Below are 1,119,618 nucleotides of genomic sequence, written 5' to 3'. Positions count from 1 at the left end.
GATTTCTCTGAAGGTCAGTTATCGGGCCAGATCCTCAGCTAGTGTAAATCAGCATGGCTCCACTGAAACCAGGGGAGTACCTCTGGGCAGCTGAGAATCTGGCCAATTAAGTTTGCAGCACATTCGCAATGTTGAACATTTGCAATGTTGAACCCCATTTTCTCCTTCATTCTAATTATTTTTCTGTAAATCCTGAGAGATCAGTAGTTAAATGAAATCCCAGTTAAGTAAAAGGTGAAAGAATCTTACTGAAACGGCTTGCTTAAAAAAGAAAAAGAAAAAAAAAGAGTAATTCATAAACATAGAAAGTGAAAGTGCACTTCCAGACGTGCATTAGCTTGTATTTTCCAGGGGCGGGAGGTCAGTTAACATTTCTATTCTAGCATGCACATTCACCTTCTGAAGTGCGTGGAAATTCAGCATAACGAACAACTGATCACCATTACTAATAAGCCAGTACTAATGCCGGTAAGATAGACTCTAGTATTTTCTTTGCTCTTTCATAACTTCATAGTGTATATTGCATTTAAGTCCAAACCAGTGAGTTCACATTCAATGAAAGAAAACATCTCCTTCATTCCTTTCACTTTCCTTACCAATAACTGGATTCATAAAGGAACATAGTCTATTATTCAAGGATGGTTTCCAGCATGGTTCACAATAGGTTAATGAAAGATATCTAATACTCTTATTAGACCAATCATATTAATAACAGAGACAGGCACAAGAGGGTCATAATGCTAATTGCATAGGAGGTCCAGCCAGAAGGCATCTTTATCTTAGAATTCAAGACACACCAAGTTTGACTAATCACCCACAGTGTGTTTGCAATTAAAATAACACTGTGTTAACCCTGCCAATGTGAGGTATCAATATTTTATGTGTGGCTTGACAGGTTTAAGCTGAACATTTGTGGTGCTTGATATCATGTTCACTTGTAAAGAGAGAATTTCTTACTCCGGTTTAGATGTGTAAACAAGAAAGTTACAGAGGAGAAAATATGAAGGAGAATTTTTTTAAAGAAAGCTAAATTGTTCCAATTATTTCACAGAGTTTCATTAGCCACTTTAAAAAAAGAAAGACTTTACAAACAAACCACTTCTCTTCCTACAAAATCAAAATCTGGGATGTTTGTAGAAGGTGCTGACCCACCTCCCCAGGAAGGAAGGGCTTGATCCAAAACGTATAGTAGGCAGTGAAAAGACTCATTGATTTCAATGATCTTTGGCTCAGTCTCTAAATACAGGAAATCATGAGGAATGTTTTGTTACTTTATATATGACTCTTGTTTGATTGTCTGGCAGCTAAATTTGAGGCTTCTGCATAAATTAGGCTATTTTGAATGGAGGAATATATGATTACTTCCAAATAGCTTATTAGTTTTATGTATGAGGAAATACTCATCTGGTGCAGATCAGTGCAGTTCCCTTGAAGTTAACAGAATTACGTTCATTACACCAGATGAGACTCTAGCTCTATATGCGTATATTGGCTAATCACCTTGGTATCTGAGCACCTGGTTTGTATTGTATTGTATTGCACAGTAAAAACTGCTAAGGCATTACTAACTTTGTGCAGCAATCGAGCACATTTTGCTTCATTCCTACCATTCTTATTGACCCTGTATAATACATGATGGTTCTGGTTACCTGAAGGTGACAATTGTGGACTCTCTCTCTCTCTTACACACACACACACACACACACACACACACACACACACACTCTCTCTCTCTCTCTCTCTCTCTCTCTCTCGCTGGTGTACTTCTGATATTCATTTGCTCCAGTGTTGCTAAACTTGTGACAGTCCATCTGTAAGGAACACAGCTGCTGCTCTTCTCTTTGTCTGAAAGCCCACTCAACCTTCATAATTTACAAAGTCAAAAACTTTTGATAAGTGTTGTGGCTTCTGCAAGTGTACAGACTAAAATCACTGCGTACCTTTCTAGCTCCCCTTACAAGAAGCATTACATCTTAGAGCAGCTCTATTCTAGTAAATATGTTCAAAATCAAAATAGAAACTGCAGGACTCTTAAAAATGTATGTGGACTAGCACTTCTATACCGCTTCTTTGTTATATCCCAGATGTTTTATTATAGGTTTTCACTCCAAAGCTTTTTAAAAAAAATTCTAGTGAGTAATATGAACTCCTGACGCTTCTAAATATTTTTCAAATGATGGTCTATAAAAAAACAGGAACAATTCATGTCTAGGTCAGACCTTTAGATTTAGGCACAGTAGCTTAGTTCTTTGTTGCTTGGACTTTTTCATAAAATAGATCTTGTAAAATGTAAATGCTACCAGATAGATTTAAATATTTTTCTCTGAACTTTTGGAAATAGTTCTGTTACTAGTAGATCTTTGATCTGCTGCAGACAAAATTACAGAAAGTCCCTGTAGTACTGAAACAACCTGTTATTGTTTGTGAGACCTAAATCTAATAATATAAATGATAAATGTGGGACTTTCCTTTTGTTTTGTTGGGTATCTCTATTCACTTCCTTAAAATGTCTAGTAAAAATTACTGTACTTACAAACCTAATCAAGTGGGGTTTCAGCTTTTAAAACCCCAGTCCTGAGACTATACATATTGGAGTTTAAAAGCCTGATGGATCAGCAGTTATTTGATCATGCTACTGTATAAATGTAAGTCCCAACTGGTGCTGGATGGATACCAACAATTCCATTTTGCAAAGACTTTTGAGGTCTTGAAATTTGTGTGTGTTCTACAATGACACAAAACTCAGGCCTTTCAAAAGTTTTGTGAAATGGAATTTTAGTGAAATGTCCATTTTCAGTGTGAAAAGATCAGATTATCTATTTGGGTCTCTCTATCTCTCTCGCATTCTGTCTGGAGCTGACCAAAAAAGTCCATCCTAGACCTCAGGAATCTTTCCATTGAAAAAGTCATCTTAATCTGTATGTCTCCACAAAATGTTTGTTTTTAGAAAACTGCATTTCCCAACAAAAACCTGCTTTGTCAAAAATGTTCTCAACAGCTCTAGTCCCAATGCATGTGTACCCAAATCTCTCACTGAAGTTGAGGGCGAGTTGTGGGTGCATAGTCAGCATCTTTGAATTTACATGCCTATCTCTAGGCAGCTAAGTTTGAAAATTTGGGCCTCATCATTGAGGGCCTGATCCTCATTTGCACTAAGGCCCCATTTACAGTTATTTAACAATGTAAAGGAGCCTTCAATGTTTTCACTGCCAGAGTGGTACAAAGAGAGAATCTGGCCCCAAATGTATACAAATTGTAATAAGCTGCTCATTATTATTTTTTAAAAACCACAAAAATATTAAATGCAAAGAAAGGGAGCCTGTTTCAAAATATAAACAGTACTATAAAAATTTATATAATCCTCAAGGATTGTGTAGTCTACATTTATCTACTGTTTTATGAAGGATCATATATAGATAGATATTAGTGCAGATAGATAGACAGATATTAATGCCAGATTGTGCACAGTACTTATGTGAGTAAATAGTTCTGAGGCAAGATGCCATTCCCATGCTGCTTGTGTGCCCATGCAAGGGCTGGACCCATTCACAAACTTTGGGTTCAACCGAGCACAAGGACTACACAGTATTAGCACCTTGGGTGTTGATAGCCATCCAAAAGTGAAAAAGGAGAAGTGGGAGGGAATGGCTCTGACTGCCAAAGTCTGCACTGGCCATCAGAGCTACATCACCACATATATAGTGCACACTGCGGCAGCCACTTAAGAGATGGTGGAAGACTTGCACTCCCAGGAGCTCTGTGAGCTGTTGAGACTTCTTGAGGAAGAATGCCTCCTGGAGCTCCTACTTGGAAAATGGAGCTCAGTATTGGTCAGTGCTTAAGAGGCACAATGCCAGCCAAATAAACCATGGGTCTCCTAATGTGTACTGACACGTCAAGGAAAAATTGAGACTCAGAGACCTCGTCAGTGCAATACGCACATGCAGCTTCCATTGTCCTATGAGGTAAAGTATTTTCTAGATAGAGCTGTACAGTTTTTTAAAAGATTGATTCAGGGCTCTGTTCATTTTTTGATAAAAGTGTTGTGCAAAAGCCTTACAAGTTATTTAATCTCTTTAGTGGAAGACCCAGGACTAGTAGACAGTACTTAATCCTTCAGCCCATATAGAAAACTGTCAGGTACAACAGCAGACAAATATAGAGCTTCTCATTGTAGCCTTTGAGTGAAAGTGTCAATGGGGGGACTAAAAGGCCCATTGCTAATGCATCCACCGTGCCCTTTAGAAGCCTATATTTAAGTTCACAAACGCACAATTTGAATGCAGATCAGGTTAATTTCACGGTAGTTTTCAAGTTACATCCATTAACCCCTCCTTTTCAGTGGCTGACACTTATTGTCTGCTCATCAGGAATGCTAACCAGAATGAGGCTGGTCTGCTATTTAAAATTATAAAGGCCTCAAAAAGGTTGGTCATCATCTCTCTATTTGAAAAGCTGATAGTTGCTACTGTCACATGCAAGCCCTAAGATCAGGATAACCAAGGAGAACAAAAGGAAAAACCTCCTTTTTTCCATTTTTTTTCTTTTTTTGCTTAACACAGTCATCAATTTCCTGTTTGTTTGCTGGAACATACCCTTCCCCGGGCACTGCAAGAGCAGTAATGGCAGCAGCAAGCCTGCAGGTGAAACTGAAAACTAACAGGCCGCAACCGGGTACTAGCCCAGAGAAAAGGGAGGGGAAGTGGGACAGATCATGTGTCATGGTGGTGTTCTCATGTTCTTGGGAAAGGTTTGTCGAAAAATAAATGGGGGAGTAGAAAAACCCTTCTAATAAAAATATATATCGGGACATGCTATTTATTTGAAGTCTGCTTTGCCACAAAATTGAATTATTTTAAATAAGACAATTTGGGGGGGAGGGAAGGGAAGGCAAATTGGCAACGTCGCTTTCAACTACCAAAGGCAGAGAGTCCTCCAAACCAATAGAGGAAGAAGTGTCTAGCAGGCAGGAAGCCAGGGGTTTGAGGTGTTTTTACATTTCATTTATTAATATGTACTCAAGCTTCTTTAACCACAACCATCCAGGGGGCAGAGCATATGCCAGCCTTGAGCTAAAAAATTCAGTGTGTGGCTGTTGATGAGCTGATCACACTTTAAAGTGCCTGATGAATTAGGCATAAAGATCCGAATGAAGTGGAGAGCTCATTAGCATGAGCTCTCTCACCCCTGTAGATCGATACATCTACCATACACTGAAGGGGGAAAAAGGTTTCCATGGACCAGCCAACATCTCGCCAATTAGGCTGTGCTGCTGAAGAGCTGAGATCTGCTTTTTCTGTGGCCTTTCGTAGTGTAGCAGGCTGTGGATCCTGAGAGATGAATTCAGCCCTCAGTATTTAACCCTATTTTTATAATCCAATGTGGTAAAGCTATGGTGAGGCTGAAAGGAATTGTTTATAATTAAAAGTTTGGTAGGTTTGGGTCCAAAAATATCTAATGAAAATTTACTTAAACCTCTTTGGTCTGGAAACCTCACTGATCAGGATTTCGTCTGTGCTTTGCTGTATTTCCTGTTTCACCAGGACAAGAACAGTTTGGGGGCTTGAGTCACCCTTGTTGTCAGAGGGGGTGCAAAGTACACTTCCTGCATCAATACCAGTGAGCCCTGGGGGAAATCAGCCCCGGAAACTCCAGCAGCAAATGGCAGTTTAAAAAAGCTGGTGCCTTCCCTACTAGTGGAGGCAACTCAGGAGATGTTTGGACTCAGTTCATCCCTTAGAAACCCTGATCACACACCCCTCTCCTCTCAATAACAACTACTTTTAAGCTGTGCTGATTGGCTTCAAGTCCCCACCTGAGCAGGGAGTGCAAACACCTAGTGCTGCTGCAATCCCACTCCAGGAAGATAACACCACAGGGACTCTGTACCCTAGGATAACTAAAGCTGTAGCTCACGAAAGCTTATGCTCTAATAAATTTGTTAGTCTGTAAGGTGTCACAAGTCCTCCTTTTCTTTTTGCGGATACAGACTAACACGGCTGCTACTCTAAAGCTGAATTAAACTCTTTCTCCCTTTATTTTCCATTTCCACTTCAGTGTCAGTCTGGAAACATTAATTGCACCTCAACAAATACAAAGCAAAAAGTTAACCAAATGTTTTAAAACCTCAAATGTTTGGTTCAAGTTTAGACTGAAGGTCTGTGTCAGACCTTATAGCCAAGTTGGTTTGCCAATCCTGTGTTATATCATCATCAAATTCTGGCAGGATGTTACATATACAGTGCCTGCCACAGATGTTATGACAGTGTAAATCAGGACTACCTCCAATGAAGTCAATGGAATTATGCAGGTATAAACCAATTTATGAGAGAAGGATCAGTCTCAGAGTGCATTAGCTTATATCTGGAAATAAGCAGCTTTTCATCGTGCTATAAACACTTTTTAGAAAACTGGACAGTAAAGGAGAGAAAATTCCAAATTGAAAACATTCAAAAGGGTATGTGAAATGATATGAACTATCAGAGCACATCAGCAACATATGAGAGAACTCTCAAAACAGAATACCCTGCTTACATGTGCCATGTCAGTGCTAAAATGATATAGGAAAAGGAAACACATAAAGGGCCTTTATGTTCCTGGCATAACTTCAGTGGAGTTATGCTAGCTTGGATCAATTTGGTCTCCAAATCAAATCCTCATTAAGATGATCCATTTTGATACCCTCTGAATCCGATTAGGCATATTTGTACAATTTGTATTTTTATGCTACACCCTTCCACCTCATAATATTTGGTGCTTGTCTCCCACTAGCTTCAAATATCACTTGTCATTCATTGAATTGTGTAGGCCAGTTTTAATCTACTTTGATTTATATTGGTTCTGTCAGGAGGAGGAATTGTTATCTGGTGGCTAGAGAAAGGGACTGAGAGTTAAGACTCCTAGATTCTGTTCCCAACCCTTCTGTGACTTACTGTGTACAAACTGTCAGAAGGCACTGACTCTGGCAAATAATGTAGGTTCTTCTCTGTTACACTGGTGTAAATGAGAAGTAACGCCATTGAAATCAATGGAGTTACACGGGTATAAAAGCAACATACCTGATATTAGTAATTAAACCTCTGTTTCTAAATTCACCCATCTGTAAAATGTTTATAATTATATGGTAGTGAGTCCTATATTTAGATTGCGTAGCATTCTCCATTATAAAGGTTCTTGCAGTCTTGTTCTGGAGCTCATCTACACAGCCCCTCAGTTCAGACTCTGGGGAGTGAATTACACCAGGCGCTAGTGTGCTGCCCTGTAACTCCCTCATGTGGATGCTGCAGGCGCAAACTAAAAACTACCTACTTCACGTTAACATAATCCTTTTTAAAGAGTCAAGTGAACTACATACTTTTAGTTCACACCTGCAGCATCCACATGGGGGAGTTACAGCACAGTACACTAATGCATGCTGTAATTCATACCCCCATAGTCCAAATTTAGTGGCTATCTAGATATAGCCTTCGTCTCCCAAGTAACTAAATCACTTTTGAAAATGGGACTTAGGCTACTAAGTTACTTTGGTACTTTTGAAAATTTTACGCTGGGTGTCTAATTCCCATTAATTTTCAAGGGAGTAGGGAACTTAAATACCCTTTCTGCCACTGAAAATCTTCCCCTTTGGTTTTAGTGTAAACTTAAAACACAAATGCAGTATATAAACTCCCTGCTCTGTGGGTGTTTTTTGTCACTGTGACAGAGTTTATATATTCTGTAGTAGATTCATTTTTCCAAGAACCATGGCCAGTTATAGAGTCCCAGGTTATTTCATGTTGTTTACATTTGGATAGTTTTGTTCTTAGATTTATTTCAGAACTGTTTTCTGAAATGGAGAACATGGTTGGCTTTTTTCCCCCAATGTGAATTCATTGTGAAAAGCCCTGGATAGAAAAACGTGAACCCTGAGATTTTCAAAATTATTTTACAGATTAGGATTCCCAATTTCCATTCATTTTTAATTGGCATCCAAATGGCTAAGAAGCCTTTCAAAATCTCAGTCCAAAAGTAAATTCCTCTGTTTATCTACATAGCAGGTACATAGAGGGAGCCATGCAAGCCTACCCACATTGACCTGCTGGTGTGCCTCATCTCTGATCCGGTGAATGTCTAGAGGGAGAGGATAGTAGACCTTTCTCTGTGCCCATGAAATCCTTTGTGCATCTGCTGAAACTAAGTGCCAACTCTGGGGTCAGTTTTTGTGATCTGGGCATTCATGATTTCTCAGTGAACAGACAGTGGTAACTTTGCTCACTATCAAAGTTGGGTATGAACCAGAAATCTAGTGGCTCCGTTCCTTCCAGCCTCAAGGGCACTGGAACACTCGGGGCTGCTGTTACTGTATTTAGTAGCACTTTGTTGCTGCAAAAGGAAGAAAGTGGGAAGATGTAACAGAGTTCAAAACCCAAGCTAATTGAGGATAGTTTCTTAGGCGAGACCAACTGAACTCTGATAAAAGTGAGGATGGTGATTTCCATTGGGAAGGTTTCTCAGGTCCATGACAGGGTGGGGAGAGAGAGACCATGTCCCAAAACAGCCTCATGGTTAAGGCATCTGGAAAATTCAGGTTTGAGATTATTGATCTACCTGATTTGGAGCAGGGATTTGAAGCTGGGTCTCCCATATCCCAAGCCAGTGCCCTGACCACCAAAATGGAACAGCTCCAAATCTTGCAGAGCAGGGGCTAGAAACTGGGTTTCCCCCCATCCCCAGCTAGTGCCCTAAACAGCAGCAGTTGGCTTATCTGCTGTGTTCATAGAATCATAGAATATTAGAGTTGGAAGGGACCTCTGGAGGTCATCTAGTCCAACCCCCTGCCCAGAGCAGGACCAATCCCAACTAAATTATCCCAGCCAGGGCTTTGTCAAGCCTGACCTTAAAAACTTCTAAGGAAGGGGATTCTACCACCTCCTTAGGTAACGCATTCCAGTGTTTCACCACCCTCATAGTGAAAAAGTTTTTCCTAATATCCAACCTAAATCTACTCCACTGCAACTTGAGAACATTACTCCTTGTGCTGTCATCTGCTATTACTGAGAATAGTCTAGATCCATCCTCTTTGGATCCACCTTTCAGGTAGTTAAAAGCAGCTATCAAATCCCCCCTCATTCTTCTCTTCCGCAGACTAAACAACCCCAGTTCCCTCAGCCTCTCCTCATAAGTCACGTGTTCCAGAGCCCTAATCATTTTTGTTGCCTTTCGCTGGACTCTCTCCAATTTCTCCACATCCTTCTTGTAGTGTGGAGCCCAAAACTGGACACAGTACTCCAGATGAGGCCTCACCAATGTCGAATAGAGGGGAACGATCACGTCCCTCGATCTGCTGACAATGCCCCTACTTATACACCCCAAAATGCCATTAGCCTTCTTGGCAACAAGGGCACACTGTTGACTCATATCCAGCTTCTCGTCCACTGTAACCCCTAGGTCCTTCTCTGCAGAACTGCTGCCTAGCCATTCGGTCCCTAGTCTGTAGCGGTGCATGGGATTCTTCCGTCCTAAGTGCAGGACTCTGCACTTGTCCTTGTTGAACCTCATCAGATTTCTTTTGGCCCAATCCTCTAATTTGTCTAGGTCCCTCTGTCTCCTATCCCTACCCTCCAGCATATCTACCACTCCTCATAGTTTAGTGTCATCCGCAAACCTGCTGAGGGTGCAATCCACACCATCCTCCAGATCATTAATGAAGATATTGAACAAATCCGGCCCCAGGACCGAGCCGTGGGGCACTCCGCTAGATACCGGCTGCCAACTAGACATGGAGCCATTGATCACTACCCGTTGAGCCCAACAATCTAGCCAACTTTCTACCCACCTTATAGTGCATCCATCCAGCCCATACTTCTTTAACTTGCTGACAAGAATACTGTGGGAGACCGTGTCAAAAGCTTTGCTAAAGTCGAGGAATAACATGTCCACTGCTTTCCCTTCATCCACAGAACCAGTTATCTCATCACAGAAGGCAATTAGGTTAGTCAGGCATGACTTTCCCTTGGTGAATCCATGCTGACTGTTCCTGATCACTTTCCTCTCCTCTCAGTGCTTCAGAATTGATTCCTTGAGGACATGCTCCATGATTTTTCCGGGGACTGAGGTGAGGCTGACCGGCCTGTAGTTCCCAGGATCCTCCTTCTTCTCTTTTTTAAAGATTGGCACTACATCAGCCTTTTTCCAGTCTTCCGGGACTTCCCTCGATCGCCATGAGTTTTCAAAGATAATGGCCAATGGCTCTGCAATCACATCCGCCAATTCCTTTAGCACTCTCAGATGCAACGCATCCGGCCCCATGGACTTGTGCATGTCCAGTTTTTCTAAATAATCCCGAAGCACTTCTTCCTTCACAGAGGGCTGGTCACCTCCTCCCCATGCTGTGCTGCCCAGTGCAGTAGTCTGGGAGCTGACCTTGTTCGTGAAGACAGAGGCAAAAAAAGCACTGAGTACATTAGCTTTTTCCACATCCTCTGTCACTAGGTTGCCTCCCTCATTCAGTAAGGGGCCCACACTTTCCTTGGCTTTCTTCTTGTTGCCAACATACCTGAAGAAACCCTTCTTGTTACTCTTAACATCCCTCGCTAGCTGCAACTCCAGGTGTGATTTAGCCTTCCTGATTTCATTCCTACATGCCCAAGCAATACTCATTATATACTCATATATATATATACTCATCCCTGGTCATTTGTCCAATCTTCCATTTCTTGTAAACCTCTTTTTTGTGTTTAAGATCAGCAAGGATTTCACTGTTAAGCCAAGCGGGTCGCCTGCCATATTTACTATTCTTTCTATACATCGGGATGGTTTGTCCCTGTAATCACAATAAGGATTCTTTAAAATACAGCCAGCTCTCCTGGACTCCTTTCCCCCTCATGTTATTCTCCCAGGGGATCCTGCCCATCAGTTCCCGGAGGCAGTCAAAGTCTGCTTTTCTGAAGTCCCGGGTCCGTATTCTGCTGCTTTCCTTTCTTCCTTGTGTTGGATGCACATGTGTTCTGTCTCTCTCTCTCTCTCTCTCTCTCTCCAATTTTTGAAAAAACATTGAGAGGTCGTAGTTTTGTTTTATTATTCCTCACTGGAACAAAAACAATCTCTTATTGGTGAGTATGACGGGCCTCTAATGGGAAGGGTGCTCTCGCAGCACTGGATGCATGTCTCAGTGGCAGAATTGACACAACATGGAATTCTCAGTGGAGGGAAAATTGTACGCAATTCCTTACATCCTTATTTTGATTTATTTTTAATTGGCTAGCAGACAAGACAGAAAGGGCCAATTTTTATAAAGCTTCCTTTTGTCTTACAGAAATATATGATCATATCACCAGCATTTCAAAGGTATGTGGATAAGCAAAGAGAGCTTTAAAAGCAGTTGGTGGAATGTAATTCCCAGGAACATTTCCAAAATGGCAGCTACTGGTCATTCACTACATGGTAAACCTGCCTTTGAAAAAACAACAAAAGTTCCTAAAAGCCATTTGAGTTCCTAATTGCGGGGGGTGGGGGGCTGTTCTACTGCAGTCTTAAAATTGCACGAGTCTATGCTCAGATATGTATTTGTATAAGGAGTAGAGCTTTAATTGCTTTAATGAGAAATTCCCTAGCACTCTTCTAGGCCTACACGACTGCAAGGTGGTAGCTATGAGCTTGTGTGGTAGGGGTATGTCTGCAACCACACTCTTAAAGTGATAGCAATTTGTGTTGTCATGAGAGCTATCTGTCACACAATGGCCATGTTCAACCAGTCCAGTTCATAAATGTCTCATAATATGTAGTTGATATAAGGACCCCTCCTACACTTGAGAAAATGAATAGGGGTACAACCATAAATGTTTTTTGGTATTTTTTATAATATTCTGTGTTTGAAAAATCAGATAGGGAATAAGGAACTTTGTGATTATGGAATTGTGGAAGAGAAATAAAACAGCAAATTAAATCTCGGAGAGAGTGTTTCTTTTTTTATTGTACCTAATACTAGTCAGAGAAAGTGTGATACTTTTATTAAACTAAAGTAAAACAGCATTCATATATAATTCTCAGCTTAATACAATGATTTCAAAGAGCCACAAAGAGTATCTAAGTATTATTTTTGAGTTATCTCATAAAGCACGGTGTTAGTAGTGAGGTTTCTCTCTGTATCTGTGGACTTAACAAGAGTGGCAGCCTGGTATGATATGTGATAACTTACTGATGCTGTCAAAATACACTCAGCAGGCATATCTTCCTAGCAAAATTCACAGCACAATATTTCTCACTGCAATTTGTCCACTATTTTGTTTTTCTGCATTTACTTAGGACTGAAGAAGGGCAGTATTCTACTGTTATGGCATATTCTACTATGCTACCCCATTCAATAGTGATGCTGCAGTGTTGTGAGCAATTACTGCTGTATTGGTTTTTTTATAAGGGTATTTCTTATAGTTCAGCTCTGTTGCTTACAGCTCTTGAGTTACAAGCCTGGACCAAACTTAGGGCATGGCTACACTTGCAGATGTAGAGCACTTTGAGTTAAACCAGCCTTCGTAGAGCGCAGTAGGGAAAGCGCTGCAGTCTATCCACACTGACAGCTTCAAGCGCACTGGCATGGCCACATTTGCAGCACTTGCAGCAGCATTGGGAGCGGTGCATTATGGGCAGCTATCCCAGCATGCAAGTGGTTGCAACATGCTTTTCAAATGAGGGAGGGGGGAGTGTGACAGGAAGTGTGTTGTGTGTATGTTGGGGGGAGAGAGTGGGTTTTTGGGGGGCTGAGAGGATGTCAGCATGCTGTCTTGTAAGTTCAGACAGCAGCAGACCCCCCTCGCCCCTCCGCCTCTCTCTCTCTCTCACACACAGCATTCCACGCTAATGGTTGCTTTGTCTCAGAGCAGATAAGCAGCCGGATTTCAGAAACTGAGCTTTCAAAGGGCATTTCCATATTCCTTCAGCCAATCCCAAACAATGACAAAAGTGGCCACTTAAGGGGATTATGGGACATTTCTGGAGGCTGATCAGAGCGCAGTAAAGCAACACCTCATCCACACTGGCGCCTCTGCGCTCCAGCAAGGGCACAGCAAACGTTATTCCACTCACCGAGGTAGAGTACCAGCAGCCTGTAGCCACGGAGTCAGAGCACTCTACGTGCCTTGCCAGTGAGCTTGTGCGCCCGGGGCTCCTTTATTGCGCTGTAACTCGCAAGTGTAGCAAAGCCCTTAGTTAGACCCAGCATGGAATAACAAAATCACCACATTCTGATCTCAGTGGCGCTGGGATCTGGGATCATTCTCTTCGCTTCGGTGGTCTTACATCAGGTGTCACTGGGATCAGAGAGTGGCTGAAGTCATTAATAGTTTGGATGCTCTAGAATTCCCAGATTCTACAACACCAGCAAAAGTTCGCTGAAGTCTGGGAGCGAGGACAATACTGACACTTCCTCTGCTGCTGATGAGAAGGTCAATGCCACTAGAGAACAGTCCAACAAAACCAAAGGCACAACTAGAATTTTGCTAATTAGGGGGCCCAAGTTACCTGCCTAACTACCCAAATTTGAACAGTGTTACTTAGTGCCACTCAGATTTGACCTAGCCACCCCTCCATGATGCCAGCAGGAAAAGGGTTCCATTGCTATGCCACCCAGCTCCGGTGAAGGGCCAAGGGGTGCAAAACGCACCTCCTGAAAAGGTGCTTAAGCTCAGCCCGAGGCAAAGAAGGTATATAGCACAATGGTTGGTACTTCCCAACATCATCCCTCACTGAAAAAACCGTTAAGAACAAGAGCTGCTGTAAGAAACCAAAAAGATTAAAGACAACTGCCAATATCACATTCAGTTCTTACAACCCTCTCTCTTAGGGTTTCTTTCAGGGGCATGATCTCTACCAGGAGCGGGATGAGGGCTCTGACTGGGGGTGAGGGCTGTGGGGTGGGGCTGGGGATGAGGGGTTTGGAGTGTGGGAGGGGTCTCAGGGCTGGGCAGAGGGTTGGGGTGCAGCAGGGTGAGGGCTCTGGCTGGGGGTGCAGGCTTTGGGGTGGGGCAGGGCTGGGGATGAGGAGTTTGGGGTGCAGACAGGATGCCCCGGGGCTGGGACCAGAGAGGAGAACTCCACAGTCCCCCCAGCCCTCTCCCCGCTGGCAGCAGCAAGTTCTGGGGGCTGGGCCCCTCTCAGGTCCAGGAAACCTCCTCACCTCCCCTGTGGTGGGTGCCGGGGGGAGGGAAGGCTGCCATCACACGTGTACCTCCGCCCTCTGCAGGCTGTGGCTGTGCCCCCCCCCTCAGCCTGCTGCTGGTGCCACTCCCTGGGGAGAGACCCAGCCCCGAACACTCGTGGAGCTGGGCCCCCGGGCCCTGAATTTGCTGGAGCACTGGCACCATGGGCCCATATCACTCGCCGCCCCTGACCTCTACTGCTGTCTCATTCTTAAGGCATTTACTGGTCTAGCACTGCGTCCGTACTTCTGATGTGAGGGTATGTCTACATTCCTGGCTTGCATAGATGTTCCCACATTAGCTGTGCTCAAGCTAGGGCATGAAAAATAGCCATGTGGCTGGGGTAGCATAATGGTGGCTCTGGCTAGCTGCCTGAGTGCAAACCCGCCTGGACATCCAAAGTACGTCCTCAGGTGGCTAGCCTAAGCTGCCGCTCATGCCCTTGCCACAGTGCTATTTTTAGTGTGTAGCGTGAGCACACCCAGTGTGGGTACATCGTGAGCTGGGAATCAGCCCTCCCAGCTCAGATGTAGACATAGCTGTCACCATAGCCTCTGTTCCTAAATTCACCCATCTGTTAAATGTTTATAATTATATGGTGGTGAGTCCTATATTTAGATTGCGTAGCATTCTCCATTATAGAGGTTCTTGCAGTCTTGTTCTGGAGCTCATCTACACAGCCCCTCAGTTCAGACTCCGGGGAGTGAATTACACCAGGCGCTAGAGTGCTGCCCTGTAACGCCCCCATGTGGATGCTGCAGGCGCAAACTAAAAACTACCTACTTCACGTTAACATAGTCCTTTTTTTTAAAGGCATATTTAGCAAGGGAGAAAGGACCCTTCATAGCAACTGCTAGTGTGCCTCATGGAGAAACGAGGAACTGAATGGGACGTGTATTAATTGACATACGCTGGGTATTGAAGTAGTTCCTGTTTTAAGTAGCTGTACTGTTGTTTCTAATGTTTACAAATATGTAACCAGAGAGAGGGAGGTTAAGTGACTTGGCCAATGTGGTTAAGTTACTTTGTCACATAATGTGCCAGGGGCAGAGAAGGAGATAGAGCCCAGCTCACCTAACTCTCCATTATAAGCCTTCACCACTAGACCAGCTGCTGTGCTGTTGCTTTACTTTTGAACTCCTGATGTGGCCCTTGGAAGGACCATGTTCCCTCTAACATTTTAAACAGGCAATCGTTTATGAGAAGCATTGTGGTACATTCTTTTATATTCTTCTGTCTGCCATTATTCTGCATCTCACCAGGATTCTCATTTCCAATTTACCCTGGATTCAAAGTTGGATGCGCAGCTGACAGGATTTTTTTCAAGTCCTCACACATACCAGTAGCATATTATTCCACCTGCAGTCATGTTAGTTTTCAATTCAATGTTATGTCATTATTAAGGCTTGTCAACTTCCCTGCATGTTTCTAAGGAGGCAAGTCCCAGGAACATTCTTGGTCATTGATTGACTGATTCTCTGGAACTGCTTTGTGGGTTGCACAAGCTGGTCTCCTTGTGCCAACAGTAAAACACTTTGCAAAGGCGTTTGCTGTCACAGCTTTTAATTCCTCCCCTCCTCAAAAAATATGCTCTTTTCTGATTCTTTACCCATATCTGCCAAAGAGACAAGCTCTTTGAATTGAAATGGTGGTGGGGGGGAATGACTTGTTTTCTCTGGCTTTTGGTTGTGAGCTTAGCCCTTGCTTTGTTTGCTTGTAATCTGATGCTTTGGCATGAAGGCTGAGTGTGCATCCAAGAAGTATATTGCGGGACTTCTTAGTGGCATATCAAAGAGACTATCGTTTGGGCTGTCCATTAGCAAGCAGCCAAGTAATTAATAATACCACACATGGAAGCAAATGAATGTTTTGCTTGTTGAAAAAGAATGAGAAAGTCAGACAAAGGCCTGGGATCCGTGTCCTTGCCCTCAGCAGCAGCAGAAATAATGTTATGAATAGCATTTAACTTGAATTTGTAGCAAACTGCTGCTTTTATCATAAACAATTGCCAGATGGTATACATTATCTTTCTTTTTTCTCCTTTCACAAAAGCAGCATTAATTGCAGAGCAGCCCAGGGCTCCACTCAGCTCATCAGTGTGATAACACTTCATGACCCTGATTAGCCGTCAGTCTACTCAATTAAAAAGATCATTTAGACATTCACCCAATCATTTGCCTATCGAGCCACCTGGGCCTCAACCAGGGGCTCCATTTTTAACATTCTCCTGCCCTCTCTCATCTCGCCTAGCTTTTTTACATATCTCCAAAAGACGTAATTGAATTAAATAAAGCGTCTCAGGGGCAGCTGCAACATCTGCTGTTTGTGGTATGTCAAGCCTTCAGCATTAAAAACAGTTACATATGCTCCAAATTAGCAGGTCGCAGAGATGAAACAGTCGATGATAGTGTTTTTGTGCCAGCGTGCGAAGCAGCTCACAGCTGTGTGCAATTTACAATTAAAGGCTTTATCAGAGCTCAATTGTACTAGTGAATCAAGTGGAGAGAGGTCAGTTAGTGAATTAGACCAATTAGAGCTTGTACAGTTAAATTATCTGTCTTATTACCTACTGATAAACAGCCTTGTCATATCTTCACTCAGATGATGAAGCTGGAAGCGTTTTATAAGTGATATGGTATTTTTTGGTGTAAGGGAACTCATCAGCTCAGCAAATGTAAGGTCTAAGGCAACAAGCAGATAATAGATGACTTTTTTCTTAAAACCCAGAGGAAAAACTTGCAGTTAGAACAATTTAAGCAAAACTGGCTGTGATCATGAGTTAAGATTGCAAATGTTGGCTGAATTTCAGGAGGTATTTTTTCTGCTCAGTAAAGTATAAAGTCATAAAGTTAACTGGGGGAAATGCTATGCTTCTGATTCCTAAGTCTTTTTTAATTATTGTGAATTGCCCAGTGCACATTTCTCTCTATCTTTCTCTCACTCTCTCTCTGTGAAGAGGGGGAGGAGGAAATGGGAGTAAGGGAACGGGGAAGAATCTAATAAAATCAGTACCTGATTTCATATTGTAAAGCAATGCAGAAACTGTGGGCAAGTTTAGGTAAGTTAGCAAAACCTTTTTCAACTGGGGCAGGGGGGGAGATTTATGTTGTCATGATGGTTTTGTTTAATTTTAAGTATCTTACAGCTACATACATTTGACTGAAGGGGAGGTTAAACTGAACAAGATTTAGTCATGTGGTCATTTATTACATAGCTTGCATGGTAGATGTATCTGAAATGTGGGTTCTGCAACACAAGTAGTTCAGGCCTCAAGCAGATGCACTGAGATCTTATTAATCATCATGTCTGAAAAAATGAAATGAGGAAGGCCATGATTCTAGGCTTTCACCTACTAGTTTCTTTGTAGCAATTAATAGCGTTGGTAATTTTTCTTCCCAGTTCAGTGTTGGTGACTTGCATTTTTCTATTTTAAGCAGCTCTCATCAGCATGGAAGTGACCATCTTTGAAAGAGCAGTTTTAACATTTCACTACTTACTTTAACTGTTTTGAACCCATTGGCAAGCTTCAACAAAGATTTTTTGAACAGTTGAAGAGGAATTTTTGAACTTCACGGGGGTTGGGGGGGAAAGCAAGATAATGTTTGTGGTGTGTGAATCAATGTGTTTTGTCTGCATTCTTGTCTTTTCAGTAATAATGGAAGTTCAGGGCATGAGGGGAGACCAGAACACAGACTTTGATCCTACATTCCTTGCACATTTCAGAATAACTGATGAACCATCAGGCCCTTCGTCTCTCTCCTAAAACTCAGCTAGTTCTGAATGGATAACAATATTTTTCTTTTCTCTTTCTCTCTCCTCCCAGCTTCTGATATTCAGAAATGCTGATTTATTTAATCGTATGTTTTGGTACTAATCAATAGTCTTGTTCTTTTTCAAATGGCAAGTTCCCTGCAGATCCAGTTATGTTTATATTAAATTTTCTTTTGGTGTTAGTAATATATATGAAAAGAAGGATAGTTCAGTAGCTGGGGCACTATCCTGCGTGCTCTGTGACAAGCTCCCTGTGTGACCTTGGGCAAGTCACTTAGAGTGGGATTCACAAAGGTACGTATGTGTCAAACTCTTATTGAAAACAATGGGAGCTAGGCACTGAAATACCTTTGTGAATATTCAAAAGAATCGGGTATGACTTAGGAATCTAAGGCCCTTTGATTTTCAGTTAGACTTTTCAAAGGTGGAATTAGGCTCCTAAGTCACATAGGTGCTTTTGTGACTTTTACTTCTAGTCTCTCTGAACCTCTGTATCAAATGGGGAAAACACATTTAAGATTGTCAAGTGCTCAGAGACTATGATCATGGGGCCATAGAAGCAGGTAGACATTTTTACAAAGGCAACATTAAAAACAAGTCAAACTTTGTATGTAGTATGTAAGAAGAAGGAGCCACAATCCAGGCATCAGCATTGGTGTATGACCAGCACTGTTTATCATCTGATTGCTGAAAGAGGAGGAGAGGTGAGGGTATTGTATCACCCATCAGGCTGTTTAACCTTCACTTGGCAAACCAGGCTTTTCACAGCATAACAATAATGAAGCCAACCATGGACTTGAAAATGCAATTAGAAAGGACACTGTCAGGCTAAGAATCTTTTAACATTTCGTCCTTCCCTGTGTTACTAATAGCAGCCTAAATTATTAAAACTGAAAGAATTTTGAAACTATAATTTATTTCCCTCCGTTTACTTTTTGTACTTCGTTCCGTTTGGATAATGGAACTACACAGCTGTATTTAGTTAGTTTCACTGAGGGTTCACAGACAAATGAGAGCAGCAGCAACCAGATATAATACCTCTGTATGTAAGAATATGTAGCCATAATTGGTTATTGTACTTAACTTTTAAAAAATATAGCTAGAGCCCCCGTGATGAAAAATTTAAAATACTGCCTGCAAACACTTCCATTAACATTAGGTTTTGTATAACCTCCCTCCCCCCCACCCCCATTTTAAATATCATTGCAGTTTAAATGGTTACTTATTTCTTTATGTGAGAGACCCTTGCAGAAAACAATTTAAGCCCCATCTTTGTACACTTTGCAGGCCAGACACAATTTTGCAGAAAGAGTGTGTTACAGAGAAAAGACTGTTTAATGCCCTGATGGTCTTGCAAAATTTAAGAATGTTCTTAAAATTAAGCATGAGAATAAATCTTTGCAGGATTTGAGCCTAATACTGCCCCATAGCATTTGTCAAATAGAGTTAAATGAACCATCCAGAAAGTGTTGCTCTTATGCTTACAATAATAACTTCTGGTTTTTCAGATGCTGTGCTCCCATCTTAAATCTCTGATCAGTCGTTACTCAGGCACATCTCCTATTGAGGTCATATGTGTGGTACCTAAAAAAACTGGTAATAAAATACAGTGATTCAAGTAATTTGGTTCTCTGTGTATTTTTTGGCACAGGAAGGTTTGGATTTCAGATCTATTTTCTTCCACCATACTATATTAAAGCCATATCTTCAATAAACCTAGTTTAGAACAACTATTTTTTCTTGTTCTAAACTCTAGACATTCTTACTTTTCTCCCAGTGTACTTCCCTTTACGTTTTCTACAGTAATTTTGAGCTGTCTAAGGTGCTGTAACTTAGACCAAATTCTCTTCCTCCTATCTAGCTCCCTGTTGCTCCTTTACTTATTCCAAGCAAGTGTTCCTTTCCCTCCTTCATTTCTAGGATAGTCCTTCTAATTTATCAGGTTTTTTTTTCTAATCTATGGAACCACTAGCCTCTCAAAAATCTTTTTTTCTAGTCTTATCTTGTCAGTGACACTCATAGATTTTGTTTAAGGTTAATGTAAATCCAGGGTATTTAAAAAAAAATTCTATAGAATTCTAAGAGGAACCAACGGATATTAATTCAGACATGGCCAGAAAGTCCCCACTGAGTCAAGAAGAGCATGATTCTATAAGAAGTGGAGGTAGAGGAGACAATTTGCCCCCAGATTGTTTTAAAATATTGTAGCAATATTGTGTCTGCATTGTAATGCACTTGCCTACTGATTGTTTTACATAGTGATTCTTTCTAATTTCTTGGTTACTATAGCACATGGAATAGACTGTAATACAGTTTACTTGGAAGTGTTTTTTGGGGAAAAAACAATGGAAAATATTTTATAGTTCATAGGCCAGCTTGATTCCTAGTGTAACTTTTGTGAGCTACAGCTCACTTCATCACTAACACGGCTGCTACTCTGAAACTTGATTCCTAGTGTAACTCCAGTGACTTTGGTGGAGTTAATTGGGGGATGAAATGACCGCATATGGTTGCAAAGTGCTGTGAAAATGAAAAGCATTCTATATATTCTAAGCAGAGGTGGTGGTGTTACTCCCAGTCTCTGATTCTAACTCCAGCTAAAGCTATTGGAAAAGTGATACCTCACTAGCCAGTTATTAAAAGAAACAAACAGAAAACCTAGTGTCATAAAGTGCAAATTGAATCTAAAGAGGATCTTTTGACTCAGAACACACCTTTGAGATCCACAGACTCCTGGATTATAATGGATCAGTTACTTATACCTTGAAAAAGACATCTCCGTTTTATATCATTTGAAGCATTTAATCTTATGGCGAAATGGTTTGGAATTTCACTGTAGATTTTTTCCTAATTTCATTTGCTTGAGAAGGAAATCTCTCTCTCTCTCTCTCTCTCTCTCTCTCTAAATTCAGTTGTTTCTTTTGTAGGCACAGCACCAGAGCTTCATATTGCTCATGAAAGATTAATCCTTGATCCATTATTATTTTCACTCTGTGTTAATAATGCATTAGATGTGCTTATTGCATAGCTGTGGATGCATAGATGGGCACGCTTTGGTTAGACCAGTCAGAAGGGTTGCTGAGATCACCCTTACTCCAAACACATTTCTAATGCTTATTGGTTTAATGTTTTAAGAAAAATTACTCAGTGCATGAAGGAGTTTTATTCAAGATCTACTTACCAAATGTAAGCTTAGTGGAGCTTATACTTCGGATATTGATTGAACCACTCTCCCCTGGTGTACAGATGATTAATTCACTATTAACTCCTAAGATATGACTAAACCAAAGAATACATTTTAGCAAGTGGCACTACTTCCTCCAAAGTGCAAATAGAAGCCCCATATTTGAGTCAACCCTGTGTGAGATTTTCTTACCTATTCACACTGTCTTACCTATTCCTGATGTTTGGAATATATTTTTCTTTTCTTAATTTCATCCCAGTGCTCCCAGTTACACTCTTTGTGCTGTACCCAATTACTTTCCACATATGGTTTCTATACACTGGTTGTATTTGCAGATGGCTGTTGTGTTCCCCCAAACACTCAGCACTTCGCCAAGCTATGATCTGAACCATGCACTCAGTTGTGACATTGCCATAGGCCCTGAGTAGTGGGCAATGAATGGGAAGCTGCGCTTGCTCAGGAGCCAGCCCAGAATCAGACTGTGATGCTGACAGTCAGAGTCTGATTCCTGGTCTCCCGCTCCTGCCCCCCGACACACACAGACACACTCCTTGTTGTGGGTGGCAGGGGAAAAGAGCAAGAAGTGAGCTGCACTAGCCCTATGGCTTACATAGAGTGATCTCCCCCTGCACAGCAGTTCAACTGTACTGGCTGGCATGCTGGAGAAGGGGGACTATTGCTCTGCCCCACCCTCTTGCCTTCCCATCTGCAAAGGAGGGTGAGTAACAACCCCTTCTTCCCTTACCCTGAGCTACTACCTAGGAGCCAAATATGGAGTTACCTTATGTGCTCTCACTCCCTTGTGTGAACATGGCCTGGGAGTTATAATCTCACCATGAATTTGTTAATTGCTCCTCCTAATTCCTTCAACCCCTTCATCGTTTCAGTTTCTCGCCTCTAAACTCCCTTCAGCTTTTGTTAAGAGGTACCCAGGTTTGCAACACTCCATGCATGCTCTCTCCTCTATGTCAACCCCAAAACTGCACTGACTTTTGTTTGTGCCTGATGCTATTGAAAATGTGGATTTAATTTGCTGTCCATTATCACCTTTGAGCTCTTTTGCCATTACAGATTTCTCCCTTGGACTGATAAAGTGTGTTTGACAGGTTTCCTCTAGATGTATTAATCTGGATTTTTCTAAGAGACACATATAGTAAGTAACTTTGCCCCCACACAAGTATTCCCAATGCCTCCAATATAATAACTCAGGTGATTAGAACTACCCATGTGTAAATTTTTGTGGGATCTAGCTTTTAATTTCTAATCTCTCTCTAAGCCCCTTGGTATTATTTCTCTGCCATTACTGTTCTTGGTAATTACCCCCTCACACACACACCAGTTTATTATCTGTGAATTTCAAAAACATGCTGTTAGTTTCCTTTTTGAGTCCAGATGTAAATGAGCCTGGTCCTATCACTGATCCTTGTGGCATCTCACAAGTCATGAATGCACCAAACTCTAGGCAGCTGTCTGGCTCAGTCATGCCTTTTCTTAGGGATGCCTCTGGGATAAGGTGTGCTAAGGTTGCTTTTAAGGGGTGCTGAAAAACTGGCACACCCTATCTCATACACTACATAAGTAATAATCAAGATGGAACTGACATTAGCACCGGGAAGAGTTTCCTTTTTATTTTAACATATTACTGAACTAAGTGTAGCAGAACAAATCTAGTATCACTAGTTAAGATGCCAAAATTAAAACCAATCTCTTTTCATACATTGCTTACTACTGTCTCCTGGGTGACCTTGGATAAGTCATGTCCCTTCTCTGTGCCTCAGTTTTCCCATCTCTAAAGTGGGGATGATGATACTGACCTCCTTTATAAAGCACTTTGAGCTCTACTGATTAAAAGTGCTATACAAAAGCTGTGTATTATTATCTAACTCTTTGGAAAGTTGCTGGAATTAATAGCTTGGAAGCTACACCTCATTGCCTTATTGGATGGCTAGAAGCCCCATCTTCTCTACAGAATATTTGTTACCCAGGAATTTAAAATGAAGTGTGTACTAGTTATGGTAGTAAATACTTTGGACAGTATTTGTTACATCCAGTCAGAATTCCTTTAAAATACCAGATGTACAGCTAGGCTAGTAATTCAGAACAACTAATTTAGCGGATGAAACACCATCTTTCTTCTGTTTGTGAATTGACTACAGAGGGACTGTGTTTGTCTGTCTTTTCTTTTTTTTTCTTTTCACTATATTTTGCCAAATATTTTCTGCAAATAATTCTCAATCTGTGGATTGTTTGAAAGCAGTTCATGGTGAATTTTCAGTATTCAGCTTACTCTATTTCGCGATAGGATGAGCTCACAGATTTTAGAATGAGGTTTCTGGGACAGATACTTACCATTATGAATTGGAATTTAATTTTCAGGAACAATCTGCAATATTTACAAAAATATCAATTTTAAGTGAACATTCCTACCTGTAAAGGAAAAGGCTGCAAAAGAGCTAAAAACAGAGTCAAAGTGAGCCCATTAAAATGTTTGTAAGCATACATGTAGAATAAATTTTGCAGTATTCATCCAACTTTACCCAGATTTCTCAACAGTGGACTAGGCTGAGAGTGGGCCCTGATTCAGAAAAGCATTCCAATACAAAAAAGGGGGTTAAAACACATGCTTAACTCCATCCCTATTAAAATATGTACGGTATGTGATTTCCTGAACAGAGGTGAACTCAAGTATACACAAAAAGAATAGGAGTACTTGTGGCACCTTAGAGACTAACAAATTTATTTGAACATAAGCTTTCGTGAGCTACAGCTCTGCATCCGATGAAGTGAGCTGCAGTTTATGAAAGCTTACGCTCAAATAAATTTGTTAGTCTCTAAGGTGCCACAAGTCCTCCTGTTCTTTTTGCAGATACAGACTAACACAGCTACTACTCTGAAAACTGTCAGGTATACATGTAAGTGTTTTCCTGAATCAGGGCCATAGACAGTGGAAATAAGGTTTTCCCCACCTCATATACAGTATAACTTGGACAGTATTTTCTTTAACCAAAACTGATTTGTAAGTTTGAAAGGTTTTAGTAAAATAAACTATGCATAAAATGCAAGAACATGAGTACCCATATTTATTTGGAAAACCACAGTTCCTTTAGTTGCAAAGTACCTGAAGGTTGATTTATCTTTCTTCTCTATTGCTGACTTTAACTGAAGACACTGGGAATGTTTCTTTAATTTTGGTTTACTACAAAGACAACAACTATCTTGTTGGGTTTTCTTTTTTAAAAAAAATGCTGTTAATTTGAGTTGTATAGCAATAGTATTCTCATATTTTATTTGACCACAGAATCCAGTTCTACACTGTACATGACAGGTCTGCACTCTGATTCAATCCAGGGGAAGGAATAAGATTTTTTTTCTGTTGATTATTGTCTAAATGTGGAGGCTAACACAAAGCCTAATAGGTTGAGGAAAAACAAAAGCAAAGAAGTAGTTTCATGGTTCTCTGCTTCAAGGAAGCTTGAACAATTTGAGCCTGGTAACCTCAGACATTCCTCTGGTGGGAGTTCAGCCAGGGGGGTGTGTCTAATCTTTTTTGTACTTATAAGATAAGTAGGGTCAGGCTGGGTGAGTACTTTGATAGCAGAGCACTAGAGAAAATCAAGGTGTGGCAGGAAATTATGTTGGTGGTTCAGCAAGTTGGATTCTGTCCTTTGAGCCAGTATCAAAATAATGCCCTCAGCACTGTATTAGGGTTCCCATGCCACTGTTTTAGGTGCCATCTTTTGATAAGACCTAGAATCAATGTCCTAAAAACTTATAGACCATTGAAAATAATATACCACTTTCTGCAAGTATAGCAATGTGGACAGTGGTGGATGACTTCTGCAGGGTTCATTTGCAATAAACAAACTCCTGCAATTTTGTCTGAGAGCTCAGACTCTACATAGTCAAAGCTTATAAAAAGTCCCTCTTCTATAGTTTCACCCTAGCATTCTCTAACAAGACCTGTATCTGGAGGAAGGGGAAATAACCTTTACTCAGGCATTTCAAGAAGACACTTTTCTTTCTAGTGCTGCTGCCGGAAGAGATGAGGGAGTCTATCAATGTATTGTTTCTTCACCGTCCAACCACATGGCTGGAGAGCGTAGGGCTGGGCCATGAACTGCAGAGCTGGCAATGGATGAAAAGCTTCCAAACCAGCAGCCCATTATTTTGCCTGTGCTCAGCTGATATAGTACAAAAAATCTGGAGGGGGCTGCATATTTGCAACAATGAATGTGGGAGCTCCTACAGCACTCCAGGAAAAGATTCACCATGGCAGAAGTATACGGGGGAGGGATAAAAGAGGAAGGAGAACTGCAGCCATGGCCCCTGCTTAGCTTATAAGCAGCATAGGGCTTCCTTTATTAGGAAGGGAGGGGATTGATGATTACTCATTTTTGTCTTTGGCTGCTCTTTTACTATAGCAATTCCTGGCTTTTATTCCCCCTGTATTTTAATAATTAGTACAAATTGCTCACAGTGAGAGAGAGTAGATTTAAAAGAGTATATAGAATTTTGAGGCTATTGTTGGCTATCTTGCTGATTTTAAGCCCCAACCCCTGCACAATGGGGTAGTGTGCATCCTTAAGGGTAGTGGTACTTAGAGGTCAGCCCATCCCCATCACATGGTATAGCCCGTTTAAGATTTTGGTAGGTCTGATATATACAAGGACATAGGACATAGGACATATTGGTAGAGAGGAAGTGGTCCTGGGAATAAATACTGTTTGGGAGGAGATCTTCTTACCGTTCCTTTAAGGATCCAGGTCTGAGAACCTTACAGAGTAGGTTCTCCCAGCTAGTTGGGATGAGATTTAGGAAGGGGACCAGCATACCTGAGAGACACCAGCACAAAGCTGCATGCTGAATCCTCTGAGTCTGAGGACTGACTTGGGGGAAAGGAGCTAGCTGAAGGAGAAGGCCCTGCAGTTGGCCTACATTACTGTTGAGCTCTAGAGAGAAAAGCTGAGGACTTCTGCCTTCAGGAGAGGGACTCCCTATGTCACAAGGCAGCTCCAGGTAAAATTTCTGGGGACTCCTGTTTGGAGAGAGTAAGTGTTTAAAATACAGCTCCAGGAAGGGGGTCTGGGGAGCTTCCTGACCAGCAGCAAGAAAAACCTATCAAGACCAGAGGGGGCGTGAACTAAAGAAATTAATTACAAGCTAAAAAAAGCATTACTATACAGACACTTCCCTGCCACACACACGTGAAAGTCGGGGGTGGGAGATGTGTTCTGAACTACTTGGCTTTGGGTAACTGACTGGAAGAGTCAGAGTGGATGCTGTGAGCAGCACCCTTCCAGGGCCAAAAGGCAGGTGCTCTGAAGGTGGTCACCCCATAACACACTGGTAAGGCAGAGGAATACCCCACAAGCAACCCAGGAGTTTTTGTGCCTAAGGCTCAGTAAAGAGCAGAGAAAAAGAGGGCAGGAGTAAAACATATGGCCTTTATTTTAATTGGAAAGTATGGTCACCCCATGCAGACTTCACCCCCAACCAGGTGCATTCAGAATAGGTTAACTACAGAGTGGAGTTGCATCCTCTAAACTATGATTTTCCTTTTTCCTTCCAAGTATTGTAGCTTGGCAAAAGATTTTGAATGGATGAGCACCTAGGCTGCCATGAAGTCAGGGTAAAGTTCACCTCCCCACCCTATCAGAAGACCAGCAAAAGGCTTATGTGCCACTTAAATCCCATTCAACCTTTCAAAATAATCTTAATTGGGACTAAATTGGTGCATAAGTCTTGTGCTGGCTCTCTATACGGGGTGAATGTCACCAACCATGACCATACTGTAACATAATACACCCTTTTGATCACTGAGACATCTTTTGAAACAGCAAGATCAATTCCATACAGATACCTCGGAATAATTGCTTAGCCTGTTTGTCCCTATTCAGAGCACCTCAGTGTTAAGTATGAAATAAACCAACGTTATGCTGGCAAATCAATTAAATCAAAGGATTTGTAATCTAAGCCTTAATTAGCTTAACCAGAGCATGTATTTCTCTGGAACTAATGAATTGAAGTATTATTGGCTTTGTTTTTTCCAAAGCTTCTGGATACATTAAATTGTCTAAATAAAGAAGAGTAAATATCATATTTGTTAACATGCTTATAAACTAGCTTTACTTTTCTGATCACATTTTATACTTTGGTTGGATTATGACATTCTCATTATTGAGCCTGTGTCCCGTCATTTCCCTGTCTCTGGGATAACTATGTCTAGTCAACTAATTCTTCATTTCATGTTTTGGTTGGGTCACTTTATCTCAGAGTACTGGGGATGTGTAGAGGAGAAGCAATCAAAGTCAGCACTTTCCAAGGTCAACGTTCGCCAATTGCAACAACATAGTTAACACATATCTCCTATACTAATTATAGAGAGGATTATTGTAATCTCAGATACCACTTTGTGGAAACTCTTGGGAAATGCTGATTTTAGGCCTCTGGGCCCAGCTTCCTATAAAGATGGGTGGGCAGCTCAGTGCTCTGGATCACACTTTAGAGTTTGCCTGCAACAGTAGATGTAGCCTCCACCCCAGGAAAAGCAGCATCCAAGTTGCGAAAGAGAAATAACAGACGGGATTGCAGTTGACAAGTCTCCTCCCATAGGATCCTATGTTTGCAGGTTGAGACTGGCTACTGTCTTGTCTTAATGCCACAACTCTGCTTATAGCCAGGCCCTGGAAAAGTAGGAAAAGATGACCCTCAAGCAAGGGAAGAAGGGACTTTTTAGAAGGGAGATGATCTTTTCAAAGAGGATGATGGAAGTTAAGGCCATCTTCTCCTATTCAGTTGTTTTTGTCCTTGCATGCCCTTTGGGGGATGCTGCTGCCTTGAATTCCTTGGCTCAATTCAGCAAAGCGTTCAAGCATCTTGTCAACTTTAAGCAGGTTCTTAAGTCCTATTGAATGGGATTTCAGTAGGACTGTAGTATGTGTCTAAAATAAAAGGATGTTCTTAAGTAGGGATGGACTGCTGAATCAGGGCTCTTGTGTGTTGTATATCATTAAGACCTCTGGCCCTCCCTCCAAGCAAGCCCGTATTTATCCTGTTCTAAATATATTAAGCCAAACCTGGGACTGAAACTTTGATTCAGGAAAGCACTTACGTTGATGCTTAAATCCCACTGAAATTAACAAATCATTCAAGTCAAGTGGTCACTCTTCTAGCTAAAGATTTTAACCCATAAAACCCAGGCAGTGTTTTATGGGTTAAAATCTGAGATTTAAAAATCAGTGCATTGATGCACTTAGAGCCAATGCAATAGGCAGAGCATAGAGGTGATGTGATTAGATGATTTAGGCAGCCAGTCTTAGAGATATGACTGAAACTGCTGAAGGGAATGCAGAGCATTTACAGGAAAGTTGGCATGAAGAACATTGCAATAATAAAGCCTGCTCGTGATGAATGCCTGGATGAAGGTCATAGCACTGTCCTGTGTAGCAGAACACCTTATCAGGGCAATAATTCTAAGGTGCTTTTCAGAAAAAGATGACCTAGTGGTTGTAGAGATGTGTTGAGTAAAAAGAAATCATGTGTATCTGGACACCACCAAGATGCTTTATAGATTTTCCTGGAATAACATTTACTCCCATCAAAATGCAAATATGGGAAGCTCTTCTTATTTATTCACTTAGCCGCCAAGCAGCCTTTTCAGCAGTTAGTCACAGCCAAGTTGTATGCATGTAGGACTTTTCAGTTTTTTCCTGCATCATTGACATAATGCTCCTATGCTGACTTTGTGTCCACTAGAAATTTGGTTGATCCTACCACCGTTACTGATGTGAGTAGTGTCATTTACTTCAGCAAGGCTTCTCACATAAGTAAGGATTACTTATAAGAGTAAAGGGTGCAGGATCAGTCCCAAATTATGTATGTGTGGGTAACAGCTGAACGCAAAAAAACAAAAACAAAAACAAAAAAAACCCCCAAAAACCCAACCCACCAACCAACCCCCACATCAATTAACAGACTTACTTAATAGTTCTGTGAAGTATAGTGACACATAGACGTAATATAGCATGAACTCCCATATGGATAGCTGTGGACTTCACATTACAATTCTGCAGTAGTGGAGTTTTGCTCTCCAAAAGTCACAAATTGAGGCCCTGATCCTGCAATGAGATACATACAGCATCACCTCTGTGCCTGTGCACAGAGATCATCTGTATTTATACCAAGGCCCATGATGTTGAAAATAGCATGATCCAGAAATGACAAATTATCCAGTATTCCAAAATAGTTGATTATGAACTTCATTAAACAGTAGGGCTGAGGATCAGACCGGAATGTATCCAGAAGTGTTTCTTAAATAAAGTCAAAAGAAAAGGAGTACTTGTAGCACCTTAGAGACTAACCAATTTATTTGAGCATGAGCTTTCGTGAGCTACAGCTCACTTCATCGGATGCGATGAAGTGAGCTGTAGCTCATGAAAGCTCATGCTTAAATAAATTGGTTAGTCTCTAAGGTGCCACAAGTACTCCTTTTCTTTTTGCGAATACAGACTAACTCGGCTGTTACTCTGAAACCTTAAATAAAGTCCAGGCTGGTTTCCCACCACTTACTGAAAAATCTTGTGCAGAACTCAGAGACTGCCAACAAAGAGGTACCCAGGCAAATAGTCTGAAATGATGAGTTTCTTTAAAAGAATAGTCAAAACTGTTATTCCTAGAGCAGGAGAGACATAACCTCTTAATCACAAATAAACCATGAAGGTCCTGGTCAACACACACATGACAGGATGTAACTGAAAGACCACTTCAGTCAACTCAGCCTCAGGAACAGGGGGGGAAATGTACTGATATGTCAGAAGGCAATAAAGGACCAGAAACGCCATCAGCTTTGGGATGACATTAGCAGAAACCTGCGCTCTGAGACCATTGATCTTGTGTATAAAGGCAGCCAGAAAATGATTGCAGTTGACAGAAGCTGTGAATTTAAAAGACAAATCCTAATCCGGAAATAATTAAACTGATAGTGCCTGAACCCAATGTATTGTACATGTATACAACATCCTCTGATATGTGTGTGGCAGCAAGACAACAGCAGCTGAGTTTCAAATAAACAAGAAAATAATCCTTGATCATGTGTTAGGATGTTAGCAAGCAACATGTTCTAAGTGAAATCCTTCCAAGGGAAAAAATACCCTCTGCTGCTGAGTGACATCTGGAACCTCCATTACAAATTTATCTAAAACAAATTTTAAGATGAACCTAAACTCAACCTGTCATTTTTTATATATACTCAGATGTGGGTACAATAATCTAGGGATGCAAATGACCCAATTTAGGTACCCTGCTAGCAGGCTGAATGGAACAAACAGAAAGTTAGATATCTAGGGATGGATCCTCAGCTGATGTAAACTGGCATAACTTCATTCAAGTCAATGGTGTTACACCAATGTACACTCAGGACCAAGCCCCTAAAATTTCATTACAGGTGTCCTCAGATGCTCACCCTCAGTTGCTTCCAGATGCAAAATGATAGAGGCAGTTCTGAAAATTTGTCCCTAACTGTTAAAACCAGAAAAGATTTTGAATTACATATACATTCAAAAAAACATAGCAGTCAGATTGCTCAGACACGTCCTATCAGTGCCATCAATAAAAATCCAGGAAATCACTAGTTAATAACCAGACCATCATGAATTTTCGTGTCTTATTACCCAGAGATTATAATACCAAAACATACTCAGTCTTCACAGATCCATAACAAAGTCCTTTCCAGTTCCTATATTCACTAACCAAAATACACACCACCAGTTCCTCACAGTCATACTCAGAAGCATCAAGGATGAGTGGCTGCCAAGGGCTATAGGCAAGAAACAGGAATGTGGACGAGGCAGGAGGGCTATTGAAGAAGGCAGACAGCACGGAAAATGGCAGTAATTAGTGAATCTGTGGTGATATTTTCTGTATGGAGCTTTTTAAGATATGATGAAAAAGGGAACGAATGCCTAAGATGTCAGATTTGAAAAGTAGACCAGAGTTGTCCTGATCCTGTTGCCATTAAAGTCCATAACAAAATTCCCATTCACTTTAATGATGAAGGATCAGGTCCCATGTCTGAGGTACTATGATAATGTGTGTGTGTGTTAAGTTTGGAATTTGCAGTAATTGTGGTTATTTAGCTACAGGGAGCCCAAAATGTGAGATATAAGGCAAAAAGTAAAAGAAGATCATTTATTTTCCAATGGCTCCTCTGTAAAACTAGTAAATATTTTACCATGCAAATGCTGAGGCTAAATCAAATTGTTCCCTGAAGAGGCACTTTGTTAAATATGAGTATAAAGTCAGTCATTAAAATGTGAAGGAGAGGGATTTTAAAATTCCTTGAAGAATAATTTGCAGTCTACCTTAACTCTGGAGGCACTACTGGTTAGAGCTGTGTGAAATTTTTTTCCCTATACTGTTTTTGGCTAAAAATAAAAATTCAGCATCACGTAAGCATTTTGTGACTGTGTCTATCAGTTTTGCTGGATTGTTTATTTTGAGCGAAAGAAATTTGTAAAAAGTTATGAAAATATCAAAACATTTTGTTTCAATATTTTCAAAATGACATTTTAATATTTTGGATTAAAATTACTTTTTGTTTCAAAATATCCTTCAATTGTATTTAAAATTTTCAGAATGTTTTAAAAAATGCTCAAAATTGACATTCACATCTTGTTTCGTGTTAAATCAAACATTTTTTTCCACTCAAAATGAACTTTTTTTTCTACTTTTTAATTCACCAACGTGTTTTGATTTTGGTCCAAGTTTAAACAAAAAAAATTTTCTGGCTTTTTGAAATTGCCAGTGAAGTGAAAAATCTGTTATTCACCCAGGTTTACTACCAATGCCTCCATAATCTGTGAACAATCTTTGTTAAAAGTCTAACCGGTCACAGAAATATCAAAGCTAGAGAGAGGACCTATTTGGATTAGTAAATCCATGTCACATCCAATGCAGGATTGTCCTCTTTAGTATTGTAAATTTTCTAAGGATTTGTCTACAGGGTAAATTAGTAAAATTAACTTAAATTATAATTTTAAGCACTTGGTGTTTAATACTCATATTATGTACTTAATATATGGTTGTTTAAAAGGAGTTCAGGACAATACTTTTCCTAAATGGGATCCAGTTGCATGACATTTGTGCTTGTTCTCCCTGTTACTGCTTTGAAACATGTTCAGCAAATCACCAGCCCAGTTTTATGTCAAAATGTCTGAGGTTCAGTAAATGTGGAAATAATTGAAAGTGCTGCATGTTTGACTGGAGATGTATGTACTCATGAACATGCTTTCAGTAGTTCTTGTGCATGCATAAAATCTTCTCTGAAACATTTAAAAATGTATCTCAGTATCATTAGGTGAATTTTAATTTCCTTGTTATTAATGCTTTACACAAATACAGTGTCAATAGCACAAAATAGTCAGAACTGAGCCAGCAGAACAAAGTGATGCTTTAATGAAAAGTGTAACACCTACAGATTCATCACAATTGAGTTGAAAAGTGCATTTTAAACACTAGAGTTAAAATCAAGTAATGCCACATTATCTATTTGACTGCTACAGTAAACAAGAAAAAAAATGCAGCCAAATAAGGGAAAATTGAATGAAAAGTAAATATAGAAGAAAGGCACAGAAGATTACAGAAAAATTATATGTGGCATCAAAAGTGATATATTTTACTAGCCTAATGGATTAAAAGCTGCTACTCCAACTCTAAACTTCATCAGGTGCTTGTCATACCAAAGAAACTTGACTGGCTTTCTGCATACAAACTTGGTATAAGCTGTGGGCAATGACTGCAGAACCATTGTCAAACACGATGCTAAAAGCTAATCAACACTGTTCAGCCTATAATTGCGAAATGGAATTTCTAGAGAGAAAAGATGCCACCTTGGAAATTATACAGTTGTGCTCCTTATTGAAAGTGCTGCCATGCATGGAAATAGAAATCTGGCAATACATTTGCAAAAGCAGAAAGAAAAGAAGTGTCTCTTAAAGCAAGATGTCACAACATGGTATCTGGATAAAGTTTCCTTTTCTATAATTTGGATAATGTACTGAGTGCAACTTGCCATGGTGTATGTTTGTGGTGTTTAAAAAAAAAAAGGCAGAAAAATGAATACATTGTTTCTGAAGAAGGGGGAAAAGGCAACTTGAGTAGTATCATGAGAAGATAATGATGTTAAATGAGCAGCCATTCTTATCTCTAAAGCTTCCTCCCTGGCTGTCCTAGCTGTCAACATGCTTAGAGAGTCTCAGAAAATTAATTCCATGGTTTGTTTTAATGAGCAAAATAAAGATAGTTTTTAACTCTCAACTTCTAAAACTGACAGCAGTCTTGAAATTCTGCAATTTGAAAACCAATTATAGGTGTTATAACAGACAACAATGTAATTGAAAATGATACAGGTGTAAAGGGATCCCTGTTCAGCACTGAGACTAAAGCCTGAGTTCTGTTTAACTTCACAGTTTACAAAGGTTCTGTCTGTTGAAAGAGGGTTAAATAAGAGCCTGGTATCCTTCGGTTGCCCTGCTGGCTACAAAACTAGAATATTTCCTGCTGCCCTTGCCGAAATAAATGTTTTGAAAACCTTGTAGTTCTCAGCTCTGGTTGAAAGTGATGGTATGGGGAGTCTGGCAGTGATAAAGAGCTGAAGCACTGATGTAAGGGAAATCTTCCAGAAGCCATGAGACTGCTAGTGGGACAGGCATCTTTAAATCATGATTTGAGGACTTCAGTAACTCACCCAGAGGTTATGGGTCTATTCCAGGAGTGGGTGGGTGAGCTTCTGTGGCCTGCAATGTGCAGGAGGTCAACTAGATGATCATGATGCTCCCTTCTGACCTTAAAGTCTATGAGTCTATGTAAGAGAAACTAGTGGATTTGTCGTTTTTCCACTTTACATCTTGTGTTAAAACTTGCAAGGCCCTAGAGAAACTCAGAATCTCTGCCTGCTCCTAAGTACATTGAATTCAATGGGAGTTTTTCCACTGATTTAATTAGGCACTGGATCAGGCTCCTAATGCAGGACGCTATAGTCACCAAACCACATGCTAAATAGGAAAAGCTTGAATAACTAAACTAATTTGCCAAAAATATAAAAACCTTCCCCAGCAAACCAGTTGAAATGAATAGCGAAGGGCAACAAAAATAATTAGGGGTCTGGAACACATGACTTATGAGGAGAGGCTGAGGGAACTGGGATTGTTTAGTCTGCAGAAGAGAAGAATGAGGGGGGATTTGATAGCTGCTTTCAACTACCTGAGAGGTGGTTCCAGAGAGGATGGTTCTAGACTATTCTCAGTGGTAGAAGAGGACAGGACAAGGAGTAATGGTCTCAAGTTGCAGTGGGGGAGGTTTAGGTTGGATATTAGGAAAAACTTTTTCACTAGGAGGGTGGTGAAACACTGGAATGCGTTACCTAGGGAGGTGGTAGAATCTCCTTCCTTAGAAGTTTTTAAGGTCAGGCTTGACAAAGCCCTGGCTGGGATGATTTAATTGGGGATTGGTCCTGCTTTTGAGCAAGGGGTTGGACTAGATGACCTCCTGAGGTCCCTTCCAACCCTGATATTCTATGATTCTATGATTCTATGAATCTCTTTTTCCAGCCAAAATATTTGGGGCCTGATTCTGACCTCACTTCCTCTCCATTGACTTGAATGGCATTAGTCCTGATTCTCAGACTCAGACCCTCAGCTTTTATTTATCACCATGGTTATAAAATTTGGAAATTCTAGGATAGTCTAAAATCATGTTGCCAGATTCTGCTCTCAGTTACATCTGTATAAATCCAGAACAACTGAGATCAGACTTTGGCCTAGTCTTTAGGCATACTGCAGTATACCAAAGAACTAATTAAAGGTAGTTGTAAGAGGAATGAATAAATATGAATGAGGCTAAATGGAAAGGAGGCATTGCTCAAATGAACTGGAGATAAGGAGGGAGAGGGGACTTTTTCATAAAGCAGAGTCTAAAGCATACATAATTTGCATGTATTAAAACCTTTTTTTAACACTCCAATTTTTAAAAATTAAAACAAACATACCTTTAAAAAACTTCTGTAACTTCACAATCATTTCACTTCATGACCAGGATTGGAATTAATTCTCTTTTGAAGGTTTTATCTTCATACTCATTCCTCTTGTCTTCTGGCTTTGACAGGACTTCAGTGTGCCAACAGAGGGCAATAGTCAAGCTAGGATAGGCTGCATCTATCATTTTTGCAACTTCTAATGAGTTAGGACGACACATACAATCCTCATCTGCCTTTATGGATATTGCCGTGTAATTGCTGTATAATTATGGCGCACAACAGCTCCAGAAAATTATCTTAGAAGAAAACAGCTGGTTCTCTTTAACAAACAGATGAAATCTTGTCAATTTAAAAAAAATTCCAAAGAAAAAATACTAAAAATATATACCGATAATAAACTGGCAGCAAAAAAAGAAATAACGAAAAAATTAAAATGGATAAATCAGAGCAACTGCTATGAAAATTAAGACTAAAGTACACAACACTAGAAAATTACAATGATGTGGAGGTGCTTTCATGATATAGGTTTATATTCCAAGGCATACTGACTGTTTCTTCTTTCACTCATGTAACATGTAAAGCCCCAATCCTGCAGATGCTTTTGCACATTCTAAACTTTGATAGGGCAAGAAGGTCACTTGACTGCAATGGGATTATTCATACAGTTAGGACCAGATCCCCAGCTGCTATAAATTGGCATAGTTTTGCTGAAGTCAATGGAACTACACCAGCAAAGGAAAGTAGGTGTATTGGGTGTATAATATCTCTGAAATGGAAGTAACAGAAAAGTAAATTAAAATGCTGCAATACACTTAGGGTGAGATTCACAACGAAACATAGGAATGAGAATTGCCACATTGAACTTTTAGGGGCCTAGAAAATCATTGGCATTCACAAAGTTTGAGTTAGGTGCCTAGCTAAGCGAATGGGGGAAAGAAGTACCTCAGAATTGGATTTTAAAAAGCCAGCATGCATGGGATGTGGGAGTTCCCCAGTTCAAGTCCCCTCTCCACCTGAGGGGTACAAGAGATTTGAAGTGGTATCTACCACCTCTCAGGTCAGTGCCCTACGACCTGAACTATGGGATATTCTGAGGTGGGGTTCCCTCCGTTTCTCCTGTTGAAGTTGTTTCACTGTGAATAAATAATGAAAAAAAATATCACTGGGCCAGAGAGAGAAAGCATGAAAGTTACTCTGGAGTCTGGGCGTAGGATAACTCATGTGGGAGACCCTGGATCCAGTCTCCCTGCTCGGATGACTTTTAAAAATTATGTATCCATAGTGGAACAGTTTCAATAGGAAAGATTGGGGAATCCTATATCAGAATATCCCATAGTCCAATGAATATTGTACTCTGCTGACAGGTGGCAGATCCCAGTTCAAATCCCTTCTTCCCCTCCGGTGGAGAGGGGCCCTGAGCCAGGAGTCTCCACTATCCCAGGTGGGTGCTCTAAACACTGGGCTAAAAGTTAGGAGGGAGATCCTCCTCTGGCCATTTTGTGGCTCACCTTTAGGGGCCTGATCCAGTAGATAAGCTCTGAGCACACTTACAGGACTGAAATGTTTCATTTTGAAAATGTTTAAATGAACTGTTTTGACATTTCTGAATTTTTTCTTCTTTCCCTTTGACCAAAACAATTCACCAAAATGGATACACATTCGCAAATTTTTTTGGTCAACCCAAATCTGCATTTTTCTGCCCCCCACCCCCCACCCCCAAAAAGAGTTTTGGCCAAAAATTTTTGCACCATTCTGTTATGAGGTGTTACTTTCTTATGCTACTAGTTGCACAGTGGCGGAACCAAGAATTTATAAAATACATCCTAGAGAAATATGTAGAAAGTGTCAGCTGTATGCATCCTTTCTGATAACGGAAGGTAAGAGAAATATTTATTCATATAGATAAATATTTAATTTTTGCCAAGAGGACAAGAAAAATTAACCAGAATGATGGCCCTATTAAAATACATTTGAAATGATGCACAACTGTTGTTAATATTATTTGAGAGAATATAGGCAAATGGTGTAATTGAATAAAAATCGAAACTTCATAAAACTACACAGTTCTAAAATGTTGATGTCCAAGTCAAATTTTATTGATAAAACTAAAGCACTTTCATTGATAAATTATGATGCACGTGTTCTAGAATAGGGTACACTGGGTATTTGAACAGTGTTGCTTGTTACAATGAAAACCATGAGAAATGTTGTCAAACCAGTCTAAGAAATGATAATTCACTGTTGTGACTCTAGAAGAAGCTTCACTAATGGCAGTAGAATTTTTTAATTTTTTTTTAATTTTTTTCTTTAAAATATGGCATGTGAAAGGTGCCATGTTGATTACCATTATTTATTTCTGATCATTACTTGTTATGTGGTAGACACTTTGCAGATATTCAAGAAAGAACACTTCTTGCTCAGAGGAGTTCACAAGTCACAGATAGACAAGTACAGAGAGGTTAGGTAAGGGGAATGAGAAATTGATAGCCCTAAAGACTGTAAACTTCTGTCCAGTCCCCTGCACTCAAGGCGTAGACAGTTGTGACATACAGGGGTGCATGGGTGCCGACTTTCTAATGTGCTGGGGAGTGCTTGACCCCCTGGCTCTGCTCTAAGCCCTGCCCCCACTCCACCCCTTCTTCCAAGACCCTGACCCCACTCCGCATCTTCCCACCCCCACTCCATGGCCACCCTGCCCCATTCCACCCCTTCCCCGCAGCGTGCCCCATGCTCAATTCTCCCTCCTCCTCCCAAAGCCTCATGCACACCAAAACAGCTTGCTGCGGGCAGGAGGTGCTGGGAGGGAGGGGGAGCTGCTGATCAGTGCAGCCTGCCAGCAGGTGGAAAACACTGGGGGACAGGAAGGAGCTGATAGGGGGGCAGCTGGTGGGTGCTCAGCACCCACCTTTCTCCCCCACCCCCCCATGGGTGCTCCAGCTCCCGAGCATCCACGGCGTCGGTGTCTACACTGGGGCGCAATCCAGATCAATGGGGGGCTGTCACCCCTGCCCTGGGGTGCTTTACAATGTCTTGGTGCAGTAGCTCCCACCTGGGCTGCTCACAAACAGCCTTGCAGCATACAGCTGATACCCTGAGTGTCTGTGTGTAACTGCAGCCTGCTAGCTACACTTGGGTTATGCTCTGGCTTTTACTCCTGCAGAGTAACCCCAACATACTCTCAGTCCTGGATTTTCCCCTCAAATGTATGTTCTGTACCGTCCAGCCCCCTCCTGGACAGTACAAAGATATTAGGTCCGTTGTCCCTCTAAGGGGACAATATACAACAACTTGCCACCTTAAATGGAGTTACCTGGACAATTTAACTTAAACACACTGGATTAGTTTCAGTGAAAGAATAAAATAAGTTTATTTAACTTCAAAGAGATTTCAAGTGAGCACAAGTAATGGGGCATCAACGTCAGAAATGCGTACAAGAAAAATAAAGGTAAAATACTTCCTAGAGCCTAACTTAACACACTATACTTGATTCAAAGTATAGTCCTTACCACATCCTTCTAACAGCATTACTGACCAAACCTTTTGGGTCCGGACCTCTCCCCCAATGTCCAACGGCTGTTTCTTTTGTCTTCTTAGCTACAAAGAGGGAGGTGAACAGGGTGTTTGCCCTCACCTTTAAAGTTCAGCCCCCGCTCATAAAGTTCTATTCAGTTGAGCATAAGGAGACATGGAGTCTAGTAGGAAAGAAGCTTCATGCTGTTTTCTTTGTCCCCAGATTTCCTTTGTCCCCTTTCTTTTCCCTCTCGCTGTCTGAGGACTCTGTTTACAGCTTACATGCAAATTGAGGTAACCACACAGCCCTTTGTTTAAGACCTGCTTGACCAGTTGCGCCTAATCAAGGCTTCATGGGTTTGAACATATCCCTTTAACTACTTCAGTTTGAACAGGTGCCTTTAATGTTGTATAGGGGGAATTTCATAACTTAACATGCACAACTGGGTGACTGGGCAACAAAATGGCAGATGAAATTCAGTGTTGATAAATGTAAGGTAATGCACATGGAAAATATAACCCCAACTATAGAAATAAAATGATGAGGTCTAAATTAGCTGTTACCACTCAAGAAAGGGATCTTGGAGTCATTGTGGATAGTTCTCTGAAAACATCAACTGAATGTGCCGTGGCAGTCAAAAAAGCTAATAGAATGTTAGGAATCATTAGGAAATGGATAGATAATAAAAAACAGAAGATATCATAATGCCACTATATAAATCCATGGTACGCCCACACCTTGAATACTGCATGCAGTTCTCATAGAACAGTAAGACTAGAAGGGACCTTGAGAGCTCTTCTAGTCCAGTCCCCTGCACTCAAGGCAGGATTAAACTTTTAGATGGTCACCCCATCTCAGAAAAGATACTTTAGAAATGGAAAAGGTACAGAGAAGGGCAACAGGGTATGGAACAGCTTCTGTATGAGGGGAGATTTAAAAAACTGGGACTTTTCAGCTTGGAAAACAGATGACTAAGAGGGGATATGATAGACTGGTGTGGAGAAAGTGAATAAGGAATATTTACCCCTTCACATGACAGAAGAACCAGGGGTCACCCAATGAAATTAATAGGCAACAGGCTTAAAACAAACAGAAGGAAGTATTTCTTCACTCAATGCACTCTGGAACTCATTGCCCGGGGATCCTGTGAAGGCCAAACTATAACAGGGTTCAAGAAAGAACTAGATAAATTCATCGAGGATAGGTCTATCAATTGCTATTAGCCAAGATACTTAGGGATGCAACCCCATGCTCGGGATGTCCCAAGCCTCTGATTGCCAGAAGCTAGGAGTGGACAACGGTGGATGGATCACTTGATGAATGCCGGTTCTGTTCATTCCCTTTGAAGCACCTAGCACTGGCTATTGTTGGAAGACAGGATATTGGGCTAGATGGACCATTGGTCTGACCCAGTATGGCTGTTCTTATGTTCCTATGTAATGTTGCTAAATAAATGTTGCCATGATATTATTGAATATAGGGGTGTATTTGTCACAAAAGTGGCAAGGCAAGCCGTACCATCTCACTGCCCCACCATGATGACTTGGAATGACCATCTCTGGAGGTGAGGGGTCTGGCCATGGAAACTACATGAACTTTGAGCCATTGGTCTGGCTCCAGAAACTGTCATCAAAGTTGGCAACTAATAATTATGATGCAGCTTTTTGCGGGGGTCAGATCTAGTCCTTCAGCAGAAACGTGGGTGCAAGTGGACTTCAAAGGCTTTTTTCACACTTTTTTCTTCCTAGTATTTTATTGTTTGATCATGACACATTCACTGCAGTGGAAAACAAAAGAGATTTGTGTGGTCACAAGTGATATAGTAGCATTTCTGTTCCCTGATTGGATGAACTTAACTCTTATAAACAGGAAATTGTCCGAAGAAGTTGCTGGCTCATAGAATCATAGAAGATTAGGGTTGGAAGAGACCTCAGGAGGTCATCTAGTCCAACCCCCTGCTCAAAGCAGGACCAACGCCAACTAAATCATCCCAGCCAGGGCTTTGTCAAGCCAGGCCTTAAAAACCTGTCAGGATGGAGATTCCACCACCTCACTAGGTAACCATTTCAGTGCTTCACCACCCTCCTAGTATCCAACCTAGACCTCCCCCATTGCAACTTGAGACCATTGCTCCTTGTTCTGTCCTCTGCCACCACTGAGAACAGGTGAGCTCCATTCTCTTTGGACCCCCACTTCATGTAGTTGAAGGCTGCTATCAAATCCCCCCTCACTCTCCTCTTCTGCAGACTAAATAAGCCCAGTTCCTGCAGCCTCTCCTCACAAGTCATGTGCCCCCAGCCCCCTAATAATTTTCGTTGCCCTCTGCTGGATTCTCTCCAATTTGTCCACATCCTTTCTGTAGTGGTGGCACACTGTTGGCTCATATCCAGCTTCTTGTCCAATGTAATCCCCAGGTCCTTTTCTGCAGGACTGCTGCTTAGCCAGTCAGTCCCTAGCCTGTAGCGGTGCATGGGATTCTTCCATCCTAAGTGCAGGACTCTGCACTTGTCCTTGTTGAATCTCATCACATTTCTTTTGGCTGAATCCTCCAATTTGTCTAGTTCACTCTGGACCCTATTCCTACCCTCCAGTGTATCTACCTCTCCCCCAAGCTTAGTGGCTTAGTGGCTCTAGTGTATCTACCTCTCCCCCAAGCTTATCTGAGAACTTGCTGAGGGTGCAATCCATCCCATCATCCAGATCATTAATAAAGATGTTGAACAAAACTGGCCCCAGGACTGAGCCCTGGGGCACTCCGCTTGATACTGGCTGCCAACTAGACATCGAGCTGTTGATCACTACCCATTGAGCCCAACAATCTAGCCAGCTTTCTATCCACCTTATAGTCCATTCATCCAATCCATACTTTTTTAAACTTGCTGGCAAGAATACTATGGGAGACCGTATCAAAAACTTTGCTAAAGTCAAGATATATCACATCCACTGCTTTCCCCTCATCCACAGAGCCAGTTATCTCATCACAGAAGGCAATTAGGTTAGTCAGGCATGACTTGCCCTTGGTGAATCCATGTTGACTGTTCCTGATCACCTTCCTCTCCTCCAAGTGCTTCAAAATGGTTTCCTTGAGGACCTGCTCCATAATTTTTCCAGGGACTGAGATGAGGCTGACTGGTCTGTAGTTTCCCGGGTTCTCCTTCTTCCCTTTTTAAAAGATGGGCACTATATTTGCCTTTTTCCAATCATCTGGGACCTACCCCGATCACCACGAGTTTTCAAAGATAATGGCCAATGGCTCTGCAATCACATCAGCCAATGCATTAGATCTAAATCCATGGACTTGTGCATGTCCAGCTTTTCTAAATAGTCCTTAACCTGTTCTTTCACCACTCAGGGCTGTTCACCTCCTCCCCATACCGTGTTGCTCAGGACAGCAGTGTGGGAGCTGACATTGTCTGTGAAGACAGAGGCAAAAAAAGCATTGAGTACTTCAGCTTTTTCCACATGATCTGTCACTAGGTTGCCTCCCTCATTCGTTAAGGGTCCCACACTTTCCCTGACCTTTTTCTTGTTGCTAACATGCTTATAGAAACCCTTCTTGTTACCCTTTACATCTTTGAGGATCTTTGAGTATGACACAGGACTTTTGAACAACTAAAGAACAGATTAGCCCCAATTAATCCCCAATCTTATCTAAAACCCAGTACACACTAAGACAGGAACTTTAGAGAATTAGATAGTTTAGTGTCAATGCCCATCCAAACCATGTGTTCAATATACTTTATAGTTCTTTAAACAATGAGTCACTGAGTTTTAGGGTCAAATTCTTCTCTCAGATCAGCACAAACAACAAGCATCCCAACCATTTATGGGATTACTCATATGTACATTGAAGGCAAAACTTGCAATTGGCCAATGTATATTATTTCCTGGCTTTCATAAACTTGTGCTACTATAAGCTGAATGAAACATTATTGCTGGTTACATGGGAATTTAAAAATTCTGACTTCTCTTTCCAGACTACCTTTGGTGTCACCAATGATAAAACTCCTGGAGCACACCTATTTTAAAAGAACACACCTCTGTAAGCACATAGATCCCCATGGGAAGGTTACTTTGAATCTAGTTTATCAGACCTGGGACTCTGAGGGCTTTTTTCCATTATGCAGGAAGAAGGAATTGTGTAGATGCAATTTTGTCTCTCATGTGATGATGGGAATGTCAGGATTCTGTGGTTTGTTGTTGGCAGCTCTACTAAAATAGCTTTCGGCAGCTCTCAAATTAGTTTAAACATTGTACTAACAATGTAGAGTTTAAAAAGCCTCCTCTTTGATTTCTACATGGTTGTAGCAAGCTTCCAGTTGTGTAACTGTTTCTTTCATGCTTGTATATTTCAAGGTCAAATAGAAGATGGGCTTTGTGTTGAGCAACTGAGATAAAAAGCAGAAAAGAGTGCCCTTCTTTGAAGTCCAGACTTCTATAAATATTTAGCATAAACTTCATAAAGATCAAACTAGTCCATTTTTCATGCCCATACTTAACCCATAACTTCAAAATAGGATTGGCTAACATAAGCAAATCTGTAATCTTGACAGTTTTGTATTTTAGTAACTTTGTTTGGTGCAGGGTAATTCCTTGGATCTTAATGATCAAAGTCTTTTCACTTTGCCATTCTAAGAAAGTACATAAGTTGAATTCCTCCTTTGCTATAAGAATTGAAAAATACGTCATATTTCATTTTAAAGGTAATTTTCTCCAAATTTTCAATAAACTCTCAGACTTGTTTAATATGAGTGCTGGGCAACCTATGTTGCTTCCATATAGCTTGAAGAATCAAGATTTATTCACTGTGAAGCATTTTCTTGTTATTTTGCAGATAAAATTTCTCTCACCCTTTCTGAGCTACCTTCCTCAATGGTAGCAAAGCAGTTTATGTCTTCCCTCCATGCCAGTTCAGTTGTGCTAGCCAGCACTTTGCGGGTTGAGGCTGAAGTCAGAGCATCTCCTATTCTCCACCTGTGCTTGCCCACATCCTGCCAACTTGCGCAGGAGAGTAAGTAATGGCTCCACAGAGCCACTTTCCCCCTTGTACTGTGACCCATGATGTGGGTTGTCCATATAGGGCAAGCTACAATCTTGTCCAGTGTCTTTAAATCACTTATTGCCATTGGATTCTGAAGTTAGAACAGAACAAAAGTACCATACAGTGAAAGGTTCTGTGTTCTCAGGGAATTCTAACCAGTGATAAGAACTGTACTGTAAACAGCACATGAATGTTCTACTGCCATCTTAGAAATCACCAATAAAACTCAAAACATCGCAGTTTCAAGTTACATATATGTTTCAGCTAAGCAAATCTGTTAATTTTACAGTCAGAGTTGTTTTTCAATTAATCCTGTTATTCAAGGGAACAAAATATGTATGCAGGCATTTTCAGTGTATGCCTGCCACTAAACACCACCTTCTCCAATCCAGTTTTTTAGAAGAGGAATCTATAGTTGGCTATGAGCCCTGTCTCTGAGGGATCTTCTTCACCAACATATGGCTGTGCTCAGAATGATTGCCCTGGCCTTCAGTCTGCTCATTTAAGTCTAATGAGGTCCTCAAAGGTGACTGTATGACTCATACAATGAAGTCATTTTTCCAATTAGCATTCTGACAAATGCATTATAAGTAGAGCTGCTTCAATAGGTCTTCACAGCTGGAGAAGAGATCAGGTATCACAAGATTTTTCAGTTACTTTCTGCTGGTGTGGTCAAAGAAATCCTATTGATTCTGAGTATGACTCTTTGTACAGCTGATGGATATCACATGTCTTATGTGTCTGACCCTTTCTTAAAACAAGTCCTTTCTACAATTCTAGATGGCAGTATTTATACAAGGCACAGAAAATAACTTTTTCTTTTCTTAGATGTGAATGATATCCACTACAAAACATCTTCCCTTTAATCTTCCTTTTAGATTTATAAACAATTAATTTTTAAAGAACTAATTAGAAACCATTTCCCTGTATATGCATGCCTCTTTGTTTTGCCATTCACAAACATTCACACAAACAGGTTTATGTTTGCATGAATGTTGGGGGAAGAAGGAATCAGAAATCAGTGGGGGTTTTTTAAAAAAGTATTCATTATTTACTATACAGCATTTGTTATTTGCCCACCATTATTCATTATTCTCCTGTTTTTAAAATTGATCATCCAATGGGGAAACAGCACCAATAGCCTGTGACACAGGTAAACTACCATACACGTCAAATAGTGAATAGTCAAAGTGAACAGTTGGCAAAACAGCCCAGAGACTGAAATTTGGCAATAACAATTTGGGAATCCCAGAACAATTACAAACAATGAGTACACTCATAGAAATCCAAGTCCTTTACCAAATGATTTGCGAACAGAAAAAAAGGAATATATCCTTTTAGATAGTATATTCACTCAGCCAGCTCTAACTTTTTACATTTTACATATACAATGTAAAAAAATCAACTTTGACCTTGTTTGGTAAAAGACTTGGACGTTTGTGAACAGTTTATGTGCCACACGTAAACTTTTGTTCAGCGATATAATCTACAACACTACCAAGTATAATCTACAAAATGTGTACAGTAGCCTCTTCATAGGGAAAAAGTCTCAGAATTTATTCCAAGAGACAATAAACAAGTTTAACCTTCTGCTGCATTCCTTTAAAATTTATTTGGGTTTCAACAATATTATGTTTGCGTTTCTGAGGACTCAAACAAATGCTTTCTCTTTGTTTTGTTTTTTAAACTATTATATTATTTTGCTCTTTCCATTTCCATGGTGGAAGTTAGGGTGTAAAGAAGACATTCAAAATGATGTAAAGAGGAAAATAATTAAAAAAAAAATTAATCAAACTTCTTCAAAGCTTGAATAAAGTTTTGTTCCTGTGGGGCAAAGGTTCATGTGACTTCTTGTTTTGTTGAAATCTTTTACCATTCACAAAATCAATAATCAACATCTATAATTATGTGAGGTTGTTATATTTATGGCTAACGTGAAATAGATGTTAAAATGTAATTATACACACATATATATGGTAAAATTTTCCAAAGTGCTTAAGTCCCATTTTCAAAAGTGACATATGCACTGAGAACCCTAAATCTCATTGATATTTTTGTTCAATGTGACTTAGGTTCCTAAGTCAGTTCGGTGCTTTTGAAAATGTTTCTTCTAGTAAACACGTTTGCTAGAACATTTAATGAAAGCATAAAAATGGTCAAAGTGGATTATTAATTTAAAGATTCAAACAAAATATTCATGGCTATTGCTTTGTAGTATACACCTAGCACTACTTACAGCCCACTGATCTCCATGAATGAAGGGCGGAGGCAAACAGATCAGAATTTATGGGAAATGCTTTTTGGAAAGTAAGATTTTCTCCATATAAAAGGGTAGAGTGTGATTTGGACTATGGTGTAAAGGAGAGTAGGAACTCTACTTTTGCCCCTGTATGGGCTACCAGGACCTTGAGTCTGAATGCACCGTAGTGCAGACAGTGCACTTCCCATTTATGGCCCACCTTGATTATCATGCACATTGTGAAGAGAGTTGTCACTTTGGATGGGCTATTACCAGCAGGAGAGTGAGTTTGTGTGTGCGGGGGGCGGAGGGTGAAAAAACCTGGATTTGTGCTGGAAATGGCCCAACTTGATGATCACTTTAGATAAGCTATTACCAGCAGGACAGTGGGGTGGGAGGAGGTATTGTTTCATGATCTCTGTGTGTATATAATATCTGCTGCAGTTTCCACGGTATGCATCCAATGAAGTGAGCTGTAGCTCACGAAAGCTCATGCTCAAATAAATTGGTTAGTCTCTAAGGTGCCACAAGTACTCCTTTTCTTTTTGTGTGTCTGTGTGTGTGTTGGAGTACATTTTACTTTAGTTTGAAATAATAAATTTTATTACCTTTTTATTGTGAGTAATATTTTATTTTCTATCATTTTTTATTTTTTTGTTTTTGTTTTTTTGCAGAGCAGGGAAAATGTAACCTTTGTTTCTTTGACTCAGCAATACTTTCAAATAAAATGATTTCCTATCATTCCCGGTTATCATAATCTGTTTTTAACGTTGTTGGTTACTGACACAGCACTGTAATTCTTAACAAGCTGGCAATCACCAAATGGCTTTCATGGTGATTTAAGAGACACCTTCTATACCATTTTTTCATTGAACAGTAAGTCCTATTTTACTTTTTCTCCCTTACCCAGATAAATTGATGTATTTGACAGATACAGAAGCCTGACAGAAATATCAGGCTGGAAAGAGTGGAAAGAGTGGAGGAGGAAAAAAAGAGTGATGTAGTAACATTATACGATTCCAGGGCAGACAGTATATTTGATGATCTCATCATGAAGGTTACTAAATAAATGAAAGTAAATGGCTGGTTTAATTCAACATGTGGTGCAGACACTTCCTTCCCATTCCCCCTGTACAGTACATTGGATAACATTAGGCCTGACAATACAGATTGATATAGTGGTTTTCGGATCTGTGTAGTGATTTTGATTCTTTGTGTAAATGATTTACTGATTATCAGACTGTACTTTTTACCTCTAGTTTTTGTTAAGTTTTTTGGAAATTCTTTGCTACAACACACTGAGTACTAATTTTAAAATCTCACAGTTGCTACTTGACTACTATATTTGAACCATATCACTGACTTTTTCACTCAGTCTTTCCATGGAAGCAAAGATTGTACTTGTCAAGGGAAGTAATAGATACCAAAGATACTATTGCATTAAGGCAGGTATGAATTTTAAATTGTGTTTGACTTAAAGCAGGCATGAAATACAGATGCAAATATTCCCTTGTGTAAAATAACGGAAAGTGAAAGGAAATGAACATAAAGTACTGAGTCAACTGCTCACAATCAATGCTAGTGAGGATGTTGGGATAGATGGTTTAGAATTTCTGAAGATGGTTACACAATGTTAATCCACTATCTTGAGTTATTTAATACGTACTTGACAGATACTCAGGCACTGGTGAGGCTTTGCATACATCCTGGAATTAGTGTCATTTAAAGAATTATCAGTTTTTATCACCTCTCTTGCCAGTCAGTACAAGTTAACATATTAGACTATAAGAGACAGAGAAAGATGGAGATTACAAATTCTTTTGACAAATTACTTATAATCATCTTTTCATTTGCCTTTCGTCCTTATTGTTTTATGGCTATGAGCCTTTCCAAATTTATTAATGATAGAACTTTCACTTCTAAAAATTGGTTGACCCAAGTAAGTCTTACAAATTTCTTCAAATTTTTTTTTCTGTATCCGATTTAATTAATAGGTCACTATAGACTTTTAAAAAAATCATTATATCTGGGCTTTTTTTTTTACCATTATATATCTTAGCAGCAAAGTGAATCCATTTCTGGTTTATATTATTAATATTGATTTACCTTCAATTTCCAAAAATATCCATCTGATAGCACACTGCAGTGGGGCTTGTATTACATCAGGTTTAAAGTCAGCTTTGCAAAGAGATTTGATCTTAGTCAGGACTGTTTTGACTGAAGTGGGCTGATAATCAATGGTTGCTGTGCTTTTGGAACATAAAATTGAAATTCAATCTATATTTTTAAGTAGGTAAACCAAGCAACTTCTTCCTAATTTGTTTTTGCATGTGTTGTACAACAGGAATGCATACCACGTTCCGTGGGATATTTAGTTTATCATGAGCATGCTATCTATTCTCTTTTTAGCTAACTTAATTTCTGGAGCACCGATCACCCTTAAGCCCCATTCTGCCACCCTTGCATATGTTGATTATATTAACTCATTCCATCAGTAATTATTGAAGCCAATGGGACTATTTGTGGAATAAAGGACTACTCAGCATGTGTAAGGATATCAAAATCTGCCTCTGTGGCATCTAAGCACCAAACAGGAGGCCAAGTGTGTCTTCCTTAGTCATAGTCTGTAGCACCTGACTGAACAAGCACTCCCATTGCTCTCATCTATTTGCAAAACGATAACTAGGGCTGTGCAAAATGTCCACAATGAATTATCAGACAATGAATAATTACGTGCTATTATGAGAGCTAGGAGAAATTTGGGGATGTTTGGTTCACAGAAGCTTGCATGAACGCTAGCTTTGTTTTTGACTAGCAAGGGGTCATGCCCCTCTGTCAAAAACACCAAGGTTTCATCCAGGTTTGCAAAACCATTAATAGGGCATGCAATAGGTTTACAAATCTTCCCACAAACCCTTGGCTCAAATGCATGCAAGAAATCTTGGCTCAAATGCATGCAAGAAACAAAGAGAATTTTCTTGTTGCCCTAAAACAAACCTGAACCAACCCAAACTCATCTGTTTTCAGATTCTTAAAATTCAGACCAGGGTGAAATCCCGGCTCCACTGAAGTCAATGGGAGTCTTGCCGTTGACTTCATATGAGCTAAGATTTCACTGTGGGTTTGTGGGAAGATTTGTAAACCTATTGTGTGAACTATAGCCCTATTAATGGTTTTGCAAACCTGGGTGAAACCTTAGTGTTTTTGACAGAGGGGCATGATCCCATGTTGGTCAAAACCAAAGCTAGCATTCATGCAAGCTTCTGTGAACCAAACCACCAAATTTCTCCTACCTCTCAAAATACAGTAGCAGGAAATTATTCATTGTCTGATAATTGTCTTAGAGCAACAAGAAATTTCTCTTTGTTCTTGCATGCATTTTGGATGTAGGAATATTTAGGCCTAAGCTGTTAAAAGATAGAGACTGTCTCCAATATTGTCCAGGCAATTTTGTACCTGCATAATTGTGGGTGCAAATAAGTCCCCTGCTTGCATCCATTGAGATTACTATCTGACTGCATACACAAAGCATGGAATTAGGCATCTAAAAAAGTGAAACTGAGGGAGCATATTAACTGCAATTTGACACTCGCATGTGACTGTGGAGACTAGGCTGAAGAATGGCTTTAATTTGGAAACTGTGAATGTACCTTTTGCCCCAGGACATCAATGGACAGATTTCATATTTCAGAAATGTAACCTCCGGTCAGAATGAAGACACAACAGAATGACGGGATCCTCTGATATGGTAAGCATGCTCCATTCTGGAGACTGGTGGAAAGGAGAATGACCATAGAGCTGGATTCTGTCTGTGGAAAAAAAAAATGACTGTGAACCAAGGATGTAAGCGCTCCTTCTCTGGTGCTCCCCAGGCAGGGCCCTCCAACAGTTTCCATACTGACACTATTCTGAGCTCAGGGATTTTGTAGATCCCTGTGTGGAGACCACAAGGGAAAGATTCCGAGTATACTTCACTCCTGTCACCCCCTCAAACAGCCACATAAGGGCCAGGCACAATCAGGCTTTATGTAGCAACAAATTCTGCTCTGCCATTCACAAAGGTGATCCCCATTGATGTCAATGGGATTGCAGATGTATGAGCAGTATTTGGTCCTAGGGATATAAAGATTTTCCAGAACTGATTTTAAAAAGTAATCAGAGTCCATGGTCCTAAATAAAACCTTCGTCTCTGCTTCAAAGTTCTTGGTGCACTCACATTACTGAACATTTGAAGACTTATATTCAATTACTACGTGCATGAATTGGATTCATTTGCAAACAGTGAATTAACTCCATCTCTCTCTCTCTCTGTTCTCCATCTATTGATAATTCTGTCTCTATCTTTCAGCATATCAAAAACCTTGGAAATAGAACTGTTCATAAAAATTGAATGAATAGATTTTTACTCCAACAGAAGATATGTAAAGATATTATTTCCACAAGGCAAAACTTATTACCTACCTGGATCTTAAAGCAGTGATTTCCAGGATATGATCTGAAAAACCTGATGTAGAAAAGCCTATGACTCAACTGTAAGACATTTCATTACAAGAGCGCTTCCATGTGCCATTTAGAATGTCTAAGTGTCATCATAAACCTCCCACTCTCCTAAGAATAGAGCTATCGCTGGACCCTGTTATCTCACAACCCCAAGGTACAATATGATAATGATACCGCTTAACATCAGTGCAAAGAGAGAAAAAACATTGGAGATGCCGGAAGCATCTCAACTATAAAGAAAATCAAATTAAAATATTAATTTACTGATTAATATAACATTAGGTGACCCATTTCTCCAGCTTGTTAAACAACAAAGACTTGTGAAACTAAACAACTGCCTCAGAGATAAGTGTTTTAAGAATTCCCATGGAGAAGTTTAGCTCCTTTTTAAACATCATTAAAGCTATGCTTTGCATATAACAGACTGTTTTATTTTCTGCTGCACTGAAAAGTCCTGTTTGTGTTTATTAATATACACTTTTTTAAAGGGTCACAAAGAGTTTTTTGGTTACAGAGTTTGAGCAAGCAGAGTGAATCTTAAAATGCTAAACAATATGGGGTGATGGGAAGATGATGGCCTTGTGGCAAAGAAAGGAAAGATGAGCTGGTGGTCAAGGGATGGGGTGAGGACTCAGGAGCTCTGGGTTTGGTTCCTGGCTCTGTCACAGACTTCCTTTGTGACTTTGAGCAAGCCACTTGATCTCTCTGTGCCTCATTTCCTTATCTGTCAAATGGGGATTATAATACTTCTTTCCCTGTCTAGTTTATTTAAGTTGTCAGCTGTTTGGGATGGAGGGAAACCCTGCATATGGCTTTCATTTTCAAGGTTCTTCCCTCAACCATTAATTCTAGAACTGTCTCAAAAAAAATGAAAGGTGAGATTCTGTAGTGAATTCTGTGCCCACAGAATCACAGACTTTAAGATCAGAAGGGACCATTATGATTGTCTAGTCTGACCTCCTGCACAACGCAGGCCACACAATCTCACCCACCCACTCCTGTAACAAACCCCTCACCTATGTCTGAGCTACTGAAGTCCTCAAATCGTGGTTTAAAGGCTTCAAAGTGCAGAGAATCCTCCAGCAAGTTACCCATGCCCCACGCTGCAGAGGAAGGCGAAAAACCCCCAGGGCCTCTGCCAGTTTCCCCTGGAGGAAAATTCCTTCCCAACCCCAAATATGGTGATCAGCTAAACCCTGAGCATGTGAGCAAGACTCACCAGCCAGACACCCAGGAAAGAATTCTCTGTAGTAACTCAGATCCCACCTCATCTAAGGCCATTGGGCATATCTACCGCTAATAGTCGAAGATCAATTAATTGCCAAAATTAGGCTTTCCCATCATATCATCCCTTTCATAAATTTATCAAGCATAGTCTTGAAGCCAGATATGTCTTTTGACCCCACTGCTTCCCTTGGAAGGCTGTTCCAGAACTTCACTCCTCTGATAGTCAGAAACCTTCGTCTAATTTCAAGTCTAAACTTCCTGATGCCCAGTTTATATCCATTTGTTCTTGTGTCCACATTGGTACTGAGCTTAAATAATTCCTCTCCCTCTGTAGTATTTATCCCTCTGATATATTTATAGAGAGCAATCATGTCTCCTCTCAGCCTTCTTTTGGTTAGGCTAAACAAGCCAAAACTTTGAGTCTTCTTTCATAAAACAGGTTTTCCATTCCTTGGATCATCCTAGTAGCCCTTCTCTGTACCTGTTCCAGTTTGAATTCATCTTTCTTAAACATGAGAGACCAGAACTGCACACAATATTCCAGATGCGGTCTCACCAGTGCCTTGTATAATGGTACTAACACCTCCTTATCTCTACTGGAAATACCTCGCCTGATCCATCCCAGACCGCATTAGCTTTTTTCATAACCATATCACATTGGCGGCTCATAGTCATCCTGTCATCAAAAAGAATCCTGGAGTACACGGGATTCTAATTACACATGACAGCGTTAAATGTTCCAAATATGCCATATCTAACAGGAAAAAATTGTTAGGAATATTGTATAGAGATTTTAAAAACTGCATTATTGTCATTTTTCATCTCTCCCCATTTTAGAGCTGGGGGGAGGGGAAGGGAGCAAGTCACGTCACCTGTCTGGGCTGAGGATACCCAGCGAGGCAGAGCTAGGTGTAAATATCAGGTCTCCTGAGTCCCAGTCCAGTCCTCTGTCCCATTTGCCACACTGCCTCTCTCATGGTACTATGAGTCCTACTGTACAGATATCGGAGGCATCTCATGATTTACAAGGGTTAGAAGCAAGTCCTTTTTCCATTGGAACCCTGGAATCTCCCTTTCCCAGGGATGTAAAACTACCATTTCTATCCCTGATGGGGCATGAGATATCAGCCCTTAAACACTCAATTGATGTCAGCCTTGCACCTCAGGCCATTATAATGGTTTTTGAGCATGTGTGGTTGTGAATTCCAGATTTGCAGGGAAAGAAACAAATATTTGTCTGGGAGTTTTTGCCTGTTTTGTTTTGTTTTTTTAACATTGGTTTTTGGGAGCTACTCAGGCATCTGGAATGCTAGGCCCAGGGAAGAGGTGTGTGTGATGGGGAATGTGTCTTACACACACTCAATATTCCAAGCTTTTGTTTTTTTCTTTCTTTTTTTTTTTTCCTTGCAAAGTCCCAATTGCTACTTCCAGGCTGCCATGTCTGCTCTCATGGTAACTGTTCTCTGCTTCAGAAATGATGACTGTGTATCTTCTGCCTATGATCCTCTCATCTGCAAGATTCTATAACATAGATGTTGCCAAGATCTCCCTCATCAGGCCCTTTCTTTTATTTACCAAACTATCTGTTTTGTGCCAGGCCCTGGGCCATATGTTGTCTTCAAATATAGAGGCATAACTTCTATGTGCAACTCCCATCAAAGTAAACATATAACTGCTGGTTGAATTGATCTCTTTCTTTCTTTTCCCAGCACTTTCTCCTCCAATATAATTTTGCTGTCTAGAAAAGGAAAATAGCATTATTATTTTTTAAACATTGTCCTCCCCCATTTCTGTGTCTGGGGCAGCATGAATTGAATAGGAGCAACAATATATATATATATTTTTTAAAATGAAAATTATATTATGAAAGTGTAGTGTTATGTCTGTTTTAAAACATTCCAACTTGTGCTGGACAAAGATTTTATACAGTTTACGTATTCACAGTTTACGTATTTTATACAGTTTACGTATAGAAAAGGCAAGATGTGAATTTAAAAAAAAAATCTGCTGGCATCAACAAATTGGGGAAAAGATTTCAGAATGACCATTTTCTTTTATTGCTGTTTGGCTCCTTAGTATGCTGGAAAGCTTCCACAACACAAAATACTCACTTGGGACTAACATTCAGTTGTGCCAACAAGCCAGTAAAAGCTAACAGTTCAGAAGCAATATGCAGCCATTTAGTAATGCCAAAAGTGCATGGTCCCCAATGATAGAAAACATGGGATACAAATTTGATGATGGTGGGGTGGAGGGAAACTAATGGGGCTGTAATGCAGAACCTGACTAGTATATGTAGCACTAGATGCTTCATTCTGAAGTCCACTTATTGGCTTGTGATCATGATTGTCACTGTTAATGAAGGGATCTTCCTACGCTGCAGTGCATAACCAGACGTTCATTTTTCTATTTCTAAATGATTTGTTTAAAGCTTCAGTAAACTTTCCCCAGTATTTCTTTTTAAGACCATGGACCCAATACTCACTGCTGCTGTGCATTGCAATTCCCATACACCCCAAAGGGAGTTGCAGGTGCTCAGCAGTTCTCAAGACGCGGCCCCTTATAGAGATGGCCTTGCCAAACACCGTTTCACTGAGAAGTAATTAGCCATCTCACAGCCAATCCCTAACCCTATAAAGCCTAAATTATGACTGTGTATAGATAGTGTTCATCAAATGCTAATCTTGTTCAGAGTTCCTGGTAAAGCTTTAAACAGGAGAGCTTGGCAGCTAATTAGAAAACTTTGAACACAATGTCAAAGGTGATAAAACAAAGGAGACAACACTGGATAATTCACTTAGACACGCCACTGTGACCTTTGGCAAATGATGTAATCTCTCTGTGCCTTGGGTCTCACAAAATTCCCTACTTTGTATAAGTGTTGGTAGGATACATTCATTAGCATTTGTGAGGTGCTCGGATATAAAACCAGATCTTCCGCTGGTTTCCAAAGAAGTTTTGCTGATTTATATCTGCTAAGGATCTGACCTCCTATGTTGATGGAAGGCATGTGAGCACCTAGGTAGAATATTTCCAAGAGGAGAGCTAATCCCATGGTGCCACACCTTCCTGTGAGGCATGAAAACCTCTAGCTAGATATAACTTGTTTGTGGTCCATAAGGTTGGTTTAATTATAGCGAATGACAAATGCCTGGAGAGAAGGTAGAAACACGTAAGTCCTGTCTTGTGGCAGGAAGTAAACAGCTCCATTTTTATCTCAGGATCTTCTGATGGTCCATGAATTGAGGCATCAGTGCTTGATCCGCCCCTAAATGTCAATATTATGTCCAAGTCTTTCCCCCATACTCCTGCTTGTGTTCCAGGTGGATAGCTCTACTTTGTGAGTCTCTTGAGACGCAGTTGGTGGTAGTTCAGTGTTGTGTAAGTTTTCTGTGATGAGATTTGTGTTTATAAGCTTTAAATTGCCTTCCTGACAAAATATGCATAACCTGAAAGCTCCTGCTCTTGTAAAATTGTGATAGATAGCATTATTACAACTTATTTTAAATAGCTCTTTCATTTTAAGAAACACGCCCTTTAAATGCCATAAGAAAGAAATGCATGTATGCAGACACAGCATGCAACTGTGGAAGGCTTACTCATATTGCTGAATGTGTGTGTGTGTGTGTGTGTGTGTGTATAGACACACATACACACACTCAAGATTTTTTTAAAAATACCATTTTGAGTTGTATTTTTTGGTGCTAAGTTTGACACTTTAAAGAAACTTGTTTTTTCAGTTGTTGAGGACTCAGCCCAGGCCCCAAGCTGAGCACCCAAAAAACACTTATTATATGTATGTGTGTGTGACCACATACACAAATATAGTGGTCACATTTAAAATTTTTCTTTTTTCAAGAGAGATTACAGTATTCCTTATTTAAACTGTAGGGCATAACCGTCAATCCAGTGGAATCTTTCAAACCAGAAGTTACTTTTCAAATGTGTCCGTTGTGTGTGTGTGTGTGTATATATTGGGGGGGTGGGGGGAAGGGGAGAGAGACAGAGATGTTTGCAGATGTTTGTCTTCTTTTTTTCTTCCTGACTAAGAAATTTGTAATAAGAAGGGTTAAATGTCAGCTATAATTAGATAATTAGACTGTTGTTTAAAATGCAAAAGAAAATAGCAGGTATTTGTGAAGACTGTCTTTCAGAAACTTGAAAAAGTAGTAGTGCATAATTTATCAATGTTAATAGCCCTAGGTGCATTTGTAAGGGAATTAACCTAAACAGTCAAACTATTTATCACATCACAATACATAAAATGTACTTTTAATTAATAAATGGACATTCTATTGCCTCTATGACTACAGCAAATCAATCTTTTTTTACCTTTTGTCTACAGTTTGGGTTCCTTTAATGGGTTTTAATGGGTTTTGCTCAACACTCACAGAGCAAAGCTTATGCACTTACTTCCTGGAAGACTTTCTGTACTTTGTGGCATAATCTCATAGCCTCTTTGGTATACTTCCATCAAGATATCACTAGATATGTAAATAATAATTATTTTTGCTACTTTAAAGTATCATTCATTACTCTTGAGTTGACCTCACTGGCCCAACTCTAGCTTGAAAGTAATAAAGTTACTGTAATGTAATGTAGTTCTCGTCAATAGCTTAAGTCTGTGAGGTCCTTTTGGTTAAAACCATTATGCTCAGGAAAATAGAGTATATTCAGTTGCTCTGTACTGTTAATAATATTTAGCTCTTATATTGTGTTTTACACCCATACATCTCAAAGCATTTATCAAAGGAGATTTTTATCCCCATCACCTGATATGTGGTTCTATACCTGCCAGAGATCATCTTCGTACAGGTACCATATCTCTGCATATAGAGAGAGAAATTGATATATCTCCAGTATCTACAGATGTCAAGTTATTTTTGTTTGTTTGTGGGTTTGTTTTGAATTGGTCTCCAGAGTACTTCCAAGATGACATCAGAGTATTGTACAGCACTTGACACCCTTCCCAAAAATGCTTATCTGACAAATGTCTCTGAAGTTAATATGAATTCCTAAATCACTAATAGAAATATGAGTGCATGTGTTTTGGAGACAGATGGTGAAATCCCGGCCCCACTGAATTAAATGGCCAAACTCACTTCAGTAGCAACAGGATTTCACCAAAAAGGCCTGATTCTGCATGGCCATCATCTTGTGTAATCATTTAAACTTGAGCAAAATGTGTGTAAAACATTGCCATTCTGATTTGTACAGACTTAAATGGTATCATGAAGTGTAAGGCAGCAGAGAATTGGCACCAGAATCATCACCACTCCAGTCAGACTAACACTTGCTATTTGTGTATTGTCTACTTGTACCTTTTCGCCAATGCACTTGTATGAAGTACAGTATAAGAAAATACTTAAATCTAATGCATCTTATCATTGGAAGATTCCCCTGGTGGCATAGCACTCTGCTCTCTGGTAATCCCTAGCTGCCAGAATGTTGCCAGAAAGTCGCATTTGTTGGTAGGTAAGATCCCATGGGAATCAAGTCTAAGGAGAAAAACAATTGAAGACAGCTGGCTGTTTTTCAAAAAGACATTATTAAGGGCCCAAGAACAAACTATCCCACTGCATAGGAAATATAGGAAGTATGGTTAGAGATCACCGTGGCTTAATCAGCACATCTCCAATGATCTAAAAATAAAGAGTCCTACAAAAAGTGAAACTAGGTCAAATTACAAAGGATGAATATAAACAATTAACACAAATATGTAGGGGCTAAATTAGAAAGGCAAAGGCACAAAATGAGATTAAACTAGCTAGAGACATAAAGGGTATCAAGAAAACATTCTACAAATACATTAGAAGCAAGAGAAAGACCAAGGACAGGGTAGGCCCATTACTCAATGAGGGGGGAAAAACAATAACAGAAAATGTGGAAATGGCAGAGGTGCTTAATGACTTCTTCGTTTCAGTTTTCACCAAGAAGGTTGATGGTGATTGGACGTCTAACATAGAATCATAGAATCATAGAATATCAGAGTTGGAAGGGACCCCAGAAGGTCATCTAGTCCAACCCCCCGCTCGAAGCAGGACCAATTCCCAGTTAAATCATCCCAGCCAGGGCTTTGTCAAGCCTGACCTTAAAAACTTCTAAGGAAGGAGATTCTACCACCTCCCTAGGTAACGCATTCCAGTGTTTCACCACCCTCTTAGTGAAAAAGTTTTTCCTAATATCCAATCTAAACCTCTCCCACTGCAACTTGAGACCACTACTCCTCGTTCTGTCATCTGCTACCATTGAGAACAGTCTAGAGCCATCCTCTTTGGAACCCCCTTTCAGGTAGTTGAAAGCAGCTATCAAACCCCACCTCATTCTTCTCTTCTGCAGGCTAAACAATCCCAGCTCCCTCAGCCTCTCCTCATAACTCATGTGTTCCAGACCCTTAATCATTTTTGTTGCCCTTCGCTGGACTCTCTCCAATTTATCCACATCCTTCTTGAAGTGTGGAGCCCAAAACTGGACACAGTACTCCAGATGAGGCCTCACTAATGTCGAATAGAGGGGAATGATCACGTCCCTCGATCTGCTCGCTATGCCCCTACTTATACATCCCAAAATGCCATTGGCCTTCTTGGCAACAAGGGCACACTGCTGACTCATATCCAGCTTCTCATCCACTGTCACCCCTAGGTCCTTTTCCGCAGAACTGCTGCCTAGCCATTCGGTCCCTAGTCTGTAGCTGTGCATTGGGTTCTTCCGTCCTAAGTGCAGGACCCTGCACTTATCCTTATTGAACCTCATCAGATTTCTTTTGGCCCAATCCTCCAATTTGTCTAGGTCCTTCTGTATCCTATCCCTCCCCTCCAGCATATCTACCACTCCTCCCAGTGGTATAGTGAATGCCAGTAAAAATGAGGTAGGATCAGAGGCTTATGTAGGGAAAGAACAAGTTAAAAATTACTCAGACAAGTTAGATGTCTTCAAGTCACCAGGGCCTGATGAAATGCATCCTAGAATACTCAAGGAGCTGACTGAGGAGATATCTGAGCCATTAGCAATTATCTTTGAAAAGTCATTGAAGACGGGAGAGATTTCAGAAGACTGGAAAAGCGCAAATATCATGCCAATCTATAAAAAGGGAAATAAAGACAACCCGAGACCATAGAATCATAGAATATCAGGGTTGGAAGGGACCTCAGGAGGTCATCTAGTCCAACCCCCTGCTCAAAAGCAGGACCCATCCCCAATTAAATCATCCCAGCCAGGGCTTTGTCAAGCCTGACCTTAAAAACTTCTAAGGAAGGAGATTCCACCACCTCCCTAGGCAACGCATACCAATGTTTCACCACCCTCTTAGTGAAAAAGTTTTTCCTAATATCCAACCTAAACCTCCCCCACTACAACTTGAGACCATTACTCCTTGTCCTGTCCTCTTCCACCACTGAGAATAGTCTAGAACCATCCTCTCTGGAACTACCTCTCAGGTAGTTGAAAGCAGCTATTAAATCCCCCCTCATTCTTCTCTTCTGCAGACTAAACAATCCCAGTTCCCTCAGCCTCTCCTCATAACTCATGTGTTCCAGAGCCCTAATCATTTTTGTTGCCCTTCGCTGGACTCTCTCCAATTTATCCACATCCTTCTTGTAGTGTGGGGCCCAAAACTGGACACAGTACTCCAGATGAGGCCTCACCAATGTCTAATAGAGGGGGACGATCACGTCCCTCGATCTGCTCGCTATGCTCCTACTTATACATCCCAAAATGCCATTGGCCTTCTTGGCAACAAGGGCACACTGCTGGCTCATATCCAGCTTCTCATCCACTGTCACCCCTAGGTCCTTTTCCGCAGAACTGCTGCCTAGCCATTCGGTCCCTAGTCTGTAGCTGTGCAGTGGGTTCTTCCGTCCTAAGTGCAGGACCCTGCACTTATCCTTACTGAACCTCATCAGATTTCTTTTGGCCCAATCCTCCAATTTGTCTAGGTCCCTCTGTATCCTATCCCTGCCCTCCAGCATATCTACCACTCCTCCCAGTTTAGTATCATCCGCAAATTTGCTGAGAGTGCAATCCACACTATCCTCCAGATCATTTATGAAGATATTGAACAAAACCAGCCCCAGGACCGACCCCTGGGGCACTCCACTTGACACCGGCTGCCAGCTAGACATGGAGCCATTGATCACTACCCGTTGAGCCCGACAATCTAGCCAACTTTCTACCCACCTTATAGTGCATTCATCCAGCCCATATTTCCTTAACTTGCTGACAAGAATACTGTGGGAGACCGTGTCAAAAGCTTTGCTAAAGTCAAGATACAATACATCCACTGCTTTCCCTTCATCCACAGAACCAGTAATCTCATCATAGAAGGCGATTAGATTAGTCAGGCATGACCTTCCCTTGATGAATCCATGCTGACTGTTCCTGATCACTTTCCTCTCATGTAAGTGCTTCAGGATTGATTCTTTGAGGACCTGCTCCATGATTTTTCCGGGGACTGAAGTGAGGCTTACTGGCCTGTAGTTCCCAGGATCCTCCTTCTTCCCTTTTTTAAAGATTGGCACTACATTAGCCTTTTTCCAGTCATCCGGGACTTTCCCCGTTCGCCACGAGTTTTCAAAGATAATGGCCAATGGCTCTGCAATCACAGCCGCCAGTTCCTTTAGCACTCTCGGATGCAACTCATCCGGCCCCATGGACTTGTGCACATCCAGTTTTTCTAAATAGTCTCTAACCACCTCTTTCTCCACGGAGGGCTGGCCATCTATTCCCCATGTTGTGATGCCCAGCACAGCAGTCTGGGAGCTGACCTTGTTCGTGAAGACAGAGGCAAAAAAAGCATTGAGTACATGAGTGTACATTGAGTACAGTCCAGTCCAGTTACAGTTACAGTCCTCTTAACTTCTGTTCCCAGAAAGATAATGGAGCAAATCACTAAGCAATCAATTTGCAAACATCTAGAAGATAATAAGGTGATAAGTAACAGTCAGTATGGATTTGTCAAGAACAAATCTTGTCAAACCAACCTGATAGCTTTCTTTGACAGGTTAATGATCCTTATGGATGGGGGCGGGGGAAGTGGTAGACATGGTATATCTTGACTTTAGTAAAGCTTTTGATACTGTCTCACAGGACCTTCTCATAAACAAACTAAGGAAATGCAACCCAGATGGAGCTACTATAAGGTGGGTACATAACTGGTTGGAAAACCATCCCCAGAGAGTAGTTATCAGTGGTTCACAGTCATGCTGGAAAGGCATAATAAGTTGGGTCCCTGCAGGAATGGTGAACCGCGGCCACTGGGAGCTGCGGGGGGGGGCCATGCCTGCGGACGGTCAATGTCAGCAAAATGGCTCGCAGCCCACAATCAGATTACCCTGATTGGCCGCATGCGGCCCATGGACCACAGGTTGCCCACCACTGGTCTAGATAATACTTAGTCCTGCCATGAGTGCAAGGGACTGGACTAGATGATTTCTCGAGGTCCCTTCCAGTCCAATGATTCTATGAAAAAGAATTATTATTTACATATTTTGTGAGTGTTGAGCAAGGCTTGGGGGTCATTGGCACGTGGTATACTTCAGAGAAATCTTGAGGAAATGAAACTGAAAATGACTCCTTTGCACCCCTCACACCTCTGTTAGCTTTGTTCAGCACATATTAGGTGTAGCTGAGAATCTGGCCTTATCTTTTTCCTTTCACATCATGGGAATCAATCCGGCGCTCCATGGAAGTGAATGGAAGCTTTGCTTGAGTACGGAGTACAGAATTTAATCCCAATTGGAAAATAACTGAAGTATTTTTCCTCAGATTTTTTTTTAAATGTTGAATCCCCTTTTTTATTGTGAGCAAGCATAGAAAATTTCAGATCAAAAAGGAGAATTTTTGAGAAAGTTGTCATGACTGGCTGAAAATCAGAGGGTGTTATAATAGAAGTCCCCAAGGAACCTTAACATTGGTCTTTACTATTGCAAAAGCTATAATGCAGTGCTCCAAAATTCCTCTTAATTTACAGGAACAGAACAGATGCAACTTGCATTCTTACAGAAAACTGAAACGCTCCTAACTTATTTTAAGTTCATCTCCCAGACAGCCTCTCATCTCTCTCAGGGAAACTGGCTTTTCTGAAAGCCCCACCCCTCTAGCCCCCCCATTTGTGTCTGGGTCCAATTACCATATTGCTCAATGGTGACAAGTGATTAATATGCACAGTGGTACTGCTATTGATGGGAAAGGAATGATATCTACAGAAACATATACAACCAGTACCAGATAAAGCAAAAAATGCAATCTTTATCTTATTATACTAAATAACTAATGACAGAAAAGAATAAACACTCTCTGTTCAAAAGAAGGAGGAGTACTTGTGGCACCTTAGAGACTAACCAATTTATTTGAGCATGAGCTTTCGTGAGCTACAGCTCACTTCACTGTCGCTCACGAAAGCTTATGCTCAAATAAATTGGTTAGTCTCTAAGGTGCCACAAGTCCTCCTTTTCTTTTTGCGAATACAGACTAACATGGCTGCTACTCTGAAACCTCTCTGTTCAGTGATTCCACACCTGAAAGCAGATGCATGTCACAGGTAATCAGGCCCTGACAGCTGTTTCTTGCCTTTCACAACTCCCCTTCCGATATATTTTAAGGTGAAGTGACTGTGGCTCTTTACTATTTATGGAGACTCAAATCTCCCCTACTACTTCTATAGAGATCATTCACTGAACCAAAGGCCCAAATGAAACTGACACCCAAATGGTGATTCACCTGCAAAAATTTATTCCAAGAACTTACAAATACTGTTCTAGAATTTAACCTGAAAAAACCTGGGCAGCTGTCAAGGCAAAACCTATATGTCATCTGAAGAACATTCAGAGCTTCAGATCATATGGGGACCCTGCTATGTTATATGTAGGATACAGGAATAAAATTCATCCTGAAAATGAATTCTTATACTGTGTTCTTCTTTATTTGTCTAGCTATTTATCTTGGGTTTTGCACAGACAATTGTAATCAGAAATTACAAAACAGTATCTTAGAAACAGAGAAATTTTCCCAAAATACAACTAAACATACTATCGACACAGCACTGACAGCCATGATAAACATGGATAAAAGTGGTGGTTTGTAGAATACATTCACCCTGCAAATGAGAACCTTTTGTCCTTAAAGGACCTCAAAGTGCTACTGAGGATTACCATGAAAAGGCTGGTGAGGCCTGTCCACATTAGCAAACATTGAAAGATTCGTCATTATAAAAAGAGGACCAAATGCTGCTCTCAATCCTACTGCTATAAAATCTGGAATAACACACAGCAGACTCCACTAGAATTTGGCTGTTGCAGCCTTATTTCAGAGAAGCACATTTATCTTTACTGCATTGCTTTTTCCTTTAGCGTTTCCCCATTTGAAATAAGTTGCCTCATCAATTTCAAGGGGAGCTTATTTTAGGCTACAAAAACCCAAACATCATTTTCATGAGGATCATGTGAGTAAATTTTCCCCAAAGCCATTTGGCTGTTGGGTATTTCAGTTTTATCCCATGTACACACATAATCTTTAAAGTTAAAGTGCATCATAATGATATTTGAAGATATTTAGCACAATGCTGTTTTAAATGACTTCTTCCCAGTAGCAACTGTAACTAAAAATTTACTTTTCTTAGTCAAAGAAAGTAGCTCCTTTTAATTTAATGTAATTTGAAAGGGCCTTTTTCCCACAGCAATTGATTCAGATATAATTTTTTCCACCAGTGATCCCATCCAGGTGTTGATATTGACATTTCAAAGCCTATTCACTTCTTGTATGAATCACTATATAGTTTTCTTAATGAGCCATGTACACTTTTAGGAACAATTTGGATTATCATTGGACCAAAATCAGCCACATAACACTGTAAAAGAATGTCTCTTCTTTCAAGTTTTTAAACATTAATAAAGAAATTACAAAAACTTATGTTTATTCCCTCTAACCATAGATTAATGCCACTAGATGAATCCTCTCTTGTAAATCAATATTAATTAAAAAATATTATGATCAGGAAGCTAAACAAAGGGCCTGTGCTACTAAAGAAAGGGTATGCCCCAGTGACAGATAACTATTACAACCTCTCATACCATTGGGTGATATTTACCATATGTCCTATGATTGATAGTAAGATTTAATGAGTTCTTACAAGCAATTAAATAATCAAGGGTTCCTGCTGTTACATGGCATAGCTTGATAGAACAGTGACAAATGAGAGAATATCTGCAACCTAATCAAAGGGACATATTTCCTTGGGAACAAAATAATAATATCCACCAGTGCAATCAAAGGACAAAAGAACACAGAAAGGATGCAACAGAATGAGATAAATTTTGTGCTCTTTTCATTATTCTGGACACACAGTTTCCATTTATTGGGTTCTATTAAATCAGAAAGAAAATTAGGCTTGTTAAATATGTTTCATTTGTCATACACTGTTCGTTGGTGTGTACATATCCCTGAGTTTTAGAATGTGTCTACCATTCATTATCCAGTCACATTAACTCTTCTTTCCCCATAAAATAAACCTCTCATGTTCTTTGTTCTTTGTTACTGTTTGCTCTTTATTTTTGTTGTGGTAACTGAGGTCATCTTATAATTATGTTCTAGTTTTTCACTTTAACTTGAGAGGAATACAATTACATTTACTGCTCAGTAGCAGATTTGTCAAGTGTCTTTGATTTATTACCTAACTGTACATTCCTTATCATTAGTAAGTCTGTATTAATGTTCACTAATAGTATTTTATTTGAAAACAATAACCTACCCTCATGAAAGAAGGGGGAGGAGAGAGAGCTTATTTCAGAACTGTTTAGATTCAAACATAAAACAGGCCTGTTGAGAACGTTATTACATACACTGGCCAGTTTTCTTTCCGTTTTAAGTGTCGAGTGTTACTGTAATTCAGGCACCAAATATAGATCAGCCTACTTTTGTTTTGTTTTTTGACTCCTTACCTTTTACGGAAAAAATGTTTGATAAAAGGATCCATTTTGACCCTGATTAATCAAGTTATTCTAACTTGTGACTAACTTTCAGTATATTATTATTTGTGGTTAGCCCTATTAAACTGAATGGGTGAAATCCTGGCCCCATTAAAGACAATGGCAAAACTCCCTTTGACTTCTGGGGAGTCAGGATTTCACCCAGTAGGACCATTCACTCACTTTCAGTTAGGCATGTGGTTAAGTACCTTGCTGAATGGGACCTTCGTTTCCACATAATTTGCATGGTAATGATGCCTCCATTTGGCTTTCCCTAATCTTAAAGGGATAGTGCAGTATTTTTAAAAGCAATGCAGTTCTTGAGTACCTGACTAAAAAGATATAATAAGTAACATGTGACAAAAAAAAAAAAAAGATTTAACACTCTTTGCAAGCTGTAGCTGTATCAATATAGCTCTCCTCATCAGAAAATGTAACCATTCTTTGTGGTTGTACTGCAGCTACTACATCCAGTATTGTGTTAGGTGATGTGCAGGTTAAGGTGGAAAGATTGCAAAGAAAATTGATAAATCAAGAATCAACCACTGATCAACAGGTGTATTCAGATACTTATTGCAAACATATGATCCGTCCTAAGAGATGTACAATACATATGTGTCAAATCTTGATTGACAGGTAGGCTTTTCCGGTCTTTAGTCAAGACTGTGTGGGTAGGTAGCATGTATACGCTCCTGTACCATTAATCCACCTACTCTGCTGCCATGTGGGATCAGAGTATAAGCTCTCCCAGGACAGGCTCACTGCAGGAAAAGGTCAGCTCTCTGGAGATTCTGAAGTTCTCTCATATCTTCCTTGGGGGGTGGAGCCAGTCAGGCATTTTTGACATTTCATTGGAAAATGCTGATTAATCAAAACCAAAACTTTTCATGGAAACATGCTGGTTTCAATTAAGTTCTTCTCAGGAAGGTTTCTCAGTTCCAGGTTGGGCCTGCATAGGGCACTCAGCTGTGACGTGTGGAATGCAAGTTCAAGTCCCTCCTCTGCCAGATTGAGAGCAGGGACTTGAATTTGTTTCTCCCAGATTAGTGCCCTTACCATTGGGCTATTGGCTAGTCTTAGGCCAGTCTCTCTGCTTTTCCATGAAAAGTATCAGTTTTGTTCTGATGTGGAACAAAAACCAACCGTGAAACCTCAAATTTTTTCACAGGATGGAGTTCTTGTTTTCTGGTCAACCCTACTCGAGGGTGAGGGGCACCTCTTATATTCTCTGCACCCTGTATGCCAGTAACACATCTGATGTATTTCTCCAAAGACTGAGCAAAAGCCAGTGTAAATGACTCATATTTCGGATGTTAGTCATGTCACTTAATGCACTAATGGAAGCCATTCAGATACCACAGTGATGAGACTGTATAGGAACCTATATTGAATTGAATAGAATTAAGGGAAAGAAAGAAAGAAGATCTAGCTCAATTATTGGTGAATTGGACTTTGTTGTAAGATTCTGGCTCCAAGGCCATGTCATACAACTCCCATCAGTGAACAGCAGACTCACATACAGCATTATGAGCAGTAAGGCCCCAGTCCAGGGAAGCCATTAAGACAATGGTGGTAATCATAAGGATGGGGTAGTATATGCTTAAATGAAGGCCTATACTTTGGATTAGGGAAGCCCTGGTGAATTTATGTGGGCCTTAAAGGTGCAGCACTTTATCTGTAATAAAGCTCAAGGAGGGGTTTTAAACTTTGTCCAGCTGCTGATTATATAGATTGAGGAACTGTTTAGCATTTCTGAGTAAAGAAGGGTAGTTATTGGGCACGTGAGGCACAGCATGACCTGTGCTGCCATTTGCCCATACAGCCAGAGCATGATTTAAATGAAAGCAGTTGTAGCAGCAGACATGGTTTTACAGGGCCGTCCTTAGGATTTATGGGGCCCTACGCAGTATTATTAAACTGGTGCCCCTCTGCTCCACTGAAGGTGGTCCCCAGCCAGCAGCGCTGACCCCAGTGAGTCGAGGTAGCCCAGCCACCACCTCAGCCCATGGACCCCCAGAACCCTCCCACCTCCCCCATTGCTGACACACACTGAACTTTGTACACAGCAGACACTGCGGCAGTGGCTAAAGGCAGGCTTCATGCTGTCACGTGGGATCTGCATCTTGCCAGAGCCTATGGCCCTCCTGCAGCCCCTAGCTACTCCTGGCTCACCACAAGCATTTTGACAGGAAGTACCAAGCAGTAATAACAACAATAATGTGTGTATGTGTGTGTGTGTGAGAGAGAGAGAGAGAGAGCGTGTGAGATTCTGTGTGTGTGACGCTCTGTGATGGGGGACTGTGACTCGAGAGGTAGAGTGTATGTGGGTGTGAGAGACTCTGTGTGTGTCTGTCTGTCTGTTAGAAGTGTGACAGACAGCACATTGTCACTTTAAGCCCCCCCCCCACCACCTTCTTCCCTCCCCTGCTCACCCCCCCACCCCACCCCAGCTGACTCAGTGGAAGTTTCGCTCCTCCTGTTCCTGGCCGCAGCCTGGCAGGCAGGGTCCAGGGAGGGACTCCACTCTGGGTGGCAGTGGGCTGGGCTGCTGCACTGCCAGGGACAGGCCGCGCTGCTCGGGGCTCTCCGTGGGCCCAGCATAGAGGGAGGGGCTGGAGATGAGAGGATTCCAGCAGCGGCCAGTGAGAGGAACGGTGCCCCAAATATTCAGGTGCCCTACGCAGCCGTGTATGCTGCGTATGCCTGAGGATGGCCCTGTAGTTTTACATGCTGGACTGGGTCACATCAGGTCTCTGTTTAATTTGGCCTATTTGAGACCAGTGAAATTAGTTTCATGTGTAGTGGCAAAAGTCAACAGTTCATACTAAAATAGTATAGTATGTGTAGTAAGTTCTTCATTAAAAAAAAAAACCTGGGAGAGAAATGCTAAAAATTTGGCAGCCTTTAATTCCTAGGTCTATTCACAATAAATTCGCAAAAATTACACACCTCATTAGGTTCCACGCAGATTGCAAAGCTAGCTATAATGTAAAAACAGGCAGACAGTCTGTCTCAATATTATTACAGGAAGGGTTGGTTAAATTAATAGCTTCTCATTGATTAAAAAATCTTGCATTTTACATGTTCTTAAGTTGGTTCCCACCATTACCTTTCAATAACAGAATATGAGTCTTTTGAGAAATGTGGTTCTATTGAACTACTCTGTCGAAACATAAAGGTAGGCAAAAAAAGTTGTTTACATTAGCCTGTCATTGTTTCCTGTCATAAAGTCCTGTCTACCTGAAAGGAAAAGACAATTCCTTCAGTGTGTCCTAAGGATTTCTTTTATGATCTGTCCTACCCTGCTAAAAATGTATTTAGCTTAGAATGGTCACTAAACATAAATCCTCCAAGCCAATTCAGTAATAATTATAGGCAAAAAATCATTACACCCAGGTAGCATCTCCCATTGTATTCGATAATGTTCCTCCTCTTTTTGTCTACTCTTAACTACTTTATATAATCCCATCATACTATATATGGAATAGGTTTCAGTTATCTGTGAATAAAAATGTAGGTCCTCATGCTGCAATGAGCTCTGCACAGATGGCTCCTGTACAGAGTCCTACAGATTCAGGAACAAGAGCCAATCTGCATAATGTTCATTCCGGGACTGAGACCTTGATAATAGCCATGCTCCCAATACTTCATCAAAAATGATTCTAACAGCTTCCAGAGCACAACAGAAAGAAAAGTGTTCAAATGGCGTTTGCTACAGTACAAGGATAGTGGTGGAAGAATTAGCTAAGTGACACCGAGAAAAACCAAGCCTGATTTAAACTGTACAAGTTATCCAGAGGAAATTTTTTTTAAAAAGTAAAACTACTCTTAGTTGTAAATTATCAGGCCTAATTCTCCCTAATCCTTTGCACTAAACAGTTTTCCCATCCTGTGAGAATTTATTAGATTTTTGAACATTTTTTCCAAATCAGGATAAAGACAGACTGTCTCAAAATTGTTACAAACTCCATTAATCTATCTATATAGAGATCGACATAAATATTTGTTTCAGTAATTTCAAAATGTTTCATTGCAGTTTCAACTTTTTTTCTTTTTTGAACATTTGTTAGTCTAACTTTACTAAAATTTCAAAACAAATAATATTTCTGACTCAAAAGTTCAGGATATTTTTCTCCCATTTGAAAATGTCATAACAGGCTGTTTCAACTATTTCAAAACATCTTGTCAAAAAAATGTTCAGTCGGGAAGTTCACCAAAACTGATCCTGTTTCATGAACTTTTTTGACAAATCAGCATTTTTCATTAAAAAAACCAGTTGGTTAAACAATTTCCAAGCAGCTCTGCCTTTCACCTATGCAAACTGGCTATAAAACATAATGACTCTTCTATAAGGATTCTTAAATCTGCCAGACAACGAAGAAATCAACATACCTTCCAAAATATTTTATAAATATTTTGAGATTTTTTTTTGTTCAGACATAATTTTGCTTCCTCTTTGAACATCCACATTACAGCAAACTCTCCCTTTTGTCCTTCATCTCTGAAGACCCCCTGAATTCAGCAGGACCATTGTGAGATCTGTATGGGGAACACATAGGTAACCCAAGTCAGGGATCCTTACCTCATGGGAAGTCATGAGGTTTTCTTGTTTGCTTGGGGTTTTTTTGTTTGTTTTGTTTTAATATCTTAATATAGTGGTTGTAACTCGGAGCCAGGAGATCTAGATTCTATTCCTCTGTCTGCAACAGATCTTGCAGTGTGACTTTAGGCAAATCACTTAGATCAATATCTTCAAAGGTGGTCAATGATTTTGGGTGCCTCAATTTTTGAGGACACCAGAGGCTTGCTTATTAGAATAACTGAGCACCCACACCTCCTTTTGACTTCAGCTGGAGTTTTGGGTGTTTACCATCTCTATAATGAGGCTTCAGTGTGGGCACCCCAAATCAGAGGACATATTTGAAAATTTGGCTATTTAATCTTTTGTGCTTCTGTTTCTCCGTCTGCAAGATAGAGATCATTAACATTTGAAAGTGTAAACTTTATCATCACCAAGAGACAGAGTGTTAACTATGTACCTGGTGAGCCATTTCTATAATGTGCACAGCTTGGATTTGTACCGTGATGTGGGCTTGTGGGAAGGAGAGTCTACATACAGGTCAAGTCAATTTTCCTATCTTGTATCTCTAGTAATAGGTATGTAAATCTATCATGTCATTTGCCTGACACTTCATGGGAACAATTGCTCAGCATGCTGAGTCATTATCCACTTCTGTCAGCTGTCCACTAACATATGCAAAATTTTGCACTGTATGAAAGAGTGACTTTTTCTTCCCCTGAGACTAAGAACCTGCTAAATCCCAGAGCAAGGATGTGTCCCCTTCCCCAGTTACTCCCCTTATTGGCTCAGTCTCTGCTGATGCCTCTCTTTTTTCCCCTGTCTTTTTAGTGCATCAGAGCCCCTGCTGTGCAATCAAAAGACAGTGCCTGGCTCTCAATGAATTCTGTTGACGTACCAAAAGGCAAGAGTAAGCATCTGTATTTGGAATAAATCTGAACTATTATGAAAAGGGTTTTTGGAAGTATTTGTTATTTATCTGCACAGATCAGGAGCAATAGAAAAGCATATGGGTGATAAACAACATAACCATGGCAAGGTCTTTCCTGTGTCTGTTGACAAGTAATGTGCACCAGGAGGGCAGTGCCATATGTTTGCATGTACATTACCCCAGGAGGGCAGTGCCATATGTTCACATGTAAGTCACCCCTCTGGCCTGCTATCATAAGGTTGCTTCCCCAGGGACATGCTCTCTTGAAAAAGGAGGAGGAGAGATAAAAACCCACAAATGTAAGTCTTATACATTTTTCTTCCTTACTGACGCATTCTGTAAGACCAGCACCATATTCGTGAGCTGTCAGAACAGCTGCCTAGCCCCAGAGCAGAGGACTATATAGCCCTACAGCTATTCCTTGGAGAGAGTGGCAAAGAACGAAGACAGTCTGCCACAGCGGACTTCTGACTGAAGTACCAAGAGTAGCACCTGGGAGCCTCAACTGAGACTGAAGTCCCATTGTATTAGCTGCTATTCAGACACATAACAAAAGATAGTCTAAATCAACAAAGAATGGGGGAGGGGAAGAAAGACACAGAGAGAAGAAGAGATTTCCCCAAGGTCATACAGTAGAGCTGAGAATAGAACTCATGTCCCTTGAGTCAGAGTTCAATGCCCTCTCCACTGGACTGCATTGTCTTGCTAAGAAATAATGTATCTCTTCTTTTCCTCAAACTTTCCTTTCCAAAGAATAGCGTTCCGATTCTCTTAAGGCAAACAGTGAAATGATGTCTCACTGAAGTCAATGGAAATATTTGCCTTTGACTTAAATGGGGTCTGGATTGTATCCAAAATATTTAACACTGATATTTTCTTTTTGATTCCTGATCCTGCAGTTGTGAAAGTCTGCCTGAGTGGCTGACTAGGGCTATAGGTCTGAGTAGTGAATATTAAAGACTTGCACAGATCTTTTCATGATCAATCCATAGAGTTAAAATATTTCACACAGAAAAATACTGAATACTTTCAAATAACAAATAAATTAGAGGGGAATGGATATTCTGCAACAGGAAAAAAGGCTGAAATTGGCTAAATTATTTATTGCGAGGCATTTGCTTTGTGGAAGAAGTAGATCATGAGCAGGGATCTGAAAGAGGGGAAAGTAGGTGCTTGATATACCTGGCTAGAGAGAAGAACCCAGGTATAAGAGGCAGCAAAGAAGAAGGTACGGAAGTGGCCACGGGAGAAGGCTGTAAAGAAGTGATTAGGCAGGAGAAGTTAGTGGAGCAAAGAGGATGGGTTTGGCAGTAAGAGATGAGACCAGAGATGTAGTTCAGAAAAGAGCTGTGAAGAGGTCAAGGACTTTTAAATGTCATGGGAGCCATCCTGTGGCGGTATTCAAGAAGATAAGTGACAGTCATATGAACATGCATAGAAGATTCTTGGTGGCAACATGGGTACATAGAATCATAACATCTGGAGATGGAGAAGACCTACTAGGTCACCTAATGCCCCTCACTGCCAATGCAAGATTGTTTCCTATTAAACACTAACTAGTGATGTAGTTTTAAATATCACAAAACAAATTTTCCTCTGGGGATTTTTCTCCCTCTACCCTTTTCTGATACATATTACTACAGTGCCCAGAGACTTGTGCTTTTATTATTTATTATGGTGCTTTCTAAAATTTCTTTTGAATGTCTCTGTCCCTAGCAAAGGCAAAGAGAACTGTCATATTATCATATTAGTTTTATATATTTGCAGTTTGAGTGTGTGTGATGAATAAAAGGGTTGTTCAATTCCACACTGTTAAGCAAATTCACTGTAATAATTCATGAATTATTACATGAATGTAATTAAACGTACAGCCCTAACCTCAGTTTGTAATTTTATTCTGAAGTTCTTTAGAATAAGCTTATTTATATCAAAATCTTATTACAATTTCTTCTCCCCCCTACTAACCCCCTCCCCCCCCAAACTCATGTTTTAGGCAACTCTCTCTATTGTCTTAAATCAAATTGATAGCATACGTCCTCCCTGGCTAAACAGAGTTGGTGGCCATGTATGCCACAGAGAAAGGACTAAACCCTGACCACATTTCCAAAACACTGATTTCAAAAAGGACAACACACCTGAGAAAGGCAAGCTAGATTTTGTGCGTAGTGCCTAGCTCCCTATAAGGACACATGTCACAATATTATGCTCATGGACACCATCACTAACTCCAACTTCGGTTTTATTCATCATGTCTGGTTTCTTTCAAGTTATTTGGCTTAGGGTCAGAATTACTGGGAGTACAGTCTTTCCAACCATATTCTGGCACTTCCAATTCCAGACCCAGCCACAGCTTGGACATGCAGAGGTAAGCTTAAAACTGCAAATAATACTAATTTTGCAAAGTTAATCTTTCTGGAGCTTCAGAACTGTTTAATTGTGGGATTTGGTTCAAGAGATGAACAAAGATTCAGTAGGTGGCAGGGATTTCCCCCCAACTATAAGACTGTGCCTGGCACATACTCTTCTCATCCCTGCAATGAGTACGGCATAAGTGCTCCTGATCATGTCGGTAACTTGTGATCAAGAACAAGAGATGCAGAAATCTAATGAATAAATTCAGCCTCATCTTGCATAGGTCTTGGCAGGGTCTTGAGAATATACAGAACCTCTGGGCCTATGCCAGCCATGCTCCAGTAGGAGCCAAGCAGATTTGTGGCTTGCCTCTCCACTGGGCCCTAAGTCAAGGGCCTTCTAATACTCCTGTCTAACAGCTCCTCCTCTCCAAAGGGTTCTTTTGGTGACTTGGGTTTTGGTGAGGTCACTTCAGGCTTCCTGTCACCTGGAAGCAGGTGCTGGAGGTAACACGTTTTCCATTTTGAACCAGCAGTAATGATCACTGATTCCCACAGCTCCTCTAAAACCATTCTGTGATGTAGTTAAACTGACCTAACCCCAAGGTAGATAGCACTAGGTCACCAGAGAATTCTCACCACTGTAACATTTTAAGTGTAGACAAGCTACAGGGGGTTCGAGCAGGGGGTTGGACTAGATGACCTTCTGGGGTCCCTTCCAACCCTGATATTCTATGATTCTATGATTCTATGAAGCTCCGAGTCTACCCTACAGATCCATTTCTCCCCACCCCCAGTGCCATTTTGGCAATACACCTGTAAACCAACCTCAACTCTAAATTTGCCCTTCCTCCTTTTATTGTGATACAAGCATAACTCTGGGGTTTTGCCCAGGACAAAAATGAACTGTCACTTATTCTCACAACTAGAAGAAGGGAAACTAAAAATAACAACCACCTGAATTGGAGAGCTTTGCTCCATGCTTCTATCTACAATAAGATCCTGTATCACTTCTCCATGCAATCTTTGGGTGTAACCACCAACCCTATTTCTGTGATACAGTAGGTGCTCCGAATTCCTAGATGTGTTCTTCAGCTCTCCTTAGTATAATGGTGGCCTGACGTTGATGCAGTTCCCTAAATTCCGATCTCCTAGACATGCCCCCTCCCCACCCCCCAGCTTTAATTACTCAGTCCTTCCACAGCCCACATGTACGCTCCAAGTTTGGTAGCCGTTCTTTGTTTTTCATTTTGCTGTTAGAAGAGATGGGTTGTTAGCAGCAGTAGCCATGCTATTATATTTGTCGGAGTGTGAGATTCCTTTGTCTGTCTGCCTTGGCATTCCTTTGGTTAGTTTGCATAGAGGGAGCCTGGATTGCTGTTTTCGGGATGCAAGTGGCAATTAGTGTTGCTGAGCTATAGTTTTGTTTTGTGACAGAGCTGCTGAGTTTAAAGAATGCGGTGCGCAGGGAAGTGGTGGGAGCCGTCAGAATCTGCCTAGGCAGCACAGGAGCTGCTATTGCAGCGTAGACCATCTCCATTCAATAAATGTCCATTTTAGTCTGGTTTTTGCAGTCAAGTGTGAAGAAAAGTCATCTGTAATTAATAACAATGAAAATATCCACACGGATACAGCCCAGCCCCAGAAATGAAGTGAAGAAAAAACAGGACAAGACAAAAGCACCTCTTTATTTTTTAACATAATGAAAGCACATGAGTATTCAGGACATGAGGTGGGCCCAGGTCTTCAAGTACCAACTTTCAGAGGTGATCAGTTTCTGGGTTTACTCAGCCCCATCTGAGGACCTATGTAGATTGACAATATATGATGGGATAGATTCTTCCTGCCCATTGCAGCGTGTATGTATGGGGAAGGGTACAAGGAATCATCTTTCTAACAAGGAATCATCTTTCTAACCCAGGATTCACCAACCTTCAGCACTTGGCCCATTAGGGTAATCTGCTGGCAGGCCGTGAGACATTTTGTTTACGTTGACTGTCCACAGGCATGGCCCCCTGCATCTCCCAGTAGCTGTGGTTCACCGTTCCCAGCCAATGGGAGCTGCAGGAAGTGGCGGCCAGCATGTCCCTGCGGCCTGTGGCTTCCCGCAGCTCCCACTGGCTGGGAACGGCAAACCGCGGCCGCTGGGAGCTGCGGGGGGCCATGCCTGCGGACAGTCAACATAAACAAAATGTCTCACGGCCTGCCAGCAGATTACCCTGGTGGGCCACATGCCGAAGGTTGCCGACCCCTGTTCTAACCGTGTTTAAAGCAAGTCTAGATGATAGGCAGGTAGAAACACCAGTAGCCCCTGGCACCTTTACTTCACTAGCACACCCATCAATTCTACCACCAGTGGAATTGCCCTGTTGGAAATGTTAGGGATAAATGTCTAATGCAGCCACAACCATTGACAGGACACTGATGATGTGGCTTTACTGGCCACTGTAGGCCTATAATTGTTAAATTGTTTTATATTACCTTTCTATTTAGGACCTGTACCTTCCTTCTAGGCCCTGATTCTGCTAACATTTAGACATATAATAACTTTATGCATGCGAGTAGATGCATTGAGTTCATAAAGTTATTCAAATGCATAAGTGTTTGCAGGACTGGAACTTTAGGATTTAATTCTGCTCCCATTTAACCAATGAAAGCTTTGCTATTGACTCTTACTGAAGCAGGATCGGTATCTATCTGTCACATAATATTTTCAAAAAGCCTTTCTTACTGATATTTTTGCTACTGCTTTCTCATCTGATGTGAGACAGCCAGTTATATTTAATTCTAAAACTATTTGTTTTTATTTATAAGGAGCTCCTTCTATCTGTTTTAATAAAAGATTAAATATAGTAATTTTTCTTTTTTAAAAAAAACCCTGAAATTTTAGAAGGCAGTAGCTTTGTGTGTTAGACTATTGCAGTTAATGGAACATGTACAATCCTCATCCCTGGAGCTCTAAAACATTTCAGACTGGAACCCCTCAAAGTTACCAACTGTAGGATTCCAATTTCCCTCAGTCCCGTTTGACTGTGTATTAGCAATTCTTAGCATGATCTATTGAAACTATCCAGTCCATTCTTAAAGTGTTGTTTTTAAAATGAAAAATGCTATGATCTTTTAATGCCTGCACCATTATAATATGTACTAAATTAGCACAGCCCTGATGCTCTGATCATTTATACCACAATATGCTATTTAAAGCGGGAAGCCCCGCAGGAGACTTTATTTGTATTAATTTAGTATAATTTTAAACATTACAAAAATAGCTCCCTTACAGCTTCCCTGCTGAGTCCTAGATTGTTGCCACAGCCTTCTCTAATACTTTATCAGGAAAGTGACATCACTCTGTAAATATCATATACTTGATTGTGATATCAACCCAGAATACAAAGGAGTGGGAAAGGGAGAGGGAGAGAAAAAAATTAGCTTTTTGTTGTTTTTGTTTTTTACCTTGTAATGTCACATATTCCCCAAAATATGTTACATCCCTTCTATAACTGGAGAGGTGGCTTTACTGATCTAAGTCTGGGGTCTGAGGTTCTCATTCAGTGAAGCAGTTAAACAATGGTTAATGTTAAGCATGTGTGTAGTCCTATTGCTTCCACATGCTTAAAGTTCAGCATATGTGTAGGTGCTTTGATCAACTGGATCCTGAAAAACTAGACTTCCAAGAAATCACTATGCCATTTACGGTGTGTGGGTTTGTCATATACACCTTATAATCTCGGGGGCGGGAGGGGGGAGGTATACACCCATATGCAATTATATCCTCACTTCATCATGTGGACATTGGGCCTCTCTTCTCAAAAATGTAGCCCATAAAATCCAAATAAGGGCAAAGAGTGTACCTTGGCTTTATAAGATCTCATCTATTTTACAAGCCTTTGCTTGACCAACCACCCAGTTTGTACATGCAGCCATGGTATTATGCGCTCAAATATGGGGGCATACAATTATATGCATTTCTGCCTGCAGATCTCAGGTCTCCTTTAAAAAGCTGTGGCCCAAAATATCCCATCAGATTTTTCAAGAGTAAAGGTTTCCACAACATCCACAGCCAAATTTCTTGGGCCCCCCTAAAAACTAAAAGCCCAGCATTATCTCTAGTGTAAAAGCCCAATAAATTGTAAATATAATGATATACATGGAAGCACTCAGAAAGTTAAGGCATATCTACACTGAAAAAATCCACAGCTGGTCTGTGCCAGCTGACTTTGGCTCGTGCGGTTCAAGCTAAGGGGCTATTTAACTGTGCGGTAGATGTTTGGGCTCGGGCTGGAGCTCAGTCTCTAGGATCCTGTGCGGTGCGAGGGTCCCAGAGCTTGGACTGCAGCCTGAGGTCGAACATCTACACTACAATTAAACAACCCTATAGCCTTAGCTTGAATATCTACACCACAATTAAATAGTCCTGCAGCCCGAACCCCATGAGCCTGAGTCCAGGGGCATGGGCCAGCCGAGGATTTTTCATTGCAATGTAGATATACCCTTACAGACCCATTTCCACAGCCCAGCAGCATCTCTGGGGTTTCTTTCATTGAGAAGCATGAAGAACACTTCAAGTTGTGCTTGACTTGCACTGTGAGACAATTCCTGCAGTTCTAGGAATAAAGAGTCAGATTCTATAGGATCTTTGCAGACTCTAGCCCTAACCCCCACCGCAGAGGACTCCCTGACTTGTTGAAGTCCTCAGTGTGTATAGATGAGACGTAATTGTTTCCTGTGCCAAGCTCTCTGCAGTCCCTGGGGATGTATTGGGGGCAAGAAGGGATGGGTACGAGGAGTGGCTGGAGTGCTCTGGCTATATTCAGCTAGTGGGATAGTTCCTTAGGGACTGTTGCCAATGGGCACAAATTAGAGTGGCTTCCAGGCTGCTCTAAACTGATCTAGGGTGGGGCAGAGAATTAGAGAGCCATACTGGCTCCTTGACCTTCTATTCACCTTCTCTCCTCTCTGCAATCAGCTGAGTTCAGCAGAAACTCTGACCCAGAAACTGCATTTTAAACTGCAATCAGGTGTTCTAACTCACAATAGCAATCCCAACTTGTGAGGAGTGGCTCTAATTTTGTAAGGATGGCGGGTGTGGCTGCAGACACCAAAGTTCAGGGGTCGTGCTAGATGGCAGAAGGCAGAACAGACTTTGGTTGGCTGGAACTTACAGCAGGTCCTCATTTCTGTGTTACGTTTAGATAAAAAAGTCATTGTTAAATACAAACTCTGTGCCTTTATAAGAACACCGCCATGCTATCTCTGGTGTAATGTGTGCTGAGGAAACCTTTAATATCGATATATATTAACATTATAATTTGTATCACAGCTCATTTACATGGCCCATTTATTTTTTACTCATATTATCTACACTGTAGACAATTTAAATGAAACTTAATTCAAAACAGTTAGAGCTTATCATGTAAATATATATTTAGGAGCATTCTTAGCATGTGGATAATTGATTATCATTCAAATCCCTCTTAGCTTTGTTGATCTGATAGAGCTATTGTGTAAATATGATTGGCACACATGCACACTTGGGGGCCTTCCCTTCATAATCTCCTAACCCATATGGGTTAAGTTTTATATAGATATTGATTGAGTGGCATGTTGGCAACTCAACAATCTCCCAGACAGTGACTGCATATAGGTCTGTCTGGGGCACCAAGAAGCAGGGAATCTTCCTCTTTGATGACCCCATCAATTAACCTTAATTAAATCAATAGTATTTTTCTTGGAAGCACATCTATATTGCCTAAAACTCCTCTCCCAGCCCTCACCACATACACATGTTGACTGGCCAACTTCTCATTAATTAGCTAAAACCCTTCTGTACATCTCAAAAGGATGCATTGTAAGGTGAGGGCTGATATATCACTAGTGTCATGTTGTTTGCATTTGTGTGTCCACACAGTGAAAATATTAATTCATTCCGTAAACCTCCTCTTTCTCTGTAACTGCTAAGAAAACATGCTTGGGGTAAGTCCATGCAAGGATATTGGGACAAATGAGGCATGAAATAAAAGGTTTCCTGCACTCTCCACCAAGCCTCATGAATGCTTGGCAACTCATTGCAGAGGAGCACCCAGGCATTAAATAAGGCACTGGGACAGTGAGGGGACTGAGTTCCCTGTGTGACACTCTGCTGAAGAGATGACAACATCAATATACTGCTCAGTCATTGTTCTGAGTTCATGCAGTCCAGGTCTCACTTGCCACTCTTCCCTTGGCATTGCCAGAGCAGTTCACCTGTAGACCTGAGAGCTATAAAGACCTGGTGAGAGAGATGTTTGTGCTGGTAGGGTTATAAGTACCTGGGGTTAGGTAATTCTCTCTTCCGGTTTTATTGTTCATTGTATTAATTAAATCAGCTAAGATGTTATTTCAGCTAGTTTCATGTGTTCAATCACTTAACAAACAAAATCTGAAGGAGGCTGAAACAGTGGAGGGCCTGTACTGAGCAGCTTCCAGTATGAAGTGGGATTTTCTCTCTTACTACTGGGGTGAATTTCCCTGTCATTTGGAGTAATCTCTCCCATATTTTGCTATTTTTAATAGTTACTGTGCCATTGACTGAAGCAGGGCCACATGACATTGTGACATAAATAGAGAACCCTTAACATGTGTCTTCTCTGAAGCTGTTGGTGTAGTAAACTTGGAAGAAAAGATCCTGAGTCAAGTTATCAGACATAGTGAGATCTAGCCCTAAAGCTAACTTAACTGACCAAAGGACGATCACTGCAGTATAATGGTGATCCACAATACGGTCAAATTGTGTGTCAACCAATCCTTGGCTGCAGTTTTTTTTCCCTTTGTGGCTATTGTTAATCCTATTTACCTTCTCCTTTCAATCCTTTCACTGGCCCCATCCAGACATCTTGTTCCAAACTTCAAAGCCCACAGTTGAACTTATGAGACTTCTGCTACCTTTGGGAATAGAACTTTTGTGAGCTAAATTGTTCTCATGAGGCATTTGCCATCTTAGGTTGAAATCTCATTACTGCTTTTGTGTGTTTTCTTCCATATCTAAACTAGAAGAGGAAAATAGGCACTTTGCAATATTGATCTGACCTGAATGAGCTTATATACACAATTCTATTTTGGCTGATCTCTACACCAAGCTAGTTGTCTGTGGCTGTTTCCACTGAAACAAATTGCAAAATTCCCATAGACTTCAAGGAACAACCTTTTGAGAATGTCCCAAACCAAGGATATGTATACGTGGTATCAGTTTTTTAAGCTGCCACCTGCTCTCTCCTATCCAGTTTAAAATACTGCAAAAGGAACAAATGTAAAAGTGGGGGGTCTGAAGAATGTGGTATGGAGCCAGCTTTAAAACCAAGTGCTCACAAATTCACTTTATTTATGTTGTGTCCTTCTTAGACAAATATAAAATAAGTGTCTTTCAGATTTTGGCAAGTAACACCTTCATCCCTCTTTCCTTTCTTAATTTGTTCAGATCTGGATTTCTACATGAGCACAAATATGAACATTATGCCATGAGCTCCACTCCATTCACTATAAAATCCTGTATGGTTTGTTTTAGTTTCATCATTTTACAAAAGAGTTTGATTCAATATATTGCCCACTATAAATATTAGATTATAGCTCCCAAGGAGTAGCTGCGGAGAATAAGTTATATTGTCACTTCACATGAGGTATTTATAGAAGATTTTTCATAAACCTTTTATTTATTAACTATGAATCAGTTTTGCAATAATCTATAAGTAGATAATAGTGTAGATATTGAAGATGGACTGACTTGAATGGAAGTTGGAGTTGAATAAATAGTGTAAGATATAAAAAAATATCCTGGATGTATTACAAACTGCTTCAAACCTTTCCCATTGGTACTTAGTAAGGCACATGCAGCTTTCTATTAAATTATTTTCCAAATGTTATTAAATTTCTTTACCAAATAAAATTTACTACTCTGCAATCCATTGAGCACTTCCTAATTTAATTTTCATATTCTGCATTTCCTGGGATTTACAATTAAAATTGTGATGAGCCAGACATTCACATTCTTACATGTGAGATTTTTTTTTAGCTAAGCAATATCGAAGGAATTTTGTTTTTATCTATATAAAAAATTAAAATAAAAACCACAAGCAAAAGAGACCTTTGATATAGTGACTGTAAAGTTTTTACTAAGTTTGGCAAGCACTTTCCCTTTCTTTTCCCACCTCCCTTCTCACTCACGCACTTGGCGATGTTGACTGCTTATTCCAATACCAGATACAGTTAATAGAAAATAATAGTTCTGACATTTTATACTCTCCAACATTGATCAAATTAGAAAAAAAAAAACTATTCTCCAGAACAGACATTGTCATTAAAATTCTTGCAGATTTTTGTTTGTAGTATGCAGTGGTGACCTATATCATTATGTAATTACTGCAAAATTCAGCATGAATGCCACCAAGTAAGTACAAAATAATGAGCCACTGTTTCCAGGGAGGTCGCTCACATTATTTCTGCTTTATTATCCAGTGGCTTCTGGGACCAGTATGAGTATATTCTGTTTAACAAAACATTTTGAACTTTGTAGTGGGCTTAAAGGTTTGTGCTGATTATATTCTTCATATTTATAAAGGGCTAGATTGTGGTTTTACCACTATCCCAGAGGAAGGGACAGTGCATAGTTAGTGCTGCCCCAGGAGCAGTCTAAGAGTATGTCATCTTTGCTGCTGAGTTGCTGCTGGTCAGTTAAATTGGGTGTTGCCCCCAACCTTGCTCCTGTCCATGCACAAAATCCTCTCACCTGAATTTCATAGTGCTTTAATCCCAGGTTAGTTGGCCTTGCTCTAAGTATAGTCCAAAACTCGGGAGCCACTTTCACTTCAACTGGTAACCCACCCACTTTGCAGACACAGGTTAAGTAACTCAAGTGCTGATAGTCCTTTTGTGCCTTCCCACAATTCTCCCTGTGTGCCTAGGACAGACAAGTTGTTCCACAATCACTAGGAAAGAATCATACAGCTCAACTTACTTAGCACAAAGAACCATGGGCTGTGCCCCCGGAATCCCTAAAGACACACACTGTTGGCTGCAGCACCAATGAGGACACACTAACTCAGATAGGGCTTTGCAGCATGGCTGCTTACACCCAGGTTAGGCTAACCGGGTACTCAGTCCCAAGTGTTGAACACCCAAGTTAACTGTGCAGTGAAGATACACCCTAAGGAAGAAACTGTGAGTTTAAGAGTCTTGGTTCCCCACTCTGCTCCAGGGGTCAGTAATCTGCTATTGGCCTGTATTAATAGCCGATTACTTCCCACTCTGCTGTGCTTGCAGGTGTGTTGGGGAGTGAGGGGTGGACTAAAGCTCCACCTCTGCTTGCCTGCTCCTGACACCTGCCTGGGGGATGCCCTGTGGAAACAGCTGTGCTTTTGCTGTCTTACACTGATAGTAGTCCACACAGGGCAGTAAGGGGGCTGGTACTTGTATGCTCCCTTACTGCCCTGGCCTAGGAGGCTAGGGAAAGAGACAATCTTACCCAAAATCATAGATTTACTTATGTGCTAGAAGGTGCTTTAAGGGTTAATAATGTAGGTCTGACTACACCTGCAAGTAATGTTAACTCTAATGTGTCATTTCTGGAGCTTTATTAAGACCTGATCCTGTCTCATGACCTGTTAACCTGGACCACTTTTGTAGAGTCCAAGTCATTTGGTACTGTGAAAGTACAGACTGATCAGAGCCTAATCAAGCATTTACTCCTCAGTGCTGCAGTTTCAACTATGATTATCAGGTGTAGAGCTGGTCTAATTTTTGTGAACAAACCATCAGACAAATTTAGCCCTTTCCCCTCTTCATGAATTGTTTTTGAACCTATCCTAAGTCTTCTCCAAAGAGCTTCAATTTCAACCTAAAGCATGTTTGCGAATTGTAGCCCTGGAGGGCTACAAGTTATGTTACTCTTCTAGTATCCCTTGTGGCTGCTGTTGAGGAGCCATGAGATCTTCAGGCATCTGTCAGTTGGGTGTCATGTATGTTGCATCTTTAAAGAGATGAAATTATATGGGGAGAAATAGTATCCCAATATAGGGGGTGGAGGAAAAACCTAACCAATAAGTTCATCTATCCCTTCGTTCCGCATGAAATATTAGAAATCGCTAAACTGTGTTTAACAAATAGAAGTAATAACAGCTTAACTATATCTATAGACTAGAATAAGAGGAATAGTCTTGTACCACATTCATGCAATTAAAATGAAATACTAATTATTACAAGAAAAGTTGGTGCCCGCAGAGTATAACTCAATTCTAACATAATTCATGTTGTCTTTCTTTATACTGAACAAAAGTATCGCTTTAGTCAACACAGGAAATTTTTATTCACTTCTAGGGTGATATTGCAGTGGCATCATGATTTTCACAGACAGCTTTGTTAATCAGCAGAGTACTTCAGAAGAGAGCTTTCTTGGCAAAAAGCAAAGTCATAATTTTTAAAGCAACCTTGTTCTAAGAGTCTTATGGGTCAAGGATGCCTACGCTACCCTTATTCCTACCATATGGAAGGAACAAGTGTAGTGGAAATTACTCCATACAAAATAACAGTTAATCCAAGCCATTACCATAGCCTCAGATTAAGCCAGAAATTTACTAGAAGTTCAAAAGAAAAGAGAAGTTTGGTTCTAAATGTTCATAGTCCTCTGCTTTTCCTAGTTTTGGCTAGGATTGCATGCAGTAATACTAAAATACCAGGAGGCGTTCATTGTAAAGGGGTGTGTGACCCTTTTAAGAGACAGTCTGGAGTTTACAGCCAAAACAGCCTGGGTGACATCAAGGAGCCCAGTCTCACCATAGCCTGCTAGAGCTATGTGAACAGGAAGAAAGAAGAAGCTGAGCAAGGGAGCAGAAATAATTCTGGTTGCTACAGGTCGCAGGCCCCAGATCAACAATCTGACCTGGGCCCTGGAGACATTGTTTTTCTCACTGTAAGGTGAGTAGTTATGACTCAAGGCTCTGAATCAAGGGCCTTATGAACTTAAGGTTAAGTAGCTTCTCTCCTGACCTGATTCCTAGGAGAAAGGGAAAAAGCCTGCCTGCCTCGTAGCACGTTAAGTAAGCTAGGAAGTCTGCTATCTGGGGTCGGTTTGCGGGCCTTAAAGGGGAAACATTTGTCTGTTAGTTTGATGTTGGCCTTACCCTTCTCAGATCCTGTATATTCACAATACTTTCCAAGTTCCAGTCATTCACAAACAAATCATTTGAGCATCTCACCAATTCCTGGGTTTCACCATTTCCCCCTGTGTGCAATTATGCACATGCAGTGAGTCAGTACCTTGGCAAATGTGACCAGACCAGTACAAAGGAAGGAATGGCTAAATTAGTGTGTGACGTTGATACAGATCACAAAATTGTGAACGGTATATTTTCACTGATTCACTGAGTGAAACCTCATGTTTGTTTTATATTTTCTACTGTTAAGTCTACACGGATTCAAATCAAATGACCTTTCAACTCAGAAATGGGAGGAAAATGTTACATTGTACTGTGATCGTAAGAAAGTACTTAAATATGATTCAGGATCATATAGGAGTTAACTATTTGAGATAGTTTAGTCCAAAGCTGTGAAGAGTTACAAAGTGATCTCACACAACTGGGTGACTGGGCAACAAAATGTCAGATGAAATTCAGTGTTGATAAATGCAAAGTAATGCACATTGGAAAACATAGTCCCAACTATACATATAAAATGATGGGGTTTAAATTAGCTGTTACCACTCAAGAAAGAGATTTTGGAGTAATTATGGACAGTTCTCTGACAACATCCACTCACTGTGCAGCGGTAGTTAAAAAAGCTAACAGAATGTTGGGGATCACTAGGAAAGGGACAGACAATAAGACAAAAAATATCATATTGCCTCTGTGTAAATCCATGGTACACCCACATCTTGAATACTACATGGAGATGTGGTTGCCCCATCTCAAAAATGATATATTGGAATTGGAAAAGGTACAGAAAAGGGCAACAAAAATGATTTAGGGGTATGGAACAGCTTCCATATAAGGAGAGATTAATAAGACTGGGACTTTTCAGCTTGGAAAAGAGATGACTAAGGTGAGATATGATAGAGGTGTGGAGAGAGTAAATAAGTGTTATTTACTCCTTCTCATAATTCAAGAACTAAGCATCACCAAATGAAATTAATAGGCAGCAGGTTTAAAACAAACAAAAGGAAGTATTTCTTCACACAACGCACAGTCAACCTATGTAACTCTTTGCCAGAAGATGTTGTGAAGGCCAAGACTATAACAGGTTTAAAAAAAAAACTAGGTAAGTTCATGGAGGATAGGTCCATCAATGGCTATTAGCGAGGGTGGACAGGGATGGCATCCCTAGCCTCTGTTTGCCAGAAGCTGGGAATGGATGACAGGGGATGGATCACTTGATGATTACCTGTTCTGTTCATTCCTTCTGAAACCCCTGACATTGGCCACTGTCGGAAGACAGGATACTGGGCTAGATGGACCTTTGGTCTGACCCAGTATGGCTGTTCTTATGTTCTTACTCCTGTTGAAGCCACTGGGGCTCCATACATGTGCTGAGGTCTGCCCAAACAGTATCAGTTAAAGAACATGGGGAAAAGTCCACGACCTTATCCTCCCATCTCAAAACCAGTAAAACCGGGGTCTATAATTTTTTTTATTGCAGTCATAGTCTTATGAAACATCAAGCAGCTATGTCTATAGCCTTCATTGACCTTAGTGATATATTTTTATTTACTATATTTATTAACTCAATTGCAGGTAAAGCAATGCAATTTTTTAAAAAGGAAAATGCATACTTGTGATACAGTGGGACTATAAGTACATATGAAATTGTTTCTGTTTTCTTCACATGGGATTCTAAACATACAACGCTAGCATCACAAATGTAATCTTCTGCGGTATGAGAGAGAAGCTATTTATTTTGCTTTTGTGGGGGAGATTTTCATTAGCACAAATGACTATTTGTCACCTGACTCCTACTGAAAGTCAATGGGAATTATGTGCCTATCATTTGTGCCTTTGAAAATCTCCCCCTGAAATATATCAGTACTGTTTATCTTCAGTCTTCTCTTTGCTATTAAAAAAAACAATTATACATCACTTTGTGTTTTAAAATATATGCAATATTGTTTTCTTAAAGAAACCCATCTATATTTTATGGGTGAAATCCTGGCTCCATTTAAATCAATGGCAAAACTACTATTAACTTCAGGGGAGCCAGGATTTTACTATGAGTATTTCAGTACAGGTTTCTTTGCATCAGTTTGTAGTGCAGTGATTTTGTAATTCCTTTTTTTCCCCCCTTTACTTTGTAACATTCTTTACATTGGGTCTAGTTCTATGGGGGTTTTGTTATCAAACAAATTCCTTTCAATAAAACACTTTGCTTGAAAATAATAGAACGCATGGTGTCTTGGGATAATTGATTTTCTGATAAGATCTCCAAAGTGAGTTGTATTGTTTAACCTGCCAGTCAAGCTTTACATTAGAATAAGCCCTTCTGTGTCTATTCTTTATAAACTGGGTCTCATACTGTGATTGGGTTCTTGGGTTATTAAATAAAGTAGATAGATAAAGTAGATAGTAAAACAAGGTATTTTATTTTACATCCCTTTTCCATGGCACTCCAATTTCTACACTCTCCTACAGAAGAAGATGAGAGTAAATTACTCAGGCAACATGTATTTACATAGTGTTAACCTATTTTAGATCTAGGTAGAATTTGGTCTCTTGCTATACATTTAGTAAGATAGTCCATATGGGATGACCAGAAATGTAATTCTGTGTTCGAGAAGCTGAATCTACCTTAGTGTTCCCCTAAATTTAAGGTTTTAAGAAAAAGCTTTGCACTTCCTATCTTGCCATAAAAGAGAATTAAGGGTTCTGCTTAATTTATTAAAGAAGATGGGCTTAAATTATCATTAGAACACTTGCATTTGTTATAGAAGACAAGGAAGGATGTTTGTTTTATAAAGGCAACTTTTCCCATAATTTGAAATGGTGGTAACAGATAATGAATATTTAAAATATGGTGTTAGTCATCAATTTACATTGTGAGATATGGTAAAAGAAGTTGAACGTCTCACAGTGCATTGATAGGATTCCATGTGATCAGAGTGTAGAAAAAGAAACATCTGGTGAGTTTGCAGTCTACTTAAGTTAAAATATAGCCAAATCTTAGACTTTGTTTAAACTAATAAGCAATCCTGAAAGTGGATGATTAACAAATAGAGGCGGATTAAGATTTCCTGGGGCCCTGGGCCAGAGCAAGTGGGGGCTCCCTCCCCAGCCCTTCTGCCTGCAGCCCCACCTCCGTTCCACCCTTTCCTCCTGCAGCCCCACCCCTTCCTGCTCCTTCTCTGGGACCAGCAACTGTTCCACCCAGGGTGCCCCCATTCCATCCCCCCACAGCAGCCCCACAACCGCTTTTGCTCCTTTCTGTCCCACACTCCGGCCCCTAGACTGGAGAAGCTCTGTCCCCGGACCACAGCCCCTCGGCGCAGTGAGGGCCTGGGGCTTTCCCCGACACTCCCTGTGCTTCTGCAGGGGACCAGGGTCAGGGCACTGGGACTTGTCCCACCTCATCCCCCCCCCCATGCTTCTGACAGAGAGCAGGATTGGGTGTGGGGGCTTTCCTTGCCTGGGGCTTCTGGCAGGGATGGGGTTAGGGGCTGCTACGGGGGGGGGACTTCCCCCAGCTGGATACTTCTACTGAGGAGGCAGTCAGGGCCATGGGGGCGGGGGGCTTACTGTGGCCTCTTCCAGGTATGGCTTCTGGCTGGGGCCGCTGGGGGTGGACTTCCCCCATCTCACAGTTTCTTCTGGGGATGGGGTAGGGCTGGGGCCACTGTGGGGGGCGCTTTCCCCGCCTGGTGCTGCTGCCACAGAGCAGGGTCGGGGTGCAGGGTCTTCCCTCGCACACCCGGCAGCCAGGGCTCCAGACTTCCGCTACCAGCAGCGATTTTTTTTCTGGGGCCTCCCGGTTGGCTGGGGCTCCTGAACATGGGCCCTGTCAGCCCAGTGGCTAATCCACCACTGTTAAAAATACTTCTATTTGATTGTATCCTCGGCATATGACTTGATGTGAAAAAATGAAAAATCTTAGGCTTACCATCAGGAAATTGGAAGGATCCTTGAACTCCTCACTGGTCCCATTTGATTGTTTTAATAAAGTTTATTGAAGACCTGTGCCACTGTCAGACTAGGCTCACGTTTTTGCTCAGAAATAGGTAAGAACGCTTCAACAGCTGCTCATGGGTAATCTGCACTAGATAAGTCATGTTAATAATATGTACGTTTACCAGCTTGTAATTAGAGATCACTGGCTGAAAATGTTGTCAAATAACTGATTGAATCTTCTCCTCTAGAAGTCTGAAGAAGAGAGAACTATGGCTGTTCCACCCACAAAATAGTCCAGGAAATGCGCACTAGAAAATATAGAATTTAACTATCTAAATAGTTTGCTCAACAGTTCAGTTAAACTCTCTTCAAATGTGATTAAGTGTATCAAAAACACCATGATTAGCTGCGTTTCTCCATCCTCTTTAATTAACCAACTAGAATTAAGGCTGGAGGATGAGAAGCTACGAGGCAGCATATCTTGCAGTTGGTTACAACTATTATTGTCCATCAACAATTTGAAAGTAATTGTGTTTTTGCAGTTGTGTTACTAGTATTTCCTGTCCGACTCACTAGCCAATTGAAGTCAATGGGAAAAGGCACTTAAGCCATCACTCTCCCAAGCCATCCAACTTACTTTTGAGATGTTGTGAAACCACTGCTGCCTTGTGTTTCTCATTGAGCAGTGTCTATTGTGTGAAAACTTGTAAATCCTAATGAAACAGCAATACAAAGATGTCTGAGGTGGCTTTGCTATCTATTGGAATGGTTTTCATGTTTAAAAATAAATGATCTGATCTGGGCCTTAAGATGTTTTTTAATGCTACGTGATCTCAGATATATTTTACTAAATACACTGTCTGATGACTGTCAGGTACAGTCTTTAGGTGCCCAGGAGCTACTGATTTGGGGTACCCATATTGAGAATAAAGAGTCTGATTTTCAAGGGGAGGGTGCTCACCTCTTTCTTAAAATCAGGGATTTTAAAGTCTCTTAAGTTAGCCAACAATAATCAGTGGTCACTTTTGAAAATTCTGGCTTTAGTAAATAGTTACATTTAAAAATGGGGGGATTTAAGGGGAGGAGAAAAGAAAAAAACCTTTTTAATTTAATAAATTATTATTTATTTTATTTTATTAAACACCCTGGTGCCAAGGGGCACTAATCATGGACTAGGACCCCATTGCGCAAAATGTCTTATATATTACAGTTCTCAATATTAAATTTAATACATTTCTGGATTCTCCTATCAATACCACTCTTGAGTTCTTTCACTATTCAACTTTTGTAAGGCTTGAGTCCTTCTGTAATTACTTTTTCTAGGACCGTTCGCTCAATTAGTATATAATTTTGTGAAGCAAGAAGCCCAAGAGAATCTTCTGTCTGAACAACCTGCTCCCTTCCTTCTTCTTGTCCCCATTTTCCTTACACACGCACGTGCCCACACCCCCCCTTCACTCCTGAAACACATCATTTGCTAAGCACATTCAGCCTGACAATAACACTCTTCACTTTTAAAGAAGTGCCGCCTTTAAAAAAACAAAACAAAAAACCCACCACCTTTTCTTCGTCAACAATACAACTTACAAACTGCATGCACGTGCAAATAAACTATATTAAATAACAAAGCCTGATGTTAGCGCTTCTCATAAAACCTCTGCTTGTAGGTACACAAAACATACATGCTATAAATAATACTAAGAAAGAAAGGAGGCATAGTTCTGTTTATCTATCTGTAATATATAATGTACCAATGAGGAGACGCTCTCCTTTCAAGCCTTCTCATTTAGAGCAGCAGCATGTCTACGTGACACACATTGAACAGGGAAGTCCTGTTAACACATTGTACTTGAGTGTTAAATGAAAGCCCCTATGGCAGCCTGGTGTGTAGAGAAATCACTAGGGATGGCAAAAATCTGGTTATATTATTTTTTTAATGTATTTAAATCTGCAGTGGAAATGTGAACAAAGTTTCTAAATGTTTGGCTATTTTTGGTTTGGTTTGTTTGTTTCATTTTTACCCCTCATGATCTTTCCCTTCCAAACATAGCCAAAACCAGAAATAAAATAAATGTCAGGAAAGAGGCTGTGCTTGTGGGAGTTCGAGCTCCATTTCTACACGGGAAAGGTCAAATACACTTCAGAGAAATATCCTAACTTTAGGGTCCTCTGAGTAGGGTGACCACATAGCAAGAGTGAAAAATCAGGACACTTTTTTTGGAGGGGGGTGAAGGGGGATTGTTGCCTATAAAGTTTTTTAAAAAATTAAAAATAGAACACGCACATACGCCTGCCTTGTACTGTAGATTATACAGCTCTCAACTTTCAGCATCAGCAGTCTCGTTCTTCTTGGATGACTCTTCAGCCCAGTGTGGCAAGGCTCAGGCTGGGGCTCCTTCAACCCTGAGCTGCGCAGCTCGGGCTTCGCCTCCTTGAAGGAGCTTCAGGAGCTGAGTGGGGTTGAATGAGACCAAGCCCTGTGGCAGGGCTTGGGCTCCTTCAGCCCAGTGTGGTGGGGCTCTGCCTCCTTCAGCCCCATGAAAAATTGGGACAAATAATATTCCAACAGTACTTTGATTGGGATGAGGGCAAAGCCCCTAATATTGGGATGATCCTGCTTTTATTGGAACATCTGGTCACCCTATCCCTAAGCCTTTTAAGCTTGCCCCTTCAGGGCTAGCCTAAGAAAAAGTAAGAGACAGTAAGAGAACGCTGGTCCAGGGGTGAATAGCACCTTGAATTTTATTTCTCATTTCTTGATATTTCCTAAAGCCTGCAAAGTCTCAGACCTGTTCCTTTCCACACAGTGCAGCCCTTACAGATGTAGTGCTTGGGTTTGATTTTGGTTTGGATCATAGTAGTTGGGTTTGGTTTATATCATCCAAGTGATATGAATCTCTTTTTTATTTACTTGGATCCAGCTTTTGTAGGTGTGTCATTCCCAGGTCAGTTGTGGCCTGCAAACAAACACAATCAGTGTCATTAGAAGTAAGAGACCAGGGCAGCAGAATTAAAAAGTTAGGGTGTAAGGAGCATCTACAGCTGGGCATTTGAGACAGTTGAAGTGAAGACAAATTTATTAACATCTTTAGGAAAGTGGACTAATCTACTAGTATGATGAGGACAAGATGAAGTTGCCTGAGAACTGACGAGAGAAGTTGTCTTTGGAAAGGAGCAAGAACAGTGCAGGGAGGGTGGGCAAGGGAAATTATTTTGTGTGTGGTATTATTGGGTTTGGAGTTTTGGTTCAGTTCCTATAAGCATTCTGTACTGTGGTACTTATCTGAAATTCTAACCATTGGTCCCCTACATACTCCCACCCACAACAAACATCTCTTTGCTTGGCACTTTTTTCTTAGGAGGAGAGGGCAAACAAATCAGCATCCTGATAACTCCATCGGATAGCCTGATCTTCAGGTGGTGGCCTGATGGTTTACTCCCACGTCTCTGGCATAAAATGTATTTATGGGTGGCCTCAATGGGTCCACTACCCATAATCCAGACAGTTAGTTGTTGGTTTATGTCCTGAAGCCTGGGGGTTTAGATCTCTTCTGACAAGATTGTTTTTAATCCTGTGTAACATAGCTATGGGTGTTCTCATCAATATAAATGTTTAATTCTATTTTAATCCTACTAGCCTCATGGACTCAGTGATATTTAGTAGCAATGGATCCAGATTAATTATGCCCTACATATAGAGAAAAAAGAATACTTGTTAGTCCATTTAAAATCTGTTGCCTTGCAACTTCATTGAATATCTGCTTGTTCTGGAGTTGTGAAGGAGAGAAAATAGGAGGGCCTGATTTACAATCTCAGTACCAGGCATTATTTTATATACCTCTCTCATGTCTCTTCTAATACATCTCCTGTTTTACCTAAACTACCCCAAAGGTAAGTTAGATAACATGAAAATTGCCTAGTTCTCTACAAATTGTTCATTTTGATTGCTATTTGAATTACAGCACTGATTATCTGAGAATCCCTGCTGAAAGTAATATATAAACAACTGAAATATGGGGACAAATTCATCCCTGCTCCAAAACCCAGTGATATCAATGCTTTTATACCAGGGATTAATCTGGCCTACTAGAAATCATAGAAATGTGGGACTAGAAAGGACCTTGTTAGGTCACCTCGTCCAGTCCTCTCCACTCAAGGCAGGACTAAGTATGATCTAGATCCTCCATGACAGGTGTTTTCTTCAAAATCTACAATGACAGAGATTCCACAGCCTCCTTAGGTAATTTGTTCCAGTGCTTAACTACCCTGACAGTTAGGAAGTTTTTCCAAATCTATAATCTAAAGCTCCCTTGCTGCCATTTAAACCCGTTACTTCTTGTCCTGCCCTTAGTAGTTAAGGAGAACGATTTATCACCATCCTCTTTATAACAACCTTTTACATAGTTTAAGACTGTTATCATGTCCTCCCTCACACCCACGCACCCACCCCCGTCTTCTCTTCTGTAAACAAACTAACTAAACAGACTAAATAAACCCAGTTTTTTCAATCTTTCCCGATAGGTCATGTTTTCTAGACCTTTAATACTTTTTGTTGCTCTCCTCTGGATTTTCTCCAAGTTGTCCACCTCTTTCCCAAAGTGCAGTGCCCATATCTAAGGTGAGGCCTTATCAGTGCTGAGTAGAGTGGAAGGATTACTTCTCATGTCTCACTTACTGTACTTCTGCTAATATATCCCAGAATGAAGTGCACTTTGTTGTTTGTGTTTTTTCAACAGTATTACTAATACCTTTCCTAGGAAAATGTACCTCATACAGCAGATGCATATGTTTTGCTCTGCCATTCCCCAATTGGTAACAAAGGCTGGCTAGTGACATTTCATTTAAAAATAAAATAAAAGAAGTTTCTCATGCATGGGAGATTTACTGAAACTTTAGAAGATGAGCAGAATAAGCGTGAGAGAACATATCAAAGTTCTTCTGGCAACAGCTTAGATATCTCAAACTATTGTCATCGTGACATTTTACTCTGATAAACATGCTATGCACATGAAAGCACAATCAGTATGAAAATGTGCCATGTGACAGGCCTGACCTGTATTGAAAAAGGCAATCCTCTTTTCCTCTATTTTTTTAAATTGAAAAAAATATAGCAGCAATAATATGAGTAAAAAGCTCAATAAAATCTGTCAGAACTGATTTCTAGTGACACATAATGTCTGGCAATTTAAAGCTTTATTTTGCCAACTGTTTAATCTGCACTACAAGTAAAAGTGTTCCATATGCATAATTTCCTCATTTCAGTGATGATCCTCTTTAAAGATTTGTTCCAGCAGCATTTATTTAATGACCTTTATAAAGAATTTTCTCATTCTTCTACTGGTTATATTTAAACTTAGCAGTAATAAAAAATAAAGTGCACAATAGGAAAAAATACTTCCACTCTACATTACTTAATTTTTAAAAAATTTAATTACTTTTAAAAATTAAGTTAGTATTAATGACAAAGGCTGGGAATACAGAAATGCTAATAGAAGATTCTAGTGTTACCCAGTGGTTGATACTTGCACCCTTATTTTATTAAATTGTATTTGTTTAAAATGAAAACTGGGGGAAAATATCTCAGACTCCCTGCTGTCTTTATGATCTTGGTTCTCTTATTCTATTGATTTAAATATTATTTTGCTTCTCTCCTCCTCAACAGGAAGTATGAGGTCATTGCTGTAGCTCAAACACGTCTTGTTAGAGCACTATTCATCCCAGATACACTCTGTACTTTATTTCATATTTTGAATTATTTATATTTCATGGGAGTTAACATGAGGGGAAGGAGTTAGCTGGGTGATTGAACTGAAGGTGGCAAATGCCTAACATGCAGATCCAGCTGCACAAAATAAGATCATCATGTATACTGATATAAAGGTTCAGAATCAGTGGTAGCAATGGATCGCTCAGTAATACCATAGTAAAGAAGAAGAAAGTATCCTCTTGGGAGCATAAGTAGGGCAAATGGCTTGAGGTTTCAAATTCTATAAACTAGGTGAAATCCAGTGTTCATTTTCTATTTACTGGAGATGAAGGCTGCGTGAGACATATTTAAATCTGACACATGCATACAACCCTGACTTTCAAGGACAGCCACCCATATATAGTATGGAGGAAAAGGTGAATCAAGAGAGCATAAGGAAATGCATAAGGTAGCTGACTAATTCAATTCATATATCCCAGTGACAAAATTCTTTCCTGAGATCCATAATGTCTGGATTCTTAATTATCTGGTCTTTTTTGTGTATTAAAAAATGGCCAATAAAATGTCAGCCAAGAAACACACTGTTCATTCCTTTCAGGTTTATTTTAAACCTATTGCACTTAGGCTACAGCTAAATCAATTTTTCATGAATATCTACCCTAGTAGATTGCACCTCAAGCCAGTTCAGGTCTCCAGAGAATTTTAAAAAAGAGATTTATCAAGTAACAAGTAACACCTCAGGAAAAAGAAACAGGGTTTTTAATTGCTTTGTGCGCTCCATAATTGAAGGCAGGCACCTTCTTGAGGCACTCACTGCCAGGAGGAGTGTGACTCCACTTGGCCCTGCCTAATTAATCCTGTGATACAAACCTTCTGGCTTCAATTTTCACATTTCTGTCTCTTTTTAGAGGTGATAATAAAACTAAAAATTTATGTTGGTTACTGTATGGCTATAACTGTGCCAGCGGCACACAAATAAAACCATATGGACTAAGGAGACCTTGTCTTTGTCCCATTTCTGGCTTTTCTGTTTTGTGGGGCGCACAGGGGTGTACTTCGTGCTAACAAGAAAAGATAGAGATTCAGTAGCAGGAAGGAAGTGCAGGTCAACTGATCCCTGTGATAGTTTGCTCTGCTGAGATGACTCACTGAAGCATATGTCTTATTTGTTTATTGACAAAATCTCAAAATAGAAGTATACACTCTGGAAGCTCCACTGAGCTGGCTACAAATCACAAAACTGCACAACAGCTCTTAATGAAAAACAAATTGTGCAGCTTAGCCTTTAAAAAGCAGTCAGAGCTGCTTGTGCAGATGACTTCAATCTTAATAGCTTACATACTGTGATCAGTGCATAATATCTTCCAGTTCCTACTGAATGCAATGGAAGGATCCATATTTCAGCAAGAATGTAACTGTCCTGCTATCCTACTTTGAATCTTTTAAATGCTATAATTCTTTATCTTAGACACTGTATGTGGCAACTATATAATGCAGTAGGCCAAATTCTGCTCTCGGTTAAATTGGTTTGAATGGAATGCATATTTATACCAGGGTAACTGAGAGCAGAACTTTGTCCAGATTGGTCTGATGAGGTGTTTTTTTTATTTGGGCAAATCTAATTGGAGGGCTATCTTCGAGGTTCCTCTTTAAATATTTCCTCAAAACTCACTTCTTTCCACTTCTATTGTCCAGTCAAGAACTTCCCACTACCATGACCAAACATTGCAACATTTGGCCACAATAAGATATTACCAAGGCAACTTAGTGAAAATAGAGGAGAACAGAGGAAAATGCTCTCCCAAATGCAATTCTTCTTCTGTACTGGTTTTGTCCATTATACTCCATCCTCATTCCATCCATACAGCATGTGTTGTATAACTTGCATGGTAGCTGTGTCTAACTTCAGGGTACATCTCCATGTGAGCTGGGAGGTGTGCTTACCAATTTGCAGTAGCTGTGCTTGAGGTAGCCCCTAAAAATAGCAGTTTGTCTGTGGCCGCACAGGCAGCTGCTCTGGCTAACCACCCTGAGTACAATCCCATCTGACCCCACTGGCTATGCATCCCATTCTCCTTACCTAGCCAGTTCCAGTCTCCAACTGCCACAGGCTCCTCATCCCAGTTCCAGTCTCCTTGGGCAGCCAGTACCAGTCTCCCACTCCCAGTCTCTACCAGTCATCCACATGAAGGACCATTGATATTCAGGGATAATGAGTTCAATTCCAAGTTCTAGAGGGGACTGTGCTTTAGAGGCTATACACCCTTCTGCTCTTCTCTCCCTAGCCCCTTCCTGTCCCCTTGTGCTCCTATCGCTCCTCCCTAGATCCTGACTCTGTTCCCACCTCTTCTGCTTTCCCTGCTGGCTCCTGTCCATGCCCCCCGCCATCCTATTCTCTTATCTCCATCTGCTACCCTTCTCCCTTACCCCTCTTGTTCAGATCTTCCCTGTCTTCTGTCCCTTTTGCTCCTGCACTTGTTCTCTTTTCTCCCAGCTTCTGCTCCTAACGCCTGCATTGTTCTCAGTTCATTCTGTGGCCTGTTGCCACAGGAGACAAGAGGAGCAATTGCAGGGAAAGTCCAGTTCATCCCCCAAAACCCTGAGATAAAGCATGGTCCATCATTCTCTGGTGCATGTACAGTCCAGTCAATACATAGCAGCAGTGGGGGATGGATCATGCTCAGTTGCAGATGGAATCTTCAAAGAATTTAGCTACCAAACTCTAATAAGTCTCTACTGAGCACGTACAATCTGAGATTTTTCAGGGGCTTACAATTTGGACTAATTTTCGCTGAGGTGATAAAAGGCAGAGACATCTTTCAAGTCCTTCCTCCAAAGCATGGAGATGTTGGAGCTTTTCAACTAAATGGTTGTAAGAATTTTTTTAGCAGGGCCTAAACAACGTATTTGTCCCTAACCTTGTTCATGGAAATGGCTTAAATATTTCAGTTAAAATTTTTCCAAAAGCTTAAGCCTGAGGTAAACACCTGGTATGGAAAATCAACCCAGACAGTTATAGTTTGGCACAGTTGTAAGCAACTGCAAGGAGGATGTTATAATGGAAAGTGTTGGGAACATTAACTTATAGGTGGGGCTTCACATGCCTCTTCGGGTAACTAGGTATTCGGTTTTCGACTGGAACACCAGGTTGAAAAGGGATCCTGGAGGCTCCGGTCAGCACTGCTGACTGGGACATTGACTGTCCGGCTGGTGGCCCCACGCAGCAGAGCTGGCAGGCTCCCTGCTAGCCGCCGTGCCACTCCCGGGAAGTAGCCGGCATGTCCAGCTCCTAAGCTTAGGGGCGGCTCCGTGTGCTGCCCCGCCCCCCCGCTGCAGGGTCAGCTCCCATTAGCTGGGTCAGGGCAGGGGACAAACTAGCATGACTCGTGAGAGCTCAGCAGGTGGCTGTTGAGGGGTCGTGGCGTACACCTCTCCTGCTGCTGTTGGCCCTCTTCTCCTCCTTGCACTCCTCCTGTGGCTGCTGGGCTCGAGCTGTGGCACATGCCCTGAAGCAAACTGCAGTCTGTTGCCCCATCGCCAGCACCCAGGAGTTAGAGAGGTATGTGTATCCGCATCTCTGAGTGCTGGAAATGGGGCTGCACCCCCATCCCCCTCACTGCATCCCTCCTCATCGCAACCCCCCCTGCACCACCATCCCCCCTGTCATTGCATCCCTTTCTGTACCAACCTCCCCGCACCCTTATCCACCTCACTGCATCCCTCCCTCATCCCATTCTGCCCTGCCCCCACACCTACTCATCCCAGTCCTGTACCCCTTACAGAGCTCTCCCACCCATCCTCTCCACCTCCCAGAGCCACCACCCCCATGTCCCTCACCCCCACAGCCCTGCACCCCATTCACCTCCATACACTGCTACTCTCCCATTATGTCTCTATACACCCCTGTGCTCCCCACGTCCTCATGCACCTCCCCCTGCATCCCCATACAACCCACATACCACCCCCCACTCCGCCTCCTCTCTCCTTCACTGCCCCCTTTCACCTCCACCTTGCTCTAGTCCTTGGCCTCTTTCCCTCCCCATCCTCTCAGCCCACCCTTCTCCCTTCCCGGCTGGGTGATTTAGGCAGCCCCTACACTGATGACATAAAATATGTGTGTATTCATTTCATAACAAGTTTTACAAGAGAAGGGAACTCTAAAAGAAATTTATTATTTCTTAAAAAGTGAATGTTGTTGACTAGTAATTGCAGAAGAGCCAATGTATCAGACATTTCTCTCCACCTTTGTCTCACTACATTATAAACTCTTTGTTGCAGACTCTCTCTTTTTTTGTGAATGTCCAGCACCTACCACCCTGGAGCCCTGATCTTAGTTGGGGTCTTTAGACACTAAATAATAATTGTAATAATAAATAATGGGGAAGTATATGTGAATGCTAGATGTGCATCCATGAATACCTGGGTGTGTCTGCATGTCGGTGTGGGAGTCAGTTTCTTCAGATTTATTTATATAGGGATCTGGATAGGTGTGCATTTCTGTGGTTGTGCTCTATGGGTTTGTATTTTGGCTTCAGGAGTGGACCTTTAATGGACCTATTGCAGATGTGATAATGTGTGGTCCTAATACCACACACAAAATTACAATATAGGCATTTATGAAACAAAATATTTATTGGTCTATCATTTCTACAACTTACCACCATTGACAAATCTGAATTGTAGTCCATTTTTTCATAGATGGAACAGAATTGTTGCACCAATGTTGCATTATACAAAACATTTATACAGATGATGTGACATGAACAAATCAGGTTTTATACTTGTCAAGAGCAATATCTGACAAGTTATTAAAAAATTAGAGATAAGGGTGGATCAGATTCTTAGTTTCCCTTTTGGATTATCCATTATGCCCCAAGAAAGTAAAATAGATCCCCAATTTCTGTTTTACAAGTTAAATTCTTACTAGCTGTCTTACTCACCTGCATTTGAAGCTTAAATTCACTTTGACCTGTTCACCCTTTTATCATTCATCCATTTTGGAGAGCAATACCAGAATGTAGGAATATATGTATATGGCATTGGTGAAACAAATATTGGAATACTGTATCTTTTTCTGGTATCTACATTTTAAATCAGATGTTGAAAAACTGGAGAGGAGGTAGAAGAGGAAGAAGTTTAAAAAGTTTAATTTTCCAGTAGTGTTTAAAATCTCTCCCTGATGAGGTGAAGGGTATTTGAATTACACATTCCATCTCCCACATTCAAACTGTTGCAGCTCCTGGCCTTTTCCTGGTGCCTGTTTGGGCCTTGCAGTGAAAATGAGCATGTGAGTGAGGATGGAGGAGAGCAAGTCATGGAGGGAGGGGGGATAGAGTGAGTGGGGGGGCGGGTCCTCGGGAAGGGGGGAGCAGAGGGGAACCTCAGGGAAGGGGCAGGGCAGGGGGCGGGGCAAGAGTGTTCGGTTTTCTGGAATTAGAGAGTTGGCAACCCTACATGCCTCCTGTACTACTAATTTGATTCACCCAACTATATTAACCATTGCACCATAAGCCTGGGGCAAGGGCTTTTTGGGGGGCCATGCTCGGAGACGTAATAGTTGTCTGAGGTAACAGCAGCATGAAGGGGAGTTGGGCAGACAGAAGGTCCTTGCAGAGTAATTGGCATGCATTCAGCAGGCATAGCTGAAGTGGCCTTCTCAGGGGAACAGTTGCTGAGGTATGTCACCAGTACACCTTGGAGAGGATTAATAGCTTGGACTGGCAGCCAGTGTGGAATTGGGAAGGGAGAGACAGCATAAAGGCAGACATTATGGGGGGGAAATGTATCAAACTTGCTGGAGAAAAGATAGGTAGGGTTCAATGAAAAGAAATGATACAACTGGATAAGAATATCTGAGGAAGGGGTGTTAACACAAAATTGGGGACTAATAGTCTCATTAGGTAGGTGGAGCTAGCCCTGTTCTCACCAAATAAATGAAGTATATTCTAGAGTGAAAATTGTGGTACTTTTTCAATAATTATCAATTATCTTTTTCAAAATGCTTTAGGTTTAACTGAATATTAAAATACACTATTTCATTCAATTGTCATGAGTTTTGTAGGTATATTGTAGGCAGTCAGGCTGATGCAGCAGGAAACATTGCTTTGAACTTCCGATGCTTTCAGTTACAATTTTTAAAATGTTTCCTTCTGTCTGCCAATATGTTTTGTATTGAATTAATTGTAAAAAATATGGGAGCCATCTGGTGGCCAGATTAATACCTATAAATCAGGGCTGCATTGCAGTGCTCCTTTCATATGTTAGGCAAACTGAATCCTGCTGTGTGAGATCTGCAGGGGCTTGGCACTGGGCAAACCTCTGCTACTTCACCTAGTGGTTTGGGCTCAGCTACCTTTGCATTCATGTCTTATCTCCTTCAATCAGGCCACAAGACTTCACATACAACCTTTTCCCTTAGATGCCTTCAGGGGCAAGGTGCTCCAACTTGTTTGTGTGAGGTCTGCAGGTTTGGTGCTAGGGGTGGGGGCGTCTCTCTGACACAGGCTCTTTAGGAAACTCCAAAGTGAGTTATTGTTTTTTATAATCCACAGTTGTATTTTCAATGGGCCAGGAGGCAGCCTAGCCCCACAATAAGGCAGAGGGACTCGTCCAGAACCCCACCTCCCAAAATGGCGGATGACCTTTGGTCTCTGGATCCACACCCCACATACGCAACAACAACCACCACTCCACATAGGTGAATTCCTAAAAACATTTCTGTACATCACTAGGGCACACCCAGCAGACCCAGATGCTAGAGAATGCCTTGTCTGTAATGGGTTCCAGGTAGGACCCGCTGATCATTTCCCATCTACATTGTTTTGTTTTTAATGAAAATTTGAGTTTTCAATTAAACAAAGATTTCCACAAAAAGCATCTGCTTTCCACTGACAGTTCAGAGTCCCCAAAACTGAAAAATTGAGGCATCCAAACTACAACTCCCGTGAGGCATTCCAATGGCACTTCCACATTAAAATATTGTCTGTTTTGATTTTTCTCTGAAAAGTGACATTTTCTTTTCTTTTTGGGGGGAGGGAGGGGGGAGAAGAGGGACCTACTTTCCAACCAGCTCTACTTCCAGGCTCTCTAGCTACCTGCACAGAAAGACTATGGGGCTTTATCTGTCCCTAATCAGCAACAGCGTTGCTAGTGGCGGGGTGGGGGTGGGAGGGGATGTGACTGTTGTAAGGCTTCCATAGGCATGTAGGGGGCCCAGGCTGTCTCCTAGCAGGCCTCCTGTAAACTCTGCTGTGGTTTAGGGAAGGCAGTGGCCTAGCACTGCAAACCCCTAAACATCCTACATCGGAGTAAAAGAAAGCAGCCTGCAGCTGCCCTCTGAAAAATCCAGTGGTGAGAGAATTGAACCATGTAGCCTAAGGTACAAGGAAATCAAACCCTCTCCCCTTGAGAATAGCTACATTTTCTGCTGCTTCCAACTGACTTATCTCCCATTGACAGCAATATATCTGTGTCAATTCACACTAGCAGCGAACTTGGTCCAGTGTCTACAGTCAGGGGCACAGGGGTCTCAGAGGGGAAAGACCTAAGGGGCCCACTGTGGTAAGGCATGCCAAGTGTGAAATCTGTATACTCTGCTCAGCTCAGGTCTACCCACTTGAATTTTAAACCCCTGATTGTGGGCGGGTTGAGGATCCTTGTAGAACTTTTCACATTACCCTATTTTAAAATGTCCATGACTGAGAAAATTCGGTGAAGCCTAATGGATAAGATAACTGCATTATATTTCAGATGCTAGAGCTCAAATTCTTTACACTTGTACTTTTTGTTTAACATTTCCACTAACGCTTTCCATCTACGCCATTACAGATTAATGCTTAACACATTTCTAAAATAAAACAAAATTTAACAGACAGTGATGAGCCTTAAGTGTCGTTTCATATGACCATTTAAACAGCTAGCTCTTTCTCACATGGTTCCTTTGTTCTATTAGTCACAACTTTTTAATGACTGTTCTTTCAACTTCTTATTATTTCCATGGACATGTTTTGGAGCATATCATATTGACACCATACTTCAGTGACTGTCAGGGCACTCAGTAAACATTTTAAAGCAGCTGTAGTTGCTCATGTTAATGCAGTAACATTTAGTTTTTATTCGCAGACAAAACTACTTTAGGATGGGCATAAGCTTGAAAGAAGAGCCAGTCAGGAATTTTTTGACGAAACTTCTTTTTGTCAGGAAACACTGATTCATCGAAACCAAAACATTTAGCAGAAACAGATCAGTTTCTGGAAAACTTTTATTGAGAAGGTTTTTCAAATACAGGATGGAATTTCAATGGCAAGAGACCAAAGCTTGTTACAAAATAGCTAAGTGGATAGGGTATTAATTTGGGATGTGAGAGATGGAGATTCAAGGCCCTGCTCTTCCTGATTCAGGCTATAGAGTCAGTCTCTCTCTGGATTGATTAATTTTTTATTACTTATATGAAGTGGAACAGCTTCAACAGGTAAGACTGAGAGAGAGAGAGAGAGAGAGAGAGACTGACTCTGTGGTCTGATGAAGTAGACATTCATCCAATTCAGAGCAGGGACATGTGCAAGTCTTGCAAATATTGGGGTGGGTGTTTGTTCTCTCTCTCACCTTCTTCTGTTTTTGCACAAAATTTTGAAAGGTCTCTTTTTTTAAATTTCTTTCTGATATGGAATGAAAACAAATTTTGAAACCTCCAAGTTTTTCACTAAACAGGATTCTTGTTTTTCAACCAGCACTAACTGAGTTACATATAATAATTTAGACTAAAATACATTACAGGGATGTTGTAATTATCCCACAACCAAGCATTATAAACCCAGGAAAATCAGAGCTAATCTTAAACATAAAAGAAATCTATACATGTTAAAGTATAGAACCACACAGGTTATCTAAACAATTTAATTCTGCCCTAGAGTGACACTATGCAATAAATATGTAATTACGATAAAGACATTTTAGTGTTTGTGATCCCAGTTTACACTGTGTTTTAAAGATATACTACATTTTTTCTCCTCATGGTTAAAAACATTTTACAAACATGGTCATTCTCTGAGTGCTTTTAAAGCAGCATAGTTCTATTTAATATGGCTTAGTTTACAATAATATACTTTAAAATGTGTGTAGATTAGAAAGTGCTGAAGAGGCCTAAAGGTATTTTACAAATTGTGGGTCCAAATTGTGCCCCATTTGTACATCCATGCAGGGGAGGGGAGTGCAAGAGAGACCCCTTTATTACACACAGCATGGGTAGTTGAAGAAAGGAGAAAGAGCAGCTTTCATAACGCCTTTATAAACATTCCCACCTCTGATGTGTATGGGTGGGAAATGGGTCGAGCCTTGCACTAGATAACTTAGCATGTGCGGGGTCATACAGTCTGGCAATGTATGAAGCAAATGGGTAACGAAGAGGAAGATTCTGATTCTGATTCTGATTGTGTGTGTGTGTGTGTGTGTGTGTGTGTGTGATGTGTCTGCTTTCTGAGAAAAAAAGTGGCTATTTTACCAAAACATTTTTGCCCAAAAGCCAAAATATTTCAATTTCAAAATGGTAGCACTATGCTTCATAGAAGTTGTAATATGGGTGTCTTATTGTCCCATTCTCTTGTATAGGCTGGACTTCCTGGTTGGACTACATCTTCCATGATGCACCACTATCTCCCTTCTTGTTGAGGAGAGAAGGTGTGTCATAGGAGTCCATGGCCATGGTGCATCATGGGAGATGTAGTTTAGCCTGAGAGTCAGGCCAATAGTAGGGAGAATAAGGCATGTGAACTACAGATATTTTTACAGAACATTTCAATTAATTTTTTTTTAAGTTGGAATTTTCCATAGACAAAAAAACCTTTCCAACAAGCCCTGCTCATGACCATGATTTAGCCCTGTACATAAATTATTTTTTATGGACCACGAAATCCAGCTACTTCTGTTGTACTTGAAAGCTAAAATGCAACTTTGATGTGAATCTGTGGTATACCAGGTGATATATACAGCAGCTTAAGGGGGCAATTTAAAAAAGAATTTAGCATGACTGATCATCCACTAATACTGGTAATTGATAATAGCAACATAGAAGCCTAATAAGATTATCAATATATGTATCCAGACCCTTTTTAAAGATTTAGTACTATCAAATCCTGTTGATAATTTGGCTATGTAACTGCATATTTTTATTACAGTAATTCTTATGAATTTAGTGGGTTCTCTGCATGCTTCATGAGCCTGCCACTGTAGAACAGTTTGTGGAGTTGGGAACTTAGACTGTAAGCTCTTGAGGATGGGGAATCTCTCATACTATTGTGTTTGTACACCATGGAGCACAATGAGGCACTAAGCTGACTGGGACTTCTAAGATTAACTGTAATACAAATAATAAGTAATAGAACAGTTTGCCTCTGTGTCTCTCATAAAATCTTGACATTCCTTCAAGCAATGCACTGAGAAAATCAAAGGTATAGACTAGCTGAGCTACAGCCGAACTCCAGCCGTTTGTGAGTTTCTGGTTAGAAGACATAATATATTAATGCCCTGCAACTTGCACTGGGTTCACTTTAAAATTTATATTAAGTAGATTGTTACATTATGGTAATGTACTAAATTACCTACAGCAAAGTAATACAATGATTAACTGACCATAAACATTGCTTTATGGTCAGTTTATAAAGTATTACAAATATTAACATTATGCATTTTAATAACAGAGGAAAATTGCAGGATGAAGTTTCTGTGGATTGACTCATGCTATTAAGAATAATAAAATAGTGGTGTAACTCACAACAATCTCAAGTTACAGCTTGCAAGTAAATTTTGGTTTAAATCATCTTTGAAAACAGCAGAGATATTCATCGTTTAAAAAATGGCCAAAGCTTTCCAAGCATAGAATAATGGTTTCCAGTATATGTGTTCTAATGTATAATATATTACAATGGTTTTTCTCTTTATTAAACATCAGGGGCTAAATTCATACCTGGTGTAAATGCACGGCAATCAAAGGAATTACACCACTTATACCAGGGCAAATCTGTTCCTCTGTTTATCAAATTGTGTTTTTCCTCAAAAAGCCAGCAGACATCAAAGCACAGTATGACACTTTGGGAGTCATTTTATTTAGCTATCACACAAACACATGGATCAAAATGCTTTTGATTCATTTATTCAAGTGATTGGTTTGTTTGTGGATTTAACTCTATATCTTGCTGTGGACATAGATCCATATTGCTGTGGATATAGAACTGTTAAGAATTCATTTGGTTAACAATACTGTAAAATTCCAATATTCAAAGGAACTATGAATATTCAGTATTGTCAAGTATTCCAAAGTCCTAAATCAAGCTCCCAAGATCAGGAGATTGTTATAAAAATAATGAGTTTTTTTTTAAAATCGGTTCTTTTTATTTGCCTTCTGGTTTCAGAGTTGTTAAATGCGTTCAGTTTCATGTTTGCTCTATAACCAGGAAGGCTAGAAACTCATTTTTGTTTATAAATGAAAGCTCAGATTCTCAGATAATCACTTGCCTCCAGAAGCAGGGGCTTTAAGGAAAACATCATTTACCATGAGATATGTAATAAAATCTCAAGAGTTGACAACACTAAATATTTGTTATGGATTTTGTTTTCTCTCTTTTGTTTTTAAAGTTTATAAGCTAAAAAATTCTATAGATTTTTTTTTCTCTAGCACTAGTTATCCTCCATCTAGAATGTACTGATTCTCGCTATTTTGGTAATATTTTTACTTGGTCACTTTTTATATTGAGGTTCCTTTTATAAATAGGTTATAAAGGATTAATAAATATTATATGCATGTGTGCAGTGGTGCCGTAGCTGTGTTGGCCCCAGGATATTAGAGAGACAAGGTGGATGACATAACAGAGCTCTTCTTAAGGTCATTTTCTCTCTCTCACCAGCAGAAGTTGGTCCAATTAAAGATATTATATACAGGTCACAGACAATAATACTACATATCATGGCTGGTTATAAGCACATCAGTAGACTGTGATAGATGGTTACGAACCATGGTGATAAGCAACCTGTTGGACTCTAACAATCTATAACATTTGATTAACCCTTTAGTAAAACAGCTAATAATCGTTTATTAACCCTTTATAAATTGTTTGTGCAGCTTTAATATAAATTTTAGCCATTTATTTTTATCTACCTGTCTGTTGGGCTGACACTAACCCAGATGCCATTTCCTTACTTCTCTGCCTATGTGTTTTGATCTTGCTCCCCCTGAAATCAAGTGTAAACCTCCCATTGACTTCAGCGGTTCAGGATCAAATCCTATGGGCTATGTACTGCAAGGTGCCGAGCAAGAAGTGGGAGTTGCAGGCGCTCGCACCTCCAGGAGTCACAGTTCCCCCTGCACCAGCAGAAACGTAGCTCTGGATATAGTGTGTGATAGTCATTTCCTTTCTACAGTCAAGAGCCTGAGCCAAAGACTACTGAAATCAGTGGAAACAATCACACCCCAGCAGAGGGAGCTCACACTTTTTTGTTTGTTTGTCACGTTTAAATAATAAATTATTAACAAAAAGATGCATGGATATTGCTGCATTTATTTTTATATTAATTCTTAAATACCAAAATATTACAATATAAATGCAAATATATTTTGAAAGTTACATACTTATTATTTTTATTGGACCAACTTCTGCTGGTGAAAGAGACAAGCTTTCAAGCTCCACAGTACTCTTCTTCAGGTCTGGTTCTGTGGAGCTTGAAAACTTATCTCTTTCACCAGCAGAAGTTGGTTCAGTAAAAAATCTTACCTCATCCACCAGTCTCTTTCATATCCTGCGACCAACACAGCTACAACAACACTACAGACATATTATTTGTCCATCAAGGAGTAATACCATATTATTTTTCTACAGCTGGATTTTCATTTGAGATTCTCTCCTGCCAAAGGTTTGAATAATCTCCCTCAGTAATAAGGGGTTCCCCTTCCCATGTATGGATGCTTTTTTTACTTGATAATGTCACCCCATCTTCCGACATGAGTGTCCCGTTTCTGACTCCATCTTCACCTTTCTGCTGAGCAGTAGCAGATGTCTGGGATCTGGTAGGTTGGTTTTCTAGTGGAGGAGAAATCAGTGACATGGAGTCTGGGTATAGTTGTAACATTTTTTTTCTTTACAAATATAAACCAGTTCTGGAGCAGAAGTGATCAAACAGAATGCAGGGAAGTCCCTTGTTTCAGGAACCTCAGCCCAAGATCAATGCCCGGTTCCCAGGAAACAACTGTCCCAAGAGCTGAATCTAATCAGAGACCAAGGCAGAAACCATTCTCTCCCCATGCTTCCACAGCTCTATCTCCCCGAAGTGGCCTTTAAAGTGAACCTTGCATAATCTAAAACTAGCCACAACAGAGCATGTCTTCCCAAGACTGAACATTTTCTCACACACTAAGAAAAAGAACATCATCCAGCATCCGCCTGTCATACTAGATCTGTCTAGGAGCATCCTACTTTCTGTCCACCCTTTCTGTCTAACACTTTATGGTAGGGATGGAAGAAGTGCATGCCTTAGGGGACTTCTACATCTCAGCTGCTTTGCTTATCCATCAATGGCTTTCCCATAGGGAACTAAGGAATGCTTATGCCTCAGCATGTCTGGGAGATACCCATAAAGCTGGCACCAACCTTTAACACTGCCCCTGGACAGGATACACCACTCACAGCTTCTTTCTGACCACCTGTCTTGCTAGAACCCAAAGTTAGAATACAATGAAAAAACTGTAGCGGAACAGTCAGCACCCATGAATTTGGACTACTGCATACATCACACTTGGAAGAGTCATTCATTCAATTTTTAATATTCAGGAAGACAATTCCTAATAGGAAGGAAAAGGAATCCAAATGAAGTGGAATTATAAGGATAAATTTGCCTGTAAGAGAATTTGGTCACATGTTGCAGGCAGTCATGTGAGAGGCCGCAGAAACAGTAGGAGTCCTTCTGAATGTGCTTGATTTTTCTGGCAATCTAGCAAACAACTGCTAAAAAGTGTACTCTACCTGAAATCCAACTGTGGGTGACAATTTTAACCTTTGCAAAATGCAAAGATATTATAGGTTTAACCCACTGAGTGTTGTATTTTGTCCCCAGCTATGATGATGAGCCTGTTACCATCTTGGCCAATACATCTGGTCTTTTATTTCAAGCAGAAGTAGTTCAGACTTTTAGAACCAGAGGTCTCAGGTTCAATTTCCACTGCTGACAATACACCAGGGATAAGGCATTACAGAGGTAAGACACAGACACATTGTTGGCTTGCTGTTGCCTGAGTGAACCAGGTAGAGTGGAGAAAATGCTCTATTACTTTGAGGTAAGGTTGTCCCTAGGGGGCGTGCGGGGTCCAGGACAAATCAGCCCCTGATGGCTTGGGGACCCTGCTCTGCAACAGCAGCCAGGTCCCTGGGCATGCAGCAAAAACCCCAGGTGCACAGGACAAAAGCCGAGACCCCCAGCACCCTTAGTTCCTGCACCTATTTCTTCCAAGACTGACCACGCTGGCCAATTGCACCGGCCTGCAGGGTCTCCCAAAGCGTGGGGCCTTGAGCAGTTGCCACAATTCGCCTTACCCAAGGGATGGCTCTGCTTTGGGGTCTCCAAGCTCAAATAGCAATGATCTCCTGTGCCAAAGTTACATACCGGAAGTAAAGAATAGAAGCAATATCTCAAAGATGAGGATGGCAAGTAGATGCAACTCCACATGCATCTGAGGAAAAGGAGAATGAAACATCTCCAGAGAGACATTCCACTGAAAGGCCCCAGCTCCATAATGAGAGGTAATGGTCCCCACTGAGTGTTGGCAGAAGGAAGCAATTTTTTGTTACTATCTCACAAGCTAAAAGACTAAAACCTTCACAGCCCTATTGGGCTTCTTCTAACCACTACACACTACAGTTCTTTATTCAGATCTGGGAAAGATTTTTATTCCTCCCCCACTCCCATGCCCCTCACCCTGCATCTAGTCTAAAGTGGGCTAAAACTGTATTTCTACTTTATCTAAACTGTATCTAAACTTTACAAAAAGATACCTACAGTCCAAAGATTTTACCAGAGGAAAATAATAGGTTTTGGTCTGTGGACCTCCACACCTCCAAATGATGATGGTTGTAGACTCGTTATTCAACCATTAAGATCACTGGATGTAAAAATGGTTATTTACTTAAATGACATTTTGATTGCAGCAGAGTCAGAACAGTCCATATGACTTGCTTGGCTTAGCCACAGATCATGTTTTAAAGGCCTTGGAGTTCTTAATTAACATTGAAAAAAGTGTTCAAACCTTTACTTACTGTTTAGGCTTTGTAGATACCACAGACTGTCCCTAAACTTTCTCTTGTCCAAGAGGGAATCCACAAGAGACATATGTCAGGTGGAGCTGTCTGCTCCCTCCATCATGGAAAGGAACTTTGCAAGGCTTATTGGTTCTCAGTGTTAGAGATCTATACTATGGGAGCAAAGAGAACTTATTTCTATTCTCACAACTGTATTGAACTTCTGAATGGCACTGGCAAGGAACATAGTAACAACAATGATGACATCCTAAGTGGCTGCAGGTTAGTCACAATATGCCCAGCAATAATTTTCACTGACTTCAAAACTTCCTGAGATAAACACATTCTATCTATGTTTAGGATTAGAATCTTCTCATGCTAATGTTCCACAGAAGTTATTTTAAAAACACAGTTATATTTATTATCTTTCTGCCACATTACTGGAATTCTCCCTCTCATTCTAGATATTGAATTTGTCAAGTTTTACAGGCACCTTTAGCCTTTTTCATGCATGCATCTGTTCAAAATAGTCCATGATTAGACAGTATTCCCTTTTATAGTGTAAGGAAACTTGAACTTTGGCATGAGGATTCCCTTGGCCCTGCCATATGTCATTTAAAGAGACAGACTATAACCCAAATATAGAAACATAATAGAGGCTCAAATTAAATGTATACCCCAAACAAAAAACAGCAAGATTAACAAAAAAAAAAAATGCTATCATGGCTACACTACATAGTAGAAGAGGTGATTAAAGACAAAAAGGCATCCTTTAAAAATTGTAAGTTAAATGCTACTGAGGAAAATAGAAAGAAGCATAAACTCTGGCAAGTCAAGTGTAAAAGTATAATTAGGGAGGCCAAAAAAGAATTTGAAGAGCAACTAGAAAAAGATACAAAAAGTATCCACAAAATTGTTTTTAAGTACATCAGAAGCAGGAAATTTGCCAAGCAATCATCAGGGCCATTGGACAATGAAGGTGCTAAAGGAGCGCTCAAGGAAGACAAGGCCACTGCAGAGAAGCTACATGAATTCTTTGCTTTGGTCTTCACTGCAAGGATATGTGGGAGATTCCCACACCTGAGGCATTCTTTTTAGGTGATAAATCTGAGAAATTGTCCCAGATAGAGGTGTCAATAGAGGAGGTTTTGAAACAAATAGATAAGTTAAAGAGAAATAAGTCACCAAGACTGGATGGTATTCACCCAAGTGTTCTGAAGGAACTCAAATATGAAATTGCAGAACTATGAGTTCTTATATGTAACCTATCACTTAAAATCAGCCTTTGTATCAGATGGCTGGAGGATAGTTAATGTTACACCAATTTTTTAAAAAGTCTCCAGAGGGGATCCTGGCAATTACAGGCCAGTAAGCATAACTTAAGTATCAGGCAAATTGGTTGAAACTATAATAAAGAACAGAATTATCTGACACATAGATTAACTCAATGTGTTGGGGAAGAGTAAATAAAGCTTTTTAAAAGGAAAATCATGCCTCACCAATTAGAATTCTTTGTGGGTATGAACAAGGATGATCCAATGGATATACTAAGGTTGGACTTTCAGAAAGCCTTGGACAAGGTCCCTCACCAAAGGCTCTTAAGCAAAGAAAACAGTCTTGGGATAAGAAGGAAGGTCCTCTTATGGATCAGTAACTAGTTAAAAGACAGGAAACAAAAGGTACGAATAAATGGTCAGTTTTCACATTGAAGAGAACTAAAAATTGGGGTCTCCCAAGGATCCATATGGGGAACAGTGGTGTTCATCATGTTAATAAATGACCTGGAAAAGAGCTAAGCTGTGAGGTGGGAAAGTTTGCAGAGAATACAAAATTACTCAAGATAGTTAAGTCCAAAGATTCATTGAGAAGAATTACATAAGAATCTCACAAACCTGGGTGATTGGGCAACAAAATGGCCGATGAAATTCAATGTTGATAAATGCAAAGTAATGTACATTGGAAAACATAATCCCAACTATATATATGAAATGATGGGATCTAAATTAGTTGCTACCATTCAAAAAAAAAGATCTTGGAGTCATTGTGGATGGTTCTATGAAAGCATCTGCTCAACGTGCATTGGCATTCAAAAAGCTAGAATGTTAGGAATCATTAGGAAAGGGATAGATATTAAGACAGAAAATGTCATAATGCCAGTGTATGAATCCATGGCACTCCCATACCTTGAATACTGCGTGCAGATCTGGTCACCCCGTCTTAAAAAAGATATTTTAGAGTTGGAAAAAGTACCGAGAAGGGCAACAAACTGATTAGAGGTATGGAACATATGAAGAGAGATTAAAAAGACTGGGAGCTTTTAGTTTGAAAAAGAGATGACTAATGGGGGATTTGATGGAGGTCATACAATTTTGGATGGGGTGGAGAAAATGAATAAGGAAGTGTTTTTACCTCTTCGCATAACTCAATGAAATTAATAGGCAACACGTTCAAAGCAAACAAAAGGAAGTAATTATTTACATAACACACAGTGAACCTGTGGAATTTGTTACCAGGAGATGTTGTGAAAGCCAAAAGTACAACTGGGTTTAAAAAGGGATTAGATAAATTCATGGAAGATAAATCCATCAATGGCTATTAGCCAAGCTGGTCAGGGACGCAACCCCATGTCTGGGTTTCCCTAAACCTCTGACTGCCAGAAGCTGGAACTGGAAAGCTAAGGATGGATCACTCTCTAATTGCTTTGTTCTGCTCATTCCGTCTGGAGCATGGGGCACTGCCCACTGTCGGAAGACAGGATACTGGGCTAGATGGACCATTGGTATGAGCCAATATGGCCTTTTTTAGGTTCTTATGTTAAAAATATTGTGTTATTCATTTCAGATATACTAATTCTCCTTAAATTCAAAGGGAATCTTTTTATGACATTATGCCTGAAGAAAGTTCAAAGTCTATAGTTAACTCACAATGATTTGTTCAACTATTACAGTGCTGTTAAATTAACAAGTGATATTTAGTGCACTGTATTTTGTAAAATCCCAGAAAGTGTAATATCAATATCATGGGGTTATCAGTCGGGATATAAACAGGGAGAACTATGCTGAAGTCAGTGGAAATGCACCTGCTTACACGATGTCTGAATTTAGCCTGAATTTAGTTTTCTAATTTAAATTGTGGCAATCAATTTACTGGGAGTTTGTGTGTGAAAGTGTAGTGAGCAACAGACTTCATAATAATGATGGTTTGATGGTCCATAATTGCTCTTTTTTTGATAACTTCCATGTCATATTTACTCACCAGATAGAAGATTTTTCTCTCAGTCTGCCCTGCGCACAAATACCAGCCTGTGTTCTTTCTGCTCCATCATTACCAATGATAAAGATTCTTAAATCAGAATGTAGCTGGCAATTGCTTTTTTGCTGAAGGCTGGACTTTTCTCAGAGATGTCATGGGAGTCTGGGATTTCATGATTTACATGTGTTTATAACACGTGTCCATGTCTTTTGACATTCTGGAGTTTTGCGTGTGAGTCAGTGAATTCTGTGAACGTAATTGTACATAGTGAAACAAATTTCATTAAGAACTGTAAAGTTAAAATAGGGCTGCATGGGAGGCTAAGGAATATCCTAGTCTTGTGGACTCCAGCTGAAGAGTAAGCATGATTGTACATAGTGGAACAAATTTCATTATGAGCTTTGAGATAAGCATTTTTAAGAGTATAGTGAACTGGGTGGAGTTTACAAAGATAATGTGCTTGCTAATAAAACATGTCCATGATTTTTGACACTCACCATGACTCCTCAATGCCTTTCTATGCTGACAAACCTCCAGCCCTGTCATGGTATAATTCACCAGGGTCACTAAAGTGTTTTATTGTGCAAAGCATCAAACTAGGTGGACAAGTGCACAACTCCATGCTGACAGTTCTCACATTCAAAAACTCACTGTGGCCACAAACCATGTGCTGTGCTTAGCAGTCACTCTGACCATGAAGAAAAAAAGGTTTATTTTGGATGCAAAGTAATTACAAATAGTCCTCAAAGGGACCCTGAAACCAAATACCCTGTGTCATAAATATAAAGGGAAGGGTAAACCCCTTTGAAATCCCTCCTGGCCAGGGGAAAGCTCCTCTCACCTGTAAAGGGTTAAGAAGCTAAAGGTAACCTCGCTGGCACCTGACCAAAATGACCAATGAGGAGACAAGATACTTTCAAAAGCTGGGAGGAGGGAGAGAAACAAAGGGTCTGTGTCTGTCTGTAGTCGTCTTGGCCAGGGATAGACCAGGAATGGAGCCTTAGAGCTTTTAGTAAGTAATCTAGCTAGGTATGTGTTAGATTATGATTTCTTTAAATGGCTGAGAAAAGAATTGTGCTGAATAGAATAACTATTTCTGTCTGTGTATCTTTTTTGTAACTTAAGGTTTTGCCTAGAGGGGTTCTCTATGTTTTTGAATCTAATTACTCTGTAAGATATCTACCATCCTGATTTTACAGGGGGGATTTCTTTATTTCTATTTACTTCTATTTTTTATTAAAAGTCTTCTTGTAAAACACTGAATGCTTTTTCATTGTTCTCAGATCCAAGGGTTTGGGTCTGTGGTCACCTATGCAAATTGGTGAGGCTTTTTATCCAACATTTCCCAGGAAAGGGGGGGTGCCAGTGTTGGGAGGATTGTTCATTGTTCTTAAGATCCAAGGGTATGGGTCTGTAGTCACCTAGGCAAATTGGTGAGGCTTTTTACCAAACCTTGTCCAGGAAGTGGGGTGCAAGGTTTTGGGAAGTATTTTGGGGGGAAGGACGCGTCCAAACAGCTCTTCCCCAGTAACCAGTATTAGTTTGGTGGTGGTAGCGGCCAGTCCAAGGATAACGGGTGTAATATTTTGTACCTTGGGGAAGTTTTTACCTAAGCTGGTAAAGATAAGCTTAGGAGGTTTTTCATGCAGGTCCCCACATCTGTACCCTAGAGTTCAGAGTGGGGGAGGAACCTTGACACCCTGAATTTTGTTGGTTGGGAAGGAGGAAGATGAAATTTGGATCTAAAAGCAAATCTGACTTTGAACTTGGACAATTCTCTATGATTAATGGGCCCGAACCTCAGCTACTGTAAACTAGTGTAGCTTCAGTGATTTTTCTGGAGCTAAACAAGCTGAGCATCTGGCCCTCTGTCTAGAATTTGATATTCCCTTTCCTTTTTTTCAGTCTATTTCTTGCCATTTTCAATACAACTTCTTTTGAGATATTCTCTTTTAAAGAGAGAAAGTGAAGATGTCAAGAGTAGGTCTCTGCTTATGATACATACAGTATAACAGAATAGCTCTCTTTCCTGGTTCAGTTGGTCTGGCACAACTGACAGTGATAACAATTTTGTTTTTAAGAGTAGATGAAAGTGATAAGACTCAAACAACAAAAGAAACTAATAACTATAGCAGACATGGCACATTTTAGCTCTGGCTGAACTCCCACTGTCTATTAGTCACCCATCAACCACAGCACAAGGGGAAGGAAAGGTTGTGTTTGGGGTGAGGAATGGACAGGACAAGAATGGGAGGAGCCAGAGTTGAGTAGTGCTCCACTATGCACAATCCTCCATTGGGGTAAGGTCTCTGGTCCCTAACTTGTGCTGGGACTGAAAGGCCCTGACTCAGGAAGCTGGAATTTGCTCCTTCTGGCCATCCTTACTGCTCAACTCAGATGTAGTAAAGAATTGGAGCCACGGTACTTTAGCTCTTAATATAAGACAGGGATGGCCCCATATGCAGTGAAATTGTTCTTTCTTATTTAGTACTTTATATATTACCCTAATAAGAATCAGTTTCAATAATGGAATCCATCCCTTTACAGTAGGATTTGTGGGTGCCCTCTCTCAATCTGAACGATATGCGTAAAACCTTCCTTATGGCACATTCTAGTACAAACAACAAATTATCATAACACATCTCCAAAAAAACAGAGATCTATGCCCAGAAAACATTCTTTCATCCATTCTTTGGAGACAGAGATACTTGGATAATGCATATGCCTTGTGTGCTGTTCACTCCCTCAACACAGCAGCTGGAATGAGACGGTCTTTGTAGATAAAGTAGATGTTATATTTTTTTTTACTCTGAAGGACAACATACAATGTAACTTTTCAATTTTCATTAATTGTGGCACAGGTTGCCATGGGCTAGGCTCCCAGCTATGAATAAAAGTAAAGCAATGAAATCCTACAGAGAAACGTTTTGGCTAAATGCTGGCTTTGTGACTATGCTAAACTTGGATGGGACTAGACTAATTATGGAATTTCCCAGCTGTTCAAACAGTACATAAGAACATAAGAATGACCCTACTGGGTCAGACCAAAGGTCCATTTAGCCCAGTATCCTGTTTTCTGACAGTGGCCAATGTCAGGTGCCCCAGAGGGAATGAACAGAACAGGTAATCATCAAGTGATCCATTCCCTGTCACCCATTCCCAGCTTCTGGCAAACAGAGACTAGGGACACCATCCCTGCCAATCCCAGCTAATAGCCATTGATGGACCAATCCTCCATTAACGTATTTAGTTCTTTTTTGAACCCTGTTATAGTCTTGGCATTCACAAAATCCTCTAGCAAGGAGTTCCACAGGTTAACTGTGTGTCGTGTGAAGAAATACTTCCTTTTGTTTGTTTTAAACCTGCTGCCTTTTAATTTCATTTGGTGATGTTTAGTTCTTGTGTTATGAGAAGGAGTAAATAACACTTCCTTATTTACTTTCTCCACACGAGTCATGATTTTATAGACCTCTATCATATCCCCCCTTAGTCGTCTCTTTTCCAAGCTGAAAAGTCCCAGGCTTTTAATTAATTAATCTCTCCTCATATGGAAACTGTTCCATACCCGTAATCATTTTTGTTGCCCTTTTCTGAACCTTTTCCAATTCCAGTGTGTCTTTTTTGAGATTCTGGGATCACATCTGCACACAGTATTCAAGATGTGGGCAAACCATGGATTTATATAGCAGCAATATAATATTTTCTGTCTTATCTATCCCTTTCTTAATGATTCCCAACATTCTGTTCACCTTTTTGGCTGCATATTCTGTATATTCACCAGGAAGATGTTCTCTTTCCCCTGTCTCTGCCCTGCAAGCCCCGACTGACCAGAATTCTTAGTATTTCTCAACTGAAAATGCTAAGGAATCCGATCGGTTACATCTCAGAATATTGGGATGACATTAAGCAAAGGAAAGCTTTGGCTGAATGTTGGGGGGATAAGACCTAACAGGGAGATCTGTTAGAGTGTGAAATAGTCTCCAAAGGCACTATTACATGAGACATTTAAATGTGAACTCTAGAAAGCACTAGCAAATCTCCTGAGCAATTTTGCATCGTGGGGTGTTAGGCTAGAATGTCTGCGATGTTTTTTTCTATCTCTAAGGGCTTGTCTAGATGAAAAGTTAGCAAGGAGCAAACTGGGCTGTAAATCTACAGCGCACTAGCCTGCCATGCACTAAAACTTCCAGAGTGCAAAAGGACTTACTCCTGTTTCAAAGTGGAGTAGGTCAAAGTTCATTAAGGAACTTTCAGTGCGTGGTAACAGGGTCCACATCAACAGTTAGTGCATGGCAGGCTAGTGTGCTGTAGATTTATATCCCAGCTTGCCACGCACTAGCTGTTCATCGAGACAAGCCCTAACTTAAATAAATCTAGAAAGCACCCATAGACATTTGGCTTTTTAAAAAAATTATGATGTAATTGAATTTATATATACAGAATATTGTTGGAGTATCACTGACCTGCACACTAGCCGGGAGACTGATTAAGTCATCTTTCAATATTCAGTATGTAAAGTTTCCTTGACAGTCTATAATCTATAGGGCCTACTAAATTGATGGCCATGAAAAACACATCACGGACTATGAAATCTGCCCCCCCACCCCCCAAAATCTGGTCTTTTGTATGCTTTACCCTATACTATACAGATTTCACGGGGGAGACCAGCGTTTCTCAGATTGCAGGTCCTGACCCAAAGGGGAGTTGAAGGAACTCACAAAGTTATTTAAGGGAGGTTGTGGTATTGACACCCTTACTTCTGTGCTGCCTTCAGAGTTGGATGGCCAGGGAGCGGCGGCTGTTGGCCAGGCACCCAGCTCTGAAGGCAGCATCCCACCAGCAGCAGCGCAGAAGTAAAGAAGGCAATACCATACCATGCCACCCTCACTTCTGTGCTGCTTCCTTCAGAGCTGAGCAGCCGGAAAGTGGCAGCTGCTGACCGAGGCCCCAACATTGCAGGCAGCAGCACAAAAGTAAGGGTAGCAGTACTGCAACCCCCTGCCCCCCACCCGCACACGCACAATAACCTTGCAACACCGCCCCCCCAACTCCTTTTTGCGTCAGGATCCAATTACAACACTGTTATCAAATCATTGCAATTTGTTTATTTTTCTGGGGAAGTGAGCTGTAGCTCACGAAAGCTTATGCTCTAATAAATTGGTTAGTCTCTAAGGTGCCACAAGTACTCCTTTTCTTTTTGTATATTTACTCTATTTGGTTGACTTATCTATTTATAATGAAGTATTTTGTTCACAAGCCATGGGGCATTCTTAGAAACATTAGGATTTCAGATTCCGCGAAGTCTGCTGAAAATTAACTATGCCTGTACCCGTGACAAATCAAAAATCTCACAGTCTCTTAGCATTCCATAGCGCAGTTCTCGGAGCCAAAACGTGCCCGCAAGATGCAGAGTTTCATATATTCCATAGTGCAGTTCTCAAAAAACTTTCCTCACACCACATTCTGACATGACTTACGATGATATCACACTTTGTATAATGTACTTTGTAATACTATGTATTGTGTATATGTCATGAAATAATGTAAAACTAATCGAAATAACATAAAAATAAAAAAAACCCTAAAGGCAATTTTGTTTTGAAATTACATTTTGAAATTTTTCCAAAATGAAATTTTCGATGTGGAAATGGTTTGGAATTCTCATTTCATGGGACATTTTTTTAATTGTTTTTTTGTTGTGATTCAGAGTGAAAACAAATTTTGAAATGTCAAAATATCCCATGAAACAGAAATTTTGAGTTTCAACCAGCTCTAGTTATAAAACCATACCTTGATAATTCATATTGTATGGGCCTGAGTCTGATCTCACTTACACTGGTGTTGATCACCAGTAACTCCATTGAAGTAAATGAAACAGGCTTTTTTCTGCCCTTCAAATGCTCTGAAGATTCTGCAGCTCTTTCCCACACAATTCCTATCATTGGCAGTTCCAGGCACACAGCAGCTACAGCACTGGGGGAAGATTCTGTGCCTGCAAGAGGTGCAGCTCAGAACTCATGACCTGGGTAAAGACAGGGGCTAACATGAGTTGAAGCCACCTTTCTGCTCTCCTGAGCCTTGGGTGTTCCAGGGGCTGGTGCGTCCGCTGGCATAATTCAGACAGCCTTGATGGCTTGCCTAAGTTACAGTGACAGCCTCCAAGGGCTGTCCTCTAGGTCAGTCAACTGCCTGGAAACCCAGCAATACTGTGCACTACAGATCTGCCCCAGACTTCTACCCCCAAGCCAGATGGCTGTCTTCTGCAGGGCCTGCTCTGGAATAAGCTTCCCCTGTGGATTTTAGAGCCTCTCACACCACTCTGGCCCTTTTACCACCATAAAGGGGCTGAAGCAGGGTTGATGATTTCACCTTTGCTGCCTGAGTTGTTAGTGGCAGAATGGCATTGGCACTGCATTCGTCTCTGACATAATTTCTTGGGTAATAGATACTGGTGCCTGTTAACAGATGTCATTTATCAACTGCTCTCCATATTTGCCCTTACTGTATGGCCTTTGGTTAAGCTGAATATTATCAAACATTGTAGAAATGTTAAAAGGGAATTTGTATGAAATATATTAAAATATATTTAAGGTACATTAGGTCCCTGTTGCCTGCGTATGAAGGGAATCCAGTGGTTTAAAAAAATCAGATGCTTTCCAGACATCCACTGCTCTTTCTGAGAGTCTGTGTCCTTGCAGGCTTTTTCAGTAACTATCGGGTTTGTGAAAAATATAAATAAATGGCTCTCCAGGAAGACAATGCCATTCTTTCTGGAACTGCATCAGTGCTGGGTCAGCTTTAAATTACTATGCAGCATGATTTTAATATCGTTCTGCCTTGGTTTAGGTATAATCAAGTCTTCTGTTGAGACAGCTCTTGCAAGGCACAATTAAACATTAGTACTTTAAATTATGTCTTGAAAGTTAAGTATCCGGAATCATCTTAAATCTCACTTGAATTTTGGGTGGTATTGCATTTTGGAATTATACTGAGGTATAAGACAGTCTGGATGGCTTGAAATCTTATTTTTTATTAGTTGTTCTATACACAAGTTAGTAAGGCCACTAATAGAGTCAGGTGATATTATTTATGATGACAGTGTCTGGCTTTCAAAAAGAAAAGAAGCTGAACATTTAGCAGGTAATTTTTAACGTTTTCATTGAAAGTGTTGCAGTTAATTAAAAGGTTTCAGGGTATTTTACCACATGTGTACAGTACATGATACTTCCAGCTATTGGCTCAATCGTCTTATTTTCACACTAAGCCTGGAAGAGCCAAGGAGCTCAGGACTGGGATAACACTAAGGGTTCACTTTGTCTATGTCACCTGCCCTATGCATGGGCAACTTTGAGTTGTGTTGCCCTAGGAACAGACTCACGACCAGATTGTGACTGAGAGTAACAACATGGTTCCCACATGAGCCAAGAACTGCCCTACAGCAGCTGCTGTCCATCCTGTTCATACACTAAGCCAGGGATTCTCAAACTTCATTGCACCGCGCCCCCTTTCTGACACCAAAAATTACTACATGACCCAAGAAGGAGGGGGAGGGCAAAGCCCAAGCCCACTGCCCTGGGCAGGGGAGTCAAAGTCTAAGGGCTTCAGCCCCAGGTGGGGAGCCTGTAACCTGAGCCCTGACACCCAGGGCTGAAGCCCTCTGGCTTTGGCCCCAGGTGGTGGGGCTTGGGCTTCGCCTTCAGCCCTGGGCCCCAGCAAGTCTAATGTCAGCCCTGGTGACCCCATTAAAATGGGGTCGCGACCCACTTTGTGGTCCCTGCACTAAGCCTGTGCAAGGGAGTAAGAGGGTGCCTTGTTCGCCCATATTCTTGCATAAGGTGGCTCACAGCTAAACCTTAAATTCAAAATCTTTGGGGGTAGGGAAAGGCTTTGTCCTGTGCAATGCCAAGTAGGTGTTTGCTGGTAAATTTGCTTTGGCATAAAACCAGGTCAGTTATTTATGTTTAATGTGAAAACAAATTTAAGTATTTATATCGATGCAGTTTGGATCACTGATGGGCTTGTTTTCCTATCAGTGTGAAGGAGACTATGCATATCCAAGAGCATTAGATGGGTGCATTTTAAAAAATCCAAATAAATAAATTAAATTAAATGTCAATCCCACTCATAGTAATGGAGGTTGCCTCCCTGTGATGCTCTGTACCTCGGGGGAACACCTTACACTCCCATGTTCATCTTTATAAAATGATTGTGTGGTATCCAATGCAAAGTTTGGAATGTTGGGTGTCTTTGGAAGGCTCATGATGCACTGAGCATGGTTGTTATAGTGATGTTATAGTAATTGTTACAATAAGGTTATACAAAGGTTATAAGGTTATACCTATATATAATTATAGGTTATAATTTCATGTATATAGTTATGAGACTGAAAATATATCCTCATGGCTTAAAGAAAGCCAAGGCAAAAACTCCCCAAGAACAGAGAGGCAATTCACACCTCACCAGGGCATGTATGGGACAAACCCAGCCCAGCCTCACAGGAACAAAGGACGCTAGCCTAAGCAACAACAAAAGAATCTGTTAGATTCTCAAGGGAGTCACTCCCCCACCCCACCCCCCATCCTTTGGTCAGTTTGGGACTGTGATGAGGTAATTCTCACCTGACTCTGAAGGGGGGGCAAAACCAAGAGGGAAGAAAGAACATGATAAAAGGGAGAGACGTTTTCCATGCTGCCTCACTCTCTTCCATCTCCATCTCCAGACACCACACCAAGCGACTGAAGCGCTGTTCAAAGGGGATAGCCTGGCTGAAGAGCAACCAGCCAGCCTGTGGTGAGAAGTTTGTGAGGACATTGAAAGTGTTAAGATCAGCTTAGAATGCATTTTGGTTTTATTTCATTTGACCAAATCTGACTTGACATGCTTTGACTTACAATCACTTAAAATCTGTCTTTTTAGTTAATAAAGCTGTTTGTTTATTCTACCTGAAGCAGTGTGTTTGGTCTGAGGCATGTCAGAGACTCCCCTTGGGATAACAAGCCTGGTATATATCAATTTCTTTGTTAAATTGACAAATTCATATAAGCTTGCAGCATCCAGCGGGCATAACTGGACACTGCAAGATGGAGTTTCCTAGGGTTGTGTCTGGGACCGGAGATACTGGCTAGTGTCATTCAGTTGCAAGTAGCTGGGAGCAGTTTACATGCCAGAGGCTGTGCATGAACAGCCCAGGAGTAGGGGTTCTCACAGTAAAGTAGGGTAAGGCTGGCTCCCAGAGTCAAGGATTGGAGTGACTTAGCAGATCACTGGTCCAGATAACACCAAAGGGGAACGTCACATTCCCTCATAACTTTTAGCCCAGTCATTACAGCACTCATACAGGCTGTGGGTGACCTCTGTTCAAGTCTCCCCTCCACCTGCTGAAGAAGAGAGATTTGACAAGGGATCTGCTACCTCTCAGGTGAGGAACCCAACCTCTGCACTATTCAGATGTGGCAGTCCCTCAGTTTCTCTTGTTGAAACTGTTCCTCCTTGTCCCTGTTCCTCCTTGTCTATACACATTGTATAGAATATGGGCTTTAGATCAGACGTGAAAATCTGAGTAAAGGCGCAAATTTCATTGGAAAAAGTACACCCTTTCTGACTTCCTTCTTCCTTGTCAGATACTGCACAGGTATAGAGGAGTGCTTACCTCTATTAAATAAAATAAAATAGAATTTAGCATAAGAACATAAGAAGGGCCATCCAGCCCAGTATCCTGTCTACTGACAGTGGCCAATGCCAGGTGCCCCAGAGGGAGTGAACCTAACAGGTAATGATCAGTGATTTCTCTCCTGCCATCCATCTCCACCCTCTGACAAACAGAGGCTAGGGACACCATTCCTTCCCATCCTGGCTAATAGCCATTAATGGACTTAGCCTCCATGAATTTATCCAGTTCTTTTTTAAATTTTATATTGTATGTATCATTCATTTAAGCAGTAATGACAGGTTATGGTACATGCCACATTGAGACTAGAGGAAAATAATGACATTTCATCAGTACAAAAAAAGAATATTTTTTAAAATATCCTATTTAGGAAAAAATTCAACATTTTGTTTCAAAATGAAAGTAATGTCTAGAATTTTGAAAATGTGTAAATTACTTCTTTATTTGTACATTTCAGGACATTAGTAATATTAGTGCATAATATGACATGTCATATGTCAAGTCTTGTCAAAATATATGGTCATGACATGTGATATAATAGTTTTTTTATATATTTTCTGTTTTATTTTTTAAATAATTAAGGGCAGCTATTACTTAGAACTGATTGAGATATCTTGTTTTATTGTCTAGATCAAAGTGTGTCCTGCTTGTGTTGTAATGGAACAGTACTGACATTTTGAACAAGAACAAGAACACTTTTTCAAATGTGTTTACCATAACTCTATACAAAACAGTCCAGTCTCATGTTATTCACCACAGGACTGCAATAAGTAGGTGTGAATATACCATCAACTCAGCACCCATTTGTTAAAGTTACACAACTGAGGATATATATACAGTTACTTGAAATTTATAGAAGGAAGTTAGGCTGTAGGGAGCTAGGAATGTTCTCGGCAGAGATTGTAGGATGATTTTATTATTTGTATTACTGTAGTGCCTACGAGCTCCTGTCATGGACAAGGACCCCATTATACTAGAAACTGTACAAACCACAGAACAAAAAGATGATCCCTGCTCCGAAGAGCATATGGTCTAAAATAATCTCAGAAAATACTTTTTCTCTCGTATGGTTCTTAGTTCAATGTCAGAAGAAAGTGACTCTTTCTGTTATTCTTTTTCATTGTCACATGACAATTAATATTCTTGAGAAGAACAGGGTTCCACAACATTCTAATGGCATCAAGGTTAGTTGCCTTTGTAAATTGGGGTAGATGGGGGTGGGGGTGGGGAGAGAAGGACTATTCCTTTAATTTGGTTGAGTTCCTAAACCAAAAATAGAGGGACTTGAGTAGCAGCTCTGTAACCCTTAAATGTCTAGCAAACCTGCAATATTGCTATGAAGCAATGTTCTGAGGCTCTTTAGGCCTGGGCATGTTCTGTTTGTTGATTAACTGAAGCTCAAGAAACAGTATAAAATGTAGCCAGTTAAGTATAATACTGCACATCTCAGATTGTGAGCAGGGGGATGTTTTCCTCCCTGTAGGCTGTTTCCTCAAGTCCTGGCTGCAGTGGAATCGGTACTTAGATGGGCAGAGTGTGGAGAGGGATCCCAATGTAATTCTGAGTCCACCATCATTACAGACCTACAGAAAGGAATCGTGAGGGAATGAGTCAGTGGTAGGGTCCAGTGCTTGGCCAATGGTCTGACCCTGCATGAGGCAGGAGCTAGATTGGTGCTCCAGTGTTATCCCCAGGGTGAAGGAGAGGTTTCCGATCCACCAGGCTTCCACCAACTTCCCCTCATACACCTTACATATTTGACCTCAGGATGCAGAATAGAGGTTTGGTTTGATTCTTTTCTCAGGGATTGTGAAAATAATTCTCTCTTCCCTAAAATCTAGTCCTAAGGTAAAAGAGGGAAGTTTGGGTTGGGAGCTTATGAAAGGAAGTTAAGTACTGTGATTCCTGTAGAAGAAAAATATTGAAACACAGAGTATTTCTCAAGAAAAGGTTTGGATGAAGGAATATTCTCCAGGAAAGTAAATTGTGATTTGCTGAGACTAGCAGTAAATCAGGAGGAGTAAATCCATTAGCGAATATGCAATAGTGTAAATAAGTGAATATGTTCTAGTGTAAATAAGATCAGAATCAGGCCCTAAGAGTTTATTTTTTGTTATGATAAACTGAATAAAACTAGTGAACAAGGAAGTTAAGTTTTTGTAAAAGCAATTTGGCTAAGAATTTTGCTCTCTGACAGTCAGAAAAGGAAAGAGCTATTAGTTGTTTTCTTAGTTAAGTGTTTTGAATTAAAACCTTGCTGCTGATTGTTTTTTGCTTGATGGTAGAGCTGAGTGAATTATTCACAGTGCATAATTTCTTTGACTAATTTGGCCTCTTTTTTTTCCCTCATGGAATATCCATCAGAAGATCATGATTTCCTCAAACTTATCCCTCATTTAAATAGACTTCAATTTTTAGTCTGTAAACTGATTGCAAATACTTGAAATTCAAACTGTGTTGCTTAGTTGTGATTGATCAAACAGGTCATATGATATTGTCTATGTTCCCTAACTGGTTGAGTATGAAAAATAAAATAAAATTAAGTTTCCACAAATATTCATGCATGAGACTTCACTATTTGCTTTCTATGAACATTTTTGCCAGTAAAATTCAATTGCTTGTATGTTTATATTAAGTAAACTCAAAAGGTTTCTGAGTGACAATGGCCAAAGAAAATTAATAACTTTAATGAATATTTGTGGGCATTGTCTGTATTATTAAGGAATCACTATTTTGTAGAGAGCTAGGAAATTAATTAGATAGAAACTACCTGCATAAGTGAACCAAACCACTCTAACTTTTGCCCATTGGCAACAGTCCCTAAGGAACTATCCCACTAGCTGAATATAGCCAGAGCACTCCAGCCACTCCTCATACCCATGCTTTCTTGCCACCAACACATCTCCAGGGACCGCAGAGAACATGGCACAGGAAACAGTTACATCTCAGCTACACTCACTGAGGACTTCAGCAAGTCAGGGAGCCCTCTGCAGTGGGGGTTAGGGCTAGAGTCTGCAAAGGGCCTATAGAATGTGACTCTTTATTCCTAGGACTGCAGGAATTGTCTCACAGCCCAAGTCAGCATAACTTGAAGTGTTCTTCATGCTTCTCAATGAAAGAAACCCCAGAGATGCTGCTAGGCTGTGGAAATGGGTCTGTAAGGGTATATCTACATTGCAATGCAAATACCTTTGGCTGGCCCATGCCAGCTGACTAAGGCTCACGGGGTTCGGGCTGCAGGACTATTTAATTGTGGTGTAGACTTCCAGGCTTAGGCTACAGGGCTGTTTAATTGTAGTGTAGATGTTCAGGCTTGGGCTTCAGTCCAAACTCTGGGACCCTCCCATCTCACAGGATCCTAGAGACTGGGCTCCAGCCCGAGCCCAAACATCAACCCTTAGCCTGAACCCCACGAGCCAGAGTCAGCTAGCACAGGCCGGCCTCAAGTTTTTCATTGCAGTGTAGATATGCCCTAACTTTCTGAGAGCTTCCATGTATATCATTATATTTTCAATCTATTGGACATTTACACTAGAGATAATGCTGGGCTCTTGGTTTTTAAGGGGCCCCAAGAAATTTGGCTGTGGACGTTGTGGAAAACCTTTACTCTTGAAAAATCTGATGGGATATTTTGGGCCACAGCTTTTTAAAGGAGACCTGAGATCTGCAGGCAGAAATGCACATAATTGTATACCTCCATATTTGAGCGCATAATACCATGACTGCATGTGAAAACTGCTCAAGCAAAGGCTAGTAAAATAGATGAGATCTTAAAGCCAGGTACACTGTTTGCCCTTATTTGGATAGACCAGGGACAGCAATAGGAATTCTTAAAAGAATCCAGAGTTCAAATTGGGAACTTGGAATTCTACAACAAATGCAACAAAAGCAGCAAACTGATAAAATTAAATCACTATATTGTGCACAGTTCTTCATATACTGCACCTTAATAAGCCAAGATTAAGAATCATACAAGTGTAGGACTGGAAGGGACCTTAATAGGTCAACTAGTCCAGTCCCCTGCACTCAAGGCAGGACTAAGTAATAACTGGAGCATCCCTGACAGGTGTTTGCCTAAACTGTTCTTCATAACCTCCAATGACAGAGATTCCACAGCCTCTGTAAGCAATTTGTTCCAGTGCTTAACCACCCTGACAGGAAGTTTTTCCCAACGTCCAACCCAAACCTCTCTTGCTGCAGTTTAAGTGCATTGCTTCTCGTCCTGAGAGGTTAAGAAAAAAAAAATTTATCCTCCTCCCTGTAACAATCTTTAAGTACTTGACAATTGCTATGATGTCCCTTCTCCGTCTTCTCTTCTCCAGACTAAACAAACCCAGTTTTTTCAATCCTTCCTGATATTTCATGTCTTCTAGACCTTTAATCAATTTTGTTGCTCTCCTCCACACTTTCTCCAATCTCTCCACATCTTTCCTGAAATGTGGTGCCCAGAACTGGACACAAATGCTCCAGTTACAGCCTTATCAGTGCAGAATAGAGTGGAAGAATTACTTCTCATGTCTAGCTTACAACACTCCTGCTAATACTACCCAGAATGATGTTCACTTTTTTTGTAACAGTGTTACACTGTTGACTCATATTTAGCTTGTGATCCATTATAACCTCCATATCCCTTTCTACAGTACTCCTTCCTAGGCAGTCATTTCCCATTTTGTATGTGTGCAATTGATTGTTCCTTCCTACATGGAGTACTTTGCATTTCTCCTTATTGAATTTCATCCTGTTTACTTCAGACCATTTCTCCAGTTTATCCAGATCATTTTGAATTATAATCCTATCCTCCAAAGCACTTGCAACCCCTCCCAGTTTGGTATTGTCTGCAATCTTTCTAAGTGTACTCTGTATGCCATTATCTAAATCATTGATGAAGACATTGAACAGAACTGAACCTAGGACTGATCCCTGTGGGATCCCACTCAATATGCCCTTCCAGCTTGACTGTGAACCACTGATAACTACTCTCTGGGAACAGTTTTACACTAGTTATGACCCACCTTATAATAGCTCCATCTAGGCTATATTTCCCTAGTTTGTTTATGAGAAGATCATACAAGACACGAGCAAAAGCCACATCTACTGCTTCCTCCCATCCACAAGGCTTGTTACCCTGTCAGGAAAAGCTATTAGTTGCTTTTGACATGATTTGTTCTTCACAAATCCATGCTGACTGTTACTTATCACCTTATTCTCTTCTAGGTGTTTGCAAATTGATTGCTTGATTATTTGCTCCATTATCTTTCCAGGTAGTGAAATTAAGCTGTTTGGTCTGTAATTCCCTGGGTTGTTCTTATTCCCCTTTTTATAGATTGGCACTATATTTGTCCTCTTCCAGTCGTCTGAAATCTCTTCCGTCTTCTGTGAGTTTTTGAAGATAATTCCTAGTGGCTCAGCTATCTACTCAGTCAGCTCCTTGAGTATTCTAGGGTGTATTTCATCAGGCCCTAAGTAATTTTTAACATGTTCTTTCCCTATTTTAGCCTTAGATCCTGTCTTATTTTCACTGGCATACTACGTTAGACATCCTATTGCTACTAACCTTTTTGGTGAAAACTGAAACAAATAAGACTTAGCACTTCCACTGTTTCTACATTTTCTGTTATTTGTCTTTTCCCCCTCATTGAGTAAAGGGCCTGTCTTTTCCTTGGTCTTTCTCTTGCTTCTAATGTGTTTGTAGAATGTTTTCTTGTTACCCTTTATGTCTCTAGCTAGTTTAATCTAATTTTGTGATATGGCCTTTCTAATTTTGTCCCTACATGCTTGTGTTGTGTTTTTTATATTAATCCTTCGTAATTTTAGTTTTAGATCATTGAAGATCTACCAGTTAAGCCAGGGTGGTCTCTTGTCATATTTCCTATCTTTTTCCTATGCAGTGGGTTAGTCTCTAAGGTGCCACAAGCACTCCTTTTCTTTTTGCTTTTGTGAACTTAATAGTGTCTCTTTGAAAAACTGCCAACTCTTTCAAACTGTTTTTTTCCCTTAGGCTTGCTTACCATGGGATCTTATGTACTAGCTCCCTGATTTTACTGAAGTCTGCCTTCTTGAAATTCATTATCTTTATTCTGCTGGTTTCGTTCCTACCATTCCTTAGAATCATGAGATCTATCCTTTCATGATCACTTTCACCCAAGCTGCCTTTCACTTTCAAATTCTCAACCAGTTCCCCCCATTTGTCAAAATTAAGCCAAGAACAACCTCTCCCCTCGTTTCTTTCTCCACCTTCTGAAATAAAAAAAATGTCTCCAGTGCATTCCAAGAACTTGCTGGATAATCTGTGCCCCTGCTGTATTATTTTCCCAACTGATGTCTGAAGTCCCGCATCATCACCAAGTCCTGTGCTTTGGATGACTTTTTAAATTGTTTTAAAAAGACCTCATCCACCTCTTCTTCCTTGTTAAGTGGTCTGTGGTAGACCCCTATCACGAAATCACTCTTGTGTTTTACCCCTTTTATCCTAACCCAGAGACTTTCAACAAGTCTGTCTCCTATTTCCATCTCATCTCTGTGAGGCCATCTATGTCATAGTTGTGTTTATTAACTAGCATGTCTGGTTCTTCCTGCTTATTTCCCATACTTTTTGCATTTAGTAGGCAGACAGCTAAGATACTGGTTTGATTTCCCCTCTGGGTTCCCACTTATCTCTCCTTTGTCCCTGCTATAATTGCCCATGGTCACCCCAGATTCTGACCCTTCACCCAGGTCTCAATGTTTTTGATTTACCTGAGGGCTTTTGTCTCCTGCCCCTATCAAACCTAGTTTAAAGTCCTGCTCACTGGGTTAGCCAGTCTGTACTAAAGATACTCTTCCCCTTCCTTGGTACATGGGCCCTATCACTACTTAGCAGTCCTTCTTCCCAGAACAAAATCCCATACTCAAGGTTATCGAAGACTTCCCAGAAACACCATCCGCGCAGCCACGCAGCCCTCTCCAGGATGCATCCCTCTCTGCCTGGGCCCCTACCCTTGACCAGAAGGATTGAAGAGAACACCATCTGCATCTCCAGCTCCTTCACCCTTAGTCCCAGAGCCCTGTAGTCACTTCTGATGTACTCAGGGTCATACCTCGCAGTATCATTAATGCCCACAAGGATGAGTAGCAGGGGTAGTAGTCAGAGCGCCAGATGATCCTTGACAATCCCTCTGTAATGTCTTGGATACAGGCCCCCAGCAGGCAGCACACCTTCTGGGATGCCATGTCAGGCCGACAGATGGGTGCCTCCATCACCGTCAGAAGAGAGTCACCAACCACCACTACCCTACATTTCCTTTAGAGAGTAGTGGCCATGATCCTCCCAGCCTTGGGGACACAGAGCTTCTCCTCCTTCACCTTCGGGGGAGATTCCTCATTGCTAGGATAGCACAACGGTTCTCCATCACTATGTAATAGGTTAGGAGCAGGGGTGGAGCACTGCCTGCCACCAGAAGTAACTGGGAACCAGTATTCTCCCTGTGACAGAGCTGTATCCTCCTCTCCCCATGGTGTGACAGCAGCTGTCTCTATGTGGATAGCTTCCTCAGCCTTGGCGGTCTCCATATGAATATTCTCGATGAATTTCTCATGTGCACAGACACTCCTCATCCTATCCATCTTCTTCTGAAGCTCTCCTACATGCTTCGTGAGCTATTCCACCAGCAGACACTTTTCACACTGGACAGTCTCCCCAGCCTGGCTTTCTGTGAGTGGGAAAAGCAGGCCACAGTCTGTGCAAATCCACATCAGGATCTGGGTAGAGGAATCCATGGTCAGGGTCTCTGTCTGTGCAAGTGGAGGAGACGGGGCAGCATAGCAATTATATTATGTCTCCCTCCCACAAACTCCCACTCACACTCCCCTGTTTGCTGTCCCCTATCTGCTAGCTCCCCTTGGTCGTTTGGCCTCTGGCTTTTAAGCCCTTCTTTCTTAGGTCAGCCCCTCGTTAATCACACAGGAGGAGGGTGATCACAAGGCTGATCCAGGGTGATCGAAGATGATCAAGGGAACAAAGGATCAAACAGTCCCCAAACAGACAATCTCAGCTGACACTGTAACTTTAAGTGACCTGAAAGAAAGGAAGAAACAAAACAGTCAAACAAGCGCATTCACCCCAAGATTAGTACTCTCACCATGTTCAGCAGGTTGGACCTCCTCCTCTCCCACTCAAACTCCCCTGTTTGCTGTCCCCTGACTAAGATTATGTCTTCACTAGAGATCTGACAGTGGCACCGTAAGATCTCTCATCTAGCCACTCTATGCCGACATGACTGGCTCTCCCATCAGCATAATTAAATCACCCCGAACGAGCGACAGCAGCTACAACAGCAGAAAACGCTCTCCCGCTGACATAGCCCTGTGCACGCTACCACTTATGTCACTCAGAGGAGGTGGTTTTTCACACCCCTGAGCGACATAAATTTTGCCAACACATGTGGTAGTGTTGACGTGGCCTGAGATGCAATCTGCAGTTTTGTTTTGTTTACATACAGCAAAAGGACTCTGCTTACAGGGGTTCCTAATTGCTAGTCCGTTTGTCAGCGTTCGTTATACTTTAGATGTGTCAATTGTTCTTACATGACAGTTCCTTCTATTCAGATACTCCACTGTTGAATTGAGAGTAAGCAAAAGGAAGGAAGGAATTTGGTCATTTATTTTAAAAGAAAGGGGTTTAATTATTATCAGTGTAAACACACATTTCCCCTCTAAAATGTGGATAGCTTGGATAATTCTTTGGGACCCAAGTAGACATTGCATGCAGGCAGTGAGGTGGGAAGGAAAGTTTATATGCAAATGATATGGTGATCAGTATAATAGAAATGCTTAGCTAAGCAGAAAGACACACATTATCCTAGTTCGTAGCTTCTTGGAGCTCTCTTGCCAACAGACTCTCACATTCTTCTTTCTCCCTCTGACCCCCATTTCCTTCCACTACTTGTAAAGCAAACAGTGCCAAAGCGTCTGAACAGAACCACATGACTAAGAGTGTAGTTGAACATGGTGTTGGTTGGGCTTCATAGTTCCACCCCATGTGGGGAGAAGGGTGGAGCTGCATTGTGCCAGGAGGAGCTCCAGGAGGCATTGGAGAGAGTCCAGCGAAGGGCAACAAAAATTATTAGGGGTCTGGAACACATGACTTATGAGGAGAGGCTGAGGGAGCTGGGATTGTTTAGCCTGCAGAAGAGAAGAATGAGGGGGGATTTGATAGCTGCTTTCAATTACCTGAAAGGGGGTTCCAAAGAGGATGGCTCTAGACTGTTTTCAATGGTAGCAGATGACAGAACGAGGAGTAATGGTCTCAAGTTGCAGTGGGAGAGGTTTAGATTGGATATTAGGAAAAACTTTTTCACTAAGAGGGTGGTGAAACACTGGAATGCGTTACCTAGGGAGGTGGTAGAATCTCCTTCCTTAGAGGTTTTTAAGGTCAGGCTTGACAAAGCCCTGGCTGGGATGATTTAACTGGGAATTGGTCCTGCTTCGAGCAGGGGGTTGGACTAGATGACCTTCTGGGGTCCCTTCCAACCCTGATATTCTATGATTCTATGATTCATTGTGCCTGCTTTAAGCACAGAAGCAAGCACCCTCCCTCCTAGAGTGTCCTAATGCACAGGAGGAACACAGACACTGCAACATCCCTTAAGAGGGTCTGACATGCAGACCAGTGTAGAGGTGGGGCAAAGATCTGATCCCTCTTGGGACCAGATGCCTGCATGATGGCTGTAATTTTGATTAGCACATGAACACAAGCACAAGAGGGAAAGGATTTTTGAACCCTCCTTCCACTCTCATGCCCCTGTGCCCACAGGGTAGCCCCAATGCTGAATCAGGCTTCTAAAGCCCATATTTTAGTATAAGCGTGATTCATGAAAACAGCTAGGGTGGAGTGTTTAGTACACTCTACGAAAGCAGTGGTCACAATTATACACCCCTAGTGTAGGTAATAGGGATGGAAAGGGCATCCTGGGTCATCTAGTTCATCCTCCTGCTCTAAGGTCTGCTCCTGTTCCCGCTGAGGTCAATGGCAAACACCCCATTGAGTTCCAAGGTACAGGACGAATCTCTCATACAGGACTGTGCTCTTTCCTGTTCCCTTAATGGTGACATCTACCCCTGTGCTGAGGGACAGAACTGGTAGAATCAATTTTTGACTCAGTGAATTCAGTGGGGCTCCATGCAGGCACAGAGCAGATTGCTTGATCTTGCCTTAGTATTTGTCTACCAGTAAACAGAAGCTTCTTAGCAAATGAAGCCTACTGCATTTTAAAACTATCCCCTTTGGTCCCAATTCAGAAAAGCATCTAAACATGTATGTAAGGCCATCCCTATTCAGGAAAGTACTGAAGCATGTACGTAAGTTTAAGTTCCTGAATAGGAACCCTGGAGAGCATGTAACTTCTTTTGTACACTATTTCAATAGCACAGCTCTACTCCTGAAAAATGTCAAAACTGAGTGTTCAGTCTGTCTCTAACCTTAAGTACTTCTGATGTTTTAAAAAAAAACAGCATTGCAGAAATGCAAATAAAAACACTTCACAGAAAGTCACAATAGAAGCAAATTTTTTTATCAGCATCTCTGGCTTTCACATGTTTTTGCATAATGAAAGGGCTAATATAACATAACAAATCCTAAACTGTTTTCTCAAGGAGTAGAAAAAAGATGTGTAAAAGTATGCTCTGTCTTGCTTCCTTCTGTTCACAATGTATCTAAATACAACAAATGGTGTTCTTGCTCTTTCTGTCTGTTTCTCAATCTGTTTGGATAGTTGCCATCATTCTGAAGCCAACCATAATATTTGACACTTCCTGACATCATGAAAGCCACCATCTGTCTATCATTGAAGCCCTGTACTTTTTAAAGACTGCTTGGCCTGATCTTTAATGAAGCTTCACTGTGAATGCATAGATCAGTTTAGATGGAATACTGGGAACATCTGACAAAAGGAATCTGTGTAAAATCAAGTTTTAGTTAGATTCTGTCTCAAAGCAAAAGGAAATATCAAGACCTGCTTGCAGGCAGGGGTGAGAAAACTTGGGTCACTTTCAATTAGACTGAGGTTCAAATTCACCTCAGAAGGTTTGTAGGATGAAGTTGAGCTCTAGAAACTAGCCTAAAACTTATATCAAGCTGGAAACCTTTCTCCATTAGCCACCTAACTGCAGCCTTGCAAAATCAATTACAAAATGCCAGTGTTTATAAAGGATATAAAATCTAGAATGGATTATCAATTTGAAATTGGTAGCAATACTACCACTGATGTTCAGAGTTCATGTTTAGGACTTATATAAAAAAAATCCCTTCACAATTTTTATTTGTTGAATTTTTTCCAAGAAGCTGAAAAATTCAAGAGGGAAGAAATCTGGTTCTAAATTGCAACTATGTTGCAGGAGTGAGAAATGATCTTGTTGACCAAAACATACCTTAAACTGGGCAATGGATTATGTCTCTTTGTAATGTGTGGGGCTACCATGTGCAGTAAGCGTCCCTTACAAAGTCAGTTCAAGTCAATTCAAGCTATAAGAGCACAATACTTCTGAATTTCAGGCTACTTTTATTTGCTTCCCTAAGTATGGATTTAGGGACCCAATCTTCTGTCATCTGAGTTTGAAAATTTTGGCCTTTGATCACCCAAATCCAATGTTCTCTTCTGCAAAATTAGAATAAGATTTATTTGTTTGCTTGCTTGGTTAGGGCTAGAGATGCAGAATGCGTCACTGAACTCTCTAGAATGCAGAGGGAGTGTGTCTGCTACAAATCCTTCATGGGGTACAATCTGTCCACCCCTCATGGACTGGTCCCACACAAAGCTGGTGCAGGTAATGGAAGGAAGGTCCTGAGTGGCACCTGGGCACTCTTTTTCTCTATTCCCTTCCCACGCCCTTCTCCCTGCCTGTCCACCCCTATGTTCCTAGAGAGAGATGCTGTACTCACCTGCACATGGGCCTGGCTCTTAAGCAGGCCATGCAGGTGAGGGGAAAGTCTCCTTGTGAGCAAGATGTGCAAAGGCCAGGCAGAATACGACTGTGAACGAACCTCACAGGAGTGCAGTGAAGCCTTATGTATTCCTTAAGGCTTATGTGCTTGAGACCTCAGATGGAGGTGCTATAGAAGAGGTAAGTGATAGTACTTAATTTCACATATTGCCCATCAGGAAAATGATACAATATAGATGTGGTTAATGGCCATGTGCTAGTGATATAATACACCTCAATTACTTCCTATATCTGCCAGTAATCAAAATAATAATTTAATATCCAGTGTGATACAGCATGGCCAGAGGGTATCAGGAAAGTGTTGTTTTTATTTTTTGAAGTGGAAAAGAATTTTATTTGTGTAACACTTACAAGGAATCACCAAAAAGGATAAAGCAAAACTACGCAACAAAGGCAAACACAAGGTATAACACAGCAGCCTTCAGGAGGGAGAAGTGTTCAGGCTAGCCTGGGCCCAGAGCGGGGGGGCTTCCTCGACACTCATGGTCTTCCACCCTCCTGAGTTACCTGGTGGCCTAGAGTGGGGGGGAGGGGCTTCCTCAACACTCATGGTCTTCCACCCCCTCGAGTTACCTAGTGCCACGCCCAGTGTCACCGATTATTCCTCTCCTGAGAGTGCCCGACAAGATGGGCACGGCTGCGGGGTGGGCGGTTTGGGGGTGGGGAGGGAGGTACACCCACGTGTGATAGGACCCCTCCTAGGTGACAGTAATGATGGTATCCACAGCGGCAATGGCTGGGGTCTCTCGCTCTTCCCCTCAATCAAAGGGTCAGACGGAGGGAACCGAACGGGGTCACTGAGCAGAGAACCTCGGACAGCGCCCACCACTCCTCGAAGGTGTCAAGGGAGTCGGTGGACGCCGCCCAGAGGAACTCCGCCCGGATATGTGAATGTACTAAGGATCGGAAAACGGCCCTACAATCGCAGGACGCTTCATTAGCCAACCTCCCCTCTCTGGTTTTATAAATGGCTGTTTTCGCTAGGGCTAGGAGGAGGTTAACCGGGAGATCTTGCGATTTGGTGGGGCCACGGATGGGGAGTGTGTAGATAAAAAGGTGAGGGGAAAAGTGTAGCCAAAAGCGTAATAAAATATTTGTAAGGAGCCAGAAAAGGGGCTGCAGCCTGGCACACTCCAAATATACGTGCGCCAGGGTTTCCCTCACATTGCAAAAAGGGCAAGTATCCGGGATGGGGGTGAACCGTTTCAAAAACACGCCCGTGCTCACAGCTCCGTGAAGGAGCCGCCAACTAATGTCCCCGACGGGCCTCGGGACCAAGGTGGAATACAGGCTGGCCCACTGGGGTTGCTCACCCTCTAAAGGTGGCAGGAGGTCCTCCCACTTTGTATCAGGGCGGGACACCAGGGTGTGGGCGTGAAGGGTGTGAAGCGTGAGTGTGTATAGATATTTCCGTGGCGCGATTTGGAAGCTGACCAGCTGCAGTTCATGCAGCCGGCTTGCAGTGAAAGGGTGAGGGGTTTGTTGGGATCTACGGGGTAGGGGCCCAATTGAAAGGTCCGGTGGCCTGGGGTAGAGGGTGGGCGGGGTGCTCCTTCGCTCAGGGCTTGGTTGAGATAAGCCCGAGCAGCGGGCGTCAAGGTGGCCTTCACCTCCTGAAGTACGCGCCGGGGGGTACGAGGTCTGGAGAGCCCCATGTGCTGAGTGAGCTTCGCGGGATCCAGCCAGTCTCCCCGGTCGTAGTCCAGGAGGTCTCCGACTCTCTTGACTTCTGCCAGGACCAAACTCTGGCGCACCGAGCGGGACTCCGCCGCCTGCACACGGAGCTGGGGGTTGTGTAGCAGGGGCTCCGTGAGGAGATCTGCTCCCATGGTGGCCACCACGGACCTGGTCGTTGAAAACAGTTTCCAGGTCCGGACGAGGTCCTGGTAGAAGACCGGCAGCCCGGAGAGGTCTCGTGGAAAACCTCTCGGACAAAGATAAGGGAGCTGCCAGTCGTATCGGAGCCCTTGGAAGCGGCGCAGGAAGGCGTGCGCCAATATGCTCCACGTCGAACTACCTGCACTATAAAGGAGCCTCTGCAGGGCCTGGAGGCGGAAGACACGGACCTGAGTGTGCAGACACTTCAGGCCCTGCCCTCCTTCCTTCAGGGGTAGATGAAGAACCCCAACAGGGGCCCAGTGCATTCCTGGCCAAAAGAACTCTAGAATCGATGTCCGGAGGTCGGTCAGGAAACCCAGGGCCGGGACCAGGGTGTTGAGCCGGTACCAGAGTGTGGACAGGACTAGTTGGTTAAGCACCAGTGCTCTCCCTCGGAGGGAGAGATATCGGAGTAGCCCTGTCCATTTCCGGAGCCGTTCTATCACCCCACCTTCTAAATTTTGCCAGTTCTCCAGCGGAGAAGGGTGCGTGGCAGAAAGGTAAACACCTAGGTAGAGCAGTGGACCCGCGCTCCACCGGATGGTCTGAAGCGCGGGGGGGAGGGAGCTCACCTGCCACCAGTCCCCCACCGCCAAGCCAGAGCTCTTGACCCAGTTGACTCGGGCAGAGGAGGCTGCCGAATAGATGGTCTGGCAAGCCTCCACCCGTGCCAAGTCGCCCGGGTCCTGGACCACGAGGAGCACGTCATCGGCGTACGCTGACAGGACCAGCCGCAGCTCCGGCTCCCGCAGCACCAACCCCGTCAACCTCCTGCGGAGGAGACAGAGGAAGGGCTTGATCGCCAGAGCGTACAGCTGGCCCGAGAAGGGGCACCCCTGCCGTACTCCTCGCCCGAAGCTGACCGGTTTGGTCAGGGTCCAGTTGAGCCTAACCAGACAGAAGCGTACAGCACCTGGAGAAAACTCACAAACTGAGGTCCGAATCCAAACACCTGCAGAGTGCCCAGGAGGTACCCATGGTCCACTCTATCGAACGCCTTCTCCTGATCAAGAGACAGGAGGGCGAACGACAGACCGTCTCTACGGCCCGAGTTCCAAAAGGTCTCGGACTAGAAATAGGTTGTCAAAAATGCTGCGACCTGGGACAGTATAGGTCTGGTCTGGGTGGATCACGTCCGCCATCACGGACCCTAGCCGCAGTGAGATTGCTTTCGCTACGATTTTGTAGTCCGTGCTAAGGAGCGAGACGGGACGCCAGTTTCGTAAATCATGGAGGTCCCCCTTCTTCAGCAACAAGGCAAGCACTGCTCGCCTGCATGAAAGAGGGAGGACCCCGCCCTTCAAAGACTCAGCCCAGACAGTGGCTAGGTCTGGGCCAAGGATGTCCCAGAACGCGCGGTAGAACTCCACTGTCAGCCCGTCCATGCCCGGAGATTTATTGGTGGGCATGCGACGGAGGGCTTCCAAGAACTCGGCCAGGGTGAGAGGCAGCTCTAGTCGGTCTCGGTCGCTCACGCTGACCGTGGGGAGTTCCTCCCAGAGCACCCTGCAAGCGCCAGGATCGGTCGGATCCGGGGAGAAAAGGCTTGTGTAGAAGTCACGGGCCCTCCCACACATCTCCACCAGATCCGTGAGGGGGGCGCCATCTTCTGCTAGAAGGCAGGTGACGTGTTTCTTGGCCCCCCTCATTTTCTCCAGGGCATAGAAGAAACGGGAGCCGCGATCCATCTCCCGAAGGAGGCGGATGTGGGATCGAACAAAGGCACCTCGGGCCCGATGGTCCTCGAGGGCCCGGAGCTCCTCCCACTTCTCCTGGCACACTCCGCAGAGGAACGGGTCCTCGGGGCTGGCGGCCAGACGCCTCTCCATCTCTAAGACCTCCCGTTCCAACTGCTCTATCGCTGCATTTCTCCGTCGGCTGGTGCCCCGGGTGTAGTCACGGCAAAAGAGCTTGACGCGCACCTTCCCTAGATCCCACCATTGCCGTGCCGAGGGAAAGGCACGCCGCTGCTCTCGCCAGGCCAGCCAGAACTCCCGGAAGGACGTCACGAAGCCCTCATCCTCCAACAGGCTGTGGTTAAAGTGCCAATAGGCCGGTCCCGGCCTCTCTGCACGGAGGGAGGCTGTTATGGTGGCTAGATGATGGTCGGAAAATGGGGCCGGCCAAATGTTGGAGGAGTGGGCCTGTGAAAGATGGACATGGGATAAATAAATACTGTCCAAACGAGAGTGGTGTGACCAATGGGCCTCCACCCGGACAAAGGTGAACGTGGAAGTGTCATCTGGGTGGTGGTCATGCCAGACGTCTACTAGGGAGTGATGTTCGACTATTTCTCAGAGAATGTTCGCAGCAGCCGGGCTCAGCTCGGCCCCTGAGTGGTCCTGTTCCTCGAGGGTGGTGTTAAAGTCCCCTCCCAGGACTAAGCACTCATGAGAATCTAGGGTGCTGAGGAAGTCGGACACCCGCTGATAGAATTGCGGCCGCTTCGGGCTCATTGTCGGGGCATAGATGTTAATGAGGTTGACCACGAGCCCCTCCATACGGACTCGGAGATGCAGCAGGTGGCCCGGCATGGCCTCAGTTACACCTAGCACCTCGGGCCGTAGGTTCGGGGAGAACAGGGTCGCCACTCCAGCTTGTCGAATCATGAAGTGGCTGAAGTAGACCCCGTCCCCACACTCCAGCCGCCAGCTGTCCTCAGCGGTCGGATTCGTATGGGTCTCCTGCAGGAAAACCACAAAGTACCCCCCTTCCCAAAGGTAAGAGAGCACCTGGGACCTGCGGAGAGCCATCCTACAGACCCTGGTGTTCAAAGTTGCAATAGTGAGGGGCGTCATGCGGAGGGCTGGGGGGGTAGGAGTTCCTTGTTGGCGGGGGTGTTCGCAGCCCCCGGCCGGTCATGCAGCAATCCATGACCCATCCCGTAAGTGAGTAAATAGTCACGGAAGCTGCGGGCCCACCCGTAGGCCGCGGCGCCGTGCCTTCCCTTCCCTTTACCCTCTTTTATAAGGGCCCTTGTGGCCTGGAGGATTTGATCAAAGTCCCCACATAGCTGGAGAGCTAGCTGTACCCTGTTGCGGAAGCCACAGATGTCTTCTAAAAACTCTCGCAATGCTTTTTGCAGCTTATGGGGGGGTGGGGTTGCGATATCTGGGTTATTCCCTGGTGGGGCTCTTGGTGCAGCCTCGTGGTCTGCTAAGGCGGGCAGGCAGGGTGCAGACCACCGACGGGGCGTCTGACAGGCTAAAGTTATTAGGTCTGTCTCAAGCCTTGGGGTAGAACAGGATGGCGGAGGGAAAATTGCAGCTCCTAGTGGGTCGCGGCAGGAAAATGCAAAGACTGCTCCTTTGGGGGGATCCGCAAAAAATGGGAAAGAAATAACCCCAGGGGCAGCAATAGCATTGCAGGAGGAGGTGGATTGGGCAAGGACAGGGGTGGGGGTGGGGGCGGGGGCAGAGGCGAGGCTCTGGGCTTCGGGAGGCAAGCAGCTAAGAGGTGGTGCCTCCCGAACAGATTCGGGGGTTAAGGGGGTGGGGAGAGGGCTCCCAGTGATGCTAGGCGCAGGCTCTGTGGTGGATTTGGCAGCCATGGCTTCAGGTGGTGGACCACCTTCTGCAGGGTGCTCGCCCGGGAAGGCGGTTAGGGGGAGGGAGCATGGGGAAAGGGGGACTGGGGTAAGGTTGCCCAGATCGAGGCCAGCCGGCAGTAGGTCATTCTCTCCCTGGATGACCGGGGTCAAACCTAGGGCCTCGATCTCCTCATATATGGAGGAGAGGTAGTCTTCTGCCACCCCGGGGGACTCCCCTCTGGCACCCGCTATGACGGTCGCTTCGGGGTTCGCAGGGGGTTCGGGTGATATTCGGGCAGAAGGGGCTTCCTCAGGGGTCTCGGAGGGAGGGTCTCCCATGGATGGGAGATTCTACCTTCCAGTGCTATTTTGTCTTCCCCTCCTGACACCGGCGGATGGATCTCTCTCGTGGGCATAGCGGAAGGCTCAGTGTCAGTGCCTCCCTTCCTGGTCTTCCAGGGGGCCTCCGCATTGGATGGGTGCAGCGGAGCTTGAGCCTTCTGCTTGCCTCACTTTCCCTGGACTAGGGTCCAGCCCTCCATGGCATCGTCTGGGGACTGGTTAGCAGGGGTCGTGTCGGGAGGCAGAGGCGATGGTTCAGGGGCTCGGGGGGGTAACGGTGAGGCAACATGGGGGGGGCGGTTCTCCTTGGGGCGGGCCCTCTCCTATGCCTGGTAATATCTTTGCTGCACCCTCCTCCATAGGCTCTGCTGGATAGTTAACAGCAAGGGAGAGGCTCCCTCGCTCGTCTGGGCATTGTAGGGGAGGTGTCTCTTGGGCCCGAGCAGGAGCAGCGGTGGATCGAGCAGGAGGAGAGGTGGTTTCAGATGTCAGGCGGCCAGGGGCACCGGCAATGACGGAACCGATGTCCTTCCGGGTCTCGGGGGTCTCGGGTGCCCCTCCCCGCCGGGCCAAGGGGCAGTCTCTTCGGACATGCCCCACTGATCGGCAGAGGTAGCACCGGGCCTCTCCTGTGGAATAGTAGACCCGATAGCGGGCTCCCTGGTAGGGGACTAGGAAGGACGCCTCGAGCGCCTCTCCGTCACGCACCGGCGGCGGCGGTAGAAGCTGCACTTGCCAGCGGAACGAAAGGACGTGACGGAGGGTGGGGTCCTTGCAGCCCAATGGGAGAGGGCTGATGACAGAAACGGGTTTCCCCAGGGTGGAGAGAGCGGGTAACAGGGCGGCACTGGGTAGAAAAGGAGGGATGGAGGTCAGCACTAGGCGGAAGCCCAGGTCTTCTAGTGGCTCCAGGGGGATAAACACCCCCCCACCGCCAGGCCCTTCTCCACTGCCTCCTGGGCAGCAGCCTCCGATGCTAAAAAAAAGACGACCTTCCCATACATTTTGGAGGCCGCCACAATGGCCGTGGGTCCTACCACCCTCGTCAACGCCTGCACGTATGTCTCCACGTGGGGCGAGGTGGGCACCAGGAGGCAACGGACGCCATGCTTCCTGGTCATGGTGGGAAAGGGGCCTTGGCCGCTATTGACGGTAGCGGAGGCGGTAGGTGGGCGAGATGACGAGGCGGCAGGCGGGGGGGGCTCCCACCATCTGGGCATATGCCCTGGGGGCCGGGGGAGGGACGCTCGCAAAGTTGGTGGAGGGAACAGTGGGGAGGGACGCCATGGTCGATGATGAGGCCACAGCGGTGGGGATAGCCTCTGCCATGGAGGGCTTGGTGGTTGTGGCAGGGCCCTTTCCCTTCTTTGCACCCTGGCCTTTCCGGCTAAATGGGGGGGCTTTCCTAGAATCTGGGGGGGCGGTGGGCGTAGCAGCGGTAATTGTCGCCCCGGTGCCTCCGGCTGCCAATGCCCCAGCGGGGGCGATGGCAGGTGTTTTGGCAGCAGTGGTGGGGGGGGAGACTTGGGGGTTGGGCAGGGGCGTAGGTGGGGGAGGGGCAACTGAGGTTGTTAGAGGGGCCTTACGCCTCTCATACCCTGCCATCGTGAGCAGGGAGAGACGGGGAGACACCGGAAGGAGGATGGGGGAGGGGGAAGCAGATTAACCACTTCTCCCTGTTGGGCTGCAGGCAGGGGCGGGGCCAAATGGGTCAGACTGGACAGGGGAAGGAAACAGGAGTGGGGTCAGGCAGTAGGGGCAAACTGTGGGGTGGGCAATCCAGGGGTGGGGGGGGAACGCGGACCCACGCGCATTTATCCAAAGAGTCTCGTTTGGTCGGCTATTGTGTCTGGTCTGGATGATGGAATTCAAAGCAAGCAATTGAGGCTAGAGGCAGATGGCAGGTTGCCAGCAGGGACGGACGGCGGGGGGGGCATGATGGTTGTAGTAGTGTTGGGGGTCACCGATGGATCGGGGGGCAGCTTTCCCAGGCGATGTCTCTGTCAGCTGTCTTCTCTCCCGGTCTTTGTGGAGCATTCCAAAAATGCCAAGACGATTAATTGCGGGTCCACAAACAAACAGCAAAACGGTTGGGTCTGGGGGCATCCACTCCCCTCCTCCGGGGAGCGGGTTGGCAGTCCTCCCCCCTTCTCCGGGGGTTGCAACTGAAGCAATAGCAGCGTCTGAGGGCAGGCGTGGGGGGGGCTAGCAGGCAAGCTGGCAGCCGACCAGCACTCGAACGGCAGCAAAAAAAAAAAAAGAAAACAGCAAAAAAAAACAAAACGAAGGAAAAGCATCTGGCCTGGTCGCGGGGGGGGGACTGAAGCAGGGGCAAAAAGCAAGGAAAGCCCAGGCCAGAGGGCAGCAGGAGAGTGTAGAAGGGAGCCTTGTTCCCTGTAGAGGGAAGAAAGTTTGCTATAAATTAATTAAAGCACCTGAAGCCAATTAAGGCACCTGAAGCCAGTCACATGATAAAACCTCCCTGCTCCAATCAGACAAGAGGAGGAGTTGAAGCAGAGTGGATTGGTGTTGGAGCAGAGAGCGGTTTGGAGGAAAGCAGAGGAGAGTTTGGAGAAGTGCTGCAGTGGGCTAAGAAGACCAAGACCCTAGGTAAAGAGACACCTGGTTTGTGCAGAGGGAGGGCAGGAAGCCCCACAAGCTGAAGAGCAGGAGAGGGAAGTAGCCCAGGGGAAGGAGCTGCTAGTTCAAGTGGTTTACCACTATCCCTAGGGCTCCTGGGCTGGGACCCAGAGTAGAGGGCGGGCCCGGGTCCCTCCCTCTCCTCTCCCTTCTCTAGGACACTAGTGGGGCGTTAATACCCCAGTTCAGGGGCAAGAAATGGTACCCCTAACCACCCCCCTCCCCCAGAAGAGAAAGCATGAGACCCATTGTAGTAGTGCCGGCAATTTGCCACACCAGGTAACTATATGCATGGTAGGTCCATGCCAGCAATGTTCCCTGTTGCTAGCTTGCTGAGGGGGTGGTATTGCAGTTGCTAGCCCTGTGTAGCTGTCTTAGGCACTTATATGGCTACAGTCTCTGAGCACCTCGCAATCTTTGATGTGCTTAGCCTCACATCACCCCAGGAGGTAGGGAAGTGCTATTATTCTCATTTTACAGATTGGGAAATGAGGCTCAGAGAGGTTAAGTGGCTTGCCCAAAGTCACACAGGAAGCCTGTAGCAGGGAACTGAAGGCAGGTCTCCCAAGCTATAGGCCATTGGATCATTCTTCTCTCTCCTTCCTGTTTGCCTGCTACTATTTTAACTGCTGATACGGTACACTGAGAATTAAATTGTCGGAGCTGGGACTTTGAAGATCAGTTCTTGCTAAGGGCAGGTTTACTCCTTCCTTGGTTTTCTTTCTATTATGTGTTTAAGAATTACAGAATTGTTCACTGTTAATGAGAGATCCCATGCTGCCAGCCATAAGTAGAGACAGGTGGCCCTTGGAGCTGGTTTGACTAGTAGGAGAACCTCACTGTAAGCACACGAGGCATCAAAGTTCAGTCACAAGTAGCCAGTTCAATGAGTGGGGAAGTCTTTCTCCAACTGAGAGTGGAGTGGACACAGAAGCTGATTGCCACATTCCAGCAGTTCCCACTGGCATACCACCTGTACTAAGGATTATGAATTGGGGTGGGGGAAGGGGCATATGCACCAGTCTCTCAAGTTCCTGCACCAAGGGAGTTCTCTCCTAAGCTGCCGCTGCCTTATTACCATCGCTGTATTGTAGCCAGTTGAAACTATAGGGGGATTCCTAAAATGGCATTGTCACTGACACCTTTTCCTCTTACAGAAAGTGCGAGAGGATCTTAAAGGACCGTGAGCACTTGGTCCTTTATTTTACATTTCATCCAAAAAAGACTCTAAGCCCCAAATGGCACATGTGTTGGTTAAGACACATTCTACTGAATCACCAGCACCAGTTGCTGCAGCTTTGTATTTACTTTGTCTAAGGCCTCTGACCCAAGGAAAGGAGGAGGAAGAAAATATAAAAGGTAAATTGAACTATGTAAGAAAGCAAGTGAGTCATCCAACCACATAGATAATAAGTACCCTCATCCTCTATAAACTCTTCATTTCCATCACTCAGCAGAGTAACATTCAGTTGTCTCTAGACTTTCATTTGCAAACCAAAAGTGAGATGTGATTTTTCTACAGCACTTCCATTTACTGTGGAATTAAGACTAATGCATTTAAACATGGGCCCAGCTTTTAGATCAGTAAGCTGCATGGGGAAAAAAAAAGAATGTACATTGGTTAAATACGAAATAAATTATTCGGAGCAGCTGTTCTGTTTTGGAGACACTTTTTCAATATTGATTAAAACCTCTTATTTTGTTTTGTGTGCCCAAAACTGGGGCAGAGTAATCAGTGTGACTCAAAGACCGTTTCATGCCAAAAATGATGTGGACTAATAAAGTTAGTCATGGCCATGAAGGGCTGCCATACCTATAACGCAGCTTTTGGTTACCCAACTGACCACCAGGCTATTGCCAGATTTATCCTCACAGGCTCCTATGTCAGGGAAAAAACAAACAAACAAACCCTTCTTTGTTGGCAGGGGTTTGAAGATAGGCATGAGTTGCCATTAAAATAGAGGCTGTGGGAAGTTATTCAGTTGTGGGTCATTTGATTTGTTAAGAAGGAAATTTAAGTAAGTGCTGCATGTGGTGGGATTGCTAAAACTGAACCCCCATATTATTCTTTTTGATTTCGCTAAAATTCCTTCTTGTTTTTGAAATAGTGATGGCTACATTTGGAACAAAAGCAATAAACCAAGAGAAATTAGAGAAGCTCTTAGAATTATTCTAAATCCTTGCCAGTCAGTCAATATCCAGGGTTTCCCAATAATCTGAAGCACTGTCATTTCAGTATGTTTTACATTCTTTGTTATGTATTTATTCTTTATAGCTTTCCATGGGGAAAAATGCTCCTTAAGGTAGTATAAGACAGTCTTACTCTTAATAGACTACCCTAAAAATACTGTAGCCTGGCTGCAATGAGAAGTTAGCTAATTGTTAAGAAAATGTGAAGAATAGTCCTTGTACAGCCTTCTACCTTAAATTACAGAATGGCTGCACTCATTTTAAGTCTGTCTCCATAGATGAAAAATATCATAGGAGTTTGTTGCTGACATACAGTGGTGTGTATTTCATGTGTAAGAAGAGGTAACCCCCTGGGACTCAGGCGATCTGGGTTCCGTTCCCATATCCACCACAGACTCCCCATATGACCTTGGGCAAGTCACTCCAGCTCTCTGTCACTCAGTTCCCCACCTATAAAATGGGAAATAATACTACTACTTTTCTCTCTCTTTGTCTCTTGTCTGTTTAGATTGTAAGATCTTCAAGGCAAAGATTCTCTCACACTTTGTGTCTATACAGTGCTTAGCACCGTGATCCCTGACCTCACTGGGTTTTGTAGTGTTACTGGAATACTACTACTAATAATAATTAATATAATATTTAAGTTCTGAACATAACATGACACAGCTCACAGAATATTAGGAAATCATGACGAGCTTTTGAGAAGGCTAGTTTTACTGTTCCTTTATAGTAGGGTGGATGGAAAAAATATTAGAATTATTGATAAAGTGATTAAGGGTTCTGCTTTATGGTGTAAGCGTGTCATGTTCAAAGTCTGGTTTTGCTTATCATACCTATGCCTCTCATTGGACAGTCTTTTCATACAATAAGAGAGACTCTTGATGCCCTGTATTGATTCTTAATATAGCTGCTTGAAAAACACTCTTCCTGAATAAACTGTAAATGGGGGGAGGGGAATGCAACTATTGAAGGCTGTAGAATTTTTCTCCGGGGTTTGTCATTTTTGCCTCCATCCCCGCTTAGTGTGTTTCGCTTTGTTCCAGAACTGTAGTTATATTTCACTGAGGTTACTCAGTGGATCAATTCCTGTGATCTTTGTTCTCTGTCTGCCTGCCTTCCTTCCTTTTTCCTTTGTAACTATTCAGCTCGGAGCCTTTGCTCCCATTAAGTCTATGGGGCTAGTACCTGTTTGAATGTTAGAAAGTGAAGGACTTGATCCACATATTCTGAAAGAAAATGTAAGGAAATGCAATGAATACAATTTCCTCAATGGATAAGAGTCAGGTTATCTCTGAGCCCTACCTTCATTTTATACTAACGTTCAATGGTAGTTGAAAGTTCTGACATCAAAATACCTCACAGGATCAGGCCCATACAATGTGCAATATTCTGTATTTACGGATAAGAAACGTTACATCCCATCACCACACTGACTAATCTATTGTATTTCCCAATGAGCCATCCCAGCAGAGATGCATTTATTATCTCTTTTCCTGTTTAAAGGAGTCAGCCTAAATTCAAGCACCTGTCAGCTACCCACTGGGCATGGCTCTTCTCTAATCGTTCATTGTGCCGGCACCATTGATTGGGGGTGCAGGCTATTTGCATAGTCCCTGCTTTGCAGACAAAGAAAGGAGAGGAAAAAGTATTAATTATATATGTCAGACCCAACAAAAGAAACTCAAAGCTGTCTATCAAATTAGCTAAGCACATGTGCTTGACTGGTAATGGTCTACTATATATCTATAATGCAAGGACCAGGACAGTCAAATAAAATAAAAATTGGTTTTAAGTAGTTTGTTTTCAGATTTGTCTCTGATTCTGGTTAGTCAATTAATTATAAATGATGTTCTGATTATACCAAAACCATTCAGGGAAAATCATATCAATAGAAATGTCAGCATTTAGCGCCACAAAGGACAATTAGATCGTCTAGTCTGACCTCCTGTATTTTATGGACCATTCAATTATACCCAGTTACCCCCGCATCGAGCCCAACAACTTGGGCTTGTCATGGGCTGAAGCATGTCTTCCGGAAAGGCATTCAGTCTTGATCTGAACAGGCCAGAATAAGAGATGGGCAAAGCAACTGCATAAAGTAAGAAATGACACAAATTACAAAACTCAGACCGAAACCAAATCAAAACTTTTTTGAGATTTTAAAAAGTGTGACAATTTTAAAGAAATGATTTCTCAGTTGGTTCACCAGAACTCAACTCCATTGTCATGCCCTTGTGAAAGTGAATGGCTGCAGTATACGGTTTTTAGTAAAAAGACCCTTTGTACGTTTTAACAGTGAAGCATAATCTACCCTTCTCCATAAAGGTGGACAACAATTCATGGAGGTCTGGCTACCACTACAAACACAGTATACTAATGCAAGGATGAGCTGCTCGGTTTATAAATATGGCATTTGGGGCATTTCATGTTTACGCTCATACAATTTTGTTAGAACTCAAAAGGACTCTGAGTCAAGGCCCAGCTTAAAATTTCTCCTTTATGATAGTGAGCCATCACTCCACCCAAATGCCAGCAAAATGAAATGAATCATTTTAGCCACTGTCAGAATTAGAATCTGATTCTTTCCAAAAGAACTAACTAAAATAAGTCCTTCTACAGATTCAAAGAACTAAAAGATAAAGCTGTAGGTTCCTAAGTCACCATGAGTAAAAACAAAATATTCTAAGTTTTTACAGGTAACTCCTATGCAACCTCAATGATGTTTCATTGTATACCTCAGATTTGCTCACTTTACAAGAATAAAGATGTTGTTCCTCTAACTGCCATCGCTGCAAACTCAAGCTGGGTTTTTTCTGGCTCATGCATCTTCTTCCATACCCCAGCCCAGTTGGTGTATACACATCATTACAAACTCACTGTAATGACAGTCATAATTTGGTTTTCTCTTCTGTGTTCTATCGGCAGAAGACAAAATATTTAGTTTCCATTCTCTGTCATAATATTCCACAGCAATGTTGAGACATTGATACATGGCTTGCTAATTGTTTGAGCACAGGTGAGTGAGCCAATTTTCATATAATTTGTCTGTCACACAGAAGACACTTATAAACTAGAGCTGTGTGAATAACTATTTTGTTGGTTCACTAGCGGTTCCTAATTTAAAAAAAAAATAGTTTGAGGTCAAATGAAACATTAGGTAAACCTGAAACAAAATGTTTCATTTCAATATTGAAACTTTGATGGTTTTTAAAATAAAATTGAAGGGCGTTTCTAAATGAAAAATTGTTTTGAATCAAAACTGAAATGTTTTGTTTTGAAAATGTTGAAAGGAAACGTTTTGATTTTTCAGAGTTTTCTTCATATTTCAACTGAAACAATTAAGCGAATTCTATATGAATTTGAAAAATGTTTTGGTTGACTTGAATATGAATTTTTCACCAAAAAAAGGTTTTAGTAGAAAAGTTTTGCCCAGGTGTATTATAAACCGTATTGGCAAAAGCCATTCTAACTGAGCAATTGGAATTCTCATTATGATCTATTTTCTTTGTCATTGCTGTACCCCAAATACCCCTAAAGATGTTGACCATTTTGGTTGTGCTTTCATGATTTGACATGGACTTGAGCAAAGGTTAAGTTTTAAAACATTGGTCCTTTACATGTTTATTCTTGCACTTGAAGTGCAAAGCAAACTTTTCAACTTTAATTTTAACAGTTTTACCATAGCAACAACTCATTTTTCCTTTTTTCTTAATTAAATCAATGTGAGCACTTGTGTGTGCCTAAACCCAGGACTTGTAGCCATGAGCCTGAAGGTCCACAACTTCCCTTGCCTTCAGAGTGAAATGTAAAGAGTAAAACTTGTCTGTTTGACAAAAGGGTGATGGGGAGAGAGAAACTGTGTGTGTGACTCTTACAATTTGCAAAATATTATCATTTATACTCCTATTAGATAGTGTGTCAGTGTTGACAGCCATATAGTAGAAAAACCACACAATTTTTCCTGCTGAAAAGCCAAATACCATCTAGTTTTAATGACACTGATTTTATTAAACCTTCTTTAATTCAAAAGGCCTTTGTGCCTCTCACTCTAGGTTAGAAAGTGGTATTCTTGAGTAGCCCCTTACTCCATGAGACCTTCCACTGAAGTCAATGTGACAATTCACAAAGTAAGGTGCTACTGAATGTGAGTAAGGGTATTCAGCCTTCTTGATTCTAAAAAACCCTGATTTTATAAAGGTTTTGGGTGTCCCCAAAGGCTTTCATAAACCTAAGGTTCTCTGTCCTGGAAAGCTAACAAAGTTAAAACATATTACAGGAAAGTGTAACAAACTAGGCAACGTTTCTTGCTCTTCCCCCTCCCCCCTTCTTCCCTTTCAGAGAGGACTTGTGGTATTTGTTTTGGTACATGCAGTTTCTTTTTGCAAATCAAACTGATTGTTCATTGAGCTTTGTGTACAATCACTCTGATTTGAAAGAAACTGCATTTTCCAAAATAAAACAGGAGGAGAGCAGAGAAAGAAGACAAGCAGCTGCCTGGAGTTCCATGGTAATAGCTAGTAATAGCAAGTTTTCTCTCCCTTCTCTATATTAGCTGACATTACCTGACTCTTGGCTTTTTTCCTAGATTTTGATTTTTTTTCATTTTTAGAGCAGGAGCAACTGTGGGGGTTGTTCTCTACCCTTAAGGTGTTATCTTTGTCTAGTAAACTTTTTAAGATTTTGTTTTGCTATACAAAATCTCTTCTATTAAATGCTGCAGAGATCAGCTCTTAGGAACTGCTCCAAGAACATAAGAATGTCCATAATGGGTCAGACCAACAGTCCATCTAGCCCAGTATCCTCTCTTCCGACAGTGGCCAGTGCCAGATGCTTGAGAGGGAATGAACAGAACAAGGCAATCATTCAGTGATCCATCCCCTGTTGTCCACCTTCTGGCAGCCAGAGGCTTAGGGACACTCAGCATGAGGTTGTGTCCTTGACCATCTTGTCTAATAGTCATTGATGGACCTATCCTCCATGAACTTATCTAATTCTTTTTTGACCCAGTTATACTTTTGGCCTTCACAAAATCCCCTGGCAATGAATTCCAAAAGGTAACTGTGAGTTATGTGAAGAAATACTTCCTTTGTTTGTTTAATGGGCATCAGGTTTAAGTTTATTGGGTGATCCCTGGCTCTTGTGTTATATGAAGGGGGAAATAACACTTCCTTATTCACTTTCTCCACACCACTCGTAATTTTATAAACCTCTATCTTATCCCCCATTACTCATCTCTTTTCTAAGCTGAATAGTCCTAGTCTTTTTAGTTTCTCCTAATGTGGAAGCGCTTTTATCAATGATGCCAATGGACTACAAAAATGCACAAACCAAGTAAAAAGTAATGGAGAAGATAGGTTTGAGATACAATGCAAAGAAATGTAAAGTCATGTTAACAGGGACAGAAATCAAAATTGAAGAAGAGAAACTGGAGAAGGTGAACAATTTTACCTATCTTGGAAATACCATCAGCCAAAATGGTACTAGTTCCGAGGAAATAAGAAAAAGAATCAGGAAAGCAAATGCTGCATTTGGAAGACTCAAACATCTGGCAATTCAAAAACATCTCCCTCAAGACAAAACTGAACATGTACAAACCAATTGTCATTGCCATCACAACATATAGCAGTAAGACATGGCAATTTACCAAGAAAGATGCAAAAAAGCTGGATGCATTTCATCACAAATGTCTGAGAAGAATATTGGGAGTAACATATTGAGATAGGAAGATGAATGAAGAAGTCAGAAATTACTGGACAAAGCACTCTCATAAATTTGCAAAAGAAGACATCAGTGACTGGGACGTGTGCTGAGAATGGAAAAAGAACGCTTACCAAATACCGCCCTGGAATGGAAGCCAGAAAAAGCAAGAAGAAAGAGCAAATAACATGGAAACGAACAGTTCTGAATGAAATCAAGCACCTCAACATGAAATGGGAAGATTTGGAGAGAAGGGCAGTTGACAGGCAAGGATGACAAATGTGGATAACCCAATGTGCAGCAAAGCATAGGGTGGACTAAGGTTTAAGGTAAGGTCATGTGGAAGCTGTTCCATACCTCTAATCAGTTTGTTGCCACAGTTCGTAGTTCTGCAATTTCATATTTGAATTCCCTCAAGATGCTTTGATTAATAATACCATCTGGATCTGGTGACTTATTACTCTTTAATTTAGGTATTTGTTCCAAAATCTCCTATTGACAGCTCAATCTGGGAGATTTTCTCAGATTTGTCACCGAACAAAAATGGCTCAGGTGTGGGAATCTCCCTGACATCCTCTGAAATGAAGACTGACATGAAGAATTCATGTACTTTCACTGCAATGCCCTTGTCTTCCTTGAGTGCTCCTTTAGTGCCTCGATCATCCAGTGGCCCCACTGATTGTTTGGCAGGCTTCTTCTTTCTGATATACGTAAAATAAATTACAGTTAGGTTTTGTGTCTTTTGCCAGGTGCTCTTCAAATTCTTCTTTGGCCTGCCTAATTATACTTGATTTGACAAATTTATGTTCCTTTCTATCTTCCTCAACAGGGTTTGACTTCCAGTTTTTAAAGGATGCCTTTGTGCCTCTAACTACCTCTTTTACTGTGTTGGTTAGCAATGGTGGCTTTTTTTTTAGTATACATTTAATTTGAGCCTCTCCACTTGTCCGTTCCAGAACAACCTGCTCCAAGAAACAGTCATTAATGATGTCTAGAAATTTTATCTCTGCATCCTGTCCTGAGGGGATATGTTCCCGGTCAATATGGGGATAGTTGAAATCCCTCATTATTACTGGGTTTTCTTTTTCTGTAGCCTCTCTAAAGTCCCTAAGCATTTCACAATCACCAACCCCAGGTGGTCGTTAGTATATTCTTACTACTATATTATCATTCAAGCATAGAATTTCTATCCATAGAGATTCTATGGTACGGTCTGATTCTTTAAGATTTTTTTATTAGTTTGACTCTATGCTTTCTTGCATATATAGTGCCACTACCCTACCAGCATGATCTACTTTGTCATTCCTATATATTTTATACCTTAGTATTACAGTGTCCCATTAATTATCATTGTTCCACCAAGTTTCTATGATGCCTGTTATATCAATATCCTCATTTAATGCCAGGCACTCAAGTTCACCCATCTTAGTATTTAGATTTCTAGCATTTGTATACTAGTAATTATAAAAATTGTCAATATTTAGTTGTCTGCCTTGATGTGATGTAATTGAATGGGTCTCTTCCATTTTATTGTTTCTCTTCAACTCCTACCTGTACTTTATCAACTTCTATCCTCTCCTACTTACAAAGATGTAAAGAATTCCTGTTATTAGAGCCTCCCAAAGGGATGTCTCTGTCCAAACTGCATGCTCCTTTGCACTTTTTCCCCCAGACCTTAGTCTAAAAACTCCTCTACAACCCATTTAATTTTACAGGCCAGCAATCTGGTTCTGTTTTGGTTTAATTGGAGCCCATCCTTTCTGTATAGTGACAGGTTTCAGAGTAGCAGCCGTGTTAGTCTGTATTCGCAAAAAGAAAAGGAATACTTGTGGCACCTTAGAGACTAACCAATTTATTTGAGCATAAGCTTTCGTGAGCTACAGCTCACTTCATCGGATGCATTCAGTGGAAAATACAGTGGGGACATTTATATACATAGAGAACATGAAACAATGGGTGTTACCATACACACTGTAACAAGTGTGATCACTTAAGGAGCTATTACCAGCAGGCAAGCGGCAGGGGGTGGGGGGGGAACCTTTTGTAGTGATAATCAAAGTGGGCCATTTCCAGCAGTTGACAAGAACATGTGAGGAACAGTGGGAGGAGGAATAAACAAGGGGAAATAGTTTTACGTTGTGTAATGACCCATCCACTCCCAGTCTCTATTCAAGCTTAAGTTAATTGTATCCAGTTGCAAATTAATTCCAGTTCAGCAGTCTCTCACTGGAGTCTGTTTTTGAAGTTTTTTGTTGAAGAATTGCAACTTTTAGGTCTGTAATTGAGTGACCAAAGAGATGGATGTGTTCTCCAACTGGTTTTTGAATGTTATAATTCCTGACATCTGATTTGTGTCCATTTATTCTTTTACATAGAGACTGTCCAGTTTGACCAATGTACATGGCAGAGGGGCATTGCTGGCACATGATGGCATCTATCACATTGGTAGATGTGCAGGTGAATGAGCCTCTGATAGTGTGGCTGATGTGATTAGGCCCTGTGATGGTGTCCCCTGCATAGATACTAATAAGCGATGGTCACATAAACACCACCCTATACCGGAAACCTACTGACCGCTATTCCTACCTACATGCCTACAGCTTTCATCCAGACCACACCACACGAACCATTGTCTACAGCCAAGCTCTATGATACAACCGCATTTGCTCCAACCCCTCAGACAGAGACAAACACCTACAAGATCTCTATCTATATCTATCAAGCATTCTTACAACTACAATACCCACCTGCTGAAGTGAAGAAACAGATTGACAGAGCCAGAAGAGTACTGAGAAGTCACCTACTACAGGACAGGCCCAACAAAGAAAATAACAGAACGCCACTAGCCATCACCTTCAGCGTCCAACTGAAACCTCTCCAGCGCATCATCAAGGATCTACAACCTATTCTGAAGGATGACCAATCACTCTCACAGAACTTGGGAGACAGACCAGTCCTTGCTTACAGACAACCCCCCAACCTGAAGCAAATACTCACCAGCAACCACACACCACACAACAGAACCACTAACCCGGGAACCTATCCTTGCAAGCAAGCCCGTTGCCAACTGTGTCCACATATCTATGCAGGGGACACCATCATAGGGCCTAATCACATGAGCCACACTATCAGAGGCTCATTCACCTGCACATCTACCAATGTGATAGATGCCATCATGTGCCAGCAATGCCCCTCTGTCATGTACATTGGTCAAACTGGACAGTCTCCATGTAAAAGAATAAATGGACACAAATCAGATGTCAGGAATTATAACATTCAAAAACCAGTTGGAGAACACGTCAATCTCTTTGGTCACTCAATTACAGACCTAAAAGTTGCAATTCTTCAACAAAAAAACTTCAAAAACAGACTCCAGTGAGAAACTGCTGAATTGGAATTAATTTGCAACTGGATACAATTAACTTAAGCTTGAATAGAGACTGGGACAGGATGGGTCATTACACAACGTAAAACTATTTCCCCTTGTTTATTCCCCCACACCTCCCACTGTTCCTCAGACATTCTTATCAACTGCTGGAAATGGCCCACCTTGATTATCACTACAAAAGGTTTTTTGCCCCCCGCTCTCCTGCTGGTAATAGCTCACCTTAAGTGATCACACTCGTTACAGTGTGTATGGTAACACCCATTGTTTCATGTTCTCTATGTATATAAATGTCCCCACTGTATTTTCCACTGAATGCATCTGATGAAGTGAGCTGTAGCTCACGAAAGCTTATGCTTAAATTTGTTAGCCTCTAAGGTGCCACAAGTACTCCATTTCTTTCTGTATAGTGTTCTCCTTTCTCAAAAGACTCCCCAGTTCCTAATAAACCTAAAACCGTCTTCCCTCCACCTTAGTCTCATCCACGCATTGAGGCCCTGCAGTTCTCCCTGTCTGACTGGCCCTGTGCATCGAACAGAAAGTATTTCACAGAATGCTACCCTGAAGGTCCTGGACTTTAACCTCTTACCTAGCAGCCTAAATTTGATCTCCAGGACCTTTCTCCTTTCCTTCCTTATGTCATTGGTACCTACATGTACCGCGAACTCTGGTTCCTCCACAGCACTACACATAAGTCAGTCTCGATGTCTTGAGAGACCTGCAACCTTCATGCTTGGCAAGCAATTCATCATATCATTCTCCCATTCATCAGAAACCCAGCTAGCTATATTTCTAATGAACAAATTCCCCATTACTATTACCTGTCTCTTCTTAACAACTGGGGTCCCCTTGCCCGGAAGGGGATCCTCACTGTGAAAGGATATTGTAAGGTTAGCAAAGTTTTGTCTGGTGCAGGCAGGCAACATTAGAATAGTTTGTGGTTTCAGCAAGGACACCTTCAAGGAAGTGTCACTTTTTGTATTCTGTAAACTATCCTTTTAGATCTGTGTGTAGTTGGCACCTATGCCTCCTGAGAATGGTGTACCATCTTTATGGTAGGCACAATGCCATCTGAACAGATGGGCATGAGTGTTGGCATGCTGAGAATCAGTATGTGCATCACGTTTGAGTACAATAGGCCAGCCTCGCATCCAAGAATGTGGAAATGAAAGTGTCTGTGCAAAGCTTCTGTGCCAATGGTTAAAGGATTATACCATCATTCATCAAGCTCAAAGACAAATTCACTTTTACAAATAAACAATGTTTTCCAAAACTTCTCTCTGGAGAATTATAATTAGTGTTTTGCTGGGAGAAGGAGGAATGGGAAGAATAACATTTATAGCTCAGCTTGGGAGACACTTTTTGGGCCCATCCAATTTCCCTGCTGAATGGCTCATCTAGGTACAAAAGCCAGATCTATGGAAGCCAGCATATAATTTCTGCTGAATAGAGCCCTACAGTATTTGGCGTGGAATTTTGCTCTGGAGCCTTCTCACGGGCTTCCCCATCTTGGAACCAACAGAGGCTAATTTTGATTCAGTAGCAAAAAAAAAAAAAAAAAAAAAAAAAAATCCACCTCACCAACTCTACAGAACTTAATTTTTCAAGCATCAAATTAAGTTTTTTATTAGCAATTGTATATGGACGGTGAACCATGCCAAAAGTCATTCTCTGAACTTTGTATGCTCTTTTACCAAGGATCTCATTAAGGAGATCTGGGGCATTTAGGTACTGTGAGTATTGTCTCACCATTACCTTTTCCTAAATAAAATGTGAAGATTTGAAACTACTTGACAATGGATTTGATTGTCAATGCCCTCCAATAGTTTCCTGAGCAAGGGATATATGCCAGTTTCCTTCAAAGGAGACAGCATCCTGTAAGAAGATGTTGACAATAACCAACAATAATAGACCCCTGGGACCTTCCCCAGCCTAGAGGGATATCAAACTAAATCACAAATGGTCTGAAGTTCACCCAAGAACTCCATTGCCTCAGTGCACAGGCTAAAACTCAAGAACTGAATACATTGGTTTACATTGCAATGCATCACTCTATTACAGGGGTCAGCAACCTTTCAGAAGTGGTGTGCTGAGTCTTCATTTATTCATTCTAATTTAAGGTTTTGCGTGCCAGTAATACATTTTAACATTTTTAGAAGGTGTCTTTCTATAAGTCTCTAATATATAACTAAACTGTTGTAAAGTAAATAAGACTTTTAAAATGTTTAAGAAGCTTCATTTAAAATTAAATTAAAATGCTGATCTTGTCAGTTTAGTGTGATCCTTGCCATTGCTTTTCCTTGCTTAGTTTTCCAATGTCTGGCACGTATTTGGATACTTTAAGTTGCACACAGGCTTCTGAGTGATCAGTTGTGAACCGGCTCTGAGAGGGAGAGAGGACAAATTTCATGTTTGAAAATACCTGTTCACGCAGGTATGTGGAACCAAATGCTGAAAACATTGCAATCACAATTTTCTTCAAACAGTTACATTTCACTGGCTGGGACGTCCAGCAGGTCAGAATAGAGGCCCCATGATCTCACTCGGTAGCTTCAAGTGCACTCCGCAGATCTCCAAACTTTGATGCCCACAGTTCTGAGCTTTTTAACTGAATGAGCTGCATTTCGAAATCTTCAACACCCATTCACTGAAATACAGACAAATCCAAGTCGCTTTCATTGAACTTTTCAGGATTAATTAGAAAAGAAAGCATTGGGCCAAATCGCTGGAAATCTGTCAGAAAATTCTGATTCCAGTTCTTGCACGTACATTCTAATCTCAATGTTAAATGCAGTGCACTGTTCCATGTGGCGTGATAGTGATGTAAGCAGCAAATCAGGACTTAAAAATATCCCAGTACAGTGGTGCTAGAACAATTTTTAAGGTGGGGGTGCTGAGCTGTGCCCCCTCTTGCCCCTGTCTGCACCCCTCACTGCCCCAGGCTGGGGCCAGTGGGCCACAGCTGGGGGCAACTGCAGAGCCCCGGGCCGGCGGCCAGGACCCCAGCCCAGCAGCAGCCTGAGCGGGGCCGGCGGACGGAACCCTGGCTGGCAGAGGGCCAGTGGCCAGTACCCCAGGCCAGCAGCGGAGCCCCCGGGACCGGTGACCAGGACCCAAGCAGCGTGAGTGCCACTGAAAATCAGCTTGTGTGCCGCCTTTGGCACGCGTGCCATAGGTTGCCTGCCCCTGCTCTATTCTCACAAAAGCAGATACTTTGGCTCAGATCTGAACAGTTAATCCTGCTGTTATCAACTTGAAGTAGATCTCCTAACGGGGATTTTGTGTATGCTGTAGTGAAGACAAAGAAGCTCCTCTTTGCTCCCTGTGTAGTCAGAAACATTAGTTGTTGTGTGTTGTTGTTTGTTTTAACCATCTTTATGACACAATCATTATTCAGCCAAAGACTTCTGGTACTGGCACTCTAGTTGTTTTCGTGAAGCTGAGTGAGACTCTGACGCTATACCAGGGTGTTTAGGGTACTGGCCTGGGAGGTAGAAAACCAAGGATCAAATTCCTACTTTGCTGGATATGGTGTTATCTGAGATGAGAAACCCTCAGTTCTGAATCTGAACAAGGATTTGAGCCTGGATCTCCCACATATAAAGCCAGTGTCTTTCCCAACCCATGAGAGAGAGAGAGAGAGACACACACACACACACACACACGCCCCCTGGCCCAATTCCATTTTTTCAAAACCATTCAAAGGGTTTTGTTTTCATTCCAATGTGGAACAAAATTAAGATCTAAAGCTTGAATGTTTCCATGAAACAGAATTGTCATCCCCCAGGCAGCATTATCCTTTATTGCTTTATCCTCATTTAACTTGTCCTAGATGATCTAAGAGAAAGAAGTCATGGCAGAGGACACGTAGAGGCCATCCTGTTGATAACAGAAAAATACTATTTTATATTGAAGTTTAAACCTGAAACTGCTAGACAAGCAAGGATTAACTAGATATCTAAGACCTATTCAACAATATATTTGTACAAGGAAGTTTTACAGATTTATTTAGTGGCAAATGTAATGTAAGAGGAAAATTCACACTTCCACTGCCATGTCTATGGTAGGATGGTTTAGTTAAACAAGAGTAAGTTAAAGTAGATAATTGTTGGCTTGAAATTCCAAGCCCATAGTGCATGTGTCCCAAAGTCCAATCTTAGGTAAAGTGAAACTTCACTAATCCACAGTTCACACTAATGATGGCTAGACTTCTTAGAGACAAGGTGGGTGAGGTTATGTCTTTTATTGGACCAACTTCTACTGGCATAAGAGACAAGATTTCGAACCACTCACAGCTTTTCTTCAGGTCTAGGAAAGAAACTCCCAGTGTCGCAACAAAATGCAAGGTGGAACAGATTGTTTAGCATAAATAGTTAGCACATATTGTAAAGGACCAGTTAAAGTAGAGTGGCCCATTAACACCTCTGTCATAGGACAAAAAGAGGGGGGTAGTGAATTACAGATTGTTATAAAAAAAACATAAATCCAATGTCTGTTCAGTCCATGAATTTTAGTGTCCAACAGAGGAATGAATTTAAGCTCTTGTGAATTTAAGCTCATAAGTATTGTGCAGGTTTCCTGGCCCTTAGAGTTTTGGAGAGAGAGCTAACTATGTGATCTTTTTGTCTTCGTTCTTTAAACTTGAACATCTTTCCTTCTGGAAGGGAAAATATTGGTGGCTGCCACTGACTTGCTGTGAAATTTTGGACAAGTCGCTTACTTTAGTGAGTGCAAGTCACAAAATGCCTAAGTGAGTTTGATGCCTAACTTTTTTTTTTAGATACTTTTGAAAATCCCACCCAATATCCCTTAGTTTAGCCATTATTATTTCCATAGTATGGATGGGTATCTACTAGAAACATTGTGCATTTTTTAATGCATTATGGGCAAGACTTTGACTACTTCTACCATGCCTACATAGGGGATCAAGGGAGAGTAAAGGCTTGTCTACACTGGCAATTAACAGCGCTGCAACTTTCTTGTTCGGGGGGTGAAAAAATGAGCTACATCCCTCTTGAGGTGTGTGTTTTTTTGTTTTTTTAGAGCTCTCCCAGAGCTGCACCACAACCACACAAGGCATGTTAAAGCGTTGCCAGTGTAGACTAGCCGTGGGAAACACACTGTCCTGTATGGCCTCCCTGTATCCCAGGTTTAGCGTATTGGGAAGAAAAAGAAGACTCCAAATGGCTCCTACTACCCCCTGCAAGCTAGTGGGCAGAGAATAGCTGGGGAATGGGGAGGAGCCCATTACTGACTCCACCCCTCCAATGTACAGGCCAGAGCTGTAAGGGGAAGTAATTTGCACCTGGTAAGAGACAGTAGCAAATTGCTTCCTCCTGGAGTGATTTGGGAAAAGGGAAGGAATTTTTGTGTGTAGTTCCATTCTGGGATTGATCGTTGGGCAGCATGGCTAAGCACTATCTGTTTTATATAGTTGTGCCTACAACATAGGCTAGCCTAGAATATTTGGAAAGCACTTTGAAGATTCTTGGAAGTACAAGCCCCAGAGCTAGAAGGTTTAAAGCAGTGTTTCCCAAACTTGGGACACTGTTTGTTCAGGGAAAGCCCCTGGCGGGCTGGGCCGGTTTGTTTACTTGCTGCATCTGCAGATTCGGCCGATCACCGCTCCAACTGGCCGCAGTTCGCTGTGCCTGGCCAATGGGGGCTGCGGGAAGTGGCGGCCAGTATGTCCCAGTATGTGGACGCGGCAGGTAAACAAACCAGCCCAGCCCGCCAGGGGCTTTCCCTGAACAAGCAGCATCCCAAGTTTGGGAACCACTGGTTTAGCGGAATGGATTCTCTGCTTCCTCTGTAAGGTAAAACCCAAGGACTCCTGCTTGCAAGTGGGAAAGAACCACCTGCAAAAGTGACCAAGGAGGTTATGGGCTGGTCTACACTACAGCGTTAGGTTGACGTAAGGCAGCTTCAATTGACCTTATTATGTCAGTGTTGTATACATACTACAGTCTTGCTTCTGCTGATGTAAGTGCCCTATTATTCCAAATATCACAGGCGCCAACTTTTGTCGGTGCTGGTGGGTGCTCGTGCCCCAGCCCTACATCCAACTCCACCCCTCCCCACCCCACCTCCTCACCAAGCACGCCGTGTTCCCCCTCCTCCTCCCCCCTCCCTCCCAGGCACGCTCAGGGGAGGAGGCGGAGTGGAGCAGAGGCAGAGGTGAGCTGGGTCAGGGAGGCGGGGTAGGGAGCTGCCAGTGGGTGCAGCCCCGGAGAACCCACGGAGTCGGTGCCTATGCCAGATATAATAACTCCACCTCCACGAGAGGCATAGGGCTTATGTTGGTGTAGTTAGGGTGATACAGTATCCCTGTAGACACCCTATTACTTACTTCTACTGGCTGTCATTCTTGTCGATGTCACGGCTCTGAAATTGACAAGAAAGCTGGCTCCAGGCTCCCCAGTCAGACTGCTGCCTAGTATCCGCTCCAAGCTGGGCTGCCACCCAGGCTCCCGGCTCAGGCTAATGCCCAGGCTTGTGGGAAGCCCTGCTGCCCCGTGAGGTCCTAACTCTTCACTTCCAGCCCGGCTCCCCCTACACACATACTCTCTGTTCCCTGCTGCCCACCGGCAATGGGCCAGCCACACCAGGCTTCTCAGCTCCCCACTCCCCACCAGGAACGGGACAGCCTCACCTGGCATCTTGGCTCCTCAACGGGAACAGGGCAGAAAACCAGACACCGGGCATGGATCTCCCTGCTGGGACCCTGGTTGTTGCCCTGGGTTCTTGGCTCCTCCTTCCCCTGCAGTATCATGGCAGCTGATGGACTCCGAGCACAGTTCTCCCTGCCAGGAGCCCAGCTGCCCCCCATGAGCTCTTGGCTCCCCACTGGGAGCACGGCTGCACACGACAGGGAGCTCCGCACCTGGAGTCCAGTCGGCTGCTGTGCTCCCGGCATGGAACAAGGAGCCAAGAGCTTGGGAGGCAGCTGGGCTCCCGTCAGGGTGTGGGGAGCCTGGCTACCATCAGGGAGGTGCATGCAGAGCTGAGAGCCCTGGCTTTCAGCCCTCCACACTGCCCTTCTTAGGTCTTTGGCAGTGCTCCTGGTGAGGACTTGCACCATGGACAGAAGGACAGTGTGGACCTAAGTTCCCTCTAAGCTGCAGCATCTTTTTAAGGAGAGGGCTTTTGTTATTACTGCAAGTATCAGCTTTGGGTATAGAACACCTCATCCCTGCTTATTTAGCTAGCAGATAATTAAGACCCTTCATTATCAGTATGCACCATTTTTTCCTAAAAAAATTCCCGGGTTTTTAAAAAGGTCAGTATTTGAATTTTACTGATTTTTGTTCACCTGAATTTTGGCTTTTTTTGCAGGGTGAGCTCAGGTGGAGTCTCTGTCCAGCACAGAGGGCAGTATTCATGGATTTCAGCCTTCAGCATGGCCCCGTTTGCTTTCTGTGCTCAGAGGGGGAGTGAGACTGGTAGGAGTCTGGGTCCCAGAAGCTGAGATCATCCCACCATGGTAGGGAGCAGAAAACTTCCTCAACTGCCACATGGTGAGTACCACTCCCCTCTTCCACATCCGCTGTGAGTACCAGACACCCCTTCACCTCTATGTCCCAGTCCCCATGAGCACCAAACACACACACCCTCCTACCGCCCTTCGTTTTCAGTTTATACTCATTTTCTCCCATTTATAAAATTTTTGAATAAAACCCAAGAAATTCAAAAATAAAAAGTGAAAACGAAGGTAAATAAGGTTACCAAGTTATGTAGTTATTTGACCGTAGCAGGTCTTTCAGTGGTAGTCACGTTATTCTTTTTACGCTATAGTTACTCTGTATTCTATTTTTCATGAGTGCTAAACATTCCTTTCAGACCATGCGGTCTTCTAAAAGGTCTAAAAAAAATTTTAGTTACAGAACCAATTGAATGCTTACATATGTGAAAAATATGATTAGCTCCATATGATTAGCATCAAGCTAAACTATCCATATGTTAATTAATAGATGTGTGTTAATTGCTAATTTTCATTTCTTGCCACAAAGGTGTAAATTGTGGTATCATCTGACCTTCAGTGTGCACATGATCCTGGTAATGCTTTTTTTTTTTTTCATACTAAGTTGTACAACTGCTAAAATTAATTGCCCCCCAGGGCTATCTTAGTATGCATGAATAGTCACCCAAATGACTGACAGTGTTTGCGAGAGAATGAAAGAATAGGGATTTAGATGTGTTCCTGATTGCTGCCAGTAACATGATAACTGACATGGTACCCAATTACAGGATTTCTAATTAAGGCTATCAAAGAGTCACCATATTTTGCCTATCAAGCTTTTTACTTCTACTTCTAGATGTTCCCCCAGTGATCAGAAAACTGTGCTCTCTAAGTGGAGTTTATCAGTATCGTTAGGTTGGTGTCAGAAGATAATTCCCGGTAGGGTTCCAGAAAATAATCACCAATGATTCACCCCTTTCTGTTTTTAGAGCTGAAATTTCAAGACTCTGGCTGAATTGGCAAAGGAAATGCTAACACTACGAAAGCTGCAAAATAAAATGCAGTTCTAGTCCATGGAAGTGGCATTGAGGGGTTCTCTGTTCATTGTGAATTGATCATTTCCGTATCATGTGTGCCACATCCAGAAGTAATTTTATTTTCTGACTACCAGCCTTGCAAAATGTAACCTGACCTCAGAGGACCCATTCAGGGATACCAGGGGCCTATGTTGTCTCTGGCACAGGTCAGGGCAGTTATGAAGGCTGCCCTAATTTGTTCCCTTACCACTCCTCCTGTGCCCAAGGCCCTTAATAGGAAGGCATTTCTGGGGGTCAGCCCTACAGCCTCTTATTAGCCCGTGTGCACAGAGGGGCCATAGTTAACAGGGTGAATTTCCCTCAGAAGATCATGCCTTCTCAGACATTATCAGTCTCTGCCTCAGACTCTCCTCACTGGCAGTTCGCTGTTCCTTCAAGTCAACGGCACTGTTATGGGTACCCCCATGGCCCCACAGTATGCCAACATCTTTATGGCTGACTTAGAACAATGCTTCCTTAGCTCTCCTCCTCTAACGCCCCTACTCTACTTGCGCTACATTGATGACATCTTCATCATCTGGACCCATGAAAAAGAAGCCCTTGAGGAATTCCACCATGATTTCAACAATTTCCATCCCACCATCAACCTCAGCCTAGACCAATCCACACAAGCGGTCCATTCCCTGGACACTACTGTGCTAATAAGTGATGGTCAAATAAACACCACCCTATACCAGAAACCTACTGACCGCTATACTTACCTACATGCCTCCAGCTTTCATCCAGACCACACCACAGGACCCATTGTCTACAGCCAAGCTCTATGATACAACCGCATTTGCTCCAACCCCTCAGACAGAGACTAATACCTAAAAGATCTCTATCAAGCATTCTTAAAACTACAATACCCACCTGCTGAAGTGAAGAAACAGATTGACAGAGCCAGAAGAGTACCCAGAAGTCACCTACTACAGGACAGGCCCAACAAAGAAAATAACAGAACGCTACTAGCCATCACCTTCAGCCCCCAACTAAAACCTCTCCAGCGCATCATCAAGGATCTACAACCTATCCTGAAAGACGACCCACCACTCTCACAGATCTTGGGAGACAGGCCAGTCCTTGCTTACAGACAGCCCCCCAACCTGAAGCAAATACTCATCAGCAACCACACAACAGAACCACTAACCCGGGAACCTATCCTTGCAACCAAGCCCATTACCAACTGTGTCCACATATCTATGCAGGGGACACCATCATAGGGCCTAATCACCTCAGCCACACTATCAGAGGCTCGTTCACCTGTAACATCTACCAATGTGATAGATGCCATCACGTGCCAACAATGCCCCTCTGCCATGTACATGGGCCAAACCAGACAGTCTCTACGTAAAAGAATAAATGGACACAAATCAAACATCAGGAATTATAACCAGTTGGAGAACACTTCAATCTCTTTGGTCACTTGATTACAGATCTAAAAGTTGCAATTCTTCAACAAAAAACTTCAAAAAAAGACTCCAATAAGAGACTGCTGAATTGGAATTAATTTGCAAACTGGACACCATTACATTAGGCTTGAATAAAGACTGGTAGAGGATGTGTCATTACACAAAGGAAAACTATTCCCCCTTTCACCCACCCCCCCGCCCCACTACTTTCCTCACACATTCTTGTCAACTGCTGGAAATGGCCCACCTTGATTATCACTACAAAAGGTTTTTTCTCTCCTGTTGATAACAGCTCACCGTACCTGATCACTCTCGTTACAGTGTGTATGGTAACACCCACTGTTTCCTGTTCTCTGTGTATATAAAATCTCCCCACTGTATTTTCCACTGCATGCATCCGATGAAATGAACTGTAGCTCACGAAAGCTTATACTCAAATTTGTTAGTCTCTAAGGTGCAACAAGTACTCCTTTTCTTTTTGCGGATACAGACTAACACAGCTGCTACTCTGAAACCTGTCAGATAATAAATAGTAATTAGTAATAGTGCCCAGCTTCAAATTATTACATGCATTGGAATCACTTCACCAACTGCAGAAATGCAGACACTTCTGGAGTGGAATGCAGCTGCTGTGTAGTAACTCACAGACAGAATACACAACACTTTGAGAGAGGAAGTGGAGAATACCGTATTTGGTTAGAATTTACACAGGCAGAGTGTCATTACCTGAGCTGAAATTGGATCAGTACAGTGGGGTTAAACCCCTACTGGTGCAAAAGGACCATGGGATCTTTAACTGCACAAGTGATCAGGTCTTCAGTTATACACCTGATCTAAAAGGTGTATAATCCAGCATCCCAGTACAGTATTTTAAATATATCCTAAACATTCTAACTTTGTAAAAGAGGATTGTCATACTAAGTTTATTTAACTTAAAAGGTGGAACTAGCAGGTCCCACACTTCTTATTTAGGTGACCCACCATCTGCATTTTTTCTTTTTTAGCGACTCACTCAGGGTCCAAATTCGGGGGGGGAAGGGAAATCACAACACTTTGAGAGAGGCAGTGGAGAATACTGTATTTGGTTAGAATTTACACAGAGTGTCTTAATGCCTTAGCATTTCTTGAGCTCACAGATAAATATAAAAGTTCCCTCCACCTTAAAGCTCCTTTCCCATATCCCTTGCAAATAGTCACATATTTAGTCTGATCCAAGATGGTTACTAAAGCAACATTAAGGTGGAGACCAGAATTTAGAGCTAGATTCTGCTACTTTACTCAGGTTGATTAATACCTTAGTCCCAGATTGTGATACCCTTACACTGAATAGCACCTTATTCCATGAATGCACTGGGGTTGTCACTCAGCCTGAGTCAGAGTGGCAGAATCTGGCCCTTAATATGGAAAACTTCAGAGTAATGAAATCATTATACCTGAGAAGTGTAATTGGCCAGAAAGCTTTATTTCCCTAACATATAAGGGAGGAAAGGGAATGATCAATAGTAAGTTTGGAAGCTGCCATTTTAGCAAGTCTAATGGCGTAGTGCAGGACTGAAAAAGTTGGCTTCCCCATTAGAAATCAGCTTCCCCATTAGAAATCGGCTTCAGCGAGCCAGATTCTATCACCCACCTTTTGGCCTCCTTGAGGGCACCTACTTAAGGTTTCAGGCTTGTTAGTCATCACCTCTCTCAGGCAAAGACCTGTCTCTCTCTCCCTCCAGACTGGGGGTTTAGGCTTGTAGTCCCTTTCCACCTCACTGTGATTTCCTCAGCAAGTCTCACCGGGGTCCAGCACTTGTGGTTCACTCTTTCTCCAGGGGTTACACCAGCATACACCAGTCATCCTTCACAAATCCAAGGACTCTTATTCTTAGGGCTAAAGAATCACAGAGAAAACATATTAAAACAAATAAACAGTCCTACACACATACTAAAATCTTAAAGAGGTCACCCCTGCTCCAATCTAGGGCTCTGGTAAGTGTCAATCTTTCAAACCTCTCAACCAGGTTTTCTGTCCTGGTTACAAGTTCATGTCAGGTTTTAGATCAAGAACAGGAACCATCTTGGGATAGGTTTCAGAGTAGCAGCCGTGTTAGTCTGTATTCGCAAAAAGAAAAGGAGGACTTGTGGCACCTTAGAGACTAACCAATTTATTTGCTTGCTTATGCTCAAATAAATTTGTTAGTCTCTAAGATGCCACAAGACCGCCTTTCCATCTTGGGATAGTTCAGTTGTCTCTTTATACAGTTTGGGCCTTTGATCTCTGGCCTCCTCCAACAGGTAACCGCAGTCCGTGGCCCTCTGCACAGGGGCCAGAGTTCAAAGGCTGTTTTTTTGTATAACCAGTGTTGGGGAATTTACATTACCCTCCCGCCCTTCTCCACCCCAAGGATTCTCCAGGAAACTAACTCAGCAAACCAGGACTCCAAAAACACGCTTTATACTGATTGTCACAAAAATCCATGTCAGTCTGGCACATTTCAGTATAATAGTCCTTTTAAGACCTCAAGCTTCCCAGGTCCCACAGTGTCACAAAAAGTCTGTAATACAACAATGTCATAACCTTACCTACTTTAAGATGTGCCCCTACTAATAATTAGAGACGGTCAGGACATTTTCAGCTCATTTACTTTTTGCCCAAAATGCTGCTTCATCAAAACCAAAGCTGTTTCCTAACTAGTGTTGGATTTTTCAACACCTCCAACTTGAAACATTTTTGGTGCAGTTCAAAAGAAAAGTTTTGAGATGGTCAGGCTGGAAAGTTTCAGGAGGGGTGGGGAAGGGCAGATTGAGCAGAAACAGCTTTGTGTTTCAAAGTTTTAGTGAATTCACACTAAAAAAAGTTTTTTTTAAAAGGGAGATAGGTTGACATCAAAACAAAACATAATTTCAGAATTATCTAAACAAAACATTTTGATTGATCTGAACTGATATTTTCACCTGTATTTTCATTTTGCAAAAGTTTTCAAGAAGACTTTTCATCCCAGTTCAGGAGGGGAGAAGCTTTTGAAATGTCAAACAGTCTCACAGGATGGGAAAACTGTTTCCTCCCAAACCCTAATAATAATAATCCATATAATAACTGCTAACTCAGCTTATTCAATAGCTTCTGTAAAGGAAAATGTACAAAATAACTAAGGGAAATTGCAGTACCTGGTGGCAATTACCTTAATCATTATTATACTTATCTCCAATCTTGTCCATCTACTTTATTACTTTATTATTTATTATTTTGCCCTTCAAACCCTCTAACTGTTGTGACAGTTCCTTTAGATGTGTTGGGATCTTGTAGTTCTGTGTGTCCTCGTAGAAAATAATTATCTCAAATGTTTTTGTCATATACATTGGTTAAAATAGACTAAACTAACTGGTGGGGAAATGAGGTTGAACTCTACGATAGTTTATGAATAGCATTTATTGGTTTGCAAATTTAACTGTAATATGAGTGCTAAAAATGTTGGAAATCATTAATAAGTTCCATGTTCATCTCTGTTTACTTATCACACTGCTTTGTATCTCCACACTCTCAAAGGCAAGCCAACAACATTTCTCTCTCACCAGCTTCTGTTGGTCCAGTAAAGGCTATTGTCTCACCCACCTTGTCTCTATAACATTTCATCATGTCCTACTTCATTCATTCACTTTGGGTGGTGGCACATCAAAGGTCAGAGTATTAAAAAAAAAAAAAAATCTACCCAAGAGCAGTAGATTGTAATATCGCATCTCTGTTCAAAGAAAGAAAGAAAAAGATAATTAGTGGATAGGGTAAACAGAAGTTTTTATCTCTAGAGAATCCACTCCTCACAGATCTCTAATTAAATCAGAAGAAATTGCCCCATGTGCCTCTGCTGCTCGTGGGCTGGTACAAAGTGGTGTTGTGGAGTAGCAGGGATTTTTTTGTTTGCTTGTTTTTCATCAATCCTCGCTGAGGCTTGTACTACTCTTGCTCATCACCATGGCTATTTTCTGTTTCCACATGGTTGATCTGGTATGGATCCTTTACTCTAGGGTGACTATACGTCCTGTTTTGGCCAGGACCATCCCTTTTTTAAGCCCTGTCCCAGACGTACTGACTTTTTTGGCAAAAGTGGGCATTTGGCCCGTTTGCTCTGGGCAACTTGATCAGTTGAAAAAAGCAAATGGGACAAATGCCCACTCTTGTCAAAAAAAAGTAGGGTGCGGAAGAACGTGCAGAGGGATGAGCGGCAATGCCAGCCCCGCACAGGTGGGGGAGGCCAGCAGGGCTCGATCAGCAGCAATGCCAGCCCCAGCCTTTGGGAAATATGATCACCTATCTAGTATATGCTCACTGCTCGCCTGAGCCCTGCCGCCCCCGCTCCCCACCCCAGGGTATCCCATTTTCACTTTGGGAAATATGGTCACCTCAAAACATGAACCAGACTCAGACCTCAGCTACATCCTCTTACTTCTGTTCTATGGTTCTTTAAATATATTTTGTGGTATGCGTCAAAATGACTTAGAGCTAGATTGTGCCTTAGACTATGTGGATGTACATGGGAGTACGGATTTTCCTTTCACCTCTGCATGGCCTACCTGGACCTAGAGAACAGGCGTTTGGGGTAAGCAGGCATTTTATTTATAGATTGTTTTTATTATTTGAACCAATGTGATACCTAGGAGCTTCAGTCATGAACCAGGACCCCATTGTGCTGACAAAAAGATAGTCCCTGACCCCAAAGAGCTTATGGTCGAAGTAGTATGTCGTGCATACCTGCTTACTTCTGTTGCTGGAGATGGTGGATGGGTGGTGCTCTGTCTCCACTCCTGCTTGCTGTCTAGCACAGCTGAGCGGGCACAGGGGTCTGTTGTATTTTGTTGTTGTTATAGGCCAGCACCAAATTGCTAAACGCCACCCCCCATAAACAACTCTGGAGCAAATAGGAAGCTGGGGAGGAATTATGCCTCCGACGGGTAACTGTGAATCAGAGCGCTTAGCATAGCTACTCCTGAGGTGATGCATCTTATCTGCCACCCTGTGTTAAGGCTGTGCCAAATGTCACAATCAAACCCAGTATGAACAGATTTTAAAATGACTCAGTTGAACTACACATTCAGGTTTTCATTCCATTTTTTATGTTCTGTCTCTGCTATGTCCTGGTTTCCTATCTCTTCCTGTCCTCTAAAGGTTATGAAGTTAATTTATCAAAGTGGTTTTGAACCAGACAATGGGTAATGAATATTTACACACATTATGGCTCTCTTTGATGAGACAAAATACAAGGATTTATTAAGTAATTTTCCAACTAAAGGTGAACTGCAAAGAAAAAGGGGGAATATAAGCATTGTTGGGCAAATTGAGACATTTCGCCACTGTGTAGAAGACCTGCAGAGCTGCCCATCCCATGAGAATATCAGGGACTATGGGCCTCAAGAAGACACATCTTTTCTGAGTGCCCCAGCATGTGAGGGGACTGCACAGGCTGTCCTGTCTTTGGGAATACCACAGTCTGTTCCCCTCTCTATGGGCCTGTGTTGTACCCTTTCCTTGACCCCATAGCAATCAATCCCTGCACTTCCCCAAAAGCTGGGACTGCTATTGTGCCAGATCCTGGAGAGGAGGTTCTCAGGATGGTCTCCACAACCCCATGCACCCACATGAAGGTAATCTGGGCCTGTGGTTCTTTTGTTACATTAGAAACCTAGACCTTGTCAATTCCATCTTTCCTAAAAGACACTGGAGACAGCTGGAGAATGAGTAGGATTATGATATTACATTACCAAGGTAGTGAATCCTGACTGACAGAGTAAATCAGCCTACTGAAAACCTGTAGATTTCTATTTGTTGTTACCTGCTTGACTATGCTAAGAGCTGAAGTGGAGAGCAGCCAGTACAAAGCAGCACGTTTTATTGGCCCGACAAAATAAAGGAACAATGCTACATATTCTTGAGCTCCATCTACTGGCCCCTCATTTATTAACTATTAGCATATACACAGAGATAGACCACTCCTGAATCACCTTTCCTCCTACCATGGACCCTGAGTAATGTCAATTAACTATACACTTTTTCACATAAGTAACCAACGTCATACCGCTTCCATTTTGCTTGGTTCCACTCTGAGTCTCTTCCTTCTACTCTTTATCCTCAGGAGATTTCTTTGTCACTAGATTTTTCTGGCTTAACTATTTACATACACACAGATATACAGCATTCCTGTAACACTTAACAAACAATTAAAAGAAAATAGATTTTCTGTTAAATATCCAACACTCTCCTTGTTGACTAAGGGCTGAAAACACTCCCATTCCACCTCTGTAGGCCCTCAAAGGAAGCCACTGCTAAAAACAGGAAAGATAAGACTTGAAAATCCTGATTTTTCTTTATATATCATAAAGAAGCAAATAAAAGGGTAAAATTCTTTTTTTCCCCCTCCTTTGTAGGTCTACTTTAAACAACAGAGCCTTAAATATGATTAATACATTAATTTTTATTTTCAAATCTCTGACAATTGATCATGACGTGAGTTTAAGTAGAAATAAAGTTTGATTCTCTTACAAAGGTCGTCCTGGTGAAGAGAACCATGTAATTAGAATTCTTTTAAAAACAGGTTTAGTCTTTTCCCCCCTTATTTTCAGCCAGTAAAGGCAAAATTCTGATGTCAAATTGGCACATGCTTGTCTGAAGGGGACTTAAAATAAACCAGTTATAGGCTCTGGGTGGAAGAAATACAACTAGACCATCTGGCTTTCTGTCAGTTGTGGATGAAACCCTTAACTGATGCCATTCAAGATTCATGTACAATCCAAAATGTGCTTATATCTAGATTCACTTACAGGTGATGGAGCACAAAATGAGGTCATGATTTTAAAAGGGTTATTTTCAGCACAACGAATAATACTTGCACCTTCTACCACCTTAAAAATGGCTTAAAAGAGGTCCATACACCATTTCCAGTGCTCAATTTAATCCACTCCTAAGGAGAAGTATATAACTCACTCTACACTGTCAGTGGGGAGACAATTTTCAACCTGTGTTTGTACTAATATATTTACTAATGTAAAGATACCAGGACAAATGTATGCACTCTGAAACCTCACCTGGAGTTGGGATGAGTCCTGGAGGAGTTTGAGTCTATGGAGACAAATGTTAAACTGTGACACAGACTACCCACTATCCTGTCTCAGGGTATTTGCCTCAGGCCAGCACAGTATGAATCTCACTGCAGGGTTATATTCCAATACATAGTAATAGAGGTTGCTAGCATTCTGTGACAGGCAGAAATCAGAATAGGCTTGGAAGGATTCGACTTTTATCGGTAATATCAGTAAATGCCCATTTCACCATACACACACAAACCAACAAAAAATATTTCCGGGAGTAATAATCTAAATGTACAACTAGGGAGATTAAGAAAAATACAGCTTGATTGAGTACATATTACAGTTTGATTTGATATATACTTTGTATTTTTTGACACGTGAATTTGACAATTTGTGTTTTAACATTTATACAGCTTTACCTTTTGAAACTCCATGTCTACTGTTATTAAATAATTATTGTTTGATTCCCTCCCCCTTTTGCCAGACTGTGACAATTTAAACAGATAACAAAAAATTTAAAATGCTTAACACCCCATAATTTGCACAACTGTGAAAATTTAAATACATAAAAATAAAACATTCTTAAAAATAAACATTGATATTATTTATCAACATTATTAAAAAAAAATTGAATTCTGCCCAGCCTGACTCTGAGAGAGAGAAGAGGAGTGAGTTAATATCTTTTATTGGACCGACTTCTGTTGGTGAAAGAGACAAGCTTTTGAGCTCCATGGAGCTCTCCTAGAAGTTAGTCTAATTTCCTGGGCCCAACATGGCTATATGGCCGAAGTACAAAACGTGTTACATGCCTGTTTTTCAGCTACAGCCACTTTCAGATGACATCTTCTCGCTGCTAATTTATAGTCCACATTTGAGAAGCAGAAGACTGACCTTTCTCGCACTGTAATGACCCCGTGCCTCAAAATGCAGCACAACTTCTTTATTTCATAAATCACCTTTTGTATAAAAATATTAATATGTATAAACGTATTAATAGTAATATTAAATATCAATGCTAAACAAATGGAAATAATGTCTCTTTTTAGGTACAATCAAAGAGACTTGAGAATGAGTCCAGTACAAGAGTTCTCTGATACTTGACTTTCCTATGATATATGACTTTTGGAAACTATCCTCACAGATACTATCATTATCATCTAGAGTCTCCATTGGGAAACTCTTCTTTCAGCAGAAACATAAATATGCATGAGATTGTATTATTCCAAACAGGGAAGATTATTGTCATTATACTTCCAGGTAATGAGGTGTACACATGGGGCCAGATTCAGCTGCTGAAATTCACAACCAACTCCTCCAATTCAAGTCAATGGGGCAGCATTATGTTGTGCCAGAATCTCCATGGTTCTGAGTGGGTTGGGAGGGGTACAAAGGATGGTCTAGTACAGGGACCAGCAACCTTTGGCATGCAGCAGGCTGAGGGATGTGCTGGCTGCCACTTCCCCCATTGGCCTGGCATAGGGAACCATGGCCAGTGTGAGCTGCGATCGGCCGAACCTGCAGACGCTGCAGGTAAACAAACCATCCCGGCCCGCCAGCAGATTTCCCTGGCAGGCCGTGTACCAAAGGTTGCCGATCCCTGGGCTAGTAGATGACAGGGAACTGGCATGTGACTCGAGAGATCTAAGTTCAATTTCTAACTCTGCCACAAACAACCTTAGTGACTTTGGGCAAATCACTTAATCTATCATGTGCATCATTTCCTCATTTTCAAAATGGGAAGAGTACTTCCTGGCTTCACAGGGATATTGTTGAACGGATAAAATCCTTAAAGAGTGTGAGACACTCAGATGCCACAGTGATCGGGACCATATAAGAACCTAGATAGAGTAGAAAATCACTGGCCAGCTGGCCTTACACCTTCCCTGTCCACAGCTTGTCTCCTCACAACCACTCTCCCTGCTTTTAACATCCCATCTGACTAGCTGTGTCCACTCAGAGTCTCCTCTGTTCTTATTAGCAGAAGGAAAGATTGGGTCCAGAAATAGAAGTACAATCATGTATCCATTGAATTCAATGGAAATATTGCCATTCACTTTGGTGGGTACAGACTCAGGCCCTAATATGTTTAGTCATATATTTAATGAGAAAACTCTAGATCCTTGTGATGCATTGATACAGTTTTTTGCATATAATTTCCTAAGGTTATTAAGGAGAAGAAAGAAAGGAAGCATCTTTGCAGCTCAGTCATCAGAGAATTGAAGCTCCAATCCTGAAAGACTTCTAAGCTTAACACACCTGGAACATGTCTGCCGCTCAGGGGATCAGAAGTCTTTAATTTAAGTGCATTAAGATAGTCCAGTCTCGCTAAATTGCTTTATTTGAGGCCTGGGATTGTTCCTGAGCCACTTAAACCTTGAGGACTAGCGAGTACAGGTTAAAGAATAGAAGGCAGGCCAAGCCTGATTGCCACCTTCTACTTTAATTTGTTTCCAAAGGCCATACCCATATAGGTCCATGTATATCTGTTGGGTCATTTGCCCATCTGTATATTTAATTTATTTTAAATTACTGCTCCTTACTTTGAAAGATCAAAACCAATTTTGTTTCAAGCATAGCAAAGCATAAAATCCACGTGTTTGTGTCAGCTTTTAAATGTCAGCTGCGTTCCCCCCCACAGCCCTGTTCAACAGAGGATGGTCAGTATTCTTTTTAAGTGGAAAAATTGTGCTTTGCACTTAATCTAGTATCCTTCATTGGAGCATCTCAGAGCATTTTACAAACATCCATTCAGTTTGCCTCATAACATCCCTGCAAAATGTATATGTAATTATCCCTCTTTTACAGTAACTTTCTCAAGATCTTTCAGGAAGTCAGTGATAGGACTAAGAATAGGACTGCCTAGTCATATGATACATCTACCAGTAACATGCAATCCTCAATGCTATAAGACATTCAAGACAGGACAAAAAGAGGACACTGGATACATATATAAAGTGTGAATCTGTCAGTCTGTTCTTTCCTGATTTCCCCATTTTTGGCGGAAGTTTTTTTTTTCAGCCTTTTCATTGTAGTGCTTGGAAAAACGTATGTAGGAAAGTAAAAGTTTCTTCTGTAACAGGCAAATATTTAGCAAAGTGCTTAAAGCAACTTCGGGCTCCTGTAAATCTGACTGAAGCTGTTCTAGCATTAAGTAGAGACTGTGGAACATGAAAGCATTAGAGGCATATATCTTAGCAACTTGGGTTTTTATCTTTTGAATTATTCCTCTAAACTGATGAGCATATTCCAGAGCACTCAGGGCGGACTTTTTTGTTTCCTTTGGCGGGGTTTATGGGTGTTCTTTCTGTTATTGTTTTTTTCTGATTAAATTGCAGCTGAAACAACATATCGTTAAAATAACCTGTGTAACCTGTGGTTCATAAATGTGTTTAATAATTTAGCATAGGGATTTCTATCTGCAAGGGACACAGCGTTTTTCTTAACAGAATGTTAGTATCCATTTTTCAAAAAGAGTTATCATAGGTCGGCAGCTAGGGAGTCACTGAGCTCTCAATTTGTTATATCTATTGTATTACCTGTACTTCTCTGTGCTAGTAGCGAGGTTTGCCAGCTGCTCCAGCTACCTTTGGGTAGCTGCATGCACAGCTGCTATTAAATACAGTTAAATTAAAACTATTTTCCAGCCTCAATCACACGGTCTCCATCACGTATCACCCAAATAATACAGAATTCATTAACATATTTTACAGTGCAGTCATGTTAATGAATATTAAATAAGTTTTAATAAAATCTTTAAAAATAACATGTTAGATTTAATACCGAAACCGAAAAAGCTTGAAAACAGAGTCATCTGCCTCCTTGTCACTGTGTGAATATGAATATTCTGATGAAACTGGTATAGCTGTTGCTTTCTGTTGATCTCTGTTACTCAGTGTTTTCCAGGCCTGGGAACAGATGGTGCACCACCTGACTCTGAACAGTCTAATGTAAGATTCATTGTGCTTCACAGGAAATCAAAGATCAAGCAGCATTGCAGAAGGTGAAGCAGCACCTCAGCAACCAGCCACACAGTATGATACAGTCAAGTGGTGGAGCGAGAAAGAGAGGGAGTGAGAGAGAGCACAACTAAAAGGAAGCCAGAAGCCAGCGAGACTTAGCTTTCCTTTTCTTTACAAGGATCTAATTTTGTTAGTTAAAGAATCTTTTGGTTCCGAAGGACAAACCTTTACCCTTAGAAGGTTGGAATTTCCAGCTGGCCAGGCAAAACCCAAATGATTAGCAAGGGAGAGAGGCAGAACTATTATGTTTTTGTTCCAGTTTAATAAATGCCTATTTGGAGCTCTAGGTGCTTTACAAGTATAAACATATATACAAAATTTCTGTCGGATTCATAGCCATCAAGTATTATCCACAATTAATATTCACCCCCTAACATTCACTTACTAGTCACAAAATATTGCCAAAAATTCCCCACCCGCTCAATTCACTCCTAGCCTAACCAACCTGCCCCTTCAAGGACAGTCTGGGAGATTAGATAGGCCTTACAAATAGGTCAACAAATCCAGGCTCTGGGAAACCAAAGAGGGAAATTAACTCTATAGCTGAGGGCCCTTAACTTAAAACACTCCATCACTAGCTCCTTCTGTTTAAAACTGAGGGCTTTTAGTTTGGTCCCTCAGCTTATATCAACTGTCAACGATGAGGACACAGGCTGTCACCAAAGTAATGTAACAGGGTGGCTCACCCCTTAAGGGATGGAGGGCCCAGGGCTTGCCAACCCAGCTTACTAAAGAAGCACAACTGGGTCTGGACCAGGTGATTCCTTTATAACAGCATCAGGAAGCTGCATGCAGTCAGAGAAGCTCCTACAGGGGAAAGCCCTGACACGAGGAGGATTTGGGAGCCAGAGCCCAGCAAGCAAGATGCTTCTGTGGGGAAACCTGGACAGGATTTGGGCCTAGAGGGCAGAGTTAGATGGCTTAGCTAGAGTTTGGAGGATGGGCTGTGAGAACAGAAGAGCCCTAGCTGTGAGAGAAGACACCAAGCGAAGTATAGATTTTTTTTATGTGGTAATGGTCTGTATTTTGGGACTCTGAGGAGTGTTAAGAAACACTCGTGTTATTAAGCTAGTCCCAGGCAAAGGTGGCAGTTTTCATGTGAAAAAGCCTGTACGCCATTCTTAAGGGGCCCTAGGAGGAGGTGGGGAACAGAAGCAGGATGCTGCCGAGTGACTTCTGCCCAATAGAGGATGCTCAGTAAACAGCCACCTTGCTACAGGTAGCGAGAAGTCAAACCATTTAAAGGGTTATTTTAGGGGTCAAAACCAATACCTTAAACCTCACTCAGAAATTTGATGCCAATGCTGACTACAGAGTAAAGGTGCCATGTGCATGAAATGCCATTTAACAAGCATGCTGTCGTGTTTCTACCCCACCTGAAATTTTCAAACGCTCTTAAAATGTAGCATAGGGTTGCCAACTTTCTACTTGCACAAAACCAAACACCTTTGCCCCGCCCCTGCCCCACCCCTTCTCCGAGGCCCAACCCCCACACACTCCATCCCCCCTCCCTCTGTTGCTCACTCTTCTCCACCCTCACTCAGTCATTTTCACCATGCTGGCTCAGGGAATTGGGGTGCAGGTAGAGTGAGGGCTCCTGCTGGGGGTGTGGGCTCTGGGGTAGGGTCATGGATGAGTGGTTTGGGGTGCAGGAGGGTGCTCCAGGCTGGGACCGAGGGGTTCAGAGGGCAGGAGGGGGATCAGGGTTGGGACAGGGGGTTGGGGCATGGGAGAAGGTCGGGGTGCAGGGTCTGGGCAACGCTTACCTCAGGAGGTTCCCAGAAGAAGCGGCATGTTCCCTCTCTGGCTCCTCCATGGAGGCACAGCCAGGCACCTCTGCGCGCTGTCCCGTCCACAGATGCCACCCCCGCAGCTCTCAATGACCATGGTTCCTGGACAATGGGAGCTGCAGAGCCGGCGCTTGTGGTGGGGGCAGCGCACGGAGCCCCCTGGCTGCCCCATGCATAGGAGCTGGAGAGGGTACATGACGCTGCTTCCAGGAGCTGTGCGGGAGCCACGGCAGGCAGGGAGCCTGCCTTAGCCCCACTGCGCCACCAACTGGACTTTTAACAGCGAAGTCAGCAGTGCTGATCAGAGCCACCTTTTCAATCGGGCATTCTGGTCGAAAACCGGACACCTGGCAATCCTAATGTAGCACCATGTAGGGCGTGTTGCACCCAGTCTGGAAGTCACCAGACATGGATAAATGTGACATGGTCAGCATCTCATAGTATCACCCCCTATCTTTGCATCACATGAAAAAGTACATAGTGGAAAGTAGTGGAAAGCATTATGCAGAAAGATAATTTTTTAAAATACACACTCGTCCCCTTGTGTAAAAAGACACCTAGAAGCCTGCACGGCTGATCTAAAGCCCAGTGGCGTTAATGCATAGCCTCCCTATGTGTATAAAAGGTCCTAGGGTTGTTGGTTTTAAATGTGTATAAGTTGTGGTAGCACCACATGTCTGAAGACAATAACCACAGTAAAAAGGGATGGGGACCACAAGGTAGGGTGGAAGGATGAGGTATAGAGCTAACAAAGTGAATATCAGGTCAGTAACATTATAAAAGACCATCCAGTAATATACAGAAAAAGGTATAATCACAGAGGGATGAAGCAAAGATCCATGATGAACAGACATAGGTGCACTTATGAAGTGACATAGCTACAGACATGGGGAAATTGTTTAAAGGGGAGAACACAGCTACTTCCAGTTCACATAGCCACACATTAGACGCAAGACTCATGCAAGTGGAAATTGCATTAGCTTACTCAGTGGTCACATTAGCACACCACAGAAATCAAAGAGCACAGAGCAAAGCATGAGAGCACCTAGGCGGAGGAAGCGGAGACAAAAGCACAGACAACAGGAGCGTCAAGACACACTCTTGGCCACAGCAACAATTCCAAGGCACAGAAACAACTGCCCATGGGTATCAGATCACTCCCGTACTGAGGAAGTGACCACTCTGACCACAGCCCACACATCACAATACAGACACAGGAAATGGATAGTACAAATCTGTGGTGCTTAGAAATTACAGTGATGAGGGCAGTATAGAAGAGAATGGAAGCAAGAACAAGTGGTCACAAGAAGAGCAGGTGCTGACAGTGAGAAACCCTATTCCAGCTGCGCCAAATCCCTCTTTCAGGCATGCTGTTCATTCCTAGCTGTATATTTTACAGATGTTTGTGTCTGCTTTATTGCATGCTGTTCTGGCATCTTTATAATACCCACATTTGTGGGAAGAGCACATCTCTCTCACTTAGTATTGTGCATGGATTAATTGCTGTTAATGTGTTGTGTTGTCCTCACTTCACTGCACATGGGTTGGATTTGGGATACAGCATAATAGTGTAACTGGCCATCTATTTCTGCCAAGTGATGCAACATGTGCCAAGGTACTATGTAAATCCAACATTATTTGCAGATGAATCACTGCTGTATGTCACGAGTAGCAGAAACAATATTTCTGCTACAAAGAGCAGCAGACTTGAAACTCAGCCTTCAACATCAAATTGATGTTACCAGTGCACATTACCTAATACTCTGTATGCTTTTCACTCCAGGCGTATGCAATTATAGTCCAGGATTTTCAAATAGCACTTTACAAATCACAACATACATGGGTCCTTGCCTCTGAAATGTTACAGGGTTGAGATAATGATATTTGTGTATTTTAATAGCAACTGAAGAATAAAAACTTGAAATTTATAAGGATTCGAGATGAATTTACTCTGGCAAAATCCAAAACATCTGGAACTACAGGTTTCTCAAGCACCTGAACCAAGTTTTGGATCGCTCTTTTTTTTTTTTTTGGATCAGTTCTGATAAAACGTTTATTACTTACTTCTGGTGTCTTGGCAATGACTTAGTTTGACTCCAGTAACTGAAGAGGATATCTCATGAGCGAGGTCATTCTAGGTTGAGCATTCCAGTTGTTGCATCATTTAGGAAGAAAGGTGGGTGAGGCACAGAGAAAATTTTACAAAATCTCTTCAGGTTAAAAAAATCAGAAGACTAACAAACCGAGGAAGGGCCAGGAGCCCAAAGGGATGCAAAGAACTAATTAAGAGCCTGATTGTCACCTTTATTCATGTTGTTTCTACCTTACTCAGCAAGTAGCCCCATGGTAATAAAGGGGAGTACTCATACAGTATGGTACTACTCTATATGGCCGCAGGTGCTTAAAAATATGCCTCACTTTGACAACATGGGACTATCCATGTTAGGCACCCATTTAAGTACCTCACTGACTCAACACCAATATGGGCAAAGGAGGCAGAATCAGGCCTTAAATGAAGAAGCATCCCTACCTCCATCCAGTCCCCAAAGGAATAATTGTGGAGGGACTCTATAAAGAAGACTTTGCAGAAATTGCCTCTCTACTTGATCCCTCCTCCAGAAAATCAGGACCTGCTTTACCACTATCCTATTTCTCCTATCAATTCTGATTACTCCAGAACTGTTGGTTCCAGCTGATGCAGATGGTCTGTCTCTATTGTTTGCCACTATATTGAGTGGGGGGAGAAGGAATTAGGTCTTGATTTTCACATGTCAAAATGAGAATAATATTTACTGTATCTTCCAGTTAAGTGTTTCTGTTCTCATCCATCTTTCCCTATTATATGGCACTCAGTACTCATACTAATGGATGTATTCTCATGCCAAAGATGCCAATTCTCAGTGAGTCCTTGCTCAGGTAAGTGTGGACCTCTGGCACATTGGTATGGATAATAGAAAATAGGGGGAACTCCTTGACCAACTCAAATTTCAAAATGGTGGTTTTTCAGCACATGCTGGTCATAGCACCTTGTTCAGTACTGGCCATATATCCGTTCAGAGCTCTGGGAAGGACTTACGAATCAGTATGTGCTCTTTTACCAATCTATATTTAAAACCTAAGAATATTAAAGGACACTGATAGTTTACAGATTGATTCACAGCTCCTGAACTGTGTTCCTGGAAACAACAGATTTTACAAAACTACCACATAAGCTCAATCACTAACCTCAACTTTCAAGTGGAAATTCATTTACTTTCCCCCGTTCTGACCAGGAATATATTTATTACCACTGCAAAGCAATTTGCACATATCAGCTTTAAAGTGAGTACAGAGAGGACTGGACTTGCCAGAAAGCAGTTGGGCAATTGTCACCGGCAGGAATAGTTATTCAATCCAAGGGTGGGGTTGTTTTATCCTTATTGTGGTCTATAAAGATGAAGCTTAAGTGGTAATAGGACCCTGGTTTCCTTTAAACTAAGCTGTGTATGCAAAGGATAAGATGATTATAAAACAATATGCTATCATGTTGCCTACTTGACCCAGGTATATATCAGGCGCATCCTCTTACTGTGGTACCAGGGGACTGACTTTGTATTAGTTTACACAATTATTTCTGAAGGGACTGCTGTGTAGAGTGGCTAAAGTGGAAGCCTGTTAGGCTGATGCTGGATTGACAGTGAGAGTTCTTGAAGAATGGAGTTGGAACTAAAGAATTTTTGGTTATGGAGCTATCTCTGTTTCCTTCTTCCTGAAGTGTATTAGGGGTGTGTGCTATAGAGTAAGGCCTTCAGGAAGTGCAGGGATGCCACATGTCCTGTGCATTCTTTGGTTTCCTGGGACACTTTGTGCTGGGGCAGATGCAAAGCATTCCACGATAGGGCACCGTAGGCTGCAGCTACACAAAGTATTAGTAGGTTTATGACCTCACTTCTGTACCTAGTTCCAGTTCCTAATAAAGGGTTTAACTTGACACCTCTCTGCTTGTCAATAAAACATTAGCATGAGTGCAGAGTGCTGCACCCAAAAAACCAATGCAATGATACTGAAGAATAAAGAGAGCAAACATGGACACTGCATGTTCCACAGAGTTTTGCAAGCAACTGTAGTCTCTTTTGCCATTGGGCGATCAGGGCAGACCGACCTCACATTGTTTTGCACTAGGAGAGGAGCACTATGGAAGAGGCCTCCGTCTCTTTTCTCACGTTATTGGCAGACACTTGGTTTACCTGACCATCCCATCAGCCCAAATGCCGCCCTCCTACCCACACCCTATCTCATCCAGGATCCCATTGACACTAGCACTGCTCCTCATTTTCCCCTCCCCATGATAGCTTCCCCCGGCAGTCTGTCTATCCCCTCTAGGCCTTTGCATTATCTGACTCCTCTGTGCCCTATCAGTGACCCACTCCTGGCTTGGACATAGCTGGCTCCAAACATTATCACTCGTCCTCCGCCCTCTCTTCAGACCCTGTACCTCAGGTCCAGCTTTCTCCTCCAACTATTTGCCATTCTCCCCATCTTGCAGAGCAGAACCAGTTTCCTTCTCTAGGACCTTAGCACCTGTCCTGTGCTGTCCTGTGATCCCCTGCCCTGATCCAGATCCTCACACCTGCTACGTTCCACTACCATACCCACAACCCAGATTGACTCACCTACCCAGGTTCCCAGCACCTGCATTATGTCGCTCCACTCCCCACCCTTGTAATAGACCTGGTCAGCTCTTCCCAGGTATTAGCACTTACCCATACCATTCCACACCCAAGCCCACAGCTCAAGCCAAGCCATATCTCAGGGCTGGTCTAAGTATGTCTCGGCTGGTATCAGCCCCAAAGGGTAGTTAAACTGGCTGGGTGTTTCCAGGGCAAAGTGGCACTCCAGCTGTATCCCTGAACATTCCTCTACAATGAGGGCTATACCAGCTCTGTGTCAATCAAGGAGTTTCTCATGTGGTTGGAATATTCAGCTACCTAGTTAGGGAAACTTTATGGCCTCTTTGCTCTATTGGAGCAGTGCAAAGGCAGGATCTGGTCCAATTTCTTGTACTCATGTTACTGTTGATGCAACAGCTATTGTTTTAAAGCCAGACTAACGCTTCCTTTTTCATATATGCTGGCCTTGGAAAAGGGATGTCCAGTGGGGTATAACCGTAATGCCAAATTCTAGGTCACTGACATCCACATAGTTCACAGCCCACAGGTTTTCGAGGACTAGGTCCATGAGAGAAGTGTTCTAAGGTGAGACATGGAACTTTGTGAGAATGGGCTGTGCATTTTGGTTTGAATTCTTGTTGACCTTCCTGCCCTTTTCTCATACAGATTACTTTTCCCCTGTCAGGAAGAAACTGCACTAATTGAAGATGGAGGAGGGAGAACTCATGCCAGCAACAAACAGGCCAGAGCAGTGGGAGCCACTGGAGTAAAGCTAATGTAGCCACACTTGTGTGGATCCAGAACTCATAAGCTTCACATAGGGAGTGTGAGGTTGGGAGCGTGGTGAGTGAATTTTATCCATAGAGAATTCATTCCTGGGTACGTAATGACAGCAGTCAACCAGATGTCTAAAGCATGGCTTCACACAATGCTCTATAACCTAAGGGTATAAATATCCTGATCCTTTTTAGGAGTAAGGGCTTTTCAGAATCTACAGCCAGAAGCTAAGATTTATGTTCCACTTTTCTCTCCTCTTGTTTTATCAATTCTCTTTGCAGTATTCAAGGTTGCAGTATTCAAGAATAAAATTGTTCCAGAAGAAGCTTCTGTTTCCATGAACTCCAAGACATGAAACTGCTGTGAGCAGGCCTTGTATTCAGACTTCAGTCACTTTGTCTGAGCTACAGAGAACAGCTACTGTAACCAAAGTTTATCTGTTATGACAGCTTTTTCTTGGGGATTTTCCCCCCAGTTTCTTTCATCCTTTCCTTGCAAAGATTTGAAATGAAAATACCTACCATCTCTTATTCTGAAAGCCCCTGTTCGCTTGAGATTGCAGTTTAAATCTTGACTTTGCTAGTTGTCACTGTATTCTCAGAGTTGAGTGGAGACTTGCCAATTTTGTTTCTTGGGGAGTAATGAAGGAAAGCAGCTGAACAGCAAAAACAGAGCTCATGATGAGATGGCCATTTGAGTTTACCAGCAGGGGCCCTGAACTTGTTAATCATTACCACTGTCAAATCCGCTACATGTGCTTCAGAAGGCTGTTGGGCATATAGCTAAAAGGGCATAATAAAAATGATGTCGGGGTTTTATTTTTTAAAAAAGGTCAGTGTTTTTCTTTGATAAATGGTGCTGGCCTACTAAAAGCACTATGTGTAGCTATGCTGGAATCCAACCTTTTCTCACAACAAAAAAATAGCTATTTGAGCCTACTACAAGTTTAGAAACTCATTGAGAACACTTGGCCCTTTAACCATCCAGAAAGAGTTCAAGTTATGTGCTTGGGATTTTGCTGCATGACTGCCAACAATGTTAATGAGAGAGCTGGTCTCGCCTCTGAAAATATAGGCCTACCTTTGTATTGAAGTAATTTCCTCCACCATTGGTTTGAATGCTTCATGCAAATTTTTGTCCTCAGTTAAGTACATAAAAACAACGTCTATTTGGCTTTGGATCCATTTTTTTAACGAGCCCATGTCTGCAGACAAAGTTCAAAGATAAACCAGCAAAACTGGGACTAGTGCCTTAGTCTTTATTTGCTCCTAACACACATGTTTTTACCACTAGAAATCTCTATATTCTCTAAGTGAACCACTAGAGGAAGACATCACACACACACATACAGCATGTTAGGACTCTGAGAAATAATTTTGCTGACAAAACAGAAGTGACAAATATGGGGACTGCCAGGTGACAGCACAGCGCCAGTCTGTAAGATCCCATTTTCCAGTGCTGTTCCTCAGGTGCGGCTGAGCATCAAAATTTCCACCCCATGGGAAATTCTGATGTTTCCACTTGTTTTCATTTAAATTCAGGATGAAAAATTGAAATAATTTTTCACAGCTCAAAGTATTCTGAAAAACGTAATTCTGAAATGTCAAAAGGAAACATTTTGACATTTCTGAAACCAAAATATTTCACTTCCATTTGTTGAGCTGACCCAGAATGTTCAATTTCAAGTCAATTTAGCATTAAACTTCATTTCCATATGGTGCTGAATTGCATCATGGGAATTGTAGTTCAGGAGCCTTTTGCCCCATTTTCCGTTATTGGCTAGGGTCCCTGGCTGAACTACATCTTCCATGATGTACCACACAGCTGAGCTTAGTCAGAGCGAGTCTGCATTCCAGAAAAGGAGATGGGATCCCAGCCCACAGAAGAGAATGGGGACCTGAGATGCCCAAACTACAGTTCCCATGAGGCAATGCATTACAATAGGGAAATGCAGTTTAATGTTGAACTCACTTGAAATTGAACCTTTCGGGTCAGTTAGGCAAAAGGAAATATTCTGATTTGGGATGAACTGACTGGAAATGAAATATTTAATTTTGTTTTTCCTGCAGAAAATTTTGACTCTGCCAAAACTGCATTTGCCTTCAGAAAATTATTCCAGTGGAAAATTCCCATCCAACTCTAGCTGATGTGCACTAAGGGCTTGAACCTAGTGAGCTGCCTGCACTCCAGCAAGCGCTTGAGCTTATGTTTAACTTTGATGAGTTTGAAGTCGTCCTACTGACTTCAAGTGAGTTGATCCATCACGGAATTAATTTAAAAAAATTGCTGGGTTTTGAGTTTGACAAGTATCTGCACAATAGCTCAAACTTTGTGGAAAATTTCATACTCTGTGTTCATTTTTTAGCAGAGGAAGTAGTCAGGAAGATTATTTTGGCAATAGTGTTAGGAATGGATTTAGAGGTGGGGTTGGGTTTCAAGATGGCATTTGCAAAGGCCAGAAAAAACATAACATAAGAACGGCCATACTGGGTCAGACCAAAGGTCCATCTAGCCCTGTATCCTGTCCTCTGACAGTGGGCAATGGCAGGTGCCCAAAGGGCATGAACAGACAAGTTATCATCAAGTGATCCATGCCCTGTCACCCAATCCCAGCTTCTGGCAAACAGAGGCTAGGGACACCATTCCTGCCCATCCTGGCTAATAGTCATTGACGGACCTATCTTCCATGAATCTATCTAGCCCCCTTTTGAACCCCATTATAGTATTGGCCTTCACAACACCCTCTGGCAAGGAGTTCCAGAGGTTAATAGTGCGTTGTGTGAAAAAATACTTTCTTGTGTTGTTTGAAACCTGCTACCTATTAATTTCATTTGGTGACCCCTTGTCCTTGTCTTATGAGAAGGAGTAAATAACACTTCCTTATTTACTTTCTCTATACCATTCATGATTTAATAGACCTCTATCGTATCCCCCCTTAGTCGCCTCTTTTCCAAGCTGAAAAGTCCCAGTCTTATTCATCTCTCCTCATATGGAAGCCATTCTATGCCCCTAATCATTTTTGTTGCCCTTTTCTGAATCTTTTCCAATTCCAATATATTCTTTTTGAGATGGGGCAACCACATCTGCACGCAGTATTCAAGGTGTGGGCATACCATGGATTTATATAGAGGCAACATGATATTATCTGTCTTATTATCTATCCCTTTCTTGATAAGTCCCAACATTCTGTTCACTTTTTTGACTGCCGCTGCACATTGAGCGGATGATTTCGGAGGACTATCCACAATGACTTCAAGATCTCTTCCTTGAGTGTTAACAGCTAATTTAGACCCCATCATTGTATATGTATAGTTGGGATTATGTTTTCCATGTGCATTACTTTGCATTTATCAACATTACATTTCATCTGTCATTTTGTTGCCCAGTCACCCAGTTTTGTGAGATCCTTTTGTAGCTCTTTGCAGTCTGCCTGGGACTTCACTATCTTGAGTAGTTTTGTATCATCTTCAGATTTTGCCACCTCTCTGTTTACCCCATTTTCCAGATCATTTATGAATATGTTAAGTAGGACTGGGCCCAGTACAGATCCCTGGGGGACTCCACTATTTACCTCTCTCCATTCTGAAAACTGACCATTTATTCCTACCCTTTGTTTACTATCATTTAAGCTGTTACCAATCCATGAGAGAACCTTCCCTCTTATACCATGACTGCTTAATTTTGCTTGAGAGCCTTTGGTGAGGGACCTTGTCAAAGGCTTTCTGAAAATCTAAATACACTATGTCCACTGGATCTCCTTTGTCGGCATGCTTGTTGACCCTCTCAAAGAATTCTAGTAGATTGATGAGGCATGATTTCCCTTTACAAATCCATATTGACTATTTCCCAACAAATTATGTTCATCTATGCGTCTGGCAATTTTGTTCTTTACGATAGTTTCAACCAATTTGCCTGGTACTGAAGTGAGGCTTACTGGCCTGGAGTTGCCAGGGTCACTGCTGGAGCCCTTTTTAAAAATTGGCATCACATTACCTATCCTCCAATCATTTGGTACAGAAGCTGATTTAAATGATAGGTTACAGATGACAGTTAGTAGTCCTGCAATTTCATATTTGCATTACTTCAGAACTCTTGGGTGAATACCATCAGGTCCTGGAGACTTATTACTGTTTAGTTTATCAATTTGTTCCAAAACCACACCAAATTGGGACAGTTCCTCAGATCTGTCACCCAAAAAGAATGGCTCAGGTTTGGGAAGCTCCCTCACATTCTCAACAGTGAAGACCGAAGCAAAGAATTAATTTAGTTTCTCCGCAATGGCCTTATCGTCTTTAAGTGCTCCTTTAGCATCTCGATTGTCCAGTGGCCCCACTGGTTGTTTAGCAGGCTTTCTGCTTCTGATGTATTTAAAAAATGTTTTGCTATTACTTTTGGAGTCTTTGGCTAGCTGTTCTCCAAATCCTTTTTTGGTCTCTCTAATTACATTTTTACACTTCATTTGCCAGAGTGTATACTTTTTTCTATTTTCCTCATTAGGATTTATTTTCCACTTTTTAAAGGATGCCTTTTTGCCTCTCACTGCTTCTTTTACTTTGTTGTTTAACCACAATTGCTCTCTTTTGGTCTCTGACTATGTTTTTTAAATTGGGATATACATTTAAGTTGAACCTCTATTATGATGTCTTTAAAAAGTTTCCACGCAGCTTGCAGGGATTTTACTTTTGGTGCTGTACCTTTTAATTTCTGTTTCACTAACCTCCTCAATTTTTGTGTAATTCCCCTTTCTGAAATTAAATGCTACAGGAGGAGGTTGCAATAGTCAAAGCTATCATGATGAGGGGAAAAGTTATAGTGTATAAATTGAGAAGAAAGGCTAGATCTTAGTCATGTTGTACAGGAAGACACAGCAAGATTTTGCCATGGCCTGGATATGTGGGCACAGTTAAAGATGATGCCTAAGGCCTGAGTGACACAATATTTATTTATTTGTATTTTATCATTTAGGAGCCCCAGTCATGGACCAGGAGCTTTTGTACTAGGTGCTGTGGAAACATAGACCCAAAAGACTGTTTCTGCACCAAAGAACTTGCCATCTAGTAGTGGGGTCCACGGTGAAAAAAGGGAGAATCCTACCATGTAATGTTGCTCAGCAAATTTTTTAGGTGGGAGAACAGTGATACTAAACTTGTCAAATAGGGAATCTGCATTCTGCCACTTTCTTATCTAAAACGTGAAAATACAAGTCAAACAGTTCTGAGCCTGGCAGCAGAGGGACCATAATGTCCAGAGGAGGAGGGTGCCTTGTACCTACTGATGAAAGATGAGATCTTTGGTCTCTGGTCTTTTTAAAGTATGTTATTTATGATTTTCTTTCATGTCAATCCTCTTATCTCATCAGGTTTCACATGAATTATTCACAGAAGCTCTGGCTATATGATCTGATTGCTTTTCTGGAATGTATGTTGAATATAGTTGCTCTGCACTTCTCTTAGTAAAGCCTTTATTACTGAAACTCTCTGGCTAGAGAGATACAGTCTTCTGCCCCTCTTTTACACAATGCCACTACATCGGTGCCTTCACTTTATAATAAAACTACTTTTTTTATCCAGACTTCTGCATCCCTGACTGATATTATCTCTTGAAATGTGCTTTATTAAAGGGTATTTCTTGCAGGATGCCAGGTGCTTTCCTGGCATTAGGCGTGGATGTTGAGGCTAACACTATTGCTAGCATCCTTAATGCCATCCTCATAACCCTGACCTCCAAGCTGAATTGAAAAGTATGTTGTAGATTATTCTTGTTCTGGCCTTTTTGAATACATGCTCCTTTGTCACTGTTGATTGTATTGTGTTAGATAACTGAGCTGATTGCTGTTACTCAGAAATTTCATGACTTTGCATGCAGTGGCTTGCTGTCTTCCTTTCAGGACAATTGATATCATCAGATGTTATATATCCAAGACTGTAAAAATGAATGTGATTTTAAGATGTTCTTTCCAAAGGTGAAACACAAAGACTATGTGGAAGGGCCTAGTCTACTGACTGACCAATGAGCATCTTACGCTGCCAAAGTAACATGTTAGAAAGACAAGGTGGGTGAGGTAATATCTTTTATTGGACTAACTTCTGTTGGTGAGAGAGACAAACTTTCGAACCACATAGAGCTCTTCCTCAGGTCTGGCAAAGATACTCAGAATGTCCCAGCTGAGCACAAGATCAGATAGGTTTCAGAGTAACAGCCGTGTTAGTCTGTATTCGCAAAAAGAAAAGGAGTACTTGTGGCACCTTAGAGACTAACCAATTTATTTGAGCATAAGCTTTGGTTAATCTCTAAGGTGCCACAAGATCAGATAGTTTAGCATAAGTAGTTAGCACATATTCCAAGGGACCATTCAAAGTGAAGTGGCCCATTAACATCCCTGTACCTATAGGAAAAAAAGCGGGGTAGTGGGTTACAAGATTGGTGTCAAAGCCATAACTCCAGTGTCTTTATTAACACCATGATTTTGTGACTAGCAAAGTTATGAATTTAAGCTCCCAGGCTCATCTTTTGAAAGTGTTGTGCAGGTTTCCTTTGAGGATGGGAACTGACAGGTCAGTTATAGAGTGATCACTTTGTGAAAAGCATTCACCCGCAGATGATGTGGTGTTTTTGACTTTTATCGTTTTCCTGTGTGAGTGCCTTTGAGAGTGTCGTGATTGACTGGTTTTACCCAGAAAGTTTTTATTGGGGCATTTCTTTCCTGAACCCCCTCTTCTGGCCCTCAAACCACCCCCCTTCACACACACCTCTTCAACCACGTCATCAGAAGGAAGCTCCCCACAGACCAGCACACAACAAGTCAAAGCAGCACCAGACCCTGCCAGAACAACAAATGCAAAACCTGCAGGCATATCTCCACTGCTACAGTGATCAACACCCCACCTCTCAAGATCCAAGGGTCCTAACATGGGTCCTATGCTTATCGTAACGGCGGTGTGCCTCATCCAGTGCACTGAATACACCAATAAAAATGATGTGGGTGAAACCAGACAATCACTGTGTTCTGCAATGCACTCACACAGGAAAATGACAAAAGACAAAAACACCACATCCCCAGTGGCATCTTCATTAAGCGCTACAGTGGCGCAGCTGCATCGGTACAGCTGAACCACTGTTTGTGGGGACAAGCCCTTTGACAGCAGCAATACGACACACAAGCTTTGGCCAGGAAGCGGAATGAGCGACGTATCCAAATGAAACTGCAGAGCCAATTCAGGTAGACAGAATGTAATCCACCGCTGGAATTGACAAAGCTCTGGCTGGGACGATTTAATTGGGGATTGATCCTGCTTTGAGCAGGGGGTTGGACTGGATGCCCTCCTGAGGTCCCTTCCAACCCTGATATTCTATGATTCTGTGATTCTATGAATTTGAACGGCTGATCAGACAGTTAGCCATCAACCTAATGCTGTCTATGGGGCATAGGTTGGTATAATTGCATCACATGGATTTTTCATACCCCTGAGTGATGTAGTTATACCAACATAAGCGTGGAGTGCAGATCAAGCCAAAGAGAGACTTTGGGGTGGGGTTGGGGGGCGGGGAGAGGCGGCTGTGTGTGTTGGATTTTTTCCTTAAAGAAAAGAAAAATTATTATGTACTGAAAAAACATTTTGCTCTTTGAGAAAAGGTAACAATTTACTGTGAAAGCTGCACGTAGCAATTCACTTGTAATTAATAGCAGAAGTCTTTAACTTTATCAGCAGTGATTGGAATATGGTGTGTTGCAAAGCTGTTTGCAAGACCTCCAGGCATCACTACCCATGTCGCATAATTAAAATGAATTATTACTGATTATAACAAAACTGTTTAGCATACCGACACATTTGGGTTTTGAATGCTGGCAAAGTATAGAATTATGAAGAAATAGATAATGCCCATCAAAAATGCCACCTGAAACTTTCTTTGGTTTAAATTATTTAACACAACTTTCTTTTGTTTATAATTCCAGTTAGAAATCATGAACATCTACAACCCCAAGCATCAATGCTCTTCAATATCTAATTTCACAGTTTTCTTAACACATATCTCATGTTATTTATTATAGTCAGTGTCATCCCAACACCTTTGTCTACTCCTGCTACATTTTAAATGGTTTAGCTGGCAAACCATCAATCATAAGTCATGAAACATATTTTAACTTCAAGTAAGATCAGTTTAGAAAGAAAACAAGTCCTGTATGGTCTAATTGGATACATTACTCACATCTATAAGTGATAAATGCCTGTCCTGGGAAAGAATTTTTTTTCCAGAGTCTTAGTGTATAATATGGACAGAATTAAAAATCTCCAGTTCCCTTGTAACCTGGAGCTACCAAGATATTGATAAATCCAATGCCTTTAATGGGAGAAAGGATCTTCAGAACTGAGTCTCAAAGTTCAGAAGTATATTTGGTGTTTCACCAATAAAATAAAAATATTTTTGTCCGACTACATTAAGTAAACTGAGAAAGAACTTGTGCACATTTTGCCGGAAATCTGTAATATTAGTGGGTATATAATATAATTATTATCTATAATGGATCAATATAATTTTCCTCTCTCTTGGTGTAAAAGGGCAAGAATGAGTTTTGTGGGGGTGGGAGGTTAGGCTTATTTAGGATATGTTAAATCCCCTCCAGAAAGTTTTCATATCCAGAATATTTCTTCAGTTGGATCTGGACTAAATTTATTTCTGATACTTGACAAATTATATTTAATACTGTTATTTAAATATGAACCCATAAGTGCATTGATCATGTGTTTTTTTTCTGCATGTCATTAAATAACAACAGCAACATTACATTAATAATAAAGTCACAGCAGAAATTTGTTTAAAAAAACCAACCAATTAAATCACACACAAAAGAAGGAACCAGAAAGTCTGCATTTAGCAGAGATGTAAATCATTTCTTTAATGTCATTTTAATTCAAAAGAAAATAGATAATTTCACATATTCCATGAGGTCAATTGCAATAACCACATTAACCAGGTGATGTTCATTTCACTTTACAGGTAATTTATTGTAGCTGCAACACGGACTCTGAGATGGTTCACACAAATAATTTACCTTAAGTAAACACCATTTGCCACTAATGATAGGGCAAAACAAACGTAAGGAGCATTTATGAAGAGTAACGTCTCTCTCTTTCAGTACCCATTTGCAAACCGATCTCTGTTGTTTGCAGATGAATTAACTATGGCTTGAAAAATCATTAAAGCCATCTGCTTTGATGAGAAAAAGAACTGCTGTGATCATTTTATTGTACTCACAGAGGCCAGGGACCATTTTACAATATTTTTAGCATCATTTACCCTAAATTTGACAGGCTGTATAAAAAATGAGCAGTATTATCAGTTCTCATTGTGCCTATTTAGAAATACATTTACAGAGAAACCAGCTTATACAGGTAACTTGAGGTAATTGTTTTGTTGGTCTCTAACAGATGGATGACCCTGTTTTTCAACCATTAAAATCTGTAGTTTATGGTTTTCAAGGAAAGCTTAATCTCCCACTGAAATATGGTCTAATAAACATAAAAATATCATCACTGTTTCACTTTCAAATTAGTTTCTGTGGTCCACTTAAATAAAAACGAAGTCTTTTTTTAGAAAGTCCTACAGTAAATAAAATGTAAGAAACCATTTGGTTAATACTACTATTTGTTACTTTTAAAAGGCTACATACTGTACTCCTTTGACCAAAGAAGTCTCACTTAAGAAGCTGTAAGTCTTAATAACTTTCTGGATCATACATGTTCCCTTTGGCCCATGTTTTTCTCTGCCTTTTAAATCTCATTTGATCTTTGTTGTTTTCTGTAAGTTTTACTCAAATATACAATCGAGCCTTTTACTGATATTTCAGGTACTGACCTCATCTTGAATGGCTCAAATGCACAATTGCACCATAGATATAATATAGCATGTCTCCCCCATAAATAATATACCATTATATCAAGTACCGAGCTTCATCTTAAAACTCCTCTACTTACTGTACATAAAAGCAACTACAGGATCTTGTCCATGCTTCTGTAAAATGGGACAGAGATTTAAAATACAGCTACTGTGTTGCTGATAAAACACAAAAATTGATCAAAAGCATTGCTTAGAAATTATTAATCATTTAATGTGTGCCACAGGGAAGTATTGCAGGCTACTTCTTTGGCACAATGGGTTGTAAAATTGTTCTAACTGGGCCATTGAGGAATAGGGTGAACAGACAGCAAATGTGAAAAATCGGGCCAGGGGGTGGGAGGTAACAGAAGCCTATATAAGAAAAAGACCCAAAAATTGGGACTGTCCCTATAAAATTGGGACATCTGGTCATCCTATTGAGGAATCCCCTTGTCATAGGGGAATCTCCCATTATTTGCTGTATATGTGTATGGGACATGTCATGGATAAACAGAGTCAGGAAGGGAAATAGCAATTGTAATAGTCTTTAGGACTGTAACTGCTGGGACAAATTAGAGCAGCCCTGGGCCTACTGTGACTTGTGTAGAGGGCACCATTCCAGGCATAGGGGGAGCATGAAGGTGACATATAACCAGCATGTCCACCCCCTTGGGTCCTTCCAAGATGTAGCTCAGCTAGACTCCGAGTCTGGGGTCTGTTTATTGTCATGACTTTGTCATGGCAGGAGCCACCTATTGGTAATGGTATCAAGACAAAAAGAAAAGGAGTACTTGTGGCACCTTGGAGACTAACCACCTTGGAGACTAACCAACTAACCATAAGCTTTCATGAGCTACAGCTCACTTCATCAGATGCTCAGATAAATTGGTTAGTCTCTAAGGTGCCACAAGTCCTCCTTTTCTTTTTGCGAATGCAGACTAACACGGCTGCTACTCTGAAACCTGGTATCAAGTCTTGCCGTTGAATAGAGTCACTATTAAATGAAGAGTAACAACCATCACAGTAGTGCACTGTTTCAGTTGGAAGCTTTGGAAGAGCTGTTTAGTCACAAAGTATTTCCTTGGGAAGGTGAATTAGAAGATGTTAGAGGACAATACCGAATTTACAACGAAACCAGATAATCCTTTGATTGGTTTAACACATAGCTTGTAGTTTTTATTTTAAAGTATGGGAAAGGAAACTAAATATTCAACAACAAAAAAGCTGATCTTTAGCAAGAGCACATTATTTAATTAAAAAAAATCTTGCACTTCCCGCATTAAAAAATTCAGGCCTATTGACTCTGGCCAGATATTATTGGATACTGAGATTGAGAAATCCCATATTTTACACTACTCTGAAGTTTAATAATTCCATGTTGCAGGTAACCACTCCCAACACAGAAACATGTAGAAAGTGTCCATTTGCCAAAAAGGAATATCTCCTTCATTTTGTGGGTGGGTAAACTGAAGTCCAGAGAGATTAATGACTAGCCCCCCTCAAGTCACAAAATAGGAAATTAAATCCAGGTACCTGACTTTCAGGTTATTTTGTTATTTTTCAAAAAATATCTTAAATTCTTACGGGAAATATTTTATAGTACTTTTAAAATGTATCTTGTCCTTATAAATATAAAACAAAAGTTACTCATGCAGACCAACACACATGCAGGTGAAAATATATCTTTCAGAGCTCACCTCCAGTCTCTGGTATAAAAACACATACTGCATCACAGAACCATGAGAGTTAAATTGACAAGGAACCCAATAAATCAACCATACCCACTTATGTTTCTGCAATAAGAACTGATCCCCCAATCTCGTTCACTGTAATCCTTTCGCAGATGTTTGACCTATACTTGGCATCATTCTGTCTTCCAATCAGGAGAAAAACATCTGCTGACACACTCACACACAATGTTTCTTGAAAGGTTTTATAACCTTTTAGTCATATCTTTATGTTTACAGAGGACAAGAAAGAGATCACTAGGGACGTCTTTGGTTCCGTAACAGACCACATGAAATGGCTGATGACCACGTAACAGAGGATTTGACATTTATCCAAAAAATGCTTGTAAATAGCAGTTGAATTCTTGGCAGCACCAACTGTATTAGCACAATGATTTCTACACAATATTTACTACATGCTCTGTACTACTTCTAAGCACTAGATACCATCCTCTGTACAGTAACATTCTCAGTGGATCCCTCACCACAATTTTAAAAAGTCCAGATGTTAAAGGATTGCCTTCTACATTGATGTATTTTTTGCACTGATTCTCTTCTTATATGCATGTACTTTATGCTTGTCTAGCACAGACATCTGTGACTAAAATAGTCTTCTCTGAATAGCCTTTGACTGAGGAATAGTCGCACAAGACAAATGATGGAAACACCATTCTTGGGAAGCTTAGAACAATACTTTGCAAAGAAGTAGAAATTGTACTGAAGGGCACACCCAGGCAGTGGGAGGTGGTTGAATGACCATCTCTGGTTTTCCGTCTCTCATTATATATGTTTCTATGACCATGCTTCCATCCAGGCTGGCTACATAAAAAAAGGGTTTGTTTCCCAAAGATCTTAACCTAGCTGTGAAGCTCTAACAACTATAATAATTAGGTGAACTATTTTGGACCTAATTGCCCTTATCCCACAGCAAGCACTGAGAGGGAGATAGTCTCACTCTTCTCTAACCTCTCACTATGCACTATTGTCCCATAGAGGAGGTGGTCCTTACAAAACCTGGGTCTCAAAATCTTAGCAGAAATCAGATCTACAGAAAGCCAGGGCTGTGTATACATAAGTCCTGTACATCTGTACTACTCTGAGACATTGTTCTAGGGGCAGTGGCTTGTGTGGGAGATGAGTGGTCCATGCAAAAGTTAGTCTGTTTCTCTCAATATTAACTGTGCTTTAGAACCCCTTAGGAGTTTATAAGGGGAAAATGGGCCTAACACCTCCTCAACCAGTCTCTTCCTCATGAACAGATCCCACCATCCTAAGGAAGACCTGCTTCTGGGAATGGGGAAACTATGCTGCAGAGGCAACAGTCCCATCTTCTTGAGTCCCAGGCGAGGATCCATAGGGTTTTGCCCCATTGGTCCAGGAGGCTTTTGGCCTTTATTGTGATTTAATTTTTCTTCATTAACTAAGCAGTTAATATGCTTCCTCATTCATCCATCCAGCATTATATGCAGATTCTCTCTCCAAGTTTATGTTCAAAGCCAAATTTTCTGGTCAGTAAAGAATTTAAGAAGTACTGCCAACACGTCCTGATTCACAAAGTGATTTTAGTCTCTGCTTCTTATTCTTGTCCTTTTCATTTCCCTGTGCATTCTGTCAGAAGCAATGGCCTTTTGCTACCCTTGCATATTTGATCTGAGAAAATGTTGCTGATGCCTTTGATGGTTACTGGAGGTTGATTTACCTTGAAATATTTATTTAATCTTTGTTTCAGTAACAATAACTGTATTCTGTTTACTTCTTTTTCCCCATCCTGATTCCTTCCTAGCTACCCTTCAGCAACATGCAATCACATGAATGCAAGTTGGGCTCACTTTTGGGAAGGATATGTCTGAAATTTCCAAGAAGTGATGTAGCTTTTTCCATCTCCTACTCAATTACTTTAATCACTGTTTTCATGAGAGGGATTTATGACTATTGTGAAAGGAGAGCAAATGTTTATGCTACTGCTGTCATGGGCTTTGGAACCCATGAACATTTAGTGGGGCTAGCATAAAAGAGAGCAATATAACTTTTATGAGTTCAGGCAATTGTGTGAGAAACAACAATGAGTAGAGCTCTGTGAGCAGTAGGGAAAAAAACTACCCATAAATATTTAATCCTAGTGGAAAGTGAGCTCTGTGAACAGCAGGGAAATACTGTCCACAAATATTAATTCCTCTTGGAAAGTGAATGTTCATTCAGTTGTATTTGTGATCCTTTCCTATTCACTTTTCACAAACATTTACGCAATTGAGCTTTACTAGTGTAAATACTTGTGAAAAGTTTCAAAGCCTGAACATTCTGTCATCACCAAAAGCTCATTTTGAATTGTAGATTCACTTTTAAAATTAGCAGTTTGCAATTCCCGGAGTGGTGGTGGTTGTGTTAATTTTATTACAGTAGCACCACCGAGATTAGGACACCCCTGTGCTGTATAGCTGTAATGTAACAGGCAGTCCCTGCATCAGATGTTTTACAGTTTGAACAGAAAAGGGCAGTTCCAGCTCTCATGAAAGTCAATGGAAAGATTCCGATTGATTTCCATGGGAGTTGAATTGGGTACTGTACACTGGAATTACAATGGCCACTGCTAAACTGCAGCCACATCTTGAGTGAAACAAGGGTTCTGTTAGCAACACTAAGACAACGAGACAGATATTGAACAATATGAATCCAACTGAATTCCCAGTGGGAATTTAGGAGGGAAGAATGAAATTTCCTGTGCTGGAATCTGTCAGAGGTACTGGAGTTTACAATTCTACGCTTATGAACTGTACCTGGAATAGTTAATGGCTACAAGTGGTCTGAACCTTAGATACTAAGGTCAGAAGGGACTATTATGATCATCTAGTCTGACCTCCTGCACAATGCAGGCCACAGAATCTCACCCACCCGTTCCTGCGATAAACCTCTCACCTGTGTCTGAGCTATTGAAGTCCTCAAATTGTGGTTTAAAGACTTCAAGGAGCAGAGAATCCTCCAGCAAGTGACCCATGCCCCATGCTACAGAGGAAGGGGAAAAATCTCCAGGGCCTCTTCCAATCTGCCCTGGAGGAAAATTCCTTCCCGACCCCAGATATAACGATCAGCTGAACCCTGAGCATATGGGCAAGATTCACCAGTCAGATACCCAGGAAAGAATTCTCTGTAGTAACTCAGATCCCATCCCATCTAACATCCCATCTCAGGCCATTGGGCCTATTTACCATGAATAGTTAAAGATCAATTAATTGCCAGAATCATGTTATCCCATCATACCATCTCCTCCATAAACTTATCGAGTTTAATCTCGAAGCCAGATAGGTCTTTTGCCCCCACTGCTTCCCTTGGAAGACTGTTCCAGAACTTCACTCCACTCCTCTGATGGTTCGAAATCTTCATCTAATTTCAAGTCTAAACTTCCCAATGACCCGTTTATATCCATTTGCTCTTGTGTCCACATTGGTACTGAGCATAAATAATTCCTCTCCCTCTCTGGTATTTATCCCTTTGATATACTTATAGAGAGCAATCATATCTCCCCTCAACCTTCTTTTGGTTAGGCTAAACAAGCCAAGTTCCTTGAGTCTCCTTTCATAAGACAGGTTTTCCATTCCTCGGATCATCCTAGTAGCCCTTCTTGGTTTTGTATGTCATCTGACATATGGGAGCTGCAGCAGTAGCGCACCCTCTGCGCTTTGGTGCTGACTCTGAGACAAGAGCACCTCCTATTGAATCACCAAACACCACTAATGTAGCACCTGCCGTGTGTGAGATCCGATGAGCTCCAAGCTTAAGTCTCTATTAAGGCAAATAGATTCTATGTCTATTACTGTCTTCATGATGATCAGTGCCTCTTGGGATTAGGAACAGAGGATATTCCATTCTTGACCCTTATGGAAAAGAACTTCATAGACGTTTGAGTACCATCCTATGGAATTCAATACAGAATTATATTCCTATTATAGAAATGTAAACAGTTTAAAAACCCTATAGCCAGGATTTCTTTCTTTGTTACATTATAACATTTGTATATTGTATTAAGATCTCTAGAATCCCAATGGTTTCATCCTGGTTAAATTCTATAGGCTTTTGAATAAGGAGAAACGTTGTCAAATTTGTCTTTGAGAAATATTTAAGATTATTACAGTAGTTTGCATGTGGCCACATGAAAATGTAGAATGTGGTTCATGCTTTTTCTACCTAAATTTCAAAAGGTAACTCTCTAGTCAGTAACTTCCCTGATTTCCCTTCCCCCCGCCACGCACCCAGCTAAATGATAGAGGTGTGAAATTTCTGAACTAAAAACTATAACTAATTCTAGTCAAGTAATTAAAATTATTTTATTACAATTAAGAAAATACGTAATTTCAAGTTCTCAAGTGACTATGGGTTAAACATTCTGTGCATCTTGATTTGAACTAAATGTTACACTTAAATACACCTCTGCAGTTGAGTTGATTTAATGAGCAGGTGGCTTCACTGGGGTTGCATGACTGTATATGAGAGCAGAATTTGGCCTTGCAACTTACAGAACCTCCTCTGAGTAACTGTATTAGAGTGTTTATATATAGTATGAATGGATGTTTATTGAAGACTGAGGGCCTGATCATGTAAAGTTTTGTATCAGACATGTCTTATAGGGCTTTGCAACATGACAGCAACCACAAAAACGATTAAAATCCCTTTGTAACACACACACACTCACATACACACAAATCAAACTTGAAGAGGTGCCCTCAAGAACAATCAATACACACTCGTACAGCAGCATGTAAGATGCGTGAGCTATTTTAAACCTTGTTCTGTAAAATTCACAAAGTGCTGTTGCCTTTCATTTTTGCTGGATTGTGCCAAATGACGATGTATTTTTGAACAAATTGCCAGGGCAAACATCAGTTACCCCTGTGCAAATTTTGCATTCAGTGAGGTTGTATAGGAGAGTATTTGACTCATATACTACCAGACATTGTTGAAGAAGGTGGATTTTGTTTAGTGTGTTGAGACTTTTGTGGTAGTTTTATTATAGATCTCTGGATATTCTTGTGTTGTATTTTGATTCTAGTACTCAATCCAGAGAGAGCCTGGTGTACTACAATGATCAGCACAATGAATTCTAGTAGGAGGTTTCATCTGTCTCTGTATTATTAATTATCAGCATTAACTCAAGCTACCTTTGACTAGTAAATCCAAACTTTTCCCAAGATTAGGGATGTTTGGATCAGGCTCACCTTCTATCTTAGGGTTTCTATTGTGCCTATCACCATACTTTCAATACACATGTATTGTGCAAGAAATTCTGCAATAATTTTCTGTTGGGTCATCAATAAATCAGTAGTTGCCCCCAGTTCACTGACACCCTAGGAATTTGAGAAGTGGACTAGTCCAGCTCTTAGTTGCATCCAGATACTCTTAATCTGCTTTATGAAAGTTCTTTTTTCTGTTTAGTATCCCTTGAAAACAGTCCAAATGAAATCTATAAGGATACAAAGCACTGTATTAACCTAAGTGGGCATCTGTGGCAGTCACTAGTAATAAGAAACAGAGACTAAGCAAAATGCTCCACTATACCAAAAGGGCATAATATACCTGCACGTACATTTAATACAAAAAGACATTTGATAGGATGTTTTAGTAAAAATTTAAACAGTGTTCTCTCATTCTTGTGCTACCTTTCTTTGCGCAACAGACACCAAACACTGTGACTGAAACAAAATCCAACAAATTCTCGTCCAAACAAGTCCAGTCAAATCAAAATCCCTTTCATGGAAATCAACCTTCCAACCAAATAGGCATCTGCATGACATTGTAAGTTAGTACATTAGCCTTTCAGCCTGAGGAGGAGAGGTTTAATGCCTGGCATTACGTACAAAGGCAAACAAATGTTGAGGTCTCTTCCAAGTCCGTATGTGTGCACACAAACAAAACACACCATACATTTGATCATTAATGTTTAAGGGAGGGCCGGGCCTGGAAGAGCAGGCTTGATGCAAGTAAGGACTGAAGTGCATTGACAGACCTCTGTGGGGCAGTTTGCATAATGCCTACAGCCATGCCTGGCTCACATCAATGTTAGTTAGTCCCTGATTTTGGTGAACACTAAATTCATTCACTCGTTGATTTAAAATAAGCTAAAATCAAAGGACCAGATTGACTCCTCCTCCTTCACAAATGAAGAGCACAGAGAGGCAGCAGATCCCGGTCTGGGAGTCACTGAAGGTGTGGATACCACCTTTTGCAGTATCATTCTGCCCTTCCTTTGTCTCTACAGAAGACCTACATAGGGCTTCAAATGGGGATTACGAGCCACTGGCATAGGTGCTGGAATTAGGGGTGCTACCACACCCCCTGTCTTAGAAGTAGTTTCCACTATATACAGGGTTTACATTTTGTTTCAATGGCTCGCAGCACCCCCACTCTACAAGTTGTTCCAGCCCCCCTGTCCACTGGTGGTGAAGGAGTGGAGCAGAAATGACATGCTGACAGTATTGTCTATCTCATGAAATCCACAGGACTTCTCTAAATAAGTTTACGTTGATCCTGACAGCATTAACTTGACCACGCTTCTCTGGGACCTCAATTTAGGAATAAATTTTGAGGACAGTGACCAAGAGCTTCAGGGGAAAACCTGTCAACACAGCCCTTGCAGAAAACATGCTGGCAGATCACCATAGAGGGGTTAGGATTCAGTGACAGGCCCTAGGTCTCTGCATGAATGATCTGTACTTCAACAGACCCCTGAGATACTCCCGGGTCTTGCCTGAGGAATGCACTGGAGACTCTCTGAGGAGAAGGTAGGAAGGATGGCCTACTGAATAATACACTAAACTGGGACTCAAAATCTGGATTCAACTCTTGGCTCAACCACAGACTTCCTCAGTGATCAGGATTAAGTTATTTAATCTTCCCAGTGACTTAGTTCCCTCACTGTAAAATAAGGGAAATTATTTCCAATCCCATGGGTGTTGGGAGGAAAAAACTGTGAGGTGCTCAGATACTCCAGTGATCAGGGCCATATATTCCAAGATAGGATAGGAGAACTTCACAGAGTTTCTTGTCTCTTGAATGAGAGTAGCTTTCCACAGTACCTTTGCATTTACCATTGCAAATCTAAGATTTCTGCTACCGTTCACAGCTATTATAGTTAGCCTACACTTTCTTTTCCCATAACTCTTAGGAAAATATAATTTTCTTTGCTTTTAAAGCCACACAGATAGTTGAAAAAATGTCCTATTACTCTTAAAAATCTTGGAGCAAATAAGTGGATTGTCTCACTGTGGTAACAGGAAACTTTTACATGATCTTCACTTTAAATATGTTTCTATGTCCTTTTCTAATTTCCACTACCATTTTTTACCATTGGACAAGGGATGAAGGAAAAAGTTGGATTTTTAGTGTGAATGCATGATACATTTTACTTGTGCAGTAGCTGATCTATTCTGTTCCTGGAAAAATTGATTTTTATTACCTTATTTTAAGTTTAAGTGATCCAGTTCCAGATCTTATATACCTACCTCACCACCAGATTAGTTTCTGATACTCTTTTTGACACTGAGATTTTATTCTTCCTTTAACTGCTCCTGAAATATGAATTATGAACATGATTGATTTCATTTTGTCTTTTTGTCTAGTTTTGTCTGACTTCAATAAATGTCTTATTTTGAATACCACCCTGTGAAATTACATGACTGAAATTATTAGATACAAACATTAATAGAAACACTTTTATGTATGTGTGGCAATGTATAATATATAATGCACATGTTTATATAAATTTGTTATTACATCACATCCGTGAGTGTGTGGGTGTGTAACACACAGTTCTGTGATTTATCACATGGACAACACCTCCCTATAGGTAGAGTGTGTGTATCTGTGTGTGTGTGTATATATATATATGTGTGTGTGTGTGTATATATATATAAATATACACACACACACACACACTACCTATAGGAAGGGGATGTCCATGTGATAAATCATAGAGCTATGTGATAAAAACGTTTATCATACATCTTTGACCTTCTCTCTCCCCTTCCACTAGAACATCTCACATTCCAAAACACTGGACACTGACAATCTGCACTGACAACCAAATCGCTGCTCTGCAGATCTCCTGAATAGGGACCTGGGCCAAGAACGCTGCTGACAAAGTTTGTGACCTTGTGGAATGGGCAGTCAGGATAGCTGGTGACGGAACACCCTCCTGTTTGTAACGTGCGAATGCACAATGTTATCCAGGAGGAGATCTTCTGAGCTGAGATGGGAAGGCTTTTAATCCTATCTCCTCTTGCTATAAATAGCTGAGTGGCTCTATGGAATGGTTTGGTCCTCTCGATATAGAACACCCGGGTGCATCTGACATCCAGAGAATGGAGACGTTGTATGGTTTTGGGTAAAAAAACAGTAGGAAAATCACTTGATTACTGTGAAACCACTTTTGGGAGGAAGGCAGAATGAGGGGGCAATTGCACTTCATTCTTAAAGAAGACCATGTATGGTGGCTCCAATGGAAGGGCACGGATCTCTGAGACTCTTCAAGCTGAAATAATGCCCACCAGAAAAGTCACCTTCCATGAAAGGTATGACACATTGCCAGTGGCTCAAACGAGAGGCCCATTAGCATCAACAGAACCACTCGGGGGGGGGGGGAATGGAATGCAGAAATTGCTGTGAGATGTACCTTAATTGATGATAATACTAAACTTTTCTTTTCAGGTGTAGCAAATACTCAAGAACAGTCTGCAGAGATGATTGTGTGGGCAAGAGACTTTGCTAGGAAGACCAAACTGAAAAAATGCTTCCACTTGGCAAGGTACGTAACTTTGGTAGAGGGCTTCCTGATACGCAGTGGAACTTGGCAGACCTGAACTGCACAGGCCAATTCTGTGCTCTTCAGCCATGGAGCTTCCATGTTGTCAAGTAAAGAGCACTGAGGTTCGGGTGGAGCAGGCCACTGTGGTCCTGGGAGATCCAGTCTAGAAAAAGAGGGAGCGGCATTGGCATCGCTACAGAGTAGTCCAGAAGTGTGGTGAACCTGTGCTGATGGGGCCAGGATGGGGCTATGAGAATTACTCATGCCCTGTTTGATTTTCAGCAGGAGCTTCTGTATGAATGGAATAGGGGGGAAAGCATATAACAAGAGTCTTGTCCATGGGACCAAGAAGGTATCCAATATTAAGCCCAGGCTGTGGCCTTGCAGGGAGCAAAATTGGTGACACTTTCTTTTGTGTCTGGTCACAAACAGATCTACCTGGGGAGTCCCCCACCTCTGGAAGACGACCTTTGTGATGTCTGGGTGAAAGGACCATTCATAGTGATTGGAGAAAACCCTGCTGAGGTGACCCACCAGTTGATTCTATGCCACCAGCTGGTGTATCGAGTAGGCTATACAAACCTCCCATAAGTTAATTGCTTCCTGACACAGGGGAGAGGCATGAGCTCCTCTCTGCCTGTCTAGTTAGTACATGGCCATGGTGTTGACTGTGAACTAAGACAATCTTGCCTGGAATGTGAAGGAAGAATGTTTGATAAGCCAGGTGAACTGCCCTGAGTTCCCTGACATTGGTGTGCAACAAAAACTCCTCTGAGAACTACAGGCCTTTGGTTTTGAGGGACCAGATGAGCACCCCAGTTTAGGGCCAAAGCATCCAAGACCAGGGATATGGAAGGTTGAGGCCTTGTGAAGGAAACATCTTTGCTGACCCATAGATGGTCCCACCAACAGTTGAGGGAGGCCAGGACCAAGGAAGGTACTATGAGCACTGAGTCCACATGGTGGTGGTTTGGTGAGCCGAAGCTATCCAAGCCTGAAGTGGCCAGAGGTGTAGCCCTGCATGCTGCACCATGTACGTGCATGTGGCCATATAACCTAAATGTCTGAGGCAGAAACAGGCTGTCGTAATGACATGTGATGTTCCTGACATGCGCTATTAGTGATACCATTGTCTGAAACGGGCCCTTTGGGAAGAAGGCCCTGGCCTGGGTGGAGTTAAGCACACTCCAATTAATTCTATTCTTTGCACTAGAGTGAAAATAAACTTCTGATTGTTTATTAACAGGCCCAGAGCTTGGAAGGTAGACTGTATAAGGCGAATTTTGGATTCTACCTGAGCCATCGACTGGCCTTTGACCAACCAGTTGTTCAGATACAGATAGACTTGCACATCCCATCTTCTCAGGAATGCTGCCACTACCGCCATGTACTTCGTAAAGACCTGCGGGGCCACCAACAGGCTGAACAGGAGAACAAAGAACTGGTAGTGGGCTCTATTCATGACAAACCTGAGAAACTTCCTGTGGCCTTGGAAAATTGAGATATGGAAATAAGCATCTTTTAAGTCTAAGGCGGCATTCCAGTCCCCAGGATCCAGGAAGGGGATGACAGAAACCAGGAAAATCATGCAGAACTTTAGCCTCCTGAGGTAGCAGCACAGGCCTAAACAGCACAGGCCTAGAATAGGTTGGAGACCACCCTTCGCTTTTTGGATTAGGAAATAATGGGAGTAAAACCCTTTCCCTCTTAGGTCCTGTGGAACCTTTTCCACAATCTCCACTCACAAGAGGGCTTGCAACTTCTGCACTAGAAGTTACTTATGAGAAGAGTCCCTGAAGAAACCATAGAAATGAACGGGAGCATGTAACCCGCCAGCACTATATTCCGCACCCAACAGTCCATGGTGATGAGAGACCACAGTGAGCTGAAATGGGACAGGCAGTCTGAAAATAAAGGGGACACCGGATCCGATAATGCAGAAACTGGTATAATGTTCTCGGGTGTACCATCAAAAGGGGTGTTTCAGGCCTCCTGAGTGCCTGGGAGGGCCTGACGAGAACACTGAGGTGGGCAGGGGGCCTACCTATGCCTAAAATCCCTGTTGCATTTCTTATGCAGGCGTTGGCAGGAGAAGCAGTGCCAAAAAATGGTCAGGCTGCTGAGACCTGTAACGCTTCCTCAAAGTTGAGAGAATATAAGGTCCAGGGACTCAGAGGCACTGGGGGCCCCAGGCCTCATCCCCATTCCACCCCTTCCCGCAAGGCCTCACCCCAACCCCACCCCTTCCCACCCCCACTCTATCCTGCCCCGCCTCTTCCTGCCCTGTTCCACCCCCTCCCCCAAGCATGGCACACTCTCGCTCCTCCCCCTCCTTCCCAGCACTTCCTACATGCCGTGGAACAGCCGATCACTGGCACGTGGGAGGCTCTGGGAGGCAGGGGAGGAGCTGATCGGGGGGCTGCCAGTGGGTGCTGAGCACCCACGATTTTTTTCTGTCAGTGCCTATACAGGGACTTGAGGGTATCTCTGGAGTCCTTCACCCATGGAGCTTTGTGTCCATCTGCTCCGAAAAGAACAATGTCCCTTCAAAGGGGAGGTCCTGAAGAGATTGCTGGACCTCAGCTGGGAGACCAGAGGACTGTAGCCACAAATTCCTACTCATGGATACTGCTGAAACCAGGGACCTGGCTGCCAAGTTGGCCGTATCCAGGGCAGCTTGCAAGGAGGCTCTGGCAATCATAGAATTATAGAAGATTAGGTTGGAAGAGACCTCAGGAGGTCATCTAGTCCAACCCCCTGCTCAAAGCAGGACCAACACCAACTAAATCATCCCAGCCAGGGGTTTGTCAAGCCGGGCCTTAAAAACCTCTAAAGATGGAGATTCCACCACCTCCCTAGGTAACCCATTCCAGTGCTTCACAACCTCCTAGTGAAATAGTATTTCTGAATATCCAACCTAGACCTTTCACACTGCAACTTGAGACCATTGCTCCTTGTTCTGTCACCTGCCACCACTGAGGACAGCCTAGCTCCATCCTCTTTGGAGCCCCCCTTCAGGTAGCTGAAGGTTGCTATCAAAACTCCCCCCCCCCCCCAACTCTTCTCTTCTGCAGATTAAATAAGCCCAATTCCCTCAGCCTCTCCTCATAAGTCATGTACCCCAGCCCCCTAATCATTTTCATTGCCCTCCGCTGGACTCTCTCCAATTTGTCCACATCCTTTATGTAGTTGGGGACCCAAAACTGGATGCAATACTCCAGATGTGGCCTCACCAGTGCCGAATAGATGGGAATAATCACTTCCCTCGATCTGCTGGCAACACTCCTACTAATGCAGACCAATATGGCATTAGCCTTCTTGGCAACAAGGGCACACTGCTGACTCATATCCAGCTTCTCGTCCACTGTAATCCCCACGTCCTTCTCTGCAGAATTGTTGCTTAGTCAGTCAGTTCCCAGCCTGTAGCAGTGCATGGGATTCTTCCATTCTAAGTGCAGGACTCTGCACTTGTCCTTGTTGAATCTCATCACGTTTCTTTTGGCCCAATCCTCTAATTTGTCTAAGTCACTCTGGATCCTATCCCTACCCTCCAGCATATCTACCTCTCCCTGCAGCTTAGCGTCATTCGCAAACTTGCTGAGGGTGCAATCCATCCCATCATCCAGATCATTAATGAAGATGTTGAACAAAACCGGCCCCAGGACCGACCCCTGGGCACTCCGCTTGATATCGGCTGCCAACTAGACATTGAGCCATTAATCACTATCCATTGAGCCCAACAATCTAGCCAGCTTTCTATCCACCTTATAGTCCGTTCATCCAATCCATACTTTTTTAACTTGCTGGCAAGAATACTGTGGGAGACCGTATCAAAAGCTTTGCTAAAGTCAAGGAATAACACATCCACCGCTTTCCCCATATCTACAGAGCCAGTTATCTCATCATCGAAGGCAATCAGGTTGGTCAGGCATGACTTGCCCTTGATGAATCCATGTTGACTGTTCCTGATCACCTTCCTCTCCTCCAAGTGTTTCAAAATGAATTCCTTGAGGGCTTGCTCCATGATTTTTCCAGGGACTGAGGTGAGGCTGACCGGTCTGTAGTTCCCTGGATTCTCCTTCTTCCCTTTTTTAAAGATGGGCACTATATTTGCCTTTTTCCCATCACTTGGGACCTCCCCCAATCACCACAAGTTTTCAAAGATAATAGCCATTTGCTCTGCAATCACTTCAGCCAACTCCCTCAGCACCTTCGGATGCATTAGATCTGGACCCACTTTCCCCTCTTCTACCAGTGAGGAGAACTCCCATCTGGACTCCTGGAGAAGCAAGTTTTTGAACTTTGACATGGAGTCCCACACGTTAAAATCATATCTACTCAGCAATGCCTGCTGGTTGATGATACAAAGCTGTAACCTTCCCATAGAATAAACCTTTCTGCCCTAAATGTTTAGTTTCTTGGAGTCTTTTGATTTAGGAATTGCTCCTTGCAGGCTCTGCCTTTCCCTTTCATTAGCTGCTGAGATCACCAGGGACCCTAGAGGCGGGTGCGGGCAGAGGAAATCACACCATTGGGTGAGCACAAAGTACTTAGAATCATAGAATCATAGAATATCAGGGTTGGAAGGGACCCCAGAAGGTCATCTAGTCCAACCCCCTGCTCAAAGCAGGACCAGGGCTTTGTCAAGCCTGACCTTAAAAACCTCTAAGGAAGGAGATTCTACCACCTCCCTAGGTAACGCATTCCAGTGTTTCACCACCCTCTTAGTGAAAATGTTTTTCCTAATATCCAATCTAAACCTTCCCCACTGCAACTTGAGACCATTACTCCTCGTTCTGTCATCTGCTACCATTGAGAACAGTCTAGAGCCATCCTCTTTGGAACCCCCTTTCAGGTAGTTGAAAGCAGCTATCAAATCCCCCCTCATTCTTCTCTTCTGCAGGCTAAACAATCCCAGCTCCCTCAGCCTCTCCTCATAACTCATGTGTTCCAGTCCCCTAATCATTTTTGTTGCCCTTCGCTGGACTCTCTCCAATTTATCCACATCCTTCTTGAAGTGTGGGGCCCAAAACTGGACACAGTACTCCAGATGAGGCCTCACCAATGTCGAATAGAGGGGAACGATCACGTCCCTCGATCTGCTCGCTATGCCCCTACTTATACATCCCAAAATGCCATTGGCCTTCTTGGCAACAAGGGCACACTGCTGACTCATATCCAGCTTCTCGTCCACTGTCACCCCTAGGTCCTTTTCCGCAGAACTGCTGCCTAGCCATTCGGTCCCTAGTCTGTAGCTGTGCATTGGGTTCTTCCGTCCTAAGTGCAGGACCCTGCACTTATCCTTATTGAACCTCATCAGATTTCTTTTGGCCCAATCCTCCAATTTGTCTAGGTCTTTCTGTATCCTATCCCTCCCCTCCAGCGTATCTACCACTCCTCCCAGTTTAGTATCATCCGCAAATTTGCTGAGAGTGCAATCCACACCATCCTCCAGATCATTTATGAAGATATTGAACAAAACCGGCCCCAGGACCGACCCTTGGGGTACTCCACTTGATACCGGCTGCCAACTAGATATGGAGCCATTGATCACTACCCGTTGAGCCCGACAATCTAGCCAGCTTTCTACCCACCTTGTAGTGCATTCATCCAGCCCATACTTCCTTAACTTGCTGACAAGAATACTGTGGGAGACCGTGTCAAAAGCTTTGCTAAAGTCAAGAAACAATACATCTACTGCTTTCCCTTCATCCACAGAACCAGTAATCTCATCATAAAAGGCAATTAGATTAGTCAGGCATGACCTTCCCTTGGTGAATCCATGCTGGCTGTTCCTGATCACTTTCCTCTCATGCAAGTGCTTCAGGATTGATTCTTTGAGGACCTGCTCCATGATTTTTCCGGGGACTGAGGTGAGGCTGACTGGCCTGTAGTTCCCAGGATCCTCCTTCTTCCCTTTTTTAAAGATTGGCACTACATTAGCCTTTTTCCAGTCATCCGGGACTTCCCCGGTTCGCCACGAGTTTTCAAAGATAATGGCCAATGGCTCTGCAATCACAGCCGCCAATTCCTTCAGCACTCTCGGGTGCAACTCGTCCGGCCCCATGGACTTGTGCACGTCCAGCTTTTCTAAATAGTCCCTAACCACCTCTATCTCCACAGAGGGCTGGCCATCTCTTCCCCATTTTGTGATGCCCAGCGCAGCAGTCTGGGAGCTGACCTTGTTAGTGAAAACAGAGGCAAAAAAAGCATTGAGTACATTAGCTTTTTCCACATCCTCTGTCACTAGGTTGCCTCCCTCATTCAGTAAGGGGCCCACACATTCCTTGGCTTTCTTCTTGTTGCCAACATACCTGAAGAAACCCTTCTTGTTACTCTTGACATCTCTGGCTAGCTGCAGCTCCAGGTGCGATTTGGCCCTCCTGATAACATTCCTACATGCCCGAGCAATATTTTTATACTCTTCCCTGGTCATATGTCCAACCTTCCACTTCTTGTAAGCTTCTTTTTTATGTTTAAGATCCGCTAGGATTTCACCATTAAGCCAAGCTGGTCGCCTGCCATATTTACTATTCTTTCGACTCATCGGGATGGTTTGTCCCTGTAACCTCAACAGGGATTCCTTGAAATACAGCCAGCTCTCCTGGACTCCTTTCCCCTTCAAGTTAGTCCCCCAGGGGATCCTGGCCATCCGTTCCCTGAGGGAGTCGAAGTCTGCTTCCCTGAAGTCCAGGGTCCGTATCCTGCTGCTTACCTTTCTTCCCTGCGTCAGGATCCTGAACTCAACCAACTCATGGTCACTGCCTCCCAGATTCCCATCCACTTTTGCTTCCCCCACTAATTCTACCCGGTTTGTGAGCAGCAGGTCAAGAAAAGCGCCCCCCCTAGTTGGCTCCTCTAGCACTTGCGCCAGGAAATTGTCCCCTACGCTTTCCAAAAACTTCCTGGATTGTCTATGCGCCGCTGTATTGCTCTCCCAGCAGATATCAGGAAAATTAAAGTCACCCATGAGAATCAGGGCATGCGATCTAGTAGCTTCCGTGAGCTGCCGGAAGAAAGCCTCGTCCACCTCATCCCCCTGGTCTGGTGGTCTATAGCAGACTCCCACCACTACATCACTCTTGTTGCACACACTTCTAAACTTAATCCAGAGACACTCAGGTTTTTCTGCAGTTTCGTACCGGAGCTCTGAGCAGTCATACTGCTCCCTTACATACAGGGCTACTCCCCCACCTTTTCTGCCCTGCCTGTCCTTCCTGAACAGTTTATAACCATCCATGACAGTACTCCAGTCATGTGAGTTGTCCCACCAAGTCTCTGTTATTCTGATCACGTCATAGTTCCTTGACATCACCAGGACCTCCAGTTCTCCCTGCTTGTTTCCAAGGCTTTGTGCACTTCTTCTCAGCCCTTTTTGAGATGGGAGGAAGGGCAGCTGGGGATTGCCACAAGGCTTTTACTTGTTCCATAATGGCCTCATTCAGAGGAAGAGCTACTTTAGATGGTCCTGCAGTGGCCAGAATGTTGACAAGGCTATGGGAGGATTCTTTCACTACCTCTGCTTTCAAGTCTACGTTTGAGGCCACCCTCTTTAGTAATTCCTAGTGGCCCTTGAAGTTATCCTGGGGAAGTGACAAGCCCACAATTGACACTGCCTCATCCAGGGAGGAGGAGGTGAAGGCCAGCACCAGTAGGGAGTCCCCATCATCTTCCTCCACACTGACTGGATCCCTGAAGTCCATATCTGGAAGGTCGGTAATGGGCTTGGTACCAGAGTCCAGGTTGGGTGCCACCCAGTGGTATGGTGGCATCCTTCTATCCAAGGACACCAAGAAGGAGCACCTCAAATGGGTCCCTGGCGTCCATCTAAAGAGTACCATTGGGCCTCTAACTGGAGAGCAGCTAGGGGCCACACCTCTTCCTTTTCACCCACTGGTACCACCACCTCTTGTACTGCTGGCGACAGCAGAACCGGGAGCACCAGTAGGTCTCTGGCTGCACCAAATGCCTCCGAGGTAGATGGCACCACTACAGGGTTGGCACCACATCAACCTTCTGGTACTGATGGCTCATCAGGGACCAGACTCAATGGAGGCTGTGAAGAGCCTGTAGTGCTGCTTGCGGAGCTGAGGCAGAGTCATGGCCTGACCTAGGTCGCACTGCAATCTGCTCTTCATGCCCAATCTTCTCCTGGCTTTGGGAGCGGCCCCTCTCAGCCCTGGACTACAGTGTGGGAGGGGATTGGGCCGGCTCCAGGCACCAGTGTTCCAAGCGGCAGCAGTCAGAAAGGGGAGGCAGAGTTTCTGCAGCAGCGGCAATTCAGCAGCAGCTTCTCTCTCCTGCCATCCGCGACGACAATTCGGCGGTGACAGGTTTTTTTCACTGCTTGGGGCAGCAAAAAGGGTAGAGCCGGCCCTAGGGGGGATCGATCTAAGTTACGCAACTTCAGCTACATGAATAACGTAGCTGAAGTTGACATACTTAGATCGACTTACCGTGGTATCTTCAGCGGGGTGAGTCGACTGCTGCCGTCCCCCATCGACTCTGCCTGAGCCTCTCGTGGTGCTGGAGTACAGGAGTTGACGGGAGAGCGCTCGGGGGTCGATTTATCACGTCTAGACTAGACACGATAACTCGATCCCCGCTGGATCGGTTGCTGCCCACCAAGCTGGTGGGTAGTGAGACATACCCACAGTCCACTGTTTCTTGTGTTTCTTTCTTGACACCGGGGCTGAGATTCCTGCCTGGCAGGAGGAGCACTCTGCACCAATGTACTCAGTGCCGAGTCTGACTGGTTTGGCTCGGAGGAGGGTCTGAACGCCACTTCCATTAATAGGAACATTAGCCACTTCTGATGTGAACCTTGCCCAAGCACTTTAGGCAGCTAGAGTGCAGCTCACTCAAGGGCATAGCCTTGCTGCAAGAGGCACAGGGCTTGAAGCCCGGTGACCAGGGCATGCCTCGGCAGTGAACAACACACCACTACTCGACAAGAGGTGTCGACTATGCTAACTATTTACACTAAAAGTATATGAAATTTCAGAAAAAAATAAAAGTCCACTGAGAACAGCTTGCCACAGCAAGGAGAGCAGTTCCAGTGACTGTCACAGGCGGTAAGAAGGAACTGAGGGGGCGCAGGGTCGGCTGGGCCCTCTATGGCGGCACTAGGTGCACATGGTACCAGAGGGCACCAGAGCCACCTCAACGGATACCATAGAGCAGGGGTCGGCAACCTATGGCACTCGTGCCAAAGATGCACGCAAGCTGATTTTTAATGGCATGCTGCTGCCTGCCGGGTCCCAGCTGTCGGCCACACTCAGCCCACTGCTGAACCCAGGCAGGCAGCAGCATGCCATTAAAAATCCTGCCCGCCCACCCTCCACCCCCCTGCGGGGGCAGGGTGAAGAAGCTTGGTTCTGCTGGCTGCTGGTGCAGGGCAGGCAAGCTCCCCCCTCCCCCGCCTCTTCCCCAAGCATGCTGGGTTCCTGCCCCTCCTCCTCTCCCTCCCTGCCGCCGATCAGCTGATGGCCCTTGCGAGGGAGGCGGAAAAGTGAAGCCACAGCCTGCTCGTTGCTTCGGGGAGGAGACGGAGAAGAGGTGGGCACAGGGCCTTGGGAAAGGAAGGTGGAATCAGGGCATATCCCCTCCAGCCCCCTACCGTGAGCCGCTCTAGGCAGGGGGCTGGGAGCACCCCCATGACCATAGCCCACACCCCCAGCCCTCTGCCCTGACCCCTACACCCCCCCACACACCCCAGGCCTCTGCCCTGACCCCTCCACCGCCTCACACACACCCAGGCCTCTGCCCTGACCCCTGCAGCCCCCACAGATACCCAGCCCCCCGCACACCCCATGCCCTGATTCTTGCACCCCTCCCCACATTCCCACCCCCACCGTGAGCACCAAATGGGAGCTCCTGCACACACACACACACACCACATTCCCACCTGCACCCCTCGCACCAAATGGGAGCTGCCCAGGTAAGTACTCCACACCTAAACCTCCTGCCCCAACCCTGAGCCCCCTCCCTCATTCTAGCTCCCGGCCACACCCTACACCCCAAACCCCAGCCTGCTCGTTCACCCCCCAGCCCTGTGTTCAGTGCACTCCCACCCTCAGCTCAGTGCAGAGAGAGAGGAAGAGAATGGGCTAGAATCAGGGAGAAGGTAGGTACCCACTCTACGTGGGCAGGGCCGGGATCCCAGACCAGCAGCAGGGCTGGCAGCCGGGACCCTGGCTGGCAGGAGCCAGTGGATGGAACCGCAGACCGGCAGCGGGCTGAGTGGCAGTGGGCTGAGCTGCTCAGCCCACTGCCGGTCTTGGGTCCTGGCCGCTGGCCCTGCTCAGCCCGCTGCCGGCCTGGTGTTCTGGCTGCCGGCCCCTTGCCAGCCATGGTCCCGGCCGCAGGCCCCCGCTCAACCTGCTGCCGACCTAGGTGAACAGAACCCCAGGCTGGCAGCGGGCTGAGTGGGCCGGCGGTGTAAGATCAGCATTTTAATTTAGTTTTAAATGAAGCTTCTTAAACATTTTGAAAACCTTTATATATGACAATAGTTTAGTTATATAATATATAGACTTATAGAGAGAGACCTTCTAAAAAACGTTAAAATGTATTACTGAAACGCGAAACCTTACATTAAATAAAGTGAATACATGAAGACTTGGCACAGCACTTCTGAAAGGTTGCCGACCCGTGCCATAGAGGGAAAAATTTCCAGCAACTGTGCTCCAGGAGCACACACACATGTGCAAGCACCCAAATAAGAAATGTCATATCTTTGGGGGGGCTAATATTTCACAACCCTTTAGTCCTAGAAGCAAAAGCTTTAGATCATGAGGAAGGGGAGGTAGCCTTTAGTCCTGGAATGTTCCCAGATTACAGACTTCAAAACGCTTACACTTTTAAGGTATAGAAAAGCAAGTCAGGAGAAGATCGGGCTTGGAGAGCAGAGGCCTCTCTGCTCTGATGACAGAGGGACTCTGATGGCCCCTAGACTTCAAATTTTGTGCATTGCCCTTTTAGAGGCACAATTTAGACTCTCACCCTTGCTAACTGAGGGTATGTCTACACAGGAGCTCAGAAGTGTAAATTCCAGCTTCAGCAGACATACTTGCATGCGCTCTGATGAAGCTAGTACACTAAAAATAAAGGTGTGGTTGCAGTGTTATGTACGCAGGATGCACTAGCTACCCCAAGTACAGCCCTGGGATTTCAGAGGGGGCTGTACTTGGATTGGCCACCCTGTCCTCACCACCTCAGCTGCACTTCTACTGTTAGCTCACTCAGAGGTAGTGCACTTATGTCTACCCAAGCTGAAAATTATACCTCTAGCTCCAGTGTACACATAGAAGCATAGGACTGGAAGGGACCTCGAGAGGTCATCTTTTGCAGTCCCCTGCGCTCATGGCATGCCCTCCGGCACCTGACATTACAGGTAGAGACATACCAGAAATTGCTCTAATGCCCTTATTTTAAACTCTTAAACAGTCTGAAAATAGTTTTTCCTGGGACACACACAATGTATGCTGGCATGGGGTTGTGTGTGATCTAAAAGTTCAGTTGATTAAGAGGCACTGTATAACTCACTCATGACATTGCAAACAAACAGCATGGAAAGACCAGTGAATACATGTCTGGAGCTCCGAGGTCACTTGTTAGCATGCACATGTGAGATGCTGCTTTGCCAGACTTCACGTGTGGCCCTTTCCCATAACTATGGTAGCAGTACGTGTACACCCCATCCAAACATCACATGAACAAGAGAGTCCCAGTCCTACTCAAAGCCTTTTGAGCCCCCCATTTGTTGTCTGGCCCTAGAGAATGTATGAAAGGGAGTTCCTGTCTTTGCCCCCATCCTGATGGTGACACTCATCACAGTTGCCTTAGGAACAGGTTGGGGTGCCCACTTGAACCATCTGCCAATACAGGAGACCTAGGCCAAGGACAATTTGAAATTGCACACAAGGGAACGTCTATGCTGCAAATAAAATCCTACAGTACCAAGCCCTAGAGCCTGGGTCAATTGATCTGAGCTCTGATCAGGAGTGCAAGTAGGGTGGTACGCTCCAGTATGCAGTACTGGCCAGAGCATTTTAGCAGGTACAGGGTACTGGAAGGAGCGGCTCCCCCGCACCCCACCCCAGAGGGTGTGTGTGAAGCTGCACTCTGCTCCTTAAAGGAGCAGGATGTGGCTAGGGAGGGCATTCATTCTTTATATGGGTTTAACAGCACAATACATATGCTAACAAACTTAAACAAAGGCTTTGTTGGATGGACTAGGCTGCTTTTGGATGCTGGCACTGAGGAAGAATTTCTGTTACTCTTTTTCTGATGAGTACCTGACTGCCTTTCCTTTACCAAGCTGAAACTAGGGACCAGCTGCTGGCTCTCTTTGCAAATGGACTCAATCATGTTGGTAGTGAACACATACCCTTAGATAAAAGTAAGCTGGCAAAAGCTTAGTTTAAGGGAGGTACTGATAATGTTGTGGGAAAGTGGGGTGATTGTCCTTCCTATCCCTCTTTCATTTTATGGAGTTTTCAATTTGGGGTACTGCTGGATCCTCACTGACACCTGGAAGTACAGGTGGTACCAGGGCCCCAAAGCATCATTTTATAACTGCATCTATTTAACAGATGCAGTTGTAAAATTTTGGACAAGTAAGGGGGGGTGTCGGAGGGGAGGGGAAAAGCATGGGGGCCCTGGTCTGGGGTGGGTTGGGGAGGAGTCACATGGAGGGACATGTAGGGTGGTCATGTGCCCCTCCTTGTGTCCCTCCCATGAGTGCAGTACCAGCAAGAAATTATTTCTGCTTGCACCACTGGCTCTGATGCTCAGGGCTGCGGGTTTGTCTTCGCACTGTAGAGATACCTTGAATGTCCTGGAGGTCAGGGCCATCTCCCTGTTCTGTGGCGCTCCTAAGTGCAGATACCGATGGACAACACCTCCCCAATGCATTATATAAACAAATGAGGCCAAACTTGGTCATCCCCTTTCTGCCAGAAAGGCATCAGGCTGCGGATTTGCTGTCATCACAATGGGGTAACCTCACTAGCTCTGAACCTTCCAGATGTGATAGTGACCTGCCACACTTCTTAAGCAGCCATGCAATAAGCAAACACAGGTGGTCACTGCTGAAAGCCATAACTGAACCAAAATATTTGCCACAGAGGATGGCACCAACTGCCTGAGTTACTGCTCCAGAGGAGGCGTGAGCCAAGTCTCCTTATCAGAAGCCTTACTTGCTGCAGTTGTCGGCAGGCTTTCTATATGCCTCGTTTCTTGAGTAATAGTCAACATCTGATGGGATGTGTGTGGGGGGGGGGGGGGGGGGGCACACAGATCCTGATAGATCCCTATTGGTTGAAATAGTTCTGGCTGCCAGACCTCTTGCACATGCCCTTTTGGCCTCCAAGTCACCTCCCGGTCTGCACAGACATGTCATCTGAGAACATGGGAAGCATGTGAACCTCCCTCCTTTCAGGGAGGCTAGACCCCAGCCCCACCCGTTCTGCCCAAAGCCCTGCCCCTCTGCCACCCCTTACCCTCCCCCTTGCCGACCGGAGCTCTGAGCCTCTCTCCGTGGCTGGAGGAGCCCTGGCCAAGCAGCGCCAAGCCTCAGCCTGCCTGCCTTAGCCACCCCAAGTCCTGGGCCATCAGCCGGCCCAAGTACCCAGCCACCCCGAACCCTGAGCTCCAGGCCACTGAGCTGAGCTGAGCCCCCCTGCTAGCATCAGGGGAGAAGCAGAGCAAGGGTGAGGCCTTGGGGGTGGAGAATGGACGGGGCTATGGCCTGGGTTTGGGGAGGTTTAGCTTCCCCTGGCCTATTATACCCACCGCCCATGCCTAAGCATGATGGTGAACTACTGCCCCCAAACCTGCAGATGCTGCACCTGATGGCTAGGATGTTCGCTGGTTTGACAGACACTATTCTCAGCTGATTAAAGAAATTCTCATACAAAACAGGAAGCCCAAGTTTTTCAAATGGCAATAGTTCTCCTTGTGGGCAGTCCAGCATTAGCGGGACCCAGGGGAAGCCCCAATACCAACGTTCCTTATGAAGCCTGCTGGACTAGCAGCTAGTTCAAAGGCCACCTTACAGAAATACTGGTGTGTCATGTGCCAAAACAGTCAAAGGGTTTACCTTGAAGCACAAGTTTGAAGCTGGGTTATATGTTGTATTGTATGCCATATGAACGTGGAAAGCCATGCAAAAGTTTTTCTTCTGTAACTTTTTATTTTTCTGCTTCTGCATTTTTGGAGGGATGGGGTATGTCCTGTTGCAGCTGTAGCTGCCACTAAATTTGTGTGTGTTGTTATAAGGTGTTGGAGTTCAGGATGGCTGTATTACTCAGAAGTGGCTCTTGATTTTTGTGCAAAAGTCATGCATTTCCCCCAATACATAAATGCGGCAATTTCATTTCCCCATAAAAATAAATTTAAAAAACCCAATGTCAGCAGCTTAGCAATCACGCACAAGCTTACAATAGACCTTTGTAAGGACAGCATTTGATATAAGGGGGAATCAGTAATGAAACAGATTCTAGTTTAAAGTTTGCAAGTATTTAATGAAAAAACAACATTCCACAACAGATTTTTGTGGAAACTTCCACTGTTAAAAAAAAAACAAACAAAAACCTAGATGAAGAAAGCTGAAATCCTGCTTCTTCCCCCCTGACTTTTGCTACCTGATCTGTTTTTTTGCCTTCTTCTTCAGTCTTTTATAGTCCCATCCCCTCTTCCCCCTACTCCCCATTTCTAACCTATCAGAGGGTCAGGAGAAGATCCTATGGTCCAAGAAACCGTCTTCCCCATCATTTATGTTAACTGCCTGACCTAAAGAAATAATGGGCCAATGCTGAAGTGGTGAGTTTGTGACTGTGTCACTTACTGAACCCAAATTATAATTTTAGGGCTTGTCTACACAAACACTTACTGTGTGGCAAGCCAGCCGCCAACTGTCTGTGTGGACCCTGCTGCTGTGCACTAAAAGTTCCATAAGGAGATTTGATCTACCCCGCGTTGAAATGGCAGTAGGGAACTTTTAGTACATTGCAGAAGGATCCACGTGGACACAGTGAGCAATAAACTAATGGGGGGGGGTAGCTTTATGCCTCAGCTTGCTGCGAACTACATGTTTGTGTAACCAAGCCCTTAGAATCCACCCTTTTAAAGGACTTGTGTAGCTGAAAAACAACCTATCCTGTTGCTGCTGTTGCTTGGAGAACGGCAGCTTACTTCCTCCTGTGTGTATAGGTAGCTACTCTGGCCCATGAGTGCAAAGTGGAGGGGGCAGGGCTCCTCCTACTCTCTAACCCCCTCCCTGCCCACCAGCTCCCAGTGGGCAGCCTTGGGTGAGCAGCCCTGCATACCCCTGCAGCCAGAGTGGGGATGCGAGGAGGAGCTTAGGGGGTTAGTCCCTGTGCAACCAAGCTGGCTACTCTAGCCTGGCATGATGGTGACAATCTAGCCCTGAGTAAATAAGTTTGTCTAGGTAAGCACTGTACAAAAATAGTGTAAACAGGACTTGGTCCACAGCTAGCAAATGAGATTCTTAACACCATTCTTTGCTGTGGTGCAGCATCTGGTCTTGTGGCTTCATTTCAGCTCTTGGGAGTTGTTCTGCACTACCTCTGGCGTTCGGACCCCTATGCTGACCGCTATACTCAGCTATCTGTAAACCTCTCCCTGACTGCAATGAGAGGTTTGTTTGAGCAAGGACTTCATGCCTGAGCCCATTAAGTTTGTTATTTTTGTGGCAATTTAGTCCTGTCAGAAATGTAAAGGGAAGGGTAAACCCCTTTAAAATCCCTCCTGGCCAGAGGAAAAATCCTCTCACCTGTAAAGGGTTAAGAAGCTAAAGGTAACCTCGCTGGCACCTGACCAAAATGACCAATGAGGAGACAAGATACTTTCAAAAGCTGGGAGGAGGGAGAGAAACAAAGGGTCTGTGTCTGTTGGTATGCTGCTTTGCCGGGGATAGAACAGGAATGGAGTCTTAGAACTTTTAGTAAGTAATCTAGCTAGGTATGCGTTAGATTATGATTTCTTTAAATGGCTGAGAAAAGAATTGTGCTGAATAGAATGACTATTTCTGTCTGTGTGTCTTGTTTGTAACTTAAGGTTTTGCCTAGAGGGATTCTCTCTCTTTTGAATCTAATTACCCTGTAAGGTACCTACCATCCTGATTTTACAGTGGTGATTCCTTTACTACTATTTACTTCTATTTCTATTAAAAGTCTTCTTGTAAGAAAACTGAATGCTTTTTCATTGTTCTCAGATCCAAGGGTTTGGGTCTGTGGTCCCCTACGCAAATTGGTGAGGATTTTTACCAAACCTTTCCCAGGAAGTGGGGTGCAAGGGTTGGGAGGATTTTGGGGGGAAAGACGTGTTCAAACTACGTTTCCCAGTAAACCCAGTTAGAGTTTGGTGGTGGCAGTGGATATTCCAAGGACAAAGGATAAAATTAATTTGTACCTTGGGGAAGTTTTAACCTAAGCTGGTAAAAGTAAGCTTAGGAGGTTTTCATGCAGGTCCCCACATCTGTACCCTAGAGTTCAGAGTGGGGGAGGAACCTTGACATGGTGGCAGAGTGATGGGATTAACCTGAAATCATTTTGAGGTCAATTTGAGATTTTTTTGAACTAGAAATACAGATTTTAAAAAGGAATATTTTTTTCCTTTGGGGCTGCTGGAAAAGAGTTCCAGAAAGCAGCTGAAACTGAAAGCAGCTTGTTTTTACTCTGCTTTGGAGCCAAAGGAGAGACAAAAGGGGATTATCTTTGTGAATTGCAGGTTTTCTTTGCCTGGAGGCAGGGTACTTAACTCATGCAGGGAAATTCACAGTCTTCCAAACCAGAAGGGTTTTTTTCCCCCTAAAAGTAAATGGGGGGGGGGGGGGTGTTCTACCCATTTGCCTGGAGACAAAAGTGGCAGGGTTTTGTTTTTTGTTTTTTTTTTTTTTAGGATTTTGATATTTTTTTCTACAAGGAGCACAAGTTTGAAAAGAAATTTTTCCTTTGGGCTGCTGGTAAGCAGGTTTCCAAGTAGTTGGAGGTTTTTTGCTTTGATTTGGGGCCAGAGCAGAGACAAGGGAATTGTCTTTTTCTGTAGGCTGACAATCACTATCAGAGAATAGGTATTCTATTCCAGCACAGCAAAATTTTACAGCCAAGTTTTGTTGGTTTATTTCTAAACCTCAGGTGTAAAGTTAGTTAAAAAACAGAGAGGTTAGGATGACAAAATCCACGGCTTGACAAAAGCTGGAATTAGCCAGATTTCAGGCGAAGGAAAAACAAAGGGAACATGAAAGACAGATAGAACTCATGCAGCTGAAGAAGGAGGAAAAGGAAGAAGAGAGGAAGCATGTGGAAGAAGAGAGGGAAAAAGAGAGGAAGCATGCACTGGAGATGGAGAAGGTAAAGGCTCAGCAGAATATACCAACAAACCCCAGCAATCCTTCTCCAGGTACCACTCCCCATCCCAGAAAGTTCCCCACCTACAAGGCAGGCGATGATACTGAGGCCTTCCTAGAAAACTTCGAAAGGGCCTGCCTTGGGTACAACATCTCTACTGACCAATACATGGTAGAGCTCAGGCCGCAGTTCAGTGGACCCTTAGCTGAGGTGGCAGCTGAAATGCCTAAAGAACACATGAACAAGTATGAACTGTTTAAATCCAAGGCGAGAGTCAGAATGGGGATAACACCCGAGCAGTCTCGTCGGAGGTTCCGAGCCCTAAGGTGGAAACCAGACGTGTCATTTACCCGACATGCCTACCACATTGTGAAACATTGGGATGCCTGGATATCAGGAGCAAGTGTTGAATCTCCAGTAAATTTGCCCTTCCTAATGCAAATGGAACAATACTTAGAGGGTGTTCCTGAGGAAATAGAAAGATACATCCTAGATGGGAAGCCCAAAACTGTAATTGAGACAGGAGAGATTGGAGCCAGATGGGTGGAGGTGGCCGAGAAGAAGAAAACTGGTCGCAGTTGGAGCGGAGACCAGAAGGGACAACCCCAGACCACACCCTATCACTGGGGGCCACTCAAAGCCCCACCTAACTCCCAAAGAACCCTCCAGACCCCTTATCATCCCACCACCCCGTTCTCCAGCAACCCACCTCGCCCCAGTGACCCGTCAGCTGCATGATGTTTTAAATGTAACAAGCTGGGGCATGTAAAGGCCAACCGCCCCAAAAACCCCAACAGATTATAGTTCATTGCACCGGGATCACACCAGAGGTCCTCAGGCCCAGATACCTCCCAGATACCCTTGGAGCGGAGGGAAACTGTGAGTGTGGGCGGGAAGAAGGTCACCGCGTGGAGGGACACCGGAGCACAAGTGTCAGCTATCCATGCTTCCTTAGTGGACCCCAATTTAATCAACCCAGAGATCCAAGTGACGATTCAACCCTTCAAGTCCAACTCTTTCAATTTGCCTAGAGCCAAGTTGCCTGTACAGTACCAAGGCTGGTCAGGAACATGGACTTTTGCAGTCTATGATGATTATCCCATCCCCATGCTGTTGGGGGAAGACTTGGCCAATCATGTGAAGCGGGCCAAGAGGGAGGGAATGGTCACCCGTAGCCAGGCTAAACAAGCCGTGGGGCCTAGCTCTATTCCAGAAACTTCTATCAGGACCCAGTCAGAGGTGATGGACCCGGACCCCAGGCCAATGTCTGCAACAGCAGTAGTGGGTCCAGTCCCAGAGACCCAGACGGAACCAGTCCCAGAACCGGAACCAGCGGAACAACCAGCACCAGACCATTTGCCAGCACTGAATCCAACTTGCAACCTCAACACCAGAGGGCCCCACCGAACCTGAACCGGCAGCAGCCCATAACCCTACACAAGAGGCTCAGCCGGAGCCTGAACCCCAACATAGTGTCCCAGCAGAGAGCGGTTCACAGTCAACGGAAACAGCTCCATCCCCTACATCACTTCCAGAGGGACCAAGCATAGGTCCACAATCCAATGAGGAACTGATGTCTCCAGCATCAAGGGAACAGTTCCAGACCGAACAGGAAGCAGATGAAAGCCTCCAGAGAGCTTGGATGGCGGCACGGAGCAACCCACCGCCTCTCAGCTCTTCTAATAGATCCAGGTTTGTTGTAGAAAGAGGACTTTTATACAAGGAAACTCTTTCTGGTGGACACCAGGAAGACTGGCATCCTCAGAGACAGTTGGCAGTTCCAACTAAATACCGGGCCAAGCTCTTGAGCTTAGTCCATGATCACCCTAGTGGCCATGCTGGGGTGAACAGGACCAAAGACCATTGGGGGGGGGGTCATTCCACTGGGAGGGAATGGGCAAGGATGTTTCTACCTATGTCCGGTCTTGTGAAGTATGCCAAAGAGTGGGAAAACCCCAAGCCCAAGTCAAAGCCCCTCTCCAGCCACTCCCCATCATTGAAGTTCCATTTCAGCGAGTAGCTGTGGATATTCTGGGTCCTTTTCTGAAAAAGACACCCAGAGGAAAGCAGTACATACTGACTTTCATGGATTTTGCCACCCGATGGCCAGAAGCAGTAGCTCTAAGCAACACCAGGGCTAAAAGTGTGTGCCAGGCACTAGCAGACATTTTTGCCAGGGTAGGTTGGCCCTCCAACATCCTCACAGATGCAGGGACTAATTTCCTGGCAGGAACCATGGAAAACCTTTGGGAAGCTCATGGGGTAAATCACTTGGTTGCCACTCCTTACCACCATCCAACAAATGGCATGGTGGAGAAGTTTAATGGAACTTTGGGGGCCATGATACATAAATTCGTAAATGAGCACTCCAATGATTGGGACCTAGTGTTGCAGCAGTTGCTCTTTGCCTACAGAGCTGTACCACATCCCAGTTTAGGGTTTTCCCCATTTGAACTTGTATATGGCAGTGAGGTTAAGGGGCCATTACAGTTGGTGAAGCAGCAATGGGAGGGATTTACACCTTCTCCAGGAACTAACATTCTGGACTTTGTAACCAACCTATAAAACACCCTCCGAACCTCTTTAGCCCTTGCTAAAGAAAACTTACAGGATGCTCAAAAAGAGCAACAAGCCTGGTATGATAAACATGCCAGAGAGCGTTCCTTCAAAGTAGGTGACCAGGTCATGATCTTAAAGGCGCTCCAGGCCCATAAAATGGAAGTGTCGTGGGAAGGGCCATTCACGGTCCAGGAGCACCTGGGAGCTGTTAATTATCTCATAGCATTCCCCACCTCCAACCAAAAGCCTAAGGTGTACCATATTAATTCTCTAAAGCCCTTTTATTCCAGAGAATTAAAGGTTTGTCAGTTTACAGCCCAGGGAGGAGACTACGCTGAGTGGCCTGAAGGTGTCTACTACGGAGGGAAAAGTGCTGGTGGTGTGGAAGAGGTGAACCTCTCCATGACCCTTGGGCGTACGCAGCGACAGCAGATCAAGGAGCTGTGCACTAGGTATGCGCCAACGTTCTCAGCCACCCCAGGACTGACTGAACGGGCATACCACTCCATTGACACAGGTAATGCTTGCCCAATTAAAGTCCAACCTTACCGAGTGTCTCCTCAAGCTAAAACTGCTATAGAACGGGAGATCCAGGATATGTTGCAGATGTGGGTAATCCGCCCCTCTGGAAGTGCATGGGCATCTCCAGTGGTTCTAGTTCCCAAACCAGATGGGGAAATACTTTTGCGTGGACTACCGTAAGCTAAATGCTGTAACTCGCCCAGACAACTATCCAATGCCATGCACAGATGAACTATTAGAGAAACTGGGATGGGCCCAGTTCATCTCTACCTTGGGCTTGACCAAGGGGTACTGGCAGGTACCGCTAGATGAATCTGCCAAGGAAAGGTCAGCCTTCACCACACATGTCGGGCTGTATAAATTTAATGTATTCCCTTTCAGGCTGCGAAATGCATCCGCCACCTTCCGAAGACTTGTAGATGGTCTCCTAACGGGATTAGGAGAATATGCAGTCGCCTACCTTGACGATGTGGCCATATTTTCGGATTCCTGGGCAGACCACCTGGAACATCTACAAAAAGTCTTCGAGCGCATAAGGGAGGCAGGACTAACTGTTAAGGCTAAGAAGTGTCAAATAGGCCTTAACAGAGTGACTTACCATGGACACCAGGTGGGTCAAGGAACTATCAGCCCCCTACAGGCCAAAGTGGATGCTATCCAAAAGTGGCCTGTCCCAAAGTCAAAGAAACAGGTTCAATCCTTCTTAGGCTTGGCCGGTTATTACAGACTATTTGTACCGCAATAAAGCCAAATCGCCGCCCCACTGATAGACCTAACCAAAAAGAAACAGCCAAATGCCGTTCAGTGGATCGAAAAGTGTCAGAAGGCCTTTAACAAGCTTAAAGCGACACTCATGTCTGACCCTGTACTAAGGGCCCCAGACTTTGACAAACCGTTCCTAGTAACCACAGATGTGTCCGAGCATGGTGTGGGAGCAGTTTTAATGCAGAAAGGACCTGATCAAGAATTCCACCCTGTAGTGTTTCTCAGCAAGAAGCTGTCTGAGAGGGAAAGCAACTGGTCAGTCAGTGAAAAAGAATGTTACGCCATTGTCTATGCTCTGGAAAAGCTACACCCATATGTTTGGGGACGGCATTTCCACCTGCAAACCGACCGTGCTACACTGAAGTGGCTTCTCACTGTCAAAGAAAATAACAAAAAACTTTTTCGGTGGAGTTTAGCTCTCCAAGATTTTGATTTCAACATCCAACACATCTCAGGAGCTTCTAACAAAGTGGCTGATGCACTCTCCCGTGAAAGTTTCCCAGAATCAACTGGTTAAAATCGTCCTTGAGATGTGGAAAATATTGTTAGTCTTTATGTACTTGGTAGTATATTTAGAGATGCATGTGTCTTATTAACTCTGTTTTTCCTAGAGCTCCAGGAAGAAATCCCAGCCAGTGTTTCACCCTAGCTGAGATTTGGGGGGCGTGTCATAAATGTAAAGGGAAGGGTAAACCCCTTTAAAATCCCTCCTGGCCAGAGGAAAAATCCTCTCACCTGTAAAGGGTTAAGAAGCTAAAGGTAACCTCGCTGGCACCTGACCAAAATGACCAATGAGGAGACAACTTTCAAAAGCTGGGAGGAGGGAGAGAAACAAAGGGTCTGTGTCTGTTGGTATGCTGCTTTGCCGGGGATAGAACAGGAATGGAGTCTTCGAACTTTAGTAAGTAATCTAGCTAGGTATGCGTTAGATTATGATTTCTTTAAATGGCTGAGAAAAGAATTGTGCTGAATAGAATGACTATTTCTGTCTGTGTGTCTTGTTTGTAACTTAAGGTTTTGCCTAGAGGGATTCTCTGTTTTGAAACTAACTACCCTGTAAGGTACCTACCATCCTGATTTTACAGGGGTGATTCCTTTACTCCTGTTTACTTCTATTTCTATTAAAAGTCTTCTTGTAAGAAAACTGAATGCTTTTTCATTGTTCTCAGATCCAAGGGTTTGGGTCTGTGGTCACCTATGCAAATCGGTGAGGATTTTTACCAAACCTTTCCCAGGAAGTGGGGTGCAAGGGTTGGGAGGATTTTGGGGGGAAAGACGTGTCCAAACTACGTTTCCCAGTAAACCCAGTTAGAGTTTGGTGGTGGCAGTGGTCATTCCAAGGACAAAGGATAAAATTAATTTTGTACCTTGGGGAAGTTTTAACCTAAGCTGGTAAAAGTAAGCTTAGGAGGTTTTCATGCAGGTCCCCACATCTGTACCCTAGAGTTCAGAGTGGGGGAGGAACCTTGACAAGTCCATACCCCAGCCCCCCTCAAGAGAAAGCAACAAACTTTTTCTTTGATCAGCGGCTTAAAATGTTTGGGCTAGATCCTTCATGCTCTATGCAGGGAGAGAATGGAATGCTGGGGCCATTGGTTAGGGAGCTGGGGCTGTGTGGGGGATCAAGTGTCTGCTCTACCCCAGACTTCCTGGAAGATCTTGGGCAACTCACTTAGGGCTCGACCTACAAAGGGACTCGGGCAGCTTTGTACATATCCACCTGTGAAACCTTAGGGGCCTACAGGGTTGGGTTGCAGCTGAGTGGGGGTTATGAGGATCTCAGTTACCCCCAAAGTGTCAGTGAGGCTGTGGGACTTAGGTGCCTATCTGAGCACCCTAACCACTGGATCATTGGCCATCATGGAGTGGCTGTCTCTCTAGGTATGCCTACACAGCAGGAAAAAAAAGACCTGGCCCCGAGAGTCTCAGAGCCTGGGTCAATTGACTCAGGCTCGTGCTGTAAAGCTAAACATAGCAGTGTTGATGTTCAGGAGCAGGCTCACCCGCCACACCAGGTTTCAAAGCCCAGGCTGAATACACTGAGCAGAACTGCATATCATAGGCCACAAATAGGGCCAGAACCTCAGCCAGTGGCTCTGTTGACTTCACTAGTACTAAGCTGATTTACGGCAGCTCAGCATCTGGCCCACTGTCTTTGCTGACTTTTTAAATACTGTGTGACAATAATTTCTCTGCATTTACATCCTGTAAGTCGAGGCATATGGCAAACTCTCATTTGCTCTTTTAACAGCTACCAAACACTGTGCAGGGAGGTAACTACATTACCATTTTCCCACTGATAATAGCTCATTTAGATTAATTAGCCTCTTACAGTTGGTATGGCTACTTCCACCTTTTCATGTTCTCTGTATGTACACATATATCTTCTTACTATATGTTCCATTCTATGCATCCGATGAAAGCTTATGCTCAAATAAATTTGTTAGGCTCTAAGGTGCCACAAGTACTCCTGTTCTTTTTACATTATAAACAGTCACTTCAAAGTCAGTTCTCATCTTTCTGGCCTCAGGGCTAAAGTTACTGGGCCAGACTCATCATCCTTACTGTAACTCTGTTCATCACAAGAAGTTTGGCCTACTGACCCCCAAGCACACTGCTTCGAGTTATCTCCTCCCCGCCCCTCCCTCTGGCTCTTACCTTGGTTTACTGCTTCAGCACTTATCTGAGTCCTCTACATCCTTATCTAAAACACCACCAAGATCCAGCTCCCCTAATGTGTGTCATGGTTTTACTGCTGCTGAGCTCATCTACTGTCACTGTCCCGTTCTGCATTTTGCTGTCTTTTGTGATTCCCTCTCATTTGCAAAGCCCTGCCTGTGGCCATTGGTGCCAGAAGTTCATTGCAGGTTCCAGGAGCCTCTTGCTTGCCAGCCCTTCCACTGTGTCTCCATTTAAGAAAACACTCCATTTAGGAAGGAACAATCTGTTGCACCCATGCAAAATGGGAAATGATTGCCTCGGAACGAGTACTGCAGAAAGGGATCTGGGGGTCATAGTGGATCACAAGCTAAATATGAGTCAACAGTGTAACATTGTTGCAAAAAAAGCTAACATCATTTGGGATGTATTAGCAGGAGTGTTGTAAGCCAGACAAGAGAAGTAATTTTTCCGCTCTACTCCACTCTGATTAGGCCTCAACTAGAGTATTGTGTCCAGTTCTGGGAACCACATTTCAAGAAAGATTTGGACAAATTGGGGAAAATCCAGAGAAGAGCAACAAAAATAAGTAAAGGTCTAGAAAATATGACCTATGAGGGAAGATTGAAAAAATTGTTTAGTCTGGAAAAGAGAAGACTGAGAGGGGACATGATAATACATGAAAGGTTGTTACATGGAAGAGGGAAAAAAAATGTCCTTCTTAACCTCTGAGGATAGGACAAGAAGCAATGGGCTGAAATTGCAGCAAGGGAGGTTTAGGGTGGACATTAGGAAAAAATTCCTAGCTGTCAGGGTGGTTAAGCACTGAAATAAATTGCCTAGGGAGGTTGTGGATTCTCCATCACTGGAGAATTTTAAGAGCAGGTTAGACAAACACCTGTCAGGAATGGTCTAGGTAATATAGTCCTGCCATGAGTGCAGGGGACTGGACTAGATGACCTCTCAGGGTCCCTTCCAGTCCTATGATTCTATACATGTTCCCCCTCACCCCACCGGCCGCACCATCCTTCAGTAATTAGTTAGATCAGGAAAGCAGATGTACACATCTATTCTCCCATCTATATTTTCTTCTATTTTCCAGCACCTTCTACTCTGGATTTCCAGCTGGTAAGGGCCAGATTATAGCTGACCCCCTGCTAGGGAAGGCAGGGAAACAATATAGCATCCCCTTTTGTCCCGCCACCCCAGAACAGGGCTAAGATCAGGCCTTTTAGTCTTCTATGTGCAATGACTGCTCTCTGCTAGATCTCCTGGGTCACAATTCACCCCCAGGGGAGCAGGTGCGAGTGATGGCCCCCACCTTACCTCCCCACCAGCCTTTGGTCTTGGTTGGCCCTACAGTGGAGCAAATGTTACAATTTCTAAAGTAGGTGTGCTCCCCCCTGCGTAGAGGGGAGCTTTGGGAGAGCAGTGACTCCTGGTGGTCCCACTGCGGTGGTGTGGCAATTTAGGTACATGCCATTTCCAGTGGAAGGCTTTGGATGAAAGTCACAGCATAGTTCTTTGCAGTATGATCAACATGCTACTGAAGTGCAACTGCTTGGAGTGCCATAAATGCCACAGCACTGGCAACAGAACACACTACTCCGTGAGAAATCGTGGGAGAATGAAGAACTACCTTAACAAGACTTGAATAGACAAATGGATCATCAGTCAGAAAAATTAATGACCGAGATCCCTCAACTCTCTGCTTCTAGCATTCTTTCCCCAAGTAACGCTTTCAGTAGCATAGCATATACTGCAGATTGCGTAGTAATCATATTAATTAGGTCCAGAGGGGAGGACTTTGAAATATCTGTGGCCCCAGGTGTCATGCTGTTCTGCCACCTTCTCCTCAGGGTAAGGCAAGGCTGACTGTGGTGTCAACTGGCAAAGGGCATGGCCTATGGAACTAGCATGGAAAGCAAATAAACAGTGACTGAGAATCACCAGGAGGAGCAAATGCAAGCCCAGATGCTCTCAAGCACCATCACTGTACCTCTCAGGTAGCTTCCTCCTAGCACTATGGCAGGCTCTATTCCTCTGCTATCTATGGTGTTGACTGCATGTTTCTGACTCCCCACAACAGGGCTGAGTAACAGAAGATAATACTTTCTGTAACAACATTAGTATAAAGTAGGTTCTCACAGTAAGAGATGAGCTAGTGTTTTTTGAGGGTAGACATATAGCATTGGTCTGAGACGGACACCTACCCCTTGCAGCCTACGTATGCCCTCTTTGGCAACTCCACTCTGGTCATCTGAATGCAGGGGATGGCTCAATGGGAGCGTACCTTGGAGGCTTATTACAGGGATTTCTTGTAACAAGTTGTTACAAAATTCTTCTTTCCACAGCAAGGAATGGGGCATCCCATTTACTAGGGAAGTGAAATGGCCCCAGCTCATGCAGTAAGACAGGAGAGTAACAATTTTTTTAGCTACCCAACTCCGATGCACTGGCAAGAACTGGTGGGTATGTGCACCACTTCAAAGATAAAAATAATAAATTATATTTGGCACATCTAATGCCGTACATTTTTAAAGTGCTGAAGTAATGAAACTTCATCATCCCCGTTCAGAAAAACACTTTTGAAAACGTGCACAGTACTCCCTGAAAGTGTTAAGTAGGACTATTGAGCAATGGTTGCACTTACATGAAGAACCTGGCCTAACATCCTTCATGAGAAGCGACAGTCAACACGTAGAGCCATTAACTAGTCAAAGACTTACCTGTGTCTTCCCTATAGTAGTTCATCTTTTGCACATGCCACCGAGGTGTTGTCCGCTATTGAAAAAAAAAAACAAGCAAAAAAGATGCACTTTAATCACTGCAACTGTTCTTTAAGGATGGACTTGACCCAAGTGCAGTCAGGCATTTCCCCACCCCTCTGCCAAATATACTTGCTTTGGCATCATAAATATTGGTTAAATTTCATGATATAATCACATACACACTGCCTGCTCGCTTTTTTTTTTTGCTTTAACGTTTTGTGAGAAGCAACGCTAACCACTGAAACAGACCCGTCAGTTCCTTTCTTCCAAAAGGAGAACTTTATACCACATTGCAATAAGCTCCTCTCCAATTAAAATACACAAGAATCTTGCAGAAATCAGCTGCCAGATTTATTAATCTACCTGAAAACAAAACAAAAAAATGGAATAAAACCAGAACTTTAAATAAGCCTTTTAGGTACAATTTCAAAAGGGTTAATCAGTTCAATGAAAGCCTTTCTTCTTTTGCTGGGAGATCATGTAATGTTGGGCTGAATGCTTGTTTTGTTCAGTGAGTCACTACCATACACTGTGTGTATATATATACACACACACACATACATATATATTCTCTTTAAATATTACACATTTGATGCAATGTCCTCTTTTTTTTTTTTTTTGACCCACCCCCTCCCACCAATGCCCTGCTCCAGACAGGAAGTGCTCCACAATGACATTAATGGAATCAAAATGGATCAAAGGACTTTTAATCAAAACGTGTTTCCTTCGAACCTTATCTCAATGGAAGCCACAATGTTCAAAGTTCTGACTTTTCCCCTTCTTGGTGAAAGCTTCAGTGGTCTTGCTTTGATTTTGTTGGGTTGATCATTGAAATTTTAAGTGCCATTGAGACCTATAAATTATTGACAGAACAAGTTGGCATATTAAGGCATATATACACCCATAAAATATGTTGCCCTATGGGATTTAGGTGAATTAGATGCATGCCCAGAGAGTTCTTCTGCACCTTTGGTCTCTAGTAGTCGCTGCTTTTTAATTTTGAATGAATTGCATAAGATATCATTTATAGCTTACTGGTTTCTTGATTGACATTGAGTGGAAAATTAAGCCACCACCAAGGGGTGTCTTTGAAATCACATCTATTGCAATTATTGTCGTTTTATGTTTATGAGTTCATCTTTCCTCCCTCTCCTAGATTTGTTACAGAACTGGAAAGTGAGGCACTCCTGTGAAGTAACAGCGTTTTTAAATTTCATTGGGCTGTTCAAATCCTGGTTTTCACCCTCTTCACACTTGGAAATGTTACATTTCCGAAAAGGTGCTCATAAATATTTAGAACTTATTTTTTTTCTTTTTGTTTTACACGTAGAATAATGTGTCTTGCTTTTTCACGATTACCCCCTCCCCCAAATAGAATGATTTAAAACAAAACAGAAAAACAAACCTCGAAACTTTAAATTGTCTTCCAACCATATCCGATCACATTTACATTTAGTGTCCCAAACAAGTTGGTTGATAACATCAGTGCCAGCACTACAATGTCATACAGCGACTTCATTGTGTTCTTTGACAGTTCGCGGAAGTCTCCGTTCCACCGAAAGTTACAAAAGGTTCCGCAGAGCTTCCCTTAGCAAGCTGAAGCTTACTATTCATTTGTCGATGCGCATAAAAGCTGCTTATAGCACAGCTATGGCGTAAGCTATTTTCTAAGCAATAAATGGTTCAAGTCATCTATTTTGTCCTGAAATGCTATCTGTAGTTACAGCATTGCTTATAAATGGTCATAGTAAATTCAGCATCAAAGAGAATATTACAGAAAAAGACAGCAGCAGAAGCATTAGCGTTATCTAGTATTTATATATGTTATCAACATAACACAGCAGTAAAAGGTTTAAATGCATATTAATGGGTACCGTGTCTAAAAATTACTAAAGTACCTATTTAGTGTATTGGATATTTTTCTCAAGGAGTGCTTGCTGTGTCTAAACAGCATAATTAGATATGTGACTTAGTACAGTTAATTCCTATTGATTAAATAACTTATTTATGTTGCAAAGGAAATGGAAGGAAAGAAAATGTTTTCCCCCTGATCATGATCCTGCATTTAACGCTGACATGATCATGAGAAAAGTCCACCATATGTAATTACTACTCTCAACTGGACTTTGAAAGGTCGAAAATAATAGGATGGCCTGTATTTGCATAGCAAGGTGGCACTAGATCAACATGCTATGCTTCAAGTTTGCAACTCGCAGTGTGAAGTCAGGAATTGTGCTCCTTGGACACCAGTAATGGTGTGTGCTCTGCCTAACATCCAAGTAAATGGGCATCTTCTATAAGGCAGGAAAAACAAAAATATAAAATGCAAACAGAATGACAAAAAGATGTTCAAATGTGTAAATGAAAGATGGACAGTGTGTCACGTCTAGCTTCTACATTAAATCCTGCAATCTATGCTTTGATCCTCTTTATAACTGCAGAAAGACAATTAGGAATGATCAGAGACAAATGCCCAAGGCATGTTACTCTGATAATAATATCCAAACAGTTAATTTACACAATAAGAATTAACTGTACTATGGATACCCAGAGAAAATGTACAATATCTTATGCCAATATGAAACAAAACAGACGATATAGCTTCATTGTACTTAAAACCTGTATGTTCCCTTCCCAAACTTAGGTAAAAAGTAAACCCACCCTTTTCCTCCTGTTGCACAGAATAAATGTTTAGATTCCAACCCTCTCCTTTCAAATAAAGTGCGCTGTCCATGGCAGAACATAGGAGTAATGCAACAGGAAAAGCCCCTTTTAGTGTACTATTTAAAAAACAAACTGAAGTGGATTCTGCTCTCCTCTGGATCTTGTGATAGAGGAGAAGCACAGGGGAGGATGCCCCCTTTTCTGTCATTGCTATTAATACACATAGCCTTCGTTATAGGGGTGGGTGTTACAGCAGCCACCCTCCTGCATGTAGACCATGCTCTCGTCAAAGTGGGACAGTGGCACGGTATCCTCCTCGTTGATGTGCCGCTCCATGTCCGTCTTCAGCAAGGGGCGCTGGTTGTCTGGAAAGGCCATGGAGAAAAGCGCTTCGGGATCACAAACAAACTTGTAGACATATCTCTCTCCGGCAACCTTAACACAAGGTCAAAAAGGAGAAGGAAAGAAAAAAGAATAGTGTAAGTTTTAGCACTTTAACAACTTGTAGTTACAGATTTCTGAGGAATCTGCTTTCACTAGACCATGAAATACTGTGCCATGGGAGTTCTTGGGCACCAACATTAGGAATGAAATCCTGGTCCCATTGCGACTAGTGGGAGTTGTGCAAAAGCAGACTACATAAAACACTTTGGGCTTCAGGACACAACACAACCCTGATTTCCTTTGGGAATGGGGGTGCAATGAATTAAAAGATTCTATTTCTAAAGCCTATAACCTGAGATCACTTTCTGTACTTAACCAATGGCCAACAATGTTGTTCTGTCTGGGGAAAGTAAATAGCTTTTTACCACAGTAGTACGATCAAACCACAAAGTTACGCACCCTGTTGTGTCAACTAAACTATAGATAATCCATGATAAAACAGAACTGAATTTAGCTTGATATAAGTCAAGTCATACTCAAGTTATCTCAAATATACATAATTTGTAATGTATTGAGTCACAGCACATGTTGGTAGTAGAGGGACTGCATGCAAACAAGGTGTCTTCGTGTATTAAGCAGCAGCTCCTGCAAAGGCTAAGACATTTGGATTTGTTTACTGAGTGAAAGCCTGTTGGCCTAAGACACTTGGGTTATCCTTCTTTTCCAAAAGGTGTTGGGGGCATCTGACTTCTATCTGCATAGCAATCAAATATGGGCAAAAATGTGCTAGATTTAACATCTTACTTGAAAAGTGGGCTTACCTCAATCCCTATCAAGTTTACAGTGCACTATTTAAAAATTCCTTTCGAATTTAAACTATATATTTTCCTTTAAAAATGTAATGTTGTTTTTGAAAGTGAATAGGAACATAATCCTCATTACATCCATCTTTGCTTGGTTTGGAACAAACGGTTTTAATTTAACAGAGATGCATATTGAACATGGAAAAGAGAACACTGTCTTAAGTCTGCAAGTACCCACTACAACGTAGGGCTTATCTTCACGAGTTTTACCTCAAATTAGTTGATTATCTGGGGTGATCCCCAGGGTAAATTACAAACATTTTTACCCTAGAACAAAGAAGCATCCAGCCTTTACAAACTTGTTAAATACTGTCCAAAAAACTCTAGTGGAGGCATACCTGTGAGGCTGAATGGAATCTGGGATATTTGAGGATAAACTTGATGATATTATCAATACCAATATTATAAAACTGCAAGGCGTTATGCTAGATAGTCCAGGTAAGATATCTGCAAAAATGTTATAATTTTCCAGATATAATCATCTAATTTATGTGTTTGTATCACCTTTGCATTTTGGGTTATAGATATGTATGTCTGTATTTCAAAACTTGTGCTATGCTTCTGGGTGACACCCCCAGACAGTTTGGCAGCAGCACTGCCTAGCCTGTTTGATGGCCCGTTGAGGACCATAAGCTATACAACTGACCCATTGAGAGAAGGTAGATACACCTGATGACTCAGCAAGGCATGCAGGGGCATGCCTATGACAGAACTCTAAGGCTTTCAAGCCATGTGCTGGGAAGCTTGTGTTTGAAACAAAGGAAGCACAGACCACATGGCAAAAGACTATAAAAGGCAGCTCCATCTTCTCCATATTGTCTTCAATCCTGCTTCTTACCTCTGGAGGAACTTTGCTACAAACTGAAGCTCTGAACAAAGGACTGAATGACCCATCCAAGCTGTGGATGTGTTCCAGAGGGACTTTCAAGCCAGCAAACTCACCAATACTGCTTAGAACCTGATATATGGACTTTGGAGTCTTTGCATGTATGTGACTCTTTTACCATTTAACATCTCTCTTCTTTTTCTTTCTTGTTTCTTTTTTTATAAGCCTTTAGTTTTTGGCACTAAAGAATTGGCTGGCAGTGTTGTATTTTGGGTAAGATCCAAACTTATACTGACCGGGTAGTGTGGCTGACCCTTTGGGGTCAGAAGAACATTTTGTATAGTGTACAGAGTTTTTAAAATAACTTCTCACTGTACAGGACCTAGGTGCTCATTGGGCCAGAGAACTGCAATGCAATAGAGGAGGACTATGTGATTTCTTTTTTTGCTTCTTGATAACCAGTATGGGGGATCAGAAGCACAGTCTGTGACTGGCTGGAGAGTTTAACTTCAGTGTTACTCCCAAGACTGGTCTCCCAAGACTGGTCTGCTCTCCCTTTTGCAGCCTGCCCTGACCTTGGCATTTCCAGTGAGGACTGTCCCAGGCACCACTGGTCACAATACCCTTAAAAGCACAATGTGCATATGTGCAGTTAGGTAAGTGGCTAGCCAGCTAGCTGCCAGAACGCTTGTAAACTGTGCTAAGTGGACCAATAGCAGATGAGGAAGAAACTAATATGTTCCACTGGCCAGGCCAGTAAGGTGCACAGTCTAAGCTAGGACTATACAAGCTCTGCTGGGAAAGCAAGTTTATAAATTGTTTGGGCGAACTGCCTTTTCTTCTCTTCCCCTGAAAAACCCCCAGAAACACCTAGAAAAGTAAATGCTAGCACAAATTAATGGAGTGAGCTCAAAGGGTCAGAAGTCTGGAAATTCCAAAAGTGACGTTTGTTCAATTATACTATCTTCTGCGCAACATGGCTAAGTAAAGTGTCCTATTCATCTTTGCTTATAAAATATGAAAGTTAGCCGTGGTTATTAATGGATACTGTAAAACAGACAGGATGTGCAATGCAGGCAAGTTAACACTGCTGTAGCAGCTTATGGGCCCCCTCTGGTGAAGCAGGGGCTGAGCACCTCCTGTGAGGGGCTGAATTGAATTAACTGAAGCTGAGGGCTCTCGACACTTCACAAGAGGCACTTATGGCCAGATATTTGAAGGTATTTAGGCACCTAAATATAGAGAGACTCACCTAGTGGGATTTTTAAAGATGCCTATGCACAATCCTCAGTTACTTAGGCACCAAACTGCCACTGGAATCAATGGAAGTTAGATGCCTAAACACATCTGAGGATCTAGGCCAAAGTACCTACCCTTATATCTAGGCTCCTAAACACCTTTAAAATCCTGAACCTTAGTACTTCACAGAATCAGTTCCTGACATTGAAACTTCCCAACTTTGGAAAGCTTGATCTCACAAGCTTAATGCTGCAATAACACAAGTGTTGTACTTTGTAGTTGTAAAAGCCCTCTCAGATCATTGGATTGCACAGTGCCAATTCCAGGTTTAAACTTGTTATCTGTGTGGATTCACAAAGTTAATGTGAATAATAGATAAGGAAGCAAGTAATGCAAGAAGATAATTAGGATCTTTGGTAACATCAAGGAACACAAGAGCCTGATTCAGCAGCTGCTGCAAGCAGGGAACTCCTATTGACTTCTGAGTTGAATGCACACAACAACTTCAAATACAATCAAGTCCACAGGAATATGGGAGTGGTTTGCCACTGGGACCATACTACTGCATATCAGTTATTTTAAATATTAAGTGTTTGTCAGTATGGTTGTTACACTACATTCCAGAATCCATTAAAAATCACTATCACTGTGATACCGAACCAATAATATTGTAACTATCGATGATTCTTCTATTTTGCAGTTACTAAAGTATCTATTTGCTGGACAGGTAATTTAGATCTGCAAAGCACTATTCATAGTATATTCTGTACTTTGCCTCTCTCAGGTTCCACAGGCATCCCTTCACCTATTTTTTGCATGCTGGTTTTTATCCTTGCATTATGATCAGCTCAATGTGAATGATCAGAAAACATTTGTACAAACAATGACACATTAACACAGTGTAATAATTATATGTATACACATACACACAGACCTGTAGCATGTAAAATTCAAAATCTCAGCATATGTCCAAAAGAGTGAAAAACCTGCTTGAGCAATGCAATTACCAGTGTTCCTTCTTATAACATGACTTATGGATTAACGTGCAACATTCCAGTGAAATTTAATGCTGCATTAGCTGCTCACCTTTTGCATGATTCCCTTCTCATAATAATAGCGAAGTGAACGGCTAAGTTTATCATAGTTCATAGCTGGTCTGTTTTTCTGAATCCCCCAGCGACGAGCCACCTGCCACAGAAATGGATTAGCAGTGATCTGTTAAATGCATTTAACAAGCAGACCTTAGCATCAGATTATTTTTTTAATACAAAAACAACCACTGCAGGTGGGAGGCATAAATAAAGGAGAAAAGGTTCGTGTGATATCTGAATTTCCTGTGTCCTAGCATGATTTTTAAACCATGCATGCAATCTTTTTACTATAACACGACAACAGGTCTCTTTATTTATCAATCTGGTGGCTTAATTAAAAAAATAAAATAAAAATGAAAAGAAATAAAGAGAAACACATTGAAGAGTGGGTAGACCGAGCCTCCCAAAGACAAGGAGAAAATTCTTCTTTCATGCTACTTTGTAGATGAGCTTCCTGCTTTTCCTGCATCATTTTTATTACTGAAACGCTGTATATCACAAAACCTTTCCACTTCAGTTCAGGAAGTCATACAGATTGCAGCTGTAACAGCCATAGTAGCGAGGCTATTAGAAGATGCATGATAAAAAAAACCCACCTTTCCCCATGTACATGCTACTATAGCTGAAGAAGGCAGAGAAACTAAAAAAAAACAACCCCTATTCTGCTACTAGAGCTGGTTGGATAACCAGCTTGGCGAAAAAAAATAGATATCAAACATAGGCAGCTCAGACCACACCCTAGAAACCTGCCTGTTTGTTTATTTTTAGATGAATTGCAGACAACTCATGGAAAACTATGGAAGCTATTCTATGGAGAGTGATATGCCTGCTGCTGTCACCTTTACTTTTTGTCTGTCTTTATGCCTCTTGTTTTATTACCAGATGCACTTCCATGAAAGCAGGCTTTTTGTTACTCGTTCTCCACCTGAAGTCATAAGCCACTGTTTGTGAAATCACAATTACTTGCTGGACAGTTACTCCACATGAGGCATAAGAGCAGAGCCTCAGCACACTCGCTGCTCTGGGGAGGAGGAGGAAGAGAAGAGAAGGGAGCATGGCCTTGGGGAAGGGGATGTAATCAGGGCATACCCCCTCCAGCCCCTGCCATGAGCACCCCCAGCCCTCTGCCCACCCTGACCCCTGCACCCCCTCACACCCCCCCAGCCTCCTGCACCCCCTCAGCCCCCCGCCCCTGCCCTGACTCCTGAACCCCGCTCACACAAACCCAGCCCCCTGCCCTGATCCCTTCCCCAGCGGTCCCCCCCACACCTTCCTTTTCAGCCCACAGCTGTTTCGGCGGGGCAGCACTGAGGAAGGAGGGTTTGTTTCCGCGGGGTAGGTGGCACTGGGGAGGGGGTTGTTTCTGCGGGGCTGGGCAGCACTGGGGGGGGTGTGTTTCAGCAGGGCCGGGGGGTTTCGGCTCTCAGCTGTCTTCTTTGGAGTAATATGGCCCTCGCCGCTTTACGAATTGTGCAGGCCTGCTCTAGCTAGTGAAAAGAAAGTTTATTTATAAAACAGCCTATTAATTATTCCTGTTCCTTTCGTTCCACACATGATTTAAGCCCCCATTCAGCAAATATTTATGCATGTGAGTAATGTTATATCCCTGACCAATCCTGATTTCAGTGGAACTATGCGTGTGCAGAAGCGTTCGCAGGATTGGAGCCTCAGCTGGTGGCACATGGGTGAGGATTTTCAAAGGCGTCTAACTCGTACTGAAACTGAATGTAAGTTTGGTGCCCATCTCCTTTAAGCTTCTTTGAAAATTCTAGCCAGAGACTTTGGACCTCCCAGGTTAAGGCCCAAGCCCTTTAAAGTTTCCTTAGCGTTCTTCAATTCGAAGATACAGGGTTAATAACCTTGCATTTCATAAACACACGGGGGTAGGGGAGCACATTTTCAAGACAGCTCAGCACCCAGTAGCTCCCATTATTTTCCATGTAACTCATCTGAAATTCTGGCTTCCAACTGTGAGTGCTGAGTAGTCTGAAATACGGCACTTAAGCTTCCATTTGTTTTAGGGATTGTCTGTGCATGATTAGTTGAATCAAGACACTTAAATTAATGTGCACCTATTCTAAACCTACCAGCACGTACAGTACCTGTCCTCTCTATATTCCCAAAGTAAAGTTTCAGAAGGAGAGGAATGCATCTCTCTAGAAAAGGAATACAATTCATTTGTAGGACGCATAAATCTATTTTGAGACGTGTTGTCCTTCAAACAGTAAACTTCCACACCCACCTCTTCTGGCTCAATCAGTTTGAATTCCATGCCTCGGCCAGTCCAAGCAATGAAGTGAGAGTTTGATGGGTCATCAAGAAGGGCTACCAAAAACTGCCAGAGCTGAAGTGAGCCCCGCCGCTGATATGTGGGTCCCTCACGGTACATCCCTGGCTCTTGTTTGATGTCACCTACACACACACAAAATAATGTCAAATATTCATCAGTGATCAGTTTGTTAGATGAAATGCCAAACCAACCAGTACAGTTCATAAAACGGTACAAAAAAAATTCTTATCACCTTACAAGTCTGCATATACTACCTTCCCTTCTTCTTGCTGATTATATATAATACATTCATACAGGTAATTTACTAGCAAATTAAGACAAAAAAGTAGAGTACCTAAATTCAGTCACGCTTCATGTCAGTCTTTGTTGTTTTCATCTAACTCTGATATATGCAAATCTCACTTGCAAACAACATTTTGCAATACCCTATATCTGAAAGAGCATGAACTGTTTTTGTAAACAACTCTGATGCCTGAAGAATTTCATTTGTATACAATACTTTGCACAACCCCATTCTGAAGATTTAATGTATGCTTCAGATAGCTGCAAAACCCCATTGACTAAAACTTCTTTTGCATGCAAATACTTCTAAGGGAAATTTGACAGAGCATTTGACTTGGACTTAAACAGCATAGGCTTTATGTATAGGCATGCAAATCCTGCAGATATGTGAGTTCCTCTGTGGCATATTGGACTTGCATACAAGATGGTTCATCTTTAGCACGCTTTATATTTACTCATACCAACATATGAGATTAGCATTTCCCCTTGAAGTGCTCTACGTTATTTTTGCTTAAAGTTCAGACCCAAGGAAATCTATCAAATAAACAACATTCTGTTAACTGCTCTGCACAAATTGCTAATGAAAAACTGTTACATCCATACTGTGTATTTGCTTGTTTTTAAATTGTATTTCTACTGAACAGCTCATGGAAACAACAGCTAAAAGGTCTGGGGCTAGAACAGAGATTTAGTTTCTGCTAATGATGACAGCAATCCTCGGTCTACTGGTAAAACTCTATTCCCCACTTCACCACCAGAACAGCAACTTTTGCCAAGCAGCCTGTCCTGGCTAGTGCTGTACACAGCAGTGTTGTAGCTGTGTCTGTCCCAGGATATCAGAGAGACAAGGTGGGTGAAGTAAGACCTTTTATTGGACCAACTTCTGTTGGTGACAGAGACAAGCTCTTGAGTTACACAGAGCTCTTCTTCAGGTCTGGGAAAGGTACTAAAGGTGTCACAGCTAAATACAAGATGGAACAGTTTAGCATAAGTAGTTAGCACATACTCAAAGGGAACATTTAGGACACTGGATTTATGGTTTATTACAACCATCTGTAACCCACTAATTCCCCTTTTTGTTCTATGACTACAGGGGCATTAATGGGCCACTTCATGTTTAATGAAAAGGAGGACTTGTGGCACCTTAGAGACTAACCAATTTATTTGAGCATAAGCTTTCGTGAGCTACAGCTCACTTCATCGGATGCATTCAGTGAAGTGGACTGTAGCTCACGAAAGCTTATGCTCAAATAAATTGGTTAGTCTCTAAGGTGCCACAAGTCCTCCTTTTCTTTTTGCGAATACAGACTAACACGGCTGTTACTCTGAAACCTGTCATTCATGTTGAATGGTTTCTTAGAATATGGGCTAACTACTTATGCCAAACTATCTGTTTGAACTTATATTTAACTGTGACACTCTTAATACCTTTCTCAGACCTGAAGAAGAGCTCTGTGTAACTCAAAAAAGTTTATCTGCCTCAGCAACAGAAGTTGGTCCAATAAAAGGTATCACCTCACCCACCTTGTCTGGCTAGTGATGGAAGTCAGGATTTTACATTAACCAAAAGCATAAGGATAGCCTCCTTGCCAATATAGAAGGGCTCAATGTAGTCAAAAGAAAAAAAGAGTATTACAAATAGAATACATCCTTTTATAAAAAGGAAAGAAAACTAAGGCAATACTTGGCAAAAACAAATTAAACAACCCTTGGCTCATTGATTTGTGTTAAATCCTGATCCTGTAACCACTTATTTTTCAAGGACAAGACTTTTCTACTAACTATAGTTGAGTAACATGTAAACAGCAAGTGCAGTATTCCTGAGGACCCGATTCTTAGTTAGTGTAAGCTGGCAGAGAGTGATCTACTGATTTCAACAGAAACAGCACAGAATCTAGCCCCAAAACTTGAGGCACATTGCTGGGTCTATCCCACTTTTACCCTATAGGCCACATGCAGCGAATAGTCAATACCATTTTTAGAACGATGGGCGATTGTGCTCGTTTCTCTGCACCCACCACATTAGAAATATGTACAAACACACAGATTCTTATTATACCTGAGCCTGATCTCGTGAAGAGCACTGCACTGTCCACCTACAGCAGCTTCCAGGCAATGGCTTCTCTTGGAAGAGCATACGTTATTTCCAAAGATTTATTTTTTTGAAGCAATTTGCTCCACCTTTCGATTCTTATTTTTTTAACATAAAATGTGCAGCTGTTCAGGAATGAACTAGATGGATGTTGCTCCTACAGATCATTTTAACTGTACGAAGTAAAGAAACAGAGGGCCCAATCCTGTTCCCAGTGATGTAACCAGAAATTTGTCACCGGTGCCCATGGAAGTAGGAGCAGACACATAATGTTTCTTGTTTAGAAATAAAGATCTGAGTTGATGTGCAAAATAAAAACACAATTAGCCTATGTTTCATCACCCACAGTACAAGGATGACTGTGAGTAAAACCATTCCTTCTGCGAAAGCATCAACCCCGTAACACTACTGTGCTGGATTTACCAATCATCAGAGCTTAGGTCTAATAGCACTCAGAGTCCTCCATTTGCTTCTTGCTATTCCACAGCAGCTCTGATATGCTGGTGGCACCTCAGTTTCAAAGGTACGTAATTCTTCAGGTTGATTTTAATTTGAGCCCTCCCATTCATAAGCAGATGCAACCAGTGTTAGACATGCAAAGGTTTGATAACAGGCACAGATGTCCTAGGGAAAAATTTGAGCTCTCCAAACTCCATTAAGAAAGGTTCAGAGAGCCTTTCACAGTCAATTTATCAGAAGGACATCCCCTCAGTCCTGTGAAACAAGCAAAGATGGATATACAGAGACTGAGTCAAAACAGCAACTGCAGGAGAACCTCAGAGTTACGAACACCTCAGGAATGGAGGTTGCTCGTAACTCTGAACAAAACGTTATGGTTGGTCTGTCAAAAGTTTACAACTGAACATTGACTTAATACAGCTTTGAAACTTTACTATGAAGAAGAAAAATGCTGCTTCCCCTTTATTTTTTTAGTACTTTATGTTTAACACAGTACCCTACTGATGGTTTTTTTGGTCCCTGATGGCATACTTTGGGTTCCAAATGAGGTGTGTGGTTGACTGGTCAGTTCATAACTCTGAGGTTGTCCTGTAAAACAGTTAGCTGTTCAGTCTGCAAATCACTTAGCCAAAGTTGCAGACCATCACATACTGGGCCTAATTATTCCTTTGGTTACAATGGTACAGAACTATAGTAAATCAGAGTTGCCCCAGGAAATCCATATACTGAGATGACTTTGGGTTATTTTATCTGACATGACCCCATTAGTCATCTTTGGAAAATGTTTGTTATACTGGCCAGTGCTATGAAAAGGTAATTCTTTTGGTATGAAACCCTTTCAACAATTACCAAGTAGCACAATGTTTAATACAGACATCTCTCTAGACAAAAAAAGAAAAAAAATACATCAAAACCTGAATTGCTCTGTTGCACTTATGTTCAATAATTCAATTCTTCATGGACAATGAGACACAACAGGCTGCATTAGTCATCAGTAAATCCAGAGGAGCTGCTTTCTGTTCTGCTTTGTTAATTACAGGATCAGCTTTCAATAAATCTCTAATAACAAGCTGTATGTGATCATCAGTGCAATGGAAATCCTCCTATTACTTCTCAGCACAGCCAGAATTGTGCTCCTCTAACATATCTCTGGATACAGAATCTCTCACTAGCAAAAATAGACTAACATCCTATTGAAAAGGAGACTTTGGTTTCAAGAGGCAAAGGTCAGCTTTGGTTGGGTGCACTGCAAATGGTGTGTTAAGGAATCTTAAATTGGAATGTTACTGACCTTTTTGATCAACAACTCCCTTTCCAACTCTCCACACCAGGAGTGGGGGCGTGGGGGGGGTAGGAAACAGAAATATGGAATACATACCATCAAACTTCTCCGGAACAACACAAGTGTCATCATAAAACTGTCTAGGTCCCTTTTCATACATACAACCTGTAAATTGAAGAGAAGAGTTTATTTGCTAGATGTATGAGTAATGAAGGGAGAAAACACATTGTATACTATCTTAAAATATGTGTTAAAGCAGAGGACTGGGAAGCGAAATATCTGTCTTTTCCTGGTAATTTCTTCTAGTTCTGGACTACTTTCATTACATGTATGAAATGTCTTTACTGCGCACTAACAAACTTCATTTTGACAAAGGTGCCAAAGCTGCACCTAGAAGTCAGAAGTCTGCCACTTTAAAATTTTACCAGGCAGGGTGCAGGGGGGCAAATTTATGAGAAGTGCCCATTCAATAGCTAGTGCCACTGGAAAGAATGTTGAGCAAGACCACCTTTCAGCTGCTTGTATCCTAGCTAACCTTTGGTACTAGTCCAGGTTGCAATGTTTTTGCACATCAAAAACACAGGGATAGAGCAGGGGGAAGCAGAGGATGGAGTTTTCCAAGCAGGACAATAATTCGTCGTGTGATCTTCAAATTTCTCCACTAAAAAAAATCCCAAAAAGTTTCTCTTGTACAAAAGTGACATAAAAAATAGAAAACTTAACTTCTGTTCTGTTTGGGTGAGCCAGAAAGCCTTCTTGCCTCATGTAAATGGAATGGCAGCTAGGCACTTCTGAAAGAAGAAGACGACAACGCTAGTCAAAAGATTGTCTGGAATTGAAAGTGCGCAGGTTATCAATGAGACAGGCGACAGACAGAAGAGTAACAGAAAGGGACATAAGTCACAGTGAGGGGGAACCTGTCAACACATAGTTAGCATTTCAGAGCAGCATGCACAAAGCATGGCAAAAAAGAAAACCATATTGCGTGGAACATTGATCTTGTCTAACACAGGCATTTGAACTCAAATTTTTATCATAATTAACCTTGTTAAAGGTCAACTCCCAGGGCAATCACACTTCAGTGTGATTACAGACCAAAATACACAAGTCAGAATTAATTTTTTAAACCCCACACTTATGCATCTAGGTCTTTTGGTAACCAAACTGACATAGCAATGATTTTGAAATCAATAGCTTGCCAATCATAGCAGAGACTAATAAACCACAAAATATGGCAGAATTACCACAGGGAATGCCAGGCTTCTGAGCCTGGGTTCCAAGATCTGAAAGTTTAAAGGCATTTTCTCTAATTGTTAAGACACTTTAAAACACATTTAAGGAATTCAGGGGCATTGATTACCACTTTTTACAGCACTGTGCACTTTTAAGGCAATACAAATGCATACAGAGTTTATAATTTCTACTGTCTACATTGCCAATGTTTCTTTAAGCAATGAAGAGGAAAGAGAAAACCAAACAATACTAATTAAAATGGTATGCTCCATGCAGGCACCCATCTTTGTACTTCCCCCTCACCTGACTCTATCCCTAGTTATACCCCATGCAAACAAAACCGGACCACAAATGGTTGCCCTTCTAGTCCATTTTTTGTACCTGCCTATTGAATACTGAGAGTCCACTTGATCTTGTGATAAACTCCTACCCTAAGCCATGCAATCTTATAACACATCACTCTGGAAAAGATGCAAAGAGAGGTCAGGAGAGAGGGACATTATTCTTCTAACATTGTCTACAAACTCTTTTCAGAATGCAATTCTAAATTTCACTGCTCACTGACTGGTGATGAGTATCAAGGGCTTGGCAGGATAAGAAAATGAGGTTTTACACTGAATTCCCACAGCAAGCACAGCACAGGATAGTAATAAGTTTCCTCTAACTGTCTGAAAGCCCCTCCCTCCTTTATTACTTGTTTTCCCTATCAAGCATTCAATACTTGTCTCCTTGGGCTCTAGTATTTCAAGCATCTTTTACAACTATGCTAAGTAATCACAGAAATCAGTGATTCAATGTTCAGACAGGTCAAGTGTAATTTTGTACACCAGAAGTCAAAGCTGCAAGCAGTGGTTCACAAGCAAAGAATCACTCGGGTTACCAAACAGATTAGATTGTAAGAGAACGGAAAAAGAATCTATGTAAAAGGAGGAAGCCTGAGAATTGAAACAGACATTTTCTATTTTAGGTAAAAATTCACTAATATTGGCAGCAAAACCTATTTGCAACTCATGATGCTGGCTCTTGCAAAATAATCAAACTGACAGCACAAGGGAGCTATGCATGTATCTATTGATACAGTTGTGTTTTTAGCCAACCTGGGTAATATCTCTTGTGCGCCAAAGTCAATTATAATTAACATCTGGAGACTATTTTTTTTTAAAAGACAAGTCTTGTTTGTACCAACATTGTTTAAATGCAACCGAACCCTAAGATTAAATACTCCGTAGAGGACTGAAAAATATAGCAGAGAAGAGTCTATTCCTCATAAAGTAACTAAAGTCTTGTTATTCTAAAGTGCTATCAGTTAATTTATGACTATCAGAGTGGGTCAGACTCTAATCAAATTGTAGAAACATTTCCAAAGTGATTATTCAATCAAATGACTAACATGGTTAATTAGGAGCCATAAACATTGCTCTGAAGTTCATCAAAGTAATGACTTGCCCAGAAAAATTACTCCTAATTAAATTGCCTGCTGCTTTCATTTCAACCTTATCTAATAAAAAGTCCAACCAATGAAATTTAACATTGCAGTTTTAAATTGTACTAAATGCTTAACTAAGACCCAGAAGTATTTTAACTAGCTAAGCGGAGTTACTTCAAAAGCAAACATTTTAGAGCAGAAATTGCAGAGCAATTGTGTATTTTCTTCTTGTTAAATTATGGTCTCAAGAAGATAAACGCAATAGCACAAAGGCATGGAGCTACTTTCAGGGCATACTGCAAATAGCTGAGGTGAACTGGTTGTATCACCTTCAGATCTTTTAGTGGATTATAGTAATTAAATAAATATGCCTGGCTTTTGGATATGCAACACACATATGGCACATTCTTAGCTCACATTATAAAGTTATATCACCTTATGAAGGGCAGAGTCCAGCGAAAAAGTAAGGATGCATAAGGAGTGCTATTAATCTGGAACACTCTGAGGTCATGCTGGTCTCCCTTAACCCTAAGAGCAATTGAGTAGTCATCTTAAAATTGTGAAACTGGACTTATTTCATATTGTCCTGACACCTTCCCCCCCCCCCCCCGTAAGTGTTATTTTAAAATATATAATCCAGAGACTGCAGCAATGCCTGCTCTTCGGGGCATGCCAAGGAGGAACTTGATGAAGTATGCTGTGCTTTCATCAAGAAGTACAAAGTAAGAGCCCAATCTTCCTCCCACTGAAAACAACGAAATCAACTACTAACTCCAGTGGAAGCAAGGTCATGTCCTAACTGAGCAGCTCATACTGGATTCTGGATTCTATACTCGAATAGGGCATAAGATTAGACCCTCCTTGTTTAGCACAACTCTCATATTAATATACTGCAACCTGAGGGACTGTCACAGACACAAGGGGAGTGACTCAGCGCTCTTGAAGTCCACTGCTCAGACCATGACTCTGACTGAGATGAGGAGAGTAAGGGCTACTTGCCCCCAATACTCCCTGTTGTGAAGAAGTAGGCAGAGTAGGAAGCATTCTAGCTCCACCCTCTCCCGCAGAGTAGTTGGCCTGCTGTACAGGGGATTGTAAGGTTTGCCATGAGAAAGGATGAAGTAACTTCTCCCTCCCACAGAGCAAGGGGGAAGCAGAGGAGGAACTGGGAATTCGAATCACAATTCATTCTCAGGTCTCCTCCTGGCACACTGCAACTCCACAGCACCCCTTACTCAGGGCAGGCTGCAAAACTGCAATCTAGCCCCTAATGATTATTACTACCTATTCCAGAATAAATGGATTTCTGGGACAAAATGATAGTTCTATTAGAAACGTGAGGTTCCAGCTTTCCTGGAAGAAATACTCTGCGCTGAGCTCCATTGCTCTAAAAGGGTCAGACCATCTGGCTCACACCTGTTTACAACCCATGGCAGATAGGGGCCTGGTGACAACGATAACACAGCAGGGATTAAATTCTGTACAAAAAACACAAAGCAAGGAAGCACAGATGTGATTCTGCCCCCAGTGGCAGTCACTTATATTGAGCCTGCAAACAAGTCTCTCGCTTTGATCAATAGACCCCATCCACAGACAAAACCTGTTTTCTTCCTTAAAGACAGAAAATAAAATGATAGTATTGGCATTGGGACCATGCTCTTGTCTTCCTGTTTACTTGCCTAGTTCTTCTCTCACTTACCCTCTGGGACTGAATAGGATACTATTATAAGAATAGGTTTCAGAGTAGCAGCCGTGTTACTCTGTATCCGCAAAAAGAAAAGGAGGACTTGTGGCCTCTTAGATAAATTTGTTAGGCTCTAAGGTGCCACAAGTACTCCTTTTATTGTAAAAATGGAAGCGAATCACTAGAATTTCAAGGGGTCTGGCTAGAGAAACAGCCAATCATTTAACTTGACCTGACAGCATTTCCTTCTGAACTGTCCTTTTGGTCCTTAAAATAAATATAAATCCATCAGCCCTTCAAAAGAAGGGCTGTGATGTAGGTCAAATCCCAGGCTTCCATGACAAGGGCTCAATACACCAAATCCGTAGCTGTATTTGGTTTCACAAGTACACACACACACTCTGTCCCTCTGCTCCGCCTGCCGTTCTTATAAGTGGGCAAGACAGAAAAAAAAATCAATAGAATCCTGTTCACCTTTTCTTTTCTAGGCTCAAGAGCCAACTTAAGTTTTTAAAGAAAATGTTAAAAGTTAGGACAGGTTATATTTTAGGACTCCCAATCTCAACAACATCTCATTTTAATAAAATAATAATGTACAGTATACGTATATAGCATTTATCATCTCTACTGAACCAGGAGCACTTAAAATTTAAATTAATATACTGCCTATGCACCAGGGTCATTACATCCACCACTAAAATGCAGCCAGCTCCAGGATGGAAAGTAACATCTGTTTAATACAGCAACTTAACCCAGCTGTTTAGCGTGTGAGGCGAAGAAGAATACAGTAATCAGCTGAAACCACAAGGGGAATTTTTAGGTAGGCAGCAGGGTGGATTTGATTTAAATCACTAGTCAGGAAGACTCGATTTAATAATGTTTTTCTACATAAAAGTGCATTCTTGTTGGTTGTTATAACCTTAATACATATTCTTCACAACTCAGAGATAGATGTAGGTTTCATTTTTAGAAGGTACACATTATACATTTTTAAACAGTGATTTATTTGGAAAATTTTTCAGATTTGTTTTACAGCTATATCAGAAAATGAATGAGTGTTTGGTTATTTCATTTACCAAAGGTAATTGAAGTAGATATTTATGAAGTCATTGGGAGGTGAACTATCTCCAGTTCAACAGGTTAATCATTAATATGTGGAGGATTTTCTTGCCACGCTGTATTAGGAGGAGAACATCACCAGACAGATATTTAAATTGTTTTATTTAACTAAAACAACAACGTTAAGTATTCTGGATTTTTTTCTCCAACAGCAAACATATAATATTTTAACAAAACAAGCATATGTCCCTCGCTTCTCACATTTATCTCCATACTACACCCCCAACAAACTTCTATTCATGAACTTTTTGAAACTTTGCACTTTTAGAGAGGTAAAGCATTGACTCTGTGTACACAAATTTGCAGAGAGACAACAGAGTTGAGGTCTGTTATTTCTCATCTCTATATATTATTTATTTTTTAAAAAACATTTTTGCTGTTAACAAGCATGTTACCTCTGGAAACACAAATCCATAGTTTGAGATGTGCAAAACTAAGGATCTCTGATAGTATCTTCTAGACCAGGGGTCGGCAACCTTTCAGAAGTGGTGTGCGGAATCTTCATTTATTCACTTTAATGTAAGGTTTCGCCTGCCAGTAATACATTTTAACATTTTTTAGAAGGTCTCTCTCTATAAGTCTATATATTATATAACTAAACTATTGTCCTATGTAAAGTAAACAAGGTTTTCAAAATGTTTAAGAAGCTTCATTTAAAATTAAATTAAAATGCTGATCTTACGCCGCCGGCCCACTCAGCCCGCTGCCAGCCTGGGGTTCCATTCACCTAGGCCGGCAGCAGGCTGAGCGGGGCTTGTGGCCGGGACCCCGGCTGGCAAGGGGCTGGCAGCCAGAACCCCAGACCTGCAGTGGGCTGAGTGGGGCCGATGGCCGGGACCCCAGACCAGCAGTGGGCTGAATGGCTCAGCCTGCTGCCACTCAGCCCGCTGCTGGTCTGGGGTTCCGTCCGCCGGCTCCTGCCAGCCAGGGTCCCGGCTGTCGGCCCCGCTCAGCCCACTGCCCGTCTGGGATCCCGCCTTGCCTACATAGAGTGGGTACCTACCTCCTCCCTGGTTCTAGCCCATTCTCTTCCTCTCTCTCTCTGCACTGAGCTGAGGGTGGGAGTGCACTGAGCACAGGGCTGGGGGTGAAGGAGCAGGCCAGGAGCTAGAATGAGGGAGGGGGCTCAGGGTTGGGGCAGGAGGTTTTGTGTGTGGAGTGCTTACCTGGGCAGCTCCCATTTGGTGCGAGGGGTGCAGGTAGGAATGTGGGGGGGGAGGGTGCAGGAGCTCCCGTTTGGTGCTCACGGTGGGGGTGGGAATGTGGGGGGCGTAAAAGTCAGGGCACGGGGCGTGGGGGGGCTGGGTATGTGTGGGGGTGCATGAATCAGGGCATAGGGGGGCTGGATATGTGTGGGGGTGCTGGAATCAAGGTTGGGGTCGTGGGGGTGCAGGGGTCAGGGCAGAGGGCTGGCTGGGAGTGTGTGAGGAGGGTGCAGGAGTCAGGGCAGAGGGCGTATGAGTGGGTGCTGGAGTCAGGGCATGGGGTGTGGGGGCTGGGTATGTGTGGGGGGTGCTGGAGTCAGGGCTGGGGTCGTGGGGGGATGCAGGGGTCAGGGCAGGAGGCTGGGGTGTGTGGGGGTGCAGAGATCAGGGCAGAGGGCTGGGTGTGTGTGGGGGGGGGGCAGGGATCACGGCAGAGGGCTGCGGGTGTGTGCTGAGGTCGTTGGGGTGCTCCCAGACCCCTGCCCAGAGCAGCTCACGACAGGGGGCTAAAGGGGATATGCCCTGATTCCACCCCTCTTCCCCAAGACCCTGTCTCCACCTCTTCTCCATCTCCTCCCCGGAGCATGAGAGCGCTCCGGCTCCGCTTCTCCCCCTCCCTCGCAAGGGCCATCAGCTGATTGGTGGCAGGGAGGGAGAGGAGGAGGGGCAGGCATGCAGCACAGCGGGGGAAAGTGGGGAGCTTGCCTGCCCTGCAGCAGCAGCCGGCAGGACCAAGCTTCTTCACCCTGCCCCCGTGCCGGGGGTGTGTGCAGAAGAGCGGGCCGGGGTGGGCAGGATTTTTAATGGCACGCTGCTGCCTGTCGGGATCCTGGCTTGGGTTTGAGCGGGGCCGGCAGCTAGGACCCGGCAGGCAGCAGTGTGCCATTAAAAATCGGCTGGTGTGCTGTCTTTGGCACACGTGCCATAGGTTGCCGACCCCTGTTCTAGACGGAGCACTGAGTCCCCATTGGCTAGATAGAAAGATTAACCTAAATAATCTACACAGAAACCTGTGGGACCCCACACGACTGGGTCCCTAGTCCATGAACTATTGGAACTCATTTACAAAACTTTTCATTAACATTACATGACTATATTGTCTCCTACTATAGAATTAGAATTTATAATCCCTATTCCATGATGAGATATCTTTGAGCTATACTGTATTTTAATCAAAACTATCTTTACATAGGTTTTTTCCTCAAAAAGCACTTAATCAAAAAAATCCAATTTAAATTAAAAAAATCCGATTTTTTAAATTTTTATCCACCTTGGTAGGCAGAATGCAACGATTCCAGCCGCAATACAGCTACATCACCTCTTGCTTTTTGGGGCCTTCACATACCACAAGTGTGTAGGGCTTCAGTTTTACATCTCATCAGATGGACAGCACTTCCAGAGTGCTGTTTAAGGGACAGATTCTGGAAACAGATATACACATGTGGACCCCAACTCTTGCTGCCCAGCAGTAAAGATCCTTGCACACAGATCTGTTTGAGGATCAGCTGCTAACATCTTACTTACTGTGGGATTTGTTACAGCGTTGAATGGGGCCAGGATTCAACCCAAAATGTAGACATGTTGCAGTTCAGACAAATGCCTGATGTTCTCTCTAAAATCTTCATTTAAAATGACATAGATTACTTTAATCTGACAATTCTACTACAGCGCTTCAACCCGATGTTGTTTGGTTTGGGCAAAAAAATTGCACAAGAGAACAAAGTAATTTCGTTAAATGAGAGCCTCTGCATTTCTAGTAGCATTGTTATATATCAAATAAGTGCTGTATTTGCTCCACCAAAAAAAATCTAATTTCAGAATTTATGGTGACTCACTGTTACAATATTGTTTATAATGCAATTTAGTTTTCTGGACAATGAAGACACACCAAGTGGAAAACATAATGAATAATTTTTTCATTCTTCATTAGACAGATGGTAATTGCAGAGTAAGCTCTTCCTCCCCACCCCAGTCTGTAGCTTATCTGTCCAGGGATCTCACTTATATCCTGATCCTGCAAACACCTGCGCACAACCCCATAACATTCAATGGGACTACTCTCATGCACAAAGCTAAGCACACAGGCAAGTGTTTGCAGGGTGCCACCACGGTGCTATGAATAGGAGCAGGGATAGCAAGACTTAAATCTGTGTGCAGAGCTCACAGGATCCTGTTTGAGGAAGATTCAAAGAAAGGCTCATTTCTCCTTCATTTTCCAAGGCTCTACATTTGAATTATTCATTATTTTCCACTTGTATCCCAGTATTACAGAAACACTGTTATGACACACACAAAAATCTTCCTAAAAGGTAGCCATGGCAAGATTAATTCCTATCTATAACCCCTGACATAAACCTACCAGCTAGAATCAGATTTAGTCCAAGTAGTTTACACCTAAGCAAAAATAGTTAAAAAAACAAACTCTAAATAAACATCTTCCTTTCCCCTCTGAAATGCAGCAACTTTGGTTTCTATAGTGAAACGGGGCTTCACTATGACAACATCATGACATCTGGTCTCTGAAAATACATTTTTAAGACAACAGTCTGCCAGGGCAACATGTAACTTTATACATCAGAACAAAAAACAAAGGCTCCGATATTAAAATCGGAATTTAAATTCCACATAGATCCGGTCTTTGAAGGATACTTTAAAATCAGATATTCATTTCTATCACTTTCATTAACTTTAAAATTTGTTTTGAGTTTAAGCATAACTTTCCCTTTAAATTCAACGAAAAAGCAAAACGGATTTTTTCTCTTTTTTTTTTTTTTTGGTGAGCTTACTGCAAAAAATGTCTGTGTTGCTTTTTCTCCCCCGCCTGGTTCCCTGCCTGTAAAATCTAAGTTGGACAAACACTGCATGGCTGAAGTGACATATTTGAATGGAATTCAGACCAACCAGTTCCTGTTTATGTTTCTGATTTGAGAATGTAGCCCTCTCATTCACTATACATTAGAAACACACCAAGGCCATAAATGGTGTCAGGTTACATGCAGGCAGGGCCAATGGGCATTAATCATTACTTCAAGTCAACTGGCAAAAGCAGCAGCTGATGGAACACTACACTCTTTAGTTCTATATAAATGAACATTCCAGGGTTTGGTTTTTTTTCCCCCTTCAGCATCCATTTTATGAATGAAACTTCAGCCTGTACAGAGTCCATTCATATAAAAGCTGCGCTCACAGGGTTCAGCCCCGAGGGATCAATTGGTCTTGGGTAAGGCTGATGTGATTGGTTTAAGACAGGCTTCAGCCTTCCATTACTGATTTAAAATGCAGCCTGTGTCCATCTGACCTGCGTTAATGCACAAAGAGTAAATCCAGACTGTACTCTCAATTCTCAAATCAAATCATTAGCCACTGCCACTTACTGTAACTGTAGATTTAGAGGATATTTATCCATTTCTTTGAAAAACAGCAGCCAGAGGACAACTTTTGAGATTTTTGTTGTCTGCTTTGAAATGAAAAAATACACATTTGATATTTTGCTGTACACAGGAGAGAAATATGTTGCTGAGATTTACCTTATTTTATGAAGAAAGAGTAGGAATAACTTAGTAAGATTAGCTCCTAGCTTTTGAAAGACAGAAATAGCAAATATTTAGAGGAAAATAGCTACCCAGAAAGCAAGTGAGACAGTAAATCTGCTGCTTTAACAATGACCTCTCAACAAGTCCAAGTATTTCCTGCACCTCAATTAGGTCATCACATTATTTTCCACTGTTGTACACATCCGACTGAGGATATGGGCACTCATTGTTTTAGGAGCAAGTTCTACACAGAGCATTTAAGTAGGAGAATGAAACCCAAGCTCATTTACTTAAGCAACACAGCAAAGACGAGCTCCTGAAGCAAGAGTGTCAGGTATTTTAACCATGGTCATGTATTCCAGGAAGACACTGGGGAGAAAAGCAGCAATGCTGGAAAATATATCGGGTGAAATCCTGGTGGCAAAACTCCACTGGGGCCAGCATTTCACCTGGAGCCATGGTCGTGAACTGAACATTATATATGTTGTTGCACAACAGTACGGTGATTAGAAAGGACATAATTTTGAGCTGCACATTCAGAAGCATTACATCACATTCTAGGAAAGTATTACTTCCACTTTATGGAACACTGGTGAGACTATGCAGAAAATATTGCAGAGTTGTGCGCAGCATAATAACAGAAGGAGGGAAATCATAGCATATTTGAGGAAAAGCAGGATTAAGAGCTAGAGGATTTATAAGGCAAGATTTCAACAACTAGAAACACAGACAGACTAGGAGAATACATGCAAATTGCCTACAAAGACTTAGAGGTGGTATGTTAATACCAAGGAATTGTTTAATATGATTCAAGGAGGTATAACTTGCAGCAATGGAATGAAATTGAACAAAAGAAAATTTAAGCCCATTATTAAGAAATATTTATTAACTGTGAAGTCTGTTAGACTATGGAATAATTTCCGAAGGGAATGAAAACAACAGTAGTAATAATATTTAACACGTATATAGTTAGGCTTGGCAGAATTCAATTTTTATTTTTTTATAATTTTGATGGATAGTATCAATATTTATTTTTAAACATTTTTCCCCGATTTTTATCCATTTAAATTTTCACAGTGGTGCGAAAATATGAAGGTGAGGTGTGGCAATCATGGGGGGCGGGGTGTGTGTGTCAGATAATAAATTATTTAATGACAGTAAACAACATTTACTATCATTAAGATTCAGAATACTTAAGATTCAAAAAGTTAAAGCTTTTGATTTAATTGGGGATCGGTCCTGCTTTGAGCAGGGGTTGGACTAGATGACCTCCTGAGGTCCCTTCCAACCCTGATATTCTATGATTCTATGATAAAACCATTAAAACACAAACTGCCAACGTCACATGTCAGAATATACACAGTAAATATCCTCAAATCAAAGTCTAATAGGTGAAGTAAGAAAAGTGTTATTGGAGCACTTATCTATAAATTTAGATGATTATTGATGGAAATCAACAATATCATTTAGGGAAGTAGTAGAAATCCCAACAGTTGTGTCACTTAAAAACTAGTCTGCACAAAGCAATTGAGAATATCTTGTAGGGAACAATCCTGCACTGGCTTAGATTGACAATTGGATTTCTCTCCTTCGCTTCTGTCTTCATCTCCAAAGTCTCCAGCCCTCAAGCTTCTCATCCCAGTCCCATTCCCTCCCTTCTCCAGACACTCATCCAATCCATCTCTCTCCCCTACAATGGCTTCCAGTTCCCCGCCACCCACAACCTCGCTTCCTGTCCCCATTGGCTCCCAGTCCCAATCTCCTTCTCCAGGATACTCATCCAATCTCTGCCTCTCCATGGCTCCTTGTCCCAGTTCTTTGCCCAGCCAGTCCCTGTTCTCCCCCTACAGCCTCATCAGATCTGTCTCCCCTACTCCTCTCACCTCTTTGCCTCAACACATTGGTTCTCACTCCCCATCTCTTTGCTCAGCCAGTCCCAGTCTCCCTCAGGCTTCCAGACCCAGTCACTGCCCCTGACTTGGACATCTAATCCCAGTCCCCTAGCCCACCCAGTCCATCCCCACTCCACATCCCAGTCCCTGTCTCTTACTGCTTCCTTATCCCAATCATCTCCCTATCCTATTCATAGAGGTCATAGACCATCAGAGTTGGAAGGGACCTCAGGAGGTCATCTAGTCCTATTCTCCGCCCTCTCCCCCCCTCGGTCACACACACTTTGCAGGTCCAGCTCTTATCCCCTCTGTGTATGAATCAGACAGCTTCCTCCTCCACACTGCCTGGGCCCAAAGGAGTCATTGAGAGCACATGAAAGATAGGTTCCCTGCTCTCAGTTCCAGTACTTGCACCCAACCTGGCCAACAGCTGCCCAACGCTGCAAGTGCAGGGTTGCTCCAGGCTGCTGCATGCCCAGTGCTAACAAAATCTTTGGGGAATTTAAGTGCTAAAATCTAAGATGTCTCCATTGAGATATAAACTGTGGTTTTTCAAAAGCTTATAACGTGGCCAGCTTTGGGCATATTTTCACTTGGATGGCAAAGGCACATCCGTGACTCAAAGGCCACCCCTGACAAATTGAAACTCCCTGCTCCACAGCATGGAAGCACTAGAGCTTTTCAAATAAAAGATTGCCAGATTTTTTTTTAACATGGCCAAAACAATGTATTTTTCACTAGCTTTCTCTCTCAGAAATGGTGGAACTGTTTTAGCTGAAACATTCAGCCTGAGGAAGACACCCGATATTGAAAATTGCAACCCAAACAGTTAAAGTTTGGCAAAGCTATGGAGAAATAAAGACATTGTCTTATAAGGGTAAGTGTCAGGCAACCTTAATAAGAATACATTTTGTATGGCATCAGCATAGCAGGCAGCATGACAGAATGAACCGTGCTCACACTTATTTGTTTTCTTTGAATAATTCACTGGGAGTAGAAGGTGAAATTTATATTATTTTGGAATTGTAAAAGGAATCATTTTAAAAGCAGATATTTAATACTGCACACATACGTAGGCACAATTGTGGTCATATTCAGTGTACCTCCTGGTATACCACTTAGGCTGTGCTGTTGTCATATTTCATAAGATAAGAACAGGGTCATGCCCTGATGGAAACTACCTAGAAATAATAAGGCCAAGTTTTCAAAAAACGGACATCGGCGGCTAGACTCCTCCATCTATATTTGAGTACTTATATACATGCTTGGTTTTAAAAAGGGACAAGCACACAACAGAACCCATTGAGATGCCTATATATATATATACACACACACATATACAGCTTCTAAAGCACACTGGGGCAGAGTCTCAGCGGATGTAAATTGTCATAACAAAATTGTCATAGCTCCTTTGACTTCAACAGAGCCGTGACAACTTATACCAGCTAAGGGTCTTACTCTTTGAGTTAAAAGGTGCTGTATAAAATGTACAATATTATATACATCTATTAAGTGACAGCCAGAAGATTTAGACTTAATTTTCTGCTGCAATTCAACATATGCGAGAAACTGTATTTTCCAAGAGGAGGAGGAGCAGGGGGAGAGGAGAAGGGGGGGGAGGGGGAAGGGTAAAGAGCTTCTGCTCTGTTGACATTTTTCTTTTTTTCCCCCCTCTTTCCATTATCTCAAACATTCTGCAATAGAAATTGCATACCTGCAATTATAATTACAACTAATTGGTCTGCCATTTCCCATGTCATAATTAATGTCATGTTTTAATAGAGTTATAATCATTCCATAATAATGCTTTTCATTCACCAGATTTCCACAATGTATAAAAGTATAGTGCACAAAAGCAATGAACTTTTATGAGGCTCCTTTAAAAACATCCCAAAAGGAACATCTTCAGTGAATTGCAATGAACTTTTTAAATATGTTTCAGTATTCTTATTTGAGCTGCAAGGAAATATCATGCAAAAAAGATTTTCCACTATGGCATTTGCTCCCCTCAACATCCATAGGTGAAAAATGAAATCAATGATTCAGTGACAAATACATTATGTTTCCTAAGGGGTTATTTAATGTACTCTTAGCAAAGATGGGAAAATGATGGTTTCTAGAGAACAGATGGCAGCAAGACAAAATATCAACAGCCCACAGTTGTTGACTGCAATTTATGGAGTGTACAGATGTGTCAACTTAAATGCAGTGATTCTAAGGCCAATAAAAATACTTTCTGATACCAAGAGATTAATTTTTCATGACCACTGGTTACACAGCTATTACATTTTTAAAAATCCTAATTATTCATCTACAAACGAAACAACAACTTTGCTTGAATGTCATTACTCTAAAATGGAACATTTCTGTCACTGGCAGTGAAAAAAAGAGAGAGGTAAAAAACTGCACTTCTTTCAGATTAAATTTCACTTTTCATCTCTAAAAAGAAAATTTGGAACAGAAATGAAAATTAACCCTGCCTCAGATTTAAAGTAACAGTATGCAATAAGGAGATCCCTTTCCCTTGCCGAGTATGAAGCATGCATACAAAAGAGCCTTTCTTTAACCCTTTAATTTAGTAGGCTGAATAATAGTGCTTTAGAAGATTGTAAGGGACTTGTGAAGTCCTCTATTATCCGTGGCCATGTTAACTGTGCAGACAGTCTCTCTCGTGCTGCTCTGATAAGAACAGAGGCACATCAGAACCAAAACCAGGGATCTCAGCAACCCCCCAATTATGGAGAAGTTCAGCGCTGGATCTGATCCTTTGAAGTTCAAAGTGTCTCTACCTTGTGCTAGTTGACTGTTTGCTCTAGCCCCCAACTGCCTCATCCCACAGTTTCTCCACACTTGTCCCGTACATCTCCATCTCCTCTTTGTACCTGCTGTCCTTCTCACCAGTCCCTTCTCTTGTCTTTCAGTTCAGCTAATCCCTTCCTAAATAAACCCCATCCCCACCCACCCCTCAAAAACCAAAATAATCCTGGCACTAGCATGATGTCTTCATATTATTCACTTTGCTTGTGTTTTCTACCCCTTCCCCACCCAGTGTTAGTCTTGTCTATTTAGACCAGTGGTCCCCGAGCTGTCAAACTGTGGGGTGCACTCCCTTAGGGGGTGTGTGGAGGAACGTCTGGGGAGGGGCGCAGCAGGGCCCAGGCCAGCCCCTATAGAGGGGTGGGAAGGTAGCGCCACCCAGCCCCGCTCTGCCCCCAGTTTCGTTCCTTTCTGGCCCCGCCCACGGCTCCACTCCCTGCTTCCGACAGCAGCCCCAGCTCTGCTCCTGGCCACAGCCCCGCTCCTGGCCCCAGCTCCCAACCCTGGCCCGGGCTGTGGTTCCACAGCCACGGCTCCTGACCACAGCTCTCAGGGTAGGCACGGATAGGTTGCATTATGGGTTAGGGGGAGGCGTGACAGAAAAAGTTTGGGAACCACTGATTTCAACTGTAAGCTCTCCGGGGCAGGGACTGTCTGCTACTATATCCCATGCCTGGCACAATGGGACCCCATTTGTGGTTGATCCCTAGGCACTACTGGAATAAACATGATTAATAACAATTTATCTTCTACATCAGCAAATTGGCATCCACAGGTTATTTGCTTCCACAAAACACAACAGTTTACACACAAATTGAGAAGTCAGCACTGATTTGCCTAATTCGTATCCCTCACTGGTTTTATAGTAGTGTAAACCCCATTGGACTTTAATGGAGTTACTCCTGATATAAAGGAGCATAAGTAGCAGGAGAATCAGGCCCCTATTCTTGGCAGACAAAAATGAATGTGCTCATAAAATTGTGAGCACAAATTTAGAGGCCATTTTTGAAAGTGTGATTACCTATAGCATATCACAAATAAAACCCATCAGAGGTAACCCACGTAAGTTTAAAAACATCAGTTTCTCCTCTGCCTTTCATATTTAATTTCTAGATAGCTCAATAAACTGAAGTCTTTTACAGACCAAACATGAGAAGGCAATTGCAGTGCAAGGTTCACTACACTGCTTTATCAGCATTATTATCTAAGGAGGCTACTTTGCCAAGCCTAAATGAACGAAAGGGGTTTAAAATCCTTCAAAAAGCAAGTCTGAATTCAGATGCATCTAAACATCACTGAGAATAAAGACTATTTGGCCTAACCCTTGTTAGGCTTTATTATTTTTCTCACAGAACTAAAGAAAAAAGTCTTACCTACCTGAATCATATGCAAAATCTCTAGGTTCCTGTTTAATCATCAGCGGAGGGGGGAAATTTTGATTGGCTGCATTGCCAACCATGGCGTTGTGTTCATAGACTGGATCATGGTACTCCTGCTTAAAACCTTGAGGTGGGAAAGGGATGTTTGGCTCAGACATCTGGCGTTGGTATATTGGGCGTCCTTCCCTTGACATTGCAGGCAAAGGCGGGAAAGAATTGCAAGGTTCGGAGAGCTGGCGGCGAAATCTATGACACAAGTGAGAGAAGTCACTCAAAAGTGCAATGGCAGAGTGACTTGGTAACTCAAGAGACAAGATGGTAAAAAAAAAAAAAAAACCAAAACCCCAAACCAGGTATAATTTTTAAATTTTTATCCTTAATCAACAAAAGATGGAATTAAGAAAAAAATAAAAAAAGAGCTCAAATTTTCTGGGCCCAATTCTCAATTACTCTGTTTCTAAAAACAGGACAGGAATTCAGAAGAAGAAAGATGGGTTTCAACTGCCTTTACATTTTCCATACGCTGGGGCTGTTTATGGTCCTGCCTATTTCCAGCATAAATTAGAGCCGCCAAGGGATACTCTCAGCTATACTCTGCTTTCCAAGGCCCCCTATGGGACATGGGAAGCAGAGAATAGCCCTATCATTTTATTAGTAGTAAATATTTATATTATGGTACTTCCCAAATGCCCCAGTCAGGATCTGAGCTGGGCATTGTATAAAAAGACTAAAGACAATCCATGTCCCAGAAGGATTACAGTCTAAAAAGATACACACTTCCTCCGCTATTCCAACAGGGACTGTGCCTTACACCAGCTCTCCACATGCTGAGGAAGGGGGCAGGCCTGCATAGAGGACACTCTCATGGGGGTGGCCCCTGTATGCTGCCAGCACGGCATAAAGGCACCTTAGCAAATCAGGTCTTATGAAAGAATAGAGAGTTGTATCTGTTTGCTTACAGATGCCATCTCCAAACAAATAAAGATGTCAGTGGTAAGATCTGGGCATCATTCCACAAAGTTAAAAAGCCTCAATTGTCTCCTCATGGTGAAAAAACCAAGGAGCTTCACCTTGCAGACTTGGTGTCACATTCCTGTCTCAGTGGGGAGGAGTTCTCACCCCTCTGGAAAAAGGAATGGTGCACCTTGCAAATCCCACAGACCTAACAGGTTTACTGGGAGACAACACCAAAAAAAAAAAAAAAAAAAAAAAAAAAAAAAGAACACAGCCCCAAGGATGGCCTTCTACTCATACTGCTGTCATCGAAACAAGGTGCTCATAAGAGTTCACTGCTCCCCCAACCATTTGTACACAGTCTTCCTCTCCAAGGGAAGTGGAAGCTATGGAGGGGAGTTAGTGCTCCATGTAATGCACCAGAATGGAAAGGAGCATGGTCCACGCTCTCCCCTCCCCCAGCTCTGGCATGTTTCCCCTCACAAAACCTCAGAGCCCCAACTATGTGTGCTGAATTTGAGCAGTTGGGCTTCTGCACGTTCAGAGGTATGAGGAAAGAGAGGCTCAGTGGCATGCTTCCCTGGTGAATTATACATTTTCACATGGCTTCCCCACCCCTACATAAAGGGAAGAGATCAGCCAGCCCCAGGTGGCTTGGTTTTGAACAATCGTGGTGGAGTTGGGACCTATTGCCTCTGTGCTGATCCACAGAACAGTAACTGGGATATTTTTGAAGTAAACTGTTTGTCCTGCCATCCCTCAACCACAGATATGTCTATACTTGGAAATGGGGGTGCGATTTCCAGCTCGAGAAGACATATTCACCCCTGCTCTGACTGAGTTAGAGCACTAAAAATAAAATGTAGCCACGGCAGCACAAGATGGGGAGGGACTAGCTGCCCCAAATCCCTGCCCATCAAACACCCTAGGTATATACATGCTGTGGCTAGCCCCTACCGCTGCTTGCACTTTTCTGGCCACACTATTGTCAGCACACTAGCTTGATCACAGCAAGCACACAATTGTCTTCCTGAGCTGAGAATTACACCCCCAGCTCCAACTGTGGACACACCCTAAAAGAGTAAGACAAGCTGTTATTTAACACAACCATCTTCAAGAGAGAGATGGAAGTTTCCCTCTGTCAAAATATACACGACCAGGAACCAATGATTTTTCAGTTTCTTGTACTTTGGGAGTGAACTGACGCGGTTCATGCAAGTAAAATCAGATGCTCACTTTGAGAAAATTGGCTGGAGAAGGAGAGTAGGATTTGATCGTTAGGTCAATACATTCTTCAATATAAATCTTATGAAGTACACATTTCAAACACAAATTTTAACATCTATTCAACTTTCATCAAAACACTGCCATGAATCCAAATATTTACTGTCATGTGTAGAAACAACTGAAGAATAAGATAGCAATGGAGACTGAACTTTAATTAGTTTAAAAAATTGAAGAATATTCCACTCTGGAGTGGCACACGGTAACATTAGGCTTTGCAATTCCACCTACACCTGCACAAAATAAACTTAGAAACTCAAACATATTATGAAATAGTTAGGCTGACTGGCACTGCATTCATTTCCCCTCTCTTCCTTTTTTCATTAGCCAAAAAAAGAAGCAGAAATTATCATTAAGAACTGTCAAGGAGTGAATCAGAAAATTGCAACTTGAAGTTAAAATAAGAAACAGGCTCACTTGCAAAGCCTCAAAGGAAGTTAATAATACTTGTTGTACTGGAAGCTTTGTATGGAATCAAGCCATTTGTTTATACAAGTGAATTTGATTCCTTTTGGTACTTGTTAGGACTATTTGTCCCCCATACACTCATGCCTTGTATGAAGCTGAATGTTCTTGAGGCTGCTGTTATCCTAAGCCACAGAATGTATGGTCCAGAGAAATGTACACACATTTTATATAGATGCATATAATCACATTCAACCATAGAACTGATTTGTTTAAAACAACAGTATTTTTTGAATACACTAATAAAGGAAGCCTGCCTCTCTCCTACCAGACCTGTGCAGAATGCAACAGATCATCCTGCAATCCAGACCTTTCCATATTCTTCTCACAAAAATATTTACAAGATCTGCATACACACCACTGAGTTCAGAAAGGGAAGCAAGGAATGGTAGGAGGAGACCATGAAACAAATTCAGGATTAAAAACAGAAAGGAAAAAATACCTTCCACAGCAAAATGTACCATTTTTTGGAAATAAAGAAGAATGGAATTTTTAGCCACACAACATTAGCCTTACTCTTTGAGTTTATTACTTGGGGCTTTGCTAAAAGGTTGTTCACTAATTATTCCTTCAGTGAAGGGAAGCATAATGCAAAATGTCCTTAGGAGGGTGTGCATCAAACCATATGGTAAATATAATGAAAACATCATGTGACAAACCTATTATAAAGCGAAGTGTCATGAGAAACTATACACACTGGAGAAAAGGTATATGTGAGCCCTCCAAATGTATATGTTTAGGCTGAAATGCAGCTTCCGCTATAACCTTCCTTTTCAGTTGCTCCCAAACAAAAACCTGTTAATCTGAAATAGTCCATCTTGCTCTCTGAATAGAGAGCAATTTAATGTTTAGAAAATTTCAGCCAAACCTGCTCAGCCATCTGAGTTTGGTGTTCTTACAGAAATACACTTGCCCGATGTCCTGCAATCAAAACCACAATCTGCCCTCTATTGAGGGCCTGCACAGTTCCAACACAGCCCAAGAAGGATGGGGCAGGATCTTGGTGAAGGCAACTGAATGTGTTGATTCAGTGCCGCCTTACTCCATCTCCTGCCAGTGAGGCTCATATAGTCTCATGCAGAACTTAAAGTTTCCCCAGCAGAACCCAAAATAGGCAGCAGGAATGGAAACACCACCATCTCTCCCTAGAAATGAGGCGAGGGACCTCTGCATACAGCTGAGCTTGCTGGTGCAGGAGCATATAAACTGCATCTCCTGGCACAGCAGGGGTGAATCTGAACCCATATGCTCTATGGAGTAAGATCTTAATTTTATTTCAACATGGATTGTTTTTTTAAATATATTTTTGAAGCGCTCATGTGTCACTCTGAACATGTGTGTACTTATGGGTATGCACGCTATTTAACAAACAAAACCATGTTCAAATAATAAGGTTAAGATCTTACTTATACTCGCATGCAAGCAGGTAAACTGACAGTTGCAAAAATAAGAAACTCCATCCTGAGCATATGTGTTGCAAAACTTAGGCAAAGGGGAGTGAGCTAAGAAAGATCATCCATTGTCGGGAGACCTCTAAAACAGCAAAACAGAACAGGGTGACTTAAGGGCACAGTTTCAGTTTTAATTCTGGATTTTTTAGCTTTTGTGAGTTTTATTCAGTCTAATATTGTTTGAACATGGTTTATTTTGGCAGCTTAATTTCCTTTTTATAAGCTGTTGTATTTCAAAAAGCTCTCAAAAAATAATACTCACCCTTTCAGGGAAGAGTATGCAAAGTGACACTACACTCTCTAACAGCAACTCCAGAAGATACCCATCCTTCTATTCAGATGTGTATTAGACAATCTTACATACTTATTTGTTAGCATGGGGCCAGATTCTGATACCCTGGTCCATGCCAGGTAGTACTTCACTCCTCAGGTAGTTCTGTTGGCTTCAGTGGAATTACTTGAGGAGTACGGTACCACTCATGGTAAGTAAAGGTGGCAGAAATAGGCCCTGATACACTGTAGTTGCCAATCTGAGCTTCCACAGCAGAAATCTCAGGCTGACAGACCCCTATAAAGGAGTTCTAGAAATGCAATTACGAAGGATGCTTCTGCCACTCTTAGCCATTACTGACTAGTATCCTGGTCCCACTGATTTCAATGGGAATAGCTACAGAGTCAAGTACTACTCAACCCAAAGAAGGGTAGCAGAATCAGACAACAGCCTTAACTATCAATGCCAATATATTTTATTGCCAACCCAATATCTTTTATTGTGGTCATTAGGGTATTGGTTTTCTGGTTTTTTTACCTGTGATCCATAGGGAAGCTGTTGTCTTGAATGGACTGGGATGGAGGGAGGTGAGTAGGAAAAGCCCGGTCGGGTTTAGGAGTCTGAGCTGAGTTTGGGGATGCATGGTGAAGCGGTGACACTGGAGTGCTGGATGGCGTTGGTGGGTTAGAGGGCCTCATTCCAACTTGTGGCTTCTGGTCATAGGCACTAACAGCAGGGTGAAAGGTGAGAAGTTAATTTCTCTGCAAATAAAATGTAGTACCACAGAAACATTATCCTATTCATCTTCCTTTTATTCTGAGAGCACCTGGGGGAGTTCTGGGGGAGTTCTCTTTTCTGTACATGGAAAAGCACACAGAAAAGTTAGCTAGCAGTTACACATGGAGGTCATGTTCTTTGCCTCTGTGGGGCAGAGATGTATTTTTAAAAGGATTTGGTGTTACAGTGAGACACTAACAGGAGACAGGCACAAAGAAAATTTCAAAGCATAGGCAGCTGGACCAGAGTAGAAAGAGCCTGCCCTGCTTTCCGTGGTCTGCACAGACCTCAGAGTGAGACAATAAAGAATGCAACTGGAGAAAAGGAATCTGACCCAGAAAAATACAGCTCTGTTAGTTTATCTACCCACACGCAGATGTTAGCAGCCTCCACTGACGGACTTTTTCCTCTCTCAAAACTGAAGCACTGATCCTGCAAACACTTATGCGTGTGCTTAACATTATTCACATGTTTCCTGATTCTGGAAAACAATAAAGCATGTACACAAGTCCATTCCTATTCAAGAAAGGACTAATGCAGGTGCTTAGAGTTAAGCCCATGCATAAGTGTTTTCCTGAATCAAGACCACTGCTAGTCCAGCTGAAGTTAGTGGAATTACTTGCCTGCTCAACGTTTCAGCACACGAGTAAGCATCTATGGGGGATAAAACAATAAGGGGGTCTAAAAGGGTACCTAATAGGTAACAAGGGTCACCTTGGTAAGTAAAGCAGAAATCCCCAAGATCATTCCTCTGTGACTGAGTTTTATCACGTTTGCAACAGGGGTGCCCTGTCTGTCACATGAAGAGGCAGATCTAGATGGTTTTGCTGATACCTATAATGGTAGTGTACTTATGAGAACAAAAATTCTGTGCTGACTGGGTTAAAGATTCCCAAATAGACTAAAACATCAATAAGACACCCAGCAACTGCTAACATTTGAGGAGAAAAGGAAGACAAAAATCTGAACCAAAATAACATGCATAAAGAATGAAATGATACCAAACTCCATTTTTATCTCCTAAAATAATTAAAACATTTACTGTCTATCCTGATTATCAGAGGGAGACCACTTCCTTCTAAAAAAATAAAAGTATCTGCAAAGCCTAATAAAATACTATTTGTACACTGTAATTGTCCATGAATGCACACATATATCATCTGCAAAAGTTGTCAAATACCTAAAGTGTTGCTAAGACCTGCCAATCTCTCGCCTGTTACCAGGAGCTCTCTCTCAGCCCAAAGTGCATAATGCATTTTAAAAGTACTTTCAACACAGCTCGCAGTAAACAAGACTCCCTCCCCCATTTTTTAAACTATGGCTACATCCAGAGGAGAAGTGCAGCCACGAGTATTTCAATGAAAATTATTGCTTTAAAATGATTAAGTGCTTGATAGGACTGTAAACAGTTCCATCAATGTTCAGCTAAATGCATTATCTCATGAGTGTTATCTGCTGAAGAGGTAACTTTTATAAGATCTCTATTTTGGTTTTATTTCTCTTTAATCGGTCCTCATTTAAATCTGCAGTCCTACTTCTGAAGCTACTATAGAAGTACTCCTTGTTGCTTTACCTGACATTGTACAGGCACTTTTCCCCATAACTGAACTTGAATGGCTGTTCTTGACTACAAGCAGAGCCAAGTTCCGAACATGGACTATGGGGTTCTTTCTTGATTTTCACTGGGAGACCATGAAAAGCCACTGGAAAGGAGAAAAAACAACAACAAAAACATGGAGTTAGAAACCAAGCATGGTATTAAACAGTGTGCAGTATCAAGCAAGTTAGATGCTGCTAATGAAACACAATTAATTAAACCACTGTAATAATAGACACAGTGGAAGAAATGAACATTTCAGGCATTTCTTTGGGTGTCAAATTGAGAAACAGACACCAGAGATCCTTTGCATTGGCTATTAGCACTTTTATTGTTTAACAGAATGATGGCCAGGCTCCCATCTCACTAGTAGGAAAATAACAGCCCACTTCTTTTTGGCTTAGCTACTGTAAATGTTGTCAGAGGCAAAATACTTCCCATGCACAAAATGCTTCTAAGTAATATTAGCGTGGTAGCTTTCAGCTGTAAAGGCATAGTAGTTCACTTTAAAGAGTAACACACCTATTACTGCAAAATTAATTTCTTATGTATGAGCCTCAAATACAGGACCTCTAATTTTTTTGGTCTCACAAAATATGTGAAAACTTGTAATAAAATTTACGAAATTAGCGGATTACAGGCTTAAGAGTTGATGTTATAATAACAAAGTAATGTCAGAAACGTACACAATAAAAAAGCCTTATATAGTTCACTAAAAGATTTATTAGCTGAAATCCTGGCCCAGCTGAAGACAATGGGAATTTTGCCATTGACATTAATGGGACCAGGATTTTACCCAGTGTATTCAAAGGCAGCAAGAGGAAGGGATGGGACAGAAATGGAATATGAATGAGAAGCACAGGTTTATCTAAACTGGGCAAAGAGGTCAAAGTCAGGATAGGGCTAGCTTGTTAACCTCAACCTTTTCTGTAGTTCAAGGTCGACCTTAGCCAAAATGAAGGTAAAAGATGCTCATCTGCATCTACATTGACAGCTCAGAATTACCTCAACCCCTTTTGCTAATCCAATAAGGGGCAACAGAATAGGGCTATGGGAGTACAAAAATGTTGGAGAAGAGCAGTCCTAAAAGACAATTTTTAAAAAAAAATATTTTTAAAATACAGTCCAATACACAGCGAGGCTACAATTCCATCTCTGGACTCTGTTAGCATGCCTAAAACCTTTCATCTTAACTCTTGTGGTCGATGATATCACCAGAACATCCTGTTGAAATTTCAGCTTTCGACACCTGTATCACATTGGGATCCTCCTACAACCCTGTACGTCTGGGGAGTTTCAGTGACTTCTGAGGGACTCCCCACATATTCTGGGGTCCACATTAGCAAATGTCAGTGCAGCATCAGAGCATTATTATGTACCCTTAGGCTTTACATCATTCCTTCACTTGCATGTAATCTTAAAAGTGATAGTTTGACATATGCTAGCTCCAAAATGTGGGGGTGGGGAGGTTGTTGAGCATGTGCACACACATATACATTTTCCTAAAGTAATATATATTGCAACAGATCATGCAGTCTTCTTAAAAGTGAACGTGCACTGGAGGAAAACCAAGGGAAAGTTTGAATGGACCTCTTCAATTAAGGGCGCCAAAATTTAAATGAGAGGTCAAAATGTGGTCCATGGTCAGGCTTTCCCTGTCATTGCGGGGTAGAACAATGCTGATATCCTACAGGATTTTATTGCTGGTGTACTGTACTTTAACCACAATTTCTATGATGTAAGTACAACAGTTGTGTACATTTATTTTTAATCAAAGGATTTGGGGCCAAATCTAACTCTCATTAATCAGGTGAGGAGTTGGAGGAAATGAGACTCCATGTATGATTATGATGAGCAAGATCTAGCCCTTTATGTAAATATATATGCAAATTAGTTGTGGCCCCAGAGCTCCTGATTAGTTGCCAATTCTCCCCACTCTATCACAGAGCTCGGACAAATCTGTCTTAAATGAAAAAAACAACAACAAGAAACTCAATATTTCTTTAAATACAACTTTCTCCCCCTCTTAAGGCTTGACTCTTCTCTCAGTTACTTACACAAGAAGAAACTGATGTAATTCCGTTCACTTCAACAGAGTTACATCTGAATTTACACCCATGTGAGAGCAGGATCAGATCTTCAGCTGTGCCAACTCCTACAACCACCTATCCACCCACCAGGAGTCAGCATGTCGGTTCAGACTCCACGTATGTCTCCACCACAAAAAAAGGGTGTTCGCAACTCAGGTTAGCTAGCCCATGTTAGCTAATTCCAGTTAAAATAGCAGGGAGGACACAGCAACTTCGCTTTTAACTCGAGTCAGCAGCTTGAGTTCAACCCCAGGCTTCCCTATATAACTCTAGCTGCAAACCCAAGTTAAAAGCTGAGTCGCTGTGTCTTTACCACTATTTTAACCCATGTTGCTAACCCAAGTTAAGGACAGGGTGCAAATTAAACTGCAATTAAAACCCATGGCTAACCCATGCCAGCTAACTCTGGCTCATGGGACTTGGGCTGTGGGGCAGTTTAACTGAGGTATAGATGTTCGGGCTTTTGCTGGAGCCCAGGCTCTAGGACCCCGCAAGCTGGGAGGGGCCCAGAGCTCAGGCTGCAGCCCAGCTTGCCCAGACATCTACTCTGCGAGCCTGAGTCAGCTGGCACGGACCAGCCACAGGTGTCTAACTGCACTGTAGACATATCCTGTTTGTCCTGGCCACAGAGACTGTGTTCCCCCTCTGACAGGCCCAGTATCTCTGGCTCTTACCTTAAGTCTGTGACTTGTTCTGATTTGAATCTATTGCAAGTTAACCTATGAATGCAACAGGTTTTTTTATTTTAAAAGCCAACAATTGCATAGTCGCACAAAGGCCACACGCTGCTCTATTTTCTCTTTTTGACTTTACTGCTTCCTCAGAGTTAATCTGTTATGAAAAATGACTTCCCTTATTTATTTTGAAATAACGGGAGTACAGAGACTCCCACACCGCAGCCCTGCATGCAGAACGGGTTGGGTATTTCATCACAGTGCTGAGAGCCTGAACCTCGGCAAACAGGCAGTTTTCCAGCTCACCGGCACAAGCACAAGTGAAAGCAGCACATTCATTTTGTGCAATTTGCTTTACCTTCCCACACGGAGTTGGTGCATGTAAAAGGCTGTTAAGTACTAAATTATTCCTTATCAAATCACCATCATCTGGAGTCATGATCAACACAAATTAAATTACTTTCACTGAACACGGCTCCAGCCTGCTGCCTCCACTGAGAGGTACATTTTATTTTGCTTACAGTACAGTCCTAGCTAGGCCCAGGGCAGAGCACTAGAAGGCATCTGTGCTATAGTTTTAATTAAAGTTTACCCCACCTTCTTCCAAGTTTTATGAGCTAGGGTGAAGTGTATCAAATGAAACAGGTTAACTCCTTCCTTTCATGTAGGGAACACAGTTCAGTCCATAGCGATTTTATATTAGATCCATACCTTAACTATGGCCAGGACAGATAACATAGCTGTAAAATGTAAAGCCCTCCTGAGGAACACCCCAGATCCACTTGTCATGTAAAACTCCATCCACCACTCCTTAAATGGGCACTTTAAGGGGAAGGAAAGGACAAGAGATCCTGAGAATATACTTGTTACATTTTTTCTGTGATGGCTACTTGACCTTTCAAACCACCCCTTGAGGCTGGCTGATGAGGACTGAGTGACCGCAACAGACACATTTTAAAAAGAAAAGGAGTACTTGTGGCACCTTAGAGACGAACAAATTGCATCCGATGAAGTGGGCTGTAGCCCATGAAAGCTTATGCTCAAACAAATTGGTTCGTCTCTAAGGTGCCACAAGTCCTCCTTTTCTTTTTTGCGAATACAGACTAACACGGCTGCTACTCTGAAACCAGACAAATTTTAAGCATTCAAAATGCCAATACTTATTTATCTTCACTGCCATTCCTTCCCCCCCCCACACACACACACACTACAGTTCACTGTAGGTAGCAACATTTTTTTGTATCTATTTAATATTATTTGTTGTTTTGCTACACTGAATTTAAGTTTTTTTAAACCATGAAGTACTTTTGGGGAAAGTGGGGTTGCTTTTTTTTTTTAAATATTTGTATTCTTACTGGAAAAGAGCAAGGTACCCATACATCCAAGTTAAAAAAATAATGGTATTTAAAATAACCAAGGCCTTTTCTCCCCAAAACTCACCAGGTAAAATCCAGAAATCCTGACCCCATTGAAATAACTGGAAATTTTGCCAGTGACTTCAATAGGGCCAGGATTTCACCCCAAATACTTAATTACTCATAGATGGCCACCTCCAAACTAAAAAAATAAAAAAATAAAAATGACCCTTTATAAAACAAGGGCCCAATCCTACAAACTTTATTTGGATGAGTTGCTGGGATTCTTTGTGAGCAACTGGTCTACCTGTGACAGTAAGGTTAGTCCGGATTAATCCTGCTCAGTGCACTGCTCATGTTAGTAGTGGTCCCTTTGAAATTACCATGACTGCTGACATAAGACAAGCATGATCTGGTTCATTGTATTTAGCAGTAAATGGATCACTGTGTAAGTCTGGTGTGCCTTTATGTGCCTTATAAAAAGATACACGTTTTTGATATGTAATGTGCTAATTTGTATTCTCTTTATGTTTGCATTCTATAATGTATCCCTGGGGCGGGGGTGTGTGTGTTAAAAAGTGCTTTTTTTGTGGAAAAGTTAGTAAAGCAAACAACTCCACTGTGCTATAAACTCATAAATGGCATGCATATATAAACATGCACACATATACACTACAGGCCATCGCCACTAGGTCTGAGGCACTGTCTTCCTTTGACTATTGTCAGCAATCAACACCTTGATCCCGACTACCTTACTCATGCAAACTCGCCATTCAAGTCAATGAGGCTTGTTCTGAGTGAAGTCTTCGTGTTAGGACCCAGTGGAGACTTATTTTATTAAAACATCTGTAAGTGATTAGAAATCACCTTGCCTTGACTAATACTTATATGTTGGTATCTTTAGTGCCCTGCTGCCTGAGATAAATAGGGCGGTAAGCTTCTCTGCACATGGTCAAACTGTAATTAATTTGGGCCAATTTGGTACAATAAGTTACTTTTCTTGGGAAAGCCCAAGGAAGGAGCTGTGTCAGATAGCAAGCGCTGGCTATACAGACAGTGCACATTAAGCTGGACTGTGAATCTGCAGCACACTAGATTGCCATGCACTAACTGGCCACGTGGACCCTGCTACCATGCATAAAAGGTTCTGTACTGTGCACAAGCAAGGTCCATGTGGCCAGTTAGTGAGTGGCAGGCTAATGCTCTATAGATTTATAACCCAGTTTACTGTTCACTAACTGTCCATATAGACAAGCCTTTAATTACTTCTATACTACGTGAAACCATTGATTCAAGTCAATCGTGAGTTGAATACTTGAGATGAGGAAGAACTGGGAAAACACCTCATGAAACTGGCTGTAAGTCTTTCACCTTTGAATGCAAAGCTAATTTTTAGTTTGCAGAGATGAGACTCCTGCTGCGATCACAAGGACAAAATAAGTATGCTTTTCAGGAAAGTTGTGTGTTCAAAAACCCTCATAAAGCGGGTAATTGTAGGGTTTTCGCTTTCAGCTTAGTGTCTAAGTGTTCACTTTCACTCTATAGACCAAAGGTTATCACTTTATTATCCGCATGTGTATGGAGACAGTCATGTACTAGCTGATGTAAAATGGTGTCAGGATCAAATCACTGACACCTGCTAACTCGCATGCTTTAGAGAACTTCCAGTCATTTAGTAATGCTAGACCCATATGTATAGGTTAGAGGATTTTGTGCACCACCAGAAAGATAGTAATGGAGAAGTCACAATAAGTCATGTTCTGGACATACCCACTGAACACATTTTTGGGTTGCTTCTCACCTTAATGTCATACAATCATCTCGAAGTGTATGTCTACACTTGGAGCTGGACGGTGTAATATCCAGCTCCAGGAAACACATCCATACTATCTCTGATCGAGCTCGTGCAGTGCGAGCAGCAGGAGAAGCTAACCATTCCAAGTATGATCCCACCTGAGGCCCAGGTATGTTCTTGGGTCAATCCGCCTGTCCCACGGCTAGCATCACTGCAGCTACACTTCTATTTTTCGCATGCTAGCTCTAACAGGGCTAGTGTGGGTATGTCTCTTTGAGCTAGAAATTATGCTTTCCAGCTCCAGTGTAAATATACCTTCAATCAGATTTTGTATGTGATCTCATTCGCTTTTAGGACCAATGAAATACATGTATAAATAGGTGGCATGGGGTTTTTCACACCAGCGAGAAGATGAAAACCCATTCACTTTAAGTTAAGGTCACTTCAATTCCAGGTGATAAACTGATTGAGATGACCTCAGTTAGTAGTCAGTTAAATTCCAGAAGCAAAGGGGAAGGCCCTGTGTACTGATAAAGCCAACAGTGTCACAGACTCTTTAAATTCATCTTCCCATACACACACAGAAAGCAGCAAACACTTCAGATACATCAGAGCCTCTCAAAGATTCTTTTCCAGTACATTTACCTCTGCCAAGCCCTCCCCATCCCCCAACACACAAGACTCCATTACTAAAGGGTCTAATCTCAGCTATCAGCAGAGAGTGGCTTTTATGGAGCTATTAAACCATTTCTCTTGTTTACAGTGCCTGAAGAAAGATGTGAATTATGTCTGTGACAAAACAGGCGATAACATTTCTAAACTGGTATCAAAATGCAAACTGAAATACATTTAAGGGCAGGGACCCTACTTTGTGTTTTTTGTGATTTCCCTCATCTCCTGGAGAAGCACTCACCTGATGATTCTAAGAAGGGACTTATTCTGTCACATAATAGGTAGACTTTTTTGAGACAAAAAGATTAAAGTCTACTAGTTACAAAATGGTACACTCAAAAGAAGGCAAAATGTTAGTTACTTCTCAGCTGAGAAGATGTTCTACAAAGGCTCTTACTGGCAGACATTAAAAACAAACAAACACTGGGTTCTCATGAGGACTGTAACACTATGATGCTCCAACAGCTAGCTACTTACTGTTTAAATACACAGCCGGTAAACTCAGTATTCATAGTCCCATATCAAGTACAACAGAACACAAAACTAAAAACTTATTGGACAGCATTCAAGGTAGGAATGTCAGTCTTTATAAATGTTTCTTTAGTATCTGTGAAGACATGAGCTTCACCTCGGAACAGTAAGTGCCAAAATTCTGGATGGGTGAAGGTCACATGGCAAGTCAGAGATAGAGATCTTTTTGGATAACTTTGGTCTTGGCCCAGTTTGTAGATAGTGGCCCAGTAGCTGACAGGGATACAGTGCAGACAGCAGATCCTACTTGTGGTATGCTCTTATCCCACTCTGCACTAGCTGAAAGGGTTTACAGTTAGTCTAGTTTAAAAGGTGTAGATGACAGAGGCAAGATCTTCATCTGAGAGGACTGGGTGCAATCTCTTGGAAAAACAGAGATGAAAAAAAGTGTTTCTGACCACTGATACAACTGTGGAGAGCAGAGGAAGTGACAGAGATGAGCCAGGTCCCAAGATTGTGGATTGCTCGGAAATGGTTGAGCAGATAAGATCAATATAAATTTCACTAGATTCTCAAAGTGCCTGCCCATCAGAATCATCTCTATCTGATCTCATCTGAGCTCCAGTCAACTGGATTTCATTTAGGTCCCAATCTCTACCGGATATCAGGCGAACATAGTCAGAGACTGGATATCTAACATACTGATGAGTTATATCAGCATAATCTCATGAGCTTCATATAAAAATTGAACAGAAGAGATGAAGGACTGAGCCGTGTGGAACTCCACAGCTTAGGAAAGGAGTTTTCTAAAGCTACTTTGTTGATGGTTCTTAAGTAAATTTGTAGAACTCCATACGGTAATTCTTTCCACCCTGTGGCAGTATCTGCAAAGCCTCATAAACAGCAGCATCAAAACCCACTGAAAAAAGTAAAGCAACAGTACTCAGGACATATGGCCTCTGTCCATTCCACTAGGGTGGTTACTGGCCATCATGATTAGCTCTATTTCTATGCAGTGATCCAGTGTTAAGACAAACTGGAAGGGAACTTGAGGATATCCAGTGTCATTGGAGTTGACCTACCACCCCGTTCTCAATGATCTGTCCCAGAAATGGGACCTTCAAGAACTGGGAATTGCTTGGCATACATATTAGATATTATCCCATCTGATTCAGTTTTGCTTTGGCTTCAAATCCAATCCCTCCAGCCCTCACCCAGTCCAGTGGATAGAAACAGCATGGGACCTCATTTTTGGAAGCTAATTCTGTATGATGAGCCCAAGCAACAGATTTCAGAGCCAACTGGCAATAAGGAAATATGTGGGCAAGATGGAGCTATTAGAGAACCTCATCAAACAAAAACGAAAATAACCAGCTTTGAAGTGAGCTGCCACCTTTATACAAATCACAAATGCACTTTAGCAACATTTAAAAATTCAGTCTATATGACAAAGCACATGACTATTCTGTCTCCCTGCCTATAACACATAGTGTAATGCACATTGATTCATGGTCCAGTGGAATATGCAAAACCATTTTAAACACTGCATTGCATAAATGCTACATAACACAGCAAGAAGCAGACTAAAGCAGTCATTAAAGTCCTCTTTGGACAAAAAAAAATGTCAGAATACATGGGAGTCTCTCTTCTATTTCTACCTTAATTGCTCTCACCATGACAAGGTATGACAGGAGAAAAAATGTTGACTATAAATCTGACCTAGATTTATAACAGATCAAGATAAAAATGCATTGTAAGTGAAAGTTTATATCTGTTCCACTGAAAGACTTGGGAAAGGAGAAAAAACAGAAAGGTAATTTCCTCTGGTTCTGATACCTATGGAAATACTGAATGCTTATGGCCCTCACTAAAATCTGTAGTACCAGAGGAGTTTACATTAGAAAACATTGTCACATTAGAATCATTTTCTCTAGCTGCAAGGGTGACATTTTAAAAAAAGAATTGCAAAGAAACAGGAGATTAATGACGAAGAAAGGTATCAGTAAGCACTTATTTAAATTAGCTAATTAATTACATTGACCTTTCCCCTCTAGGACATTATAGTTCTAAATTTCCACCACAGTTATTCCAAATGTTTCAGCATGAACTGTCATGAACAAATAGCCTTTGAGTAACACAGGTCCAAGACTAAAAAGAGGTTTGACGTGCAGTGGCTAAAGAACGGAGTGGGGTTTAGTGGAGCTGGGCACCACAGTTGTGCTGGATCCTTTGTTGAACGTTATGGCTCATCACCACCTTATGCACTGAAAAGAAATGCCACGTTACTTTCCATGGAGCTGATATATACTATGGCTTGTCTACATGAGGAAACTGACCGGCACAGCTATAACTGCAGTATAATTATACAGCTATAGCAATGCTCGTGTAACTCCCCATGTGAACACTCTATTCCGGAATAAAACTGACTTTATTCCAGTACAATTACAGCAGACCTGTTATACTGGAATAAAAAGTCAGTTTTATTCCAGAATAGAGAGTGTCTACATGGGGAGTTATATTGACATTGCTATAATGGTATAATTATGCCGCTGCTATAGCTGTGCTGGTCCCCGTGTTGACAAGTTCTTATTCACCAATTTCCCTGCGTATCAGGCTGCTGAAAACAGCCCTCCTGTATCCTTTTAGCAAATAGGATCTTTTCTGCATTTTTCTATTCATGGGAATAATATAACTGATTAATTACTTAATATCTTGCTTCTAAAGCATGGATGTGAAGGGGACACTTGGAAAGTTTTGCTGGCTTAACTACACTGGTATAGCTAAACCAGCAAAACCCTCCTCCTGTGGATGCAGTTATATCAGTTTCTGGCATAAGCTATACTGGTATAAAGCGCAGTTACACCAGAACAATTTTGTCCACACTAGGGCTTACATTAGTATAGCTTAATAGATTTCTTTTAAAATTACAACATTAATAGACTAGTTGTAATTTTTCTAGTGTAAACAAGCCCCTATCTGTATGACCATGCAGTCACTATAGTACAAAATGCTACATTCAGAATTAGTGGAGTACACCTGCAATGTTCTGATGATGTAATTCTACCGAAGGCACGACTGAGATCAATCCGGATACATAGCTTCTTGTTCAAAAAAACCCATCAGTAGCCAATCAAAGTTGCAAATATTTTCTGAGTATCAAACCTAGGTAAGCTTGCCCAAAGGGGAAGCCAGCTGGGTGGGTGGGGTGGATGGGGGGGGAGGGGGGAGAAGGAAGTTTTCAGTAAATGCCAATAAAAGTTAACCTGTTTCTAAAATAAAGACTACGCAATTACATAGCAAACTTTTCAATGGCCTGCCAGTAAACACCTTGTTAGGACACTATTAGTCATTTGGTCTAAATTGGTTTAGCTACAAATAGGCTGAAAATCCACATTATTTGGGGAAGATTCTGTCAACACTTAAAAAAAAAGAAATTATTAATTTGGCACGTGGTTTCAGTTAGTTTACATACCCCTAGCGTCTCACCCCCATAAGGTTTCAACATCTAGTCCAGAAATGCATTGAGATATTTTATTCAGTATGCGCTACAGCTGTTGACGCAGTTTGCTAGTCTCTGAACACAGCAATCTTGCAGAAATGCTGTCACAGGCAGTATTTTACACTGATTTATGTTCCCCCTTCATGTTTCATTCGAGACATTTACCTGTCTGAGTTTATGAGACTTGCAATTGCAGGCGATGGAGGGAAGAGCATCGGTACTCGTGGCAGATGCCCTGAATTCAGTACAATAATTGCTCCAAAGCAAACATCTTTGGAGCAAGTTAACTAGTTGCTAAATACCAGAGCGCTAGAGAACTATGGGGCTAATGCAGCAAATTTTTCAGACTGTTGATAGGAAGGAAGGGACAGAGTATGAAGCAATTAGGGCCAAATTTAGGCCTTTGGATAAATAGGAGCTGCACTGATGGATCCCCTTATGGAAAAGTCCTAATTTAATTGGTATGAAACCAATTGGGTTCTACATAAATTACTCTGAAGACCTATGGAATTTAACAGATAATGGATTTATTCTTTAGAATGATTAATTCAATGGTACCAGGATGGCAGCCCCCAAGACTATAGAAATACAAAAGACTCTTCTTTTTGCATCACACTAGACCCAGGTGCAAAATCATACATTAAGATTTAGTGTAATTACCCCTGACAGTCATGCTAGTATGTGGGTTAAATGAGTCCAGACAGGGAATGAGAGTGTCTCTTTGCGATTTAGGAAACAAAAAGAATGTCCTGGACAAAAACCTTCGAAACAGCCAAGCTTGAGGAGGAAGTTTAAGCTCTTGTGTTCTTGTTTGTGAGTTATCAATAAAGCCAAATCCCAGGGAAGAGAGGAGTTTGGGCACTAAATCAGGGCCTGTGTACTCTGCTGAGGACAGGATAGGTATCCAGCCATTCACACTAAGCTAGAGAATGTAGTAGGCATTCAGATATTATGATGATGGAAGCCATAAGCACATCTATACAATAAAGAGTCTAGAATTCTCACCCGGAAGCCTAGAATGTCTGTTGAGTCAGTGTGAAACCATGGACACAGCTACAAGCATGGTTGAGAGCTCTGTGAATCCACTCAAAAAAGGTACTTGACCAGGTTTGCTCCATTCAAGTCCACAAAACTCCTGCCAAACCCTGTAGCTCCTAAAGTCACCTGCTAACTAAGTGTTCAGGGTAAGAGTTCCCTAGGCACCTACGTTTCTGTCTCTGAGAATGCCTACAGCTGCCTCACTGTAGGCATCTAGATGCCTATCTCCAGCTTAAGTCCATTCGTAAAGTGGGAGAAGATAGGCGCTTGCCTGTCTCACATGGGTAGATAGATAATATCCCTGCTGCAGTTTTCAGTAAGTAGGTTTATCATTTCTGTATTTAGTGCTATACATTTCTTCCAGAAGAGCTTTAGGGGCAAACTTGGCAACTTGTTATTTTTTCTAGGGACAACTGGTGTCTGAAGGAAACTTTGGGAAACTTGGTCGAGACTTTCACCTGAACCCCTGAACTAACCAGAACGTTTCTTATATTTCTCTTTTTAGCACATCATTTAATGAATAGATCACTTAAATGCAAAACCTATAAAAATTATTATTTTAAAGAGACACTGTCAACTTAAAATTTTGTCAATTTCCCTCCCTCCCCACCCTCAAAAGAAAAAACAAACAGCAATTAGCAGGACATAGAGCAGGACCTACTCAGGCCTGCCAATTCTGGGGAGTTTCCAATCACATTTTTCTAGTTTTTAAAAAAAAAAATGTTTTCTCACTTCCCAGTAGCTTAGTGACAAATCCACATAAAGAACAGGGCAAACGGGAGAGGGAGGCTGATCTTGTATGTAAGAAAGTGGACTGGGAGTCAGGAAACTAGACTCAGTTCCTGGTTTTTGTGTAAACCTGAGCAAGTCACTTGGACCTACATTTTCAAAAGACGGCCTCTGATTTTGGGTACCTCTGTTTTGGTAGCCCATCTTGAGAAATCTTAATCATTGTGTGTTAGTTCCCACACCTGAAAAATTGGAATAACAATATTTCCATATCTCACAACCATGTTGTGAGGATAAACACATTCATATCTGTCAGGTGCTTAGATACTATGAAGGGAAATGCCACAGAGAAACCTATAAACAGTAACATTGACTACACAAAGTGCTGCCCAAGGCACAAAGTAAACTAACCGGAAACAGTCTTATTTTAGCCTCTCTCTGTTGTAGAGAAGTATTAAAAATAACAAGAGAAAGTACATTTTCAAAGTATGATTTTTAAATTGACTGTGTCTTTTTAATAGCGAGATAAAATAAAATATGTGTCAACAAAACACGCTGTAGCTTAACTCTAAATTCTACAAACATAGGGTTGCCAGGTGTCCAGTTTTCGACCGGAAAGTCTGATGGAAAGGGGACCTGTACAGTGACCGGTCATATGTACTGACCAGACCCCAAAAGTCCAGTTACCACAGGAGGGGAGGCCAAGGGAGGAGCCGCTGGGTCATCAACCCATGCCAGCCCCTACTCATCTGGGGCTGCCTCCTACCTGCATCTTGTGGGCGAGCAGGCAGGCTCCTGGAGCAAAGGGAGCCCAGCTGGTAGGGGGGAGGGAGGTAGACAGTACTGAGCGAGGGGGAGGGGGAAGAGCAGTGAGTGACAGGGGTGGGGCCTCAGAGAGAAGAGGCAGAGCAGGGGTGGGGCCTCGGGGGGAAAAGGGGGAGGCTCCAGCTTTCCTGCTGTAGGGTCCAGTTTTCAGAAATTAAAAAGTTGGCAACCCTAAGCACACAATGCACATCAAGTTTTATAAACAAACATAAAAGTAATTAATCAGATTCTAACCCGGTTAACCTTGCTCAATCATATACTGTAGTTCCAAGAAAGAGAACAAGAATTCCTGAACTTGGTATGCATTTTTTTTTTCAAAATTTGCCAAATCACTGAGGCCTGTATGCAACGCAGCAGTGTCAATTTTGTTTGCTGACTTCGAGTGTTTAACTATTACTCTCTAAGGATCAGCTACACCCAGGTAAAGCCCAGGCAGAAAGTGGCTGCTCTCTTTGTACTCCAACAACACATGGTTCCCCTCCCTTTTGCACTGGCCAGCAGAGCTGATCAGGTAAGTAAGATACAGTCCACAAAGGGATGTAAGTAGTGGGTGTGCTGCCTTTGCATACCTAGGAACTCAGGGGTGTGTTTTCCTTGCACAGTTAACCCATTAATTGGCACCAAGATTAGCCTAGCCCAGATGTGAGCATTCCCCCAGCAATGCTATATTCACATAACTGTGTCTCCACTCACCCATAGGTATCTGGGGCTTATCCCTTGATTCTTTGTGATGAGTAACAGCCATTTGTATCAACTGCAGGGGAATTGTGGGAAGGGCTATTTGGACAAGTGATTTTGCCTACATCTTCACTGCAACGTGTGTGTGTTCCAGCCCGAGATAGTTGAGCTAAGGCTCTAATCCCCACCCCCAGCCTAGTAAAATAACCTGGGCTTAAAGCACCTTCAAACGCAGGTCAGAGGTTTTTCTATGTGAATGGAAGGCAGAGTTGAGCTAAATATGCAATGAAGACATATCACAGTGACTAACCTCCTGTGAGCTGTGCATGCAAGGTGGTGTTGGGCTTTTGGTGGTTAGACTAACCTACCATTTTATTGACATCCTGGAGGGTTGCTGATCCCACCTACAAGAAATTGGGGGCTCTAGTGGCAAGTTTGTATAGAGTATTAGGATTGATTATATGACAGTTTACTTCCTCCAAAAAAATAGAGCACTATGGAACAGAACCATAACATATGCATCAAGTCATCATTAATCCTTGCACTGTTCCATAATAGTATTGTTGCACATCTGAAGCCTGTGCATTCTTCCAGGAGACTAGGAAGTTGTCAAATAGATTTTCCCCTGAAATCAGTCTCAGCCTTAAATCAATGGGAGATCTGTTTACAGACCTCACTTAGGAAAATGTGCAAACATTGTAGACCCATTACAAATGACACATGAGCAAAAATACTCATCCTTTAGGCCGGGGTGGCCAACCTGAGCCTGAGAAGGAGCCAGAATTTACCAATGTGTATTACCAAAGAGCCACAGTAATACATCAGCAGCCCCCCATCCGCTCCCCCTCCCCCAGTGTCTCCCACCCGCCAGCAGCGCCGCCGATCAGCACCTAACCTTCCATCTCTGTGCCTCCTGCCCGCCGCGATCAGCTGTTTTGTGGTGTGCAGGAGGCTGAGGGGGTTGGGGGGGGAGGAGGAGCAAGGGCGCAGCAGACTCAGGGGAGGGGGCCTTGGGGGAAGGAGTGGAGCGGGGCTGGGGCCTGGGGCAGAGCCAGGGGTTGAGCAGTGAGCACCCTGTAGCACATCAGGGCTGGAGCTACAGTCGCCAACTTTCCAGAGTTGGCGCCTATGCAAGGAGCCGCATATTAACTTCTGAAGAGCCGCATGTGGCTCCGGAGCCACAGGTTGGCCACCCCTGATTTAGGCAATAACTCAACTTAAACAACACCAGATAGTAAAAAGGAAGACTGAAGCTCAAATCTATGTCTGTAGTCCATTCTGTATTCAAGTCTGTTCTGACAGACTGTAAAAGTCTAGCCATTGCCAAAACAATCTATTTAGTCTCCACTGGACAAGACGTAGGTCACTGCAGTGACTCAGGAGAACTTATTGCCAGCTGATTATTACTATAGTTGCATAAGCAGTTCAACAAAGAAGCCATCATGAAAATTTTCAGAGATACATAAAATTAGAAATTTAAATAAGCGTTCTGATCTTCAGAGGTGCTGAGCAATGAGATCCCATTGAAGTCAATAGACTTGCGGCTGCCTACAGAAAAAGAGGCCTAATTCTCATTTAACTAAGGTCACTTAAGACTCCTTTACAAGCCCAGAATAGGGTAAAATGACCTTAGTGTAAATGAGATTCAGGTCTGAATTTACACTTATATTTCAACATATGCCTGAATGCAGTTGCTTCTTAAGCTGCATGTTAAACCTTTGCATGCAAACTCACAATGTACATAAATACATCAGGTATGTACTGCATACATCCAACAGTCCCAAATAGTTTCAGCTGTGAAACTTACTGAGGTAGTTAACACCTTAGCTTCTGCTAGTGGTTTGGCTGGATGAAATGTTCTTCAAGGCTGGATTAATAAGAAAACATCACATCAATTTCCATTCTGAAGATTTTCTTTGCAGTGGGATAAAAGTCAGAAACATTTTCTTTTTAAGCCAAAAGTTAGTCTGTAGAAAAGCAGCAACATTTGCATAAAGACCCTAAAATTTGCAAAATTGGCAAGTTTCTTGCACATGCAAATTTCCAGCATCCTTGATCATGACCCATAATGCTTAAAGTTAAAATCAAAGAAGACAAACCCGGCCAGTAAGCAACCTGCCTGTTTAGTGACTCCATGACTTGGCAGTAAATGCTATTACTCTCAAAATATTTCACCACATTAACTTACTGGTAACTACATTTCCTGAATAAGTTCACAAACAGCAAAATAGCAAAAAGGAGGAAGATGACCAGAAATAAAGTTGCTAATGGTTCACTCATTTCTAACACATATAGCCCTAAGCATAGAGAACAGGTAGATACACAAGAATGAAAATGTTCTACATTGCTCTAATTTACTCATGTCTTCACCTTCACTCAAGGTCAATCTAACAGCAGATAATGCTAAGAGGTGATGTGCGAAAGACACAAAGCATGAGACGGGGAAAAAATTGACCTAATCCTTTCTCAGGCAAAGCTTCCATTCACCAAATATAAACTACGAGTTCAGAGTCTCTCTCTTTAAAAAGACTCCAGTATTCTGTCCACAAGTTTTAAGACAAATTTTATTTCTACAGCTTTAGACTGTTAGTATACAAGTATTCAGGACTGATGAAATGGACGACCACTTAATTATACTTCCTTCATAATATATGTTCAATTGTTATATACCAGTGCCATTTGATTTATCAATCCAGTAAGACTACTTCCCAATAATGTGAAGAAAGAGATCGTAAATGAAGGGACATGGAACCTTGAAATCAGGGATATTATGTGTATTTCATGGGCTTTAAGGGTTGTCCTGAGAGGATGTGGATGCATTGTGCATCTCAGCCTCTCCAAGCTGTCAATACTTAATGTATCTGGGATATTCATTCTTTCCTTTTCCCTTTCCCTCCTCCACTTTCCTATGAAAAACTCAGATTTGACTGCTGAGGACTGTGACATTTGTCTTAAATTGCTGATGCAGCCAACAGACGGAAGAACAAAATGAAATACATTTTAAATATATATCTATTTTATCTATGGAAACAAACACAGTAGTAGAGGTGGGCCCAAGTTCCAAAATTGGATCTGGGTTTCAAACACCCCAAAAAGTTAATGATGTTCACATTCAGGGGTTTAGTTTGGGCCCCTTCTCCAACACGAAATATGTTCTCCAATGAGACTGTATGGGAAGTAGTTAACTTTAAGGAGCACAAATGTTTGTGTCAAAATAGATTGACAGCGTCCCTTTAATTTGCCTTTTTGCTTTGTTTGTGAAAAAGACAGGAAAACAAATCAACCACTTTTCAACTTACATTCATTAACACAAACAAGATCATAACAGATACTTCATACGTTTAATCCTATACACAAATGACTGTCCTTTTAGACATCAAAATAACTAACTGTCAGAAAGACTCTGGCAGGGGCCTAGAAGTTGCACTGTGTGGATGACTTGTGTATTTCCCGAACTGGAAGATCGGTAGAATTCTAGACGAAACTTCGTCAGAGAGGGAACAAGAGTTTTTTGTAAAACTGAAAATTCCTCATTTTGAATAAAATATGTGGGTTTTTTTTAATGTAAACAGCCCTCAGGAAGTTATTTGACAGCCTTAAGAAATTACCATTTCAGAGGGGAAAAGGTTACATGCTTCACCTTTGACCTAGGAGACAGCTTTATCACAGGATGGGAAGACTGAAGTTTATTCATTAGCTGATAACCTCCACATGCAACTCAAACCATTAATCTGCACTAAAACCATGAATGAGAATGGGGCTTTGAGGAAGAAAAATTGGGTTGGACTGGCCTGGAAGGGACAGACAAGTGCCTGGAGGGCTCTAGAGGGAGCCAAGACAACATAGAGATGCTGTCCATTTACTTGGATTGTGCTCCCGCCTCTAGCTCGATGGACTATCAGGTCACTTCACATCTGGGCCCCACTGCCAAGCACTACAAAGTCAAACCACCTCAACATAATAGGACTGCACTCTCCGCTGGGATGGTGAAAGGCAACCTTACGCAGCAGTAACTGTTCACTTCACCGCACAAAGGCCATTTCAAAAGCAACAGCTCAAACTTAAGAGATTTGGCTGCAGCAAAGTCCATCTCTGGAAAAGAGCTAGCTACTTGTTTCACAAGACTATTGTCCCAATTGTACTGACTTAATTTATTATCAATATCACTGCAAGAATACATAATAAGGCTTTATTATTCTTCAGAGCAAGAAATATAGTATAAAAATACAGTGAGGTGAGAAAACAAAATCTACTTACTAAAATCAAAACAAATCCATAAGCTTTCAAGATTTTATAAGGCCCACAGACGAAAAGCATTACGGACTCAGAAAGGCCTCATGGTAAAACTTTTCCAAGAATTAAATTTAGTAAAAGTGAGAACAGGCTGGGCTGGGGTAGGTTTGAATAGTCCCAAAAATCCCCTAGAGGAAGGAGAAAACCCTGCTTAGCACAGGCTAATTCCCAGGGCTGAACCACAAATGAACCCACAGCGTTCTCTAAAAGGCACCATTCACAAATAAATTTATTTTAAATGATAATCTAAAAAAAAAAAAAAAAACACAAACACAGCATCTAAAATGTAATGTTAGTGAGTTCCAGAAGAAAGTCATTGTGAGGGAGAGACTGAAAGAGGTGAGGACATGTGGGGAGGCACGAGATAAGGGCCAGTCAATAACTGTTAACCTGACTCTGTAATAGAAATATAGTAAATAAATAATAATAATAGTAACAAATGCTTTGTGCTACATAAAGCCTTTTATTTGGGAATCTCCAATCATTTTACAAGAGATGATTAAGGGAGCTGTTCCACCTCACTGTGAGGGATGCATGCGTTTTTGTATCCACTTCAAACTGTGGTAACAGCAGTTAAGCAACTTGTCTGAGATCAGAGAGAGCCAGAGGCAGGAATAGAACCATGGAGTCCTGATTCCCTGACCTTTGTTCTGATCACCTAAAAATATCCCTCAGAGTTACGTTCAAGCTAAACAAATAAATTCCATCAGTGTTTTGACAAAAAAAAAAAAATCTGACCTAACAGAGGAAGTAGTTTATAGCAAAGCACCAAAAAACAAAGCAAAATCGCTACAGAAAGCATTATTAGTAAGAGTTATCTGAGAAATCTGGGCTAAGACAGGAAAACTCTTAAAGCCCTATCATCTAGGGTATTTGTCAAAGTGTTCCAGTACTGTGCCTGCAGAACTACATTGAAAGAAAAGGCATTTCTAGCAAGATTGATATATCGCAGGAAAATTGTGCATTTGTGTTAGCCATCTAGTCACTGCACCTTGAAGAACCAAAACACTAGCAACTGCACTTTCTAGGACATCTTGTTCTAGTAATACACAGTTACCAGCTGCCTAGGCAATGAATCACCACTTAAAATCAGGGGACATAATGTTGAACTTAAAAAATTGGATTTTTTTTTCAGGCCACTAATGACTTTCTTGAGGATGCAAACTTACACGCCAATAAACTACACAGCATCATCAATATAGACAAAAATGAACACAGGATATAGTTGCTCCTTACAAAGCTCTTGTTGACTTGGATGGGAGCCGGATCGGGCTTAACATTGGAATTTACATTACACTGATATTTCCAATTCTGATTTAAAAATATCTTTCGCATCAAATAGCAGAGAATGAAATGATAATTAAACATCCAGGAACTGCGCTCACAAGATATGCAAGGGTACATAGGAAAGTGTTACAGTTGTGTAAACTGTAGTTTGTGTAATTTGCTTTTAATATTTAATTCACCAAAAGCACAAGAAGAAAAAATAGTTCTCATTTCATGGTGCAGAAAAAAACTAACCATGATTCTGTGTATCACAAACATGGATGCAAATATTTTAGTACTTCTCCGACTTACACAGGAGATAGAAGACACTGTGCCTTTGCTTAAAATGATGGAAGAACACAGCTACCTGAAGCCTATGTAAAAGATCTCTCTTTAACAGGCTTTTAAAGACTGCAAGCTGGAGAATCTAAAAAGCACAGTCCCTGAATAATTTAAGGATCCTGGCATCTGCAATGAAAGAACTTCTTTGCTAAACCTGGGGGAAAAAAGGTCTTGAAAGATCACATGCAAAATCATTACTAAAGAGTATTTTTCTTATCTTAAAGTTTAATCGGACACTGAGTAGAGAGAATTTTATAGCCAGCCTTACCGATTTACTGTCAACAGCTGAGGTCTAATATTAACATTTACCCCTTGGCAGTATTAAGCGAAAGCACTGAACAGTCAGGGAAAAAATACATAATCAAAAACAAAATGAAGAGAGAGCCTGGGCCACCTGATAAAGCACAGCACAAATTCTCATTAGAAGAAAATTCAATAATAGACAAAAGAAAAGTTTATCATGAATCTACATTTTAAGGGATAGAGAAACACCAAAAAGCAACAATGTAAATAAAAATTCTGAAACAAAAAGCCAATGACACAATTATGGCATTAAGGGACCAGACTTCCTAGTTTGATGCAGCAGTAATCCCTGTTTATAATCAAATGAACCAGGTTACTTGCTGACAGTATGAGTTTTCACTGCCAGCTACATCCTTTAGCCATCTGACAATTTTATCAAAGCCTGCCTACCTCCTCTTGTGTCTTTCATAGATAACATCAAACAATGGGAGGAGGCAGGGTAAAGTTTTAAAATCTCCACTCAAACGAAACAAGCTTTCAAGCAAATACAATTTTAGCTCCTACAATGGCAAGTCTGGGGCCCACTCTCCCTCAGCCTCGCATCTCTGAGATCTATACCATTAATTAAAAGGGTTGCAGGATCTGGCCCCTGTCATCAGTACGTGTCAATGGACTTTAAACAATAGGAAATCTTACCCCAGAGAGATAACAGGGGCCACTTTTTCCTGGCATGTAATTACACATTGGAGGTCAACACCAAAATAGGTTTATTGAAATCTGAGGAGAGCACTAGTCAAAAATATAGACAACATTTACAGAACACTGGGTGGCATTTTTCTCATTTTTGGAGTATTTTTTTGTATTTTTGATATATGCTACTTCTCATACACTTACCTTAAATCAAGCCACTGTTCCTCAAATATAGAATAAGCAGAAGAGCTGTGCAAAATACTAAGTAGGAATTTCTCTGGTGTTGTATGAAGCAACGAAGCAGGACACTCAAGCTTAGCTGTAGACATAGTTGCAAAGCAAATAATTTTTCAACTAATTTTTTTAATGAAATTTGCCTGTTTCACCCTGTTTTTTGTGAACAGACAGTGACATTCTACCGTGCTGCGCCATGGCATGTAGACATGCACTTATTCAGGCGAGGTGGGTTGTGTATCTACAGCAGTGTATTTTTGACAAAGTTTCCCACTGTCATAAATACCAGTGCAGTTTCAGCAGCAGTAGCCCTAACAAATAGAGGGATGCAGGCACCCAGTGTATTTTAAGTGCCATGTCATCTAAGCCTGCTTAGAATTGGTCAAAAGACATGGTCCTTAAAAACACCAGCAACTGCCAGCATCTCTTCTACATTAGCGCTTCCATCATTGCCAACACTGACGTTTTCAGCACTAGAAGAGTTTTGCCATCATGCTACGATCTTGGGGTGTGGCTGGGAATAGTTTCCCCATCTTGCTTACTGCTGCTATTTGATTAGCAAGTGTTTCTCTCATGATGGAGTTAACACCACAAGTTGATACCATATCTGAGGGCTACCTTTGAGTGGAAAAAGCTAGAAAGAAAATGTTACTACTTCTTGCACCTAAACTGTTCTCCTTTCTACTATCTGTAGATTATAATTCTGCAGGTCAGAACCTTGGAGGTTTTTTTTGGTTTTTTTAATGTTTTCTAAGCAACTTGGATGAAATTCTGTCTCTCTCTCTCTCTCTCTCTCACACACACACACACCCCCTTTGGTATAAAGCCTAACTAAAGAGGCTTTGTTCAAGGAACCTCACTGAAGTTAGGCCTATGAAATCCAAACAAGCATGGGGCAGCTGCCTCTGGGATGGCATAGTGGCCACGACCTCCATTCCAAAGGCCACATCTCTGTCCTTCACCTCCACTATTAACTCAAACTACATACCTGGCACAGAACCTACAGCTGACTCTACCTCTCGCACACAGTGAAACTTGGGTGCTCCTGCCTTGCTCGGGGGGTTCATTATAGAGCTATAAACAACAGAATAAATACATTGTAAAGGCAAGTTCTGAACCGAGAGGAAGTAGTCATAATTGTGGGGGAGTGATGTTTCGCAACTGTACTTTTCTTCTGACTTTGCTTATGCTGTTCCCCATTTCTGTCTGAATAGCTCAAAGCTATGTACATTATATCCAAGTCTATGTTTGAAACTCTGTAACCTTTGCTAGAGTACTCTCCAGGAAGCTTGCCTGACCTTTACTTAAGATAAAGAAAACAACTGAAATGAGGAAATAAATGATCCTTTGATAACACTGTGTAAGCTGTGGCTAAAGAATTCTGAAATACAACAGCATTAATGAAGTATCCATGTTAGGTGAATTTCTTTATCACCAGAAGCAGTGACAAACTTTGATGGGGTTTTTCATTCACAGTTAACAAATTATTCTCCAGGAATCATTGACTTATTTTGGAACAATAATTGTGGGTTAATAGAAGCCCTGGCAGAACTTTGCACTCTTATACAAGAGATCTGTGCTGTGCAAATTTTATGTGGACACAACAGTGTATGTAGGATGAAATTTATAGACAAGTTTTGCACTGGTATTATACTAGACAAATTTGCTATACGAAGAGAGGGGGAAAACTTCATACAAATAGTAATTTCAAAAGGATTATTATCCATATTCATTTGTGTGTCTTTAGGAGTTAGTGCGAGGAATTATTTGAGGCAACTTATTACAAAAATAAAAGCAATTTCAGTGTTGGAATAAAATCAGTCCAGGAAAATAAATCCTGTTTTGCCAGATATGTATGTTATGTGCACTCGATGGAAACTATGTTAAGGAAATGTATCTAAGTATCTTGAACAATCTCAAGAAGTGCAGGGAAATTAAGCGACTCTGGAACTACATTACCTTTACTGTCCTTTTTTAAAATTCTTCTAATTTGTTTGAGATCTCTATTATAAAATTGCTCATGCCTTCATTTATTACTACTTTTATGAACATGAATGTCAGTTTTAACAGGTATTCAGTTTAGCTGATTGCAGCAATTTTCTCTAGTAGGATCAATAACAGAAGTTATTTAGCTCAGTGGAAAAGCAGCCCTGAACTCTACTGCCATAAGCAGACAAGTGTCTAGAAGTGACCTTTGATGGAGACCAGACTTGCCATAGATGAGTGATATGTGTATGGTGGGGACAGAGAGAGGATGAGAGACAGTATTGGCCTCACCAGGCAATGTCTCTCATGCCACTGCCTTCATGTATCCTTTACCAGTCAAACCTCAGAACAGCACTAGTGGAAGGGACTTCAAAAAGGAAAGCAGAAAAGTAGGACACTGGGAACTGCAGCAAAGGAAGAGTTGAGGGTGCATGTGTTAAAAAATAAATAAAAAGTTTCTGGCATGAATAAGATAAGTGGCAAACCAGACAGAATGCCCATCACACACAAAAAGGCTCAGAAAAAGCAGGTGGATTAGCACAATATAGGACTAATTCCTGTTGTTCTAACTCAGGTAAAACTCCTACTAACGCCAAAGGAAATTTTGCTTGAGATAGGAATGCAACATATGGTTCATGGAGCCATGCTGTATATATTAATATAACTTAACATACTATGTTGACAGAGACTAGCTGTATTTGGTAAATACAAAACAAGAGGGCTGTTTAGAAAACCCATAGAGAATCTCAAGTAATTTTTATGCGAGGGACTAGTTGCTTATATTTTACACTACTTGGATCCATACAACGCTTACCATCCTTCTCCCTCTATTCAAGAGACACAGAAAGCTCCGCTATCTTACTGAGCTCATGAGAGAGAATTTCTCTGCTTCAGTGACAAACAAAAAAATGGGGCCACCTGCTAAAGGTTACACCTTCAGCAAAAACAACCTTTGCTGGCTGCACTTCAGAGCCCTACTTGCTTCATCTATTCTTAGTGCTGATGTCACTGACAGGCAAATAGAATGGCCACATGACTGTCACATGACCATGAATACTAGAAATTGAGACAATATATATATATATATATATATAAATATATATTTTAAGAAAGCGATGAATCATACTATACTTACAACTTTCAGCCTGATAGTCTGGCACAAACTGCTCGTCATTGTCAGGTACCTGAGCTGAAGAAAGGGGGAAAAAAAAGGGGGGGACAAATTAAGAGAAGCCACTAAAGCATAGTGAAGATTATTGTGCTAACCTTGAAGCACAGCCAAGGTCAAAACTAGGATTTTGTTGGCTCAACTATAATTAGGACTGAAATCAGGCATGAGAACAACCTCAACCAGTATTAAAACCCGTTAGCATCAATTTTCAAAGTGGTATTTGGGACTTCTGCACAAAAATAAATCCCAGTGTTTAAACCATCTTTGTACATTTAACCCCCTTTGTTTCTTCTCCGGGAGAAACTGGACTCATTTACGGGTAACGCTTGCAGCCAAAATAGCAGAAAACATTTTTATTTTGTTTTTTAAAGGGTCAAAAGAGTCTTTGGCTGGACCATAGAATTTTCATTTCAATCTTTATTTTCAGATGGGCTCAAAATACGTACCTAGCATGAGAACCATAACCAGAGTCCCTCTGCCTTCTGTAATATCTTTACTTTTAGGAAACTTTATGACTCAACTAACACTATAACTCCAACTGCATCTGAAACATCATGGTTGTCACCCAGTGATAATACAATGCCATTTTGTTGCATAGTCAAGATATTAACAGTCTCCCCAAATTATCTTAATGCCTTGTAAACATCCAAGGCTTTAGCACAGTTTAGACATATAGCTGAAATACTGTTTAGTTTAATTGTGTAAGGTGGAAACTAGCAGAAACCAGGTCATGGGACAGCCATGGTGTAACCTTTCTAGATACCTCCATAGTTAGCAAAATCTCAGCTTACCATAATTTAAAAATACCGCTCTTTTGTCAAACTACCTCATCTAGAACTTCCATGGCAAAGTGACATGAAATGAACAGTTTGAAAGTATGTAACAAGTCTTGTCCAAAGAGAAGTAAATCGAGAGTAATCTGCAACTGAAAAAAACATCTTCCATGACCTGGTAACCCAACACGCTTCATCAAAAAGTAAACAGTGGTTATATACCTATTTATTGGAACACTGAATATCAAACTATTAAAAGCAATAAAGAAAAATATGTTGTTTGATCATTTTAGAAAGCTTTCCAAGTTAGGAACTATTAAGGGCTAAGTATATGTATAAAAACAAACCAAATACCCGCTAATATCAATGGGAATTACGCATGTGAGTCAAAAGGTAAGAATATCTCTTTAAACTTAGCCACTCTTGATCCTTTAGTGCAAAGGTATAAGATATTCTGTGGACCTGATCCTAAACTCCTTAATTCCGGAAAAATTTCCACTGACTTTACTGGAAGTTTTTCTTCAGTAAGTATTTCAGGATCAGGCCCATATTGCAGTAAAACAGTACTCTCAAGATTCCAAAGACTATGTTTATAATCTTACCTAATCTATTACAGCAAATGCACCTTAAAAACAAAATAATTTTGGGTAACTATAAACAAGGGTGTAGCTCAAGTGTTAAGACAAATATGTGAATGGCAATTAATGTTAATATGAGGCAAACACAGATGTTGGAGTTTTTTCTAGCATTTACATTACCTAAAACTAGCCCTTTAAGAAGAAAACTGTATATATGAAGACATTTTAAATTAAATAATAAACAAGAATTAAAGTTCTTCATAATGCACATCAGATTTACCAAATCAAATACTCCGAGTAATTTTTTGATGAATTAAACTTGTCCTCCCTCCAAAGAAACCTCAGCATCCTTACCAGTGATGAACTCAAGGGCAATGCAAAGCCCAAGAGAGGTAAAGTCAAACAAAAATTAACACTCTGTAAATTTCAGTTGGTTCATTCAGATCAGTGCATGTAAGAACTTTAAAATTTTCCCTTCAATATGCCAAATATTTGACTGCTACAGGAAACTCCAATCTTGAAGTCAAGCTCTCCCAGTTAACAAACTTTACCATAGTGATCTTTTACTTTCCTAATTTTTTTTTAAATTTTGGAGCACATATAAAACTTGTAGCATTTCTATTCATTAACTTTATTGTTTATAAATAGGATATATCCATGTAATATCCCTTGTCCATGAAATATATATATATATATATATATATATATATATATATATATATATATATAAAATTTTATGTCATATTTAAATGCATCTAGCAGGGGGTTAAATATCGGTCTAGTTATGAAAATAAATGGGCTCTCCACATGTGAATATCTCCACTTAAGATTGATCTGTGGTGGTTGCAGAAATGGGCCCACCATATTTTACATTCTTCGCAGCAAATTACCAACTCCAGCCTCTGGGCCTGATTCACCACTGCTTTTTGCCAGTTTGATTGATTTCAGTGGAGTCACCAGCATAAAACTGGAGTAATACAGTTGTGAATCAGGTTTCAGAGTAGCAGCCGTGTTAGTCTGTATTCGCAAAAAGAAAAGGAGTACTTGTGGCACCTTAGAGACTAACCAATTTATTAGAGCATGCAATTTATTAGAGCAAGTACTCCTTTTCTAGTTGTGAATCAGACTCTTTGTTTTCCTATCCAGAGAATGAGAAATGTAGGACCAAAAACTTCTTTTAAGGTCCAGTTCTAGCCGCTACCTGTAAACCAGCATAATTCCACTGACTTCAATGGTTTTATCCCCCCTAATTTGCACGGGGGTGAAGGAGAGAAGGATTGGATCTGACTACTGAAAGGTACTACTGAACACCTAATAGTTAAAAGAACCTAGTTAAAAAACCCAAACAGACCGCTTTAGAAAAGAACAGTAAAAATAGGAGGTGACTAATGTAGCCAAAACTATAATAGTTTTAAATACATTTGCCGGTATGCGCTTCTCGAAAAGCTACTACGCAGGGTGGGTGGGAGGGGAGGGAAGAACATAGCAAAGCTGGCAATTCCTTTTAACATAAAAAAAATGCACAAAAATTGTCAGACACATAGTTCCGTACATTTTTCTTGGGATGCTTAGAAAAACCACATAGCACCAAAATAAAACAAATGCTGTAGGAAATAAATCTGTGAGCCCATCCCGAAAACTACACAAATAAGAGTCACCGATCCGCTAGCCATACGACCCATGGCAATCAGAACTGTCAATTTATGCCCCTTTTTCAACTCTGTTTTTTAAAAAAAAAACAGAGCAGAATTGAAATGCATGCATTCATATTACAGAAATTCAAGCAACTGTCCACCCAATACACGGACTTTTTACAACAGTAGCTAGCTATGAGAAGGAAATGGATTGAGTGCACCACCACATTACTCAAACAGAAGAGGGCTTTTGTTCCCCGAGTTTTGATAATTAAAGGGAGTCTTTGAAACAAGTTAAACCAGCAAGTACACAGTTAACGTCAGCTTAACTTGGATCTCTGAAAGGAAAATGTGACTTGGGAATGTTGCAACTTCATGCACATTTATATATATATATGGATATATCATTCGTTTCTTCTTTTCGTTAGTCATAGACACTGCAATTCGACAAGGCTCTCATAACAGCTACAGCGGTCTTCTATCACCACATTCAGGACAAGACACAAGTCAACAAAACTTCTTCCCTCTGCATTTAGCAGACTATTAGAAAACATGTCTGAAATGACCACGCAGAGAATGAGACTATTTCCCTACACTACTTAATTAAGGAATCTAGAGAAAAGGAGGAGGGGAAAAGCCCAATAAAAGGCTTTTAAGGAGATTAAGCATGTAGATTTTATTGGTAATAGCAGAAGCAGCTCTATCAGGTCATTCCACATTAATAGACAAGCTGCCATCAAGTCTCAGACTCTCATACTTGAAGTGGGCAACATCTGTACTATCAGCCAGTCGCCTTAGCTGAGATTATTACCAAAAGTTTTTTTTCTTTCTGACTACAGCACTATGTCCCGGGGGGTGTGTGTGTGTGGGAAATGCACAATAATGTTAATTATAATCCTAGTTTTACAGGGAATGTATCCGTTTGGATTGTATAGTCTCATCACCTACTCAATTAAAATCAACTTGCCAATAGCAACTGTTCAAAGCACAGAAATACTTATTACCTGTTTTTGATTTTCAGAGATAATATTAACACGTTACTTTACAAAGCTAAACTTAGAATATATCTTGCAAATGGAAAGCAACTTGGAAAAGCAATTTAACCTGACACTGGAGGGCAATTTCCTCTCTTTCACTGCAAACAAAAATTTTTTAAAAAGTCACCACCAACAAATATCCAGTACAAAAGGAGTTAATATTTAATTAAAACCAGCTCTAGCCACTGTAACAATGACCTGGAGCCAAACAAGGAAGAAGATGTATGAGTCATTCTTTCTGCCAGTGAATGAGACAGCTGATCTCCTAAGCAATTCCTCAAGACAAGCAGTCAGAACTGGAGTTCTGCCTCCATTCACAAAAACACAGTCCAGCATGAACCATGTGGCCTCAATCACAATCTTTTCATGTCACACCCTTCCAGAACGCAACAGCAAAGTAAACTTGAACTTTCTGCATAAACACACCAATTCCATTGCTTTGTCTCAGAGGTAGCACAAACCCACTAAGGAACATATTTAATAAACGAAAAGGCAATAAAATTTAACCCTTCATTTCCCAACCAGAAACTTCTGCCAGAAATTCAGCACTGCATGCATGTAAGGTTACTGGATAAGTAGAGAGCTTGCCATTTCTTCTTGAGTCACTTAAGAACCTTATTTTAGATATTCTAACATTTCCAAGCCCCTCTCAGAACTTGAGGCTCACTTTTGACTTAGACACAATTTGTTTCAAAGCAACAAAGATTTACTTAGTGTGGCAAAATAATCTGAAATTGACAGGAAGAAATCTGAGTCGTACTATTTCCAGTTTACCCTAAAATAAAGTTTTAGGCCCCAAAACAAAGTAATGAGGCCCCTAAGCTTTGTTTCATTCAATATCTGTTTTGAACATTTAGAAGGTTATATAAAGTACAGACATTAATACAAAAAGCATATTTTTATTTAAAAAAAGATGAAAAAAGAATCAACTGTTGTTAATATAGAAGTACTCATAAGGCATGACAATAACCATTTTTTGAATACTAAACGGCAAATATCATTACCAAGTGAACACTACATGTGCTGTCAAAGCAACTAAACTTTTGTTTTTTTCCAAGTGACCTGCTCTGACATATAAACGTATGTGTAGCTTAAAAACTAGGGGCCAGATCCTGCAAGCCATTCTTGGTGTGAATGATCTATACTAAGATGAAGAGGGGTTTGCAAGATCTGGCCTTTGTTTTTGACTTCAACTTTTATGCAGGATAATATAGAAGTTGGTTTAAAATGCACATTCACATTTTACATCTGCTATGTCCTTCATAGTCAGTAAGTAACTATGCAGTGGGACAAAATTACTAATCTGTTTTTTTCATCGAAGAAGAAACCCCCAGATTAGTAATGGGCACACCTTTAGGACCAACAATTTTATAAAAGATTAGCACCATTTTGCCAAATCCAATTTTTCTCCATTTGTTGTGCAGAGATTTTTGAAATCGGGCATTCACTTCAAGTATTTAAAAGTCAAATCCACTAACTGTCCAGAACTCCAAAAAAGGGAAATGATTCACTGTGCTACAAATCTCATCTTTAACATGTTTTTATTCCCTTTCAGAACATTCCCTAGCTGGCAAACTTCAACCAAGATGTGAAGCGGTTTGACCATGTTCGTTCACTAAATACATACATATTCAGATACAGTACTTAATGGTTGTATACCCGACAGTCAGATTAATGTTCTTACCAAAGGTGGGGTTCATTATAGGGCAGCAGACAGCTAAGAAGCCAGATCCACAGCTGGTGCAAATCAGCATAGCTCCACTGAAATCAATGGAGCGACTACGATTTATACCGGCTGAGGGTCAAGCCCTAAAGTTTTATATTCTGTTAAAAATGGGAATTTGAGCATTACTGAACAATGCAGATTAAGTGATCGCTTTCATATATGTGCATTTAGGGATAATTCATTGGAAAACACCAAATCATGTGTACACAGACTTGACAATGGTAGCAGAGATCACGGAAACCATTTCTTGGGAGTTCATCCCAAATTTAACCATTAATTGGTAGCAGAAATATAAATGTTTTACAGAAATCAGTGTGGGGTGCCTTCTTCAGTTTGGAAAACTTGGGAGAGACACCCCTGCTGTGCCTGGCTAGCTAGAAACTGCGGTGAGAAAACAAACCCGTTACCTGCATCTTTTATTGTAAAGCTATTACCTTGCACTAGATCAAAAAATACAATAAATATTAATGAGTTTTATGTGATAAATTCTCATTGTTACTACCAAAGAAGGGACTCCATCATATAGATCTATTGTTTTAAAAAGTTAATCTATTGAATAGCTTAGTTACCTATATTCATTTTGGAAGCCTTTTACTCGTCTCTATCAAGTTTCGGCCAGGAATTAGTGACAGAAATACTAGAATAGCCATTTTTAATAAATACTATGCTTTTCTGTTGTCTATTATTCTCCCACCCCAAGTGCTTCCACAATGCATAGCAGGATTTCCGTGGCGAAGAGTTTCTTTTCTTTCCTGTTTGTTCCAGAATACATAGAAGCAACCATGATGAGATAGCATTAGATTAATATTTGAACCAATTTATCTCAAGTCACTGAATAATTGCTACCTGCCAACTGCAATATAATTCCAAATATACAGAATCAATAAAGGCATTATACAATATTATCATGACAAAATGTAGCTGCCACAGTACTTAAATAAAAAAACAAAGACATTATCTGAACAATATTTGTCTTGGCTGGCAATAAGCAATTTTAACTCTTCGTTTCCAAGTTTAATAGTGGAAACAATTATTAAAATCCTTCCACTTGCAAATTATGGCATCAGAAAATAGTTCAAAATTATTTTCCATCCCCCATCTACTGATTTTGGGAAATGACATTCAGTTTAAATTTTACCTCAGAATAATGCGGGTGTTCTTCCTGATGCATTTAATAGAACATGAAGAAAAAGCTACTTATTTTGTAGAATTCAAGTACTGCAGAAGCAAGTATAACACATCATAACTTTTCTACAAGTGGCATTTAGTTTCTGGGGTTGGGGGTGGTAATAAATATATTACATAAACAAACTAATACAATAATCTGTTTACATTTTGTACTTTGGATTATTTTTGTCCTTTAATATACATTTGCAAATCCTGTTATTTACCATAGAAGTTGTGTACAAGTACTGAGAAGAGAATAAACCCCTTTGTGTTTAGTTGTTTATTACTAAGATTCTTCACAGAAAACAACAAAGCACCCTGTTCCATAAAAACATGCTGGCTAAAACGTCCCAAGTTCAAAAGGCGCCTTGATAATTTTTTGCAACATTCTTTGCGTGTGATACATTGTAACTCCCTTGATACATTCTAACTCCCTTGACTCTCTTTATTTTCTGACCTGGTTACTCCCCAATGGGGTTCTGAACTCGCAGGAGAAACCTGGTCAGTTGCCATTGCTCTTAAAATTTCATGGTCACTTTCCTGGCTACAGAGCATCATGAAAAGAAATATGTAAACATTACTGATGCTGCCAAATTGGCAGATTTCTAGTTTATGAAGGTCCAGGAGGACATAAATGAACAAATCTAGCAATGGGTAAACAAGTCATCCATGCAGTCATTTCAGCAGAGCTAAAATATAGCATCCTTAACACCGGTATATTGTAAATACTAGTGCAAGTTTACAAACTTTTATTTATGAAGATTTTTTTAAAAACATCATAATTACAAAAGGCGTCAGAGGCTATAAACAGGATCAGAAACAGGGTCCTGATTTTTTGTCTTAAGCTCTTACAGATTCTCTGCAAAGCTGTGGGGGGGGGGGGGAGGCAGATTATTTTAAATGAGAATTAAATGGTAGTGGTCTGAAATTTATAGTTTTGCTAAAACATTTTCATAATACTGGAATACGTATAATATGTAAGTTTAATACTCTGTAGAAATATATAATTAAATATAAATGTAAAACTCAGCAGTCTGGGTATTTCTTTCCTGATAAAAAGTAACTTTTTATACTTACCGTATGATATTAACAATATTTACAAGCTGTCCTCAGCCTAACTTACAAAGGTCTAGACACCTCACTTTGATCTGTCAAACTAGTCGCTGTTTAAAAACATAAGGGAAAACTTAAGAGCACTGAAAAAAATTCATTTACTCTTAAGAAACAAAAGTAGTTCAGAAGTAAAAATCACCACTACAACCCTTTGTATACCGACAGAAATGACATAAGTCTATCTTGATTTCCATTTTTTTTTTCTATTTACTAAACGGCTCTGCACATACATTACCAACCTGCCAAGAATCTTTTTGATTTAGAATAATTTTTTTTTATCATTTCCAGGAACAAAAAGAAGTTTCATGCCACCAAAAATAAAACTAAAAGTTGTTTTATCATAAAAAAATCATACTTTTTAATTAGTGTTTTGACAACCTTCTAGATTGTTAAAATGAATGAGATTAGACACAGTAACAGATCCTTGATAAAATTACCATTTAAGATAGACAGTCACTGTTTTATCTGATGATTATAGTATAAGACTACCCTGTTGCAATACACCCTATTTTCAGTGATTTAAAAAATATACTAATACTTATATTCCAACTCCATTCCATAACTTCATTAAAGAATTTTTGATTCTATCTTGACAAAGACACATACTAAAGGCAAAAATTCATGCTAAGAGAATTAAAACAATCAGTAAAACAAACAAACTTACAGGCTAACAGCTTGACCAACAACATGCATGGTTATCAAAAAATCAGCCTGATGCCAAGTAGCCACCAGCAATATTTCCTTCTTTCCATGGTAAGCAGTCGTGTGCAATTCTCCCCTCTCCCAGAGAAACAAAACATCTATTCAGTAAACAACAATAGTGTATAATCCTAGTATAATATGCTAAAAATAAAACACGTGCACACCCACAGTGCCTAAATCAGGGTAAATTCACAGAAATTATGTTAGTTCAAATCAAAATCATGTTCAATTTGGCTATAAAAGTTTTCCATTTAAAGTTCAACCAAACAAAATCTTTAATATAATATGAGACAGACAATGCATAAGAATCTTCATACTCAAAATAAACAGTATTAAATAATAAACATAAATTACTGAAGTGAACAAATACACCTCGAGCAGCAGAAAGCTCCTCTAAATTTTGTTGAAGTTCTCCTGTAACAGTATGTCCTCCTTTTTATTACCCATATCTCAATAGCTAATCTAAATCCAGATTTCAATATTAGTGTTTTTAAAACCATCAATCTCAATCAATATCATGAGCCTTGAAGGGTTACTTGAAATATCCAAAAATGTAAAATGACAAATCTCAGATTTCCAATTAGTTCCCAATATACAGTCCTATAAAAAGTAAGACATGAAGAAAAAAAATTAACTTATACACAATATCAAAAGGCTTATGAAAAAAGAAATCTTTCCTTATTAAGTATTTGATACACACCTAATGTTCTGTGTTGTGAACAAGGTGGAAAGAAGACACTTGCACTTAAATCTTGAAGCATCCCGTCCCGATGAACCCAGAGAAACTAATTTCTGCCATCAGAAAAGTACTCCACCAGAACACCAAATAATTATATGTGCTGCTGTAAAGGAAACAGCAAGCCCAGTTCTGGCTGTATGCAGTCTCTCGAGGTACAATAATATAAACCTGATCAATTGCAATTAAAATCTGAACAGAGACTTAGAACTTGAAGTCTTGGTGCATTAGTTCTTGCCAAAAGCAGATGTGATTGTGAGCTGGAAGCAATTTCTCCTGGTAATTTGTGATGACACTGGGTAGAGCAGCCCCAGAGTCCCCAAAGACAAACTCATCAGAGGCTCTAATGTATGCATGACACATGAGGTGGCTCTTTTAGAGCTCAATTAATTGGGCTGAACATTAAGACAGCAAGTTCAGGACTTTTTTTTTTTCTCCAGAGTTGTTTTTCCTCTTTTTACAAGCAGTTTTCCCCCTTACCTTCTGCAAGCCATGTCTCCTGTAATTGGCTCAGATCTTGAAAGAGTTCTGAAGAAAAAGAAAGACACATATAAAAGATGCACACCTTTAATCTTCCCATAAGATGAAACCACATTAGAAAAAATATTTTCCTGAAGAACAATGTCTGTGAATTTTACTTTGGCAACCTTACATACTGATAAAAAAAACAGACCCTGATAGCAATTAATGATTATTCTACTCTTTTTTCCATAAGAGGTATACACACTACAGTAATATTTAATTGACTCCTGAAATAATAATCACAATCTTTTAAGTTTGCTTTTATAGCAAATAACGCCTATTAAGTAACTCAAAGAGAAGTTAAGATGATAACCTCTCATTCAAATGATCTATTTCTCCTTACACAATACAGGCCTCTTCCTGCAATCTTCACTCCGGCAAAACTCTAATTGACTTCTCTGGGAATTTTGCCTAAGTAGGGATTTGATTTTTTAGAACACCATATCCAAATAAGTAAAGGGCAGAATACAGCAAACAAAATGTAAAAGGAAAGACACCTAACAGCTCTATTAAACATGGAGTTAAGTAAGGTGTTAGTCTTTTATGTTTTAGTGATAATTCTGCTTTGATACATATTGATTCCACTATATTAGCATCATACATAGATTTGAAATTAAAGTGGCACCACCTCGCCCATGGACAAAATGTTATGCTGCTTTACATCCCATGCAATCGTACTGACATGCATGGGGTCATACTGGGTGTAAGTCAGGGCGGAATCTGATCCCATTTGTGGTCCCTATTTTCAGAGATTTTAGCAACTCAGTATGAAAATTTACCCTGAGCTAAAACTTAGCATGATGTCTGAACCGATGAGCCAATGTTTTTGAAGGTTATTAACTTTTGGAAAGATACTTCCTTTTCCTATGATATTGGCAGATATGTGTTTAAATGTTACAGGCTATTAGTCCACATGAGGGGATGATGCCCTGTGTTTATTTTGGCACTAAGGAAAAACAGCAAGTGGTTTTGCTTTAGATGTGTGCTGTGAACGGGCATTTTTGCAGGGATTTTAAGCACACCGATGCAGGGGTCTCTGCTCATCTTACTGTGAGAAGGGTTACATGGGTGCACACAGTGTTTGGCGAGTGTGTGTGGAAGCTACACTGACCCTTGTCAAGTAGGAATACATCACGCTCACCTTACTCACGCAACTAGTGCCACTGACTTTAACATGGCTGTTATATGAGTGCGGACTACAAAAAGTTGGGCCCTCCCAAGCCTGGTCCAGACTAGACTTTCTTGCTTAAATTTCCCATGGATGGAAGGAACCACCAGCACCAACTCCACTGGTGGTTTCAACAGTGCAAATGCCAGTGTAGGGGACAGGCCAGAAGAAACGGCTGGTGTTCTGTCTTACCCTCCAGCCCGGCACAAGCACCGTGGTGGTTAGAATACCAGCTGCTGGTCTACACTAGTGCTGGCCCTCTTGCTATCACTAGTGGAATTGCACAGTGGTGGAAAATGTGAAAGAAGCCGAGGGTAGGCAAGGCCTGAAGGTGAAGATGCTGGGTTGTAGCGTATCCTTCACTTGTGGTACTGTGTCAGATACTGCAAAATTCTCACCTCAGGGAGTGACATTTATGAGCCATATGTGCAACAATATCTAAAACAGAACAGGGTGAGTCAGGAAGGAATAGCAACTTTACCAGTTAATTGCCTTTGCCAGTTTGTGTCACAACCATAAATGCAATTTTCTTGTCTTATTTAGCTTCTCTGCATTATTAAATTAATCACGGGCGGGGTGGGGTGGGGGAGAAGGGAGTGAGCCCTCACCTTCTGAATCATGAGCCAGGTCTCTGTTAATGAATTTTCTTTTCCTGACATTTGTTGGTCTCTCATTGCAGTTTCTCCCACGCGGATTCTATAAACAGGAAAGATCAGTTACTTTAAAACACGCACACACACAACCCTCAGATTTCCACATTTAAACAAAACCTACATGGATTCTTTACATATTCCACAGAGAAAATGACTATCCTACAGTTTCTATCTTAATTTCTACAGACAAATTTACAGCACAGGATTATGCTGGGTACCTAACATCCTTCCTACTTGTGCCTAGATGCAACACATTCTTATTTATCCATGTATACCTCTACCAGTATAGATACATTTGCAATATGCTCCGGCTGCAACACAGTACTAAAATATATATTTAGCAATCCGGCACCCAATAGCATAAAAATGCCCTTTGCTTAAACTGTTCAGGAGAATTCGGATAAGGACATTCTAGCAGGCTGCTTTGTTTCCAAACGTTATTTGTAAAATTGCTTGCAAAAATCCTGAAAACAAGAAGTGTTAACGTTTGCCTCAACTTCATTCTTCTCGGTGTTGCAGGCAAACACAGCCAGAAACTTTGCATGCAGCTGCTGCCGGTGCCCTCCTCTTCTACTGATCGTGTGCATGGTTTTACTTTTTTGAAAAACATGATCCAAAAATTGGCTTTAAAGAATATTTTGCGTTATTCAAATAACTAGACGATAAGCCCATCTTGCAGGCACGACCCCTAGATGAAGAGTCGTCCCTACAGCGGTAACAAAGCAGATACTATGGACGCAAAACTCCCCCAGAGAAATAAGTCGGAGTCAAGTTAATAAACACCAACTTTTGAACTGATCACTCACGTTGGTGACCATGTAAGGCACTTGCTGGTCATAAAATCCATCCATTCTGCGGCTCTTCCACAAGTCTTAGCTCAGTGTTTTTATTTTCTGGGCATTTGACCTGAAGATTTCCTCGGGATCTGCTCTCCAATCAGCCTAGAGGGGAATACAAGATGGCTTTTAGATTTAAAAAAAAACGAAACCATGAATGAACTGCTTGAATTTGCATAGCTAATTAACCTCAAAGAGTCCCATTCATAAAAACAACCCTCCCTTCCCTGCTTTCACCTGGGTTCTAAGCAAGTGCCAGGTTAAAACACGGAGCAAAACCCACTTTTTACAGCAGCGGAAAGCAAAACAAGAGGCTAGGTATTTATTTACACTCCTGCTGTATCCCTAGAGCGATCTGTGTAACTGGCAGCTCTGATTCGCAAACGTGTGCAGAACTAGTAATGGCGAACAACATGACTCGCTTTGCACCTAACGGGAGTAGCGAGCGAGCGAGCGAGACACAGCTATCCTGGTTTAAAGGATCATTTTTGCAACCCACAACCATGCAATTATCTGGAGCTACGTAAAAAGTTGCTGGAAAGACCCACCTGAAGGTAACGCAAGGCGATCGGCTGCAAAAAATTCCCTCCAAATTTAATAAAAACATTAATTATTTCCCAGCACTTCCCCCTTGGAAGCAGTAAGCGCCACTGACAGAGCTCAATTCGGTGGTTTTTCCTCTGGTTCTCCTCCAGGGGCCTCCAGTCCAAACTGATGGATCTCTGCCTCCCATTGGCTCTCTGTGTCTTTCACAGGATCAGATTTCTGCCTGTCAGTCAGGCTGCCTCTCTCCCTCAGGGAAAAAGGTAAAAGCTGGATCCTGCCGGATTTTGGTGGGTCCACCCAATTTTTGGTCCTAGCTCCCTTAAAGCTACTACATAAGTAAAGAACAAGTGTAGCTGCTTGTTTTACACTCAGAAAGAATCCAGAGCATCCCAGTGCAATAGTGCCACAAAAACCCATATCGTGCACCTGGTTCCAGACAGTTTTTTGCCCCCAACCTGCAAATGCCACTGCTTCAATAGAGAGCCAATTTGGTTCTCTCTTATTCCAGGAACAAAAAACATTAGATGCAAATATATCCCTGCACAGCAGTGCCACAAAAACCCATGACCAGCATCTGGATCCTGCTAAATCCTGCCAAGACTTGGCCTCAAACCCCTGAATTCTACTGCCTAAATACAGAACATGCTTGTCCATTTCTATAGCACACCAAACACCAACACCTTCCAGTACAACAGCAGCACAAAAAGCATCAGATCCAGCATTTGGATCCTGCCAAATTTTGGCCACAAACCCAGAAACTGTACCATCAGATTCATACATAGGGATCTGGATTTTTTGATGGATTAGGAGAAACTGCATGTGTACTAAATTTAGACTATAAGCAGGGTATGTAGCCAAAACTTAGCTGGATACAGCAAGATATCAGCGCCAAATTAGAGTTTTTGCATCTTTCCTTTATCGGGATTTATCCAGGTCCAGATTTTTCAGTTGATTAGTAGAAGCAACACTTGCTTTTTATTTTGATGACACCATTTCTGGGATTTGTAGCCAAAATTTAGCAGGATCCAGGTGCCAGAACTGGGTTTTTGTGGTGCTGTTGTGCTGGGATTTCTGAAGTGTTGTAATAAAGACTCTCTTTAGGCAATGGGATTTGGAGGGTTGGAGTCAAAAGCTGGCCAGATCTGTATCTTTGCTGTACCAAGATCCATTGGCATTCTGAGAGCGTCAACACTTGTTCTCTACTGAGAAAGTTACATTTGCAGAGTGGGGGGAATCAACATTTTCTGGTATGGCAGGAACCAGGTGCTAAATCCAGTTATCTGTGGCACTGCTGTGGTGGGATGCATCATGATTCAGACTTTTAAGGTTCAGTCAAAGCAGCTAAATGTATTCTCTATTTAATTAATGGAGCCAAAATCTGGAAGGATCCAATATTTACCCTGACTCCTTTCTCAGGTTATTCTAGATGCTCTGGTCTTCCTGCAATTGGTGTAAATGCAACCAGTGAAAATGGGTTTGCACAAATAGTCTGCAGTTATTAACGATTTGTATGTTACTGCTTCCATCTTAGTATAGTTTGTTCTGAAAGTTACTGTAACTTTATTATACTCTACTTTGGGATCAAGAAAATTTGTCTCACTTTTCTGCACAACTCTTTCCCTCTTTCTTCATTTTTGTATTTCTTTGGGATTCTCTTTGGCCTTCTCTCTCTTGCTTCTGAGAGAAAATATACTATCACCAGCAGATTCTACTTCCAGACTTTTACTGCTTTGGAGTTTTTGTTTATTTTTTGTTGTTGTTTTTTTAAACAGGCCTGGGTTATAGGAAAGTACTTTATGATATTGTAAACAGTTTATTTGTCCACTATAAGAGGATAGTCTTGTGCAAGTGCTCAACTTGTTGCTGCCAGTTTAAACTGCTTCAGTGACATAGTTGTGAAACTGATCACTGGAGAATAATCTGGTATAAGTGGGATTCCCTGGTGAGTGTAAAATCAGGAGAATGGTTCCACCATCCTCCTCTGCAGCCACCATGCAACAGCCAATAGATTGGGGATCATACTAGAGGTGTGGCCAGGGTGGGGGTGTGGCTAAGGTGCTCCAGGTGTTGGATTTTGGAGGCCCCTTTGAGGCCATTTCAGCTAAGCATAAATTAGAGCAGCTTTAGGCAGGGCCTCAGCATGACTGAGAAGATGGGGAAATGCAGATATGGCTTAATGCCACATTCCCCTCCCCCCTCCACAACATGTGCTAATTCCGTATCAAGTGGGGCTCACTGCAATTTCATTAACTATTAAGAGAGAGATACTCGCAAGCAAGAAACCAACTTTCCTTCAGTAACACACACAAACATCCATGCGTGGTGATGCAACTTCATTAACAATAGCCAATAATATATTACACTTAAAACTGGTGGGACAACACTAATTATGTTTATAAGGTTTTTTTAATTCCACATTTTCTTTTTAATTTATTGTGTATTTTTTAAAAGTTTTTGGACAACTACATGAAACCAAAAAAAATTTGATTGTCAAATACCATTTTTGATAAATACTTCTGGTGTGGGGATTTTGCAAACCTTTAATGAAAAATTTTTGGTTTCCAGATTTCTGTGAAAACCCTGAAAAATTTGAACAAATTGAAAATTTTCCACAACAATTTTCAAATTGGTAAAAAGCCATTTTTGTTTTTGGTTTTTGGTTTTTTTAAGTTCTACAAAGAGAACTTCAACCCAGCTCTAATTACAAGCTTTACAGTGAAGACATTCAATATTCTTTTGGAAACATGCTCTCTCATATTCAAATACAGCTTCATTAAGTATTGCAAATTATATATTATTTCCAATATGTAATGAAGCTACTCACTTCACACGTGTGTGTAAGGATGCGCAGGACTGTGTGCCACTTGTTTATTATAACACACTGTGAAAGCACAAATCAGTACTCTAACATAAAACACCCCAGTACAATTAAAGCAAGGAATTTGATAAACACCAGTTTCTTCTGGCTAATTTGAAAAGAATTTAAACACATTTTAAAAGAAGAAACAAACCCCAGCAATCATGAATGACAAAATCTGTACAGAATATGGCAAAATAATCCAAATTGCCTTGAGAACAAAAACAGACAATTATATCTGAGGACACCATTAAAACTACCAACCCACCTGGACACCCTTATTACAATACGGAAACTAAAGAAAATCCTTCAGAAACAAACACAGAAAATTATGGCTTAAATAAGATATCAAAAAAGATTTTGAAACAACACTGAATACAGTACATCCAGTTGCCCTTCTGAAGTTATTTAACCTAACTCTCCAATCCAAACACTTACCTGATATATGGGCAGAGGGACTAATTAACTCAGTAAATGCAAGCATAGATACCCAGAACCCAAACAATGATAGAACTATCTGGGTTAGCAGCAACATCAGAAAACTACTCTGTAGCAGCCTCAATAAACTAGTAATACAATGTCTGACCGACGGTAGTATAGTCCATGAAAACCAAATTCAATTTCTCCCTGAGAAATGAACTGCCTGCCACATTTTTAACCTACCAATGCTTGTGTCTTCCTGTGTGGACACAGTGCTTAGCACATTGTGATGCTGCCAGAATACAACAAAATGATAGATAGATAGATTAGATAAGATAAAAACAAAAACTCAGGGAAGATATTTGCCTGCTTTGTAAATCTGTATAAAGCTTCTGATGCAACATGGCACCCAGGATTGAACCTTAAATTGCTACATAGTAGTATTGGTGGGAAAAATATATGACAATTATATCCATATGCTAAATATCAAACATAGGTTTAAAAATAAACAACATCCAAACAGGGGTCTTCAAGAAAATAAGGAGAGAAAACAGGGATATAATTGGACCATTTTCATACATCAGTGATCTAATAACCCTCCTGGAACAATCCCCAAACATGGGACTCCCACTAAATGATTGCTATGTACTGATTACCTGGTCATATTAACACCCATTCAACATAGCCTTCAGGGAAACTTAGATGTACTGGAAACATACAGCAATATATGCTAGCCAGGAAAAAAATCTAAATATTTCAGAAAGAATCCAGAAAATAACCAGCGCAACCTAATATTTTACTACAGAGAGTTGGAAATTGAACACACTTGAAATTATATATATCCAGTCCTTATAATAAAGATATTAGAAAACCTAGAATGACGCTAAAAGCATAAAAAGAAAAAAAGGCGTGTCAGCCCTGGAATAGTGTGGTCTAGTGAGAAAAATCATTGGACCAGAGCTCAGGAGACATACCACTGGCCTGCTGGGAGACCTTGGGCAAGTCATGTCACTTTTCTGTATCTCAGTTTCCCCAACTGTAAAATAATACTGAGCTCCTTTGTAAAGCACTTTGAGATCTATCAATGGAATCACCTATATAAGAGAGCTAGGTGTGGCTATTATTAGTTATTCAGAGTGAACAGGCTTGGACCACAGGCACTCTTCAGACAGCCTAGAAAAACAGGAGCCTGACCTTTGGGACTTCCAGCAAGCCTCAGATTCCCTCCTATCGATCTTTCTACCGACCTATGTATATGGCTTTCATCCTCATGATATCTGAGCTACAACGGGTCAGAAAATGTGTGTGTGGGAGGGGAACTGGGGGGTTGTTTGTTTGTTTGTTTTGTTTTGTTTCCCCCCTTGTGGAAAATTTAGACAACAAACAAACAAAAATATAACTTTTGTCAAAAATTTCCACAGAAAAATGGAAAGCCGAAATATGAAATATATTGATTCTGAAATGAGGCTACAATACCTCACGGGAGGTATAATTCAGATGCCTCATGCTCCCATTCTTGTCTACAGAATGGGCTCCCTGGTCAGATTATATCTCCCATGATGCACCACACTCTTTCCTCTTGCTCCTCCGTCTCACCCAGAGAAGCAAACATTTCCTCCACCGCAAAATACTAGAGAATAATTCAAATGACAGCACGTTCCACTCCTACATGTAATTACTTCCCAGGCTCAACAACACAAACTTCCTGACCCAAGAGCAAAATGTAACCAAAAATGAGAAACAGCTCAAGACACTAGACTAACACCTAAAACAAGTAGGTAAGCGTTAATATTACCACTTCACAGAAGGGAATAATGAAGCTCCTGCCTTAAGCCAGGGGTTCTCAAACTTATTGCACCACAACACCTTTCTGACAACAAAAATTACTACATAACCCCAGGAGGGGGAACTGAAGCCTGAGCCTGCCTGAGCCCCGCTGCCTCTGGTGTAGGGGCCAAAGTCGAAGCCCAAGGGCTTCAGCTGCAGGCAGGGGGCCTGTAGCCTGAGCTCCGCTGCCCAAGGCTGAAGCCCTCAAGTTTCGACTTCAGCCCAGGGCAGTGGGGCTCAGGCTTCAGCTTCAGCCCAGGTGAGTCTAAGACAGCCCTGGCAATCCATTAAAATGGGGTCATGACCCACTCTGGGGTACCAACACACAGTTTGAGAAACACTGCCTTAGACCATGTACAGGCCAGTGACAAATCCAGTTGATGTGGCAAAACTGATTTCAAAATTGAAACTTTTTTATTGAAATAAAATAGCCAAAATGGGGTCACCATCCAGAAATGAACAGCGACTCAAAGTACACCCAGCCCAGAATCATTAACAGATGCATATTTTGTAGTGCTGAAAGGACTGCAGTCATGTTCCATGACTTTGCTGCTTCCGGGACTCTGTTGTGATGGGGTCACCAGACCCAGCTGTAATTCTGAATGAGCCTTTCTACGGAAAGTGCACAAGGCAGTGGGGTTCAGTGATCCAAGCTAAGGTTATTTGGAACACCGTGTTTCATTCTGCTCCAATGTTTCCAGGAGGAGGGAAGACAGGTGGGAAAGGATAGTCTTACCTTTCCATTTCAGATGTGTTTTTTAATAAGACTGTTTTATTGAGGTATTTTTCTTTTAAATTTTTGATACATAATTCCGTCTTCATGGACCTAAATTCCACCCTAATGGTATTTAGTTTTTAGTCTGGGAATAATCACATTTTAAAATCTCCTGCAGTCAAACGGTCATTAGTCTTTCCCCCCATCTCTGTGTAAAAAAGGAACAACAAGTAGACCCCGGGAATTGGAGGAAATGGGTAGTTGGGAGAAAGGGAGAGAGAGAGATTTTTTAGGTCTGCACAGCTACTGAATTAATTAACAGGGGATTCATTTTCCTTCATTATACAAAAACATCACAGCCACGTATCATATAGTGCAGATTCTTCCAAAATGCTACTGCTTTTTACCAGCTAACAGCATAACTGATGGGGATTCCCCAACTCAGTACATCACCACATTGCTCCTCTTCAAATCAATGTCACAAACTTCAGGCTGGAGAGAATTCTCTCTACAGTTAACATCAAAGGCTTCTTTTACATAAGGAATTTCCCATAAGCAATTCTGCTCCAACGCTTTCCATGTGCATATTATTCTAGCTATTCAATTTAATCATTAAAAAAAAAGTGAAAAATGGTGATCTCATATATTAGTAAAAGCAGAGAGATGAAGCCAAAGTCTGCACAATCTCTTGTTTTTCTTTCAAAAGGGGACCGGGGGGGGGGGGGTGTGGGGAAGGGGGGTAAGATTTTAACAAACTTGCCACTGATCTTATTGACTCTGTTGATTATAAGTTTCTCTTTTCTCGGCTTGGCATGGGAGTAAATTGGCTGGTACTGGCTTTTTATGCATGTTTGGCACCATAGAGAACCAAGATTAACAAGTGGTTCCAAAGTTTTTTTGTGGGGGTTTTCAGAGTATCCATAGGACAAAATGTACCATTATGAAATAGATCCACAGAGGCAGCTGCTCTTAAAATTCCATGCATAAAAACAGCAAAAGTTGCACAAAGTTTCCACTATTTTTGAAAATAAGTGTTAAAGAAAAAAATCAGTTCAGCAAATGCCAGTCAGTCTGAATGGAAATTTTCAGTTTGGCAGAATTTCAGACATGGAATGGCAGAACAGAGGCAGAAAGGATTTGACATTTATTTGCTTGTGTTTCAAAATCACATCTTGGTTGTGAAAGAGGAAGCGAGGAAAGAAATAAACATCTCTAACAAAAATACAATATAAAGTTGCCGTTCTTATTTGGTAACATTTAGATTATGTACTTGCATTATGCCATTCCTGTCATGGTCCCTTTCATTTTATTTTTTTAGAGATGAACCCAGGTAACAAGAGAATCAAATGCCAGTTTTCATCACCTCAGTGTTCAGGGGTGATCAGATTGTGGATTTTGGTTTGGGTCCATCTCTAATTATTTTTAGTTTCAAATGCCTTCTCTTAGTTTATCTTGCTGTGTTTATTTAGCTTGTTTGTTTTAGAGGTTTGTGGTATAAAATGCAAAATTCTTAATGCACAACTCCATTCAATTTGGGCCAAGGAATTCTGTTTAAATTAACTTCCTAGTAAAGCTGATTCTAACATGGTATGTCTGGCCCTTGTGAATGGGGCCAAATTGCATTTAGAAACCATATTTCAGCTGAGTTGGATTGCAGGCTTTCTGCTTCAGCAACAACACATGTTCAGCCAACATGGAAATACCTGGTGTATTATGGATTATAGACTTGCCTAGGGTAAATCATAAACATTATTTTAGCCAGCTAGGAGTCTAACGGTAGAAAATTTTCCAGTGTCCTTTGTCATTTCTTAAAGGGCTACTCTTCTCAGGAGGTGCCTGATCCAAAGCCCACTTAAGTCACTGAGAATCTTTCTATTGTCTTCAATGAGCTTCAATTGTCTTGGATGACGCTCTGCTGAAGGAAGCTGACTTCAGCTTGCCTCGTCTGTCTCCTAGGTTGGAATATCTGAATCTTCCAGGGATATACCCCAGAACCTCCACTGAGATATTCTTTCCACAAAAGAGGTACAAAAGTATTCCTACTTTAAAATGTTTTGTGGGTTTTTTTATATGGACTCTTTGAAGTATTACTTTTTTCTGTGTATTTAAAAATAGCTTTTTTTAGGAACATGGAATCATAGAATTGTAGGACTGGAAGGGACCTCAGAAGGTCATCTAGTCCAGTCCCCTGAACTCATGGCAGGACTTAGTATTATCTAGATCATCCCTAACAGGTGTTTGTCTAAAGTGGGGGGAGGGATAGCTCAGTGGTTTGAGCATTGGCCTGCTAAAACCAGGGTTGTGAGTTCAATCCTTGAAGGGGCCATTTAGGGATCTGGGGCAAAAAATGGGGATTGATCCTTCTTTGAGCAGGGGGTTGGACTAGATGACCTTCTGAGGTCCCTTCCAACGCTGATATTCTATTATTCTAACCCGCTCTTAAAAATCTCCAATGATGGAGATTCCACAGCCTCCCTTGGCAATTTATTCCAGTGCTTCACCATCCTAACAGTTAGGAGTTTTTCCTAATGTCCAACCTAAACTGCCCTTGCTGCAATTTAGGCCCATTGCTTCATGTCCTCTCATCAGAGGTTAACAAGAACAATTTACCTCTCTCCTCCTTGTAACAACTTTTTATGTACTTGAAAACTGTTATGTCCCCTCTCAGTCTTTTTCAGTCTTAACACACCCAATTTTTTCAATCATCCCTCATACATCATGTTTTCTAGATCTGTAATCATTTCTGTTGCTCTTCTCTGGACTTTCTCCAATTTGTCCATATTGTTCCTGAAAAGTGGTGCCCATAATGGAACACACTACTCACGTTGAGGCCGAATCAGTGCATTGGCAAATGCATTCATGGATTTCACATATTGTATGTTGTAGCCTGAGCTTTGTCCCCAAACTATGTAGCAATGACAATTCCCACTCTCTACGCTGGCTTCATTGAATTTTGAATTGAGTTCAAGGCCTCTGTCATTGTCTTCTTGGGGTTCAATGACCTGGGCCCAAGGTTAACTAAGGCTTCAGGATAAAGACCATTACCGACAACTCACTGCTCTGGCACAGTGGAACTCTCTATATTAAGAAAAAAGCTAATTTGTGCATGAGATAGAACTACCTTATGGGCCAGACTGAGGCTGTGGAACGAACTCCCCCAGGAACTAAAAAATATCACAAACCTTCCACTGTAAGTGCAAGGCCTATTTCTTTGAGCTTGCCTTCTCTAACATAATCACATGGCAACACACACACACACATCTCTACCGGAAAAACCAAAACACTACACATGCACAACTCTCCCATTGGGGAAAGGCTAAGAGAACAAACCACACATGACAGATGTGAGTCACGTTGCTTAATGCACTACTGGAAGGCATGCAGATACTACAGTGATGTGAGTGGTGTAAGAACCTATATAGACTAGAAATCAATAGGAGTTTTGCTATTGACTTCAATGAGTTCGCGATCTCACTCACAGAAGCCAAATTATTTTGAGAAACCATCAAAAACTGTATAGCAGAAAATACTGAAATATCTAAGAATTTCCTTTTGACACCATCTAAACCACAAAAGAAAAATATCAGCCTCCAAGCAAGATCATATACTATTCCAGAGGTAAATATTGGAGTCACCATTGTAGAAACAAAACCAGACAGAATACCAAGAGTTCTGGGAGGCCTGCATTCTGGAACCAAAGGATGCATCTCTGGCATGGAAGTTGGTCTATCTTACACATCTGGAGAAAAATGACTATAGAGAAAGGACAAAATGTTTTTTCCTGGAAATCACATCCTTCCCACATTTCGTCATACAGTCTCCCATATCAACACGTTTTTCAAACATCAAACAGCTGAAATTCTCCCATATTATCCTCCTAGGAGCACTAGAATAAGTATGTCCACAATAAATGTTTTCTGACTTATCCTGTGTATTCTTAATAGACCAAAAGAAGGGAGGGATAAGAGCAGTCTAAGAGCTTATCTACATGAACGTTTAGTTCATGGCAAGTGAGTACTAGTGAGCAGCAGGCTAGTGCAGGTAGATTTACAGTCTGGGCAGGACAAGGGAATTCAGAGTTAGAGACTCTCAACAGCTCTAAATCTAGCCTTTGATGTCAAAGCATTGCAGCAGCCCACCTCGATCACCTGGTTTTGGTAATACTTACCATGTATTCTACATGAAAATGGTAGAACAGAGTTCTCATTTGTTGCAATGAATAGTGTCAAGGAAAATAAATTCAGACAATATACACTAAATGTCTCAGGAAGGGCTTTCATGGTCCCACTGTTAAAACAGTTGCGATATGGAGGCATTCTTTTTCTAGATCACCTGCTAGAGACTGAGCACCTCTTCGACAGAGGCTCAACTTCAGGGCCAGGTGCTAAAGAAAATGAGCGGAGGCACTCAGTCTAGCGCCTAGTGGACAGGTTCTTTATGAAGAAACCCACCAGCAAAAGTGGTGTAAACCAATTGTTTGTGTAGGCAAGCCCTTAGACAGCAAACAGATGAAGATATGGACATTTAGGATAGAAGGTGGGATTTTTCAACAGTGCTTAGCTGGGTTAGCTTTTAGGATATTAGAGAGACAAGGTGGGTGAGGTCTAATAAAATATATGACCTCAGCCACCTTGTGTCTCAAAGTTAGTTAGGAGCACATGGGTACATCTTTCAAAGGCACAAGTAGGAGTTTGGTGCCTTTGAAAAATTCTTCCACAAGTCCTGTTGATTTGTACCTCTAAATCACTTAGTTGCCTTTGAAAATCTCACCAGGAATCTTAGCTTCCCTCTGAACTGATGTATTTCCAAGACATTTACTCATATGGTTAGACGTTGCAGAAGCCTAGCTACATATACAATTTTCCTGTGCCACCATCATTTTCTAAGGCTTTTGTATGGAAATCATCAATACAAGAACTTTCCATTTGAATTGTCACCAGTCCCCAGGATCTTAACCCAAATATTATGGCAGGCTTCATCAGGTTAAGGTAAAAGGAAATTCCTATTATCCCTTTCTCTATAATATTCTGATCTACGCATCCTCTCTTCCCAATTTGCAAGAGCAGTCTGTCTTCTACGAATACCCTAGACTCATGCTAGATTTCCAGAGCATCTAAAGCTTTCCAAATAATAACCCATCTTGGGACATTGCCTATGGAGCAAATTCTTGTACTCATAAAAGAGAAATTTGAGCTACAGGCATACATTTCACAAATAAATAGAAATCAAGTATTGTTCATTCATCTTCACTCACAAATCTTAGGCGCCAGAGACTCCTGCATCAGAATAACGTTTTGTGTTTGGCTTCATATGAGAGAAAAAGAAAGATTTCTTCTTAAAACTTGGAGCCATTTGTATCAGTGGTGTACAACCTATTCAAAGTTCCCCAGGCTGTCAGTGGTGGACGAGGAGGTGAGATAGTCTCTAAATATTCTGGATTACAAAACAATCATAACAGTCTCTCTGGCTGGGGACCTCTCTTGGAATTCCCTGTGTGAACTCAATGTTAAGTTTGGTTTCTGCATAGTGACCCCAGATTTCCTGTATTGCAGTCTAGTGCCTTAACTGCAAAGCCTTCCTTCCTCACCAAATAAAATTTAGGATTAAAAGTGAAATTTAAACCTGAAAACGAACCCAGAATAAAATTAAGATTAAACACAGAAAGCCTCAAAAGCAGAGATGCTACAGCACAGCTCCTAATTCATCCTTTTGAGTTTAGCTGTGGGACACTGAATACACTTTCCTCTGGAGCCAAACACCTACTGGTTTGTCAACTGATCATTTCTTTTGCCTTTCATTCTTTTGTTAGACTTGTGTGAATACACACTGAGTATTAGAACACAATGTACCAACAAAGCAGGAGCACAGTCTACATTTCAAACACTGCTATAGTCCCAGGATAGGAATTGCACATAAGACTCCTGCAGCTGCCAATCTGCTGGTTCACATCCATGCTAAATCACCACCCCCTGCAAGCAGCACCTGTTGTCCACCACCATGAGTGGCTGATGATGATTTAGCACAGCATGGGTTTTTTTAGTCCAGTGGCAGTAAGGTAGGAAGGTTTAAAATACATAAAGGAAAAAAGTTATAGTGCACTAAAGAGAAAGGGGAAACATAAGAAAAAATAAGAGGAGAAAAAAAGCGACTTTAATATGCCTTTTCTCGCTCACTTGGCCTTTTCTGATTTTTCCTTCCTCTCATTTATTAAAAAAAACTTCAGTGGTGGTGAACTGACAGTACTAGAGAGTAAACTCAACTGTTAATCCCCTTTGCAAGGTTCCCCACATTATCCTCCAAAGCTGGCCTGCTTTGACCCACAGGGGTCACAGCTTGGGATAAAGGTAACTAATTCTCCTACATTCATCCAAGCCTTGCTTCTCTACTGAAACTGTCCAACGATGCCACTTTTGCTGGTGGGTTTCTTCATAAAGAACCTGTCCACTAGGCGCTAGACTGAGTGCCTCCGCTCATTTTCTTTAGCACCTGGCCCTGAAGTTGAGCCTCTGTCGAAGAGGTGCTCAGTCTCTAGCAGGTGATCTAGAAAAAGAATGCCTCCATATCGCAACTGTTTTAACAGTGGGACCATGAAAGCCCTTCCTGAGACATTTAGTGTATATTGTCTGAATTTATTTTCCTTGACACTATTCATTGCAACAAATGAGAACTCTGTTCTACCATTTTCATGTAGAATACATGGTAAGTATTACCAAAACCAGGTGATCGAGGTGGGCTGCTGCAATGCTTTGACATCAAAGGCTAGATTTAGAGCTGTTGAGAGTCTCTAACTCTGAATTCCTTTGTCCTGCCCATTTGTGACTGCTCTTAAACCAGACTTCAGAGCTTAGCCCATTCACAGTATTTATTCTGTACAGTCTCTCAAGCAATTATATTGTTTCTCTGTATTCTCCACAATATTTTAGGGTCTTGTACTCAGTAAGGGGCAAATACTGCCTCTGCTTCCATGGTAGCAGAAGCTCTCTTAGCAAAGGAAACAGTACAGCTCTGCTACATAAGCGAAGGGGAAGAATGGCACAGAAGATGGCAGGGTCACCAGTGCATCATTCTATAGGGGTAGATGGGATTATTGCTGGGCAGGTCCTGAGATTTGCTAAGTGATCCTCCTGTCCTCTCCCTTCTCTGTATTAAGAGACCCTAGCCATTCCACAACCATTCAACGGCATGACTGGGATACAGATTCCTCAACTAGCCCTCCTGGAACAGTACTCCTGACTCTGTTTTGTTGCCCAGGATTTGTGCCTAGAAGAGGATGCGTTGGAGAAGGATTGCATGGATTGACTTGGTGCATCCCTTTTAAACGCATCAGGGTGGAATGTTCACACTGCAACATCAGGGTGGACAGGAACACATCTGGTGCCTTCTACACTCAGCACATCTTATATCTATTCTCAGGCCAGTGAATTCCAACATGTCTGAAGCATCTACCCCTAGTGAGCAGTTGCTGGAATCAGGGATTTTAGGATATTTTCCACATACAAGGAATAGCAATGCAGGGTGGAATTGGGAGGATTGGTGCAGCTGCAGGTGTTTTGGCTTCTGTATACACTGGAGATAAACCATTGGAGACCACATTGTTTCATTCAGACCTGAATAAAAGACTTGTTTGCCGGTGTGGTAGTCCGTCCATCAGTACAGCCAGTACTTGTAAAATGCCTGGAACTACAGTTGCAAAAGCACGGTACTGCACAAGTGATCTGAACTCACCATATCCCAGCCAATGGTTTCTTCCAATGGTTTATTATAGCACAGCAATACTTTTTGTATATATCAGGTGAGCTTTTGTCCCTCCAATAGCCCATCTCTGCCACCTTGTCTGCAGTAACATGGCAGGCCAAGAACTTTACAGATAATTTGTTATAACTCCCAGATGTTTGTTCCTTTACACTGTACCATGATTTAGCTCCCCTGAGAATGAATGCATCACATCCATCTTCACTTTTAAGATCAATAAGTAAATATCAAAATAAAGACTAAAAAGTTTGAGTGTAAACCAAATCAGTCATGCCAAGCAATTGTAAGGGAGTCAAGGAGTTTACCAGTTTCACTGCATATCCATGCAGACGGACATGGGTTGGTTGGGTGTGATCAGAACTAATTTTGTCCACTCCCCTTTATTTGGGAGATGAGACAGACCCAGAGAAAGGCATTCATTGGTTCCACTGGCCACATCCAGGGTCTCACCTTGAGAACATGGTATGCTAGCTGATGGAAATCCTGCTCTTTAATTCATGTTTTGAAATAGAAGGTCAGTGGCTAGTAAAGTAGCTATCATCTATGTTTGAATGGTAAGTTATTTAATTAGTGCTCAATAGCAATTTTTAAGCCACCAAGACTAATTGTCCTGTTGTGGCTTTAATTTCCATGTGGATGACAATTCCTGTGAATCAGCTCAAGCTCTCTGGGCTAGCATGACAACCATAGGGCTGTCCCAGGTGATTTCTGGCTTAACTCATATTCTTGGAAAAAGAAAAGGAGTACTTGTGGCACCTTAGAGACTAACCAATTTATTTGACCATGAGCTCACGAAAGCTCATGCTCAAATAAATTGGTTAGTCTCTAAGGTGCCACAAGTACTCCTTTTCTTTGTGCGAATACAGACTAACACGGCTGTTGCTCTGAAACCTGTCATATTCTTGGGGCACTCTAGCTCTTGATGTGGGATTAGAGGTAAGAAAAATGGAAAATGTGCCCTTGGCATGGATAAGCCATTATCAAGTCTGTATGGAGGCCAACAGTCACCTTTCCTGTGGGCGGTGACAGTCCCAGGCCAGATCTGGGCCTTTACTGTAGCCCTTTTGTGCCACTGACGCATGGAAAAGGGACCATAAGCTGTCCTAAACGAGAAAAATGGAAGAACAAAACCTCTCCCCCCCACACACTCACAGTTCTTTTCCACGAGCAGAAGAATGAAGCAAGAGCTACCTGTGCCAGATGCTAATCACATTGTCTCATGCATTGTCAGACATGGTGCTGGATATGGTATAAGAACCTGAATTGAGCAAGAACTGCTTGAAAGCTTTCAAATTTGAAATTTCACTGAACATTTTCATGTCGACTTTGAAATTCCAGTGAAAAAACGAGGGAAATATTTTAATGAAAAAATATAGAGGAATATTTTCATCCAACAATAGAAATGCATTTGGATAAATTTTTAAATTTCACAGAAAAGAACCTTGAAAATTTTACATATTTATATCATTATAAAAGGCAGCTCTGATTAGAGAAGAGGATAGGATGGTGGCAGTGTCTGGAGTGGGGGTGAAATTTTAGAGTTCTGTTTTTCTTTTTACATTCTGCTTGATCTACTGAGATGAGTATGTACTTTAACTGGCTTAATATTTCTAAAGATTGGGATAGGTAGACATGTAATATCAAACTGAATATATTTGTAAAATAAATTTAAGGATGATATATAATATGGTAGGTTATGCTCCTACCATATACTATTGCTGGAAGGAGTTTAGCAACTTTGAGACATAAGGAGGCCTAAAGCAATAGTATTTATTTGACTGCCTGTTGATCATTTCAAACTGAGCATACTCCCAGGATTTTATCACCATTCCTAGACTCATCCTAGAACTGGTAACCTGGGATAAGGCTTTGCTGGGACCTAACATTTAAAGGCGGTGGCATTAAGGTTCATTCAACAGTCAAGCCATTTTTAGGACACTGCATACTCTAAGGTAGTGTCTGACAAGAGATAACCCAGGCACACATTCTTAGATGTAAATTTATTTTCCTGCATCTGTGGGGCTTAGTTATAAATTTGCAATTGTGAATGTGTCTGGCTGATGGGCAATTTTCAAGCCTAAGTCATATCAGTAACTGGAAAAATGGTAACCCACAGAACAGCCACTTTAAATGCTAATATGTCATATGGTGACTAGATCTTAGTAACCCTGCTGAGTGTTTTAGATGAAAATTGGCTGCCAACAGTTGCTGAGCTTCCACTGACAGTTTCAGATGCTCAGCACCTCTGAAAAGCCATCATTTATGCCTCAGTATGGATTTCAGTTGCCTAATTTTTAACATTTTTGCTTAAGCAACTATTTAGGGTCATTAAAGTCTATTCATCTGACAGAGCGGGAAGGTCTGAAGTGAAACTGCCATAAGATAGAAAAGTTGGATCCAGGGTAGTTGTAACTCTGTTGGTCCCAGGAAGAACAACTCTGTTGGTCCAATGAAAGATATTACCCCAACCACCTTGTCTCTCTCATAAGACAGAGAAAGCATTTGAATGACAATCCAGAAGTATGGTATTGTTCCTATTTCTATCCCTGGAGAAATAAAAGGGAACACACTAGCAGAGAGGCACAACTGCAAGGTCTGGGGAAACACAATTCCCATTTTGGGGCAGAGAGAGAACAGAAGGAGTTGTAGGGCCAGAGATCCCATCTGCCATGGAAATGGATCAGAAGTGACCATGTTCTCAGCCAAGTGTAATCCCTAAAGAAGGCTAATAAGGGGCAGATCTGTAAAGGTATTTAAGCACCTAAAGATGCAGTGGAACACTGAGTGGTATTTTCAAGTGTCTAGTGCCATTGGAAGTTAGACGCCTAGACACTTTTGAAAAATTCTACTAGATGTCTATCTGCAGCTGTAGGTACCTAAATACCTTTAACTATCTGGCCCTAACTGCCTTTATGTAGGTTTCTTTTCTGTAACTTAAGGGTACACTTTCACAAACCATTATTGGAAGGAATAAGTGGTATGTTAAAAAAATCTATGCTATTCTATTTGTTTCCTGTAATCTTTAAATAAATAATAATTTATTTTTATATTCATTAAATTCAATCTGACTGTAGTATCTGGGGACAAAGAGCCATATTCTCTAATGCTAGTCTATTCCCTTTGTGGCACCTGTACACAATGTACAACCCATTCTCTGCTGAAAATAATCAATGCAAAAATCAATTGTATGCTGTGATATTCATCAAATATTACTACAACAAATTATTTTGACTAAAAATTATGACAGACTACAGCATAAAGAGAAATGGTTACAGCTCAGTATTCAAAAACCTGCACATTAATAAACTTTAAAAGTAGCCCACGGCTTGGATTTTGGAATAATCTACAAGCGACATCAAAAATTGTGTCAACAACTCAGTCATCAAAGGTATTTAGTAACAAACATTGCCTCAAATCCATTTGTCATCATCTCAATATTGCACATTAAGATCTGCTAGAGGGATCATCCATAAAATAGTGAATAGGATTTCTGTTTAAATGGTCATCTTTAAGTTTGAGCCAATTGCTACATTGAGATGAATGGGACTGTCAAGGTTCTTTCCCCACTCTGAACTCTAGGGTACAGATGTGGGGACCTGCATGAAAAAACCCCTAAGCTTATTTTTATCAGCTTAGGTTAAAACGTCCCCGAGGTACAAACTATTTTACCTTTTGCCCTTGGACTTTATTGCTGGCACCACCAAGCACCTAACAAATATATAACAGGGAGAGAGCCTGCTTGGAAACATCTTTTCCCCCCAAAAAAATCCTCCCAAACCCTACACCCCCTTTCCTGGGGAAGGCTTGATAAAAATCCTCACCAATTTGCATAGGTGAACACAGACCCAAACCCTTGGATCTTAAGAACAATGAAAAAGCAATCAGGTACTTAAAAAAAGTATTTTAATTGAAGAAAAAGTAAAAGAATCACCTCTGTAAAATCAGGATGGTAAATACCTTACAGGGTAATCAGATTCAAAACATAGAGAATCCCTCTAGGCTAAACCTTAAGTTACAAAAAGACCCAAAAACAGGAATATACATTCCATTCAGCACAACTTATTTTATCAGCCATTTAAACAAAACAGAATCTAATGCATATCTAACTAGATTGCTTATTAACCCTTTACAGGAGTTCTGACCTCCATTTCTACTCTGGTCCTGGCAAAGGCAACACACAGACAGAGAGAACCCTTTGTACCCCCCCCTCCCACCTCCAGCTTTGAAAGTATCTTATCTCCTCATTGGTCATTTTGGTCAGGTGCCAGTGAGGTTGTCTTAGCTTCTTAACCCTTTACAGATGAAAGGGTTTTTCCTCTGGCCAGGAGGGATTTAAAGATATTTACCCTTCCCTTTATATTTATGACATGCCCCCCAAATCACAGATAGGGTGAAACGCTGGGTGTGATTTCTTCATGGAGCTCCAGGAGAAAACAGAGAGTTAATAAGACACATGCACCTTTAAATATACTACCAAGTATATAAAGACTAAAAAATTTTCACATCTCAAGGACGATTTTAACCAGTTGATTCTGGGAAACTTTCACGGGAGAGGGCATCAGCCACTTTGTTAGAAGCTCCTGAGATGTGTTGGATGTCGAAATCAAAATCTTGGAGAGCTAAACTCCACCGAAGAAATTTTTTGTTATTTCCCGTGGCGGTATGAAGCCACTGTAGCACAGCATGGTCAGTTTGCAGTTGGAAACACCATCCCCAAACGTATGGGCATAGCTTTTCCAGAGTGTAGACAATGGCGTAACATTCTTTTTCACTGACTGACCAGTTGCTTTCCCTCTCAGACAGCTTCTTGCTGAGAAACACTACAGGGTGGAATTCTTGATCCGGTCCTTCCTGCATTAAAACTGCTCCCACCCCATGCTGGGACGCGTCTGCGGTTACTAGGAATGGTTTGTCAAAGTCTGGGGCCCTTAGCACAGGGTCAGACATGAGTGTCGCTTTAAGCTTGTTAAAGGCCTTCTGACACTTTTCGATCCACTGAACGGCATTTGGCTGTTTCTTTTTGGTTAGGTCTATCAGTGGGGCGGCGATTTGGCTGTATTGCGGTACAAATAGTCTGTAATAACCGGCCAAGCCTAAGAAGGATTGAACCTGTTTCTTTGACTTTGGGACAGGCCACTTTTGGATAGCATCCACTTTGGCCTGTAGGGGGCTGATAGTTCCTTGACCCACCTGGTGTCCACAGTAAGTCACTCTGTTTAGGCCTATTTGACACTTCTTACCCTTAACAGTTAGTCCTGCTTCCCTTATGCGCTCAAAGACTTTTTGTAGATGTTCCAGGTGGTCTGCCCAGGAATCCGAAAATATGGCCACATCGTCAAGGTAGGCGACTGCATATTCTCCTAATCCCGCTAGGAGACCTTCTACAAGTCTTTGGAAGGTGGCGGGTGCATTCCGCAGCCCGAAAGGCAGTACATTAAATTCATACAGCCCGACATGTGTGGTGAAGGCTGACCTTTCCTTGGCGGATTCATCTAGTGGTACCTGCTAAGTCCAAGGTAGAGATGAACTGGGCCCATCCCAGTTTCTCTAATAGTTCATCTGTGTGTGGCATTGGATAGTTGTCTGGGCGAGTTACAGCATTTAGCTTACGGTAGTCCATGCAAAAACGTATCTCCCCATCTGGTTCGGGAACTAGAACCACTGGAGATGCCCATGCACTGCCAGAGGGGCGGATTACCCCCATCTGTAACATATCCTGGATCTCCCGTTCTATAGCAGTTTTAGCTTGAGGAGACACCTGGTAAGGTTGGACTTTAATTGGGTGAGCATTACCTGTGTCAATGGAGTAGTATGCCCGTTCAGTCATTCCTGGGGTGGCTGAGAACATTGGCGCGTAGCTAGTGCACACCTGCTTGATCTGCTGTCACTGCGTACGCCCAAGGGTCATGGAGAGGTTCACCTCTTCCATGCCACCAGCACTTTTCCCTTTGTAGTAGACACCTTCAGGCCACTCAGCGTCATGTCCTCCCTGGGCTGTAAACTGACAAACCTTTAATTCTCTGGAATAAAAGGGCTTTAGAGAATTAATATGGTACACCTTAGGCTTTCGGTTGGAGTTTGGGAATGCTATGAGATCATAGAATCATAGAATCATAGAATATCAGGGTTGGAAGGGACCCCAGAAGGTCATCTAGTCCAACCCCCTGCTCGAAGCAGGACCAATTCCCAGTTAAATCATCCCAGCCAGGGCTTTGTCAAGCCTGACCTTAAAAACCTCTAACGAAGGAGATTCTACCACCTCCCTAGGTAACGCATTCCAGGGTTTCACCACCCTCTTAGTGAAAAAGTTTTTCCTAATATCCAATCTAAACCTCCCCCACTGCAACTTGAGACCATTACTCCTCGTTCTGTCATCTGCTACCATTGAGAACAGTCTAGAGCCATCCTCTTTGGAACCCCCTTTCAGGTAGTTGAAAGCAGCTATCAAATCCCCCCTCATTCTTCTCTTCTGCAGGCTAAACAATCCCAGCTCCCTCAGCCTCTCCTCATAACTCATGTGTTCCAGTCCCCTAATCATTTTTGTTGCCCTTCGCTGGACTCTCTCCAATTTATCCACATCCTTCTTGAAGTGTGGGGCCCAAAACTGGACACAGTACTCCAGATGAGGCCTCACCAATGTCGAATAGAGGGGAACGATCACGTCCCTCGATCTGCTCGCTATGCCCCTACTTATACATCCCAAAATGCCATTGGCCTTCTTGGCAACAAGGGCACACTGCTGACTCATATCCAGCTTCTCGTCCACTGTCACCCCTAGGTCCTTTTCCGCAGAACTGCTGCCTAGCCATTCGGTTCCTAGTCTGTAGCTGTGCATTGGGTTCTTCCGTCCTAAGTGCAGGACCCTGCACTTATCCTTATTGAACCTCATCAGATTCCTTTTGGCCCAATCTTCCAATTGGTCTAGGTCCTTCTGTATCCTATCCCTCCCCTCCAGCGTATCTACCACTCCTCCCAGTTTAGTATCATCCGCAAATTTGCTGAGAGTGCAATCCACACCATCCTCCAGATCATTTATGAAGATATTGAATAAAACCGGCCCCAGGACCGACCCTTGGGGCACTCCACTTGATACCGGCTGCCAACTAGACATGGAGCCATTGATCACCACCCGTTGAGCCCGACAATCTAGCCAGCTTTCTACCCACCTTATAGGGCATTCATCCAGCCCATACTTCCTTAACTTGGTGACAAGAATACTATGGGAGACCGTGTCAAAAGCTTTGCTAAAGTCAAGAAACAATACATCCACTGCTTTCCCTTCATCCACAGAACCAGTAATCTCATCATAAAAGGCAATTAGATTAGTCAGGCATGACCTTCCCTTGGTGAATCCATGCTGGCTGTTCCTGATCACTTTCCTCTCATGCAAGTGCTTCAGGATTGATTCTTTGAGGACCTGCTCCATGATTTTTCCAGGGACTGAGGTGAGGCTGACTGGCCTGTAGTTCCCAGGATCTTCCTTCTTCCCTTTTTTTAAAGATTGGCACTACATTAGCCTTTTTCCAGTCATCCGGGACTTCCCCGGTTTGCCACGAGTTTTCAAAGATAATGGCCAGTGGCTCTGCAATCACAGCCGCCAATTCCTTCAGCACTCTCGGATGCAACTCCGAGACCTGGACCGTGAATGGCCCTTCCCACGACACTTCCATTTTATGGGTCTGGAGCACCTTTAAGACCATGACCTGGTCCCCTTCTTTGAAGAAACGCTCTCTGGCATGTTTATCATACCAGGCTTTTGGCTCTTTTTGAGCATACTTTAGGTTTTCTTTAGCAAGGGCTAAAGAGGTTCAGAGGGTGTTTTGTAGGTTGGTTACAAAGTCCAGAATGTTAGTTCCTGGAGAAGGTGTAAATCCCTCCCATTGCTGCTTCACCAACTGTAATGACCCCTTAACCTCATGGCCATATACAAGTTCAAATGGGGAAAACCCTAAACTGGAATGTGGTACAGCTCTGTAGGCAAAGAGCAACTGCTGGAACACTAGGTCCCAATCACTGGAGTGCTCATTTACGAATTTATGTATCATGGCCCCCAAAGTTCCATTAAACTTCTCCACCATGCCATTTGTTGGATGGTGGTAAGGAGTGGCAACCAAGTGATTCACCCCATGAGCTTCCCAAAGGCTTTCCATAGATCCTGCCAGGAAATTAGTTCCTGCATCTGTGAGGATGTCGGAGGGCCAACCTACCCTGGCAAAAATGTCTGCTAGTACCTGGCACACACTTTTAGCCCCGGTGTTGCTTAGAGCTACTGCTTCCAGCCATCGGGTGGCAAAATCCATGAAAGTCAGTATGTACTGCTTTCCTCTGGGTGTTTTTTTCGGAAAAGGAACCAGAATATCCACAGCTACTCACTGAAATGGAACTTCAATGATAGGGAGTGGCTGCAGAGGGGCTTTGACCTGGTCTTGGGGTTTTCCCACTCTTTGGCATACCTCACAAGACCGGACATAGGTAGAAATATCCTTGCCCATTCCCTCTGTCATAAATATAAAGGGAAGGGTAAACCCCTTTAAAATCCCTCCTGGACAGAGGAAAAATCCTCTCACCTGTAAAGGGTTAAGAAGCTAAAGGTAACCTCACTGGCACCTGACCAAAATGACCAATGAGGAGACAAGATACTTTCAAAAGCTGGGAGGAGGGAGAGAAACAAAGGGTCTGGGTCTGGTTATATGCTGCTTTTGCTGGGGATAGACCAGGAATGGAGTCTTAGAACTTTAGTAAGTAATCCAGCTAGGTATGTGTTAGATTATTATTTCTTTAAATGGCTGAGAAAAGAATTGTGCTGAATAGAATGACTATTTCTGTCTGTGTGTCTTTTTTGTAACTTAAGGTTTTGCCTAGAGGGAATCTCTATGTTTTGAATCTAATTACCCTGTAAGGTATCTACCATCCTGATTTTACAGGGGTGATTCCTTTACTTCTATTTCCTTCTATTTCTATTAAAAGTCTTCTTGTAAGAAAACTGAATGCTTTTTCATTGTTCTCAGATCCAAGGGTTTGGGTCTGTGGTCACCTATGCAAATTGGTGAGGATTTTTATCAACCCTTTCCTAGGAAGTGGGGTGCAAGGGTTGGGAGGATTTTGGGGGGTAAGACATGTGCAAACTACGTTTCCCAGTAAACCCAGTTAGAGTTTGGTGGTAGCAGTGGATATTCCAAGGACAAAAGGATAAAATTAATTTGTACCTTGGGGAAGTTTTAACCTAAGCTGGTAAAAGTAAGCTTAGGAGGTTTTCATGCAGGTCCCCACATCTGTACCCTAGAGTTCAGAGTGGGGGAGGAACCTTGACACCCTCCCAGTGGAATGACCTCCCCAAACGGTCTTTGGTCCTGTTCACCCCAGCATGGCCACTAGGATGATCATGGGCTAAGCTCAAGAGCTTGACCCGGTACTTAGTTGGAACTACCAACTGTCTCTGAGGATGCCAGTCTTCCCAGTGTCCACCAGAAAGAGTTTCTTTGTATAAAAGTCCTCTTTCTACAACAAATCTGGATCAATTAGAAGAGCTGAGAGGCGGTGGGTTGCTCCGGGCTGCCGTCCAAGCTCTCTGGAGGCTTTCATCTGCTTCCTGTTCGGTCTGGAACTGTTCCCTCGATGCTGGAGACATCAGTTCCTCATTGGATTGTGGACTTAGGCTTGGTCCCTCTGGAAGCGATGTAGGGGATGGGGCTGTTTCTGTTGACTGTGAACCGCTCTCCGCTGGTGCACTATGTTGGGGTTCAGGCTCCAGCTGAGCATCTTGCGTAGCTGCTGCCAGTTCCGGTTCTGGGACTGGCTCTGTCTGGGTCTCTGGGACTGGATCCACTACTGCTGTTGCAGACATTGGCATGGGGTCTGGGTCCATCACCTCTGACTGGGTCCTGGTAGAAGTTTCCAGAACAGAGCTAGGTGGGACGGCTTGCTTAGCCTGGCTGCAGGTAACCATTCCCACCCTCTTGGCTAGCTTCACATGATTAGCCAAGTCTTCCCCCAACAGCATGGGGATAATCATCATATACTGCAAAAGTCCACGTTTCTGATCAGCCCTTGTACTGGACAGGCAACTTGGCTGTAGGCAAATTGAAAGGGTTGGACTTGAAGGGTAGAATTGTCACTTGGATCTCTGGGTCGATTAAATTGGGGTCCACTAAGGAAGCATGGATAGCCGACACTTGTGCTCCGGTGTCCCTCCACGCGGTGACCTTCTTCCCGCCCACACTCACTGTTTCCCTCTGCTCCAAGGGTATCTGGGAGGTATCTGGGCCTGAGGTCCTCTGGTGTGATTCCAGTACAATGAACTGTAATCTGTTGGGGTTCTTGGGGCAGTTGGCCTTCACATGCCCCGGCTCGTCACATTTAAAACATCATGCAGCTGACGGGTCACTGGGGCGAGGTGGGTTGCTGGAGAACGGTGTGGCAGGATGATAAGGTGTCTGGAGTATTCCTTGGTGTATAGTTGGGGCCTTGGGCTGCCCCCGGTAGTAGGGTGTGGTCTGAGGGTGTCCCTTCTGGTATCCGCTCCAACTGCGACCAGGGTTGTTCCTCTCTCCTCCCTCCACCTGTTTTGTTCTGGCTTGCCCCGCCTCTCTGGCAGTCTGGGACTGCTCATATCAATCAGCATAAGAAGCAAGACTTTCTGCTGAGTCCATTTCCTTATCCCATAAACACTGTTTAATTTCCTCCTTGGACATATTCAGGAATTGCTCCTGAGCTATCAAATCACACATTCCATCAAAGCTAGTGACACCCCTTCTTTGGACCCATTTATCTAACAGATCCTTCATCTGGTTTAGATAAGCAACATTACTTAGTCCAGGCCCTCTCTTAAGGGTTCGAAATTTTACTCTGTACATTTCAGATGTAATTTGAAATTGCTTTAAAACAAAATCCTTGAACTTATTATAGTCAGAAGCCTCATCAATAGGCATCTTATTGAATATGTCCAGAGCTCTTCCAGTTAATTTTGGGACCAATATGGTCATCTTGTGAGCTTCAGGAATTTTATGAAGAGTGCACAGTCTCTCAAAGGTGAGAAAATATTCAGCAATATCACTGGATTCATCATACTGTGGACATAGTCGCTCCCATTTGTGGATTGTTGGGGAAGGATGGTTAGGATTATCCAGTAGATTCCGCTCAGCCTTTGCCTTCTCCATCTCCAGTGCATGCTTCCTCTCTTTTTCCTTCTCCTCCTCAGCATGCTTCCTCTCTTTTTCCTTCTCCACCTCACCATGCTTCCTCTCTTTTTCCTTTTCCTCCATTTCTTTTTCCCTTGCCTCCATAGCTCTCCTATGGGCAGCCTCTTGTTTTTTTTTCTACCTCCATAGCTCTCCCGTGGGCAGCCTCCCTTTCCTCCTCAGCATGCTTCCATTCTTTTTCCTTTGTCTCCATAGCTCTCCTGTGGGAAGCCTCTTGGGCTTTGTCCTTTTCCTCCATTTCTTTTTCCTTTGCCTCCATAGCTCTCCTGTGGGCAGCCTCTTTGGCTGTTTCCTTGGTTTCTGTCATGTTTGCCTCTCTGTTTTTAACTAACTTTACACCCGAGAGTTAGAAATAAAACAAACAAACAAACAAACAAAAAAACTTGGCTTGTCCAAAAAAAAAAAAGAATATATATATATAGGTTGTGCTGTAATTGGATACCTATGTTCTCTGATAGTGATTGTCAGCCTACAGAAAAATCCTTTAAAAAAAAAAAAACTAACACCTTTGTCTCCAGGCAAATAGACAGAAAACCCCTCTAGATGCTCTTAGGTAAAAACAACTTCAGGTCTGTGAAGACTTGTGAATTTCCCTGCAGGAGGTTAACTACCCTGCCTTTAGGTAGAGAAAACTCCAGCTCACAAAAGACAATTCCCTTTTGTCTCTGCTCTGGCCCCCAAGCAGAGACAAAAAAACCTCTAATTGCTTTCAGCTTAAAACCTGCTTTCCAGCAGCCCAAAGGAAAAAAAAAAATTCATTTTAAAAAATCTGTGCTTCTTGTTCAAAAAATCTCAAATTGATCTCAAAATGATTTCAAATTAATCCCACCACTCTACCACCATGTCAAGGTTCCTTCCCCACTCTGAACTCTCAGGTATAGATGTGGGGACCTGCATGAAAAAACCCCTAAGCTTATTGTTACCAGCTTAGGTTAAAACTTCCCCAAAGTACAAACTATTTTCCCTTTTTCCCTTGGACTTTATTGCTGCCACCACCAAGCACCTAACAATATATAACAGGGAAAGAGCCCACTTGGAAACATCTCCCCCCCCAAAAAAATCCTCCCAAACCCTACACCCCCTTTCCTGGGGAAGGAAAAGTCCTCACCAATTTGCATAGGTGAACATAGACCCAAACCCTTGGATCTTAAGAACAATGAAAAAGCAATCAGGTTCTTAAAAGAAGAATTTTAATTGAAGAAAAAGTAAAAGAATCACCTCTGTAAAATCAGGATGGTAAATACCTTACAGGATAATCAGATTCAAAACATAGAGAATCCCTCTTGGCTAAACCTTAAGTTACAAAAAGACCCCAAAACAGGAATATACATTCCATTCAGCACAACTTATTTTATCAGCCATTTAAACAAAACAGAATCTAATGCATATCTAACTAGATTGCTTATTAACCCTTTACAGGAGTTCTGACCTGCATTCCTGCTCTGGTCCCGGCAAAAGCAACACACAAACAGAGAGAAAGAACCCTTTGTTTCCCCCCCCTCCAGCTTTGAAAGTATCTTGTTTCCTCATTGGTCATTTTGGTCAGGTGCCAGTGAGGTTATCTTTAGCTTCTTAACCCTTTACAGGTGAAAGGGTTTTTCCTCTGGCCAGGAGGGATTTAAAGGTTTTTACCCTTCTCTTTCTATTTATGACAGGGACAATTCAATGATCTCAGAGCTCCCTTTCACCCTAACTGGAGATCCAGGCAACAACACTGCAGACGTTTACATGTAGTTCATTTTTGCAGGGTTTTCTTTACAATGATGAGAAACATTTTTAAAAATTAAAGCTTATACTAATAATCTTACATTTGATGCTTCATCTTTTTATCACTGAATATTTTTACCTACGATCACTGTGAAGAACATAGCAATCGGTATGAACATTTATATTAATAAAAACACTATTGCACTTGAAGTCATGTTTGAATTTTGTTTATTTCTCAACTGTGAGAAAATTTGTCTTAAAAAAATCTGAATTCCACATGTGGGCCTTAATTCTTATAAACCAATTAAGTTTTATTTACAAACTTTCAGAAAAGTCATTCTGTACTTGGTATACGGGCCAGATTTTTCAAGGTATTTAGGTGCCGAAAGATACACATAGACACGTAGTGGGATCTTCAAACATACTGCAGTGAATAAATCTTACAATACCCATTTGTATCTTTAGATGCCTAAATATCTTTGAAAATCTTTGGCCCTAAATTATGTAAATTCAGGAGGATGCACAATGCTATCTATACATGACAAAGAGGTTTAATATCTCCTTTAGAGGCTTGATCCAAGTCCACTAAGGGTATGTCTACACTACAAAATTAGGTCGAATCTATAGAAGTCGGTTTTGTAGAAAACATTTTTATACAGTCAACTGTTTGTGTCCCCACACAAATGCTGTAAATGCATGTAGTTGGCGGAGTCTGTCCACAGTACCAAGGCAACCGTCGACTTCCAGAGCGTTGCACTGTGGGTGGCTATCCCACAGTTCCTGCAGTCTCCACCGCCCATTTGAATTCTGGGTAGAAATCCCAGTACCTGATGGGGCTAAAACATTGTTGCGGGTGGTTCTGGGTACATATCGTCAGGCCCCCGTTCCCTCCCTCCCTCCGTGAAAGCAAGGGCAGACAATCGTTTTGCGCCTTTTTCTTGAGTTACCTGTGCGGACACCATACCACAGCAAGAATGGAGCCCGCTCAGCTAACCGTCACCATATGTCTCCTGGGTGCTGGCAGGTGTGGTACTGCATTGCTACACAGCAGCAGTTTATTGCCTTTTGGCAGCAGACAGTGCAGTATGACTGGTAGCCATTGTCGATGTAGTCCTGGGTGGTCTTTTAACCGGGTGCCTGGGCAAACATGGGAGTGATTCAGCCAGGTCATTTCCCTTGTTTCGTCTCATAGCGATAGAGTCCTACCAGTAGTGCACTGTCTTTTAAGCTGCAGCTAGCAGAAGACAATGGCCAGCAGTCATACTGCACTGTCTTCTGCCGAGCACCCAGGAGATGACGATGGCTAGCGGTCGTACTGCACAGTCTGCTGCCAGCAAGATGTATAAAGATAGATGAAGTAGCTCAAAACAAAAAATAGACCAGATTTGTTTTGTATTCATTTTCTCCTCCCTCCCTCCCTCTGTGAAATCAATGGCCTGCTAAACCCAGTTTTGAGTTCTATCCTTGAGGTTTTGAGTTCTATCCTTGAGGGGGCCATTCAGTTTCTCACAAAGCCACCCCCTTTGTTGATTTTAATTCCCTGTAAGCCAACTCTGTAAGCCATGTCATCAGTTGCCCCTCCCTCCGTCAGGGCAACGGCAGACAATCGTTCCTCACCTTTTTTCTGTGCAGACGCCATACCACAACAAGCATGGAGCCCGCTCAGATCACTTTGGCAATTAGGAACACATTAAATACCACACACATTATCCAGCAGTATATGCAGCACCAGAACCTGGCAAAGCGATACCGGGCGAGTAGGTGACGTGAGCACGGTGACGAGAATGATGAGGACATGGACACACACTTCTCTCAAAGCACGGGCCCTGGCAATGTGGGCATCATGGTGCTAATGAGGCAGGCTCATGCGGTGGAACGCCGATTCTGGGCCTGGGAAACAAGCACAGACTGGTGGGACTGCATAGTGTTGCAGGTCTGGGACAATTCCCAGTGGCTGCGAAACTTTCGCATGTGTAAGGGCACTTTGTGACTTGATTTCCCCTGCCCTGAGGTGCAATAATACCAAGATGAGAGCAGCACCCACAGTTGAGAAGTGAGTGGCAATAGTCCTGTGGAAGCTTGCAACACCAGACAGCTACCGGTCAGTCGGGAATCAATTTGGAGTGGGCAAATCTACTGTGGGGGCTGCTGTGATGCAAGTAGCCAACGCAATCAAAGATCTGCTGATATCAAGGGTGGTGACCCTGGGAAATGTGCAGATCATAGTGGATGGCTTTGCTGCAATGGGATTCCCTAACTGTGGTGGGGCCATAGACGGAACCCATATCCCTATCTTGGCACCGGAGCACCAAGCCGCCGAGTACATAAACCACAAGGGGTACTTTTCAATAGTGCTGCAAGCACTGGTGGATCACAAGGGACGTTTCACCAACATCAATGTGGGATGGCTGGGAAAGGTTCGTGACGCTTGCATCTGCAGGAACTCTGGTCTGTTTCAAAAGCTGCAGGAAGGGATTTTATTCCCAGACCAGAAAATAACCATTGGGGATGTTGAAATGCCTATATGTATCCTTGGGGAACCTAGCCTACCCCTTAATGCTGTGGCTCATGAAGCCATAAGCAGGCAGCCTGGACAGTAGTCAGGAGCTCTTCAACTCTTCAGCCTGGACAGTAGTCAGGAGCTCTTCAACTCCCTTAGACCTCAGCGAAACCAGTATTCCCACAGTTATTACTGCTTGCTGTGCACTCCACAATCTCTGTGAGAGTAAGGGGGAGACGTTTATGGTGGGGTGGGAGGTTGAGGCAAATCGCCTGGCTGCTGGTTACTCGCAGCCAGACACCAGGGTGGTTAGAAGAGCACAGGAGGGTGCGGTGCACATCAGAGAAGCTTTGAAAACCAGTTTCATGACTGGCCAGGCTACGGTGTGAAAGTTCTGTTTGTTTCTCCTTGATGAAACCCCCCGCCCCTTGGTTCACTCTACTTCCCTGTATGCTAACCACCCTCCCCACCTCCCTTCGATCACCGCTTGCAGAGGCAATAAAGTCATTGTTGCTTCACATTCATGCATTCTTTATTAATTCATCACACAAATGGGGGGATAACTACCAAGGTAGCCCAGGAGGGGTGGTGGAGGAGAGAAGCACCTGGAGGGGTGGTGGAGGAGGGAAGGACAAGGCCACACAGCACTTTAAAAGTTTAAAACTTTAAAACTTATTGAATGCCAGCCTTCTGTTGCTTGGGCAATCCTCTGGGGTGGAGTGGCTGGGTGGCCGGAGGCCCCCCCACCGTGTTCTTGGGCGTCTGGGTGAGGAGGCTATGGAACTTGGGGAGGACGGCGGTTGGTTACACAGGGGCTGTAGCGGTGGTGGTGCTCCTGCTGCCTTTCCTGCAGCTCAAACATATGCTGGAGCATATTAGTTTGATCCTCCAGCAGCCTCAGCATTGAATCCTGCCTCCTCTCATCATGCTGCCGCCACCTTTCAGCTTCAGCCCTCTCTTCAGCCCGCCACCTCTCCTCCTGGTCATTTTGTGCTTCCTGCACTCTGATATTGTCTGCCTCCATGCATTCGTCTGTGCTCTGTCAGTGTGGGAGGACAGCATGAGCTCAGAGAACATTTCATCACGAGTGCGTTTTTTCCGCCTTCTAATCTTTGCTAGCCTCTGGGAAGGAGAAGATCCTGTGATCCTTGAAACACATGCAGCTGGTGGAGAAAAAAAAGGGACAGTGGTATTTAAAAAGACACATTTTATAGAACAATGGGTACACTCTTTCATGGTAAACCTTGCTGTTAACATTACATACACAGCACATGTGCTTTCGTTCCAAGGTCGCATTTTGCCTCCCCCCACCACGTGGCTAGTCCCTCCCCCCTCCTCCCGGCTAACAGCAGGGAACATTTCTGTTCAGCCACAGGCAAACAGCCCAGCAGGAATGGGCACCTCTGAATGTCCCCTTAAGAAAAGCACCCTATTTCAGGTGACCATAAATGATATCACTCTCCTGAGGATAACACAGAGAGATAAAGAACGGATGTTGTTTGAACGCCACAAAACATACACTGCAATGCTTTGTTCTACAATGATTCCTGAGTATCTGCTACTGGCCTGGTGTGGTAAAGTGTCCTACCATCGTAGATGGAATAAGTCTGCCCTCCCCAGAAACCTTTTGCAAAGGCTTTGGGAGTATATCAAGGAGAGCCACGAATGCCAGGGCAAATTAATCATTAAACATGCTTGCTTTTAAACCATGTATATTATTTTAAAAGGTACACTCACCAGAGGTCCCTTCTCCGCCTAGCAGGTCTGGGAGGCAGCCTTGGGTGGGTTTGGGGGGTACTGGCTCAGGTCCAGGGTGAGAAACAGTTCCTGGCTGTTGGGAAAACCGGTTTCTCTGCTTGCTTGCTTGCTGTGAGCTATCTACAACTTCTTCATCATCATCATCTTCCTCGTCCCCAAAACCTGATTCCGTGTTGCCTCCATCTCCATTGAAGGCGTCAGACAACATGGCTGGGGTAGTGGTGGCTGAACCCCCTAAAATGGAATGGATCTCATCATAGAAGCCGCATGTTTTGGGCTCTGACCCAGAGCGGCCGTTCGCCTCTCTGGTTTTCTGGTAGGCTTGCCTCAGCTCCTTAAGTTTCACGCGGCACAGCTTCGGGTCCCTGTTATGGCCTCTGTCCTTCATGCCCTGGGAGATTTTGACAAATGTTTTGGCATTTCGAAAACTGGAACGGAGTTCTGATAGCACGGATTCCTCTCCCCATACAATGATCAGATCCCGTACCTCCTGTTCGGTCCATGTTGGAGCTCTTTTGCGATTCTGGGACTCCATCATGGTCACCTCTGCTGATGAGCTCTGCAAGGTCACCTCTGCTGATGAGCTCTGCATGGTCATCTGCAGCTTGCCACGCTGGCCAAACAGGAAATTGAAATTCAAAAGGCTGCAGGCTTTTTCCTGTCTACCTGGCCAGTGCATCTGAGTTGAGAGTGCTGTCCAGAGCGCTGACAATGGAGCACTCTGGGATAGCTCCCGGAGGCCAATACTGTCTAACTGCTTCCACAGTACCCCAAATTCGACCCAGCGAGGCCGATTTCAGCGCTAATCCCCTTGTCAAGGGTGGAGTAAGGAAATCGATTTTAAGAGCCCTTTAAGTCGAAAAAAAGGGCTTCATCGTGTGGACGGGTGCAGAATTAAATCAATTTAATGCTGCTAAATTCGACCTCAACTCCTAGTGTAGACCAGGGCTAAGTAAGTAGAAAGACCCCCATTGACTTCAGATTGGATTGGGTTGGATCAGATCCCAAGTACAAATCTTAAATCATCTTAAACTGTAGCACTATTACAGTGCCATCATCATTGTGTGACTGCCTGTAAATGCCTTTAATACTTCCACAGCGCTGTGAGGACACTGCATTAGAGGAGAAACCTTTGACAAAAACCTTCAAAATCTGCCAACAAAATTTGCCAATTTGGGGGGAAATGAAACTGCTAAAAGAGAGGAAATATTATTTGAACTTCAGATTGTCACAGTGGTTGGGCTATAGAAACTGAAGAGCCGCTTTGAAAGTTATATTTTAGTATTAATTACTTTTAGAATGTTCGTCCCTTTGCTTGAGACTGCTTTTCCAACAGAGGAATGACTCTTTGGAAGGTCACTAAATATAACATACAACTGCAAATACTTGGCAAGCATTCCAGGGAATTTGCTGTGGTGCGCTTCCTGAACTATGCAGGCATATCAACGGCTCGTGAGGATTTTAAAGGTTCTTAAAATCAATACCTGAGTTTTTGTATGAGCATTATTATCTCACTTGTGGTGGATTATAAGGTCTTTAAGAGACGGACATTGTGTGATGCTTCAGAAGAGTAACTCCTGTTGCTTTCAACGTTAATAAAGACCCATCCAATTTTAAAACAGCGTTACATAATAATTCAAACACAAGGTAAGTGATTTATGTCCCAAAATAGAGAAAACTATCAAATAACGTCAATAAAGTGGACAAAGTTTCATTATGGCTGAATGATATAGATGTCATGCATGGGTGAATAATTTTTAGCTGTAACATTAGTGATGGTGTTCTGGGAACTGCATAATCTCTGCACATTTAGAGCCAGATCCAAAGCCCAGGAAAGTCTATGAGAGTTTTTTTTACTGACGTCACTGGATTTCAGATCAGTACCTTAACATACTCTGACTCCAAGATATGCAGGAACAATCCTTATTTCTCATTTTTAAAATTATTTCCAGTACCATGACATTTTTTTCCAACGGCACATTTATTCAAGGTCATATACAGTGAGGTGCATACATATTATCTTCTGTTTTCATGATAGCGCACTGTCTGGTTTATCTGTAGCCTCTAAGCAGGTATTCTCAAACTGTGGCACATGTACCACTGGTCATACATAAGCTTGTTGCGAAGTGAATTGGTAGAACATAACTTTTTTTTTAAGTACTGGTACATAGACCAATAAAGGTTGAAACCACTGATTTAGACTATATCTTGTAGTCATAGTTTTTTTTTTTAATTTAAAATTATCTAGCACTGGCAGTGGGTGGGTGGAGTTGCTTGTTTTAAACTAAATTGGAACAGAAAATATATTCTTATGAGAATATTAAACTTTAGTGGTCGATTAATAATTAGATATAAAGGACTCAGTGTTTTTTTTAAGTTTCACACTGTGCCTAATTCATGCTGCAATTTTTTATTTTCATAAAAACATGAGTTGAAGATGGGAGGATCAGCCTTAGCTTTGCTAATTCTTGTTTAATTGGTATGGTACATTAGCCATAATGATGTGAAGTGTGTTGTATTATTATTCCAAAACTTTGCTCCTTTGGAAGAGCCATTTTGACACACAGAGATTCTCACATTCAGAAAGCAGTTCAAGAACGTTCTGCTGCACTGGGGGTGAGGAGAAAGGGCTAAAGTGGGCCCAGCTGGCAGGGCCAGCTCTAGGTTTTTTGCCGACCCAAGCTCAGGTGGGGCTGGGGCTCGCAGGCAGCAAAAAACCTAGAGCTGGCCCTGAGGGGGCGTGATGTCACCTTCTCCCAGTGCCTGCCGGGGCTTTACCCTCTCCCCTGCCTGGCCACGCTGGGAAGTCCCGCTATAAGGGGTGGCACAAGGCAGCGCCGCAGCCAGGGCGCAGATGTGACGGCACAGCCCCGGCTCCCGGGCAGGACTCGCCCTCTCCTCCCCAGGTAGCGGCTGGGCCCTGGCAGCTCAGCATCCCGGGGCTGGGGCTTCCCCTTCCTGCTGCGGCCGGGGGCGCGGCGCCCTCGCCCCGTCTAAGTGGTGCAGCTCCGAGAGCGCAACTGCCCTGAAAAAAGGATGGCCGGAATGCCGCCCCTGGAAATGGGCCGCCCCAAGCACGTGCTTGCTTTGCGGGTGCCTAGAGCTGGTCCTGCCAGCTGGGACCAGTGGACACTGATTCTTCTTCTTGTCAGGGCCTCAGACTGCTTGCCCGATCGTTGCACTCCACCAGGTCACTGTAAGAGCATTCCTGCTCAAGCAGCTGGCACCACAGGAGAGTCTTCCTATGTTGAGGCTTTCGGCGGCAGTCACAAGTACAGTGATGTAGCCCCAGTTGACCATTGCATCTCTAGACCAGCCAACTCCAGTGCAGATTAAGGCAATGCTATGTAGTCCAGGGCTGCTCTGCACCAAGTGGTAGGTGCTCAATTGGTGGGAACTGGCATACACAGGCTTCAGGGTCATTCTCTACTTTTGTTTGCCCTAACTGAACCCTTGTCTGATGGGGTGACAATCTTAGGGGTTTAACGGTGTCAGGAAAACTGTGTTTTGATGTCAGTCAACTTAGCGTCAGTGTTATATGATATAGCGGATGTCGGGGATCTGGGCATTGCCTTGTGCTCCCAACTCGACTAGCAACTTCCTGGGGTATATCAGGAGCAGCATTACCTGATGGGATGTAGAGGCTGTTGTTGTGGGTAGCCTTAAAGCATCCTGTGATACAGTGGTAGGCAATGTTAAGCACAGGGCCTACCTTCTTTGTATAAAGGGATTGCTTCCACACTGCACAGTATTCAGCTGAGTTGTAGCAAAGTGCCTGTCTTGCTGATCGCAGAGTGGACAGGATGTAACTAGCTTGCTGAGACTGTAGTTTTGTATGCTAACCTTGGCTTTAGTTTTTGCGATGTGGACTCTAAAGATTGATAGAATGGGTGAGTTTTGTCCCAGGCCAGCTGATGCTGGGTTTGCATTTGGCCTCTCAATTTTTGAGATGGAATGCATCGACTTGCATCTTTGCTGGGGTTGCATGCAGTTGGTTGCCTGCATAGTCTAGGGTGTTAAGTGCATTCACCAGGGTATTTTCTAATATGCCAAACTCCTTGTTCTATTTGGTGACGCACAGATCATCTGCACCTGTGCTTGGCTTGTTATTTGTGTAAATGGGCACTGATGATGTCATTCTACCATTTTTACCTTGAACTCTCTCCTTCCCCGGCCCCCTGCTGATTGGCTGTTTGCTCTATCCCCTCCTGCTTCTCCCTCATGGTCTCCATTCCCCACCCTTCCTTTGTCTTTCTGACTAGCTAATCCCCTCCCAACATAACCCCCACTGAAAGATTTCCATAACAAGAGAAAAAACAAAATAATTGCAGAACATGACTTTACAGCCATCACATTGTGCACTCTGCTTCTATGTTCTATCCCTTTCCCCTACCCTGTGTCTGTCCTACCTATGTAGACTGCAAGCATCTGGGGGAGGAGATGAGCTCTGATTCTATGGTTGTACAGTGCCTAACACAATGGGGCCCTGCTCCCAGCTGATCCCTAAGCACTATTGTAATATACATGATTAACAATAAAAAGAAATTGGTGACCCATCAGCTGCATGCACCAAGTGCTTCTTGGTTTTTACCATGGTATCATTTATATTCCTTTACCCCATGGCCCATTCAACCACTGGGCTTGCCACCTGTATAAATTAGAGCAGCTTTAAAGCTGCTCTGTTTTACAATGGCTGCTCCTAACTCCAACAACTGATACAGCAAGCAAGCAGAGTTATAGACAAACAATCTTTATTGAGCATGCATACAGGCCAGCGTTACATGCTGGGAGGGCTGTGTTTGTCTGGTAACAGCCTAGCCCAGCTTGCACGCTTGAGGCCCTGATGTCACACCGGACTAGATCCCTCTTGGAATGTGATTCTCTTTCTAGTTTGACTCTTCATAGTACTGTACATGGACTTTTTTATTTCCCATTAAAACTCCCAGCTCCTTTCCTGAGAAATAACACACAAAAAAGAGAGAGAGAGAACTCTAAAGTGAATTTAAGTTTATTTCTTCAGTAATTCACAGGTATAACAATTACACTGTCAGACTGGTACACCACCATGCAAACCAACAGATCCTGGCAGTTATATTATAGTAGGTATATTTTAATCCTCTTTTTTGTTCTATTATGCTTAAATTTCTTTTCTGCATTGACTGATGCAAAACAATAGAAAATCTTTCCATAATATACTCTAATGTAAATGACACACGGATAAAAACATCACAATTGATTTTTATACAGATTTAGTATACAGAAATGAATGGTTCTACACACAGAGATTAACACAACAGTTCACACAGATTAACACAACAGTTTTAAAGTAGCGCTTCCTGAGTAACCAACATATGAACCATAGCTAACCTGAATGCAGAATAACACGTTTACATAACAAGTATTATTTTTGGATTAGAACAATAGAATGCCTACAAAATAACTGGTCTGGTTTAAGTGGCTTGCTATGATTCATGCCAAATGTGCAGGAGTAGAGCTGGACGAATAATTGATTTGTTATCTCACTGGCAGTTCCAAAAAAAACCTTTTTTAAAAAAAGATCAGTTAGGGTTGATCCAAATCTGAATTTTTTCATAATTTTTGAGGAATCAAAGAAATTTTCTTCAGGCCTTTTCCAGAGCAGGGATTTGAACCTGAATCTCTCATATACCAGGGTGCAAACTGTAACCAGTGGGTTAATGGCTCGGGGAGGGTTGTTCAGGGAAAGATGTCAGTGTCACTACCACTATCTCCTTTTTCTTGTCCTCTGGCTATTTTGTGAATGATCAAAACTATTCAAGTCAAAATAATCACAAATTTTGGGGTTGACCAAAATTACATTTTTTGTCAAATAAACTATTTGTCCAAAAAAATTCATCTAACTCTACACAGGAAGCCAATAGCCTGCCTAAAGTTCTTCTATTTGGAATAGGATACATAAAAAGGAACCCTAGGTTTACAGCTGTGTGCCTGGCTGATGGTATCTTGAGAAAGCTACATCCTATAGCCCAGTGTCCTGCAAGGAAACTACAATCTATCAACAAGGGTGTATATATTTGTGCAAAGTGGGTGTAAAACCCCACCCAATGAGAATGTAAGGTAAAGTGTGTCTAATGAGGTGAAAGGCAGGTGAGAATCTGTCCTAAACACTGTAATGGGCTGTGAGGAAACTTAAGAAGCTGGGAATTGGAATAAAATAGGCCACATTGTGTGTTAAATTGGCTTCAGGGGGTTAAGAATGGGTCTCTTCCTGAAACTCAGAGGCTGGCATTGACAGAAGAATACGATTCAGCTAGGGAAGGATAAGGTTATCTACACACACCCTAGCGTGTACCAAACCAAAATAACTTGTAATGCAATTCTGATTTTTTTCTTTCAGTTATTTTTGTTAATGAATGTTCTTGTTGAAAGTGCAGGACTCCTTGTGGACACTTGCTTTTGTCCACAAAAGGTACACCACTCACCCAATAGCCTTAGTATAGGAAAAATAGATGCAAGTTGGATCCTTAAAAGATGCTCTCCATTTTCGGGTTCGCTAAAAAAGAAGCAGACTTGAATTGGGGGACATTTCTCCTTTTGTGTTTGTGTTAGGAATTTTGTACATCCAGCCAAGACAATTTGTTCTTGGCGTTTTTTCCCCCCGTTAGCTTTGGGATGGCTGCCATGCAATGCAACACTTCCATTTCTTGGAGGACAACAAAAAAACTCATCTCTACGCATTACAGATAGCACCCATTCGATTGTAGGACCAGTTCCTACTCCCTTCTCTGCAATTGCAGAGGGCCACAAATGAAGTCAAACTAGTGCAGATCCGTGTGGGGATAGGAGAGGTTATGTGGAGCCTACACAGGGCAACTGAAATCCCTCTATGCCACGGAGTGCTGCTCCATAGGGACTCCTCAGCATTCCACACTGTGAGGTTTAAGGTTAGTGGCAGACCAGGAAAGAAACAACAACAACAGGGCTTGTGGAATCACTACATGCATCCCCAGGCAACTGCTCCCAATGTAAGAAATGAACAGAAGTAGAAGGGGCTATAGCAGAGGCATGGCTCACCTTCACTGCTGTTCTGTGATTTGGGTGTGAAGAAGATTCCTTATCCCTCCTGAGAGGTCAAATATAAAGTAATAAAGAGATCAATATGGAAACTCTTAGGAAAGAAACACATCATGAGTGATCAGTGACAAGAGTTAAGAATAAAAAAGCCATCAAGCCACAACCACAAGAAAGCCCTCTGAAAATATTCTAGGTTTTTTAATAGATGAGCAAAAGTGGGTGTTTATTATAGATGGCCAAAGAGAATGTAGTGATCGTCCTAGACTTTAGCAAGGGTTTTCATACAAACTAGTTTAGCAACTTTATAGGAAAATTGGAAAGCTGCTGTTTGGTTAAAGATTGGCCGAGAACAAACCGAGTAATTTTGAAGGGTACATCATCAAATGAGGGAGAGATGTGAGGTGGATTACCATAAGGATTAATATTGGGACCAGTATTATTTAGTATTCATAAACATAAAATCAGCTTTATCCTTCAGAACATTGTGTTCAGATTTGCAGATGAGATAACAACCTAGAAGGGACTGCAGCACCCCCTCTGAACTACAGAGATCTTGAAAATAGTTCAGAGAAAGTGACCAAAAAATGAAGGAAGGGGTAAGCATTTCCATGGATCCCATTGCTGAATTGTCTCTGGGCCTTGTAAGCCTCAACATCCCTGTGGCTTAAGGAACTATTGTTATCCCCATTGTACAGAGAGGGAAGTTGAGACACAGGGAGGACAAGACCAACACTTTCATTATTCCATGCTGCCCAAAGATAGGCAGCACAATCTATACTTAGGGAGCTGGATAAAAGTGACCTGACTTTCAAAGGTGCTGAGCACACAAAATTGCCAGTAATGTCACTTTAGGCACCCAAGTTTAACTTTTTTTGGTCTGGGCAATGTCCTCAAACACTGGAGTGATCTATTGCAAAGCTGGGAATGAGCCCAGATCACTTGCCTTAACCACAAGGCAAGATTACGCTTCCACTGAGAATGCTTCCACTGCTGGATGCAGTGCCACAGAAATGACAAAGGTTCAGTGTCTCCTACACTTCCTTTGATTTCCAAGCCATTATGTAGTCAATGGAAAAGTCTTATATCTCCTACCTGAAAAGAAAGGGAAAGAAAAAAGGACATTATTTTTAACAGCATATTTTATATTTAATGTTACCTGTCCATTTAATGGAAAAAAGCCAGGATGTATTATCCATGATAAGAAGCTAAAGAAGCTTAATGTACTGCTTAGACAAAAGTCGACCTCACAAACATTTTTAGGACAAAATATTTCAGATGTAAAAATATAATGGAGGCCCAGAGGTTATTTACAGCAGCTGAGAACTGCATAACCGGGAACTACAGTTTGAAACTATAAAACCATAGGTTAGTCATTAGAAAACATTGCTTAACAGCAGGGGCAATTAGAAAATGGAACGACCTGCCTAGGGAGATCATTGGGGTACCATCTCTAGCCTCATCTGATTCCGCGGAAGGTAAAATTCATAGTATAAGCTTCGCTGCACTTGAAGTTTACCCTTTAATATTATAGCAGCTTCAAATCAGAGTGAGTTGAAATTTGACATGTAAGTTATCTGTCACAATGGGTTTTTTTCTAATGTGATCATTTGGATAATTTTGTTTGATTGTGGAGCAGCCAAAAGTAGTTTTAGATTTAGTTTTACGACTAGCTCCAACTAAAAAGCTGTTGGATTCCCCCCCCCCCCACACCCTCTCTTCCTCTTTTCTTGAGAATTTTTTAATCACATAATTTGATTGATGCCCCCACAGGGTCCAGTAGTGAAACCACCATTGAATGTGAATAGGTTTATTCATGTGAGTAGTCCAATTAAGTTCAATGGGAATACTCATGAAAATAGCTACTCATATAAATGTTTGAAGGATCAGTCCTTGAGTAATTAAACACAAAAATGTTATGAAAGCCACCCTAGCACACTTTGAAAAACAGCAACTACACAAGCACTGTAGACACTTTTTATAACTCTTTTATGGGTTATGTTATTTCATTACCATCAAAGACAAAGACTAACAATAAAAAATGACATTGAATCTGGTCCACCCATAGAACTATCCTATGCATGTCAATGAACAAATCTCGCATTCGTATAAAGTGACTTCTAAATGTCCATTGAAGATGCCAATTGCAGTGTTTCATACACTTCCACTGATATTATAATGGATTAGTGTCTCCTGCATTTCCTTTGACATCTGAGCCATTAGGATGTCAATGGAAAAGTCTTATATATATTCTCCTGCTGGGGAAAAAAACCCAAAGGACATTATTTTTTAAGATCTTATATTATATTTAAATGTTACTGGCCTACCTAAATGGCAACAAGCCAAGAAATTCAGCGTGGCCACTTGTTTTATATGTTTCACTTATTCTGCTGTACTGAGGTATAGAACACTTGTATTGTTTTTGGTGTTTTTGGCAGGGAGGGGTTGCCTGAAGAGTACAAACATTGAGTGAATTTCCATGTCCTGGAACGCTAGGGCATGAATTGTGATTTGGGCTACATGCTCATGCAGAAAAAAAGTAAGAATGCTCCACTAGTCTGGGCTCCCAGACCTTGAGGCTGAACGTGCTGCACACCTCCTTACTTCCTCCACCCACCCAGAGCAGGTGGGCAGAACCTTGGCTTTGTTCTCTGCTCCTACAATGTACCATGTCACACACCTGAGCCAGTGTAAACCAGCAGCGAATCTTACACCCTGGAGCAAAAGGGAAGCAGTGAGGGAATTTTGCTTCTGAAGCTCAATGTCTTCCAGGGCCTCAAGGCACAATCTAAACATAAGTGATCCTACATATTTTAAATGCTGCAGTACTTTGCCTTGAAAGGATGAGCTAAGAATGCTGTGGCAGATTGAACTCTGAATCTCCTTGCTTTTGTTGGTTTAACTGTGACCTTTAATTTCATTTTAATTTAGGATTTTTGGTAGTTAAGGGCAGTATGCTAATAGAGAGCTATGTGGAGATCTTTCACCACTGCAAACCTTCAGATATAGTCCTTATACTTCAGATGCTAATAGTCCTGCCTGCCTCTTAATATCCAGCAGCCTTAAGCACTTTGAGGTGATAACATACATGGAGACGGAGGTATGACTGAAACTTGAACCATGGTATAGATCTGTCTGCTTCCTACCTTATTGTTAGTTTTTCATGTCTCAGTTCTCTACTCTTCAGAATGTATCTCACTAGACTCTTACTTTCTTTAGATTGATGGAGACCATGAAAGCCAAAAACCACTACAAGGGCAGGAAATGCAAAGTGTGGTCACTTTCTGCAACCTATTATAAAACAAAATTGCTTACCATCCTTTGTGTAACATGAGGTTTCAGTTATTGATTTGGAGTATGCATCACTATACTAGCAAATACTTTAATATACTGTGACCTTTCAAAAAAAAAAAGACAAATATGGCCTGTTAGAGAGCTTATTCCTTCCCTCTCCCAGTTCCCTGGTCCTTCTTGCATGAACAGAGAGCAACAATATCCGAAGTCCAAAGATGCAAACAATTCAATGTTTATTGGGGTGAACTTCCTACCTTCACTCTCCCACTTCCCTGGTCCTTCTCGCATGAACAGAGAGCAACAATACCCAAAGTCCAAAGGTGCAAACAATTTGATGTTTATTGGGGTGAACTTCCAGCAAGTGTAAATCCAAGTTCCTTTTCCCGTATTTTTGAATCCCCACTTACTTCCTGTTTGCCCCTAATTTATATAGTCTATAACTTAACCAATCGTTCTACTGAAATTTACCTAACCAATCCTAACATATTGTAACATGATTAGCTAACCAATTATATCTCACCACCTTAATTAGTTTACACCCAGCAAAATTAATTATACAGCAGACAGAAACAATCACAGAACCAGACAGAGACCATGCCAATAAACAATAGCAAAGAGGGAACTATAATGATAAAACAATATAGAACTGAGGCTTTCACAACTACATCTATAAAGACATAAGGATTTCCCAGCTGAGTCTATTGATAAGTGAGTTGTTACCAAACAGAAAACTATCAAACTAAATTTCCTTTTACATCCTCTAGGCTCTTCCCTTTCTCTGGAGTTGATAGATCAGATCACCCTTCTAACAGCCCCAGATTGCCTTATTTCAATGTGACTAGTTTGGAATGTGAGGATGTGACCGTACGCTTCCCGGCTTATGGCTGCCTCTGCTGCTTGACCAAAGGCATTAGCCTACGAACAGGGCCTCAGACTGTCACAGTGAAAGAAGGCCCTTACACAGATTCTTTCTTTTATACTTCTATAACTAGCTAAATGATAAACATATACCTAAATTCTTAAAGTATAGGCCTTTACAGACAGGCCTGAATATCTATGTTCTAACATGGCCTTGTTCTCCCTTTATTTCCTATAAAGAATTATCAACCCAGACATGAACTTTTCTTTACCTCATGCAGACTTTACCTTCCTGTGGATAGGCTGCAAAAGGATATGTCTAGTGAGCTCGTCAGGTCATATCTTGATTATTCTATTGAAACCTAGGCATGTTATTCTACATTCACATCATATCCTGTATGATCAAGACACCTGTGGAGGTCAAGAAATACTTCAAATCTCAGACCTATTTCACTGGGCCTCCTCTGTTGTTCCATAGAACAATTTACCCCATCCTGGTCCATGGCTAGGGCTCCTAGGCATTATGTGAATACAAATAATAATTAATACATAACAAAAATAAGATGCTATAATAACCTATAATGATTCACGGTGATAAGCAGAGTAGATAGGGCCCTTCATTTGTCTCTTATACATCAGGTGCCAGAAGACACACACAAAAACACCTTCAGTTAACATTCTAAAATCATTTTTTCACTAACTCCTTTCTCCTCCTCCCACTACCAAAGAGGCCCTCTCCCTCCTTGATGGATAAGACTCTGAAGATTACCTCTTCAACTTAATCTTCCTTTGCTTTGTCATCGCTGATGCTTATATCGTGACCAGCATGCAATCCAAGGAGAACAAGACAAGATTCCCTTTGGGAGCTGCCCTAAGACTAATGGAAGAATGGTCTTGTATAGGGCACTGGAGAGCTGGGTACAATTTTTTCCTCAGCAACAGGCTCCTAGGGTGTCCTTAGTAAGCTCATTTAGAGCAATAGCATCTTGTTGCTCTTGTTCTTATAATTTACCTACCGGTAGTTCAGTTCCTGAACTAGAAAATGGGGATAGCACTTCCCTATCTCATCATTTGAAATGTTAAAATCCACTAATGACTGTCTTTCCCATTGCCACCAGAAGTGCTGAACATTTTGTAATGCTCCTGATGCCTGCCAGACAAGGACCCCACTCATTTATAAGAGCAAAATTATTAAAAACGGATCATGCACTGCATTGACCTCAGTTATGCAACTTATGGTACATAAAGTTATATCTTGGCTGCAGTGGCTCAGGACCTTTCTGTATCCACGTGATTTCCCTGCTGGGGTTGGAGTGGGGAGTAGGCTTTTCTAAGATAAACTACTAAACGCATTTCTGTGGAGCAGATGTTCAGGATAGAAGTTTTGATGCTGATTTTCAAGGAAAAACATAGATGTGCTCTAGGCAATGTCACACTTGATGTATAGAAGGAGAATAAATAAGGTGTCAGTTTTGTATTCGGTAGCCAAATCAACTTACTGTGAATCAAAACAAATCCAGCACCATCTATACAGGTATGTATTCACACACAAACACACACACACACACATACACACACACAATTAGTTATTGGTTGAAGCCTGACCCTGTGCTATAGGAGTAGTCAGAAATCAGAAATTCCCTTTCTTCATCAAGAGCCTCTTAGCAACATGTGGGGTTGGACTTATTTTTACTATCATGCTTCCACTCAGCTCTACAGAGAATATGGAAATCCACCCACTGGATCACACTGACAGAAGAATTTAGCCTTGTTTTGCTTCCTCAGCTATAAAAAGGGAAAGATGGCTTTATGGCTAAGCACAGGAGGAGATGCAAAGAGTTCTGAGTGTTTCTTAGATTTCTACTGTGACCTTTAGCAAGTCACCTTACCTGTCTGTGCTTTAGGTTCATTATCTGTAGAATGGGGATAATAATATTTACCTAGGTGTTTGCACTTTAGAAGTGACTAAGATAGATGTAACTGCAAAATATTGTTAGTATTGGGAGTAAAGAAAGGGGGAATCGTTTTTGTCCAGTATGAGCCAAAGAGCATTAAGGACACATTTATATTGTTTCAAGAACTTTTAATGAATAGTTCAAAGTGGTGTGTGGGATTTTAGCATTAGGACTCCCAATGAGTGCCATGTGGCTAAAAGCTGCTGCATGATGCCCAATGGATCATTTGGCTAAAATCTCCACAGAATTATTTTGAAAAGGTTCTCTTTAGTTTTTAGATTTTGCTGTTGTCTTTACCACTAACCCATAATTTATCAAGATGTTCGTTGCAGTCTTACCTAATGTTGACCTCATGCCTGAGGTTTTATCGATTAGCAATGTTTATTCACTGAAAAGTATGGAGATGAAACCATAGTTCCTTGCAAGTTCTGTTCCTGTCTCTGACAGCAGTCAAATGTACCTATGTCTTTTGGGGAAATATTCAAGCTTTATATTTCCCCCCTTTCCTAACAGATAAAAGCTGCTTTGAAAGCATTTATTTTGTATTTTTCATATTGGGTATACCATTATCATCCACTTGGCTTATGGGGCAACTACAAATGCACATCTCCTGATTCTTCTAATTTGAACTGCACACCTAATTCCCTATACACAATGAGGGAGCACTGACCTATGCACTATGCATCAGTGTCTGCATTCAGTCATACAATGCATATAAACCTTAAGTATAGATCTCTAGGCTATTAATCTCTTGCCGTTCATATAAAATACATAGGTTAAAAAGATAAATACTGTGCCATATGTAAAGGACTAGCAGAAAATAAAACAAAATCCTTGTAATTATCATGAAGATATAAAAGTTACTGAGCACAGTTCCAAAAAGTTGTTTCCACTTGGATAGCAATACATGCTACAGTCGTTGCTTTCTAAGCAGAGGGCACGTGACCTTTCCAGTGAATAGAGTTCACTAAATTGCTTCCTGTTTTGGATCTGTGGAACCACAGGGCGTGTGTCCTCAATCAAGCTGTGTGGGTTGAATGTGGACAAAGTGGATGCTTCAGAAGCTGCTCGTACTAGAGGAAACATGGTTTTTAGCTGAGTAGGGGTTGAAAGATCAAAGATCATGACATACAGACAAAACAATAGTACAAATAATAACTCTCCTGCTTCAAGAGTCACAGACCCGAAAAGAACAGAAGATATCTCGATTCATCTCCTGTATTGTGGTTAGAAGTTTTATAGTGGGAAATGTTTCTCCTTAAACTAACGATACTTACACAGGGGGACAAAAAATATGCTAATCTGTTACTGAATCTATAGGATTGAAAACAAACTCCCTTGCATGAGCAATGGAATAAGTTGTAAATGCACTAGTGAGGTTTAAAGATACAGGAAAAACATATTAAGTAATTATGAAACTGAAGTTTCACGTATTAAATAAATTCTCCTGGGGGTTTGTGCCTCTCTGTGTGTTTTGATGGATGTCATGTGAACCATTAAATGATAACCATCAAAACATATGGAGAGTTCATAAAAACAGAAGTTGAACTGTAGGTCACAGTCTGCATGTAAGTGAATGAAATGTTTTCTTTTAAGGCACGTCCTTTTGTTGTTAGCAGATAAGCTTTTTTTGACCACAGCCCAATTCTCTGTATAGAAGTCCGAGTGCTGAATGATACCCAACTCTACAGAAATATTGGCAACATCACAGAGTGTTAAAGACCAGCAGACACATGCATAGTTGTATTTAGATAATTCAGAATCTCTTATTTAAATATTCTGACACAACATAAGGACAGGTTTCAGAGTAACAGCCGTGTTAGTCTGTATTCACAAAAAGAAAAGGAGTACTTGTGGCACCTAAGAGACTAACCAATTTATTTGAGCATAAGCTTTCGTGAGCTACAGCTCACTTCATCGGATGCATATCGTGGAAACTGCAGCAGACTTTATATATACACAGAGAATATGAAACAATACCACATCCACCAATGTGATATATGCCATCATGTGCCAGCAATGCCCCTCTGCCATGTACATTGGTCAAACTGGACAGTCTCTACGTAAAAGAATAAATGGACACAAATCAGATGTCAAGAATTATAACATTCATAAACCAGTCGGAGAACACTTCAATCTCTCTGGTCACGCAATCACAGACATGAAGGTCGCTATCTTAAAACAAAAAAACTTCAAATCCAGACTCCAGCGAGAAACTGCTGAATTGGAATTCATTTGCAAATTGGATACTATTAATTTAGGCTTAAATAGAGACTGGGAGTGGCTAAGTCATTATGCAAGGTAGCCTGTGTCCTCTTGTTTTTTCCTACCCCCCCCCCCCGATGTTCTGGTTTAACTTGGATTTAAACTTGAAGAGTGGTCAGTTTGGATGAGCTATTACCAGCAAGAGAGTGAGTTTGTGTGTGTATGGGGGTGGGGAGGATGTGAGAAAACCTGGATTTGTGCAGGAAATAGCCCAACTTGATTGTCATGCACATTGTGTAAAGAGTTGTCACTTTGGATGGGCTATCACCAGCAGGAGAGTGAATTTGTGTGGGGGGGTGGAGGGTGAGAAAACCTGGATTTGTGCTGGAAATGGCCCACCTGATGATCACTTTAGATAAGCTATTACCAGCAGGACAGTGGGGTGGGAGGAGGTATTGTTTCATATTCTCTGTGTATATATAAAGTCTGCTGCAGTTTCCACGATATGCATCCGATGAAGTGAGCTGTAGCTCACGAAAGCTTATGCTCAAATAAATTGGTTAGTCTCTAAGGTGCCACAAGTACTCCTTTTCTTTTAACATAAGGACAGACATTTGCAATGGAAGATAGAAGTTTGTGTACTGCTAAGTGGGGATATTTAGGCAGGTATTTAGTTTCCATGTGTTAAGCAATTGCCTCTAGCAATGGGGATAGCAAGAAAAAGTATCACATTACATGAATATAGGTACTCAGTTGTTCTTGACTTGTTCACTTACAAATTCATTTTCTCAGTTTATGTTGATAGATGAGCAAGGTCCACAAAGTTCTCAGTCACTGAGGACAACTTATTCACAGGTTTCAGAGTAACAGCCGTGTTAGTCTGTATTCGCAAAAAGAAAAGGAGTACTTGTGGCACCTTAGAGACTAACCAATTTATTTGAGCATGAGCTTTCGTGAGCTACAGCTCACTTCATCGGATGCATACCGTGGAAACTGCAGCAGACATTACATACACACAGAGATCATGAAACAATACCTCCTCCCACCCCACTGTCCTGCTGGTAATAGCTTATCTAAAGTGATCATCAAGTTGGGCCATTTCCAGCACAAGTCCAGGTTTTCTCACCCTCCACCCCCCCACACACAAACTCACTCTCCTGCTGGTAATAGCCCATCCAAAGTGACAACTCTCTTCACAACTTATTCACAGAAGAAAATAATTCATTTCATTGTTCATCAGGTAAGAAATCATCCTTTTGCCCAATTTTCCAACTTTTTAAATTTGCTATATTAAAACCCTCACACATCTATTAAATTCTTTTCTGCTAAGATTAACAGAGGAACTGAAGTGCTTGTTATCATTTGGATATGGATGGCTAATGTGTGGCCAACGCTAAGAAACTGAACTTTTCTTCATTGGTACTTTTGACCCAATGCCTCTAGGATCTCCTACTTGGGTGGTGCACATTCCACCTCCCCCAATTATGGATTGTGGCTTAAAGGCACAACTGAGCCCATAAAGTTTCTTGAACACAACTCTTGGGCTGGATGCTTGTAGAATAAGAAATAATTAATGTCTCTTCTCTAGACAAGGCATAGAATTTACTTTAAAATTGTGAGACTCATTTGCTTGGAAGTTGTATGCTAAAATGATAAAATTACATTTTCAAATGTGGCTGCTTATAGTTCAGCCACTAAAGTAAGGTGGACTCAATTTTAGAAATGCTGAGTACCCTTAACTCTGCTTGAATGACCGAACTCCTGGTAGCCCTGATGGGAATTTCCTCCTTGAAATTCTCTAGCATAGACACCCAAAGTGGCATAGTCAGTGGCTTAAAGGGCACTTCCAGTCCCATTGGCTAGTATATACACGCTTCTGCTCACAGAATCAACAAGGATAAACTTGTGTTCATCTTTATGCCCTGAGGAACCCTATTCTGGCTGGCAGGATTCCTGAAGCAGAGGAAGGTCTCTGCAGTGCGCCTGTTCCTCATCACTGAGTTCACCCAAGTAGGCCTAATGCAACTTCCATTAAAGCCAAAGGGAGTTTTTCCACTGACTTCAGTAACAGTTGGGGTAGGTCTTTAGCCCATAATATGCCAGAGGCATATGTCATGCATTGCATATTTAGAGCATGTTGTCTATGGATCTCACTGTATTATGCTACTCAGTGCACTATCTGTCCCTAAATGAGAAAGCTATTTTGATAGGTAGTAAGATCCTTTGTCCTTTTCACCTGTTACATTTTGACTGTACGCTATGTATCGTTCTCATCATGAGTAAGAGTGGCTCTAAGAGGTGGGGACTACATTTAAAGTGTCATTATACTCTGAAAACTAACTGTGTAATGTTGCCATCATGTGGTCTGTCAGGTTTGGTCTACACTGAAAAGTTACATCGGCATAGCTACGTCTCTCGGGGGTATGAAAAATCTACACCCCTGAGAGACGTAGTTAAGCTGACCTAACTCTTGGTATAGACAGTGCTAAGTCAATGGAAGAATTCTTCCATCCATTTAGCTACTGCTGCTCCGGAAGGTGGATTACTGAAAGCGACATGAGTACTCCTCCTGTTGTTGGAGTAAGCGTCTACACTGAAGCGCTTCAGTGATGCAGCTGTCATATTTTAAGGGTAGACACAGCCTCAGTAACTTCCAGGTCAAGTTTACTTACTTAGACTATAAAGATATGGCATATTGTAAACTCAACTAGGGATGTGACAATCAAGCTATGTCCTGTTCAGTTCACAACTCATCACCAGTAAAAAAGATGTGATAATCAGATTCTGTTGGTATGTGACCAAGAAAAGAATTCAGCTCACTGTGCCCTAACTGTGTTGACTATGCAGCACAAGCTGGAGTTAAAAAAGTATTCTTTGGGCAGGTCTACACTACAAGGTGCAGCTGTGCTGCTGTAGTACTCCTGGTGAAGACGCACTAAGCTGACAGGAAAGAGGTCTCCTGTCAGTTTAATAATTCCATCTCCATAAGAGGTGGGAGCGAGGTCAGCAGGAGAAGCCCTCCTGCTGAAATAGTGCTGGCTATATTGGGGTGGTGGTGATTAAGGTTGGTATAACTACGTCGCTCAGGGGTGTGGATTTTTCACACCCCTGAGTGACATAATTATACCGAAGTAAGTGTGTAATAAGTGGATATGTCTGAGTTTACAAGGAGCAGATCTGTTGAGTTAGAAGTTATCTTTCATGTTTACAAAGTTATAGTTTAGAAGCTCAGGTTTGCAGTAAGTACAAATAAGGTTGTAGTCCTTCAAAGCAGAGGTCCTATAGCAGAGTTACTGGGAAGGGTCTGAAAACTTGGTTCTGGAAATTTGTGTATCACCAGTGCCACCAAAGAATGTAAACCTTTCATAATGTTTTAATTAAATCAGAAATACAATAATCATAATGGTTTTCCATTCTTATTTTAACCAAAAATACCTTGGGTTTTAGCTCTTCACCTGTTTAAAAGTTACTATAAACTAAGCAAAACTGAACTGGTCCATACGCTGTGCCATTTGAAGATGAAATCAAACCATCATGAAGAGAGAAAAACGACTTGAAGGAACACTATTTGGCAGCCAATCAGAATTGCCAGTTAAATATCCCTTTGTTTACCAACAGAGTAAAAATCATTAGGGTTGGGAGCTGTGATGGGTTCCGGGATTTAGGAATTATAGAAGACAGACAGGCAGACAGATTGCAAAGGGAACTGAGGAAACTCTTAAGAAAATGGGAAGTGAAAAGTTGTGCCCTGATTTGATTTAAGGTACTTAAGAGTTGAACCTTCCATGAGACTTTAGACTGAAATTGTATACGTCAACCATGGTGGTTTATGATATCAAGACCTGATGCATTTCAAGGGAAAAATCTTGATCTGGAATTTTGTAAAATACTGTGAACTTTGTAAGTTATTAAAGTTCATATTCAAGGTACATCATTCCTTGTGGACATTTGCTTTTCATTAAGAAAGGACGTGTTTGCTGCCAGAAGATTCTTGAACCTAGTAGAAAAAGGTTACAAAACATTTGACTGAAGAAGAAGAATAAAGAGTATTTTACTGAATAATAGAGAGCTTCCAAAGATAGTGCAGTGTGAATTACTGTGTTCTTTACAATAACAGGCATGTATTTAATGCAAAGAGTGAAGGTCAAGCTTACATATTAATGTCAAACATTATCTACAGCTGCATATGTAATAGAACTTAGAAGAAAATAAAACCTGAGCTGCCAGTTACAGGATTCTTTAATTAGGGATAGAATAGATTGCAGAATAATAAGGGATCTAGTCAGAGCCTGATTGTTAAGAAAAACAAATGTAAATGCAAACAACATGGAATTTTCAGAACATCAGAAATTAGTGATCTTTTTGATTAAACTGCTAAATGAGCTAAGGACAGATGTCAGATCAGTTCAAGCCAGATCACCTGACATGAAGAAAATATATGGAAAGGTATTGGCAACATGTAAATCTACGTATAAATCTACTTATAAATACAGTAAAATACATTAGTTTACAACGCAGCTCAAAGTCACCACCATGGCACATTTGATGGCCTTGTTGGCCGTCACAAAATAGAGGCCAAAGACTGAACTACTCTTCTACCCTTAAAAGTGGTCTCCGAATGGAATCACAATTGTGGGTAGTGCGAAGATTGCAATGCTTGTTGCCTATGCGGTAACAAACTACTCTAGGGATTAATAGAGGACTTAATTTTCTAGGGCAGTCAAGATGACACCTTTCACAAGCACTAAATTCATGCACACAAAAAAACAGAGTAAACACTCTGCACCACTTAAATCTGTGTTAGATCCCCAGTAAAAAATACAACAAAATGTTCATTTTACTGAGTCAGGCCAATGCTCCTACTGAGATCAGAAGTACACGGTGTGCAAAATTAAGATACAGATGAGTGAAAATGTATTTTTTCCCAAACATATTATAAGTGCTGGAAGGAAAAGTTTGAGAAAGAATGGAGATCAGATTTGGAAACTGAAAATTCAATAACAGATTTTATATTAGATTGAGGGATGTATTGTAAGTAACAAAATGTCCAAAGCACTGATTGGTTAAAAATAACACCCCAGAAGAAATCTCAAGTAAACTAATTTGCCACTCAAAACATAGCATAAGGTGAATCGAAAACTTCATTCTGTTGGGGTGCTACAAAATGTTTTAGTAAATGCCACATAATAGAGACTACCTGTATCTATTATCACAGACGTACTGGGACAGTAGCAGTCACTGCTGTTCCTACAATGTCTGTGTTCATACACGCACATATTGAGCTAGCAATGCCTAGCCCAGTCTGTCCACACTCTCCTTGAGCCCCTTCATACCTGTGGACCTCTACATCAGGCCAACACTGTGGACTCCTCCTCTCAACTGCCTCCCTAGCCCCAATCTCCCGACTACTACAATCCACCTCCCATCTGCCTATCTGGCATAGGACTGCCCTATACACACTGTCTTTCTCATCACTGAGGTCCACCTCATTTGGCCCTACTCTAAGTGTGACTACAGCTACAGGAGGACGAGAAGTGACTATTTGCCTGATATGCACCCCTGCTAGCAAGTGGGCAGGGAAAGGCCCAATGGGCAGGGAGAACGGAAGGAACTCTGGCTCTATCTCCACTCCTTCCTGAGCAGAGCGGTTGGCCAGATGTACATCAAACATAAACTGCTCCACAAAAAGGAGTGAAGTTACTCCTCCTCCAGAGCATGGGAGAATGGGGAGGAAATTATGACTCTGGGTCAAAGCTGGGGTTTTAGTTTGTTCTGGGGGCCATCCAGCTAGCTACGTGCTGCCCCTTACTCAGGGCAGATTGTAAAGTTATGATCTAGAAGTGACAGATGGACAAAAAATTGGCCTGAGCAGAATCAAAACCAATAGAATCATCAGCCCTATCACCTGTCAGGATACTTCTCTGTATGTATGTATGTATCTATCTTCTTATTCTATGTTCCATTCTATGCATCCGATGAAGTGGGCTGTAGCCCACGGAAGCTTATGCTCTAATAAATTCGTTAGTCTCGAAGGTGCCACAAGTCCTCCTGTTCTTTTTGCAGATACAGACTAACACGGCTGCTACTCTGACACCTAACTAGGGTGACCAGATAGCAACTGTGAAAAAACGGGACAGGGGGTGAGGGGTAATAGGTGCCTATATAAGAAAAAGTCCCCCAAAATGGGACTGTCCCTTTAAAAATGGGACATCTGGTCACCCTACACCTAACTAGTTCTGAATACAGTCCCTTTGTAGGATTTAACCAGGTGCATGTGGTGTATTATGTAGGCTGGGAAGATAGCAGCTGGCATGGACTTTGGCTCTCTAGAAATGACTGAAGAAAACTGTTCAATTTTAAAGCAGAAGCAAGAGTGAATCATATCATAAACAAACTCATTAACACATTTCTTAAAGGTTGGTCAGAGAAAAAAAAATCTGCAGCTGATTCTGAAACAGAGGCGTACTGAACAGAGATGAAATAAGCAGCTGATTATTGCTGAAAAGAAATGTGTTCCTATTTCATTAGGTTCTAATGGCTGAATGAGAAAACACAGTTTCCAAATGTGGTACCTGTAATTTAAATGTGTGAAGGAAAAAAGAAAACCTCCTGGCCTAGAAAGTCCACAGCAAGAGTTTCTTTTTTGTTGGAGAAGAGCAACTACCCAATAAGTAATATCTTTTACATTTATATAGACACATCATTCAAACTTTGGAATTTTCAACCTTTAAATAATCATGTTCATTCGCAAAATGAAACATTTTGCATGTTGTGTACTATCTGAGAATTTATCAGGTAATGTTTTTCACAATGCCAGCAATAAACACCATAATTTATCAAGAAGATATTACCGTATATACTTGTTCATTAGCCCGTTCGTTTATAAGCCGACCCCCCAATATGGATAGGTAAAAACAGTAAAAACCGTATGACCCTTTCATAAGCCGAGCCTATATTTCAGGGTTTGGCAAACTTCGGCTCCCATCAGGGTAAGCCGCTGGCAGGTCAGGATGTTTTGTTTACCTGGAGCGTTTGCAGGCACAGAGCTCCTCAGCTCCCAGTGGCCGTGGTTTGCTGTTCCCAGCCAATGGGAGCTGCGGGAAGTGGTGCCACTTCCCGCAGCTCCCATTGGCTGGGAACGGCAAACCGCGGCCATGGGAGCTGAGGGGCTCCATGCCTGCGAACGCTCCAGGTAAACAAAAAGACAGCGTATTAGATATTCAATTCAATGATTTCATAGAGTTTAAAATCATCAAATTTTGGTGTAGACCCGTTTATAAGCCGACCCCCCGCTCTTTGATGCGTCACTTTTTTTACCAAAAATATTCGGCTTATGAATGGTACGGTACTTTAAATACAGTACAAGTTAATCCAGATGGAAGATAATGTCCGAGTGAAACATGTGAACTACAAAGACTAAGGCCTTGTCTACACTGACACGTTACAATGCTGCAACTGTCTCGCTCAGGGGTGTGAAAAAACACCCCCCTGAGCACTGCAAGTTTCAGCGCTGTAACATAGCTGTAAGGTAGACACTCCCCTTGTGGAGGTGGTTTTTTCAGAGCTCTCTCCCAGCGCTGGTGCCACGGCTACAGAGCCACGTTAAAGCACTGCCACTAGAGAAGACATGCCCTAGGTTAAAATAATTTATAAATGACAAGGATCCATCACCGGCTTTACCGGATGTGAAAGCCACTCCGCGGAAGGACTCAGTTGTCTACTTTTCTCCATCTGAAGCTGTACCAGACACATTTCTACCACAGAAAATCATATTTGTTAATGTTAGCACCAGCAGGTTCACAGGTAAGCGATAAATTGAAAACCTTTCAACACAAACCAGTGCAGTCCTGTACAAAAATTGCTGAGCTCCACTTCTACAGGGAGAGGTTCTGAGCCTGAACAGTGGAGATGATAACACATGGAACTCATTTGCAGTGATTAAGTAGCTCAAGGAAACTTGTTGTTTTACCACAGTGAAATTCAATTCCATGAACATCTGAAAACATTGGCGAAACACGTTAAAAAAACCTTAGATTTATTTTTGGAAATACAAGGAAGTGGTGCTCAAGACTGACAGCCTGAACGTGATGAAAATGTGATAGTTAATCGCTAAGTTTTATTTCCAGATGTTAGAGAACTGAATGCTTCCAGATAGCATGACAGAGAAGCACCTATTAAAATAAGCAGAAATGTCATTTAATAGTAGCTTCTTACTCTTCCAAAGTCTGAATGCATCTTTGCCTCAGTTTGCCTTCTGCTGGTCAGTCTGCCCTTTGTTGGAGGTTTATTTGATATGGTTTGAATATTTGGACTTCCAACCAAATAAAAATTTCTCCCCTTGCCAGAAGCTTTTCCATTGCCCCTCCTGAGTGGATTCTCTCTCTCATTAAAGTGTCCCCACCCCAAGGCTTGCCTCATCCCTGGTCTCAGCAGTCTAAGAAAGACGCTTGCATTATGCAGTCCTGCTTTTCCCAGCATTCCTTGCTGTCCTAGCTCCAATTCCAGTCTGATGTCAGGAATGTGGAGCCAGTACACACTATACAGAGATTAAAGCAATATCTATATTCATGGAATAACATGAAATTAGCCTGATGATAAATATATTTTTCCATACAGCTACCTCCCATGGGCCCAAAAATGCCAGGACCTCTGCCTCATTGATCCTGCATTAATCAAATGTGACCGATAAGCTCTTCACCATCCATTAGCTTATCTCTCACAAATCACCAACCTGGTCTGCATCACAGAAACCAGACTATCATTGAAGAACTTGTGGTAGCTCATTTCATCTCATCGAGATACTGTGTTCACCACATGCCAAGACCTAATAGGGAGGCCAAAACTGGAGGCAGAGTAGCTATTCTGTTCTTGCTTAAGCTCAAATGCAGGGAAAGCTCACTCAAATCAAAGTCCTCGGAGAGTCCTTCAATCTGGAAGACCAGAGGAAAGATTAACTTGGATAGCATTTTGCTAATCTCTGAACCCATAGACACCAAAGGCTTCCTAGAGGAGCTAACACAGAGACATGGTCTGTCTGATGATGAAGTTCACTAGACTCATTGTTGTGGGTGACTTTAATATCCAGATGTATGCCAACTACTCACCTCACACAAACAAGAAAGCAAATAATAATAAAAAAAGATAAATGAATACAGCAATTTCTTTGTAAGTACTCAGAAGGCAATCAGATACTACAGTGATAGGAGCCTTTGAATTAGCTAAATACATAGAGTAGAATCCACCCAGAAAAGCAGCTAAACACGTGCTCAACTTTAAGCAGGTTAGCAGTCCCATTGTCTTCAATGGAAATATTCACACACTTAACATTTTAGCATGTGTTTAGGTTCTTTGTTGGTTGGATCAGGGCCATAAATAGTATCATTTATATAACTACAAATTTCACAAAGCTTAGAAAAGGGGAATTTGGTGTTTTGGTTTTCTCGTCTCTCTAATTTTTCAAATCAAAAAGTGCAGATGAGGTTTATACCTATATTAAAACAGTCTTGAAACTAACAGGAGTGCAGAGTTTTCCATTCATAGCAGACAATTTCCAGGACTATTTCCAGAGTTTATGAATGTATAGAAAAGATCACCCATAAGGTCTCTGTATTTTGTGGCTCACCAATTTAATCTTACTCTTGATGAGACTTGCAAATTCAACTCTGGCCCTCAAACTGTTGTCATTCTTTGCAGTGTTAATTGAGAAACCCTGCCTTTGTAATACCCCAAGAGATCACACAGGCTTCTAGATGGACAGCAATTGTTAGGATGAAAGCTGTGAGCAACTGAATAGTTAAGTGAAACACAAACAGAGGAGGGTGAACCATCAGTTAGTTTCTCCAAAACTCAGTGATCCAGCTGTGAACTTATCTGTTGAAGAATTGTGGCTCCTTCAGCACATAAAAATCACTGCTGTCTCATATCATTTTCTAGGATTTACTCAGGAGCATTTATCTGATTTTCACCATGATGATGAAAAGCAATTTTCAGTCGATCAAAAATGATCTCAGCACATAAAACAGACATTCTTCCATAAGAGATATGAAATATAATACATTGTACCCTACAAGATGCCACAGTATCATGCCTACTCACACACTACGTTTTATTGACAGGACAAAGTTTATAGTTAATTAGCTGTGGAAGCAGTTGGAGTTCCAAGTGAAGGGAAATAAAAAGCAAACGATAACAAATAATATTAATACATGAAACTGAAAATGGCTATGAACTCTCTTAGAGAGAGGACTCTTTTGAAAGATCAGAGGCACTGAAAAATGTTAAGGGGGAAATCTCTTGAAGAAAAGGAAAAATAAGAATCAAGATGGGGACAATTTTATTGCCATAAAACAGACAAAATATTAATTAGCAATAGGTATATTTTCTACTCTGCCCTAACTTAAAAATCCAGTGTGAATAGACTCTTGTGAGAGTCACTGACTCCACACCACAATTCTAGTGATGATCTAGTCAGAGGCTGAACTGAAGGTGAGGCCATTGAGCAATAAAAGTAGGTAACTTATCTCGGCAGGCTCCAAGGACACCCATTGCACTTAACTCTTCAGTCCCTCACAGCTTCCCCCCTAACAATTGCATCTACAAAAACTTCTGGGATCTCCTGGGATAGTACAAAAGAAATATTTCGCAATTACACTGAGAAGTTGGCACTTGGGTCAAATCACTTAAGCAGCTTTAAAAAAAAATCCCAGATTTGATGTATTTATTTTTTTATTTTTGCCAGCCCTACAGGGTATGTCACAGTGCAGAAAGAAGTGTCCCAAATTCCATATCCAAACAGTTTCAAATGGCTTCATCTGTCACTTGCTTTGACTATTGGCATTGCCACAGCAAAAAGAAGCCTTCCTGCCATGAGATGAGTAAGGAATTGGGTCCAATCGAGTATGCTAGCAGACTGATTTTCTCTCTCTCACACGCCTTCATATTGAGTGGGACGTAGTTGCCAAACCAAATTCAGAAGAAACTGTGGATCTGAATGTTAAAGGAGAAAAAAAAAAAAACCACACACCACCATTTAAGCTGACTGCAGTTCTAACCTCTTTTCAAATTCTGAGCATTTAGTTCAGGTATTTTTTGTGATGTATTTTCTCTATATTAAAGAAAAAAATATGCACAGCTTTTCTTTCCTTACCAATGAAGTTAATGACAATATTTTAAGGATGAACTGAAGGAGGGAATAATTGGATTTAAAGGTTAGTCAAACGGTCACTTCAGCAACATTACTGACTCTAAAGTTCGACTTCATTGAGCTCCTTCTCCTAATTGGATGTTACACTTAAGCCCATAATAATAGGTACCTATATACCACTTTATCTTCATAACCCTTTACAGATTTAACTTTTCTGCCATGTGTTGTTGCCAGCAAAATGGGCCAGGTTCTGCTTATTACCAAGCAGTTCCTTCTGAAAATGTAACAAATACCACCAGAGCTGTCACCCTGAAATGTGGGAAAACTAAATTCCCTTCTGGGTATTTCCTTGATAGGCAACACTTCCCAACTCACAAGTAACGAGTCTCAAAAAGGGAAAACTTTACTGGGGGCGGGGAGGAAAGAGGACACAGAATAAACTTGGGAAAGCCAGTAATAATCAATCAACAATATATGTAATAATTATAAGAAGACACTTTCACACATGCATCCCAGGGGGTCTTGATAATAGTTTTAAATTTAGTCCTCCACTTGCAGTGTGACTGCTCAATAAGGCAGAGTGTTCTGGCAATAGCCACTTCCATCCTCCCTATCCCCTACTTTACCTCCATTCACTGTTTATTGTAGAGGGTTGGCAGAGTCCAGAAGGTTCATATTCAGCACCAAAGAGAAGTGCTCCCTGATCAGCTCTGAGGGCTGTACCACCTAGCCCAGCTGCAGTGAGAGCAGCCTTATTAATTGGTAGAGAGGCCTTCATCAGAGTTCCTCAGCTATGCTTCTGCCTTCTGCCACTTCAGCAAAAGCTGCCACCACAACACTGCCTCTGCACCATTGTGCACCTTCACAACATCTTCTAAAAAGACTCAGTGCATGTAAGACACTGATCAGTTATCTTGCCACCAGGGATACACTTCCACCCTTTATCCTCTTGCTTTTAGCTTTGTCCAGGCTCTGCTCCGCAACTATTACAGAAAGTGGTTTTGGTTAGGGTGAACTCTCACCCCAGGCACATTTGACGCAGTTTTCTTGCCCTTTTGTTCTCGGACAGCAATAATGATGTTTTATTACCTCAAACTTGAACCTTAACTTAATTTTGACCAAAATGCCCAAACTGTGACTTAACAGATATGCAAATGAGACCTGGCCCATTCAGTTGTTCCCCCTTGCTCCCTTCCCTATAGGGAGGCCACTCATCTAGTTTTGAACCTCTTTTTGGGTGGTTTGTCCCACATCTAGTTCTGAGACAAAACCAGACGTGGATTTGTCCGGTATTAGATGGTGGATGCCATTTTTAAGAGCACACTGCTCCACCCCCTCCAGCGTGATCTCACATGCATCATGTGTGTAAGGTCACACTGGCAGGGATGGGGAGGCCTATGCTGTTCCCAGAAGTACTGGAATACCCAGTATGTGGGGAATGCATAAGTTGCCACCCTACTCCCCTACAGAAACTCTGTCCACCTGGATGTTCTGAAATATCTCTGGGGTGTTCTTCCTCAACAGGTGTCAATAGAAAGCTCTCTATTCCCTAGGGCTTTAGGCCATGGGGATTACACAAACAATAGGTAATACTCAGCAAAGAGATGACAGAGGTCAGTATAATAATAAAAATATAAGTTACTTAGGTAATGTTAGATGGGGTGGGACCTGAGTTACTACAGAGAATTCTTTCCTGGGTATCTGGATGGTGAATCTTGCCCATATGCTCGGGGTTTAGTTGATCACCATATTTGGGGTCGGGAAAGAATTTTCCTCCAGGGCAGATTGGAAGAGGCCCTGGAGGTTTTTCGCCTTTCTCTGTAGCATGGGGCACAGGTCACTTGCCGGAGGATTCTCTGCTCCTTGGAGTCTTTAAACCACGATTTGAGGACTTCAACAGCTCAGACATAGGTGAGAGGTTTTTCGCAGAAGTGGGTGGGTGAGATTCTGAGACCTGTGTTGTGCAGTAGGTCAGACTAGATGATCATAATGGTCCCTTCTGACCTTAATATCTATGAATCTATCCCTTCCCCACTTTAAATTAGCTGTTTTTCTTCAGCCCAAAAGTAGAGTTATAATAAAATACTAATACCTATCTGTTATCTAGCACTTTTCATCAATAGATCTCAAAGCACTTTACAAGAGTCATTATCCCCATGCTACAGCTGGGGACAATCTAAAGGTGAAGTGACTTATCTAAAGGTCACCCAGCAAACAAGCTGCAGGACGAGGAATAGAACCCCCCATCTCCCAGTGCTCTAGCCACTAGCCCACTTTGCCTCTATGAAAAGCTTTAAATAGTAGCAAAGATGCTTATTGGGAAGTTGAGTACTGATCTAAATGCAAATACTAGGTGGTATTAACTAGCAGCCAGGATAATCTGTCTTTATTCTTGTCAGGATTATTACATCTGTACTCACAAACTGCTCTTAACTTTATAGTTTGTGCATTTTTCCATGTATTGGAAAAGGCTTAAAAATGAAGCCCTAACCATTGTATTTACTGGAAATACTACAGGTGTTTCAAATGAGTAGAAACATTATAGTTGTAGGGCCAGTCCCTCAGCAGATATAAATCAGTCTGGCTCTGCTGATGTCAACTGAGCTATGCCTCCTTTCCTTACACGATAATATGGCCCAAGTGCAGAATTTATTGAGGGCCCAAGGCCCTCTGCAGAATCTGTTGAATATAACGTTCATCTCCATTTCCCACGCTAAATTGTAGTACAATGTTGCTAAGTTGTATTAAACATTTGCTGTGTTTCTCTCCAGAGGAGGCTGAATTCCTTATTGTATAGTTTGTGTAACAATTTAAGTTTGTTAAGGCTGTTTCAGATACTTCAAAATGAAAGGTGGTGCATAATGATATTATTATCAAATCAACTTGACTGGCTAAGAAATTTGATTAACTAGGTAATAGCTTTAAGAGAAATCATTAAACACAGCTTTCTCCCTCCAAACTGAGCTGCGTGTGAATGTGTATAGTAGCACTCTGCAAATATTTAGCTTCTTTTTTATACTAATGTCAAAACACCCATGCGTAATTCTAGAAATTATGCATCACTTACAATGTCAGACATATATTTCACATCTTATTTCAGCTGAAGTTTAATATCCGTTCAGAGTGGCTTGTTTGGGCTGCATTTATAAGAGGGATTTGATATTTATCTTTATTTTTAAAACTTTTTCCCCTTTATTAAGGAACCTGCTCTTGAAAGTGATCTCAAAAGGCAGCAGAAATTAATAGTAATGAGGTCATTTAGCTAGAGAGGGGTTTGTTATCATGCTGACTTTAAGTTCCCTTTTCAGTAATCGCTCTCGTGCATTATTTTAACATGTTTTGCTTTTGCAATGTGTTAAGCACAGTTTTTCACTAAAATAAAGTTTGTGGGCTATGGACAAAAAGGAAAGGATTATATTATGCAAAAAATTTAATCTTGCAGCTACAACAGTAGAGTAGGTTTGTACAGCTTCTTCTTCGTCTTCTAGATCTCTACCCTTATGCTCTGTCTAGATAGCAGCATGTAGAGTACAGGCCCTACACCTGACATGGAGAAAGGCAGGCTTCAGCCACACACTTCCGTGAAAGGTTCCAGCAGTGGAGAGGCAACAGGGAAAAGCTCGGGGAGCGTGGAGCTGCCAAAGCCTTTCACTGTGGTGAGGCATGGCTGAGACTGCAGGGAAAGGGTCCAGCAGTTGCAAGCTGCCAAGCCCTTTCCCTGCTGCCTCCTATCTGCCAGACTTTTTCTCCGCTGACTCCCCCCTGCCAGAGCCTTTCCCAACTGCTGGTGTCTTTCACTGGGGCAGGGAAAGGCTCGGGCAGCAGGGAGGCAGAGGAACACTGCAGTGCTAAAAATAGCAGTGTGGATGCGGGAGGCCCTTCTTGGGCACGAAGAGAGCTGTGTAGGGTACACAGCCTGGGGATGCCGGCATGTGGGGCACTCCACGCACCATGCTGTTTAGACCCGTGCTAGCTGGGCATGCAGTGTCTGTACTCGTTATGCTGCCCTAAGTGTAGATGTAAGCTTAGTTGGACCCCAATCCAGCAAGGCACTCGAGCACCACTGTTCCTAGACATATTGCCTCTCTGATGTCAATAGAAATAAAAATAGTTTTGGTCAGTTAAAGTAAATGGATGTAACTCTAAATACACCCAGGGAGCAGAACTTTTGATTCTGAAGGCCCCATTTTTGAAGTAATTGCTTTTCTTGACCATAATTGCACTTTAATGTAGTAGGTGCTACCTGCATCTGCTAGCAACAATGTCTCATACACCCCACTAAAAAAGAGTATGATCTATTTTTAATGTGTAGGGTTTGGCTTTCTTGCTTGAAGGAAGTTATAACAGCGTGTGTTACTACCAGGCACGATAAAATGATGTACTTCATAAGTAATAGACTGTGCATATTAAGGGCTAATCCTCAAGTCCTTAGTCAGACAAAAACCTCTGTGATTTGAATGGGAATTTTGCCTGAGTAAGGATTGAGAGACCCAGATCCTCATACGTATTCAGGTACCTAACTCCCATTGAAATCAGTGTGAGTTAAGTACCTAAGTATCTCTGGGCCTGCCTCCCCACCTCCCCAGCACTATTCCTCCTGTTTGCCGTTATAAGATACCTTTAAGCTTGTATGCTATTCTAATAGCTCTCCTGTTAAACTATAGAGCAATGTGAGTTGTTTTATGCATTATGTTATATTGTGGAAACATTAGTAATCAAATAAATGTGAATTTGGCTTTCTGGCACTTAGAAGAAGAAGAAGAAAAATTCACTTTGAACTCTAAATTATTTATGGCACTCAAAGAGACACATAGTAAATAACAGGAAAGCATGAGAAATCAAATGCAGATTGTGGTATTTGGTTTTGTCTTACCATCTTTAACCATTGCATTCCCACAACAGGCCCAGTGAATCAACTGTGTCATTTGGACCCTTCTCCTGAAGGAATTAGAAATCAGCAGAAATAAATGAAGCTGTCTGCAAGTGACAGCTACAAAGGGAAACCCACGGAAAAAAAAGTGCTCCTGTGAGCAGATGATAAAGCAGATGCTGTAAAACAACAGGGGGGTAGCACCATTTCTTCTCCAGAATTGATGATTGTTTGATAAACAGCCAGTCATGCTCCTGGAAAATCCTGTCCATCAGCGCATATCAGTACAAATTAATGATGACATGTCCTGATTAAACTTGCTGTGCTGTGAAATCCATTGCATTATCTGCATGACAGTAAATGAACAAATGCTCACAGGAAAAAAAAAACCCACATATCTCAGGTTAGGGCCATATTCCTAGCTGCCTGTGGTGAAGTAGTTGTTTAACTGGCAAAATAAATCTCACACTGCAGGTTTTATAGGCAATAGATTTTGTTTTTAATATCAGGAAATCCTTAAACTTTGCATCATGAACTACAAATACTGCGACAATGGCATCTCTGTACAATCATAGCACATCAAATTCAGAGGTACTGAGTCAAGTGTCTTCCCCATCCATCACCAGAGCAAAGTCTCAAAGGAGCCAATAAGTCTGAATCTGGTCTCATGTTGGTGAGACTCAAGTGAAGAGCTGTTGAAGTCCATGGAGTACAAAACTGGTGAGAGATCACATTTTGGCCCAGTGAGAAGTTTGCCTAAGAACTAAGTAATTGCTGAGTAAAGATCGCAGAACACAGCTGGATAGGATTAATTTACAGTGACCATGGAAAGCCAATAAATATAGACAGGAATAGCCAAAAACAGATACTCATGGAGTTGTTCATTTTTATTAAGATAAGATAGCGTCCTTTCTAAAGTCTTCACTTCAGGGGAAGAGTTAAGCCTTATTTGTTTAGGCTTTAATTTGATTGGGCTTTTTCTCCATCTATAAAGTGGGGACAATGATACTTATCTCCTTCGTAAAGTGCTCTGTAAAGCACTTTGAGATCTATTGATGAAAAGCACTATCTTAAAGCAAAGTATTATTATTTTAAAATTAAATCTACAAATTTTACAGTATTTCAATTTACAAAAACATCCGATGTATAAGTGACAAATAATTCTCCATCCAGTTGAATGAGCAGGGCTGTTCAATGAAAAGGCAAGCTGAACAGAAGGCCTCTTCCAGAAAAGGAAAATTCGATGTTAAGGGCCAGATTCTATCACCTGTACTCATTTTGAATTCAATAGGATTACTGTATAGGAGGCAGAATCTGGATCTAGGGGTCCAATTCTGCCCTCAAACAGTTGCAGCCCCCATTAATATAAATGGTGGATCCATGCAAGATATGGCAGAGTTGGTCTTTTCCAGGGCAGTTCTGTTTTATTTTACTTTATTTACACAAAATATTCCAGATCAGATTCCAATCTCATTTACACCAGTGTAGACCTGGATTAACTCTATTGTACATCCGATGAAGTGAGCTGTAGCTCACGAAAGCTTATGCTCAAATAAATTGGTTAGTCTCTAAGGTGCCACAAGTACTCCTTTTCATTGTACACTACAGTAAGTGAGATCAGAATATAGTCCATCTGCTGTAATGGAGCCGTGCCTATCCAGATTTAGGGCTACACTGTAGCTTGACAATCTTTCCTGGGAAGGGGTGTCGCTACTCTGGACCAGACCAAGGAATTTAGGTTGGTATAACTACATCACTCAAGAATGTGAAAAATCCACACCTCTGAGTGACACAGTTAAACTGACCTAACACTGTCTACAACCACAGCCCGCCTCTTGGGGAGATGGATTCCCTATGCTGACAGGAGAACCCTTCCCGTTGGCCAAGGTAGTCTTTACTGAAGCACTACAGCATAACAGCTGTGGCGTTTTAAGTGTAGCCAAGCCCTTAGTTTCTGTGTGGGGTCTGTAAATTCCATCACAGCTCCCTATGCAATGAATGGGGAGGTATACACGGTTTAGAATGCGATCCACTAAAGCCAGCAGACAGGGCAGGGAGCCACCTAAGTAGTGAATGGGAGATGCAGAGGAGAGAGGTATGTACTAAATCCTACTGCTCTGATGGAGTTACGTGCCTAAGTCTAGGTGGTAGGGAGGCACCTATCTTTGCTAGGGATCCGTTAAGAGAAACCCCTTGTCATAAATATAAAGGGAAGGGTAAACACCTTTAAAATCCCTCCTGGCCAGAGGAAAAACCCTTTCACCTGTAAAGGGTTAAGAAGCTAGGATAACCTCGCTGGCACCTGACCAAAATGACCAATGAGGAGACAAGATACTTTCAAAGCTGGAGGGGGAGAAACAAAGGTTCTCTCTGTCTGTCTGTTGCTTTTGCCGGGAACAGAAAAGGAATGGACTCTTAGAACTTAGTAAGTAATCTAGCTAGATATGCGTTAGTTTCTGTTTTGTTTAAATATAAAATAAAAAATATGTAAAAATATATCAAATATAAAATAAGCTGTGCTGAATGGAATGTATAGTCCTGTTTTTGTGTCTTTTTGTAACTTAAGGTTTTGCTGAGAGGGATTCTCTATGTTTTGAATCTGATTACTCTGTAAGGTATTTACCATCCTGATTTTACAGAGGTGATTCTTTTACTTTTTCTTCTATTAAAATTCTTCTTTTAAGAACCTGATTGCTTTTTCATTGTTCTTAAGATCCAAGGGTTTGGGTCTGTGTTCACTTACGCAAATTGGTGAGGATTTTTACCAAGCCTTCCCCAGGAAAGGGGGTGTAGGATTTGGGGAGGATTTTGGGGGGAAAGATGTTTCCAAGAGGGTTCTTTCCCGGTTACATATCTGTTAGACGCTTGGTGGTGGCAGCAATAAAGTCCAAGGGCAAAAGGTAAAATAGTTTGTACCTTGGGGAAGTTTTAACCTAAGCTGGTAAAAATAAGCTTAGGGGTTTTTCATGCAGGTCCCCACATCTGTACCTGAGAGTTCAGAGTGGGGAAGGAACCTTGACACCCCTCTCCTGGAGTCAGGCAGCTTAGGCGTCTAAGTTGTTCCTCATGATGAATTAGGTACCTGCCTCTGTCTACACAAAACAGCTAGCAGAGGAGATGGCTGCCTTCTAACTTTTAGCCCAGTGGTTAGAGCACTCACCTGGGATGTGGGAGAGCCAGATTCAATTCCCACCTCTGCCTGAGAAAGGATTTGAACAAGGGTCTCCCACGTCTCAGGAGCCTGCCCTAATGAATAAGCAATGGGGTATTCTAATGTGGGGCTCCTTCTATCTCTCCTGTTTAAGCTGTTACACTGTGTATAAATATTTAGAGTCATTGTGTCAGAGAGAGAGAGAGAGTGAGTGTGAAGGCTCCAGGCCCCCTGCTCCAATCACTCTTCAAATATTTACATACAGTGGAACAGCCTCAACAGGGGAGATTGAAGGAGCCCCATAACAGAATATCCCATAGCTCAGTGGTTAGACTAGAGCACTCTCCTGAGAAGTAGGAGACCTCTGTAGAAATCCTCTCTCACCCTTAAGCAGAGGAGAGAAGTGAACCCTGACTCTCCCACATCCCAGGTAAATGCTCTAACCAGTACGCTAAAAGACTGCCCCTCCTCCTGTAGCCAGATTTTGAATTGGACCCAAGTCTGTAGGCAGCCTCTGAGCATGCCTACTGGATTGGGCCCTGCACTCGGGATAGGTGGATGAATGCTTATGTTCCCCTCGTTCATGGACTGCTCTGGGGCTTAGGCAGGAGATAGGTGTCTGGACACCTAGGGTGAAGCAGCAGTGTGCATACTCAGAGGCAGAAACCTGACATTAAAAACGTAGGTGCTGAATGCGTTTAAGTGCCTACAGGGTGTGGCAGGAATTTTGTGCATCACAGTAAAGCCTAAAACTGGGATTTAGGCACCCAGTAGTACCTTTGTGGATCTGAGTCTTACTCCTCCTCAATCCTCGAAATGGAGGAATAAGGGCCGTAACAATATAGGGGGAGATCAGTGGTGCAAGTAGAGTGATCCGGTCCGGTATGTCATAGCACTAAGATAGCTATAGCTGGTACTCTGTACCTTAAAGACACAGGAGGAGCAGAACATGGGGCCACCAGGCAACCCCATGCTGGCAGCTCCTCTGGAGCAGCTGTACCGCCCTCAGCCCTGTTGTCCAGTGGGGCTGCTGTACAGACCCCAGACAGGACTCAGAAGATGCAGCTGCATGGACCGGCGGGGGGAGTACAGCCGCATTGGAGGAGCCGCCGGCATGCCACTGCAGTTCCAGAGAGCCCTCCTGTAGTTCAGAAGTCTCCGGTGCGGCAGGAGGAGGCCAGAGCCTCCCCAACTCCCAGGTAATGTGGGATGGATCATGGGGAGGGTACGGGGAGAGCATGGAGACCCCGCGAGCTATGGGCGGGGCCAGGAGGAGCCACATGGGGGGGTGTCATGCAGGGAGATCAGGTGACCGCCCTTTCGCTGGTGCTCCCCCCGCCTGTTGTCTCTCCCCCATGAATGCAGCATACCAGTAAGAAATTAATTCTCCTTGCACCACTGGGGGAGATCCTCACTTCTGCTCCAGCCCCAGTGCCCTAGAGTGGCGTAACCTGTCCTAAAAGCCCAGAGGCCCCGACTCAGTGATTTTCCTGGAGGTTCTTGACCCCTGCTTCGCCCCAGGTCCTGCCCCAACTCCACCCCTTCCCCCAAACGCCTATCCCTGCCCCTTTCTGCCCCCGTGCTGCCCTGCCTCCGCTCTGTCCCTGCCCTGCCTCTTCCCTCTCTGTTCTGCCCCCTCCCCCGAGCGTGCCCTACCCCTCTCATCCCCCCCCCAGCGCCTCCTGCACGCTGCTGAACAGCTGACAGCAGCAGGCGCTGCGGGGGGGGGGGGGGGGCGGAGGAGCTGATCTGCAGGGCTGTGGGTGGCCCTGGAGCACCCACGGAGTCAGCACCTGTGTAAAAGCCCTAGTCCAGTTTGGGAAGGTTTTCCCGAACACAAGCACTGTGGCAGAAAGCCGTCAGGCTGTCTTCTGAGGACCCCTTCACAAGCCCTGGCATGGGGGCATGTCAGGAGTGGGACTGGAACAGAGAGCGCTGTGGAGGTCCCAGGTAGTGCAGCAGCCCATAGGGCAACTGGAGGAGATGGCAGTAAGTTAGACAGCCTAAGTTATGCATGGGCCACTGCTCCTCAAGCAGCCCAAGATCCAGAAGGCACAGAGGAGGCTTAAAGCCACCATTGCCCTGCCTTCCACCTGCTGTGAGGTTTTTGTTGCACCTCGTAGCAGCACAACACAGAATCTCACCTTGAGCCCTTAGACTCTCTCAGATACAAAAATGCAAGACAGTAGATAATACCAGCTCCAATGTTTTTTTTTTCCTTCCACGTGGGCTTCAACCTAATTTTTCATTATTTCTGAAATACAACTTTTAATTAAAACCACCCTCCATTCAATGTGCTGCACTTCAGCTCTGTTGCAAATAACATATTAATTTCCCCTGACTCCAAGTAATCTTACTCTGTTTTATCCTGTTAACATCATGTCCTGGCAAACACCAATGGGAAATAACAGGTGTTAGTAGGAGAAACAACAGAGGCAGCTTACTGGGAGTTACAACAAACTTTGCTCCTTGTTATTTGTCCCCATTATTAATATTTTTTTATTCTTGCAAACGCCCTCCCTCTCAAGTCCTGACTTGTGCCTTATAGACACAGTTCTCCAGTGGGGTGATCCAGAGCCACACCACCTCAGGATACTCCCCACACAGTTGGGGGAGGGGGAGCACAACCGTTACTACACTGTCAAAGGAGACAGCACCTGTTCCCTTCGGGAACTGGCCAGCACTGCCTGCTACTGTGGAGGCCAAGCTATGGATGCCTCTTTGCCACTCCTTCTGGGATGCCAAACCCCATGCAGTCCTCATGCTCTCACCTTTCATGGGGGTAACATGGTGAAGGGAGACTCCTTGCACCTGCCAACCAAAATCAGAGCCATTAAAAGTAATCCCTTGGTCTTTCAGTTAAAGATTGACTGGGGTTAAGCTTGTTTGACAGGTTCTTTGTGCCTGTGTCAGGTGTAAGGTATCCTGGAGCTTGTCTGCTCACCCTTTGCAAGAATGCAGCATGCACTCCCCTTGCCAGGTCAGATCCCCTATCTGGGGCATGTAAGGATCGAGTGGAGCAGGAGTTGGCCTTTCCCTACCTTTCAAATTTGGGGAAGCTATTGATGCTGCTGGCTCTGGGCTCATGCTTGAGATTTGAAGAAGGGCACAATATTGGCCCAGCTCTTTTGGTTCTCGCTCCAGTTAAAGATAGTAGGGGTTTACCATTGACTTAGTGGAAGCAATGTTAGGACTTCTGCATGCATAGCACCTTCCAGTGACAGGGAGGATGAGAAAGGCTTGGGCAAAATTCCATCCAAAGTTCAGATGGAAAGAAAAATACTCAGAATATTTGAAAACTGCCATCTCAGCCAACACACTGAGGATGGAACTGAGGGCCTCCAGAGCTAAAAGCATGATCTACTATAACATGCATTAAAGCCGAGCTCTGTAGATAGACTCATAGCCCCTGCTAATTTGAGCACAGAGGTAGACCTGTAACACACCCAGCAGTGGGTTACATATATACTTGCCAAACAGACACTGAAGGTACAAGAAAGGGATCCACAGGAAACATCAGCCATTCTCACTCTCTGAAAACTAAATCCATATTATTAAACAAGATTCTCAAGTCCCTGGCACTTCATTGCAGCACTAGTAATGGGTGATGTTGGAAGAAGTCAACACCATTATAAGCACTTAGCTGACTTTGCCTATAACATTTCTTTGGCGAAGGAGTAAGGACAGTGGCTTTTTCCTTGTGTCTGGGAAGCAGCTGCTACTCTTTCTTTGGAGAATGTGTCTGGAAAAAAACTGAGCACCATACATATGGTTTACTATAATATTCTATCCCACGTTATTAATTCACAACCTAATAACCTTGAAATGAATAGTAATTACCAGGAATGGAACTTGTACCTTAAGATATCAGAAGCGTAAAGAAACACACTGGTTGTGCAAGGATGAAAAAATAGCAGTCAGAGTGCATATGTAAGCGCTACGGTAAATGAGAGGCTGTATGTCTATACATAATAATGAACACAGATGCTGCTCAAGGAAATCTGCCACCTTAGGCAACACTTTTTGTGCTGCCGCCCATGCCACTCAAATCTGGCCTGGCCATCCCTCTTTCATGACACAGAGAGGCCAAATCTGAGCAAGTGGCTTTGTGACCTAGCCCACGGGGTTACAGCACCATGATCATGATGGAGGGGCAGCAAGGCCAAATCTGCAGCCATAGGTAGCTGCCTAGCTTCCTGATAGCCAGAACAGCCTCGGAGTGAACATTTTGTGAGGGAGCTTGAGAGTTTGTAAGAATTTTGCACACCCCTTACATATTGCATGCTAAATCAGGGTTTGCATGTGTCTGGCTGTCTGGTGTTTCTATATAGCACCTAATATCACTATATAAGCACTGACAATGCACCTGACTCACCATTGCATTACTGCTGTTTTAAGCATATAAGACTAGGAATCCAGGAACTGCAGCTACTCTAGGCAGAAATAATCATGGAGGGAGTGGGTTGTAGATGGGACTGTGTCTGGCCACAGGATCGTCTGGGCATACTGCACATAATGCTGTTTCGGCTGCACCAATATGCATCTGTTTAGGGGCCCTTAAAGCAGAGGTATAGAATTGGACCCCAAATCATACCCTGTAGAACACATAAGAGCTAAAATACCATGGGTGAAATCCTGGTTACAATAGAATCAATGGGGATCATAGAATCTTAGAATCATAGAATATCAGGGTTGGAAGGGACCTCAGGAGGTCATCTAGTCCAACCCCCTGCTCAAAGCAGGACCAATCCCCAATTAAATCATCCCAGCCAGGGCTTTGTCAAGCCTGACCTTAAAAACCTCTAAGGAAGGAGATTCTACCACCTCCCTAGGTAACGCATTCCAGTGTTTCACCACCCTCTTAGTGAAAAAGTTTTTCCTAATATCCAACCTAAACCTCCCCCACTGCAACTTGAGACCATTACTCCTTGTCCTGTCCTCTTCTACACTGAGAATAGTCTAGAACCATCCTCTCTGGAACCACCTCTCATGTAGTTGAAAGCAGCTATCAAATCCCCCCTCATTCTTCTCTTCTGCAGACTAAACAATCCCAGTTCCCTCAGCCTCTCCTCATAAGTCATGTGTTCCAGACCCCTAATCATTTTTGTTGCCCTTCGCTGGACTCTCTCCAATTTATCCACATCCTTCTTGTAGTGTGGGGCCCAAAACTGGACACAGTACTCCAGATGAGGCCTCACCAACGTCGAATAGAGGGGGACGATCACGTCCTTCGATCTGCTCGCTATGCCCCTACTTAAACATCCCAAAATGCCATTGGCCTTCTTGGCAACAAGGGCACACTGCTGACTCATACCCAGCTTCTCATCCATTGTCACCCCTAGGTCCTTTTCCTCAGAACTGCTGCCTAGCCATTCGGTCCCTAGTCTGTAGCTGTGCATTGGGCTCTTCTGTCCTAAGTGCAGGACCCTGCACTTATCCTTATTGAACCTCATCAGATTTCTTTTGGCCCAATCCTCCAATTTGTCTAGATCCCTCTGAATCCTATCCCTGCCCTCCAGCGTATCTACCACTCCTCCCAGTTTAGTATCATCCGCAAATTTGCTGAGAGTGCAATCCACACCATCCTCCAGATCATTTATGAAGATATTGAACAAAACCAGCCCCAGGACCGACCCCTGGGGCACTCCACTTGACACCGGCTGCCAACTAGACATGGAGCCATTGATCACTACCCGTTGAGCCCGACAATCTAGCCAGCTTTCTACCCACCTTATAGTGCATTCATCCAGCCCATACTTCTTTAACTTGCTGACAAGAATACTGTGGGAGACCGTGTCAAAAGCTTTGCTAAAGTCAAGAAACAATACATCCACTGCTTTCCCTTCATCCACAGAACCAGTAATCTCATCATAGAAGGCGATTAGATTAGTCAGGCATGACCTTCCCTTGGTGAATCCATGCTGACTGTTCCCGATCACTTTCCTCTCATGTAAGTGCTTCAGGATTGATTCTTTGAGGACCTGCTCCATGATTTTTCCGGGGATCTCGTCATTGATGTCAGTTGAGCCAGGATTTCACCTCATGTTCCTATTTCACCACTGCATTAATCTTGTTTTAATCAAGGTTACGACATCTGAACGCTGTTTTACAGAGCTATGACTTAGGGTCACATTCTGTACCATGCCTTTAAGTGACCTCAAGTGGGTGCACCTTGGTGCAGCAAAAGCAGCACGGTGCACAATATATTTAGCTAGCTGCAGGTCCGCAAAACATTCACCCCATCCATGCTGATTATTCCTGCCTAGAATAGTAGCTATTGCTGTACTGTGCGTCTTGATGTGGTAGGACAGTGCTTAGGAGATTGTGGGACCTAGCAGAATACAAATAATGGCAATAACTGCATGAACACACAGGCTACACCTTGGCATGTACGCCTGGTTCTAGAATGTCCCTCTTGTTAGAGAGGCTCTTGCTAGAGAGACCCTGCAGGTCTCTGCACATTTTAGAGGAATCAGAAAGCTTTCAGGCCTCACTCCCGCTGCTGTGTGTGAGTTTACTATGTGCAGTGCCCGCTCCAAAATTTACCTGTCACAAGGTACAATGAAAGGATCAAGAGTACATGCACCCTACTGATTAGTTAGGTAGAATTCACATCTGTTGCAAATTAATACCGAGTTCAGCTGGGAATGATGATACTTCAGCCTTCTGCGGCATCTCTTAGATCTCCACAGCCACCCATGGCCAGACAGTATTGCAGGGTTCTTGGGACTGTATTTTACTGCATTTTCAAAAAGTGCATATCTTGTAGGAGTCACCAGGGTGCCCAGATGGACATATACAGTGTCAGTCATTAAAAGTAAGCATTTACCAAACAATACCACAGTATAGTTGAGATAGCAAAGTACACCCCCTGTACTCCGAGTATGAATTAACAGTGGTATCTCTTTTTCACACGGTTGGTGATTTCTCATCCATCTAGGTCCTTATACTTTCAGTGTATGGATTATCAAAGTTTAATAAGTATCCAGGGTTCTAATGTTTTGGTTGTTCTTTCCTATGTCAAACTACCACTTTTCTGTGTGCTCTCAGCTACTCCATTATGCCATTACTGTTAAAAAAAACATTGTTATTGCTTTGACTAGCTATCATATTATTAGATATCTCTAGAGTCAAACCAATAGGGAACAACTGGCATTTGCCATAAGTTATATTTTTATCCAAGATTCAGAATGCAGCCTAAGGGAAAACTAGAAATCATTTCACATGGACCAGGAGCTGTGGCAGAGAAAGCAGTTGTGTCCGATAGAGCAATAGGATTCCCATCAGATGGAACAGAGCCTAGTCTTGCATTAAGGGGACGTAACATTTTGTCAGAGATCCATTAACCTTACTCCCGTCTAGTCATCTCCTGTCCCACGACGGTAAAAACAAGGCTGCTGAATGGCTTTGCCCAGTTTCCTAAAGCAATGACAAATCTAGGTAGCCAGTCTAACCTTAAATAGTGATAATGTTACAGCCAGCAGAAGAGAAATGAGAAGAAAAATTAAGCAGTCATAAAAATTTTAGGTCACCCTTAAGCGAATGGACACATTCTCATATCAGCTAACAAGAAGTAGCACCTCATTAATTCACACAAAAGAGCCACTGAGCACCAGAGTTTATACAATTCTGATTTCTGGAGAGCAGTAACTGCTCAGATTCACTTGCAACCTCAGCAGCATTCAGCCGTACAGCTGAAGGGAAGCAATTAGCTTAGCCATGATGCTCATTGCCTGCCTCATTGGAATTAAAACATACAAATGAGCAGGGTGCCACTGTTGATACCGTTAACAAGTCACTTCCCCCCCTTTAAACTCTCTGAATTTAAGGGGATAAAATGACAGCCCTGGAGACTGAACTCTTCTACCAAACAGGTAGAACCTGGCTGGTAGCAGCAGAGGGGCCACAGGGGGGCGGGGTGGGGTGGGGAGCAAAGAGGAGCAAAGCTCCCCTCTGCTTCTGACACATTTGGTAAAATTGTGTTCCCTGGCTGGTAGTGCTGCTGCAGCCCCAGAGGCAGCCCAGTGCCCACCTGTAAGTCTCCTCCTTCTGCCCAAAGAGACTGGCAGAGGCCGAGCAGCTATTCCTGCTGGCCAGTGGGGGTGCTGCTGCCTCTGCGGGTCTACCCACTGGCTGCCTGGGTTGAGAGGGGATGCTGGCTCTGGGGTGCTATGGGGGAGGGGGGAGACGAAGGAGCTGGCTTTGGAGGTGCTGCTTGCAGGGAGGCAGCAATGGTGGCCTGGGGAACGGCATTGCCACTGCCAGGCCTGTTGCACTGCACAGCCTGCGCAGGCCCCATCCAGGAGCCCAGACTCTGCCACCATCTCCTAGTAATGCCTGAGGCTGCGTAGGGCAGGGCTCGACTGGCTCAGTCCCAGGAATCTGGCCAGAGCGAAAGGCCCAGGCTGGGCACCAAGGGCACTAACGTGGAGTGGGGTGATGGCACAGAAAAGCACCAAGTCCACCCAGCAATTTAACTGCATGGCTCTGGGTCAGATCTGGTAAGGCCTGTCCTCCCATCCTCCTTCACCCACTTGACTCCAAGCTCCTAATCCCTCCCTCTCCTCAGGGTGTCGACCACAATCTTTCCCTCTGCACCTGATACTATTTGGTAAAATTTTAGGAAACGATTGGTACATTTTTTAGACTTCCATCCCACTCCCCCACTTGAGGCCCCAAGTGGTACCCCTGGATAGTAGTGTGCCTCAGCCACAAAGAGGGAGGAGTTCCTAATCCATGCTCATCCACTCCTTGGTCTCACTGACAAGACCACCAACAAGGCTGCCAGTCAGTGCCAACTGTGTTGTAGTTTCTTGTTCCGTCGTTTATCATTGGAATGGGAACACAAAATTTATTTCAAATTGACCATCGATCGGATAGTATCAACTTCCAGTCACTAACAACTTTGGTTAGATTCAAACTGGTGACCTAGAGGTGAAAGACTCTAAATCTTATTTCCACTTCCGGAACCATCCAGTCCTGGTGAATAATGTCCCAGGTTTATTTGAAATTGAATTGTGCTGCTCTATCAACATGGGTGCAGTTTTTCTATAAATAACAAAAACAAATAACAAAAAAGAGCATTACTTAATCTTTGTCTGAGTCATTCCTGAAAAGCTCCCCATGGTGCTTCTCAGGTAATCTCTTTGAATCATGAATCAAAGAGAGAACTCAACTTCTGAAATGCCACCATAACAAGAGATTCTAGATATCTAAAGAGAAGAGGCTATTGTCCCCTATCTATAGCTTCAGGCTGCAGGGCAATTTGACAAAAGGGAAATGAATGATTATGTAGAAAGAAAAGGAGGACTTGTGGCACCTTAGAGACTAACCAATTTATTAGAGCATAAGCTTTCGTGAGCTACAGCTCACTTCTTCAGATGAAGCTGTAGCTCACGAAAGCTTATGCTCTAATAAATTGGTTAGTCTCTAAGGTGCCACAAGTCCTCCTTTTCTTTTTGCGAATACAGACTAACACGGCTGTTACTCTGAAACCTGTGATTATGTAGAAGTTTCTCTGCCTCAACTGTTGTTCTTGTTGAAAGGAGAGGGTCTGAGCACCCTGTTTCTGTTACTTGCTTGCAATTACTACCACACAACACATGCATTGTTCAATACTAAACTCCTGGTACACAGCTTTATATATCTTTAGTGTACATGTTTATGAGCCATAAGCTCGTTTTCCATTCTTCAGAACTTTCTGAAACTGGTCTCCAATTTTCCAAGTTTTCTGCCTGAAAGGAAACTACTTCTCAAGGTTTAAGCAAAACCATGTCCAGTGTTTGAATATGACAATATGAGAAATACACATTCCCTGTTATAAAATAGATGATCAGCAACTCTTTTTGAGTAGCTGTACTGCTGAAGTGACTATGGGTAGAAGGTGGAAATTCAGCATGAAAATTGCCCTCAGTGTGGAGCTGTGTCTTTGCATGTTCCAGTGAACACAGGGTTTTATTTAACTGAAGCCATTGTCTACACTGGCAATTGAATGACAAAACTTTTGTCTTTCAGGGGGGTTTTTTGTTTTTTTTTTGCCGGTGACAAGTGCCACTGTGAACAGTGCTTTGTTGGCAGGAGCGCTCTCCTGCCAGCAACGCTAATGCCACTCATTGGGGGTGGCAGGAGAGCCGACAAACAGCGGCTACACTGCGTGACTTTTAGTGGCACGGCTGTAGCGAGACAGCCATGTTGCTAAAAACTGTGTAGTGAAGATTGCCTGAGAGGCACCACGAGCTCTGCCTTAGCAAGGGGGGCCTGCCCATATTTTCTTTACAAATCCTATTTGCAGAGGTTTATCACTTGACTGTCATAGGGCAAACTGTCTCTTTAATAAGGGTTCAAGCCCCAGCTTTGACCTATGCCTTGCTTCCTCCTTGTCACGAGAATTGTAGGGCTTTTACCCTCTGGAGCAAACATGGGATTGCAGGCTATAGCAAAGCCTTCTGGGAAAGGGGGCAGGGCTACAAGAAGCGCTAACTTCTCCTCAGAAAAAAACATCGGGGAAAGGAGCGGTTACCTTGCAAGCTACTGCCAAATGACCACAGTCCAGACAAGACCAGCATTAGTTTCCTGTAGAGAAAGAGCTATGTTGCTTACCTCTCCCCATCCGCATGTGTGGCTGTGCCTCAGGTATCCCACCAGTGCATCAGGGTTTTTTTTGCCTCTGCTGCTGATTCAATGCTTTTGGCCTTCCAGCCAAGGCAGGAGTCCTCCTCTTTCAGCATAACAAAGTGTCCAGAAGTAAGCAAAACCCCACAGATTTTCCACCTTCCCCAGCCAACCTCCCAGTCTTTATGAAAGCCCTTCCCTTTGCTTGCAGGGGTTACCAGAGTCCCTTTTCCCCTTGCTGGTGGTTCTTCACTCTGGCTGAACCTCCTATGCACTTTTACCCCTAAGCAGCAGGCATTTCCAAGGACAAGGGTCTCTACACCATCCTGAGCTGGCACCACTGGGCCTAGGCCTGTGCTCTTAACTACAAAGGAGATGAGCGTTCTCAACCAAAACCCAACCAACTTCACTGTTTCTCAGTATTCTTTCTGCAGTGCCCATCTTTTCTAGCCTTTCCCCTAGGTTTCTTCAGCACAGCCCTTCCAGGCTTACTTTTAGAGCCCCTTAGCACAGTCCTCCTGGCCTCCTACCCTGGTTCTCTCTCTGCAGGTAACCACTGTTGATCTTGTACCGATCCTGGTCACCAGCAAGCTCAGCTCGCTCCTCTCCCCTCCACTGCTATATTTCCCTTAGTGACTTTCCAAGAGAGCATGAGGAAGCTCTTTGTATGGACCTGATCCTTTCCCAGCAAACCTTGTTAGCCTGCAATCACATGCTTGCTCTGGGGACTACAAGTCCCAGAATTCCCTTGGCTTGGGAGAAAGCAAGTCACAGATTAGAGCCGGCACTGAAATTCTCTTAAAGCACCATCTCATTCTGTGAAATTGCTCATAAAAAGGTTATCAATCTATAGGCTTAGCCCACAAGCCCCAATCTCTGGATCAAAAATATTTTTCCTCACTCAATTTGCTTTAAAGTGGCTCTATAATTTTTATGTGGTTCAATCAGTATCAAAACTAGACATTTTCTGATTTTAAACACCTTTTTTTACACCAGTATATCCTTCAACATCCTTAACTCATGCTGTGGGCCTGTCTGTATTCCGGCTTTGAAAAATGGGCACTCATTGTTGATGTCTATCTTTCTGAAATACACTCTGGCACAAATCTGAGAAGGGTGGTAGATTTAGTGTCTGCTCCTGTTTCAGAACCTAACAGTCAAGGAAATTTCAGTACTTTCTAGCATATCAGAGCCCTAGGTGTAACACCCAAGTGTCTACCAAACACAGGGATACAGAGTAACCATAAAATATGAGTAATAATCATGTAGTTTTATGAATGGATTTGTAAAATATAGAACAAGTTAAACATTGGATTAATTCTATAAGTATAGGTGGCCTATTGTTAATCTCAGTGCTCAGACTGGTTACCCTCTTGCTTTTTACTTTCTTGGACACAGGTGGACTCAATCAGCCAAACTCTAAACTAGATTTCTCCCTAGAGTATTATAATGAAATGTTTCCTGTATACATTACCCTGCAGTGCTTCTACCAATGAAATCCAGGGAAGAAAAGAGGTGAGTAAAGGAAGCAGTGAGTGAATAAAAGATGTCAAGAAAAGGGAGAAGAGATGTTTTTGACTGAACATTGCTTTGAGCAGCTGCAACGTTCTAGCAAGTCAATGCCAAATTTGCAAATCCAGTGCGAATATTCAGACAGTCTCACTTCATGTATTGCATATCAAGTTAGTTTGCAAAAACCATCATAGATTGATTCCTACTCTGTGCCCCCTGAAGTCCATGTGAATTTTGTCATTGATTTCAATGCATGCAAAATCATCTCTGGAGTCTCTGTGTGTGTGTGTTCACTATTTGAAGATAGCCCCATTTATTCTTTGCTCCAATCGCTATAGCACACACCATTATTTTATTTCATTGGGGACAACAAAGAAGATACAGAAGGTTTGTGTGACATTCTATACCTTGGGGGAGCGTGCTGTAACCCCCATATTCCTCATTTTCATATAATCATGATCTTACGTATAAAGCATGCCTTGTAAGGTATCAGGGGAAATGTTATATGGATAGAGAAATTACTTTCAGCAGATCATATGTATATCATTAATGCATATGAAGTTATGAGAATTATGTAGTATGGTTGTCACTAAAACATGCTGTAAGTTGGGGAAATCAGCCAGATATTAACTCTGCAGAGGCAACAGCAAGGAAAGTAACCAATCCCCGGGTGGGGTGTCAATCAACCCATCAACTATTGTCCAGCAAGGGAGCTACAATACAATGACTCACCTGCATGAGGCCACACCAAGGAAATTGCTCGACTTTGCTTGGAGAGACTCAGTAATGTTCACTTGACTCTGAAGGGGGCATGGGACAAATCCAAGAGGGGAGAAAGGACACGATAAAAGGAAGAGACATTTGCCATGCTCTTCCTCTCTCTTAAACCTACACCTACAGACACCACCACCACCAAGCGACTGAAGTGCTGATCAAAAGGGAGAGCCTGGCTGAAGAGCAGCCAGCCTGTGGTGAGAAGCATCTAAGTTCGTAAGGACGTTGAAAGTGTTAAGATCAGCTTAGAATGTGTTTTGCTTTTATTTAATTTGACCAAATCTGACTTCTTGTGCTTTGACTTATAATCACTTAAAATCTGTCTTCAGAGTTAATAAGACAGAGTTAATAAGACTGTTTGTTTATTCTACCTGAAGCAGTGAGTTTGGTTTGAAGAGTGTCAGAGACTCCCCTTGGGATAACAAGCCTGGTACATATCAATTTCTTTGTTAAATTGACCAAATCATATAAGCTTGCAGCGTCCAGCAGGCATAACTGGACACTGCAAGTCAGAGGTTCCTAGGGTTGTGTCTGGGACCGGAGATATTGCCTAGTATCATTCGCTTGTAAGTAGCTGGGAACAGCTTACACGTCAGAGGCTGTGTGTGAACAGCCCAGGAGTGGGTGTTCTCACAGCAGAGCAGGGTAAGGCCGGCTCAGAGAGTCAAGGATTGGAGTGGCCTAGCAGATCACCCGTCTAGATAACACCAGAGGGGAATGTCACAGTTTGACAAAAAGTGTTGTCCATTATTTTTTCATCAAATACATTGCCTTCACTTCAGGTCATCTTTCAATTGCTGCAAGCTTTTATCCTTGCCTTCAGACTATCATATTCTTTCAATGCCCAGAAATCACAACACAGTATTAAATTACCAATAGGCTACATTAAAAATCCCAAAACTATCCCTATGATTAATACATAATACATTAATACAAAAACTATCCCTATGATTAAAAAAAACAAACTGATAGTGTAAGTATCCATGTACAGTGAAGAGACTGTTTTGTTATATTTATTTCATCAATGAGAATGTCAGTCATGAGTTAGCCTCTTGAGCACAGATACCATGAGAGATATCAGCTGTTCTGACGGAGGTATGTGTGGGGAGTGTATATATGAGCCCATCCATCCCTCTATATATGGAAAACCGTATAGCTGACAGTTACCTAGTCATCAGGCACATTAATAATGGCATCCATTGTTAAAGAATAGCCTATGCACCATTTTATTTGTTTTTCAGAGAGACAGTGTTCAAGAGATAATCATCGGGGGCACATTATATAATGGTATCATTCAACATGTTTTGACGTAAAAGGTTGAATAGCAACAGTAGAAAATTCTATGTCAAGTCATGAGCAAATATTTATTACCTGTAACCATAATTTCAGAAAGCCAGTGTGCGCATTATGCCAGCAAGGTCTTTCTTTATGCAAATACTTCTTACCTTGTAATTACGGAAATCTGCAGTCACTAATGCATCAGAATTTTTTGTGTGCGTGAGAAAGTGCATGTAATATACAAGAACAAGGGACATTCAAATCCTGCTGTAACTGTTAATATCGTTGGACCCAGCAATGGTGAATTATGTCTTAATTTTAAGGAATAATTGTCATCTCATTTTTCTACCTGATGCTGAACTTAATGTTGGTCTTTGCCTAGAACATTGAGAGCATATTTCATATACATAATCCTCACCAGCACTATGCTGCCTTTTTGTTCAGGATCTATTATATACAAAAGAGATGCTGAATACTCATACTAAGGAACAGAACGGTAGCAGCTTTACTTAAATCCATGCACAGTACCGTGCACAACAGAATGATTAAATGCTATTTACGTTTTAAAGATGAATGAATCAATTAAAAAAATAGATTGGATAACTCATTGGCACTTTAATGTATCGATAAAGGTGGGAGGAAACTAATAAATCATGCATTTCAAGCAGTTCCCCCCCCCCCCCCCCGATGGAATGTTTGAGAACATAAAACATGCAGCGAAGATGTGCAGGTTATTTTGTACAACGAACAATGTCAAGACTGCATAAAAAAGCATTTTACTGTAGACCCATATTGTAAATTTATTGCAACACTGAAAAAGGTTGCCATTCTTGGACCTAACCATTAGACAGTCTGACAGTACCATGCGAGCCGTAGACAATAAAACCTGTGCTGTGATTTCCAAGCTGTTAAGAAGTCTCTCAGAGGACTGAGAAAATGAAGACCTAAAAAATTGCCTCCCAAATTATTATAATAGGAATTGTTTTGATTTCAGGTAACAATGAATAGAAAGGGAACTGATAAGAGCATGTCCTTTCCTGAAGGAGACTAATTTAAAGCATGAGAAAATGAGGGATGTTGCAAATTTATAAACAACAACAAAATTAGAAATGGTTTTAATTGTGAAGCAACAAGTTTGTGTGTCAGTCTATTAACGTATGAAACAAATGAAAGGTGAGCATGAAAACTGTAATTAATAGATTGTTTTTCCTATTCCAGCATTAGTTTGGACATTGCCAAGGTAATCAAAGAACCGTAAATTTTCAGAAATAAGTCTGCTACAGTGTTCATGATTAATTATGCATTAAACCATTTCTCTGAAGCGTCCTTCACTAGATCTTTGGTGGGAAATGCAGTTTATAAGACATGTGGTTTGGTTATTTGTGTGCATACATACTGCACTCTTGGCCAATATGCAAGATGATTTAAAGTTTGGTATATTACAAAGATTTACCGTTGAGTAAAATGTTTTAATGTTTCAACAAACAACACTGCTGACTAGTTTTGCAAGTATCATTACCTTTATTCGCTGTCCTTTAACCTTTAGCCCTGTAGTCCTCACTCAGGCAATCCTGCATTGACTTCCCATCTTGCAAAAACTTACACATGTGAGAAGTTATCTACATGTGAGTAGTACCAGTGATCCAGTGGGACTTTTTGTGTCATGCCTCAGTGTTTGAAAGATGAAAGGTATTTTAGCAAAGAAAAAGTATTTTAATACTCCCCAGTGGGAGTATTAAATTGCTGAAGAAAAATATTCTCAAGAGTGGAAAGAAATGTTAAATGTAAAAGGCCAAGTTAATGGGACCTGTGAACTTCTAAGCTCTGTGATACAGGTCAAATCAATTGCTGATCTGAAGATGCTTGGGTTCCAGGGGCAACTACAGAATCTCTGGATTATGATCACTGCATTAGAATTAACTACAAATAAAATCTTACGAAATAAATCAAATTACCAAGAGCATTCCCTCCTCATGTTCCATGGCAGAATTATACCATAAATTAGTAAATGGTAATGCATGCAACAAAAATATGCCATATCACTGTATATAAACATCTGCTTTCCTCATGCAAAATTGCCTTAAAAAATGACAATAAATTTTTCTAATAGCATAATTTTACATTTGCTCAGTCACAGAAACTGTTATGCCAAATTCCAGAATTTTGTGAGTCGAGGATATTCTAAAACTTTTGAAAGATTTCTGGCATAAATATTCCAAAGCCCAGTGCTGCTAATTTGTTTTCTCAGAACTAAACTACAGAGGCTTATTCCTTGCTGTGGTTCCTTGTTCTTCTGATAATGGAGGAGAATAGACCGGTTTTTGGAGGAGGTCCCACCAGTATTGGGGCTTGATTCTTGTGGGTAATTTTTATCTGAGGGGAGGGAAAGAAAAAAACAAACAGTTATCCCTTTAGCTAACTCAACTTCTTTATCATATTTTTTACAAATATACAAAGTGACTGAACCATTTAAAATCTTAAAATGTAACTTCTGAAACTTCAGATGACCAAGGATTGAAAAGTAGCTATTGAAATAAATTTTGTTACAACTGACATTTGCTTATATCATAAACAAATTCATTTATAGTCATAGTTACAACACATACATTGTAATCATACAGGAAATCCATATTATGAATCATATATAATAGGAACATAGCAATATGCTCTCTTACTACAGGAGCATGAGATTTATAACCTGCCCTTTTATCACTGCTTGTCACTTGAATATTTTGTGTATCCACGTAGTAAAAAGGAATTCAAAAGCAGGAAAGGACACACTGTATGTTGGGGACACCAAGCTGGTTTCCCATTATTAAGATATACACTGTATCATAACATGCCTTATTTATTTCCCTAATCAGATTGTTCTTCTCTTTTAACACGAGCCATGATACTTAATTTCAAAATAACCATTAGGAATAAAAGTCAAAAGTTAACATAGAAAAAAAGGTCAAAAATGATGAACTAGCATTCTAATTTGTTAACTAATTGGTAATAGAATAGAATCAAATATTGAAAAGCCTGTTTAAAACACTTTGAAAGACTGCTCTAAAGCCACTCATTTTGATTTCTTTGATATAAAACTACGAATCACCTTAAATGAGACAACCTTAAAGTATATTATGTCTGCAATTTTCTCTAATTCAAGTCTAAATTAGAGAAGACATTTTATGAATGTATGCTATGCTCAAAGCTAATTGAAAGCAATTATCAAAGTGGCATTTTGTCTGTGACTTTAAGATACATTGTAAGATAATAAATGATTCTCATTATGTAATAAAAAGGTCACATCTTGCCTTTGGGCTAGTGACACTAAGGGTTTTTCAAAAGCAATCTGAGACATTTTCTTTAGTGAACTACAACTAATACAAGAACCATCACTTATTAAATATCAGTTGTCACCTGCATAGTATCCACATCAGAAATGGGTATTTCTTTCAAAAGAAACACCGCCTCATTAAAAACTGCAAAAAACCCCTCTCTCTTAAAGTGCATACCTGACATTTTCAAGGTAAAATGAATATTCTTCACTTGTCATTCACTAATAGTAATGAAACAAAAATGTACATCACGTGGAGAGGCTCATTAAAATCTAGAACAATCCTTTTCTTGGGGGTGGAAATTTACTTTACAATCTAAGGAGACAGAAACATACAAATCTCAACAGGATGAGGGGGTTTATTTAACTCTATGGAAATTTTAGCTTACTCTTCACAAGTTCGTTGCACTGCGCCCTAATATGTAACTTTAGTATGTTATTGTTCATTAGCATGAAATTTAGTTGTATGATTCTCTTTCCTCACAGTCAACCTAGCTTCAGGCACCAATTTGGGGACCAGATCAGCATAGCTCCATTGATACTAGCTGATGACCTGGCCCTGTGAATTTATCTCATGGGTTGCTGTCACTCATACATCATATGTAGGTGTTATGTTTAATAATGGGGGCGGTGGGATGGCCCCTTTTAGGAACACACACTGCATCTGAGACCCAAATCCTCTTGACTTTCACGGAATGCTGCAAATGCTATTTTCTCATGCTTTCCTGGAGACCATGGGTTCAACATGAACTGAAAGCACTGAGTGGAGAAACCATTTAGTTATGTTGGGTTGGGAGAATTTAATATGACTATTGGGTCAATTTGAATGTTTTTGTGATTATTTTGAAAAAGCAATGTACGTGGAATGATTATCAGAAAATTAAAGAAAAATATTTTTAAAAGATGCAAAGTTAAGTTGCAGCTATAGGAAAAACATGAGAAAATGTTTCTGCTTAGAAAACATTATAGTTTAAGAAAAACAAAAAACAACAGAAAACAAAGCTCCACCCAAACAGAAACTGCAAGCAGCCAAAAGTATTCCCAGTAGTTTATGATGCATTTGATGAAAGGTCAGTATATAACACTATGGGTAAAATTCTGACTCCACTGAAATCATTGGCAAAACTCCCACTCAATTCAATGGAACCAGGATTTCACCCTGTAAGTTTGTAGTCCTAATGAAGAAGTTTTACAGGGCTGAGACATCAATAAATGGCTCCAGGGAAAATGTAGCATTAGAAATTTTAAAATAATTTTTGCAGCCCTAAGAAGTGCAGCTAATGATATACTTGCTAAAAGGAAAACCATACCCAATTTAAAGAAGAGCATAACTCTTAAAATTAGAGATAGTAATTGCTCCTTATTTGAAGATAGGTTTCAGAGCGATAGCCATGTTAGTCTGTATCATCAGAAGATAGTAATGTTTGCTAATACATGAGAAGTCTGAGTCTGTCATATTAAAAATGTTTATAAATGCATAAAATGGACATTTATTTTTTCAGGAGCACGTCAGAGCTTCAAAAAGTGCCTTGAAGCCACAGTAACACAATGCATGCAGTAAATGAAATGCACTAGGGAGTAATAAGTTTAATGTATTAACTATGTTTCTTAGATCAAATAGTTTTCCTTTTATGTTATTGGACTCTACAATGTGTGCTAGTTATATGTGTGTTCCTAACATCATAGTACGCTTAAATAAGAGGTCATCGTTGCCCTTCCAATGAAAACAGAATATGGTGTTATAAATACAGGAGCTAATCAAGATGCTAACTAATAAGAAACTATAAATGATACTCCCAGTTTATGTTAAAATATTTCGATTAACAGTCAACTCTACACCTCAGAGGATACAAAGTTAAATTCAAATATGAACATACTGAGCCATATACATGGGCAACAGGTGGCCACTTGGCTTCACACTATCAACAGGGAGATTCACAGGATTACCCACAGTCTAGAGGTTTGTATGCCACTCCTCTCCCTGCTGCTGGGGCAGGAGTGACTGGGGCAACACTACATCATAACTATCCCCCAAAACGACTGAGGCCAGATGCAGATGTGCCAGAAAGAACAGCCCTTAAGGGTGCTCTAACACCATGGGTGGTGGGTATGATAGGCTGGGGAAGGCTGAGCCTCCCCAAACAGCCAAGTGTGGCCCCACCCACGCTCTGCCCCACGTTGCTTCCCATTTTGCAGCTTAGTCTTCACCTGTGCCATGGCCCAGGGGGGCACCACCCACCCACCCAGTGCTGCGGGGACTGGGGCCGTGCTGCCCACCCATCTGGTGCTCCGGAGCTGGGGCAGTCTGGGGTGGGGGGTTCTGGGCTCTAGGGGCAGGGCTTGGGGGCTAGCCTCCCACAAGAGGCAGTTCACACGCCTCCCATGTATAACACAGTGCAGAGGACTACCTTGCATAGAGAAGCCATAGGATAAGAGAAGTGCAAAGGTGAGTTTTAAGCTCTCTTTGTGTCCTCTCTCCTGGCTTGGGCTGTGTACATTTGGGCCAAACCTCTCTGATCCAGCCCAATGGTTTTAAATAGAGCTGTATGTGGCAGTCCTTTTAAACAATTTCTTAACAATATTATTGTGCAAAATGCAATCACATCTAATCAGTCTGGCATTAATTAAGCTCTAATAATAAACTCTAGTATCTCTCTTAAGTAGTGTGATCTGTTTCCCCTTCACACTGGTAGATTGGAAAACATTATGGTGTCACCATAATTCTTAAACATACTGTGAAAATGACAGAGCTGCAAAATTAAAATAAATGATTAATAGCATTTTTTTCATGTTTTGTACTAATAGGTATCACTGAGCTTTTAAATTAATAGAGCTGTCAAGCTCAGGGTTGTTACAGATCCAGCGCAGAACTAAAATGGAAATTATGTATTCCACAGACACCTAAAGATGACACGTTGGAATATTTTAAATTTTAATTAGTAGGTGCAATTGTTCCCCCTCCCACAAGTTACTGCAAATTAATTGGCAATTAGTCACAACTAATTTTTTCTTAACAATTTGAACTGGAAAGATAGGTGCATTATGGTAGCATACTTGTCTGAGGTGCAGAAAGCACACATGCAGGAAATTGCATTGTCAATTACAAAAACGACTATTGTGAAATTAAGAAAAATTATGCATAGGTAAACAACACTAATGTGCAGTGTAGCAGTGAACGGAAAAAAGAACACCCAACTGCTGCCCCTGAACCAAAAACACAACAGCAGCACAAAACAAACAAACAAAAACCAATCTCCCCAAACCTCAGGGCTAGAAACAGAAATTCATGCAAGTTGTCATTATAACAAGAGAAACTTTTTACAGGCTGGCATCAGTTTCTATGTTAACTATTGAACTACTGCTGGACAGTTTCCCCTATCATCAACTGCTATATAGAGCCAGGACACAATCCTGCTGCCGCGGAAATCAAGGACAAAAGTCCCATTGCATTCAGTGAGATTAGGCCCGAATGGCTTGAGAGATCTATGGGATGGAGTTGCAACTAGAGCTCCTCTGTGCCCGCTGCCAGGGGTGTTGAGGCCAGTGGATCTATGTAAAAGCTGGTCTGTGGCCCCTCTCTTAGCTACGCATAGACTCTTTCCACAAAGAGTAAGAGGCCCAAGCTGTTCAGCCCTCAGTCTCCCTGCCCCTAGGTGGGGGTTAAGTAATGAGGTAGACCTTGTGCTGGCTCTCTGCACAATGGTTCAATTACACTCTTAAAGAGTATGAGAAAGGCCAGGGAAAAAATTCATACATAAATTCATTCAAACATAAATATTCAAACCTCTTTTCCAGGGATGATAAAAGCACCTGTATAATTTTCTGGTGCCATGTATTATGAGTTTTTCTAATAGGAAAAAAAAATCATGCCATTGTAATAAATGTCCTGTTGTTAAATAAACCTTATCAACACCAATAGACAGAAAGTATGTCACATGTTTTGTGACAAATACCAATGATATTTTTAATTTCTTGCATTCCATAAAATGGCCCTGCCAGTGGACTAGCATTTCCATTTCTTCACAGAGGAAATATTCTTGCATCTGCCATAAATGTCTCTTTTTTCCATTTTTAATCTAGTGATACTGGCTGCTTGAGATTCACACTTGGTACTTACCAAATCAAGAACAGACGAAAGAAGTGAAATTGCAGTTTTTTGTAATTAAGACAGATATTCTTTGAGATTTTTCAAAACAATGCTAAAGACAGTTGTAGGTAAATGGAAATATTATTTTTCTTAAAGAAATACTGGTGCCTGAAGACAGAAGTTTATCAAATTAACTCGAGAGCCTTTGAAGATTCTTTACTATTAATGACCTGTTTGGAGATCAAGTGAGACCATAAATATATTTTATGTCACTATATTTTGGCTGGGTGAGCTGTGATAGAATTTCCTCTTCAGCTAATTATCAAAGATGTTTAATGTAACCACTCACGTTATAATTTTTTCTTCACAAAAAGAGTTCTATATGAAAAGATGATGAAAGCAATAAAATGTAGGCCTCGATCATGCAACTTGTGCTTTTTGGGCGGCCTGCAGTGGATCTCCAGATAAGCATAGCAGCCTGGCTATGTGCAGCATAATGCTGCAGAATTGAGGCCTGAGATTGTAAGATATTTAGGGCAGGAACTGTCTTTTTTTATGTATGCATACAGTGCCTAGCACAATGGGGCTTCCATACTTATTGGGAACTCTAGGTGCTATCACAATACAAATAATAATTTTTAGCTTTCATATTCTCTATGTTATTAGAGCTATAGGGTGAAATCCTGGCACTATTTAAATCAATGGCAAAACTTTCATTGACTTCAGTGGGGTCAGATTTCACCAAAAAGCCATTGGCCCAAATTTTAAAAGATATTTAGGTGCCTAACTCCAAAGGCTCCTAAATACCTTTAAAAATCTGGGCATAAGTAACTCAGATGGCTAAGTCAGATTTCAAAAGTGACTTTGGCACTTAGGATCAAAAGTTAAAAGTATTTAAGTGCCTAAAGACGCAGCCATGTGCCTGATGTCAACGCTGGAGGGATGGGACTCACTCTGTGTGTGTGTGTGTTGAACTCCTCTTCATCTTAAAAGAAATGATAATTTACTTTTGGTTAAGTCAGGGGGACAACTTCAAGGCAAACTTTATTGAAGTCTGTAGTATAGGCAAAAACTCATGATTTCTATACTAGTCTCCTGATATTTTTTTCTGAAGTTTACAATCCTGGGGCTCAAACAGTTTGTTCACACAGTTACAGTCAGTAACACTTTTTTTCGTGCACGTGCTTGAATAGAGAAAGCTACATAGTCCATGAACAAATGCTCTCTGATTTCCAAAAAAAAAAAAAAAAATCTTTCTGAAGCAGAGCTTTGGAAATATGATCTCAAAATCAAACAAAGATATCTAAAACTCCTTCCTCGAATGTTAGCCTTGGATAAATATTTGACCACTTAGAACCAGGACAAGGAGAAAGTCTAAGAAGATTTGTAAATTTTGTTTTTGGTGCACAAGTATTTTCTGTGCATGGAGACACAGAGAGCAGTTCAGGCAAAAATTATGAAAATGCAGGGAGCAACAGTACTCTTTCAGCAGAAGAAAAAGGGAAAATATTTCTTGTAATATAAATGTAAAAAATAAAATCAAATAGAATCATTCTTCTGTGACTAAATGTATAGAGATTCTGCAGATACTCGCCTTTATGAAGCTTAAAGTCTGTGGATTAGTCTGCCCACAAAAGGGAAATAAACACGTTCCATAGTGGGTTTGTTATAGAGGACAGAGTAGTTTATTTTAGGAATGATACAGTAAATCTGGGAAGGGGCTGCACACAAGAACACATGCATTTTATGACCACTTTTAAAGGGTAGTTTGACTAGGCAACAAAACGGACTATGGTGTGTGGTGTTCTTGGCTGTAACCATGGGTCAGATGCTCCATGGATCAGACATTGGGGTGATTGTAAAAAACAGTATGGCCAACATCCTTCCATGGGTTCTGCAAGTCCAGTGACTGGGAAATCACAGGTCCTGTTGCTCTATAACCACAGATTTATGGCTGCAAGAGGTTATGCACAACCTCTTCACTCCGAAAGATTTTGTGACAAATCTCATGAGATTTCCCACTGTTCTGTGCTCACACATCCATCTATTTATATGGCCCTCCCATCACTATAGTATCTGAGAGTCTCCCAAGTATTCAGAATAAGAAATGTAATAACAATCTCTTTCTTTTTCTTCCATCTCAACCTGTAGAAGAAATAGCATGATTAAATTACAGGTTTTGTTTCTTTATGTTCGCGTGAGAGAGTGGGTGTGCTGTGTATCTGTGTGGGTGTACAGAAATTATGGAGCATAAGCTAAGTCAATGTTGATAGCTACAGTTGTCTCTAATTGAAAAGGAGCAGTTTCTAACATTTAAGGAGATCCGAAATGAAAGTTTGATCATTAAAACTGATTGCCATTTTTTATCATAGAAAAAATATTTCCCCCTCAAATTTCTTTTCCAGTTCTATTGGATATGTTGATAAAAGCATACTTACTGTACAAGGAGTCTGCATCCATGGTTCTCCATCAATCTGCATGGGCAGCGACTTGCTGGTTCTAAAGTAAAATATTTAATTATATGAATAAGAGTGGCTGGACAAAATTCATCAAACTTCTATTTTGAACAGAGATCTATGAGGACAGAACAGAAGTGTGCAATCATCAGGACATTTATTGCCTACAAGTGTGCATGCAACTTCCACTGTTATTCCACCATAGATCAGGTATATGACCCAATGCCCCTACAAAAAAGTAATGCCCTTATTTTAAGTACTCTTCTGTAATGTTATGTGCAAACATATATACTGTCATTCAGGAACAGTCCCAAGTGTACTTTTAATATGCAAAACAAAAGTATAACAAACAGGCACAATGTGCTAAAAATATGCAGCTATTCCTTCATGACAGAGCAGAGTGCAGATAGTGGAACTTGACTTCTGCATGAACTTAGGGTATGAACCTACTTTATTGAATAAGAACACAGTGAAGCTCTTTGGGGCAAAGAGTACCTTTTTGTTACATGTCTGCACAGTGCCGAGCACAATGGGACGGGGTGCCTCGATGTTACCACAATACAAATAATAAAGAGAAGTCCATGCTACCCATAACAATTTTCAAACTACTGTTTATGAACCAAATAAGAAAACTCTTTCAGCCATACTAGTATTTTTATTAGCACTGGGAGGATATTCTGTTGTTTGCATCTATTCTGGTACCCTGCTCATACTCATATAGCAGTAAAGTCAGTTCCAAGGAGGACTGTGTTCAGAGGCTTTGCCTTTAAGGATAAAACAGTTAGAATGTTTAGTGCTCTAATATGATTTGCAGAATAACAGTTTTATAGACCCAGCACTACTGGAAATGATGCACATCAGATAATTACATAAGCCTACAGGAATGTAAAGGCAGGAATCAAGATAATAACCTTGGGCACATCCAATTCTGCACCCATTTAAGTCAAGGGAAATGGAAGGCAAGTGCAATACCCTCAGCAGAAGGTAGACTTTCACCTTCAGAAATACCTACACTTTCAAGGGAGTAACTGCTGTAACTTATGGCCAGGGTGCAACATGTAGAAACAGAAACGGAGACCATGCAAGTGGCCTCACCCAAAAGCTGAGTAAAAGTGTCACATTTGGAGTCCCGACTTGTAGGAGAGCATAGGTATTGTTTCTTTGGTGTGCACCCAGGCACATGGCACTCCAAAAGAGGGAGGGGAGATGGCAAGCATTTCTTCTCTGCATCAACTGAGATTGGATGCTTGCTACCCCAAATCGGGAGCCATCCTGAATTAAACACCATGGGTAAGATTTTCAAAATCACCTAAGGCACCTTGGAAAATCCCACCTTATTTTCTTAATGTTTCTTAATGGTTTTCTCTCGCACATGAGGTGAGGTGGGATGAGGCAAGCTTCACTGGGGAAAAATTGTACAATTTTGTAAAATTGTCAAATATTTAAAAAAACTTTTTTGGAAATATAGAGATTTTTCTGGTTCTGTTCAGCACTTTGTCATACCAATGAAAACTGTTTCAGAGTAACAGCCGTGTTAGTCTGTATTCGCAAAAAGAAAAGGAGGACTTGTGGCACCTTAGAGACTAACCAATTTATTAGAGCATAAGCTTTCGTGAGCTACAGCTCACTTCTTCAGATGCATATCGTGGAAACTGCAGCAGGCTTTATATATACACAGAGAATATGAAACAATACCTATTCCCACCCCACTGTCCTGCTGGTAATAGCTTATCTAAAGTGATTTCCAGCACAAATCCAGGTTTTCTCACCCTCCACCCCCCCACACAAATTCACTCTCCTGCTGGTGATAGCCCATCCAAAGTGATAACTCTTTACACAATGTGCATGACAATTAAGCTGGGCTATTTCCTGCATAAATCCAGGTTCTCACATCCCCCCCACCCCCATACACACACAAACTCACTCTCCTGCTGGTAATAGCTCATCCAAACTGACCACTCTTCAAGTTAAAATCCAAGTTAAACCAGAACATCTGGGGGGGGGGGGGTAGGAAAAAACAAGAGGAAACAGGCTACCTTGCATAATGACTTAGCCACTCCAAGTCTCTATTTAAGCCTAAATTAATAGTATCCAATTTGCAAATGAATTCCAATTCAGCAGTTTCTCGCTGGAGTCTGGATTTGAAGTTTTTTTGTTTTAAGATAGCGACCTTCATGTCTGTGATCGCGTGACCAGAGAGATTGAAGTGTTCTCCGACTGGTTTATGAATGTTATAATTCTTGACATCTGATTTGTGTCCATTTATTCTTTTACGTAGAGACTGTCCAGTTTGACCAATGTACATGGCAGAGGGGCATTGCTGGCACATGATGGCATATATCACATTGGTGGATGTGCAGGTGAACGAGCCTCTGATAGTGTGGCTGATGTTATTAGGCCCTGTGATGGTGTCCCCTGAATAGATATGTGGGCACAGTTGGCAACGGGCTTTGTTGCAAGGATAAGTTCCTGGGTTAGTGGTTCTGTTGTGTGGTATGTGGTTGTTGGTGAGTATTTGCTTCAGGTTGCGGAGCTGTCTGTAGGCAAGGACTGGCCTGTCTCCCAAGATTTGTGAGAGTGTTGGGTCATCCTTTAGGATAGGTTGTAGATCCTTAATAATGCGTTGGAGGGGTTTTAGTTGGGGGCTGAAGGTGACGGCTAGTGGCGTTCTGTTATTTTCTTTGTTAGGCCTGTCCTGTAGTAGGTAACTTCTGGGAACTCTTCTGGCTCTATCAATCTGTTTCTTTACTTCTGCAGGTGGGTATTGTAGTTGTAAGAAAGCTTGACAGAGATCTTGTAGGTGTTTGTCTCTGTCTGAGGGGTTGGAGCAAATGCGGTTGTATCGCAGAGCTTGGCTGTAGACGATGGATCGTGTGGTGTGGTCAGGGTGAAAGCTGGAGGCATGCAGGTAGGAATAGCGGTCAGTAGGTTTCCGGTATAGGGTGGTGTTTATGTGACCATTGTTTATTAGCACTGTAGTGTCCAGGAAGTGGATCTCTTGTGTGGACTGGACCAGGCTGAGGTTGGTGGTGGGATGGAAATTGTTGAAATCATGGTGGAATTCCTCAAGGGCTTTTTTTCCATGGGTCCAGATGATGAAGATGTCATCAATATAGCGCAAGTAGAGTAGGGGCTTTAGGGGACGAGAGCTGAGGAAGCGTTTTTCTAAATCAGCCATAAAAATGTTGGCATACTGTGGGGCCATGCGGGTACCCATAGCAGTGCCGCTGATCTGAAGGTATACATTGTCCCCAAATGTGAAGTAGTTATGGGTAAGGACAAAGTCACAAAGTTCAGCCACCAGGTTAGCCGTGACATTATCGGGGATAGTGTTCTTGACGGCTTGTAGTCCATCTTTGTGTGGAATGTTGGTGTAGAGGGCTTCTACATCCATAGTGGCCAGGATGGTGTTATCAGGAAGATCACCGATGGATTGTAGTTTCCTCAGGAAGTCAGTGGTGTCTCGAAGGTAGCTGGGAGTGCTGGTAGCGTAGGGCCTGAGGAGGGAGTCTACATAGCCAGACAATCCTGCTGTCAGGGTGCCAATGCCTGAGATGATGGGGCGCCCAGGATTTCCAGGTTTATGGATCTTGGGTAGTAGATAGAATATCCCAGGTCGGGGTTCCAGGGGTGTGTCTGTGCGGATTTGATCTTGTGCTTTTTCAGGAAGTTTCTTGAGCAAATGCTGTAGTTGCTTTTGGTAACTCTCAGTGGGATCAGAGGGTAATGGCTTGTAGAAACTCGTGTTGGAGAGCTGCCGAGCAGCCTCTTGTTCATATTCCGACCTATTCATGACGACAACAGCACCTCCTTTGTCAGCCTTTTTGATTATGATGTCAGAGTTGTTTCTGAGGCTGTGGATTGGATACTATTAATTTAGGCTTAAATAGAGACTTGGAGTGGCTAAGTCATTATGCAAGGTAGCCTGTTTCCTCTTGTTTTTTCCTACCCCCCCCCCCAGATGTTCTGGTTTAACTTGGATTTTAACTTGAAGAGTGGTCAGTTTGGATGAGCTATTACCAGCAGGAGAGTGAGTTTGTGTGTGTATGGGGGTGGGGGGGATGTGAGAACCTGGATTTATGCAGGAAATAGCCCAGCTTAATTGTCATGCACATTGTGTAAAGAGTTATCACTTTGGATGGGCTATCACCAGCAGGACAGTGGGGTGGGAATAGGTATTGTTTCATATTCTCTGTGTATATATAAAGCCTGCTGCAGTTTCCACGATATGCATCTGAAGAAGTGAGCTGTAGCTCACGAAAGCTTATGCTCTAATAAATTGGTTAGTCTCTAAGGTGCCACAAGTCCTCCTTTTCTTTTTAATGAAAACTGTGTTCACTTTTAGCTCAGTAAGTCATAGAATCATAAAAATATAGGGCTGGAAGGGACCTCGAGAGGTCATCCAGCCCAGCACCTTGTACAAAGGCAGGACCAGGTAAACCTATACCATTCCTGACAAGTGTTTGTCTAACCTGTTCGTAAAAACCCTCAATGGTGGGCACTCCATAACCTCCCTAGAAGCCAATTCTAGAGCTTATAGTTAGAAAGTATTTCCTAATACCTAATTTAAACCTGCTGCGTGGAAGATTAAGACAATTACTTATTTTCCTATGTTAGGAGACATGGAGAACAATTGATCACCATCTTCTTTGTAACTGCCTTTAACATATTTGAAGAATATTATCAGGTCTCTCCTCAGGCTTCTTTTCCCATCACTAAACATGCCCAGTTCTTTTAACCTTTCCTCCTAGATCAGGTTTTCTTAACCTTCTATCATTTTGGTTGTTCTCTGGACTCTCACCAATTTGTCCACATCTTTCTTAAAGTGTGGTGTCTAGAACTGGATGCAGTGTTCCAGCTGAGGCTCACCAGTGCCAAGTAAAGTGGGACAATTACCCATATCTTAGGGTATGTCTACCCAGCAATTAAACACCCCTGGGTGGCCCAGGATTGTAAAATTGCAGTGTAGATGATTTGCCTCAGGCTGGAGCCTGAGCTCTGGGATCCTGTGGAGCGGGGTTGAGGAGAAAGGTCCCAGGCTCCAGCCTGAGCCTGAACATCTACACTGTCATTTTAAAGGCCTGCAGCCCGAGCCTGGCAAGCCCAAATCAGCTGACCTGGGACACCTGGTGGCCTTTAACTGTCGTGTAGCCATAACCTTACATATAATACACGCCTTTTGCAGCTCCACCTTGCTGCCCCCCAACCCCCAATCATGGGATCCCAGAGCTCAGGTTCCAGCTTCAGGCAGATCATCTACACAGCTGACCTGGGCCAAACCTGATCTAGGTGGGAAAAGAAGACTGAGGAGGTGCCTGATAATATTCAATTTGTGACTGACGATAACTCCCAGATTTTTTTATGAAGTACTACTTCCTAGTCAGTTAGTCCCCATTTTGTAGTTGTGTATCTGATTTTCCAAAGTGTAGTACTTTATACATTAGAGTGACAAGATGGGTGAAGTAATATCTTTTATTGGACCAACTTCTGTTGCACATCTTTATTGAATTTCATCCTGTTTATTTCAGATCAATTCTCCAATCTATCAAGGTTGTTTTGAATTCCAATCCTGTCCTCCACAGTGCTAGCAACCCCTCCCAGCTTGGAGTCATCTGCAAACATTATAAGTGGACTCTCTACTCCATTATTCAAGTCATTAATGAAAATATTGAATAGTACCAGATCCAGGACAGAACCCTGCAGGATCCCACTAAATACATGCCCCCAGTTTGACAGCAAACTATTAATAACTACTCTTTGAGTTTGTTCTTTCTACCAGTTTTTCATCCATCTTATAGTAATTTCATCTAGACCGCATTTCCCTAGTTTGGTTACAAGAATGCCATGTGGGACTATGCCAAATTCCTTACTAGAATCAAGGTACACCATCTCTACAGCTTCCCCCTATCCAATAGGCCAGAAATGCTGTCAAAGAAGGAAATTAGGTTGGCTTATGGTGGCTATTACTTATGACTCCATTATCCCTTAGGTGCTTACAAATTGATTGTTTAATAATTTGCCACATTTATCTTTCCAGGTATTGAAGTTAGGTTGACTAGTCTATAGTTCCTCGAGTCCTTTTGTACCCCCTTTTAAAGATAAGTACTATGTTTGTCCTTCTACAGTCTTCTGGGACCTCACCCGTCCTCTATAAGTTCTCCCAGATAATTGCTAATATCTAGTTCCTTATGTACCCTTGGGTGAATTTTGTCAGGCCATGCCAACTTGAATGCACCTTACTTATTTAAATATTCTTTAATCTGTTCTCTCCTTATTTTGGCCTTCATTCCTTGCCCCTTCTTGTTAATATTAATTGTGTTGAATATCTGGTCACAATTTACCTTTTCTGTGAAGAGTGAAGCAAGATAGACATTAAACCCCTTAGCCTTCTTGATGTAATCCATTATTAGCTCACTTTCCCCACTAAGGAGAGGGCCTACACTTTCCTTTGTCTTTCTCTTGTTCCTAACGTATTTATAGAACCTCTTCTTACTGTCTTCTATGTCCCTGGCTAGTTGTAATTCATTTTGTGCCTTAGCCGTTCTGATTTTGTCCCTACATGCTTGTGCTATTCTTTTCTACTCACTCCTAGGAATTTGACAATGTTGTCCAAATAATACAGCCCAATCAAATTAGCCAGTTCTCCTGTTTCATGGCTAACTCATACCAATGCATTTGTTCATGGTGACTTGTCAGTGCTCAACAGACAGTATAACAATAACGTGTGGGTTTTTTTGCTCCTGAGAATCTTAAAGTGCTTTACAAATACTAACGGCAATTTATAACTCCCGGGTGAAGAATATATTAGGATACCCATCTTATGAAGAGATTGAAATGTGTCAAAGAAATGTAAATGACTTGTCCAAGGTCACTCAGAGTCAGTGAATAATAAAACCCAGGGGTATCAACTCTCAGTTCTCTTCTCTCACCACTAGACAAAACCTCTTCTCACAATGAGGTGAGAGATGACTATAAGGCGAGAAGACTGAAGTTAAGAATTTTCCTATTCACCCTATCATGTATTTTAATGAAAGAAAAACACTTAAATACATGAATTCAGTAAATACCTACAAATTCAGCAAATTTTCATGTGCATTTAATATCTGATTTTTATTCAATATGTAGCAATACAAAATTTTATAACTAGAAGGTACAATAAAGTGTTTACCTGATGACAACAGACGAGCACTGTGCAAGCCGCCTGCCAGCACTTTTCAATCCTGTGTATATCTGACCCATCTCCATGGCTCCCTCCAGACCAACCACTTCCATCAGCTGATCACTCAGATCTGAAACAATTCAACACACTTCCCTTTAGGAAGACATCAACTCTTCAACTAGAAATTAATTCTGAAATGGTGTAAGAGCTAGGACTGACTAGTAAAAATGACAGCAATAGGAACTACTAGCATAAGAAAAGATAAAAGGTAGTAGGAACATTACTGGCAGAGAAGTAATGGCAACATTATTTTCTAAACTGACTAACAGTTGTCAACTTTCAGGATTACTATACCTGGACTCACTGTCATCTCATTCCAAAACATCATGACAAAAATGTCTCTAAAGTCTAATAATAAGCATACACAGGTCTGGTAGCAACCTCTATATTTAGATTGCTTAACATCATAAAAGACTCCTTCAACCTTTTTTTTTGAGAAGCTCTATACCTCCATTGTTTGTAGCAGGTCTTTGAAATTTAAGAAGGGAAAGCCCTTGGGCTAGAAAAGTGCCTTTTATTTGTCCCATAATCTTCCATTAAGTGGTCTAGGCAACTTTAATTTGGCCTCTTTGTGCTTATGCACTTTGATACAGACTTTATTTACATGATCATACACTATTTTTTTCCACAGGACTTTTGCCTCATTCATTGCACAGGTTGAATGCTCAAGGGGATATAATTAAAGTATGGGCATTAATCTGGCATTTCCTATTTTGATCACTTGTTTACAATGTAAATATTTTTCTTCTCATGTAGTTCAGTGCCAAAATATTGTGTAATAAAACTGTAAAATATCATTTAAAACAGTATTATTCAAAAAGAAAAGTTAAAAGTTAAATAAATACTAGTTGCCTTGATCTCAAGGAACAAGTATAATATAAATTCAGAGTCTTCAGTTTACAAGACAAAAAGAGTCTCTAACCATTAATACATCAGACTAGTTTGAGGGGCAACCAAAGTGAGTTAAATCCTCTCTGGAACCCACTAGGCTTGTTTTTGTGTGAACCATTTTACAAGTTCTAGTGAAATGTATGCTGCCAAGAACAGATGGACAAGGAACAGAAACATTTTCTTTCAGCTGTAGATTATGCTTAAATGTCCCTTGCTTTATAAAGTGGCTGTTAATATCCTTGTTTCTCAGAGATTTGCTAGCCAATGAACTAGAGAGAGGAATGCTAAAACCTCAGGTGCAAGAATCATGACATTGACAAAAGAAAGGAGAAAATATTGACATGTGTAGCTCAACCTTCACTGTAGGTGGAATTTCATGCTATTTTTAACTATGGGGTTGAGCGAAACTGTCAAAGGGAGTTTTCTGTTGATTTCATTGCGCCTTTGGATCAAAGTAGTTAACTGAAATCTATGTATTAAAGAAGAAATTGAATAAAGAGTTGGAGTATAGTTGGGGTGTGGTCCTAACTATTCTGTTAACACCCAGAGAATTTGCTTCTGTCCACCACGCTCATTCTTATTTTCCTCCCTTTCTTTATTTCCTTGCTATTTTCTTTTTCTCAATGCTAAAATGAGAGAGAGAAGTCAGTATCATACTATGGAAACTAAACAAAAATGAATAAAGTTCCCGACCTTTATGGGGGGAGGGAGGACATTAGGAGGGAAAATGGACAAGAATGTAAGTTCTTTGACAGCTCCTAACTCTGTATTTCAGTATTTTCCATTCTTTAAAAAAAGTGTACACATAACTTTGATAGAGAGTAAGAAATACAATTGATGTGTTAAAAGGACAACATTCTTAAACACCTACAAAATCTCTATCAAGCATTCTTAAAACTACAATACCTACCTGCTGAAGTGAAGAAACAGATTGATGGAGCCAGAAGAATACCCAGAAGTCACCTACTACAGGACAGGCCCAACAAAGGAAGTAACAGAACGCCACTAGCCATCACCTTCAGCCCCCAACTAAAACCTCTCCAGTGCATCATCAAGGATCTACAACCTATCCTGAAGGATGATCCCTCACTCTCACAGATCTTGGGAGACAGGCCAGTCCTTGCTTACAGACAGTCCCCCAACCTGAAGCAAATACTCACCAGCAACCACACACCACACAACAAAAACACTAACCCAGGAACCTATCCTTGCAACAAAGCCCGTTGCCAACTCTGTCCACATTATCTGTTCAAGGGACACCATCATAGGACCTAATCACATCAGCCACACCATCGGGAGCTCGTTCACCTGCACATCTACCAATGTGATATATGCTATCATGTGCCAGCAATGCCCCTATGCCATGTACATTTAGGGTGACCAGATTGCAAGAGTGAAATATCAGGACACCTTGGGCAAGTGGGGGGGCGGGGAGGGAGAGGAAGGAGGAGAGCCACAGGTGCACAGCCCCGACTGGAGCCATGAGAGGGGATGCACAGCCCTAGGAAGCTGCAAGAGGGGTGTACGGCCCCTGCTGCAGCCCACACCACAAGCCATGGGGCAAGGACTCAAGGACTCTTGGCCCCAGCTCCAGCTCCCAGCAGAATTCAGAGGCACAGGGCTCCAGCTCCAGCCCCAGCCCCTGGCTGAAGTCTCAGGACAGGGGCGCAGGATCCTGGTTGCAAAGTCAGACCCAATTGCAGGGCAGGGGAGCGAACCATCCCAGATCTAGCCCTGGCTCTAGCCCCAGCTGCAGTCACAGAGGGGAGGCCCACCATCCTGCCTTTAGCCCCAGCTTCAGCGTTACACCTGAAAACAACCTGAAAAACCAAAATTGCCAGTAGATAACAGATCACAATCAGGTTTAATGGGACATTCCCAATCGACTAATTTTCTATTTGACCACTAAATTTAAAATGACAGGTTTCAGAGTAACAGCCGTGTTAGTCTGTATTCGCAAAAAGAAAAGGAGGACTTGTGGCACCTTAGAGACTAACCAATTTATTAGAGCATAAGCTTTCGTGAGCTACAGCTCACTTCCTCAGATGCTTCCACATCTGTAGCTCACGAAAGCTTATGCTCTAATAAATTGGTTAGTCTCTAAGGTGCCACAAGTCCTCCTTTAAATTTAAAATGTTACCTGAATTTCAGGACAAATGGCGTCCCGATTGTACATCGTGCAGATGTCCGCCGCCAGGTGCAATCCCTGCTTGCCAATGTGGGTAAGTGAACTGGGCAGCAGCTTAGCAGTGCGCAGCCCCGGCCTGCCCTGGGGGAAATCAGCACATGCAGAGGCAGATGCCTCCTTTCCTCGGCTCTGCCATGAGCTAGGTGGACCAGTCTGCACAGACTTTGTTGCGGGGAGCCCACTGCTGGCTCAGCCCAGCGACACTCACCTCAGGGACCTGCCGGCTGCTTCCCAGGAGCCGCCCCAGGTAAGCACTGCCGGGACCTACCCCTGCACCCCCTCCTCCCGCCTTCAATTGAGGAGGTGAGCAGTGGGAAGGGCGGGGCTGGCCAGGGGCAATGGGGTACACTGGTCTGCCTGGCCCTGTGCTACCAGCATGCCCCATCCTGTTGGGGGTGGTCCCATGCTGTGCCACACATCTCCCCTGCCCAGCACCCCCTGGATCCACTATGCCCTGCATCCCCTGAACCCACTATGCCCAGAGGGCCCCCCCACCCACATTTCCACCACAAATGCACAGTGTGGTGCACACCACCACCCCTCCCCAGCGCCCCCCCCCACCCACAGCCCCACCATAGCTGCCCAGCACCCCATACAGAACCCTCCACTCACTAGTTTCCCAATACACACAGATTTCTCCTCCCTCCCTCCCTCCCAATGCCCTTCCCCACAGCCCCATCACCACAACTAAACTATGCCCCACACAGACCCCCACTGCCCAGTGCCCTGACACATACAGATCTCCCCCACTGCCCAGCACCCCGCAACAGGCCCCAACTGCCTAGCACCCCAAAACACACAAACCTCCCCCACTGCCCAGTGCCCTCCACACCCTCACAGCCCAGCACCCCACACACATCTCCCAGACACTTACTCCATCACACCCTGCCCCCTTCCCTGGCCGCACTCACCAGCCCTGCTGGGAGCTCTCTGGCTCCTAGGGTCAGAGCAGTGAGGGGGGGTCTCCAGACTCCCCACGTGCTGTGCCTGCCACAAGCGCGACCTCCGTGGCTTCCATTGGCTGGGAAAAGCGTCAATGGGAGCTGCTGGAGCCGCAGAGTGGGGCTTGCAGGCACCAGCAGTGCACAGAGAGCCCCCTGCCCCCGCCCCCCCCGAGACCCAAAGAGCCAGAGGGACCTGCTGGCGGGTAAGGTGGGGAGTTCTGGCGGTGTTTACCTGGGGCGGCTCCCGGGAAGCATCTGGCAGGTCCCTCTGGCTCCTAGGGTCGGGTCGGGGGGCGGGGGGGTGGCGGAGGGCTCTCTGCCCGCTGCCGGTGCCTGTGAGCCCTGCCCCCGCAGCTCTGATTGGGCAGAAGGGAGCCAGTGCAGCACACAGAGACCCCCTGTGCCTCTGTGCCGCCCACACTGCAGGCTCCTGCTGGCGGGTGGGCATTGGGAGCTGCCCAAGGGAGCGCTGCCAGCCCTGGGACTTTGGTGAGCGCGATGACTCATGGTGAGCAGTCCCCGATATAGGGACAAAGGGCGTCCTGACCGATGTGTGGTTGGGACACGGGACAAATGTCTTAAAATTGAGACTGTCCGATAATATCAGCACATCTGGTCACCCTATGTAAATTGGCCAAACCGGACAGTCTCCGTGCAAAAGAATAAATGGACACAAATCAGATGTCAAGAATTATAACATTCAAAAACCAGTCGGAGAACACTTCAATCTCCCTGGACATTCAATTACACACCTAAAAGTAGCAATTCTTCAACAAAAAAGCTTCAAAAACAGACTCCAACAAGAAACTGCAGAGCTGGAATTAATTTGCAAACTGGACACCATTAAATTAGGCTTGAATAAAGACTGGGAGTGGATGAGTCATTACACAAACTAAAAACTATTTTTCCAAGCTAATTTTTCCCCTACTGTTACTCACACTTTTTTGTCAACAGTTTGAAATGGGCCAGCCTGATTATCACTACAAAAGTTTTTTTCTCCTGCTGATAATAGCCCACCTTAATCGATTAGTCTTGTTAGAGTTGGTATGACAACCCCTATTTTTTCATGTTCTCTGTATATATATCTATCTTCCTACTGTATTTTCCACTGCATGCATCTGATGAAGTGGGTTTTAGCCCAGGAAAGCTTATGCCCAAATAAATTTGTTAGGCTCTAAGGTGCCACAAGTACTTCTCGTTCATTTTCCCTGAAGTTACTCATACATATTTTCAACTTGAACTCTAAGCTTAAACATATTATATTTTTCTCAATTTCCACACAGTTTTAAAAAAGAAAAGTCTTACTCATTTGCCAAACTTCTTCGATTGTAAAAGGATACAGAATTTTATAGACTATTAAATTGTTAAAACATTTCTGGCCAAAGCAAACATCAAATTCTCATCCACGCAGAAAAAAAAATTAAATGGAAGAATAATTAAGAACAGATTTGTATTACTGACAGCTCATGAAACATATGCAAGGATTCAGTATAGTGATTTTCAGTGACTTAAATTTGATGTGTCACTTTTCAGTTGCTGTAAACTTAGTGCCAGCTAACAGCAGGTAACTAAAGGCCAATTCCTGCCCTTTGAGCCACTTTGAGCCACATACCAAACACTGTGGTATGTTAAACATTTGAAGAGATGAGAACAATTCAAATGCGTATACAGTACGTTAGAATCCCACAATACACTTCTACCCTACAAAAAGTGGGGCCTCTTCAGAACCCTCACATTTGTTATGGCACATTGACAAGTCATGTGAGCTTAGGGCAAACATGAGAAGTTTTAACAGTAAGCTTAAGTCAGTCATAGTCTACCTTCAGAAAAATCGGAGCTAAAGCCAGCTTAGTGAACATAACATAGTTGGTTTTGGAATGCTTAATTTATGCTCTTGACCCTGCCTCATACATTTGACCAGTAGGGAGCTGTATGGTTACATGCATTTCAATATATTTCATGTAAACTGACTTTGATGATGGCTTAGCTTGAAAAAGAACCGAAAAGGGAGTGAAAGTTTTGGCCCCAGGTCTGAAGGATGTCACATGGATATGTGATACTCCCCTTGAGGACAAAAGGTCCAAATGTCAATGAATGGATTACACTAATTGATAAACTTTTGGTTTGATATATAAAAATATTGATATTGTCATTAGAACACCATCCATGAAAAGAACCACTATGGAAATTGCTTAAGTGAGGTGGTCGAACCATTTCATGGCATTTATGGGGCCTCAAAGGGAAGTGAAAAGCATGTCACATATTGACTTGCCGACAATGCATGACCACTAAAGTCATGTTTTGTCAAAGCAAAGGTGGTAGCCACAACAACAAGGCCAACACTGGGCATACATTCCCTTTAAAGAGACACATTCTGAGGTCTTAAAATGCTGCATGCTTCTACTTCTGCAAAGATTCTGAATGTTACTCCAAAGAAATAAATGTTTGCTCTTTAACAATCAAACAAAAAAACCCTCCATCATTTTGAGACTAGATTATAATGTGGCTCTTTGCTACATGATGTGTCTGAACTGTAATGTTAAACTAATTTAGAGTGTAATCTTTTTGGGACAGTGGCCACATTAACCTTTAAGTTATGTACTGCTGCATGCACGCTGATAGCACTCAAATAAATAATACAACAAATATTTTCAGGTATATTGTATTGCTGCTGCATTATATGTATTTTGTAACTGCAAAAATGACAATCAGAAATGCCAAATATATTAACGCAACATTTTTTGCACTCTAGATGCATCCTTCATTCAGTAGAGCAGGCTTTAATCAATGCTAAGAGGTTGAAGATCAGATTTTCAAAAGAGCTCAGCACCCAAAACCTCCCATTGAGATTGAGAACTGCCAGGCACTGAGGACTTTTGCAGTTCTGGCCGCTTCATTTAGGTGCTTAAATGGGAGCTGAACTCTTATAGCAAATGTGGCCTAGAGAGTACTTCAGCATCAGTGTGTGAGAAGAGTGTTTTTTAACTGTTGCCTTTGGGTTCTTGAGTCAGTTTGTTCTATTTTAAGCTTTGTGGAAGAACTGAAGGTTCCCACTTGTTTTCTATATCAATGAGCCAGTAGTCTGTGTGGGAATGTTTTCATAGCACCATGCCTCTCCTGCCCTCTTCCATAAACCAAACTACTTCACGTGTCTCCTCATATTAGTACCACCAGGAAACAAAGCCAGCTCTCACGATGGAGTGCTGATGTCAGCAGATTCTGAATAGCATACACAGGGACTTCTGACCCCTGGCACTCATTCCTGATTGGGGGGGATAAAGTCACTAGGGAGATTGCCAGCCCACTTCTTATGATCAGGTTGGGAAAGGGGGAGAGGGGAAAGAAGCCCAAATCAAAATCTGCTCTGGTGATAGACAAAATGACATATGTGAATATGAGCCCTTTATGGTACTTCTCAGCCCCAGAAGATACATTCCTGAAGACCTTAACGCTATTTAACAAGAAGTTTATATTGTCCCTTAACTCAATATTTCAATATTCAAAGTGAATGTACAATAGAATAATACATTTGGAATTCATCTATGCATTTAAAGCAAAGAAAGCAAACTGGGAGAGGGGGTGGGGAGGTATACAGTGTGATTAGAAAAAGTGATTTACATAGAGAACTTTCCCTCTGTAATGGAACTGTTTTTGATGTCCAATTTATCTTCATAATATATAAATATTGCAGTCCTGGAAAGAGATTGAAAGACACTATTATATTTGGGGTTACTGCACTTACTCAGGCAGATTTGCATAAAAACATTGTTGGTCAGTGGTAAATCGGTCTCTGGCGGCAGTTTGTCTTTGGAAAGAAGGGACTACAGGGCTGACTAAATTTAATTAAATCCTAGTAATCATCATGCTGCATATTTTTTGGCTCCAAAGTTAAAATATAGAATAAGAAGTTGAAAACTGGTGACTTGCCAGAGATCCTTGAAAACCTGCTGAGTTCAATGCTCCACATGACATGAGTCTCTAGTATCTGCTCAGAACAGTGCATGTATCAAAAGTACAATTTTCCATTGCGCAGGAATGTGAGGACACTTTCATATACAGAGAGAAGAAAATGCTAAAGATATGTTGTATAAAGTGCTAAAGATATGTTTGATGTCACAGAGTATGTATGATTTAAGATGATCAGTTACTGGATTACTTGGTGTATGTTAAAATAAATCACCAAAATCATTGTAAGATGTGCTTTCTGATTTTAAAAAAGAAGCCAACAGCAGCTAGTAGACAGACATACCACAGCATTTATAATTATTTAGATGAGAGCCTAGTTATTCTAGTGCTTGTACAGAGAGACAGCCCATGCCTCCAGGAGTTCATAATCTAAACAGACAAGATAGACAAAGAGTTGGGAAAAGGAAATATTATTACTCCGATTTTATAAAAGGACAACTGACACACAAACGGATCAAGGACCTGATCCTGCAAAAGATGTATATATATATATATATATATATATATATATACTTAAATTTACAAACCATGAGTTGTCCCACCACAGTCCACAAGGTTATTTACCCTGCACAAAGTTAAGCACATTCAGGATCAGGGCCTAAATGACTTGACCAAGGTCACAGCCAGGAATTGAATCCAGTTCTCCAGAATTCTAATCCAGTGCCTTAACAAGACAATATTGATAATATTCCTCTCAATATTGACGTCATGGGACTACTCATGACAGTAAAGTTATACAACATGCATATCTGCAGAATTTGACACAGTTCTGGCTATCCTGTGAATTACTATGAATGTCTTTAATACACACAAAGACTCAGGTGCACATTCTACGGTATCCAGTCCCGGGGATGTCCTTTTTATTTCATGAAGATATGGGTCGTAAACCCATTTTTTTGCCCAAGATTTTGTGTAATAGTATACAACCATATATAGAGAGAAAGTCTTTTTGAGAGCCTCATGCTAGTCTAGAAATGTTTCTACACACACACATGCATACAAAGACCCCTAGAGAAACCAAGAGAAGAGGCAAAGAAAGAATATATTTTTGGCTTACCATGTTGAACTGGTGTTGACCTAAAAATAGTTTTATTGGAATAGGATTTTAAAATTAATGTAATTTGTATATACAGTACTTTAAAGGAACGTAATGAGTGAAATCCTGGTGCCACTGAAGTTAATGGCAAAACTTCCATTTACTTCAGTGAGCCCAGAATTCCACTCAATATTTTTGTCTTGCATCAGGACAGGTTTCAGAGTAACAGCCGTGTTAGTCTGTCTTTGCAAAAAGAAAAGGAGGACTTGTGGCACCTTAGAGACTAACCAATTTATTTGAGCATGAGCTTTCGTGAGCTACAGCTCACTTCATCGGATGCATCCGATGAAGTGAGCTGTAGCTCACGAAAGCTCATGCTCAAATAAATTGGTTAGTCTCTAAGGTGCCACAAGTCCTCCTTTTCTTTTTGTCTTGCATCAGTTTAACACAGAGATTCATTCCTCAGATGAAATCACGTAGCAGATCAGCCTACAATTGTATATTGGACTTTCTGTACATAAGCACTTCCTGACTCTTATCAATCAGGCAGTGTGACAGATTTCCTAAGAACTAGGTGGTGAAAGAAGGAAGAATACAGCTTTATAATCAAATATTTTGTGAATCATTTTAATGTGCACAAAAAGGTCTTTATAACATTTTTTTCTTAAGTGAACTTTTTTTTTCTTAGATAAGTTCTTGATTAATATTAAAGGAGAAAAAATGCAGGATTCTAATTAAATCGCTCTCATCCTCAGTCACTGCAAATAGGACATTCAGAACAAATACCAGCATTCACATTTCTAATATTTTGAAACAAGAGATGCCATCTTCTGCTTCAGGAGATCATTATGGAAAAGACTTTCATGGTAAAGCTTGGCAGACAAAGTGTATTCTTTTTAGAGATTTATTGTTTAAATAGTTTGAGGTACAACGGCATTGAACATATCAGTGCAGCAAAAAACAAAAACAAACAAAACCCCCAGCTCACCCTATTATTTTAATCTGTATACTTTAAAAAGTTATTTGTTTAAAAGAATTTCTCTGTGTTACTCTTGTATCCCCTTCATCCAACAGAACAAAAGCCATTCTATGAAAGGAGTCTAAACTTGGACAAACTGTAAAAAAAGCAAAGTTCCTCTCTGTTTTTATCAAATTTGATTGCTGCAGCTGTTCCCAGTTTCTGTATTTTAAAAATAGCCTTATTCAGTGCCTTGTTGGCTAAAGGCCAGAATACCATTAGAACATGCTGTATGGAAAACCTCTATTCAGTTACAGATACAGAAATATATTTAAGATCAGTGGGGGTCATCTGCAGCAAACACTTGTAGGGGGAACATGGAATTTTAATGTGCTTGGACTGCTCACCACTTTTAACAGATATTTAAGAACTTCAAACCGGATATCCTTCCATTTGTATTGGGGCTATCAACTTACTGGGCATCAGGTACAATATGAACAAGTCAAGATCATTTCAACTAACAAAAATAGATCTAATTCTCAGATTACTTTCTATGTAATTCTGGCATTCACTTCAAATGGCTCCAAGTAATATTGGATATTTGATTAGCCTATAAAAATGCCACTGCCCAGAAAGGACAGATACAGTAACATTGATGGAACAGTAGAAGTTTGATCAATGTAATCCAGCTTTGATTTGTACATTTCTAAGACTACTACATACTAAGAAGGGGAAAAATGTTTCCCTTCCAAAAAATGTACAAGTGTAGTTACTGCTGCATCTTCTTCTCAGAGGAGGGATTTTATAGTTTTGCACATGAGGTGAAATTCTGGCCCTACTGAAATCAATGGCAAAACTCCCATTGATTTCATTGGAACAGATGCACAGCACAGAACCCCACAGCACCAGGATCCCCATCTCTCTGGTGCATAGCTCTTTGGTGAGACACATTCCTATTTGTGCCCCCTGCTCCACATGCACTCTGTGATGTTTGGAGCTCTGAACCTCAGCAATTCCTGAGGCACTTCCTGATAGAAAATCCACTTGCATTGCAGGTGAGAAAGCCACATATAACATGCGCTTAGCATTTCAAAAAGTTTTGGAAGCAAGCCGCGAATGACATATTTCCAAATCCAGAACTGTTAGCCATTTCCAGCAGTATGAAAATTCCATGTTAAGATATTTAAGGGGGAAAAAAATCTGTCCATGCCTTCTTGTGCCCAAGAAGAGCCACCAGGCAAGTTAAGTCTGATCTATTACCTAACACTCAACAGAGCATGCTGGACACTCTTCTGCCTAGCTCCTGTACAAGGGATAGATCTTGCAAGGTGATGAGCACCTTCACTTCCCACTGGCTTCAATGGTAGGTGAGGGAGCTCAGTACCTCTCAGAATCAAGCCCTGAGTAGACTAGCAACAAAGACAGATTTCCCACACATTCTTCCCACCTAGCATGTCTAGGAAGTGGCAGCAGAATTTAACTGCTAATTTGTTCCAGACCGATTATTTACTGTTGTGCCTTGGGTTTCTTTTGTTGTCTAGGCCTATTACAACATAGCTGCTATTCCCATTAATTTCTAAACTGAATACCTTGCAAGAGATCACTAACGTATTACTATCAGAGACATCTGCAACAAATCTGAGGCTCAGAGACGGATATAAACATAATTTGAGAAAACTAGAGTACTTTGAAGTATGATTATATTAATTTTCCAGAATTCGGATATGTGTAGGAACCTCCTTTCTTTGTCACTGAATTTAGAAACAAAGGGATAGTGCCTTTGGAATGAATACTAAACATCTGTCCAAACGTGTTTCATTTGGCAAGGAGCTAAAGAAACATCTTTAAAAGGTTCACAGAGAAAGGAAAAATGAACTTCTTTATAACCTATTCAATATTTACAGTTTTAATTATTGACATAAAGCTACCTTATTATAGAGAGGTATTTACATAGGCCAAAGAAAAATACCAACAACAAAAATATCTATCTCTCTGTATAACCACAATCAAGTTAAGGTTCCAGATTTCTCCTTCCCTAGGACCAAAAGAAACACCATCAGCTGGAGTTGGCTTAGCAGATAGGCCATTTAAAGTTCTTTCCAATGCCCAGGTTCTGGATACTACTAACAAATCCAAATACAAAAAACAACTATTTCATTCCAAACACCCAAGGAAACTTTACAAACAAAACTTGATTTGTTTGATTGATGGTCTTCCACAAATGTGAAGTTTGGTTTTGTTTAGCGAAGATGAGATTTTAGTACATATTATTTGTTCATAGTGCTGCTAGCAATGGGAGAAACACAGATGAAGGCACAGCCCTTGCCCCAAAGAATGCACATTCTAAGGCCCTGAACCTACATGGGTATCCATGGGCATTGACTGCTATGCCCATGTGGGTTCCCACCAACTTTGTCTTCAGTGAGATTTGGCATGGGCACAAGGGTCCATACCTGTGGATGCTGATGCAAGACAGGGCCCTCAAAAGACTGAGGGCCTGATTCTTATTTACATTAAGACTTCAGTACACAATACAGCACTTAGATGGTGTGAACAGGCCTTAAAGTAAATATATATATTTTTCTGTATAATATCATTTACACCAAATTTAAGGTCCCTTTGCATTTCCAGAGAAACATACAGAGACATGGAGAGTAGGGGAAAGGGAACAACAAACCCATAGGTGGTCAGGTCTTTTTTAATGTTACAAATATGTATGCATTTTATTTATGTGCGTTATATGTACAAAGAAAGGTCATGAAAATAAAGGATATTTCAAATGAATAAAATACAAATCCCACCTCAACTCTGATATCTGCTAGTAGCTATAATGGTCAGGTTGTAGGGTAATTTGAGATTGTCTGCACATTTTGGACCTAATTTTCATTTACACTAAGTCTGCTTTATACTGCCTTGGCAATATACAGATGCCCTAAAGCCAGTACAACTGTAATTTACACCAATTTAAAGGATCCTTTAAACTGTCAGATCAGACATCTTATATCTCAACTGAAATTAATCTATGATCATGCCATTACAGTTACTTGTAGGCATTGTGATATAGGCGGGTCTTCAGAAGGAATTTGTATTTTACAAGACAACAGTCAGTTCTTTTTTATTAGCTTGCTTTTGTTTGCATTCCTTTTCTATTTCTCTCCGTATCAAGGCCTACATTGTAGGCCTAAGTCTATATATAGGATATATATTGCCTTTTATTGCAAATGTATTTGTTAGTGCTTCTGAGAATACATGAGGACCTGAGGCTTTGGGTAGAGCACAATGGGACATTCTGTTGGGCATATCAGCTGCTAAAGTAGTGTATACTGTGATAATTTTTAAAATATACCATTTACTTTACATGGTAAGCCATGCACAGTAAAGTTAGATTAATATTTTTACCTTTTGTTCCTAGATCCTGTTTGCCTGCACTAGGCTCAGCAACGTAAAGGGTTGCAATACATTAAAAAGAATTAAAGAAAGTGGAAGATGCAGGTGCACTAATAAACGGGTGGTCTTTGGATTACAGTATTTATGTGTACTATGCCAAGCTAAACAGAAACCTAAATGCTATACATACAAAGTGGTACAACAAGCACATCTGTGTTGGGGGACTGAACTGGCATGGCTAATACCTCCAGTGCCAGGTGCAAAGGAAATTTCAGCACAGCTTGAGTAATCTTGACTGCCAGCATCTGCATGCATCAGATTACCTCCTGTGTTCCTAGTTCACCAATACCCACTAGAGTATTTATATTTTACATCTGGCTCTGTAATGGCTATAGGCAGGTTGCAGTCCTTCCATTACTGACTCTGAGAATGATGATGAAGAACAAACTCTTTTTTCACAGGACTATTAGCATTACTAACATTTGTATAATGTTTATTGCACTGTTGGGAAGATGAAACTTTTTGCATAGAAAATAAAAAAATAATGAAATGAATGACTCTCCCTATAGAAAGAATCATTCATCTTTTTATTTATTTATTTATTTTTATTTTTTATGCAACAAATGGTCATCAAATCAGTTTTTTCATTGGCATTTACATTTTCCTGTGAAACCATAGTTCAATTTTTGCAGAGGAAAATTGTGATGAAATTATGAAAGTTTGCTTTTACCACATTTCAAAATGAGCTAAACCTATCATTTAATTTTTACCTAAAATATCATTTCTAATGAGTTTAAAACTTCCAGTGGGAAAAATCTCAATGATTGCCAGAGGATGTTGTGAAGGCCAAGACCATAACAGGGCTCAAAAAAGAACTAGATAAGTTCATGGAGGAAAGGTCCATCAATGGCTATTAGCCAAAATGGCAGGGATGGTGTCCCTAGCCTCTGTTTGCCAGAAGCTGGGAATAAGCGACGGGGAATAGATCACTCGATGATTCCCTGTTCTGTTCATTCCCTTTGGGGCACCTGGCACTGGCCACTGTCAGAAGACAGAATTACTGGGCTAGATGGGCCATTTTTATGTTCTTATTTTTTTGTCTGAAATTTCTCACAAGAAAAATGTTGGTTTTCAAACAAGTCTAATTTTTTTTTTTACAGAAAGAGCAGCTACAACCTCTATATTTAGAATTTATAATACTGTCCCTTAAAAAAATTCCTCAGACTTTTTTTTTTAAAAGAACGTTCATGCCAGTTTGCAGCAGACTTTGAGATTTAGCAAGATTTTACTGGGGTCACAGAGGTGCATCCTACAGGTCCTATGCCACACACAAATATAGTATGCAGTGATGTTGCTGTCATGTTAGTCCCAGGATATTACAGAGACAAGATGGGTGAGGTCACATCTTTTACTGGACCAAATTCTGTTGGTGAGAGAGCCAAGCTTTTGACGTTACACAAACCTGAAGAAGAGCTCTGTGTAAGCTCCCATGCTTGTCTCTCTTACCAGCAGAAATTGGTCCAATACAAGATATTATCTCACCCACCTTGTCTCACAAACATAGTAAACAGACAAGATGCATCTTCCCCGCCCCCCCTCGCCATTCTTGCTGCTTGGATGTAGGAGACCAGGAGTTCAAGTCTCACTTCTCTTGACTATTGCTGATATAAAAGATATAACCTCACCCACCTTGTCTCTTTATTACTGAACATAAGAATGGCCATACTGGGTCAGACCAAAGGTCCATCCAGCCCAGTATCCTGTCTACCAACAGTGGCCAATGCCAGGTCCCCCAGAGGGAGTGAACCTAACAGGTAATGATCAAGTGATCTCTCTCCTGCCATCCATCGCCATCCTCTGACAAACAGAGGCTAGGGCCACCATTCCTTACCCATCCTGGCTAATAGCCATTAATGGACTTAAACTCCCTGAATTTATCTAGTTCTCTTTTAAACCCTGTTATAGTCCTAGCCTTCACAACCTCCTCAGGCAAGGAGTTCCACAGATTGACTGTGCGCTGTGTGAAGAATTTCCTTTTATTTGTGTTAAACCTGCTGCCCATTAATTTCATTTGGTGGCCCCTAGTTCTTATATTATGGGAACAAGTAAATTACTTTTCCTTATTCACTTTCTCCACATCACTCATGATTTTATATACCTCTATCATATCTCCCCTTAGTCTCCTCTTTTCCTAGCCTCTTTAATAAGGCATTCTACTCAATATGCAAGAAACAGAACTCTAATCTAACCCTGCTTATTCATATGGCAGACCCATTTAGCCACACTGCCTCTCAGAAATCTGCCTTATCTAAGTATTCAACTATGCTGTCTGTAAAATGGGTCTGCTTATGTGTATGTAACCTATTTTTTCAGAGCATTATGCATCTCCCTCTAGTGGCTGATCCACAGAGGAAAACAGACTACTCTTGCTGCCCCTGATGTAGTTAATCCTTCAGGTCCAGTTGTAATGGTCTGTGCTGCAGTGCTGAAAGTTCAGGGTTCAAATGTTGCTGTTGATAAGAAAGAGCAAAGCCTTTAGGAAGGATGTATGGCATGTAGGAATGAAATCAGGAGGGCCAAATCGCACCTGGAGCTGCAGCTAGCGAGAGATGTCAAGAGTAACAAGAAGGGTTTCTTCAGGTATGTTGGCAACAAGAAGACAGCCAAGGAAAGTGTGGGCCCCTTAATGAATGAGGGAGGCAACCTAGTGACAGAGGATGTGGAAAAAGCTAATGTACTCAATGCTTTTTTTGCCTCTGTCTTCACGAACAAGGTCAGCTCCCAGACTGCTGCGCTGGGCATCACAACATGGGGAATAGATGGCCAGCCCTCTGTGGAGAAAGAGGTGGGTAGGGACTATTTAGAAAAGCTGGACGTGCACAAGTCCATGGGGCCGGACGAGTTGCATCCGAGAGTGCTAAAGGAATTGGCAGCTTTGATTGCAGAGCCATTGGCCATTATCTTTGAAAACTCGTGGTGAACGGGGGAAGTCCCAGATGACTGGAAAAAGGCTAATGTAGTGCCAATCTTTAAAAAAGGGAAGAAGGAGGATCCTGGGAACTACAGGCCAGTCAGCCTCACCTCAGTCCCCGGAAAAATCATGGAGCAGGTCCTCAAAGAATCAATCCTGAAGCACTTACATGAGAGGAAAGTGATCAGGAACAGTCAGCATGGATTCACCAAGGGAAGGTCATGCCTGACTAATCTAATCGCCTTCTATGATGAGATTACTGGTTCTGTGGATGAAGGGAAAGCAGTGGATGTATTGTTTCTTGACTTTAGCAAAGCTTTTGACACGGTCTCCCACAGTATTCTTGTCAGCAAGTTAAAGAAGTATGGGCTGGATGAATGCACTATAAGGTGGGTAGAAAGCTAGCTAGATTGTCGGGCTCAACAGGTAGTGATCAATGGCTCCATGTCTAGTTGGCAGCCGGTGTCAAGTGGAGTGCCACAGAGGTCGGTCCTGGGGCCGGTTTTGTTCAATATCTTCATAAATGATCTGGAGGATGGTGTGGATTGCACTCTCAGCAAATTTGCGGATGATACTAAACTGGGAGGAGTGGTAGATACGCTGGAGGGCAGGGATAGGATACAGAGGGACCTAGACAAATTGGAGGATTGGGCCAAAAGAAATCTGATAAGGTTCAATAAGGATAAGTGCAGGGTCCTGCACTTAGGACGGAAGAACCAATGCACAGCTACAGACTAGGGGCCGAATGGCTAGGCAGCAGTTCTGAGGAAAAGGACCTAGGGGTGACATTGGATGAGAAGCTGGATATGAGTCAGCAGTGTGCCCTTGTTGCCAAGAAGGCCAATGGCATTTTGGGATGTATAAGTAGGGGCATAGCGAGCAGATCGAGGGACGTGATCGTCCCCCTCTATTCGACATTGGTGAGGCCTCATCTGGAGTACTGTGTCCAGTTTTGGGCCCCACACTACAAGAAGGATGTGGATAAATTGGAGAGAGTCCAGCGAAGGGCAACAAAAATGATTAGGGGTCTGGAATACATGAGTTATGAGGAGAGGCTGAGGGAACTGGGATTATTTAGTCTGCAGAAGAGAAGAATGAGGGGGGATTTGATAGCTGCTTTCAACTACCTGAGAGGTGGTTCCAGAGAGGATGGTTCTAGACTATTCTTAGTGGTAGAAGAGGACAGGACAAGGAGTAATGGTCTCAAGTTGCAGTGGGGGAGGTTTAGGTTGGATATTAGGAAAAACTTTTTCACTAGGAGGGTGGTGAAACACTGGAATGCGTTACCTAGGGCGGTGGTAGAATCTCCTTCCTTAGAAGTTTTTAAGGTCAGGCTTGACAAAGCCCTGGCTGGGATGATTTAATTGGGGATTGGTCCTGCTTTGAGCAGGGGGTTGGACTAGATGTCCTCCTGAGGTCCCTTCCAATCCTGATCTTCTATGATTCTATGAGGACAAACTGGAGAGATCTGAGAGGAAAGCAAGAAAAATGATAAAAGGAAAACCTGACTCATAATGAAACACTAAAAACCCTGAGCATGTTTAGTCCTGAGAGAAGAAGAGGGTGGGGGGGACCTGACAAGTCTTCAAATATGTTAAAATCTGTTATAGAGAGGATAGTGATCAATTGTTCTTCATGTCCACTGAAGGTAGCATAAGAAGAACTCGTCTTAATCTGCAGCAAGGAAGATTTAGTTTAGATATTACCCAAACCTCTCTCACTATAAGGGTAGTTAAGCTCTGGAATAGGCTTCCAAGGGAGATTGTTGAGCCACAGCTCTCTTATTGGAGGTTTTTAAGAACAGGTTGAACAAACACCTGTCAGGGATGGTCTAGGATTATGTGGTCTTGCCCCAGCGCAGGGGGCTGGACGGGATGACTTCTCCAGCCCTGCTGTACTACAATTACAATTGCACATAAAGTAATTTGTTTTCTCTTTTTAAAAATCTAAGACATTACATAGAAAAAAAGTCAGCAATGACTTTACAACCTAAAGAACAAGCACACAAAAGTTCCAGAATTAAAGCAGCAACATCACATTAGAAGGCAAAATCATCAAGAAAGCAGAACAGTTCATCTACCTGGGCCACACCATACTAGCCATAGGAGACCTCATGAAGGACATGACATCAAGGATAGGAATGGCATCCACACTGTTCACTAAACTCAACAAGGGAGGTAAGTCAAAGATATACAATACTGGAACAAAACTGAGGATGTTCAACTCTAACAAGATCTTAGTGTTAACACACCACTGCGAAAGCTGGAGATCTGCCAAAATGTTCGACAGAATACTGTACACCTTCAAAAATAAATGCCTCTGAAAGATTCTGGGCGTCACCAGTGAAGAAATCCAAGAAATCACCAACAAGTAGCTCATCTCCACCAGAATCTGAAAGACGCTCTGGATATATTTGGTGTATATACTGCAGATGCCAACACACAGACTCCCACATGAAGCCATCACATGAAAACCATATGATGTGAGGAAATGAGGGCACCCAAGAGAAACCTCAAGAAGAACCCTCAGTAGAGAGGGCAAAACAACTGAGCCCAACACCACAGAGCAGATGGAAGCAGTGTGAAATAACAGGGAGAAATGAAACAGACTTGTTTCTCCACCTTGCGTACTGACATTGGTGTTGGAAGGATCTGTGCAAAGTTAATACAGCCCCTTCATGTGTAATGCATTGGGATACAGTATTTAATTGCTTGATCACACTCTATTTTTTCCACACAATCCCTGCCTCATTCAGTGCATGGTGATAAAATGTTAGGTAAATGCACTATTGTCAACTTCAAGCATTCAAAAAAAAAAAGTCAAGTCCCCCAAAATCATGAGACCCTCTTAAAAATTATGCTATTTTTGAAAAATAATACCTTTGGCTGTCTTTTTCTTTGCCTTCTTGTTTCTCAGCCACCTTTAGGGTGAGCTCATTTTATATTTTCAAGCTTTTCTTCCCAACTACAAGGGCTATAAACTTATTTTTTTTAAAAAGAAAAAAGAAAGATGAGATTCTCATGCAATCTCGTAATTCCAGCAGATGGGACTAAGAAAAACATGAACTATACAAAGACTTAAAAAAATCATTGGATTTGGCAAAACTGTAGATGGATAAAATGATTGAAAAAGGGAGGACTGGATGGCTCTAAGGATTGCTATAAAATGCAGAGCCTTTCCCTTCTGGATTGCTCATCTGAATCCAGTCCAAGGCTCTTTTCCTACTCCTGCTGAAAATCAATGAGAAATTCTCATTGAGTTCATTGGGAGCATGATCTGTTCCTCCATCAGTAGTGACAAGGGTCCCAATCCTGCACTCCTTACCCAGGCAAACTCTCAATGGTTATATGGTGGAAAATGTTTTTAGTCTTATGCCTTGTCTAGGCTTATGGCATCATGTAGAGTATGGGCACTACACATGTAGCTACATGACACATTAAAAGCAGGCTGCATGCGTAGTGACATGATGCAATGAAAGGCTCCGGCAGGGGGCAGGCAGTGGGGAAAGGCTCCCACATGAGGGAGGTGCCAGAGCCTTTCCCTGGTGCTGGACCCTTTCTTCATTGCAGGAGCTGTTCACTGAGATGAAGAAAGATTCCGGCAAGTGGGAGGCAGCAGGACACAACACTAGTGTAGAAATGGAAGGAGGCACTGCTTGGGCCTGCAGAGAGCTGTCTAGGGTATATACCCCTTGGTGCAGGCACTCTACTCACCTAAGCAGTGTGTCACTGTCTACACTGCTATTTATACCCATGCTAGCTGGATATGCAGTGTATGTCATCTACACACTGCCATAAGTGCAGACGTAACTTTAGGACATTCTACATTACAAAAAACCACCACTGCATTTGGCACCCTAGGTGGAAATCAGTGGCCTGATTCATACTTGTGACTTCAATGGGAGCTGGATCAGGCCCCAAGAGAGGCTAAAAAGTGACTGAACGTGGGGAGTAAGCTATGCTTTAACCTTGGCAGAGTAGAATGACGGGGCAGGGCTGGAATGCTTGAACTGCTGCTGTCCACATTGTATTTGTCCTATGGATAAGTTGAATTCTGTTAATCCAGTACCTTTAATAACACTAAATTACAATTAAAGACAAAGAAAATGTTGTCATCAATACAGTCAGACAGTTTGAGCTTTTAGTGAATTTCTTCAGAAACATTTTTTTTGAAAAACTATTTCTTTCTCTTGGCAATTAAAATTCTACAGCTTCTTCCATCCCGATCGCAGATTAAGCTTCTCACATATTTCCAATAAATAAACTAGCAAGTGAAGGTCCAATTATTGCAAATTATTTTTTCTGGGGATTTGGAGCATGTTTCATTGCCTCATAAAACAATCTTTTATAACTGTAACAAGGTGTGGCAGAAATGCCATAAATACAAATAAATCCACAAAAAAAAAACACACCCAACATCAAAAAATGAAACAAAGAGTTGCTTTATAAACAATTGCTGTTGCAAATTTGTAATCTCTTGTTACTCATCTTTTCTTGTTACTTCAGTTTTAAAGCCAGATTCCTTCATTAGTTTCTGACCCGATATGAAACACCATCTGGAGTGAGCATGTTGAGATTCTACATGAGTGAAATAGAATTATTTTTCTTGAGATATATTTTTAAAAAATCATTTGAGACTATTAAGATTAGTGCTTAAATGAATTTTAAAATAGGCTGCAACAAAACATGTGTGGAGGTAAGTTTAATCTTTTACAATTATCAGTAATAATTAAAATATTGTATAAATGTCTTTCAATAGGTCTATGCCAGAGATCTCAGTGGTATCTACAGTTCAGAATAGAGATATTTCCTCTCGTGTAATAAGATTTCAAGTTCTATGAGCTTATATCTATTTTACACGTCTATTATTAATTATTATTATTATTAATCAAATAGGTTATGATACTGCCTCGGTCAGAGCCAAGGCTTCATTCGGGTTGGCAGAGCACAGATATATAATGTAGGGAGAGTTTACAGTCTAAGGCAATGATCCTGTAATCGGATCCATGCAGGAGGACCTTTGCGAGTGCATAAAGTCTCATTGAAGTCAATGAAACTCTGGATAGGTGCAAGTGTTGCCCTGCACAATTCTTATTGCAGAATCGGAGAGTAAAAAGACAAAGATGAAGTAATAGACTAATTGGACACGTATTACAGTGTTGTTGCTCGACAAATTCTGACGAGCTTGGCCTTGAACAATTGGTAGCAGAAAAGCAAATGCTTAGTATGTGATGAAAAGGTACAATACATTCTTTATCAGCGCAGAAATACATCTTGGACAAACATTTTGCAATTATAAAAAAAACCCAACTATTTTGACTGATTAAAATGAAAAACTGGGACATTTCAGGATTCCTGAAAGAAGATCATTTTCCCACAGATTGTGAGATAGTATGAAAAACCAGGACTCCCCTAGTAAAACTGGGATATATGTCCTTTATCTATAGGTCTTTTCCATCTCTGATTTCTGTGACTCTACAATTCTACTGAAAATTATTTTACTAAAATAAATGAAAACCCACTCATGGTAATTTAAACCAGTTTATATTCCTGTGACAAAAGAAGTCACTTAAAAGTTTCATTTGATTGTTCATTACACAAATAAAATATTTGTTAATTGACACTGGAGTTATAAAAAAAAATCTAGCAAAGTTTTAATCCTCCTTGCCATAAATAGAACACATTCAGGGGAAAGGTAACTCATGCTGATTGATGGATATGGGCAGTGCAGACTGATGTACTTGAAGAAAAAGCAAACAATACCAAGAAACTGTGAGCGAATATGCCCAGTGAATATTTAACTATGCCATCAGTTTTTGTTAGTCACATTTTAGGAGTTGGGTTGAACATGCTGTAAATTGTGTCATCAACCTACATGAATAAAAGCTTTATTTAATAATTGTAAAAGCTGCCATTTACTATGTTTTACAATATCTCATTTCTCATAGCCTTTTATCTGATAATGGTCACTAGAGTTACAAAATGCTAAAAATATCAATGGTCTTGAAAACCTTATTTGAGTACTTATGGGTGAAAATGAAATATCTATAAAAGTGTATAGTAGACTGTTATTAGCTTGTTGCAATTTCTGGGAATACTCAGTTAAAAAAGCTTTTAAAAATGCAAGTAAAAACTACTTTGTATACAATTCAATTCTGTTTTTGTTTTAAAACTATCCCCAAGCTCTTACAAAAAAAGTATAAGTATTTCAGGTATTTTATTTTAATTTGAATGGATTTTTTTTTAAACCCAAACAACATACCTTCCTCTGCTTTGTTTGCAGCTCAGAATTGATAACATTTTGCTAGTGCCTGAGAACCTGACCATGAAATTGACTAGAAACTGACTAGAAACAAAAGTAAAACCAACTAGTCTAATTGTATTGTCTAGCTTGTGAGAAATGCAAAAAACAAACAAACAAAAAAAAAACAGTGGGAAAGAGAGGGGGAAAAAATTGAGCATCAATGTATAGTTAGTATAAGGAAAAAAACAAAACAAAACTCTTCCCCTTCTTGAAATACCCAGGGAAAACAAACAATTTGACTCATCTGGTATCCTCTTACCCAGCCCAGGCTGGCTGGACAAGATGACTGGGACTGGGAGTTCATGAAGGGTGGGGAGTTTCTGCCTAGCTGGAGAAAGAGACTGGGAGCCACTAGGTGAGAAGACAGATTGGAGGAGGAGCCAGGGGAAACTGGGCAAGGAGATTGGAACTGAGATCCAGTAGGCGTGTCAGGGAAGACAAGTTCCATAAGGAATCAGGGTGAGGAGAGAGAAGTGGCACTGGCTGAGACAAGAGACTTGGACAGGAGTCCATGGAGGGAGGGACACAGAGTAGATGAGGCTCCTGAGAAAGGAGATTGGGACAGGGGGGCAACTGGAAGCAAAGGTGGGGAGAGAGTAAGATCAGTTGCAGAATCAGGTGGGGCAGACTTGGGACTGGGAGTCTGGAGGAGTAAAACTAGGACTTGCTGTCAAGGAGATTGATTCATAGATTCCAAGTCCAGAAGTACCATTGTGATCATAGTCTGACCTCCTGTATAACACAGTCCACAGAACTTCCCCATAATAATTCCTAGCATGTAGCCACTAGGAAAATCATAGAATCATAGAATACCAGGGTTGGAAGGGACCTCAGGAGGTCATCTAGTCCAACCCCCTGCTCAAAGCAGGACCAATCCCCAATTTGTGCCCCAGATCCCCAATGGCCCCCTCAAGGATTGAACTCACAACCCTGGGTTTAGCAGGCCAATGCTCAAACCACTGAGCTATCCCTCCCCCCCAAATATCCAATCTTGATTTAAAAATTGCTAGTGATGGAGAATCCACCATGACCCTTGATAATAGGGAACATTATTGCTGTTCTCCCGACACACACACTTCAGGAGCCTGTAGTGGAAGAAGTTGCCAGTGCGGTTCCCTCATCCTTAACATCTGTCCCTCCCCGTCTTAGCACTGAGGTTGAGATTTCGTCCTTGGTCACCAGCGGGTTGACTTTATGACTGGGGGGCTTCCCAGACAGCTTGGGGGAAATTGGAGCCCTGGGTCTGACAACATCTCCTGACCCAGGCAGGGACAACTATCTCCCCATGGCCCCCAGCCTGAGCGCTTAGCTTATTTTGTTGCCCCCACCCATTCACCTTCTGCCCTTGATCCTGCCCCCAGCCCAGTCAATGACAGCTCTGACCTCTTAGCCATCAAGCCCAATGTGCCAATGGTATTGACTGGCACACAGCATCTAGGTACTGAGCCTTTTGGAGTGTCCTCTGAGACAAAGAAGTTTGGCCCTGGGCCCGTTCAAAATCTAGGCCTCGGATTGTAAACTTGCTCAGGAGAGTGCTAACACTGGGTTGGCAGGCACCAAGCCTGTTGAGGTTGCCCTAGCCCCTGATGTCAAGCCACTCAGCCACATTGTTGTGGCAGAGAAAGTTGGAGCCATTAGGTCTGTTGAACCTGCCATGGTAGTTTTCAGAGTAGCAGCCGTGTTAGTCTGTATTCGCAAAAAGAAAAGGAGTACTTGTGGCACCTTAGAGACTAACAAATTTATTTGAGCATAAGCTTTCGTGAGCTACAGTCCGATGAAGTGACCTGTAGCTCACGAAAGCTTATGCTCAAATAAATTTGTTAGTCTCTAAGGTGCCACAGGTACTCTTTTTCTTTTTGCCATGGTAGTGTTGCCCTTTTGAGAGGTTTTACCTGGGGGGACCTGGACTCTCTACTTTCTCCATAACTCTTGGGGAAATCCCCCAACTGTCATGTGGGGGTGAGCCCCAGGAGATGGTACTTATTGTGTCTTCCCTTTCCTCTCCCTCTGGGGAGGAGTTCTCAGAAGCCCAGCATCTGATGCCCACCAACAAATCTCTGGGCATCAACAGGCTGACCGTAGAGTTCTACTGTGCATTCTGGGACTCCTCATCCTGGACTTCATCTTCTGGGCCGAATCCCTGGGGATCTGGGGGTTCCTCCTGTTATGCAAGTGGGCCGTGCTTGCTCTACTGCCACAGAAGGGAAACCTCTGTGACCTGAGGACTTGGCACACAGTATCTCTACTCAGTATGGACTATAAGGTTGTAGCAAAATCCCTCTCACTGCGGCTGAGGTCCTTGCTGGTGGATGTTATCCACTCTGACCAGATCTAAACTGTCCTGGACTGGATTATCCTTGATAATCTGTATCTCATCTGGGCCCTTCTCTATCTGGTACGTAGACATGATTTGTCTCTCATCTTCCTGTCCTTCGACCAGGAAAAGGTGTTTGATAGGGTGGATCATGGGTATCTCATGGGAACCAGGTGGGCATTGGCTTCGGTCCTTGTTTCGTGAGGTGCCTCCAGGTGCAGTATGCCTTTGCAGAGCGTATGGTCAAGCTCAACTGGGCCTTGACTGAACCTGTCATCTTTGGTCAGGGAGTGCATCGGGGTGCTCTCTGTCTGGCCAGTTATATGCAATCACTGTTGAGCACTTCCTTTGTCTCTTACACAAGCAATTGACGGGATTGGTGTTTGGACCACCCCAGCCTTCCGGCTGGTCCTGTCAGCGTATGCCAACAACATGCTTTTCGTGGCCCAGGACCCAGAAGACCTGATGCATATGCATGCCTGCCAAACCATCTACTTGGCCTCCTCTGCCTGGGTCAACTGGGTCAAGAGCTCTGGCCTGACTATTGGGGATGGGTGGTAGGTTAGTTACCTCTCATCCGTGCTCCATGCCATCCAATGGGGCACAGGTCTGCTGCTCTAACTGGCTGTTTACCTTTTTACCACAGATCCCTGCCTACTGGAAAACTGGATTGCCTTGGAGGCCAGAATGCCTCTCTAGTTATGGGCATGGATGGAGCTTCTCCAGCGCCTTTCTCTTCGGGGGAGGGTGCTGGTTGTTAACCAGCTGGTCTTGTCATGGTCTGGCACTGGTTCAACACCCTGAGCCCAGCCCGCTGTATCCTGGAAAACCACCAGATAAAGGTTCTGGAGTTCTTTTGGCTGAGGGCAGGGTCTGGAAGAGGAAGGGCAGGGTATGATATGCATTCTCAGATAGGTCCATACTTTCTGTCTTCAGGCCCTGCAGTGGCTCCTTTATAGTGGTCATAGTCCAACCTGGAACCAGTTAGGGCATACCTTCCTACACCATCTCTGAGAGCTCTGATATGTCCACCAGCTTTTATATCCTTCCAAGAGGTCTCCCTTGAGACCTCCCTGAGCAGCCAGTCTTTTACTGGTACCCCCTCAGGAACTGGAAGTTGGTCTCCATTGCCAGGTCTGTTATGGCCACTGAGGGGGCAGACTGCCTTGCTGAACCTCAGTTCCACAATCTGCATCTTGTGGCACAGGTAGTAGAGGTCCCCTCAGTGACCTGGAGATTGGTCCTACCTGGTGTCACCAAAGTTGGAGACCTCTTGGACTATTGTTGGCAGATTGGGTGGACCCCACGCAGCTTGCTGAGCATATGGGGCTTCCCACCCCACCTGTCCCCACTGCATGCTCTAGGAAGTAAAGGCAGTCCTGCCCCCTTCCTCTATAACTTTCCTCGAGTGAGTCCTGCAGCAGGTGTTTCCCATCTGCTCTTTCCTCTGGCCCTCCAGAACTTGATGCTGAGCCTCTGCCCCATAAGCTCCCCTGGCTTCTTCAGACCTCCCATCTGAACTGACTTAGTAAGATCTAGCCAGTCCACTTCTAGGCAGCATCCTGGGAACAGCTATACATGCTTGGGCTCCATATTCTTCATTTCCTGCCCTCCTGTCCTGCCCTGATATGAAATGGTGAGACCTGTTGCCACCTATGGAAGGCAAGGAGCCCAGGTTTGTCAACCTGTATTCCACCTTGGTATGATGGCCCACCGGGGATATAAGTTGGCAGCTCCTTCACAGGTCCATGAGCTTGGACATGTTGTTAACATGGCTTTCGGATTCCCTTGATCTTTTTCTTGTGGTGCTGCATATAAATAGTGCAGTAGGAGACCCTGGTGCATGCATATTTATAATGCACCAGGTTGCAGCCCTTATTCTGCCTCCTCCAGAACCTCTTGTTGAGGTTCTGGCTGCACTATTGTCCATATCTTTTTATGTATGCACTCCCTATCTGTGGCCTCAGAAAGTCATGGGACCTCCTTGCCAACCTCCTTCTGGCATTAGACAAGTTGGCCATATAGCAATCAAGAAGGAGGAGGGTTGGATGGTGGGGCTCTCTGTAACCATGACTGTGAGGCTCAATTTTGTATACTTGTCCAGTCACGTCTCTGGGCAGAGTTTTTCTGGGTGGCATCCACTAACTCCCTAGACTCTTTCAAGGAGCAGTGGGCACTTTCCGGGGGTCTCTGCTCAACGTCCCCTTCTGGAAACCGATCCTCACTCCTGTTTCTGTTTTTAAATTTGTTGTCCCCTGGAATCAGTTGATCTCTATGTTTTTTTCTGGTCTTTCACATCTGAAGAGGGGAGGCCCTTTCAGTTAACTGGATGGATCTCTTTTGGGATCCATCATGTTCCATGGGAACCAAATAGGCCTGTGCACTGAATGAGCCAGGCGTCCTATGAAAAATATATCATGTGGTAATGTAATTAAAGACTGCATATGCACAAGGCGGGTTACACAAGCAACCTTAATTTTGGCATTTCTTATCTTGGACTTCTTGACTTGGCAACCTTAATAATGTTCTTTTAATAGTTTGTGCATAATATATAAATATATTTGTAGGTAAAATAATATCTATGGATGTATAGATCACATATATACATTAATTATATTAACTATCACTTATTACTTTCTTTTAAACATTTTCCCCATCTTTTAAATGGTTAAATTTAAATACACAGTCTTGGTGGTATAAGTGTCGGTCTTCATTTGGGAACTGGTCTAATCCTCATTGGTTCTTTAGCAATGGCCCACCTACCACTTGTTTGGCATCTTCACTTTGTGAATGGAGGAATAACTAGTCCCTGAAAGGAATGGACATTTGAACACATTTTAGTTTTATTTTGATTTAAAAACAAATTGCTTCATGGAATGTACCACTCTTGGAAACAAGTGAAAATAAGGTGGCCTCTAAAACTTTGTTTATGAGAACTGTCTTTGTTCCAGCAATGTGTGTGTGAATGAAGTGGAAATATGTTTCCCATTATGTCCTAAAGATGTGTTTCCAAGAGTATAATTCTCTTTCAAATATTCCATTGATTCTGGAGTATTTTTAGAATTTCTGCTTTCTACTAACATGTCTTTAGTCTTATAGTTGACTTGCACCTCTATCAGCAAGATGTGCAAATGCTAGATAAATGGCAGCAAGGTTCATATGCACATTAGGGGAGGAATGTCTAGTGGTTAAAGCACAAGGATGGAAGTCAGGAAACCTGGGTTCTGGCCAGCTGTGCCATGTAACTGCTGTGTAAGCACTGTGTAACTTTGGTCAAGTGAAGGTAAACTGTAACAGGACTGTTAGATTTGTTGTGGGTCTGGATTTTTCTGGATTCATAGGACTGAAAAAAGTGTCAGTTCATATGCATTCACTTGGAATTTTCCAGTACCACATTTTTCACACAGGAAGTCACTGATCAGCAATTTTAAGATATGTGCCAAGTAGCTTGTGAACCCCAGGACTGTCTTTGTGTTATTTGATAGCACAGTACTCAGACACCTGATTAAGGACCATGGGTGCTACTGAAATATAAAGAAATAATAACAAAAACAAAAGGAGGTAACATTTTAAAAAAATGATCACTGTTAATCCATTTCTCAGAGACTTCGAAGTAAGGCACACTCCATATTGGTGAATACTAATGTGTGGTGCTTTTCAGAGCATATCTGTCTGTCTGTCTGTCTCTCTCTCTCTCTCACACACACACACACACGTTTGTGTAATGTTGACCCATTAACAGCAGTATTCTTATCCCATACCATTGGACAATTTACTCTGTACTTTATATTTATGGCCACCTTTTCATGAAGCGTTGCTTGCTTTGGCTCAGTCATTCAGTCCGGTTGCAGGAAAGAATCAATGAATGCTTGCTTATTTTTCACAACCATTTTTCCACCCACAAGAGTTTCAAATAAACATGAGTGGACGAGGACAATAATGAAGGACATTCAAAATGCACAGGAAATCTAACTAAGCACCTGATGCTTCCAGCCTCGCTCATGCTGGGTAAGTCTTACTCCCTCAGATAATCCCATTGAGCAACTTCCATGCAGACCACCCGAGAGTCACTTTTATACAGTATCATGGCTTTTCTCTGGTCTCCTGAATGGTTCTTCAGCTCAATGGGCCTATTCACATGAACAGATGTTACTCAGTGTGAGTACTGCCTGCAGAATTAGAAGGAAGAGCAAGCACAGGGCCTAACTGCAAATATCAGCTGCTCAGCCATGCAGGCTCTTTGCTTTATGGCTTTTTGCCACTGGCACCATTAACTACCCATCCATGTATTGTATGTAGGTATGTAGACAACAATCTTCCCCATTTTTTACCCTCCTATCGTCAACTGGCACTTTTAGAGGAAAGCTCTTTCCATATATTTTCTGCATCAATGTGACAATAAAATAAAGACAGAGTTAGTTTTTTGGCATTGAATGTTATGGCAGCCACTGATAATGAGAGAGATATTTGTCAGGACATCTTTGGAGTATATATTTGTCTAAGTGTGGGATATACAATAAACACAGTGATTTTTATTTTCATATAATAGAATCAAAGATAAGCCTAGAAATGACTTCTTGATTTATATATTCTATCATCGTTACATGACTGTCTTCTACACCAAATTCATAAATGCATTTTAAAATTATCTAGAATGGACATAATGCCCTCCATTCTGTACTACTTACTTACTTATCCTGACTTGTTCAATTCTCTCATAATTTAGGCCCTGATCCTGTCTTGACAACTGCACAGGTGGACCCCCATGGGCCTGCACAGATCCCCAGTGATTTTAATGGGCTCTTGCATAGTGTGGGGACAGTTCTCTGTGCAGCCCTGGAACCTTATTTTGCTTTTCCAAGTACCAATTCTCTCTTAATATGAGCTTGTACAATGCCAATACAAAGGGACCCAGATGTGACTGGAGCCTCTGGATGCTACAGGGCTCAAAATACACTTTGAAATGTAGAGTTAAAACAGAGGGAATTGTTCAAAAGAGGCTCACTAAGAATCAGACAGAGCCTGAGGACACAGAGCTCCACACCTTGCAGCTAAAAGCCTGCATTTAAAGCCCCAACTGGACTGCTTTTGCTTTTCTGTTTATGTAAAATCCTTTAGTTGTTTCACTTCGTTACAGCCAAAATCTTGAGAATAAGTTCTGGAAGAAAAACTCTTAGTGAAAGACACTTAGTTGCTGTTTGCCCAGGTGGTCCAATCTGCCAGTTTACACCTAATTGGTAATACATTTGCTCTTCTTCAGTCCTCCGGTACATCACCTGTTCTTAATAAGTTGTCAAAATTATGGCTAGTGGCTCCACAATTTATTCTGACAGGTCTTTAAGAACCCTTGACTGAACATCATCTGGCCCGGCTGATTTATGTATATATTTAGTTTGTCTAGGTGTTCTGTTACCTCCCTCTTACCAATCCTCACCACTGCCTTGCCCAGATCCTCATTAACTATTAACTCACTGTGCTTTCCAGTCTTTGTAAAGATTGAAAGCAGAGGGAAAGAGAGCTGAAACACTCACCTATCTCTGAACCCGCTGTTTCCCCTCCTTGTTTAGGGTGAAACTGTGCTGTTTAGGCAAAGCCCTGAATCAGGGAAGATACACAACATACTGTCCAACAGGGACCACCAGGAGCCCCCACTGTGCTGGGTGGGAGGAGGAATTTACTCCTCTCATTTAGAGGGTGTAGCATATATTTACCAGCATATGGGGGCAGAGCCATGGCTCTGACTATTCCACACCAATTGTAACCCAGGAATAGCACCTACACTCCTCCCTCAAGCACCAGGCCTGCAACTGTGGTCATCTCTTACATTGCCATGCAAGCAGGAGGGAGAGCTTCACTCCATCCTGCTTCCCTGCATGGCCACAATTAGGCTACTCCGAACTGAGTCCTTATCGACTACCCTGTCCCTTCTTCTCTTTATCCCCTGATTTATACAACTTCTTTTTGCTCCCATTTGGTAGTATTTCATGATGTAATATTTTCTGCTTGCAGCAATCCTAATTACATCCCTCCCCCACCCTTCCCATTACTCTTCTCCTTTTTCCTATTTTGTATATAGTTCGTTCTTACCCTTTAGCTTCCTGAGAGCCATATTGGTATTTGTGGTAGCAGAACTGCCATCTGCTGTGCCTTTATTATTGTATCCTTTACACCATCCCATCTTCCATGTACTACTGCCTCTTAAGAACACTACATCCGTTCCTGCCACGCTGATTCTGTTAATGCCACAAGATTTTCCTTTTTGAAGTGAAGCACATTTACCCCAACCTTGCTTTACAATTAACTGACTGTCTTTACAGGGATTTGAACGGATTCTAAAACTGATATTCTGCTATAACTAGTTTAACAATTTGGGCTCTGATCTTGCAATGAGGATTGTGTTAGTAGACTCCCTGCCCTTACAGAGCCCCATTGATTTCAGGGTCTGCTGACGTGGTTCTCAGTGCAGGCATGGGTTATAGATCAATGAATTTTAAAAAATCCGTAATTAAGCTAGCATCCTTAATTAAAAATAATCAGTGAGCTTATCGTGAACTACACCAATGCAAAAATAAAATAAATCAAAATCTAAAACCAAATTGATACTTGTTATATATATATATAATACATTTTAAACAACCACAATGTTTTTGTTGTTCTGTTTTGTCCTTACAGAACCTTCAATGTCAAATTCTGGTCTGTGGGAATTTCTGCATCCGGATTATAAACCCTGAAGGTAGGGTGATGAAAATGCTGAATGACTGTGTTATGCACAGTGATACTATAATATACCAGTGATCCCAAAGAGCGCCACACCCTATGTTGTAAACAAAACCACTTCTTCACTAAATACTGAATGAAAAAAATAAATTACACTGATCTCAAAGACACTAGGAGAGCCATGCTGGAAGTCAGTTTCCCATGGTAATGTGCAGGGCATGAGGATTTATCTTATTTCAAAGCAATCACTCACAGATATTATCTTTTAGGTTACCTGCACTGTTTAATGTTCTATGTTTTTGTATCATTGTTCCTTGGGCCCAGTAAGGATCCAATAAATTCTACATTATGTAGCTACTGTACTGTGTATATAATTTTTCTTTTCCTAAATGGATCAGAATGAGCCATTTGCTCAGAAGACATAGGGCCATATTCTGACTTTGAATTCATGCACAAAACTCCCATTGAAATACATGGGAGACACTGGTATGTTCAAAGCTAGAATATGACAGCAAAGCTTTATTTTACAAGAGCATCCTGCAGAGATGGAAAGCTGATCTAAAAGAAGCACTTACATAGGATGGGTGTATTCATTTCATATGGAAAATAATTCACAAACTTCTTGAATTGGAAAGTCGTTACAGAGAGTAGTGAGGGGGTAGATGGCTCCACTTCACTTTCACAAAAGAAAGAGATTTCAGTAAAGAAAAGAGGTTTGATCTCCTGGGTGATCTGGGAAACAATTCAATTAAAATAGTCATTGTGCCAGATCTCCCTTCCTGATTTGCTTAAGTACTCTTGTATTTGCAATAATAGAACTAGTCTGTGTATATATGCAAGTTGTTCAGCAACCTCACTTCCTCTGAGAACATTCAAACTTCTAATAAGTCATTTAGCAAATGACACAGGGCTTTAAAAAAAAAAACCCTGAATATATGACTACATGATGTACAAGCATTAAGGGCCAAACCTGGCCCAGAGTTAATTAAGTCATCTTAACTGATCAAGAGTTCAGTGGAGTCAAGTGCAGAGTTGGGCAGGAGCTCTTGACTTTACTCCACAGTTGCTGTTATTATATTAGTTATTGTTTTATTATTAAAACTTGCTTGCAAGAATCCAAAAGTGGAGAAAATCTCTGTCCTGAGGGGTCAGAGCTGCAGATTTCCCGGTTTTCTCTGCCTTTGAGACAACTCCCTTAAACAAAAGGATGAAAAATTCATTCTATTACATCTGCCTTCAAAATGACTAAATTACTCACATCCACACGCAAATACAAAAAGTAAACTGCCTACCCACATCTGGAAAATGAAACATGGTGCATGAGCATTTCCTCTAGTTTATAACTTTAAAAAAATAACATTTCTTCATAGTTATTCAAGGTCTATGACATCACTGAGGACTAAGCTCATGGTGACAGAGAAATTAAAATGAACCAGATCTAGTTCATGCTCTGTAATGGAAGAACAGAAAGGTATAGAAATAGCAGCTAGAGGGTGTGCAGTTCAGATTGCTGTGGATAACATTTTTCATGCAGAACACTGCACTGTGCAGACCTGGGAGCTATTTTCCGCTAGAGCAGAAGACTCAGCAGGAATAAATTAGGAGTTTTGTATGCTTTACGCAGAGTTGAGTTTTATTTGATTTATACTAGAGTTAGGAGAGATTATAATAGGGGACCGCACTAGAAGAATGACGTGAGAAGGACTTTGACAGGACAAGGGGCATTGAGGTATGGCTATAAATAGAGCATGGGGAAAAATGAAACCAAAATTACATGAAAATTTTTGAAATTTCAAAGTGATCAAAATGGATCAATTTTTCTGAACTTAATATTGTTTATTTAAAATGCTATCAAAACCATTATCAACAATTTCTGTTTATTGAAACTAAGGTTATGGTTTATCCCCAAACCTGGTTTTCAGTAAATGAAAAGTGTTAATAATTTCCATGATGTTTTAATCATGTTTTGATAAAAATTATATTTAGAATATCTCAAACTTCATGAAAAATGTTGACTACTTTTTTAGTTATTGGAAAAAGGCCATTTTTCAAGGGAAAAAGAAACATCTTTTGATTGAAAAATTGTGACCAGCTCGAGTTATAAACAAGTGTGTTATCGTGTGCTAATAATGTTAGGAAAAACTCATCTGTGGGCTGGAAATTTCCATGGTCTCTGGATCAAGGTGAATTTTACTAGGAAGTTTGAACAAAATCCTATTTGCTGTTTTCCCATTTAAGACCATTAATAACCATTGATATTTTTAGATGGCTACAACAAAAACAGCTGAAGATGTAAACTTGAAACTTGTCATAAACCTTGTCCTCCCCTTTGCTTGGTTTCAAACAAAGACAGAATTGAAAATTGAGTGCCAACCATAACAGTAGAGAATATATTAATTAAATCTACAGATGTGCTTAAATGTGCACTGTGAATGCACGTACAGCTAGTTATGGACACGGCTAATAGAGTGCAGACAGTTCAGCCTGCAAGCTTCTCAAGGGCCTGAATACAACCTCCTCATCTCCAGGTGTGGAGACTCTGCCAGTCAATAGAACAACTGTCATTCCACTGTTCAAGGTGAGGGCAGGATTCTTTGTATCCTGCGGGTGTTAAGCTCAGTTCTGTGATGCTCCCTTCTACAACTGTGCACAGAAAAAGGGGAGGTGCTTTAAGAAGAGCTGTCACTCACAGTCCAGACTTTCCTGTCTCCTCTGGCAGTGCAGGAATGCAACAGGGACTGTGAAAGTTTTGTCCTGCTACCACTGGCAGAGGAACAGGGAAGTTTGTAACTCAGGACCTGTCTACACTACAAACTTTTGCCACCACAAGTTATGTTGGCATAAAGCCACCTCTGTTAATCTATCGCTTGTATGCACGTATACTTGGCTCCTTTCATCGGCACTGCACATACCCACCAGAAATGCTTGTGTTGATCCACAGTGCAGTGCACCATGGGTAGGTACCCCAGTGTGCAACTTGCCACCTTCCAGTACACTGCCTTTTGGGAAGTTTTGGCAATACATGATGGGGCAGAAACAATCCACGCAGGAGTGACTAGGAATGCGGGGTCAAGTTACCATCATGCATCCCAGTCCCATAATTTGGGTGCCTATTTTTAAAATGCTAATAACCTGGGTGGGACAAGTCACTGTCCTCCATCTCTGACAGAAGCATGGGCCAGAACAGCTCTGCACTATTGTCATGGCGTTGCAAGCACAGGACGCACAATCCTCCAGTACTTGTGGAGCCACAAAAACAACTAGAGGAAGAATGAAGATTTCCTGGAGGATAGACTGAGTGGGATATAGCAAGAACGAATTCAAGATTGTTGTTGGGATTCACAGAGCAGCAGCAGATGGTGGAGCGCTGCTTCTGGGCTGCAGAAATGAGCAGTGACTGGTGGGGTTGCATTGTAATGCAGGCTTGAGATGATGAGCAGTGGCTGCAGAACTTTCAGATGCGCAAAGCCAAGTTCCTGGATGGGTGTGCTGAGCTCACCCCAGCCCTCCAGTGCAAGGACGCTAAAATGAGAGCTGCACTAACAGTGGAGAAGCAAGAGCCAATTGCACTGTGGAAACTTGCAATGCCAGATTGCTACCTGTCAGAGGGAAATCAAGTTGGAGTAGGAAAATCCACTGTGGAGGCTGTTGTCATGTGAGTTTTCAGGACCATTAATCATCTTCAACTATGCAAGACTATGACTCTCGGCAACATGCAAGACATAATAGATGGATTGGCAGCAATGAGGTTCCCAAACAACGGTGGAGAGATAGATGGCATGCACATCCCTATTTTGGCAACAGACCATCTTGCCACAGAGTACATCAACAGAAAGGGCTATTTTTCTTTGATTATGCAAGTATTGGTGGATCACTAGGGATACTTCATTGACATCAGTGTTGGCTGTTCAGGGAAGGCGTATGATGCTCACATCTTTAAAAACACAGGACTGTTCAGAAAGCTACAAGCAGGGACTTTCTTTCCCGACCGACGGATTACCACTGGTGATGTTGAAATGCCAATAGCGATCCTGGCAGACCCAGCCTACCGTTTGCTTCCATCATTCATGAAGCCATACACCAGCCACCTCCACAGCACCAAGGAAAGATTCACTACCACCTCAGCACGTACAGAATGACAACTGAATGTGCTTTTGGTAGATTGAAGGGATGCCAGTGTTGTTTACTCACAAGATTGAGTGAGAAGAATATTCCAATTATTATAGCTGCCTGCTGTGTCCTGCATAATATCTGTGAAAGAAAAGGGGAAAAGTTGCCATCAGGGTGGAGAGCAGATGTGGAGTGATTGTCTGAGCTTAAACAGCCAGACACAAGAGCTCAGTGTGGAGTTCACTTCCGATGAAGTGAGCTGTAGCTCACGAAAGCTTATGCTCAAATAAATTGGTTAGTCTCTAAGGTGCCACAAGTACTCCTTTTCTTTTTGCGGATACAGACTAACAAGGCTGCTACTCTGAAAACAGCTCAGAGAGGCTTTGAAAGAGCACTTTAGCAGTGAGCCACAGTCATGCATTGTGGTGTACTATGCTTTCCCTAGCCCTGCAATTTGGGGGCTGTTAGGAATTGCATGGTGCTTGGTGTACCTCTATGAATTTAACATTAACAATGCATCTATTAATTTTTGTTGTACTTACATTTATGATTATTACATTGTGTATCAGTCATCCTGTAAGTTGCATCACACTGCACAGCAACAAGTAGTGGGTGCTTTCACTATCACTAGTCATTTTGCAGAATATGTTGTAAACCAATAAAGATGAATAATTTTCCAAACAATAGAGTTTTATTAGTAACAAAAGTACTTCAAAAAATCTGTGCAAGCTAATAGCAAGTACATTAAACACTTAATAAATTTATGGAGCAGAGCTTAAGAAGGGGAAAAAACATTCATATCCATTTTGTGGCTCTCACAGGTCAGCGTCTGTGAAGCTGTAGTTGTCTTTAATGTCCCCAGAGGTGGAGTGGTAGGTATAGGGTTGCAGCCCCTGATGCTATGTGGACTGTCAAAGCAGGTGGAGGGAGGTTCTGTGATGAAGTTCTCCATTGCCTGCAAAGAGAGGTGATCCTGTCATTGAACCTGTAGGTCCTCAAGAGTCTGCAACATCTTTGTTTGCTGCCAGAGAAGCCCACGGCCATCTCCCTATCTTTTTCCTGCTGGTACTTTCTCCTGTCCACTCCTTCCTTCTCCACACAGTCCACAATGTTCATCCTCCAGGGGTTTTGCTCATAGTCTGATGCAGCACTGGCTTGCATGATATCACTGAACATGTCGTCTCGAGTCCTCCTCTTTCTCTTCCTTTCTGACTCAGGCATTAAGAGGGTGCAGAGGGGGAACCCCCTTAAGGCTGCAATGGAAGCAGCCACAGATAAAATACACACAGGTACCATTCTGAGTATAGTCACAGCATAAAGTGAAACTTAAGATTCAGAACTCCCTTCCCTTGCTGCCCTAAAGTTTTAAACAAGACATGATTATTCACACTCCTGCTTGCGAATGCTTGTGCATGGCTGTACTCACAGCACTAGCCATGGTGAGTAAGGGCCACCAGTGGTGATGGAAACGAGGAGGAAATTGCTTGGTTGCATGAAACTATGAGTAGAGGGCAATGGCACTGAATACTGGCACCATTTTCCATAAGCAGTGGTGATTTTAGCTGTTATCTCACTCCTGAGGGTAACAACTGCTGGTGGTGTCCCAAAGCCAACTGGACCCATATGGTGCTAGCCTGTTTACTGCAATGGTACCTGCCAAAGTTATCGCTGACTGATATGGGAAAGTGTCCTGTGATGGAGGAAGAAATAAGGCTGCCATACCTAGAAACCTTTGGGAGAGGACGGCAGGGTACCTCTATGAATGTTTTGTCAAAGCCTCTGAGGAGGATTCAAGGGACATCCCTGTGTACATGAACAAACTGCTCTGCGTGCTCCTCTTGCCTCCTGCCTAACTCTAGAGGGGAATAAAAAGCAGATAATAATGGTACCTCTTTTTTTGCACCGCTACCTCTTCTAGTATGAGTAAATTAATTAAAAGTCAATAGTTGTGTCCTTTTAATTTGGGGACACCATCACTGTAATGGGAAATAAATTTATACACTTACCCAAGGTTGTTTCCCCTGCATTGGGCACGCCCGTGATCAACTGCTGGTACTGACTGGACTGCGGTGGAGTCTCAGACGGGTCCTGGCTTGTGTCATAGCTGGATCCCCTTGGTTGCATGACCCCCATTCTCCTCCTCATCGTCACTATACTTGCCAGGGCCTGTGATGTGGACTCCTCAGAGCTATCTATGGTGGTGTGCTGGGTGGTGACGAGGTCTCTGCCAAGTGTGGCATGCAGCTCTTTTGTAAAATCGGCAGGTCTATGGCTCAGCACCAGATCAGTTGTTGGCCTTCTGACATGCCTTCTGCTTTCACACAGCACCGCTGATGGTCCATCTCCTGAGCAATCTGCTCACAGATGCCGGCATTGCTACGGCTGGTTCGGAGCTGTGTTTGTACAACCTCTTCTCCCCACAGGCCCAATACCACTACCTCCTGCGTACTCCAGGCCACAGCGCGTCTGGATTGTGTAGCTGGCGTGGTCAGCTGGGCAGTTGCGTGCAGCAATGGAAAGCTGCTGGGTGTGCGCTCACCAAGATAGGCAATCAGGAAAAGATGTTACAAAAATTCACAGAATGTTAAAGTGGGGGGAGAATTCCAGTCTTCATGACCCCTGGGCAATGGAGTTCATAACTGAGACCAGAGTGGTCAGTGTCGGGCATTATAGAACAGCTGCTGGAGGACTGTTACAGCCAACATAGGTAATTCAGTGTCTACACTTTTATTCTGTCAATCTCATGACATCAACCATGGCTCAACACTACTTGAGGAGCTGGTGTTACTGTGTTGGCACAATGGGGTGCTTATATTGGTGGGAGACAAATTTAAGTGTAGACACCTGCACAACTAGGTCAACCTACCTTTGTAGTGTAGACCACGCCTTAGATTCTGAGGGAGCCAGTGATGGGTTTTGTTAAAATACAATGCTAATTCTGGATCAAATTATGAATTTTAGCCAGTTGTCTCAGTAGAATGTGCTATGCGTTACCTAGGGAGGTGGTCGAATCTCCTTCCTTAGAAGTTTTTAAGGTCAGGCTTGACAAAGCCCTGGCTGGGATGATTTAATTGGGGATCGGTCCTGCTTTGAGCAGGGGGTTGGACTAGATGACCTCCTGAGGTCCCTTCCAACCCTGATATTCTATGATTCTATGGAGTCGCACACCCAATGGAACACTTGGGGAGGGAATGTGCCTCACAATCTCCTCTCAAGCAGCCCAGTGGGAGTGTGGGGCTGCATGGCCTTGCTCCCACCAGTATAGCTAACCCACAGAGAGCTGGAAGAAAGGGCCAGGACCTCGCCTCCTCCTCTACAATCCCCATTGGAACATCCTTAGGAGTATTCTAGGGAACAGGCCTTCCCCTCCCCCATGCAATTGTGGCTTTGGACTCGCAAAGAGGGGTAAAGGAGCCTTGTGTGCTTCCCCTGTGCATCATGTAAAAGCCTGTCATAGTCTGGTCCTTCAGTTTTAAAGCAATGATTTCCCTCCACATAACTATGTCATTTTAATTTTCAACCTAACCTATACAACATTTTTGGAGTGGAGTTCACAAAACTATGGACAAGGACTCCAATTAAATCTACAAGATTTAGCTCCGGAAAATTTATAATCTCAGAAACAGCTGTCACAAAGTAACCATCTCAAAGACATGAGAATTATTTGTGCATACAGTCTAGATTTTATAAAAACAACGAGGAGTCCGGTGGCACCTTAAAGATTAACAGATTTATTTGGGCATAAGCTTTCGTGGGTACACTTCAGATGCCTTCAGATGGTGGTTTCTTACCCACGAAAGCTTATGCCCAAATAAATGTGTTAGTCTTTAAGGTGCCACCGGACAACTCATTGTTTTTGTGGATACAGACTAACCACGGCTACCACTCTGAGTCTAGATTTTAATGGCCCACTTCTAGATCTGGCCAGCGTACAACTTCTGGGGTGCTTGGGAGTTCCACATGCAGAAAAACTCTGTTGGGCTTTAAAAAATATTTACCACCAAAAACTTCAGATACTGGTCATGGAACAAGAGAGGGAAACTTTTACCATTTTCTGTGTACTTTATTTTTATTTATTTATTTATTTTTTAAATTGTAAAACAGAACTCAAACCTCCACTCGTAGTATCTTATTGCAGGCATGGACACTTTTATGTGTTAGAGCAGGAGAGAGACGGTAAAAGGTACCAGGTTTTCCCCATCAAGCAGAATTTCTGTTTTTAAAGCCATACTGTATTATGTCATAACTTCTGTGTTTCACTAATTCCAATGACGGCAGGCTTATTTGTGATTTTGATTTTGCAATTGAAACTGATTGGCTGAAAGACAAAGGAACAGAAACAGCTGCAGCTGGTATTAGTGATTATTTCCTCAATTTGAAGGAAGTAAACTAGGAGGCTAACAACATTGGAGGACAAAGGCTAAGTTGTTGCTCTACATCTCTGGCTAAGCTAGCCACTGCCCACTGCAGCTTGCACTGAATTAATTCAGAAAATGTAGCCCTTATTATTTAATGTGTAGACTTCCGTAGAAGTCATAGGGCATTGTCTGTTGTGATGGGAAGTTTTTAATCTTATTACTGTTTTAGTAAAAACTGAAGCCTCTAATATGAAAAAGACAGTAAATCCAATATAAACATTCTGGAAACAGGTTTTGACTTATATTATCAGTTATATTAAAACTTTATAGCATTACACTGTGCTCATAATAATTAATGCCACCCTGAGAGTCTGCCGTCTAAAACAGAATTGTGTTTTTCCACAGAAAATGAATAAAGATGCTGTAAAGCTGGCAGACTGTGGTGATCCAGGGCCCCCCAAAATGTATCACATCCGGAGAGGGCACGTGAGCAAATTTACAAAACAAATGACACCAAATGTTATTTGTTGTGATCCTCTTCTTGTCCGCACCCACTCTTTTAGTGTTGACAGGCACTAAATAAGCCATGAAGGAAATTTGCATCAGTGTAGTTGCCGTGGTGGAACCCCCTGAAGTAGACAAGCTGTACTGGCATAAAATAGAACTTGTACTGCTCAGACTCCCTGAAATGAGTTACTGAAGTAAGACCTGGACTACACACAAAGTTGCACCAGTTTAAGAGCTTGTCGACTCTTGAAACACAGCACTTCAGTGTAGACACTTACTACAGCGACAGGAGGGGTTCTTCTTTCACCATAGTTCTTTCACCTCCCCAAGAGGCAGCAGCTAGCTTGATGGAAGAATCCTAACCAGGGGTTAGGTCAGCTTAACTATGTTGCTCAGGGCTGTAGACTTTTCAAACCCCTGAACAACATAGCTGGGTCAACTTAACTTTTGAGTGTAAACCTGGGCTAACTAAAAGGGTGATGTTGCACTGATTTAGGCTTGGTCTACACTTAAAACTTATACTGGCATAGCTATATTGGTCAGGCTTGTGGAAAAACCAAACCCACTAGCAACACAGCTAGACCGACTAAATCCCCAACGTAGACTCAGCTATGCTGACATAAGAATGCATCCATTGGCATCGCTGACATCGATCAGAGAAGTGGTGTTCCTACACTGGCAGAGAAGTGGTGTTCCTACTCTGAGTCCACACTTGGGTAGACATCGCTTTGCTGGAATAAGCTCTGTAGTGTAGACATAGCCTTAGTTAAACTGGTGCAACTTTGGGGCAAGTTAAACCAAGGTAAGCATGTCCACACACAAAGTTACACTAGCTCAATTGCATCAGTGCAACATCACACTTTTGGTAAACCAGTGTAACTTCTGTGTTTAAGGCATTATCATGCAAACCCTGTTTTGGGCCAAAACAGCCCATTTTACAATACAAGTTGGCACGAATGTAGTCACATCAGTCTAGCTACACCAGTGCAAATTTCCTTAATGTAGATAGGGGTTCTTTGGGGCAAAAACATATCTAATAGTTTTGTAAGAGGCTGTATATACCCATAGTGCTGTACAAATAAGAGGAATCAAAAAGGTGTAGCCAAGATTTTAATATCTCCTTTGCAATCTACATCTTTCCAGTGAAATCTCAAAAATATCTGATCTGTATATTTTCAAAGCAGTGGAGAGCCACGTTACTCACTGATGTTAAAGTGAGTCTAGCATCTTGATCACCTCATACTTTTTTGAAAAGTTACCTTCACATAATATCCAGGAGCCAAATTCTACCCTGAGTTAAACCTGTGCATTCCTACTAACATAAATGATAATATGCACATTAATGCTACTGAAAGATTTCTTTCATGTGGCTTTCTTCAGTCAAAACTCATTTTTTAATCAAAGGCTCCATCTACACTACGAGCTAGGCTTGTGATTCCCAGCTGATGTAGACATACTCATGCTTGTGCTCACTGAGCTAGCATGCTACAGATAGTAGTGTACCCGCAGCAGCACGGGCAGCAGCGAGTGACGGCATTGGCTAGCAGCCCTGAGGATGTAGCCACAGGGTTCAGGCAGGTTTGTTCTTGGGACAATTAGAGCAGTTCTGCCACAATCTGTGCTACCAGAGATATTACTACTACTATTTTCAGCATGTTACCTCAGATGAAAGCTAGCATAAGTATATCTATGAGAGCTGGAATTCACATCCCTTGCTCATAGCGGAGATCAGGGTAGTCAATAGGCGGACCGAGGGCCAACTCAGGATCGTCATATACTTTTGAATGGACCCCGAAATCTTTTTATTTACTTACGATTATCATTATTGTTTTTATTATTATTATTTTCTCTGGAGTCTGGACCTTGACTATACCTTGACCGAGAGACGTGGACCTTGACAACAAATAATTGACTACCTCAGTCATGAAGGAAATTTGCATCAGTGTAGTTGCAGTGGTGTAGGTGTAGCCAAAATGATCATGTTAGGCTGAAAGCATTCCAAAGACTTCTGCATTAGTTTTTGGGGTGGAGGGGGGAGGGCTAACTGTTTATACATGGAAACATTGAAAAGGAAATAAGCACAAAGTGCTATAAAATGTACAAACTAAGGAAGCTGGAAAAATGGGACTACTGATGTGACTAAAGTTAAGCATGTGGTTAAGTCTTTGCAGGACCTAGGTCTACGTTGTTACTTAGAAATGGGTAAGAAATTTTTTAGACAGAAAATGTGATTTTCAAGTTGACACTTTTATTTTAAGTACTTCATTTTTCTTTCTTACTCCTAAAAGTATTGTCCCCTATTTGCTCTATATTAAATAGCATAATTTACACTTCCTTCCCTACTGCACCTCATATAAGAAAAATTTAAAGTTCTCTAACCAGAAGTTCTGATTCCACAACTGAGCAAGGACAATTGTAGTAGAGGACAAACAAGCAAAGAGAAATATCCAATCTTTTTTCAAGAAGGTCAATACTGAGACTCATTAAGGCCAGGAAGCATCTCCTTTTCTGCTCTTTTGGATTCTGGTGCAAGGCTATTAGACAGCCTGCCAAAACAAACAACATTGTAGTGTGGTAACAGATAAAGAGAGCCAGCCACAACCACCACAATATGTCACAACTGGCTGCTGTCTTTGCTCAGAAAAGGCAAAGAGCTGGCACAGCAGGGTTGTTTCATGTTGGGATTAAGGCACATTGGCAGGGCTGAGGAGAAAAGCTCGTGTGCTGGGAGCAAGCTTCTGAGACCAGATCCACAGACTTGCTTTAGCACTCTAAAAATAGCTGTATAGACTTTGCAGCTCTGGCTGGAGGTCAGGCTCTGAAGCCTGGTGCGGGCTTGAGAGACCGAACTGCTATGTCAAAGCACTGTCTACACAGCTATTTTTAGAGCAGTAGCATGAGTCTGTGGACTGGGGCTGGGAGGCTTGCTCCCAGAGGCAGTGTAGGTACGCTCTGGCTGTCCTCACTATGCATGCTTGCATATGTCGAGCGTCACTCCCTGTTATTGGCACCAGAATTCCCTCCTCTTGAGAAAACAACAGAACCAGCCAATGGCTCTGTTATTCTAGCACTTACATGTGAAACTGAACTCAAAAAACATACTGCAGCTGAGTGATTTTTTTCACTGGAACCGCGACAGATGTCATGAGGCTACAGCTTCCCTCACAAATTGCAAATGAAAGACCTGATAACATAGACATGCCGCATAAGCAAACAGGAATATCAAAATTCTTCTTCTTCTTTTTCTTTTTTTAAACATCCACAACTTCTGTGGCTAAAAAAGGTTAAAAATCTTTTAGCACCAGCTTGTTTGAATTTTGTTCCAGGGATCAAAAGTCTTTGGACAAAAGAACTAGGCCTGCGATAACTGTTGCATCCCTCTGATTACAAGTATTAAGTTCAACATACTGCATTACATGCGTTAGATAACTTGAAGCTGTTGAGTAATTCTTTAGTTTCACAGTGGAAAGAAGGAGAAGGATGGGTGAGTGGCTAGACCCAAATATATGTTCAACATATAAAACAAACTCAATATTCCAGTCCAGAAAACACTGATCACTTAAACACTGAACTAACCTAATTTCCATCCTTTCCTCTCACTCAGTGGAGAAATCTTCAGAAATGAGAGAACCTCCAGAATATAAACATTTTTTCCATCTCTGTTCTCAGAATGCCAGAGCTCAAATCAAGGGTTTTGAATGGAGTATGCCTGCTTTGTCTCACTGCATTTTCTACATTATAACAGCATTTTGCTTCAGTGTTTCATGAGACAGTTAAGAATTATTTATGCTATTTTCCAAGAATTATGTAATTTACATAATAACGTAAATTGTCATAATTACTAGAAAAGGCCAAAAAAGCATACAGCGCTTTGGGAATTTCAGATTCAGTCTTTGCAATCTGTTGCTAAACCCAAGGGAAATGCCTTTCATGGGGAAAAAAAACCAAAACATTGCTTTCTGTGAACTAAAAAGTCAGTAACTTAAGAAGAATTAGATACAGTCTGGTCACTGCCCAGGAAATGGAAAGGAGCTGGAATCTGGCCGTAACTAAAAATTTCACTGGCGCAGGAGGGCATTCTCAACTGGTGGAAAGCTCCTACAACAACTACCACCCCCACCTGTTTCAGCAGGGAGTGTGTGTGTGTGGGGGGGGGGGGGGGTCAGAGAGAATTTTTTGAGGATGGGAAGGGGCAGGGCAGAACACCGCAGTACTCCACCAATTTTCAGGGCACCCAGGACTGTGGGTTTCCCCCCTGCCACCAGTGTGAGGGAGACTTTTTTGTGATTAGCTCCCTGACACCCCCAGCTTATTAGACACCAAAGCATTCTCCTCTGGGCACTGCTAGCCCTTACTTGGCCTTGGAGGTTAACAGCAGGTGCAACCCTGACCATAGCTTCTTTGAAACATTCCCATGTAGTGTCCAGGCCCTTCTCCACTGAACATTCACAGAAATACCAGATCTGCTGTCCCCAAAGGAACAGTGTACACCCCAGCTTGTATGATTCAACACAGGATCGGCACCTTATATAATACCACAGCACAGAGATATATTTATAGTGAAAACAAAGAAACTTATTACCAAATATTCAAAATTCAAGAGATAGCGAGTAAGGATAATGGAATTGAAATGCTACGGATAAAGCAAAATCATAACACACTTTCTAGAGACTACACTGTACAGGTTAACCTCCTGTCTAAAGAAGTTTACCTCACCCCCATAGTCCTCTGCAGCATTTCAACCAAGGCTGGCTGTGACCCTGTTTTCATGAAGGAAAATGCACTGCCTGTTTATTTCCTAGATGCAGGATGATGGGGTTTCTTCTTTGTTCCCCAAATATAGTCCAGCAAATCTCTGATGTGTATCTCAAGATAAGGTTCTCTTCCCTTGCTGTGTTGAAATACCTTTTAGTTCCTCTCTGAAATTCTTACAATCCTTCATTTGCATTCAGGTAGGATGGGTGATGGGAGACCCATTGGGAATGAGATAATACTCTATTTATATTTCCACAAACAGGTGAATAAACATCCCTTGTCTGGGTAACAGAAAACCTGTTTGTCAACTCTGCCTCGACCCAGACTTCAAAACATATTTTTGGTCTATATATGTAACTCCTTCCATAGTATCTGTACATACTTTTTGCACCAATATTAACAACCCAGGTGACCCCAGCTTTCATTTAAGACCTCACGTGACATTCTTTGGTGAACTAAATGTACACACCAGAATCAGGACGTTCCTGTAACCTCCTTGCCAGATGGCACTGAGGGGTTCTTGAGTCACAATCATCCCTTTGGAATCATATGCAGCTGGCATGTTAGAAATAACAGAAAAGACTCTTCTAATTTGCACCAGGACTAGAGGAAGGGCTGGAACAGTTGTGGTTTTAATCAGGGAGCCAAGTCGACCTTGACACAGGAAAGAATCTAGCCCAATATATTGACACATTGTACATCCAATCTTCACTAACAACTCAGTCAGGAAGATGGGGCTAAATCCTGTGACATGCTAAGTGCTTTTAACTCCACATTTACCAACCTGAGTCCACCCTGAAATAAAATGAATGACTGAATAGATTCAGTGGATCAAAGGTATCATTCAGTACCCACTGAAGTGAATGCCACAACTCCCCTCGATTCAGGGGCAGGACTGGGTCCTAGGTATATATGCATGTGTGACTATAGCTTCCTTTGTTTAACTATACTTTCACCTCTCCTGGAAAGACATAATCTATTCTTGCATACTTAAAGAGGAATTTATTAATGTTAAGCTTCCTGTAGCTAATTTGCCTACTCTATGCAGCTATAAAATTTTATGACAGTAAACATGAGAGATGTGCCTTAAATTGCATAGAAATCTTTCTGGAATGCCTGGCTGTTTTATTTTTCTTTCATAGTGTCAGTGCTATTAAATTTCATAATGATGCTAATTTTACACCAAACTTTGTGTCAAAATTATTAGGATGACAAATCTGCTGAGTCAATTATTTTAACCATATCTGTTATAATGACCGCATACTGTAGCCCTGCTCTAGGATCTGAACTGTATATGTGCTGAAATTCTACAGCAAAGGACTGCCATGCTTCTCAAATTACCACAATCATTTGAGAGACCAATAACGACAGCAAGAGATCGTTAAAATAGCATTTTAATTGTTCACATTTCAACCTGACCTCCCAAGCATGATGCCTTTCAAAACAGAAAAGCTGCTTACTTCTCAAAATCTACAATAAGCAGAGAAGAGAAATAGCTATTTTAATGTAAAATTGAGCTGAATATTATACTACAGAGGTAAGAAGAAAAATCAACTACTGGACCTTCCCAGGTATGAAAGCAAAATAAAAAGCAGTGCAATTACAAGACTCACGAGAATTACAAGAAGAGCTATAAACCATTTCTGAATTAACCTCTCCCAGCACAGATAATTTTCTATAACGTTATTGGAGAGGGATTAAGATTCGGAAGAACAGAAACGGAACAATATGTTCTTAGATGAAGGAAAATTTCCATGTGTTGAATCAAGGCTAAAACCTGAATCAAATTGGGGATTAAATTTTATACAGCCTGTTACAGCTAACATAGAAGAGTGCTTTCCGTGCACCTTTAGACGAGCATTTCCAGCCTGAAACTCCTTAACTGAAAGAAATAGTATAAAGTTCAACAAAGTTTTGTACAAATCAAAGCACTTTCTTTACAGACTTATTCTTGAGACAGGGGTGGTACAACTCCAAATTCCTTCTTCCTGATAGTCACAAAAAGACATTCCAATTAATAGTTTGACCTAGTCTAGTGCATCCTATTGCTACACAAAGCAATACAAGCAATGCAATCAGCTTGCCTATAGCGCAAATGAACTGAACACAACAGCATGATGGAAATAAAGATACAACTCAGTACATCAGGATTTGAATTAAGTAATTCTCTTATTTCGTTTATCAAGAAGTCCCCCCCTCCACTCATCCATTATTTTTCTACCTCCTTCCGTTATGTTTCTGTCTATCCTCTTTTCGTTTCTCTTCATGCATTGCAGTGCTGCTCATGCAAAGGAAACGGTACTTGCTGCAAACCCGTGCCAAAATTTGGGTAATAACTTCTATTATCGAACATCTGACTCTCACTTTTCAAATACCAGTTACTCAATTAGCAGATATGACCATCCAGTTACCCACAAGCATTATTCTTCAAATCCTGGTAAAAAGGTTTTGATTTGTCTCAGTTTCATAAAGCAAGCCCTAGTTTAGGGTACATCTAACACTGCAATTGAAGACATGATTGCAACTCAGGTAGGCTTACCTGCACTAGCTTTAATCTACCTAGCATGCTAATAATCACATTGACAACCTCCAGCCCTGTCTTCAGTATGGGCTATACAAGCCCGCCCAGTCTCCCAGGGTATGTACTTGCATTGCTAGCCCATGCTGAATTCCTCACCACTGAGTCTTCATTGCTGCTTTTAGCACATTAGCTAGGCAAAAGCTACCATAGGTATGCCTACCCGAGCTGCAAATTATACTTCAACTGAAGTGCAGACGTACCCTTAGTCTAAAAACTCCATTAGATTTCTGTTCCACAGTTACTCAATTTTAAAAAAGTTCTCACTCATGTGTAGTTAGATTGTCTTCTCTTTGTGAGTATCGAAAGTGGATAGATACTTGGAAAGGAATGATTATATGAGAATAAGGAGAGAGATTTGTTCTGTCAGCAGTACAGCATCTTCCCAAAGAAAGGATTACATACTCTCAGTGCCTAACTTTCCAACTCCTTGCTGTTTGCTTCCCCTCGTTCATTTTGCATTCATGTTTGGCTTGCATCCACTCATGTACTATTCTATTATTTATCTACACTGTAGCTGTCTAGCAGTCATTGCATCTTTTCATATCTTCACCCCAGCTTTTGTTTCCAACTTGTGTTTTCTTTAAGCTCAGTCAAATCAAGCAAGTATATAAACCCATAAAAAAATGCAGTTTGAACATCAGGCTTTTATAATCCACATAGCTCAAAGGTATGATAAATGAGAAAAGCTAGGAATACAAGACACAACAAAAATAAAATAAAATAAAATAAAATAAAAATCCAAGAGCTCTCCACTGCAGAAGGCAAGGAATTTTAATCACACTCATGTTTGACTTTGTATTTTCATGTCAAATTATGAGAGACATGAAAGCCTGGACCCAGATTTTTCCACTATGCCACAGACATTTTGCCTTGTGCTGCCAGGGGGCTGTTGGGAAGTCGGAGTCAATACAGAGGCAGAGGGCCTCTCTGGGGATAGCCCTGGTCTCCTGGCAGTCCCCTGGGATCCATGTGGACCTCTGGGAATCCTGTTGTTTATGGCAGGTCTAGAAGCCTATGTTTAGTCAGGGCAGCAAACCATGCCCCCCAACAGAACAAAGGACAAACTCTCTGAAGGTTGCAGAGATTGCCACCTCCTCACCTGAGTTCTTCCACAGGCAGCTATTTGGAATCAGTAGTAAACAACAGTGATCTTACAGATCCTTCAGTCTCTCCATTCATAACCTCCTTCCATCAAGAAAATGGGCCATTTATTCATATTGTTTTTCTCTCTAAGATGTTATTGCTAACTTTTTCTCTGACCACTCATGACATCTTAGCTTCTTTACTAACCCTGTACCATTTCTCATAATTCAAAAACATACACACAATTAAATGAAGTGAAAACAGACAACTTATGTATAGAATTAACCTATGGAACTCACAGCCAAAAAACAGAGGGAAAAAAAGCATATTAGGATAAAAAATGTAAAAATATTATCCATTAATCTAGTTACAAAGAACTATCATACTTCAGAACATAAGCGAATCATTAACTATCTCAGATAAGGAAGAAACCTCCAGCTTAGGTGTGTTTGTGCATAAATTGTCCATTATGGAAGGTTTATACCTTTGACTGAAGCATACCCTATCTCTAGACACTCAGAGAGGTGACACAAGATGGACTTATGGCCTAGATGGGTCTGTGGCAATTACTAATGTTTATTTCTAGACACTTGGTTTACCACATCTCAATTCCACTGTTATTACTATTTCCTTATGGGAGAAAACACATTTCAGAAGTAGAGTAGAAAGTGTTCTGTTTTGGAGATTTAAATTCTGTTGTTTTTTAATAACTGAAGACCTTTTGCATAAGATGTTTCTTTATCCCAGAATGTGCTAAAATCAGTGACATTGACTAGTCATTGCTTTAGGAATGTTTAGAGACACCCCACCACAATAGCATTGGGATCACACATTCAAAATCTATGAAGGAGGAGAGGACAACCATATATTTGGGGAGGAAGAATGCCATACATCTTCCAAGTACACTAGAACAAGAAAAAAATATAAAGGAAATAATTAAAAAGAAAATATGGTGTACTGAAGTACTTTGTTATCAGCAGATATAACATAATTAGACAGAAAAATAAAACCAATTGCAATGGGTTATTGTACTGTTGCAATTTGTATGTTTCAACACACATCTACATAGAAGGCCAAGTGTGGGGCAAATCTACATTCTCCAGTTCATATTTATCAAACAGAGAGTATGCAGGCAACTAAACATCTGTCTGTCAAATGACCTGCCTGCAGGCTGACATAATTTTTCAACCGTTCCCAGTCTCTGGTGTATACCAGTCTTGATCTCATCTACTAGGGTGAGGTTTCTTTGAATTACTGATCAGTCCAGATGTGCGTTAGGCTGGATAAATCAGCAAAATTGAAAACCAAAACAGTGCAAAGAAATAGAATGGCACCTGTCTTTATAGTGCCCTGACAGTGATCTCCAATTTGACTTTTCTATAGGGGAAAGTTAATCCAGTCTCCATGCTCCTTATACTTGCACCACACACAGTATAGATGAGCTGCTATGACAACTGACTACACTTGTGGGGTGAAATCAGTGGCAAAATTCCCATTAATTTCACTGTGACCACAATTTTACTGGAGATACAGATTACTTCTTGAGAGAGGTCTGAGAGCCATGAAGCTTGTTTCCCTTAGGAATCTATGTCAGGCTTTATCCAGTACGTCACCCAGACTCTTCAAAATAATATCTTATTGGAATAAACTGAACAGTAATAAGTCACCAGGACGAGGTGGTATTCACCAAAGAGTTCTGAGGGAACTCAAATGTGAAATTGCAGAACTACTAACTGTAGTCTGTAACCTATCATTTAAATCAGGATCTGTATCAAATGACTGGAGGATAGTTAATGTGACGCCAATTTTTAAAAAGAGTTCCAGAAGCAACCCCGGCAATTACAGGTCAGTAAGCCTGACCTCAGTACCAGGCAAACTATAGTAAAGAACAAAGAATAAAATTGTCAGACACATAGATGGACATAATTTGTTGGGGAAGAGTCAACATGGTTTTTGTAAAGGGAAATCATGCCTCACCAATCTACTAGAATTCTTGAGGGGGTCAACAAGCATGTGACAAGGGGGATCCAGTCGATATAGTGTACTTAGATTTCGAGAAAGCCTTTCACAAGGTCCCTCACCAAAAGCTCTTAAGCAAGGTAAGCTGGCATGGGATAAGAGGGAAAGTCCTCTCATGGACTGGTAACTGGTTAAAAGATATGGAACAAAGGGTAGGAATAAATGGCCAGTTTTCAGAATGGAGAGAGATAAATAGTGGTGTCTCCCAGGGCTCTGTACTGGGACCAGTACTATTCAACATATTCATAAATGATCTGGAAAAAGGGGTAAACAGTGAGGTGGCAAAATGTGAAGATGATACAAAACTACTCAAGATAGTTAAGTCCAAGCAGACTGCGAAGAGTTACACAAGTATCTCTCAAAACTGGGTGACTGGGCAACAAAATGGCAGATGAATTCAATTTTGATAAATGCAAAGTAATGCACATTGGAAAACATAATCCCAACTATACATATAAAATGATGGGGTCTAAATTAACTGTTACCACTCAAGAAAGAGATCTTGAAGTCATTGTGGATATTTCCCTGAAAACGTCCTCTCAATGTGCAGCAGCAGTCAAAAAGTGAACAGAATATTGGGAATCATTAAGAAAGGGATAGATAATCTGACAGATAATATCACATTGCCTCTATATAAATCCATGGTAGGCCCACATCTTGCATACTGCATGCAGATGTGGTCACCTCATCTCAAAAAAGATATACTGGAATTGGAAAAGGTTCAGAAAAGGGCAACAAAAATGATTAGGGATATGGAACGGCTGCCATATGAGGAGAGATTAATAAGACTTGGACTTTTCAGCTTGGAAAAAGATGACTAATGGGGAATATGATTGAGATCTATAAAATCATGACTGGCGTGGAGAAAGTAAATAAGAAAGTGTTATTTACTCGTTCTCATAACACAAGAACTAGGGGTCACCAAATGAAATTAATAGGCAGCAGGTTTAAAACAAACAAAAGGAAGTATTTTTTCACACAGTGCATAGTCAATCTGTGGAACTCCTTGCCAGAAGATGTTGTGAAGGCCAAGACTATAAAAGGGTTCAAAAAAGAACTAGGTAAGTTCATGGAGGATAGGTCCATCAATGGCTGTTAGTCAGGATGGGCAGAGATGGTACCCCTAGCCTCTGTTTGCCAGAAGCTGGGAAAGGGCAACAGGGAATGGATCACTTGATCATTACCTGTTCCGTTCATTCCTTCTGAAGCACCTGGCATTGACCACTGTCAGAAGACAGGATACTGGGCTAGATGGACCTTTGGTCTGACCCAGTATGGCCATTCTTATGTTCTTATAATGTGAGATATGAACAACTGTCAGTATTCATTACTGGTATAAGTTACATCACAAATGGAATAAAAAAGATTACCCATAAAGCTTAATTGGTGACCTCAGAACAGTTTAATATCTGAAATACAAACAGTCCTCTCATGCCTTCCCAGACCAATAATAATGTCCGAATATTTATTTAGACCTTCTAAACTCAATAGAAGTGTCAGCAGCAGTAAATTTAAAAGAGCCTCATTCCCAAAGATATGAAAGCGTCTCTATAAACAAAAACAAGACAAAAAAATACCTGTTGATTTGTCCCATGTATTGCAGTGTTGCCATCCCCAATTGTTCAAAAATCATAACTCAGGCCTCCAAATATTGTGAGATTAGTTTAAAAATCGTAAATTAAAAAATAATAAATTAAGATTCTATTTATTGGGCGTTTGAGCCTTTGAATGTATTTTTTCTAAGTTTTCCTCCACACCATTCAGACTAGAAACGTACTTTTAAAAAAAATGAAGGAGGAAAGATTCTCAAGAAATCATGTGACTCTAGAATCTGGGGATTTAAGACAAACACCAAATGGCTTGAGGGTTGGCAACACTCTAAGTGTTACAAAACAAGTCCCTGAGCCAGCTAGACAGAGAGATGCTGGACTCACACAGTTGCTACAACATAAAGACAAATGTTTAAGTTAAATGTCTATAGTACAAGAAAGCCTCCTCTGACTTCAGATGTTTATATGAAAAACACGAGGATAAGAGCAGGTGCTATGCTATATAATGTTTAGGAATACAGCTCTCATTGAAAAGATTCCCTAAGAGGGAGCAGCGAGTAGGCATAGCCCTGGCTCTGTCTGCATTATTCTACAGCCCTCAGATCTGGATCGCAGCTTGATGGGCACTGGTAGAAGTTGGAGGAACGAAGCATAATGCAACCCCTTAAAGGCATGTTGCAGTTTGACTGTGCCCCTGTGCATTGAGGATCTCTGAGAAGAATTCTGCTTCTCTCAGGCAGAATGCTCCTGCTTGCTCTGGGTAACTGCTGCTCCATGCAGCTTCCAGTGCTGAAATGGCACAGTCTAGATCTATATGGTTCTGTGAATCTATGTTGCACAGAATTTTGTTTCAGTATATGTGGAATGGGAGCACCAGCTGCTGTCCTTCAGTAAAAACTATATTAACTCTTAAGCATTTCCTAAAATGCATGTTACAAAAATGCAAATGATATTTCCTTTTAATAAGGATATTTAATTCCTGTGTTTGATGACTTGAGGCCAAATCCTGCTCCCCTTACTCACATGAACAGTTGGTATTAAAATCAGTAGCACTGCTCACACATCAGTAAAGTGAGCAGGGTTTGGTTCATCCTCTTGTTGACTGAAGATCTACTAGATGGATTTATAGGCTGTGTTACAGCATAATTTATTTGCACTTCGTTATACTGATTGTACACTTGTACCTGTAGTTACAATAAATTTACATGCACTACTTTTGAAAGGCAATTTAGACCCCAATTCCTAACATATCAGCCATTTTAATAACCAAACAGCAACAACAAAAATTAAAAATAAACAAATTAGAATTATTGTATCATGTATATCAATTTGTACATCATTGTTTTGGAGTGAAGGGAGACTTGCCCTGGATTTGGGCCATTTCACGTGTACAAGTTGACAAGAAAAAGGTAAGTTAGCAACTAGAGCTGGTTGGATAATAGAATTTCCACCCTATGGGAAATTCCAACATTTCAAAATTTGTTTTTGTTCCAAATAACACAAGTTGAAATTTTTCATGGAATGGAAATTTTGAAAAATTTTGATTCAAACTTCAAAACATTTTGTTGAGATAATGTCAAAACATCACATTTCAACAGAGTTGAAAAAATTGTACTATAAAATTTTAATGACCTATAAAATATTACAATTACATAAGTCTAAAAATAAATCATTGAAAAGAAACAAGGAACTTGAAAGGATTCATTTAGACACTTTTCCATCAAACAATTTGTCAAAATCTATATGATCCCATGAAACATTTTGATTTTGACAAAACTGCATTTTCTGATGGAAAATGGTTATGTTGAAATTTTTTTGACCAGCTCTTCTAGTAACTATGGTTTCACTAGTTTTATTAACAATCTAAAGTGTTTTGTTAGTAGGTTTCTTAGTGATATGATGAAAAACAGGAAGCAAACGTGTCTTCTTTTATCGTCTGCTGTTGATCACTCTAGAAGATACTTCCCTTGCTGAGTTACTTTGATCAACTTCATCTGGTGATAACTGCCTATACTCAGAGAAGAGAGAAAATGTTGGAGAAGCAAGTTCATTTCTTTTATTCTAGAGAAGTAGTTTATGGCCCTTGCTATCAAGCACCACAGTATAGCCTCATCACAGAAAACACTCTGGACTGGATCTCATGTGAACTACAGTCTAACACTGAAGTATTTAATAGCTAGTGGATAGCACTAGAATAGGACTCAGGATATCTGGGCTCTATTGCTGGATCTGCCACAAAACAGATCTTGGGCAAGTCATTTCACAGTTCTATGCCTCTGTTTTCCCATCTGTAAAATGGGGATAATGACAGTGACCTCCTTTGGAAAGCACTGAGATCTACTGATGGAAAGTGCCATGTAAGAGTTAGGCATTCTGCAGACATAGTGTGTTATTTTCAAGTGACATCAACAGGTTTTCATCTCATCAGATTTTCTGAGGAAGGAGGGATTCAGCTACACTTCTACACGTTAGAGATCTTTTATTTTAAATTAGGCATTAGATCAATAATGTGTAGTCAGAACTATGCTTGTACAACTAGATATCACTAATGATCACACAAGGTCTCACAGACTAAGGCACCAATTCTGGAAACGGATAGTCAGACCTTCAATGCTCTCAATCCACTGCTGATGTCTGGCTAAATCTAGAAATTCTGACAGGGCCTTAGCAATCTGTGGGCTGCCCGACTGGTGTACTGGTGGTGCAAGTCGTGGGTCTCTTTTGTTGCAGTAAGGCCCAGACATGGTGACTAGAGCGTGTGAAGTTCAGACACGCTGCGACACCGGAATGTTATCACCGGTCTGTTGGCCTCCTGCTGCCACCAAGAAGAGTATCCCCTGGGGCTTCCAGGAAGAATACACCCCCGGCTTCAAATGAAAAATTGAACCCAAGAACACAGATGTCACTGGAAAATGTTCTAATGAACAAAGTTTCAGAGTAACAGCCGTGTTAGTCTGTATTCGCAAAAAGAAAAGGAGTACTTGTGGCACCTTAGAGACTAACCAATTTATTTGAGCATGAGCTTTCGTGAGCTACAGCTGTAGCTCACGAAAGCTCATGCTCAAATAAATTGGTTAGTCTCTAAGGTGCCACAAGTACTCCTTTTCTTTTTTCTAATGAACAAAGTGCATCAAGATAGGTCACCCTCTTCCACCTCCTCCCCATGTCATCCAAGCACATTCTGTCAAAGTTTGTACAAGGGCAAGAGAACTAAAATGTCATCTGGGAATAAAAGGGTCATGAAAAACAGCAAGACCCACAACAGCAGCAATCTCTCCATCAGCAACTTGTATTGCATTGTACACCTGAGCAGGGGATTTTTGCTATCAACGCACAGTAGAGCAGCATTTTTGCAGATTTAGGCTGCCCATGTTTGCATTAGTTTAAGAATGTATGATGAGCCTTGACTGGTTTACCAAAAAAAAAAAAAAAGACTCTTAAATTGGGAAAGCACCATATAAGTAATTCACCCATTCATGAGAAAATCTTACCAGGGCAGACCTACAGCAGCAACTCTGTCATCACCTCTCAGACTCTATGGAATTTTTGATTATTTTGGAACTAGAATGTCCACGAAAGACACCTTAGACTGACATGTTACATATTGTGCTTTCTAAAAATTTCTACAACCAGCCCTATGATGTAATGGTATTTCAAAGCAGCTCAGATACGTTTTGTTTGGAAATTAATGTCTTGACTTTCAAACTTCATGGTAGATAAAAAACACGGATTATAAAAAAAAACAAAAAAAACCACACTTGAGTTTACTTAGAAACTCCAAAATAAATAATTCATGTTTGGATGGACTGAATTCTAGTCTTTTAGAAGGTGCCAACAGATGGTTTACATTTATAGAAAGCACACTTGCTGACTTCCAAACAGAAATTAAAATTCATAAAGTATATCATTAGTACTTCTTTAAAGCACCATTATGCTTATAATGTGAATTTGGATTTTCCCTGGTGAACAGTTTTCAATCATAATTTTACTTAGGAAAAAGTGCAACAAATTACCTTCTAGCTACTATCTTGGGCTTGCAACTGCTTTGGTGATCAGGCCATAGAATAAACTGATAAGCAATGGAAACCAGAGGAGGCTAGTATTTTCAGCTATTCTCAGTTTAACAGTAATTTAATTCCCCTTTCCCCCCCCCCCCAATTGCTTAAATGAAGGAGCCTGTACTGTCAGTCTTAATACATTAGAGAGTCTATGGCCTCAGTTTATAACACCTGAAAACTGTAACTGACTATAATGAGTTTGCAGCTCATGAAAAGGCAGGTAAGTAACTGTTCCCAGTTAGTTTTAGTAGCCCCTGGGTATAAGTACAGCCAACATAATAGTCTGGTATTATAGCAACATTTCATTTTTAGCCAGACTTGCTGCTAACCGAATGCTAACATTTAACGTTTGTAGGGTTATGATTAAGCTTTACTTTAAGCCTCTAAAACATACAGCTACTAGCTTTCATTAAGTGCTGCCATAAATCTCTCTACTCTAACCTTACCAGATTTAATGTTTAATCTTTTCCTCGGATACAGCTGCACAACCCAAGATTATAGCTAACCCTCCTCTAAAAGGATGTGGGAAGAGTCTGCAGTCATAGTACCAGATGTGGGGGAGAAGTGCCCGCTTTCCCAGAAAAAGGTTGATGAATTAGAAAATATCCAACCCTTTCGTGAGTTTCATATTGTACCAAGTGGCCAAAGTGAAGCCTGCAAGCTAAATGTGCCCACCCTTCTTTATATTACAGAGATTTTACTAAGCAGCATCACATTCTTATCTAAATTGAACCCACTTCAATTTAAATTAGACATTGCCTAGTAGGAACTATAATTTCCAGAGATGCACAATCACCTTACAACTGAGGGTGGCTGCAATCTATTTCCTTTCCATAGAAATCAGGTAATCTCTTAGACCTTTGTAAATAATCAGCGCAGCCCTCGGTTGACATAGTTTGTATGTCCTGTACATAAATCAGATTTCAATTACTTTATTTATCTGTATTGCCCAAGTACTTATAAGCCCCAGTCATGGACCAGGGTCCCATTGTGCTTGGCCTTGTGCAAACACAGAACAAAACGACAGTCCCTGCCCGAGAGAGCTCACAATCTAAGTATAAGACAAGAGACACCAGATGGATACAGACAGATGTGGGAATACAAAGAAATAAGGAGACGATATTGGTCAGTATCACAAGCTGTCTCAGCTCACCAGCAGCCTAACTGTTGTTAAGTTTTTTGCAGCCATCACAGCAAAGGAGAGTTTTGAGAAGGAATTTGAAGGTGGAAAATGAGCAGCTTTGTGATTGTTCAGCAAGTGAGAGGTGGCTGCAAGAGTACACGCACAAATGTGCTTGTTTGAAAATATACAAATAGGTGATGGAGGCTGGCATCATGGGCCGATTGTATTATGTTATTATTGTCATAGGCGCAGAGTTTCTAATCTGCCGGCGGGGCGAGGGGTGCTCCCATTGGCTCTGCCCAGGCCCCGCCCCCACTCCACTCCTTCTCCCAATGCCCCTTCCCCGTGCTGCTTCTTCCCATCCCCACTCCATCCCTGCCTCTTCCTTCCCCATCCCACTCCGACCTCTCCCTGGAGTGTGCTGAGCCCTCACTCCTCTCCCCTCCCCTGCCAGCGCCTTCTGACGCCACAAAATAGCTCATCCATGGCAGGCAGTTGGTGCTGTGGGGAAGGGGAGGTTCTGATAGGGGGGCTGCTGATGGGTGCTTAGTATCCACCATTTTTTTCCTGTGGGTGCTCCAGCCCTGGAGTACCCACTGAGTCGGCACCTATGATTATTGTATTCATGCTGTTATTGTTGTTATTAATGGTGTGTTCCAGGTTAATGGTACAGTTGGTGCTGTACAAAGAGAAAAGGGGCCTGAATCAGCTTTCACACCAGCGTAAATCAATGTAACTGCACTGAACCCTTCTTCTAATCAAAAGACTCAATGGCATTTGAGCTACTAAAAATGAGCAAATAGAGGCATTCCACACTTAGTTGAGAAACATGCTGCATACTGTTTGAAAACAATCTTCCTGGTGTTTTTATTTGACTAAATTTACATAGAAATAATGAAAGATGTCAATACAAATCTCTATTGAAATTCATACATATAAAATTATGCTATATTTAAGTCTACCTGTTCCACCCAATTTTGGGCAGTGAAGAAGTGGTGCTCTAAACATGCATATCATATATGCACATGTTTCAACTAGATCATATGCACCTAATGCTTGGCATATCTATCTGTGCTCTGGAGTTATGCACACAGCATGATTAAGGAAAGGCAGGTGAGATGCACACTTCCCCTGCATGTGGTGCACCATGTTTGCCTGTCACTAGGACCAATTCTGACAGGTAATATCTCATCACTGAATTTTGTCTGCATTTTACGAGTTTTTTGGGCTAGAGTTGGTATTTTTCTCCCCTGCAAGTTTATTAATTGACACTGCTCTAAAACACATATTCCATAATTCACACACACAAAAATAGTGCCTCTAAAGTATTCTGGGGCTCTGTAGCTTATGGGAACAGAAAAAAAAATGTTGATTCCCCTCTGCAGGAGAAAATAGTGTAGGGAACAATATGGGCCTCAATAATTGGCAATGGGTTTCCCAGTCATTACTGTGAATTAGTGAGGTTCTACTGTATACTGATATGGTATATTGATCCCACTGAACATTAATCCACCTCCCACAAACAGGAATGCCTGAAACATTGTTTTGCACACTTGAAGGATTTATTAGCATTCCTTTCAGTTGGACAGTCAAACAAATGGAAATGAAATACCGACACATTAAAGAAACGTACCTGGGGAAGGGGGATTACTACAAGAAAGTCTTCAAGGCTCACCAAGGGCACATTTTATCAGACTGCCTAGTCACAACTGCTTTGGGGGTGTGATTATTACAGCACCCTTTGTTGTTGCCTTCTATTTCTGAGTAAACATTTCTAAAGGCAGCTCTCTATCAAGAGCTAACCTCAAATTCCCCAGCTATTCTAACTCCACCTCTGTTTCAACACTCAAATTTTCCTAAATTTTATCCAAATGCAGTCTCATGTTCTGGGAGCATTATAGGTCTACTAGTGGCAGAAGGGGATAGAGTGGTCCTTAAAACTGCTCTGATTCACTGTTGTGCTTTCATTTAAATAGTAATAGTAAAAGGGGGGGGGCAGAATCTATTTGCGGTTATTCTGTTTTTTAACCGTCACCAAAGTATTCACAAGGCAAGATCAGTATTGGTTTGAATGTGGAATTTAAGTAGCTTGATGGAAAAATATTCCTTTGTACTGGATATTAAATTTGGATCTGGATGGCACATAGAGGACTATAAATTATTCTGAACTAAAAGTTGTGTGAAATGGTTGCGATGGTACCATTTCTACACATTCTGCCAAAAGTCCTGTTAACAGATCCAATTGTTCATTGATAAAATACAAATTAACAACAAAACTTTGGTATTTTAATTGATATATATTGCCTCTACTTAGAGAGACACTGTGTTCTGGAGGACACGGCCCTGGACTGTGATTCAGGAACCGGTGTTCTATTCCAGACTCTGCCTCTGAACTATTGTATGAGCTTGGGTAAACCTTTTCACATCTCTGTCCTCTGTTTCCCTTCGCACTTTTTGTCTGCCATGTCTAGTTAAGGTTTGGCTAGAAAAAAAGTGGTTGAGTTTAGATTGGTGTTACTCCACTTCCAACTTGATCTTCTCTGTGCTGATGCAGGTTACCTTCTACCTCAGTTTAGCTTGTTTAAATTAATATTAGGGAGGGCCCTAAAACATGATAGCTAATCTTGACGTAGCTTTTCCTAGTGTAGACACACACTTAGATTGTAAGTTCTTTGGGACAGAGACTATTAGGGCTTGATCTATTTAAAAATAAGAATGGTTGGTCACAATATAACCAAATTGCTTAAGTGTTTATTGTTTGCTTACTTTTATTTGTACATATGTCCACTGTGAAAGAAATGGCAACCCCTGCCTTTCGGGCCCCTTCATAATTCCTTAAACGCACAGCTATAAAATACACCACTCTGATAAAGGCACCATCCTGTTCAGTTGAAATCATTGCATTTGCCTTTGTTTTCTACAAATCTTTTACTATTTTGATTCTTAGGGTTCTTTAACACACACCGATTCACACATTATACAAACACATACACACACAAGATGCTAACAGAGCACCATTTAGATGCAAAAGTCTGTGCCAATATAAAGAGAGAGTGACCCCTGAGCAATTCACTTTCATACCAGTTTTAATAATTTGAAATGACTGCCAATATCTTAATTTTGAACCAAACTGTTAATTAACATACAGGCCAAATCCAGTAGTCCTCACTAAAGACATAATCCTGCGTAGACTTCACAGAGGTGCTTAAATTTACACACTGTGATTAATCCCATTGAATTCAATGGGACTACATAAAGTTAAGCATGTGGGTAAATCCTTGCAGAAGCTGGCTTTACTCCTTAATCGGGCTAAACTCCCATAGAAAGCAATTGTTTAAACCTATTAGGAAGACCTAAAGCAAGTTTAGTTTGAGCTCTGTCTGAATATGGAGTAAAAAAAGCAGGAGATTGGGCTGTGTGAGTACATGTAATGTTATCTCCATGTATTTGCAAAATTTAGAGTTACAAGACAAATCATACATAAAACCTGATAATTTCAAATGTTTTTGATAAATCTACATTAGCCTAAACTAACCAAAAAATCTGTAAGAAAAGGTAGTACTGTTTGTAAGTCGTTTGCAGATAAATGGAGTTTTCTGAAGAAGTTGTGTTTCCACACAGTTGTTCAGAGACCGCACAGCAGTTGCCAGCTAGATTGTCTCTAACTACTGTCATATCCTTAACTGTATCTACTGACATCCCACTTTTGTCTTCAAACCAGATGTCATCCATTACTGAGAACATTCTCACCACAGGTGCATTAGGGGCTCCGTATGCCAAAACAAATTCAGTAAAGAGCAGGAGATTTTAGAACGCATGTTATTTTTTTAAATTATTTAAGATTTTTCACCCATGTTTCAGCCAGCTTTCCTCAGCCAAAACCCCATGCCTGAGACACAGAGAAAAGACTCCAGTTAAAAAGGGGCTTTCATTTCAGACAGTATAATGGTTCCATTATTTAAATAAATAAGAATCTGCAATCCCTGTAGTTTTGAGGCGGTGCTCTGGCATGTGATCGATAGGAGCATCGTGCTCTGTTCAAGAATGACCTGAAGTCTCTTTACCGCGTCAGTGGCACTTAAATGCTGCAGAGCTGATATATTTGGTACTGAGAAGAAAGTTTTGATGGGCAGGCCTGTGTATATCTATGTAACTAAGGCTGCACTTAAATGAGTTTCAGTGCTACAGCTGAGGGTTGAAATCGCCATTGCAATGCAGAGGATCTGAAACGCCGTTATAGTTAATCAGGCTGCTGCTCAGGCAGCTAAATCAAGTACTTTAATTAAGCAGCTTTAGTGACATTAGTATCTTAAACACAAGGGGGGAAATCCTCAGCTGGTGTAAGTGATCATAAACCTATTGAAGTCAATGAAGCTATGACCATTTATATCAGCTGAGGATCTGGCCAATTGTGCTGTAACAGGCTTGCTCATAAGTATCTAGTTTCCTGTTCCCTCCACTTTCTGAGCTGCTAGAACAGTTACTTTCTGCGTAGAGGCCTGGGATTTTGCAGCTATTGCTGATATTTGTGATCTCTGTATGAATGTGAGCATAAATTGTAATTAGAAGATGGCTATTTCTGAGCAAGTGTTTTTTTCTTGCTGACTGTCAGAGGCAGGGCTTTAGAAATCTCAGCACAGCAGTAGGAATTTCTCAGGTGAAAACTGGCAATTTCACCTTTCATTAAAATAAGTGGTAGCCCATATGGTTGTGAAGAAAGCCATCCGGAATGTGAATGGAGCATGCACTGCTGTCTTCCAAAATCTGCAGAAAGATGCTCGCTTCTCTTTTGTTGCTACTTATAGGTTTATTGAGCAGCACCACAGACAGTATTACCAACCCCAAGCTTTCAACAATAATAAGGTAGCACCTCTCCCAAAAATAAATGTTGGGGTTTTTATGTGCCTTCTAGTTTCAGCGTTTAGGATTCACCTTTTCCAAGTTTTTCACACTGGCTGTGCACCCCCCTATCTATGCTACTTTTGAGCCAGCTGAAAAACATGCTGCCTAGCAAATACTTTACTCTAAGTGGGTAAAATAGGATTAACTAAGTAGTATTAGAGAATAAATATTTGATTTTTATTGCCCTATTTATTTTTTTAAACTCCATCTTACACTTTAACTTTGTGTTGCTTTTGCTCACTCAAATCTGAAATGTATGGCAAATTTTAAAAAGCAACCTTTGTTTTCCAGTAGTATTCCCAATTGTATGATGATCACTGTGTCAATGGCTGTTATGAGAGCTCAGGAGTAAAAGACGGGGCAAAAGTGGCCGCTGAAATGACAAGATGGTGTTTCTCAGAACTCATCTCGACTGGTATTCAGGACATGTGTGGCTGGGGAGAATGCACTACTTGATGGGTACCTGTATTTATACATTAGTTAGGTTCTTTGGATTCTCAAGTATGTATGAAATATTTCTTGGGAGGTTTTCTGATGATGTCCTACAAAAGCATTACTATAGGTTTCATAACATTGAAGAAAGAAATGTAGTCTATTTATTGGTTTAATTAACATTTCAGATTAGGAGAACCTCCACGAGATTCAAGTTCCAAAGAGAGCAACTGTAAGCACACACAATACAGCTTAACATCTTGCATCATCATAATCATATAAATCTATCACAACAACAAAATCCAGACCAGATTTAATGCCTTCCTGGGGTCTTAATACACTGTATGAAGCATTTTCTAACGAGGGGAAGAAGCACACACTTGGCTGATTTCCTATCCCTCCAACATAACCCAACTCTGATACTTTACGTACTTTCTATCTTTTTGGTGTGTGTGGCTAGATATATAACAATGTTATTCAGCATGCTGTACAAGCAGTGCATGGATTTTTTCTTTTTCAATTATCTAGCAACACTTTTGTCAATTATCTAGCAATTCACATTGTCCAAACTTGTCATAATCTTCATAGATCTGTCAGATTCCTATAATGATGGAACATATGTTAAGAAGACCCCCAAATCCCTACAAGAATCAAACATATGGCCCAGACCAAAAGATATTTAATGCATGTGCCATGAAAGGAATTGAGTGATTTTCTGAATTCAGTGGTCACAATGTCACCCTCCCTTTCAAGTTGCTGCGAGTAGTTCCTTCACTTATACAGCTAAAAGACCACCTTCTCTCCTATTAGCTTTTGTTTTAGTACAATCCTTTACTTCCACAGATGAGCTTTGCTTTTCCAATGTGCTGGATTGCTAAATGAAAGTCTTTTAACAGCCTTTCTATGAACTCAAGCCAGATCCTAGAATGTTACTCTAAAAGAACATCTGAGAATTATGGGATTGTCAGATTTTGACAAGACATGCTATTCTAAGACAGGTCTTAGAAGAATTCAAAACAGATTCCACACAATCCCCTTGTTAGGCCTCATACAGGGCAGATATAACCTTCAAAGACAAACAAACATAAAACACAATCAACAGAGGCAGCCCAGGGAAAACGTCTGTGAAATACTGTTTAAACAAAAATATGCAGTTACACAACACATTTTGTTGCTAAATTACCTAACATTTCCATATAGTTTTGGTGGTTCTGTTTGAGCAAAACTTAAAAAAATAGTAAGCGCTTTTTCTGTGAATTTAGTGCTTATGAATACAAGCCATACAGAAAGCTGAGAAGACAAAAGGCCTGAATGACCATTCTGTTACACCAGTTTTACACTATTGATTTCAGTTGAGTCACACTGGTTTACAGGGGTGTTGAATCAAGGTCTGGAATATCTATTTACCCAAAGAACAAGTCCTATATAGATGCTGCTCCTCTAATGCACCTACACCCTGACCTGGAGGGACTTGTGCCCGGGTATTCAGTCTCCAGACCCATCCAATTCTTGTCCTCCCTGGTAAGACTACTAACAAGTGTACAGTTGTGGCATCATTCTTTGTGACATATGTCTACGAAAAAGACCACAAAACACATTTCAGAGACAGAAATGAACAGCCCAAAAGACGCTTCAAACAGACACTTAAGAGATGGATATTAAAAGAATCGAGTGGAGCAGAAAATGTTTCACTGGAGCACACTAATGAAAAGAATAGATTATTTCAAAATGTTAGGGTCAAATCCAAGCCGTCCCAGTCAGGTGCATATAACCCAAGAGCTGTATTTCAGCTTCTCAAGAGTCAAAAATAGCAGAGACCCTGAGCAGCACGATTGCGCCCTCCTGCACACTGCAGTGATCACCACAACTGGTCCTAGCTGTTCAGCTTGGAGGGTCAGCAGAAGTAATTTAGATTGGTTTTGTCAGAACTTTTCAAGGAGGGAGGAGATACAACCTGAGGGCTCAGAAACGACAGGCTACCATTCCTCTCCCCAAAGACGACAATACAAGGTATTAGTCTGTGAAAAGCAAGGCCTTTTATGAGATCTGGTGCAAGGAGGGGCACTGAGGAGATGGAAGGCCCTGGTTTCAACCTTCCAAATCCAGCTGATAGTATCCCTGTAATGAGATGGTCACTTATCAAGTGTTCCTTCATGGCCAGAGGTCACTCTGCAGTTCCCTGCTACCAATTACTCCCATCTGCAGGGCCCCTTAATAATTCACAGTGAACATGTAATTAAAACATTCCCCTCCTGGGGTTTCATTTATTCAATTCATTTATTCAAACTGGGCTCCCCAGGCCCCAACCCTAGGTCATTCACTCTCCCTGGGAGGCGGGGGGAGGGGGGTGTCTACAGCCCTTCTTCCCAGAGCTCGGTCCCAATACTAAATCTCATGATTTACCTGGATGGATTTCAGCCGTCTTCAGCTCTCTGGCTTCCAGGCCCCCAAAGCTTTCTCCCAATAAGGGTTTCTAGCAGGAGCTTGGACTAGAATTCTCAGGCTTTCCCTGGCTGAAGCTCAACTTTCCTTAGCCCTCTGGTTCTGTCTTCGAGGTCCAAATCCTTCTCTCATTCTGGAGCCTCCTGCTCCATGCAGCTCCTCTCTGTCCAGGGTCGGCTCCAGGCACTAGCGTTCCAAGCAGGTGCTTGGGGCGGCAGTCAGAAAGGGGCGGCAGTGTTTCTGCAGCAGCGGCAATTCGGCGGCAGCTCTTCTGCTGTCCATGGCGGCAATTCGGCAGCAACAGGTTTTTTTCACTGCTTGGGGCAGCAAAAACGGTAGAGCCGGCCCTGTCTCTGTCACAGCTCCTTGATCTCAAGGCCTTCTCTACAGGAGCCTTTCATACTCTCTACAGTCTCACCACCATTTCCTGAGCTTCCCCCCCTTCATTGCAGCCTTCTGCTGCTCTTTACAGGGCAATCATCCTGCTCTCACTCAAGTATGGCTTATTCTGTGATCAGGGTTGGCTACCCTCAGCTCTCCAGCCCTTATGGGGTGAGCCACCCTGTTACAGTACCTCTCTCTCTCATTCTTCAAATGTGAGTCATCTTTGAAGATTGAAAGCTCTTCAGCACAGAGAGCCTTCCAACCAGTGTGTTTATACAGAACCTACCCAAATGGGACTCTGATCCTGATTCGGGCTTCTGTGTGCTATTATAATACACACACTAAATAATAAATATTATTCAAACGTTTGGATGCTTTTCTGAATTGAACTCCAGGTGTTTTGAGTAGGAAGCCAATCCAGGTAACAATTAAGGCAACAGCAAATGTCACCTTGGCTTTCAGGGGCAGTATCAAGCCCTAGTTTTTACAGTGGTGGATGTTGCTTTATTGCACACTTTAGTTTTGCGAAGTTTTTATATCTAATCTTGATTTAAACCCATAAGAGTTCAGACTAATATCTCCATTGCTTTGTCTCATACACGGCATGGAATGTAACTTATTAAGAAGTGACTATGGCTATATTACAGGTCCAACCTACTGTACAGTTAGGGCCAAATATGTGCCAAGCATCACTTGACTGAAGATTATTTAATACACAAAGACATGATCTGTGCTGCAATTCTTTTACTAAACAGATTATATATATATATATATATATGTCTATAACTCTAACTGAGAATCCTGGACTAATGCACTGAAATGCCTTAATCAAGGTCACCATCCAACATAAAAATAATCGAGTCATCTTTTACTTTAAGCATTGTAAATATTTCATTTCTTACACTGCTCATCACAGCAGGAACACTTGGTTTTGGATTTGTAGGGCTTCATCTTTCATGAAGAAAGACTTGCAGAATGTTCTGACTAAAGAGCCTTTTTTCCCCCTTTTGTGTTCAGCTCATTTCTTTTGACATAATGAAAGTCACTTTTAAGCAGAGAATTCATCCAGCAAAAACACCAGACCAGATTATGTAACTTTTACCTTGCGTGGACACATCATTATGTCATACTTTTCCTGTGGGTTTACTGTCATCGATATAATGCTCTCTCTTTCAAGCGATGGTGAGCCAGCTCCTGAGTTCCAAACATGGGGCAGAAAATGGGTGGCACAACCCACTACTCACTGGGTTATATTTACTCCTGTGCAGAGAATGCACATGAAGCCTAAGTTCCACTGAGTGCCATTTAAGTCTTATCCTGAGAATTTTTACATGGGCCTTCAGCACAGAGGTGAATTTTACCCAATGTGATGGCTTTTGAGGCTTTTGCCTCGGCGTGGATTGTGGTAAAATACTTTTTTGAAAGATAAATCAGTGTTATACAGTGTGCCATGTCTTAATTTGTGTGCATGTTCACCCAGATGCTGTTTTGCCAGGTGATGGACACCATTTAAAAAAATATAGATACATGTAATTTTATATGTGTTTTAACGGTATTACAGTGATACTACTGAACCCATGTTTCTCACTTCAGAAACTTGAAACATTCACAGTTTTTAAAGGAATTTTTCCACACAACTTGTAGGAAATTGTTGCCCATGAAAACCTTCTTCCCCTGACTGTAGTTGGTCTTACAAATTCAAAATAGCTTGTAAGGCAAAAAGTGCTTGCTACTTTTTCAATGATTTGTGCACTGTTTCTTGGAATTAAAAAAAGCAGTGACTGGACTAGGAAAGAGGAAAAACAAGAATGAAACAGTAGAAGTGTGGTAGAGTACAGATAGCTGAATAGGACATATGCTACATAAAGGTCTGATTTAGGAAAGCACTTTAGCATGTGCTTAGCTTTAAGCATACAATTAAGTTCTATTGGCGCCAATCAGATTTAATCACATGTTTAAGTACTTTCCTGAATAGGGGCCAAAGAGAGAAGGGAAAGTGTAGAGAAGAGAGTATGGAAATAAGGCAAAGAAAATATAAAGAAGAGAGAACACTGTTGAACCTAGCACCAACCTAGATTTAGACACTTAACTTTAGATTTTAGACTCTTCAGCCAGGAACGATATTAGTTACGTATTTATATTGTACCCAGCGCTATGGGTCCCTGATCCATGATTTGGCCTGCTAGTGCTACCACAATACAGATACATAATAATCACTAGATGCTGATTTGTCAAACATTATCACTCTTCCTACAACTTGTTACAGTTCATGAAGTATTCTGAGGAATGGTTTAATCAGCCTCAGTAAAGTGTCACTTGGGCTTTGAAAGACTTGTTTTATTTACTTATCTTGCCCACCTCCGCCCGCATCCCCTATTTTTCCCCCCCATACCAAATGAGACATTTAGTGCCACACAAAAAAACGACCAATAGACTGACAATTGATTTATTCCAAGTCTGGTCTCACTTCTACTTTTTAGAAAAGTTTTCTTATTGGTTATCAGCAGCTAAAACTACTAAGTTTCAGAGTAGCAGCTGTGTTAGTCTGTATTTGCAGAAAGAACAGGAGTACTTGTGGCACCATTACAGCAGATGGACTATATTCTGATCTCACTTACTGTAGTGTACAATGAAAAGGAGGACTTGTGGCACCTTAGAGACTAACAAATTTATTCGAGCATAAGCTTTCGTGAGCTACAGCTCACTTCATCGGATGCATTCGATGAAGTGAGCTGTAGCTCACGAAAGCTTATGCTCAAATAAATCTGTTAGTCTCTAAGGTGCCACAAGTCCTCTTTTTTTTTTTTTTTTTTTTTGAAACTACTAGAAGTCAGCAGCAAGCAAGAGCTTTTCTGAGAAGCTAGAATTAAATCAGACTGGGAAGTAAGCAGAGTCAAACATGAAGCCAGACAGGCAATTGGAGTCTATTATTCAGCTTTATAGGACAAGGAATCTCTCCCAGAGGAGATAAAAATCACACCAGCCAAGTTACAAAACATGGATTTCAATGTGATCACCAGTAGGATTTTTTAAAAGAAACTAAAAGAATGCTGTTTTCATGGCTGTAACTCAGCAAAGCAAGTACTTCTAGATTTGATAACTGCTCTAGTGAGAAAAAAATAGGGACTTTCCGAATAGTGCACTTAGAGAGCAGTTATTAACTGAAAAATGCTATAGTGCGTTTCGTGTCTATCATCTTTCAGTGATGTCCATTCCAAATGTGCTCAGTTTACAAGTCAAAAGAAACCTCATAAGCCAAAATGAATAAGTAATTGGAGATCTGAAAGTCAAAATGTTCTCTCTTTCTGGTCATGCACACAAAACAAGGATTCTGCACTCAGAAGTTTATGGACGATTCTACTGAGGATGTGTGAGTCAGAAAAGAATCCTGCTTACTCTCCGATAGGCGTGCCAGCTCCGTATCTAACGCTAACATCTAATAAAGGAGTCAAAATTTATTGTCAGTAAAATAAGCAGATGTGACTAAATACATAGCGGGAGCAGATCCATTGTGGGAGATGATGATGAGCCAGTTCCTCGGCCCTGCTGTAGCCCATTTGAACTGCTCCAGAGCCACAATGGGGCTGTAAAGTTGCTTAACCAGCCTCCTGAGGATTCCTCCAATGTGTTTAAAGCTGACTTAGCAGCTCTAAGTCAGCCCCTTCTAATTTCAGAGACAGGGACGTAGCTGGAGGAGCTCCTCACTCCAGGAATCCCTGGCTGCTGGAACAGCCTGTTAGGGCCACAGATAGCCTGGCAAGGTTTAGCACAATCACAAATCATGGAGTAGACAATAAACGGGAAGATCAGTACCTCCCTGGATTTTACAAGCACGCATACATCTCTGCATTACTGAATTTTTTGTAAAGTCCAGTTTCAAGGACTTCTGATGATAAAAATGTCTTCTGTTGACATATATGAATGACACCCAATATGTTAGTGTCCCTGTTGTCTGGAAATAGTTGGTACAGAAATAGTTGGCACGAAACTTTAACTAAAATTATAGAACTCTTTCAACCTTTCCACTCTCACTGTGTAAATGTGAAAATATTGTAAATCTTGTTGACAGTTATTGCCATATCTATTGGCACACAGTCAGCAGCAGTTTGAAAAGTATGTGCAGCATTGCTAGTGCCCATTACCTTTCTGCCTATACTTTTTTACAATTTATATTCACCCCAGCAGGCAGCTCCTCAGAGCGCCATTAATTTGTTAGGCGGCTTATACTTTCCAATACTACCCACTTTATAACGTGCTCTTACAAACAGCCTGGTGGTTTACTGGCAACACTTTACAGACTTAGGAGGGAGACCACAATTTAAAGGCAGCAGGTAAAAATGGAACAGGTCACTGAAGTGACATAGAGGGCCTCATTCTGGTCTCACTGAGGCTGGCTTATCTGTGCAATTGCATTGACTTCAGCCAAGTGACTCCTGATCTATGCCTGGTCTCTGCAGAGGGAGGATGGAGACATTATCTAAATGCTCCCTTTTTTGGTGACTGCAGTGGGACATTTGCTTACCCCCACTTCCCAGACACAAAACAAGCTTTGCAGGGTCTCTACTTGCCAAAAAATAATAGAACTAGATATAAGAAATATTTGTATGATTAAATGGGCTTACATTTGGTGAGCCTGATTCTTTCCAAACAAAAGAAAATCCAAAAGAACTCAACTACTCAATAAAAGAGAGACTTAACATATGTATGTGCATGCTCTCAGTCTCTCTTCCCCTGCTCTCCCGCCCATTCTTCTCTACAGTGTTGTGGCAAGTGAGCAGTGCACTAGCGAGAAAATAGCACCTAACTTGCAATTTTACAAGACTATAATAAAATTCGTTCACATCACCAGTATTTTCAGATAATTGTATCTATTTTTTTAATGATTGGCATCATCCTGTATAAAATCTGAAATTGTTACTCAGAATTAAACTGCTGTCAATATGACACCTTTCACAAACACTCAAAGAACTGGACATTTTCTATTAACAAGTAATGAAAAACAGTAAGTTTGTACACGAATGGATTGGAGAACACGATTATGTGAAATAATAGCCCAAAAATGATCTGCTGGGCTACCCTATTTGTATTTCTGAATGTTTAGCCCTACGCTTCAGGCATCTAGGGCAGGGTTAAATGGGAAAATGGTTTGGGTAATATACTATTGGATGTTCAATGTTCAATGTCTGCTGTTAAACAAATTGAACATGAAAGATGGATGTTGCTGCCTTTTCATATAAAGATCACCATGAAAAAGCATCTATTTGGCAGTAGAAAATATCAATGTGTATTTTAACCATACCCACATACACCTGATTGCACTTATGTCATGCCTTTTTAAGGCACTTTCATTAGTAACAATTATCCATAACGTTCATAGATCGCACAGCCAAAAAGACCTAGAAAGGGTTAACAAAGTCTCAGTCGTAAATTTATCCAACCTTTCTGCCTAAAAGCTGCATATGTATTATTTTCTGTGCACTTGCAGTGTTTTCGAACAACAGAACAATTCCTTAATTCGCAAAGGAATCTAAATTACAATAATCAATATGCATTCTTTTCCACAAGAAAGGAAACACCTGTTATAGTTAGTTAATTGCTGACTTTTTTGTAAGCATTTGGAAGAAAAGTAAATTTTACAAATAATTTATATCTGAAAAACTTCTGAATCAAAGACAAGTGTATTATAAAAATGGTATGAAACCAAAAGAGCTTAACAGAGAAAGCAACAGATGTTTTCATTTTGTTAATTAAGGGAAAAGTCCTTACCAAAGCACTTGATAGAATATGGTTATTTTACAATTAAGACACAGATTGGGGCCTTTTTCTATTCTCACACTGATTTAATATTACTGCAACAGTGCAGTTACTCCTGTTCTCCATGAGTCAGAGATCAGATTTAAGCCCCAGAAAAAGAGTGGAATGGAGCAATTTTTTAAAAAAATTACATTTTATTATTAAACAAAGAAAACCTCCATCAGAGATTTTTTTGATTTATCTTAGAGTCCTCTATTCCAGCAATAGCCCCATTTCAAAAACAGGATTTTGATGGGACTACAGCCAGAGTAGGGGGGAAAGTTGCATATTCATGGGTTTATCAAAAATATCTCTATTAAAGAGACTTCTTATATATTAGCATTTCCTCAGCTACAACTTACCAACTTTCTCAGCTCCACATTTAGGAGTGCAGGATGTGCAAAATTCTGCTTTTAGTTAACGTGCTGCATTATTCGTCTGTGGTATAACTCTGGTAATTTCAATGGAGTTACACCAAGGGGAGTTACATCCTAGGGTGTTTACATCACACATTACTATACAAATATCTACACGGCACAGTAAATTTTAAAGTAACAATTATTTGTCTCTTATTTTAGCTCACTTAATTCTAGATTGTCACTACACTGTTCTGTATTTCCCAGGCTGCCAACCTACACCACTGAAATGCTGTCAGAAAAAAAGACTGGTGTGTGGAAGAAACAGGAAAAGAATCTCAGAGCTAAAATTTAGCTTTCCCTGGGTTCCACTGAAACATGCAAGAGCTAAATATGAGACAGTTTCACATTCTGCAAAGTATGTTCTCAACTCAGAGCTCAGATCTTCACATGGATAAATACCAGCAATGCTAGTGTCTCAGAAATGGGGGGAGGGGGGGAGGGAAAAACAGGCCATCTAATTTATCCATCTTCACATGGATAAATACCAGCAATGCTAGTGTCTCAGAAATGGGGGGGCAGGGGGGAGAGGGAAAAACAGGCCATCTAATCCATCACCCTGCCAATGTAGGATGAATTGTGGAAATTGTAGGCATCACTGATTATGCATCACAAGTACAATATATTAAAACCCTTTGGAGATCCTGGACATATATTATATTGCATATCCCCTCTTAAGTATTCATTTGGCTGTCAGTTTAGAAAATACTAGTTTACTTAGAGTGATAAGGCATAAGAGTCATGGAAGGCCTCTTTGGCATATAGCCCTCTGCAGGGGGAGGAAATGACTTGGTCCATAATTACAGAAAGCAAGTGGCCACATGCCTTTGCATAGGATGTATATAACACTTGCATCCCCTATTGCAGGCCAGAGTCTGGAGTAGCTGATTTAGATCATAAAGAACTGCCTATTCCCCATTTTTGGGTTGGTGCAGCACATGGCTCTCCCATTCCTGCCTAGTTCCCATTTACTTCCGCTTCCTTACAGAGTAGCTAGAGTGAATTTCTGTTTGAAACCATGGGAGCTATGCATGCAAATCCCTGTACTTAGAAATAAGATAGTCCTTTATGCCATTTTAATCAATCTCTGCCATATGTGTTACTTAATAGCTCTGTCTTCCTATAGAAAATGAGCAACTTAAGGGAAATGAAACTTTTCAACGATACATTTTCCTTCTGGCAGCCTATGAAATACACCATAATTATCCTCTTTTCGATGAATAACTCTTGAAATAAAAGGAACATTCTGTGGGATAATACAAAGGAATAATACAATGGTAATCTCAATTGCCTTGTAAATAAAAGGATTTTTTATAATTATAATATATACTACCCAGAAACATATATACATACTTTATAAATATAAATCCAAATCAGATTGTCATTCTAATTCTTAAGAGGCTACTACTTCCCAATAATAAGAATAATCATCACCATTTTGCAATTATCACAGATAAGACTTTTCATTCTATGGGATTCAAAAATGTGTTACTCTGGGCTCAATTCCTGAGGTCTGTGGGGCTACTTGCATGAGTGAAAACTACTTAATGTGAGTAAGGGCTGCAGAATCAGACTGCATAAATACAGTGCCACAGCAGTGAAAAGTTGGTTTCCAGGAGGAAAACTGGCACACAGCCTATTGTACAACAATGGAGAGGAAAGGGGGGAAAAGATATTTTCAGCAAGGACCCCAAGACATCCCTTTCTCTTATGAAGACGGTCATCCTATCTTTAATGTCCATGTAAAGCAGACAGGATTTTGATTTTAAGAACTCACCAGATGAAGCACATGGTATACAGTTTAGATATGTCAGCAGGATAAAGGACTGAGTCCTCCCTGTTGGTATTTTAAGCAGTCATTCTGGTGAGTGTAGGCATTGAAAAAACAAGATGCTTAGAACACTGGGCCATCAACTCCAGCTCTTGTGAAACTGCTGAAAAAAGATCAGACTGCAAAGGTTTACACATTACAATAATTATTTGATTTTAACACTAAGATCTTTTCTGACTTGTCACCTTCAAGTATGTCCATGATTAAGCATTCTAATGAAGCATGAAAATCTCTCAAAACAGTGATAAACCTGGAAGGGACAGCTCTTAAAGGGAAAGTTCTAATTTCTAAATAAAACCTCAGAGTTCTAAATAAAATTGTTATTTTGAAACTAGTATTTTGAATACTAAAAACTGAGTTTTGTTACTCTACCCAGTCTCTCTCAGTAAATTCTCCCAAGACCCGTCAAGGAAAAATACCAGGAGAGTCTCAGCTGGAATCTCCTGCTTTGAGCGGGTGGTTGGACTAGATGACCTCTTGAGGTCTATTCCAACCCTAATATTCTATGATTATATGAATCCAGGCCTAACCTGAATGCAATATTGGATAAGGAATTAAACTTTTGAGTTACACCATTAGATGATGATGATGATGTTGATGTTTTCATTATTGTGCTTTTTGTTCTCATACTCTCCTCCCTCCTCTTCCAGCCAGCCTTTTTCTGTCTTTTTCTTCTCTTCTGCACTCTTCTTTACACATTTTCAGCACTATACATTTATTGACCCTGGGTTAATCCTCGTCTTACTTACTCTGGGTCCAATTTAGATCAGGACTCTCCCAAGTTGAACATTTCTGAATTTTTACCAATTTCACCAGGTTTTATTTTAAATTTTAAGTTACAAATGTATTTTGAATGTGCTATGTTTGTTGAAGCCCTTTAGTTCCTATTTGAGACTGTTGAAAGTAGAAACTTACACACACATCTTTAGAGATGGGAAAACTGGTTCAAATAAAATTAGAACTAACTAAAATGAACTCAAATCTTTTATGACATCTGAAATACTCATGTATCTATTTGTGGGAGTATTTGGGGGAGGAGAGGGCTATTAACATATATTGATTTTCTGTTTGCTGAGTATTTTTGCATTCCTGGTTTCACTCAGGGCCAGAAGCTGAAGTGAAAAAAAAAAATCAAAAAACCCATAAGAAACTATTTCCTTAATAGTATTTTCAGAACAGCTGAAACTAGAAATAATGGAAATCTCCTGACAGATTAATTTGTGAAATTTTCAAACCAAAGAGATTCAGAGAAGCATCCAAATCAAATGGTTGTTTGAGCCACACCTTTCAAGCTTTTGAAGTTCATGCAATGATATAACATATTGTATCAAGTGCACGTGTGTGAGAATTAACTGCACAGAAATAAGTTCTACAGGAGGTGTGCAACACCGTGGATATCATATATTAGAGTTTCCCTTGAAATACTCACGGCCCCCAACACTGAATTTCCAATCAACTGATTATTTAACCACTCTACATTCAGTCAATGAAGCTAATCCAACATCAGTATGCATAGCTCTTCTATGAGCTGAGACACTATCTGCCATAATCCCTTTTTTCCCAATTTTTTTTACATTAAGGAATAATATGCAATTCTTTTCTTGCTTCAACATTTAATTGATTTAGTCACTGAATTTAAATGATTGGAAATTTTTCTGCTTACTGGAAATTGGATGCCAAGTGTATCATTTACGGTTCTGAAACAGACACTTGAGTTATATTTAGCCAATTTAAAACAAGTTCCTCTAAATTATTTCCTCTAAATAACCCAGAAAACTGACTAATAATATTGGTGAAATAGACAACAGCAGGTGTGTCTATTTCTATCAATCCATATAATAAGTGTATGTTCTAAAGTACCTAGATAGGAGAGTCAAGTCATATATTCAATTAGCTTTAGCATGCAACAAGCATCTTCATAAAGTATCTTCATCTCATTTTGTAGCTGAAAAAATAAAAATAAATGTAACAAGTGGAAGAAAACAGAAGTTGATAATAATTAATATAAACTGAAACTAGGAATTGTAGAAAATTGATAAGGGAATCAAGGAACACAAAATGAAATCTATGGCCAGCAGAGTTAAGGACAATAAGAAGGATTTTTTAAAAGTACATTAGGAACAAAAATAATCCTAACAATAGTATTGGTCCATTACTAGATGGAAATGGTATAATTATCGATTATAATGCAGAGAAGGCAGAAGTGTTCAATAAATATTTCTACTCTGTATTTGGGGAAAAACTGATGATGTCATTGGATTATATGATAACAGTCTTCTATTCCACTAGAATCTCAGGAGGATGTTAAACTACACATTTTTAAATAAGCAGATCTCGATAACTTACATTCCAGAGTTTTAAGAGAGCTGGCTGAGGAGCTCGCTGGACCATGAATTCTGATTCAGTAGTCTTGGAACACTGAGGAAGTTCCAGAAGACTACAAGAAAGCCAATATGCCAATATTTAAAAAGGGTAAACAGGATGACTTGAGCAACTATCAGACTGTCATTCCCCTTCAATCCCCATCAAGATAATACAGGACTGATACAGGACTTGATTAATAAAGAATTAAGGGAGGATAATATAATGTCAATCAACATGGATTTATGGAAAGTAGATTCTGTATCTTTTCTTGGATGAGATTACAAGTTTGGATGATAAAGGCAATAGCGCTGATGTTATATAATTAGACTTGAATAAGGCATTTGACCTGGAACCGCATGATGTTTTGATTAAATTAGAAAGATATCAAATTAACACAGTACATATTAAATGGATCAAAAGCTGTCTAACAGATAGGTCTCAACATGTAATTGTAAATGGAGGCTTATCACTGGACATGTGTTTCTAGAGGGGTCCTGCAGGGATTGATTCTTGGCCCTATGTCATTTCACATTTTTATTAAAGACTTAGAAGAAAACATAACATAATTAATGATATATGGGGCCCTACCAAACTCATGACTGTGAAAAATGTGTCACAGACTGTGAAATCTGGTCTCCCCCATGAAATCTGATCTCCCCTGTGAAATCTGGCTAGTGTAGGGGGGTTCATGGTATTGCCACCCATCTGCTCTGCCTTCGGAGCTGGGAGGCCAGAGAGCAGTGGCTGCTCCCAGGCATCCAGATCTGAAGGCAGCGCCGCCACCAGTAGCAGCACAGAAGTGAGGGTGGCATGATATGGGGGGGGAAGAGGGTCATCACTTTTTTGCAGGGGGGCAGGGATTGCCTTATGAGTGGGTGACATGGGTGACTGCCCAGGGCACCATGGTCAGCGGTGGCATTGTGACACACAGAGGCAGCCCAAGGATCCTTTAACCCCTGAGTGCTGGGGAGGGGCAGGGTTGGGGTCACACCAACCGGGGGCTCCTACTGTGTGTCATGCTTCAGCTGCTAGTCCCAACCCGCTTGCAGAGGGATGGGACTTCCTCTTCATGGGCCACTCCTGGAGCCAGGTCAGATCCACCTCTGCTGGGAGCACAGAAGTAAGGATGGCAATATCATACCATACCACCCTCACTTCTGCACTGCGGGTGGCGGCAGCACTGCCTTCAGAGCTGGGCTCCCATCCAGCATCCACCACTCTCCAGCCGCCCAACTCTGAAGGCAGCCCTGCCGCCACCAGCAGTGCAGAAGTAAGGGTGGCAATACCATGACTCCCCTACAATAACCTTGCACTGCCCCACCCCCATAATCCCCTTTTGGACCGGACCTCCATGGTTACAACACTGTGAAATTTAAGATTTAAATACCTGAAACGATGACATTTAAGATTTTTAAAATCTCATCACTGTGAAATTTACCAAAATGGACCGAGAATTTGGTAGGGCCCTAATGATAAAGTTTGAAGACGATACAAAAATTGGGGGAGTGGAAACTAATGAAGAGGACGGATACAGAGTGATCTGGATTGCTTGGTAAGGCAGGCACAAGCAAGCACTATGTGCTTTAATATGGCTAAATCTATGAACCAAAGAATGTAAGCCATATTTACACGATGGGGACTCTGTCCTGGGAAGCAGTGACTCTGAAAAAGATTTGGGGGTTGTGGTTGATAATCAGCTGAATGAGAGCTCCCAGTGCAATGCTGTAGCCTACAGGGCTCAAGCATTCCTCGGATGCATAACCAGGGGATTAGGAGAGGAGTAGGCATAAAGGATTTTACTGCTGTATTTGGCATGGTTGCAGCCACTGCTGCAATACTGTGTCCAATTCCAGTGTTTACAATTCAAAAGGATGTTCATAAATTGGACAGAGTTCAGAAAAGAGCCATGAGCGTGATTAAAGGTTTAGAAAACCTGCCTTACAGTGACAGACACCAGGAGCTCAATCTATTTAATTTAACAAAGAGAAGGTAAAGGGGTGACTTGATCGCAGTCTATAAGTACCTACTTGGGGAACAAATATTTGATAATGGGATTTTTGATCTGGCAGAGAAAGGTAAAATATGATCCAATGGCTGGAAGCTGAAGCTAGACAAATTAAGAATGGAAATAAGGCATGAATTCTTTGAACAGTGAGAATAATTAACCATTGGAACAACTTTCTGATCCAAAGTCAACACTCTGATTCAAAGCTTGAAATTCAGACAGCACTGAAAATAGCCATGCAGTAACTTAAAATTTCCCCCCAAAACAAGGCTTGTTGAGGATTTTGTAGACCCATTAAGCGTTCCAAGCTTACCGTTGAGAATTCCTGCCATTCCTAGCTCTTTTGGATGCTTGGATGGGTTTGTTACCTTGCTGTTGGCATGTTAGCTGTACTGAGTATTCTTTTTTCTCTTTTTATGGCTTACAGCAGGGCCGCCTTACCTGGTCTAGCTTCAGACTAGCTATTGCCTCATCTTCCCCTAAGTTCAAAGAGCTAATCGCTTGCCTGTATTCTCCACCACATGTAGGCTGCTGTCCTATCTCCCCGTCCCATTAAAGACTCACTGCCACACAGAGTCTTTGAGGCTCTTGCTCCAGGGCACTACTGTATTAATTCAAACACAAAACAAAGTAGGTTGCCAGGACCCAGAGGCCTTTCACTCTGCTACCCACTTCCTCTGCTCCAGAGCTACTCACAGGAGCCAACTTTCCTCCAACAACCTGGGTCAACTGATCCCTTTATAGAGGGCATGTAACCCCTTCTCATCTGGGTCTGATAATCAAACAGACTGGCCAGCCCCAGGCGCCCTGGCCCTTAAAGATGCAGGCCAGCATGTTACATGGCTGCTGTTGAGTTCCCCTGCGGCCTTGTCACTTTCCCTTGCTTCAGCATCTTCCCATTTTTGTGACTGTGCATATGTTGTCTTGGCAGATGTTGCTCCATTTCTATGGCTTCTGCTTTTCCATCCAGAAACTCATAATAAAGAAAGCACATCAACACAAATTTTCACCCAGAGTTATTGAATCATAGGCCATGAGCTTGGTTTATATCTAAATGCTGAATTAAGCCATGAACATGCATTGTCTTAAATTTAAGAAGCCTCTGGCTAGTAGCTCACTACAGTTTTGCTGTCAAGCTGTTCAATTTGATTTCCCTTTTCTTAACATTTTGTTAAACATCAGTATGCGGGTTGCTGTGCAAGGTGCACAGAAAGAAATGATCCTATCCTGAAGAGTTTATAATTTAAGACCTTAATCCTGTAAAGACTTATGCTTATAAACTTTGCTCACATGAGCATTCCCATTGAAGTCAATGGGACTCCTCATGTGAGTAAAGTTATATGTGTGTGTGCGCGCACGTAGGGTGCGTGTGTGTTTGAAGGATTGGGCCCCAGGGTGTGATTCAGTGAGGTGCTTAACATAATCCAGCACCAAATTAGGCTCCCAATAAACTTGAGCAGTTGGGACTGGTCTCCAAATAAGATTCAGCAAAGAAAACAAATATTTTTCCTCACCCAAAGAAAACTTTGGCAGTGCAATTCCTATAATAATATATTTCCTTCTGTCAGAAATACTAAAGAAAACAGGGAAAGGTTTGAGAACTTGATTTAACATTTCTGGCAGGAAGAGAATTTAATATATAATCATTGTTGTTTTATCACCTAACAGAATTGGTGTATCTTTCATGGAAAATATAGTGTCTTAATATAATCTATATTTTGAGAGAGTGCCATTTGCTAAAAAGCAGGTAGCTCAGTTGTTTACAGTTATACGTCCAAGCTCATATTTTAGTCTACATGCCATAGGTTCACCTTTTGTAAAACACTGATTCTTGGCTTTTATTAATATTTGTGTATATTCATAAAGAAAAATCTTGGCCAAATAATGTTAAAGGATTTTGTCTAAGCTCCAGAAAGAAAGATGGTTCACAGTTACAGCTAAAATGCTGTCCTTAGAATAATCAGTAATGTGTAGACATTTCACAGATCTGTTAATGCCTGGGGATCTGATTGGTAAAATATTGCATATGAAAATTTTGCCAAAGCAAACTGTTCACCAAATCCTCTAGCTGTTCTAGACTGCCAACTAAATCGGTATTTAGGTCTTCATAATAAAATGGATTTTGCACAAGAGAAACTATAATAATTATTTCCTAACTCTGTCATGTATTAATAAGCATGTGCATTTCTGCTCTAGAAACTTTTCTTGAAATATGCTATCTATATCTATCAAAGCCAGTTACAAGTAGAAAATATTAGTGCCAAATGTCACTTTCTGACATCCTTGCACAACTCCCATAGAAATCAGTGGGAGTTGCACTCATGCACCCAAGTGAAGAACTTAGCTTTTCAATTTTTGTTTCATAGATTTTAATAATGGGACTGTTTTGCAAATAAATTGGAGAAAGTCCAGAGGAGGTCAACAAAGATGATAAAAGGTTCAGAAAAATCTGACTTTTGAGGAAAGGTTAAAAAAACTGGGCATGTTTGGTCTTGAGGCAAGAAGACTCGGGGGACCAGTCTTCAGTTAAGTTAAAGGCTGTTATAAAGAGGATGCTGATCAATTGTTCTCCATGTTCACTGAAGATAAGGCAAGAAGTAATCAGCTTAATCTTCAGCAAGAGACATGTATGTTAGATATCAGGAAAGACTTTCTAACTCTAAGGATAATTAAGCACTGAAATAAGCTTTCAAGGGAGGTCGTGGAATCCCCAAAACAGGAGGTTTTTAAGAACAGGTTAGACAAGCAATGGTTAGGGATGGTCAAAATATACTTGGTTCTGCCTCAGCACAAGGGGCTAGGCTACATGATCTCTCAAGGTTCCTTCCAGCCCTACGTTTCTTTGATTTTCTTCTTCTTTCTAGTTAAGGGGGCAAATTATGGCCTGGCTAGTATGGCAGCACACAAGTAGTATAAGGTGACCCCTTACTCCCTTATGCTGGCTATCTCCATCACAAGTAGCAATGCAGGAGAGGAAGCAGTCTCCACAGAATAAATACATCCCCTCCACACCCAGTGGGCAGGAGGGGCCAGGAGTAGGTAGAGCTTTGTCTCCTCCCCCTTCAATAAGTGGTGTTGCTGCATGCATGAGGCCACATATTCTGCACCAAACAAACCTAATGCAGTTTAGTCCCACAATCTATCTCCTGGCCTGCTTCAGGGTAAGTGAAGCAATTCAGGAAAGATTGGACAGTCACAATCCAGTCTTAAGTGTTGACAGTGTTAATCGTTCCAGGATTCAGATTGTGTGCGCCAAGCTTCAGCCCAATGCACATTTTTATGGTCAAGTTATAAAATCACAAAAGCAAGGATTTATAATGAAACACAGATTGATCCACAGTTTTAGTGACACAGTTGCATTGCTATTATTTGATAATACTAAAAATGAGCTTCAATACTGCTCAAAAGTCCTAATTAGGAGAATTAGATTTTCAGGAAAATCAGATATGTATCCTTATAAAAGCCTTATGTTAGCTAATATTTTCATATAAAGTGTGGCTGTTTAGTTATGTCTTGTGATTAGATGCTGTGTTTGGATATAAAACCAGCTGAAAGGATATTTATTCAGACTAAGTAAATTAATGAACAAAGATTAACATGCAGGTGTGTATTTGGTTCTCAAACTACCAGTACACACTTCAGCAGAAGTCTAACATTTTGTGAAATGTTTCCTCCAAACTAAAAATACACAAGCCTTTAAGTAACTAAAATGTATTTAAAAAAAGACACTAATCTAAGACAAGATGTGACTCAAGGACATACTATTTTCAAGCTAGCAAAGGAATCACATTATCTGAGAACAGACAGGAAGTCAGCTGTTTTGATAGCTGATTGACTTAAACTTTTCACCTTACCTAACCAAAGCTCTTTATAAATTCTAAATGTATAGTCAAAGTACTTCTTCATACACTTAAAAAACCCTGTCCTTTAAAAGAAGCTCTTTGAAACTTGAAAATACATTTGTTCACCTCACAAATTTGTTTTTTTCCTATCTGGTAACCACTAGGGTTTATCCACTAACTATTTACCTTAGACTTAAATGTTTAAGTTAATACAAGGCTTGGGAAAGGTACTCAATTGAGATTGGAAGCAGAGTCACAGAAACAACAACACAGCCAGTGACATTCCAAACTTCTTCGCACTACCCAGCAACATTCCTGAACATTGACATGGAAGGACCACCTTTAAAGGTAACTAGTGTTCTTCATTCAGTCCTTGATATCTCTGCTGAGACTGCCAACAAGGACGTAAACAAAGGGTAATAATTACTATTGTAACATGGAGACAAATCCACCAGTCACTAGACTGAAACTGCTATCCCATTCGATACAGATCTTCAAACACCTGAGAGGTTACTACAGTTTTCACCCATACCAATTTGAAAGGCATGTGAATTGCTGCCCTTGATATGAAATCCCTTTGTTTGTTAGGTTATGCCTACACTACGGTTGGACCTTACAGTGGCACAGTTGGACCTTACAGCTGCGCCGCTGTAAGGTCTCCTGTGTAGCCTCTTTTTGCTGGCAAGACGGCTCTGCTGCCGTCATAATTAAACCACACCCAACAAATGGTGTTAGCTATGTTGGCAGGTGAGCCTCTCCTGCTGGCACAGCACTGTCCACACCAGCACTTTTGTTGGTGAAACTTATGTTGCTCGGTGGACCAAGCACACAATTGTGATCTTTTTTCTCTTGGTTTTCAAGAAACAAGGGATTCTAGGATTGACAGCAGCAGTAGAAACTCTGTAGTTGGTAGGAAGGTGTGGTAGCACCATGGAGCTGTCCCAGCTCCACCTGGACTATCAGAGCAGCGCTAAAATGAGTACGGGGTGAAGGAAACATGCTGCACCCTGCTAATGGGCACAGGAGATACCATTGTTGTGGCCAGTCCCCCAGCAATCCCAGAGTCCTTGTGCCTTCTTCAAAGACAATGCCTCAGTAAACTTCTGCCAATACACATTGCCTTCTCATCCCAGTCAGGTAGTGGTTTAAAGCTACAATATATCCCATACTAGTGTCATGAACAAACAAGGACTTAAAAAAAGTTTGATGTCTGAGTACCAGATCTGGGAAAAAAAACCAGATATTTAGAATCTTTAGAGAAGCAGCAAAAGTAAAAGGATTGAAATAAAATCAGAATGTAAAAATCCTGAGTTTTATCAAGCTTACCGAGAAATACACCTTTTGAATGTTTTAACCCATTGGGGTAAGGGATCTTTCTCTTTGAAAATGAAAAATACAAAGAGAGCAAAAGAAGGAGTACATAGATAACTGTAGGCCAATAGTATCATACTGTGGTCTGTAGAACCCTTTCATGTGGTCTGTACCAAATAATATTTTAGACCAAAATGTTGGAGGGTTGTGTGGGGAGGTAGGTTCATAAGAAGTTCTCTTTAGAAAGTGGTCCACAAAATGCAAAAATTGGAGAAAAACTGATTTAAACTTCTTAACTTGTAATATTTAATGTTGTGTTACAATGAATGCTGTCCAGCTCCCACCAAGTAAAATGGACACTTATTTACTACAATGATTGTCAGAAATAACTTTTAATAATGAAATCTTAGGACTGAATCCTGAGATCTCTATAAAAATGAGTAATGACTAAATAGAAGGGAAAGCTGGCAGGCAAACTGCAGTGTATATAATCAGGGAGTGCAGATAGGATCCAGGTATGGTAGCAGATCCTCATTATTACCATGATGAGACAAGCTCAATGGCTATGGAGGACAAATTCTGTCAGAATAGGGGCATGTCTGTCCCTGAAACCAAATTGTATGTAGAGTGTTATTCATGAGTAGCTTTTATCTGGCTTCTGTAGCATTAAGCACTTTTTCTACAGAATAGAACAGCAGTGCTCCATGTTGTTGTTTAGTCTGCTTCACATGTGACGTCCTATCTAGGTTTGCACACAGATCGCAATTATCAGTGTAGATGTGTTTATGCCAGTGCACTGCTGCAGCATTTTGTGTTTGTGTGTGTGTTTTGTTTTTTTAAGCCACACTTAGTTTCGATAAGGAGGAATATAGCATTATAGTTTTATAAGTTATTTGACTGTCTAGAACGAGCTACTCATTTTAATCTGAAGATTACCTTGACATGCAACCTTCAATTCCTTAGCATCTGTGACAATGGTTCTTTTATCCAACCTCTTCTTTTCAGTTCGACGATGGCTACGTCTTTTCTTCGTCTCTCCCCAAAGATTTGATCCACCGTGCATGCTTGGAATATTCAGAATGGCAATTCCTTCCAGAGAAATATTGATTAAGTCTAGCTGAATTCCATCACACTGATTAGCAAAGGAAACAAAGAAATAAAGAGAGAAAGCAGTAAGACAGAAAGAGAAACCAGAATGTTCTACCTACCAGTTTTTTTTCCTTCATCATTCCTCCTACTGTCAAATACATACTCCTGTTTAATACTAAAATATATATATCATACCTGGAAAGGAACTATGAGCTGGGAAGAAGAGTACAAGGTCCTGGTTTAGAAGGTGGAATGTGGATATGATTACTATTCATCCCCAGGTTGCTTGCTTAAACATGGAACTATTTGGCAATGAAAGGTTGTTATCTGATGGTTATGCATTGACTGATGTGAAATGTGTTCATGATCTCACTACAGCTCTTATTGGACAAATATCCATATGGCAAAAACTACCTTCACAATAATCTGTCTGTGCCAGAGAAACACTTTTTCTATTTTAGGGTTTTATACTGCTGCCCAGCACCATAGTATCTGAGCACTTTCCATGTAAGATCAGTAGCAACTGTGGAAGTCCCTGCGTAGACTTCATGGAGTTTCTGACACCTCCACTGCTGGTAATCAAAACCCTTTTCTGAACATTAATTTACTTTTAAAATTTAAATTAACCTTTAGAGCAATGTTTCTGAAACTGGGGTCTGCGGGCCCACCTGATCAACTCTTCCCTTTTCCTCCCTCACCTCCTCCCATCCGTCCCAGCGCCTTCTGCATGCCAGGGAACAGCTGTTCAGCAGCATGCAGGAAGTGCTGGGAGGGAAGGGGAGTAGCTGGGATGGGGTGGAAAGAGGCAGGGAAGAGGAGGGACAGGGGTGGAGTGGGAAGAGGTGGGGTAAGGCCTTCAGAAAGTGGGGTGGGGCGACGGCCTGGGGCTGAGTGGGGGAAGACTTGGGGGTCCCCAAATTTTTAAAATCAAAATGGGGGTCTTTGGGTTGCTAAAGTTTGAGAACCGCTGTTCTAGAGGACTTAAATTTATCACCACATCTGACAGACGAATAGCACACACCTGCTTAGCACTATACAGCAGTCAAATCATTGGGAATGAGCCCATGTTGGAGATAAACCAAAGATCTTCTTGGCCAGGAGCAAAGTGCTACCAGTAGAGCCATAAGGAAACTTCTATTCTGCTTTAAAAATCAGTTTCTTCAATAATATAATAGCTTTCCTTGAAAGTGATATAAGGAGTCCCACTTTGGCTTCTTTGCTATCTCTTTAGGAAAGTTAGTGCTCCTGACAGATGCCAGATGGAAAGTCCTAAACAGAAAACTCCCCCTATCCAGAGAACAGGAAACCTATTTAGAACAGGAGTCACTACACACTGTCCTGTTTACATCTCCTAAAGATGAGGTAGATTGAGGGGTGTGAAGATAATTTAGTTTCTGTGCTCATTCAGTCCTTGGCCTCTCAGCTGAGACTTCCAATACACATACAATGTAGTGCCGGTTTTCCTATACGGACACACATTCCCTTAGGAACCAGACCGAAACCACTAACCCATTCCATCTACAGCAAGGAACTGAACAGCAATCGGATAGAAAACAACCAACTTTTGGTTACTACAACTTGGATTATATTTGCACCCATTACTAGGGCAAAGGCTTCATATCCATTTATTAATTCATTGAGTCATCCAAAGTCCCCAGGATCCACATTCCCATATTGGCTGAAGTTATTTGCACACTAGCCTCATGCCTCACAACACATCCTGGCATAACCACATGCTTTATTATATATTGCATGAATATGTTAGGTCCCGGTTCTGTAATTTACAGTATGCTAGGGGATGCCTGCACTTTCATCAAGCCCTTTCAGTGGGGTTCTGCATAGCTACAGGGACCCACTTGTACATTTTAAATGCAGGATTATGGCCTGAATTTGGAATGCCAATATATAATTACCAGGAAGAAATCTAGAAAAAAAATATATGGTTCAGTGAGAGTTCATTGACATCTGGTAGCTCACTGCTCTACAGGCCACTGTCATTTTCTTTCTCTGCTTAACATTAAGCCTTTATTAAGGCTTTTACCAAGAAAAAGAACCCACTACATATAATTATGATCATCCCTGCCCCAATTGTTCACTTATCCTGTAACTCACCCAAAGCACAAAACCAAACCATACTTAGCGTATACCCCTCTGTCTCTTTCAAATGCTTTTAACAATATTACAAATCTAGAGAAGAGACAAGAGCAATCACAATAGAAAGGCTTCCTTTCTATATTTTCTCACACAAAATTAAAAAGTTTAAAGCCACGTAAAATATTCAGTGAGGGAAGCTGGTAAGATGCAATGACGTCTTGAAATGACTTGGCAGTTGTGGAAACAAGTATAACAGAAATGGCACATTTTTATTGACTTTCCAAAAAAGGTGATGAGTGTCTTCAATGTCATTTTGGAAGAAAACTCATGGTTTTTCTATATTTTATATGTATTAAAGATAAAGATTTATTTTACTAAAAAATTCTGCTCATGTGTATACTTACTTACTGCTACACATTCTAGATAAACAGATATTAATTTCATAATTAAAAGTAATCTTGTGTAAATACCCTGCAGGCCTCAATGAATCAAACACATACTGTGTGTCAGGCCTCCCACTGTCTTCAAGTGGAATGTACTGGCTGGATAATTAGATAGTACATATTTTTTAACCTTATTTGCATGCATATTATATCTTTTGCACACTGACAAGCAGCAGTAACAACAAAAGTCAGATTACCACAGGGAATTCCCACAAAGAAGTCTTCATTCCTTATAATTTGCAGCCTAAATTAAAATAATTTGATCTTTGACAAGGATGAAATGTCAAGCAGAAGGGGGTCCTCTACAAGCCACGGCCTGTGGCTTCTGAAATCTGCCTAATTTATGTCAGTCACTTCTTAATACATATTTAAGTATTACACGAAAAAGATGATAAATATGCAATCTGACACCTTTGGTATTTCCCTGCTGTTAATTTATAAAGGTCTGGCGTCCCCCAAACCGACTGGAATTATTTAAATAAAAGAAGAATTGTAAAATAAGATGGTGCCGGGGCCTCACTTCCATTTTCACTCAATATTGAACACAGCAGGTAGTACACTAAGACAATTATTTGACTAGGCCTCAGAATCCCACTGTGATGAGTTACTTTCAGAATTAGTAAAGAAGGATTTCTTTTGTTCATACACAGAGAAGGAGTTTGCTCTATAGGTAGCTTTGTTGCCCTAATACATTCATATTCTAAAATAACAGATCACATTTGTATTCTGTTCCTATTTTTTCTGTTTCATATAATGTAAAGGTATTGTTAATATAACAGCATGCTTTTTAGATGTATATCTTGTCTATATCAACTAGAAAATAGTAGTTTTTTTCTGGTTCCTTTTGGGTCCATTCTTGGATGCAGTCTAATTTTCTGTGTTAGCGTTTCTATTACATTCATTAGCCTGGAACATTTTAGATCTGTCTTAGAGTGAAGCTATCAAGTGTGATTTAATTTACTGAAAAGAACTGAGAATGAAGGCTATAGAATCTGAATAAGTGCAATACTGTGCCACACCATACTGTCACTTAATCTTGCTCATTTTTATATAAAAAGGTATTTATGGAGGAGAAGCTGATAGCCCAGGACACACTATAAAGGTTTAAGTCTAATTTTGGTAACGACTCAAATTACAAAGGAAAGAAAACTAATTTTACAGATTGCCATTTTCCTCCATAAAATTGCTTTCCTTCTCATTTAGAAGACTTGTCTTTTGGGGCCCCGATTCAGAAAAGTATTCCTATTCAGGACAGCGCTTGAACATGTGCTCATGTGCTTTTCCTGTCACCTTCACATGGATTTTCATGTACAAATTTGAGGTTTAAAATGTACTATTCATCTTGTACAGAAAAGAAAGTACAGGACTTAAGAAATCAGAGTGCAAATTAGGAAGGCTAGGCTTAATTAAGTTAGAAACCAAATATAAGGATGAACTAATATTTGCCTGTAAAATGCCTGATTACATTCTCCCAGCTCAGAAATACACATCCTTAATCTTCGTGGGCTTTGTTCATGCAACATTTGGCTCTGTAGCAAATGCACTCTTTGTGTGTTTTATTCACAAAGTGAAATGTGGTATTATTCATCAAGGTCTCATTTGCAGTGAGATCCTTGAGCAAAGGGCAGCAGGTAACAAACCAGATGAAAACACATTGTAACATAAATGCTTATAATATAAGAACAAAACAGAAGAAAATACAAATACATGGTTAGGTATTATTAGTGTAAGAGAAACCTATTTTTCAAGGTAATAGCTGTGCATAATTTATTCCCACTACCCAATTTTAAGGAGTCCATTTCTATTTGATTTGCTCAGGTACCTCTCTTGAGCATTAATTATATTAACCATCATGCAGTAAGTGAATAAAAACAAGCACACACAATATAATGAAACTCTAATGTCTTGAATTTAATAATAATAATTTAAAGACTCCAATTTACCACCATTTTGAGACTGGATGGAAATTCATTTAACTTTGAATATGTGGGATGTAAAAATATATGATCACCTATATAGCTTCTGTGTTTAAGGAGATCACCTCTTACTAGGCACAGAGCTCATGTAATGGCTGGGTGGAAAGTTGTTCATTGGACAAAAACCTGCTCCTGTGCTTTATATTCTGCTAAATTACAGTATATCTGAGATTTAGATACCAAGACCCACATTTAAAAATCAAACCTGCTAGTCAGTTCCCCAAATATTTAGGAAAATGTTTCTCAAGTTAATTGTATTTAGAACTGAATATGAAGCACTTCCTTAAAAATCAAAATTAGGTATAAAATATCCACTTCAAGAGCAAGATATAAATACTCCTAATTTCAGGAGAAATGGCAATTTGGCAGTAACATCCAATTTATTTTTCTGAAGCAAAAAAACTTTCACAAGCAAAAAATCTGCCTTTCAACCTAACAACAAACTAAGCAAGTCCCAGGCCTCGTAAGCCTCAGAAATTCAGTCTTAATCTTTGGTGGTGTCCTGTAGACATTTGCTACAGTGATGGAAAGGACTTTACCATCACTGTAATAAATTTACCAAGAGGTGGTAACTAGATCAACAGAAATATTATTCTGTCAACCTAGTGGTATCTATACCAGGGCTGAGGTCAGCTTAACTATGTGTCTCAGCGGTATGAAATTTCACACCCATGAGCACCATAGCTAGGTTGACCTAAGTTTTAGGTGTAGATAATGTCCTAGTATTCAAAGCCCATTCAAATCAAGTCAATGGGAGTCTTTCAATTCACTTCAGCAGGCTTTGGATCAGGCCCTAATAACCTTTCATTACACATTTTGGGCCCACGCATCCTACCATCAGTGGCAAAATATCTCATTGACTTCGCAAAAAGCGAGTCTGGGCCCTTTGCCATTATTATCAGAATAGAAAAGGGGCTCAATCCTCTTGAGGAATGTTTGAATTATTATAACTTACATCCTCAGGTTTATATTTCTAATTATATTATTTTTTTTCACCTTACTTTTGTAATGTGACTAACAGCCCCCATCAGTCACTTACACCATAGACTATCGAAACTCCCTGATCTAACATTTTTAATGCCTATTCTGTCCACATCTATCAAGGGTGCCTTTTCAGATAACCTTGGATGTATAATGGTAAGATGGCCCCTTGTGCAAAGAGGAAAAAGTAGTTAATGAAGGGGAATGATTAAAAAAAAAAAAATGTATTCTTTAACCTTTATCCAGGAAAGCAAGTACAATTTTAGTGAATCGAGTTTTAAAGGTTACAAAAACTTGGGACCTAGAAATAATAAGATTTTTTATTTTAATGCTGCAACAATTCTCCCTCCCTCTGACAATCTTTCATTTTTCTATCTGACCCAGAGATAGTAACTTCCCTATTGATTTCTAATGTTATAGTTCCCCTCTTGCCCTCTTCTACTGTATTAAGACCTCACTAATCATCAAACTGAACTTTGTCCCACACCACAAATAGACTTGACAAAAATAATATTTTGGGATCTGAGGTCAAAACCTTGTGCATTCCTTTGTCTTATTGCATCTGGGCACTCTGCACTGCCCTCCCCACCCCACCACCCCCTGCATTCGAGTCAAACCAGAAACATTTTATAGCGTAACATGCACTAATTAGTTCCTTACTTCTATTTCTACAGATTCGTGCAGCTTCTTGCAGGTGGCCGAGAAAGTTTCTGAAGTGCCAAATTCAAAATACCAAAATTTGTTCTTCATTCTGAAACAGGAAAAAAAAAGAAGAAGAAGAAGCAGCTTATGCAATATCAATATCTGAACAAAAAAGTGATCATCCTGTCTCCCATCATAAGTAATGGCAAAGTCTTGGGAACATGTGCCATCCCATTTGAAATAGATGAGCTCGTAATTTTCAAAGCTTAAATGTTGGTGTCAAGTTGTATGATATCCCCTAAAGCGATAACAGGAATGAGTGGAACTGACAGGTTCAAATGTTCCTTTGACTTTTCTATTTTAGTGACAATCAGAATTTTTTTTGTCACTTAACCAGTGACATGCCTCAGAAAATTTACTGATTCTTATTTCATGTCTTACACTCTGGTGGTTTAGAGTTCAAATCCCTATTCCACAGAATTCTAGCATATGGAAGTAGCGGAGATCCTCAGGATGAAACAGAGGTAAGACAAGAATTAAGTCTGTCCCAAGCCACTTGAGTGATTCTAGTTCATTATCACAAATAAGATATTGAAAGAAAATCAAAATTCCTGCCCTAATATCTCCTCAGATATTTTGCTGTTTGACAGCTGACACATAAAATGGGGCATGGAATTTGCATTTTGAAGTTAATTACTGGATTCTAGGGTAAAATAAAAGCAGATGAAAATCTATATTGAAAATATACAGGATAGCATGAAACCTGTGGGGACATTACACCTGTGTAGCCTCCCAAATGTATAATGAAGCTCGCACTTCTATTTTAATAGTTTTATTGTACAGTGTTAAATATAATCAGTACATCAGTAATACCACTTCATATAACTAAAAGCAGTTTTGTATAACCAGAATGAAACTTTAATTATTCTGTGACAAAAAGAGAAACTATCCTTCTAAAAAAAACCCCAAAACCCAAGTTAGACTTCATTATTCACATTTAAGAATCAGACATGAATATAGTGCATTCAGCTGTAATTGTCATTCTTTGGTACAAACACAGTACACTGCACTTTGAACTAGAATTTGGCTAATCCTGCATCAGTGCAAAAGTCAGAAGGTGGATATAGATAGATCAAGTTATAAAATCTGCCAGCTATAGTGTTGCTCTCACCCGACCAGCTCCGTAGAAAGTGACAGCCAATTAAAGGCAATGTGGAGGGATACTACATTAGTTGTCATTCCCAGAAACCTGCTGATAAAAGTGTTAGACAGAATCCTGCCTGGTGCACCAGGGGAGTGACACAAGAGTGTCCCTACTAGAGTCTGGAATAGGGTGTAGAGATCTACTCCAAGATACCAAACTATAAGGAGAGCGAGCTGACATATTGCTGTAAAACAGTGTAACCTTTTTCAAAAAGGGCTTTTACACGGATGATTTGAAAGTCTTGGAAAACAATTTTCAGCACTGAACTCTACATTAAATGTCAATCTGCTCTGTCTGTGAGAACAGAGACATGCTTCAAAGAGCAACTCTAACAAGCAGTATGAAACTATTTCAGGTGACAGTATTTTCAGAAATAGCTATATGGCTAGATTTTCAAAAGAGCCCCTATTTGGTACCCTTGTTTGTAAGCACAAATGATAGATAATAATATCCTCAAAATAATACCTGTCTCTTACATAGCACTTTTTATCAGTGGCTCTCAAAACGCTTAACAATCTTTAATGTATTTCTCCTCACAACACCCCTGTGACGTAGGGATGCCTTTTGTGAGCCACAATGGGGACTTAGGTTGGTTTAACAATGTCACTCGGTTGTGGATTTTCCACACCCTTGAGCAACATAGCTGGGTTGATGTAATTTTCTAGTATAGAACAGCCTTTAGTTTCCCCACGTAGTCAAGCCCTTTCTCGCCTTTGTTCCTTGGAGCCTCGCGGCTGGTGAACACCCTTAAGAGACATAGCTATGCCAGCCTAATCTCTGGTGTAGACAACAATAGGTCAATGTACGAATTCTTCTGTCAATCTAGCTATCACCTCACAGGAAGATGGATTAACTACAGTGATGGGAGAACCTCTCTCGTCACTTTAGTGAGTGTCTACAATTGAAGTGCTCCTGTGGCACAGCTGAAGCGCTGCAGCTGTGCTGCTGGAGCATTTTAAGCATAGACATACCCTAGTACTGGAACATGGTGTGATAAGTGGGACCATCTTCTAAAACATGTTTGAAACAAGTTGGCAGCACAGCATGGGAAAGCTCGCACTGACATCACCTGTACTATTCTTGTACTGGAGATAAATCGCAGACTTTTGTCTCTAGTTCTCCCAAGCCAACACCTTGCACAAGAGCTACATTCACTTAATTAAAAAAGAAAAAAGCACAGAGCACTATTTTCATCCAAGAATCTAGTGAGTTTGCTTAAGCTGGCTATGCTACAGCTTTGCATTATTATCAGTTAATTAGAAACCCCCAATTGCTAAAATTATTTTATGTAACCTTTCTGATTAGGAAATTACAAGGCATATTATTGGGAAAATAGCCCTATATCTAAATATGGAAATAATACATGTTTTATTATACACCAGAAGAGCACATGCACTGCATCTCATTATGCAATCAGTCAAACAAAATGGATTAATACATTAATTGTGTTCATAAAAAGGGGTCAGCCAATGACAAAGTATATCTTCAAATTAAAAAAAAAAATACAAAAACCCCATTCTCTGACCTAAAAAGTATTATACACAAGGCTATTAGCCTTGCCTATTATTAAGGTTGCCTAAGAATTCCCATTATAAGACCCTATTTTTAGTTGCTTACAACTTTGCCCAACTTTAACCATTTGGACTGAAATTTTCCATACTGGGTGTCTGCCTCAGGCTAGTATTGTTTTGTTTTTTTATTTAAGATAAAATGGTTCAGCTTCTGCCAGTGAGGCTTGGGACAAGACGCATTTTACTCATGTTAAAAAATTCTGAAGACTTTCTCCTTGAAAAGCTATAGTATCTTTCTTTGGAGCAGGGGCTTCAAATTTGTCACAGCAGTTGTCTTTGTGGCAGGAATGTGTCTTTTGCCATCTCCATGAAAATCCACTCCAAATTTGACCAAGTTATAAGCATCTGAAAAATTGCAGTTTGCACATGCTCAGTAGAAATTGCTTACCTTTTCGCAGTTATACTCCCTGAAGATTCCACCTACACTGAGCCTAGGGCTGAACAGGACTTTTCTTGAAATTAAAGCTCTGGGATGCTGTGGCCAAAGCCAATCAAGGAACCTGAACTGAGAGGAGGGAGACTCTCTGTCATGAGCTCTCAGTGGTCCCTCTGCTGGGGCCAGGCAGTCTGAGGGAGGAATTTTTCTGATTCAAATGCAGAGGGAACAAGAGCTACTGAAGTGGAAGGTGGCAGAGTAAACAAGAACAAAGAGGGGGAGGAGGAGGGTCAGAAACTTGTCTATGTCTAGTTGGCAGCCGGTGTCAAGTGGAGTGCCCCAGGGGTCGGTCCTGGGGCCGGTTTTGTTCAATATCTTCATAAATGATCTGGAGGATGGTGTAGATTGCACTCTCAGTAAATTTGCGGATGATACTAAACTGGGAGGAGTGGTAGATACGCTGGAGGGGAGGGATAGGATACAGAAGGACCTAGACAAATTGGAGGATTGGGCCAAAAGAAATCTGATGAGGTTCAATAAGGATAAGTGCAGGGTCCTGCACTTAGGACGGAAGAATCCAATGCACCGCTACAGACTAGGGGCCGAATGGCTAGGCAGCAGTTCTGCGGAAAAGGACCTAGGGGTGACAGTGGATGAGAAGCTGGATATGAGTCAGCAGTGTGCCCTTGTTGCCAAGAAGGCCAATGGCATTTTGGGATGTATAAGTAGGGGCATAGCGAGCAGATCGAGGGACGTGATCTTTCCCCTCTATTCGACATTGGTGAGGCCTCAACTGGAGTACTGTGTCCAGTTTTGGGCCCCACACTACAAGAAGGATGTGGATAAATTGGAGAGAGTCCAGCGAAGGGCAACAAAAATGATTAGGGGTCTAGAACACATGACTTATGAGGAGAGGCTGAGGGAGCTGGGATTGTTTAGTCTGCAGAAGAGAAGAATGAGGGGGGATTTGATAGCTGCTTTCAACTACCTGAAAGGAGGTTCCAAAGAGGATGGCTCTAGACTGTTATCAATGGTAGCAGATGACAGAACGAGGAGAAATGGTCTCAAGTTGCAGTGGGGGAGGTTTAGATTGGATATTAGGAAAAACTTTTTCATTATGAGGGTGGTGAAACACTGGAATGCGTTACCTAGGGAGGTGGTAGAATCTCCTTCCTTAGAGGTTTTTAAGGTCAGGCTTGACAAAGCCCTGGCTGGGATGATTTAACTGGGAATTGGTCCTGCTTCGAGCAGGGGGTTGGACTAGATGACCTTCTGGGGTCCCTTCCAACCCTGATATTCTATGATTCTATGAAACTTGTACTGGAAGGTAGCAGGGGGGAGAAGGAAATTGGGACTGGAAGTTGGCACATGAGGGAGACTGGGACCAGCTGGGTAAGGAGACTGGAAGCCAGAGGCAGAAATGGAGATTGGATGATGAGCTCCTGGGAGACCTGGACTGGTTGTGCAAGGAAACTGGAGCTTAGAACCTGAGGGGGCAGGCAGAGGAGGTGAGGGGAAGAGGAGACAGATCTGATGAAGAGCTGTTGTGTGTGAGGAGAAGTAGGGCTGGCTGGGCAATGAGACTAGAATAAAGAGCCAGAGATGTGAGGGAGACTGAGAATGAGACAGAGAGCCCGGCAAAGAGCAAGAGGATACGAAGTGGCAAATTTCCATAAACGAGACACCTACTTGAGAGAAGTAGAGCTATGGCGGAGCATTGTGGTGAAAAAGTGGAGGCCAGAGTGAGGGAAAGAGGTGAATATCAGTAAGAGATAAGAACTCCAAAATAAATGTAAAAAGAAAAGGAGTACTTGTGGCACCTTAGAGACTAACCAATTTATTTGAGCATAAGCTTTCGTGAGCTACAGCTCACTTCATAAATTGGTTAGTCTCTAAGGTGCCACAAGTACTCCTTTTCTTTTTGAAAATAAATGTACACAATTTATATCATATTACAGAGAGAAAACAAAGATAAAATAGGGAGAGGGAAAAAGGCTGAACCAGGGAAGTTAAAGAGGAGGGAAAAATAAACTGAAAAGACTGAAGTATGAAGAATTTTTGTTTTGGTTCGGTTTGTCTTTAAGGTCTGAAAAGTGAGAGTAAAACATTAAAAATTAACATGGGAATATAGAAATTGCCATACTGCAGCAAACCAGTGATAATGTATCCCAATATTCTGTACTTAACAGCGTCCAGTACCAGAGGCTTCAGAGGAAAGTCCAAGAATCTCTCTAGTGGACAGTTACGGAATAATTTGACTATAAGAGAAGTTTTTCCCTAACTTCAGGCAGATAGTAATTCGCTTCGACCATAAAGCATGAGGGAATATAAAAAGAGATTGTAAAAAACTACGGGCAATCTTTAATTTTATATTTTTTTGGAAAATTTGTTACCAAGTGATAATCTACGTGCGTGTGCACCTCATGCAATTCCGCTGACTTATCAGAATTTGGCCTCTTACATCTCACTGTATTTTTATTTTATGATATCTATTGTGAACATTAACACCACCCATCCAGAAACTGTAGTGCTGGCCCCTAACCCAAAGAAGAAGAAAATTCTGAAACCTAAGCAGCTGCAAAACCTTCCATCCCCAAACGTGAAGGTTATGGGAAATGCCGAGGGCCTCAAACATCTGAATGTACTCAAGATTCTGCAAACGCTTTCCAGCTGCAGTTTAAGGTGTTGCAGGTTTGGGATCGGGCTACCCGAGTGACTGGATCTGATAAATTAAAATACATACATGGATAAATAAGTAATATAAAACCTACAGCTAACACTGTATGACACAACTATCGTGTTTTATATTTTTGGTAAAATGACTTAAGTGATCATTTTTATTTCAATAAAAAAAACAAATACTCTTCAGCTGCTAAAAATTAATCAATATTTGGTCATTTCATACGTATAAATGTTAAGGATTTTTTTTTTAAAATAGTCCTGACTTTCTTATAGCAGTGTTCAATAGACAACATATTTTCCATCTTTTCTCATTGTTCATAGATCTATTATCTAGGTAATTTTATACTTAGGTAAAATGATTTCATTGTAGCACATAATATATATTAATAAGATTGTATGACTTTTTCTAATGTTCTTCTTTCCAGTTCTGTATTAACAATCATATAATTCCTGTTCTCCTTTATAATGAATCATATGCAAAGGTAAGGAAATAGCCAGTGGAGATGCACATCCATAAAAGATTTATGGGTGTCTGGCAAGATTTTAATAGGTACCTCTTTGCCAACTTTTTCTTTCCCATTACCAACTACACTTATGGCAAATCAGTGTTAATCTCCTACAGTATATAGTATAAGCATAGATTGTACAGATACATAGCTAAATTCCTAAGCACTATGCAGGGACAGCTGCAAACTAGATTTGCACAGTACACAAATCAGTCTAAGGCATCCATATGATCACAACTATATTATAGATGATCAGATGTAAATTTACCATATAAAAATGGCTATGCCATTCAAAAAGATTATGCCATTGACTTATGCTATCACTAAGTAGTCCCACAGCTGCTTTTTCAGCAATTTATCAGTATTTCACTCCATAACTATCTTACATTGCAATTTATTTTGTTCTGTAACCTGCATTTGTATATTCTGCTCTTTGACAATCCCTGCTATACTATGCACAACCCTGTCATCTTCCCACTTTTTCCAGCTCTCTGCCCATCTCCCTTCTGTTCCTGTGATCCACACCTCCATATATCACCAATTAACATCCATTTTCAACCTCCTTACTGATGGAGGAGGCCCTGCCTCCATGCTTGTTCTCACACCCAACCATGATCTTCCTCTCCATCACTTTGCTAACTCCAATAGCTTCTTGGTCCCATACGTATTTCCTCTTTTGTTATTTTACTCTGAGTTGCCTATTCCTCCTCAAAAAGCACGCTGCCACCTGTGACCTCCTCCCATCCCATTCCTTCCATCACTAGCCATATCTGAAACCCAACTGTTACCCTCTGTCTTACTTATGAGGCTTCCCACATATTCTGCTCATCCTATAGTCTGAGAGACTTAAGTGGTGGATAAGACCAATGCTGGCCTCTACGTAGGAATGAATTTTATCCTAAAATACTATTCAGAAAGTAGGTATTTTAATAGATAAGCAACATGGGTCAATCATTATAAGATTTGTTGTGCAGGATACTGGAACTTTTCTAGTCACCGGATGGCTTGACGATTTCAGAGTCATACCTCTGAATACACCAGTGCTGTGTTGATATGCAACATGACACATTGTGTTGTTTAACTGGGAAAAAAGATGACATCTTTCTCCAAGGATTATAGAGATGTGTTACTCTCAACTGGCATAAGTTAATAGGAGGTTAAACTAGAGCACTTGGCATATAAACCTGTAATGACAAAGCAGTATGGTATCTAAATGATAGGATTTTAACAGAGACTCCCCACATAACCAAACTGGCTTTCTGATCTGTGATGTTACCTTCAGAAGCAAATGCCAGGATTCCTCATTTCAGTCAGATATTTATTTCAGCCTTAAAAACAATGATCAATGTGGTTGAAAATGTGTGTATATATATATATATATATACACACACACATATACACACACACACCAATAATCAATACGTTTACTGTGTTTATTACTATAAACTATATCATACACCTTTACCACACTATACCATGCTCTAACTATTCTGGGTCTGTTACCCACCACGAAGATTCCTACGCCTTACAATTTATATATATTTATCCTGATATTTCCTGTTACTTTCTCTCCCAATTCCCTAGTCTTGGGAGCAGATGCTGATGTACCAATGACTCATTAATCTGAAGAGGTTTTTAATATGAACAAAAATGAAGTCTGTAAACTAATTCACATTTAACAGGCCTGTCTATACCAGAGAATCAATAAAGCACTGTTTGAAAACCTCTATGTGTATGTTATAATAGACCAAATAGTTTAGAACAAGGTACAGAACTACACATTTCATCTTTAAATTATGTCAGAGGACTAAAACAATTTTCCTTTTTTTCACCCTAATATCCTGGTATGTAAAAGCAGATATGACACTGAGTACTACTTAAATTCATGAAACCATTGTTATAGTTCTCCAAAGGTTTAGGGACAGGTTTATAGGAAGAATCTTGTGGCTGGCTGCTGCAGCTGCATGAAACTCACTATATTCTAGAATTAAAAATGCATAAAGCAGTTTTATGAACTGCTTCCCTGTAAAGTAGGTCCATATGGAATTCATTATTCCGTCCCTCTGCCCAGCCGTGTTTAACTCTCATTGATGAATTTAAGTAGCCCAGTGATGTTCAATTGGGAAGAAAGGTTAAAAGATCTGAAACACCTTTAAAAAGGATTGACAGTCCTTCCAAATAGAAAACAGAACAAGAAAGAAAAATTACTGAAAGGACACAAAGCAGTTACAGCAAATTCCAGGACCTAGAAAGAACCCCTTCCATATACACAAGGGGGCATCCTCCTCACGTGTACCTCCGCCAGCCTGTATAGAAGAGGAGGAGGGCTGCCCATGGCACTATCTCTCCGCTTTAGGATCCCTGCAGAAACTGCTTTGGAGCTTGACAGGGCTCGAATTCTGCTGGGCTTTGGTGCAGGCCTAGGGACGTAGCAGGAGAACCCCCAGCATTCTGTCTGAGAGTTAATAGACCCTTAGAGCTCCATTATTCCCTTTGGTCCCCTCTTGCCCTGCTGCAGGGGAACTCAGACAATAGTGAACGACTTCCGCAGGAGCGATGCAGCCAGGTATTGGAGGGAGGGGGGAAATGTTGCTGGAGTACGGGGCAGGTATCCTTGTGGATGGGTCCTGCACCACTGGACTTAGTGAATGTGTCCTTCTCTGCAGATTGTGTGGTTATGTGGGTTTGGGAGGGTCCATCACCTTGAAGCTCCATTGCCCCCAGGTCTGATCCCCTTGAAAAGATGATTTAAGGCAGTGGTTCTCAACCTATTTATCATTGTGGGCCACATATGCAGCCCACAATGTGTTATGTAGGACACAGGTTGAGAACCACAGCGCACCCCTTTCCCCCCACTAGTTCCTCCCTACAGAGACCCATATGCCCAGCACCCCGCCCAGAGACCCCTCCACAGAACTGGACTAGGAGTATAGGCCCAGGTGTGGGGCCAGACAGCTGGTCTCCGCACCCCACCACTCAGAGCTGGGCAGCCGAGACCCAGACCACAGACATCCAGGATCCAGATTTTTTTAAACCACACAGCTGGGCCACAGCCATGTGTTAATTGGGCCGCATGTGGCCTACAGGCCGTGGGTTGAGAACCACTGATTTCAGCAAATCTCTGCAGATCAGCTATGCCACGGTTCTTCAGTATTTGTAGTTTGGTAGCACATAGAGGCTCCAGCTAAGATCAGGACCTCTTTGAGCTGGACACTGTACAGACACATAGCAAGAGACAGTTCTTGCTTTGAAGGTCATACAGTCTAAATACACAAAACAGTCAAAGAGTGATAGAAAGGAAGAATTACTACCCGCAACCCTCTTTTACAGATTGCATACTGAGGCACAGAGAGATTAAGTGATTTATCACAGAGGGCATCTGAGGCAGGGCTGGAAATTGAACCAAGATCACCAGAATCCTAATCCAATGCTTTATTCACTTCCTCTCAGAGCTTTTCTTCCTCTCTAGCTTTCTCCCATGGGTTTTCCCAAAAGGGGGTGGGAGCTGACCCTTATGTTCTGGGAATTTATGGGTTGTTTTGCTTTACTGTTTCCTAGAACATAGTTTTGGCTATTTCTGAGATACAGAACACTCCTTACAGGAATGACAAATGAACCATGTTAGAAAGACATGGCTACAATAACACTGCATACAAATAAACCATGTTACATATAAAAGTATGTCATATAATTCACATGAATTTCTTCAGAAACAAGCAAACATTATCAATAGATACCCCTTTGAGTAGTGGGTCCCAATAATTTTAAGCAATAGTTTATTCTGCAGTAATTTAAATACTCACTGTGTGGCCAATTGTGGCCCAAAATACTGTTATATAAATATTCCCCACATGCAGAGTTATTCTGGGCATCTTCAGTATGACAGAAGGTCTTTACTTAGTGAAACCAAAGCTTAGCACCATATGTGTCCATGGTGGCTATATAAATAATAAATTCTTCTACTACAGCTCTTTACCACATCACTGTTTGAAATAAAAAATCTCAAAAACTTCCCACACTTAAATGGACCTTATAGGATGAGGTAAAATGACAAGGAGGGAGTAAAGCACAGAATACCACAGTTTCTCTCTCTCTCTCTTTATGAAGCTAAATGATTATTAGTGATTCTCTCTCTTGAAAATCTAGTTGTTGGATGGTTGACAAATACATGCTCAAACAACTGTCCACTAGATATGCACAGCTGTACATGCACTGCTGTTAATTCCTCTACAATCTACACCATTTCGCTATTGCTTTGTTGTTACGTAGGGTGGGCTTGGAGGGTATAACAGATATGTAGCCACCTAGTATTTCACAGTTGTCACTGTAATGCACCACATTGGAATCACACCCAGATACCTACACCTCCTCTGTGTTCAAAGAGAAAGGAGGACAAGCCAGCTTCCTGATCACGCTCTACCCATTCTTCTTCCCACATACACATCTGGTGGGGGACAGGGAAGGGGAAGAGTCATAGAAATCCCACAGAGGCAGACTGCTTTCCCCTTTGCACTGCTATGCAGAGCATACGCATAGGGAGCACACTCTTACTTTACGAGTGTGCATGCATAGGACATGCCACATCCAAGATATAAATTGAGCCCTGGTGCTTATCAATTATCATCAATCTATAAAGTGAGGACGTTCATTAACCCTTCTGGCTAAGAAAGTATTAAAGAGACAATGCTATGTTTATCCTTATGAAAAAACTCTATAGAATGTGAGAGATGAAACCAATGGGGCTCATGTAAGATGGTGGCCAGATCTACCTGCCCAGCTACAGTTCCTTTGATCTGGGGTTTTCTTTCTTCATTTAGTAACACTGTTTCAACCAAAACCATCTCCCAAAAGTCCTCATTGTCCCCAAAGGGTCTTCTCTTAGCTCTTAGTCCCCCGGGTTTCTCAGCCTTCCCCAGCAGAGGCTTCCACCCGAGCCAGCTCCTTCTCCCTCCAGATGTCCTCCTCTCAGGCCTCCTGCCTGACAGGTGCAAGAGCCACCTTCCAAGTCATTCCCCAAGCTTGGGTCTCTTGTATCTGCTCTTCTGCCTAAAAGCCAGGTAGGTTTATAAATGATTTCCTGTGGGGCACATGACTAAGAGTAAGCAGATGATCGGAAACTAGAGTTCCCAGTTTTAAAAGGCCATCACAGGATCACTGGGGCATGGATATGCACCCCGAAGCCCAAGCTCTGCTATAGTACCATAGAAATGACTAAAAAATAGCCCTATATAAATTGCACAGGAAATGATATCTTTTCCATTGAAGTCTTATACCACCTTACAGAATGTAATAGGGAACTACCTCCCTGCTATGGAATTGTATAGGCTGGTGAAACAATTCTATACTCTACTGAATTCTTCAGGACTTTTCCACAAGTATACAAACAAAGATCAATTTTTAGAAAGCTACTATACTTCTAACTTTTAGGTAATCATATACTGAAGGAATGCTAAATGTAGTTTGAGTGTCTAATGGGACTCTTTTTGCAGCCAGAGTACTAGTGAAGAACCATCCTTTGTGAGAGATAATTCTAAGCTATCAAGTAAGCCTAGTAATTAGACCTGTGCTTCTACCTAAATTATATTTGTCTTCTTCAGTGCCTCTGTGGTTTTACTTCTTGTACTGTAACTCCATATTGCATTTCTAATCATTACTTCACCCCTGCTTTTTAAAATGTATCACAGCTCTGTGATACCAGCTGTTGTTTTCTTTCCTAATGAACTTCACTTGCAGAAAAGGATTTAAATTTCTTTGAACCTCATACTTACTCACTGTGAGTCTCTCTTTTTAAGCTCCCAAGACAAAAGGAAAATGAGCTGTCTCACACTTAGCCCTGAAGCCAGTGATACTTTGGGAGTTAAACTTGATAAAGAACTCATGCATTAGGTAATGGGGCCACAATCACCTTTTAATTCTTTTCCAGCTTAGGAGATTTAAGGTTTATTTATATGAAATTTATATGCACTGGTGTAACTTAAACTGGTTTTTAAACCGAAATAATTAAAGCAGTGCAAAGGGCTGCATGGACATACTTAAGCACTGATCCTGAATGGAACTATGGTACTACACAAAGTTAAGCACATGCTTAAGTGGGGAGGATCAGGGCCTTATTTCAGTGGAAGAGTGACTTGTTTGGTTTAGTTAAACCAGTTCCTAATTGACTTAAGCTAAACCAAAACCAAACAATTCAAACCAAAATTAGAGTGTCCACACAGTCTTTTGCACCAGTTTAACGATATAAGTTTAAATAAATACATTAAGTAATTCTGGTGCAACTTTCCTGTTTAGACAAGCCTCTGTCCACCACAGGATAGAACCACATACCAGTTCCTAACATACATAGTTCTTAGTGAACAGTCGCAGATAAGCAAGAAAGCGTAAATTATCAGCACATAAATTACTGCAGTACTGGCCCCACAGTAATTACATGAGAGATGCAGCAAACGGTCCCACTAGCAAAAATAGCAGTGCAAAGCTCATAGAATTTAGCTTGCAAGCTTACAGGTTTGGCCTTCTTTCAACAAGTCAAAGCTCAAAAGGAAATAAGTATATATCATCTGAGCCTCTAAAATAGCTCTAAGATATTTCTCTCCCCATAAGCTTTTGAAATAATTGTAGAAAGTTTGTACTTCTACTCTCAGGTGTTCAAGGGTGCACTATTGTTATTGTTTTGTGAGAGAGGTGCGGGTTTTTTTTTAAAAAAATATGGGTCTTCCACCATTAGCATTTAATGGTGGATTGGTTGATGAGTAGGTTGAAATGTATACTCAGATTCTTAGCTTCTCTGTTGGTGCTTTGCACCAGCCCACGGGTGCAAAGGGACTGTACGCTCAGCAGAGCTGACGATGGGAGGATTCTTGTTGAAAGCAACTACTCGAATGGCTTCTAGGCCATACAAATGCAACTGACTGATTATGTGGGCATAGACAGGGAAAAGGAGTATGGGTGAAGCATGTCTGTGCTCTGGCAATCCCCAGTTGACAGATATGGCTGTAGGGGACTGCTCTAAATTATGTTAGGGATTGGCCCATCAAATGAATGGGCCCAGGATCAGCAAGAGAGGGGTGTGTGTGTGTGTGGGGGGGGGAGATGGTGAACTTAGCTTAAAACAGTCAGACACAGACCAGGATCTCAGCTGTAATTCTTAGATTAAAAGCATCATAATTCACAAAACTTGCTTATGTTTAAGCCTCAGAAGTGGCCAATCCTAACTATAGACTTCAGGTAAGCGAAACTCTTGTGTTATATAGCAGACATGGAAATAAGAGACAAATCACATTGGCAAAGATGGTTTAAAAGAAAGTTAAGAGTGAAAACTGGAGTGAGAAAAATACAAACCAAGAGCACTTCCAGGAAAATAGAAATATTAGACGCTTCTTGGGAAAAGAAATAGTATTTAATGGACTGCAGGTGGAATATTCACGAATTGCTTCCTACAAGCTTTCCTAAGTAGAAATTGTAGGCTGTGTGTGTGCTATTAATATAGAAATAGGAGATTTGTATATTAACATTCATGCCAAGCTCCATAATAAAACTTCAAAGAACTTTTTTCTTCCATTGACTTTTCTTACATACCCTCTATGTTCACAATAAACTTGGCAGTTTTTAAATAAAGCTGATTCACTTGCCAGCCATGTTCTCTGTAGCTTTTCCAGTGCTTGAAACAATCACCACACTTTTTTCTTCTTAAGAGCATTCAGTGCTTTTACAAACTTCGTGCTCAGTGAGAATTTTTTAAAATTTGTCTGTGTTAATGTTTGGGTTCTCAACCTCATCCCACTTTTTGTCTGAATTGTTCCTTTCTTAGAGTTACATATTTTCTGTATGTGAGTCTGAACTATCATGGACAACTGTCATTTTTGTGATAAATTACTGTTTTTATCCATCAAACATTAAAGTTCCTCAATGCTAGCCTTGAACACAATTTTTGCTATCCTATCCAAGGCCCTTTCTAAGTCAGCAGGGTGCATTTGGCTCAAAGTCAGCTGGACAATCAGGTTTATATTAGTCTGAAAAACTTGAGACTTTTCAAAAGCGCTCTGTCTCAAGTAATACAATTAGAGTCTTGGCCATTCTTTGGAAAGGTGTCTGACACCTGACTGTTCCTTGTGAGCTGTATTACCTGCTCACATTGATTTGCAACGAAGTATTTCTCAATAGGTATTTCCACTTAACATTTACTCTCAGGGAACTTGTGTACTTGGAGATATTTACGAGTTGCTTTCATCTTAAAAATAAATCACTTCTAATTCCTCTAAGCGAAATCAATCAAAGTCTGTAAAAAATGGACTGGTTGTTTGGTCGATTCTGGCAGAAAAGTAAACAGCACTTCAGCTTTTCTCCACCATTAAGGTCTAAATGGCCTAGAAAGTAAATCAATATCTCCAGTCAGCCTTCTGGCTATTGTTTAGCCAGTAGATATGGATTTTCTCTGGCTTACTGCACTCCTTTGGGACTAAACTACAATCCTCAGAGAGTAATAATAAGTTCGTTATCTAGTTCAGCTCTCTGTTGTACATTTAAATGGACCACATCCATCAGCAGCACTTGTTAAAGTTAAAGGATGATGACATCCCATTCAACCTATTTCACAGTGAACAGTTGCAATATATCGCAGGGAAAATGAAGATTAAAGTCCTATTTGTTATCAGATTATTAAAAAACAAAATATCCAAAGTGGGGTCAACATGGAAAGGGGGTGGGGGTTAAATCCCAATTTCTAGATGGAAAACAATTTCTTTGTTAATGAGTTAAATTGCGGTGCAGTTTATTTTTGTCATACATCACAAAATCTTTCATTATTCATATCAATCTGTTTCAAATATTTCTGGTTAAATACTGCTGTGAAGCAGACAGCTGTCAGAACCAATCAGTACTTTTTTTTCCCCATTCCTGAGCTACCAGATGTTTGCTGGACCAAATGTTTTGCCCTCCTCCCATCTAGAAGTGAGCAAAAAGCTCGCATATGGTAAGACACTCTGAAGTATTACAGGCTCCACTCCGAGATAGCAGACACTTTACTATGTTCTTTACTAGAGATAGTTATAGGCCATGACACTGAGTACTCCCTTTTGTGGGGTACACACATTTTCTTTGATTAAAAAAAATAGTCCATCAAAATATGACAAAACCACACTTTTTTTTAACTATCAATAGTTTGTTTTGTTCTAAATATTAAAAAGTCCCAATACCTAGTAACTAAGCTGCACTTACTTGCAGAAGTGAGCACATAGAAAACAGCTACTTACCATGGTTACTGTAGTTCTCTGGGAGGATTGCCTGCATGGATGCATGCTATAAGTGACACACTCCTTGGGTACATGAGCTTGGAGCATTTGAATAGCAGTATCTGCTGGGGATGAGAATGCACCTTGTCTGTGTTCTCACACCCAGCCCCAAACACCACCCAAGTCCTTCCTGTAATTCAAGAATGAATAGTAAGACTCTGAATGAATAGTTGGGAAGAGGGGTAGGGGAGTGGCACCAATGAGGCAATCCTCTTGAAAAACAAGAGTTACGATGGTAAGTAACCATTGTGTCTTCTTTGAAAACTGCCTGCATTTATCCCCACTGTACATAGGCAATTGACAACACAGTCCTCAGGCCAAAGGGAGGGTCAACAGAAATAAAGATCGGAGAATTGCTCTCCCAAACTGAACATCCACTAGGCGATATGGTATAAGGGGGGGCACCACCACCATCTGTTCCTCATATTTTGTTCAGCTGGTAGGCATGCTCTAAAGTGGCCTCTGAGAATGTCTACTGGACTAAGCCCTGCAGGCAAGACAGGCAGGGGAACACCTAACCTGAGGATCTTACCAGGGCTTCAGCATGAGCTAGGCACTGAGCAGCTTGGAGGTGTCAGGACTCAGGCAGCTTTGTGCATGCTAACTGGCAAAAATTTAGGCACCCACGGGACATTACCCGTGGAAACTTAGTCATCTAGGGACTTTAGAGACCTACAGGGTTACACAACAGCTGAGCAGGTGTTTTGAGGACATACATTTTGGATTCAGGCATCTAAATGTCTTTGTGGATCAAGCCTTTGGGAGCCTACATCTTGCTGAAGACCAGTGGGCCTTAGGCTCCTAAGTGCCTTAGTCACTTTTGAAAATGTGACTTAGGCCTTACAATGCTGAGCAGAGCACCACCTAAATCATTTTAAAAATCTAGGCCTTCGAGCCAGTCCTCTTAATGTGTAATGTAACCTAGCCTCCTCCTGCAGTGAATAGGGCTTTGTGAAATGCCTAGGCAGGTTGAATATTTTAGGTGGAAATCAGAGCCACTTCAGGGTATAGATGAAGAACTACCCTATCCTTACGAAACACTGTACAGTAACATCTTCAACCTGTTTTTGGCCAGCAAAACATAAAATGGTGAAAAAAATCACCCCCCTGTATACTGAGCTCTGTGGGATTTGTGTCACTGGTTTGGTTTTCTGGGTGGGTATGCTGATGTAGGTGAGGGTTCATGGGATGGTTGCTTGGGAATGCTGTGCCCTGCGTTGTGGCACTGAGTGTTTGTGGAGGGGAAGCTCCTGTGGTAGTGCAGTGGGGAAAGAGTTGTTCCAATGGTTAATTACTCTCACGGCTAAAACGTTGCTTCTTATTTCTAAACTGAATTTGTTTAGCTTCAGCTTCCAACCAGTGGATCTTGTTATGCTTTTGTCCGCTAAATTAATATTTGTCTGCTATCAGAAATGTTTTTCCTATGTAGGTACTTATAGAATGTGATCAAGTCACATCTTAAATTTCTCTTTGGTAACGTAAATAGACTGAGCTTCTTTAGTGTCTCATCTAAAGGCAGGTTTTCCAGACTTCAAATCAGTCTTGTAACTATTTTCTGAACCCTTTCCAATTTGCAAACATCTTTTCCCCCCTCATTTGTTGGTCTCATTAATAACATATACAGTGGTAATAACATCTATTCTATTATTCCCCTGCTTATATATCCAAGGATCGCATTTGCTTTCTTTAGCCATCACCTCGCACTGGGAGCTCATGTTCAGTTGGTTATCCACCATAACCTCTATGTCCTTTTCTGAGTCAATGTGTTCTACAATATGGTCCCCCATTCCATAAGTGTAAACTACTTTCTTGGTTCTTAGATGTATGACCTTGTATTCCCCTGCATTAAAATACATGCTGTACAAGTGAGCCTAACTCGCCATGTGATCCACATTGCACTGTAGAACTGACCTGGCATTATTGTTACTTACCACTCTACCAATTTGTGTGTCACATGATAATTATACCAGCAATGATTTTATGTCTTTTTCCAGATCACTGATAGAAATGTTGAACAACATTGTGAAGATTAGCTATTTAATATCTGTAAAGTGCTTTGGACACGTAAGGCATGATATTAATTATTATTATTATGGATACATAAATTTCAGTGGCTGCATTCCTCTGACTTCCTTAGCGGGTTTTTTTTAGTATGTTCATAAGAAAGTGGAAACACAAAACACAAAAAAACAAAGTTCAGTGCTTTGGTATGGCATATTATAATATTCACTTCAATCAATATATTTCTAATGTCCTGTTACATAAAATACATTAAAACATAAAAATGAAACTAAGGTCTATAGAAAAGTGTTTGTAATCAATTATGTCTTTAGTGTTCTTCATATTTTTTATCTTTATGTTACCTCTCTGGACTATGTTCACATGTAGAGCATAAAAACGCAAAATGAGATAAGGTTTATTTTTAATTTGGTAATTGAAAATAAACATTCGTAAAGTGTCTGTAACTCAAGTATCCGGGCTCCTTGGATAAAATCTGGCACCACTGAAGTCAATGGCAAAACTCTCCTTGATTTCAATGGGTCCAGGATTTCACCCCTAATAAAATATTTAACTGTAGCTCTATTGAATGTCTGGTTTTAGCTGTACTCTTTTTATAATGCATATGTTTGTGATCACATTTTGGTCTTAGCCTGAGAGCAAATTAAAAAAAAAAATCAATTTGGCTATTTTAATATGTGGTTATGGTAAGAAAATGAACTCTGTGAAAACAGTATGTTGTTACTTAACTTATCTGCTCCCTGTGTACCTGGGGCCAAGGCAAAGTGGCCGATCCAGACCAGAGTAATTTTCCTAGCTTTGCCACTTACCTGATCTATGACCTTGGGCAAGCAACATAGGCAAAGTTTTTTGTTTGTTTTGGTTTTTTAAGATGGATACCTAAAGTTATCCATATTTAAGCACCTCAATAAGTGGTCTGATTTTCGGAGGTGCTGACATTCACAATTGCCAATGAAGTCATAAATAGACAAACAGAATCCCTGTAGTGCTATTAAGGGAATCAACAGAAACCTCAGCATCTCTGAAAATCAAACTTCTCACTTAGACGCCTAACTTTAGGCACCTAAATTTGAAGAAAAAAAAAAAGACCCTTAATTGCTCCATATCTCATTTCACAATCCATCAAATGAGGATGAAAATTCAATTCTACAAAGTGTTTTGAGATCTATAGATGAAAAGCACTATATAGTATCAGTCCCAACTATTATCAAAAGCAATGACAATACTCCTTAAATGGGAGCAAGGTATTAAGACACATAAGGGCCATATTCTAGTCTGCACAAAGAATGCATAGCAATGTTTTAGAGCTGATATAACCAGATTTGCCCTTGTGTGAGGGACTTCCAGAGAGGTGTAGTCAATTCCAATCCAAGACATCCCTCTTCCCCTTTAGAGTGCTTAGTGCAGTGGGCATGATTGGCACTTAGCCTATGGAAAAGGTGGTATGTTCCCAAACTCTGCAACCGCCTGCTGATCAGCTGCTGCTGGAATGGTCTCCCTTCTGGCTGAGCCTATGCAATGAATCATGAGAGTACCATGACCATAGTGCATAATGGGATATGTAATCTGGCTTGGTAGTCTGGCCCATAAGAAAGAAAGGTGGCATGAGGCATTCAAACTACAAGTCCCACGAGATACCATGCACCTCAAATATATACAGTTTAATATTGAACTAAACCAAAATGAAAAATTTCAATTCAGGAAGGTTGAAACATTTAGTTTGGATTGAAAAAGTCAAACTGTTCCAAACTGAAAAGTTTTTGTTCAATGTAAAGTTTTGATATTTCATCCCAATTGGGAAGGAAACAAAGGTCAAAATATTGGAATTTCCTACAGGATAAAATTCCCATTTATGATCAGCTGTAACATCTATCTTTGGTATTTATATGTCCTCCATTACCTTAGTATCTGAGCACCTCACACTTTTAAATGCATTTAGTCTCACAAGCCACTTGTTAAGTATGGAAATACCATTCTTCCCATTTTACAGATTGGGAACTGAGGCCCAGAGAGACCAGGGTCACACAGGAAGTCTGTGGTGAAGCAGGTAATTGAACCTAGGGGTCTCACAAGTCCTTAGCTAGTGCCCTAACCACTCGACCACCTTTCTTCTCTGATTGTTGGGCTACTTTTTAAACTAGTAAATTGCTTTAAATCTGAGGTAGCAGGTTAAATTGAGATCGTAAGTCCAGAAACATTTTTATTTCTGAAAATAAAGTTGATGAACACTCCCATAAAATAACCTGAAATCCAAAAAGGTGTAGATTAAAAGGCACATTAGGAAAATCCGGATGGCGAAGTGAATCCATCAGTGTTACACATTGATTAGGATCAACTGTTTATAGAAAACAACATTACCAGGATGTAGCCATGACCTTCAACCTCTACTAGAATTGCAACAGGAAAAACTAACGACAAAGGAAACATCCAATATTACAGCAAATAGACTGCTAATCAAAACATTATTGATCCCTCATTTTTGTCAAGGTCATTTAGTGTTTTTAAAAATGATCTCACACTAAACCTTTATAGAAAAACCAGGCTAATTTGATTTACAGAGTAAAATGCTATTAATTATGGAAGACAGTCAATAAAAAAGCTGATTCTGTTAAACACCAAGGCAAATCTTATGGTGTATTTGATTTATGATGATGGTTATGACGATAAAATATTTGCAGTTCTCGACATCCTCTCACTTTTGTTAACCGGACAAAAAATTCAGGTAGGACGGTATAACCAGAGCATAAGTAGAAAAGAGCGCAAGAAAAACCAGCATCTTCAGAGCAGTAACTGGTAAACATTTCGATTTAGGAGAGTAGACAGAAAGGAACATAATTGGCCTATTGTTTCTCTTCCATTGCATAGTACATGAACCGCTACTTTTTAAAAACCATGGCCAGAGTTCTGTCTTGTTGCTGCGTGCTTCTTTTCTGCATCAGCATCACTGAATGTCTACTTTACTTAAACTGACAATTCACCAGCCCATAGTATATATTTGAAAGGTTGTATTCATTACAAGATTTCCCACTGTGAAGTATGAATTGATCAGTAAAAAACTGCTATTGTGTACTGTAATTAAGGCAACCCAGAATTACATTGCAGAACATAATTAAAGACATTCAAAGGCCGAACTCACACACCTTTCACTTTTTATTGGTTGAGACAGGGATATTGTAGTGCCTTTAAGATTAAAATATATAATACGTCATTCATAACCTTTAAATAAAAATCATAATAATATATCACAAAACAGCATTCTTGCGCACGTGGAGGAGCTTCCCCACAAAAAATGACTCCAGAAAACCAGAGTCTGGGGCCAAGACTAGGCATAAGGAGGCCTACCTTTGCATCTCTCTTTTTGTACCCTTTCGCTCCGTGATATAATTTGTGGTACATGGGAAGCAGGACAGGTGTGTGCATGTATCATGACCCAGTCAAGTAATGCATACACTAGCACTGTCTTTTGTCCAACTGCAATGGTGCACAAGTCTCTCCTACTCCTTTTCAGTGCTGCATAAACTGATGCAAGATCACACCCTTAAAGGGACAGTGTCAGGCTAAAATGCATGTACTACTTAAAATAAAATTTACTTAGCTATTATGAAAACACTTAGATTACAAAGAAAAATGAGAGAACTGGAAAAGTCAAATACATCTATCACTCTCCTCCCTACACCCCATCCCTTATTTAATTAAATTAATTTATTTATTTTCATTTCTTAGTTTGGACAGTGGGAACCAGGCAGTTCACATTTTTCAGAGCTAGTGTCTCAGACTGTCTGTAAACAAAGGTAACTCAGTGTAACAAAGTAACAAAGTGTAACTCAGCATTGGTTACACTCGGGTCATATTTTCAAGGCTTTTCTTCGCAACCACAGCAACTAGAAACTGGCTTTAAAAGAAAGAAAGCAAGCTTAGATGCTGATGCAGTCAAATTATTCCAGAAATCAGGGCCCTCAGTATGGGCCTATACTGCTTATGCCTTCATTTGGCCCTGCCTACAGCTAGCTTCTGTGACAATGGACAGGTTCCTTTCCAGTCCTCTCTGCTGTACTGTTTCAAGGCAGCAAAGGATGCATGTTTGAAAGAGCTGTGCAGATTCTGGTCACCACAACCAATTTTTCTGCAAACAATTGTTTCAATAAAGCATTCAATAAATACATAGTTGCAAAGTGCAAGTAAAACAGCCCAAACCAAAAACACTGCTATCACAAAAAGCTTTCATAATGCTTGCTCTTTCCGCATGTGAACAACATGGCACTTAATTCTGACATTCTGTCATTTTTCTAACATGTTTAGACGCAGTCAGAAAGGGCAGTACTTTTATGCTTTCCATCAAAAGCCTTACGATGCAGAACTGCTAGTCTTGTATTAAAGTCCTTGTCAATCCAGTGAGCAGTTAGGCTGAGGAAGGATTTGTCTCATATTGCTCTGAGTCCATACGTCAGCAAAGAACGATATAGATCTAGTGGTTTCTATCAGCATTAGTGCTTGCTTGTGCACTCACATACACCATCATTGTTTGCAGGAAGGGATTTGATAATGTGGCTATGTCAGTATGAGTAATCCAACAAAGCTTCCATTTTCCAAACCATTAAATGGCTGCATGCCTGATTCTCCACCACTTGCACCCTGAGTAGCTATTTACCCTTGTAGAAACTGAGTAAATGGTTGTACAATGCTGCCAAATCAGAATTGTAGCATCTTATATAAGTTTGTTTGCTTTCCAGACTATTATTCATTAAGTCTTTCTTATTATGTGTAGGTCTCATGGTAAACTATCTCGTACAGTAAATTCAAAAATGGTGATTTGTTTTCACTCTTGAATCATATCATCATAGAAATGTAGGACTGGAAGGGACTTTGATGGTCATCTAGGCCAGTCCCCTGCACTGAAGCAGGACTAATTATTATTAGACCATCACTGACAGGTGTTTGTCTAATCTGTTCTTAAAAACCTCCCATGAGGGAGATTTCACAACCTCACTTGTTAATTTGTTCCAGTTCTTAACCACCCTTACAATTAATTTTTATTTAATGTCCCTGGCTGTAATTTAAGCCCATTACTTCTTGTCCTGTCCTCAGTGTCGTGAGTAACTCAAAAACAAGTCACACTGTTTCTACTGAGACTTTCCACAAAAATTCGATGGAAGGCTCTTTCCAACTATGTGACATTTCAGCCCCAAAACAAATCTTCTGAGATTATTACCAGCAACTAGAAGTGGGGATGTACATCAGTTTGCTATTCTCAGCCTTATCAGCTAGCTGCAAAACAGAGGAGTAGGGAATTGTGTTTAATGTCAATTCAAACTGCCACCAGTAACTATGCAATTCACAACCTAAAATAAATGTTGTACTGAGTATGCACCACAGCTAGTTTTTAATTACTTATAACTTTTTCCACTTAAAGCTTACTAGACAACTGTTCTTGACTGGAATCTTATCATGTGCAAAGTTGTGAATTCTCTGTGCCAATCATTTTTAGTTATATATGGGGGGGAAGAGGGGTGTGTGTGTGTGTATATATATATATATATATATATGTAGATAAAAACAACTTTATCTACAATTATATTCTAATTACATGTTTTTTGTCTTTTCCTGGAGATCTGACTTTTTAACAGTACTGCCCAGGTATAGATATTGTAAAAAGGCATTCAACTATCTTATAAGTAAAAGAGAAACCAACTGAGCTTGCTATAACCAAGGCACACTGGGGTCCAAGGACACCTTTGAAAATTACTCCATCATTACTAAGAAGCCTAAAACTACATAATGATTTTGCATTATTTATCTAAATAATTTTAAAAAATGTTATTTTCTGGCAAATATATAGCCTTTTTTGGCTTACCACCAGAAATAACATTAAATTGAAATTCATAAATCATTCTTTCTGGTGTTAAACCTCTGTTAATAGCCTTTAATGCACAGATGATACTATAAGCTAACTTAAAACCAGAAAACCCCATCTGGCTTTAAATCTTTGTGAACCAGAGGCCTGATGTTAGCTATCATTTGCTGATGGGTTTTCTTTAAAGTGCATAATAATCAATTTAAATTAATTGTGTAAAGATTAAAGCAGGTAGCACATGTTAAATGAATTGATGTAGCAGTTAAAAAGTGCTATATGTTCCCAGGTTCTAAGTATCTGCTAGCCACAAATTACTCTAGGTTGACATGATGTCTCCATTGGTGCAGAGCAGCTCCTTAGTATAGTGATGAGTTAATTTAACCTTGGATACATGCTCTCCTATTTTTGTTTGCCCTTATAAAGAAAAGTGTACACCTATGCTTCAAATGGATGTACAACAGAATTCTGTAGGGAATGGGAAAATGGTTGGGATTCTCTCCACAGGGAATACATTCATTCCATAGCCTCTGAGCTGCATCCAGCCAGAAGAGTGGAAGCAGGGATTTTGGCTGATGCATCATAGATCCACCAGCCATGCCTCAAACTCACCCCTAAAACACCCCTCTGTTTTCTGTCCAAACAGAGCCACACAAAACTATGTTCAGGGGTTGCAGATGCCCTGTATCTTTCTCTGCAGAGCGGAACTACACTAGATTTAGTATATCAGGCCATACATGTCTGCAGGGTGGGTGTATACTACCAAAACAAATGGTGTGATTTTCAAAGCGGCCTGACTTTCAATGGGAGTTGCTGAGTACACAGCAGTTTTGAAATTGAGGCCACTTATCTAAACACCTACATTTCATTGTATAAGCCTAATTCAGGAACTCATTTTTTTAAATGGTGGCCCTAGCTTTTCGATAGGTCTCTAAGTCATGACAATAACTCTCAAGTCAGGACTGACAAGAATTTCAAATGTTCATCTGTGCATTATTACTATTATTTTGGTAGCACGTAGGCAGCTCAGTTGTGGACCAGAATCCCTTGTGTTAGGCATCAGACACAGAACAAAAAGACGCTCCCTTCTCAAAAAAAAAAGTACAATCTAATAGACTCTATTGTCCCACCTCATTGGTCAGAGAAGAGGGTGCTATTATTTAGAAGGACGGAAGATTCCTGAGAGAACGTCAATAGTGTTTCTTATACAATGATGTTTTCCAATTCAGAAAAACACTACTGCCAACCACAATGTTCAATGAGATTTGCAACAAAATTCATTTTATATTCCTTGTATTGGTCCTTTGGTGTTTAGCCTTAGGGGTGCAGTTGGGTCAAGTGATGCCTTTCTTCACAACCAAGAGGGGTAGAAAATTAGGTTGTTGTTTTTTAAATGAAAAACAGATTTTATACACAGACCAAATCTTAAACTATAAAGATTTCTCACCACTTCATATTCCCAGAGCAAAGGGCACTCAACTAGCCCGCTCCAAGAACAGCTAGCCTTTTAAAAGTATGTGAGATTCCCCATCTCCTGAAATATTACTAAATATTGTTATTTGGTGTCCAGTTTATTCATGAAATCAAAGCAAGCCTCTGCAAGCTGGAACATGCAGAGACCCAACAGTAACCACAGTAAATAAAAAGAAGCATGTTACAATGTTATGCCACATGCACTGGTTGGCATTCGTTCAGCTCACTGTAGCTGAAAAATAACTGTGAGCATCTCTGCCCTATTAACACTATGTTAATTATTGTCATTGTCTCCTCAGTGGTTTGTTTATGACAGCTCTGGGTGTCAGGGATATTGGGATGTTCTGTCAAAGCCATCACCTGATGCGATTTTTATTGGCACAAGATCTTTCTTTCCTCTAGCTAGCTACGTTACAGAAAATGGTGTGTTTTGTTAAATCTAAATGCTATTGCTTGCATTGAACTACTCTGTATATATTTCAGATAACTGGTATAATAACCCTGTTCTGGCACTTGTGCTAACCAGTTTCCCCTCAAAAAAGGGATGATCTCTCTCTCTTTCTCTCTCTTCTGAAGAAGTTCACACTATGGTAGTAAAACACTGAGATGGACATAAAGAACAGGAGTACTTGTGGCACCTTAGAGACTAACAAATTTATTAGAGCTTAAGCTTTCATGGGCTACAGCCCACTTCATCTGATGCATAGAATGGAACATATAGTAAGAAGATATATACAGAGAAGGTGGAAGTTGCCATACAAACTGTAAGAGACTAATTAACTAAGGTGAGCTATTATCAGCAGGAGGGAAAAAAAGACTTTTGTAGAGATAATCAAGATGGCCCATTTAGACAGTTGACAAGAAGGTGTGGGGATACTGTTCTTTTTGCGGATACAGACTAATACGGCTGCTACTCTAAACCTGAGATAGACATGTTGATTTTCCTTTGGCAAACCTTTTATTGTTGCTGAGATTTCTATCTTGTGAATGAATAATGCAAAACAAATTGCCACTCTCTGACCCAAAATAAATTCCCCAGAAAAAGCCAGTACTAAAGGGGTTATGACTCATCCTTCGTGACTGATCAGTTAAGCTAGTCCCCTCCTTAAAACACAGGGTTCGGACTCTTTTAATGCAAATTAATTCACTGAATATTTAAGGTTTTACTTAAAGAAACAACTTGAGAAACATGCCATTTAATTGAATTGCATTCCTGTAACTATTTAGAGACATTTACATGGTTTGCCAATAAATTATCTTAAAATTTTGTCTTTTTTTAACTTTGAATTACCCATGTTATTAAATGGTTGTGTTGTAATATCTGAACTGTGATAAGGAACTGACAGTACTGTAGTGCAGATCATTTATCCAAATCATGTTCCTAAAAAGCCTATTTATTAAACTCCCACCTAATTTTACTTTCTTCTCTCAAATTTGGTGTTCCTTTTATCTATATTTATAAATGAAGATTCTACAACAGCAGGTAGCTGCCATGCTAAACTCTAGTATGAGCTTCCTCTCCACAGTGCTTGGCAATGAGTTTCAAATAGTGATGTTATCAATTTAAAAGTTATTTTATTCTTAGAGCCACTTGCATCTCTTGAACTGGCATTTAAAATCTGCATTGCTCCACTAAAGTCAATAGATATGTGCCATTTTATATCAACTCAGGATCTGGCCCAAAGTTCTAGTTCATCATCAAACATAATGGTTGTCCCAACAAGTGCCTTCCCAATGTGTGTGCTCAGGAAAATGTCCATGAGATCAATTAATTAAAAGTTTGGTTGTTTCATTTGTTCACACCTATTTAATATTACATTATTCATTGTCTCACATCAGGGGAACTTGTCACAATCAGTATTGCAAAAAACTTCCTTTCTTGAAACATACTGAGCATTTCAGAACCCTCACAAGAAGGTAAGAGTGGCCTACATGGTAAGCAATCTATTTAATGTAACCAGGCTTTATTTGCACTATGTCCTTGAAAGGGTCAGTGAATAACAAAAACCTACATGCAGGTTCCTAAGAAAATATTAGTATTAGAGCATTTATAAAAATCAAAACAACAATGCCACTTAAATAAGACAGGTTTCAGGGTAGCAGCAGGTTAGTGTGTATTCGCAAAAAGAAAAGGAGGACTTGTGGCACCTTAGAGACTAACCAATTTATTTGAGCTTAAGCTTTCAGGAGCTACAGTGAGTGAGCTAAAAAGTGAGCTGTAGCTCATGAAAGCTTATGCTCAGATAAATTGGTTAGTCTCTAAGGTGCCACAAGTCCTCCTTTTCTTTTTACTTAAAATATATATGCTTTACAATTGTTAAGGTTGGGAAAAACCCAGAAGTTACACCACAAGAGAAAGGTGGTGTCAGGAACCAGAGTCTGCGGCAGAGTCAGTCTCTGGGTAACATAACCAGTGCAGCCGGCCTGCAGTAGGCTGCCTGATTGGCTACACCACCTAATTGGTTGGAAGACTCAGCAGACCATCACTTAAGCCCAACAGCAGCAGCTCTAAGCCTTCACTTGTGGTTGTGACAGCTCCTGTGCCTTGCCGCCACACTCCATGTTACCTGATCCAGACCCTCAGCTCCAATTTCTGACTGACTTCAACCTCTGGTTCTGGCCTCTGGCTCCAGTTCTGACATTGCCTGTGATTCCTGACTACCGACTCAGGCTTTAACCACTAAACGTGACTGCCCACATCCTCGTCACTGTCAGGAGGGATCCAGAAGGCATGTGACATTGCACTGGAGCCAACTACAAATGGAAGTATTTGCTCTCCCTACCAGTACTCTCCTTACATATATTTCCAGGCACTGGGCTCAGGTTACATCAGGAATCAGGTTAGAAGAAGGCGCTAGTATGCTATCCAATTATCACTGAGTTTACATTTGTTGACTCATTCTCATGCTTCTTTCTTCATTCTGAACAGTGGGTTGCAAGTTTTCCACTTTACCTTTGGCTCATATTGAAAGCACCTCAACTCCATTTTTCACCATTATTTAGTCTTACATGATTTCATCTGGTTGCTCCCTTTGGAGGATAAATTCCACTCTTCGCTATGCCATTCTAAGACTAGGGTTACTCTAGTGAATTAACCAATGAACTAACTCCAGGTGCAGAAAGTGGGCAAAGTGCTCATTTGACTTGGCTTTTTTGTGGCTGAGCTCATCATTATCTAGAGATAATAATTTGTCAACAACTTAAGGGTCTAATCTGCACCTTTGAGCTCTATGGAAGCTTTGCCATTGACTTCCAGTGACACAGGATCAGACTCAAAAAGAACACGAGACTATTATTTTGACAACCCGAATCTTAAAAGATTTCACTGGCACCTGTGATGGCAGCTACAAGTGGCTGCAAATGATATCACCTTTTCTCATGTGCAGAAATACAAACATACCTATATACACATAAATTCTCTTGGTATTGACGTGTCAGATGTGATCTAGTGTAATTAAGAATGTGCAGAACGGCCTAAGTACTAAGAAAGAGAGACTTTGGCACTGTTCCAAAGTCAAATGAAAGACACCCATTGCCTTCAATGAGCACTGGATCAGGCCCTTTCTGAGGAAGACATGACATTCCCAGATTGATGTGGTCTGTCCTTCTAAGCTTGTTATTAAGACAGGTTAAAGATTCATGAGCAACTACAAAGCCAGTCTGAGATTCTGGACTGTCCAATAGATTAAATTGTCTCTTTCTCTCCTCACAGCCCTGCAGTATTCAAAAATGTATCGGCACTTTCTTCCATGGGGGCCTGTGATGGGGTTGGGACTCACCACCGCAGCATCTCCTGCTGGCGCGTCTGGGAATTAGCTCAGTCCATGTGGAGCACCCTCCGTTGGTGGCGTCCCATCCATCTTTCGCCCTTTGTTGGCATCTGGACCCACGTTGCTCCCTTCTCTCGCGGCGTCCTCTTTAGGACACTGGCCTCCGGCAGTGCCCCCTAGTACACGCTCACCCCTTTCTGGGGGGGAGGAAGGGGTTAACAGCAGTCCTTCCACTTCACCCCAGCCACAGTGGCCAACCACCCCACCGAAGTCTAACCCCTTCTGTCAGGGGTCGGGTGCAGTCTTCTATGGCTGCTCTAGACACTGGGTGTAATATAAGGGGGAACCCCGGTCCACCCTCTACTCTGGGTGCCTGCCCAGGGACCGTCTGGCAGCAGCCTCCCTGCCCTCCTTCATTCCCCTTGTCCACCTCTCCTCCCTGGGCTGCTTCCCCTTTGCACCTTGTGGTCCCTTCTATCAGGGCCTGCAGCCTGGCAGATACATTCCCGTCTGCTCCCCTGAGCTTACCCAGCACTGCGCTGTCCCAGGTGCTGGTCTCCTTGCTCAGGAGCCAGATCTTCCCCTTTGAAGGTATGGGAGAGACTGACTCCCTGCTTCTCTCCTGGACAGCCTTTTTATAGGGCCTAGCCTGGCCCTGATTGGCTCCCCCACAGGCCCTCTCTGATTGGCTGCCGTTCCGTACAGCCGTTCTGGCCTGTTGTAGTCCAATCTTACCTGGGGGTGGGGCACCGCCCCACCACAAGGCCCATTACCATTTTAACTGAGCTACTCCATGGATGACCAGGGATGACCATATACTGCCTTTGGTACAGAAGGAGCCCAAACAGATCCAAGTACCCAGACTTGTAATCCTAGGGTTACAAACCTGATTTAAGTATCTGCTGTCAAGAACCCAGCACTGGACAATGGTAAATTATATTCAAATGTTTAGCCTTTAATATAAAGTATATTGATAAAAGTTGTGGGTGTAGTTTTACTCTACTTGTTTTGTATGCAAAAATATCTAATTTAATTTATCCAGTTCTGCGTTAATGATTTTTTTAAAAAATTAACTTCTTTATAACATTTTATTGGCAAGGGATGGTTTTTGAGTTATGAGGGTTTTTATTTATTTTTGTAAATATATAGTGAGATTTAAAAAATATGAAGACCAACATAAAATAAGCCACCCCAGATTTTCATTCAAGCTCCCAAATTCTACCGTTCTAACAAATTAATATTAGAAAGGGAGCAAGGAAGTAAAAGCACATATTTGAAGATTGACCCAACCTGCTGCAGGATTCAGAGGGTTTAGGGGTGGATCCTGTGACCTGTTTTGCAGGCAATCCCCAATCCTGATGAAACAGTGTGGAGGAATTTCAGTGAGCGGAGCCTGCTGTAGATTTCCTTTTCCAAGCCTTCTCCCATGGCTTTTACTGTGTAATTGACCAATCAGTTTTTGAATCCAAATGTATAAGTCTCAGAGGAAGATGCTATCTGTGTTTTCTCAGAGGAAGATGCTGTCTGTGTTTTCATAGGCTTTGAATATATGGTTAGCTAGGGTTAACAGTTATATGTCAAATGGACAATCAGAAGAGAGAGAGAGAGAGAGAGAGAGAGAGATGCAAATGTGTTTACTAACCATCATCTAATCTATTTATAACTTATCCTAAGGACTGTTGTAGCTTTTTCAGATTTCAAGTTTGAGCAAAAAGTGAATTTTATGGTCCAATTATAAACCCATTAAAAAGGAATTTTACTATGGAAAAACCAGCAGATGTGTATTTCCAGCATTACAAAAAAAGAGTTTAGGACTCCTGTGAGAATGTGTTTTGTTTAAAGAGAGTCAGTCTTCAGTACAATTTGGCATTTTTTCCAGGAACTCTATATTCTGTTTCTTACATTTTCTTCAGGTATATTTGTGCTCTTATAAAAGTGCCATTTGTCCAAATACACTCTAGTGAAGGTCTGTCTGTGTTTTCATTATCAATAAATTCTTATTTTTAGCCCTTTAAAATGTGTTTTACATTTAAACTTGCCACTAAAAGTTGGGCTTCTAAAAATTTGTTTGCAAAATTTAATAATGAAAAATATGTAACTATTTTTGAGACATGAGTGCAATAAAATGTTGGAATGAATGGCTTAAAGACAAAAAAGAATTGATTTTTTAAAATGGATTTTTGGAGGCAAATAATTTGTAAACTGGACTAATTGATTTGCTATTTTGGAAAAAAAGAACAGATGGTTGTTATTAAAATAGCTAGTGTGTATAAGCCCTCTGTCATTGAAAACAGTGACATAACATTATTTTGTGTGTAAATAATTGTCAGTCACTATACTGCACTTGTAAATCATAGAAATAAAGACTGTTCTTACTGTAAATGTGTCACGCTTACACTGAGCTGGACTATATTGACAATGAAGAACCACTACTAGTCATCAGGTAATACTTTACTTTGGTAAAACTTCCATGGAGTTTAATAGTAGTTTTGCCCTGAGTTGAAATTGATGAGGACTCACAGGCAGACAAAACACAGACACAGGAATAGATTTCAAAGTGAGAGACTATAACTTTAATAACTTTAACCAAAGGTGTGGAGAGAGGCAGGGGGAATGTGCTATTAGGCCTCCACCCTTCTGTCCCCCTCTCAAACACCAGGTGTTTATTTTGTCTAGTGTGGGGTTAAATGGCCCCACATCATATAATCCAGCAGTGGGCAAACTACGGCCCATGGGCCAGATCCGGCCTTCCCATGCCCCAACCCCCTGCCCCAGCCCTGCCCTCCGAACCCCTCGATCCCACCCTGGAGCACCCTCCTAAACCCCAAACTCCTCATCCCCAGCCCAACCCCGGATCCCACACCCTACCCCCTGTCCCGCCCCAGCCCAAAGCCCACTCCTGCCCCCTGAATTCCTCATTTCTGGCCCCACCCTAGAGCGCACACTCCCAGCCAGAGCCCTTACCTCATGCTGCACCCCAACCCCAATTTTGTGAGAATTCATGGCCTGCCATACAATGTCTATTCCCAGATGTGGCCCTCAGGCCAAAAGGTTTGCCCACCCTTGATAGAACCAAACCACTGTTGGATTCCATTTCTCCTAGGATGTAACCACCTCTGAATCTTGTCACTCCTCTTCCCATGAGGGGAATGAGGGTACTTTAGTCTGTGAAGCCCTAAATTCACTCCTTTTTCCTACAGGCTAACAGGTCCACTAGCCACCTCCCAGTGCTCTTACTCATGTTTACCTCTGGCCATTTTAATCTTTTATCTGCACTGGCCACAAGCTGTGAGAAACCAGACATGCCCATATTACATCCTAACATTAAATTCCTATTCTTACAAATATAAATTATAATCCAGGCCTCCAGGATAATGCAAAGTGAAACCCCCTGGACGTCCTGCCTCCTTGGCCAAGAGGGGGAAAAAATCCTTCCTGATCCTCAAATGTGTTCTGGTCTGACCCAAGGCATCCTGGAAATGCAGCCAGCAGTTCCTCAAACATAGGAAGGGAAGATGGGCAGCAGTAGTGGGATGATGGCCGTTGAACACCCAGGATCAGTTTAAGTACTAAAGTGAAGAGCTGAGAGAGCAATTGCCTGCCCAAACCCTGACTGGCCAATGGGAGGTGGAGAAGGGTGGAGAAAAAAACCTGCTTCCCTTCCCAAAGCACATTCACCATAAGCATTCTGAGGGGAAAGATTCTAGGCCATCTGATTACAAGTGCTCTCCTTCCCAACTACCATCAGGACCCTAAGGATTGGCCATCCCACTACTGGTCTAACCAAATTCCCCCCAACTGAGATGGGTGTACATCTCTACTTTCTATATATCACTCTTTTGTACAGGGTCTCTTTGCAATAGCATAGAAAAAACAAACAGTCATCTTATGACAATTAAATTCAAGAGTCAATTATTTTCAGGCCTTACAGTTATATCACATATAATACGTACATGGCACTGCTTCCACATATAATACATACATGGCACTCCACCAACATGGCACTCTTTCCACATATAATACATACATGGTCCTCCACGAACACACTGCCTGCATATAAACAGTGTAATAACTGCAGTTTAAAGGGAGTTGTTTTGCATGTTGCTTAATTGTAACAAGGCCCAGAAACCTACAGCTAATGCAATATAGAGTTTTGTATTTTTAATTGATCATTTAATTCATTATAAACATATTTCCCACCATCTGCATGCCATCTTTAACAATTCTGAACAGCATGCATGCATCTAAATTTACTATGTAGTGTGAATGAAATATGCCACTAGAGGGGTATGTTTACTGCCCTGAAAGGCTGCAGGAATGTCATGCTAGGTAGTTCTATTTTTTAGTATTGAGTTTATCTATGAGCATGCAGTGACCCACACATTTTACCTAATATAGTGACACTATAAATGATTTTTCTTAATAGAAGTACAGTACACATGACTGAGTACTTATAGTCCAATAAAGGATTAATGAGACTCTGTAAATGCACACCAGATGTATTATTTACAAATGTTATATCTTGCAACGTCTTGACATTTGCCAGTTTCTAAAGGCTATGACGGTTATATCTCAATGGATAATAAAATCACTTACTCCTGTACCACTAAAAGAAATAAGATGACTTACTAACAGGAAAGATTGTAATGGGTTATTTTTCATCTAATTTCTAGTTATGTTCAATGTATTTCCATGTTTACATTACATTTGGGTTAGTGGAAAATAGGATCTAAACGACTAGATCCTCAGCTGGTGTAAACTGGCATTGCTCCGCTGAAGTCAAGAGAGCAATGCTGATTTGTAGCAGCTGAAAAGATGGCCCAAACAATAAATCAAAACTTACTTACTATGTGACCATACCTCAGAGGGAGGTGGTGTCCCCATGGAGCATTTCTGATTTTTGAAAGGGATTGTTCGATATTTTGTAGTAATCCCAGCATAAAAAAATGGCGTGTTATTAGCTCTATGTGCCATGACTCAGATAAAATTTGAAACTTGATTGACTCATCCACATTTTATCCAATTTAGTTTCTGCAACTGATAGGAACAAAGCAGCCAAAACAAGAGAGTGCAACTTTGTAAATAAACTGCATGCTGGTGGAAGTTGCCTGTAGGCAGTTGTGAGAGGCAGGAAAAAAATACTCAGATATTTAAATGACATGAGCGAAGACAAGGATGATTGTCAGCTGAGTTGATGAAAGAGTGATTAGATGTGAACAGGCATTTGTTGTAAGGAACATAACACTATGACATCATGCTGTAAAAGAATGGTATTGTTACCTGAAGTTCCTTTTCATGGATTCAGAAAGCACATGCAATATTCATGAGCAGTGGCAGCAGAGCAGTTTTCATTTTGGAGGGCTGACCCCCCAAAACATTATTTTAAGACATCTCATAGACTACAAATAGATGATAATTATATTTCAAGCATCACAATGAGCCTATGTTAACCTACAGTCCTATTGTCAAGAGCAGTGTACTGTTGCCTTGTGCTGGGTGTGTTCCATCATTTTCATTTAGCACACCACTTCAGAAATTCTTTGATAGACCCATATCCCCACAACCCCCACCCCCCACCCCACTTCTTGGTTCTGCAACCAGATCGTTCTGTGGATCGCCAATGTTGGTCGAGGAACAAAAATAGTAGGACCACTACCCCAAATTGTTTTTCCTCATGTAATTTTGCAATGATGTTTTTTGTATCTACAATAAAAAGAAAATGAAAACTACGGGCTTTGGGAGAATATAATTCTGCATACCCTGATTCAGCCATCTATGGGGAAGGTGAGGATGGAGACCAAAAAATAGATGTGAATAGGACCAGTGTAAAACAAAACAAATAAAATCTCTTTAATCATGGCCTGTCTTCCTAGAGAACACATACATTGTCTATTATGTAATGCAAAAGGAAAACTATTCACCTCTCAATATAGTCAGCCACTCCTTCCTACTGGAATCAAAGCTTGTATTGCAGCAGCCTTATTAAGAATCCTCCTCAGCGTCTACTAGAAATCAGCTTTCCATATCTGAACCAATAATACACTCCACTGATAATGTAAGACAACCCAGATTACAGTCTGCCTTTGACACCAAAATAGTGCATATTCTAAATTGCTGTTTAAACCAAACAAGATATGAGAGGAGAAGAAAGCACATTTTTCTAAAATTATTTAAAATCAAACTTATTTCCTTAAAAGGAAAGAAAATAAAAAAATATCATAAGGGTAGAGAATTCACATAGCAATTCTGGCTTGGCTTAAGCAAGGAAATGCTGGGTGAAAATTCATGAGAAAGCCTGTTCTCAGATGTCCAGCCTGGTTTATTTTATATCCAGAAGGCTTAGAGGGACAGACTTATGGCCAAAGAGAGGAGAAACAGGGCCTTGAAACAGGGCAGAGCCTGAGGATCTGTGGGAACTTTCCTCTCTCCATGGATCCCAAGACATTAGTCTGGAGATACTGCTCCAATGCTTTGCCTTCCCACTGGCTACACAGATCACTTAGGAGCTACAGCTGTGGTTCTCAACCTATTTACCATGGTGAGCCGCATCCAGTACTACCTATATAGCCCTGAGGATGTCACATGGGCCACATCTCTGTGCTGACTGGGCCGCAGGTTGAGATCCACTGAGCTACCGTGACACTGTGCTCACTTCCAAGGCTGTGCACTATCCTCTCTCTCCAAGAAGCATCAATAATACCTGCATGGATTTTGGTCTCAAAATGAAGGCTCCTAACAGAAGTATACAAAATACAATGGCTGCTCTTTTTGATATGCCCCTCTTCCAGAATTGACATGCTCCCCCAAAACTCATAGTACCTCCATCATGATGTCTGCTTGGAGAATCTTCTATAGACTCCTCCACATGTCCTGCTTGGGCCATTTCCAGAGCAATTCCTGCTTCTTCTCCTCCCTTTGTGCTATGCAGAGTAAAGGAGAACTTGGTTTTTAGGTGGGATGTTCTGCTGTATCTATATTAGAGCTGACTACAATCTGAATTCAAATCTACACTCAGCAAACCTTGTAAAGTTCCTCATTAAGAAATATTTATTATTTACCAAATGTGATTGCACATGCACGCTTTAACTAGTTTATTATTTTGATTGCATACCTCTGAAATATGTTTTCAGCAATGGTAATTGTGTTAATTTGCATCTTGAAAGGGCATCTTTGCAAAACTGAGAATTTTATCAAGGTTATTTCTGCTGAATCAAAATAAAACCACATACACAGAGCTGTAATTATTACCTTCAATATTTAACAGTCACTAGTAAAAGAAAAAAACCCAACAATCTTTTAATACTAGTGCATACAAATTTTAAAAGGCTAACAGGTTCTCAGCACAATATTAAAATAAACCACCTCTGGTTTTCAATAAATTGGAAAAAAGAAGGTGGAGGAAATTATCATATTTTTATGTCTATGTAAAGTCTGAGTATATATTTTGATAGCAGGGCAAAGATAGAATGCTTTCACCCCATTAAGATCAGAGCAGCTACACATCTAGTCCAAAGTTGCTACTTCAGTCTCTAGGTATCTGCAACTTATTCCACATCCTTAAAGCCTGCACTACACTGCTTTAACTAAAGAAGTGCTCTTGCTCCCATTTACTTAAATCTCAGCAACTTGTGTGTGAATTCTTATCGTTTAACTTATCCCAACAGGTGGTATTTCAGCTGTATGTCTGGCATTCTTTTGATTCAGCAGAAATAACCCCTATACAATTCTCACTTTTTCAACTGAGGCAAGCTAACTGACGTAAGACAACTTTTGACCATGTGAGCGTGTCCACACACAAAGTAGGACTGGTTTAACTAAATTGGTAAAAACCTTTAGTTAAACCACTGTGACTTCTGCATGCAGACAAGTCTACGAGACAATTTTGATGAGTGGACTGCTGCCAGAGATGGTGCTAGCCCACTGGGAATATTTTGCCCCCCTAACACATACTAAAAAAGTGAATAGGGGGCCACCTTGAGCTGCTCAGGGCCCTAAGAAATTGCTTAGTCTGCTTATGCATAGTGCAGGCTCTGACTGCTATTGCCAGAACCACTGGTCAAATCCTTGCTCCCCCTCCCATCCCTGTGCTGCCATGGAGAAGGCAAAGAATCTACTAGCTCACAGCACACATGTCCTTCTCTGTATTTTGCACACTCATGCACCTCCGTGCAATAGAACTACAGCAATTACACTGATTCTTGGATTTTGTGTGCCCAACCAAGATTTTTTGGGGGTGGGGTGGGGAAGGGATGGGACACAGGATTCTCTTTTTACAGAGTAAAATTTTTCATTTCAGTAAAGAAAGTACAAGAAGACTATTTTAACCCAAGAAAAACATTCACAGAAATACACAATAAAAATCCAATAAATATAACTTCTCACTGACAAACTCAAGAATAAAAGTCTAATTTGGTAACACTAAGATACCTGAATCTTCTGGATAATTTTACAGGTGACTTTTTAAATTAAATAAATAGAAAAGGGCACTAGTACAAATTAATTCACATTATACCAAATTGCTGATCAGATTTATCAGTATAATGCTAGTCCAGTCAGGATTAAAAAAATGGGGATGTAACTGTCTGCCTTGTTATCAGCATGTATGTTGCCACAGCTCCTCAGTGAACCGAGACTGAGATGTATTAGTAGGTTAAAAGGGCAAAGCTCTTCAATTTTTTACAGTCCTAGAAAACAGATGACATTCAATGAAGAGCTTAGTCATAGCAGGGGACCAACCAAATTGTTTTTTTCCCCACCCTATATTCTAAAAGAGGGGGAAAGAAAACAAATACAAGCTCTGTTATTAAAAGACTCAACTTCATGCCAGGCTTCTGCTATATGTTTATTGTGTAAGATTTACTGCCTAAACCCCCTATAAGGTTCACATAATGATTTGGATAAAACCAGAAAGACAAGTGCTATGAATCTTGCTTCCTGGAGTGGCAGAGGTTGGGCCAGAGGTGAGGATTCAATGAATTACACTCACAAGTACCCATGAATTATAGATGACAGCATAGTTAGAGGCATTATTTTATCTCAAATTAGGGCCATGCAATTGGGTATTCAGAAGAGCTCTCTCCAGCAGCCTTATGCAGGTGTCGGCAGCTGAACCAGGTTGGACCTGACCATATCTTCCTTGAGGAAACATAATTAAGTATCTCCTAATCATCTAGCTTCTCTTTCTGCCTTTTCAAAAGGTTAACACTTGAAGGCTTAAAATCCAGATAATAAGAAAAAGATGTAGTGACCTGATAAACTTTTTAACCTTTACCACTCTCTATGCTATTTTTTTAACATTTAAAACCCCATAATAATTTTGCTAACCCTGAATATTTCCCCCTCTTCAGAAGAATATTCCTCCCGTACTCAGTGGCAATGTGGAGACTCAGGACAAGAAAATACAATGTAATATATGTAAGAGCTGCTTCAGTAACTGGAAAGTTTGTTGCAACAGAAGAAGGGAAATGACTGGTTAGTATTTCCTTTTTAGCAACCACAGTGCCTATTGCTCTATATGGCATGAGATTCTAGCATTCATAAAAAGAGGAAAGACTGGGTAAACCTCTGGACTGGGATTCAGGAAATACAGTGTTAGTTCTACACTCTGTCACAGACTTCTTGGAGGATCTTGGTTAAGTCACTTAGGCCTGGATGCACAAAAGGAGTAAGTCATTGTGACACTGAGCACAACAAAAATCACTGAAATTCACAAAGCCTGAATTACGTGCTTAGGCTCTCTATAAAATGACTGAGGAGAGATAGGTGCCCCAAAATGTGATTCACAAAAGCCATCCATCCAGGTAGGCAGAACTGAACTAGCTGATGAACATTCCGATCAGAGGGGTGTGGGCTAAGTCTTGCTCCTCGCACAAAGTTAGGCACCTAAGTCTGGGCTGCAGAGAGATGCCTGCCTCAGCCAGGAACTCTTTGTGGAGTTAGATGCCTATGCCATTTTTGGAAGAAACCAGAGGTGGAGGGGGCTCCCTTATTAAATAATAATTGGAGCAGGGGAAGTGGATCCTAGATCTCCCACATCCTGGGTGAGTGCTCGAACCACCAGGCTATAGTGTCATTCTCATGTTTGTGTTCTCTCGCGCTCTCTCTGGCCCAAATAACTCTTTAATTATTTATCCACAGTGCAACAACAGAAACTGAGGAAGCCCCATGTATCCTCAGATCAGGATTTCCCAATGGTTAGAGCACTCCTCTGAGAGGTTGCAGATACCTGTTTTTAACCCCTTTTCCCCCTCAAGGTACATCCATCTTCTGGTTTGCGGATTGCTGCGGGACTTCAGTAGGAGATAGCGGGTCCAGGCGCCTAGAGTGAGGCAGCATATCCCCGGAGGCAGGAACATAAACACCTAGGGAACTTTTACTGCAAAAACTTAGGTGCTGGGTGACTTTAGGCATTTACAGAGTTCAGAAGGAGTTTTCTGAATCACAGTGGAGCCTAAAATAGGACATAGGCACCTAACCCCAGCCCTAAGTACTTTTGTGAATCTAGGCTTTACATCTTTATATGCCTCAATTTAGCTATCTGTACAATGGGGATAATACTACTTCTCTAAATAACGACACTAACATTTATAAAGTGGTAGGGTGAAGAGTGCCAGAGACTAGTACATAAAAAAAATACATGCAGGGTATTTGCAGGGCCCTATCCAGCTCATAGCCACACATCTATAGCACTGGTCAGGGGGTAAAGGTGCCTCCTTATCTACATGCTACAGAAATCAAGGACATTTAATTCCTGCTCTCTTATGTTGGTATGCATTGTTTTTATATGGTATTTAAGTGCAACATATTTTAAAAGTGAATTTGTAACCACACAAGACAGGTAGCATTAAAACTATAAAACCAGACATTGGGAGGCAAAAGGAGCATCTTTTCCCCCATCTGTACCTCATTAGTCATCTTCTCTTTCTGCCCAGTTCCCACCTACCCTAGCTCATGAGAGTGCAGCTCAGAGATCAGAATATTTGGTCCTCCTTGGGTTGTGTCTTCTGACAAGTATTTCATGTCAAACCAAGAAAATCTGGAATGAAATACCCGGGCAAACATGCCATTTATTGAAGCAATCTACAGTGTTGTTTGACATGAATTGTCTATTTGGAAAGGAAAAGCTGTGGTCAATTGTTTTTAAATTACTGACCTGTAGGCTTGTAGAGTCATTACTGATCAATTTCTGGAAAACAGCACAGGGTAATTTTGGTCATGTGATTTATTTAAACAGACTGGAATATTTGGTTACTATCCAAGGATGACCGGAAAAAAAGAATTAGCAATATTTTAAAATACATATTTTATCAACCCCTTTATGATTTTAATGGTTAATTTCAATCAAAAGAAGTCTATCTACCATCCCTTCAAGTGAAGGACTGTACAGTTGTCACTTCTGATAGGAATATTTTCCAATCCAGACACAAACTATATTCCCCCCACCCTTTACTATCATGATAATGAAAAAATAAATAAATTTTACTCACTCATAGACAAAATTAGTCATCAAAGGCAAATAGAATTGTGCAAATAGAATTGTGCAAATTGTGCAACCTGGTGAACAATTATCTTCTGCTAACATAGTACAGTTTATTCTGCAACCAGTAGTTAGTTACTTTGGGCCAAATTCACTTATGGAGTCAGAGGATGCAACTCCATTGATGGTAATGGGGATGAATCCTCTATCTCATTGGTGTGGTGGATCCTCATCCTTTGTATATATACTGCCCATAAAAATTGTAACAAAACAACTCATACAGGGTGTTTATAATCAAATGAAGGAATGGAAAAAAAATTTACTTGTGAGAAACCTTTTCCCCACTAGAGAGGTCCCTTTTGTATCGAACTAATTTCACGGTGTTGCTATGTGCTTCAAGTACATAAAACAATTCTCAAACTTATTAAAAGTAATGGAACAACAGCATTTGAAGCTATTTGCCATGATCTTCGCCTGCACAGTGCCCACCTTGGTTCAGGTCAGGAAGTTAGTTTTAAGAAGTATATAATCCCAAGCAAAGGAAATTGGCTTTAGTGACTTAACACTGAAGATCAGCGGATACAACTCTGATCCAGTACAATACAGACAAACTTTAAACTTTGAAGACTTTAGACGTGAACAACTCTCACATTCATTGTTATTTTTCTGCTGACTTTATCCATTTCTAAAATTGTCACGCAATCCTGCACAGACTCAATGAGCAAGGTTTCAGCTGTAATATTATGTAGTTAAAATTAAAAAAAAAATAATTGGCAATATCTTTTTTATAGTACTTCAAGTCTGCAGCAGCATTAGAAAATGATTGTTAATTTACACATACAAGCTAATTTCATGTAACTTAAGAAAGATTAAATGGAACAATCAGCAGTGACAGTGAAAGAAATTAAATCAGGATATGAATGAATGCTGTGTTATACTGTAGGTGTTCCAGCAAAACCCAATGCTAATGCTTAAACTCATCAGTTAATCACTTTCCATATTCTTTTTTAAATATTAACCTTTTAAAAAGTTGAATTATCTTAAGAATAACTTGATATATTATTAAGATTTGTTTGAACATTCTATGCTGAAAAAAGAAAGATTATTTTTTTTAAAAAACAGGTTTTAATTATTACAAGGCTTATATGAAGAGGAAAATATATTTTAACAAGCACCGACACAAGTGGTCTGATTATGTTATTCTAATCTGCAAACCTAATTATCACCTTCTTATGGAGTTCAAGGAACTGCTTTAGAAGCAAATTATTGTATCCGATCAGTGGGACAGTTTGTCACTTTATTAAATAATCATCTTCTTTGCAAATAAAATTGTTAGAAGCTTCATTGTATTAAGGAAAAAACTAAACCCCCTCATAACCATTTCATATTAAAATTAACTTCCCACCATTTCTTGAATGGTCTATTAAGCTTTCACTGTGGTGGATCATGAAGCATAAATGAGGATATCAACAGTTTCTAAAACAGTAAGAAACAAATATGTTCCATGTGCATTTTATATTACTCTGCATTATAATTTAGCAAACACTGAAATTATTTCCACTATTTCTTGATCCAGTCAGTGTATATTCAACAAATACAGTGTGGATTTTTTTTTAATCAACAACCAACCAGTAGAAACTGATTTCTCTATATCAAATATTTCTGTAAAACTGGCAGTTCCTGTTCTACACCTCATCTTAAGAGTCTGAGAAAAATGCAATCAGAGGAGTTACCACAGCCACTCCTAGAGATCATCTTTAGATGGTCCCATGGGATAGTAAAATAGGGCCCTGAAATATATAGTTTGGTAATGCTATTTCTGAAAATCTATAGAATCTCTAGAGAAGAAATCCCACATCTGAATCTGCAAAGGATCCCTGCCCCTGTGGCAATCAGTGCTGTCTGCTGCTCAAAGGGATAGGACAGGATTCCAGCCATGAGTGCACCTCTCCTTCAAGGGACAGCATGACAGTGTGACTTCTACTGAGTCCACATATTATTCAAGGTTTTCTTCCACTGAGATGAACACTTTGCATCCCAGGACTGCAATGCATTTTGAAGCCTATCCATGTTTTGTTTTGTTTTTTGCATGACATACATCATTAAGTCTCGTTTTCCCATCCCAGAGGATGCAAATCCTTTCCCTCATGGATAGCACAGAGAATTTACATTTAGGTTTATACTCTTTTCATGGCTTCACTGAATGGAGCTTTCTCCTGCTCTATATGGCTGGATGTAAGTCCTGAAAAAGTAAAGCTTTGAGCCTTCATAGAAAGTTTCTTACATCAGTCTGAAAACTTTCAGACATCCTTTCTTTGTTGTTAATGGCAATAAGACCACATCTGTGATGACATCCAATTTTATGAAAATATTTACTACATAAAATGATTTTCACTACTTCCAAATTTCTTTCTAATGAGGAACAGTTTTCAGCTACAAGACAAACTTACCACCTTTAAGTGCTTTCTGACACTTCTGAATGTTGGCCTCTGTAGCTCCAGGCTACAGATAAATCCTGTATGCCGCTACCAGGAATGTCCACATTACGGGACAATGTAATGTACATAAAACCCCACTCACGAGGAACTTTATTAGCAATCTGTAAAACCAGACATTTCCTCAGCCTAAAATATTAGGTTACTTAATTTAGGTAGTACAAGTTTGTACTTGAGCCAATGAAACATATCTTAAAGTCAAGTTTTAAATTAATTCTACCTCTTTGCATTTCTTTGTGGTTATATATGTGGAAACTAAAATCATGCCTATAATATAATAAATATAATATAATATAATATAATATAGATCAGGATTTCTATGGAAGTACAGCCTGATCTACTAGAGCTAATTTTAAAACCAACAGATTCAGACTTAGTCCCAAAACTAAATTCTTGTAGAGCAGAAAGAGATACTTTTCATACTTTGGTATCTCAAAGTGCTTTTAAAAAAGCTAAAAATTAGTGATTCTGTGGACAAATGGGACTGTAATTATGTAGTCAACAGCAGCTAAGACATAGCCTCACACTTAAGGCCTGGTTTTACTAACAGAGCGAAGGCTTGTCAGGAAACTGGGGTTATTTTTCCTTACTCTTTTCAAAAAGTACATTGGTTTCTTAACTTCCACCTGCCCAGACAACAGGGATAGGTCAAAAGTATCTTATTTTGACATCAAGTCTGAAGAATGCCATCTCCAATAGTACAGTCAGCAGCTCTGGGCGTGGGTCTTCAATGTCAGAACTGGGCATGTTCTCAAGTCCTGATATGGAACTTGAACGTGTGACCTTTCTGCCCAGAGGCGAGAGGTCTACCCACTCACTAAAGTAAATCTGTTATTTTATCACTTAACCTCAAATTGACACAAGAAGTCTGTACTAAGTATGTAAAATACAGCTGTATTGTTAACATTTAATAGTGAATAAGAACTTAATGACAAAAGTATATACCAAAAGATAAAGACATGAAAAAAATAATAAAAAAAATAGTCCAAACACCGCAACACTTTAAACTTCAAGTAGCAGACATGTTCATTACAGCACTTCCCTCTGGCTCTGTCGGCTTGTCAGTTTCATTTTTTATTAAAACACTAAACCAGGAGCATTAAGTAGCTCTTGATTTAGTATTATAATAAAAATCGAAATCCTGCTTAGCCCACAGTGTAGTTCTGTTGAACCTTACAACCTTGATTATTCTATGGGGTCAAGTAACAAAATAAAATCTAGAAAGGCAACAGAAGGAGGGAGGAGTCAAATGGAGTGGGTGAAGAGAAGAAAGGCAGGCTATAACAAAAAGAGAAGAGAAAAACAGCAGAATAAAGGTGAAATACATTTTGAGCATATAGCATATACTACGTTCAGGAACTGATTGCTATATTTAATAAGATTATAATTCCAGCTCTAAAACTTCTCTCTTTAATAAGTTGTAGGTATCATGAGAGAAGCAAAACACTGACAATGGTCAGGAAGTGGTGTGCTGTGACTGCTGCTGGGTGTTAGAAAGCAGACATGGGAGCACAAGCTAACCACACTGGTGGTATTTTCCCCCTATACTTAGGTTCCTATCCTGCAATTAGTTAGCCATGGGCACAGACACACCTGCAGAGATCCATTGAAGTCAGTGGGGCTCTGTTGTGCCTATGTAGACTGCTGTTCCCACACAAGTTGCAGGATTAGGACCTTATAAGCTCTTTAGAGCCGGGTTTATGTTTTCATTATGTGTCTGTATAAAGGTTAGTACAAATGGGTCCTGATCCCTGAGGTACTATTCCCTGATCCCTCTAGGAACTATTGTAGTACAAATAAATAACACCACCACTGATTTTCTGAATGGGTGTATTCATTTGTATACTACATTTTGCAGTCATGGAAATTCATAGTAAATGAGAGATTATGTATTAAAATCTTCTGATCTTCCATTAAACTACAAACTGATTTATACTCTCATTGAATGTACAAAAATGACTTGCAATCACAGCAGATTTTGTAGCTTACATACTGCAGGTAGATTCGTTATTATTTAACTTCAAAAATGCACAATTGTAATTTGTCCTCCAAAATATAGATTTTTTTTTTTTTACTTTAGAGATGGGGTATTTCTTCATTAAAAAAGAATGATTGGGACAGCAACTCTTGCCATCATATTATCTAACAAGCACATACAGTAAGATGGTTCTACGCTGCGTGTTAACAAACAAGTAGTGTACAAGGTGAGGAGACAGAGTGCAATGCCAAAAGATTAAAAGTAAAATGAATCCTTAATGGACTGTCTAACCAAACCATTTAATATGAATTTAATTGAAATAAATTTAAATTTCGGAGGCATCAGGAAGATATCACTGTAATTTCTGAGATTACAATTCAACTGAGTTAGGTTCAGCTAACAGTGACTAGAAAATCAAACTATATCTCAGAGCTTTATGTAGTACCTGGGGTGAAGTTCTGGTCCCACTTAAGTCAATGAGAGTTTTCCTATTGACATCAATGTGATCAGAATGTCACAGCTCCGACAAAGTTGAAGCACAACTAAAAAAAACCCTCTTATTTCCCAGAGCATTCAAGATTATAAAGACATATTGATGGAAGACTTTTTCATGCATTTTTGTCCGATATTTAAGCATGAGCATGAAGAGGGAAAGTTGTGGGGAGAGTACACCGATCACTTGTCCAAAAGAAAGCCACTGGTTCAAAGTGGTCTTTCTTGTTCTATAACTCATAGTTGGAGATTGAGGCCAATATAACTGCATCTGAGACTGCCAACATTTGGCATATGTTTGGAGAAACTCTCTCTTTTCCCTTTTAACACTTAATTGTTTCAGTGAATATTTTACTGCAAGGCTGGGCTAGTAGATATTTTTTCTTGACAATTTTGCAAGGACATCTGTTTATTACAGAGAAAGCTGAGTAAGTTCTGGAAAAGATGATTGAAAATATCTATTTGAATTTGTGAACACACATTCTTTTGTACACACTCAATACTGAATTTTCACATACATGATTTTATTGAGAGGAAGGCTTGATCAAAAAGCAAATTTTAAGAGAATATTGTGGAATATTTGTGGAAAGATATTTGAATTCAAAAGCATTAATATTTATTCCAGAAAACTATTTATCAGAAAGCTAGTTAGGGTATGTCTACACCTGGTGCAATAAAACCTCCTGATTGCAGTGTAGACATATCCTTAATGTTATGATGTGTAATCTGTGCTGTTAGGTATCTTCCTATACAGCATATGTATATGGCTCTACATATAAAAAAAAATAGTGGGCTCACATCCTCCAAACATTTATACACCGAGTACTTTTACTCTCATGAACAGTGCTATTGGAGTAAGTGACTATTTGAGTGCATTAAGTTATTCATCTAAGTATTTGCATGATTAATCTATGTGTGTATCTTGCTGGTCCCTATTTTCATTTTAGTACACCATTTTTTTTAGATCTGCCTTGTTTCTGTGATATTACAAATGAAGAACTTTTGTTTTTGTGGTGATCTAGGAACATTTCTTCTGAATTCCCACCCTTTAAGTTCACTTACATTTATAAAATAATCATATTCAATATTACTTGTTTATATGCTTTTCAACACAGCTCCAGATTTACAAGGGCATGTGCAGAAATACTGATGCGATCACAAAGCACATGGCAGAAGGAAATTTGTTCTCAAAAATTGTCCAAGCAACAACTCAAGTTCATCAAGTACTAGCCTTTTCAGACCATGATAAAAATGATGAGGTGAATGTAAATACTAATACAGGTAGCTTTCATTAGATGTTAGACCTGTCGACAATAATGACAATTCTAAAAAAAAAACTTTAATTCAATTTAAAATATTCCGTATTGCTCTCCTGAATCATAAAATGAAATGATGATGTATTCTGTGAAAGAGGTAGAATTATGCCAGCCCTGCTGTTTGTGCTCTGCTATTATATGCGAGAACCTTCTCACCACAGTCTCTTGTTCCCTTTGCTAGTTGGTATCAGCATCATTGGTAAGAAAGGAGGAGCTTTAAAACTGGTAGATATGGGAGCATCCCTCATTGCTCCATCAGGAATGCATAAGATACATCCCCTCCTTCCAAAAAAGAAGTGAAAGAGTTAATAGTAAATTAAATACATGTGAAAATTAACTAAGAGAAAAGGGTAAGAGAAAACTGCTGTGTTCATGAAATGTTTTACAAAAAGTATTTATACTAGAATCCTTTGACCAGACCATGATCTTCATGATGGTAGGTCCATTCAAGAAGCTAGGACTGGGTGGGCTGTGTTAAATGCCAAGAGTAGATACGCTGTAGCCTCAACAGATCCATGTTGCCAGAGGTACAGCTCCAACTTATATTATCTTTCCTGCAGAATCCAGCTGAGCTGGAAAACTACAGAGATTCCAAATGACTCTAAAGCCAGTAGACAATCTAGTAATATATTTCAGTTGCCCTGATCTTCCTGAAGAGCTCCCAGACTTCACCTGCTCTAGAAACAGACCCACAGTTCATTCCATGGGGGGCCAGCCCTAGCCATCCAAAATGATTTGGGGAAAACTCCATGAAGGCATCTTCTTATGGTCTCTACCTACTCTCCTTACCCAAAGGTCTTCTCCCATCAGCTTTTTTGCTTAGAAGGATTATCTGGCCCCCTTACATTCTGCAACACAGAGCCTCTGGATGCTAAAAAGGTATCACTATACACAAAGATCTCTGTGGTAATGAATTAGGTCAGATTTACAATGGGATCTATTTCATGAAGGTCCCTTAAATGTCATAAATCTTTTTTGTTAAAGACATTTTTCCTATCATTAATGTTCATTGTTGGGCATTTAAAGTATATAACCTAGTAGTTATCTATATTTATATGACTAATACAGAATAACTTTTTCTATCATAGAGTCAGTATATTGTATGTTCTCATGGTCTGTTAAATATAAATAATTCTTAGTGACAAGACAAAAACAACAAAGAAACAAAAATAACCCTTACAAGTGGAACCTACAAAATGGACACAGACTGTGCCCAACTGGTAGACTTAATTAAACCAGTGTCAGCTAACTATGATAATGTCTATGTCTTGAAGAAATGAGTGATGTTGAGACAGTTTACTTTCAAGACAGCTGCTCTGCACCCACTGATTTTTATTTTTGCCACTGTTACTGGGAACAGTTTGAGGGCCTTCGAGAATTGTTAAAGAAGACAGAGGGACATGGTTCTGCCATCCTGTCGAAAAAAGTCACTGGAAGTGATACTCCTTGTGAGTGAAGAGAAAATATTCTTGATGTGTTGTGTAAAACTAGTTTTTGTGTAAAACTAATTTTTCAAAAGCGCCTAAGCCCTATTTTCAAAAGTGATAGGCACTTGGGAAACAGAATTCTACATATACGTAGGCACCTAAAGATTCAGACTAGTTGAATTTTCAAAACGATCTACGTGCCTAACCCACACTTATGCTGCTAAATTCCTAAGTTCCTTTTGTAAATGGGACTTAAGCGCCTAAGTCAATTAGGCATTTTTCATAATTTTACCTTCGATTTCTTTGGACAATCAATATTGAAGATTTCATTCAGAATGACTTAAATGACATTTCACACCAGCAAAAAGTTCATGTTTCTATGTTTAACATGTCTTTTTCCCTTGGACAAACAAAATCATGATCAAGAAGCAAAGATTACCAGTTTAATACAATGCTAGAGGCTTTATCATCAAAATCTGAATCATTCATAAATTTAAACTTCTTCTATAGTATATTGCTACTGTACTAATTAATGTCACCATAACTAGAGGAGGCAGAAGTCCTGGAAATCTGTTTAAACTATATAAAAAATCCTCAGGACTACCCTTGTTTATAATATGTTGTAGTACAAAATATTCCAACTACTGAAAAACTTCTTTAGATGTCCATTATGCTCCCAAACCAGAAATTACTGTTCCAAAGAGCATTCAAAGCCTTTAGAATCTCCACAACTGGCTCAGAAATAGCATGATGCAAGGAAGGCTACCAGACCTTGTTCCTCATATGGATTTTTTTAATAGTTCCCAGAAACACTAAAACTGAAAGGTTTTCAAGAATGAGGAAAATATGTTACTAACTGCTGTTCCCTAAGTCTCATTTGAGCAAACAATGGCAAAACTAACACACAGACTCTTCGTCTGAATAGCAACCGTAAATAGTTTGTGACATATCCACCTTTACTACAGAGAGTCAAATAATAAATTCAGGGCTTCACGAGAAATTTTTTTCACAAATTAATTATATATTTAAAATATGTAGGCTTGTAAGGATTAGATTTTTATCAGTAAATGTTGATAAATATCGATTCTGCCATACACACACAGACAAAAGTATATTTCCATCGGTAATGATTGAAATGTACAGATAGGCAAAGTAAGAAAAATGCTAGCTGACAACTTATTAGAGTAAAAATCCAGTACTGAGACTTTTGAATTAGACTTGTTACAAATGGACTAGAGAATGAATAGTAAAAAGGTATGATTTGTTGATTTAAGTATATTTACTTTGTATAGTTTGACATAGGAGCTCTGGATGCTTGGCATGTGCATTCTGTTGATTTATTGCTAATAAATACAGATTAAGGGTATTATTGTGTGAAGGCTCTTTCACTGGAAAAAGGTCCTGCTAACCCCTAGAGGGTCACTGGACAAAGGGAAGGGGAAGGGCCCTAAATTGTGTGGGTAACAATATGATGTTGATAATCTGTGTTTTAACTTTTTATAAAGCTTTAACTTTTTGAATCTCAACATCTACTGTCATTAAAGAGTTGTCTTCACAATTGCATAAAATTATGGCAAGGTCAAATTTAAATAAATACAAATCTAAAAAAATTCTTAAAAATAAACCTTAATATTATTCATCAAAATTATAAAAAAATAAATATTGAATTCTGTCAAGTCTAAAAATATGTATCTCCACGTTATCAACTTGTTTGTCCTGCACTCCAGAAATGGTATTAGCACTTCTATGGCATAAGGATATCAAAAGTATACCCGATATGTCATTTCTAGTGTTTCAAGTAATACATTATTTAAAGTACATGGAAGAGTTAATAAACTCTCAGAAATTGCTAGGTAACAGAGTTCTGACCTCAGTATCGCTTTATAGTCAATGAGAGTTTGTTTACATGATTTAAAACTTCCATCTTTTGTTTTCTTGGTTTAGTGAACTGCCATTCCATAGCCTGGGGTAGGAATTGTGGCTACAGAATGCAGAGGGAGAGCAGATGCTGTCTCAGCAGGAGGCCAAGGTAGTTGACATCACCCACAAGATGACAGTGTATGGGACTGGTGGTGTGGACACAGTGAAGATCAAGTTTCAGAGTAACAGCCGTGTTAGTCTGTATTCGCAAAAAGAAAAGGAGTACTTGTGGCACCTTAGAGACTAACCAATTTATTTGAGCATAAGCTTAATAAATAAATTGGTTAGTCTCTAAGGTGCCACAAGTACTCCTTTTCTTTTAGTGAAGATCAAGGTAATGTAAATAAAGTATCCCTTTTCTGTGTCAGTGTTAAAATAAATGGATATAGCCGTCAGTATCTTCCCTCAGGCTCAAGAATGCAAGCCTTAGTCAAATGTCAAAAGCCAGAAGCAGGCTATTTCTGGTTCTTTAACATTTTCCATTGCTTTTCTGGGAATGACTAGACCTGCCAGTCAACATTCTGCCCCCCTTGATGGAATCAGTGACCAACCATTGAATTCAGAGGCTCCACCAGTCACAGTTTCTTGAAAAACTGGAAGATACCATCAAAATGATGACATGGAATTCCATACTATTCTCTTTCTCTCCAATCTCCTGTTGACCTTGGTCAGCTTGAGAAAGGGGGAGAGACACAGAGAGAGAGAGAGAGAGAGAGAGCGCGAGAGCGAGTTGCTGATTCCCAAACCAGCAATCCATAAACCCCAGAGCATGAATTTCACAGTTTTATGACTCTTTCAGAACTCCAGCCCCACAGCAGCACGAGTGTTATGGAGCTATAGAACCTGCCAAGAGGGCAGGAATAGATGACATTTTTGCACTACAAGAAGATTCTGCAGACCTGCGTAGAAATGAAGGAGGAGTTTACTGAACTGAGCTGGCAACATTTTGCAATTTCCAAGAAATTCCTCATTTACACCATGTAAGTGCGAAAGCTCAGACTAGGATGGCTACTTCCCTGACCACTGCTAGAATACCATCACTAACTCCTTTAAGTTGTTGATTTAGAACCAGATGCAGCTCAATGTCTCTCAGGGGCTGTCATTCATGAAAAGCTGGCATCAACTTCCATATAGAGTGGTGAGGACAAGAACTGAAGGGAAAAGAGGGCGTAATGGCCCTAATGAGAGTTCATAAATAACTTTAGCAAAAAAGGAACCTTGCTAACCAAACACATTTTTACTTAAGGTATTGGGCCCAAGACTGGGGTTCTTTCTCTACCAGACTGCAATGATAAGACTTTATAATGTCAGTGTGTCAATATGGTATTGTATATAGATGCTTTCTGGAACAGGGTATTGTGAATGTTTCTTTACAGATTACCTAGGATGAAGTGAGCTGTAGCTCACGAAAGCTTATGCTCAAATAAATTGGTTAGTCTCTAAGGTGCCACAAGTACTCCTTTTCTTTTTGTGAATACAGATTAACATGGCTGTTACTCTGAAACCTAGGAAATTTTTGAAATTATCCAAGAAAAATTTTCTTCTGGAGTGAACTGTGCTCCTTAAAAATGACAGCTGATAAAGGAACATGGTTATAAGAGAAAAATAAAGAATGCCATTTGTTCAGTGACATATTAGGGTATGGAAATAAATCAGAGATGCGTAAGACTCTTGTGGATCAGCTGCTACAGCAGCTAGCAATTTGGAAGGAACTAAGCAGTTTGCAGGAGCCAATTTGATAATGTCTGGCTGAGATGGACGTTAGTTACAAACTTTTCTAAAAAAGTCACAAATGAAAACTGAAGTGTCACTAACCAACTAAAATAGGAGATTATACCATGCCCAGACATTGTATGTTATTAAAATTAATGTCTGAAGCCTACAGATAGGCCAAATATAAGGAAACCAAAGAAAGAAGTACAATACCATATATATTAGGAGCTTTCTATCTTCTGAGTGTAAGTATATAAAATCTAGTTTCATTCTTTATTACCTATTCTCCTTAGAAACCATAAGTCTAACTATACATTGATTTTTAAAGATAATGCTAAGAGGAGCTAATTTGTTTCAGTGTTAGCTATATAGTTATGCTTTTTTATGACTGCAATAAAAATAATAAATACTGATTAAAATTCATCTAAAGAAGACATGATCACCTGTATGACTGTAACAATAAATACAGCACACAAACATATGAATTCACTGATATATATATATATAGTGGCAAATTGCTGGCACTACTATGATGGGTCTCGCGCTTTCTCTTCTTGAGGGGGGAGGGGTGGTTTAGGGCACTGTTTCTTGCCCCTGAACTGGGGTATTAACTGCCCCACTAGTGTCCTAGAGAAGGGAGTGGAGAGGGAGGGACCTGGGCCCGCCCTCTACTTCGGGTCCCAGCCCAGGGGCCCTAGGGATAGCAGTAACCACTAGAACTAGCAGTTCCTTCCCCTGGGCTGCTTCCCACTCCTGCCCTTCAGCTTGTGGGGCTTCCTGCCTGCCCTCTACACAAACCAGATGTCCCTCTACCTAGGGTCTTGGTCTTCTTAGCCCACTGCAGCACTTCTCCAAACTCTCCTCTGCTTCCCTCCAAACCGCTCTCTGCTCCAACACCAATCCATTCTCCTTCAACTCCTCCAAACCGCTCTCTGCTCCAACTCCTCCTCTAACCGATTGAAGCAGGGAGTTTTTATAATGTGGCTGGCTTCAAGTGCTTTAATTGGCTTCAGGTGCTTTAATTAATTTATAGCAAACTTTCTTCCCTCTACAGGGAACAAGGCTCCCTTCTAGCACTCTCCTGCTGCCCTCTGGCCTGGGCTTTTCTTGCTTTTTGCTCCTGCTTTAGTCCCCCCCCCGAACGGACCAGACACTTTTTCTTCGTTTTGTTTTTTTTTTTGCTGTTTTTTTTTTTTTTTGCTGCCGTTAGCGTGCTGGTTGGCTGCCAGCTTGCCTGCTAGCCCCCCCATGCCTGCCCTCAGACGCTGCTATTGCTTCAGCTGCAACCCCCGGAGAAGGGTGGAGGACTGCCAACCCGCTCCCCGGAGGAGGGGAGTGGACGCCCCCAGACCCAACCGTTTTGCTGTTTGTTTGTGGACCCGCAATTAATTGTCTTCTTATCTTTGCTTGGCATTTTTGGAATGCTTCACAAAGACCGGGAGAGAAGATAGCTGACAGAGACATCACCCGGGGAAGCTACAAATCATCGTGGAGAGGGCCGTAAGACTGAGTAACTTTTGAACTGTACTCTCATGTAGGGGGAGTTTGACTGTATCTTAACTGCGTTTGTAGGGGCACAGGAGATGTGGCACGAAGCTGCCCCGCGATCCATCGGTGCCCCCCCCAACATTACTAGAATCGTCACGGCCCCCCTGCCGTCTGTCCCTGCTGGCAACCTGCCATCTGCCTCTAGCCTCAATTGCTTGCTTTGAATTCCATCATCCAGACCAGACACAATAGCCGACCAAACGAGACTCTTTGGATAAACATGTGTGGGTCTGCGTTCCCCTCCCCACCCCTGGATTGCCCACCCCACAGTCTGCCCCTACTGCCTGACCCCACTCCTGTTTCCTTCCCCTGTCCAGTCCGACCCATTTGGCCATCCCCTGCCTGCAGCCCAACAGGGAGAAGTGGTTAATCTGCTTTCCCCTCCCCACCCTCCTTCTGGTGTCTCCCCGTCTCTCCCTGCTCACGATGGCGGGGAATGAGAGGGGTGCGACCCCTCTAACAACCTCAGTTGCCCCTCCCCCACCTACCTCCCTGCCCAACCCCCAAGTCTCCCCCCCCACCACTGCTGCCAAAACACCTGCCACTGCCCCCGCTGGGGCATCGGCAGCCGGAGGCACTGGGGCGACTATTGCCGCTGTTACGCCCACCGCCCCCCCAAGATTCTAGGAAAGACCCCCGGTTAGCCGGAAAGGCCAGGGTGCGAAGAAGGGGAAGGGCCCCGCCACAACCACCAAGCCCTCCATGGCAGAGGCTGCCCCCACTGCTGTGGCCTCGTCATCGACCATGGCGTCCCTCCCCGCTGTTCCCTCCACCAGCTCTGCGAGCATCCATCCCCCGGCCCCCAGGGTGTATGCCCGGGCGGTGGCAGCCCCCCCTGCCTGCCGCCTTGTCATCTCGCCCACCCACTGCCTCCACTACCATCAATAGCGGCCAAGGCCCCTTTCCCACCATGACCAGGAAGCATGGTGTCCATTGCCTCCTGGTGCCCGCCTCGCCCCACGTGGAGACATACGTGCAGGCGTTGGCGAGGGTGGTAGGACCCACGGCCATTGTGGTGGCCGCCAAAATGTATGGGAAGGTCGTCTTTTTCTTAGCATCGGAGGCTGCCGCCCAGGAGGTGGTGGGGAAGGGCCTGGTGGTGGGCGGGGGGTATTTGTCCCCCTGGAGCTGCTAGAAGACCTGGGCGTCCACCTAGTCCTGACCTCCGTCCCTCCTTTTCTACCCAATGCCGCCCTGTTACCCGCTCTCTCCACCCTGGGGAAACCCGTTTCCATCATCAGCCCTCTCCCATTGGGCTGCAAGGACCCCACCCTCCGTCACGTCCTTTCATTCCGCCGGCAAGTGCAGCTTTTACCGCTGCTGGCGGCACGTGATGGAGACACGTGAACACTTCTCCCTCCTGAAGGCTCCTGTGTTATACCTTGTGTTTGCTTTTGTTTTGTTGCATAGTTTTGCTTTATCCTTTTTGGTGATTCTTTGTAAGTGTTACACAAATAAAACTCTTTTCTGTTTCAAAAAAACACTCTCCTGCTGCCCTCTGGCCATGCTGTATCACAATATATATGTATGTAGATGCGTGTACAGATGTTTTCTATTTTTATGAAAAAGTTAATATTTTCACAGCATATTTATTGGAGGAATATGTGTTAAATCTAAGTAATTTATCTGGAATCTTCAAAAGCTTTGATTGAGGGAAGTCTGCAGGATTTACTTTATAATTCCTTCACAGATTATTATTTGCTATACATTATATAATAGGAAATGGTTTTCATTTTGCATATATCAAATTTGAAAAGCCATATAAAAATAGTCCTGATGCTGTGGAATTATAAACTTGTAATCAAGTCAGCAAGAAGTCTGGTTATTTGCATGAAAGTGATACATGGACTAAAACAACATAAGCAAGGCAAGTGCATTCAAATGCAAGTAGGAAGAAAAAGGAAAATGTTGTATAAAAATGTGGCAGATATTCACATAGGGGTTGGTGGGGGTGGGGGTAGTTGTTTTGTTTTTTTAAGTAAATTTTAGGATATGTCAAATACCTAGAATGTCTCATTCACATGGTTAGCAAAGACAAGAGTTGCAGGAAATTGAGTTAGGATCGTGGCACGCTGGCTAATATGACTGGTTTTCTGGCAATCTGAATAAACATACATGCTGAGCACTAGTGATTGAGAAATGTTAAAAGGTTAAGCGGTTAGGGCTGGATCAGCACCTCAAGTTTTGGTTGTTATGTGAAGTTATAGATACCGCTCCAGTCTGAAAAACTGGGTTGCAAATTTAGTAAAAACAGGTTGTCTGAGATTTCCAGTTCTTCAGCATCTAGGGTCTGATCCAAAGCTGTCTTGCTTATGGGCTAGGTCACAGACCAGGATTTAGGCTGTATCTCATGTCAGTCCAACAGCAGGTGGTCTCCTCATTACCAGCATCTGCTTAAGAGCTGTCCTGAATAGGATGCTTTCCTGAATTAGGGCCTTAGATACTGGAATCAAGGTAACAAAAATAATCCATAAAACATCTATGGATCAGAGTTAAGGTTCTGTGTAGTGATTAAATTTTCATTTCTTTGTACTTAAGAATAATGTGTTTATCTGAATAAGATTCCAGGATTGTCACCTGTCTGTGTGTCACTCTGAAGCCTAGAACGTCTGATGAGTCAGTAAAAAGCCATAGAAACAGCAACAAACAGGGTTGAGAGCTCTTTTTGTTCAGAATATTCCCAGGCTCAACCATCACTGGGATCCACGGTCTGTTACAGTCCAATTGTTAAGTTCTCAGCCATTTTTGACTTAATAAATTATACCTGTGTGACAGCCAAACACGTATATATGATATGCCAAGAGCTCTAGATCATTATGATATTAGTGGTAATTCGACCATTCACCACCCTTACTCTACAGCTAATTTGCATGCAACACTTTCATTGTTTGTCTGAGGGAGACTGCATAGATGGTGGATTACTTGGCCCAACTGCCACACCCATGTAACAGCATGGACTTTCAGCTACTAATATTTATTAAATGGTAAGTGTAAAAATTATTACATCCTTAACAATTCACTTCATTTTGCTTTTAACAGCATAGGCTTTGTGATTGGTCAGACTATTGTATTCACTCAGAAATCTTAACCGGTTTTTTACATGAAAGTTGGCTGTTTGGGCTTTTTTTTGTTTTGTTTGGAAATATATATCAGAAATGGCTGCTATTCACCTCTTTATGCAGCTCAGGAACGGATATAAACGTTTCTTCCAAGACATAACCACTCTCATCTTATCATAGGGATGCAGACTTTATTTTGCATATCTGCCAAACTAGCTTCAGAACCAGTTTTGTACCTCCGCTACACTATTCATTGACTCAGATGTTCTATTTCTCTCCCTGTACAAAATCAACAGCCCACCCCCCCTCCACTAAAAAGATATTTTACCAAGAATTGTTAGCACAATGTTGGTATATTTGATTCAAAGTAGACACTTGAAAGCTGGGCAAAATCATTTTATTAATTCAAACAAAAAACTACAAATATGTTTTATCAGCAGGCAACAAATGTCAAATTAAAGCCTTCTGGTTGTGGTACACACTCTCATATGTTATGTGAGAGCTTTGGGTATCATTTTCTGTTTTATTACTTCTCATTCCAAATGACCAGATTATAAATGAAAAATTCATAGATATAGTTCCCATATGCTGATCTTCATTTAATAACTGAGATTAGCCTTAAAACTACTATGCAATAAGAGGCAGTGGTTTTAATTAATTAAAGAATGTACCAAACATCCAATTGGTATTTCAAAATCCATAAAAATAGGTTCATGACCTACTCTGAATAATGAAATATCTTCTTCGATAAAATAAGTTGCCAGCTTGACATCATTTGAAGAGAATTAGATTTTATTGACCTTGGCCTATAGCACATGGATAGATCTGTTATGAATCAACAGTTTCTTACTTGTAGAGTGTGTGCTGGGCCATTTTCTACAGTTCAGTATCATAGCTTGCTAAATAATACTGAGATGCTAGATAGCTCATACAGCCTGAGACTTTATCTCTCTTAATTTCATAGTTATTTTTTTATACATGTTTCTAAGACAACCATTCTTCTAATAAACTGGATGCCATTATATATATATATTAAAAATATATCAATTCCCTCAAGAAAAAAAACCTCCTATCCCCTCTCACAATTAACAGCACACAATTTTCTAGAGCACACAGCTGGAGACACTTCAGAACCAACGTCTTAGGTGAAAGAGATGAGTCTTACATTGCATTATAAAAGTGGAAAACCCTAGCTCACCCTGATCTCCAGCAGTAGTGAATTCAAAGCTGAGAACACTACAATGAGAGTATGAAATCCACTCCTGTGCTGAGGGTCAGCATACCGAGTACATACTGCTTAATTCCCATCTAAGTCATACAGAAGTGATGCGGGGGGAGAGGCAGCTCATGCCATCATGCTCCCCAGATTTCTGCCAGGGTTTGCTGGCCTCTCTTGGTCACATGGTGTGGCTGGGCCACCTCCCTGCATGCCGGAGCCAACAAGCTGTACCACATGGGGAGAAACAGGAGCAACAGCTGGGAGCTGAAGGGAGGGGCTGCTGCTTTCCAGGAGGAAAGACTGAGGGTAAGGGGGGGAGACCAGCTTGGGGAGAGGTCTGATTTGAGCTGTTCCGGGGCAGCCGAACCTTTAAATTGTGATCCCCACTATCAGCAGGTACAGGTCATCTGTGAAGCCATATTTTGAAGTCTTAGGTAGAGCAAAAGACTTGTGCTGGCCCTCTATGTGGGTGAATTTCCTCCCAGAGTATGCTGCCAGCAGCCCCCACAAGTTTGACCACAAGTTCCATCAATTTCAGCCTCCCAGATACCCTCTGCAGCAGCTGTGTTTAACAGTGAGAGGTTGTCTTTTAAGTAGCTCGTCATTAGCCCATTAGAACTTCCAAGACAAAGAACAGAATTTTGAGATGGTCCTGTCATGGGGTGTATGTACCCCACACTGGCCCAGCAACCAAAGTGTTAATATAGGCATTGCCAGCACTGCTGATTGGAAGCCCCGCAGCAGCTGGGAGGATCAAAGGGATGGGAAGCAAAGGAGTGAGCAGGCTGGAGAAAGGGGCTCCTGCCAGTAAGCTACTAAAGAGCTGCCCAGAGGCAACAGCTCAAGAGGGGATGAACTGATCAATAGGCTGGAGAGGCTGCAGAGACCCAGGGGAAGGTAGGAAGAAGCTCAGGGGCTGTGCCATGCTTGGCCAGAGAGTGGATTCCCCTGCACCACCCCGTAGACCCCAATGTTTGATAGATAGCCACTAAAAGGTGCAGAACATTGGTGACATATGCTTAGATAATTATGCCCTTTAGAAGTTGGGCAGCTGCATAATGAACCAGATGTAGGTTGCATATGGATTCTGCAGAAAGTCCCTAGTGGAACAGCACAGTTTTCACCTCCATGATGTGAGAGAAAGAAGGCCCTTGGTAGTAAGGGATGGCCTTGTTGTCTGATCAGAGAACTTGATGGTTAAAAAATTACAAGCACATTTTCTATACCATTGATGTTCTGACCCAAGCAGCATAAACTGTATCCAGCTTTGTGACTCAGTCTGGAGACTATCTGAGAAAACCTCATCTTAGTCATTGTGAACATCAGATCTTGGTCTAATGTTTTAGAAATGTTATCTGTGCTAATGTTGATGTTCTTTAAGGTGAAGAAACATGAATAATTACTCAATAAGTTCCCAATGGAAGCCAGTAGACCTGAAATATAGTCTGGATGGCACCAGGATACCCACATTGTCTTTGTCCTAGGCCAGTGCTTGCATAGCATGTGAGTGCACCAAAAGTATTTGTTCGGGGGAGGAGGGCATTCCTGCATTTGAGGTCAGATGCAAGGGGGCTGCCCCTCCTCCCTGGCCTAAATTCATGTTATAACCAGAAGCCAACTGGGCCAAGGTGGGCCAATACAAGCCAGCTTTTGATTGTATATAAACATTTCCGGTTCTGTGTCAGAAAACAGATTCTCTTGCTCTGCTTTTGTTGAGGATTGCTATTACATTAGCAATTATGAGCCTGAGTTCAGAGGTGTAGTTCCATGGAGTCTTATCCTTTTGTGAAAAAAGTAATCAGGCAGGATCAATGAGACAGGTAGTAGATGTCTGCAACCTGCTCTCTGCATTGGGCTGGTGTCTTCTGACAGAATCTTCTCATCCAGTCATAGCCAAAACAGGGAGAAGAAGAGAGTTCCTAAAGTGGTTGTAGTACTTGCTCTCAGGAGCAATTGTTTTTGCTCTGCTTTCAAAGCTGCAAGAACAGCAACTGTGTTCCGTTATCTTTGCTATCAGGCAGGACTGGAGCCCACAGAGGGACATACTTTCACAGCAGGATGCCTGTGTAAGATAGCATTACTAATGGGGTGAGAGACTTTTTTTTTTTTTTTTTACAAAGGATATCTAAGGTGAGATAAGGTGATGTGCTATGCTGACCTTTGTATACTGCAGTACTGGACCAGGAGGAAGAGGGAGAACTGGCTAAAAATTCAGTTATTTTCAGTATCCGCTTTCTCTTTCTTCCCAGAATAAGTCCACGTCATATGGTTTACAGGTTATAAGCTAATCACAATTATGTGCATATTATTCATTAATAGAGGGCTTATTTTCTTGGAGGTCACTTGCACAAAGTAAATTTGTATTTAATGGGTTTTTTTTAATACCAGTGTCTTTAGAGGTTAAGTGCATAGATACTGGCACAAAATAGAAGCATAATTCAACACGATAAAAGTAAATTTGTAAAATATAAGGTCAAGTATTCTACACTAATCAAGTTATTAGGAATAGGAGATAGTTTTTGTTTTAGGATTTCTTCATCATAAAACAGCTATACATCAAGAAGAGAAACTCGTGTTTGAAAATCTCTAAAATGATGTACTTAGAACTGTAAATGCAAGCTATAAATTCTACTTTAGTTTGCTGAACCTCAAAAATATCTTGTGCGCTATTTGGTGCCAGATGGTATGTCCACACTACAAAGAAAGTCTAAGCGGCTCAGGTCAATTGACTTGGGCTTGCAGGGCTCGGGCTGTGGGGCTAAAAATAGCAGTGTGACCATTCCCATTCACACTGGAGCTTGGGTTCTGCCAGCCTCCCCCTACACTGGGTTTCACAGTCCAGTCTCCAGTCCAAGCAGGAACATCTACACTGGTATTTTTAGCACTGCAGCCCAAACCCAAGTCAATTGATCCAGATTCTGAGATTCAGTGCTGCGGGTTTTTTCCTTTGCAGTGTAGACACACCTAAAGAGTCATGTTAGCAAACTTAATTTAATCAAATACTATTTTAGACTATTTAATATGGACTTGAATGATTTTAGTAAAACGTTTAGTTTGTCTCCATATGCAGGTTCAATTCACATAAACCATATATCTATTTTTCTCAGCACCAGTCTATGATGTATACACAGATTTCCCTGCAGGGGCATTCTGACCAAACTAGATTACTTTAACAGCATCCCAGTTTAGTGATACTGTGTTACTTCAAATGCTGTCCTCTGCAAGTTTGCAAGGGTTAACTACTAGACACTTGCTCACTGAAATCAAGAAATTTGATCCTGCTCTGTACAGGAGGTACTAGGAATTGAACCATGCTTTCTCAAGTGCAGTAATCTCAGCACTTCAATCCACTGGTGTTTGGCTACTATGACAACTCAGATTCTAGTAGTTATGAATGCATTTAAACACTTACCTCCTTAAGTGTCTGTGGAATGGTAACAGTATATATCTTATCAGTAAGACCATGGGACACACTTGATCATTGAAAAGAAAAATATCACACTAAAGGACGCAACTCTAGGTTTTTGGAAGAGTAACTTTAAAGATTACTGTATATCTATTGCATACATTCTTTAGTTATGTGCATTTCTTTATTTGCTATGTATTTAAGTTGAGGTTTTGGGGGGAATTGGGTGTCCAAATCCCTTGGGTGACTTTGAAAATCTCAGTCCTACCTTATTTTTTGTACTTTTGAGAAATTAGCAATGTTAAAGCTTTGTATGAAAAAGAAAATCATTACTCCTGTCACATGTTGAATAGAGGAAGGAGTTCCTAATACTTAATTCTATTACTTTGAAAGCATTTTATGAACACTCACTAAACAATCCCTCCAAATCCAGTGAAATAGAAACATTTTTTATTTCTATTTTATACACGGTGAAACTGAGGCAGCAAAGTTGTCCTCTGAGAAGTGACAATAAAACTGGCATGGGAGGGGCAGTCCCATAGTGGTTGCATCTCCGTGATTTCATTTTCCTATCACGTCTGCTCAGTTTACAAGTAAAAATGGCCAGCCCTAACAATATAACCTGGGTTCAGACTGTCGAGTTGGATTCTTTCCAGCTTATGAGTCATCAGTAGTTCATTTAAAAAAAAAATCAGGCCAAAATCTGCCCTAATTTACACTGTTGCAGCTACAACCTGTTTTAGTTTCAATGGAATTGAACAGGTGTATTAAATGAGGGAAGAATTATCTTCAATGTGGATCTTAGTTATCAATTTTATTGAGGTGCATGAGCGAGGATGGAATCCAGCTCACACTCCCCAACCTGTACTGTCTGTTTAAAGTAACAAAAACTTATTTTTGTCACTAAAGTGATATTCAGAGCTTATTCCAGCTATTCTAGAAGAGGTTTCAAAGAGAGGTTGTGGAATCCCCATCATTGGAGGTTTTTAAGAACAGGTTGCACAAACACCTGTCAGATATGGACTAGATTTACTTGGTCCTGCTTCAGTGCAGGGGAGCTGGATTTGATGACCTCTTGAGGTTCCTTCCAGCCCTACACTTCTATGATTCTATTCTGTATAACACAAAAAATCAGATTCTGTTTAGCAAGGAATTCCATCTTAGTTGTGTAACAGATTGTTACATAGGCATTTCTGAAAGCAGAACTGCAGTGCAATGGTCTGACTTACAGAAATGTTTAATCTCTCACTTAGTTTAACAGGAGTTCTTGGTGCTCATCGTCTCTGAGAAATCAGAACTTACTAAGCGAACTCCAAGCCTGAGATTCTTGATTCTTTTTTCAGAGACAGGATAAGAATTTAGGAATTCAGGGTGAGATTTTTTCAAGAAGCTAAATGGCTTAGGAGTACAAGTCCCTTTGACCTTATTGGGATTTGTGCTCCCAAGTCACCGAGATGCTTTTGAAAATGCCACCTTCTAGTAAATTACAAAGTTTATAGCCACTGGCTCAGTGGAGTTCTAAAATGGGATTTGTTTTCACATAATATCTTACAGCATCATTATGGAATGTCACCATATGCAAACTGCTGTTAACAGAACAAACTACATCTGAGATAATTGTATGTAAAATTACATTAGCAGGGTTTGTCATTTTCCCCCTGTATGCAAAATAAAACAAATATTTTTAAAATGATAAGCCTGTAGCAAAATGCTTCAGGAAACTATCTGAATAAAGATATGTACTGTCTTTGTCTAAAATATCATACTTAAAGATAGCACTCTGGCTATCTACAAATGACTGGGTTGACATTAGAACTTCTCTATTATAAACATGCTAGCAAATTCTAACTTTTAACAGTTAATACTTAGATTTATTTTTGATAAATATTATATCATCTGAATGAGAGCTCTTCTAACCCCTGGAAATATCATTACCTTTTCAAGTTCTTTCAGTATCTCAGTAACAAGAGGTGTAAAGATTGGAACTATATATTTTTGTAATTAATTTCCTTAAGATAATGTTAGAAACATCAGAATCTTTAAAATATAGATGAATTTCAAGGTGAGCCTGCAGCAGATGTTATTAATGGCATATAATTTATTGTGACATGAAATCTGATCTGAAACTCATATTATTAGCTGAGCTTTTTATAAATTAAAATTTCCAATTGCTGAAAATACGCAGAAGGGCCACGGATAAACCAGCTTCACCTTCAGAGTCTAGAAAACCTGCATTGATAAGTGTCTGATAGCTCCAGCAATATGTCTTTATGAACCACTGTATTCTCTTCATTATATATTTCTTGGGAGTGAAAAATATATGAGCTTTATGAAGAGGAGCGATTATAACAGTGGTGGGCAACCTATGGCCGATCAGGGTAATCTGATTGCGGGCTGCGAGACATTTTGCTGACATTGATCATCCACAGGCATGCCCCCCGCAGCTCCCAGTGGCTACGGTTCACTGTTCCCAGCCAATGGGAGCTGCGGGAAGTGGTGGCCAGCACATCCCTGCGGCCTACCGCTTCCCACAGCTCCCATTGGCCGGGAACGGCGAACCGTGGCCACTGGGAGCTGCGCAGAGGGGGGCGGCATGCCTGTGGATGGTCAATAGTTAGCAAAATGTCTCGTGGCCCGCAACCAGATTACCCTGATGGGCACCGCATCTTGCCCACCACTGTATTATAACATGGGCGCTTATTGCAGAATTTATTGTAATATATCTAACCCTGGATCATGATAGATCCTCACAGATGCTGAGGGGTACGGAATGTGTAAGAAGCCTCCTGGTGTATGGCTTGTGACAACCTCAGTCCCTGTGGTTGGGTGAGCACAGTGTTTTCGGCCACACTGCAGTGGTTAATGGCCCCACTCACATCACTCTGTATTGGTCCACAAAGCAGGACAGCCATACTAGGGAGAGCATATCCACTATCCCATAGAAATGGCAGCCTGTGTAACTCTCATCCATTAGGGCAGCTTGCTTACCTGAGGCACAATTGCTCCAAGATCTCCCTATGGAGCATAGCAGCTCCACATAGGCCCCAATTCCAGTCAGTGGGTAAATGCCACAATTTGGCCCAGAGAGAGAATATATTCATAAGTATATAAATAAATATGTGCAGTATATATTCCTATATATTGTATTGATTTATTTTCCTCTCTTGTGCCTTTAAATGTTACTTAAGACTTCTGAAATGTTGCCATTCCCCATCATTGTTGATCTGTTAAATTACCCTAATATGAGAGACAAACAAGCATTGAATTATGGATTTTATCTACTCAGTAAGCAGTCTATTGAGGAAAGATGTATTTAGAGTACATGTTAACACATTTTACATTTCCAAAAAAATTTGGAACAACAGTCCATATCAAACTCAAAAAGGAACACATGGATATACGCAAAGTTTCAGTTCGCACATTTTAGACATTTCCCAAGCTTCTTAATGATAAGAAGTATATATTTATAAAACAGCATTCAGTTGCCCTTCCTCACAAAGAGTATATATGGAAGAGTCCCCTGTCAACATACCAGTGTGTATGTAGGAACGAAAGATAAGGACCCCCAGCTGCAGCTGTCTAAGTGCTCTGCAGTTCCTAATGGCAAAGTGTCAACTCAGGGATCCTCAGATACCACAGTGCATCATCTCTATCATGCTAATCTTAAGAGTCAATCATTTTGGATGTGAGAACACTTTATTTATAATGCTGCTCACTTCAACTGAGATACCAGATATCGCTGATTTTAATCGGAATAATCTGGAACCAGATATTTAAAGTAAGATGCAGTGACATTCTGTCTTGTAATAATAATCAATATATTGAAGGAAAATGCAGAATTTACCTCCTCATGGAACATACATCTTACCCATTTGAAAACAACCTATTCACATGCAAATATTGTTTATGTTCTTACCTACTGTTGAACTTCTCTGGATGTTTTTCTCGCATGATGTGGAATCTGTGGGCAATTGAAGCATCCTAACAGGAAAAAAGAAATGTGTAAATCTATCATCATGGGTAAAACTGCAAAATATAAAATCGAAATTCTAACCGAGGCACATAAACCACAAGATGTTTTGTGCACTATCATTATACCAGAGCAGTACCCTGATAATTTTGAAATCTCAGATATACAATATTCCAACAAGCAGATATAGCTCCAAATCATTCACCTACTACACATTTTACAGTCTGTTACATCTTTTTATATGAATGGAATGAGAGAGTTATTTTTGCTGAAAGTATCTCTAACTGTTGTGCAACATACAAGCATTTGTTTTCAGTGAAGGTTTACTATCCACATCATTATTTTTGCTGGACTACAGAATACATCTATGAAATCTCTTTATTTGGTAAAGTAGGATGGAAGACCCAGTCAGGTAACCTCACCTGTATACAGCCTGAGCATTTGTATAGGACCATTCAACAGTCTTGTATATAGAGTTCTGTGTGGTCTAGGTCACGATCTGGCTACCCAATATTATATACACATTTAAAAAAAATAAGTGGATTCATTATATAGGAGAACCACCATCACTGCCATTACAAAATGACTGCATGCTAAATCTCTAAATCAGATCCCTACATAAGGCATCTCCAGAGCACAGCCATTCCCAGCCTTTAGATACACATGTCCTATTACCTCATAGACACCTTGGAAGAAATGTGTAGGGGGGGTATATTTTTTATATTATATATATATATATATATATTACGAAGAGGATATAAAGCACTTTAAAATCATGGATTAAAAATAACAAATAAGAGGTAAGCTTTTATACACAATGTGATGGACTGGAAATATCTCTACTGATTCTTTATATGGTGCAGGTGTGACGCAGGAACCTCTCTGTGCCAAGAGGGACAGGAGTATAAAAGGGTTACAGGGATCCCCAGTTTCTGGTGTTTACCTACTAGTCCACCAAAGAACGTCATGTAAAGTCTGTAATGGAAGCCTGTGTCATCCTGGTCATCAGAATCATTGCGAGTTGCACGTGTGGATAACATGTAAGAAGATAGGCAGGTATATTGGAAATTATGTTCTTAAGGTCTTGTAGTTAAAGGCAAGTCACTCAAAGCTAGCTTTCCTCGTTCCTCGAGAAAAACTTCTCCAAAGAGGAGGTGAGAAACACTTATCTCCCTAGCTAACGGTTATGTGTCTTACAACAGAAGTCTATTAGCATATCAAGTTAAATAGTAATGAAGAGCTTGGGGGCACTTTAAAAGAAAATGAACAGGAAGAGGTAAACAGAGGGAGAGGGGGAGTTCTCAGGTAAAGATTAAAGGTCTGTTCTGGTATATCTGGGAGTGAAAGAAGCCCTGGCATCCTTCACTGAAGAAGTAAATTGCCAGTGTGTTTGCTTCATGAAAAAGGGATCTTAACCAGGCTTGGTTGAAAATGTTGGGAAGAACTTTGGGTGAGATAAACTTCTTTAAACAGGAGTATAATTGTCAATTAAGTTGATGCCATAGAAAGCATGTTACGACTGTTTTATATGTAAAACATATAAATATTTCAATATTTCAATTTCGTTTCAATATTTCTGTTTGCTATCAGATGAATCTCTGTTCTTTGTTAAAAAAAAACAAACTTATACTTGCCTTCTCTACACAGACATTTAAGTGTTACGTCTTAAGCAAAGCTGTGCTCTAATGTGAACACTAGGAATTATAGCTCTATGGCCTGTGTTGGGCAGGTCATCAGAATAGATGATCACCATGACCCTTTCTGGCCTTAATCTATGAATCTATGAACTAGTAAGCTGTGGTGCACTGTTCCTTTGGGAACATCAAACCTGGTAATTCTGTAAGCGTCCACTGGAGCAGGGGCTGGACACTGGGGATGCTAGGACGACTCGTGGGGTGAAGTGTGCCCAACACTAATGTGTAAAGAGAGAGTGGGGCCTGGAGGAGAGGTGCTTGTGTTGCCAGTAGCTGGTGGAGTCTGGGAGCTGAACCCAGCAGGCACAGACAAAGCTCACTGATGCTAAGGGTATGTAGTAGTGACTATGGCTCACAATCCTGAGTACCCCCAGGGAGTATCACACAAGGCCTCTCTGTGTTTGGCTATAATGGGTTATTTGCTATGGAGGCACATCAAAAGGGGTTGTTTAAGGAACCAAGCAGGAAAGGTAAAACAATAACACGTGTGAGAATCCACGAGAAACAATGGCTGAGCTATCACTGGGGGATAAACTACCTGTCTGGCTCCATCCAGCTTAGAATGATTTACTCTTTCCAAAGCTAAGCCTGGATCAAAGAACATCTAATCCCCAAAGATCCTAGAAAAGGGAGGCGGGGTTGGGTGAGCTTGAAGAGGCTGCGTACAGAAAAGCTGACACCCGATTGACAGAGACAGAGGTAGAAACTATAGAGGGGGCAATCTGTTTTTTCCCTGCCAGAGCTGGAATTGGCTTGGTTTAAACTTTAGGGGAACATACAAAGGTGTAAGTAAAAAAGTGTCTAGGCTTTTTATTGTATTTTTCCCCTTTTGCTCTAAGTGGTTTGTACCTCTGAGGAATGAATTAATAGTGCTTTGTTTTGAAGATACTGTTTCTTTGTCGTTGAAAACATATGCTATCACGGACTCTCAAAGGGAAACTATTACAGGTGTCAAAACCAAGTTGGACCTGTGTTGTTAACATGGTTGGAAACAGAAAGGTGCAGCCCAGAGTCCAATCTAAGAGTGGTTGGGCCATGTGGTTCCACCCACAGTGAGGCACAGGAAGCCAGGCATGTCCCCGATAGGGTACACTCAAGAAGCACTAAAAGGGGTCTAAGTCACAGTTTGCCTGGTGCACACGCACGTGTGCACACACACACACAACCATCACACATGATGATGTGGTATGGAATAAAGATTTTAAGCAGTATGAGTTTGTGATGGCTAACCAAATTACTCCCAAGCAGCTTCAATACTTACAAGTTACATATATCATCCCCGATGTGTGTCAGTAAAACCTTCAGACCATGCCACATTCACATCATGTATTTAAGTGCCATGTATTTAATAGAAAAATAGAAAATTATTGATGCTATTTTTCATATTCATCTATCTGTAAAATCAGTACCATTTAAGTTCAGCTGTAGTGGCCTACAAGCAAGATAAAAAATACAGAGAAAGAGAGAGAGAGAGAAACTGTGCTAACCGTAAACACATCCTTATCTGCTTCACCTCACTTGTAACTCCCACGTGGAACTTCCTTGTCTCAGTGGAGTATTCCCAAACTCATTGTCCTGTCAGTCTCATCTGCTTATCATTCACGTATTATTGTATTTATAAGAAAGTTGAAAAGTAATTTTACAAGGCAAATATTCACTATTATAGGTAATCCCGCAGTTACAAATACTTTATCCTCAAAGTGATGCTGGTAGTAAAACTTGAGCTGCCAATCTTCCATGTAAAGACAGCCAGTAGATCAAAATCAACTCTGCTATCTAGAAAGCACTGTTTTGGGTACTTTATCCACATGTTAGACACTCCAATTAGTGAAAGTATATTTACTAGAAAAAAATAAACAGAAAGGACCACCGTTGTACTTAAATTGTTAACTTTCCTCTATATTAAGGCAAAAGTAAAAGAAAGACCTAAAACAAAATGAATAAAGAAGTAGTACTGTCTTTGACAGAAACTAGAAAACACTAATCAAGGACTAACTGTCTAATGAATGAAATGAAAAGGCTAATGTGCTTACACATGCATAACAAATGCAAGGCATAAACAAGTTAGGGATCAATGCCTACTGCAGATGACAGATAGGCAGTTATTTTTCCATGGAAGGTTAATTTGCTTGAAATTTTCCCCTACCTGAACATTTTCTGACTCCAAAACAGATCAAGCAACTTAGTGAGCTGAGAGATTAAAAAGGACAATGCATAAAAATCTATTTTGATGAGCACAGCACAAGGCAGATGCATGCCACACAAATTTAATACAAACATTGCTGAAAGGGTACAACTTTGTTTATAAAAAATATAAACGAAACCAATCACTGGTACCCACACACATATATGCTTTGAAGTAGAGGAGCTGCTCTTCAATTGACTGGCATAAGACTGGCATCAATGGTGCATCGAATCCGGTGACTCCAAGATCCATTGATTGGCACTTAGATTCTTTAGTTTTAACCTGCACCCAGGCCTGGCCAATTTACATAGGATTCCATGTCACTGAGACACTGGAAGGGACTCACATGGGACCCTTGTTAACAGGGCAGCCCTTTGTTCCCATGAAGACTCTCAGCTTTCATGTAAAAAAATATTTTTAGCCCATTTCTTTGTGAAGTTAGCGTTACATAAAATGGTCTAAACAAATGCAAACTAATTGCAAGGCCCAAAACAAACCAGCAGCAGGAATCTGGAGGTCGCGATGAATTTAAGATCCACCCTCTAATAAATATAGCAGCTAGGGATCACCAGACAACATCCTCTTTACCTTGGGGAATCTATTACGAGCTTCACACCACCAGAGAAGTAGACCAGAGAGCTGGTCCACACACCTTTTAAAGTTTTCAGAGTAGCAGCCATGTTAGTCTGTATTCACAAAAAGAAAAGGAGTACTTGTGCACCTTAGAGACTAACAAATTTATTTGAGCATAAGCTTTCGTGAGCTACAGCTCACTTCATGGGATGCATTCAGTGGAAAATACAGTGGTGAGATTTATATACACAGAGAACATGAAACAATGGGTGTTACCATACACACTGTAACCAGAGTGATCCCTTAAGGTGAGCTATTACCAGCAGGAGAGCCGGGTGCAGGGGGGGAAAGGGGGGAACCTTTTGTAGTGATAATCAAGGTGGGCCATTTCCAGCAGTTGACAAGAACGTCTGAGGAACAGTGGGGGTGGGGGTGGGGATAAACATGGGGAAAAAGTTTTACTTTGTGAAATGACCCATCCACTCCCAGTCTCTATTCAAACCTAAGTTATTTGTATCCAGTTTGCAAATTAATTCAAATTCAGCAGTCTCTCATTGGAGTCTGTTTTTGAAGTTTTTTTTGTTGAAGTATTGCCACTTTTAGGTCTGTAATTGAGTGACCACAGAGACTGAAGTGTTCTCCAACTGGTTTTTGAATGTTATAATTCTTGACATCTGATTTGTGTCCATTTATTCTTTTACGTAGAGACTGTCCAGTTTGACCAATGTACATAGCAGAGGGCACATGATGGCATATATCACATTGGTGGATGTGCAGGTGAACGAGCCTCTGATAGTGTGGCTGATGTGATTAGGCCCTATGATGGTGTCCCCTGAATAGATATGTAGACACAGTTGGCAATGGGCTTTGTTGCAAGGATAGGTTCCTGGGTTAGTGGTTCTGTTGTGTGGTGTGTGGTTGCTGGTGAGTATTTGCTTCAGGTTGAGGGGCTTTCTGTAAGCAAGGACTGGCCTGTCTCCCAAGATCTGTGAGAGTGATGGGTCGTCCTTCAGGATAGGTTGTAGATCCTTGATGATGCATTGGAGAGGTTTTAGTTGGGGGCTGAAGGTGATGGCTAGTGGCGTTCTGTTATTTTCTTTGTTAGGCCTGTCCTGTAGTAGGTGACTTCTGGGAACTCTTCTGGCTCTGTCAATCTGTTTCTTCACTTCAGCAGGAGGGTATTGTAGTTGTAAGAATGCTTGATAGAGATCTTGTAGGTGTTTGTCTGAGGGGTTGGAGCAAATGCGGTTGTATCGTAGAGCTTGGCTGTAGACAATGGATCGTGTGGTGTGGTCTGGATGAAAGCTGGAGTCATGTAGGTAGGAATAGCGGTCGGTAGGTTTCCGGTATAGGGTGGTGTTTATGTGACCATCGCTTATTAGAACCGTAGCGTCCAGGAAGTGGATCTCTTGTGTGGACTAGACCAGGCTGAGGTTGATGGTGGGATGGAAATCATTGAAATCACGGAGGAATTCCTCAAGGGCTTCTTTTCCTTGGGTCCAGATGATGAAGATGTCATCAATGTAGCGCAAGTAGAGTAGGGGTATTAGGGGACGAGAGCTGAGGAAGTGCTGTTCTAAGTCAGCCATAAAAATGTTGGCATACTGTGGGGCCATGCAGGTACCCATAGCAGTGCCGCTGATTTGAAGGTATACATTGTCCCCAAATGTGAAATAGTTATGGATGAGGACAAAGTCACAAAGTTCAGCCATCAGGTTTACATTATCGGGGATAGTGTTCCCGACGGCTTGTAGTCCATCTTTGTGTGGAATGTTGGTGTAGAGGGCTTCTATATCCATAGTGGCCAGGATGGTGTTTTCAGGAAGATCACCGATGGACTGTAGTTTCCTCAGGAAGTCAGTGGTGTCTCAAAGATAGCTGGGAGTGCTAGTAGCGTAGGGCCTGAGGAGGGAGTCTACATAGCCAGACAATCCTGCTGTCAGGGTGCTAATCCCTGAGAGGATGGGGCATCCAGGATTTCCAGGTTTATGGATCTTCGGTAGCAGATAGAATACCCCAGGTCGGGTTCCAGGGGTGTGTCTGTGCAGATTTTAAAGTGAATGGAGTCAAATACTTTTAGGGCTGTATCTCAAACCTCCCCAGATTCCTTAGGCTGGTTCTGTGCACAGTGATATGCTCATGGTGGACAGTAAGCTCATGCTCAGCTCATGGTGGACAGTAACGGGTTAAATTTGGGTTGGGGTCATTGTTTCAAACTCCCTCCCACAATTCTGTGGCTGGGCATGTTAATGTTTCCAGCCTGCTCTAAGGTTGGGGAAGAACAAGCTGCTGCTGCTCATTCAGCCAGATGCTGAGCTGTGAGTGGAGCTCACTAGCAACATAGGCAAGTCAGCCACTTCAAGAAAAATATTCCTGCATCTCACACCAGTACCAGCTGGAAAACATGACAAGTGCACCAATAAATAATAAAAATAGCAAATCCTGCAACCAAAGTACTCTCTACTCAGCCCCACCAGTCACTCTGGCATGTCAAAAGGAGGACTACTACTGCTGTACTTAGAGGAAGTCCTGTATTCACCTCTAACTGCCTGCCCAATCTAAGCACAGAGTTTGAATGGTCAGTATTGGGAGGAAGCCTGGAGATCCATTCCCCACAGAATCCGGGGAGAAACCAGCTTGGAGGGAGGGGAGCACCAGCCGGAAGAGGAGACTCAATGAATTGCAGAACCACAGGAGACTCATTTGACAACCAATGATCCAGTTACCAGAAAACAGTACTGTTCCTCCATCCCATCCAATCACTCCAGAGCCAGGGACCAGAGGGCAGTTTGCCTGCCTCCAACAGCTTCTGCTACTGAGGAAAGCTGCCAGGTAGGTAAGCCATCAAGAGTAGCTTCTATGAGGTACTGGGCAAGCTTGGTGCATTGAAGGATATTGAGAGGGGGTGGAGGATTAATGGATTGGGATGATGTAACTCAAAACCTCCTCAGTGCCAACTAGCAAGGGGGTTACTTGAATATTGTGATCCTGGTATGTACATTCTGGATCACCAAAGCACATTATGTGAGGTCTTTAATGAAAGCTAGGGTCACGCTGCTCATTAATATCATTGTGAAATGGATGGATAGAGACTATGCAAAAGTTACGTAAGTAAACTGAAAATGTGTTTTAAAAGTTGTTCAAGGCAGAGTTGACAAACAGGTTTTCTGTCAGACAAAAGATATTTATTCATTGGTCTCTATATTGTCTCTATATTGTCATGAAAATTAAGCATTGTAAGTTAACACAATGACTACACATCTACATAGGAAGTCAGAAGGGGCGCATGAAATCAACAAGGTAGCAGCATGCAGGAAAATAAGCCACAAAGGTTATCACCCAGAGTACAGACAATGAACAATTGGGAATATAAGTAGAAGGCAAAATGATACCCCTTTATTCTAGGAAGTAAACAGACAGCACATTTACATTCATAAAACAGGATCTCCGCCTACCTTAGTGAAAGATGCTGCAAAGGACTTTGGGTGAGACAAAACATCTTTAGACAGGTAGTTAGCCTGTAAAATTTAGTCTTTAAAAAAGTGTGTTATGATTTTCAGAGTAACAGCCGTGTTAGTCTGTATTCGCAAAAAGAAAAGGAGTACTTGTGGCACCTTAGAGACTAACCAATTTATTTGAGCATAAGCTTTCATGAGCTACAGCTCACTTCATCGGATGCATACTGTGCAAAGTGTAGAAGATCTTGTATACACACAAAGCATGAAAAAATACCTCCCCCCACCCCACTCTCCTGCTGGCAGTAGCTTATCTAAAGTGATCACTCTCCTTACAATGTGTATGATAATCAAGGTGGGCCATTTCCAGCACAAATCCAGGGTTTAACAAGAACGTCTGAGGAGGGGGGAGGGTGTTAGGAAAAAACAAGGGGAAATAGGTTACCTTGCATAATGACTTAGCCACTCCTAGTCTCTATTCAAGCCTAAGCTAATTGTATCCAATTTGCAAATGAATTCCAATTCAACAGTTTCTCACTGGAGTCTGGATTTGATGTTTTTTTGTTGAAGAATTGCAACTTTCATGTCTGTAATCGCGTGACCAGAGAGATTGAAGTGTTCTCCGACTGGTTTATGAATGTTATAATTCTTGACATCTGATTTGTGTCCATTTATTCTTTTACGTAGAGACTGTCCAGTTTGACCAATGTACATGGCAGAGGGGCATTGCTGGCACATGGTGGTATATATCACATTGGTGGATGTGCAGGTGAACGAGCCTCTGATAGTGTGGCTGATGTGATTAGGCCCTGTGATGGTGTCCCCTGAATAGATATGTGGGCACAGTTGGCAACAGGCTTTGTTGCAAGGATAGGTTCCTGGGTTAGTGGTTCTGTTGTGTGGTATGTGGTTGCTGGTGAGTATTTGCTTCAGGTTGGGGGGCTGTCTGTAGGCAAGGACTGGCCTGTCTCACAGGATTTATGAGAGTGTTGGGTCATCCTTCAGGATAGGTTGTAGATCCTTAATAATGCGTTGGAGGGGTTTTAGTTGGGGGCTGAAGGTGACGGCTAGTGGCGTTCTCGTTATTTTCTTTGTTAGGCCTGTCCTGTAGTAGGTGACTTCTGGGAACTCTTCTGGCTCTATCAATCTGTTTCTTCACTTCCGCAGGTGGGTATTGTAGTTGTAAGAATGCTTGATAGAGATCTTGTAGGTGTTTGTCTGAAGCGTTGGAGCAAATGCGGTTGTATCGTAGAGCTTGGCTGTAGACACTGGATCGTGTGGTGTGGTCTGGATGAAAGCTGGAGTCATGTAGGTAGGAATAGCGGTCGGTAGGTTTCCGGTATAGGGTGGTGTTTATGTGACCATCATTTATTAGCACTGTAGTGTCCAGGAAGTGGATCTCTTGTGTGGACTGGACCAGGCTGAGGTTGATGGTGGGATGGAAATTGTTGAAATCATGGTGGAACTCCTCAAGGGCTTTTTTTCCATGGGTCCAGATGATGAAGATGTCATCAATATAGCGCAAGTAGAGTAGGGGCGTTAGGGGACGAGAGCTGAGGAAGCGTTGTTCTGAGTCAGGCATAAAAATGTTGGCATACTGTGGGGCCATGCAGGTACCCATAGCAGTGCCGCTGATCTGAAGGTATACATTGTCCCCAACTGTAAAATAGTTATGGGTAAGGACATGTGCTGGAAATGGCCCAACTTGATTATCATACACATTGTAAGGAGAGTGATCACTTTAGATAAGTTACTGCCAGCAGGAGAGTGGGGTGGGGGAGGTATTTTTTCATGCTTTGTGTGTATAAAAGATCTTCTACACTTTCCACAGTATGCATCCGATGAAGTGAGCTGTAGCTCACGAAAGCTTATGCTCAAATAAATTGGTTAGTCTCTAAGGTGCCACAAGTACTCCTTTTCTTGTTATGATTTTGTTTCATATGTAACCCTTTTGTTTCCATTATCCTAACTCAGTAGCTCTTGCATCTTTGATAATAGACTTATTTCTGTTTCACTATAAATATATCTCTGTGCTGTAGTATTAAGCAAGGTGCTGATCCTCAGTTGAATCCTACAAGCTGGTGTATACACCATTCCCTTGGGGACAGTAGCCCTGGTATTTCCTGTGAGTATTCAGTGGAGGCGGGGCTGGACACTACCAGAGAATGCTTCAAAAGGGCTTGGGGACTAGGATACACCTATTGTTAACCATAAGGCAAAGTAAGGACATTTGCCCAGAGGAGGGTGCTTGGGTGACTAAGAGGCTGCTGGTCTCAGAGAGGCTCTCTTTCACTGGCGGCAGGGGGGTAACAAGGAGACTCACAGCTCTGGGTCCCCCCGAGAACCATCACAGGTGAGAGAATATACAATTAGTGAGTTATGAGACTAAGAGTATGGAATTGATGGGTTTTCTGAAGAGTAGAAAAATGTGTGGAATTGATATTTTATGGTGTGGAGTAGGAAAGAAAGTATGGGATTTGTGGGTTTTTTTTGCAAAGGAGGTGAAACAAAAGTACTTCATCTCAGGGAATGTCACATATATAACTAATTGTGATAAAAATGTTTTGGGAAATCCCTTATTATAATTTGGAAATACATCACTGTTCCACCATGGTGTCACTTAGTGGACAGTTAATTTCTTTTCACGTGGTAGAAGTTTTATCCAGTTAGGATACAACTGGTGGGGTGCCTGTTGGGAGGTGGAAGAAAGAAACAAGGAAAGGAAGGGCTTATGATTGTTTTAATATGCAGCCACAACATCTAAAAATGTGAACGTGCCCAAGCACAAGGACCATTATTAAGCTACTGCTTTTAACGGTTCTGAGTCAATGCAACATCAGTGAGTGACTCCAAGAGGAAAAATCTCTTGCAAGAAAACAAACGTTTTTGTCTCAGATCTATAGCAACTCCACTGCAGATAATGCTGAATATCAAACTTTTATTATCAAGTTATTCTAACTAATTAGTTGATTTATTGCATGATGCTTTGAGAAGATCATTAAAAAGTCTTCAGTAATAGGATGCTAATAATCCAATGTCTACTACTTCCTTTAACATATGCGGTTTGTTTTACAGTCATCTACACAGTATATTAAGATAGTTGCCCAGAATGATGATGTCTTTTCTCTGCATCTCTCTTTTTCTAGACAATGTCACCCATCTAACCTGAAAATATCATAGGTTTTCCCTTGTATTTCTCCTGTCCCTTAATTTTTTTTCCCCCATTTACTGCCCAATCACTGCCTCTGCTACCTTGGTATTTTGGAAGCAGAGATGAAGTAACTGATAAATACTTGATAAATATAACTCCTAGTTAATCCTGGCTTTAACAAAGAACATGAATTGTTCGACAACATCTGAGGTAATAACCTCAAAGTACACTTCTAACAGAATGGAAGCCCCTTGTTCTCTTTAAGAGATACTAGCCATACCCTAACCCCCACACTAGAATTTTAAATGGCTGGACAATCCTTAGTCACTTCTTGCTCAGGTTTGTTTTAAACCCTGACAGTGAAGATGAGAGAGAGACAGGACAGAACACATCTGTATCTGCTCTTAGGAAATGGAAAAGATATTTTAATTGAACTGGGACATTTCTCAAAGTGACCTGCCAAGAAGAAAAGAAGCTTAAGTTGCTATACCTCTTTAATACCTTATGATTGACTTACACACATATATATTCATCTTTTTAATGGGTATTAGCATTACCGGAAAGCAATCTGAAGCAGTCTTTTCAGAGGAGTAACCTTATACATTGAGAATAACCTTATAGAAAGATTAATGCATTTAATATATGTCTGTCTATAAGCTTGCTGTGATTAAAATCTCTATTAAATAATATTTTTATGCTAATAAACAACCACATGACCGATATGCACCTTCTTTGGATGCAAACAAGCTGATTATTTTTCTAAGATGCTTCTTTAATTAAGGTTAAATGGATCTACAAGGCTAGGAAGTTTAAGGGGTAATTCAGTAACCTGTAATCTTTGGGATCAGAATGAAAATCTAACCTTAGCAATGAGTTTGCTCATATCAACTCAGTTGTTAACATAGATTAGTCTAGATACACAAAATCACAGAAAGCATAATTAAGAGAGATTTGCTTTGGTGAATTCAGAATAAAATTTCATTTTTTGATAAAGGGATTCTCTTATCACAGTTGCTCTTTATACATTCTACTGTACATGCATATTTCCTAAGGAGCAGAAAATCTCTTTGCCTATACCTGTCAATTTTTTCAGTATAAATAATTACACACATACCATCCCCACATCTTAAAAGAGCTAATGAAATGGAACAATTTATATTATATAAGCTATTCAACCATTAAAGCTTAGTGAATGGTTTTAGTGAAACTGAACCTGACAAACTAAACCATAATAATGATATTTATTTTTAAGTCAAAAATTGCTGGAATCTTTCTTGGATTAATAATCTTGTGTCCCTGTTCTTCTAGGACAAATTTAGGAGTGCTTAGATAATGCTATTCCTAGTGTCAATTATATTCTTTGCACAATCCGCACTTAGATGGACACACCTAAGAAGAAAAGGAGGACTTGTGGCACCTTAGAGACTAAAAAAATTATATTAGCATAAGCTTTCGTGAGCTACAGCTCACTGCATCGGATGAAGTGAGCTGTAGCTCTCAAAAGCTTATGGTCAAATAAATTTGTTCGTCTCTAAGGTGCCACAAGTCCTCCTTTTCTTTTTGCGGATACAGACTAACTTGGCTGCTACTCTGACACCTAAGAAGTTCATTCTGTTTCTAAAGATATTATTGATTCAAGTGGTGTTCCATATTTTAAGTATACATAATATCTCTAATACCAAAATGAAATTTATGTATTCACCCAGTTATTTATGAATGATGGATGAACAGAGAAATGTGTATTTGGAAGTCATAACCAACAACACACGCTTAAGGCTCATATTTAGGGCTAGCTTTTTGTTGAATCCCTGGGCTTCATGTTTGAGTAACAGGGAACTGGAATATTTCCCAACACCACAAAGTGAAATCCATTTTTCAGGAAAGGAGGTATTTGTGCAATATTTGCTGTCCTGACTATGTAGAGTGATCTAAAGGCAACAGGAAGACATACATGTGAATCTTCACAACGACACAACTTACGATAGAACTGAATTATCTGTGCAGATGAACTTGCTGGACCCAGACTGCCATGCTGACTGATTACATGGTCAGCAAAGAGAAGAGTAGAGCAGTGATCACATGCTAGTCAGCTAGCTTGGCCAAATAAAGACGAAGGAACTACAGTATCATCACCATCATATGTTGCTCAGAGATCTTTATTTAATACACTAAATATTTCTGTGGTAAACATTTCCAGGTGTTTCTGATAACTGCCGATGGGGAACTGCTCTGAAATTGCCAGAAAATATTTTACAGTGACTGAGCAGAATTCAGTCAAGGTCATTGCCTGAACTGGAAATCAGTGTAATCAATACAATGCAATATACACGACTGCTACTGCAGATGATTTTCTGGCACATACAGCAATAGTTCATATAAGTAAAAAAGCAGACAAGCAGCTTCAGATTCAACCTGGTTTGAAACAAGCATCCAGCACTTCACGTGTGGTTCTAGGTAGTTTTGAACATTAAGTTGGGAGAGGAAGTGGGTGGCCCTCCAGTAAGTTCCATTAGTAAGCACAATTTTACTATACTGTGAAACAACTCACAGTAACAAAGAAAATTGTGCGAGAACTGTCATTTACTATGTGTTTATACAATGCCTATCACAATGGGCTCAATCTGGCTGTGGCCTTCCGTAATATAAATGTTCAAAAATAATAATAAAGTTGACGCCTGAACAAACAGCATATTTTAGTGTTTTGAAATTTTTAAAAAGGCGTGTACAAGCCTTTTCTGACAAAGAAAGACTGATATTTTTCATCATCTTGGGTAAAACTGACACTGAAATGTCCTGTGTAAATTATACCCTACATCTTCATAAATTATATATACTTATTTCCTTGATAGGGACGGAGTCATAAACTCTTACCTGACTTCTCCTTAGAAATTTCACTGTGTTGCCAAAGTTAGTCAGAGCTTTAGCAACACAGCCCATCGTTTTTCTATGCATACGTATGTTATCAATTTGTTTCCATAGTAGATATATATTTGTATAAGAACTATGAAAACCACTGGGACATCTCTTATTGATTAACTGTCTGAAAGGATATTTTTCTCTTAATTGAAAAAGGTGGCAAATCAGTCACTGGTTCCCACATTCAGTGGTATTTTTCCATTTGAAATTCAAATATTTTATGTTGTAATATTATCTAGTATAATCAGGTCATCTCGTTCTGCGCCAACAACTGTTAGAATGTAAAAATCTTAATATAAAAGAAAGTTCCCACAATTCTTAAATGTATAATTTTGCATTGTGTAGTTCACTAAAAAAATTACACTCCTAAATTAGGGCTGGTTGTTAGACATTTCAAATACCAATGGTCTCTTACCCCTCTGCTTCACTTCAGACTTCCAAACCCCACTCTCTTCTTCACAACCCTTATAGCTCCCCTTTGCTCTTAGACTCTGTCTTACTTTTTGTATAATGACCCTTGCTTGCTCTCTTGCTACACGGCTCAAAATTCTACCTCTACCTAGGCCACTCTTCTTCATTTTGACCTAGGCCTTTCTTTTTTCTCTACTGCATCTTTGTCTTGTATGCTATTATTCCTAATTCGCCAGACCTTCAGTATTAGGGCATGTCTACACGTACAGCACTGCAGCGCCGTAGCTGTGCTGATACAGCTGCACTGCTGCAGCACGTGAGATGAAGATGCTCTCTGCCGACGGGAGAGAGCTCTCCCACTGGCATAAAAATACCACCTCCCCGTGCAGCATAAGCTATGTCAGTGGAAGGAACTCTCCTGCCACAGTGTAATCTAGGTCTGTTGGCGGGGGGGGAGAGCGTGAAATATTCACAACCTGAGCAACACAAGTTTTGCCAACATAGGCTGTAGTGTAGACATAGCCTTAGATATAGGCCCTCTTCCTTTCCTCCTGACTCACTCCTCTCACTACTGCAGGCCCTCCCCTTGTATTTCAAGCCTCTTTCCTTAGGAAGGTTACTAAGACCTTATATAACTGCTCTGATCATCATTGTTTAATTGAGCTGCTCTGATTAACAATCTTGATACTGCTCTTTGCCTTTCCCACTGTCTGCTCTAATGGACTGGTGATTGGTGAGCCAAACATCCATTTTGTCTTAAAGACAGGATAGAATAGGGAACTTCATATAATTCCCTGATACAAACTACATTAAACTGCAATTAAGGTTGAATATATGAGTAATTTAAGAGTAAAAATATTACAGTATGTTGTAAATATCCCCCCAAAAGTTATAAACCCAGGGAATCTAGTGTTAAGATGAAACTTGAAAAGAAAACCCCAAACTGTAATGACTCCATAACCATGCAATTATTATTTTAGTGTGTAGTCCTAGATTAAATTAAAAACATTTTAAAGACACATTTGATTTTTTCCGTTTTTCATCATGTCACTATAGGGTGGAGTTAAGATTGTTTGAGTGCCTCAAACTCTCCTTCAAACCATCCTCTGAGTATTCAGTAAATCTGTTGCAACAAGTAGATTTCAAAAAACTGTACTAGAGATTAATGGTAATTTTTATCATTATTCTTCATAACTGAAAACTTCTGCTTCAGCAGGGGCTGAAGAAAAATGAGCATCTAACACAGAAACTTATGAAGACCTATTCTCTTTCAAAATGTATGCCATCTCCTGTTATGCTCAATGGGGACTGAAGCCACAAATGTCCTCATCTTTGCCATCTTTTAAAATGGCCACGGCTTCCCATTGGGAACAATGGGAGCATAACCAAACTACCCTCAGAGAAGATGGTGGCCCCTAATAGTTTACAGGGTCTCCTTCATCCTGATGTCACCTTGGCTTCACTCCCATTGTTCCCCAAACTGTAGTTTTTAGGAGGACACTGTCTTTTTGATATGTAAAAAATCCTTGTTTTAAGTGCAAAACTCAGATGAACCAAACACCATAAATCCATAACTGGCACTTCCATAACGGTATGAGTTGAAAATTATATGAAATATTTCTCACATCCCTAAGGTTAATTCTTTAACATACGGGACACATGGAAGACACTTCATATCAATTCCTCTTCAGTAAAGATAGCCAGTGCAGAAATGGCTATTTGAAAAATGGGACTGAATTTTTTTAAAATCAGTGTAATTAGATTTCATTACATTGAGCATTCAGGGGCAGAAAAAGACCCACAGTATGAAATCCAAGTCCCCTATTTCCAAAAGATATAAAGCATATGAAGAATAATTGAAATAAGTTGGTATCTGGATAAATGGCAACAGGTTACAGCTCGCGACATTGCTAACTAGTCAATAGCACCAATAATAATAGATATGTGACTTGTACTTTGTGATCTGTATAGTCAAATTCTCTATAATGAGTCACACACATTTCCCTACAGAAACATAACCATCTCTCTTTATATCTGGTTTGAATAAATAATTTAGTTATGCAAATTTTTTTACAGGCAGTATCTACACAGTGTATGGAGTGCAGAGCTATACAGTACATATTTTTGTCATCTCTTGACATTAAAAGGTTTTGAGGTTAAATATTTCTATTTATTCTGCAGACAGATTCTATTATGTGGTATAAAAGCAATAAGTCACAGGTTATTATCTGAATGTTTCTTAAAAGGATATCAATTTACCTTCACAGTCTCCAATTGGCTAATAACTAAGTATTGTGAAGGGACAACATTAGAATCTATTTAAATTGCTCTCTTTGGCATCAGTTGCTAAAGAAAAACAGAGTGACTTGTGTAAACCAATTCCATATCTCACCTCCACACCTTGCAAGGCAACTTCACGGCTGGAGAGGGTCACCCCAAAGGGACTAAGTTAGTCTGAAATACTTGTGTGTGTGAATTTACAGCCAGAATTTGGCTCCAATGGAGCAATCTCCTGACTAGAAAATGCCCAAATTTTAGCAGAACCATTGTGAAGAGTGTTATGTATAGAGAGGGTGGCTCTGCTGCCCCATGTGCCACAGAAATAAGTTATGTGGAAGAGCTACGCACAGGCCTAAAAAGGAACGAGAGCATGACCAGTGGGTCTCTGAACTCGAGTAGATCTAGTAACTAAGAACCCACATCTATTTACTGTCTATGCATTTACACCATGCTCTGCAGTGGGCCTAGGCTGCTCCAGCAATTTGTGGCTTTTGTAGTCACTTAGGGCACTGGTGTAGCAGATTCAATTTTCTGGCTCCAAGGTTTTTGGGAAGATTCCAGTAATGAAACCACATATTAGTCCCCTGTGCAAGGCTGATATACTTGAGACGAGCATGTGGGATGAGAATTCTCCCACAAGTGAATAAGATAATCAAGTTATCGTACCCAAATTAGTTTGGTGTTTGGTACAAGTTAAAATAATTGCCGAAGAGTATACAATTGCCAATACAATGACTGGGCTTGAGTTCCTTAAGTACACTTGTCAAGGAAAGAAAAAAAACCATCTAATGTTTTGCCAAGGCTTCCCCTCACTCTCATTCCACCCCACTTCGCACACACTCTTTATATCTAATTATATGGTGCCCGTCCCAGAGACCAGTGAGTGCCAATATAGATGCATTTTCAAACTGGTGCCTGAGAATAGGTGTCTAAATTCATATTTAGGTGCCTACACGCCTGTTAATAATCTGTAAATACACCAGATTTTCAACAGACCAGAAGCCTGGGGCCGTATGACTGAATGTGCAAATGGCCGACTAGATGCTAAACTGGTCATTTATCTGTGTATTTATCACTATTTTTTATGCATGGCTAGAGGCTTCTGCCATTTTGAATATCTGAAATGAAATGCTGATTTCAACAGTTATGCAACAATTCAGCAGTCAACCCATATACAAGCAAAGCATTTAAGCCTATGCTTAAGTAGAGTCACATGCTTAAGTTGCATTAAGTTCGATGATACTGTCCTGAATAGGGTGGTTTTCCTGAATTTGGGCTAAATATGTATTTTATGCATATATATTATAGAGACAGTTTCAGAAATATACTTTCCTGTAAACTGCAATAACTTAATTTGATTCATCTAATCAAAAGTTCTAAGTGAACTTTTGGTCTAAACATAAACTTAACTAAACAAAACACCCTTGAACTTTTGACCTTAAAAAAAGTACAAGGCTGAAAGATGCTACTAGATTTTATAAATTTGCAAATCAAAATGCACCTGTTTGTAAAGCACTGTTTTGCCTCAGCAACTCAGATAGTTAAATAATGTAATGAATGTTAAATGACAAGCTAGTAGTCTCAAATTTGCAGCACAATAAGCAGACACTTGGCTTGACAATGCTTGTAATAAAATTATCTTTGTAATTACAGTGCAGATAATTTTTGTTAATGTTCATTTTTATTCAGACTAAAGTATCACAGTCATACGAGGGCAACCATACCATTAGACTACCGTATACGAACAATTAAGTTGTTGTAACTATTTGGTATACGATCAGCATTAATAATGACAATCCAGAGGAGTTGTATGTTTGTTTACTGGAGTGTTAGATACCCCAATTAACTTCTAGAACAAAGCCAGTACAATTTAGAGATCAGCCCGCTCCAAACACCTATACAATCTGGAGAAGTCTGGATATTAACCTGAGGCTTAGGACCCTCTCTAGTTTCATGATGAACATACACTACTCTGCAGTGTTTCTGATCCCTCAATTTGAAATGCACATGACTGACGCACTCACCTTAGTGCTAGCTGGAATATACACAGACATTTCTTTCTGACAAGCACAATGAAAATGTTCAAGTTACAATGACTAACTGAAAAGAAGACTTCATGTCAACATTCCCCAAAGGGAAATCTCATAATGGGCTAAGACTGCTTTTCATTCATGCATTATTTGTCACTAAACACTGTCACTGGAATAAAACATTTTTTTTTGCTCTTATGTTTCTTTCAGTAAAAATACTTACATTGTTAGAAATTACTAAAGTATCATCCACAACAATTTCACTGTTATTGTACAAATTGTCAATTATGCCATCTGAATTATGGATGGAATTTTTAAAAGGCTTCCATTTTTGTAGTCTTTAGAAAGGACAATGAAATCTATAAAAAACCAAGATTACAATTTCCGTATTTAAAATGTACACCAAGTAATTCAAACAAATGTTATGACATTTAAGATAATGAAACCCTTCATTTATGCCAGGGTGTCCTATTTCACATATAAGGAGTCACAACAGATGTCCAAATACTGTAATGCCAAAAGAAAGCTAGGGCATATCTTGATTAATACCCTTAGAGCAGTCCATGGTGTCTCTTTAAAACTGGCATGCATTACTTCAAAACATCTATTCAAAATCCATTCTAGGAAACACAGCTAGACAAAGTGTTCCCAAGACAAAAGGAAAACAATAAAACTCTGTATAACCCTTTTAGCAATGTAAGCTGCATATTATTGACAGACCATTCATTGCAATCAGCAAATGATTAATTGCAAATTTGTTGCTAAATTGACCACGGAAAAAGACCAGCTTCAGGGTACTGTTAAAGAGGAAAAACTTATATTAAAAATGATTGGAGACTTTTTGTAGTGAATTAATTCTAATCAATACACTGGTTGACTACACAGTGGAATAATGACTTCCTTAAATAGCATAGGTACCCATTATTGTAGACATTCAAATTAATATTTAACCTCGTGCCTTTCTCTTTTTTTTTAACCTTCTGATACAGCATTATTCTAACCTCACCTTTAACAATTAAACAATCCACCTATTATCTAATGCAGAACACAACAGATTATTCTAATTTTTAATATAAATCAGTTTGGGAGGCATAATATACATAGGAACATTTGAAATCTAACAGAGCAAGCAACAGTGTTTCTTAGACAATTTTGTAGGTAGTGCTCTGAGTCTTTTTTAAATAAGGGTACTAAGGAAGCAACGTAAAATTCTGAGTTTCTTAGTCAACAGCGTAGCAGAGAGTTACACATAATTTGAAATATTCTGGCAGTGATTACCATAAAGCACATATTCAGCCTAAACCTAGCACAAGAAAAAGATGTGTTATGCCACTTTCCCTTTTGAAGCAGAGACACTGAGGATCTCTTATTTTGATGTGGTTTATGATTGTAATAGGAAGAAGCAAAGTGAGGAAATTTATTTCCTCAAATACAGTACATAGACTATATACAGTATTTCTTAGTACAGAAAGTAGGATCAAAGCTACACTTCACTGTAGCAGAATGGTAAGGCAGGGCTAGCCTTTCATTTTAAAAACCTGTTTGGGGATAGTTTATAGCCTCATAATTTGAAAATCCACTAACAGAAAGGATTTTGCCAAGGAAGTTCTCAAATCTAAAATGAAAGCTCTAATATACTGGTTGGGATGTCACAGGATGACTGGCCCCATTAAGGCAAGATGGGATCAGCCCCACTTCCCCCCCCCCCCCCAATGCATAGCCAATTTTTCTCCCCAGATGAGGAGAATGAGGAGGGTCAGGAGAACCAAGCAGCCCTGGGGTAGATCAGGAAGAGGCCTGGAGAGAGAAGTGGCTGCAGGTGGATGTTGGCAGGTGCCTCCAGATACTGCACTGAGTAAGAAAGCTTGTGCAGGGCCCTAAATTAGCAGTGGGGAAGCCACCATCAGGGAAGGAGAAGGCCAAACTCCAGGCCAGAAATGCTGGGAGAGGAGGAACACAGTTCCTCAGGGAGGAAGGACTGTGCCCAGCTTGGAACTGGAGCAGAAAAGTGTTTGAACTCTGGAAGGCAGACAGACCTCAGGGAGGAGGGGTGTACCCAGAGTGAGACTGGGATGGAAGAGACTTTATTTTGAGTATATTTTATGCTAATAAGCCAGCCCCCAAAAGAAAGCATTATTATTGGACACAAGCCTTTGTTTAATTATCAAGCAGCCTGAGAGAAGGGGAAACTGAGGCAGTGACACGCACAACCACCCCAGGCTACAAGGGGGAGCAGGGAGAAGGCATCCAATCCTATTTCGGGGAGGGGGATCTTTAGAAAATTTGGAAAAATAAGTACTTAATCTTATTAAAGGAAATATTTAAGTCTCCAAAGCAGATCTTGGTATGAGACGGACTTACGTCTCTTACGTTTCACAAATTTCCAAGTTTGTTGTAAGCCCAGTTCTGAAGTTCTTATTCAGGTAAAATTCTTATTGACTCATACAAGAGTTTTATTTGCGAGAAAACTGCATGATTGAATCCAAAATCATTAGCAGTCGGGCCCCATTCCAGGAAAACATCCCTATTCAGAGAAGCAATTAAGCATATGCTTAAATCCTATAGAAGTCAATGTTTCCTGAATCAGGGCTTGTTCTGTTGTAATACCGCAATTCACCAAGGTACCTAAGCGTGTGCTTAACGTGAAGTATATCAGGAACCCCTGATACATCACACCACCTGATTATAAAACATTTTATAGTGCACCGTAGAAGGTGCACAACCACCTTTGGTGCTGCCTAGTGGTCAGGCAGGGATTGGCAGGACATCTCCCGACTGAAGCACAGTCCTATCCGTTAATGCCCCACATCTGTGAGATTCCAGTTCTCCCGTTTAGCACTGGGGCTTTGAGGGATGAGCCCTTGAACAGTCACAGCCTTTCCCCGCTGGCCTCTCACCGGAGGTGAAGGCTCTTGTTGTACTGTCCTCTCGGAGTGGGTAGGGGAGCCTGGGCCCGCCCTCTCCTCCATGCTTGGGTTCAGAGCCCAATGATGGGCAGCTATACCCAACATCTGGGGTGCTAAGCCGTTGCCCCCTGAACCACTTCCTATCCCAGTCTTCTTCAGCTTTCCAGAGTAAATCATTCCAGTCAAGTCTCTGACCCACACACTCTATCCCCTGCTTATCTTTTGTGGGTTTGCACGAGTCTGTGTTGTCAGGTCCCAGGCAATGAGCTTCTGTGCAGTATTTTCCCCTCAGAGCAGCCATCTGCTCCCTTCCACCACCTGTCTCTGAACAGCTGTGCTCCCCTTTTTAAAGCCCTACCTTCAGCTTGTGCAGGTGTGCCTGGGTGGGGCTGCCTGGGCCCAGAGATGTTCTTTAGAGTGGGGTTTGTATACTCCATCACCTACCCTACCCTCCAAAACAGGGCCTGGGGTCTTATTCTTCATCCCAGGTCCCTGCCATCTAGTAAAAAGAAATCTGTGTTCTGGTGGTTCTTTCCAGTGCAGTGATGTACCTGAAAACTATATGGTTGTAATGAGATGTACCACCATATAATCTTGGGGTTGGTATCCTTCCCAATGTTCAGACAGTGCAGGGAGGCATGGTCCATCATGTGAAAAGGGATTTCCTAGTAGATCTGAATGAGTCTGCATCCCATTTCACCACCAACAATTCTTTCTATATTACCAAATAGATTATTTCTCGAGGAAATGGTTTCCTGCTTATAGAGAGCACTGGATGCTCATCTCCCTCAACTTCCTGGGAAAGGACTGCCCCCAACTCTACCCCAGAGGCATCTGTTTGTAATGTAAACCCTTTTTCAAAGTCTGTGTAAACAGTAACAGCTCCTGACACAGATGCTCTTTTAGAGTCCTGAAGTCTCTGTCGCAGTCTTCTGACGAAATGACTTTCTTGGGCCTAGCATCCTTCACATCTAGGCTATATTTCCCTAGTTTGTTTATTAAAAGATCATTCAAGATAGTATCAAAAGCCTTACTAAAGTCAAGATATAACACATCTATCGCTTCTCTCCACCCACAAGATTTGTTACCCTGTCAAAAAAAAAAAAGCCACTATGTATGTTTGACAGGATTTGTTCTTGACAAATCCATGTTGATTGTTACTTATCTTCTAGTTGTTTGCAAATTGATTGCTTGATTATTTACTCCATTATCTTCTCCATGAACTGCAATACTCTTCCACCTCCCCCAGGTCCAACATGGCTTGCAGCTCCTCTCACACAGGATCTCACATTTTCTATAGGAGGGGTCAGGGGTTCTTGCAGACCCTCTGTCCTCGTTCAGTGGCTATATGGTGATGTGTCAGGCATGTCCATCCCGGTAACAGTGAAAATACTTCTGGGAAGGAGTCAATCAGCGCCATTTGTGCTGTCTGCTCTGGTAAAAGCTCTTCTCCCATCGATACGGTTAGAGGTCCTGGGGTCACTGATGTTATGAGAAGCCCTTCCTTGGCTTTTCAGGCTTTCAAAAGGTTAACATGGTACACTTGCATTTCCTTTTTCTCCCTGGTTGTTGGATTTCATAGTGAACTGGCCTCACGCATTTCACCACCTTGAATGGCTCCCCGGCCACCAAGCTAATAATTTCAACTCTTAATTTGGCAACAGTAATAGTACCCTGTCACTAGGTCTAGATTCTTGTAGGCAGGCCCCTTTGTTGTAGGCCCTCTTTCTTGATTGTATTTGGCTTTCAATAAGTTTTCCTTTGCAAAATCCCCTAACACTTTAAGCTATTCTCGTAACTGGAGTACATGCTGCATCACATTGGTTATCTTTGGTCCTCCCATGCGAGGTCTAAGATCTCGCGAGGCTGTCTCCCATACAGCAGTTCAAACAGGAAGAATCCCATGGACACCTTTGGAAACTCCCTGATGTCAAACGGAGATGGAAGCGACTAGTTCCAGTGGCGAGGATCTGATTTTATGAATTTCCTCAGCATCTTTTTCAGCATTCGGTTGAAACATTCAACTAATCCACCTGTCTGGGGCTGGTAAACAGATACCCTTAATTTCTTTACTTTTAACAGAGCACGTAGCTTCTTCATCAAGTGTGCCATAAAATTAGTTCCTTGATCAATCAGCATCTCACTTGGTATCCCCAATCAGGCGAACAACTTCATAAGTTTTGCCTCCAGCTTGTGCAACCCTTGCAGGTGTGCTTGGGTGGGGCTCCCTGAGCCAGGAGATGTTCCTTAACTCCTTGCTCTACAGTGTTGGGTTTGTATACCCCATCACATGCACCCACATGAATGCATTGTGGACAATGCTGTCTCATCATAGCGTTCAAAATTAACCTATTTTCAATCCACACAATGTTGATTAGATTTCAGTAGGAAGCAGGTTCCTTATTAATGTGCTTTAGGCAGAACAGCAGTGCTGAACTCTTCATATGCACTGAATTGGATGTTGTCGAAAATACTATTTATAGGAACTTTAAAAAATGTATTTAAAAATCTCCAATCAGGTAGCATAATCTCAAGTTCTGTTGTATTTTAACCTTTGTAAAATTAGTGAGAAAATATTTTCCAACTTCAAAAGATCTGTTTTTCCCCACTCCACCTTTACTTCAGCCAATCCATTTTTAAGTAAACATTATTCTGAAGAAATCAATTTAAAAACATACACGTTCTTCACTGAGTCCAAAACAAAAAAAAAATTGTCTCAAACCTGAAAACAGATGAGCCAGGGAGGAGTCTAGAGTTATAGTCAAGTTAAGTTATATTAAAGTCAAGTTATATTTTTTTCTTTTCTAGATAAATGCATCATCACAGTAACAAAAGACTTTGCAAGCCAAAGTTTGCTCTCAGTTAAACCATAGTTCCATTGCCTTAAAATTCTCACAAGCAGATTACATCTAATGAGGCAGAATCTGGCCTTTCAACTGTAATTTAGTTAACAATTTTGTTAATATGACATGATCTAAAAAAGATTCCAGCTCACTTCTCCTGGCATGTGCAGGATTTACAAAGATAGCAGGAGGAAAAAATAGTAAATATGTACATTGTCACCAAAGGAAAGAGAGTCCAAATGCTCAACAGCTCCACTTCTTCTGTGTAACAAGGTGCCTTTTTTATTTTATTATGTTTCAGGCTAGTATTGTTCTTAAATTTCAGGCCAACTAAAAACAAAGGGTGTGTGTGTGTGTGAGTGTGACAGAATGTTTAACCAAACTGACAAAATTATCAGAGAATTAAAATTCACTTTCAGAGGTCATTATAAACATACAATAACAAAAACTATAAAAAATGTGTCCCTTCAACTTTTCCCACACTCAAACTTCTGCCTTGAGAAAAACTGAGCCATCTTTAGTCTCTAATTAATTCTGAAAAATCTTCCCTTTGTTTGAACAACATAGAATCAATAAGACTCGTTTGTTTATTTTATGGGTGCTACCATCTGAAGACATTTTCTGAGGGTATTTGTTTGGTTTCTTTAACAGAGGATTGCCATGTTCTGCACGTACAGTACTGAGGCTTTCATTATTTCTGTTCTCTCTCCCTAACACTCCACATTTAAAAATACACACTGCCCACAGGTAGAAATGGTCTTTGGGGATGCTATCTCTAGAAGTTAAACACAATCTATTACAATAGTTGTGGGTTGTTATTCTTTTTTGGTAAGGAACTGATATCATCAAAGTTCAGCAGCTTTCCTTTCCAATCAATAAGAGAAAGTGGCAATGTGTTCTCAAAAGTACTAATACAAAACACAATAAAAAGATGTTTTCTTAACTGAGAAATTATGCTGTGCAGTTATGTTTGGAATCAAAATGCAAATCTTACACAGGCGCCATTAAATGAAGAGTTGTAAACAGCAGTAATATAGTACATCATAGAACAAAACATTCATATGATAAAATAGCCTTCATTTGGCACAATAATTTTAAACTTGGCTTTTAAACTAACTCTTTATGTAGATTCTAATTTTATACTAAACATTTTCATGGGAGCATCTTGTAATTCTGATATGTAAACCAACAAACTGACATGCTATGTGTATTGAGTAGCCTCTTTGGATACCAGCTGGCTTGGCTGTATGCCTTTCTAATGGTAATGAAGTCACACAGCTGCTAGGACAATCAGCTGGAGTTCAGATCATCACTAGCTAAATGGATATCCACTGACTGGCTTCTTATCAGGACTCATTGAAGTTCAGTGTTGACAAACTGTAGCGTTACATAGGTTTTCATGGTTACAGCAATGTGTCTTTTAAAAATGAACTTGTTGGAACTGAAAAAATCCTCTCCTTTTTTGTCTATAAATATTACTTTGTGCTAGTCAACTCAAGAAGGTCCAATTCTGCTCCCAATTAAGTTAAAAGAAAACTCCCATTCATTTGAATGGAAACAACTTAGATCAGTTTCCAATGTTTAAGGAATTTTTGAAGTATACTACCGTTCAGATTTCTTCAGAATGATAGGGCTACAGAGTAACCATGTATTCAGTAATATCCAATTTTCAACTTTGAATGAATCTACACAATAGAACCATGTGAATATATCAATTTTTGCTTTGCTCAGCTATGCATGGGAAACAGCATGTATCTTAATGAAAAACTGCACAGTTGTATGGAGAAATTTTCCTGTTTTCACAAAGGGACAATTTTCCATGAAGAAAATGGATCAGAGAATAAAATGCAATTCTTCACACATCAGCACTAAAGTTTCAGTTCATACCTTTGGAAACTGACTCTCCTGTGTGAAAAATTTGAAGGAAACCCAGACAAAGTTTTCATTTTCAGAAAACCAGCAAAAGCATTGTTTTTATCTACTTTTATCAATACACTTTTTGTTTCTGCACAATTCTGTTGTACACATCTGTTGTAATATTTGTTTATAGACATAGGATTTTTTTTCCACTGTGGAATACACAATATGCCTTGTAGCATATACTGGAGGGAAAAACGATTCTAGCACCTATGAATTAACGTGCAGTGACTGATGTTCTGAAGTACCCTCCACATATTAAAAAAAGATAAAGCCCTTAAGTAAACTTTCAATCACTATAAATTATGGGCTAGATTATACAACCCTTATATAGGTGAAATTTATATGAATAGTGAAATTTATATTAAATATATAAATATATTAAATATATAAATGTATATGAAATTTATATGAAATCCTTAGCCTATTGAAGTCAATGTGAGCTTTACCATTGATTTCAATGGGGCCAGGCTTTCAACCACCAACTTCATATTCATGAAGACACTCACCAATGTAAAAAGCTTGCCCAATCTAAATCTATATCAGAAAAAATGTCCTTGCCTTAAAGGACGATCTCCTGAAGTCTGAATTTATGAAAATTTATAAAAGCAATTTTTTTCAGCCAAAAAACTCTGTTCTGATCTGTTATCTTGCCTTTTTAAGGCTTAGCTGGCTTTTTTTTCCTATTGGATTCCCTGTAGGAAGCAAAAGATAATCAGTGTTACTTCTGTGAAATTCAGACTAAGGTTTTGGCAATATCTCCAGATTAACAATCAGCAAAATATCATGCCTCCCACAAACCAATATATGGAAACTCACCCACGTAAATGATATCATACTGACTCAACTAAGCATGCTCAGACTGAACACTGACATTCATACACAGGGAAAAGATCACAGCGGAAAAATGACAACACTCCTACGGTTAATTACACTTAAAGGGATACATGCAACTAGTTCCTTTAGTTTTGCACATACTCTGGAATTTCCATTTCATACTGTGGAACTTGCTTGGTGCAACTCATGTTATTTTGTTTTTTATTTTAAAGTGATTTTAATAACTGAAAGCTGGCAACTTGACAGTGTTGGTAAGTAAAGTCCTATATTCACAGAACAGGTGCACAACTGACAGTAACAGTGCAAATTTCTTCACACTGCACTGCCAATTTCCTTCATCTTTTGACTTAGGACCACTTACTCTGCTGAAAAGTTAGTTCACTCTCCATGCCAATTTAGTCCTTGGCCTCTTTGCTGAGATTGCCAACAGAGGTACCAACTGAGTGCTGTGACCATCTGTCCACTCAGCAAAGGACCCTGAGCACTAAGTGGCACAGCTATTCAGTAGACTTTATGAATGTAATTTGATAATAAGTTTTGGTCATTACAGCCCTTAGCTGAATTTAAACCAGTGACCTAGAAGTGAGAGTCTCTGCATCCCATTACTAAGCCCTGAAGCCATCGAAGTCCCCAGTTGCAACTTGTTCTTGAGCTGATTCTATCCATGAAAAGTGTGAGGCTAGCAAATGCATGATTTAGTGCGATTTAGTGCCACTCCAGTGTCCGCTGAAGTCAATGGAAAGACTCCTATTGACTTCAATGAGATTTGGTTCCGGCCGTATGTCACCGACTCCGTGACCCACAAAAAACAACAACAAAAAACAAACAAATAAAGAAATGGTTTCTCAGATAAAAAACAAGGAAAAATCTTGTAGTTTTTGTTGATTTTTAAGGGTTTTTTTTTTTTGAGATTTGGGAAAGGTTACCTTATTCCCTGTTAATGAGTTGTTATACTCTTGGGTTCTGTCTACAGCTAACTGTAAACACCATTCTTTCTGTTCTTCTTTTTCCATGACAGGGGGTTAGGTAGGTGACTCAAAGAGGCTTTTACATCTCTAATCTCAGGTATGTTTGTGAGGCCCCATATTGTGTTAATATTGTGTCCAAAAGTGAGGAACTTCCTACAGAAGAGATTCTACTTACAGTGTTTTCTAATGCAACCACCTATATCAATTGCTGTTGGCACAAGTCTCACCAATTTGTGAGTGGGCACCATGCCATCTGAACAGACGACATGAGGTAGAAATCCAAATAGCCATGTATGTGCATCACCTGTGGGTAGTGATAGCACGATTCCCAGCCATGAAGGTCTAAACAGTGGACCACCATGATGTTACATGCTAAAGTTTACAGAGAATTGTCACCAATAATCCAGCATTATAATAATCCAGTATTAACTTTCAAATACAAAATAATATTTCTGTAGCAGAATATATCAGATACCTAACTTTTAAAATTCAAACGACAATTACTCCCTGTCTTCACTTTCTTGTTACTCCACGAGACAATGGAAAAGAAGGACCAAACAATGAACCATATCCTCAGCGCCATTCTGCCTGCTTTAGGCTACTCTAACAGCACAAAGCATCCAGAAACTTGGTGAATCTGGCCAGCTGAGAATTCCCCCCAGTGAAGAAATTCCTGTGTGGTACAGAGTCTCTGTAACTGGCTCTACATCCTCACTACCTTCTCATTCCCAGAATAAGCAAATTTCCAGGGAATAAGGTCCATAATCAGAATACTCTTGTAATTTCCAGCAATGGTTCAAACGGCAAAAAAGCATCCATTAAATTGTGCTAGGGAGCTAGGACATCCCCTGGGTATCCCTACACCATGGAGCTACAAAGAAGGCTTAAATACACTTTTGTGCCACATCCCTACAGTGAGTGTTTCTCAGCCAAAGCTGAGGATCTAGCCCAATGATTTTGCTCAGGCATTTTTCATGTAAGTGGATCAGCAGAACAGCTAGGCTAATAATTCATAACTAGCTGTTTACTCAAAAAGTATGACCCTTTCTGCTGTTTGCAAATTGCCCACACGCAGATTATGGTTTTTCCATATTAATTTGTTACATGAAATTATTTCTTGAATCATTTCAGTGAATAACTTTTAACCTATATTTTGTGCACAAGCAGTTTATCATATACATTTGGTATTCATAGTTGCATTTGATTACACACACAGGTTACTTGTTATTTTTTTCTGATCCCTGCTTGGATGAGCTTAATTCTTGTTATCAGGATTCTAGTGCAAATGGTTAGTTTTTTGTTCAAAATTTGTTTCTTCAAATACTTCTTATTTGTCTCCATAAAATGTTTGTTTCTGTGAATCTTCCTGTTAGTAAACTCAATTTCCTGAAATTAATGGAAACCCAACATTTACAGAGCCACAAACATAAATGACTCTGTTACTTTGCTTTCTAAGGCTACATATACACTACAGCCGGGATCGACGCTCTGAGATCAATCCACCAGCGGTCGATTTAGTGGGTCTAGTGAAGACCGGCCAAATGGAGAACAGATCATGCTCCAGATCGACACCTGTACTCTACCCCCAACGAGACGAGTAAGGTAAGTCTTTCCCATGTCGACCCCCTGCGGCAAGTCAACCTAAGGTACGTCAACTCCAGCTACATTATTCACGTAGCTGGAGTTGCGTAGCGTAGATCAACTTACCGCAGTAGTGTAGAAGTAGCCCGAGTCTACGGCAGAGCAGCAAAAAGCAACAATTCCATAAGCAGAATAAACAAAAAATGTTGTTCTTCTGTTAGGTACTAAATCATTTTTAAGCTTCATTTTTAAGCCCATTGATATCTGTCGATGGTTGTGATGCCATGCCAAACGGTGGATTCCGAACCAGCATCTGCGCAAAGCTGGTGACAGAACATTTTTTTTTAAGAACATTATAGTATCATCTTTAAGGGAAACAGCTGCTGTTCATAAGGTTTGAAGCTTCTTCAAATGATAGTGCAGGTTTTAAAATTGTATTCCTACAAATTGACCAAATTAGTTGATTCTGTGTGGTGAACTTAGGAACAAGTTCCAGTATTGCAAGAGTGAATCTGACTGTGTTCAATGAGATGTGCAAGAGACCATCAACTAAACTAACATCAGCTAAGTCAGCTTTTGTTCACAGATGCTCATTGTTTATGACAGGGATCGGCAACCTTTGTCATGCGGCCCGCCAGGGTACTGGCTGCTGCTTCCCGCAGCCCCCATTGGCCTGGAGCGATGAACCGCGGCCAGTAGGATCCGCGATCAGCTGAATCTGCGGATGCGGCAGGTAAACAAACTCACCCAGCTTACTAGGGGGCTTACCCTGGCGGGCCACATGCCAGAGGTTGCCGATCCCTGGTCTATGCCAAGTAAAATGGCAAACAAGGAAGGCCAGTGTTGGTCCCACCCTAGTTAATGAAAATAATTATTTCAGTGGGACCAGAAATTGGCCTATATGTTAGCAGGGGTATGAAAGTAATACAAATGTGGCTGCTTTTCGAGGGGTACTTTCTGTGCCCCCCGCAACTGGAGGAGCTGGTTCCCATACAACCCGCGATCAGAGGAGCTGGCTCTCCCTTCGCTCCCACCCCCCAGAGCCAGTGGAGCTTGATTTACCCCGACATCCGGAGGAGCTCACACTCCCCACCCTGAAGGAGTCCTGTGCCCCTTCTTGCTGCCCTTTGTGCACGCCCCTGCATGCTAGCAAAATGAACATACAGTACAACATCAAGAATTTTGGGAAATAATTGTAGAGACAAAGCAGGGTGATTCTAGGTTATCTTGAACAAATCAATATGTCTACTGCTTTACTTGGAATACACAATGCGCACAGTGCAAGTGATGCTCTCAGATGGAAAATGGGTAGATTTGCTGGAGCAGACATATGAGATCCAGTAAACAGCTAACTGTGGTATGGTCCCAAACAGATCTGTGGTTGTTAACAGCCAGCTGGATAAGTGGGAAGCCACTGGCTTCCATTTCAGCAACGTTAAAATGCAAAGGTCTTTTCGTGTTCCATGCACCTGCAACTCACCTCACTTTCCCACACCATTCATGTGAAAAGCTCCCTCCACAATTGGCCATTCATTCTGTGCAATGTAATGCCTAAATACTATAAACTGACTTTATTTGCAAATTTGTGCTAGAACCAATTGTCAAACATTTCTCTAGTCTTCTATTTTTGAATGCTTGGTCTTATTTTGCTTTTCCATTAAGCTTTGATCACACATGACTTTTTAACCCTACACATACAGGCACTATTGGTATAGCTTGCTTATTTTTGTATTCACTATTGCATTTTCCTTACATCTGAAAACATACCTCTTGCGATTAAGGGGCATGTCATAAATATAAAGAGAAGGGTAAACCCCTTTGAAATCCCTCCTGGCCAGGGGAAAGCTCCTCTCACCTGTAAAGGGTTAAGAAGCTAAAGGCAACCTCGCTGGCACCTGACCAAAATGACCAATGAGGAGACAAGATACTTTCAAAAGCTGGGAGGAGGGAGAGAAACAAAGGCTCTGTGGGTCTGTCTGTATGCTGGTTTCTGCCGGGGATAGACCAGGAATGGAGTCTTAGAACTTTTAGTAAGTAATCTAGCTAGGTATGTGTTAGATTATGATTTCTTTAAATGGCTGAGAAAATAATTGTGCTGAATAGAATAACTATTTCTGTCTGTGTATCTTTTTTGTAACTTAAGGTTTTGCCTAGAGGGGTTCTCTATGTTTTTGAATCTAATTACCCTGTAAGATATCTACCATCCTGATTTTACAGGGGGGATCTCTTTATTTCTATTTACTTCTATTTTTATTAAAAGTCTTCTTTTAAGAAAACTGAATGCTTTTTCATTGTTCTTAAGATCCAAGGGTTTGGGTCTGTGGTCACCTATGCAAATTGGTGAGGCTTTTTATCCAACATTTCCCAGGAAAGGGGGGGTGCAAGTGTTGGGAGGATTGTTCATTGTTCTTAAGATCCAAGGGTCTGGGTCTGTAGTCACCTAGGCAAATTGGTGAGGCTTTTTACCAAACCTTGTCCAGGAAGTGGGGTGCAAGGTTTTGGGAAGTATTTTGGGGGGAAAGACGCGTCCAAACAGCTCTTCCCCAGTAACCAGTATTAGTTTGGTGGTGGTAGCGGCCAATCCAAGGGCAACGGGTGGAATATTTTGTACCTTGGGGAAGTTTTGACCTAAGCTGGTAAAGATAAGCTTAGGAGGTTTTTCATGCAGGTCCCCACATCTGTACCCTAGAGTTCAGAGTGGGGGAGGAACCTTGACATGGTGGCATAGTGGTGGGATTAACCTGAAATCATTTTGAGATCCAGTTGAGATTTTTTGAACTAGAAATACAGATTTTAAAAAGGAATTTTTTTTTCCCCTTTGGAAAGGAAGTCCAGAAAGCAGCTGAAACTGAAAGCAGCTTGTTTTTTCTCTGCTTTGTGGCCAAGCAGAGACAAAAGGGGATTATCTTTGTGAATTGCAGGTTTTCTTTGCCTGGAGGCAGGGTACTTAACTCCTGCAGGGAAATTCACAGTCTTCCAACCCAGAGGTTTTTTTTTTTCTTTTCTTCCTAAAAGTAAATAGGGGGTGTGTGTTCTACCCATTTGCTTTTTCTTTGGGCTGGGTAAGCAGGTTTCCAAGTAGTTGGAGGTTTTTTGCTTTAATTTGGGCCCAGAGCAGAGACAAGGGAATTGTCTTTTTCTGTAGGCTGACAATCACTATCAGAGAATAGGTATTCTATTCCAGCACAGCAAAATTTTACAGCCAAGTTTTGTTTGTTTATTTCTAAACCTCGGGTGTAAAGTTAGTTAAAAACAGAGAGGTTAGAATGACAAAATCCGCAGCTCGACTACAGCTGGAATTAGCCAAATTTCAGGCTGAGGAAAAACAAAGGGAACATGAAAGACAGATAGAACTCATGCGGCTGGAGAAGGAGGTACAGGAGGCTGCCCACAAGAGGGAAATGGAAGCAAGGAAGCATGTGGAGGAGGAGAAGGAAAAAGAGAGGAAGCATGTGGAGGAGGAGAAGGAAAAAGAGAGGAAACATGTGGAAGAGGTGGAGAGGATAAAGGCCCAGCAGAATATACCAACAAACCCTAGCAATCCTTCTCCAGGTACCACTTCCCATCCCAGAAAGTTCCCCACCTATAAGGCAGGTGATGATACTGAGGCCTTCTTAGAAAACTTCGAAAGGGCCTGCCTTGGGTACAACATCTCTACTGACCAATACATGGTAGAGCTGAGGCCGCAGCTCAGTGGACCCTTAGCTGAGGTGGCAGCTGAAATGCCTAAAGAACACATGAACAAGTATGAACTGTTTAAATCCAAGGCAAGAGTCAGAATGGGGATAACACCCGAGCAGTCTCGTCGGAGGTTCAGAGCCCTAAGGTGGAAACCAGACGTGTCATTTACCCGACATGCCTACCACATTGTGAAACATTGGGATGCCTGGATATCAGGAGCAAGTGTTGAATCTCCAGTAAATTTGCCCTTCCTAATGCAAATGGAACAATTCTTAGAGGGTGTTCCTGAGGAAATAGAAAGATACATCCTAGACGGGAAGCCCAAAACTGTAATCAAGGCAGGAGAGATGGGAGCCAGATGGGTGGAGGTGGCAGAGAAGAAGAAAACTGGTCGCAGTTGGAGCGGAGGCCAGAAGGGACAACCCCAGACCCCACCCTATTACCAGGGGCCGCCCAAAGCCCCACCTACCTCCCAAAGAACCCTCCAGACCCCTTATCGTCCCACCACCCCATTCTCCAGCAACCCACCTCGCCCCAGTGACCCATCAGCTGGACGATGTTTTAAATGTAACGAGCTGGGGCATGTAAAGGCCAACTGCCCCAAGAACCCCAACAGATTACAGTTCATTGCACCGGAATCACACCAGAGGTCCACAGGCCCAGATACCTCCCAGATACCCTTGGAGCGGAGGGAAACTGTGAGTGTGGGCGGGAAGAAGGTCACCGTGTGGAGGGACACCGGAGCACAAGTGTCAGCTATCCATGCTTCCTTAGTGGACCCCAATTTAATCAACCCAGAGATCCAAGTGACGATTCAACCCTTCAAGTCCAACTCTTTCAATTTGCCTACAGCCAAGTTGCCTGTCCAGTACAAGGGCTGGTCAGGAATGTGGACTTTTGCAGTCTATGATGATTATCCCATCCCCATGCTGTTGGGGGAAGACTTGGCCAATCATGTGAAGCAGGCCAAGAGGGTGGGAACGGTCACCCGCAGCCAGGCTAAACAAGCCGTGAGGCCTAGCTCTGTTCCGGAAACTTCTATCAGGACCCGGTCAGAGGTGATGGACCCAGACCCCAGGCCAATGTCTGCAACAGCAGTAGTGGATCCAGTCCCAGAGACCCAGATGGAACCAGTCCCAGAACCAGAACCAGCCGAACAACCAACACCAGACCCAGTGTCAGCACTGAATCCAGTACTTGCAACCTCAACACCAGAGGGCCCCACCGACCCTGAACTGGCAGCAGCCGATAACCCGACACAAGAGGCTCAGCCGGAGCCTGAATCCCAACATAGTGCACCAGCGGAGAGCGGTTCACAGTCAACAGAAACAGCTCCATCCCCTATATCGCTTCCAGAGGGACCAAGCCTAGGTCCACAATCCAATGAGGGACTGATGTCTCCAGCATCAAGGGAACAGTTCCAGACCGAACAGGAAGCAGATGAAAGCCTCCAGAGAGCTTGGACGGCAGCACGGAGCAACCCACCGCCTCTCAGCTCTTCTAATAGATCCAGGTTTGTTGTAGAAAGAGGACTTTTATACAAGGAAACTCTTTCTGGTGGACACCAGGAAGACTGGCATCCTCAGAGACAGTTGTCAGTTCCAACTAAATACCGGGCCAAGCTCTTGAGCTTAGCCCACGATCAACCTAGTGGCCATGCTGGGGTGAACAAGACCAAAGACCGTTTGGGGGGGTCATTCCACTGGGAGGGAATGGGCAAGGATGTTTCTACCTATGTCCAGTCTTGTGAGGTGTGCCAAAGAGTGGGAAAACCCCAAGACCAGGTCAAAGCCCCTCTCCAGCCACTCCCCATCCTTGAAGTTCCATTTCAGCGAGTAGCTGTGGATATTCTGGGTTCTTTTCCGAAAAAGACAGCCAGAGGAAAGCAGTACATACTGACTTTCATGGATTTTGCCACCCGATGGCCGGAAGCAGTAGCTCTAAGCAACACCAGGGCTAAAAGTGTGTGCCAGGCACTAGCAGACATTTTTGCCAGGGTAGGTTGGCCCTCCAACATCCTCACAGATGCAGGGACTAATTTCCTGGCAGGAACTATGAAAAACCTTTGGGAAGCTCATGGGGTAAATCACTTGGTTGCCACTCCTTACCACCATCAAACAAATGGCATGGTGGAGAAGTTTAATGGAACTTTGGGGGCCATGATACGTAAATTCGTAAATGAGCACTCCAATGATTGGGACCTAGTGTTGCAGCAGTTGCTCTTTGCCTACAGAGCTGTACCACACCCCAGTTTAGGGGTTTCCCCATTTGAACTTGTATATGGCCGTGAGGTTAAGGGGCCATTGCAGTTGGTGAAGCAGCAATGGGAGGGATTTACACCTTCTCCAGGAACTAACATTCTGGACTTTGTAACCAACCTACAAAACACCCTCCGAACCTCTTTAGCCCTTGCTAGAGAAAACTTACAGGATGCTCAAAAAGAGCAAAAAGCCTGGTATGATAAACATGCCAGAGAGCGTTCCTTCAAAGTAGGAGACCAGGTCATGGTCTTAAAGGCACTCCAGGCCCATAAAATGGAAGCATCGTGGGAAGGGCCATTCACAGTCCAGGAGCGCCTGGGAGCTGTTAATTATCTCATAGCATTCCCCACCTCCAACCGAAAGCCTAAGGTGTACCATATTAATTCTCTAAAGCCCTTTTATTCCAGAGAATTAAAGGTTTGTCAGTTTACAGCCCACGGAGGAGACGACGCTGAGTGGCCCGAAGGTGTCTACTATGAAGGGAAATGTGGTGGTGGTGGTGTGGAAGAGGTGAACCTCTCCATGACCCTTGGGCGTATGCAGCGACAGCAGATCCAGGAGCTGTGCACTAGCTACGCGCCAACGTTCTCAGCCACCCCAGGACTGACTGAACGGGCATACCACTCCATTGACACAGGTAACGTTCACCCAATTAGGGTCCAACCTTACCGGGTATCTCCTCAAGCTAAAACTGCTATAGAACGGGAGATCCAGGATATGTTACAGATGGGTGTAATCCGCCCCTCTGAAAGTGCATGGGCATCTCCAGTGGTTCTAGTTCCCAAACCAGATGGGGAAATACGTTTTTGCGTGGACTACCGTCAGCTAAATGCTGTAACTCGCCCAGACAACTATCCAATGCCACGCACAGATGAACTATTAGAGAAACTGGGACGGGCCCAGTTCATCTCTACCTTGGACTTAACCAAGGGGTACTGGCAGGTACCGCTAGATGAATCTGCCAAGGAAAGGTCAGCCTTCATCACACATCTCGGGCTGTATGAATTTAATGTACTCCCTTTCGGGCTGCGAAATGCACCCACCACTTTCCAAAGACTTGTAGATGGTCTCCTAGTGGGATTAGGAAAATATGCAGTCGCCTACCTTGACAATGTGGCCATATTTTCGGATTCCTGGGCAGACCACCTGGAACATCTACAAAAAGTCCTTGAGCGCATAAGGGAGGCAGGACTAACTGTTAAGGCTAAGAAGTGTCAAATAGGCCTAAATAGAGTGACTTACCTTGGACACCAGGTGGGTCAAGGAACTATCAGCCCCCTACAGGCCAAAGTGGATTCTATCCAAAAGTGGCCTGTCCCAAAGTCAAAGAAACAGGTTCAATCCTTCTTAGGCTTGGCCGGTTATTACAGACGATTTGTACTGCACTACAGCCAAATTGCTGCCCCACTGACAGACCTAACCAAAAAGAAACAGCCAAATGCTGTTCAGTGGACCGAAAAGTGTCAGAAGGCCTTTAACAAGCTTAAAGCGACACTCATGTCTGACCCTGTACTAAGGGCCCCAGACTTTGACAAACCGTTCCTAGTAACCACAGATGCATCCGAGCGTGGTGTGGGAGCAGTTTTAATGCAGAAAGGACCTGATCAAGAATTCCACCCTGTAGTGTTTCTCAGCAAAAAACTGTCTGAGAGGGAAAGCAACTGGTCAGTCACTGAAAAAGAATGTTACGCCATTGTCTACGCTCTGGAAAAGCTACGCCCATATGTTTGGGGACGGCGTTTCCACCTGCAAACCGACCATGCTGCACTGAAGTGGCTTCACACCGTCAAAGAAACTAACAAAAAACTTCTTTGGTGGAGTTTAGCTCTCCAAGATTTTGATTTCGACATCCAACACATCTCAGGAGCTTCTAACAAAGTGGCTGATGCACTCTCCCGTGAAAGTTTCCCAGAATCAACTGGTTAAAATCGTCCTTGAGATGTGGAAAATATTGTTAGTCTTTATGTACTTGGTAGTATATTTAGAGATGCATGTGTCTTATTAACTCTGTTTTTCCTAGAGCTCCAGGAAGAAATCCCAGCCAGTGTTTCACCCTAGCTGAGATTTGGGGGGCGTGTCATAAATATAAAGGGAAGGGTAAACCCCTTTGAAATCCCTCCTGGCCAGGGGAAAGCTCCTCTCACCTGTAAAGGGTTAAGAAGCTAAAGGTAACCTCGCTGGCACCTGACCAAAATGACCAATGAGGAGACAAGATACTTTCAAAAGCTGGGAGGAGGGAGAGAAACAAAGGGTCTGTGGGTCTGTCTATATGCTGGTTTCTGCCGGGGATAGACCAGGAATGGAGTCTTAGAACTTTTAGTAAGTAATCTAGCTAGGTATGTGTTAGATTATGATTTCTTTAAATGGCTGAGAAAAGAATTGTGCTGAATAGAATAACTATTTCTGTCTGTGTATCTTTTTTGTAACTTAAGGTTTTGCCTAGAGGGGTTCTCTATGTTTTTGAATCTAATTACCCTGTAAGATATCTACCATCCTTATTTTATAGGGGGGATCTCTTTATTTCTATTTACTTCTATTTTTATTAAAAGTCTTCTTTTAAGAAAACTGAATGCTTTTTCATTGTTCTCAGATCCAAGGGTTTGGGTCTGTGGTCACCTATGCAAATTGGTGAGGCTTTTTATCCAACATTTCCCAGAAAAGGGGGGGTGCAAGTGTTGGGAGGATTGTTCATTGTTCTTAAGATCCAAGGGTCTGGGTCTGTAGTCACCTAGGCAAATTGGTGAGGCTTTTTACCAAACCTTGTCCAGGAAGTGGGGTGCAAGGTTTTGGGAAGTATTTTGGGGGGAAAGACGCGTCCAAACAGCTCTTCCCCAGTAACCAGTATTAGTTTGGTGGTGGTAGCGGCCAATCCAAGGGCAACGGGTGGAATATTTTGTACCTTGGGGAAGTTTTCACCTAAGCTGGTAAAGATAAGCTTAGGAGGTTTTTCATGCAGGTCCCCACATCTGTACCCTAGAGTTCAGAGTGGGGGAGGAACCTTGACAGGGCATCAGAGGGACTGGTTACTAGGACTAAGAGACTGATCAGGGATATAAAAGGGACACAGAATGCTCCTTGTGGACCCCTGTGAAGATTACACAGCCCTGGGTCTGGGTGAGCTGAGATAAGCAGGCTCTGGCACTTGCTATTCTCCACTAAAGCAGGTTGTGGACTCTGGCCCAGACCATATCAGTCAGGGGAGCCAAGTCAGAGCAAACGTTGTCATAATTTCCTGCTCCTATAGGGCAGCAGCAAAGTATCAATTACCAACCAAGAGCAAGGGTAGAAATTTAAGCCCAGAGGGGTGTCCCATAAGCACAATACTTCCCAGGGCTGCTCTGATGGGAGTACATCTTATGTAGCACCTCTTACTCAAGGCTAGACCTAAAAGCACAATATAACCAAAGATGAGGCCCTTTTTCTTTCAGCTACACAAGTACTGGTATGCTTAAGGGCAGTGCCTTGCCGCTTTCAAGAAATCAAGATGGGGATGGCTACACAAAATCCTGGTAGCACTGAGTACGGTTAACCAGTCCAATAGTGGGACTATAGGTAGCTGCTGGCTCCTGGTGTATGATTTGTGAAAACTCTGAACTTGAGAGGGAGGGAGAGGCTGGGTGTGAAGGTTGAATAGTGCCACTGGACTGCTGTGTAGGATCTGTGCTCCTACAGGCAGCTTGCTGGTACCTCGTGACAAAAAACAGCTGTGCCACATGGATTATTAGTGTAATTGGTTCACCCTCATTAAGGACCACCTGCCTAGAATCATGTCTATGTGACAGTTCTATGTTACTAAAACTGGCCATTTTACTTGTCTCTGTTTCAGCATTGTAACTGGCAATGCTGTCACCTGACCAGCCAGTGTTATTCCTATAAAAATCTTAAAACTAAAGCAGCAGCATTTCCTACAATTAGATCATAAATTACTATGCCCAATTCCAATATCATCTCAGAAAAAGGCAGGGTAACTTGTGGTTATAGCAGCAGGTTACTGGATGTCAGAATTCCTTTTTCTGTTAGTGACTTGCTCTGTGACCATGGTCAAGTGAATTAAAGGGACACTGCCAACTTAAACCACCCTCCCACATACACACTTCTATTTCAAAATGATTTCACTTTTGTTATTACCAAGTAACACCCAGATTTACTACAGTTAAGACAGGTGAGGGAAAAGAAAACAGTTTTTTCTATTTTCCCCATTTGTTTACTTTGTTAATTCAAAAGTATTCTGTCTATAGTCAGTTTTAAAGTCTAGCAGTGGAGTTAATAACTTTCCCCTTTAGATAATGGGTATGCCACACAACAAAAGGGGCAGCACAATAAATAAACTGTAAATATTCCTTCCCCTTCCCCTGCACTTCCCTGCAGAGGGACTTAAGGACAGGTATAGTACCTGAAACTATTTTAAAGTCAATGTTTTAAACTTACCAGATTTCAGGTTGACAGCACCTCTTCAACCTCGCTGTGTCTAAGTCTGCCCAGGAATAAAAGGGAAATAAATAATGTGTGTCTAGCTCTTGGGGGCATGGTGAGGCTTAACTGTAAAGTATCTTGATATCAGTGCACAAAAGGTGCTAAATAAGTGCTATTATACTACAATGTGCTGTTTCAGAGTAACAGCCGTGTTAGTCTGTATTCGCAAAAAGAAAAGGAGGACTTGTGGCACCTTAGAGACTAACCAATTTATTTGAGCATAAGCTTTCGTGAGCTACAGCTCACTTCATCAGATGCATTCAGTGGAAAATACAGTGAGGAGATTTATATACACACAGAACATGAAAAAATGGGTGAGACTCTCCTTACAGTGTGTATGATAACACCCATTTTTCATGTTATGTGTGTATATAAATCTCCTCACTGTATTTTCCACAGTATGCATCCGATGAAGTGAGCTGTAGCTCACGAAAGCTTATGCTCAAATAAATTAGTTTGTCTCTAAGGTGCCACTAGTACTCCTTTTCTTTTTACAATGTGCTATACACACAGTAGCTATATAAACCACAAGATTGATACAGAGAGTGGAGTGCAATGTGTACATAACAGCTCTTCAATATATTTCTGTAGTTTGGGGAATTCTGCATAATACAGCCAAAGAAACATCACTGATGTCCATCTCGCCTATATACACTGTCAAAAAAACCTAAAACTGATCTACATCTCAAGCTCGGCAATAAAAGGGTCATTCTAGTATCTTACACACCTACTTTTGTGATTAGTATTTGAAAGGAGATGAGGCCCAAAATGACAGGATTATAACAGTTATTGTTAATGACAGTGTATTAATGTTTAATAATGCAGAGTGATTAAGACTGTGTCCGTATTTTAGTATTCTATCTTCTACATATGTCAGAATGGGTTGAACACCTTTTTGGCATTATATTTAATTAAAAGTAAAAGTTAATTTTTCTCATTCATATCAGATATAGGAGCTATTACTTAAGATTACACTAAATTTCCTATAATGACTTTTTTTGTTTAATTGATTGTTCACAGTCAGCTTTAATACAATTTTATTTTGGATACTCTTTTTTAGCTGTACAAAAATATCCAGGCAAAACTAATCTAATTGTGACTGAACATGGCTGTTTCAATACCATTACAGCACGGTTTCTAAAGAATAGTGGATACATAATGGGTGGGATTTTCAGAAGTGTTTAAGTGAGTTTGGAGCACATATCGTACTGACTTTCCCTTGGACTTTTGATTCTCAAAGGGGATTAGACAGTTAGACACCCAACTTTCATTGAAAATTCAATGTAAGTTGAGCACCTCCTTCTAAACGTCCAGCCTGTGACCTTAGCTCAGTTAGGCACTTTTGAAAAATCCACCTAATTTCTTTAAACAAGTATTTTGTGGATGAATTTAGTACTCAGCATGGTACTATTGGTTCAGCACTGATTTCAGCTTTGCAAAGAGGGGCTTTCTTAATGTACTTCCAACCTGATCCACAGTATTTCATCAATGCATTCCTACCCAGAATCTTTCTTGAGCAGACACTGATAGCCATGCCAAATACGTGCAATGTGAACAAAAGAGAGCTCCAGTAGACTGCAAAACCCAATTGAGTTTCTGTGGTGCTTTAAGATTCAACCCAGACCAGTACACCACCTGCCCGGCAACTCTTGGTGTCTCAAATGCTGTGCCGCCGTGGCTCACAGCCCTGACACCAACAGCCAGCATACAAGCATGCAGGTCACACCCTGGCTTCTGCCACCCAGTTGCTTTTTGCAAAGTGACCCCAACACCCTCCTGGTCCTGAATTTCCCCCAAACAATCTGCCAATGTGACAATCTGCTGTGGTTCCCAGAATTGTGAGTTACTGTGTTACTTCTCTGAGCCTCTGCAAGTGAGAGGGGTAACAGTTCTGCAGACAGACTTCGTAAAAACTGAAGAACCACTTACTGCACCTCACATACACCTCAAACATGAAATCATCACATTTTCCCTCACACTGGAAGAAAAAAAAACAGGAAAGTTACCTGGAAATCATGCAGGAAATCCAAAGTAACTATTTTTAAAAAACCTGATGGTAGCCTTCCAACACAAATACAAAAAGTGGAACCAACTACAACTACTCCACAACCCACAGAATACCACCTCTGGGAGAAACCATGGCACCAGTGCCCACCACATGGACACTACACAACACCTGAACATCAATTTATCAAGATTACCCTTAACTGGAACTGAATTATCTGTATTTTCTAAGGGACTGAACTTCTGCTACATTACAGAACCCGATACCATACTAACATGTGAAGAAACTAGATGAATTCTTCTGCTGACTCTGCCTCAAAGAATTCTTTCACAACAATAATGACACCACTCACAATTATCATGTCCCCACCAACAATCATAAGAAAAAAGAATCATCTGATTGGACACCACAGAGTGGACAAAACCACACACTTGATCATTACTTTGATTGCTTCAGGGGAAAAAAATGGACTGTGAAATCTTTAACAAACATCACATTCACCACCATAGCTCCATTGCCAAGAGGACTGTCCCTGAAATCAAACTACTAGATAGTGATCAGCAGACAAAGGGGGCACCATCATAGTCCTCAAACGTGATGACTACATTAATGAGGCCAACTGACAACTCTCCAGAACCACCTAGTATAAAGAACTCAGAGAGAACCCCACACCACAATTTACACAGGAATTTAAAGATATCATCAAATCCTTCCCCAAACAATTCCAAGAGAAACTTTACAAACTCAGCCCGCACAAACCCACCTCAGGGACCTTTTACATGCTTCCTAAAATACACAAACAAGGGAACCCAGGAAGACCCATCATATCTGGCCACAGCACTCTTACTGAAGGAATAGCAAGACTCATAGAAACCATCCTCAAACCACTCACCACAAAAAGGGCCAGCTTCCTTCAGGACACAATTGACTTCCTCCACAAACTCTGCAGCATGAACAACCTCCCTCAGGACATCATCTCTATCACCATGGATGCCACTTCCCTATATACCAACATCCCTCACAATGATGGCATTGCCGCCTGCCTTAAATATCTATGAGACAATGCACAGCCCTCAGATATCCACCCCAAACACACCATCAAACTCATCCATTTCATCCTCACCCATAACCATTTTACATTCAACAGCACATACTTTGGCCAAACCATTGGAACAGCCATAGATATTTGGATGGCTCCCAAAATATACCAACCTCTTCATGGGACACCTTGAAGAAAAATTTCTAGACAAATGCACCACACAACTAACGATATACCTGAGATACATGGATGATATTTTCATCCTCTGGACAGACAACAAACTCCCTCTTAGATTTCCACCACAACTTCAACAACCATGACCCTCCATTAAACTGCCTCTGGAACACTCCCACACCACAATTATCTTCAACAATGGAACCCTACTGCCAATTACATACAAGAAACCCACAGATCACAACACTTATCTTCACCACTCCAAATACACCAAGAAATCTGTATTCTACAGCTAAATACTTAGATACCACAGAATATGCTCCAAGGAGAAAGTCCAAGATATATATCTCAAAACACACATAACCCGCCTTTACCAAACAAGGACACTCCACCAATGAAGTAGATCACATCATGGAATGGGCCACCTAAATATCCTGAGAGAACCTGCTTTAATACAGAAATAAAACCCTCTCCGACTGCACAGTCCCCTAGTTGTCACCTTCCATCCCACACTGGAACCCATATGGGGTATCATCAAACAGCTACAACCCATGCTCGATGGGGACCTCATTCTGAAAGAAATGTTCGCTGAACCTCTCTTCTGGCCTTCAAGGAACCCCCTAACCTCTCCAAACTCATCATCAGAAGCAAGCTGCCCACCGACCAGGACACACCAACTCCAAGTGGCAACAGACCCTGTCAAAACAACAGATGCAAAACCTGCAGAACCTACTGCTACAATGATCAGCACCCCACCCACAACACAGCTTTCAAGACCCAAGGGTCCTAAACATGCCTATCACAACATGTGGTGTACCTCATCCAGTGTACTAAATGCCCCAATAGCAACTATGTGGGTGAAACCAAACAATCACTATGCTCTTCAATGAACTCTCAGAGGAAAATGATAAAAGACAAACACACCACATCACCTGTTGGTGAACACTTCTCACAAAGCCATTGTTCTGTATCTGGCCTATCAGTTCTCATCCTCAGAGGAAACCTGCACAACACTTTCAAAAGACGAGCCAAAAATAAGCTTAAATTCATAACTTTGTTAGACATTAAAATGATGGTCTTGATAAAGACACTGGATTTATGATTTATTACAGCAATCCATAACCCACTAACCCTCTATTTTGTCCCATGACTACTGGGGTATTAACGGGACACTTCACCTTGAATGGTCCCTTAGAATATGTGTTGTTTATGCTAAACTATCTGTTCGACCTTGTATTTAGCTGTGACACACTGAGTATCTTTCCCAGACCTGAGGAAAGAACTCTGTATAGCTCGAAAGCTTGTCTCCTTCATCAACAGAAGTTGATCCAATAGAAGATATTACCTCACCTACCTTGTCTCAGGGCTAACACAGGAACTCACAATTCTGGGAACCTCAGCAGATTGTCACATTGACAGATAATTTTGGTGAAATTCAAGACTGGCAGAGTGTTGGGGTCACTTTGCAAAAAGTAAATGGGTGGTGGAAGCCAAGGTGTGATCTGCATGCTTGTAGGCTGGCTGTTGGTTTCAGGGCTGTGAGCACTGAAGGCACCTAGAATTGCTGGTTGTGCAATGACACGACTGTGGACTGGTGTGGGTTGAACCCCAAAGTATCACAGTTCCAAGTCTACATGTGAACTGAAGACTCCAAAAGTTAAAAGACTGGTGGACTGGCTTATTGCATCACCAGACCCCTATATATGGACAGTAATTTCTAAAGATAGTATAGAATATCAGGGTTGGAAGGGACCTCAGGAGGTCATCTAGTCCAACCCCCTGCTCAAAGCAGGACCAATCCTCAATTTTTGCCCCAGATCCCTAAACAGCCCCCTCAAGGTTTGAGCTCACAACCCTGGGTTTAGCAGGCCAATGCTCAAACCACTGAGCTATCTCTCCCCCAGATATACAATTTTAAATTGCATGCATGTTTGCAATACAGGACAGAAAATCTGAACAGGCAGTCAGAAATCCAAGAGTGACCCAGATTGCAACAATGTTAGTAGGTCAACGTACTGATGTGTCTAACAGGATTAGATGCAGTTCATACAATTTCATCTTTAACCTCAAAATATACTTTTCTTCATAACATACTAAATTTCTATAATTAGATTCTTTAAACTCCAATGTAACAACTGAATGTAAAAGGTTTTACTACAAAACACTGGGGCATAGTCTAATCTCATATGAATAAAGTTACATCCCTGCTTAGCTAAGTAAATCCTCTTTTGAGCATGCATAAACAACTGCAGAAGAATTATCAAGATAAACTGATTTTTCAAGTGGTGAAATGACAAGTTGACTAATGGTATTGTTGACCCTTTTTGACCTGAGCAGCTAGTCAAAGTTTTGGGTCCTGGTGGGTGTTCCAGTTGGAAGCAGAAATTGGTAATAGGTATTTCTTTGATGCAGCTTTGTTCATTGACAAGAATGTACCAAGACCTGTGCCTCTGAACACAGAAAGAACCAAGAACAAAAGAAGCATTTCTTAGTTTACAGCCGCCTCAAGCCTTTTCAGTCAACACCAGACCCCAAAACTCTCCCTCTAGCTATTTCCAGTCTCACATACTGTGCATACAGGCCACTGGTTGGTTCTTCTTGCATCTTTCCCCCTGTTTTTCTATTTTGTTTGAACCTCAATATCTGTGTGTTCTCTTGCACTCCCACATACACCTACCCAAAACAACAGTCCACCCAAAAGCTTTAGGGTGGGTTCACAACTTTTGTCTTTAATGGGGCTTATGGTTACTGTTAAGTTAATTGAAGGGTGAGTTCACACCTGTCAATCTCAATGGGGGTTTAATCCAACTCAGAACAAGATTTCTCCCAACTCAGAACAGTATCAAACCTACGCAGTATCTTTTCATCACATGACACAAGGATTTATATACACACCTATTATGAAAGTTAGTTGCTCAGATCCAAACATACAAAGGAATGTAGAAGATTCAGGGCTTGATTGTCATTCCTGGGACAAATGTAAATATATACATCTAGGAACAAAGAACGTGGGCCATACTAACAAGATAGGGGACTCTATCTTGAGAAGCAATGACTCTGAAAAAGATTTGCAAGTCATGATGGATAACCAGTTGAACAGAAGGTCCCAATGTGACGCTGAGGTCAAAAGGGCTACTACAATCCTTGGATGCATAAACAAGGGATTCTCAAGTAGCAGTAAAGATGTTAATTTAACTCTGTCTTTGACCCTGGTGCAACTGCTGCTGGAATACTGTGTCCAGTTCTGTGGTCCACAATTCAAGAAGGATGTCAATAAATTTGAGAGGGTTCAGAGAAGAGCCACGGGAATGATTAAAGGATTAGAAAACATGCCTTGTAGTAGACTCTAGGAGCTTAACAAAGAAAAGGTTAAGGGGTGACTTGATTGTAGTCTGTAAGTATCTAAATGGGGGATAAATATTTAATAACAGGCTCTTCAATCTAGCAGAGAAAGGTATAATACGACCCAGTGGCTGGAAGTTGAATCTAGGCAAAATCAGACTGGAAATAATATATACATTTTGAAATGAGGGTAGTTAACCATTGGAAAAAATTATCAAAGATTGTGGTGAATTCTCCATCACTCGCATTTAAAAACCAGGACTGGATGTCTTTTTTTTTTGACAGATTTGCTCTAATTCAAACAGGGATTATCTTGGGGAAGTTCTATGGCCTGAATAATACAGAAAGTCAGACTGCATGATCACAATGGTACCTTCTGGCTCGGAATCTATAACTAGGAGTAGGCTACTCCTACTGACTTCATTGCGGGTTGGGGTGCCTAAATCATAGCCACGGAAAAAAAATTAGTGGATACTTAGCACTCACCGGCAGCCAGCTCCCCCTCCTCACCACAGCGCCCCCTGCCCACCAATCAACTCCTCCCCCTCCCTTCTTCCCAGCACCTCCTGAATGCAGTGGAACAGATGTTTTGTAGCGTGCAGGAGGCTCTGGGGGAGAGGGAAGGAGCCAGGGCCGGCTCTAGGCGCCAGCAAAACAAGCAGGTGCTTGGGGCGGCACATTTCTAGGGGCGGCATTCCGCCCCACCTTGCCTCCACTCCACCTCCGCCTGCTCCCCTGAGCGCGCCGCCGCCACTCCGCTTCTCCCCCATCCCTCGCAGGCTTGCTGCGCCCGAAACAACTGATTCGCACGGCAAGCCCGGGAGGGAGGGAGGGAGAAGCCGAGTGGTGGCGCGCTCAGGGGAGGCGGTGGAGCGGTTCCTCTACCTCCCCCCATTACTTCCTGCGCGCTCCCCCCCACCCTTGCTCACCTCCGCTCTGCCTGCTCCCCTGAACGCGCTGCCTCTCCCTCACCTGAGAGGGAGGGGGGAGAAGCAGAGCGGCGGCGTGTTCGGGGCAGAAGTGAGCTAGAGCGGGAGTTTGCGGGGGGAGCCACAAGAAGCAATGGGGGAGGGGAAATGCAGCACGCCCGGGGGGGGAGGCGGGGCCGGGGATTCGGGAAAGGGGTTGGGAAGGGACGGAGTTGGGGCGGAGCTGGGGGGGCACAAAAAAAAAGCAGGGGCGGCCAAAAATGTTTTTGCTTGGGGCAGCAAAAAACCTAGAGCCGGCCCTGGAAGGAACAAGGGCGTGGTGCGCTCAGAGGAGGGGCTGGAACTGGGCGGGGAGAGGCAGGGTAGAGATGAGGGCTTGGGGGAAGTGGGCAGGTGGGGGTGGGACTGGGGTGGAGCAGGGGGCAGGGTGAGCACCCCCAGGGCCCAGAGGAAGACAGCTCTTGTGGCCTAAAGAATACAGGATTGGGCCCCCAATAATTATTTTGCAATAAGAAAATTGGCCTAATTATTACTCTTTTCAAAATGCCATTCCTAATTATAGTAATGTTTACATGCATTTTATGTAAGTATTGTAGTATCACAGTCTTTCTTTAGAATACTTATATTTTCACAAATGCAATGCCCCTACATTTTCAAAAGTGACTAGGGGATTTTGCCTTCTTCAATTTTGGGTGCCCAAACTGGGACCCTTTAAAGGTTCCTAAATTTAAAAAAAAATGCTGTGCACCCTCCTCTGAAAATTGAGCCCCTTTTAAGGTTTCTTAAATTGGGCACCTACAAACTGAGGCAGCCAAAAATCACCAGAAAAAGCTTATAAAGGTTCAGGCCATGATGTAGGCATTTTTTTCTGAGTGTGCATTTTCACAAGTAGATATCATATGGGGTTGAGTTACAAAAGCATGATTTAAAAACAAGAAATAAATGAAAGGAAAGGATGGTTTGTGGTACTAGCATTGGACAGGGTCCCTGGAGACCTAGCTTTAATTTCTGGTGAGTATATCCACACTTATTAATATATGTTCTCTCCTAAGACAGGTCAATCATTACAGCCTGCTCATAACATATATACATCCCAGTCTCAACCATCCTAGTGCTACCCCACTAAAAGCTTACAGTAGGCTGAGTCCCCTACGGATATTGACCTGACCTAAAACAATGGAGAGCTTTGAGGTAGGTCTGAAATGGGGATAACAGCGGGCAGGGGGAAGGAGTAGGATGGGTGTGTGTTTTGAGATGTCTTAACTTGTGTTTGGCTGAGCTACCATTTGTAATACTGCTCCTGGCTTATCCCTGGATGCCACCGTAAGTGGGCTGGTGCAATCACACAACACACCCCACCTGGCAACTCAGGCCATTTCCCGATATAACCACTGCAGAATTCTGCCATCTAGTATTGAAAATCATGCTTCTGCCCCTCACACACAAACAATATATACGTACAAACAAGTTGTCCCAAACTTTTTGTTATAATTTAATTAAATGTCATCATCTGCCCATGACAGACCCAACACATCTTGAGCCCTGATTACATGCCAAATCAACATAGCTAAATCCATATAAAAACCACTACATCTTGGTATCTGTAAAATTATGCCTTTTTATTGTAGTGTATATGTTCCAGAGTCCTTTAGGTTATAATTCAAATTATGAAAAGAAAGATGAATAATTGTATTTTCTTAGGATAATGGAAGAATAAGCATGCTCTTATCAGAATCGTACCACTAAAAACAGAAATCTGAAACATAATAATAATAATAATAATAATAATAATAAAAAAACAGGATGAGTTTACAACAGTAATCCTCGCAGAATGGCTGTTGATTGAACCCACATGCACACCAAATTATCCTCTACCTTACAGGTGGTCCTCCAGAATATGACAAGGCATAATGTCTAACCTAATCAATGTCTAACCTAATCATCCATCTAGGATTTTATGCCAAGCTGATCACCATCGTATCTGAGCATCTTACAAAATTAAACAACCCTAGTGAGGTATCTGCACAGAGACCTGGTTTTTCACTTATTTGCCTCCAAAGGCAGGCAGAGTTAGGTAAAACTTCGATTCTCTCTTTGTGTCTTACTATTCGTGTTCTTTTTCTTTTTGTTCTTTTTCTCCTCATTTTCTCCCTTACCCCACATTTTTTGAATGCAAACAGAAGAAGAAGGGGTTATGGGGATTTTGTGTGTTTATGGGGGTGCATGGATGGATGAGGATGTGGGTAAATAACAATGTGTGTTATATGAAGGAGATGGGGTCCTGAAGGTGTTAAATTCATTGTCAACCTTACCTCTTGCGGAAGGGAGTATGGAGTGTGGGAAAGCTTGAGGCCAACATATTTCACGAGCAATATATTTATTAGAGAAGTATTTTAAAATTGAGTAATTTTGCGTACATTACAAATCAATTTTCCTTTCAACAAGTTCAAGTAATACTATGGCTGGAAATTCAGCTGCTATAAAATAACCCAGTGGCAGCTTCATAAGATGGAAATGACAAAAAGTGAAGGCTTCAGTTCTTTGAAGGTGCTGGTTGCTGCAGAGCTTTAAAGTTGGTAGTTCTTCACTTATTTAAATCAGAATAACAAGAGAGTAAAATTTGCTGGGAATATAAAGATTTTTTTCCTTTGATTTCTCCCTTGTTCCCCTTTCCCTGAGCACCTCCCCCACCCCTCAAAGGAACGTTAATCTCATGGAGATTGATAGGGTTAAAGAGCTGGAAGCTGATAGTAATGCTTTCATTTTTGTTAACCAATCAGAACGTTCTATTTTCCAAAAGCATTTTATAAGATGATATAATTCTGACATTTATATACAAATTATAGTGTTTCCATGTATCATAACCCTTATAATCGTGAACAGCTTTAGTAGAATTCTCAGTCGAAGACAGCTTTGATAGAAAATGATTTCTGTTCTCCCAGTTAATTACTGATTTTTCCACCAATTAAAAATTTTGAACACAATCCCACAGATTTATAATTTATAATCAGTATCAAATGCATATAAATTATTCTTGGTGTAGTTTTAAACAATACTATAAGGTCAATTTCTTGAACTTTAAATCATTTGAAATGTCCACAATGAAATGCTGAATAGTAAAACCTCTCGTCACCACTTAAAAATACAGAAATATTTATTAATTTTAAATAAGTAGCCTTAAAATCTAACAAAGATTTTTCCAATATGGATAAAAATAGATTTTTTTTGGTCTATACAAGTGTTCAAAGCATAAAGAAGCCATTTGAAGCCCATTCTCCTCTCTCTGTCATACTAGATTTATATTACCACTTTTAATTTTCAGTCCATTTAAACACTAAATACACTTTTGGCTGCTTCAATACAACCAACTAAATAATAAATAATAATAGTAATAATAATAATAATACAAAGAAGAACTGAAAATGTTGATTATAATCAAACAATTAAGCAGCTAACAACAACAGGACAAGGAATAAGTCAGTCCCTTATGGTTCCTGTCTTCAAAATTCAATTACAAATAAATCATCACTAATTGTAAGTATGGTCATGCAAACAGATAGCACATCTAGGAATATCTCCAAAGTTCAGTGCTGGTAAAGGGTAATGCAATCTCCATGAAATCTCCCTCAAAGTCTCTTAAGACCACATTAACAGTCCTGATCAAGGTGTTTGTGAGTCCCTTTTCCAACTATTAGTAGATCAGGGATTAGGAATGCTAGGTATAACTAAATTAATTGAACAGGACTGACTTAGCTGTATTAAAGTTAGGGTAACCATCCAAAGTGTATTTTAACAGATATCACTTATTTCGTGACTAATGTACCACAAATCATATCTATTGAAGAACTACTAAAAACACTTGATTAGACAAACAGTTTTCAAGCAATTATGCTGCAAAAAATAATAATCAAGTAATGGAATGTAAACAGGAATGATTTTGTACGATGAATAAACTACTGCAAAGTGGAATGCCTTGAAAACAATGTTTGTTCTGTACTTTACATAGGGTTGTCCTTTACTTCCTTGAACATAAGTAGTCATCCTACTTAAATGAGTCATGACAGTACGTTTTAAATCTGTGAGGAACCATCTCTTAGACTTGAAACAATGATCTGTAATTCCAAAGGTAGAAGAACCTTTAACACTGATTAAGGGAGAATTTCCAGTAATGCTGCTTATTGACTGCTTTACTCTTTTGGGGATTCTTCTGGGAATAAAGACCATTTCAATGTTAAGTATATATGAGAAACAAACGATCAGATCATTAATAGACTAACAGTTCTCTTTTCAGTATTGGTGAATTAGACTACTGTATTCCTCTAGTCATCTTGGAGCAGTATTTGTCACTTTTATAATCCAGGCAATCACCAGTAATGTGTTCGAAGATTCTCCTGTGAGCTGCCACCAGTTAAATGTTCTGCCATCCAGAGAAAGAGAAGTCTGGACACAGCTTCAAATTACACATGTTGAATTCTGTGCTATTCTTTCAAAATACTCAATATAATTTTCCAGGACAAATTCAGAACATTTTTCCACCAAAGATTATCTTAATATCTTACCTTATAAATATCCAACCAGCTTCAGATAGAAGTTTCCTTTCATTATAAAGGGAAAAAACTGGTAGAACTAGTAAAAGCTTTTGCAATGGTAGAAATATTTTAAGTGCACAGTTTAACATAGGATTTAATCACAGTTTAGGGGGAATATTTTTGTGGGAGCGCCTTTTTAAAATTTTGGTAGCATTTTACTAGCAAGTTTGATTGCTTTTGCAATAATTCTGAAGTAGCCATGAAGCTACCATAGGTTTCAGAGGAACAGCCGTGTTAGTCTGTATTCGCAAAAAGAAAAGGAGTACTTGTGGCACCTTAGAGACTAACCAATTTATTTGAGCATGAGCTTTCGTGAGCTACAGCTCACTTCATCAGATGTTTACCGTGGAAACTGCAGCAGACTTTATATACACACAGAAATCATGAAACAATACCTCCTCCCACCCCACTGTCCTGCTGGTAATAGCTTATCTAAAGTGATCAACAGGTGGGCCATTTCCAGCACAAATCCAGGTTTTCTCACCCTCCACCCCCCCACACAAATTCACTCTCCTGCTGGTGCTAGCCCATCCAAAGTGACAACTCTTTACATAATCAAGTCGGGCTAATCTATGCAGGAAATAGCCCGACTTGATTATGTAAAGAGTTGTCACTTTGGATGGGCTAGCACCAGCAGGAGAGTGAATTTGTGTGGGGGGGTGGAGGGTGAGAAAACCTGGATTTGTGCTGGAAATGGCCCACCTGTTGATCACTTTAGATAAGCTATTACCAGCAGGACAGTGGGGTGGGAGGAGGTATTGTTTCATGATTTCTGTGTGTATATAAAGTCTGCTGCAGTTTCCACGGTAAACATCTGATGAAGTGAGCTGTAGCTCACGAAAGCTCATGCTCAAATAAATTGGTTAGTCTCTAAGGTGCCACAAGTACTCCTTTTCTTTTTGTGAAGCTACCATAGTAAAAGTGGAATGCGTACAACATATGAATTGCACGTATGCTTCCAGTGAAAATATGACTTCTTTCCTAAAGGTGTACCCAATATTGGCCTTTATCACTCACAAAAAAGAAAAGTTAAAGAAATCTCTCATCAAAGATGCTTTCCAATGATGCCTTAATTTTTTTGTCTATACTAATGTTCAAAGCATAAAGAAGCCATTTGAAGCACACTCTCCTCTCCATATTTGGCTTTTTAAATACATAAAGCTCAACATTGGTAGAATTAACATACAAAAATGCTTGTATATTATGTTAAGAGTACTGCATATCACTAGATTTGCTAGTTAACACTTTTCTTCCAGGTGTAATGGAAGTAATTCTTTGTTCCATTTAGTTATTGTTTTTATCACAAATTAGACAAGCATGGTAATTCTTAATATTTTATTCATATTGGTTTCTTACAGGAATTGACTTCATTATCTATCTTTCCTGTCCTTGCAAAATGAAGCAGAAAGTGAACTGAATAAACAAAGTGAACACAACAAGAACTGGGCATCCATAAATTCACATGATGGGTGAACCAAAGGTAGAGAAATTCAGAGAGTGGTTATTTTGTAAATGTGCATAAAAGTTAAAAAAAATACATAGGAATTTAAATCCTTTTTCAGTGTTATGGCTAAACAGAGAAGTTGAATCTAGTAAGTACTTTGCTGGTAACATGACATTCTAAATTATTTCAATTTCTGTACATTTTTCAAGTGATTGCTTTCTGAGACTTCACACTGTTTAATTTTCTCCACATTGTAAGTTCACAGCTCCCAAGAAACATGAATGAATTTTATTTTTTTAAATAAAACAAAAAAATAGCATCAATACTAATAATTTCTTTCACGTACCACGTTTTAATCTACAGCTCTCAAAGATTGAATTCATTGAGCCAGAAAATCAATGGCAAGACTCCCATTGACTTCAACAGGGCAAGACTTTCACCCTAAGTGCTTTACACAGGTCAGTAGGCATTATTATCCTAGTTTTACAGATGGTGAAATAGAGGCACTGAGCAGTTTCCTTAGGTCACACAGTGGCTCAAAGGAAGAGTAGGCAAAAGAATCCAGACCTTCTAACACCCAGTCCAGTGCCCTACTCACAGGACAATACTCTCATTTTCTATCAAATAAAGAAAAGTTTGCAAAAATCACACTGGATAGTAAATAAGTAAATAAAATCACTTACCTAAGCCAATGGAGACTAGTTCCCTGCTACATCCCAGCATTCTCCACTAAAACCAAACTATTGATTTTAACTGCAGTTACTGGAATTTTGTTTGGGTAAGGAATGCAGATTGGACTGTCCATTGTGACTGTGATGTTTCCAGTGTAGGAATAATGGGATATCTCCTAATGCATTAGCTAGAGACCCACAGTTTATGGGGGGACACTTCAAAAAAAGGCAAGCATAAAATTACTTATATAGATCTTGCCTTTCCTATTTGGGGAATTCACCTCTATAAATTCATTACTTAAAAACATACTTGCAGGTCACTTTTCAATCAAAACTAACAGTTCATAAAGAATTTTTCTCACTTGGTCATAATGATTTTTTAACCCGCTCTTTTATTACTCCAATATGAAGTTCCTACAGTAAATTCACTCTTGAAACTATGCAGAACTCAGTTGTGAGCACATAATTACGTAAGTACAACTCAACAGTTCAGAGGCACTGTTCATGATTAAAATATGGAGTTTCAGTATTAAACAATTTCCCCAAATATAATGGCCTTAGGTTGATTAACCATTATTTGTGTCACCGTGACACACATTTATTTTCTCACTGACATTGCCAGATCCTGTTGCCATGTTTCCAAACAGCAAGGAATACTAGCTTCTAATGTTAGAACCACAGGTTTACAGAGAGACATGTGAGTCCAAATTAATCCATAAAAAGGCTGGAAAAATTCAAATGCATTTTCCTTCAGCCGCTGCGTCACCAAATTGCAGGATTAAATAGCATGTAAGTTAATTCTACCTTCTAAGTGATATTCTGGATAAATTCCATCTGGTTAGAAGTCTAGATCTGATCACACAGAGCAGCACAAATAGTCCTCCACGGCTACCTTCTGTTGCTGAGTACATTGTGTCCACAAATATGTTTTGTTCCTGGTCCTACATCAGGACATTTGAGAATAGCAGGGATAAAACATTTACACTTGGCACAATCCCTCATATCTGCATTTGTTCTGTGAGTGTGCTTTTGCTGCATATACCACATATGGACGTGCTTTAAGTTCATGGGAAACCCTATGTTCTACAGTGGAATATAACAACAACAGCATTTACACCAATAGCATTTCATCTGGAAAGACAGATAGCTTGGGAGGTAAAAGTTTAGTAAACATTCATATGCAGCTTTATTGTGGATTTGATAGTGGTAAGTGCAATTTTAAAGGCAATTGTTTACCCAAGCCAAAGATTCTTGGGGGTTGGACTAGATGACCTTCTGGGGTCCCTTCCAACCCTGATATTCTATGATTCTCAACCCCATCCAGCCCCTTCATGCCAGGCGAAAGGGCCAGTGCAGGCTCTAAAAGCTGTGGATCCGCCAAAAGGAGAATTCCTTCGGTACTGTGGATGTTGGGGACCTTGTCACAAGACGTAGCACATGGGGCATTCTGGGAATAGGTCTAGGAGTGAAAAGCCTCAGAGTTGAGGCTGTGTCACATATTACAGAGATTCTGGGCAGTGCTGGACTGAGGGCAAGCTGCCATAACTTAGGGCTTGTCTACACTTCCAGCTAAATCGGCACTGCTGCGATGAATGCAGTGGTGTCAATTTAACAGCCCTGGGGAAAACAAGCCAAGTCAAGGGGAGAGTGCGCTCCCATCGACATCTGTACTCCACTTCCCCGAGATGCGGCAGGTAAGTTGGTGGGTGAGCGTCTCCCATTGAAATAGCATGGAGTAGAAACCGTTGTACGTCAACTTAAGTTACGTCAACTTCAGTTATGTAATTTATGTAACTGAAGTAGCGTAACTTAGGTCGATTTACAGTGTTCGTGTAGACCAGCCCACAGGCAACCTCCAGAGCTGTCTACTTAACATCCAGGGTCTCTTGGGTCCCCAGAGCAGCCAAGAATTGGGAAGGCAAAGGTAGCTTAAATCCATCTTAATCCCTCCTCCTCCTGGACTGAGCGTTCTGTGCTGTGCCTCTTCGAGGTGCAACACAGAGAGTCACTCTGAATCACCACACCTTCTGGAGTTCATCTGTCAGTAATAAAACCTTTTTAAACAGAGTTTGCTGCAGTAATTTCCCTGATTATGTACAGAATACTTTTGGGAAACAAAACCCAGTTATTTGACTCCCTCAGTAATTCAGTGAACAGTTGTGTAGTTATTTCAATACTTCTACAATTAAACAAGTTTAGTAGTTCAGTCTGACAAAGAATTACACAGATGAAGAATTTTCTTCCACCATCAAAAAAGTTGCCAACTATTAAACTAGGAGACTAATCAAAGTCAAGGGCAAAGTTCCCCTGCCCAGTCTGCATGGCAGATCCTGTGTCCATTAGTCTGTTTTCCCTGTCTACAAGGGTCTCCCACTAACATCAGTAGTTTGGTACATTTAGGTAGAGCTGAATATTTTTAGTGGAGAGGCTTTACTTGGAGAAGGACATGCTGAATTGGAAGGAAATCTTTTCTCCAACCCTACCATCCAAAGTTGGGTGCACCATCACCCATTACCCACTATTCTAAGGGTGTGCATATACTGACATCACAGGTGTGATTACAGCTGGAGTAGACACACCCAAGATAGCTTTAATCTAGCTAGCTCAAGTACCAGAGCAGTGAAGCTGTGGCAGCACACATCAGAATAGGCTGTGCAAACCCACCAGGAACGCTGGTAATTAACAGCAGGGCTAGCCAATGCCAAAGCCTCTGCTGTTGTAGTTTCACTGCTGTGCTACCTGAGCCAGCTAGATTAATGCCAGCTCAGGTGTGACTGCACTATAGATGTATTCTAAAAATGGGCTTTGGCCACTGGCCACACACTGGCTTGCCTGCAAACCCTATTCCAATTTTCCCGCAATATGCCCCGGACTATCGAGTCCTCCTGTGTAGCAACTATGCCCTCTTGCCCCGGGAATGGAACGATGCAGTTCCACTACCACCAAGGGGTCCAGTGCACTCTCCCTATGAAAATATAATTGTACCCACCAATAAAAAAAAAGAGGGGAAGGCTGAAAACGTCACAGTTGTGAATAATTTTTGATCAATGAAGTAGTAACCCATTTCAAAAAAGAGCCATAGTAACTAATGCCACAATTTTACCCTGAAAATGATTTGTTATTAGTTTCTCTTTGGAGACAGGTGACTTTGAGTACATGTTTGTAAAACTTAGATTTCATCCTGCTATGGAAAAATCAGTAAATCGGGATTCACGAGATGCAATAAACTTTCCAAATATTTAATTTACCCAGTATTAATTTCATGGCCTCCTGAATTATTTTCATAATCCTTTAGTAGCTATGGTTCACTCTCTCCATATTGTTAAAGAAAATACAACCTTTTGAAACACAAAGCTGGAGATTTAAGTCAGATACATAATACTAGATATAAGACATGTCTCTCTCCTGCCAATACGATGTAGAACTTCTAATTTGAAACCGTTAGTAAAAAGCTATGGTCAACATATTATTTGGGATCCATTATGATTATCTGTCTCCTCTATCAGAATGGAACATCACCAAAAACGTCTTGAAGATACATTTACACTTTTATAATGTATGTGAATATTTCTTTACATTACATAAGCTTGGCTTTTATATTTTTTTCTCTACCACAATAAGCACAGCCCATGATCAGAGTGCATCACATGCAAATTCTCACAGCTGTAACTCAATACTCTTGTTCAACAAATGAACAACTGTATTAGGGGGTCTTCTCTATCAAAGTGGTTTCTCTATCTATCAGCATGAGCCAGGTCCATATTGAAATTAAATTTCTAGGTGGGAGCCCAGTTCTTCAGTGGCTGTATTTGTACCTCATTCCACCATTAGCTATGTAAATGCCTTTACTGTTAAAACAGAGTTCAGACTGAGGTCAACTCGGTATTGTGAACTACTGTCAATAATACATTACGGTACTTGAAACTTAAAAAAAAAATGGAGAGATTTCTCTATCATTTTTGGCTCTCTGGTGCTGCCTGCCAGCATTAGCAGTTACATAACAGTTTCCTCCAGCCTAACTATGTATAAGGTTAGCCTGAAATGTTAAAAAAATTGTGACTCAGACATATGAGCTTTAATGCATGTGACTGAGCCATTCTTTCCCGTTGTTTGAATCTCCTGAGGTTATGGGAACTAACCTGACAGTGTTTAAAAGCAGCTCATGTCAGTCAATCAGTTTATCTCAAGAGACAGCTGTGAAACTTGATTTGGATTCAACAAATACTGTATGCCATGTGGATAGATGCCTAAAAAGCAGCTAGAATAGGCTACTTAATTAAAGCCATATGTTCCCATCAGTTACATGCCGCGCACAGAAGCAGCTGGTCGCAAGTTGTACAACTTACATGCAAAAAAGTGCTAGTAAACCCCTTATGTGGGAAATTACTGCTTAGGTGGCATGCTACTAGCACTGTATGGTGCTCTTAAGAGGTATATGAATACATAGCAATAACATCACACAGGGGGCAGTCAGATGCAAGGTGGGAGGAGTCAGTTTCACAGACTATTTTACTACCTGATATAATCAACCAATTAAAACAAAAACAACTTTAAAAGTTAGTGCTACATGAAGCAGCAATGTACTGACTAATTAACACAGGAGCTAAGACTTCAAGCACTTAGTCTAATCATGAGACTATCAGGTATGTGAATATAACCACTAAGGCCCTGGTCCTTCACTGAAATTTGCATGGACGGAAGCCTGCACAGAGCCCTACAGGACTGAGGTCTAACCTACCTACAACTCAGCAGTGAATTTGCTAATTAGATGATGCTGTAATCACCACTGTTTCAGATGCAGAGCTGCCTCTTTTAAACCCTGTATTCCCAGGGGACGACTCAGCAGCTATGCTGATCCTTTTGCAGCAGTTTTCACCTCCCTCCTATCCCTCAGCCACAAAGCACTGTTCCCTTCATTCGGCTAGCCAGCCAAATCCCCTCCCCAGACCTACCACCCGCTTAAAAGTGCGGTTCTGTCACTTTAGATTGTATGTTCTCCATAGCAGGGGCTTTCCTAGCACATTTGGAGTACTCCAGTAGTATAAGTACAAATATCTCTGAAATCTTATACGTACAAGAATAGACAAAGTGTGACCCACAGAGTTCTGCAACATGGCCCACAATATTTCTTATATCCAGATGTGGAAGCTGCAGGGACCATGGTGCTCATTCTCACTTGCCTTTTGCCCCATGTAGTCATCTTTTACACCTGCGGAAAGTGGACATAACATTTACCAAGTGAGATTTATACTCACTTTGCACAGGTGTAATGACTACAAAAGGTAGAAGGCAATGGAGAATCAGGCCCTACATGTCCCAGTATGCAATGCCCCAGCTTGATTTGAACAGCTAGGCTGCATTACACATGCTGGAACATAGAGTCTCCTCAGCAGCAATTTCATACTAAGTATGAGAGGGGCATGCTTTCTAATTAATTTTATGCAAATTAAGTGCAGCCCAGGTCTCCCAGCAAGTTGCCAGTGTGGTCTTTAGGTAGACAAACTTGGAGATTTGTTGTGCCCAAACCACTTCTAATTACACAAATACCAAATCTGTGATATCTTCCTTGTGTTTTTATGTTAGAAAACCAACCAACCAACCAACCAAAAAAAAAAAAGCTAAATTAAAAAAAAATATATATACTGCATTTAAGAGAATCAGTACTTCAAAGTAGCAGACCGTAAATTAACAGAACAGGGCTATTAATAAACAGATATGTTAAAACTCAATGAGCATAGCCATCAAAATAGTCATTGGAATATTCATATTCTGTGAAACAAGGGAATTGTAAAAGCTGTCATTCTGTTTGACAGAAAAGAGGCAATATGAAGAGAAAAAAGAAAAAACACATGCTGTTTAACTTCAAATATAGTTAAAGAGATATGGTGCACAAATGAAAGGATCCACACAGTGTGAGCAGCGAGCCAAGGGTGAGGCAGACCTGCTCACAATTCTTCCATGTTGATTCTAACTGAATTCCACATATGTACATGCTCTTTTTTTCTGCAAGATTTTCAGTTTATTCCTTTTCTCTGAATTTAATATTATTCTTGCCTTCAGCCTCTCCTTCTAAAATGCTATTTGATTCACCAGATACGTTTAAAGCCAGCATTCTTGCAGTATCTTAAATGAAGCTCTACATAACACATGCCTAAACTCCAATTACTTCCAAAGAGAGTACAAATAGAAAGGAGGAAAAGAATTAAAAAGAGAAGAAAGAAATCAGAAGAGATAATGTGACTAAAAGAAGACGTTTGAAGAGGAATATGTTGTTTTAGTTAAAGGTTTTTTTTAGTTTAAAGTGTACCTGTTTCAATTGCAATGGAAGAATCATGCAATGCAGAAGCCCATAATGGGGTTCAAATCAAACTGGTCTGCTGCTTTAAATATCAAATGCTGTATGTTTTAGCTTTGTAAGAAATGGAAGACTTGCATAATGCACTTTTCTCACAATTTAATTGTCATAAAATCTTCTCCTCCCAAGGGCGAATGGTTGTAGATAAAAATGGATCTCATCATTTTATGTATGTGGAGAAAGTGTTACTTAACAAGTAACTGATATTCTTCTGCTGTATTGCTTCCAGAGGACCATTCCCCCTCTGGTCCTCTGGAAGCACATGCATCTGGCCATAAGCCTGGAATATTTTACTAGCACTAAAGTGAAGCCATGAACCATACAACCATGGAAGGCTATAAACATGCATGTCTCCCAAGCACCTCATTTCTTTTCCCCTCTCATAGCTTCAGAGGAGGAAAACCTGACTCAATTAAAATAATCGGCAAAGCTCCCATTGACTTTATTGAAACTAAGATTGCATCAATAGATTTTAAGGCCATAAGGGACAATTGTAATCATCTGACCTCCTGCATAATATCGGCCATAAAATGTCACCATTTGATTACTGCATGAGGCCTATAACTTCTAGCTAAACTACAGCATCTATTTTAGAAAGGTATCCAATCTTGATTTAAAGATTTGAAGTACTAGAGATTTTACCATATCCTTAGGTAATTTGTCCCAATGGTGAACTACCTTCACAGTTAATATTTGTGCCATATTTTCCATGTGAATTTGTCTAGCTTCAACATGCAGCCAGTGGATCTTGATATTCCAGTGCTTGGTTTTAAAGAGCTGAGCACCCCCTAGTGTTAGCAGACTACTTGCCTTCCCCTAGAGAAGGGATTTTAAAACCTCAGCACCCAAGGGGTTTTAATCAAAGTTGAAGAAATTCCTTTTGGTACTCCAGTACTTTTTGCTGCAATGCGTGAGCTTCTGATTCTGGTGTGCCCTCTCCTCAGCTTCTAGTCTTCCCATGCATCTTTGGTGGCTCTTTCCTCTGCCTCCTCAATTTCATTGGTCTCCCTGATCTGAAGTTCTGCCATCAGTCTCACATTCTCACTCTCATTCATGCTCACATTCTTCTTGGACTGCCAGGTGCTCTAATCGGGCCAGTTCCCTTTCATGGTCTCTGTGTCAGCTGGGTAGTAGGGTGCTCAGACGCCTGGTCAACATTTATGAGCAAAGCTCTCCGTTCTTGATCGGTGGTTTTCCTTTTTAAGGGATATTCCCCTCTCCTTGTTTAAATGTTTAAGGTCTGTTGTGTCAAGACTATCATATGACTACGATTCACTCATTGTGACTAATCTTTAAAACTCTCAATATGACATTTAAACTTTTAGCAGTGTTGGGTTATGATCTATAAATTCAACTGAATTTCAAATTCAACTGTGGTATGTGAATCCCACTAATATTACACCGATGTCAAACTGTCCAGAGTAGCTCACAAACGTGAGTGCCAACCTCAGGGCAGACTCTCGAGGAACGGGGCACAAATCCCAAACTGGCTGTATGTTCTATAACTAGATTTCACCAATCAAGTAACAAGTGTGAACTCCTAAAGCACTACAATACCCTTTACATGGAGTCACAGTCAGTCCCCTTGGGAAGTCCGGTCTATCTTGCCACCCAGGTAAGCTTCCCTTTATGACAGATAGTCCCTTACAGCACAAATCACAACAATATTCAGGTTACTGCCAGTCCCAAATGCCCAGACACCTACTCTGGATCAATTGTACCTTAGATCTCAAACCAAAGACAATGCTTGTACCCAATCCTATAATACTAACTGAAGATTTATTAATTAAGAAAAAGACATAAGAGTCATTTACAAGGTTAAAGCAGGTAAACATAAACACATAAATGAGATACAGTCTTAGGTTCCAAAAGGTAATACTAACTGCTATAATATGCAAGATCTATATCTCTTTAGGGCTAATCCAAGCCAAGCAGCTTGGAGATTCCTTGTTTATGCTTAGAAATATTGCCTTCTCCAAATTCCAAGCAGCATAGTGATAACAATTCCACACTGACAGGGATTTTTATGCCCTTTCCCCAGTGTTTAAGCTATGATGGGCTGAGGGCTTGTGCACATACCCTCTTCATGGGTGGGGGGTAAGCAATCAGCAAAATCTTTTGCCCACCGGTGTTCCACAATCATTTGTCTGGGTCTAAAGGCCTTCTTTTGTTAGGGAGGAGATGACATCTCTCGTGGTAAACTAGTATTTCATTCTTGGTAATGCTTCTCCCCAGACTGTGGGGTGTTACTGTTTTAGCAAACACTTTTATACTCACAGAATAAACTGTTAAATATGTAACCCTTCTGCCCGTCAGAGTTGGCAGCAACAAGGGCCGGGTTCAATATCTAGGGGTTCCATTCCAATAACACAATGCAAACTGGCTCGAGCCCCCACCCAGTGACCTGGGACAAATATATACCACCCCCGCTGGGCGCCTCCAAGAGGCAATACTTCCCCTCTCGCAAGCACATAGTCTGAGTGTAGCAAAAGTCTTTTAATAACAGAGAGAAACAATGTGGCATTATGTTGGGGAAACACCACCAACCGGATTCATAACACAACCCATGAGCAAAAACAACCCACCCCAGGCAAATTGGGGCATGCCCTTTTCCCTTTGGTTCTTGAGTCCAGCAACCCCAAAAGTCCAATGCCCCAAAAGTCTCTGTCCCTGGTCAGGGCAGCCCCAGAGTTCGAAAGTTTATCGGCGGAGCTTTACCTCCCAACCTGGGTGGAAATGGGACGGGGGTAAGAGGCACCTTACGTGATCTGAAGCTGACCGCCCCATAGCTCCATAGCGGCGCTCCGCTCCGCTCCGCCAGCCGCCCCACAAAACTCCTTCGCGCAGCTGCACTCCGCTCCACCAGCCGCCCCACGAACTCCTTCACTCAGCTGCGCTCCGCTCCGCCAGCCGCCCCACGAACTCCTTCGCTCAGCTCCACGGCCCACAAGCAGCTCCTGCCATCCACACACTGCTCCGTGTCGAACTGCTTCGCCAGCCGGCCCGCAAACTGCTCCACAATATATCTTCAGGCTCCCCCACTACTTAACACAACACTCAGTGATTTCAGCGCTTAGGTGAATTCAGCTTATAATAGGGGAGCCCCAGTGCTGGTGCACTGTCAGCCCAAAGTGAGCTCAGCAGCCTGTAACTAGACTTCTAATGAAATCAAAATTAGCTCTGATATTCCACAGTGGAGAGAGGAGGAAGTGCAATTAGCATGTAAGGCCCTCACCAAGGGGCCCATGCCACCAAGTATTAATACTTGTCCCCAGCCTCTCTCCATTCACACAGTTTTGGAACCCATGACCCTTGCCTAGCGAGTGCTACTTAGATGATGGTGAATCCCTCCATCGTAACAAAAGGCCACGTACAGTTCCAAGCACAGTTCCCATAATCAGGGTAATAACAATTTATTCTTCCTGCCCCAATAACAGAGACACTGGGGATCCCACAGCAGCCAAAGTGACCATTTGGGCAGCTATGGTCTCATTCTAGGCGTGGTGGGTGTGCCTATGCAAATGAGATCGGCCCCTGAAATTCTTTTCCACAACTTGCCACACCTCACCACCAGATGTCAGGGTGGAGCTCATCCTGACACTGCTTACAAATATAACCTTATAACATGGGACACAGATATTATAAGTAAGATTAATGCATGCAACATTCTACAAGCACTTCATAAAGTCTAAACACTAAACACATTCTTTTAACTCTAATATCTATTTTAAAAATACTACCACACAGGCGAGCCAGACTGGTTTCCAGTTATGAGTTTCTCAGTGTTCAGTGAGGACCAGTGACCTTGACATGAGCTGGAACCTGGTCTGCCAGCATCATAGCCACTATCAGAAATCTTCTCTCTGAGTAGATACTTATAGACTGATTAAGTCACCTCTTTGCCGTCTCTTCAATAAACTAATTAGATTGAGATTCTGAAGTCTCTCACTGTAAAACAGGTTCCCCAGACCTTGAAGCATTCCTGTAGCTCTTTTCTGAACCATTTCCAATTTTTCAACATTGTTTTTGAAATGTGGACACCAGAACTGGCCACAGTATTCCAACACCTACTCAGTATTCCCATTTGTAAATCCATGGATCACATCAGCCTTCTTAAAAGTAACAGCAGACTGAGAGCTCATATTCAGATAGTCATCCACCATGGTCCCCAAGTCCTTTTCAAAGTCACTTCTTTGGGGGATACAGGCCTCTGTCCTGTAAGTATAATTTACATTCTTTGTTCCTAGATATATGCAATTGCATTTGGCACTATTAAAACAGAGAATTCTGTTTCTTAGAGTGATAAAATTTGTTCTTGCTGAGAAGAAGAGGGCAAGGTGGTGGGCAAGAGGGCTGAGAAGCAGAGGGCAAGGGAATCCACTGGAAGAACATCAGTTATTTGTTAAGCACTCTTTTCTTATTCTCTGAGAATTGGCTCACACAGATTTCCACTGCTGGGTGATAAGCAAGCACTGCTAGTTTTAAGAAAGGCTGGGGTGTACACTAACTAACTAACGATTGCATCACACTCCAAAATTGCACTTTGCTCCTCAATTCTGTGACAAAAAAATAGTGCTGTGTAAAGATATGATCAGAGGTCACAGCTTTACATATTCCATCTAATAGGACACTTCTTAAGCAAGCCACAGAAGCTGCTCAAGCTCCAACTGAATATGCCTGTAATCCTACCAGACAGCCACCCTGGATAACTCATAGCAAAAATTAGTTCTATCCATTTGGAATAAACAATTGTAACAAACAGATAAGAATTCACCCACCAAAAAATGGAATGTAGAAGAAACTTCCAGAGTATAATCCAGAAGCAGCCCAGTCCAGAAGACAAGGCACTGGATTAGTGTGAAAATGAAAGATACTGTGTAGGACATGGAGAGAAGAATAGGGCAGTTAAAGGAAGAAAGAGGTTAAAGTATGGTCTACATATATAAATTGCACTGATTTAACTAAATTGGTTTAATTAGAATTAGTACACCTTGCTTGTGTGGGCATCTTTAAAGGGGTCTAAGAGTAGCTAAAATTGATTTAGCTTAATTTGCTTATGCTAAAAACTAGTTTAGACACTTTTAAACTGAGCCAAGTGTCTATATGAAGCAGTGGGCCTGATTTAGTTAAATCAATTCAGAAAATGATTTAGTTACATAGGTACAACTTATGTGCATAGACCAACCCAATGTGAAATACTAAGCAAAGGAGAGAGAGAGAGAGGTGAAGATGAAGTCAAAATGAATGTAGGTTATGAAATGAATGAAGTGGAAGGAAATAGAGGGAATGAGTGAATGAAGGAGTAGACAGAATGGGGATACAGACAGAATAAGAGAGGGAGAGGTTGCACTCATGGATTTTAAATGTGCAATTTAGCAGCCATTCATTCTCCAAACAAACAAAAATAAAAACAAACACTGACAAGGAGCAGTTAAAAAAAAAGAAAAAGAAAAAGAGAAAGAAAGAAAGAAAAGGGGAGGTTTGTAAAATGTATTTTAAAAAGCAACTCTGAGCCTTGCTCTGGCAAATCTCCCATTAATTTTTGCCTGCGTAAGGAGTGAGCCTCTAATTTGGATCTAAGAGTGGAAATTTACTAATTCTTCCCATGTAACATCTCACTGAAATATTGTAAGAAAAGATGCTTATTATGATCTTTCAGTAAGATGCCAGGTGGTAGCACTTATAACCTCTTGCTGTGGGAGTGGGAAAGAGATTTATTTTTATTATTTATGAGTATAGGTTTTTATTTCTCTTTCTTTTAAAGGGATAACTAGTAGCATGAATGTAACTCTGAATAAAGAGGCATGAGGTGCATACATTTCATCAATTACAAAATGAATCAAGGTAAGGTAGCTATCGTTATGCAATCATTTTCACCAGGGCTCCAAATCATTAGCCAAATTATTCTCCCTGTTATCAACATGTCATTGAAAATTGGTCCTCCGTAGTTAAAATCATCAGGAGTAAAACTGCTGCTCCACGCTTATGAATTAATCTCACTTCTCATTGTAAGCCTCGTTTTAAAACCTCATCCATAACTTCCACAAAAAAGAAAATGACCTCCCTGAAATGTTCCATGTCACACAGAATTTTTACTTAGAAGTTTAGTAAAAGTGAGAAAAGGGGTTTTAAAGCTAAGGGACAAACTTTTCAAATTTGGGTGTCTAAAGTTAGCACATAAATCTAAATTGCCTGAAATCATTGGGAATCACAGGCACTCAGCATCTCCATAAAAAACAAGCTGAGAATGCAGTTAGGAAAATTTTGGCCATGGTGTTTTCAAATTTTACCTACAGTTCACTTACTATATTTTCTCCTCACCATCTCCCCAAAAGGGCTTAGCCTAGAAACCTCAAACTTCTTTTGAGGCACTTGGTGAGAAGTGTCTTTTGTAATTTTATTTTTCCCTTTTCTTTGGCAGCGGTGTGCGACTAGGGAAAAGAAAGAGGCATTACAAAGGTATATACTATAGAGCTATACAAAATATAAAACCCACACAGTGGTAAGAAAGGAAGGTTTTAATTAGTACAGCAGGTATGTAGACATAGAAGGCACACAAACACCATCACAAAATATTTGGCTCTGATATCATAGAATATAGAGCTTTTAATTTCAAAGTGTTTTGCAAAGGAAGGTAAAGCTTATTAATTCCATTTTACAACTATTGGAAGAACCCTATTCCTTGAAAGGGGAGCCAGTATTGTCTACTGGACAAAGCACTGAACTAGGACATAGAAAACCTGGGTTCTATTCCCAGTTCTTACACTGGCTTGCTAGATGACCTTGTGGAAGTCACTTAATCTCTCAGTAAAATGGGTATACTGATCTTTCTTTCCTGTGTAAAGTGCTTTGAGACCTATAGATGAGTAAGGGCTAGGTATAATTACTATTTAAACCCCCCTGAACACTACAATGTCTAAAACTGAACAGATAAGGAATCCAAACCTGTTTCCCATTGTCACATAATCCTTCCATTCTCTCACCTTACCCATGATACAGCTCTAGGGTCCCCTGGCGCCAGGAGACCAGGTCCTCTAGAGCAGTGAGTCATTTTTGTATTACCTCCCCAGTGTAAATCTGGCCCTAAAACAAGCTTAAGCAGACCGGGGAGGACCACTGCAGCATAAGGGTGATCTTCTGGTAATGCAGAGCTGAATCAGGGAATCATTTGCCTTTCTTACTTTCTGCTGAAGGTGTGGTCAGAGGAAAAGGCAGATGCATTTGTGGCCCTCTGTAGCCTTTGCAACCTATCGTAAGAAACAGTAGCCCTCGTTGCTCTAGCATAGCATGTGGGGGACTGCCCTGCACAGAGCAGCAAATCAGGTAACTCCAAATGTGAGCTTTAAGCACCCATCACTCACCACTGCCTTGTGCTCTGTGCACTTGAGTCATAGATGAGGATCTGACTTAGGTTTGAAGGACATAAATCCACACCGTGTAGAGGTCAAGCACAGGAGTTTATTACATACAGCGCTGACGGAGTGTCACCTTGTTTATTAGGCTCAGAGACACTGTTAATCAATTGATTACAATGGAATATATGGATTTTTTATGGGCAGGGAAAGTGACGGGGTAGGCAGTCCCACACCCCCGGATAGGTTTAGCTGCAAGACATGATAGCACAGTAGCCAGTGGTCAAAAGGTTACATGGTCTTAATGTTAACAAATTAACATTTAGCATTTAATTAGTACTTTAATAAATGTATTAGTATAGAATATATGTTGAATTTAGTTTGGGGTTTATAGGAATGAAGTAGCTCCTTTGATTGTTTAACAGATACATATCTAGGGGTAAAAGCAAAGAAACAGTGAAAGTATATGGCAATAAAGATTGTCTTTCAAGTTGCTTATTTGTGTTTTAAGGCAGGCATTGGTTCCTGGGAAAGGGAGGTGAGAGGAGGCCATATCTTATACTGACATGTTCCACACTTTTCATAAATTCAAGGTTGGATGTGTGGGAAGAATATCTCCCTACAGAAGAAACTAACACAACAGAAACAGTGCTTCTTTGTTCTATTTGCAACTTTGAATAAGTCACAATTATTGCCCCCAACATCTGACCAGGTTTTGCTGACCAGGCATAGCTTAACAAAAACAAGGTTATCTTTGCTTTCTCTTAGCTAATTACTATTTGCTAGGCCTCTGACCTCTTGACCAAACTCAGGACTTTGGGCCTGTACACAAATCCATATACCAGGTTATTACATCAGCAATGGCTTTTAACCCATAAGGTTCTACAGTCATTTGTTTCCCAACACACTTTTGCATGGGAGAGGAATGTAAGGCCCACTACCATCGAATCAAACATTGAAAATACTGTACATTCAACATGAGTAGCAATTTTTAATATCGGAAGTGGTATGTATCTCTTCCATGGGATTTGTCTGGGTGATGGATTAAGTTACATTGTAAGACTCAGCTTCAAACATTATCTCATACAATTAGCCAGACATAATTAGACAGTAAAATGAGAGGTTATTAGTAGACATTCACTGATCTTGTTCATCTGGTAACCTGTGCAGTTTCCCATAAGGCAAAGGCCAAAATGGACTACAGCATTTTATTTGACTAGCATTTGTGAATTCATGTATCATTATCTAAATATTACTTTTGATTGAGATCTCATTTAAGGCCTCTCGGTCTCATATCAAAATGTCAATAACCCTCCTAATTTGGGAAATGTCATCTGACGAAGGCTGTACTTATTAATCTAATAACTTCAAAAAATGATCACAGTTGCTTTCAGAAAATTATTTTTCTCATTAGACCCCCATTGTTAAGTTTATTTTTTCCCTTCAAAAAATTAGTCCACATTCTTCAAAGATATATAATAACCTGAGTCTGAGAAAGCTACTTTTTGAACATATACCATAATCACCTGGACCTAGGAAACTTGTCCTGGAAATACTCTCTCCCCCACCGTCTTTAGAGGTTTAAAATAGCTTATTACTTTCAAACATTTAAAACACTTGTGGTATTTCTCTCTCTCTCATAACATTTTTATTTAAAACTGCAGAAATGATCGAATAGAAAAGTAATTATACTGTTACCTGTAAAATCAATAGTAAAACTCCTACAGTGGGAGTAGGAACAATTTCTAAGTCTAAGGAGAAATTTTATATTGTTACCCAACCAACAGATAGGAATCATGGGCTACAGCAGGGTCTGATGCTGGCAGAGCAACTGCCAGCTCATGCCAAAGTCACCATTGTCTCAACCGAATATTAACATATATATAGCTGGAATCTGTCCAGCTCAGGTGTGGGTTAATATTGGTAAAACAGGTACTCGAATTATAAGAAAACGTTTACTGTTTGGACTCTATCAAATGTTTGTGAGTTGCTGCCTGCATTAATCTTACTTGTAATATCTGTGTTCCATACTGTAATGCAATAATTGAACAGTTGTATTGTGAGCCTCTGTGACTGTATGACTCACTATACAGCACAGGGACGTTAATTATCACGCAGAGCTGCTCTTCTACAGAAATTGTTGTGCCCTTCCTGAAAGAGGAGACTAATGGATACCAGATGGGTGTTGGGTGGATCTCACAACTGGAAACTCCCTATATCTGGATTGAGAAACCATCAACAAAATGACTAAAGACGTCTTATTGTTGTTCTGCTCCACTCCCCATGAAAAGAAGTCAAGCCAGTGGGCTCCTCCCATTAGCTGTGTTTTCAGTTCAGAGCACATGGAAGGAAAGGGACAGAAACCCCAAATCAAAGGAACTAAGGCTCTCTACGTTACTTGGATTCTGGGGGGACCGGGTGTTTCTTGACTTCAGCAAGAGATCCCCAGCTGCTTACCGTGGGTTAGTCCTAAAGGTCATATGCAGCTTGCTGATTAGAGAAGTCTGTATTACCTTTTGAAATCTAAAACTAACTCATTTGTGCATCTGTTTGCTTGTCTTAATCCTGTAAATAACTCTAATTTCCTTTTCCTATTTATAAAATCTTTATATAGTTTACTATATAATTGGCTACAAGTGTTGTCATTGTGTTTGGTGTGAGACCAAAAGCGCACCTGACCTGAGGTAAGTGCCTGGTCCTTTGGGATCAGGAGTAACCTGAATATTGCTGTGATTCTTAGCATAACAAGCCATCTACCACAAAGATACACTAACACGGGTGACAAGACAGACTAGAATACCTAAGGAGACTATAAGTGACTCCATGTGAAGGCTGTTAAAGTGCTGGAGGAGTTTGCACTTGAGGCAGTTCGTTGCTGAAATCTGAGCTCAAAACAAATTAGAGGTTTGTGTCTCATTTTTAACAGTCTGCCTTGAGGTTGGTACTCCTGCTTGTGTGTCGCCATTGGGAGCATTACAGAGGATATATTAATTTGCCTGAAGATTCCCTCTGCATTGTGGTTTATTAGGTGAGGATGCCTCCCACCTCTCCCCTACCCCATCTTAGTAGAGGTGGAGGAGGTCTACTGGTCCTGCAAGGAGATGGGCTTTGTTAGATGGGAGGATGTGCCTTTGGTGTTCTGGGAGCCTGTGCCACTTCCACTTCTTGCTGAGAACTCACATGGAGCTTGCCTGTGGGTGGGGGAAAGGCTGAAGGGGAGAGTCTCCATCTCTTTCAGTCACATATTAAGCTAGTTCACAGGAGGAGAGGTAGCTGACAAGCTCCCTCTGAGTCCTCTCCATCAGTTAAAACTCTCCTGGGCCTGCATTAGGTGCCCAAATGCTGCCGTGGACATCAGAGCTGGGCTTCAAGGCTTGCTTTGGGTCTGACCAGGAATGAGGTTTTCTCTCTAGCGAAGATTGGCAAGATGTCTGGTTGTTGGTTTTTTCCTTTCCTCTCAGAGGCCTGGTTGGTTAGGATGATGAGGATAAGGGATAGTAATGATAATTGAATAAATTAGGAAGGGGTAATATACATAGTAAGTTAGTAAGTGGTAATTACATTGAATAATATTTTTGCAACTTGTGGCAGTGATGGAAAGAAGTTTTAGATGGCCAGTTCCTGGGGTAAACCTGAGCACAAGACCCAGGTTTTGGCTGGCATGGACCCCATTAGCTTGTGGAGCACAGGGAGATCTTACATTTTTCACTGACTGGAGCACTGCTAATCTACACCCTCAACCCCTCTTGTGTGGGAAATTAGGAGGATTCAACATTAGAGCTGAATCCTGTCTTCAGTAATGTTATAAATATGTAAACAGGGAGATTTAGTTAAGGATGCCAGCTCTCATTTGTTGTAGTTGTATGGCTTAAGGCACACTGCAGCCAAACAACATATACATTACAGGGGAGGGTCTCCCACTTTTAGTGTGATTAAAGTTAATAAAGTTTGAGCCTGTTGCCTTGATTCCACCCTTGGGACTCCTTGGGTCTGTGTCTTCATTCTCTTGCGTGTCCTGATCAATTGGCCCTGCCCACTGTACTGTCCTCTTCACACACGTGATGATGGTAGTAGCAGTGATGGGGGATGCTCAGATGCAAAAGCAGAGTATGACCTTTCCTTAACTGATTAAAATTCATTCTGCACCCAAGAAGTGTTGTAATTTTGGGGAGGATATGCTGTATTCTTCAGATATATTGGAGGGATTCAACCACAAAACTCAGATCAAAGCTATCTATGGAGCTTCCATAAAACATAATTCATGATATCGTACTCGTATGGTGCCTGGCAAAGATACAGTGCTTAACCTATTTATATTATTATTCTTATATTCACATAGATTGCCCTATATTTACCTTCTTTTGACTCTTTTATGCACCTCATTCCAGCTATCCTTTTTAAAATGGTCTCTAGATTTTTTAAAGTCAATGTAACATTGTTTAGCATAACAATTGAAATTAGCATTACATTAGTTCGAGCAATCTTTGGCTGAAACTTTAAGAGTCCAAGAGTTAGAGAATACGTGTGAGAAAGAAATATATCCCTCCTCATATTTCTCTTATGCCATATAGTGACAATGTAGACAAAGCATAGAATTACAATATATCTGACCACTGTGAGCCAAAGCATTTGCATTAGAAGCGGCTGCACTTTTGTGCATGCGGCATAATTCTGAGTGAAGCATGTCACATAATGATTATTAATACCTGAATTTTAAGTGCATGTCATAATTTTGTCATAACAAAGAAGTGCAAGTTTTGAACATATAGACAGCTAGGAGGAGGGAAATGGGAGAAGTTTTATTTAATATAACATTAAAAATAATGCATCCTTGTCACAATTAGAACCATATCTATCTATCTATCTATAATTGTAACCCATTATTGGTTTTATGGACCTTTAGTCCTCCAGGAATTGTCACAAATACAAAGGATGTGATAAATTTTGCATGTGGATCTCTAGTTTAACTAAAGGAGCTGTAAAATCACATACAGCAAGGCAGCTCTCTAATGACTGCGAGTCTGCAGAGTCTCCTGAGCACAAATTGTTCCAACAAGGGCCTGGAATAAATTATGTTCAGTAATTTGCCTCTAGATCCACCTGGTTCAGATGGTAGCATACAACTAACTGTTTCTTGGCTAAATCTGCCCACTTTTAGTTAAATCATGTTCCTTTTGGGATTTCGCCATAAAAATGTAGAAAACATGCAGTTCTGGAGATATGAAGAATATTTTTGTACCACTGGAACTTCAGTTAGAATGTAAACTCCTTAGCCATGTAAATAATGCAAATGTCAACAAATTCTAGGCCCTTGGAGATTTTAAGACAATAGGGTATATTTATCCCCATTACCCCCACGTAGTATTAATAAAAAAATCAATAATATATATAATTATACATTTTGTGACATGAAAAAAATCCTCACATATAAAAAATCTCCCAGGGCTAAATCTTTCTTTCTTTCTTGAATAAATTTTCTCTGTTTCCTGGTTCCCATGTCTGTTGGGTTTGTACCATTCCCAAAGTTCTGTTTTAGATGCTGTTCTCACCTATGATATCCCCCCCTTTTTTTTTTTCCCCTGAGGGCTCAGTCATGCCCATTTCAGATGTCACAGCTCTATGTCTGTTTCTTTTACCTCTTTCTCTACATGCAAAATCTCAAGGTTCTCTTTCTCTCTCTCTGGCCAGTCTGTCTCTTTCAGTTCGGTTTTTCATCTTCTATTTCATCATGACTAACTCACTTTCTGAACACCATGCTCTTTTCTACAAACACATTGCCTTGAGCTTAATTTCTCTACTTCACCTCCATTTCCACTCATATTTTCTCCCACAGTCTCTGCCTCCCTCTTCAAGGCCATTTTCTCTATTATCTGAGCCTCTTCTTACCTACAGCTCAGTGAGACTCAAGACCAAACTCCCTGCTTAACCACAATATTCTTGACCTTGATATATACTATTGTTGGTCCTTCACTTTATCGTTCTTTTGGACTCACAAAATTCATGCCATTACTAACAAGAGGAATTACGAAATCAGCCTAAGGACTAGAGGAAGATGCAATGTCCCCTGATTTGATACAATTCCACACACTTTTCTTCTTATATATATGAAAAAAAACCAATCATACATGCTATATATGGAAGGATCTCACATTTCCTTCAAGAATTACTAAGAATAACATTAACAAGAGGAATATACATCATACATTATAATACTATGAATGAAGTACTATGATAAACTGGTAATCTTTACTTAGTACCTTACAAATTTCATACGGAGATAACAATACCTTACATATATAAAGAGTAATATTGTACTTAGACTAATATATATGTAAGTTAATTATGCACTACATAGCTGATTTAGTTGCATTTACCTAAGGATGTGTTCTAATCTTGTTGCAGATTAATATCTTTAGCCATCCACTCTCATTTATCATCGTCACTTGTGACACTGTAGTTGCTGGCTAAATTGTTTTGTAACATCTAGCTTTAAAAATACAAAACAAAAAACAAAAACAAAAAATCCAAAAACCCCAACCCTGCACAATACAAAAGGACTTTGCAAGTTTCAAATTTTCTACCAACTAAATTAAAGTTATATATAAAAAACAGTAGGAAAGCTTAGGTTTAGTTTTCTACACTTCTATCCACAACATCTCTCTACATTTAATTTAATGCAATTAAATGTATCAATCATTAAATTTAATATAAACCACCTCAGAAAAATTCTATAAAATGTATTTTCAAAATTCTTTACAAGTTAAAGACAAGGATTTAGGAGTATGCTGCATGTTTTTCCAACAGTTCCACTTATAGATTTTACTAGTTATAGGAAACAACTCACCTTCTTGTCTTTGCCTCTGGGATGCGAGAATGATTTTACATGACAGGAATGAGCAATCAATGATAAAAATTGCCTACATTACTCATAAATCTGAAAAGAAGAGACTTCCATTTTTCGTTCAAACTGCAAACCAATATATTAATCTACTTGTAGAAAGTTAAATAAAAACAACAATAAGCAAATATTGATCATTTCTTTAGAATACCAAGGGAAAAGTTGGTGTCAGGAACAGTTTTTTAAACTAATTCAGGATTGAGGGGTTCATGAAATAGAAAATTGCATAAAATTTAACATCTCAAAATTATGGTAAATGTGGTACATAAGTTGCAGTGTGGTGCACTGCATCACTTTCTTCCTGACTGTTAAACCACTACAAAACAATTTTCAATGCACTGAAGCATCAAAATGTGAAGGGATGTTGATTTGTTCTTTATCTACTTCACTTCTGATTATGAGATCTTTTCCACGCATTGAGAAAAATGGTTAGGTATAACTGGTCATTTGTAAGACTGGTATTTGTAAAATTGTGGTTCTTCTGTATATTTATGTGCACATGAATGCGTGTACGCACACACACACACAAGCTCTCATATATGTATCTCTTCTGTTATTCAATCCACCTCAGTGCTAGCATGAAGGGGAATAACAGGAATTATAGGCACACACTGGTCCGGTTAGCCCCCCAGGACAAACCTACAATACTTTTCAGGTAATTGTACTGTGTACGTGACAGCACACAATATGCATGCACACACAGTACTTTGGGACAGTGGGGAGAGGAATTATTGACTGTGATAGAGATTTATGAAGGACCAATGGTATGTAAATAAAAGGTGGGAAAAATTGGCAAATTTTGTGGAAGAATATCCTGCTGGCAAGAAAAATAAGCAATGGAAATGGTAGAAGTCCAACTGCTTGGGATTTTTTTTTATAATAAACTGTCCAAAAACACTAGAAAATGTGCTGTGGGGAATTATCTTCTTTTGCAAAAAGATGGACTGACAGTCTAAAAGGTCTTGACCATCCCTATCTGCTATAATGATCTGCAGTTCCATATGTTAGAAGTAGAGCTGATTAAAAAATGCCAATTTTTGTGTGTGGGAAATTTTAAAAAAAATATCCCCAGAATTTACTACATTTTTGGGGTTTCCAAAAAACACCACCACTTTTTTGGGTGAGGTGTATAAAGAGCCTTTATAGTTCATTTCTTCTTTTTGTCTGACAAAACCTAACATATTTATATAAAAAAAATTAACCAAAAACTGAAAACGTCTACTGAAGGAATTCAGTTTTCAACTTCTATTCTTTTCTTGTTGGGAATTTTTTTTTTTTGCGTAGGTCAAAAAGGCTATTTTTTGTTAAATAAATGTAAATTGATCAGCGTAGTGAAAAAGCCGAAGTGGAGTAAGGACAATTCATCCAACCAAACAAGTGAAATTTGTTAAATGAGTTAATCATTTTAATGGTCAAATTAAACAAGCCAGTTAAAGATCAGACTAATACAACTGTGTATTTGAGGCAATCATTTCAAGGCTCTACCCTATAACAGGATCTGTATGAATGGTCTCCGGGATCACGTCAGAGCCCCATCTCCATCAACAAGACTCTGCATGGATGCAAGCGGTTCACTCACAAAGATTAGGCTGCAGGATTTAGGTCTAGCATATGATTTACCCTTTACTAATATGGCACTTTTTATAAAAATCCACATTTGTTAATAGATGAACTGTTCTTTTTCTAATTTAGCTTTCTTTCTTTTTTTAATCAGAAGTGTGTTGTATCAGAGGGATAATATTGTTTATTTTGTAGTGTAATCTTCTTTCTGATAGAGAAATAATGCAAAATATCATAGCATTCTGTTAGCAACCGGTACACATTTTGGCCCTGATTCAGCAAACACTAAAGCACATGTTTATGTTCATTCCAATTCAGCAAAACACTTAAGCACTGGCTTTAAATTAAGCATGTGCATGAATCTCACATTCATCAATGGGATTTAAGCTCACACTTGTCTAGCTTCAACTTCTAGCCATTGAATTGTGTTAGACCTTTCTCTGCTAAACTCAAGAGACCATTATCAAATATTTGTTCCCTATCTAGATACTTATAGACTCTAATCAAGTCAACCCTTAATCTTCCCTTTGTTAAACTAAATAGATTAAGCTCCTGGAGTCTACCACTACAAGGCAGGTTTTCTAATCTTTTAATCATTCTCGTGGCTCTTCTCTGTACCCTCTCCAATTTATCAACATCCTTCTTGAACTATGAACACCAAAACTGGACACAGTGTTCCAGCATCAGTCACATCAGTGTCAAATATAAAGGCAAGAAAACCTCTCTAACTCCTGCACAAGATTCTCCTGTTGCACAGGGAGATCATGTTCAGCTGATTATTCTCTACCCCCCCTCAAATCTTTTTCAGTCACTGCTTCCGGGGATATAGTCCTCCATTGCCTAATAAGTATTGCCTAGTATTTATTTGTTCCTAGATGTATACATTTACACTTAGCTATGTTAGAGTGCAAACTGTTTGTTTGTGCCTAGCTTACCAAGCGATCCAGATCGCTCTCCGTCAGTGACCTGTCCTCTTCATTATTTGCCATTCCCCCAATTTTTGTGTGATTTGCAAACTTTCAGTGATGATTTTATGCTTTCTTCCAAGTCACTGATAAAAATATTAAATAGTGTAGGCCAAGAACTGATCCCTGCTGGACCCCACTAGAAACACTCCCACTCGATGAAATTCCCTGTGCATGGTTACATTTTGAGACCTGTCAGTTACCCGGCTTTTAATCCATTTAATGTGTGCCATGTTAATTTTATATAGTTCTACTTTTTTAATCAAAATGTTGTGAGGTACCAAATCAAAAACCTTACAAATGGCTAAGTATATTACATCAACACTATTACCTTTATCAACCAAACTTGTAATATGTAACACATTTGTTTGACAGGAACTATTTTCCATGAACCCATGTCAAGACAAACCAAAAAATAATACTGTACCTGAATATTATGAATGACAATATCGTACTTTGTAGAAATCAGTATAGTCTGAAAGAGGTAGGTGGAGTACAAGATTGAACAGTATACTGTGAGACCATTACTGTCAGCTAGATGACTATCATATTTAGACTCTGCCATTATTGACTAAAATCTATATTAGCCCTTTGATTAAAACTCCTGTCTCTACATAAATGTCTCATAGATGTCAGCAGGAAGTCCGCAGATAGAACAAGAATAAAATATGCCCCCAAGTTGTTTTAACTGAGATTTTCCTTCACTTCTGCTGAAATGAATGAAGAAAATGTAATGGAAGAGGATGCTGACAACTTAGGAGATAGTGATGGGGAGCTAGAACCATAACTGCAACTTTATGATTATAAGAAGTAAGCAGTCATATTTTTTTTTACATTTGGCGGAATAAGAGGCTGTTAGTAACTTGCTAAAGCTGAGGAATAGTAAATCATGACCGTGCAAATATCTATTTGATAGTGCATTTGGTTGGTAATATATTATGTATCGTAAAAGTACACTTGTCTTTGTTGTGAACCTTTGCTACCTTCTGACAATTTTGCAGGAAACACATACTGATTTCAGTTCATCAACAGTACTAATATGAATGAGGCTTCCACTCATTATGACGACTTTTTTTTTCTCTTTTTTTTTTTTAAACAGCATGTATTACTGAGTTGTTTCTCATGGAACCTGGAGAATATTTCCAGATATTTTTGAATCTTCTCACTGCCTTACTCATATATACTTGCAATGCAGATTTTTTTGGTTGAAAACTATCCAAATTAGAATTAACTAGGATGATTAAGAGTTGTTAAGAAATCAATATTGCATGTTGTGAAAACAGAACGGGGCTAAGGTGCTTGACTAGCACAAGCACTGTTTTGGCATTAGGGCTGAGTATCTATTGGTATTAGTAAAGAAACCTGATTCAGTTTGATTGAGTACTTGCATTGCCGTTTGCACATGGACCATTAGTTCTACACCTGGAGATAAAGTCACAAATTTACCAGTCTTCTGCACCTGTACTTACACTGGGGCTAAGTGTGTTTACAATGCCACCAAATCAGAATGGTAGCACTTAAACATTTTTGCATTGTCGCAAGGTTCCATTTGGACCTCAATATACCCTGTGTGAAAGGAAGGTAGCCGGCCCTGCATTTCAATTAAATGCAACTCTATACAATGGTTGCCACTGTGCTAAGTGTGCTTTTGGAATTCCCAGTGTAAGAGTCTAATCTTAGCATAAATCTTAGCACAATTTCCTACAGTAGCATTATATACATAAATGCAAAATAAAATAACGGTGTATGAAGAGCTACAACTGAAGTCAATTGGAGCTACACAAATGCATACACTGAATTTATGCTTGTTTAGGCTGCTGTCATTTATGTCACTCTAAGAAAACCCTATTTGTTTACTTACCCACTTCTACAACTTCACATTGTCTGCATAATAAATATAAGATACCAGTGAATGCAAAATTCCCTTTGATGGTCCAACAAAACTGGATATTGCTGAAGGATACTCATTCCGAAATCAATTGTGTGTTTGAGATGGGTATGGTGATCCTTGTTCCAAAGAGGGCTGCCACCAGGAGTTCTTAGTGTTCCAACTGCTACACACCTTGAGGAAGCAGAAATGTCTACTCCAAAAGTTGAAAGATCTTGAGTCAGACCCCCAAAATTATGAGATGTTTGGTTTTTTTTTTTAAATAATGTTATGTTTCTGATCTGTCTTCTGATTTCTGAACTCCCATTGCTCATCCCCAGCATGTGTAGGGTATCATAGTATCATAGAATATCAGGGTTGGAAGGGACCTCCGGAGGTCATCTAGTCCAACCCCCTGCTCAAAGCAGAACCAATCCCCAACTAAATCATCCCAGCCAGGGTAGTTACAGTGTTGCCAACTCTCCAGAATAAGGTGGTTTTGGCCCTCGCTCAGGAGTTCCTGCTAGAAGACCTGAGGGAGATCAAATTACAAAAATCTGTATGAAGTGCTGCCTAATGGTGTGGGGCTTACAGCTTCCCCAAAGTCCCAAAATGCCAACTAATTAATTCATAGACTAAGATCAGAAGGGACCATTATGATCGTCTAGTCTGACCTCCTGCACAACACAACAAGGCCACGGAATCTCACCCACCAACTCCTGTAAAAAAACCCTAACTTATGTCTGAGCTATTGAAGTCCTCAAATCATGGTTTAAATACTTCAAGGTGCAGAGAATCCTCCAGCAAGTGACCCGTGCCCCACGCTGCAGAGGAAAGAAAAAACCCGCCCTGGGGGAAAATTCCTTCCTGACCCCAAATATGGCGATCAGCTAAACCCTGAGCATGTGGACAAGTTTTACCAGTCAGACACCCAGGGAAGAATTCTCTGTAGTAACTCAGATCCCACCCCATCTAACATCCCATCACAGGCCATTGGGCATATCTACCGCGAGGAGTCAAAGATCAATTAATTGCCAAAATTAGGCTATCCCATCATATCATCTCCTCCATAAACTTATCAAGCTTTGTCTTGAAGCCCGATATGTCTTTTGCCCCCACTGCTTCCCTTGGAAGGCTGTTCCAGAACTTCACTCCTCTGATGGTTAGAAACCTTTGTCTAATTTCAAGTCTAAACTTCCTGATGGCCAGTTTATATCCATTTGTTCTTGTGTCCACACTGGTACTGAGTTTAAATAATTCTTCTCCCTCCATGGTATTTATCCCTCTGATATATTTATAGAGAGAAGTCATATCTCTTCTCAGCCTTCTTTTGGTTAGGCTAAACAAGCCAAGCTCTTTGAGTCTCCTTTCATAAGACAGGTTTTCCATTCCTCGGATCATCCAATGACACTCCACCAGGCTTACATCTGCCCATCCTCCAACCCCATATCAATTAATGATAGCTCCCTGCCCATATCGATACTGTACCCCTTCGGAGCTCCATCAATTAATTTGTGTGTCCCCAGCCCCACATCAACTTTGCCCATCCATCCTCACATCAATTCTGCACCCCCTGCCAACCCCCCACCATCTGTTCCTTGCTGCCTCTACATACCTTTGCTCCTCTACAGCTCCAGGAGCTCTTTAGGCCAAGTCTATACTATATGCTTACATCAGGATAACTATGTCGCTTGTGAAAAATCCACACCCCTAAGCGACGCAGTTAAACCAACACAACCCTTGGTGTAGACAGCGTATGTCAACAGGAGAGCCCCCCTGCCCTGCTCCGGTCAACATAGCTACCGCCTCTTGTGGAGGTGGATTAACTATGCCAACAGAAGAAGCTCTCCCATCGCCATAGCAGTGTCTTCACTATCCCCAGCCCCAGCCCTGGAGGAGGCCATTTCCAGGAGCTCTTTAACTCCCAGCCCCAAACCTGGGGCAAAGAAACTCCAGAAGTGGCTCCTTCTACTCCTTCCCAGGCCTGATATTGAAGGATTAAAGGAGGAGGGAGGAGGAGCTGACCCACTTTCCACAAGAGGGAAGAGGGGAGAAGGGTGCAGAGCCACCATGAGCTGCTGGGATCTTTTCTGCTGTCTCCTGTGAAAATGGTATGCATTCAGTGTTCAGGCTTGAAAAGAGAAAAAGCCAAGACAGTGCAGCATTCAGACTTGTTTCCTTCCTCCACATGTGCTATTCTCTCTCATCAAGTATTTTCTGAAAGTAGAGTTCTAAGTTCCTATACATAATCACACTATATCACCCTTAATTGGGAAGCTGTTTATCTTAATATCCCTTTTGTCACATTTATATGAGGTAGCAAAATTAAACATGAATAGCATAACCTGCTTACATACTTAACATTCTCTTCTGTCCCTATGATGGGGTGGATAAACACCGCACCAGGGTGGAAGGGGTTAAGGAGCTGATTTGGGCTGGAGCAGCACTGCTCCTCAGTAGTGGGGAGCCCTAGGAAGGGAGCCAGCTGTTGAGCTTCTGAGTCCCAGGAAGAGGCCTGGTAGCTAGCAGAGTCTCTGCCCTCACAGAAACAGAACACAGATCCCCTGTGCTAAAAAGGGGAGACCCAGAAAATTTGAGATCAGACTGTGGACCATCCAGGGCTCCTCTGAAGAAAGAAAGGCCAAATATCCTGGGTCACTTATCAGGGAAGCTGTTGCATTATCCAAATAATGGATAACTTTGCCACCTTGACTGACATTTGTTTAAACCACTGTGAAGATGTGGGAAAAATCAGACTTAGCAGTGCCTGTACTAAGAATGAACCTTTCAGAACAACGCATACCACCTACTGGTGATCCAATAAACCTAGGGACCAAATCCTACTTTCAATAAAGCCAATGGCGATCTCTCTCCCCCACCCCACCCCCCAACTTTGACTCCCATGGAGCAGAAACAGGCCACAATGTGGAAGAAATGAAGAGTTGTGCAAAGTACTTTCCAGAATGGAAGATTCTGTGAATTCACATGTATGGGATTGAACCAAAAAGATTCTCTTTATTTGAGAACTACCCTGATGATCTGATAGCAGAGTAAAGGAGAGGGGAAGGGGAAGAAGCAGCAAACTTAAATAAGTACTAATGAACCCCTCCCCCCCACTGTTCTTCAGTATGATTTTGAATGTGTGAATATTAACAGACAAGGTGACTAAGAGGGGTTAATAATGCTTAGTCTTCTTTTATATTTTATGGGGTCTTTATAGTGACACTCCTAATTTAGTACTGCAGCTGCTCATCACACCATTAAGAACAACATGACTTTCTCCTCTATACATAGGTGGGTGGAAGATTCTGAAAAATAATTCTAGTTTGAATGTGAAAGTAAATTTATGCAAATCGTTGTCAGTCACCTATGTATTCATTTTACTAGGAAAATGACATCATAAATGATCTCTAGCCAGTCATTCTTCACTCTGAGACACGCATGCATACATTTATTCAGAACAGAAAAAAATATCACTGAAGGCTAAGCATGACTTTCTTACCACGCCAATAGAAAAGTAATTATTGATGATGCTGTAAGGCACTGGGTCACCTTTCTCATCTTTATCATTGGGTATGACTTCAAATTTCCATCTGTCCAGCAAGATCTCTGTGCTGTTCTCAATGTCTTTCAAGATCTTCATCAGATTCTCACCTTCATATCCTAGCAAAGGGTGAACATGATGATTTTTAATAAATGTGACAACTCTGCTGATGTTACCCCCATTCCTAGTTAGGAAAATTGTATCTGCACATATAAAACCTGAAGCACAGAATTATATTTTTCTCCATTACCAATCTTCCAGTAACTATAATTAAGGGAAATGTAAATACAATGCTAACTTCTGCACTCAGCCATATCAATATAAACTTAAAATGACTTCACTGATTTCAATAGACTTTGGATTTACACTCAGTGTAACTGTGAGCAGATTTGATCTACTAACTGGAATTTTCCAGCAGTTACCTGATTGTATTCAGACACCACCAAGCTAAACTTTGCAGCATGTTTATGCTATACAGTGAATGTTAACATGTAAAATACTTTCATTTCAAAATATACGTACAGAGGTTAAAAGAGCAGAGGCAGTGCCCTAAGAAAGTATGACAGTATGCTGAGGAGTTAAAACTTCTGTTCATGTGTCTATCGCTTTTGTCAAAGTTTCCAAAGAGATTTGTGGTAACACAACCAAATGCCTGGAAACCATTCCGAACTGAGAAGGATAGTGATCAGCAGATTAACTGGTTTTCCATATTTTGATTACAGTCTGGAAAGTTCATCCAGACGTTGAGTCACTTTGCTGTTGGTGTGCTCAGCTTTTGACAGCAGCAATACAAGTCCCTGTGTGTTTTCTAAATAGAAATCTGTGTTTTCTAAATAGAAATTATAGCAGTGATTTTTCCCGAACATAGGGTTACTTAGCATAACCCTAATAAAGTGTGGTGTTAGTATAATAAATGAAGTGTGGTGCATCCACTTTTATTCTATGCATCCTCCCTTCCTCTTCCCAATGGGCACATACCTTAGGCCTGATCCTGTGGATATAGAAGTCTACTCCTATGAGTAGACCACTTGCCTGGCACTTCTGGTAACTAAATAGGCCCTCCACTAGAATACTGACTGCACCATACATTGTATTGGGTAGAAATGGACTTAATTACCATCTGCAGAGCCCCAAGAAGCTACACCCTGCACAACAGGAAAAGGGGACTTCATTGACCAACTTCATATGCTGTTCAGACAAAATGGCTGTGCAGCAGCAACCCTAGATCCATGGATTTACTCCTTCTCCAAAGCAAGATTAAGTGCATGTAGACAAGAATATGTCCATGCTGGGTCACCACCAGTGTCAGCAGTAAAAACGTATGTCCAAACCAAGCAATGGGTCTACTTGCTGTTAAAGGTATGGTAGAGGGTGACAAGTACCAACAGTTATTTTTATCTCTGCAAATACATCAGATCTGAGACCCCCATTAGTTTTAAAACCAAGTAGGTGTGAATGTTTTGAACCAATCTGCAGATAGTAGTTGCCATGAACACAGGCAACCACATCCATTGATTGGTGCAAAGTCCTACTGTTGCAATGAGTGTGTCCAAAGCCATTCAAACCCCTCCTAGACTCTTTCAATTGTGATCTACACTGGTCTGTAGTGGCATAGCTACATATTGCCACCCTCCACATACAGCAGCAGTGCATCTGATTCTCTGAGTACCATAGTTACTTGTTTCACTATTTATACTCCATGCCTGGAGTCTGTATCTTTGAGAAGGGAAAATCACTCACCGGAAATTCAGTTTGCAGAGGTCTCATCTTTTCTCCCATCCTATGGATGGTTCAGAAAATCAGTGTTATGGTGCTGTTTACCAGGAAGCTAGGAGGCAAAGAATAGTGAAAGACCGAGAATAAAGAGCATTGACTCTTCCCACCATCTGATCAGTAAATTTCAAACTGATATCTCTCAGTCCAGATGGGATAACTCAGAACAAGGGAAAACAGAGAAGGTTGCCAGATGGGAGAAGAGGAGGGAACTTGACAAATTTAATCACAAGTGAGTAATTTTCCATTGTCCCCATCTTTGTCTCCATCTTCTTCCATCTTGCAGGAGATTCCAGACAATCATCAGACATAGCACACAGATGCGTCAGAGGGGGTTGGTTTGGGGAGCCTTACAAGCTAAGTTTGCCTCTGCTGTTAACGTTCTCCTAGTAGAAGGCACTCACACTCTGGTGATGGGTATGTAAGATAGACAGTATATGATTAAAGTGGAAAGCAAGAACCATGTAATGGCCTTGCACATTTCCACTGAAATTATGTTGGCCTTTTCAGCACAGGAGGAAGAATATACCCAGAGTACAGTGGGCTTTCACTGGCAGAGGTGGAGTCTTCCCCATCTACAAATCAGATTAATAACTGATTTAGTCAACAACTGTCAGCTGCATGGAAGCCAGAGACCTATGCCTTGGTTCATGGGAATGGACAGACTCTTCACCCTTCTCATGGGCTATATATGGTGCAGGTAAAATCTAAAAAAACCTCTTTTTACATCCAGAAAAAGTTTCTTCTCAAAGGAATTGGAGGGATTCAAACAGAGGGTTGGCAAGACCACAGACTCATTCATGTGGAATTCCAAAATCGATCTAGAGCTAGTGACAACTGGACAGTGATAATTAGGAAGAACAATAATTATCCAATACGCTGAACAGGGGTATAACAATTAATAGAGCCACTTTCACAGTCAACAAATGCAAGAAAACTTTTCATACATATCCCAATTCTGGACCACAGTTGGCAAGTCTCATTGAGCGCTAACATTTCTGAAAACTAGTTCCCATAAGAAGAGGGCATTTTTAAAAATGGAGGCATCAGTATGGCATGAAAAATTCCATTTAACTCTGGCCAAGATAGCTGAAACCTGAATACAGAGAGGGGAATTTCAGGCACTGATGACCTCAGATAAAAAAAAAAACTGTGAGACTTTTTGAACAGAAAGCTTGAAGGTGTGGTATGCCTGCATGCACAGCAATTAAATAAGGCCATCAAGACCCATGATTAATGTTCTTGATCAATGGCTTGCAGGTATTAAAGTCAATATACTTCCTTTCTCTATGAACTTGTTTCATTCATCCTCTAGGCCATAAAGTAGAGGAAGATAGAGTTGAGGTAGGGGACTAGACCCTAGAAGAGGAAATCAGGGCAGATTGAAACGGTCCACATGTGCACCATCACTAGATCCAGGGACTTGGAGGGCAGAATCTACAAGGCCAGGTGGGGAAAAACCTGAATAGTGACTGCCTTGTCCACTCTAAACTCTGATCTTGCATAACTTCCAGGGAATTAAAGGGAGTTTAGGAAAGGGATAAACTCTTTTTACCTGTCCCACAGAAGGGATCCCAGTAAGAGGGTGTAAGGTCTAAGACCAGAATACTTGTCATGGGATCTGGAGACAGATCAAAACACTGAAAAAGATCCTTACAGATGGCATAAAAAGAAAGGATGCCTCTTAATTTAACTTCCTTTCCCCAAGGATAAGGGAACAGAAGTCTAAACTGGATCCCCTTTCATTCCCTCTCACACTGGAGAAAAAAAAATAGATTTGAGAACTGAGACATGGGGCTGCACTCAATGCTTTTGAGGAAAAGAGTGTCTGGAGCTCGTAAAGTGAAGCCAACGTCTGATTCTCTATACAGACAAAGTCATGAGCCATATAAGGCTCTGTCGCAAGCAGCACTGCAACATACCTCCCATGAGACAATGGGCAAGTTACCCCACACATCCACGCCTCATGCTCACCATTGACAAAACAGGGACACAATAATCTACCTCTGGGTGATGTGTGAGAACTGACTCATTAATATTTGAAAAAAAGTTCTCTAAGATGCAAAGAGAGAAGGTGCTATACAATGCAAAATAGTATAGAACAAGACATTGACCTACTAAGAGCTTTGCCATAGCTCTCACTGCATCACAGATAAAAGCAGTTCTCGCTCTCTTCCCCTCCCCCCCCCCCATATACTCAATGCTGATCTGGAAAAAATGACGGTTAGGTCTGAGATCTACAAGTAAAGAATCTAAGAGGAGAGGTAAGTCCAACCTCTGTAGAAAATCAACAAGAGCAGCAAATCTAAGGGATAATACAGAGACCTCAAAAAATCTATAGAGGAAGTTTTGGCTATCAGTAAGAATGGTCATAGAAGCTGAGAGAACAAAATGTCTGAAATGTGGTATTCCATTCCTGAGACACAGCAGCATGAGATATGCATACTGTCTCTAAGTTTGTAGCAAAATGTTTCGCTGAAGGGGGCTGGGTAAGGTTTTTGAGAAGTCTAATAAAACTTTTTTTATTTAAAATTGCACCTTCTAGACAGTTTCTCTGGTATTCTTCCCTACTGATACCTTAATGATGTTCTGCTTACTTATATAGGACCATTTATCAAGGCTTCCATTCCTTCTCCAGACCTTTGCACACTTGGTAAAAACATGCTGATTCATGTATCAAATCCATTTTGGGGATGAAATGTTCATCAATATTTTTAAACAATGTCATAGTTATTTTTACCTCTTTCCATTAGCAAAGGCAAATGATTTAAAAATATCTTCCATCAAGAGGGACTGTCTAAGCAGGAATTAGGGAGAAGATAAGCCTGACCTACCAGATTGTTCTGTCTAAGGCTTGGGAAGTGGACAGTTATCATGCACTGAAAAGGCACCAGAGAGGAAGCTAAAAAGTCCCTGAAATGTCTGGATACTCAACAGACATTGTAACTCAAAAGGGAGCATTGTAGCATGCAAGCTATTGAGATTTCCCCAGAGAGCCTTCTGATGGGGAGAGATACCACAGCAAAGAAACACACACACACACACAGTTGAAGGGCAACCTGTCACCGTGGAGTAGAAGAACTAAAATGAATTTCACCCAGTGACTGACAAGAGAACAGCAGTTCCAAATGAACCAACAGACAATACAACCTGCCTGAGCTACAACAGAAAAAACAGGAGGGAAAACAGCCTCTAAGGAGAGAAGGATTAGGAAGATGAGCCTCCCCCCCCAGTATCAGAGACCAACAGAAATTCCTATTAAACAAAGGAAAAGAGGATGGAGAAACCTAGATCCAGGACTTAGGCGTTGCGACGTTCAGTGTCTGGAGCATCACAGGAAGAACACTGTCATCCACAAAGACAGAGTCAGGCTTGTAAGCTCCATGTAGAATCAATGAGGAGAGAAGGGCACCTTTGAACTACCAGCACACTAGGCGGGGAGCTGCCCAAGCTAGCCAATTTGAGATGCTGATGAGAGGAGTGTGTCCTAAGCCCCGCCTCCCTCTCTCAGAGATAGGCACCCATCTCCTGGCTGCAGGGAGGTGCCTATCTCTGCTAGCAATCCACAAACTACAGGAAGATAAGTGTTCCTCTGTCCAACTTGCATGCAGGTCCTGACCTGGTATGCACGCTCAGAGGACACCTAACTCCACATAAAACAGGTGAGAGAAGAAAGGGAAGGGAGGAGGATCTCCTTTATAACCTTTAGTCTGTGGTTAGATTGGGATTGGGAGACCCCAGTTTATGTCCCCCCTTTCCCTAATACAAAGGGATTTGAACAGGGATCTCCCACCTCTTAGGTAAATGCTCTGACCAGTAGGCTATAGGGTCAATCTCACTCTCTCTCTGGCCCAATTAATATTTAATTGTTCAATTATTTAATTAAAATGGAACAATGTCAATGGGAGAGATTGAGGGAGACCCACATCAGAATGTGCTATAGCCCAGTGCTTCGGGAACTCACCTGAGAAGTGTGAGACCCATGTTTAAATCCCTTCTCTTCATCAGGCAGAGGAAGGACTGGGGGTCTCCTACATGCTAGGTGAAGTTCCCTAACCACTGGGCTAAAGATTATTAGGGAAGTCCCCGCCCAGCTGTGTTTTGTGGAATTAGGTGGCCTCTACGTAAGCATACATACTGTATCAGGCGCTGCATGCAAGTTAGGCAGAGGAGCACCTGTCTTTCCTTGGTTTGTGGATCAATTACTGATCAATTACTGGTTTCAGAGTAACAGCCGTGTTAGTCTGTATTCGCAAAAAGAAAAGGAGGACTTGTGGCACCTTAGAGACTAACCAATTTATTAGAGCATAAGCTTTCGTGAGCTACAGCTCACTTCTTACTGGAGATTACTGGTTCTGTGGATGAAGGGAAAGCAGTGGATGTATTGTTTCTTGACTTTAGCAAAGCTTTTGACACGGTCTCCCACAGTATTCTTGTCAGCAAGTTAAGGAAGTATGGGCTGGATGAATGCACTATAAGGTGGGTAGAAAGCTGGCTAGATTGTCGGGCTCAACGGGTAGTGATCAATGGCTCCATGTCTAGTTGGCAGCCGGTATCAAGTGGAGTGCCCCAAGGGTCGGTCCTGGGGCCGGTTTTGTTCAATATCTTCATAAATGATCTGGAGGATGGTGTGGATTGCACTCTCAGCAAATTTGCAGATGATACTAAACTGGGAGGAGTGGTAGATACGCTGGAGGGGAGGGATAGGATACAGAAGGACCTAGACAAATTGGAGGATTGGGCCAAAAGAAATCTGATGAGGTTCAATAAGGATAAGTGCAGGGTCCTGCACTTAGGACGGAAGAATCCCATGCACTGCTACAGACTAGGGACCGAATGGCTAGGCAGCAGTTCTGCGGAAAAGGACCTAGGGGTGACAGTGGACGAGAAGCTGGATATGAGTCAGCAGTGTGCCCTTGTTGCCAAGAAGGCCAATGGCATTTTGGGATGTATAAGTAGGGGCATAGCGAGCAGATCGAGGGACGTGATCGTTCCCCTCTATTCGACATTGGTGAGGCCTCATCTGGAGTACTGTGTCCAGTTTTGGGCCCCACACTACAAGAAGGATGTGGATAAATTGGAGAGAGTCCAGTGAAGGGCAACAAAAATGATTAGGGGTCTAGAACACATGACTTATGAGGAGAGGCTGAGGGAGCTGGGATTGTTTAGCCTGCAGAAGAGAAGAATGAGGGGGGATTTGATAGCTGCTTTCAACTACCTGAAAGGGGGTTCCAAAGAGGATGGCTCTAGACTGTTCTCAATGGTAGCAGATGACAGAATGAGGAGTAATGGTCTCAAGTTGCAGTGGGGGAGGTTTAGATTGGATATTAGGAAAAACTTTTTCACTAAGAGGGTGGTGAAACACTGGAATGCGTTACCTAGGGAGGTGGTAGAATCTCCTTCCTTAGAGGTTTTTAAGGTCAGGCTTGACAAAGCCCTGGCTGGGATGATTTAACTGGGAATTGGTCCTGCTTCGAGCAGGGGGTTGGACTAGATGACCTTCTAGGGTCCCTTCCAACCCCGATATTCTATGATCACTCTGGGACTTAGGCAGGAGACAGGCATCCAGACTCCTAGAATGAGGCAGCAGTGTGCATGCCTAGAGGCAGGAACATAGGTGCCAGGGAACTTTTACTGCAAAAACGTAGCCGTTGAGTGAGTTTAGGCACCTACACAGTTAGGTGGCAGCCAAGCAGGAGTTTTGTGGATGTCAGTTGTGCCTAAAAAAACGGGTTTAGGCATCTACCTCTTAGGTTTAGGTGCCTAACTCCTCTGTGGATCTGGAACCTAGAGTTCTAGATTCCTGCTCTCACTGGTCAGAGGGCAAGAATGTAGAGACTTGAGTCTGTGGACCCAGCACTTGCAATTAGTAAGATGGAAGGGAAAGTGAATCTGAGCTGCAACCCCTGTGGAGATGGAGGCAGCTAAACTTGTGAAACCTAAACTGTCTTGCTCTGTAAGACAAAGCTGAGCTGCATCAGGCCCACTGGAAGCTGCAGAAACTCAGCACATCTGAAAATCAAGATACTCATTTATTGCCTACTCTTTTAGAAAACAGAAATAGGATCCCAAAGAAAGACCAGACGTGGGAGCTGTGCTCACAGCGCCCATTATATAAAGGACTGCAGGCAGGAGCTAGCAATGTGCATGCTGTGCTGAAGGGGTGCCTGCTAAGGAGAGCTATTTTTGACAGCAAATTGACAGATGAAGTCTAGGTTTAGGGGTCATGAGATCTGAGGGAGTCATTGTCCCACAACTCACTGCCTACTTACATACCTGTTAGAGGGCACGAATGATAAGCTTGCCTTGGATTTCATAAGTAGGGGTCCTGTTTCCTGCTCCTGTGGAGGAGGCCATGGTTTTCTGAGGTTTTCATAAGTGGAAAATATTGGGGGGGGGTCATGCACACCCAGTAATGAGGAGGAAAACCCAAACAGAAATCAAGATAGCCTTCCACCTATGACCAATTTTGCAGAAGTGAGAAAGACAGCTGCAGGAGGCAAAGAGTGCCTAGAAGCACTCTCCACAGAGCAGGAATAAAAGCCACTGCATTGCAGAAGAGTTTGCCAACACTGGAATGGGGTTACAAAGATCTGCACCCAGGAACCAATGAAGGATACAGAAGAGGGGGAAGATAAAATAATCCCTGTAAATTACTTACATTTTAAGCATGAGGAGTGAGGGAAACAGAAGGAAAGAGCAGCAGAAGCTGAAAGAGCACCAGAAACAGGGCAGCATTCAGACTGAAATGACTGAGGGAGAGTTGAAATGGAATCAGCATTGGATCCCAAACCAAATCCACTGGACACCAGCAGGTTGAGATCAAATCCCTGAGTCTAGAGGGAATAAGAAATTTGAGCTAGAGCTATTAGTCCCCTGCTGAGAGAAAGTTTGCACAGCTGGATCCCATGAAGGGGTCTCTCCAACATTCTTTCTGATGTTGTGAGCCTGTGCAGCTGGGATACAGCCACCAGACAGGTGCCTAGTCTTGGCTGAGTCCTTTCTATTCCTAAAAAGAAAAGGAGGACTTGTGGCACCTTAGAGACTAACAAATTTATTTGAGCATAAGCTTTCGTGAGCTACAGCTCACTGCATTGGATTTTCCACTGAATGCATCCGATGAAGTGAGCTGTAGCTCACGAAAGGTTATGCTCAAATAAATTTGTTAGTCTCTAAGGTGCCACAAGTACTCCTTTTCTTTTCTTTTTGTGAATACAGACTAACACGGCTGCTACTCTGAAACCTTCCTATTCTTGTCCCTCGTCTTCAGGTTGTGCTTGCTCTTCTCTTTTCATCCTGCCATGGATGGAAAGCAGTTATTAAAAGAGCTGAAAGGAAGGTTCCATGCTTCCAGGAAAAGATTTACATATACTCTTGCTTTCACTATTCTTTGCCTCCTTGCTTTCTGGTAGATGGCACCAACATGCTGATTGTCTTGAATCTTCACCGGGATGAGAGAAGAGGCAATGAACAACAAAGACTAGTCATATCAAAGCTACTAGTTTAGTGTGGCCTGACACTTGCATTTTTCTTTAATGTTTCTGAATATATTGAAAACAATAAACTATTAGCCATTTGAAGTAAACCCTCTCCCTACATTTAAGTTTACTCTTTTACCAGGTACTCATCATGTGAATAAATGCAATAAAGGTGATACAAAGCCAGGCTACTTTAAACCTTCATGATCATATTGTACTCTCCTTCAGTCTATAGAGCTCTGATTGACAGAAATAGGAGTTACAAGCAAAGTAATAGAATATGGACCTTATTATCCATTAGGAATTTTGATGTGCCATTTAGAGACCAAAATCTAGTTTTACTCCATATTTACACTCAAAATTCATTCCAAGAGGCAAAAGAAATAAAATTGACAATGGGTCTTCACACATCATAAGAGAGAAATCAATGTTGCAAGTAGATTTTGTCAGTAAACTTCTGTTTCTTTTTTAACAACATAATGCAATATATTTTAACTCATGTTTACCTCCTCCCCATCTCAGACATCTTGCTAAATCATTGCCAGTCCCAAGAGGCAAAATAGCAACTGGAGGATGTTTAAGCAAATTTGCCTTCTCTGTGAATAAAGAAAAAAATACACAATCAAAGCGATAAAAAACTGATAAGCCAAAATTAAGTTGTACATGTACTACTTAAAATTATGGATAAGCTAACCAGGTTAGATTTTGATTTAACAGTTCAGTGAAACATGCTTTGCAAAGGAAACTCTACCCTCCACAGACAAGCATTTTATTGGCTGCAGTGCAGCCCCTCCACAACTACTACTATTCCAATCTATAATTACATTATTATTATTATTACAGGCATTTTTGGCACCCATGAATATGGTATCTGTCTTAAACAGAGATACTGAAGATCTCATTAAGACTGAACACCATGCTCCCTGTTGCTTTCAGCTTTACCACTCAGCTAGAAAAGCAGAATTTAATCAGCTGAGAATGTGCAAAGAATTGAGCCTTGTAGATTTTTCTTACAGTGGCCAAGTTTATGTTTAATTGTATTTCCACATGGAGCGAATTCCACGAGGCTCCACCACCCAAAGTGCCCTGGAACCAGCACCCGGAAGCTTGGGAAATCAAGTTCCAATATTCAGGATAAGCACTGATTATGTGTTCAGTCAGATATGGGTAATCAGGCCTCTAAGTTAGTCTGGGACTAAAATGTTGAGGGCTTTATGTATGAAAACCAGTACTTTGAAAGTTTACAGGCTGGAACACAAGTAGTTTTTGACTCCACACATACCCCTTTCATTGCGTCCATAAGATATAAGCATAGATCCAGCAGTCCCACCCCAAACAAAGTTCCATGCTCCACTCACACCCACACCCCAACAAAGGGTTATCACAGAGTGGACAGGCTTTTGTGGCCCTTTGAAATGGAGTAAATTTCACTCAGAAAGAATATTTAAGATACACATATTTCAAATACACAACTACAGCAACACAAAACAACAAATAATTTCAAATAACAGTGCACAAAACACATTTAGTAGTAATGAACAGCATTATTACTAGCATTACGCCTAGTCCTAAACTGATATTTGCATGAACAAGGTAAAGGCAACAAAAATAACGTAAAGGCAACAAAAGCGGAAGGCAACAAAAATGATTAGGGAACTGGAACACATGACTTATGAGGAGAGGCTGAGGGGACTGGGATTATTTAGTCTGCAGAAAAGAAGAATGAGGGGGGATTTGATAGCTGCTTTCAACTACCTGAAAGGGGGTTCCAAAGGGGACGGATCTCGACTGTTCTCAATGGTAGCACATGACAGAACAAGGAGTAATGGTCTCAAATTGCAGTGAGGGAGGTTTAGGTTGGATAGTAGGAAAAACTTTTTCACTAGGAGGGTGGTGAAGTACTGGAATGCGTTACCTAGGGAGGTGGTGGAATCTCCTTCCTTAGAGGTTTTTAAGGTCAGGCTTGACAAAGCCCTGGCTGGGATGATTTAGTTGGGGATTGGTCCTGCCTTGAGAGAGGGTTGGACTAGATGACCTCCTGAGGTCCCTTCCAACCCTGATATTCTATTATTCTAATCAGCTATTTGATTACACAGGTTGAAGTGCACACTAACAGTAATTTTCACCCAGTTCACACATCCAGTAGATCTGAGGGGAACACGGTGTTATTTTACCAATTTATCTGTCATCTTTGCAGAAAGCTTGTGGAGGATTTGGTATTTACAAGTGGAATTTAAAACCCTAAGCTTTTTAGAAAAAAATAAAAGTTCAGTTTAAAAGGCTCAAACTGCTTAGATAAAGATTTGGGATTTTCTCTTGCTTTGATCCAAACTATGATTCTCCTTTTTATGTTGGGGGCAGTGAGATGGGGGGGGGCACGAGAGGGGGAAAGAATTTCCAAATGAAGAGGATATTTATTTGTGGCTTGTGGCTATCATAATCTCTTTCTGGCATTTGTGAGCTTCATTGAACCAAAACCTGCTTACTAAGACTGCACTACTCAAAGCTGTGGAAGCCAATATTTAGCCAAAATACAATATTTTGTTGAGATAATTCCACTATAATAGAAGGGAAACTGCATGGAAATCTGAGGCATTCCCCGTGACTATCTAATGACAGGAGAAGAGTTTAGAAACTTTACACTTTCAGCAATATGTTTATCATTGAGGTACAATGGTTTATGGCTATTAGGCAATTTTGTTTTTACAAAACCTTTTTATCTCGTTTAGAAAGGTGTCTTCTCTACTTTGCCCTTATCTTCAAAACGTTCTGTGGTCCATTTGCCTTACCCCACACCTCCCAACAGCACACACTAGCCAGAACGCCTAATCAAAACTCCAACTGACTCCCTTATGCCTTCCCCCATCAACACGCACTCTCTTTTCATGACCTCCAATACCACATACCTCCAACTCTTTTCTCTGGAGCCTTCCTAGGGTTGAATAACCAATCACTTGGTGCCAATAGTCTCAATTTTCTCCCATAAGCCTTGAGTGGTTCACAAAGTTCACATTTCAGGGGCTCCTTCATTCGATCATTCCAAAATGTACAATATTTGACTGACAATAGGAATCTAAACTTTTAAATAAAGCATGTGCCAGTGAGGCATTACACAGAGACTGGAGACCTACTCTACCATGAAACAGACCCTGTCAAAGGTATTTGGGAGGTCACAGAGAGAAAGCAAGAATATGATAATAGAAAGGAGGGGATGACCAAAGGGAACTTGCAGGAACTGCCATAAACTTTGAAAATGGTTCCCGTTCGATTCAGGTTGAAGAAAGGAGACAGAAGCAAAAATTAAACAAATTCTACCACCCCTAATCTGTAGATACCCAAATAATACCAGATGGGAATTAGTGACCCGGGTATTCTAGATGTTCTTAATTATTTTCAATTATAATAACTTTTAAAAGCTAATGGATTTCATACTTCAAAGAGTCTGACCATCAGCATTTAAAGTGACTGAAATGTTGTTTTGAAATTGTTGGCTCCACAAGCTGATAAAAAAGATATATAGTCTTATAAAGAGATTTCCAAAACATAACAGCTCAAGAGCAAGTATAAATAAACCTCCTCATTACCTATGCAATCCAAAATCCAACCCACTGTTCCATCTCCACCACATGCCAGTACCTGGAAGTCAGGAACATCTCGGAAAAAATTTAACCTGCAAAATAATAAGTAAATGTACTTGTTTAATTGAAATATGAGCAGTTATACATTGTGAGTCTTTCAGTTTTATGATGCCTAATCTTTGTGATTTGTCATATAAAAGAAATACATGCTTCATATAATAAAAACTGGGAAGTTTAACAGTTCCCAATAAAAATCAACTGTATCCATAACACTGATTTTTTTCTTTTGAGGCAGAAAACAAATACGATCCAACAAAAAGTTATCCAATAAATCTAATTAGATTATTAGAACACATTAATTCTTGAGTTTAGAACACTGCAGTATTTTACAAATCGAAGAAGTCTGAATATGAAACATTTGAATCAGTCTGTCTGTGGAAAGAATGGGGAATCCATGGGTCTAAAATTCTGCATTTCTCCTATTTAAAAAGTGATTTTTATCTGAGGCACGTGGTTAAAAAATGCCTTTTCTATATCTACTTTGAGACTCCTAGGCAATAGCTATGTGCACCCCCAGACCACTGCAAAATAAAACAAAACAAAACTTTAAAATAGCTGTAGCTTAACAATCGAAGAACATCCACGTTCAATGATTCATACTTGTAGCAGCTTTTTGTTTATCACATCATTTTTGCTGGTGGTATAGCTTATTCTTTGCCAAAGTACGAAACACAAACAATGTTTTGTTCACTCATCAAAAAATATCCTGCACATACTCAGGTTTCAGAGTAGCAGCCGTGTTGCTTCCGATGAAGTGAGCTGTAGCTCACGAAAGCTTATGCTCAAATAAATTGGTTAGTCTCTAAGGTGCCACTAGTACTCCTTTTCTTTTTGCACATACTCAATAAGTCATCAAATACATAATTTAGAACAATTACACATGAAAACAGGCAGGAAGACTCAAATATCCTAGATTTGTTTGTTTTTAAGGGCCCGATCCTGTAACCTTCACTTAGTCCTCCAAATAAATCATGGCAGGACAAATGTTAAGAAGCTACAGTGCTAAAGTGTTTGTGCACATCACAAACGTTAATGAACAGGTTTAATTTTCAGTTTTGCTTGTAACCTCCCCAAAAACACACAAATATAAATAAATATAACTGGAACATATAAATTACAGAAGTATTTTAAACCAGTCATATTCTGAATGAATGTTCAGGTCTACTCTGAAGTATCTTATATCGATACACAGAACTTCTCCAAACAGTGAACCTTTACAGTTATACCCAGGAACTTCCCATAATGTTTCTTCTGGCTTTGGATAAATGAAGCATACATACAGCCCATTAACTACAAATACAATTTTCAATCCTGCATTAATGGTTAATAATAGTTCCCATATGGTTCCCATATGGTTTCACTCAAACACAGTAACAGTCATCATTGTAAATAAAGAATTGGATGGATTTGCTAACATAGCTTGAAGGAAGGTATAAATATGGTCTATCAAGATTTCTCTAGTCAATTGGCATATTTCTTGCACCTATACCCTCCAATTCACAAAACAGATTTTTTAAACAGTTTGACGGAAATGTTGGGCCTGATTCTCATTTATACAAAGGCCCCTTTACGCCGCCGTGGCAGTATAAAGGGGCCTTAAAGTGGAAGTAAATTTACACTTAATTTAAGTGTACTGTGCACTGTCAGAACAGTAAAACAAGCCTTACTGTACATGAGAATCACATCTATTATCCTTGATTTGCTCAGAAAATTGTCCAGTTATCATTGCTTTACCTATAATAGCCACAGTTATATAAAAATATAAAATAATTTATAATGCATCTATGTTTTCCAACAAAATTGCATATGTATGTATTGTTTCAGCCATTTCAATTCTCTATGTTCAGACTTACACAACCATTGTATCGAGCAGTGGTGGGCAAACTACAGCCCGGGGGCCACATCTGGTCCTCCAGACATTTTAATCTGACCCTCAAGCTCCTGCCAGGAAGCAGGGTCCGGGGCTTGCCCTGCTCTGGTGCTCTAGCCGGGGAGCGGGAACAGGGTCTTGCCCCACTCCACATGGCTCCCAGAAGCAGCGGCATGTCCCCACTCCGGCTCTGATCCATAGGGGCAGCCAGAGGGCTCCACATGCTGCCCCCTCCCAAGCACTGCCCCACAGCTTCCATTGGCTGGGAACTGCAAACAATGGGAGCTGCAGGGGCAGCGCCTATGGACAGGGCAGTGCGCAGAGCTGCCTGGCTGCACCTCCACATAGGAGCTGGAGCGGGAACATGCCGCTGTTTCTGGGAGCTGCTTGAGGAAGTGGTTCATTATATAATGAACATTTCAGATGTAATGGCCTTTAAATACCTATGACACAGTTCCTGCTCAGCTCCTGGAAGTAGCGCTTTCTGCATGGAAACTTCACAAGATCAGCACTGCAGTATGGGATAATAGCTGAGGACTACCACCAGTCTGCAACCATAATGGCAGAGAAGTTGCTGAGATTGGAATGATGTAAGATCAGATAGTACTGACCCTGATAACACACAGTCTACTTGGCCTGGTACTGAAGAATTGTGCGTATGAATGCAAGGTGTGTCACAATCAACTATTAAAGTAAAATGTTAATTAGCATGCTATATCTCTCTAGTGCAGAAAAGGTCAAAGAGCCAAAAAGAGAATGAAATACAAGGGCCTAGTCTACAAAATTCCAACCAATTTAAAAACTGGTTCAGCTCTTTTGGCTCAAACCATGGTGTTCCGAACAGGTTTTAAAAACAGTTTTTCCCAGGGCAGATGTATGGAAAAGGAAAGCAATATTAAATACTCATTGCAGTTGGGTTGTTTTCTAATCATATTTTTTGCTTTGTATTATTATTATTATTGTCATCACTTTATTCGTTTTGTGTGTGTACTGTCAGCTACAGCATTAATTTCTAATTCCAGATAATTTCAAAAATCTGATAGATAGAAAAACTGTTTTTAACATTATTAAAACTAAATTACTAATATTACTTTCACTCGGAAACCTTTACAAGCAAGGTACTCTAAGATCTGTACATTCATGGTAATAAGGAGGCTGGCTTTACAGGTGGAGGGCTAATAAAATAGTACTGAACTAACAAATGTTTGAAAACTCTAATATATTCTCTAAAACAACTAGTCTCTAAAGTCTAGCATAAGCCACATACAGGAGAACCTCAGAGTTACAAATATCTCAGGAATGCAGGTTGTTCGTAACTCTGAACAAAATGTTATGGTTGTTCTTTCAAAGTTTATCACTGAACATTGACTTAATACAGCTTTGAAACTTTGCTATACAGAAGAAAAATGCTGCCTTTACCATTTTAATTTAAATGAAACCAGCATAGAAACAGTTTACTTACCGTGTCAAATCTTTTTTTAAAACTTTCCCTTTAATTTTTTAGTAGTTTACATTTAACACAATACTGTACTGTATTTGCTTTTTTCTTTTTTCTTTCTTTTTTTTTGGTCTCTGCTGCTGCCTGATCGTGCATTTCCGGTTCCAAATGAGGTGTGTGGTTGACTGGTCAGTTCATATCTCTGATGTTCGTAACTATGAGGTTCTACTGTACTCAGATTTTACCTGCACATATCTCAGATGACCTGTATAGCTCTTTCATGTCTTTGCTACTTGTAAGTAATGTAACCTAATATCTCAGTCACATACAGAAATACAGTTGGCGTTTTTACCTTGATGCAGTATATGGATGGGAGAGGGTGGAGAGGGGAAGAAGAAGAAAGCTCACCCTTGGCACTACTTCTTCAGAGTAAATTGGAGACAGATTTTAGTAGGTTTCCATTGAAGCAAAAGTATGACCCCATCGGTTTCTCCCCTTTCCAGGTGATCTCAGCCACTTACTTGCTTCTCCTTCTCTATACACAGAATCCTCGGATTAATTGACTAACCCAACTGATGTATTTTTTCTATCTATCTAATTCATCATTAAACCCCCTTAAACCAAGCACCCACAGAGCAGAACAGAGACCATAGACATAGCAATTAGGTTGTGGAAATATTTACTTCTTAATTATATTTATCATCCCATACAAAAATTGGATGCTAACATGAATATCAATGCCTGAAATTGCTTATTTTCTGGACTCTGTTCTATGAATGGAAAACTAAACACAGCTTTTCTCTCCGTCCAGACTGCCAAAGCTGGCTCGAGTTGGCCGTGTAACTGGACAGCACACACTCCATCCTCATTATAACACTCAGTTACAATGTTGTCTACACTGAAAAGACGCTATTCATGAGATGATAATTACAGTAAATCACTCTAATAAAATCACTTTAATTAAACATGCAGTTTATTACAGTGAGGGGCAAAATATTTCTCTCCTGAGGACTATATTTTAATGTGAGAAGATTAACTGGTATGTGGGTGCCAAGCAGCTGAATAGTTGAAAAATACTGATTTTCAGACAGCACTGTCTGCAACCTAAGGGTGCAACAGTTTTCAACACAACAGATTAGAGAACTAATTGAATAATATATTTGTAAATATATAACCCCAATCCTTCAGTGCATTGTGTACAGGGAGATCTTTGTACTTGTGTGGAGCCCCACTTAATTCACAGGATTCCATACAGATGAAGGCTTCTGCTCATGCAAAATGCATTTTAAGGTCAGGACCTAAATTCGTATTTTGGTGGCCAACATAAGGCATCCAAGTTGAAAATGTTGGCCACTGATGTGGATACTATACCAGTCCATGAATATACTCTGCGTTTTCCTTAAATCAGATTTATGGATTTATTTAGGAATCTATCACACAAAACAAAACAAAACCAGTACAGACCAGTATATGATAATTAGTGATATACCACCAGTCAAACATGGACATGAAAGGATAACTCTGATGTAGAATCAATGACCTCCATTTGAGTGAAATTAGTTTAACCTGATTAATGCCTGAGTCCAAACACACAGTAAAGAGGCACTGTACAAATATGTAGTAAAAAGACACCACATATTATAATTAGCCTACAATCTAAGTTAATGACAAGACACAAGAGGTGGATGAAACAAAGGAGTATGAGTGGAAAGAGGGAAACTGAGATAACGTTGGTATGAACATGTTACATATAGATTAGGTGTGTAAACAATGTAGCTCACCACCTGCTTTGCCATTAACAGACAGTGTTCTGAACACATCACAGCATATATCAGTCTTAAGGAAGGATTTATTAAAAGGAAAATATCACTTTACAAATTTTGGAGAGAAGTTTATAACACATGGAAGAAAGTATGGAGTTGCTTGTGGGAGGAGATTAATGTACTGCAGGCTGGAAAAATAAGTTACTGGAGTGAAGATGGTGATTGATGATATGTGAAGGTAATGGGTCTACTTGGCAGAGCGCAGCTCAGTTGTGAAATGCCTTAAAGGTGGAGATATTCAGTTTCTATTTATATTTGATATGATGGTGAAAAGGAACTAGTCAAGGGTCTCAGAGAGCAGGGTGGCAGAATCGAAGCAATGAGTCAAATGATTTTGGCAGTAACTTTTTTAATGGACTTGAGACTAACAAGGTTACAGTAGTGCAGCCAGAAAGGAGATTACAGTAATTTTGATGTTAGTTAAAAAAAGCCTGAATGGGAGCTTTGGCACACTGGACAGACAAGAAAGGGTGGCTCATGATTTGGTTAAAAAAAACTTTAAAATAAACAATTCAGTTTTCAGGTAACACAGGGTATCCATTGCATATTTGTGCATTTAATACTTTATTGAACAACAGGGCAAACACGTTGTTGAAAATATACACGTATGGACAAGATTTAAGTTACACTTGTTACCATTCATTCTGAGTCTTTATCCACTTGTATTATATTCTTAGGGTTTTAATTATGACAGCAGCAGGGGGCCATGGCAGGCTACAGATTTTCTTTGGGTAAAACATAACTCTTTTTTAGGAAGGAGTCCTTCAGAAAAATCATGGACTCACGATTTTGTTTTGAAGGCTGTGTACCACCACCTTTACTGGCAACTTTTGCCTTCTAAGAAACAGTTCTAGAGTGTATATCTACTTCTCTGAAAGGCTTCACAGATCCCTGGATTTGTAACAGCAAAATGAGCATGAACAGATTGTGATAATGGACTTCAATAATCAAGGAAAAACTGTAATTCTCAAAATAGCTCTGTCATTTGTGAAGTCACAAAGGTCAAGTTGTATAGATTTCCCACTGCACTACAGAGAAAGTTGTGAGGATTCATGCTGCAGACTTATGATGTTTTTTAAGTGGATGGAAGGGAAATTTTTTGTGGTACAAACTTCTGTATGAATTCCTAAAAATGAGATTTTACCAAATTAAGTACTTAAGACAGTTAACACATATACAGTTTTTGTGGACATAATTCCCATGATCAGGTATAAAATAATATAAATTAGACATTTCAAATAAAGTACTTAATGTAATGTGAAGTCTTTTCAGATGGCCAAAGCCTTTGAGAAATGGTGACCTCTCCGCAGTGTCAGTGGGTCTACAGTTCAACTCCTATTCATCCAACTAGTATTTGCCTCTCTGTAAGGTGAATGATGACTGAATTTCAGATTCTTCAAGATCATTAAATCCACGATAACAGTTATTGACAGAAGTAGAAGACTCCTATAGAGATATAACAACCAAACACGGAAACTCTTTTCAAGGCTAAAAACACAGGTGCTCGTCACAAATTGCACAATGTATCAGGCTGGCAATTTTCATGTCAATTTGTTAACTGTGGCAGTCTATAACTGTGCAGTACCTTTTATGCTTGTGTTTATACTTCAGCTGCTGCATTTGCAGGGTTCTTCTAGTGCACCCGTATCTTTCTGCTCCCAAATAAAGAATTTCTAAGCCATTAATTCAGGTGCCAGTGCTTAGAGCACTGCTGCTGAGCAGCAGTTGATTTTGGGACCCTGCAGCTGGTCTTTGGTGAGAAACTAATATCCCCGACTCAGATGCGGAAGATTTGTTTAATGACATCATGTACATGTTTTTATTTACACTATGTACATGAGTGCTCTCAATTTTAAACTGAGATAGACCCAACCACACGCAGCTCTGAAAACCATAGCTTAGCCAGTCTGAGAAGCCACCAGGATGTTGTAGTCTGGGACGCAGGCAGTTAGATCTAGTAGTCAGAGCAGGGGTGATCATTTCTAGTGCTCAGATCAGTCATGGTCAGAAGCCAGGAACCAGAGGTCAGAAATAGAGACAGAGTCAAGTCAAGGGTCGGAGACAGAGTCAATAGTCAGGGGTGGGGCACAGAAGCAGGGATCTGAAACAAGCCTGGAGGGCAGGAACCAGGAACAGGACAGGAAGGCAGGAATCAGGAACAAGGCAGGGCTCAAGAGTCAGGCAAGAAGGCATCATTCAATGTAGCAGCCACCCAGAGATTTGCCTAGTTGCTAAGACAACTTCCTGCGCCTCTTTCTGACTTAAATAGTGAATCTGAGCCAACTGAAGAGGCCGTAAATCTCCTCCAATGGGGAGCTTGGTGGATGGTGCCTATGGTGAGCTCTGGTCCACTAGCCCACACTCTCTGCTGGTACAAGCAAGTGGCCGAGTGGTGGCTGAAGACTGCTTGGGGACCTGTGTTTGAGACCCCTGATCACTTACACAGGAGCATCTGCCTTTGTCTCAGTCCCTCCAGATCTCCATCCATTCTCGGAACTGCTACAGAATATCTCCCTCCGAGATGACCTGACCATTTCCCAGTCAGGATACAGACAGCAGCAGCAGATTCAACACATTGACCTCTACCAACCTGTTACTGTTCAGCAGATTCATTTTCATATGCACACTAACTGTCGTTCTAAAAGGTACAATCTCCTTCTGAAATGCTTTGTTGAATAGGAGAGAATTAGTGGGGAAAGTTGAATCCACTGTGTCCAGAATTTATTTAAACTCTTCAAAAAAATGACAGATATGATTCCATTAATGGGCCAACCTTGCCCCTGTCTCTGTCTGGGCTGAGGCTCAATTGGTACTGCAGCAGCCTGTTTCTGTGGATGGGCCCTCTGCGGCAATATGCACGGGGAAAAGGCTCTGGGCATTCCATCATAGAGGTGAGGCTGAGGGACCCAGCCAGTGGGTTCTAATTGCTTCCATGGAGTGCTACAGTTTCAGACCTGTTCTGCAACCTGGGGTTTTCCTACTCTCCTGGTTCCCCTGCATATTTGTTCAGTGCTCTCAACAGCACAAAGATCCCCTTCGAAAATAAACTGAAAACTTTCAATTAACTTTAACTGAACAGAAAACAACTAAAGTGCACAGTAATAATATAAACAATACATAAGTCCAATAAACATATCTGAAGTGAAATTAAATGCTCAATAAAATAGTCTCAAGAGAGACAATTTAAATGGATTATGGTGATCATGAAAAATGTGAATAAATAATTTAAAAATAAATATTTATGTTGCATTTATATAGCCCTTTTCGATTTAGTAATAGTGGTGGGAAGTGCATACTTCTTGATTATTTCTCGTTGTGGTATTCAACTCCCCTCCATATTTCCCTTTACTTGAAATGCAATATATGGTGAAATTTAATAAATGTAAAGGTTTGACTGACAATCTCAAATAACTGGCTTGTGTTTGATAAAACGCCTATGTGAAGACAAACAAAAAATGGGTAAATGAGTTAGACAATAGGTTTATTCAACTGTCTGGAGTTTCACAGAACCAACTTCCTGTAAAAGGGACAACTTATACACAATCCACACTCTAGTGCCTGAATGAAGAAGGGCTGGCAAGAGATACCTGGAAACATACGAGTATTCATTTCTATGCAATAAATAAAAAAAACTTGATTAATTAAATACAATAACTGCTTGAAAATTGATTAGAAATTTCTTCAAAGAAACACTAAGTAAAACAGTTAGTTTCCTAATTAGAAGAGAAATTCAAAAAAACCTAAAAACCACTGTTATGGTTCAAAGAGAGAGAGTGTTTGAAAGTTGAGACTCCCAGTTTAGGGCTTTGAGTCTGCACCTAATACTGCCCTCTTGTGCTTATGCCTTAAAACACATTCTCTCTTTATATCATCACAAGTTATCTGACAAAATGTTACAAAGTAAAATATAAACTACAATTACTGTCAGTACACAGAGGTTCCAGACTTGCTTTGATTTTTAAATCTCAATAAAATTTACAAAGTAAGCTAAATTTGAAGAAAGCTATTTCAGTAGCTTTAAAAATTGTCAAGTTGGTACTCAGTCTGAAGTATGGGGTCTGAAGGATTATACAGTTCATAAAATGGTACAGGGTCATGCCCTCGTAAGATTTAGCAATAACCTCTGACATAGCATGCTATAATTTCCCAATCTATTCATTCATGTTTGGTCTATGCCCAAGGTGAGTTTAATGAAACACAAAAAAATCCCCAAAGTCCTCAAAACAATAAAAGCAAAAACCCAAAACCTGCCTTTGCATCGGATGCAGGAGAATATCATAGGCAAGAAAAAAATATATCATGGATCCCATAGTTTCAAGGTTTCTCAATATATTTTTTTCCATTCCACAGATTCTAAGTTTCTATTTTCCTTTAGAAGACACAGCCACCACAATGCAACACACCTTGAAAATCCAAGTCGTAAAAAACCTGAGCCTGATTTGCCCTCACTTTCACCAATTTTACATCAATATAAAACTGCAATGATATTAATGGATTTACACCTGATTTACATGGGTATAAAAGGAGATTCAGGTCCTGAGTCTCCAGCCTTCATTAAGCAGCAATAGCAGAAACTCTTTAACATACCATTCTTAGTGACTTAAAATCAGACTAGTTGGTTATATGCTACCCATTATGCTCCTTCCACTGGGAGCCTGTTGGAAGTGGGAGAAGCAGGGAAGGGGCATGCTGGAAGTAGAGTGGAGAACCAGTGGGATTGCTGCAGCCAGCATAACCTAGATACGCCCTTAGGCTGTTCTAAATTACATCAACTGCCAATTTTGCTCCCGGTGGCTCCATGATCTATAGAATGAGTAGGTGTGTTAGGGACAATGTCATTTTTTGGGGAAAATATTCCATAGTTAGAAGACAGAAGGAAATATTTCTACCACAAGTAGCTTATTGAGGCTGCTCAGATATATGGTATATTAGAGGCAGTCGACAGGTGAGGGTGGAAATCACAGAACAGATCTGACACACTGCACTCGGGGCTATCAATACCACATATATGATGCTTTTATATGTGTACATTCACACATAATTTTTGTCATTTCTGCAGTTAATACATAAATATGTGCTGCTGACACATTCAAAAACATACTATATCTATGTGTATCAGGGTGTTTATTTAATTATGCAGTATTTTATTAAATGAGTTCCTGGTAATGCTATTAGCCTTTGACTTACCCTGGCATTGGTCCATTTCCAGCAAGACTGTAAACTTGACGAGGATTTAAAAGGTACTGAAATTTTCTGTAAATTCTGCAAAAGAGAAAAAGTTAGGAGAAAAGTGTTTAGTAATTTTTTTTAAATTAATAAATTATGCTTTTGGATTTTTGAAAAAACAAAACAAATGGAAGAAATTTGAATAAAATAACGTAAGCGGTTAACATAAATTGTACCTTAATACATTTAATAATTTAAGATAAAATCTCACATTATTACAATAAAGCAAATCAAATATATGATTGTTTCTATTACAATTTATATAGCTCTGTATATGTGCATAGAGTTTTGCAGGTATAGCATTGAGACAAGGTTCAAATACAGAGTAAATAAATAACAGGTGAGTAGACATCACCAGCATGTGGGTGGGATAGGTATGGTGACAAAGAAAAGGATGAGGCAAAACAGCACCTGGGAAAGCATTTGGGTACAAAATTTTAGAAGCACAATTTTATACCTGCAATTAATTATTGGCACAAAATTAATTAAAATAAAATTAATTGTGGAGGCAAATGCTAGCATTTAGACATCTATTTGATTTGAGGGTGCAATCAGATGGCAAAGTAGTAGTGTTTTTACCCACCAAAAATTACAAAATCATTTTTATTTTTCCCAGTGTTTTATATATATGGGAATTTTGGCTTATAATAATTGGAGCTCTCATGTTCTGACCATTTATTAAAAATATGTAGGAATGCAAATGGGGAGCACCTGATAGGGCACGCTGATCCAGAAACAGGAATCATCATGAAAAAAAGGTGTGGAGTCATCACTAGGAGACAAAATTAGTATGGAAGTGCTGAGCAGAGGGTGTGCGAGGAGAGTACAAGCATAGTTGGAGAGTGGAGCAGAGATTCATGAGGCAGTCATGAAAAGCCTTGAAAAGCCTTAGTTAAAATTAAATGTTTTCCCCGAATATCAATGTCACAATGGGACTTATTGATACAGTTATACAAAGATTTGTCATATCCCATAACCAAAAATAGCCATCAAATATTTATTAGGATAAAGAAAACAATTTGCAAAAGGGTTGGCAAGACTTTTTTTTATTGTAAGCTTTGTGGGGCTGGCACCATCTTTTTGCTCTGTGTTTGTACAGTGCCTAGCACAGTGGGGTCCATGTGCATGATTAGAGGTTTTAGGCACTATGATAAATAAATAAACAAACAACAAACAACAACAATTTTCTGTTAAAAATTAAGGCTATGTCTCCTAAAACTAGGATACGTTTTGTTTCACAGTATTGAATTGTTTAAATAATTCCTAGTAATGACAACGACTAGAATTGTTTCCTTGTCATAAATCTTCTTTTCCACTTCTCACTCATGGATGAGAAAATTCCTCATGGAGTGACCCTCTGACACGGTGACTGGGATCTATCATACTAATTTGAGTTCATAAAGCCTTTCCTCCTTCTTGTAATTTAAATGTATATTTCCTCAGAATAATTGACATTTTGGCATCACACATTTTAATACTGTATTAGTTTTTTCACTGTAATATCTCTCTCTTCCTTATCTGTTCCTTTTTAAAAATCTCTGTTTAGTTGTTGTTTTTTTCTCCCACTCTGCTCCATTTTCACCCTACTTTTCCATTAGATTTTTCCTCTCTGCTCCTTTGTCCACAGATGTTCCCCTAAGCAAAATGGGAATCTAATAACATCTGAACTGAACTTTTGAACTTACAATGTTTAAATGGTTTCAAATGAGAAAAAAACCAAAGTTGCCTGTACATAATATCTATGTACTTTTTTGGTAATAAATGTGTAATTTACCAGGGTAGGAGAGGGAAAGGCTTTATTTAAACAAACCTCTTAAAATATAGTCATCTGTAAATGACCATACTGAAGATTTTCTTTAAAGTCCAATCATTTATCAATGCTTGTCAGTCCCTTGATAAATCACCCCACCCACTCTCACTCACTCATATTACAACAGCCCTAGTACCAGTCATGAGAGAAAGTCAATGTGTGTGACTGGCTTCATCTTGCAGATGGGCAGACTACTCTGAATTATCATGATGATTACTAAACCAGACGTGTGACAGGTGGATTTTAAAATGCTGTCTGTCTTTTCACAAACATTTAGCTATAAAGAGTGCAGTATCTTATTCATGAGAAGGCAAAAGATTGCACTTCCAATTTGCCGGCTGGTGTACATATGTGCCAGCCCTCTTTGACGGACATAATCTCTCTTAAGAGAGCACCAACCCAGAATAGCCAGTAGTCCAGTTAGGACAAAACAGTCAATCTCTCTTTCAATTTCTGCTGTCAGACCTGCTCTACTTTGTGCAAATAATTAAATATTCATTAGGCCACAGACTAGGAGACTCTGACACTTTAGCCTGGTGGTTAGGGCACATCACAGGTGACTGCCTTAAATGTTCATCCATTAGCTATTTGGGGTGGGTCATAACTCATCAGTCTGAAGTGAATGAGTCTGATAGTGCTGATTTTAACTACTACCTGGGCACAGTTTACAGTGAGTCAAGTGACATTCTTACTCAATATTTTCACCACACTAATAATCTTCACCCGATCACATTATAATGTAGAGACTAGCAAATATTCTTATCACTGCCCTCTTACTTGAACATATCCTATTCCAGCCAGTAGATATGTTCAAGTCAGCACTATCAGAATCATTCAGTGATGAGTCATGGTGAGCCCACACATCCTGCTTTCTACTATTGTAACGCTAAGATTTACTCTTTGTGCAAAAGCCAGAACTCGGGAATGATTCATTTCAGTTCATACGTTTACTAAGAAGAAGGAAGAAATTGCCTGTAAATGTTTCCCTTTATGCTAAACTGTAACTGTCTGAAACAATGTGAGTGATATGCTCAAGATTGGGAAATGGACAGTTAAATAATTTCTCTGCCCCAGTTTGAAATGTACAGTAGCAAACAGCAATTATTCTGACATGTTGCTTTTTCATGTAGAGGAGGATAATTAATGCACCCTGCCTTGTGACTGGGTTTGGGGGATGGAGGACCGCAGACAGAATCACGAGGCAGAGTGGCAGGTAGCACTACTGCACCTAGCTCATTGGGCGGACTGCTACGATGGGTTGGGCTGATTTTCTTGGGATGAAAATCAAGCCTTTAAAAGAAGACAGACGATATACTGGGAGGCTAAAAATCATCTCTAAAGGAAAGGTGGCTAGACTGGGAGGAGAAGTCGGTCGTAAGAGTGGTCCATTACGGGCATTCATATTAGGTGAATTTAGCTTTAAAACATCCATACTGACATGGAGAAAGGAGTAGAGCCTACTGCATAGTGAGATGTACCTTTCCTTAAAAAAGGGTAAAAGGAGCAACATTTCCTGCTAGGACAGTCTGAATTCAAAAGGCATATTTTTGAGACATGGCGCAGAAACAGCTGCAATGCCAAATGAGAGTTTATGAACCCATAGCAGTCATAGCTGGGATCTTGGTTGGGGTAGCCACAGTATTTTTTTAAATCACATGTTATGATTTGGTTTAGTATGTGAAGGCTCTCTTAATATCATTATGAGATTTGCTGCACTTCTATGTAATCATTTTTAATGGGAATATATGTTTGGTACACAAAAAACTTGGATTCGTCAGTTTAATCTTAATGCTATTTTCCTGTTATTGTATACTGTATTTAATTGTATTTTTTTCTAATCCTTTATAAACACTTTTTCTCTACAGCCGTAGCGTATCCTTGGTCCAAGTCAATGTTAAAATGTTGTAAACAGAGTCACTATCTAGCCCACCACCTAAAAAGAAAGTATAATTGGAGCAAGTTTCATAGTATCCTTTATTTTATAAATATATCTACTAGTTGTTCAACTTTTTTTGTTTACTACTATATGGATTTCTTTAAAATCTCAAGAATAACATTTTATTAAACTATATAAATTTGCCAAGCCACTGCTTATTGAAAATAATTTGGATTTTATTACTTGTAATAAAGATAACACGAGACACTGCTGAAGAAAAAAAGAGGCTACTAGCCATAGTAACTTTTGTTCTCTGAATATGTTGCCTCAACAGATCAACATGCTGTGTGAATGCACTGTGCCAATATTCAAGAAGATACCCACTTGCCCTACTCTAAACTATTCCTCAGTCTCCTTCCCTTCAGTTTCAGAGGTGTGGCTAGAATAAGAAAGAAACTAAGGGAAAGATACAGGTATTTATAAAATTAGTTCTATAATGCTGAAACAGAAGGGTATGTGTACACTTCCCAAAAGGCTAACTGCATTGAAATGGGGTGGTACAATATGGAGGGGGGTAGAATCTCTGAGCGTGAACTTCTACACTGCTATTTTTTGCCTGACAGCACAAGCCCTGTGAGCCCCAATCAGTTGATATGGACTCTAGATTCACTGCCATGGGCTTGGGATTTTTTTGGTTTTGTTTTTTTGCTGTGTTCATGTACCCACAGTCTCACAGTGGAGATCCGCAGAGACAACATCATGAAGAACTACCGGATTCTTAACAAAATCTGTCACAACCTTTCTTTATTGAATGAAACTCGATTAAAAATTGTAGCTCAGCTCATCATGATACATCAAATAAAGAAAATCCTAAGTAAAGTCTGTAGATCAGCTTTCAGTAAAACATCACCTTAATGTGCGTGAGCCAAGATAATGAAATTCTAGTCTATAAAAATTAGGTGTTTTTACACTACTGTAATTTCTATTTGGGGAATGTGCCATAGCTCATAAACCTTAAATTTCAGCCACTTGAAAAGTCTACCGCTGTTGCTGAAATAAGTGCACACACTACGATGGAGTCAGTATGACTCAGAAGAAAATGTTCTCACTCTGGACCAGAAGTTTAGGGGTACAAGGCTCATGCAAGGACCTAACCTAACACAGTAGTTCCCCTTACCTCCTTCAAGTTCTTAAAAAACAAAACAAAACAAAAAACTACAAAACCAAACCAAAAAACACTAACTACAAAAACACACCAAAAGCACGTTTCTTCCAAGGGACCTAAAATCACTCGTCCTCCTTTCAAATACTACTTTTACTAAATAACAAATAAATCCACCCTCAAAAATCCTGGGACTAACAAGGGACAACAACAAACACTGCTGGATAGTCATTGTGGTTTTGTTACATCCTATCCTCTATCTTTTAGCTATATAGTGTCTGGGGCAGAAACCATGCACATGATTCTATATTGCCTCATGCTTTGAGTAGTCACATTTACACCTGTGCAAAGTGAGTGCAAAGTGGGTGTAAAGTGCTATAATTTCACTTTGCACAGGTGTAAATGACTATATAAGGTGCAAAACAGTAGAGAAAAATGCCCCATTTTGCCCTGTGTAGCCGCTACAGTCTATAATTATCTGTTACCTGTCCTTGGTTGCTGTCCAGATAGCAATTCAAAAAAGGCATTCCAAGAAAATTAAAAAAGTAAAATACTATTACTATGACCAGGTCCTGAAGACTTATTCACACTTAAGAATTAATCCTTTAATACAACATGTGCCCTTAATTACATTCTTGTTATTCTTCTGAAATGTTACTTGCACTGAGATGAAATGACCACAGCAGTACACCTTAAAGGTATAGAGCAAAATCCTCTTCAGAGGATATTCTGCCTATGGGCCAAGAGCACATTTCTAGCCACATTAGGTCTGCCTATGGTGAAAAGATAGTTCCAGTCTCATTTATGGACAGCCTCCTTGTGGTGATTGATTGGGAAGTCTCCATGTTGGCTATTTTAGATCAATTACCTGCTTTTGACACAATTAACCATAAACTATTGTTAACATCTGTATGGGTTATGCCAGTGATTAGCTAATTCGCTTGAGTTGCGTCATTTTTCTTTCCCCTGAGCACTCAGATGGTAGTTTTAGTCCATTACTTTTTTGCTCTGAGAATCTCTCCAGTGGGTGCCACAGGGTTCTACTCTGTTACCTTTGCCAATACAAATTAGGAGAGACCATTAGGGGACATGGTGAATTAATTGGGCTGTTGTGCCTTAGAATGCAGACAACACTGCATCATCATTTCATTAGACACAGAAAGAACAGCTGATCAGCCTTCTCAGTATCTAGCCAAAACCTGGGAGTGGCTGAGACAGACAAAATTAAGGTAATGTTGGTGTTCGGGAGTGTGAGGGGGGGAACTGGAGAAAAGTAGCAGTGGTTATATTTACTCCTTCCCTTGACTAACAATTTGGGAGTCCTGTTGTAACCTTTGCTGCTTCTTGATATCCAAGTAGCTGCAATGCCCAAGAATACTTTATTTAGCACTTGGCTAGAAGACTGCAACCTAGCCTTCTGGGAGTGTCAAGGCCAGATTAAGACATTGGCACTACAAGCATGACACTAGCTCCTGAAGTTGCATGACGACACCAGAATTTCAGCTTTAGTTGAAAATAAAATTATATTTCTAGCACTCGTGGCTTTGAAGGAAATCTCGAAAATATGACTTGAGAGTAACTGATACAGTGATTTCTGTGCGCGTTGCAGACAGTCTGACACAATAGTTTTAAGAGGTCTGCGCTTCCCCATGCATCATAGTGGGTGTTAACTCTCAAACTTGCTGCTTCGCAGGGGGGTCCAGCAGACACAAGCTCGGTAGAGGAGCTGGGGGTGGGAAGGGGCTCCCTGCCACCACTCTGTCATGGCTCTGCTGGGGTAGTGTGACTACTAAGCTACACTTACACACACGTTTAACTTAACACTTGTGACTAGTCCCATTAAAGTCAATGTGATTATTAACATACATAAAGTTAAGCAGATATGTAAATGTTTGCAGGATCAAGACTTAATACTTTACAGCCATTATTCTAATGCTTCCCTTTTGTAGTCCTCATAATACGTGGCCAGTGTGGCCAGTATTATAATGAGGGTGGAAAACTTTTTTTATTGTTCATATTAAGGGTAGATTTACATCAGAACAAAAAGTATGTCTATTGCTCTTTGATAGACCATTAGCCTAAATGGCTAACTATTATGGGAATTATAAAGAGAATTGTTAAAATATCAGAATTAGTACAAGAGATAGAAGAGCAAATTAAATTATAATACTCCTGAGGGAATTCTGCAGGACTGCGCTTCCGCAGAAAATGTCCCCCCGCAGAATTCCTGCAGAAAATGGCAGGGAAGCAAAGGGATGCCACATGAGGCGACCATGGGCACAGTTTTTGGGTGGGATTGCCCCCCTCCAAACAGAGAAGAGGCATTGGGGGGCAAACGGGGTTACATGCCACTGCTCCCCGCCACTTTTGCAAGCGCAGAGCTGCGTCTGAGCTCTGCTGACTCTGGAGCTTAATGCCGCCTCTGGGTCCTAGTGCCAGTCATGCTACCTTTCTGTGTACAACAGTGGGTAACCGCAGTGGGGCTGGGTAAGAGGAGATGGGGGATATGAGGGAAGGAGAGCGAGGGGGAAAGACAATGGGGAAGAAATGGGGGAATGGAGAAGAAAAGGAGATAGGGGAATCGCTGGGAGAAGCAGGAGCCTGGCATGTGGCATCCCCTTGGCAGCAATTGGGGCTCTCCCATTAAACAGGCCCATTGAATCCTCACTCTGACAAGCCCTAACCCCCTACACATGGATCCCTCCAACGAGCCCCCCACACCCAGACCCCCACCCCACTGATCCCAACCAGTTACACATGGACCCCTACTCCATCAAGCCCCACTCCCCCAGCACCCAGACCCCACCACTGAGCCCCACACACCCAGACCCGCCCTCCTGAACCCCAACCACCTTCACCTGGATCCCTGCAGAGTCCCATTGCCCCTGTACCTGGAACACCGAAATGAGCCCCTGTGCATCCAGATCTCCCACTGAGCCACCCGTACCCAGATTGCCCCACATGGACACCTCTCACCTCATACCTAGATCTCCCCACACTAAGCTCTCCACACTTGGATCCTGCTGAGCTGAGCTTGTCCACCCACACCTGGTGCATCTAGTGCAGAGGGCCAGGGCCCTGGGGTGTTTCTGGGGCAAGTGCAGCCCTTGCACTGTGTCACTGTCAGGTGCAGCCTCACTGCCGAGTCCCTGTACCAAAGAAGGTGGGAGCTTCAGGGTGATCTCCCACCTCAATGCTCCCCACTGCCATGCTGGAGCCACATTTATTTACTGACAAATAAAATTTGCAGAATTTTAAAATATTGTGTGCATAATTTTTAATTTTTTGGCACAGAATTCCCTCAGGAATAATTATATACATAAATCACTGGATATAGTTGATATTTGGGGTCTTGAACCAAGAATATTGCAGAGAACTCACTCTTATCACTAACTACCGTACTAATACCTCTGCAGAAAAGAATACTAGGGATGTCCAAATCTAAGGCATCACATTTTTAAAATGTACTCCAAAAGTCATTCAAAACTAGTTGCTCTTCAGGTTGTCAACTGCATTTTGACACAAAGGATCAACATATCAGAAAGACTGACAAACTTTTAAAACAAAAGAAGAAAAGAACATACCTTTCTCCTTGTTTCCCCCCACTTTTAGGGTTGACAAAAACTAAAAGTGGATGAGTTCCTGGAACTGGAGTGATCTAAAAGTAGGGAATAACACATGCATTTGTTAATGTTGTGTGTTGCATTCAATTTATCCTACAGTAGACAGAAAGCAACAAGCTTAATGCAAACTCAGCCTGTGCTCCTGTAACTGTAATCCAGTTGAAATAATTCCACAATTTGCAATAATTCCCTTTTGACTGATTTTTTACAAATTTTGTCATTTATTATTCTCTCTCTGGCATACTGCTGTGCTGCCATTTTAAACATAAGTTCCACTGAAGTCAATTCAGCCTTGGCACATATAAACTATATAGCTAAATAAAGGATGTACACATCTGCTGATGCAAGAAACGAATAACTTTGATCTGAGAGAGCAGGTATATGCCATGGCAGACAAGCAATAAAGAAAACACAAGGTCTCAAGAAAGAAATGTCTTTTTAAAACAAAGTAAAACTAGCATTCCCAGTCCTTTGGCGAATGTTTTCAGCCAAGTCTCCAGGTGTGTCTGAACCTAAACTATGTGAAATGTTGAACCTAAAGGTGATTTCACAAGATGATCCGTATTTTTTTTCATGTTACTAACCCTCACTAATTGAAATGGCATAAAACCAAGTATTTTTTGTAAAAAGTGTAGCAATCAGTACCAGTCAAAGATAGAAATACTAATATTGGAGAAGTGAATGCTCTCTATGTGCTTCCCCTCTCTCAGCTGGGGATGTAACATAATAGATATTGACAGGTTTCAGAGTAGCAGCCGTGTTAGTCTGTATTCGCAAAAAGAAAAGGAGTACTTGTGGCACCTCAGAGACTAACCAATTTATTTGAGCATAAGCTTTCGTGAGCTACAGCTCACTTCATCGGATGCATTCCAATGAAGTGAGCTGTAGCTCACGAAAGCTTATGCTCAAATAAATTTGTTAGTCTCTAAGGTGCCACAAGTACTCTATAATAGATATTGACATCAGTTTTTAGCTTAGAAGCAAAACTATCACCACCCTAGCAGACAATATAATTGCTTTGTACTTTCAGATATTATGAGGCACATCCTCAGCTGATGTAAATTATCATAGCTTGAGTGACATGAATGAATTTATGAATATATTCACCAGCTGAGGATCTGATCCTGTATCCCTTTTCAATCCATTAAGCAACAGTTTTACATTAAAGTTCTCAACACCATTTTATACAAACATTACATGAAAAAACACCTTGAATGCATATTAAGGTTGTAAAGTTGAGCACTCACAAATTAGCAAAAGCCAGAATTAAGAGTGTCCTTGCTCTCAGCTGTTCTGCCTGATCCCCATGGCAAAGTCCTGCTCAGCTCCTGTAGCCCTGGGCTGGAGCATATTCAGTACAGATGGAATCTTCAGGGAGTTTATCTGCTAAACTCTAGCAAGTCTCCACTGAGTATGTGCAAACAGATTTTTCAGAGGTTTATAAATTGGCCGGATTAGGTTGATTTTTGATGGAGACAGCAAAAAGCACATAATTGAACAAAAAATTCAGTTTCTATATTAAAATTCAAGTGCTTGCTCCAAAGCACAGAGGCATTAGTAGTTCTCAATAAAATAACTACTATTTTTTTTAATATTGTCAAAATAAAGTATTTCTCCTTAATCTCATTCTCTCTCAAACTTTTTCAGTGAAAACTTCCAAAATACTCAGTCTAGGACAGACATACGCCATGGAAAAATTCAGTTAAAGTTTGATAATGCAATCAGCAATTGAAAAAAAGTCTTAAAATGTAGTGTCATGCAATCTTACTGATAGACAGCACTACCAGTTCCACCTACAACTGTATACAGAGTGGTTCTGATTCTGATCTAATTTACACCAGGGTAAATCAGGAGTAAGTACAGTGAAGTCAATGGAGTTACCCAAGTGTAAAACCAATACAACACCAGAAGCAGGCCAAATATATCTATACAGAGTATGCACTGGATGTTTGTGCATCAGTATACTTTGGATATAAAATTGCAGGATATATTAAGGATTGTCATGTATTTATTTCTTATCTATAATTTTAATCAATTTTAGTTGTTTAGTCCAATTCCAATGATGTTTTTTCCTGTGAACTAAGTGTAAACCAATGATACTCATTGTGACAAAGATGGACTACCTATCTGAAATCCCTTAGGACTCAGGTTAATTAATGAGACTCATCTTAAGGTTACACATGATCTATTACTTCCTCTAATTAGAAATAATAATCCTGATCATTATGCTGGTTAACTAGAAAGAAGTAAGATTAATGTGCTTAACTATGATTAATAGTCTTCTCTAAGTAGCACAGATCCTCAATGCCACTGAGTTACCTGCACTTTCTTCTGTGATTATGTTTTTTTTTCTTGATACTTTTCTAAACAAAAAAATAAATCTCATAGATGCAATTATTTCCCTTTCAAAGCTTTTATATTTCAAAGTCCAACCATATTATCATAGGTAAAAGTTCTTGGACCATCTAAATAGCCTAATAATCAATTTCTATTCTATTCCATTCTGAAAAAAATAAGGTCTCTTTCAATTAATTTCTTACAGCTTTTCTAAATGACTTTTCTAAATAATGTAGACATTTCCAGATAATTCAAAATGCAACCTGAGATTTAGACTAAATTAGTGAACGTTTTCATGCCTTAATTTAATTTAAAGAAGGCCTTCCTGAAGTCATAGAACAGGTCACTCAAATGATCTGGGCCCAATCCTGCAACAGAAGTCTTGCCATTGTTTTCAATAGAAGACCAGACATCTCTTTACAATGAGGACCACACTACCAATCTCACAGAAATGTTGTGAGGATCTGTTAATGTTTATATAGTGTTTTGAGACTATAAAACAGTAAATAAGTGCCAATTATTAAGTTTTCTGATCCAAATATTTGTCTTCCAAGTTAAACTGCCTGAACACCTGTTTTGAGTAAATTACTGATGGCAGTTTATATATTTTATAGGGAGATGGCAACATTATAAAACAAAAATCTTGTCTTGGATTATTATTGATCCAACAAAGTATAAGCATTTGTTATTTTACTGTGTAATTAAGTAGTAAAAATACACATTAACCGTAACTACAAAAATTTAGCATCAGAGTGTCTTATACAGAAAATTAGGACACCAATATGAATGGACAATTTACTATATTTACTGAATTTATTAACCAAATCTGAGTCCTTATATAAATGTTGTTAGGAAGAACTATAAAATAAGTTCAAAAACTAAAACCCTCACAGATCTGGAGAATCTCACAGACCCATAGACTTTACAACCAAAAGAACCATCATGATCATCTAGTCTGACCTCCGACACACCACAGACCACAGAACCTCACCCGTCCACCCTGTAATAAACCTATAACCTCTGCCTGAGTTACTGAAGTCTTCAAATCTTTATTTAATGACTTCAAGTTATAGAGTGCATCATTTACTCTGGTTCAAACCAGCGAGTGACCTGTGCCCCATGCTGCAGAGGAAAGTGAAAACCTCCCAGGGTCTCTGCCACTCTGACCTGGGGGAAAATTCTTTCCTGACTCCATATATGGCGACCAGTTAGACCCTGAGCAGATGGGTGAGACCCACCAGTCAGAAACCTGAGAAAGAATTCTCTGTACTAACTCAGAGCCCGCCCCATACTGTATTCTATCTCCAGCCATTGGAGGTATTTGCTAATAGCAGTCGTGGATGGACCATATGGCATTTTAGGCAAGCTCATCATCACCATCCCCTCCACAAACATACCAAGTTCACTCTTGACACACATTAGGTTTTTGCCCCCACTACATCCCTTCAAAAGCTGTTCCAGAACTTCACTCCCCTGATGGTTAGAAACCTGTGTCTAATTTCAAACCTAAACATATTGATGGCCAGTTTATATCCATTTGCTTTTGTGCCAACATTGACCCTTAACTTAAATGACTCCGCTCCCTTCCTGGCGTTTATCCCTCTGATGTATTTATAGAGAGAAATCGTATCTCCCCTCAGCCTTTATTTTCTTAGGATAAAAAAGCCAAGCTCCTTAAATCTCTTCTCATAAGGTAGGTTCTCCATTTTCCTAGTCATCCTAGTAGCCCTTCCCTGCACCTGTTCCAGTTTGAATTCATCTTTCTTAAACACGGGAGACTAGAACTGCACACAGTATTCCAGATGAGGCTGTGACAGGTTGGACTCCTTAGGATGCCACCTGATGTGCTGACATACCACTGAGCCCAATTCTTATGCCAGTTTGGGCACCCTTTTTACCTGTCTTGCTGAATCAGGCTATTAAGCCTCCTCCAGCACACACACAGGCAGGGCTACACCCAACTGCAGAATGAAACAGACATTGAGATCAGTTCTGGGAAGGCTCAACTTAAGGGGACTTGCCCCCAGCACACAGGTGTTCACCTCCCTTGGAGTGCAGACCCAAAGATATATTATAAAATCCGCCTCTTCCCTCCTCCCCCACCCAGTTAGAAATTACACAAACTGGGTTTAATAATAAACAAAACAAATTTTATTAACTATAAAAGGCAGATTTTAAGTGGTAAAAGGGGTAGCAGACAGAACAGATCAGATTACTAAGCAAATGAAACCAAACACGCAAACTAAGCCAGTTTCACTAAAGAAATTGGTTACAAATAGTATTTCTCATCCTACATATTGTTGCAGGCAGATTACAGAAAGTCTGGAAAGGCAACTGCACTGGTCTCCCTCTTGAGACCTCAGGTATTATTACTCACAAGCTAGATGCTCTTCCAGCTTGGGTTCAAACCTTACAATTCTTGACAATAAATGGGCACGAATCAGACATCAAGCATTGTAACATTAAAAAACCAGTAGGCAAGCACTTCAATCTCCCTGGACACTCAACAACAGACTTAAAAGTAGCCATTCTTAACAGCAAAAAATTCCAAAAACAGACTCCAGTGAGAAACTGTAGAACTGGAATTAATTTGAAAATGTGACACCATCAAATTAGGCCTGAATAAAGTGGCTGGGTCACTACAAAAAGTAATTTCCCCTCTATTGATACTCACACCTTCTTGTCAACTATTGGGAATGGGTCACATCCACCCTGATTGAATTGGCCTCATTAGCACTGACCCCCCAATTCGTAAGGCAACTCCCATCTTTTCATGTGCTATGTATTTATACCTGCCTACTGTATTTTTCACTCCATGCATCTGATGAAGTGGGTTATAGCCCATGAAAGCTTATGCCCAAATAAATTTGTTAGTCTCTAAGATGCCACAAAGTCTCCTCACTGTTTAAGCTCTTTCACAGTCCATTTTCTCTGCTAATGGCCCATTAGTCCTGTCTGGCTTTTCCACTGTTGTACCTGAAGGGCTAGTTGGGGTTGACTCCCAAAGTAACACACACAGGCATACAAACTGGATAATTACATTCAGTCAATCATAACCTTTCTAATGATATCTTACATGAGCCATCTTGCATAAAGTATATCTCAGTTATGTCATATTCATATCATAAGCATATTTTCATAAAGAATATGGAGTGAAACATCACTGAGGCTAGGGCCTTGTACGATGGTAATAACACTTCTCTACTGGAAATACCTCTCCTGATGCATCCTAGTATTTCATTAGCCTTTTTTCAGGCCCACATCATACTGGCAGTTCAGAGTCATCCTGTGATTGACAAGGTCTTTCTCCTGCTTTGTCACTTCCAACTGATATGTCCGAAGTTTGTAGCAAAAATTCTTATTGTTAGTCCCTAAATGCATGACCTTGCATTTTGCACTAGTAAATTTCATCCCATTTCTACTCCAGTTTTAAATGTCATCCAAATAATCATGTGTGATATTCTCATCCTTCTCTGTATTGGTAACACCTCCCAGGTTTGTGACATCTGCAAATTTTATTAGCACACTCCAACTTTTTGTGCCAAGGTCATTAATGAAAATGTTAAAAAAGATTGGTTCCAAGACTGATCTCCACTAGTAGCCTCCATCCAGCCTGACAGTTCCCCTTTCAGTATGACCCATTGTAGTCTTCCCTTTAACCAGTTCCTTACCTACCTTTCGATTTGTATGTTTATCCCCACCTTCTCCAATTTAACTAATAATTTCCCATGTGAAACTGTATCAAATGCCTTACTAGAAATCCAAATAGATTAGATCTAATGCATTTCCTTTGTCTAGAAAATCAGCTTATCTTCTAAAAAAAAAGAGAGATCGGGGTTGTCCTGGCCTGACCTTTTGTAAGGTCATGTAAAACCATGTTGTATTTTATCCCAATTACCATTTACCTCTGTGTCCTTAACTACTTTCTCTTTCAACATTTGTTCCAAGATGTTGCATACAATTGAAGTCAAACTAATAGGACTGTAGTTTTCTGGATCGCTTTTTCTTCCTTTCTTAAATATAGGTACTATATTTGCAATTCTCAAGTCACAACCTCCGAGTTTACAGATTTATTAAAAATCCTTGCTATTGGATTTGCAATTTCATGTGCCAGTTCCTTTTTAATATTCTTGGATGAAGATTATCCAGGCCCCTGATTTGGTCCCATTAAGCTGTTTGACTTCCGCCTCAGGTGTAGTGATTTCTACTTCCATATCCTCATTCCCATTAGCCACTTGCTACTGCCCCCCCTCCCAAACTCCTCATTATTCTTATTAAAAACTGAGGCAAAGTATTCGGTTAGGTGTTGGACCATACCTATATTATCTTTAATCTCCACCCCACCCTCTGTCCATAGTGGTTCCACTTCTTTCCTTGTTTTCTTCCTATGGCTAAAGTACCTTTTATTGTTGGTTTTAATTTCCTTTGCAAAGTCCAACTCTGCTTGGCTTTTGGCAGTTCTCACTTTTCCCCTACACTTTCTGACCTCCAGTAAGTAGCTTTCCTTTATGATCCATCTCTTCTTCCATCCCTTGTAGGCTTTCTGCTTTCTCTTAATATTTTGTTTGAGAAGCTTGTTTATCCAGTTTGGTCTGCAACTCTTCCCTACAAATTTTTCCCCTTGCTTGGGATGAAGGCTCTAGACAGTTTCCGCAAGTTTGTCTTAAAGTAATTCCAAGCTTTGTCCACATTCAGTACCTTGACTTCAGTCCAGTTAACTTCCCTAATTCCCTTAATTTTTTTTTAAATTGCCCTTTTAAAAGCAAGGCCCCTAATTGCAGATGTAATTTTAGCTTACAGTGCATTAAGTCATGATCACTCAAACCAAGGTTGCCCTTTAAGTAATTCTCGCTACTTACCAATACTAAATTTAAAATAGCATTCCCTCTTGTTGGTTCAGTGACTATTTGGTGAAGAAATCTGTTGGCTATCACATCCAGGAATATCTGGGCTCTATCATTATTAGTAGCACTTGTCCTCCAGTCTATATCTGGGATATTAAAGTCTCCCATGACCACACAATTTCCAGTAGTATTTATTTCATTAAAAATATTAAAGAAGTCTCTGTCCTTACCCAAATCTGATCCTGGAGGTCTGTAGCAGACCCCAAGCACTATATCCCACTGTTGCCTTTCTTCCCCAGAGTGATTTGACTCAAACAGATTTCATTATATCCCTTACACCAATTCTAATTTCTTTACAGTCTACCTCACCATTAGTATACAATACTACTCCACCATCTTTATCTTTATCTCTGTCTTTCCTGAGCAGCACATACCTGTCAGTACCTGTATTCCAGGCATGACTACTATTCCACTGTGTTTCCATTCGCCCTATAATATCTAGTTTTACTTCCTGCACCAGTAGTTCTAGTTCCCGCATTTTGTTACCCAGGTTCCTTACACTGGTGTATAGACATCACAGTTGTCTCTACTTGGCTTCACCCAGATTCCTTGCCCAAGTAGGTACAGTCATTTTACTGCCAACTGCTACAGCATCACATGAGGAAAAAGGGGGACTTTGAAGTACACAGGATGATCCAAGCCATTTAAGACTTTAAAAGTTAAACCAGCACCTGAAACTGCACCTGAGTGCTTCTGAAAATTCCAATGGAAACACCCTAATGGGCTATTTGGGTCACGTAGATTCCAAGAAACAGCTTCCGGGCCAAACAAATAATAAAAGTACTTTTCATCACTAGCACTAGCAGGGCATCCTAAAGTAGTAAAGAATCCAATAAATCCACCAAGCTTTGAATCTGTCTTACAAAATGCAGGCAAACTCCCTCAACCAAAGGCATAGATATCACTTTTGCCAAATCTTCTGGTTGTTTCCCTGACCTACTACTATAAACTCAGGCTCATATGGACAAAGCCTCAGCAATCTTGCCTTCAACCAAGCTTGAATCCTGGTAAGAAACAAGGTATTACTCTATTATTGTTCATATAGTTCCATATGGAGGATTCTCTGCTCCTTGAAGTCTTTAAACTACGATTTGAGGACTTCAATAGCACAGATATAGGTGTGAGGTTTTTTGCAGGAGTGGTGGGTGAAATTCTGTGGCCTGCCTTGTGCAGGAGGTCAGACTAGATGATCATAATGGTCCCTTCTGACCTAATTATATATGAATATGTGTGCATGGTGCTTTACAAAATAAATAAAAATGGAGTACCTTCACCATGTATCAGATTAATGGAAACACAGAACTTAGTGTTATCTACAAAGTATGGACAACATAAGCTGTACAATCAGCTGTTGAAGGGCCTGAATCATGCTTTGGCCCGTTACTGGTACATTTTTGTGGCTAAAAATAATTTAAGAGTTTTGGAAGTTCCACCAGTCTCATTCTAGAGAGCTGAGAACCAGGAGTGAGAATCCTGCACAGATGACATTCTTAGAGAAGGGAACATTTACATTATTGTAAGGTAAACTGTAGTATTTTCTAATACTTAGAAGTATTGGGAATATTCATATCGTACTGTAGGAAATGGTTCCTTTTTAAGGTTGCTCAGTGTGTTTTCTTCTCTTAATCTATAAATACCCATATAAAAAACAAAACAAAACAACAAACCCACAACAATCACACCTGAAGTCCTTGTCCATCTACAGTGACAGAATTTGCTCTTTGCATCTTAGTCCGTTCTCCCAATTTGTTCATTTGCTGGGGACAGCTCTTTTCCTTTTTCACAGTTGCCTGTCTTTCCTAGAAGAAAAGTATAAAAGGGCATTTTAACATGGAATACAAGTTTATTTTAGCTGACAAAGTGGAGCCGCGTACGAGCTTTTCCACTAGACGCAAAGATTCAGATCTTACATTAGTGAAAATGAGACCTCAGTCAAGTCACTACGTGACGTTTGTCTACTTCACACAACATCTATTTATGTGCCTAGACGTGCCACAGAGGCTAGGCAATAGATAGATGACAACTGTCCAATCACAAAAGAAATGCAATGGTGTGAAAGATAATCTGATATTGTATTATCCCCATCTGCCAGGTCTAGGTTCTCTAACATGGAAGCTAATCACATAAATTCCTAATAATTTAAAATGAAATTCTTTAACAGATCACTAATCTCTATAAAACTGTTTCTGATGCAGGACAGACAGTTTTTTAAGGGCACTTTCATTGGGCACTGGCAAAATATACTCATACTTTCAGGTACTGTAATAAATTGACTATATAGATTTAAGAGAAATATTTTCTTTTAGAAAAGATACATTTTGTGGAATAGGGAAACAATATACAGAGAGCACAGCTAACCTACATCAGACTTCTAAGAGGTTGGCAACTTCTGATAATATTGATGCACAGGGCATATGGGTGTGTGAAAGACAGAGAAGATACAACTCTGTAGAAAGAGAAATACTGTGAGATTTGACAACCAGACTTTCAACTGTTATCAACTAGTTTCACCAAACTTTGCGATACCTTTAAAATTAAAAAGAGGGAGAATTCTACTTGTTCTCTGTATTATTCATTTATTACTCTATTTATAAAATAGATCCATCATGTCCTTTTTCACATGTCCACAAAATACAATGCAAAATTATATGGAAGATCTTGATTACGTAAAACCTGTATCCCCAATCCTGGGCTCTATTAATTTTATATCACTCCAGACATACAAAGGGGCTTTAAACTAGCCAGGGGATTAGACTGGCACAGAACTACTTCAGCAGGAAACCACATGAAGGGCACTTTTGTGCCACTCCCCCCAACTGTGCTCAATAAGCAATGTATTAAATGCCACAGCTTATGTTACATACTGGGGCAAATCAATCCCTGGAGTACTTGCAGCAAAGCCAATGGGGTTTCACTGCAATTATTTTATCCCATTCTTTCTAAAGAAGTTTAAACTAATTAGTAAGAGATTTTGACACAGATTCTCTGGCATAGCTGACAGGCATTCGACTTAGTACAATGCCTGAACAGAACTATTGTTATTGGGGTTTACTGGGGGGCAGCAGAGGCTTTATACTATCATTGTGTTCCCCAAATCAGGGTCTGGGCAGGGGTCATTCTTGCCCTGGCAGAAATTAATGCTCCTAGTTGCCTCTTGATGCCCTAAGTTGTACCTGGCTGCTTATGGCCACAAAGAGACCCTTTCAGCAGCCAGGGATTGCTGAAGGACAGTAGCACTCTGACCTCCAATAGGAGCCTACGGGTGTATAGCACAGAACAGATATGGCACTCTATACTTGCTGGATATTTTCCCTACACAGTAAGAACCTTCAAGAAGACAGTTAAGTTGGCCTTTTGGATGCTTTTCACTTCTGTACCAGTACAATAGGATTATAGTGGGCTGGGAAGGGGCTCCCTGGACTGCCCCCCGCTTCCTCCCCCAGGTCCCACTGTCCATTCTTTACCCTCTAGCACTTGGGGAAGCTTTCTGAGGCAATTGCATAGGGACGAAGGATTGGCTCCTCCTCTTCCCTTCCCCTTGTGAGAAAGGAGGATCTGTCTGGAAAGAGGGCTAGTCTCTCAGACAGCCCCTGGATATCCAGCTCTAAGGGCTTAGTCTCCCAGAGTCTATTACCCCTTCATGGGGTTTACTTTCTACCCCTCTTCCTGGGACATATTGCTTTGCTTCAATCAGAACGGTTTCCTACTCTGCTGGACTACCTCTGTTACCCTCAGTCTCTGGGTGGAGCAGCCTTCTTCCTGTTCACTACCCCTTCCAGTGGTAAATTCCTCCTTTTAATCTCCTGCTCCTGCAGACTGAACAAGCCTTCACGGTACATCTTGTTAGTGTGGAACATGCCCTGAAGAGCTTGTTAGTCTCCTCCATACCAGTGTGAGGACATGCCCCTTCACAGGGCCCAAGAATCTGGCATGTAACTTAGTTGTTTTAAATATCAAAGTACATTTAATGCTTAGTCAAGGGACAGATTAACAGTGTTGGCCAGGCATTGTACAAGCTTACCTGAACAGCCTTGGCAATGCATCTCAGCACTGACCTACAAAACACACACATTCTCTGTGTTGCCCCGAGACTGTCAATAGTGCATGGCTTTTATGATTTTTACAAATTGGGACCAGGATGAGACAACCAATCTGATTTTCATTTTTTATCTAACACAAGAGTTAAACTCAGATATGCTTTGCACAAACCCACTGTGCCACTCACTCTAGTATTTTTAAATGGGGAATCTGGTAGTGCTATGAGCGAAGAGAGACGATTTCAAATATTAAAACAAATTCCGCACAACAAGAAACATTCTAAACAACTTTGGAAATAATTATTATCAGCAAGATTAATCACTCAAAAATTAATAAGAGCTACATGAAGAGAAAATACATGAGTTAAGTAGGATTTTGTAATACCTTGGTGCAAAAGATCAAATATGGCTATTGATGTTGAAGTATTTTCAAAGCTCAAATCATGTGTGGCTGATATACAAAAATGGTTTAAGGACAGAAGTCAGGGAATTGGGGAGAATTCAAACTCTAAACAGTGTCAGATTGAACAACACTGAAGATAAGGGAAAGGGGTAAAATCCAACATATAAAGGGGGAAATAATTTTAACAGAGAAAAAATAAATTATTTAAAAAATAGGTCTATTCCTAATATGTGCTGTTAAAAATCTCTTTTTACACCATGCTGTTTCTCAGAGAAGTAGTATTTTTACATTGCTGAGAATAGTCTTCACAAAAGCGATGTTTACCACAATACCCAAATCTGCTGTTATTGATCATTCACAAACTAGAAGCAGCAAGTGATGATTACCTCAAGCACAGTTGTTGTTTTTTTTAATCCCAGCGTGAGACCCAGATAACAGCAAAGCCCCTCACTTGGCACTATGGCTGATGCTTCCATTTCCAGCAATATCCTTTATCCAGCTTGTATTACTTGTAGTCTGGTTTAGACAACAATTTGCCTAACTGAACAAGAAAGCTTCTCCTGCACAGTTATACTGTAAGATTTCTCCATACACTGGAAACAGAAAAATCCTACAGGCTTTAACAGAAATATAGGAGTTTTCTATAGCATATCTATACCCTATAGAGTATAACTGAAAAATTATATTCTTGCTATAGAATTCCATTAGATGTTATGAAAATCTACAGAACAGACATTATCTACTATAATCTATTGTTTTACAGGAATTTCTAAAAATGTATATTTATTCTGTATTAACTTCTACAGGACTTTCCCCAAGGGACTGCCGCAGTGAATCTAATGCCTGCTTCAAAAATGGTGTTGCAATACATCCATCAATCCCAACTGCAACTCTAAATATCTCAAATGTACAGAACCGAAACAGTGTTTCTGTATTATGAGGCACCTGCTGTCACTTTTCCAACTGATGGCGGGGTCACGTTGCTGGGGCAGGGATGGAGTGGCAGAACCAGAGTTAATGGAGTGTTGCAGTGTGCTTTGGATCATGAATTGCCTTATTTTGGTCTGGCACATACACTAGCCTATACTCAGCAATATCTGTACTTCCTGCCATCTATCTTAGGTACATATAGGACACCAGAGTATGTCATGGGCGGGCCAGAAGAGTGTCCTCTCTGTAATGTTTTGAAGGGGCAGATAAGGGACTGTCCACCTTCTATTCCACATTCTGCTGCTAGGCACAGGTTTTTTACGTGCATTGCACCAACAAGGATCTGGCCCATAGTACAGATACATGTATACTATGATCGACATCTTGACTGTTTACTGTATATTTGCATTAATACAAATACAGAAAGAAATTTACATTTTGTGGCCAAAAAATCTTCTCTCAGATTCTCTAGCACTGATGTTTTGTATACTTCTATCGAAGAAAATCTAAATGAAGGTTCCTTTCTAATTACAATTAAAAAGGGAAAGTTTTCAAGAATTGGGATGTTACTATGATATCCAAGGTTTTATCAGAAACTAAAAATGGCAATTTAAAGAGATAATAACAATTTAATAAAAACATTTCTGAACAATGGTGCACAACTTCTAAATTAATGTTAGGCAAAGCCGATGCTTAAAATAAATGAACTTGCAAAATGCAGACATTTATTTTCAAGATGGGAGACATTTATACTAGAACTATGTTCTATTCAATGATTTTTTTTTTATTGCATGAATGATGTAGCTGTAAATTATTTTGTCTGATGGACATGGGTGAAGTTGAGTGAGAGTTACTCAATGTAGCACTTTGAAAAGTTAATGTACATTTTGATGGCTTACAGAATGAAATTGTTCTGCTCTTCTGTCCATTCTTCAGGTTGATAACATTCAAAACAACCCTTGTTACACCAAGTGAGTATTCTAATTCTACACATTTTCCCATCTTTCATACCCCTTTTTCTCCCCCTCACATTTCCCACTTTGTCACACTATCCCTTGGCTGTTAGATAGGATGGAACTTGGATCACTCAATATCACTCCAGGGAGTCACTGTTGAGTACTATGAAGCACTGCCTCCAGATAAGAGAGAAAGAACCTGAAAACTGAAATAGGGCTTTTCAACTGACAATGTAGACCTCCACCACAAAACCACTAGGCCAGCCCCAAAATGCACTTTATCACAAGAAGAATGTTGCAATATCAAGATCCTTTTACACTTATGTATATGTGGACACCTCTATGTTACACACCTCAGGGATTGAAACTCCTAAAGTGGGTAGTTTCTGTTGGAAAAAAAAAATTTCCGCTAAAACATTAGAACAATAGGAGGGGGGAGGGGAAATCCACTAAAAGGAACATTACAACAGTCATGCAGAACAATTAAGTGAGCTGCTTTATTCCTATTTCTGACACTCTTGAACAAAAGTATATTCTCACAGCATTATGGCTACCACATCACAATTCATATTTCTGAGAATGAGACTGAGAACACTTGGTTATAGATTCAGAGAAAGAATGTGGAAAGATTGTCTGTGTTGCCCAAAATAGTTTAAAGAGACCCCTTTTGCTTCTTGTAAATATATATTATATATATATATCGGTCCTTTGAATCCTAGTCCAAAGCCAGGAGCTTCTGACAAAAGATCTTTTTCTACTGATTGGTTAATACAGTGTGCATGTACAGAAAGAATTTCCATTTTCTGTTGATAGGCAAAGGTATACACTACTACACCTTTTAAAAAATGAAATTGTGACATTCACAAGTACAGCTCTGTTTACTCCCACTAGGGTGTGCAATAAACTGTATTGAAGGCACCTGATCGAACTAATAGATACATGGGCATCTGGTCTTCATGAATCTCCACGAGCAGACCATCATTCAGCAAAAGCTGTCTCTGTGCCATAAGCATCTTGGAACTCAGACTAAGAAGGGTCAAGGAAACCTGAGTTACCCATTTATTGTGAGAGCGGTTTTATTACAAGTTTTTCAATAATATTACACAAACATTGAATGAAAGTAAGAACAGATCAAACATGGGAGAGATTGTTGACATCCACATCGACATATTTTTTAAAAGCAGGCTGCTCTAATCTTGCACCAGCTGCCCTCATTCCCAAGGGGCTATGCCAGCAGCCCAGGATCAACCAGGTACATGGACATTTTGGCCAAACCTCTTTGCCTTAGTTATATGCCTGCACTGAAGGCCAAGAGAGGGGACAGCCTCAGAGCTGCTGTGGAGGCTCTCTCTATGCCTCCCAAGGTTTCCGTCAGCTGTCTGGTTACATTAGATATAAGACTGCTTTGCCACAGGAGAGTACCACAAAGCAGCTGGGCTGTACCGGTGAATATAACCCAAAAATAGCACAGGTAAGTTGTTTAGAACTTTTTCTCTATTAATTACTCTTTCCCTTGTACTGTATTTTGTGAGCTATTTTGAGAACAAGGGTATATTTGTGCAGAATATGGAGCCTGATATTTTTGTTAAACATTTAGATATCAAATTAAAAATATAAAAGAATCCTACTAAGATCACAAACAGATTTTTTTTTTCTGTGCTCACATTTCTGGATCACTGGTGCACTTCTTGAGCAATTGAAGACAGTTGGCCTTTGATCTCACAACTCACAGTGCACTCAAAGAATGAATCAACAGTAAGGCCCAAGACAGCATGGCTTATTACTTACATTTAAAACCTAACATAAATGTATACCACAGTAGCTAATAATACGTGATCCTCTAAGAAAGAAGATACAAACAGAAAAAGTCGATTTAAGATAAACGTGTATTAAAGTCCAATGGAAGATGATCTGAGAAACAAATTTAAGAATGGATAACAGTGATGGGGTGGGAAGGCAGCAAGGTATAATTCAAAATGATTGAATGTCTGCCATTTCAGTTTATCAGCATCTTATTCATTTTAACATTGAACTGTGTTTGCAATACAGATAATTAGTTGGAAAGATACATTCTTTCCTCCAGGGCAATTATTAATTTCAATCTGACTTCAAAGAAATGGAAAAGCTTTTGCTGTAGATAAGAACACCATTGTATTTCGACTGTTTTAGATTTGCAGAGAACTGAATCTGAAATTTGATACAATGTGTTTGAGGAAAATACCTCTCTCTCTGATTTAATCTCACGGTTTCATTATATGGTGTGCAACACTATTGTATAAATTTTGCAGTGCAAGGACATGCATTAGTAAGCATTATTTGTGTAAATGAAAGTTACTTAAATAGGGTGAAATTTACCCCTGTGCAGAAGCCTTAAACAAGCCCTATGAACCACTTACCATCTTTTTTGAGGGTTTAAACGGTGCATAGGCCTTGAGCTGACTCTCTGCACAAGAGTGAATTTCACCCATACACTGTACACAAGAAGAACAGATGAATAGTCTTAAGGTTAAGGCACAGGAATAGGATCCAGGAGAACTAATTCCCAACTCTGTTACACATTTCCTGTCATGCCATTGCCAGGTTACTTACCTTTCCTATGCATCATAAAGCTTGCTTTTATAATGTGTATTTTCACCAGATGAAAAACAATCTGAATTAATTTATGCAACAGAATGCAAGATAGTGTGATGTATTCGAAGGTTTCTATTGCAATAACTTTTAGGAGTGACCAAATCACTCAGGAATGGCCCAACAATGACTTAGGCAGATAATCCTAACTACTGGCAATAAACCCCCACACCACCAAATGCTGACTTTATGGTCTATTTTATCCATTTTATTTCTTTCACTTTTTGATAAATCTTAATGTCACTCCACTTTCTCTTTCTGAAATTGAGTAGTTACTATGGAAACAATGACGTGTGGAGTTTCATAATATACCCAATGTAAAGTCAATGTACATAATGGTTTACAATGTGTACCTTGATTTGTAAATACAAAGTTTGGATTATGGTTTTTAAGATCACTTATGTGGATTGAAGTAATTATATGCTGTAACTCCAATGAAGTTTCACCGGAGTGAAAGTGGTAAGTGACAGTAGAATCAGACTCATTATGTATTAATCATATTATGCGATTTGGTTGGTTTGTTGTTACACAAAGGAACATATATGATTGAGAGTGGATAGAGAGGAAAATCGAATTGTTCTATTACTTGTTTACACTGACAGAAAGAATGGTGTGGTTGTGCACTGAAAAAATGAAACAAAGAGAGAGAAGGCACCAAAATGGAGAAGCCAAGATGTCAGGCAGCCTTACTCCTTTTTCGCTTCGTATAACAAGCCATACTGCAAAGAGAGGGCAGCTTTTCTTTCTTCGTGGAGATTCACTCATCCCATTCTAATACTCCATTTCTAACCTGGTTATAGTCTAATTCTATACTCATGCTAGGCTAGGATTCAATTGAGTTAAAGACTTTTAAACTCACTGCCAGTCAACTTTATCATGAACTTTCATTATGTGCATGTAATTAATTGGGTCCAATGAACAATATCAGCACTGAGTTATAGACTTTTCCCCCCACCATATAATTAGAATATAATTACCCACAGGATATCAGAATGATGCAAAACCTTTCCTCTAAATGTGCCCTCATTAGGAAACAAGTCTCAATGTACATTTATTCAATCAGTGTGAATTAATTAAAACGTTACTGAAATAAAAGAGGGTAGCAATAAAGTGTATCTGACATCTATTAAAAGACTATCACTTGAGATCTGCATGCACAGTTTATAACTAAACTCATTTAAGTCAAGCAAGAAACTTCACCATAAAATATACAATATGTACAATAAACTGGAACTGTGAATATGGCCCATTTTAATGTAGACAAAATATGTCTTATTAAAACATGTAAAAATTACCGATGAGCCATGTACAAAGTGCTGGATCTTTGTATGATATGGAAGCATGCAAAGTTTTTGTGTATCTATACAGTTGTTTTAAAGAATACACAGTGGCAATTCCCCCAAAGTGTGTGTTTCCCATATTTTTCAGCTGAAAGTTTTGCCTACTGAATGTATACACAGACTCTGGTAGGCCTCGTTTTTAACATTTTGAAAGATACTTCATGTCTGGATGGGAGATTTGAATTTAATATGTCCCCAAACCCTGCTTCTTTAACTGTCTGTTAGAGTCACCTGTTAGAGGTGACAGTCTTGCATTCTCTTTGGGAGTAAGTATTTTTTTTGTTTGTTTACATATTTAACAATCTTAACATTTTACTGTTACTCAGAATTGGAGGTTTTATGAACCTATAAAGTAAATGTTATACCAGAGCTTAACATTATTATGACATAATTTGGATATGTGACAGAGAATGTGTCACTGAAAGCCTGTTGATTAGAGAGAGTCAGGTCATGATTCTGAAAGGTATTCTCCACGAGTGGCTCCATCAGCTTGATGGTAGCTCCTCTAAAATCAGTGAGGTTATATGTAGGTACAGAGGTCTGCCCATGTATTGCAACTTGCAGGATTGAGGCCACAGACTGTAACCCCTTTTGCAATAATAAATGGAGGGCTATGATGTATTACAAAGGACATAATTCACATTAATGAACATACATACATCATACGGAAAGTTTGTAAAATGGCCTGGGTGAAATCTGTGATCTGATTTGCTGATTTCCTAATATGTAAAAAATAAAAAAGCAAACTGTATTATTTTGAATGCAAAAGAGTGTTATTTTATACTGATGTAATTCACAAACAGCAAATGGATTTATATCAAACTTTCACAAACACCTAATTTCTGTGCTGAGAACAAGCATAAGAAATTTAAGACCAAAGGACAGTAGATGAAAAGAGTCACAAGTGACCTAAAATAAGGAGTTTAACATGTCATGTCAATCTTGTATATAGTGGTGCTCACACAGCACAGGGCAAGATTTTATTTACTGTAATATCAATTATTAGAAGTTTTATCATCTTAGCTGGTGCCTGTTTCCATCTCTTCCAGCAGGCTGGTGATGTTCAATCCATGTAACATATCTGGATAGTTTGCCCCCTTTCGACTCTACCACCTCTTCCCCATTTTGAAGTTGTATATTTGATTTTTAGCTCCTAAGTGAAGTACTTTGCACTTGTCTTTACTGAATTTCATCTTGTACATTTCAGACTAATTCTCCAATTTTCAAGGTCATTTTGAAAGCTAATCTTGTCCTTTAAAGTGCTTTCTACCCCCTCCCGGATGCTGTTATCCACCAATTTTATAAACATACGCTCCACTCCATTATCCAAGTCACTAATGAAAATATTGAATAGTGCCATACCCAGGACTCACCCTGTGGAAATCCAATAGATACAATCTCCCAGTTTGACAGCAAACTGCTGATAACTATTCTTTGAATAGGACCTTTCAACCAGTTATGCACCTACCTTATACTGTAGTAATTTTATCAAGACCACATTTCCCTAGTTTGCTTATGACAGTGTCATGTGGGACAGTGTCAATGGCAATAACAAAACTGTACGATTGCTAAAAAGGCACATGGGTAAAGGGAATGACCTCTAAGAGAGAAGGAATATTCCAGGAGTGCCAGTTTGAGGTTCAAGAACCCAGGTGTTTAACTCTCTCTAGGGACCAATATACTGCTACCTTGAAATGAGGGTGATGCAAGGCTTCTCTCTTTCTCAGCCACTAGGGCTTCTGGAATTTGTAGGCCTTCCCAGACAGACATGGTAGCAAAGGGGACCGGATACAAACTGCCTCATTCCCTCAAAAAGGACATATTGTGGAAGAGTCTGACCTGCTGGCAGTCTTTCCAAGAGACAAAGAAACTGTCTGTCCGCTTTGAACTTTGACTACCAGATACCAATACCAAGGAGGGAGGGGCTATTTTCTTTATATGAACTTGATGCACGAGTTTTCAGTTTGTTTGGTCTTTACCACCAGACCTCTAGGGAGAATCTGGGTTCACTGGAGGAAGGCCAAGGAAAATGAAACCTCCAAGTCATGGATGATATTGGATGATCTCCATGGGCACGGCCTTCAACAAACAGCAACCTATTATGATGTTTATTTGCTTTTTCTTTTTATGACACACTAAACTTCTACTTACAAGCAATAATGCAAAAAACTGCTTTCTCTAGTGATTAGTGATACACTACTTTGGTATCAGATAAGAGATCCTCCCTATTCCTAGTACATAATGTACTGTCTCTGAAATGCAACATTTCTACTGATGAACAAATGAATATGTTTACTACTGCACACTTAGAGGATGATGCCCCTATGGTTCTTCCTGCACGCAGGTATTCACTGCTTTGCTGCAGTTATTGATAGAGCTGGTTTCATATTCACTGAAGTATTACATTCATCAAGAGCAATCTCCACAACAAAGGAAGTGGGAGAAACCAATTTTAAAAATTGCCAAGACAAACACCACATGCACTGTAATCAATCATATCCAGGAGGAATTCCTGTTATCCAGGTCAGCGATGTTCAATCTGTAATGTGAGTGTACATAGTGCTGTATTATTCCACATTTTTGGAAGGATCAGCTGGATGACCAAACACACTGCATTGTAGAGCAGCAAAGTTTCAGTGAAACACACTGCATCAAAGGCAACCACCTCCTTCTCATGACAATGTACATGGCCAGTACTGCAATGCACTGTCCAAATTAATTTACCAGTATGTAGTCTGAGTCAGATCTGTTTACTCTAGGTCAGAAATATTTCTCAGTACTTTTACTCCTTTTAAATTTGCAGATTCAAAAAAAGCTATGCAAGGATGAACTAGGTTTACATATCAACAGAACTGCTAACTAAATTTCAACTGCAGGACAAAAGTCTGCCAAGTTTGCACTTGCAAAACAACATGGAAAAATTGAGTTGCACAAATGTAACCAAAGGTAAAATTTCACATGCAGAAGTTTTATTATTGGTGAGGATGCATAAGTAGTATGTATTATTTATTATTATCGGAAATCCAAGTTGGCTTTCAGATCTCAGGCTGAGTTTGCAATAGTGGTGTTTTAGAAAACAAAAAGAAAAATATCTTTCTACAAAAAAACGTGCATAATCTGCAGTCAGCAAAACACGATCATAAAATCATAGAATATCAGGGTTGGAAGGGACCTCAAGAGGTCATCTAGTCCAACCCCCTGCTCAAAGCAGGACCAATCCCCAACTAAATCATCCCAGCCAGGGTTTTGTCAAGCCTGACCTTAAAAACCTCAAAGGAAGTAGATAGCACCAACTCCCTGGGTAACCCATTCCAGTACTTCACCACCCTCTTAGTGAAAGAGTTTTGCCTAATATCAAACCTAAACCTCCCCCCACTGCAACTTGAGACCATTACTCCTTGTTCTGTCATCTGCTACCACTGAGAACAGTCTAGATCCATCCTCTTTGGAACCCCCTTTCAGGTAGTTGAAAGCAGCTATCAAATCCGCCCTCATTCTTCTCTTCTGCAGACTCAACAATCCCAGTTCCCTCAGCCTCTCCTCATAAATCATGGGTTCCAGTCCCCTAACCATTTTTGTTGCCCTCCGCTGGGCACAGAAATCTAAACATCATTACAGATAATCTAGGAAACTACCATTTTGCAATTTAAATTACTAACACCAGCTTGACATAGCTTTAACTCCAGTGTCTGCAATAGAGTGATTCTTGATTTACATAGGTGCAGGGTGAGACTCAGGCATTAACAAACAAATGGCAAAAAGAGAAAACAGATAATTTACCAATCATTACAGAATATTTAATAAGCAGAAACATTTTTAAGAAAAAGTTTAGAAAGCCACTTTTCCTAATTTTTCTGACTACTGTATATTTTCTCAAATTCAATCATTACTTTTTTGTTATGAAATGTATTTAAAATGAAATGTCCAAGTATACCACATCTGTTATTACCATTAACATGATGATGCTGTGACTTTCATAAACACAAAAACCCAATTTAATGTATTAATACAGACATTAATTTTGAAGGTCTCTTTCACATGACAAACTGCTCAGCCTTTTCCAGCCGTACCTATGTACAGTGTACATTTCTATTTCTATTTTCATTGAACTGAGTAATTGTTTTGTGGACAGCGAAATTTACTGTCCACTCCTGCAGAATAAAATACACCATAATGTTGATGCATAGCTTGCTGCAAGGCCAATGTCATCATTCTAGGTAACCTCCGGCTGAGATGAGAGACCTCAGCACGGCAGATATACAATGTGCATCTGAAGCAAAAACTGCCCATAAGAATAACTTCATTATTCTGGGAAGTTGGATCTATAAAAGATGTAAAATGTAGAAGTGTTCTGCCTATACAATTTCTGGTAAGTACAGCATGACTAAGTAATAAGACCTGAGTCAGCTTCAGTTATAGCAAATCCCACAGAAAGTTCATTGTCACATGAAGGAAAATGCAATATATTGGGCGGAAAGCATGTCTGTAAGTCATGAACTAGAATTATCTGTTCTGTTTTGGGCTTATATAGTGCTGTCAAATTAACAAAAAGCTAAAGCAGTCAAACATTCATTCAGGTTGTTCCAGTGTCTATGACACAAGGCTATATCAGAATAGAGCATATGAAGAACTCACCAATACTACTGGGCAGATTGCTGTGGGTGGTAAAATATGGTCCTTCAAAGGGCCACAGTCACATTCAGGCTTTAGATGTGAAGCACATTTATTATGGAGCTGTGGGGAAAAGAGAGAACATTAATAATCATCACCACAGTACCTCACTAGAATATTTCTATAAAGAATCTTTCCCCCATCTGGAATAGTGTAAATATGAATATACTAGATCAGTACAGGACTTAATATAGGAAAATATTTAAGAATTGTTGTCAAGTGACAGAATTATTTGACTCACATACAGTATTCTAGGAACTCACTTTGCTTCAGTTTTATTCTCTTTTTCTAGTTTTCAAAATTCTAAAAGTTAATTCTCTCTGTAGATTAACCAATCTCTTGGAAGAACTATAAAGGGGTGGCACGAGGACCCAGTTGCTGCCTCCCCTCCTGCGCACCATGTGGCCTTGGAGAAAAGTTCAGAGAAGCCAGATAGATACTCCAGCTAGCAGGAGCAAAAGCAGCTAAACCAGGGACCCTTTTTACCTTTGGACATTCCATTCAGAACTGTTGAATGTTCTCTTATTTTCCCTGCCCGGTGCTGACTGGATGTTTGCACCAGCCTGCCCTGTCTCACAGTCTCTTCACGTCAGCTTCACTCTACACCTGCCCTGTCCCCCTCATTCCCACTCCTTCCCTTTTCCTTCCATTTAGCTCGTCTTCAAAAATATTGTAGAACTAACATGCAATTTGCTGCCAACATACTATTTGCTCTCCTTGTGTGTTCCACCTCCGATTCCTCCATCTTGTGTCTGTCTGGTCTCATTAGATTATACTATTTTTGGGGCCAGGGACTGTCTACTACTCTGTGTCTGTACAGTGCCTAGCACAATGGGGTTCCATTTATGGTTGCCCTTTAGGCTCTATTGTAATAAGTATGATTATTATTATTAATAATATACTACATTATAAAATACTACATCATTATATATTCTGTACAGACCGTATATTGTCCAGAAAACTATTTTTCAAGTGTTTAGAGAAGTACAAAAAATGTAATTGAGACTATTCTTCATACAACCTATATATCCATTTACATCTCACTTTGTTCTCTTTATCCAATTGTTCAATTTCTTTGCATTTCTCATTCAGATTTTATTAATATGCATTTATTCTTTATTGTTTTATTGTAACTTCAGGGTTTTTTCCAGTGGTTTTACTTTTTTTCTTTCAACCATCAGAGCAATGATTTCATATGTTATCCATGGGTTTTTCTTAGTTATTAACATCTTCCCTTAATGTTGCTCTGCAGCTTCTTTGATAGCTTGTTTCAGACATTCCCAAATCATTCGGTCTTTGTTTTTATTAATGATCTGCAACACTTCATCTTGGTAGTAACTTTTGTGACAAAGTTCCTCCTCTATCTTGGTGGGTCTTGTGCTTATTGGAGGATTTGCTCACCTTGGAGCTTCACGGCAGCCCTCAGTTTGGCCGTTTTTGTGAACCCACAGTCCAGGTCAACTCCTTCTGTGTCTGACCAGGAGTTGGGAGGTTTGGGGGGAACCCGGGCCCGCCCTCTACTCTGGGTTCCAGCCCAGGGCCCTGTGGAATGCAGCTGTCTAGAGTGCCTCCTGGAACAGTTGTGCGACAGCTACAACTCCCTGGGCTACTTCCCCATGGCCTCCTCCCAACACCTGCTTTAACCTCACCATAGGACCTTCCTCCTGGTGTCTGATAATGCTTGTACTCCTCAGTCCTCCAACAGTATGCGTTCTTACTCTCAGCTCCTAGCGCCTCTTGCTCCCAGCTCCTTACATGTGCACCACAAACTGAAGTGAACTCCTTTTTAAACCCAGGTGCCCTGATTAGCCTGCCTTAATTGATTCTAGCAGCTTCTTGATTGGCTGCAGGTCTTCTAATCAGCCTGCCTGTCTTAATTGTCTCCAGAAGGTTCCTGATTGTTCTGGAACCTTCCCTGTTACCTTACCCAGGGAAAAGGGACCTACTTAATCTGGGGCTAATATATCTGCCTTCTATTACTCTCCTGTAGCCATCTGGCCCGACCCTGTCACACTCTGTATTTCTTGATTCCTCAGAGCTTCAAGGTTCCATGCTAGATAACATTTGGCTTTCCGTATATCTCTCAGTTTATTATTCATTCCTACCACTACCAATCTATGATCTGATCTACAATCTGCATTTGGCATAATCTTAACCTTCCTAACACTATTTCTATACCTATGGTTGATCGTGATAAAATCAATCTGGTTTTTATACATCCCTCCTGGTGATTCCCATGTAGGCCTTGCATTTTCTTTTTATTCAAAATAACTATTGCAGATAATGAGGTCATGTTTCTCCCAAGAGTCTATGAATCTTTCTTTTCCATTGCTTCTTTCACTAAGGGCAAATAAACTAACTGTGACAGATATTCTTTTCCCTCCTACTTTTGCGTTCCATACAAGTCATATAAGGATGACTATTTTTCTTTCCACCATTGATTTCCATTACTTCAATGTTTAAATAGAATGTTTTGACATTCTCATCAGAATGTGCAGTTGTTGAGGCATATACTTGAATAATCATATCTTTTGGAAGTCTTTGTATCACTATTATCATTGCACATTCAGATGATATATTCACTTGTTCTATCCTTCCAGTTACAGTCCTGTCTACTATAATTGCCACTCCTTACCTACTTTGACATCCACCTGCACTGATAACTATGTATTCTTTAAAAAGAAAAGGAGTACTTGTGGCACCTTAGAGACTAACCAATTTATTTGAGCATAAGCTTTCGTGAGCTACAGCTCACTTCATCGGATGCATACTGTGGAAAATACAGAAGATGTTTTTATACACACAAATCATGAAAAAATGGGCGCTTATCACTACAAAAGGTTTTCTCAGTAGGAGAGTGGGGTGGGGGGAGAGAAAACCTTTTGTAGTGATAAACACCCATTTTTTCATGATTTGTGTGTATAAAAACATCTTCTGTATTTTCCACAGTATGCATCCGAAGAAGTGAGCTGTAGCTCACGAAAGCTTATGCTCAAATAAATTGGTTAGTCTCTAAGGTGCCACAAGTACTCCTTTTCTTTTTGCAAATACAGACTAACACGGCTGTTACTCTGAAACCTATGTATTCTTTGCCGTTCAGAAGACCTGCAACAAAATCTAGACCTCCCCAGAACGCTTCACTTAGTCCCATTATGGTAATATCTAGCCTTTCCATTACTTTGCATATATTGGCTAGGTTCCTGTGTTGATTCAATCCCCTGACAGTCCATGCAGTGATCCCTGCAGTTGCCATTTGCACACATCTGGCCAGGCAGTGCACGAGTTCACACTGAGGGCCAGTCATCTGTGTGGCAGTTGAGGAATGGTAAGTCATGTTATCTGATATAACTTTGGGGTTAATACTGCACAAGGGCCCCAATAATTAAGTGCAGTCAGTTTGGGTGGGGGTGGATGGGTGAGGTTTGGGATTCTAGTTTTTAGCCAAAAGGCATAGCCCACAAGGCAGCAGGGATTTTGGCAACAGTCTTATTGAATGATGGCTTGCATTTGCCATGTCACAGTGCCATCTTTGGATATTTGGAGCATTTGCCCCACCACTCCCTATTAGTACCGTCATCAAATTGTTCAAGACTGCTTATTCTACATGTTTCCCTGCTTATATCATAGCTAGCCTCTTTATCTAAAGGCCGTAACATCATCCTCAGCCTGTGAATGTGCTTGATGGCAAAAGACACTGCCCCTGGGAAGTTTACCCACAACAAAACAATTGGATTAAGAGAACAAAGAGAGATGTACCAGAAGATGAGAGTCTTCAATTACAAAAGGTGACCAATGTGATCCTTAAGGACAAATATGGACAATACCGTATTTGACGGACTCCAAAGATAAAAACAAGAAATGGGAAGAATATATCAAGGAACTACATGGTGATAAACCTCAACTAGAGATTAATCCAGTAAGTCCACAAATAATGGATGAAGAAATCACAGCAGCAAGTTGTGTTTGAATACAGACTGAATTGTAAAAAAGCATAGGGGATGAAGGCTTGAAAGTGCAGTCAGAGGTAACAAAGAATGTGTCTGAGACAGAAGAATTGTCAGAAAACTTTACAATCTCATTGTGTATCCAAATCCAAAAACGTTATGTATTGTAAAGGCTACAGAACAATCATCCAAGTATTGCATCCCTTTAAGGCTGCATCTTAACTGGCATACTTTCCTGGGTACTTGTCCATGTACCATTAGTACACATACCTCGTACTTATGCCAAGTGTCCACATTTGCTGTGCTGATCATGGGTATACACTGTTCACAACACATGACTGTGTCCATACTGCCCCTTTTTCGTATGCAATGGTAGCACTACCATTTCAGGGATGGTATCCCAGTCCTTTGTGTCACAGGAGACACTCTGGGAACCATCTTGCTGGTGTTGCTGCTACTATATTCAGCCTTCACACATTTGATGATAGCAGCTCCCAGTCATCTTTCCCTTCTGTCAAACTGCATTGAAGACACGGAGCAAGTCCATGATGATGTGGTGCTGCTCCTGCTACACCTTATGGGACAAATGTTCATGCGGTCAAGCACTGGATACTGTACAGAATGAGTCCAGAAAAATTTGAGATGCTGAAGATGGAGGGACCACTTCTTTTCATCCCAAAGAACCAGCATGGTGTGGTGGGACTACATAGAACTGGAAGCCTGGAATGACGACGAGTGGTGCAGAACTTCTGAATGAGGAAGCAGACCTTCATGGAGTTGCGCATGAAACTTGCACCAATCCTCCAGCACCAGACCACTTGTTTTCAGAAACTCGTACCAGTACAGGAGTGGGTAGCTATTGCCCTTAGAAAGCTGGAAACACCTGAAAGCTATCCGTCAATTGCGAATCAGATCAGGGTTGGAAAGCCAACTGTCGGGGTGGAGTTTGTACAGGTTTGCCATGCTATCAATATTGTAATCTACCCACAAGTGGTTGCCATAATAAAAGTCTGTGAAATTATAGTGGGATTTCGAAGGATGGGGTTTCTGAACCGTGCAGGAGCCTTTGATGAAACACCCATCCCAATACTTTGCCCACTGAAAGAATTACTGTTCACTTATTCTCCAAAGCTTAATGCACCACAGGGGGTCAGTTCATGAACACTGACACTGGACACACGGGAAAAGTACTCAAGAGGTTGGGATGGTACCAGAGAGGAGGAGAAGGGATTTGATTCTCAATGAATGATGTGGTTATGTATGGTGTTTCTGTTCCAACATTTATTTCAGGGGAATCCTACCTATCTCTCCTAACGTGGCCCATAAAGCCATACCCTGATATCACCCACACAAGAAAAACAGAGTGTCTAGAGGGAAAGAGGTGGTGGTGGGTCTTTGCACAACCATCACTGTCACAAAACTGTTCTTTCCCCACTGGTCCCTTTCAGAACCTATTGACTCCCACCCTCCCTCTCCCCCGAAATCTTCACAGCCCAGGGACTATGGCAGCCAGAGTGATGGCTGAGAAACACACAGATACAGGAATACAATAACTGCTCATTAGTCATCTGTTATAGCAGTGGTCCCCAAATTGTTGGGCATGCCCCCCCAGGGGGGCATGGAGGAATGTTTAGGGGGGCACGTGGCAGGGCTGTATTATAACTTACCAGCCTTGGGTTCTGGTTCTTGCAGTGGCTTGGGGTCCTCCTCAGGCTCCTCAGTGGAGCTTCTTCAACTGGGTCCGCTAGGTAGAGGTGCAGAAACACATGCTCCTCTTCCTCTGGGTCTGCCAGGGTTTCCCCTTGGAATTCCTCTGAGGTCCCTGCTGCCTCCTTGCCCTGCCCCTCATTGATATCCTGTCATACAGTGAGGCCGGCTGGGTTAAGAAGGGGATCATGAGCCAATTCAGGTACTGTACGCGGAGCCCTGGAAAGCACCTGTCCATTCCATCATAGCATGGACATGTGCTAGGTCCCTTCCCAAACAAATTGTTGGAGTCCTTCACTCTCCGGTACAGGAGCCTCAGGTGCTTTATATGCTCCTGGCACTGGGACGGAGTCTGGTGAATGCAGTCCTCCTCAAGCGTCTTTAAAATCTCCCAGTACAGGTGCACGTTCCTGCTATTCTGGGCAAAGTTGTGGAGGACAGTGTACTCTGACCACACATTGATCAGCACCCAGGTGTGCTCCAGAGACAAGGTGGCAGCACTTGAAACATGAGCCATGATCACCTCTGCAAATCAATAGCGTTCACGGGAAAACTGATCTGAAATGTTCAGCATAAGTAGCTGAGAGGGCAGGGACTGTTATATCTTTGGTAAGAGTCAGGCAGCAAAGAGATCAATGCACTGTGGTAGTGGCCCTGGAGGACTATTGATTCCCAGGACCTGGTACACACCTCTTGCCCCCATCCACACTGCACAATCTGCATGGGGCCATGCCATGGCAGAGGCATGTACATACCCCCCCGCATGCATGCTAGCTTTTGTGCTGAGTGCACTCTTTCAGTGCTTCAGACTGAACAATGGGGGTAGGGGGTATGGCAAACAACGCATATGTAACTGTACAGCAGGGGTGGGCAAGCTTTTTGGCCTGAGGGCCACACCTGGGTGGGGAAATTGTATGCAGGGCCATGAATGTAGGACTGGGGCAGGGGGTTGGGGTGTGGCAGGAGGTGTGATGTGCAGGAAGGGGCTCAGGGCAAGGGGTTGGGGTGCAGGAAGGGTAAGGGGTACAGCAGGGGACTCAGGGCAGGGCATTGTAGTGCAGGAGGGGTGTGGTGTGGGACTCAAGGCAGGGGGCAGGAGGGGTTCAGGGTGCAGGCTCCGTCCTTGTGCCGCTTATCTTGAGTGGCTCTGGGGTGGCAGCAGCGCACAGTGGGACTAAGGCAGGCTCTCTGCCTGCCTTGGCCCCGCACCACTACCAGATATGGCCAGCATGTCTGGCAGTGGCTCCTGGGAGTGGGGTGGGGCAGGTGGGTCCACCGCGTGCTGCCCTCACCTGCGGGTACCACCCCCGAAGCTCCCATTGGCTGCGGTCCCCCATTCCCGGCCAATGGGAGCTGCGGAGGGCGGCGCCCGCAGGCGAGGGACATGCACAGAGCCCTCTGCCCCCCGCCACCGCCCCAGGGGCCGCAGGGATGTGGTGCCAGCCGCTTCCGGGAGTGGCACTGGGCCAGGGAGCCTGCTTTAGTTCTGCTATGCCACGTGGCTGGCAATCCTGAAGGCCAGATTGAAAGCCCTAATGGGCTGGATCTGGCGGCCGTAGTTTGCCCTCCCCTGGTGTACTGTCACAAGATATTTTAACATACTTTTGCAAGTTGTTCAAGACCAAATGTGAAGATAGATTCATAAGGAAATAAGAGAACAATATGGCTTCAAACATGGAAAGGGTATGATGAACACCATTTTGAACTGAAGCTCATATCAGAAAGATCAACTGAAATGGGGAAGACAGAATACTTTTGTTTTATTGACTTCCAAAAAGCACTGATGGAATCTACCATCTACCACTATATTCAACATACTAATATGTGTGGGTATGAACTCCAAGTAATAAACCAATTATATTGGAATCAGAAGGCAATATAATAGGCAATGAAAATGAAAATCTAGTAGAGATCAAGAGAGGAGTAAGATGTGTTTGTATACTGTCACCATCTTTATTCAACATCTGTAGTGAATGTTTGATTAAATTAATCGAAGAAACAAGAAGGTATAAAGATGAATGGAAAATGAGTGAATTACAATTCTCAATGCAAGCGACAGTGCTACTGGCTGATTCAGAAGAAGGTCTGATGAAGTTAGTGGAGATTATATATGAATATGCAAAGAAAATGCTCTAGAGTTGAATATGGACAAGACAAAAAAATTAATAGTATGCCAGGATCCTGGGGAAACATGCAAGATTCCAGTGAATGACACAGCCATACAGTAAGTGAGAAATGATTGCAACTTAGGAAGTATCATTACAGAAGATGGAAGATTGGCTGCTCAAATCAGAACCAGAACTGCAAGAGTGAAAGAGACATTCTGGAGGAACAAACAGCTGATGAGAAGGGACATAAATCTAATGACTAAATTCTGACTTTTAAAAAACTTACATGTGGTCTGTATTAAATTACGGCTGTGAAACATGGACATTAAAACAATCAATAATAAACTACAATCCTTCAAATTAGGGGGCTATGAAAGAACTAAAAAAATATAATGGAGAGACCATGTTATCAACAACAAAGAATTGGAGATGATTAGCATAGGCTAGTCAGAGATCTTAAAAAAATAAACATTTGCTTTACGGGCACATTTTAAGAGGTTCAGCAGGCAATGCATGTTTATGGGAACTGCTATCAATTTTCCCTTCCATATGAATACAAGGCAGAAAAAGAAGATCATGGATAGATGATGTGGTGTCCTGGGTGGATTAGTAAGTTTCTAGCCCTCCTGGTGGGGGACAAATGTTTGAAAACATAGAGAAAGTGTGACCTAAAGGCTCAGAAACCAGAAGACAAGTACAAAGAACCTAAAATTGATCATTTTTATTTAAAAAAAACCAACAAACCACACACCTTATGCTTTGTGTATGGTACAGACTTATATCGGTATAACTACATCACTCAGCCGCGTGGAAAATCCACACCCCTGAGTGACGCAGTTTTATCAACCTAACCCCCAGTGTAGACAGCACTATCTCAATGGGAGGACTTCCTCCACCTCTCAGGGAGGTAGAGTACCTACACTGACGCAAGAAGCTCTCCCATCGGTGTAGGGAGCATCCTCACTGAGCGCTGCTGCAGCACGGAGCAGCTGTGTCACTGCAGCGCTGTATGTGTAGACAAGGCCTTTAGGAATTTGTAGCTAATCTCTTGACTTTTGGAAGGCCTAACTCAGGATTTTTGAACACTAGGATTCCTTCATACTTCATTTAACGTGATCTGACTATACAGGGCTCAGCAAGAGCCATAAAAATCTTCTAAAAATAACCTAAAATGCTTCTGTACCTAAGTATGCCCATCTGTAAAGTCTATTATCCTTGGGAACATGTTGTTACAGGGGTAATCATCTCTTAGAATATACCCAGATTCTGCTTCACTGACCACCTGCCCTGGGAAGTCAACCTGCAAGGCCCAAGACATCTTCCACCACATGGCAGAGGGGCAATGCTGGTGTCAGAATGGGTCAGATGTGCCAGCAATTGCAAAAGTAGTCTGGGAAAATTGCTTTAGATCTAACTGAATATGCCCCGATATGTAACTAACAAGTTTTTGAGACCTCTGAATAACTTCTGTCATAGGAACGAATTGTGGTTTAGCGTCTCCCATTTCAGCGCCCCTTCCTTCAATCCTTCCCCCCACCCTATTCACCTCTATTTTCCTCTCCCAATTTTAATCCCCCTATTTCTCTCACTCCCAATTCCCTTCTTCTCTTTTGTGCTCCCTCAATTGAATCTCTACTTATCTGCTTCTCCAGTTCCCCTCCTTGACTGACACTGCAGCAGCCACTACTGGATGGGTAGTGGGTGTGGCTGGGATGAGTACTAGGGCAGCTGGGTGCGCTGGTATTGGGGATACCTGTGGTGGATGCTGGAGCAAATGGATGGGTGCTGCATGTTCCTGGGGTAGCTGAATGGTTGGCGGATGGGTGCATGGGATGGCTGCTGGTTGGCTGGGTAACAGGGTGTGGAAAGGGTGGATTGAGAAGTACAGTCCCAGGGCTGAGTGATGGGGGAGAGCTTGTTTACAGCTGACAAGGGTGGAGCACACTGCCACCAGTGGACACCTCCTCCTCTTTGCATAGCCACCTCTGGCCACTGCCTCCTGGCTGGGATCCAGCAGCAGGAGGAGCTAGGGAAAGGGCAGACACACCTAGCTAAGGTGGCACAGAGGTGCCTGAGGGTTGGGAGGAGCAATTACATGCAAATGCCAGCTGCATTCCACAGCTCAGCAGGATGCATGAGAATGCAGGTGAGATGAGGGCAGACATGCAAGGAGGCAAGAGTATCACTGATACTGCCAGGTGGCTGAACACTTCTCACATCATAGCAATCATGTATGCATAGCTTAATTCATCTGGCCAGTTTTTGTGCTATTATGAACTAAGCCCTGGATTTATCCCCATTTGCCTCAAAATGCTCAGGAAACGTGCAGATTAGTTTGGTACTTAGATAATAACTAAAGGCCCTCAATGTCTAAAGCATGATATCTAACTTCCTCCACATGTGGTGAAAGCTTCGGGAAAGGTACAGGCAGGTTAATGACCTGACAGGTGAAACTAAAAGACAACTTTAGACAAAAATGCAAGGTAATAATACAGAAACAAGTTGTTCTTACAGTGAGTTCTATAATGGAAATCAGTCATCAAGGCTTCAATTTCCCAAAACCACTGAGCTGATATTGGTAAAGGTAATTAACCACTGGAACAATTTACCAAGGTCATGGTAGATTCTCCATCACCGGCAATTTAAAATCAAGATTGGATTTTCTTTTTTAATTTATGCTCAAATTCAAAAGGAATTATTTTGGGGACATTCCATGTCAGACTAGCTGGTCACAGTGGTCCCTCGTGACCTTGGAATTGATTATATTATAGCGAAGAGGAGCCATAGTTTTTAAAATCCCTCTAATGGTAGAAGTGGAGCAGTTGAGCCAGACTGCAGAGCAGGCGCAGTGCTCCATGATGAGGAAGGCAGCACATCACTGTAGCATTGTCAGTGGTCACAATCTTTATTATGGAAGATATCTCCTTGATCTATAAGTTCATCAGGCCAGGGACTGTTTCTTACTATGGTTTGTACAGGGCCTTGCACAAAGGATCCCCATTTCTGGGTGAAGACTTCGAGAATTTCTGAAATACCACTACTACTTCATTCAATTAATAATGCCATCAATACTAAGAGGATACCAAGAGTGACAATGTAATACATAACTAAGGGAACATCAAACAAAGCTCTAAAGGGCATAAGTGAAATCCTGGATCCATTGAAGTGAATGGCAAAACTGCATTAGGATTTCACTTCTCCATTTTTTCCTAACATGGAGATTCTTTTGAGAGCAATGAGAATAGTTCAACTCTCAGATCATTTACTAAAAAGCACTGAGTTACTGCTATATTCAAAGAAGAAAGGGAGGGATTGTAGAAGTTCAAGCCAACATAGAATATTAAGAAATACAATTAGTGATATAAAATGTTGGAAAAAAATAGTTTGAATTAGATAGACATCTGGGTTTCTTGTTGGTGCCCTAGAATTTAACTTAATTCAAATTTCCCTCAACAACATATTTTAAATATACGCACCCAAACACAATACAAAGCTATAATGTTATCTCTGGTTTATAGAGACAGATGCAATCCACTCAAGTTTCATTTTCATGGTTTACAATATCAGCAATCACAATAAAAATATCATTTTATAGTGTGGAATTTGGTGCAGTTTATGATCTCTACATTGATTTAATATACTGCATATTAAGTCTGTCAGATAGTGTGTGCATGTCACATAAGAGCATGATTCCAAATTGATGTGTTTTACTAGCAGCTATGTATATTTTAATTGATGGGGGTACCCTGGTGTCCTAAGCATCTAAAACTTTAGGAAATATATCTAATTTATTTATAAAGTGGTTTAATAGGTAGCAGACAGCATCTAGTTCAATCGGTGATATTTCATTCAGAAGGTGATGTAAAAATATGTACTTCAACAGTTGCTCCTATAAATCATATTTTTCCAGCGAGCAAGTGATTCATTTTTCTTTAGATGATTTATCCATGTTGGCATTAACTGTATCAAACTTACAATATAATCAATTCACTAGGTGATATATACACTTTACCAGTAACACACTTTTGATAAAAGTTATCGAGCACAGTATAATGTAGACATAATAGTTCTGAATTTGGAAGTGAATGACACCCAGTATTAGTCTTGTCCGTATTCATTTATACTGCAAAGTTACCATTTCAGGCAGTTACTTAGCAACAGAAAATAAAAGTTAATGAGTTTGGATTTACTCTGAGTATTAAAGCCTTATTTACCCTGAGGGTATTTTGGTAGCCCTGTAATCTAAAGCATTTGTCATGCTAATTCCCTGCCTCAGTGGTAAGGCTACTTGTACCATAATTAATGCACACTAGGCCATGTAACATCAAATAAAAGTATCTTCGCACACTCGGTGATAATTAGCAGCTCTGCTACTCAGTGGCATGCAAACTTATCTCTAAAAAAATAGCTTAATCTTCTTATTAGTCTCTGCTGATCTTTGACAACAGAAGTGAGGTGTAGGAAACAAAAGGAATAGCTTAAGATGTGCATGCTATAGCTAATGAAAACAACAGTGACAGAGTAATAAACTAAGCACCTCATATTAAAAAATAATTGTTTTATAAACATTTTTGTATCCTTCCTCCTGCAATAGCCCCATGTCCACAAAGCTAGTTAGTCTACATTACTTATCTCACAACCGGATGCCTAGGAGATGTGGAAATGAAGAACTGTAGTGAAAGCCAAGAATTTGTGGAGTAGCCTGAAGTAGGATGACTTTCCTTAGGGAAAAGGAAGGAAAGTCTGGAGGTCTGTGAAGAGCCTTGAAAAGAAGACCAGCTCTAAGGCAGGACACAGCTGGACAGGGAATTTGGAAGACAGTCACAAAGAGCGAACCAGTAGCCCAGGGAAGCAGGTCTTATTAGTCAAACTCATACTGAAACTCTGAAAAGTTTGTGATTTGGTCTGGAGGTAGAGCTGATGTCTAAAATGGTTCTTATCTTGTAAGAATTAATCCACACATCTTTACTCTTGCTACCTCCAAAAATAAAAAGAAAAGAAAAAAAAAGCCCTATAACAATCAATATTACAAAACAGTAAAAGACATATTGTATCTCCATCCCCTTCCACAAGAGGGGAAAATTTGCTTAGAAAACTCCAAAGTGAATGGCATGAAATTTCTGAGCCAGCAACCTCTCTGGGGAAGAGTTTGCTGCCACTTGGAGGGGATATGGACCTCTAACTGCAGAGAAACCCCAGAAGCTGAAATGAAATCTGGAGATCCATGCAGAGACAGAGAACCGTATTCTTCCTCCCAGGCCAAGGATGCCGGAATGGGGCCGGGGGTGGGGGGAGGAGGTGTCAGGGGACCATGGCCCCATCACTTTTAAAAGGTCAAGAAAAAAAATACATTGAATTAATCACTCAGCTTCTAGAACAGGGATAGGAACTCCTGCCTCTCCATGGATGTTTTGCTATAAAAGCAAGAGACGTGATTCAAGTCACTTTTTAAACCTATTGCCTGCTGAGAATTGGGCCAAAAGAGAGAGATTCAGTGTAGCTAACTGAGTTGCAATACAAAACATACAGCAGCATTGGCTTGCTAAAATGCAGTGCTTATTAAAGAGCATTATTACATATTGCCAAATTCTTTTTCTCTGTATGTTTCTGTTTATTTATTTATAAAAAAGGCACACATTTTAAATAGATGCAAGGTAGGTTTTACAAGGCAATTCTGAATCTGACAACTGCTCACACGGCAACTAAATATATCAGCAACAAGCAGCAGGAATACTGTATATAAGCAGGTGAAAAGATAGGATTGCAAAGAGTGGTGATAGTTTTAATATCTTCAATATGGCCATTCAAAAGTCATTTGTGTGTTTGTTACAAATATCTGGGTTTTGCTTTGGTTTTAAGCTGGTAGCTTTAAGGCATTTCAGCAAGTTTTTATACCTACAGTGATAGTTTTGGAAGGAGAAAGGGTTAAAAAGGGCTCTGAACTGGAATTACAAGGAAAATGAATATTACACGAGAAGTGGTATAAAAATGAAGCAGAAATATTTTTAAAGGTTGGTAAAACTAGTAGGTGTTTTACTAATGGACCATCTCTAATTTACACCTGAAATCCTAGAAGAAAATTGAAAAGATGAGTACACTGAATTTGAAAACAGACCACATTATTTTCAGAAAAACACATATAAATCCTTAAAATATTGGCAGATAAAGAGAATCATGGTTGACAGATCTGGAAACTCCAGGGCTAACATTTTCAAATTTGGAGATCTAAATTTAAGGATCCAAAAGTCACATTTTAAAATGCATTTAGGCATCTAAAGATGCATCTAGGCGCCTGAGGGATTTTCAAAAGCACCTAAGCTCTTAACTGCAATAGGACCGAGGCACCGAGGAGCTTTTGAAAATCCTCCTAAGTGACTAAATACCTTTTAAAATCTGACCCCAAGTCTATATTTAAGTACCTAATTAATAAGAGTATGATTTTCAGAGGTGCAGGGCATTTGCAGCTTACTTTCACTTCAGTGGGAGTTTTAGATGTTCATCACTTCTGAAAATATCATACCACTCTTATTTAGACACCTAAATGAGATTATAATGGCCCGACTTTAGTTACTTACCCACACTGAAAAATTTGGCTTAGGTGTTTTACTCTCAAACCAAACTACCCGAATCATGATGGCAATCTGGGCTATATATTTTTCCTCCCTGAAATATTGCTAGATCTGTAGTCCAAACATATATAATAGAAAATAATTTGGACCTATTTTCTTCTATGATGATTCAAAGTCTGTACTAGTCCTATGTTTAAAAAACTGTATCTTAAATTACCCACACATTCACAAGTGATTGTCTCACGATATTCTTTAGAAGACTGAACAAATGTTTAATCTTTCAGAATTAAAAAAATAAATACAGTACTGACTTTCTCCACATTTAGATTCAAATCCTGGAAGCACAGTGACTGGGAGTAGAGATGCTGGATGTTGTTTCTTCTATCATAAAGATCCCACCAACAAAATCAGTGTTCCGTGAATGTTCATACAGTTGCTGCTGAATACACATTAGCTAGAGGAAGACTGGATTTGGTGCATGGATTTCCTGGCCCTTTATTTTTACTAATCTCATGTGCTATGAAAACATTCTGCTCTGCTGTTTATTCAGGGGCCAAGATGCAATTAATTACCTCTATTCCACAGTGCAACATAGGGTATGATTTTGCCCTAACTTCACAGAGACCTTGCCTTTTACTTTTATCCACAATGAAAAACACTTATGATCTTTCTATAAAATACATACGGAAGCACTATAATGAATTCTATTCTTCTGCAGAAATGTGTGTACAGCTCTCATTAAGTTTAACGGATTCACATATTGGCACAGAGGAGATAATATCTTTCAGTGTGTTTAGGCTATACATCTAAAGACGCTCATAAGTATTCTGAACGTGTCAATCTCATGTGCACACTGACCATAATTGATGGTAAAATTGAAACAGACCTTTTGCATTAGGTGTCTGTAAAAGGAAGCTGCAGTGTTTTCAACCTACCTTATCAGTGCTAATGTTTTCACTGTAGGTACTCACTGTGATCTGACACCAAACACAATGAAGTCCAGTCAGGCCTTGGTAACATTTTATATTTTTGTGACACTTATCACATTTTGTCGGACAGTTTCCTTCTACCCAGTAGTGGTGCATTACCTATGAAAGAAAAGTACAGGCGTAAGTAGGATTGCCAGCTTTAACAGCTACATGCCAAAGTAAAGGCTACCACAGGCTTACATCAGTGTTCTTTTTGGATTTCACATATGTTTTGATACAAGAGGCAGGGGCTCTTGAAACGCAGCGTTCATGGACTGTGTACTTGCAAACTGAAAAGAGAAGCATGTTAAGACTGAGTTAATGCTGTTGCTGACTACATTTCTATGAAAAAATGACATCAGTAGAACTAGGTTTCATATCTACTACTATTTAATCAATCCAATCAGTCAATAAAAACTCAAAGTAGGCTGTTTTTTTCCATGCAATACAAAAGACCAATTAGTACAGGAAATATTATGCAAGTGAAAAATCCAAGAATGCTCTATCATGGCACAGCAGGAAATGCTTAATTAAATAAGTCCTCACTAAAATTTTTCACAATAATTCCCAAATGACAATAATATTAAAGACAAATTGATGACTGCCAAATGGTTTGGTGTCATTTGCTAGTAGGAAGAAATCTATATTTTACAAACTATAGGCAAGAGAGCAGCTTTTTATGAAAATAAAAGCCAATGAGTTTATGTTATTCTCTCTATTGATTTATAAATCTTAAATGGTTGATTAGTTCATTTCCAGATAGCTATTGTTGTCATGCATTTCATGTAATCATCCAAAGTTCAACTCTTGCTTGCCATAATGCTACTCCTATACAGAGAAGCTTCCTTTTCTAAATCCACTACCATCAGTTTTACATACTTGTCTTTATTGACAAACCTTGTCTATAAAGATCACACTAACTATAATGGGGGAATATAAAAGTGCCAGTTTATGATGCAAAGCTCCCCTGACTTCAATTATAAAACTCTACGCTCATATTTCTGTGATGATTGAATAGTTACCATTAGTGCATCCCTGTGCGTTGATGCGGAAATAATGCTAGTGCTTATAATGACAGCATTGAACAGATTCAACTATTTAAACCTAAAGATGAATGTCTGCCTGCATTAGACAAGTCTCATGCTTTTGGCCTTGACAGCAATTAAGCACAAAGGACTTCTAAACACCTTGCTTGCACCTATTACACAGACCCAGTGGGAGGTGCAGCCATTAATCAGACAAACTGCAGGGAGTAACATTGTTGATTGTGCCATGGAGGGATGGTAGGGCCCCCTGCAGTTCTCTAGCTGTTGTTTTTTCCCCTCCCTACACAATTTTAAACCAAAAAAAAAAAGTGCAATCTATAGCAATGCTTCAAAAATATGTGGGAGGGGAATCATTTATTAGGTGGAAGGAATGGAGGAGGGATTCAGGAAGATATGGAAGTATAGGAGTGGTTTAGTAAGAAAACTCAGGCCCCTTCCTATTTGCGCACTTGTAGAAACTGAAAGGAACCCATAAGTTCCCTACAGAGTGATGATCACTACTGAAAAATGGCCAATTTAGTGTCAAGCAACATAGCAAGTAAAGAAAAGAGAAGGATATGGTAGCAAAAAGAAAAGGTCATGGTAAATGCAAAAGAGGAAGTTTACAAACAGGAGCACTCTTCTTTTCCAAGGAAGTTTTATGTTATAGACAGGGAAAATCCTATTTTCATATTACTGATATCTACAACAGAACAGAATATACCTGTCATATGCTGGGACGTAGGTGGTCCGACCTAGTGGTCAGAACAGGAGCCAGGCCTAGTCGTCAGAAGAGAGTTGGAAGGTGGAACTGGAGTCACGGTCAGGAGACAAGACTCAGAACAGAAATGGAATTGTGGTCAGGAGACAACCCAGTGATTGGAGCCAAGAGCCAGGGGGTTCGGAGGAAGATAGAGGCTAGGGCCGAGGTGCAAACAGGCACGGGTTGGCACAAAGCCAGTTACAGGAAGCAGATGTGACCACTTACAGGTGTAGAACATATTGAGCAATTGATGTGCTACTGTATCAAGGGGTAGCCGTGTTAGTCTGTATCCACAAAAATAATGAGGAGTCAAGAGGCACCTTAAAGACTAACAGATTTATTTGGGCATAAACTGATGTGCTGCAGTTGCTACAAGGCTTAAATGATGTGCTGGCTCTTCTGTCCAACCAGGAAGCACAGTCACTTAGTGAGAGCTTATTGGGCTTAGTCATGCTCGTTGTGTTGCCAGGAGACTGCGTCCGGAGCAAGCTGAGTTCTTGACTTTACCTCCCCCAGCTCATCCCGGCCCTGGCTTGTCAGAATATCTTTGGTGAAACTCTCAGAAGAGTTTGGGAGTGAGAACATTTTTTCTGGCTCTGAGGATCGCTCCTCTGACCCAGAACCTCTTCCACTCTATCAGATACTGGAGCTTCCATCTGACCCATTGGGAATCAAAAACCTGCTGGATTTCATATTCTTCCTGCCCCTGGACTATTATGGGGAGTGAAGGAGGGTCTACCCAGTCAGGGAAGGGGTTGTTAACGAACAGCTTGCAGAAGGAAACATGAAAGACAGAGTGAATCTTGATGGGTTCTGTGCTATGAACTTTAAAGGGCACTGGGTTTATTTGTTCAATGATCTGAAAAGAATCCAAGTATTGGTGATTGAGCTTGGCGGAAAGGAAGTCTGTTCTCAAGTTTGGGACAAGAGTCCAACCTTTAACCCCATGGCAAGTTTAGAGGCAGCTTGTTGCTTTTGGCTGGCATAATGCCTATAAGACTCTTTAGATGCAAGTAAGTACTCTTTGAATTCTTGGTATACTCATTGAAGGTGAAAAGAAAAGGAGTACTAGTGGCACCTTAGAGACAAATAAATTGGTTAGTCTCTAAGGTGCCACTAGTACTCCTTTTCTTTTGCGAATACAGACTAACACGGCTGCTACTCTGAAACCTGTCATTGAAGGTGGAGGACTGGGTCTGTGGCGGCTGGGATGGCACAGCCTTCTGGTAGGTCTGGATGAAACTGGGGATGAAAACCAGAATTCACAAAGAATATGGTCTGTTGAGGTGAAGTGTAGGTTGAATTGTTGTATGAGAACCACAGCAGTGGAAGCTAATCATCCTGATGGAAATTCTAAAAACAGTGGCAGTATTGCTCCAAGGTCTTCTTGACTCTTTCAGTTTGGCCATCTGCCTGCCGGTGGTCAGCTGTCAAGGTGAAAGGCTCAGTGCCGAAAAGGTGGAGGAAATTCCTGCCAGAAAACAAGAAGCAATCCCTATGATAGAGGAGGTCTTCTTGCAGGTGGAAGCTTGAACTGGGGCGACAGCAGTGTTTCTTAGAAACTGACAGACTGGGGCTGCAAATGGATCACCTGGGAGCAGAATTAGGATAGTGGTTGTCAGATGACATTGATGGCCCCACAGACAAAGGATGGTGTGGTGAGAGCTTCCTACTCCACTTCATGATACTCGTCCTTGCAGGACAGGATGTCCACCTTCCTGCTTGTAGTCCCAGACAGTAAGTAACCATAAAAAGTCAAATCAAGAGAGGAAAAAACCCAGCCAATCTGAAATTCGTTGAGTCATCAGGTTGTCTGATGTTCCAAATTCTTGTGATCTGTACAGACTTGGACAGGACCCGCCCGCTCCCCTCCCCAAGGAAGTGATGCCATTCCTCAATGGCGGACCCAATGGCCAGAAGTTCTTTGTCCCTGTGATGGTGTCTCCACCCCACACAAGGACTGAAGGATTAAGGTGGCTAGTTGGACCAATTAACTGCCCTGGATGCACCTGAAGGAGAAGTAAGGGAGCAGGTATTAATTAGATGAGGCTCAGTTGGATGAGAACAGGAGGAGCCTGTATAAAGCCCAGGAGCTGAGAGCAGAAAAGGGGACTGCAGAGCAGTCAGCAGTCAGGCCCTGGGAAAAGGGAGTTGCTAGATTGCTATTTGTTTAAAATGTTTGGAAAGAAGAGGGCTATTTTACTCCAGTGTATTTGATTATTTGATGTGGAAACCAATACATACAGGATTAATTTCCGAAATGGGACAGTGTCCACCACTGAAAAAGGTAAATGTCCGATTCTGCCACCTTTATTCACAATTGGTAATCACAAATTCATCAGTAGGACTACTTGCTCAGAAAGATATAAATCAATATACCTTTGATGGGCTACTTTTGACTCAAGGGAAGGAGAAAATGTTTTACAGTGACAGACTTAAAGAGCTCAATCTGTTTATCAAAAAGAATACTAAGAGGTGACTTGATTATAGCGTATAAGTACCTTCACAGGGAGAAAATACTGGTTACTGAAGGACTCTTTAATCTAGTAGAGAAAGTTATAACAAAAAACAATGCCTGGAAGCTAAAAATTCAAATAGGAAATCAGGCACTGTTTTTTGTTTTGTTTTGTTTTAAACAGTGAGTGATTAACCACTGGAACAAACTACCAAAGCAAGTGAGATTCTCCATCTCTTGATGTCTCTGAATCAAGACAGGGTGCCTTTCTGGAAGATGTGCGTTAGCCAAACACAAGTTATTGGGCTCAATATGGGATAACAATGAAATGTAATGGCCTTTGATATAAAGGAGGCCAGAGTAGATGATCCAATGGTCCCTTCTCTCTTTAAGCTCTATAAATGTATGAATGTGAGGACGAGTGACATAAATCAAGCCTTATGATTAGGGTTGCCAGGCAGCCAGTTTTCGACTGGAACTCCTGGTCAAAAAGGGACCTTGGCGGCTCCAGTCAGCACCGGTGACCGGGCTGTTAAAAGTCTGGTCGGAGGTGCAGCAGGGCTAAGGCAGGCTCTCTGCCTGCCCTGGCTCCACATGGCTCCCAGAAGTGGCTGACATGTCCAGCTCCTAGGGGGCTCTGCACGATGCCCCCCACGCCGAGCTGCGGGAGCGGCACATACAGACAGAGGCAGTGCATAGAGCTACCTGGCCCCCCTGCCTGCGGGCTGCAGGGACATGCCACTGCTTCTGGGAGCCATCTGAAGCTAGGGCTGGGAGCCTGCCTTAGGCTCCAGCTTCACTGTGCTCCTGACCGGGAGCCACCTAAGGTAAGCACCACCAGGCTGGAGCCCACACCCGGAACCTTCTCCAGAACCCCAACTCCCTGCCCTAGGTTGGACCCCCCCACCCTAACTCCCTCCCAGAGCCTGCACCCCAAACTCTTCCTGCACCCCAGTCCCCTCCTGCATCCAAATGTCCTCCCAGAGCTGCACCCAGCACCCCCTCCTGCACCCCACCCCCCTGTCCCAGCCCTGAGCCCCCTCCCGCATCCAAACTCCTTCCCAGACCCCGCACTCGCTCCTTCACCCCAACCCCCTGCCCCCTGCACCCAAACTCCCTCCTGGAGCCCACACCCAGCACCCGCCCACACCCCAACCCCGTTTCAGCCCTGAGCCCCCTTCTGCACTCCAAACCTCTCATCCCTGGCCCCACCAAGGAGCCCACACCCCCCTCCCTCACTCCAACCCCCTGCCCCATCCCCGAGACTGCATCACCTCCCTGCACCACAAACCCCTCATCCCCAGCCCCAAGCCAGAACCAACACTCCAACCCCCCTGCCACAGCCCAGAGACCCTTCCTGCACCTTGAACTTTTCATTTCTGGCGCCAAGCCGGAGCCCGCACCCCCAGCCAGATCCCTCAGTCCCTCCCACACCCCAACCCGCTGCCCCAGCCTGGTGAATGTTAGTGAGGGTGGGGGAGAGTGAGCAACTGAGGGAGGGGGGATGGAGTGAATGGGGTACGTGGCCATGGAGAAGTGGCAGGGCAGGGGTTAGGGCCTGAGGCACGACAAGTGTATTTGGTTTTGTGTGAGTAGAAAGTTAGCAATCCTATTTATGATTGAAGAGGAACTCATAGCATCTATGTAAATTGACTGCCAGTCCTAGGAACCTGGTACTTTGAAAATCAGGCCCCAATATGCTAGACAGAATGAATGATGAGGAAGATTAGAATAACTAAATATGGCTATACAGTACCTGGGCTAGTTGATGACTAAGGAAGAATATGAATGACGTAACTATTTACAATTATTTAAAGGGAGAAATACCAAAGAAGGAGAACAAATATTTCAGGTCACACCACAACCAGGATGTACAGGAAGAAATTAAGCAAAGGTATATTTACGCCAAATATAAGAGGAAAAGCCCTAATACTGAGGTCATTATAATACAGAATATTTTCTCAAAGGAGTTTTGAAAGTCTCACTGTTTCAAGAATTTAAAACTGGTTCAAACACTCAAGTATAAAATACAGGGAAAATAATCAATGTGGCAGCAGGAGTCTGGATCCAGAGGATCTAGTAGATCTACTGTGAATGTAACACTTAGCAAGCAGCAGCACGAGAGAATGCTCACTGGAATACATATACTCACAGGAACAGCAGAGACCCTGCTTGCCTACTCCTATTAACATGTTCAAGCAAAGATTACAGTAGGCAGGCTTGTTAAAGTGTTTCAGTCTCCATACATGCTGCCCATCATCCTTCACATTCTGCACAGGGACATAAAAGAAACAGATTCCGTTTAATGACATACACAGTGAAACATATAAGTGCCAATAAAAACTGGAGATTGACTCAAGTACGTAAAAGACAAGCTGTTACTTCATTTATTACTTCACACCAGATCACAACATAATCCTTCTAAATACATGGAAACTGATGTGCTAATAGATTCCCCAGAAGCTCATGGATGCCCATGCATTTCCAAAGCCATGAAGAAAGGTAGACACCAGTAGTTAAGACTGCAATAGATTCCTGTCAGTAGATGTAATAAGGCAACTATTTAACTAGACAGGAGTTAGTTCTAAAATATATATTGCTCCATCTTAACAGCTACAGAATTGTTAACATTTCAACAGATTTGCTTGAGGGGCCTTCAGGGTGTAAAATACACTCCCTGTGGAAATCATATGGTCTGTGCTAAGCAAGAGGTCAGACAATGATCATAATGGTCCCTTCTGGCCCTACATTCTATGAATCCACATCCTTCTATCAAAGAACTGATCTTGATTGGGCCGACAGTGGGATTTATATCCTGGATCTTCATCACTAAAAGAATGAGTCCCTAGTACTTGATCCAAAGGACTAAATCCTTCAGCTGGAAGCAGTAGCAGACTCATAAGTCTTGTGTGTGGACCAGCCACTAGATGGGGATAGACCTACAATCTCCTAGTATCGATTATACTTGCCTTTAAAATGTGAATGAAAACATGAATATTTAAAAGATTTCTTTACGTTTTAATCAACATAAGCTCCCATTTACAAAACACTCAAACACTATCACTGAGGGTTTGGGGTTTTTTTTTATATATATTGTAGCTGTTTTTTTAAAATGTTTACTTTGTGCTACTTTCATGATTGCTAATTATAGTTTGCAACTATTTGTGTAGATCCCAGGTTCCTTGGCTGGTGTGTTGGCAGGCTTCTTTATTTTTCTAAAATTAGTAACTATTAAACTTATTTTAATAAGCAACAGATTCACCTGACATATACCAACAGCCTTATTAAAACTACCTTACGTTCTTTTTTGGGACACTAGATGTCAATCTGTATTTATAAGTAAAACAGTATGTAACATAATAAAAGTAGTGAATCTCCATCAGTTAAATACAAACAGCAGGAATTTTTCAAATTTTTGTTCTTTGATTTTTGTGTTGTGTGTGTTCCTATATTGCTGTGCGTGTCCTGGCCATTTCTTTATTAGACATTCAGTACTAGCATTCTAACCAAGATTACAACTATATAAGGAATACATAATTTCTGATTGAAACTGCAGTGTCTGGACAAATGAATATTCAGGTGACCCAGAAATTTTACTTGTGTGTGTGCAAGAAAAAGCAAAACTGTGCCTAATATTTATGAATTGCTCCAATTTTCATCCTAGCTTTACAACCAAACCCAAAAAAGGTGTAGCCCAACAATACCATATACCTGACTAAAATATACCACAACACACTGAGCCAAATTCAGACCTGGTGTAGCAGGATGCAACTGAACTTGGCCAATACTGCTTAAGCATTTTCCACTCTGTTGTGTTTTGACACATACAGATGCATTCTGAAAAAGTAAAGTAAATGAAGATCATCCTCAATATATTTGTCAGACATGAAAAAAAAATAGCTATACACATGGCTGGTTCTTACCCAGTAATTGATTTATGATATCAAAGACCACAAGAATGGGTCTCACATATAACAGCCCTGATTTTGAATGTGCTGTGTGAGGCCTTAGTCATAGTACTGTCAGCATAATTCAAAGAACATAATGCAACTCAAATGTCATGTAGCTCTATTAGAATTTACTTATTAGAGTCTAACTTTACTAGTTAAATTCTGAAAAAACATAGTATTGTTCTATTCTTTAAACTCAAGTTATTTCTCACTGATGAGTCAAAGTCCCTGAGGATTTACTCAACATCATGAAGATAACAATGGCTTTGTAATAAAGAGCGATACATCAATGAAATAAGAATTTCTGTATCTGGTCCAAAGCCAAACCCTACGAAGAACACAACTTTCAATGATTTCTACAAAATACCTACATCAACTAAAGTCAACAGAAGTAGAAATCAGTGGGAATATTTTTGCCTGTCTGGACACTTCAGGATCAGACTCTGTGTGGTGCTCCCCTAATATCATCATCAGGAGCTCAAATGCCATCTTTGACAGCTGGGCACTGTCAGGGCTTCCTTTCTGTAGAGGGAGCAAGAAAGATGCTTAATATGGGACTTTAAGGCTGACAAAGAGTATGGACGTTTTCCAATATTCCCTGAAGAATCAGAAATAGATTCTGCAGCTGTGGAGCCCCAGAGTCCTGTTGAGCTTCTTCAGGACTGGCAGCTGTATACTGCATGTTTTGTTAGACACAGCTCCATAATGTTAACCCTTATCTGAATACCCCACTCAACATATATTTTTTTTTAATAGTGTTAAATTTTATTGTACTAAATACATTGCAAGTCTTCTAACAGAGTGACTAGGCACTGTAAAATAAAGATTATGTAAATGTTTTTTGAGATAAATAATTACAAACTTTAAACACTTTAATTCTAAAACATATTAATGTGGTCAATATGTACAGCAGGGGCCGGTAACCTTTCAGAAGTGGTGTGCCGAGTCTTCATTTATTCACTATGTTTTAAGGTTTCGCGTGCCAGTAATATATTTTAACGTTTTTAGAAGGTCTCTTTCTATAAGTCTACAATATATCACTAAGCTATCGTTGTATGTAAAGTAAATAAGGTTTTTTAAATGTTTAAGAAGCTTCATTTAAAATTAAATTAAAATGCAGAGTCCCCCGACCGGTGGCCAGGACCCGGGCAGTGTGAGTGCCACTGAAAATCAGCTCACGTGCTGCCTTTGGCATGCGTGCCATAGATTGCCTACCCCTGATGTACAGTATTAAGCTAAAAAGAACCTAAAATCCAAACTGATCTTTTTTTCTCAAAAAGAAAACTATTTACTCTGTATTAAAGTTCACATAAAATAAATTATAACAAATAAATACACTTTTTGTTTCACGTTAGTTTCATTTTACTTTTTTCAGTTTTAAGACTGGCCATTCCATGTGAATGTGCCTCTTCTTATTTGAAGAGAACATATGGACTAACTTAGCTGGCATTTTCCTTATCAGAAAAACAAACAAGTCTTGATGTGGGTGTTCTGCCAATTAAAACACTTAACTGTGTTACAGGCTGCAACTGATGCAGAAATCCATTACATAAACACAATGCACTTTTAGAAAATAGCAAATTAAATTTTTGCTCTTGTGCACTGCCAAAAATCAGCAATAAAGTACTGCAGATGATCATGCATGTACATAACTTTTTAAAACACTGCCTGAGGGGGAGGGGGAGGGGGAGAAAAGCCCACACAACGTGAAACAAACCCCCTCAGTGTAAGACTTTAAATATAAATAAAATCCACATTACTGACACATAGTGCATTGAGTGTCACTCAGTCATTTTACTTCCATATCCTGAAACAGAATTTAACAACAAATAGTCATTTAGAAGATCTCAAACCAGGGCAGCTTCAATACAAATCTCGTCCTCAGTTCATTATACTACACTTAAAATGAATCCTCCATATGGCATACACAGACGTTAGCACACAACGGTAACAGTAACATTTTTTCACTCACACCAAGTCTCATGACTGACTATGGTCCTGATCCTACTTTCACAGAAGTCAATCGGAGCTTTGTCACTGATTTTAAGGCAGAAGAATTGGACCATAAATAAGCAACAAACGAAGGAACAGCCAACCTTAAAAATGAAAAAGTTGCACACAATCACTAGCTATACCACCCTAGACTAGTTCAATATTAATGCTCATTTATTTTAGTTTTTCAGATATTTATTAATAAATGTAATTGTGATTTTGATTAGGAACCCAGACACAAGGTTACAGTTTATAAACTGAATTTATAGGCTCTATTCAGGGGGAAGAGCTGCCTCTTTGTCTGCTGGCACAGACGCCTCGGAATTGTCAGACACATAGATGAACATAATTTGTCTGGGAAGAGTCAACATGGTTTTTGTAAAGGGAAATCATGCCTCACCCATCTACTAGAATTCTTTGAGGGGGTCAACAGGCATGTGGACAAGGGCAATCCAATGGATACAGTGTACTTAGATTTTTCAGAAAGCCTTTGACAAGGTCTCTCATCAAAGGCTCTTAAGCAAAGTAAGCTGTGATGGGACAAGAGGGAAGGTCCTCTCATGGATTGGTAACTGGTTAAAAGATAGGCAACTAAGGGTAGGAATAAATGTTCAGAGTTTAGAATGGAGAGAGGCAAATAGTGGTGTCCCCCAAGGGTCTATACTGGGACCAATACCATTTGACATATTCATAAATGATCTGGAAAAAGGGGTAAACAGTGAAGTGGCAAAATCTGCAGATGATAAAAAACTATTCAAGATAGTTAAGTCCAAAGCAGACTGAGAAGAGCTACAAAGGGATCTCACAAAACTGGGCGACTGGGCAACAAAATGGCAGATAAAATTCACTGTTGATAAATGCAAAGTAATGCACACTGGAGAACACAATCCCAACTATCCATATAAAATGATGGGGTCTAAATTAGCTGTTACCACTCAAGAGAGATCTTGGCGTCATTGTGGATAGTTCTCTGAAAACATCCACTCAATGTGCAGTAGCAGTCAAAAGAGAGAACAGAATGTTGGGAATAGTGATAGATAATAAAACAGAAAATATCATATTGCCTCTATATAAATCCATGGTACGCCCACATCTTGAATACTGAGTATAGATGTGGTTGCCCCATCTCAAAAAAGATATATTGGAATTGGAAAAGTTCAGAAAAGGGCAACAAAAGTTATTAGGAACACTTCCGTATGAGGAGAGATTAGTAAGATAGGGACTTTTCAGCTTGGAAAAGAGACAACTAAGGGGGGAGGGAGTATGATAGAGGTCTATAAAATCATGACTGGTGTGGAGAAAGTAAATAAGAAAGAGTTATTTATTCCTTCTCATAACACAAGAACCAAATGAAATTAATAGGCAGCAGGTTTAAAATAAACAAAAGGAAGTATTTCTTCACACAACGCACAGGCAACCTGTAGAACTCTTTGCCAGAGGATGTTGTGAAGGCCAAGACTAAAAACGGGTTTGAAAAAGAACTAGATAAATTCATGGAGGATAGGTCCATCAATGGCTATTAGCCAGGATGTGCAAGGAGGGTGTCATAGAATATCAGGGTTGGAAGGGACCTCAGCAGGTCATCTAGTCCAACCCCCTACTCAAAGCAGGACCAATCCCCAATTTTTGCCCCGATCCCTAAATGGTGCCCTCAAGGACTGAACTCACAACGCTGGGTTTAGCAGGCCAATGTTCAAACCACTGAGCTACGTCCCTAGCCTCATTTTGCCAGAAGCTGGGAAAGGGCAACGGGATGGATAACTTGCTGATTGCCTGTTCTGTTCATGCCTCTGGGGCACCTGGCATTGGCCACTGTCAGAAGACAGGATGCTGGGCTAGATGGACCTTTGGTCTGACCTAGTATGGCCATTCTTATGTTGTTATGTAGGACCTCTCCCACTATGCAGCAGTAAAGGCTATTTATGATTCTGAGGGAGTATTTCCTCCTAGGTAACAACAACATAGTGCCAGAATAGGCATTATGTTGTGCCTATTATCTTTCCTATGTACAAATTCTTTGGCAACTAGACAGAGAAATGATGTGAAGGGACATAGTAGGCAGGTTATTCCCTAGCTGCCTGCAGTTGTTTGTTTGGTAGTGTGTGGTTTTCTGTTTATTTTTTAAATGACCTACACAGCCTAAAGACAGAGCTTTTCATGACAAACCTCTCTGTGCCTGTCAGCCAAAGGTTAGGAGGAAAGGGTCTACCATGCCAAGGAACTCCTCTTTTTAACACACACACACGCTTATGTTCCGGGGAAGGCCTCTCCCCACCCCCGGACTTTTCAACAACTGGGAGGCTCCCCTTGTCATTCTGCTACAGTTAGGGCAAGATCAACATCCCCTGCCAAGGAGATGGGTGGGAGAGGTGCCCATTTCCTACTCCCAACTAATAACGAGAAAAAGAAAGCAGAGATGACCCACCTTGTGCAGTTCTTTGAGATGGGTATACTATGGGTGCTCTGCTTGTGGTGTGCATGTGCCCCAGGCATCTTCAATTGGAGATTTTCAGCAGCAGTGCTTGTTCAGCCTGTGCATGCACCCTCACTATCCTCATGCCCCTTATCAAAAATATATAGGACTGCGATAGATGAACTGCCCTCAGTTCCTTCTCTACCAACCCATGGGGATTTGATTGCAGAGCCATTGGCCATTATCTCTGAAAACTCATGGTGATTGGGGGAAGTCCCGGTCAACTGGAAAAAGGCTAACGTAGTGCCCATCTTTAAAAAAGGGAAGGAGGAGGATCTGGGGAACTACAGGCCAGTCAGCCTCACCTCAGTCCCTGGAAAAATCATGGAGCAGGTCCTCAAGGAATCAATTCCAATTAGAGGAGGGGAAAGTGATCAGGAACAGTCAGCATGGATTCACCAAGGGCAAGTCATGCCTGACTAATCTAATTGCCTTCTATGACAAGATAACTGGATCTGTAGATGAGGGGAAAGCAGTGGACATGTTGTTCCTTTACTTTAGCAACCCTGATATTTAGCAAAGCTTTTGACACGGTCTCCCACAGTATTATGGCCAGCAAGTTAAAGAAGTATGGGCTGGATGAATGGACTATAAGGTGGACAGAAAGTTGGCTAGACTGTCGGGCTCAACGGGTAGTGATCAATGGCTCCATGTATCAAGCGGTATCAAGTGAAATGCCCCAAGGCCTCAGGCCGGTTTTGTTCAATATCTTCATAAATGATCTGGAGGATGATGTGGATTGCACCCTCAGCAAGTTTGCAGATGACACTAAACTGGGAGGAGAGGTAGATATGCTGGAGGGTAGGGATAGGATACAGAGGGCCCTAAACAAATTAGAGGATTGGGCCAAAAGAAATCTGATGAGGTTCAACAAGGACAAGTGCAGAGTCCTGCACTTAGGACGGAAGAATCCCATGCACCACTACAGACTAGGGACCGAATGGCTAGGCAACAGTTCTGCAGAAAAGGACCTAGGGGTTGGGTGGACGAGAAGCTGGATATGAGTCAACAGTGTGCCCTTGTAGCCAAGAAGGCCAATGGCATTTTGGGATGTATAAGTAGAGGCACTGCCAGCAGATCGAGGGACGTGATCGTTCCCCTCTATTCGACATTGGTGAGGCCTCATCTGGAGTACTGTGTCCAGTATTGGGCCCCACACTACAAGAAGGATGTGGAAAAATTGGAGAGAGTCCAGCGGAGGGCAACAAAAATGATTAGGGGACTGGAACACATGACTTATGAGGAGAGGCTGAGGGAACTGGGATTGTTTAGTCTACAGAAGAGAAGAATGAGGGGAGTTTGATAGCTGCTTTCAACTACCTGAAAGGTGGTTCCAAAGAGGATGGATCTCGACTATTCTCAGTGGTAGTGGATGACAGGACAAGGAGTAACGGTCTCAAGTTGCAGTGGGGGAGATTTAGGTTGGATATTAGGAAAAACTTTTTCACTAGGAGGGTGGTGAAACACTGGAATGCATTACCTAGGGAGGTGGTGGAATCTCTTTCCTTAGAAGTTTTTAAGGTCAGGCTTGACAAAGCCCTGGCTGGGATGATTTAATTTGGGATCAGTCCTGCTTTGAGCAGGGGTGTCAAATATAAAGGGAAGGGTAAACACCTTTAAAATCCCTCCTGGCCAGAGGAAAAATCCTCTCACCTGTAAAGGGTTAAGAAGCTAAAGGTAACCTCACTGGCACCTGACCAAAATGACCAATGAGGAGACAAGATACTTTCAAAAGCTGGGAGGAGGGAGAGAAACAAAGGGTCTGTGTCTGTCGGTATGCTGCTTTTGCCGGGGATAGAACAGGAATGGAGTCTTAGAACTTTTATTAAGTAATCTAGCTAGGTATGTGTTAGATTATGATTTCTTTAAATGGCTGAGAAAGGAACTGTGCTGAAGAGAATGACTATTCCTGTCTGTGTGTCTTTTTTGTAACTTAAGGTTTTGCCTAGAGGGATTCTCTATGTTTTGAATCTGATTACCCTGTAAGGTATCTACCATCCTGATTTTACAGAGGGGATTTCTTTACTTCAATTAAAAGTCTTCTTGTAAGAAAACTGAATGCTTTTTCATTGTTCTCAGATCCAAGGGTTTGGGTCTGTGGTCACCTATGCAAATTGGTGAGGATTTTTACCAAACCTTTCCCAAGAAGTGGGGTGCAAGGGTTGGGAGGATTTCGGGTGGAAAGAAGTGTCCAAACTACGTTTCCCAGTAAACCCAGTTAGAGTTTGGTGGTGGCAGTGGAGATCCAGGGACAAAGGATAAAATTAATTTGTACCTTGGGGAAGTTTTAACCTAAGCTGGTGAAAGTAAGCTTAGGAGGTTTTCATGCAGGTCCCCACATCTGTACCCTAGAGTTCAGAGTGGGCTCTTTGACATTCAGGAATAGGTTGGATAACACTTTGATGAATCTGGAAGTTACAAGGTGAACAAATACCAAGAAACCTTCCACAGCAGAATGAAATACTGTGATGGCTCCTAGGTAAACTTTAATGGAACTCAAAAGAGATCTCTTTGCTTTAGAGTGAAAAGTTATTCTTAGAATCTCCAAGAGAGTCACGTCAACAGGAAATAGGTGATGGTGAGTGTACCAGTGGTAAAATCTTTTCCATTCCCAAAGGTATGTTTTTCTGGTGGATGTCTTTCTATTGTTCAACTGGACGTCTTGAACCTCTCTGGAACAGGAAATACCGTCCTCTGAGTCAGAGTGGACTGGGGTGACAAACATTCCCCAAATCCTTAGTGGGAAGAATAGGCATCATTGGGAGATAGCTGGCTAGGAGAAGAGACAGAATAGGTGGAAAAACCACATCTGTCTCAGCCAGGTTAGTGAGATCAAGATTACAGTGGCTTTGTCCACTCTAATTTTTTTTAGAACCCTGAGGACTTGAGGCATTGGAGGAAAGTTATAGAGGACACTTCTTCACCAAGAAAGGAGGAATGTGTCCCAAAGGGGACGGTGACCAAGACGTCCCCTCAAGCAGAATTTCACACATTTCTGGTTGACAGCAACAGCGAAAAGGTCTATGTTCAGAAAACCCCAGGTAAGGAATATCTGCCTGAGATGGAACTGTCAAGTTCCCACGCCTGATCTTGGGTGAACTGTCTGCTGAGATCTTTGGGTATAGTGTTGGAGGCCAGACAAACCAACTGCTAAGATAAGGATTCACTGGGCTCTGTATTAGTTCCATCCCTGAGAGTTTATGAACAGAGGGAAGAGGATCTTTTCAATTTATGTAGTACATACTGTGCCACCTCACTTTTGTAAACACATTGAGTGTGACAGAGTGTCCAACAGGGAGGACTCAATACTGATAGAGGGTCATGACCTATGAAAAAGCATAGGAATATCTTGTGAGAGGGATTTACCACAACAAGAAAGTACATGTCTTGAACGTTGATGGTCATGAAATAGTCTCCCAGATCCAGGGATGGAATACCAGCTGTAAGTATTACCATCTTGAATTTCTGTACCTTGATAAAGGTATTCAGCATCCTGAGATCTTTAATTGGCCCTTGTTTTTGGAAACCAGAAAGTATTGAGTGGAAACTGCTTCCAAGGCTTCTAAGCAGAGGAGGGACAGAACCTCTTGCCTCTTGAGATGGCCTCTGAAAAAGGATGGGGAAGGAGGGTGGGAGGAATGGATGCAGTGAAAATGGATGGAGTAGCCTGATGTTATAATCTCCAAGATTTGACCTCCAAACTCCATCTGTTGGAGGTCATATGCTCCCATGAGCTGTGGAAATGGGAGAGACAATCCCCAAAAGGTAGGTGAGGGCAGAGTGGTACAGCACTGGATCTGGATTGCAGTGGTGTTCGTGGCCATCAACCAAGGTATCAAAATCAATACTTTGCAGATGATGGCTGCTGCATCGATCCAGGTGCAGTGGTTGAGAACTTTCTCCTTTTGATTCTGGGTTTCTGGCACCATATTGTAGGTGGGAAACTGGGCTGGGAGAGATCTCCGAGCTTTCTGAGACCAGTTAAATCTCCTCTTATTTGCAGGTGTATATATGTCCAGTGAGTGAAGAGTCACCCTAGAGTCATTCCGAGAATGTAGGGAGTCATCAGTGGATTTGCCAAATAATTTAAGACCACTAAGGGGAGGTCCTTTATAGTGTTCTGAACTTTATGTGGAAATCCTGAAGATTACAGCCATAAGGCTCAGCGCGTGACTACAGCTGTGGAGATGGAGCAGGCTGCTGTGTCAACAGCATTGAGAAAAGCTTGAAAAGTTGTCCTTGCAAGAAGCTGTACCTCTACATCATTCCCTGTACTCGTCTGGGAGAAGTTCAATAAAGGAATAAAATTTGGAATAGATAATTTGGTAATACTTTAATAGAATTGCCTGGTGATTAGCAATTCTGAATTGCAGGGTGGCAGACAAGTAACTGTTGAAACCATGGAGAAAGTGCTTTGGTCATTATCATATGGGGTAATCTTTGAATGTTTTTGCCTTTTGAGTTCATTTACTGCATCCACAACTAAGAAGCTAAAGGTAGACCGGGAAAATAAAAATTCTGAACCGCTAGCTGGAACATAGTACTTTTTGTCTCCCCTCTTAGCTGTTCGGAGGGCAGTGTCAGGGGTCTGCCAAATTGTCTTGTCAGGTTCTAACAATACTTCATTTACAGGAATGGCTACCTTTGCTGAAGGTGATGTGTGAAGAATGTCCAGCAATTTGTGCTGAGTCTCTAGGATATCTGTTAATGGGATCTGAAGAGTGTCTACCACTCTTTTGATCAAAACCTGAAATTGTTTAAATCATCTACTGTATATGGAGGTGGCATAACAGCTTCATTCGGGGATGATGAAATATTCATCCTTGGCATAGCTTCTTCATCAGCTCTCCATTCTTGTTCCTCACAATCACCTTCTGCAGTGGAGACTGCTGAGAGGAAATGGAGGGAATCAAACAGTGCTGACCCTCGGATTCCCTGACAGCACTGAGAACCCTGGAGAACTGCTGGCAGTAAACAGCCAAGGGTCCCAGTGTGGCCACTGTGGAGGACCATAAGAGAATGGGGGAGGCATCCAGGACTGATTGTAACAATGCGCAGAGCAGGTTGAGCTCACCTTAGCTCTGAAGTGTCCCTCAAAGGAGCAGATTCAGATGAGGGTGGTCTACACAGATAATAATAAGACCACTGAATAGAAATCAGAGTCTGAAGAACTCTCATGTGCATAGTCTAATGGAGGAACCGGGAGATGAGAAGTGATGGTTTATCTCTCCATATGCCTGGGTACAGGGGAATCAGGCAGATCCATCAGTAGATGAGGTACTAGAGGTCTGAATGAGTTCAGGAAAGGATACTGAGGTACAACCTGAACTTCTGCAGTGCCAGATGCCATGTCTGCAGCCTACTAGGCTCCCACAATGAGGTCTATGGTACCAACAAAGGTGTGAGAGGTTCCAACAATTGCTAGATGGTCAGTCAAGGTGCCAAAGATGCAGTCAATGTAGCTGGAGGTACCAACTTCTTCAGTGTATGGAGTCCCTGGAGTTTTTACCAGTTCAGTCATGTTTCAATGGTACCGATCGCTTTGGTATGGATCGTCGGGTACTGTGTGATTGAGACAAGCTTGAGGACTTCATTTTAGCATTCTCAGTACTGAGGCAGCTTGAACTATCCATGGAAGCCTTTGAGGAGCCTGGGGTCTCCCGTACAGCAGATCTCTTAGAGGTATTCTCTTCTTGAGGAGATTTAGTACTCATCTTGGTGGACGTCTTTCCCACACCACTTGCAGATCTCTCGGAGGCAGAGGAGGCACTATGGTCACTTGGAAGCCACTGTACTGAGCGGGGAAAAGAGGAGATCCAAGGGAGGACTTCGTCATAAAGTTGAATCGCCCTGTCCCTCCTGAAGCAACTCTTAAAACTAGTGCAGATTTTGCACTTTGAAGACACTTGTGTATTTTGGAGGCAGCAGAGAGAGCATGAGTGGCTGTCACTAACTGGGAAGGAGTCCTGGCAAGTGAGCTAACATTTGAAGCCTGGGACTTAAGCATGCTGCCAAAACAAAACAGTTTTCTTCTAACAGTAGAGAAAGGGAGTGGGAGGCAAAAACCTCCATCAATGGAAAAACTAACCGCCAAAGAAATAAAATATGAAGTAAATAAAAGATTAAAGACTTAATTATAAAATAAAACAAAACTATAAAAGTAACAAATAAGCAGGTATCTGTGAGCACTATGAATGGTCCTCCACTAGCCAGGGAACTCGAGAAGGAATCAAGGGGCAGTTCATCTGTCATTTGAGGCATGAGAATAGCTAGGGAGCATGAACGGATCGAATGAGCACTGCTGCTGAAAATCTCTGATAGAAGGCACCTGGGGTGCATGTGCACCTCAAGTGGAGCACCCACAGAGACACTACTCAAAGAAGAAGAAAGCCTCATATTAGGCTGGACCCAAGACCATCTACCGTCTTCAGGACATGCAGGGGAGCCACAGGCTTTAACGACTGCCAGTTCAAGAGCAAAATAAACAGGTATATAATAGACTGGGGAGAACAGGAGGGAGGGAATCTTGCTTCTGTGAGCTTTGCTCCCTCAAAGACACAACCACAATTCACCACTACACCACCATTTTTAAATAGGTGCAAAGCCAGTATCTAGCAGCCCTCTACTGTCCGCATGGCTTGGAAAGCTACAGCTACTTTTTAATGCATAGTACAAATAAAAGTGAGTTGTTGATACAATTTGTATATTTTATTCACAGAGAATAAGCTAGAATTACTCCTGGTTCTACAACAATTTCTACCACCATAAGCCTTGGCAGAAGGCTCCCAAGAAAGAAAGTCTTCCCAGGACAAGGCTGTAATAGTGGAATGTGTCTGCAAACTCCTTTGCAAAAGGCTCTGAGGTCTTAGTGCAGGTGAAAGTGGGCAGCACTGACAAGAAACAGTGCATACATTTTTTCCCAATAGTTCCTGGTAAAGTCTCCAGGAAGGAATTGAAGCTACTCCCTCTGGTGGTAAATCTAAGAGATAGCAGTGACAGAAATAGCACCTATTGTCTCTTAGGGTGAACCCACCCCTCTGACAAGAAGATTCATGGGCACTGCATGTGTGAGAGTTAATGAACTTAGTTCTGTATATGGAAATGGTACACAGTCCATCTATGCCTCATTCTTTTAAAAACTCAACTGATCGTTGTGACCTCACAGTCACGAATTGCACATTTAATGTTGATATAAAAAGCACAATTTATCTTAGTTCTAATTAAAGAAAAGGGCAGAATCTTATAAAATCATAAATTGTTGGGTATCATCCACAAGCATTTTTGAATTTCAATCTAAGAAGGACCACTCACAATACTATGGACCCCAAACAATTCACAACAAATTTGGCAAGATGTACTGTAATGAATTGTGAGAGTTCCAAATCCGGTTTTTGTTCTACATATGTAGGGCTCAAACAACAGACGATCATAACATGTTAGACATCACAATAGGAGGCATTTCACACAAAGAGAATGAACTCAGACTAAAGCACTTGATTTCACATTTAACCAAAAAAGGGTAAAATACTCATCTTTTAAATTCTCTGTGGTAATAGCATAATACATTAGATGTATGGGGATATGAGTGAATCTCATTCACAAGGAAGTGTCCTTATAATTAAATTGTAGCTTTGTCACGCTTGGGTTGTATAGTATTTACCCCACTGAGATGATTAATTCTATATTTTACAGATATTCAGTGTCTGCTTCATGAGTGTAGGTGTAATGGGTTAAGACTAAAAGGGGTGATTTAAAAAAAACGTGATTTGTGTCAGATTACTTGTGATACAAATAAATATAGGTTATAAGTAAGGCTACGATTTAGTCATGGAGGTCGCGGAAGTCACGGAATCCGTGACTTCCAGCGACCTCCATGACTTCAGCCTGCAGAGGTTGGAATCTGCTGGGGTTCCCTGACGCCTATGGGGGCAGGGAGATGTGGGGTCCACCTGCCACCTCTGGCAGCCCAGGGAGCTCCAAGCCGCCACTGGCTTTGGAGGTACCCTGCAGCTTCCGGCTGCCACAGGCAGCAGGAGAACCCCCAAGCTCCCGGCCACTGTGGACCCCCAGAGCTGTGGACGGTGGGGGTACTGCACAGCTCCTGGCCCCTGTGGGTGGTGGGGGGACCCTCAGAGCTTCTGGGGTACCCCACAGCCCCTAGCTGCTGCAGGCAGCAGAGGCCCCGCAGCTCTCAGCTGCTGTGTAGCTGCCCCGCTGCAGGTGGTGTGGGGACCTGCCTATCCCCATTTTGTCACAGATATTTTTAGTAAAAGTCACGGACAAGTCACAGCTTCCGTGAATTTCTCTTTATTGCTCATGACCTGTCCGTGACTTTTACTAAAAATATCTGTGACAAAATCTTAGCCTTAGTTAGAAGGCATTTGTTCCTGTTGAATTTCTCTCTTACTATAGAAAAGCAAAGCAGATTCTTTCTGAGCCACAACAAAATAGCAGCTGTGGTGCAATTATGACATCTAGTGGCAACCAAGAAGAGAGCAAATGTAAAATATTCAGCTCCAAAATGCCTTGGCTCTTGTATGCAGTGGTGGTGTAGACATGTTGGTCCCAGAGAATTAGAGAGAGAAAGTACATGAGGTAATATCTTTTATTGGACCAAATTCTGTTGGTGAGAGAGACAAGCTCTTGAGCTTACACAGAGTTGTTCTTCTTCAGGTATGGGAAACTTAGAGTGACACAGCTGATTGTTTAGCATAAGTAGTTAACACTTATTTTAAGGGACCACTCAGGGTGAAGTGGCCCATCACACAGGGAGAAAAGGATGGGTGGGAGTGGAAGCAGCTGGAGTGTGGGGGGTTGGTTAGTGGGTTACAGACTTCTATAATAAGCCATAAAACCAGTATCTCTATTCAGGCCATGATTTTTAGTGTCTAGCAGAGTTATACATTTATGCTTCCAAGCTCATCTTTTGAAAGTGCTGTGCAGATTTCCTTTGAGAATGAGGACTGATCGGTCAGTTATAGAGTGATCACTTTGTGAAAAGTGTTCACCCATAGGTGACGGGTTGTTTGTCTTTTATCATTTTCCTGTGAGTTCATTAGAGAGCATAGCGGTTGTCCAGTTTCACCCACATAGTTGTTATTGGGGCATTTAGTGCCCTGGATGAGGTACACCACATGTTGTGATAGGCAAGTATAGGAACCATGGATCTTGAAAGGTGTGTTGTGAAGGGATGTTGATCATTGTAGCAGTGGAGATATGTTTGCATCTGCTGATTTGGCAGGGTCTGGTCCCACTTTGAGTTGGTGTGCTGGCCTGTGGGGAGCTTGCCCCAGATGATGAGTTTGGAGAGGCTGGGGGTTGTTTGAAGGCCAGAAGAGAAGGGTCAGCTGTGTTGCTGTAGCTGTGTCAACTCCAGGATATTAGATAGACAAGGTGGGTAAGGTCATATCTATTATTGGATCAACTTCTGTTGGTGAGAGAGGCTAGCTAGAAGAACTCTGTGTAGCTCAAAAGCTTGTGTCTCACCAACAGAAGTTGGTTAAATTAAAATATATTTCCTCACCCACTTTGTAACTTAGCTTTTGAAAGTAAATCTAGTGTTTGTGAAAGTTGTTAGCCTATTGGCCTTCCTTTTGTGGGTCCCTCCAGAGAACTGACAGTAACCCCCTGCCCACAAAAGAAAAGGCACCAAACACAAATGGGTGTAAACTGACTGAGTGACAAATCAAAAGTGATGTCATGGGGATGCAAAAAATGTGCTAATATGGGACAGCAAGCAGAATATTCCAGACAATGCCCACTGCTCTACTCAGAGTTCCAAGGAGTAACTGGACACCATGCAATGGAATCCTGCCCCGATGTCTGAACAAATGAGGGCAAGGATAATTGTCTCAAAATTACACAGAATCTCCCTGTGACTGACCTTCCTTATTATGGAATTATGTATGGCAAATGGGAACACAAGAAAGTGGTTAACGAGGAGGTACCTGATCTCGGTGGGGTCTTGGATGGGTCAGAAGAGGAAGGGGAGGAAGATGGGGAGAAATACAGCCCGAAACTCAGAAGGGAGTACTGGAGGAGAAGAATAGGGGCTTCTGCCTGGACTTAGGAAGTGTGTGTGTGTTACAGGGTCCTACTCTCACTGCAGAAAGAGTAGGTATCAGGGTACTCTTGTTCTGTGAAGGAATCACCAACTAACTGCCCAGCAGGTTGCAGAACAAGGCTGGAGTGGAGGCACGCCCACAGGGGAATCTTGCTCTCCATGAGAGACTGTCAGGGCCCAAGATAGAGGCCCTGATCTTGGCACAGCAATGGCCCACCCCTCAGTCACAGGCGAGAGGCCACAAAGCAAGCAGCATCAAATGATCAGGACACATGAAACACAAAAGTGTAGGGCTGGTAGTGGGATTAAATGGTTAACAACATTGTGCAAGTGGAGGATACTAATCAGAGAACCACAGATGACACTCACTGCTCTGAGAAAAGTTCACAGGAATCAGTGGATATAGCTCAGTGGAACTCTGCTCAGATATGGAAATGGAGGCATGAAAGAAAAATGGCCCTACAGACCCAGAAATGCTCCCTAGACTTGAGCTTCTAGATGGAAAACTTGGCCAAGGCCAGGAAGAAGTTCTAGAGACACAGTCCACCTTATGCTATCCTGAAGGTGATGAAGCTACACTGTCTGGACCTGTGAATTTAGCAATGTGTTGTTCCATCTAAAGTATCTCTTATGTAAGGGACTTCCACCACTCCACTTTGGAGACTACTCCAAATCCTAACTGATCTTAGTGGTCAGGAAGCTGAAAATCACTGGCAGAGCTAAGAACAGAACCCATGGCCGATGACTACCTTCCCGACCTTTGATTTCTTATAGCTTTTCATACACTATCAAATCAACGTAAGAAAAGTCTTGTGGCTAAATACTAAGTGTAGACCAGGGTCAGGTCTACAATATAACTACCTCATTCAGGGGTGTGAAAAATCCAGAGCCGAGTAATGCCGTTATCCTGACCTAAGCCATGGTGTAGACATTGCTACATCGACAGGAGGGCTTCTCCCATTGACGGAGTTACTGCCCTTGAAGAGGTGAATTAATTATGGCAATGGGAGAAGCTCTCCCATCGGCATAGTAGCATCTTCACTGAAATGATACAGTGGCGCTGCTACAGCATTTTAAGTTGAAGCTTAAACCTGCCCGAGGCACCAGGAGATCTGGATTCTTTAAACAGCCCTGCAACAGACTTCCTTTTGACCTTGGACAAATCACTTAAACTGTCTGTGCTTCAGAATCCCTATTTGTAAGAAAGGGATGAACATGCTTTGCTACCTCATGGTGCTGTTTTCAGGCTTAATTTATTAGTGTTTTTAAAGCACTTTGAAATCCTTTGAAATGGAAAGCACTATATAAAATAGGTGCAAAATATCATATTGTGGTAGTAGCAGCAACCATTAGAATTAAGGCTATATGGTGGTTTCCATTCTAACTCCCTTTTTTCTAATCACTCAAAACATCCTGAATTTTCATTTAGTCAGAACCAGAGCTACTTTACTATAACATCTCCAAGGGAAGCAATTTAAGCAAATGTTATTGAATAATTACTATTGGTGTTTAATGGGAACAGTTTTAGTAGATATGATGCTTGATGGATGCATTCAGCCAGTGCTAAAGGGTTAACTGGTGATTAACCAGATATAATATTCTTAGATCTGGCCTTTTAATACATAAATTACAAAACAATATTTGTACTACACAACATTCAGATCTTGCTTTAGATTTTCAAAGCATTGTATAAAACAAGAGATAATTAATTAGCAATTAAAATTTAATTGCATTGTGTTATAATTGTTTGTTCAGCATGCTGATTGCCTTGGCAAGAGGCGTCATACAAATACAATTACTGGTCTTCATTTTGCAGCTGCTCCACAGGAAAAACTCCCATTTATTTCAATGAAAGTTTTGCCTGCAGTGCAGCTGCAGAATCAGGCACTAAGAAAAAAAGAACAAAGGGATAAAGCAAATAAAGGGGAAAAAACAGAGAGATCATTTTTTAATTCTTGCAATTTATGTAATATAGTTCCTTGTCTCATTTTAACTACTTTCAGATGGCTATTCCCTTAAGTGGGGCAGCTATATAGTCAGTAAGAAAGACTAATTAAAGGATTGTTAGTGATTTAATATCTTAAATCGTTTTTATGTTAGCAATTCAGTTTTCTTTTAAGGGATACACACATTATAGGTGTAACACAGAGGTGATAAAGGTATCAGGGCAGATCCTCAGTGGATATAAATTGTCATAGTTCCATTGAAGTCAATAGAACGGTGACCAAATACACCAGCTGAGGATCTGTCTCACTGATTGATATATGAATGTTTTATACAAAATGAGAAAGAATATCTCAGCAAAGAGATAAAACCCCTGTAGACAGTCAAAAATGAACCAAGCAACTCCACAACCCCACCCCTATTTGTCCCAATATCAAACAATTAAAACACTGTAGGAGCTTATTGAGGGATGAGGGGGAAAGGTTAAGAACTGACTCAATCATGGTCTAAATATATCTACAAAGGAAGACTATATCTGGCAGAAGAGGACTTATTAACCTCGCAGGAAAAGATATAACTAAATCCAGTGGTTGGAAGTTGAAGGTACACACATTCATAGTGGAAATAAGGCACATATTTTTTAATACTGAGAGTAATTAACCATTGGAACAACTTACTAAGGGATCGGGTGGATTCTCATTCACTTGTAATCTTTAAATCAAAACTGGATGTCTCTCTAAAAGATATGGACTAGTTCAACCACACATTATTGACCATGGTGGAGGAATTACAGGATGAAACGGTGTCTTTGTTATGATGATCACAATGGTCCTTTCTGGCCTTAAAATCAACAAATTAAGACAATCAATACACCATTTTCTTTCAGAACACGGGAGGCCTGGCCCAGAACCAGCCGCAGCCAGGGCAGCACGCCCTGCATGCAGCTGTGGCCGGGAAGGCCGGGCAGCCCAGCCCAAACCCTGTCATGGGGAGCCCCAGCCCTGAGCCTCTCATCCCCAGACCCCCACACACCAAGCCTCACCCCCCACACAAACCCAGAATTCCCCCCCACAAACCCCTACTCCCCTGCATCCAGCCCTCCCTGCTGAGCCCCTCCCCCCTGTATCTGGACCCCGCCCCTGCTGAGCCCAATCTCCCTGCACCTGGACACCCGTCCTCCCTGCCGATCCTATCGCCTGCATCAGGACCTCTACCCCTGTACCCAGACCCCTCCTACTGAACCCCAACCACCTTTACCTGGACCCCTCAGCAGAATCCCATTCCCCCTCCACCCAGAACCCCCCCAACAACCCCTCCTGTGCATCCAGATTCCCACCTACACCTGGACCCCCTCACTGAGCCGTCCGTACCCAGATTACCCCCCACACAACCCTCTCAACCCAGACCTGGATCGCCACACACACTAAGACCCTCCACACTTGGATCCTGCCAAGCTGAGTCTGCCTATCCACACCTGGTGCACCTGGCACAGAGGGACAGGACCCTGGGATGTTTCTGGTGCAGGCTCAGCCCTTGTGCTGTGTCAGGGTTGAGTGCAGCCTTACTGCCAAGTCCATGTCCCGTGAGTAAGAGGGCTGCAGGGTGATCTCCCACCTCCTTACAGCCAGTGTCCTGTGCTCCCCACTGCCATGCTGGAGCCTCCACATTTATTTCTTGACAAATAAAATGTGCAGAATTTTAAAATATTGTGCACAGATTCAGAATTTTTATTTTTTTGGCACAGAACTCCCTCAGGAGTATTATGTAATGTCACGATTATGCAGTGTCTTTATCAAATAGAAATATTTCTCATACCATTCCCACAATTATGTCATCTATCATTCCATCATCTATCTTATGTTCTCTTCGTAAATTGTTCCGGAGGACAGAGACAAAAGAGTTTCATATTACTTTACTTTTCAGTATCCAAAAATATATCTAGATTTGACCATTCAACATATACACACAAATTGTAAACCTAACAGTAAAGGCAAAATAACTTTTTGCTGGTTCCATGGAAAATGAGAAATAGTGACTTTCCTCTAGAAACTGCTGTATGATTCCATTGGACCAAAAGACCTCTAAAAAAAAAAAAAAAAAGAAAAAGAAGAAAAAAATCCGGGGGGGGGGGGCAATGTTAGAGCCTTTCACCATTCCTGTGAAATGTTACACTACTTTTCCTGGTAGACTAATGATGCAGCTTGTGTAGTCCCCCGAGTTGGTGGCCTAATCATTCATGAACAATAATATAGCGTAAAGCACTACAGTTCCCATTAGCCACCTATACTAGTCTTCAAGAAATAAAACATTATGGAGACCCCTCAATATTGTTTTGTTAAGTAATCAAAAATAAACTTCATATGAGTTATATAAGCGTTTGTTCAGAACTGTGTATTTTAATTTTTCCCACATAAATCCAAATATTCCTGGATAGACAAAGCGCTGATGCACAGCCACACCGATAAGTACTTCAGAATGCTAGGGAATTTTGATTGTTGGATTGGCTCAGGAAAATATTCATTATCAATTTTTTTTCCTTAAAAGAAATATTTTTAAATACATTATGAAAGTCTAGAAGTCATTTGGTTTAATCTAATTTAGTATTTTCCAGGCCTATGTTCAGTATGTGCACCACTGGAATATTTCAGCTTCTGCCTTCAACATACTCATGACATAATGTTATAGAGAAGGATTTACATTAATCTATAGATGGAATTAGGCAGATACAAATTCTAAAAAAGTGAAGTTTACCCACTGAAAACTATAGTTTCTTATTACCCCCCAAAGTAGCCATTCGATATCGCAATAAGAACTAGGGAAAAGCAACATATAGACTTTCTATATCCATTATATGAGAGGCAGCATTCCGAACTATTCAGTTCAGCTAAACAAGAGCTCCCAGTCTGACGCTGTGACCAAAAGGGATAACACAATTCTTGGATGCATAAGCAGGGGAATCTTGAGTAGGAGTAGAGAGGTTATTTTACATCTGTATTTGGTACTGATGTGACCTCTCCTGGAATACTGTGTCCAGTTCAGGTGTCCATAATTCAAGAAGGATGTTGAAAAATTGGAGAGGGCTCTGAGAAGAGCCATGAGAATGATTACAGTATTAAGAAAGTATAATAGTGATAGACTCAAGGAGCTCAATCTATACACCTAACCATAGGGTATGCCTACACTGCAAAAAAAACACCTACAGCAGTGAGTCTCAGAATCCAGGTCTACACACTGGGGCTCACACTATGGTGCTAAACACAGCAGCCTAGACATTCCCACTCAGGCTAGAGCTCTGGATCTGAAACCCAGCAAGAGGGGTGGGTCTCAGAACCCAAGCTTCAGCCTAAGCAGGAACATCTGCACTGCTATTTTTAACACTGTAGCACAAGACCTGCAAGCCCAAGTCTAGAGACCCGAGCTCTGAGACTCACTGCCGGCGGTGTTTCAGTTTTTTGTTGGTTCCCCCCACCCAGCATAAAGATACCCAGAGAGAAGCTTAAAGGATGACTTGATTACAGTCTTTAAGTACCTACTTGAGGAACAAATATTCAATAAATATTCAATATTCAATAGCCAATAAATGGGCTCTTCAAGCTAGCAGAGGAAGATATAATACAATCTAATGGTTGGAAGTCAAAGCTAGACATATTCAGACTGGAAATCAAAGGTAAATTTTTAACAGTGAGGGTTATTAACCACTGAAACAATTTGCCAATGATCGTGGTGGATGCTTCATTACTAACAACTTTTAAATCAAGACTGGATGTTTTTCTAAAAGATCTGCTCTAGGATCTGTTTGGGGGAAGCTGTATGGGAGGTCAGACTAGATCGATACAATGGTCCCTTCTGGACTTGAAATCTATGAATCTATCTAACTACGAATCTAGGAATATGAGTCAGGAAAAAGGGCAACCCATTTCTGACAGTGATGTCTTCTGTGGTATTGGGCAAGTAACAATCTTTTTGTGCCTCAGTTCCACATATGTAAAAAGAAGAAAATAATATTTACCAAGGAATACTTCCTTCACTGGCTTAATCAATTCATATTTGTGAAGAATTTTGAGATCCTGTGATTAAAAAGTCTTACACAACTATTATATTGTTATATATTTAGCAATAGAAAGTGCTAAACTTAACCAACCTTTATAAAAATATCGTATAACTGATTGCATAATTGCAACACTCTGGGCTTGATTTGGGGTGGAGGAACTTCTTTAATATCTCCATTTAAGTGTCTGTGAAGTACTACAGAAAATTTTCAATACAAATATTTTTACATCAAAATCACACACCTGAGACATGCTAAAAGAGAGGTGCCCAAAGTTAGCTCAAATGCAAGAAGGCAGATGGCATTGGCACTTTGCCAACAATATAACAGCTGCATCTAACTGATATAAAATTAATATTATTACAGCTGTTTTCATCCTTTATACGAAACTGTGGCCTATAGCAATAATAGGTCTCATTATGTAATTCTCCATCCTTGGCTCAACTGCTCCCCCTGAGGTAGCCACATACTGGATAGTCTCTGCATGTCATAGTTCCATAGTTAAGATGAAGGTGGTGGCAGATTGCAAATATATTAGTTTTGGGGCCACATCTGATCCATAAATTACCCTTTGGACATTGCTAGATTAATGCTCACATTCTCTAATCCAAGGAGCACCAGGAGTGGGATTGTCGTCATTCCGCCCTGGATCCATTCCTCCAGAGATACTGTGCCATCATGGTCATAATCAATTTCTTCCATCATTTCATGAAGGATCTGTAGATTTAAAAGCAAAAACAAACAAAAACCTATAAATTGGATGTTCTAAGAAAACAAAAATATGTATTAACCCTGAGCCACCCACTTTCTGAAGGAAAAAGCAAAGTAAAATGTATCCTATGTGGCAACTTTGGAAGAAATGTATTTAAAGTCATTTTACCCCTCACCTCGCCCCCAAACCATACTTAGGTCCTTATTAGAACTGGTAAAACTTTTTTTTTCAATTAAAAAAGCACATTTAAAATATTTTTGTGGAAATTTTTTTCAACATTTTCAAATTTTGAAACAAAAAAAATTAAATACCCCAATTTTTTCATTGACCCTTGTATTTTCTGTATTCCCCTCCCTCTTTCCTCCATTTTGTTTTGGTTGGGGGGAAGCAAATAAATAAACAGGCAAATAATGGAGACAGGGAACCGGAAATATTATATTTTCCAGTTTTCAGCAAAAACTTCAAGAAAATGATTTTTTTTTTGTGACACACTCTTACTATTTTTATTCAGCTCTAGAAGTGACATTATATATCATAGTTTCATATTACCATCCTTGTAGCGTTACAGATTCTTAGAGTTCTATGGAAAGATAAAGCTTAGGGAAAAAATTCACCCTGAGTCAAGGGTAGCACAAGGCCATATGCATCACTTAAATTCTGTTTTTATGGCTTCCGATTTTAGCTTTTGACTGATAAGCACCAATAAAACACCACCAATAAAAACAAATTAAAAAATTAAATCAATGTTTAGCTAATAAATCCAAGAAAAACACCAGAAATGGTTGCTTGCATTTAAGGGTTTGTGTACATGGAGCAGTAATGCAGACTATGGAGTGGGTCATGGAGATTTCTAAAGTGCAGTTTGGGGCCCATTGTACTAGGTGTGCTGTACACAGATGATAGTTCCTGCCCCTCATGGGTTTTGGGTAGATATGTGCCAGGCACACTGAGAAGGTGAATTACTAAATGTAATGGTGAGAAAGCCTTAAACTTCAGTGGAGGGCATATATTTCAGACTTATGACCATGGTGCTACGTTGTCCTCACTGGAAAAAAGATTAGGAAAGGGCTGAATGCCAGCCCCAGAAAGAAGCAACAACTATTATTATTTTTAGTACTCAATATATGTATTAATATCACAGATATTCATGGGACATTACAGAATGTTTTCCAAAATTAATTGCATCAATGATCTGACAAAATACTTACTGGACTGAGTTCAGTGACATCCCATTCAAGATATTCTGCAACATGCATCATTTGAGTGATGATATTTTCTAGCTCCTAGGCAGGAAAAAAGAACAAAGATGTTTTAATGCAGTACCATACTGGCCGATTTTCTTACAATTCAGATATATAGTTTATAATTGTTTTAATATAGACTGACAGCGTATTTGGATGCATCATCTCTACGGATGAAAATATTAAATTTATATTTTAACAAAACCATTTAAACATCAAACCATTTAATACATCAAAGTATAAGGTAAAAATATTCAATCAGCAGTTATATGATATATATTTGAATATCAATATAATTACTAACAGAAGTTAAAATCAGAAATAAATATCCATTGGAGACTCCATTAAGCAGAATAAAAGGATTACTTTTAATTGTTTTAAGAAGGGAATATTTTAGGGTGAGGTTTGTGTGTGTGTATATGTTTGGCCTTGGAGAAAGAAAATCTTTCATTGAAAAAGGAGGACCTGAACTCACATTTTGCAGGTTGCTTTGGTCAGGTATAACTTATGCTCATCACTTAACTGGGATGATTTGTGCTGTTGGAAGCGAGACTAGTAAGGATTGGCTCTCACTGAACCATCTTCTTTCAAATTTGCGGTGTTATCTCCACCGTGCTGATTTCAGTTCCACAAAATGTCATTAATTTAAATCCACGGGTTTGGTTCATCAAGGTATGCTTGAGTGTTTCAGGATCACAGGAACTTACTGTATGCAAATGATATTTTAATATTTTTGGGTAATGTATATTATGCAGATATGGATATGTTTTAATGTAATTGTAAGTTTGGTACACTTCCATTTAGATATTTGTACAAACCTGGGGGCAAATCCTCAACTACTGTAAACTGAAATCAATGGAGCTATGACAGTTTACACCAGCTAAGAATCTGCCCCTTTGCTCTAGGTTCAGCACTCAGGCCCAGTATAAATTGCATCCATAAGAAAAGCATGCATGTCGGGGCGGGGGGGCGGGGAGGAGGGGACACATTCAGGCCTTCTTCACTACTGCTCTCAAACTGAGTGCAAGTGAATATATACTATTATTACAATTATTTCTATGGGGCCTTTATTTTCAAAGGGGCTGAGGACTCAACTCCAGTTGCAGTCCAAGTTGTCAGTACTTCAGAAAATGGCCATAATGTGAAAGGCTCAACAAAAATGGCATTATTTTGCAACATTATTCAAACCCCCAGAGTTCCTATAACCGCCTCCCTCGCCACCGCCACCACCACTTCCTACACGTGCAGCCAACAAGTAATGCCAGCAAGGAAGGGCACACAGGGGTTCAAGGAACACACACTTAAAGATACTATGCTTTCTGACCTCAGATTCCTCCTGGAATGCATCTATGGAGTGTGTATTCCATGGGTTTTAGGGGAGCTAGGAATAAGGTACAAAAGTTGTACCATGCTTACCCTCCTTTTTTCTTTCTTATGAACAAGAGGCAACCTGAATTTGGCCACAAAATTTTTGAAACAAACTCTCAAACACTGGCATCAAAGTTGCACCTGCAAAATACATACACACAAAATCAGTAGTTGTGCATGCAACTGGATGCATGCTTGGATGCACAACTGCTCACATACACACACAATGGGAGCTACTCATGGTGATTTTACAGGCACACTTTAGATGTCAATGTTTGAAAGAGTTCCCGTCAATATTTTTCTGCAGTTATTTCTGTTTTCTGCAGAACCCAACTCAGTGAAGGCTCTCTAATCCTCTCTCCAGCCTCTTGTTTTGTGTGCGTGTGCTTGAAAAAGCTTACAAGAACAAGGCGGAAGAAATAGTGTGGAGAAACAAGGACACTGCATTCCTGAATAATCTTACTTTTGCTTAGTCCTTAAAATGTGGACTTTAAAATGTGATTTTTACATTCCAAAAACTCTTCACATTGTCATAATTAAAATTTTTATTAACATCCAAGAGTGCTTTAATAATCCTTTATGAAGGGTGATGTTTTAATCAGGGATAGAATTTCTTCTGAGTTAAATTTAAAGATCAACTGTATATCATGTTCTGACCTGTATATTAGCATTGGGCACCACAACTTCTCTCCTTTGAGCTGTCACTGATCCTTACTTAATTTAATGAAAGGCATATTTAAATTGGTTCTCTCTTCTGAATTGTGGTAACATGGTGTTCGCCCACTGGAAAATGTGTGTTCATATCACTGAGTCAAATCCACTCCAGCACATAAAGTCTGAGTAGGTAAGTGGAGGAGAGGGGAGTGTAACACAGCTGGGGAGATGAAATCTAACCCTACAACCACTGTTACAGCCTGTGAACTGAAATAAGAAAATAGAACCTCTTCACATTCATTCTACAGGATGCTAGAAGCTTTGAGAAACTAATCTACCTTCTATCCCTTATGCATTAGTTGGCTGATATTTGTTAAAACCCCCTGTTGCCTAGAACACTATCAGTGCCAGTTTAAGTATATGTATATCCCCTTACCTTCTTTCCTCCTATATGCCAATCTCTCTCTTTTCTCTCCCCGCTTTTTTCAGGGGGGTGGGGGGAAGTGGAGGAAGCAAAAGACAAAGATGCCTGCCTTATCCCCATTTCCAATAATTTGCGAGTCTCTGCTCCTTCCCAATATCTGAAAACAGAGCCGGTGCTAGCCTGTTGGGGGCCCAAAGCAGGAATATTTTTGCTCCCCCCAAACACACACTACTAAAAAGGCAAGGTCTTATAATTGAAAGTGAACAGTGGGTCCCCTTGAGCTGTTCAGGGCTCTAAGCAATTGCTTCATCTGCTTATGCCTAGTGCCAGCTCTGCCCACAAGCCACACACTTCGTGAACATCTCTCTGATGTTCTCTTAATTGTATAATCAAGCATTACTCCTAAACTTCTCCTTTAACCATGTATCCTCATTTCTGGCCTCTCTGAACATGCTGGCCTTTCCCCTTCATCTTCTGCTATTACCTTCTCCCAGAAAGTTGAGCCGCACCTTTCTTCCCTCTCAATACAACCCTACAAATAGCTCTTTCATGTACAGCTCTCAATAAGTACAAAGGGGTTTTGGGAGCTGAGTTAAGTTGCCTCCTGCAGTAAAACGTTACAACTAAAAATCAGAAGAATGATTTCACAGTGGGAGATTCAACATTTGACTATCTCTATAGTTGAGGGGGAAGTGGATATGCTCAGCAGAAGGACAAATTGTTCGGAGTAGCCTCAAAATATCCTGGATGACAAATATTTTTATTATACCCAGTTATTACTTGTGTTTATCCAAAGTGTGCATTCTGCATGGATTCATACAAATACACTGTTACGGTTCATGCTAGCATAATATGTCAATAGAAATAAAATTACCGAACTGTCCAAGTACCCATTTCCATCTGTGTCATACAAGCGAAACATAACTAAAAAAAAAAAAAGGACCATTAAATTAGAAAAAATGTAAGATGTACATCATTTTCCTTTAACTCGAGAGCAAGACAGAGAGTTACCGCCTGACTTGAAACTGGGATCCTGATTATATCTACAGAAAACAGGATCCCTGTTAGAAAATTTGCTGGCCTCCTCTTGCACTCTCTCTGTGCTTTTAGTCCACTATGATGATAGCAGTTCTACAAATGCTTACTCATTAGCTAATTGTACCCATGGAAATTATTGAAATTAGTTTTCAGGTCAGCTGAATGCAACAGTAAATATACTTTCCATACCTGCAAAGTAAAATTTTCCCTGGTTTCACTGAGTTCACAATACTGGTATATAATTAGGACTCTACCAAATTCAGAAATCTGGTCTCCCCCATGAAATCTGGTCTTTTGTGTACTTTTACCCTACCCTGCAGGGCCAGGTGTCTGGAGAGTGGTGGCTGCTGGCCAAGCGCCCAGCTCTGAAAGCAGAGCTGCCACCAGCAACAGTGCAGAAATAAGGGTGGCAATACTGCTGCCAGCATACCATGAGACCCTTACCTCTGAGCTGCTTCTGGTGGGGGTGCAGTCTTCAGAGCTGGGCACCTGGCCAGCAGCTGCAGCTCTCCACCCACCCAGCTCTTAAGGTAGCGCAGAAGTAAGGGTGGCAATACCGCAAACCCCCGCCCCCCCATACAATAGCTTTGCAACCCCCTTTTTGGTTGGGCCCCCCAATTTGAGAAATGCTGAGTCTTAAGGACTTTACATGTTTATATTTTGCTGTTTTAAAAATACATATTCTTGGTTTTTAAACCATGAAATTTAAGATTTAAATATCTTAAACAATGAAATTCAAGATTTTTACAATGCTATGATGGTGAAATTTACAAAAATGGACAATGAATTTGGTAGGGCCCTATATATAAAATAGAGCTATTGGGCACAATTCTTCTCCTTTTGAAGTCAACTGTAATGGTCTCTTAGGCTACGTCTACACTGCACACCTCACAGCAGCAAAGCTGGGCCACTACAGCAGCGTTGCTGTCAGGTCCACAGCGTAGACACTCTTTGTCGGCAGGAGAGAGCTCTCCCGCTGACAAAATAAAACCACCCCCAACGAGCAGCAGTAGCGATCTCTCCCGCCTACAAAGCGCCAGTCTACACCAGTGCTTTTCGTCAGGAAAACTTTTGTTGGTCAGGGATGTGTTTTCTTCACACCCCTGACCGACAAAAGTTTTACCGATGAAAGTGCAGTGTAGACAGCTTTAGAGCATCTCCCTGGTCTTATTGTCTGAAATTTTGTTGACATATCTAGGCCCAATTCAAGAGCTCATTCCTATTCAGCACTTGATTACATGCTTAATTTTAAGTGTGCACATAAGTTAGTTCTACTACAGAAAACAGAATGAATGTAAGCATGCATGAAAGTGCTTTCCTGAACTGGTGCTCAAGGCCATTCTGCCCCATAGGTAGTACTTAATGTATACTGTGTGGCCCCTTGTGAGCGTAAGTATCTTAAGGGCAGCACCTCACATATTCTTTTCTGTAACTAATGGAATATTTATTATAGCGAGTGTAAAGACACCGTATACCATCAACCTCTTAAAAGGTACAGTGCCTATGCATAAATTTGTCTGTCTTTATTGTCTCATCCATTGAGCAGCCACTTGTATTACATTTGAGGAAACTGATTTACTTATGAAACCTTTCAGAATCTCCCAAACTGAAAGAGACTCATCAGATAATGTTTAAATTAAAGAAAAAGATATCTTCTTAAAAGTTCTCAGTTCAAAGTAAGAAAACTGTTTCACCATCTCCCTTCTCTTCCCAGAATGGATTTCATACTAAGTCCTGCAGTCTCTAGCAGTGCTGTCAGCTGGGGAGTTTTATACAACACCAAAGTTTTAACACATGGTACTAGAGTAAAATGCACTAAATCATGAAAATATGTATCTCTGTACAAGATAGCTATTGATATACAAGCATCAATAAATAGCTATAATACATAGCAAAATCCCAATAATGTTAGCAATTTTAAACAATTTAAACAATTAAATCAGGCCCATGCATGATTTAGTTCCCACTTAGGTCCTCAAATTAGTATTTAAGTATCCTCTGCACAGGGATGAATTAAACTGATTAACACAAATATATTCAATATGAATCTGTACAGCTTCAATTCTTCAATCAGTATTATATTCCTCTCCGATCCACCACACAATTTTGGATAACACTTTTTAGTAAAATTCCATTTATAAATAGTTTATAAAGGGTTAATAAATGATTAATAGATGTTTTAAGCACATCACAGATATGATTAATAGCATTAAAGATGGCTTTAAGTACATCAGTAGAAGGTGTTATAAACAGTCGTAAGCCATGGTTATAAGCAACCTATTGACTTGTTGGACTTTATAACAATCTATAACAAATGATTAACATTTATTAATCATTATATCATACTTTTATCTCTCTTCCTCAATGGGTCTCCATCGTATTTCAAATTCTATCTGAAAGCATAACTTCTCCACTCCTTTGTGTGTCTTGGATCTGATTTTCAAAAGCATCCAGTTTTGGTCTAACTCTGCTGACACTGAAGACAATGGGAGAACCATTGACTTCTTTATGGGCACAGTTAGATCAATCCACCTCTTAATTTCTTGTTTTTTCTGCTACTCTTTTTGTATTGAATTCTATCACTGCATTATTTAACTCTAAAATGTTTTCACTTTAGGAAGTACTTGGTTCCTGATTCTGGAAACAAGACTACTCATGTGCAAAGTTACTTGAGTACTTAAATGTTTGCAGGATCAGGACCTCATTTAGTAAATACCATTAATTTACATGGTGAAATACACTGTGACCATATGGACACATTTTTCCTCTGTTGAAGGTGATAACCAAAAATACATAATCTCAGTGTTTGCTGTATATGCTTATCTGATGCAATTAATTTTAATTTCCAAAGGTCATCAAAAGCATATGTAAACTACTTATTTACAGGTTTTTGTTTTGTAAATTAAAAAAAAAGTTGAATTATGTACACTGTCATTTTCAAATGCTACTAATTTCGACAAATCTCTCAATCAGGTTCACTTATGCGCCAGACTTTGTAGTAGAAGAAAAACAGAACAGCAAATAAAATCTTGATAATCAAAAAACAGCATTTCAAGGAAGCAAAAACAGTTACACCTACATTAGAATAGATTTTTGAGCGGTTTTATGTAAATATTGTAATGTGTATGAGGATAACACTCCAAATAACTTTTAACATAAAATGCAAATGGACCTGTTTTTAATACTCTGTGCTTTTCCACTTGGACTCTGTGTTTTATCAAAGCACCTCTTACAGCATTATAGCAAGTGATTATATTCTGCATGATGCGTCAGTTGATGTTCATTAGGATTACACATTTATCTCCATTCCAAATAAATTATCACAATCAAATCTCTTCAGTATTAAGAACAATTTTATACTGCAAGGGCTGTGATTGAAATTATTGCACTGCATTGTGTGGCAGAGGGCCCCAGGGCATGAAATTTCCACAAAAAACCCCTCACAGACAATTCTCCACATTGTCCAGTCAGGGTGGGATTTCTTCTGAAAGCTGGTAGATACCAAGGGACTGGTGAGAGGACACCACCATCTGGGCAGGGGTCTTGTGCCTCTGGAGCACCTCTGGTTCCTGACAAATCCCTTTTCCTTGGCAGCAGGGCTCCATGGGAGTCTTAATACCAGGGATTTCTCTGGCAATGCAGCTTCTGGAAAGGAGACTGCATACAGAAGATAATACGGCCCCAGACTGCAACATCTTTTCTGGAGAACCTCTGCAGGACCTAAGGGAGATGTGCATCCTTGACCGGGGTCTTGCTTAGCACCCCAGTCACTACCCTCTCCCACAATCCAGATCCCTAGGATCAGTGGAGGCAGCTTTCCCACATTCTGAATGTGGATCTGAAGGTGAGGATCTGGGCTTTAGGATTCTGGAAGGGCCTTCACAGTCTGCCACTTGGATGGGCTCAATGTATTGTCTGCTGAATTAAGACCTAGGAATTTAGATTTTCCTATTCATGGGATCAACACATAATCCACAGATTTTGTTTTGGGTTGCAGAGAAGCATCCAATACATCATTAACCTTGGAATATTGTAGCACTTATACAATACCAGTGCTATGATATTGGCAAATTTGGGGCAGTCACTACTCAGGCAAAACTCCCACTAATCCTATGTTATCAGGACTAGGACCTTGCATGCTGTAGTTATAAGCTAGCTATAGTCTAGAAAACTTGGAGGCTTATAAAAGACATGGTCATTAAACTTGCAATGAATATAAATTTCCAGCAGATAGAGTCTAGTGCCTGTATTTTTACAGCAGTGATACTGAATATTTACCTTTGGTACACTATCAGGGCCTGGGCCTGCATTTCTTACAGAGACAAACCTCCCATCAAAATCAATACAACTTGTGCCTCAGTAAGGACAGCAAGGACCTTAGTCTACACTTGGAGCTGGGGGTGTGATTCCCAGCTTGAGCAGACATACTTGAACTAGCTCTCATTCAGGTAACACACTAAAATTAGTAGCATAGCCATGGTAGCATGGGCAGTGAGGAGCGATGTGGCATGGACTAGCCACAAGCAAAAACCTGCCTGAACCACACAGGTACATATTCAGGGCAGCTAGACAATGCCCAGGCTACCCCAGATACCTTACTATTTTAGAGCACTAACTCAATGAGAGCTAATACGAGTATGTCTATTCAAGCTGGAAATCACACCCTCAGCTCCAAGTGTAGATGTAGCTTATGTGTTAGTCTAACCCAAGAACTGACTGTAAGCATGACACTGTGGGGTTCTATATTCTTTGTGTTTCATTGATTTCCATATCAAGCTTTTCAGGTCCTGATGGAGGAAAGCATTTCTGTTCAGGAAAGGTGCTTAGGCACATGCTTAACTTAAAGCACGTATTTAATAGCTTTTCTGAACTGAGGCCTTTGTTTGTAAGTAAAGACATATTTTCTAACTGCTAGCCCTACAGACTCACCTGGACACACAACTGGGTTCTTTCCATCTTGCTGATAACCACTAGCAACATAGGATATACGGGCCATATTAACATCTCAACTACATCTGTAAGTCCTATGGTCTACACTCACACTTAAGCATCCCTAGGCATCCTCGTTAGCCTTACGTGGATTTTCAAAGGTATGACTGATGGAGATAATGTGGTCGTGCAAGTGTATCTGAGGGGATAATTTGGACTGCAGAGCCTATACTACTAGTGATGATGTGCAAGATGGAAAGAACCCAGTTTGTCAGAGTCCAGGGTCAATTACTGAGGCTGGAAACTGAAAAAATACATCTTGTAACTTACTGAGCAAACTTGATAAGGAAATCAGCTAAACACAAGAATGCAGAACTCTGCTATGCCATTTTTATAGTGTCACTTTTTAAGAAAAAAACATACTTCATTAAGTCTTAAATTTAGAGCCAGAAATTTCCATTTCAAAATTTCCTCAAGATTGCGTACAGCTCAGGTTTGCAAAGCTGAAAATAAAGCAATGTCTGTTGTTACTAGCATTATAGTCAGGTGGATGTATTAGCAAATTATTAGGGGCTTTTGTTATTTTGTTTTAATTTAGCAGCTTTTTCCTCAGATACGAAAAAATATATACATACATTCTAGTTTGTCTTCAGGTCTTCCTCTTTCAAGCAGAGACAAATAGCAAACAATGTCTTTCAACTGGATTACATCTGGTACATGTAAATTGGCAGGAGCAGCAGTTCGTGATGTAGTGGTACCTTTATTAATTCTCAAACCTGGAAAAAATACATATGGTTTGTTATCTTTATCAACAACATACATTGAGAATCAAAACCACTATTTCACTTAGTGGATATGTTATTCGTTTTTTCCCACTGTGCTGTCACAATCCAGCCCAAATTTGCCTCCATTCCAGCGGGCCTATAGAAGCTCCATGGGCCTCCTAAATTATGTAGCTTCACATGCTGCTCCCTGTTCAAAGATGCTTGTTGCCACATAATGCTCTTTCATGCCACCTAAATTTGTACCCTAGCCAGTAGCAGAGTCATACACGTAATAATTAATTACTGTCAAAACAATTAAACTGTCAAAATCCCTGCCACTAGATATTATGAAAATAAATATCCCAATTTTAATATAAATATTTCAATTATTATCGAGTCAAACTAATGCGAATACATTTGTAAAATACAAATTTCAGCACCGCCAATCCTCATGCTTCAATTCGGAAGTTAGTTGGACTGTTCCCAAAGATGTGTGAGTACTTGCAGGATCAAGCCCCAAGTTAAGATGTGAACAACAGGAGGACATGACAACCCAGAGAGGAATCATAAAAGTTTCTGATTAAGGAGGTTTATTATGTCTCTCACTGACCTTAGCAATGTTTAAAGAGAATCTTAACAAAAGGATTAACTGTTCTTAAACACTTTGTGTAATTCATTCAGAACAGGTTCTTCACTGATAAGCTGCCTACATAATTTCTCTCTCTCTCTCACATATTTTTCCTTGGCTAAAATATTTGCTGTAGCCAATGGAAACAGAATCCCGCTATCTTCTACATTCATCTCACAAATTGTATTCCATGCTTATTTCAATGGGATTACTGGAGTGAGTAAGGTGAGAAGGATTTGCCTTTCAGCAAACAGAATTTGGGCATGCAGAAGCAATTAATTTAAATCAAGTTTACATCCTGCATATTTTTTAGGCAGATAGTAAGAAAGATTAAGAAAACTAAAATAAATAAAAGGGTGTTTAGAAGGCAGTGTGCACCCAAATAGAAATGCCAGGAGCTCCTCAGCGCTAAATATGAATTTACCTCTGAATTACTTTAAGTTATTCTACATGGGAAAACCAGTACTTCCCAATAGTGCAAGTTTTGCCGGCACCAATAGTGCAAGTGTTGCCGAGAGGCTGAACAACAGCTTGAGTGGTTCGTTACCCGGTGTGCTACACCCAATAATCACAACGGGGTGGAGAAACAGAAAAGTTTATTTGCAGCTGCAAAAAGGTACAGGGAGAATAAAATCTCAAATCCTGCACCACAGAGCAGGAAGTTACACAGGCTTTTATACATCCTTTTTCTCAGCATACTTATCCAATAGCAAGCTGCCCTAAGTATCCATATAGCCAGCCAATCCAGTTCCCAGCTAGTTCCCTGATTCTCTGTATCATTTGTTAAACTATACATAAAGCTGCTTTATTCAGCATTGTTCTTCCATATCTCCCCTGTTTGGCCTTGCTTAGTTTCAGGCAGTCTGACTCTGCAACATACTGTTGCAGATTCTCAGCATAACTGCTGTGTGTGCCTCCAGGCAGGGGGGGGCCAAGGACACTTGGGCCTAGTACGCAGAGCTGCTGAGAGTGCCTCCAGGCAGGAGTGGGGGCCAAGGACACCTGGGCCTAGTGCGAGGGGGCTTCATCGACACTCGTGGTCTTCCATCCCCTCGAGTTACCTAGTGGCCATGCCCCAGTGTTCCCAACACAAGGGTCTTTCCTATGAGAAATCTGCAAATATAACAAATGGAAATCATTAGACTAAAAAAAATGCTTTAAAATTAACTCTAAAGTAACTCCTTCCTCTGAAAAAAGAACAGGAGTACTTGTGGCACCTTAGAGGCTCACAAATTTATTTGAGCATAAGCTTTCGTGAGCTACAGCTCAGTTCATCGGATGCATAGGGTACAGACTAACACAGCTGCTACTCTGAATCCTTCCTCTAGTCTCGGTATCTGTCTTCTAGAATGAAAAACGTCATCTAAAATGTAACATCTATGGGGCAAGGAAAGTCTTGCTAGTTGCGTTTTAGACCAACACCTGAAAATGTTGTCATTTAATGAACAATAAAGTAATTTCACATAGCAGATGGCCAAGTACAAAAGAAATCAAAGGGCAAAGATCAGAAAACTATAATATATATACATGGTAATTATGGCCTTGTTCTTGCAATTGAATCTGCACTTGAGACTGAAGTGAGTCTGGGCCATGCAGAGATGCATGTGTTTCTCCCATGCAGGTCTAGGACCTAAACTGATAAGATCACAAGGCTTAAGTGCTAATAAATGCCTATAAAATTAAATTGCCATAAAATAGTAATCAAAAAGATGTTAAATCTTATCTAGTAAGGAATAACAATATATTTTTCAGCAAGTGAAGTCCACTCTTTTCTTGGTTGAAAGTACTCTGCCATTCCGTGGAGAACTAATGCAAAAGTTTACTTAGTTATATTTAAAAGAAACTACCTAAATAACATGGCAAAAAACCCTAATATTTTGTGCAAACAGCTATTTAATACTATCATGTGTTACATGGGGATGAATTTTGAAGCTTAAAAGGTAAAATATGGCCTTGTATTCTATCCAGAGAAATAAAAGGAACTAAAATACTGGATCCTATTCTGCACTCATACATATATCCCTCACACCCACTGAAATCAGAGGGAACATGGCATCTGTATTGCAAAGTAGAATTTGGCCCATTGTCAAGTCAAAGGTGTAAGAAAGCAAAGGCATTTCTCAGGAAGTTGAGAAAAGCCAATGCTCATTTTCTGAGCAGCAGCTTGCCTGACAGAGTGGCCAGTTTCTCTTCAGGCCGCTAAGGGAGAATAGAATTTATAAACAGATGTGATGGGGGCGCTTGCAGAGAGCAACTACCACCACCAAATGGGCTCATCACACAGCTGTCTCTGGCAACATTTGTCCATTATCCTTTTATGAGCTCCCCTCTAGCTCCTACATGTCTGCCCAGCTTCCAGAAGAGTTTCAAATGCATTTGAAATATTTTCTCTACTTTTGCAAATCTCTGTCCTATACTAGTTACAAAATATACTAGTTATATAGCATAACATAAAATTATTCAAGACCTTCGTGTGGCCTTTTGCACCTTTTTACATTAAAATTTACAACCATAAAGTTATTTCACGTTGCATATTACCTATTATAAGTGCTGTTGCTATGTAAAATCATATACATCAGTCAGAGATTGTATAGTTTAATTGCAGTCCCAAATTACCCATAAATCTATTATGAGGTCAATGGAATTATCTAACAATGTTTTTTCACCACAGCATTTGTATTAGGCATAATACCATTGACTTCACTGTGAGTTTGAACAGTATTATAACAGTTCCCTTGGCATCATATTGAATCCAAATGACTTAACTCAATAGAGTGAGAATGAAATTGTCTCATAATGAGTGGATCATAAGGATTTTATTGAGAGAAAATAGTCTCATGATGCTAAAGACCTGAACGGTAGAGTGAAGGGGAAAATATTTTATATAGTACTGTTACAATAAAAACCACACACATACGATAAAAACAAGCTAAGGATACACTGGCAGAAATAATACTGAAATTCATTTCTGCTTATATCAGATAACATTGTTTTAAAAGAGGCTGTGTGTTTTAACAGTGGGGACGGTGGGCAGTTGGCCAATGTACATGGCAGAGGGGCATTGCTGGCACATGATAGCATATATCACGTTGGTAGATGTGCAGGTGAACGAGCCTCTGATAGCGTGGCTGATGTGATTAGGCCCTATGATGGTGTCCTCTGAATAGATATGTGGACACAGTTGGCAATGGGCTTCTTTGCAAGGATAGGTTCCTGGGTTAGTGGTTCTGTTACCCTATCCTTGCAACACCATCATAGGGCCTAATCACATCAGCCACACTATCAGAGGCTCATTCACCTGCACATCTACCAATGTGATAGATGCCATCATGTGCCAGCAATGCCCCTCTGCCATGTACATTGGCCAAACTGGACAGTCTCTACATAAAAGAATAAATGGACACAAATCAGATGTCAAGAATTATAACATTCAAAAACCAGTCGGAGAACACTTCAATCTCTTTGGTCACTTGATTACAGACCTAAAAGGGGCAATTCTTCAACAAAAAAACTTCCAAAACAGACTCCAACGAGAGACTGCTGAATTGCAATTAATTTGCAAACTGGATACAATTAACTTAGGCTTGAATAAAGACTGGGAGTGGATGGATCATTACACAAAGTTAAGCTATTTCCCCATGTTTATTTCCCCCACGCACGCACGCACACACATGCTGTTCCTCCCTATTGCTTGGCATGTTGAGCAGGTCTAGCTGACAAGGTGATTAAAATACCAAGTGCTTTCAGCTACTTGTCTACACTAGTGCTGCTACTGGTGGAGATTTATAAAAAGACAGCTTCCTTTATTGCTATTGGGAAGGTCTCTCAGTGTATTCAATGTCTATGAAAGTATGTGTATAAAATATTGTGTTTAAAATGAGCAGGTGATGATAGTATAAAAATATTCTGTACAACCTAGGACAACAGAATAGTAACATGTATGTAGAGTAATAGACATGAATGGCTATTAACTAAGCAATGATATCTTTATAGCCAGAGATCATAAAGCAAAGAGGCAAAAACAACCACTGGAGATTAAAAAAAAGGTGAAAGATATTTTATTCAGTGCATGTACAGTAGTGAACAAAATATATTACCCACTATAGGAACTACCAAATAGGTAAATTTAACAAAAAACAAGTCAATTTCTGCTGGCCAAGACACATGTGGGTAAGCAGAAGCTGTTTCCTTGGCAATCAGCATGTTTGTTGTCTGATTCATTGCCTGATGCTAGAAACCAGCATTGTCCCAACCACACAGGAAGACAGACCAGAGGCAATGGATGTGGTCTAATTAGGTTGCAACTGTATTCATTTAACATATTTGGGAATAGGTGGCAATAAATTGTACAATGCAGGTCATCATTTCCTTAATTGTTTCTATCTATTTGGGAGGTTGCTGTCAGCCCTCCTGCTTCCCAACCTGGACCCAGTCAGCCTGTTCCTGGGACCCCTACCACTCTGCCCTAGTATGAGGGATTAGGAATCCCAACCCACCTTTTTTAGGCTTTCTTAGGGGGCGCCTCCCACAAAATCCACTTCCAACTCCTGTTTATCAGGGAACTGTATCCCCTCCGTAATGACTACCTGCACTGGACACCTGCCACACCTGTTACCTACTAAGTTGCAACATCTTGACGTCACCAACCTATTGTGGGGAAGACAAAAAAAAAACACTCTGCCTCAGTCAATCTGGTGATCACATAAAAATTTCTTCTCAGTCCTCCCCAAAAAGGCAACTAGTGCAAGCACAGGGAAGATCATAAAATCTGGTTCTACCCTGATCCCCTGGGTAGGGAAAAGGGTGATTCTGGTCAGTGATTGAGAGAGTTCCAGAATGCAGGGGTACAAATACCTTCGTCCCCTTTCCCAATGTGGGGGTGGGTCAGTGCCCCTCCGTAGTCCAGCTACTTCCTATTTCCCCCTTGGCTCCATCAGGTAAGTCTATCTCCCTTTCCCACTCCCTTGTAATCCAACAGCAGTAGGAAGCCTTAAAGGTGTCCTGTCCTCTATTCCTGACACCCAAAGAATCACCACATTTTATAGATTTCAATGCCAGAAGGGACCATTATGATCATCTAGACTGATCTTCTTCATAGCATCCACATCTAAAATTTCACCAATTGGCTCATGCATCAAGTCCATAACTTCTGGATGAGCTAGAGAGTATCCTTTATAAAAACATGCAATCCCAAACTAAAGACTCCAAAGTGATGAAGACTCCATCACATCCCTAGGTAAGCAGTTCCAATGGTTAATTACCCTCACATTATTTCTAGTCTAATTTTATCTAGCTTCAGCTTTGGATTGGATTTATGATGTCTTTGTCTGCGAGATTACAAAGCCCTCAATCAAAAAGTCTTTTCCTCTAGAGATATTTATAGACCATGATCAAGTCACGTCTTTATCTTCCATTGGATAAAACAAACAGCTTGAACTACTTTAATCTCTGTAAGGCAGATTGTAAAGACCTCATATCATTCTTGTAGCTCCTTCCTGAACCTTTTCCAATTTGCCATCATCCACTTTAAAATATGGACCCAGGAACTGGAAACAGCATTCCAGTAATGCTCTCACTAATGCCATATACTCCTTCCAGCCAATGAATCTCAATTGCTTCCACACTGGGGAATTTGCGACATTAGAAACCTCGGATTATAACGCCACTGTAAAAATCAGGCAGGAGCAAAAGGCTAATTACACAGTAGAAAACTGCTTACACTGTGGGATCATATTAAAGAAGTTCTGTATTAAAATCACAAGTAAGTATGATTCCCCATAGTTTAAATTCCAGGGCATTGCTAATTAAGAGATCTCTTGTTGTTTTTTTTTTCTTGTTTTTTTGTTACTGTTTCTCTCCCTCTCTGTGTGAAACTTGCAAGCTGCTAATTGTGTTCGTACATCCTAAGACAGAGAGAGACTCAGAGCAGTTCTTTGTAACAACATAAACAGCACACAGAGACTCCCCACCCTTTTGTTGTATTTATCTTGCTTTGCTAACAATTGTGATTAAAATAGAGATAGAGGATGTATGTGGATGGATGCTTGGTGTAGGATAATAAATGAATGATCAGGGAGGTGCCAGCCTAGGATTTCAGTGTCCATCGGCTGAAGAATGCACAGAGTGGAGACAACCAGAGGACCCCCGGAGGGCAGACTGGAATCCACCCAACAGCCTCAAGGATGGGAGAACCGAAGAACAGATAACATCTGGCAGCACAGAGCCGTCAGGAATGCGCCATCTGCTGATTGATTCAGCAACAGCATGAGGAATCAATTCCCATAGACTGGCATAGGAATAAATTCCTGTAAAAAATGGACTCTAGAAACTGAGAACTTTGAGTCTGGTTCTGCTACCACCCTCCAGGAGCATCGGATGCACATCTGGCAAAGTCTCGGCTCCACCCTCATGCCCAAGTTACCTGACCAGTAACTTGGCATGAGCAACCTCTAGGCTGGTACCTATAACAAATTTGCAGAACCTCTGTGTGTGTGTGTATGAATGAACATGTGAATGAATGTGAAACTGAATGAAATGTTATAGCTATAACTGACTGCCTACTATGACTCTTTTTGTATTCACAATAAATGTGACATTTTGTCTTATCCCCTGTAAGAAGATCCTGCTGGTTTTTATTTTATTGGTATAACACCACAAGCATTCTGATAAGTATCAATGATGAGACTAAAAGGCACTTAATATAGCATTATGCTAACGGTTAAAATTATATTAAACAGTCCCCAATCTTGCATACTCTGACACACATGTAACTTTACTACCATGAGCAATCCTATTGATTTCAATAAGCATGTGAATAAGTAGTTTCAGGATTGGGGAACTTATTTCGTTTCTCCAGGCAGTTATAAGTTCTCAAAATAATTACTGTGTGCACTGAAACATCTCAAGCTTATTTTTACACTAAACCTAATTTTTCTTGCCAAGTTTAGTAAAAGTCTATCTGTTTTTATTGGGGGTGGGGAGTGGATGTTTGCTGTTTTGTTTAATTTATTACACTTTTCTGTTTTTATATATTTTTGAGATGCTCTATCCTCTCTGAGAACTCAATCATATTTAATAAAAATCTGCAAACTGGCAGAAAAACTTCAAACTACTCAATGAGTACAAGGGCCTTATGTTGCTTGAGGAAATATGGCAGATCAATCGTAACTACAACTATCTTAAATAGCCAATGCAAAGGATGGGTAGGAGCAGCAGCACAACCAGTCAATTACAGGGGAGGAAGTAATTGGGCAAGGAAGCTTCAAAGCATCAAGCAGGAGTTGTGGGAACCTGCTACAGGAACAGTGGTTTCCTAAATGGTGTGTAAGTAACAAGGAAAATAGTCAGCAGTGCCACATAAGATTGGAAATTGAATAGGTTTTAATTTGGCAAAGTTAGTCCACTTGGTGCCTCAGCTGGATGGTGACTGTGGATTAATAAAGTGCAAATACTTAATTTCATTCTCTCTTCACAACACAGCACAGCCTTGAAAAACAGGTTTTAATGGAATACTTCCCCCCCCCCAGTTCTGCAAACACCTGATCACTACATGAGTCCTGGATAAAAGCATAAGTTCAATACACTGCCTAGAACTCTATACTTGTATGGCTCTTATAAACAAATGTTACTGCTATACTTTCAATTTCTCATGTAGATATTTTTCTTTGAAATAGATCAGTCTTCATTACACCAGTATTATTTTGATTACTTACCTCCTGATAGGAGTTGCGGCTTGTTTTTTACTAAGGGACTACAATGGGAGATTTTGTTGCTGAATGATGTAAAGAGATGCTCACTGAAATCATCGGGCAGCTCAGCTTCCAGAAAGGTCTTCATGAACAGCCTGAAACCTTCTAAATCAATTGTCTAAAGTTTAAAAAAAAAAAAAAAACCACCTTTAACTTCTGGCATTTCAGGATAAGTCTAATATTCAATAAATGTTGGTTATTAGTTGAAACAGTAGAAAAACTTCAATAATATACATTTATAAAATATGGCAATCACACTGTTTTAACTCACATAACTACCATTTTTTATTAATGTTTCAAAAATTCACAGCCTTCAAAACTCCACCTACAGTATTTGGCCTTGATTCTTATTTACTCTAAGGCTCATTTATACAAATCTGGTAAATTACATTCACTCTATGGCTCCATTACACTACCAGAATGCTGTAAAGGGACCTCAGTGTAAGTGAGAACCAATCCCTTTGTCTTGAGGACTTCCGACAGCAAAATTTTTCAAGTTGACTATACAGCATTATATAAACAAAAGTTTCCTTGTGTTTTTTGCCATTTAATTTAATTTGTTCTTGTATTCTACAGCAAAGTAAAATGGAGAGACTAATCAGCCTATATTACTGCTTTCATTTTGGTGATACAGTAATATCAGTTATTAAATGAACAGTAAAAGCTCACAATTACATTTTATCCTATTAAGCAATATAGAGTGACTCTGAGATAAAAGATGGCATGGAACAGATCAAAAGATTTTGAGATATTACAATTACTGTGTCATAATTGTATACTTATCACTGGAGTTACATTATTATGTCAGTGATAATATAAAAAAAGCAGCTTATCATTTTTAAAATTAATATAAAGGATAGATTATGTTGCCTGCCTTTGTTTCTATATCATAAATAAGGCTGCAAGTCTGTCATAGACATCACGGATTCCATGACTTTCTGGGACCTCCAAGACTTCTGCAGCAGCCGGTGTGGCTGATCCAGGGACCGACTTAGGAGCTAGGGCAGCCCCTGGACCAGCCACATTGACTGCTGCAGGGGCATTCTTGGGCCACCACGCTCTCCCCCCTCCACCAGCAGCAGGAGAAATTTGGGTGCGGGAGGGGGCTCAGGGCTGGGGCAGAGAGGGTGAGGGCTCTGGGCAGCACTTACCTTGGGGGGCTCCCCGAAAGCAGCGACATGACCCTCCCTCAGCTCCTAGGCAGAGTTGCAGCCAGGCAGCTCTGCGTACTGCCTCTGCCCATAGGCACCACCCCTGCAGCTCCCATTGTCCATGATTCCTGGCCAATGGGAGCTGCACAGCCAGGGCTTGGGGCAGGAGCAGCGCGCAGAGTCCCCTTGTCACACCTCTGCCTAGGAGCTGAGGGAGGGACATGTCGCCACTTCCGGAGAGCCACGCGGAGTTGGGTAGGGAGCCTACCAGCGCCGCCAACACTCCCCAGCAGCAGCAGCAGGGGTCCTAGGCCACACGCTCCCACCCGCTCCCCCAGCACCAACACCAACTTTTCTCCTCTTCAGTAAGTTTTTGTTGTGCACATTTTTCAACTCTGATTGCCTTTTCCAGAGCTGAAGAGATCTATGTAGCTTGAAATCTTGCCTTCTTCAACAGAAGTTGGTCCAATAAAAATTATTAGCTCACCCACATTGTATCTCGCATAACCTGGGAACAACACAGCTACACTAACACTGCAAACAACTTATTCATACCTCTAATATGGCTGAAGTCAACAGGACAAATAACCTAGAGATTTTTCACTAAAGTACTGAAAAATCAAGCTATAATGTTATATAATGATACTTTGGTGCTGCAGAAGTCATATGTAACTAATGTAGCACCTGTGGTTGGCAAATCTACTAGCCCCCAAGAAAGTCCCTTCATCACATACTATATTGCTATACGTCTGCCAGTAAGACATCCTGCCTCTTTCTGAAATAATAAAGATAAGCAGACACTGTTGTTTAAAATGAACCAGTCTGTATAAATATTTTAAGCAGCAAGGTTCTAGATTTACTATGAACAAATTACGGTGAGCCTAAGGACTAAAATGCACTGCTGAGATGTGGATATTAAGGGTCATTCATTGTTGAGATGTCAACTACCACCTCCAACTGGCCCAAGATACCAGCCTCCATTGCCAAATTAATTTTCATATAAGCACCCTGTGCTTTTCCCCATGTTGCCCCTCATGCTTGGGAGGCTGTGATCACAAGCACACCTGTATTCACACCCTGTACACTGTTGTAATAATCTTTGTACAAAATATGCCTTGTGAGGTATCATTTGAAAACTAATAATTTGCTGGTCAATAATACCATGGTGAAATGTATGTAGCAACATTATATGTAAAGTTATGAAATCCCCCTATATGATGTTATTAGCACATGTCCAAAACCACAAAGCCCTAGAACATAAAAACAGCCATACTGGGTCAGACCAATGGTCCATCTAGCCCAGTATCCTGTCTTCCAGTTGTGGCCAATACCAGGTGCTTCAGAGGAATGAACAGAACAGTAAATCATCAAGTGAATGATCTTCCCCTGTCACCCAGTCCCAGCTTCTGGCAAAACAGATGATAGGGACACTTTTGCCCAGGCAGAAATTGTTAAACAGGTCTATCCTAAACAAAGAAATGTGTGTTTATCCCACTTGACATATGAGTAGTAAACAGAGTCCATGAGACAGTAGGGAGAGGAAATAGCAGGAGACAAGCCAAAATTTGCATCTCACCAAACACAGATGGGAAGAAAGAACATGACACCTCCTTTACCACTTGACTTTTGCTTCAGAAGAATATACTTCAAAGTTTGACTGGATGATAAGTGAAAGGGGCAGAGAACCCAGAGATATCACTCTCTATTTCTAAGAAGACAAAGGCACCAGCACCTTTGGGCTTCTGGAAGAGATCCTGATCAAGGAAAGGGTCGGTCACCATCTTGCTAGAAGACTGGGGGTGAGAAAGGTCATCTTAAAGCCCTGAACCAAAACTTGCTAGATTAAATTTTAGACTTTTAGATGTGTGTTTTCACTTTTATTTGCTGGTAACCACTTCTAACTTTATCTCATACTTGAATTCACTTAAAATCCTATCTTCTTGTGTTAATAAACTGTCTTTTTTTTAATCTAAGGCAATCCAGTGCTGTGTTTAAACTAAACTGTTTGGTAACTGCACTTAAAGTAGCGAACTGTTGAATATTAACTCTTTAAAGGAGCAAGAAACCTTTAATATCTGAGCTGTCCAGAAGAGGGATGAACAGTGAAGAACACACAATTTTGGGAAAATTCAGGATTTGGAGTGTGTTGGGGTCATCCTGCAAATAGTAACCAAGCCTTGTGCAAGCCAGCATGTGACTGGTGTGTTGCTGGCTGGCTGCTGGAGCCAGAGCTGCTGTACCAGGTCTGCAACTATACACAGACATTCAGGGTGAGACCTGCATGTTGGGTAGGCTGTTTGTGTGTGGCCCAAGTTGGGAGCTACAACAGTAAAGCATTGTTAGGCACCCAGAGTTGTGGGGCAGGCAGTGCCACAACCCCTCACTGACCTGGACTCTGCTCCGGAATGTGACAGAGGCATTTCCTACAAATATCGACAAAGCAACCTCACCATTCTCCTTGAAATCCTTCCTCAAATTCCCAGCACAATGGGGCCCATGACCAGGGCCCCTCGGCACTATAACATCATCATCCTGGATGCATGATGTTATTGGCACATGTCCAAAACCACAAAGCCCTAGAACATGAGAATGGCCATACTGGGTCAAACTAATAGTCCATCTAGTCCAGTATCCTGTCTTCTGACAGTGGCCAATGCCAGGTCAAAACTATTTCCGGGTAACAAATCAAATCAGATTTAATGAGGCCAAGAATCTGGCCCATATTATTTACAGTTGCCTTACAATAAGGCAGTAAGAAAACCATTACCAGAAAACTAAATTACACTGGGCAATAAACATACAAAGCTCCGCCTTGATCCATGCCACATAATATGAAAATAAATTAAAAACTACATTATATAGTGCCCACATTTAAGCTAATTTCTCAGATACTGTAAGACATATGCAGTTGTAAGCCAATTTATCCTCAATGCAAACATATAAGCTTTACACGACTTCATACCAACATCTTCCAAAGACATTTATCATTACTACAGGTGATTTAAGATGAGCATGCAAACTTTAAATACAGATCTGTGCTTGTCTTGCAATCTCGTACATTCCTACAGTCAATTGAGAGATCTGTTCATAAGATGTCAGATGCTATTTTCTGCAAAGACTATTTTTATTTGAGGACTCGTGGGCTGACAAATTTCACCTGCACTCTAGGGATCCTCCTTCCACTGTGCCACCCTAACAGACTAGTGAATTGATAAAGTAGGAGTGTCGGACATACATTGGCACAATTTTCAATTTATTCTTTTTTCTCTAATGTTACTCCTATCTCTTTTCTTCTAGCTCATCAAGTGACCTACTGGTATGTAAAACAAAAACCAATAAAAAATATTCCGTACTGAAATATTATGGGACAACATTTTCATACGGAAAAGGAAACAGTGCACCCAAAAGTCAGCATGCAGCTGCTGTGCTTACAAAACTAATATTTGCAGACAACTTAGTATCTGATAGGTCTGTGAAACACTAGTGGAAGATTTTCCACAAATCTTTGCACTAACATTTCCATTATTTCCTTTCCTGTGATTTAAAGTACTGAACATTCCAAGGACTCAATTCATTGTTCAGACACTGGCTACTCATACCCACCTCAAGCTCATAATTTCATGTTTCAGAGTAGCAGCCGTGTTAGTCTGTATTTGCAAAAAGAAAGGGAGTACTTGTGGCACCTTAGAGACTAACCAATTTATTTGAGCATAAGCTTTCGTGAGCTACAGCATCCGATGAAGTGAGCTATAATTTCATGGTTTCACCATTTTACACTTTCAAAAAAATCACAGAGAAGTGATGATGCAGACATCTTTGAAGATTTTGGCTTGTGAAGAGATGACAGGGAATTGAAAATTGAACAAAGCACCATGTTGTCACACACATGCATGCGCACACAACATTATATACAAATATGCAGGAATGGAAGTGTCCATGGTTAAATGTATTCTGGTTCCACACACCAGAAGAACACCAGAATCTGTATTAGGTACTGTGGCTCCAAATTCCCTATGAAGCTGTCTAGCCATGTGAAAGGGCCAAGCAGGAGCTATCAGTGCAACTATTACAGCTGTCAGATATTTCTTTTAAGTGGAAATAGACTGTGGTACAAATGACAAGTTTTTTGGGAACTACATAAGGGCTAGCCTGAGTTCACTATGAAAGCTGAGATAAGACCTTGAAGGAAGTCTCTCTACAGGGATCCTGACAGAAAGCCTAATATGTGCAGAAAAGGCTACCCATGAGAAAAGTTGTGTTCTCATCCTTACCAACTTGCTTGAAGCTGGACAGGCCTCTGGTGGTTGTAACCATGTGTTCTGAATTGCTTGCTCATTTTGAATCTATATTTGTTAAGAAAGCCAACTTTGTGTACAACAGAGCTGTAAAATTAAAAGGGATGTTAGATTTCATAGGTATTAAAAATCCCTAGCCACTTTCAATCATATTCTCAAGTTACTGATGTGGTAAACAATTCCATTTTTCAGTTCTCTCTGAAAAGTATATATATGATTGATAAAATCTGACTTTCCCTCCCTCTTTTTTAAAATCTGATGCATCATTTTATTTTTACTTTATTTTAGTGCTTTCATAACAAAGGAGGTTATGTGAATAAATGTGGAGAGGTAGCATGGTTATATAAAATAATAGGATGCTTCCTCATTATAAAAATTACAGTTCAAGAAAAACAACCTTCTTAATAACCACAAGTTTATAAGGAGCAGCTCCTTTCAGAACCATACAGTCATTGGCTCCTCATTCTACATCTCTGTAGCATATCCTTCTCTGATAGTGAAGACACAGAAATTAACACATCTTTGCCCATTAACTTCATCATTGGTACCTGCCTGAATACATGTGGGTCTCTGAGGGCACGTCTTCACTGGCAATGTTAAAGCGCTGCTGAAGCAGCGATTTAACGTGGCTTGTGTAGCCGCAGCATAGAGCTGGGAAAGAGCTCTCCCAGCGCTCTAAAAAAAACCACCCCCACGAGGGGAGTAGCTCCCAGCGCTGGGGCACTGTCTACACTGGTGCTTTACAGCGCTGAAACTTGCAGCACTCAGGGGGGTGTTTTTTCCTACACCCCTGAGCGAGAAAGTTGCAGCGCTGTAAAGTGCCGGTGTAGACAAGCCCTAAAGTGCAGCACACAACATACAGTGGCTGAGCCCTTGTCCCTTCCCTGCATCTATCCCCCATAGAGCAGAACTGATAATAGGGGCACTTCCACAGGCTCATCGGAAGGAGGAAACATGATGCTTTAGCTCTACCCCTTCTCTTGCTGTTTTGTAGCTTGTCTGTTCCATTTTACTTTTGCTCCTCTCCATGTCTCACAGCACACGGAAGTGTAGAGCTCAGAGACATTTATTGTTCCATTATATGAGAATTTATGTAAGTGACTCCAACTAATATTAACAAGACTTAGCCTGACAGAGACTCCTGCACTGAACAGATGCCACAAGGCTCTCATATTCATACAGCTTTAGCTATATCCGGATATTAAGCATACATAACTCCTGCTGACTTAAATGGGATTTCTACTTTCAAAACACGATATGGCCATTAGACAAATTTTGCTCCCCTGTGGAATTTTTTTCTTTAATGACAAATAATAAGAGTTTTTCATCATGGCATAGAACATTTAATATCTGACAGTTACATATTTGTACACAATAGGTAATTTTATTGGGGCTAAATGGACTTGCACTGGATCCAAACTGCCCCAGAGGGAGGTAAAATAACTCCCGGAGTTCTCCCGTTTGCTTGTTGTAGCATTTGGTGTAGGGACATGTAATGGCATGCCTACACTGAAAGAAAAAGGTGTGTTCTTTGTCAAGTTGTCTGGAATGGCTGATGACCGTGAGCACTAACCTCAGGGCAGACTTACAAACCAGGGCACTAATCCCAAAGTGGCTGTGAGTTCTATACTTAGATTTCACCAACCAAGTACCAGGTGTGAACTCCTCAGCCATCACAACAGCCTTAACATGGAGTCATATGGGCTCTTGCCACCCAGACAAGCCTACCTTTGTGATAAATGATCCTTTATACCAAAAATCACAACAATATTCAGATTACTCCCATTCCTAAAGGACCAGTCACTTAGCCCAAGTTCACCCTAAATCTCTCACCAAAGGCTACACTTGTAGCCAATCCTATATTAAAGTAACTAAAGGTTTATTAACTGGGAAAAAGAAATGAGAGTTATTTACAAGGTTAAAGAGGGTAAGTATACACACAAACAAATGAATTGCAGTTTTGGGTTCCAAAAAGTAATAAAAGTTATTGTAAAGCACAAGCTCTATATGTCCTTTAGGACTAACCCAAGCTAAGCAGCTTGAGGATCCCTTACTTATGCTTAGAAACATTGCCCTCACCAAACATACCCTGCGAGGGAAAGGGCAGAGGAGAATCTTGTCAGTTGTCTTTTGCTCACCTAAGCACAAAAGCTACTATTGTGGGTGGGCTGCAGAAAGGGCTGGACAATAAGTTCCCTCACTCTTCACCAACTCACTGTCCAAGTAAAGGGAATTAGGTACAATCTACTGCTTCAGAATTCATCATTAACACAAATAATATTTAAAATATCATCATACTCCCTTGGTTGTTTGTTTTTTTCAAAACTGTATGCAGCATTTCAACATAAGCCCTTTGTATCCATTGTCATGTAAATGGAAAATCGAAGTCATTACACATTCCATCCTATTTTCATGAAATATAAGTTTATTTCAGTAAATAAGATAATTCCAAGTATAATTAGGACAACGATGTTAAAAATACAATTTTCAGTTAAGTGCTTGTTTAATTATACATTAACCTGCCTGTTCTCCAGTTGATGCCAACCACATACAGTATAATTGGTATTAACCTACTGATGGTGATAGCATTTTTTTTTTAAACACTACATGGGCCCAATACTAGAAAAATGTTGTGATGTCACAGGACAAGACTTTGCAGGGTCTAGGTGCACTGCTATGCACAGACTTAGTACTCTCAGAAGTACTCGTTATTAAAGCTGGAGCACGAGTCACAACTGTAGTTAAGATTGCCTATGCATTTCCAATATAAGCCCAATTTTTAAATCATTCTTACATTTCCACACTTTGGGCAGAGCCTTGGTCTGGAAAAGATGCTAAACTTTATTCTATTGTCCTGGAGTATGAAGAGAGCTAATAAAATAGACATTACCCATTGACATTACCCATTGAGACCTAGGATGCGGTGCTAGGGTCCTAGGTCCCAGAGATGGTGATCTAAGTCACTGGATCGCAGGCAGAGGGTGCTCCATTGACCTATGGGATGGTCCGATAATCAGCTTGCCCTTAGGTGTTGGGGTCTTAGCTGAGTCAACCGCCTGGTGCGGTGTCTGCGGTGCCAGTTGGCATACATGTTCTTTAGCCGCCAGGGCTGCTTCGGGCAATGAGGGCCTTAGAAGAGTCCAACGTTCCCTGCCACTCCCAGGAGTCGGAGGCAGATCCCTGGCTGGGCTGGGAGGGTCCAATCTCTGTGGTACCCCTGTGAAGCCCAGGGGCGGGCACATGGCCTGACATGGGCTTTGGGCAAAGGACCTCTTTCCCTTCCAGTGCCAAGAAGCTCTTCTTCTTTTGCCGCTTCTTAGGCACCAGTGAGGGGGAAACGGTGCTGGGTGGAGCCCTGTGCCAGTGATGTGCTCCACACTGATGCCAAGGTGCTTGGCATGTGTTCCGAGTGGGAGGGCTCTGATGCAGGGCAAAGCGCAGCCTCCAGGAGGAGGGCCCTCAAGCAGATATCCTGCTACTTTTGCGTTCAAGGGTGAAAGTTTTTACAGATTCTACATTTGTCCTTTCTCTGGGACTTCCCCAGGCACTTTAAAAAGCTGTCATGGGGGTCACTAATAGGCATCGGCCTACTGCATGCCAAGCATGGTTTGAAGCTGGGAGAGTTGGGTATGCCCTGCTCCTGGGCGAAGTTCCAGCTGGGACTCTAACTATAAAATTAACCTAACACTTAACTTAATCGCTAACTAAGTACCTACAAACTATATACAAAGAAGACAGACAATGGCTGTAAAGAACAGCTAATGCTCTTGCGATGCAAGACTAGGAGCTCCAACCAACCGTCATGGGTGGTAAGAAGGAGCTGAGAGGGCATAGGGTCAGCAACGCTTAATATACCGATGCATGAGCACGGCACTCATGGAGGCTCCACAGCTGACCCTACGGAAAACACTAAAGCAAAAGTCTCTGACAACTGTGCACGTGGGCGTGCACACACCTAGAATGGAATCAACATGAAGAAGCACTCGAAGGACACCAAAGCTTCACAATGTTTAACGTAAATGGTTTGTCTCCTCAAAGAAGTCAATTCAACAGGATGCACTAGAGTAGGATGGAAAATTTTCATAGTTCCAGTGACGCAGGGTTCTGAGGACTGGTCACACTGCAACCCTATGCCTGAATTATGTTTAGGCAAAAAAGTGTCATTACATTACAATAACATGAGAAATGAGAAAGAAACAAATGATGTAGATTATAAGACCTGATCTCAGAGGTGCTGGTTTAAATCTCGAGTTACATAATCAACCTCTGTGGATTTACATCCTGATATGCTTAATTCAGAGAAGAATCTGGCCAGTAATAATTATTTAAGCACATGAGATTTATAGTTTTCAGCAGGAAAGGTAGAGTTGCTACACTAATACATGATTTAATTAATCCATCCCCAACCAACAGCAGTAGCTCTGTCAGTGGGAGAAGCTGTCAGCCAACATAGTGCTGCCCACAGCATTGTTTAGGTCGGTGTAACTTATGTCACTCGGGAGGGTGGCTTATTCACACAGCCAAAGTGTTAACACAAATACAATTATCATGTGCATACATAAAGGGGAGAACAGACTGTTTGCAATGGAGACAGCTAGAAATTACAATTACCATGCAGGATTGGGAAAGGGGGATAATATATTGTTTTAGAATAACTATGATTGAAAGGGATTAAGCTGATAACAGTGGAATCTCAGACTGTTTCAAACCATTCCCCTGCCTGTGAAGGCAGTGCCAAAATCCAATGATAGCTTGAGTTTGGATAAATTTTAATTTAATTTCATTTTGATAAAATTCTTGAGAAATTTCATATTATAAAAACATGTTATTACAGCCATATTATCTTGCATACTAACTGTAATGAAACTTCCTTTACAGTGAAACCTGCATAGATGATCCACATTTTTCAGCCTTCTTCAGTGAAAGGTTTGCTACCTCTGATTTTTAATGAAAAATAAATATACAAATAAGGTATGTGAATAGTTATATTTCTTCCTCCTGCCTTGAAAATTGCTAAGACTTACAAGTTGGCAAATCACCCTCAGTATTTCATCTTGTGACTGACTGATTTTCTGGGAGCTTTAAATAGTCTGGGCCCAAATTACCATTATCCTGCACCTTATATGGTAATTTATAACAGTGCAAAGTGAGTGTAAAATGTTACCACTTTGATTTGGCAGTAATTTACATCCACTTTGCACTAGTGTAAAACAATGTACAAGGTTTAGGGCAGTGGTGAATCTGGACCTTTACTCCTTGCTTTGGTTCCCTTCACATTCAGAAATATATCCACTTCAAATCAGTGGAGCTATGTTAATCTGATCCAATTGGGGTTGGGCTTTTTTTTTTAAATATATTTTCTAAGACAAATTATTGTATTTGAAATAGATAGTAAAAGGGGTGGCTTACAAGGCAAGTGTGAAATATATGAGTGATGGCATGTGCCCAACAGTGATGTTCCGGGGTGATGCCAGAAAAGATGGCTTCTTGTTTGTGTTACTAAAAAGGGCCCCAGGTCACATCCAATGGTTCACCAATGACTGCAAGTATTATGATTGGAGGGAGTGTTTTTCCTATGTTGTTTTACTGGGAAAATATTTAAGTATCACCCACATATCATTGCACAAGTTCAGACCTGCAGCACAAAGCCATCATCATGAAAACAGAAAGGGATGGAATATATTGTACATTAGAACAAAAAATAGAAAAACAACAATTTAATATATATTGGTTATAATACTTTAACCAGTATTTCCTAATTCAACCTGAATAAACCTTAATTCAATTAAATGAATTTAGAGATTCTACCAAAGTCTGGTCACTACCTGTAATTTCACAGATAATATCCATTAGAGGAAAATACAGTAGACCTACTGTGTATCTGAGCAGAAAATACAGAGGCTTGTAGAATTGCTTACAAGCACTGAACAGTCCTTTTTCAGCCAACAGGTATAACTGGATATAAATAAGATATCATAATACAGCACCAGAGAAACATCTGTTTAGTGTCTTCAGCTTTCTCATTTTATAGAAGAAATGTTTCAAAATTAGGGATGGATTTTTTCTAAAGAATGCAAATTTATGAAACTATGAAGCAGAATGAGTGGGAAAAACATCCCCTGCTGACATCTTCCAACCATTCTCAAAAGCATTCTAAAAAAAAAAAATAATTGTATCATAATCTTGCAAGATGTTCATGTTCTCTAAGAATCCCAAAGTCTTTTTCATTTATTATTAGTAAGAAACAAACAATGCTGCAGGATCGGAGAAAAATATCAGTAATATCTTACAAGTACAAACGGGCATGTCAGAGGCTCTTTACAAACACATATTATGTGACAATATTATCTGTCACAGTTCAGGGCAACTGCACCTATATTCCTCTTCTATAGTCCAGAAGTACACCCACTCTTGGCTCCTGGCTCTGACCTCAGATATCACCTCTTTTGGGCAGAGACCCTCATCTCTCTCCCTTCTGATTGTGGTATTTCCAGGATGAACAGTTCCCTGTCTACATGGTGATAACCTCTAGTAGGGCAAAATGCCTAAATGGCCAGCATCTGCAGTGTCCTTTTTCTTCAGAGACTAACAAACAGTGTATTTACCAGCAGTTAAGTTACCACACAGCCCTTTATAAGAGACCACATTTATTCTTAAGTTGAAGCTGAAGCATTACAGAGCACACACATTAAAAACAATAAGAGAACCTACATACATACTTAAAAGCCTGTCAGAGATCACCACCTCACTTCAACAAGGTTGATTAATCCTTCAAACCACAGCACAAGGGTCTTTTTTTTTTCCTGTGGTCACATATTAATCACAGCTTCAGCTCAGAACAGGCACCCTCATGACTCTGAGAGTCACTCTTTTATCCTGTTTGGGTCTTTGAAGCCACCAGGAATAGGTAATCAGCCAAACAAAGGTCCTTCACACTTAGGGTGAAGCTTCAAAAAGCTCAGTTCTTGCATAACCAGAGGAGATTCATTTGCATTCACGTCCCCTAGAGATTTTCTGGGAAACCGACTTAATTTTAAGAGTTCACTCTTGAGGCTTGGCTACACTTGCGAGTTAGGGCACATTAAAGCAACCCTGAGTGCCCTAGCTCACTCTCCGTCCACAGTGGCAAGGCATGTAGAGCGCCCTGACTCCACAGCTAGAGCGCTCCTGGTACTCCACCTCGGCGAGAAGATTAATGCTTGTTACGCCTTGGCTGAAATATCTGGGTTTCAGTGTGAACGAGGTGTTGCATTACTGCGCTCTGATCAGCCTCCGGAAATGTCCCATAACCCCCAAGTGGCCACTCTTCTCATTGTTTTGAATGCGGATATGCCCTTTGAAAGCTCCGTTGCTGACAACCGGCTGCTTATCTGCTCCGAAACAAAGCAACCATTAGTGTGGAATGCTGTGTGTAAGAAAGAGGCGGGGGGAGGGGAGGTCTGCTGCTGTCTGAACTTACAAGACAGCATGCTGACATGCTCTCAGCCCCCTCAAAACCCACTCTCTCTCCCCCCACATACACACAACACACTCCCTGTCACACTCCACCCCACCACACCCCCATTTGAAAAGTATGTTGCTGCCACTTGCATGCTGGGATAGCTACCACAATGCACTGCTCTTGGTGGCCGTTGCAAGAGCTGCTAATGTGGCCACGCCAGTGCGCTTGTAGCTGTCAGTGTGGACAGACTGCAACGCTTTCCCTACTGCACTCTACGGAGGCTGGTTTAACTCAAAGCGCTCTACATCTGCAAGTGTAGCCATGCCCTTGGTTTAGGCCATTGTTCAAGCTCATTGTTCAAGAGATTCCTCTGAAGTTCACAATACTTCAACATTTACATCAGTCAAGTATTTTAGATAAATTACATACACTTCACCTGAGAAGTAGATCGCATCATGAAACAGCCCTCCCACCCCCAAATACACCAAGAGAACTTGCTTCAATACAGAAATAACCCTCCCATCCTCCGACTGCACACCCCTACTTGTCACCTATCATCCCATTCTGAAACCTATATAGGGTAAAAAATAGCTACAACCCATACTCAATAAGGACCCCTTTCTGAAAGAAATCTTTCCTGAACCCCCTCTTCTGGCCTTCAAACAATCCCCCTAACCTCTCCAAGCTCATCATCACAAACAAGCTCCCTACAGACCAAGACACATTGATTCAAAGCGGCACCAGACCTGCCAGAGCAACAAATGCAAAACCTGTAGATATATCTCTACTGCTACTATAATTAAAAATAAAACCTCCCACAACAGAACTTTCAAAATCCCTGGGTCTTAAGCGCCTGTCATAACCTGTGGTGTACCTCATCCTGTGCACTAAATGCCCGAGTAACAACTACGTGGGTGAAACCAGACAATCACTACACTCTCAAATTTCACACAGGAAAATGATAAAAGACAAAAACACACCACATCACTTCTCAGTGAACACTTTCAACAAAGCGATCACTCTATAACTGTGGGCTTGGCTACACTTGCAGATGTGGAGCGCTGGGAGTTAAACCAGCTTTTGGAGACTGCAGCAAGGAGAATGCTGCCGAGTGTTTACACTGTCAGCTGCAAGCGCACTGGCGTGGCCACATAAGCAGCTCTTGCAACACCACAGAGAGCAGTTCATTGTGGTAGCTATCCCAGTGTTCAAGTGGCTGCACCGTGCTTTTCAAATGGGGGTGTGGTGGGGTGGAGCGTGACAGTGAGTGTGTTGTGTGTATGTGCGGGGAGAGAGTGTGCATTTTGGGGGGCAGAGAGCATGTCAGCATGCTGTCTTGTAAGTTCAGACAGCAGCAGACCCCTCCTTCCCCCAGCCTCTCTCTCTCACACACACTCACAGCAGCAGCATTCCACAGTAATGGTTTGCTTTGTCCCGGAGCAGATAAGCATGCGGGCTGTCAGAAATGGAGCTTTGAAAGGGGATATTCGCATGCCTGCAGCCGAGTTCAAAACAAGAAGAAGAGTAGCCCCTTGACTTCAGGGGATTATGGGACGTTTCCGGAGGCCAATCACAGTGCAGTAATGCAACTCGTCGTCCACACTGACATCCGAGCGTTTCAGCTGGGGCACAGCAAGCTTTATGCTTCTCATGGAGGTGGATTACCAGGAGCACTCCAGCTGCAGAGTCCAGGCCCTACGTAAAAGGATAAATGGACACAAATCAGATATTAGGAATGGCAATATACAATATACAAAAATCTGTAGAAGAACACTTCAACCTCCTGCAGCAAAAAAACTTCAGGACCAGACTTCAAAGAGAAACTGCTGAGCTTCAGTTCCTTTGAAAATTTGACATCATCAGCTCAGCATTAAACGAAGACTGAATGGCTAGCCAGCTACAAAAGCAGTTTCTCCTCCCTTGGTGTTCACACCTCAAATGCTAGAAGAGGGCCTCATCCTCCCTAATTGAACTAACCTCGTTATCCCTAGCCCGATTCTTGCTTGCATATTTATACCTGCCTCTGGAAATTTCCACTACATGCATCCGACAAAGTGGGTATTTACCCATGAAAGCTCATGCTCCACTACGTCTGTTAGACTATAAGGTGTCACAGGACTCTTTGCCACTTTTCATAGAATCATAGAATCATAGAATATCAGGGTTGGAAGGGACCTCAGGAGGTCATCTAGTCCAACCCCCTGCTCAAAGCAGGACCAATCCCCATCTAAATCATCCCAGCCAGGGCTTTGTCAAGCCTGACCTTAAAAATATCTAAGGAAGGAGATTCCACCACCTCCCTAGGTAACGCATTCCTGTGTTTCACCACCCTCATAGTGAAAAAGTTTTTCCTAATATCCAACCTAAACCTCCCACACTGCAACTTGAGACCATTACTCCTTGTTCTGTCATCAGCTACCACTGAGAACAGTCTAGATCCATCCTCTTTGGAACCACCTTTCAGGTAGTTGAAAGCAGCTATCAAATCCCCCCTCACTCTTCTCTTCTGCAGACTAAACAATCCCAGTTCCCTCAGCCTCTCCTCATAAGTCATGTGTTCCAGTCCCCTAATCATTTTTGTTGCCCTCCGCTGGACTCTCTCCAATTTTTCCACACCCTTCTTGTAGTGTGGGGCCCAAAACTGGACACAGTACTCCAGATGAGGCCTCACCAATGTCGAATAGAGGGGAATGATCATGTCCCTCAATCTGCTGGCAATGCCCCTACATATACATCCCAAAATGCCATTGGCCTTCTTGGCAACAAGGGCACACTGTTGACTCATATCCAGCTTCTCGTCCACTGTAACCCCTTTCTGCCTTTTTACAGGCCCTCTATGTGCCTTGCCAGTGTGGACACCTCAGAAGTTAGGGAGCCCAGGGCTGATTTAATGTGCTCTAACTTGCAAGTGTAGCCAAGCCATAGCCTATCAATCCTTATACTCAAAGGAAACCTGCACAACACTTTCAAAAGATAAGCCTGGGAGCTTAAATTCATAACTTTGCTAGACACTAAAAAACATGAACTGAATAGACACACCAGATTTATGGCTTATTACAACAATCTATAACCCACTAACAACAACCCCCTTCCCGCCCCCAGCTGCCTTCTTCCTCCCATTCCTTTCCTCTGTGATTGGGCAGGTGTTAACAGGCCACTTCACCTTGAATGGTCCCTTGAATACGTGTTAACTGCTTATGCTCAACAAGCTGCTCCACTTTGTACTGTATTGAGCTGGGACACTCTGGGTATGTCTACATAGCAAAGAAAACCCCATGGCTGGCCCATGCCAGTTGACTTGGGCTCCTGGGACTCAGGCTGAGGGGCTGTTTCCCTGCACTGACTTTTGGGTTTGGGCTGGAGCCCAGGCTCTACGACCCTGCAACGTGGGAGGGTCTCAGAGCTCAGGCTACAGCCCAAGCCCAGAAATCTACACAGGAATGAAACAGCCCCAAAGCCCAAACCCGACAAGCCTGAGCCACCTGGCCTGGGCCAGCTGCGAGTGTCTTGTTGCTGCATACATACCCTCTGCGTACTTTTCCCAGTCCCGAAGAAGAGCTCTGTGTAAGCTCAAAATCTTGTCTCATAAACAGTTGTTGGTCTAGCAAAAGGTATTACCTGACCCACCATCTCTCATAGAATTCCACAACAACACACACACACTTTTTTTTTTTTTTTTAGAATCAGCTCCTAAAATATTTAAATTCAATTCAATAAGCTTTGACTGAATTCTTCGAGGTTTGTCCAGTAGCTCTCACAGTATCATTTTTGCCATAATTATCACAGTATCGTTCTTGCTTAACCCCTTAACTCGCGTCACACACTTGGTATGACAAAATGTCCAATGGTGTGACAACATATACTACACACATCACTGGACATCGGCAATACCAGGAGGGATGAGGTAGAGTGCCGATGAGAAGCGCAATCAGGAAAGTAACAAATACTTTCCTCATGGATTGTATTTTCTAAATGGACAACCAACCTAATTCTCAATTACTGAGGGACAATATCACTCATTGATATATTTTGCTTTCCACAACCAAATCTCTGTACAAGTTTTCATGAGTGATGTACCCGAGTATTCGGATTCTAATATATAAACTGTATTGTTAAATCTACTCTCCTAAATTTGGGTTATCCTGTATCTTGGAGGGAAAGCAATGGCATTTTGCAAACATCAATAACCCAAGCGAAACTGCTACAGTCATCAGTTAAGTATTTTAAAATAATAATACAATATCCCTTTAGGCCATGGTGACCATATTGGGGCAGAATGCACTAGAAAGACACTAATTATTCTGTATTGTTTAAAAGTGAATTGTCATTTCTTTTATTTATTGCAGCTAGACACTCTTCAGCTGTATCACCCCTGAGATGGTAAAGATTTGATCAGTACAAAAGGTCTGTCTGAAGCAAATGTATGGGCAATTGAAGATAGTGTCATGACACTCCAGCCTTTGGATGTTTGATACATCCTTTTCTGTATGCTCAAATGTAAATAGATTTAATCCAACAGATACCACATGCAAACATCATCCAGGTGCTTGTCCTGCTGGGACAGTCTCATTCTTTTTCCTCCCTGTACTCCCTTATGACTATCTCCTGTGCTGGTATCTGGGGAAGGACAAGAGGAGTCTAAAGTGTATCTACAGGTGTTCTTTAGCCCATAAAGGATTTTGTTACCGTAGAACCTCAGATTTACGAACACCAGAGTTACGAATTGACCAGTCAACCACACACCTCATTTGGAACTGGAAGTATGCAATCAGGCAGCAGCAGAGACCAAAAAAAAAAAAAGGCAAATACAGTATAGTGATGTGTTAAACATAATCCACTAAAAAAAATAAGGGAAAGAAGTATTTAATTTCTGGATAGTAAAGTGTCAAAGCTGTATGAAGTCAATGTTCAGTTGTAAACTTTTGAAAAAACAACCATAATGTTTTGTTTAGCATTACAAACATTTCAGAGTTACAAACAATTAGTAACTCTGAGGTTCTACTGTATTAGTAAAATGATTTCTGGCTATATAGTATGAATAACTATACAGTATGGAACCAAATGTTATTTCTACCTTCTTTTGTGCAACTTAAAAGGTTCTTTTACACCATGCTTTCTTATCACAAGCACTGTGCTGCATACCACAGGGTCTAATAAACAAAATAATTAGCTTCGGAGCCACTGCTCGCTCCTTCCTCTATAGAGATTTTTATACTGTGAATGTCATTATTTTGTTATATGCAGTGTTGTAAATGTCTTGTTGTAACCATCTTGTCCCCAGGACTTGGAGAAGAGCTGTGTGTAAGCTAGAAAGCTTGTCTCACCAACAGAAATTGGTCTAATAGAAGACATTACCTCACCAATCTCGTCTCTCTATTATCTTGTTAATTATACAATATAAACACTAGGACTCGCAAAAGAGTGTTGTGATGAACATGACCACAAACTTCTGGTGTGTTTTACAGAACACCATCTTGGAACTGGAGTTAAGGGATGTTAGAAATCACTATAGAATCTTCTTATAATCATCCAGACCACACCACACTATCTATTGTCTACAGTCAAGCTCTACGATACAACCGCATTTGCTCCAACCCCTCAGACAGAGACAAACACCTACAAGATCTCTATCAAACATTCTTACAACTACAATACCCACCTGCTGAAGTGAAGAAACAGATTGACAGAGCCAGAAGAGTACCCAGAAGTTACCTACTACAGGACAGGCCTAACAAAGAAAATAACAGAACGCCACTAGCCATCACCTTCAGCCCCCAACTAAAACCTCTCCAATGCATCATCAAGGATCTACAACCTATCCTGAAGGACAACCCATCACTCTCACAGATTTTGGGAGACAGGCCAGTCCTTGCTTACAGACAGCCCCCCAACCTGAAGCAAATACTCACCAGCAACCACACACCACACAACAGAACCACTAACCGAGGAACCTATTCTTGCAACAAAGCCCGTTGCCAACTGTGCCCACATATCTATTCAGGGGACACCATCATAGGGTCTAATCACATCAGCCACACTATCGGAGGCTCATTCACCTGCACATCTACCAATGTAATATATGCCCCTCTGCCACGTACATTGGCCAAACCGGACAGTCTCTGCGTAAAAGAATAAATGGACACAAATCAGACGTCAAGAATTATAACGTTCAAAAACCAGTCGGAGAACACTTCAATCTTTCTGGTCACTCGATTACAGACCTAAAAGTGGCAATTCTTCAACAAAAAAACTTCAAAAACAGACTCCAACGAGAGACTGCTGAATTGGAATTAATTTGCAAACTGGACACCATTACATTAGTCTTGAATAAAGACTGGGAGTGGGTGTGTCATTACACAAAGTAAAACTATTCCCCCCACACACATACACACACTGTTCCTCAGACGTTCTTGTCAACTGCTGGAAATGGCCCACCTTGATTATCACTACAAAAGGTTTTTTGTTTCTCTCTCTCCTGCTGGTAATAGCTCCCCTTACCTGATCACTCTCCTTATAGTGTGTATGGTAACACCCATTGTTTCATGTTCTCTGTGTATATAAAATCTTCTCACTGTATTTTCCACTGCATGCATCCGAAGAAGTGGGCTGTAGCTCACGAAAGCTTATGCTCAAATAAATGTGTTAGTCTCTAAAGTGCCACAAGTCCTCCTTTTCTTTTTACAAAAAAAGAGGACATTATCTGCCCTGAAGAACACCTTGTTTCTCATGGTTTCTTGCAGCAAGTAATTTCACAGAAAAACTGCTTTTCAATTGGTGTTTCAGCATATCAATTTAACAACTGTCCCACATTATCAATCAGAGAAAACTGATATAAACTGAATTGCTGTAACCCATAATCAAGTCCAAAACATAAAGACTGTGCTTCTTCTCATTCTACTCGTGAACTTACAAATGCTTTACCTTTAAAAATTCATCAATAGCCATATAAAAAAATCAATAGTTATCTGACTGAATCTTGCTTCCAACAAAGTGTTTATCTCACTTTCATTTTCAAGTGAATCACTAAACAGTACTTTGAAATACTGTCACATAAAAAGGGATAATGTTTATCCTGCCTCTTATCATCAATATCACCATCCACAATTGCTACTGTATTCATATATTGTTTCCATTATGATCCTGATTTTGGAGAGGCTTAGCATTTCAATCATTTCAGCTTCTCGCTTATAAAAGCTGAATCTTGTGCACACATAAAATCATATTTAAAAATAAGTCATATGTCAGTCATAAGTCAGTTTGTAACCAAGGCTGGTGGAAGCCAGTGTGACTGGTGTGTTGATGACAAGCTGCTGGGGTCAGAGCTGCCAGATCAGGGTTTCAACTACACACAGACACTTAGCGTGACCTGCATGCTGCTAAACTGAGAGTGGCCCAACTGAGAGTGGGAGCTACAACAGCAAAGCATTGTAAGGCACGCTGGGTTAGAGTGGCAGGCAGTGACAACCTCTCATTGGTCTAGATTGCACCCCAGAATGTGAAAGATAGTAACTAATTAGTACAGGGGTGGGAAAACTACGGCCTGGGGGCCCCATCCAACCCTTCAGATGTTTTAATTTGGTGCTCGAGCTCCCGCTAGGGAGCAGGGTCCAGGGCTTGCCCCACTCCGGTGCTCCAACCGGGGAGTGGGATGGGGGCTCCCGGAAGCAGCAGCACATCCATCCTCTGGCTCCTACACGTAGGGGCAGCCAGGGGCTCCGCACACTGTCTGTGCCCCAAGCACAACTCCCATTGGCCAGGAACCTGCCCTAGCCCAGAGCCCCTTCCCATACCCTCAACTCCTCATTTCTGGGCTCACCCCAGAGCCCGCACTCCCAGCCAGAGCCCTCACCCCCTCCCGTACCTCAACCCCCAGTTTCATGAGCTTTCATGGCCCGCCATACAATTTCCATACCCAGATGTGGCCCTCGGGCCAAAAGGTTTACCCACCACTGAGTTAGTATGTAATATTTGCTAGCTGACCTGTTCTCTAGTACACCACTACCCTGATATAACGCTGTCCTCAGGAGCCAAAAAATCTTACCGCATTATAGGTGAAACCACATTCTATCGAATTTGCTTTGATCCACCAGAGCGCGCAGCCCCGCCCCCCGGAGCACTGCTTTTCCACGTTATATCCGAATTTGTGTTATATTGGTTCACATTATATTGGGGTAGTGGTGTAGTTGGAAAGCTGAGGAACATAATTTTCTGAAATCCCTTGCTGCCACTGTTAGCAGAGGCTCTTCAAACATATTGCTGCTTGAGCTGTTATTGTATAATAAGCCAATTAGATGGAGCATTCACTCCCTCTTCTCATGGTTTCATATCCCAGATAAATATCTTTCACTCACTGTTTTGGGGGTCTGGGAAATGGATGAACTTGGTATAAATGAAAGCTAAGGAAGAGCTGCACTGGATTTTTAGAGGTCAGGAACAGTGTTTGACTGCATTACTCAATATTTCTCACAGACACTTTGTTCCTGAATATAAATCCTGATTTTTAACATTCCTATTCCAAGCACTGAGCCTCTCTAGAGCCATGGCTACTAACCATGTTGCATTGGACATGGTTTTGTTATGTGGAAAATAAATGCTCTTTGGATATTACGGAAGATTACGAAATTCATTTTCAATTGTGAACTAAGCAGGATTTACAAACCTTAAGAGTCACATTGTCTCTGGCCCTTGCATAGATGTGCAGAGGGAAGACAAGCAGCTTTCAACTTCCAGATTCATCTGGTTAGCTAGCTACTGTAGTGTGGATATATTTTGTTGTTTTAGGCTCTGAGCACAACAGGGTAATGTTATTATATAGCTAATTACACTAAAGTTTATATTCTACTCAAATTCTGAAATGTAGATAGTTTATGGGACTAATTGGCTTTGTATCACACAGCAGTGTATATGTGAATGACACAGTCTGATCATTAAAAGATTATGTGATCACATTAATGCTTCTCAAAAAATAATAGCTCACAGGAACAGAAAACATTTACAAGAGCTCACTAGAAATTACACATTATCTTGTGGCTGATTACCCGACCTCAATTTTCCATGTTGCTCTTAATTACACTTTTAGCAAAATTTTGGACAGTCACAATGATACAAGTTAAATTCACCTAATGAAAAACAGCATGCTGTTTTAGTAAGAATACACCTTGTTCTCAGCTTCAAATTATAATACATTACCTGAAAGAGTGGCCACGTGAAATATTTATCAATATATGAATGTTTCAGTGGAACCCTGCAAACATACAATCACTGTTCATATTAGCAATAACAAAAAATCTAATAAAGAACGATTACTTACTTGATTAAGAATGTCTTGTTTCTGTAGTGCATGCAAAGAAAGAAAGAGAGAACACACATATTAATGCAGTATATATAGTAACACTCAGACTCTGTTTTTATAATAGGACTATTTTAGTTGAAAGTTTCGTTTTGTAGATAAACAGGTTTGAAAGAGAACAAACATTCTATTATTTTATGTTAGAATAGTTGTTAAAAATGGGTCTAGTCTTGATTAGTTAGACAGTGCAAGCATTTGGTTTTTAACCATGCAATGATAGATATCCAAGGAAAAATAACAATGAAAACAATGTCTTGCAACTTTCACCATCAGCCCAATGTAGTTTGTGTAAGTTATCTGTGGTCAACAATGGATGTCAGCAACCGGTGTTGCTGAACCAGTTCTGAGCAGTTTAACTACAAGCGCAAAGGATAGTCTCTGGTCAGCACCATTTAAAAACCTGTGATGAAATGCTACGTTTCCTATCATTTGTACAATAAGTAAATCAAAGCAGTGCTTTGGATGAAGGGATTGTATTGACTTTTGCCATTTATCTACAAATGCTCAAAACTACTTCAGAGCAAAAATTACCACTCTAGATGTATCTCTAGAAGCTGTGTTCTGGGTATGAATTCTATCTCAGATCTCTCTGCCTGTTCGTACAGCCTAGTTCTCTCTTCTGTACTGTCCTCCCCAAGAAGAGGCAGGCATCAACATGAGACCCATAGGCTGAGCAGAGGATATGGGAACAAGTATGGAGTCAGTGGAGATATTTTTTGAAGGGGGAACGGACATTGTGGGTGATCTGAGAGGAAGGGTGGTCCAGGATAAGGACATGGGACTTAAGAGACCCAGGTTTAATTCTTTGCTCTGCGACAGACTCCCTGTGTGACCTCAGTCGAGTCATTTGGACTCTCTGTATCTCAGTTTCCTATCTGTAAAAGTGGGGATGACAGCACCTCCCTACCTCATGTGGGTCTTGTGAGGGTAAATACATTAAAGATTGTGAGATGCTCAGATGCTATAGTGTTAGGGCCATATTAGTACCTATCATTGTTTGATTGATGTATGTGGGGGATGTTGGAGACAGAGCTGCAGACCCGACAACATCCTCCACTGCACCTCTCTGACCCCTTCTTTCCACCACACACTCTTCTGCACAGTTTCCACACCACCCCTCACTTGCTCTGACTCATATATTCCCCACTAACTGCCGAGATCACTACTCCGCTACGACTACCTCATTCCCTCCAACATGCTTGTTATTCCAAGCCACCTCCATGCACACCTACTACGCCAACACCCCCCCACACACACACCAGCTGCTTTGAGTACACCCTACACACACACACGCTCTCACCAACTCCATCTTGCCACTTCATGCTACCAGGCCATACGGAGGTGGGAAAGTGGTGAGTCTGTGAGGTGTGCATGTACCAGAGGCAGGGGGCAGAAAGAGGCAGGAGAATGGAGTTGCAGAGTCACTACCCCAAAAATCTGGGACAAGCATATGCAGCATAGAAGGCTTATGGTGTGACTCAACTGACTCAGACTCGTGTGGCTATAACATTGCAGGGAAGACTTTCGGGCTTGAGCTGGAGTCTGGGCTCTAGGACCCTGAGAGGTGGGGAGGGTCACAGTACATTACAATTTTATATGCAGCCTGAGCTGAGTCAGCTGACCTGGGCGAGCCACCAGTCTTTTATTGCAGAGTAAACATAACCTCAGAGAGATGAAGTGGCCCATTTCATGTTAATGACATGTTCTCAGCTAAACGAGAACACCCCAGGGAGATCAATACAGCTTTAAACAATAGCTCTGAGACATGTGAACTGCTCTATTAATCTCAGTGGGTGTTCTTATTCCTCTCCCCAATGACTGCACTTGTGAGTCTGTGCTGTGCACCAAGCATGCCCATGCCCAAGACTCACCTTAGTCTTGGCACTAGGTGCAAGTTCCACACATGCTTATTCTCAGCTTCCCACACAGAGGGACTAGGCTCTTCCAGACCCCAACTCACATGGGGGGCATAGAGAGGGGCCTCCCAGGAAACAGATACCCTTGTAAAGTAGCTTTAATGAGGGCAAATGTCCCCAAAAGTATACGCAACATGGCTGTTACTCTGAAACCCAAAAGTATAAAATCCCCTTGACACAGGTGGATAGTAGCAATACACCCACCTAGTGCTCTCACGTTTCTGACAAAGACAGGATCTCAAATTCACAGTTCATAGGTGCAGCTTAGATCCAATGGCCACAGCATGTCCCCTTGAGCCACACAATTGCTGAAACAGCCTGCCTTGAAACAGTCTTGTTACAACAGAGCCCTGGTCTTGCTATACATAAACATTTCATTGTCTTTGGCTCCATCTACTTTCTTAACTTAACCTTGACTATTTCTTCAATATAGCTCTTCTAAAGGGCCAGTGGGTGCCATGCACTAGCTGAGATAAATCCTGAATAACGGAGATGAGTTTTAGGAGCTCATCCCCTAGCAAGTCTAAAAGGTTGCTCCAAACTATGCCAGCTGACAATGACCACAGTGAGACTGAAATGATGTCTGGGAATCAATGGTCTTTACAGAAGCCTCAGTCACATTCCCTACACCAAAAGCAGGAAGAGGGAGTGGCATAGGAGCTGCTACAATCAGGTCCATGACACTTGAGGGTCCCCTCCTATGTTGGATAACCCTCTGATGGCCAAGTTCATCATCTCCATTGCTGAACTAACCTCCCAATCTGACCGCTCTGCACAGCTTTATGTGACTCTACAAGGTGAAAGACAATGAAGAAACAAGACCCCATGATTTCAAAACTCAGTTTTGAATGTCAAAAAGGTAATAATTGTACTGGAGCAATCTGATTATTAAAGTGGCATATAATGAATTGCACTACAACAGCACTAGAGTGGAATACAGCGTTGAACCCACAGGACAAGGAGAAATCTGGAACATGAGATTGTTTAGACTCTTTTATCTCCATAAATATAGTACACTACAAAGTTTCATAACATAACTCCAGGCATAAAAATAATGCGGATTCAAGATGATCAGCCAAGGATAACTCATAGCTCTACGGCAGTGGTTCTCAATCCGCAGGTGCCCAATTACCACACAGCTGCAGCCCATGTGACATCCTCAGGGCCATACAGGTAGTATATATATTGTGTGCATGTGGCCCACAATGATAAATAGGTTGAGAACCACTGCTCTACAGATACATACAGATCCAGAGGTCAGATAAAATTACTTATTATTGCATTTTACCACCACAATTTGAAGTATCACAGAAGATCTCAAAGTTCAAGGGGCTTTAGTTGCCAATGTTTCTTGTCTTTAATATATACAATACAAAGTAATATATATGGGAACTGATTCACAACAAAGTTTACTTAGCACAAGTGCTCTCATATTATGAATTCCATATAAGTCACAGAAAAATATGCCAAGAAGGAAAATACATATTGAGCTAATTAGCTGTTTTGATATACATTATATGGATGTGCTAAAGAGTAGTATGTGGCTTTATTCCATAGGTTTAAATAGAAAAATACTTTTAAAGATAAACGGAAATGCTTTTTCTTAAATATATATATTTATTTTAAATACTGATTAAGATCCCATATCCATAGATAAGAACTCCCTACAAGAATTGAGGGCAATACCAAAAGCAGCATAAATTTTGCAGCTCCCTGTTCAGCTAAGGATTCCCTACATATTACTAAAGAAAGTTAATATTTAAAAAAAAGTTTATTAAAACCAGCCAAGGTCCCACTTCTGCATATATTTTAAGGCCTGAATGGACCAATGTGATCATCTAGTCCAATTTCATGCACAGCACAGCCCATAGAATTTCACCCAATAATTCCTGCATGAAGCCTAGTAACTTGTGGTTAAACTTGAGCTAACACAACCTTAATTATCCTACACTGATTGCAATAGGAACTGGTAACATCAGAGTGCGCCTACTCCTCCTAATAATAATGGGCATTATATCCGTGTCCGCCATAACTCCAAATCAGAATTCATATTCAAGGCCCTGTAGTAGCTTGTGTAGCCGCACTGATACAGGAATCACGCTGGACACACTGAGCTACCTCTCCTTATTGGTCTAACTGCACTACTGCAATTACAGAACCTAACAATACATTGTAGAATTTCCTAATATTACTCTCAGGCAATTTGCAATTCAAGCAAATATTCCTCACTCCCAAAATAATGATACAACAAGGTGTTTGCGTCCTTATGTGGCTAGGATTAAGGTTGCATGGGAAGCAGCATCACAAGTAAGCATTGCCTGAGTTTCCTAAGTTTGTTTTTTCTAACCTAAACATTCCTTCATGGATACGTGAGGAGATCTTACCTGAGCATTTCTAGGTTTTTTTTAAATTTGAATTTGGTGTTATGAAGTCCCACATCCCAAAAGAATATATGGAGCAGAAGGCATTGTTCTGTGGCAACATCTTAACTTCACCACAAAGATTTTTGTAAGTGATTTTTTTTAAATAAAAGAGCAACTGTAACTTTGTTTACACAAATAAATTATTCATCAGAATAAACATGAGTGTTCTATGGCTTTTGAATGATGGACTAGATCACTTCTTGAGGTCCCTTCCAGCCCTACATTTCTATGATTCTATGAAATGATCATATTAATAGATCCTTTTAGTTAAATAAATCTTTTTTTTTCGTTCTTCAGTATATGTTTTACTTTCAAAAGCACAAAGCATCACTCCAAACAGCAAATTTGTAAATAATTATCTATTTATAAATGCTTATTCTGCCACGTCATTTTTTAAAACATTTTTTACATTAATCACATTTTAAACCACTGAATAAAAAAGAAGAATTACCCCTTCAGGATTATATTTTGCTAGCACACCGTTACCATGGAATTCTTCCAGAACATCCTTAATCTTCTTGGTGGAGTCTAGAACAAAACAGAAAAAATAACAGTAAATTGATTTATACGGTATGAACCGTAGTCAAGAAAGGCATTATTTGTTTCAGACTGGGTTTGTGCTGTTGAGAATATAGTCTCTTTTCAAAGTGCATGCGTAATCTCCTCTAGGAGTATGGGAATTACGAGTGCAGTAAGAAGAGAACATATTGTACCCTCCAATTTAATAAAAACAAAGACAAAAACATTTGAAAAATTGTACCTGACCTAATCTTTGACTGTGGTTGAATAACACATTTCAGAAAAGGTCGTTTACATCAGCGACTTTAAGTCACTTTTGCACTCCCCTGATACTGTGCCAGCAGTGGATCAGGCTAGTCCTCCCCAGCGTTTGTAAACTAGATGTTTTCAGGCATAGGTCCCAATGGACACAAGAGTCATGAAAGCAGCCAGGACACACCAGAATGCAAGGAAGACCAGGGCAATGCTCCTTCTCCGCAACCATGCCCTCTACACCAGCCACAGGGAAGGGCATAGAAGCCATTGCACCAACTCTACACCACTCAAATATTCTCTTACCAGGGCCAGCTATGCAAGTGTTAAGAGTTATTTTACCCCAGCAGAATGGCGCAAAGCAACACTACCGCAGCAGCGGTATGGCTCTTTAACATTTGTATTCTTTTTCCCCACAGCTATAATTCTCAAACTGAAATTGAATGATTTTAAGCACTCCACATGCAGGAATGCTCTGCAGGTATTGACTCACAACTGGTAAATAATTTTCAACTGACATTCTGATTGCTCACTATTAATACAAAAATTTCAATAACTATTCACTATACAAATCCCTGGACTCAGATTCTTTCAAAGCACGCCATTCACTTACACATGACCATCTCACGTTATTTCAACCAGCTAACAGAAACTAACAACTCAGTCATGTCTTAAAATAGCTTTCAGCAGGCACTTTAAGTTACAAATAGCAGGCCTAGCTCTGTGTTTTTTAAAGTTATATCAGCAAAATACAATACTGTGGTAGCTTTTTAGAGTTCACCATCTGCAAACTGATTTAAAAAAAGAAAGTGCATCTTTAAATCAATAAATAGACCTGAAAAGGGAAATATGACACCAAGGAGGAATGTATGTAATTAAAAAAAAAAAGTCTTGGTTGTAACACATTACAAACTGAGGGGAAATAATTTCAGAGTAGTTCAAGCACTGTAAGAACTAATGCTTTCACAGTTATATAATAATGAAAGCTCTGGACAATATAGCTCTGAGGGTCTTTAACCCAAGCAAGTCTCTCCACCATGACAATGTTGCAATCCATCAGAGAAGACTCCTCAGCCCCCTAAGAACCCACCAATGAACCCCCTTGGCAGACATAATCTTTGTATTGAGGGATAGTCGAATAAGACACTATGATGAGCAGAGTGATTTAAATCATGATTTAAATCACTAGTCAGGAAGACTTGATTTTGGTTTTCTACATAAAAGTTTTCTACATAAAAGTGCATTCTTATTGGTTGTTATAAGCTTAATACATATTCTTCACAACTCAGAGATAGATATAGGTTTCATTTTTAGAAGGTACACACTACACATTTTTAAATAGGGATTTATGCTGAAAACTCTTCAGATTAGTTTTACAGCTGTATCAGAAAATGAATGATTGTTTGGTTATTTCATTTACCAAAGATAATTGAAGCAGACATTTATGAAGTCATTGGGAGCTAAACTATCTCCAGTTCAACAGGTTAATCATTAATATTTGGAGGATTTTCTTGCCATGCTGTATTAGGAGGAGAACTTCACCAGACAGGCATTTAAATTGTTTTATTTAACTAAAACAACTACGTTAAGTATTCTGGATTTTTTTCTTCAACAGCAAACATATAATATTTTAACAAAACAAGCATATGTCCCTCACTTCTCACATTTTTCTCCAGACTTCTTTTCCTTGTCCAGATCTATTCCACCCCCAACAATCTTCTATTCATTGAACTTTTTGAAACTTTGCACTTTTAGAGAGAGGTAAGCGATTGATTGTGTACACAAATTTGCAGAGGGACAACAGAGTTGAGGTCTGTTATTTCTCACCTCTATATATTATTTATTTTAAAAAAATTTTGCTGTTAACAAGCATGTTACCTCTGGAGACACAAATCCACAGTTTGAGAACTGCAAAACTAAGAATCTCTGATGGTATCTTCTAGACTGAGCACTGAGTCCCATTGCGTACATAGAAAGATTAACCTAAATAATCTATACAGAAACCTGTGGAACCCCATAAAATTGGGTCCCTAATCCAGGAACTATTGGAACTCATTTACAAATCTTTTCATAAACATTACATGAATATATTGTCTCATAGTATAGAATTAGAATTTATAATCCCTATTCCATGATGAGATATCTTTGAGCTATAATCCTATCTTTAGATAGGTTTTTTCCCTCAAAAAGCATTTTATCAAAAAAATCCGATTTAAATAAAAAAAATCTGATTTAAATATTTTTTTTTATTTTTTTAAAAAAATCATTGATTTTTATCCACACTGATAATGAAAGACTGTTGCTAATTGCTGTCTTGTTCCATGATCTATGGTGTGTGAATGCCCCACAATCTGAAATGCACCAGACAAGTTCACTTCATTTTCTAGACACACAAAAAAATCTTTGTAATAAGGAAAATAGTACCATATAATGTGAGTTATACAATATGTTAAGAACACAGATACAGGGCAAAATTAGCCCTATTTGTATTATTAAACATTAATGTGATTGCAGTGCCCAGAGGAGGCCTCAAATCAGTATTAGGGCCCCAATGTGCTAAGTGCTGTAAAACTCATATTCCATGCAGAGAAGCACTTCAGGCTCTAAGGCCCCGATCCTACAAACATTTAGTCATCTGAGGAATTTCACGGAGAAAGCACTCAGTTGGATGAGATCCTTCCCTTTGGGCCGCATTCAGAGCTTGCTGATGGACAACTTCTCCTCTTTCACGAGACCCCTCACAAGGATCTATTCTACTGACCATCCTGCTGAATAACCATATGAACACACCTGCACTATATCCTAATCACTTCCCTTGCTGATAGCAAAGTCATCCAACTATCTGAGAGCCTGACTGAGATCAGCAAGTGTATGAAAGGTGGATGGCTGAAACTAAATCCGAGGAACACAAAGCTGATGTTGGTGGGAAGACAGGTAGGTAAAATAGAGAAATATAAAAATTCCCCCTTTCTGGGCCAGAAGCTACCCCCAAATAAAAGCCTCCCCTCTCTGAAGTGCTATAAGATTGAGTCAAGGCTTTTTATTAGAAATGGCTATACCTTTTCCTTCTTTTGTTTTCCCAGCGGTATTTTATTAATCTTTAAACATTATATACATATGTAACTGTAATTAATACAAACTCTATTACCAACAAGTTGGATATGTTTCTTATAACTTCTGAAAATTTTTAATTCTGCTCCCAGCAGTGATGCTTTAAAAAAATCTCAAGTAGAACTAAGATGGGGAAAGTTTCAGCAATAGCATCTCTACCCCTTCCCTTTATCCATGCCAGCTGGACCCTGTGGTCTAATGACATACTTCTCCCATACTCTGCATACCTGTAATTGAAAAGGAGGGATGAGGGTCTAAGTTCTGCCTAGGTTGCCCCAGCTCCCCAGGAGTCTTTTAGACACAACACAATATACCTTCCAACAACTGAGGCACGGTCATTTATAATTTCCCCTTGTTTATAGTCTTTCAAGCAGTTTTCAATCCATAGGACAGTATTAATATCCATGCCAACTTGAATGAATTTTTAAAAATGTCATGAGACAATATATCTTTTTTTTTTTTGTAATCCAAATATATTACATCGATTGCCTGCCCTTCATTCACTAGGTCTATCAGAAAAGAAATCAAGTTCTCCTTTCACAGTTTCTGTAACAGGACTTGAATTGTAAGATCATTTCCAAACTTCGTTGCTACATGAAGGCCACATCAAATAAAATAAGAAATATTGGTTTGGAAAGTTATAAGCCAGTGAAAACGGGAAGATCCAACAAAACACCTTCTCAACCATACTGATAATTAAAACAACTAATGAGTAAATGCTTCCTGGGAAAACTAAACAAATTGCAAAGTATGATGTGGATCAGGCATAATACAAAAAGGAAACAAAGTGATTTATCATCCAATGACTAATTATTATCCTTCTTTGTGAGGAAACCATTGTAACAAGTAATTACCCTGGAAAGACTGTTTCTACAAGCAGGACTATGGATTGATCCAAAGTAGGCAATTTCAACTTGTGTCGGGTGTGTTTCTTTGGGGATAGGTAGGGTGACCATACATCCCACTTTGACCAGGACAGTCCCTTTCTTTAATCTCTGTACTGGCTTCTTTTTTTTTTTTTTTTGGCAAAAGTGATGATCAGGTGGCAAGAGCAAATGGGACAAATGCCCACTTTTGCCCCAAAACTGCGGCACGCACCCTTAGCAGGATGCAAAGGAATATGAAGGAGGGGCAAGTGGTGATGCCAGCTCTGCAGGGGGGTGAAGCGGAAATCAGGCCTCCAGCGAACAGCAACACCAGCTACACTGGGGGTGGGGAGGGAGAGGCAGGGTTCAAGTGAGCAGCAACAGCCATGTGGGGAGAGTGGTGGGAGGGAGGCAGGGCTCTGAGCAATTCCATCCCCATGCAGGGGGCAATCTGGGCTCAGATGAGAGCCCTCTGTGGCAGGAGCGGGGGGCAGGACACAGGCCAGCCCATATGTTGGCGGGTGGTGAGGGGGACAGGGCATGGGTGAGCGGCTTGAGCCAGACCTACTCAGTGTCCCATTTTCCCTTTGGAAAATATGGTCACCCTAGGGATAGGTTATCAGGGGGTTGGATGGATTTAAGCAGGGCTCTGGGGGTTATCTGGGGGCTATGGGACAGAGAGGTTTGGGGGTCATGGCGAGGAGAATGGGGTGACTGTGGGAGGGGTTTATTTGGGGGTCTATGGCAGGAGGGGGTTGGGAATGCAGGGAATGGTGTGGCGATGTCAGCGGCCACAGCTGGCTGTCGCTATGTCTGGCTTCCTCCTGTGCAGCCTCTTCACCTCTCCTCCCTTTGACTCCCTTACATCAGCCCCAGCTCTTCTTGCAGAGACCAGAGATGTGGGACAGACTTGCCACCACCACACCATGGATGGAGCAGGCTCGATGGCCACACTGGGGATGAATTCTGCCTGCAGCACTATGCCAGGGCCCAACAGACTTGCCTCACCAATTGCTGCTGATCTCTGGGGACTCTTCCTGCTTCTCCTGCTATTGGGCAGCCAGACAGCTCAGTGCCAAGCAGGCCCTGGTGCCACCAAAGGCTCTGGGCTTTGTGCATGGGCAGTGGGGTGGTTCTGATTTGGGGGGACCGAGTTCCCTCTAGCCCTAGCTACCTGCTGCCTATGCATAGAGAGAGACAATCCCTACCCCAAAGACCTTACAATCTAATTCATCAGACAAAGAAGTCATCTGATTCATAATTTACAGATGGGGAACTGAGACTCAAAGAGATTAAGGATCTTATTCTGCACATTTAACCGTACAAACGAAGGGGCCTGAGTGACTTTAATGGGACTACTCACAATATATAATATTAAGCACATGAACAAGTCTTCAGGAATGAAGCCGGAACAACTTGCCCAACGCCACGCTCTCAGTCTGTAGCAGAGCTGCAAACTGAATCCAGGTTTCCTCAGTCCTAATACATGATCTTAAACACAAGACCGCCATTTTTCTTAAATACATACATTTACGCATGAAAATTCTAGTATGTAGAGGTGAAGAGACTGTGGTACAATGGCATTACTCAGGAGAGGGGGGGAAAAACAATAAATCATCCAAAATGAATACCAATCTAACCACTCTGTGGTTCCAGTACATACTATTATGGCCGTAGGAAGCCCCTCTGGAGTTTAAACATTTGCACATCAGACTTTAACTGTTGAAATAAAATGAGCATGTTTAGGTTTTTAATTATGTTTTTAATTAGCTTGTGGCTTTTAAAAAAAATTATGGCCAGTTTTGTTTTTCTGTTTTTATCATTAAAACTAGTATGCAGTAATCCCTTTATTATTTATTTTTTTCCATGTGTTTTGAGACCTTGGCTGCACACTGTTTTATATCCCTGAAAATATGTTCTCTTGTGTTTCTTTGGACTTTGTTTTTTCTCTTTATGGATGTACAGCTTCCCTATTGAATTTGTTAAAAGAAATAATGGAAATACAGTTTAAAGATCCCAAGAAACAATTTATCCAAGCTTCGACATTACCTTCCCCTGACACACACACAGCAGTGACCTCGTTATGAGCCAGATCCTCATGTGAGTAAAATGAGAAGAAGTCTTACTGATGTCTGTGAGACTAGCACAGCACCTACCACAATAAGATCCCGGCCTATGACTAGGGCTCCCAGGTGCTATGGTAATACAATTATTAAAATATTATTATTGATGATATCCAAATAAGGGGGGCAAGCAGGATTTGGCCTTGTACTTTTGTGGGGCAGAAAGGGGATGGGTACCAGGTAATGTTAAAAAGAAAATCACAAAAAGAAAACAAACAATTATTAAAATTAATAATTCAGAGAAAACAAATCATTAGAATTAATTGCTTCTCCTACAACTAATTCAGGAAAATAAATCAAGAGATAGAATTAATTATTATTGTTATTAATGACACTGCATCACATAAAAGTTACCAAGGATTCTTTCTCCATTAAGGAATGCCACACAATAAACAAATGAACTTGACTTTGAAATCAAATGTTTATTCAAGTATTCAAAAATGATAAAAGAAACCAAACAATGAAAATAAGAAGTATGCAAATGAGCTTCAGTAACTCCTCACTTAACGTTGTAGTTATGTTCCTGAAAAATGTGACTTGAAGTGAAACGATGTTAAGTGAATCCGATTTCCCCATAAGAATGAATGTAAATGGGGGGGGGTGGGCGGGCGTTAGGTTCCAGGGAAATTTTTTTTTTGCCATACAGTACAGTACAGTACGATAGTTCGGAAGTGCCCCTGCCTTACCCTACACAGGCACAGCCCACTGGCACTGGAGACAAAGAGGCAGGCAAGGAGGCTGAAGGTGCTGTAAGCTAGGAGAAGCACGTTGCTCAACAGCAGCAGCAGCTTCCCCTACTCTGCAAGCACCAGGGGTGGGGGGGCTCAACCCTCAGCCCGCCCACTCCCCGCCTTCCCCCACGCCCCCACCCTTAACCGCCTCTTCTTCCCCCAGCTTCTGCCCCTTTACTCTGCATGCCGCGTCCCGCTTCTCCCCCTCCTTCCCCTGCCTCCTGTCCGCAGCAATCAGCTGGCTTGCAGCGTTCAAGAGGGATGGGGGGAGGAGCGAGGATGCGGCATGTAGGTTCCCCATCCCCCCTCCCCTGCTCCCTGAACACCGCAAGCCAACTGATTGCCGCGGGCAGGAGACAGGGGAGGGAGGGGGGAGGCACACTGCGTTTTCCCTCCTCTCCCCTCCCTCCTGCCTGCGGCAATCAGCTGGCTTGCGAGGTTCAAGGTGCAGGGGGGTGCAGGGAGGAGTGAAGACTCAGTGCACAGCCTCCTCCCTCCCTCCCCTGCCTCCTGCCCATGGCAATCAGCTGGTTTGCAGAGTTCAGGAGGCAGCAGGACAGGGGGGAGCCTGCGCACCAAGTCCTCGCTTCTCCCCCCTCCCTCCTGAATGCCGCAAGCCAGCTGATTGCCGTGGGCAGGAGGCGGGGGGGGGGGAGGAGGGAGAAAGCGCTGATCCACAGGGTCTGCCAGCTGGCGGGAGGCACTGTGGGGGGGCATAGGGGAGCTGATGGGGGACTGCCAGTTGTGGACAAAGCAGACAGCCAAACGATGTTATAGTGAAGCACTGTACAACTTTAAATGGAGCGTGTTCTGTAATTGAGCAGGGACATAAGATCGAAATAACTTTAAGTGAGAGGACATTAAGTGGGGTGTTACTGTACTTCAAATAAAAAGAAAAATACTGACTGATACAATGTAGCAACTCAAAGCACCCTCTTAATTAAACTTGAAATTCTAAAATATAAAATAAAATTTAAACAAGGTTAGTTAACAATATTGAACAAACTAATAGTTTAAACTGAATATAAAATTCAAAAAAATATCAGCATCAACCACCATGGTATTTACTCGGTTATTTAAGATATTAACAGCATCAACAGTTTGTTTATCCTAATTAAGGTTAACTAGTAGCTGAGAATTTTTAACATAATTAAATGGTTAAATTGAAATAAATAGAATCAGATAATGAAGTATAATTTTAAATGAAGTAATCAAATTACAACAACTATAATTCAACTTGATAGCAAGACTTAATGAAAGAATAGTTTAGGACAAAACTTAATAGGACAATATAATTGAAAGTAGCCAATATAAAACAAAAGCTAGATAAATCATTACTATTTCTTTACTTCTGTCTTCAGAAAAAAAATATTCTGAGAGCTAAGTATGAGTCTCAGGCAAATTCACAGGCATACAACCATTACTGCTCAAAATTAATCAGTATTTAGATACACAGACCCTAGTTGAAATGGTTACAACACATAACAAAAGCTGGGGTACAAGAATCATCCAATGTGATTATTATACAACAGTGCAGAGCAGATAGGAATTAGCTTTGATTTGGTGGAGTTAGTACGCTAAAGGTTGGCAGTGACAAAAAGATCATAATACAGCTAGTACATAAGGTTGCAAGCTGAATTATGGGCAAGGTGAACAGTTTAGAAAAGTAGAGTTAGATGTAAGGGAGCTATTTTTGTCTTTCAGTTAATTTGGAGAAGGGACTTTTTAGATCAGGAGTGGGCAAACTATGGCCCGAGGCCAGATCCAGCGCTTCAGCTAGGGCACAGGGTCGGGGACCGCACCATGCCGCTCCTGGAAGCGGCTGCATGGCCCCGATCTGGTGCTCCAGCTGGAGCCCAGAGTGAGTGGGCTGCTCCACACGGCTCCCGGAAGCCACAGCACGGCTCCCCTCTGGCTCCTACGCACTCCAATGGCCCTGCTCCAATGGCCCCCTGCAGCGCTCCAATGGGAGCTGCAGGGGCAGCACCTGTGGACGGGGCAGCATGCGGAGCTGCCTGGCCATGCCTCTGCATAGGAGCTGGAGAAGGGACATGCCACTGCTTCTGGGAGCTGCTTGAGGTAAGCGCCACTTGGACACAGCACTCCTGAGCCTCTCCCCATGCCCCAATCCCCTGCCCCAGCCCTTATCCCCCTCCCACCCTCCAAACCCCTTGATCCCAGCCTGGAGCACCCTCTTGCACCCCAAACCCCTCATCTGCAGCCCCACCCCGGAGCCTGCATCCCTAGCAGGCAGCCTACCCCTTACCACACCCCAGCCCCCCTGCCCCAGCCCTGATCCCTCTCCCACCCTCCAAACCCCTTAGTCCCAGTCCAGAGCACTCTCCTACACCCTAAACTCCTCATCTCCAGCCCGACCCCAGAGCCTGCATTCCCCCAGCCAGAGCCCTCACCACCACCCCTGCACCCCAACCCCAATCTTGTGAGCTTTCATGGCCCGCCATACAATTTCTATTCCCAGATGTGGCCCTTGGTCCAAAAAGTTTGCCCACCCCTGTATTAGATACAGATGGTCACAGACAAAGCACACATACATATATTGTATAAACACTATCAAGAAAAGTAGGATATGCAGAAAAGTAATGAAAGGAGCACAATACTTAGTAATTGGAATAAACACAGGCAAACCGGTAGCAGTTACCATCCACACAGAAAAATGGAAATAAGGCTAGTTTGAAGTGTAAAGAATTAAAACAAGGGTGTCCAAACTTACTGACCCTCCGAGCCGCACAAGATAATCTGCAGAAGTTTGAGAGCCACAGGGCATGCCTGCCAGGGCTTGGGGCTTCTGCCCCGTGGGGCATGCCTGCTGGGGCTTCAGTCCCACTCCTGCTGAAGCCCCAAGCCTCGGCACACCTGCCTCAAGCCCCAGCATCCCCCCACAGGGCTAAAGCCCTGAGACTCCCTTCATCACAGGGCAGAAGCCCCTACCCCCTACCACTCTGGCACAGGACGGAAGCTCCCCCCAAATCTGGTAGATGGAGAATGGGGGCGGGGACGGGGAGGGCTCCATAAGCCGCATGTTAACTGTAAAAGAGCTACATGCAGCACATGAGCATGCCTGCATTAAAGCATTAGGCAACTATGGACTGGGCTACACTTCCACTTAAATCAATGTAACCTGTGTTGCTCAGGGGTACGAACAGGATACCCTGAGCAACGTAAGTTACATAGAATCATAGAATCATAGAATATCAGGGTTGGAAGGGACCCCAGAAGGTCATCTAGTCCAACCCCCTGCTCAAAGCAGGACCAATTCCCAGTTAAATCATCCCAACCAGGGCTTTGTCAAGCCTGACCTTAAAAACCTCTAAGGAAGGAGATTCTACCACCTCCCTAGGTAACGCATTCCAGTGTTTCACCACCCTCTTAGTGAAAAAGTTTTTCCTAATATCCAATCTAAACCTTCCCCACTGCAACTTGAGACCATTACTCCTCATTCTGTCATCTGCTACCATTGAGAACAGTCTAGAGCCATCCTCTTTGGAACCCCCTTTCAGGTAGTTGAAAGCAGCTATCAAATCCCCCCTCATTCTTCTCTTCTGCAGGCTAAACAATCCCAGCTCCCTCAGCCTCTCCTCATAACTCATAACACATCAACGTAAGCACTGCCCACACTAACGCTATGTCATCAGGAGACACTTTCCTGCTGACATAGCTTCCGTCTCTCACAGAGATGGAATATTTATGCCAATGGGAGAACGTTTTCCTGTCTGCATAGCATGTCTTCACCAGATGTGCTGCAGCTGTGCCAATGTAGTGCTCTAGTGTAGACTTGCCCTCTGTAGTTAGAAAAATATGATAATTAAAGTTAACATAAAAGTATTCTAAAACTTATATCACACACCCCAAAAACTATTGAAGTGAGATTCTGAAGTTAAAAAGATAACTTTTCTCACTCACCCATATTACAAGTGGGCAAGATCTAGAGATGCTTCTCTCATGGCAGGTAATTCACACATGCAAAAACAGCATAGCTACAGAGGATAAGTGCGTAAGATACAGGGCAGAGCAAAACCATAATTTAATGAAGTTACTAGTTCTCAATAGTACTTAAAGTTAGGAATCTCGTTGAAGCAAATCAAAACAAAAATTAACCAATGATTTTTCCCAATCTGAACACAACAAGAAGTACAAATTAGATTGCGTTATGTATTTATCAAACCAAAGATTTTAAGGGTAGCTCTTTTAAGCAGTAAGCCAGATAATTTAGTAAATCAAGGGAAGGGAGTTTAGCATGATACACAAGATGTAAACAATAACTCTGACAGATACAAGTGAAAACCTGTAGTTTAAATCAGTATCAAGTCAGTTTAAGTTACAATGTTGTCAGATTCAAATGCTATAAAAAACTTAGTCCAGTTACATTTTTAGGAGAATTTTTCCCAATTTAAAACAATTTTAAGGTTCTATTTCTTTCCTACTTCTAGTATAATTTTTCTTGGTCTCTATTTGGGATCAGGATATCTTTACAGTATCTATGGAATATATTAAGTTTATTAATTTAAAGATTCAGAAGAACGGTCTGAATTTAGGAACAAGAATCTGAACTACAAGCGAACGCAGAATTCTAGAAAGGCAGTATTTATACTTTCCCAGGCCAAATTCTGCTTTCCTTCAAAACACAAAAATTTCCCATGGAATCATATCAGTAAGTATTGACTTAAATCTTCCTATGCCTTCGATCAAAGTGGGAGCTACTTTGACAAGAAGTAGTTGACAAGAACGTCTGAGGAACAGTGGGGGGTGGGGGGGAATAAACATGTACATTCATCAAACTGGACAGTCTCTACGTAAAAGAATAAATGGACACAAATCAGACGTCAAGAATTATAACATTCAAAATCCAGTCGGAGAACACTTCAATCTCTCTGGTCACTTGATTACAGACCTAAAAGTGGCAATCCTTCAACAAAAAACCTTCAAAAACAGACTCCAACAAGAGACTGCTGAATTGGAATTAATTTGCAAACTGGATACAATTAACTTAGGCTTGAATAGAGACTGGAAATGGATGAGTCATTACACAAAGTAAAACTATTTCCCCATGTTTATTTCCCACCCCCACCCCCACCCCCCACTGTTCCTCAGACGTTCTTGTCAAGTGCTGGAAATGGCCCACCTTCATTATCACTAGGAAAGGTTTTCTCTCCTCCCCCCCCGCCAACCCCCTGCTCTCCTGCTGGTAATAGCTCACCTTAAGTGATCACTCTCATTAAAGTGTGTATGGTAACACCCCTTGTTTCATGTTCTCTATGTATATAAATCTCCCCACTGTATTTTCCACTGAATGCATCCGATGAAGTGAGCTGTTGCTCATGAAAGCTTATGCTCAAATAAATTTGTTAGTCTCTAAGGTGTCACAAGTACTCCTTTTCTTTTTGCAAATACAGACTAACACAGCTACTACTCTGAAAACTATTTTATTGTATCATTACCTTATAACTGTCAAGTAAAAGAATATCACAATTGCATATTCAGGGTCCAAAATCAGACCCTTTGGACACCACACTTCTGATAACGTTCCTTCTATGGAAGTGTATACACAGAAAGATTGACACATATACTAAATAGTCAAGAGAACTCTAAGCAGGAAACATTCAGTATTATTTATGTTGAACTGCCTAAATAAATAAAAATCAAATGGGATAATGTGCAGATGGAACCAAAATTCTGTCCACTCCCTATATTTTTTCACCCAACTGCTCAAACAAGGGATCCAGAATCTCTACAGTACCCCCATACACACACACTGGACAGGAAGGAATTGTACACTGGCCCAGGGAAGTTCTCTGTAAGAACATCACATAAATTTTAGAAATGCATGGATAATGCTGAACAAAGTGTATATTTTGTACTTTAGGGAGACAGCTTTACTCCTTATACTGAGAGGAAAATGTCAGTCATTCTTAATAATTCTTCCTGGCATCCTTTACTGTGGACATGAGAAAAAATGCATCATTTGTTTAGAAAATCAAGGTAGCCATAAAAAAGGTCTACTCAGGTTATCATAAATGTAAGCAGTGGGATGATTTTCAAATTAGTACTCAGTAAACGCTTCACATGACTCTCACTGCAGGTATGATTAGTGATGGCAATCACATAACAAATTTGGAGCTGAATTCTGCTCTGTTACAGAAGTGCCTCTCCCACAGACTTCAATTGTCGTTTCACCTGTGTAACTAAAAGCAGAATTTACTATTAATAATTATTTGTGTTATCATAGTACCTAGAGGCTCCAGTCAGGACCTGGGTCCAATTTGCTTGACAAACAGTCCCTGTATCTACTAATAAAAAAGTGATATTATGAACAACATTTGAAACACTTTTCCAAATTTATTTAATTAATCCTTAGGGTAGTTCGTTGAGGGAGGTAAGTAGTATCCTCATCTATAAAATGTTAATATTAATGCAGAGGGGTCTGTTAGCCAATACATATATGTTAGGCGTAGTATTACATTATTAATATGATATTCATTGTATGCGTGTGCATTGGGAGGTTATATTAACTGAAAGTTTTATGCTCTTCCCACAATTCTGCTTACCCATGTCAAGTATCCCCTGACACTTTCATAAAACTGTAGCATTAGTACACAGGAATCCTGTCAAGGACAAGAAACATGAATGGTGTGTCCTAGCACAGGTTGGGACGCGATTTCTAAAACAAAAAATAAAGAAGGCACACCATGGTACCTAAAAATAAGTTTAAAAGCTGATTGATGAATTTTAGTCCCAGGTGACAGTGCTTTTTAACTTGCAAAACAGCTATGGTATAAATAGAGGTAGTTTTGTGGGTGTTTCTTTGAAGCACACCTACCGTAGAAAGTCAACATGCTGCGAGACAAGAATTGCTTCCCAAAAAATGAGGTATGTATGTCTCATTTTTGTACTGTACTGTTTTGCCTTTAGCCAATAAATTGGCTTGCTTGGTTATTTGGTCTCTTGAACACTGCTAATAGCAAACCACAAGTGTAGTGAAATGATTGACACTACATTTTAATCAAAAGGTCATATAACTTGCCCAAGACCACTCAGGAAATCAGTTTGAGAGTTGAGATTAGAACTCAGGGCTTCCTGATTCCCAGTCCTCTGCTTAAAGCTCTCAATCACAAATCATTCTCAAGTAACAACTGTAAATAATATTTATAATTCTAAACCACTGAACTGCCAAAATTTAAAATAAAGCACCAGATGTCAACCTGTCTCTCTGACACCTCCTTGCAGATGTCTATCTGAAGCTCAATATTGCTAACACACAGGTTTTAATCTTACCCCTCAAGCCCTCTCTGCTACCTTCTTTAGTTGATCACTGTGGACATTACCACCATCCTGCCTGTCATGCAAGTATATAAAGTGACCCTTGTCATGTTCAACTCACACCTACCTCTCTCTTGGTACTAAAACATACAGGTTACATCTAAATCTTGCAGATTATTTCTGTATAATATCTTTAAGATATGGCCCTTTCTGTTCATCCACACATTTAAAATTCTTTTCCAGGCTCTCATAATCTTACATCTCGACTACTACAACATTCTTCTCTGATCATGACAAATGCACTCTTGCCCCACTCAGATCCATTCAGAATGCTGCTACAAAGATCATTTTCTTAGCCCTTCATTTTCACCATCACCCCCTCTTTGCATTCCTCCATTGGCTCCACTTTCTCTATCGCATAAAACAAATTAAATTGTCTTCATTTTCATGGCTCTCCATGGCCTATCCCCACCGTAGACATCATCTGTCACTCACTATCAATGTCAGCTCCTGCCTCCGGTTGGCCCATGATGCCAGTCTCCATCACCCACTTATTAAATTATCAAACAAGCACCTTTGTGCTTTCTCTCATGTTTCCCTTCATTCTTGGGATATGTTCCCTGTAAACATCTGCAGTGCTCTCACTATCCTCCTTCAAAATCCTCCTTAAACTCTCCTTTTCCATGATGTCTACAAAAAGCTTGATAAGAGTCAAGCCATTGGTGTACTGACAACACACTATCATATTGACCAAATTGCCTCATTGTTTCCTTGTATTCCTGTCCATCTATAGCCAACTGTTGTCATTTGCTTTATACTTCAATGTAAGTTCTTTGGGACAGAGACAGTCTTTTTCTGTGTTTATACAATGCCTACCACACTGGGGTCCTGATCCAGGATAAGGACTCCAAGGCATTAGGAAAGTATAAACAATAATAAATAGATGCTAGTCTCATTCGTGGCATGGATGGCTGCATTGCTTGTGCACTCTGAGAAAGGGAATCTACTAATTGTCAGAGCCTAGAGATGGAACCACGCATCTGAATTCAGAGTCTGCCACCCAACTGATAATTTTGTAAGCATAAATATTCAGTTCAATTTAATAATTTATTCAGAAATCTTCTGAGTAAGCATGGGTATATTTTCAAAACAGTACAAGATAGGTACCCGACTGATCTCCACTTAGCTTGTTCGTTAGCTTCTGACGAGACATGTTTCAATACAATACTCAACATAAAATAATTGGTGAGGTCTAAATAATACATGGTACACTCTTTCAATTCTAAGCTCAAAAAATAAATCAGAAAAAGCAGAAGAATTCAATAAATATTTCTGTTCTATATTTGGAAAAAAGCCAAATGATGTATTCATATCATATGATGGTGATGAAATAATTTACATTCCAACATTAACACAGGATGATGTTAAAACATCAGCTACTAAAGTTAAGAATTTTTAAATCAGTGGGTCCAAAAAACTTATACCCAAGAATTTTAAAAAAGGTGCTCAAGGAGCTCTCTGGACTGTTAGTACTGATATTCAATAAGTCTTGGAACACTGGGGAAGTTCCACAAGACTGAAAGAAAGTTAACATCGTGCCAATATTTTAAAACAGCAAATCTGATGACCCAGATAATTACAGGACTGTCAGTCTAGTATCAATCCTGGGCAAAATAACAGAACAGCTGATATGGAATTCAGTTAATAAAGAATTAAAAGGAAGATAATATCATTAATGCCAATAAACATGGGTTTATGGAAACTAGATCCTGTCAAACTATTGATCTCTTTTTGGGGGACAGGGGTGGAGAAAGTGTAGTTGATAAAGATATTTTTAGACTTTTGTAAGGCATTTGGCTTGTACCACATGACATCTTGAAACAAGAATGATACAAAAATTAATATGTAACACATTAATGCATTTAAAACTGGCTAATATATAGGTCTCAAAAACTGTTAACAGGGAAGTGTTGAAAGTGTTAGGATCAGCTTAGAATGTGTTTTGCTTTTATTTCATTTGACTAAATCTGACTTCTTGTGCTTTGACTTATAATCACTTAAAATCTATCTTTGTAGTTAATAATTTTGTTTGTTTATTCTACCTGAAGCAGTGCGTTTGGTTTGAAGCATGTCAGAAACTCCCCTTGGGATAACAAGCCTGGTACATATCAATTTCTTTCTTAAGTTGACGAACTCATATAAGCATCCAGCGGGCATAACTGGGCACTGCAAGATGGAGGTTTCTAGGGTTGTTTCTGGGACCGAAGATATTGGTTAGTATCATTCGGTTGCACAATCCAAGGAGCAGCTTACATGCAGGAGTCTGTGCATGAACCGCCCAGGAGTGGGGGTTCTCACAGCACAGCAGGGTAAGGCTGGCTCCCAGAGTCAAGGATTGGAGTGACCTAGCAGATCACCGGTTCAGATAACACCAGAGTGGAACATCACAGGATGATTGCCACGACGGTAGTGTGGGAAGAACACTGCTATAGTGCCACTGCCAAGAAGGATGGTGTAGGTAGAATGGGGGATGGAAATGCAGAAATGTTACTTTAGAACAAAAAACAAGGCTTCAAAGAACAGGGTATACAGTAAGGGTTGGGCTAAAGCAATATTGTTTCAGAATAGTTTAAAGACAGAATAAATAAATCTACAACAATAGAAATAGTAATATTGAATATGCTACAGTGCAATTTTCAGACTCAGAACCTTTGTTAAAACCAACTTTTTCAGATTTAACAAAGATTCTAGTTCTCACTGAAGACTAATTGCATGCTCATTCCAAACCATATTTGCTGTAATCCACATTTAAAAAGTACGGTTCCTGTTTTTTGTTTTGTTTTAATTCTCTCTCTTCAGTGAAGCATGGTTTTGATGCCAAGAGAAAATGTGTACCTAAGAATTGGATTCAATGTATTGTTTTTCCATTTCCAGATAACATAAATATGATGGAAATTTTGATCAGATTTTCCTTTTCTACCCCCCAAAATAATAATAAAAAAATCCTTTGGAATGAGAGCAAGCAAGAAATATTTAAGCCCCAAAAAGAGAATAATGTGGAAGACAATGTGAAAACAAGGGGCTATATAACAGAAACTATTTTGCAACCTGAACTGCAGTAGTTTCTACTGAACAACAGCTAGAGTACGAGTCATGTCAATTAAAAATCCAGATGTGTACTTCAATTTTTATGAGAACTGTTCATAATCAAGTTCCTTATTGGATTGTAACTGAATTTGACACCTACAATAAATAGGAAATGAAAAGTCATTTTCTAGCCCTGCACCTCCATTCTGTAAGCCTAATACAGCAGGGACACAAAAAATTTCAGCAACCTTCCAAAATCCCTAATATGTGGAGGTGAGAAAGCCTCCAAAGAATTTTCAGAAAGATTTTCCAAACATGGCACTGGCCACCATATTTCATACATATGAAAAGGCTTCCAAATCTTACTACATCAAGCCCAACAATCTTTGTTTTCATTATATGTACTCAAAACAATTAGAAGAAGCTTTTTTATACTGCTAATAGGATGAACAGTGAAAAGGAGAATATTAAATGAAATTGTTTTGGAGAAACAAGTATTCCAGAATTCTGGGAAACCTCAGGCTCTCTCTGTGCATATTTTGTTAATTAACAAATTTGAGGCTACATTCTCCACTAAGATTGCTTTGGCAGTGTAAGACAGCCTTACCCAGCTTCTTGTGAATTCCCTGGCATGGAGGAAATTTCTAGGTAGGTTAGGGCTGGAACAGACACAGATTCCTCCAGCAGCAATGGTTCTTTGGTGGCCAAAAGTAGCAGACATTTGATAATGCAATCCTTGGGACTAAAGACTACACATCCCCCATCATCCAAAACACATATAATATTATTATTTATAACAAGAACACTGTAATATGAAAAGAAGTTCAAGTACTTGCAGATTTATTAATTGGAGGGGATACGAGCATGCTTGCGCACCTACACCTGAAATTTGCGATGAAAGGTCAGTGACTCTGTGGTGCTCTCCCTAAGTCACTTTTCTCTCATTCTCTGTTCATTTGTGTCCATGTTTCACAGTACTTGTCTGTATCTGTAAGATAAAGCTTTATAAAAAGGCAGAATGAGACAATCATACCACCATTAAATCATGGAGCCATGCTATTGACTGCATAAATAAGGCTGTGAGCCAATTTCCATTATAAAAGCCCAGATACTTATCTTTACACACATCCCTCGGGGGGAGGGATAGCTCAGTGGTTTGAGCATTGGCCTGCTAAACCCAGGGTTGTGAGTTCAATCCTTGAGGGGGCCATTTAGGGATCTGGGGCAAACACTGGGGACTGGTCCTGCTTTGAGCAGGGGGTTGGACTAGATGACCTCCTGAGGTCCCTTCCAACTCTGATATTCTATGATTCTTGAAGAGTAAGCTATCCTAATTATTTTTTTAAGGGAAAAATTTTTTTTCTTGAAATTTGTCATTTATGATTTCTGGTTAAAAAAAAAAGGTTTTTTCTTTTCTTTTTAAAGAGTGTGAGGTTCATTGCACTGATTGTCCTTGAGATATGGGTCTTAGAAAAACTGTTTTGTTTCTGATTTTTTCAAAAGTTTTCTTTGCTGTTTCAGTGCCCTCTCTCCCTCTGACCCCAACTTTCAGAACTGCAAAACTGACTGTCTAATATTTAAGTGTGACTTATGAAGAATTAGTGAATAGGATTTTCAATTATATATATTATAGAGACAAACACACACGCTGTGAGGATGTGTAAAAAAAAAAAACTGTAGTAATTAAAATTCAGATTCTTGACCCCTGGGATGAAATGAAGGATTATGTGGAACTATTCACCTGCTTTCAGTTAAGTATGTGTGTAAGCATTTGCAGAATAAGCTTTGCACTGGCACACCATACCCAGGTGAATTTCACTGCATATTTAAGTTCCACCAAAATAACCATGGAGATTAAACGTGTGAAATCCTGACCCGAGTGAAGTAAGATAGGAGTTTTGCCATTGACTTCAATGGGGCCAGACCTTCACTCTGTATTTCTCAGCAAGTGTTATTTATTGTGTGTGTAACAGTAAAAATAGATAATTGTGTTGATACTAAAAATTACACATTCAAAAATATATTTCAGATAACTTCCTCTATAACAGCATTTTCATTACAGTAGTTTGAGTCCTTCTCAGCTGCCAAACAGAAATCACAAGTGTTCCCAAACTCTTCATTTTTCTCCAGGTAATTCTGGGTTTTCACAAGCTGATCTGTTTTATCCCTCCTTTGGGATAATTTCTCCAATAAAATGTTATTGTTTTAAATGACCATGTTACCTTGATTTTAATTAGCTATGGTTGTTCATCTTTAAATCAAGTACATTTCAGAATCTTAATGATATAGCAGAATATTTTCTCACCAAAAAATATTCTCTCAGTTCTAAAAAAGGAATAAAAATTCCTTACACTAGATAGTAAATAATAAATTATGTCCTGTTATGTAAAGTAGAGCTGATTGGAAATTCTCCTGTGGAAGGTTTGTCCCATCAGAGAATGTTTATGTGCCAAATCAAAATGTATAATGAATACAGTCCCATTTTGATGAAGTTGCGACAGAACCAAAGCTCACCGCTCCCCTTCAGCCCACCAGGTGGTCTGATGGGGAGACAGCTCTTGGCTCAGCGGATTCTTACAGGTTCCCATCCCGTCAGTCCTCCTGGAGCTGAGGCTGTAAATAAAATATCTAATATCACAAGACGATAAAATCGCAAGAGTTGGCAATGCTGGTATAGGTTAGAGTTCCCTTCCTCTCCTTGTATCAAGGAACTCAAAGAACATGACCTTGTGACAATGGCTAGATTGACAAATGCAGTGGAATTCCCAAATGTACTAAACTGTATATTCTGAACCTGGTCAACCACTGAATTTTTCCACTTTTATGGAATTGATAAAGTTGAAGTAACACAGTAGTATATCAGACCCTTTATGTCTATTATTATAGTACTGAAAAACCCCAGAAGTACATAGAGGAAGCTGGATTTGCATTAAACAGACACCCAGATCACTCTTGTTGCTTATGATATCAACAAAAGCTTTTAAGACGTATAGGATATATATTATCCTTAAAATAGATGAAGGCTTGTTTTATGAAAGGAAGCAATTGATAAATCATGTGCTATTCGTTCATAAAGTTATAATCCAACATTTCGGGCTCTTACTAAGTATTTGTATGTTTTTGCTGTTTTAACTGTTCTGTCTCCCCCGAGATTTAAGCATGATTATTCTCTGTTCATAGAGACAGCAAGGAAATCAAATTCCATCCATGTCTAGCAAAAGAAGGGAATGAGAAAAAACAACACTATCTACTTTCTAGAAACCACTTGCTTGCCATATATGGCTCTGTTAAGACAATTCTCACTGGAGGAAAATGAGCAAATGAATTGCTTTGCTGGCAAGAAATTTGCACGACCAATTAGCCATAAGTTGATTAATTTGGAAACAAACCCACTTCTGACATCTTGATCACATTTATACTGTGCAAGCAGAAGAAAATTCAGATCAATAATATATACATTTCAATAGGTACTTTAATAGGGCTAATTTCACAATGCTGAAAACAATTATGAGCCATATCAACTGGGAGGAAGAATTTAATCAGCAAAATGTGCACGATCATTGGGAATTGTTTACCACCATCTTATTAGATACCCAAAAAAAGTCACAATCAAGGAAGATGGCTGTGCTTGTTAAGAAACTGACGTGGTTCAGAGGGGAACTGAAAGCAGCTATGCTATATATATATATAATATAACCTCAGAGTTATGGGCACCAGAGTTACAAACTGACCGGTCAACCACACACCTCATTTGGAACCTGAAGTAAGCAATCAGGCAGCAGCAGAGACAAAAAAAAGCAAAAAGCAAATACAGAACAGTACTTTGTTAAATGTAAACTACTCAAAAAATAAAAGGAAAGTTTAGAAAAAGATTTGACAAGGTAAGGAAACTGTCTCTGTGCTTGTTTCATTTAAATTAAGATAGTTAAAAGCAGCATTTTTTCTTCTGCATAATAAAGTTTCAAAGCTGTATTTAGTCAATGTTCAGCCATAAACTTAAAAGAACCAGAACATTTTTTTCAGTTACGAACATTTCAGAGTTACGAAAACAACCTCCATTCCTGAGGTGTAAGTAACTCTGAGGTCTACTGCAAGTTGATAGTATTGAATGTAAATCAGAAATGAGGAATTGCAGAAAATTGAAAAAATAAAAAAAAATAAAAAGGGACAAGAGAAATCTATCACCAGCAGAGTTAAGGACAATAAGTAGTTTTAAAAATATATTAGGAAAAAAAAGAATCCTGACAATGATGTTGGTCCATCACTATATGGAAATGGTAGAATTATCAACAGTAATGCAAAAAAGGCAGAAGTGTTCAATACATATTTCTGTCTTGGGAAAAAACAGATGATACAATCTCATCATATAGTGATAATAGCCTTTTCATTCCACTAATATCTCTGGAGGATGTTAAATAGAAGCTATTAAAGTCAGACATTTTTAAAACCAGCATGTCCAGACAAACTTGCACCGAAGGATTTTAAAAGAGCTGGCTGAGGAACTTGCTGGATCATTAATGTTGGTTTTCAATAAGCCTTGGAACACTGGGAAAGTTCCAGGAGCCTGGAAGAAAGCTAATGTTGTGCCAATATTTAGAAAGGATAAATGTGATGAACTGGGTAATTACAGGTCTGTCAATCTGGCATTCAACCCATGCAAGATAATGGAACAGCTATGGGACTAGATTAATAATTAAAGGAGGACAATGCAATTAATGCAAACCCACATGGGTTTATGGATCACTTTGTAAACTAGGTGCAAGCCAACAATATGCAGTCTAATATAGTTAATATAAATGTATGAATCTAGGAACAAAGAATGTAGGCGATACTTGCATAATGGGGGTCTCTATCCTTGGAAGCAGTGACTGGAAAAGACTTTGGGTTGTGACGGATAATCAGCTAAACATGAGCTCCCAGAGTGATGCTGTGGCCAGAACTACTAATCAGATCCTGGGATGCATAAGCAGGAGAATTCTGAGTAGGTGTTGAGAAATTATTTTATCTCTGTATTTGGCAGTGGTGCACCCACTCCTGGAATACTGCGTCCGTTTCTGGGAAGAAAAAGGGATTATTTTCCCCTTTGTTTTTCTAGCTCATCTCTCCCTTTATCTGTTCAATTCATCTCTTTCTCTCTCTCTTGCTCTCTCTCTCGAAAAGAGGGTTATCACTAAGGAGTCATATAAGAGGCAGCCCTTCAGCAATGCTAAGTCATTTATAAAGACCAAAAAGGAGAGCAGGAAAATATATCACATTTTAGACCATCCAGCCCCCTAAAGTTTCTGGAGGCCTCATTTGTCCCTGTATCACCTATCTTTCTGATGTTCTAAAGGGTTATGCTTTATTAAATTAAAACAGACCCCCTTCTTGGAATGAAAATACTACTATAACAAAAAAATGCCCTACTATGCATGGTAAACAATAAGGTTTCATGTGTAAGCATTCAAAATTTAGGAAATTATGATTGTAAGAAGAACCTCAACTCTGCACCAGTATTTGCATCTTGGTGGATTTGAAGCTGCTGTGCAATAATTTTTGATTATATATTCTATATGTTTGTCTAATTGTAAGGAATGTTTACTGAATGAATATATTTGTTTAGTTTAACAGCAGCTGTTGGACAAAAAATCAGGAAGGCAGGACAATGACTTGGGATAAGATTTCCCTCAGCAACCACTTGGGGTGTGTATGTGTGTGCAGGGGGCCTTACATGACAATGGGAGAGCAACTCGCCTGGTGGAGATGATTCCACCTCCCGTAGAGCTCAACAAATTGTGTTTTGGACAGAAGGTCCAAGCCCAGGGACAACTGAGTACAAAAAGCTTTGTCTGGATTTAAAGAAAGACTCTCAAGTACATGTCAGAGAGACCTAAGTTAAGGCTGGAGGAAAGTTAAATCTGCCCAGGGTTTAGGTAAGACAGAAATGAATTGTAGACGTTTTGTTGTTTTTAAAATCCATTTTCTCTTATGCTATGCTTTATTGTTTGTTTAGCTGTAGGAACCTTTTGGTTTCAAGAAGGCTGTTTTGGGTCAATACAATTCATGGGTTACAAGCTCCCAAAGAAAAGGACTGCAGATCCTGAACCTGATCAGACCTGCTGGAGTAATCCACACCAAATCATGGTCAATTCAGTAGACTGGGACCCAGTCTAAGGGTGGGAGAATTGCATGAGTCTACCTCAAGAAAAGGTAAGGGCACAAGGCCGAACATCTCTAGGGTGCAAGAGAAATCAGCAAGGGATCAGAGACAACTTGCCCTGTAACCATGATAGCATGTGTTATGATATAGTCCTGACTTGTGTGATTACATACTGTTGCTCAAATAATTTTTTATTTTAATAATGGTCCAGCACACATCTTTATTCAGATATGTACTTTAATAACTTAGCCAGTGGCAAAGTGTTGTACACGTTCAACCAATAAAACATTAGGTGCTATTTATCAGAGGAGGTCCACTGCATGCATCCAACGAAGTGGGTATTTACCCACGAAAGCTTATGCTCCAATACGTCTGTTAGTATATAACGTGCCACAGGACTCTTCAGCTGTTAATGTAGATGGCCTACATGAGCTTAATCATGCAGTCTGTTCAGCACTGTTGCAAGATGCTAACTTTCAACTTTCTACAACAACATTTCAACTCAATGTTTTTTTTACAGGGAAAGTGCATTTTTCTCCATGCACCTTGTATGCCAAAAGAGTTGAACCATTTTTATTAAAACCTTCCCCAAACACATGCACTTTTGGACAGAGACCAAGCCTGATAAATTTCAGGCAAAAAGGTGAAAGAGTTTTTGAATATTTACGATATAGAGGGGGATAGAATGAAAACTCTTATATGACTTTATGGCGGTCACTACTGTGCCCCCTATAATTCTTCATGTTGTATGGCATGTATACAATCCATACTCCTGAGGGCATTCTGCACCAAAAAAATTAAAAATTCAGCACACAATATTTTAAAATTCTGCAAGTTTTATTTGTCAATAAATAAATGCAGAGGCTCCAGCATGGCAGTGGCCAGCACAGGCCACTGGCTGCACAAAGGTGGGAGATCATTCTGCAGGCCCCCCGCCCCTGGGACACCGACTCAGCAGTCAGGCTGCACCTAACCCCGACACAGCACAAGGCCTGGGCCCTTTGTAAGAAACACCCTGGGGCCCTGCCCCTCTGCACCGTGCACACCAGGTGTGGGGCAGGTAGGCTCAGCCAGGCAGGATCCAAGTGAGGAGGGGCTCAGTGTGGGGTGAGAGGATTCTGTGTGAGACAATCTAGGTGTAGGCAGGTCAGTGTGGGGTCTAGGTATGGGGGGCAGATCTGGATGCACCAAGGCTCGTTGGGGGGATTCCAGGTGCAGGGACAACGGGACTCTGCAGGAACTTCCAGGTGAAGATGGTTGGGGCTCAGTGGAGGGGTCTGGATGTGGGGGGGGGTCTCAGTGCTGGGGGAGTGGGGCTTGTTGGGGTGAGAGAGTCTGGGTGCAGCTAGTTCAGGGTCAGCGGCATGAGGGTCTGAATATGTGGGCTCAGTGTGGTGCAGAGGGTGGGGCATCAGGTGGGAATTTGAGTGCAGGGAGCTCAGTGGGGATACAGGGGTGGGGGTCCAGAGGCAGGGGGACTCCAGATACAGGGGTAAAGGTTCGGTGGGGTTCGGGTATGGAGGGCTAGGGGGATTCTGGATGTACTGGGTGAGGTTTGATAGGGGTGACTGGGTACAGGAGGTCTGGATGTACTGGGGTTGGGTAGATGCGGGGAGCAACTACCCGTACAGTGACCCTTCCCCCCACAGTTGAGGAGTGATGGGGGCAGGAAGCAGGGGAGGATGCTGAGCTTCCTGCATCTGGGAGCGGTTTCTGGTGGTGGGTCTGACACAACCCCAGCCACTCCTTGCAGGGGAAGAGGAAGTCCCATCCTCTGCTGCCTCCAGCCCAGCCAGTTCTAGCAGATGATCCTGGCTCAGGGTAGGAGCCACTGCCTGGGGTGTCCCAGCCCTGCAGTGATTTACCTCTCCGCTGGCTGCTCCAGGTGCCTGAAACGATGTACCTGCTCCACTAGGGAGTGGTGCATGACCGCTCTTGCAGCTTCCCTTTGCTTCCCTGTCAGAAAGCCATTTTTCTGTGGGAGAGCAAAGAAATCTGTGGGGAACATGAATTCTGCTCATGTGAAATGACACAGAATTCTCCCAGGAGTAAACCCATAGCCACATCCATACCTCATTCTGGCACTAGAGTAATGCATTAATTTATACGTTGATTGCATGCAGACACAAGGTACATTTGAGAATATGTGCATTAGAACTGACAGAGTAGATTATTTATTTGCTTGCAGTGTTCGTGCTGTCAAGGCTTTAGCATATCATATGTCATGCAGATTCACTCTGCTGAAAGTAATGTCATCCCCAACCCTTTAGCTGTACTGTTAAGAGATATGCCAGAACCTTGTCAAAATATCTCAAGTCTGTGGTCATTCACAAATAGCAAAGACATTAATTTGTCTACATTCATACATTACCTCACTAAAACAAAACAAAAAATAAAAAACCCACAACCTTGTTTCTTCTGAGAACTCTAATTTTAAAAGAAATAAAATGATCATCCAAAAGGTCAAAGTAAACACATAAATGGCATAGTGAGGAAGGACTCCTCCTGAGGGTCGAAATGACAGTCTGGACCTATACATTGAATGCTTCCGCCAATGTGCACAGGCAGAAATTGTGGAAAAACAACATTGCTTGCCTCATAATTTAAGTCATGCAGAACGCAATGCCATTCACAGCCTCAGAAACAACCCTGACATTATAATCAAATAGGCTGATAAAGGAGCCTGCCAGACAACATGGAGTCATCATAAACAGGTCTGACTACCAAAAGGAGCCTGCCAGACAACTTTCCAATACCAAATTCTACAGGCCACTTTCCTCAGATCCAACTGAGGAATACACTAAGAAACTGCACCATCTACTCAGGACGCTCCCTACACTAAGACAGGAACAAATCAACATAGAATAACCCTGGTCGGGGCTCTATGGGTATCTACCACCCAAGATCCACAAACCCAGAAACCCTGGACACCTCATCATCTCAGGCATTGGCACCCTGACAGCAGGATTGTCTGGCTATGTAGACTCCTTCCTCAGGCCCTACGCTACCAGCACTCCTAGCTATCTTTGAGACACCCCTGACTTCCTGAGGAAACTACAATCCATTAGTGATCTTCCAGAAAACACCATCCTAATCACCATGGGTGTAGAGGCTCTGTACACAAACATTCCACACACAGATGGAATACAAGCTGTCAGGAACAGTATCCCTGATGATGCCACAGCACAACTGGTTGCTGAGCTCTGTGACTTTATCCTCATGCACAATTATTTCAAATTTGTTGACAATATATACCTCCAGACCAGTGGCACTGCTATGAGCACCCGCATGGCCCAATATGCCAACATTTTTATGGCTGACCTGGAACAACGCTTCCCCTTCTCTACCTACACTACATTGATGACATCTTCAACATCTGGACCTATGGGAAGGAAACCCTGGAAGAATTCCACCATGATTTCAATAGCTTCCACCCCACCATCAACCTCAGCCTGGACCAACCTACACGGGAGGTCCACTTACTAGACACCACTGTGCAAATAAGTGACGGTCACGTTAACACCACCCTATGCTGAAAACCCACCAACCACTATGCCTACCTTCATGCCTCCAGCTTCCACCCCGGACACACCACACAATCCATTGTCTACAGCCAAGCGCTGAGGTACAACTGCATTTGCTCCAACCCCTCAGACAGAGACCAACACCTACAAGATCTTCACCAAGCATTCTCAAAACTACAATACATACACAAGGATATACGGAAACAGTTAAGGACATTGAGGTTAATGGTAAATGGGACAAAATACAACATAGTTTTACAAAACATAGATCATGCCAAACCAACCTGATCTTCTTTGAGAAAGTAACAGATTTTTCAGACAAAGGAAACGCACTGGATCTAATTTCCCTAGATTTCAGTAAGGCGTTTGATATGGTGCCACATGGGGAATTATTAGTTAAATTGGAAAAAATGGGGATCAATATGAAAAATGAAAGGTGGAGAAGGAATTGGTTAAAAGGGAGACTACAGTGGGTCATACTGAAAGGTGAACAGTCAGGCTGGAGGGAGGTTACCAGTGGAGTTCCTCAGGGATCGGTTTTGGGACCAATCTTATTTAATCTTTTTATTACTGACCTCGGCACAAAAAGTGGGAGTGTGCTAATAAAGCTTGCCGATGATACAAGCTGGGAGGTATTGCCAATTTAGAGAAGGACCGGGATATCATACAGGAGGATCTGGATGACCTTGTAAACTGGAGTAATAGTAATAGGATGAAATTTAATAGTGAGAAGAGTAAGGTCATGCATTTAGGGATTAATAAAAATTTTAGTTATAAGCTGGGGACGCATCAATTAGAAGTAATGGAGGAGGAGAAGGACCTTGGAGTATTGGTTGATCACAGGATGACTATGAGCCACCAGTGTGATATGGCCGTGAAAAAAGCTAATGCGGTCTTGGGATGCATCAGGCAAGGTATTTCCAGTAGAGATAAGGAGGTGTTAGTACCGTTATACAAGGCACTGGTGAGACCTCACCTGGAATACTGTGTGCAGTTCTGGTCTCCCATGTTTAAGAAGGATGAATTCAAACTGGAACAGGTCCAGAGAAGGGCTACTAGGATGATCCGAGGAATGGAAAACTTGCCTTATGAAAGGAGACTCAAGGAGCTTGGCTTGTTTAGCCCAACTAAAAGAAGGTTGAGGGGAGATATGATTGCTCTCTATAAATATATCGGAGGGATAAATATCAGAGAGGGAGAGGAATTATTTAAGCTCAGTACCAATGTGGACACAAGAACAAATGGATATAAATGGGTCATTGGGAAGTTTAGACTTGAAATTAGACGAAGGTTTCTAACCATCAGAGGAGTGGACTGAAGTTCTGGAACAGCCTTCCAAGGGAAGCAGTGGGGGCAAAAGACCTCTCTGGCTTTAAGATTAAACTCAAGTTTATTGAGGAGATGGTATGATGGGATAACATGATTTTGGAAATTAATTGATCTTTAACTATTCATGGTAAATAGACCTAATGGCCTGTGATGGGATGTTAGATGGGGTGGGATCTGAGTTACTACAGACAATTCTTTCCTGGGTATCTGGCTGGTGAATCTTGCCCACATGCTCAGGGTTCAGCTGATCACCATATTTGGAGTCGGGAAGGAATTTTCCTCCAGGGCAGATTGGAAGAGGCCCTGCGGTTTTTTCGCCTTCCTCTGTAACATGGGGCATGGGTCACTTGTTGGAGGATTCTCTGCACCTTGAAGTCTTTAAACCATGATTTGAGGACTTCAATAGCTCAGACTTAGGTGAAAGGTTTATTGCAGGAGTGGGTGGGTGAGATTCTGTGGCTTGCATTGTGCAGGAGGTCACACTAGATGATCATAATGGTCCCTTCTGACCTTAATATTTATGAGTCTATGAGATCAACAGAGCCAGATGTGTACCCAGAAGCCTCCTGCTGCAAGACAAGCCCAGGAAAGAAACCAACAGAACTCCACTGGCCATCACATACAGTCTTCAGCTAAAACCTCTCCAATGCATCATAAGTGATCTACAACCCATCCTGGACAACGATCCCTCACTTTCACAGGCCTTGGGAGGCAAGCCAGTCCTCGCCCACAGACAACCTGCCAACTTGAAGCATATTCTCACCAGCGACTACTCACTGCACCATACTAACTCTAACTCAGGAACCAATCCATGCAGCAAACCTCGATGCCAACTCTGCCCACGTCTACACCAGCGACACCATCACAGGACCTAACCAGATCAGCCACACCATCACCGGTTCATTCACCTGCACGTCCACCAATGTAATATATGCCATCATGTGCCAGCAATGCCCCCTCTGCTATGTACATCGGCCAAACTGAACAGTCCCTACTTAAAAGGATAAATGGACACAAATCAGATTCGGAATGGCAATATACAAAAATCTGTAGGAGAACACTTCAACTTCCCTGGACACACAATAGCAGATTTAAAGGTAGCCATCCTGCAGCAAAAAAACTTCAGGACCAGACTTCAAAGAGAAACTGCTGAGCTTCAGTTCATTTGCAAAGTTGACACCATCAGCTCAGCATTAAACAAAGACTGTGAATGGCTAGCCAGCGACAAAAGCAGTTTCTCCTCCCTTGGTGTTCACACCTCAACTGCTAGAAGAGGGCCTTATCCTCCCTGATTGAACTAACCTTGTGATCCCTAGCCTAATTCTTGCTTGCATATTTATACCTGCCTCTGGAAATTTCCACTGCATGCATCCAACGAAGTGGGTATTCACCCACGAAAGCTTATGCTCCAATACGTCTGTTAGTGTATAACGTGCCACAGGACTCTTTGCCACTTTTACAGATCCAGACTAACATGGCTACCTGTCTGATAGTGAGGAAGGTAACTTCCATTTTAAATACAGATTTAAAGGCTGAGACATTCCAAGCTGCTTAATGAATTTGAACATTGAAATCTCATTCAAATTTCCTTGGGCACCCAAATTCCCTAAGGCAGCTTTGGAAATCTCTGCCTAAATGTTTTAGCTATCTTTTATGTTGTTACATCTAAGAGTCAGTAAACAATTAAGATATCACAATGGAGGATATTAATACAAAAGTGTATTTCTTTTACAATGTGTAACTATTTCTGCAAATCAATCCCGGATCCTGCAATGAGATGTGAACACATGTAACCCTGTACCCAGGCAGAATTCCACTGGAATTAATGGGGCTCCAGGTTGGTGCAGGGGTTCACCTATGTTTATCCCAGCAAAATCAATCTCACAACTAAGTTCTTAGGCCAAGATTCTCAACATGGGTACCTAATGTTCCCATTTGAGTCAGCAAGAGCTCCCTGAGTGTTCCAAATTTCTTACAATTAGGTCATTTTGAGGGGTGCCTAAAGATAGACACTTAAGTTTGGCCTTAGTATTTCAGTAAGTACCTATATCTAGAATAAAACTATTACTGAAGTCCTTTATTTTTATCCCCTATTGCACCGTACTATACAACTTACAAGTATGCGATGATCCTTTTATTGGCAGTTTTCTGGCCCCTTTTACTTAGATAAAAGACTGGCTCACCTGGTTAGTATAATATAGATGCTGTCATGTGCATGCCTTAATCACAAAGATGACTCATCATGCACTATATGTGCTGTTCTTTGTCTTGTAAAAGCTGGAAAATTAAGAGGAAGAATTCTGATTCAGCCAGTTGTGTCTTGTGGGGGAGTGATCCCTTTGTAAGAATTAAGGACTGGATTACTATTAATCTCTTTAGAATTCAATGCCAGTCAAGTCTTTTAGAAGCCTGCAGATGATTGTGTGGCTAATTTGCATGCAGCAAAACAAATACATTCATTGGATAACCAGATGGTCTCAGCAAGGTAAAAAGCATCCAGGTGCATTTCTCAAGCTGTTTGTCTCTTTCCACCCTATCTCTGCTTTCGCTTCCTCCCTGGTTCTGCTGCCTCCTCCTTTTGGTCTCTTCCTTCTTTCAACTCACTCACAAATCCATGACTTGCACACATTACCCTGTTTCCTCTTAGTCTTCTCTCTCTGCCTCTCCTTCCTCCTGCCTCTTGTCAACTGCAAATCCCAACTGCCACTGCTTTTCTCAACTACCCTTCCTACCTACACATCTCCTACTCCTAAACTGCCATTCCAACATGTCGTGGAACCTTCCAGAACCTTTTAATTCAAAAACTCCGTTTATTTTCATTGTCCAAAACATTCGGCTTTGAGTCTGAATAGTTATACAGAGAGAGAAAGATACTCAGTTTCACTCAGATTGATCAGTATATAAAACCTAAGGCTGAATATGAAAATTAGACACCCATCTTAGCTGCCTGGTGAAATCTACTGAATGGGATAAGAAATAAATTAAATAGATTATTTGCTTTCCCAGACCACTACTTTGCTAAGTGCTCTCCCTGCCTCGCTTAACTAATGGCACCCTATAATTCACACCCAATGGAAAGTGGAAAGTAAATACAAGCCTCCCAGTTTAGTTTCTTTGTTAATGACTCCAAATGGCAATTATGGTTACCCCCAAGGAACACACATTATTACTGCTCTCCCCAATGCTCAGTGTTGGCCATAACTGCCACTAGGGACATTAACCATTACATAAGGTATTCACTTTCAGCCTTCCATTGGGCATGCCAGTGGGGCGATGCAAATCAGACCTGATCAGTATCTTGTTTTTCAGGAAGGGGGATACAACACAATCTCAGTTCAAAATACAGTAACTCCTCACTTAACATCATCCCAGTTAACGTTATTTTGTTGTTACGTTGATCAATTAGGGAACATGCTCGTTTAAAGTTGCGCAAAGCTCCCTTATAACGTTGTTTGACAGCCACCTGCTTTGTTCACTTCTTGCAGAAAGAGCAGCCCTTTGCAGCTAGCTGGTGGGCGATTGGAACCAGGGTGGACCGGCAGCCCCCCATCAGCTGCCCAGCAGGCTATCAATTGCCGGGCAGTTCAGGTGTCCCTCTCCTCTCCCTCCCCCCCCCCACGCCACATGCTGCTCCTGCCCGCTACCTTGGAGCTGCTCCCGGGAGCCTCCTGCTTGCTGTACAGGGGATGGGGGAGGGGAGGGAAGGAGGGGTGCTGATGTCAGGGTGGCCCCCCTCTCCTCACTCCTGTACCTCATCTCCACAGAGCAGGGAGGGGACACGACAGGGCTCAGGATGGAGGGAGCTTGCTGGCAGCAGCTGCTGTCTCAATTTGCTGATCTATTTAAAAAGGCAGTGTACTTAGAGTGGGGTCAGTGTACTTAAAGGGGCTATGTGCGTCTCTCTCACACACACACAGGGTGTGTGAGTGTGTGTGTGTGTGTGTCTCTCTCTCTCTCTCTCTCTCTCTCACACACACACACACACACACACACACGCACCCCCCAGCACTTTGGAAAGTGGAGGGAGTGGTGCACTCCAGTGGGATAGTGTGGGTTCATCATCACATTCAATTTCCACAGGGAATGTTTGCAGCCACTGCCCTGCTGTGTCTCCTCCCTCCATTCGTGCTGCCTTGTAGAGATTGAGGTTACATTAACAACAATGTGTTAACCCTTGAGGGCTCAGCCAAATGCTAGTTCATCATTTAGCAGTAAGGCATTCCCTGGGAAATATCCCACCCTCTTCCACCCTCTGACTCCACCACCTCAACCACACTTCACAATCATCACTGCTGTGTACAATATTAAATTGTTTGTTTAAAACTTCTACTGTGTATATGTGTATGTATATGTAGAGAGACAGACAGACTTTTGTCTGGCAAAGAATATTTCCCTTGAACCTAATCTCCCCCATTTACATTAATTCTTATGGGGAAATTGGATTCACTTAACATCATTTTGCTTAAAGTAGCATTTTTCAGGCACATAACTACAACATTAAGCAAGGAGTTACTGTATAATCCATTCCAATGACAGTAAATTAAATCAATACAATTAAAAATGGGGACAGTCAAACTGGAGATTTAAGTTGTTTACAGAGAACAAAATTCACAACTAGCCTGGATTTATAGAGAACAGTTAGGTATTTTCAGTTTAAAGTCAAGCTTTGGCACAATATGTGGTTCTCCTCTCATGCTGGAAAACCGAAATGCACACAGTGTGTAAACTACTGAAGATACATAGATGTCCAGTTTCCTTATTTACTAGGCTCATTAATTTAATTCAACACAGTCATTTTGAGTAATTTCTCCAGCTTTAAGCTACTAGAGGTGATGTACAACTCAAAGAGGTCTGACTCAGCCCCAAAATAAAGACTTTCTGTAATACAAAAAGGGTATTACCAGTTTCCAGGAAAAAAAATAATTGAGGCTTGTGATTACATTGGATCGTGCCTAATTATGCAGAATTGTGTGTAACTTTTTGATTTTAAGACAGATCCTGAGCAACAGTTTACATTTTCATGCCTGGAATAATTGAAAGGCAATTCAGACGTGTGTCAGGAAGAGAAGGAGAGGTTCTGTCTGCTAACTTGTTTCAACAGTTGTCATGTTGTTTTTGTAAGTTACACATAGTCGATACAGCTATCACAGGTTTTGTGGGTAGATGAGACAACTGATGCAGTGTGGAGGGAGAAGAAGGAAAATTAAAGCAACCCCGGGTCTTGTTTGGCTCCTGAGTAAAGGGATAGCAGGAGAGTTGAGCTAGATGAGAAGCAGAATAACTTGGGTTATTCATGGCAAAGGCAATTGGAGCTGCTTATTAATTGCACCACATGCGTGGTTAGCACCCACTATGTGTTCAGTGCTGCAAAGTATACAGTAAAAAGACAGCACCTGCTCTGAGGAGCTTACAATCTAAAAGAAAGGTCAGCATCCCTCCTGTAAATCACTCATTGTACTTAACTAATACAAGTCTTGTGGGAGTGCCATAAAATCAACTACTACTCTGAAAGTCCCTGATAGAGACTTTGACACCAATGCAGCAAAGAACATAAGTGCATGGTTAACTTTAAATCACATATTTACAACCATCCACATTCAGCAAAACACTTCAGAAAGTGCTTAATTTTAATCATGTGCTTAACTGTTTTGATTAATCAGGGCCTATATGAATTGGTTGGAAAGTATTAGAGTGCATTATGAAAGAAGTGACAACTTATTACAAATGCCATTCTTTTAAGGGTCTATATCAAAACTGCAACATTATTTTAAAGCATTTATTATTTAAAAGCCATAGCAGTGTGATTGCAATCCTGTTTAGTAATATGTTTTAAAAAGAACATGTGCTTGACCATTTCTACAGATTACTGAGCTTGGATTTAAGCAGCAACATGACAAGATTCAGCAAGTCTAGCTTCATGCAAAATTCATAGGGTAGGGACACATGGCTCTACATTTATGATAAAGCCATGAAGTTAGAAGTAAGCCATCATTCTTTTACCACAACTACTAGCTAATTGCTAATTAAAATAATGTTGATTGCGTTACTTAGTTAACAGCTTTCAGTATGAAATTTCTTTTATACACTTGCAGAATCTTTACAGAGAACTTCCACAGAAAATGCAATAGCTCTTGTAGAGCTGTTTACCCTATCTCTACAGTTTTCTTCTGTTCAGTAGATGTCATTTGGATTCCTTTCATCTGATCCGGCTCTTTGTCACAAAAAGAAAAGGAGTACTTGTGGCACCTTAGAGACTAACCAATTTATTTGAGCATGAGCTTTCGTGAGCTACAGCTCACTTCATCGGATGCATACCGTGGAAACTGCAGCAGACTTTATATACACACAGAGAATATGAAACAATACCTCCTCCCACCCCTCTGTCCTGCTGGTAATAGCTTATCTAAAGTGAGGTATTGTTTCATATTCTCTGTGTGTATATAAAGTCTGCTGCAGTTTCCACGGTATGCATCCGATGAAGTGAGCTGTAGCACTTTAGATAAGCTATTACCAGCAGGACAGTGGGGTGGGAGGAGGTATTGTTTCATATTCTCTGTGTGTATATAAAGTCTGCTGCAGTTTCCATGGTATGCATCCGATGAAATGAGCTGTAGCTCACGAAAGCTCATGCTCAAATAAATTGGTTAGTCTCTAAGGTGCCACAAGTACTCCTTTTCTTTTTGCGAATACAGACTAACACGGCTGTTACTCTGAACTCTTTGTCACAGTCATTCTGTTTCATACCAAATGTTTACTATTCATTGTATACAAATGTTCATTAAAAGCAAAAATTTCTGAATTAAGTGTTATGAGCTTTAGCTAAGCTACCTTGCTGGATTGCCTCTACTGCTCTTTTCTCTATAAACCTATTCCAACACTATTCTGATTTTTTTCTAAACTCATTCCATTCTGAGGTCTGATCTCTCTCAGCTTCCTGACCTCTCCAGTAACTAATTTAATATCGGAGCTGTAAATGTACCAGGCACCCATGGGTCTTGGTCTGCAAACCCTTTTAAAAACATGTTCTGAAATTCAATATGAAGCCATTTTCATATTTTCTGAAGAGTGATATTCTTCCTTTCAGTCCTTTTCCCCTTCGTTTTTTCTTATTTAATTTAATTTTTTTTTATTTGCTTTCTTATCACTCAGTTCATTCCATGAACCATTGTTCATACTTCAATCCACTTCCTTGGCCTATGCTCCCTTACTGTTAAAAGTTCTTTGGAGAAACTCCAGGGACCATGGTGACTTCCCCCAGTACAGGGGAGCCCAACCTATGGCCCGTACACAGCCCACCAGAGCATTTCATAAGGCCCTCAGCCTGCTTCAACACAATATACTAACAGCAGATTAATTAATGGGTTTTTTTTTCTGTTTTCTATCATTCTGATACACATTTTATGCACCGATTTCTTTATTTGTTTTTAAACGGACAATACTGTATATAGGTTGTTTCTATCTAAATACATACAAAACAACCTGAACTTAAAATATATATGGATACAGGTGACTTTAAATCTTATTAAAATATGTAGAATCTGTTGGTACACACAAGGTTGTGCTTAGGTTTACATGACCCTCTTGTGTCATAAGGTTGGGCACCACTGCTCCAGTACACACTTCCCCTTTCCTCTTCCAGCTCTTCCATTTTTCTTCCAAAACAGCAATGCTTTTCTTCCCTCATTGAGGCTCACAATTGCACTTCCAATATCTATTTGCAACCACTGGCATAAAACTGGACTAATGCAGTGGTAAATCAGGCACGCATATTTTAACTCCCTTAACTGCTCTGGTCTCTGTTTTCTGGGATGTCCCAGGTCCTAAACCCAGGCCTGATGGTTCCTAGACAGCCATCACATCCTGGCCTCCATCTAATGTCTGGTAAAACCTGGTGGACCAAGAATCTAGTAGGACTACAGCCTGAGCCAAGGCACCACTCACAGGAACTGGCTCCACCGATTGGCCCAACCTCACTATTTAAGCCAGAAGGAGACACAGGAACTTGTCTGAGCAACCAGGTGATTTCCTTTTGCATTGGACTCTGCTTCTGCCTGTTTCCTACACCCAACACTGTTCCTGCTCTGCTCCTGTCTCAACCCGGCCTTCACTCCTAATCCCACTGTGCTTGCTCCTTGCCTCTCCTCCAGCTCCTTCCTTACATCTTGCTTCAGTCATCAGTTAATAGTCCTGGCTCTGACTTTTGACTCTGGCTTGACCCTTGCCTCTGGCATTTGGTATCTGACCCAGCTTTGATTCCTGACTCCAGTAAATCAGCAATTAACTCTGGTACTGACCCTTGGCTTTGTTTTTCAAACTACATGCCTGCTCCGCCCCCTGGATCTGACTCCTGCTCTGACCACCAGGCTAAACCACCTACATCCTGGTCCATAAAGCCCTGACCCCTTTCCTTACCTATTCAATCCTCTCTCATCCTCGTTAGTGTCATTTTAATAATTTCCCAGCTACTTAAGTGCTTCCCTGGGGAGCATCCAAGTACATGGTTAACTTAAATCATGTACTATCTAAAGTCCTCATCCTTCTCTTGTGACACTCCAGACTATCACTACTTTTTTCCCTTCATTCATTTGAGTTTTCCTTACTTAAGGATACATGGTGCTTCCTTCCAAGCAACCATGACAACACCTATATGCCAAAAATATTCGCTATTAACTAATATTCTGATAAAAGAAAGGAAGCCAAATTCTGCCGTTACCACTGTGAAGAGCCATTGATATAAAAGAGAAATTAAAGGCCGGAGTTGTCCACTCTATCAATTTCATATAGTATTCAATTAATAAAAAAGGAATACTTTTAAATTTCAACAGACAAGCAAAGTCTCAGAATTCCAAGGCTATTCAGTGTGTCTTTCTGGGTAAAACCACATTATCTCTGAATAGACCAGTTAGTGCGTCCTGACCTATTACATTTTTCTAAGTAAATCAATTATCAACAGCTACCATCACAATTACATTCAATCCAAGATATGGCACCTTTATCAGACAACAAATTGTTTTTAAACATGATTCAGTTTCAATATATGCAAGGTTTCATATAAAGTGATCTGACCCTTAAGCAAAAATGAAACTTATTATTTTGTTAACCATATAAAAGAGTACCATATTATATAATATTGGCATTTAATGGCAGTATATTCTTCCAGTATATTCCAAACTGCTTTACTAAGCAATAAATTATATACTACAGTGCAGTGTCTTTCTGCAGACAATCTATAAACTCCCAAAACAGCCAATAAAATTTGCAATGCTGCCAACAGAACTACATAGTGGTACTCCTTAATGTCCCAATAAAACTCTTCCAAAGCAACACAATGAGCAGTTTATTTTCAGTATTTCAAAAACAATGAAAATGCATATAACCGTGAACATATTAAAAATATGACTCAAATTGTTATTTAAATGAATAAGTCAAATTGAATGTGAACAATGGTAGCTTTATTAGCAGAAAGCATAGCCAGAATAAGGCAATCCAGGGCCCTTGTACCACCTTGATATGCGGGATCCATCATGCAGCCCTGCTGCACCCACGCCCCATCACAGAGGCAAAGAAACAGCATAGGGTCTCCTTCTCCCGACACGGGACAGCAACAATTCCCCTCAGGAGCAGCAGGGATGGGAGCTTTGCCCGATTCTTGAGAGGCAGAAGTAGCAGCAGAAGGGCCCACTCAGCAGTAGGATATATCTGTTGAGTGGGTTGGCCAGGATCTATGCACACCTCTCCTCCTGCCACAAACATTCCTCTACTAGGGTGATGTTGATGGGCCTTCCAGCCAGTGGACCCTGCAGTAAACATCTGATGGAGCCAAATAAGGCAGTTCCCACTTCTCAGAGCTATTGTTTCAGGTTGTGTGCTGACTCAAGACAGGACTGTATTGCTTACACTTGGATGGGATACATTTTCAAACATTTCTTCATAACCAAGAGGGCTCACAACTTTAAAAAAAATTAAAGCTGATATTCTGTCATAATTACACAATTCCAGGATTTTTTGTTTGTTTCCTCTCAGCTTGCTGAACTGACATTGTAATTCTTTGTTTGTGCCATCATAATCAATTCCACCGAAAGCAGTTATATTTATCCCCCTGTATCCTCCATGTAGGGAATGAGCAACAGGAACAGACGAACTCTTAAGAAATGAAAGATTTTGCCTGCTTGCATGCAAATGTCCATAAGAAAAAAAAGTAGATAATGAGAAAATAAATGCAAAAAACATGACAGAGGCATAATTAGTTCTCAAATAATGTTTTCTATAATAAGTTGTTGGTTAGGGGTTTTTTTTAAATAGCCAAAGCAATTTATGTTCAAAGGTAGTATCACTTGATGCTGCAACACCTTGGCTGCAGTAGTAGGCAAAGTCCTAGAGGTTTCTTTGGGTTTTCTCTTAGCACATCTGTTCAGACAGACTTCCCTCTCAGCCTAGAATATGGGAAGAGTCCACTGCGCTAATGGATCAAGCCTCAATAAGGGATAGGAAACACCTTTTGTCCTTCAGGATTCTGAGGATATGTCTATGCTTCAATAAAACACCTGCAGCTTGCCCGGCTTAGCTGGATCAGGCTCACGGGGTTTTGGCTGCTGGGGCTATAAAATTGCAGTGTAGGCATTTGGGCTTGGGCTATAGCTTGGACTCAGGAAGGAGGGTCCCAGCACACAGGCTCCAGCCTGAGCACAAACATCTAGACTGTAAATTTGATAGCCCCACAGCCTGAGCCCTGCAAGCCCAAATCAGCTGACAAGGGCGAGCCGTGAGTGTTTTATTGCTTTGTAGATCAGTGATTCCCAAACTGGGGTTCATGAACCCCTGGGGATTTGTGAAATGTTACAGGAGGTTCGCGGGAAAAAATTCCCTAATGGCAGACAAAGCAGTCCGTAGAGACCCCAGGCAGCACGGGGCCAGCAGCCCGGAGCTCCTGGACTTGCAAGAGCTAAGCAGATCAAAGCACACCTATCTATCACACTGAGGAGATTTAAACTTCAAGACTCCTTTTAAGAAATGGAAAGGGAGGTGGATATTTTTTGCTGTTTTAAAAATTAAATAGGCAGCTAGTATTGTTTTTAAAATGACTATGAAGAACAAGTTTAAGCTTTGTTGTAACGTGAGTTGTTTGCCTGGACTGCTCCAGACCTGAATGCTTGTGTAGGAGGAACTCTTTGAATTGGCTTCTTAAATATCTTTATGCTGTTTCACATCTGATACTCCTTGATGAAACATAGGAGCCTTGTCTTAAAACAGGCTCATTCAAAGTGATACAAGCTACGAAAGTGAGATCTTGGAAAAGTGTTGCCATTTTCATAATGTAATAATAATAAATAATAAATAGTGTGTAATAAGCATGTCATAAGAAATAAATTTTATATTTCCAAGATCACTGCTTTTATAATTTATACTCAGGTAAGGGAGAAAATCTCTGGAAATATTCATTTTTAGGATGGGGTTCGCGAGACGACATTTTATTGAAGGGTTTCACAGGTTGTTAAAGTTACTGAACCACTGGTGTAGATATACCCTGAGACATGGTAAGAAACAATACCAGCTTTTAAGGCCTGTTAATCTCAAAACCAGAGAACCCCTGATCCAGAAGAGCTAGAAATATCAGCACTCGTTTCCTCTTTCTCTCTCTTTTTTTTAGGAAGTTTCTAGAAGTGTTCCTGCCAAAGATATAGAATCATAGAATATCAGGGTTGGAAGGGACCTTAGGAGCTCATCTAGTCCAACCCCCTGCTCAAAGCAGGACCAATCCCCAATTTTTGCTGCAGATCCCTAAATGGCCCCCTCAAGGATTGAACTCAAACCCTGGGTTTAGCAGGCCAATGCTCAAACCACTGAGCTATCCCTCTCTTGAAGATATAAAATTTATTAAAACCAATTTCCAGGACTAAAAGTTTGTCACTGTGATTTTCCCTAAAGATTATAGGTTATTCATACTCCCCCCATTATTGCCATTTAGGGCTGGGATTTGAGGACCTGTGGCTTTGCTATTTTTAGTACTGCTAGATCAATTTGCAGCACTGACTCAGCTGCCACTGATGGCACTAGGGTGGTAGCAAGCTCCCTCCCAACTGGGTGCCTGAGCAGCCACTGTGCCCTTTGGTCACAAAGAGAGCAGCTCAGGAGCAAGACATGCTGTATGATTCAGGAGAGCAAGATCAGCCTAAGAGCAAGGCACTGTTTTCTAATCCTGCTTCTGGAATTAAACAAAAGGCCATATTTTAGGATGATTAAATCAATGACAAATCTCCCACTGATGCCCTAGTTTCCCCTTCTGAAAATGAGGATTCTAATACCTAGCTCACAAAAATGAGATGTCCCATTGAGCACTGACCCTCCCAAACCAGTCCTGCACATAGTGATGTGATCACAATGGAGAGTTACATCACCCCAGCTTCACTGACATTTCTCACTACCCTAACCATCCAGGCTGCTATTGTTATTAATAATATAGCATCACACATGCACCTGGCACTTTAAAAGCACTCAAGGAGGCAAGGTCTCTCCTTTTGGACTAGGGGCCTGATCCTGCACACAGAATACCCACCAACTTCAATAAGAGCTTTTCATGTGCAGATCTTGCCATTTCAAGAATACAGTCCTGATCCAAATTCCTCTTTTATTCAATGGAAACACTGCCCTTGATTTTAACAGGAACTGGATCACTCAGTTGGACTAAGAAATAAAGAAACAAACAGTAAAAGGTTCAGGAGCAAAGAGAACAAAGACAGGGGCAAAGAGGTGATCACTTGTGAAGGTTTAATAGGAAGAGGTATACCTTGGTCTTCTACTCCGTGAGTTATAACTTGTACGCATTTCTCTACGCTTTGCTCTTCAGGATTTGGCATCTACTCTATTTTCATAATCATAACATGTTCAGAGAATAGTTTTTTTTAATTTTTCTTTTATCTTCAGTGTTCTAAAACCAATAAAGGACAAGCCCCCCACAACCTTCCACTACCCCTTCTTCATAAGAGTAGCAGCTATGAGAATTTAACTTGATCAGACTGGAGGAGACAAAAGAATAATTATAATCTGGAACAATTATTATTTTTTAAAAGTCATTAGCTACTGAAGAGACAAATCTGAATTAAAATGTACTTTCACTTCCACAAATTCACTTTCCTTCTCTTTAAATGAAAGTTTGTGTTGCTCCACAAATAGACTTTTGAAGCAGAAAATTAATTAAAAATGGAGACTGTAATGATCTTGGGGTTCATTAAATAACAAACTAGTGAATGAGAAAGAATAAAACTTTAATAAAACAAACTGGAGAGCATCTCTGGTGACCTCAGCCATGGGGTGTCCCCAGCGCCCACCTTCAGGGCACATCTCCAAATTCCTATGTTCAGAATACTGTCCTTATGAGGGAGCATCTCTAAATTATAATCTTCTACAAACATCTCTCTACAGACACCAGGAGAAGGAAAGATCTTAAACTGGAAATAAAGTGTTGTCTCCACATTGGGAATTTCTGTAGCTACTCTTAGTCTATTTGTTTTTGTAGTGCGGAAAGGAGGCGTTCAAAACTGTGAAAGTCACTGGCCCTGCATGACATCATCCACTAAAAAAATTTTAATAGATAGTACAGAAAGCATTATTTTAATCTGATACCACATTCCTTCCACTATATTGCAATGACGGCAATCCCCAATGTGCTACTTATATAGGTCCTATCCACAGTTGGATTCTAAGGACATGACAGCTATAATCATATTTAAACATAGTAGTTGAGAGATGTACACTTATTTCCAACTTCTGGGTAACTTTAAGTGACATTTCTTGTGATTGTGAGCAAATGAGGAGGAATCTGGGTGAATACTCTCCTTTACCCTCAATCCACACTAATAGAAACTGGGAAAGTCCTTAAGGCTTAGTCCTTGAGGAAGCAGGGCCTTTGTTTTAGGGACTACATTCACTGAGCTATCAGTCCTCACCTCTAACAAAGCTAGGATCAAGCTATAAACTAGACCTAGGTGAAATTTTTCATTCAAAGCTTTTTTTCAGTGAGCAAGACAGTTCAGGTCAACTGAAACATTCTGAAAATGCATGTCAATTTCACCAAATTTTTTACATTTAAAAAAATCTAAATGTTTTGTTTCAACCATTTTGAAATGAAATGTTTTGATTTTTTCTATTTGTCAAAATTTCTTTCAATTATATTTAAAAAATATTAAAAAATTGATATTGAAATGAAATGCTGAAGTGCTTTAAAAGGTTTCTTTCAATCTCCTGGTGCATGTAATACACTACCAAATATCTAAAAGGGTTTAGTGTACCATACCAGTTACGCCAACACACTGCAGTTAAAATAGTCTAAAGCATGATTTTATATTATTGTTCTCAGCCAAAAAAAAAAAAAAACACCCTCCCAAAAAAAAAAAAAAAAAAAACCCTGTTCACCCTGTTTTGCTGTGGAAGCATTAGCCTGATCTCAGTGAGGATTGGTAAAAGTGTCTGACTGTCCTATCAATCACTAATGGCTTGATCCAAAATCCATTGACCTCAATGGGCTTTGAATCAGGCCCCAAAGGAGTACTATATGCATTAGCACTAACTGAAATAAAAACTGTAAATGTTATCTTTCTCGATTACAAACTACTATACCTGTTAAGAGTTTTCAGAAAAGTTAAAATTATATATAACATAATTTAGTTAAGATTTTAGAAAATTAAGCTTATACATCAAATTAAATGCAAGAAACTGCAAATGCTAATCCCATGTCATAGTCTGTGGCTGGCAAGTGAATCACTGATATATTTTATAATTTTCATAAATAACATCTCAAAAATATGATGTTATTCATAAAAATGTTTAACATGCCGTTTGAAAAAAAAAACAATTGGAGCTTGTTTAACCCTTTCTCAGTTCCCATGGAGATATTACAGTATCCAATATGTGTTTTCATTTCATATTACAAATATTATTGTGGATCCAAAAGCACGTAGCTCTGGCACTATTAATTTGATTCTTGTGCTGACTGACTCCCTAGAACTCTCACTGTGGCAGTCAGCATTGTTCTAACTATATATATATAGCGGTAATAAAACCCTTTAATATATATATTGTATCATTCCTTATTACTGTTACAATATTACATCTGCCAGCTCATCTAGACTGTCAAAATATTTGTGTATGTTTCTATTCTTATTCCTTCAGTAACTGTTAAATCCATAAGCCCAAACATTCACCTTGTTTAAAGCTCAGTTCTTTTACAATTTTTATCCTTCTGAGAGTGGTATTTGGTACAAGACTCATATTTAGTGTGCACTGGAAACATATCCTGTAATCTATTTCTGCCATAAAATATCTCCTCCTCTTTTCTCAACATTAGTTTTACTATTTTCAGTAGTTGGATTCTGAGTGAAATGGTTCAAACCCAGTCAAAGTTGTGAGATACTGTGAAAATATTGTACCGGATATTTAAGTAGTGTTTCTTATGAAGCTACACATTTTAAATTAAGAACTCTTGAGCACACTTTGAAAAATGTTCTTACCAGTGTCCTCATCCAGTGAGAACACTTTCACCTGGTTAGAGTTTCAAACCAAGGGTTGTATCTGGCAGACCCAATACTCTCTTGAATAAATTATCTTTACTGTGTGAGAACTTTTATTACTGATACAAAGCACCTGGAAGACATAACATCCTTTTGTTCCATACAACCTCAGATTGGGTAAAATAATTTACTTTATAAAATCCTAGTCCTCCCACTAAGGCATGCTAACAGATTCCACTGAAAACAACAGGAGTCACACACATTCCTATTTTCAACACTTTCAAATCCCTACTGTATCTTCATGTGTCTCAACACTGGAAACCATCCTCCTGGTAAAGAACCGGATATGCTCCTTTTAAAATGAATCAATATTTCCCTGCATCCACCAGAAGCTAATGCAATAGTACAAGCCAAAATGCTTGTTTCACTGATGGCTGAGCATGCTCTCTCTACACCACTTCCAAATCCTACATGCCTGTGAAGTGAAACAGTAAGCTTAACACCACATGGCAGGCAAATTGGCTTCCAGATAGTCCACAGTCCTTTTGGCAGAGGTGTTTCATACCCCATCCATGAATAATCAGTATAGGTAGATCTTCCCAAACTGAAAACCCTCTATGTTCATAAAAAACTTTTTAAGCCATCTATGCTAAAAAGATAATTTACTTAGAAACCAAATCTTTGGGGACAAAGTCTAATTCAAGCTCTTACATGGTAATGAATAAAAAATAAATACAATTCAGTCACCGTAGAATACAAATTTAACATGCCATCATACAGCCTCAGGACAATCTTTTGTGTTACATTTCAATTTGAATTAGACTTAATGTTGAATTAACAGTGAAATTATGTAGAAAATTTCAAACAATAAGTACTTACATTCTGCATACTTCTGAAGCTGAGAAAATTCTGAAGGACTGAGGTTAACCCACTTCTCCCGGTTCATCATATTGGCGATAAGGCTCCTTATTAAATATCAGAAAAATGTGCCATTTGACCCAGGTGTTAGTCGCTTGCAAATTCCACGTAGTTTGGTAGTTTCAATTCACAGTGCTTAGAGAGTTTATGAGACATAGAATCAGTCTATATACAATGTTTGATGGTATAAACTGTTTTGAATATGTGGCTTCAATGACGAATTACAGCACTGTTAAAAGAAGAGGGGAAAATAATTAAAATATACATACCAAGTACAAAATTGGTACAACTTTTGCTAATAATGATGAGATTAATAGTTGTTCAAATATATTAATATTCTAAAATTACTACTATTCTATTTGTATTTCCAAATCTCATTTTTCAGTAGCTATGTAAATGCTAATTAATTTTTAAAATTATGATTATAATTAGGGTTTTAATCTTCATATGCCATCTCTAAAAAAACAATTGTTAGTATAAACATAGTTACACTACGATGGTTCAATTCAGGCAACAGGATAAAACTACTGCCCAGTCTCAATCCAACTTTATGCAGTTTTCATCCCAATCAGACAGGATGGCATGCTTACTAATGGGGGGTACACTGGATGGGTAACAGTAGTATTAATTGAGAGAGTCGGGCTAAGGTAATGATGAAGATGGAATTTAGACAGAAGAAGACCACTCTTTCCCTTTCATCATGTCAAAGAAGAAGAGGAAAATGAAAGGAAGGACAACATCAGGAGAGGTTGGTGCACTAGAAAAGAAAGACAAACAAATGTATCTAACAACAGACAGCATCTCTTTTCAGTCTCAGATTTGATTACTGTATCTGGGTAAACCAATTCAGAAATCAAGAAGAGAAATGAGCAAGAGGGTAGGTCTAATTCACCTAATGTAAGATAATTTTTTTAAAAGTAAGGGTCATTCCTAAATTAAGTTATTTTTATACATTGGTGCAACACCATATCACCTTGAAAAATTTTGAATCCTGAATTACACTGCAGAATGTCTGATCACATTTAGGGCTTGTCTACACTACAAAGTTAAGTCCACAAAAGGCAGCTTACATAAACCTAACTATGGAGGTGTACACACTACAATGTTCCTCCCACCACTTTAACTTGCCTGATACGCTGACCTAACAAAACCATCTCAAGGAGAGGTGCAGAGCTTAAGGTAACATGGTTAGAGCGACACAGTGTCAGTGTAGACACTGCATTGCTTATGTTGCCCTAAGTGGCCTCCAGGAGGTATCCCACAATGCCCACTGAGACTGCTCCGATCACCGTTTTGAACTCTACTGCCCTGCAGCCAGGTACACATGTAGACGGCTCTCTCTTTTAAAGCCCCAGGAAGTTTTGAAATTGCTCTTCCTGTTTGCTCAGTGTGAAGAGCTCACATGGCAGGCTCAGCTGGGCAGTAGCTGGCTCCATGCAACAAACAGGCTCCTGCCTGGAGTACCCGGGTGGTAGTGGTGGATCTGCTGAGTTTGTGGGGAGAAGATGCTTTGCAGGCACAGCTCCACTCCAGCTGCGGGAACTTGCTCAGGGCATGGAAGAGAAGGACGACGATAGGAACACGCAGCAGTGCTATGTAAAAAACAAAAACAAAAAAACAAACCCAAAGAGCTGCAACAGTGATAGCAGAAGGCAAGGGAAGCAAATAGTCACTCCAGTGTTGAGCTGCAGACAAGCTGCTTCTACAAGGAGGGGACTGGGGTCAGGTGTTGGTATATGGGTTGGTATATGGATGGGGGCTCTGGGGGAAGATAGAAGTTGGGGTCAGGGTGGTGGTATGGGAGGGAAATGGGGAGGAGCAGTCAGGGTGGGGGCCAGGGTGCTTAGCCTCAGGTAGTGCGAAAAGGGGGCATGGTTTTAAGGAAGAATGAAAAAAAAAAAAGAAAACAGATTTAAAACTTCCCCTGGAACAAGTAAAAATGGATACCACTGGCATTCACTTTTTCATATAGATGTAAACTGCACAGTGTTTAATTATTGATGGAGGGTGGGAAATTGGTACAATTTTTGTACACCTACTGTACATTATTCATTAAAGAAGAGAGATTTACTTATCCTGAGGAAAGTTTTTGTGTTAAAACAAAATCCAGTTTAGAAGATATTTTTAATTTAGTAAACATGATACCTTAAAATAAATTGCAGCATTACATGACTCTGTACAGTGTTATTAAAAGTGAGTCAGTGTCATGTGGAGAGATACTGTATTTCCATTGTATTGCACATATTCAGAATTGGAATGAACTTTTGTTATCTGGACAACATGACTCGGATCTCTACCTCCACAATGATCACAGTGGTCTCTCACCTCTTTCAAAGGAAGGAAGGAAGGAGACTGAAAAGCAACCAGATGTCAGAAAAAAACTGAACCAGTGCCTCCAGTTTCAAGAATCTCTGTCTTCCCACTACACCTGTGGTTACATTTGCTCTGATATACTCTTTGGAATCTATTGCCTCAGTTCTCTATTGGAGTGGTAGTACTGAAATATATTTACAACAGAATTCATCAGAGCTAGTAGCTGCAGAGAAATCATAAGGATTTATTCCCCTTTGCTTTCTCTTTGCATAAGTGCACATGTCCTGATATAGGATCGTAGGGAGGGAGGAGGAGAGAAGTGTACTGCATGTGAGTTACAACACTCAACAACAAATCATTAGATAAAAATGTAAATAATCTCTATCTGAAACAAATTTGTGTGTTTGAGGTTTGTTTTAATTCTGACTGAAACATTCTTCAATCATACAAAGCTTAATTAGAAAAGAAAAAGCATTCCAGAATCCAGAACCTCCCGACATTCTTCCGCTCCCCCATTCCATGCATCTTCCAGGGCTGAACCAGTACCCAAGGCACTCCACCCCGCAGGAGATTAAACACAATGGACAGCCACACCTAGCTGTGAGCGCCTTGTTGGTGTATGTGCTTGTGAACTCCCTGTTCCCTCCCCTTTAAAGATACCTTCCTCTGCATGTATGAAGTTTACCTCAGAATTACATAGGTATGTTTGCATGGGTGTGAAATTTAAAAAAAAATTACTTATGAAAACTGAATTTATCTTTATTATTCTCCATCACATGGTGGCTGCTGATTACATTCACTGGACAATAGCAATAGGTGCATGTGCATTGTTATAGTCAGGCACACACAGCCATCATTACAAGGTTCATAGCATGGTGCAAACAAACAACGTCAGGCTCAGGTCAGAAACACACATTACTGTGGCTCATTATTAAAATGCTCCTTCAAGGCCCCCTCAGCCGAATAGCCCCCCATTGATCTCCTCTTATATCCCTGTGGTCATAATGCACAGCACAATACTGAAGAGCAGTGCAGGATCCATGCTTTGTGATAGAGATGGCTGGCTTGCAGGTAACCAGGGCAGTTGAAAAGCAGCTGGATGCCCATGGAATGATGGGATTGAGAAACCTGCATCATGAGATCCTGAACCTGCCCCCATGAGGCATTGCAAACGCTTCCCAAAACAGCCTGCAGCCAGTTGAAAAGTGGAATACCTTCTCACCATGCACTACTCTCTGTATCCATGCAACAGCTACTACTGTGGATGCGCTCTGCCAAAACAAGGAGCGTAGTTCAGACATGCAACCCCGGTTTAATTACGGCGTCAGCGTAACTTAAGTTGACTTAACTTTGTAGTGTAGTCAAGGCCTTAGTGTCACCTAAATGGCAAACTGTGTAGCACTATGATATCATAGAATAACAACCAGGTAACAATGTCTGTCCCTTTGTTACACAAGTGATCAAAATGTATTGACTGATGCATAAGTGATTTACTTTATGGGTATCTAAGAATAAGTATGTTAATAGCCCTAAACATGCTAATTTTCTATCTCGGGAAAGTTAGAAAAATAAGAACAAATGCCAAGAAGCTACTGTCTAAATAGCATAAAAAGGTGTTTTGTTTTCAATTGAATTGTTTTTCCACCTGTGCTCAAGAAACAATGGTGCAAATAATCACTTTGTATGGAAAAATATTCAGGAGAATAAACATGCTCTAGAAACGGCAGAAGTTTATCTATGGGCAGTTTCTTTTGTCTCTCAGGTTGGAAAGCAACCATGGGTAGAGGGTATCTGTGCAGATTCTGGACTCTTCCAGAGATGGCTGGGAAATCTATACGAAATGCAGGATCCTCTCCCCAAAAGTATCATGGTTCTCTTCATAGCCATGCTGCCACTGGCTGACTCCTTAGCCACCCCAACCAGTTCACCATACAGAGGAGTTAATGCTCCAGCAACATTTACTCAAACATGGACTTCCCATCAGAAACCAGCCATGTCCAGGGGAACTTTGCTGCTGAGTGCATTTACTCCTTGGTCATGTTCCTTGCTGTCATAAATATAAAGGGAAGGGTAAACACCTTTAAAATCCCTCCTGGCCAGAGGAAAAATCCTCTCACCTGTAAAGGGTTAAGAAGCTAGGATAACCTCACTGGCACCTGACCAAAATGACCAGTGAGGAGACAAGATACTTTCAAAAGCTGGGGGGAGGGAAAAAACAAAGAATTTGTCTGTGTGATGCTTTTGCTGGGGTCAGAACAGGAACAGAGTCTTAGAATTTAGTAAGTAATCTAGCTAGATTGCGTTAGATTATGGATTTCTTTAAATGGCTGAGAAATTAAGTTGTGCTGAATAGAATGGATATTCCTGTCTGTGTGTCTTTTTGTAACTTAAGGTTTTGCTTGAGGGATTCTCTATGTTTTGAATCTAATTACCCTGTAAGGTATTTACCATCCTGATTTTACAGAGGTGATTCTTTTTATTGTTACTTCTTTTTTACTGTTTCTCCTATTAAAATTCTTCTTGTAAGACCTGAATGCTTTTTTTCATTGTTCTTCAGATCCAAGGGTTTGGGTCTGTGGTCACCTATGCAAATTGGTGAGGATTTTTACCAAACCTTCCCCAGGAAGTGGGGTGCAAGGGTTGGGAGGATTTTGGGGGGAAAGACGTTTCCAAACAACACTTTCCTAATAAAATAAACCCAGATAAACGTTTGGTGGTGGCAGTGGAAGTCCAAGGGCAAAGGGTAAAATAATTTGTACCTTGGGGAAGTTTTAACCTAAGCTGATAAAAGTAAGCTTAGGAGGTTTTCATGCAGGTCCCCACATCTGTACCCTAGAGTTCAGAGTGGGGAAGGAACCTTGACACCTGCCCATCAAAATAGACCCATTAATCATTTGGAATTTCAGCAGAGGGTGGCGGGAAAGGGAAGTGGGGGACACATGCCACAGTGACACACATGGGTGGGCAGGATCGAACCTGGGACCTCTGGAGCTTAGTGCATGGGTCTACTGCATGAGCTAAAAGGCAACTGGCTGTCAGCTAAGGCTATAGAGCAGACTCAATCTCATTCTCTCTCACAGTGGTCTCACTGCCACTAGATAGTACAGAACACCACACCCAGGAGGTATATGGGTTACATTCACACCCATGACAATATGCAATGGAAGATCAAGACAAGCGCAAAACCAACACTATCCAGAACTGAGGCAGACTGGAGTAGAATATGCCCACAGGGTGCAGCTATTGATGCCAAATACTTAATATCCTAGTCCTGAGTTCCTCGGTAGAACATTTTCAGAAACAAAGTATTAGCAATATTGATTATATTGACATGCCTGCTTTTTGAAGCATTAGCCAGTTTAAATCCTGCACAACACACTATACACAGCATAGTCTGAAGAGCCAAAGAAAACTAATTACAGTGAACAAAGGCTAGCAGTGCTAAGAAAAAAAGAACTAGTAGCTACTACAGTAGTGAAAGTTGAAGGAATTGTTCATGCAAGCAAACAATATGAATTTCAATATGTTCAAATATAAAGCTGTATCTAAGAATAAAGAATGTAGGCAATGCTTATACAGAATCGAGATGCTATCCTGAGAAGCAGTGACCAAAAAAAAAACCTTGGTGGTGGGGGGTGTAAAATCAGGGTGGATAATAGCTGAATATGAGCACCCAGAGCAACACTGGGGCAAAAAGGTGAATGTGATCCTGAGATGTATAAACAGGGCAATCTTGGCCAGGAGTAGAGAGAGAAAATTTAGGCTTGGACAGATCTAAATTAAATCGATAGCTGTCGGTAAATGTCGATTTCCACTAACACACTGAAATCGACAAAAACAATATCCATCAGCAGCAGCTGGTGGAAATGTAGCCTCCTCTCACACATGGCTTCTGCCGGGATTGCATTCCCCCAACCTTGTAGCAGAGCAAGGAGCCCTCTGCAGCCTTGCAAGGCTGTGACAGCAGAGCTGCAGAGGGCTCTCTGCATGACCATGGGGCTGGTGACACTGGATCCATGCAGATGTAAGGAAGGCTGCGATCCTGATAGGGCAGAGCAGAGACTGCTGGACCAGGGCAGAGCGGAGGACGAGCTCCCATCCATAGGGAGCTGAATGGCTAGGACAGGGGCGGGCAAACTTTTTGGCCTGAGGGCCACATCAGGTTTCCAAAATTGTATGGAGGGCTGTTTAGGGGAGGCTGTGCCTCCCCAAACAGCCAGGCGTGGCCCGGCCCTCGACCCCTATCCAACCGCCCCTGCTTCTCGCCCCCGATGGCCCCCCCGGGACTCCTACTCCATCCAAACCCGCCCCACTCATTCGCTGTCCCCTGACAGCCCCCTCGGGACTCCTGCCCCATCCACCACCCTCTGCTCCCTGTCCTCTGAGTGCCCTCAGACCCCCCCCGCCCCTGACTGCCCCCCCACCCCATCCAACCCCTCCTCTCCTTCCTGACTGCCCTCCTGGGACCCCTGATCCCATTCAACCACCCTGTTTCCTGCCCTCTGACTGCCCAAACCCCTATCCACACCCCCGGCCCCTGAACACCCCCCTCGAACTCTCCTGCCCTCTCTCCAACCCCCCGCCCCCTTCCCGCGCTGCCTGAAGCACTGGTGGCTGGCAGCACTACAGCCGTACAGCTCAGAGCACCGGGTCAGGCCAGGGCCCTGCAGCTGCGCTGCCCCAGGAGCTCACAGCCCCCACACCCAAAGCATTGAGCCAGCGACGCAGTGAGCTGAGGCTGCATGGGAGGGGGAATATCAGGGGAGGGGCCGGAGGGGCCCATGGGCTGGATGTGGCCTACGGGCTGTAGTTTGCCCACTTCTGGGCTAGGACCAGAGCCTTCCCCATACTTTGCACTGCAGGGATCGGGTGTCACTAGCCCTGCAGCCATGTGGGGAGCCCTCTGCAGCTCCACTGTCACAACCCTCACTCATTCACCAGCCAGGAGTGGGAGGGTAGGACATCCCTGGGCAGGAACTGTTCAGCAGGAGGGTGGCCTCCCTTGTGGCTGGGGGACCATCCTCTTAGCATCATAGAAGATTAGGGTTGGAAGAGACTTTAGGAGATCATCTAGTCTAGTCTTCTTTGCAGCCCTGGCCAGGAGTCTCTGATCTACTGGACCAGGACCGCAGCCTCCCACAAGCAAAACTTTAAACAAAAAAAATATTTTTTTTAAATCTATATTAATCACCAATTTTTATATGTAACACCTCTGTATTTTGCACTGGTGAAACCACTACGGGAATACATTGTATAGTTTTGGTGTCCACAATTCAAGAATGATGTGGAAAAATTGGGGAGGAAGAGGATTCAGCGAAGAGCCAAGAGAATCATTAAAAGGATGGGAAAACATGCCTTATAGTGAAAGACTCAAGGAGATCAATCTATTTAGCTTAACAACGAGAAGGTGAAGAGTTGGCTTCATCAGTTTCTAACTACTTACATGGAAAATAGAAAAAAAACCTCTTCAATCTAGCAGACACAAGTCAAAACAAGGTCCAGTCACTGGAAGTAGAAGCTAGACAGATTCAGATTAGAAATAAGGCATACATTGCTAATAGTAAGGGGTAATTAACTAGTGGAACAACTTAGAAAGGGTTGTGGTGAATTCTCTATCACTGGAAATTTTTTAAATCAAGATTGTCTGTTTCTCTGAAAGATATACTCCAGTACAAACAGGAACTAATTTGGGAAAGTCCTATGGCCTATGTTATGTTCACAATGGTCCCTCCTGGCTTTATAAATCGATGAATCTAAGAAATATAGATTATTGATATGGACATGGAAACAAAGAGATACAAAGCTCATCGTATGGTTAAACGTGGAGGCGGCAACTTTATTTAAACCAAGTTAGGTTAGCCACCCCAAACTACATGGCACAGTTGTTCCAGTGTGGTTCTCAGTGAGTACCAATGTCTGTGGTACTGCCAACCTGAGAGCACATATGAGGGCCAGGTCCCTATGTCGCCATCCAATCAACCAAGGGATCCTGACTGGAAACCAGAGTTCCAGCCCATTCCCCTCCTCGACGCTGGAAGTAGGAAAGATAAGTGGAGCCAAACACGGTGTGAGACATAGAAGCAATGCCCTTCTCAGGACCAATGCCCAAGCAGACTACTGGGTTACAAGACCTCAGACTGGACCCTTTCTAACACATCAACTGCACTGGAACCCTCCAAAGTTGTAACAATTGTAACTTATACCCCCCCAAAACCCAGCCCTCCTGGATGCCAGATGGAAGTTTTGGCAGCAGCAGTTTGGCAATTTTGGCATATGGGAAAATCTCTTCCAGACCCCAGAATTGACAGTCAGTCTAGCTCTCAGCATCACAGGAGATCAGATCCAGCAACTAGATTAAGGATGGCAAGGGTGGGGCTGAAACAGGGAGCCCACAATGGCTACTTCATCAAAGCAGTAGCACCCTCTCTTTCCAGACACTCCAGACACTAGTCAAACACTTCCAGCACTTAATGGTAGCAGCAGTGAGAGATTCCAAAGTCTAGGCTCAGATGCAGCATGTGACACTCCCACACATACCCCCACACCATGCAGCACGAGGAAGGGGAAAAAGGGAGAGGAGAAAGAAGCAGTCCCTCTCCCCCACCCCATGCATGCTAAAAACAAGCAGAAAATGGAGGGGCAAGCAGAGGAAGTACATGGAGCACCACCCCAGCTGATCCTGATTGAGATATTCATTCTCTCTCCACTGCTCCTGGCTCACCAAAGCTACACTCAGGTTAGTGAGGTGAGCATTTACGCATGGATCAAGAAAGAATCATTGCCATCTGATGAAAATAAAAGTTATCTTTGTTCATGTAAATCTCTGCTTGGACTGAGTCCTTGTCCTGTTCAATTAAAAACCAGAATCAATACAAGCTTTACAAATAAGACACATTAAAGATAGATTACTGTGTCGTTCATATTCTCAAATTAAAATAAAATGTGGGATAGAAGTGAAAGAGATGGCACTAAAATGATGATTGAACAATAGTAAAGATTGGTTGGAGCAAACACAGTGGAATGGAAAAATAGCAAAATAATTGTGGATGATGGCAGTTAATGGTAATTTATGTCAGCTCTCACAGAAGCCAGTGCTAAATAGTAATGAGTCAACTTCAATAGCAAAGAAAAGGGGAAGAACTACATTAGGCGGAACTGACATTTTATAAGATAGCTACAATTCTAACTTGGGAACTTCAGTCATTGTGTCCGATGAAGTGAGCTGTAGCTCACGAAAGCTCATGCTCAAATAAATTGGTTAGTCTCTAAGGTGCCACAAGTACTCCTTTTCTTTTTGCAAATACAGACTAACACGGCTGTTACTCTGCAACCTGTTTTATTTATATGTCAAAAAATAACTGAGATCATCAGGGAATTTTTCATTAAATGACAGACTGGTTCTGATTGATTAGGTTTTACTGAAGACAGTTTTATTTTTAAATAGCTGATTCATGTAATTTATTATGCTGTTATCACATTACTGCTGGTTTTCTGAATTATATTAAATTCTTCATCTGTACAAATTAACATTAGTGTATGTTGTATCATCGTAGCTTAGTTCAACTATTTAATAAAGATACTTAATTTGAAAAATCTGGCATTAGCATTAGTGCCCATGACAAGACAGTGACTAATCAGGGATCTTAACTAATTGCTCTGTCCCTGTGCAACTAGAATGACTTTATAGTTGAACATTCTATGAAGGGGGATCATCATGTGCCCAGTCCATGTATGGGGGTACCTTTCACATACATACATCTCCCACCTCATATGTGCAAGAGGTCTCTGCCATCTCTGAGACAGCATGCCATTCTCCCAAAAACCCCTGAAAGGCTCTCCACTGATTGGAGACTAACAAGGGAGAAGGGGACAGGAACTGAGCAAACAGGGGGAGCAGTGGGTAGACCAGGTGTGGGGCCTGGGGAAATGCACTTGGTGCCTATCCTGGGGCCAGCAGAGTTTTCACGGAAAAGCTTTTAGACTTTGGGGCTATATCTTTTCGACAAAGCCCTCTCTGATCTGTTTTAAGGAGAGGGCCCCTGAGGCAGCTAGGACCAATGAAACCAATTTGCATGGGTTGAGTGATCCTGGGGAGGCAAATCAGAGGTGCAAGGTCCCTATAAGTATGGCTCTGCCCTCCTGCGGATTCCTAACTTGGGGTCAGGTCTTACAGACTATCACATGGTGCAGCAGAATAACATGGAGGAATCTCTATAAGGAGAACCTCATGGAGATTTCCTCTCTCAGTCCTCTCGCATGGGTTTCACTCAGAAGGAGCAATCCAGCCCTATATAAGGAAAGGTAGCATTCCTGCAGCTCTGTTACTCTGTTTTCATTGTTAAGTTTTTTACAGTGAAGCCTTCCATTAAATATAGATGATGTTGCTATAAAAATCTTGTGTACCATAGATTATACAGATAGTGGAAACCTGCCAAATATCCACTGATGCACACTTCTCCTCAGTTGTATAAGTCAGATCAGATATAAACATTTCCGTTCAACAAGAAATTTATTTCATACAAATGGGTTGGGCTTCAGTAATATAAATCAACATTTAATTTACATTAGCTTTCTTGATGAAGTTTCAACCAAAATACATTCTTTGCACTTTGTTTTAATGTTGTTCCCCGAGGACCTTATAGAAGTCATGCAATGAGAGAAATCTATCCTAGTTTACCAAGTGGAAAGCCATCACAGTGACAGCACAACAACAAATGGGAAAAGAAAACAACCAAAGCATTAATCAAACATGACCCTGCTTGTTGGCAAGCAAAATACTGATTGTCTGCATTTTACAGATATAAACAGTGCATTTACTTCTCCATGCAAAGGCGAATTACTTCGAAGAAAGCAATATGGTATACTCTTAAAATATACAGGACGTCAAATACTAAACTCTACCGATCCTCTAAGAGTTTGACCTATTCCAGAATACATGGATCTCTGCCATCATTTTGTTCACATAAAATCTTTGTTTAGGTAACTTCCCAGTCCTCCTTGACGAAGAGCTTAGAGACAAAGCAGATCCTACAAATAAGACAAATTGAAGACCTAATATTACTAAGGCATCCATTTTATTACAATACAAATACAAAAAACTTCCTCTGGTATCTCCTGGTCACAACGTATCTTAAATTATCAGTCTCCAAATAATAAAATGTCCCAGAAATTGGCCCTTGAATTTACTCTGTTGTCTCTATGACTTTCCGCTATATGGAAAGTCTTCCCATCTTCTGATGATGCAAATTCTCTCACACAACTTTATTCACAAACTTTCCAGTCACTTACTCTTCAAAGGGGAGGGTGGGCTTGATGGTAATAGAAGAAAAACATAAGATAACATAAGAACAGCCATACTGGGTCAGACCAAAGGTCCATCTAGCCCAGAATCCTGTCTTCTGACAGTGGCCAATGCCGGGTGCCCCAGAGGGAACGGAACAGGTAATCATCAAGTGATCCATCCCCTGTCTCCCATTCCCAGCTTCTGGCAAACAGAGGCTAGGGACACCATCGCTACCCATCCTGGCTAATAGTCATTGATGGATCTATCCTCCATGAATTTATCTAGGTCTTTTTTGAAGCCTGTTATAGTCTTGGGCTGAGTGAATGGTTTGGTCAAGAACATAAGATTTTACAACATAAGGTTTTACAGTGTTGTAAGTAGGCATCCTCCAAGTTATAGGAAAAGGAAAGAAGTGGGATGATCTAGGTCCTCTGCAAACTCATTTCTCCCCATTCCTGCAAACCAGTGAGCCCCAACACTACCCCCCCCAACTAAAAAGGAAAATGACTCCCATTCCTTTAGCCAATCATAGAAACCTATTCCAACTTTATGCTTTTGAAAGAAAAGAAAAAAAGAGAGAGAACACACCACAGAGGGACAACAATTTCTCTCTATGAAACCAGTTACTCCCCCACAGCATGACTGATTGGTGGCTTTCTTGAGTAACAGGAACAAATAATATATCAGCAGAATGTTTCACCCCTTAATTGCTATGGAGGCTGAAACAATTATGCATTTCAAGAATTGAACTTCTCTAAACAGGGCTGACTCAAAGTTACTTGAGGCCCTCTGTGATACCATTGTATTGACCCCCCCTAACTTCACTGTCCAAGATTCAGTGTGAAACATTTTCATTCACATCCTTAACATGCCTGCTGGGGGGCAGCCTTCCCATAGAGGCTGGGCTGTCAGGGATGGTTCCAAACTGATGTGTGTGTTTGTGAAGAAAGTCATAGAAACAGCAATCACGTGTTTCTTGCTTCACAGGAGGAGACATGGTGGGGTGGGGGGGAGCGCAAGAGAGATGATGAACTTGTGAAATGTCTCAGGCAAGGCAACAATAAGGGGAAAGAAATCAAAATCCCTCCAGTGGCTCAACATTTTCACCACAGTATACTTGGTCAGCACAAAACAGCTTGTGTTCCATGTCACACAGCAGTGGAGCACAACCAACAAACATCACCTCCTGAGGTCCCTTCCAACCCTGATATTCTATGATTCTATGATCACGCTGGTCTTTTAACCTGCTCGTAGGGCAGGGCACCTATGACCCGTGAGTCCCTTTGCCTGCAGGTTTGCCAGCACTGTCTGAACCAGCCAAACCTCTGTAGAGCGAGGCCTGGACTACACAAGGGTATTTGCAAAGTCCAACCGTTTACAAGAACTTCTATTTGCGGGGGAGGGAGGGAGGGAGCTGAAGTGCTCCAATGGACTCTTCAAAATAGTCTTCCATACCAGTTTAAGAATATCTATTGGCCAGCAGATGCTGGCACAGATACATTCAAGAAATTATCTTCTATACTATTTCAGACAAGTCAGTTGAGAACACAGAGAATTTCCTTATACAGACAGTGTCTAAGCATTTTTCTTTAAGGAATAAAGATTACCATTTGCAGGTTTGTCACACAATAAAAAATTGCATATATAATGAACAGTAGAGGAGTGATTTAGTCCTGAATTACTATAACTTCCAACTCTGAAGCATATTAAAAATGTGCAAGGTTACCGATTACATTATTTCTGCTCTATTAATTAAGCAATATTGATCAAAGAAGGTGGTATTTCCTGGGAATGAATGACCAGCTCAGAGGAATGAATGACCAGCCCTGCACTGAGGTTGTTAGTGCCATACAAGTTATACAGGGGGCGGGGGAAATGTTAACAATCCTTGAAAAGTCCTAGGAGTTCTTTCTGGATTTGTGTATGTGAAATCACTGATGAATGCATCACACCTTACAATTCATTTGGCAGTTTCTAGAAAATTCATGGCTACAGTGTTGATGAGACTTCACCTGCCAATTACGTTTACATTATGCGCTATGAATGAAATACTAATCAAAGGCATTTACCACTCCTCTTTTTGAGGCCTGATTTTATTTGCCTTTTTTTTTTTGTAGTCACAGTTTTCATAACCCCTAAGTGAACACACAAATGTTAGAAGCTGCAACTTTCTCTTTTGTTATTTATAGAAGAAAACACATTAAAGAGCATTCACTCATTTCAGTAATACATACCCAATGTACTGAGGTATGGAGTGAGATACACAGCTGGTATGAATTGGAATTCCTCTACTGAAGTCAATGGAGCTTTGCTGATTTTTACCCACTGAGAATCTGAGCCATAAAATTTATCTGAATGCCTTTGACACAATTAACAAATGTGCATATTGCCTGACAAATGTACACCCTGGAGTGTGTTACTGAGCTTGTTAAAATGTCCGTTTAAATTTTTAATATTACAAAAAAAAACACCCACCCAGTGTATTCCTCAGAGAAGCAATTACTCAAATGCTCTTTCTTAAATTATTTATTTGCAATATATCCAGTAACACTGGAGACACGTGACATAGAAAACATATGTGACACGTTAAGAAGAACATTTGAATTGGGGAGAAAATATTGCACTGTTATAGTCCCAATGGTTAAGAGGAATACTAACCAGAGAGACCCTGATCCTCCACTCTAATATATCAAGTTTTATGTCTGTGAGGAGAATCAGACCTGGTATGATGAATAAAATCATTTAACACTTAATTACATTTTAAATGTAGAGGTGCATATTTACAATGTATCTTTCCCATTATGGTTATAGTGAAATAATTTGGGGTGCATCACGGTACAAGTTTTGTCTCTCTAAGCTTCCAAATATTTTAAAAGCTACATAAGCCAGATCCTAAGTAACCTAAAAAAGGTTTTCCACTTCCATTTATTCTTGCTATGTCCAGGGTGTTAAGGTAAGCTTTTTGCTAGGTCAGGAAGACTACACCTGAATGCCTAAGGATTGCTGCAAAATATAAAACATTTTAAAAAGAAAAAATAAAATCAAAGGAGGAAACTTCAGAGGAACAAAATAAGCACATAAATGTACTAACATTGTTATAGATTCACAAAGCTTCTCTTGTCCTTTGGCTGGTCTTCCTTTTAGACAACACAACTGACTCAAATAAATATAATTCCAGCATGAAAGATGCCAGTCTAAATCCCCCTCAGCCCCCCATTTTACAGGCAAACAATACTTATTCAAAAGCTTTTCCAAATAAGCCTCAAGGGACTTGTTTCCCAGAGTTCAAACTCCTGGATCAGAGTTTAAAAAAAAACATTTATGTAAATATGAAAAGTGAAAGCATGACGTTTGACGAGCAAGTCATTTTTTTTTTCCCATTTGTAGGCAAGTGCCAGTCCCATCAGAATAGGTACTGTTCACTACAGGACAAAATTCTATGCAGTTGTAGCTGTTTTGGTCCAAGGATATTAGCGAGACAAGGTGGGTGAGGTAAGATCTTTTATGGGACCAACTTCTGTTGGAGAAAAAAGTTGGTCCAATAAAAGATATTACCTCACCCACCTTGTCTCTAAAATTCTCTCACTCTCACACACACACGTTCTCTCCTGATTTAACTTTTTATATGTAATCAGTGGGTCTACAGAGAGAAAACACAATGGGATTCAATCTCACCAAAAAGTGGATAATAAATTATTTAGACCAAAATCTGTTAATATACTGCAAACGACCTATTTCAGAAATGTGGGATATGCTGGCTGGTTCAAATGACTCTTAAAATGAAAGACTGCTGAAGCACAAAACTTATGACCCAGCCTCAGTTAATGAATGGCTGGCTGCAAGTGATTTCTGATTTGCCTGTTACCAATGACATAATTTGATAGGTGTATTATAAAACTGTTGTCATACAGAGTGCTTTGCACTGCAGAACATTAAATAAAAATTTCTGTTGTATGGACCAAACATTTTTCTATGTTATGAGTTTGTCACTCTTTCCCTAACCCCAAAAATAAAGTTTCAAAAGTACAGAAATACTGGGAAATAAATATCTTGGGGTCAAATTCTGCCTTCAGATATATATGTGTATAGCTCTTCTTTAGGTCAAAAGGAACCACCCATGTATATCCAGGGAAAGAATTAACCACATATGACAGATGTTAGTTACACTCAGTGGTGAAAGTGAGGCGGTACGGGCCGGTACGGCGTACCAGTAAGAAGCCCGTATGTAGCCACGGCAGCGCTTTAATGTTGCTGCCCCTTTTGCACCCCACCTTCATCGGCGGCCCTGCCAGTAGAGTTCCTACCTGCAGGGCCACCAACGGGGGGAAGGGAAGGGGCAGCAACATTAAAGTGCTGCCACAGCAAAGGACCCTGCTTAAAGCACTGTGGGGGGCAAAGGGAGCAGTTGCCCCAGGGCCAGCGATTTAAAAGGGCCCGGGGCTCCGGGCGCCGCTGTTGCTACCAGGCCCTTTAAATCACAACTAGAGCCCCGGGTGGCGCGGGCCAGGCAGTGTGGAAGGGCTGGCTGTGGGGGACACTCACCCTCAGCCCCACCCCTTCTGCCCGAGGCCCTGCCCCTTCCGGGACCCAGAGCTGGCCCCCGTACTGGTAAGTCTTCGGAGTTACTTTCACCCCTGGTTAGCACTGCTTAACATACTATTAGAAGGTAATGAAATACAACAGCAATGTAGGTGGTAGAAGAAGCTATACAGAATTCAATCTAAATGCTAAATTCTCTCTCCACTCCTCCCATCCCCTTCACAGGGTGTAAGTGTGTGCAATGCAATATTTTGCTTCAGTAGGTTTTTGCTGGTGGTGTTTTTTTAGTTTGTTTTCTTGGTTTAATTTATTTTATATGTACACACTGTTGGGTGTTGATACTAGAGAAAGTTAAGTTGAACAAGTGTTCCTTGCACTTGGTGTTCCACAGTGTCAGACCGACCCTCAAAAAAACCCCACCTTTGTCTCCTGCATAGTTGGGGTTAGTCCTTCTTTGAGCAAGGGGTTGGACTAGATGACCTCCTCAGGTCTCTTCCAACCCTGATGTTCTGTCATGCCTGAGGTGCAGTGTTGTTAACTACACTCTTCATCCCAGAGCTTTCAGTGATCTTTTAGACATCATAGGCCCAGGCCACTAACTGCCTTGAGGATAAGGCCTGAGACTCTAACCCAGATTTGCTAGTCAATGGGAAAATGTAGTCAGAGGTAGTCCTTGTTGCAGAGGAGAGGTGTTGCAATGTTCTGTACTAGTTGGATTTTCCTAAAGGGTGATGGCTCCAACTAGGAGGAGTCCGGTGGCACCTTAAAGACGAACAGACTTATTTGGGCATAAGCTTTCGTTTATGTCCAAATAAATCTGTTAGTCTTTAAGATGCCACAGGACTACTTGTTGTTTTTGTGGATACAGACTAACACAACTACCCCCTGATACTTGGCTCCAAGTATAGTGTATTGCTATAGTCCAGAGTCAAGATGTGTATCACGGAGGTTAGATCGTTGTCTGTTGGGATAGAATGGAATCTCAGACAGCTGGAGATGGTTGAATGTGTTACTCAGGGATGTTGCTATGAGAGAGCTTATTGACAGTACGGACTGGATTAACTAATTGTGGGTGTGTATCTTCAACCCAAGGAGATGGCACTGTGACAGTAGCACCTCAAAGTGCTGTTCACTACCCACCAGCATAACTAAGTCTTGCTCGGTTTCAGCTTCAACCAGTTGTTCTTCATCTGAGTTGATCTCATCCAAGCAGTGGGTTATCTTGGTGGGAGTAATATGGACATAGGTGGTGAAGACTAAGCAGAGCAGTGTCTCATCTGCATATTGCTGGCACTGGAGCCCATGTCATCTTACCAGTTCATCTCTCTAGTTTGGATCTTTTAAATTCTATTTTTTTCCCCTGTATGTTTTCCCAGTTGTGTGTTTATCTCAAATATATCTTATGATTTTGTTATTTTCTAATTTTCCCAGACAGACACAATGGAACTGCAGTTTAAGAGTGTTGCAGGGCTGCTTTACCCAGTCTGGCTTCAGACTTTGTCAAACTGTCCATTTAAATTTTTAATATAAAAAACCACCCAGAGCATACTCCTCAGAGAGCTTCTGCCTTAGTTTCCCTTCAGTTCCAGCAGCTTATCACCTGCTCATGTCTCTACCACATGTAGACTGCTGGCTTGTCTCCCTAGCCCATGGAGGACTCACAGCTACATTCAGAGTCTTTTTTCAGGTTCAGTTTTATTCTCCAATCACAAAAATAAGGCAATATCAAACACCAAAACACTTCTTCAGCCCACACTGGGATACAGCTCCCAAGGGCTTTTCCCCTTTGCCTTTCAGTCCCTCCTACTGCAACAGCCCATCTCCCTCCTTCATCTCCTCCTGCCACTCCATCAACTGAGCGCTCTCAACTCATTATAGGGATCACTTGTCCATCCCTTTCCCAGCTGAGTCTGATAAATTGAACAGAGCTGGCTGGCCCCAGGTCCCTTGACCCTTAAAGGGACAGGCTACCCTGTTACAAGGAGTTAGTGCTTGCTATTAGCAGGTAACACATATAAAATGCACCTCCCAGGCTGTTTTATGAGCCATCAATTGTACTAGTCTACTTCAGTATTTCTGCCACTATGCAGAACCTCTGTGGGCTAGTGGAGAGATCTCTGTAATAAGAAAACCTTTCAAAATCCAGTGCACTTGGGAACCTCCATTTCACAACAGAAAAGGTTTAGTCCAACTCTACTATACTTTCATCAGCATAAATGCAACCATAAAGGATTAAACCAATAGCTGTTGCCAAAATGGCCAAATCAAGTCAATCCTAGCTATTAAGATGGTGTATAAGATCTACCCCATCCTAACTCATTTTTTCCCTGGCTTCTTGTCTGTCAACTAACCAAGAATTGACATGATCTCTCTCTATCTCACACATACGTATAGCTAGATCTTCCACAATACTTTCACACAGGTGGAATTCAGTCAGGTTCAGGTTAGAATATGGAAATGAAGGGGGCGGGGGGGAAAGTAACTCAAGATTTAGGCCTGCCTTTCATTGAAACCCAAGTGCAAAGCATAAGGCACCTTGAGTCCCAAACTCAAAACAAAACTTTTTGTGGCTCCTGAATAAACACAAAGATTGAGAAACCAAGTTTTGTGGTTTGTTCTGCTTTCACTGTGAAACTTTGTGCAGGATGTCACATGGTGCAATACACATGCTAGCTCCTCCTGATCCTTAATTGGCTGAGTCTACCATACATTATCAGGACAGCAATAACAGTTGAGTGTAGGCTAACACAGTGGAAGGCAGTGTTTAGAACACTTCTGTAATTCCACAGTATCCATAAGCATCAAAAAAGTCCTAATTTTAACTATTTGCAGAGTCATTGTCTTTGTACAGAAAGGAGGCAGGCATGGACTGGAGATACAGAGGCAGAGGATCTGACTGGACTTTGCCTCTGACAAAAATTGCAACATGTGAGTTAATGTTTTAACACTACTTCAGGATCCTTGAACGAAAGATGCTAGCAGTACAAAGTATTTACTCACATCATTACTGGGCAGGCCTGAACACAGGCTGTACAAAGCATAGGCCTAAAATTTCAGTCTGTTAGGTTATTTTTTCTAATCTTTTCATAACTGAGGTAAAATTTAAGTGCTCAACAAGAATTTAAGTGTGTCAGCAGCTGCATGGGAAGCCCCGCACGCAAAAGCCATAATACATTCCTCATAGAGAATTTATTTTGTGACTCAGTGAGATAACTACATTGACAAAAAGACAAATCAAGCTATGTTGTAACTTGTGTGCTTTCAAAGTTGACATACAGCATGATGCACCTACAAGGAAGTCAAAACCAGACTTTGGGACAGATGTGACATCATAGAAATGTAGGACTGGAAGGGATCTTGATAGGCCATCTAGTCTAGTCCCCTGAATGGAGACAGGACTAAGTATTATATAGAACATCCCTGACAGATGTTTGTCTAACATCCAGTAACAAAGATTTCATAACCTGACTAGGTAATTTGTTCCAGTGCTTGGATCTCCAGCATCCATCCCTCTAACAGGCACTTCTGGTATCTCCTCATAAAACATGCCAGAGCTGCTGAAGAAAAGGTCAATTTGAATTTGAAATGCTTGCCAGGAATAGACAGAAGGAAAGCAGGATCAGACTCAGCTAATGAACTGCTCAAGAGAGAAGCTGATGCTGACTCTGGTGACATTATGATATCGCCTGACGAGTGAAGCTGATGAGTAGACAAGTATAGAGGATACTAATAGTTAAGGTGGTAATAATGTATGGCTAAAAATATGATTGCTCTCAGGAGGAAACAAGTGAACTGGCTACTCTTTATTGCACTATAATGTTTTATAATCTCCATCTAGTCTGAAAGGAGGACAAGGGCAAGAGAAAGACGAAACTAGGAACAGGTAAATCAGGTAAGATGCAAGGAGAGAAAAGATAGATAATTGCTATCAGTATTGCATGCTGAAGTGGGAGGCACAGCATACCCAAACACCAAAGCCAATAAAGACATAATAGATGTAGACTTTCCTTAGGACCAGATTCAGCCATCCTTACTCCTGCTATGTCGTACCTTGCTCCACAAATATTTCCATTGATTTCAGTTAGTGAGTGATTACTTCGAGTGAGTAAGGGTAGCAGAATCTGGCCCTTAATGATGATCCAGTATCCAATCAAAATAGTTGATTGGTTGGTTGTGTCTGCAACAGATCAGCCAAGATGTAGATTAAGACTGCAGGGGCTTCATGATTTTAGTCAAAACTTACGGAGCACATATGCTGCTGCATGTTGGAACCCAGCAGAGAGATGAGGTCCTTGGAGAGGAGAACCTTGCTAATAGATAGGAGGGCTGGGACTAACTATGGAGGAGTGGGGGTCTGATGGCAGCTGAAAACTATTAAGGAAGGAATCACGACCTGCACTGTATGAGTTATTGCCGGTAGTTCCCAGATGAGTTAAGTTAATAAAGTCGAGGCCTAATTAAACCACATCTCTTGCATCTTGTCTTTCTTCCCGCACATCTGGGACAATAGCATAAATAACACCAAATGGATGGCAGTGTGATACTACTACATTGATTCTTTTGTTAAGTGAAGAATTATATAATTCACCCTTCTAGACCCAACTCCCACGCAGAGTATCAGGGATAAAAGCAATACCCAATTACTATGTATATGTTACCTACATTATTTATGTGTGTATTTCTATAGCAACAGCACTAGCATAGCTGCAACCACAAACTCATTTCTGTTTCACTAGGACTATCACTTCTCTCTCTCTCTCTCTCTCTCTCTCTCTCTCTCGGGGGAAGGAAAAAAAGAAAAAAGAAAAACTTTCTGCTTCCAGTCTGGGCTCCATTTTCTTTTTAAGATGAAATGTTGGCATGTGTCCACTGCACTTGACATATCACATTCAACTACAAAAAGTCAGCATGACAGAAACAGAGCCTACACCAACAGCAACTGATTCAGAGAGTCCCTGCTGACTCAAAGAGCATGGCAGCTTTCATGCTTCAATTCATGACACACTAAAACTAAAATACACTAAACAAACTAAAATACAGAACTCTATTTTAATGAATGTCACATAAGTTTTAAAGAGTGGTTTGGGGGCTTTTTCCCCTTGTTTTTTTTCTTTTGGGGGATTGTTTTGTTTTCTTAATTAAAAAGGTCCTATTATAGGAGATGGTTTCTAAAGTGGTACTAGATAAGGTTTGCTATTAAAGTCTAACATAACAAAACTTTCTCATTACTGCACATTAGTTCAATAATTACATTATTCCAAAATTCTACAAGAATAAGGCATCACTAGTTTTAGGAACTGGATTTTGAGCCCACTCCACATGAGAGCATCCAATCACTTTACACTCATAAGAGTGCTTAACAACATTTTCCACAGCAACATGCATAGTTTCTTTTGCCTTACATTTCATTTTCACTGTAGGAATTTAAAATCATAGAAGATTAGGATTGGAAGAGACCTCAGAAGGTCTCTGTTATTTTACAGTTAAACTGTTTAGTACCAATCAAATAATAAAAAATGACAAATGGACATTTATTTCTATTTTTTGAAAAGGCCATGTAAGATGGACGGGGGAGAGACTTTGGAAGGACATACTGGTGATTGAAGAAGCTGGTAGGTACATGGCACAGAAGGTTACAGAAGATTGGCTCAAATTATACTTTAGTGAATACTGTTTCATTGCACTGTATCTTACAAATAGGGTTGTTGTTTACAAATTCAGTTTTGGTCTTTGTATCTAAAGAGAGATGCTAACTATGAAGACCTTGTTACTTCAAAGCTAGCCATTATACCAGTATGTTGTATTTTATTCTTATTTGTTTTTCATGTTAAGACTTTGTGTAGTTCAGACTATACTGAACACAGTTACCACTGTGTGCTTCTCTCTCATTCCACCTCCACTAGGAAGTTACTAAAGGTTGAGGTGTGTAAGGAGAAGGCCATAATTGAATTGTATATTACAAATATTGTACATAATTTAAATCTTACAGAAGAAAATATAAATGACATTGTCTAGTCTGAATAGTTGTTGTCTTAACAAGCGGATTGGTTTATAAGCATTATTCTCTACCATTTGTTCCTGACTGTATCCATAGTACTCTATCACTATAGAAGTTTTCAAATGAAATGATTCTTGAAAGGCCATTTGGATGGTCTATTTGCTTATCAATATGCACAAATTTGGCATGCATAACTCCCTTACAAAATGATTTAACCGTGTAAAGCCCTTTTCCACCAATGGGAGAATAAACTCTCATGTGTTCATTTATCATAACAATTAAAAGAGGGGTTTGGTGCTGCTTCATACAATGATTTGTTAGGAATCAAAGCTTCAATTTCATTTTTTAACATACTGGAATATGCAGAGTGGATTTCTACTCTGTATAATAAAAGAAATAAACATACCACAATAGAGCTTCCTCTTTCATTCTTTGTATTTTAATGAAAATGAGGTCTGGGTACAGAAACAGCAAGAAACTTATTTTATTAATAGCACCACCTGTTCACAATTTGTGAACAAACATTATAATTCTCCCATATTTACTTGTTATTTGAAACACTTGCCAAATAACTCTGATAAGTAATTCTTGTCATGCAGATTGTGCACAAACTAGGGAGTGCACAAAATATGAGCTGTACAGAACACATAGGTCAAACAGTAGGTTTCTTCTGCCTGGCTGGATGAGTGTCATTTCATTTTCTGTGAATGTTCTCCAAAATTCACTAAAAGTTTGCTGTTTTTGTAAGCGTCCCTAAAGTAAATCTGTCTGCTATGTTGTTTCTGGAAGGCAGCCAAAAAAGGGACAAAGCACACAAAGTGAATTTGTTTAAAAAGTTCAAATGATTATTCACAGGAAAGTTTTTGCTGAGCCTGCCTAGCTGTGGTAATGAGCTACCCTCTTTATACTGATATTAGAAATAAACAAAACAAAGGGGGATAGCTGACATGGAGCTAAGAGCCTGGAGGATTTCACTGTCTGAAAAACTGGACATGGACATAGAGAGAGGAGAGCAGCCCAGGAGCATGAGCATGACATACAGGATGAGATGCTGTGGATTATGAAGGACCAGACACATTGAGGTGTCTGGTTGAACTTCATGAGAAAGAGCTTGAGGCAAGAGTCCCTCTGGGGCCCCTGCAGAACGGCCTACAAACATCACCATATTCCCCATTCCCCAAAACATTCCAGGAGGCGATGCAGTGGGGAGTTCAGTACCCCTTCTGTAGGGGCAAGGTTACGGAAGATTGGCGAGGAACTAAGTGGTAGACTGAGTATGTGACTGGATGTAAACGGAGGAGGCGGGCAGTTTCAATTAACTTTGTCTGACAGACCTCGCCAAAAGATATTGTAGCATTGCTCAGCACATTTTTGCCTGTAAACAAGTCAGTTTATGTAATAAGCATAGATCATACATGTAAGAATGTAACTGGCTGTTGATCCTATGTAACCCCAAGATAAGCATGGAGAATATAGTGCCGCAGAGGACTCCCCCGGCAGAGTCCTGCCTGGTCAGCTGTCCCGAACAGCCAGAGTCCCCTGCAGCCCCTCTGTGTGTCCCCGCTCAGATTGGAGCGTAAGTTCTTCCTTCCTTCAGTAAAGCATAGTTTAGGCCTGAGTGTCCTCCTTTCACTGGTATCTTCCCCCCCACCCCACCCCACCCCAGTCCTTGCGGGCACACCTTCCATTCAACATCAGCAGAGGGTACAAAGGACAGAAGGCGGCCATTTGAAGACCTTTGATGGGCAAGAATACTGTACTTTCATAGACAAGCTGACTTGGTTTTTCCCTCCCAACATCATCACATCATCTGTCCAAGGATAAAGAAACTGAAAGACCAGGAAAATAATTTATGTTTGTGCAGTAAAAGTCAATGTTTTGAAAATGAAATACTCTATTTATTCCAAGCACGAGGGCTTCAGGGGGAAGGAGGGACAAAGGGAGATTCAGGGAAATGATTCAAAGGAGGGGATAGTATGGGTTATTATTGCCCTGGTATATGGCTGCTCGTAATTAGCAGACAGCCTAACCACCTCCATGCCCTACTCCTGCAGAAACTTCTCTTTGCCTCACAGATATTATGCAGCACACAGGAGGCAGCTATAACTATGGGGATATTTCTTTCACTGAGGTCTAGCCTAGTAAGCAAACGGTGCCAGTGATCGTTTAAATGTCCAAAGGCACATTCCAAAACCATTCTGCACTTGTTCAGACTATTGTTGAACAGCTCCTTACTGCTGTCCAGGTGGCCTGTGTACAGCTTCATGAGCCATGCGAGCAAGCAGTAGACTGGGACTCCCAGGATCACTACTGGCATTTCAACGTCATCAATGGTTATTTTGCAATCTGGAAAGAAAGTCCCTGCTTGCAGCTTTCTGAACAGACCTGTGTTCTGAAAGATGTGCACGTCATGCACCTTTCCTGACCAGCCCATGCTGATGTCAGTGAAATGCCCCATGATTTTTTCTTGACTTTTGAATGTTTTACCATGCACCATAATCTCCTTTTAGCAGTTATTTGTGTAGAACACTATAATACAAAGATGAAACTTGTTAAAAATGCAAGCAACAGTGCAAGCATCTTCACAACATTTCACCAATGTGCCTCCACTCAGTTCAGGAGTTACCACCTCTAAGGGGAAGAGAGTATTTGAGGTCACATGCACATTTAGATCTTGGCCTATCTGCAGACACTTCCAACAAAGAAGTGATTTAGTACCAATTGTGGTGGTGGCTTGCGTATCCAGTAGGAACTGAACTAAAACTACCAACTCATTTCACATGGGCCTGAGAAAGAGCAGTCAGATTGCAATAACCTTCTCTCACTGACTTGGTTACCAGTTCAGAGATGAACTGATGATCTAGAAGTGAAACGTTCTGGCCACTTTCATTCTTGAGTCCTCCACTGTTTAATTCTTTCATGAATTAAAACTAAACAGATGCCATTCAGATCTCATGGTTGATGGTTAATATCTACAGTAGAAAATCCAGCATGACTAAACCTAAACGTGTAGGTGAAACTATTACAAGGTGACTTTAAAGTGTTGTTTCAACAGGCTACTGTGATACATGTAGCTGCCATTCTCTTAACCTTCAGATAAACAAACCATCAAAACAACAAGGAGCTATTTAAGGGGAAATAGCACATATGCCATTAGGTTATTTAACATAAAATCAACTTAACATGATGAAGAGGTTAAGTGAGACTATTACCATTATATCATTCTTACTTATTACCCTTTTAGGGAATATGGATGTGACTCATATACTTAAGATGCATATATCTCTAAATTAACAAGTATATTTCCATATCTACACCTGTATCATGTGGCCTCACAGGATTCAACAAAGTACTTAAACATGGACTTTATTTTAATCTAGTGATATTCTCAAACTAGGCATTTCCCTGTCCATCTTGCCTGTAGAGCCCAATCCAATAGACATGTTCCAAACACCCCTACAAAAGACAGCCAGTAGCAAGAGTATGTGTGTAGGTTGGGTTGTGGGAGTCCCAAGTTCAAGTATTTAATGGAGCTGGGGCTTGAACCAAACTCTCCCAGATCCTCACTGAATGTCCTAACCACAGGGTACAGTCAATTCTCATCTTTCCTTTCTCTCTGGCCCAAAGAATATTTATTCATTTGTTTATACAAAGTGAAAAGCTTCAACAAAAGAAATTGAGAGAGCCCCACCCCAGAATACCCAATAGGCTGGGGTTAGGGCACTTAAGTGGGATGTGGGCCACTTGGGTTCATGTCCCTGCTCCAAATCAAAGCAGAGAAGAGATTTGAAAACAAGTCTCCTACACTGCATGGGAGTGCCCCAAACATTGGGCTATTAGCTATAATGCAGCAGGTCTCTCTCTCTTTTTTTTTTTTTTTTTTTTTTGCAAGAAAGGGATGAGGTAGCTTGGGCACATTACTCCAGAAAAGGATTCATAGCTGGGAGCCCTGAGCAGACATATGTGCCTCCCTCCAGCCTGTCATTCAGATGCCTAAAGCCCAGATCAATGGCACCCATGTATATTTAAAGATGTAAGCCCTACGCTCTACTCACTTTCCTCTGAACTTTACTCCTGGCTATCTCAGGCAGCTCCAGCTCAGCTTGCTGGCTTTGGAAAATCCAATCCTTAAGCACCTAACTCTCCCCATATATTGTATGGGGAGCCTAGGAGCCTAACTCAGGGCTTCACTGCTCCAATGCCCAAGATAACTAGATTAAAGATAGCTCAGATATGCCTACACATGCTGCACAGTATAGGCATATCCTAAGTGACCTACCTAAGATCACTCAGGAAGTCTGTGTCAGAGCATCTTGTGTTTTCTTAAACTAACTCAGCTGAACTACTGAAGTTAGGTTTTGCAGTGAACTGGAAGTATAGATCTTCCTTCAAAAAATTTAAAAACACAGGTTTTGCATATCAGATTTCTTACATATCTGTAAGTATATTTGCAACATAATTTTAAAATTCCCTTCCCCCCTTTTCTATAACATATTTTATCGCTATTAATATTTTACTAGAATTTGAGAATTTTTGTTCATGTGCCATTTGGAGTTCATAACTTTAAATATTTACCAACTGTTCATAAATAGTTACCTAACAAAATTGTATGACGCATAAACTTCCCTTTATATTGTTTATGCAGATCTTTTCCCCTTGTTTTTTAATGGACCTTGAAATTAACATGGCTTTTGTTTAATTATTTACCAGTATCATTAATGTCAGCAGACTTCTGAGGCTATTGTCATTTAGTTAATTACTGAGGCAGAGGTAGCAAAGGGTACAAATAAGAACAAAATGTTATTTTTGTGTTGATTCACATCAACAGACTAGCGGATTTTTAAAATAACCTTTTTTCCGAACCCATAAGACATTCCATGCCAACTATTAAAAATTTTAAAAATTGTTATTCTGAGCATAAATTGATAAAGTACTATTAAGTGATGGTTACATGTTCAAATCAAGCCCATATATTCCTCTCCAGTGGAAACACCTACAGAAGAAAGCTCGGGGGGGGGGGGGGGAATCTCCATGAGAAACACTTTGTGAGGATCAGCCCTCGTTTTCCCATTGGAGTGGCCTGGTTTGCTGCCCTCATCATGGCAGTAAGGCTCCTGGCTGAGGCTCCATGGAAAAAACACAGTTCTGGGCTCATCAAAATAAATATAACAAATAGAGCTGATTTGATTTACATAGTTTTATTTTTCTTGGGCTATCCTTAGGTTATTTACTGCATTAAATGTTATGTTAAAAAAAACACTTTTCATGCATAAGAGTCCTATAGAATGAGAAATTAAATGTATACTGTAATGGCAAAGTAAATTTATTACCTATCGTTTTAGAGAAAATCAGCAGCAGTAGCTGGGAGGATGTATCTAGTAGGTTCCCACAGGAGTCAGTCCTAGGTCCAACACTATTCAACATTTTCGCTAATGACTTGGACAATGTAGTGAAGAGTATGCTTATAAAATCTGCAGATGACATCAACCTGAAAGGGGTTGCAAGTGCTTTGAAGGACAAAATAAGAATTCAAAACGACTTCGACAAATAAGTGAACTGATCTGAAATCAACAAGTTGAAATTCAATAAAGACCAGTGCAAAGTACTACAGTTAGGAAACAAAAATCAAATGCACAAATACAAAAGGGGGAATAACTGTCTATGTCAATGGTTTTCTAACTGCGGGTCGTAACCCAGTACTGGGTCGCGGAATGGAAGGCACTGGGTCACAGTGGCTCTGGTCAGCACCGCCAACTGGGCCGTTAAAAGTCCCGTGGGCGGTGCTGCCCAGCTAAGGCAGGCTAGTCACTACCTGTTCTGACACCACGCTGCGCCCCAGAAGCAGCCACCAAGTCCGGCCCTAGGCTCCACGCTCTGCCCTCACCCCAAGCACCAGCTCCACACTCCCATTGGCTGGTTCCCAGGCAATGGGAGCTGGAGGTGGTGCCTGCGGGTGAGAGACGTGTGGAGATGCTTGCTTGCCTCCGCCTAGGAGCCAGACCTGCTGCAGGCCGCTTCTGGGGCGCAACACGGTCCTTGGTCCCAGGACAGGCAGGAAGCCTGCCTTAGCACCCCCGCTGCGCCACTGACCTTGAATCACCCGAGGTAAGCCCGCGCCCAAACCTTGTGCCCCAATCCCCTGCCCCAGCCCTAAGCCTCCCCAAACCTGGAGCCCCATCCTTCATCCCAAACCCCTCATCCACAGCCCCACTCAAGAGCCTGCACCCCCCAGCCCGGAGCCCTGACCCCCTCCAGCACCCCAACCCCCAGACCCCAGCCCAGAGCCTCCTCCAACACCCTGAACCCCTCATTCCTGGCCCCACCCCGCAGCCCTCACCCCTGCACCCCAACCCTAGACCCCTCCCACACCCATACCCGTTGGGTTGCAGGCATCAACAATTTTCTTCAACTGGGTTGCCAGAAAAAAAGTTTGAAAACCACTGATCTATGTAGCAGTACCGCTGAAAAGGATCTGAGGGGATCACAAGTTGAATATCAGTCAAACAACATGATTCAGTTGCAAAAAAGGCTAATATTCTTGATTGTATTAATACGAGTATCATATGTAAGAAATGGAAGGTAACGGTTCCACTCTTTTCAACACTGGTGAGACCTCAGCTGGTGTACTATATCCAGTTCTGGGCAATGCACTTTAAGAAAGAGGTGGACAAATCAGAAAGAATCCAGAGGAGAGCTACAAAAATAGACTGTTTAGAAAATCTGACCTATGAGGAAAGGTTAAAAAAAATGGGGTTTTTTTATGTTTAGTCTTGAGAAAATAAGACTGAGCAGGGACCTGATAAGTCTTCAAATACATTAAGGCTGTTATCAAAGTATGGCGATCCCTATTGACTGAAGATAGGACTTGGCATAGAAGGTTTAATCTGCAGCAAAGGAGATTTCTGAAGATTTCTGGTCCACACTACAAACTTAGGTCGCTGGAAGCTGCCTTACATTGACACTACCAGATCCCTTCCACCAATGTAACTCAACTGTTACATTGACTTAATTACTCCAGCTCTGTGAGAGGCGTAGCGCTTAATTCAATGTTGACAGGTCGACACAGAGGCAGTGTAGAGGCCGCGTTGTTTAAGTCAACTGAATTGGCCTCCAGGAGGTGTTCGCTGTGATCACTGTGGTAAACATTTTCCACTCTGCTGCACAGCAGCCGCCATGTACATAGGAAACAGCCCCTCCCCTATTAGTCCTGAGAACTTTTGAATTCCTATTTCCTGTTGTATCAGTGCAGAGAGCTCAGCAGCCCAGCTCATCATGACAACTCAATGACCCAACCATACTCCAGGCTGGAGCACACAGGAGGTGGTGAATCTTATTGGTCTGTGGGGAGAAAAGTCTGTGCAGGCACAGCTCCAAACCAGTTAGAGAAACATTGACATATATGAGAAGATCATGCAGGGCATGGGGGGGAAAAGTGTTACACCTAGGACACGCAGCAGCATCTCTTGGAAAATCAAAGAACTTCAGCAGGCATACCAGAAGGCAAGGGAGGCAAACAGTCATTCTGGTTCTACACCATAGCCATTGCACTTCTATAATAAGCTGCAAGCAATTCTTAGTGGCGATCCCACCACTACTCCCAAATGCAGTATGGACACCTCACAGGAGTCTGAGTCCCAGGCCATGTAGGGCAACACTGAGGAGGACATTGTGGATGAGGATCAGGAAAATGGGAGACAGACTAGCAGGAAATCCATTCTCCCCTAGAGCCAGGAGTTATTTTTAACCCCTGGGCAGTCCAGGCAATCGTAGGACAGTGTCGTGGCCAAGTGTGATGACAGGGAAGGCAGCTTTGGTGAGTATGCAATTCCAGTCAAACTGTAGGGATTACATGCTCTTATATTTTATGTTTAATATGAAAAAAAAGTGAGATGCAGGGGATATCTGATTCTCAGTGGTCGCTCCAGCTAGGCAGAGGGCACCCCTCCAGAAAAGAGACTGTTTATGTGCACAGGGATAGCCCAGGAATCCTCCATGGAGATCTCCAGGAAACTTTCATAGAGGTACTCTTCAATCCATTGCAGAAGGTTTCTGGGGAGGGCTGCTTGGTTTCTTTCAGTATAGTGGAACATTTTCCCACACCACTCCAGTATTAACTCTGCTGGCATCATTGTGGTACACAGCATAGCAGCAAAAGGACGAGGTCTGTACCCAGACGCTTGCAGTATCTGCTCCCTTGCCACCTCTGTTACCCTCAGAGACTGATATCACAAAGGGTCACCTAGGAGAGATGGTGGTCGGTTTCATTACAAGTGCTCGTACCGCAAACAATAGAGCATGTGATCCCACACCCATGGTGATTTCTGGGTCTCTCAACCACTAACATGTTGGTGGTTTGGGTGGCAGGGATTGGCATTAACCTATATCTGCAAGTCCAGAGCAACTGTTACCAGCAGCATTAAAGGAAGGGGGCAGAAGGTTTCCCTGGAGCCACCTCAGACAAAAGATCATATTTTGGGAGGCTCAACACTGATCCCTGATCTCCTCACACCATCCATGTTGCTAAGAGGAGAGGGCATTGTACACCGGCCCACCTGTACTGCCAACACAGGTTGCCCATAAATTGCAGCACAAGGCTCATCACTCATGCCACGGGATCATAGTCACCATGGCTGGAACAGCAATTGGTTCACTGAATAGCTAGCGATACTGATTATGTTCTGGCTTGCACTTCAGTGGAATAAGGGGAGTGATATTTAAATAGCAAGTGTGTACAAGACCCAGGGTAAACACTGACAATGGTTACCTTGTGCTTTGCATGCCTTACTGTGGAAGACTTGGCCTTTAGCTCATCCTCCACACCACCGGAGGACTTCCAAGATTAGAATATGGAAAAAAAGAATTTGAGATGACAATGTGTTCAACGAGATAATGCACACCTCTGGTACAGCAGAAAAAGAGCTAAGAGCCTGGAGGATTTCACTCCCTGAAAAACTGGACATGAAGAAAGGAGAGCAGCCCAGGAGCATGAGTGCAGCTTGCAGGATGAGATGCTGCAGATTATGAATGACCAATTCGACACGTTGAGGCATCTGGTTAAGCTTCAAGAGAAATAGCTTGAGGCGAGATTCCCTCTGTAGCCCCTGCAGAACAGCCTTCAAACATTGCTGTATCCCCCTTCCCTCCCCCTTAAACGTTCAAGGAGGCAGGGGGAGATATGGTATCCCTTCCACTCAACACCAGGGGAGTGTACTAAAAGGAGGCCATTCGATGACCTTTGAAGGGCAATACTACTCTGCTTTTACAGACAAGCTGACTTGGTTTCTGCCCTCCCAACGTTATCTGTGCAAGGTTAAATTATTTTTGGTTTCTTTATATGTGCAATAAAAGTCAATGTTTCAAAAATGAAATATTCTTTATTCAATCCAAGCATAGGGGCTTTGGTGGGGGTGGAAGGAATGGGAGGTACAGGGAAATGATGCAATGGAGTGAATGGTATGGGAAGGCACAACACAGATAAGCAGCATGCATTACTGTGGGTTCTCAAAGCCTCCCGGAGTCGCAGTGTACAGTGTACCTCGCTGGGCTCTTCTTATTGCCCTGGTATCTGGCAGCTCAAAATTAGCAAACACCCTATCCGCCTCTGTCATAAATATAAAGGGAAGGGTAAACCCCTTTGAAATCCCTCCTGGCCAGGGGAAAGCTCCTCTCACCTGTAAAGGGTTAAGAAGCTAAAGGTAACCTCGCTGGCACCTGACCAAAATGACCAATGAGGAGACAAGATACTTTCAAAAGCTGGGAGGAGGGAGAGAAACAAAGGGTCTGTGGGTCTCTCTATATGCTGGTCTTTACCGGGGATAGACCAGGAATGGAGTCTTAGAACTTTTAGTAAGTAATCTAGCTAGGTATGTGTTAGATTATGATTTCTTTAAATGGCTGAGAAAAGAATTGTGCTGAATAGAATAACTATTTCTGTCTGTGTATCTTTTGTGTAACTTAAGGTTTTGCCTAGAGGGGTTCTCTATGTTTTTGAATCTAATTACCCTGTAAGATATCTACCATCCTGATTTTACAGGGGGGATTTCTTTATTTCTATTTACTTCTATTTTTATTAAAAGTCTTCTTGTAAGAAACTGAATGCTTTTTCATTGTTCTCAGATCCAAGGGTTTGGGTCTGTGGTCACCTATGCAAATTGGTGAGGCTTTTTATCCAACATTTCTCAGGAAAGGGGGGGTGCAAGTGTTGGGAGGATTGTTCATTGTTCTTAAGATCCAAGGGTCTGGGTCTGTAGTCACCTAGGCAAATTGGTGAGGCTTTTTACCAAACCTTGTCCAGGAAGTGGGGTGCAAGGTTTTGGGAAGTATTTTGGGGGGAACGACGCGTCCAAACAGCTCTTCCCCAGTAACCAGTATTAGTTTGGTGGTGGTAGCGGCCAATCCAAGGACGACGGGTGGAATATTTTGTACCTTGGGGAAGTTTTGACCTAAGCTGGTAAAGATAAGCTTAGGAGGTTTTTCATGCAGGTCCCCACATCTGTACCCTAGAGTTCAGAGTGGGGGAGGAACCTTGACATGGTGGCATAGTGGTGGGATTAACCTGAAATCATTTTGAGATCCAGTTGAGATTTTTTGAACTAGAAATACAGATTTTAAAAAGGAAATTTTTTTTTCCTTTGGAAAGGAAGTCCAGAAAGCAGCTGAAACTGAAAGCAGCTTGTTTTTTCTCTGCTTTGTGGCCAAGCAGAGACAAAAGGGGATTATCTTTGTGAACTGCAGGTTTTCTTTGCCTGGAGGCAGGGTACTTAACTTCTTCAGGGAAATTCACAGTCTTCCAACCCAGAGGTTTTTTTTTTTTCTTCCTAAAAGTAAATAGGGGGGGGTGTTCTATCCATTTGCTTTTTCTTTGGGCTGGGTAAGCAGGTTTCCAAGTAGTTGGAGGTTTTTTGCTTTAATTTGGGCCCAGAGCACAGACAAGGGAATTGTCTTTTTCTGTAGGCTGACAATTACTATCAGAGAATAGGTATTCTATTCCAGCACAGCAAAGTTTTACAGCCAAGTTTTCTTTGTTTATTTCTAAACCTCGGGTGTAAAGTTAGTTAAAAACAGAGGTTAGAATGACAAAATCCGCAGCTCGACTACAGCTGGAATTAGCCAAATTTCAGGCTGAGGAAAGACAAAGGGAACATGAAAGACAGATAGAACTCATGTGGCTGAAGAAGGAACAAGAAAAGGAGGCAGCGAGAGAAGCAGAACAACACCAAGCGGCTGCTCACAGGAGAGGTATGGAAGCAAGGGACAAAGAACTGGAGGAGAAGGAAAAAGAGAGGAAGTATGTGGAGGAGATGGAGAAGATAAAGGCTCAGCAGAATATCCCAACAAACCCTAGTAATCCTTCTCCAAGTACCACTCCCCATCCCAGAAAGTTCCCCACCTACAAGGCAGGCGATGATACTGAGGCCTTCCTAGAAAACTTCGAAAGGGCCTGCCTTGGGTACAACATCTCTACTGACCAATACATGGTAGAGCTGAGGCTGCAGCTCAGTGGACCCTTAGCTGAGGTGGCAGCTGAAATGCCTAAAGAACACATGAACAAGTATGAACTGTTTAAATCCAAGGCGAGAGTCAGAATGGGGATAACACCCGAGCAGTCTCGTCGGAGGTTCAGAGCCCTAAGGTGGAAACCAGACATGTAATTTACCCGACATGCCTACCACATTGTGAAACATTGGGATGCCTGGATATCAGAAGCAAGTGTTGAATCTCCAGTAAATTTGCCCTTCCTAATGCAAATGGAACAATTCTTAGAGGGTGTTCCTGAGGAAATAGAAAGATACATCCTAGATGGGAAACCCAAAACTGTAATCGAGGCAGGAGAGATTGGAGCCAGATGGGTGGAGGTGGCAGAGAAGAAGAAAACTGGTCGCAGTTGGAGCGGAGACCAGAAGGGACAACCCCAGACCACACCCTATTACCGGGGCCGCCCAAAGCTCCACCTACCTCCCAAAGAACCCTCCAGACCCCTTATCGTCCCACCACCCCGTTCTCCACCAACCCTCCTCGCCCCAGTGACCCGTCAGCTGGACGATGTTTTAAATGTAACGAGCTGGGGCATGTAAAGGCCAACTGCCCCAAGAACCCCAACAGATTACAGTTCATTGCACCGGAATCACACCAGAGGTCCACAGGCCCAGATACCTCCCAGATACCCTTGGAGCGGAGGGAAACTGAGTGTGGGCGGGAAGAAGGTCACCGCGTGGAGGGACACCGGAGCACAAGTGTCAGCTATCCACGCTTCCTTAGTGGACCCCAATTTAATCAACCCAGAGATCCAAGTGACGATTCAACCCTTCAAGTCCAACTCTTTCAATTTGCCTACAGCCAAGTTGCCTGTCCAGTACAAGGGCTGGTCAGGAATGTGGACTTTTGCAGTCTATGATGATTATCCCATCCCCATGCTGTTGGGGGAAGACTTGGCCAATCATGTGAAGCAGGCCAAGAGGGTGGGAACGGTCACCCGCAGCCAGGCTAAACAAGCCGTGAGGCCTAGCTCTGTTCCGGAAACTTCTATCAGGACCCGGTCAGAGGTGATGGACCCGGACCCCAGGCCAATGTCTGCAACAGTAGTAGTGGATCCAGTCCCAGAGACCCAGACGGAACCAGTCCCAGAACTGGAACCAGCCGAACAACTAACACCAGACCCCGTGTCAGCACTGAATCCAGTACTTGCAGCCTCAACACCAGAGGGCCCCACCGAACCTGAACTGGCAGCAGCCGATAACCCTACACAAGAGGCTCAGCCGGAGCCTGAATCCAAACATAGTGCACCCGCGGAGAGCGGTTCACAGTCAACAGAAACAGCTCCATCCCCTATATCGCTTCCAGAGGGACCAAGCCTAGGTCCACAATCCAATGAGGAACTGATGTCTCCAGCATCAAGGGAACAGTTCCAGACCGAACAGGAAGCAGATGAAAGCCTCCAGAGAGCTTGGACGGCGGCACGGAGCAACCCACCACCTCTCAGCTGTTCTAATCTATCCAGGTTTGTTGTAGAAAGAGGACTTTTATACAAGGAAACTCTTTCTGGTGAACACCAGGAAGACTGGCATCCTCAGAGACAGTTGGTAGTTCCAACTAAATACCGGGCCAAGCTCTTGAGCTTAGCCCACGATCACCCTAGTGGCCATGCTGGGGTGAACAGGACCAAAGACCGTTTGGGGGGGTCATTCCACTGGGAGGGAATGGGCAAGGATGTTTCTACCTATGTCCAGTCTTGTGAGGTGTGCCAAAGAGTGGGAAAACCCCAAGACCAGGTCAAAGCCCCTCTCCAGCCACTCCCCATCACTGAAGTTCCATTTCAGCGAGTAGCTGTGGATATTCTGGGTCCTTTTCCAAAAAAGACACCCAGAGGAAAGCAGTACATACTGACTTTCATGGATTTTGCCACCCGATGGCCGGAAGCAGTAGCTCAAAGCAACACCAGGGCTAAAAGTGTGTGCCAGGCACTAGCAGACATTTTTGCCAGGGTAGGTTGGCCCTCCAACATCCTCACAGATGCAGGGACTAATTTCCTGGCAGGAACTATGAAAAACCTTTGGGAAGCTCATGGGGTAAATCACTTGGTTGCCACTCCTTACCACCATCAAACAAATGGCATGGTGGAGAAGTTTAATGGAACTTTGGGGGCCATGATATGTAAATTCGTAAATGAGCACTCCAATGATTGGGACCTAGTGTTGCAGCAGTTGCTCTTTGCCTTCAGAGCTGTACCACATCCCAGTTTAGGGTTTTCCCCATTTGAACTTGTATATGGCCGTGAGGTTAAGGGGCCATTGCAGTTGGTGAAGCAGCAATGGGAGGGATTTACACCTTCTCCAGGAACTAACATTCTGGACTTTGTAACCAACCTACAAAACACCCTCCGAACCTCTTTAGCCCTTGCTAGAGAAAACTTACAGGATGCTCAAGAAGAGCAAAAAGCCTGGTATGATAAACATGCCAGAGAGCATTCCTTCAAAGTAGGAGACCAGGTCATGGTCTTAAAGGCGCTCCAGGCCCATAAAATGGAAGCATCGTGGGAAGGGCCATTCATGGTCCAGGAGCGCCTGGGAGCTGTTAATGATCTCATAGCATTCCCCACCTCCAACCGAAAGCTTAAGGTGTACCATATTAATTCTCTAAAGCCCTTTTATTCCAGAGAATTAAAGGTTTGTCAGTTTACAGCCCACGGAGGAGACGACGCTGAGTGGCCCGAAGGTGTCTACGAAGGGAAATGTGGTGGTGGTGGTGTGGAAGAGGTGAACCTCTCCATGACCCTTGGGCGTATGCAGCGACAGCAGATCCAGGAGCTGTGCACTAGCTACGCGCCAACGTTCTCAGCCACCCCAGGACTGACTGAACGGGCATACCACTCCATTGACACAGGTAATGCTCACCCAATTAGAGTCCAACCTTACCGGGTATCTCCTCAAGCTAAAACTGCTATAGAACGGGAGATCCAGGATATGTTACAGATGGGTGTAATCCGCCCCTCTGAAAGTGCATGGGCATCTCCAGTGGTTCTAGTTCCCAAACCAGATGGGGAAATACGTTTTTGCGTGGACTACCGTAAGCTAAATGCTGTAACTCGCCCAGACAACTATCCAATGCCACGCACAGATGAACTATTAGAGAAACTGGGACGGGCCCAGTTCATCTCTACCTTGGACTTAACCAAGGGGTACTGGCAGGTACCGCTAGATGAATCTGCCAAGGAAAGGTCAGCCTTCATCACACATCTCGGGCTGTATGAATTTAATGTACTCCCTTTCGGGCTGCGGAATGCACCCACCACTTTCCAAAGACTTGTAGATGGTCTCCTAGCGGGATTAGGAGAATATGCAGTCGCCTACCTTGACGATGTGGCCATATTTTTGGATTCCTGGGCAGACCACCTGGAACATCTACAAAAAGTCTTCGAGCGCATAAGGGAGGCAGGACTAACTGTTAAGGCTAAGAAGTGTCAAATAGGCCTAAACAGAGTGACTTACCTTGGACACCAGGTGGGTCAAGGAACTATCAGCCCCCTACAGGCCAAAGTGGATGCTATCCAAAAGTGGCCTGTCCCAAAGTCAAAGAAACAGGTTCAATCCTTCTTAGGCTTGGCCGGTTATTACAGACGATTTGTACCGCACTACAGCCAAATCGCTGCCCCACTGACAGACCTAACCAAAAAGAAACAGCCAAATGCCGTTCAGTGGACCGAAAAGTGTCAGAAGGCCTTTAACAAGCTTAAAGCGACACTCATGTCTGACCCCGTACTAAGGGCCCCAGACTTTGACAAACCGTTCCTCGTAACCACAGATGCGTCCGAGCGTGGTGTGGGAGCAGTTTTAATGCAGAAAGGACCTGATCAAGAATTCCACCCTGTAGTGTTTCTCAGCAAAAAACTGTCTGAGAGGGAAAGCAACTGGTCAGTCACTGAAAAAGGATGTTACGCCATTGTCTATGCTCTGGAAAAGCTACGCCCATATGTTTGGGGACGGCGTTTCCACCTGCAAACCGACCATGCTGCACTGAAGTGGCTTCACACCGTCAAGGAAACTAACAAAAAACTTCTTCGGTGGAGTTTAGCTCTCCAAGATTTTGATTTCGACATCCAACACATCTCAGGAGCTTCTAACAAAGTGGCTGATGCACTCTCCCGTGAAAGTTTCCCAGAATCAACTGGTTAAAATCGTCCTTGAGATGTGGAAAATATTGTTAGTCTTTATGTACTTGGTAGTATATTTAGAGATGCATGTGTCTTATTAACTCTGTTTTTCCTAGAGCTCCAGGAAGAAATCCCAGCCAGTGTTTCACCCTAGCTGAGATTTGGGGGGCGTGTCATGAATATAAAGGGAAGGGTAAACCCCTTTGAAATCCCTCCTGGCCAGGGGAAACTCCTCTCACCTGTAAAGGGTTAAGAAGCTAAAGGTAACCTCGCTGGCACCTGACCAAAATGACCAATGAGGAGACAAGATACTTTCAAAAGCTGGGAGGAGGGAGAGAAACAAAGGGTCTGTGTGTCTGTCTTATGCTGGTTTCTTCCCGGGATAGAGCAGGAATGGAGTCTTAGAACTTTTAGTAAGTAATCTAGCTAGGTATGTGTTAGATTATGATTTCTTTAAATGGCTGAGAAAAGAATTGTGCTGAATAGAATAACTATTTGTCTGTGTATCTTTTTTGTAACTTAAGGTTTTGCCTAGAGGGGTTCTCTATGTTTTTGAATCTAATTACCCTGTAAGATATCTACCATCCTGATTTTACAGGGGGGATTTCTTTATTTCTATTTACTTCTATTTTTATTAAAAGTCTTCTTGTAAGAAACTGAATGCTTTTTCATTGTTCTTAAGATCCAAGGGTCTGGGTCTGTGGTCACCTAGGCAAATTGGTGAGGCTTTTTACCAAACCTTGTCCAGGAAAGGGGGGTGCAAGGTTTTGGGAAGTATTTTGGGGAGAATGACACGTCCAAACAGCTCTTCCCCAGTAACCAGTATTAGTTTGGTGGTGGTAGCGGCCAATCCAAGGACGACGGGTGGAATATTTTGTACCTTGGGGAAGTTTTGACCTAAGCTGGTAAAGATAAGCTTAGGAGGTTTTTCATGCAGGTCCCCACATCTGTACCCTAGAGTTCAGAGTGGGGGAGGAACCTTGACAGCCTCCATGCCCCACCCCTGCAGAAACTTCTCTCCCTTTGCCTCTCAGATATTATGGAGCACACCACAGCCAGTGATAACCGTGGAGATATTGCTTTCACTGAGAACTAAGCTTCAGCAAACTGCACCAGCAACCCTTTAAATGTCCAAAGGCACATTCCACCACCATTCTGCACTTGCTCACCTTATTGTTGAACCATTCCTTACTGCTGTCCAGTGTACAGCTTCATGAGCCATGGGAGCAAGGGGTAGGCTGAGTCTCCCAGGATCACTATTGGCATTTCAACATAATCAATGGTTATTTTGCAGTCAGGAAAGAATGTCCCTCTTTGCAGCTTTCTGAACTGATCTGTGTTCTTAAAGATGCGCACGTCATGCACTTTTCATGACCATCCCATGTTGATGTTGGTGAAATGCCCCTGTGTGATCCTCCACACTTGCAAACACCATTGAAAAATACCCCTTTCTGTTCATGTACTCTTTGGCAAGGTGGTCTGGTACCAAGATAGATTGTATGCATATCCTTATCACACACACTCACCCAACATACACACACACACAGCTAGTGAACCCTATTGTGGCAAAACCATCCACTATATCCTGCATGCTGCCCAGAATCACTACCCTTCTTAACAGAAGACAATTAATGGCCCTGCACACTTGGATCACAACTCTTCCCACGGTGGATTTAACAACTCCAAATTGATTTCCCACTGACCGGCAGCAGTCAGGTGTTGCAAGCTTCCACACAGCAATTGCCATTCGCTTCTCCACTGTCAGAGCAAGGTCTCATTTTAGTGATGCTGTGCTTCAGGGCTGGGGAAAGCTCTGCCCAGTTCCTGGAAAGTGGACTTCTGCATTCAAAAGTTCTGCAGCCACTGCTCATAATCCCATAACTGCATTATGATGAGATCCCACTAGTCAGTGCGTGTCTCCCAGAACCAGAAATTGCACTTCACTGTGTTCAGCTGCTGAGCAACTGCCAGCAGCACCCAGGAATTGTTTCATTCTATGGCTTGAAGCGGGGCTGCTTGAAGAACATTGCAATGTTTCAGGCAGTGGCTTCTGTGTTGGCTCTGGAAATACTGTAGGATAAGACACAAGGTGTTTGTAATACTCACAACAAAAGTGCACAACTGAATGGGGTCCATGCTTCTCAGGCTATGGCATATGCGTAGCTAAGCCAGCCTTTTGAAAAAAGGCATGAAAAAGTATGGGGTTTTTGCCGTTGAAATCAGGTTAGGGAGGAAACTGCATCATGGGAGGTTGAAGCCATGTTCCCATTTCCCCCTGTGACAATATTTTGGTCCCATGAGGTATTGTAAGCCCTTCCCAAAACCCCCTGCAGCTACTTGCACTGAGAGATAGCTACCCATGGTGCACTGCTATCTGCATTGATGCAAGCACAGCTAGCGAGGATGCACTCCACCAACACAATGAGCGTGGTGTGGACACGCCCAACCGACTTAATGCTGTGGCTGGATGTCGACTTAATTAAGTTGACTTAGGGCATTTCTGCACTACAAAGTTAACTAACTACAAGGAAAGTTAAGTATTGGAATAAGCTTCCAAGGGAGGCTGTGAAATCCCCATCACTGGATGTTCTTACGAGCAAGTTAGACAAAAACTTGTCATGTTTACTTGGTTTTGCCTTAATGCATGGGGCTGAACTAGATGACCTCACAAGGTTCCTTCTAGTCTGTCATTTCTATGTCTACACAGCAAAGAGAAACCCATGGGCTGTGGGACTGTTTCATTGCTTTGTAGACTTCCAGACTTGTATGGGATCCCTGGCTCTAGAACCCTCCCACCCTGCAGGGTCCTAGACCCCAGGTCCCAGACCAAGGCTGGAAGTCTATGCAGCAATGAGACAGGCCGACAACCCTGAGTTGGCTGGCACAGGCCAGCCACAGGTTTCTCTTCCCTGGGTAGACAAACCTGGGGAGTCTACAATCATCATCATCGTGGCAAATCCCAAAAATGGATGTGGCCGCCTTGAAAATCAAGTGCCATCCAGACCAATCTCTGGCAAGGTACTTAAGGTTGTCTGCTGGTGATGGACATAAACTGAATATACCACCAATCTTGTTATGCCATCAAAACTTTTGGCACTCATGTTATCCTCAGCTGTGTACTGGCATTCCGTGGTGCTCATGCTTCAGAATTTGTTGGTCTCCTGTTTTTATAATACCCTACCAAGAAAGATGCTGAAACTGAACCACTGCCAATGGACAGGCCCACCGACTTCAATTCCAGGCCCCAGCACAAAAGTTAATGGGCCCTCACGCACACATAAGATGCGCCCATGTGGACGCAATCCACCTGACGTTAGGGTGGTGCTGCGTCTGCCCTGGCTGGTGCCCAGTGAGCTACCAGCTGTGCTGCTGGGCACGCTGTTCCAGCACGACCAGGGTTTCCACATGCCTGCCCAGTAGGGTTGCCAACTGTCTAATCACACAAACACAAATACCCTTGTCCTGCTCCTGCCCACTACTTCCCTGAGATCATGCCCCTGTCCTGCCCTTTCTCCAAGACCCCGCCCCCTGCTTACTCCATCCTCCCTCCCTCCATCGCTCACTCTCCCCAACCCTCATTCACTTTCACCAGGCTAGGGCAGGGGGTTAGAATGTGGGATGGGGTGCAGACTCTGGGAGCGAGTTTGGGTGTAGAGTGCAGGCTCTATGCTGGAGCAGGGGGTTTGGGTGCAAGAGGTTAGCACTTACCTCGGGCAGCTTGCAAAAGCAAATGGCACACCCCTCTGGCAGCAACTCCTAGGTGGGGGGCCCAGGGAATCTCTGCGCACCACTGCCCGTAGGCACCACCCCCACAGGACCCAGGAACTGCAGCCAATGGGAGCTGCGGAGTTGGCGCTCAGGCAGCGTGCAAAGACCCCCTCCCCAGGGGCTGCAGGAATGTGCTGGCCGCTTCTGGGAGCGGCGCAGAGCGAAGGCGGGCAGGAAGCCTGCCTTAGCCCCACTGTGCTGCCAGCAGCAGTAGCTGCCGGGGGCCCTGGGCCCTTTTAAATCGCTTGGCCCCTTTGCCCCATCCCGGTCGGCGGGCCTGCCAGTGGAACCAGTTGCTGGGTTTGTCTTCAAATATCCTAGTTTCTGATCTTACCCTGTCAATTAATATGGAGCAAATCATGGAGTAGACGAGAATCAATAATGTTAATCCAGTGTTCTTCAGCCTCCCTCACTGCCCACCTGGTTCTGTAGATCCACAGCTTCTTGGAAGCTTGATGTCATGATGTCCCCACAGAGGCCCAAAACACAACAGCAGCTGCTGCTATACAAGCATCCAAGTCTTCTGGACATTCCCCAGCAATGTCTATAATGCAGTCCAAATATTTGACAGCTGTCACCTGCTCAATGTCCTGTCTGAACAGGTAAATATTGATCTGATTGTTATCTGGAGCTAGACGCTGTTTGAGGGTAATAGCCAGGGACATCAATTTTTTTTGGATTAAATACCAGACCAATGAGCTTTGCTTCTTGACTGACCAGAGTGGCCATCAGCTGCAGCAATTCACCAAACTGAGCCAATAAGACACTGTCAGCATCAAGGCCAGCCATTACACTGATGACATTTTACTCCAAATAAAGACAAACAAAAACAATGAGACAGTCCCAAGGATCTAGCTGTCTATATTTTTTTCCAAATTCAGAAGTCATGTAAAGTATATTATATTTAATTACTTTGAGGCCTTTGGTATGAAGACCATTATTTCTTTATCCAGACACTTAGTCAGCCCCAATCCCTATACTATCACCCCACGCTACCATTACAGTAAATATGCTAAAGATCAACAAAAACTTCTATTTTGGACATCAAAGATTTTCTCAGTTTACTAATATCGGATTTTTCTAAGTGCCATTTTTCCTACTATCTGACACTCAAAAGGTAGTCCTTGGATCTTCCTCACTGTCACTAATGATAAAAGTTCTGGAATTAGAACTTAGCTGGTAGTTGTGTGTGTTTAAATGAATGTAGAATTGACAGAAAGAAGCCATATAGGTAGCACGAGAGACTCAAGTTCTCTTCTGTATTCACCAACAGATATACTATGGCAGTGGTTTTCAAACTGCGGGTTGCGACCCAGTACAGGGTCGCGGAATGTCAAGGCACTGGGTTGTGGCGGCTCTGGTCAGCACTGCCGACCGGGCTGTTAAAAGTCCCATTGGCATTGCTGCCTAGCTAAAGCAGGCTACTCCCTACCTGTTCTGACATTGCACTGCGCCCTGGAAGCAGCCACCAGCAGGTCTGGCTCCTAGGCAGGGGGGCCACAGGACTCCATGCGCTGTCCCTGCCCCAAGCACCAGCTCCGCACTCCCATTGGCCGGTTTCCAGCCAGTGGGAGCTAGTGGGGCGGTGCCTCCGGACAAGAGCCACGCAGAGGCACTTGTGTGCCTCTGCCTAGGAGCCAGACCTGCTGCTAGCCGCTTCCAGGGTGCAGCGTGGTCCACGGTGCCAGGACAGGCAGGAAGCCTGCCTTAGCACCCCTGCTGCACTGCTGACTGGGAGCTGCCCGAGGTAAGCCCACAACCCAATCCCCTGCCCCAGCCCTGAGCCCCCTCCAAACCCAGAGCCCCTTCCTGCACCCCAAACCCCTCATCCCCAGCCCCACCCCAGAGCCTGCACCCCCAGCCCTGACCCCCTCCCACACTCCAACTCCCTGCCCCAGCCCTGAGCCTCCTTCCACATCCTGAACCCCTCATTCCCAGCCCCATCCTGCAGCCTTCACCCCCTCACACCAACCCTGTGCCCCTCCCACACCCAAACCCCTCATCCACAGCTCCGTTGGGTCATGGCCATCAACAATTTTCTTCAACTGGGTCGTCAGAAAAAAAGTTTGAAAACCACTGCTCTATGGCCAATAGAATTACAAGCTTCTTTGCACAAATGTGCTTTAGCCCTCACCTGAAGAGACCCAACCTTAAAAGTGAGATGACAGTTCAGTTTCCATATCTATTTCTTGTCCCTTCTGCCAAGACTGATAATGAGGATAGCAACTGTGATGTTCGTTTTTGCACCTATCCACTGAGGAAGGTGGTAAGAGCACTAACTTATTTCACACTGGCCAACAAAAACTGCAGACGACGACAACTTTTGGTCACGACTAATATGATCTAAATTCAGTGACCAAGAGATGAATGATCTATATCCTTTGCCACTTTCCCTAGTAGTCCGTCCCCCCATGCACCCACCCACCAACCCCGAAAAAAAAAGCTGAGGAGAGAACTGAACAGATACAAATAATATTTTATTATGGCTATTTGCTCTACAACACTGACACAGAAATAAAAATGTCATCAAAATAAGTAGATGTGAATATAAAGATACAAAGTGCAAAAATCTGTCTTAATTTACACCTGTGCATCTCCACTGACTTCAATGACGGGACCTGGATTAAAGACGAAAATAGCATGTTTTACCCTATAGTCTGTTCTCTGCTACCCTTACATAAGCAGAGAAGGAGGAGGATCTGGGGAAACTACAGGTCAATCAGCCTCAGCTCAGTCCCTGGAAAAATCATGGAGCAGGTCCTCAAGGAATCAATTCTGAAGCACTAGGGGAGAGGAAAGTGATCAGGGACAGTTAGCATGGATTCACCAAGGGCAAGTCATGTCTGACTAACCTAATTGTCTTCTATGATGAGATAACTGGCTCTGTGGATGAGGGAAAAGCAGTGGATTTCCTTGACTTTAGCAAAGCTTCTGATACGGTCTACCACAGTATTCTTGCCAGCAAGTTAAAGAAGTATGGGATGGATGAATGGACTATAAGGTGGATAGAAAGCTGGCTAGATCATCGGGCTCAAAGGGTAGTGATCAATGGTTCCATGTCTAGTTGACAGCCAGTATCACGCGGAGTGCCCCAAAGGTTGGTCCTGGGGCAGGTTTTGTCCAATATCTTCATTAACGATCTGGAGGATGGTGTGGATTGCACCCTCAGCAAGTTTGCAGATGACACTAAACTGGGAGGAGAGGTAGATACGCTGGAGGGTAGGGATAGGATACAGAGGGACCTTGACAAATTAGAGGATTGGGCCAAAAGGAATCTGATGAGGTTCAACAAGGACAAGTGTAGAGTCCTGCACTTAGGACAGAAGAATCCCATGCACCGCTACAGATTAGGGACCGAATGGTTAGGCAGCAGTTCTGCAGAAAAGAACCTAGGGGTGACAGTGGACGAGAAGCTGGATATGAGTCAGTGTGCCCTTGTTGCCAAGAAGGCCAATGGCATTTTGGGATGTATAAGTAGGTGCATTGCCAGCAGATCGAGGGATGTGATCATTCCCCTCTATTCGACATTGGTGAAGCCTCATCTGGAGTACTGTGCCCAGTTTTGGGCCCCACACTACAAGAAGGATGTGGATAAATTGGAAAGAGTCCAGCGAAGGGCAAAAAAAATGATTAGGGGTCTGGAACACATGACTTAGGAGGAGAGGCTGAGGGAACTGGGATTGTTTAGCCTGCAGAAGAGAAGAATGAGGGGGGATTTGATAGCTGCTTTCAACTACCTGAGAGGTGATTTCAAAGAGGATGGTTCTAGACTATTCTCAGTGGTAGAAGATGACAGGACAAGGAGTAATGGTCTCAAGTTGCAGTGGGGGAGGTTTAGGTTGGAGATTAGGAAAAACTTTCACTAGGAGGGTAGTGAAACACTGGAATGCGTTACCTAGGGAGGTGGTAGAATCTCCTTCCTTAGAAGTTTTTAAGGTCAGGCTTGACAAAGCCCTGGCCAGGATGATTTAGTTGGGGATTGGTCCTGCTTTGAGCAGGGGGTTGGACTAGATGACCTCCTGAGGTCCCTTCCAACCCTGATATTCTATGATTCTATAGAATCCATGACTACTACTTCAAATTATTGTCCCCATCAGTGCTTCGCATCAGGATGTGTGCACCTGTGCGCTTTTGATTGGAGATTTTTGTTAGCCCACACCTGCGCTCCACAAACCTCAGTCATCTCTGACTTCAGAAAGAGTGTGTCGTGGTGTGCCTTAGCTAGCTTGGTTATTTTAATTTTTGTTTAGTGTTTTATAACACAGGTTTGTGCTTTCACGGGGTTCCCACCCTCTTTCCCCCCCCCTTTTTGTGGTCAGGGCCTCCACCACTCTCAGTGGTAGTCCTACATGGGTTATGCCAAAGACCCCAGGTTTCAAACCCTATTAGAACTGTCATAGGTCCTTTCCCTTCAGCTATGGGCATTCCAGCTGCCTTGGAGAGTCTCTCATCCTCTCCAATTGTCAGGTCTGCTCTGGTTTTAAGAGCAAATCAAGAAAGCTGAGAGAAGTTAGGTTGAAATTGCTCGTCATGGAGTGCTCCCTGAGATTCTTTTCCCCCCCGCAATCTCTTAGTATGCTCTGGCGATGTCTTCAGCTTGGACTCCAGTACGCAAAGACCAGGGGGCAGCTTTGGACTCTTCAAAGCCTTTTAAGAGGTACATACTCCATTCCCCTGATAGAGAGAGCCCAAAAGAATGGAAAAAAGTCACCTCTAAGAAGACCAGAGAGCCAGGAGACCTTGCATCCCTGTACAGGCATTACTGATGCTTCTGCCTCTTCTGGTTCTGAGATGCAGGTACCACCAGAAAAGACTTCCAGCACATTGGGTAACGAGAAGTCTCAGTAAGCAGCCATCAGAGCCCTCCAAATGCAAGGACTCTTTGAAGAGTAAGGATTCCTCAAATAAATTGTCCTTGGCCCCTGATCTGGTACCACCTTCCTCAGGTTGTGGCCTCAAAGAGCCTACAGACTGTTCATCCATATAGTCTCTGGTACTGCTCGATGCTCTTTACCCTGAGAAACAGTGCCCAGGTTCACTGGTATTGACCATGTTCCTCTCCTATGAGGATCTCCAAGTCACAGAAGAGCCTGAATCCCTTCTGCTGAGGGGCAAGAGGGATTTCCTGCTGGTACTGACATACCCTCTGGAGTTAGCATACCCTTTGGTTCTGAGACACCTGCACATAGTCTTGACTGCCGGTACCAACAGTAGTGACCCCTGGAGCACCTTCTCTGAATAAGGGCAACAACACTGTTCAGGATTCCACCATGTTCCCATTTCAGCCTTCTTCCCTTGAGATATTTCCCGAGGATGAGACCCCATGGGCTACTTGACAACAGACCTGTCAACCTTGGCAGGAACATCTTTTGGGGTCTTTCTCCTTTTCTTTATGTCCCACCATAGTGGGCTTTTTGGAACCTTTGGGCCCTTTATAATGACCAATTCTACAGGGTGCCCTCATCAAGGGGACCCACCTAAATTAACTACCACTGGCACTTTTGAGACCTTTTTCCTCAGGAAGACCTTTCAGAGGAGTATGAGTTAAGAGTAGGAAGAGGAGACATCACCATCTAACAAATCCTTCTCTTCCTCCTCACCGGAAGAGGCAGTTATGCCCCTTCCACCATCCTATGTGGATGACTTCAATACTTTTCAAGATTGAATGAAAAGAATAGTAGAGGTCATGCAGATCCTCTTGAAGGAAATATTAGAGCCTCCACATTCCCTGGTGGGTATTTTGCATACCTCCCCTTGAAGCAAGATAGCCTTGCCCATCAATGACTCTTTACTATCACCAGCCGGTAGGACATGGCAAACAGTGGCAACCATCCCACCCAAATCCCAAAGGGCTGATAAAAGTGTCATGTACAGGTTGCAGAGTACCTTTTTCTCCCATTCCACCCCTAACCATTTGGTCATCAGTGCTGTCAACAAAAGCAATAGGCAGTATCAATCCAGATCGACCCCCTTCAATAAGGAGCTTAAGTGTATGGACCTTGGCTGTAAGAACTATTATTTTGAAGCTGTACCAAATTCAGGGTTGCGAACAATTAGGTCTTGATGGCAAAATATGACTAAAAATTACAGTATAGTCTCACATTTTATTGATCATTTGCCTCAAGACCAGAAAGAGCAGTTTCAAGCTCTCATTACAATGGCTTCCCCACAGGCTTTTCTCGGTGTATTGGACAAAGCTTTTTGCTCTCTGGTAGTTGCCACAGCCATGCATCGAGCCTCATGGCTCCAATCCTCTGGCCTCCCCAGAGAGGTACAAAATATTGTAAAGGACCTTCCCTTTTGAAGGGCCTAAGCTGTTTAGTGATGCCAAGAATAGATCCTTCCACTTCCTCAAAGACTCTGGGGCAACTCTGCCATCTTTCAGCATGTGCACACCTACATCATCCAACAACAGTATTATAGAATCCATGCCTTCTATGATATGCATGGCAAAAGTTCAGCTTTGTCAGGGTTGCCAGCCTTGTCAAGAAGGGCGGTGGTATGGGGATTTTGTTTTTTTGTTTTGGTTTGTTTTTTTAAAATTATTATTGTAATGGATTTCTGAATAATTTTTTGTTGCATCTCCTAAACTTACAATACCAAAACAAATAGAAGTGAGATGAATTATGCATTAATTCCTTGGGATATATTAACTAGACAATCTGGCAAATGCATAAGAACATTGATAAAGTTATGAAAACTCTTCACACCCCTAGATAATGGCTTTATGATAAAGTTAGTGAGGAAGCTAAGAGGAACTTTAGTAAATTATGGATGACACAAATGGATTTGTTCTACTTAGGTCTACGTTAGTGCGACAAAGAATAACTAATAGTGTCTAAAGATTTTTTTGGTCGTAACAGTTGGCATACATGTGGATTGCCTTCATAGATTAGGTTGTTATTCTACAGAGGGAGTCCAGACCTTTGCAGTAGATATTCTTATATACATATGTGCTGTGATGATGCTTTTGTACAATGTAGGTACAGTTTCCTCTTAAAATTTAAGTTCTCTATTTTTTGTGTTAAATCAGAGCCTTAACTCTTTAATTTAAAGATTGGTATCATTGTGGGGAGAAAATCTTCCCAGCAAATAGTTGTCATTTAGTAAAGCTGTCTCTGTGCTTCTTACCTTCATGCAAAGTGGAGCTAGTTTGGCCAAACATGTCACCGTATCTACCACTCCTCCTAGTTTAGTATCATCCGCAAATTTGCTGAGAGTGCAATCCACACCATCCTCCAGATCATTTATGAAGATATTGAACAAAACCGGCCCCAGGACCGACCCTTGGGGCACTCCACTTGATATCGGCTGCCAACTAGACATGGAGCCATTGATCACTACCTGTTGAGCCCGACAATCTAGCCAACTTTCTACCCACTTTACTGTGCATTCATCCAGCCCATACTTCCTTAACTTGCTGACAAGAATACTGTGGGAGACTGTGTCAAAAGCTTTGCTAAAGTCAACAAACAATACATCCACTGCTTTCCCTTCATCCACAGAACCAGTAATCTCATCATAGAAGGCGATTAGATTAGTCAGGCATGACCTTCCCTTGGTGAATCCATGCTGACTGTTCCTGATCACTTTCCTCTTGGGTAAGTGCTTCAGGATTGATTCCTTGAGGACCTGCTCCATGATTTTTCCGGGGACTGAGGTGAAGCTGACTGGCCTGTAGTTCCCAGGATCCTCCTTCTTCCCTTTTTTAAAGATGGGCACTACATTAGCCTTTTTCCAGTCGTCCAGGACTTTCCCTGATTGCCATGAGTTTTCAAAGATAATACTGTTGTAGGATGGGATTTATATATTTTATGTAGGTCGGTGGTATTTCCATGTCTCATTGAGTAGGTGGTTAGATATGATAATGAACAATGGAAGAAAGTATGTGTGTGTCACAAAGTGAAACCATAAACTACATCTTTAGCTTTCTGTGGTATTTCTAATGTGCCTGTTGCCATGGCATCTATGCAGCATTTAAAAAGTGAATATATAATCACAGGTGGCTAATAATGTACAACAAACTTCAGGGACAACATTGCAGAACAACAAATGACCAGACCTGAAGATTCACAGTGAGAATTTTAGTTCCCCCAGGAAGCTTGAGGTTCATTTCTAACCACTGTCCTTTTGGTTGTACAATAAAAATGTTAGGTTTCAGAGTAACAGCCGTGTTAGTCTGTATTCGCAAAAAGAAAAGGAGTACTTGTGGCACCTTAGAGACTAACCAATTTATTAGAGCATAAGCTTTCGTGAGCTACAGCTCACTTCCTCAGATGCATATCGTGGAAACTGCAGCAGGCTTTATATATACACAGAGAATATGAAACAATACCTCCTCCCACCCCACTGTCCTGCTGGTAATAGCTTATCTAAAGTGATCATCAGGTGGGCCATTTCCAGCACAAATCCAGGTTTTCTCACCCTCCACCCCCCCACACAAATTCACTCTCCTGCTGGTGATAGCCCATCCAAAGTGACAACTCTTTACACAATGTGCATGACAATCAAGTTGGGCTATTTCCTGCACAAATCCAGGTTCTCACACATCCCCCCCACCCCCATACACACACACAAACTCACTCTCCTGCTGGTAATAGCTCATCCAAACTGACCACTCTTCAAGTTTAAATCCAAGTTAAACCAGAACATCTGGGGGGGGGGTAGGAAAAAACAAGAGGAAACAGGCTACCTTGCATAATGACTTAGCCACTCCCAGTCTCTATTTAAGCCTAAATTAATAGTATCCAATTTGCAAATGAATTCCAATTCAGCAGTTTCTCGTTGTTATTGCTAGAAATCAGAGTGGGTTTGCAAAGACATCTCTTGCCCAAATATGCATATTTTTCTTTTTTATTTAGACCAAAGTCTAGTGCTGTTCTCAGGGGTGTACAAGCATCTCTCTAAAAAGTGACTTAGGAGATATGTATTGTGAGAAGAATCATTCAACTGCAGGATGTAAAAATGCTTAACACCACATCCACATATATCTCTTGATACTGGAACTTCAACAGTGATGTAGTTTGGACTAAAACAGGCATTTCAAGTACAACTCACTACTTACTTCCATTTTACTGCCTGAAAAAACATTTACCATGCATGAATGGAATTCACATTAATATCAGTGGCAGACCCTAGAGAATGATTTAATCCTGGTTTTAGGTGAAAATTTACTTTCTGTACCTCCCTCAGATGTTTAGCAGGTCGGGAACTGGCTGTTGAAGGGGGTTTACATCTCTGCTAAAGTGAAGGCCCTAAGTTAAGGCCAACATCAGTGCTCAAGAACTTTATGTAGCATTAGGATAAATTGACAGAACAAATGGTTCCATTAAAAAAAATTTTTTTTTGGCTGTTGGTGACAGGAAAAAAAACAAAAAAAACCCAACAACTCATGCATATACATTTCATGCTATTTAGATAACTTCCAGCAGAAATTAAGTCTTGTCTTAACCCTAGTGTGAAGTTTTGTGACTGCCACAGTCCCCATGATATCCCACACTTTAGTGCCTGTAACAAAATGCATGTGCAAATGGACATCTATCCATTCATTTGCAGATTCAACATTCCACCCACAAAAGTAGAGACCCCTTCTGAACATTTACACATTACACGGTTTCAAGCTTTGTATCAATTTTTCCTCAAATCACCATTCTGAAAGTTCAAAATATAAGCATCACTCAGCATGAATAAATTCAAAAGTGAACTGAAAAATAACTGTACTTTGAAACAGTGAAACCAGCAGATTTGGAGTACTGTAATTTGATGGGGCTATTTGTTTTCTTCACTGGTCCCATTCACCTGTCCATGGTTCATGTCACAAGGTTAATATGTCATATGACAGAGATCAGAATTCAATGAATGCAGTGGCTACTGCTGGATACGTTGACATTGGATGTATCTGAATTGCAGCATTTTATGGCTCTGCATACATGTCTGTGTGTTAAGGCATAGAGTAGGTTGCAAGCTACAGCTGAAAAGTGGCAGATAAGCATTGTATTTCACAGCCATGCACACAACATGCCACTAAATTATATGACTCCTACTGAAAAGGTTAAAGATGTTATGTAATGGTAGATTGCATGTGTTTTATTACTTATAATTAAAGCTGAGTGAATATTTAATAAAAAATAAATTATGATACACAGTACTTTTTTGTCTTTCAGCTAATTGTGAGCAGATCAGTTTTCTCAAATGTATTAATGATACGAAATGAAATTAAAATCCAAGTTATTTTGATTGGACAAATACAGGTAGGTATTCTTCTGTTCCTGAATGGAGTAGCATAACCCTTAGACTCAGACTTCCAGTAACAAGTCACATATATTAATGTTGTTTCCTCCCAATAGTCTCTAAAATTCACTTTAAAAATGTTTCTAAAAAACAATCTTGCCAGTAACTCTTATTTGCTCAAATAGCTGCAGAAAGAGAACACAAAAAGGATACAAATACAGTCAAAGTGAATTAGTTTAAAATTCCAAATTAAAATTAGTAGGTTGATTGTGCAGTATTAACCTAGCTCTATTTAAAAGTATCCTAATTGTCAGATGTTAAAAACAATGATGGGTCTCTGCACTGCTGTACTAGTTAACTAAAAAATAATACTACTACATTTACTGCTTTATCTTTCTATAGATATTTTTTCAAATTCCTTAACCCCTGTAATTAATTACAAAGTAGCTTAAACTGTAATAACTTTTTGGAAGTTATAAATTTTAATCATGATTGCAGTATATGATGAATGCTTGATGACATATTCAGGCTCTAATCAACAATAAAAATTATACTCATCAGAAAAATGTTTAATGACCATTTAAAATTACTTTAACTTCCATAATCAAGTCCAGAGCATTAAAATGTGTTTTAAAGGTAGCAAAAGAAAAAAAAACTAAAAACTTTAAAAACAAAAAACTTTTTAAACAAAATATTTTGTTTTTTAAAAAGATTTTGAAAATAAAGAAGCTAATGATTTCTGCCAGGGAATATTGATGTAATCATAAAAGGCTGCTTCTTTTTTTAAAACTGCCCTTGAAACTAGTTTGAGTCCACGGCATATTTTACCCAAATAAAATTCTGTCTCTGACTTGCTCTGATTATGTAAGTACAAAAGTGAGATTCTTCTATTTCCCATGATCTACATACCAGTGGATGTCAAGCCACCTGTCACGTACAAATGATGTCAATTAAAGTTCCATGTACAGAGCTAGCTTAATGTGTGTCAGATACCAGTGTCTAAATTACCAGCTGGGATAGATACAGCAAATTTAACACATGAAGAAGTTACTACAAAAGGTGAGTAACAAGGGTTCTTTGAGAGCTGTGTCCCTATGTGTGCTCCACTGTAGGTGTGAGCCCCTGTGCTGTCGATCAGAGAATTTCAGCCACAGTCCATCCCACACTCATGGCTCCGATAGCGTGTGGGGCATTTCTCCCTCAGTTCCTTCTCTACTGCAGAGTCAACCAGTGGAAACTCTGAAGTAGAGGGGAGGAGGGAGGATTGTGGAGGATCCATAGTGACACACATCTCGAAGAACCATTGTTACGGAACAAGGTGAGTAAATTCTTCAAGTGCTGTCCCTACGGGTGCTCCACTGTAGGCAATTCCCAAGCAGTACCCAATCAGTACCGCTGGAGGCTGGGACTTTGGAGTCAAGACTGATACAAATGATAGTACAGAGGCCCCAAATTGGGCGTCTGAAGCCAAATTATTCAAAATGGCATAGTGTTCTGTGAAGGTATGTGCAGATGCCCATGCAGCTGCTCTGCATGTCTCCAATATGGGAATAACCTTAGAGAAGGCTATCAACGAGACCACCAACCTTGGAGAGTCTCTAAGTGGAGATCGCCACACCTTTTGACCTATCCACAACTGAAAGGAAGAGCCCCGGAGATTTTTGGATGGCTTTTGTCCTGTATGAGAAGGCCAAAGCTTGCCTCACATCGAACGTATGGAAGATGGCCTCTCTTATCCATATGAGGTTTTGGATAGAATGTTGGGAGCTGAATTAGTGGATTCATGTGAAATGCAGTAGTTATTTTGGGAGTCATCTTTGGGTGTGGTCTGAGTGTGACCTTGTCCAGAAAGACCACCATATATGAGGAATGTGCCATCAAAGCTGCTATCTTCCCTATCCTTCTGGCAGAAGTGATGGCGATGAGGAATGCCATCTTCATGGAAAGGTGAGTTAACCAACAAGTGGTCATGGGTTCGAATGATGATCTTGTCGGTCCTGTTAGTACTAGGTTGAGGTCCCATTGCAGAGTTGGGGTCCTGGGTTGTGGGGAAAAGTATGCTATACCTTTTAGAAACCTCTTCGTAGTCAGGTGAGAGAAGATTGAGTTGCCCTCTACCTGTGGTGGAAGATTGCAATTGCTGCCAAGTGAACCTTCAGAGAGCTAATAGGGAGACCAATTTCTTTAGGGACAACAGATAGTCCAGGATCACCAATAGGGTGGCTGAATTAGGGGTGACATCCTTGGATTGGCACCACATCTGGAATCTCTTCCATTTCTGTAGATAGGTGCAATGAGTAGCATCCTTCCTACTGTGCAGTAGTACGTCCTGTACCACCTCTCAGTAGGATGCCTCTAGGTGCTAGAACCATGAAGGAGCTTTGAAATGCTTTGAAATGTAGGCTCCTGGATTGGTATGAAGGGTGCAACCCTCATTCTGTGATGGGAGATAGGGAGTGATTGGTAGGGTCACCATTGGATGCAACACCAGCTGAGACAGGTAAGGGTACTATATCTGTGTGGGCAATCAGGATGATGTTTGCTTTTTTCCCGCCCTTCTTATCTTCAACAGAGCCTTTAGCAACAGAGGGAATTGAGGAAAGGTATAAAGAAGGCCCTTGGTTCCAAGGGAGGAGGAGAGCATCTCCCCTGAAGAGTCATCCAGTTCCCACCCTGGAGCAGTATCGTGGACATTTCTTGTTCTGGTAGGTAGCGAACAAGGCTATCTTTGGCATATATCATGTAGAATGGTTGGCTCTACTTCCCATTTGTGGTCAAGCGGGAACTTCCGGCTAAGGCTATTGGCCTTCATGTTGTGTACTCCTGGTAGGCAGGCCGCTGATATTAAGACATTGTAGAAGATGCACCAATTCCATAGCTTCAGAGCGTCCGTGCATAAGGAATGAGACCTGGTACCGGTTTATGTAGTACATACAGGCTACGTTGTCCACCATGACCTTTGTGTGGTTGTCCTTGAGCAGTGGGAGGAAATCAGCACATGCATTTCAGACCGCTCAGAGCTCCAGCAGCTTGATGTGGAGACATGTCTCTGATGGAGATCATTTGCCCTAAACAGTGCAGCCATTGAGATGTGCTCCCCAGCCTATGAGGGATGCATTGGTGGTCAGAAGAGGGGATGGGTAAGACTCAGCGAATGGGATCCCCATGCAAATGTTCATTGCGTCCTTCCACCAGTTCAAGGATTGCTTCACTATGGTGGGCACCAACAGGATCTTGTTTACATTGTCTTTGGTTTGTACACTGAGCCAAACATGCTTGGAGGCACCTCATGCATAGTCTGGCACAAGCAATGACTGATATGCCTGCAGCCACATGCCCCAGAAGCTGAAGGCAGTGTCTGGCCAAGAGCTGAAGGCTGGATTGTATTCTCTATATTAATGAGGAAAGACTGAGAAATCTGTGATGTGGTAGGAGTGCCTTTGCCTGAACAGAGTCGAGGTCAGCTCCTATGAACTCTAGTTTTTGAACTTGGGTTAAAGATGATTTTTGATCCTTAATTTGTAGGCTCAGCCTCAGAAATAAATCTCGTGTGATCTGAGCAATTTGTTGGGTCTCTGCAAAAAAGACCGCGCCCTGAGAAGGCAATCATCCAGGTAGGGAAAAATCATAATACCCTGAGAACATAGATGAGCCACCACTTCTGAAAGGACCTTTGAGAACACCCAGTGGGCTGATGGAAAGCCAAGGAGAGTACTCTGCCCTGGTAGTGGTCCTGGCCTAGGGTGAATCTGAGGTAACGCCTGTGGTTCGGTATGATAGAGATGTGAAAGTATGCATTTTGAAGGTTGAGGGCCAAGAACCATTTCCCTTTTTCTAACGCTGAGATAATAATTTACAGCATAACCATCTTGAATCTCTTTGCATTGGCCTACCTGTTGAGAGCTCTAAGATCCAGTATAGGTCTCCAACCTCCCTTTTTCTTCAGTAACAGGAAGTAACAAGAGTAGAAACTTTTGCCCCGGAGATGTGAGAGTACCCGCTCTATAACTCCTACACTGAGGAGATGATTCACCTCTTGGCATAGCAGACTCTCGTGAGTGACTCTCTAATGTGTTTTTTTTATTAATTTGATAAGTAGTATGTAGATCATGTAATTAAATCACGTAACAAAGCAATCATATAAGGGAGAACAGTTACTGTTCAATCTTAACTTTGAAATTTCTGAACCTTTAAGTCTTTAACTATTGTTCAACTTTAAACTTTTTATATCCTATTTTATATGGAATATGCACAATATTTGTATGCCTCTGCAAATGGCCTTTGAATTTCTTTAATTAGCTATGAAATATGTAAAGAGATGCAATTTTTATTCATTAAAAATAATTCTTTAAAATCATTTAGGTTCTGTAAATATCTGTGCTTTAAAGATGTAAAACACAATATATGGGTGTATGCTTATTATTGGCTTACTTTCTTCTCTAGACATCTATCAGCATGTTAAAATGTTAGAATATGATTTTTTTTTTTAAATATTGTGGAGTTTAGAAAAGTCCGTTTCTAAGGTTCAACAAATCCTTCTTTCTTTCTGTCAATGACAAAAGACATGCCTGTGACCTTATGTTCATCCAACGTAAGTACAAATTCACAGAAATTCTTGGTAACAAGGCTAGAATTTCCTCTTGTGCATTAGAAATACAACTGGAAATATTGGGTCATCCATCAAGATTATTTTTCTCATCACCAACCGCAACAAGTAAAAACCTCCGAAGTTTACTAGTATGTTGTATAACACAAACTGAGCTAGAAAAGTATCTTGACTGGTCATACAATTAACCACATGAGCTCCTTTTGTAGTCTCTGGATGCCGCAACTAAATTACAAAATATGGGGAGGTTTCAGTCTTTGGTACATAGTTCTTAGTGATTTTTCAGAGAGATAATTTCATAACTGATAACTGATTATAACTGATTCATAACTAATTATAGTGTTTTACTTCTTTTTCAAGCATCCAACACTGAGCACTCATTTCATGTTGTTAAACAATAAGCACACTGTATCCATTAGTCGTTCAGCACTCTAGACTACTATTCATCTGGGATTTCTGTACCCAGCCTCCCCTGCTGCATGCTCTTCATATTTCTTCCCATTGTGGCAATGAAGGGGGTATATCCATGGCTCACTGGAGCCAATCTTAAGGCCATGTGAATTATTGAGAGCTTCTCATTCCAATTCTTTCCATTGTGTTTTACCATTTTCCATAGTGCCTTCTTTCAGGGGCAGTTAGTACATTCCACTAATCCTGAGGACTGGGGGAGCCCTGCAATGTGGAAATGTTGTTTAATCCCCAGAATATCTGTTGTGCTTTGCAAGCATTCATGGGATCTCTCAAACCTGTTTATTTTTGTTCTGAAAGAGTTCTTAGGAATAGTACAGTTGCCATGATATGAAGGCTAGTAGAAGATTTTATCATTCCAATTATGTAGTACACAAAGTTATAGAATCTGTAAAATATCCTACGAAGCAGCCATGCAACTGCTAAGGGAAGGAGGGTTAATTCCTTCTGTGTCTGCTTTGAAAAATCAGGTAGGGACAAAAAGGCCCCACATCTCTAGGACGGTTGGTTTTCTACCGATTAAGATGAAATTATAGTAATGCTGCACTCATTTTCAGACATATCATATAAAATTAATATAAGTCTGCTCACTGCCATGTTTATTTTCATTTTATATAGGATGTAAATAATAAAGAAATAATATTATGTAAAATAACTGAGTAACTCTTGGCAGGACTTAATAGAGTAAATCCAAGCTTAATAGAATAAATCCAATATTTCAGAACATTATAAAAGGGTTTTAATTTTTGTTCTAATAAAATACTTTTTGAATGTCTTTTATTGAGATGGAACTCAGAGATGGAGAAATTTTTTTTAATAAAATAATACGTTTTAACAAAAAAAATTTAAATGTCTGACAAAGTCCTTATTTTGTGAAGGCAATTTTTTTAAAAGGTGTCCTTTCACATTTTCTATGGCTAATAATTAATTCAGATGAAAATTTACTCTATTTTTATCAGAGGATTTTACTTAATTCATTTTTAATAATACTTGAAAATGTATTTTATATATTATTAGGATTTGGATTCTCCCAGATTTTTCTAGTTATGAAGATCATTAATTATATTTTGAACCACCACCAATTCAACTTAATTGCTCCATCCACAATGTTAAAAAACAATTAAAGGTAAAAATGTAGTCAAGTGTCTGCGGTGCAAGGAAAGAGGAATCATTAACTTTTAATATTTCATTTTTGTAAACCTCATTAAATTTCTATAGAAGCCTATTGGTGTCATCTCTTTATATTTTCCATAAGCATAGAACATTAACTATTATTTCTACCTTTCCTTTTTACTTCTTTTTCTGCATCTCTTCCCCATCTCTAATTTGTAAACTCCATTTTTAATCTGTTTTCCTCCCTATCCATCTATCTTCTTTGCTCTTATTTCCTACTTTCTGTCCCTCCCTTTTTTTGCTCTGATTTAAAATGTCCTTCTATTCTGCAATCACAATATTTCTTTCCCTTCTGCTTGATCAAAAGTTGGCAGGAGACATGTAAGCACTGGAATGGGGAGGCAAGGAATTCCAGGTAAACAAGAGGAGCCCATGGATTGACTGGGTAGTGGTGACTCACTGTACCTGAATGTACCCTTATATTCACACCCTACACATCACTGTAATAATCTTTGTACAAAATATGCCTTGTGAGGTATCATTTGAAAACTAATAACTCACTGGTCATTAATATCATGGTGAAATGCACATAGCAGTAATGTACATAAAGTTATGATCATAAACTGAAGTTATGACTAAAATGTGTTTAAGAGACAAGTTTGGGGAATGGGTTAACCAGTTTCTCAAAGACAGAAGATAAACTGACACTTCTAGCCACGGGTCATCAAAGTTGGTTGGCAGTCATTGGTCAAGTGGCCATTCTTTGGCAGCAGAGAGGGGCAGGAACAGATCAATTTGCATTTTATCAATAACATGGAACCTCTCATCACAAGACCCCACGGCTTCATCCTCACAGCTGGAAGGAGCTTTATATAGGAGTCACCCTCAGGAAAATGCATTTCAAAGAGTAAATGAACCATAAAAGGGAGGAGCAAAAACATCTCAGGTTTTCTCTCTTTCACCTTACAAAGAAAACAGAGAGTTGGACTTTGGGAGGGGCTCTGACTTGAGAATTTGGTCAGTTCTGTAGCTGGGAACATGTAGTAAGGATTTTACCTTGAACCAAGTCTAGTTTGTTAAGTTAAATGCCTTTACTCTTTATTTCTCTTGTAACCATTTCTGATTTTAATGCCTTATACTTGTATTACTTAAAACCTATTGCTTGTAGTTAAATAAACTTTAATCAAAACTAATCCAGTATTGTGTTTAAACTGAATTGTTTGGTAACTCCAAATAAAGTAGCAAACTGTTGTATATTGACACCTTACAGGAGCAATGAACCTCCAATATCACTGTACAGAAGAGGACTGTACAGTGCAGAACACGTTTTCTGAGAAAAATCCAAGGTTGGGAGTGTGTTGGGGTCACACTGCAACTGGTAACCAAGGCTAGCGGAAGTGTGACTGGAGTGTGCTAGCAGGCTGCAGCTATACAAAAAGACACTCAGGGTGTGACCTGCATTCTGTTTGGCTGTTTATGAGGGGCCCAGGTTGGGACCTAAGCAGCAATGTATTGTAAGGCACCCAAGGTTGCACACAACCCTTCACTGGTCTGGATTGCAACCTGGAATGTTATACTCTTGTTGTGCTAACTCACGGCCACCACTTTTAGATCCCAGAGGTATGGAAACAGACTTTTCTCCTTTCACAGAAAGGTCCTGGAAAGACTGCCACCATCTTGTTGTGATTCTTTGGAGGGCTGAGCTGCCTCAGTGCATGGCTTGCCACAGGTATTGCTCTCCTGCCATTTCCTGTCCCTAGTGTTTGAAATTAGCTCACTATCATGCTATGGCCCCCATCCTGCAAGCACATAAGCACATGCAAAACCTTACTTATTTGAGTAGTCCCTTAGTGTTCAATATGGTTACTCACATGCACACAGGATTGAGGCCTTTGTATATGTTATGGGATACCTCAAATCACTGCTATAATACAAACACAAGCAGCAGCAGAGGTCAACTAGAGACAGCCACTAGCCAACCTGATTCCCGCATTCTGCGTCTCTTGACTCTACTCTTCCCCAGGGATGCCTCCCCACAATGGATCCCTGAAGTCCATTCTGAGCCTTGAAGAGCTGAAGATGAAAAGCCCTGGAGACTCTTGCCAATTTCACAAAACAACTCTTGAACACCTAAAGACTTATACATTTGTGGTAGAGGGAAAATGACTTGCATTGGTCAGTTTCCTTTGGCATTAAATTATTTAGATGGTAAAGACTATATGTCACGATCAGGATTGCACAATCCTGCTAAACTTCCTTCACATTCTGTTCCCTGTATAAATCACCATTGCAACTGAATACTTCATAAACTCACACAAGAGAAATAACTGGGAAGTGGAGCAGTTTTTCATGGTGGGTGGCCCACAGTGTGTGATGCAGAAAGCATGATATATACTTTGGGGGGAAATTTCTTTGGACACATGCACTGATTTTTTTTTTTGTCTCCTACTCATGTTGTACTAGTCCCTCTTTAAAAGCCAGACTGTGAACCCCTTATTCACATTGATTAACTGTTGATCACACAAGTAGTCCCATTAAAGACAATAGTAAAACTCAACGTTTTCAGTGGGGCCATGATTACATCCAGTGAGTCTACTAATACACATAACTGCTCATTAGTGGGACAAATGAACATGGGCTCTAACTAAATCAGTGGTTCTCAAATTTTTGTACTGATGACCCCTTTCACATAGCAAGCCTCTGAGTGCGACCCCCCTTATAAATTAAAAACACTTTTTTATATATTTAACACCATTATAAATGCTGGAGGTGAAGGGGGATTTGAGGTGGAGGCTGGCAGCTCGCAACCCCCTGAGGGGTCCTGATCCCCAGTTTGAGAACCCCTGGACTAAATGATCTACATGACAATAAGTGCCAGCATTGCCCATGTATCATGAAACTAGTCCACTAACCTCAAGTCAATTTCCCCTTCTATCTGTTTCATGGAGATTGCATAGTTATGAAATCCAATTTTTTAGTATATACACAAAGATTCCAGCCTAATCTGCAAGGAACCTGCATACATTTCAGTCTGACTAGTTTTATAGCCAACATTACAAGCTTACAGTAGAACCTCAGAGTTATGAACTGCCCAGTCAACCACACACCTCATTTGGAACCGGAAGCACACAATCAAACAGCATCATATACCAAAAAAAGAGCAAATACAGTACAGTGCTGTGTTAAACGTAAACTACTAAAAAAATAAATAAAGGGAAAGCAGCATTTTTCTTCTGCATAGTAAAGTTTCAAAGCTGTATTAAGGTAATGTTCAGTTGTAAAATTTTGAAACAACCACCATAAAGTTTTGTTCAGAATTACAAACAACCTTCATTCCCAAGGTGTTCATAACTCTGACGTTCTCCTGTAATTATTTTACAGTGTATCTGCATCGTCATACCTTTGCAGTACAGAAAGAGGAGAAAATGATTAAGATGGGAATTTGAGCTTTTGGAAACTCCGATCAAAATGAGGCACAAACTCTTTTGTGCTTAAATAGAACAGTAATTTTTTTTTCTTTCAAGTCTAATTTATAGTCTTATTTTTGCCAAAAATTGTCAGGTGGAATAAAATATAGATACCAAAAACTTCTAACAATTCTGACAACAACCTGACAATATTCATACAGCTTCTGCAGAACTTCCTATTAAACACACAAAAACTATTACTACAAAAAGAAAAAATATTGTCAAAAAAATCCTCAAATGAAGCTGAAAAGCTTCAAGACAGACATTTTTATAAAATTTGAAAATAACTGGGGAGAGGAGAAGGACAGAAAATCCCTCTGCTATTAGATGCAGAAAATGTCATTTCTGCTCCCTATGAAGTTGCATGAAATTCAAAAGGATCATACTGAGAAACACTGAGAAACTGACATTTGTGGCACAAAAATGTTTTAGACACAGAAAAGTTTACCTAGATAGTTTATTAAATAATAGAAACACTATTTAAAACAGGAGAACATTTATGTGGGGTGGAGGAAGTTACTGAATTACATCAACTAGAACTCTAATTAGTAACACTGAAGTGACAGATATGTTTGTAAATTCTCTCTTTTTTCCCCGAAAAGTTTAGGACAGCGCAATGGTGTCACAAGTTGTTTACTTGCATCCCAAACTGCTACTAATGGATCAGTCACAGAATAATTAAGCAACCACAAAGTGCTTACATTCGTTAAAATTTCAAATGTGTGTCAAAGTAACTAAAGAAAAAAGCATATCCCTCAGGCCCAATATTGCAAGCATTACTCAGACAAAGCCTCCATTATCTTCATGTAAAGGCAAAAAATAATTAAAGGAGGAAAATGTTTGTTTTAGATTGTATAAAGCTGTTTTATTTGATGATTTGGAACTATTAAATACGGATTTTAAAAAGCATGTACACTGCATATATTCCTTTAAAAATGAGCAGACAGTGTACTCAGCAAGCCTGGCTGATAGTATTATGTTAAATCATTTATCTTCAACAAATCATTTATTTTCATCACAGCATAATTAAACCATCAGCAATGGTGTTAAAAAAATAGGTAAAATTAGACAAACTAGCAATAACAGTTTCAATGCCCAATATATGAATTTTCTGAGTGGCTTTTTCTCCCTGTCAGAGTATACAAGTGAGAACACATGAAAAATAACTTTAAAAAAGTCACTTCCTTAACTTTTTAACAGCATTATTAATTGGTTTGTCCAGGTAGAAAGCTATCATACCATGCCAACCATTGTATAGAAAAATTACTGCGCTGAAGAGCTATGTTACTACAAAGAATTTTTTTGATGGTGTGTAGAGAATTATAATGAGAAAACTCCAGGTTATTAATAAATAATAATAATATAATATACCACCACAGGTATTCCTTGAGCATTACAACAAATAGAAGAAAGTTCCCAATCCTAAAGAGCTTGCAACTAAAGAACCAATCCATCCTACAATTGTGATTTTCCTGCAAAAAGGACTACGATTTTTCTCCACTGCCTTTCATCTTGTGTAGTAATTTACTACTAAAAGTACAATGTATATATAAATTGCTGGCATTATGAGTAGGTAGCACTTTAGACTACTTTGCACAGGTCCACATTTTTTTCAGAAGGCTGAAGAGAATCAGTTCCATTGCTGCTTTTCTTTTTGAAGAAAGGAGATAGTGATTATCCCCACTGAGAATGGGAGCAGAGTTTAGTGGAACAGAGAAGGGGTTTGACTCTAAAACCAATCGATCTCAAGAGGCCACCAGAGGTCTGTGCCTCTGAACTGCCTCCTGTCCACCAGGGAGCCATATTCCTACCATATTCCTACCTACTATTGCATCCGATGAAGTGAGCTGTAGCTCACGAAAGCTCATGCTCAAATAAACTGGTTAGTCGCTAACGTGCCACAAGTACTCCTTTTCTTTTTGCAAATACAGACTAACACGGCTGTTACTCTGAAACCTGTCATATTCCTACCATGTCCCTCAAATGTTGTCACCCTCCACACTGCTCTTCAGGGGGATGGCATATCTCAGTGAGGGAACAGGTCTGAATTCCATCCTGTTCCCATCTGTGGAACTTGTCTGAGTTTCCTATGCTTCTGGACAGCATGTCACTGAGCAAGAACTGTCCATACATACCACATCCCTCTCCTCTCCCTGTACATATCTTATCCTGCTTGCTCGTTTCCACAAGTGGAAACAGTGGGGAACAACTGGCCATAGAGTGGACACAGCAGACCAAGGAATGACAAAGGATACGGAGTTACAATATGTGCGTAGCTTTCATTATAAAATATGTTCTGTGTGACAAATTTAATTATAAAAACAGAGAAAATGACAGAAATAATGCCTGCTAAAAACAGACCTGTTAAAATTATGTGTGGTGAGAATGTATATTTCACACACCAATGCACTATAAAGGTCATGCGAATTCAAAGAGGAAATGAATGTTATACTAACATTCAAACAAGCTTCCCTCTAGTTATTTGATTTCAAATAACTCGATTGCAAAAGTATAGTTTGTTTTAAAAGGGAAATTCAAAAGCATTTAGAGATGCTACAATGTAAGCAAGCACGGAAAGCAGAAATCCAGTTCTGTCACCTAGCTGACTGTCTTTACAGTCTTTAACAATGTTGTCTTACTACCATAGGCTTAGTCAGCCTATTATAAATTTGTTTGTAAAAACATCAATCAATCTACTTCCTGCTTTGTCCACATGCTGCTCTAGCAGCTCTCCTACAGCTAAAAGAAAAGGAGTACTTGTGGCACCTTAGAGACCCCTACAGCTGTTTCACTATTCTATTCTTTCCTCCTCTAGCAATCTCAGCAACTGTCAAGAGTGTCCACCTGCATCCTAAAAAGGCACCACATGGATGACATTTTGCCTCATAGGAGTGGTGGTACAAAAATCCTTGTACACAGTAAAACCACACAATTTACTTTAATCTGTAATAGCTTTGCTACTCACAGAATGTTTAAACTCTTAAAAAGCAATTTATCTATCCATCTAGGTATTAATACTGACCCAACATTACTTCACCACCAGTTCTCTCAAACATCCTGGGGCCAACATAGCTACAACAACACTGCAAATACCATATTCTATTAGCTTATGAAACAGCCTCTGCAAGTAGCATCCTGCACGTATTTCCTCCTCCCAGACAAATAAAAGAATCTGTATTCTGTTAGATGCATGCAATCCTACTAATTCCAAAAGGGTTACTAGATCTTGGCCCAAAATATTTAAAACTTGAGGTGGAGTATTAGTCCCCTAATAAAGCATTGTTTGAGGACTTTCATTTCCTGATAAACTGCTGTTATTTTGCATGTCCCTGTTGTTCCTCCCCCACAAATGAACATGGGGCATCATGACAACCCTGTAAGAGATTCTGCTTCTGGATGTCAGCTATTTCTTAGAAGCTGCTGTCATTCTGTACATCCTATCCTTTTAACACACGATGCAGTATTTCTGGATTGTCATTTCTCTCTCTGACACACACACACACACACACTCTCTCTCTTAATCTGCAAAGCCTGTCCAGGCATATTTTTCACATAGGTCTGAGGCACTCCTTGGAACCTACAGCACTTCCTAGAATTTTCAGAGACAATGGTGATCGTGTGGTTTTTGCATATGAAAAAAAAATCCATTTAAAAAACAAAACAGGGAGGGGGGAAAAAACAGGTTATTAAACCTCAACAGGAGTGTGGCATTTCTTTTTAAAAAAGCTGGGTTTTGAGTTATGGCTTACCCCATCCCAGCCCCCGTCTGCCTCCCCCCTCACTTGTGGAAATATTGCTACCTCTTTTCATTCTGTTGCCATGCCTTTTCTTTTTGCTGACATATTTTTACAATGTTGGCTTTTGGAAGCTATACTAACCTGTTAAAATTGTTTGTTAAAGATGACTAAAACGTCTCCTTTCTTCCAATACTGCAAAAGGTCATTGGTTTTCCTCTATAAAACAGTCTCCATGAGAATTATTACCAGAGGAACTCAAAGACTGCCTGTTTGGAAGAGGAAGAATATTCATGATGTAATGTTCTGAGGAAATCCCTAATCCACCTCAAAAAAGGTGCACTTGTCAGAAATTTAATGTGAACACTTCTGACATTTAAAAAAAACTTCACACTTCTTTCATACAACAAAATGAATCAAAGCACAACTGGACTTTGTAAAACATGAACGAACTGAAATTAAGTTGGCCTCAGACATCTGAAATTTTAGACAAATAAAACATTGCAATATTTTTGAATTCCTTCTTGGAAAGCTATTTAGACACACAGGCTGCCACCTCAACAGAAAGTTTCAGGAGATGGGCCTTGGCAGTTCAAGTTTCCAGTTACATGTTTTGTTTCATCCACTCACTACTCTATTAGTCACACTGAATGCTTAAGAGGCCAAGTTTATTGAATCAAACAATTGATGAAAAGCCAACAGGCAACATGACATTTACTGTGGCATGAACAAAACGATATAGGTCAGCGAGACAAATGGACCTGACATTAAGTAGGAACTAACTGAAGATTAATGAATCATGAAACATCCAATGCACTCATGGCTGCTACAACTTTCTCCCTAACCCCTCCCATGTATACACGCACATATTCCCCTCAACTAAGCTTTCAAGACTGCAATCAATCAATCTAAGCACCCGGTGGTTTGCTAACTTACTGCAGTGCGATGCAGAACGGGCAAAGGTGCACCTCTGGAGAGAGAGAGGGATCAGCACACCAGAGAGCAGCAGCAGCTGATCGTCTATCCGGCTCATTGCAAATACACAGTCTCTGCCACCGCCACCTCTCTCGCAGGCTGCGGCAGCAGAGCCCCTAACCTTGCTCCCCACTGAAACAGCACAACACCGGCCTCCAGAACAACTGCTAACCGCAGCTTCTCTCCCAGCCCCGGCAGAAGATGAACCCACCTCTCCAGTTAACCGCGCACCTTCACTGCGCTGCTCTTGTCCCGGGAACAGGCAACCCCAAGCCCTGCCGTGCATTGTATGCGGGCTTTGTACCAGCAAAACTCCCACCCCCTTTGGTGGGGGGGGAGGGTCTCACCCAGAAGCGCCCAATAAAGCCCAGGGATTGCTCAAAGCCAGCCCGACACCAGCAAAGCGGCGGTACCTGTTGGCCGGCAGCGGCGTTTCTCCTCCGGCGCTGCCGGGGCTGGCGGTGCGCGCTCGCTGTGCGGAGGCTGGGGGGCTGACCTCGGCGGGCGAGCCCCGGCCCCGGCGTCTCCGGCTGCTGGGTCTCCTCAGGCGGAGGTGCGGGAAGGACTCCGCACAACGCCGCCGCTGCTGCTAGTGAGGAGGAGGCGGCGGCGGCGGCAGCTGCTCAGTCCCCTCCCCCAGGTGAGAGGAGCGGCTGCCGCGGCGTGGGCAGCACTCACCTAAACTTCACCGCTTCTTCCCGCCGGGGGCTGTCGCTTCGCTCCAGCCGGGGGCGGCGGCAATCAGCCCCGTGCCGGGCTCCCCTAGGGAGAGGCTGCGGACTGGCGCGGCGCACGGGGGTGCGCGGGTGTCGGTGCCTCTCGCCGGGCATCTCCGTGGGGCTCCGCGTGCGGGCTGGCGCCCTGCGTCCGCGTGCAGCCCCGGGCGTTGGCTGCCGGGGGGCACCAGCTATGTCGGGCAGCGCGTGCGTGCAAACGAGCAAACGGTGTCAGCCACTGTGAGCTCACTGGGCAGTGGCCGTGTGTCTTGTCAAAGGTGGCATGCGTCTGTTTGGCTACCTCTTCCAGCGTGTGTGTGTGTGTGTGTCGCTCCCTTCCCCTGCGCTGGGACCTCAGGCTTTCTGCTCGCCCCAGGCTCTGGCTACTTGCCTGCAGCCAAACCGAACATTGCACCTCTGCCCAGTGCCTCAGGACCAGCTCAGTCACCAACGTACCTTCTCCTGCCACAAGACCCCCCCGCCCGTCTCAGCCTGACCTACCTTGCCCTTACACTGGGGGATGTAGATACCTTCATCAAGCTTCCTCCAATAAAGTTCTGCCATGCACTGTCCCATCTGTTCCCCCACTTCCTTCCCTAGCCATGGGTCTCAAGTCAGCACCCAAGGGGGTATTTATTTATGGAGTGGTAGGCAGCAGTAAGGACTTTAGAAGAATTTGTGAATAAATTTTGAGAGAGACAATGGAATGCTTTTCAGAGCAAAAATTAGACTTAAAGGCCAGCCTTGTCATCCCCACAACCAGAGGCCTTCTTCCTTTTCTACCTACTTCACCTTCGGACATCCTTATTTCCCACAACACACACCCCTACCTCCCTTAGTGAAATAGAAGCTGTACAGAAAGTGTCTCTTCGTTAATCCCAGAGCATAGTTTATTATTAAAACATCTCTCCCCCATCCTCAGAACCAATGCCTAAAGGACAGGAAATAGATTAGGGTCAGATCTCACACTGAAGTTAATGAGTCTTTCCATAACAAGAGCTAGACCTGGATTAAAGGACTTGATCTGAAAAGGTGTTGAGACCTCTGAGTGATGCTAATACCCTGTTCTCCCATGTGAAGTAACTCCCACAACTCATTCTGAGCATGATAAGGTCAGGCTGATGTAAGCAACTATTTCCAACATGCCAGAGCACCCCCACCACACACACAAAACTGGGGGGGGGGGGTGAGTCTCAATGAATTTGGTGACAGTCTCAGTCAGACTAACTTTTCAACTGCAGCCAGTGATGCAGATAAAAGGTGGCAAAAACTGAAAGTAGACATTTCCTATGTCCATACAACAATTTACCTCAGGTACACTGCTAGTCCCTGTCACCTCTTCTATATTCAAGACATTGATTTCCATTTTAATACACTATTTCAAGGAGATTTTTCTCACTCAAAAATGGAATTTGGCCCTGACATAAACCAACCGAAAGGCAAGAAACCTAGCTTTAGACAAGCCGTATGAGTTGAACAATTGCCTTCAAACTTCTCAAAAAGAAAATGTATGCAATCATGCAGACAAGAAACAAAACGAAGGAAGACAGAATGAACACACCATTCACAAAAGATGGAGGGGCAGACTGCTTGTGACAGACAGTATGCAACTAACAAATATTATGTGGATCTACTTAATGGAAAACCCTTGATAGGCTGTGAATGATCATTATAGATTGTCACCTCTTCTGGCCCAGAGTCTTGGGCTAGAGACTGCTTACTGCTCTGCCCTGCTCAGAGGACCAGAGCCATAGACTGCTAATTGACCCTTTGTTGCCTGACGCAGTGAGACAGAGTGGCCTCCCTCCAAACCTGAGACCGGGGGACCACTACAGGAACACATGACTGTTCAAAGCACTAAGAAATTAAGCGTTGTCCCACTGCATGAAACTATTGTAGAGTATTATAGCCACATTCACTGAACGAATAGCAGAGCCCATTCTAGGAAAGCAGCAGTTTGGTTTTAGAAAAGGGAAAAAGGATAACAGATCATACGGTCAGTGCTAGATAGTTGGTGGATAAGAAGCCAGAAGGAAACATCGAGCACAGTTGGGCTTTCCTCAATTTGGAAAAACCATTTGACAAAGTGCCTAGGTGACTGCTCATTCCTCTGCTACAATTGTATAGGGTACCAGAGGATCTTGTCCAGATGTATGATGGTTCCATGACAAAAAAAAGTGTGGATGCCCTTTGGCATCACAGAGGTTTTTGAGACGAAGATTGGGCTCCACCAGGCACCAGCACTTAGCCCAATACTCATCATTGTGATGGGCTTGATAAATTAGCAAATCCAAACAACAGGAGGTATGAAATTGATCTATGCATATGATATTACTAATGACCCATTGTGAGGAAGATTTGGTCCTGGTGATGGATGCCTAAAACAATGAACTAACAAACTATGGTCTCACAATGAGGAAAGAAAAGACTGAAGTGTTTGGGGCAGAACCAAGACAGATGAATATCAATATGAGGGCCAACATCTAAATCAGATTTCTGTGTTTAAGTATCTTGCAGGCTGGTTAGCAGCAAATGGAGAAAATTGACAGAGAACTGCAAGCAAGGCTGATGAGCGCCTGGTGGTTTATGATAAACAGACACCTAGACTACTTAAGGGACAACTATACAAAACTCCGGTAAAACAAGCTCTTCTGTAAGGATCAGAAACATGGGCAACCAAAGAGGTACTTAAGACCTGAAGCCATAAAAATGAGAAGTTTGTGGGCAATGAGAACAGTGACTTTGTGAACCACAAGCAGAATGATGTCATCAGAAGTCAGACCACGTGTAACAGTATGGCACCTACCTCTCACGAGTACCCCTTCTGGTCAGATGTGTCTGCAGTCTTTAACAGTTCCAGCTCTGGTATCAGGCCATACCCCCTGGGGTTCCTCCCTGGAGGCAATGATTTCACCCTCTCTGGGCCCTTCTGGCCCCAGCTCTCCAGCTAGGCCACTAAGTAATTCAGATCCTCTTCTGGGGGTTTATCACTGTCCAAATGTAGGCCACTTCTCCAGTGGCCTATGGGGGTGATCTGGGCCTGCCCACTACTGGGTCCCAGCCCAGGGACCCTAAGAATAACAGTCACATGCCACTGTGTCCCTTTAATGAAACTGCTTTCAGCCCCTGGGCCACTTCCCTGCAGTCCCCACCTTCACCCTTACCTCAGGACTCTTCTATGTTCAAGTTCAGCAGCCAGCCAGGAGCATTCTCTCACTCCTCTGGTCCCTGCCAACACTGAGCTGTCCAAGGTGCTGTAGTCCTTCCACCCACGAGGAGCACCTGCCTTCACTCCTCAGGCTCCAAGCAGCAACTGACTCCGGTCAGCACTGCAGCTCCTTTTATTCTAGCCTGCAACCCTCTGACTGGCAAGCCCTTGGCAGCCTCCCCTGATTGGCTGCTTCCTATGCAGTCTCTCTAGGCCACTTGAAGGATTTAATTCCACTGCTCCTTTCCTGAGATGGGTGTGGCAGGGACCTCTGGGCCTAGTCCACCAGGTCACACCGGGGTCTGTGGTATCATACATAAATTGCATGAGAGGAAGCTGAGATGGTATGGACATGGATGAAGGGAATCCAATTTTAAAAAAACTAATGGGAGCTTAGGTCCAAATGATCATGACTTGATCACGTTTATAATGTGCAAACAAAGTCCAGACCAATAATATATATATTTGGTGCTTTAAAATGGTCAATTTCACAAAACTGAAAACAATTATGACCCATATGAGCTGGGAGAAAGAATTTAATCAGAAAAATGTGAATGATCATTGGGATCGGATTAAGAAAACTTTACTAGATGCCCAAAGTCACAATCCTGCAATCAAAGAAGAAGGCTGTCTTGGTTAAATGATTGACCTGGTTTAGAGGGAAAGTAAAGGCAGCTATAAAAATAATATATATAACAAATGGAACAAAGGAGAAGTTAATAGTAATGAATATAAATCAGAGACTAGGAACTATAGAAAATTGATGAAAAAGAGAAATCCATGGCCAGCAGAGTTAAGAACAGTAAGCAGGAGCTGCTTAAGTTATTAGGAACAAAAAGAATCCTAACAATGGTATTTGTCCATTACTAGATGGGAAAGGTAGAACTATTAATAATAATGCAGATAAGGCAGAAGTGTTCAATAAATATTTTTATTCTGTATTTTGGGGAAAAACAGAGAACAGAGTCCCATCATATGGTGATGATAACCTTCTTTCCATTCCACTAGTATCTCTGGAGGATATTAACCAGAAGCTACTAAAGTCAGACATTTTTAAATCACCAGGTCCAGATAACTTGCATCCAAGTCTTTGTAAAGAGCTGGCTCTGAGGAGCTAATTAATGCTGATTTTCAATAACTCTTGGAGGAATGGGGCGGGTCCAGAAGAAAGAAAGCTAATGTGCCAATTTTTTAAAAGGATAAACAGAATGACCTAAATAACAGGTAATTATAGGCCTGTCAGCCTGCTGTTGGTCCCAGGCAAGATAATGACACCGCTGATATAGGACTTGATTAATAAACAACTAAAGGAGGGTAATGTAATTAAGGCAAATCAACAATGGTTTATGGAAAATAGATCCTGTCAAAACAACTTCATATTTTTGATGAGATTACAGGTTTGGTTGATAAAGATAATAGTCTTCATGTAATATACTTAGACTTCTGAGAGACATTTGACTTGATACCACATGATGTTTTGAGTTAAAAAAAATTGGAAAGATATAAAATTAACATGGCACACAATTAAATGGATTAAAAGATGGCTAACTGATAGGTCTCAAAATGTAATTGTAAACAGGAAATCATCAATGGGTTTGTTTCTAGTAGAGTCCCAGATGGATGGGTTCTTGGCCCTACATTATTTAATATTTTTATTAATGATGTGGAACAAAACAAAATCATCACTGATAATGTTTGGAGAGGTCACAAATATCCGGATCGCCTGGTAAGCTGCATGCAAACAAACACTATGTGTTTTAATATGACAATGTAAATGTATGCATCTAGGAACAAAGAATATAGGCCATACTTACATGATGGGAAACTATCCTGGGAAGCAGTGACTCTGAAAAAGATTTGGGGATCATTTCTGGTTATCACCTGAACATCAGTTTCCAGTGTGATGCTGTAGCCAAAAAGGCAAATCCAGTCCTTGGATGTATAAATGGGGACTTTGAAGTAGGAGTAGAGAGATCATTTTACCTCTGTATTTGGCACTGGTGCAAGTGCTGCTGGAATACCATGTCCAGTTTTGGTGCCCACAATTCAAGAAGTATGTTGATAAATTGAAGAGGGTTGAGAGAAGAGCCACAAGAATGATTAAAGGATTAGAAAAGATGCCTTATATAGTTAAACTATACAGATTGAGCTCCTTGAGTTAACAAAAAGAAGGTTAAGGGGTGACTTGACTTCAGTTAACTATAGAGGGAACAAATATTTAATAAATATGTCTTTCTCTGCTAACAAGATATAATGGTTGGAAGTTGAAGATAGACAAATTTGACTGGAAATAGGGCATACATTTTAAACAGTGAGAGTAATTAACCACTGGGGCAAATTACTGAGGATTGTGGTGGATTCTTCATCACTGATCATTTTAACTCAATATTGGATTTTTTTTTTTAGGGCTGTCGATTAATCAAGGTTAACTTGCCATTAACTCAAAAAGCGTAATCACGAATAGAAAATTGTGATTAATCGCACTGTTAAACAATAGAATACCAACTGAAATGTATTAAATATTTTGGACGTTTTTCTCCATTTTCAAATATGATTTCAATTACAACACAGAATACACAGTGCTCACATTATATTATTATTTTTCATTAAAAATATTTGCACTGTAAAAAGATAAAATAATTAGTATTTTTCATTTCACCTTATACAGTACTGTAGTGAAATCTCTTTATTATGAAAGTGCAACTTAGAAATGTACATTTTTTTCTTGTATAACTGCACTCAAAAACAAAACAGTGTAAAACTTTAGCACCTGCAAGTCCACTCAGTCCTACTTCTTGTTCAGCCAGAGCTGTAGCTCACAAAAGCTTATGCTCAAATAAATTTCTTAGTCTCTAAGGTGCCACAAGTACTCCTTTTCTTTTTTCAGAAAAACAAGTTTGTTTACATTTACGAGAGATAATGCTGCCCACTTATTTATTTACAATGTCACCTGAAAGTGAGAACAGGTGTTCCCATGGCACTTTTTTTTGCTAGCGTTGCAAGGTATTTCACCTTGAATGGCCCTTAAAATGTGTGTTAAGTGGCCTGTTAACACCTATCCAGTCATAGGGAGGAAAAGAAGGGAGGGCGTTAGTGGGTTGCAGATTATTGTAATGAACCATAAATCCAGTGTCTCTATTAAGCCCACGATTTTTAGGGCTTGTCTACACTGGCAATTAACAGCGCTGCAACTTTCTCGCTCGGGGTGTGAAAAAAACACCTCCCTGAGCGCAGCAAGTTGCAGCACTGTAAAGCACCAGTGTAAACAGTGCCCCAGCGCTGGGAGGTGTGCCCCTCATTGAGGTGGTTTTTTTAGAGCCCTGAGAGAGCTCTCTCCCAGCGCTGCACCGCGACCGCACAAGGCACGTTAAAGTGCTGCCATGGCAGCGCTGTAGTGCTGCCAGAGTAGACTAGCCCTCAGTGTCTAGCAAAGTTATGACTTTAAGCTCCCAGGGTCATCTTTTGAAAGTGTTATGCTGGTTTTCTTTGAGGATGAGGACTGAAAGGGTAGATAGTGATCGATCTGTGAAATGTGTTTACCCACAGGTAATATGGTGTTTTTGTCTTTTATCATATTCCTATGTGAGTTCATTTGATAGCATAGTGCTGCGGTTCTCAAACTATTGTATTGGTGACCCCTTTCACATAACAAGCCTCTGAGTGCAACCCCCCTTATGAATTAAAAACACTTTTTCATATATTTAACACCATTATAAATGCTGGAGGCAAAGCAGGGTTTGGGGTGGAGACTGACAGCTCGCGACCCCCCCATGTAATAGCCTCACAACCCCCTGAGGGGTCCCAACCCCCAGTTTGAGAACCCGGTATAGCGATTGTCTGGTATCACCCACATAGTTGCTATTGGGGCATTTACTGCACTGGATGAGGTACACCACATCTTGTCATAGGCATGTGTTGGACTCATGGATCCTGTTGCTCAGTATTTTTGAGACTGTTTATTTAGGTGCTTAAATATGGACTTCAGATACGCATTTTTAAAAACTTTTTCCCAAACCTTTTTTTACTACTGAGAAGTTGTGACCATATAATTCACCTGTAATTATGGTGAATTACGGATACTCTTAGAACCCTTGGGACAGATAGGCCCAATCCTGCTTGCCATCACTTCAATGACAGCATGATCAGGCTTAAAGAGGCAGATCTACAGCTGATACAAACTATCATTGACTTCAGTGGAACTATGACAAATGACAGTTAACACAAGCTAATGGTCTGCCCTATAGTGTCTATTTATTAGAGCTTGGCATATGCCACAAAACAATCTTTCATAAATATATGATCACATTTTAAAGCTATTTAACTTTGGCCATTCTTCCACACATTTTGTGTTCTTTTTCTGCAAACTTTCAAGCAATTGAGGTATACTCACACAACAGTTTGCAGAAAGTAGATGTTAAGCTTGTATGGTCAAGTATTCTTACCAGAAGTAGTGTGTGGTATAAACTGAGTAAGGAAAGGAAGGAGTAAAGCAGCAGAATAAGAACAATGGACTTAAAAAAAAAGACTTTAACAGACATGGAGGACTGGTAGGTAAGGTCCCATAGGAAGAAAATCTAAGGGATAAAGGAATTCAGGAGAGCTGGCAGTTTCTCAAGGAGACAATATTAAAGGCACAAATGCAAACTATAAGAAGGAAAGATAGGAAGGATAGTAAGAGGCCAGTATGACTCTATCAGGAGCTCTTTAATGACCTGAAAATCAAAAAGGAATCTGACAAAATGTGGAAAGATGACAAATTGTTAAGGAGGAGTACAAAAGGATAGCACATGTACATAGAGACAAAATCAGGCAGGCTAAGGCACAAAGTGAGTTACACCTAGAAAGGGATATAAAAGGCAATAAGGCTATGGCTACACTACCAGGCTTTCAGAAACACGGCTGTGCTGCTACAGCCTTGCTGCTAAAAGGCATGCAATGTAGCTGCTGTTTGTCAGCAGGAGAGAGCTCTCCTGCCGAAAAAGCACTGATCACACGGGCCTCAGTGTTCAACAAGTGATCTTTTGGGTAAGATCAAAATGACCCAAATTTTAGAAAAGCCCCTAATCCTGCTTATCTGTTACTTCTGCCTGGATCATTAAAAACAAACTAATTTCAGATCCTCCAGAGTTTGTTAATCAATCAGTGAACAAAATCAATAATATGTGACTTGTGACCAATCACACTTAAAAACATATTTTGAATACTGATTATCAAATACTTATAGGGAACTGTTCTTAGATAAAGCCACAGAAGTGAGGGGGAAATTTGAAAAAAATGGTATCTGCATTTGAGGGAATCATGACCTGCTACAGTATATTCTGTAAGCCAGAAAAACATAATCTAAATTCTCCAATTAATTTGTTGTGAATTATTTTTTCATCTTTAAATGAAATAATTCTAAAAGAATTCTTTAGATATACTTTGGATATTAGAGTGCAGGTACAGTACAAAGAAGTGTTAAAAATCTGCAACCATTGGGTTGTTACTGATATAAAAGCATGCGTTTGACTCCCTAGCTGGTCTTTACATTCTAAAATCAGCAATAGTGGAACAGCTGTTTGATAGCAACTATCAAATAATAAGAGAGTTTGTGGGGAGGCAGGAGTGAAATTTCCATGCCTAATTACTGCCCATATAAACAAGGAATTTAAAACAAACTTCTATCATTAAATTAATACAACAAAGTTATTGCTTTGTTTGACAGGTTTCAGAGTAACAGCCGTGTTAGTCTGTATTCGCAAAAAGAAAAGGAGTACTTGTGGCACCTTAGAGACTAACCAATTTATTTGAGCATAAGCTTTCGTGAGCTACAGCTCACTTCATCGGATGCAGTGAGCTGTAGCTCACGAAAGCTTATGCTCAAATAAATTGGTTAGTCTCTAAGGTGCCACAAGTACTCCTTTTCTTTTTATCTAAAGTGACCACTCTCCTTACAATGTGTATGATAATCAAGTTGGGCCATTTCCAGCACAAATCCAGGTTTTCTCACACACACCCCACCCACACACACACATAAACCCACTCTCCTGCTGGTAATAGCTTATCTAAAATGGCCACTCTCCTTACAATGTGTATGATAATCAAGGTTGGCCATTTCCAGCATAAATCCAGGGTTTAACAAGGTAACCTATTTGCCCTTGTTTTTTCCTCCCCCGCCCCGATGTTCTTGTTAAACCCTGGATTTGCGCTGGAAATGGCCCACCTTGATTATCATACACATTGTAAGGAGAGTGATCACTTTAGATAAGCTATTACCAGCAGGAGAGTGGGGTGGGAGGAGGTATTTTTTCATGCTTTGTGTGTATATAAAAAGATCTTCTACACTTTCCACAGTATGCATCCGATGAAGTGAGCTGTAGCTCACGAAAGCTTATGCTCAAATAAATTGGTTAGTCTCTAAGGTGCCACAAGTACTCCTTTTCTTTTTGCTTTGTTTGACAATACTCTGATTCGATAAACACTACCATGTTTTAAGGAAAAAATATGGTCACTATACAAATGGTCAAACTAAAATTCCTTTCAGGTAAACTAGATCTGGGGACAGATTTCAGAGTAACAGCCGGGTTAGTCTGTATTCGCAAAAAGAAAAGGAGTCCTAGTGGCACCTTAGAGACTAACCAATTTATTTGAGCATAAGCGTTCGTGAGCTAGAAGCTGGGAATGGGCGACAGGGAATGGATCACTTGATGATTACCTGTTCTGTTCATTCCCTCTGGGGCACCTGGCATTGGCCACTGTTCAAAGACAGGATATTGGGCTAGAAGGACTTTTGGTCTGATCCAGTATGGCCGTACTTATGAGGAGGGTCATTCCCACTGAAATTTGTCTATGTTGTTTTCCTTTTGTATCACTTCTCCTCTCCACTTGTAATTTTTTAATGTCATCTGTGTTTTTTGGTTTCATATGTATTTTGCCATCATGTTGCAGACACAGTGTATACTTACATTCTGTCACATGACTGACCATACAGGACTTGATTCTACTTGCAAGCCCCAATCCAATGCCCACTGAAGTCAATGGAAAGCCGTCCACACACTTCAGTGGATCGGGACCATACTGAAGTCCAAGTTAAAACTTCCATTAGAATGTAAGAACGTAAGAGCTATCATATTGGGTCAGACAGAGATTTAGGATCGCTCCAAGCATGGGGTTGTATCCTTGACCATCTTGGCTACAAGCCACTGATGGATTTATCCTCCTTGAATTTACCCAGTTTGGTTTTTTCAACTCAGCTGTACTTTTGGCAATGAGTTCAACAGGTTAGTTGTGTGAAAAAATACTTCTTGTTTGTATTAAACCTGCTGCCTATTAATTTCATCAGGCGATCCCTTGTTTCTGTATTGTATGCAAGGATAAATAACACTTCCCTATTCAATTTTTCCACACCATTCATGACTTTATAGACCTCTGTCATATCCTCCACCCCCCTTAGTCGTCTCTTTTCTAAATTGAACACTCCTGATCTTTTTAGTCTCTCCCCCTTGTATGGAAGCTCTTCCATACACTCGATCATCTTTGTTGCCTGTTTCTGAACCTTTTCCAGTTACACTATATCCTTTTTGAGATGGGGTGACCAGAACTGGAATCAGAATGCAAGGTGTGGGCACACCATGGGTTTATACAGTGGCATTATGATATTTTCAGTCTTATTTTTTTCCTTTTCCTAATAGTTCCAAACATAGTGGTAACCTTTTTGACCACTGCTAAGCACTGAGCAGAAGTTTTCAGAGAACTAGCCACAGTAACTCCAAGTTCTCATTCTTGGTTGGTAACAGCTAATTTAGAACCCCCCCTTGTATATGTATAGTCGGGATTATTTTTCCAGTGTTGCATTTATCAACATTAAATTTCATCAGCCATTTTTTTGCCCATTCACCTAGTTTTGTGAGATCCCTCTGTAAGTCCTTGCAGGCTGCTTTGGACTTACCTATCTTGAATAATTTTGTATCATCTGTAAACTTGGCCACTGTACTATTCACCTGCTTTTCCAGATCATTAATGAATATATGAACAACACAAGTCTCAGTACCAATCCTTGGGGGACCCCACTGTTCACCTCTCCCCATTGTGAAAAATGACCATTTAGTTCTCTCTTTTGTTTCCTATCTTTCAACCACTTACTGATCCATGAGAGGGCTTTCCTTCTTATCCAATGGCAACTTACGGTAGTTTCCTTAAGAGCCTTTGGTGAGGGATCTTGTCAAAGGCTTTCTGAAAATCCTTGTCCACATACTTGTTGACTCCCTCAAAGAATTCTAATAGGCTGATAAGGCACAGTTTTTCTTTACAAAGCCGTGTTGACTCTTCCCCAAAAATCATGCTCATCTAGGTGTCTGATAATTCTGTTCTTTACTATAGTTTCTACCAATTTGTCCGGTACTTAGGGTAGGGTCATCAGCCTGTAATTGCCAGGATCTCCTCTGGATCCCTTTTGAAAAATCAGCATTACATTAGCTACCTGACAGTGATCTGGAACAAAAGCTAATTTCAGTGATAGGTTACATAGGTCATAGTTCTGTCATTTCATATTTGAGTTCCTTCAGAACTCTTCGGTAAATATCGTCTGGTCCTAGTGACTTATTACTGTTTAGTTTATCAATTTGTTCTTAAACCTCTGACACATCAATTTGGGACATTACTTTAGATATGGCACCCCAAAAGAATACTTCTGATAGAATCATAGAATATTAGGGTTGGAAGAGACCTCAGGAGGTCATCTAGTCCACCCCCCTGCTCAAAACATGACCAACACCAACTAAAGCATCCCAGCCAAGGCTTTGTCAAGCCGGGCCTTAAAAACCTCTAAGAATGGAGATTCCACCACGTCTCTAGGTAACCCATTCCAGTGCTTCACCACCCTCCTAGTGAAATAGTGTTTCCTAATATCCAACCTAAACCTCCCCCACTGCAACTTGAGACACTTGCTTCTTGTTCTGTCATCTGCCACCACTGAGAACAGCCTAGCTCCATCCTCTTTGGAACCCCCTTCAGGTAGTTGAAGGCTGATATCAAATCCCCCCTCACTCTTCTCTTCTGCGACTAAATAACCCCAGTTCCCTCAGCCTCTCCTCATAAGTCGTGTGCTCCAACCCCCTAATCATTTTTGTTGTCCTACACTAGACTGCATCCAATTTATCCACATCCCTTCTGTAGCGGAGGGACCAAAACTGGACGCAATACTCCAGATGTGGCCTCACCAGTGCTGAATAGAGGGGAATAACCACTTCCCTTGATCTCCTGGCAACGCTCCTATAACACAGCCCAATATGCCGTTGGCCTTCTTGGCAACGAGGGCACACTGCTGACTCATATCCAGCTTCTCGTCCACTGTAATCCCCAGGTCCTTTTCTGCAGAACTGCTGCTTAGCCAGTCAGTCCTCAGCCTGTAGCGGTGCATGGGATTCTTCCTTCCTAAGTGCAGGACTCTGCACTTGTCCTTGTTGAACCTCAGATTTCTTTTGGCTCAATCCCCCAATTTGTCTAGGTCACTCTGGACCTTATCCCTACCCTCAAGTGTTTCTACCTCTTGCCCCAGCTTAGTGTCATCTGCGAACTTGTTGAGGGTGAAATTAATCCCATCGTCCAGATCACTGATAAAGATGTTGAACAAAACTAGTCCCAGGGGCTGCCAACTAGACATCGAGCCGTTGATCACTACCCATTGAGCCCGACAATCTAGCAAGCTTTCTATCCACCTTGTAGTCCATTCATCCAATCCATACTTTTTAACTTGCTGGCAAGAATACTGTGTGAGACCATATCAAAAGCTTTGCTAAAGTTAAGATATAGCACATCCACCACTTTCCCCATATCCACAAAGCCAGTTATCTCATCATAGAAGGCAATCAGGTTGGTCAGGCATGACTTGCCCTTGGTGAATCCATGTTGACTGTTCCTGAGCACCTTCCTCTCCAACTGCTTCAAAATGGATTCCTTGAGGACCTGCGCCATGATTTTGCCAGGGACTGAAGTGAGGCTGACTGGTCTGTAGATCCCCGGGTTCTCTTTCTTCCCTTTTTAAAATATGGGCACTATATTTGCCTTTTTCCTATCATCCGGGACCACCCCGAGGTATTCCGACAAATCCTCTGCAGTGAAGAGTGAGGCAAAGAATTAATTTAACTTCTCTGCAATGGCCTTCCCTTCCCTGAGTGCTCCTTTACCACCTTTGTCATAAAGTGGACCCACTGCCTGTCTGGCAGTCTTCCTGCTCCTGCTGTACATCTTTTGTTAGTTTTTACATCTTTTGCAAGTTGTTTCTCAAATTCTTTCTTGGACTGCCTTATTATGCTTTTATATTTTACATGCCAGAGTTTGTGCTATTTTCCTCATTAGGATTTAACTTCCAACTTTTAAATGATGCCTTTTTGCCTCTAATGCCCTTCATTAGTCTGCTGTTTAGCCATGGTGGGATTCTTTTGGTTCTCCTGATTTCTTTTTTTATTTGGGCTGTACATTTAGTCTGAGTCTCTATTATGGTAATTTTAAGTAGTCTCCCTGCTTTCACTTGATTTCAATGGGTGCAGGATTAAGCCCATAGTGGACTCAAATTCAGAAGTGAGCAAATAGTGGAAACAAATTCATAAGTGTTGTGCCACAGCACAAAGGATTCCATGTGGCTTACATTTACCTCAGAAGCAGATGGCCGATAGCTCCCCATGTGAATGCTGTGGGATAACGACAGCAGAGTACTAGCTCCGTATGAGTTCGTTAGCTCTGGCTGCACAGTAGGCAAACGTGTAAATCACATTCCTATATATTTCTTGGTGTAGCATAACATCATGCATACTCTTCCCCTCAGTGACATGTGAGATTTTTTTTTATTGCATACTATGTTTTCCTTCAGTATGTGCTACGTAAAGGGAGTATATGGCCCACAGACTTTCCAAAAAAGTATTAAATTTATGTGAAGTGTCTCAAATATGGCTCTAATGTATCATTTAAAAACTGTCTTTTAAAATATAATTACCATCTGTATGTTTACTGAGGTAAGACAACTATGTGAAAATATGTGACATCACTATAAACCTTTGCTGAACCTTAAAAAATACATTCTTGGTAATCACTATTTTATTAACATTCAATAGCAAATGTAATTCTGCAGCATGTAGTAACAACTGAAGCGCAATATGTTTCCTGGTGGCCAATGATCATTTCAGAATAGTTGATGGCCTGTAGTCAAGGATCATTAACCCCCAATGAGCTATTAATTCCCAGAAAGTGCCCTATGCAGAGCTCATTCTTGCTATTATAAGAACATACACAAAACTTTGAAATGACCATTTTTGTTGGTTGTCTTCTTCCCCTTATCTCTTCCCCGGGCCCCCAACAGTTTTCTTTTGAATTTTGGGATGTTTTGTGCATGATGTCACCACTGACAGTTGTTTGCTGTTTCCCTCAGAGTCCATTTCAATGAGCCACAGGAAGAGTGATGCCTGCTGGAAGCTATTGTGGGTTATCCAGCAAAAGCATAATCACATCTCTAAATCTAAATATGTACAGGAGAAACTGTTAACAGCCTGCCTTTTCCCTGCTCTTGATGAGTCCTTCCCAAGGGGAGAGGAGCATGGTAAAACAGGGAGCATAGATTTTTTGCTAAGTGATGTATTTTCTATTGGCTAACATACAGAGTTTTTATAGATAATTATTATTAAGCAACTATATACTGCTGCGTATGTGCGCAACATTTTACAAGACATAGAATAAAGATGCAAAGCTTATAATCTAACAGAGATAAGGCAAAACAGAGGACAACAGTTCAGAGATAACTGAAGGCACCAAGGTATCAATAGCAAAGAGATAAACATAAGAAGTAGGGTTTAATTTGTGAATTTCAAGAACATGGGCGGAGATTTGAACATACTTTGTGGAAAACAACTAGGAGAATGTGTTACAAAAATTCCAGGTTGTCATAGAGGAAGGCACAGAGCTGAGTAATAGGAGGAGATGAAGGGGGCAGGACTGCTATTTCCCCAAACTGAGTAGAACACCTAAAAATCATATGTTGGGGGGGAAAGAACCACAAAGTGGTGATGAAATGAAATTTTTTAAAAAACCCACACACCTATGTGATTCACTGCTTAAGTATCTCTCTTCCTCAAACATAAAATGGTCATAACAGAGTTCATAATAAGAAGTTTGCAATTCTGTAAACAAAACAACACCACAAAAATTGGGAGTCCCCAGTCTACTAACTAACTGGTTTACTTAAATTGGGCTTTTTACAACCCTTGTCAGGAAATAAGATTTTGGGGAGAAAGGTAAGGATAGACAGAGGTGGAGGAGTAGGAAAAGAGGGCGGAGATACACACCTTGCTGTGCCAGCTTCAGTGAATCTGGCCAAGGGAGAATAGGAGAACAGTCAACAACAATGGGGCCCCGATCAGGACCTTCAGGTGCTATCGTAATATAAATATCTATTACTGCTATTATACTAAGACTGGGAAAGCGAAGAGCATTTAAGAGGAAAGATAAGCAGCTCAGGTTTGGAAAGATGGATCTGAGAAAGCAGCATGACATTCAAGAGGAGATGCCTGAAGCACATCTGGAAAAAAGGGAGGAAGTCAGGAGTCAAAAGGCAGACGCTGGAATCATCCACATAGAAGAGCTGGATAAGAGCAGAATGGACAAGGTTGCCTCAAGAAGAATACAGACAGAGAAGAATGAAAGCCACAGACAGAACCCTGATAATCATCAGTACACACGGGAGGACAAAGGTGCTGTCACGCTGTCTGGAGTGGCTCACAACTATGAGTGCCAATCTCAGCTCAGAAAACAGGGCAGCTGCCCCAAGCTGGTGGTATGTTCTATAATTAGATTTCACCAAACCAGTAACAAATGTGAACTCCTGGATCACTATACTAGTCTTACCATCGAGTCACGGACAGTCCCCTTAGACTCTCTAGTCTATCTTGCCACCCAGACAAACTGGACTTAGTGATAATGGTCACATAAACCAAATATCACACCACATCAGGTTTCTCCCACTAGTCCCATGAGATTAGTCACTCGCCCCAAATTAACTGATACTCGAGATCTTATACTAAAGGCAACTCTGGCAGCAAGTTCTTTAGTAAACTAACTACGGGTTCGCAAAAAGAAAAGGAGTACTTGTGGCACCTTGGAGACTAACCAATTTATTTGAGCATGAGCTCAAATTTGAGCTCATGCTCAAATAAACTGGTTAGTCTCTAAGGTGCCACAAGTACTCATTTTCTTTTCGCGAATACAGACTAACACAGCTGTTACTCTGAAACCTAACTACAGGTTTATACACTAAGAAAACAGAATGAGAGTTATTGAGAGGTTGAAGCAGATAAAATATAACACGTTAATCATAGTTTGTAACTCCAAATGGTGGCAACCATGTAATAAACTGCCAGTTTACCAAATGTCCTTCAGGGCTACCCAGAATAACTCTGAGGAGCTCTGTCTTCTCGTTCAGTTATTCTGCGCTGTTAGAACCCAAACAATCCAGAGACAAAGGATCTCTCTTAGAATCAGTACTTACACCTTCTCGTCACAGACAACAGTCTGACAAGTGTCTGTACCCATACAGGTTTCAGCTCCACACTGTATTTTCCACTTTATGCATCCGATGAAGTGAGCTGTAGCTCACAAAAGCTTATGCTCAAATAAATTGGTTAGTCTCTAAGGTGCCACAAGTACTCCTTTTCTTTTTGTGCCCATACAATGGCCAATTGCTTTGAATTTAGCACTCTTTTTCATTTGCATTCAATGAGTTATTTAGTTACAGGAATATACTTAATGTAAATGCCTGCCATTACATTACAATAGGAATAGATACATGCAAAAAGCAGGAGACACTTCACCAAAAGGGAAATAGAAAACGAGTACTTGTGGCACCTTAGAGACTAACAAATTTATTAGAGCATAAGCTTTCGTGTGCTACAGCCCACTTTCATTGGATGCCTAGAATGGAACATATAGTAATATATATATATATACACACACATACAGATAAGTTGGAAGTTACCATACAAACTGTGAGAGGCTAATTAGTTAAGATGAGCTATTATCAGCAGGAGAAAAAAACTTTTGTAGTGATAATCAAGATGGCCCATTTAGACGGTTGACAAGAAGGTGTGAGGATATTTAAGGAAATAGATTCAATATGTGTAATGACCCAGCCACTCCCAGTCTCTATTCAAACCCAGGTTAATGGTATCTAGTTTGCATATTAATTCAAGCTCAGCAGTTTCTCCTAGGAGTCTGTTTTTGAAGTTTGCTGTTGCAAAATTGCCACCCTTAAATCTTTTACTGAGTGGCCACAGAGGTTGAAGTGTTCTCCTACCAGTTTTTGAATAATATGATTCCTGATGTCAGATTTGTGTCCATTTATTCTTTTGCATAGAGACTGTCCGGTTTGTCCAATGTTCATGGCAGAGGGGCATTGCTGGCACATGATGGCATATATCACATTGGTAGATGTGCAGGTGAACGAGCCCCGATGGCATGGCTAATGTGATTAGGGCCTATGATGGTGTTACTTAAATAAATATGAGGACAGAGTTGGCAACAGACTTTGTTGCAAGGATAGGTTCCTGGGTTAGTGTTTTTGTTGTGTGGTAGCTGGAGAGTATTTCCTTCAGGTTGGGGGGCTGTCTGTAAGCGAGGGCTGGTCTGTCTCCCAAGATCTGTGAGAGTAAGGGATCATTTTTCGGGATAGGTTGTAAATCTTTGATGATGCGCTGGAGAGGTTTTAGTTGGGGGCTGAAGGTGTCACTCATCTTAACTAATTAGCTTCTCACAGTTTGTATGGTAACTTTCAACTTATCTGTATGTATATATCTTACTATATGTTCCATTCTATGCATCCGATGAAGTGGGCTGTAGCCCACGAAAGCTTATGCTCTAATAAATTTGTTAGTCTCTAAGGTGCCACAAGTACTCCTGTTCTTTTTGCAGATACAGACTAACACGACTGCTACTCTGAAACCTGTCAAAAGGGAAATGCCTCTTTAAATCAGTAAGGAAGAGGTAATTAGTGACTTTGATACTGATGCTGCCAATGGAGTGGTGAGAACAGAAGACGAATGGAGGAGGAACAAGAATGAATGGGAAGGGTTGTCATAGAACAGCTGTCTCTGAGTGCCTGCCCCAGCTGGAATAGGGTATTTTACAACACTTTGGCCCATTTACTCAGTGGGTATAGGGGTTACCCACTGTCCTGCTGGTAATAGCTTATCTAAAGTGATCATCAAGTTTGGCCATTTCCAGCACAAATCCAGGTTTTCTCACCCTCCGCCCCCCCACACACAAACTCATTCTCCTGCTGGTAATAGCCCATCCAAAGTGACCACTCTCTTCACAATGTGTATGATAATCAAGGTGGGCCATTTCCAGCACAAATCCAGGTTTTCTCACCCCCCCACCCCCATACACACACCCACAAATTCACTCTCCTGCTGGTAATAGCTTATCCAAAGTGACCACTCTCCCTACAATGTGCATGATAATCAAGGTGGGCCATTTCCAGCACAAATCCAGGCTTTCTCACACACACATCCCCCCCAGACAGACACACACACACATACACACAAACTCACTCTCCTGCTGGCAATAGCTCATCCAAACTGACCACTCTCTAAGTTTAAATCCAAGTTTAACCAGAACATCTGGGGCGGGGGGTAGGAGTTTGGGGTGGGGGGCGGCGGAGGGTGAGAAAACCTGGATTTGTGCTGGAAATGGCCCAACTTGATGATCACTTTAGATAAGCTATTACCAGCAGGACAGTGGGGTGGGAGGAGGTATTGTTTCATGGTCTCTGTGTGTATATAATGTCTTCTGCAGTTTCCACGGTATGCATCCGTTGAAGTGAGCTGTAGCTCACGAAAGCTCATGCTCAAATAAATTGGTTAGTCTCTAAGGTGCCACAAGTACTCCTTTTATTATTTCAAAAATACTTTCTGATTACATTTTATGTTCCAAAAAAGTCATATTGCTGTCCATGTCCCATCATAATTGTTCCTCTCCTCTCATTTTTTACAAAAGCTTTCAGCTCACCTTTAAAAGATGACCAAATATGTCATTCAAAATTCATTAATTACAAGGTTGATTTTAATATCACAGAAACTAAAGCATATAACAGATTCTTGATTAACTAATCTACATCTAATTTATTGTGAAATGTTGTGCTTAAAAAATTTGTCTGTAGCATTGTTATAAGTGCACTTGTATTCCTTTCCCCTGATGATATTGCAGTAACTGTTGATTTGCATTTGTATATTCCTCTCCATTACATACTTCTTTTTTAGTGCATGTCTTTTTCAAACATAATTATGTGGCAAGGATTGTTCTAGTGGAACCCTTTTGGCTTTAGCACTATTGAGCACAATTGCTTTGTCTATCTTCTTTTATATTAAAATATCAGAAAATTGTTTCAGAGTCTATTACAATCTGGGCATGCAAATACAAGCATAAAATTTAGATTGTAATTCATAATATGCTACAGGTAGCATCCGTAGAGCTAACAGAACAGGAATGAAGAAAGATACAAAAGCTAAGGACTAGGTAGATAAATGAATACAGGACAACTAGGAAGCAGGATGTGATTGTTTTAATTAGATATGTATGGGAATACCTTAGTGCAGTGTTTAAAATAATAAAATAATACAATTAAGAGCCACTGATTCACACACACATCTGCCTTTCATTCACACACACATCTATCGTTTTCAGAAGAAGTTGCTGTAGGGTTTAAAAGCAGCATAGAATCATAGAATCATAGAATATCAGGGTTGGAAGGGACCTCAGGAGGTCATCTAGTCCAACCCCCTGCTCAAAAGCAGGACCCATCCCCAATTAAATCATCCCAGCCAGGGCTTTGTCAAGCCTGACCTTAAAAACTTCTAAGGAAGGAGATTCCACCACCTCCCTAGGCAACGCATTCCAGTGTTTCACCACCCTCCTAGTGAAAAAGTTTTTCCTAATATCCAACCTAAACCTCCCCCACTGCAACTTGAGACCATTACTCCTTGTCCTGTCTTCTTCCACCACTGAGAACAGTCTAGAACCATCCTCTCTGGAACCACCTCTCAGGTAGTTGAAAGCAGCTATCAAATCCCCCCTCATTCTTCTCTTCCGCAGACTAAACAATCCCAGTTCCCTCAGCCTCTCCTCATAAGTCATGTGTTCCAGACCCCTAATCATTTTTGTTGCCCTTCGCTGGACTCTTTCCAATTTATCCACATCCTTCTTGTAGTGTGGGGCCCAAAACTGGACACAGTACTCCAGATGAGGCCTCACCAATGTCGAATAGAGGGGGACGATCACGTCCCTCGATCTGCTGGCAATGCCCCTACTTATACATCCCAAAATGCCATTGGCCTTTTTGGCAACAAGGGCACACTGCTGATTCATATCCAGCTTCTCGTCCACTGTCACCCCTAGGTCCTTTTCCGCAGAACTGCTGCCTAGCCATTCGGTCCCTAGTCTGTAGCTGTGCATTGGGTTCTTCCGTCCTAAGTGCAGGACCCTGCACTTATCTTTATTGAGCCTCATCAGATTTCTTTTGGCCCAATCCTCCAATTTGTCTAGGTCCCTCTGTATCCTATCCCTGCCCTCCAGCATATCTACCACTCCTCCCAGTTTAGTATCATCCGCAAATTTGCTGAGAGTGCAATCCACACCATCCTCCAGATCATTTATGAAGATATTGAACAAAACCGGCCCCAGGACCGACCCCTGGGGCACTCCACTTGACACCGGCTGCCAACTAGACATGGAGCCATTGATCACTACCCGTTGAGCCTGACAATCTAGCCAACTTTCTACCCACTTATAGTGCATTCATCCAGCCCATACTACTTTAACTTGCTGACAAGAATACTGTGGGAGACCGTGTCAAAAGCTTTGCTAAAGTCAAGATACAATACATCCACTGCTTTCCCTTCATCCACAGAACCAGTTATCTCATCATAGAAGGCAATTAGATTAGTCAGGCATGACCTTCCCTTGGTGAATCCATGCTGACTGTTCCTGATCACTTTCCTCTCATGTAAGTGCTTCAGGATTGATTCTCTGAGGACCTGCTCCATGATTTTTCCGGGGACTGAAGTGAGGCTGACTGGCCTGTAGTTCCCAGGATCCTCCTTCTTCCCTTTTTTAAAGATTGGCACTACATTAGCCTTTTTCCAGTCATCCGGGACTTCCCCCGTTCGCCACGACTTTTCAAAGATAAAGGCCAATGGCTCTGCAATCACAGCCGCCAGTTCCTTTAGCACTCTCGGATGCAACTCATCCAGCCCCATGGACTTGTGCACGTCCAGCTTTTCTAAATAGTCCCTAACCACCTCTTTCTCCACAGAGGGCTGGCCATCTATTCCCCATGTTGTGATGCCCAGCACAGCAGTCTGGGAGCTGACCTTGTTTGTGAAGACAGAGGCAAAAAAAGCATTGAGTACATTAGCTTTTTCTACATCCTCTCGTTTCCATATCCTATCGCATATCGTTCTTTGGCTGTTCTGGAAGAACAATAATTGTACATAGCTTAAGTAGAACAGTGAGGTGTATATATTGTAAAGAGAGAATGTATGGACTTAATTGAAGAGCTGCAGTTTTTGTTTTTTTAAATCAAGGGTAGCCTTATCAACAAAATCCCATTTGAATGGGATGTTCTGTGAAAAAGTATCATTGACTTCACCTACTAATCTAATCTAACAGTAACAGTATGCAGAGTGGGAGGGTTCTCTTTATTTAATAAACACTCTCATTCAGGTTTGGCTCTGTTGTTGTTTGTTTTAATTTCTATTTTCTAAACAAAAAGAAGTCCCCTCACAACCCTCCTGTGCCTACGTTTTTAAAATATGATGTTTGGATAATGGACCAAATTAGGCTCTTTACTGCTTTTTATACCCCTTCTTTGTAAACCAGCTGGGTAACAAAAGAAGCACCAATTTTCCACCAATGTTTAAACAAAATATCAAAGGAATAGAAAACATTTATACAAGAAACAAAAAATAATCAGGCTAGCAAGCATGCAAACTTTACCCTACTACCAGCTAAACATAGTAGAGGCAAACTCCCTGTTTTCCGTACACCAGTATCAGTTTTTAGATGCTTGTACCTTCTCATAAGCTTTCCAACAATTATTCAATCCACAGACTAAGATTTCTCCATTGGGATTTTGCTTCTCTGTGGCTCTACAGAAACTATAAATATACTGATTACCAATTCCTGTCATTACAGTTCAGTCTCCAAAATGTAAACAGAAATAAAATATCTGGAATACAGTGATGTTTGTTCATGAGCTTTATTAGCAGTGATAATATTTAAGAACTAATTCACAGGTGTACTCGATACTCCATCTCTCCTGTAGAGAGTATTCAAGTGCCCCTCATCTATGAGAAGGGCAAGAATAGAAGTTTGGTCCTAACCTCACCACTATATAACTCCTAATATTGTCAAGTAAACCATGTAAGGACATTAAGTCAATCCAGTCCCTTCAGCCCACTCTCCAGGATTTTATTGTTCTGCTTAGCTATGAAAGAATCCTATTAACCTTTTCTCCTCCCCTGTCAAAATGTAAAGAGGAGAGAAAGAGAGAAATGGAAAAAGTGAAGAGAACACCCTGATTCTTCTTAAAGTGTGATTTTACTCTGTAAAAGTTAGTCTGTAAAAATGGGATTGTGGAATTTCAGTGTTCTGTGGCTCTTTATTATTTCCATATCTGTTGCGTTCATATTAAAAGCAAATAGTTTTTTTGTTGTTACTGCAACCTCAGCCTTGGATCTGAGAATCAAATTAGGTTCATCATTCTCATGCATCATTACCAGTAATAAATGTTCTACAAGCAAAATTAGGCTTTCAGTTACACCTGTGTGACCCTACTGTCTTCATTATATCCTCTGCATCACTCCAGTGGCCACAATAAGTTTACACAGATGTAACCAATTAGAAAAACAATACTATAGAAGATACATAGGAAAGAAGAGAATCCAAGCTGATTCACTCTCAACTAACAGGAGTAAAGGAGTTTTAAAAAATTGTCACAAAAGGAAGGAGAACTGAATCTGAGCACAAAGGGAGTATAGCTGTTGATTTGAACAATGAAGGGACCATTTTTCCAGTCACTTGAATACTCTCTACAGGAGAGATGGAGTATCGAGTACACCTGTGAATTAGTTCTTAAATATTATCACTGCTAATAAAGCTCATGAACAAACATCACACTCTGCTTTATGTGAAAAGCTGTTTCACTTAAAATATTTTTCTTGCTTCCAGATAAAGAAGAAACCCTTTTCACCAGTGACCATCAGGTTCTCTTTTGCATGCTAAAAGGCTGGTTTGTGGCCACATTTAAAATGGAAAGTGTTCTCTCATAGCCTAGTCTGCCAAACTCCCCCATATTGTCTAAAGCAAAATTTCACCATTTATGGCAAGGCTATGTCTTGATACCCTTGGGGTGTTGGAAGGTGTGTGGAAGGGCCATGCTCTTAATATCAGAATTCCTCCTGGGACTCCCAGTCATCAAGTGCTAGCACGATAATAGCGATATCACCTTGCAAATTCTTCAATCCGTCTGTCCCCTCATACCTCTCTCCCACACATCCCATGGCAGGTCACCAGGGTGTAGGGAAGAGCCCTTTCTTCAACTTTCCTTTCAGGTATGTATAGTAATGGTGCAGATGCTAAAGGTGAGAAGGGCTTGGACTGCCAAGCCACACTGTGGCTGCCCACTGCATGGCATGGGTAGGTTTTGTTGCACACTTCCCACTCTTGAACACCCATCCAAGGATCAGATACAGTCAGAGCCTTAAAAAATGTATTTAGATCAGATTCATGCATTCTTGTGAATACTACTGAAAATTAGCATTTCACATACAAATATTTATAAGCTATGATTGGTAGCTGCGTGCAACTCTCGCCCATCAACACTGGAATGTTAACTGCATTATTTCTACAATGCTGACAGTTTCAGATGATGGTTGCATGGGGGAGCAAGTTCTAAAATGGGAAAATGGAGCCAATGTCTTAGTCAAACTTCTCATGTGCCATTGGATACTGACTGTATTCCAGATATTTTATTTCTGTTTACATTTTGGAGACTGAACTGTAATGACAGGAATTGGTAATCAGTATATTTATAGTTTCTGTAGAGCCACAGAGAAGCAAAATCCCAATGGAGAAATCTTAGTCTGTGGATTGAATAATTGTTGGAAAGCTTATGAGAAGGTACAAGCATCTAAAAACTGATACTGGTGTACGGAAAACAGGGAGTTTGCCTCTACTATGTTTAGCTGGTAGTAGGGTAAAGTTTGCATGCTTGCTAGCCTGATTATTTTTTGTTTCTTGTATAAATGTTTTCTATTCCTTTGATATTTTGTTTAAACATTGGTGGAAAATTGGTGCTTCTTTTGTTCTTCTACACTTTCCACAGTATGCATCCGATGAAGTGAGCTGTAGCTCACGAAAGCTTATGCTCAAATAAATTTGTTAGTCTCTAAGGTGCCACAAGTACTCCTTTTCTTTTTGCGAATACAGACTAACACGGCTGTTACTCTGAAACCTGTCACAATATGAAAATAAGCATGTGACTGATGGTGTTGTAGAAGAGAAGGTAGACCAAAAAAAAATTTTTTTGGAAAGAAAACAGAGAAAGAAAATGACGTGTTTCAGCAATCAGTCTGGACTGTGCTTTGATTAAATCTGATGAGTTTAGCAATTATGGATCTAGAGGAGTTTTTGAAAAGCAAATAATACTGAGAAAAGCATACAAAGAATGGTGTTCCTTGCCATAGTTGGACCAAATAAGTGAAAGAAGTTTCCTTGGCTAACAGAGCTCATGGCACGGGGGGAAAAAGGTGAAATTAAGTTTAATGTTCTCAGTGAAGTGTTGAGGGTTTTATTCACTTATGAAAATTGTCTTCGCTGAAATTTATAGTTTCTGAAACAGCAGACAGCATCCAGGTGAAAAGTTGCCTGTATTTATAGCACGTTTTAAAGGTCTAGTTTCCCTGTGGAGGTTTAGTGCTGTGTTATGACAGCTGAGAGAGCAATTTGTGTATGAAATTAGCAGCAGGGAGAAGCACAGCAAGTAATTAAGAGGTGCCTATTGAGAAAATGTGTTTTGGGAAAGGACCCTGGACATCATGAATAATTTTGAGATCATGGCATGTTCCGTGAAATATTTTAACTTTTCTCAGACACTCCAAATTGACCACATGGCCACAAAGATTCAATTCAGGTGGGACAACAGGTAGCTGCAATAAAAGTTAAGAATAGCCAAGCTGTAAAGCAAGTGGAAATGTTCATGGTGTTTCTTCTGTTGTTTCAGGATTATCAAGGGGAAGTGTATAGGGTACTACACTAGGAATCAAAATTCCTGGGCCCTGTTCCTGGCTCTGACACTGCTGGGCAAGCCACTTCACTATTGTTTCCTGCCTGTCTGTCTTGTCTACTTAGACTGTAAGTTCTATGGGGCAGGGACTGTCTCTTACTATTTATATATACAACGCCCAGCACAATTAGGTCCCAGTCTAGGTACTATTTAATATACATAATAAATATAAACCTCCATTTCTGTGATGAAGGTTAAGAAATTCCAGAGTGACATGTTCACTCAGGAATCACGCTAGAAAAATCAATGGAATAAATTTTACGCTTACGCACTTGATAAGCTACACAGGGACATATAATAATGACACCTCCCAGCACTTTTAAGATATCTTGAAGCACTTTACAAAGGGGGTAAGCATCATTCTCCATTTTATGGATGGGGAAGGCAAGGCAAGGCACAGGGAAGTAAAGTGACTTGCCCAAGGTCACCTAGCAGGCTAATAGTTGAGCCAGGAATAGAACCTAGGTGCCCTGTGTCCCCTCTATCCACTATATAAAGTGGATAGTCCCCATATGAACTAATCAAATTGATCTCCCCGACCACCTACCCTCCCGCCCCCGCCAGGCTCCAAAGAGGTCATCTCTAATATTATGTCTGCTGAGGAACTAGAGGTTGCTACTCAGTTGGGGCATGCTATTTTGTAACCATTTTTCTCTTTCAGGTAGGTTTCCAGACCAAATTTTCATGAGATTTTATGATTGAGAATCTTTTCTGGGTAGGAAAGACAGAAAATATCTCATTAAAAACAGAAAAGGGGCAGAGAAGACCTACACCCACCCTTTCCAGTAAATAATTAAAAGCTTTTACAAAACAGCAAGATAAGAATTTAAGAAGGAAAATTGATTCATGAGTATACTTACTAAGACTAGTAGCTTTGTTTTCAAAGGACCCTGTGGTTTATTGTACTTCAGTACCCATACGTGGGCACTGAAGGGATTTCAATTTCTGGGGCCAGAGAAGGGAATGTATACAAGAATTATAAAATACATTTGCTGGTGTCAGTGATTTCCTGCTTTAAAAAAAAATTATATTGTGTATACACACACACACCTACCTCACACAACAAAATGTAAGGAATGTGTTTAGTATTATTGAGGCAGTCTTCGTTCCAGTAATCTCCTTTCTGTGTGTGTGTGTGTAATAAAACAGAAAGCTTTATATTCTTTTAAGCTGCCATGCTAAAAGACATCCACTCTATTGCTCCACTTGTGTGCAGTGGTTCTGACATTTTCAAATGTCTTGACAATAGCCTTTCTTGTGTTATTCTGGTGTTCAGGCGTCCTGATAGAACAAGGAAGTACAGAAACACTCCAACTAAATATCTCAGAAAAGACTATCTAAACTTTTGCAAAACTCCATAAAAGTTTGACTTGGGTTAATTTTGAGCAAAAATTTGAGTTAGCTCTTAATTTACCCTCTCAAGTCACCTATTCCTAGCTCCCAAATCTACTTAACTACACCAAACACAAATTGAAGATTTGCAAATTAGATTTCCCAAAAGAGCTAACCAAACCAATATCTGTCAGAAAACCTCTAACCCAGTGGTCTCCAAACTTTTTGGCTCGCGCACCCCCAGGGTGACCTGCTGCAGACGCGCCGCCAACGGAAGAAGACTGGAAGACCTGCCGCAGGCGGGCCGCCAGAGGGGAACACCAGCCACGGACGTGCAAAGCTGCCGCCGAAGAAAAACAACAGTGGCGAGCCATCTGGCGGCTCTACGGCTGCCGTGCACCCCCTGGGATCATCTCGCACACCCCAGTTTGGAGATCACCCGTCCAATCTGTCTTATTCTCTTTCCTCTCATTTAAGAGTCTCCCAATTGTGCATTATCAAAATCATTAATATGCTGTTCATTAAGAGCCTCATACAACTTTCTTTGTGCTTAGGATTCAGTTGCCATAATAAAGACAAGAATTTCCCATGAATCAGTCTGTGCTGGCAGTTGCCGCCTTCTTATCCAGAAGCATTGTAGGGCACCCACACTGTAACAAGTTTCCTACCCACCCCTGTCTAGTTAACTATGTGCATCCCCTCCAGCCGAGCCCCTGCCCCTCGTGTGGATTGCAAAACCCAATTAAGTTTCCCTACAAAATGGTGGTAATACAAAGGCAATGGGGCACCCTTTCTCAGAGGCAAGAGAACAGCCATGGGGTGGATCACCAAGGCAAGATCTGACTCTCTCTTTGTTTTTCCAGGTAGCATTAAGTACTTATGCTTTGCCCTCACTCCTCCCATGTATCTCCAAACCACACCTACTTTAGAAGAATTTATAAATAATCTGCAGATCTTCTGCATCGGTTTGTAATAAGTTGCTACTCTTTTCAGCATGCAAGTCATGAGAGCCTGTGACCATAACAACATGCATTTTGTACTAGGTGAGAACACCAAGGAAATTTGATAATCTGTATTACATCAACTTCATTATCTCCCCACAACTGCTAAAAAACATGTTCTCCAAAACAAATCCTCAGCCTAGCAGAATAAAGTCACTAGATGATCACAATGGTCCCTTCTGGCCTTGGAATCTAATTGTGGGGTGTGGATAGAGCAAATTCTGGTCTTAGTGACACCTGTGTAAGTCAGGTGTAAACAGAGTAATTTGAGCCGGATCCATGTCAGAATCAACGAGTACAGAATTTAGCCCCATATGCCTGAATTCAAGTCCGCTGGAGCTTTTAGGGTAGAGACTTTTATAAAATGAGGAGGTCTGGCTAGAGCCAGTTGAATAGTTAATTATGAATGATATTTGTTAATAATTTAGTCTCCTTTTTGATTTCTTTGAATTTTCTCTATTTTCTTTGAATGTATTATTTATTCATAAGTATAAGAAGAATAATTTGGATGAATAATTTCAACATAATGGGGTATCTGTGAACTTTTCTCTTAAACTTATTTTGTTATTCATGGTATGTGATTGGCCACCCAAGTTACATGGAATTGATATTGCTCCCCGACTGGATAACGGAAATGGCTCAAAACAGGAAAATAAGTAATCATGCATTTCTGGTAGGATTTTTTGTGGATGAATTGTCATTTGTGATTCATGAAACTTTACCACTCAGGATAATTTTCATTCATACTCAGCAATTCTCCTAATACTTGTAAATAATATTATTCCACAAAACCATAAAAACCAAAACTGGATCCCTATATTTGCAAAGAAATAAAATATAAATGATTGTGATAGTAAAAATAAAAACCCTATGGGATTCCTATATAAGCACAAGATGCATTATTAGTCAGGAATTAAATCAGACACTTTAAAAATTAACAGAAAGTTTAAAAAAACGGCTTGCATAGCATCCCTAAGGAAAATGAATATTAGAGACGGAAGTATTCCTTTGATAATAGATTGTAAAGGTAGTAAGGCTATTAGCCAGGATAAGCAGGGATGGTGTCCCTAGCCTCTGTTTGCCGGAAGCTGGGAATGGGCAACAGGGGATGGATCACTTGATGATTACCTGTTCTGTTCATTCCCTCTGGGGCACCTGGCGTGGCCACTGTCAAAAGACAGGATACTGGGCTAGCTGGACCTTTGGTCTGACCCAGTGTGACCGTTCTTATGCAGTAAGAAAGGAGTGTTAGATTTGTTGCTTCTGTCTCACAGCAGTATGCACATTACTGTGCATACAACTGTCTGTAGAGTACTTTTGGAATATGGCATAATGAACCATATTCTGAAATAAGCAAGTGAACTTAGTTTGAGTTTGAAGTTACTTTTTATTTAACCTCAGTCTTATCCCTGCTGTTCAAAATGGTAGATTACTCTTAATTCATGAATGAAAAATTGGGTCTAGATTCTGCATAATTGCTCCTGTCCATAACACAGGGCATAGAACTTCCCCAAGATAATTCCCAGAGCTCACCCTATTAGAACAACATCCAATCTTGATTTTAAAATGGACACACAACCCTGGGTAAATTCTTCCAATGGTTCATTACCCTCACTGTTAAAAAATATGCTTTATTTCCAGACTGAGTTTGTCTAGCTTCAACTTCCAGCTATTGGATCGTGTTATACCTTTCTCCACTTGAAGGAAGATCCAATTATGCAATATTTGGTTCCCATATCGGTACTTATAAACTGTGATCAAGTCACCCCTAAACCTTCTCTTTGTTAAGTAAAATAGATTGAGCTCTTTCAGTTTGTCATCATATGACAATCACTCTCAATATATTAATGTCCTTCAATTGTGAACATGAGATCTGGACACAGTATTTTAGCATCAGTTGCACCAGTGCCATTCCAGAGGTAAAATAATCTCTCCATTCCTACACAAAATTCCCCTATTTTTGCATTAGCTCTTTTGTCCACAGAGCTGCACTGGAAGCTCATGTTCAGCTGATTATTCAGCAAGATCCCCAAATCTTTTTCGGATCCCCTGCTTCCCAAGATAGAGTATCCCACTGTGTAAATATGGCCTACGTTGTTTGCTCCTAGCTGTATACATTGTCTGCTTGTGCCCAGCTCACCAAGTGATCCTGATTGCTCTCAATCACTGACCTGTCCTCTTCATTATTTACCACTCCCCAACTCCTCAAACTTATAAGTGATGATTTTATATTTTCTTCCAGGTCATTGATAAAACTGCTAAAAAGCAAGGGCCAAGAACTGATCCCTGAAGGACTCTACTGGAAACAAACCCGCTCAAGGATGAGTCCCTATTTACATTTTCAGACCTATCAAATAGCTAGTTTTTAATCCATTTAGTGTGTGCCATGTTAATTTTCAAACACTATTACTATTGTCAACCAAACTTGTAATCTCATTTAAAACAAGATACGATGTTAGTTTGACAGGCTCTATTTCCGTACACCTATGTTGATTGACATTAATTATCCTCCTTTAATTCTTTATTACTCAAGTCCCATATCAACTGCTCCATTATCTTGCCCAAGATCAATGCCAGACTGACAGGTCTATAAATATTGGCACAGAAACATTTGCTTTCTTCCAGTCTTCTGGAACTTCCCCAGTGTTTCATGTTAATGAAAATCAAGATTAAAGGTCCAGTTTGCTCCTCAGCCAGCTCTTTTAAAATTCTTGGATGCACGTTATTTGGACCTGCTGATTTAAAAATGTCTGACTTAAATAGTCATTTCCACTGATGTAAATCAGGAGTAGCTCCCTTTAACTCAATGGAGTTACATTGTCTATGCTAGAGACAACTATATAGTTATCTGGCAAACCTTACTCGGTTAGACCTATTTTATACAAACAAAAGAGTGTTTTTGCCAGTGCAGATTATACCATTTACTGAAATGACACAAAATATATCAACAATAGCACTTTTTTGCCAGACTGCTTCTTCACAAGGGATTTTGCCAGTATAGCTATGCTGGTTAGCAGCATGACTTTCTCCTCATTCCTAACCAACATAGCAATGCCAGTATAACTTTAAGCATAGCTCAGGCTGCTAGTATGAGATTAGTGTGGCTGTTAGAAGAATCAGATCCAACAAATCCCCAGTGCTTTGAGATACAGTGACTTACCAAATGCTTGATTTACCTATGTGTTCTGCAATGGCCATCTGAACAATGGCACTCTGGAGGAGGCGAAAACCCTTCCAGTGGTTGTTTATTCATACTATGCTTAAAATCAGTGTATATCATATCTATATCTGAATATCTTCTATTCTTTTATAGCCATAGACAACCCAGTTATATCCTGAAGGCCAAAGAAATATTAGAATTACCTGTCAGATACGAGTTGGGCAGAGCAAGGTTTCAGTATGTTGTCCCTGTGTCTGGCTTCAACCTCCATTTCATCTGCAGGTGTTACATTTAGATTAGAATGTCTGGAGCTCTCACTGAGGTGTAATGCATTTATATCTACAACGGTTTTGAAAAGAGTTCAAAGCAAACATGGCTACATTCTGAGTTTAAATTGTTGTTACCATCTCCTTAAACAAAAACAAATGCAGCAAAATTTGTGTAATCCCATTGAAATCAGTGTAGTTTCATCAGCTATTAATTTATTCCTGCCATTGATTAATAGCATGCATTGTTTGGGCTAGTTAGCCAAAAGCAGCCAGGACCAAATTCAGTGGTGTCTTAATTAGGTCATATAACAGGCATAAATGACAAATTAGAATAGATTACACCAATTTGTTATTCAATGGGTATACAAAATGAGTGTCCCGATGGGAGACATAGCAGGAAAATCAAATAGCAGGAAGGTATGAGATACGAGTTTCTCCACCCCTAATTTAACTTATGCCCACACTATCCCCAACATTTCTGGAGTCATATTCAGCACGGCCATAAGAAGGCACAACTCCTATTAGATTTAATGGGAGCTGTGCCTAATTATGCTTTTTGCTAAATTTGATTCCACAGAATACCAAACCAGTCTCATTTTGTACAGCCACTCAATGCCAAATCATTACACATACACTATTTAACCACCATACTCTGGCTAATTTACACTGGATGTGTAATTTATGCTTCCATTTATGTCACAGTTGGTGTGACTCTTTGTCTTAGATCTGAAAAGAAATGCTGTACCTCAAATCCACATTTGACCATACGGATTGTACTTTAGACAAACCATTTGTAATGAATTCAGAAAGCTTTCACCCACTCACACATTTCCGGATAATTCATTTTAATTAAATACACACCCTTTTTCTCTTCAGTAAGAAAAAGTTTACTCTGTGAAGATGATTTCACTACAAGAGAACTCTATAATCAGTGTTTTGAATGAACATCAATTGAACTATAAGAAGCACAGAAACAAAGAGCTACAAGAGGTTATGTCTGCCGTAGCTACAAACCTGTTTTACTGAAGATATCGTACCTATTAGCTAATGATTCTTATGGAACTTATTGCTTGTATTTTGCAGGTGGTCATCTTCAGTTTTTCAAAATGTATCCAATGAATTGCACTTTAAGAGTGTATAATAGAATCTCAATATGAAGAGAATGGTACAACTATGATTTATTTTAAAGGAATGTACAGTGCTATCCTTTATTATTCCATTTGTGTTATCAATACAACAGGGTCTTAAACAGACTTCTCAACTTTTTTAAAAAGTGTAAGCATTTGAGTGGATTGGAAAACTATTGAAGCTTTTACATCACCCTGAAAATATCAGTTAACAAATGGTTGGTGAGTAATCTGCTTTGTGTGCACTAATGATGCTGCAAATAGCTTTCCAATTTAGAGTGGCCTCAGGAGCACTATAGATCCATGTACACAGGATATGTCTTGAAGTTAACCAAAGGGAAAGACTAATAGAGGGGGAAAAAACCAAAGAGTACTTGTGGCACCTTAGAGACTAACAAATTTATTTGAGCATAAGCTTTCATGGGCTAAAGCCCACTTCATCAGGTTCATTAGCCCACGAACGCTTATGCTCAAATAAATCTTTAAGGTGCCACAAATACCCCTCGTTTTGTTTTTTTGCTGATACAGACTAACACGGCAACCACTCTGAAACTAGTAGTGAAGACATTTAACATTTTTTTAAAACAAAAATCCACTAACATGTGCCTGATATTTCTATTAATAAAACAATTGCCATTCTTTATAGCAATAAGAACAAATCATTCCCAAGTATGTGATTATGCTAAGAATGTAAGCCCTGCACATAAACAATATACCTATGATGTCTGAAGTATATCTATGATATATAATTTTAAGAGTGATGAGAAAATGATCATACTGTAGTTAACGAAAGGAGTGAAATATTGTAAAGACTAAGGAACTACATTCTACCTTTGATACATTTATTTCCATTGATCTTTCTTGCACATTGCATTGCTAAGTATGAAAACAAAAAACAAATTGTATCACATAGCAGCAGCACGAAGGACTTAAAATGCTGTAGCCATAATCTCATAGTCCCTTTCTGCTATCAATTCAAAGGTCAAACAGCATCATTTACCAAGCGGGCTGTCAGTGGGCTCCAGACATGAATCACTTTAATTATTTTTAATGGAGTGATTTTGTTTTTGTTTTTAATTGATTATTCAAGGTCACTTTCTGGTTGAATGGATAAGAATGGGATATGATTAAGGTGTCACTCTGTGTCATTACAGCCTCAGTCAGCCTCTCCTTCAACTTGATATCCTACCCCGTAATGACCTGGAGTGGCCAAAAATCTCTGGCTTAAGCAATAGCACCAGTGCCAATGAGGAACCGAATGAGGGAATCTTAAATTGCTGCATGAAGTGAGCTCTTTGATAAAAACTGCATTTAAAACCTTTGAAGCAAGAAGAGAAATTGTAATCCTTAGATCACAAAAAAGGAGGGTCATGAACTAAAGCTCAAGAAAATTCTTCAAATGGTCATGTCTGAACATCACCTAGCACAGTGGAGTCCTGTCCTGGAAAAGGCCTCTAGAAGCTACTGTAATACAAATAAATAATCCCAATAAAGGGCTAATATTCCTATATTAACAGTGTGATGGCTGAGTGAGTTAAACCCTTCACCGCTCCATGCACGCACAATGCACTGTGAGAGTAAAAGCAGCGACAGAGTCTGAGACTTATGGACATACCCTATAAAGCTGAGCATGCACCTGAGATTTCATGTAATGAAGTAGGTGCAAAGAAAACCTTCTTGTACCCTGAGTGTGCATATAACATTAACGAGAAATTTTTTTTAGCGACCATTGCAAAATACTTACATATCTCTGCTATATTATTCTTTCATAATAAATTTTGCCTGATCAGTTTTTGCACAGGCCTACAGCAAAAGATATTCTATTATTGTTTATGGATAAAAATGCATTTGTTAGACAAGGTAGTGCCAAACTTCAAATGAAACAACTTATCAACTTTATCAAACTAAATAGACTCTTTCTCACAAGTAGCACACAAAGGCCAAACCTTGAGGATCACAACCTCCACTCCTCAATCAGACTGAACTCCTATGGAAGTCAACTGGAATTTGGTCTGAGTAAGGACTATAGGGTTTGACCATGAAGGAATAGAGAACCTTACACATATATAACTGACTGGTATAACACACAGAGTATTAAGCAGTGCTTTGAGAACCTTTGGCATATAAACCACCCAAGGGCTCTTGAAAGGATTAAATTTTGAGTGATACTAATATTATAACTTCAAAAGAACTGTGTGATATTCTGGCCTTCCTAATTTTCCAAGCCGTTTTTGAATTTCATGCTGTTTGATCCATGCCAAATAAGAAAACAGTGAGATGGGAATCCAATTAAGTGTCTTATAGCTAAGGCTTGATTTACACTACAGACTTAGGTCGACATATTGCAGCTTACGTTGACCTAATTATGTCAGTATACACATTACAAACTTGCTCCCACCGGTGTAAGTACCCTTACGACACTGACATAACTCCAGGTCCACAAGAGGCATAGGGCTTATGTTGGTGTAGTTAGGGCAATGCAGTTGTCTGCGGAGACACTGTGGGTTACTCATCGGCGGCGGGTGGAGCTCCCTTTCAGGGAGGCTAGCCCACCTGGCCCCAACCCTTCTGCCCGAGGCTCCCCCCCACCATGGCGGGAGGAGCTCCAGGCCAGCCGGAGCCCCCACAGCTGTGCAGCACCTCCACTTCTGAGACCCCAATCCACCCCTGTGGGAACAATCGCATGACTCTTCACAAAGAACCTGACTTGATAAACCAAGGAAGCTGAGTAGCAGATACTGCCTCCTCAGCCACCCTGGAACCTGCCTGGCCAAGAGAAGGAGGTGGGTGGTGGTGGTTGGGGACTCTCTCCTCAGGGGGACTGAGTCATCTATCTGCTGCCCTGACCGGGAAAACAGAGAAATCTGCTGCTTGCCAGGGGCTAAGATTCACGATGTGACGGAGTGTCTGCCGAGACTCATCAAGTCCTTGGACCGCTACCCCTTCCTGCTTTTCCACGTTGGCACCAATGATACTGCCAAGAATGACCTTGAGCGGATCACTGCAGATTACGTGGCTCTGGGAAGGAGGATAAAGGAGTATGAGGCGCAAGTGGTGTTCTTGTCCATCCTCCCCGTGGAAAGAAAAGGCCTGGGTAGGGATCGTCGAATCGTGGAAGTCAATGAATGGCTACGCAGGTGGTGTCGGAGAGAAGGCTTTGGATTCTTTGACCACGGGATGGTGTTCCAAGAAGGAGGAGTGCTAGGCAGAGACGGGCTCCACCTAACGAAGAGAGGGAAGAGCATCTTCGCGAGCAGGCTGGGCTTTAAACTAGGTTCACCGGGGGAAGGAGACCAAAGCCCTGAGGTAAGTGGGGAAGCGGAATACTGGGAGGAAGCACGAACAGGAGCGTGTGAGAGGGGAGGGCGCCTGCCTCATACTGAGAACAAGGGGCGATCAGCGGGTTATCTCAAGTGCCTATATACAAATGCACAAAGCCTGGGAAACAAGCAGGGAGAACTGGAGGACCTGGCAAAGTCAGGGAATTATGATGTGATTGGAATAACGGAGACTTGGTGGGATAACTCGCATGACTGGAGTACTGTCATGGATGGGTATAAACTGTTCAGGAAGGACAGGGAGGCCAGAAAAGGTGGGGGAGTTGCACTGTATGTAAGGGAGCAGTATGACTGCTCAGAGCTCAAGTATGAAACTGCAGAAAAACCTGAGAGTCTCTGGATTAAGTTTAGAAGCCTGAGCAACAAGGGTGATGTCGTGGTGGGAGTCTGCTATAGACCACCAGACCAGGGGGATGAGGTGGACGAGGCTTTCTTCCGGCAAGTCGCAGAAGCTACTAGATCGCAAGCCCTGGTTCTCATGAGCGACTTCAATCATCCTGATATCTGCTGGGAGAGCACTACAGCAGTGCACAGACAATCCAGGAAGTTTTTGGAAACTGTAGGGGACAATTTCCCAGTGCAAGTGCTGGAGGAACCAACTAGGGGTGGAGCTTCTTGACCTGCTGCTCACAAACCCGGAAGAATTAGTAGGGGAAGCAAAAGTGGATGGGAACCTGGGAGGCAGTGACCATGAGAGATGGTCGAGTTCAGGATCCTGACACAAGGAAGAAAGGAAAGCAGCAGAATACAGACACTGGACTTCAGAAAAGCAGACTTTGATTCCCTCAGGGAACTGATGGGCAAGATCCCCTGGGAGAATAACATGAGGGGGAAAGGAATCCAGGAGATCTGGCTGTATTTTAAAGAATCCTTATTGAGGTTACAGGGACAAACCATCCCGAAGTGTAGAAAGAATAGTAAATATGGCAGGCGACCACCTTGGCTTAACAGTGAAATCCTTGCTGATCTTAAACACAAAAAAGAGGCTTACAAGAAGTGGAAGATTGGACAAATGACCAGGGATGAGTATATAAATATTGCTCGGGCATGTACGAATGGAATCAGGAAGGCTAAATCGCACCTGGAGTTGCAGTTAGCAAGGGATGTTAAGAGTAACAAGAAGGGTTTCTTCAGGTATGTTGGCAATAAGAAGAAAGCCAAGGAAAGTGTGGGCCCCTTACTAAATGAGGGAGGCAACCTAGTGACAGAGGATGTGGAAAAAGCTAACGTACTCAATGCTTTTTTTGCCTCTGTCTTCACGAACAAGGTCAGCTCCCAGACTACTGCACTGGGCAGCACAGCATGGGGAGGATGTGGCCAGCCCTCTGTGAAGGAAGAAGTGGTTTGGGACTATTTAGAAAAACTGGACGTGCACAAGTCCATGGGGCCAGATGCGTTGCATCCGAGAGTGCTAAAGGAATTGGCAGATGTGATTGCAGAGCCATTGGCCATTCTCTTTGAAAACTCATGGCGATCGGGGGAAGTCCCGGAAGATTGGAAAAAGGCTAATGTAGTTCCCATCTTTAAAAAAGGGAAGAAGGATGACCCTGGGAACTACAGGCCGGTCAGCCTCACCTCAGTCCCCGGAAAAATCATGGAGCATGTCCTCAAGGAATCAATTCTGAAGCACTTAAACGAGAAGAAAGTGATCAGGAACAGTCAGCATGGATTCACCAAGGGAAAGTCATGCCTGACTAATCTAATTGCCTTCTATGATGAGATAACTGGTTCTGTGGATGAAGGGAAAGCAGCGGACATGTTATTCCTCGACTTTAGCAAAGCTTTTGACACGGTCTCCCACAGTATTCTTGTCAGCAAGTTAAAGAAGTATGGGCTGGATGGATGCACTACAAAGTGGGTAGAAAGTTGGCTAGATCGTCGGGCTCAACGGGTAGTGATCAATGGCTCCATGTCTAGTTGGGAGCCGGTATCTAGCGGAGTGCCCCAAGGGTCGGTCCTGGGGCCTGTTTTGTTCAATATCTTCATTAATGATCTGGAGGATGGTGTGGATTGCAAGTTTGCGGATGACACTAAACTGGGAGGAGTGGTAGATACACTGGAGGGTAGGGATAGGATACAGAGGGACCTAGACAAATTGGAGGATTGGGCCAAAAGAAATCTAATGAGGTTCAACAGGACAAGTGCAGAGTCCTGCACTTAGGACGGAAGAATCCCATGCACCGCTACAGACTAGGGACCAAATGGCTAGGCAGCAGTTCTGCAGAGAAGGACCTAGGGGTGACAGTGGATGAGAAGCTGGATATGAGTCAACAGTGTGCCCTTTTTGCTAAGAAGGCCAATGGCATTTTGGGGTGTATAAGTAGGGGCATTGCCAGCAGATCGAGGGACGTGATCGTTCCCCACTATTCGACATTGGTGAGGCCTCATCTGGAGTATTGTGTCCAGTTTTGGGCCCCACACTACAAGAAGGATGTGGAGAAATTGGAGAGAGTCCAGCGAAGGGCCACAAAAATGATTAGGGGTCTGGAACACATGACTTATGAGGAGAGGCTGAGGGAACTGGGATTGTTTAGTCTATGGAAGAGAAGAATGAGGGGGGATTTGATAGCTGCTTTTAACTACCTGAAAGGTGGATCCAAAGAGGATGGATCTAGACTATTCTCAGTGATAGCAGATGACAGGACAAGGAGTAATGGTCTCAAGTTGCAGTGGGGGAGGTTTAGGTTGGATATTAGGAAAAACTTTTTCACTAGGAGGGTGGTGAAACACTGGAATGCGTTACCTAGGGAGGTGGTAGAATCTCCTTCCTTAGAAGTTTTTAAGGTCAGGCTTGACAAAGCCCTGGCTGGGATGATTTAGTTGGGATTGGTCCTGCTCTGGGCAGCGGGTTGGACTAGATGGCCTCCAGAGTCCCTTCCAACTCTGTTATTCTATGATTCTATGATAATAATAAGCAAAAACTTCCCCTTGCAAACCCCACAACTGGAGTCCAGTGGCTGCAGCTGCGCCAGGGGAGGCTTAGCCTGCCTTGGCCTATTACACCCACCGCCCATGGGGTTAGTTACATCAGCTATTGGCTGTCATTCTTGTCTGTGCTGGAGCCATGAAATTGACAAGAAAGCCAGACTATCAACCCAGGGTGGGTGGGGTGCTCCACCTAGATCTGGGCTGTGCCCACCCGGCTCCCTGCTCCCCATGAGGAGCCCAGCTGTACTGAGGTTCCTGGCTCCCCATGGCAAGTGGGGAGCTGAGAGCCTGGGGGGCAGCCGGGCTCCCCGCAGGGAGCTGAGAGCCTGGAGAAGCAGAGAGCTGAAAGCAGGAAGGGTTGGTGGCAGCCATGCTCCTGGTGGAGAGCGGGGAGCCAAGAGCCCAGGGGAGCAGAGAGCTGGGCTTCCACTGAGAAGCTGCATGCCCTGACTCTCAGCCCCCCCACACTGCCTTTGGTGGAAGTGCTCCTGGTGAGGACACTCCCCGCTGATGCAAGGAGGGCAGTGTTGACATGAACCACCACAGTAATTATTTTGGGGGCTGTATGTCAACCTAACATAGGTCGACTTAAGTTTGTAGTGTAGACATGCCATTTGTCTCTTGTGCTAGGCGGTATGGGGCAATAATTGTTCAATATGAAATAAAATATAATTAAATAAAAATAATTACATATTAAGGCTCCAAAGTGGTATCTGACTAATCTCCAGAAATCCTCAAGAGGAGAAAGGTATTTATTTATAAGCAGCAGAAGTATCACCTATATGAAATACGGTTCCCCATAAGTCCGAGAACTGTAACCTCATGTCTACACAGCAGCTGCTAGCATTGCTTGAGTAGCATGCTAACAATAGCATCGTGCCTGTGGTGGCAAGGGCGGCAGCTCATGCTAGCTGTCAAAGTACATAGTCAGTGGTTAGGCAGGAACGTACTCAGGTGGCTAACCCAAGCCACTGCAATCACACTACTATTTTTAATATGCTGGCTCAAGCAGAGCTAGCATGTCTGCCTGTCCAGGCTGAGAAGAACCCTCCCAGCTTATGTGTAGACATACCCTTAAGAATGTCAAACACCTTTTCTTCTATATAAACAGTTCTCACTTATGAACCAGCAGAATCCTGCTGCTGAAATGTATACAGGGCATCCATGCTGAGATTTCAGAGGGAGATGGGGGTTTAGGTTATGCTTGGCTCCTTAGTCTTTGTCAGCCTTGATTTATTTTCACAGTAGAAAAATCTCTCCGTCACTATAGTTCATTTAAGGCCTGGTCCTGCAAGATGTTGAGTGACTTCTGAGACTGTAGTTTGCAGGTTGAAAACTGTAGCCATAAAATTAAAAGCCATTGCTGAGACATCTCTAGCCTTCATCCCAGTAGGGATGTGGATGTGTATGGTTGTATTGAGAGTCTTTCTATTCCTGCCATTTGCAAAGGTTTTGATTGGAAATGGCTAATCACTTTTCAAAACTAACACATTTCTTTTAAGAGAGACAAGGTGGGTGAGGTAATATCTTTTATCATACCCACCTTGTCTCTCTAATATCCTGGGGCTGACATGGCTTCAACTACACTTTCTTTTAAGTGATGATTGCCTAGTTTAATTACTACGTGTGTATGTAAAGGAAAACTGATAAAACATGAGCTTACAAATATACATTTAGCTGTAGAGCAGTAACAACAAAACTTCTTACTAATCCTCAGTTTTCAGACAGTAGCAAAAAGAAAGCAGAGAACAGGCAATGCAAAATAAGAAACTAAAGTTTAGATTAAGTTAGTCTCTAATGGACCATTTGACATAGAACAATTTAAATTCTAATTCCAGTGGAAAAAGTACAACATTCATTTATGCCAATTCTCTTTGCTTAAATATTGGCTTCAGTAGCTTTACTTCATTCTTTCTGGCTCATAACAAATACGATTATAGCACCCGCTATTTAAAAACCACTAACTCAATGAGTTTGATAAAGAGATGTTAATATTACAAAAATATACAGTATTAGATTCAGAATGATTAATCTCTTTTGGTTTCAGTTCACTATGTGCTGTTGAGATAGGTGATCTCTGAACCAGGCTTCCCACACTTTCAGCTGCTCATTGTGAGCAGGAGTGGCCACATGCCCTTAGGGTTACATGTGCAACATGCCCCACAATTTACGAAATTTGCGCTTATGGCAAACCGGGCCCAGCGGAAGTGATTCCAGAGGTGCTAGACTCTTCAACAAGGTGGGCTCGTGGGTCCAGAAGCAGGGAGTGAAAGAGACAGTGGAACAGACTATGTGCCATGGACTAGATTTAGGTGCCTAAAGCCAACCTTTGGGCACTACTGGCATTCACAAAACCATCACTCAGCTTCACCTGAAGTCCCTAAGCACCTAAGTTTCCATTGGTGAATCCTCCAAATTTCTGCTGGTGGGCACATGCACATCCACCTACATTCTAACACAGCCTAGTTGCTCAGTGCCTAGCTCATGCCTAAGCCCTGCCTGGATTCATAAACTGTACATTTCCCTGCCTCTCTAACTTGACTTAGTAGATGTGCTCTGAGCATGCCGAACACACATGTTGTCATGCCACTGCTTCTACCTAATAGTTCAGTGGTTAGGGCACCCATCCAGCAGGTGGGAAAGCCAGCTTTGAATCCCTGCTTTTCCTGAATTGGTGCAGTAACTACAGCTTGGGTCTCCCACCTCTCAGACTGACGGCAGGGGGGGGGGGGGCGTGGAATAGATCACTCTCAGCCTCTCCTGTTGAAACTGTTCCACTTTGTATAAATAATTGAACTACAGAAAGAAAGCCTCTTTCATCCTGCGAATATTTTTCTGTTTATGGACTTGAGCCTCCCTCCCCATCCCCTTTTTTAAAAAATGGGGACTTTGTCCATCAATTGTACCTACCTTGATAGTCTGTGTTGCAGTAATACTTTGTTTTTGTACATGGAGGACAAAATGCAGAATGTACAGTATCTGTAGTACAAATACAGTTAGTCTTATGTTAGCCATATATTGTGAAAGCCTGACCCTACTGAAATCAATGTCAAAACTCCCATTGACTTCAAAGAGGCCAGGATTTCACTCATAACATGCATTTGTTATGCAGCCTTTAAGTTTCTTGTTAAAGTTTGATAGGTTGCATGTGCATATCCTCATTGAGACTCTGTGTAGTACTGAAATCAATCGCATTCTGAAAGCTATCATTTTACAACACTTACATAGCAAATTTGCAAGTGTAGAGCTGTGGAACAGTTTTTGGCACGGAGTGTGCAAATTTGAGAATGGGGTATCTGCCAAAGGAACTGGCAGTGTATTTTCACAGCTGACTTCTTATTTAGCTGAAAACAGCTTGGGTAGCAAACATGTTTTCCAAACTTTTTCCAAGAATATCAGAGCTTATTTTTGTTAACTGAGTCTTTTAAATGATCCATTTTGTCAACCATTTGTGACTGACTACATCTTATTGCAGTCACTCCATCTGCATTCCCATGAGTGTCTAGTTTGGAACGGGGGAGGAAATGGTATTGAGTTAAGCTTTCGTCAAACAGCAGCAGGGAGCTCTAGTGGTTTGGCATATACCCCAAGACTGGGTACTGATTCAAATTCCTGTGTTTTTTGAGAATGCTACTAATTGGTCATGTTAGTGTAAAATGTGGAAACAAATGTTGCATAATTGGACAGAACGCTAGTTAAATCTGAGATTAGGAATGTACTCCTTTTGGTTTTCTTTGAACTTTTTAATTGTCAGGCTTACGGAAAATGTGCAAAATTGGTACAGAACTATTAAGTGAACTGAGATGGTAGGGCGCATGGTTTTAGTTTATATAAAAACCCTGAGATGTTACTTGCATGAAATCAAAAACCAGAAAGATTGTGTTTGTCAAAGATGGGTAATTCAAGTGAAGTATTGTATTAAAAGTTCCTGAAAACCAAAACACATTCACAGAAACTCAGTACTTCAGTTAATGAGCCAAATCCTCAGATGGTATAAATCAGCATAACTCCATTTACTTCTGTGGAGCTAGGCCATGCACATCAGCTGAGGATGTGGCATGTGGCCCAATGGGCAGATTTTTAAAGCTGCTAAAAGATGCAGATACGCGCTAGTAGAATTTTCAAAAGTACCTACCTTCCACTGAAATCAAATCTGGCCCTAGGTCACTTATTCTTAAGAAGTTTTAGGACCTGATCCACAGCCTGTTGAAGTCAGCAGAATGTTCCCCACATACCCATTGACCTAAGTGGTCTTTGGATCAGGCCCTTAGACCGTTCAGAGAAACAGTCACTTTTTGAAAGCCGAATGGAATCTGTTAAAATGTTGAACTCCATACATCCACTCAGGTGCAATCAGCTAGTTCATTCCCTTAGGGTTCAATCCTCCAAGGTGCCAAGCACTCTGGCCCCAATCCAGCATTGCACTTAAATATTTGTTTAATTTGGGTAGTTCTGTATAGTCAATGGGACTACACACATGCTGATAGCTAAGTGCTTTCCTAGATTGGAGGCAGACTGTTCAGCACCTTACATGATCAAGCCCTCAGAACTAAATTTTGCCCCTTGATACATACATGCAACTTGGATATATCTAGAACAGTTAGACTCAATGTTAAATAAAGTTTTAGGAAAACAATTTAACAAACATATTTTTAATGAGTTAGACATCAAATCTAAAGTAATAAAACAACCCTGAACCCATCTTTTGGCCCTTCTTGAACTTTTCCCAAGTTATTCAAACTTCAAATGAAGGTCTTCCCTTTATTTTTAAATTTTGAATGTTGTCATTAACATGTTCAAAAGAAAAACACTTAAGTCCACAATCAATAGGCTTTTCCATTTGTATAGGGTCAAAGAGTCTCCATTACTCAATTGACCAACCCTTTTCATTTTCCAAGATCTATCCTAAAAAACAGGGGTTAAACTTGTTATAACATTGAAAGCTAAGCACTGTTTATGTTGGGGCAAACTGTCATCAGATGGTAATGATTTTGGATCGTTTCCTAATTTCATTTCCTGAATTGGTGACTCACTGTCGAGATGAAAAGTTTTAGCCAATCCCTACATCATCCAGAGCCCCCGCTCCCCCCAGTGTGACTTTTATAATGCTAGCAAATGTTACCCCTTGATATACCATATTAATGCTTTTTATCTGGAGTCTAATATGTTCAGAAGATTTTTTTCTGGAATAATTCATGTTCTTACACCTAACGGTGAATATTAAATGTTTAAGCACATGCTGTCCCAGTTTGAGTTCTATATGTCTGCACATTGATTCTGAGCTCACAACAAGATTTTTATGGTAATTTGTTATGTATGCCAACTATTGCTATGGTTTCTAAAAGCTTTAAAGATTTCTGGTTAGTCTGGAAGTCTGTTCCAATTAAGAAATATTGTTATTTGGTGTCCAGAGGTAAGATCTTTTAAATTAAATTTTTTTTGCTGTACTCTGGATAATTAAAAAAACCCTGTAATTTGTAAACAACAAATATGTTGCTAATCTATCTTTTTGGATCCAGTCAGTGAGTGGGATTTTCAAAAGCGCCCAAGCATGTCTTTACTCTGTTGCCACTTTACACAATGGGAGTTTACCATTAACTTCACTGTGAGCAAAAAGGCCAACGTGGAACACTTTCGAAAATGCCACACAACATGTCTAACATTTGTTTTATACATATCATGTTAGATTGCAGTTCTAGAGAGAGCTGCTGGAATGTAGATCTGAACAAATATTCCCTTCACAGTTTTAGTCAAACGTTTCCCTTTCTGGTCCATAAAAAATATCTATTGTAATATTTTCATTCAACAGTATATTGAACGGCTTGATACAATATACTGAAGATCTTGATACAATACACTCCTTTCTCTCTCTCTCTCTCTCTCTCTCCCCCATCCCCCTCTACAGCTTTCTTCACACATACCTGCATAGGAACCAGATAGTCACTATTACATGCAAAAAGTTGCACAGGGAAACAGTTGTGCCCCAAAATAAATTTATGAACTTAACATCTTAACGTCCCCTAAAGCAATACTCAACAGCCCTAGCTAAAGCTGCAGTAGGCATGTCTAATAAAAATGCTTCATGGTTAGATGAGGGGATGGTAAGGCAATAGTGACTGAACTCACAGGAAACATCCATGAAACACTACTGGTTAGAAGACCTGTCATTATTGGCTTACAACGGCTGCAAGACAAAAGATCAATACAGATGCAGTACTGAGAGTGAGGTAGTGCAGGACATCAGTGTGAAGGTAGTTTTGATCCAGAAACCCTGCAGTACAGCAAGAAGGCTGTTAGTTACTCACTGAAGGTGCACTTCCTAACATGCTGGTATTCAGTGCACTGTCCACTCAATACCTGTCAGGCTACTTTATATGTAGCTGTCTTGGACTGGGGATTGTGTTACAAATGTGGATCCATAAACCTGATCAACACCACATATCAGGCATGCAAAGGTACGGTATGATAACAGCAAGTGCTCCTCAGAATCAATTAGGTACTTGCATGACTAGTTATGCAACCCCGCGCATGCCCAAATACTTTGTTAGTCTCCAAGGTGCCAGAAGTACTCCTTGGTTTTTTTTGCACGACACAGTCATATATCAAGTCATCAACTACTTTGCGTAGCCTTATAGCATACTTGCCACATTCAGAGCAGCCTGTTTCAAACAGGATGCCATGTGCATTTTAGGCACATCAGGGAGTCCACTTCAGTGTTTGATGGAAGAATGAAACTTTTTATTTAATATCCTTTGTACTGCTTGGAAATGTAATGCATGTTTATCCCTCAGGGTTTGAGCCCAGAAACTTCAGTACCAAAACACCATCCTCTACCACTTGAGTTAAAGGAACAATTCCATTAATTGATAGAAAAGTAATAGAAAGTTATTCTCAAGTGGACCAGTCACTAGAGAGCAATGGGATATACATGATGCAGGTTACATACGCTACACAACAGATGGAACAATCAAAACACAAAGCGTGGAAAGCCTAGGGGACAGTATGAACCATGGGATTGAATTATGTAATGAAAAGCATCAGCAAAGACTTACATTTGTGAAAGATAAATTTTCTTTTTTGTCTTTCCTCCAAAGGAAATGTTTTATTTTTTTTTGAAGTCTCATCTATTATACACACAATTCTAGGAAAAATGTTCATATGTTGATCAATTTTTTTCTATAAGCGTATTAGCTATGACTCCATCTGATTCTGACTATCATTGCTTGAAGATTTCATAAACTAAACACCACTTTTCATATCATCATGTAATTTATCTATTGAAGTTGTATTTGTTGTTGAAAATAAGCAATGGAATATTCTAAGAAAGATTTCAGGCAGGTGTTTCCCCTCAATCCTGTATACTTTCACAAAATTTTATGTAATATTTTAATGCAACTTGAGACACTCACATCTCCAGTTTTTCATATTTCCAATGATATTTCATCTTCTCCATCACATTAACAGCTTTTCATTATTAAAAATACTGGATTTTCAGAAAATACCAGAAAGATTGATTTATATGAATGATCCAAATGTGTTGTTATTAAAGTAATATAAACAAAACAATTTTCCTTACCTGTATGCCAGCCATCACCATGAGCTATTAAAATACAATTTACCTTTCAATATTAAACCTATTTGTTTTCTTTTGCCATTTTGCCCTGCCTGGACACTGAAATTAGATATACAATCTCACACTTGTTTTTAGTTTGGTTCTAATTCTCCCCTCTATGTTGTGCAATGCAGGGAGGTGTGTGGTTCATTCTGTCTATAGAATTATTTATGTATTTTCATAGCATTATTTTTAATTATCCTTTCCTGCAACAGCCTGGACTATTTGTCTTCCTTAATTTTGCCTGATCCTACAAATCCCGAGAGCTTTCCATTTATAATGGGATGTGTCCATCACTCTGAAGGATCAATCCTTCAGGGAATGGATTTCTTTCATTTATTTTCTGTTATTTTTAGATAGACCTTCCCAAGTTCCCTTTCATTTCATTCCTACTTGTTTTGTTAATGCTTATGGCCACCCTCCTTCTGACTTAGAAAAATTGGGCACCGTCTTTCTTTAGCCAGCCAGTGCGGACCTGAAGGCCATCCAGAGTGGTCTCTTGAGAATGACACAAGGGTCTCCCTCTCCTTAAGTATGCTTTCTCTTGTAATGTACTAGATAATGTGCATGTACAGTGCTGTATGTACACTACCATTTAGTGAGGAAAGACAACATGTTCAGGTATGCATGATCAGTGGTAGCTCATGGAGATTCTTATTCAGTTTCAGTGGTTTTGGAGGAGAAAGTCCCTATGCCATGCATGCAGCTGACTGACATCTGCAGTGTGTGTAGATGTATGAAGTCCTTACACTCAGCAGTGCTCCCAATTCTTGCTGTCCTGAGAAGCTTTGCTTTGGACCAAAAATTTAGAGCCCTTGCATTCTATTATGCCATAAATACATTGTTGGATGAGTCCTATGTTTGTGTTTAAAAAAAAATACACAGTAGAACTCATTAAAGGATAAATTGTAATACACTGACATTGAGGAGTAATTTGCTCTTCAAATAGTTCTATTGATTTTAATGGGATTAATTAAGGAGTAAGGTACTACTGAATGTGATTAAGGGCATCAGAATCTGAACTTAATATGAATATATTCATGATTTTTCATGGGTCAACATTAACTAAACATAATGCACAACACTCACAATGGACAATCTTCACAATGCACATAGGAAAGACAGTGTGAAAAAAAAACAGAAGGTTTAGTAATAAAAAGATTAAATAAGATTGGTCCCAAAACAGATCCCTGAGGAACTCCACTGGTAACCTCCCTCCAGCCTGACAGTTCACCTTTCAATATGACCCGCTGTAGTCTCACCTTTAACCAATTCCTTATCCACCTTTCAATTTTCATATTGATCTCCATCTTTTCCAATTTAACTAATAATTCCCCGTGTGGCACCATATCAAACACCTGACTGAAATCTAGGTAAATTAGATCCACTGCGTTTCCTTTGTCTAAAAATCTGTTACTTTCTCAAAGAAGGAGATCAGGCTGGTTTGGCACGATCTACCTTTTGTAAAACCATGTTGTATTTTGTCCCATTTACAATTGATCTCAATGTCCTTAACTACTTTCGCCTTCAAAATTTTTTCCAAAACCTTGCATGCTACAGATGTCAAACTAACAGGCCTGTAGTTACCAAGATCACTTTTTTTTCCTTTCTTAAAAATAGGAACTATGTTAGCAATTCTCCAATCATACGGTAGAATCCCTGAGTTTACAGATTCATTAAAAATTCTTGCTAATGGACTTGCAATTTCATGTGCCAATTCCTTTAATAGTCTTGGATGAAGATTACCTGGGCCCCCCGATTTAGTCCCATTAAACTGTTTGAGTTTCGTTTCTACCTCAGATATGGTAATATCTACCTCCATATCCTCATTCCCATTTGTCATGCTACCATTATCCCTAAGATCCTCATTAGCCTCATTAAAGACTGAGGCAAAGTATTTGTTTAGATATTGGGCCATGCCTAGATTATCCTTAACCTCCACTCCATCCTCAGTGTTTAGCGGTCCTACTTCCTTCTTTGTCTTATTTATATGTCTATAGAATCTTTTACTATTAGTTTTAATTCCCTTTTCTGACTTCATAGACTGTTGAAATGTGAAAAAGGATTACAAATCATTCAGCCAAGCCCTTGGAGCATTCAGGGGCAAGGAGTGGTGATTGGATATATGACTTTATGAATTCCTGAAATTCTAATGATCCGACCACCGTAGACTCTTACCACTGACAAACTGCTATGATATACAATGTTTGCAGTGTTGGTCCTAGAATATTAGGGAGACAAGGTGGGTGAGGTAATATCTTTTATTGGATCAACTTCTGTGGGTGAGAGAGACAAGCTTTTGAGCTACATAGAGCTCTTCTTCAGGTGTGGTGGTACACAATGGCTTGCAAAATGCATAGTTCTTCACTGGTAAGCAAGATGTTAATGATATTGCAGATATCTCTAGCTATTTTGAAGAAGCATAAAAAGCTGCATTTGGCCCTGAAAAACATTCCATGTAATCCATATGTAGGTTCTGCAGTGTTATTCTTGATCACTCACAAGAATCACTCACAAGGGTGGATTAAGATCTGATCTGGTGGTGCACTCAGCATCTACTGATGTACATTCTTTGTCAAACTTTTGAGGTTTGGTTATCACCATTCGGCTGCCAAACTTTGACAATGCTCTCATTTGAGCCATGCTTTGGATAGACTAAATGCTGCTCTTTGAGCTTTCTAGACATGCCTGCTTGAATGCCCCATAGTATACACCCCTCGTGGATGTGAAGCTTCTCTTGCAAATTATAGAATGAAGAGAGAGTACTTGTGTGTTCAGTGCTCTGAACCCTCACAGTACCACATACCTAGTTGCTGTCTTGTGCTGAGTAGTAAAGTGTCTATTTGAGCTATATTAAAGCCATGTACATAGTATACTCTGGAAGAAATGTTCTCAGCAATCCAGCAGCAGTTGGTACAAACTGTCAACACTTAAACACTTTGCTATGTTTTCATATTTAGTTGTGTATTGGTACCAACTAGACTACAAAGCCCTGCATTGTAGACCACCAGCAGTTATTAGAGGAATACCTTTTCTGTGACTGAAGCTGTCAAAGGATGATGATCTGTTTTTAAGAAGAAGCATCACCTTTACAAATAAAGGAGATATTTCTTCAGCCTCCACACCAAACTTTATCTACTTATGCATAATTCTTTTCAGCTGTCAATGAATGAGATGCAAATGAATCTGGTCTTTCACATCCGTCAGATAGAAGCAATCATGATGCATGTTCTATGAGGAAGAAGCATTAAAAACCAGTTAAGTGCCAGGTCATAATGCGTGCACTCTCTATCTGAAGCTGTAAGTCTTTTGGCTTCATTGAATACTTCTTCATATGCTTCTGTCCACTGATATTTTCTAGCCTTCTGGAGAAGCTCAGTGAGACTGGGCATAATTAGTGCAACAAAGGGCTATAACACAAGTCCTAAAAAAGAATATAGTTGAACACTTGTAGGATGAAGGACATTCTCTGCCACAGCAATTTTATCTTATGAGTTATGAAGGCCTTTTGTGTCTATCTCATGGACACAATACTCAACATTATTGTGAAATAACTCAACCTTGGCCTAGTTTGATTTCCTCTCAAGTCTTTGGCCTCAACAACACTCGGCTTAAATTTGATAAGTGTTTTGCCTCAGTTTTTGCTGTGATGATATCATGGAAATCATCATATCACAGACCTGGCTTCCAGGTATTCCATAATTCTTTGCTATACTGTGGGGATTAATGCTATTCTAACAGGAAGTCTGTTGAGCTGAGATTTTCTCTTATGAACAGTGCATGAAATTCAAGGCCTACCTCCAATAAATAAAGATGAACTAACTTTACCTCCTGATCTTCTGTCCAGCTGTTAATGTAGCAAAAATATATTTTATACATGGCAAGGGCTATTTGTCAACTTTTAAAACTGGATTAGTCACCACAAATTCTCACATCTTGATTTTTCTTGACAGATACACTTGATGTTGCCCACTCTACATTTACTGACAATTCCTTACAATCCTAAAACTGCTGAGCAGCTAAAAATCCCACGGAAGTCAATAGCCGCTGTTGGCACTCAGCATCTTCAAAAAAAATCACATCACCTTTACTTACATGCCTATATATGGAGTTAGAAACTTAACTTTATCTACAGGGCATTCTGCCACCCCCCAGCACTCCCCTCTTTATTTATGTGTCACTGCTGATCATTTGATCAAGAAATGCAAGAGAAGACGTGTACAGTCATCTACTGTGAGTAGAATCTTGCTTTACTATCCCAGGTCTGTGAATGAACACTGGTGCCTGGCATGAATTTGGAAGAGTACCACTACTATCTCTTCTGCTCCCAAAATATCTGAACCCTGAGCACCCATCCACTAGAATTTAAATTGTAAGGGATTACTCCTTAAACACTGGATGGGTCATAGCCACTTGTGTAGGAACCTCAGACGAAGGTATGCCACATACCTGCATGGTGGATAGCAGTGCATGCATCTGCCACTTCCTCCCTCCCATGCAGGTGGGCATGGAATGGGCGGAGCTTTGTCCACCTCATCCCCCCACAAACCACCACATGATCTAATCTTCATCAGCTGTAGGGCTCATGTGAATGATTTTACCCTCCACTCCCTTAAACAGGGGGAGGAAGTGGGAAGCCAATGCAGCACAGCCCAGCCAATGCAGCAATGCACTCTTTTAGTGATCAATGATTCCATGTCTAGTTGGCAGCCGCTATCAAGAGGAGTGCCCCAAGGGTTGGTCCTCGAGCCGGTTTTGTTCAATATCTTCATAAATGATCTGGAGGATGGTGTGGATTGCACGCTCAGCAAGTTTGCAGATGACACTAAACTGGGAGGAGAGGTAGATACATTGGAGGGTAGGGATAGGATACGGAGGGCCCTAGACAAATTGGAGCATTGGGCCAAAAGAAATCTGATGAGGTTCAACAAGGACAAGTGCAGAGTCCTGCACTTAGGGCGGAAGAATCCCATGCATCGCTACAGACTAGGGACCAAATGGCTCACTAGCAGTTCTGAAGAAAAGGACCTAGGGGTTACAGTGGGTGAGAAGCTGGATATGAGTCAACAGTGTGCTCTTGTTGCCAAGAAGGCCAATGGCATTTTGGGATGTATAAGTAGGGCCATTGCCAGCAGATCGAGGAACGTGATCGTTCCCCTCTATTCGACATTGGTGAGGCCTCATCTGGAGTACAGTGTCCAGTTTTGGGCCCCACACTACAAGAAGGATGTGGAAAAATTGGAAAGCGTCCAGCGGAGGCAACAAAAATGATTAGGGGACTGGAACACATGACTTATGAGGAGAGACTGAGGGAACTGGGATTGTTTAGTCTGCAGAAGAGACGAATGAGGAGGGATTTGATAGCTGCTTTCAACTACCTGAAAGGGGATTCCAAAGAGGATGGATCTAGACTGTTCTCAGTGGTAGCTGATGACAGGACAAGGAGTAATGGTCTCAAGTTGCAGTGGGGGAGGTTTAGGTTGGATATTAGGAAAAACTTTTTCACTAGGAGGGTGGTGAAACACTGGAATGTGTTACCTAGGGAGGTGGTGGAATCTCCTTCCTTAGATATTTTTAAGGTCAGGCTTGACAAAGCCCTGGCTGGGATGATTTAGCTGGGGCTTGGTCCTGCTTTGAGCAGGGGGTTGGACTAGATGACCTCCTGAGGTCCCTTCCAACCCTGATATTCTATGATTCTATGAAGCCAATTGTAACTCTGGGTCACAATTTGGTTCTCAGTCTCCTATTGGGGCCGTGCAACAATGTGCTGCCCCTCTGTGGTGCGTCTGGTCAAGCCACAATTTTGCCCTATATAATATTGCATGGCAAACATGCAAAATACAAGCAAATGATTAAAAAAAATAATACCAAAACATCATCTAAAATGGGGTCTAGGTGAATGATAATACAAATAAGCTGTGACTATTAGCAGAAAAATATGCTGTGATAAACGGGATTGGAGCTTAAATCATTTTAGGGTCCATTTTCTTCCAACACAATTGTACTCATCTAACACTACTGAACTGGTTATCAGCCAAAGAAAAAGTCAGGAGTCTCAAAAGCAAAGGATGGGCAATTCTACAGATTATTAGATCATGTCCTATTTAGAGATCTAACCTTTTTTGCCCAAAAGAAAGGCAAACAGAAAGGCAGTGCAGTGTCACAGATACAACCCCCAAATTACAGTAATTTGGTGCTGTTACTGTATTTTGCTAATCACACAGACTCAGCAAAGTGTGTCTGAGTCACCAGTAGTATGAACAACATTTTCTTATCAGGTTAAATGAACAAGCTATGGTTGAACACTAGTAAAAAACAAAAGTCTGAAAAAGCTTGTTTGTTTGGCTTGTGTTTTATCTCCAGTGTATGGACATCATTTGTTTCCGTAACTGTTTAAACAACAACAAGCTATACCACTATGAACACTAAGCGGTGTATAAACCACACCTTTTTAACATGAAATTATTGCCAGGGTCAAAGGTAGTCAATTATAAATGAAAATGTTCTCATGCATTTCTTCCCCAACTTCTTTTCCATAAATTAAAAACTTAATTCAAAAAAGATTACGGTAGAGTACATTTTTAAAGGTCATAAATTTTAATTATCTTATTAATGCACATGGAGTCAACCTGTGATCCAGCTACAAAGGGCATCAGCATCCCATTAGTCATGCGTGCAAGCTACCTGTACCAGAGATTGCAGTGTATGGCAGGAGAGTGGGTTCTGCGCAGCAGCTATGCACCTACCCTTAACACAGGTGGGTAACAAGGAGCTGGCCCCTTGCTCTGGAGTCATAGCAAAGCCACAACTGAGCCCAAATAAAGTAACATTTATTTCAAACCGCCCCCTCCACCTCCTGAAAATTCAATCTTCACCAAAAACCGATGTGCTGTAAATTTTGGTGAAGATACACTGGTTTCCTCCTCTGAAACAGAGAGCTTGAATCTTCACTCTAAGTGGAAAGCTGAAACCGCCTTAATAGCAGAGGTGCCACCTCTTTCATGTCCTTAATTTAACACATGTATGATTATAATTCTTTAAAAGAACACTTTAAGGCGTCTTGACAGAAAAATCAGGTCACCTGAATAGTACTAGCTATTTAAATAATCAGCACCTGTGTGTTGATAGTAAGTTATAAAATGCCTTCATTTTGCAAGCAGAAAAACGGTTTTATAGACAGCAGCTTTTGTTACGAAGCTGCTTTATTAGCATATCATTTACTAGGGCTGCATGCAAGAAGAGTATTCAGACTGTACATAGTTGGAGTTCACAGGGTTTGGGGACATGAAATCCATTGCCCAGCCTACAGCTGGGATGCAGGGATTCTGCTCAGCCAGTCCCATGGCTACTATTCCAGCTTAGCATCTGCAGCCATTCTACACCGATATCACAAAGCATCAGGGCCACCTGTGTAAGCATGGCCATTCATCCCCTCCTATGAGCCACCGTATTATTGCAACTTTCATCACTGACTTAGGGGACCAACATACAGACCCTTTCCTTGGCAGACAGGGTGTGCACACAAGTATGCCTGAGTAGCTGCTCAAACAAGTCCCTGAACTGCCCCTATGTTGAGGTAAAGTAGAGCAGAGGGCATTGTGCTGGCCCTTCCCACCATGAGAGATTTCCCCCTTAGCTAGACTGAATAGACCACAACTGTGTGCACAAGTGCACATTTTTGGTACAACTGTAAAGTAGAATGTGATAGATTTCAGAGTTTTAATCTGCATTTCTTCATAACACAGAAGCAGCAGCCCCTGCAGCAAGGAACTACATTAGTTTTCTTAACAGAGATCCTTCCATCTCATTCTGGAACAGCACCAAGTTCTGAAGCGACGTCAGACCTGCTGGCTAGAAATGATAGGTACATGATATGGAGTTTTGTTAGTTGAGAAAGAGATGGTGTAAAAATGTGGGCGTGTGTCAGTGGAAACTTGATGGGGAGGTTACTCAGGGCTCCGACATGAAATGCAGAGGACTCTGGAAAAAAATAGTTCTGACATAATATATTCTTTGAAAAATTTGTGGCACTGAAATATAATCCCAAACCGCATATACAAGTGTGTTCTCTAGGTTTAACCCAATCCTCAAGTACTGTGCCTGCAGAACTACCATAGGAGTTCTACGCATGGATTGCTTGGATCCAACTCTCAGGGTAAGGATAAGCTATATAATATTTTGATTCACAATAGTATAATACCAAGAAAACATTTATCCTCTCAAGTCAGGTGAACACAAGAAACTAATCGTTGAATGTGTAGAGGAATAAATCACTTTACATGGGTATACAGAAAATGTCAAGGAATTATGCAAGGAAGTGTTTGTTTTATGTCAATGAATTAATCAACGTTTGAATACACTAAGGGCTGATCGTGCAAACCATTACTCATGCTGGTGAGAACTTACTTACATGAGTAGTTCCACTGCCTTCAGCGGATTTACATTACTTTTCAATTTGTTATTACAACCAGCTAAAAAGGCTTTGTTTTTGGCAACTGAGAACCTAGCAACAACTGGGTTGTTCCATACAGGCTGTTTGCTATTTAAACAAACCTGTTTACATAAAAAGGTACAATATCTGTCTGACTATTATGAATCTTTTTGACCACTTGTCCACTTGACCTGAAGTTCATTTATTTCACTGCAGCTTTCTGCAAAGTGAAGGCTGTTTATTGGATCTGCTGTACACAAATCCCTGATATCTTCATACAAATATTGGGCTTGATCCCACTGAAGTACAGAACAGAAATCCCATTTGACTTCAAAGGAACATGACTGGAGTCCTTTGAAGACCCTGTGCATGTTTAGACTATTGATTTAGAATGGGCAGGGAATCCCTATTCACTTCTAAAATTAAATCTGTGTGATCTCGTGACTAACTTTTTACCAGCAATGTGCACAGCTAAGTATACTTCGCTTCTTTTATTCCATTTCCGAAATGAACTCTGCATGTTGTGGATGCTTGAAAAAATTAAACTAACCACGGAAAATCTATGGCTGCAGGAAAATAAGATACAATCTGTATGAAATGGAATGCACTCCTGTATTCACACCCAACACACTACTGTAATAATCTTTGTACAGATATGCCTTGTGAGGTATCATCTGAAAACTAACTTGCTGGTCAATAATATCATGGTAAAATGTATGTAACAACATTATATGTAAAATTTATGGACATAAGCTGAAACCATGACTGAAGTGTGTTTACCAGACAAGTCTGGGGAGTGGGTAAACCTGTTTCTCAAAGACAGGACAAGTTGATGCAGGTGTTGGGCCATCACCTATCAAGTGACCATTCTTTGGCAAGGAAGAGGGGCAGGAATAAACAGATCTGATCTAAGCAGACAACAGCATGAAACCTCTTCCCCACCTGACTTCATGCCTCTTTGTTCTTAGCTGGCAAGAAGTTTATCAGGGATCACTCTCAGGAAAATACATTTCAAAGGGTGACTGAACTGTAAAAGTGAGGGGGCAAAAATACCGCAAGTTCTCTTCCTAACCATCTCTCTCTTTTCACCTAAGACAACAAAAGAAACAGGCCATTGGACTTTGGGAGCAGGTCCTGGCCTGAGAGTTTGGCCAGCAATGTACTGAAAACACGTTGCAAGGGACTTCAACTTAAACCAAGTCTAGTTAGTTAAGTTTAGAAAATGTTTTCTCTTTATTTTTTCTTGTCACCATTTCTGACTTAATGCCTCATTACTTGTGCTCACTTAAAACCTCTCTCTTTGTAGTTAAATAAACTTGTTTTATTCTTTAGTCAAAACTAATCCAGTGTTGTGAACTGTGTGGGTAACTTCATTTAAAGGACAAGCTGTTCTATCTTGATCCCGTTGGAGGGGCAATGGGCTTATTATATCTGAATTTTCCAGGAGATGGCTGGAATGTGCAGAGCACATGTATTCGCGGGGAAATCCAGGACTGGGAGTGCAATGGCGGTCACCTTGCAAGTAGTAAGCAAGGCTGCTGGAAGCCAGAGTGTGGCTCATGTTTGCTGGCAGGCTGTTGGAGTCAATGCTACTGGACCAGGCCTGTGGCTCTACACAGACATTCAGGATATGAACTGCATGCTGTTTGTGAGAAGCCCAGGTTGGGCGCTACAGCAGCAAGGCATTGTGAAGCACCGCAGGTTCCACGGAAAGTGGTGACACATCGCCTTACTGGTCTGGATTGCACCGCAGAATGTCATAGTGTGCACATATAAAGATCACTTTTTTTTTTACATGCAGTAGGGTAGTTATATGAAACCTGTACTCCACACATGTATAACAGATAGAGAAATAATGAAAAATACATACATCTTTTGTTTTCCTAGCAAAACAACAACTGATATTGTGTATTACTACGAATTTTTCATCTGATCCCTTCCAAAGCAGCTGCAGATAGAGTGAGTCTCTGGTGGCACAGGTCCAATGGAGCCGCACTGCCAGGGAGCTAGGGAACCAACTGGGACCGTAAGCCAGCATGGAGGCATAAGGCCTTGGCTGCCACAGAAACCTGAAGATCAACATGGATCTTTGAGGATCTCCCAGATTTGGTGGTAGGTTCCTTTGCTGACTTCAGATGGATGGTGTTGGGAAAGGAAGGAAACAAAGCTTGCCCAAAAGGAACAATGTGCATGGTGTCATTCATTGCAAGGGGATATGCATAGAAATTTTCTCCTAGGACAAGCCTCATAGGATTTTTCCCCACTGGGAGGGCAGGGTGACCACATCCTGTATTAGCACCAGATCCTGCAAATGCTTATTCACATGAATAATTCAATTAAACTGTAAGCTTGATTCCCTTATACAGTAATTCAGACCTTTCATCAAGTTACTTATTTTAATCCACATTAAAAAGAATTGGAGAGCGAATAAAAATCTCTAAAAAGATGTAGCAAAATGATTATTTCTTAGTAAATTAAATTATTCCAAAGCAGCTAAGCTTCCAAAATGCTGATACATGCTTGAAAAGAGAGACATCAAGGACATTAAAATGGGCTCCTCTCATCTACAAAACAATCAATCAATCAGGGTTTTGAAACAAGAAATATTCTAGTTTGTCATAGATCTTTGAGAACTATTTAAGTTCATCAGTGGTTTAAGCCTTACATAATTATTCACATAGCAGCATAAGTCAGAAGGATATATCCATTTTTTTTCTTAATTCCAGCTTATCAGCTACAGCCCAGTAACTTCTTTTCCCTTAATGACAGGTAGAGAACTTGGGATGTTGAATGTAGGACAAGGAATAAATTAGAACATGTCCCTTCAACCGTATACACCAAGTGCTCGTCTGATGACTCAGACACTGTGCAATTATTTTAGAGAAGTTTATGTCTGTTCCTGTAGTCCTAAGGGATGTCACTATAGGGAAGAACTGTGCAAAAAAAAAAAAGCCTTTCTGTAGCAAAAAAGAGAAAAAATTCCATCATCATTAATAAAAATTAACAAATTTTGAAAGTGTGTTACTTGTCTGGTTCTGTCTAAAATGAACAAAAGCAGGGAACATTTTTACATACATTTCAATAAGTATAAAACCTTTAATAAGAGTCGTTTGCAAGCACTGCTATGATAGTGGCTCAAGCTGACTATTAAATAAAGATGAGGCAATTAATTAACTCAAACACTTCTGTACTGCAAACCACTCATTACAGACTCTCCACTGCCCTCTTTTTCAATAGAGGTTTCCACAGATTAACTACACGATGCACACCACCTAGTGAGCTAGCAAAGAATTACGTAAAAGAATAAATGGACACAAAGCAGATGTCAAGAATTATAACATTCATAAACCAGTCGGAGAACACTTCAATCTCTCTGGTCACGCAATCACAGACATGAAGGTCGCTATCTTAAAACAAAAAAACTTCAAATCCAGACTCCAGCGAGAAACTGCTGAATTGGAATTCATTTGCAAATTGGATACTATTAATTTAGGCTTAAATAGAGACTGGGAGTGGCTAAGTCATTATGCAAGGTAGCCTGTTTCCTCTTGTTTTTTCCTACCCCCCCCCCCCAGATGTTCTGGTTTAACTTGGATTTAAACTTGGAGAGTGGTCAGTTTGGATGAGCTATTACCAGCAGGAGAGTGAGTTTGTGTGTGTATGGGGGTGGGGGGGATGTGAGAAAACCTGGATTTGTGCAGGAAATAGCCAGACTTGATTATCATGCACATTGTGTAAAGAGTTGTCACTTTGGATGGGCTATCACCAGCAGGAGAGTGAATTTGTGTGGGGGGGTGGAGGGTGAGAAAACCTGGATTTGTGCTGGAAATGGCCCACCTGATGATCACTTTAGATAAGCTATTACCAGCAGGACAGTGGGGTGGGAGGAGGTATTGTTTCATATTCTCTGTGTATATATAAAGTCTGCTGCAGTTTCCACGGCCTGCATCCGATGAAGTGAGCTGTAGCTCACGAAAGCTCATGCTCAAATAAATTGGTTAGTCTCTAAGGTGCCACAAGTACTCCTTTTCTTTTTGCGAATACAGACTAACACGGCTGTTACTCTGAAAAGAATTTCAAGTTATCATCATGGGTTCTCTCAAGTCAAAAATAGGGGGTTCCTTTTTCTTCTTATTTTGCCACTGAGTTTCTTCATCTCACACCAAAACCCTTCCCAGGTTTTTGTTTGAAAACTTTGGTCAACCTGTAAGGGGTGGTAGGAGGCGAGGAGGGTTGCAACTCCACCTCCTACTTTGGGCACCAGCCTCCCCTCGCATACCGTCCCTGGCGTGTCTGTCAGACTCTTTGGGGCAAGGACAGTATTTTGTGTCTTGTGTTGTACCTACTGCATGTTCAGTCGTTAACAGATATAAATTATACTAGAGATTTATTTCAAAGCATGGAAGTACAGGAGGCTTACAAACCACTAGCAGCTAATGCTTATCTGGTTTTAGCATCCAGTTATTTTCTTCCCCACTCCTCTAACACAGTGAAAAAAAATCTCTCTCTCTCTCACACACACACAAAACTAAACATCTGCCAATACACTGATTGCCAGAGAACAGTTTGCATGAGGCTCAATATTCATGGCTATGGGAAAAATCAGAGCAAACAAACAACAAAACTCTGCAATCACAGAGCTCAATACGTTCTCCCTTTAAAAGCAAAGAAAGATATATTTAGATAAGTTCCAGAACACTGGATGTTTCAGGGACACTGAAATTTTGAGTCACTCACCTCTCAGCCACTTGTTCAAATTGGACCCAAGTAGGTAGTGAAATTTGCTTCCATCTGATAGTTGATCAGTGATCTATATTAAAGGAGCAGAGGGTTTCAATCCAGTCCCCCCGGGGGAAGATGCCCAAGGTAAGTGGCATGCTTGCTAGCATGATCAGCTGAGGTGTCAACAGCTGACCATTTACAGACAGCACTACCCATTCTCCCTTCAAGATGCCCCCTTCAGACTAAGGTTGGGGCACACAGGCAAGGGAAGCCACAACATAGGGAAGCTTGCACAGAGTCTGCTCTATTATATTGCCAACCAGGCAGATATCACTCATACTAAAAGTCACTTGAGAGAAACAATTGTTTAACTGGCTTTTAAGAAAGTGAGATCACTTAAAATGAAAGAAGAAAAGGACAGATATTTAATCAAGGATGTCAAAATAGTCAGATATAGTATCAAATACGGTATATATTGTCACTAAGTGTAAGTCTGTGATGATTAGGAAAACAATTAGAGCTTATTTAGCAAAGAAGATTTTAAAAATCCCATTTGTAATATTTAAATAGTTTTGCCTCAGTAGGTACCAGACAATATAATATCATAGGTCACTTACACCTTTCAGTCTTCATAAGGTAATCCCCCTTGCACAAGAATCAAAACGGTCTTTTCTTTGGTGGTGGCCTTATACTCCTACATTGATTGAAGTATTATTATACTGCACAATATGTATCAAGCATTAAATTGATAGTATAGTCTTGTTCTATTTAAAATAAGGTGTTTCATCTTCTCTTGATACATACCCATAACTCCCATGAAATAATATATGTTCCTTGATGGTGAAGTGTCTACAAATACATAAACCAATTATTACATCCCGGATGATATATTGTTCTGTTTGGGGCCTTTAAATAACTCTCTTCTCCTTGTTCCCCACTGGTTCTCTAGGGTTTGACACTCTCGTTTCTCCTTTTTTTATTCTTGCTTGCCATCTCCTGAAGTTTACTTTGATACAAAATATTGAGCTTCAGCAGTATAACATTTTACACATAATGAAGCATTAAGGGAGTGCAACGTTTCATGAAGACTCTCCCACAGAGATGAGAACCAGCTGGAGAGAATGAGATAGGGAATACAGGCTCGATTATAGCAGCATCAGTGCTGTGTTTACTTTACATGTTATTTCCTCTTGTTAGCAAAGTGAATCAGTTTTATTAACTTGCCTCAGTCACTATTGACATATCTGCTTCCCTTCCTACCCTTAAATGGTGCCTTCTTCTCTTCCTCTCTTATCAGTAGTGGTCATGCTCTTACGTCCCCACACAGAGTGAGGCTGATGCTGCTTAGGAAGAAGGCGGGCAATAAAATAGAACATATTCCTTCATTCCATTCCTCTGCCCATTGTGCTACCTCATCCCTCTGCTGGTGCTAAGGGTTTGGAGACAGGTTAGTGTTACTCCCTTCTTTTCCTCCGTAGATGCCAGAAACCAGCAGCTGAATCTGCTTCTTTATTTGAAATGGCCCCATGTGGCCAGAGGCCATGTTGACTTTTGTACTGAAAGAAGAGAAAAGCAGTGGTGACTAGGAGAGAACTTGCAACAGCTCTAGAACTATCAGCAGAAGCCCAGGAAGCTCCCCATCAGCCAAAAAAGTCAGTCAGGGGACACCCTATCATTAGGAAGAAAGAAAAAATAAAAGAGGAGCCATGATCCTACTCTGAGCTTCCCAGTACACACAGGAACAGGAGAGGCACAGACTATAGCATTCCTTCCCACATGAGCCAGACCCACTCCACAGGTTGGTACTGATTGGTAGCAGTGCTAAGGACTCAAGCACAGCAGACAGTAATTTTAGCTGTGCCTTAGGCAGGCCACAGAATTATTGATGCCATCAGACATCACTTAACTGCACAAACAAGCTCCACTATCCCTGTCTATCCTGGGCTGCTCTTTATATGTCTGTTGGGTTAAATCCCATACTTTTCCCCTCTGAGTATGTTCGATGGAGGGATTATTTCAGTCAGCCCCTTTTGTGCATTCTCCTAACTGCCCAACTGCGCATCTGCCATGGCAAACTGTGGCACGGTCCCATCACAGAGCACACCCCCTTGTGGCACGACATGGCCATACCGGCAAGACATCCTCAGTCACAGGCTTCTCCCTAACAACTTGTTCACAGCTCAGATAGTATCTTTATTTAAAGACTTAAGAAATTGGACCCAAGGAAGGGGACTATCTCGTTTGGTCTCAGGCACAAACACACACTTTTTCCTTATGAAGGAATGCACAGCCCTACTCTGTAGGGTTGTGCAGTGCTTCCCTCAGGGTAAAGAATTCCACAGCCCACCTTCCTGAGGCTGTACACTGCTTCTCCACAGCCTTCCCTCATTGATGTGCAATGGTTCAAGCCAGCACCCCCAGCTCATTAGTAGCTGGGTTCCAGCCCTGCTTCATGGAGTCTCCCTTCTCTCTCCTCCTGGCTCTCCAGAGGCTGTTTTCTCGCCACATCAGAAGGCCTGATTTTAGCCACATGACCTGCCTGTCATAGGACTTTATTTTCTCCACCTAGGGAGGCAAACCAAGTGTGTTACAGGTTGAGCTGCATCCATCACCCCTACAAGGGTCAGTCCCCCTGGGTGAGGTCCACATAGGAACTTAGACATTGCATCATGACACCTAACTTTTAGGCATCTAAAAAGTCCCAGGAACAACACTGCAATTCACAAAGCTTGAGTTGGATGCTGAAGCTCCCTCTACAATCAATGGGGAGAGATAGGTGCTAAAAAATGCAATCCACAAAAGCCATCACAAACAGGCAAGGAGTTGCCTAAACTAGCCAATGGAGATGTGAAGAGAGGGGTATGTGCTAAGTCCCACCCCTCCCTGGGAGATAGGCACCTATCTCCAAGCTGCAGGAAAGTGCCTAGCTCTGTGTGCAAACCACGAACGGGAACCTTCTGCCTGGAGTCAGGTGGCTTAGGTGCCTAAACAGTTTCTTGCGGGCATGAGATAGGTGCTTGCCTCACTGCACACAAAATGGCTGACAGAGGAGGAAGTGGTGGTGCCCATCTGATAACTTTAAGCCCAATGATTAGAGCACTCACCTGGGATGCGAGAGACCCAGGTTCAGTGCCCCCATTCTCTCCCAGAGGGGAAAAAAAGGTTTGCCCACCTCTGAGGACAGTAGTCTAACTATTGCCTATGGGATATTTTGATGTGGGACACCTTTAATCTCTCCTGTTAAAGCTGTTCCACCATGGATAAACGAGTGAGAGTCATTTGAGCAGGGGGACTGGACCTGAGGTCTCTCACATATTCTCTCTTATGCTATTGCCCAAAGGACCCCACCACCAAAGGAGAAAATTAAACCTGGGTCTCTCACATCTCACGTCAGTGCTCTAACCACAGGGCTAAGAGTTATAAGAGTGGCACCGCCTCCTCCAGCCAGATTTTTAATGAGACCTGATTCAGTAGTTGTGCTGAGAGGCTGCCTACCGGATCAGGCCCTCCACAGGAGCTAGGCTGCCACATGCCTGTCTTCCTAGGTTCTTCCTAGGTTCACTCTGGTGCTTTGGCAGGAGATAGGTATCTGGGCTCCTAGGTGGAGGCAGGTGTACACATGCTCAGACAGAAACTTAGGCGCCAAGTGAGTTTAGGCACCTACAGGGTTTGGTGGGAGTTTTGTGGATCCAAAACTGGGATTTTGGTGCCTAAGTGCCTTTGTGAATCCCACTCCCTGTGACATACTTGCTCTGGTTTCCTTATCACCACATGTCCCAAATATTTCTATCTTCTCTTCTGGGTAACTTTAGAGATAAGAAGTTGTATGCTGTTACAAATTCATTCAATTTAATATCTAATATATTTAAGGCATTTAGATGTCTGTCTATACCTCAGGTGGATTTTTAGCTTTCATATCCATATATTCATAGTCTGGCCTTTAGGTTGTATATTTTCTATGACCAAATCTTGTTGAAGCTGGTAAATGCAGCTGCCACCTTCCCAGTGTGACATTATTGCCTTTTGGAATCTCCACTGGCTTGAATGTTACGGTCACCATGTGCAACTCAGTTCTTGTATTCTTTTGCCTTGTAAAGTAATACTTAGGATGGGAGTTGCTCATTAGATATTTTTTCTTCACAACTGATTATAAACCACAATTCTAGACAGTGTCTTTCTTTACTTGTATGTTGGTTAAGCTGCCACTTAGAGCTAGTTCCTCAGCAAAATCTAGTTCTTTCAGTGTACTACTATTGAGCCATATGATGGCTGTGTTGTATCTACACTTTCTCATAATGAAGTCAATGGCAATGCCAGAGAGCAAAGGTGACACTGCATCCTTGTTTGATGCCCTCTATACCGGACTACTTGCCCAAGTCTGTCTTTACTTTAAGTGTGCATGCTGCACCTTGATATAAAGCCTTAATTATGTTAATTATTTTTGTTGGCATATCATAACACTTTGAGATGTTCCAGGGTGAATTGTGATTGGAGGATGTCAAATGCTCTCTTGAAATCAATTAAGTTTATGATGAGCGGGTTTCTTGAAATCATCAGTGATTTTAATCAATAGTCTCATAATTCTGGTTTTTACATTCTGGAATCTTTAAAAAAAAACGAACAGAAGCATTGTTTCCATTTTGTCTGAATTTTACACTCTGGATTTAAATTTAGCCTCTTTATATTCTTTGGCTTATTAGAGAATATTACTTTAAATATACAGAGGGGTCCCTCCCAATTTCTACTGCTTTAAAAAAAATTGTTAGTCAGTAAATATTCAGTGGAGAAATTATTATACATTTGGTTGTCCTTTATAGAAATAATTGATCATGTGTATGGAATTTGCCTCTCTTGTTGGTTCAGTGAATCAACTGAGTCAGTATCTTTGGAGAAGAGACTTGTTGATACTCTTGTATTCCCTAAGTTTGTTTTATCAGTACTCTTGTGGGAAAAAAGTTAAGCTTACTGCCATACCCCTGGAGACAGTTCCTTAGCTTGTATAAGTTTACGATTTACACCAGCTGATGCTTTGCTCCTAGGCATTTTCCTTCCGCTAATGTGAAAAGCTTTAACAAGCTTTCCTCCTTTCATACTAATGAAGAAGTGAAAAGAATGTTTTAAAATTAATTTGAGGTTCATTTCATGCTCTCCCATTCCTCATTCTTCCATCTTCCTCTGTTTGTGATTTTTCTTTTCTCAAAATGAATTTTAAAATGATTTATCTGGCAAAAATCTAAGCTCTTCTCTCTTTTCTTTGTTCTTCAGTCTCTGGATTTTAAAGAAGAGCATTTTAAAAGAGCTGTTTCCAATATTGTGGAGGCTTGTAATAGTCTCCACTCAGGGTCTGGTTGGGAAGCGTGCCCTAGTGGTCATGGCCACAACCCTGGACTGCCAAGGGGGTTGTGGGGAGGGGAGCCCAGGCCTTCCCACTCCATTAGGCTACCAGGATCCTGGCAACCAAAGCTACTTAAAGCTGTCCTTCCTGGGCCTCTTGCTCTCATCTCCCCTCCTGGGGTCATCTCAGTCCAAGGCCTTCACCTGGTGGGAAAATCCAAATCTCAAGGAAGCAAGAGGGAGTCGCCACTGTCCAGGGCCACAGGATACTTCCCTCTCTGCTTGCCTCTGTGGAGGGTCCTCCCATTCCTTATGGGGGGCTCCTTTGGGCAGCTCTGCTCTGCTAGCGTAGGTCTGCTCACCTTCAGCACTGCTCTCCAATTGAGCTAATTCGCTGCCTTTTAATTCCGCCAGTAGGTGGAGCATTTGCTGCAGGTGTGGCAGGGCGGGGCTGGCTGAGCCCAGAATGAGCCCTTAAGGCCTTGTTGCTCAGTGTGTGGTTTGTATACCCCATGACAGGACTCAATGAGCATCTTTCCTTTCTTTTCCCCAAGCACCAGTTCATCGTTGGCTTTTCTTCCTTCTATGGTGGGGAAGTCATCTTCAGAAGGAGATCATGGGTCAATTATCTTTTTCTACACCTGATCATTATAGTCAGTGATTTTTTCATAATCCACACTCTCAAAACTGTGTGTGTCTGGGTAATCTGGGATTCAAACAGCATTTTCCTCAAGTCTTGCACCTTGTGGCAAGCCTAAATGATACTTTCAGGTTCAGCATTGAGGCAGCCAAACTACTGCAAGTGTGAAACCCAAACACTTTTTTCATTTGAACTTCTCAGTTCTCTTTTCAATTGACCTTATGTATTTTACTGAATCTGATATCTACCTCATGTTTAGTCACCTCCTCCAATACTGAGCATACTCAGACCTATAATTCCTTGGACACCATCTGTTAGAATATAGATATTCAGGCCTGTCTGTAAAGGCCTATACTCTAAGAATTTTGGTGTATTCTTATCACTTGGCTAGTTATAGAGGTATAAAAGACAGAATCAAAATCACTGTCTGCCAGTGTAAGGTCCTTCTCTTACTGTGACAGTCTGAGGCCCTGTGCTTAGGCTAAGGCCTTTGGCTAAGCAACAGAGGCAGCCATAAACTGCGAAGCAACCCGTCACATCCTCACATTCCAAACTAGTCACATTGAAATAAGGTGCTATTCGGCTGTTAGGAATACAATCCTGTCCTGATAATGCCTATTGCCTCCAGAGAAAGGGAAGTGTCTAGAAAATGTAAAAGGAAACTTAGTTTGATAGCATCCTGTCTGGCAAGGACTCACTTATCAATAGCTGGGATGTGAAATCCTCACTTCTGTATTGTTTTGTCATTATAGTTCCCACTTTGCTATTGTTTGTCTGTATAATCTCTGTCTGGTTCTGTGATTGTTCCCATCTGCTGTATAATTAATTTTGCTGGGTGTAAACTAATTAAGGTGGTGGGATATAATTGGTTACATAATCATGTTACAATATGTTAGGATTGGTTAGTTAAATTTCAGGAAAATGATTGGTTAAGGTATAGCTAAGCAGAACTCACGTTTTACTATATAGTCTGCAGTCAATCAGGAAGTGGGGGGGTAGGTGTGGGAGAAATGGGAACAGGGAATGGGGATGGGGAAATTGGAATCATGTTTTGCTAAAGGGGGAAATGGGAACAGGGAATGGGGGTGGGGAAATTGGAATCATGTTTAGCTAAGGGCAGGAATGGGAACAGGGCCACAGGTAAGGCTCTGTGGTGTCAGAGCTGGGAAGGGGGACACTAAGGAAGGAAACTGGAATCATGCTTGCTGGAAGTTCACCCCAATAAACATTGAATTGTTTGCACCTTTGGACTTCGGGTATTGTTGCTCTCTGTTCATGCGAGAAGGTCCAGGGAAGTAAGTGGGTGAAAGAATAAGCCCCCTAACACCACCATGGAAGTCTGAATTTCAAGACAATCATCTTTGTTTCATTTTATGGCTCTCAGGATTCTCTCTTTTGTTGAAGGATTCATGATCTCCTGTTTCTAACTAACAGGATATTGCTGTCTCTAGCAGCAATTTCTACCATCCTCTGTCAGCATTTGCTCTAGCCTGTTGCAGCTTCATTTGTCACTTTTTGTCATTTCCATTTGCCCATTATAGCATGGAACTCTTCTGTAATGGTTTTATAGAGGATTTATTGACCACGTCACAGTTTGTGCAGATCATCGTATTTTTCTCTCCCTCGTTTTCTGTCTGAAAGACTATTCACTTTGAAACTTATGCTGAGTTCTCAAATACTTGATCATATTTTGTCTGAGGGACTTTTAAAATCCTCCATTTTGAAGTCAAGATTATTTATGCATGTCTTTAAATGCTGCATTTCTTTTCCCAAGGTGACAAAACATTTTATGATTTTAGAAGGGCTCTTTTCTTCCTTATTCAGTTAATCAAACTGCATTTCCTTCCCCCCATTTTGGATTATTTACTTTCATCTCTGCTTGTTTACAGACTGCTGTCTGATAATAATATAGCATGCAATACACTGTCTAGAGACAACAATATCCTTTGCATTGTACCAGCAGAGGAAGACATGATCCCTAGCTCTGTCAAGGTTCCTTCCCCACTCTGAATACTAGGGTACAGATGTGGGGACCTGCATGAAAACCTCCTAAGCTTATTTTTACCAGCTTAGGTTAAAACTTCCCCAAGGTACAAATTATTTTACCTTTTGCCCTTGGACTTTCGCTGCCACCACCAAACGTCTAACACCGGTTACTGAGAAAGAGTTAGTTTGTAAACGTCTTTCAAAATCCTCCCAAACCTTATCCCCACTTTCCTGGGGAAGGATTGATAAAAATCCTCACCAATTTGCATAGGTGACCACAGACCCAAACCCTTGGATCTTAAGAACAATGAAAAAGCATTCCGTTTCTTAAAAGAAGAATTTTAATAGAAGTAAAAAGAATCACCTCTGTAAAATCAGGATGGTAAATACCTTACAGGGTAGTCAGATTCAAAACATAGAGAATCCCTCTAGGCAAAACCTTAAGTTACAAAAAAACACAAAAACAGGAATATCCATTCCATTCAGCACAGCTTATTTTCTCAGCCATTTCAAGAAAACAGAATCTAACGCATATCTAGCTAGATTACTTACTAAGTTCTAAGACTCCATTCCTGTTCTGTCCCTAGGAAAAACATCACACAGACGGAGAAAGAGGCTTAGTTTCTCCCTCCCCCCAGCTTTTGAAAGTATCTTGTCTCCTCATTGCTCATTTTGGTCAGGTGTCAGCGAGGTTATCCTAGCTTCTCAACCCTTTACAGGTAAAAGGGTTTTTCCTCTGGCCAGGAGGGACCCCAAAATGTGTCTACCCTTCCCTTCACACCCATGACAAGCTCAAAGAGCTTATCCTCTAAATTAAAAGACAATACAGCTACATGTCCCAGAACAGATGAAGGCCCAATCTGAAATCATTGTAGATTTCTCTCCAATTCCCACTCTGGCGGATTACCATTGAAAGGCTTCATGGAACTGTTTTAGAAGGACAGTGCTCTATGAAGAGAAATGCCAATGAATTGATAAAGTTGCCAACCCTCCAGGATTGTCCTGGAGTCTCAAGGAATTAAAGAATAATCTCTAATTAAAGATAATGTCTTGTAATAAAACCTCCAGGAATTCAGCCAACCAAAGTTGGCAACTCTAATGACGTACTAACATGCTGAGCCTAGTGATTATTTGTCCTATATTCTTGTACAATCTTTCCTATATTCTTGTTCTCAACCCTCCTACCCCCGCAAACAAGCCCTGGCTGGAATCATCTCTATAGGATCTGAGTCTACAGGAGCTGTCATCTGTATATCCTGTAAACAAACAGTGAGGATGGAGAATCAGCCCAGTGAGTTTCCATAAATAGGTGCAGTATGATTGTTTCAAATATTGGATTCATTTGATCTGTCTCTCTCAACTGTTTTAGTCATTTGTATTTCTGTGTATGAAATAAAAGACAAGCTATATTGTATCTTTTACTTTGCATACAGATAGATTGCAATTTTAAAATTGGATCCAATCATGCTCACCGTAGTCATGAAATCAGTCCATTGAGTTCAACAGGACTAACTGCATGATTAGGTAAGCAGGATTTGACACAGATTGGACCATAACAGAATACTCTATTGGGAGTAACTGAATGCTAACAAGCTGGTCTGATAAGTTACTGGGCTAGAGTTTGTTATGGGATACTTTGACCTTCACTGTTCTGTTCAATATGGACAAGGCCAATCAAATTGCTTGAAATTCTCACAGATACAATTGCCCACCACACCCTTTCACATAGTTAAATGCCTAAATTATGTTGAATATTAATACATCTCAACAGCAGATGCCATATTTTAATTAGTTAACTCAGTAATGAAAAATTACATATTTATGTGCATTTTATATCTGTATAAGTTATACAACTTTAAGTAGATCCTGACATTATCTACTGTATATAGCACATAACTTTGCATTGCAGTGAGACAGTTATTTGAAATGAGACAATTCAGCAATTTACCTGACAACTGCTGTTGGTTCAGAGTTAACTGTTTATTTTTTTATAGGAAGTCCAAGTTGGTGTATAGTTTTGAAAGAAAAAATTGAACTCTGCAGGAAAAAAGTCACTCAGGAAATTAAAGCTGAAAGAAGCTTTCACTAACACAAATGAAGATAAGTGAACTCTTTGATTACCTCTGCCACAAATATCTGAGGAGAATATGTTTCACAACTTAAGCCATATGTAATTTATTCCTACATGAAAACAATCTTCTTAGCAGTTGAAGGGAAACTTAGCTGTAAAAGATGAGAGAACATGGCACAGCCTATGTGGCAAGCTAGTTCACTTCTAAAACAGAAACCTTTAAAGTTTGCAAGCTTTTGAAGCTAAGTAAAGTCAATGGAGAATTTTAAAGTGCAAAATAAATTAGCATACAAAGTCATTTAACAGGCTTGATAACACTGAAAATAATGACAGGTTTCAGAGTAACAGCCGTGTTAGTCTGTATTCGCAAAAAGAAAAGGAGGACTTGTGGCACCTTAGAGACTAACCAATTTATTAGAGCATAAGCTTTCGTGAGCTACAGCTCACTTCCTCAGATGCATATCGTGGAAACTGCAGCAGGCTTTATATATACACAGAGAATATGAAACAATACCTATTCCCACCCCACTGTCCTGCTGGTAATAGCTTATCTAAAGTGATTTCCAGCACAAATCCAGGTTTTCTCACCCTCCACCCCCCCACACAAATTCACTCTCCTGCTGGTGATAGCCCATCCAAAGTGACAACTCTTTACACAATGTGCATGACAATCAAGCTGGGCTATTTCCTGCACAAATCCAGGTTCTCACATCCCTCCCACCCCCATACACACACAAACTCACTCTCCTGCTGGTAATAGCTCATCCAAACTGACCACTCTTCAAGTTAAAATCCAAGTTAAACCAGAACATCGGGGGGGGGGGGGGGTAGGAAAAAACAAGAGGAAACATATATGCAAGGTAGCCTGTTTCCTCTTGTTTTTTCCTACCCCCCCCCCAGATGTTCTGGTTTAACTTGGATTTTAACTTGAAGAGTGGTCAGTTTGGATGAGCTATTACCAGCAGGAGAGTGAGTTTGTGTGTGTATGGGGGTGGGGGGGATGTGAGAACCTGGATTTGTGCAGGAAATAGCCCAGCTTGATTGTCATGCACATTGTGTAAAGAGTTGTCACTTTGGATGGGCTATCACCAGCAGGAGAGTGAATTTGTGTGGGGGGGTGGAGGGTGAGAAAACCTGGATTTGTGCTGGAAATCACTTTAGATAAGCTATTACCAGCAGGACAGTGGGGTGGGAATAGGTATTGTTTCATATTCTCTGTGTATATATAAAGCCTGCTGCAGTTTCCACGATATGCATCTGAGGAAGTGAGCTGTAGCTCACGAAAGCTTATGCTCTAATAAATTGGTTAGTCTCTAAGGTGCCACAAGTCCTCCTTTTCTTTTTACTGAAAATAATGCAGATAGTCTACAAAGGCTTGATGTCCATCATTATTCATGTGCTATTAGGGGATATCAGTGAGGAAACTGTGGGAAGCAATAGCAGCTGACTCAACCTTCAAACAACAAAGTATAGATAATAATGTAGGCTAGGCTTGTGATTGATCACTTGCAACTAGCATTTACTGGTAGAAGTACTATAAATATTATAAGTATGAGTTTACTTACAGACCCCATTTTATCCCTTTGGCGAAGGAATAATCAGAATTGGGAATCAGGTGCTTCCAAGTATTAATCTGGACTCCATCACTGACTGATTGTGTGGGCTTGGACAAGTCACTTGACCTCTCTGCTTCATTTTCCCTTCCTGTAATATAAGAATAACGCGTGCCAACCTACTTCACGGAGGTGCTATGAAGATTAGCAAGTGTTTGTACAGTGCTTTTAATGTGTAAAGCACTATATAAATGCTACATAGCAGCCAAACAATTTACATAGCAAAGAATCTCGTGAAGAGAAAAAACAATACTGTGTTTTGTTGTTTTAAACAGCTGGGCAATATATTGCTGTCATACCTAAGTTGGGAGCAATCCATACAACTATCATATATATATTAGGAGGAATAGGAAAAAGATCAATAGAGAACATCAAAATAAAGATGTGAGGAAATAAAGGAGAGGTTTCTTAATTGGACAATGATCAGCTGTTGTGCAGAAGTACAGGTGGCAATGTAGGAGAAGCTGGGACACGGCACGCTCAGGGGAGGAGGTGGAGATGAGGTGAGCTGAGGAGGGAAGCTTGGCTGCCGGTGGGTGCAGAGCACCCACCAATTTTTCTCCCTGGGTGCTCCAGCCCTGGAGCACCCACGGAGTCAGTGCCTATGGGTGGCAATACCATACCATACCATGCCACCCTTACTTCTGTGCTGCTACTGCCAGCGGCGCTGCCTTCAGAACTGGGCTCCCGGCCAGCAGCCGCCACTCTACAGCTGCCTAGCTCTGAAGGCAGCGCCGCCGCCAGCAGCAGAACAGAAGTAAGGGTAGGAGCACTGCAACCCCCTCTGCAATAACCTTGCAACCTCCCCCGCACCCATTCCTTTTTGGGTACTACAATTACAACACTGTGAATTTTCAGATTTAAACAGCTGAAATCATGAAATTAGCAATTTTAAAAATCCTATGACCATGAAATTGACTAAAATGGACTGTGAATCTGGTAGGGCCTTACCCATGAAACTACCAGAGCTACACTACTATTTTTTGCATGCTAGCTCAGTGATAACTAGTAGGTAGTTCTACTCAAGTTGGGAATCACCCCTCCACCTCCAAGTGTATGGAGCCTAAGTTTCACTTCTCTCTCTGTCAGGGCTCTGGCAGATCAAAGAATGAAATACGGTAAAACTCAAAGAATAACAGAAAATGTGCTTTCCTTTTCAGTCAGCCAGCCTCTTTTGAAAATAAAAAATGCTTAAAACCTAATTGAGCTCTCCTGTAGTTGTCACCTTTCTTCCCCAAACCCACACTTCAAAAAACAACCAAACTGCACACACCATATCACCACCAACCAACCAACCAAAAAACAGATTTTTTTTTAGCCCATATGGAAATGTTTAGTTCAGCCAAGGCCTTGGCATTACAGTTGGATAGGAACTCCATGCTGGACACAGCCTCCCTATTTGTTCTACAAGAGACAAGCCATTCTTTCCACTGACAAAAAATTGATCCCAAGGAAACTCAAAGAAGGAAAACCCGCAGTTCCTTATCATCTTTGTGGGTTATTCCCCCGTAAGGGTTGATCTGAGAGTATATGAATACCATAGCAAAAGTTGAATTCATTTACAATTAAAGTTATTGCAGTAAATCAAAACCCTTATTTCAAAATATACAACACCTAAGATAAAAATTTTAAAAACTACTAAACCTTAAAAAGTATGAAAATGACCAGCTGAGGAGTTATATAAATATTTTATCCGTACATCAGTTAATGATACCAGCTCACACACACACAACATTTAAACTTATACACGCTAATAACCTTATCCTGTTATGTTTATTATCATGGATTTATAGTTTCCAAGGCCAGAGTGAACCACTTTCTAGTGCAACCCATATTCGTGGTTGAACTAGAGTGTATCTTTTTCCTAACAGATCCACTCTTGATCTAAATTGCCAGTGATGCAGAATGAACGACAACCCTCTAGCATAATTTAATAAACAAAAAAGACATCAAAATTTTGATTTTAAAACTACAAGTGGTAAAGAAGCCACTATAAGCCTAGTTAAGTTTATTAATTAGCCTCACTGTTAAAATGAGTGCCTTGTTTCTAATCTAGGTTTGTCTAGCTTTAGTTTACAACCATTGGAATTTATATCATTTTCAGCTAGATTAATGAGCTGTGGGCTATCAGGAATCTCTTCCCCATGTAGATCATGGTTTACAAGTACCGAGTCACCTCTTAATCTTCCTCATGGATAAACTAAATATCGATTGAGGTTCAGTCTCTCCCTGCAAGATAGGGTTTCCAGACCTCTAGTCATTTTTGTAGCTCTTTTCTCAACCGTTTAGATTTTCTAACATTCTTTTTGGAGTGTACCATCACTTTATCCTATAAAGGTATCATTAATGCCATCTCCCTACAAGATATTCCAAGGATCACCTTTGCCATCTTAGCTATAGCACCACAGTGGAAGTTCATTTTGAATTGGTTATATACCCCAAACCCTGAGTCTCTTTCAGTCACTATTTTCCAGGATACAGCCCCCTTCTTATGTAAGTGTGTGTGGTGGGGCAGCTGCCCCACCCCATGAGAAAAAGGGCTGGAATAGGCCAGAGAGGCTGCACAGACCAGCAGCCAATTGACAAAGGCCTGTGGAGAGCCAATCAGGGCCAAGGAAGAGGCAGCCAATCAGGGCCGGGCTGGGTCCTATATAAGGCTGCCTGGCAGAGGAGAGGGTGGTCTCTCCTTGACTAGCAAGGAGGTAGCACCTTGGACAGAGCACTGCTGGGCAGGCTTGGGGGAGCAGAGGAGAACTCTGGCCCAGTTACCTGCCAGGCTGCAGCCCCTGCTAAAAAGGATTGAGAAGGTGCACAGGGCCAAAGGGGAAGTGGCCTAGGGAAGATAGATGGACAAGAGGGGAGCAAAGGAGGGCAGAGAGCAGCTGCTGCTTGGGTCCTGGCCCAGGGACCTTCTGAGTAGTAGGTTGGCTTGGGTTCCCCCCCCTTCCCCCGCACCTGGCCACAGCGGAGTGTGGCTGAGACAGATTGCAACTTGCCCCTGAGGTGAGGGGCTAGACTTTGGGGTTGTGGTTGGCCACCGAGGCAAGTGCTAGCCGAAGGACTTATCTTCCCACCCCTCCCCTAGAAGGGGGTGAGACTGGAGTAGCGGCCACTGCTGGAGGGTAGTGTCCTGAAGAAGATGCTGCCGAGTGGGGAACAATGTGGGTCCCAAGGCAGCAGAGCAGACAAAGGATGAAACACCACATGTCGAGGGCGCTCCACAGTTGACAAGAGCTAATTTCCGGAGCAACCAGCTGGAGGTGCCAGCGGTGGTGAGTCCTGACCCCATGACAGTGTGACCTACACTCTATTTCTAGATGTATGACCTTGCATTGTGTGTGATAAACCACCATATACAATTAATCTCTGAGCAGTAATTCACAGCAGAGGTACTTACCACCAATCTGCTTTAAAATCATCTCTACACTCATAGGGATGCCTAATGAAACTGAAGCTCTTTGTTTGCATACCATATTGTATGTAAGAAAATGGAGGACATGATTTATCCCAATAATAGCACAAATACATATTTTTCTGTTGAAAGTGAATTTAGTGTTCGTGAAAGGGATGAAATTACTCTTGTACAATCTTCTCTATGCAATTCACCCCAAGCCTGCAACATCTCTGATAATGTGATGCTGATTTTCTTTTGAGCAAAACGTAGTAGCTAGAGCCCTGCACATATACAGAATTTGTATCTGCATCTGATCTGCAGTCTCAAACATGGTCCATGGATATCCGCATCTGCAGATATAAAGTGGATATCTGCAGGTTTGCAGGACTCTACTAGTAACTCTCTGGTTCCTTTGTGGATTGCACAGAGAAGAGCAGGATGAGATCTGCTCAGATTTACTTTTGCAAAAATCAAACCAGGATTTGGACTCAAGTTTAGAGGTATTTAGGTTTTCAGCAAGTGCAAAACCCACCTCAACACTTAGCCCCTAACAGTTAAGACCTTATTTACCACTGATGTAAACTAGCATAGCTTCATTCAAGTCTATGCTCATTCACAGTAGCTCAGGATTCGGCTCAAAGTGTTCAAATCTAGGTGCCTGATTTGGGACTTTGTGTAGAAAGTGGAATCCACTTCCCATTAGCAGCTGGCAGGGCTGCAAGCACAGCTCCTGCAAGGCTGCTATTCAAGCCTATGAAACGGAAAAGCAGTGTCTGTGTAACCCACATACCTCCTGGGTGTGGTGCTCTGTCCCACTGAGACCACTTAAAGATTAATGAATGTGCTACCGTCTTAGCTAAGTTTCAGAGTAGCAGCTGTGTTAGTCTGTATTCTCAAAAAGAAAAGGAGGACTTGTGGAACCTTAGAGACTAACAAATTTATCTGAGCATAAGCTTTTGTGAGCTACAGCTCACTTCATCGGATGCTAAAGGTCATGTGGCTTTTCATTCATGCAGTAGAGGTCACAGGTGCCAACTCCGTGGGTGCACCCACGGAGAAAAATTGGTGGGTTCTCTACACCCACCAGCAGTCAAGCTCCCCTCCCAGTGCCCCAGCTCATCTCGCCTCTGCCTCTTTCCTGCCTCCTCCCCTGAGCACGCTGCATCCCCACTTCTCCCAGTGCTTGTCGCTGCAAAATGGCTGTTTCGGGGCGTAACAAGCTGTGGGAGGGAGGGGAGAGGAAGGAACAGGAATGCGGCGCACTCAGGGGAGGAGGCGAGGAAGAGGTGGCCCAGGGATTTAGGGAGGGAGCAGAGTTGGGGCGGGGACTTTGGAGAAGGGGTTGGAATGGGGCGGGGCAGGGGTGGAGTCAGGATGGAGGCGGGGGGACAAACACCCACCGGGGCCAGGAGAAGTTAGCGTCTATGGTAGAGGCTCATGCATTTAGCTCCAGAGGTCCCAGGTTTGATCCTGTCCACCGCTGACTGGGATCTGTCAGTGTTAAATCTGCTTCTCCACTTCTGCTATGTGGGGTGATTTCTGGATACTATCTCCAAATATGTATTTCCCCCGATTCAGGGGAGCACTGTCCACTACTAGCCCATTCAGAACAGATGTAAAAGCTACCATTGTTGTGTGCATGGGATGGATAGCTCCCATCCCTACATGGTCACTCTGCCTGAAACCTTCTTTCCACTGCTAGCATGGGTGTGCAAGCCTTCCAAGAAGGGAGGAATTTCACACTACATGAATATGATAGGGACCACTCCCAACAGGAAGGGGGTCCTTGTGGCTTCACTGAGAATTTTCTGAGCTATGCAGCTATGGAAACTGCTTCCAAGTCAAAGACAGCACTTCATTCTGGGCTTCTATGGCAAACGTGGAAGGGGCAGAAATCCCAGGAGCAGGGTCTATGACTCCGTCTAGCCAAACCCTCAGGAATGACACTGAATTCAGGGAGATACAGAAGTGGGCTTCTAGGCAAGACCTTGTAAGTGTCCACATCCCAAAATCATCAGTATCTGCCAACAGCTCCATTTTATCAACCAGGGAGGGGCCTATGCCACCACAGCCAATAATGAAGCCTGCCCAGTAGCCTGAGGATCAAGTCTGGGACTCCTTCTTCAAAGAAGACTGACAATTAAACAGTAGACAGAAATTTTCCCCACAAACCCTGCCAGAACGCATTTTCTTTGTGGTGTGACCAAGCCGGAGAGCAAGTAGCAGCAAAGGTAGTCAGTCTTACCTCACAGGGCTCTCTGTAAATGATCAAATTTCTCATAGTTTATCTAGCTGTATGGCTGTAGTAACTTGCCTGTGCTTGCAATCCCCAGAATAGGAGAACCAAAGCTAAAGTAGAAGGTGAATCACTTCCATGGCACTTCCATGCAGAGCCAGTTCCCCCTCCTCAGCAGCATGCTGACCTACACGCTGGATAGCGCCCAATCTAGTGTTAGCCTCTTACCTCAGAAGATAAAAATCACTCATTACGACTTGTAAATTTGTGAAGAACTCAGTCTTCTATCTAGGAATAAAAAATTACTCAGCTGCCAACTTCATAAAACACATAGAAAGACATGCATTTCTAGCCACTATTTTGCTAGTTCAGCATGATACAGAAACACCTTAGCGCAGTAGAATAAAAAAAAAAAAAGAGTCAGACCTAATTCTAAGCAATACAGAACCCTTTATGCAGCCACAGTGAATGATTTAACTTAGGATACTTGTCCTAGAGAATAAAAATGCATGTCTAAAAACCTTTGTTGTTTGACAAATGTTTTAAAAATTTAATGGCAGAGCCAAAGTTCAACACCATTAAATATGTCAGTGATAAGGTTTTTTCTGCAGCTTAATTTAAATTTTCCTAGTTTGCCTGACTCCTGTTTGTGCTAAACATGCTCTTTGAAGTAGTTTCAGCTGACAAGTTTAATTCAGTCAATCTTGATCGTCAGCCATAGAGGCTTTTCATTTGCCTATCCACTTTCATTTATAATTATTTTGTTCAGTTTTCCAAGAAGTTAGAAATGACACTGTCAAAAGCAAAAAAATTACTCTTGCTACCACCTGACTTCTGTGTTTACATAACTTATTAGACGGTAATGATAATAGAAAATGCAAGACTGGTCACTAGTATAATATAGTGATCTCCCTAGCAATTAGATATTAAACGGATTCTATATCTCTAGGACATTATTAGATTTCACAATTCAGGATTTTCGTTTGCAAATATGATTGCACTGTTTACTTATTTCTATCAACCATTACAAAAATTGTTGGATATCTTTCTACATATATATATCTACATACATATATATAGAATATATAGATAGAATATATATATATATATATATTCTAACTAAGCACTTTCAAAGCACTGGGAAAACATTAAATAATCAATCATCCCACCCTTTATACATGCATAGACACCTGGGATACTTGAAACACACAGAAGGTGTGATTTACCAAAGGCTATATCGTGAACAAGCCTCGGAAGCAGGTCAAAACTGCAGAATGACTAATGCATTCCTCACCCCATGAATATTCAACCTAGGAGGTTGCTACTCCCAGGGAATCACAAATAAATGTAAGGGGTCACAACCAGCCTACTTTTCTTCATCCCAACATAGTAATTACCATATTACATCAGACCATAGTCCATCTTCTCCAGTAGCCTCTCTTTGACAGTAGCTAACAACAGAGGAAGCTACAAGAACCCCACTGTAAACAATCTGCCCCCACCGAGGTCTCATCCTAATCTCAAACAGTTAGAGATTAGTTTAAACCTGAAACATAAAGGACTTTTTAATGCCTTCTCGATGAAGGGGAGTCCAGAAAGGTTTTTCTGGTATAATAGGTTTACTCTATAGAAGAGGCTGAGAGCCACTTCACTAGACCATAGTGCAGTGGTGGGCAATCTGTGGCCTGTCAGGGTAATCCACTGGTGGGCCAAGGGACAGTTTATTTACATTGACCACCCGCAGGCATGGCTGCCCACAACTCCCCGTGGCCACGGTTCCTGGCCAATGGGAGCTGCAGGAAGCGGCGTGGGATGCAGGGACGTGCTGGCTGACGCTTCCCGTAGCTCCCACTGGGAAGACGCGGGCTGCCACGCCTGCAGATGGTCAATGTAAACAAACTGTCTTGTGGCCTGCCAGTGGATTACGAGGGCGGGCCGCATGTGGCTCGTGGGCCGCAAGTTGCCCACCACTGCCATAGTGCCTTGTCCCAAGCATGTGGGAAGAAAAAAGATACAAGGTATGTGGTTTAATTAGTCTGCAATTTTATTAATTTAACTCATCTGGGAATTATCCAGCAATAACTCATCAGTACATGTCATGATTCCTTCACCTGCCTAGCATCAGCTCCCGCCCCCTCCCCTCAGATGAGGGTTAAGGGGCTGGGGAAAGGGGACTGTTTCCCTGCTGTACCAGATATTAGGAATTCCAGCCCTGTCCCCCAGCTTCTTTAGGGGATTCCTTCTCCCAAGTCTACTTCTAAATCCGGTTTATCAGGCCTAGGGGTGCTGGTTCCACCACTACCTGCCCTAGATACCTGCTTCTTGCTAAACTGTAACAACATAAATGTTACCTCCTCACCTAACTCCACCAGGTCCCTGAGCTGCAAGGAAGAGGGTAAAACAATCCACACACACCCCAGCTAATCTGGCAGTGAAGGAAAAATTCCTTCCCAGTCCCAAAAAAGGCAACTAGCACAGTACCCACAGCAGAGCAAAAATCCCAGTCTTTGCTAATCCGGGGGCAGGGTGTGTGTGTGTGTAGCTAATCCAGGCGTGAGAATGGCCTCAGGCTGCAGGGGCGGGGTTTATATACTCTCCCCCAGGTCACAGGGGCCAATGACTTTTCCTGGTTCACTGTCCCACCCACCCAGGTGATGCCTTCCCTCACTCACCAAACCCCAAGTGGGGAGGAGACCCTTAAAGCAGCCTCCACCAGTTCAAACAAAGACCTGCCTCCCTGCCTTTGACGTTATGGGGGCACAGTCTTCCCTCTTCTTAACATTGCTCCATTTATCCAGCAGTCTAAGAGTCACTTGTTAAGTTATTATGCTTCAGATATCTTTAGATAAACTGCACTTAGACAATATGATACATTCTTCCCTAACTGTGTGTGCAAGGGGAACTAAATCAAAACTACTTAAGTCAGGCTTTATAAAGAAATTGAAATGATATTCTATCATGCTGGTGCTTTAAGTTAAGGATAGAGAATACACAACTGTGGTTGGTTTCATGGAGAGTGACTTAGCTCCTTGAGTAATTTATTTTAGAAACAAGTATTCTTTCTTTTCTACAGTGTTCTTTGGGGGAAAGCTTCTCCTGTCCCCATTCCCTCATTTCCCTCCCCCCCTTTTTTTTTTTTTAAAAAAAAAAGAGAAGCAGCAAATTTTTCAGTGCAGCAATTCATCTTTCTCCAGAGAGATAATTTACTAAGATGCTTGTTCCAGTTGCTTAGATGTACTCTAGAACAGCAGTTTGGCCTGTCTGTGTGCATTGCTAGACCTCAAAGTAATAATCTTTGGCAACATCACAGCTTTATTTATTAAGCTTACTGCCAAGGTTTTAATCTCCTTTCCCCCCTTTATCTGTGTGTTGTTTTTTTTTAAGACTGACCATTCATGCACATCCCCAAAGTCTAATTACACAGATATTGCTTAAATCGTGTACATTGTTGAAGTTTCATTTCAAGATGAATACGACGTGAATGACAATTTTTTGGCTTCTATTCCTTTCCCATTCACTTGAAATAACCTATCCTCCAAGTAAAATAAAAGAGAAACTATGGATTCATTAAAAAGTAATCCTATTAAATCTTAATCACAAATGTAATTGCTTTTGTTCCTGTAGGGATGTTTGAATAATAAGTGTCATATCTTTTCACTACTTATGCTGGTTTTGTAGCAAAACTAAAGAAGGTCACTGTAAGCTGTCCACATTTAGAAATATTCTCCCATTGAACTTATTGTAATAAATAAGTGAAATCAAGATGGAACAAGCCAGTGCTATGGAATTGGGCTTGTGTGAAGACAGACAGAGATGACATGCAAAGGATCCCCCTGAAGAGTTTTGGATTTGGATCTGATTTAATAAGAACACCAATACTGACTGCTCGGGAAAATACTATTTGGTTATATTTGCATGCTATTATGATGTTGTGTTGCATATTCCTAAAGAGTTAATGTCATAATTTTGGCTCTGTGCTGTGGAAACCTGGAACAGCTGCAAAAATGCAACTAAAAGATTTTGCTAAACTTGTGATATTTCTAATGAGTAAGATCTTCACAAGAAGCTTTTGCCAACAGCAGTGTAATATTTCTGATGTGGGAAATGAGCATTTAAAAATGAGATAGTGGAAGCCAAGTGATTTGAGGAAAGAAAATCTAGGATTATGGATTTTACAATATATGACTGAAGTCCAGTACATCAAAGGCCCTGTGGCTAAAACTAACATGGCTCAAAAAATCTGAAAGTCATGCAGCAATAGAAAAGAAGAGAATGAAAGATGGTTTTAAATGACAAAGGTGAAAACAGAAAAACAAATTGAACTACAATTATTTCACTGCAAAAATGCTAGTACTTCCTCAAGTGCACACTCCTACTGCACTTGTAACAAATTTAACATTAAATGATTTTTCTGCATTAAAATAAAGTTATTTATACCAATACTATGAAAATATTCCTTTTCTCTTTATTCTGATTGGCTGAAAAAGTAAAAGCATATACTGCTTGGATAATAAATTGTTCTTACCTTTCCTTTCATGACAAGTTAGCTTGTCTTTGGCTTGAATACACCTTGATCCAATGTCTACATCAAATCATCTAACCTTACCATGACTAAAGGCTTGTACTAAGCAAGATGTTCTCAGTTCTATTACTTTTTATACAAAAATATAGATGACAGATCCTTTTAGAAGGTAGCCTAGAGTGACTAGTTCTTGTCATAATGTTGTCATAGTGACAGTGACATCAATATACTTCATGACAATCAGTGCAGTAATTTATCGAAAGAAATCGGCAGCATTGATTCCTCAGTGTATTTTATACTGATCTCCTTTTCAAGTCTTATTAGATTTTTACTATGCTGTTCTTTATTTCTTAATTCAGATTATACTACACAAATTCTTCTAGCTGTTGTGACAGGGTCGGGCCAGATGGCAACAGGAGAGTAATAGAAGGCAGATATATTAGCCCCAGGTTAAGTAGGTCCTGTTTCCCTGGGTAAGGTAACCGGGAAGGTTCCAGAACAATCAGGAACCTTCTGGAGACAATTAAGACAGGCAGGCTGATTAGAACACCTTCAGCCAATCAAGAAGCTGCTAGAATCAATTAAGGCAGGCTAATCAGGGCACCTGGGTTTAAAAAAGGAGCTCACTTCAGTTTGTGGTGCACATGTAAGGAGCTGGGAGCAAGAGGTGCTAGGAGCTGAGAGTAAGAACGCATACTGTTGGAGGACTGAGGAGTACAAGCATTATCAGACACCAGGAGGAAGGACCTATGGTGAGGATAAAGAAGGTGTTGGAGGAGGTCATGGGGAAGTAGCCCAGGGAGTTGTAGCTGTCGCACAGCTGTTCCAGGAGGCATTCCACAGGGCCCTGGGCTGGAACCCAGAGTAGAGGGCGGGCCCGGGTTCCCCCCAGACCTTCCAACTCCTGGTCAGACACAGAAGGAGTTAACCTGGACTGTGGGTTCACAAAAACGGCCAAACTAAGGGCTGCTGTGAAGCTCCAAGGCGAGCAAATCTGTCAATAAGCGCAAGACCCACCAAGGTAGAGGAGGTACTTTGTCACACTGTAAACAAGCTCATTTTTTTATATGCAAGAATATTTAAAACCTAAGTTTGTGCCAAAATGTCAAACATATCAAAAACTGAAAGTTATTTATTAGCATAACAAAAACCATGTGGGGCCTAATTCTACCACCCTGCCTCACTATACCTTACCTCTGCATATAATCCCATTGAAATCAGCAGGGGCTGCTTACAAAGTAAAATACTACTCAACATGAGTAAAAGCAGCAGAAAAGGGTCCTTTATTAGGAGATGATGGTTGAGAATGTATGTTTTTGCTTTGAAATGCTGCATATTAGCTAAATAGCCTTTCTTCAAGACATAGTAATTCTTCACATAATTTTAAGTGAGTTTTTGTCTTCATGAAAGGTGTCAGATTAGATGCTGAGAGCCCCCCTTTATTGACAAAGAAAATGGAACATGGAGAGCAACAGTGGGAGTTTCCCATATAACATTACCAATATGCCCTGAAACTGCCTTTAGTGGCTTTTATCTGTTCTAAGTGGGCTATTTTCCCCTCTCAGTACTTTGATTTCTCAACGCTACTTGCCTAAAGTCAGTTGCATAAAAATGACATCAAGGAAGAATGTTAATGAGGCTTCCCCCTCACCCAACTTTCAAATCCAGGGCAGATTCTTCCATAGAAAGACAGACATGGACAGCGATCCAAAGCAGCCTCTCTCTTGTTGACCTCCAAAATGGAGATATCAGCAAGGGACACAGACAACTACAGAGGCCTAAACATTACCTTCTCTTCGCTGTAAACCTGGTGATTGCTCAAGAGCAGAGCAATCATTTACAAGAGACCACCACATTGCATTGTGGGCCTGTTTTTCAGAGGTGTTGAGCATCTTTTATCTTCAAACAGAGTTATGGGTATTCAGCACCTCTTTAAATGCTCTGATTTATCTCGCCAGCATATCTTTACATTAATCATACCACATAAATTATTTTTCTGTATTACTTTAGCGCACAATATGAAGGGTTATACAGGAGCCTCAAAAGAAAAAGGTGGGACATTGGAACTTATATAGGGAACCCAGAGAGGAAGAGGAGGATTGGCTGGGCAAGGAGACTGGACGGGATGAGAAATCTGAGGCATGGAGACAGACTGGGTAGGCAAGGAGAATGGGACTGGGATTCAGAGCCTGGGGTGGGGAAGAGACAGGATTGGGACAGACTGGAGGGGTTGGAGCAGAAGGAGTCAAAGCTCTGGAGAATGGGCAGAAGAGTCAGCACCCACTACAGCACTCTTCTCCCTCTCCCTCCCCAGAGAACAGAATGAAATCCAAGATTCCCAAGTGTCATCATTCCTCTGCTGTCTGCAAATGTGTGAATCCTGCTGTCAAAGTAGGTATCTCATCTCCCTCTTGCACTGCTGCTCATAAAGGATGATGACAATCTACTACTATCAGTTACTCCATTAGCTCAAGTCAGAGGTGGATCTAAAGATTCCAACCCTGATGAACCATGTGGGTGTAAATATGATGCACCTGATGGAATTTGTGGGGTTTTTCTTTCAAGCTTCTGGAGGGGTTATGTGGAAAATGTGATCATGTGTTTAAAGTTTGTTTCATAATGTATATGGACAAAGGGGCCAAATTAAGATTGCACAGGCAACCTTAACTTTGCAACCTGACTAATGTTCTTTTAACATTTGTGTGTGGCATTTCTAAGTGTATATACTTACTTTTAATAGTAAGGCTCCAAGCTTCATAAGCTATGAAGTTGCCAGGCTGATAGCTCTGGAAAATAAAGCTCTCTTAATCCACAGAAGTAAGACAAATCCCAGACAAAAACCATGGCAAGATGAAGTGAAAATTAGAGAGAGTACATATCAATAATTTGGGGTACCATGAACTATAGCTATTAGTGATGTGTAATTATTCAAGAAGTAAGCTTTATAACTCAGGAAATGCAGAGTTATGGTTAAATTTAATGAAATAAGTTAGGATATACAAATAGGGCACCCAAACAACTTTAACTCTGCCAAAAAGGGACCCTACCTGCCTACCAGTCACAAGTTTCCCTGCTGAGGGCAGCCTAGCTTCTCTGCCAGTGGGAATAATGGGAGGTGGTAGCACACTCAAAGAGTACACTTCTAATACTACTTGTGGCATCTTAAAAAATTAGAAAGAAAGCAGTTCATTAAATTCTCTGAAGATTATTCACCAGTCCCAAATGAAGGAGAAATGTTTACTTATGAACAACAAAACTGACCATTAATCCTAAAAATATTTCTTCAGATGTAACTATCTACAAGATATCAGTGAGTTAACTATATAGGAGTTTAAAGGATCTGTGTTTTGCCATTGAGAAAATTAGGGGGGAAACTGATGCTCAGTACTAAATTTCTTAATGGACCAATTAATTTTAACTCCTTAACCAATTAATGAATCTCCTAGTGAATTCTCCACAAATTCATTCTGTACTCAAAGCTCTGTAATTTTTGGGGGAAATATACTGTATTTCCCCCATACAACAGCACGGGGAATTCTTGTTTTAATGGAAAATTCTACTCAACCATAACTATAGAATTGTAACAGAGACAAAATACAGGCAGTGGCAGTTTCCTCACACTGGCCTAGATGTACAATTCCTAGGATGGTAGAGATAAGTTCAGTCTTCATGTCAGTTTAATCCTTGACCTCTGGTGTGGCCAACTATGATAGATAGATGTGATGCATACTATCTCAGACCACGTCTACATTACCAGCTAAATCTGGTGTCAATTTAGCGGGTCTAGTGAAGACACTCTAAGTCAATGGGAGAGTACTCTCCTGTCGACAGCTGTACTCTACTTCCCTGAGAGGCAAAACCTATGTTGATGAAAGAGCATCTCCCATTGACATAGCACAGTGTAGACACCATTGCCACTATTGCATAAAGGCAAGCTCCTACAAACTCCAATCTTTGCACGAAGGTCAAGGTGGACTTCTGAATGTTTAACTGCAGTCCCAGGATGAAAAATAGTTTCATGGCCTTCAGAGTGGCTACCCAGGTTTCGCTGTAGGAGTGTCCCTTTAGCAACCAATTGTCAAGATAGGAGATATTAATATTCCATCTCTGAAAAGGTAAGCTCCTAGCACTGACAGAACCTTCAAAAAAACAAAACAAAAAAAACCAACCCACTCTTGGAGCAGAGGAGAGACCAAATGGAAGCAATTTGTATTGCAAGTGGTTCTGACCTAGAATGAAATGTAAGTACCTTCTGTGGAAAGGATGGATCGCTATATGGAAATACGTATCTTGTAGCCTGAGTACTGGGAACCAATCCCCTAGGTCCAATAACGGTAGTATTGCTGCAAGTGTTATCATTTTGATCACCACAAACCTGTTGAGGAGCCTTAGGTCTAGAATGGGTCTCCACACACTGTTTTTTGGAACCAGGAAGTACCTGGAATAACACCCCTTACCTCTATATTGTACAGGAACTAGTTCTATAGCACCTAAGTTCAGGAGGAAATCTATTTCTTGCTTCAGAAGATGCATGTGAGAGAGGTCCCTGAAGAAGGAATTAGAGTGGATAGAGTATCCTACTGATATGATCTCTGAAACCCACTTGTCCATAATGTGATCCTAAGCTTGTTGGAAGTGAGAAAGAAGGTCCCTAAAGCAAGGAAGACATGCGAACCATTGCATCTGGTAAAGAGAAGGAAGGAGGTAACTCAAAACCTTGACCACCCCATCAAAATTGGTGTTTTGATGAGAAGAGTTGTGAATTTGAGGTCTGTGTAGCAAGTGGTTTCCTTTTCTGGAACCTCTGCCTCTTTCATTCATGTTCATAAGGTCTCTGGAAGCTGGAGAATAGGACAAGATGAGATCTCTGCCCTATCTAGGACTTACTACATTTCCTTTTATGTGCAAATTTCCAGAGAATGCAAAGTGGCCATGAAATGCTTTTAATGTATGGAGAGACTCATCTGTTTCCTCGAAAGGCTTTAAATTGTTTGTGGAGAAAGGTCCAGACTGTATTCTGGACCTCCCTTGAAAATCCTGAGAGTTGAAACCCATCACATGACCACCGCTGTAGAAACAGAGCAAGCAGCTGTATCAGCAGCATGCAGAGATGCCTGTAGAGATGTTCTGGCAAGGAGCTGACTCTGTAATGATTGCCTGGAATTGGTCCCTCTGCTCTGGAGGTAGATGCTCAAACAAATTGAACTTTGAGTAGTTGGTGGGATTATATCTCACCATCAATGCTTGGTAATTGGTGATTCTAACTGCAGAATCACCGATAAATAGGATTTGTGACCAAATAAATAGAGACACTTCTGATCTTTATCTTACAGCACTGATTTAGTGTGGTGCTGCCTTCCATGTCCATTTACAGGTTTGACAACTAGGGAGTTGGATGAGGAATGAGGAAACAAATTCCAAATATTTAGATGTAACATAATATTTCTTAACAGCCCTTTTACAAGTGGGTACTGTTGTTGCTGGGGTATGCCAAATTACTTTTTCTGGATCCAGCAGGGCCTCATTAATAGGTAGCACAATCCAGGCAGATGATGCTGTATGCAGAATATTAAGCAGTTTATGTTGTATGCAGTGTTGTAGCTGTATTGGTCCAAGGATGCAAGGTCACAGCTAAATACAAGATTAAACAGAATATGTGCTATCTGATCAATCTTGTATTTAGCTGTGACATTCTGAGTACCTTTTCCAGACCCAAAGACGAGCTCTGTGTAGCTCGAAAGATTGTCTCTCTCACCAACAGAAGTTGGTCCAATAAAAAGATATTACCTTACTCACCTTGTGTCATAAATATAAAGGGAAGGGTAATCACCTTTAAAATCCCTCCTGGCCAGAGGAAAAATCCTTTCACCTGTAAAGGGTTAAGAAGCTAAAGGTAACCTCGCTGGCACCTGACCAAAATGACCAATGAGGAGACAAGATACTTTCAAAAGCTGGGAGGAGGGAGAAAAACAAAGGGTCTGTGTCTGTCTGTGTGATGCTTTTGCCGGGGACAGAACAGGAATGGAGTCTTAGAACTTAGTAAGTAATCTAGCTAGGTATGTGTTAGATTATGATTTCTTTAAATGGCTGAGAAAATAGCTGTGCTGAATAGAATGAATATTCCTGTCTGTGTCTTTTTTGTAACTTAAGGTTTTGCCTAGAGGGATTCTCTATGTTTTGAATCTAATTACCCTGTAAGGTATTTACCATCCTGATTTTACAGAAGTGATTCTTTTTTACTTCTATTAAAAGTCTTCTTGTAAGGGAACTGAATGCTTTTTCATTGTTCTAAGATCCCAGGGTTTGGGTCTGTGGTCACCTATGCAAATTGGTGAGGATTTTTACCAAACCTTCCCCAGGAAGTGGGGTGCAAGGAGTGGGAGGATTTTGGGGGGAAAGAAGTTTCCAAACAATGTTTTCTCAGGACCCCAGATAAAGTTTGGTGGCAGTGGAAGTCCAAGGGCAAAGGGTAAAATAGTTTGTACCTTGGGGAAGTTTTAACCTAAGCTGCTAAAAGTAAGCTTAGGAGGTTTTCATGCAGGTCCCCACATCTGTACCCTAGAGTTCAGAGTGGGGAAGGAACCTTGACACTTTGTCTCTCTCTAAGCAGTTTATGTCGTGACTCCTTAACCTCTTCAAATGGAATTTGTAAGTAGTCCGCTGATTTATAGCTGTACACAACACCACATGGTGGCAGAAATGCAATATTGCAGACTCCCATTGAGATGAATGGGAGACGGCAAAACAGTTTACTGTATGCTTTTACTTTTCTTCTTTCACTCAGGGCCCACACTGACAATCATTGGCATCCTAGGCAATATCTTTTGACAAGCCCTCATGATTCTGCCAGAAGAAAATATTTAAAAGAATATTCATATGGTCACATTCATTCCTTTTCTTACACCTCACCCAATCAAATCCATTTCATATTCTCCCCAAACAGTGTTTGTCCTTCCTACCCACAGTAAGCCAGCATTTGCCCACACCATCATTTCCCATGCTAGAATTATAGTGTAAGAAGAAAAATGTATTTATCTTTTAGACTAAAATTTCTCATGGCCCAGAGGTGGCGGGGGCGTCTCCTTCTTGGAACATTTGAAGAGAAACAATTACAGTATCTTTTTGTGCTTTATTAAAAAAACAACATTTATTCAATACTTCAAAAACCATCTTTGTTTTAAAATTTCAAACTTTTTATGTCTATTTCTGTAAAGGAATATGGGCTTTGCCTAGTTTGAAGAAAAAGTTATAAAAATTTGAAAAAATCATACCATACGTGTGCAGTACAAAATTGCTTCGGTTAATCAAGACTACAGAAGACTGAGGAACTCCAGAGGGACCTATCACATCTAAGTTAATGGGCAGCATGACAGCAGAAGATATTCACTGTTGACATATCAAAGTAATGCACACCTTGATTGACTCTCTGAGCTGGACTTTAATTTCAATGGAAATATCAGCTCAATGCTTTGCACTGGGTCACAAAAGCAAATAGTGTTAAAATATAAAGAGGGGATAGAAAATAAAACTGGACATATTATAAATACATTACATAAGTTATGTAATGTTACCTGCAAGACAGAGTTCAGTTCTGATCACCTTACTTTAGCAAATGTACTAGAAACAGTGTGGTTGAGAGACAGGCAGATAGATGCAGGGAAATACTTCCATATGAGAAAGGAATGAAAGGATGGGGATTGTTTAATCAATTTTATATATGTCTGTCATGTTCTCTTTATGCTAGAGAAGGTTAATTGAGTATTCCTATTTGTAAAACAAAGATACCAAAAAAGTTACAAACAAGAGGAAATACATATGTATAAGAAAAACCAAAAGGTATAATTAGCCTGTACATCACATTGCCTGAAGCCAAGAGCTTAGCAAGATCCATTCATATGGACAGTAAAAACATCCATCCTTTTACTAGATAGGATAAAAATGTACAAGGAAATTAAAATCTTGTTGTTTTAGGTCAAAAATAAACTACTCACTGCTGGATAACAACGTTCCATTATAGCGTTTCTTGCACTTTCTCCTGAAACATCGGATACTGGCCACTGCTGGAGATGCAATATTGCACTAAATGGACCATTAGTCTGACCTAGTGTGGCAATTCCTCTGCTCCTGTATTTCATGACTTAAATTAATAAGGACCCAATCCCTGAAATACTGACATTGTGCTATTTACTTCAAATGGAAGCAGGAGCAGGTCCTAACAGTCCAATCCAATCCAGTGTTGTGACCTCAGCTCACACTGAGTTCAGTGAACATTAGTAGCCTTCATCACCTCTCACGATCAGGCTCTTCAGCACAGAAAAAAATATTTTCAGATGCAAACATTTTATTTATGGAGAGAGAGAGAATAATGAGGAGTAGTTTAGAGCTGTCAGTCTTTCTGCTTTGAAGAATTTTCCAGGTATTAAAAGAGCAAATTTCTGAAGAGCTTGGACCTTTTAATCCAAGATGATTACTGCTCAGTGCATTTTATTTGGGACACCACCACACAGATGCTCCTTAATTTTTTTACACCTGTATATAGCTTTAGCACTTCATAAGCCACTAACAGTATTACAAGCTTAATAATGATATTGTAGCCATGTAAGTACATCCTGGGATTGATAACTAATATTTGAGTTTTTTCTAGATTATAAGTGATTCCATTTAGGAGATATATCTATATTGCAGAGTTAACGCAGGCTCTTACTCAGATGCTGCCCCAACCCTCCTCCTGGCCACACACAAAGAATCTTCTCACTTGAACTTGGTGGTACTTTCCACTTGAGCTACCTGTCCTGGAGTATAGACTAAAGCCAGGATGCTGCTTTCACTCAAGCTGGTAATATGCCCACAGTGCAGTGAGGACACAGGCTAAACCACTTGAGCGATGGTAGTCCTCCAATGCCTTCCCACAATTTCCCCTGTATGCTCAGAAGGACAGACACGTGCTCCCTCATTTCACTGGGAAATAACACAGCAGCTCAGTTTAGTGCAGTTCAATGACCCAAGGGTGTACCCCAGAAGTACTAGCAACAACACACGGGTTAGCACAACTCCAGTAAGGACACAGGAACTCAGGTATGGCTTTGCAGCATGCCTGCTTACACCATGTCTAGGGTAACATTTTTAGGATTAGCAGAGTTAACTTTGAAAATCTCAGCCATATTTTCATTTCAAAGGGACCGTCAGGAGTTAAGTGTCCAACTCCTATTGAATGACACTGGAATTTGGAAACTTAAGGTCTTGCTACACTTGAAATGTTAGAGTGGCACAGCTGTATCCCTGTAGCTCTACTACCTATGCTGATATCAAGGATTCTTCCATCAGCATGCATAATCCACCTTCGAGAGGCAGCAGCTAGGCTGAAGGAAGAATTCTTCCACTGACCTAGCACTGTCTAAACAGGAGGTTAGTTTGGCTTAACTATATCACTCAGGGGGGCTGATTTTTCACACCCCTACACAACGTAGTTAAACCCATTTAATTTTCTCGCTTAGACTAGGCCTAACACTTTGGGCCCTTTGAAAAGCAACTATTTAATTGTGAAGGCTCATCCATCCCAATTAAGCAGACATCCCATTAAAAGTTTTTCTAGGCCACAACTCATTTCATTCAGCAAACACTTTTGTGATCTTTAATTGCACATTAACACCTCTGATTTGAATTGATGACTATTTCCTGGATACCCTCAGGTGAAGCAAAGAAAAGCAACAGTCATGAGCAATTTCTGGCTTTTACCCATCATATGGAGCAAAGACATAAGGTATCTGAAGGGAAAAGCTCAGACTTGCAGATGGAAGCGGGACTGAGAAATTCTGAGGGGAGACTGGGTGAGGAAAGTGGTCAGTGGAAGCATGTGACTAAAAGAACCAGGCAGAGGAAAAGACGGGCTAGTGAAGGAGAAATAGAGCTCAAGAACAGGTTTGCAGAGTTGGAAAATGAAGAAGAGGCTCAGCAGGTAGTCACTGAAGGTGGAAGGGCAAGGAAGAAGAGAAGAGCGGCTAGTCCTATAGGAAAAGGGGAAGAGTCAATGGAGACTACAGCAAATATGAGCCCCAGGAGGATACAGGATGGGTTGAAGAGGATTACAAGGGAGAATAGGAATGGAAAGAACTTGCAGCCAGAGGGAACAGGGGATAGACTGGAGAATAGCACCGTCATCAGGAAAAGGCAGATCTATGTGATCGGGGAGTCTTCACTGAGAAGAATAGACAGGCCTGTAACCAGAGCTGATCCAGAGAATAGAAGGGTGTGCTGTCTTCCAGGTGCTAAGATAGGTGATGTAGACCTGAGGTTGAAAAGGATCCTAAAGGGAACAGGAAAGAATCCCCTAATTATCCTTCATGTGGGAACAAATGATACGGTTAGATTCTCGCTGGACAGTATTAAGGGAGACTTGCTAGGCTGGCGAAGACGCTTAAGGAAATCAAGGCTTAGGTAATCTTTAGTGGGATTCTGCCTGTTCCTAGAGAAGGGCAACAAAGGTGTGACAAGATTATGGCTATCAACAGGTGGCTTAGGCAGTGGTGCTATAAGGAGGGCTTTGGGATGTATAGCCACTGGGAGGCATTCATGGACAGAGGACAGTTCTCTCGGGATGGACTTCATCTGAGTAGGGAAGGAAATAGACTTCTAGGATGGAGGCTGGCACAACTGATTAAGAGAGCTTTAAACGAGGAATTTGGCGGATATGGTTGGGAGATGTCCAGGTAAACTCCATGCCGGATTTTAGCATTGAGAGGGAAGAAAACAAAGTAAGAAAGGATACAGCTGTGGGTAGGAGAATGGACATAAGGAGGAAGGGTAGTGTGGATACCAGTCTAGTAGGTCATACTGGCGGTAGAATATTCGTGCCTAATCGGGTACAGAATGTGAGCGAGGCCAAACAGCAAAAATTAAGATGTTTGTACACCAATGCGAGGAGCCTCAGTAACAAAATGGAGGAACTAGAGCTACTGGTGCAGGAAGTGAAACCAGATATTACAGGGATAACAGAAACATGGTGGAATAGTCGTCATGACTGGACTACAGGTATTGAAGGGTATTTGCTGTTTAGGAAAGACCAAAATAAAGGTAAAGGTGGTGGAGTAGCATTGTATATCAATGATGAGGTAGAATGTAAAGAAATAAGAAGCGATGGAATGGATAAGACAGAGTCTGTCTGGGCAAAAATTACATTGGGGAAGAAAACTATTAGAGCCTCCCCTGTGATAGTGCATGGGGTGTGCTATAGACCGCGGGATCTAATTTGGATAGGGATAGAGCCGTCTTTAATGTTTTTAATGAAGTAAATACTAATGGAAACTGCGTGATCATGGGAGACTTTAACTTCCCAAATATAGACTGGAGGACGAGTGCTAGTAATAATAATAGGGCTCAGATTTTTCTAGATGCGATAGCTGATGGATTCCTTCATCAAATAGAAAAGGAGTACTTGTGGCACCTTAGAGACTAACCAATTTATTTGAGCATGAGCTTTCGTGAGCTACAGCTCACTTCATCAGATGTATGCCGTGGAAACTGCAGCAGACTTTATATATACACAGAGAATATGAAAAAATACCTCCTCCCACCCCATTGTCCAGCTGGTAATAGCTTATCTAAAGTGATCATCAGGTGGGCCATTTCCAGCACAAATCCAGGTTTTCTCACCCTCCACCCCCCCCACACACAAATTCACTCTCCTGCTGGTGATAGCCCATCCAAAGTGACAACTCTTTACACAATGTGCATGATAATAAAGTTGGGCCATTTCCTGCACAAATCCAGGTTCTCTCACCCCCTCACCCCCCTCCCAAAAACCACACACACAAACTCACTATCCTGCTGGTAATAGCTCATCCAAAGTGACCATTCTCCCTACAATGTGCATAATTAAGGTGGGCAATTTCCAGCACAAATCCAGGTTTTCTCACATCCTCCCCACCCCCATACACACACAAACTCACTCTCCTGCTGGTAATAGCTCATCCAAACTGACCACTCTCCAAGTTTAAATCCACGTTAAACCAGAACATCTGGGGGGGGGGTAGGAAAAAACAAGAGGAAATAGGCTACCTTGCATAATGACTTAGCCACTCCCAGTCTCTATTTAAGCCTAAATTAATAGTATCCAATTTGCAAATGAATTCCAATTCAGCAGTTTCTCGCTGGAGTCTGGATTTGAAGTTTTTTTGTTTTAAGATCGCGACCTTCATGTCTGTGATTGCGTGACCAGAGAGATTGAAGTGTTCTCCGACTGGTTTATGAATGTTATAATTCTTGACATCTGATTTGTGTCCATTTATTCTTTTACGTAGAGACTGTCCAGTTTGACCAATGTACATGGCAGAGGGGCATTGCTAGCACATGATGGCATATATCACATTGGTGGATGTGCAGGTATACGAGCCTCTGATAGTGTGGCTGATGTTATTAGGCCCTGTGATGGTGTCCCCTGAATAGATATGTGGGCACAATTGGCAACGGGCTTTGTTGCAAGGATAAGTTCCTGGGTTAGTGGTTCTGTTGTGTGGTATGTGGTTGTTGGTGAGTATTTTCTTCAGGTTGCGGGGCTGTCTGTAGGCAAGGACTGGCCTGTCTCCCAAGATTTGTGAGAGTGTTGGGTCATCCTTTAGGATAGGTCGTAGATCCTTAATAATGCGTTGGAGGGGTTTTAGTTGGGGGCTGAAGGTGACGGCTAGTGGCGTTCTGTTATTTTCTTTGTTAGGCCTGTCCTGTAGTAGGTAACTTCTGGGAACTCTTCTGGCTCTATCAATCTGTTTCTTTACTTCTGCAGGTGGGTATTGTAGTTGTAAGAAAGCTTGACAGAGATCTTGTAGGTGTTTGTCTCTGTGTGAGGGGTTGGAGCAAATGCGGTTGTATCGCAGAGCTTGGCTGTAGACGATGGATCGTGTGGTGTGGTCCGGGTGAAAGCTGGAGGCATGCAGGTAGGAATAGCAGTCAGTAGGTTTCCGGTATAGGGTGGTGTTTATGTGACCATTGTTTATTAGCACTGTAGTGTCCAGGAAGTGGATCTCTTGTGTGGACTGGACCAGGCTGAGGTTGGTGGTGGGATGGAAATTGTTGAAATCATGGTGGAATTCCTCAAGGGCTTCTTTTCCATGGGTCCAGATGATGAAGATGTCATCAATATAGCGCAAGTAGAGTAGGGGCTTTAGGGGACGAGAGCTGAGGAAGCGTTGTTCTAAATCAGCCATAAAAATGTTGGCATACTGTGGGGCCATGCGGGTACCCATAGCAGTGCCGCTGATCTGAAGGTATACATTGTCCCCAAATGTGAAATAGTTATGGGTAAGGACAAAGTCACAAAGTTCAGCCACCAGGTTAGCCGTGACATTATCGGGGATAGTGTTCCTGACGGCTTGTAGTCCATCTTTGTGTGGAATGTTGGTGTAGAGGGCTTCTACATCCATAGTGGCCAGGATGGTGTTATCAGGAAGATCACCGATGGATTGAAGTTTCCTTAGGAAGTCAGTGGTGTCTCGAAGGTAGCTGGGAGTGCTGGTAGCGTAGGGCCTGAGGAGGGAGTCTACATAGCCAGACAATCCTGCTGTCAGGGTGCCAATGCCTGAGATGATGGGGCGCCCAGGATTTCCAGGTTTATGGATCTTGGGCAGTAGATAGAATATCCCAGGTCGGGGTTCCAGGGGTGTGTCTGTGCGGATATGATCTTGTGCTTTTTTCAGGAAGTTTCTTGAGGAAATGCTGTAGTTGCTTTTGGTAACTCTCAGTGGGATCACAGGGTAATGGCTTGTAGAAACTCGTGTTGGAGAGCTGCCGAGCAGCCTCTTGTTCATATTCCGACCTATTCATGATGACAACAGCACCTCCTTTGTCAGCCTTTTTGATTATGATGTCAGAGTTGTTTCTGAGGCTGTGGATGGCATTGTGTTCTGCACGGCTGAGGTTATGTGGCAAGTGATGCTGCTTTTCCACAATTTCAGCCCGTGCACGTCGGCGGAAGCACTCTATGTAGAAGTCCAGTCTGCTGTTTCAACCTTCAGGAGGAGTCCACCTAGAATCCCTCTTTCTGTAGTGTTGGTAGGGAGGTCTCTGTGGATTAGTATGTTGTTCAGAGGTATTTTGGAAATATTCCTTGAGTCGGAGACGTCGAAAATAGGATTCTAGGTCACCACAGAACTGTATCATGTTCGTGGGGGTGGAGGGGCAGAAGGAAATGTGCTGGAAATGGCCCACCTGATGATCACTTTAGTTAAGCTATTATCAGCTGGACAATGGGGTGGGAGGAGGTATTTTTTCATATTCTCTGTGTATATATAAAGTCTGCTGCAGTTTCCACGGCATACATCTGATGAAGTGAGCTGTAGCTCACGAAAGCTCATGCTCAAATAAATTGGTTAGTCTCTAAGGTGCCACAAGTACTCCTTTTCTTTTTGCGAATACAGACTAACACGGCTGTTACTCTGAAACCTTCATCAAATAGTTGCTGAACCAACGAGAGGGGATGCCATTTTAGATTTGGTTTTGGTGAGTAGTGAGGACCTCATAGAAGAAATGGTTGCAGGGGACAATCCTTGTTCAAGTGATCATGAGCTAATTCAGTTCAAACTGAACGGAAGGATTAACAAAAATAAATCTGCTACTAGGGTTTTTGATTTTCAAAAGGGCTGACTTTCAAAAATTAAGGTAATTAGTTAGGGAAGTGGATTGGACTGAAGAACTTATGGATCTAAAGGCAGAGGAGGCCTGGAATTACTTTAAATCAAAGCTGCAGAAGCTATCGGAAGCCTGCATCCCAAGAAAGGGGAAAAAATTCATAGGCAGGAGTTGTAGACCAAGCTGGATGAGCAAGCATCTCAGAGAGGTGATTAAGAAAAAGCAGAAAGCATACAGGGAGTGGAAGATGGGAGGGATCAGCAAGGAAAGGCACCTTATTGAGGTCAGACCATGTAGGAATAAAGTGAGACAGGCTAAAAGTCAAGTAGAGTTGAACATTGCAAAGGGAATTAAAACCAATAGTAAAAGGTTCTATAGCCATATAAATAAGAAGAAAACAAAGAAAGAAGAAGTGGGACCGCTAAACACTGAGGATGGAGTGGAGGTTAAGGATAATCTAGGCATAGCCCAATATCTAAACAAATACTTTGCCTCAGTCTTTAATAAGGCTAATGAGGATCTTAGGGATAATGGTAGCATGACAAATGGGAATGAGGATATGGAGGTAGATATTACCATATCTGAGGTAGAAGCGAAACTCGAACAGCTTAATGGGACTAAAGCGGGGGGCCCAGATAATCTTCATCCAAGAATATTAAAGGAATTGACACATGAAATTGCAAGCCCATTAGCAAGGATTTTTAATGAATTTGTAAACTCAGGGGTTTTACCGTATGATTGGAGAATTGCTAACATAGTTCCTATTTTTAAGAAAGGGAAAAAAAGTGATCCTGGTAACTACAGGCCTGTTAGTTTGACATCTGTAGTATGCAAGGTCTTGGAAAAAATTTTGAAGGAGAAAATAGTTAAGGACATTGAGGTCAATGGTAAATGGGACAAAATACAACATGGTTTTACAAAAGGTAGATTGTGCCAAACCAACCTGACCTCCTTCTTTGAGAAAGTAACAGATTTTTTAGACAAAGGAAACGCAGTGGATCTAATTTACCTAGATTTCAGGAAGGCGTTTGATACCGTGCCACATGGGGAATTATTAGTTATATTGGAAAAGATGGGGATCAATATGAAAATTGAAAGGTGGATAAGGAATTCGTTAAAGGGGAGACTACAGTGGGTCATACTGAAAGATGAACTGTCAGGCTGGAGGGAGGTTACCGGTGGAGTTCCTCAGGGATCGGTTTTGGGACCAATCTTATTTAATCTTTTTATTACTGACCTCGGCACAAAAAGTGGGAGTGTGCGAATACAGTTTGCGGATGATACAAAGCTGGGAGGTATTGCCAATTTACAGAAGGACCGGGAAATCATACAGGAAGATTTGGATGACCTTGTAAACAGGAGTAATAGTAATAGGATGAAATTTAATAGTGAGAAGTGTAAGGTTATGCATTTAGGGATTAATAAAAATTTTAGTTATAAGCTGGGGACGCATCAATTAGAAGTAATGGAGGAGGAGAAGGACCTTAGAGTATTGGTTGATCATAGGATGACTATGAGCTGCCAATGTGATATGGCCATGAAAAAAGCTAATGTGGTCTTGGGATGCATCAGGCGAGGTATTTCCAGTAGAGATAAGGAGGTGTTAGTACTGTTATACAAGGCACTGGTGAGACCTCATCTGGAATACTGTGTGCAGTTCTGGTCTCCCATGTTTAAGAAGGATGAATTCAAACTGGAACAGGTCCAGAGAAGGGCTACTAGGATGATCCGAGGAATGGAAAACCTGTCTTATGGTAGGAGACTCAAGGAGCTTGGCTTGTTTAGCCTAACTAAAAGAAGGTTGAGGGGCGATATGATTGCTCTCTATAAATATATCGGAGGGATAAATACCGGAGAGGGAGAGGAATTATTTTATTTATTTATTTATTTATTTTATTATTTAAGCTCAGTACCAATGTGGACACAAGAACAAATGGATATAAACGGGTCATCGGGAAGTTTAGACTTGAAATTAGACGAAGGTTTCTAACCATCAGAGGAGTGAAATTCTGGAATAGCCTTCCCAGGGATGCAGTGGGGGCAAAAGACCTATCTGGCTTTAAGATTAAACTAAATAAGTTTATGGAGGAGATGGTATGATGGGATATCATGATTTTGGCAATTAATTGATCTTTAACTATTCATGGTAAATAGGCCCAATGGCCTGTGATGGGATGGGATCTGAGTTACTACAGAGAATTCTTTCCTGGGTATCTGGCTGGTGAATCTTGCCCATATGCTCAGGGTTTAGCTGATCGCTATATTTGGGATTGGGGAGGAATTTTCCTCCAGGGCAGATTGGAAGAGGCCCTGGAAGTTTTTCGCCTTCCTCTGTAGCATGGGGTATGGGGTCACTTTCTGGAGGATTCTCTGCACCTTGAAGTCTTTAAACCATGATTTGAGGACTTCAATAGCTCAGACATAGGTGAGAGGTTTTTCGCAGGAGTGGGTGGGTGAGATTCTGCGGCCTGCGTTGTGCAGGAGGTCTGACTAGGTGATCATAATGGTATCTGACCTTAGTATCTATGAATCATATTAACACCCCTGATTGTAAATGATAGGACAGTTAAGCCCCCAAAAAATCTCCCTAATTAAGTGGCTTGAGAGATTGATTGTCCCAGTACCACCACAGAAAGCATATTCTGTTTGATGGAGGCAGAGAAATGGTTTCCTGTGGCTTTCGTGTGATTTACATCCCCTGGAAGCGGCATTGACTGTACATATTTCATGAGAGTATGTTTTGAAAAAAAGGGTGGTGTGTGGTACCTTGCCAGCTGAGCTAGTTGTAGTACCCTGCATTGATATATGAGACCCACGTTTGCTGCCTCATCCCATTATCTTGCTCCCTTGTGCTTCAGTGAACATAAACAAAATCATTAGACTCTTGCCATACCACTGCGGGCTTTGAGCAAGTCAAATCTCACAGGCTAAGGAAAATGTGGGCTACTGAATACTTGGATGGGAGAGAAAAGGATTAATATCTTCTTGTGCGCAAGAATTCTGTTCTGGGCACCCAGTAATCCTCTCATAGAACAATACACTTTAACTGGAAGCCACTCCAGGAGTACACAAATATCAGTGATGTGCAACTTATTCTAAGCACAAATTTCATAGGAACATTATAACCACCCTGTAGAATAATCCTCTTCTCTGGATAAATGCCTGTAGACCTGGAATCAACAAGGGCTCAAACATCAAAAGCCAGAGTCTACCAATTATAACAGTTTACAGATGGGTCCTATAGGCAAGCATATTCTAGCTTCCCCAGAAATTCACACTTACCCCCTGATCTGGCTCCTTTCCTCTCCTGCAGAAAGATCCTGTCCAGCTCCTTGTCTCAAGGCAACATCTGGTCCAGTCTGGGTATAGTCCTAGGCATCTGATTCCAGTGATTTTTTTTCCCACTCTTTTGGATCCTATGGCATAGGAGACTGTACCGAGGAAGCTCCACTCCTGCCTTATTGCACTACAGAACAGTGCTGAGAGTCCAGTGGTTGGATATCCTTACTGTGCTGTATATTTATGTTCCCTTCACCAACACCTTTACAGCTCCATGCAGCAATGCTATTTACAGCATTCCTTATATCCTCAGCCCTTCTTCCAGGACATAGGAGGTGAAGAGGTCTCCCTTCCTGGAGATATCTCCGACTCTGGGCTCAACTAAACCTGCTCCTCTTTCTTGCACTTCCTTCCTGTGCTTTTCTTAGCTGTCTGATGAGCTCATTAGCTCACTGAGCCACACCCCACCCAATTAGATAATTATCTCCAATTACCACAAACAGCTTTCTCCAGGGGAACTAATTGGTGTGAGAGTGACCAGAGTGCAGGTTCCCGGTTAACTCTTGGTATGCTGTCCCAAAGACCCATCCCTGGCAGATCTATCTACTCCTGTAGCAATTATAAACCCATACATGTTTTAGCCAAGAGACCTACAGTCCACAAAGAGCTCAGACTTCTCACAAGTTTAAAAAAAACTATCAGAAATAATTCAAAATTATAGTACCAAAGGTTGTATTTATTTCAAATGCTCAGACACACTAGTCTTTATTAGGGAATACAACGTATCTGGAGGTCCTATAGACCAGTGGTGTCCAGCCTGTGGCCCACAAGGGCAACTGTATTAATAAATTATGTTTATGAATTGAAAAATGTGTTCTGAGACACACCTTGTGATATTTACATTGAAGTGTATGAATCAGTCACATCCCTCAGATTGCCAATGCTTCCCCAGATGCCCTCAGAGCAGCTCTGGCTTGAGCCTGGAGCATTCTGTGCAGCCGTTGGCCCTTCTCTTCCATAGCTGCTCAGCAGCTTCCTAGCTCGCAGCATGCTATACTGCAGCCATGGAGAAACAATTATTGATCTTCATTGTATGCTTCTTCTGAGAAACCTAGGGAGAGCAGGACAGGCACTTCGCTTGCTCTGCCTCGGCCAAGGGAAGGGCCTAGCAAAAGATGGGGAGGATCCCCCATACAATCACCCAGAACAGTCCAGGAAAGGAGAAACACTGAGAACCAATTGCAAATTATGGCTCCCTTATCCTCTGACCTGACCCTGGAAGAGAAGAATGAGGGGGGATTTGATAGCTGCTTTCAACTACCTGAAACAGGGTTCCAAAGAGGATGGATCTAGACTGTTCTCAGTGGTAGCAGATGACAGAAAAAGGAGTAATGATCTCAAGTTGCAGTGGGGGAGGTTTAGGTTGGATATTAGGAAAAACTTTTTCACTAGGAGGGTATGACGCACTGGAATGCATTACCTAGGGAGGTGGTGGAATCTCCTTCCTTTGAGGTTTTTAAGGTCAGGCTTGACAAAGCCCTGGATGGGATGATTTAGTTGGCGATTGGTCCTGCTTTGAGCAGAGGGTTGGACTAGATGACCTCCTGAGGTCCCTTCCAACCATATTCTGTGATTCTACGGTGCAGGTTAGAGCAGCCTGGTGGAGCCAAGGGATCATGTGCTAGGTAGGGACAGCTGCAGCATAGTATGATCCATCTACATCCCCTCCTATTGAGCACCACCTTTGCCAGAGGTTGCAGTGAAGGAGACATCAGAGCTGGTTCTGATGGCTCTGCACCCACTGATTCCCCCATAATAGGGAAATACGTAGTAGGAGACTTAAAGGTGGTTTCTGCCCTCTTTGCACCACCTGAGAGGCTGAATGGCAGAGACTCTACCCCGAAGTATTGACTGTGACCCCTTGACTTTTCTGTAATAACATTTTAGTTCATCGGGATGAAAAAGTTGGCTACTATAGACCAAAACATTTTGTCATGTCCTTCAAAACCAAAAATTGGACTTTTCAGAGAGTAAAAAAAAATGCCCACAATGTTTTTGAAGCAAATATTATTATTCCATATAAATGGTGTTAAACTGTGTTAGCAATGGGTTAGATAAATCACCCCCTGGAGAGTGGGCAAGGAAGCACATGTGGCAGATGCTAGACATAGCACTTTATGCATTGCTCAGATACCACAATATAAGCACCAGAACACAGAATCTAGCTATGAAATCTATAACACACAGATTACTAAAGCTCAATCCTACAAATTTGTACTCAGCTGAGTAGTCCTTAAATACATGAGCCACCCCATTGAGTCCATTTGAAATCAATGGTACTACTCACAGGAGTGAGGGTTTGTAGGTTCAAGTCCCAGGTTTATGCAGCTATGAACAAAACATTGTACATGATGTCTTTGTACACAGAGATGTCCAGCTCTGAGAGAAGCCTCTAACCTGGTTACTGATGTTAATCAAATCACTTTAAAAACAGTACTAATTGTACTTTCTTCCTCGTTGCCCCTAATTAGATATGTCTGTCTTAATGTATCTGTCCGGCTTTAATACATCTGTCTTGTAGTGGGAATACACAATTTCCTGATACTGCAACAGTTACACAAGCTTGATGAAAAAAAATAAGTCATTAAGAGCTAACAGGAAAGGTCTAGTTAGAGTAAAAATCCTAAATTGTCAGCTTCTTGGGCTACTTTATATGTCAGTAAAATCAATGCTGCTATATAAATAATGAGATTGGCATAAAGCACTAAGTAAAGAACAAATTGAGGCCCAAATCTATGAAGTGTTCGGCTCCTTTGCACCAAGTAGCATCAGACCAATAATGTCCACACATTTTGTTTCCGGCCATTGTGATGAGATATAATAAATTGTTGTTGTCTTGTTAAAAGGAAAAGGGAAAAACTAAAGAAAAATTCACTTCAATTAGACAATGATTTACAGGGAGGTTTAAGTGGGATCTCCCCCCGCCCCCCACCACCGCTGCTTTCATAGAATCATAGAATATCAGGGTTGGAAGGGACCCCAGAAGGTCATCTAGTCCAACCCCCTGCTCAAAGCAGGACCAATTCCCAGTTAAATCATCCCAGCCAGGGCTTTGTCAAGCCTGACCTTAAAAACCTCTAAGGAAGGAGATTCTACCACCTCCCTAGGTAACGCATTCCAGTGTTTCACCACCCTCTTAGTGAAAAAGTTTTTCCTAATATCCAATCTAAACCTCCCCCACTGCTTTCTGTGCCTTACCTCTATTTAGTATGAGAAAGTTTAGATGTTATAGCTTCAGTACAGCATAAAGATGACACTGATACTTAGTCTGTTGTAGAGTCTTTGTTATAATTGTTTATGATACATAAAGAGTTTTTGCTCCTTTATTAATTTCATTTCTTTAAAATTTATTTTGGACATTAGTAGAGTCTTAATTACAGGGAGCAGTAATTATTGGCTGCCCTTTTGGTCTTTAGATTTTGTAAATTTGCAACCATCTTTTTTCCTACTTCTTTGACTTACTCTGTATTATAAAATTAAGTAATAAAATTATACTGTTGCATCTTTTGCTCTTTACACAACAAAAACAATATGAAGTATCACAAGGAGACAGTTGGGTCCCAGGTAACTATGTTTATATGCAGGCATGCAAGACATGGGTACATACATACTGCTGCTCTAACTCGTTTCTGGAGGCTTGTGAAGTACAGATCATAGTGAGCACCACTGGAAGCACACTTTAAAGGGATACTACCCTATTCCTACACACTACAAATGTATACTAGAATTCATCTAACTCTCTTTTAAAAGAGTATATAAAGATACTACTCCAAGGTAAGCATTGGCGCCAACACCATTATGGAGCTATAGGAAGGATAAATCTGGCTCTTAGTGTAAATTGGAACATCACGGTCTTAAAAAAGTGCTGTGGGGAAAATGATCATTTCCTAACCAGCTCCATTTCAGATATAGTGATTTTGGCAATTAATTGATCTTTAACCATTCATGGTAAATAGGCCCAATGGGATGTTAGATGGGGTGGGATCTGAGTTACTACAGAAAATTCTTTCCTGGGTATCTGGCTGGTGAATCTTGCCCATATGCTCAGGGTTTAGCTGATTGCCATATTTGGGGTTGGGAAGGAATTTTCCTCCAGGGCAGATTGGAAGAGGCCCTGGAGGTTTCTCACCTTCCTCTGTAGCGTGGGGTACGGGTCACTTGCCAGAGGATTCTCTGCTCCTTGAAGTCTTTAAACCATGATTTGATGACTTCAGTAGCTCAGACATAGGTGAGAGGTTTTTCACAGGAGTGGTTGGGTGAGATTCTGTGGCCTGCGTTGTGCAGGAGGTCGGACTAGATGATCATAATGGTCCCTTATGACCTTAATATCTATGAATCTATACCTTAAAAGAAACTGAAAACTAGCCAAAGGTGAAACGGAATCCTTCTGCCACTCTCAGCCATTGGAAAGGACAGTGCTAGGCTTCCTGGAAGGATAGTGTGAATAGCCACTGTCCAAAGTTCTTTCTTATCAGCATATGGCCCATAAATATCAACTCTGAAGAGATGGCCCCCTCGTCTTCTGGAAGAAAGAAATACATCTGTGTCTTTTCCCCACACCAGAGTCTCCTGGCTGTTGTGACGGGGAAGGATGTCCAGTACTTCATCCCTCTCCTAGATCCTATTGCTGCTTCAAGGGAGTAGGTGAGACACTGACTTCCCAATACCTTCTCAGCCTCCTTTTTAAGGTTCTTCTCCCCATGAAAATGGTTTTTAAGCCCAGAAGGGACCACTATGGTCATGTACTCTGATTTCCTGCAAATAAATTCGCTCAGTAATTTTTGCATTGAGCTCATTAATTATGCCTGAGTTTGAACATATCTCCTAGAAACAAACCCAGCCTTGATTTAAAGACCTCAAGTGAAGGAGAGTCAACCACATTCATGCCTGATAACTCCCCCTGTTAAAAATCTGCAACATATTTCCAGTTAGATGATTTTGAGCTTCAGCTCCCAGCCATTGGGTCTTGCTATATTTTTGTTTTCTAGATTAAAGAGCCCTCTTCTATCAGATATGGTCTCCCCATGTAGGTACTCACAGACTGTGATCAAGTTGCTGCTACTCTTTCATAAGAAACATAGACTGAGCTCCTTAAGTCGTTCCTGTAAAGCATCTTTTCAAGACTTTTAATCCTTCTTGTAGCCCTCTTCAGTTTTTCAGCGTGGTTTGCAATATCTCCAATGCTTGTCTCTGCTGCTGCTTGTCTTTCCCCAAGCAGATGCAGCATGAAATTGATGATTCTTGACAGCTTCCTTCTCACATGGTTTTGACAAGCTGACTTGATGTTTTCTAGTTCACTCTACCATTGTTTGGCAATTAATCTGTCTTAAAACCCAGCAAGACAACATTGCGTTAGTTTACAATTTGTTCATGTGGAAGCAACTGGAAGTATTAGTAACTTTTTTCCTAATAAAAATTTAATTCTGAACAAAATGATTATGTAGATACTGCCATACCTCCCACACTCAGCAAGTGTGGACTTTATAGGTCCAGGTGGAAGCAGCACTGTTATTTCTTTTTAAATTATGCTGAATAATAAGATGCAGTTGATGGGAAGTGTGACCCAAACCACAGAGCCCTATGATACAACTTGGCAGAGTTTTGAGGTACAAACATGCAAAGGAAGCAAAGACTGAAACCGATTCTCAAGAATTAATACAAGGCTGTCCCTCCTCTGCCCACAAGCTTGCCTCTTTTTTGTACGACTGAGAAGGGGCCTATGCCTTGTCAGATTGGGATCTGGTTCATTGTGCCATCTAGTAGGATTTGGCTTTCCTTTCAGTCCATATCTGAATTACCATTCAGTTTACTGATCCCTGCCCCTGAGCTATGCTTTCTTATAGTAGGCCAAACAGAGAGTCCGGAACCAGTAATAAGGAAAACATCAATTCACATCATCAATGTACGGGAATTTCCTCATTTAATTATATACAATGGGAAATAAAAGCAAGAACTGTATCATACAACATACAATCATAACTCTTAGACAGATCCACATGGCAAACTTTCATTCCAGCAATCATTTTTTATTCCAGATCTTTATGATCTGTTTAGCTCATTATGATGAAAACAAGAGCTACTAAAAGTGTGCTGGATTGGTTATGATCATATTCTAATGCCCTCTCCTCATCACTAACACAACAAAGATGTTTTCTCTCAGCCTTTTCCCTCAGTTGCAGTGTCCTTTAATGGTCTTTGTCTCCCCACTGACTTTTTATCCATTTTTTTCCCCCAGAGTCTCTTTTCCTTTCCTGACTGTAACTAACTAGATTTCTCAGTTCCCACACTCTATCAAAAACGTGACCCAAATGCTTATTTACAGTCCATGCCTGCATTTCCAAAGCACTGACAATGTGCTGGTTTGGAGCCCAGATTGGCAAATCTTTTACAGCCAATCTATTTTTCTTCATCCTAGTTTGAATCACTTCTATCCTGCTTCAGGTCATGAAAGTTAATTTCTTTTTATGAAGAGAGTATGTGTGACGGTTCCTTAACAGCTAGTCATTCAGACTCCTGCATGTTAAGTTAAGAATGGGCAGAGTCCTTGCCTTCTCTCTCCTTCCAAATCTAACTGCCTCTGTTGCCTTTTATATTCATTCAGCAAGGTTGCACATTTGCTAGGTTGGCTGCTGCAGTGTGGAAGTTTATGAATGGATATCTGGGATCAAGCTTTGGTTTGTACTTTATCCTTCAGGCTGGTCTAACTGCTCTCGCATGCCAATTACTTGCTCCCCCCCCCCCTTTTTTTCTTTTAATACTCTGTCTAGAGCAGCAGAGCACATTTTTCACATTGAGAAAAATATGCTCCTGGTTCAAAAGAGCCTTGAGTAAGAGGAGAAGGGTGCCTGTTACAAACCCAGTACAGCTTTTACACTCATTTTCTCTATCCTTTGCTACTGTGGGAAATAGGAAGCATATATAAACATTCGGCATGCTGAACATTGAGGAGCGCCAGGTGAATATGGAAATAGATCCTGTTTACATTCAACAGACCCCAGAACAGGAGGTTCCAGCACTGCTTAGGAACATAGGAATTGCTAAACCAGATTAGCCCTGTAGTTGTCTTACAGCACCATTGCCAAATTATTCAGGGAAGGTGCAATAAACACTCTGCCCACAATGGAACTTGCTTCCTGTCAAGGTTCCTCCCCCACTCTGAACTCTAGGGTACAGATGTGGGGACCTGCATGAAAAACCTCCTAAGCTTATCTTTACCAGCTTAGGTCAAAACTTCCCCAAGGTACAAAATATTCCACCCGTCGTCCTTGGATTGGCCGCTACCACCACCAAACTAATACTGGTTACTGGGGAAGAGCTGTTTGGACGCGTCTTTCCCCCCAAAATACTTCCCAAAACCTTGCACCCCACTTCCTGGACAAGGTTTGGTAAAAAGCCTCACCAATTTGCCTAGGTGACTACAGACCCAGACCCTTGGATCTTAAGAACAATGAACAACCCTCCCAACACTTGCACCCCCCCTTTCCTGGGAAATGTTGGATAAAAAGCCTCACCAATTTGCATAGGTGACCACAGACCCAAACCCTTGGATCTGAGAACAATGAAAAAGCATTCAGTTTTCTTACAAGAAGACTTTTAATAAAAATAGAAGTAAATAGAAATAAAGAAATCCCCCCTGTAAAATCAGGATGGTAGATATCTTACAGGGTAATTAGATTCAAAAACATAGAGAACCCCTCTAGGCAAAACCTTAAGTTACAAAAAAGATACACAGACAGAAATAGTTATTCTATTCAGCACAATTCTTTTCTCAGCCATTTAAAGAAATCATAATCTAACACATACCTAGCTAGATTACTTACTAAAAGTTCTAAGACTCCATTCCTGCTCTATCCCCGGAAGCAACCAGCATAAGACAAACACACAGACCCTTTGTTTCTCTCCCTCCTCCCAGCTTTTGAAAGTATCTTGTCTCCACATTGGTCATTTTGGTCAGGTGCCAGCGAGGTTACCTTTAGCTTCTTAACCCTTTACAGGTGAGAGGAGCTTTCCCCTGGCCAGGAGGGATTTCAAAGGGGTTTACCCTTCCCTTTATATTTAGGGCACTTCCTAACTCCCATCAGTTAGTGGTTGGTTTATGCCCTTGTTACACTCCCCAGGGCACTCAGATCTGGGAGGCACTGCACCACCTGATAGGAGTTGCTGTTACAGAAGAGTGAACCCTTTTGCCAGCTGGCATCCAGGGGCTCTTAGGGTCGCAGCCCTGAAGCAGGATATATCCATAATATTTTTTTTCTCTCATCTTATGTAACTGTGGATGTTCTCATTGGCTATATAAATGTTGAATCAGTTCTCTTAAGGTGCCTAACTCTGAATGAATGAGAACTGAGAGGTATCAGGCCATTTGCAGTTAGGAAAGAGGGGTGGGAAGGCAAGGATCAGATGAGGGTCCATATCAGGGGTGGGGCAGAAAGGAGGGCTACGGTTCTTGCAACTAGAAGCATGGAGGGAATTTACAATTGGATGGACTGGGGAAGATTTGGTAGATAGAAAAGGACCAGGGCACTTGTTACTGAGCAGAAGGAAGTTAGGAGGAGGAGTGTGTCATGTCCCTACCATCTGGGAGCAGAGAGTTGGGCAGATGGTCAGGGAGGAGAAAGTGATCTGTCTGAGGGTGGGGAGTCACATCTCTTACTACATGGGGACTTGGGTTTGACAGCTGGGAAGTCAGTCTGGCATCTGTCATTGGGAGGGGAGCAGGAGGAATCTGGCCACAGGAAGGAAAAGTAGAGTAGAGTAAAGAGTGTTTTTCTGTGATATCTGCTTCCCTCTTCCCCTCTGACCCATGCTCTAGAAACAATGCCCCAGAGCACAGGCTCCAGAGCTACCTAATGCCCAGTGACCAACCTTGTCCTACTGCCCACCTGCAAGAGTTCTACCACCATTGCAAACCATCCTTAAAAAACCCCAGCCACTACTGTGATATGTTGATATCTCAGCCCCACAGGTCTCAGCACAGAATAATCAGATTTTCAGTAGTAGTGATGAGCTTTTCAGCGTGCATCAGCCTCCTTGACATACACTGTAGTTGGATCACTAATATTTTACAGCTTCTGATTCAACTTTTTTCACTATCAAATTTAAAGCTAAACAGCAAGAAAGGAAACCACAAAACAGGAGCTGAGGAGGTGGAAAACAAGTGGATAAAAAGAGGAAAGCTAATCTAATTAAAACACATTCAGTGTTAAGAGTTAAGCTGTCTTTAATTTTAGGGAATTGTATGAAGTTTGTTTATATTTTGTTTGGCACTATTTTCAGTGGTGTAAGAAAACCTTAACAAAATGGAACAAATCATTGTGTGTTCTTGTTAAGAAAACTGATACAGAGATATACAGTAACTCCTCACTTAAAGTCGTCCCAATTAACGTTGTTACATTGCTGATCAATTAAGGAACATGCTCCTTTCTAACGTTGTTTGGCAGCTGCCTGCTCTGTCCTCTTTTTGCTTGCAGAAAGAGCAGCCTGTTGGAGCAAGCTCGTGGGGGCTTGGAACCAGGGTGGACCAGCAGCCCCGCCATCAACTCCCTGTTCCCCTAAGTTCCCTGTGCAGCAGCCGCCCAGCAGACTATCAGTTGCTGGCAGTTCAGTGTCCTTCCCCCCACTACCATGTTCTGCTCCTGCCCTCTGCCTTGGAGCTGCTCCTGGGAGCTTCCTGCTTGCTCTGCAGGGTGGGGAAGGGGGTAATGTCAGGGTATCCCTCTCCCCCTTCCTCCTGCCCCCCGCTTACCCCATGTCCAGGGAGGGTGGGGACACGACAGGGCTCAGGATGGAGGGAGCTTGCTGGCAGAAGATACTCCCTCAACTTGCTGATCTACTTAAAAAGGCAATGTACTTAGAGTGGAATCAGCATACTTAAAGGAGCAATGCGCAGCTCGCTCGCTCTCTCACGCACACTGTGTGTGTCTCCATCTCTGTCTGCCATGCTGTCTCCCCTCCCTCCATTCGTGCTGCCTTGTAGAGTGTGAGGCTACATTAACAACGTGTTAACCATGAGGGCTCAGCTGAGTGCTAGTTCATCATTTAGCAGTAAGGCATTCCCTGGGAAATATGCCACCCTCTGACTTCACCACCTCAACCAAGCTTCACAATCGTCATTGCTGTGTACAGTATTAAATTGTTTGTTTAAAACTTATACTGTATGTCTTTTGTCTGGTGAAAAAAATTTCCCTGGATCCTAACACCCCTATTTACATTAATTTTTATGGGGAAATTGGATTCGCTTAACATCGTTTTGCTTAAAGTCACATTTTTCAGGAATATAACTACAACGTTAAGCGAGGAGTTACTGTAGTTTGCAATCAGAAAATCCTGAGTGTGTTGTGGTTTCGTGCTGAGGTATTGCTTCTCTGCCTGGGAATTTGTAGCAACTGGGCTCCTACCTAAACTCTATGTGGCTTGGTAATAGCTCAGAAAACCAAGCACTCAATTATGTTTTACTGCTTAATAAATAAAGTAACTTTACACTTCTCTAACACCTTTCATCCAAAGATCTTAAAGCACTTTACAAACAAGATCAAACTGAGTACCCTTAAAAGGTACTAGAAAAATTTCCTCCTACTAGCAACTAAAAGATCAACAGAAGCCTTGCCTGTATTCACTAAGCACTCCAGCAAGTGCAGCACACTATTAGCCACAGCTTGGTCAAATTAAATTTCCTAGAAAATGTTCTTTCAAAGGGGATAACTTGGAACTGGATCTTAAAAATCTTGAGTAATCTCTCGCAGTTCATGCAGACTCAAAATTAAACTAACTAGTCTTCTCTCAGATATACCTTTTCAAGGATTGTGTATTAATATATGCCATTTGCAAGTATAACGTCAAATTAAAATTTATTGGCCAAGACTTGCAAAAATAAATCCCAATGTGTACTTTAATTCACACACTGAAATTTCATTTCAGACTCTCCCTCTCTCTCTCTCTCTCTCTCATAGTCCTATGACCTCATTTGGCTGGGTGTGATTTAAGCTACTTAATTTTTTTTTTGTCAATTTAAAGTTTGTGATGCATTATCCTGCCTAGAGGTCTCAACATATTGCTGCAAAAACGTCAGTGGAAGCTTTCGATTTTCAATGGTGTGATAGGGAGTTTTGCTCAAAGAATAGATTATATTCTTATTAGTTTTCAATGAAAAAGAATCGGGACTGCAGTTTACCACTGAGACAAATGGTTGGACTGAGGACTGTTGGTCCTTACGAAGTGGGGAAAGAACCGACTGGGGCACAACTGGAGGCCTGTGCACAGAAGAGGACAACGTGGTCCGGGGAGCAACACAGGTCCTTGGAGTTGGAGACAGACAAGACGGCTGCAAAGACACCACCTGGAGGAGAGTGCACTGACAACCCCGAGCTAATTCCCAGGACAGCCACAGCAGGAGGTGCCGCGGTGGTGAGTTGAGCCCGTCACACATGGTGAAGAATGGGGGCACATGGTCACCCCTGATACAAGGGGAAGATAGAAGACTGTGGAGACTAAGGGATACATAAGGTGGAGAATGGAATTGGGGTATTGAGAGTCCTTCTTTGCTGAGGGTTCTGGGGCCTTCCCAAACTGGACTCGCGAGGAAGGTGCCGCAAGGGCAGCTTCAGATTCTGCTACAGCCTGGTTTTCTGTGAGTGGGAAATGCAGACCACAATCTCTGCAAATCCACACCAGCATCTGGGTAAATGAATCCATGGTAAGATTCTCTGTCTGGATACAGGCTCAGGTGGAGGAGACAGGAGCAGCGTTGACACGGCAATGCGGCCCCTCCTAACCATAACGATTATATTATGACTTCCTCTTACAAACTCCCTTGGTCGCTAAGCCTTTGGCTTTTAAGGCCTTCTCTCCTAGGTCAGCCCTACCCCCTCATTTATCACACAGGGGGAGGGTGATCACAAGGCTGATTGAGGCTGATCAAAGATGATCAAGGATGATCCAGGGAACAAAGGCTCAAACAGTCCCCAGACACACAATCCCAACTGACCCAGTAACTGAAATAACTGAAATAACCTGAAAGAGAAAGCAAAACACAAAACAGCCAAGCAAACTCACTCACCCCAAGGTTACTAGTCGCACTTGTTCGTTCAGTAGGGGGATCTCCTTCTCCCCCTCTCAAAGTCCTCTGTTTGCAGTCCCCTGTTCACTAGCTAGGAAGAGGAGGAGGAAGGGAAAAAAAGGGTGGCAAGGGGAGGGGAGTTGGTAATTTTTAAAAAATTATTTAATAAAATAAACACCAACTCATTCTGAGGCTATCTGGTCTACACCAGGAAGATCCTTTTAGTTTTTAAAACAGACCACTGTATCTCTGGGTATCTGTTCTGAGCAGGCTAATAGTCTGATGCTGGACCCACTGACCTAAGTGCAGGATTGGACCCTACTGATTCCAGTGTCTCTTTGCAGTGGATTGCTACTGATTAGGTTAAAGCAGTCTAAGTGGCTTTGGCTTGCAAAGTGCTATTTCACCTTATCATTATTTTTTATTCTTGAAACTATGAAACTATATAAAATTGGCCTCCAGCTCTGGCTGATAATTTTCCAGAGGTAAAAGCCTGCTGCCAGGCAAACCTTTGATTTTAAGCTGCTGGTTCACAAAGGCACCTATTTAATAGAATCATAGAAATATAGGGCTGGAAATGACATCAGGAGGTCATCCCTCTGCACTGAGTCAGGATTAATTATACCTCCCTAACTTTCTGCTGGTTCCTGAGAAGGGCTGCCATTCTCAATTTAGCTACTTTGAGCTACTTTTCCATCTTTCAAAAGATCTAAAATAGCAATGGTCTCACCCTTAGATTGGTGCAATAAACGCCAATACAAATCACAACCAGTCACAATACAACCAGTCAGCCTCACCTCAGTCCCTGGAAAAATCATGGAGCAGGTCCTCAAAGAATCAATCCTGAAGCACTTGCATGAGAGGAAAGTGATCAGGAACAGCCAGCATGGATTCACCAAGGGAAGGTCATGCCTGACTAATCTAATCGCCTTCTATGATGAGATTACTGGTTCTGTGGATGAAGGGAAAGCAGTGGATGTATTGTTTCTTGACTTTAGCAAAGCTTTTGACACGGTCTCCCACAGTATTCTTGTCAGCAAGTTAAGGAAGTATGGGCTGGATGAATGCACTATAAGGTGGGTAGAAAGCTGGCTATATTGTCGGGCTCAACGGGTAGTGATCAATGGCTCCATGTCTAGTTGGCAGCCAGTATCAAGTGGAGTGCCCCAAGGGTCGGTCCTGGGGCCGGTTTTGTTCAATATCTTCATAAATGATCTGGAGGATGGTGTGGATTGCACTCTCAGCAAATTTGCGGATGATACTAAACTGGGAGGAGTGGTAGATACGCTGGAGGGGAGGGATAGGATAAAGAAGGACCTAGACAAATTGGAGGATTGGGCCAAAAGAAATCTGATGAGGTTCAATAAGAATAAGTGCAGGGTCCTGCACTTAGGATGGAAGAATCCAATGCACCGCTACAGACTAGGGACCGAATGGCTAGGCAGCAGTTCTGCGGAAAAGGACCTAGGGGTGACAGTGGACGAGAAGCTGGATATGAGTCAGCAGTGTGCCCTTGTTGCCAAGAAGGCCAATGGCATTTTGGGATGTATAAGTAAGGGCATAGCCAGCAGATCGAGGGACGTGATCGTTCCCCTCTATTCAACATTGGTGAGGCCTCATCTAGAGTACTGTGTCCAGTTTTGGGCCCCACACTACAAGAAGGATGTGGATAAATTGGAGAGAGTCCAGCGAAGGGCAACAAAAATGATTAGGGGTCTAGAACACATGACTTATGAGGAGAGGCTGAGGGAGCTGGGATTGTTTAGCCTGCAGAAGAGAAGAATGAGGGGGGATTTGATAGCTGCTTTCAACTACCTGAAAGGGGGTTCCAAAGAGGATGGCTCTAGACTGTTCTCAATGGTAGCAGATGACAGAACGAGGAGTAATGGTCTCAAGTTGCAGTGGGGGAGGTTTAGATTGGATATTAGGAAAAACTTTTTCACTAAGAGGGTTGTGAAACACTGGAATGCGTTACCTAGGGAGGTGGTAGAATCTCCTTCCTTAGAGGTTTTTAAGGTCAGGCTTGACAAAGCCCTGGCTGGGATGATTTAACTGGGAATTGGTCCTGCTTCGAGCAGGGGGTTGGACTAGATGACCTTCTGGGGTCCCTTCCAACCCTGATATTCTATGATTCTATGAAATCCATCCTGTTTCATCTCACAGAAACAGCTGGTATGTCATATAAACTTACTGCAGAGGTGGCCCATATAAACTTTCTAGGTTTGACTTAGAAAATGGTCCCTCAGTAGCTAAAGGATTCACTGTACAGCTGAATTTTCCTATCTGTAGTATAATATAACGTATTTTATAATTTTATTATTGCAGATGTGCCCTTAATGTGTTAGGCATATTCCAAATATAAGGTAAATATAAGGCCCTGCTCCAAAGAGTTTACAAAAGCCACACAAAGAGTTGGAGCATGCAAGCAAAGTGGTCATAATGAAAGGTGCATAGGCCCAGATCCTCCAAAGTATTTAGGTGCCGAACTCCATTGATTTCAATGGGCCACTTAAGTCCAATGAGAATCTATCTAGACTCCAATGGACTTTGAATCAAGCCTTTAGCTTTTTCATTTCATACCTTCACCCCCAACTCCTGAGTCACCCGAACATCCTCCCACATCCTGCTTTATTATTGTTTGCTTTTAACTTTTTTTTAAGTTTTGGTTGAGATTTTTAAAAAAAATAGGAACCTAAAGTTAGACTTCTAAACTCCTAAAGTTAAACTCCTAATACTTAAGCACCTAACAAGCGGCCTGATTTTTCAAAAGTGTTGAGTCCCCAACAGTTTCTATTGCTTTAACTTTCTTATACAAATTTTAAATGCAGCGGGGCAAAAACAATTTTGGCTGCAATTTTTCCCCCAAAAACAACAGATCTGGGTTAAATTCACTAAATTGTTTTGGACCAAAAAAAATAGAAATTGCCCAAAACAAATGTGAAATGAAAAGTTGAGATTCTAAACTATCTTTTGAAATTTCCTTAAGTTTTATTTTAAAAAATTAAAAACCTTTAAAGAAACCTCAATGTTTTAATTAACCCAAATTAAATTATTTTGCCTTTTTGGTTTGCTAATTTTTTAAAATTATTATATACCTGAAATTATGTTTTTCCAGAAGTGCCAGGAAACTAAACAAATCAATTATTCACACAGCTCTAATTTTAAGTCAAAAGGTGAGTGCTCATCACTTTTGAAAATCAGATTGTTCTAGGTTGGGTTTAGGATCCTAATTTATTCTTACTTTTTAATATCTTTACTTTTAGTTTTAATATAAAATTAATCCTAGACAACACTTTTCTTTAACTCTGTCTGTTTTATTTTTTTGTAGAAATAAATCTTTACTTATATTTTCCATTTATTTAGGAACTCATATTCTGACGGAGACATCAACATCTTTTACCTACTCCCTATCTAAGTGCAACAGCTTCCCCCATCATTCCCATTCCCTCCTGACTTTGGTTGTAGATGATGCACACAAGTCTACTTTGGGAAGAAGGAAAAAGCAGTTCTGCTGACCTCAAACTAGGGTGACTGAAATTCTTGCTTTGCTGTGCTCTGCTGATGCTTCCAAGCCTTTAAAGTCTTCTCTTGGAAGGAGGGAGCCTTTGAAAAATGGAGGAAATATTGAAAATACTGTATTAACATTATCTGTGTTGATATTAAGGCAAAGTGTTTAGGGATGACACTGTGGAGTTGTAGGAGGCGAGGATAAGGCTGCATCCAGTGATGACATAAGTTTACATATAGCTGGAGGTCACAAACATCAAGTGAAGATAGGGTAACTAAAGGGGGCATGAATAGAAGTGCAGCAATGGAAGAAACAGAAGGAAATATCAGGAAAACCTTCCTGATAATGAGAGTAGTCAAACTAATGTCCCACCCAAACCAGTCCCTTCTGTTTTCATCCTTCACTCATGTCCCATATCCAACTTTACCTTAGATATCTTTGGGAAGCCTGGTGGTCTGATTCTCCCCCTTGAAATTGTGGTCATTTGTCCAATAAGTTTCAGATACCTCCAAGCAAACCTTCATTCACAGAGCCGGACCTTCCAATCTGTTATGACAGGATACATTCATGTGAATTACATGAAACAAAACCTAAAGAGTTCAAACAGCTGCATTGTGAAGATTATTATATTTGAAATCTTAAAATCCTGATCAATGTGTGGCTTTGAGGATAAAGCAACTTGCCCCAAGTTATTATTTAAGTCTTTCTATGTTGGCCTTTTTGAATGTCAACTATAGATTTGTATATTTTAAGGCCTCTTCATAACAAACCATAGAATTTCACTATTTCTGCATGATTTGTGATTTCTGCATCAAGTCCACAACTTCTGGTTGAGTTCAGAATACCTTCTAGAAAAACATCCATCCCTTGGATAAGTTATTTCAACGGTTAATTACCCTCACTGTTAAAAAAATCAATTCACACTCAGAGTAAGGATTCAACTAATGTGCCCTTTACTATCAGAAACCTTCTCCCTATGGATTCCGGTAGCCTTGACACATAGAAAGTTTACCATAGGCTAATGGTTTATTGAAAGTAATACACTAAAGGAGATGCCATGATCAGTGCCTTTTCTAATATAAAGCCATTAACCTCTCGAGTTGAGTAGTGTTCATTACAGTTTTAGGAACCTTGGCAACCTTTTTATTTATTATTTTCCAAATCAAGGAATAATTTAAATATGGACAAAAGAAAATGTTGCATAACAGTTTCAATATTACTTGAAAATCCCCCAGTGATATTGTGATTTGGTTTCACAGGAAAGGAACCAACTAAGCCACAGATATGTTATTGAATGCATTTGTCTCTGATGTATGAGCTCCAAGGATAGGAACTGAATCAATCTGCTTGTTTCTTAGCCCTGGTCTACAATGGGGGGGGAGGGGAGCTTGATCTAAATTATGCAACTTCAGCTACGTTAATAACGTAGCTGAAGTCGACGTACTTAGATCGACTTACTGTGGTGTCATCACAGCAGTGAGTTGACTGCTGGCGCTCCCCCATTGACTCCGCCTGCACCTCTCACGGAGTTGGAGTACATGATTGACAGGAGAGCGCTCAGGGGTCTATTTGTCGTGTCTAGACTAGACGCAATAAATCGATCCCTGCTGGATCGATCACTGCCTGCTGATCCGGCGGGTAGTGTAGACATATCCTTTGTCTAAAGATAGAATAGCATATAGGGCTAAACCCTGTGATAAACCTGGGGGGGGTGAACATGTGGGGCTGGCAGCCACACAAAGGAGCTTCACAGTACCCCTTGTAGATCGTGAAGATGGGTTCAATACTGGTCCTAAGTACACCAATAGATCAGACCATGCAGGGCAAACTTGATAGTTGATAGTAGTCCATAAAGCTAAAATGTAGAGTGGATAGTTGCATTACAGATGAGCTCAACAGCCTGCCCACATACTAAGAAGATAGATTCTGTCCCTCCCACCCCACACGGAATCTCCTGCACAAGGCCTAACTATTCTAGCTTTGTGCAGGCGCAGGTGAATTTCATTCATAATATATAACTTTTAACATTCACAGCAATCAAAGAGTATATCTTATGTTAAGGTTTTGGGTAACCAAAGGACTGTCTCCTCATGATTATTTCACAAGCTGAATATGAAATTAGAATTATTCTTCAATCAGGTTGCCTACAGGTGGATGCCCAGAATAAAAGTGAATTTTTCTGTGGTACTGAAGCAATAAAGATTAATTCAAAAGAAACAGTTGTTTACAAATAAAACAGTATTCCCTGCTCTTTTGGCTTCCAGGCGTGCAAGCTGAACCTGACTCTCTATTCACAGCTTTTTGAAGTGTATGAGCTTGGGGGCCAGGGAGTGGGGGAGGAACCCTTACTTTCCATGTTGGTAGTTGAACTAATATTTAATATCATAACTGGAAGCTACATTCTCAGTGACTCTTTCACTAGTTTTTGGTAGAGCACAATGATCTATCACAGTTCAACACAGTGTTTGTTCCTGTGTCCTGTAGACAGTCATCCATATTACAGTATTAATCATGCTTGGAGCAGATCCTAGTTTTCTGTGAATTACCATGTGACAGGCTTTTCTACCAGCAGTTTTAAAAGAAAGATTCTGAAAACATGTTGAGCTTGTCTGCTGTTAGTAATCTCAGCTGTGCAGACCTAGCAGCATAGTAGGCATCCATCCAACAAATTTTCCATTTAGAATTAACACGAACTTTTTTTGGGGGGGGTGGGGGGGGAAATGACACTAGTTGGCAAGATTACAAAAAGCAGACCGCCCTTGAAAAACTGGAGTGTAACAGTGGTGAATTACATTCACTAGGTGTATCGTGGGCAAATTAACATTACCATGAGAATCAAATTTCCTGACCTCTTGGAATTTAATTTCACAACAGACATTACATGGGCAAAGCTGTTTAAAAGACAAAAATCCAGACAACATTCCAGAGAATATTTCTTATGCTGCTGATGTAAAGAGAAATATATTTGTTAAGGGGAACTGCAATTAACAGAAGATAGGATATTTGGTGTTGAGATATATTTAGCAAGTCAGTTACCCAACCTTGCATTTGCATCAATCTTGAAGAAAAACAAGCAACAGAAGCACAGTTACTTTAAACCCAGTACAGATCTTTCTACCTGTGCAGAAAAGATGTAACTGACCATTAATTTGGGAGGATATAAGAGGGAAGATGAAATAGGCAATTCCATAGCATGTCATCATTAGCTTAGCCAGATGGCAAGGCAATATTATCCACCTGAGGACTTCTACAAGGGTGGCTTTTAAGCATGATTCATTTACAACTTTGAGAAGTGTATACAGAGACTGAAGAAATCTTCATTCCTGACCCATTACATCATCTTAGTCTCCAGGGAGTCAGCAGTTTTGCTGACCATTAACTCACAATTGATGACTTCTGTGCTTCAATAATGTGTAGACAGATATATAACAAAAATAATGAAATTTAGTTCAATTATCTCCAAAAATTTGCAAAAAAAATCAACTACTTCAATGAAGTTACACCTGGCATGAATTTGGCCAATAATATTATAATTAGCAGTTAACATTTTGTTAGGATTAGAACTTGGTGCCAAACAATGACAATTATTAATCCCCAAGGAGAGATTTTCAAAGTACTTTATGGTAGATAAGTCCACAAATACTATCAGTTATGTTTGCCTGCTGTGAAAAATGAATCCATATGTCTATAAACTCTTGTTACTGTGTCTAACTGTGGTTCCTGGGATACTTTTAATCTAGTTTGCAGTGATTATGCAGTTTTGTGCTCTGCAAATGTTTATTCAGATTTCATCTTTAAAACAACAAGTTATTTGGGTAAATTTCTGATGTCCACCCAAAACCAGCTAACAGGTATTTGCACAGAGGACCAAAATGTGTGTGCAAGGGAGAAGTGATTCATCTGTTCTATAGATATTACTGCATCTTATTTTAGCATTATCCACACCTCCCTGACCTGTGTAGATCCACTTTCCCAGAACAATAGTAGGCAATGGACCTACACATTTCAAACACCTTGGCTACCCTACTGCTGCTGTCCAAAATCCACTGCTTTCCATGCTCCTCTAGCACACAGAGGGCTGCCAAGTCTTCAGGCTGCAGAATCACTTCCCAACCCCCACTGCAGCACACTGCCACAGTGGATCCATGACATTATGGGCCTCCCACCATGGCAAAGGGGTTGACACTATTTCTATAGCCTGTACAAAATTGCACTGATTTATCTAGGGGAGACACAATAATATTTAGGTTTCTTCACGGCTGAGCAAAGATGCTGAACATTGGACAAGAGCAAAAATAAGCTGAAAGTTTAGAAGGTAAATCCACTTAATTAAAAAATTCTGCTAGACCTCCCCTCAATACTTTTATTATTTGTAGCTACCAAAATTATGTCCTATAATGACTATTGAGTCCATACAGAGAATTATACTGTTGTATATCGAAATACTTTACAGGCTAGCAAGTCTCCAACATCCATAGCGCCAACATCAAGTCTCCAATATCCAGTCAAATGCTCAGACAATGGAGAAGTTCCCCTTAGACAAGAGATATAGGGCCAGATTGAGTCAAGGTGTTAGCAAGTGTTGATCCACTGACAGTCTGGCTGTGGAGATGTGCCCCCCTATACAAAGACTGAATTTGACCCAATCTGCTTTTCTTTGCCCTTCATTGTTCACAAAGGAAAAAACACTGATCTCCTCCAACCTTCTCTCAAGAAACTGGCAAATATTTAAACACACATTATCAAATGCCAGATACAACAAACAAATACAACACACAGAGACACATTAAGTAAAAATGAAAGCAACACAAATCCTGGCTTGTAGCCTCATTAAAATATATATGGGGAAACCTTTGCAAGTCAAATAAACAAGAGATTGTTTTCTTGCAACATTTGGTGCTTTGAAGAAAAAAAAAACAACTGCAGATTTTGAAAAGTTGTTTTTGATTATGGTCTGAGTTGACTCAGCCAATAAAGGTCTCATTAGGGAATGGACTGTAGAACATAAGGCCTGACTTGCATTTCTTGAGCCCCTAAGACCTCCTGCTGACATTTATTTTCAACACATACTGAGTTTGTGGGCTGAAACATCCAAATTTATGGATGGTGCCATTAGGGTGACCAGATGTCCCAATTTTATAGGGACAATCCCGATATTTGGGGCTTTTTCTTATATAGGCTCCTATTATCCCCCACCCTCTGTCCCAATTTTTCACACTTGCTATCTGGTTACCCTAGGTGCCACAACAAGAACGAACCTCTCTGGTTTCAGAAAAGTGGCAAGCATGGAAGGAGTGAGTGGGGAAAAAAGGTGGAGAGAACTAAACTGTACTGAAAATAGCCACTGCCATATGGTGGTGGCTATTTTGTGTATCTGAAACTTAGAACTTTTCAGGTTCAATATTACTCAAAGATGATTTGTTCCACTATGGAGTGTGTATTTATCATATCCCTGTATAAATAAAAAGCATTATTAAAATTTGAGCCAAAGAGCACTCATATTTAACCTAAAGAAAGTGGACTTCAGAATTATTAGTCTGTCAGGTGACACCACTAATACAATTAACCAAATATATCTCCAGACATTTTCTGATTATTGTGGAACCTTGGTCACTGTTTACAGCAGGCACTCTCATAAATACTTCGCTGTACTTTGCGTCCTACAGAATGTGTGGTTACTCATTAGGACCAAACCAAGAACCAGTAAAAACCTTTCTTCCAAAGATTAGTTAAAAGATCAGGGTGTTGGATAATTTAACATAACCCGGATATATGTGCATGATCTAAAATACAGTTAAGTCAATGAAAGACTTTCCGTTGATTGCAATGGCCTTTGGATCAGGTTCATACAGTAAAACATTGTGGGCCAGATTCTGCCACCCTAATTCACATGGTACTTACTATACTTTAGTGGTGAATACTTTTCTGAAGTACTGTAAGGGCATGTCTACACTTACCGGTAGATTGGCACTGCTGTAATCGATGCAGCGAATGTTGATTTAGCAGGTCTGGTGAAGATACACTAAATTGATGGAAGAGCACTCTCCCATCAATTTGTGTACTCCACCTTCCCACAGAAGCATAAGAGAAGTTGATGGGAGATGCTCTCCCGTCGACACAGTGCAATGTATCCACTGCGGTAAGTGGATCTAACTACATCGACTTCAGTTACGTTATTCACGTAACTGAAGTTCTGTAAGTTAGACTGATTTACCACGGTAGTGTAGACCAGCCCTAAGAGTGACACACTCTGGCCCTTTGTTATGTAATCTCTTATAACCTGTTTGACAACAGATCACAATGTGCTTATCTTGTATATTTTGGAAGGGTGAAGCGGCTGACTGTGTGTTTTAAATTCTCACTACAATACTCTATAGAGATTACCAATTTGGTTTCAATGTGAAGAATTCTAAAGATATAACTTTTACTGGCAAATTTGGTAAAAGCATATTTCCACATCAATATTATATCTTATACATATAAACCCTGCTTCTCTCCTTTGCTAAGCATGCAAAGCACATGCTTTGCTGAATCCAGGCCTAAGACTATAAAAGAGTATAAATAGCAGAGTGGTTGCTATTCAAAGGTATTTACGACATTGTAGTGTTTTCCTACTCCTGTCCCTATCACTGCATAGTCAACTCATTCCAAAAAAGTGTGTGGTCATTTGTGATGTGAAGAAATGGGAATTGGGAGAACATCATTTTTTCAACATGTGATATAAGCCAGGACTTGAATGCAGGCATCAATATGTGAAAGCCACTGTGCTTAAAGTCCCCCCCTTACTCCACATGTTTAAAAAAATTAAAGGTCAGGTAAGTTCAAACAGCTCTAGAGAAGAAATAATTTGTAAGTCAGCAAGATAAAATAGGAAAGTAATACACAGCAGTTCAAACTGTTCTTTGATAGGAAGTGTATATTTACCTGTTATGGATGTCTAGATCCCACTACACAGATGGTACTGTATGTTCTGTATAATGTATTTGATCCATAATATTATAGAGCATGTAAAAGAAAGCCAAGTTAGAAAGAAGAACAATTCAGCTACCCAGAGTAGTATGTGATAATAACGTGACAGAGTAACTAGAGTATATTTAGGGTAAATATTTAGAGCCAGACATTCAAGACACATTATCTGAAACTTTAGAAAAAAATAAGAGGTAAATCATACTTTAAAAAAAAAACATTAAACTCTTATTACATCCTTGGAATAAAAGGGTGAATGAAGAACAGTGTATGTGGATAATGCAGCCTAAAATGAATCCGTTAAGCAGCAGCAGTCAAGTGAACAAACTGTGTGAATGAAAAGAAATGAGCTAGCCTAGTGTAATGATATTCTCTCAGATAATCAATCTGATAGACCTACAGCTGAGAAGTGAAAACAGCTTGTAAATGCTTTTCATGATGTCTTTTTGACAGTCGCTTATAGATTGTAATAGGAAGAGAGTCAGGTAATGAAGACTTCAATATAAATCAATAGACTACTTACTGCATTGCCTTCTACTACAGGCATTATTGCAGGAATCAACATCCACTTGTCATGAAGGAGATTTTTAATTACACCAAACATTAATAATGTTCAAAGTGCATGTTTACAGTAGCTTTAAAATCACTGATGATGCTTGGCTTTTTTTCGACCTAGACAGAATTATTGTTTTTTTTTTCCTATTTAAGACCAAGTCCTATTTTTAAAGGAAGAATATAGTTAATACTGATTGAAAATGAAGAAGCTGGATGTCTTCAACTTCATAGGCAACAGATGTTTGGGAGAAGGTTCAACAGCAAAGGACATGGGTGAAATCCTGGCCCCACTGAAGTAAATGACAATTTCCTTTGGAATGGGGTCAGGATTTCATTTCTCCTCAACAAAGCCAATATTTGTGGGGGGAGGGGCGGAGGTGGAGGGGGCGGAGGAAAGAGAAGTTCTGTGCTTCTCTTCCAAAGCATCTAACTTCATTGGTAACATCAGGCCTAGAAACAAAGCCCAGCAGCCTCCACAATATGCCCAGCTTCTTCTCCACTCATATCTCCTGCTAAGTCTCTTCCCTGGTGGCATCTCATGTCGCGCCACACCCAAGTCCCATGCAAGACAAACAGTTGCAGTAGAGCCTCATAGAGAGACTGCCAGAGATCAGCAAACATAAGGCATGGTTATGGGGATGGAGAAAGAAGAGAAACTGAATCATTCCCAAACCTCAAGAAAAGTTTGCGCTTGGGCAACAGGTAAAGGTTTGTGCCTGTTCTTATCTGGATTAACTCATTTCCCCCAATGCTTCAAGTAAACAACCACCTGAAGCTGCTTTCCTGCCCTTGCTTGAAGGGTACCATAGTAGAGGTCTAATTTATGAAAGATTGGATTGGAGAACCCTGACCAGAAGGCCAGGGCTGGGTCACTTGTGCATGATCCCATGATGGGAAAGAAACTGAATTTAGAGGTAGATATTTGTGCTGTTTAAGTATTTGATCCCTATTTCATATTACTTAGATCATAACTGGAGGGATAGTCAAGTGTCACACAGGAGTTGTGTGGGGTTGGGGAGCTTCATAGGAGATGAAGAGTGCACTCCTGCTAAAAGAAATAGGACTGATAAAGCTATTGCTTCTTAAAATGTACATTAATATGTGCTTTACACTATTTTTACCTTTGAACTTTCTGTTATGCAGTTTTTCAATATGACCATACAGAAAAAATAAGAGGTAAATAAAAATCTGCTTTGAATTTTTTCGGCTGTAACTGAAGACATAGTATAAATTATTTAGGAAATCAAAGCAGGGTAAAATACAAACCTATAAATGAAGGAACAGAGAGGGAAGGAGATCATTCATCTAGAAACAACAATCAATAAAAATGTCAGTGCTGGGAAATATGCAGGTGGCTGTTGAAAATACTGTAAAGTTCCACTGGGACAAAGAATATGTTTTCGGGGGTCAAAGAAAAAGTAGTGGCCTAAGAATGAAATTAATTATGGGCCAGTGAATCCCCTTTTGGCACTGGCACATTAGATTCATGGTAAAAATGAAAATGTAGTAGTTTAAAAATGTAGTAGAATGCAGAATGCTTAAAAGTCTAGATTAAGAATATAGTAGAACGTAGTTGCTTAAGAATGCAACTAAGAATGGGCCAGTGCATCCCCTTTTGGCATTGGCACATTAGATTCATGGCACAGCAAGTTCCCTTCTCATTAGAAAAGTACAGCACTTAGGTATTAAGTAGACCAACAAGTGTGTCCGAATGCTTTGAAGCAAAAATATAAAGTTATTCATTTCGGCCTTTCTTTGAGGAAATGGAATACATTACGATCCTTGTGTTGGCAGTGCACATCCTCACTACCAGCGCTTGCATTGATGCAGAGACCAGTGCACCGTGGGTAGCTATCCCACTGTGCAACTTGCCACCATTTAGCACAGGGAAGGGTTTGCAATGCCTTATGGGGGCAAACAAATTGCATAGGGGTTGCTAGGTACATTGTTTCAATGTCCCATGATGCTGTTTTCTCTATCCCATAATTTTATCCACATCACATAATGTTCTGCACCTCTTTTCAAAAGCCCCGCAAACCCATGTGTCCACCGCCTCTGTGAGAAGCATGGATCCTGCACAGCTCTGCACTATTGTGCTGAGCACTATGAGCACAACACGCCTGATCCTGCGGTATTTGCAGAGCCACCAAAGGAGCCATGGGGAACATGATGATTCTTTGAAACACAGAAAGAAACAATTCAAAGTTGTTGGCATTCATGGAGCAGTTGCAGATGGTGAAGCGCCAGTTCTGGGCCCAAGAAACAAGCACTGATTGGTGGGATCGCATCGTTATGCAGGTATGGGATGATAAGTAGTGGCTGCAGAACTTTCAGATGCACGAGGCCACATTCCTGGAACTGTGCAGAGCTCACCCCAGCCTTCCGGCACAGCGACACCAAAACGAGAGCTGCACGGACAGTGGAAGAAGCAAATGGCAATCATTGTGTGGAAGCTTTCAATGTCAGATTGCTACCACTCTGTCTATAATCAATTTGGAGTTGGAAAATCCACGGGTTGATGTGATGCAAGTGTGCAGGGTCATTAATGGCATCTTGCTACAAAGGACGGTGACTCTGGGCAATGTGAAGGACATAGTGGATGGTTTCTGCAGCAGTGGGGTTCCTGAACTGTGGTGCGGGTGATAGATGGAACGCATATCCCTAATTTGGCATCAGGTCACTTTACCACAGATTACCTCAACAGAAAGGTAATCTGAAACAGAAAGGTAATTTTTCTGGGGAATTGCAAGCACTGGTAGATCACCAGGGATGTTTTACCAACATCAACACAGGATGTTCAGGGAAGGTGCATGATGCACACATCTTTAAGAATACAGCCTGTTCAGAAAGCTGCAATCCAGAACTTTCTTTCCAGACCAGAAGATTACCATTGGGGATATTGAAATGCCAATAGCGATGTTGGGAGACTCTGCCTACCTCTTACTCCTACGGTTCATGAAGCTGTACACCAGCCACCTCAACAGCAATACTTCAACTACAGGCTCAGTAGGTACACAATGACATTTGAATGTGCCTTGGACCATTTGAAAGGTGGCTGGCGCTGTCTGCTCACAAGATTAGACCTAGGTGAAAAAAGTATCCCAACGGTTAGAGCTGCCTGCTGTGTGCTTCATAATATCTGTGAAGCAAAGGTGGGAAGATTCCACAGGGGTGGAGGTAGAACAGCAGAATGCTAATTTGAGCAGCCAGACACCAGGACTATAAGAAGAGGTCAGTGGGGAACTATATGATTCAGCAAGGCTTTGAAAGACCATTTTAATAGATAGCCACAGTAATGTGTGTTGCTGTAGTGTGTTCTGCCTGGCATTGTTTTTTTTGCACCCTGGTATGAACCTAGTAATGAGTTCAGTGTATAGTAATATAACATCAAAATGCACCTATTGCTATTGTCTGGGAACGATATCAGCCCCAGCCAGCATATGTTGTGAACTAATAAAGATGAATTAAGTTTCCATAAATAGACTTTTATTCCAAACCCATGCAAACAGACATATTTGTAACTGAATTAAACTTTATAAATACAGGGAAGAGCCATTGAAGGGGAAAGAACAGTCATTTTCGTTTCACAAACTCATACACCAACCGTGTCTCACAGGTCAGTGTATGTGTGGTTTCTCTGGGGTGGATTGATAGGCATAGTGCAGCAGCCCCAGATACCACATGGAATGTGTGGGAAGCGGGGTGTATGGAGGTCCTGGAATCTAATTCGCTGTGGGCTGCAGAGGCTGGTCTGTTGAACCTGAAGATCAACAAGAGTCTCCAGCATGTCTGTTTGCAACTTGAAAAGCACTAGCATCTCCTGCTGCACATCTCTCTCCTTTTCCTGTGCTTTTCTCCTCTCCGCTCTATCCATGTCCATTCTGTCCATGAGGGTGATTCTCCAAGCCCTGTGCTTGGTATACAAAGCACCAGAGGCTTGCAGGACTGCTATAGAGCATGGTGGCAGTCCCAGCCATGGTGAGTATGGCCCGGGGCGGGAGGGAGCAAGTGAGTTGGGAAAATGGGGTGGGGGAATAGCTCACAGACATGAGTATATGCGGATAGGGTGATTGAACTGAATACTGGCACCGTTTTCCACAGGCAGAGATGACTTTAGCTATCATCTCACTCCTGAGGATAATGGAGGCTGAAAGGGAACAGCTCTTGCACGGGTCCATATGCTGCTAGCTTGTGTGATGCAGTGGTGCCTGCTGAAGTGATTGCTGGGTAGTGTGGGAAAGTGTCCTACCGTGGTGGAACAATAAGGAGCCCTCCTAGAAACCTTCAGCAGAGGATGGCAGACTACCTCCAGGAAAGTTTCCTCAAGATCTCTGTGGAGGATTCATGGGACACCCCAGTACACATAAACAAACTGTTCTGCGGGGCCCCCTCTGCCTAACTGCACAGGGGAATGAGAAGCAGATAGCGACTCTACCTCTATTGGTTATTTCACTACCTCTTCTAGCCTGATTAAAAAAAAGTGAATGAACAGATGTGTCCCTGCAAGATCAAAGCAAACTGCATACTTACCAGAGGTTCCTTCTCCTGCATCAGGCTCACCCATACTGGACCTTAGGCTCGACTTCTCTGGAGTCAAAAACAGGTCCTGGCTCTCTGTTCCACTAGATCCAGTTGCCAGTCCTTCATACTCCTCCTCCTTATCATCCAACACCTCCTCCTCCTCACTGTTCACTCCAGGGGCCTTTGACTTGGTGGTTGTGGTGGTGGAGTCTCTGCTGAGGATGGCGTGCAGTTTTTTTATAAAAGTGGCATATCTGCGGCTCTGCACCAGAGTGACTGTTCGCCTCTCTTGCCTTCTGGTACGCCTGCTGCAGCTCCTTGACTTTCACATGGCACTGCTGCATGTCCCTCCTGTAGCCTTTCTCTCCCATGTCCCAAGCAATCTGCTCATAGATATCAACATTTCTATAGCTAGATTGGAGCTGTGCCTGCACAGCCTCGTCTCCCCACAGACCCAGGAAATCTACCCCCTCCTGTGTTCTTCCAGGCAGGAGCACGTCTGCAGCGGGGAGCTGGCATGGCCAGCTGGGCAGTAGCTAGGTGAGCTCTCCATGCCGAGCAAACAGGAAACGGAATGTCAAACATTCACAGGGCTTTAAAAGGGGAAGGGTGTGTACCTGCATTCCTGGCTGCCCAGCAGCAGAGTTCAAAACAGTGACCAGAGTGGTCAGGGTGGGGCATTGTGGGACACCTCTCAGAGGCCACTAAAATCAATGTAAGTAACACAGTGTCTACACTGACACTCCATCAACCGAACTACTTTAACATAAGCACTACGTGTCTCACAGAGGTGGAGTTATTAAGTCAGCATAGCAGGAAAGGTACACCATCAAAAGTGACATTTTAGTGTAGATGCTTACAGAGTTAGGTTGACATAAGCTGTAGTGTAGACCAAGCCTTAGTTAAAGCCAAGAGATAGTGCCATAAGCATGAGAAAGTGAGGGAGGGGTCAAGGTTTCCGTTTCTTTTAATTTTAATGAGAGCTGAGACTACTTAGTGCTGTTTTGACATTACCCAAACTATCAGGATGATGACAAGCAGTCTAGGCTTGGAAGACAAAATTGATGTTTGTTAGAGGTACATAAGAGAACAATGAGTTCTGGATGTTATCTGTTCTTTGTTGCTTATTATTATTATTACATTATGAGAATTAACCTAATTAGTTTTTAAAATAAATGTTTTGCAAAGCATATCTGTGATTTTCTATGCATGTGTGTTCAAATGCTTGGTCTACTTTTATGTGGCTTTTATTTGATATAATTAGATGAAAGGGTTACTTCCTTTTGTAAGTAACTATATGGTTCTTATTCCCACAATTATTAACGCGTTGATCTTCCCCACAGCCTTATGAGATAGGTAAGAAGTATTATCCATATTTTACAGATGGCGAACAGAAGCTAAGTTACTTGCCCAAGTCACACAGGAAGTCTGGAGCAGGGACTTGAAATGCACAGTGAATTTCTCTTCCCCCTGCATTCAATGCTACTGTAACTCACCTCTTAGTGAATCCCCCTCTGCTTCCAGTAGACTGAATGACTAAGAATCCCACAGTACTATGGTGATGGGCCCTATAGAAGCCCCAGGATGATAGGCTTTCTGCATATATCTCATGTAAAACTTTCCATTCCATTCTTAATCTCAGTTTTCCTAGTCTCTTGAGCTCAACTTTGTTTCTTCAGTTTGGGAACCCGCCCTTGACACTACACTCCAAATAAGTAAACTTTACGAAAAACTTAAAGTTCATTCTCTTAAATTTAACAGAATCAGAAGGGTTCTGTAGCTCACTTACATTTCCACTGAGCCTGGGGGAGAAATCACTTTGAGCCTTTTTTCAGTGCCAAATTTGGGGTTAACTTTAGTTTAGGTGGTTTGATGAGAGCAAATTAAAAGGAATTGGAGAATCATTTCAGCCTCAAAATGAAATCTTCTCTTAAGGCCCGATTCTGCAACTCTGTGGAAGCTGAGCCTCCACTGCAGTCGGCAGGAGTTGTGCACTGGGAGTGCTTGCAAGTTCAGGCCCTCAGCCATGAAACCTGCTTACTTTGCAGTGCCAAAATAACAAGATTATCTACCTATTATATGCTCCGTATAAAGAAAATACAGAGAATGCTAACTCAGAAAAATGGAATGATTCATAATAGTTGAATCATAATATGCTGGCACCGATATAACCCTTTGTTTGCAGCAAGATCTCTCTTGTTCGCAAGATGGGAGCAAGAACTACAGCTTTTCATTTCTCTTATCCTTAATGGTATCAATAAGGAAACAAGACTGTTATACTCATAAGCCTCCACTCATTTTTAGAACAGATTTCACTACTATTGCACACCCTCTCATTCGTATTTACTGTTTTACTTCCAGAGCTTTATCTACCATGCTGTATGCAACAAGGGATAATGTTAGAAGCAGAATTATTTCCAAAGGATCATACAGTCCCCTTCATTCTGAAGCTTGGAATCAAATACACATTAATCAGCATGGAGGGGCACGTGGGCAGGTGAGAGGGGGCCCAACAGACTCAGGGAACAACAGTTCTGTGAAGCGCTGTTGCTCCCATGGCAACCCAGGTTAATTAATATGACAAATTACCACACAAGTTAATGTAGAATGTTCTTGTATTACCACCACCTCTTTTGGTCTTTGAATGTCACAGAAAGGAAAGGAGCTTGCAGCAGGTTGCAGTTCAGCCAATGGCAGCATAGCAAGAAAAATAGCAAATACTGGGGGAAGGGAGGGACTGATCTAAGTGGATGACAGACATCCTTGGGATTTGCCCTTTGATGCACTGGCTCCATGGAGTTGGCAGGCTATGCTTCCTGCTCCTTCTGATAAATCAGGATGCTCTGTTGTTGTCCAAGAGATGATACAGCAAAGTTTCCTCAGGACACTTGCACAGTTCAGAGCTCTCAGAGGTTTGCATGCTACCTTCCATGGAAGGTAGAGTCTGGTCCACAAAGTTTGTGTACCTCTCATTATTGCAAGTGTGCTGTAATTTAGCCACGAAGGAAGGTACTGTTCCCCTTTTCCTCTCAAGTGGCTAGTCGAAGTTTGGGGATATTCCAGTTGGGAGTACAAATTGGTATTAGTCAGATATTTCTTTGATAAATTTTTGTTTATTTTTGTTTAGATTCTGTGGTACAGTTTGGTTCATTTAAGATTTTTACTTTATTTGACTCTACATTTTCTTTCACATATAGTGCCACTCCCCCACCAGCACGACCTGTTCTGTCCTTCCAATATATTTTGTATTATCTTATCCCATCGATTATCGTCATTCCACCAAGTTTCTGTGATGCTATTATATCAATATCCTCAGTTAATATGAGGCACTCTAGTTCACCCATATTATTTAGACATCTAGCATTGGCATATAAGCACTTACAATTTGTCATTTTTTAGCTTCCTAATACATTGCTGGGCTTCTCTTTTATTTTTGTTACTAAACATACACACTCACTGTAACATGTACACTGCCTCCTGCTTAATTGTGAGCAATGAAGTCATTTTCTATTTTCTATATTCATTTTCTATAGATAAGAAAGCATTGTTTACTACTTCTCATAACAAAAGAACTAAGGGTCACCACATGAAAGTAATACGCAGTAGGTTTAAAACAAATAAAAGGAAGTATTTCTTCACACAACACACAGTCAACCTGTGGAACTCCTTGCCAGAGGATGTTGTGAAGGCCAAGACCATAACAGGGTTCAAAAATGAACTACATAAATTCATGGAGGATAGGTCCATCAATGGCTATTAGCAGAAATGGTGTCCCTAACTCTGTTTATCAGAAGCTGGGAATGAGCGACTGGGGATGGATCACTTGATGATTACCTCTGCTGTTCATTCCCTCTGGGGCACCTGGCACTGGCAACTGTTGGAAGACAGGATACGGGGCTAGATGGACCTTTAGTCTGATCAAGTAGGGCCGTTCTTATGTTCTGCTTTGGAGCTGGTGCCCATATAACTAACAAGGAGAATTCTGGGAGATGTCATGCTTACAACAGATCACACTTCTTAGATGTTCTAGAATTAGCCCATATGTTCCCAAGTGTACTTTATGAAATTACTTTAATACAGCCCAATGGAAAACAGGGGGTGTTTTAAAATCTCAATCAACAGAAGAAATTAACCTTCAAAGTAACCTTTCCATCTGAACAAAAAAAGATGTCCAGAACTGACAATTGGCTTCACACCACACACATTGTGTTTTTCCTGTTCTAATATTTAGGGTACTTTTATAATTGTTATTTTTTGTATTTTTCTAGCCTGTAGGCATTTCATAGGCAAAATTTCCCAATGACAATGCTTTCAAGTGCCTGAGCAGGAGCTAACAGTGATTTGGGTTCCTGTCTAGGGTCTTATATAGGAGTTGGGCACTCAAGAGATATTTCAAACTGGTATTTGACTGCACCCACTGGCTTGAGCACTCAGAGTGTGGGTCAGGGCCTTGATCTGAGAATGGCTGACCAAACAGTAATTTCAGAAGCCAAGGATGCTCAAAGTTAGTCATTTCTGAAGCATGACTAAGTCAGGCAATAAAGCTAAGATGCTCAAGCAGAAGTCCCTCGTTGGTCGCTCAGACTACCAGGGTATGATCAAACACCAGCTGATCACCCTAAAAACAGACACTACAGAGTCTCAGTACTCTGCTTCTCCCTGCCCACATCCCCAAACACAACTAAGAGAGGTAAAGAGACTGATTAAAGGTAGGAGTGGGGGGTGGGGAATAGAAAGTTACAGATACCAGGGTGATGGGGGCAATTTAAATACCTCAAAACACAAAGATGACTTATTAAGAGTTTGTGGAATTAGTAAAGGCAACAGGGTAGGTAGTTAAGATGAGAATAGGGGATAGGAAATGCAAGGGGTTAGAGGTGGAGGAAAGGGTTGGCAGCATACATTCTGGGTCCCAGAGAAGTTGGTGGACGGAGGAACAGATTAGAAGGTGGCTCAAATACAGTCACTATCCCTGTTGGCTCCATACACTGGTTGTAATGCATGTAAAAGACAAAAATGATGAACCAGGACAAGGCTCCAAGGAGGAGATACCCTTATCTTTCTACCCTCACCTATGCACTGTCAGTCCCATGCTACCAGAACTCCTAATGGGGCCATAGGGAGCCTGACACAGATTAGGAGGTTTTGCTTTTCACAGGGGACCAGAGTGGCCCTCAGTGGGCTCCAGGATCAGGGGGCTGCACAGGTGGTAGAAAGACACTCTACCCATCACCAGTCCTATACTAAATACAGCTGAACTGAAAGAAGTTAGGTCCAATATTTTGATTTCTTATTAGACTGTTAAACATATATCTTACTTTCCAGAATGTGCAGTGTATGAGTTAATGTCCCTATAAGATACTTAACTTTCATGCATCCTAAATGTTTTGTGTTCCCATTTGTAACTTCATAATGAATTAATGTGCTTCTTGCATTTATCTATCACACTTCCCAACCAAAAAAAACCCCACAAAAAACCCCAGAGGAATCTTCTCCAAATCCTTTGTGTACTTCAACACCGACAAGGACTTGATTTTCAAATGTTTGGTACATTTCTTTTTAGAAAAACATAACCCCAACAACACCCAGTTGTCACTGTTTTTTGATGTGGGAAGATATTCACTTTTAAAGGAAATGTCAGTAATAAAAAACAGTGGTGGAGGCAAAAGAGTTTTTTTCCCCCGGCATTTATAAACTGATAAGTGAAGTCACATTTACCAATAAGCAACAAATTGTCCTGTAAAGAAAGGAGTCAAGGCAAATTTGATCTTAACTCTATTATGAAATAATCCTGTGGAAAAATGACTTATCTGTGTAAGTTTTTTTAAAAAAACCTCTCTGCAGTATTTAATAGATTCTCCCTCTGATAGCTTTAATCAGAGGATTAAAAACCCCAGAAAAAAGGACATCTTTTGTTAAATTCTTTAGGTTTTGAGAGTAATTTTCATAGACTCCTATTACATTTCTATAGAACCCTATTGGTTTCTTCCCTATTAAATTCTATTTGGCTTTCTTATAAGGGCTGCTTTTATTCTTAACTATCATGTTTAAAGATCAGGTTGCTGTGCACTACAAAAATAAATAGGTTTCCTCTGAAGAGCCAGAAAATGAAAGATTTTTTTCTTCTTCTTCAATCATGTATTTAAATAGATATTTCCAGTCATATTCTCAGCATTATGTCTTCTCTAGCAAATTTTATGTTTGAAAGAGCAGATAACCACTATGGCTAGTTTATGAATATTTTCTGGGCCTTGCATCCATAGAGACTAACCATGATTTACAGGAGAAATGCTATTAATTAGGTATTTTATTAATTGGGATTTATAATGAAGCCAAAAATAAAATCCAACATACTCTACTTGCCCTTACAATATTTAAAAAAAAAATCACAATACTGACCTTGATAAAGTCACAAACTGCCCCATGCCACCATATTTTTGCTGCTAGATAATCCTAATCTCAACACATCCAATTCTTAAATCTTCCAAGACATCGCCAATAACCTTTATCCTGTCTCACGCTGGATGGAGAAATAAAATGAGCCTGTTAGGGAGTCTGGAAGGTTAAGAAGTCAGAATTCTGGAGAACCAAAAGGCAAGATCCAAAGTTAAAAGGCCTTCACAGAAAACTCCTTGCAACAGTTCCCTCATGATTTGGTTGGAGTGCGCCACTGAATTTAACTGTGCAAGTAGTAAACAAAAATACCATCTCCCAGCTTTCGAGGTCTCAAATCACAACGGGCTTTATATTATGTAGGTTAAAACATAAAATTCCACCTGTAATTCAGAAGAAGTCAGTAAATTTCATAAGCACTGATGTTATGTGCCAATTAAAAAACAGGTAAATACATCATGCACCAACTTCAGGAAGGCTGCACAATCCAGTCCCAGGTGACACTGCAATTCTTGAATGTCAAAGTGACAAACAAAAGGTCCTCATTCAAATGAAATGGTGTCTCTCTCTCACACATACACACCCCTTGTCAATTGCAGAGGGAAAATGTGCTCTTTACTCCACCAAAATCTGAGCAATAAGTAGCAGCCCCAGATCAAGCAGAATGTCTGAAGTGTAAATTTGTGTCACAAATGACCGTCAGTCAGGGTCCTGAAATAATAGTACTGGCTGTGTTTAATATTACCTTTCTTTCATCCAGACTGGGCCACAACCAGCTAGCATATGTAAAAGCCCCAATCTCTGCTATTCCACTGCCTCAGTAGGATCAAATGAGAAGGAAACAAAGGTTGTGTGTGTATATTGGAGACTAACTCATGCCTTCTCTGTAATCCTCCTAACGGTCTTCCACATGTATTAAATAGGAAAGGGGGAAAGATAGAACCTTGTGATAGTTCACCTGTGAGACCTCTCTATGGGGTAGAAGAGTAACTTCCTGAAAGTCAGCATCTCTCACCTTCTATCGGAAGAGGAAATGAAGTCACTCAGGAACTATTCTATTCACTCCTGTCAGGGACTGCAACTCTGTTGATACCCACCACCTTTTGGTTAATGGCACTTGGTTAATGGCACCATGACTGAATGCCCCCTTGCAGATAGTCGCCTGTCTGCAGCATTGGACCCAATTCTTGAATCCCACTTGCTTTTAAGCCTACTGGTTCTGAGCAACATCCAGACACAAGTCCAGCCTCCCTGGCACACTTCTGGAATACGCTTCTGTTTAGTATCTCCTTCTTGGAGAGTGGGGTCCCACTGTCCAGCTGCCCTAGCACCAAGACCAGTGCTGACTTCCGAGTCTCTCCAGTATCTTACGCACACCCTCCCAGAGCTCCACCCTCATGTGTATTCCGGTTTATTGTTAACTGTTTGGGGACCTCAAGATTAGAGGGAATTTATAGATTCTACAAAGGAACATCTAAACCAGACAAAAACACACAAGTTACAGATCTATGGAAAAATAAACATCTGCGCATAAATCCTCTTCCTCCAAGAGCTTTCTGGGTTTTGATGGTGTTCTTTCAGGTTTCGAGCACCTTCTTGCACTGCACTCCTCCTACTTAGTCTTTTTGTTGTCAGCGGATGTCCGGCTGGTGAGTGCGCCCCAGGCCAGGAAGATGCATCCCTTAAACAGAGAGCTGGCCTCCTATATAAGGTGATCTCCTGCACAGCTTCAAAAACCCTGTCTGGTGACTTTTTGTTTAGCTCAGCCCCATGGAGAAAAATGGCTCCTTGGATTGCAGCCAGACTATTATCCTAAAGTAGTCCCATTTGAATGGAGCACCATCAAGGTTGATGACTCTTGATGGCACTCTCATTGTTGGCTTGTCTACTTAATGCCTCCTTGGTATCCTTGCTCAAGATGGAAGCTACAATGCAAAAAAGTAAGGGCACATACCAGTTTAAAATCAAAAAGGTATTCACAAAACAGAATGGGGTTGGCTGATTGTAGATATATACAGCCATATACTAACCTGTTACTGTATCAAAGGCTGATGATTGATTTTATTAAATCATCACAGATATTGAATTGTTACCCATTTGCAAAGAGATAAGCAAGGAGGCTCTAGGCTCAATGTTAGGTAGCCAAGACAAGCATGGATCCAGCTCTCAGGATGTGGTCCAAAGAGACATCAATATCTCCAAAACTACAATGAATTACACTGGTGGAAACTCACTGGGGCATTTGTCTCCTCAGAAAAACCATAGCAGTAGACAATTTGCTAGGGATATGATCAACATTCTCCATGAACCAACATGCACATTTCTGACAATGTAAAACCCTTGATTATGTAATCCAGTGCTATCACTGTGGGCTTTCTAGTTCTAAACCCAACCCCAGCAGACTGCTTTACTCTGCTCGTCCTGGTAATTAGTGTATTGAGAATTATATTAGCATTAAACGTCAATAAATAGACGCATAGAGTAATGGCAAGACATCAAATTAAGGGTGTAGGCTCTTTCCAGTCTGACTATCCAGAACTTTAAAGAGGTCACTGTCTTATCTTTTTTCTTGACATGTTCCCTCATTAATAGAGAGAGATTGCTTTTGCTAGCTGTAACAGTATCCTGCAATATCCTGGACAAACTTTATTGAATTGAGTTAAACCTTATTGAACTGAGTTTAATATCTTTGGTGTCCATTGTATTAAAAATGTGATTTTCTATGTGTTATTGACGGATTGTATGTATTTCCATGGGAAGGGTAAACAGGAGAACAGCAGAGAGAGATTAAAAAAATTCACTCAGGTTGTCACATCTCTAGAGAAACACCACCCGTAGAGAGGTTTGCATTTACTAATTCAAATGGGATTCTCCAGGAATCATCTGACAAAGAAAGGATAAATAGCCTGGTTTTAAACTGGTGCAGGGCCTCGTTTCTGATTCAGCGAATAGGCAGGATTTCTGGTCAAGGTGGGCCCCAACCCTAAGGGAATGGTTGGAAGGATTAATCGCCAACCAGAACTCTTATCAGAGTGTGGGATGTCTCGTAAGCTTATTACTGTGTGTAGGTTCTTATATTGTTTTTAATGTTTTCTCTGACATGTTTTTACCCTGAGAATTAAAAAAAAAAAGGCTTGCATAGAAAGAGCTGTGTGATATCTATAACTGTGAGCAGTCATACTGTTAACCATCTCTAAAGGGAAAGCAAGCAGGTGTTCTTGGGCAGCCTGTATCTGCTGGGAATAACAGTGAAGGCAGGGAACTGTGCAGCCTAGAAATACCTCAGTCAGAGGACAGTGAGACATGGCTCTTCACCCAAGAAAAGCAACAGCTAGGAAGCTAGAAGCCCGAGAATAGGTGCCCTTGCTGGATCATAGAGGGGGAATACACGTCCAATTGCCCTGAACAGTGATATCAGCCATTTACTTCCACATCCTCTAGCATCTTTGGGGAGACATCACCTAACTAGAACAGGGTAAGTGGATCTCCATACCAACCTCAGCAACAGCCCATCAGTCAGAGAAAGTCAGAAAAGTGACCAGGTAACCAATCAAAACAAATTTGTATTCAGGGATTCTTCCAGGTCTCAGAATGGTCTCAAATAGGCATTTCCTGAAAATAGAATCCCACTCATTCATAACAAAAAGCAGAGCACCTCAGCTTTTCTATGTACAGCAGTTTTTCCAGTTTTGTTAGTTAATGATATAAGAATTTCAATGTATTATTCAGGTTATGCTCTTACAATGTCTGTCTGATGGTCTTGTGCCTTTCCAATGACATTTTGTCCTCTGACCCAGCCAGTCTACCACTAGATCTATTGGCAAGAAGTGGCCTTTCAAAATAAACACAAGCAGTGCAAGAAGCTATCAGAAACCAAGAAACAAGATGCATTCTCCCATTAGATACTTTCCTCAAGAGCCATTGCACTGAATTCAATGTGTCTGTGCAGAGGAAGAATTTGCTTCAATATCTCTAGCCTTTTCCCTTGGCATTCAGCTCCAGATAACATAATACCACACTCAGAAATAAATGACTTTCAAAAGGTTTACATGTAGGTGACTCATTCATTGTACACTTAGGATTTAATTTAACTTGAGCTATCAATACTTGCTCAATGGCAGTTCTTGCTATCCTACAGCTCAGATAATATACTTGTATACTACCAATTCTGACAAGCACATGCTTTCTCTTCTTTCTTCCAATATGTCTCCTTAGTTTTAAGGGGAGGGCAGAGGTTAATGGGGCTGATTTTTTGTTTTGGCAACAGTTTTATTACAATGTATTCATTATGTATATTATGATAGCACCCAGAGGCCTCAAAGGACTGAGGCCCCATTGTGCTGGGCACTGTATACTGATATAACAAAGAGATGGTCCCTACCCCCAACAAGTTTGCGATTTAACTATAAGATGGCTTCAGCAAACATGTGATAGAAGGTGGAGCACCAGAGATAATGGTGAGACAAGTGTGATTTGGGTAACAAGCATCTTTCACAGCACATCAGCTGCCTTGCCATTTTTGGGAGTTGTACAACAGCAGTTCATGCAGGCTTGTTTGTGATGAGAAAATAAAACCTTGGGAGTGCTTAAGGAGGAAGAGAGTTGCCACAATTTAACCCTGGCTGTTGCCCATGACTGTAGATCTCTACAAAGTAAAAAGTGAACTGTGAGGTGGGTCAGAGGCACGTCAGTATAGCTAAAGAACCACTGATCCAGTAAAGGCTGAATCTGAAATCATGTTTTATAACTGGCAGTTGGTTCTCGATATCTGATATAGTCCCCAGGATGCTATCTAACATTTTTAATGATATTGGTTTGTATTTAAACAATTTATGTTGACCTGGTGATTTAGAAGGTATAATTCCTTGAACAGGTCACCGGTCCATTGGACAAGAGGGAAAAAAACCCAACAACCTCAAAACAGACCACCATAGGCTATTAAACAGATAAGCCAAGGTGCTTTCCAAGCATTTTGTATACGTCCAATCCTGAATACACCATAGTGGCATTAGCTACAGCAGTAAAACAGATTTCCTTACGTTCCATTTACTTCCAAGGCAATGAGGTATTTTCCCACCTCAGGAATGTGTTTCAGATAGTTTGGAGACATTTGTTTTAACTGATGAAGAACTTATTTCAGATTGCTTTGAAAGCAAGCTCTCTTTTCAATATTCATTGCATTCATTGCTGATAATATGGTCTGATGTATTTGGCAGAGTAGTTAGTTGCTTGGAGTGAGTTTAGAATTTCATAATAACTTGGATAAAATCCCTTAACCTTTGTTATCTTTCTAAACATTTGATTAAATAAAGGGTATTTCACTAAATACAAAAAGATATGCAGACATACTTCTGTGTTTGCCCTGAAAAATGCTATACTGCTTCGCAGTCCAAGTGAATACAGTAATATTCATAGTTTACAGTAGGTAGCCTACCTTGAAAAAGATTGTGTATTTGATTCTCCAACAGTATTCTAATTTGCTGAAGTGAAAGCATCTTATAGCAGGCATATTATTGTAATTAGCAAATCTATAACCCAATAACCCCCACTCCCCCTTCCTCCCTATGACTGGAGAAGTATTAACCAGGCCACTTCACCTTGAATGGCCCCTTGAAATATGGGTTAACTACTTATGCTAACCAATCTGTTCCATTTTGTATTTAGCTGGGACACTGAGTAAGTTTCCCAGACCTGAAGAAGAGCTCTGTGTAAGCTCGAAAGCTTCTCTCTCTCACCAACAAAAGTTGGTCCAATAAAATATATTACCTCACCCACCTTGTCTCTCTAAGACTGTGGCAGCCACATAACCATAAGGATAAAAGGTAAAATGCATTTAGCCATCCATAAATTTGACCTGCCCCTTGAAGAGACATGAGAATGCCTTTTTCATTTATTTAGTTATAAATATTTATGGAGGCAAGGGATGGTAATGACAGGGGTGGGAGGAGGGAAGAGAAAAGCAAAGCTAGGCATGCACTCTCATGCTCAGAGCCCCTTCCTCATGCAGTAATGCTTTGTGACCTTTAAAGCTTTGCTGAAATGGTTTTACAGCCATGCAACAACATGGGGTATTTTCCTCCCTTACTGTTGACATTTTAGTGCAGGATCAGTGTCTTTTGGATCATTTATTGGAACTGGCAGCCTGATGGGGTAAGCAACTAGAAGCTCTGAGCATTGTCGCTTGGATGAAAGCAGTTGTCAGGCTCAAGAAAAAGGGTAATTAGACCAAGCTGCACACATGAAGGGCCTGGAGCACCAAGAAACCAGGGCGATCTGCAAAGCCAGCTCATGCTGTTAAATTCCTTCTCCAAAGAGCTTAAGTCTAGCCTGCCACAATGGTGTAGAGTTGGGGTAGGCACATTATTGTGCAGATGGGCTGCGGGCAGGAGCCCCTTTGACCTTCACTAGGCCTCTTACATTGCTGCGATTTCTCCTCAAGTAGCCATTTCCGGAAGATGCCTTTCCTCCAGAGATCCTCTCCCTGCCAAGGGGGCCACTGAGGAGAGGGAGAAAAACAAAACAACAACATCAACAGCTCTTGTCTTGAAAGAGAGAGAGAAGAGGTCTAGGGCAGCAGTTCTCAAACTTTTTTTTTTTCCCGTGGACCACTTGAAAATTGTTGCAGGTCTCAGCGGACCACTTAAATGATCTTTTCAAATGTTGTTTGTACCGTTAGCTAACTATTGTAAAGTGCTTTGGATAGAAGTGCTATATAAAAAAATGTAATAAACAATTTTTTTTTCTACAAATAAAAGCACACAACTCATTTTTCATATCAGTAGTCTTATCTTTCTAATGCAATGGATGTACCCTCTCTCCCCCACCACAGCAGCCCCCAAGCTGGGGCTGGGAAGGAGAGGGGGGTCTCTCCCTCTCACCTCTGGTGTGGCAGCCCCTAAGCTGGGAAGGAGGGGGGTCTCTCCCCTGCCACAGCAGCCACAGCCCTGGAGCTGGAGAAAGTCGCTTCTTTCTCTGGCTGCCACAGCCCAGCATGTCCCAAATTCCCCCCACCCCCTCTTCTCACCCCACTGCCCCCTCCCACCTACCCCTTATTCCCCCCAAGCCCAACACCTCACCTTACATGTGCGTCTTCTCCAGAGTCCAGACACTTAATTAGTGGAGCGACCCCTGCGTGGCTCCATTAATTAGGTGGATGGTCCTTCATTCTCTTGTGTGCAGCCGCCCAGGTGCGCACCTTACAGGGAACTATCCGTGGACTGCCGGTGGTTCACGGACCACAGTTTGAAAACCTCTGGTTTAGGGAAAACTCCTGTTTCTTCAAGCGGTGTTTGAAGAGCAGTCAGTTCTCTGAGCTGCTCCACCTTTTGGCAGTCCCTTGAGAACATTGACAAGTTTAAATAATTAAATTAAATTAAAAACCAGGAGCCCCTCCATGCTGGAAGATGAGAAGGAATAGTCCAGTTTTAACAGATTGCAGAGTGCCAGGATGGGAGAAAAAAATATTCAATGACTTCTTCATTGACTGACCTCTGTCAATCCTGGCTTTCTGTCAGACAGCCATTGGTCGCTACTGTCTCTGTGGAAAGCCAGCCGGACCACTCTCCATACACTAGTCACTGAGCCACATAAGCTCTTACAGCCAATCAGCTGGTCCTAACTCCAGCTGTACTTGCCTGGCTGCTCCATGATTCCAGAAACCTGCTGCTTCCACTTCCCTCACATGTTGGCCTACTAGACCGCTAATTTGGTTCCAGATAAATTGGGATATTTATCTCGCTGAAGGGGCAGCACAAGGGCACTAATGCCAGATGAACATTGTTCAAAGTAAATGATATTTTAAATGTTCTATTTTACAGCAACCCAAAGGCGTGCTAGGCTCTGTATAGAAATACATAAAGGACAAGGACTCTGTCCTAAATAAACTTATAATTTTATTTTAGATGTGAAACAGCAAGGAAGTGATAAATTATAGGGGACATATGTGCAGACCCTTGCAGGGTAGACAGGATATACTGTCATTTGCAATAGTGCAACACTCCACTTTGACACCACAGTAAACTGCACTGGTGCAAATCAGAGTTTACCTCATCTATCCTATGGGTCTGCATGAAATAATTTGATAATTAATTCAGTTGCCATTAAAAAGTTCACATTTACCAGCAGTTAGCTCACCATAATATGTGAGAAAGAACATGAAAAAAAACCCTGCTACTTAGATTCTCAGATGTTGTGGTGGAGTAAATTTAGTAAATACTGACTTTTGAAATACACTGTGATAAATTGGAGGTTTCTTAAAGAAATGGTTCCATGGCTCAGGGGCAGGACATATAATATATGCTGCAAAACCTGCAATTTTTAGTATGCAATTTGCATTCAATACAATTGAGAAATATTTAATTTGTATACTAGAGGTTCTACGCCAGACCAAAGCAGCCACAACAGCTAGAATTGGGGCAAGGCTCTGGTATAGACAAGGTGTAGGGAGACTGAGTTCTACATAAAAGCTAAAGTAAGGCAGAATTGCTTAAAGAGAGCTAGAGAGGAGTATGATTAAATTTTTAAAAATGTTGTATCTAAATATTTCACCAAGCATAATACATAAAGCCATAGTTTTGATTTTTACTGAGGAAACACTTCACTCTCGCACCTATCTGAGCCACTATCCTTTGTCTTTAAAATTTTACTTTAATACAGAAACAGTCAGAGGACACACAAAAATTAAACAAATTCTACAATCCTGTAAAGCTAATAAAGAGATTTAGACATTTTCATGTAGTTGGATGAGGCGTAGCAAACAGGAAAAGTAGTAGGATTCTTTATGAGACATTTAAAATACTTTCCAAGGAAACTCTGTAGAATAATGTGTATTCTGTATAGCATTGTGGAGGGGGGGCGGGGGGGAGAGCTGTTAATGAACAAACAACATTAACCAGAGCCAGCCAATCCAATTTGCATAAATAGTCCCCTTTGCAACATTCATTCATTCACAAACAATGAAATTACATCAAATATATTACTGATCAAAGTAATTCAGCTGCTAGAAATTCAGTTTTCTATCCTTAGGGGAGACTTCTTATGACAATCCCAGAGCTGATGTGTAACATATGTGGGAAGTAAAGTACACCAATATCACTGTGAATGTTTAGATACCCACTGCAAATAAATATAGTTTGATGATAGATAACCTAATTAATATTTTAAAACTCTGAGCAAATGCCAGGCATTATTACTATTAGACTAGAATATTATGTACCTGTAAAATTAATAGGGCTGTTTCGTGCATTTATATTTAACTTTTCATGTGCACACATCAAAGATATTAAGTGTTCTGTGCTTGCTGACCTGTCTGTCACTTCTAAGATAATATTCTGGAAGTATTTAAAAACCTTTGCTGACCCAGCTTCTTTCAGCACTTCCTTTTGCAAGTATGTATTTTTGATACTGTTGTAGCCTGAGGCCTTTTTTTCCCCCCTCTCCTTCACAAGTCTGGATGCACACAGGTAATTTTTTTTCCGAGGGAACCAAGAAACACCCAAGAGTATTAACTGATCATAAATATTCATAAGCTATTAATGAATTCCAGTTAAGTTCATGATTATTCATCACCCGTTCATACTCTAGATTTTCAAATGAATTATTCATAAACTTTGTTTATGGCTTGAATATCTTTAACTGGTTAATGACAAATCTTGGATGAAGTTTTTTGAACTGTTCAGGTCTGGCACATCCTTCATAATTAATTAAACTATACACTGTGTTTCAGATTTATATGAGATGAACAGTTAAATCCAGAGGGGGGAAATAATTCAATTTGCAATTGTTTGGTTTGGATTTGAGAGCCTACATGTTATTAGCAATAAACTGAAAATCGTCCTACAGATTAATACTGGTATGGTTAATATTTAAAGAAGAAAGGGGAGCGTCCATGTACCAGCAACGCAGATACAGGTAAGCAACCGTTTTCATAGAATCATAGAATATCAGGGTTGAAAGGGACCTCAGGAGGTCAACTAGTCCAACCCCTGCTCAAAGCAGGACCAATCCCCAACTAAATCATCCCAGCCAGGGCTTTGTCAAGCCTGACCTTAAAAATATCTAAGGAAGGAGATTCCACCACCTCCCGAGGTAACGCATTCCAGTGTTTCACCACCCTCCTAGTGAAAAAGTTTTTCCTAATATCCAACCTAGACCTCCCCCACTGCAACTTGAGACCATTACTCCTTGTTCTGTCATCAGCTACCACTGAGAACAGTCTAGATCCATCCTCTTTGGAACCCCCTTTCAGGTAGTTGAAAGCAGCTATCAAATCCCCCCTCATTCTTCTCTTCCGCAGACTAAACAATCCCAGTTCCCTCAGCCTCTCCTCATAAGTCATGTGTTCCAGTCCCCTAATCATTTTTGTTGCCCTCCATTGGACTCTTTCAAATTTTTCCACATCCTTCTTGTAGTGTGGGGCCCAAAACTGGACACACTACTCCAGATGGCCTTACCAATATCGAATAGAGGGGAACGATCACGTCTCTTGATCTGCTGGCAATGCCCCTACTTATACATCCCAAAATGCCATTGGCCTTCTTGGCAACAAGGGCACACTGTTGACTCATATCCAGCTTGTCGTCCACTGTAACCCCTAGGTCCTTTTCTGCCGAACTGCTGCCAAGCCATTCGGTCCCTAGTCTGTAGCAGTGCATGGGATTCTTCCGTCCTAAGTGCACTTGTCCTTGTTGAACCTCATCTCTCTTGTTTTCACATTCTCTCCACAGGTACTAATGCGGAGAGTGAACCAGATGATGCATCTGAGGGAAGGGAACAGAAGGAGACTCCGCCGATTGGAAGGCATGAGATGCACTGTCCTAGGGACGGGGGTTCCATGACCATCGCTCCCAAGAGGAGGAGGCAGGTGGTGGTTGGGGGACTGAGTCATCTATCTGCTGCCCCGACCAGGAAAACCGAGAAGTCTGCTGCTTGCCACGATCTAGGATTCACGATGTGATGGAGAGACTGCAGAGACTCATCAAGCCCTCAGATCGCTACTCTTCCTGCTTCTCCACGTGGGCACCAATGATACTGCCAAGAATGACCTTGAGCGGATCACTGAAGACTACGTGGCTCTGGGAGGAAGGATAAAGGAGTTTGAGGTGCAAGTGGTGTTCTCGTCCATCCTCCCCATGGAAGGAAAAGGCCTGGGTAGAGACCGTCAAATCGTGGATGTCAACGAATGACTACGCAGGGAAGAGCATCTTCACAAGCAGGCTGACTAACCTAGTGAGGAGGGCTTGAAACTAGGTTCACCGGGGGAAGGAGACCAAAGCCCTGAGGTAAGTGGGGACGTGGGATACCGGGAGGAAGCACGAACAGGAGAGCGCGAGAGGGGAGGATTCCTGCCTCAGATGAAGAAAGCAGGACAAACAGCAAGTTATCTCAAGTGCGTATACACAAATGCAAGAAGCCTGGAAAACAAGAAGGGAGAACTGGAAGTCCTGGCACAGTCAAGGAATTATGACGTGATTGGAATAACAGAGACTTGGTGGGATAACTCACATGACTGGAGTACTGTCATGGATGGATATAAACTGTTCAGGAAGGACAGGCAGGGCAGAAAAGGTGCGGGAGTTGCATTGTATGTAACAGAGCAGTATGACAACCTCAGGGAACTGATGGGCAGGATCCCCTTGGAGAATAACATGAGGGGGAAAGGAGTTCAGGAGAGCTGGCTGTATTTTAAAGAATTCTTATTGAGGTTACAGGGACAAACCATCCCGAAGTGTAGAAAGAATTGTAAATATGGCAGGTGACCAGCTTGGCTTAAGAGTGAAATCCTTGCTGATCTTAAACGCTAAAAAGCAGCTTACAAGAAGTGGAAGATTGGACAAATGACCAGGGAAGAGTATAAAAATATTGCTTGGGCATGCAAGAGAGAAATCAGGAAGGCCAAATCACACCTGGAGTTGCAGCTAGCAAGAGATGTTAAGAGTAACGAGAAGGGTTTCTTCAGGTATGTTAGCAACAAGAAGAAAGTCAAAGAAGGTGTGGGCCCCTTACTGAATGAGGGAGGCAACCTAGTGACAGAGGATGTGGAAAAAGCTAATGTACTCAATGCTTTTTTTGCCTCTGTCTTCATGAATGAGGTCAGCTCCCAGACTACTGCACTGGGCAGCACAGCATGGGGAGGAGGTGACCAGCCCTCTGTGGAGAAAGAAGTGGTTCGGGACTATTTAGAAAAGCTGGACAAGCACAAATCCATGGGGCTGGATGCGCTGCATCTGAAAGTACTAAAGGAGTTGGCTGATGTGATTGCAGAGCCATTGGCCATTATCTTTGAAAACTCATGGCAATCAGGGGAGGTCCCGGATGATTGGAAAAAGACTAATGTGGTGCCCATCTCTAAAAAAAGGGAAGGAGGAGCGGATCCTGTGAACTACAGGCCAGTCAGCCTCACCTCAGTCCCTGGAAAAATCAGGGAGCAGGTCCTCAAGGAATCAATTCTGAAGCACTTAGAGAACAGGAAAGTGATCAGAAACAGTCAGCATGGATTCACCAAGAGTAAGTCACGCCTGACTAATCTAATTGCCTTCTATGACAAGATATCTGGCTCTATAGATGAGGGGAAAGCAGTGGACGTGTTGTTCCTTGACTTTAGCAAAGCTTTTGACACCGTCTCCCACAGTATTCTTGCCAGCAAGTTAAAGAAGTATGGGCTGGATGAATGGATATAAGGTGGACAGAAAGCTGGCTAGATTGTCGGGCTCAAAGGGTAGTGATCAATGACTCCATGTCTAGTTGGCAGCCGGTATCAAGTGGAGTGCCCCAAGGGTCGGTCCTCGTGCCAGATTAATATCTTCATTAATGATCTGGAGGATGGTGTGGATTGCACTCTCAGCAAGTTTGCAGATGACACTAAACTGGGAGGAGAGCTAGATACGCTGGAGGGTAGGGATAGGATACAGAGGGCCCTAGACAAATTGGAGGATTGGGCCAAAAGAAATCTGATGAGGTTCAACAAGGACAAGTGCAGAGTCCTGCACTTAGGATGGAAGAATACAATGCACCGCTACAGACTAGGGACCGAATGGCTAGGCAGCAGCTCTGCAGAAAAGGACCTAGGGGTTACAGTGGACGAGAAGCTGGATATGAGTCAACAGTGTGCCCTTGTTGCCAAGAAGGCCAATGGCATTTTGGGATGTATAAGTAGGGGCATTGCCAGCAGATCAAGGGACGTGATCATTCCCCTCTATCTGACATTGGTGAGGCCTCATCTGGAGTAGTGTGTCCAGTTTTGGGCCCCACACTAAAAAAGGATGTGGATAAATTGGAAAACGTCCAGAGGAGGGCAACAAAAATGATTAGGGGACTGGAACACATGACTTATGAGGAGAGGCTGAGGGAACTGGGATTGTTTAGTCTGCGGAAGAGAAGAATGAGGGGGGATTTGATAGCTGCTTTCAACTACCTGAAAGGGGGTTCCAAAGAGGATGGATCTAGACTGTTCTCAGCAGTAGCAGATGAAAGAACGAGGAGTAATGGTCTCAAGTTGCAATGGGGAGCTGTAGGTTGGATATTAGGAAAAACTTTTTCACTAGGAGGATGGTGAAACACTGGAATGTGTTACCTCAGGGGGTGGTGGAATCTTCTTCCTTAAAAGTTTTTTAGGTCAGGCTTGACAAAGCCCTGGCTGGGATGATTTAGTTGGGGATTGGTCCTGCTTTGAGCAGGGGTTGGACTAACATCCTGGAGGTCCCTTCCAACCCTGATATTCTATGATTCTATGAAATTGAAAAAAGTTGGCACAAATATAAAAATGCTATAAACAATTATATGGTCTTTTTAATTCTGCATTTCTCTCTTTCCAAGTGGAAGCTTCAAAACATGAAAAGTGAATGTATCCTTTTAAAAATAATATACCTAAGTAAAAAAATTGCAGTGACATCTAAAAATAGAGATATTTGTCTTTCTAGAAAGTACAGCTTGTCAGAGAACGTGGTGTGCTCACACAGCATGCAAGGTTTTCTCTGTTTATATTAAATCTGGATTATTCTATTTTATTTCCAGAGACCATCAGTCATGATTTACATCCAAAACACACGTGGAGAGCAGAAGGAGGGAAAAATGTCATTGTCCCCCCACACTATAAATTTCCATATGAAACACACTATAACCTGAGAAAGGAAGGAATGCTTCAGAGTACTAGGTAGTCTGTTTCTTTGCATTATGTCTGTTTGACATAAAATAGATAGAAAGTCTGATTGAACTGTAAAATCAATAATGAAAGAATGTAGATCATGAGTTGTGAATGTATCTGGTAATGAAAAGGATTAATTAGTTTCTCAATATTGCCAGAGTGAATTAGGCCCTCATCCTCCAAGACAATGGGGCTTGGCAGCACATCTAATTATTTTACTATTTTCCTGATTGTCAACTATTAACAAGCCTTTCCTTAATGGAGTATCTTGTCAGCTCAGGTTTCCAGGTTCACTTCCTGTTTTGTCAACCAAGTGGCTGATGAAATTCTCTGCGTTACCCCACAAAAATTATCTCCTGACTGAAATTGTATCTACAAATTGTTTCTATTGTGCAAATCCTCAACTTTATAAACACTGAAGTATGTGGCTCAATTTAGCATTGCTTTTCTCGCTAGAATCTTAAAAATATACTGACAAAGTAGTTCCTTTAGTAGTCATTTAAGCCTCTTCTGTATGTAGAATTTTAACATTAACAGTAATATTTTATGTTCCACATTTGAAGTTAATTGCTGGTGAGGAACTTTTTAGAAAGTGAGCAGCATGGATAGAAGATATGAATAGTGTTGGGTCAACCATGCAAAAACAGCAAGATGGTTAGTCCTAAAATGCTGACCAAACAGAAATCAACCTGACTCGAAACCAGGGGTCGGCAACCGACGGCATGTGAGCTGATTTTTAATGGCACGCTGCTGCCTGCCAGGCCCCAGCCCGCTGCTGAACCCAGGCCGGGATCCCGGCAGGCAGCAGCATGCCATTAAAAATCCTGCCCGCACTGCCCGCCCCCACCCCCCTCAGCGGGGGCAGGGTGAAGAAGCTTGGTCCTGCCAGCTGCTGCTGCAGGGCAGGCGAGCTCCCCCATCCCCCGCCTCTTTCCCCAGCATGCTGCGTTCCTGCCCATCCTCCTCTCCCTCCCTGCCGCCTATCAGCTGATGGCCCTTGAGAGGGAGGGGGAGAAGCGGAGCCGCAACACGCTCGCTGCTCCGGGGAGGAGGCGGAGTCTTGGGGAAGGGGGGTGGAATTAGGGCATATCCCCTTTAGCCCCCTAGGGTCGTGGGGAGCACCCCCACGACCCTAGCCCACATCCCCAGCCCTCTGTCCTGACCCCTGCACTCCCCCACAACCCCAGTCCTGACTCCAGCCCCCCACACACATACCCAGCCCCCCACACCCCATGCCCTGACTCCTGCACCCCCCATACCCTATGCCCTGACTCCCGCACCCCCCACATTCCGAGCCCCACCCTGAGCACCAAACGGGAGCTCCTGCAGCCCCCCCCATTCCCACCTGCACCCTTCACACCAAATGGGAGCTCCCCAGGTAAGCACTCCACACCCAAACCTCCTGCCCCAATCCTAAGCCCCCTCCCTCATTCTAGCTCCTGGTCAGGCCCTGCACCCTAAACCCCAGCCTGCTCCTTCACCCCCAGCCCAGTGCTCAGTGCACTCCCACCCTCAGCTCAGTGCAGAGAGAGAGGAAGAGAATGAGCTAGAACCAGGGAGAAGGTAGGCACCCACTCTATGTGGGCAGGACCAGGATCCCAGACTGGCAGTGGGCTGAGAGGGGCCAGCAGCCGGGACCCTGGCTGGCAGGAGCCAGCGGATGGAACCTCAGACTGGCAGCGCGCTGAGTGGCAGCAGGCTGAGCCGCTCAGCCCACTGCCAGTCTGGGGTTCTGGCTGCCGGCCCCTTGCCAGCCGGGGTCCCGGCCTCAGGTCCCGCTCAGCCTGCTGCCAGCCTAAGTGAATGGAACCCCAGGCTGGCAGCGGGCTGAGCGGGCCGGCGGCGTAAGATCAGCATTTTAATTTAATTTTAAATGAAGCTTCTTAAACATTTTGAAAACCTTGTTTACTTTACATAGGACAATAGTTTAGTTATATAATATATAGACTTATAGAAAGAGACATTATAAAAAACATTAAAATGTATTACTGGCATGCGAAACCTTAAATTAAAGTGAATAAATGAAGACTCTGCACACCACTTCTGAAAGTTTGCCGACTCCTGCTCTAAATCATACTCTGATGTCTGTGGCTTGTATACTACTAGGTTTGGTCAATATTTACCCTTTATATCCTATGTTCTTGTGCTTTTAAATGTATTCAAAGGTGCCCAGACCTTGGATGGACACTTTTTGGCATGGAGTTTGCATAAAACAAAAACCAAAATAAATAATCCCATTATATTAATTACGTAAAGTAGTTATACACAAAGTAATAAATGCATGATAGGTATGCTTGGCAGAAACATCACAGTTTGCATCTTACCTAATAATGTAGATAATGTGATATATCAAGTTATAGGAAGAATATAACTAGAGAATTGCCATTAATAATCTGCTAATAGCAACTAGACAGACAATCAGACTGGTAACTCCTGAGATCTTTACTACTCCTTTGTACACAAATCCCAACTATCTGTAACTAACCACATGTCAGAGCTACACAGAATATCCCGGCCTTGCAAGCTATAACTATTCTCAGTTTCATAATTATACATTTCAGTTTTAATTTTTCCCTCAAACCCACTTTCTGATTGGTGAAAAGTTACATAAAAGAAGTCTAAAATTGCTCCCCAGGACAACAGAGCCTCTGCTGTGAAGAATTCCTGTTAGTCAAGTTAGAAATGTTACAGCATTTACAAGTTACACAGTATGTTTAGAGGTTGGAATTATTGACTGTGCATTGTAAAGACAGGAAAAACAAGTTCAGGGTAGGAACTTGGTAGGTAGGAATAGCGGTCAGTAGGTTTCTGGGATAGGGTGGTGTTTATGTGACCATCGCTTATTAGCACCATAGTGTCCAGGAAGTGGATCTCTTGTGTGGACTGGTCACAAGCAAACACCACCCTATACGGGAAACCTACTGACCACTATTCCTACCTACATTCCTCCAGCTTTCATCCAGACCACACCACACGATCCATTGTCTACAGCCAAGCTCTGCGATACAACCGCATTTGCTCCAACCCCTCACACAGAGACAAACACCTACAAGATCTCTAGCAAGCATTCTTACAACTACAATACCCACCTGCTGAAGTGAAGAAACAGATTGACAGAGCCAGAAGAATACCCAGAAGTCACCTACTACAGGACAGGCCCAACAAAGAAAATAACAGAACGCCACTAGCCATCACTTTCAGCCCCAACTAAAACCTCTCCAACACATCATCAAGGATCTACAACCTATCCTGAAGGACGACAAATCACTCTCACAGATCTTGGGAGACAGGCCAGTCCTTGCTTACAGACAGCCCCCCAACCTGAAGCAAGTACTCACCAGCAACCACAAACCACACAACAGAACCACTAACCCAGGAACCTATCCTTGCAACAAAGCCCGTTGCCAACTGTGTCCACATATCTATTCAGGGGACACCATCACAGGGCCTAATCACATCAGCCACACTATCGGAGGCTCGTTCACCTGCACATCCACCAATGTGATATATGCCATCATGTGCCAGCAATGCCCCTCTGTCATGTACATTGGTCAAACTGGACAGTCTCTACGTAAAATAAATGGACACAAATCAGACGTCAGGAATTATAACATTCAAAACCAGTTGGAGAACACTTCAATCTCTTTGGTTACTCGATTACAGACCTAAAAGTTGCAATTCTTCAACAAAAAAACTTCAAAAACAGACTCCAACAAGAGACTGCTGAATTGGAATTAATTTGCAAACTGGATACAATTAACTTAGGCTTGAATAGAGACTGGGAGTGGATGGGTCATTACACAAAGTAAAACTATTTCCCCATGTTTATTTCCCCCTCCCCGCCCCCACTGTTCCTCAGATGTTCTTGTCAACTACTGGAAATGGCCCACCTTGATTGTCACTACAAAAAGGTTCCCCCCCACCCCAGCTCTCCTGCTGGTAATAGCTCACCTTAAGTGATCACTCTCATTACAGTGTGTATGGTAACACCCATTGTTTCATGTTCTCTATGTATATAAATCTCCCCACTGTATTTTCCACTGAATGCATCCAATGAAGTGAGTTTAAATAAATTTGTTAGTCTTTAAGGTGCCACAAGTACTCCTTTTCTTTTTGCAAATATAGACTAACACGGCTGCTACTCTGATACTTGTACAGTGATTGTTAACTCACGTATATTTTATTTAAAGGTCTCTTGGAAACTAGCCATCTTCACAAGCCCTATCACAGCAAAGATGAAACAAAGATGATATTCAAAGCTTTTGTTAGTTTTCTAGTTTTGCTAATGAGGCATTTTCAGTTTGGTAACATCCTGGCAATCTTGTTACCTAACTAGGGAATCAGAGATAATTAAACAAAACATGTATTTTTATTACTGAGTCATTGTTTCATAACACATTTTCTATTCAAAATATTTTTAAAAAAATCTAAAACCAATGTCATTCTAGCAGAGAATTAAAATTAATTCCTGCTTGAAAAAAATTGGAAAAATTGTCTATTATTAGATGTGCACTGATTTCTAATCACATTTGTGAACTTTTGTTTTATTAAGGTCTGAAAATCTAATAAGTCTGTGCTACATTAAGGGAAACACACGGGATCTCACTTTCACCATTTGTTTTGTATATAAATGAAATTTAATACCTTCTGGGGAAAGTAGATTAAATTAAGCAAAGAAAAAAAATGTTTGTCTCATTTGTCTGGTACCACATACTACAGGATATTTTAGCTCCATCCAGGGATAAAACTGTTGGAGAATAGTTTTTAGAGTAAAAAAAATGGACCATACAATATGCACATTACTGTTATGACACATTATGCTTGACTATTGAGAAGAATTGCATTTTCCCCATCAAGAGTGAATTTATGGATTTTTTTATATGTGCTCAATGAATATTTACTACAAACCAATTGAGTTTGCTTAGTTACTCTCTTGCATGTAGATGTTAGCTGATCTGTAAAAAAACATGAGTTACTGCTTCATTGCATTCTGAAATGAGTGTGAAACACTCCTTTACTTGCCAGAAATACTCCAACCAATACAAATCCACCAGTAAATCATAAATAATATTCACTCTTCCATTAAGAGGATGCATCCAATTCTAAAAGATGTAATAATACCAGAGGGTGAAGGTACCAGAGAATCTCTCTGATCCTTATTAAGAGAGACTCAGAACATGAATCGGTTCACATTTAAAGCAGAACTTTATTATTAGTTATGTTCCCTATGAAAGAAATGTACTCCTGTGCAGAGGACTGGTGGAAGCCCTGTGCCTTACATAAACCACTATTTGAGGGGAGCAGGGTTTCGTGCCAGCTCAGAAAACAAAGGGTATAGATAGAAAAATTATGGGCTGGGGTAGGGAAGAAAGCAAAGAATATATGGCTAAGAGGATCCAGTGGCCCAAATCTCCTACATAGTGGTTCTGGATGGGCAGCAACCACTATTCTAATCCATAAACTGTAAAGACTGTACACCACCACAACCTCTTTTTAGATCAGAGGTGGGTGAATTCCATCCTGCCAGCGACCCATCCACATGGAATTCAAATTTCAATCAAATTCTGGTTACTCTGAGTAGGGAATTTCAATTCAAATGCAGAACAAACTCATTTTTGCTCCAGATGTGTCCTTTGCCCCCTTTTGCACAAGGAGAAAAACCTTGGCCCAGTGAAGTCAATGATAGAACTCCTACTAGTTTCAAAAGAGCCAAGATTGCACCCAAGAGATATATTTGCCCCCTTTTCTTCCTTCACAGAACTGTAATCCATTATAATTATACTGGCATTATTCAATTTAAATGTGTTTAAAACAGACAAAGTGGGGTGGGAGAAAGGAATATTTAAACTGTAATAAGAACTGAGTGAAACATTCTTAGTGAAATCCCAAACCAGGCCCAACTTACTTGGTTTCAACTTTCATGAAGGAGCTGATTTGGGCTGGGGTTTAGTAAATTTGGGAGGAAAATCATGCACAGCTGGGAGCTTTCTTATGGTTCGGACTGGAAATCAAGCAGAATCTGATGCTTTAAGCTGACTTCTCACATTCATTTGAACCCAAAACTCTCAGCAAATTTAGGTGTGTGAACCAAGGTGACCCTATATTTGTATATATGTTTCACACAAATCCCTGTGAACCGAAACCACTGAGTTTCTCAAAGATCTGGTTTCATAGCAAGATGTTGCCATCAGTGTTGCTTGACTAGGCAATGCTATTTCTGTGCCATCTACCCTTGCAACTGTACTCCGGGTTAAATAAGCGTATAACTACCAGAGCAACTGTATGGTGTAAAATGAAGAGCGATGAGCAACCTTCCCCATTGATTAGCTTCCCTTTAAAACAGACAATTAAAGCCCAGCCTCACATTTTTTGTCTGTGAATGTTTCTTTTTAGTCATTTTTTCTTGCTTTATCCCCTTTTCACAAGCTGCCTCCCATACTGATCTTCTGGGGTACATTTACACTGCAGCTGGGAGGTATAATTCCCAACTCAGGTAGATGGATGTACCCTAGCTTTGATCAAGCTAGCATGCTAAAAATACCACCAGTGTCATCAGAGCAGCATAGGTATCAGGTTGGGCTAGTCACAAAGGACATACTCAGAAAGCTCATCAGAGCTGTGGTGGCCACACTGCTTTTTTAACATGATAGCTAGAACAAAACTTGTTCATGCAGGTCTACCTCAGCTGGGAATTACACCCCCCAGCTGCAATACAGATATACCCTTCATGTGAAGGTACACAGTGTTAGTGCAGGGCTGGGTTAACATCCTCTGTTCAAGCTCCCACTCCGTGCACTATAATGGCATAGGCTGTCAATGTGCTAAAGGTTACAGGGAGGGAGCATGAACCATCAAAGTGCCAAGCTCGTCTATAAACCCAGCATGGTTGCGCAACTTCACACAAAGGTGACAAAGACAATACATACAGGCAAAACATTTAACAATAAAATCTACCCCCAACTCTTGCTCATTAGCTAAGTACCTGTAGCCATTGGTGATGAGGATGCACAAGGAGAGTCTAAACCGATAGTTGGTTGCAGGTTGAGAGGACATGCATTTCTGCAAGAACAGCCTTGCCCTCTTTAGGGCCAAATAAGTATGTTTTGAGCACAGGATTTATGAGAGGTTTGCCAGCGTAGGCCTCCCCAAAGCTTCCCCATGGCCTGAGGTGGAAAGCTGAAGTTCCTGTATGCCATTTATATGAGTAGGCTTAGACCTATTGTTCTGCCCACTGGTTGGTCAACTGCCCCAACCATGCTGCCTAGCCCTTCCTCCACATTTTCATGGGAAGACACCATGTAGCTCTGCATTTCTCTCTGCTACATGGGGATGGCAGAATAACCATAGCTGGCCTCTCCATGAGCTGCCCCCTGTGTGGTGTATCCATAACATTTCCACTGCATCACCAGCGTTCCACAGAGGGACAGAAGAGGTTATCAGCATTTGGCCCTAAAATAATGGTGTCCTTTTGTTAAGCTGTAGCAGATTTGGGAGCCTCATAGGTCAGTTTCTTACTTTGAGAAGAAATTGGTGATGCAGAGTTAGACATTTTCATAATGTAATTTGTTTATTTACAGTATGTATGCAAGTCCTGTTCCCTTAGCAGAGGTGGGGATAAAACACGTATAGTCTTAACCAGTTTTCTATTCTAGCTCCAGTCCCTGAACTTGACAGCTAGGAAACCCCTTGTCATAGGGTAGAATTGGCCTGTTAAGAAGGAAGAAATCAGTGCACTCATCAGCTGCCCCAATTGGGCTCATAAGAGGGTACCTGTGCCCTGTGAATCAGAGTTGCCTGAAGACATGTCTACACTGCAATGTAAGTCGTGCTTGCGCCCAGGCCAACCCTCCCTCCCCACTTGTGCCTACACTGCAATTGTGCTAACCCAGGGTCCCAGGACCCTGCTGGGCTAGAGGCTCCGAGCTAGAGTCAAAGCAAGACCCAGGGTCTAGTCCCTATTGCTTTTCAGTGTAGAGATACAGTCATGCTTGACTTGGGTCCCAGGAGTCACCCAGAAGAATCCCACAATTCCATGGGACAACTGCCTTAGTCCTCTCCATCCCAACAATCTGCAATTCACTCTATTGAAAATGGAAGACCCCTACCCTCCTTGGCAAATGGCAACAGCTCAGGTCAGCATTAACCCATTATGTTCTGCTCACTGATCTGCGAGCACACTATCAGATAGCCTCCTGGGTTTGCAATGGTGAGTGAACCAATTAAGCCTTTTGCAAAGGGAGGTGAGTCCTGGTAACATGCAGGGCAGGCAGTGAAGTTTTCCCATAGTACACCCCATTCCTAGGGCTAGAGCAGTCACATTTTGAGGGGAGGGGGGCGCTAAGTACTCTAGGATATGGTTACTTTGATTTGGGTCTGTACCTTTCAAAATGGATGCCAGGGCCCTAGGTTCGAGCATGGGTCAGAAAATTCTTAAACTAGGGTTAAAATACAAAGTAGACCCTCAAACCCAGGGTTCCTGAACATGGGTCAGCTGACTTGGTCCCACTAACCCTGGGCTGACATAGCAGTGTAGACATACCCTGAGAGAGGCAGGCATAAAAGAGCAGGTGAGAGTTGCCTGAGGAGAAAAGAGATCCAGGGAGAAGCAGCAGCAGGAGAGAACAGCTGGTACTGAGAGCCACTTGGAAGAGCAAAAGGTTGATGGTGAGGACTGGCCACAGCTGGGGAACCCTCGCTGAGTTAAAGGAGAAGCCCTTAGGAAGAATGGGAAGAATCAGCGCCCGATTAGGAGAAGCTGAGCCCAAAACAAGACGGCCCATGCTGGAAGGTGGATCCCAGGAGCAAAGGTAGGGCTAACAGGCAGATAGCCCCAGGTGAGAGGAACACTGTTGGAAGCCCCCTTGCAGAAGGCCTGAGTGGAGGGCTGCAGGAAGATGAGCCCAGAACAAGGGGTTAGCCCTGGAGGGAATGTTCTCTGAGCAGGGGTAGGACTCACAGTCAAGAAGGCCTGGCTGAGTGGAACATTGTGAGGAGTGCTCTTATGGGAGATCTGACTTGGGCTTTGGGAGAAGACTCGTTTTGGAACTCTCAGATAAAAGGTCTTGAGATTGCGGACTGGAACAGGAGCCAAAGCAACTGAGACAGTGTGGTTAATGACTCTTGGGTGGGTGATGGAGGAAAGCTGACCTCTGAGTGGAATTAAAGAGCTGCAGCTTTATAACTTTGTTTTATTTTGGGGATTTGAGAACGGTTTTTACTACAAGCGATCTGTAGACTGTCACGTTACATTAATAAAAAAGAGTTTGCATTTGCCACTAAGACAATACTCCCTTGTACAGGTGGATTCCTGGGGAAACGGAGGTAAGCATGTGTATAGTGTCATTGCCTGCTGCTGTCTCCAGGCTAGGCCACCCAATTATAGCCCTCTAGTTTAAAGCTCCCCATTTGGACCATAGGGTCTTCAAGGAAGAGCCTGGGCATCACTCTCCTTTTGTACAGCTGCTTTGCAAGACAAAGGAGCATCAGAACTTTAAATGTCTGAGTCCTTTAAATGACAGCCTGTTAACCCACACAATTTCCTTAAGCAGGGTCTGGATGCTTATACATTAATGACTCCTAATGAGCATGTTATTAGCACCTTTCAACATTACAAAAACAGAGGAGGCTTACACAGGGTACTGATCATGTTACAACAACAAAAACAAAATGCATCATAATCCAACATGCAGTGAAGTATCCATTGATTCTATATTTGATCTGAATTCAGAAGGCAGACAAAAAGGAAAAATGGATAGAAAACGTCATTTATAAATTAGCAAACAGAACAGGTCAGTGGTTATCAAAGTATTCAAGGTCGATCATCTATATTGGAAATATTAAAGCAAATTCTAAATTCATCATTAGCAAATGTTGAGGATTGTACGGTAGTTTTATTTTCGAGCATTTACTCCTGCCCTCCAATATGGGAACCCAGGTTTGTAGCAATCGGGGATCATAGATTTTTTTTAAAATGTTTCCATGTGTTCAAATAGATGATTTCTCTGATGCCCTTATTCATGCTCATTTTATATGATCCAATCCCCTTACACCCTATTGATAATTGAAATTAAACAAAATTGATTTGATTTCAGGATTTAATTTGCAACAATTAGAGCCAATTCAATTTCTTCTCTTTTGGTTTTAGAAAATAATCTAATTTAATACACCTTGCCTTATGTAGGACACAAATGGCTCCAAGTGCTTCATGCAATCTAATAAAAATTGAGCTGTTTTGAAGGAAAAGTCAATCTAATAAATGTGTCAGCCTGCTAGCCTTAAACCTCTAAATGTTTCACATTCTGAATTGCATGCTCCTGAGAATCTAAAAAGGTAGAGAACATAGCAGCAGAAAGATTTGCATTCACAAGAGCTAAGCCATAAAATGTGGGCTGTTTAAAAATTACCCTGATAGTACCCATGATATAAAGTAGACATTGAGGATCAGTCATGATGGTAGCTTAATTATAAGGTATCAAATTGGTATGATGATATTTCTCAGGAAACCAGTTCAAGGACTTTTCAACACAGAGTGATGCAAAGGCTCTGGTTCGTTTTAGAAAAGCAGAAATGTATAATAAAAGAATAAATCTCTAGCAAACTAATGAATGAAGAACTGCAACAGCAAAGCCTACTGGTCGAAATTGCTACAAAAGCTTGCATTAAAATGTTACTGTCTTCATAGGGTGGGGTCGGGGCCTGTGAGGGAATATCAGCTTTAAATCTTGAACTATTTTTCACACTATTTAAAAGAATCTTCGAAACATTGTACAATACCAACTGACTTCAGAAAAGACAACTAATATAAAACTAGGCCATGATTTCCACTAACCACCTGATAAAATAGTAAAGGTTGTATTGGGAAAAGTGCAAATAGGTAGGGAGGAGATACCACAAGAAACATTGTGTGCCAACTGCCCTGTAGCAGCATGTCCTTCTCATTCCCGAACTTTTCAGACACTTAGCTATCATCTAAATGAGTACATTTCACTAACACCGAAGTGATGACTCAAATCTGAGTTTAGTATTGCCCAATGCAACCAAGACTTTTGAGGCTGGAGATTTATTTAAGTACAGTCTGCTCCAGGCTAGCTGTATGGAGAAACATTTTAAATGATACATTTATTCAATAGTCAACCTCTCAGAGTGAAATGGCCAGATCAAGATGCAGCAAGGCAAGAAAAGGAGACAGAATTGTCAGGCAAGGGGATGGAGCTGGAGAAGATACAAACACAGATAATATGGTCAGAGTAGCATGCCAGAGGGTGTGGCAGCACTAGTTAAGAGAATGAGCAAAATATAATAGGAAATGGATAATTTAAGAAAAGGAAGTGGCTTCCTTTGTTCTCCATCTCATTACTACTCTTTTCCCCCGCTCTCACCTCCTGTTGGTCCCATCTATTCTCTTCTTTGCCCTTCCCTCTATTCCCTAGCTTTTACCATTAACTTTACCGTGCCCACACCTTTATTCCCTGTCTACTTTACTTCATTTCCTTATTCCTAGCCCATGTCTCTTTGTCTAGGCTCACATCTACAAACATCTGTTTAATCCCCTCCCATCTTTTGGGATTTTCACCCACTCATGATGCTCTGCATATTAGCAAAATCAAGCCACTTATTTAGGTGCCTAAACTTGAATTTAGGAGTCTGCACTCAGGTTTGAAAACATTGGCCTGAATTCATGTCATTTGACATATTTTTATATTGCATTAGTGTTTTAAATACACAGAAACTAATACTAACTTCGGAAATATGGCTAACAAGAAGTAAGAGAAATGTAATAACTTACTACCTTAATAGCTTAAGTGATCTATTTGAGACAAAAATCAGTGTAAGTTATTAATAAAAAATAAGAGCAAGTGTTTCTAAAACTGACAAACTCCCCTTTTATTTTATTTTCAGGAAAGATCATACAGTACCTTGGACAGTAACCAATGAGCATCTAAATCAGTGATTCTCAACCATTGTGGACCTCATATGCAGCTCTCTGTGTGTTATGTCGGAACACTATACACACACATTTTTTATATATATATATACATACACACACACACACACACACCCTGTATGGCCCTGAGGATGTCACATGGGCCGCAGCTGTGTGCAGATTGGGGCACAAGTGTCTCAAGAGCCAAGGGTTGACAACCACTTATCTAAAGTATCTGAAATACATTTATGCATGACAAAAATTCAGATGTAAAGATTAGGTTGCCACATGTCCCTAACAGGAACTTCTGATGGAGGATCAGAAATAACTCAGAACCTATGTTTGATTAGAATTCTTTTTTTCATATGCTAACTCTTGAAGTGGTTTTGCTCTACCTAGGTATCATCAAGCTTTTATGAAGCGCCTAGTCACTGATATAGTATTTCAAGTTAAAATCCACTTTCATTGGGAAAAGTCACAGTGGGCAGCTAATAAAGAATTTTCCAATATCACTAATAGTCCTCTTTAAATTGCTGACAAAACCAGGCTTGTCTATAGGTTTGCAGTAAGTTCTTCCCATGTTAAAAATAGCTTCTTGAAAATTTTTGGTTTGAAGAATTGGTCTCTCTTACTTGCTATTACAAAGTTTGAGAACATATTTTTACACATTTGGTGTAAAATCACATGAGATTTATTTAAAGGTCCATGGAACATGGAGAAGAGAAGCTGTGCTGTTGTTCTCAATTTCAACATGCAATTCAAACAAACCACCACATTTCCAGCCACTATGTTATGTGGGCTGTTTGCTGAGGATGCTGAATCACAAGCCAACCAAAAGGTTACTAGCTAAGATTTTCATTGCTGGCTTCTAGCTAGGTTGCAAATAAAAGAGCTTAAAATTGGCTAATGAAGATCTGCTGCAACCACAAAAGATGCTACTTGAGTTTTCATGCCTTAGCTGATACCACAGCTTTGCAACAGCAAAGGAGAGAGTCAAGGTCCTTCCAGCACCACCTGTGTGTAGCCCTTGCAATGAATGTAAATATTATTTCTTAGAAATTAAAGCAGCCTTTTAATCAATCAACATAAGGAATGCAACTGTAAAGCTCCAACTGATTATTCAAGTAAACTAATTACTGTAAGATATGTACTAATATTTTTTTTAACTCTTGAGATGAGTAGGGTGACCAGACATCCCGTTTTTAAAGGGACAGTCCCGTATTTAAGCCATCCTGAATGTGTCCCAAATTTTTCTTAAAAATGGGGAAATTGTTCCATATTTTGTCTTCCCCTCCCCCATCAGTACTGGTGGGTCCTGCTGCTGGCCAGATCCCTGCTCACCAGCCACCCACCCACCAGCTGTGAGTGCAGGGGTCCAGTGGCTGACAATGGGGATGGGTGTGCAAGGCTGATGGCAGGGCTGGCCGCTTCCTCCGCTGCATGCCAGCTCTCGGCCAACATGCGCCATCCTCTGTCCTGTTTCCGGCCGGCGCTAGCTGCGCGCTATGGTGGCTGGTGAGTGTGGGCAGACACCAGGAGGCAGCCGGTTATGTGTTGCCTCTGCTGCCCACCCATCAGCCCTTTATATGCTCCCCCTCTTGCTGACCTCTCCCTGCTTTGCCCTTCCAGCCCTGCTGCTACTCCATATCCCCCACTGGCAGGGCACGTCCTGTTCCCAGCACTGTGTGGAGAACAGGCCCCTAGTCAGAGTGCTCAGCTCACCAGCAGCCTGGTCTGCAGGCTCCTTCCCTCCCTCACTGCCTCTGGCTGGGCTGACGCCCTGGGAAAGCCCAAGACCCTCTGGCCCAGGGCACTAGCCAGGAGGAGCCGAGCCCTGCATGTGCCGAGCCCAGCATTTGCCAACCTCCCTCCCCACTGTAGCCAGGGGGACAGGAAGCGGCTAGGTTATGTCCGTGGCCAGCAGTAGCCTGGATGTGTTAGCTCCCTTTCAACACTGGGCGGGCAGGAAGCGACAAGTTGCTTCCAGTCACAGGGGAGTGGCAGCAAGGTAGGGGGCAGCCACAGGGGAGTGGCAAGGAGCTCTGCAAAGACACAGGCCAGGTCATCCCTTCCCACCCCTCTCCTTCCCTGAGGCTGGAAGCTGCTCCCATCGCTTCCCTCCCTCACAGTGCCAAAAGGCTGCCGCTGGACACATTCTGGTGTGAACCCTGGCAGAAATCTGGGAAAAGCCGGGGCACGTGACCATGGTGCCCCACCCCTCCACATGTTGTCTTGGGAAGATGCAGTACCAGGAGAGGTGGGTCCATCCCAGGGTCCCAGCTAAGCATGGAGGGCAGAAAGGGCCGGGCAGGGAGGGTCAGGTTGGTCAGTCGCCCTCCCATGTGAGAGAGGTGTACGGGAACATGTGTGTAACCTCTCCCCGTGTGAACTCTAAAGCCTTAAAGATAAGAAGGTAAATAAAAAGAATTCAACTATGCAGTATTTCTTTTTAATGGGGGCTCAGTCAACTTGATTTTAATTTGAACGTTTGTATTGCGTAGTTCTGATTGCCATTGAACTTGCTTGAATATGAGTAATTTGATCAGGTGTCCCGTATTCACCATGGGGAAATATGGTCACCCTAGAGATGAGTGATTCTTATGCTTGCATAACAGCACCAACTTCCACATAAAACTTGAAATCCCTCCCAAATTTTAAATTTGAAAACTAATATTTTTACCTACAAAAAAGTTGAAATTATTGTGCTATTATTTCATCTGATTTTTGTTTTTAAAACCTCACATTCCAAAATTTACATAGTTCTCACAGTGCCATTTCTCCCACATTGTCATCTGAAACAAACTCCACTTTCAATATTAATTATCTAGTCTTCCTGGTTAAATATACCCAATAAAAATACTATACTGAAATACTATACTGACAAAATATGAGATTAAATTACTTGAAACTCCTACAACTAACTCTTATTACAAGAGGATCAGAATTCATTTCTAAAAAAGCACTTCAGATGTTTATGATTATATCTTACTGGACCCTTATAATTTTGCTCAAATCTCCAACTAAAATCTTATACTATCATTTTGTCATTAACCCAATAGGCATAAAATCACCTCATATAATTATTTCTGGGAGCAAACCCCTGCAAATCTTTTCTCAGTCCATGTAATGCTGTTTTCTATCTGGGCCCTGTGTGAAAAGAATAACCAGAGATTGATAACATTCCCCTACTAAGTAACAATTAGAACTAACTGCGCACACACATACATAAACACATATAAACCTCAGTAGACCATAGTGGGAATCAAGATTAAGCAACATTTCATATATATAAAGCCCCTTATTCTCCCTACATCATCTCCCTCTGAACAATACACTTCGTGCGAGCAGCATCCTGCAGCCTGAAATTCTAGGGAAGTATAGAAAGAGAGGAGATTGTGCTTCTCAGCAGGGAGTGTGTGGGCGATGAATTCATCACATTGAACAGCAGCAGCAGAGCTATTTTTAGTCTAAAATGGGCCAGACAGCCCCAGAAGTGCAAGAAGGCAAGAAAAAGAAAAAAAATGAAGAAAATAGAAGAGTGACTGCCGAGATGTTATCACAGCATATATATAGTTGCTATTAATAGCTTGGGAAAGAAAGAATCTGCAGTTAAACCTCCCCTGCCCCCCAAAAAGGAAGGGAATTTGGAGGAGATCAATTTTCAGCAGACTTTTTATTATTTATTTACAGGAGCTATTCTCTCCTTCTGATAGGGTGACCAGATGTCCTGATTTTATAGGGACAGTCCTGGTATTTGGGACTTTGTCTTATGTAGGCAACTATTACCCCCATCCCGATTTTTCAACACTTGCTATCTGGTCACTCTGTCCTCTGAGTCCTGAGTCTAATTCACACAAGTCATAGCATTAAATTTTCCTTAACATAAAAGGGAACAAAAACAACAACACTTCCTCTTTAGAGAGGACTTCACATTTTTTTTCTTGCGTTTCAATAGGAAAAACAAAACAAAAAAGAAAACAAAAAACAAGTCAGTCATGTCCTGAATCACTAATTTATTTTTATTTTAGAGAACATGGGAGGAGTCGTTCAAATAATTAAGTCAATCAAAAATTCAGATACAGAAATTTGTTGCTTTAGAGTGTTTATAAGAACATATTGAGTCAGAAAAATGGTCCATCTAGCTCAGTGTCCTGTCTTCCGGCAGCTGCTGGCATCAGATACTTCAGAGGGAATGAACAGAACAAGTCGATCAATCAAGTGAATTAATTTTGTTGTCCAGTTCCAGCTTCTGGCAGTCAGAGATTTAGGGACACCTGGAGCATAGGGTTGGATCCCTGACCATTTTGGTGAACTTATCTAATTCCTTTTTCAACCCAGTTATACTTCTGGCCTTCACATCACCTGGCAACAAGTTCCACAGGTTGACTATGATTTTGTGTGAAGAAGTACTTCCTTATGTTTGTTTTAAACCTGTTGCATATTAGTTTTATTTGGTGAACCCTGGTTCTGGTTTTATGTGAAAGGGTAAGTAATACTTTCTTATTCACATTCTTCACACCATTCATGATTTTATAGACCTCTATCATATCCCCGTGTCTCTTTTCAAAGCAGAAAAGTTCTAGTCTTTTTAAACTCTCCTCATATGAAAGGTGTTCCACCCCCTCATCAATTTTGTTGCCCTTCTCTGTATTTTTTCCAATTCTAATATATCTTTTTTGAGATAGGTCAACCAGAACTTCACACAGTGTTGAAGGTGTGGGCATACCATGGAGATTTACATGGCATTAACCTATTTTCTGTCTTATCTATTCCTTTCCTAATATTGTTAGCATTTTTGACCTTTGGTGCACATTGAGCAGATTTTTTCAGAGAACTATCCACAATAACTCCAAGATTTCTTTGTTGAATGGTATTAAACTCAATCAGTTTTTTATATATATTATTTACACACACACACACACACACACACACCCAGAGGTGGGGTTATGTTTTCCAATGTGCATTACTTTGCGTTTATCGACATTGAATTTCATCTGCCATTTTGTTGCCCAGTCACCCAGTTTTGTGAGATCATTTTGTAACTTTTTGTATTCAGCTTTGGACTTAACTATCTTGAGTTAATTTTATATCACCTGCAAACTTTGTCACTTCACTATTTACCCGTTTTTTCCAGATCATTTATGAATATTTTGAGCAGCCCTGGTTCTAGTACAGATCCTTGGGAGACTTGGTATTTACTTCTCGCCCTTATGAAAACTGATAATTTACTCCTTCCCTTTGTTTCCTATCTTTTAACCAGTTACTGATCCACAAGAGGGAAAGTCCTCTCATTCCATTACTACTGACTTTACTGAAGAGCCTGTGGTGATGGACCTCATCAAAGTCTTTAATAAAGTCCAAGTATACGATATCCACTGAATCATCCTTGTCCACATGCTTGTTGGCACGCTCAATAGTTTGCCTCTTTGACCAGATCCTGTGCTCCACTTAGGACTAAATCAAGAATTGCCTCTCCTCTTGTGGGTTCCAGGACTAGCTGCTCCAAGAACAGTCATCAATGGTATCTAATAATTTGATTATAGAACAAAGCTCATCTACCCTGACTGAAAGGAAATGAGGCTTTAAGGGCTTGTCTGCACAGGGGATTAACAGGGAAGATAATGCAAAATAATAGAATCACCACAATACTAGGCAAGGATGCCTATTGGCCCAACAAGGTCTTCACCTCACCCTCCTTCACATTTAAAGCTGAACACTGTACTGTATCGTCAATGTGAACAGAGTATCTTCCAGGATCAAAGTATTACCACTTTCCATGAAATGCACTTAATATACGCTTATTTTTCAAGTGGTGCTACCTCCTTATTTGGGGTCAGAACATAGCCATCCCTCTGTATGAGTTAGGTGTGTGTGTGGGAAGGGGAACACACAAGAAACCTCTCCCTCCCTTAAGCCATGTGTTGAGGGGCCAAACAAAATAATAGCCTTTGTCCTTCACTGGATTTAGAGACTGCTCCCTGAGGGCACCCCTGGTGGTCAGACAAGGGAGGAGAGGAGTCCATGGTGGCTACATTGCACCTTCTGAAGAAGTGTGGCAAAGGTGCACTCCATATTTGCATTGGGGAGCCCCAGTAATCATGCCATTTAATAATGGCTACAAGACACAGCAGAGCTCTAAAATAAAAAATAAAATAAAAAATTAACTGATTCTCAAGACCCAATTCTGGGAAAGCACACGCACCTTAATATATACATCCCAGGAAAACTGATAGCATTTTTGTGAGAGCCCCTTGCTAAAACACTAGCAGGACATCACTGTACTCAGAACAGAAAATGTAATTCGCTTGGGTGACCTTTTGGGTGAAATCCTCTTGGTATGTGTTTTTTTTGCTATGGTTAAGATGGAACAATTCTTATCACTATATGCAACATAAGCAAATAATGAATCAAAACAATGACATGTCGGAAGTATGTACTGAACTAATTCACTCACATTTCTAATTCATAGTCAGATGATCGATCATGTAGTGCCAAAAAAGAAGAAATTACTAGGCACGATGCAGGAATTATTATGTAAAACTTGTGTCCTGTAGGAAGCCAAACTAGATGATCATAATGATCCATTTTGGCCCTAAATTCTATTTTATCTTTTTAATTGAAAAAGTGAAAAACAAGACTGAAGAATTTCATCTTGCCATTTTGAGAAGCATCTATAGCAACTTTCATGACAAAACACACTTGTCTATTTTTTTGGGCTGAATTTTGAAGTGAGAATACCCTAAGAACATTCACACTACCCTTTCAATATTTTCTTCCTAATCTCAATAAAGTTGCCAAAGAAGAATCATCACAACACAGTTTTGAAGCAAACAACAAATGACCGGGCTGGTGATTTTTCTCCACCAAGAAAATAGGCTAATTCAGAGGCAGTAACAGCAGCATCACTCTCACTATTAGAGCACCTTAGAGCAACACCAATAGCAAAAACTTACTCAGAATACTGTATGTGTTCTCTGCTCTTTAGAGATTTGAAAAGCTGCAGGATGCTTCTTTGTAACTGCTTAGTTATAACTATTACGTTTGGCTACAGAAATACAGAATGTGGGCCATTGACATCAATGGGCTTTGGATAAGGCCCCAAATGGCTAAAGACTAGACTGTAATTTTATAGTCTATGAGTACATACACTGCCCCAAGAATAGGCCAGTGGGAGGATCCTTGTTTTATCTGTGATTGGCTTTAATACCTCTTCCTTTAATTTGACAGTCTATTGAAAAAAAATAAATATATGTCCAGCGAATTATCCAAGGTAACTCCAAGATACATTAGAAGGCATTAGTTATGTCAATTTTCCATGCAATAGCAGAATATAAATCTCTGATTAAGACGGTCAATCATTATGAATGTTATGTTTCTGCACAATTTAACAGTGTTGCCTTTAATATTCTAGAATCATGCTCACTTAAGTGAGGTCTCTATATGACTCAAGGAAGACCTAGGATCTGGTATGTCTCATTATAATAAAGACACTGAAGTAGAGCTTTCATTGTATATTTTTTTTTTATAAAGTGTCTTAATTTTTTTCAGAACTTTTAAATTTCATGCTTACGATTTGATTTACTGTTTGCACATGTGGGTCCTCTGCCCCCAAATAAATTACGATTCGCATACTGCTGCACAATGCAGGAACAACTGTGAAATAAAATGATAGGCTTTGTCATCATTTTATTCCTTTAATGCTTTCAGGATCCAAGTGTGTTTTCTATGAAACAATTGTATTTGCTTCCTTGCACATTTTCATTTGTTCTTCCATCTATTTTTTATTTTATTTTATTTTATTTATTTGCTATAGTGGTGGTAAGGTACATTTAATTGTGTGAATAAATAAATAAATGTAAAGATATATTATTCAGTAAATTAAATATTGTACCTGTGTTGGGAAGACAGTTTGTTCAAAAGGCTCAGAATGTAGGTCAATGAGTATCCAGGCAGTTTGTGTCCACACCAAAGATAGGACAGAAGTAAGTGAGGTCTTATAGAATTAGTCTAATCAACAAAGGATTATTTCATAGTTCCTTTGCTTGACATTGAACGGGAAGGTTTTATAAACAGTAATTATAGTACTTCCTCAATAGAGTTTCATCAAAAAAGAGACATTAAATACACATTTTTATGCCTCCAATAGAGCATTTCCTCTGAAGGAGAAAATCTCCATTGAATATTGAGTATGCCTTTCACAGTATTTCCCAATGTATCACAGTAATGTATATTACCATCAGCATTGTTTTTTTAAAAAAAGTTTCTAGAGCTTTGAAAAGAAATAAGAGTATTTTTCAGGAAAAAAAATAGTTTCCTAAAGGATGTAAGTAGCATCTGCTGCAATTAAAACCTTTTTGTCTTTTTGAAATAGCGAACACTTGCGTTCCACTCACTTGCATTACAGAGCTTTAAGGTACAGTAATAGATAAAGCCAAATGAGACTGAAAGTCATGGGGAGGGGGAGAGAATGCTGTGAGTTGGGGGTGGTGCCTGTGGAGCATTACTGGGAAACATGTACAAGTTGCTAGGACAAAGCACGTAGATGTCAGAGATATTTACATACATATCTATTACGCACAAACACACATGTCTGACACTAGGGGCCAGATCCCTGGGTTCAGCCATACTGTGCTTATCAAAGGACCCGAGGTAACGGGGAACATTTGCTGCCCTGAACCCACAATCTAACCAGAGGTATAATGAACCCTGTTTAATTAAGAGCAGCCTAGAGACAGTTTTAAGTTACTAGAATGCTAATGGCTAGAGCGGTCCCCTAGACACTCTACTGGCTGGAAATGCCACCCTCATGCCCCTAGCCATGTCCCCTGAGACTGGGAGATGGGTGGTGTATAGCCAGCAATGCTGGGTTTTATACCCTTTCTTCAGAGGAATTCCTGGCACTGGCTGAATTTTCCTTTTGAGACAGTTCAGAGCAGCACAAATGGGCATTGAGCTGGGAGTCACATTACACACACACACACCACTGCTTTTGTCATCGGACATCCTCTTTAACTTAATTCAGTGTGTCAGATGTGGCACAATCCCATTCAGTTGTGACTGGGGATTTTAAGTACCAAGAAGAATTTCTAGAAGGATATTCTGGCATTGACCTAAACAGAGTTTCATTCTGAAGATGTTCAGGGGGTTATGTGCAACTATCAGAAACCAGCTCTATTGTTATATCTTGGAAAAACTGGGGAAGGGTTATAAAATTGCAGATATGTATTTACCAGTTTAATTTCTAAGGGACCCTGTTAATAGTTTTTCTGTGCTGGGAACTTTTGGTCTTGAGAATTACTGTTGATGTATGGATTTATTAGAAGTGCACAAATAGCTTATATTGAATTTCATGCTATGAACTATTTTATTTTACACATGCATAACCAATAGCTCATTAAACACAATGAATTATTCACAACTGCTTGAGGAAAATACAATAAAGTGAAGCCTGCACTAAAGGAAATGTCACCAAATACATAAAGCAGGGAATACTAGTCTGAGGTATAAGAGCTTCTAGAAAAAGGGGCAGAAAAAGACAATGAAAATGACCAAACAGATCCAAAAAGAAGACTTATTGAAAGCTAAATTATTCTTTTGCTTCTCTTGGGGCTCAGTCATGGCTTTACCATGAGAATCAGGTCAGCTCGATACCTCCTATAATATGTTTTCCCTGGCAAGCTGGTTAATATAATGTACAATGGTGGAAGGGTGGCTGAGCCAAAGCTCTGTCCACTCCTCATCCTCTTGCACTGTGTGAGGACAGGGCCACTGAAGCAGCACAGAGACTGTCGTCTTCCCCAAACTGCTACCCCATGATCTGATTAGCTTCTACGAGCGAGTAGAGGGATGGCAAGTGTTAGAGCCACTGAGATGATGGAAGCATCATCTTCCTGAGTCAGAGGAGTAATGTTGCTCAATAGCCACACCTGCTATTGGAGAAGGGTTAAAAGGAATCCAACAGGAACTCATTTTAGCCTCCCTCCTGCAAAATAATCAGTGATAAGAAGCCTATATATGAATTAGGGATTTATTACTTGGCTTCATGCTATGGATTGCTGACTTTCCTCAGTATATATGGATGCACTGGTTCCCTGTTTGAGAAACATTTTGTAGCCTGAATTTGGCACACTTAAAAAAAAATGTTTTAATAACAAAGCATAAAGAATTCCAGTAACTCAGGTCACATCAGTTTGGTAAATTACATTGCCCTCCCTTCTTGTCCAGTTGTGCGGAACTTAATATTACACTCCATCATTAAAAAAATCCCAAGAGACACTCCCTCAGCCTACCTTTATGTGAAAACATCTTGGAACCAGGAGTCTCATTTATTACTTATGAGCAATTAAGCAACTTGTTACTTAAAGGCCTTGTGTATGCCCTTGATACAGGTATTTGATTTTGAAATTTATTTTCAAAGTGCACCATTCTTCCAGACCTCCCTTTAGTGGGCTATAATTCACTAGCAAAGAAATGCAAGGTATTCAGAATACTACTCCACGCCTCCCACCTACCCACACATTAGTACCTCAGTACTAAAATATTTCCTGTGCACCTCATTAATAGTTTCAGCTTTTTAATTTTGTTCTTAACAGTTAAATACATCTGAAGCCCTGTTGATCCCATCTCCGATACAAAGCAACAAATCAATGGAATAAGAAAACAAAAATGAAAACTTATTCATTGTTATAGCCCAACTGTACTGTACGTTCCAGATCTACTATACCATGTTAAAGAGGATTCAGAAACTAAAGATGGCTATGAAGCAACTGTGGAAAAGTGCTTCTCTTTTCAAGTGATAGTTATAATAAACAGTGTTTCTAATCTATAAGAACTACAGTTGATGTCAATTTGAAAGAGAAAGGTATAAAACAGAGTGGTAATATAAATTTCCTCCAATTAAAACATTCTCAGCAGCAATTAATATCTTGACGGGATGTAAAAAATATAACCATCTATTTGGAATAAAAATAATATGATTTAGGAGAGTTTTGCGGGCTCATTGTTGAAGGTGGCTCATTATCTTGACTGCATATAAATCAAGCGGGACTGGCTCTTTAGACAAAATTGAGGGTGTGAGCTCCTCATTCCTTGGGATAGAACCTTGGGAGCAGCTAAACATAAGGAGACAGCTTGGGCTGGATTTCATGATATTTGATTTTAAGTCCCCTTTGTGACTGAAACCAAATCTGCTGGAAGGGTAAGTTCTGACCCACTGCAATGAGTTTAGATTGTATTTGAAGCAGAGTGAAGGCAGTCACCTGCTCACACCATCAATAGCAATCACTTTCAGTCACCACCAGTGAAATGGAATAGTAGTTGGTAAGAGGTTGGATGCAAAATATCCTCCCACTTAAATCTTGCTAATTTCAGGTGGACAATTGTTGCATTTTCTCTTTTGCCCGTGTATATAGCTCTTGCATGATGGCTCAAATGTTAATACTTGGATGACGACAAAGAGTCTGGGCTAGCCTGCCTGGGGAATCTCAATAAATTTAAGACACATTAATAATGTGCATAAATTAAAGCACATTAAACCTTGTGTGAACACTTGCATTAATTAAGTGGCCTTTGTTCACTGTAGCTTTGCACTTTTAGTTAATTTGTATTAACTTTCCTGACTGTCCCCATGTAGACAAGCCCTTTGTAACAGATCAGCCAGGCAGACGACCTCTCGCTTTGAATAAGGAATTTGCTACTTGACTGGGATACCTGGCCTCAAACTATTAGATTTTTACCTAGTACTTCTCTTCCCTAATATTTTGGGCAAGCAAAGATATTAATGGGATGTTTTGAGTGTTCAGTCAGCATCTGTAACCCTTAGGCTGTGCAGTTTTGGCTCAGAACTCTGATACCAGCAGCCTGCTTACAGCACAAAGGTCTCATCCTGAGCTTCCACCAGCCCAATTACTCATTGCAGGGTGACCAACAACCTTTCCAGTCCCTAGTCACCCCAAAACCATCTCCTCTGTAGTGTTCATATCCACTTACTGAACACTCACCAAGGTAACACCAAGTTCGCTGCCTCCAAAGAACCAGTACACCACAGCTTGTTAGCTCAGTTGCTGTTATACACTCCACCTTAACCCACAGCACAGAGATGGCTGGTAGTAAAACTGAGAATAAGTATAACAACAAACAACATATAGTTTTAAGTGATTTCATGCAAGAGTGAAAGAGGCATGAAACAAAAACAACATGCTTTCTGGTGTCTAAAACTTAATTCTAGCAAGATATAGCTTTGGTTAATATAGCTTTTTACTCACTGGTAGCATTCTCCAGCCTGACTGACTGTTCCAGCCAGGAACCAACCCCCACAGAATCAAAGTGCTGGTTTCTTTGTTCCCTCAAGAGATGGATACCCCTTAAGTCTGTCAGCAGTTCCTTATGTCCCCAAACTTTATTGTCCTAATGGCCAGAGTCAGAAAGAACTCCAGGGATTCAGCCCCACTATCTCCTGTTGAGCCAACACCACGTTGAGCGAACACCATGTCCCCCCAGCATCTCTGATGCAGATGTTTCTCTTTCAAATACTGATGCAAATGTCTCTGGCCTCTCTCTGCTCCTTTTGCATGGGAAATGTTTGTCTCACCCCTTCGACAATGGAGGCAAAACAGGTTTCCTTCCAGACAGTTTACAGACTCCAAAACATAATATCTAAGAGTGTCCATAATTTCATATACAGCATTCTTACATACATTTCACTGTGATAGTAATGACAACCATGTAATTAGTTTTCAAATGACATACTACAGGACACATTTTAAAGAAATATGACAGTAGCGTGTGAGGTTGTCACAAGGTGTCACGGTTTGGGACGGCGGGGCAATACAGATCAGTCAGGGGTTGTATCATACCTTGCACTGTGACTTTGGGTACCTTACAACATTTTGCTGTTGTAGCTCCCAACCTGGGCTGCTCACAGCATGCTGGTCACTCCCTGAGTGTGTGTGTGCTAGATAGCCCTGGGTCAGCAGCTGTGATTCCAGCAGCCTGTCTACAGCCCCACTTTAGCTTCCACCAGCCTTGGTTACAACCAGCACGGTGACCCCAACACATTCACAGTCCCCAATTTCCCCAAAACCATGTGCCCTGAAGTGTCCAGCCCTCTCCTGGGCAGCTGAGACAAATAAGAAGGGTCATTTGTTCCTCTAAAGACACAAAAACACGTCAGCTTATTAACTTGACTGGAGTGAATACACCTTTCCCTTTAAACACCGTACTGAGTTTGTTTATAGTAAAATAAAACAAATTTATTTAAAATAGGACACAGGTTAAGTGATGCAAAGTAAAAGGAATAAAGTTAGAAAAAGTTACAAGCAAATAAAAGTGAAAATATGCATTTAAAATCTAAAACTTAATCTAGCAAAATACAGACTTTGCTCAAAATGGCTTCTCTAACCAATCCGTTTTCCTAGCCATTTCCTGACTTTCCCTCAGTCTGGACCTTCCACAAAAGTATAAAGGTGCTGACTTCCCTTGTCGTCTTAAATGAAAGATCTTTGCTTAAGCAGGTTTCTTACCTATTTTCAGTTCCAGAGATTCAACACCTCCTTGACTGAAATACCCATCTTTCTCAGCTTGCAAGAACTCTGGCCTCTTGTATCTGTCTAATGATGAATGCCAAATATGGCTCCTGTCCTTGCTTATCTCCCAGCAAGTTCAATGACATTCCGTCCTGTCTGGGCAGATTGTACAGCCCAGTACAAATGAATATCCATAAATCTTTACACAGAGTTTTTACATAGTGTTAATATAGACATTTCACAAGGATATTAATCATCAGTATGCTATTACCTTTCGGAAAAGACCACACTTCATAATACAGTAATACTGAATACAATCAGCTGATACACTTGCTTATCACTTGAAGTTCAGCCCTCCCTTTCTTTATAAACCAGTAAGCCACTGAAATGGATTCTTTGAAAAGTAAAACCAGACCAAGCTTCTCTCTCCTGTCTCTTCTGCCACTTGTTAGCTTGGTAACAAGTTAATAACTTTGTTTATCTTGCATGCCCATATGCCTTCATTGCCTGATGACCAAGCTGGTCCAGACATGCTGACCTCCAACCACCTTATGAGATTGATTATTCTGTTTACAGCACATGTAAATTGCAATCCCATTGTCTCTGGTCAACCTTGCTTCATTTGTATTCAAGACCTGGACAGACCTGTTTACCAACTCCCTCTGGCATGCCTGGTTTAAACACACTTTAATCGTAATTCCAGCATACATTCCTAACTCTTAATACAAATTGTGTATGTACATCATGCAAGAATATTAATGACCACTGAGTTATTAGTTTTCAAATAATACCTGCTAAGGCATACATTGTACAAAGATTATGACAATAAATGTGTAGGGTGTGTGTAAAGGTGTGCTTCGTGTCAGAGAAGTGTATTGAGCTAGTCAGGCCTACTGGGGTTTACTTTTACATAACAGGAGCCCTTTGCCATCTGACATTGTGACCCAAGAGCACCCCAATTAGATTTGTCCAGCTGTTTTGTGCTGTTCCCGCAGCATCAAGTAACCACAAAGCTGCCTTAAAGGCTTGTTCTTTAACTTTCATGAACACTAAATTCCCTCAATTTTTTTTCAGAAGTGATTTTTTTAGACCATCTCTTAAGCTCTGATGCTCTTGGATCCTTTCACAGAGACTGACCTCCTAGCTCTAGCATATGCTAAATGACATAGTATCCTGAAATACAGCACTCTCTGGCACTGATTTTGTAGTACCAGGAATAAGTACAGGAGCTGAAACAGCTATATTGCTCACTCTACTGGTGAAACAAAAGGTTCTCTGACATGTTATTGTTTGTCCTGCAACTACAGCTCTACACTTCTACCTATGAGTCATTAAAGCCTGATACTGCATTACCACCAGCTGAAAAGTGTTTTCTCTAAACCCATTCATCAACCACATTAACCCTTTAGGTGCAACACTATTGCACCATTTTTAGAGAAGATGTTTTTTCTTTCCAAGATATTTTATCATAAAACTGAGGTACTTATCAGCCACCCCTTAATGCTCCTTTTGTCCACTCCACACAGACTTGCAAGGATAGGGGAAATAATCCAGCAAAACCTGCAGCTTTTTGCTACCACCCAACCAATCATAGCCCACCCTTGTATTGGTCTGTGCAAAAGTTCTCCCTTTCAGCTCTAAGGAACACTGTGATTAGCTGGGAGGGAAATAGTTCCACCACCATCATTTTACACTCCTATTCTGCAGCAGCAAGGTTTTCCCACCCACTCATTGGACAGCAGGGCTGAAGGAAGCACATTATCCTCAGGACATTGTATCGACATTTAATGTTGCAATGCTGCCTAACCATGGTGTTATCATCAGTATGTTTTGTCACAACTTTGGGAAAGATATAGTCTCAGCATGGGGTAAGTTGTTTGGGTTGGGATGGTAGGTAGAGAGGGGCATATATCTCCCAGAATTGTGGTATTCATTGGATAGCTTGGACTAAAGACACTCAATTGCAGAGAGTGCCTGGAGTCTCTCTCAATAGTGGCTCTAATCCTCTCTACAGGAAGGATCATGGCCTTTGGTCTGAACAGTATGGCCAAGCCTACATCAGACAGTCCCTAGCTAAGTAGCCATTTTGATCTTGGGATCTGCCAATTCAGACATGCTTAAACTGAGCAGTTACAGCTATCTTTTGCTGCAAAGGCTGCATCCATCCCCCTTCTTTGTGTGTTTCCATTCTAATGTTTATTCAATAAACAAAATTGTGGCCTTTCTGACAAAAACTATCCCTAGCTTGTGAAGTGTCATTTGAGCAATGGTTAAAGTAAAGAAGCTACTATGTAAGCCCCAATGACAGTGCTGCAAATGTACTTGAGGTGTGACTGCTCTTCCATGTACATTTGGGAGTCTGAGGCAAATACCTATCTAAGAGGTGCAGCACAGAACTCGCAGCCCTGGTGTGTGGGTCGGTGACTGCCCTGGAGAACTAAAAATGTACAGAAGCCTCCAGGGCTGCTGCATTGTCCAAAATATCTGTAGCACTGTGTGCTGCATCTCCTGCACCAGCAGAGATTGCCACACATATTACATAACAGCTTGCAGAGTCGTCTTTGGAAGATAGACCTACAGCTCTCTACCACAGCGACTGTATTCTGAGAATCCTTCCCTAACCAGCAATTGGGCATTTAGGGACAATTTATGGGGCTCAAGCCTTTTTTACGTGGTGTAAAACAGGACAGAGCAGTGGTGAGGGTCTTACCACTAGTGTATCATCACATTGCATCACTTAACACTTTCTGCTTTTTTGGCCCAGTTCTGCTCTGCACATTTACACCTGTGCAATGTGAGTGAAGAATGTTTCCATTGTGATTTGATAGCCATTTATAGTTTCTTTATACAGGTGTAAATAATACACATCCTGCAAGGCAGAAACCATTATTTCCAGAGTAGCAGCAAACATACATACAATATATGAATTAATGCCATGACACCATTGCTTTCTTGTATGCATATTTTTACAGCATATCTGGAGGTATGTAAAGGGTTAAGCTATTCCATTTTCTGCCCAGTCCTTTCTCTCTTTTGGCAAACTCAATACACATGCTTAATTTTGTTAATGTGGGTAGTTCCACTGAGCCTCATGGGACTACTCATGTGTGAAAATTGAAGCACATACATAAGTGTTTGCAGGATTTGGGTCCAAGTAAAGACAGATCTTCCTGACCACTGAATATTGTGAACACACTAAAAGTTAAATGGTTAAGACACTATTCTGAGAAGTGACCTTCAAGAAAGAGCATTGTTGAATCAAGAGGTGACTTGACCATGACCTTTCAGTATCCACATGAGGAGAAAATTTCCGATAGAGAACTCCTTAATCTATGAGACAACGGCATAACATTAAATAGCTGGAAGTTGAAGCTAGACATATTCACACTGGACAATGGTGCAAATTTTTAAGTTGTGGTAATTAAGCATTTGGAATATTTTACCAAGGGATGTAGTGGATTCTCCATCACTTGGAATCTAACTCAAGATTGAATGGCTGTCTAAAAATATGGTCTATCTTAACCAGAAATTATGGGCTTGATGCAGTAATTATTAGACGACACCATGGTCTATTATAGAGAACAGACAAAATGACCATAATGGTCCTCTTCTGACCTTAAAAGCTGATCAAATTCCATGTTTCTCCTCTCCCAATGGCTCCCGGAGCAAATGTAATGATTTGAGAGTCAAAGTGAGAAGTTCCTTTCCCATAGATCACCACCATTAATAAGAGTCCTGTAGGGCAAATTGCGCCTGCAGTGCCTATGCCTTCAGAGTGTTTCAGTGTCACTGTCCTAGTGCCAGTAATGGGTTTTCACTAGTGTAACTGGAACTAAACTGTATGCAGTGTTATTGTAGCCATGTTGGTCTCCAGATATTAGAGAGACAAGGTGGGTGAGGCAATATCTTTTATTAGACCAACTTCTATTGGTGAGAAAGATGCTTTCAAGCTTACACAGAGCTCTTCTTCAGGGCTGGGAAAGATACTCTGTGTCACAGCTAAATACAAGGTGGAACAGATTGTTTAGCATAAGTAGTTAACACGTATTTCAAGGGACCATTCAAGGTGAAGTGGCCCTTTAACACCTCTTCAGTCATAGGGGAAAAGGGGAAATAAAGCATGGGGGAGCGGAATGGATTATAGATTGTTGTAATAAGTCATAAATCCAGTGTTTCTATTTAGTCCATGATTTTTAGTATTTAGCAATTTAAGCTCCCAGGATCATCTTATGAAGTCATTATGCAGGTTTTCTTGGAGAATAAGGACTGAAAAGTGAAATAGAGTTGAACTCACAAATGACCCCACACCATAATTTACTCAGGAATTTAAGGATATATCAAATTTTTCCCTAAACAACTCCAAGAGTAACTCTACGACCTCATCCCTCATGAGCCCACCCTAGGGACCTTCTACATACTTTCCAAGATACAAACAAGGGAACGCTGGCAGACTCATCATATCTGGCCACAGCACTCTGACTGAAGGAATAGCAGGACTCATAGAAACCATCCTCAAACCATTAACCACACAAATAGCCAGCTTCCTCCAGGACACAACTGACTTCCTCCACAAACTCTGCAACAATAACAACCTCCCACAGATCATCCTCCTTGTTACCATGGATGTCACCTCCCAGTACATCATCATTGCCAGACTCAAATATTTACAAGGTAATGAACAACCCTCATATATCCATCCTAAATACATTACCAAACTCATCCATTTTATCCTCATACATAACAGTGACATATAACTATGAACACTTTGCCCAGAAACAATATGCCAACCTCTTCTTTGGGCATCTTGAGAAAGTATTTCTGGGACATATGCACCATGAAACCAATGACATATCTGAGATACATCAATGAAACCAGCATCTGAGCAGATGACCCAAACACTCTCTCAGATTTCCATCACAACTTTGACAACAACAACCCATCCATTAAACTCTCTCCAGAACACCCACACTAGCTTCAACTTCCTGGACATCGTGATGAGCTTTTACAAGGTAATCATACAGACAACCATGTACAAGAAACCCATGGATCACCAAACTTACCTTCACAGATCCAGTAACCCACAACACACAAAGAAATCTATTATCTATAGCCAGGTACTCCGATACCACATAATATGCTCAGAGGAGAAAGTCCAGGATATACACCTTAACACACTTAAAAACCATTCACTAAACAAGGACACGCCATGAGAGCAGTAGATAACATCATGGAATGGACCACCCAAATACCCAAGAGAACCTATTTAAATATGGAAATAAACCCCCTCTGACCACACACCTCTCGTGGTCACCTACATCATACACTGAAACCCATATGGGGTATCATCAAACAGTTAAAACCTGTACTTGATGAGGACCCCATCCTAAAATAAATGTTTCATGAACCCCTCTTACAGCCTTCAAACAACCCCCAAACTCTCCAAGCTCCTCATCAGAAACAAGGTCCCACAGACCAGGACACCCCAAATCAAAGCAGCACCAGATCCTGCCAGAACAACAGATGCAAAATCTGCAGACATATCTCCACTGCTGTGATGATCAACACCCCTCACAACACACCTTTCAAGATCCATGGGTATTGCAACAGGTGGTGAACTTCATCCAGTGCAAATGCTCCAACAACAACTATGTAGGTGAACTCAGACAATCACTACGCTCTCGAATGAACCCCCACAGAATATTGATAAGCATTCACTGTGTATCTGACCTCAGTCCTCATTCTCAAAGAAAAGTGGCACAACACCTTTAAAAGACAATCCTGGTAACTTAAATTCATGGACTGAACAGAGATGCTGGATTTATGGCTTATTACAACAATCTATAACCCATTTAACACCTCTCCAGTCATAGGGGGAAAAGAAGTCAGGAAAAAACCTGGGGCAAGGGGTGTTAAGAGGTCACTGTTCCTTGAAATACGTAGGTAGTGTTGTTGTAGCCATGTTGGTCCCAGGAAATTTGAGAGACAAGATGGGTGAGGTAATATCTTTTATTCTAAGGGACCATTCAAGGTGAAGTGGCCCATTAATACCTATAGTCATAGCATAGGGGCGTTAATGGGCCACTTCACCTTGAATAGTCCCTTAGAATATATGCTAACTGCTTAGGCTGAACTTTCTGTTCAATCTTGTCTTTAGCTGTGATGCTCTTAGCACCTTTCCCAGACCTGAAATAAAGCTCTGTGTAGCTTGAAAGCTTGTCTCTCTCACCAACAGAAGTTGATCCAATAAAAGATATTACCTCACCCACCTGGAACTTAATTAACAATTCTGTTGATCATGCATATGAAGGAACAGCGTCTAGGCCACAACTAGATTGGCTCTGCAGAACGAACAAGAGCAACCACCAATAAAAGCGCCAAATAAAGTAAGCAGATGTGACCCTGATTACACAAGCTAGATCTGCGGAGTAAGACTATGTAGACTCGCTCCTCAGGCCCTACGCTACCAGCACTCCCAGCTATCTTTGAGACACCACTGACTTCCTGAGGAAACTACAATCCATCAGTGATCTTCCTGAAAACACCATCCTGGCCACTGTGGATGTAGAAGCCCTCTACACCAACATTCCACACAAAGATGGACTACAAGCCGTCAGGAACACTATCCCCAATAATGTCACGGCAAACCTGGTGGCTGAACTTTGTGACTTTGTCCTCACCCATAACTATTTCACATTTGGGGACAATGTATACCTTCAAATCAGCGGCACTGCTATGGGTACCCGCATGGCCCCACAGTATGCCAACATCTTTATGGCTGACTTAGAACAACGCTTTCTCAGCTCTCGTCCCCTAATGCCCCTACTCTACTTGCGCTACATTGATGACATCTTCATCATCTGGACTATGGAAAAGAAGCCCTTGAGGAATTCCACCATGATTTCAACAATTTCCATCCCACCATCAACCTCAGCCTGGACCAGTCCACACAACAGATCCACTTCCTGGACACTACGGTGCTAATAAGCGATGGCCACAAAAACACCACCATATACTGGAAACCTACTGACCGCTATTCCTACCTACATGCCTCCAGCTTTCATCCAGACCACACCACACGATCCATTGTCTACAGCCAAGCTCTGCGATACAACTGCATTTGCTCCAACCCCTCACACAGAGACAAACACCTACAAGATCTCTAGCAAGCATTCTTACAACTACAATACCCACCTGCTGAAGTGAAGAAACAGATTGACAGAGCCAGAAGAGTACCCAGAAGTCACCTACTACAGGACAGGCCCAACAAAGAAAATAACAGAACGCCACTAGCCGTCACCTTCAGCCCCCATCTAAAACCTGTCCAACGCATCATCAGGGATCGACAAACCTATCCTGAAGGACAACCCATCGCTCCCACAAATCTTGGGAGACAGGCCAGTCCTTGCTTACAGACAGCCCCCCCAACCTGAAGCAAATACTCACCAGCAACCACACACCACACAACAGAACCACTAACCCAGGAACCTATCCTTGCAACAAAGCCCGTTGCCAACTGTGTCCATATATCTATTCAGGGGACACCATCATAGGGCCTAATCACATCAGCCACACTATCAGCAGCTTGTTCACCTGCACATCTACCAATGTGATATATGCCATCATGTGCCAGCAATGCCCCTCTGCCATGTACATTGGTCAAACTGGACAGTCTCTACGTAAAAGAATAAATGGACACAAATCAGACGTCAAGAATTTTAAACATACATAAACCAGTCGGAGAACACTTCAATCTCTCTGGTCACTTCATTTCTGACCTAAAAGTGACAATTCTTCAACAAATAAAACTTCAAAAACAGACTCCAACGAGAGACTGCTGAATTGGAATTAATTTGAAAATTGGATACAATTAACTTAGGCTTGAATCGAGACTGGGAGTGGATGGGTCATTACACAAAGTAAAACTATTTCCCCTTGTTTATTTCCCCCCCCCCCAGGTCCTCAGACATTCTTGTTAACTGCTGGAAATGGCCCACCTTGATTATCGCTATAAAAGGTTTTCTTTCCCCCCTCCCCCATCTCCTGCTGGTAATAGCTCATCTTAAGTGATCACTCTCCTTACAGTGTGCATGATAAACACCATTTTTTCATGTTCTGTGTGTATATAAATCTCCTCACTGTATTTTCCACTGAATGCATCTGATGAAGTGAGCTGTAGCTCATGAAAGCTTATGCTCAGATAAATTGGTTAGTCTCTAAGGTGCCACAAGTACTCCTTTTCTTTTTGGAGTAAGAGATGGCCATTTTTACAAAGTCACTTTTAAGAGAAGAATGGTATTTTAAGTTTGTTTCTGCCTCAAACTGAGCTTCTTACCCAGATTCCTTCAGGGATGACAGTTGGAGCCAGGAAATTCTAAATACATCTGCTTATGGACTAAGCTAATATTACCATATTTCAGGTTCCCAAAAAGAAGACAAGGAGGGGGCAAGGAGGGAAGGGGAAGAGGAGGAAGTACCTGTGGCAGGGGTACTCAGTGGAGGTGGGGAGCAGTGTTGCCCCCTGTCACAATGGCAGGGCGGCTGGTACAAGCCCAGGACGCAGCGACAACCATCAGTTAGTGCCTCCCTGCTGGGAGCTAGGGCCTGGGTGGATGGCATCTTGCAGCTGTGGCTTGCAAGGGAATGGATCAATCAGCTGCAGATGCTAGGGAGGGACCAATCGGGAAGCGGATCAAGCCAAGATCCTTCTGAGCTGCAGCTTGTCTGCTCTGGTGAAACCCCAAACATTTCCTGTTACTTGAAAAATCCATCCAGACAGAGAAAAGAAGCTCAAAAAAGAGGCTGTATTCAGGAAAACCCAGACGTATTGTAATCCTAGACTAAGCAATAGTAGTCAAACCTTAGAAGGTGCAGAGTGTTAGTTCAGCTTCGCTAATGATCCATAAATTTGAATTTTTATCTCAACCTCTTGGCTGAGTGTCTCATTCTTGCTCCAGACCTTGTGCCCCAAGTAAAGGGGCTCTAAATACCACAAATTTGACTAGGGAATATTTCCCTGATTCAGGGACTGTGGAAGACATGCAGCCCCATGCAAACCCTGGCATAGGGAGTGCACTGAGATAGAAGGGGAATGTTGGCAGGGCCGTCCCAAGCTATTTTGGTGCCCTACGCAGCCCCCTCGCCTCCATGGGAGGAGCGGGGGGCAGGGTGGCCCCAGGCCTCCACAGGGGGTGGGGGCTGGCCATTTCCTGCGGAAAGTGGAGTGATCCAGCCCCAGCCTGGTCTGCTCCCCTGGCTCCCAGCCGCGCCACCGGCGAGTGCTGGTGGGCGGTTCCCCCCTTCCCCTCCAAGCCTGGGAGCCAGGGGAGTGGAGCAGACTGGGGCTGAGTCACTCTACTTCCCGCAGAAAGCGGCCAGCCCCTCCCCTCACCCCCGCAGAGGCCTGGGGCCCCAGGCTGCTCTGCTTCCCTGACTCCCAGGCTTGAGGGGAACCGCTCCCCAGTACTCGCCGGCGGCACGGCTGGGAGCCAGGGGAGCAGACCAGGCTGGGGCCGGGTTGCTCCACTTACCCCACGGTGAGTGCAAGGTCTGGCCTGGCTGCAATCTTCAGGGGAGTGGGGGCGGGGCTGGGGCAGAGCAGGGCTGGGGGAAGAGCCGGAGCAGGGTCTGGAGCAGCATGCAGCTGCACAGGGCACCAGGAAATTTGCTGCATGCTTTGCATATGGGTAAGGACAGCCCTGGATGTTGGGGTTGGAACTAAAATAGATTCTGGGCAGAATGCTGCCCATAGGCAGGCAAGGGACAGGCTAGTAGACAGCTCCTACTCTGGCCCACAGAACAGCCAAACATTGGAAGAATGTAAATGTAGTTGAAAACTCCCTGTCCCTGTGCTATGAGCTCTCTGCACGTGCAGCACAAACTCTCACCCTATATTTCAGCAAAACTTGGCTAGGAATTTTAAGAGCATAGACTTCGAGAGTTTCCCAGTAAGTCCTATTTCCATTCAGGCTTCCAGGAGAGTACTTTTCACATAGTGATTCAGCATTTCCAATTTCTGGGCAGAAACTAGAAGTGAAAATTTAAAAAAAATTGTTTGTCAAGGCTGAATCGCCACTCTGGCACTTCGAGTGCAGAAGGTGGGGGCCCGCAATGATTCTAAAAATTAATACTGGTCACTCCAGGCTTGTATTAAGCTCCCAAGGTTACAGCTTCTCTCTGACCTTGGATGGGTAGATGCTGCCACCACACAAATGCAAAAACCCCCTTCAGACCCAGGAAGGCGCACTTGGGAATTCCTTCCTGTGGGGTACCCTCAAGCCCTTTCACCCCACACCCCCCTCCAGGAAAGAGCTGAGAAAGAAAACAAAGGAAATTAGCTGTTGCCCCCCGCTAATTAAACAACATATGCACAAACCTTTTAGGAACACAAAAAAAATCCAAACCTGTTCTTAGAAAAGGTAAATTTTATGAAAGAAAGAGAAAGAAAGAGAAACATATCTGAAAACTCTGGCTATTGCTAGATTTCAGAAGAGCAATTCCAAAAATTAAGCATCCAAAATAGCTTTCTTGGGGGTTCAGCTTAAAGGTTACAAGCAAACACAAGCATCTGGAGTTAGCACAGAGGAGTCCATAGCCATAAGAAAAACGGAAATAAACCGAATCGCGTCTTTCTAAACATTCCTGATCTACTTACATATTTGGGTTGTTGAAAGTAGTTCCAGATATGATCTGATGATTTTCAGATCTGGATTAAAGCTTCTCACAGCATAACTGCTCCCGGTTCCCCTCTTTCCCGGAGAACAACAACAGAGACAAAGGGGAAGTTTTTTCCTCCATTTTAAAAAGTTGTAGCCTTCTCATTGGCTCTTTTGGTCAGGTACCCACTTCCCTTCCTTTACCCGGGGGACTTTTTAACCTTTTACAGGGATAGCAAGCAGAGAAAAGCCACCAAGAGTGACTTTATAGCTAACTGGCTGGGTGTCCAAAAAAGGGAGCTAGCCCTCCCCCCCCCTTCATTTATCACAGTGTTAAAATGGTAATTTAAGTAACTCAAACATCTAGAGAGTTTCTGTTTGGGCTTAATTTGAGTTGAAGGTTCATGCTGGTTCTTTATTGAACTTGATTCATCCATATATTATTTTAATTTTCTCTTTTACAAAAAACAAAAAAAACCCAACCTTTTTCCTATATGTTAATCTCACTGCATTACTTTACGGAACATTAGCCACTGCTCCAGATAATTGTGGGGATCAATAAGACAAGTGGAGATCAGACAGGCACATCAATGTGTTGTTGAGCCTGGTCTTTGAAGGTAGATTTTACTGTCAACTGTTAAAATCCCTGGTTATTTGTCAGAGGTGTACTGTTAGCTTTGAGGATGGGTGTCTTCCTTATTGTGCTTATAGGACACTATGTTTCATTATTTCTGTGTGTATATAAAGTCTGCTGCAGTTTCCACGGTAAACATCTGATGAAGTGAGCTGTAGCTCACGAAAGCTCATGCTCAAATAAATTGGTTAGTCTCTAAGGTGCCACAAGTACTCCTTTTCTTTTTGCGAATACAGACTAACACGGCTGTTCCTCTGAAACCTGTCATTATGCAAGGCACTGCATTTAGCCGTATGGAGTGGAAATCTATCAACTGCATGAAGAAACTTGTACAGATACAGACAGACATCATCTTCCTTTCCAAATGCAAACAGATGGACATCGTACCAAAAGGACTGAAGGTCAAAAATCCATTACAATCTACATACCACACAGACTATGCTGACAGCTTGTGCCTCACGCTCTCAAAGAAACTGCGGAATCACCTGATCAAGATCCTCTACAGCAAACAGGGAAAGATTAAGAATGAGCTCTCAAAAATGGATACTCTCATAAAGAACCAACCTTCCACACAAACTTCCTCGTGGCTGGATTTTACTAAAACTAGACAAGCCATTTACAACGCACACTTTGCTTCTCTACAAAAGAAAAAAGACACTAAACTTTCTAAACTACTACATGCTACAAGGGGCCACAGCAATGGTTCCCTCACCCCACCTAGCAATATTGTTAACCTATCCAACTATACTCTCAGCCCAGCAGAAGCAGCTGTTCTATCTCGGGGCCTCTCCTTCTGCCCCTCCACCCCCACGAACATGATACAGTTCTGTGGTGACCTAGAATCCTATTTTCGACGTCTCCGTCTCAAGGAATATTTCCAAAATACCTCTGAACAACATACTAATCCACAGAGGTCTCCCTGCCAACACTACAGAAAGAGGGATTCTAGATGGACTCCTCCTGAAGGTCGAAACAGCAGACTGGACTTCTACATAGAGTGCTTCCGCCGACGTGCACGGGCTGAAATTGTGGAAAAGCAGCATCACTTGCCCCATAACCTCAGCCATGCGGAACGCAATGCCATCCACAGCCTCAGAAACAACTCTGACATCATAATCAAAAAGGCTGACAAAGGAGGTGCTGTTGTCATCATGAATAGGTCGGAATATGAACAAGAGGCTGCTCGGCAGCTCTCCAACACGAGTTTCTACAAGCCATTACCCTCTGATCCCACTGAGAGTTACCAAAAGCAACTACAGCATTTGCTCAAGAAACTTCCTGAAAAAGCACAAGATCAAATCCGCACAGACACACCCCTGGAACCCCGACCTGGGATATTCTATCTACTACCCAAGATCCATAAACTTGGAAATCCTGGGCGCCCCATCATCTCAGGCATTGGCACCCTGACAGCAGGATTGTCTGGCTATGTAGACTCCCTCCTCAGGCCCTACGCTACCAGCACTCCCAGCTACCTTCGAGACACCACTGACTTCCTGAGGAAACTTCAATCCATCGGTGATCTTCCTGATAACACCATCCTGGCTACTATGGATGTAGAAGCCCTCTACACCAACATTCCACACAAAGATGGACTACAAGCCGTCAAGAACACTATCCCCGATAATGTCACGGCTAACCTGGTGGCTGAACTTTGTGACTTTGTCCTTACCCATAACTATTTCACATTTGGGGACAATGTATACCTTCAGATCAGCGGCACTGCTATGGGTACCTGCATGGCCCCACAGTATGCCAACATTTTTATGGCTGATTTAGAACAACGCTTCCTCAGCTCTCGTCCCCTAAAGCCCCTACTGTACTTGCGCTATATTGATGACATCTTCATCATCTGGACCCATGGAAAAGAAGCCCTTGAGGAATTCCACCATGATTTCAACAATTTCCATCCCACCACCAACCTCAGCCTGGTCCAGTCCACACAAGAGATCCACTTCCTGGACACTACAGTGCTAATAAACAATGGCCACATAAACACCACCCTATACCGTAAACCTACTGACCGCTATTCCTACCTGCATGCCTCCAGCTTTCACCCTGACCACACCACACGATCCATCGTCTACAGCCAAGCTCTGCGATACAACCGCATTTGCTCCAACCCCTCAGACAGAGACAAACACCTACAAGATCTCTGTCAAGCTTTCTTACAACTACAATACCCACCTGCAGAAGTAAAGAAACAGATTGATAGAGCCAGAAGAGTTCCCAGAAGTTACCTACTACAGGACAGGCCTAACAAAGAAAATAACAGAACGCCACTAGCCGTCACCTTCAGCCCCCAACTAAAACCCCTCCAACGCATTATTAAGGATCTACAACCTATCCTAAAGGATGACCCAACACTCTCACAAGTCTTGGGAGACAGGCCAGTCCTTGCCTACAGACAGCCCCGCAACCTGAAGCAAATACTCACCAACAACCACATACCACACAACAGAACCACTAACCCAGGAACTTATCCTTGCAACAAAGCCCGTTGCCAATTGTGCCCACATATCTATTCAGGGGACACCATCACAGGGCCTAATAACATCAGCCACACTATCAGAGGCTCGTTCACCTGCACATCCACCAATGTGATCTATGCCATCATGTGCCAGCAATGCCCCTCTGCCATGTACATTGGTCAAACTGGACAGTCTCTACGTAAAAGAATAAATGGACACAAATCAGATGTCAAGAATTATAACATTCATAAACCAGTCGGAGAACACTTCAATCTCTCTGGTCACGCAATCACAGACATGAAGGTCGCTATCTTAAAACAAAAAAACTTCAAATCCAGACTCCAGCGAGAAACTGCTGAATTGGAATTCATTTGCAAATTGGATACTATTAATTTAGGCTTAAATAGAGACTGGGAGTGGCTAAGTCATTATGCAAGGTAGCCTGTTTCCTCTTGTTTTTTCCTAACCCCCCCCCCCCCCCAGATGTTCTGGTTTAACTTGGATTTAAACCTGGAGAATGGTCAGTTTAGATGAGCTATTACCAGCAGGAGAGTGAGTTTGTGTGTGTATGGGGGTGGGGGGGATGTGAGAAAACCTTGATCTATGCAGGAAATAGCCCGACTTGATTATGTAAAGAGTTGTCACTTTGGATGGGCTAGCACCAGCAGGAGAGTGAATTTGTGTGGGGGGGTGGAGGGTGAGAAAACCTGGATTTGTGCTGGAAATGTCCCACCTGTTGATCACTTTAGATAAGCTATTACCAGCAGGACAGTGGGGTGGGAGGAGGTATTGTTTCATGATTTCTGTGTGTATATAAAGTCTGCTGCAGTTTCCACGGTAAACATCTGATGAAGTGAGCTGTAGCTCACGAAAGCTCATGCTCAAATAAATTGGTTAGTCTCTAAGGTGCCACAAGTACTCCTTTTCTTTTTATGTTTCACTTCTTTCTCAACTATTTTTCCAATTCTTCATAGCTATGTATTTGACCTAAATAAAGATCAAGTATATTTTTGTCCCCTCTGCTTAGCTATCTCCCAAGTATGAGCATTTTTTTCCTTTGAAATGAAAAAAGTTATAAATTGTTACACTGATTCCACTCATTCTGTTATCACACTGTGATCTCTTTATTTTAAATTTCAGGTTCTATGTGCTGTATTTGCCTTACAAGTTCCATCTGCTTTCACAGGTTACAAATCTGAGCTGAAATGGACAAGAACAGAATTGGTACAAAATGTTTCACAAAGATGATTGAGAGACTTTGGCGGGTGGTATTACAATAGGCTGTGTGCAGTTGCAGTTATGATGTGATTAGCAGCATCACATAAACTGCTGAAAAACACTTTATGCCTTTGCCAAAGGGAAAAAAGTACAATTAGTCCTTGCACACAGTGCGAGCGCATGGTGTCTTCACTGCAAGAGATGGGTTTTGGGGTCCCCCTGCCCATGATACTGACATTTCTCCATTACCTCATTCAACCAGAGTTCTCTAAAATACTGCTTTAAAAAAAATCACCCCCTTCTCATCATAGCAGACATCTTGAGCAAAAATCTTGCTTAGATAAGTCATCCTATTAAATTCACTGAGTGAGACAGGCATGATGTGCCTCCTAAATACATGTACTAAATCTCACAATCAATATAAATAACTGTTTTGGGCATAAAAGATAATAAGCTTAGTTTTAAACCACGCAATACAAACCATGGTACATTCAGAGACTTCAATGGGCTTTGGATCAGGCTATCAGCTTTGAATCAAACCAATAATTTTTTTTTCCATAACAGAAACCTACTGACTTCTATAGGAGCAAATCACATACTTAACATATTACAGAATTACATAAAGAGTAGATAATGGGGGGGAAGCCCACCACCCCACAGTACAATTAATTATAAAGGAACAATCCTATATTTGCAGATGGACTGGATAATTATGTTTACTCCCTCTTTTAACATCAATGATTTGTGAACAGAAACATTTACATAATTATATAAAACAGATTTATAATGCATTCTATATCACACAATAGACAGTAGAAGAACTAAAACTGATTGAAAAATGGGGGGATAAAACAAGTTTATTGTTGGTTTTCTTCAAAATTTTGATTTACGTGGCCATGTTCTAACCAGTTCTACGGATTACATATATAGTCAATGGAAAAAGACATTTTCAATTGCAACTTGAAAAGACATGTAGAGTTGATAGTTTATTATTTTTCTGGAAATTTCCACTTTTCTCTAGTCCCATTTAATTTCCATCACCCAAATAAATATTTACCCCAGTATTGCTCACTGGATAATTAGAGATAACTTTATGAAATATACAGATTTTACTATGATCATTGTAATACTTCGATAAAGCGCAAATGTGCAAGAATATACCTAACATCTACCACAATGGTGCTTCATTGCTGATAAAAATATTACATGCACTATAAACACTTGGAGAATTTGGGCTGCTTTACTCAGGAAATTGCAATCTGGAATAACAATAAAAATAAAGACTAACATTTAAATGAATTTCAAGATTCATGAATGCAAAGATTTACTTACAGAATTAGAAGTGTAGGAAAGAAAACAGAATTTTATCTTAGTAATTTGCTCTGAGTACACCATTCCCATCTTTACATGCTAGCTTTTATTATTAATTATTAATTATTATTATTATTATTATTAAAGTAACAGAAAAGTTAATACCCTGTACGTTACTGAGCTGGCATTGGCAAGGTGACGACACACATCCAGATTTGAAATCAAACTTGGAAACCCTAGTTTGAAGATAAGAGATTTTTTTATGTCATGCGATCTTGGCAGTCAGTTGCAAATAATCCTATTTGAGTACCCCCTTTGTAGGCATTTAGCCAATCAATGAAGTAGCATTAAGGGTGAATTCAGGAGGCCTGTGAGTGCTGCATTCTCCTGGAGAAAAATAAAGTCTCAGCTCATAAAACATTGCAATTAAGGGATTAAATGGGAGAAAGGGTTAAAGAGGTGTATTACAGCTGGATATCTGACTGAGGTCACAAAGTCAAAATGATGTAAGTACAAAATTCACAAAATGTGGAAAAAGTACTCAGCATTTATATCAATAAATATCTTTTCATCCATCAATCTCAACGGGCTTTACAAAGATTGGTAAATCACCATTATCCTCATCATTTTACATATAGGGAAACCAAGGACCAGAGTTTAAGAGACTTGACCTAATCAGGAAGAAAGTTTTTGAGTGAATGAAAAATAGGACTTAAACCTTAACTCCCTGCTCAGTCCAGTAGCCTCAGTCCACAGGATCACATTGAACCAAAGGTGACGTCAGAAACAGCTTTTGTATGGTGGAAAATATGGGAAGATAGCAAAATATTACAACATAGCCAAATGATATTTTCACAGTTCGAGCCGAATTTTCAGAAAAGTGGTTATGCCCTTTCATTATCATCTTAGGCGTGGTCTACACCGTGGGGGGCTGGGGTGGGGAGAATCGATCTAAGTTACACAACTTCAGCTACATGAACAACCTAGCAGAAGTCAATGTTCTTAGATCTACTCACCGCGGTGTCTTCACTGCGGTGAGTCAACTGCTGTCACTCCCCCGTTGACTCCGATCTGTGCTTCTCATGCCGGTAGAGTACAGGAGTCAACGGGCAAGCGCTCAGGGGTCTATTTATTGTGTTTAGATGAGACGCAATAAATCGACCCCCACTGGATCGATCGCTGCCCGCCAATCCAGCAGGTAGTGTAGACATACCATTAGATTCTTATCTATGTTATACATGGATGACTTTGGTAACCATACCCTTGCTAGTCATTCAATTAGCTTCCCAAATAGTACCTAAACTGACCAATCATAGAGCTCCTAGATGCTGGCTTGGCACACATTACCAGAGACAGCTAAATAAAAGTCTCTTTGCCACAGGATGATTCCCTAACTCTAAATGAAGGGTATTTATATATGGTATCTTTCACACTAGGTGAGATACTGTACTGCACCGCTTAGAGGCACACTACTGAAATCACAGCCCAGAGGGAAAGGTAGCTTGATGGCCTTAAGCCACCTTTGCACCTCTCAATCCCCAGCTGCGAGAGCAGCTCAGGATGTCCCCAGTTTAACCTCAACTTCCCTAGAGGCAGGTGTAAATTATGGTAGCCTTCCCAGTGTGCTGCAGCTACACAGCTCTCTTGCCCCCAGAACACTTCTATTGCAGGGCTTGCAAAGGGGTCCTTGAAGGGCAGCCTAATGGCTGCCTTCTGCAATTATTGCACTGAATGAATCCCCTCTCTATTGGATACAGAGCTTAGAGGGCCCTTTCTGCCATTCTGGCCCTTTTATGTAGCATAAACGCACTGAAGCGAGGGTGAAGATCTCTGCATATACAACCTACATATAATGCTTTGCCCATAAAACACCTTGAATACAATGAAGGGAGAACTTACAGTTCATCAGTCTCAAGGGGATGCGCAAAATTTGGAATAAGTGATAGAATAATAGAAACGTAGGGTTGGAAGTGACCTTGAAAGGTCTTCAAGTCCAGCCCCCCGTGCTGAGGCATGACCAAGCTAACCTAGATCATCCCTGACAGATGTTTGTTCAACCTTTTCTTAAAAACATCCAGTGATAGAGATTCCAGTCCCCAGAGCTTTAAAAAGCTCCTATTTGTCATTTTAAAATAAAAAAAATAGATAAGTCTACAAACTTCCCAACTCATATTAAGACCAATATACTTTCACATAACACTATTTGTATAGTACAAAAGTATAACTTAACAACTTAGAGACATTTATCTTCTGAACATGCAAAGACAAGTGATCTAAGTTGCAATATCTTAGATAGGCAATGGTCTGTAGATAATAAGGAAAAGGTAAAGAAGGGAAAGACCAGGTTTGGAGGGGTAATTACTGATGATGGGGAAAGAAAGTGTTCGGGAAATGGGATTTGCTTGTTTCATAGAAGCAAGTTACAAGGGGATAGATACATCTTAAAAGAATTCTCTGCACTTAAGGTCAAGGTGTCAATTACCATAGGTAACAAATATAGTCCATAATGTTTCAGACAAGGGAATATTGGTGCCCAAACTGGTAAGTGTACATCTTATTGATGCATGAAATAACATGTGCAAAGTTGTGTTTTAAATTAGCTCTTTCTGTCCCTGTTTGCAGAGATATATATGCATATTATGTAGTACAACTTTGGGACTTATCCTTGAAGATCTAAACAATAAATTAATGAATGTTCCTCTTAATTGGGTTATGGGTTATCAGCACATATTGCTGTTGTAGAGCTCAGGGGAGTTTTGTATAAAGATTTCTAGGCCAATTCTAAAGATTTCACTAAAATCTCTAGAAGCAAGGTAGCACCTGAGGTTGGGTAGAGACAAAGAACAGACATTTAACACATACAACGTTCCCATATTTTGTTTCCTTAAAAAGAAGGAAGGTGGGCTTCAGATAGTCACCTATGAATCATGGTTCCATAATTCACCCAGGTACAGATTTACCATAAACACTGTTGATCAAACTCACCCATGCACATTCAGTTACATTCTCCTGCACAAAGCCTATGTAATCAGTCTTTGTGCAAGGAACTCCAAGGATCTTTTGAGAGAGTAAACTGAATCCACCACCCCCAAACTACAAGCAGGCTCTGGGAATGCAACACAGGCTCTCCTTACTGCTACAGCAGGCTGCTGACTGGAATACTAGCTCATGACTTTCTGCACCCCCTACTATATGAGAGGTTTGGACCACTAGAAGTATGCACTTAGTAGTCACTTATAGCATGACCTCAGCAGTCCCTCCTCCCAATGCTATTTGGGGATGGTGTAAATACCTACCTGCTATACCTATGCTACTACCCCCACCCACTGTATAGCAGTAACCCTTACCATAGGATGGCATAATTCCAAACCCTACTGCAGAGAGTAAGTAGTATGAAGGACCTTGCATGAGGTGCTCCATTCTTGTATGAAGTCCACCCTATATGTCTCCAGCTCACTTGTACCTTTTTTGTAAAGAGGGTGCTGTCCTTATATATTAATTATATAATTAAATAGAACACGATTAGGGGACAATAAAATCACCCAAAGATTATCTAGGCTCTGTAATGGTTAAAATGCATTTTATATGGAACCTCAAAATTAAAATTGCCACAGTACAAACGTTTATGTAACTTTTAAAAAAAGAAAGTCTATAATTTATAAGACATACCAAACTGAAATAACTGATTCTCATTTTTGGCACTAAGGCTGAAACACTGGCCAAATGTTACTGTAAGGAAAAGCCTTTCTGGAATGGAGCATAGTTTCAGTCATATGTGAATGAATAATTTTTTAAACAATACTTTTTTAAAGGTGCTACTATTTCAGGTCCCTTCCCTGGAACATAAGAGAAGCATGTGCAGTTTCATGGAGCTGTCTCACCATTATCTCTTTTAAAGCTTGATCAAGTCTGGAATACAAATCCTTCTGGGCCTAATGGGTATTCAAAGGAATATGCTCATTTTGTCTATATTTTCCTTACATTTTAGGGCAGAAGGTCTTTGGTTTCAATAGTCACTGGAACATTTCTTTTGAACTTCTTCCCAAATGGCTTTTATTTGTCCCATATGCACTGACAATGTATCCTATGAAGTATGTGTATATTTGCAAGACACTGTTTCTCAGCAACAGAGTCCAATTCCTTGCTGGACTTAACTGTGGAAACCTTCAAATTTGCTGATTTAGCTTTCTAAAACATGCATTAATGTTTTATTTAAATTGGCATTGCAGCACCATGAGGGAAGTTGTATTAAATCAGTAACATTCAGTTAGCAACTATTTATGTACAAAGTTGATTTCAGAAGTATTGATACATTTATTTCATAATGACAGGTTTCAGAGTAACAGCCGTGTTAGTCTGTATTCGCAAAAAGAAAAGGAGTACTTGTGGCACCTGAGAGACTAACCAATTTATTTGAGCATAAGCTTTCGTGAGCTACAGCTCACCTCATCGGATGCATAGTGTGGAAACTGCAGAAGACATTATATACACAGAGACCATGAAACAATACCTCCTCCCACCCCACTCTCCTGCTGGTAATAGCTTATCTAAAGTGATCACTCTCCTTACAATGTGTATGATAATCAAGGTGGGCCATTTCCAGCACAAATCCAAGTTTTCTCACCCCCCCCCCCCTTTTCCAAAAAACACACACACAAACTCACTCTCCTGCTGGTAATAGCTTATCCAAAGTGACCACTCTCCTTTCAATGTGTATGAAAATCAAGGTGGGCCATTTCCAGCACAAATCCAGGTTGTACCTTCTAGTTAAAAGAAAACAATGTTTTAAAATTAAAATAGCTAATTTTATCTCCAAAACAAAATTATGAATTTGTCCTAGGAAGTTCAGAGAAAATTGGTCTGCTGTTTGTGAAAAAGACCTTGAATCGTCCCTGAAAGTATCTGATAGAGATTAACAGGGAACCAAAAGTCAAAATTGAAGTTGTTTCCATGTCACACTTATCAAAATTTCCGAGAAATTTTTAAATTGAAAACATTGGCTTTTTCATCTGTTGAAAATCTGGTCTTCAGGAAATGAAATACTCTAGTAGGTATTTAAAATTATGGTTTCAGTAAAAATTTTTGATAAAATACTGCAAAGAGAAAAAGTCAAGCATTTTTCCCAAGAAAGTTTATAAGCAATTTTTAATTAAAAAAGCTTTTTATTCAGAAAATTTCACCATAGCACCTGAGTACCCAGAGAAGGAGAAAGCAAAATCTCTCTCACTAAGGCTGCAATCCTCCAAAAACTTACATACACTTATTTAACTGAATAAGTCAATGAGGGTACTCACAGTTCATTAAATTAAGAACATTTAATAGTCTTTGCAGGATGAGAGCCTAAAGCTGTAAAAATATAAGATGTTCAACAACAGCATTTATTCTTACAGAGCTTTAGCCATGTGGCGTTTGCATACAGATTGCTTTCAATGTGTAAATTTAATTGATTTGAGAGGGCAGATGGTTTAAAAAAATGGATTCAAATTGGTTGTTCAAACATTCTTTGGAAACTGCATCTTTCAGGCAAAAGCTTCCACATATGAAAATCAACTGAAAATACTTATGAACTGTTCCTTAATTATCAAAAAGAAAAAGAGTAATACATACTTTAATCAATCATTTGACTGATTAATTTCTACTCTTTGGAAAAACTAAGGGCTTGACTTTGAACAGAGTCTCAATCCAGTCTTCATTTGTGCGCCCACAATTAAGTAATTTGAATATCACAGAATCATAGACTATCGGGTTAGAAGGGACCTCAGGAGGTCATCTAGTCCAACCCCCAAATATCTGAATACACAAGTACACATGCAAATCAGGTAGACAGACAGCTAAATTACATCAACTGCATCTGCAAATTATGGTCCAATTCAGCAAGGTATGCAAGCATGCAAGTAGTCCCATTGATTTAAATGGGACTACATCACATGCTTAAAATTAGGTACATGCTTATGGACCTTTCACAAATCAGGGCCCATAGGCACAAAACAATAGTATTTTAAAAATCTGGTCTCCTCTGAGCACCCTTTAAGTCAGTCCAGCTACCATTTAGGAGTGTTATCAATAAATTACTAGTAATGACATTTTTCTACTGAAGCTGCGCAAGAGGCGTGTGGTACTTAGACAATAGCTAACAGAGCCCCTCTGCATCCTGTATTATTGCTTGATCTGAACAAAAACATATGGAATCATGGAATACAAATACCCTAAACTAGAAATAGTGTTTTCATCTTGAGAAAAATATGTGACAATGCAGCTCTCTGACTAATACAAGGAGCTGAAGAACTTTTTCACGTTTTGTCACTTGCTCAGGTCACTCACAATAAAGGGTGATTAAAATTATGCCTGAATCATTATGTTTGCCTGCTGGTTGGTATTCCTAATTATTCTACAACTGTTGCTATACTCCAGGGGAGTGGAAATTCTAGGGCGGAAGATCTAGAATATTGGGTCATTCTTGATGCTACTGCCTCACAGTATTGGGTATTCAGCCTAACTTCCCACTGATCCAGCCACATGACAGGTTCAGTAATTTTTTACATACCTGCTGTGTCTAATTCTCTTAGTAAATGGTCTGCCATACAGGCATTAGTAGGAGTTGTTTCTCTCAGTATGTTATATAACTTTAAACTTCATACACCCATGAGATGTGTAGGGCAGGGCGGAAATAATCAACAGGTAAGCCAAATCATCTTGCATGATTGCAGTGTGGAAATAGTGTCTTCTCCAGATGCTTCAGTGCTCCAAACCGGGATTTCACTAGCCTGTACAACCCACCTGCGTTTGCCCCAACAGATTTCTAAATGGGATCATAGTTTGGCTATAAAGGGTCATTTTAACCCCACTAGACCAGTAATACAGAATCTAATATCTCTTTTATTAAAATGAAGGCAACGTCTAATGGAAAATAACTCTCCATTCCCAGGTGGAATAAGAGCTGCTGAATAACGTCCACAGGCATGGAGGCTTTTGGCAGTTGAGAAGTGGCGTTGACACAGCTGCAGACGCTGGCAGCTAAGCCAATTTTGTGTAGCTCTATTCTTTTGTTCTCTGAAAGAATCCAGAGAGAAGTATTGGGCAATTCCTCATCTGTTCTGTGAGGGATCTCCTGTGGGGGTACTATAAGATTGTCACTTCCCTGTTCAATGTGTATGCAAGGCTATTGCAGGAGGAAATCAGGCAATTTGGGCTGAAATGTCTTGAAAAGGAAGATTAAAGCAAGTTCAATATCTGTTTCCTGAACTCCAAAGGGTGAGCTGATCAGTTTATCCAGTGTCTGGCTGGGATCAAGACTCGAACAAGGACAAACTAGCCAAGACACAAAACATATAAGACAACAATGGTTGGCAAAGAGAGACAATAGGAAGTAACAGTTAAGCTCATATCGGCTCATTTGGCTAAAAGGCTGTGTTCACCTTTAGATACCGGGTGCCTTATTGGACTCGCAGCCTCTCCCATAAGTTCAGAAATTGTTGTGATGTCTGCAACAGCATGAACACAACATTTGCTGAGTGACGAACCAACATTTAGGTTTTGTGAAACAAATAACTGAGAACTGAATATATCAGATGAGTACCACATCTAAAGATCTTGACATCTTGTGACTTGCTAGAATAGTGAAACACTGGCAGACCAGAATAAATGCTTCCAAAGCTAGCAATTTGAAGCAAAACCTTGCTTTTTCTGGAAGCGAACTGGATGAAAAGCAACTTCAAGAAATCACGTACACTGTTTATATGAGTCACAAAAAACTTTTTAAATTAATTCTGGTCAGCAAAGAGTAGGATTTTGTTAGAGAGCTAAGTTTCAAAATCATATAAGAAAGAGTCCGATAGTCACAATTTTCCCAAGACATAATTATATAAGGGCTGCTTAACCACATTGTTAGAATTGCTCAAAAACTTTAAAACTTGTTCCTTTTCAATCATTTTGTGCTAGTGAGGAAGAATTTCAAGTAAGCATCTCCAGACTCTTCCTGTGGGAATATTGGGGGTGTTGTTCCGGCATCTTTTCTAGCTGAAAAGGAGAAGATTATTAAATTGGCTCTAGTGGAAGCTACTGTGAAATGTATTATAATTAAATGGAAGGAAACCCATCCTCCTACTTTTGAGGATTGGTTGATGAATTATCCACCTGCGCCCCACTGGAAAACAAATCCATTAGTGTAATCAGCAGAAAGCAAATTTATATGAAGGGAATTGGAGAGTTTCTAGAACTAGTCCCTGCGTATAGAAATAAATAATTTGCTCTGTCAAGGGCACACTGAATGCCAATATTTTTTTAAAAAAACATTATTTGGAATGCTTTTCCTTCCTCTCTCATTTGAACTTTCTTAATACTGAAAAATAAAAACTTTAGTCAAGAATATCCTGGAAACCAGATGTATTGTAATAATAGCTACATTCATTCCTATATAGAGAGCAATACAGTTACACATTAAAGGTGATTTGAAGAGGGAAAGATAAATTGGGCTTGGACCTTTTTTCCTTCATGACGTCAATCCAATAAGTTTGTTTTAAAAAATATAATTTTTTTCTGTTTTTTACACTTTAGAATAGTAGGTCTTATTAACCATTCAAGACTCTTCGATAACTGAAGAGCTAGTCAGGTGATGAGATCATGAATTCAAACAGAGTGTTCACAGTTGAGAGGAGAAGGGATTTTTAATGTGACTGTTTAAAACTTTTGTTTTAATTTATCTTTGTTAACAGCTATTTAACTTGGATTTAAACTTGGAGAGTGGTCAGTTTGGATGAGCTATTACCAGCAGGAGAGTGAGTTTGTGTGTGTATGGGGGTGGGGGGGGGATGTGAGAAAACCTGGATTTGTGCTGGAAATGGCCCACCTTAATTATGCACATTGTAGGGAGAATGGTCACTTTGGATGAGCTATTACCAGCAGGATAGTGAGTTTGTGTGTGTGGTTTTTGGGAGGGGGGTGAGGGGGTGAGAGAACCTGGATTTGTGCAGGAAATGGCCCAACTTTATTATCATGCACATTGTGTAAAGAGTTGTCACTTTGGATGGGCTATCACCAGCAGGAGAGTGAATTTGTGTGAGGGGGTGGAGGGTGAGAAAACCTGGATTTGTGCTGGAAATGGCCCACCTGATGATCACTTTAGATAAGCTATTACCAGCAGGACAGTGGGGTGGGAGGAGGTATTTTTTCATATTCTCTGTGTATAAATAAAGTCTGCTGCAGTTTCCACGGCATGCATCCGATGAAGTGAGCTGTAGCTCACAAAAGCTCATGCTCAAAGAAATTGGTTAGTCTCTAAGGTGCCACAAGTACTCCTTTTCTTTTTGCGTATACAGACTAACACGGCTGTTACTCTGAAACCAGCTATTTAACTGAAACAGACAATATTTTGAATAAAGGATAAAAATTCAGCGCTTCTGCCCAAGAAGCAAGAGCTCACAATAAATATACTCTCAGGCATCTAACAAATTCCTTAGCAAAACTAGAAGGCCAGACTTGACATTCTTGATATTCCCAACGGTAAAAAATACAAGCAAAAAGCCCACCACTTTTCAAGGTTTCTAGAAACACATCATAAGGAAGGGAACAAACAGCACAATCCTAAATAAGTCACCCTTTGTAGAGTACCTTTAAATGTTCTTTTGCTAAGTCTTACTTTGTATCAAACATACATATTGTCTCTAAAACAGTATGACAGAACAACTAACCACTAGGAAAGAGGAAGTCACTGAAGGCTTAATTCATATTACAATACAATACTCCTACAAAGCATTCATACAGTTTTTTCTACCTGCGATCTTAAGGGCTTTACTGAGCTAAGTATCAGTATCCCTGTTACACATATCGGGAAACTGAAGCATAGGGAAGTTTAATAGCATGATTATTCAGAGAAGCCAAGCACCAACAGCTCCTATTGACCCAGATGGAGCTATGAGTGCCTAGAACCTCCAAAAAAGCAGGAGCTAAGTGATTTGCCTAAAATCACACAGGCTATCACTGGCAGAGCCAGGAACAGACACAGGTCTCCTGATACAACATCTGATGCCCTACCCATTGCATGGTGCTTCTTCCCAAAAGAGTATCCTAATGACCGCAGACAGCTTCCATAAAATAGCTTAACATAGCCAGAGGGGGTAGAAAACTAGGCTGAGCTGAGCCTCTCCATTCACTTCCCCACTATTCTACAGAAAGTGGGCATGCTCATATCTTAGAAAAATACTCCCCAAACAACATTTCCAACCCCAGGTGTTTCAAAATCTAGAATCAATTCCCCTCTCCCCCACAATGAGATTATCTTAAAACCATAGTTTATTTTAACCAAGCATTTGATTTGGGGTTCATTGCCTGCTGGTTTTTGAGCCTTAAAGGTTCACATTTTCAGTCTTTTTTCCACAACTATGAGGTCTAGAAACTTACATTTTTAAAAAATGAAAGTTGAGATTCTCATGTAATGACACAACTCAGTGAGCTCCACATAACATGAGAGTTGGTAACGCAGGAGCTGCCTTCAATGTTTCATAATTCCTCAGGATTCAGGAGCAGAGAAGAAGCCAGCAGTACCTGCTTGCTACTAGGAGACACTATTTTGAATCAGATAAATGGAGCTGCAAGTGAGACTGATTTATAGCTTTAGACAGCACCGCAGTGGCAGACATGCAGTACTGCACTCATTGAGGTGAATGGGGAAACTACAAACACCTGGACAAGAGTATGGTGATTCAATCCCCTTTATCAGAGCTATATTAAAGGAAAACAACTATTTTGGATACAAAACAGACTCCTGAATATTCTCTCTCAATTTCCCTACTCTGACCAGTGCAAGGATTAAATTTTTGAAAAGTGCCTAAGTCCCACTGAAAGCTCCTTGACAATACATATTGCCTTTGCCTTGACCAGATCCATCCACATTAATGACCGTGTTCTTCAATTAGCAACCTGCAGCCCAAATTCTGCCTGCCAGGGCATTCTGTTTGGCCCACAGGGCATCAGCTGTTCTATCCTGCTTCCTGCTGGATGGACAGCCTCACTACCTAGTTCCAGCTCACCTGTGCTCCCCTGCTGGTCCCAGCTGTAGTGTCCCCGCACTGACCTGCCTCCAAGTGCCCTCCCACGTGCCCAGGCTGGCATCTGCTGGTTTAGAGGCCACTTGGCAGGGTGGTGCAGAGGCTGGAGCTGCCAGGACTATGGGGCAAGCTGGAGCTGGATAGCAGGGCCACCCTTACAATGAAGCCACCTGAGAGGAGCAGGAAGTAACAGCTGACACGTGGTAAGACAAATGGAAGGCCCTCATGAATGGATCCATTCCCTGTGCTCCCCTGCCAGGTGGCCCCTTTCCCTCCCTGGCTGCAGAGTATCCTCCAAGCCACCAGGTGTCAGCCTAGATGGAGGTGGGGAGGGCGCTTACAGGCAGGCCAGAGTGCAGGGACACTGCAGCTGGGACCAGCAGGGGAGTGTAAGGGCCAGAGGATTGCAATGCAATCAGTTACTAGCCCCTTATAACATGGAGTACAGATTTTATAAGTGAGATTAATCCATGCAGCATCCTATAAGACGTTCATAAAAACTCTAAACACTAAACACATTCTTGTAAACTTAACATCTATTTTAACAATACCAACACACAAGTGAGCCAGACCCGTTTCCACCTATGTATTTGTCAGTGTTCAGTTGAGACTTAAGGGCCATGGCATGAGCTGGCACCAGATCTGCCAGCAACACAATTGCCTTAACCAGCCCTCCAGAAAAATGTAATTGAATACCACTGCTCTATGCCCTACATATAGATTCATTTTAATTGTGAGCATGTCTTTTAAAAAAAATTTAAAACAAAATTGAATGAAATTTCAAAACAAAAAATCATTTTGAATCCAAAGATTGAAATGTTTCATTTTGACATTTCCAAAATGTTTGATTTTTTCAGTTTGTTTTACTAAAAAAAAGAGGCAAATTTGACAAATTCACAAAATGTTGAATCTTGCATTTTTCACTGAAAAGATGTTTCAGTCAAAGAATTTCACACAGCTCTACCTCCACAGCTATAAGGGTAACAATGGAAACTTTAACTCTTTTGAGATGATCCCTGAGTGGGCTCCTTGACCTCTATGGAAGCTCTCTAAGCCCACGCCTGAGGAAGGGTTAGGGGAAGCCTTCCGGTGAAGCAGCCACTTTGCCTCACTGAGCCCTACAGGGTATGTCTACACTACAATAAAAGACCTGTGGCACATCTATGGCTGCCCTGGATCAGCTGACTTAGGCTAGCAAGGCTATAAAACTGCAGTGGAGATGTTTGGGCTTGGGCCAGAGCCCAGGCTCTGACACTCTACAAGGCAGGGAGAATCCCAAAGCCTGGGCTTCAGCCTGAGCCTGAAATCTATATTGCAATGTGTGATGTTATCTAATTAAAATATGGCTATGCAAATCGTTGTTGGTACCACTGTTATATAATTGCAATGAATCTTATATACAGTGTGACGTATGGCCAGAAAGGGTTAAGCAGCTTGCAGGCTAAATGACTCAAAGCCAATCTTTACAGACATGTTAGAAAAGTATGTGAATCGTAATTATGGCCATTCCATGGCAGATAGGCTAGAACTTTGAAATGCAAACCTATATTGTTAAAAATTAGAGATGGTACTAATTGTTTGTGTGTGCTCATATCTTGTTAAGATGTTAGCCATGTAAACAGACAGTTCCTGTCTGTCACTGTAGCTATTGATTCAGAGATCAAAAGGGAATATTAGCATTTAGATGAATCATGGGTGAAATAATGTCATTGTCTATATGTCTCTTTAAATTCTGTAATAGACTGCCTAAAGGATAAATTGCTTTATGTTAATTTGTGTAGCCAATTACCGGTGATGCTTAGGAAATAGGTCTACTTCAAAAGTCTCCATAATTGCCTATTGTTTGCCAAAGGACTCCGAGCTGTCAAAGAAGGCCTGAAACTGTACACAAAAGGACTTGGGTCGTGATCCTTTTTATCTCAGATCAGCTTGATGCTTCATAAAGGGGAAGCTTAAGCCCAAGATTGAGATCTCCAGTCCTAAACCTGGGTTCACCCTGAATATGAACATTGAACTATAACCTATGAACTAATTCTGAAAGAATGCTTTGCAACTATAAAGCTTATCATCTCTACTAAGACCTGTACTCATGTCTGTATGTATAATGATCTTTTAAACAATACTCTTTTCTTTTTTAATACATTTTAGTTTATTTAATGAGAATTGGCTGTAGCATGTATTTGGGTAAGATCTGAAATATTCATTAACTTGGGAGGTAATGTGTCCGATCCTTTGGGATTGGTAGAAATTTTTTATATGATGAATAAAATTTTCAGTAATCCTCATATTTGACTTGGGTGTCTGGGTGGAGGCCTAAGGCTGGGTTGCTTTAAGGGAACTGTGTGTTGGCTTCTGGGTAACCAGTGAGGTTATAGAAGCTGTTTTGTGCTGTACATCCAAGTTTTGGAATATCCACCAACTTTGGGGATGGTCTGCCCTATTCAGTTCACCCTAATTGACTGACCTCAGCTTGTTCCCCTTGGACTCCAGTCACACAATGTTATAACCTCACAGCCAGAGCTCTGTGAGCCTGAGCCAGTTGACCCTGGCTCTGAGACTCAGTGCTGCAAGTTTTTTTTTATTTCAGTATAGACACACCCCTAGTGAACAATACACTATTACATAATTAGTTGTATGGTTCAGCCATTTTGTTTCAGTGAATCCTCTAGTGAGACCAGCAGGGCTCACTCACACCTTGTTAAAGGGTCAGGGGAAATGGTATGGAAATAGATCAAGAGGCCCCTTACCACCTGGTTGCTCTTTCATGTCTGGGCTGCTCCCCCTCTCATGTAGCCAGGATTGAGTTGGGAAAAGAGTAAGAAAGGGGTGGGGTATGGCTGACCGGCTACTCACAGGGTTGAGTTAGCCCAGGTACTTTTGTGCCCTTTTCTGCTGGCATTCCTGTGGTTTCCTAGGTGTTCCTGCCAAAGAGGCCTGTTCAGACAGGCTGCACTGGAAACTACTACAGCCAGCTACCACTGTATCATAAGGGATTTCCTGCAACCTTGCTGCGGAGCCATTGAGGCTAAATAACAGCCAAGTTACATTTAGAATCCAATCAGACAAATATGAATTATAAGGATGCTTTTCTGGTTGTTCTGTTTTCTTGATGCTCTTGGGTTGCCAACCCTCCAGGATTGTCGTGGAGTCTCTAAGAATTGAAAAATAATCTCCTGGACACTGCTACGAGGAACTCAAGAGAAAAATCATAGGGAATCCTCAAAATGAGTATTGAATGGTGAATCAAATTTATCTTGTTGTCAGCTTTCCAATAATTTCATACATTCCTGGGTACTTTCTAGTCCAGCTGGTGTAGAAATGTCAGTCCAATATGTGCTTGCCCTCTCTAATTCATTTTGGATTGGTGCTGAGACTCAAGTTATGTAGCTACCGTGAAGTCAGTGCTGTCTCATAGCGACCAAACATAACTCTGGCTCATGAGCAATAACAGCTTTTTGCACTTTCAAAAGAAACAGATCCATTTTTCAAAATGGATGATTTTGGCGGTGGCTCTTCAAAATATAGGAGCTTTGAAGGTACGGTGAAAAGGCAAAAATACTACTGTACTTATAATGACAATGACCCTGAGCATAAAAATTGGCTTATCTAAATCAATCAATTTATGACTGAATGCATTTTTTATCATTAAACATTTTACATTAAATATAAAGGGAGAAGAAGAGCTATTGCCATTCATGTGGAATGTAAATATAAAGATGCCAAGAAAAATCCGAAATGGACACCATTTCAAATTACATCCTTTTTGCAAAAGAAAGAATGAACCAACCTCAGGAAAATCTAATGAAAGCATCAAAAATAGGAGAAATTTACAATTGTACATTTCATCATTTAAGTTATTCTAGTCAAGATTGTGGTAACAAATTATTTCCAAAGTTTCTACCAGATTCAGATACTGCAAAATTAATTAATTAAATTAAATATATTTCAGATGTACAAAAACAACTAGCATTACTGAGATTGTTTTGACACTGAAATGATCTTGAATTGGTGCTTTTTTCTCTCAGTTGGATTGGACACCCCGCATACAGGAAATAAGAAGTTTTCCCTGATAACTGTTAGTTATTTTTCAGAGATGCCAGGGATTACAAATGGTTTACTTGATTTTTATGATGATTACAATAAGAGAAATAATGTCATTACTGAAAACATTTCAAAAGTTAAAGAAAACAGCCTTAGTATAAACTGCGTGCCATCCTGTGTAGCTGATAACACCTCTTAATTTTGAGAAAAAACGGCCAGTTTACTAGAAGCTGAAACAACTGAATGACAGAGTATTCAGGTGGGCTGCAAATGTCATGTAATTCACAACCGTGTTAAAAACAGCACGAAACATTGAGTTATGACGTCAAATGACTTATTCTGAAATTGTATAGTGAGTTCTCTTCCTCTACTAGAAGATGGACTCTCTCCATTCATTTTTCATTTTTGTAGAAATTGAATATTAGAAACTTTGGTGTCATGTGCCAGCAAGGTGGCTGTCCCTTCTGTCTGAGATAGAATGAGTTTTACAGGGTTGGCCTGCTTTAAAAGGCATATTTTGTTTTTGAGTGTGTGCAGGGGGTGGGGAGAGAGATGCGTGTGCCAAGTTTATATGGGAAGCATTCAGTGCGGATGATCAGGAATCTCTTCCTCTTTGTTACATTTACTTCCGGCACTGGCTGCTGGGAGTATTTTATGAAGCACTCAAAAATAAGAATGCAACAATGCCAAATGTGACATGGAAGGTCTTTATTCCAAACTAAACAGAAGAAAATGGGACAAATTATGCAATGTCTATCAAATAGGGTAAAACTTAGGAGGAAACAGAAAAGGCTTTATTAAGATGCTTCACACAGCTTCAGAAATGGTATTATTTCAAGACATCTGATTTCAAACAAATATCAGTCCTCTTGAGTGGACAATGATGTGTAATAGTTTGATATTGAGAAGTTGAGTGAAATTCTTTGCCTTCAGATTGATTTTGACAAGCTATATGATGATGTGATGTTTTGGGGTCCATGCAGACCAGTAAGGGAGTCTGTCACTGTCTGTCCTGGGGGACCTCTATGCTGTGCAGCTGTGGTTCACTTTTCAGACACCAGTAGCCTGCCCAAAAGCATAAGGTCTTACCCTGGCTCTAACCAGCCCAGTTACTCTATGCAGGGCGATATTAATACCCCTTCCAGTTCTGAGCCTCCCCATACCTGTCCTTTCCAAGTTCTTAATCACCAGATATTCTGATTGTTGCCCTCTGGTTCATCACCCCAGAAGACATGAAACCAGCCCCCCAGTTACCAGCTCACTTTGGCATACATGCGCCACACAGTTTGCACAGAAGAGACCTACTTGGGATAAAAATAAACCAAACGTTTACTTAATAGAAAAACCATAGATTCCAAGATGAAATAGTAAGGGAAAGCAAGCATGTACAAATTATACAGAAAATAAACAAACATCAGGCTTTACACTTTCATATTAGATAAAATCCCTTTTCTAATCAGAGTTACCTTAGACCAGCCTCTCAGTGTACCCATAGCTGTATTCATAAAGTATGGTGACCTGCGATCTGTGCAACACCTCACAAAAGTTGTCCTTCTGTACAGATGGGCACTACAGCCTGGGATCCTACCAGCCCTTCCGGGTAACCCTCGTCTGTGGTCTTTCCTGGGAGTTTTGGAATTTAAGGGTCTTGGGTTGCTCCTCCCCCAAGCCCGCTTGGCTTTTCCCTGAAGCTCCCTCATGGTTTGCTGCCATCTCCAAGATACCCTTGTGTGGTCTGCCTCATTCTGGCAGTTCAAGACTTAGTGTCCATCTCTCCCACAGTGGTAACAGAAACCTCGCAGGCTACCCCCACTTTACTGGTCCTCTATTCGGGGACCTCTCCTGCTACTCTCCCCTCTGGTGGGTGGCACAAGATGTCTGAGCCTTCCTCATGGCCACTTCTCGGGTCAAATCTCTGAGAGCCTCCTCCTTTTCTCTGAGTACTGCGGTGGTATAACTCTGTGCCTTCTTTGGCTGCACCACTGTGTCCACCTGCCACAATTGCTCCTCTTCATGTATCTCTCGAATGAGATCATGGAATGGGAGTGTGTTTTGGGCTCGCTCCCTCATCTGCAGTTGCCACAACATCAATCCATCTTGTTGAGTGACCCAAAGGATCTGGTCCAACCTAGCAGAATCAATGTGGTTGGTCAGGATTCCTTCTTTCCACACTACCTGCTGCAGTAAATCCTCTAGTCTCTTGATGGAATCTGACAATTGTTCACTGGGCTCTTGACAGGTGTGACGGAAACGATAGTACAGATCCCCAGCACTATGAGTGGCACTGTCGACACTCTCAAGAGTGGTTAAATAGTCTTGCGCTATTGCAATTGGTTGGGAGTCTTTCAGGAATCGGACAATTCACATGGTAGGTCCCCTCAGACTCTCAAGCACACATTTCTGCTTCTCAGCATCAGAGCATTCCCACTCTTGGGCAAGGGACAAAGCAAAATCCTCCAGGTCTCATAATCATACTCCCTTGAGGGTACAGGTGACACTCCTGAGAAAGGATGTAAACACTTGTATGGTGCACTTTCATACGCCAGCTTCAATGCATCTTTGAGGGCATTTCCCAGCTCTTTGGTCCACTCCACCAGGTTGGGTGCTGCAGATGCTGGAGCCCATACTAATGTCAAGATTAATTCCTCTCATTTCCACTTCTCATTCATCATCAGAGCTTGCAGTTTCTGCACGAAAGGATCCACCTCAAGTGACATGGGCACACTAGTAGAGGATTTCTCTGGCCCTAGAATTTTCCAGGGGGTACCTCTCACTTGCACCTCTTTGGGCACCTTATCAAGATCTGCTTCCTTGGAGTGAGTACATACAGCTACCATGACTTTCCCTACACAGTTGTAAATACAGGTGTGGATCTTCACTCTCTCCAGTATTCCCGCTGCATCTAGGCTCTCCTCAATTTCATTTGGTTCCATGTGTTCTGGTAACCCCGCCATCAGCACAACCTTACAGAGATAGTTACAGAGATCTATGCCCCTTGGCACAGGTCTTCTAGTAATCCCCTCTCCATGGTGGTGGTGGTTGTGTTTTTTGACTGAGAAGAATATCACTCAGGTGTCTCTTTGCTCTGTGAAGGACAGCCCAAGGTGTGTGACATAGGTGTGTGCATGTGTGTACTGCTTGTCCCCATATGGGCCACTGGTGTAACTTTAGTGCCCTTGTGGCCAAGATGGAGTGTGCTTTCCAGGCAGCTCTGGCCAACAAAAGGCACACTCAGGAACGTAGCAGGGAAATTCCCTTCACACACATACACACAAATTTCCTTTATACTCACCAGAATAGTACAATGGAAATATTTATTCACAGAGGGATGAATGGAGAAAAAAAAACAGGGGAAATATAGAGGAAGCATGAGGCCCCACAGACACAGTGGTACCACAATATGAAAGGGCAGACACCAAGCAATGTGTCTACCCTCAGTGTCCAGGAATCCTGGGCAGAGTTCCAGTCGGTGAGTCTTGGGTGCTCCTTGTTGTCTTCGGCACCAGTAAACTTTCAACAACAAGCCTGTCCAGTGCCCTCTTCCACCACTATCTGCAAACCCACACAGAGCGACAACCTCCCCACTTAGCTAGCTACAGACTCCTTCCTTATTCCCAGTGCAAGGTCACAAGCCCCAGTACTCACAGCCCCATGCAGCTCTGGGCAACAGTGATACTAGGTCCAGCTCTAGTTTATTCTCTTTGGGTGATTCCTCCCTTGCACAGTGCTCCTCCTGGCTCCTCTCCTGGGGCGACCCCAGGAGGCCACTCTGTCCCTCCCAGGATTTGGGCACATTCTCGGCTGCTTCACTATTTGAGAGCCTGCTTCCTGTAGGCCCTCATGCCTGGAGCTACAGACACACACTCCCTCTCCCTATGCCTCTAGAACAAACAGCACTTCCTCTTCCTGGAACAATCAGCATGCCCTCTGCCTCAGGACAAAGTTTTAAAGGAGCCATGCTCACTAAACCCCAAGTGGGTTACACCCCCATTACCATCATTTTCAAGTAGCCCAAAGCCATAGACTCCTCTCCACTGCGGTGGGCACCATTTCCCTGAAAGCCTTTGTAGAAGTATGTGAAGCTGGTCCTATTACCAATGGCCACCATCTCCCATTATTTTCAATGAGACTGAAGCTGGTATACCCTAAGGGAAGATGGCTGCCCCATGTGCACTATGGTTAAAAACCTTGACAGGAACCTGAGGGAACACCTGAGTGGAATGTGGGGTACAGAGCGAAAATAAGGAGGTGCAGAGGAATATGGGATAAAAGGAGGTATTTGAGGAGAAAAGGAAATGGGGGGCAGAAAAGGGAAAAATGCAAAGTACTTGAACACTATGCAGGAAAAGGGGGAGAAAAAATGTGGAACAAGGGACTGTGGAGGAGCATAGATAATATTGTGAGAGGGCAATAGACTTAGTGGGACAGGGAGGAAGTTGGGGAGGCTACAATAGATAAACTGAATGGCAGCTTCCGCAGTCCAGGAATTAGGGAAAGGTAAATGGAATCTCCCTTTACATTTGTGTACTTAACACTTGAGTTTTGAACCTGGAATGATGACACACAAATTGGGGCCAGGCACCCTCCCGTGAAGTCTCACAAATCAGAAGCCAAAGTGAATGTGTGTTTTTAGTGGCAATATTTTTTGGATGTTACCTCACTTTTAAATGCTTAGGCGGGTAATACTGCTACAGTTTTAAAGAAAGAGGACATATCCTCATACTGCTTTCTCACCTAGGCACAATCCAGAAACATTTATACATTTACTTAACTTTATTACTATGTGTAATCCCACTGAAATCAATGGGACTACTTACGGTAGTAAAGTTAAGCATGTGCATAAGTGTTGGCAGGATTGGGGGCCGACTGTGAAATTCATCCCTCACAAAACCAAGCCCAAGTTTTTGGGAACAATACTGGGAAGACTACAGGAGTCTGGAGACATGAAAGCCATTTTCTAACTTCCTAAACTCCCCCCACCAGCTTCACAAGCCTAGTGGTAGTTCAGAATGCTCAACAGGATTGGAACCTTAATCAAGGTACATTGCTGGGGGTTTTCACCTTTTAAGACATCTGGCACAGGCTGTTTTCAGAAACTAATTATCCCATTGGTCTATTGCAATATCGTAACTACCAGATATTTGATTTTATTTCTTGCGGTTGGGCTCTGAGCATCCTCAACTTCCACTGATTTCATTTCTAAAATTCTCATTTTGGTATGCTGTATAGTATTTGCTGCTTTCACTTGATAAAACTATGGTGCCAGCATCTCAGTTTAATCAAGGGTAATTTATGTGCAGCAAATGCATCATACATTCTCTCTGTACCAATCTGATATTTTTATCTGGATATTCTACTCTTAACGTGGATTCAGAGTAATGATGATGATAATACTGTATATTTTATATTGGCAGGAGTGCACACTAAGTGAAGATGTGACAGGTTTCAGAGTAACAGCCGTGTTAGTCTGTATTTGCAAAAAGAAAAGGAGTACTTGTAGCACCTTAGAGACTAACCAATTTATTTGAGCATAAGCTTTCGTGAGCTACAGCTCACTTCATCGGATGTATACTGTGGAAAGTGTAGAAGATCTTTTTATATACACACAAAGCATGAAAAAATACCTCCTCCCACCCCACTCTCCTGCTGGTAATAGCTTATCTAAAGTGATCACTCTCCTTACAATGTGTATGATAATCAAGGTGGGCCATTTCCAGCACAAATCCAGGTTTTTTTCCTACCCTCCCCCCCAGACGTTCTTGTTAAACCCTGGATTTGTGCTGGAAATGATTATCATACACATTGTAAGGAGAGTGATCACTTTAGATAAGCTATTACCAACAGGAGAGTGGGGTGGGAGGAGGTATTTTTTCATGCTTTGTGTGTATATAAAAAGATCTTCTACACTTTCCACAGTATACATCCGATGAAGTGAGCTGTAGCTCACGAAAGGTTATGCTCAAATAAATTGGTTAGTCTCTAAGGTGCCACAAGTACTCCTTTTCTTTAAGTGCAGATATGTAATCGAACAAAGGAAACCTCAACATGCTTGATATATTTCCTCTTCTTGTTAATATTCTCCTACTTTGTTTTTTTATAGGAAATGTATCTTTACAATCTGATTAACCTAATGAACTGTTTAAATTTTAACATAATCCTACTTTTCATTTTTGAAGGATCTGGATAATTAGAACACAGTATGAGTAGCACTGAAAACCTCAGTCTAATTCTTTGAGTTGAGGTTGTTGTGAACGAGATACTTTCAATCTCTGGGGAAAGAAGTGGCAAATGAATTTTTTATTGCTGTTATGCCTCTGCTAGCAGATGGATATGAGAGCATACTGCTGTCTCAAAGGAGGTTTTTCATCCTCCTTCAGAGTGAAGACCATGTACAGCTTCAGTATGAGAGATGTACTTCGGAAGCAAATGGTAGTCTTTGCCGGTGACATTAACAGCACTGTATCTACAAGTTGTACTAATTAGTATGGAGTACTGATGACTCAGAATCATAGACTCGCTATCCCATGATCTTTATTATAACCCTTGTTCTTCCTTCCCAATAGCCTCCTTCTTCTGGTATCACTTGTAATATTACGCCTAAATTAGAGTAAGTTCTTTCAGACAGTATCTGTTTCTGTTATAGTTATGTGAAGTGCCTACCACACTTTCAGCGCTATGAGCCACATAACCCAAAGAGTTTAGAGTCAGATTTTTTGAGTGCTTAGTGCTAACAACTGGGACCAGAGTTTCAAAAGATCTCAGTTTCCATTTTGGCTCCAAAATAAAGCTCACATTTTGAAAAATGTTTTTCACTCAGCACCTCCTACAGTGACGCTTCCAAATTTTCAAGAGTTTAGCACCTAACATGGAGAGCTCTTCTGAAAATCCAGAAACTTATTTTGGTGCTTAAATAGGAGCTGAGTACTTTTGAAAACTGGCCCCAACTGTGAATGCTGAGCACATCTGAAAATTCTAGCCTGTATAATAAACTATTTACAAAAACACCTATGATTAAAAAAAACAAAGGTTGCAAAGTCAAACACGCAAAAGTTAGGAAAAGTCAGAATTAAGATGGTGTTTGTGCTCATGCATTATGATGAAGTCTTTAATTAGATGATCACATACTATTCCTGCTCCCCTCCCTCTCCCCCAGGACTCTTGCCCCCTTCAGTGCACAGGCTGGTCTCACTTCTCCCATCTCCCAGTCCCTCCCACTTCCATCTCCCAGTCCCAGACTCCTTGCCTAGCCAGTCCCAGTCTCCCTCACCCCAACTCCAAGTTCTTGTTACTCTCCCTTGCTCCCCCACCAGCTTCCAGTCCCAATTTCTACCCCTTCCTGCATATTTCTTGTCCCAATTTATCCCCCCTTCCCCAGATTCGGTTCTTCTCCTTTCTACATATAGATCATGTGGCTTCTGTCTCCATGCTGCCTGGGAACCAGCAGGAAAAGCATTAAGATCTTCCTTCTGGTGCTTGGCCCACAGCAGCTGGCAGCAGCAATTGCTGGGAAACTCCTGCTTAGCCCCTATATCCCTGGCGTGGAGCACACTCAGTGCAGACAGAATCTTTGGAGAATTTAGCTGCGAAGCTCTAGCCAATCTATGTTTTCAAAGGATTATAACTTGTTTGAATTTAAGCAGATTTTCAGAGGGATGGCAAAAGGTACATCCCTGACACAAAAAGGCCAAATTTCAATTCTCTGCTCTAAAACATGGATGTGCTAGACCATCTCAAAGAACAAGTCACCAGATTTTTATTTTATATGGGCAAAACACCACATTTCTCTAATCTCATCTCAGAAACAGCTGAAATGTTTTGTTGTTGTTGTTTTTTCTGAAACATAGTCAAACAATTCAGCCTGAGGTGGAATATCCAGCACTGAAAATTCAGCTCAAATGGTAAAAGTATGACAATGTTAGAAGCAAATGAAAACAGAGTCTTATAATGGGAAGTGTCAGGCAGCCTTAACTATAACTTACTTGTAAAAATGAACTTAACGGATCAAACTATAATGAACAGATAAAATCACCATGCACAGGTATCATCCTGAATAAATAGGATAAGGCTATTTTAGGATATTAACGAGGATAACTGAAGGAAACAGAATTTACTGGAGAAAAATAGTAAATAAATGTTTAGATAAGAGAAGTAACTAGAGCACAAGATATTAAATAGGGTCACATTTTGTGTGACATGTAAAATTAGGAATCAAATATTTGTCATTATTTGTGAAAAGTATTGTGATCCTGGAGAAGTAAAAATGGATTAGAAAAGAGCTGGTACAGTCCTAATATATAAAGTAAAAGTTCTAGGAAAAAGACTGAAAATTATAGACCTATAAATTCAACATCCCTGCTAAAGCATGCAAGATGCTGAATTCCCTTAACTCCTGGTTTCCTGTAACTAGAGTTGAGGATGTACAACACCTCACAGAAATCAGGCTCTTAAGTTTTGAGATGATATTTATAGACAGTTATAAAGTTACAGTAATGTAAGTACAATTTAATAGTTGTGAGTCATGGATATGAAAAGGGCAAATCATGTCAGACAAATCTGATTTCATGTTAAAATGAAATAACTATTGGTTTAGGGAATCCAATAGATTTGATATATCTGGATATGAGAAAGCCTTAGACAAAATTTGAAAGGATGGATCATATCAAAGTCCTTAAGCATGGGTTTGGTAATTAATTATTAAAATGGAAGACAGTACTAAAGATGGGCTTATGGTACAGAGTTCAGATCTGAATACCAAGTTATTTTCAATGTAAGGAGTGTTCAGATCTGTCCCTATCTCTTGTCCCTGACTTGGAATTTGTTGTGCATGCTCAGATATCTGTACCTGTGTAGAGCCTCATTAGCTTCAGTTGTGCTCCCCACGAGTGCAGGAATCTGCCCAGAGAGTCACCTGCAGGATCAAGGCTCTAGTTAGTGTGTAGAAAGTGGAGAGTTAGAGTTAAAGGTGGAAAGAGAGTTGGTGAGGAGTGGAGTCCCATAGGGCTCTAGATTAACACTGGCAGTCTTTAATATTTTATTCAGTGATGTAGACAAAGCTGTAATATGCTGGATCATTAAGTTTTACAGATGATACTAAAATTGGGGGAGTAGTTAAGACTCAGAGAGACGTAGCTATTTCACAGGATAATCTTGACAGATTAGGGAAATGTACTCAAAGGCGGAATAGGAAATTAAATGAGTATTAATTGAATGTAATGAAAAGTGATGCACTGGAGTAGAAATAATGGCCTGGACACACACAGTGAAGACATGCATAGTTTAAATTACACTGAATTAGTTAATATGCAAGAGGAAAAAAAGATGTGTATTGATATTGTAATTTAATATTTATCAAGTGCCAGTGAAACTGGCAATAAGATATGGTCCTTATTCCAAAGAAATTACAGTCTAGAGCAGAGCCATACAGAATAATTCAGACACATACGGTACAGAATTATGCAATATGGTTAGAGATAATGTTGGAATCCTACAGGTCATTTTGAAAGACTAACATTTAAATGCTCATAGGCAGAGGATGTTACATCTACAGAGTTATTGAACCCCATATGAACCACCTTGAAACCTGGCTCCAAGAGAAATGGCTGAGATACAGAGTAAAGGGTACCTATGAAGAGCCTTGGGAGTAGGAGTTCATCAAAATCAATATTGGCTTGAAATTAATGTAAAGTACCAGGAAATGTAAAGAGCACTGAAGTAAATTATTCCAGATTTACACCAGTGTAAATGATTAAAATAATTAGCAACAAAAGCAAAGTTGTGCATAATAATTTCATTTCAAGGGGGCAGTATTCACTTGCAGAGTATTATTTTGCTTTGCTCTAGGTCTGGTAAACCACCTCCATTTCAGTTAACCAATGGAATGTTAACAGTCAGGAGGACTTACCCATTCAGCACACCTATACAGCAAATACATGCAAAAATAAATGAATTAAAAGTGTGTTTTCAATAAAATGAAACACTGTAAAGGGACAGTTTTCCACAACATTCCATTTAAAAGCCCTCCTCTTTCCCTCCACATCCTTAAAACATCGAACAATACAAATTCCTAGGTAGAATTAATTTTTTATTAACACAGAAAAGACAAAAAGCTTAGCTTAAAAATACAACCTCAGGACATTGCTGTAAGGTACTTATGTGGCCCCCATTAGCATAGTATCCAAACTATGCACAACACAATAAACACCCCTGTGAGATAGGGAACTGAGACCCGAAGACTAAGTGACTTACCCAAGGTCAAACAGGAAATCTGTGGTAGAGCAAAGAATTTGAATCCAGGTCTACCTGAGTCTTAAGCTAGTGCCCTAACAACTGGATCTTGTTAATGATCTACAGAGATTTTTTACATTTAGGTCATGGGTTTGGATCCAACCAAAGTCAGTGATCAAATGCTGTTAATATTACGTAGCTGTTCAGCTCATTATGCCAAATGAGCTGGTGGCCCTATTCCAACACCTGGTGGTCCATCTTCCTCACAAAACCACTACCACAGTTCTGTCTACTCAGGCAGTCCGAGACATTCTTCACCATGGTGTCTGTATACCTTTTTTCCAGGAATGAACTTTGATCCTGCTTTTAGAAGGGGTCCCATGACATGGCCCGGCTTGACAAAGCCCTGGCTGGGATGATTTAGTTGGGGTTGGTCCTGCTTTAAGCAGGGGGGTTGGACTAGATGACCTCCTGAGGTCTCTTCCACCCCTAATGTTCTATGATTCTATGACTAAGGCAGTGATGTAGTGGCCATAACTGCCCTTTCCCTGGTAGGTGAAGCATGGGGTTCAACAACCAACTTTTGGGCTTCTCCTAACTCCCAGTGAAGCTACAACCCTTTAGGATGATGAAAAGTTGGTTATATTGACTAGGAGAGGGGATGTCCAGGTTGTGCGCGAACACCTCCACACAGCAGCTCCTGCCTGAAAAGGTTCTGCAGAATTCCCACCAGGTTTTACAGGTGCTCTACCTCACTGACACTAGTGAAAAGCCTGGGGGAGGACACTGTGGAAACACCAATCTCTGTCAGTTAAGGAAGAATCCTCCTTTCCTCCATGCAAAGGACCTCTCTGGCTCTGGGGAGGTGAACCAGGTGTTCTAAATGTAGCCCAACCTCTTCATTCAGGCTTCTAACAGCTGAAATAAAAATTAATCATATTGTTCTAATTTGTTAGTTAAATTCATTGTCTGACCATACGATCATTCTAAAAAAGAATATTGCAAGAAAAAAATAACAGTTTAGTAGGAAGGAACTAACAAGGTCCTATGATTAATGTATCTAGCTGCTTAGCAACTAGAAAAATGTGTCTAATACTGTGACAGCAATAAGCCAATGGATCGATGCATTATCAGGCAATGACTTGAAGGAGATCAAAGTAGCAGATACTCTGACAGGGAGAAGCCTCTGTCTAGGTTCTTAAAAGCATAAAAAAAAAAAAAAAAAAAAAAGAACTGCCAGCAACCAGCATGTTTAACTCATTGCTAGCTGTGTCATAAAATAATACAAAAATAAAATAAAGGGATATTTATATAAAGCTTTGCTTAATTTGTTTTTAACAGTAATTAACAGAAAACAACAAATTGTTATACCTTTTTTATTCAAGCTGCATTATTTAGGTGCAAAAACAATTTGTGTTAAAAATTTAAGAATCCGGTGTTAAAAATCAACTACATCCTGAGAAATCTCAGTGAAAAGTAGAACACAGTGTATAATTAAGCTACTATTGAGATGCCTGGGGAAACTAAATCACTGGCATGACATCCCAAATACTGCAGAAAAATTGGGAGAAGGAAAAAAGTGAACCAGAGTATTTAGCTAATCTCCTAATTTCAGTGGTACTCAACTCAATATCAAAACTCAACGTGTCTGTGAAGGGAATACATTTCAATAAATTTAACAACATAAACCAATTCAGAAACTGTAAAAACAGTAGCCTGCATCTAGAAGGATTATACCACATAAATAAAATCCACAGCCTATCATGTGAACTGAGCAGTTGCAAAACAAGTTTTGAGTAGTCATCTAGTCAAGTTAATAAAGCCTCATTAATTTTAAATTGATCACTCAATAGGTTATAAAACATTATGAATGAATAGCGGTTTGGATATTGGCATGCAAAAGTCATAGTAAGTATCCCACTTTGCTTTGGCATATCTGCAGTGAATCTCTTAGCCATTATTGCAAAAACAAGATTTTCAACTAGAGTAGATTTGACCCAGATCTGATATGTTGTTAAAGAAACTAAAAATTAATGTACCAATGTAATTGATACGGATGTATAAAGTTTTTGCCATTAAAAAGCCTACATTTGTCAGTGCATACCAGTGCTATTTCCTATTCCACATACATAAAAATGGGTGGTATCCTAGAACCAACTACACAGTAAATGTTGGCAATTGCTGATTTTTCAATGGTGACCATGGTAAGAGCTATCTCAGTTTAAATCACAACATTTCAGTAGCCTATCCTACACATTTAAAAATCATGAGAGAGGCTCCAAAAATCATGAAATTGTCTTCACAATAATGAGATTTTGAAAAATGATTTGGGCACTTTTTTTTTGCCTTCTGGTTTTTGTGCCGCCAAGGATCACATTTGCAAGTTTTTCTCTGCAACTATAGGCCTAGAAACTGACTTTCTATAAATGAAAACTGAGATTCTCATGTAATAACATGACCCTAGAAATGGGGGCTTTAGGACACGCCCAAATATTGTAAGACTTAAGACAGCCCAGGAGAGTTGACATAATTTCAAGCAAACTTATGATTTTGCTGTAAATTGATGTGAAATGTGTAGGTTTTCATGGTTTTTGGTGAGCTACCAGAAGAAACTTGGCTCTGTTGGCTGAGATTCACGTTTAAATTTTGATTCCATAAAACTGAAGCTCAAGAATTTAACTTTTCTCTCCTTTTGCCCCCAATCCTGGCTGTTGCTAATTGCTACTCTTTTTTTCCTTTATAACTGGGCAAATTCACTGCCTAAGTTTCATTAACTTCTTTAATTGGTAACTAGACTTGTCCTTCTGAAAAGTGCCCTCCACTAGACCTGTGTCTCCTGCATACAGCATCAGGACTGCCCTCCAGGATATGGTGCTCTTACCCAAAGGCAAATAGTGGAGGCCTTGTGAAGGAGGAATTGCAATGAATGTTAGAATTGAAACCAGCTTTCATTTTTGGTTGCTTTTAAATCAAGTGAAGATGAAGTTCTGAAGTTATCTGTCTGACTTATGAATTGTTCCATCTTTCCCATCTGAAATATAAATGTCCCTCAGTAACACAGCTTGTGGCACGAACAAAGATAATAAATTTAAGTAACAGCCATCACTCTTGCTCCAACAGTTCTTTATTTTAAAAAGTATGTGGGTTAAGGCTAAAAAATGGCCTTGAATCAAAGCTTAAGAACGTGCACACCCTTGAACTTTGAAGGGTTTGGAATCTAAATCCAGATACTAACTTCATATTGCCCTTCTATGTCTTTTGTGGGCTGAACACAAAACCTACCTATGTTTCTGGTATGAGAGTTTCAAAATCCTATTTGAATTGTACAGTTTGGGCCTTCTTTAGTTACGACTGTATGGTCATCTTTTGTAGCTACATATTGACACATGCAGAGGCATATACATAAAAACCAAATATTATTATCCAGTTGATCAAATTCTATCACTGAAATTAATTTATTTGCTTTTGTTCTGCTTGGGATTTTTATTTACCTTGGTATTTACTTTATGATCTGGAAAAAAATAAATATTTCAAAGGAATATTCTTCAAAGCTCCAATAGATGTCAGTATCAAAATAGAAAAGAGAGCCAGTTGTGTAATGCTGTTAAAGAAAAAGGCAGCGGGAAAAGCCTTGTTTGCAGGCGTATTTCAGATTCCAACAAGACAAAGCAATTCAATGAGCTATAGATCAAAATAAAGAGATGCAAACAACAAATGCAACACTATCCTGTTGCTTAAAACCTTACTATAGGAGCAGGAACTACCAATATGTAGGATGGAATGAGACTGTGAAAATAAACCAAAAATCAATTTCCCTCTAACCCCTCCATCTCTTTCCCACTTGTATTTGATTATAAAAGCTGACCCTTCCTTTCTTTTAGCCCATTTTTCAAGTCTGAGCCCTACTGAATCATCTTTCCACTGCAGGGAGAAGTAGTGTTTTGTTTTGCTTTGCTGTTTTCAAGGATCCCTTTTTGGAAGTCTGCTTTGCGGTTCACTGCAGTTTATGGAATTATTTAAGTGTTGTATCAGTCAAGACAAAACAGAGATATCAGAAATAGGCAGGCTGTGGCAAAGCTGGCAAATAAAGTAAGTTCAGAGCCAGTTTACAAAAGTGGCCAAAGATTATGCTGTTGCAGATTGAAAACAGAGTAAGCCAATGCTCCTCCTTTGGGCCAGCCTACCCCCCATCTCTCCCTCCGGAAACTTTATATTTTCTCTCTGTGTATCAAAATCTTTCTGTTTCTCTCTCACCTATTTATTTTTGTGTTTAATTTGTTTGAGTGGGCTTCTCAATGATTATCTGGTGTCCCAATAACTTAATTTATGCCTCCTTGAGATGATTACACCAGCAACAACTGGCTGGGTGCATGGGGTGGGGAGGCCTGTGTGCACTTTTAAAAATCCAGGAAGAATGGCCAGCTCCTTACTCACTGACCCGCCCTGTGGGAATATGCATGGCAACTTTTTCTGAAAATCTGCAAGTGCCCAAATATATGCTGAGTCCCATTAGGAGCAACCAGCAAGGCACTTGAGCCTGTGCAAGCTTTGTAAAATTTGCCATGAGTGCACTGATATCCATCAAAGTACAATAACACACCATGAGATCTAGGTGTTCAATGAAAATAGCTAATACTTGACTTAGTGAAGACTCACAGTGAACCAAGCCGCAGAAAAAGGAATTTGGAAATAATTTTGAGTAACAAATACATTTGCGAAACATGTGCTCTGTTTGCAGACAGTTTGGCCAAAGGGAAAGAGACAAGGCTAGTTGAATAAGTTATTTGCTGCAAATTATTCGTCTAGCTCTGAAGCCCTGAACAAACGTAGAAAGGCTGTCGGCAACTGTAAATGAAATTCAGTAAATTACCAGCTGCACTCTGCGTTCAGTGTGGTGACAGCTTTGGGGCTCCCACTGAAGAGAACATTTGTTTTTTAATGTAGTTAAGTTTACAAAAACACCTCTTAGAGTGCAAACAAATGCTACAGCGCAGGTAGTTGTATGTTAAAACACATTATGATGATTTTGATTGTAACCATCATTTAATGAACTGTAGGAAGTGAAACAATTTAAAGAACCAAACTGAACAACAAACCAAACATTCAAGTTAATGGCACCATGCTCATGTACACGGGTCAGAACTTGGCCCTTACCAGGAAAGCAGAACGTTATGCACAATGTGTTCACTGCAGCCTTCATTGTGTGTGTGTATGGGGGGGTAGGCTGGCTGGCAAAAAAGGGTCATTGCCCTTTTAAGGGCTCCTCCTACAAATGGGAGGGGAGAAAGAGTGGGAAGAAGGTGGGAGGTTTTCAGGGATGTGCAGGAAGCAGCTGGAGCCAGGTCAGGAGAGGGTCACTTTACTGCCCTTCCAGCTGACTGCAAAAGTGGAGGAGTATTTATACCCCATGCAGCCCTGGAGGAGCCGTCTTTTACCAGGATCAGTTGGAAGCATGTCTTTGGTAGGTGTATTCCCTTCTCCTACACAAGGGAGAGGGGACAAGGCTAAGGCAACAAGATCTCAGTCAGTACAGGATACATGGGCTGCCATCCAAAGGGGGACCCCTTACCCCATGGTGTAGGACAGCAAGCATTAAGGCTTTGGGAAGCAGACCAATAATTGATTGAAGTTATACATGTATGTTGTTTTAGCAATAATTCATGGGTTACAAGGTGCTACAGGACAAGCAGAGCCAGAACTGGGAATGAGCTACCTCTAGGATCCAGGAGGCAGAGCATGAGACCAGCAAGAGAAACAGCCAGTTCTGGCAGGGGTGAGTTGAAATGACACTAAGGAGTGGTAGAGGTGCAGTAGAGTTCAGGGGACAGATGCGAAATGGGCGTGGCTGGGGAGAGCATGGAGCTGCAAGGTCATTCAGTCATTGACCTAAAAAGCGTTAAAAAAAGATATATTGGAATTGGAAATGGTTCAGAAAAGGGCAACAAAAATGATTTGTTGAACAGCTTCCATATGTGGAGAGATTAATAAGACTGGGACTTTTCAGCTTGGAAAAGAGGCAACTAACAGGGGATATAATAGAGGTCTATAAAAGCATGACTGGTATGGAGAAAGTAAATAAGGAAGTGTTATGTACTACTTCTACTAATACAAGAACTAGGGGTTCACCAAATGAAATTAATAGTCAGCAGGTTTAAAACAAACAGAAGCAGTATTTTTTCCACACATCTCTCAGTCAACGTGTGGAACTCTTTGCCAGGGGATGTTGTGAAGGCCAAGACTATAACAAGGTTAAAAAAAGAATTAGAGAAGTTCATGGAGAATAGGTCCATCAATGGCTATTAGCCAGGATGGGCAGGGATGGTGTCCCTAGCTTCTGTTTACCAGAAGCTGGGAATGGGTGACAGGGGATGGATCACTTGATGATTACCTGTTCTGTTCATTTGCTCTGAAGTTCCTGGCATTGGCCACTGTTGGAAGACAGAATACTGGGCTATACAGACCTTTGGTCTGACCCCGTATGGCCATTCTTATATTCTCTGGGTATCTCCCCTGGGCTTGGTTCCTAAGAAGGCTCCTGGTGAATACTGCTTGATCCACCACCTGTCATTAATATGATAGGCCCTAAATTATCTTCAGTGCACTATTCCTCCTTCAATGAGACTGTGTGCATGGTTAGGACCTGTGGCGTAGGGGCACCGTTGGCAAAATATACATGAATTTGGCTATTCTGTTACCGCCAGAGTATCCTTCTGATTTTAACTTCTTGTGTTTCTGTTTTGAGGGTCAGTTTTATTTTGATAATGCACTTCCAATGGGATTGGCCATCTCCTGCTCAGTGTTTGAAAAATTCAACACAGTGCTGGACTGAGTGGCAGTGGTGCAGGAGTCTGGTTGACACCAGGTGGTACACCATTTGGATGACTTCTTGTTTGCATGTAGGGCAGATTCTGAGGAGTGTGCCAGCCTACTGGCCACATTCCAGGCCCTGGCTGGTATGTTGAGAGTACTGCTGGCTGATGAAAAAACAGACAGGCTCTCTATAAAGATATCTGAGGACTGAGTTAAATATGTGGGCTGGTATATCTAGACAATGCCCCAGCTAACTTCTGGGGTTGATTACAAAGGGTAGAGTGGGCAAGAAGGTTACACAGTGGGAGCTACAATCTATTATTGGCATCTTAACTTTGCATGCTGAATGGTGGCCCTGGGATGGGCATTTAGTATCAGATTGTCAGCTGTCACTGTGGGAATAGCCAAACTCAACCATTATATAATGATTAATAAAGAGAGGAAGAGGATTTGGGCATTTGGGAACAGTTTATGAATCAATTTAATGGAATATCTTTTTGAAGGGACGAATGGACAATAGAGGCAGATTTACAGATTCATTCAGATGCATTGGAAGGAATATATTTTGGAGTATTTTACCAAGGCAGGTGGGTATGTCCAGAAATGGCCCTCAGATTGGACACAAAGAGGTACAGTAAAGGATATAACATTCCTGGAATTCTTTCCCATTTTGGTATTAACTATTTGGGGAACAGATTTTGAAAACAAAAGAGTGGGGTTTTGGAGCGACAACATCACTGGGGTACATGTTACCAATTGCCAGTCTTCCAAATCATGCAGGATTATGAGGACACTCATATTACAGTGTTTAAATTTTAACATACACATGGGGTTGATAATGGTATAGCTGATTCACTGTCTCAATTTTAGGTGGACAAATTTTGGGTCCTGGCACCAACAAGGAACTAGAACAGATGACTGGAGCCTGGGTGTATCATGGGGCAGTACATAACTCAGTTGCACCACAAATATTTAGGGCTTATGACATGTGTTTCAATGATTTTGTGCAATTTCAGGAGGAGGAAGAGCCTGTCCATGTTATCACCTATTCTGGAAGACCGGGTACTACAATACATGGTCTCTCTGGAACCTGAGGGCTGCATCTACCATCTCTAGTCACCTATTAAGCTTTATATTTGCCAGTAGGCTGAGTGGTTACTCAGATCCTTGTAGCTGGTTCTTAGTCACTAGGTTTTTAGTAGTGTGGCCTAGGGACTGGGCCTTAGAGAGGATCTACATCATCCCATCACTGTGCAGATGCTTAGGTTTTTGGTGCCAACTTCTTAGCCAAATATCCAGAAGCAGACAGAAGGTAGCCTTGTTCAAGGCTGCATTCCTGGAAGCATGTTTTTAAGCTTTTAGAGTTTGACTCTCGAACTAGTGCCTGATACCAGGGATACCTCAGGGCTTTGGAGTGGAGGGTTTTACAATGGGAGGAACAATCAGTCGTCTTAATCCTGAATGAGCTTGAAAACCAAGTCAGGGAGTAAGATGAGTCCATAATGCTATAGGAGGGGTGTAGGGAAAGGATTTTCCCAGTAAGGGTATTAAGGACTTATATAGGATGAGACCCATTGAAGAGGGGCCCCTCTTTATTCATGGTGATGGGGCATACTAATTTGTTACATACTCACAACATATTAATTTATTACGGTTTCCAGAAAGGACTTTTTCAGAAAGTTGGGCCTACTGGCAAAAGAATTTGGTTCCCACTCATTCCAGATAGGAGCTGCTGTTGATTCAGGCAATTGGCCAATGCCATTCAAATGTATACAGTATGTAAATGAGAGCCGCAGTAGGGAATTAGAGAAAAGTTTCTTGTTTTTCCACTGTCAAGATCGTGCAAACAGGCCAAGTGAGTGATAGTGTGGATCTGCAGGCACAGCATTGTATACTGGGCATACAAGTGGGCTTCTGGGTTGTTGGGGAAATTCATAGCTGAGCCTAAGGGATGAGGGAATTCTGAGCTAGCATAGAAAGAGGGGCATTGCTATGGGAGCAGCTGATGCTCCATGTGCACTTTTTGGCAGCCTAGGAGCAGACAGTGGATGCAAATATTGTTCACGTCCATGAAAAAGGAAGGTATCAATGAATATATGGGAACTGTGACAGGTTTCAATCGGTCCACCGAGCCTCTAGGGGGCGATAGAGAGCTACTGTCCCACTGGCAGGCCTTAGTCACACCTTTCGGTCACTGGGGTATTAGCGGAGAAGGTGTGCTGGCCCGAGTAAGCGGCAGGCCCCTCGGGCGGGGAGGGGGGGGGTGGGAGGCAGCGTTCCAGCCCAGGGCCCTGACAGTGGCGGGAGGAGAGGGTCCCACTGCTGGGTCAGCGGGGAACCGTCCGCGCCACGCTGACCAAATACACCCACCCCACGGTGCAGTTCTGCCCCTGGGCTACTTCCTACCCGGTCTCTCCAGCAGGCCTCTCCGGTCCCTCCAGCTCGTCCAGGTATTCAGCTGCTGGCAGCTCCAGCTCCCCCTCTGTGTCAGGCTCACGCTGGCCCGGGTTACAGCCTGGCCCCTCCAGGTCCTCCGGGTACTCAGCGGCTGGCAGTCCTGGTCGCCACAGGCCTTCCTCCCGGTCAGGTTTCTCCTGGCCCAGGGCCTCCCCAGGTCGGCAGCAGGGTCTGGCGGGAACATCCAGCAGCCTGTGTCTGTCCCCTTCCCTGGCGCTGCCCTCACTGGGCAAAGGGCCCCACCCTTTGTACTTCCTGTCCCAGCCCTCCCCTTCCGGGGATTGGCGGAAGCTTGGTCTGGCCCCGCCCACTCAGGCTGAGATGGTGGCTCTTTACCCTCTGGTTCGGAGGGAAGCCACCCTGGCTCCCTACAGGAACCCAGGATGAGGGTGGGGCAGGAAGCCAAGCATAATTGGTGGTACCTCCTTGTGGCAGATGTCCAGTGCAGATTCTCTGTATGAAGGGGATATGGTTATCAGATAAAATGGATTGGGAAAGGCTTTTAAGGAAAACATCCCTTAAGGGAGCTGAGAAAGGTGGGTTCCTCTTTCCTTTTCTAGCCCCCTTTCACCTCATACTAGAGGAAGGCAGCAAGGCCCCAACAGTGGGAGAACTGGGATCTGATTGGGAATTATGTAGAAATGATTAAGGAAATGATGATTACCTGCACTGTACAATTTATTGCTGAGTGGTCCCAGATATTTTAAGTGAATACAGTTGTGGCCTAACTAAACCACATCCATTGCCTCCTGTGTGTCTTCCAGAGTAGCCGGACAATATGTTCTTTCTGTCAGTCTTAACCTGCGTCAGACATTTCTTCCAAGCCCAAATAGGAATCTCCAGACAGTGTAAAAAGAGTATCAGTTCTAAAGCTGGAGAAGACTATGCCTGAGAACAGATGTAAGAAGCAAGCACAGACTGCTGAGAGCTGGGTACTTTCTAACAAGAGGTAGACTTATACATCTAGAATTGAGAGAATAAACTTAATTCTAATTCTTAGAACTGGAACCTGCGGTCATGCAACACTGGGATCAGCTCTCTGGGAATGGAGTGATGAGCTGTCTCTTCTGTTATTCACCTGCCACCTAACTTCAAAGAAGGAGCTTCTCTTTTCTTTCCCATCAATCATCTCTGATATGTTGCTGCCAACAGGAGCTTTATCTTTGAGAATTCTCTTTTGTATTCAATCTGTGAGAGAAAAGCAGGCATCCTGTCCTTGAGTGAAGGACAACATAACAAACAGTTTGCTTGGGTGACCTCTTTCAGTTGCATAGTAGATGCTTTGCACAAAGCATCTCTTTCATTGTTGAAATCGCACAGCACAGCTGTACTAATCCCTTGATGGAGCTCTTATACGGATGCCCCACATCTAGCAGGATGATCCTGTGATCTGGCTGATTATCACATTTGTGTAATTTTTCCACAAAAGATGTGAGAATGGTACCCAACCTTACAACAACACAAGTAATAAAGCATCAGGAACAGTGTGCTCCCACCAGCCAACAACACACAGACGATCACTTTCTGCAGCACTGTAAAAGTCACATACAGAATGGAATTCTACCTGCTCTATGCTTCCATCTGTATTACATTGGTGCAGGGGCACAACATTGAAGGACCACAGTTGTCACAACTATAACAAGCTGAAAAAGAAACAGCTGATAGGACTTCAGGCTGTAAATATAACATTCAACATATTTCTCTAACTAATCAAATTGTGTGGCAGGAAACATGACTTGAGAACACATTTCCCCGCCTTTATGGCTCATTTCCCCTTTCCCTTCATAATCAGAGGGATAGACAGAAAGAAGAAAGACACTTAGTGCTATTACCTACTGTGTGCAGTTTGTCAGAATATATATAGAATTTTGATTACCCACATATAGTGGGCAAGAAATCAGTGTCTTGCGGAGAACAAAATTATTATATATATAGAATTAAGAGAATAAACTTAATTCTAGTTCTTAGACATGGAACCTGAGGTCATGCAACACTGGGATCAGCTCTGGAAATGGAACGATGAGCTTTCTCTTTTGTTTTTCATGAGTCATATATAATAATTTTGTTCTCCACAAGACGCTGGTTTCTTGGCCACAACCTAATATATGTGGGTAATCAAAATTCTACATATTAGATTTTGACAAACTGCAGTGGTGTATCTACTGGTCCCCATATCAGGGCTCTGATTTAACTTCTTTAACCATACAGAGATGTAGGCACTGATGTTTTTGTTGTTCTGAGATCCCCTTAGCAGAAAAGCAGATCCTAAGGTAGACTATTTAGTAGTGAATATCCTGCTGCTTATTTAAATCACTACACAACTTCCTTTTCCAGAAAATCACCAGGAAAAAACCATAAAGATAGTGACCTATATTTTTGGCAATTATGACCGAGTACAGGCTGTAGGATTGAATTTGGTATATTGTGTTACTCTTTTGAATATTTAATCAAGAATACAGTGGTCTACATTTGCTATTACTATACAGTGGTACTGGCTATTACCACAATTTGCCCTTGATT

General features: G+C 41.4%; 2 protein-coding genes across 15 annotated transcripts; both read right to left on the bottom strand.

Moving 5' to 3' along the window:
- Positions 1 to 228,761: 228,761 nt before the first annotated feature.
- Positions 228,762 to 302,409, bottom strand: ETV1 (ETS variant transcription factor 1). 10 transcript variants are annotated; one of them, XM_073333815.1, is made up of 13 exons: positions 302,236 to 302,408; positions 301,658 to 301,792; positions 300,807 to 300,894; positions 298,989 to 299,036; positions 289,007 to 289,060; positions 264,968 to 265,097; positions 263,155 to 263,343; positions 258,191 to 258,438; positions 242,629 to 242,695; positions 242,001 to 242,071; positions 237,742 to 237,911; positions 235,495 to 235,596; positions 228,762 to 231,531 (listed from the first exon to the last, which is right to left on the bottom strand). In XM_073333815.1, exons 2-13 carry the CDS (start codon positions 301,700 to 301,702, stop codon positions 231,310 to 231,312), a joined length of 1,434 nt encoding a protein of 477 aa, XP_073189916.1. In that variant the 5' UTR covers positions 301,703 to 301,792; positions 302,236 to 302,408; the 3' UTR covers positions 228,762 to 231,309. The 10 variants fall into 10 exon arrangements, with proteins under 10 accessions (XP_073189916.1, XP_073189917.1, XP_073189920.1 ...); XM_073333816.1 differs by lacking the exon at positions 302,236 to 302,408 and adding an exon at positions 301,925 to 302,004; XM_073333819.1 differs by lacking the exon at positions 289,007 to 289,060 and having other exon boundaries at positions 302,236 to 302,409.
- An 80,359-nt stretch (positions 302,410 to 382,768) lies between these two features.
- DGKB (diacylglycerol kinase beta) lies at positions 382,769 to 893,237 on the bottom strand. Of its 5 annotated transcripts, XM_073333808.1 has the most exons (25): positions 828,024 to 828,108; positions 826,521 to 826,788; positions 781,634 to 781,710; positions 776,805 to 776,825; positions 754,572 to 754,725; positions 746,103 to 746,243; positions 740,375 to 740,424; positions 737,022 to 737,096; positions 735,699 to 735,818; positions 712,784 to 712,901; positions 706,590 to 706,678; positions 706,392 to 706,508; positions 691,057 to 691,155; positions 677,810 to 677,926; positions 668,848 to 668,921; positions 660,377 to 660,451; positions 650,005 to 650,090; positions 646,927 to 647,016; positions 637,128 to 637,288; positions 554,220 to 554,284; positions 489,537 to 489,627; positions 483,230 to 483,425; positions 398,702 to 398,822; positions 391,516 to 391,576; positions 382,769 to 384,041 (listed from the first exon to the last, which is right to left on the bottom strand). In XM_073333808.1, the coding sequence occupies exons 2-25, from the start codon at positions 826,588 to 826,590 to the stop codon at positions 383,934 to 383,936; spliced, it is 2,376 nt and encodes a 791-aa protein (XP_073189909.1). In that variant the 5' UTR covers positions 826,591 to 826,788; positions 828,024 to 828,108; the 3' UTR covers positions 382,769 to 383,933. The 5 variants fall into 5 exon arrangements, with proteins under 5 accessions (XP_073189909.1, XP_073189913.1, XP_073189912.1 ...); XM_073333812.1 differs by lacking the exons at positions 826,521 to 826,788; positions 828,024 to 828,108 and adding an exon at positions 893,113 to 893,237; XM_073333809.1 differs by lacking the exons at positions 382,769 to 384,041; positions 391,516 to 391,576; positions 398,702 to 398,822 and having other exon boundaries at positions 483,286 to 483,382.
- Positions 893,238 to 1,119,618: the final 226,381 nt, after the last annotated feature.

Source organism: Lepidochelys kempii, chromosome 2 (assembly GCF_965140265.1).
Source record: "Lepidochelys kempii isolate rLepKem1 chromosome 2, rLepKem1.hap2, whole genome shotgun sequence".
NCBI lineage: Eukaryota > Metazoa > Chordata > Testudines > Cheloniidae > Lepidochelys > Lepidochelys kempii.
The sequence above is the reverse complement of the archived record's forward strand: the minus strand, read 5'-3'. Positions and strand labels throughout refer to the sequence as shown.

What these genes read in the sequence shown, in the direction of transcription:
- ETV1 (XM_073333813.1), bottom strand. Translation starts at nt 301,438, where the DNA reads ATGCACACGATCAGTAGAAGAGGAGGGCACCGGCAGCAGCTGCATGCA. An exon ending in GGAGACATGGCTTGCAGAAG is followed by an intron (nt 289,061 to 298,988) that starts GTAAGGGGGAAA and finishes CCCTTTCTTCAG; the next exon opens with CTCAGGTACCTGACAATGAC. An exon ending in TGTTCCGGAGAAGTTTGATG is followed by an intron (nt 237,912 to 242,000) that starts GTATGTATTCCA and finishes GTGTGTGTGTAG; the next exon opens with GTGACATCAAACAAGAGCCA.
- DGKB (XM_073333808.1), bottom strand. Translation starts at nt 826,590, where the DNA reads ATGATGAACCGGGAGAAGTGGGTTAACCTCAGTCCTTCAGAATTTTCT. An exon ending in GCCGCAACTCCTATCAGGAG is followed by an intron (nt 746,244 to 754,571) that starts GTAAGTAATCAA and finishes TATTTTTTCCAG; the next exon opens with GTTTGAGAATTAATAAAGGT. An exon ending in TGCTCGTCTGTTGTCATCAG is followed by an intron (nt 391,577 to 398,701) that starts GTAAACACTTTA and finishes ATTTTACTTTAG; the next exon opens with AACCAGCAAGTCGCTGCCCA.